Genomic DNA, 1,138,345 nt, shown 5'->3' with positions numbered 1-1,138,345 from the left:
CAGGTGGCAGGAGAGAAAGTATCCCCCAAACACCTGCCACGGTCCACCCCCATGGGCATGGGGGCTGCAGCATTTGCTGGGCCATCCCCTCTCCCAGGAACAGAAAACTCAGGAACGGCCATTGGGCAGGAGCCTGTGGGAACAAGCCCTGCTCTCGCCTCTCCAGGGGCCACTTCAGCTGCTCATTGCACTCCCGGAAAAAACCACGCTGGACATCTGTGCTGAGTGGGGGCCTGGCTGGCGGCCGGCTGCCTCGGGGGTGGGGCTCGGAGCAAGCCCACGGATTTGGGGGCTGTCACCTCAGAGCCCACAAAACCAAGCCCCCTGCCTCTGAGGGCCCGTATGCCAACACTGGAAGTCTGGAGCGAGTTGGGGGTGGGGGAGGGGTGGAATTTAGACAGATGTTGCTCTTTCCCATTTCCTGTGGAAATTAAGTGAAACCAGAAGGCATCGGAGTTCAGGGGCGAATGGGATATGTGAGGTCAGAGGAAATCAACACACAAAGCGTTCGATTGCAAAGCCGCTGTTTCTTCCTTGCCCAGGGCTCATCAGAAGGCTGGACACATCACGGCAAAGCAAATCCATGCAGGCCCCCACCCATGGCCCCCACCCAAGGGTGCTATTTTAGCTTCCTAGGCTGCTGTAACAAAGTACCACAAACCAGGTGGTGTAAAACAGCAGACATGTATTCTAGCCCAGCTCTGGAGGCCAGAAGTAAGAAACCAAGGTTTTGGGCAGGGCCGGGCTCCCTCTCAGGGCTGTGGAGGAGAAGCTGCTCCCTCCTCTCTCCCGGCTTCTGGAGGTGCTGGACAATCTTGGCATTCCTTGGGACATGACTCAGTCTCTAACTCTGGTGTCACACGGTCTTCTCCCCGGGGTCTGTCTGTGTCTCCTCTTCCCTTCTTAAAAGGACATCAGGGGTGGCACAACAGTGGCTCAGTGACAGAATTCTCGCCTGCCATGCCAAAGACCCCAGTTCAAGTCCTGGTGCCTGCCCATGCCAAAAAAAAGGACATCAGTCATATTGAATCAGCACCCACCCTACTCCAGTGTGGCCTGAACTTAAAGAATCCCACCTATTTCCAAATAAGGTCACATCTATGAGCCTGGAAATGAGGACTTCAACATGGTTTTGTGGGGGACCCAATCTGACCCCTGACAAGTGTCACCACTGTGAGGCTACAGTTTTCTGCACTTCAAGCCCTTGCATACTTCTGAGCCTTTGCACATGCTGTTCCTCTGCTTGAAATGCCCTTCCTTGGCTTTCCTTCCTGGAGAACTTCTACTCATCCCTCGGGGATCAACTCAAACGAATCCCCAATTAGAACTGCTTGCTGCTCCTCTGGGTTCACCCATCACCCTGAGAATGGCAGGGCTGTGCTTTGAAGTCCTTGGGGGACAGAGCCCCTTCTGTCCGTTGCTCTGCCCTCCCACGGGATGTCACACTCCAGGTTCCAAACCTGCATGCCACCGTGTCTACACTCCAAGCTTGGAAAGGCCATGGAAAGCATACTCCTCTCTGCAAGGGCAGGGCCTGGAATCTGAGAATGGGGCTTGCCCTCATCTCCCATGGCCTTGCCCAGTGCAAGACGGACTGGGAATTATGGCCTTGAGCTGAGCAGATAAGTATCCTGGTAAAAATTCTATTTCTATAAAAATGGGGGTGGGGTAGGAGAGTGGAGAATGGATTTTGGAAACAACCAGAAACCGTTTCCACAAATAACAATTCGCAGAAACAGTTCTTCCAAAGCCCTGAAATTTTCATTATATATTTGACCACGCCCACAAACCCATGAAGAAACTGAGAGGCAGGGTAGGTAGTGGATGTGGAAACACCTTAGGCCAAGCACACTTTGGGCAGTGAAGGAACCGTCTAAAAGCCTGAATATTGGGTCTAACCTGGGATTTCAATTTGAAACCTCTCAAATGCTTAGGAAGGGAACAGTGAAGTCATGACTGGACAGCTGCTTAAAGGGAGAAGATCTGGGGGTCTGAGTAGACCCCAGCCCCATGCATCTGTTGTGTTCTATGAGTATCCCCAGAGCTTCATTAATAGAGGCTAACGTCCAGAAGAAACCGGGCAGGCAGTCTGCTTTCCTGGGCTGGTCCGACCACCCCTGGGATGTTGTGTTCCGGGGCCAGCTCTTAATGGAAACAGTGAGAAACAGAAGGACATCCAGGGCCCAGACAGACTGGGAACGCTCTTGTCATCCGGGGCCCAGACAGACTGGGAACGCTCTTGTTCAGCCATAGCTGAACACCACGGAGAAGGGCAAAGTCTAGGGGATGGGGATGGGGAGGGTAGTTCCTTATTTTCTCACCTCTGTCACGTGAGGGCAGAGTGAACTTGCTCTAGATGGTTCTGACCACCAAAACCAAGGCCAGAGGGAAGAGGTCGCTGGAAGACAGAGTTAGCTCAGAGGAAAGGAGGGAACGAGGGTGGTGCAGCGACACACAGGGCGGGCGTCTGTCAGTCCTCCAGCCAAGCAGAACCAACAGGACATATATATATATATATAAATATATGTATGTATTTTAAGGAATTGGCTCATGTGATTATGGGGCTGGCAAGTCCAAATTCCGTGGGGCGGGCCAGCAGCCTGGAAGCTCAGGCAAGAGCTGATGTTTGCAGCCTTGAGGCAGAATTCCTCCGTCCCTGGGACTCCTCAGTTTTTAATCTTGAGACCTTCAACTAATTGAGTGACGTCCACCCACACTGCCCAGGGACAGCTCCCTTCCTTAACGTCAATCGATTGCAGATGCTCATCCCATCCACAAAATACCTTCCCAGCAACACTGAGGCTAGTGTCCGATCGTCAGGGGTCAAATTGTGCCCCTCTCCCCCCGCAAAAAAAGACATGTGCAGGTGCTAACCCCCAATCCGTGAATGGGCACTTATGTGGAAACTGGGTCTTTGAAGATGTGACCAGTGAAGATGAGGCTGCCCTGGGGGAGGGAGAGTCTAAATCCCGCCTGTCCCGCGTCCTCCTAAGGAGAAGGAGATTTGGAGGAAGAGACTGGAAAGGCGCCCACAGGCCAAGGACTGCCCATGCTGGCGGGCGCCCGCCCGGAGCTCAGAGGGACAAGCTAAAGGTTTCCCAGGGAGCCCGGCCCTGCCGATACCTCGGTTTTGGACTTCCGGCCCCCAGAGCTGCGACGGGATACATTTCGGCTGCCTGAAGCTGCCCAGTTTGTGAGATCTTTGTATTGGCAGCCCCGGGACACCGGGCGCCACAGCTTGGCCAAGTCGACACAAAATTAACCATCACGGTGGGTGGGGTCAAGAGGGGGACCCTGGTCCCCAGAAGGGCCTCCCCAAAGCTGGAAACACTGCAGAAAGGCCCCTTTTAAGGCGGCCCCTGAGGCCGTGTGCAGGCAGGGGTGAGTGCTGTTCACGTGCAAACATGCGTGACTCTCCAGGACAGGGGCAGGTTCTCAAAGGCACCTGTGACCCAGATGAGGGCCAGCAGGTTGGTCCAGCAGGACCCAGGGCCCCTGGCCTGTTCCCCCCGTGGTCCCCAGTGCAGTGCACAGAAGGAACTGGGGGTTCCCTGAGTCAGAAGACGACGTCTGAGCCTCACTCCCAGGTGCCAAATGCCATGAAATCCAATTGCACATGCCACTGCTTAGCACACTGGGAGCAGACATGCCTCCTCCTTCCTACGGCTGGTGTGTCCCCAGCACCCCAAATGCAAAATGTCCAGGGATTCTGGATTAACCACATGCCAGGCCCAGCACCTGGGAGGGAGGCCAGCTTTTTCCTGGAACACCCTGCCAAGTGGCAGATTTCTTTGTATGTTTTTTACTACTATTATTTTAAAGTTTTATGGTGGTAAAATATATATAACATAAAATCTTTTTCTTTTTAACCAATTTTAAGTGTGCAATTCAGTGGCATTAATTGCATTCACAATCTTGTGCAACCATGACATCTATCTATTTCTAAAACTTTTTCATCAACCCCAATAGAAACTCTGCACCCATTAAGCAATGACTCCCCCTCCCCACCCCACCCCCAGTCCTGGTAACCTCTAATCTACTTCCTGCCTCTATGACTTCACCTGTTCTAGATATTTCACATGAGTTGGATTAGGGATTGGATCACAGGCCTCACAAAAGAGAGGTTCTTGGGTGGGCCACGGTGGCTCAGCAGGCAGGAATGCTCGCCTGCCATGCCAGAGGACCCGGGTTCGATTCCCGGTGCCTGCCCATGTGAAAAAAAAAAAAAAAAAAAGACAGGTTCTTATTCTGAATCCACGTTCCCATGGGCGTGGACCCATTCCTATGTCGGACCTTTGAAGATGTTGGCCTCATGTAAGGTGTGGTCTCCTCTTTGAATAGGATCTTCAAAGTTCCCATTTGGATGAGGCCACATTGAATCTAGTGAGTCTTCACCCACATGACTGGAGTCCTTTTAAGGCAAGGGATATTCAGATGCAGTTGGTCAGTAGAAGCCTGAGAGGACAGAGAGAGTGAGAGAGAGGGAGCCACGTGAGGAGCAGCAGAGCTACAAGCCGAGGAACTCCAAGGACTGTGGCAAGCTGATTCCCAAATGCTACCAACTCCAGCAGAAAGCACGGCCTAGCTGACACCCTGATTTTGAACTTGTGGCCTTCCAAACTGTGAGCCAATCAGTCCCCACGGTTTGAGCCAGCCAGTGGGTGGTATTTGTCACAGCAGCCTTGGCAAACTCAGACAAGTGAAATCACATAAGATTTGTTGTTTTGTGGCTGGCTTCTTTCATTCGGTGTAATGTTTTCAAGGTTCAGCCACATTGTGCTTTGGATCAGAACTTCGTTTTTTCACAGCCGAATAATGTCCATTCCATTTCCGTAGCACATGTTTTTGATCCATTCATCTGTCAATGGACCCTTGGACTTCTGCCATGTTTGGCTGTTGTGAAATCCACGTTGGTAGTTTCTGACCTTCACTCTGAGAGTGGCACCCACCTATGTGATGATGTGGGTGGCTTCCGGGGAAGCTGTGTGTGTTGGGACGGGAGGTAGTGGGGAAGGAGGACAGACACGGAGTCCCAGTCCCAGTTCTGGCAACAACACCCTGAGTGGACCTTGAGCAAGCATCCTTTCCTCTCTGGGCCTCAGTTTCCACGTCTGCCCAAGGGAGCGGGAGGGCCTCAGTGGGGATTCGCTGCCAGCATGCGCTGATGTGCCCAGCCCAGCCCTGACGCAAGTAGGACCTCAAGAATGCTTGGGTCTCACCTTGCACCTCTCAGGGTCGTTTGGGGGTTAAATGAACAAATACATGCAGAGCCCTGGCTGCAAGCCTGGCACACAGTGGGCACCTGTTGGCTGCCATGCCCTGCCCCTGGGTGCATGCCCTTCTCTCCCAGCTCTCAGCCTTAGTGCACACTTCCATGCTGAGGCCCACGCAGTGACCTGCAGGAGTCTCAAAGAGTGTCCATAAGCACCACCCCGACTCTACTGTGCCTACCGATCACCTAGGGCGCTGGTTAAAATGCAGATTTACTTTCAGGAGGTCTGGAGCCAGACCTGAGAATCTGCATATCTAATGAGCACCTGCAGGATCCCAGGGCTGCTAGTCCTACCTGGAGTCACAGGAGGCTAGACAGGAGGTGAGCTGGCTGGATGAGGTAAAGAGGAAACGTCTGGCATCCTCTGAGCTCTGGGCACAGCTCTAGCTCCTTGTCCACCTTTCCAGTTTGGGCTGGAGGTGGGGAGGGGGTGACAGCATGCCGAGGTTGGTGGGTGAGCTTCTGAGGGGACATGCCACATGCTAGTCCCAGAACTGCCCTTCTGGGGACCCACTGCTGCTGCCTCCAGCAGCAAGGGAGCTCCAAGCACCTCTGTTCCTTTAATCGAGAACTTTCTAAACACAGATGGGGAGACCAAGACTAGGACCAGCTCCATAATTGGTGGGGCCTGGTGCAAAATGAAAATGAAGAACCTCTGGTTCAAAAATTACAAAGAATTTCAAGACCATAACAAAGCATTAAACCAAGTACGGGACTGTTTAAAGCATGGGGCCTTAGGAGCCTGCACAGGTCACAACCCACGACACTGGCCCTGTCTGATTCAGAGATGACCCCACAGCAAGTCAGCAGCTCTGTTCAGCCTAAATCTCAGGCCTCCTGAGTCCTCACCTGGATCAGACTGTTGCCATGAAGGTATTTCATGGATTTGCATTTACAGTCAGTTGACTGCATCTACAGCTGATTGCATCTACAACTAACTAAGGAGATTGCCCTCAGTTATGACTGGATGTCTCCTTAACCAATCAGTGGAAGGTCTAAAAGCCAGACCTGTGGATTTCAGAACCCAGAAAGAAGAATTTCTATCTCTGCTTTAGCCAACCAGCTTTTCCTGAAGAATTCAACTTTACCTTCATTGGAGTTTCCAACTTGCAACCTGTCCTATAGAAGTTGGACTTGCCAATTCCTTTGGTTGCATGCACCAATTCCTATAACAAATCTCTTAATATTTACATAAATTATAGACAGATGATAGATGATACATAGATAGATAGACAGATAGATAGATAGATACATACATACATACATAGATAAATTCTGTTTCTCTGGAGAACGCTGACTTAATACACCTTCCCAAGCTTGGTTTTGGGTGCCAGGTGAGGGGAGGGAGTTGAGGGCCTTATAGGCTCCCTCCACCCCCAGGTCTGTCTCTATAATGCTGGGGACACGGGAATCCTGACCTCCTCGCTGTTTCCCAGACCTGCTAATCCCAGCGGTTCTGTGCCACTCCCAGCTGATGGAACATGGAAGCAAGAAAGTCCTGGCCTTCTGATGTAGGAGACACTACCAAGAACGGGGAGAAGGGCCCCTAAGACTAGCTCCACCAACCTCACAAAAAGGGTGCCTACTCTGCCCAGGCCACCTGCAGCTGATGACGAATGTTTGAGCCTGCGTGGCGTCTATTCCCTCCTCTTCAGCTTTGTGGAGCTTCCCCTCCCCACTCCTGGTTCAGGTGGGGCTGACCCTACCCCACTGGCAGCTCCAGGGGTGGACCTGGAACTCAGGTCCATCTAGTGCCCTTTATCACAATCACAGAATCAAGAGAATTTAGTAAAACTTAATCCCTGGATTTTCACCAATAGTATGGGACATGTGTGGGTTTGAATCTGTTGTGTACCTCAGAAAAACCAAGTTCTTCAATTCTCATTCAGTATTGCTGGGTGAGAGCTTTTTGATTGTTTCCATGGAGATGTGACCCACCTAACTGTGGGTGCTAGCTTTCAATTAGATGGTTTCCATGGAGATATGTCTCCACTCATTTAAGGTGGGGTTGCTTACTGGAGCCCTTTAAGAGGGAACCATTTTGGAAAAAGCTTTACAGCCATCAGGACCGAAAGAGCCAACAGAATGGACAGAGCCCCAGGGAAGCCATTGAAGAAGCCTGGAGAGAAACCCAACAGATGTCACCATGTGCCTTTCCAGCTGAGAGATAAACCCAGAACATCATCAGCCTTGTTGATCCAAGGAATCTTTCCCTGGATGCCTTAATTCGGACATTTTCACAATCTTGGAAACATAAACTTGCAACTTAATAAATTCTCCTTTTTAAAAGTCATTCTGTTTCCAAGATGACTGTTTCCATTATATCACATTCCAGCAACTTATAAACTAGAACAGGACATGGATATTGAAATTGTTACATGTGAGAATGTCAGATGCCTGGATTGCTGGGGTTACTTCCCAGGGTCTGGCCTGAGAATGTAAGCCAGCAGATACAAGAATGAGAAAGAAAAAGAAACCAAGTCTGAGGTCACAGCTGAATGCTGGATCCAGCTGTGCCTGAAGCCCTTGCCTTCTTAGTCCCAATTGCTAATCAATTCCATTTTTGCTTAACCCACTTTGAGTTGGGTATTTGTCACCAGCTGTTCTAGTTTTCCAGCTGTCAGAATGCAATATACCAGAAATGGAATGGCTTTTAAAAAGGGGAATTTAATAAATTGCTAGTTTACACTTCTACGGCCAAGAAAATGCCCCAATTAAAACAAGTCTATAGAAATGTCCAATCAAAGGCATCCAGGGAAAGATACCTTGGTTCAAGAAGGCCGGTGAAGTTCAGGGTTTCTCTCTTAAGTGAGAAGGCACATGGTAAACACAGTCAGGGCTTCTCTCTCATCTGGAAGGGCACACGGCCAGCATGGCGTCATCTGCTAGCTTCATTTCATGAAGCTCCCTGGGAGGTGTTTTCTTTCTTCATCTCCAAAGGTCGCTGGTTGGTGGACTCTGCTTCTCATGGCTATGTCATTCTGCTCTGCTCTCTCTAAATCTCTCTCATTCTCCAGAATGTTTCCTCTTTTATAGGACTTCAGAAACTAATCAAGACCATCCAATCCAGTTTAACAACCACTCTTGATTATATCACATCTCCAGGGAGATGATCTAATTACAGTTTCAAACAATTAGTATTGAATAGGGATTATTCTGCCTGTACAAAATGGGATTTTGATTGAAACATGGCTTTTCTAGGGGACATACATCCTTTCAAACCAGCACACTGGCCATCAGAAGAACACTGCTTGGAATGTGTACATGGAGGTATCCAAGAGCATCCATCCCTTGGGAATCATGGATCCCCTCTGACCTGGAAAACCTCAACCGTCACGACACAGTGGCCGTGATGAACACTGGAGAAAAACCAGAATCAGTCAGCTCTGCAGCTGTTGGGCATCCCACCCTTCCCCTCCCGATAGAGCACATTCTAGTCTAAAACACCTTTCCACAATTCACATCCCTTCCTTTGATCCACACATCAAACCCACAAGGTGGACAGGTCAAAGACGACCCCCAAATAACACAATTGGAAGCTGAGGCTCAGAGAAGGAAAGTGACTTGCTCAAAGTTACACAGCATGTAAGTGGCAGGCCCACGGGTACCTAGTTCTCAGTCTTGCTCCTTCTCCTCTCTGAGAGCAGAGCAGCCTAAACCCAGATCAAGACATATCTTCATTCATTCATTCATTCATTCATTCATTCCCTCGGCCAGCTGCTCAGCAGACATTGGGAGACCACTTCCGGGCCAGGCAGAGGTGACCAGCCACACGATGTCTGCCTTCATGAGCTGTCCCAGCTCCACTAACGGGATCAAATGCTAACAAGGTGGAGGCATGCAATAGTGTCGGGAGGGGTGGAATGAGCAACCCTAGTGGGAGTAGTTCAGGGAAGGCTTCCAGAGGGGCTGCTGGGGCTGGATGTTGAAGGGTGAGTGAGGTGGTTCCAAGGAGAAAAGTAGAAAGAGCATACCTTACTGGGGGCTCAGCATAGGCAAGGCAGGTGGGACGGGAGGAGGTGAGACCACAGCTGCAGTCAGGGGCCAGGCCATCCTGAGCCTCACTTGGACCAACAGAGCTTGGGGAGTGACTGAGCAACGTGCTGGGGTCAGATCTGCTCTGAGAAAGAGCACATTGGCCAGAAGGAAGAAGGAGGGCTCAGAGTCAGCCACTGTCGGGAGAAGGAGGCTGGTGTGTGGGTTGTTGTCATGCTCAGGACAAGCACGGTGAGGATGGCCGGGAGGGGACGGGCTGGAGGGGTGGCAGGCAGGACAGACAGCCTTTGGGTGAGACAGTGCAAAGGTGAGCCCAGGCCCCTGGCTTAATGGGCTGAATATGGAGCTGCCTTTCAATGAGGTGGTGGAGCAGACACCTCGGGTGCCAGGGGCTGAAAATCTGATCAAACTGACCTGGAAAAAAGGAGTAGGGAAGTCCCCTGATTAGTACACCTGGACAGGTACACCCAGGTGCATGTCAGCAGTGTTATGGGTTGAATCATGCTCCCCAAAAACACATTCAAGTCCTAACTCCAGGGCCTGTGAATGCAAACGTGTGTAAAGAAATCTTTGGAGACATGATTAGGTAAAATGAAGCTAAAATGGATTAGGGTGGGTCTTCATCCAAAATGCCTGGAGTCCTTATAAGGAGAGGAAACTTCAATGCAGAATAGGATACAGATGGGGAGAGTTGGGTTTTGCCATGAACTGCCAGCAAGCTACTGCCAGACACCTACAAGTTTCAGAAGGAGCCTGGACCCGCCAACACCTTGATTTGGACTTCTGGCTTCCAGAGCTGTGAGACAATAAATTTCTGTTGTTTTAAGCCAACTAATTTGTAGTATTTTGTCACAGAAACTATGGCAAACTAAGACAGTCAGTATACTCTTCATCCTCTTGGCTCAGGTCTTCTGTGCTGGTCCCATTCTTGATGGTTCTCAAGCATTGTCACAAGATGGCCGACAGCCTCACAGTCACAAGGTGGCTGCCAACTCCCAGATGACCTACATCCTTCCAGGATTAAATCCAGCAAAAGCAAAAATTCTGGGATCCACTCTGTTTAGTGGCCAGTTTGGGTCACAGCGTTCAGCCCTGAACTAATCCCTATGGTTATGCTAATTGATTTAGACTTGATTCATGAGTTCCACCCTTAGAGGTTTGGGGGAGCTGTGCAGACCATGGAGGCTGGAAAGGAGTGACCCCCCAAAAGAATGCTGGGGTTAGAATGTGTTGAGTAGAATGTATTGCAGTGTCTGTGGGAGGCAGCATGGATGCGCAGACAGCAGCATGAGTCTCAGGCTGGAGAGAAGACTCCGGGAGTGGCCTGTGTGGGAGGCAAGAGGGAGGCTTCAGGACTCGGCAGGTGAGCTCACTGCCCTCCCCACTGCATGGGACATGACTCCCAGGGGTGCAAACCTCCCTAACAACGTAGGACAGAAATCCCAGAATGAGCCAGGACCCAGCATCAAGGGATTGAGAAAACCTTGACCAAAGAGGGAAGAGAGAAATGAGACAAAATAAAGTGTCAGTGGCTGAGAGATTGTCAAACAGAGTTGAGAGGTTATCCTGGAAGTTTTTTAGTTTATGGTGTACTGGAGTGGCTGGAGAGAAGTACCAGAAACTTTTGAGCTGTTCTAGTAGCATGCTTTTGAAGATGATTGTATAATGATATAGCTTTTACAATGTGACTGTGAGATTGTGAAAACTTTGTATCTGATGCTCCTTTTATCTAGCGTATGGAAAGATGAGTAAAAAATATGGATAAAAAACTAAAGAAATAATAGGGGAAACAAAGATGAAAATAAATTGAGTAGATTGAAATGCTAGTAATCAGTGAGAGGGAGGGCTAAGGTATATGGTATGTATGAGTCTTCTCTGTTTTCTTTTTTCTTTCATTTTCTGGAGTGATGCAAATGCTAATAAAAATGATCATGGTGATGAATACACAATTATGCGATGATATTGTGAGTCACTGATTGTACACCATATATGGAATGTTTGTTTATCAAGAATGTTTGTATGTTAAGTTTTTACAATTAAAAACAAAAAAGAGGGAGGCTTCAGAAGGCAAATATTGCTCAGGAACAGCGGGTCTGGTCTGCTGAAAAGGCCCTCTGTCCTTTGGCTCTGCCGGCAGCAGCCCTGGAGACCCTCCGCCTTCCAGGGCCAGCTCTTTCCTTCTTGTCCTAGACGGGTTTGCATCTTCCTCTCCCTTAGTCGATACAATCATTGTACCCACACATGCTGCAAATGAAAGCGCTGCACCCCAGGCTGCTTCAGAGCCGACAAGCATACACCGGGATCATGAGGCCCGTGGCTCATGGAGGACAAAAGACAAGCAACTCCAAATACGGGCCATGCCAAAGACTCCTCCCCACACCCCCTGACGGCTTGGAGAGGGCACCCAATGGGGGGAGGGTTGCGAAAGGCTGCAAGGGCAGAACGGGGCTCGGGGACCCACATAGCTCTCGGATTCATTTGTGCCGGGTGGCATTGCCTGTCGCTGTGTCCTGGTGGCTTCACGAAGAAGATAAAATGCTCCAGTGTTACCACTAAGCCAGCGTGGGCTCCATCTTCATTTATTTCTTGCCTGGAGGCTCCTGGGCCACTGCTACTGGAAAAAAAAAAAAAAAGAGCCTGGCAAAGCATGTCTACCCAACGTCGGTTCTCCCTGCTTCCTTCCTTCCTTTTGTTTAGGGTGGCAACATGCCAGCCAGAAAAGCGAGGCTTCTCAGACGCCACTGCCCAGGGCTGGGCGGCGGAGCTTGTGCTCACGTTAGTGGAGCGGAACAATCCACACCCCACCCCCCATCCCCCCACCCCCATCCCCCCACCCCCATCCCCCCACTCTCCACCCCCCATCCCCCCCCTACCCTCTCCACCGAGGGCAGGGCATGGGTTCCTCCCCGCCCGGCAGCAGCCCGGCTCTGTGAGCAGAAGGAAGAACAGCGGATGCCTTAATTGGCTGGGGCAGTTTGGCTTGTCACAAGGGAAGCCCACCCTGGGTAGCTGCCCCCGGGCCAAGCACCATGAACGGGATGGCTCCAGCAGCACAAACGTCCTCTCTTGCAGTTCTGGAGGCTGGAGGTCCGAAACCCAGGTGTCTGCGGGCCGGCCTCCTTCCAAGTCCTCAGGGAAGACTCTAACCCCGGGCCTCTCCTAGCTTCCGGCCGCTTGCTGGTGGGGCAATGTCCCCTCTCTCTGTCCAAGTCTCCTCTTCTTATAAGGACACCAGTCATATCTCCTTAAGGGCCAATCCTGCTCCAGTGATCACCTCACTTTAACTTCCCAGTTTCACCTGGAACAACCCCATTTCCCAAAGGGGTCACATTCTGAGGGACTGGGGATTTGACCCTCAACCTATGCTTTGGGGGAACATGAGTCAATCCGTAAGGTGATCACTGCTTCTTCAGCCTGGGCCCCAGAACAAGTACACTCATCTGCTCTCGTTGGTCTCTGCGGTGGCTTCTAGAAGTATCCTTCCTCTCCAGCTATCGGCATAATCAAGAAGCCAAGAAGTTTCTTCCTGGAATTTGGGCCCACGTGTGCCCGTGCCAGGCCCCGCTGTCTCCCCGGGGCCTCGTCTTGTCACCCATTTACAAGCACACTCGGAGCAGACCAGGTCTCCAGCACTGCCTGGACGAGCCCAGCCTGAAGGAGCTTGTACCACTAAATTTGGGGGTGGTTGTCACGGAGCATTCCTGCGGCAATCACTATTACAGAAATGTAAACAGATGTCACTGGTGGAGTTCCTGGGAAAGCTCTTCCGCTGGTGAGTCTTGCCTTTTGCCCTCCGCCTCCTCCTGAACGAAGAGAGGCTCATGCCTGAGGATGGGTTGCTGCCTTCAATCACAGGGGACAGGAAGATGGCAAGCATGGCAGAAAGACAGAAGGAGCCTTGGTCCCCGAGAGCACAAACGAACAAAAACCGAATAGAGCCTCTAATTTGCGTAACCCGCTGATGTTCAGATTTCTGATCCTTGCCTGGACACAATTCCCAGCTGATAGACACAGGTGCCTGCTGGTGTGAAAGCTGTGCCCGCGTTTGAGATCACCTGGAGGACGGGGCGAGTGTTGGGGGGTGGGACCCACAGAAGCGATGGAGAAGGAAGGGTCTGGTGTGGAAGGAGAGGCCACGAGAGGAGAGAATTCTTACAAGAGACAGGGGGTAGACCAGCCCCAAATCAACAGGTGAGGGGCAGAACAGTTTTGAAGAGATTCGGCCAGTGACAGTTCCTCCCGTGGGCCAGGGAGCCCTGGGGTGGGAGTGGCGGCTGGGGGAGAAACCCCGCCCTCTGCACCCTACTATGGGGTGACTGAGGAAGGAAGATGTCCTCACTGCAAGCACCGTGGCTCCTCCTGTCCCCAGGGTGAAATCCAGCTTCCTGGGCATCCAACTTCCAGGGTGTGGCCAGGCTGGACCCCAGCCGTGCCTCCCCATGTTAGTAAGTCCATGCCATGGGGTGAACCGTGAGTCCAAAACAGACAGGCTATAGTCCCCAAACCCACAAGACCTGGGCATGTGACCTTAATTGGAAACAGGGCCTTTGGGGATGTAATTCATTGACTTAAGATGAGGTCATATTAGAGGAGGAGGGGAGCCCAAATCCTTTAGGTCTGAGGTCCTTAAAGAAGAGAAGAGACAGACAGATGCAGGGGAGAAGGTCATGCGAAGATGGAGGCAGAGATGGGTGTGACCATCTGCAAATCAAGGAGCTCCGGGGAGGGCCACCCATTGCCAGCAGCCAGAAGAGGCCAGAGGGATTCTCCCGAGGAGCCTTCAGAGCATGTGGCCCTGCTGACACCTGGATTTCAGATGTGTGGCCTCCTGAATGGGGAGACCATGAATTTCTGTCATTTGAAGGCTCCCAGTGTGCGGTGCTTGTTACAGCAGCCTCGGGAAGCTAATACACACCACTCCCCAGCACTCCTTGGCCATGCTGCGCCCCTGTCCCCTCTGGACTATCTTCTCCCACCTGTTCACACCCTGCACAGCCCTCCAGAACCACACAAACGTCACTGCCTCTGTCCCCCGCCGAAGTCACTCCTTTCTCAGGACCTTCCCAGCTCCGTGTATCTGCCTTGAATCACGGTTGGCTGGGTGTGAGCGGGCTGGGCTCCCCAGAGTGGGGACAGACGATGCAGTGTCCAGAGCCTGGCAGGGGCCAGCAGCCAGGCCAAGCAGCAGCGGGGCTGCCCACCTACCCTCCGTGAGGCTCCCAGCACCGGGAGACAGTACGGGCATCTTCGGGCCTCATCTGGCCCCTTTGGCTCCTGCAGAGCAGGGGTTAGAGCACTCAGGAAGGAAGCAGAACAATCAGTAAAGAATCACTAGGGCTTTCTTTCCCTCTCCTCTCCAGAGGCTTCCCAGCTGGCAGCTGCTTCCTTTCTCTTGTTTTAGAACAAGGTGACACAGTTGCAACTAAATGTAGACAAAAATAAAAAATAAAAATAAAATACAACCCTTGTTTTAAAGTCCTTTTTGACAACCCCACTGTACTCAAGGGAATGTCTCCAAGGCAGGAGTGACAGCCAGGTAGCTGTCATGGGGTGGGGGCCTGGGCATGGGAGGCTGGCTTGTCACCAGAGACAGTCAACCCACCATGCTCGTAAATGGGTGACATGACGAGACCCCGGGGAGACAGCGGGGCCTGGCATGGGCACATGTGGGCCCAAATTCCAGGAAGAAACTCCATGGCTTCTTGGTTCTGCCAATAGCTGGAGAGGAAGGATGATTCTAGAAGCCACCGCAGAGACCAACAAGAGCAGATGGGTTCCTCCTGTTAGCACATTGTTCTATTGTGTTTTGGTGGGGGGGACAGAAGGCACTCAGGGAACCAATGTTACTCATCACCTTTGTATCATTGTAATAGCCATCATGTACCGTGTGCCAGACACTGCGTGAAGAGTTTTTAAAAATACTGCCGCCAGGAATTCTATATGAGTCATATTGCCCCAGAGAGATTATTAGAAGGGGGAGGGAAAAAGTCTTTGTGGGCCAGGACAGATGAGACAAATTTGTCAAGGACAAATGTAAAGTCTTGCTTTGCAATATGGCATTCAAGAGGCCATATTGGTAAGGCTGTCAAGAAAGCTTCTGTGTCCTGGGGTTGCATTACCAGAGATCAGAAAGCTACATTAAGGGAGGTGATAATCTCCCCGACCTCAGTTCCCATTGGCTCACATGGAACCCAGTAACTCAGAGCCTCAGTTTCTCCTCCTATAAAATGGAGCTAGAAAATAGTTCCTTAGGAAGGTTGCTGTGAAGCTTAAACAAGGTAATGTATGAAGAGCTGATAACACAGTGCCTTGCGAGTGGTGCACGCTCTATAAATGGCAATAACACAACTCATATAAACTATGACATTTAATTCACTTGGCGTTTAAACTGGATTTGAGGTTTTCTCCAAGGAGTGGGAAGCATCAAGGAATGGATGTTGATTTCACGTATCTGAAGCCTTGTTACAGGGAGAGGAAGGAGACTAATTCTGCATTTCCCCCAAAGGACAGAGCCATGGCTCCTGGGGGAAAGCAACGACTGAGTCAATTTCAGCCAAAAAAATTAATTTTTATTAACGGCAAAAAGCCTGGAAGGAGATGCTTCCAATTGGTGCCGCCTTTGAGTAGTGTGAACTTCAGTGAAATTTTTCTTTCCTTTTTAATGTTTTTCATATTTTCAGCAGTGAGCATATATATATATTTTAATAATCCAGAAAAGGTATAAATGCTAAAAAGAAAACCAGACACATGCCAGGAGGGGTGAGGTAGGGATAGGGGACCAGACTCACTTTGAAATGCTACTAAACCTAGCTTCCAAGCTCCAAAGCCCAAAGCCTTTCCCGACAAAGACAACTAGGCAGGAGCGTGACCCGTCACTGCCCTCAGCCCTGGCCTCGCCCACACAGGACAGAGAACAACCCTCTGGCAAAGGGCCACTGAATGCGGGAGGACAATGAGCAATTACTCCAAAGGAAGGTGTCACCAAGTGGGGACAAAAAAAGACTCTTAAAACAAAATCTTATTGTAACATATATGGATATATATATGTAACACAAAATTCTCCAATTTAACATTTTGAAGAGTACGCTTGTGGCAATAATCACATTCAGTCTTGCGCTAACATCACCACCCTCATTACCCAAACTTGTTCATCATCCCAAAAAGAAACTCTGTACCCATTAAACAATAATTCCCCATACCTCTCCCCCCAGCCCCTGGGAATCTCGAATCTACTTTCTGTATCTATCAATCTGCTGATTCGAGATATTCCATACAGTGGAATCACACACTATTTGTCCTTTTGCATCTGGCTTATTTCACTCCGCATGATGAATTCAAGCCCCCCCATGTGGTCTCACAGATCAAAACGTCATTCCTTTTGATGGCTGAATAATAATCCCATGTATGGAGCGACCACATTTTCTTTATCCTTTCATCTATTGATGGACATCGGGTTGCTTCCACCTTCTGGCAACTGTGGATAATGCTGCTATGAACATCAGAGTGTGGGGTGGAATTCCTGTTTTCAGTTCTTTTAGGTATATATCTAGGTGCGGAATCGCTGAGTCATATGGTAATTCCAGGCTTAACTTTTCCAGAAACTGCCACACTGCTTTCCGCAGGAGCTGCAAAACGTGCATTCGACATTCCCACTAGCAGTGCACAAGGGTTCCGATTTCTCCACATCCTCGCCAACACTTATTCCCCCCCCCCTTTTTTTCAATAATAGCCACCTTACTGCATATCTCATTGTGCCCATCGGACTTGAAGCAAGCAAACAGCCTCGAGCTGGACTGTGAAAGGCTGGGGCGGGTGCTGGAAGGGCCCCCGGGACAGGCAGCAGAGGGCATGGCTTTCGGTTCTGGCTCCACCACACCCTACTCCGTGCACCTGGCCAGGCCCCCTCCTGCTCTGGGCCTCAGGTGCCCCACCTGCAGTTCTGAGAGGGTGGGCAAGGTGAGCTCTGAGCTGGAAAGCAACCCGAGGCCCCAGCCCTTGGCCACACTCTCCGCCCGGGCTCGCAGTCACCCTGGCCCCACTGACACGAGCAGCCTTCCAGCCCCAGCCCGTCCCTGCTCTGAATGAGGCTGCATCTGGAGAGCATCTCTGCGATGCCTGTTTTGTCCAGTTCCTTCCAGCTGGATCCCCATAAATCAATTTGTTCTGCACACCAGTTCTCAGAATTTTCCAGTATCTTACCCAGAAACAGCAGTTTCCCTTCGGCTTCTGGTTCCAAAGGGAGGGAGCTGAGCCTGGTCCGTGTGAGGACAAGCTCCCTGGAAACTCCAAATCCTGGGGCCAACTGGGCTTTGCAGAGGACCAGGCTTCTGTCTGCAGATGCAAAGGATGAGGCACCCATGGGCCTCCTTTCCCCCCCCCCCCCCCCCCCGTCTTGCCCTCTCTTGGGAATATGGCAAAAGGATTGGACTAGAAAGACAACCCCCCCCCCCCCCAAACTCCCTACAGTTCTTGGACTCGAAGTTTTCCCAGAGAGATGAACTAATTATGAGAGGAGGGAAATTGGAATGATATTTTCCCTGCAGATGGAGAGGAAAGGTGGGGGGGGGGGGGTACAAAGTCTTCTTTTGCTCTTTTATTCTGTTACAAGGCAGCAAACAGCACCCGGATCCAGGACTTTTATAAAGAACAACCATTCCGCAGCAGGAGCCCAGGATGTTCCTTCTGATTTCTGACAGCTGGCCCCCAGGAAATCTCTGGCATCTCAGCATCTGTCTCACTCACCTCCACCCCCAGGCAATGTTCCCTCGCACCTCCTCCAGCCCATGCTCCACCTGGCCCCCCTCATCTGATCCTCACGGGCCCTTTAGAAGTAGGTCCCAGCACTGCCCCTATTTTACAGATGAGGAAACAGTGACTCAGAGGGGTTAGGCCACTTACCCAAAGTCACACAGCCAGCAAGAGTCCAAACGAGGATTTTTATCTAGGTCTGTCCTTCACCAAATCCCAACCTCTTTTAAATCTCTCACACCAAATAAAGTCAAACATGGGTCCCAGATTCCTTCCCTAGTAACAAGAATTTGGAATCGGACTCAATTTGGGGAATGTTTAGAATATAATTTAAAATGTTTAAATGTATATATTTAAAATATACATTTTTATCATAGTAATGCTAGTACTTAAGCAAGCATCAGTGCTCGAGATTTATAATAAAATGGGCAGGACCCTCCTCCACCTCTCCCCACCCCTCTCACCCCCACACCTGGCTCCCAAGACAGCCTCTAATCTCAGCTCTTCCAGGTGCTTCTTCTAGTACTTGCTTCAAGATTTTCCAGGTGTACACATAATTATTAACTGCTTACTATGGAAAAGGAAGCTTTTCTTCTCTTACCCCACTTCTTTCTTGTGCTGTCTCTCTCTCTCTCTCTCTCTCACACACACACACACACACACACCCTCAGCCTTGGGGGTCTGCTGGGCCTGCCTGGACTTTCGGCCGGGTTGGAGAATGGAGCCTTGGCCTCCGGCTAAATGCTGAAGATTTCATCAATGCCCAGTTTAATCTCTATCACTCCCTCCTGGGACGCCAGGGAAAACCACAGCCCATTGCGACGACCCTTGAAGAAGTCCCGGGGAAGCTGAGGCAGAGACGCCGACATGCCGGGTGGCCATGGGGATGGGGGTGGGGTGGGGGGGCGGTTAGGTCCAGAGCAATGAGGGACCTGCAGGGAGCCGGCTCTCCACTTCCCGGAGAACAGAACGGGTGCCTTGGAGAGGCAGGCGCGTCCCCTTGCGGGCCGTGGACGGGCTTGCTTGGCCGCGCAGATGTTAGGGTGAGAGGGGAGGCGCCCCTGCACCGTGGAGCGAATGATTCCCAAAGTCCCTTCAGATCCTATCACCTGATAATCTGCTCCCTTTGTAAACAGCTGGCAATTAGAATCCGCAATCACTCCTGAGTTAATAACTGGAGAGCCACAATCGAAGCTCCCATGTGGCCATTTCTTTACAGGGCACGAAAATAACTATCCTGACATTCTCATGAGCCATCTGTTCCACTGACCCTTGCCTCGTAAAAGAAGACTTGAGATGATTCACAGCGGCACCATGATGCAGCGGTTGGGACAGAACTCTCAGGCCCTAGGGATTTAAGCCTCTGCGGCCAGGCCAGGGCAGGATGGAGCAGCCGTGCTCCCTCTGACCACGGGCCTCCCAGCGAAAGTAGCAGAGGGCGAAGTTGCAGGGACATCTCCCCAGCCCGGCCTCCCTAGCCCAGCCCGTTTCAGAGAGAAAAAGAGCAGAGGGTGGAGGTGGCTACAGATGGAAGTTACCTGGGCAAGCCTGTCCAACCTCCAACGAGCACTGCCCCTGCTTCTGCCCCCTGACACTTTGAAAGAGATGCGCTTGCCCAGTGGTGGAAATCCACGGTAACGGCCTGTATATTCCACGCAGAATAGACTGTCATTCACTCTCATGCCATAGTGGGCAGTGTGGTGTAACTGGACCAAGAATGAGAGGATGGGGGCTCAGGGGTAGGAGCGTCTGGGTTCAAACCCCAGTACTGCCAATCTGCTGTGTGACCTTAGACAAGTGCCCTCCCCTCTCTGAGCCTGAGGGTCCTCACCTTTAAAAGAAGAGCTGGGGGGGGGGGGGCGGGTGGCTAGCACCCATTTTACTGAGTATTTTGAAAGTTAATTTATATTGTTAACATTATTTTTAATTATTATCAGTATCTGTAAACAGGAGACAGCACTTCTCACCCAGCTGACCTTGATTATTATCAAACAAAATAATACCCATAAAAGCAAAATTCTTAAGTCACACGTAAGTGTGAGAAATCCAGTATGTATTAAATCTCACAAATATCACTGGGCGGATGTAAGAGGCCCATATTTCCAACCCCACATATTAAAATAAATATTCTGGTTGTGACGCAAGCCTTGTGGCAAAGTTTTTAGAATGCTTTTATCAAGGAGGAAAACTGACTGCACTTTATAATTTTTTCTAGTAAAGCCCATTTTGGAAGAGACTTGTTTTTTTTTCTCTTTTTTTAAGAGCACCACTTAAACACTGAGAAAAACAACACACCCAGGCAAAATTTAGAAGACTAGTGACTAAATGGAATGATCAGCATTGGCAAAAGACAGAGCAGTCCCTAATTCCCTGGGTGACGTTGGGCAAACCTCTCCCCTTGCTGGTCTCAGTGCTTGTTGGCGGTTTGGCGCCGGTGCCTTCTGGATCTGCCAGCTTGGGCATCTGTGACTTGGAAGATTTTTTAGAACAGCAGCCTGGGCCCCACTTAGACGGTTGTCATGTTTCCTGAGCTAACACCACCATCTAGTGTGGGAGTGAGGGTAAGGCGCTACTGCCCAGCCCTTCAGGAGATTTCTTCTCTCCCCTTTTATCCCACTTCGCTGTCTTGCTCCTCACATAGGACTCCACACGCCAGAAGCAATGGCAATCAGTTGGGAAGTGCAGCCTTTCAGGCCTAACCAGCTCTGCTAGACCTGAATCTGCCTTTGAACGAGATGCCCCAGTGATTCCTGCGTGTACTAGGTGTGAAAGCCTCACTTAAGGGGAGAAAAAGGAAGCTGGCCAGAGCAGGAAATTTAACAGATACTCAAGGCATAAAGAGATCCAGACTTGACCCATGTAAATAAAATGAAACCTCCCTCACTGAAATTTAAAGAGCTCGTCTCGTGATGAAGATTTAGTCCCCTGGGAATTTTTACAAGCTTCCGAAAAGGCATCTTGAATGGTGAGGCTGGCATCTGCGGACAAGGATGGGGCTCTCTGCACCCAACTGAGTTTCAGAGGCACCTCCACCATCTAATTGTGAGTGATGTAATAATCACACAAATGGGGCTTTGCTTCCAGAAATGCAAAATGAACCTGACCACTCGCAGCTCCCAGAGGCCTCCTGCAGGTCCAATACAGAGGCCCATTTCTCCAAAGCCGGAAGACTCTTTCTCAGCTGGGGGCCCTGGGAGCCAAGCGTCTCCATCCTACAACCTCAAGAACCTGAATTCCACCAACAGGCAGCGCGGAATGCGGCGGGAGTCTCCGGTGAAATGGCTGCCTCATCTAACACCTTGATTTCAGCTTCCCGAGGACCCCATGCACAGAATCCATGCCCAGGCAGTTGTCCTACAGAAACTGCGAGACAAGAAACGGGCATTGCTTTAAGCCACTGAGTTTGTGGTACTTTGTTACACAGCAGTAAGAAACCAATATAGATTTTGGAACCTGCAAGTGAGATGATGCCATAACAAACGCCTAAAAGGCGGGAGTCTCTTAGAAATCGGGCAGTGAGAAGAGACTGGAGGAATTCTGAGGGATGTGATAGAAAAAGACTAATTTCCTTAAACAGATAATTAATAGACACATGCATGAGGTCACTGCCAGAGAGGGCTCAGAAGGAAGCGAGGACCATGTCATTGGATAATCAAAGAAGGCGGATCCTGGTTACATGGTAGAAAGTTTAGTGAAACCAGGTCCCGCAAGGATCAGGAAAGCAGAACTTGCAAGGGATGAACCTGACAATACGGCTGAGGATCTTTCCACGCGGTGTTTAAGTTTCCACGCAGGGCTGAGGTTTCCACGCAGTGCTCATGGCAGGTTTCTTTCTGCTGCTTATAATAAAGTGTGAGAGGAGAAAGATAAATTGAGGAGATCACTATTAAACAAAAAGGAACTTGGACCGAATGATTTTTAAAATTCTCAGCCTCTCCAGATGCAAGAGATGCTAAAAGTCAGCAATGGTTGCTGAAGGTGTGACCCAGAGAAGGGCTGAGTATGTGATTTGACAACTTTTGCTAAATTGTAGAAAGATGAAAAGGTGAGAGGATTCGGAATCCTTCACCAAAGAGCCTCCTCAAGAAATTACAAGTTTACCCCAAGTTTACCCCATAGAGTCCAACCAAACCAGGGACATCTCGGAAACTCAAGGGCCCTATCCTCAGCCATATTAGCAGGAGGCTAAAATAGAAAAGGAATTAGCTTGAAAATACCTATGGATATGGCTTCCATATCATGGAGTGAAATCCAGTGAATCTATGCAAGACCCCTAAAGTTCTTGAGACAACTGTGCAGTGCTGCCAATTTGGACTAAAAGGAACAGGGAGAGTATAAAATGTAAGGAGGCAGCTGGATCTCCAAAATTCTACAACTGGCAGACAGTTCTCGGCTGCCAACATGCACTGCCCGAAGGATGACTCAAGGGAAAATCCAAACGCACAGAGGAAAGAGCTGAGAAAGCTGGAGAATCATCCCCAGATCGTAAACCTAATTGAGAAAAGTCAAACACTTGCCTGGCCAGGTTTCAAAATTTTTATGAACTCATAACTCCTTTTAACCTTCTACTTCCCATCTTTTTGATTCAGGATCTCTATAACCGCTATCTCATGTCAGTCTCACCACTGTATCTTGGAGACTGGGGGGAAGGGGGGATCATTTGTCTCTCTAGTGTTGCAGGTCCACAGATGGAAAGGAATTTTTCCCAGTAGCTGTGCTTACTGGATTACGCCCAGGAACTTCATCCACACCAAAATCTGATTTGAAATTTGGACATTTCGCTGATAAGATTCAGATTTAGATGATGAGAGTTTGGAATTTTAGCTGTTGCTGTCATGCGTGGAGGTTTCTGGGGACCTTGGGAGGGAGGGAACATATTTTGCTTGTGGAGATGTGAATCGTCAGGGGCCGGAGGGCAGATTGTGGTAAGTAGAATCCTAAGATGACCCCCAAGACTCCTGTCTGTAGGTATATGTGCCCTGTATCATCCCTCCCGAGTGTGGGAAAGACCTGCTAGTATGCTGGGATATCCCTCAAGGAAAGGAATTTTGCAGATGCAATTAAGGTCCCTCTTCAGTTGACTTTGATTTAATAAAAGAGAAATTACCCTTGGTGGGCACAACCTAACCAAGTGGATCCTTGAAGAGAACAGCAGCAGCAGCACGTGCTCTCCTGCTGGGCTTAAAGAAGCAACCATTCATGACACGGAGAGGTCCACGTGGCAGAGAACGGTAAGAGGCCTTGAGGAGCTGAGGTTCTCAGTCGTATACCCCAAGGAACTGAATTCTCAGAACAACCTGTGAGCTCGGAAGAGGCCTGGAGCTTCTGATGAACTCACAACCCTGATGGGCACCATCACCGCAGCCTTGAGAGACCATGGGCAGAAAGTCCAGCCAAGCCAGGTCCAAAAAAAACAATAAATCTGGGCTGTTTTGGGCTGCTAAGTCACAAAGCCTTCAGAGAAGCTATTATACAGATATTTAAAGAATTAAAGGGAACTATATTCAAATAATGAAAGAAAACATGCTAATAATAGATAAGGAGTCTCAACAGAGCAACAGACAATATAAAAAGAACCAGTTGGAAATTCTAGAGTTGAGAAGCACACTAAGGAACTGAAAAAAATTGACTAGATTGTCTCAGTAGCAGATTTGAGATGGCAGAAGAAATCAGTGAACATGAGGTTAAATCAACAGAATTTATACAACCTGAGGAACAGAAAAAGGAACAAAGAAATTTTAAAGAACTAATGGCTAACACCTTCCCAAATTTGATGAACAACACTAAATTATACCCCCCAAAGTTCAATGAACCCCAAGTAGGATAAACACAAAGAGACCACATCTGGACTCACTAAAGTCAAACTGCTGAAAGGCAAAAGCAAAGAGAAAAATCTTAAAAATAGCAAAAGACAAATGGCTCATTACCTCCAGGGAAACAATACTGTGATTAACAGATGACTTCTCACTCAAAACAACAGAGGCCAGAAGGTAGTGTTATCACATTTCGAAGTACTGAAAGAAAAAAAAACCTAGAAACAGAATTCTATAGCCAGCTAACCTATCTTTCGAAAAATGAAGGCAAAATAGTAACGTTCCCCGCGGGGACTGAACCATCTACTGCAGTTTGTACACACTCTTGGTCTTGGCCTGCATTCTGGTGGGGACCCATTGTAAATAAGATCTTTCTGAGATGTTCCTGCAGGTAAAGGGGGGCCCCACTGAATCGGGTTGGGCTTTAATCTGGATTACTGGAGTCCCTCATAAGCTGAGTGACAGTCAGACGGAGAGGAGCCTCTGAGAGTGGCCAGGAGCTGGAAGTCAGCAGAACCCAGAAGACAAAGGAGAAGATGCCTCCGTGCGCATTGCCATGTGATGGAAAAGCCCAGCACCCGGGGTCACTGGTGGTCTCCGAAGCCCACAGTCCTCCAGGAGAAAGGACTGCCTTGTCAACACTGTGATGCTGGACTTCTCCCTCTCAAAACCATGAGCCAATAAATTCCTGCTGTTTAAGCCAAGCCATTGTTTGGTGTTTGTTTTCGCAACTAGGAAACAAAAACATTCCCAAATAAACAAAAACGGAGACAATCTGTTGGCAACAGATGTACCTAGATTAAATACCAAAGAAAGTGCTTAGGATGAAAGGAAATGACCCCAGGGGGTTGGTTCCTCAGATTCCCAGGAAGCAATGAAGAGCACAGGAAACGGTAAAAGGGTGGGTAAGTGTAAAAGATGGTTGCTTTTTTTCTCTTTTCTTCTCTTAATGTATAAAGCAACAATTACACCATTCTATGGCGGAGTCTGCAACATATACAGATGTAATAGATGTGTCATCACTAGCACAAAGGGAAGTAGGAAAGGAAGCTACACTGGTACAAACTTTCTAAAATCTACTATCATTAACTTAATACTAACCTAAAGCTGATTGTGACCCATTCAAGAAGCATGTTGTGACACCTAGAGCAACCGCAAAAAAGGAAGTAAAAATAGAGCTAAGGAACCAATGGAACACATTTCCCTTTCCATTTTCCAGATGAGGAGTGAGTCCTGGAAGGTGAAACAGCACGTCATATGCTGGTCCCCAGGAATCCCCCCCACCCAGGAGGCTCAGCCGGGCTGAGTCACACATTCCAGTGGGCCCAGGTGGACCAGGTGGGAGCTCGCCTGAGCAAAATTAATTGCTGTGAGAATTTTTCCAGATCAATATGGGCTTTTTTCTCAGTGCCCTCACTCACTAGTGAAAGGAAAGGCTTCTCAAAATACCGTAAACTGCCTTTCGGTTGTAAAAGTGTTTAAACTGTCTTCCACCCCCCAAAATAGTTGAGTCGTCGATTTTTTTCTACCCTCAAAATTTCTGCATATGAGCTGATGACAGGAGCAAGAGGGTTACTGTTGCAGTAAAACGAATTTGCTGTGGTGCCCAGGGAATGCACTCACATATATACATACAGTCTCCCTGCACTCATTATGGTGTTATCAAAAGTTAATTTTACATTTGTCCAAACTGCCTCCCACACTCTGGGGAGGTGCTGGCAGCCCTCCCCTGAGCTCACACGGAACTGCAGGAGGGCGGGCAGCAGGAGGCGGGACAAAACTTCTTAACCCGATGGCAGGTATGTGGGGCACCTGGTCTGCATTACAAGTGACCAGGGCAGAGTGCAGGAGGCCAGGATCACAGCTTATCACACTCACGAGAGGGCTGGGCAGGGCTGTCGTGGGCCCATCCTGCAGTGCTGCCTGCTGGGGAGCCACTGAGTCCCTAAAGAGAAAATAAATTATTTGATGTTTGCTTTTGCATAGTTATTGTTGCATATTATACTAATATTTAATGAAACCTTGCTGTGTGGCAGGCACCACACTAAGCTATCACCTGATCTCTGTCATCCCATGTTCTTTAATCCTCACAATTATTCTGTGAACTTGGGGTCACAGTGGTTAAGTTGTGTGGAATGACCCAAGCCAGGTCCATCGGAGTTGTTTTTGGGTAATTGCTAAACTGGCCGGTTCTAGTTTGCTAGCTGCTGGAGAGCAGTATACCAGAAATGGAATGGCTTTTAAAAGGGTGAATTTATTAAGTTGCTAGTTTACAGCTGTAAGGCCTTGAAACTGTCCAAATTAGAACAAGCCTACAGAAATGTGCAATCTAAGGCATCCAGGGAAAAGATACCTTGGATCAGGAAGGCCGATGATGGTCAGGGTTTCTCTTTCAGCCGGAAGGGCATGTGGTGAATATGGTGACGTCTGTTAGCTTTCTCTCCAGGCTTCTTGTTTCATGAAGCTTCTTCCTGGGGACGTTTTCCTTCTTCATTTCCGAAGGTCTCGGGCAGTGGGGGCTCTCTGCTTCGTGGTTTCTGTCACCCTGTTGTGGCTCTGCTCTTGGAATCTTAAGTTTTTTCCAAAATGCTTCCTATTCTACGGGATTCCAGTAAAGTAATCCAGACCCACCTGGAATGGGTGGAGTCACAGCTCCCTGTAATCAACAGTTCACACTCACAATTGAGTGAGTCACATCTCCATGGAGTTAAACTAATCAAGTTTCCAACCTACAGTACTGAATAGGGATTAAAAGAAACAGCTGCTCCCACAAGACTGATTAGGATTAAAACTCCGCTTTTCTAGGGCACATAAATCCTTTCAAACCGGCACTTGGTCCCTGCCAGATCCTATTGGCAAAGGGAATGTGTTGAAAAAAAGAACCTGAGACACAGTTGATAATTTTTAATCAATTGAGCATGTGTCTTCATCTCTTACCTCTGGCTTGTTGCAAAAGCAATGGTCTATAGTGTTCTCATTTGTTAAAAATGAAATGAGATTGGTTACATATCAGAATTACCAAGAGAAACTTCAGCAGCAGCTGCCTCAACACAGACTCTAACAGTGATTTAAATGACCAAATAGCATTAATGAATATATTTGAAAACTGAATTTCAGATAGAACATTACATTTCTCCCTGACACAACAGTGTGAAGGAAACAAAAAGTGATTTAAAATCACAGTGGTAATTAGTAAAAGCAATCAGGCCACCATAACTAGGCATCTGATGAACAGTCTGCCCTGGGCGGGAGAAGTTTCCATGGGCTCGCTAAGTTAAATCGCTCCTATGAAATTTCTGCTTCAGCTAGTCTTGTTTGGTGAACTGAAACATCACTGGAGTTTCAACGATGGTAGCAACACAGAATCAAATACCATTATTTATTAAATAAATCTAAACTGTCCCAACGACCTCAAGGAATCAATTCAATGTTCCCAATACACACAGCTCTACGCTGAGAAAAATGTAAGCGCGCATTTGAGGAATTGTGAACTTATTCAACATACAGTACATGAGACTGATTTCCATATGTAAAAGAATCTCCATAGCTGGGAATCCTGGCAAAGACCCAAACTAAATATTTACTTTTTTTGTCAGGGGGAATAAAAGGCACGACAGTACAATGTGCATTTTGGTAGAAAAATATTATATAAAGTTTTAATTCTCTGAATACCGAGTTAACATTTTATGATCACCCTTTGGAAAGAGGGTATCGTAGAATGAGTCTTCAAAAATCATAGTGCAAAGCTTATGCACACGCTTTTACCAAACCCAGCATCCCTTTCACACTTTGCAAATGATTTCCTCACAGCAGTAGGGCAGCCACGTTTTTGGTGCATCTGTCACTGCCCTTGGCTAAGCGTCTGCTGGGTGCAGAGTTGAGAGACCCTCCACAGTCCTTCCAGGGGCTCCTGGGGCAGTGACACTAGGACATGCGCTCTTTGAAGAACCATTTCTGATAATCTGAGTTGGTGCAGTCTCGTAAGAGCGGCATGAAGCTGTCACTGGACGCCTTCCTCTCAGCCTGCACACATTTCCCGGACTGGACGTGAAATAAATAACTATCCTGCAAAAGATGAGAGATTGGATTTGCAGGAGAATTATAAGCGAGTCCTCAAAAAAAGTATCTTTTTCCTTAAAATGTGTTCTTAAGAGCTGAGGGTATGATTTTTATCATTTCAGAGATATTTATCGAGCGGCAACTGTGTGTGCTATGGAAAGGCAATTTGGGACTGTCCCAGGGGGTAGAGGGTGTCAGGTGAGGAGAGGCCTGGGCTGGGCCAGACCCCCGGAGCTCCCCCACTCCACCCCCCCCCCCCACACTCCTTTGCTACGGCCGATGCTGCCACCTGCTGGCGGCTCTGGGGACCCATCCGACCCCAAGTCAGCCCTTCAGGGAAATCAGGAGCGAAGAAGCTTTGCTTATCTCTGTCACTTCTCTCTCACTCTTTCTCGTTCTCTCATAAACTGCAACCCCACCCCCCACCCCAAGAACGTATAGCCGAGCAGCAAACCGGAAGAACTAACCCCACACCTGTTCCCAGGGACGAGAAGCCTTGAAAAGAAAATTGGATGGGACGGCCTCTCAGTGATATGAACCCTGAAAATCCCAAAGAGTGCTTGTAAAGTGCCTTTAGAGTGACTTAAAAGTAAGTAATTAAACAGCCCCTCTCCGACCCTTCTAAACAAACTTTCTTTTCCTTAAAGGGTCACTGAAATTTAAGACAAAAATATAAAGCTAAAATAAATCAGTTTTACTATTTCCATCTTGCATCGTTATTCCTTGGAGATTGGAAGTCTACAGTAGCTTAGGGGACACAGCAGAGAGAGGCAGAGGGCAAAGATTACTGCTGGGGCAGAGAGATGTCTGCTGATTAACTTGGAAATCTTTGAGGAAAGAAAAGAAGAGGGAGGGCATTACAGAAGAGAGCAGACTTTGGGGTTTTGCAGAAATCTTTTCCGTCTTATTTTCTTAGGTCAAATAGCCATCATCGTGACGCCTGCTATTCTCATGTTCATTTTCCAGGTGGGAAAATGAGGCTCAGGGAAGTGACTTAAACTTAGCTCTAATCTCACATCCCTCCACACTACCCAACTCATTCCTTTAAGCCCTGTTTCGTCCTTCAAACGCATTTGAGAAAGCTCCTATCCCATGACAACCCCCCTGCAGCCCAGGTGTAGGGAATCAGACAGCTGGAAAGGGGATTAACAGTGGTAGAAAGCCGGAAAGGCTCCTGGCTGGAAGCTGGGGAGTGCTGACACCCCCGCTCCTGCTTGGGCTCGCTGGGAGCTTCAGTCCAGTCCCAGGGGTTCCTATCCCAGGCTGCATCCCTAAGATGAGCTGGGACCCTGCAGAAAGGTTGTTTTCCTTTCTCCCTCCCCTCTGAGTCCCCGGGCCTACGGCGCCAGGCACCAGCTCACTCACTGCCTGCAGGATGAACTGCTGGCTCTTGGGGACCTCCTGCTCCTTGCAGAGTTGCATGGTGAGGACATTCTCCTCCAGGCCCGCGGCGATGCAGGCCTCTGGCTGGTGCGTGTTGTAGCGGATTTCATTCTGCGACGTGTACTCGAAAAACTGAAAAGGGTGCAGCCCACGTGCTCCAGTGACCCTCAGGTCGGGAAATGGGGGAGACGCCTGGATGAGAACCCGGGGTCCACCCTGCAAACCCTGGGGTGCCCCCACCCCCGAAGCAGCCCGTGGGGGAACAGTCTGCTCCAGTGAGAGGTCCCCGCTGAGCAGGTGCCGGGAAGGGCTGTTTCCTTGGGCCTGCCCCCCTCACTGCACCAGGAGGCCAGGCTGGGGCTGCTGCACCCCCCCCGCACACATGCCACACGGGACAGCAGGGCAGAAAAGGGTCTCCCCAGTGACCTGGATCAGCCACTTTCTTTCCTTTTCCTCGTCTCTCTGGCCCCCAGCCTCAAGGATCCAGGACATGGTGGTGCCTGGTATACTGTAAAGTGCTGTGCACAAGCAGGCCACATGACTGCTAACGGGAGGGCTTGCTTCCCCCAGGACGGGGGTTTCCCTCCTCCAGTGTGCCTGGGAAGTCGTGCTGGTTAAAAAACTCCGATGGGCAGATGGGGGGATAAACAGAGAATGGCACAGCCAGACAGCGATGGGTCTGGCGGTTCTGACACGTGTCATTACACAGATGGACTTGAAGACATGATGTGGGGTAAAAGAAGCCAGACTCAAAGAGAGATACTGCCTGATTCCACTTACAGGGAATACCTACCGTAGCAGATTCATAGAGACGGAAAGGAGATCAGAGGGGCCGGGGGCAGGGGAGGGGGCCTGGGGAGTTGGTACTTATGGGGAGAGGGTTTCTGGTTGGGGCGATGGAAAGTTCTGGCAAGGACGGTGATGATGGCAGCACGAGCCTGTTCATACAGTTGATGCCACTGGGTTGTGTACTTAAAGACGGTTAAAATGGCAAGTGTACGACCCATAAAGCACAGCAACATGGGGGGAAATTTTTATCAGACTACTGATAAAATACTGGTCCCTGGCCTCACCCGAGAGAGGGACTCCTTCTGTCTGAGATGAGGCCAAGGGGGCTGCATTGTTAAGCAGTCGCTCTGCCCCATCTGCCTTCCAGAAGATTCTGACACAGGTGGCAAACCAATCTCCAGGAAAGCTGGTTAGAACAAGGAATGGGGACTCATGGGGGGGGGCCCGGGAATCTGCACTTCCAAGCTGCCCGGTGGCGTGGACGTGCCGGTCATGGGTCACTTCTGAGGAAAGGACTGTGCAGCGTGATGAGAAACCTGGCTGAGTGAAGGTAGCCACCGCCGAATTATGAACACTTACTGTTCAGAACAAAGAGGCTAAATATCCGAGCGGACTGGCTGTATAATATGGGTGGACTGTATGCGTGTGGACAGTTCTCAATAAAAATGATGAAAAAAAATATTCAAGTGGAGTTGGGGCAAATTTAGATTGGAAACCGTTTGCACCCCCAGCCCTTCCTCTCCAGGTGGCTGATGCCACTTGAAGGCAGTGACGTTTTCAGGGTCCAGGACAGACGCGTCCCGTGGCAACTCCGCCTTCCCAAGACCCCAGCGCTGGTGGGGGCCCCGGCTTTCCTGGACCCGGGGCTGCTCTGGTCCTCGGACCCTCTAGCACTGCCCCATCCTCCCCGCCCGAAGCACGGAACGGAGACAGAAGGCCTGGGCCCAAAGCTAAGGCGTTTTTCCCTAAATCCATTTTGCAATGGGTGCTCTGTGTCAAAACCTATCACTAGCTCCACTTCAGAGTTCATTCTAAGGAAATCTCTCTACTGGGTTTTGTTTCACTTTCATTTTTTTTCTCCTGACCAAAGAAGTGAGTGGCAGTATGATTTATAACTTCAAAGAAGCTGGAGTGGGGGCGGGGGATCTGTTAACCAAACTGCACTCTATCCCACCCCCCCATCCCCCCCACCCAGTGGAGCAGAGAGAGGTCTCTGGGAACGGCAGAGTCCCGGGCCTACCAGTAATAGAAGAAAATTACTTACAATGAAATAAATGGAAATTATGGAGTATAAAACACAGAGTCATCATAGCTATTTAAAACAGATCATTTAAGGCCTGTGCACAGAGCAAGACAGGAAGGAAATACGTCTTAATTTTAACAGCAGTCTCTCAGGTCCCATCAGGCACCCTAAACTTCCCCTTTTAACACTTCCCCAGGGTTCTATAATGAACACCGATCGCTTTCTTTGTGTGTGTGTGTGGTTTTTTTGTTTTTTTTTTTTTTGGCATGGGCAGGCACCGGAAATCGAACCCAGGTCTCTGGCATGGCAGGTGGGAACTCTGCCTGCTGAGCCACCATGGCCTGTCCCAATTACTTTTCTGATGGAAAAACTATAGAATTTCATTAAAATTTCTATTTCATTAAAATGCATGTATCTCCCCCTCACTGCATCCTCAGAGGGCCCCAGGGACAATCACGCACCGTCCTGTCCCGCCCAGGAGCCTCGTGCATGGGGCAGAGGCAACCCCTACCTGGTTCTGGCCCAGGCCGTGACAGGGGTAGAGAAGGATCTGATGGCCCGCGACCTCGTTCTCACTGGGAGGGTTGTAGTCAAAGCAGTATCCCTTCAGTCCTCTGCTCTGCAGCTAGACAAGACACAAAGGCGGGTGCTGGGACAGCTCTGCTACCAGCCGCGCACCCACGCAAGGCTCTGGGGGTGGTAAATGGAGTGAGAGGAGGGTCTGCCTGGGGGAATGGCCTGAAGAGAAGAACCCCATCCCTCTGTACAGATCCTGACAGTTTAGGAAGTGCTTTTCCATCCTTTACCATGGGCAGGAATCCATCACATCCCCCATTTTACAGATAAAGAACCCCAGGGTCAGAGTTCAACCTTTTTATGGTCTGGAAGCCACACATCTTTGTTTCTCATTAATAGCAGCCTTATTGCTGCACAAGTCCAGATATCTGGGCTACCGTCTCACACATGTGCCAAGGAGCGCTGGCTAGTGCCTCTCCACAAAGGACACCCCGATCGAGTGACTCAGCGTCCCCAGCAGCAATCCAGGAACTGCAGAGCAAAGGGCTAACGACTCGCCCAAGGTCACACGACTATTAGGTGGAGACACCCACAACTAAGGCTTGAATCCAGGGCTTCTGACTCCGGGCCCAGTACTCTTCCTCGTGCAACACTGTCTCATGCCATCCCTAAGGTGCCTTGGCCTTGAAAACCCTCATATCATTCTAGGAGTGAAAAGTCTTGGGAGGTTCTACACTCCTTCCTCCCTTTTAGGAGCCTCTAGGGAAAGACTCAAGCATTCCAAATCCCTTCCTGGGGAGCAAAGAGCCCTCAGCGGCCCCTACTGCTTTGGCCTCTCTCCAATCCCGAGGCCTGATTCTGTGGACAGGTCCCCCACATAGGAAAAACCCATAAAGCACGGACCTCCACATCTTGAGATCCCTTTGCTCTCTGAAGGAACCCGGGAATTAGGAGATGCTTAAAATAATTCTATGTCACCCAGTCGAGGGGCTCCCAGCCTCAACCAAGGACGTCCCCCCCAAATAAGCTACATATGTTCAGAAAGGGTTGGTCTACCAAGCTCTGCAAAAACACTAAAATGAGAAAGGGGAAGAATGCCTACAAAGGAAAACTGAAATTAATTAAGCTAATTACATCAAGCGGATGACTGACACGAGAAAGATATTATTTTAAATTACTTTAAAGCATAGCACGTCTGGTGGAACGTATTGTATCAACAAAAAGAACTGCAAATAAATCCTCATCCTCTTCAGGACAACGCTGTCAGAGGTTATAGGGAATTATTGTTTTGAAACAATTTTAAATATATTTCAGGATAAAGCAAATAAATAATTACATAATATTTTTAGTGTCAGGAGAAATACAAGTATAATATCAAAGAAGAACAGACCCTCTAAGGTTACCTTCAAACTTGAAATAATTATATGAATCCATGACTTATTTCTCAAAAATATGTACTTTCTGTAGAAAAATGTTAAAACTGGTGGATCGAGAGTATGTTGAAACTCTCTGTTTGGGGTCTGTGTTATTTTTGTAACTCTCCTGTACATCTGAAAGTATTTCAAAATAAAAAGTATATATTTCTTTTCTCTGCCCACAGAAAAGGTTTAGAGCTTTGTATTGCAATATAGAAGCCACTGATTACAAGAGGCTATCAGTGACCTGAGATGTGACTACTCGAGATTGAAATGTGTTGTCAGTGTAAAATACACACTAGATTTCAAAGACTCAGTATGAAGAATGAATTTAAACATCTCAAATTAACTTTTATATTAATTACATTTGAAATGATAATATTTGGGATGTATTGAGCTAAATGAAATATATTACTTTTTCTTTCTTTCTTTTCTTTTTTTTTTTTTTTTTGCATGGGCAGGCACTGGGAATCAAATTCGGCTCTCCACCAAGGTAGGCGAGAACTCTACCTGCTGAGCCACCATGGCCCACCCATTGTTTTTCTTTTTTAATATGGCTGCTAGAAAATCTTAAATGACCCAGGTGGCTTACATTATATCTCTACTGGACAGTGCGGTCTAGTGGCAATGACAACCCATAGCAATGAGCACCCCAGCATCCAGACTGTGGTTTCTGAGTACCGTCCCCCACTAAAAGAACCAGGGTTTCTTGGGGGAGTGGCAGGAAATCTATACGATGAGCATGGGACAACCTGGCAAGAAATCAAGGAAGCTATCAAAGCCTTTATATTAAAGTCAAAGAATACAGATGCCAACATTCCCACTGACCAAAGATGGGCCGATTTGAACATTAAAAAAGAGAGAGATTGAACTGATTAAGCAGCATACCAACCACATAAAAACCTATGAGTTTACAATGCTCTTCAAAAAAGGAAAAAGCCGAAGGAACAAGTGGAGGAAACTAAAGAAGCCAACTTGTACTCTGAAAATAGGCAAATAAAGAGAAACAAAGCAAGTTTGTCATGCCTCTCCTATGTGGATTCTAAATTTCATGGATAACAAATTGCCCCAGTTAATGAGGGCATATCCTTCCTTACATAAGAATTCTAGCTAAGAAGTGTAGAAGAAATGGAAGAGTTAGAAAAATCCCAGTTGGCAACTCCATTTGAAATAATGGATCTGGGCAATCATGATCATCAGCTACTAAAAGCATCAGATGGAAGGCTTGTGGGGGACTTTACAATGGGTGTTCCAGGTAATAGTCACTGAACCCACTGATCAATCTTAACATCACTAAAAACAAAGAGACATCATGCGCTCCTAGTAGGATGCGATCTGAAATACAAAACACCACCTGGGAAGTGTTACTGCCAAAAAAAGTTGGTATGACTCTAAACAAGTTTTCAGACCTAACTTCCATTAAAAAAAAAAAAAAAGATGGCAAGAAAAGCATGAATTAAAAGTCACCAAAAAGAAAGAGAGATCATTTCAAATTTGAAACACTCTAGAAACAACTGATCTGACCCTATTTTTTCAACAAGAGAATACAATGCCATAAAAGGAAAACATAAAAGGAGGGAGGCTGCTTTAGATTAAAAGAGACTTAAGAAACAAGATGCAACAACAAAACATAATGGGTGAACCTGGTTCCATCTCGAACTCTCCAATTACCAAAAGGCATTGGGGAATCTAAATAAAGATAGGATATTCAATGATACCAAGAAATTATTGTTTGTTTGATTAGGTGTGGTGATAGCTCAGTGGTTTTGTAAGAAAATGGCCAAAAGTTTGGAGTAGGACGCTCTGGGAATCAATCTCTCCACCAAAACAACTACTGAATTGGCAAGAACTATCTGCATTAATTATTTTAAACCGTTATGTCAAAAAGCCATGTTTTCTTTCCTAATTCAATCTTGTGGGGCCAGACCTATTGTTTAGGGAGGAAACCTTTGATTAGATTATTTCCATGGTGACTGACCCACTCAGTTGTGGGTGTGACCTTTTGGTTAGATGGAGATGTGACCCCATCATTCAGGTGGATCTTGATTAATTTGCTAGACTCCTTCAAAAGGCGAAACATTCTGGAGAAACTCAGATGCAGACACAGACCCAGATGCTTGGAAATGCAGAAGCCCCAGGAGACACTAGGAGCTGAAAGAGCCAACAGAAGCTGGAAAGACAACGCCTAGACACAACTATTTGGAGATGCAGAGACCAGGAGACACTGCCATGTGCCGTCCCACGAGATGCTAAGCAAGCCAGAACCCAGACTTGTGTCATGGAGGAGCCAAACAAAGGCTCAAAGACGCTTAGAGAGGAAACCACTGGAATCGCAAGCTGGAAATAACGGAAATGCAAACTAAAACCACAATGAAATACCACTTCATACCCACTATATGTCTATTATTTAAAAATCAGAAAATAAGTGTTAGTGAGGTTGCAGAGCAAAAGGAACCCTTGTCTCCTGTTGGTCAAAAGGTAAAATGGCGCAGCCTCTGAGAAAAACAGTTTGGCGGTTCCTCAAAAAGGTAAACAGGGAACTATCATATGACCCAGCAATTCCATTCCTAGAAATACACCCCAAAGAACTGAAAGCAAGAACTTGGGCAGATATTTACATACCAACATTCACTGCAGCATTATTCACAAAAGCCAAAGGGTGGAAGCAACCCAAGTGTCCGTCAACAGAGGAATGATTAAATAAAATGGGGTCAATCCACACAATAGAATATTAGCCGGCTGTAAGAGGAAGTGAAGTGTGGGTACATGCTACACATGGATGGACCCTGCAGGTATCATGTGGCATGAAAGAAGCCAGATACAAAGGGACCAATATGCATGATTTCTCTTATGTGAAATACTTAGAATAAGCAAATTCAGATAGAAGGAAGCAATACTGTTTAAACTCTGTGGAGGGAATCAGGGAGTTGGCTAAACGGGTATGATTTTTGTTTGGGATGATGAAAACTATATAGAAAAAGACAGTGGTGAAAGTTATATGGTATTGTCAGTGTAGTGAAGTTCAATCAACTGTCCCCCTAAAATGGTTAAAATTGTGTTTATGTTATGCATATTTTACCATAATCAAAAATAAATTTTTTAAAAGAAAATAACCAAATTTCACAGAGATGCATACCAAAACGTATGGGAGTGAAATGACATGAGGCCTGAGGCTTGCTGAGAAAAGAAGACTGTGGGGAGGATAGGACTGAAGGAGAGAGAAAACAAGAGAAGCAAAATCTTGATAATTCTACAATCTCAGGTACAGGATTGACTGATACCATTTACTCTGCACTCGTGTACATCTGAACATTTCCATGATGAGAGCAGAATTTAAAACATTATGATCCTGCCTCATATTTTGCAAACACATCCCGAATGGAACACCAGCACTTCAGGCCGGCAAGATGCAGCTGTGGAGACCTCACTGAGCTGGTGAAATGCCAAGCAATGCAAATGACAGATGCTTTAAAAGGTCTCATTCCAGAAACATGTCTTTCTGGGTTTTGGAAATCCTAGAAGTGATTTTTCTACCATCACCCTACCTTTGGAGATCTCTAAGTTGGGAATTATTAACGGATCCAGACATCCAGACTTGAAGTAATATTATGAGGTATAAGTAAAATACAGGAAATGGAAAACCTGAGCCGCTATATAAAGGAGCCAAAGGTGGCTTCTGTGCAGTGGCCTGCGTGCTATTTAATTCACAGAGACCATGAGGAAAAAAATACTGGCTCCAAACTCAAATTTATACACATCCAACTATTTTGTTTGTTTTCTTGGCATGGGCAGGCTCTGGGAATCGAACCCGGGCCTGCAGCTTGGCAGGCGAGAATTCTTGCCACTGAGCCACCATCGCACCGCCCACATCCAGCTGGTTTTAAAATAGTTCAAATAAGCAATTTTTAGCCATTTAGAGTTAACCTACTTGGCACACTCTGCAAAACCGCCCTGAACAGTGCGTGCCATTGATAAGATAAACCCAAGCCACTTTGATACCTGGGGGCTCTCTGGCCCAGGGGCTCTCTGTTGGGCTGGCTCTGTAACACCAGGACACGTAAGCCCCCCACCCTTCCTTTCTCCTCTCCCCCAGGAGTTTGGGCCTGTTCCCTTTGCCTGCTCCCCCTCTGGTGGCCCCTTCCCGCCACTGCCTCCTGGAAGGTTTCCTGCTGGGGGGCCCAGCCCACCCACTGCAGATAAAGGATCACCTCCAATAAACAGTTTGTGTGTTACTGCTGCCTAGCGGTCAGATGATTTTCTCGCATCAGTTCCAAAAGCCTGGCATGCAAACTCATTGCATAAGCAAGCCTCGGGCACCTTATCTATAAAATGAGAGAATTACACTGGCCACTTTCAGGATATCCGGCTCTAATATTTTGGACCTGAGGCCCAGACACTCATGGGGAGAAGGAAGGACAGTGATGCAAAGATCGGGAGACGGGTGGGTGGGGCCTTTCTTGAAGCCTGGGATTTGTCCATCAGACCTGATCAGCGAGGCCAGCAAACACCCTGCCCCCGGCAGCCTGCCTGGCTCACCATCCCGAAGAAGCCAGGTCTGTCCTCAGGCACGTGCAGCTCTGGGTACACAGTCTCCAAGAACCACTTGAAGTCTTTACACTGGAGCTTTGCTCGGAGCTGCTTCCTCTCAGTCACATCCCCAAAGGGTTCCTGAGAAGACAACAAAACGCTGAGCCCTGCAGGTCACAGTGCAACCCGACAAAGCCTCTGCTGAGTCGCTGTACACTCACTCGACGAGCTTTTATTGAGCATCTGGTGTGTACAAGGCCTGTGCAGGACACAGAGGATAAAAGTTTCAGCAGTCGAGGCGAGGAGATCATCACCCAGTTACGTCCTCAGGTGCTCCAGGCCACAGAAGGCGGGGCCAGAGGGCTGGGTGGGCACCCCTTACCTGCCTGCAGTCCACAACCACATGACCGCAGGGTCCCCTCGACACCCAACCAGCGAAACGTAGTATACACATGTGCACACAACATTCTGGGTGACATTACACTCAGTCCTCAATATTTGCGGAGTCCTCATTTTTTAAATTTTTCTCCTGGCTAAAATGTATTTGCAGCCCCCAAAATCAATACTCATGGCACTTTAGTGCCTGCCATGCACATTCCCAGTTGTAGTCAAGCAAGGCAGCACTCTATAAACAAGAGTCCTTTTCACAGTATGTTTAGTGCCGCATTTTCCACATTTTTGTGCTTTTTGACGGTGATTTTTCTGTTTAAAATAGCCCCCAAGTGTAGTGTGGCAGTACTGTCTGGTGTCCCTAAATGTAAGAAGGCTCAATGTGCCTTATGAGGAAAATACATGTTAGATAAGCTTCGCCCAGGCTTGAGCTATAGCACCATTGGTCGTGAGTTCCAGGTTAATGAACCAATGAAATATTAAAGAAGGCATCTTCAAACAGAAACACACATAAAACAAGGTTTTGTATGGATTGGTTGATGAAAATGTGTGACTGGAGGCTCACAGAAACCTAACCCTTTGTTTTCCCCAGCGGCAGTGGCCCAGTGTTCTCTAATTCCGTGTCTGCAGCTCTTTATGGAACACAAACCCCGCGAATAACAAGAATCAGCTGAAACGGCCAACTCTGCAAACACAGGTAAACATTCAAGACATAATCACGAACGAGAAACTTTAAGTGCCCAACGGACATAAGTATGAATGTTTAATTATCATGGTAAGAACAACTGGCTTCAGGAACAAATAATTGTGGAAGTTAAGTTCTATGGACAAAACCAATGGCAAAGAGTTTTGAGCTGATCAAATAAAGCAAATGTCTGTTATGGCCGATGCACACCCACACATCGGTGCTGAGTGCGGAGGTTATTTTTGCCCCTGCACTAAGATGATAAACTACTAAAATCTGACAAGCTAAATATGTAAAAAAAAAAAAAAAAAAAAAGGTAATAAAAATAAACGTCTGAATGAAATAGCTAATTTCTGCTAATTTCCTGGAAATTCTTTCTACAATGAGGGTGACTGCACCCTCAGCCTCCACCAAATAGCCACTGGGCCTCCAGCTGAGAGATAGACTGGGTGCCCCCCAGCCTACTCTTCTCGGGGAGCCTCTGGAGCAGGAAACTGTGGGTTCCAGACAGAGAGACAGGGAAGAACAGCTGTCTCCAACCTGCAGCTGTAGGGAAGACAGAGGCACAGGTACCTGGAGACCCAGAGGCAGAGAGGGGCAGAGAGGGGCAGAGGGGCTGGTCAGATTGAGTCCAAGAGGCTCGGCAGTGGGGGAGCAAGGGGTTCTGGAGTGCAAGAGCCCCTGGGTAAGCTCTACTTGCAGCAGCTGCCAGGTCTGAAGCAAGTAAGTTCCTTCAGCCTCCCTCTTGCTAGGCCTGGGTTTTCTCACTGAAATGCTGTTTTGACTCAGTTCTGAGGTCCCACCTTCAGTTCCCCTTCCTAAGCAGCTAAGTCCACACCCCAAGCACCCCCCTCTCTGCACCCCTCACACTCAGGGACCACTGAGCACCTTCCCAAATCACCCCGAGGCCAGGTACAGAGCAATTAGGGACAGCCCCTGAGCCCCAAATGCACCACTCCTCGGGGAGCCCAGGAAACCCAGCCAAGCCCCCCGTCGCCGCCATCCGTCAGCCCCCATCCTGAGAACATGGAGGTGTCATATATAAAAATCTTCCCCACCCTCACCCCATGCATTAATTCCTTTGGCTGGTTCTAATTTGTATCCTTTTTGCTATAATAAAACTGCAATCAGAAGTACGGCGCTTGCCTGGGGTCTGTGAGTTGTTGTAGCAAATTAGGGAATGCAGGGCGGTTTGGGGAGACCCCTGAACTTGCAGCTGGTGTCTGAAGTGGGAACTGATCCTCCGCCCTTTGCATTTGGCAAATGCACTGAGTTGGAGTTGACAATCTTGCCCCTTTAGTGCACCTAAACCTCGAGTGTGACTAGCTCCAGTACCAGCTTTTGCCATGAGTACCCGATTTATTCCCTCCATCTGGAAGCAAATCCAGCATGCTGAGGAGGCCAGATTAGCTGCTATGGCTCAGTCGAGGCCAGCTGGGGTGTGTGAAGGTGACCGTCTGGCGGGGAGAGGGCGGAGAGGGGGGACTCACCAGGCGAGCGTGGGGGCTGCGATGGTAGTAGAGCTCCTTATAGTCGTCCATCCACACTTCGGCCGCTCGGACGCTGTTGGCCAGAGCCTTGCTGCGGGAGTAGGGAGCTTGCCTGGGGAACACGTGGCCCACGTGAGAGCATGGGTGCGTCTCCAGGGTCCCACCACACTGCCAGATCTGTGCACGGGGCAGAGGGGAGGCCCGGATGAGCGACGGCGCACGAGCTGCCGACCGTGGGTGTGCAGTGGGGAGGCTGGCCATGTCGAGATCACAGTGACCACCACACTTCACGGGCAGGAGGCCACTTAGCCAGCACACGCACAACCCAGGATGCATCCAAAACTGAGCAAGCACCTCCAGAGGCATGGAAGCCATTGGAACCAATCCCCGAAGCCCATGCACTAAAATGCATGCACGTTACTCCTGGGCGAGCACAGGGCACCTCACTCAGGACCCACCAGCCCATCAGTGAAACACGGGCTCGATTACCTGGTCTCCTAGCCACAGAAGATAGGAAAGCAGCAAGTAAGAAGAAAGGTTTGGAAGGGGGAAAGGAAGAGATCCCAGAGGGAGGCAGAGCAGCCTGACACCTAGGGAAGAGGCAGAAAGACCATTAAAAGCACACCCAAAAGCTCATCGGGCCATTTCGGGCTGGGCGAATGCCCGTGAATATTGCATTGTCCCAAGGACAACTGCAATTGCAACCAAGTATAGCATCTGGTACTTATAATGGAGAGTTTGAGTCCTTGGGAGAGAGCCAAACTCTTGTTTATTAATTCCTTTTATGAGGACAAGAAACCGCATAAAATATTATTGAAAATTTTCATTTACTGTTGAAAAATACGAACATTCACAGAAGGCTTTGATACTTAAAATGCTAAGATCTGCTTAACAGGAAAATCTACTGAAATTATAGGGGTTTCTCAAGGTCGCTGGCAGGGGGAGGGGTGCCACCCTTGGGTCACATACATCAGAATCAGCAGGCAGGCTTGTTTAAAATGCAGATTCCTGGGTCCCACCCTAAATCTGTTGAATCTTTCTGGAAACTGTACCTATAAATCTACTTTTTAAACAAGTTTCCCCATGCTTCTTAGATGGGTCAAAGTTTGAAAGCCACCGTGCTAAATAAAGAAGCTGCAATATAAGTACTTAATCAAGTAAAAGGCTCCAGCAGCCAAGCTCAGGAGGCAGGGGCCTGAGTTTTAGTCCAGTCTGTGCTGCTAACTCAGGGTGTGACCTTGAACAAATCACCACCCCTGTCTGGCCTCAGTTTCTCCCTTCTGAAGAAAGAGAGAAAAGAATCTGGGAACTTTCAAGGCCCTTTACAGTCCCAGATCTATTAAGCGTACATTTTTTAAAAAGTTGAAACAAGAAGGGAAACACGTTTATAGGATGCGCCTGTCATCGCTGTCTTTCCATATCATGGACCCACCACCACCATGGAAGAAAAAGTCCACCAGGCTTTCCATCGCAAACCCCATCATGCCCAAAGACAGAGGGAGAGACGACAGGTTAAGAGTGAGTCCAAAGAGAGGATGGGAATACTTACCCTAAAGGAGAATTCGAGGTTTTCTCCTCCCCAAACTTCCATTCCTGTATCATAAGACCCCAGATATTCAAAATATTTCTTACTCACAGCAAACAGCCCACCGGCCATTGTGGGAGACCTAGAAAAGCGGGATGCCCACATTTCAGTGTAAGTGGCAGGAAAGCATCACAGGTAGTTGAATGAAGTTCCTGCCACGGTGCTTTGGTTCATTCATCCATCTCGAAACATGTCCTAGTGCCCGATCTGTGCCAGGGGCTACGCTGGGCCTGGAGTCATAGAAGGACGCCACGGCCCCTGGTCCCTGCTCTGAGGAAGCTCACACACATCCCCCAGGCAAGTACAGACGCGGAGTGTGATGCATGGCAAGTACAGAATGTGGTGTGTGATGCATGCTTTCTCTAGGGTTGACCAGAACCCTGCAGGTGCATAGACGAGGCAGGGGGCAGGGAGGGCTACGATTCCTGGAGGAGGAGAGGTCTGCATGGCCAAGGGGAGTTAGCTTAGCAGAGGAGTGGAAATGGGACTATGGGAAAAGAGACCAGCCTGAGCAAAGGCCTAAGGGTCAGAGAAACCCTGGCACTTTTAGAAGCACGGCGAGACGATGGGAAGGGAGAGACCAGGTTCCCTAAGCGGACGTCTGGGACCCAGCCACAGAGGCTGTGGTCACGTGGGGAAACGAGATTGTACAGGGTGGGCTCTCAGAGACACAGCTCAAAGGCCAGCAGGACCCTAAAGGGTAACTGAAAGTTAAGCTGGCTTCTCCCCCATTTAAGGGGTCTCCACTCCAAAATGCAGACGGCCAGTTTTGGCTTCGTTTTCTCCCTACCAGAGGCATCCAGAAGCCAGAGAGAAATGCAGGGGCCAAGGAATGAGGGAGGGAAATGGGCAAGAAGGTGGCATTAAGAGCTAATGGCTGCAACCCCAGCCAAAACCATTCCTGCCAATCCTAAAAGAACCCCTAGGGTGTTATATAAGATTCTACCAAGTTTCCATGTACTAGGGTAACTTTCCAGAAACCTACACTACAACCTCCAGATGGATCCTTGCACCAGATAAGTCCTGAAATGCAGAGAGGCCAGCCCTTCTAGAACATCAGCTAGTTCCATCCCTCTATCCCATATCATCAACAGCCCCTTCCAACATCAAAAAGCTAGAATACCCCTAAAGAGTGTGAAATAGATCAAAGGTGATGGTGGAGTTATACAGAGAAGTTAGGGTTTAACAAACGAGTATGAGTGCTGAATTATTAAATTGATATTTCTTTTAGTCTCCATAATCTTACAGCACCTAGAAGTGAAAACCTAAAATTGTGGAATTCTAACCCATACCAAACTCTGAAATCTGTTCTACAACTAATCGTTGCAATGTGCTTTGAAACTTATTGCTTTTTTGTATATAGGTTATTTTTTACAAAAAAAAGAAAAAGAAAAAAAGGAAGAGTTGCATTTTATAGGATGTTGGCTTGAAGACTGATTTCAAGATCTTTTTTGGTAATTTAAACATGTAAAGTATGCAGGAAGTGTTTTTGTTAAGGAAAAAGAGTACTTTTTCCTCTAAAGTAAAATAACTGCTTTTTATTGCAGTTGCAGAATGAGAAACAGGAATGCGGAGGACGGAATAGACGGATATAGAAGGTTATAGAAATCTTGTTGGAAGTGAATTTTTGTAGGGTGTGTGGCTAAAGTTGGCTAAGATTCTATAGTTTTATAAGATTTTTAATAGTTTTCTTATCAGATGTATCTCCATGCAAATCAAGAATTTGGTGTTCACTCTAAAAATGACAATGTTTTCTTGGATTATCTGCTTTCTTGTAGTGAGAAGCTGTAAAAGGTTTCAATCATCTGAGTAGTCTGCCTAGAGGACAAAGATTCTGTCTTATCAGACCAAAATATTTATTGATCTGTATACTGACCATCTCCCTCCTGTTTTAGACAATGCTTCCTCACTTAAAAAAAAAACGTCGTTTTAGAATATTAACTCCTCTACTTAACTTTCAAACTTTTATGACACCTTGATTAAATAAAGAACCACATCTCCTCAAAAAAAAAGAACTAATGGCTCCAACTTCTCTAATAAACAAAGAAAAGCCTGATTGTTGGAAATAAATTTAAGTTGCTCAGCTGCTCTTATGGTCTAGACAAGGTATTGACTTTCCCTGCACTCCAAGCCCTGGGCCAGGGGAGAAAAGACAGCCATGCTTCCGGGGAAGGGAAGGGTAGAGAGGAGGCAGCATAGCCCTATGCTCATGCACAAAACCTGGGGCGGGGGCAGGGGGCAGGCCGAGTATGGTCATACCTACTTCATGGACGAGCAAACAGAGGGACACTGGGGAGGGGGACAGGTGGCCACCACCCCCCAGACATGTGGATGTGGAGGGGGGCAATGGAGCTATCTGTGACCTGTGCCTCAGTTTCCAAGTCTGGCTAGTGAGGCGGTGGGCAGGATGCTCTCCGTGAGCTCCTGCAGAAGCCAGAGTGTCGTCCTCTACACCTCCAGCCCCACACCAAGCCTTCTCCCCTCGGCATCTCTGGAATCCGCCACTTTCCTCTGTGTTCTCCTCCCTGTAGCGCAGGCCACCATCATCCGGAATCCAGAGGTCTGCAAAGCCCCCTAACAGTGTCCCTGCCCCCAGACCCGCCCCCCAGGTCCTCGCCACGTGGCATCTGGCTCGCTCTCTAGAGAATGCGACATGCTCAGGTCACATCCCATTTGAACCCCCTCGGCGACCCCCTCCCTCCCAGAGTGACCTGGTCCCACCTCTCCACACCTTCCCCTGGCTCCACTCGGGCCAGGAGGGTCATCTCAAGGCCAGGGTGCCGGTGGAAGCCAAGCATGGTCGCAGCTTCAGACAATACCTCTGGGGCAACACGGAGCAATGACGCTGACGCCCCGTCCCCGTTCTCCTCCCAGTTGGTTCTGAACTTGGAAGGTGTGCTGGTTTGAAAGGATTTATGTACCCTAGAAAAGCCATGTTTTAATCCTCATCAACCTTTTGGGAACAACCTTTTCTTTCAATCCCTGTTCAATCATGTAGGCTGGAAACTTGATTAGGTTCTCTCCAGCGAGATGTGACTCATCCACTTGTGGGGATTAACCTTTGATTAGAGGGAGATGGGACTCCACCCATTCCAGGTGGGTCTGGATTAGTTTATTGGAATCCTTTAAAAGAGAGGCATTTTGGAGAAAACTTGAGAACGGGAGAGCGACAGGGCAGTATCATGAGAATGACGAGAACTAGAGGCCGCACAACCAGAGACTTTGGAGATGAAGAAGGAAAACGCCCCTGGAGGAGCTTCATGGAACAAGAAGCCTGGAGAGGAAGCTAGCAGACGTCACCATGTTCGCCATGTGCCTTTCCAGTTGAGAGAGAAACCCTGAACGTCACCGGCCTTCTTAAACTAAGGTATCTTTCCCTGGATGCCTCTGATTGGATATTTCTATAGACTTGCTTTAATTTGGACAGTTCCATGGCCTCAGAACTGTAACCTAGCAATTTATTAAATTTCCGTTTTCAAAAGCTGTTCCAGGGCAGGCCACATTGGCTGGCTCAGCAGGCAAAGTTCTTGCCTGCCATGCCAGAGACCCAGGTTCAATTCCTGGTGCCTGCCCATGCAACAACAAAATAAATAAAAACCTAAAAAGCTGTTTCATTTCTGATATATTGCATTCCAGCAGCTAGCAAACTAGAACAAAAGTGGACAGGGAAGACAGGCTGTGACACCTGTGCTCAAGGAGACTCAATCTCCTCGGCCCAGATTCACCTGCCAGCCCCTGGCCCACCCCGCCCCAGGCGGGGTCCCCCAGAAGCCGGGCCCTCACCTGATGACATCGATGGGGGACCGCATCCGCTCCCGCTCCCTCTGCGGCACCGTGTGCCAGGTGAACACCAGCCTCCAGTCGAAACCGCCGATCTGAGGCTCCCCGGAGTTGCCCAGGTACTCAAAGGTGTTCCAGTCAATAACATCGATCACGGGACACACCACGGCCGACTCCTCTTCGTGGATCCTGAAGGAACCCGGCACCCCCATCTCACCACATGCAGGGCGGCAGAAGAACAGTGAGAGTGGAAACCCCTCATCCTTCCACTAGGAAGAAGGAGCACCTGTCTAAGACCTGCTTCTCCTCTTTCACGTCAGACCCCCCAGCAGGGACCAGCTGGTGGGGCAGGGCTGGCCTTTGTGCCAAAAATCCTACAGCTCTACTAGTCCCTGCATTTATGTATGCACATTCCGTCCAGACCTGGGCCCCTCCATGAAAGTCAAGACGTAAAAATCAGAGATCTTGTGAAAGAGAAAGCAGATTTTCAATTTCTCAGGATTGCAAGAGGTTTGATAGCAATGAAACATCTCAAAATCAAGAAATAACAATCTCTGCAAGAAGAAGTAAGAACAGAGATGCACCCGGGCCAAAGGGAGCTGCTTTGGAGTTGGAACACAGGCTCTGGTCCTGCCCCTCGATTGCTGGGTGACATCAGGAAAGTCACCTGCCCTCTCAGAGAGGCTGGAATAACTGGCATCTGCTCACAGGGTGAGTGTGAGGATCGGTGAGGGACTGTTTGTCTGTGTGATGGCTGGCAGAGACCCTGGAACTGCTGGGGAAATGTCACAGGTGGCAGAAAACGCTGAGATCTGCTGTTACAGTGCTGAGCCTGTGTCGAGGCCTCAGCGATTCTCTCCATAAACATGGTTACAAGCCTGATACTGTCCCCCACAAGACATGGCCAAGTCCTAACCCCTCGTCCCGTGGGTACAGGCTCATTTGTAAACAAGATCATCGAAGATGCTGTTAAGACGGGGCCCAACTAAACCAGGGACTGGAGTCCTTAGAAAGAGAGGAAATGTGGACACAGGTGGGAAAAGCCACAGGGACACCGTCCTCTGCCGACTGAGGCAGAGACTAAAGTGCTGGAGGCCCAGGAAGGCCGAGGAGGGCCGGCAAACTCCAGAAGCTGGAAGGAGCAAGACAGGATCGTCCCCGGCAGGTTTCAGAGGGAGCCCGCCCCCCCTCCACCCTGCCCCCACCACCTTGACTTCGGAGGTCTACCCTCCAGAGCTGTGAGATAATACACTTCTGTTGTTTGAAGCACCCCTCCATTCCCCAGTCTGGGACTTTGTTTCAGCAGGTGCCCCAGGAAGCTAAGACAAGGGCTGTCTGTTCTAGCACATTCTAGCACGTTCTGCATATGTTAAATCACCAAAGGGTCTCCACAGCCTGACGAGGGGGGAGAGCATCGTCCCGGTTTCCCGGGACCTGTCCGCGGGGCCTCCCAGGACCTGTCTGAGGGGCATCAGCCCCGGCTGCACATGCCCCCGCCGCTGGCGCCCCGTTTCCCCACAGCCTGGCGACCCCGCCCCCGCGGACAGCCCCCTGCTCCCGGGCAGCACCCCCACACGCACCTCTCCAGCAGCGGCTCCAGCCAGCCCTCGTGACACTCGCAGTGGCAGTCCAGGAAGGTGAGCACGTGGCCTCTGGCCACCGAGGCGCCCAGCAGCCGGGCCCGCACCAGGCCTTCCCTCTTGCGGGCGCGGAGCAGGCGCACCTTGGGCAGGCCGGACAGCTCCTGGGCCAGGCGCTCCTTCAGGTGTTCTGCGGGGCGGGGCAGAGACAGGCTGCAGGGCTGCCCCCCGGACCCCCTTCCTGGAAAGAGACCACCGGGCACCGGCTGCCCGGGCCCTGCTACCTGCTGCCCCTCCTCCCCCACCTCTGGGAGCTGGGGTGGGGGGCGCTGTCATCCGGTTGTGGAAAACAAGAGGCTGGGAGGAGGGGAAGGGCTCTGGAAACATCAGTTGCTCTCCATCAAAATGCACGCACACTAAACTGCCCTCCGAGTGGGGGAACTGTATCCCAATAAAGTGGTTATAAAAACATAACATTAAAATAAAAGAAGCCTAAAACAAATATAAAAGAACACAGAAAACCAAGTATAAATAAAGAATATATATAAAATATTAAATATAAAATTTAAAACACACGAACCTCCTAAGCACACTTTTTATAACAGCAATTACATTACTATAAATTTTCTCAGGATCATGAAGGAGAGTTTATTGCTGCATTAAATAACTGCTGCATCAGTGATTTATTTGTAACAGGTCTGAGCCTCACAGTAATTTTACAGGGCAGGTATGACTATTACCCCATTTTGTAAAATGTTCAAGATTGCTTCATAGCTTGTGGAAATGTTTCCCTAAATACCTTTAACGCTGAAAAAAAAAAAACCAACAAACACACATTGGTTGATTTGTTTGCATTCCTAAATATAATTGCAAATAAGCTGATGGCATAAGGGCAGAGACTTCTCAAGCAAAACTAATTAGCTGTTTCTCCATCACCTGCTGGCGGACAGCGCCACCTTTTGGCTATTGTGAACAACGCTGCAAATATCTGAATCCCTCTTTTCAATCCTTTGGGGTATAGACTTAGGAGTGGAATTGCTGCATCATATGGCAATTTTATGTTAAGCTTTTGAGGAACCACCAGACTGCTTCCTACATGCCCACGAGCCAGGGAGGAGGGCAACCTTAATTTTACAGCTGCCCAAACTGTCTCCCCCACTCTGGGAGGGGCTGGCACCCCTTCCCTGAGCTCACGTAGAACTGCAGGAGGGAGGGCAGCAGGAGGTGCGACAGAAAGCCTTAACCCAATGGCAGGGTAGGTGGGGCACCTCGTCTGCTCACGAGGGAGCCAAGCAGGGCTGCCATGGACCCAGCCTGCAGTGCTCAGAGCCACCGAGTTCCCAAAGAGAAAATGAGTGTCCTAACATTTGCTTCTAAATTCATGTATCTGTGAAACGTCTCTTGCACTTGACCGTTTTTAAAGTATTTCATAAAAAGAGGGGTTAACATTTCGTAAGCGTTAACTCCACTCATTGCCCTGGCACCTTCACTGTCTGATCTCGCCGAGTCCTCAAAAACATCCTACAAGGCGGGAGCCATGATACTCTCTGCTTTGCAGGTGTCGCCTGAAGCTGTACTGTGCCGTGGAGCTGGGAAGTGAGCCCAAGCCATGCAACCAGAGCCCCCGCTTCTACACCATCTCCCCACGGCGTCTTCACAGAGGCCCTGGGAGGGCAGCACAAAGGAAAACCTGGGTGAGCCTCTGCTGTGCATCTGTGCTTTTTGAGGTTCTGTCCTACAATTAACCTCACTCTCTGATATCAGTTGGATAAGCCCATTTTACACTGAGTCTTGGAGAAGTGACCTGCCAGAGGCCCCACAGCAGGCTCCTGACTGCAAACCTCAGTGCTCTGTCCTCAGGCCTGGGCCATGGCACTTCTCCACCTGTCCCTGAGATCTTCATCTGGCTGCTCCCTTTTTGGCATTCTAGCTTCCAACTTAAAGGGCACCTCCTCCAAGAAGCCTTCCTGATTTTACATAAATGAGCTAAAGATAGCCCTGTGTGTTGCTTACATCTTCCCAGTAGCCTGGGACCACTAGCCCCAAAAGCCTGCCAGCCTAAAGCAAATTCTTTCTCATCTAATTTCTCTAAAAATAGCCCAAAATAAGCAATTTTTAGCCATTTAGAGTCATCCTGCTTTGCAGATCATTTTTAACCAGTTAGAGCCGACAGCTGGGTGAAACGTTCCCAACACCTGCCACCCATCGATAGATAAAACCCTGCACAGATCCCAAGCTGCCTCTGTCCCTAAGAACCCCCTGACCCAGAGACTTCCTGCAAAAGCTCTCTGCCCCCCAGATTCCCCTCGTCCCCAGGAGCTTCCCTCACTCTGTTCCCCCTTTCAGGAGGCACCTCCTGCAGGGCAGCCACGGGAAGGTTTCCTGCAGAGAGAGACTGTCCCTTCTGAGCTCCCTGTTCAAGTGCCACCCCAGTAAACAGACTGGCTCACAACACTGCCATCTGGTAGTTATTTAGTTTTTACTTAACCAGCCCCCAAAACCTCAAACTCACTCCCCTGACCTCCACCAGCAAGAGTGGGTCCTGGCTCCAAGCTCCACCCGTTTGCTCTCCTGGTCCCATTTTAATTTCATAGCACTCTGAACCTGCTAAAATATAACAATACAATGTTGTGTCCATATAAAGTTATTATGTACCCCAGAAAAGCCATGACCTTTAATCCTCATTCAATATTGCTGGATGAAATCTATTTGATTGTTTTCATGGAGATGTGCCCATTCCAGTTGTGGCTGGTATCTTTTGATAAGATGGTTTCCATGGAGATGTGTTTTCCACCCCACTCAAGGTGGGGTTGCTTAACTGGAGTCCTTTAAGAGGAAATGATTTTGGAAAAAGCTTCAGAATCCCCAGAATCCACGCAGCCAGAGACCTTTGGAGATGCCAAAGGAAAATGCCTCCGGAGAATCCTTATGAAATGAGAAGCCATGAGAGACACCTAGTACTTCGCCATGTGCCTTTCCAGCAAGAATGTCATCAGCCTTCTTGAGCCAAGGTGCTTTTCCCTGGATGCCTTAGTTTGGACATTAATATAGCTGTGCCTTAATTTGGACATTTTCACAGCCTTATAACTGTAAGCCTGCAACTTAATAAAATTCCCCTTTTTAAAAGTCATTCCATTTCTGGTATATTGCATTCCAGCAGCTTTTACAAATTGAAACAAATGCCATGCTATATTATTTTATCCTGTACTACATGAGGTTATGCTCTATTATATATGATATGCCTTATACCCTTTATGTGTTTACTGACCATCTCTCTCCACCCTGTCACTAGCATGTGAGTCACATGAGATCAGGGACTTGTCTTGTTTCCCACACAGTCCCTGCTGCCTGAAATTAGCCCCAGCACACAGAAGAATAAGGGAAGGGGCAGCCCTGGGTTGCATACGAACTGCCGGATCCCACAGGCACTAGGCAGGTCTCTGTCTCCATGACACCTGCCACCCTCACCAAGCAGTGCCCCCACCCCACCACCACTCCAGTTTCTACTATTCAACACATGCACTGGTTCTTCTCCAGCCTCCTGGGTTGCCCTTTTGGATCTTACCTGACACTCAACATGAACAAAGCCAAACACCCACCCCCTTCCCAGGTCTGTTTCTCCTCCCAGAGGCTTTTCCAGCTCAAGGATGGCCCCACCACGCAGAGACCAAGCTGGGAGGCTGGAGTCCTCAGGGCCCCTTGCCCACATGCCCTCAGCCAGTGGCCCCAGGGATGCCACTTCTGGAACATTCCTCCCACTCACCTCTCCTCTGCCAACACCTGACTCCAAGCCCCATCTCTACATGGGCTGCCTCTAAGCCCTGGGCTGCCCACTGCATTCCCCAGGACACACCTTTCCGCCACCCAGCCTCGTGGCTCCTTCTACAGGGCAAACGCCCGCTCCTGCTTAAAGCCCTCCCCTGGACCCCCTGCCCTGGACATCGAGTCCAAACACCTCGGCCCAGGTCAAAGAGTTAAATCCTTCTCTACCCCTCTTTCCTCCTCTCTCCTTCACCCCCAAAGCAGCCAGCATGCCAGGCTTCCTGCATGGCTTGCAAATCCAGCACGATGCATGCAGCTCCACACCTCCACCTTGCCATGTCCCATGCCCTCCACCTGGAATGCCCTCCCTTCACCTTTTTGCCAGGGAACTCCCCGACCTTCAAGACTAAAACTAAGGTTATCCACCACCTCCTACGTGAGTCTTCCGGACCACCCAGGCAGAGTTAGGCCCTCTCCCATTTCTCATAGCTCCGTGTCTTAGGGAGAGGCTCTCTGCATCCCATCTGCCCCCCACCCCAGGCTCTGAGCTCCCCGAGAGCTGGGGTTGGGCCCCATTGCCAGCACAGGGATGCAGGAAGTCCGTCCTGAGGGGGCCCAGCCCACCCTCCAGCCAGTGCCTGGCAGGAGGGGCTCTTCTGAGAGGGGGGCTCACCTCGATTGCTGTAGTCATCTACAAGGATGACTTCCTCCAGCAGGATGTCTGGTGACGTCTCGAGCACGCTGTAAACTGTGCGAAGGAGAGTTGACCAGGCTTCATTGTAAAAAGCTATGACAACAGATGTTCTGGGCAAACTGTCATAATCATACTTCTTCTCTCTGCACCTGCAGAAACAACACAGTTTCAGGAATCAAGAACCCACTGTCGTCTGTGTGTAGCAGGCCCAGGTGGGTGGTGGGGACATGGGTTGTAGTCTCTCGGCCTCCCCCTGGGCAACCTGCCGGGGTCACCTGTGACCCACAGAAAACCCCAGCAGATTCTGTGAAAGTTTCCATCCCTAACACCCAACAAGATTTTATTGTGGGGTACTGCTTTTTAAGCATCAAGGCCAGTTTTCAGATTTGAGCAATAGACAGCAAAATCAGGAGCAGGAAGAGACTTCCGCCTCTCCAGTTACCCTCCTGCCCTTCCATGCCTTTCCACCCACCGCCAGGCCGTGGCTCAGACTGTCCTCTCAGCCAGAATGCCTTTTCCTCTCTTATCTGCTCAGCAGAGCAGCTCAACCCCATCCTTCCCTGGGAGAAGCCCCTGGGCCCCCCAGCATTAGAGAGCTGCCCACTCCTGGTGCCCCCCTAGCATGCTGTCCACACCATTGCTGCAGCACGTGCCACCCAGAGTCCCAGCTGCTGTCACGGGTTGAATTGTGTGCCCCCCAAAAATATGCTCAAGTCTGAACCCCTATCCTGTGAGTGAGAACTTATTTGGAAGGAGGGTCTCTGAAGACATGATTAAGAGGAGGCTGAACTGGAATAGGGTGGGCCCCAGTTTGTGGCACTTCATTACAGCAGCCACATCTGTAGATACTCACCTATTTCTAAGCAGCACCCATGCTTAGGGAAGTGGTGACGAGACACAAGAGTAAACTAGAATGTGGTTAGAATGAATGACCACTGCAGGAAGACTCTGTAGAGGACATTCAAGGACCCCTGCTGCATTCTAAGGCAGCCATGGGCTGGGCGTGAGCTGACCCCACCCAGCTCCAGGGTGGGCCTTGGCTGCTTAGAAAGTCACTATTGGAGTTTGCTAGCTGCCGGAATGCAACACACCAGAGACAGATTGGCTTTTAATAAAAGGGAATTTATTTCGTTAGTTCTTCAGAGGAAAGGCAGCTAACTTTCAACTGAGTTTCTCATGGGAAGGCACAGGGTGATCTCTGTTGGCCTTCTCTACAGGTCTCTGGGTTCCAACAACTTTCCCCGGGGTGACTCCTTCCTGCATCTCCAAAGGCCTGGGCTGAACTGTGAGTGCTGAAATGAGGAATGCTGAGCTGCCTGGGCTGTGCTACGTTGAGCTCTTTCATTTAAGCACCAACCAATTAAATCAAACATCATTCATCGCAGCAGGCATGCCTCCTAGCCAACTGTAGATGTAATGAGCAACAGATGAGGTTCACGTACCATCGGCTCGTGTCCACAGCAGCAGAACTAGGCACTGTCACCTGGCCAAGTTGACACCTGAATCTAACACAGTCACCAGCTTCCTCTTTGTGTAGTAGGATTTCCTGGTACTTTGTACCTAAGTTCCCCTGGCTGACAGAAAATCCTATCTTCAGGTGACTGATGACAACTCAGTGTCGGGGGACAGACTGAGGGACACAGCCTGGAAACCGTCGGCAGGCACCTGCCTGGAAGTGAATGATGCATGATGCGGGAGGAAAAGAAACCCAAGGGACATGTTGGGGATGCCAGAGGGACCAGGGTTCGAGTGCTGGGCTGCCCAAAGGAGCAGCAAGAAGTGTGCAGCAGGGATAAAATGCTGAAGACCAGCCAAGCTGCCTGGGCAGGTGAGGCCAGACCTTCCTGAACAAGCCAGGCAAGAGATCAGAGGTCAGGAAGGGAGAGGGCGAACAGGAGCCAAGCTGCAGGAAGGGTGAGACCAATAGAGGTCAACTGGCTGCTCTATTCTAGGTACTAGGCCCGTGGGCTCTCTGCTTGTCAAAACATCACCATTCTTTCTTTTTAGATCAACTACTGTGTGCCAGAGAGGCAAGGCATCTGCTCCCTCAGAGTTTACATTCTAGGGGTTGTGGGGACAATAATCAAGTAAACAAATCACTAACAATGTCAGCAAATGGAGTGTGCGGTGAAGAAAGTGAAGGAGGGTGGAGTGGGAAGGGAAGGGGAGCAACCTCAGAGCAGACAATCCTGGAGGGCCTCTTTGAGGAGGTGACATTTAGAGTGAGACTGGAACGATGAGGCACCCAGTCCCAAGAAAAGCCAGGAAAGTGCCCTTTCCACACACAATCAATTGCTTTGTTTTTTTTCCTTTTCTTAAAGTAGAAGGAATACTATCAAACTCCTGCAGCCCTGCCACCCAGCTTCCACAGTCTTCAATGCATGGTCACACTGGATTCAATTATGTCCTCACTCACTCCCCTGATTTCAGATTATTTTTAAGCAAAATCCAACTTACTGGACCATCCATAAATATTTCAATATGTATCTCTAAAAGATAAGGGCTCTTTTTAAGAAATTTTTTTTCTAGTTTATTGAGAGATCAATAGTCAACTTTAAAAAACAATTTCTAAACATATGCATTTACAGCTATAAGCTTCCTTTAAGCATTTGCTTTCACAGAATCCCACAAGCTTTGATATATTATTTTCATTATCATTCACTTCAAAATGTTTTTTAAATTCCACCATCATTTATTTTTAATTTTAAAATTTTTAATTAATTTTTAAAAAAACATAACAAATGCAAACATTCTTAACTTATGACCATTCCATTCTACATATATAATCAGTAATTCACAATATCATCACATAGTTGCATATTCATCATCATGATCATTTCTTAGAACATTTGCATCAATTCAGAAAAAGAAATAAAAAGACAACAGAAGAAAATTTATACATACCATTCCCCTTACCCCTCCCTTTCACTGATCACTAGCATTTCAATCTAAATTTATTTTAACATTTGTTCCCCCTATTATTTATTTTTATTCCATATGTTCTACTCGTCTGTTGACATGGTAGATAAAAGGAGCATCAGACACAAGGTTTTCACAATCACACGGTCACATTGTGAAATCATCATCAAGAAACATGGCTACTGGAACACAGCTCTACATTTTCAGGCAGTTCCCTCCAGCCTCTCCATTACATCTTGACTAACAGGGTGATATCTACTTAATGCGCAAGAATAACCTCCAGGATAACTGCTCAACTCTGTTTGGAATCTCTCAGGCATTGACACTTCATCTTGTCTCATTTCACTCTTCCCCCTTTTGGTCGAGAAGGTTTTCACAATCCCTTGATGCTGAGTCTCAGCTCATTCTAGGATTTCTGTCCCACAATGCCAGGAAGGTCCACACCCCTGGGAGTCATGTCCCACATAGACAGGGGGAGGGCAGTGAGTTTGCTAGTTGTGTTGGCTGGAGAGAGAGGCCACATCTAAGTAACAGAAGAGGTTCTCTTGGGGGTGACTCTTAGGCCTAATTTTAAGTAGGCTTGACCTATCCTTTGTGGGGTTAAGTTTCATATGAACAAATCCCAAGATTGGGGGCTCAGCCTATTGCTTTAGTTGTCTGCACTGCTTGTGAGAATACCAAGAATTCAACTTGGGGAAGTTGAATTTTCCCCCTTTCTCACCATTCCCCGAAGGGGACTTTGCAAAAACTTTTTTATTCACTGTTAAAATCACTCTGGGATGATAAGGGCTCTTTTTAATAATAAACATGATAATATTGTCACAGCTTGTGGTAGTTAGATGCAGCTGCCAACTTGACCAGGTGAAGGTACCTAGTTCTGTTGCTGGGGACATGAGCCGATGGTACGTGTTTCTCATCTGTTGCCGATTACATCTGCAGTCGGTTAGGAGGCGTGCCTGCTGCAATGAACGATGTTTGACTTAATTGGCTGCTGCTTAAATGAGAGAGCTCAATGTAGCACAGCCCAAGCTGCTCAGCATACCTCATCTCAGCACTCACAGCTCAGTCCGGGCCTTTGGAGATGCAGAAAGGAATGACCCCGGGGAAAGTTGTTGGAACCCAGAGGCCTGGAGAGAAGGCCAGAGGAAATCACCCTGTGCCTTCCCACGTAAGAAAGAACCTCAGTTGAAAGTTAGCTGCCTTTCCTCTGAAGAACTAACAAAATAAATCCCCTTTTATTAAAAGCGAATCCGTCTCTGGTGTGTTGCATTCCGGCAGCTAGCAAAGGAGAACACAGCTGTTCTCCGACCTCCAGTCCACAGTAGTTCATTGAAGTTACAGAGCCATTGGCCAGAGGACACACCATTATTTTATGGCCCTCTAAGGCAGACAGGTCCTGCCTATCATAATCATGGGATTCATCAGTTTTAAGGCACATCCTAAAGTTCAGAAATGTTGAAATATGAAAAAAAAAAAAAAGCATTTTAGAATCGATGAAATGCAGAGCATCACTGAATCCTCCAAAGCACTCCTGAAACTGCATTTATCATTCCCAGAGCTCAGAGAGGTGGAGTCACTTTGCCCCTGCACAGAGTGCTGTGAGCACATGCTTGGTCTGAGATCTCTGCATTCAGGGATCTTGTTAGAAGGTTCTGGATTGTTCCTTCTACCCTCCAGGAGGCTCCAGAGGACCATTTCTATCCGAATAAAGATTTTGGTCAATGGTGGAATGGAATAATCTCTATTTAACCGAACAGAGTTGGGAACTGCGTGTCAGCCCCTCCTGAGTTTTTGTTTGTTTCTGTATTTTCACCACTCTGCTACCATCGCTGTTCTCAAATGTCTAAGTGGGTCCTCTATCTGTGCTCCTTAAGTCACAAGACATCTGGGTACCAATCTGGCAATACACATTCAGAGCTTTAAGTTCTTCATTTCCTCTTTGATCTCATATCAAAGATATGGGTGAGAATCTTTTGCCCACGGAAAGAATCAGAGATATCCTAAAGAAGGCTTGTTGCAAAGATTTTCTTTGTACCATTATTTACAAAAGCAAAAAGATGGAAATAATTTCAATTCCCAAAAAGAAAGACAGTCAAATAAATAAATATCCTCTAGTATGGTGATATGCAACACAGCCATTAAAAAACACGGTTATTTTCCAGGAATATTTAATGATAAAGGAAAATGGTCACGCTATTATGTTACCATCAAGAAAAGTAGGGTACAAAGTGATAAACAGAATGACACCAATTTTCTACACAATACTGTGTATGTGCACACGCTCACATATAAACAATAAACAATGGAAAAAATGCCCCAAATGTGAACAATGGTTATCTGAAATGTGGGTGATCGCTGGATCTTCTTTACTTCATTATGTTTTTGTGCATTCTAAAATTGTTCCATGGTGAATGTGCATCATTTTCATAATCACAATGAAAGATTATTTTTAAAAAGCTGGATTGTATCTCTTTAGCTCCTTATAGAAAATGTCTTCATTGAACAATAATTTAAAATTCTGTCTTTTCCTTTATCCTTGGTCTGGTATGTGTCTGTTCTTTCTTTAAAACCTCCTCTGAAAGCATTCTTTATTTATGACGTTCAATATATCCTTCCAGAATGTTTCTGTGCAGACTATCTCAAAACTTGTTTCCAGGGAAAGCAGTTTCTCCTTTTCCTAACTGATAAAAAGCTGTGTCTCCACTGATCAGACAAGAACAGCTACGCCCCAGTTTCTGGTTTCACTTGTGCCTTAGCGACAAAAGGAAGCTCAGAGCCAAATTTAATTCCAAATCATATTATCCTTCCCCTGAGTTTCTGGTACATTCCATGTGATCAGTGAGGGCATGCACTGGCTGTGTCTGCCTGTGCATTTTCTGCATAACAGTAGCATTTATTGAGTGCTCACTACACAGTAGGCAATGTGCCAAGCACTTTATTTGCATTATCCCCATTTAACCCTCAAAACCACACCACTGGGAACAGACTTCTATATATCCAACTGGTATAATGCATGTGCAGTGAATGAATGGATGTGGTGAATGCCTCCTAATCTTCTTCTACCTTATTAAGATTATTCTATAAATGTCTTATAAAAAAAACAAAAGCTTATATCCTGTCCAGAACAGGCCAGGGGGAGAGCATAATGCCCACTAGTGGGTTTTACCTGTCCAGAAACCGTTCTTCTTGCTTCACTTCACTGAACCTTGATTTCTCTTTCAGGAACATGCCTCCCTGATTCTCAGCCTACATAGTTTAAGGTTAAACACCCCCTCAACACACACACACACACACACACACACACACACACACACTTTCTGGAAAGTCACATACCCCAATCAACAATTTTCTTGGTGACATCATTTAAGCCCCTGGATCCAGGGCCCAGAAAACACCTGAACCCAGTTCTAATCCTGGACTTTTCAGCGATAGAAGCCAATATGTGTTCTTTTTTTATGTTTTAAGTCAGTTTAGATTGGATTTTTAGCCACTTGCAACCCAAAGAATCCTGATATAGAAAATAAGTATTTTTAAAGCGACTATAAGACTTTCACTTCTAGTAGTAAGGAAGACTGAGATGTCTGGACAAATCCTCCTGCTACAGAACATCCAAAAAATTCTTGATGAACTACTTTTTAAAGTCTTTAAATGCATGGTTCAGCTGAACATCAAGTAGGAAAAGCCCTCAGAGCCCAGGAACAGGAAAACATGAGTCTAGCTATTAGAATTAACAGATATAGACTATAAAAGAGCATGCTTAATGTGCCTCAATAAATAAAAGTTGACCTCAAGTGAATGACAAAGGAACAAGACTACCAGGCAGATCTGACTAACTGGAGATTCCCACAATGGTCATGCCGGCGGACAATGAGATCCTTCTCAAATGCCAAACTGGAATTATATGCCCAGCCAAACCCTCTTCCAAGAGCAAGGACAAAGTAAAAACATTTTCAGATAATATAAATTGAGAGCTTACAAAGACCTCTACAATAATTAATACACGACATACTTCTGGAAGAAGGAAAAGAATGCTATGACTCAGGAAAAAATGGTGAGCAGAGAAAATGGTAAGCTTGTGGATAAATCTAAAGAAATGTTACAGCTTTTAAAATGTCTGATTTGTGGGTTTAAAATGCAGGACAGAATTCAATAGTGGAGCGGACTGACTTACAGTTGGGAGGGAAGGTGATGATAAGGTTTTTGGTTCAGAAAGAGTCATGGTTACTGATTAACCTAAGACTCTGTCAAGATAAATATATACTTCAAAGTTATAAGGTTACCACTAAAAATTAGAAATAGATAGTACACCTGCTAGATTAGTAGAGAGAAGAAAAGGAATGAGAAGGGAAAACAACCTTTACCAATTCAAAAAGGAGCAGGAAAGGAAAGAAAAAAACACACAGAAAAATCATAACAAATAGAAACGGTAAAATAAGATGGCAGAACTGAATCCAAAAGTATCAGTAAGTACAACAATATAAATGGATGTAACTATCTTGTTAAAAGGCAAAGACTACAGTCTAGATTTTTTTTTTAAATGACAACACAAAATCAAGCAACACACTCATTTGGAGACATGCCTAAAGCATAAGGACCCAGAAAGAATGCAAGTAAAAAGACAGAAAAGATAACATGAACATAACCAACAAAAACTGAACAGACCCAAAGTCTGTAGCTTTCAAATCCTTTCAGCTTCCAGACTCAGCCTAGGTGCTACCCACAAAGATATGATTTAGTTGTTCTAAGGAGCAATCTTTTTTAAAAGCTCCCCAGGGTTGCAAGCCCAGCTATCTAGCTCACCATGTTGGATTGAGGCCATCCCCCCATGTTAGGATCAAATGAGATGTTATCTGTGAAAGCGTTTTTGCATATAGTATACTTACTACCCTGTGCCTTGCAAGGATTCCTCAGGACCATGTCCTCTCTTCAATTCAGTGTAAATTGTAGCTTCCTAGAGGGCTTGGGGTCTACACAGAGTCCAGCAAAATTAGACACTCTGAAATGTGTCTTTACTGGTCCAGCCCTGTTCGAGGAGGTAGATGTGGCACCAAGCTTTGCAGATTCCAGGAAAAACCAAGCCAATAGGTCCCTCTACTGATACCAACTCCTTATCCTTGGTAAAAGGGCAATACACTGCAGTGCAAAGGCTTTGGCTCAAAACATGTGTGGATCTAGGTACCTCCTCCTGGTTGGGTGTGTTCTCATCTATACACTCAGATGTTACATTTTTCAAAATCAATTTCTATTCCTGGAAAGTTCTAGAAGGATACACAGCAAAAGGTTAACAACAGCTCTCCCAGGGTTTGCAAGCACTTTGTAGTACTTGTTCTTTTGTTTCTCCATACACTCCAAAATTTCTAGAGTAAGATGTACTGCTTTTATAATTCAAATAAATAAATGTCACCACCCAAAAAGAAGGAAGGAAATAAAAAATCTAGGTTCCAGACCAGATTTGCCCCAGAACTGCTGTGTGACCTTGGGACCCTGATATCACCCTTCTGCTTATTAACCAGACTCTCAGAGAACCAAGTACCGCCCCCCGCCCCCTCAACACACACACACACACACACACACACACACACACTGCAAATTCCTAATCTCATTCCAGGTTCTCCAGCTCAATCTCAAAACTCTGATTAGCTCCTCATCCCTGTAAGAACTACAACTAAGAACTATGAACTAAAGTACATGAACTCGACCACATGGGAACTAAAGTGTAATAAAAGTGTGGTCTGACTACACGGAGGCAGAACCCATAGCTTTCTCTAGAGCTGGCAGGAAGGACAGGCAAGAAGCTTTCACACTCCTTATCACGCTGTGTCTGGATTAACTGCCAGGCAGGAGCTAACATGCAAATCCTCAGAGGACACAGGGCAACTGCTTCACCATGGAAACGGGATACCCTAAGCCCCGCAGGTCACCCACCACGTTTCAAAGAGAAGTCCGCAACCCTGGACAACAGAGGAAGTGGGATCTAGGGAGAGAACAATCCCCGGACAACTCTCAAAGGCGACCTCCTGAGTAAATTCTTAGCCACAGAGAGGGGTGGAAAAACTAATAAGAACTGAGCACACAGTACATGCCCAGGTGCTGGGTGCTTCATTAATCCACAGGTTGGGCTATTTCTACGGGGGTGGGGGTGGACTGAAGCGCGGAGAGACTGACTCACTCCCCCAAGACCACAGGACAGGGAAGCAAAGGCACCAAAATGTCACCTCACATGGGCTGGGTTCACGGGGGTCTAACCTGAAACTGTGCTCCTCCCCTTGGACCTCATGTCCCTCAATGCCCTCGGGATTTCATGGAGTTAAAGGTGCACTGAGCCATCTGGTTACCAATCCTAATACCCCAAATTTTGCTCTGAAAGATAGGCCGTGAAAATGCCTGGGCGGGAATGAGCAGCTCCCAGAAAACAGGGAGAAGGGTGAAATTCAAGTCCATCCACCGTCTGATGACTGGGGGCAGAGGTGGCCTCCTTCACCAGGAAATCCTCCTACTTCCAGCCAATGATCCACAGAGCAGGGACCTCAACTCCTCGAATTAGCAGGACCCCCAGGAGCCAGGAGGGCCAGACAGTGCCCTAAGGCCAGTCCCCCTACATTCCAGCTGTGGTGTCTTAGGCAAGGCCCCTACCTTCTCCAGGCCTGTTTACATATCTGTAAATCAGAAATGAAAAAGCTGGGGGGGAGGTGGGGTTGCAGGTGCCCGGGCACACAGCGTGCTGTCCACACCCGAGGCAGCCAGGAGATCCCCGGCCAAAGGTGTGGCAGCCACCTGGATTACTCCCGCCACCTCCTTCCCTTGCAACCCGCGCACTTGAAGGTCACCAACAGGTCCAGCCCGCGCTGCCAGCAGGAACGGGGCCTTCTGAGCCGCGGGCTTGGCTCCAGCACCACCCACAGGGGCCAGCTGGGCTGGGCCGTGGCCAGAAGCAGCCCTCCCCACCCGCTGCTCCCTCTTGCCTTCCTCCTCCCAGAGCGCAGGAATCCAACACCCAGGAGAGGGGAAGGAGAAAGAAAAAGGAAGCCACCTTCCGCCTCACCTGCCCTGCACTCCCCACGCGGTTCGCTCAGGGGCTGACGCCCAGGTGAACGGGGACCCGATCCCGGCTCCCAGGCGCCAGCAGCCGCGCGGGGAGGGCGCCCCGAGGCAGAACGACTCCCGCAGAGTGCAGGGGAGCAGGGCGCGCCGCGAAGGCCCGGAAGGGCACGGGGGAGAGGGGGCTCACCTTAAACCTGCCTGCTTCACCTCCCCCAGCCCCGCGCCCCTTTCAAGGGGCAAAGACAGAACTTCTCCACGTGGTGGGGTGCACACAGACCACCCAGTAACAGATTCGTCCGTTTCAAAAGGCATCGCCGCGGTTCTTTTCACTTGCTTGCCTCCCCATCCCCCGTCCCCCCCATCCCTCACCCCACCGAGGAACCCTAATACTGCCCACTGCCGAGACAGAGTCCCTCAGGGGCGCAGTGCCCCTGGATTTGGAGCCCCTGGTCCTACCCTGCCACTGTGCTGACAGGAGAAGCCGCGACCCGCAGCGAGGCGGGCAGGGGACTCCGAGTCCAGTGCTCCCCCACCCCGAGCGCGGACTCACAGCGGGTTCCAGCGCTCGGGCAGGCGGCGGTGCAGCGAGATGCGGTCGCTGAGGTAGATGTTGATCTGGTGCTGCTGCACGCTCTCCTCCTGCAGCCGCAGCTCCTCGCCCTGCAGCTGCAGCCGCACCGCCTCGCCCCTCGCCCCCAGGGCGTCCGTGGGCTCCGGGGGTCGCGGCAGCACTGGGGCGCGCCGCCCCGGGCGCGGGGTGGGCGGGGGTCCCGGCTCGGCCACCCCGGCCGCTCGCCGCGACCGCAGCACCGAGCCCAGCCCGACGAGCGCCAGCAGCGCCAGCAGCATGAGCGGCGCCACCCGGCCGCGCCGCAGCCCCCGCGGGCAGCACCTCCACGCCGCGCGCCCCCACATGCGCCCGCCAGCTGCGGCCAGCGCCAGGCGCGCCCTGAGGCGGCGGCCAGCTGGGGACCCGGATCCCGGAACCGCCGCGCGCGCTGCCCCGCCTCCGGCCCGCCCCACCTGCGCGCCGCCCCCTTCCCGCCCCGCCGCGGGGAGCGCAGCCCCCTGACCCGAGTCCCCGCGTGGGCCTGCGGGGATGGACACCTTCCGCGGTGGGCCCGGAGATGGGGTGGCCTTCCAAAAGGGACACCCTTAGCTCAGGGCCTGTCCCGGGGAGTGGGGAGTCCTGCGGGATACGAGGAACTTTACGGCCATTATCTAATTGGATTCTTACAAAGTGTAATAAGAGGGTGTCCTGGGTAGAATCGGGTCCCTGCCAATTCACGTCCACCCGGAACCTCAGAAAGTGACTGTATTAATTTCCTAGAGTAGTAGTAAAAAAGCACTACAAACTGGGTGGCTCAAAACTTCAGAAATATATTGTCTCAGGGTTCTGGAGGCCAGAAGCCCGAAATTCAGGTGGCAGCAGGGCCAGGCTCCCTCTGAAACCTGCAGGAGAGAAGAACCCTTTCTTCCTCGCCTCTCTAGGTCCTGGGGTCTGTCTGCCCACTGTGGCCTTCCCTGGCTTGTAGATTCATGCTCCAGTCTCTGCCTCCTGCACCTTCCAGTGAGTCGGTGTCCAAATGCCCCTCTTATGAGGGCACACGTCATGTTGGGTCATGACTACTCCAGTTCGGGCTCATCTTAACTAATCACATCTTCAAAGACTCGATTTCCAAATAAGGTCACATTCCTGGGACTGCAGGTTAGGGCTTGTGTCATGGGTGGGGGTGGGGGTGGGCATAATTTGACCCATAACAGTGACCATATTTGGAAATAAGGAATTTGCGGATGCAATTAAGAACCTTGAGAAGCTATAATACTGGATTTAAAGTGAGCCCTAAGTCAGTGGCAGGTGTCCTTCGAGGGGGACACACAGGAGAGAGGCCGCGCAAGATGGAAACAGGCAGAGACTAGAGCGACGCAGCCACAATCCAAGGAGCGCCTGGGGCCTCCAGAAGCTGAAAGAGGGTGGGAAGGAGCCTCCCCTGGAAACTTTGGAGGGCGCACGGCCCTGCTGACATCCAGATTTCAGACGTCTGGCTATCAGAGTTGTGAGAGCAGAGATTTCTGTTGTTTTCAGCTGCTTGGTTTGTGTTGATCTGTTTAGGTGGTTCTCAGAAATTAATAAAGTGGCATCAGGATAGCCACCCCATTTTACAGGTGTAGAAACTGAGGTGCCCTCGGTTAGTGGCTCTTGGAAGACTGCAGCACTGGCCTGTGCCTTGAACAACAAAGCCTTCCCTGGTTGCCTATCTGTCCACAGCTGTGTGCCTTATTCCTTACGTTACAGACGCCTCCCAGAAACTGATGAACCAACTACCCCTGGAAAGAACACACAAATACTCACGACCCATCCATTCATAAGACCCCTGGCCTTCGCTAGAGGTTCCCTTCGGGCAGACTGATGGAACAAGGGGGCTGGCTAGGGGGCTGGAAAGGCCAAGACTAGAGTGAGGCACAGAATTTAAGGGGCACCAGAAATCTCAGGAATCAAGATAAATAATATCTTTAAAATTCAAAATAAATGCAAAAAATCCATGATGAAGAAAATCAGGTTTTTTTAAAAAAAAGATAGCGTGTGCGCTTACAGAACTCACTCCCTCATCTCACTTGCCCTAAGCCCAGTCCTGATGCTGTAGCCTGATATTGATGGTGATTATGATATATGTTCATTTCCTGGGGCCGCTGCACCAGATCACTACAAACTGGGGTGCTTCAAACAACAGAAATTTATTTTCTCACAGTTCTGGAGGTTGAAAGTCCAAGATCAAGGTGTCCATAGGACACGGTCCCTCTGAAACCCGTACAAGAGAATCCTTCCTCGCCTCTCCCAGCTGCTGGCGTTTGCCAGCCACCTTCAGTACACTTTGGATTGTAGATGCATCACTCCAGTTTCTGCCTCCACCATCACACGACCCTCTTCCCTCCGTGTCTCCAAATCTCTCTCCTTATAAGGACACGGGTCACTGGATGTAAGGCCTACCTTCGCCAGCACGGCTACATTTTAATTTGATATCTACAAGGACCCTGTTTCCAAATAAGGTTATATTCACAGGCCCGGGGTTCAGGGCTTGAAATCTATCTTTTTGGAGGACACAAATCAGCCCACCACACATGGATATATATTTATGTACAAAGTCACCACGCTCTCATTTAGAATCTGGGCACTTGACTTAAAGTTATATCTCAATTGTAAAAAAGCAACAACAACGAAGTTAAAAACAAACAAAAAGAGAGAAAGGCAGAGAATTAAAAACAAAGAACTCCTGGCTTTCAGGACAAGTGGTAAAGTCTTCAGCTCAGCACATGACACCTTTGAGAACGTGGTTTTGATCCCTGCAGCTCTGTGTAACCAGCCATCTCTGGCCACTGGGGAAGGGGGAAAGAAGGAAAGGGACACCTCATAACCCCAGGTTTTTGCAAATGCTGTTCCCTCTCTGGAAATGCCCTTCCCTACCTGGCAACACCCCCTCCCCCATCCTTCATTCCATAAGGCCCTGCTCAAAAGCCAACTCTTCGGAGACTCTTCAGTGGCACCACAGCCTTTCAGGCACACGTTTTCCAAGACTGCACCATGCCTTGTGGCAGAGCTCCACCAGAGAAACAGAGCTAGTACAATAAAGCTAGTCAGAGATTTTGTACAAGGAAGTGGTTTATGCGATTGCAGAGACTAGGTAGGCAAGTCTGAAATCCATAGAGCAGGCAGTTGAGGACAGGCTGGAACTGCAGGGCCAGGCTGAAGCTACTGTTCAGTCAGAATTTCTTCTTCAGGGCAAACTTGGTTCTGCTCTTATGCTCTTTCAACTGATTGAGTCAGGCCTACCCTGGTTATCTAGGATAATCTCCTCTACTTAAAGTCAATTAATCATAGGTATCAATCACATCCTTAAAATACCTTTGCAGCCACACCTTGATTTGTGGTTGTTTGAATACCTGTAGCCTGTAGCCTACCCAAGTGACACATAAACCTGACCTTCACCCTTTGCAGCATGTGGTGCACTGCACTGTGCCTAATTCACACCCGGGCCTGGTAACAAAAATAATCTAAGGGGGTGAGAGCATGAGCTTTACAATCCCCATACTTGGTACAGTAAGTGCTCAATTAATGTCTGACTCTGCGACTTACACTCCCTTCTCAGGCATCTGTTTGAACTCACTGGAGAGATTACTCCCCAAAAGGAAATAAACATGAACTCCTAGTATCTTGCTGCTGGAAGGGCCTTAGTGATGACTGAATCTGGCAGCTTTAAAGAGCTGCTCCCAGAAACCCTAGGGGCCAAGGCAGGAAAGGAAAGGGAGAGAGGGGTAGAAATGCTGCCCTGGCTGTCTGTCCAATACCTCGAGCTTCCTCATTAGATTGCATTTGAGGAAGAGGCTCTCCCAGTACCCTCCTCCCCCTTTACCAGAGAAACTAAAAAGGCCGAAGGAATTATGTTGTCCAGGGCCACAGCTGGCCACTGTCAGAACAGGAAGTGGGAGTAACGATGGGACAGAAGCTGCGGGTTGTCTGCCAATAACCATTCTCTTCTTCTTCCTATAAGAGGATAATCCCTGATTTATTTTTTTGGAGGGAGGAGGGCCTTGGAACAGGGTCTACCAGAATACTGTCTAGACCTTCCAGCCTGCCCTGCCTGGCCTGTAACTAAGGGTATAAGCAGTGGTGTCAGTTGGAATTTCAGAGTACTGTCCTCAAAGGAAACATCCTAACTCTTCTTTCTTTCTGCTGGCTCTATTGTGGCTGTGAAGACTGGAGCTCAAGCAGCCATGTTGGGCCATGAGGGAGAAGTCGTGTACTGAGGATGGTGAATCCACATGAAAGAAGGAGCCCTGAACTGTGGGCACTAAACCAGTCCCAGTGGCCTCCTTCCAGGCTTCATTTCCATAAGAGAGAAATAAATTTCTCTCCTTTAAGCCACTGTTTCTGTGGGTTTTCTGTTATAAGCAATCAAATCCATTCCTAACTGGTACAGAGGACTAACTGCAAGCCAAAATTTGGCTCTAATGGTGAGGCTGTTTTAAAGCAAGGCTGCGAATTCACTGGCACTCCTTCCCCTGGAATCAGGGCAGACCTGTAACTGCTTCAACCAAAACAGTACACAGAGGCTGGGTGTTACAGGGCATGCAGCTTCCAGCTAGCTCACGGGATCACTTGTTCTTGCAGCTTGAGCTGCCAAGGAAATCCATTTATCCCGATAATCCCACTGGAGTGGCTGTAGGCAGACACTCCAGTCAGCGGTGCCAGCCGAGCCAGACCTTCAGCCAGCCCGGGCAGCCCAGACAGCAGACGAGGAAGTAGAGAAACAGCTCTGGAAATGGATCTTTCCCTAACCGCTGACACATCGCATTATCTTGGCAGCATCAGAGAAGAGAGGTGCTCTTTCTGTGTTCCTGCCCCACAGAATCCATGAGAGTAATAAAATGGTGGTGGTTTTATGCAGTGGAGTTTGGGGATGGTTTGTTCCGCAAGAGATAACTGCAAAAACTGGATGATTTTAATCACTGCTTTCTCATTCCGGACGTGATTACTGAGCAGCTACCAGGCTCCCAGCTCCAGAGTAGGCAGAGGCATGCGATGGTAAGCAAGCCAGATGTTTTGACGTCATAGTGCTTAGAAGCTAAAGAAGACAGATATTGAAAAGATCACTTACACGGTTGTGCAAAGTGCTACGAAGGAGAATTACAGAATGCTGAAAGGGCTTATAAAGTCAAGCCTGGTGTTTGCGGATCTGGAAGGCTTCTCTGAGGAAGTAAAGTCCACATAGACACTTGAAGTCTCAAGTGATAGCAGAGATTTGAAATCATACGTGAGGTCCACCCAGAACTCCCTTTGCTGGTGTCCACATCAGGGAGGAGGATGGTTTTGTATCTCCTATGGAAGGATCGAGAATACAAGCTGTATGTATTTTTGGTTGTTGCTGCTGTTTTTTGTTTATCCTGGTGTGGTAGGTTGAATTATGTACCCCAGGAAAAGCATGCTCTAATCTTAAACTATTCCCGGTGTAAATAGGGCCTTTTGAAGATGTTATTTTTAGTTAAGGTGTGGCCAATTGAATCAGGTTTGGCTTTAATCCAGATTACTGGAGTCCTTTATACGCAGAATGAAATTCCGACATAGAGAGAGAGAGAAAAGCCACTACTGGGAGCAGCCAAAGACTGGAAGTCAACACAACTTGGAAGAGAAAGGAGAAGATGCCATCATGTGCGTGGCCACGTGATGGAAAAGGCAAGGATGCTAGAGATTTCCCCCTGAAGATACTGACCCCAGACGGAAGCCTGCCTTCCAGCCTCTGAGACCAGGAGCTTATAAATTCCTGTTGTTAAGCCAACCCATTGTATGGTACTTTTTTAGCAGCTGGGAAAGAGATCCCAGGGGAGTGATACAAATCTTTTTATGAAATATTCTCAGGAGAACCACAAACCAAAAAAAGGTTAAGAAGTGCTGCTCTAGCCCAATTCTCTCATGTGACCCATGAAGAACCTGACACAGGGTGGGGAGAGGGTCTCAAATGAGCTGGTGACTCAGATGGAGCTTGACTCTAAACTGCTGGGTTCACCAGTCAGCCTCAGGTGACTGAGGTCCCAGCAGGAAAGGGGATGTCCCTATGCATCTCCCCCAGACTCCAGAAGGGCGGTGAGGTTTGGGATGAGCAGCTCCCTCCCAGGACAACCTGCTGCCCACCCATAGCACTTAGTACAGGACAGGTGTAGCAGAAGGGCCTGTGGCTGTACCCTTGTCCTCTGTCCACACTCAGCACACTTAAGATGTGGTCAGATTAGATAACAGACAAAACTACAACTCACAAAAAAAAAGATGGCCGGTTTGCTAAAATTGGAATACTTCCCAGAAGAGGCTCAGCTGCAGTGACAGAGTGATAATATCAGAACACAAGGGCTCAAGTCCCAGGCGATGGGTAAGAGTTATCATTTCCTAAGTGCCACGGGATGCCGTAAATGTCCAGAAACTTTAATTTTCAGTGTTTCGTTTTACCCTCGTAAGAACCTTGTAAGGTAGACAGATGGGGAAACAAGTTCAGAGAGGTGAAGTGACTTATCTAAGCTCACACAGCACACAAGTGACAGAGCAAGGATCTAACTAAGTCGAGATCTCCTGATGGCCAGTTCAGGATCTTCCACCATGCAACCCTCTGTTTGTTGGGCTGCTGTGAGAACAAAAGGGGGCTTAGCTTAGTGGTTAAGAGCATGACATCAGAGTCCCTTTCCCTGAGCACAAATTCAGCCCCACCACTGACTGCTGTGTGGTCTTGGGCAAGCTACTTAACCTCTCTGGACTCAATTAGCTCATCAATAAAATGTGATAATAATGGTGCCTCCTGCATGGGGTTGTCTGGATTGAGTCGATAGACACCAAGAATGTGTCCTGCCTAGAGCAAGCACTGCACACTTGCAAGCAAGTGTGAGTCTGTAGCAGGCTCAACCCCCTGAGGACCTTAATTCTCTCAATGCGTTTGTTGTTAATTTGGGGGATTTATGTGTTTACCAACTACAATATCTCATCTCACCGGCTGTTCTAGGAACAGCTTTCTCTAGAAGGCACTTTTGCTTTGCCATAGTAGTCCCTCCAACAGAGGGTCATAACGTCCTTTTAGGGCTTACTGTGCTATGCTGTAGATGTGGCATTTCAAATGCTAGTGGCAAAGAAATGACCAATGCCATCCATGATGCTGGGGCAACTCAATCACCGCTTTGAAAAAATAAAGCCTACTACACACTCTATACCAAAACAATTCCCAATGATCTAAAAATATCAAAATTTTAAAAGAAAGCAAAAACAAACCAAAAAAATACAACCATGAAAATATCAGGAGGAAAAACCCAGAGGCCACTAAAGAAAAAACTTATAAATTTGACTACATGAAAAATTTTTAATTCTGTAAGGTGCCAAATAACATAAAGTCAAAAGACAAAACACATATTGGAAAGAGAGATTAGCATATGACATTTCCTCAATATATGAATCAATAGGGAAATAAAAAGAACAAGCAGAAAAAAAAATGGTCCAAGGATTTGAATAGATGCTTCCTCATAAAGGCTTATGAAAGTCTATTAACATATGAAAGTATGTGCTGTATTTAAAAAGCATGCACATTAAAAATAACTGCAATGTTTTTTTCACCTATCAGATTGGCAAAGATTAAAAAGGTTATTAATTCCTGGCAAGGATATGAATAAACAGGCACTCATACTTTGCTGGTGGGAATACAAGCTGGTATAACCTTTTTGGAAAGCAAGTTGGCAACATTTATTAGAAATGTTAAGACTCATATCCTTCTGATTCTGCAGTGCCTCGTCTAGCAATTTATACCACAGAAATAGACTCACAAGTGCTCAAAAGATATGCACACAAGGGAGTTTATTGCAGCACTGAATGCAACAGCAAAACCTGGAAACAACCCAAATGCCCATACATAGGAAAGTATAAAATAAAGAAATATACATCCACACAACCGAAATACCATGGTGACACTAACAAAAATGGGCTAATTCCTAGGTGGTGGTAAGTATTTAAATAAAAAAGCTGCCTACATTCAGCACTGCCAGGAGAAACCTCCTTCTGAGAAAGAAGAATACCTCCTTCCAGAAGGCAAAAGCAATTGACCTGCCTGCAGGGGCTTTCTGAGAAAACTAGACAATGGAACACACCCTACAGAGCTGCAGTAAGCAGCACCTGGTGAGAAACCCCTTCAGTCCAGTGGAGATGGCTTATCAGAATGGACACACGAATTGTGCTGGTTTGAAACTGTCCTGTACCCCAGTAAAGCCGTGTTTTTTCATCCTCATTCAATATCGCTGGGTGGGATCTTTTTTATTATTTCCATGGAGATGTGACCTACCCAATTGTGAGTGGTAACTTTTGATTACATGGTTTCCATGGAGATGTGTCTCCACCCATTCAAGGTGGGGTTGCTTACTGGAGCCCTTTAAGAGAGAAACATTTGGGGAAAAGTTTTTGTGCTGATAGAGCCCACAGAGGCAGAAACCTTTGGAGATGCAGAAGGAGAATTCCCTGGGGTAAGTCCTTTATACTGAGAACCCAAAGACCCCAGCAGTAATGCTAGCCCTGTGCATTCCCAGCTGATGGAGGTATTCCAGACCCACTGGTTTCCTTGAACCAAGGTATCTTTCTATGGATGCCTCAGTTTGGACATGTTTTTAGCTTTAGAACTGTAAACTTGCAACTTAAGAAATTCCCTTTTTAAAAGCCATTCCGTTTCTGGTATATTGCATTCCAGCAGCTTTAACAAACTAAAACACTAATCAACGTACCTCTGCTGCCCACTCAGTAAGACCGCCCTATGCAAACGAAAACGTAACGTCAGCTTATGTCCTTACTTGCTACCCTGTTGCCCTATAAAGCTCCCCCTTTCCACCCTTTCAGTGGAACGCCTTTCCACGTGCAATTTGAAGGCTGTCCAATTCATAAATCATAAACTGCTCAAATAAATTCCCATTAAATTCATATCTTGTCGAATATTTTTAACAGTTTTGGTGACAGCAGGTGGGATCCAAAGGAGACACCCCCCCCCCCAAGAGGCAGTGAGAAGATAGGTAAGATACCTGCTGAGCCCTCTGCCCTCTCTCGTGGCACTGGGTAAGTACCTGTGGGAAGTGAGCTCCGTAAACTGCATGGAGCTCCAACTTTGCATAGTGCCAAAGTCTCGGGGGATCAGACCAGTTAGAGTCCAGATAAAAAGTGTCTGGGGAGCAGACCATAAAGACTCAAGATCTTGAGGTAAGTGACAAGGGTTCTTCCTTGTTGTAAAAGTTGGAATATGGAGCTCCTGGCTGGGATGCTACTGGAAACACGTTTAAAAACTATGGAACGTGTGTATTTTTACAAAAATAGTCAGATTTTACCAAGGATAATTTAGAATTGCAGTGGTTACAATGGAATAATTTGGGTTTAGATAAAGTAGTTTTACTCAAAGGATATGTGGAAATAAGGGATCCTGGCTCTCTCAAAAGCAATGGATGCATATTTTGCCTACTATTCAGAGGGATAAAAAAGAATTAATGATCCCAAAATAGCCTCAATAAAAACTCCTTACAAAAAGCCAGTAAAAAAATTAAGAAACGAGAAGCCAAGACAACCAACGAGAACTGTAGACAGACTTGACTCTGACTGAGCCTCCAGACCCTTTTCCTTATCCTCCTTTGTCTCATTACTCACAACTTACTCATCCTCTCATCCTCTTTCTCATCTACTCTTTTTTTTTTTTTTTTGTAGGCTGTGTGGTGGGGTAATAGTTCGTTATTTTTCCATGTGAGTAGCCTGTTATTGCAGTACCATCTGATGAATTTTTGTTTCTTTTTTGTCTTGCTCGTTTGCTTTTTTTGGAAAGTGCATGGGCTGGGAATCAAACCCAGGTCGCCCGCATGGCAGGCGAGAATTCTACCACTGAGCTACCCTCGCACCCCCTCGTTTACTCTTTTACTTGCAAGATGAGGCAATAAAAAAGACCAGACAGGCACCCTTTAACCTCAGGCCCTCCACGGACCCTGTGTTCCCACCTGCACCACCTTTAACCCCTGGCCAAGGATGGAACCCAGAGGCACGATCACAAATAAAAGAACTGAACATTCTTTGGGTGCATGTGATTCATGGGTGCCTCACCTATATCAGTACTTGTGGTGGTCTGAGCTCCAGATGCTAAATCCTGGAATACAGACGCCGAATGAACTGATCCAGAAAGGAACCTACAGAATCCCTCTTTCCACAGTAAATCCGAGGGTCAAATTAGGCCCAGCAAATAGAGCGAAGATTCTACAATAGTACACAGAGCGAAGAAACTCTTAAAAGTCTCCTCTCCATTGGCGATGTCATCAACCATTATGGTATAAGATATCCCCTTAGCAACCTTCCCAGACATTCAGTGAATAAAAGGACAAATTCCACTTGCATTGAACTCCCGAGGTCGGTCAAGACTGGAGAAGGACTCCACAAAGGCTGAATCGAAGAACGAGAAAGACAGCAAGTAAGAAACTTCCATTCCAGCCTGGTCTGTCCTCTTCCCCTCCATGTCACTCGGTCCCATGCAAAGCTTGGGAGTTCCTCTTACCAGGGCGACAGTGAGTTAGAACCCCCCCGCATATCCAGGTACAGGCACCCAAGTCTGCAGAGCTCCAAGGTGGAACACAAGGCGCTAAAGAATGCTGCTTACAAGAGGGCCCCTGGCGTGGGGCGAGGAGAGGAAAACAGCGGCAGCCAAATGCACTCACTCAATTCAGTGGCAGCCAAATGCACTCGCTGTCAGCAGGACTCCCTAAGTTCAAAATGGGCTTTTCTGGAGTGACTCACCTTTCTGGAATGACCCCATCTGGCTCCCGAGGGCAGGATAACCTAATGGGGAAGAAACTAGAGGCAGAAAAACCTCAGAGGAAAAAAAAAAAAGGGGGTAGGGGTGTTAAACTGAACTGCTGTAAGACTGGAGGGACTCAGAACTGAAAAGTGTAAGGATATTAGGGCACTGTGTGAGGGAGAGAATTTAAACAAACCACAGGAGCTGGGAGAAGAGTCTGTACAAAAACAGAACAGATCAAGATTCCCAGAGAAGGAACAGAGGAAAGGAAGCTTTCTTCTGGAGGTGGAACAATTACACAAAAAGTACAGTCTTAAAAATTGCACCGCATATCCAGGGCAAGTATCAGTTGAAAAGCTGAGATAAAAATCTGAGCCCAGTTAAACTTGGGCTAAGGGAAGGGTCCAGAATAAGTGGGACCAAGCACAAAGAAGAACCTTAACACAAAATCAATCAACTGAAAACTCTAGGCAAGGAGAAAATGACTCCAGAATTAACTCATCAAAATAATCAGATGCTTAGACATCAGCAAAAAATTACAAGCCATACTAAGAAACAGAAAGATATGGCACAGTCAAAGGAACAAATTAAAAATTCAGAGAAGACACAGAATTTGGAACAACTAATCTAAGAAGTTCAAGCAGATCTCCTAAATTAATTCAAAGAGAGGAAGGAAATGCACATAAGCCATAACGGACATTAAGAAGACAATGTGTGGATATAACGAAGAATTCCATAGTACAAAAAGCAACATAATAGAAATTACAGGGATGAAAGGCATAATAGTAGAGACTAGAAGTACACTAAAGGAATGCAGCAGCTGATTTGAACAGGCAGAAGAAAATCAGAGTCTAGCATACAGGGCAATCGAAATTATACAGTTTGAAGAACAAATAAAAGAAAGAATAGAAAAAAATGAGCAGTATCTCAGGGATTTGAGTGGCAGCATGAAACATACAAACATATGTAACATGGGTATCCCAAAAGAAGAACAGAAAGGAAAAGGGGCAGGAAGAATATTTGAAGAAACAACAGCCAAAAATGTTCCAACTCTTATGAAAAATATCAATATACATGTCCCAGAAGCGCAACAGAATAAATCCTAATACACCTACTCTAAGCAACATTAATCTGAGTGTCAAATATCAAAGATAAAGAGAGAATTCTGAAAGCAGCCAGAGAAAAGCAATTCACCCCATACAAGGGCCCTTCAAGAAGACTAAGTGCCGACTTCTCATCAGAAACCATGAAGCTCAGAAGGCAGTGGTATTTATTTAAGGAACCGAAGGAGAAAAGCTGCCAGCCAAAAGTTCTTTATCCCAAATAACTGTCCCTAAATTGTGGGAGAGTTTTAAATATTCACAGATAAACAGAAACAGAGAGTTCATCAACAGGAGACCTGCTCTACAAGAATTACTAAAGGCAGTTCTGTAGGTTGAAAGGAAAAGAAAGAAGAGAGTGGCTTAGAATAGCACGAAGAAATGACAATTCAGCAAATAGGTATGGTATTGAAGCTGAGTTGGTATCTTCTCATATTAGTAGGTTATAGGTGTAGATTGTATAATATAAGCCCCAGGGTAACCACAAAAAACATTTTAAAAATATACAGATACAGAAATGAGAAAGGGAACAGTCAGATACATTACAAAAGATAAACTAGACAGAAAAGGAGGTTGCAATAAAGGAAAAGAGAGGAAAGCAAAAATATGACATATAAAAACCAAAGGGCAAAATGGCTAGAAGTACGTTCTGCCTTTACACTAAATAACACTGAATGTTAATGGATTAAGCTCCCCAATCAAGAGTCACGGGTTGGCAAAATGGATAAAAAAGCATGCTCCAACTGCATGTTGTTTACAAGAGACTCACCTTGGACCCAAAGGCACACACAGGTTGAAAGTGAAAGGTTGGAAAAAGACATTCCATGCAAGTAGTAACCAAGACAGAGCTGGGGTAGGAATACAAATATCAGACAAAAGAGACTTACAGTCGAAAGCTGTCATAAGAAACAAAGAAGGACACAATATATCAATAAGAGGGGTAATCCACCAAGAAGAAATAACAAAAAATATTTATGCACCTACCCAGGGTGCCCCAAAACACGTGAGGTATACACTGGCAAAAGTAAAGGAAGCATTAGACACTTCGACAATCACAGCTGGAGACTCCAGCATACCACTCTGATAAACACACAGAACACCAAGACGGAAGATTAATAAGGAAGTTGAGAACCTGAGGAACACGAGAAGTGGACTAGACCTAAGACATACACAGAATTTTGCACCCCAAAACAGAAGGATGTTCATTCTGCTGTAAATGGTCATTCAGTACAGACCACATGTTGTATCATAAAACAAGTCTCACTAAATTTAATAAGACTGAAATTATACAAAGCCTCTTCTCTGACCATAATGGAATGAAGCTGGAAATCAATAACAGAGAATTGGAAAATCCACAAATATATGGAAGTTAAATAACATAATTTTAAACAATCAGTGGGTCAAAGAAGAAATTAACAAGGAAATCATTAAATATCATGAGATGACACACAACATGTCAAAACTTATAGGATGTAATGAAGGCAACCTGAGGGGAAAATTTATAGCCCTAACTGCTTATGTTATAAAAGAAAGAGCTAAAATCAAAGACCTAACAGCACACCTGGACGAACCAGAAAAAGAACAGCAATCCAATCCCAAAACAAGCAGGCAGAAAAAAATAGCAAGATTAAAACAGAAATAAGTAAAATTGAGAACAAAAAACAATAGAGAGAATTAACAGAACCAAAAGTTGATTCCTCAAAAAGATCAACAAAAGTGGCAAGCCATTAGCTGGACTGACAAAGAAAAAAAGAGAAGACACAAAACAATAAAATCAGAAATGGGGGGGATGGTACAACTGACCCCACAGAAATAAAAGGATCATAAAAGGATCCTGTAAGGGATCAGGAGCTCGGCCCCAGCCGAGTGGAAAGTCCCCCCCAGATCCATGAAGAACACCTGGTAATGGGCCCAGGATGTGGGAATCACACAAACCTGTTTTTGCAAAAGCTAATAGCCCTCTTTGCTTCTGTAGGTAACCTTGCTTGCTTACAGCTGCAAAACCAGGATGTGGGTCTGTGAAACAAACACCATTTCTCTGCTTCTGTGAATAAGCTTGCGGTTTCAGCCTTTATAAGCCCACCCTGCAAGCTCCACGGTGCTGCTTTCTGAATCCTCCTTCTTGGGATTTCTGAGGCAGTCGCCAGCCGGCTAATAAAGACTCCACATTGGCTTGCAGTTTTGGAATTTGTGGTCTCTCTTTCAGTGCGTCCCACAACAGATATTATGAACAACTGTATGCCAACAGATTAGACAGCCTAGATGAAATGGACAAATTCCTAGAAACACACAAACAACCTATACAAAAGCTAAAAGAAATAGAAGATCTCAACAGACCAATTACAATGGATTAAATCAGTCATCAAAAACCTCCCAAAAAAGAAAAAAAAAAAGCCAGGACACGATGGCTTCACAGCTGAACTCTACTAATCATCCTAGAAGAATTAATACAATCCTGCTCAACTCTTCCAAAGAATTGAACAGGAGGGAACATTACCTAACTCATTCGATGAGGCCTACATCACTCTAATACCAAAGCCAAATACGGTAAGAAAAAAAAATTACAGACCAATTTCTCTTATAACTATAGATGCAAAAATCCTCAACAAAATACTTATAAGTCAAATCCAACAGCACATTAAAAGAATTATGCACCTGTGATCAAGTGGGTTTTATCCAGTTATGCAAGGGGGGTTTAACATAAGAAAAGCAATTCATACTCCACATTAACAAAATGAATGGAAAAACCACATTGTCATCTCCATTGATGCAGAAAAAGCATTTGACAAAATCCAACATTCTTTCTCTATAAAAACACTTAGAAAAAAAGGAATAAAAGGGAACTTCCCTAACATGATACAGGGCATATACAAAAAACCCCACAGCTAATATCGTACTTGATGGTGAAAGACTGAAAGCTTTCCCACTAAGATATGGAACAAGACAAGGATGCCCACTGTCACCACTGTTATTTAACATTGTACTGGAAGTTCTAGCCAGAGCACTTAGGCAAGAAAAAGAAATAAAAGCCATCCTAATTGGAAAGTAGGAAGTAAAACTTTCACTATTTGTAGAGGACATGATGTATATGACATATAGAAAGTCCTGAAAAACCTACAATAAAGCTAGTAAACAAATCTTAGCAAAGTGGCTGGGTACAATATCAACATGCTAAAATCAGTAGTGTTTCAATATACTAGTAATGAGCACATTGATGAGGACATAAAAAAATTCCACTTACAACAGCAATGAAAAGAGTCAAATATCTAGGAATAAATTTAACCAGGAACCTGTACATGCACAAACACTTTCCATGGCTCCCCACTGCTCCCAGGATAAAGCCCCTCACAATCTAAACTCTGTGTGCTTTTGAGATTTCCTCACCTTTCCACTTTGCCCAGAAGACCATCCTCCAGCCCTGCAACCAGATCCTGAAGGTATTAAGATCTCTGGTCTGCCCTTGTAGTAGTTAATCCTGGTGTCAACTTGGCCAGGTGATGGTGCGCAGTTACATGTGTGCAGCCTGCAGAAGGGGTTCTGAGGTTGTGGACTTAAATCAACAGCATATGAAATTCCTCTATGGGTGATTACATCTGTGGTCAGCTAAGGGGCGTGCCTTCTGCAATTAGTGATGTTCAATTTAATTAGCTGGAGGCTTAAAAGAGAGAGGTCAGACGCGTGCTCAGGAGTTCCGACGCTGACGTTTGGAGATGCAGAAAGGACACGCTCCGGGGAATAGCCGTTTGAATCCAGAAGCCAGGACAGGAGGCCAGCAGACATTGTGGTGTGCCCTCCCATGTGACAGAGAAACCCACCGGAAAGCCAGCTACCTTTCTTCCGAGGAACTGTAAATTTGTAGCTAAATAAATTCCCTTTATATAAACCAGTCCATCTCTGGTGTGTTGCATTCTGGCAGCCTGAGCAAACTAAAACAGCCCTCCTCCAGTTCTTATTAATCACTTACTGAGCTTTTACTGGATGCCCAGGCTTTTGCTAGGATTTGGGAACACAGCTCACCATCAGTGTAAACCAATTACATCTCAGAGTGTTAACAGGACCTCGGCACAAAGCAAGCAGTTTGCAGAGAAGGTTGCTCATCAAAACCTTCCTTTTGCTGGCCCACTCTACCCCGACGTCAACACTGCTGGCTTCCTGGCTTCATTCAGATCTCAGTGCAGGTGCCATATTTCTAGTGGAACCATCTTCGCCCACGCCATTATAAAATGACACCCGGCCCTCTGCCTTCTGTCCCATTTATCAGGATTTATCTGATGTTTGATGTAGTTTTAGTAGCACTCACCACCACCTGACTATACAAGTTTGCATGTCTGCAGCCTGACTCGTTTCAGGGTCAGCTCCAGGAAGGAAGAGATTCCATTCTGTTCTCCAAGGATTCTTCAACATCTAGGGCAGAGATGCTGTCCGGAACCGACAGCGAATTGGATCGGATGTCACAAAGACCACGGACCTAAGCCGAGCCCTCCCACAGGATAGTCCCATGGGCACTGGTAAAACACCACCTCTTTTAGCATCACCTGCCTCCTCGGTAAATTAAGGTGGGACCATCTGTGCCCTTTTTGGTGGCTGTGAGGACCAGGCAGGGAATCGCAAACTTCGGGGTGCATCAGATTCACCTGGAGGGCTTGTTAACTGCAGGTTGCCAGGCCTCATTCCCAGTTTCTGAGTCAGTAGATCTGGGGTGGGCCAGAAAGTTTGCACTTCTCACAAGACCAGAGAGTATGCCGAAGCAGCTGGTCCGTGGCCCACACACTCGGAGAGCCACTGAGGAAGAGAGGTAAGGGGCAACGACCCGCCCAGGTGAAGGAGCGCGGCCAAGGGCCCCGCTGCACATTCTAGGGGTACAGGCGGACCCATTCGTCCCTTGACTCAATCAATAACCTCCTAGGACGCACTGGTTAAGTGCCAGGCGCTGGGGCGTCAGCTGGCGCCCGCCATAAACCAGGCCCGCTCAGCGGTGGGCCCGGTCCCCGGCCCAGAGGTGGTGAAGTAGCGGCGCTCGGACCTCCGCGCCCGCGGGACACCTCCGAGACCGCCAGCAGGCGCCGCGCGGCAGAGGCGGACGCTCCTCCCAGCTTCCCGGAATGCGCCGAGCCTCCCGGCCGCCGGCGGGGAAGACGCGGCCGGGTTCCTCCCCGCGCGCCCACGCCCGCCGCAGAGCAGACGCGTGGCCGCTTCCCCGGGGCGCGCACCCGGTAAGCGCGCGGCCCCGCCTCCACCCCCGCCTCCCGGCGCGCGCCCGGCCCATCGCAGACGCGCGGCCCCGCCCCGGGCGGGCGGAAGGGGGCGCGGGCGCGGGTATCCGGGGGCGGAGCGCGCGCGGGCGTCGGGCGGCTATGGGCGAGGGCGGGCTGCCCCCGGCCTTCCAGCTGCTGCTTCGCGCCTGCGACCAGGGCGACACGGACACGGCGCGGCGGCTGCTGGAGCCCGGGGCGGCGGAGCCGGCGGAGCGCGGCGCGGAACCCGAGGCGGGCGCGGAGGCGGCGGGGGCCGAGGCGGCGGGGCCCGGGGCGGCGGCCGGCGCGCCCGTGCCCGTGGACTGCTCGGACGAGGCGGGCAACACGGCGCTGCAGTTCGCCGCGGCCGGGGGCCACGAGCCGCTAGTGCGCTTCCTGCTGCGCCGCGGCGCCTCGGTCAACAGCCGCAACCACTACGGCTGGAGCGCGCTCATGCAGGCGGCCAGGTGAGGGCCCGGGGCGCCGAGAGGGAGAGAGTCCAGGACTCCCGAAGGGGGTTAAAGCTGGGAGCCCTTTGGGTTCAGAGCTACCAAACTCAGGATCTCGGGAAACAAACATGGGCCTTTTCAAAACAGAACCTCAGAGTTTGGGAACGGAATCTTAGAGACTTTCGGAATCTTAGAGGCATTCATTCTTTACTTTTTGCAACCAGGGTTTCTTAAGAATTCATCTCCCCACCCTGGCCTGGGACAGAAAACAGCTGGCACGCCGGTGCCAAACGAGGGGAACCCCGGGGCAACTGACCAAGGGGGTTTCTGGTAGAAATAACGTACATCCAAGTTGAGTCCTGAGGATGCGCAAGAATTAACCAGAACAGGAGTCGGGGTGGGGGGGGGGCGATGAGAACGGGGTAATGGGAGGCCTGTGCAGAGGCATTTCTCTGCGCGCTCCAGCAGGCTAGCCCGGGCTGGCTCACACGACTGCGGCAGGTTATCTGGTTTGGAAGCACACTGATCACCTCTGCCACATTGTCTTGGCCAGAGCAAATCACAAAGCCACGCCGGATTCAAAGAGTGGTTCATAAATGCCACCACTTGATGGCAAAATCACATTGCCCAGCGTCTGGTTACAGAGAGGGGAATAACTGCTGTCGTTTTGCAAACACTCTGCTCCACCTTATCTGTCAAATGCATGTGTGCAAGCCCTGTGTTAGCCCATTTAAGCCTCACCACTAAAGTGTTGGGTACTGTTAGCACCGCTTTATGGAAAAGGAAACAGACCAGAGTTGAAGTGGCTTGCCCCAGGCCACACAGCTATCAAATGGGGAAGCCAAGGTTTGCACCCTGGATGTTTAACTCCAGAGCCTATCCGCTCTTGACCACTTCATGAGGGCAGAAGCCAGCAAAAACCCTGGCATTTAAAGGTTGGTCAGAGAAAGGTGTAGTCAGGGATTTGAAAGGGAAGTGACAGTGTGGACATCAGTGCCTCTGCAGAGAGGGAGAGAGATGACATGGATTGCCTTAACAGCAGCCAACGGCTGGAGGACTTGGGGGAGAGCTTCTATGTGGACGGTGCGGACCCAGGCAGGATGGCCACGGGGGAGGAGTGACCGGACGCGGACACACGCAAGTGTGTGGTCGTGCTTCCCGGTGAGCTCTGCTCCGCAGGGGGCAGGAGGCTTGCTGGGGTCTAAAGAGCAGTTTTCGGATGGGACAGATCTGAGCTGTCTTGCCTGCTGATGGGACGGGCATCATGGAGAAACAGTTCACAGTCTGCAGGTAGTAAAGGGGAGGGGAAGAGTTTCCCACACCAAGTTTATGTTATTCCTACAGAAAATGTGTTTGGAATCCCAGCCACTTTTTAAAAAGTTTATAATTAAAGCAGTGTGATAATAACCCTTAAGAGCATTTTAAATGTAATTTTTGGATAATAGATTCATAAGGTTCAAATGTAAAACTATGCATGCACACACATAAAAGTATCCAGTGAAGTCTCTCATCCTGTTCCTTATCTATTAGAACCTGCTCACCTCTCATGAGTTTCTTGTATATAACCTTCTGGAATTTCTTACATAAGGGTTTCTCCACCTCAATTTCATTGATGTTTTGGACCGATAACCCTTTGTGTAGGGGCTGCCTTCTGCATGGTAGGATGTTAGCAGCACCCCTGGCCTCTGCTCACTAGATGTCACCAAGACCCCTCTCCCCCAATTGTGACAACCAAAAATGTCTCCAGACATTACCACATGTCCCTGGGGGACATAATCACCCCCAGTTGAGAGCCACCGGTTTATACATATACGGCAGATAGGATTTTGATTTTTCTTGTTATCTGCCACCCCACCCTCCTTTTTTTTTTTTTTACATACTGCATAGTGTTCTTTTTTTTTCACTTGACATACCTTGGCAATGTTTCCATATTGGCACATAAAACCCTTGCTCATTTTTAAATAGCCACGTGATGTTCTGTTGTTTGGTAATTAACCAGTACCCTGTTGATGAACCTTTAGTTTTTTCCAGTCTCTTGCTATTGTACTCAGTGCAAAAGTGAAAATTCTGGTGCCTATGCCATTTCACACACGGGCAAGGATATCTGTAGGAAATTCTCCAAAGGGGGAATGTGGTCCTTTGTAATTTTGATGAATATTGCCGGGTCACTCGCCGTACAAGTGTTTTTCCTATGTTTGTTTTGGGGAGGGGTGCACAGCCTGGAATCAAACCTGGCTCTCCCATATTGCAGACAAGCATTCTGCCACTGAACCACCCGTATAAAGTGTTTGTGTTTGTTGTTGCTGCTATGACAAATGGTCACACTACTGAGGGCTTGAAACCATACGAATTTATCCTCTTTAGTTCTGGAGGGCAGAAGTCTGAAATGGGCCTCATGCCAAAATCAAGGTGGTGGGAGGGTCTCTTTCCTTTCTGAATGCTCAAGTGGGTATCCGTTTCTTTGCCTTTTCCAGCTTCTAGAGGTCTCCTTTTCCTTGGCTTGTGGCCCCCTCCTGTTTTCAAAGCCAGCAGCAGTCACTGACCTCTGCTTCTGTCCTCACATTTCCTTCATTGATTCAGACACTATTGTTTTCCTCTTCCACATTTAAAGGACCTGGCTGAATACTGGGGGCCCACCTTGCTAGTCCAGGATAAGCTTCCTGTTTCCCCATCTAAGGGCAGCTTTTGAGCATCGTTCCTCCCTCTTCTGCCATGTAACGTAACACAGCTTCCTAGGAGTAGAGTGGGGGCACCTTTGAGCAATTATTCCGCCCCTGCAACCCTTTAACCAGTTGTTCCTCTTACCAGCCACATGGGTGAGCCCCTGCTTTTCTACAGCCAGCAGAGCGTGTTATCAAACTTTTGGATTTTTGCCAGTACGATGGTATCTCAGGGTAGCTGTGATTTACGTGTGCGTGTGTGTGTGTGTGTGCGTGTGTGAGTGAAATAGAGCATCTTTCCATTTGTATGAGCCAGTTATGTTTCTAAAAGGCTTCAAAACCACAACATTCTTACCCATCATTTTCTCATCATAGCCCAATAATAAATCATCTCTCTGAGCATACCTCTAGGTGTTACCCTGTTGCTCTAGCTAATCTTATTTTATTTGTGTTAAATTGAGCCACATTTTACTCTGCATTATTTTCACATATACTGTTTTCGATTACTGCCTGGTGTGCCAGCCATGGGGCAGAGCTGAGGTTTGCCTCCTGTTTCCCAACTCCTGGACAATTTAGATCAGTCAACCTCCAAACATAACTTTGGGGACATGGCCCAGTGATAACGTGGCAGCTGCCTGCTTGTAGGGTTTTGTGCCCCTCCCTGCGTGTTGAGATGCTTTGTCCTAAGACACCTGTCTGCTTGTCCAGAGCACCCTGGTGTGAATGTAAAGCTTGTTGGGCTACTGGCTTTTCTTCCAAGGTGCCCTTTTGCTCTTAGTGGCACCACCTACCCTCCCAGGCTTACGACTCCAGGTAAATACTCAGCCCTGCACCTGTCTCCATGGGAGTCCTTGTGTCTACACCCTTCTCTTCCTCCCCACAGCCTCATCTCAGACCTGACCTGCGTCTCCTCCCAGTGCTCCCTGCCTCCAGGTGTGCCCTCGAGGTTATCGTGGTGGGACCTTTCCCACATCCTCTTTCTTGCTTCCCACACCCCATCCCCAGTTTCCTAAACTGTGGCCAGGGTGGTTTCATAGCCTTCTGTGTCTCCCTGCATGTTCTTTTTTTTTTTCCTCTCTATTTTCGTTTTATTTCTTTTTTTGTTGTCTTTTTATTTCTTTTTCTAAATCGATGCTAATGTACTAAGAAATGATGAATATTCAACTATATGATGATATTAAGAATTACTGATTGTATATGTAGAATGGAATGATTTTTTTTTTAATGGCTAATATTGTTGGAGCACTTACTAGGTACCAAGAATACCACCTCTCCTATACAGGTGAGAATCTGAGATCCAGAGAGATGACATAGTTTGCCCCTGAGCATATAGGCAGCCAGGAGCAGGACTGGGGTTTGGACCAGAAAGCCAGGCTGCAAAGCCCACGCCTTAATCACGTTCAGGGAGGACCCTTCATCCCCTCCTGCCTCATGGAAACCACCCTCTTCCTCCCAGCTCAGCTTCCTCCGGGAAGCCCGCCAGGCTAGCCCTCTCCTCTCTGCTCCCTGGCCCCTGAAAAGCCTCTGCACAGTATCCTTTGTGTATCGCCTTACAGCCAGTGGCTCTCCTGGGTGGGACCCAACCTGGCTGAACATCACAGTCACTGGATGCTTTTTAAAAACAGCTCTATTGTGATATAATTCAAATGCCACTCAAGTCACCCATTTAAAGTATACAATTCATTCATTTTCAGTATATTCGGAGTTGTACAACCACAACTCATCTTAGAACATTTGCATTGTCACAGAAGGAACCGCTGTACCCTTTAAGCTCTCACACCCCCGTTCCCCCATCCTCCACAGCCCTAGCCAGTCGCTCATCTACTTTCTGTCTCTGTAGATTTCCCTACCCTGGACTTCCATGTGAACGCAATCATCATACGTGGACTTTCGTGACTGCCTTCTTTCACTTTGCATCATGTTTTTGATGCAGAGGTATCCATGTTGTAGCGTGTAGCAGAACTTCATTCCATTTTTACAGCTGCATAGTATTGTGGGGTATAGATACGGCACATTTCCTTTCTCCATTCGATAGTCAGTGGACACTTGGGGTGCGTCCACCTTTTGGGTGTTGTGAATAATGCACCTATGGACACGCGTGCACAGGTTTCTGTGTGGAGATAGGTTTTCATTTCTCTTGGGGAATATACCTAGGAGTGGAACGGCTAGGTCATGTGGTAACTATGTTTAATCATTTGAGGAATTGCCAGACTGTTTTCTGTGGTTGCACCGTTTTCCTTTCCCACCAGCAGTGCGTGTGGGCTCGAGGGTCTCATATCCTTCTCAATGCTTGTTACTGCCTGACTTTTTTATTCTCGTCTTCCCAGCGGGTGTGAAGTGCTATCTGATTATGACTAGCATGTTTTTCCAAAGACGGATCCCAGAGTTCCCTTCTTAGCGGTTCTGATTTAGAAGGTAGGAAGCTCTGGGAGTCGAGGCTCCCAAGGGGTTCTCTTGCACGGTAGGTTGGGAACCTTTGGGGGTGGGTGGGAATTGTCTTTCACTTCTGGATTCCCACTGAGCACAGAGGGGCTCTTCCTGAGTCCCCAGGGTGCATTTCCGAGTGGGGTCCATGATCCGTGCACCTGACGTGCCTCAAGGTTATCTCAGAGACCTTTGATATTAAACAAGATCTGCTGGATGGTCAGCCTGAGTAATTGCGGCAAATTAATTTCTGTCCTTCTTGATGCAAAGAAGACTCGGGAGAATTAACATAAGCTCTTTTGATTGTTAAGTAATAGTCATTTTACATTTTTAGAGGACTTTCCTCAACTGTAACTTTGGCATTGTGAAAAGAACTGAGATTTGGGGTCTAATGTCCCTATCCAAACCTTAGGCTTTGGGCTGGTCACGTTCCCCTCTAATCCTCAGCTATCTCACAGATGCTGTTTTGGGAGCGTTGACGATGGGGTCTTGTCTTATTTATTCCTCTGAGGATATGGTAGAATGTGAGAATTCAAGGAGAGGATTAGAATCACCTCTGGTCCTTGTGTTGAGTCTAGGCTGAGCCTGGAACTTTAACTTTTCCAGGCCCTCACTTGGTGATAACGATGCCTCTCCTGGGATCTGCCTCCAGCTGGGTTGGGCGTTCTGCCTGGTACATGGCACAGCTCAGTGTTGAGAAGTAATATGCATGGGAGACTTTCTGCAGGGCAGAAACACACACGAGTGGCCGCACATTCCAGAATTGTGCCCTTTCTCTTTGAGTCTAGGTAAACCTCAGAATCCTCCTTAACACAACGCTCCAGGCATCCACTTTCTGTTGAAGTGTGCATCTGTTCATCCTTCCAGTTGTGTGCTCAAAGCCCATCACTGGATTCAGCCAGGCTATTGAAGCCCTGTGCCTAGACTGCATTTTGGTCTCTAGTACATGTTTTAATATCAAAAAAAGGTTACATTTTTGCTTAGTAATTAGTGTTTTTTTCCTTTTCTTAAAATAATAGATTTTAAAATTTTTATTTATTATTATATCATTTATTTTATTGAGTTGAATGCTTACTTTGTTCCAGGCATCCATGCTGTGTACTTTGAATGAATCAACTCATTCAATGCACAGAAAACCATAGGGGGTAGGTACTACTACGTCCCCATTCCACAGATGAGGAAACTGAGACACAGAGAAGTTAAGTTAGTTGCCCAAGGCCACACAGCTAGAGAGTGTCAGAATCAGAACTCACGCTGAAGCAGGTGGCTCCAGAGCCTTTGCTCCCAGCTTACGCAGCCACTAATGCTCGGCCACGAGTCCTGTGACAGGCTGAGGCCTCCCGCCCGGTGCTGGTACGGAAGAAGCTCCTTGCCAGATTTGCTCGGTGTACATATTGGGCTGTAACTTCACCAGTGGTCTTGTGGTCTTTCTCCTGCCCTCCGTTCTTCCACCCTCCAGCCTGGCAGAGCTGCACTCCCAGTCCTCTGCCTCCAGGAGGTGTAAACACAGGTGTTAATTGTTGAAATTAATTGATAATAATACCAGCTGTTCAGAAAGTGCCCCCCCCCCCCAGTAGTTACCTAATAGGTAGCAGCCACAAAATTATCTCAGCCTTCCTTGAATCCTTTCTACCTCAGCAGCCTGATTGAATGACGTCTTGGGCTAACCATAAATGCAGAAAGCACTCCAAAGCTCAGAATTCTCTGCCCTAGTTCATCCCTTTTCTTCCTTTGTGAAAAATTTGGAGTAATAGAAATCCTGAGATTTGGAGATTTTTAGGTTCAAGTTATGACTCGGTTAGAGGCTTTAGATTAATTGCTTCCACTGTAATGTTAGCTTCCTCCTCTGTGACATGGGGATTATTAATTTATCTCATGATTTATTGAGATCAAATGAGATAAGAACGTGACAGCACCTTGTAATCTCCTGTTAGGGATTATGCCAGGTTTTATCACATCCTTGATAACTAAACAGTGTAATCTTTTTTTTAGTCTTGCCTCCGGTGGCAGATTCCCCAGTTCTTCAGTCCTTTCCATCACCTACAGCTGAACCTTCCATTTGATTATGCCATTCACTCACTCATTCACTCACTCACTCACTCACTCATTCACTCACTTAAAATTTACTCAGCTCCAACATGAGTCAATCACCATGCTAGATGCGGGAAAACAAAAATGCACAGAACTAGCCCTGTCCGTGTATAACCCACAGACCAGTGGGGGAGACAGTTACAGAAGGAGGGCTCAGAGGCAGGGATAGGACTTGGAATCCTGGATGCTTAGAAAGGGCTCCTGCCCTAGCCTAGGGGCACCCCAAAGCTGATCAGAGAAGGTGACATCTGAGCTGAACCTTAAAGCAGAAGCAAGGGTTTCCTAAATGGATAAGGACAGGAGATACCCTGGGAGTGTGTGTGTGTGTGTGTGTGTGTGTGTGTGTATGTGTGTGTGTGTGTTGGGGGAAGGATGGCATGGTAGGAAGGGACGCTCTATTCTCATCATCCGTGGCACTTCTGGTCTGTAAAGTCACCGTGCACCTGTCTTGGTGAGTACTGAGACACTGCTCCCGGGGAAATACAGCGTGAGGCTCCTAGAAGCCCCTGGTCACAATATTTCCATCAGTCCATCAATACATAACCTTCATTTTTTTGTGCATTTCTGTTTAAAGACACCTTATTTAATAGAAATTGCTGGCTCATTAACATGGAACTCACAGCCATGAGCGCTGCCGCTCCTTCCTGGACGAAGCTAATTGAACATGTATTTTCTCCAAAAGGCTCATCGCAGCCTTCTTGTGCTTAGGAACACAACACTAGAGAGCACTTCAGCACTCTACTTGGGGGCTGTTTTCAACAGCGAAATCACCAACCATAAGCACAAAAATGCTTAAAACATGGCACTAAATATACCGTGAAAGGACACTGGGTGCAGAGAGCTGAAATGAGACAGAGCGCCACCTGGTTCAACCTCGACTGGGATTGCGTGTGTGGCAACTCAAAGCTTTTGCTGTTCAGCATATATCCCCAGAGGACTGCAAAAGTGCTGCGACTGTGGCTGTAGAAGTGACAAATAAATTGAGTAGGTAGATTCATGAATATGGAATCCATGAATCACAAGGACCCACTGTAGCTGGTGAAGGCAGGTCAGCAGGGCTGCTTGGGGCGATCGGATTTAGGTATCAGGACTGTCATTTTGGGGCTGCAGGGAGGATGGACAGGAGGGGACAAGCCCGGAGGCAGGGAAGTGGGTCAGGCTTGCAGCTTCCTGCATTCAGGGCCCTTGTTTGATTTATACTCTCCGGAGCAGGGGGAAGCGGAGAGGCCCAGGTCTCCCTGCTGGGCCAAGGTGAGTGCCGTTCAGGTTCATGGCCTGGAAGGTATGTGTAAGCTCAGCAGATCCCCGGCCCAGAGTCCAGCCTTGGCTCTGCCTCTGCGGGGAGGAGGGAGGCCCTGCGTTTAGTTGAGCCACAAACCCACGTCGGGAAAGGGGGGGTGAGCAGCACAAAACCCCAGATTCGCCTCGGGTGCAGGCCTGGCACCACCACCGTTTCTCTTTTCTTTTCATCATTCTTTCCTTCTTAGTCCTAGAGGCTGAAAGAGTGCAGCCCAGCAAAACTGCTGCAGAGCAGAACTGGTCTGCCCTGTGAATGGGCAACTTCAGAGGAGGCAGCGAAAGGAGGACGGGATTTTGCTGGGAGGGTGCTCCTGCTTCCCTCTTCCTGGTGTTAGGAAGGTGGTGGGAGCGTGTCTGTCCCCCCCCACCCCCAACTCCCTCCCAGCTGACCCAGTTCCCAGACGCCTGCAGCGAGCATCACGACCAGCAGGAGGCAGCAGCTCCCCGCGTGCGGCACCCACTCCCCTCTTTGATGTACCACACTCCTGGAGTGGGGTCCCCAGGACTCTGTGTTGTGGAGGGTAGGGAACAGCAGTGAACCAGACAGGGCCCTGCCCTTGGGGAGGTCAGAGAACAGTCAGACCAACGACCGGGCCATAAAACAGAATCGGATGGCAGCGTGGGGTGTGGGGCCACGCTGCCCCAGCGGTGACCTTGAACATGCCACCAGGGTAAAACGAGCGACCAACTAGCTAATGTGCGTCGCGCGCTCTCGCACCCAGCCTTGTTCACCTGCTTTGTGTGCACGAACCTGTGCATTCTTCAGAACCCTCAAAGAGGGTGCACTTGTGTTCTCGTTTTGCAAATGGGGAAACAGAGGCACAGAGAAGCGAAACGTCTTCTTGAGGCCCTGTGGCTAGTGGAGGTAGCGCTGGATTCGGACCCTGGGCGGGGGTAGGGGGTGGGGACGATCGCTGTCTCTCTCGTGGCGCGCAGCAGGCGCAGGCTCGGTGCTGGGCTCGCAGCCAGACCTTGGAGTGTGAGCAGCGGTCATTACCTGAGCGATGCATGGCTGGGGTGGGGTCTGTAAGGTGTTTTCTTCGTGCGGGGTGCTAATGCCTTGGCTTCCCCGCAGGTTCGGGCACGTGGGCGTGGCGCACCTGCTTTTGGACCATGGAGCCGACGCCAACGCCCAGAACCGCCTGGGGACCAGCGTGCTGACCGTGGCCTCCCGGGGCGGCCACCTGGGCGTGGTGAAGCTGCTCCTGGAAGCCGGCGCCTTCGCAGATCCTCCCGGCCCCTCGGGCGAGCCCCCCAGGGCGGGCGGCGGTGGCGGTGGTGGCAGGGACGAGCGGCTGGACCTCACGGCGCTGATGGCCGCCGTCCAGCACGGGCACGAGGCCGTGGTGCGGCTGCTGCTGGAGTGGGGGGCCGACCCCAACCGGCCGGCCCGCACGGTGGCCTGGAGCCCGCTGATGCTGGCCGCCCTGGCCGGGAGGCTGGGGGCCGCCCAGCTGCTGGTGGAGAAGGGCGCCAACCCCGACCACCTGAGCGTGCTGGGGAAGACCGCCTTCGAGGTGGCGCTGGACCGCAAGCACCGGGGCCTGACCGACTACCTGGACCCGCTGACCAGCGTCAGGCCCAAGACAGGTCAGGCTGCCCACCCCTACCCCATCCCGCGGCTTCCCAGGGCACCCCCAGATTGGCTTTAGGTGGTTAGTGCCGAGCACTGCCCAGCTGGCCCTTCCAGGTGTCCACCCAGAGACGTGCCCAGCCCTGCCGGCTGGTGGCTCTGCACGTGGGCTGTGCCTAAGGGTCACGTGGGGCTCATTACCTGCAGGCTCCTGGCCCACCCTCTGGGGACTCTGGTTTGGGGGTTCTGGGGAAGAGCCCAGAAACCTGATTGATGAGCCCCTCTCTAAGCAGATGACTCCGGTACAGGCGGTCAGCAGGCTTTCTCTGTAAAGGGCCAGGCAGTAAATGGGTCAGGCTTTTTGGGTCATCTGGTCTATGCCGTGACACCCTGTTCTGTGAGAAGGAAAGCCGCTGCACATAAGATGTAGGAAGGGATGAGGCTGTGTTCCAGGACACCTGTAAGTACAAGAACCAGCAGCGGGGTAGGTGGCCTGTCGACCCCAGGTGGTCGCCCTGTGGCCTGGAACAGGGCACTGAAATCCTGTGCCGGTGGTCAGTCACCAAAGGCTGATGCGTGTAAAAGTCAGCCCTCTTTGGAGGGTTTTTTTTAACCCCCTGTTAGCACGCCCTGTTTCTGTTTTCTTTGTGCACTCCTCTTGCCACTTAGAGGAGGGAATGAGCAGATGCAGCATGTCTGCCACGGGATGGCCTGCCCTTCAGAGCCCCTCACCCGGCGGGTGCAGGATGACACGCACAGCCTCGGGCCGCTGTCTCTTATAGACCTGACCTGCTGACAGCACCGAGCAGCCCAGGGTCCTGTGACAGGCTGTGGTGCATGAGCCCTTAGGGCCCAAAGGTTAAACGCCGGGGAAAAGAATCTTCCAGCCGACTGGCCAAAATGACCTTGAAGTGTTGAGATGTTTACTCCCATCCAAAGAAGCCAGCCGTCCCATCAATCAAAAGATGCTGCAAACTTCGTAAATGCATATTAAGAATTTATCATCTAGGATACACAGACAGAACCGTACAACAAAGCTAGCAAAATGTTGATAGGTGCAAAATCTAGGTATCTGGGTCGAGGGTATAGTGGAGTTTTCTATATAGATTTCATATTATTTTTGCAGCTGCCCTGTAGGTTTGAAATGATTTCAAAATAAAAAGGTTAAAAAAAACAGAGAGAGAAAGAATATAGTGTCCCATGAGAAAACTCTGAACTGAACATGTTTTGAAAGCCTGTCATGATGGAGAGATGGTTAAAAGGAAGAGGACAACCAGACAGAAAGGAGAAAGAAATGAAATTCAGGAAAACTGGGCTGAAGCCAGGAGAATGGTTGGGAAACTGAGGCACAGAGGAGGCAGAGGCTCTACCGGGGTCACAGTAATTAGCAGCTGGCAGGCAACACTCAGAAGATGGGGGTTCAGGGAAGGATCTCTTGGGTGTCACACCCTCCCCCCAGTTCCAGCTCTTGCTGGGGGCCTCGTGGCAGGGCCAAGCCCCTGACTTCTGAGTCTCCCTGCCGTCTCTTAGCTGGCGTTAATGACGACACGTCCAGGGTGGGAGAGAGCTGGAAGTGAGTTAGCCTCGGGTGCATTGGAGTATGGGGTGCCTGATAAAGGGGTGCAATTAGAAATCAGGGCTTCAGCCTCCTAGTACAGGGCAAGTTTGTGTTTTCTCCTGGCCCAGGGCTGGGGCTCTCCTTAAAGGCTCATTTGCTGGCTGGCCTTTGTGCCCACAGTAGGGAAGACACCATTTGTCTTTGTGAGATGCCAGGGCCCCAGCCTTGGGGGTCCCCTGGTCTCTCCTTTGAATTAGCAGGACAGGTCACCCCATGGCTGGAACTGTCACCTGGACACCCTGTGCCCCGCCCCCCACCCCCACCGTGGCAGCTGGGGGGAGATAGAGCAGTTTCTGCTCCTTGGGTGGGGACAGCGACCTGGAGCTACTCTTTGCAGAGTGAGGAAGGGACCCGGCCAGGGCCCCTGGCATCAGGCCCCTCCACCTTGGCCCCCTGGGCTCAGGCTCGCCTCTAGCTTTGGTTAATTTGCCCCGATAGTTGCTTGGCAACATCAAGCCATGATCGGTTGACCTCTCTTTTCTGGCACCAGAAGGTCCACACCCACAGAAAGTTTGACCGCACAGCACTTAAAGGAACGTGACATTTTTTTTAAATTAAGATACAGGGTTGTTTCTTACTGGTATTTACCAGATACAGCTAGGCGCTTGGTTCCTTGGTGGTGTCTGCGCGTCCCATCGTGAGTGCTGGGGGAGGGAGTGGGCCTCCGAGGGGCAGTGGCTGGTGTATCAGGGTCTCCCCAGAAACACATCCAGCAGGGGGTATATGCAGTGAGAGCTTTATTACAAGGGACAGGGGTTTTATGCAGTGAGAGCTTTATTACAAGAAACAGCGGGTATATGCAGTGAGAGCTTTATTACAAAAAACAGCGGGTATATGCAGTGAGAGCTTTATTACAAGGGACAGGGGGTATATGCAGTGAGAACTTTATTACAGGAACGGGTGCTCGCGGCTGTGGGGCTGATACACCTGAAGTCCATGGGGACGGCCTGTAGGCTGGAACCCCAGAGAGAAGGAGATGGTGCAGTCTTGAGGCCAAATTTCTTCTCTTAGAAAACGGGTTTTACTCCTGATGCCTCCCCGGCTTGGATGATGCCCACTGCAGAGCGCCGTCTCCTTTACTTAAAGTCACCTGACCGATGTGAACCCCACGCACAAAATGCCTCCACAGCCAGTATTTAACCAGGTGACTGGCCGCCATATGCCATGACCTGGCCAAGCTAACCCGTGAAACTATCACACTGGTTATTAGTGAAGTTAATGGCAGTTGCTCTTTGAAGGGGGCTTGCAGCCTCTGAAGCATTTTCCCATCTATCCTATGATCCCTGCAGCCACCAGGCGAAGCAGGCATCATCCCCGTGTGAGCCACGAGGAAACTGAGCTCACCTGGACACGCGGGCCGAGAGCAGACTGCACATGCGCCAGCCTCTCGGTGCTCCCGGCGCCGCACTGCAGCCTCCTCCCAGCCACCTCCCAGCCACCTCCCAGCCTCCTCCCAGCCACCTCCCAGCCTCCTCCCAGCCACCTCCCAGCCTCCTCCCAGCCACCTCCCAGCCACCTCCCAGCCTCCTCCCAGCCACCCGAGGGGGCCGATCCGGGCCAGAGGTTCTGCCCAGGTCACAGGCCTCCTGCAGCTGTCCCCGGGATGACGTGGAGGCTGCAGGACATCCTGCATTGGGCTCCCCCCTCAAGCATTCTGACAGGGGTAGGCACCCACCAGCCCAGGCTCCCGGGAGGGTGTCAGACAAGCAGGTGGGGGCCGTGGGCACGGCCAGACCCAGCAGTGGAGTCAGGGGTACAGGCATCCGAGTGGGCAGCTGCCTTCAGGGAGCTCAGCCTGCAGCCCTGGGGCAGGGGTGGCTGTTGGAATCACATGCAGACTGCTTGTTTGGAAAGGGAGGTGAAAACAAGCACCAGCTCTTCCAGAGCTGAATCCGGGACCCTCCTCGGGGTCGGCCACACAGTGCTTTGGGGTTCTTTGATTTTAGAAATTATCTCCTAGTTGTACATTGAGGTTTTAGAAAAAAGGAATCATCGTTTCTCTTTTTTATTTTTCTTATTTTGAAATACAACATATATACAAAAAAGTGGGAAATTTCAAAGTACATCTTAACAAGTAGTTACAGAACAAATTTCAGTGTATGGTATGGGTTATAGTTCCACAGTTTCAGGTATTTTTCCTTCCAGCTGCTCTGCGACAACTGGAGGCTGAAAAGAAATACTAGTAGAACGATTCAGCAGTCCTACTCATTTGTTAAATCCTGTCTTCTGGATCACATCTCCTCCTCCTTTGTCTTTCTTCTATCCTTTAGGGATATTTGGGCAGTGACCATTCTAACATCTTCATGTTGCAAAGGGGTGTCAGCGTTATGGGGTAGAGGGATGCAACTGGTTGATATTCTTAGAGAGGCTGGTAACTCTGGGTTTTAGGCTTATCTGGCCTAGGAACCATCTGGAGGTTTTAGGTTCCTGAAAAATAAACATAGTGTGTAAAACTTTTCTAGAGTCTCATTGAGCCCTGGGTGTTCTTGAGGATTTTCAGGAATACTGTTGGCTGGGACTTGGCATATCATGGCGATCAGCAATATCTAGGGGACACTCGCATAGGAGTAGCCTCCAGAATAGCCTCTCAATTCCATTTTAACTCTCTTAGCGTCTGCTACCCTATTTTATTACATTTCTTTCCCCCTTTTTGGTCAGGATGGAATTGTTGATCCCTGGGTGCCAGGGCCAGGCTCACCCCTGGGTATCATCTCCCATGTTGCCAAGTAGATTTTCACCCCTGGACATCATGTCCCACATGGGGGGAAGGGTGATGATTTTATTCGCAAAGTTGAGCTTAAAAAAGGCAAAGGCAACAGCTGAGCAACAAAAGAGGTTCTCTGGAAGTAATGCTTAGGCATTGCATTGTTACAGGTAGGATTAGTTTTTCCACTATGGAAATGAGTTTCATAAGAGCAAGCCTCACAATCAAGGTCTTGGGCTAATAACTTGGGGGTCCCTAATGTTAGAGACAGGATTAGAGGTTTCCCAGGTGGGGAAATTTAGTAGTTCCTTTTTTTTTTTTTTCTCTAGTCCCTCAAGGAACTTTGCCAATACTTTACAATTATCTGCCCAACGTACTCTGGAATGTATACAGGTATCACATTAAGCTATACAGAATTACAAGGTCTCTTTCCCAATTCTAGGCTCCATATGGTTAGGTTGTTTAACAGAACTGGCCAGACAGGTTAAGTTAGATTGCGTGCTCCAGGAAATTTAGGTTTTGGACAAAATAAACCTCTTTTCCTTTGGTCTCATACAGTGGGTGAAGTTCTGCAATACAGACAGTATCATCCTTTACCCTGTATCCTGATTTACCTTAATCCCAGCCTGATTGGCTTCGTTCTTATCTCTAATTGAAGCCTGATCTCTCTTTTGGCTTCTTTAGCAGTTGCTGTTATGTGGCACTGCTGACTTTCAGAACGGCAGCACTCCAGCTCTGAGCCTTAGGTATCACCCAGGTACCCAAAATTCCAGGAAAAATATCAGGTTACACACAGAAAGCACAGAATCTCAGAATTTAGAAATAACACTTAAAGCTCAGGAATAAATGTGACTGCTGTAAGAGCTTACAGTGTAGGCCCCAGTTTTCTCGTAACTATTTTATAAAAGAGGCTCTACAAAATTTGTCCTTTCATTTTGGCTTATTTTGCTCATTTACCTTGTTGTATGCATCATGACTTCATCCCTTTCTGTAAGGAATCATCGTTTCTTTTAAAAATTTCCATAGGCACCCAGGTGTTTCTAAGACCATACGTTTCCATTTTATCTATGAAAGGATTTTGTAAAGTATGGGATGCCTCAAAAATGATTGCTTTCTTAGCGTGAGACCAGGAGAGTGAACTACCACTCATTCATGGTTTGTGGGCCAGACGAGCTCCCAGCGTCCATCTCAAAAGGGTTTGCAGACCCTCTTTGGTCACAGGGCTTCCAGAAGCCCTGCTGGATTTGTCCGTTACGTAGGCCTCCAATCGTATTGCTTTTGAGAAGTACATCAATTTTTAAAGCAAGAGACTGCATTGCTACACCCTTGTGAATTTTCTGTTCCATTAAGTCTTCCTGTGGTTAACTTTTAAAAATCTTTGTTTATCCAGATGAAGAGAAAAGACGACCTGATATTTTCCATGCATTGAAGATGGGTAAGGGCTTTAGAAAATCTCTTTGGGTATTTAAGAATACACAGTCACATTTCTCCCAGCCTGATATTTGTAGTCCTTTTCAGGGCCACCAGGAATATTTGAAAGAGAAAGTGGCATTTTGCTGTTTCCTAAATCTGCAATGTCATGCAGGGAAGTTCAGAGCTTGGAGCTTGTTCTGCCTCTCCTAGAACTTTTAGAACTTCTCTGCCTGTCCTGCTAGACCCTCTGGCTACCCCTGAAATACCTCACTGCCCACTTGCCCACTCCAGTTTCTGTGTGATAAAGGGCTCTTTAGCGTAAAATTTCTTGTCCTGCTGGTGCCTCCACCTTCAGGAAGCCCTCCTGGATGCCAGCAAGACACTGCATGCACACTGCCCTTCATCCTTCTGCCTTCTTCATCTACTCTTCTGAGATACTAATAACTCTCTGTTTCCTGATTAAGCTCTCTGTGTACTTGTCTCTGTCTCCACTGGCTTGGGGATTTGAGAATAGCCCCCCATGATGCCCACCATCCAGTGCAGAGACAGGCTTAGGAGATGTTTGTTCTGTTCACCAGCTGGACAGAAAAGTCTGCGGCGCTAGGCCCTCTGTTCACCGGGACTTCCACTGGGGTTCGCAGGAAACTTCCAGCTGGTCAAAGAGATTGCCAACGAAGACCCCAGCCACGTAAACATGGTCAATGGGGATGGGGCAACCCCCCTGATGCTGGCTGCCGTCATGGGGCAGCTGCCTCTGGTGCAGCTGCTGGTGGAGAGACGCGCCGACGTGGACAAGCAGGACAGCGTGCACGGCTGGACGGCCCTCATGCAGGCCACCTACCATGGGTGAGTGCTGTCCCCAGGGCGGTGAGGCTGGAGGAGGCCCAGCCGGAGGGGAGCCCAAACCAGGGGCTCCGAGATGCTGCAGCTACACCCAGGGCTGGGAAGACCAGGAGGCGTGCATCCGCCTCTTGTTTGATTTCCTGTTACCCTGTCACTCAGTCTGGCTGGTGGCACTGAGAAACCAAGCAGAAGGCATTTTATGCACAGATCAGTTTCTCTAGGGTGATTTCAGTTGAACAGAGTGCTTTGTTCATTTGGAATTTTCACATTGAGATAGACTGCTCTCCACGTGAAATGACCCGCCCCCATGTGATGTTACCCCCGTGTGACATGACCAGCTCCCACCTGACATCACCCCCTGTGACATCACCTGCCCCCACCTGACATCACCCACCCCTATGGAATGACCCACCACTATGTGAGATGAGCTGATGCGTCACCCATTTGTAGCACTGTCTTTTTGGAGACTTGGTGACAAGGCTCATGTAACGCTCTCCTCTGGTGCTTTGGACTCTCCCCGGTCACCCCAGCCCCACCCTGCTGGAGCCGCCTTCCCAAGGTGGAGGCTCAGCGAGTAGAGACTCTGCAGCCAGCCCTGCAGTGGCCAGGCAGCCCCACTCCTGCCAAGGGCCCTTTCCCTGCCCTGTTTGAGGAGGGTCGTATTGATGCGAGATGCACTGGGGAGCAGCTCGCTTTTCTTAGCAGATGAGCCTCAAACTTCCGTAGCAAGCGTCTTGGCCTTGAGCTTCTGTGGTGGAGGGGCCCTACTGGGGTCGGAGGAGCAGAGCCGGCAGGTAGTTGCAATGGCCAGGTCAGTAGTGACCAGAGCCATCGGTTTTCATTATGTTCTTGGAAGAAATGGCATTGCTCTAAGCAGCCTCTTGCATCTTCCGTGCCAGGGCGGCGTGGGGAGACAGGGATGAGCACTCCTTGCCGCCCACACATGCTCAGTTCGCCCAAGGGCAGCGAGACTCGTGCTCTTGGTGGGCATGACCCTGGCTCCATCTTTCCTCCCCAGGAATAAAGAGATCGTCAAGTATCTGCTCAACCAAGGGGCCGACGTCTCCCTCCGTGCCAAGAACGGGTACACAGCCTTTGACCTGGTGATGCTGCTGAATGACCCTGGTGGGTGGCCTCGAGAAAAGATCTTCAGCCTCTTTGAACCCCGTTTTAAGCACCCACATGCTTGGGGCAAGCCAGACTCAGGTCCTGAGAGCTCACTCCGCAGCCCTAGGCCCTTGCTTCCCTCCCAGCAAGGAGCAGGGCGTGGGCCAGGGGGCCCCCGAGGCTTCTTCCTGCTCCGACCTTCTAGAAGTCTCTAAGCAGGGAAGGCTAGGGAGGCACGAGGCTGGCTTTACCAACTACACAGATCCACTAGGATGGAATGTGCATGGGAGCCGGAATCTCCGGGTGATGCAGGGAAACTCAGGGCCTGTTCTAGTTTGCTAGCTGCCAGAATGCAATCTACCAGAAATGGAATGGCTTTTAAAAAGGGGAATTTAATGAGTTGCTAGTTTACAGTTCTAAGGCCAAGAAAATGTCCCAATTAAAGCAAGTCTATAGAAATGTCCAATCTAAGGCATCCATCCAGGGAAAGATACCTTGGTTCAAGAAGTCCGATGAAGTTCAGGGTCTCTCTCAAGTGAGAAGGCACATGGCAAACACAGCGTCATCTGCTAGCTTTCTCTCCTGGCTTCCTGTTTCATGAAGTTCCCCGGGAGGCGTTTTCCTTCTTCATCTCCAAAGGTCGCTGGCTGGTGGACTCTCTGCTTTGTGGTGTTGCCCTCTCTGAATGTCCCATTCTCCAAAATGTTTCCTCTTTTATAGGACTCCAGTAAACCAATTAAGACCCACCCAAATGAGTGGAGACATGTCGTCACCTAATCCGATTTAACAACCACTTGACTAAATCACATCATCCAGGGAGATGATCTGATTACAGTTTCAAACATACAGTATTGAATAGGGATTATTCTACCTTTATGAAATGGGATTTTGATTAAAACATGGCTTTTCTAGGGGGCATGCTTCCTTTCAAACCAGCACAGGGCCTCTTTCACAAGCAGTGTCAGAGATGGAGTGAGGACCCCTTAGTTCGTGTTGAAGGTGGAGGCCGGGGAGTCGGGGTACTAGGCCAGAGATGTCCTCACTATTGGCCCACCTCCTTCGTCTGCCCTCCCCTCCTCTGCTGGGACAGGCCCATCTTGGACTTGGGGGTGTCTGTTGGCCAACTTGAGGGACAGGGCATCTCTGATCCATCACCTCTCATTACCTGGAGTTGCAGCCCAGAGAGAAGAGGTGCTGGGTGGCCCTCTGACCTATCTAGTTTTGAACCCTGTTCTGGGCCCCTAGCCTGATGGCTGTAGGGAAAGCGTTTTTACCTCCTGGGTCCCAGGTAGAGTGACTCCTTCTGCCTCACTGCTGCTGCCAGCTCGGGGCTTGGGGGTCAGGAGTGCTCTTCCTAATTGCCCACAGTGCCACCATCACCAGCCCTCCCCTGCCGTGGGCCCCCAAACTCACATGCACATGGGATTCCATGCATCTTTGCAGATTCCAGTCCCTCGTGCAGACAAGGCAACCAGCCGACCCAGACATTCGGGGTCCTCTGCCCAAGCCCATGGACAGAACCTGGCCTAACCGATAGTCCCTGCCATGCCAGGAGCTGGCAGTGTTCACATCAATCTCCCAGAGGCCCCGGCTTCTCTTCTGACAACACGTCTCTTGCAATAGAAATTTTCTCCCTGACTCTCTCTCTGCTTCTCTATTCCCTTTCCCATTAAAACAGCCTACCCTGATGGATTTTTTTTTTTTTTTGTATGCTGTATGGTGGGGCCACATTTCATTCTTTTTCCATGTGAGTATCCTGTTATTGCAGCACCATTTGTTGAATTTTTTTGTTTGTTTATTTTGTTGGTTTGTTTGTTTGGAAAGTGCCTGGGCCAGGAATCAAACCCAGATCTCCTGCATGGCAGGCGAGACTTGTACCACAAAACTACCCTTGCTTCCCCTGGATTTTTTTTTAATCAGTAGACTTTATTGTTTTTTTAGAGCAGTTTTAGGTTTACAGAAAAATTGTGCAAGTACAGAGGGTTCCCATATTGCCCATTTCCTTCTCCCGTAAAATTTGCTGTTATTAACAGCTTGCATTTGTGTGGCCCATTTGTTACAATGAGTGAACCAATTCTGAGATGTTATTATGAGCTGAAGTGCACACTTTACATTAGACTTCACTCTGTACTGTACAGGTCTGTGGGTTCTGGCAAATGTGTAATATCATCAGCCCACATTATAGTATCCTACAGAAGAGTTTCTTTCACTGCCCTAAAATCCTCTGTGCTCTGCCTGTTTACCCCCAGCCCCAACCCTGAACCCCTGGCAACCCCTGATTGTTTCTGTCTCGATAGTTTTGCCTTTTCCAGAGCATCGTAGATTTGGAATCTTACAGCGTGTAGCCTTTTCAGACTGGCTCCTTTCCCTTCGCGGTGTGCACTTAGGGCTCCTGCAGGTCTTTCTGGGGCTCGATACTCATTTCTTTTTGTTGCTGAATAAAATTCCATTGTATGAATGTGCTACAGTTTGTTCATCCGTTCACCTACTGAGGGACACCTGGTGGAATTTTTTCTTTTTTATATGGGCAGGCTTCGGGAATCGAACCGGGTCTCTGGCATGGTAGATGCGAATTCTGCCACTGAGCACCATTGCACTGCTCCCACATAATGGATTTTTTTCTTTTTCTTTTTTTTTTTTTTAACATGGGCAGGCACCAGGAATCGAACCCAGGCCCTCTAGCATGGCAGGCGAGCATTCTTGCCTGCTGAGCCACTGTAGCCCGCCCCCTAGTGGATTTTTAAATGAAGTTTTTCCCCTAAGTATAAAGGAGACATACTCATTACTGAAGCCTGGAGGGAAAAAAAAGGAACAATCATCAAGAAAAAAGCTGTGAACAATTTGGAGAATCTTATTTTCTCTCTCTCTCTCTCTCTCTCTCTCTCTCTCTCTCTGTATTTTGTATGCTGTATGGTGGGGTCGCATTTCATTCTTTTTCCATGTGAGTATCCCGTTATTGCAGCACCATTTGTTGAATTGTTTGTTTGCTTGCTTTTGGGGAAGTGCATGGACCTGGAGTGGAACCTGGGTCCCCTGCATGGCAGGCGAGAATTCTACCCCTGAACTCCCCTTGCACCTTCCTTCTCAGTATTTTTTGTTGCGTACTTTTTAACCCTAGTTAATAATAACAAGGAACAGTTAATCTTTCTCAAGCACTTACCACGTACCAGCTATGCTCAGTACCCCGTGGAAATTCCCTCTGGTCCTTGCCTGGTGGGTGCTGAGGTCACCCTCTCTTCCAGAGGCAGAGGCTGGGGGCGTCAGCCGGGATGGCAGTGAGGGAGCAGCAGGGGCAGACCTGAGCCCGGCAGGCCCGCTGGTGAGCCTGTGGGCTCACACATCCTGTACTGCCTTCCCCAAGGGCCGGGGCTTCTGGTCTTCATGCTGCCAGCCTCGTTTATCCTTTTATAGATCAACTGGAGTGGCGGGCACCCCGGTTCTGGTGGAACACAGGCTTTGGAGCTGTACGGGGCTGCGTTCTCAGGCCGATGTGGGCGGTCGGGGTCTCCCACCCACGGCCCAGCAGTCACATCTGCAGGTAAAACACTGCCTTTTGCGTCCATAGACACGGAGCTTGTTCGACTGCTGGCATCTGTCTGCATGCAGGTGAATAAAGTCAAAGGCCGGCTCAGCCACCAGCCGCCCCTACCCCACTCGCAGGCCAGACCGCCGGGGACCATCCCAGTGCTGCCTGATGACAAGGGCGGACTGAAGGTTTGCCTTTCCCAGTCCTAAAGGGCGTGAGTGTCAGAGAGCCAGGAGGAAGTGGCAAGGGTGCCTCCTGTCACCTCCTCTTGACCCTGGGCTGCTCGGGTTTGGGGCCCCACCGGGGAGGGACAGGAGCTGGGGGGTGAGCGATAGGGAATGGTGGGGACTGGGGCAAAGTGGGGTTATTGTAACCATCCAAAGGCATAGCCTTGCAGGAGTGTGTGGATCCATGCTGCCAGTTCTTTCTATTCTTTTGAAGAGAAACCAGAAATCCAGGTTTTGTTATAGAATCTCAATTCCTAAATATAGGAAATTGTTAAAAATTCTGCACGGTTCAGTACTGAGCTGGCCAACCAAATACCCCTCCTCTCTGGTGATCTGTCCCCCTGCTTTAGCATGTGAGAATATTTGCTGACCCCATTCCAGAGGCCCCTTTGGCCCACAGGCCCCTGTCAGCTTCTTCTTGGAAACCACGAAACTAGTTGGCTATTTCTTACAGCAAGTTGAATATTTCTGTTTGGATTTCTGATCGTCTCCATCCTGCTCCAGCTGTTGGAGATCAAACTTATCTTTTTCCTTTGGGGGAGGGGACAGAAAAGCTGGCCTTGTCTCCAGCCTCCCCATTCTGTCTGCAGGGTCAGCATTCCTTCCCTGCCAGCCACCCCCACGAGCTTCCAGAACCTTCCCACATGGTGATCACACCCATGGTTGGGCCAAGAGCCTCTGCGCTGTCATGTTGTCAACAGGGTTACTGTCAGTGTTCTTAGAAATTTATTTTAAGGGATTGGCTCACATGATTGGGAGGCCTGGCAAGTCCAGAAGCTGGAGGGCAGTCCAGGAGGCTGGACCTTCCAGCAGAAGCTGATGGTACCGCCCCGAGTGCAAATGCACGGGGGAGGTCAGCAACTGGTGCACTGAGGTTGTAGGATGCCCAGGGTGGGGCAGGGAGGTGGCACCTGTCTTCTCTCCAGGTGGGAGGAAGCAGCTGCGGGAGCAGATGGCTTAGGCTTGGTGTGGATGCCTTCATAGCCCTCCCTCTGTTAGTGGATTAGGGGGAGGGAGGTTAGGCAGCAAGGGCTGGTACAGTGTTTGGAATTGCCTGTGTCCCTGACCCTCAAGCAATTTGATGTCCCTTTTTGCATCTCCATTTCTCAGGCTGTGCAGTAAGGAGATGACAGGTAGGTTTCACTGCCACCTCTGGGCTCCTGGAAATGGGCCAGGGCAGGAAGGACTTGGAGACCATCCGAGGCCTGTCGGGATAGGATGCTGTGATTGATTGGCAGTGCCTGCTATGGGCCTGAGTTGGGGGTGGAAGGCTCCTATGGGGTGTCCCCCGATCCCTGGTCCTGTCCCCCGCTCCTCCTGGAGCACATGCTCTGCTCTGTGTTCCCTTGGCAGTCCTGGTGGAACCGCATGTCCAATCGGTTCCGGAAGCTCAAGCTGATGCAGACGCTGCCCCGCGGGCTGTCCAGCAACCAGCCTTTACCCTTCTGTGATGAGCCCGAGCCAGCCCTGGATTCCACGATGAGAGCGGCCCCCCGGGACAAGGCGAGCCGCTCCAGCCTCCCTGACATGGCACCCCTCACCAAGGACAGTGGTAAGAAACTGCTGTGTGTTTAGTGGGATGTCCACGGTTGTCTGAGACCCAGATCCCCTGTCCCCTGGTCTTCCTCTGGGGTGGATGTCAGAGGTGAGGCAATGATGCTGGCATGGGAGGCTGGAGCAGAGTGGCTGGTCCTCCAACAAAGAGACTTCAGCTGGTTCACAGCTGCTGTCAGCATGGTGGAATGGGAAAGCACTGGCTGGGGGCAGGAGTCCTGGGTTCCTGTCCACGCTCCCTGCTGAGACTGCCCTTCTCCTGCCCGTGATGGGCGGTTTCCATATGTCCAATGAGATTGGCCTGGAAAGTGTCTTAAAATAGCAGTAACCTTGGGATGGGGTCGATAGTGAGCTCCTCACCACTGGAGGCATTCAACATACTGGATAATTTTGCCGGGGCCCTGAAGGGGATTTCCACACTGATAGGGACATGGATTTGGAATGATCCTTCTAACAGTTGGATCCTCCACACCCAGGCTAGCTCCTGTCTTTTTGGTGACAAACTGTGGAGCTGGGTGCACCATGGTTCTGACCCTGCACAGCAGAGGGTTTATGGAACAGCTGCAAACATGCAATAAGATACCTTTCAAATACTTTCCTTCTATTAAAATATTGAATACTGATTATTATTAAATATTTAACCACCCGGGAGGGTTGGTTTTCCAGGATGAAGTTTAAGCCAGTCTCACCCTCATGCTGTAGGCTCGTGGGGGTCATTTCTGGAAACTTCCATCTGTCTCTCAGGTCCTGGGGGCACAAGAGGAGAAAAGGAAGATGCATTGTTGACAACCATGGTGAGTGTGGGGATTTCTAAACGCCTTTCCAGTCTCCAGTGCTCGCCAGCTGATTGTTAGACGATTGGTCACAGCTGGAGTCGGTGATCAATATGTGTGACAACGGGTGGAACTCAGGTGGTGAGGAATCAGCTCTAGGCAGGCTGCTTCTCAGTAATGGTGGCCCTGGGGACAGGGCTTGAAGGAGGACTCACCACTCTGGTTCTCGAGAGCCAGGGTGAGGAGTGCACGAGAACTTAGTTCCAGCCCGGGAGAGACTCTCCTAAACTATAAAGTTGTATCAGGATTAGATTCAGTGATGGTCACAGAAAGCCTCAAACAACAGTGCAGATATAAGAAGTGTAGTTCTCTCAAGTAAGTAGAGTTCAGTACTGACTCACTGCTCTGTGCAATTAGGGCCTCGGGTTCCTTCTATTTTGTTTGTCTCCCCATGAGTGACTTATAAAATCTCAAGGTCGCCTCTTGGTCTAAAACGGCTGCCAGAGCGCTAGCCATTGAATCCGCATTCTAGCCAGGAGGCAATAGGAGGGGAGAAGAGATGCCCATGGACAGTGCTGCTGCCTTTTAAGGATGGTTCCTAGAAACTGCCACATGTGGCTTCTTTTCTCATCTCATCACCAGGATGTAGTTACGTGGCTATGTCACACTCCCCAGGGTGTGGGTGAAGGCTGGGAAATGCAGTATTTGTTCCAGGTGGTCTTTGCCCACCTGCAAATCAGGGGTGTCATTACTAAGGAAGGTGTGGCAGATGAACACCAGGGGACAGAGCAGTCACTGACTTTTAGGGGAGAACAGGCCTGTGCTGTGGTTGCGGTTGTTAAATGAGCTTAGCCTGGGAAGTTCTTAGCACAGTGCAACCCAGATGACACTCATACATTGACTGGGCAGCCTTGGCTGTGTTAGTCCACCTCTCCAGGCTTCTCTTTCCTCCTCTTTGTAAGGAAGTCCTCATGGTGGGAGCTAGATTCAAGTCCCCTCATCTCTAAGCCCTAATTGGGAGGCTGGCCAGGAGAGGGCAGCATTTGAGAGGACGGAAACTGAGGTGTTCTCCAAACAGGCGGATTTATAGGACATGGCTAGTAACTCGGGAGCCAGTGGGTGGTCCTGACCCAGATGTGCCAAGTCACGCCCCCACCCCTGCCTGGGTGCACCACTGTGTCACACCACATTGCTCCATGTCACGCCCTGCCCCACCGTGTCACACCATGTCAGGCCACATCATGCCACGTCACACCCTGTCCCATCACGTCACAGCACGTCACACCCCATCACGCCCTGCCCCATTGTGTCATGCCACGTCCCGCCACGTCATGCCATGTGCCCTGCATGTCCCACCACACCACGTGCACCCCACACCCCCGCATTGTGCCGCACCACGCCGGGCCACCCATGAGGGTAAATTGGGGTCTCTTCACCAACTGTGGGAGCTTGTCCTGCTGGACATTTAATAACATTATTAAATTTTCAGTATCAAGATAGAAATACTGTTACTGAAATTTTATGCAGAAAAATGTTAGGGAAAAAAAACATCGCCCGTGATTCCATGCCCAGAGATAATCACGGTTGAGGTTTTGCTGTGTGTGTCTTCTCCAACCACTTTTAACATCTCTGAGTAGGATCTCATGCTCCATAGAATAATAACAGATACTTCACCCAGCGCTAAGTACCAGTCCTCTTCTAAGCACTTTCCATCTGTTAAATCATTTAACTGCCCTGGCAGCCCTGCAGGCTGGGCATCGGGTTGCGCCCGATTTTTAAGAACTCCCGACCAACTTTTCTGTGTCATCAAACGCCCCTCACCACCTCGTGCCGACGCCTGCGCTGGTAACTGTCCTTCCGCCGCAGCTCTCCCCACTTGCCTGACTGTCTGCTTGGGGTCGAGATCTAGAAATGGAATTCCTGGGTCCCTGCCTCCCAGGAAGGCCCCTGTGGTCTCCAGGCAATGACGACGCCCACCCACGTCCTCTCTGACCTTTCAGGCCGACGCCTGCAGGCTGGCTGAGCTCGCTGAGGCCTCAGGAGGGGACGGCACCTGCTCGCGGTCTGGCAGGAGGGCGGGACAGGCCCAGGGTGGGAGCTGATGGCAGATGGCGGGGCTCCCCTGCCAGGCAGGCCTCGGCGTCACTGGTGCCTCCCCACCCCGGGGCGGGCTTAGCCGTGGGCTGTCCCGCCCGCCGAGCGCCATCTGGCACCCAGCGCGCTGTCTCTTCTTAATTAAAGCCCGCGTGGACCACACGTTCCCTCCTCCCTGCCGGCCCCATAACCATCCTTTGGAGTGTGGAGTTTATACTGACCCCAAATATCACATTTCCAAATTTAAAACTAAATTACAGTTAAAAATGTCACACGTGGGAGGTGTGGCTGGAGGAGGGAAGAATGCAATGGGACGGAGAAGGGCATGCTTGCAGGGCTCAGGAGGCTCTCAGGAGGAGCCAGCCTGGGTCCCCTTCCCCTCAGCCTCTCTCCCCTTCCTCCTGAAGCTACACCCCGCCCTCCCCCCCAAGTCAGGCTGACCTTGCACTTCTGTTAAAACATGTCCTGCTCCTCTTGTCCCCAGGCCTTTCCACATTCTCTTCCCTCTGTCTGGAGTGCCCTCCTCCCCCTGGTCCTCTCTGGGCCGGCAGCTGGTGCCACCTTCTCCAGGATGCCCTTCCTGACTGCAGCTGGGTTGGCCACTCTGTGCTCTCCCAGGCTTCCATTGCAGCCCGTCCGGCATCCCTCTGCCCTGCTTTTGCTGCAGCAGAGCAGCTGAGACCCGAGGACTCCCCCCAGGTTGGGTGGAGGGTTGAACATGGGTGCTGTTCTCTGCAAAGCAGGAAAAACCCAGAGCCCTTCCCCAGAGTGAGGAGCTCTCCCTGGGCTTGTCTAACCCCCGGCCTGTCTTTTTCAGCTTCGCAACGGGGCCCCGTTCACCAGACTCCCGAGTGACAAGCTGAAGGCCGTCATCCCCCCTTTCCTCCCGCCTTCCAGCTTTGAGCTGTGGAGCTCCGACCGGCCCCGCACGTGCCGGGACGGGAATGCTGAGCCCACGAAGACGGCGCTGCCCTCCAGGGCCGGCCGGGCCCACACCGTGGGTGGTGGGAGCACAGAGCCCGTAAGTTGTCATGAGGCACGCCTGAAGCATCACTCGCTTCTCCCTGAAATCAGCATGTGTGGCAGGCAACGGGGACCTCAGACCAGCTGATCTGGGGGCGTAGAAGTGCCGTCCTCTTGTCTAATGAAATCCTACAGAGAAACTCAATATATAAGGCAGTTGAAGACACTGGGGTGAGGGAATGAAAGCTGGGGCTCCTGACTCTACCTCCTCTGCTCCTTGCTGGCAGCCCAGAGCTCCAAGCAGCAGAGTTTGAGGACCATGTAGAGGAGACGGCTGGAATCCTGGGAGGGAAGCAATTTGCTGAAGGGGCTCAGTTGGGCAGCGAGGGCCTGTAAACGGGGCAGCTTCTCGGCTTCTGTTCCAAGCCCTCCACTCCAAGAGTATGGAGAGCTGTGCATGCTTCTGGCATTCTCCTGAGCCCAGAAGGAGCGAGATCTCAGCTTCGTAAGTGTTTGACCTCCGTGGCTTCTGGCAATGACGTCTCTTTGTGTCCCTCTCAATGGGGCGCGTTCTGAGCCTGCGCTCCAGATGCATGGATGGGCGACCCAGAGGGAGGCAGTGAGACCTGCCCCTCGCTGGGCAGTGGGGAGACTCGGGGCCTCGACTTCTTGTCTGTGGGGTGGGGCTGACGCCCTGTGCTTGCTGCTCCCTCCCAGCGCTGGTGGCGATGGCTCGGAATCTGCTGTCCACGGCCAGGTCGGGGCCTCCAGCATGTAATGGGACCAGACTTGAGCTCCTTCCCCCGGCTGCCCTTTCTTGAGATTATAACCAGCTCCAGAGGTTGAGGGCACAGCCCCCCCTGCTCCAGGCACTTGCGGACTTCCCCAATCCGCCTTCGTGTAGCAGGCGTGCCCCAAACCAGAGGCCCCTGTCGGGGGGTTGAGCCAGCTGGGGGAGAGCACGGGCTGAGGGGCTTCTGGCAATACCGGAGGGCAGCTCGATTGCATGGGGCTGTTGGGGAGAGGCGACCAGCTCTGTCCCCGTGGAGGAGAGGCCATGGGCCCCGGGGGGTGGAGGCAGCGTGTTGGGGGACCACGCAGGCTGCTCTCACTCTCTCAGGAGCAGACTGGCTGCATCTGGCCCCACATCCCTCCCTTAGGGTTGCCTGGGGTAGGTGGGGTGGGGGTCACACAAGAGCCCCTCTGTCTTAGGATCCTGGGGCTGGCGAAAAGAAGAACCACAAACTGGGTGGCTGAAACAGCAGGAATTGATTGTCTCCCAATTCTGGAGGCCAGAAGTCCCAAATCAAGGGATCAGCTGGGCCAGGCGCCCCCCAAGACCTGTAGGGGAGGGTCCCTCCTGCCTCCTCCAGCTGCCGGGGCCCCAGGCGTACGTGGGTTCTCCCTGTCATGACGCAGCCCTGCTTCTCTTACAGGTTCCCCATGATTGCACACAGGGCCGCTCAGATAACCCAGGGAGACCCCTGCTCTCAAGACCCATCACTTCCTCACAGCTCTGGCCATAGAGAGTAACAGTTACTCTTTTGCCTCATAAAATTGCCTCTGCAGGTTCTGGGGATTGGGAGTAGGCATAATTTTGGGGGACCACCATTTGGCCCATTTCCACCTTGATTTATTTCTGTCAACCAAGTGCATTCTCTGTGCTGGCCCGAGCAGGACCCTGGGAGTTCGTGGAGAACAAAGCCCCTCGTGGGGCCAACAGTGCATTGAGGGTGTCAGACAGACAGGGTGACTTTCAATAATTCTTTGCTCACAACTTGCAGTGAGGGTTGTGACAAGAGCAGGGTGGAAGGGGTGCACCCTATGTGGGTGGGCAGGCCTCTGAGGACAAAGAGCTAAAGGATGAGGAGCCAGTGAGGGAAGAGTGGGACGGGGGCACCTCAGGGAGAGCTAACAGCACGAGCAAAGGTCCCGGGGCACAGAGGGACTCAGCCTTTTCAAGGAACTAAAGGACACCAGTGTGACTGGAACAGAGTGAGCAAAGGGTCAGGAGTGTGGTTAGGTGGGAGAGGATGTGAGCTAGAGCACAGACACTAGGACGTGGGGCTCGGGAAAAGCTGCCTATGGAGGTGACAGAGCTGGGCTTGGAGGGACAGGGAGAGCAGAGGCATGCTCCAGGATGAGGGACAGGCAGGCTCTCTTGGAGTATGGATCAGTGGGCCAGGCTGCATGTTAGAGGCTGGATTTTATCCTGGATGTCCTGGGTGCCTTCCAGTGTTTTCCAGGGAATTGCATGGTCAGGTGTTCTTGGAAAGCACTAGAGTTAGGCAAGACAGAAAGCAGGGTACCCTGTGGGGAAATTCTGTCACCCGGAGCTAAGGGTCAGGTTGTCAGCAGGTAGAAGTGGGCTCCCACCCTTCAGCTGGGACCGAGCAGGTGCAGCTCCACTCGGCCGGGATGCCCTGGAGGATGCTGGCGTCGGTGAGGCTGCGGCCTGCTGATTCCCGAGACCCTTCCCACCAGTTCTCTGAGTCCCGAGGGAGGAGCAGCAGACCCTAATGGGAACACCCACCTTATTCCTGCAGGCGCCCAGCAGGCCAGTTAAATTTCCAACCCTCTCCAGAAGCCCAGCCTCTCCCGCCAACTCTGGGAACTTCAACCACTCGCCTCAGTCCTCGGGCGGCTCCAGTGGGGTCGGGGGCATCAGCAGACACGGTGGGGAGCTGCACAGCCGCTCAGGTGGGTAGCGGGCAGGTGCAGGCTGCCCCGTGTCAGGGGAGGTGGACGGAGCTGCTGGGGCTCGGCCTCCACACCTGTCTTTTCTCCTCAATGTGACGGGGGGATTTTTCGAGGGGTTCACAATTCTGAATTTCTTTTGTATAATTTTTGTAGATAAGGGGTTTGGTTGGGGAGAGAAATGAAGAGGGAGGACTTAAAGCCCACAGTGCTCTATTTTATCATACAGTTTTATTAGAAGTTAAGAGAAAGCAGTGTTTAAAATCCCAGAAGGTAGGTGGGAATGTAAAATGGCAGAGCCCATTGGAAAACAGATGAGACCTCAAAAAGTTAGATCTGAAATTAGCATATGGCCCAGCAGTTCCATTCCTAGGCATATGCCCAGGAGAAAGGGAAACACACATCTGCCAAAACATGTCCCCGGCAGTATCATTCATAATAGCCCCAAAGCAGAAGCAACCCAGATGTCCATCTGTGAATGAATGGGTAGACAAACTGCGGTCTGTCCACACCACGGAATATTACTTAGTCATGAAAAAGGAGTGCAGTTCTGAAACATGCTGCAGTGTGGATAAACCCAGATATGAGATAAACAAAAGAAGCCGGTCACAAAGAACCAAATATTGTACAATTCCATTTACGTGAATGATCCGGAAGAGGCAAGGCCATTAGAGGTGGAAAGTAGAGATTGTCCTGGGCTTCGGGGAATGTGACCGTTCGGGAGTGACAGCTCAAGGCTGTGGGGATTCTTTTTGGCGGTGGTGAAAGAGTTCTAAAATGGTCTGTCATGATGGTTGCACAACTATGAAATGCAGCACTTTAAGTTGGTGCATAATATGTGTCTTGGCTTGGTAAAGCTGATTAAATACAATATCCCAGGAACAGACTGGCTTTTAATGATGGGGATTTATTAGCTTACAAGTTGACAGTTCTAGGGCCATGAAAATGTCCAAACCAAGGCATCGGCAGGACGATACCTTCTCTGAGGACTGGTTTCCAGCGAGCTGGGACCCCTCTGTCAGGTCGCGACATCGACTGGCCTGTCTCTCCCAGGCCGTTACAGCTTCTGGCTTCAGTGGCTTCCTCTCTCAGCATCTGTGGGTGTGTCCTTGCCTCTTAGCTTCTCTAAGGGGCTTTTTCCATGGGCTTCTCTGGGTCTTCTGTGTGTCCTTGATCCTTTATAAAGGACTCCAGTATAGAGGATTAAGAACCACCTTGAATGAGGTGGGTCACACCTCAACTGAAATAACCTAATCGAAGATTCCACCAACAATAGATGCACCCACAGGCCTGGATTGAAAGAACCTTCCTTTTCTGGGGTATACGCAACTTCAGACCACCACAGTATGGTATGTGAATTGTATCTCAACAAAGTGGTTACCTCCCCAGAAACCCTTGAAGGTAAAACGTTAGAGAGTTTCTCATCCAGCCCCTTCATTGAACCGGGGAGGAAGCTGAAGCCCAGAGCAGGCAAGGGATTTGCCCAGGGGCACACAGCAGGTTGTATGACTTGGTAACGCTCAGACCTCAATTGGGAGTGCTCCCCAGTTATGTTGGGGCTGACAGCACACTTCCTAATCTTCCCTGGAGGGTGCCCAGGGTTAACCGCAGTTACCCCTGCCCTGTGCCGTTACAGAAGGAATTCATGCTTCTGGTGGAAAAAAGCCTTAGGACCAAATAAGCCCAAAGGCCCCAAACAAAAGGTATATTCTCACCTACTAGGGCTCATCAGCATCAGTTTTGTATATACCTTTGCAAAGTATTTCTGTGCATCTTATTGATGTTTATAAAAGTAGAATTTTGGGGTGGGCCACGGTGACTCAGTGGCAGAGTTCTTGCCTGCCATGTCCAAGACCCGGGTTCGGTTCCCGGTGCCTGTCCGTGTAAATAAAAAAAAAAAAGTGGCATTTTAACTTGTTGAGCGCTTTGTATATCTGGACACAGCTCCAAGCCCCAGGCCTGTGAGGTCAGCATCTCTCTTTTACAGATGAGCAGATAGGGGCTCCCGGGAGACCAGTGACTCGCCCCAGGGCACACTGCTGGTCACACAGGCCTTGGCTCAGAGCCCGTTCTCTTAACCCCGCACCTCACTGAGCTCTGGACACTGTTGCAATCTGCTTGCATCCCTTCCTCATGCTACTGTGTCGGGAGCCCCTTTCCCTGTTGCTGCATTTGCAGCTACCACAGCTTTTTAATAACCCACCAGCATTCCATCCGTGTCGGCCGTCACAGTTTATGTCACCAGTCCCCTGTCATTGAACACTGAAGCTGTTTGTAGGTTTTGCTCTTACAGCAGTGCTGCATTAAGCAATAACCTTGTACCTCCATCTCTGCCTGCCTATTCAGTGCTTTCTTTAACATAAGTTCCCTAGAAGTGGGGTGGCTGAGTCAGGGGGGTTGCCTGTGTTTGAAGCTCTTGCTGCACTCTGTCCCCCCAGGTGGCAGCGTTGACAGCGTCTTGTCCCAGATCGCTGCGCAGAGGAAGAAAGCTGCGGGGCTGTCTGAGCAGAAGCCGGGCCATCGGTCGAGCCCTGTGGGGCCACCGCCAGGGGCCAGCCCGCCCGAGCTCCCCGGCTCCCCGGCAGGCGGCAGCGTGCCCGGTGGCAAGGTGTGTGCCCCGTTTCCCTCCCCTCCTGATGCGCTCGCGTATTCTCTCCTCACCTGGTCCAGGTGCCCGGGAGGTGGGCGGGTGGGGGGGCAGTCAGTCGAGGGGGACAGAGCCAGAGGCCACCCCTTTCTCAGCTGCTCTCACACCCTACGCCATGTGTTTTCCTCCTGCCGGGTGTCCACCGGGTGAGAGAGGTCCAGAGGTGTCACTGATGTCCTGAGGGTCCCCAGGTGGTCATCCAGCCTCGTATTGTACACGGTTGTTCATTGATGGGGGTGATACCTGGACTCCCACCCCAGCCCCTGCTGTGGTGTTGAAAAATGTGCCTGGCCCCTGGTAAGCCCACGAAAGTGCCAGCTGGTATCGTTGCCACTGCCGCTGTCACATTAGTGCTCCTGCCTCACTCATTCCTGGGCCACACCCCTGAGCGTCTGCTTTGTGCCTGGAACCGTGCGAGCAGCAAGCATCCAGCTGCAAATCATGGAATTTGGAATTTCCTCTCTTGAGGAACTCACAGTCAAGGGGAGATGTCATCGTGGGCACACAAGCCACCCTGGGTGTACTGGGGGCCGTCCTGGAGAAGTGAGGATGCTCCAGGGGCAGAGGTGGGGACCCCCACCCTGGCTGGAGGGCATCAGTGACACCCAAACAAGGAGCCAGAATGAGGAGCCACATGGGGTGGGGCAAGGGGTGGGAGACTCTTCCAGGGCTAGGGAATAGCATGTGTTGTTCCAGAGGCGGGAGGGTGGCACGGGGGAGGAGCAAAGGAGGGGAGGTGGGCAGGACAGGCCTCACCTGACAGCACAGTCACTCTTCTGCTGTCAGCAGGTCATCAATGCCTATGGCATTTGCAAAGAATAGGCAATTACTCTAAGTGCCTCCCTGACCCAGGAAGTCTTCTAGTGTCCTTGAACTCTGCCACTTCCACCTCCTGAGCACCCCCTCGTCCCAGGTCCATGCTCTGCTGGGTAATGGAGTGAGCCCCAGAGTGTAGGTTCCTAGTCTTGAGTGTGAGGCAGCTCCCCCACCTGTCCCCTGACTCGGACCCCTAAAAGTGCATCACACCCCATTTCCCCCTCTGAAAGGACCTCCTGTCCAGAAAAATACCCTACTCTTCATCATAGTTTCTAGATGGCTTCGACTTTCTCCCTAAGAAATGTTAGGTCTCCAGAAAGCTCACCGCAGAGGTGCCCCCCGCAGCTTCTGGTTGATGGTTTATGAACGCTGTTCTCTGTCCCCCCCCAGCCCTTTTTGGTTTCATGTGCCATGAGGCCTACATAGTTAGGTTCCTTTTACAATTTAGCTCCAGAAAAGCTTCCTCTCTCTCTCTCCCTCCATATTAGTGTATTTTCCATTATTATTAGTAATTCCATTATGTACCAAATTACTTAGACTATTACTTGGAGCTGCCGTGTATTAAGTCTTATGTAATCAAGTGACTTAGAATCCAGCTCTAGGAAAAAATGCCTCTACTGATACTCTGATACGTTTTCCATTATCAGATAATAAGAATTACATGATCAATTGTGTTTTTCTTTTTATCTTTGCTGCCAGGAAACCCAGAGCTACTCATAAAGTAAGTCTGCTGGTTTGAGGTTTAGATAGTTTACCTCTTCTCTGTTGTCTAAAGTCATCATTCTATTTTTTTTTCTTTTGTATGCTGTATGGCAGCGGTCACATTTCATTCTTTTTCCATCTGAGTATCCCTTTATTGCAGCAGCATTTGCTGAATTTTTGTTTATTTGGTTTTTCGTTTGCTTGTTTGTTTGGGAAATCCATGGGCCAGGAATTGAACCTGGGTCTCCTGTATCGTAGGCAAGAATTCTACTGCTGAACCACCCTTACAGCCCCTTCTGTTCTATTTTAATGATCTTTTTGGAGTGTTAGATGCTGTTAGCTTCCTTTAATTGGTGTTGGAAATAGGTAGGCATCTAAATCATAAATTATAAATCATTTCATTACCTTGCTTGGATACAAGTGTCATATATAATCTATATACAGAGGGTGAATGGAAATTGACTTTGTCAAAGATGCAATCAGGAAACAATAAAATGGAGAAACAATCCATTTCAAGGATCACCTAATCTTCCTAACATCACAATGATGCTGTAACCTTGGGCAGCTTAAGATTCAGGTTTCTGGGGTCCCCCCACCCAATCAAATCAGCTTCCCTGCTCAGGTCTGGGGAATCTGTGTTTTCCCCAAAGAGTCTGCTGTGGCCAACCCAGCCCAGGGCTCTAAGGAGGCATTGCCCTAAACGAAAGGACTCAGAAGTGGGCCTTCTGTCTAAGGCTCCAACAGCAAAATGAAGACATGGCGTGCTTTTCAAAGACCCCCCTTAGAAAGAATTAGAAATTAGCATCTAAAATATAATCTCCTGAATCTGGGTTCTGAACTTGGCTTAAAACAAACAACTCACACGACTGGTAGAGCATTTGCCAGGTGCAGCTTCCAGGATGATCAAGAACTGGTATGATTAGGAGACCCGTCAACGCTCCAACTCCCAGGGACCCTAATGGCCTGCTGGGTGCATCAGCCTCCCTTGGCCACCCCAAATCTCGGTGGCCTGAAACCAGAAGCATTGATGGAGCTCCTGAGTCTGTGAGCTGGTGGCTTAGTCTGAGCTTAGCCAGGGGGTGGTCATCATTTACATGTGTGTTGTCTGCTGGCTGACCAGGCTGACCGGGCTGTGCGCTAGCCTGGACATTTCTCGTGGCTGTGGCGGAAGATGAGAGTTGAGGACAGTGGGTGGTTTAAGCAGTGCCCACTGTAGGAGAGCAGGCAGGGCTATGTGGAAAGGGAGTGGGTCCAGGGAGCGGAGATGGCACCGTTAATATACTCAGTCAACCCCAACTGGTCTAGGGAACAGTTCCAGTATGTCAGAGAATCCAAAAGAATCTCATATTTACCCACTGTCTTCTCCCAGTAGTCCAGAGTATTATGTTTCTTTGCTTTGGGCTGAGATAGACTCATTATATAGGGGTGCACTGATTCTCTCTTGCTAATTAGAAGCTCTGTTTGGGGATGTCCTTCTTTATAGAAAAAGGCAGAGGGAAGAATTTATTAATGATTTAGACAGCTTGTTGACAAAAAGTTTCAAAACCCGAAGGAGGGACTCCTTTTTTCCCCACCCTGGGATGTAGTTTACTGGAAGGACCACTAAAGGCCTAGTGCAAGAAAACACGTACCCATTTTTTAGGCATAACAACTCTTTAAACTTAGTCTCTGCTGGCCTTCACAAGATGTCTAGTTTTCAATGAAAATTACAATGCATGCTAAAAGGCAAGAAAAAACCACACTCCCATGAAACAAAGCATTCATCAGAATCCTACTCAGACATGACACAAGGGTTGGTGTGACCTGATGGGAAATTTTAAGTAACTGCAAATAATATATTAAAGGCTCGAATAGAAAATGTAGAACGCATGCAAGATCACGTGGGAAATAGCAGCAGAGAGATGGAAACTATATGAAAAGATCACATAAAATGCTGGAAGTGGAAAAAACAGTTGCAAGGACGAGGGATGATGGCTTATCAGTAGAATTGACAGCCAAGGAGAGAGTCAGTGGATGTGGAGATAGAGCAATAGAAATTACCCAGACTGAATCACAAAGGAAAAAAGTGAAAAAGAAGGAAGAGAATGGAGAAGGAAAAGAAGAATGGAGCATTCAAAAGTTGTGGAATAATACCACATGTCTTCACACACAGGTAATTGTAATCTCTAAAGGAAGGTAAATACATAGAGAGAGGAGGAGAAACAGTAGGAATGGACATATGAATATGAATGGGGCAGAAGAAATATTTAAAGAAATGAGGGCCAAGTGTTTCCAAGAATTAATGACAAAATCTGAACTACAGATCTGGGAAGTTTTGAGAACACTAAAAAGGATAAATATCAAAATGAGCACACCTAGCCATATTATATTTAAACTACTGAAAATGAAAGATAAAGAGAATATCTTGAAGGTAGTAAGAGAAAAAAGAAAACGCGTACAGAGGAACAAAAGAATTATAGCAGACTTCTTAACAGAAACTGTACGTCAAAGATGGTAGAGTGGTACCTTTAACGTGCTGACAGACAGAAATCCCTGTTAACTCAGATTGCCATACCCAGAGAAAATATCTTTCGAAAATGAAGGAAATAAAGATGTTCTCAGACAAAAAAAAAAAAAAGAGAAGTAACACTGAAGGAAGTTCCTCCGGCAGAAGGAACATCAAATCAGACTGAAGTCGGAGCTACACAAAGACACAAAAAGATCTAGTAATGGAATAAATGAAGATTAAAACAAAATTATTTTCTTCTTCTTCTTGTTTTAATTGCTGTAAAATAGAGAACTGATGGTCTGTAGCAGGAGGCAGCAAACTGGAGCCGTTGGGCCAAATTCAGCTCTTGGCCTATTTTTGGATGGGAAATGAGCTAAGAATCATTTTTATGACATCGAAGGGTTGTAAGAAAACAAAAGAAACGGACAAGAATCTATGCCCAAGACAGAAGTATAAGGCTCACAAAGCCTAAAGTACTTACTATCTGGCCCTTTTCGGGAAAAGTTTCCCAACCCGTAGTCTAAAGCCAAAAAAGTTGCAAGGTATTGTGTGCTTACAGCATGCATAAAAAGAAAATGTATGATAACAGTGCCACCGAAGATGGGAGACAGAACTTGAGAATATGCTTATATAAGATTCTTATCCTGCAGGTGGAGTGGAAATGCACTAGGGATATATGTTGTAACCACAAACTAATTGTTTAAGATGTATGAACAATAAATGAATAGAGGAGGGAAAATGGAATTCATAAAAAATACTCAGTTAACCTAAAGACAGAGGGGGTAAAAAAACAGATGAAACAAACAGAAAACAGTTAGTAAGATGGCAGATTTTAAGCCATTCATTTCAATAATCACATCAAAGGTGAATGGCTTAAATTCAAGTTACGATTTAGAGATTTAAAGGTTAGATTTAAATAGTAAACTCAACTACATACTGTTCACACAAACCAACTTTAAAGGCTAAATGCAAAAGGTAGGAGAAAGATGTATCATATATACACTAACCAAAAGAAAGCCTTAGTAGCTTTATTAATATCAAATAAAATCTATTTCAAAACAAGGAATAATAGTGGGAGTAAAGGGGAACAATTCAAGAAAATAAAAGGGATCATTTCTCCACAAGGGCATGACCATCCTAATTGCACAGAGAGCTTCAAAATACCGGGGCAAGTACCAATGGAAAGGAAAAATAGACCAAACTAAAGTTCTAGCTGGAGCTTTTAACACTCTTCTCTCGGTAATGATAAAACAGACAGACAGAAAATCAGTAAGTATACAGAAGACCTGAGCAGTATTATTAACCAATTCGACCAAAATTAATATTTCTAGATGCTCACCCCAGCAGTATGGCAGAACATACTTCCTTTCCAAGTGCATATGGAAGAGTCACCAAAATAAGTCACATTGTAGGATGCAAAATAAAGCTCAACACATGTGAAAGAATACAAATAGAAATGGAACTCTAAAGGAATTAAGATAGAAATGAGAAACAGAGATTTCTGGAAAATTCCCCCAAATTACTGCCAAACAGGATGCTTCTAAATAACTCAGGGGTCAAAGAGGAAGTCTCAAGACATGAAAAGATATTTTGAACCGAATTAAAATAAAGCTATAGCATATCAAAATTTGTGGTATGCAGGTAAAGCAGTGCTTAGAGAGAAATTTGTAGCATTATGTGCTTACATAAGAAAAGAAGAAATTTTCTAAAGAGAAATCTAAGCTTCTACCTTCAGAAACCAGAGAAAGAAAACAAACCCAAAACAAGCAGGTTGAAGGAAATAATAGATATGGGCAGAAATCAGTGAACTAAAAATAGAAAAGTAATAGAAAAAAATCAAAGAAACAAAAAAATTGATTCTTTGAAACTGTCAATAAAATTAATAAACCTCTAGCCAGAGAGAGAGAGAAATTACCAGTATCAGGAATGAAAAAAGGAGTCATACCTACTGATCCCAGACACTTAAAATGATAATAAAGGAGTGCTAACAACTCTGTGCCCATTAATTCAGCAACTTAGATGAAACGGAATAATTCCTTGGAAGAAACAAACTTCCAAAGTCACTTAAAGAAGAAATAGATACCATGAATACTCCTTTATCTATTAAATTAATGTTGTCATTAAAAACCTTCCAAAGGAGAAACTGATAAGCTCAGATGATTTCACTGGCAAATTCTATCGAGTATTTAAGGACAGAATAATACAGACTCTACACAGTTTCTTCTAGAAAAGGAGAGGAGGAGATAATACTTCCCAACTCAAGTTGTGAGTCAGTATAATCCTAATGTCAAAACTAAATCCATTACAAGAAAAGAAAATGACAGGCCATTAGCTCTCATGAACATAGATATAACACTTTCCCACAAAATATTAGCAAATCTAATCCAATGACAAAGGATGACACCTCATGACCAAGGGCAGTTCATCTCCAGAATGCAAGTTTTGTTCCACATTTGACTTTTCTGCAGTTAGCATCACACTTAATGGTAAAAGACTGCTTTTTCCTGAAGATTGGGAAAAAGGCAAGAATGTTCTCATATCCAACTCTTCTCATATTCAACTTCTTACCAGAAACTATAACTGGTGCAATAGGCAAGAGGAAGGAAAAGATTAGAAGAAGATAAATCAGAAGGGAAGAAATAAAATATCTTCATTCTTAGAGCAGATGACTTTCTGCTTAGAAATCTGGAGACTCTCTAAAACTGCTCTGGTGTAATCAATGAGTTTAGCAAGGTCTCGGATAAAATCAAGGTACAAAAGTCCATTGTAGGGGTGCACGGGTGTTTTGGTGGTAGAATGCTCGCCTTCCATGCAGGAGATCTGGGTTCAATTCCCAGACTATGCACCAAAAAAAAAAAAAAAAAAAAAGTCAATTGTATTTCTATATATTATCAACAAGCACTTAGAACAATTTTTATATGAAAACTTCAAAATAACACCACTTAGAATAACGTACCCAAAATGAAACTCTTAGGTAAGCATCTTAACAAAATATATACAGAATCTATAGACTGAAAACTACAAAATACTGATATTAAAGAAACAAATAAATGGAGAGAGATATTGTGTTCATGGATTGGAAGATCGATACTGTTAAGATATCACTTCTTATTTGCAAAGTCCCCTTGGGGGAATGGTGAGAAAGGGGGAAAATTCCAACTTCCCCATGTGGAGAATTCCTGATATTCTCACAAGCAGTGGGGATAACCAAAGCAATAGGCTGAGCCCTCAGTCTTGGGGTTTGTTCATACGAAACTTATCCCCACAAAGGATAGGCTAAGCCTACTTAAAATTAAGCTTAAGAGTCACCCCCAAAGAACCTCTTTTGTTGCTCATATGTGGCCTCTCTTTCTCAGCCAACACAACAAGCAAACTCACCACCCTCCCTGTGTTGACATAGGACATGACTCCCAGGGGTATATAAACCTTCTTGACAATGTGGAACAGAACTCCTAGAATGAACTGGGACTCAGCATCAAGGAAATGAGAAAACCTTCTAGACCAAAAGGGGGAAGAGCAAAATGAGACAAACTAAAATGTCAGTGGCTGAGAGATTTCAAATAGAGTTGAGAGGTTATCCTGGAGGATATTCTTATGCATTATATAGATACCGCCTTTTTAGTTAAGGTATATTGGAAAGGCTGGAGGGAATTGCCTGAAAATGTAGAGCTGTGTTCCAATAGCCATATTTCTTGAAGATGATTGTATAGTGATATAGCTTTCACAGTGTAACTGTGTGATTGTGAAAACCTTGTGTCTGATGCTCCTTTTATCTATGGCATGGACAAATGAGTAAAACATACGGATTAAAATTAAATAATAAGGGAAACAAATGTTAAAATTAATTGAGTAGATTGAAATGCTGGTGATCAATGAAAGGGAGTGATAAGGGGTATAGAATGAAATAGGGGAGACAAAGGCTAAAATATATTGGGTAGGTGGAAATACTAGCAATCAGTGAAAGGGAAGGGTAAGGGGTATGGTATGTATGAATTTTTTATTTTAATTTCTTTTTCTGAATTGATGCAAATGTTCCGAGAAATGATCACAGTGATGAATATACAACTATGTGATGATATTGTGAGTTATTGATTATATACCAAGAATGGAATGATCATATGGTGAGAATGTTCATGTTTGTATGTTGTTATGTTTAAAAAAAAAAAAAGAAAAGAAATAGAAACAATCAGAAAAAAAATAATCACTTCTCCCCAGTTTGATCTGCAGTCCCAGTGTAATCCCAGTCAGCATCCCAGCAGTCTCTTTTTTGTAGCGATTGAGAAACTTGATTCTAAAATTCATGCTTAAATACAAAGAAATTATAATAGCCAAAAGAATTGTGAAAAAGAATCAAGTCGGAAGACTCGCATTTCCTAACTTTGAATGTGACCTTGGTAAAAGAACAGACACTGCTACTGGGAATAGACTTGAAAGAACCAAGAGCAGGGGCTCAGATAGACATTTGCACGCTGGTGTTTATGGCGACGTTGTCCATGATGCCCAGTGGAAGGAGACAGCCAAAGGGCACTGTCATGGTCAGGTTTTTGTGTCATCTTGGCCAAGTGGTGGTACCTGTTTGTCTGGTTGGGCAAGTGCTGGCCTGTCTGTTGTGATGAGGACATTTCGTAGAATTAAATCATGATCGTGTCCACTACATCCACAGCTGATTCCATTTGTAATCAGCCGAAGGTGAGTGTCTTCTGCAATGAGTGATGCTTAACCTGATCACTGAAAGCCTTTTAAAGAGGATTCAGAAGAGACAGGCTCTTGCTGTCTCGGCTGGTGAGCCTCTCCTGTAGAGTCCGTCCAGACCCTCCATCGGAATCGCCGGCTTCACAGCCTGCCCTGCGGATTTTGTACTCTGTGTTCCCGCAGTCACATGACACTTTTATAAATTTTATATTTTCGAGTGTTCTCTGTTGATTCTATTTCTCTAGAGAACCCTAACTAATACAGGCACATTGACAGAGAAGCAGAAAGGCAAACTGTGGTGTAGATATATGATGGAGTATTGTGTGGCTGCAGAAAGGAATGAAGTCGCAAAGCGTGCAACAAGGTGGATGAACCAAGGGGACATTTATGTTGTGCAAAATAAGTCAGAAACGAAAGGACAGATTTTGTATGGTCTGTTTTAGAAATACTTGTTAGAAAACTGGGGCCTAGTTTGTAAGCTCTTACAGCAGTCACATTTATTCCTGAGCTTGAAGTGTTATTTCTAAATTCTGAGAGGTACTGTTTGTGTATACCCTACTTTGGGTACGTGGGTAACACCTGAGACTCAGAGTAGGAGTCCTGCGGCTCTGAATGTCAGCATTACCATGCACAACAACTGCTAAAGAAACTGGAGAAGTGATCAGGCTTCAGTGATCGGGTAAGAACAAAGCTGATCTGCTTGGGACCAAGGTATATCAGATTACAGGGTAAAGGACATTGTCTGTATTGTGGCTTCACCTACTGAATGAGACCAAAGGAAAAGAGGTTTGTTTTGTCCAAAACCTAAATTTTCTGTAGCACACAGTCTAATTTAACCTGTCTGGCCAGTTCCAAAACAACCTAAACACCCGGAGCCCAGAATGGGAACGAGAGCTTGTAGTTCTTATAGCTTAACGTAACACCCAGATACAATGCAAAGTATGTTGGGCAGATACTTAAAGAGTATTGATAAAATCCCTTGAAGGCTGGGGAAAAAAATATGGAACTATTAAACTTTCCTACCTGGTAAACGCCTGATACTCATCTTTAACATTAGAGACTCCCAAGTTAATAGGCCAAGCTCTTAATCTTGAGGCTTGCTCTTATTAAACTTATTTCTGTAGTGGAGAAACTAAGCTTACCTCTAGCAGTGCCTATGAGTTACTTCCAAGGAGCCTCTTTGGTTGCTCAGATGTGGCCTCTTTCTCTCTGAACCCAACTCTGCAAGGAAAATCATCACCCTCCCCCCTACACAGGACATAGCATCCAGGGGTGAAAGTCTCCCGGCAATATGGGAGATGACTCCCAGGGATGAGCCTGGCCCTGGCACTGTAGGGTGGATAATGCCTACCTGACCAAAAGGGGGAAAAGAAGTGTAACAAAATAAGGTATCAGTGACTGAGAGTTCAGATAGAGTCAAGAGGCTATTCTGGAGGCTACTTTTATGTAAGCGTCCCCTAGATATTGCTGACTGCCAGGGTATGTCAAGTCCCAGCCAACAGTATTCCTGAAAACCCTCAAGAACATCCAGGGCTCTGTGAGACTCTATAATTTCACTCGCTATGTATATTTTTCAGAAACCTAAAACCTCCAGATGGTTCCTAGGCCAGATAAGCCCTGAAACCCAGAGTTACCAGCCTCTCTAAGAATATCAACCAGTGTCACCCCCCTACACCGTAATACTGACACCTCTTTTCAACATGAAGAAGTTAGAAAGGTCATTGTCCAAATATCCCTAAAGAATGGGAGAAGGATCAAAGGAGGAGTTGTGACAGAGAAGATAGATTTTAACAAATGAGTATGATTGCTGAATCGTTACACAGATACTTCTTTTTAGTCTCCAGTGTCTTAGAGCAGCTGGAAGGAAATACCTAAAATTGTGGAACTGTAACCCATACCATACATTGAAATTTGTTCTGAAACTGCTTGCTAAAATGTACTTTGAAATGTATCGCTTTTTTGTATATATATTTCACAATAAAAAATGTTTAAAAAAAAAAAAAAGGAACAGACACACAGACCAATGGAAGAGAATAGAGAACCCAGAAATAAACCCGCCTAACCACCATCTGCTGATATTTTTACAAAAGGATAAAGGCAGTTCAGTAGAGAGCTAGTGATCTTTTCAACCACTGGTGCTATAACATTTGGATCTCAGTACACAGGATGGGGAACCTCCTAGTATCTGACCATCAATATAAATGTTAACTCAAAATGGATCACAAGCAAAAATAAAAGGAAAAACTATAAAACTTCTAGAAGAAAATGAGAAGATCTACATGACCTTAGGTTTGGCAAAGAGTTTTTAAATACAGCATGAAAAGCATAATCCATAAAAAGGAAAGATAGATAAATTGCACTTCAAAAACTAAAATATTTTGCCCTGCAAAAGACACCATCTAAGAGAATGTAAAGGTCAGCCAGAGACGAGGAAAAAATATTTGCAGATCACATATCCAATAGAAGTCTTATATCCAGAATAAAGAACTCGTATAACTCAACAATAAGAAAACAAAGGATGAATTAAAAAATGGGCAAAATACCTGAACAGCTACTTCATCAAAGAAGAAATATACATGGAAAATAAGCATCTGAAAAGATGCTCACCATCAGTGGTTGTTAGGGAAATGCAAATTACAACTGCCATTGCATAACGCTGTGCACCTCTCGGACTGGCTATAACTAATCAAAGTAAAAAAAAATACACCAAGGGCTGATGAGAATGTGGAGCTGCCAGAATTCTCCTTCATTGTTTGGTGGGGGTGCAGAGTGGGACAGCCACTGGGAAGAACTTGTGGCGGTTCCTTACCAAATGAGGGTTCTAACTCCTAGGTATTTACCCAAGTGAATTAAATGATGCAGGTAACGGTGGGGCAGGGGCTGTTCCCCAGGTTTCCTGGCTTTTGCCCCTACCCCGTGTGTCTGCCCCCGAGTGGTTCCTGCGCATCCATCCTGAGAGCAGTGCTGTATTTGCTGTGCGTGTGTTCAGGAAACTTCACGGTCCTGGTGAGTTTCTTTGTTGAGTTGACTCCGACCCGTGCCGGCGAGGGGCGTCCTTTTGCTCATTTCTGTCCCCCAGGCAATGGCTTATGGATACGTCTTGTTCCCTTCAGCAGAAATTGGAGACCAGCAAAAGGCCTCGATCTGGAACGTCCACTACCTCCAAAAACACCTCGCCCACCCTCACGCCCTCCCCGTCCCCTAAAGGGCTCCCCGCCGAGTCCTCAGTGTCCTCGTCCCACCGCCAGTCCAAGAGCAGCGGGGGCTCCAGCAGCGGCACCATAACCGATGACGGTGAGTCCCCAGGCCCCCACGCCAACGGTTCCCCTTCCTCGCCGTGGGCCCCCAGCGCAGAGCTGCGTGCTGCCTCAGCAGCACCGGCCTTCCCAGCCTGGGTTTTTAAATTAAAGATAAATAAACTAGCAAGCAATAACACTGTCCTTCTTGTTTCCCGCTTCTCCTTGCACATTTGTCCTCACTGTGCTAAAGGAGAGTCTTGTCAAGGTAAGCTCCCTCACATACCTTCTGTGTTCTGCTCACGTGCACAGGCGTACTCACGTGGAAATGCCTCTCCAACGTGAATTGTAGGCCTTTCCCTGAACCCTGTACAGATCAAGATTCTTCCCTTTGCAAATAAAACTGGCTTCAGAAAAAAACCCCAAAACCTGGTAATTCCTTGGCTCCCCTAAGGAAGAGTCGAGGTATGCTCCGGGCGTGTCGGCTCCAGCTGCCTGGGCGTGTTTCTCTCCACATCTCAGGTGGGCTTCTCCGTGGCAGCAAAGAGGTCCAGGCTTCCTTCCTCTCCCTACTAAACTTAAAGCCCCAAAGAGTGCCGCTTTCTCAGGAGTTCCAGCCAAAACCCAGGGGTCAAGTCATTGGCCTGGCTTGCCCACCCTTATAAGGGCTGGGGTCATCCGCCTGGGCTTGACCCAACTCTGTGTCCACAGGGGGAGGCCTGCGTCATGGGTCAGACTGCAGAGCTGGGGTTGGGGTCCACCCCTCCAACACTTTGTGGGCTGGGAAGGGGGAGAAATTTAATTTCAAAGGAAATTAAGGTGGTGTTTTCAGAAGTAGGAGGGGGATGGATGCTGGGCAAGCAAAAGCAGTAGATGTTCATTGCAACCAGGACAACTTTGGAACCTGCCTTTGGCTGTCCCCCTTCTACATCTTCCTAGCCCTGCTGTTAGCTCCTTCCTGGCAAGGGTCATCAGCATGTAGCAGGCACACTGACAGTCACTGCTGAATGAACTAATGATTGAACAAATGAAGGAACTCAGGCCTCCTGATCTCCAGTCCACAGTTCTTGGAATGCATCTGCTGCCTCAGGGCCTTTGCATTTGCTACTCCGTCTGCCTAAGGTGCTTTCCCCCCAGATTTGTGCATGGCTCACTCCTAAGCACTGACTCCTTCCAGTGCTCAATCTGGGGATTCAGCAGGACTGGTGTGTGAATGTGTGAAGAATATTCCTTCATGCTCCCCAGACGCTGATCTTGGCCCCTTTCTTTCTGCTTCCTACTCTGAGATCTTGATACTCAGGTTCTACTCCTCCTTTCCCCTGTTCTGTGCCCTCTGGTGCTGGGTTCTGCTCAGGTGGGAAAAGTCCAGAGCCTGCACACATCTGCATCTAGACCGGGACCCACCGCCTGCTCTCTTGGGTTCTTACTTTGAGGACAACTACCAACAGTCAAGAAATAATTTTAAAATTTCCTTGAACATAAGAAGGCTAAGTTTTAGGTTTTAGTCCCAGCAGCTGGAGTTCCACGAACCTGATGGTTTTACAGCCTTAGAGTTAACAGCTGGCCCAGAACCTCCCACCTGGTCTTTGCAGCCCGACCTGGGCTCAGGAGATGCTGAGGGCCTGACCTGACGGGAGGGGGGTGGCTGGCAGGTGGGACCCCTCTGGCTCTGTTTGCGGGAGCCTGTCTTAGATCTGCATTCCACATGGGGTTTCTCATTAGATTTCATTTAGCAAGAAGATGACCACCTCTTTGTGAGGAAATTCAAAAATCGCTCTTTTGATGCATTTTACAAAATTCTGAGATGTGTGTTTTTTTCCACCTCTTCCCCTCTTGAAGATGAGCTGACTGGCATCCTTAAGAAATTATCACTTGAGAAATACCAGCCCATTTTTGAGGAACAAGAGGTAAGGATGTTCTATCTGCATGCCAATTTAAATTTTACTGTAAAAAAATAAAAATGAAGAACGCTGTATATCTGAATATGTAGGTTTTCATTCTGCAAGCCTGGATTGATCTTTTTCACTGAGACAGCTGAAATAGAGATTTGTGTTCAGCACATTTAGTTCAGTTCATAACTGTCCTGAGGACCTTATGGCTCATTGTGTTATGATAGAACTTTTTTAGTTTTCAGCACTGCTTGGTCTGGTAAAGTTTATATTTGTCCTGCAAACATTTTTGCTAAAGGGAAATGACTGACAGGCTTATGGATTTAAAGTGAGCCAAAGCAAATACTAATGAAGCTGTTTTGAGTGTTTGAGTGTAGGGCTTGTGATTGTCTGAGTTCCTATATGCTGAAAAGCATTAAAAAATCACATTTAGAAAAATACTCTTGCAGCTCAGCAGTTCCTTCAAATATTAAGCACAGAGATTACAAAAACCTTGTCTGCAAAAGTTTGTAGAAAAATAGTCATAGCAACATAATTCCTAATAGCCCCAAAGGGGAGCCAGTCCGAGTGTCCATCAGCTGGGGATGGATAAATAAAATATGGTCCCTCTGTACATTGCAATATTATTCAGCCACTAAAAGGAATGAAGTCCTGACATACGTGACAACATGGGTGAACCTTGAAGATATGCTAAGGGAAAGAAACCAGACACAAAAGGCCACATATGATATTTTTCCATTTATATGAAATGCCCAGAATAGGCAAATCCATGCAGACAGATAGTAGATTGGTGGTGGTCAGGGGCTGAGGGGGCTGGGGAGAATTGGGGAGTAATGCTAATGGGTGTGGAGTGCCTTTTTGGGGTGATGAAAATATTAAATTTGTAGTGAGGGTTGCACCACTCTGGGTATTCCAAACATTGATGAATTGTATATTTTATTGTAGGCAATGTGAATTATAGTTCACATGAGCTGTTGAGAAATATTACCAGTGGAATAGAGCTCTTTTGCAGGCCCCCCCAGCCCCCAGGGCATAATCACTGGTGTAAAACAGCCCCGGGCCCAGCTTAGCATTAACACCTGTCTTAATTACAGTAGCTGTCATTAGAATCACTCACCGCAAGCTTGAGATGCAGTGTAGGGGTTTGCATTTTGGTTTGAGAATCAGATGAGAGGATCAGTGACTTTTTGTCATTGGTTTGATTTCCTGCCCCATCCCGTCTGGTGTTCCTGCCTCCTTGGCGATTTACAGCTCATCAGCAGTTTTTGTCATCATGAGGAAATCTTTCCTGTTCACTGGTGGCTGCCTGCTTTTTACATATATATATATGTGTATATATATATACATGCATGCATAATATCTGTTCCATGTTCTCTTGGAATACTGAAAACATCTCAAAACTTATTTGCTTTTCTTGAGGTATCCTTATCTGTTTTAAAGGGTGTCATTTGTTCTGATTCCTTGGCTTTATCCCCTTTTTTGAGCATTTATCATTTGTCATTCAGAGGCTGCGCTCGTTGTCCATTGCAGGCAACTGGGCTGAGTTCCAGCTGAGGTTTAAAGCTTGGGGTGTTTTAAAGGGAAGGGGAAAGCAGAATGTGTGGATTTGCTGTGGTTTAACTGGGCTGCCTGCAGACCTCTGGAGCCTCTGGGGTCAGGGAGGGAGCTGGGGCCAGAGGCAGCATGGAGAAGGAACCCTACTGGAGAGTTTCATGTGTGCTGGATTAGTGTAGGGCCCCTTTTCTCCACCTGACCCAGACTCCCTGGCCTTGTCAGGAGGCAAGCCCAGCCATCTCTCCCCAGTACTTAGGGTGTTTCTGGGCCATGCACAAGCTGGTCAGCACCGGGCAGGGTCCGCTGTCCGTATGGGCCCACAGCTTTCAGTTCTCTGTGGAGGCTTTGGTAGAGCTGAGGTGTTGACCCCATCCATTACCCCATGACCTCGCCTCCAGCCTCAGCCCCCACAGCTCCTGGAGTACTTCTTAGGGCCTTGAAAAGACTCCTTGAAATAGCTGGCGTGTGGATAGCAATTTTCCCTGCTTTCCAGGGCTGGTAAAACTTCTCCCTGTCTTTATATATCCTTAGTTATCAGTGAGAATTTGGAGGAAAGATGGAGTTAATATATGCCTGCACCTTGCCATGTTCAAAGATGGGATAGTAATTTTCATCTTTCTGCCTATATTATGAGACACTTAATTTGGTATCTTAACAAAATAATCATGCCTTAAGCAAAATAGAAGGTTTTTTCTCTCATAAATAAGTCTGGAGGTGAGTAATCTAGGATTTTTCCGTTTCTGCTCCATATGCCTAGGTTATGGCACCTGTTTTCACAGTCCAGTGTGGCTGCTAGAGCTCCAGCCATTGCATCCACATTCCAGGTAGAAAAATGGAAGAAGGGGAGAGTAAAAAGATATGTCCCCTTCCTTTTAAGGTGACTTCCCAAAAATACCATGCAACCTTCTTTTATCTCATTGGCTAGAAGCTTGTCCCATGATGTGCTTATCTGCAAAGGAAGGTTAGAGATGCAGTTGTTTAAGTTGTGTGGAAACATGCCCAGCTGAAAACTAGGATTCTAGTATTAATCTATTGGAGCATGGATATTGAAAGGACACTGGCATATTTCTGCCTCATCCCCACTAACCCTTCACAAGTTTTCACAGGAGGGGCTGAGCCTCTTGTGTCTCCACTTAAAACAAGTGGTGAGGGTTTGACAGCCCCCAGGGTCACCAGAGGTCAGAGGTTGAGACGACTAGTACAGATGGGGAGTCAGAAGGCAGTTGATTGGCTGGTGCGATCATTCGGTCAATCAACAAACGCTTACTACTTGCTTCTTCCTACCAGGACCCTGACCCCTAGGACCCTAAGCCTAGGGAATACAGGCTCAAGACCTTGGGAGCTTGGGGGATGGGGGGCAGGAGGGCCTGGACTGAGTCCCGAGGAGACCTCAGCTGAGAGTTAAGCCTGGCTTTGAAGACAAAGGGGAGAGGGCTGGCAGGGCCTCTGGCTGAGCCCTCATGGCACCAGGCTGGTTGGGGCTGGGCCCAGGACAGCATGACTAGGGGAAGGAACGGGCCTGGCCACACAGGGCCCGGATGGCAAGGACTCGGTGGAGGGCTCGAGGTGGATGCGCATTAGAAAGCTCTCTGGTGGCTGGTGTGGGGACCTGGGAAGGAGAAGCACTGTTGGTGGGGGGCAGGGGGAGAAAGCAGCACCTGGGAGAGGGTGGGGGGCACAGGGGAAGCTGTGGAGCTGGCCCCCCCACTGTGGGTCTGGGCCTGTGGGACCAGGTGAATGGCCAGGTGGCGCCTGCAAAGCCACAGCACCCGCTCGTTCTGCCCCTCAGCCCGTCGTGAGCCACAGACCCCAGAGAGAAGCGGGGAGCCCCCTCCAGCAGCTTAGGGGGGTGTCTGCGTCTGGAGAAAGCTGAGGTTTGGGTAAGAGAACAGAACAGACTTCTTACCACAGAGTCAAACCTGATTTGGGATTTTTTTTTTTTAAAACCAGGGAAGTAAAGTGACTGTTTACAAGAAACAAGGAAAGTCAGAGAAGCTTTTTTTTTCCAAAAAAAAATCCCTCTTTCTGCACATAAATCTGATGCTTTGATGCAGCTTCTAAAAAGTCTCGTTCAGTATCTGTGACAAAATATACAATAAAAATAAAGCCTGCTTGTAAAGTGGAGAATTAAGGATTTTCAATCAGTGGTGAAAAGGTTTATTTTAAGTGAGAAAAGGATTGTAAAACATCAAGTATAACAATCTCTTTTATAGCTTATGAGCTACAGTTCGTAAAGCTACAGTTCGTAACCACTGTTTGTAAATGACCCGTGTAGACCCCGCAGCTCCCTGGGGAGTAACGGGGTGAGGGTCCCACCCATTTTAGGTGGGTACCTGAGGTAAGGCATCTGCCCAGGTCCCACCGGTGGTGAGTGGGAATTGGTGCCCCACGTCTGTCTGTCTGTTGGTCTGCAGGAAGTGCTAGCTCTGGGCCACCCCTGAGGACAGCCGGGCTGGGGCCTGGCGGTGTCCATAAAGGCAGCTCCTGGGGTGGGGGTGGAGGGGCAGGTGCCATAGTCCCTCAGGAGAAGCCCGTGAGCACGTGTGGCAGCTGCAGCTCCCGGGAGGGGACCCTGGAGCCTGCTCCCTGGGTTCAGATCTGAGCTCCGCCAAACGCAGCCTTGCGACTGCGGCTGAGTTTCCCCATCTCGAAAGTGACATAATCCTTATAAACCTCACAGGAGGGGCTTGGGATTCTTCCTGGTGAGGCGATCTGTCCTCTGCCCCCAGGCACCCAGGCTCTGGACACGCTGTGTCACCTCACCTGCACCTTGCCTCGGGGGCTGGAGAAGCGGCTGTGGGCGCTGCAGGTGGCTGGGAGCCCCTGGGCCTTCCTCCTGGGACTCAGGCTCCAAGCTCTGACTCGGGGGCCTGGGCAGGGATGGGAGAGCTGACAGGGGCTCGCCTGCCAACATGAGGAGGGTGAGCTGCCCTTCCTCTGAGCCCTTCCCCACCTCTGCGCTCCTTCCCTGCTTCTGCCCTTCCCCACCCCTGTGCTCCTTCCCTGCTTCTGCCTTTCCCCACCTCTGCCCTCCTTCTCCGCTTCTGCCCTTCCCCACCTCTGCACTCCTTCCCCGCTTCTGCCCTTCCCCACCTCTGCACTCCTTCCCCGCTTCTGCCCTTCCCCACCTCTGTACTCCTTCCCCGCTTCTGCCCTTCCCCACCTCTGTACTCCTTTCCTGCTTCTGCCCTTCCCCACCTCTGCAGTCCTTCCCCGCTTCTGTCCTTCCCCACCTCTGCACTCCTTTCCTGCTTCTGCCCTTCCCCACCTCTGCACTCCTTCCCCGCTTCTGCCCTTCCCCACCTCTGCACTCCTTCCCAGCTTCTGTCCTTCCCCACCTCTGCACTCCTTTCCCGCTTCTGCCCTTCCCCACCTCTGCGCTCCTTTCCCACTTCTGCCCTTCCCCACCTCTGCGCTCCTTCCCCGCTTCTGCCTTTCCCCACCTCTGCACTCCTTCCCGGCTTCTGTCCTTCCCCACCTCTGCACTCCTTTCCCGCTTCTGCCCTTCCCCACCTCTGCACTCCTTCCCCGCTTCTGCCCTTCCCCACCTCTGCACTCCTTCCCCGCTTCTGCCCTTCCCCACCTCTGTACTCCTTTCCTGCTTCTGCCCTTCTCCACCTCTGCAGTCCTTCCCCGCTTCTGTCCTTCCCCACCTCTGCACTCCTTTCCCGCTTCTGCCCTTCCCCACCTCTGCACTCCTTCCCCGCTTCTGCCCTTCCCCACCTCTGTACTCCTTCCCAGCTTCTGTCCTTCCCCACCTCTGCACTCCTTTCCCGCTTCTGCCCTTCCCCACCTCTGCGCTCCTTTCCCACTTCTGCCCTTCCCCACCTCTGCGCTCCTTCCCCGCTTCTGCCTTTCCCCACCTCTGCATTCCTTCCCGGCTTCTGTCCTTCCCCACCTCTGCACTCCTTTCCCGCTTCTGTCCTTCCCCACCTCTGCACTCCTTTCCCACTTCTGTCCTTCCCCACCTCTGCGCTCCTTTCCCACTTCTGCCTTTCCCCACCTCTGCACTCCTTTCCCGCTTCTGCCCTTCCCCACCTCTGCACTCCCTTCCCGCTTCTGCCCTTCCCCACCTCTGCGCTCCTTGTCCACTTCTGCCCTTCCCCATCTCTGCGCTCCTTTCCCGCTTCTGCCCTTCCCCACCTCTGCACTGGCTTCTGCCCTTCCCCACCTCTGCGCTCCTTCCCGCTTCTGCCCTTCCCCACCTCTGCACTCCTTTCCTGCTTCTGTGGGTTCACTTTCTTCCTCTCTTTCGCAGTTTGCATCTCTCTTGTCCTCTCTGGGGGAGACATGGTGAGTACCGCCCGACGCCCGCGTTTTCCTTCTCTCCTCTGCAGTAATGTTGTTCTCCATCCCGCCCACCCCAGGTGGCTGTCTCGAAGACTGTCTGCACCTCTCTCATTGTCAGGGTCTTTCCAGCAGGGCTCTGTCTTGAACGGCTGAGGGCTGGAGCCCAGGAGAGTTTGTATTTAATGGGATTTCCAACCGAAATTTAAGCATAAAGTTAGAAACTGGAAGTTGTCATTTATAATTAATTCACTCCTAATAAGCACTAATAGCTCCTAATCATGAGCTCTCTGTTGTGGATTGAAAAAAGAGGTGAGCACGAAGCAGATGGTGGCGAGTCCCCCCTCTCTCTCCCCAGGTGGATATGGAAGCCTTCCTCACACTCACGGACGGCGATTTGAAGGAGCTGGGGATTAAGACAGATGGGTCCCGGCAGCAGATTTTGGCAGCAATTTCTGAACTGAATGCAGGCAAGGTATTGTTCTCCATCTTTTTTTTTTTTTTGATTTTACTTCAAACAGCTGACACACCTTGCCTGGGATCCTAGGTCCTCAGTGTCCCCAAGGGCCCTAGTAGTGGTCTAGCGTTGTTTCCTCTGGCATATCCAACAGAGGCTTGCTTGCATACTTCTCACCACGGAGAGCTCACTACCTCTCAGTGTCCTCTCCCCACTTCAGACCTGTTAGGTTGTTTTGCCTCAGATCCAGCTAAACTATTTTCTCAGGTAATTTCAACCTATGGGGCCGGGTTTTGCCTTCCAAAACACCATAGAAGCAGAGCCTGTGAGCTCCCCATGGGCTCTTAGAGTCAGGTGGATGGGTTTGAATCCCAGCTCACACACTGTGTTGCCTGGGGCAGGGCACAGGGCTCTCTGGGCCACGCTTCCTTCCCTCTTCTGTAGGGCCGTGCCAGGGGGTTGTCTTGAGGTCTGAAATGTTTGCAGAGCAGCTGGTGTACAAAAAGTCCTCACTCTTTCTTCCTGCTCCTCTGTAAATGGCCTGTTCCCGAATGTTGGTCACGTCTTCTGCCATGGCTGGACTGGCTTGCTTTACAGACGGGGAAACTGAGGCTCAGGGCTGGGCAGTGAGTCCTGATGGGAGGGGTGGAGGCAGCTGTAGAGGGCAGGGTTCTGCTGTCAGAAGGGACAGGGGGCCCTGGGGGGGCTCACAGGTCAAGCACTCAAGTGAAATATCACCCTTCAAGAAGGGGCCATGCCCCAGGTAAGGCTTGCTGTGGGTGATGACCGTATAATATGGGTTTAATTGTGCCCACCCAAAAAAGATATGTTGAAGTGCTGGCCCCCAGTCCCTCAGAATGTGGCCTTATCTTGAAATAAAGGTGGTTGCAGGTGGAATTAGTTATGAGGAGACTGTCATGGCCTGGGGTGAGCCCTTAATAGGTCTGATGTCCTTATAAGAAGAAAAGGGACTCCCAGGGGAGAAGGCGTGGGGCAGCGGGGGCTGAGTGGAACACTCGGGACTGCCAACAGCCCCCTCTAGAAGCCAATCCTCCCCTGCAGGTTTCAGAGGCAGCTGGCCCTATGGATGCCTTGATTGTGGACTTCCGGCCTCCAGAACCGGGACACAATGAATTGCTGTGGTTTTAAGCCCCCCAGTTTATGGTTCTTGGTAATCACAGCCCAGGGGACTGTGACACCCAGTCAAGCTGGGCCCTGTGCTGTAAGCTTGTCACTTAGAGATACCCATTCAGTCCTCACAGACCCCACCAAGGTCAGTTCAGTTTATGGTAGAGGAGATGGAGGCACAGAGAGATCAAGGAACTTGCTTAAGATCACACAGCCAAGAAGGACAGAACCAGGGTTGGGGCCCAGAGTTTGACCCGAATGCCATGCTGTACTGCCACAGTCATTCAAAAGCGAGTGCATCTGCATGGGGTGGTGAAAGGCAGGCTTGGGGAAAAGGATGGGGGGAGGTTACTGTTGCAGAAATATGCTTCTCTTATGCTGCAGTCTGTGTGGGATGGGGATACTGTGCAACCATGCTGGTTTTTGACAGAGAACTCAGGTGAGCAGTGACTCCCAGGAGCCCTTCTTGAGGCCGTGTGATGCCCTGGTCTGCTCGTCTGGACCTGACTTAACCTGACTCAGGGCCCCTGCCTTTCCTGGCCTCCCCTACTCTTTTTCTTTTGCAGCCCTGGCTCAGCCGAAAGAGTAGATGTTGTGGCTTGGGTGCTCTGTGCACACATTTGAGATCCCAGCTCAGGAGCCTGTAGAGAGGGGAAGGTATCATTCTTGCGTTTTCCAGGACTTTCCTAGCTGTGGTCCACAGCACTCTGGGTTGTCGTTAAGTGTATTAAAAAGAATGAAATAGGGTAGAAGAGAAAATAACCCAGTTATGTACATATGTATATAAGAAGCATGCGACAGGTTTGTGATATAAAACACATTTCTCACATCATCAATAAAAGTTGGAGTATTTTAGCCTAAATTTTTATTTTTAAATGAGCATTAACCCAGCATCTGCCTCGGCAGCAAAAACCTCAGCAAAGCGCTGAGTTCTCAGCTGATAAAGCACGACACTCCCACCGAAGCTGTCCCCCGTGTTTGAGATGTGTGTGTGCTTGAGTCTGCTTATTAGTTGGCTGGTGTCTTCGTTGACGGTGACAGGTGCCACACCTGGTGTCAGCCACATAAAGGAAGACATCGGGCACAAGGCCCTGCAAAGTAATCTGCCCAGATGGGAATGATGGTGGCCTCCGCTAGCTGGATTGTGATTTCTTAAAAACTGCTTTCCGCCCCTGGGGCACCACGTGAATTAACAAAAAACGAATATGCGCTGTTTTGATAATCACCAAAAGCGGGTGGTAGTTGTTAGCTCACGGTTTGGGAGGCTGGAAGTTCAGTGTCACGGCATTGGCAAGGTCATGCTTTCTCCTGGAGCCCGTGCCACTCTGGTGTTGGCCTGCCACAGCCCTTGGACTTCCTTGGCTGGCGTCTCTACCTGCTGCGCTTCTTTTCTGTTGTCTTCCGGCTTCTACTCCGTGTTCACTGTCCTTTGTTTATAAGGATTCCAGGCATGCGCATTGAAGCTGATCCGCCTTCATTTTGGCCTCGTCTAAATAGTGCGACCGGACAAAGCCTGTGGATTCTTTTGCCCAATGCGCTCAATAACCAATTCCTGAGACACCAGGGGGTCAAAAAGAGAGTTTATGACTAGATGCGTAGTAGGAGAGCAGATGCCTAGCGGCCCAAAATCTGTCTCCCCGAGTTTAGGGGGTTCAAGGTTTTTAAAGATTTTATCAAGGGGAGGTGAGATCATCTTGAATAGCAAGTTCAAAGCCGAAAAGGAGACAGTGTTATCATTATTTCAACGGAAGAACATAAGCTGGAAGGAGGGGAGACAGAGCTATCACTTCAGTACAAAGGTGTAAGCCAAAGGATGGGAGACAAGTTATGTTTCAATAGCAGAATCTAGCTGAGGTGATACATAAATGTCCAAGTCAGAGGCTACGTAATGGTCGACTTCAAACACTTCATTAGCATTAGGGCCTTTCCCTACAAGAAAATGACCAGGCAGAGGGACTAACAGCTCTTACAGTCACAGAGGCGTAAGATAAAAGGCTTTTATAATCACTTCAGCTATCACGGCAGCTGAATTATAGTTTAGGACTTTCAGGGATTCCCCTCTGTCTACCCCAGTATTGCAGAAAGTGAAAAGGAGTATGATTCAGTAATCAAAACCATCCCTTAAGTCCTCATTTCTCGGTTACAATAGGATATTGGAAGCCCCTCTTCACAGATGGGTCCCCACCCTGGCTCGCCTTAAGACCCTGTGTACAGATGAGTTCCCACCCCCAGCAGCAAGGAGGAAGAGGGGAACGCGTGTTCAGTGGGCGATGGGTTCCGACCCCAGCAGGGTCAGGCACGGCACGTCGTGGTCAACCACAGATGATCGCTTGAAGTAGCACCTTTGGTCGGCCTTGACCCATTGCTTCTTTCTGCTTCGTTTTTCGTGATTATCAAACCAGGGCATATTCATTTTGCTAAGTTCACCCAATGCCAAAGGGGTGAAAGGAAGTTTTTAAGAAATCATAATCCCGCTGGCCGAGGCCACCACCATTCCCATCTGGGTATATTACTTTGCAGTGCTTTGTGCCCAATGTTTTCCTTGACGTGGCTGGCATAAATTTGGGTGTATAATTTTGATATCCTACTTTCTTCATTTAAAAGTAAATATGCACAGTGATCCGTGTCATTAAGAACTCTTTTTACTAGGCTAAATTTGCATAGATGTACTAAAATTAATTTTTTTCAAAATCCCCATTTGGTGGATATGTTGCTAGGCAAATATTCTATAAATGACGTTGCAGTGCACGCCTTTGTCTATAAGGTGTTTTCATTATCTCCTTCAAATTCACTCCGAAAAGTGAAATTACTGAATCAAAGGTCTGAATTAAGGTAGGTGAGACACATTCCCACATTGCCTTCCAAGAGGGGCCCCGAGCACCCCATCCAGCGTGGCCGCAGGAGGTCCAGTCTCACTGCTCCTCGCTAGGGCTGCGTACCATCCAATTTGGTTTTTTTTTAACCTTTATTAATTGGGCCGGCCAAAAAAGGTGTCTTGTTTTAACTTCTTTAAATTCTTGATGCGTTGGACCTGTTTTTTTCTCTCCTTAAATGACCATTTGATTTTCCCTTGTGAGAATTTGCGGGCTCTGGGCCCTGAGTCAGGTGTGGATGCAGGGAACAGTCAGGGTTTTCGTGGTCCCCACCTCTGAAGGGTAGCAGCCAGCGAGTCCTGGAACCCTGCCTCTCCCTGACCTCGTTTCTCGGGCACTAAGGTGAAGGTGCTGTTTAAAGATGAAATTGGCTGTCATCCCTTGCTTTATTTTTCAGCCCATGCATCCTCACCGGCTGACCCCAGCGCAGCCCAGGCAGGTCACATTGCCCCCATTTTATAGGAACAGGGACTCAGAGGAAAGGGGGGACATGCCTGGAGTGCCCACAGATAACAGGTAGTTGGGTGTGTCCGACCTCCAACCCTAAGGCTTAAGGAGGAATTTCCCCAGCTTCTTTTATACTGCTTTGGAGGAGAGTCCTCTTGGCTGCCTGGGGGGGCCTCGTTAGCTCCCCTCCACTCCCAGTGGTCCGCAGGGGGCCCCTGTGAGCTCTGGGGAGTCCGTGCGGTGAAAGAAAAGGAAGCCTGTGGTCTGGGCCCATTCAGAGACTTATTTTCTAGCTTTCTCACTCGTATCAGATATCTTCGTGTTCTGGAGCCACCGTAAGGAAGTGCCACAAACCGGGTGGCCTAAAACACTGCATGTGTCTTCTCACCCAGCCTCGGGGGCCAGAAGTCTGGGGTCGAGGGAGCGGCAGGGCCGGGTTCCCTCCACACCCCACAGGGGAGAAGCTGTCCCCGCCTGCCCCTGGCCTCTGCGCTGCCGGCATCCCTGGTGCTCCTTCCGTGCGGCAAAGTCTGTCTCTGCTCCAGCTCCACGCTGCCATGTCTGCCTGTCTGTCCGTCTCCTTGCGTCTAAATTTCCCCTTCTGAAAGGGACATATGTCCAGGGACCACCCTGCTCCGGAATTTTTACCAGTTCCCTCTGTAATGGCCCCATTTCCCCAGAAGGCCCCATTTCTGGGTCATGGGGTTGGAACTTCAGCCTTTCCTTTCGGGAGACACACCTCAACCCACCACAGCAGAGAACAACCTGCCCGAGAGTATTCATTCTTAGTTTGCTTTCCATTCATGACCTCACGTATTCGTTGCTTTTGAAAATACCCATTTAGTGGGCGCTCCTGACCCTGGGCCCTGTAGGCGTGGCGGGGCCCAGCGCTCAGGCGCCTGCGCTGTGGTCCCCTCACTCAGGGAGGTTCACGCCCCCAGCCCCAAGGCCTTTGTGCTTTGGGGGAGGAGTTATTATCAGGCCTTTGCAAACAGCTAAATGGTTTGGTCACAGAGAAGAAGGTCACCCCTTCGCTCCAAGGTCACCTCAGACCCCCCAGAGCTGATGGAGGGGCTGGAGCGCTCCGGCTCCTTCCCCAGCACCCCTGCCACCGGCACCCCATCCTTGCCGACTCCAGCCCCAGCTGACCCAGACGGGACGCCGCCCGCCCCAGTCCCCCGAGCCAGCCAAGGGGCCCGGGGATGTTGGACACCTTGGTCCAACCCAGAGACAGACAGAAAACCAGACATGACAGAGACCGCCTAGAAGTTTCCATGCTCCCACCCAGGCTGCCCGGATGTCCCTCCCAGGCCCCATGCAGCCCTCCGAGGCTGTGGCCTAAACCGAGGTGACGGAAGTGAGAGTGTGGCCCAGGGCCGGCCCAGGGCAGCGTTCAGGAACCACTCCTCTGGTTCTCCCTAATGATGTTTTCCAGACTCCACAGGGTTTGTTCAGGGGCCTGCAGGGCGGGGTAGGAAAGGACTCCCCCAAACAGGAATCAGCATCTTTTGGGCGAGTGGGGAGCACAGCGGTTCAGCTGTCCCCCGTAGCAGGGAGAACTTCAGCTCCCATGGAATTCTCTAGAAAGATGCTGGGAGTGAGACCAGGGAGGAGACGCCCTTCCCGGCCGCCTGAGCCGGGCCGTGTGAGTCTTGGGGTCGGGCTCAGCCTCCCGTCCTGCCGGGGGTGGACCCCTCCCCTCGGGGTGGGCGCTGGGGAGAATCTGATGCGGTGTTATTTAACTCAGGACCCTCTCACTTAGGTAGTTTATTTTCCCCCAGATGCCCATGGGTTTTTCAAGTGTGACCTGAGAATGAACAACACTGCACCAACTGAATTAACGGGTAAAAGATGTAACGTGACTTTCTGTGTCTCAATTTCCCCCGCAGGGCCGGGAGAGACAGATTTTGCAGGAAACCATTCACAACTTCCACTCTTCCTTTGAGAGCAGCGCCAGCAACACCAGGGCCCCTGGAAACAACCCACGTACGTGAGCCTCCGCTCGGGGTTGCTGCCGAGGGGCCCAGCACCTCCGTCACAAACCCGGGCTCCAGCCGCCCTCAGCTCCTCTCGGCTCCACCGGGAACCCCTCTTCCTCCCTTCCCTGCTGAGTCAGTTGGTAACACTCGCCGCTGTCACCAGCAGCCCGGCAGAGGCATTTCCCCCCGCTGTGCCCACCCAGCATGGCTGCGCCTGTTCGGCAAGTGGCTCGGTTCCACCCGGTGACCCATGCTTCCAGCTCCCTTAGTTCATGGCTCTGCCAGAGTCTTGGCGTCTGGTAGGCAGAAGGGGTAGAAGGCACAGCCACCTCTTAACCATCTTTCCCTGGATGGAACACAGGTCACAGAGTCATCTGACCCCACCTGGGTGCAAGGGGTTCCTTGGGAATAATATCCCTCTCCAGGTGGCGGCCCCTCCCAGCAACAGCTCTCACCTTTGGAAGGAGGGAACACCTGTCCCAGTGTAAACTCAGCACCCCCTGCCTCATGTCTCCTTTAAAACTTCTTACCTCTCCCTCCATGTCCAAGCCACCTGTCACTTGCCCTTTTTGACTCCCTTGCACCAAATAATCCTTCCAACCTCTGTCTCCCTTCCTGCTTTATATAGCACTCAGCTCTAGCACCCTATAGCACCCAGCACCTTATAGTACCCACTGCATCCATTAGGCGCTCAGTGTGTTTGTGCTGAGTGCATTTATCTTAAGTGAAAAGGCAACCTTCAAAAGAGAGGAAAAAAGAAGAGAGCCACAGCACGAGCCTGGGTGAGCCTGCCCCCTCTCTGGCCTTCAGTTCCTGTCCGCTCGGGTTCTCCATGCTGCTTGCCCTCATTTCCACAGGACTTTCTGTTCTCAGGTCGGAGCAGAAGGAGCCCGTGTGTAGCACGTTAAGGAAAGACTTCAGGTCAAGTTCTCCAGGCAAAGACGTGGAGAATTTGGAATTTCTTCTAGACCTCATTAACACTTTTTCTCAAAAGGCAATTAGCCTGTGTAGTCCATCTCCCTGCCTCCTCCTGCCATGATATGATATGAGAAGGGCTCAGACTGTAAATCGTGTGGCAGGCTGAAGGGTTTTCCAGCAGGTAATTCATTCCGCTTATGCTGGTTGCATTTCTGTTATGTGCTGCATACTGGAGGTGCCAGCCCCCAGCCACCACGCGCCCCCACCACCATAAGAATCTCGGCAGACAAGAAGACCTGCAAATGGATGGTCCCGACATTAAGAGGCCACATCGAGTCATAGAAGTAGCTTGGGCACTGGGCTCAGGTTCAGAGTTCAAATCCAGTTCGGCGACTTGCCAGCTGTGTGGCGGGGGCAGGTTCCTTGACCTCTCTTTATCCAAGCTCAGAGCCCAGGTGCACAAAGAACTTGGTCCTGGGATGTACCCAGTGGGCAGTGGCCATGCTTGGTCTGCCTCCTCTCCAGCTCTTTGGGGAGGTCCTGGGGTTCTGGGGACGGTCAGACACAATGACTGATGCTAATAAACTGGGCATCTGTCTGTTAGTTACCTGTACCCACAGCCCCAGGGGAGGACACCTCACGCCGCACAGGGCCACCGAGGGGCACACTCGGGAGCAGAGTGAGCACAGGGGTGGCGGGAGGCAGGTACGGTGATAACAAGGGGGTGGGTGACCCTTGATGCCTGCCGCAGGATGCGATTGGTTTGCTTGAATAATTGCACAGGCTGGCACGGAGGTGGAGCTCAGCAGGGTGAGGACGGGGTCGGGGGCATTATCTGGTGTGAGCAGGGGACCCTGGGTGAGGCCTCCGGAGCCCTTCAAAGGCTCCAAGATGTCAAGACAGGGCTTGGATTTGAGGTCCTATAGTAGGAGCCACGATAGAATCCTCATCTTTCAAAGCCCCCCGTCTTTGCCTCTGGGAGCTGGCCCTGGGGGCTGCTATGTCTCATCTGTGCCTCCCGCCATGCTGGCTTTGAGAAGTGATGTCACAACACAACCCAGAACCTTGCTGTCTTCACCCTCTGTCCTTCCTCCTCCCCTCTTGCCCCCACCCTCAGAAGCTGACTTTCCACTTGAGTGAAGACAAAACTGATTTCACTGTGGCCATCTCTCACCAACATCTGTTGCAGCCTCACTAAGCACCTCCGAAAGGAGGCCAGCCACTTTCCCGCGTGGTCGCTGCATCCCCTCCACCTCCCTGCAGGCCGGCACTCTTTCATCTCATTCTGCACAAAGGGGAAACTGAGACCGAGGAGTGAAGCCACCTCCCAGTTACACAGCGGGAAGGCCTAAGCTTGGGGTTAGCTCTGGTGTGTTTCTGAGCCCACACCACCCCCGCGAGCTTCTGCAGACTCCTGGAGCTGGAAGCACTGGGCTTCTCGCTGTTTTGATGTATTGTCACTTCAGAGGTTTTTAAAAGGCTGAGACCTGTTTGTCTCTGAAATTCTTGGCCCCTGGCTTTATAGGTGTTGAGACCTCATGGCTGCTTTTTGCTATAGTCCTGTTATTTTCCTGCCTTTACATTCGCGTCTTCCCCTCTGGGGAGAGGGTTTGCTAGTTGGTGGGAAGCCTGGCCCCACCATCACCCTCCCCGTGGCCCTTCCTGGCCCTCGCATGTCCCAGCCCCACTCCGGGAGGCTGCCCCCCACCCCTGCACACCACCTGCCTCCCTTGCCCAGCGTCCTTCATCCTTCAGCATTTCGCAAAATGCATTCCTTGGGACCTTGGTTCCACAGGATGCCAGTGGGTTTGTTGCAAAGAAAAATTTGATGATGAAAGTGGGGCGAGGCCTGTGATGAAGCAGGTTTGGCAGACACTGGTTAAAACCGGGTTATAGGATCATCTTTGCTGGGGCCATCTCAGGACCCCCAGAACACAAGTGTGCTTCAGCCTCTTCCTGGGGGTCACACAGCCGGCTTCTGGTCCCAAGACACCTCTTCAGAGTGCCCTAGCGAGCCTGCAGTCCCCTGCACATGCTGGTGAAGCCCTGCTTTGACTGAGGCAGTGGCAATGGGAGGCCTCGCAGCCCTGTGGGGGCAGGGGGTCTTCTCAGGGACCACCCATTCCTGTCCTCATAGCAGCTCTCAAACGTGGGACATCAGGGTGAGCCATTCTGACTTGGAGATGGCCAGGACTGGGTCTCTGAAGGGTGGAGGGCCTCGTTTTCCTGCACTGCTCTGATGCAGTACCATCTGTGGCCCCTCTCCTGCCCAACTGCCTTGCTCGGGTGCCAGAGCATTCATTGCGTTGGGGCCGGCTAACCCTGCAAGGGGATTGCTTTGTCCTCCATTCTCCCATTCACCCACCATTTGCTGAGCTCTATGCTGTGCCAGCCCCTTGCTTGTGCTTTGTGTCCAGAGATGAAAACAAGTTGTCTCTGCCCTCAGGGAGCCCAGGGCATCTCAGAGGAGACAAGCCCTTCTGTGAAACACGGCACAGCCATGTGCAGGGTCTGTGAAGGCAGGTGTGCGTGTGGAGAAGCGCGGCACCGAGACAGTCACTGTTGGTGGCTCAGGTTCAGCCCAGATGCGCCCAGAGAGAAGAGCACATTTGAGCTTGAACCTGAGCTGGGTCTTCAAGGTTGAATCTGGGCCCCGAGCTGGCAGGTGGGGAGGAGAAGGAGCATCCTAGATGGGGTCATGGTATGTACGAAGGCGGGCAGCATACAACATTTGCAGATTATGTCATCTGGTGGCAGGTTAGATATTGCTTTTCCAAATTTAGTCCTTTTCTTTGAAACATTTAGAAGCAATCTATTTGCCTGGAAAGAGAACCAAGCCTTAAGTTAGACCAGCTCTGGGTTTTGGTGTGGTGGTTACTTCTCGTTGGGCAGTACTGGGCTTGTTTCTCCATCTCCTTGAGCCTCAGTTTCCCTTTTGGTTCCAAGGGGATAATGAGTCCCACCGTGCAGAGGTCAGATGAAGGTCAGAAAGCGTTTCTCATGCTGGGTGGGGTACATGGACATGAGAACTCTTGATACTGCCTGTGCGTTTGAAATCTTCTCTCATCTCTCCCTGTGTAGCCATGGCTGGTTGGATGAGGCCCGAAGAAGCTGCCTCCAGCAGGAGGTAGCAGCCCAATGGGCTGCTCTGCTGGCATCTGGTCCCCAAGGAGGCAAGGGCTGATGATGGAGCCCTGCCCTCTCCAGCTGCGCCCGACTCGGAGTGTTGGCGACCTCAGGATTCCCAGCAGGGTGGATAGAGAAGCACTTCTGGCCAATGGCCAGAGCTGGTCCAGAGGGCATCAAGGGGTCAGGGAGCCCCTCTCGTGTGTGCCTCTCAGCACATCCAGTGCTGAGCAGGACAGGCCTGGGGCCCGACAGCCACCAACAGCTAGGCTGACCTATGTCCCCAGTAAGCCTCCTGAAGAGCCGGGACACCTACCCAAGAAGCTTCCACTGCCCAGGACAGAAGTGAAGTCAGCAGAGGGCATTGGGTGGCCCCATCCCGTGGCTGCCTGCCCCTGTCCATTGTGAGCTAGATCATCATATCTTAATAGCCAGGAGGTTCCTGTCACTCACAGAAGGGGACCCAATGTTCCCCCCAATAAAGGTGCTCCCAAATCCTGCAGGGCTGGCATGGAGAGTGAGCCTCCTCGCCGGGTGGGTGGGTGGGTGGTGGCCCCTCCCCAGGGAGGCTCTTGAGGGCTTAGCAGGCTCCCCGCTGGCCGCAGAGGCTGCTGCCCCTCCCTGACAGGCCTGAACATGGATGCAGCCTACCTGCCTGAATGGCTGGACACTGAATGCTTGTCCCGCCCCAGGTGTGACGTCACCCGAAGCCTTCAGGTGAGACCCAGGACCCCAGGTCCCGTTTGGCTGAGCCCTTCAGAGTGGGGTCCCACTGGCTCCATAGAAGCTCCGTTTTTGTTTCCATGTGGGGACTTGATTCTTCAAAAAATTTTTGCCACTCCACATGTATTAAATAATGTTGCATTTGTCTTCTCACTTTAACTTTACTGAGCGAAGGCAGAAAACACTGCTCAGCTTTCTCCCAGTGACAGCTTTTAGGCAGCCATGCGTGCAGTGTGCCAGGCACTTCCAGAAGCTACCTTGCCTCACCTTCACAGTCACCCCGTGAAACAGCCTTAAAACTCCCCCTCCACTCAGAGATAACCGCGACACGTGGTGTGAACTGGATTTACCAAGGTCCCACGCTTGACGAGGGTCTCACGTCAGAGTTCAAATTCTCCTCCTGACACCTTGCTGCCTTTCAGCCTGTGGAGATACGTTCCAGCCAACAGGGAAACAAAGCCACCTTTATTTAGTCCGTGCAGTGGTTCAGTTTTATTTGGGGATGGGGGGAAAGGTTCTTTCTGAAACACTGCAAATAGCTTGGAGGTTCTCGGGTTCTTTTAAGATTTCCAACAAGCCTGAGGACTACCTGCTTTGTCCTCCCTTCAGACCAGCGTGCTCAACTCTGTGGAGCATTCTGGAAGCAGAAGGCGATGTGGCCCCAGTCCTGAGGGAGGTGGCGTGAGGCCAGAGTCCAGGGGGCCCCAAGGGCAGAGCAGGTAGCTGGAAAGGCTGTGGGGGGTGGCGCTGGCTCTTCACGAGGAGGAACATCCAGGGGTCGAGCCGACAAGGAGGCTGGGTGAGTCTTTGCCAAGGAGGTCGGAGACGGGAATTCGGACGTCGTGCAGGGATTGGGCCAGGCTCGAGGTGCCGGGTGGAGGCGGTGTAAGGCTAGCTGAGGGCGTGCAGTGGGTTTGCCTGGCAGGGTTGACCTCAGGTGGAGGCTCCTCCCTCCTACTTTGGGGTGGTGATGGTTTTATTGTGTGAAATCCCGTCATTTGAGGAACCGTTCTGGATCCCCTTGGGGTCTACTGAAGGTTGACTGGTGCCCCTCTGAAAGCCGTGTCAAGTCCTAACCCGTGGGGCCTGTGAGGGTGGTGGTATTTGGAAACTGGGTCTTTGCAAATGTATTAAAATGAAAGTGGGTGGGCCCTAAATCCAATGACTGGTGTCCTTATAAAGAGAGAGATTTGGAGACACAGGGAAGAGGGCTGTGTGACGGAGGCAGGAGTTAGTGACCCATCCACAGGGGACGCCGAGGGTGGTGGGCAAACCCCAGAAGCTGGAAGAGTCAAGGAAGGATCTAGAGACTTGGGAGGGAGCGGGGCCCTGCTGGCAGCTTGACTGGATTTATGGCCCTCAGAACCACAAGACAAGTGTTGTTTTAAGCCACCTGCTCTGTGGTGCTCCGTCACAGCAGCCCTGGGAAACTAAGACAAGTCCGTTTCAGCCCTGGAACTCTGCAACAGCTGTAAAAAGAAAGGGGCAGGCAGGCCATGGTGGCTCAGCAGGCCGAGTTCTCGCCTGCCATGCTGGAGACCCGGGTTCGATTCCTGGTGCCTGCCCATGTTAAAAAAAAAACTTATAAAAATTAAAAAAAAAAAAAAGGGTGGGGGCTTAGAACCTGTCTTCTACCTTCTCCAGTCCTCCCTGTTCATCTTCTCCATCTTACCCTTCAGTGCAAAAAATATGTAACCATTCTAGAGTCTTCCTCCCGTTTGCTGAACTTCCCCTCTGTGTGCACACACCTTACTATTCCTGTGCCAGCGTTGGCCCCATTGTGGTGTCCGGTTTGGTCAAGCAAGCACTGGCTGATTGTTACTGTGAGGGCATTCTACCGATAGGTTTACATCATTAGTCACTTGATTGCATCTACAGCTGATTGCATCTACAATCAAAAGAAATTGCCATCTCCCCATTCAATCAGTTGGAGATCTTAAAGCAAGAACTGAGGATTTCAGCATTCAAAATTAAGAATAAGAATTTCCATCTCTACTTCAGCCAGCCAGCTTCTCCTGGGGAATACAACTTCCCTTTTTCAGAGTTTCCAACTTATGGCTTCTCTTGGGGAATACAGTTTCACCTTCAGTGAGGTTTCCAGCTTGTGGCCTGCCCTGCAGAATTTGAATGTTCAAATCCCTATGGTCATTCTAGCCAATTCCTAAAAGAAATCAATTTAGATAGATAGATAGATGATAGCTCGATAAATAGCTGATAGATTGATAGGTAGATGATAGATGCATAGATGATGAATAACAGATCCGTCCTGTCACCTGTTTCTCTGGAAAGCGCTGACTAGCACTGGTCTCTGTCTGCTCTCAGACAGACTGAGGGTTGCAAGGCAATGTTCCCAGCGCCCAGCGATGAGCCAGCAGAGGGGAGCCCCCCCCAGGCTTAGGTCTGGGTGGGGGAGCACTACCCCCGGGGTTCCAGGAGCCCCTGCCCCCGAGCCCTCTCACCCCTCCCAGTCCTCCTCACCTCTCCCAGGTGCCCACAGCCTCTCCGCTTCACTTGCTCACCACTCTTCAGGCAGGACGATTGCCTCTACTTCGGACACCATCAAAAACACTCCCCTTGTGTCTGCAGATGAGGGTTTCGAGAGCCACTTAAGGGTCGGCCTGGACACCTGCCCCATGGCCTCGCCGGCACCCCCCATCTTCTCTGTCCTCATCCTGCCTCAGCCCAGTCTCCTCCATCAGCTCAGTCCTACCTTCCCCTTCCCCTGCACAGGGGTCCAGCCCAACTCCACTCCCTGCAGGGCCGGCTGCACGCTGACTGCCCCCTCGGGGTCCGTTTTCGGGGGGCCAGCTTGTGCCGAGGGCCACGAGAAAGGAGCTAGCCCGCACCACCGCCCTGAGTTCCTGTGGGCCGGCCTCCTCCGGGGGGCCCCAGGACAACGATTTCACCTTCTGCTCGCCAGGGACAGCGGACAAGGCTCTGCGAGGGGCCGGGTCCCCCGAGGGCTTTCCTTCCGGGGCCTGGGGCGGGGCAGGGTGACGAGAGCCTCCCCCACATGGTGGTCCTCTCTGCCTCCTGCCATGGGCCGCCAGGTCGCCGGCCCTTGGCTCAGTGGGGGTGACCACAGCCCCCTTCCCTTCCCCCCAGCTCAGGCCTCTTCCCCTTCCCTCCCTCTTGCTCCCCTGCCCGTTCCTGATGCAGGGAAAGAACCTCCTAGACGCACGCCCAGCACCTTGATGAAGCCCCCTAAGCCTCCTCCAGTACTTTTCCAAAGCCCCTAGGAACCCTGGTGACCCTGTTTCCATGGGGTCCTGCTCAGACATCTGGCCTCCCCCCATCGGAAGGGCCAGAATGCACCCCCAGCCCCGCCCCCAGCCTGTTGCATGAGGCCCAGGGTGCAGTTGTCCTCGGCAGATGAGGCGCCCTTGCAGCCCGGCAGATGCGTCCTGGAGCCAAGTCCCTGCCTTCATGGCACTCGTGTTCCAAGGGGAGGTGCGAGGATGACTGGAGAGCCCCGCCCCGAGCCCGGGGCCTCGCACCCATCTGGCACTAGCAGTTTGCATTCCTCCGTTTCCACTCCACACTCCAGGGGGTGGGGCTGCCCTGGGCTCTTGGTCTCCGACCGTGGGGCAGGGACAGCTGTGCCTGCCCAGGCTGCGCACACGATGCAGCCGCTTTCCCCAGCCCCGTGCAGGGCCAGCCACCTGGACGAGGGCCAAGGATGCACTGGCCAGATGTATTGCAAGACTGAACGGAAAATATTTATTTATTGGATAACAGTTAACTTAACACACATAATTTGGTTTGCAAACCGCAATCATGGAAGCTAAAGCACAGAGCAAAGAAAGAACTGGGCAAAACCCCACAGCTGCAGCCTGTGTTCTAGGGACAGGTGTGGTGGCTCTCCTTTTGGGTCTGCCTGATATCAGGCCCTTAAACAGAGGTCACTTTGCAGCCCTGAGTCACGGTGACTGTTTGATTAAGTTCACTTTATTTTTAAAGATTTGTGCAATAGTTATCAGTAAATGTAACTCTGGTTGCACAAGGTATTAAAACAACATTTTTACTTCCTGCTTTACAAGCCCCAGGGTCAGCTTTGCCAGAACCCCATGGGGGTTCGAGGATGAGCAGGACCCAGGCTGGAGCCCTTCCCCTGACCTTCCTGGCCACACTCTGAGTTTCCTGAGCTTTTGGCTGAGTTTGTAGTCTGGAGGCCTGTGGGCTCAGCTCTCTGCGAGACTGATTGTCAGCCACACAAGTCAGGGGCTTTGCCAGCATCTCAGTCTGCTGAGGCTGCTGTGACAAACGCCAGAAATGGGTTGGCTTAGCACAGGCACTTGTTGGTTTGGGGGGGCTAGAAGGTCAAAACTGAGGCATCAGCAGGTCCACGCTGGCTCCCTGAGGTCGGCAGTGGTCGGGTGCTGGCTCGCCACAATGCTGGGGGTCCCTTGGTCTGTGTCCCTGCCCCCATTACGTGGCCGTCTCTTTCTCCCCAGCTCTGCTCTCCTGGTTTCCACTGACTTCTTTATGCATCTGAATTTCTTCAGCTTATAAAGGAGGCCAGTAATAAGGACTAAGGCCCACCCTGACTCAATGAGGCCTCACCTAAATAGGATCATAGAAGAGCCTATCCATAATTGAGTCCACAAGATAACATAACAGGTAATACATGTTCCCATGGGCTCACACCCACAGTTCAGTTTCTTGTTGGGGTATGTAATTCAGTCCACCACAGCAAACTTCAGTCTTGCTACTCAAAGAATAGTCCATGAACCAGCAGCTTTGGCATCCCCTGGGCGCTTCTCTAAATTGACTGAGCCAGGTCCTGCTTTCTTCACCAGATTCCCCAGGGAACACATGTGCATACAGCCATGGGGGAGCCACTGGTCTCCACCCCACCTTCCCGTGCGTGAGTCTTATCATACACAGCACCCAAGGGAGAGCTGGGGTGCTGGGCCCTCTTACACAGAGTGGGACGCAGGCTCCCACAGGCTAAGGGACCCACCCAAGCTCACGCAGCTGGTTCAGGTGGAACTAAGACCCACCCTGGCTTGTGGGTCTCCCTTCGAATCCAGTAAGCACTCACTGAGGTTCTGCAAGCTGGCTCACCTAATCTGTCACCCTAGGAGGGAAGTGCCACAGTGACTTCCCATTTTACAGATGAACAAGGCAAGGCACCGGGAGGTTAAGGAACTTGCCTAAGGATTCTACCCCTTCATGAGGACCCTATATGAATGGACTCGGCCACTTAGGAATTGTAAGCAAAGCAGACGCTCTTCAGGGCAGCATTTTCCTATTTGCCTTGGCACCGGGAGTTCCCCATGAGGTCCGGAGCCGTGGTGGCCCCACTGAGGGCCAAGATGGCAGAGCACCTCCTCCTCAAGGCCGTGCCCCCCATCCATAAACTGTAAAGCTGCAGTGAGGATTAAATAAGGCAATACATGCAGGAGTGTGTCACACTGTAAAGTGCTGTGCACAGCTAGTTAGGAGCCTTATACTCCAGTGCCCCGTCATGATGGTGGGAGAGGAAGGCGCTCGGAGAACGGAGAAGTTGCAGTAGGTGGAACTCAGGGTTGCCATGGGAACTAAAGCTCTGAGGCTGATCGAGGCAGGAAATACCATCTGGTTTTAAACACCAAAAAGCCTCGACTCACACTGGACTTATTTCTGTAAACAGCAGAATTAACCTCATCCTCTTGCAGCTACGTCAGCCCAGAGCAATCTGGAGGTTATTTGTCTTTCCCCTGATTTCCTCGGTCAGATCTGGACAAAGCACCTCAGGAATCCCTTATCCATCCACTATCACTTTCAGAGCAACATGGACAAGTCACTTAGAAAATCTAAGCTTACCTGGAAGGAAAACACAGGAGGCAGCCCACTGCCATCCCAGGCTGTGCAAGCATGGAGGGAAGGCCAGAGGTGGTGTCCAGGGACAGCAGGGGGGAGTCCAGGATCCCAGTGGGAACTAAAGCTGGAAGGCACTTGGACAGCATCCAATCTTCCCTCCAAATCGTGGCTTAAAACAGGCTCAGAGGGGAATGATGCCTGCCCAAGGTCACACAGCAAACCACTAACAAAATGCTCCTCTCTAAATTCACTATGTTTCCACTACACCAAGCACAGCTCGCTTTGATATCTGTTCCAGTATCGTGCGTCACACTCCCCAGGATGCATTAGGTTTGGGATTTTCCTGGTTTCCCTTGGGCTCTGAGAAGCAGAACTTTCTTGAGTCTTTCACCTCCCAGGAATTCATCACAGGAAGCCATCATTTCTTTGTTGTTTTCTAAGGAGATACAAGATTTCTGTGTGCTGCGTAAGCCCAGGTGAATCAGGGCGGAAGTTGTAAAAGAGGATCATGCCTTAGGTTTTCCAAAATCTAGAGGAATATCCCAGTTTCATTGCTCATTGCAGCCCCCAATGCTGCAGGAGTCTCATGGCAATGAGAATACTTCTCATGGGGATGGCTAGGAATCACCGGAGCAGAGAAACTGCTGAGAATCTTGACCCGGGTGGCTGTGTAGCACTGTACCGTTTGCTTGCCCTCTCTGAGCCTGTCTCCTATGTGCACCATCAGGCAGTTTAAATTTGACCGGCTCTAAGCTTCCTCTTGGCTCTGACATTCTGGGACATGGTAAGGACTTTCTAAGGAAGGAAAGGACATCTGTTGCTCCTGCAGTTCCCCTGGTGCCCTGTATTCAGCTGATATCACCTGTCATTTGGAAGTTTCCTGTGGATGAGGCTTGCAGATAAATGGTCTCAATCCAGTCTCAAGGGCTGGATGCATCTGAGACCCCTGTCCCTAATCCCAGCCCCAGGACACCCCAGTCCAGACATGCTAGAGTACATGCCTATAGCTGCATAACCCCAAGTCACCCCTTCACAGCCCCGGCTGCCCAGCCTCTGTCCTGTGTCCTCCCACCGGGTTACCAGGTTACAGGCAGCTTTTGGAGGGGGTGCCCCAGAAAACTTCCTGGCCCCACAGGGCTAGGGAGAAGTCCCCTGGGCTCTGCTCCCCACTTGTCAATGAGGGCTGTTTTGGGGCCCCGCTGTGTTCATGGGAAGTGGTATTCCCTGCGGGTTCTGCTTGCCTGCTGCCCCTTGGCATTGGCAAGATCCTCCCACCGCTTCCCACTTGCTGGGAGCTATGGGAACCGCCACGTCGCCATCTCAGGGGAGCCTCCAAGTTTCAGCAGCCAGGTTTGGGGATCCCTGGGGCTGCCAGGACCGTGACAGCCGCCTAAACCATGGGGGGTGGGAGCCCATAACACCACCTTCTGTAATTTGTTTCCAACCTGGATCCCAGGGCAGGAAAATGGGGACCTGTGGCTCTTAGCATATTTGCAAGGAATAAGCATTTCTGTCTGAAAGAACTTGGGGAGTACCAGTTAGAATCCCCCAGGTCTCCTCACCAAACAGCTCCATGCTTCCAGTTCAGCTAAGGCAGGGGTATGGCAGTCCTAACTGTTTGAGCCCAGGGATGTTACTTTTTCTCTCTGAACCTCAGTCTTCCGTCTGTAAAATGGGGATAACAAATACCTCCTCTGCAGCTGTCATGAGGATTGAATGAGGAAAAGCACACCATTATTCAGCACAGGGAGGATGCTTAGCACATCTATGGATTTGCAAGGCACTTCCACTCTCCTTCTGAAGGATCATAAGGAAAGGGTACATGATGAACCCCATTTTCCAGGTGAGGGTGAACTGTAGTTCAAAGGGTGGCATGGCTTGTTAAAGGTGTTAAGTCAGCTGCTTAATTGTTCGACCGAAGCCCACTGAACATCTCAGTCCAAGACCCTTTCTGTCTCTCCAGAACCATGAAACATGCCACTTTACAAACTCTTTAAGGACTTAAATACACTATATTAGAACAATTAAAAAGGACTATATTTCTTTGAGACATGATACTCAAGGAAAGTGAGAACTGAGAAATACTAACTGTCAACAGTTTATTGACTTCCTTTTCTTGCAGTTTTCTGCGAGGTTTGGAAACCAGTTTTGTTGCATGCATCTTCCCTGCATTAATCTGCCTTGCTGTCTCCAACTGTGGTGTTGCTTGTGGTGACAGAACCTAGCATGTTCCTCGGGAAGTTGACACCTTGGAAAACAAAGCCTTCCTCTGTGGTGAATGCTCAGCCCAGGAAACAGAGGCCAAGAACATCTCCCCAGACAACTGCTCGCAATTGGGCCAGGTAGGAAATCTGGAGAAAAGACCAGTGTTCTCCTTTCCTCTCTATAGTTAGAGACCTACAGAATCACAACACAAGAAACTGAGGGGCATGACATGCCTAAGGTCACAGAGCTGGCAAGTGGGGACAGATTTCTTTTAAAAGCTTTAAAAGGCACAGAGCCCTAAGACAAAAAATATTAAAGCTTTAACTACGTAAAAATTAAAGATTTCTTTCATTAAAAGTATAGGGCACAGAGGTACCTGCCCATGCGAAAAAAAAAAAAAAAAGAAAACAGTATAGGGCACAATGTTAACAAATAGGGGTAAATACTTACAATACCCAATTCTGACACAGGATTAATAACCAGATCGTACAAGAAATATTTGCAAACCAAGGAGACCAGTTGACAGAGAGGAAACTTGAATGGACGACAAGTATAGTGAGCAACATGCAAATTACAGCAGCTATATTTCATTTTATACGCACCCATCAGAATTTCGGCAGTTACACGGATGGCGCTGAGTACTGGCGAGGATGTGGGTCATGTCGCTGGCTCAGCTGTTCTGGAAAGCGGTCTGGCAGATTTCGGTGACACTGGGCATGCACCTTGAGTGCCCAGATCCACCACTTGTCCTACTTCTGCTCTACTTTGTATCATGGGAGTCTGGCCCCTGCAGACTGCATTTTCCACACTCCTGTCAGCTGGCAGGAGGTCGGAGAGCAGGAGGAAGGGGGAAGCCAGAGTATTTCTGCCCCTCCCTTTCGGCTCAGGTGGCATCTCCAAGCAGCAGCTGCATCTCCATGGGACCAGCTCCGGCTGGACAGGCCACATGCTCCCAGCTTCTCTCAGGTAATCCCTCTTCCCTCCATCCCTCTGGCCCAGGGTGGCACGTCCCTGCCGTGGCTGATCTCTGAGCTGCTTCACTGTCCTGTGTAATTTCTGAATTCCTTCATTCCCTGAGGAGCTGATTCTTCTGATTCAGACCCTCTGTTTTAGATACTTGGGTTGTTTTCCGTTGGACCGACTGAGATGCCTGCACCCGAGCAGTGGCAGTCCTAGATGCATACCTTAGAGAATTCTCCGCAGGTCCCTAAGGGGAGATGCGCGAGGACAGTTGCAGCCGTGTTGCTTATGAAAATGGAGAGCTGGAGGTAGCAGAGGAATGGGTTGCCAGAGGAGTGGGAAGTTTACAAGGATCGATAAATATGTGATGTGTGATAGGCCCATTGGGGGTGCCCCAGCTGGGGGTGGGGGGAGAATGGAACTGGGGGATGGCAGGGGAAACAAAGCAGAGAAGGACTTTGCACAGAACAGATGACTGTGTCAAACTGAGAAGGGGGTTAACTCAACCTCTGCAACTGAGGTTTAAAAAAAGAGTATAATATGTCCTCATGGGGGTGGGGTGGGAGAGCATATACGCCAGGCAGAGAGACCAGCATAAGAAAAGGAGCAGGGACCTAAGAATGGCCTCTCCAGGGAACAGAAAGAAGTGGGGTGCGGCTGGAAAAGAGGGCTGGGGTCTCTTGAGCCTCATCAAGAATCTGGGCTGTGCGCCACTGCCAAGCTTCTTAAAGATCTATTCAATCTCTCGTGGTGCTGCTGGGGAAGCAAAGTTTGGGGCTGGTTCATTATGCCAGCAATAGATGATTGAAACCATGGCCCAATGAGAAGATTGAAAAACCATTAAAATGAACAGAGAGTGTGTGAAGAAGATGAGTTTTCGGCATCACCTGCGCATTTCAGCAGATTGATCTTTGAGGTCCTGCTGCGTGGGTCTGAAGAGGGAACAGAGATGGCTAGACACAGCCCACTAGGCATGAGGTAGGAACTGCCTAGGGTCCCACGGGGATCAAGGTGAAAGGTCAGGGTCATTCGGAGGCCAGGGGGTCGTTGTGCCAGGATGAATAAGGAAGGCTTCGCAGAGAAGCTGGGATTTACTTTGGGCCTGAAGAGTGGGTAGCTTTTAGTGTTGGTGGGAAAAGCCTTCCAGGTGAGAGATTCTGCCTGTACAAAGACTCAAAAGTTTGAATGTCTGGGCCATTAGGGTTGTCCTAATTTCTCAGGGCTGCCATAGCAAAGTAACACAAACAGGGTGGCTTAAAAAGGCAGGCATGTGCTATCTCACAGCTCTGGAGGCTAGAAGTCCAAAATTGAGGCTCCCCTCTGGAGCCTGGAGGGGAGACCCCGTGCCCCTGCCTCTCTCCTGGCGTTGGTGGTGCCTTGCCAACCATCCAGGGCACCATCGATCTGTCTTCCCCGTGTGTCCGTCTGCTTTTCCCCTTCTTATAACAACACTGGTCATATCGGATCAGGGGCCATCCTCCTTTGAACTTGATTCCATCTGACAGGGCCCTCTTTTCAAAGACGGTCACAGTCACAGATCCTGGAGGTTAGGACTTCAGCATATCGTTGTCAGCCTATAACAGGTACTACCTAAGTATGGCCAGATGCCCTGAGGGACAGCAGTCCAACTCTTTGTATTGGATGAATCTCTCTAAGCCACATGCATGAAGAGGCACTTTAAAAAGAAAGCAGACCCTACTGACTCTCTGATTATGTGGGTCAGGAAGTAAAGGAGCCTCCAAATGAATGGGCTTTCTCCCGAAGGAGTTCACATTATCATCACCAGGGGGTGGGGGACAAACGGATGCCAAAGGACAGACAGAGACCATCGATATTCCATAGATCATTATATTGTTTCCATGAACATTAAATGTGGACTTTTTGTAAGACGTAACTTTCACAAAAAGGGAGAAAAAGATCTGGAAGGGTGCAGCATCTCTTTAGAGACCCCTTTTTATCTTCTGCCAAGCATTCAGGGAGGGTGGGCTCGCTAAAGTACCAGAGAGGGGGGTGCTAAGGTCGAAGGTCCTGGAGGCTTGTGGACCTGGGTTCGAATCCCGGTTTTGCCCTTTTCTAGCTGCAGGTCGTTGGGCAAGGGACTTCCTGGATGCCAAGTCCCAGTTCCTTCTCTGTGAAGTGAGGATTGTGGTCCCACTGACTTCCTCGGACTGTGGCCAGGGTGAAATGGGGAACCCCGTGAGAAGTGCTAAGCCAGGGCCAGGCACATGGCAGACACTCAGTTGGCTGTTAGAATTCCCCATGATGGCTGTTCATTTTAAAAAGAGGTCATCAAGGCTGAGGGGACGTGGCTAGGAAGTGCCAGCATCCTGGGGCAGAAAGCGGTTCCCACGTCTCCACTTGGGCTCTGCTTGGCCTCTCCTCCCTGCACCCTGCCTCCCTTCCCAGCTGCGAGAGGCTGTGCCATCACGTGCCCAGGATGCTGGAGTGAGAATGGTTGAACTTCAAGCCCCCGGCTCCCTTCTGGATTGTTCCTTGAGGGGACTCTAAGGTGACCCTAGACCGAATGATGCTATAGGAGACACACCCAGCACTCAGTGATGTCCAGAGCTGAAGGGGCAGACCGCAGCGGACCTTGCCAAAAGCAGTAGCAAAGAAAATAGCAGGAGGCATTAAATACCTGCCGTTAACCAGGGAAATAAGATAATATGAGAAGTCAGAAAATCGGCAATTCTCTTAACCTTCAAGCTGATATGCATGGAAAGAAGGCTTGCCCTTTGAGTCCAGAATTACAGTCCAAAGTTTGTCATTTTCTGTTGAGCTGACTTGGGCAAATCATTCACCCTCTTCAAGATTGCGTTTGTCTTCTTTAAAATGAGCACAATAATTGTGATAACTAAGTTAGATAATATATGCAAGGTAAGGGCTGGGGGTGGCATGACTTCTGAGCTCATGCGTCTGTACTTTCCCCTGCACATGACATCTGTATCTCCCCCCAGGCTCTCTAAGTGTCCCTAGCTGCGCCCCCCCCCAAAGGTTCAGAGCTACTGACACAATGGTTTTATTTTGTTTCTATTCTGATTAAATCTAATATTTAAAAAAAATCAAAGATGAAGAAAATTGAAATAGGAAAAGCCATAGTAAGCAGTCAAAAACAAATGCATTATTGTCTTTCTTTCTCTCTCTTTCTTTCTTCTTGTAGTCTGGTTATTATGTTAAAGATTTTAAATGATCAGAATCATTCTCTGGCCAAGCTTCCCAAAATGAAAACATAAAAGAAAGAACTAAATGCAATACCAAAATAGCAAAACGTTGCACGAATTTTTTTTTTAATAAAAGGAATACATGCTCACGGTAAAAAAAAATTCAAATGGAACAGAAGGGTAGAAAGTGAAAAATAAAATCTCTCTATTTACCCCTCCAGGGGTCCTCACCCCTGGTCCTACTAGCCAGAGGTAACAACTCAGAACAGCAAGAAACTTCTTATTGTTATTTTCATATCGCAAGTGATTGCAGCCATTATTTGAAGGAGAGAATGGAATTTAGAAAATTTAGAAAATTCCCACGGGCATCTAATTTGCTAAAAGATAATGAACATTGTAAGCAGAACTAAGTGTTCTCCTAGATCCTGACAAAATAAAGATATCAATCAAAGAAACTCTCCAGAAGAAGTCCAGATGGCCAGGCAATTGACCTTTATCAAGCCCATCAGCCTGGCAAGCCCCCGCTCCTGAAGTACCCAGGACAACCATCCAACAGAAAGCCATACCTGACATGTGTAGTGCATTCCTTATAATCCCGAATGAAAACTGGAGAAAACCCTGGAATGTTGTTCCTTGTTCAGTGTCCTTAACATGGGGACTAACAGGAAACAGCATCCTTCCAAAACGATCCTTAGAAATAGCCACAGATGCACGCCAATTCAACAGGTCTCATGCCCTTGCACGCAGGGTGACACCATCTCAGAAGAAGAGAGAGTATAATCCTCTTTGTTTGTCGTAATAAAGTACCATAAGCTGGATGACTTAAAACAACAGAAATTTATTGTCTCGCACTTCTGGAGACCAGAAGTCTGAAATCAAGCTGTGGGCAGGGCCAGGCTCCCTCTGAAACCTTGGGGGTGGCCAGCCGGCATGGGTACATCCTTGCCTTACAGACACATCTGTCCATGTCTGTCCATGCCCTCTCTCCCCTTCTCATAGGGACACCAACCATATGGATTAAGGGCCCGCCCTACTCCAGTGGGAACTCCTCTGAGCTCTTCCATCTGCAAAATCCCTATTTCCAAGTAAGAACCCGTTTTGGGGTCCTGGGGGGTGGAGGTGGGGTGGGGGAGCCACAATTCAACCCATAACAAGCATCACATAAAGAAGAGGAAAAAGCAACCTTTGCCAGTCAAAGTGGATCATCGCCAAGCACCTGACAATGTATATTGCAATTCCACATTTTAGAAGCCTGTGATGAGCAATAGAACATTCTGGATTTTAGTAAAATCACCTATGGAATTCGAACAGCTGGACTATTAAGAAATGGGCAGAAAGCAAGCGGATGTGACCAAAGTCAGAAGCCAGCCTATCTGTGTGCTTAGTTATTTAATACAATACAGAGCCAGGGTGAGGCTGAGTAGAGAATGACTGATTTCATTAGGAAAAAGCAAATTAAGAGACTCACTGTTGCTATGTAAAGAGGAAGGCGTGGACGAAGATTGGCATGATAGCATGCTACCGTGTCCTGTCACAGCGTGCTTCTGAACACTGGCCTTAAATCAGATCCCTGAAAGGCAAATCATATTTACACGATAGGAAAGATGTTATAATTGAAGCTGGCTTTGCTGTTCAAGGATTCGGCATTGAATTAATCCCATGGTTTTTTTTTTTCCCCCAAGCCATGCCAGCTGCCGGGAACTGAAGCCTCCAGCTTTCCTCTACTGCCACCCGTACTTGGTGCCCCAGCACCAAAAGGTAATTCTCTCCTCTGGTTCAGAACCTGTGGCCGTCACACCTGGGGTTGTCCCACCTGGGGCCGTTTCCTCTCTCTGCAATAGAAACAGGTGCAGAACATGCCCAGGCACTAAAGCACCCCTCTGCATCCAACACATACCGTGGGTTCTGTCTGTGCCTCTGGTGCCAGAGATGTTGACCACTAACTATGTCATGCAGCCTGCTGCTGGGAAACCTTGCTAAATATGGTGAGATAGAAATGAAAGACTGATTTTAAGGGGTACAGAGTTTGGGGTGATGGAAAACATTTTGGAAACAGATAGTTGTGATGGTCACACAATGTTGTGAATGCAATTATTGTACACCTAAATGCACTGTACACCTAAAAATGAGTCACATGGCACATTTCATTATATATATTTTACCACAGTAAAAAATGTTAGTGAAAAAAATATGAAATACTGTATTTCATGGCATCAAAGCCACTACTATTTTGTGTATCACCAAGAATGAAATAAAAAAGGACTGCCAACCAGTAAGATGCCATCAAGTGTAAGATGCCTCCTGATTTCAGAAATAAGTAAAAATGTGGTGTCTCAGATTGGGTGAAACATGGTAATTAACTTTTAAAGAAGTGATAAGTGTTATCTCTCAGCATGAACCAAGGCTGAGGATGGGAGGTGAGAAGAGACAGCAATTATTTCTGCTGGGCAACTGGAGGAGGTGTTACGGAGGAGATGACATTTGATTTGGGCCTTGAAGGATTTTGCCAACCAGCAAAATCTTGGGGAGAATATCCCAGGTTGAAGGAGCTGTGTGGGCAAAGGTGGATCTGTTTATGGTCCAGCTAATGGGATGGAAAGTTGTTAGAACATGTCAAGGGCATGGCCTAGTTACCAAAGCTGGAGACACTGAAGCCAGATTGCAAATGGAGTCTAATACCAGGCTTTGGAGTTTGTACCCCAAAGGTAATAGGGAGCTATAGAATGTTTTGGGCTGTGGAGTGACACGACTGGAGCTAAGCTTTGGAAAGGTCAGGTTGGAGAAGAGGGTAGAGGCAGGGATACAGGTTAGGATATCGCGGCCAGTCAGAGTGGGGTGGGTGGAAAGGAAGCAAAGGGCAGCACACAGATCCATGCAATGAAGTCAGATCTTAAAAGATCGGGCAATCATGCAGCTAAGAAAATGGAAAATCTACAACCACAGGCAACAGTAAGGGTACATCTCACAAACACAAGGCTGAGGGAAAAGCCACACATAAAGGCAGGCAGGCGGTGATCCACTGCCATCCCGGCCACGAAGAGGCAGGTCCTAGCCTACCGTGCAAGCAGTCAGGACTGTGGTCACCAGAGGGTCAGTGGTGGGGCTTCTGGGCTCTGGCAATTGTTGGGCTATTGATCTCGGTGCTGATTATTGTATGGGGTGCTTTGTGGAAATTCACTGTGCGTATAAGATTGGTGTGCTTTCTGTATGTATGTTGTATTTCAGTAAAGTTCACCGGAAGAAGGGACTCAGTACCAGAAAGGCTTTGGGACAGTGTCATGGGGCCACCTTGGATGGTGTATTTGGAGCAAGTGTGGGAGGGTGTTGGAAAGAAGGCAGATCCTTCTCACCGTCAGCCCCCCAACAGACACACCAGATGTTTGGAGGAGATTGACCCACCAGCAGGAAAAGGTAGAGGAGCATGGTTAAGAGGGAGACGAGACACGGAGACTCTCAGAAGGTGCCTGGAGGTTTTCAATGGTTCTGTGTGTCCAGGTCCAGACGAAGTACCTGCCAGGGCAAGGCAGAGCCTGCAGGCAGGATCTGGAAGGAGCATCCAAGCATCTGGAGGGAGCGAGAGAGGAGGGGCTTGGGGAGAGGGGATGCAACCAGGTTCTTCTGGTCTTTGGAGAGTCTGAAAGGGTAAATCCAGCAATAGGGGATTTTGCTGTCCATCGCCAGCAGCATCCTAGAGTTGCTGAGTATACAATGATGTGTGTTCACCCAGAGTTGAGAAGAGAGATGCGGGCTTGGGTTCCAGCCAAGCAGCAATCCCTGTTCTCTACGGACCATTAATCTGGCAGGTCAGTATCTGGGCCTCAGGGAGGTCTGCGAGGTCCTCATCATATTCTGGAGTGCAAGGAGAAATGCAAGCTGCAGGAGGGAGTGGGCTTAACCATAGGCCTCAGGGAACAAATGACCCCAGCATAGGCAGTCACAGGCCTGTGTCCCCAGCACCGTCCTTTTCAACATATAGAACAATGCTATAGGTAAGAAAGAAACTCAGATTTTTAGATGGTGATGGGGCTGAGAGAGATGGTGAATATGCAGATCCAAGATGCCAAGTGCATGGAACAGGCAGGAATGGCTGGACATAATCACAGGTGAAATGAAGAGGACCAAATGAATGTTGCTGTTCATTTGAAAGAGCAGTAGCAACAACCCCACAGAAAGCAAACCTAAGGCTCTTAGAGGACCACAAGCTTCTTTAAGCCAAAGGGGCGGTGTGGCTACTAGCAAAAGGTAGGCAACTTTCAGCTCCAAGACGGCAGGGTTGGTGGATCAAAGGCCAGCGCTCATAAAGATGTGGTCCTGCCCCTCTTCGTGCCTCTTGGCCCACATCAGGAGCTTTGTGGTCAATTCTGGGTACCACCTTGGAAAAAAGCCAGAGCGAGACTCTAGCCAGGGAAGGTTGAGAGCTCTGGGGACTCTTCTCTGGAAGAGGAAAAGGCTTGGCTGAGAGGGGACGTGAGGAGTACCTGTGTACTGTCTTTGGTGAAGAGCCGCCATGCACCCTTGAGGATGCAGAATGTTCTGGTGATTCCAGCAGAAGCTTAGGATCCAGCGTGAATGCTCTAGGAAGGCTGTATTTGGTGGAGCCTAACAAAAAATATGTACTGAAATCCCATCAAATAAATATTGGGGTGGGAAGTTTCAGGAGCTACTGATATGGCCGCCTGTGACAATGTCACCATCATCATTAGCATTATTTATTACATGCCCGATGAGTGCCTGGCCCTGTGTTGAGTACTTTACATGCATCATCTTACCGAACAAGGGAGTTAACTCCCACATGGGGTGCTGGTAAGAGTGCTCAGTGCATGTGAGTGCTCGAGGCATAGTACCATTTTTCTTATTATTGTCATTTAATCCTCACCATGACCCTCTGAGAGAAGAACCATTATTACCCACATTTTACAGAGAAGGAAACTGAAGCTCAGGGAGGTTAAGTGGCTCCGATAATTGGTCAGACAGACTGAACTCAGGCCTGTCTGACTCCAAGAGACATTGCTGCCCCTAGCGGCCAAAGAGGGGCTATCTGTTGGGAAGGTGGCTGGACCGGAGATGCCCCGTCTAAGGTTCTGTTCCTAAACCTTGACTCGTGTCCATCTGTGATCTCCTTTTGCCGAAGATCTTATTGTTTTCAAAACCTCTGGATGAGAGTGGGCTTCTGGCCCCTTTAATGATCTGTGTCCTGGACCAGTAGAGAATCTGCACTCAGGACCAGTCCAGCCAGCACGGAGGGAGAGGAGGCCTCCCACCCCCCAAACCTCTGTGGTCCTCAAACCACCGGGGCACGTGGGGCACAGGCAGAGGCCGGGGCTCTGCTGAGCTGCCCCCATGCGGCCCTGCCCTGGAGGGTAGAGTCACTGATGGGCTCTGGTAACCCAGGAGACCCTGCTTCTCTCCTTCAGTGGGGGACCCTGGCTAAGTCGTTTTACCTCTTTCTTGGGTTGACCATCAGAAGCGTCTTCACCTCCTTATGACCAGCAGAGGTGCAGGAGAACGGGGAATGCGGGTGCTCGGGGCCAGGCACCCCGGGTTGCGGTGGCCCCTTGGCCGCCTCTGCCAATTATGCCTCACGGGGCCGGTCATTGCATCGATCGGGACCTCCGGCTCGTAATTCGCAAAACTGTGATACTCACACTTCTTTCTCAGGCAGTCACAAAGAGTAAGATGATGCATATCAGGTGTCTGGCACAGAGCAGGTGGGTGTGGAATAAGTGGCAGCTATTATTACGACGCGATCTGTATCACCAGACCACGTCTGATGCGTGCAACCCAATTTTACGGTTTAAGAAACAGGCTTTGTGAAAAGAGGAAAAGCAACTTGGATTCATTCAGTGAATTTTTTTTGGAGGCATCATTCAGAACATCTCCATTAAAAAAAGAAATGTAAAACAAATAAGGTACTTTCAGGAAAAAAAAAGCAGTTGAGCTCTTTGGTTGAATGAAAGATTTTAATGTAAACATGAATAAGAAATACAGGAGAAATGCTGGCAAAGATGGCTTACAATATATATATGTATATACATTAAGAAGTGAGGGAAAGAAGACATGGCAGTGGTCAGGGTTGGGGAAGAGGCAGGCATGGATGCCAGAGCCATGGGGCAGTGGGGGGGACCCTGGACCCAGTTCCTGGGAGGAGCTGCTGCGGGAGGGCAGAAGCAGGGGGAGGCCTGGCCAGACGTCAGGGGTGGGTTTCTGTTCAAAGGGACAGAAGCAGCTGGACCATGGAGCCCTGAAACTCCCAGGAAGGGAGTGGACACCATCCCTCGATACAGCCCTGATCTCTGAGTCGGAGTTCAGAAACTGGCTCTGTATGTAGGGAGAGGGCGTGGGAGAAAAAGATTACCTAAGCAGACAGGGTTACGGAAAGAAGATGAGAACTTAAGCCGTACAGATGTGGGCTGACATGTGTGCTTGATCACATCTTAGGAAGCGATGCTGGGCAAGTAACTCTTGTAAGGTAGATGAACTCATGCGAAGCAAGTGTTGACCAGGGTCTTGGGAGGTGGGATCTGCCAGCATGTTGCATTTCCATTAATGAGAAGAAGAAGGATGACCAATCTAGCCACTTGTGCCTACCTCCTCTGCTTCCATCCTGGTTCTCACCACTGCCCATGGCTTATTGTGACAGTCTCCTAACTGGTCACCCTGCTTCTCTCCCTCTACCACAGGTGTTCACCCAGTAGGTGCTCCATGCAGTGCCTTCCAGCGGTCCCCCATTTCGTTCCATATAAACCCAAGTCCAAGTCCTCACAGCGCCCAGAATTGCACAATTCAGCCTGCCGTTGACCTTGGGTGCTACCATGTTTCCCCTCTCTCACTCCGCTCCAGCCATACTGGCTTCTGGACTGTTCCTTGAAAATCCAGGCACACTGACTTGTCAGAGCCTCTGTGCTCTCTATTCCTGACCCTGAAACACTGTTTGCGTGTTCTTTAGGTCTCTGCTCAAAATGTCCTTCAGTATGTGCTTCTCAAACCTCCCTATTTCCAACGGTATCTGCCCCAGCAGCCTCTATCTTTCTTGATTTCCACAAACTGACATTCTGAATCATGATGCTTATTATTTTTTATCTGTCACCTCTAAGTTCCAAGAGGGCAAGGGTTTGGTCTGGTTTGTTCACTCCTGTATCCTGAGCTCCTAGAACAGAGCCTGGCACATTAATATAGGACCCCCCCCCCCAAACATTGCCTAAATAAGTGAATGAAAGATTATTACAAACATGAGGCTGGACTCGGGCCCTAGAGGGAGGCACTCTAGCCTGGTGACCAAGGCAGGAGCTGGGACTTAGGAATCACGCCAGGGACCCAGCTTCCAAAACTGGGAACACAAGGCCAGGGTAGGTTCTGGAAAACAGAGGGCTGCCCTGGCCTCAGAAGTGGGGTATGAGGTCGGAGCTTGGCCTGTAGCCAGACTGACGGAGAGGCTGGCTGGGAGACTGACACCCCTTAGGTCAGGGCCGGGCATGCACCATGTGGCTCCCCGTAAGTGGGGTCAGGGGGCTGAAGGCCAGGTTGCCAGGCAGGGTCCTCAACCACTTAGTAAATGTCCGGCAAAGTTATCCAGCTTTCAACTTATTCCTAGATGTAGGTGTTGGCGGATACTCCATATTGGCACAGCTTATAAGGAAAGCACAAATGACTCAGGGAAAAAGAAAGAGAAAAGGGAGAAGGCTCATTCAGAAACCTGAGCTGAGGAGTTAAGGAGTGGCAAGTGCCCGGAGCCTCTGAATAGAGGGTACCTATGATGCCAGTGAGATATCAGCTGAGCACCCTGGGGATTACACTGTCCTTTGGCAGGACAAAAGTAGAGATGCAGAGCTCACAGAAACCCTCTAGCTTGGGGGCGAGGGCACGTTAAGTGCCTGCAGAAGCCTAGAAAGAAGAATTGGGGTGGGGAGAATCTAGGTTGGTTTCCCTGGCGCTGTCCAGGGTACTTCATCTCAGCCTCTCCCCGTTGCTTTCCTGCTTCCTTGTAACCTGGCCTCCGGTTCAGGGCTGCCCCCAGCCCCTGCCCCTGTCCCGCCCCAGGCCAGGTTGGATTCTTACCAAGGACGAGTCACACGTCAGCAGAGATTTCTGCCTTGGGGCAAATGGACTTCTTGATTTCGTGCGGAGAGACTTTGGAATCAAGTATTGTCTGGGAGCTGGGCTCTCCCACTTAACCTAAATGGCCCTGAGCAATCTCACAGCCTCTCTGAGGCTCAGTATTCTCATCTGTGATATGGAGATAATACTACCTCCTGCCTATGGAAAACGCCAAAATTACATGAAATTCAGTGAACAAATGTGTTTAAAGCATCTAGCACAGTGTCTGGCTCTCAACAGGCCTTCAAAACATAAGAGTAGCTGTTATTATTTTTTTGGTCAATAATTTGCATCAGCGAACACTTTACAGTAACAACTACTCAGAGTTCAAAACAGGCTTACAGATTAAAACAAATGCTAATTCCCTGTCCCCTTATCTCTGAATAATAATCATGTATAATTGCAAAAAATATGTTCTATAATAATAATAATTTATGAGTACTTTCTACTTCTCCAAATGGGATACTGAAACATTTATTTGCTCAGAACCCCATTGTAGGTTGACAAAGGAATGAGGGGGAGATAGGGGCAGCTCCTGAGCTTTTATTGACACCGAAAAGCCTCCTTCTGTCACCTTCCACTTTAAGGAACAAGGAAAATGTGCTCGCTCACACTTCAGTAAACGACACAAAAATCATTATTTAGAACTGTTTGCCATGTCGCAGTAGCACCCAATTCCTCCTCAGGATATGTCCGGGATGTGTTTGGAGGTACCTGTGTCCTTGGGAAAGAAAGGCTGCTCTGGAATGCGAGCCAGGACAGCAGTTGTTCCCATTTTATGGATGAAAAAGCTGAGGCCCAAAACAGGCGAAGTGTCTGGTCCAAACAACTGAATTTGGACTTGAATTTGGGTCTTCTGCCTCTGCACTCAGGCTGCCTTTTGTCCATAAATGGTCAAACACAACCGTGGACACCTACACATAAAGATCTCCTTGATCAGAAGGAACAGGCTTGTGCTGAAGTGTGATCCTTGTCGCCATGGGTACCTGCCTCCTCTCTCCAAGGAGGCTCGGTGGATCCGCGGAGGAGCGGAGGTGAGTGGCCAGGAATGCATCCCTCCCACTGCCAGGTAGAGGGAACTGAGGCCCGGGGGCCTGCTCTCCCCCGTCCCAGCTCCTAGTGCACTGTGCACTGCAGCAAGTTAGGGAAGCTTTCTGAGCCTCAGTTTAGTCACCTGCAAAAGGAGGGTGAAGAGAGCAGTGCCTCCTTCAGAGGTAGTGAGTGTTACCTTGGAAGCCACCTCAAGCTCTACGCTTAGTGAAGGTTTCACTCCTGTGTTGTTACAAGGTTGTCCACATGGCCCTCGATGCTGTGTCCGGGTCCACCGATGTTTTCTGACTTCATGTCCTAGGGTGTCCCTCCTCTTTAACCACCCCTGGGATTTGAATATTTTGTTGGCCACGATTCCCGTCCTTCAATCACCGGGAGGCACACGGGACCCAAGTCCCCAGGCCAGCTCACAAGGGAACATCTGGGGCCCAGGAGTGTTTTGCCCACGGTTGGCCCATGCGATCCTGCAGAGTGGGTCAAGGCCAAGGGCGCACAGACCCCGTTCTGGCCTGAACAGAGCTCCGACCCGGGGAGAAGTCTTGGGCGGGGACCTTCTGGAGAGGGTACACGGGGAGGACATATGCCTGGAGGGGGCGATAGCGCACGCAGCTGAGGACCCCAGCCTCGCCCAGAGTGGCAAAGGGCGGCTGCTCCATCCGGTGGGGGTCCCAACCAGGCCCCAAGAGCCCGCCAGCCTAGCACCAGGGGCGTGCAAGAGCTCTGGGTCGTCTTCGGGCGCCCCTGCGTGCCCGGCCAGCCTCCCCCCCCCTCCCCCAGCAACCGCGCGGAGCAGGAGAGCGTAGGCTGCAGGTGCCGCTAGGACGTCTCCGTGGCGCGCTCGCCGGCCAGACCTCGGAGAAGCAGCCCCAAACCGCCGCGCAGGTGCCACAGAAAGCGTGCCAGTGCGCGGTCCCCGGCGGTCAGCGGGCCGGGGACGCGTGTGTGCGTGTGCGGGAAAGCGGCCCTCCCCGCAGTCGCCGCAGCGACAGCGCCAGCGCCGGTGCCTCCCCCTCCCCCGGCGCGCACGGCCCGTCCCCGTCCCCGGAGGCGGCCCGAGCCCGGGCCGAGCAGCCTCGCCTTCGCCTCCCGCGCTTCCTGCCGCCCGCTCGCCCTCCCCCGGCGGGGCTCCAGGGGCGGCAGCCGCGCAGCTCCCGGCGGGAGAGCGGCGCCGAGCGCGCACGGGGGCGGGCGGAGGTGGCCCGGTGCGGGGCGGCCGCGCCGCGGAGAGGCGCGCGCGGAGACGCCAGCCCCCCTCTCGGCGATCGCTCGCTCGCTCCCCGCCTCCCGCACTCCGCTCGCTCCCACCCCTTTCCCGGCGTGATTGATCCGTCACGGGCGCCGCCGCCGCGGCCGTTCCGAGCCGAGCCGGAGCCCGAGTGGGAGCCCGAGCCGGAGCCGGGGCCCGGGCCGGGGCCGGCGCCATTGCGCGGGCGCCGCGGGGAGAGCTGGGCGCGGGGCGGCGGGCCGGGCCAGGCCATGCGGGCCGAGTGAGCCGGCGCCCGCAGCCCGCGGCGCGGCATGGCTTCCCCGCCGAGCTCCGGGCAGCCCGGGCCGCCGCCGCCGCCGCCGCCTGCGCGCCTGCTGCTGCTCCTGCTGCTGCCGCTGCTGCTACCGCTGGCGCCCGGGGCCTGGGGCTGGACGCGGGGCGCCCCCCGGCCGCCGCCCAGCAGCCCGCCGCTCTCCATAATGGGCCTCATGCCGCTCACCAAGGAGGTGGCCAAGGGCAGCATCGGGCGCGGCGTGCTCCCCGCCGTGGAACTGGCCATCGAGCAGATCCGCAACGAGTCGCTCCTGCGCCCCTACTTCCTCGACCTGCGGCTCTACGACACCGAGGTGAGCGTCCGGCCGCGCGCTCCGTCGGGGCTCCGGGAGGCGATCGGGCTTGGGGTTGGACAGGGGCAGGCCGCCGGCCTGAGGCCGGAGCCCCGGTTGACCCGTCCGCGCCTACCGAAGGCACCGCGGGCTGCTGCTCAGTGCTTACCCCGCCGGGGTCCCCCGGGGCTTGGCTGGCACAGCTGCTATCAAGCTTGGCCGAGCATTCCCCCCTCCTCTGGGATTGTGTGTGTGTTCATGTATGCGCGGGGGGTGTTGGATAGATTAGGGTGTCCTTTGACCAGAGAAGGAGGAGTCGAGGACTGGACCCCCAAAAGCCTGCAGTGGCTGTCCCTGCCCAGGATCCGCTCGTGGGGCTGTGAGGGTGGCGGCTGGGGGGAACAGGCGCTTTGACGGCAAACCGGGCCACTTGGGGCTGGTGGACAGCCGAGCTGCGCTCTGAGGTCCGGAGGGCTCCAGGACCCGAGGGGCCCGATCGCGCCCTGGGGCTGGACACTTGGTGCGCGCCAGCGGCTCGGAGTACGCACGGCGGCGCGGGCGGGTATGGGGCCGCCCGCTCTGCAGCGCTGCAGCCTGGCTTTGCCCGGCGCTGCCTGCAGCCCAAGCGGTTTCACGAGGAGACCCTCTTCGGGTTAGTTACTAAGAGAGTGCCCTGGGCAGGTCTCGGCCCGGCCGCGCGGGGTGTCTGGCCTCGCCACTGCTCTTGGTCGGGCGGCTGCAGGAGTAATTTCTCCCGGCGCTGAGCTGCAGCGTCCTAGGAGCCGGAGCCCGGACTTGGAGCGCAGCAGCGGGCTTCCCTTTCCCGGCCTCCTCCAAGTGGAGCGGGGGATGCCGGGCTCTTCCATCCCAGGCTCCCTTCCCGCGCCCTAGGCTTCTATTCCGGCTAAAGCTCAGCGCGGAACTTGGCTGCCCACCTGGACGTGGGAACTAGGGCGCGCGGAGGGGACTTAGAGGAGCCGTGGCCCGCCGCGCAAGGTCGGGTTTGCGAGTTTTCCGGGACAAGAGGGAGCTCCTACGCTCGGGCCGTAGCGCCCTAGACGCGGCCTGAAGGGGGCAGTGGTTTCCCGTGCACTATACTCGGTTGGTGCCTCTTCCACCGCGCCAAGCCGGGCCAAGCGCTCGCTGGGCTTGACCCCGGCACCCTGGGCGCTTCTGCTCAATCCAGGTGCAGCCCCCTTTGGGGAGAAGGGTCGCGCTGCTTTACTGATCATGTAGCCCGGGCTCCGCTTCCTCCGCTCTCTGACCCTTTTTATGTCCCTGGAGAAAACAGAAATCTGGATTGTCTCTTCTTCCCCGCCCCCTCCCCCCTCCCCTGATGAACCAGCCTGCTCTGCGCTGTAAATAAAAGGTGAAGGAGCGAGTGGCAGTTGGTGGCGGTGTGCGCAGGCTGTTGCAGGAGGAGAAGCAGCCTCTGCCCTGGGAGGGTGTGAACAGGGTGGCCGTGCAGGGCTAACCCCCGTGTGTAATCATTTCTGAGTGGCATTCCTATCTCCCCAGCTTTGCCAGAACATTTCAAGTCCCCTGGGGTTCTGGTCCTATACACGTAAATGGAGAAAGCAGTGCAAATACACGGCCGCCACCGACACGTTATCTTCTTGACTCTGCTTCTCTGTTTCGTGCATACATATTCTCTTGGAAGGAACCCCGGAGAGCCGGTTTTCTGGAGACAAAAGCATTTGTAGACAGGGCTACTCTGCTTGCATCATCACCAGATATTGTCCACTGCATAATGTTTTCATTGTCAATTTATTCCCTTTAAAAAGCTTCCCTGAAAGAGATTTTGTATTATCCTGTTTGTGGCAGCAGAGAGATGGATGCTTGGCTTCTGACCGTTGAAGCTCTTACGTTTTATTTTTCAAGGGTGCCTTGATGACTTTCTGAGTGAGAGGCCCCAAAGTCGAGAGGATGAGCCAGTGAGAAGGCTCTTCAGTCTGTAGGAATATTTAGGAAACAGTGGGAAGGAGGACAGCAGAGGCTGACCCCAGCCGCATGCAGAGAGGAAGCATCTCTACCCTTTGAGGGCCAGTAAGGGACACAGGGTGGACTCGGGTGGGTCGGATCTGGGTTCTAGTAGAAACTGGTTCCTTTTCCCCTGGGTGACCTTGGGTGAAGCATTTAATCTCCCTAAGCCTAGATTTCCACATCTGAAAAAAAAAAGAATATTATATGTACTCTGCAGAGCAGCAGGGCAAGGCTTAAGGAAGATAAGGACAGAGCCACTGAGCTCTCTGGCATGCAATAAGCACTAAATAAATGTTTTCTGCCTCCTTTCTTTGGATTTCTCCTGGCATGAATTCACAAGTAAGATGCTGTGGCATTAGATGTGATAAAATGGTCATTGCTTAAATATTATGGCTGCTTATTTGCTTTTGAAATCTCCAGAAGAGTTGATGAAGTTATTGGCAGAAAAAAATAATTCTGGCTTACAGCCAAATATTGCCCAGCAGCAAGTGTCCTATTTGGGAGAACACCCAGGTGATACAATTGCTTAATTTTTTCAAATAGCCTCATCTTTAAAAGTGAAGCGGGAGTAAAGGAAAGATGAGTCTGGGTCATTTGTAGCAAAATCCACAAACACCTGGAAAACTGTTTGGAGCCTGCTTTCTTTGGATCAGCTATCTTTGTGGATACTACATACTGCCTAATGACTGGCAGGCCGTGTCACTTGTCGAGTGTAGACTCGAATGCAGGGTGGATGTGGTGGGCATGTTTTGGTTGGCTTTACTGGCAGTTGCTGTCAGGTACCAGCCCATGACTGAGCAGCTACGGTGGATCTTTGTCCACCCAGCCTGCAAAGAGATGGGGATTTTGTAAGGAATGAGTTAGTCTGATTGGGAATAACCTGTAAAAGCTCCTGCATGCTTTTATTCAGGTTGACCCTCTACTATAATTAGAATAGCTCTAGAACTTTCAAAACCTACTTCAGTGCCAAGTGTTCATAAAAATGAAACATCCCAACAGAGCACCTGCCAGGCAGAACCTCTGCTTCTCTGGCATACCTTAAAATCACTTCAGCAAATGCTAGTGTATGTTTTCAAGGAGGCTTTGAGTGTAAAAAACACAAGCAAGATACTTGAAAATGTAGATAAAAGGAGGCATCAGAAACCATATCAGAAAAGCATAGAAGTTACGGTGCTGATGGCCTAACATGGTTATTTCATTTGAGCCCGGAATTGACCAAGCTTCCTGGCAGTCAAGGTGAAAAGGTAAACATGGCTGGTGAATGATACAACTTTTATGTTTTCATTGAAAGATTCCAAGCAGCATGTCTTTTGTTTTTATTTTTGGCAGTATCTTTTAAAATGGTTTTGCGGGAGATGCAGAAATGTTCTTCAGGTAGTTGTATTTTAGTCTTTGGCAGCCAAATTCATAACATTAAATAATAACCAAGAAAATAGTTTAAGCCATTATGTTGGCTTTTCTGATTTGACCAAAATAATATTCATTGCAGAAGAAAAGAAAATTAGAGACACAAGAAGAAAAATAATTGCCCATTTTCTTACATAATGATAATTGCTATTAATGGTAGTATTGTTCTCTTCCAGTTGCTAGTGTTTACTATTTTATATACTGAAGACCATCCTATATGCACAGGTTTTTTTACCCAGTTAACATTATCACATGACTATTTCCCTATGCCCTCAAACACTCTTTGCAGTGATGATTTTTAGTGGCTGTATCCTATTCCATCCTGTGGGTACACCGTAAGTATTTGATTGTTCGCCTCTTGCTGGACTTAAATCTTTTCCCACTTGTTGCTGTTATAATGCATTCTGTAGTAAACCTAGGAGAATTCAGGGAGCCAAAGGCATGCAGTAGAGGTGCGTAGCTCTCAGGATGTCCACCTGGCTATAGGACCTAGCATAGAAAATCCAGAAGCGCGGTTAGCGAGTGTGTTCTTTGGATACCTTTGCCAAATATGTGTCATCTCACTCATTATGCTTTATAAAGGACCCAAAAGACTGTTGGGCTGAGGCCAGCCTCTCCTGGGAGATCCCAGGGTGGCTCAGGAAGGGTTTATCAAACATCTACCAGAGCTGCTAGTGCTAGAAGGGATTGAAACACTCCTGAAACCTGGAGAGAGGCAAGTGGAGAGTGGGGCAGAACAGGGCAAGACAGAAAATCGTAGAGTGGAGATGGTTGCACGATTCTGTAAATATTCTGAAAACCAAAGAATTGTCCATGTGAATGGTGAATGTTATGGTTTATGACTTCTGGCTCGATAAAGCTGTATTGTTTTTAAAGCAGAAAAATTAGCTCCTTTCGGTTCAGGCCCACATCTTCTTTGTAATTAGAACCCCATGCCCATCCTGGCCCCTCTCTTGATTTCTGTATTATTTAGGATTCTGTGTTGCAAGTGATGGAAATCCAATTTTAACTGGTTAAACAAAAGAGGGAATTCATTGATTGAAACAAAACCTGAGATTAGCTCCATTCAGGCATGGCTGGATCCAGGGGCTCCAGTGGTTTATGTAGCAATGTGCCCTTCTCTGATTCCTGGCTCTGACTTCCAGTGTGGGCTTCGCTCTGGGCAGGCTATCCCTCTGGGCTGGCACAGGTGGCCCCTAGGGGCTTTGGGCTCATACACTCCTGGAAAGATCTCTTTCCCACCTGTTGCAGGAGAAGCCCAAGCTCAGCTCCTGTTGGCTTGAATTGGGCCATGTGTCCATCCTGAACCAATCATGTGACCTCTGATGGACCAGGCCTGGGCATCTGCCAGTCTTTCGTGGTGGGAGGAAGCAGTGAGGTCAGCCCCACCCGCCACATGGACAAAGAATGGAGGAGAGGTGATTCCTGGAAGGAAATCCAGGGGCTGTGGAAGGGACGTGGACACCAGCTGGGTCTCCACAGATGGGGAAGTGCTAAACTGAAATCAGAAAGAAGCAAGAGATGCCAGGGCAGTTGGAGAGAGGGAAGGTCATATCTGGGTTGGGAGAAGTTTCCTGAAGGAGGCAGAGCCAAGATAGGCCTCGAAGGGGAAAATACGAGGTTGACACAGAAAGGCGGGGGCTCCAGCAACTGGGGGTTGGATCCCAGAAAGGGCCCCTGAGACCCAAGGATGGAGGCAACCAGGTGTGAGGGCTGTGTGGGGTGCGGTGACGGGTCAGGATTTACCTGTGCGGAGGGTTTCTGGAGAGGAAGGTGGCTCGTGCCGAGGGTGGAAGGCCTTGAGGCCCGGGTCAGGAAGCTTGGACTCTGCTCTGCTGCCATGGAGAGGAGGTTTTTGAGCACGAAGGTGCCATGATCAGGACCAGTAGGAATTTTCAAGACTGGATTATCTCCTGGAGACGGAGAGCACCTGCATCAGTTTATGGGAGAGATGGTGGGGCCAAAAGGGAGCTGGAGAGAGAGGAGGAGGCCATATCGAGGGGTGCACAGCTCTGGGGCCCACAGGGGCTGCAGGACAGAGGGAACCCCAGAGACAGAGGGGTACCTGGCAGGCAGGATGGGAAATAAAGAGAGAGCATCCCTTTGGGGGTGTGTGGGCACAGACTTGGTTCACTCTGTAGACACTTCTGCTCCTGTAGCACTAGCCCTGCTCATCTGGCACCTCCGTCAGGACTCTGCTCTCAGGGTCAGGCTTCTCTGCCCTTTTGGGGACCCTTAGCCAGTCATCTTGCCTCAGTTTCCTCATCCGTAAAATGGAGCTGACATGGTAACCACCTTATAGCATGTGTGAGGAAGGAACGAGACGACCCAAGTGAAGAGGCCCTGGGTTTCCTCTGGGCGTGGCCTCTCCACTCCTGGGTCCTGGGTGGAGCTCTCCTCACCGCCCCTCCCCTTCCCACTCGGGCCCCTCCGACTGGGTTGAGGCTGGAGACATGACCCCATTCCAGCCACTGACAGCCGAGCTGGGGATTCCTGCTGAAAATAAATATTGTCGCCATTGTTATTCCTGCGCAACGGGGGCCCGCGGTGCCGCCCCATGGGGTTGTTTTAAAGATGAGCAGCAGCGAACGCGGGCGCATCACAGCCTGATGTAAGTGTAAGCTGTGTCGCGGGTCATCCTGTTTTCCTGCCGCTGCGTGGCTGAGGGGGTGTCGGGGGAGGAGCTTGCCAGCCCCGAGCTCTTTATCTGTGTGCAGCTCCTGGCACATGCGCTGGTTGCAGTCAGGCCTGTATCAGTGTCTGTCTCTCCCACCGGACGGGGGACCCGTGAGGGCAAAGCTGCATCTCCACCTGTGGGGTCCCACGTGCAGTGGGCATCTATAAATGCTTGTTGAACTGCATTGTAAGTGTATCAGTTAGAGTCTGCTTTCTGCATTGGCATTCTGGGGGATGGTTTGTCTGGATCACTTCCCCCGGGACTTCATTCCCCTTGCTGTGGGATGGAGGGGACCCCGTGGTGCAGATGCCTGTCTCCCGCCCCTGAGCTTCCCCAAGGGACAGGCAGTGTCCTTGGCCGTGCCAGGATCTCACCCATTCCTTAGAGGTAGTCAGCACCCTCGGGCATCTCTCTCTGTTCCCAGAGGCCTTTTAAAAGGGGGAGGCTGGGGAGCTGGCATCAGCTGAGTTTTGACATGCTACCTTATATTGACAGGGGCCTGCGTGTGTTTGACCTCCCCACCTGTGGGTGCAGGGTAACATCACCTTCTTCACACAGAGATATGCAGTCTCAGGAGGGAAATTCACAACTTACAAGTCTAAGATAGAAGTGCAAATAGAGGTACTGAGCGATCTATCTATATATATATGGGATATAGCTTTTGTTAGTCAGGATGGGGTAGGCTGTGCTGCAGTAACGAACAAATCCTGAAGACTCCATGTGCTCACCGTAGTAAAATTTGTACTTGGCTTGTGCAAAGCCCAGTGTGTGAGAGAGTCTCCTGGGTGGATCTCCTCCAAATGGTGACTCAGGGACCCAGGGACCCAGGGGATTCAGGATGCAGACAGTCATTGGGCAATGACTGTCTTCCTCATCCTGGGGATTCAGGAAGATGGAAGTGCAGAGGAATCCATGGGGAGGGCACACTGGATCTTAACCAAGTCGGCTTTGGAAGTGATAGCTACTATTTCTGTTTACATTCCATTGGCCAGAAATAGTCACGGGCCAACTTAACATCTAGGGACATTTGGCATTTTGGGGTCCTTCAGGCAGTAGATGGTGATTTGGTTTGCTAGGGTTGCTCTAACCAAATGTCACAAGCAGGAGACTCCCAACAGGGGAAATGCATTGCCCCATGGTTCTGCAGCGCACATGTCCCAAACCAAGCTGTCGGCAGGGCCACATTCCCTCGGAAGGCTCTAGGGTTCTGGCGGTGGCTTGCGAGCAACCCATGATGTACTGGCTTGGGGTATAACTCGGTCTGAGGCACGTGGGTGCTTTCTCTCTATGTATGTATATCCAATTTCCTCGTCTTGTAAGGACACCAGTCATGTGGGGTCAGGGCCCGCTGTAATCCGGTTTATCTTCCTCTTAACTAATTATATCTTCAAAGACCTTATTTCCAGATAGTCACAGCCACAGGGGCAGGGGTTGAACATTTGTGTTTGGGGGACATGATTCAGTCCATGGGAGAAGCTAAGATGGAGTTAGAAGTGCCAGAGGTTTATTGGGGGTAACCACTGGGAAACGCTCAGACCCCAGTGCTGGTTTGATGGCTGTGAAAGAAGAGGGGGGAGGAAGGGTCTCAGGCTGGCCCAGCCCCGTGGAGAGCCCCAGAGCAGACTGCCTCTTAGGGGAATCCCATATTGGAGCAAACTGGCCAGGCTCTCCAAATCCTGCCCCAAAGCAGTCCCTGGCCATGGGCTGCTCTGGGGAGACCATCCTCAGCCTGAATCCGGAAGTCTCTCCAGATGCAAACTCTTGGCCAGATGCATTCCTCCTGGCAAGTTTCTTTTAAAAGGAAATCTGGGTGGTCTGCCTGGCTGGCCGTCCCGATGCCCTAGTACAAAAAGCACTGGTTGAGCACACTTTGTGCCGGGCCCTGTCCTAGGCTCTGGGATGCAGAGACGGATGAGCCACAGACCTTGCCCTTGGGGAGCTCCATGTCTGACAGGTGGCCAGGACAGATGGACACAATTACACACAGTGTGAGCCAGCCTTGCTGGGGTCACCAGAGGCTGCCGAGGGAGACATTCCCCTTTCTGGAGCTGCTGCTTTGGCATCCCCCATATTGTGTAAGTATGAAAAGTAAGTGATATCTGGTCTCTTACTTTTTTGGTTATTCGTTTTGGTTCTTGGAAGGAGAGAAAGTTAAATGATGTGGTTTGCCCAATGACTGTCTGCATTCTTCACCCTGGAATTACGTAACAGCGTGGCAGGAGGCTGGTGAATTCTAAGAACGAGTAGATGTGCCAGGCAGGAAAACCGAGGGAGCTGGGCTTGGGTGCCGGTTTAGTTGCTGAGACCTTGGGCAAACCTAGCATGGCTGGGAAACTTGCGGGCAGGTGCTGGGTGTGCCTGGGCCAGGCGGGGAGTGGGAACTCAGGAGCTAGTCTCAGCCCACATGAATGGCTCTGAAAGCCTGGGTTTCAGCTCTCCGGGCCTGAGATGATTAAGAGGCATAGTTTCAACAATTGGAGGAATTGCCGTGTATGCCAGGCCCTGTGGGGTGAGCTTCCTTCTTGCTCTTTATTTGTTCCCTGGGATTCTTGTTGCAGTGCTCTCTGGGTCCCTGTGCAGTGGGGAAGCGGTACTTGCTGGACCTCCGATAGAATGTCCTGTGCTAATCTGATGTCAGTCTCCTCTCCCCCAGCAGATACCTACAGCGTGTCCCTAGGTGCACTGAAACCTGGGAAAGGCACGCTTTCCAGGGTCTGAGAGAGTATCGTGGTTTTAGAAGGTCAGCTTATTCGTAGCAATACGGTAGCCAGCAGTTGGCGGGCATGGAGGCCAGGTGCTGACACCGTCCTCCAAAATCAGGAGCCTGAGAGCTGTCAGAGCTGGTCTGGGCTCTGGTTCTGGTAGCAATGGCAGGGACGGAGGCGAGTCATCCTTCTTGGGGACCCTGGTGTCTAGTGGCAGGTCTTAGCCTAGGAAATAAGGAGATGTGAGGGAGTTCTCCAAAGTCTCTGTGACGTCAAGACTTCTCTGGGCATCCTGCCTCTGGCCTGGAAGCTTCTGCCCTTTATCCTTTTATTTCCAGGACTGACTCAGGGACTGGGCAATTCAAGCCTGAACGTGGCTTTCTCCTTCATGCTTTAGAATAAATCTGGACCCCAAACCAAGATGACCAAGTTTGTTAGAATCCCGTGCAAAATCAGGTAGGTTGGTCAGGAGCTGGAGCTCGAGGGTCTGAGACCCCCTGCCCAAGTAACGGTGTGAACATTGTGACACTTCTTTGGATGCATCGGGACATTCTTTTGCCAATTTTCTACTCTTCCCAGCCTTTTTTGAACAGTCTACTTTGCTGGAAGGATGAGGTGCCACTGTCATCTAGAAAATTAGTGGTAGAGCCAAAGTATTGAGTAAATGGCTCATCCGTCTTCATCAGTGCCCACTTCCCGCGGCTGCTGGCGGCAGCGGACCTCCTTCTCCTGCCATTTGGCAAGGACACCATCAGTCACCGTTCAGATAAAATCGAGCCAAAGAAGGACGTTGTGGAGGGATGCATGCCGCAGCGCTCGTGGGGCCGGGTCCGGGGGTGGCAGAGAGAAAATGACATTTTCACACTCTGCTCATCATCTACTTGACCCGGTTCAGGGAAAACCGAGTTTGAAAGTGATGATGGTCTTTCTAATATTCATGATTAAATCATCCAGATTGCTTCCTTTCCACAAAGTCCTCATTCACTGAAGCTTTCCTGAAAATGTCCCGAATTGTTTCCGGGATTTCACTGACAGTCGGGGACTCCAGTGTCACTTTTGGGGTGTCGGATGAGAGCCCACGCCAGTGCCCCCGACCCAGCCCGGCCCACCGGGGGCTGTGACCTGATGGGAGGGGGTCGGCTGGCCAGTCGCTCCAGTCATGTTCTCCCCTCTGACCACCTTGCTGGACCCAGGGGGTTCTGGAAGCTCTGGGGAAGCCGATGGAGAACTTCTCCTCTCCAAAAACAGAGGAAAAGGGACTGGAAGCATTTCATGGCAGGCGTGTAATGAAGGCGAAGAGGATATAATGGTAAGGCTGCATGATGCCAACAGAATGGCAGCTCGTCTGTATCGGGTACTGATCCTTGGGCCATGCCTCTGCTCAGCTCTTTGCATCACCCATGCAGGGGTCCTCACGAGGACCCGATGAGGTAGGCACTGCCTTTGTTGGTGATTTACAGATGCGGTTCAGGGAGGTGGTGAAATAAGTGACTTATTTCCCATCCTGACCAGCCAAGCACTGGAGCTGGGATTGAACCCGAGGTTCCGACTTTGAACCCTGCAGTTCAATTGCTGAGTGAGATGGCATCTTCACATGAGTATTTAGTTGCCCTTCTCCCATAAGGACAGATGGCGAGTTGGTCAAGAGCTGAGGCTTTATTATGATTTTTTTTTTTTTTTGGTGCGTGTCACCCTCCTTGCCTTTCTCTCCAGTAGCCCTGCCCTCCTGCATTTCCCTGCTCACCCCCTCAACTGCGCATGGCTGGCTCTGTGCTTTTGACTCACTCGAAGTGTGTCTGTCTGCACACCTGACCCACACAGGCCCTCTCGGCCCCCCCGTTGCACCTGGGGGCCCATGGCCTGCGGAGAGTGTCAGCACTGGCTGGGTGTGTTTGGGGTGTCGCCCTCTGGGTCTGGGCGTCTCCCCTGGTAGCATTGGGTCATCTCGGGGCTGCAGTGGGGTTTCCTTGACACATGGAGCTGGGAGGTGCTGCGTACCTACTCAGCCAGGTGCTGGGCTGCTAGGGGGTCTTGTGGGTTGAACCGTGTCCTTAAAAGGGCATGTGCAGGTCCTCAGTCCCAACTCTGCAGATGTGACCTTATTTGGAAAGAAGGTCTCTGAAGATGTAGTTCGTTAGAGTGAGACCACTCTGCAGTCGGGTGGGCCCTGGTCCAGTAGGCCTGAGGCCCTTATAAGCAGAGGGAAATTTGGACACAGGGACACAGACACACAGGGAAGAGACGGCCGTGTGAAGATGGAGGCGGAGGCTGGAGGGCTGCAGCTACAGGGCCATCTAGCCATCACCAGGTGCTAGGAAGAGGCAAGGAAGGACTCTCTCTTACAGGTTTTCAAGGGAGCCCAGCCCAGCTGATGCCTTGATTTGGACTTCTGGTTTCCAGAACTGGGAGACAATACATTTCTGTTGTTTTAAGCCGCTGAGTTTGTGGCATTTTGCCACAGTAGCCCTAGGAAGCTAAGCAATAGGGCAAAGGAGGTGAACCCGAAACAATTGTGTCCTGTGAGACACACCCACCTGGTGGGGGAGGCAGCCGTGGTCACCGTGCAGTGTGAGAGCGTGATGGTGGGAGTGGGCCTGGGGGGGGCACAGAGCTGTCCCCAGCTGTCCTATGCATCCCCAGGACCCCACCCTCTGGTTAGGTGGCTTCCTGCCTAACCCTCTGAGGATGGGACAAAATTCCCCAGGGCCTCTGAGGGCCTGCCTGCTCCCCTTTCCCTCTAGGCCCTGCCTCAGGGTCTCTCAGGTGAGCACAGGACCTTTGCACAAGCTGTTCCCACTGCCTGGAAACTTCTACCCCTGTTCTTCATCCTTGAAATACCTTTCCCTACCCTCCTGGTTAGGAAAAATAACCCTGCCCCCTTTTATCTAAGAACCAAGACCTTTCCTTTCTGGCACTTATCACAGTTGCTGCTTCACGTTCGTTTGTTGATTTGATCAGCATCAGTTTCCTGCAGTTCTCTGAGAAGCCTGGGAACCCCTGGCAGCAACAACAGGTCTGTGCAGGCTGACTTAAAGCCCAGTACAGGGCCCTGGACATAGTAGGTGCTCAACAAATGAATGAATGCTGGATAAGTCGTGTGGTCCACAGTGGCTGTGCTGTCCATTCCCCGGAGTCTGTGGTGGGGAGGGGGATGGCTGGGCACGGTGGGAAGACCATGTCACATGGCATCAGGCCAACTGTGTGTGCCCGTGCCACTCGCCCTGGGCCTGGGTGTCCTCAGCTCCGGAGTGGGGAAGACACCCCTCCCTTGTGGAGTGAATTCGAGGATTGACATAATAACTAATGCACGCCACACGTCTTACTGCTGCCGTTTTATCGTAACACACGCGAAAGGGTACGAATGCTGGGTCATCACATGAAAACTGGTGGCTGTCTCCATGGAGGTCTGGGGACCGTGGTCAGGGCTGGTGAGGCCATGTGTGATGTGCATCTGGTCCTCATCGGATGGGCTTTCCGGGGTTTTTAACCAAGCCCCATCCCTTTCTGGAAGCATCTGTGGGGCATCAAGGCTGCCCCGGGCCTCAACAGTGGGTTCTCAGAGCTCTGTGTTCTCCCTGCTGCCCTGTGCACCCCTCAGCTGGCTGTGCACAGGGCCGGCCCCCGAGGACGGGGACACCACCTACTTTGCGATGCCCGCGACGGTGCCCACAGCCTGCGTCCTGACCGCAGGATGAGTGAAGGCTGCTGGGTCGGGGACCCGCGACGCGCTTCCTGGCACGTTGTAACCACTTAGCAAACACTGCTTGGATGAGTAGAGCCAAACACGATGTCAGATCTCATAATTTTGGATAAAATCACTTCTGAGCCTCTAACCGGAGCAGAGGGAGAGGACGCTGTCTGGCGTCCGTGTTGGGCAGATTGCGCAGCTGAGCACTGAATGTAGAGGCAGGAGAGAGTTCTGGAGTTCCAGGGGCTTGAGAACACATTTCCCTTTAGGCTCCAGAGGAAATCTTTTCGCTTAGAGGGCGGAGCGGTTCTGGGGAAAGAGCTCTGGACTTGCCATGCTGACCCGACTCATCGCTAGGGGATGACCTTGAGCTTGTCATTCAGCTTCCCTGGGCCTTAGTTTTATCCTCTGTAAAGTGGGATCGATGCTGCGCAGCTTCTTGATGGAGCTGTTGGGCAGACCACTGAGAAAGTGAAGTAGATGAATGCGAGGGGGCTTTTAAAAGCTGTGCAGAGGTACAGACATAAGGTACACCAGAGACTCAGCACAACGAGTAATTAATTCGGGTTGTTCTCTCGTGGGCATTGGCTGTTTCCAGTAACATCATTTGGAAGAGGCAGAGCTGCTGTTCACGTGGACCAGGCATTCAGCCTCCCAAGGAAGGAGGGGGCCTGGGTTAGATTACAGCACTGTGACAGCAGTCTGCCAACGGCTGTCTGTCTAATGGAAGCATCTGGAACAAGAAGTGGGTAACACGGCTTCCATTCAATGCTCAGAAGTCTCTGGAATCCATGACTGGGGCAGCCAAACTCTTGCACAAGGTCCCAGGGCAGAAATGCAGGGGCTTGGGAATTAGAGAGGGTGGTTGCCCTGAGCAGTGATTTGAGATCCAGGCAGCAGCAGGGGCCCAGCCCTCAAAGGCTAGGAGGTTTGCTAGGTCCAGTTCTGGAGGCAGTTTCCAGAAGGCCCTGCTTCCTTCAAGGTCCAAGGAAGACCATCCCAGGCCTCTCTCTGGACTTCTGGCAGTGACCTGCCAGCCATTCATGGCATTCTCTGCCTCAGGCATTCCATGGCGCTCTCCCCTCTGTCTGCCTGTGTCCAAATTCCCTCTTCTTATAAGGACACTGGTCGTATTGGATCATGGGCCCACCCTCCTCCAGTACAGCCTCATTTTAACTAATTCCATCCATAATGACCCTATTTCCAAGTAAGCTCACATCCTGAGGACCTAGGCATGAGGGACATTCACATGTCTTTTGGGGGGATGCAGTTCAAACCCATAATGGCACATGGGGTACTGCAGCTTCACATCAGCTTGAAAAATGATTTCACTGAAGAGCTGCACCAGCTCTTTGCAGCCCGGCAGTGGGCAGCTGCAAGGCTGGTGTGCCCAGCTAAGGGTTTTCATTTCTTTTGGAAAGAGCCTTGTCTCTCCCCAGGCAGATGTGCAAGAATTTGGGTTGTGGCCTCAAGCATTCTGGGCCAGGCGGTGTGGAAACAACATGTCGGGCACAGAAGCTTCAGGGGCATCACTTGCTCTCTGGCTACTGGATATATCCTTGGGAGAAGGTCAGCCAGGCCTCTGTGGACGCTGGGCTTGGAGACCACCAGGTTGGGTTTGAGTGGCAGGTTCTAAGCGAGTCCTTATGGTGCACCATCACTGTGTTGGGTGCTTCCGTATCTGCACCCAGGAAGCGGCAAGACATAGTTGAAAGAGCTTGGCCTTTTGAGCTGGAAGAGGTGGGTTTGACCCTTCTCCTGGGTGATCTTGGACTGGTTCCTTCTCTCGAAGTCTCACCATCCTGAGGTGTGAAGCTGAGGTTTGATGGCCAGTGTCATTGGGAGTCAAAGGGTAAATGTCAGAGTGTCCAGACTTGGCACACAGCAGATGTACAAAGCATGTTACAGTGTGGGGTGCTCTGTGGGGATAAGACAGCCTTCTATTTTGGCATGTGCTGTTCCTGGGTTTGGAGACTGAAAAGTTCCCAGGGGCTACCGCCATTTTGGATTCTCACGATTGATTGGACTGTCTTGAGAGGATGGAGTTTTGGGTTCCCAGCTAGGATGTCAAATGGCTCTCCTTTGAGGACCAGCTGGGTTCCAACCTGTATGCAGCCAGCCAGCCACGGGTGACCTCTTCAGTGAGCGGGGATGGGCTATTCTAAAACACATTTGGATGGAAGAAATTCTGAACAGAGTGGCATGGTAGTTTTCTCACAGCCGCTAATAGAGAAGTTGATGTCTAAAAACTAAATTGGATTTTTACCAAAAAAGACTCAGTTCTGGGTGTTTGGAAAAAGGGACTTGACATAGCTTTTGGGGGAACTAAAGGAAAGGAAAGAGTGTGCTGAGACTCCAGACTTGGGTCTTGGAAGGTTGGGCATCAGTCTTTCTCCAGACTTTCTCAGAGTCTCCATTTCTTCACCTATGCTATAGGCAGAGGGCACCTGCTCCGACAACCCTCGCAGGGTTTTTTTTTAATGCCCAGATCGTATAATGGTGCCGAAAAACCCTTTGCAAAAGTCCAGGTAGAAATCTCTGGGATCATTCAGGGTTTCTGCAGGGCAGCTTCGGTGGCAGCTGCTGAACATCCAGAGTAGGAACTCATGAAAACGCCCAAAGTAGCAGCATTACAAAAATCATGGGGACCAAAGTAGGTCTCGTTTAGGTTTTAGGAAGAAATAGGGCAGCGGATGTAAGGATAGAGCGATCTATTCTTGTTTTTAAGTCAGAATTTTACTTTGTGGAGAAGAAAAGGGGCTAGTTGGAGACTCTCATCCTGGATGAGTTGGAAGTCAGGTTGTCAAAGGAGATTTGAGATGGGTCAGAACAAACAAACAGATATCTATCGAAAAGTCTTTCTTCTGCCGTTTGGATGGGTGCGAGGCGCTGGTTGAAAAGCTTTCAGATCCGTGTATGTTATATATAATCATAATTGACATAATAGTTTTAGGAAGAACAAACAGTGCCGTGAACCCAGCCGTTGTGACTCCCCCGGAGAAAGCCAGACGAAATAGCAATCTGGAATGGAGTATTTTTAGAGGCCGGTGTGGGCCCCTCTGTAGGCTGCAGCTGTGCGCTTTCTCAGGTCCAGCCCTTCCTGTTTGCAGCTGTGCAAAGATCCTTCTCAAAGGGGGTGCGGGGATGTGGGTTGAGTGTCTGCGTGCCCTGGGAGCAGGCATGGGCTGCCCCAGCGAGACCACAGCACATCATCCCAAGGCCGGCACTATCGGCATTGTCGAGGAAGATGCCTGCCAAGGGCTTGTTCTCCGTTCTAGGTGCTTTATGTGTAGTAAATCCTCTCATTCTTACCGAGGCTCCATGAGGAAGCGTTCTTATTGTTCCCATTTTTCAGATGAGAAAACGGAGGCATAGAAAGGTTAAATAACCTGTTGAATGATCAGGGTTCTCTAGGAATAGAACCAATGGGACACACACACACACACACACACACACACACACACATGCATATATAAGGAAATTTATTAAAAGGAATAGGCTTACATAGGTTAGGCCACAAGTTGAAACTCCAATAAAGGTGATGTTGAAGTTTTTACTCTGAATTCCCCAAAGGAAGTGTGGCTGACTTGAAATTCCGGCATGATCCAATGTTGAAGTTGAGGTAGAAATTCTTCTTCTGACTTTTGAAATCCTTAATTTTGGCTTTTAAAACCTCCAGCTGATTGGATAGGGAGACAGCCCACATTCCTGAGGGTGATCCTCTTTGTTGATTGTAGATGCAGTTAACTGTAGATGCAATAAGCTGATTGGAGATGCAAATCCCATCTTGAAATACCCTCACAGTAACAAGCAGGCCACGGCTTGACCAAATGACTGGGCATTAGCCAAGTTGACACATGAAATGAACCATCCCACCTGCCTCAAGTTTCATGGCTAACAATTGACAAAGCTGAGATTCAAACCCAGGCAGTCTGGTTCCAGGACCTGCATCCCTAATCACTATGCATCACTGCCTCTGTGACTGGCTTTCAAAGGGCCCTCAAGAGATCAGCTGGTCCAGCTGCCTGCCTTCCCATAGATCATCTCAAAATTAAGGTGTTGGCAAGGTCACATTCCTTCAGAAGGTTCTGGGGGATAATCTGTTCCCTGCTTCTTTCCTGACTCCTGGTGGTGTCTGACAGTGCTTGGCTTCCCTTAGCTTGTAGAAGCACCACTCCCATTTCTGTCTCTTCTCTGTGTGTGTGTCCAACTCCCAGTGTCCAACTTCCCCTCTTATAAGAACACCAGTCGGGCTGGACTTAGGGTGACTCTAAAACCGCCATTTCCAGGTGCAAAGGATTAGGACTTGAACACATCTATCGTCAGCCCGCGGCAGTCTCCTCTCTGTAATCAGTGATTTGGATAAGGTCGTAGAAGTCACATTTTGCTGAAGATTTCAAACTAGGAGGATTAGCAAATACTTTAGGTGACAGAGCCAGAAAACACATTTCCCCTCTTAACATTTGCCGCCACCCGTCCCTTGCTCAGAGATTCTTTTATCAGAGTTCTCTCTGTCACCCTGTGCTGGGGTTCAGGGAACCAACTGTTTAGGGACAGGGCAGAGTCAACGAATCTGGAGGGAGGGGCAGGGAGGGAAGACTGAGGCCCTTCCTGAGTGGCTGTGCTCTCTGGAGGGAGGGGCCGTGGGCTCTGTGGGTGGGTGCCCTGAGCCTCTGGGCCAGCTGAGTGCAGCGCTGGGAGGGGTCCTGGCAGCGAGTCCCGGGGAGCCTTCCAGACCCTGGGATCGGCTCGGAGTTACCCAGCTCTGCCGGGGCTGCGCCTCGGCCTGCCAGGGCTGTTGCCACCTGCTCCCCGCTGGGCTGGCTTGGACACCAGCCATCCATGGCTCCCCGGCCCCGTGTCTGGGAGTCCCACAGACACAGGTGACTCAGGTGTCGCAGGTCCTGCTTTCTCCAAGCTCTGTGGCTACTGGCGCGGGCTTGCTGGCAACCTGTCCCATCTCGTGGCCATCTCTCCTTCCTGTCCCTCTGTCACCTCCTCACTTCTCCTGCATCCAGGCTCCTCTGTCTCTGAGGTCTCCAGTCATACTGGACCAAGGCCCACCCTGCTTTGCTTCGGCCTCTTGGTCCCAGGCTCCTTGAAGGTCCCATTTCCAAATGCATTCACCCTCACGGGGCCGGCTTAGCTCTTGAGCTTGACCCAGTGTGCAGCAGATTGAATTGTGTCCCCCTCAAAGGTCAAGTTGAAGCCCCGACCCCCTGTAGCTCTGATTGTGACCTTATGTGGAAATAGGGTCACTGCAGATGGCCCTGGAGGAGGGAGGGCCCTTGGTCCAATAGGACTTGGGTCTTAGGAGCAGGAAGAGGAGAGGGCCAGGGAGAGGGTGGCCCTGTAAGGACGGAGGCAGACACTGGCGTGATGGTGCCACCACTGGACTCCAGGAGAGAGGCGGGGGACAGCATGTCCCTTGGAGCCTTCTGAGGGACTCAGCCCCACCAGTATCTTGACTCAGACTTCCGGCCTGCAGAAGCGGGAGACAACACATTCCTGTTTAAGATGCCTCCCACCCCCTCCAGTAAGACCCACTCCCCTCCCTCTCTCCTCCCCCTCCACTTCCCCCCACCACCGCCTTTATAGACACTTCTTCGGGACCACTGTTTACCCGACATGCTGTCTGCCCTTGCAGAGCTTTGAGGCTTGGGTCTTTTTTTTTTTTTTAATATATATGTATTTTTAACTTTTTTATTGCATAGTATAACATATATACAAAGCAAAGAAATAAAAAAGCAATAGTTTTCAAAGCACTCTTCAAAAAGCAGTTACAGGACAGATCCCAGAGTTTGTCATGGGCTACCATATGATCCTCTCAGATTTTTCCTTCTAGCTGCTCCAGAATATAGGAGATCAGAGGGCTTAAATACTTTTTTATCATCTCCATCGACTTTTTTTTCCTTTTTTTGTGTGTGAAAAATAACATATATACAAAAAAGCTATAAATTTCCAAGCACAGCACCACAATTGGTTGTAGAACATATTTCAGACTTTGACACGGGTTACAATTTCACAATTTTAAGATTTTACTTCTAGCTCCTCTAAAATACTGGAGACTAAAAGAGATATCAATTTAATGATTCAGCATTCATATTCATTTGTTAAATCCTATCTCCTATGTATAATTCCACCATCACCTTTGATCTTTCCATACCCCTCTTTGGGGTTATTTGGGCTATGGCAATTCTAAATTTTTGATATTGGAAGGGTTTGTCATACTGGACAGATACGGGGTAGGAAGATGGAACTATCTGATCTGGAGAGGCTAGGCTAGGTTTCAGGACTTATATGGACCAAGGACCCATCTGGAGGTTGTAGGTTTCTGGAAAGTTACTCTAGTGCCTGGAACCCTTGTGGAATCTTATATATTGCCCTAGGTGTGCTTTAGAATTGGCTGGAATGATCCTGGTTGGGGGTTGGCAGGTTATGATAGGTAGCAATGTCCAGCTGAAGCTTGTGTAAGAGCAACCTCCAGAGTAGCCTCTCGACTTCTATTTGAACTCTCTCTGTCACTGATACTTTATTAATTACACTTCTTTTCCCCCTTTTGGTCAGGATGGAATTGTTGCTCCCACAGTACCAGGCCTGGATTCATCCCTGGGAGTCATCTTCCACGTCGCCAGGGAGACTTTCACCCTGGATGTCATGTCCCACATATGGGGGAGGGCAATGATTTCAGTTGCAGAGTTGGGCTTAGAGAGACTGAGGCCACATCTGAGCCACAACAGAGGTCCTCCAGAAGTAACTCTTAGGCATGCTTTTAGGTAGGCTAAGCTTCTCTGCTACCCACATAAGCTTCACAAGAGTAAGCTTCATGATCGAGGGCTTGGCCTATTGATTTGGGTATCCAGGCTTGGTTCCTTTTGCAATCTGTGGGATTGGTATCAGGTGTCTTGGGATGTTGCAACCAGACTGGGTTGTGGGGAAAAAGGCATTTATCCTGAGGTTACCTGCCGTGCGCTTGGGAGCTGGAGGACATACAGGTGAGACCACCTGGAGGGGGGAGCAGAGGCAGGGGAGACCAAGTGGAGTGGGGGGGGGTGCATCGCAGAGCTGGCTGTGGTCAAGGCAAGGGAGGATGTCCCTGGGCCCTGCTGTTGGCGGAGGTGGGGGAGAGGCAGGGCTTTGAGAGCTGCTGGAGAAGCCCCCGTGTTTGGCAGATGGGTCATGGCAGAGAGGGAGAAGGATGCAGCATGGAGACAGCGTTATGTGCCCTCCCTATTTTTGCTAATATGTGTGGCTCCTCTTATTCAATTGTAAAGCTGCTTTATATATGAAGAATGGTACAGTTCTTTCCCCTGATATATGCTGAATTTTTTTGTTTCAGTTTCTTCCCGCTTGTCTTTTAGTTTTATGTTATTTTTCAACATACGGAGGTTTTAAATTTTACCCAGCTAGATTTCTATCTACATGGTTTTTGTTTGTGCTTTCTTGCTAAGAAAATCCTTCAACACTAGATGGCTGTATAAATAACTCATTTAGATTTTCTTTTCGTTGTGCTAGTGATTTTATTTTTTTAATAGTTAACTCTTTGTACATTGAGAATTTATTTATTTTTAATGACCCTCTTAACGGCATTTCCCCTCAAATGGCTAATCCATCGTCTCAATACCACTTGTTGAATAGCCAGTTTCTCTGCGTACCTGAAATGACACCTTAGGTGGAGCTGGTCTGCCTCCGAACTTTCCGTGATGTTCTTTTGTGTGCCAAATACTTGCTGGGCCAGTGTCTCATTATTTAAATCGCCCCAAATCACATCCTTTAATATATAATATTGCACTCCTCTATTCAAGGATTTTCTTAACCCTTCTTAATGTTTATTCCTACATTAGAATCCGGGAATCATTTTGTTGCTTTCTAAAAAACTGCTAATAATAAAGTTGATATTTTGGTTGGAATTTGGTGAATTTAGGGATTGACTTGAGGAGAAACAATGTCTTGAGATATTGAGTCTCCACATTGAAGAGCAGGGTCTATTTGTTCATTTCTTCTCTCTTTTCTATTCCTCTGCAAAAAACTTGTAGTTTTTCATTCATTCATTCAAGCTTTGGACACTGTCCCCTTTTCCTACAAACCCTGCTCATCTCATAAATTAATGGCCCTGGGTTTTATAACTTTCCTACTATTTTGAGTGATAGCCTTTTAACGTTATTTTGGCACCCCTCGCCACTGTGTAGAAAACTGTCAGTTTGCGAATATGGTTTACTGACCAGCTACCTGACAACACACTACTGGTCCTGAAAGTTTTCCGTCGCTTTTCCTGGATTTTTCCTTGCAGACGGTAACATTATTTGTAAGTAACGACAATTCTGCCACCTCCTGTCCAGAACTGTCCACGGTGTGAATGGTCGGCAGTGGGACCAGAGCCGGGCAGAGCTGGGGCCATCCTGTCCTCCACTGCGTTTGGCGGGAGGGGCTGCTGCCTGGCCTGCTGGCTGTGCTTTGTGACCGACCTTGTTGTGCCATGGGGCTGGCCTCTTTCTCATGTTCCAAGAGACTTTTGTTTTGTTTTAAATCAGGAATGGATGCTGAATTTTATTAAGTACGTTTCCAGCATCTCCCATGTTAACAGTGTGCATTTCCAAAAAAAAAAAAGTTATTTTTGGTTACTTTATTTGCAGTCGGACTTCAGATCTGCAGCTAGATTATAAACACTTGAGGGTGATGTTGAAGGTTGAACACTTGTGTCCCCCAAAGACACATTCGTGTCCTAACCCCTGGTATTGTGAACGACCTCATTTGAAAATAGGGTCTTTGAAGATGTGATTCGCTAAGATGAGGCCAAAGTGGGTGTTCTAGTTTGCTAGCTGCTGGAATGCAACATACCAGAGATAGACTGGCTTTTAATAAAAGGGGATATATTTAGTTATAATTCTTCAGAGGAAAGGCAGCTAACTTTCAACTGAGGTTCTTTCTTATGTGGGAAGGCACAGGGCGATCTCTGCTGGCCTTCTCTCCAGGCCTCTGGGTTCCAACAACTTTCCCCGGGATGATTCCTTTCTGCATCTCCAAAGGCCTGGGCTGAGTTGCGAGTGCTGAGATGAGGTATGCTGAGCTGCTTGGACTATGCTACGTTGAGCTCTCTCATTTAAGCACCAACCAAGTAAATCAAACATCATTCATTGCAGCAGGCACGCCTCCTAGCCGACTGCAGATGTAATCAGCAACAGATGAGGTTCACGTGCCATCGGCTCATGTCCATAGTAATAGAACGAGGCACCTTCACCTGGCCAAGTTGACACCTGAATCTAACTACCACAGTAGATTAGGATGGGCCCTAATCTAATAAAAAGAGAGACTGAGACCCAGACAGACAGAGGGGAGAAGGCCATGGGACAACTGAAGCAGAGATGGAGGCCCAAGGATTGCTGGTAAGCCACAGAAGCAAGGAGGAGTGAGGGAAGGATTCTTCCCTAGAGCTTGCAGACCTCTAGCCTTCAGAGCTATGAGACAATAAGTTTCCATTGTTTTAAGCCACCCCCATTGTGATACTTTGTGATGGCGACCCTAGGAAGCTAAGACAGGCCGGGCCTGTCTTCAGAGTCATTTCCAATCATCATTCATTCCCAACTGTCTCGCTACCCCCGCAGAGAAACAGCCTCCTAAAGCTCTGCTGGAGTAGACACTCAGTTAACGTGCTGAGCTGGTGGATGCCTATTAAGCTGTTGGCGTGAATTTTAGGAAGATATGAAAGAGAAAGCATTGTCAAAATTTGGAGTTGGGGTGGCAGAGGAACTTCACGTCCCCAGGAGCACTATAATTAGGAGACCGTAAATGTAAGGAGGCATTTCAACCAGTTTTACAGATGAGTTTAGTATCATGTTTGCCTCATGGAGAACTGAATTACAATGCCATAGACATTTAAATTGGGGACCATAAAGTGCTTGTCAAGTGCTAATTGCAGCCTTCCTGTGCTCAGGTATTACCAGCCTGGAGATTATGCCAGCTGCTGGGCTGGGTGGCAGCCACTGTCTTCCCAGCAAAGCACCTTGCACGCAGTAAAGGTGCAGCTGTGATCAGGGTGAATTTTATTTGTTTTGGAAATTTTATCTGCTTTCTAAATAAGTGCTTGGAAGTTTCCCTAGGATGGTACCAGTTGATATGGCTGAAGACAAGTTGTTCTAAAGCAATTTGGTTGAAAATAGCATGATCAAGGTGAAAATTGGGTCAACATGATGAATTAGCAAAACATGAATAGTCCCTATTAGTAGAGTTTTCATGTGTTGGTAATTTTGGTGCACTATTCATTTATTCAACAAAATTAATTATCTACATGTGGGCAGGTATTGTAGGCAGTGGGGGAACATCAGTGAACAAAACCAAGGTCCGTCCATAGTCAATGCATAAATAAACCCTATGTCTATCTATAAAACATTTCAGGTTGTGACAGTACTGTAAAGAAAAATAAAGCATGCTAAAGGGGATGAGTGATAGTGATTTAGGAGGTGGCCGGGTGAGTGCTATTTGAAATTGGTGTCCAAAGAAGGCCTTGCTGAGACGGGGTTTCAGCAGAGATGGAATGGAGGGAGAGAATGTGGATGTGACTTTCAAGGCTGATGGCAGAGCATCTAAGGGCCCTTGAGGCAGTGTCCTTGGAGGCATTTGAGAGCAGCAAGGAGGTCCTGGGTGCCAGAGTAGAGAATGGAGGGGAGGTGGTACAGGGTGAAGCTGGAGAAGGGAGAGATCCCATGAGATTTGATGATTCTGAGTAGGAAAATGGTGTTGTTTGACTTGTCTATAAAACCAAGGTCATTTGCCAAACTATGTCTAGGTATTTTTGATTCATTTCTCAAAATTTTTTTGGCAGAGTAGGCATAATTGACTGAAGATGAAAGAGTTATAAAAATATAGGCAAAAGTAGCTAAGAACTAAAAAAACCAGAAAAAGATTCTGAAAAATTGGTACAAAATGCTAGAATGTCTTGGGCAAGAGTGGCACAGTAGCAAAGTTCTCGCCTGCCATGCTGGAGACCCAGGTTTGCTTCCCAGTGCCTGCCCATGCAAAAAAGATATATATATATAAAAGGAATGTCTATAAATGTTGTAAATTTGTCTCAGGTACCCTTAAGTTATGAATATGTGAAGAGCCAATGACTAGGATTCTTCATTTTTGACCAGGTTGAGGCATGGATCAAGCTTCAGCTTCCTGGGGATGGCCAGAGTGCAGTTAGCCAGACGCCCCCTGTGGTCAGGAGCCTGGGTCTGGAGGCCGTGCAGGTGGCTCAGACTTATCTTCCCAAGGCCGAAAATAACTGCCACAGACTGTGGGGCTTGGGCAGCAAGTAAAGCATTTGGGCTTCAAAAAGTACAAAATTCCTCCTAGCCACATGATGAGATCATTTCCTCTTGGCTGCGTGATGAGATTGTTTCCTCTGGAGGGCAGGGGAATTGGGGACAGAGGTAGATGTTATGTGAATGACCGTCGGGGTCTTGGGTCCACATCTGAAACTCTTTCCTTTGGCCTGGGGGCCTCTGCTCCTGGAGCCCATTGCCTATCCCTGTATTGCATCATCCATAGCAGTGGAATTAGAGCCAAGTGGTACCTCATGGTGCCTCCGTCTTTTAACTCATCTTCCTCCTTCTATTCTCTCCTCCTTTAAGCCTCTCCTGTCCATACTGTCTCCTGCTTTGGTCCCACTGACCACAGCCCTCCTTCCATGCTTGATTGGGAATCTCCACTGAGTTCCCAGTCCTGATCAGGGAAGGGCCCATCCTTGCTCAGCCTCCATGTCGTTGACCTTTGACCAGGGCTCTGACCTGGAGCCCCTGGGTCCCCTCCTCTGGATCTGCTGGAGGCCTGGGCAGGCACATCTCTTCTGTGAACCTCAGCTTCCCCCTCTGCAAGATGGGGCAGTGTGCCAGCAAGACCTGAACTCCTCTTGCTCTCAGATCTGGAGATTCTTTCTGACCCTGTCTCCCAGCAGCTGAAGCTTTGGGAGACAGAAGGGGAAGGGTCTAGAGGAAGACGAGTCAGCTCCACCTTGGCCCACCACAAAGCCCCGTGGCTGGGTGGCTCACACGTGCAGCTCCTCCCTGGCCTCTGGGCTTAGGGTCTCCCTGGGTCCTCCATGAACCCCTACAAGTGTAGGCTGCATGGACACCTCCCTGCCTCCCTGGCACCCAACTCAGGGCCAGGCTGAGGGTGGGGTGCTGCCCTGGGGCACCTCCTGGTCACTGTGCCACTGGCCCTGCGCTGGAGGCCGCTTGTCTCTCTATCCTTCTCTAACAATGAGATCCAGACATAGGGGATGTGAGGGGCCAGGTGTTGTCTCCCCCACCCCATACTAGGCCCGTTGATGGCAGGGGTCTTCTCTTACTCATTTCTGCTCTTTCCCCCCATCCTGACCCCCAGCCCCCTGTCCAGGTGCCCAGCCCCCGGTGCCCCTAAGCAAGGCAGAAGCACTTAGTGATGGAAGCAGGAAGGAAGGAGGTGGCGGAGTGTTCCATAGCTCTCAGGGGTCAGCGCGTTTTCGTGTCTGGGTGTGCTCTTTCCCATGTGGCGTGGCAAGGAGGGCACCGGGAGTTCTCAGCTGCATTGATGTGGGGTATGAGTTGAATTGTGTCCCCCCCAAAAGATGTATTCAGTCCTAATCCCTAGTGCCTCAGAGTGTGACCTTTACAGATGGGACTTGGAAAGTTAAAATGAGCCAGAGTGGAGTAGGGTGGGTCCTTCATCCAGTGTGACTCATGTCCTTATAAGGAGGGAGAGGACAGACAGACCCAGGGGAGATGGGCCTGTAAAGACACAGGCAGAGGAGGTGGGATGCTGCTGCAAGCCCCTCCCTCTGCAGGCTCGGGGGAGCCCGGCCCTGCCCACACCCCAACTCCAGACTCTGGCCCCCTGGACTGTGCGACTGCGGTTTGAAGCCCTCCATTTTGTGGCCCTTGCTCCTGGCGGCCCCACGCAGCGAAGACAGCAGGATTTTCAGCAGCACAAGGGAGCGGGTGATTTCCCGACGTGGGCGCGTGTGCCCCTGCAGCGCGTGGGCTCCGGGTTCCGTCCCTAAGCAGGTTGCTGGGCCCCCTCCGGGGGCCTGGCACCGTCCTGGGCACCGGCACAGGCCCTCCAAGAGAAGTTTCTGAGGCTCCCGGCTCCCTGCCTGCAGGGGTGATGGAGACGGAAATAAGCCGGTGGCGGGGACGTGCCAGGCCGGAGCCCCCAGCGCCAGAGCGGGGGTGCCCAGGGGGCGGGCCGGCTTCGCGCGCCTCGGCTCCCGCCCGAGGGGTCGGCGCGGGCTGCGGGACGGGATTTGCAGTGACGGGCGGGCCCAGCGCCCCTTACCCCTTTTCTCCCCGCCAGCAGCCTGCATCTGCCTTTCGGAGGTAGCGGCCTTTGCAGCCAGGGCCCGGGCCGTGCGGGCCATCGTGCGGGGTCCCCGTGTGCAGCTGGGTTTCGTGCCTTCCAGAAGGACCATCCTGGCTGCAGGTGCACCAAGGCGCTTACTTTGGGAGAACTGGGGTTTCCCTAATTTCAACACCAAAGCCTCGTTTTCTTTTAAAATGCTGACCTTTTTGTTTGTTTCTTCCCAAAATATTTTTACTTTTATTTGTTTATTTATTTTTGACATGAGCAGGTTCCGAGAATGGAACCCAGGTCTCCGGCATAGCAGGTGAGAACTCTGCCACTGAGCCACCGGTGCCTGCTCTATTTTTTGTGTTTTTTTTTTTTTTAACATGTGACTTTTTTCCTATATATGTCCGTTGTAGGGAAAAAACACACACCAAGAAAATACCAGCGAGCTGTAATAGCTTTCTCCCTTCCTCTGCTTCTTCCAGAGATAAGCCTTGCCAGCACCCCACTTTCTCTTAATCTGTTATTGACGATTCCATATTTCATCTCAATCTTCATTCATCCTTTGCTCTCAGATTTCTGTGTGGGATATGAGAGTTTTTATTTTTATTTTTTTGCCTCTGCATTAGAAGCCAAAAAGTTTATGATTCTGGAGTATGAAAAATGCTGTTTGCAGTTATCTGGTTTTTTATTTTATTTTATTTTTTTTATTTTCCTGGTTCTTGCTGGTACTTTCTGCTCCCTTGTATTCCTTCTTGCCTTTCTACGTGCACTATACTTTCTCCTTTCCAAGATACACATCTTCCCTTTACATTTTCATGTTTCTGAAACCAGCATGTGCCCTGCCCGCTGGCAAAGGAGCCCATTCTCATGAAGACCATCACGGCCTGCGTGCATGGAGGGTCACCCATTTCCCACCTCAGTGGCTTTGGTCACTTATTTTGTTGGAGACTTTACCCTCAGTTGAATTTTAACTCACATTTGGGTACCTAAATGATTGTGCATTATGTATTCTAAACGATTACACCCTATCGAAGGAATAAAATGACTGTGAATGCAGAAGATTGCCTGACCTGAGCCAGGCAGGAATTACAGGCAGTCAAAAGGCCAAATGGCTCAGAATAATCATACAATTTTCAGTGTTAGGGGAGGTAGGCATGACTGATTTTTGTGTAATGAAAGAATATCAAGTGCCCCCAATGATTGAAAGCTGCTTACTGACTTTCAAGAGACACTGTTTCATTTCCATTAATATATAATTCGATTAAAGAATACTGAAACCTCAAGTAGCCAAATAGGAAATTCAAGTGAAAGCCCCTTATCCTTTGGCCTGAGGATTTTTCTGTCAAGGGGAAAGGTCATGAAGTTTGGGGCGTGGGCAGCAGGGTGTCCGCGTAATGCAGTGCATCGTCTGTCCCAGGAGAACCCTGGCTGGGAAGAACCTGGAGAGTCTGAATCTGAAACAGGCTCAGATTAAAATTTAGGTTATGGTATGGAAGAGGACAGTGGTTTGGATAAGCCTCTGCTTCTTGTTGGTCAGGAAGAAGTATTTCTGTTCCCTCTTGGCAAAGGATACCACCATCCACCTATGTACAAACCAGAAACCCTGGAGCTGCCCTTGACACCTCCCTCCTGCCCATCCACCCGCCTTCCACTCCTGGTGGGATTTATCCCAGTTCTCCAACTGTTCTCCTCTCCATCCCATCTCCTTCTCCACTGCCATCATCTTCCCCAGACAATAGCAACAGGCCCCCCCCTTTTTAAAAACTTTTTATTGTGGTGACATATACACAATGTAAAAATTCCCGTCCTGACTCCTTTCAGTGCTGTTAATTACCTTCACAATGTTGTGCCACCATCACCACCATCTATTACTGAAACTTGCATCACCCAAAACAGAACTCTGAACCCATTAAGCAATAACTGCTAATCTACCCCCATCCCCTCCACCCTTGGTCACCTCTAATCTCTTTTCTCTCTGGTTGAATTTGCCTACTCTAGGTAACTCACATAAATGGAATCCTACGAGATTTGTCCATTTGTGTCTGCAATCCTTTACTCAACATGATAGCTCCACGGTTCATCCACATTGTAGCATGTATCAGAACATCATTCCTTTTCATGGGTTATGTCATATTCCCATACGGTGTGGATAGCAGTGACTTCATAATCCAAAGTCCCATGGCCGTCTTTCTGTCCTCACTTCCATTCTCCAAAGTGAGCTGTTCAGAAGTCAGCCCCACTGCATCCGTGACAGCTGGTGCTTGCGTCTCTTGGATCCACTTTCTTTGAGCTGTAAGCTCACCCTCTCTGGAATGTCTTCTCCCAAATTCTGTGGTCTTGTTTCCTAGGATACTTATAAGATGTAGGGTAGTGGGGTAAATTACAGCCTCTGCCACTACGGCAGGTCTTGGAAATGACTGACGTTCCATCACTTTCCTTCACTACCTGTTCTATGTTCACGAGAGCCCGGCTGATCTCTGTGGGTCACCAGATGGGTGGGGGCTCCAAGCTCCTGGCTGCCATGTTCTTCCCAGGCCATGATTGCTGCAGTCTTTGTTATCTGACAGAAATGGGCAAAGGAACATCTAAAGAGACATCCCAGTGGATCACCTGGGTGACAGATATACTGTTTCCTGCCCTTATTACGTAAGAGCAGCCCCACCTCACCTGACGACCAGAGTCAGTTATTCTTGCCAGGAGGACGTCTCTTGGCACAGGAGTCTGAAGTGACCAGATGGGAGCTACAGCTTCAAGTTTGATGGAACTCTTATTCTTGTCCCTTAGGGGAGGCATTGTCCTCCAGGACTCAGCACCTCTGGATTTGTGCTGTCCAGTATGGTAGCCACTGGCCACAAGCGGCTATTTACATTTAAATGTAAATAAAATTAAAAAATAAGTTCCTCAGTGACACTAGCCACATTTGAAGGGTCTGGTAGTCACATCTGGCCAGTGGCTGCCATATTGGATAGTGTAGGAATGGAATATTTCCATCATTGCACTAAGTTCTACTAGCACAGAACTGCCGTAGACCCACAATACTTAAGTTTGTCAGGGTGGGGAGGGAGCATCAAGTCTCCAAATGGGTTATGGGAATGAAGCCAAGAAGGGGCCCCTCCTAGCTCAGGACATTGGTTCTCAGACCTCATATCCCACCTGTGGGGGATACAGACCATGCAATGACAGTCCATTTTGATCATTCATTAGGTTCCATTCTAGCACATGGCACCCCATCCTTCAGAGTATCATCTCCAGGCTAGCCCCTCCCCTGCATCTTCCAAAGGCCATTCCATTGCTCATCAAGCTGGCAGCTTCTGGGCATAGTCACGTGGCTCCTGCCACATCTGTTTTGCTGGTCCCTGGGCCTAAGGCGATGCTCTGTAGGACCCAGAGTCAGTGGATGAAGTCCTCTGCAAGCCCTCAGAGAGGGGGCTGGCTACAGCTCTGTGGGCGAGAGAGGAGAGCCCATGCCCAGAACATGTGTTGATTGCAGTTAAGGTAAATTAATTTGTCTCCAAGTAGCTGGTTGGACTCATCCGGGCTTGGTGCCATATGGGGACTCAGCTTTAGTCTCTGTTGCTGGCAGGTTGGAAATTCAGCAGAGTGAGAAGTTAGAGCAGCCTTGCTGAGTGGGAGTCCTGCTCCGTCTCCACCAGGGCCCACACCACGGACTGCTTTCGAATGGTGTAGAGTTCTGTGCCGCAGATGGCATGGCCTTGCTCCAGAACCCTAGGGCCTGTGCTGCGATCCTCCTATTTGGGCTTGCCATATTCTCCACATGGTGTTTTTTCCCCCACCCCATCCCTCTAATATCCATAGGGTCTGCTTCAGTCATATGGCCAAAGTGCCAGGGGTGCTTGTGTCCTGCCTGGACCTGCTGTAGAGCCCTTTCCTGCCCTGTGATCCACTCAAAATTGGCAGCATTCTTTGTTAATCAGTAAATGGGCCAGAACAGTATTCTCAAGTGTGGAATATGTTGCTTCCAGAACCCTGAGAGGCCTTCTTGGGATTAGGAGGTGTAAGATGCAATAATTAGTTCTTTACTTTGGAGAAAATGTCTCAGCATGCATCTTCTGAAAACACTGATGGGGTGGGCCCCTGAACCTTTGGAGGGTTTATGGTTATCTTCCAGAGTACGTATGTCCTACTGAGACTTCCAGGATACTTGCCACGTCTTGCTTCACTGGCCCAGTTAGCGTGATGTCATTGACGTAAAAGACCAATGTGATGTTCCGCTCAAAGCCCAGAGAGTCCGGGTTCCTTCAGACTGAACAGAGGGAGGGAGAACTGACATAGCCCTGGGTAGAGACCATAGGTCTATAATCTCCTATCTGTTCTATGTGAATGCAAATAGCTTCTGGGCTACCTTATTTATGGGCATGGAAAAAAATTCCTTTGTCAGTGCGGTGACGATGCACCCCATACTGGAGGCTTTGCTGTGAAGAGAGCACTCCAGCCCATCAGTGCATTTGGGATACTACGTGGTGGAATTTGCAGTAAGCCGCTGTTATTTGCCTGGATTCATCTGGTTTTTGAAGGGACCTGATTGGTGAATTAAATGGGAACAAGATGGTGTCTTCATTTCCTTGGGCTGCTGTAACAACGTTCCACAAACTGGGTGGCTTGAAACAACAGAAAGTGATAGTCTCACCATCCCAGAGGCCTGAAGTTCAAAATCTAGATGTCGGCAGGGCCATGTTCCCTCTAAGGTCTGTAGGGTCCTGGCGGAAGCGTGCTGGCAATCCATGAAGTGCTTTGGCTTGTGATATAATTTGTTCTCTGCCCTTGTCACATGGCTGTCTTCTCTCTCTCTCTCTCTCTCTCTCTCTCTCTCTCTCTCTCTCTCTCTCTCTCTCTCATCTTCCCTTCTTCTAGGGATGCCAGTTGTAATAGCTTAGGGCCCACCTGAATCCAGGTTGGCCTTGTCCTGACTAATAACATCTTTGAAGATCCCATTTCCAGATGGGATCACATATACGGACCCAGGGGTTGACTTGACCATGTCTTTTTTGGGGACACAATTCAACCCATAACAGGGGAGATCACTACCATCCTTTTATGCTTTGCATCTTTGGGTGGCACAGATTTCTGCCATTCCACCCCACCCCAGTGGAATGCCATGTTGTTTTTTTACTTGTGATCTTGATTAGGGAAGTGGGGGAGCAGGGTTAGACTTCCAGCTGCCCTTCCTCTCCATGATAGCTCTCACCCCATAGGCCGAGGTGTAGGGGTTCTGCCAGCACCCGGGAGCGGCCTCTCTCGTTGCACATCTGAGAACTGGGGACATAGCCACTGAACGGGTCTGCGGACCAGGTGGACTCCCCGTGACCTGGGCCTGGGCCCGGACTCTCTCTATGGCTGTTGTCTGGAAACTTCCATTCCCACGCGGCATGACAGCACTTTGGGTCCTGGCTTCACTGACAACTCAGACCCTGGGTTTAACAATCCTCAAAATGACTGGGCTGGGTCTTCCCCTCTCCTAAGTATATTATTATCTGAATAAATGTACAAGTCCCTCTGGGGAAAGAGTGAGGGAGGGAATCATTATTATATGTTCTTGCTTGCTGTTGTGGGATCCTTCCTTAGGAGCACTTGACTTCTCCTTCAGATAGGACCTTTCAGATCTGCAGCAGATCTGGGATCCTTAAATTGGGCAAGAGGCTGTGAGATTTTTTTTTAATCGGGGCAACTACCTTTAGCCTCCTGATGATCTGCTGTTGATTTTTAAGTGTTTGGTTGTATAAATTAAGCAGCGTTCTTGTTGGTCGCCCATCCACCTTTCCCCTAGGCACACTGTCCCATTCACCATCTTCAGAAAAGTCCGGGGATCAGGCCCACTCCTGCCTTGTCGTTCATTGGGATAATTGCACCCACATGGCCTCTGGATCCTTGGGACGCTCTCACCCCCTTGGCGATCTAGGAGACCAGTTCTTGGTCTGCAGAAGAGAGCCACCCTGGGCTGCCACCCCCCGACCCCGTGCTGGAGCCCTTCCTCCTGGATCCTGCCAAGAAGAGAATTTGCTGGTGGGTCTTGTGGACTCAGTGTTAGAGCCACCCTGATATGTCCACTCCCCTGAGATTTTTTTTGGTTAACATTTTTATTGTGGTAAAATACACATAATATAAAACTTGCCGTCTTACCCATTTTTAAGCTTACAATCCAGTGGCATTAAGCACATTCAGTGTTGTGTAATCATCACTGCTGTCTATTTCCAGAACGTTCTCGTTCTCCCAAAATGAAAGTCTGTACCTGTTAAGCAGTAATCCCTTAATCTCTTGTTCCCTCCTTCCCTGCTTACCGCTGGTCTACTTTCTGCCTCTGTGAATTTGCTTCTTCTAAATAGTTCATCTAACTGGAGTCCTTCAACACGTGTGCATTTGTGTCTGTCTTATTTTACTCAGCATGATGTTTTCAAGGGCCACATATGCTGTAGTATTACCAGCACTTCAGTCCTTTCTCCAGCTGAGTCATATTTTACTGTATGGATAGAGCACATTTTGTCTCTTCATCTGTCAGTGGACACTTAGTTGCGTCCACCTATTGGCTCTCTCATACAATGCCGCCGTAAACATTGATGCCTGGGTATCTGAGCCCCTGTTTATACTTTCTTGGAGTGTATACTTAGAGATGATCTAGCCAGGTCATAAGGTAACTCTATGTTTAACTCTCCAAGGAACCACCACACTGTTTTGCGCAGTGGCTGCCCCATTTTACATTCCCACCAGCGATGCTTGAGAATTCCTATTTCCCCACATCCCCGCTGGCACTTGTATTTTCTGTTTTTTGGATAACAGCCATGGTGTGGGCATGAAGTGGCCTCTCACTGTGGGTCCTGAGCCTTTTCATCCCTTCCTTCACCGTCTCCATGGCAATTCTGACATTTCTACTTCACTGGCTGTGGGCCATGGCTTTTCCAGGCTTCCGAGCACTTTTTCCCAGGGTACTGGCCAGGGCAGTAGGTCCCCTGTCGTAGGAGGGGGACAAGCCCTTCTGGATAGTCTCTTCCTTAGCCAGTGTTAGGCTCCATCATGCTGGCAGGTCCTGTGACTCCTTTGGGGTCTCTGGGTCCACACTCGTGTGTCATTTGGTCTTTGGAGCCCCAGCTTCCCTTGGGAGGCCCAGCCCTGCCCTACCCATGTTGTGATTTGACTGTGGTGTGGGGTCTGGTGGCCAGGAGAGGGACACATGCAGGAAAAGCACATCCAGTGTTGTGCCAGTGTCATCTTTAGCTTGGGGACAGCACCAGTCCATAATAGTAATGGATCCCTACTGCAGGCCCAGAAAGTTCCAGAGAAGCTGGGGAATCAAGGTTTTTGAGGGCATTGACCTGGATGTCTCCATTCTGAGTCCTAAGGCCCTACTCGCCGGAGCCCTGCTTTAGACATAGTGGGTGTGTCAGGTGGAGAGTTCTGCTATCCTTTGAATTAAACCCTGGGTCTAGTCCCCAGTTCGCAGTGCCCAGTTCGCAGTGTCCTTCATGTACAGGAGATACGAGACCCTTTCTGTCCTGCCATGGAGGTTCTCGGATGTCCACCCTGTATTTAAATTGGTGGTGAATCATTTGCAGCCCCTCCTGCCCTTTCTCTAGTCCATCCATAGCACCCACCAGCAGCCACCTGGTGCCACGTTCCTTATAGTTACAATTTCCCTCGAACCTCTCCAATCCTGGGACCCTGCCCCCACCAATATCACACTCCAGTCCAGCACCAAGGAGGTTTTTGCAATTCCGCAGCTCCAGTAAGCCAGGGTCCACGGTGCCAGCTCTGAAAACTTGTCTCAGATCCTGCTTCCCACAAATGCTTCTGGAGCAGCTCCTTAGGGCTGGGTTCCCTGGGGAATGGGACTCTGGGAATTTTTTTTAGATAATGCTCCTGGGAATAGCACCTGGAAGAGAGGGAGGGAAGCAGGACTGGGCAGAGGATGCACACATGGAACTGCAGGGATGCTGCAATAGAAGCCGCTGCCCATTCCCCGGGAGCCGGGGAGCTGTCCCTGCCCTAGGCAAGGAGCCAGGCCGCTGTCCTCCCACATTGGACTCCGGAGGCTCTTTGAGGGCAGTCAGGGGCACAGCCTTGGACACCATCGCTCCGTTTGGCCTGGGGTGGTTCCTGGAGGAGACTGGGCTGTGAGAGACCAGCAGACAGCCTTCCCTGCAGCTGGGGGCGTGGTACCCTGAGCGTCAGGGAGGACCTGGGCCACTCGGGATCCCTTGCATGTCCTGAAGGAAAAATGGGGAGGAGATGAAGGCTCCCGAGGAACGATGGGCAAAGGGCTGAGAAACGGCCTCTGCAGATGCCCACTCCTCATCCCCAGAACCTGCGGCTGCTGAGATTATCCAGATGGACTTGATATAATCCATTGGTCCTTGTAGGAGGGAGGCAGGGATCAAAGTGAGCAGAGATGTGAGGGGATGAAGAGGTGGGGTGGTGAGGATGGGGCTGTGAGCTGAGGAATGCAGGCAGCCTCTAGAAGCTTCTGGAAGGGACCAGCCTGGACAGCACCTGTCAGGGCCATTTCGGACCTCTGACCTCCAGGTGTGGTGATGTGTCAGAGCCCTAGGAAATTCACGCAGACAAGGAGAGGAAATTCCCAGAAAGATGATTAGCATTGGCCAACAAATGCAGTTAAAAATATCTAACCTAGTTACAAACAGAAACAAAAACGAAAACAAAAAACTCGTGTGTACATTTATATACATATACACTAGTTATTAAAGAAATTCAAATGAAAGCACTTGCTGAGTGGGAGTCCTGCTCCATCTCCATCAGGGCCCACACCACGAACTGCTTTCAAATGGTGTAGAGTTCTGTGCTGTATCTTTTAAACTTCTGTGGCAAATAAAACAATGTTAAAAATGTAAACAAACAAAACAAGATAGAAATATGAAAATAATTTTTAAAATTTCCAATGTGCAGTATTTAAGATACACAGATAAATTAGAGAATTAAAAACGATGCTAAAAGGAGTATCATAAAAAGAAGAAAGGAGTGAAGTACGGTGAAATGTATGCTGAAGATCTGGGACAGTTGATAAACGTGAATCAGAAACTTGACCTTGAGCTTCCTGGCTGCCAAAGCAAGAAGGTATATATGATCCATGACATGTTGCACAATGTCCAAAACACCCTCGCTGCTCAGCAGAAGTGTCATAGTTTTTCTTGGCCAAGATAATACCATCTCTGCAGCTTTATAGAGTGAATCTTGCCTGTGATTTGTGAGTGCCTGCATAGAGGGAGACTCAGTCAGCCTTGTGCTCACAGAAGAACAGCTCTCATGAAGAAGTCTTAAATTTCAGGGTGTGACATCACTTATGGCTACCCAGAACACTTGCATGCTTTCTTTCTGGTTTTTGTTGTTTGCAGATGAGGTTCTTCTGGGTAGGCGAGTTGGCTTGTACTTATGTGACTGGAGATGGCTTTGAGCCACCACTGTTGCCACATGATTGGACTGAGGTCACATGTTGCCCCCAAACCAGGGCTTTCTCCCATCTGCATTTCCCGAAACGAGTGCCCTAGAGAGATAGCCCAACCCGAAGGATACTGTCCCTGCTTCCTGGACAGAGCACTTTTGTAGAATGCCACATTGAAGGAGGAATGGCTCCTTGTGGGACAGATGCTGGTTCGGCCTGGGGAGGGTTGATAGAGTGATGGACTGGGATAGGCACCTGCCTGTGTCATGGCTGCTGGAAGGCAGGTCTTGGTGACTCCACCAAATGGGGAAAGTTAGCTCATGTTTTGGTTTGCTAAAGCTGCCAGGATGCAATATATCGATATGCAATATGCCACAAAGGGAATTTACAGTTCTAAGGCCACGAAAATGTCCTAACTAAGGCATCAAAAAGAGGTTAACTTCAGTCAGGAAAGACGGATCCCATCCAGGGTTTCTCTGTCACGTGAGAAGGTACATGACAATGTACTGGCCCTTTGTTCCCATGTTTCATTGCTTTCAGCTCTTGATTCCATTGGCCTCCTCTCTGAACATCTATCTGTCTGTCTCCAAGCATCTCCAAATGTCTGTCATTTAGTTTTACCCCTCTGCTCTCAGTGTTGGCTCTTTTAAGGACTCCAGTAAACTAATTAAGACCCACCTTGAATGGGCAGGGTCATATCTCTGTCAAAACAATCTAATCAAAATGTCCCACCCACAATTAGGTGGGTTACATTTCCATGGAAACAACCCAAACAAAACATCCCACCCACAATGTCTGCATCTCAATCTTTGGATTAAAAGAGCATGGCTCTCCTGGATTATATAACCATTTCAAACCAGCACATTCCACCCTCTAGATACACAAAACATGTTCTTTCCATATACAGAATATATTTATTCCATCACAATATTACAAAAGCCTTAAATCATTTCAGTAACAATGCAGATACAATACAAAGTAAAAAAAAACTGTACAGAATCTCATCAAATCAGCTGCAGGTGTGGTTTGTCCTAAGGCAAAATTCTCCTCTGGCTGTGGACCTGTGAAACTCAGGACAAATGATCTGCTTCCAATATACAAAGGAGGGACAGTCACAGAATGAACATTCATTCCCATTTCCATTGGATGAAACAAAAAGGAAAACAGGGGTCACCAGACCCAAATAGTTGTGAAAACTAGCAGGGCAAAATCCATTAGATTTCAAAGTTGAAGAGTCACTTATCCTCAGGACTTGAGAGAGTGGCAGTTCAACCCTATCCAAGGGCTTACACAGCTGGCCCTGCTCTCTTCAAACACTGGGTGAGGGTTGCAGCATATCCAAGCACTGGGGGGACTACCTAGCTCTTGGCCCCACCCTCTTCAAGCATCTGGGGGCTCCGAGACTCCTGCCATCTCTGGGGCACAGGCTTAACCCCTTTGGAGCAGTAGGGTGGCAGCCAGGCCCTCCCCAGTCTCCAGGAAATGTGCTCAACCCTCTATGAGGTCCAAGGGCTCCACACTCTTCCTGAGCAATGAAGTAGAAAGCCCACCCTCAGCTTCTGGGGCTAACTCACCCTCTCCAAGTGCATGGGTAGGTCCACTTTCCTTTCCCAAGTTTTCCTGGTTCTGGACCTTAGCTTCCACAGTTCTGCCTTTGAAGTCATTTTTCCTTCAACCTGTGCTTTTTAGTCCAGACTGCCAGTCGTTCTGTTCATACAGATCTTGCAAAAATTTTGCTGGTTTGACATGCAGCATACAGGGATCACAACCATCTGCCAAAAGGACTTTTCACACATCCTTTCTGGATAACTTCATTTCCAATCCTGTCTTTTCTGAAATGGCTGACTGGTTCCATGTTTGGTAAAATCCTCTCATGGGGCTCTATTCTCTGGGGTCTCACTTTGGAAGCTGAGAATTTTCCAGATCATCAATTTCTGGATTCTTTATACCCAAGTTCAGTTCTCACCTTATCTCTTTCATCTCATATTCTACTATAAGCTGCAAGAAGAAACCAGGCTGTATTTTCCACATTTAGTTTGGAAATTTCCTCAGCTGGATATTCAAGCTTGTTGTCTTCAAACTCTACCTTCCACCCAACACCAGTCTTTTCTGTGGCTGCATCTTTTTCAGACACGTGGGTCCCTTCATCATATCTGAGTCCCTGGCTTGGACACCTGCCCAGTATCTCAGAACTTCCAGAGGTTGCAACTCAAGTGTGTGAGAGACCAGTAGGGCTGGGCAGATAAAGCAGATGGATGAAGAGTGCAGGGGTGAGAGAAACATGCTTTGCATAGTAAACCTGCTGGAATTGTCTTTAATTCCATTCAGAACTATACAGTTTTCCTTTTCCTTGAAGTCATACCGTCCTCTTGGTTTATGCTTTGTTTTCCTACTTCTAATGGAAGATGTGGGCATGGAGAAATACTTCTTCACCATAAGAAAACAGCATTGCAAGTGCAATAGTAAATGTCAACTGAGACCTGGGAAACGCGGGGCTGTGGTGGGGGAGGGCCCTGCCCACCCAAAGGGGAAGTGGTCACTTGGCTCCCACTGATCGTTACCACCTGGGAATGGGACCCAATTTGGCCAGAACTGACTATTTTGTGTGTGTATGTGATTGGCTTCTTTTGTTTTAATGCCATTCTATTGTTATATATTGTATATTCACATGCCATGTAATCATCCAAAATGTACAATCAATGAGAACTATTTTTGAAGGGAAGCCAGAAAATTAGATTTTTTTTTTATTTCTATTTTTAAAAAGTAGTCCCAGGTAGGTCAAACGCAAGATATTTTAAGGTTAGACATGGCCTAAGAGCCCATCAGTTGGCCTCCACGGGCCCAGAACCAGGGGACTGCTTTGCTCCTGCCTCAGTGTACCTCCAGAAGCTCTGCTGAGAGACCTCCTGGCTGTTGACCCCTTTTTCTCTGATCTCCCAAATTTCATGTTTCTGTTATCGCCTCACAGTGCTCTGCCCTCCTGCTGGGACCCCCTCATTCCTAAATGTGTTCTTGGATGTGGGTCCCTCCTCTGATAGGTTTTCTTGAGAATACCTGAAATGAGTTAAGGTATCACTGGTAATTAGCTCACTGTGCTTTGGCAGTGGGAAAAATTGTCTATGCCAATAATTTCACTCAGACCTTTTCCAGGCAAAGCAACATACGGGGTAATTATTTTTAGATCAAGAGTAATTCGGGTATTATAATGTCAGTATACGTAAACCTGGTAAGATTATAGGAAGGTTTGAAAATGCGCTTTGAAACTAGTGACATATAAATGTTGAAATACTTGCCCACTTATTACTCAAAATATCAGCTCGACTGTTGTTTTTCTTCCCCCCCTCTTTAAAATGAGACAGCAACACAGGGCCAGGCTTAGCTCGGGAGGAAGCCTGTTGGATGTGACTTCTCCTTCTGCTCTGCCCTCTGGTCTCCCTTTTCCTTTTTCAGGGTTCTGTGCCCTGATCTAGGGCCCCCCACCCAATCCATTTCTGCAAGCCAGAGGTTAGGGGGTCTTTCACACTCCTTCCTCTCCCTCTCCTCCGCCCTCAGCATCTCCGAGCCATTTACTTTTCACTTCTGCCGCTAGCCAGGCCTTGGCCACTGTTGCCTGGTTCTTTGGCACCCACCCTGGCCTTCTGTCTCCCTGCGTCTGCCCTGACACCCTCTCCATCCATTCCCTACTCTGCAGCCGGAGACGCTGTTCAGAACTGAAAATCTCCCACCAGACCCTTGCTTTGCACCCCCAGAGGCGTCCCACTGCCCTCCCGATGCAGACCCTCAGGAACCCCTACCCTCACTCGCTGCCGGGCCTCAGCGTGCCCACTCTCCCTGCTCCTGCCTTGCTCCCTTCACCCCAGCCCCTGTCCCCGCTTCCTGTCCTCGTGTGCCCCGTGCCATGCCCTGCCTGGCTCCTGTACCCCTGAGCCTGGTGCTCACCTGGCCCTGGGTGCTGTTGACCCTGCGGACCAGACTGTCTTCCTGCGCCATCCGATCTCTCACTCCCTGCGCTTTCCTAGCGCCTTGCTAGCTTGTCGTTATACATCTGTTTGCTTGGCTACCTGACTTCTGTTTCCGCTACTAGCATGCATGCGTGGTATTTGCACACTTATGGGTTGCATCATATCCCCCAAAAGGATTCCCCCAGAGGGTCAAGTCCTAACCACCAGTTCCGTGAAAGTGACCTTATTTGGAAATAGAGCCTTTGAGGGGTGGTTAGTTGCATTGAGGCCACATTGGATGAATGTGGGCCTGAATCCAGTATGGCTGGGGTTCTTTTAAGAAGGAGAGACGTGCATGGCAGAGGCCTGCAGAGAAGGGCGCCTGCAGCCGGAGGCAGAGCCAGGGGTGTGGCAGCTATCAGCCATCGAGCACCGGGCCGGCCAGAAGCTGAGAGAGGCCGCAGGGAGCCTTCCGAGGGAGCCTGGCCCTGCCCACCTGTGTGTCAGACTTCTGGCCTTGGAAATGGGGACTGAATACCAGCGGGTGGGAATTGGTTAGGCAGCCGTGGGAGCCCCACCCAGCACTCTGTTGAATCCCCGCTGGCTGGCGCATAGAAAGCACTCAGTAAATATTTATCGAGTGCATGGATGATGAGGACGGAAATTCTTATTTTTTTCTCCCCTTCATGGGCCTTCAACAGAGCTCGTGGTGTGGTGTGGGGGGGACATATGTTTAGACAGTCACAGTGAGGTGGGAGGGGTCCGAGGGAGCCCAGAGCAAGGCAATGCAAGCGGCTCTCAGCCCTACTTTCTCAGGGTCCACCCCAGTGCCTGGCAAAGAGTGGGCCCCGACGATTGCTTGAGGGCATTCTTGAGCTCCCCAAAGGGTGCTCTGCACACCTCCCGTTCTCAGAGCTGCTAGCCCCGTGTCTGCACCCATTTTGTGTGGGCCTGGGAGTGATATTGTCCCAGCTACGTGGTGGAAAGACCCTGTTAGAGCCTGAAAACCAGACCATGGTTCCAGGACGGCCACTGATGAGCCAGATGGCTTTGAGCCAGCCCCTTCAGCTCTCTGGGCCTCAGTTTCCTCCTGGGCGATGTAGGGAAGAAGAGGCTGACTCGCTCATGTTGGAGGGTGGGCATGCGTGGCATGTGCCATGCTGAGACTGTGCGCCTGGAGATGATCAATCTTGGGTCCCGTTTCCCCAGGAGCCGAAGGACAGCTTTGTGTGCAGATGCCTCCCCTTTCTGTTTAGGAAAAGGGAGCGTTTTTTGCTATTTAAGATGCCAAGGACTGATATTTTCTGAGGTTTCTGCTAAGCTATTGAGAGGAGACAAGTAGAGCTTTGAGGCGTGTGCGTGTGTGTGCATACGTGTTTATTCCCAAAAGATCTGGGGGTCCCTTTTGGGATGTCAGGGGTAGCCTGTGCTAAGGGATACTAGTGACACAGGAATGTTAGCCTGTCCTGGCAGCTTCTGACTTCACATCCAGTAAGAGAAGTTGGAAGTGTTCCCTTTTTAGAACGGGGATGACAAAAGGAGGAGACGGTGGCAGATACCAAATTCTACCCAGGAATCTCAGTAGTTGCATTTCTTTAAATCTCACTCTAATGTAATCTGTCCTTTCAACCAACATTTACTGTGCATTCTATTCACATGTGATGTTTATGCCAGTGTCAGTTTTCTTTCAGCTATTTGTTTTAAAAACAGTTCCATCTTTGTAGGCAAAGAAGGCTCACCGTTTAGAGAGAAGGCTCTCATTGCTTCCAAGGAGATGTGCATACCTGCCTGCATTTTGGGAACAGCTGAGGAGTTTGAAGGGACGGGGATGCCCAGTGCCACCCATGCCAGTTAGATCAGGACCTCTGGAGGGATGGCAGTGGCCTTGGGGTTATGTACCCCTCCCCTGGTGATTTTACTGTGCAACTGGGGTTGAGAATCACTGCTCTTGGGAATCCACGATGGAAGGGCACTTGGTTTGGACTCCAGAGTCACCTGCAGCCACCAGGGAAGGCCACCTGGTGGAAGCTTTTCCACCCGCAGGCCAGGTGTCTGGGTGAGGACCAACCACCTGCAAATGTAACCCTGGAAAGTGAGTGGGAATTGCACTCAGCTGGGAGAGATTGGGGCCAGGGCTTCAGCCGGATTGCGGAGGAATTCTAGGAAATGGGGGTTGGGTTCACGCTGCAGGATAGGGTGTATGGAAAGCAAAGCTTTTTCTAAGGAACAGGGAGCCTGTGAGCGGAGGTGAGGGGGCCGCTTGGGAAGAGGGCAGGGGGCTGTAACCACACAGCCAGGTTTACGTCCTGATTCTCCGGCTCGTTGGCTGAGTGCCCAGGGATTTGGTGACCTCATCGAGAAAATGAGGTTAGTTTCAGCGGAAAAATGTGCCGCAACTGTGACGTGGTTTTCTACTTTAATACTCCAGCGGGCAGGAAGAGAGTGTGTTGGCGCTGAGGTTGCAGAGGCAAGATGGGAGGGAAATTCCATGATTTCCAGACTCCTGAGGACTTGGGACGGAAATTACCTGGAATTACGCAGAGGAACACCTGCGTGGTGCGCCAGGACCCACCCAGGCTCTTGGGAACAAACACAGACATACATCAAGTCGCAGCTCTTTCTCCAGTGATAGTGAAATACCTGGCCTTATTTTGTTAGGAGATCGTGCAAGCTCAAAGCAGGCAGAAGAGGAAAAAAGGAACCTCCTGTCCACCTCACCCAGCTTCAAGAATTGTCAGCTCACGGACAATCTTGTTCTCCGATTCTCATCTCATCTCATCTCTATTATTCTTCTCCCCTGTTATTTTGGAACTAATCTCACATATGATATCATTTTATTTAAAAATATTTCTGTTTGCATCTCTAAAAGATAAGAACTCTTGAAAACCATTATCACAATGAGAAATTCAACAATAATTCCTTAATATCATGAAATATCCAATCTGTGCCATTTTCCAGTTGCCTCATAAATGTCATAATTTTTAAAGTCTGTTTTTCAATCAGGTCCACGCACTGTATTGATTGGTGCATCCCTTAAGCATCTTTTTTTTTTAGTTATATGGTTATATGTACATGTATATATATCATAAGATGTGTCATGTTAAACATTTTTAAGTGTACAATTCAGTGACATTAATTATAATGTTGTGCCACCATCACTGCCTTCCATTCCAAAACTTTTTCATCATTCCAAACAGAAACTTGGCAAAATATGTGAAGCCCTCGCAAAAGGGAGTCCCCGGGGCTCTCAGGAAGAAGGAGACAGCCATCTACCTTGCTTTATTTCTGCTAAATAACAAGTTCGTCCATCCTGGCTCTTTTCTCAAACAAAAATCATTCATATCAGTGTTAACAAAAAATGCCCTGAGGTGATTCGCATGGCGGGATTTATACCGAGTTTGGTGAGAGCCAGGAAGAGGTTTCGTCTTTCCATTATTCTTTGCTGACATCCACTGTGCATGTTACTCATTTAGAAGATAATCAGGTGGGGTCTGCTAGTGTCTCTTCTGCTGACTTGAATTTCCATCTCCATTTAAAAAAATTTTTCCCACCTGTTTAGGGCCGTCTTCCCCAGAACCAAAATCATCATCTCCTTTTAACTAGCCTCTGAGCTTGAGTAAGGGGCGTACTGTAACACATCCACGCTGCCTGGGATTGCACCCTTTAAGCAATAACTCCACATTCTTCCTTCCCCCAGCCCCTAGTAACCTCTGATCTACTTTCTAGCTCTATGAATTTGCTTTAGGTATTTTACTTAAATGCGATCATACAATATTTGTACCTTTGTGTCTGGCTCATTTCACCCTGCATGAAGTTTTCTGGGTCCACCCACGTTGTAGTGTGTATCAGAACTTCATTCCTTCATTGTACGGAGAGACTGTGTTTTATCCGTTGTCTCTTGATGGATACTTGGGTTGCTTCCACCTTTCAGCTGTTGTGAAAAATGCTGCCGTAAACAGGGGTGTGCAGGTACTTGCTAGAGTCCCTGTTTTCAGTTGTTTGGGTCATATACCTGGGAGTGAAATTGCTGGGTCACATGGTAATTTCATGTTTAACATTTTGCAGAACTGTCAAGTGTTTTCCACGTTAGTGCACCATCTTACTTCCCCACCAGCCATGCACGTGGGCTCCAGTTTTTCCACCTCTCGGCCAATACTCGTTACTTCTGTTTTATTAATAACAGCCATCCTAGCGGGTGTGAAGTGGTCTCTCACTGTGGCCTTAAGCATCTTTTAATCTATAGGTTCCCTATCCGTATCCTTTCCCCCTGCTCTCTTTTTCTCTTTACAGTTTATTTGCTGGTGAAACTGGGTCATTTGTCCTGTAACATTCCCCGCTGTCTGGGATGGTGCCGGTGACCTCATTAACTTTTGGGCTGACAAAGGTATTTTAAAATTGGTCAATTAGATTGTGCTTATTCTGCATCAGGTCCAGTACTAAGGCATTTAAAAATACATAAGCTTAATTAGCCCTGTGAGGTAACTACTATTCTTTTACTCCCATTTTTGAGACAGGGAAACTGAGGTTAAGTTAAGCAGGGGTTAAATGGCTTAGACACACAGAGAGTGGCAGAACCAGAGACCAATCCCAAGCAGGCGTGAATGTGTTATACTATGCCCCTTGTTCAAGCTCAGAGGCTAGTTAAAAGGAGATGATGGTTTTGGTTCCGGGGAAGACCGGCCCTAAACACTTGGGAAAAGATTTTAAATGGAGATGGAAATTCAAGTCAGCAGAAGAGATACTAGCAGACCCCACCTGATTATCTTCTAAATGAGTAACGTGCACAGTGAATGTCAGCAAAGAATAATGGAAAGACGAAACCTCTTCCTGGCTCTCACCAAACTCGGTATAAATCCAGCCATGTGAATCACCTCAGGGCATTTCTTGTTAACGTCGTTGTGAATGATTATTGTCTGAGAAACGAGCCAGGATGGATGAACTTGTTATTTAGCAGAAATAAAGCAAGGTAGATGGCTGGCTCCGTCTCTCTGAGAGCCCCCGGGAGTCCCCTTTGCGAGGGCTTCATATATTTTTGTGGTCGTAAAGTTTAGGCTTATTTTTGAAACGACAAAACACTATTTTGGAAGATGGAGAAGAAAAGCTTTAATCCCACAGCTGTGTCATGTCTCTTTTTCTCAGTCTGTTTTTCCTCTTGGTGTAAATATATACATCCATTTTACCAGTTGTGGTGCTTTAAAATGGGGAGACTTAGGTCCTGTGCTTGTGATTAAGGAGGAAAGAAGCATTTTCCCTTCTTTTGCATTGTTCAGTGCAACACCAAGCTATGTTGTCCAACACCAGGCAATGTTGACGATGCGTGTGTGGTGTAGGGTCCCCTGGGAAGGACAGTGAATCAACTGGGAGTGGCTGGGTGTGTCCCCAACAAGCCACTTCTGCTTGTCCTGCCCTGCCACAAGCTCTCAGTGTGACCTTGACCTTCAGGGGACAAACTGGACAGCCCCCGAGATCTTCCCCGCTGTGCCATTCCAGGATGCTTGGACGCTAATAAGATCACAGTTTTTTTAAAGATAACTTAGTAATCTATTCGATTTTTTTTTTTTTTTTTGCTTGCATGGGCAGGTATTGGGAATCGAACCCGGGTCTCCAGCATGGCAGGTGAGAACTCTGCCTGCTGAGCCACCATGGCTCAAATCACCATGTTTTTAACAAAGAGGAAAGCGACGTTTGTCTCAGAGCTATGAGAGAGGCTTTCCTTCTGAGAGAAGAGCCCATCTTTTGTGGGAAAAAAATTGGTGGAATTAAATCCTCTCTACTGCAGAGTTAAATCAGGTAGATTTAAATCAAATCCACCCAGCCCTGTCCCATCGTCCCTGAGAGATGAATCAGGAGAAGTCTACCTTTGAAACTGACCTGGATTCTGAGACATCCGTCATTTTTTGATGGACCTTTAGTCTGTGGTTCTTCCTTTTGGGTTCTGTGTTTTTTGCTGATGCCTTTGAATGAGGGAAAATGGTAGCTAGCAAGGCCCATTTCAAAGGAGTCAGATTTAGGGAAATGGAAAAGAACCCAGATTTAAAGCCTAGATATTGGGAAACAAAGATGATTACTGTGTATCAGTGTGGTAGGGTCGTGCAAATGATAGATGTCAGTACTTCGAGGAAATTAAAGCTAACCTAGTATAGCTGGCCCAGGGCTGAATCTTACTAAAACTGAGTTTCCTTCTGTGGATTCCTTGTTCTTAGGAAATGCGCATGGCATATCATAGGGTATGTGTACAAAGAGCAAGGCCTGGGAATTTGGATATTTAAAAGCTCCCCTAGTAGGCTACTCTTGTGCAAGCTGCAGTTAGATAGTGCTAATTGCCATGGTTTGCTACACACCAGCCAACATCACTCCTGTTGACTCTTAGGAACATCTAGGGTCCATCTGAGACTCTGTAAAGGTTTCATGCACTAAGCTTGCCTTCCTGGAACATGTAATTCCTGGAGGGTTCCTAGGTCAAATGAATCCTGAAACTCAGAGGGACCAGCCTCTCCAGGATTATCAATTAATCACATCCCCCTCTCCTTTAGTGTGGACAGCCCTTCCCAACATGAGAAAGTCAGAACAGGCATTACCCAAAGCTCCCTACAGAGTGGGAGAAGGACTAAAGGAGAAGGAGGAGGTGTAACCAAGAAACTAGGATTTAACAAAGAAGTATGACTGCTGTATCATATTAGTGTTTTTTTCTAGCCTCCAGTGTTTTAGAGCAGCTAGCCAGAAAAATCTGAGACAGTGGAATGGTGGTCCATGGCAGACTCTGGGACCTGTTCTGTAACTGTGTGTAGACGTGTGCTTTGAAAATTATTGCTTTTTCTTTCTTTGCTTTGTATATATTTTATAATAAAAAAAGTTTTGGTCTTTTGTTTTTAAAAGCTCCCCTAGTGAAGGTTCTGATAATAGATGGAGGTGAGACCTGCAACATTGTGCATTTGATTATAATGGTCTATTTGGAGGGGTCTCCATGGGAAAGTTTATATTGTATATATATATAGGTTCCCACAATTGAGAAAAAAAAAAAGGAAAGAGCAACTAAAGAGAAAATGACAGTTCTATGCAATACATGGTTCTGGACTGGATGTCATAATAAGAGAAAAGGACATTATTGGGACATAAGAAAAAACTTGGAATATAGACTGAAAGCTTTGTATCCGTGTTAATGTTCTTGAACTTGAAGACAGTAATTATGGTGGTTGCATAAGGAAATATCCCTGTCCTTAGGAAATGTACATGGCTTGTGTTCAAAGAGCGTGACGTATACAACCTCCTTCCAAATGTTTAGAAAATTGACAGCTAAACAGGCAGATAAACAGATGGGTCGATAGAATGATGCCGCAGATGTGGCAAATGATAAAATTGATGGATCTGGGTATCTTGGAGTGGGGGGTGGGTGATGGTGGAGTTCTCTATGTGGGTTTTGAATTGTTTTTGCAACTGTCTTATAGGTTTGAAATTCTTTCCAAATAAAAAGTTTGGGAAAAAAAAAACACTCCTCTGTGATTATATTGCTTGCTGACTAAGCTGGGTCTCTTAGTTGAATCACTTAACTTTACAAAGGATGGAGCTGAGGCCCAAATGGTGGTGGCGAAGGGGTCCCCAGGGGCAGCCCTGGACCTGGAGTACTCACCCCTTCCCCTTAAAAGTGGCAAATAGGGAGCCAATGTAGAACATGGAGATATGTTTTCTTAAATGCAGTTAAGTGGTAGAAGTATACCCTCTGCGATTACAAACATGTAAATATATGTACGTTAAGATAAAGTAGGGAAGCAGACTTAGAGAATTAGGTCCCTCTATTTGGATGTCAGGATGGTTGGCCGTTTTCTTTCCGATTGTCATGCAGTTGCTTGGAGAGAAAACGAGTGTGTGAAAAATAATGACATCTCAATGGACAACACAAGCATGACATTAATTCTTACATGGGACAGTTGTGCTTGGCTTACTGAGAGCTCTTTTTAAGTGACTAACCTCATACCTTTACCGACACTCAATGAGGTCAAATATTTTAAGATCACTTGAGTAAGAACTTGTATATTTATTTAACTTGTGAAGAAGAGATGGGATTGGAGACCTCATTACCCACTTGTGTTCCTTCTCGGTGTAATTAACCTAATTCGCCCTCTCGTTGGTGGAGGGAAGGAGGGGAACTGGGTGGCCTAGTCATAAAACTGGCACACCCAGGGCTCTGGGCACCGAGGGGGTGGGCACGAGCTTCGTCAAAGTCCGGGCCGGTAACCAGCACCATGCCAGGGGCAGATTTCTGCCATTTCTCAGGCCCCTGGATTCCCAGATGAGGAAGCTGAGGGTCCGAGGGTGCATCAGTCGGTGTTCTTCAGGGAAGCGGCACCAATAGGATATATGCATAAATATAAAGAGATTTATTTGATGGAATTGGCTCATGTGGCTGTGGGACTGGTAAGTTCAAAGTCTGTAGGGCAGCCTGGAAATTCCGATCAAGTCTGGACTCCAGAATCCCCAGAGGAGGTTAGCAGGCTGAAACTCAGAGAAGGGGAATGGTAGAGTCTTGAGGCCCTTTTTTTTTTTTTTAACCCTCACTTCTTTGCTTTTAAGGCCTCCAGCTGTTTGGGTGAGGCCCACCCATATCATAGAGGGTCATCCTCTTTTTTTTTTTTTTTTACATAGGCAGGCACTGGGAATCAAACCCAGGTCCTCTGGCATGGCAGGCAAGCATTCTTGCCTGCTGAGCCACCGTGGCCTGCCCGAGGGTCATCCTCTTTACTTAAAGTCAAAGGTTGTTGATGATAATCCCATCCACGGAATACCTCTAAACAACCTCTGGGCCCGCATGTGACCCAGCAACTGGGCAGCAGCAACTGGGCAGCATAATCTAGACAAGTTGACCCATAAGATTGACCATAGCAGAAGGCTTACGAGACCTGCTAGAACAAGGTAGTGCTGACCTCAGACTTGGGTGTGTTTCCAAAGCCCACTGTACTTGCTACACTGGCCTCCTGCAGGTAACCTGGGCTGGACTCTACGTAGAGAAGAAGGGGTGAGCAGGCAGGAAGAGCTGGAGAAAGAACAGAGCAGGCCTGAGTTGATGCTTCTCTGGCATCATCAAGTAAATATAGAATTACCAAATCTCAGCATCAGGAGTTCCCAACAGGACAGTGCTCATCCTCTCCTTGAGTATTCCCAGTGATGGGGAGCTCATTCCCTTAAATAAAGCCTGCTTCCCAAACATGAGCTCCATACACAGGGATTATGTCTGCTTCTTCTAGCATCCCTAGCATGTTACTTGTGTGGGATTCATTAATCTGGGAGCACCCGATTACTGGGAGGGTATCATTCCTTATATTGCAACAAAAATGGCCTCCCTGCTGCTTCTCATGTGCCTGGCACTGCCATCTGGAACAGATTTTGGGTGATCTCTGGATGGCAAGTCAAGAGACCTGGAATTTAGTCCTTCCGGTTGTTGCGTGGCCCTTCTGAGCCTCAGTTTCCCTGTAAGAAGAGCATCACTGGTGCCTGATCATGGAGGGTCTCACTCTGCTGCCTCACAAGGCTGGGATGGGCAGGGCCGATTGGGAGGACCCTGCCAGCCTTGGGTCCCTGCCAGCCTGGGAACTGGAGAACCCACTTTAAGGTACATTACAATGCTAGGGAGAGAGAGTCTTATTTAACATATGAGTGGGAGACTGACAAAAATATGTCCAGGACCAGCTGTGTAAAGTCTTTCTATAAGGCTCTTTCCGACGATTAGCTTTAGGCTTTTGAGGATGCATTGCGAGTCCCTAAGACACCCAGCTTCTATGATTTCATGAAGAAGCCCCTCAGGACTCTGCATCTACTGCTACTGTTACGATTTAATTATGGCAAAAGGACAGCAGGCAACATCAGCCGAGGGAAAAGGGGCCTGGGTCAGAGTCTGGAGGAAAGCAGGTGCACGCTTCCAGAATCCTCTCCCAGTGGAGTCACATGGGACGTGCTTAATTCCTCCAGCAAGGAATCATGGCAACTCGTGCGAAATGTGGTCTACCAAGGAAGCTCATTAGAAACTCTGTGTCCCGGGTTTTAATTGAGAACCAGTCATATTGGCATTGTCTGCCAACCACATTCCAGAATATTCCAGACTCCCAGGTGTTCAGCACAAACTGCGTTGTTTGCACAGCGAAGCAGCAAGGAATGGGCCCCTCCCCTCCCCCCTAAATCCAGGTCCCCGGAGGCCAGCAGGTGTTTCCAGGGACAGCGGTCTCAGGCCACTGCGCCACCTGCTTACCGCACAATATTGCACGGTGGTTCTCTGCGTGGACCCTGGAGCCAGACTCCCTGGATTTCCCTGTCATCCTGGGCACGTTCCTCCTGTGTAAAGTGAGGATGATAAGGCACCTGCCTCAGAGTTGCTGGGAGGATTAAATCAATTAATCTGGAGAGCGCTTGAGTGAGGCCAGCCCAGAGGAGCCCAAAGGAGCATTAATTTATCTTTGATTATTATTATCACTCTCGTCATTGTTTAAGGCTCTGGGATGCTAAAGGTATTTGCAGTAAAGGAACCTCCCAAAGGAACGGGGCCCCCCGTTTCTATGCCGGGTCCGAGGCGGGGGGTTGGGAATGTGCCTTTTCCCTGCAGGAGGGATGCCCAGAACCTGGGTGCCGGGACGGGAACTCAGTGCTGATGGTGTCCGAGCCTTGGAGAATTCCAGCTGGGGGACGTCCAGGTGGGCGGTGGAGGTGGGAAAGCCTGAAGGCAGGTGGGAGCCCTCCCGCAGTCAGAGCACGGCAGCAGACTGGGGAGCGGGATCCTGGCCTCCTACCCCCGGGGCCAGAAGAGCACCGGCCCAGCTTCTAGCTCCAGCGCCGCCAGCAGCTTGCTGGGTGTCCTGAGGCCGGCCACTGCCACTCCCTGAGGCCTCCGCTGGACAAGATGCCCCTAAGTGCCCAGCTCAGGCACTCTGGGCTTCTAGGGGCCCCTCTGGAGCTGAATCTGGGCCAGTGTGCCGGCATGTTCCGAGGTCCTGTGTTAGAACCCAGGGAACCTGGGCATACTTGGGCTCTAGCCTCTTCTCCGCAGTCTGATCCTTTCAGCCTTTTGCTGTTTTCGTGCATGGCAGTCACTGCCTGTGCTTTGATGGTCCCAGGTGTGACTGGGTTGGTGACAGGTGCCCCTGGGCCAGGAACCACAGTGGCCTGGGAGAGGTGCTAGGGTGGCATCCCCACCCCGACTGCCTCCCTGGCCCCCTTCTTTTCCCTCCCGAGGGCCAGGCAGGTGGGGTGGTGCAGGTGGGGTCACTCCTGCTGTCCCCAGGGCCTCAGGGCAGGGAGGGAGGTAAAGCAGGAGGCAGGGGGTGAGGGCTTTGGTTGCCAGGGACAGAAATTCCATTCCAGCCAACTTAGGGAGAAGGAAGCAGCAGTTGCTCGTCCCAGAGGCACAGACAACGTCATCAGGACTGGGGTCTGCCCTCCCACCCTGGCTGTGTCCCCCCCTGCATGTTTTTACTCCTTGGGGACAAGAGGACAGCCAGTAGCTCCCAGCAACCTCAGCAGAAATGCAATCCTTTTTCCCAACAGAGCAAACAAAAGTCCCCAGACTGAGCCTCAGTGGACCTGTTTGGGGCCACGCCTACCTCTGCCCCAGCACCGTGGCCGCTGGGCATCCAGGCAGAGGTGGGTGGGGCCCAGGGGGATGCCCTGGAAGGGGGACACTTGTCTGTCCCACCTGAGTCTCTTGGGCTCCCACATTACCCTATTCGCCGCTCCGATGGCCTCTACCCCCTGGCCTGGGAGAGCTGGTGGGTGCTGGTCCCTGCCCCCTCGCTGCTCGGGCTCCACCACTGGGCATGGTCAACCTTGTCTGCCATGCCCCCCACCCCGTGGGCTTGAGCCCCAGCTGTCCGCAGTCACAGTGCACCCACCATCAACCCCATGTCCTCATCTGTTTCATTTCCCCCATTTCCGACGCTTTCTGGGGTCACCTCCTAAATGAGCATTCTCGTTGCAGGGGAAATCAGCCAAGACAGCTGGAAGCATGTGCGTGGATGGACAGAGAGGCCTGGGGTGGGGGGCGGGCTCAGGGGCAGTGCAGGAGGCCGGACGCAGGCAAGGGCAGACGTGCAGAGGGGCAGGGACCGGGGACACAGGGCGCGGTCAGAGGGCTCAGAGAGGCCAGGAAATGGCTTTCCAGATGTTTTCTGCTGTGATCCATAGTAAGATGCGCATTTCACAGCGTGTCACAGTACACGCTCATTTACACACACACTCACACACTAGACACTTCCTCCTACACACCCTCACGCACACCTGTACATACACTCACACCTGCTTATACACACACCTCTAAAACAGAATTTCCTTGAAACGACAACTTCCTGCGTGTGGCACTCTGGTATTTCATTTTTTTTTAAACTGTATTTCATTAAACATTTTTGGCAAAGACCTACAAAACGACTTTGGAGGCTCACCAATAGGGCGAGATCTGCAGCTGGAAACCCACCAGGTGGAGGGAAGGATCGCGGAAGCGGCAGGTGAGGCAGAAGCCTGCAGAGGGGCCTGGCGGAGAGGCTGAAATACCTGTTTTCCCTCTGGGCCCTTGGGAGCCAAAGCAGGCGTTTGCAGGAGAGCATGCCGAGACCCATCCGAGCTTTGGGGAATCAGGCTGACTGCGTGTGGGGAGAGGCAGGAGAGGCAGGGAAGGGGAGGAACCTGCTGTCCTGTCTGGCCGAGTGGCCCCAAGGTCTGAGATGGAGGAGCTGAGGGAGGAGGGAGAGGCACGACTGGGAAGCGGCTGTGGGAAGAGGCTGCATTGTCAGCTTCCTTTCTCGTGCATGCCTGGTTCTCCCCAGGAGCGGCTGCCCTCCTGCAGGGCAGCAGACCCAGAAACAGACCCACGGACTTATAAAAGGGACACTGGCTAAAACCAAGGCGGTGGGCATTCTCTGTTTCGTAAAAATTGGGCAATGGCTAAGAACAAAGAGAGAGGAAGGTAAAGGGGGAAACAGGTTTTTCTTAGTAAGCTAAATCTGCTATGAGAATTACCATGGAGGTAAACCTTACTACCTCTGTTTTACAGAAGAGGAAACTGAGGGTCCAGTAGTTGTAGGAATGCTGTTAAAATCTCAACCCAAATCCTATGCTCTGCTTCCCTCGGGAACCCTGCCGTCTCTCAGAACCTCTGTGCCTCTGCAGTGAGTGAGGTCCCTTCCTCCGTGCTAAGCCTGCATATCTCCCACTCCGCTGAGACAGAACCTCCTCCGGGAAGTCTTCCTGGAAGCTTTCCCTACTCTGGGCCCCAAAGCACAGCTTGCCCGAAGCCCAGGATGGCCCTTGGCTGCTAGTGGCTCCTCTTTCCCTCCAGAGATCCGTCCTGCACACCTGGCAACTCCAGTATGGGGCCCGTGGGGGGCTCTCTCAGGGTCTCCTAGGAGAGATGGATTCCCCTTGGCTGAAAGGGGGACATCAGGGTAGTGTCACAGTCAAGGGGGCATTTGAGCTGTGCTGGCAGGGTGACGTGAGCAGGAAGGCAGCTGTTGGTGGCTCTGATCCGGTAACTGGCTATGAGCATGGAGAACAGGACGAGATGCCGAGTGTTCACGATTGGAAGTGTTTGTGATTCTATCCCCGGGCTCAGATGAAGTTAGGTGACGAGCTGCTGTTTAGCCTGCATTGATTGAGCGCCGATATGCACCTGACCCAGAGAAGGAAAAGGCCCTGTCCCCGGCCTGAGCAAGGGGGCTACTCGCTGTTTAGAGGGAATGACTACAAAGTGGTTTAAACAATTTTTGGCATATTTTAACGTATTTTCAGAATATTACTCACATCGAATGGGGGGATCATAAATGCCAAAATCAGCTGACTGTAGCCATGGAGCCCTTTTAAATCCAAAGAAGGGGCTCACAAGGGAGCATCGGGAGGGCTGAGACAGAGCGGGAGCCACTGGGGTCCCCTCCCCTGGTTTGGAAGAGGGTCTGGCTGGTCACCGCCCTTCCCGTGAGGGCCGCCAGGGGGGCGCATCTTCTGACCGAAGGGAGGGCAGGGCTCTTGTGCCTGAAGTGTCCAGCTTTTCCCAGAGCAGGGAAGGCTGGATCCCAGAATCAAGGGCCACCTAATCCGGGTTGCAGCATGTATCAGGACTTCATTCCTTTTTACGGCTGAATAATATTCCATCGTGTGCACAGACCACATTTTATTTCTGCATTTATCTATCGATGGGCACTTAGGCTTCCACTTGTGGTTATTGTGAATAGTGTCGCAGTGAACACGGGTATGCAAATACATGTGTGAGCCCCTTTTTCAGTTCTTTGGGGCATGTACCTAGGAACAGAATTGCCAGGTTGTACGGTAATTCTACATTTACTTTTCTGAGAACCCAGGCAAGGCTGCTTTTTATTTTCATTCATTTTCTCTATATACATCCATATCCACCAAATACACACTCCCCTTTCCCCCTTCCCCTGGTAACCTCTAATCTACTTTCTCTGAAGATTTGCTATTTCTAGACATCTCTGATAAGTGACACCAGACACTATTGGTCCTTATATGCCTTGCTTATTTCGCTGAGCATAATGTTTTCAAGATTTTTTCATGTTGCAACAAGTCTCAGAACGGCACTTTTTAAATGGCTGATAATACTTCACCGTGGGGATGTGCAGGGCACGGCGGTTTTTAATGGGACACCAGAGCTAGCAGCTGGCAGCAGAGGTGCTGTCACTGCAAGCTGGCAGCTGGACCTGTGGGAGTGGCCCACTAGGAGCGCAAGGGTGAGGTTCCCTCCAAGCAGAGTGTGGGAAACTAGGATTCTCTTGGGCTGGCATAAGTGGGTCTTTTGTTTGACGTTTTCTTTTTTGTCCCCTCTCTATATGGGTGTGTGAGAGGAATGGCCGACAATTAGATAAAAGGCTGAAATTAATTTCAGATTAGCTTGTATTTTTTAATACTTTCAGTTGTATTTGTAGGAAAAGTATGTCAATGCAAAGCCAAGTGTAGTTTCCTGGGGCTGCCGTGACAACCCCAGTTATTGACACCCAGTTCTGGAGGCCAGAAGTCCAAAATGGAGGTGTTGGCAGAGCTCGGCCCCCTCTGAACCCTGGAGGGGAGAGTCCCACCTCCCCTCTTCCGGCTTCTGGAGTTGGCTGGCGCAATCCCTGGCCTTCCTTGGCTTGTAGCCGCCAGCGCTCCATTCTGCTGTCATATGGCCATCTTCTCTGTCCACGTTTTTCTCGTGAGGACCGGAATCGTACCACACTAAGGCCCACCTTAAAGTTGAGGGCCTCATCTTGATTAACCCCATCTTCAAAGACCCTATTTCCAAATAAGGTCCCATTCACTGGGGGTTAAGACGTGAACATGTCTTTTTGGGGTACACAGTTCAACCAATAGCACTGCCCTCCCTGACAGGTCTCATTCTCCCCAACTTTAATCTGCTGGATTTGAACTAGAATTTCTCCCAGTGTACTCACAGCTCTGAGGTTTTGAGTCTGTGATTTTAGAATTGGAATGTAAGCATTTCTCGTTAATCTAGAGCATTCTTCGGGCAACTTTGCCTAGTTACCGTGCATTTTGTTTTGAGCCTTTCTTTCCAGGTCTTTTCATCTCTTTATCCCTATTGTGTCCTCTTTTGTTTTCAGCTCCTTGTCTCTTTTTTTGATACCCTCCCCTGTTTCTTCATACTGGGTTTTGGAGACAGACAGAGTTGGACTTGAATTTAGGCGCACCTCTTCCTTTTGGTGTGACACAGGGCAGGCTGTTTAGCTAATCTAAGCCACTTTCTCGTATGTCAAATGGGGATGATAACATGCTCTGCTCCCAGGTTGTTGAGCAGCTAAATGTGATGCTCCGTGCACAGTCTCTAGTGTATCATCTGGCGTGTTGTAAGTATATTAGTTGCCTGTGGCCATGGTAGCGGATCACTTCAAACTGAGCACCTTAAACCATAAAAAGTTATTGTTTTATATAAGAGGTCTGAAAAGGGTCTCACTGGCGTAAAATCAGGGTGTCTGCACGGATGCATTCCTTTGTGGAGGTTCCAGGGGAGAACCTGCTTGCTTGTGGTTTCCAGACTCCAGAGACCACCTGCATTCCTTGGCTCATGGCCTCTTCCTCCAACTTCAAATGTAGCAAAGGCGAAAAGAGTCCTGTTTGCATTGCATCACTCTGGCTCCTCTTCTGCCTCCCTCTTCCAGTTTTAACAACCCCTGTAATCACATCAGGCTCAGCTGGATAACTGAGGATAATCTCTCTCTTTTTTTTTTTTTTTGCATGGGTAGGCACCGGGAATTGAACCCTGTCTCTGGCATGGGAGGGGAGAACTCTGCCTGCTGGACCATCATCATCGCACTGCCCATGCTCTCCCTATTTTAAGGTCAGCTGATTAGCAACCGTATTTACCCCTTGCCATTAAATGTGACATAATCATAGGTTCTGGGCCTAACACCCGGACATCCTTAGGGGGCCATTATTCTGCCTACCACAGTAAGCATTCAATAAATAATAACTTTTATTAACATGATTACTTTTCCTTTCCTTTAGGACATAGGAGTGAGGGAACACAAGAAGGGGTGGGGGAAGGGTACTGAGTCCCAAAGTAGCCAAATGCACCTTTTCTTTTCACATCCAGTATAGGCAGAGGGTCAGCAGGTACTTCCTGTCAATAGATTTCACCTTCCTACCAGGTACCTGCTGCAGAAGGATTTGAATTACTCTGACTCAGTTCAGAAGCCCCAGAACTTGGAGCTGTGGGCACGGGAGAACATTTTCAATGTGTCAAATGGGAACTTGCATGCTCATGACTCTTCAAATTGGAATGGATTGCTCTTGAAGGAAAGGAGCTCCCTGTCCTTGGAAGTATGTAAGCAAAAGGCCTACTGAGCAGCAGAAGTGTTTCCAAAATTCCTAAATCGCCTCCCCACAAGAACCACTGAATCAGAGTGGAGGCCTGGGACTCTGTCTTCATGAGCTAAGTATTTGAAGAACATAGTTCAGCATCTGACAGGGCATTGGCCCAGAGATGCTCAAAACCAACTAGAAATGCCCATTTGTTTGAAACTGAATGAAATGTCCACTTAAACCCCAGTCTTGGTGCTGAACCCCGTGGCCACCCTGAAATGGCCCAAAGGTTGTCCTCTTTGAAAATGTAGGCAGACCCTGAGGTTTGCAGAGAAGGCAGCCGCAGAAGTCATTGCTCTGTCCACAGAGTGATTTCTGGTAAACTTTCAGCCTTTTGTCATTACCTGCAGTGCCTTGATGGAGAATTGGAATTGGTTTTCCTTCCCCAATGCATCTTTTCCTAGGAACTTAAACTGCCAGCCCTCCTGGCCTGACCTGATACATTGTCATGCCAGCCCCGTGGAAGGTGAGAAGCACAGGGCTAGTCCTCAGGTGTGCCTTGCAGCCACCTGCCTCGGAGTCGTGATGGAACGTATTTATGATGCCCAAAGCCTGGGCTGCACTCGTCCACACGGAATGGGGTGCCTGGAGGGGTGTGGGAGGGAGTTGGAAGTACCAGGGACGCAGAGTGGCATTGTTGCACCCCTGGTGCTGGGGCACAGCCTTCAGCCGAGCAGCTTCTGAAACAGGACGTGACACCAGAGGTTTGGCTCGAATTGTATTTACCTGCACAGTAGGACACTAAGGTTTGTGGGTGCTGTGATGAGTCGAGACAAAGAAAGTACAAGTAGCTACAGGTTTTTTGTTTTTTTTAAATTTATTTTATTTTATTTTTGTTTTTTTAACTTTTTCAATTGTATAGTATAACATATATACAAAGCAAAGAAATAAAAAGCAATAGTTTTCAAAGCACTCTTCAGTGAGTGGTTACAGGATACATCCCACAGTTTCTCATGGGCTACTATACGATCCTCTCATATTTTTCCTTCTAGCTGCTCCAGAATATAGGAGGCTAGAGGGCTTAAATACATTTTTATCATTATGATCGACTTTTTTTCCTTCTTTTTTTTGTGAAAAATAGCATATATACAAAAAGCTATAATTTCAATGCACAGCACCACAATTAGTTGTAGAATGTATTTCAGATTTTGACATGGGTTACAATGTCACAATTTTAGGTTTTTACTTCTAGCCGCTCTAAAATACCAGAGACCAAAAGAGATATCAATTTAATGATTCAGCCTTCATGTGAAATTCATATGGAATTGTTGATCCCACATTGCCAGGGAGACTTTCACTCTGGATGTCATGTCTCACATGGGGGGGTTGGGCAATGATTTCACTTGCAGAGTTGGGCTTAGAGAGACTGAGGCACATCGGAGTAACAACAGAGGTCCTCCAGAAGTAACTCTTAGGCATGCCCATAGGTAATCTGAGCTTCTCCACTACCTACCTAAGCTTCACAATAGTAAGCCTCATGATCGAGGGCATGGCCTATTGATTAGGGTGTCCCTAACGTTTAACACAGTATCAGGGGATTCCCTGATGGTAAGGTTTAATATTTCCATAGTCCTTCTCCCCTCCCTCAGGGGACTTTACTAATACTTTCTGACTAGCTCCTTACTATACTCTAGGATGTATCCAGGCATTACAGTAATCTATACAGGATTAAAGGACCTCTGTCTGCTTCCTGTGTTTCAGCTGTTCAATGAGCTATACAGATAGGTTGAGTTAGATTATACACGACAGAAAATTTCAGTTCCAGACCAAATAAACCTTTCTTCCTTTGGTCTCAAAGAGTATGTGTGGTTCTAAAATATAGACGCTGTCTTCCTTACCCCTGTGTTCTGAATTACTTTAACCCCAACCGAGCTACAGGTTTTTTACATAGCAAGATGTGGAAAGGTTTGGGTAAGGCATCGTGGACCGACCATCAGGCAAGTTAGGAGTTATAGCCATATTTGGACTAGACACAGACATGTTTTTACTGACTTATTGACCCTTATGCTTCACATGCATGAGTGACCTTCTGGTTTGTGTATGTGACCATCTCCTTAGAGTTAATGCCGGCCAGCTGGTGTACGTGACTGCCTCGCTTATCATCAGTGGCTGCTGGCTGACTATGGCTCGTTTTGATAGCCTGTGGCAAGTTCCACAGCATAACTGGGATTTGCATATTAAGCCCTTTCCGTAGATGCTTTTCCTTTGCATATACTGAAGTTTGAAAACCACCAGAAAAGTTCAGTTTCACGGGGGAAACAGTGAAGGAAGGAAGATTTGGCCCAGTTTAAGAAAAACACCTTTTCATCCTCTACACTCATCTCTGCCTCCTGCAAATGCATACACACCCTCTTTCCTCCTGCCATGCTGGACTCATCCTCATTCCCCAGACATGCCCTGAAGGGTCACACCGCCTCATCTTTGCTTGGATGGGTCCTGCTGCCTGGTCTGCCCCTTTGTTTGAATGTCCATCTGACTTAAAGGCCCAAGCTTCAGGTGCCTCCTCCTGGAAGCCTGCCCAGATTTCATCTCAGGAGGCAATCCCTATTCTTGCCTCAGTGTGCAGCTCTCCTTATGTTAAAGCTGGTGGGTTGCAGTGGACTGAACCATGAGGGGGGCTGTGGGAGTTTCTGCCACTGGCTCTCTCACCATTGTTTTGGGGAACTGGATGGTGGTTACTCTGCATTCTCTCTCTCCCCTCCGACCCTCACCCTTGCTGCCCAGCTCAGACTCAGGGGGCTCATAGAGGCTATTCTCTAGGGGTCTGTGGGATGACAGGAGTGTTTGCCCAGCCTCAGTGGCGTGTCCCAAAATGCCCTGTAGTTGCTAGAAGTCCTGGGCGTGCCAGTTCTGTGAATCCCTGATGAAAATAGAGACAGAGCAGTATGCAAATCAGAGAAGGATTGTCCTCATAGAGTACAGCTGATAAGACAATTTGCATATTCTGACTTGTATTTCGAGTAAGTTACATTGTTCCTTAAAGGAACTGGGGCAGTGTAGCCCGCAGGAAGGAGGTTTAGCAAGAGATAGCTGTCAAAAGCAGGCTGGGCCGCAGACAACAACCAGAAGCAGGGGAGTCACAGGGAGGGCAGAAATTTTAGGAGTATTAAGGAAGGGTTTGACTGAGGCTGCTGCCAGAAATGGAAGAGACTTCTAGAGGTAGTGAGTTCCCTGTTACTGTAGGTGTGCAAACAAAAGTCAAATAAGCTCTTACTGGCTCTGTGATAGAGGGTGAGAGCTCTGGCTTCAAGATTTCTTGTTCCCAGACTTTCACTCATTCTCAGGTGCTTTCCTTTCTCCAAACCTGTGATGGCTATACTTACGCCTAAAAAAATTGACGATTATTTCACATAATATAACATTAACCATTTTAAAGGGTACAATCAGTGGCATTTAGTACATTTACAGTGTTGTGCAACCACCACCTCTGTCTAGTTCCAAAACATTTCTATCACTCCAAAAAAAAAGCCCATACCCATTAAGCAGTTTCTCTCCCCACCCTCCTCCTTGACCCAGCCCTAGACAACCATTGATGAGATTTGCATATTCTGCATGTTTCATATAAATGGAATCCTATAATACGTGTCCTTCTGTGTCTTGCATCTTTCACTTGTCCTGATATCTTCAAGGTTCTTCCATGTTGTAGCACTTGTCAGTCCTTCATCCTCTTCATGGCTGCGTACTATTCCACTGAGTGGAGAGACCACATTCTGTTTGTCCTTTCAGCTGCTCGTAGATACTAGGGTTATTTCTGCCTCTTGGCTACCATGACCAGTGCTGCTCTAAGCATGCGTGCACATGTGCTTGTTTGAGTCCCTGCTTTCCCATTCTTTTCGGGCATGTAACTAGGAGCGGAATTGCTGCTTCATTTGGGGACTCTAGGTTTAACTTTTTGAGGACCGCTGAACTGTTTTCCATAGCTGGTGTCTCCACTTCTGATGGGCATAAAATAGTTACCAAAAATCCCTTCAAGGTGTTGTGTCCTCCATTGTCATTGGTCCCCCGATCCCACCCTAACATACATGTATGGGCTGAAGTAGTGTGGGAATGCTTGTATCTAGAACCAAAGTGGAAGGCCCACTGGGGAGGAGGGAGGCTGCATTTTGTCCCACCCTGCAGTCCCTTGGCATCTCGAGCTGACACCATATCCCCCTCAGGGCCCCACTGCCTTTCCCTGCATCTCGGGTCACAGACCACAGCCTCAGCTGCTGCATCTGAACTCTGTGACCATGTTTGTACAAGGCTTCCCGCGGACAGTGAGGTGGGCCCAAGGACCTGAGACACGCACCTCTGGCTCGGGAACTTCCCATTGACCTTGCTTCTTCTGCAGTTTTCCCAAAATCGTGCTTGTTTTCAGCACTTGCTCTCACCAGGGTTTAGGGGTTATTTTTCTATTTCCATGCAATTTGAAGTTTGGGACATCTTTTCTGGTTCTGTCCAGGGTGTGCGTTTTGTGTGGTTTTATTCTTCTCGTTCTTTGTTGTTTCTTTGGAGGAGATATTGGGAGTTTGGGGCTTAAATGGCCACCTTTACCGCGACTCCCCAGCGCCCCTTGCCCCGATGTTTTTGCTATTCCTTTCATTAGCACTTCTCACACCAGACTGAGGACCTATGGCAAACAGCATGCTGGAGCTGGCTTGGCTGGCTTGCGAGTGCTGATTGTTAAATTCTCAGGAAGTTTGCAAGCTGGCTGACTTCATGCTGGGAGCTTGCACTTGGCCTTGGTGGGAGTATTTACACCATGGAAACTGGCAAATGCTGCAAAGCAGGGCCTCTCCCCACCCCCACCCCCAGTTGTTTATTAAACATTTCCCCACACCTGCAATCTGTGTGCATCTGTCTCTCCTCCAGCCTGTGCTCTCCAGCACTCACTGTATAACTACCTTGAACCTAGACGGTCCCAGGGACTGCAGATCGAATGAATGGTTCCTACTGAGTATTCCTGTTAGTTGATGCTGCGTAACAAACCCCATCCCAAACCTAGCAGAGGAAAACAGCAACCATTGTGTTATGCTCAGGGGTTCTGTGCACCAGGAATTCAGATGGGACATAGCAGGGATGGCTTGTCATTCTCTGCGGTGACCAGGACCTTGGCTGGGTTGACTCAAAGGCTGAGGTTAGCTGAGACTGTTGACCCCGAGACCATGAAGCCTCTCCATGTGATTTGGGCTCCTCACGGCATGGTAGCCGGGTTTTGCCAGGGAGTACCCCAAGACAGAGTCCTGAGCTTGGCATGTTCTGAGAGAGCCAGGGAGAAGCTGCTTGGCCTCTGTGATTAGGGTTAGAAGCCACATGGCATCGCTCCTGCCATACTCTATTGATCAAAGGAGCCACAAGTCTGGGCAGATCCAAGAGGGATGGGGTATAAACCCCACCTCTCAACAAGAGAAGTGCCAAAGAGTTTCTGTGCTATGTTTGAAAACTGCCATGCTGAGTAAATCAAGGAGCTGCCATTTATAGGGCATCTCCTAGGTCCCAGGTGGATATTTCCATTTTGCAGCTGAGAAAACCGAGGCTCAGAGAGGTTAAGACAGTCATTGTGACTGTCCCTCAAGGATGTACATCCTTCATTGTGCATGGTGCTGTGACCTTGGATGAACAGGGGAAGGCAAGGGCAAATAAGACTCAGCTTGCTTTGGAGAATGCAAAACCAACTACGAAACAAACTCCTCCTGGCACGCATGCACTTCTGGGCCACCTGGGGGTGGGGGTGTCCAGTTACTTCACTGTTGCTAAAAGTCAATCAAGGCCATTTCTGCCAAAAGTGCTGAGTAATTGCTCTTGTCCAGATTAATTCAGCTTCGTAACCCCAAGTCTGGAGCCACTAGTGTGGAGTACTTTAAATTAGCTGTAAAATTTCAACCAAATTGCTAAACTGCCTAAATTATCAAGTTTGCTCATTGCTAGTTGAATGCATGCATAATTAATTTTTTCTGAAGTCTGGACTCAAAGCTGCTGAAATCAGATCTTTTTCTTGAATTAGAGTCAAATGTCATGGTAAGTCTGGTTTTATGATGTAACCCAAAACAATGCACAAGTTTGAACGATTCTTAGTTTGCGGCAGGGAGGGTGGTAGGAGAAGTTGGGGGCTCCATTTTTTTAAGAGTGAAATTACATTAATTCTTAGTCATTTAGAGATGGACCCTGTCTCCATTAATGACAAAATATGAATTACAGATGTACCATAACTCAGTATTATTGCCAGAATTCATAGCTAACATTTGCTAACATCCGTACCTTTATAAGGCATTTTAAGATGTAAGCTCCCTGAGGGCAGGGCTATCTGTCTGCTCCATCGGCTGTTTTTATCCCTAATGAGTAGAATGGATAGTTGCTGGCACATGGTAGACACTCAAAAAAGATCAGATGAATGAATGCACTGGCTAAATTGATCATGACAGCAGCCCTGCAAGGTAGGAGCTTTTATTATTCCCATTTACAGATGAGGAAACCGAGGCTTGGAGAGGTTAACTGACCTTTCCAGTATCACACTGCCAGGAAGTGTGGGAGTCGCTTGAATCAGATTTTTGGACTGCTTGTCCTTTGCTTCTTGTTTTCTTTAAGTGCGTTTGCTTAAGTTTCATGAGGACCTTCTGACTTGAGCACCTGCTCAGCCTGCTTTTGAGGCAGATCACTGATTGGTGATGCTTTTTGTACGAGGAGAGCGTTTTATGCTCTTTTATTTATTCCATGGCAGTGATGTACAGTGGAACTTTCTGCGTTGGTGGGACTGTTCTTCCTAATCCGTGACGCCCAAAATGGTGTCCGCCAACCTCAGTTGGCTTGAGACCACTTCAAATGAGGCTACTGCAACCGAGGAACTGATTTTAATTTCATTTCATTAGGATGGCTTTAAATTTAACCAATAACCCCATTGTGGCTGGTGGTACCATATAGCACAGAGCAAGTCTGTCATTTAAACATGTTAGTGGGTTGGTGGGCCCTTGAAATCATCTTGCTCAACCAACTCCTCTCTCTCTCTCCTTCTCTCTTTTTAACGGAGACTTGTGGCCCCAGTAGGAAAAGAGATTACCAGGGGCTCACTGAATTAACACAGAGATGACTGGGATCCCACATCCTGCCTCCCACACTGGCTCTTTCCCCTTTTTGTGTGGTCCATGCTTGCTATTTCTCACTTCTTAGTGGTCTCCCAGTTGCCTGAATGAATGCCTTCGTTTCTCTTCTGCCTTTTGGCTGTCTGTGCTTTGAACATTTCACTGACCCCTCTTGCTGCTGAGCCAAAGAAATAAAACACGAAGGGAAGTGAAAATTAAGTCTGTCTTGCCTCGCTGGAACTCTGGGCTGTAGCTCGGCTCCCACGGTGCTGCGTGCTTGTTGCCCATTGCCAGGTTTGGATAAAGCCAGGATCATCTTCACGTGTGTGAGCACGTCACCACCCGCCTCCATGCTGGGCGCATCTCCCATCGAGGAGTCCTGGCTGTCGGCTGCTCTTCCCTGTTTTACAGATGCTAAAGCCGAGACCCGAAAAGTTGGGTGTTCTGGGGATTCCAGCCAAAGTCTGGAAAGTTTCAGATTCAGGCTCATCTGCCTTTTCTGGATGTTTCTGTCCCATGAGACTTTAGTTGTTCCTGGGTCTCGGGATGCATGTGGCTGCAGGATATGGAAAAGGAACTGTGTGTGGCACCGCAGGTGTATTCCGTGGGCACACATGCTGGGAAGTGCAGAGATGGGGTCAACTCATGCCAAAACCAGAGCCGACTTAGCTCTGGGGCCCAGAAGGCCAAGTGTTTATGGCCCCTGTTGTTTTTAGAAACCTGCACAGGCTTTAATTTATTTTAAAAGAAAAAAAAAAAACCTTTTAGTGCAAAGAAAATGTTTTTGTATATAATATTAATATATTTGTCTTTGTGCCAATACAGTTGTAAAATATACTTCTCAATTTTAATTTAAGTTAATTTTTGCGTTTCTTTGCATATGGAGGAAGGGCCCTGGGAGAGCAGTTGTACCGTGGCCCATTAAAGTCATAATGTAATCCTGTCCAGTGACTCCAGGGAACTGTTTTTTATGGTTCATGAGGTCAGATTTCCTGAGCATGGCTGTCAGGGATGGGTACGCTCTGATTGGCTCGCTCCTGAACCAATCACCACCAAGGAGAATGGCCTTAACTGTGGCTGGTTTGATAAATCCATCCATTTCCCATTCAGCGCAGTGGGGGAGGGGTAAGGCCATGGGGAGGGGGAGGGTAAGATGAATTCTGGGCTGGAGTACACGGAAGCCCAGTCTATGCAGCTTAAAAAAAAAAAAATTGGTGAGCAGATGATGCCAAAGCTACTGGGGGCTCTAAGTAAAAGGGAGCCCACCCCTTTCCAGTCCGGTTTTTATAGTGTAATCTTGAGGAACCAAAAATTGCCTACAATTCAAGATGTTCCCAGCAGTGAATGTGCTGGCTAATGCTAAGTGATTCAACTCAACTTGGACATGAATAATTAATTAAGAGCAAGGAGAAAGTTTAGGTTTGTCATCTGATCACTTGTGAAAAGTATAATTCTTTATTAAAATGATGGAATAAATGTGAATGATCTTTCTTTTCTCTTTATACATATAAGGCCCGTAATTTGGAGCACATTGAAAATAAGTCAATATAAAATCCAAATGAATCAGCTCTCTCATTAAACCGCAGATCTTTTGTCCCTGTTTAGATGAATCCTAGTATTTAGGACTAAGGGTGCACAGGAGCTAAATCTTTCCTCTCCCAGAGTGGTTTGTTACAAGTGAAGCCTTAGGGACTTTACTATTGGCTCTAAGATTCAGTTTCAAATTTGGCAACAAACTTACAACTGATCCTGAGGGGTTGGCCCTGCTGTTACATAAATAAATGACCACAATTGTGGGTAAGAGCAAATCATGTGGGGAGCAGCAGCAGCTGTAGATGTGTGTACACGTTTGTGCGTGCACGTGTGTGTGCAGGCATGTGTGCTTTTAAGCTGCACAGGGGGAAGCTGGGAGACCCAGAGGCAGGTGAGAGAAGCTGGCAGGTGAGCAGACCCACGTGTCTGTCATGCAGCAAACCTTCCCCCCTTCCTCTTAGGGAAAAGTACCTAGGGAATTACTTTTGAAGAGGTGGGGGGGGGGGGGGCAGCAAGGCAAGTGTGTGAAGGATGCAAAGCTAAGTTCCATTTTCAGGTGTGGTTTGGATTACCTCTGGAGCAGAGGACAAGGCGTGATTGCTTGGAGGAAAAAGTCAAGTATGGCATCACAGCTAACAGGAAAGCTTTGAGAAGGCCATAAATGTACTTTTCTATGTAAATGTGAAATAAAGTTGTTGCTACCTAAAGGAGGCGTTTCACAGCAAGCTCAAATGTTATGCAGCCAAGTGAGGTCCTACAGTGATAAAGCTTCAGCAAATGCCCAGAGAAAGGCTCTGGCCTCAGGAAGTCAAATTCAGGGCAAGTTTGTAGCAAGTGAGCTGGTTAGATGATTAGCTACCCTTCCTTTTAAAATTGATTTATGAAAAAAAAAAAGATAAAATTGATTTATGTATTTATTTACACCTGGGGGTGTAACAAAGAGTCCTGGTCTTGGAGGTGGGACAGACATCTAGCTCTCTCTTTTCTCTGGGGCTTCACTGGTTTTTATTCGCCTCATCTGTAAAACAGAGATAAAATTAAAACTGTGATAATTTTAAACACGTGTAAACACGTGGAAGTTATTATTGTTGTATCTTAGATGTAACTTTTCAAAGACTATTCTGATTGATGATTGTAATGGTGTTTGAGGGAAAGCTGTGTTTCTCCAAAATACCCTGTGTTTAAGAAGCATCAGGCTGAAAGTTATTTGGCTGCAATTCGTAGAAACAAAAAACCTTGAATCCATTTTTTTTCAGCCCAATGTCAGGTTGCAAATGTCCCAACTTCAGGCCCAATCATATACGCAGGTTCCTTGGCCTTTGGACTTACCTGTAAAAAGTTGCTGGACTTACCTGTAAAAACGTGTCTTTTCCGTGGTGACATTCAGGGGCTGAGACTCCGAGCTCGGGTTCCAGCCCATCTGGCGTGCGATTTTCCTGGTTGGCAGCGCTTCGGGGGCCTGCCGAGAGTGGTGGAAGCCTTGGAGAGGGCCAGGGTGGGGGGACTTCACAGAGGGACCCCCTTTTCTACACTCCTGGTGGATGCTCACCCGCCCTGTGTGGGCGCTTCTGTGGGGCAGGGCGGTCACCACCTCACGAAGCAGCCTGCCCCTTTTCAGCCGAATGACAGGTGTTCATAAGGGGAATAACAGACCCGCAGTGGGAACCGTTTGCAAAGCACCCCAGAATGCAGTATTTCTCCGCAGTTGTTCCATATGATTCGGAATTAGCCAGAAGAACAAAAGGTTGGGGACTAGCTTATCCCAGTTGTCTCTGTCTCCTTCATAACACCTAGAGCCTTGAAATCAGGGCGTGTTTCTTGGGGGGCCTCTTGGACACTACTCTCACCCTCCCACCTTCCCCTGGCCCGGGGTCCTTCCGCGGCAGGGGCGTGGCTTCTGCGCAGAACGCGTGGGTGGGTCACAGCTTGGGAATGGATTGGCTCCCAAACTCCATAGCTGGTCCATGGAGGAGGATGCCCAGGAGTCCAGGAGAGCTGGGAGCGTTATGTGGACACCTGAAATCGGGGTCACCACTTTAGATTAGTGAGATTAACTTGCCAGAAGCTGAGTCCCCCGCCCATTTTAAAAAACTTTTAAAAGGAGTGAATGACTCAATGCATGTTTAATCAAAACAGCTGTAGGTTTACAGAAAAAGCGTGCAGGTAGTAGAGTGCTCCCATCCGCTCCCCTACAGTTTTCCCTGTTGTTAACTTTTTGCTTTCGTATAGTACCTTAGTAACAGGCGATGAAAGAATGTTATTATAATTCTACTACTAACTATAGTCCATAGTTTTACATTAAGTGTCACTCTTTGTGTTGTGCAGCCATCTGGTTTTCTAAAGAAACTTTGTTCTGGTGATATATATATAACCTAAAACTTCCCATTTTATCCATGGTCAGTTATACAATTAAGCAGCGTTAACCACAGTCACAGTGTTGTGCCACCATCACCACCATCTGCTACCAAAACTTTTCCATCACCCCAAACAGAAACCCTGTAGCCGTGAAGCATTAAGTCCCCATTCCCCAAGGCCCCTGGCCCCCGACCCCTGGTAAGCTTTATTCTAGTTTCTGACTTTATGAATTTGCATATTCTAATTGTTTCATACCAGTGATATCCTACAACATGTGCCCTTTTGTGTCTGACTTCTTTTACTTGATATACAGTCTCCAAGGTTCACCCAGATTGTTGCATGAGGCAGAACTTCACTCCTTTTTTATGACTGCATAATATTCCCTCGGAGCCTCCTACTTCAGCAACCTTCTCTGTTGAGCACAGCAAGTTGCAGAGACCAGGAAGGCTTGAGTTCTCCTCATGGTCTTGGCTCAGGGGATTGCAAACCCAGATGAGCGCAGCGATGTCTTAGAATTCACTTCCTTGTAACTTCTCCTGGTTCTGCTCCCCGGAGGGATGCAGGAGAGAAGGCCAAGGCAGAGGCAGTCCTGTCTGAATGAATCCTTCATCCAAGGAGAAAACAATTTAGGCCACTTCCTGGTGGAGCAGAGTGTGCGATGAATACGAGCAGGTTGCAGACTGTACCGAGGGCCTTGTGTTTGGCCGGTCTTGTGATACTAAGAATAACAGCAAGTGCTTGAGTGGGATTTAGAACGAGCTGGGCCCTTGGAAAGCACATATATGCATGTATTTCAATTCAAGCCGTATAGTCCTAAGACAAGTGTTAATAGTCTCATTGTACAAGTAAAGAAACTGAGGCACAGAGAGGTTAAGTAGGTTGCCATATCACACAGTAGCAAGTAGTAGAGTGGGCCTTGAACTCCGGCCCTTAACTACTTCTTTAAGATTTTACCATTTGCTAACTCGAAGGTCAGACTCATTTCCACATTTTTTTAAAAAACAGCTTTGTTGAGATATGAGTCACATGCCAAACAGTTCAACCATTTCATGTGTCTGATTCAGTGGGTTTTAGTATATTCACAGAGCTGTGCACCGTCACCATGGCTGATGGAAGATCGTTTGCATCACCCCAGAAAGAAACTCCCAACCCAGTAGCAGTCACTCCCATTTAGGCCCCTTTCCCTGGCCACCACGAGCCTCCTTTGCAATTCTGGGGCATACCCACCGCGTGTAAGTGGAATCCTCCACTATGCATCGTTGCCGCTGCCTCCTTTATTTAGCATGGTGGTTTTGTGTTTGCTTTACAATCATGCAGAAAATGGAGTTCCATACTCCCCGCCCCCCCCATTATTCACACCGTGCACTAGTGTGGTACATTTGTTACAGCTGATGAAGGAATATTGTTATAACTGTATATTAACTGTAGTCATGGTTTACATTAGGGTTCGGTGTTGTACTGTTCTAAAACTTTTAAAAAATATTTATTCTAGTAATATATATAAATATATATATATAAAACCTAAAATTTCCCCCTTTTAACTACATTCAAATATGTATCATGATATATAATTTATATGTCATGTTTTCAAGGTCATTTCCAGCTCTTTGTTCGGGCTGGTTCCGCTGCCCGGAGGCCCCTTCCCCTGGCTGGGGTGGGGGGACGTCCCCTCTCTACTGGGTCCCCACACTGTGGACGGGTTCTGGAGGAAGCTGCATGTTGTCTGAACTTTGGCAAACACTTATCCTCTCTGGGTCTCAGTTTCTTCTTCTCTGAACTGGGCATAAACCTGTCCCTGCTTCCTGAGGTGGTCCTGAGGATTAAAGTAAATAACTGGATCTGTGCATTCCCCCAGCCCCCAACTATGGCCACTCCGAGGGGGCAGCAGGACACGTACTTGTTAGCTCATGTGCACTGCTCAGTTTCGGGGGGGCGACATCGCAGTCCCTACCTGCAAGGAGGAGGCCCAGCACCTTCCCCCAGGCCCAGGGAACGGGGCTTGCCTCCTTGCCACCCCTGGCATGGCTCCTCAGGGCCGCCTGTGTCCGGGGACAGGAGCCAGTGCAGGAAGGAGAAGCTGTGGGAAGCCAGGTGGGCAGTGGGGGCTCCCGGGAGCCTGGGGCCCCAAGCCGGACGTGGGCCGTCTGGGGTTTCCTTGTCCGACTGGGGAGTGGACACTGATGTGGGGGTGGGCCAGGGGAGGGAGCACAGCCAGAGCCATACCTGCCTTGGGGTGGGGGCACTGGGTGTGGGCTGCTCGGGCCCCAGGGCACGTCCTAGGGGCAGGCCTGGCCAGGTGAGGACAGAGGGATTTGGCCTCACAGACACGAGCCTCAGGCCCACTCCTCCTTGCTGCTTTCCCTTGGCAGTACAGGTGGGGAAACTGAGGCAAGAAAGAGGAAGGCCGCACTGTAAATGAGCAAAAGGCCTTGGCTGGGGGTATCCTTGAGTAACGCCGCCCATCATCCTGTGGGGTCCTCCTGCCTCCTGCGCCTCCCCCTCCCCAGCCAGCCCCTCCCCCTCCCCTGTCCCCCTCCCCCCACTGCTCTTTGTCACAACCACCCACCCACTTTTGGTTCAGCGTCTTAATTCTTTTCTACTAGAAGGCAGTATTTGATCGATTAGGATAATGGAAGTGTTTTTCTCCCACAATGCTGACCAACATTTATCAGCTTCCCTGGTACCGGGGTCGGGACACCAGCCTCGCTGGGGAGGGGTGGGGTGGGGGTCATCCAGGTGGGCCCAGAGACCACAGGCCTTGCTCTGCCCGCAGTGCTGTCTCCTGAGCCCCGTGGGGCCGCCGTGCCCGCTCCCGGCCCCTCGTCTTGCCCTGCTCCCCCTTGCCGCCCACGGGCCCGTCTTGCCTCACCTTCCCACTCCGGCTCCCGGTGTCCTGGCAGCTGTCCCCGCCAGCCAGGCCACTGCGCAGCGCGTGGCCAAGGCTGGGCCGCTGCTGTGACGGCGTCCTTCATGCTGCCTCAGCCACCTTCCCACAGCGAGGCCTGGAAAGTTCCGGAGCCGCCTTGGACTCAGTTTCCCCATCTGCCTGGAGCTGCCTGCATCCTAATCCCCAGGACCTGTGGCCATGTTATCTCCTGTGGCAGAAGGGACTCCGTGGATGGGATTAAGCGAAGGGTCTTGGTGGGGAGGTCTTCCCGGGTGGCCGGGGTGGGGCTGCTGTGGTCACAGGGTGACTGTGATGGGGCGGGGAGAGCTGTGATGGCAGGAGCAGGGAAGAGAGTCGGAGAGACATGAAGAAGCGGAGGAAGGGCCCACCAGCCGGGGAGTGCGGGCGGCCTCCAGATGTGGGGAAAGGCAGGGAAAAGGTGGGGCCTTGCTGCCTCCTGGATTTTAGCCCAGGGAGACCCATTTTGGATTTCTGCCTGCCGAAACTGTAAGATAATCGTAAGTGGGTGTAGTTTTAAGTCACTAAGTTGTAGTGTTTTGTTATAGCAGCCAAAAGAAACTAGTAAAAGTATCTGCCTTATAGGTTATTTTGAAAATTAAATGAGTTAAGATGGGGGCTTAGAAGAGTACTTGGCATATAAATGCCCTGTAAATGGAAGCAATTATTTTTGTGTTATTTTCACCTCTCTAAGCCTTTTAGAAAGTGTGTCTCCCTCCTCCACCACCCAGAACACCCCCCCTCTACTCTCTCCCTCCCACCTGACCCCATCTGTTGGCCAGGCTTCACGATACCGCAGTGACACCCCCTCCTCCAGGAAGCACCCCTGACTTCTTTGAGCCCACAGTGGAGCCAGCCCCTCCCTCCTCTGTGTTCTGCCAGCAGCTGGTGGTGAGGCAGGAAATGGGCTGGGGCGTGTTGGGGTGGGGTGGGGTTAGATAAGTCTTCAGAGTGTGAGCAAGGAAGACCTCACTAAGATGGGAACCTCTGAGCAAACATTTGGAAGAAATGAGGGATGCTGGGGTGGGGGGAGCCCTCCAGGCAGAGGGAGTGACACGTGCAAAGGCCCTGAGGTTCGGTGGGTGAAGAGTGGTGAAGGAGCCTGATGAGGTGAAGGCAGTGATCTCGGGTACCTCCTTACCAGGACTGCACCGTGTGAGGTTTGGGATCCACTGCAAGGACTTGGGCTTTGACAGAGTGACATGGGAGCTGTAGGGGGCTGAGCCAAGCCTGGTTGTACCCTGACCCCATGTCCATCCCAAGGACAGGAGTTGGTGTTTGCCATCCCTGTTTGTCCAGCAACTTGTCCAGACCATGGACTTTTATTGCTTTCTTTCCTTCCTATCAGGACCAGGGCTCTGGTTTGATGGTTATAAAATATGTGAGTTGTAGATGGAAGGAAGGAAAAGAGTTCAGGTTCTTGGACTATTAAAGATGCTTTGAGAATTATGATATTTCAGTGGTTAAAAAGATAGATTTTTTAATTGAGACGGCTGCAATTTTTTTTTCTTTTCTCTTTGGTGGCAAGCACAGTTTTTGTCTTAAAACCTTTGTAGTCGGTTATTTTGTATTTTTATTTTAAAGCCGTGCATTTTTAATGCGAGTCCACAAGACATTGATTTTCAGAGTCTTGATGTGGTTGACGTATGGTCTAGATAATCATGCATTCCTTCTCTGCCGGGCTCTCACTTCTGACTATCTGCAGCCACGTTATTATGGGGAAACATTGATTTTTGCCTGGCATGATATGCCTTCTCTTTGAGGAAATGAAAATCATGACAAATGAAAAGCCATTTTTCAAAGTGACTTTGGTTCTTGGAGTTTATGATTCGAAGATGTGCCCTAGGAAAAGAGGTCCTCATTTTCTGTGCTTTTGATCCAGTTTCCTGCCCAGAGGGGCCTGCTTCCACCAGAGCAGCCCTTTGCAGCCCACAGGGTCTGGGGCAATGGCAGCTGCTTTGTGATGCGTGGCGCGCTGGAGCTCCAGCAGCGGGCCCCACTCCCTCGTGCACGGGGGGCCCAGGCCCAGCAGAGCGGTGCCTCCTTCCTGAAGTCACAGCAGTACGCAAGACCCTCCCCGCTGGCCCCAGCTTTTAATAGATTCAGAGAAGACAAGATGTGTCTTCTCAGGGCAGAACTTGGTGGACAGGCCACATAGCACTGCAGTGAGAGGCCCACAACTTTGAACTGGAGGTGGGGTAGGGACCCCTGGAGTCCTGGTTCCCACCGTAACTAGCTGGGTCACCTCAGCTGACCCGCCCAGCCTCTCCGAGCCTCAGGGTCCCCTCTCTAGAGTGGGGCAGCTGTCCCCTGTGTGGTCTACCATCCCAACCCATGCATCCCATAGGAGGCAATGGAGGAGAAAGTCCTCAATAAATAGCAAAGGGACCTCCTGAAGTCAGGAGTAACGCTCTGTGTGTGTATAAGAGCTTTGACTCCAGAGTCCATCATTTCTAGAACATTCATAATGAGAGTATTTGCGTATTTATTTTTCTGTAGCAGTTGCCATGTGCCAGCCTCGGGGCCAGAGGCTGCGTGTGGATTATCATGTTTAATGCTGGTTACAACCCCGAGAGGTGGGTGTAAATGTTAGCACGCTGGGTCAAGAGGCAGAACCAGCAGGGTGTGTGTGTGTGTGTGTGTGTGTGTGTGTGTGTGTGTGTGTGTGTGTGTGTGTGTGTGTGTGTGTGTATGAAGAGATTTAGGATAAAGAACCAACTTATGCCATAGTAAGGACTGGCAAGTCCCAAGTTCATGGGACAGGACAGAGGCTAGGAATTCCAGTGAGAGCCCTGTTGAATTCTTGAGTCCCAATTCCTTAGGCAGGAATTTCAGGCAGGTGTGGAGGGTGGAGGCTTGAGGCGGAATTCCTTCTTTTTGTAGAAACATCAGTTTTTGCCCTTAAGGCCCCCCACTGGGTTGGATGAGACCTGCCCGTCATCTCCTTTACTGAAAGTATCATCTGACTGCGGGTGCTGACCCCATCTATGAATTACCTTCCAGTGACAACTTAGGCCAGGGCTTGACCAAACAACTGGCCACCCCACCCAGCCAGGTAGCTGGTTCACTTTCACACACACTGTTTTTGCAGGTGAGAAAACCGGGGCCCAGAGATGTAAGGTGATCTGCTGAGGGCCACACAGCAAGTAGGATTCAGCCCGGGGTCTGCATGACTTCCGAAGCCTGAGCTGCTCAGGTTCCTCTTTTAGATTGCATAGGTGGGTGCCAGCTGTCACAGAGGATGCAGCTTCACAGCGGGGAAAGAAGCAGCAGCCCGTGGTTGCCTAGAGCCAGCACCCAGAGAGAATTTGAACTCGTTTCTGAGTGTCCCTTCTGGCCTCTACCCAGTTGTCATGTGCTCTTGATCCCCTGGAGAGTGTCTTTTTCCCTATGCCATTTAAAAATCAAGGGCTTGGCAACGAGGTATCAACAACCAAATGCAATATGTGAGGTTTTGTTTTTGTTTTAAATCAAGGATTAAAACAAAACACCAAAAAAGACATTTGGGGCACAATTGGGAAATCTTTAAACATGAATTTTGTTTTAAATCATATTTTATTAATATTACATTTTCAGGAGGAGTGTATGTGGGAGACTCCTTAGTCTTGGGAGATAGATCCCAGAGTATTGGGGTGAAGCAGACTCAATGTTTGCAGTCCATACTCATAATAATTCTAGGGGAAAAGAGCGTGTACAATAAAGAAGCAAATGAGGGAAAATATTAACAACTGGTGGATAAAGAAAAAGTATACAGGTGCTCATTTAACTGTTCTTTCAACTTTTCTGAAGTATTGAAAATTGGTAGATTTCTAAAATAAAAATCACTAATGGAAGGGGGAAACAATCAAGGGTTGGTGGAGGATGGCCATGTGCCAGCTCTTACCTGCACACCTGGGCTGTACGGTCAGTACTCTAATTCCCATTGTGGGAATGACCCAAGGAAGCACAGAGAGACTAAGCGCCCTGCACAGGGTCACGCAGCAGGTGAGTGGTGAGCTGGGATGACAGACGTGGGTGACGCTTTCGTTTAGACCACAAAGAAACTTTCTGCTGACCATACCCTTTAACTCTTCTGTTGGCTTTTTCATGATGCATGCAGAAATTACTTTTGGTTTCCCAACAGGAACCCTAACAGTTCAATTAAAAAAAATGCCCAGCACTGTTCATCCAGACCCCTGATCAGAAGCAGAGAAAGCAGGACCTCCAACTCTCAAAACCGTCATTCTCTGACCAGGGGCCCTGCAGAAAGGAGAATTCTGGAAAAATAAATGTTGACATTTGACACCACAGGAGCACCAGTTTAAAAAGGCAGTTTAAGCCAAAATTGACTTCACAAAAAATCAATATTGAAAAATCAGTCTTGGATTCTGATGAAATATCAGTCTCCTGATGTTTATTGACTTGGGTAAATGTTGGCATTTTACAGCCCAGAATTAAAATGATAGAATTTTAGAGCGAGACAAGGCCTCCTTACCTGCTAATATCTCTTTCTGGGCTCCACTCAGCTGGACTTTGTTTTTATTGGGTTTAATTATCCCATCTTGCACTGTGTTTAATTTCAAAGATCTCCCTCAAAGCTTGGCCCCTTGGACGCAAGGGCTAATAGATATTTTATTTTTAAAAAGAAGAGCCCCAGGCAAGGCTTCAACCAAATCTGCCATTTTATAGAGGAGGAAACAGACGTGAGAAGGGGGTGACCTGCCTGAGGTGGTCAGGTGGGTTGACCCCTGAGTGGGTGGGTTGGGGCTGGGCTCGGGGTTCGGGGCACTCCCCACTACCCCATGTTCCCTGGCCCCGTCCCTTTAGCTCCTCGTTTCATCGGTGATATTGTGTCTCAAGGAGTGAGGGGTGGTTAGCAGTGGCTTGTTTACCAGGACACGGTGGTGGGGCAGGAACCAGAGAAGCAGATGTCACCTGGAGAGAGAGAGAAACTAGAGAGCCAGACAGACAGAGAGACAGAGAGACAGCCAGAGAGAGAGCGAGAAAGAGAGACAGAGAGAGAGAAACAAAGGGAGAAGCAGATGCAGCAGACGCTTTTTCCTTTAGATGGAAGCAACTTTGCCATGTTTGTAGGATAAGATGCAGAACGCGCCATTAAATTAGAGATACCATTGTTTTCATTCTAACATGTTTTCATCTGCCTAATTAAATACTGCACACAAGCCCTACTATTGTGATCAGACAATCCCCACGAAGTCAAGAGTACAAAAGGGGCACAGACTATAATTATGCCATGTCTGGCTCCCCTTCCGAGGCCCCTATGATTAAGCTGTTTAGAGGGTTCTCGTGGAATAAAGGTAGGTGGCCCTTGTGAGGTCTGAGAAGGAAAACTGGGAGCCCAGAGCTTGGAGGCTGCCTGGCCCTTGTCTGACCACCCTGGGACTCGGGCTTGTGACGTGGGTAAAAGTCACGGTTCTTAACGGTGGGAAAGACAGCTGCCACTCTTTTTTCAGCACTGTGCCCCAGGCACTAAGCTATGTGCTTTTGTGGATACTTTCCCTTTTAATCCTCATGACATCCCGATAGGGTTTCACCCCCGTTTTGTAGATGAGGAAACTGAGGCTCAGACAGGCAAGGGGACTTTGTCCAAGATCACACAGCTGGCAGGCAGAAGAGACAAGACTGGCTGTTAAGTCGGAGTCCAGCCTGGCATTTGAGCTTCCAGGAGGGGGTCTCAGCCCCTCCCCAGGCTCACTGTCCTTCCATCACTGCACACAGCTCACCCCATACCCTCCCGCCTGGTGGCTTGCAATTTGCTGAGTGTACTCAGCCCGCTCCCGCCTTCCTGCCCTTCCCAAGGTTGTTTTTCAGCCTGGAATCCCATCAGGCCCTCACCCCAGCAGCCTACTCCGGGCCAAAGCAGGCCTCGGGGTCCCCTTGGCATGGCATGGCTCTGGCACCTGGCCCATCCCTGCGGGGACTTTTGCGTTCAGTTTCCCGAAGCTTGTTTTGATAACAAGCAGGTGGGTTTCCTGTATTCACCAGAGGGGACGGGAGGGCTTCAGTTATAGTGTCTGGAAAGGACCTAATCAGGGAGCTGGGGCCGGAGAAATCTATCTAGGAGCCCACGTTATCTGACTGTGGGCATAAACAAGAAAATCCCACCTCCTTCGTATTTTTGTGTGTGTCACAGCAGTGTAACCAATGCACACAATTTCATTGTGAGTTCAGCAACCACGAAACAAAAATCAGGAAGCTTAGAGGTCCTTGGGGCCCCAAATCAAGCATTGTGCCCTGGCGCTCCCTAAGCTGCATTGGTACCCCCTCCTCCAATGTCTTTGACTCTTTTGTGAGCCTCTCAGGGAACAGCTCACTTTCCCTTTGATTCCGGTGGACTTCTCTGTCTCATTCTCTGGACCTTCAGGGTGTGGCCTGGGTCTCACTTACCTTGGCACCCCCAAGGACCCAGCCCAGAGATGTCACCCGATGTGTTTGGTTTGCTGTGTGGTTTAGCATTCAGGTACACACATGTCTGACAGCAAACTGTGATCGTCCATCTTAAAGAGAACTGATGGTGGTGACCTGGGGAGTTGTTTAAAGGCAACGTGGCACCTCACATTTAGGTCTCATTTAAGTCTTTAGGATGAGCTAATAGAGAAGCTCCAACCAAAAGGCGTACCTGGGGAAGACTGCAGGCAGGTGTTTAAAGTGAAGTTGGCTGTCTCTAAAGAAACTGTGATGTCCTGTTCTGCATTTGGTAGGCAGAGGCATTAAAAATTCCTAAATCAGATACTCTACTCTAGTTTTAAAATATGGAAAATATCTTGGTGCATGAACACCTTAGTTACCCAGAAGGCATGGCTTCAGCCACTTCTCTGTCCAGAGCCAGCCGGGAATCTGAGATAGCCGACTTCTCTGAAGACACACTCAGCTTGTTTATGAGAGTTCTGCTTAGGGCTTCACTCGGTGCCGAGTTGTACTTGCTTTATGCACTGTTCTAATCAGTGAGGGTCTCTTTGTTTTCTAGCTTGGAACAGAGCAACCAGCTAGGAGCAGGCATCGGGCGCACACAGGCAGGTAGTGGCAGCCAGAAGCAACAGCTTCCGCTCCACCAGAGGGTAAGGGAGGAAGAATCTCTCAAACGAAGACTTAAGGACTAAAAAAGCATTTGGGGATATTAGGATGTGGGCCAGGAGAGCTCCGCCACCCTCTCCCTTCTGAAGGTTTTCGCGTGTTCCTGGCAGGGACACGACTTAATCTTCACAATCACCTGTTGGGTTTGGCAAATCACTTCCCCCTCCAAGCCTCTGTTTCCTTACCTGTGCAATGAAAATGGTCGTCGGTTGAGCTATGTGCAAAACACTATTCAGAGCCCCCTGTGTGTTCCAATATATTTCATTCTTGCAGCTGACTGTGGGGTGCTATTTCTTAGCCCATTTTACATATGGAGAAACTGAGGCAAGAACAGAGGCAACCTGCCCACAGTCACATAGCTCATGAATGGCAGAACTGGGATTCAAAGCCCCAGGCAGCCTGGCTGACCGTGGTTTTTGTTCTGGAAACAGCCATCATTCCTCCCTCACAGAGCTGGTGGGAGGGTTGGATTAAACCTGCGCAAAGGTGCCTAGCGCACTCTCTGGCAGCCGCACGTGTGCTTAAATACCACCTTAGTTCAACGCTTAGTTCTCATTCTCCGAATGAGAAATTGTAGGTTGTGCACAATATTATTAGAAAAAGCAGGGAGTCATCAGTGTTTTCCTTTGGAGGGTGAGATTGGGGGAAAAGAAGGGAGGAGAGAAACTTCCCTTTCTCAATGATTCCCGATACATTATTATATTGTATGAATTTTCTATAAGCTCATGTGTTGCTTTAGCAATTTTAAAACCATTCTTCGTGGAAAAGAAAGAATTGTAAACAATAAGAACAGGCCTTTACGTATATTAAATTTTTAAAAATAACATTTATTTTTTGTCGTGGTAAAATATACAGAACATAAAAATGATTTCATCTGTTTTAGTGGACAGTCCTTTCGCAATAAGTGCATTGAAAATACTGTCACTTTCACCACTATTTCCAGACTATTTTCATCATCCCAAACCAAAACTTAGACTCATTTAGCGGTAGCTCCTAATTTCCCCTCTCCACACATTCCCGGCAACTATTCCTCTGCTTTCTGTGTCTATGAATTTGCTTATTTGAAGTTCTTTTTCATCTAAGAGAAATCATACATTATTTGTTCTTTTGTGTCCGGCTTGTTTCACTCAACAGTTTCCCCACCTGTACTGCCAAGGGAAAGCAGCAGGGAGGGGTGGGCCCGAGGCTCGGGTCTGTGAGGCCGAATCCCTCCGTCCTCACCTGGCCAGCCCTTCATTTCTTATTTTTTTGGCTGGATATTCCATTGCGTGAATAGACCACATTTGTTTATCCATTCGTCTGCTGATAGACAACTGAGTTGCTCCCACCCTTTGGCTGTCACGAATGCTGCAGTGAACATTGGTGTGCAAATATCTGAGTCCCGCTTTCAGTCTGTTTGGGTATATAGCTGGGCATGGAATGGCTGGGCCATGTGGAAATTCGTGTTTAACTTTCAAGAAACTGCCAAACAGTTTTCCACAGTGGCTGCACCATTTTACATTCTGACCGATACTGTATGAGGGTTTCTCTTTCTCTGCATCCTCGACAATAAATATTTTTAGTTTTTTTTAGTAGCCATTCTAGTGGTTGTAAAATGGCATCTCATTGTAGTTTTAATGGTATATACGGTCCTTTGATGGACAGAAGGTTCTAAATTTGAAGTCCATTTATCTATTTTTTGTTGTTGTTGTTTGTGCTTTGGGTGTAAAATCTTAAAATTGATTGCAATCACAAGGTCCTGAAATACTCACCTATGTTTTCTTTTAAGAGTTTTATAGGTTTAGCCCTTATGTTTAGGTTGTTTATACATTTTGAATTAATTTTTGTAATAAGGTGAGAGTCAGGGGTCTACATTCATTCTTTTGCATGTGAATTTGCCCTTGTCCCAGAACCATTTATTGAAGAAACTGTTTGTTCCCCATTGGATGAACTTGGCACCCTTGTTAAAAATCAACTGGTCGTAGATTTATGTATCTCTAGGCTGTCAATTCTATTTCATTGGTCTATATGTCTGTCTTAATGCCAATACCACACTGTTTTAATTACTGTTGCTTTGTAGTAAGGTTTAAAATCAGGAAGTGTGAGTCCTCTAACTCTGTTCTTCTCTTTCAAGGTTGTTTTGGAAACACAAAAGTTGATCTGAGGATTAGCTTTTCTATTTCTGCAAAGCAGGCTACTGGCATTTTGATAGGAATTGCATTCTATTTGTAGGTTGCTTTAGGCAGCTTTGACATCTTAACAATGTTAAGTCTTCTGATCTGTGACCACGGGATGTCTTTCCAATTATTTTGGTCTTCTTTAATTTACTTGTTTTGTGGTCTTTTACCTCCTTGGTTAAATTTATTCCTGGGTATTTTATTCTTATATATGCTATTATAAATAGAATTATTTTCTTGATTTCCTTTTCAGATTGTTCATTACTGATGTATAGAAACCTTGTATCCTGCAACTTTGCTGAATAAGCTTCTTAGTTCTTGTAGCTCTCTTGCAGAGTCTTTGGGATTTTCTATACATAGGACCATGTCTCCTGTAAATAGGAATAATTTGACTTTTTCCTTTCCAATTCGGGCACCTTTTGTTTCTTTCTTTTGCCTGACTGCTCTGTCTAGAACTTCCCGTACAATGTTAAATAACAGTGTGACAGCAGGCAATCTTGTCTTGTTCCTAATCTTAGGGGGAAAGCTTTTGGTCTTTCACCATTGAGTATTTGCTGTGATTTTTCATAAATACTCTTTATCCTGTTGAGAAAGGTATCTTCTATTCTTAATTTTCTGAGTATTTTTATCATGAAAGGATGTTGGATTTTGTCAAATGCTTTTTCTGCATCAGTTGAGATGATCACATGTTTTTTCCCCTTCATTCTATTAAGTTGCTCTATTACATTGATTGATTTTCTTATGTTGAACAATCCTTCACTTGGTCATGGCATCTGATCCGTTTAACATACTGTTGGATTCAGTTTGCCTGTATTTTGTTGAGGATTTTTACATCTGTATTCCTAACAGATATTGCTCTGTAATTTTTTTCCTGTCCTGAACGTATCTGGCTTTGGTTTAAGGGTGATGCTGGTCTCATAGAATGAATTAGGGAGCAATCCCTCCTCTTCTTTTTGGAAGAGTTTCAGAAATTGGTGTTAGATCTTTAAATGTTTGGTAGAAGTCAGTGAAAAGACCCAGCCCTGAACTTTTCTTTCTGGAGGGATATTTAATTTCTGACTCTGTCTTTTTCCTTGTTATAGGTCTGTTGAGATTTTCTGTTTCATCTTGCATAAATTAGGTAATTTGTATGTTTCAAGGAAATGCCTATTTCTCTGGGTTTTCTAATTTGTTGGCATATGTTTGTTCGCAGTGCCCTCTTACAATCCTTTTTATTTCTAAGTCAGTAATGTCCCCGTTTTCATTCCTGACTTAATGATTTGTGTCCTCTCTTTTTCTTTGTTCAGTGTAACTGAATTTTTGTCAATCGTGTTGATATTTTTTAAAAACCCACTTGTTTTTCTATTCTTTATTTCATTTATCTCTGCTCTAATCTTCACCTTTTCCTTCCTTCTACTGACTTTTGGTTTAGTTTGTTCTTGTTCTAGTTGCTTTTGGTGTGAAGTTAGGTTATTGATTTGCGATTTCTCTTCTTTTTAGATGTAGACATTTACAGCTCTACATTTTCCGCTGAGCACTGCCTTTGCTGCATCCCATAAGTTTTGGTGTGTTGTAGTTTTGTTTTCATTCAAGTCAGATATTTCCTTATTTTAGCTATGATTTCTTCTGTGCCCTATTGTGTGTTTAATTGTGTATTAATTTCCACATAGTTGTAAACTTCCCAGTGCTTTTTGGTCATTGATTTCTAACTTTATTCCATTGTGATCTGAGAAGATATTTTGTATGATTTCAATATTGTTAAATTTGTAAGATTTTATCTGTGATCTGATAGATGTTGTATCCAAGAAAATGTTCTGTGCATTTGAGAAGAAAGTGTATTTTGCTGTCGCGGATCGAAAGTTCTATATATGTCCATGAGTTTTCATTGATCAATAGTGTGGTTCAATCCTCCATTTCCTTATTGGTCTTTTTTTAAGTGAAAGGGGTATATTGAAGTCTCCAACTGTTATTGTAGAACTATTTTCCCTTCAAAATTCTGCCCATTTTTGCTTTATGTGTCTTGGGGCCTATTGTGAGTTGGCTATATGTTTGTATATTTATATTTATTATATATTCTTGCTGGATTTAAATATTATATATTCTTGCTGGATATATATTTAAAGATAATATATATATCTTTGTCTTTTGACTGCAACTCTGTTTTGTCTGACAATGATATAGCCACTCCAGCTCTGTTTTGATTACTCTTTGCAAGAAATATTCTTTTCCATCCTTGTACTTTTAATATCTTTGTGCCTTTTACCTAAAGTGAGAATACTGTAGACTGCATGTAGATGGACCATGATTTGTTCACCCAGTCTGCCAGTCTCTACATTTTAATAGGATTGTTTAATCCACTGACATTTAAGGTAATAACCGAGTAGGAAGTATGTACTTCTGCTATTCAACTATTTGTTTTCTCCATGTCGTGAATGCTTTTTGTTCCTCAATTATTCCATTGCTTTTTGGTTTCTTTTTGTTTTGCTTTGTTTATTTTTAATGCGGTTTTGTTGAGCTCTATTCACACCCAATACAGACCATCAGGGAAATACCATCACTGGCTCACAGTATCGTCACATAGTTGCACATGCAACCTCAGGATCCATTTTAGAACATTTTCATTACTCCAGAAGAGACATGAAAAAGGAAACCCAAATCCTCCCACACCTCTCATCCCCTCTGTTATTGACCCTATAGCATTGGTGTGGTATATTTGTTACTGTGGATATAACAGATTAGTATTACATTATTAGTATTAAAATATTACTGATAACAATAGTCTGTAGTTTGCAATAGAAAAATGCATTTGTTCTAGTTCATGAAATAACTTTTTAATATTTGTCCAGTTAATCACAGACATTGTCCACCACAAGACTCACAGTCTCATACATTCCCATGTTTTAATCTCTTACTTTCCTTCTGGTGACATACATGCCTCTTCCTCTTTCCACCACACTCACGCTCCAGTCAGCACTGTTATTTATTCTCACAATAACGTGCTACTGTTACCTTTGTCCATTTCCAAACTTTAAAGTTCACCCTAGTTAAACATTCTGTCCATATTAAGCAACAGCTCCCCATTCTTTAGTCTCATTCTATATCCTGGTAACCTGTATACCATATTTTATGTCTGTGAGTTTACATATTATAATTAGTTCACATTAATGAGATCATACAATATTTGACCTTTTGTGTCTGACTTATTCAACTTAACAAGGTTCACCTATGTGTTGCATGCTTCAAGATTTCATCCTTTGTACTGCTGAGTAATATTCCGTTGTATGTATGTACCATATTTTGTTTATCCATTCATCTAGTGCTGGACACTTGGGTTGTTTCCACTTTTGGGACTTGTGAACAATGCCACTATGAGCATCCATGTATAGATGTCTGTCCGTGTCCTTGCTTTCAGATTTTCTGGGTGTATACCAAGCAGTGGGATTGCCAGGTTGTAGGGCGACTCTATACTGAGCTTTCTAATGAACTGCCAAACTGTGCTCCACAGCGGCTGCCCCATTTTACATTCCCACCAGCAGTGAAAGAGTGCTCCTGTTTCTCTGCGTTCTCTCCAGCATCTGTAGTCCTGTTTGCTTAATAGTGGCCATTCTCTTTTTTTTTTTTTTTTTAACGGAAAGAAAAAAAAAGAAATTAACACAACATTTAGAAATCATACCATTCTACATATGCACTCAGTAATTCTCAACGTCATCACATAGATGCATGACCATCGTTTCTTAGCACATTTGCATCGGTTTAGAGGAACTAGCAACACAACAGAAAAAGATATAAAACGTTAATATAGAGAAAAGAAATAAAAGTAGTAATAATAGTAAAACAAACAAACAAACAAACAAAAAAAGCCCTATAGCTCAGATGCAGCTTCATTCAGTGTTTTAACATGATTACTTTACAATTAGGTATTATTGTGCTGTCCATTTTTGAGTTTTTGTATCTAGTCCTGTTGCACAGTCTGTATCCCTTCAGCTCCAATTACCCATTGTCTTACCCTGTTTCTAACTCCTACTGGACTCTGTTACCGATGACACATTTCAAGTTTATTTTCAAATGTCCATTCACATCAGTGGGACCATACAGTATTTGTCCTTTAGTTTTTGGCTGGACTCACTCAGCATAATGTTCTCTAGGTCCATCCATGTTATTACATGTTTCATAAGTTTATCTTGTCTTAAAGCTGCATAATATTCCATCGTACGTATATACCACAGTTTGTTTAGCCATTCTTCTGTTGATGGACATTTTGGCTGTTTCCATCTCTTTGCAATTGTAAATAACGCTGCTATAAACATTGGTGTGCAAATGTCCGTTTGTGTCTTTGCCCTTAAGTCCTTTGAGTAGATACCTAGCAATGGTATTGCTGGGTCGTATGGCAATTCTATATTCAGCTTTCTGAGGAACCGCCAAACTGCCTTCCACAGTGGTTGCACCATTTGACATTCCCACCAACAGTGGATAAGTGTGCCTCTTTCTCCGCATCCTCTCCAGCACTTGTCATTTTCTGTTTTGTTGATAATGGCCATTCTGGTGGGTGTGAGATGATATCTCATTGTGGTTTTGATTTGCATTTCTCTAATGGCCAGGGACATTGAGCATCTCTTCATGTGCCTCTTGGCCATCCGTATTTCCTCTTCTGGTAGGTGTCTGTTCAAGTCTTTTTCCCATTTTGTAATCGGGTTGGCTGTCTTTTTGTTGTTGAGTTGAACAATCTCTTTATAAATTCTGGATACTAGACCTTTATCTGATATGTCATTTCCAAATATTATCTCCCATTGTGTAGGCTGTCTTTCTACTTTCTTGATGAAGTTCTTCAATGCACAAAAGTGTTTAATTTTGAGGAGCTCCCATTTATTTATTTCTTTCTTCAGTGCTCTTGCTTTAGGTTTAAGGTCCATAAAACTGCCTCCAGTTGTAAGATTCATAAGATATCTCCCTACATTTTCCTCTACCTGTTTTATGGTCTTAGACCTAATGTTTAGATCTCTGATCCATTTTGAGTTAACTTTTTTTTTTTTTTTTTTTTTTTTTTTAGATTTTTAAAAAATATTTTTATTGACAAAACAACATACAAACACAAATATTATTAATATATAAACATTCCATTCTTAGTGTACAATCAATGGTACACAATATCATCACATAGTTGTATTGTTTATCACCATGATCATTTCTTAGAATGTTTGCATCACTCCAGAAAAAGAAATAAAGAGAAAAAAGAAAAATCTCATACATTCCATACCCCTTTTTTCTCCCTCTCATTGACCACTTGTATTTCCATCTACCCAATATATTTTAACCTTTGTTCCCTCTATTTTTTTTTCCTATACCCCTTACCACTCACTTTCATTGATCACTACTATTTCAGTCTACTCAGTTTGTTTTAACATTTGTTCTCCCTATTATTTGTTTATTTTTTATCCATATTATTTACTCATCTGTCCATACTGTAGATAAAAGGAGCATCAGACCCAAGGTTTTCACAATCACACAGTCACATGGTGAAAACTACATCGTTATACAATCCTCTTCAAGAAACGTGGCTACAGAACACAGCTCTACAGTTTCAGGCACTTCCCTCTAGCCTCTCTAATATACCTTAAACTAAAAGGGGATATCTGTATAATGTGTAAGAATAACCTCAAGGATAACCTCTCAACTCTGTTTGAAATCTGTCAGCCTCTGATACTCTATTTTGTCTTCTTTCTTTCTTCCCCCTTTTGTGTTAGATTTTTTTTTTATTAATTAAAAAAAGAATTAACAAAACAATTAGAAATCATTCCAATCTAGATGTACAATCAGTAATTCTTAATAACATCACATAGTTGCATATTCATCATTTCTTAGTACATTTGCATCGATTTAGAAAAAGAAATAAAAAGACAACAGAATAAGAATTAAAACAATAATAGAAAGAAAAAAAAACAAAAAAAACAAAAACAAAAAACCTATACCTCACATGCAGCTTCATTCAGTGTTTTAACATAATTTCATTACAATTGGGTAGTATTGTGCTGTCCATTTCTGAGTTTTTATATCCAGTCCCGTTGTACAGTCTGTATCCCTTCATCTCCAATTATCCCTTCTCTCTCTTTTTTTTTTTTTTAATTAACGGAAACAAAGAAATTAACCCAACATTTAGAGATCATACCATTCTACACATGCAATCATTAATTCTTAACATCATCACATAGATGCATGATCATCCTTTCTTAGTACATTTGCATTGGTTTAGAAGAACTAGCAACATAACCGAAAAAGATATAGAATGTTAATATAGAGAAAAAAATAAAAGTAATAATAGTAAAATCAAAACAAAACAAAACAAAACAAAACAAAAACCTATAGCTCAGATGCAGCTTCATTCAGTGTTTTAACATGATTACTTTACAATTAGGTATTATTGTGCTGTCCATTTTTGAGTTTTTGTATCTAGTCCTGTTGCACAGTCTGTATCCCTTCAGCTTCAATTACCCATTGTCTTACCCTGTTTCTAACTCCTGCTGAACTCTGTTACCAATGACATATTTCAAGTTTATTCTCGAATGTCCGTTCACATCAGTGGGACCATACAGTATTTGTCCTTTAGTTTTTGGCTGGATTCACTCAGCATAATATTCTCTAGGTCCATCCATGTTATTACATGGTTCATAAGTTTATCTTGTCTTAAAGCTGCATAATATTCCATCGTATGTATATACCACAGTTTGTTTAGCCACTCTTCTGTTGATGGAGATTTCGGCTGTTTCCATCTCTTTGCAATTGTAAATAATGCTGCTATAAACATTGGTGTGCAAATGTCCGTTTGTGTCTTTGCCCTTAAGTCCTTTGAGTAGATACCTAGCAATGGTATTGCTGGGTCGTATGGCAATTCTATATTCAGCTTTTTGAGGAACCGCCAAACTGCCTTCCACAGTGGTTGCACCCTTTGACATTCCCACCAACAGTGGATAAGTGTGCCTCTTTCTCCGCATCCTCTCCAGCACTTGTCATTTTCTGTTTTGTTGATAATGGCCATTCTGGTGGGTGTGAGATGATATCTCATTGTGGTTTTGATTTGCATTTCTCTAATGGCCAGGGACATTGAGCATCTCTTCATGTGCCTCTTGGCCATCCGTATTTCCTCTTCTGGTAGGTGTCTGTTCAAGTCTTTTTCCCATTTTGTAATCGGGTTGGCTGTCTTTTTGTTGTTGAGTTGAACAATCTCTTTATAAATTCTGGATACTAGACCTTTATCTGATATGTCATTTCCAAATATTATCTCCCATTGTGTAGGCTGTCTTTCTACTTTCTTGATGAAGTTCTTCAATGCACAAAAGTGTTTAATTTTGAGGAGCTCCCATTTATTTATTTCTTTCTTCAGTGCTCTTGCTTTAGGTTTAAGGTCCATAAAACTGCCTCCAGTTGTAAGATTCATAAGATATCTCCCTACATTTTCCTCTACCTGTTTTATGGTCTTAGACCTAATGTTTAGATCTCTGATCCATTTTGAGTTAACTTTTTTTTTTTTTTTTTTTTTTTTTTAGATTTTTAAAAAATATTTTTATTGACAAAACAACATACAAACACAAATATTATTAATATATAAACATTCCATTCTTAGTGTACAATCAATGGTACACAATATCATCACATAGTTGTATTGTTTATCACCATGATCATTTCTTAGAATGTTTGCATCACTCCAGAAAAAGAAATAAAGAGAAAAAAGAAAAATCTCATACATTCCATACCCCTTTTTTCTCCCTCTCATTGACCACTTGTATTTCCATCTACCCAATATATTTTAACCTTTGTTCCCTCTATTTTTTTTTCCTATACCCCTTACCACTCACTTTCATTGATCACTACTATTTCAGTCTACTCAGTTTGTTTTAACATTTGTTCTCCCTATTATTTGTTTATTTTTTATCCATATTATTTACTCATCTGTCCATACTGTAGATAAAAGGAGCATCAGACCCAAGGTTTTCACAATCACACAGTCACATGGTGAAAACTACATCGTTATACAATCCTCTTCAAGAAACGTGGCTACAGAACACAGCTCTACAGTTTCAGGCACTTCCCTCTAGCCTCTCTAATATACCTTAAACTAAAAGGGGATATCTGTATAATGTGTAAGAATAACCTCAAGGATAACCTCTCAACTCTGTTTGAAATCTGTCAGCCTCTGATACTCTATTTTGTCTTCTTTCTTTCTTCCCCCTTTTGTGTTAGATTTTTTTTTTATTAATTAAAAAAAGAATTAACAAAACAATTAGAAATCATTCCAATCTAGATGTACAATCAGTAATTCTTAATAACATCACATAGTTGCATATTCATCATTTCTTAGTACATTTGCATCGATTTAGAAAAAGAAATAAAAAGACAACAGAATAAGAATTAAAACAATAATAGAAAGAAAAAAAAACAAAAAAAACAAAAACAAAAAACCTATACCTCACATGCAGCTTCATTCAGTGTTTTAACATAATTTCATTACAATTGGGTAGTATTGTGCTGTCCATTTCTGAGTTTTTATATCCAGTCCCGTTGTACAGTCTGTATCCCTTCATCTCCAATTATCCCTTCTCTCTCTTTTTTTTTTTTTTAATTAACGGAAACAAAGAAATTAACCCAACATTTAGAGATCATACCATTCTACACATGCAATCATTAATTCTTAACATCATCACATAGATGCATGATCATCCTTTCTTAGTACATTTGCATTGGTTTAGAAGAACTAGCAACATAACCGAAAAAGATATAGAATGTTAATATAGAGAAAAAAATAAAAGTAATAATAGTAAAATCAAAACAAAACAAAACAAAACAAAACAAAAACCTATAGCTCAGATGCAGCTTCATTCAGTGTTTTAACATGATTACTTTACAATTAGGTATTATTGTGCTGTCCATTTTTGAGTTTTTGTATCTAGTCCTGTTGCACAGTCTGTATCCCTTCAGCTTCAATTACCCATTGTCTTACCCTGTTTCTAACTCCTGCTGAACTCTGTTACCAATGACATATTTCAAGTTTATTCTCGAATGTCCGTTCACATCAGTGGGACCATACAGTATTTGTCCTTTAGTTTTTGGCTGGATTCACTCAGCATAATATTCTCTAGGTCCATCCATGTTATTACATGGTTCATAAGTTTATCTTGTCTTAAAGCTGCATAATATTCCATCGTATGTATATACCACAGTTTGTTTAGCCACTCTTCTGTTGATGGAGATTTCGGCTGTTTCCATCTCTTTGCAATTGTAAATAATGCTGCTATAAACATTGGTGTGCAAATGTCCGTTTGTGTCTTTGCCCTTAAGTCCTTTGAGTAGATACCTAGCAATGGTATTGCTGGGTCGTATGGCAATTCTATATTCAGCTTTTTGAGGAACCGCCAAACTGCCTTCCACAGTGGTTGCACCCTTTGACATTCCCACCAACAGTGGATAAGTGTGCCTCTTTCTCCGCATCCTCTCCAGCACTTGTCATTTTCTGTTTTGTTGATAATGGCCATTCTGGTGGGTGTGAGATGATATCTCATTGTGGTTTTGATTTGCATTTCTCTAATGGCCAGGGACATTGAGCATCTCTTCATGTGCCTCTTGGCCATCCGTATTTCCTCTTCTGGTAGGTGTCTGTTCAAGTCTTTTTCCCATTTTGTAATCGGGTTGGCTGTCTTTTTGTTGTTGAGTTGAACAATCTCTTTATAAATTCTGGATACTAGACCTTTATCTGATATGTCATTTCCAAATATTATCTCCCATTGTGTAGGCTGTCTTTCTACTTTCTTGATGAAGTTCTTCAATGCACAAAAGTGTTTAATTTTGAGGAGCTCCCATTTATTTATTTCTTTCTTCAGTGCTCTTGCTTTAGGTTTAAGGTCCATAAAACTGCCTCCAGTTGTAAGATTCATAAGATATCTCCCTACATTTTCCTCTACCTGTTTTATGGTCTTAGACCTAATGTTTAGATCTCTGATCCATTTTGAGTTAACTTTTGTATAAGGTGTGAGATACGGGTCTTCTTTCATTCTTTTACATATGGATATCCAGTTCTCTAGGCATCATTTATTAAAGAGAATGTTCTGTCCCAGGTGAGTTGGCTTGACTGCCTTATCAAAGATCAAATGTCCATAGATGAGAAGGTCTATATCTGAGCACTCTACTCGATTCCATTGGTCGATATATCTATCTTTATGCCAATACCATGCTGTTTTGACCACTGTGGCTTCATAATATGCCTTAAAGTCCGGTATCGCTAGACCTCCAGCTTCGTTTTTTTTCCTCAAGATGTTTTTAGCAATTCGGGGCAACCTGCCCTTCCAGATAAATTTGCTTATTGGTTTTTCTATTTCTGAAAAATAAGTTGTTGGGATTTTGATTGGTATTGCATTGAATCTGTAGATCAGTTTAGGTAGGATTGACATCTTAATTATATTTAGTCTTCCAATCCATGAACATGGTATGCCCTTCCATCTATTTAGGTCTTCTGTGATTTCTTTTAGCAGTTTTTTGTAGTTTTCTTTATATAGGTTTTTTGTCTCTTTGGTTAAATTTATTCCTAGGTATTTTATTCTTTTAGTTGCGATTGTAAATGGGATTCGTTTCTTGATTTCCCCCTCAGCTTGTTCATTACTAGTGTATAGAAAAGCTACAGATTTTTGAATGTTGATCTTGTAGCCTGCTACTTTGCTGTACTCATTTATTAGCTCTAGTAATTTTGTTGTGGATTTTTCTGGGTTTTCTACGTATAGTATCATATCGTCTGCAAACAGTGATAGTTTTACTTCTTCCTTTCCAATTTTGATGCCTTGTATTTCTTTTTCTTGTCTAATTGCTCTGGCTAGAACTTCCAACACAATGTTGAATAATAGCGGTGATAGTGGACATCCTTGTCTTGTTCCTGATCTTAGGGGGAAAGTTTTCAATTTTTCCCCATTGAGGATGATATTAGCTGTGGGTTTTTCATATATTCCCTCTATCATTTTAAGGAAGTTCCCTTGTATTCCTATCTTTTGAAGTGTTTTCAACAGGAAAGGATGTTGAATCTTGTCAAATGCCTTCTCTGCATCAATTGAGATGATCATGTGATTTTTCTGCTTTGATTTGTTGATATGGTGTATTACATTAATTGATTTTCTTATGTTGAACCATCCTTGCATACCTGGGATGAATCCTACTTGGTCATGATGTATAATTCTTTTAATGTGTTGTTGGATACGATTTGCTAGAATTTTATTGAGGATTTTTGCATCTGTATTCATTAGAGAGATTGGTCTGTAGTTTTCTTTTTTTGTAATATCTTTGCCTGGTTTTGGTATGAGGGTGATGTTGGCTTCATAGAATGAATGAGGTAGTTTTCCCTCCACTTCGATTATGTTGAAGAGTTTGAGGAGAGTTGGTACTAATTCTTTCTGGAATGTTTGATAGAATTCACATGTGAAGCCGTCTGGTCCTGGACTTTTCTTTTTAGGGAGCTTCTGAATGACTAATTCAATCTCTTTACTTGTGATTGGTTTGTTGAGGTCATCTATTTCTTCTTGAGGCAAAGTTGGTTGTTCATGTCTTTCCAGGAACCCATCCATTTCCTCTAAATTGTTGTATTTATTAGCGTAAAGTTGTTCATAGTATCCTGTTATTACCTCCTTTATTTCTGTGAGGTCAGTAGTTATGTCTCCTCTTCCATTTCTGATCTTATTTATTTGCATCCTCTCTCTTCTTCTTTTTGTCAATCTTGCTAAGGGCCCATCAATCTTGTTGATTTTCTCATAGAACCAACTTCTGGTCTTATTGATTTTCTCTATTGTTTTCATGTTTTCAATTTCATTTATTTCTGCTCTAATCTTTGTTATTTCTTTCCTTTTGCTTGCTTTGGGATTAGTTTGCTGTTCTTTCTCCAGTTCTTCCAAGTGGACAGTTAATTCCTGCATTTTTGCCTTTTCTTCTTTTCTGATAAAGGCATTTAGGGCAATAAATTTCCCTCTTAGCACTGCCTTTGCTGCGTCCCATAAGTTTTGATACGTTGTGTTTTCATTTTCATTCGCCTCTAGGTATTTACTAATTTCTCTTGCAATTTCTTCTTCGACCCACTCGTTGTTTAAGAGTGTGTTGTTGAGCCTCCATGTATTTGTGAATTTTCTGGCACTCCGCCTATTATTGATTTCCAACTTCATTCCTTTATGATCCGAGAAAGTGTTGTGTATGATTTCAATCTTTTTAAATTTTTTAAGACTTGCTTTGTGACCCAGCATATGGTCTATCTTTGAGAATGATCCATGAGCACTTGAGAAAAAGGTGTATCCTGCTGTTGTGGGATGTAGTGTCCTATAAATGTCTGTTAAGTCAAGCTCATTTATAGTAATATTCAGATTCTCTATTTCTTTATTGATCCTCTGTCTGGATGTTCTGTCCATTGATGAGAGTGGTGAATTGAAGTCTCCAACTATTGTGGTATATGTGTCTATTTCCCTTTTCAGTGTTTGCAGTGTATTCCTCACGTATTTTGGGGCATTCTGGTTCGGTGCGTAAATATTTATGATTGTTATGTCTTCTTGTTTAATTGTTCCTTTTATTAGTAGATAGTGTCCTTCTTTGTCTCTTTTAACTGTTTTACATTTGAAGTCTAATTTGTTGGATATTAGTATAGCCACTCCTGCTCTTTTCTGGTTGTTATTTGCATGAAATATCTTTTCCCAACCTTTCACTTTCAACCTATATTTATCTTTGGGTCTAAGATGTGTTTTCTGTAGACAGCATATAGAAGGATCCTGTTTTTTAATCCATTCTGCCAGTCTATGTCTTTTGATTGGGGAATTCAGTCCATTAACATTTAGAGTTATTACTGTTTGGATAATACTTTCCTCTACCATTTTGCCTTTTGTATTATATATATCATATCTGACTTTCCTTCTTTCTACACTCTTCTCCATGCCTCTCTCTTCTGTTTTTTTGTATCTGACTCTAGTGCTCCCTTTAGTATTTCTTACAGAGCTGGTCTCTTGGTCACAAATTCTCTCAGTGACTTTTTGTCTGAGAATGTTTTAATTTCTCCCTCATTTTTGAAGGACAATTTTGCTGGATATAGGAGTCTTGGTTGGCAGTTTTTCTCTTTTAGTAACTTAAATATATCATCCCACTGTCTTCTAGCTTCCATGGTTTCTGCTGAGAAATCTACACATAGTCTTATTGGGTTTCCCTTGTATGTGATGGATTGCTTCTCTCTCGCTGCTTTCAAGATCCTCTCTTTCTCTTTGACCTCTGACATTCTAACTAGTAAGTGTCTTGGGGAACGCCTATTTGGGTCTAATCTCTTTGGGGTGCGCTGCACTTCTTGGATCTGTAATTTTAGGTCTTTCATAAGAGTTGGGAAATTTTCAGTGATAATTTCTTCCATTAGTTTTTCTCCTCCTTTTCCCTTCTCTTCTCCTTCTGGGACACCCACTACACGTATATTTGTGCGGTTCACATTGTCCTTGAGTTCCCTGATACCCTGTTCAAATTTTTCCATTCTTTTCCGGATAGTTTTGTTTCTTTTTGGAATTCAGATGTTCCATCCTCCAAATCACTAATTCTATCTTCTGTCTCTTTAAATCTGTCATTGTAGGTATCCATTGTTTTTTCCATCTTTTCTACTTTATCCTTCACTTCCATAAGCTCTGTGATTTGTTTTTTCAGTTTTTCTATTTCTTCTTTTTTTTTTTTTTTTTTTTTTTTAAGGAAAGACAGAGAGAAGGAAGGAAGGATAGAAGGAAGGAAGGAAGGAAGAAAGGGAAACATTTTTAAACATTTTCTTGTTTTATTGTATTCTGTTTCTCCGTTTTTGTTACATGGGCTGGGGCCGGGAATCGAACCGAGGTCCTCCGGCATAGCAGGCAAGCACTTTTGCCCGCTGAGCCACCGCGGCCCTCTATTTCTTCTTTTTGATCAGCCCATGTCTTCTTCATGTCCTCCCTCAATTTATCGATTTCGTTTTTGAAGAGGTTTTCCATTTCTGTTCGTATGTTCAGCATTAGTTGTTTCAGCTCCTGTATCTCATTTGAACTATTGGTTTGTTCCTTTGACTGGGCCATATTTTCAGTTTTCTGAGCATGATCCGTTATCTTCTGCTGGCGTCTGGGCATTTAGTCAGCTTTCCCTGGGTGTTGGACCCCACAGGTTGAAAGATTTTTCTGTGAAATCTCTGTGTTCTGTTTTCTTATCCTGCCCAGTAGGTGGCGCTCGTGGCACACGTTTGTCTACGGGTTCCACCAGTGAAAGTTGCTGTGGGTCCTTTAACTCTGGAAAATTCTCGCCGTAGGGGAGGTTCGGCAGCCGAAGCGTCTTGGAAGAGTGCCAGCCGGCCCAGGGTTCCGAACGCGGGGAGGGTCGCCGGCCACGGCAGCACGGTAGAGCGTCTGGCCGAATTACCTAGTTGGCCCGGGGTGCCAAGCGTGGCGGGAGGGCGCCAGCTGTCGCAGCCCGGGAGAGTGCACTGTTCCCAGCTGGACCGGGGAGTCACGTGTTTGGAAGGGACCTCCCGGTCAATTAGTGGCCATTCTTATATGTGTGAGATGATAGGTTGTTGTGGTTTTGATTTGCATTTCCCTAATAGCTAATGAAGATGAGCATTTTTTCATGGGCTTTTTAGCCATCTGTATTTCCTCTTCTGAAAAATGTCTGTTCATATCTTTTGCCCATTTTTTAAATTGAGTTGTTTGTCTTTTTATTGTTGAGTTGTAGGATTTCTTTATATATTCTGAATATCAAACCCTTATCAGATATGTGGTTTCCAAACATTTTCTCCCATTGAATTGGTTGCCTTTTCATTCTTTTGATCAAGTCCTTTGAAGCACGGAAGTTTTTGATTTTGAGAAGGTCCCATTTATCGATTTTTTTCTTTTGTTGCTTAGGCTTTGGGTGTAAAGTCTAAGAAACTAACCTCTATCACTAGATCTTGGAGATATCTCCCTATATTTTCCTCTGGGAGTTTTATGGTACTGGTTCTTCTATTTAGGTCTTTATCCATTTCAAGTTAATTTTTATATAGGGTATGAGATAAGGGTCCTCTTTCATTCTTTTGATTATGGATAACCAGTGCTCCCAACAGCATTATTGGAGAGACTGTTCTGTCTCAGTTGAGTGAACTTGGGAGCCTTGTCAAAAATAAACTGACCATAGATCTGAGGGTCCATTTCTGAGTTCTCAATTTGATTCCATTGATCAATATGTCTGTCTTTATGCCTGTCCATGCTGTTTTGACCACTGTAGCTTTATCGTATGCTTCAAAGTCAGGAAATGTGATCCCTCCCACTTCATTCTTCTTTTTCAACATGGTTTTAGCTATTTGAGGTCCCTTCCCCTGCTAAATAAAATTGATAATTAGCTTTTCCAATTCTGCAAAGTAGTGTACCATTGTCTTTGTAGTGTACCATTTTGATTCCCTTCATCTCTCCTTTTTCTTATATTTTTAGCTATTTTCTTAGTGGTTCCCTTTTTAATTACAATCAACATCTTAAACTAATAACAACCTGGTTTCACTAGTGCCAACCTAGTTTCAGTAGTGTACAAACCCTCTACACCTATTTATGTCCATCCCTCCCACTTTGTGTTGTTACTATCTCATATTACATCTTTACACATTGCTAGCCCTTTAACATAGATTTTAAATGTTACTTTACACATCTCTTAATCATATAGGTGGGAAAAAGCATTTACAAACCAAATGTAAAGTAATATGGGAATTTATATTTATCTATGAAATTACCTTCCCCAATGTTCTTTATTTTTTCTTTTGGCTCTGAGTTACTGTCTAGTGCCCTTTTATTTCAGCCTGAAAGACTGCTTTGATCATTTCTTATATGGCATGTCTCTGATAACTAACTCTTCCAGTTTTTCTTTATCAGAAATGTGTTAGTTTCTCCTTCATTTTTTCAAAGATAATTTTGCCGGATACAGAATTCTTGGATGACATTCTCTTTCTTTAAGAACTTTAAATAAGCCATCCCACTTTCTCCTGGCATTCATGGTTTCTGATAAGAAATCCACTGTTAATCTTATTGGAGATCCCTGATATGTGACAAGTCACTTCTCTCTTACTGGTTTCAACATCCTCTCTTTGTCTCTGGATTTTGACAATTTCAGTATAACATATTTTGGTGTAGATCTCTTGGAGTCTTTCCTCATTGGCATTCGTGGAGTTCCTGGATGTGTATATTCATATCTTTCATCAGATTTTGGAAGTTAGGGGCCATTAGTTCTTCAAATATTTTTTTCCTGCCCCCATTCTCTCTCTCTTTTCCTGCTGGTCTCCAGGGATGTCTTTTGGGTAGGCTTGATAGTATCCCACAGTTCTCTCTGGCTCTTTTCATTTTTCTTCATTATGTTTTCTTTCTTCTCCTCACCCTGGGTAATTTCAATTTTCTTGTTTTCAAGTTTGCTGATCCTTTCTTCTGCCTGTTCATCTCCACTGTTGAATTTTCCAATGAATTTTTTTGTTTTAAATAAGGTATTTTGCAACTCCCAAATTTCTCTTTGGTTCCTTCTTATAATTTTTTAAAGTTTCTGTCTTTTTAATTTGTTTTCCTAATTTCTTAGTTCTTTGTGTATGGATTCCCATAACTCATTGAACATATTTAAGACAGTTTATTTAAAAGTCTTTGACTAATAATGTATCATTGTTATTATATTGTATGAGCTTCCCCAAGAATGGTTTCTGGTGAATTCTTTTTTTCTTGTGAATGGTCTACTGTCCTGTTGCTTTTGTGTGTCTAGTAATTTTTTTGTTGAGAGCTGGACATTCTGAGTATTAAGTTGTGCTGACTCTGGAAATCTAGTCCTCCTGCCCCTCTTGGATTGCTCATCTTGTTGTTGGTCATGTTGAAGGCTGGAATCGTCAACTGGTGACTTCTCTAAATGAAGTACAGGTCCTGCCTCTTTAAGACTTCTGTGCCCCTTTCCCCTGAGTGGGGATGAAACAATAGCAAACCTCAGAGCCAGTGATCTGAAGTAGCTCATGAAAAGCAATGATCAGCAATCAGACCACACACACCAAGGCTTTGGAGAACTAGGCCTTTACAGCCCACTGTGGCCCCAATCAGCTGTACCGGGAGCCCGGGTTGCAGTCCCCACAGCTGCCTGCTCCTGGGCTGGGGGGTGGGGGTGCTAGCTGCTGCCAGTGGGGGTGGGGGTGAGGGTGAAATTTGCCTCTATTTATCCAATTTACCAGCCTCATCTCCAGCTCTTCCCTGGATGCAGCACAGTCTTCCACTAGTCTCCAGCATTTCAAAATAGTTGATTCGTACCGTTCCTGCCAGTTCAGCAGTTGTGTTGATGAAGGGCCTGATTTCTGGAGCTTCCTGCTCCACCATCTTCCCACAGTCCTCTCCCTGAATATATTGTGTTTTATAAATGAGTCTATTCAAAAGTACTTAAGTGAAATTTGGGGAATTTTGAGATTTCTAGGTAAGTAAAATGTAGACATTTATTTTGAATGAACTTTTGATGCCATTTCATTGGTTCCTCTGTGAAAACTGCCTATGACTGTGCCTAGAACTTGTAGCCGTTCCCCATTTCCTCTGCTAATTCTCACCCTTGGGATGACACCCCTTGGCCTTGCTGTAACTGGACTGTCCATTTCATCTGCATGAACATTAGCCATGTACTCTTGCGAGGGGCTGACAACCACCCTCAAGTGTGGGAGGCTGAGCTGAGCTCGTTCAAGGGCTGGACTGATGGACCAGTCTAGGGGAGCAACTCACTCTGATGGATGGTCAGAGAAGTGGTGTCCATGGGGCCCAAGACGGGAAGCAGGATTTTGATAGAAGAGGTGCAGGGCAGAGAAGCTGTTCCAAACTGGGGAAACGATGTGTGCAAAGACAGAGAGGAGTTTATTTACCATCAAAGTCTCTTTATGGACAGCAAAGCCACTGACACGTGAGCCAGCCCCAGGGCAAATGAAGTTATGGTCTTAATTCCTGGTCAAGTCTTGTAAGGCCAGTCTTCACATCTCTCTTACTTTCCTTCTTCCCTCTTTCCCGCCCATCCTATCTTCCTTTTCCCTTCATTCCTTTCTTCCTTCAGCATATCACAAAATATTTCAGGCATTCAGGAAAATAACAAATAACAAATCCCCTTAAACCTAAAACTCAGATTTGAAAAATGTGAACACTCTTCCTTCAGATCTCATTTTTTAAAGAACTGAAACATTGCAAATGCAGCCAAAGCCACCTTTTCACCCTTCCCTAATCCATCTGCAGAAATAATCATTGTCCAGAAGTTGGTTGTGTGTTTCCCATCTCTATTTTTATATTTTACTACAGGTATATATGCCCGTATATAACACATATCATTTTTAAGCTTTACATAAACATCCTGCTGTATATAACATTCTGCAGTCGGCTTCATTACACTCATTTTAGTTTTTCTTTTAATAGGTGAATTTAATTGGTTTATGTTTATTGTGATTACCAACATATTTCTACCATCTTATTTTTGGTATTAGTTATGCCATCTTTTTCCCACTCCTGGCATGGTTAAACCTTTAATATTTTTATGTACATTTTAAATTGCGATCACTTTTGCTACTAAAATCTAAAATTTATCAGTATCTGTTTCCTCCACCAAATCCAATGAGAATCATAACAGTGTCTAGCAACCCGCTCAGTACCTGCACTGTATTTTTACTTGTTTCCTAGAATTTTAACACAGAGAATTTAGTTGTAATTACTTTTGTTTTGTAGTTAATAGTGAATTAAATCTACCACCAAGTTTTACCAAGGTCTTTGGTCCCTGTTTTTCGCATCCCACCCCTTCCTCTGGTTTCCCTTTTCTTGCTGAGTTCATCCTAAATTGTACGCAGTGCCCACTGCAAAGATGCATCTCAAGGGCAAGGGTGAGGAGTTCTCTTAATGGTTGGATGTCTAAAAACGTCCCAATTTTTCTATCCCTCTCGAATGATAGTTTAGCAGGGTATAGAACTCTATGTAAATAGTTATTTGCCCCCCAAATTTTATCTTTTGGCTTTCTTATTGCAGAATATAAGTCTGCCATGGATTTGGTTATTGATCCTGTATAAATTATCTTTTTCTGATCATTCAAGATCTGTGCCTGGAACCAGTTTCATGGCCATATTACAAAGGCCATGGAAAAAGGAAGATGCGAATCATTAGGGCCATTTTTGCAATGAGTCTGCCATGTTCTTTTCCCTCCCCTTGGCCCTGGGCATGCAGCTTTGTGGGATTCCAGTGCTAGGCAGCACAGGTGGAGGTTTGTTGGGGCAGGCAAGGCTGTTCCCTTCCTGCTCCATGCAGCACCTTGCTCTGGTGCCCCCTTGCTGTGAATGTGGCTCTGGACCCTGCCGTTTCTGGGGCCACTGAGAGTCCCTGTGACCCACAGGATTCTCGCTCCCAGATGCTTTCAGCTGTTCTGCACCCAGAGCCCATCAATTCCACAGCTTCATCTGCATTAACCACATTGCGGGGTCACCTCACCCCGCTCAGAGTTTTATCTTATTTTTGAGTCATGTTATGACTCTCAATGTTCTGTTTTTGAATTTCAGCTCTCATTGCTATATGTTTGGTATGGCAGGGAGCAGGGAGGCTTCAAAATGTGAATTTAATTTGCAGGGTCACTTTGGCTAAACTTCCTGTATTTACTTTCTACCCCAAATGGTCTACTTGTCACATTCTCCAGGAAACAAGTGAGGTCATGACAGGCGTAGTTGTGGAAGTAAGATCAAAAGCTTGGACGCTCAGGGTCCATGGGTTGCCTGCAGTGCTTGCATCTCTTCGTCCCATCCAAAGGGTAGGCAGCCTCCAGGGCCACCACCTCTTCACCCCATCTCCAGAGAGCTCTGGTTTTTAAAAGGTTGTTCTTCTCCAGCTGATTCCTGCCTCCCTGACTTCTCTGCCCCCATCTCCTCATCTTTGTTCTGATTTTTCTGTCTGCAACCAAACAGACCACGTCTATGAGGTCTTGAGGGTTGAGGAAGCCATGCCTGTGCCCAAGTCACCTCTACCACAGATGGACCACTCCAGATTCTGCAGCCAGAATTCCCAGCATATAGATGGCCCTTCCTCCCCATCGGTGGCTGTCTTCCCTGGATGCTCTACAGATTGCCGCCCTCTCACTCCCTGACCAGGACCTGGACAGAGCCTTGAGGACTGCTTTGCGTGGACCCACCAGAAGCCAAGCATGCCTGCTTCCTCCTCCTTGGTTCTGGGACCCATTCCACTGTTGGTGCAGCCATGTGCTGCACTGTGCAATGGACCCATGTGGCTCCTCAGCCGCCCGTTCATTTGTTCATTCATTGGGTGCACCGAGATGCAGTGGTGGATGAGCTGCCATGGAATTAGGGTCTGTGAGGGAGACAGAAGTAGCATGTCTGTGGCCATGGAGGTGATGTCACATGATGTGGACCCAACCAGGTTGAGGAGGCTTCCCTGAGAAAGTGATGTGTAAGCTGAGAGATGAAGATAATATCACAGTGGTGTTGAAGACTGAAGCCTAGCACTGCTGAACACACTCTAGTAGCCCCACCTCCTGGAACGAGGAGGCTGCTCTGCTCCTGCCCTTGGCACCATCTCCTCTGGACTCAGCTCCCCTCACAGCCAAACACCCACTTGGAGCCCTACCCTTCAGCCCAACCTTGTCCCCACCTTGTGGTGGGCTTGGGCTCAAGTCCATCTGGAAAGGTTTTAACTGGAGGGGGTAAGAGCTCTATTGTGGTGGGAAGCCCATCAATGTCCCTAGAGATATCCCCCTTGGTCGCTCTGTAGCAGAGTTTGGGAAGCTGCATTTTAATAAGCCCCCTGGTTCTGACACATCTGTCCACAGCCACCTGTGGGCCCACGGTAGGTCTCTTTGTTCCAGCTTCCACTCGTCAACCCTGAGCCAAACAAAGCTTCTGAAAAGTGTATACAATGCTATGAGAGAACACAGATCTTAATTCTAGGTGATATTTTCTAACAGAACAGGCCGTTGGTTTGGGATGTGCAGTAAGAAGTTCCTTGGGGCTTGGTGAACCCTCAGGGTTGAGTCGATTGCTCTGGGCGCCTCTGATTATGGTCCCTAAAGCTCTCCATGGGAAGTAAAAAACAGAATATTCTTTCGGAAGCTCTTGCGTGCTCCCCTGGAAGGTGTGTTTTGCAAAATTAATCCGCTTTGGACCAGTTTCTTATCCTGAGCCATTTGGGATTTCTAAGCCGCGGTTAGCGGATGCAGTACTGAGTAGGGGAAAGAATTTGTCCCTCTTGTCTTTGCTCCCACAACATCCGCGTGGCACCCCCCGTGGGCCAGGCCGGGCAGCGCGATGGGACAACTGGAGGCGGGATCTCTGCTCTTGAGGGAAGACAAAAAAAAGCCACCGTCCAGCTGAAATTTGAAGAAGAGTAAAACAAGCGTGGTTGGAAGGCTCAGCAGGGGTCTTGAGAGAATAATACCAACCAAAGAAAGACCGGATGAAAAGTCAATTACAGAGCGTCCGGGAGTAAGCTATTCCCTAAAACGTAATTAGAAATATTAAATTCCTCCTCTCTCCGGCATGAATGAACTTTGGCTACTGAAGGAACACCGTGGAAAGGTTATTCCAGACCAAATTTTTCGTCTGAGCAAGTCTGCTCAGGCTTTCTTTTGGGGACCTTGTTTCTCTCTCTAACACAGGAAATGCCATAGCGAATGTACTGTGCATGACAGGGCAGAGAGCAGGGATATTTATTTACACCCAAACTATTTCTTTCTTAGTCCACATTTGCTGAGTCCCTGGTCTTATTAGCATTTCCAGAGCCCATGTTGTTGTGAATCCGTATGTGCCTCCCTAAGCTCTGTAAGGAAGGTAGAAAAAGAATCCTTGCCCATCACAAGTGAGAACGCTGGAGCCCAGAGAGGTTGAGTGACTTGCCTAAGGCGGCCCAGCTACACCCAAGGCTGCACCTGTTTCTGATTCGTGTCCTAGAGTCTCTTCTACCCCCTGCAACCTCCACTTTTGAATCCAGATGGATGTTCTGGGGTGTTGAAGGAAGATAGAGACGGCGGCAGGGAAAAGATACTCTGCCAAAGAAGGAACGGTCCATCTTGTGAGCACCTCTGATTCCTTCCCTCTGGTTTTCTCCTCTTCCATTGAATTAATGAGCAATCGCAAATGGTTCACTAGTGTTTTGTTTCTTTATTAGCATTGTAGGAAGAGTTATGGGAGTGATGATTAGAAAACACAGTTGTTCATGTGACGTCCTTCTAAAATCAACTTGGCAACCCAGCCAGGGCTGTGGAGCCTCCCTGTAGAGTCTCCTTGCTTTGGGGCATTCTTTGAAATCCCATTTCCAGACAGGCTGGGGAGCACTTCCCAGCTCAGCCAGGGCACGGGTCTGGCCCTCCCACCCCCAGAGGACTCTCAGACAACCCAGGAGAGTTTGCCAAGACCAGCCTCTGACCCCAGTGGCTTTGACACAGACTCTGGTAACATGAGAAAAATAAGGATAGGTTTTTCATAGCTTGCCCATTGTTATTTTAAAGAGCATGCTTTCTTTCCAGATGCTGCCCTCCCTTTTCTCCTCCTCTTCCTCCTCTTCCTTCTTTGTTATGGCCTTTGAAAAAAAGAAATTAAGTCTGGGTGCTAGAAGATATTGGTAACTGTCATTTGCTTTTGTTTGGTGTTTTGATGTCCTTACCTGAGAAGATAGAACATAGTGGCCACGCATCAGCGCCCCCGAAATTGCCTCTTGTGAGCCTGGGAACTTCTGTAAGGGTTGATGTCACAGCAGCCAGAGGAGCCACGGAGGCACTGCAAGGGAAGGCGTGCAGCTCTGTTGATCCGGGGTTGGGACGGGGCAGAGCCTTGGAAGGGAGCAGGCCCAGGGGAGGGTCCGAGAGCATAGGGGGCGGAGCGGGTGGGTGCTGAGCTGGAGCAGGGGCAGGGACGCCGGCCAGGGGCCCTGTGTGCCAGGTGAAGGAGGGGAACCGAGTACCTTTGGCCCTAGAAGGCTGCAGAAGCCTGTGAGCCAGGAGTGACCTAATCAGCATTCAATTTGAGAAAGAGCGCTCTGGTGGGCAGCAGAGAGAGGAGGGCACGTAGCAGGCTTGAAGGTGGAGGGGCCTGTCCGTGGTCCAGCCGAGAGATGGTGACCCAGACAGAGACCTGGGGCGGTGGGAGGAGGGGCTGGTGGTGACACAGGTGGGCTTCGGCACTTGGGACCCTGCTCCATCCTAAGCCCCGGTACCTGTGGGTGGGGCTGTATTTGGAAATGGGGTCTCTACAGAAGGGATTAGAGATGATGAGGTCATACTGGAGAAGGAGAGGGAAATTTGGGTACAGGGTCAGAGCCATGCAGAGAATACAAGGTGATGGTGAGGGCACAGCTTGGAGCAAGGCTGCCACAAGCTGCGGACCGGCTAGAAGCCAGAAGAGGCAAGGATCGATTTTTCCTTAGGGCCCCTGGAGCACCACGATTTTGGATTTGGGGCCTCCAGCTCTGTGAGGGGACACATTTCTGGTGTTTCGTGCTGCCCAGGTGGTGGCACTTTGCTGGACAGACCTAGGACCTGAGACACGGAGACACGCTCCGTGTTTTACAGAGGAGGTGACTGTGGTTTGCAGAGGGAGGTGCCCTGTGGGTCTGGCCCTGTGGCCCGCTGCCCCCCACTCCCGTGCCCCCTGGATTCTGCCCTGGGGATGTTGAACAGGCTTTAGGGAAAGGTGCCCGAGGGGCTGGGGGTGCCCGAGTCACCCAGGTGGGGCCATGCAGTCTGGAGCCGAAGGGGGCGGCAGGGACAGAGGCCGGGATTTGGGGTCACTAGCCTGTCGGTGGGGTGGGCGCTGGAGGAGGCTGACCTCACCCAGAAGCACCACCTGGGAAGAAGCTCTTTGCCCAGCGGATGGAAATGGGGCCTCTCCCCCCAGACACGCCCTGCCTCCCCAGCCCTGACAGACCAGGAGAGGGGGCTGAGCAGCCCGGGGGCCCGTTTCCCTGCTGCAGTTGTTCAACTGGCGCCTACTCCTTCCTGAATCGGCCTCTTGGCCTTGGAGCCCTGTGTGCTCGGCTGTGTGCTCCTGCAGAGACCCAGCTCTGGTCCTCTCCCACCACGGCTGCTTGGGCCAGGCCGGCCTGGGGGACCCTCACCCCTCCCCATGGCTGTCCTGCCTCATCTTTTAATCCTGCATTCCTCCCCCTTCTTCCTTGGGGTCCCGAGGCCTGACTTGTCCCCTGAGCTCACACCAGTGCCTCCTGAGCCCGCCCCGGCTTCCTGGGTGCTCTCCCAACACTGCATGTGCACACAGGGGTGGAGCCCTCATCCCAGAGCTCAAGGCCACCGGTGGCTCACCCACAGCCAGGTCCAGGGAAAGCCCCAGCCCTGTGAGTCTGCCTTAGTGACCTGGGTCCACCCACTGCAATGAAGTGACACCCACTGTGTGGCTCAAACACAGAAATTTCTTGACTCCCAGTCCCTTCCCACCGCCTTGTGCCTCCTCCCCTCTCCGTTCCTGCACGAGGACACTGGTCATTGGATTTAGGGCCCACCCTCGTGCAGTGTGACCTTAACTTATTACATTCGCAGAGGCCCCCATAAGGGCCCAGTCAGAGGGTCTGGGTGGATATGAATGTGGGGGGCCACTCCTCAACCCACTACCTGTGTGGACAGGCTAGAGTCAGATTTGCTTTCTGGAGGTTTGTCTTTTTCTTTTTTTTTTTTTTAACGTGGGCAGGCACCGGGAATCAAACCTGGGTCTCCAACATGGCAGGCGAGACCTCTACCTGCTGAGCCACCATGGCCAACCCTCCCAGAAGGTTTTGTTTTCTCTTTTTCCTATCATCTTTTTGGCCAAAGTAAAGGCACAGCATTTCGTTCCCTGAGCCCAGTGCATGCCCTGCTGGCCCGGGGCGGAGAGAGCCACGTGGTGGCAGAGGCGCCTTCGCCAGGGGGGGTCCACCGTGGCTCAGACCGGTCCTGGGCGTGGCTGCTCCGTCCTCCTGGCCTCCGCCCTTCTCCTTCACTGCAGACCCTTGCCTAACACCTCCGTGCGTATACTCTGCCGAAGGGTTAAATGGCAGGGGGACCAAAACCCTGCCGTGTGGTCATTCCATGTTAGACACCCCTCGGGGTTCCCTGAGGAACCGCATTTGGAATCGCTACGTTGGAGTCTTTTCCCTCAGGACCACCAAAGACCTTGCCCAGCAGCAGGGCTCTCTACATCTCTCGCCACCAGTGCAGCCACCAAGCGCGCTCATCACCTCTCATGTTCAGGCCCAAGGAAGATGGGTTGGGCCTGGTTCTTGCCCTCGCAGATGCCCCCTCTGGGTGGGGAGGAAGCCAGCCACGTCCGTGGTGCCCTCACTCGTTATGGAAAGACAGTGGACCCCCGTGGGGGACAGGGGTGGTGTGCTGGGACAGAATAGAGAAAGTCCTGTCCTCCTGCATGACCTTCTTTCCTCCTGAGGGGCCTGGGGAAGGCCTCTTGGAGGGCATGACTGGTGGGCTTTGAAGGTTGAGGAGGAGCCCGACACCATCCACAGGTTATCTGCGTGGATGATTGCTGTGTGAGGTTTCAGATCCGTGCATCCGCTGGCCCCGTGGAAATACACTGAGGAGGCTCTTGATGAGTGTCTGCCTTGACAGCTGAAATCAAAGTCCTACCCAGCCCCCATGTCAGATGTATTATTCTGAGGCTGATTGTGCACAAGTTGAGGAATTTTTTTTCTTCGTTCGCATGTAAAGTTGCAGTTTCTCAGTAAACAGTGATTAAAACTAAAGTACGCACAGAGACAACAATGCCACGGTTTAATTTATGTATTTCAGCTGACTGCATCAGCCAGCCTCCTGGTGAAATTCCTTTGTTTTCTTAAATTATAACTATATTAACAATACATCCCCCCTATAGTTTTATGTGCCTTTTGTTTCTCGAGAATCTGGAGAATGTGGGGGCAGTTGTGGGGTCTGGACTGAGGACTGTGTACCTGTGAAGTAGGAGATGTGTCCCCTGCTCTGTGGCCTGTCCTCCTTCCCGCTGGAAACCCCCCTCCAAGAAAGTCACGGACCCGCTCCTGGAAGGTCCTTGAGCAGGATGGGCGGTGGTAAGCAAAAGGGCCCAGTGTGGCGCGCGGCCTTTAGAATTTATTTGCAAATAAGTTCTTTCCTGCTCGCCGACGCGTTCTGCGCTCCACCCCCACCCCCCCCCACCACTGCCAATTTCATTCTCACCCACTTCTCCGAGCATTTGCTGGCTCCTATTGCTGGAAGTTTCCTGGTCTGTGCCATCACCCCAGGTGGCTCTGGGGTTTCCCGCTGGCTGCCACTTCATCCCCTGTGCCCCTGCACCCCCTTTTGCCTGGAGGCCTCATGAGGTCATGGCAAGTATGTGGACAGGTGGCCCCAAGCCCAGCTCCTCTTCTCTTGTCTGTGTGTCCTGGAGCCGATTATGTAACCTCCCCGAGCTTCCCTTTCCAAATCTATAAAATGGGGGGTGTTCAGTTCTGTGAGGTGATGCTTGGGCAGCGTTGAGGCTTTTGCCCAGCACACAGCAAGCCCTGGGGTGGCAAGCTGTTATTCTTATTTACCATTGTCACTCCTGCCGTAGCCTTGCCCTGGACACCTGTGCTGTCCCTGGTATGCCCTTGTGACTGCAAAGCTCCAGTTAGAAAAACATGCCTGTGCTCAGCTGGGAGCTGGGAGACTCCAGCAGCATGGTGATCGCCTGTTTTAGAGCGATGTGAGTGGAGTCTTGGGACTCGCAGATAAGCCGCCCCCTTCAGCTCTCCCACGGACACCCTCTATGAGCCCGTCCTGTCCTGACGTCTCCTAAAATATGAGCTGGTGAGGATTGAGCGAGGCAGGGACCCCGGTTTTGGGGAAGCTTCGAAATGGGGGCCCCGCTTGCACCAGGCCTGCTCCTGTCCCACTTGCAGGCTTTGGGGAGCAGAGCCGTGGGCGCCCTTGGCATGGCCAGCAGAGGTGCCCAGTGGCAGGGCCCACTGTCCTGCTGGGAGGGGCTTTCATGGGAGGGGGGAGGCAGCAGGTGGAGGATGTTCCCAGGGAAGCCAGCACGAGGCGGGGAGCTGCACGGCAGGGTCCCAATGTCAACAGATTAGCCAGAAATAGTGAGGGGCGGGTCCCCCCTGCCACCTCACCAGGTCTTACCGTACCAGGGCTGGGCCTGGACCAGGCTTTTATAGGGATAAAAGGGTGGGGGCTCATGAGCCTAGGAAACTTGCCCCCTGTTTCTTCAGTCCTGGGGTCTCTGTTGCAGGTGAATGTGAAGTTGCAGAAGGAAATTCAGAAGCTAGTGCCACCCTCTAGGCTGGGCCAGGATGCCCTTCACTCCTTGGGTGCATTTAACAAATTTTCCCTGAACACCAAGCATGCATAGGGGGTCCTCAGAATAGCTGCCATGGCCAGCGTTTGTCACGCTCCCACGAGGAGCCAGGCACTCTTGCTAGCGTGTTAAATGAATCCTCATTTAACCCCCACCCCAACGGCAAGAGGTAAATGCTATCATAATCTCATGTATGGGGGAAGAAACTGAGGCAGAGAGGCTACAGAATCTGCCCAGGTCCCCGAGGGGGAGACGGAACCCAGGCATGTTCCCCAAAGCTGGGCCCTGACCATGATGCTATAAAGATTCAGGAGACAGCCCTCTCCTTAGGGAACTCAGCTGGCAGGGAAAGGGCCCTTTCAGCCACCGGGTGGGTTAGCCCATGGAAAGGGCATCTCGCCCAGAGAAGCTCCTAGGAGCACGTGATGCCCAAGCCGGGTCTTGGAAGATGCACGAGACCTGGCGAGGCACAGAGGGTGGGGACCAGGGCTGTTCCTGCAGAAGCCGGGGGCAGTGTTAGGATTCAGGGACCCACCTGCTGCTGGGCAAGGGAATGAGTGGGGTCTGAGGAAGGCCCTGCTTCCCCCACCCCACCCCTCCATCCCCCGGCAGCTCTGCATGTGCCCAGCTTGCTCACCGCTCACCGTGTGCCCTTCTCTTCTCTCAACTCGGTTTCCTCACAAGCAAACAGAGGTCAGAGGGGAGCCGGGCGTGGGGGCCTCCAGCCTTCTGTCCAGGAGGAATCTGTCCATCAGACAGGAAGTCATTTCTGAGCTTCCAGGTCATGCTGGCTCAAATAGCACATCCCTCCCAAAATTCACAGCCACCTGGAACCTTAGAGTGCATCATCTTTTTTGAAAATAGGGTCCCTGGAGATGTAATTAGTTAAGATGAGGTCCTATTAGATTTATACTGGTGGGCCCTAAATGCTCAGTGGTGTCCTTATAAGAACAGGAGACAAGACAGACAGAGGGAGGGAGAAGGCCACGTGAAGACGGAGGCAGAGACGGCCAAGCATGACTGGCCACCACCAGAAGTTGGAGGGGGCAAGGAAGGGCCCCCTGCAGATTTCAGGGGAGCCCGGTCCTGCCGCTGCCCTGCTTTCAGACTCACAGCCTCCAGAGCTGGGAGCAGCACATTTCCATTGTTAAGCCCCCCAGTTTGTGGGACTTTGGTACCGTGGCCCGAGGAAACGAGTTGCCCACGCAGCCCTTAGTTGATTCCATTTTGATCTCGCTTTAGTTACTTTAGTGTCATTTGAAAAGTGCTTCCCTGACCCAGTAGAGAGCAAAGGCCAGGCTGTCTGTGGGCGCAGCCCCGGGAGCCGGGAGGAGTGGGTCTCACCTCCATCAGCCAGGTTAGAAAACCGGGGCCCAGGGAGGCTGGGAGACCCGTCCTGGGGAAGGCATTAGTGCCTTCTGCTTGTTTTTTGCTGTTGTGGTTAATTGCAAGAAAAACTGCTTTCAAATGATCTTTTCAAGGCTCAGGAAGAATCTGTTAAACCTAAAAAGAAAAAGTGACAATTTCCCAGCAAGGCTGCTACTCAGGAGGAATTAATCCTATTCTCTTCTACATGAAAATAAATACCACCCCCCCCCAAAAAAAAGTCCTCCTCCCCTATCTGCAGGCTTGGTGAAGGTCATGCTTCCTTTGCCCTCAGACATGGGAAAGGCCCAGGAGGCTGTAAGGGTTTAGGGGGCAAGGGGCGGGGAGGGGCCACGGCCTCCTGGCCTTCCCCCTGGGTCTGGGGGCTTAAAGACCCCTTCCTCCAGCTCAGCGGTCCCCCCCCCCCCCGCCAGAGTTCTCACCTGTCCCCTGGGGTGTCTTGCAGCTGTCGGGTCACACCAGCCTGGGGTGAGGCCGCAGTGCAGGGGAGCGGGGAGCGGGAGATGGGGGTGGGGGTGGGGAAGGGGCTCTGGAGCCTTCTAGTTTGGAGGTTCTGAGTGGCTGGTTTCATTGGCAAGGTGTGGGTGCTTCCGGAGGTGGAGGGGAGTTTCCCCAAATCACTGCGGTTCTGAGTTGCTCTGACCTTCAGTGGAATGTCAGGAGGGAAACAGGAGTGATGGCTCGATGATGATTCACTCAGTACTGCTAATTGGTCTGGACACCTTCAGGGGCTGCCCCTCCCCCCACAGCCCACGCCCCTCCCCCCACTCCCACAGCCACAGCCTTTTGCCACTCATCACATACCCCTTCCAAGCTCTCCTCCAGGTGTCAGCCAGAGGCTGGAAGGAAATTTAGCTCAAATTCGCCCCTCCAATCTGTCCCCCATTTTATTTTTCCTCTTAGCACTCAATGCCATATAACAGTCATTTTGCTTATCACTTTGCCGACTAACATTCGCTAACATTTTCCTTACCCTCTTTATTTATTCTCTCCCTCTCATCGGAACGAAGCTGCCCCGGAGTGGGGACTGCTGTGACCCTGGTTCATAGAGCAGGGCCTGGGGTGGATTAGGTGCTCAGGATGTGCTTGTAGAATGAATGAATGGACGAGTGAATGCTCTTCACACTGTCCCAGCCACCCTCTGGCACCCACTCCATCCGGCCGACTTTTCCTTATACCTCAAGACTCAGTTACTCCTCCTGCAGGAAACCCTCCCTGATCGCCGATAGGGTTAACTGGCCTCTTCTGGGCCCACCCTGTCTGCTGCCTGTCTCAGGGTTTGCTCTCTTTTCCTGCCCTTGCCGGTCCCTCCCTCGTCCCCACCAGCCCATGAGCTCCTTGAGGATGGGGCTCTGTGCTGGTTCCTCTGGTTTCCCTGACACCTGGCACTGAGTATGCTTGCAGGAGCCGCTCAGCAAATGCCTGACGCATCAAACAGGACAAACCTGCATTCAGGGTTAACAAAGAGTTCTTGCGGCATCCACCCCGTTGGGTCCCCTCAGACGCCCTGGGGCTCAGCCCTCCCAGCCTGCCTGCCCATTCTACAGGGACTTCGCCCAGAGCTGGGCAGAGTCCTGTCCCCTGAGGATCTGTGCCGGCCCCTGCCCTGCCCTTCCCCAGCCTGCTGCCGGGAAGCTTGCCAGCTGCCTGGTCAAGGGGTCCTGAAGGTCTCTTCCTGGGAGTGGGACCGGTGAGAACCCCTAAAATGTTCTCACCAGTCCCACACTACTGCCTCCAGAAGGACCATGGGGGCCTTCCCTGGGCCCCCACCCTCGAATGAATTCCTCCTCCTGGAAGCCCCCGACTGGCCCGTGTGGTCCCCGGAGGCTGGTCTGCTCCCCAACTAGCCTTTGAGCTGAAGCTTCTCTGTCCCTGTGTTACTCAGGGTTCTCTAGAGAAACAGAACCAACAGGAGAGATCTGTAAATAAGAGATTTATAAAGGGGTCTCACACAACTGTGGGAATGAAAATATCCAAAATCTGCAGGGGAGGCTGGAAGCTGGCAGCTCCAATGAAGGGTCTGGATGAACTCAGGAGGAGAGGCTCACTGGCTGTCTTCAGCAGTGAAGTGGTCTCTCTTCTCCCTTAAAAGCCTCTGACTGATTGGATTATCTCGTTGTGGGAGACACGCCTTACTTGATGGCAGATGTAATCAGCCACAGATGCAGTCAACTGACTGATAATACACCAGCCTTCCTGTGTACCAACCAGCCACGAGATGTCCCTGCAGCAACAGTCAGGCCAGTGCTTGCCTGACCACACAACTGGGCATCATCAGTTGGCCAAGTTGACAGCAGAACCTAACCATCACCGTCCCCTTCCCGGGCGGGGGTAAAGAGTCCAGGGCACCCAGCCTGGGTGGCACCACCTGCTGAGCTTGGGGAGCACTTGGCAGGATGTCCACCCTGGGGTGGGGTTTGGGCTAGAGTGGAGGACACCTGGAATCGAAAGCTGGGAGGGGGCTTTAGGACATCAGACCTGGAGGAACGCGGGTGTAGGGCATGACATTGAGGTGGGGACCCAGGTACACCTAGGACCCCTGAAACCCCTTCACACCTCCAGATGAGGTCCACAGGGGGTGGCGGCTGTGGGGCTGGGGCTGGGGAGAGGAGTTCGGGACTGGGGGGGATCGCCTCCTGAAAGCCAAGGCTCCCACTGCTGAGCAGTCTAAGGGCTGTGGCAGCCGCAAGGCCCCGGGAGGTTCCTCCAGGAGAGGCCCTGGCCACGATGGTACGTGACAGCAGCCCAGCCCACATCCATCAGGCATGGGAGTGACCACCCTGTCCCCAGCTGGAGGATAAGAGAGGTGCATAATTAACTCAGCTGAGCCCTCCGAGGTGGCTGGCAAGAGTCATCTGCACCAGTGACCCTTCTCTGAGCGGGGGCCCAGATGGGAGCTGTGTTGGACGATAAGTCTCTGGATGAGCCATGGGGACAGCCCTGACCAGGCAGAGGGGATGCTGTGGGCAGCCTGCCAGCACCTCCCTGCTTTGCCCCCAGCACTGGACCCAGTAGCATCCCCTGGGTCATTCAAATGTCCTCTTCCTATGAGGACATCACCACTACTGTCCGCACTTTTCCTTCTCCCTGCCTCCCCTCATGGGATATCAGGAGTGGAGTCTATTCCTTACCCAATAAAGTCATCTTTTCTGCCATGTCCTCCTGCGGACTTCTGCTTGAACACCTCCAGGGACAGGCAGCTCACTCCTGTGCAAGGCACTTCACTCCATCTTTGTTCAGCTCTAACTAGAAGAGATGGAATCATTCCTAAGGATGTGAGGTTTGGGTTGCAATGGCCCGGATTTGATTCCTGCTTCATTAATGACTAGTTTTGTGCCCTTGGGCTTTTCAGTTGAACCCTCTGGACCTCTTTTCCTACCTCTGTAAAGTAAGGGATGGTAATGGTTATTTCCCTCGTAGGGTCATTGCAAACATTCAGTGAAATCCATTGTAAATTGTAAATGAAATCAGCCACATCAAAAATTTAGCTCAGTGCCTGGAACGTAGGTCAGTGCTAAATAAATATTTTCTGAATATGTATAATTTGAACCGATATCTGTCCTTGAGATCGAAACACAGACTGTTAGGATAGGAAGGGGTCTGGGAGAACAGCTGTGGCCTTTAATGGGTTCACTGATGGATGCATAGTCAGTTGCACTGTCTCCTCCTTGTCTTTGGATGGGATGTATGACTACTCTGGCCAGTGAACTCAGTTGAACTTAATTGCCAGTTTGGCCCTTCCAGTATTTTCTTTTCCTTCCCCTTTATGGCAACTGGAAGCATCTAAGATGAAGGTTGTTATATTAGCTTGGGTATCTGAGTGACCTTTGCTGTGAGGGAAATAAGCTTCATGATGTGATCCATTGCGATTTAGGGTCTATTTATTACACAGTATAACCTGGCTTCGGCTGACTGTTACATCCACCAAGTCAACCTTCTCATTTAATGTGAAGCCCAAATGAGAAGCAGGTCAGAGAACAAGTTAGTGGCAGAGCTGAGGACCCTGTCCTCAGCCTGACATGGCTGGGTTGATTCTTTCTTTCGTCTCTTTCCTCATTGGTCCTCCTCATTGCCGACCTTCCATTGAGCAGGTATTGAGAATGATCTTTTTGAATGGGCTCCATCAGTGTCGAGAGCGGGTCACACCCAAACCTCTGAGCCCCCTCGGTTAACGGGCCCTTCAGAGGCGAGCCCTGCTGTGGGTGCACGTCTTCACTGGCAGCTCATCCCTACACACCTGGACAATTGCACCCCCCACCCAGCTGCTTCCTTCTTCCTCCTCTGTCCCGACTGCTGGACGCATCTGGCTAAAGCCCAGCTGCACCCTCAGCACTCTTGATCGGGCTTTACCCTAAACCCTCACAGCCTCAAGGAGAGAAACCACACCACCTGGTATCCAAGCTCTCCACGGCGCCGGCTCCAGGCAGTCCGACCCTCCCATGCTCCCCCTGCACCCCGTGCTCCTGACACACAAGTGTGCACTCCGTTTCTTCCAGGTGCCCTGTGCTCTCCCGCCTCTGCGCCCTCGTTCACCTGGGCCTCCAACTCATTCAGGGCCTACCTTGTGTGCGTCTCCTCCAAGAAGGATATCTCAGTGCAACTTAATGTCCTTTCCTCTTTGTGTGTCCTGTGTCTCTTCCCCAATCCCCACTTTTATCCCACCTTGTGTCATGGCTTTTGTGATACGTGTATGACATAACATTTGCCATCTTAACCTTTTTGTTCGTTTGTTTGTTTTTGCATGGGCAGGCTCTGGGAATCAAACCCGGGTCTCTGGCACGGCAGGCGAGAATTCTGCCACCGAGCCACCATGGCACCGCCCCATCTTAACCATTTTTAAGCTTACAACCTAATGGCCTTAATTATATTCCCAGTGTCATGCTGCCATCACCGCCATCCCTTCCCCAACTTTTCCGTTACCCCAAGTGGAAACTCAGTGCCCATTAAGCAATAACTCCCTCTTTCCCTTTTCCTCAGCCCCTGGTAACCTCTGGTCTATTCTCTGTCTCTTTGGATTCGTCTATTCTGAATAGTTTCTAGAAGTGGAAAGACACAGTAATTGTTTTTGGTGTCTGGCATCTCTGGCCGAGTGTGACGTCTTCTGGTTTGCACGTGCCTCAGTGTGTATCAGCCCCACCTTCCTTTCCCAGGCGGAACCGTGTTCCATGGCATGGCAGGACGCTTGGCTTCTCCATGGGCTGGCTTTCTGTTTGAACCTCCTCTCCCCTACTGGGCAAGAGGTCCTTAATGGCTCAGACCACGCGTAACCTTTTCTGTGACCCTGTCGTGACCATAGGACACAGTTCTGGCTGTCATCATGGAATGGATGAAGTCATCATTCAAACCTCCAGCACACCCCTTAGCACAGTTTATTAATTCCCCATCTGGACTGCACATCCCCTGAGGATGGGTGCCACTCTGTGCCATCCACCACCCCATACCTACCCTGAGCCCTTGGCTGTTGCTCAGCAAATGTTGAGCCAGGGCACCCCCCCGGTGAGCAGATGCAGGGAACAGGGTGGACAGAGAGGCGGGTGGAGGGTAGCCTGCAGAGGACCCAGGCTCCCATCCCCAGAGGAGGGGCTGACAGCTGGTGATATTTGCAAACCTGCGGAAAAGAGCAGCCCATGTACAGGTTGCGTTTGTGACCCTGACTTTTAAAAATGTCACACCTGCATACGCAGGAGACTTACTGACAGCTCATTAGGAAACACAGTTTGTATCCCCCAGTCTGAGAAACACTTCGGAAAGTGCGTAGTTGGCTTCAGCCATACAGGGGAGAGCGTGGCGGCTCCATCATCCTCCTATAGCACCGTCTGCAGCCACCCAGCGTGCAGAGTGACAGCTCCGGGGGGACACAGAAGTGCCAGCTTCTCACCGTTCATGATGGACAGTCTGTCTCTCTGGAGACTTTTAGAAGCAGATGGTCTGTCCATCACCCAGGGAAGGGGTGTGAAAAACGCATGATGGCTGGAGTTAATAAGCTGTTTGGGACAGAGCTACGGATACAACTAGTTTTGTTCCCAGCTGTACCCACCGGCAGGCAGCAGTGATTTAGTCCAGCCAGTGTGCGTTAACCACCTCTCTGGGGCCCTTTGCTGGGTGCATGGGGACAGAGGGGGAATTAAGATAGCCCGGTGCAGCGAATCTTAATTATTTCTGATTTTGTCCCACAAATTCTTGTTTGATGTCAGTGTCATGAATGATTAGAGAAAAAAAAAAATTATGTATTCGCTCCCTAGGGCTGCAGTAACCCAGTACCACAAACTGAGAAATGTATTCTCTCGCGGTTCTGGGGCCGGAAGCCCAAAGTCAAGTGTCGGGGGGGCCACGTTCCCTCCGTAGTCTCTCGGGAGGCTCCTTCCTGGCCTCTAACAGCTCCTGGTGGCCTTGGCTTGTGGCGCACACTCCGGTCTCTGCCTCCGTCCTCACGTGGCCGTCTTCCATCTGTGTCGTGTGTCTGTGCTCAAACATCCTGCTTCCTGTGAGGACACCTGTCCTGCTGGTTGTAGGGCCACCATGCACCAGGGTGACCCCTTCCTAACTGATTCCATCTGCAAAGACACTCCTTCCAAGTAAGGTCACCTGAGTGGATGTGAATTTAGCGGGACGCTCTCCAAGCCAGCACAGCATGCTTTCCTTCTCCCTTCCCCCGTAATCTTTCCTGTCCTTCTTCAAACTCCATTCACCTTTCCCTAGGTGTGTTGATTCCTTTGATTTCCACATTTTTACCGCAAATGGTCAAGAATGTGTATTCATCAATGCAAGGTAACTGCAGTAACAAACACCCCTAAATTCTATTGGCTTTAATCTATGAAGGCGACTTCTTGCTCATTTCATAGTCAAGTATAGATGGGATGGGGTGTGTTGGTTGGGTCCTCTGGGCAGCAGATTTCAGATGGACTTAGAGGGGCAAGAGATGTTTCGGAAGAAATGCCTGTGAGGGAGAAGAGGAGAGGGAGCAGCGGGAGCAGGTAGGACACCTGTGAGTGGACAGGGGGCAGGAAGGGGGTAGGAGGGAAGTGCCTCGGGCAGCGGTGCAGCTCTCAGGAAGTCTCCCCCAGATGGGTGGGAGCGCCAGCTTGAGGATGACGCACTTGCCCAGAGATGAGCCTCGTACCGTCCAGAAAACGGTGCTTCCCTCTGCCGCCACCATGCTCAGTCGGTGCTTGGAGTGGCCTGGAAAAGTTTGGTGGCTGTGATGGTTTGGAGCTGTGTGCCCCCCAGAGAAATGCATTCTTAAACTTAAATCCATCCCTGTGGCTGTGAACCCATTGTAAGTAGGACTTTTTATTATTTTTATTTTACATTTTTAGAGTAAGCAGATAGAAAGTTTATTGAATCCACCCAGGAAAAACATGGGCATTCTCGCAAGAAAAGAAAAGATGAAAGGTGAGAGGCAATAGGCAATGTGGGGCCATTTGCCTTTTTTTTTTTTTTTTTTTAACTTTTTTTACTAGATAATATTACATATGTACAAAGCAAAGAAATAAAAAAGCAATAGTTTTCAAAGCATTCAAAGTAGTCACAGGACAGATCCCAGAGTTTGTCATGGGCTACCATATGTTCCTCTCAGATTTTTCCTTCTAGCTGCTCCAGAATATAGGAGGCTAGAAGGCATAAATAGTTTTTTTTTATCATCACAACCAACGTTTCTTTTCTTTTTTGTGAAAAATAACATAAAAACAAAAAAGCAATAAATTTCGAAGCACAGCACGATTAGTTGTAGCACATATTTCAGAGTTTGACATGGGTTACAATTCCACAATTTTAGATTTTTACTTCTAGCTGCTCAAAGATACCGGAAACTAAAAGAGATATCAATTTAATGATTCAGCAATCATAGTCATTTGTTAAATCCTATCTTCTCTTTATTAATTCCACCATCACCTTTGATCTTTCTATCCCTCTCTTTAGGGTATTTGGGCTATGGCCATTATAACCTTTTCATGTTTTAAGGGTCTGTCACTGATATGGGGTAGGGAGATAGAACCATCTGATATTCTGGAGAGGCTGGGCTAGATTTCAGGACTTATCTGGACCAAGGGCCCATCTTGTAGGCTTTCCTGAAAGTTACTCTAGTGCCTGGAACCCTTGTGGAACCTTATATATTGCCCTAGGTGTTCTTTAGGATTGGCTGGAATGGTCCTAGTTGGGGGTTGGCAGATTATGGTAGGTAGCAAGGTCTACCTGAAGCTTGTGTAAGAGCAACCTCCAGAGTAGCCTATCGACTCCATTTGAACTCTCTCTGCCACTGATACCTTATTTGTTACACTTCTTTTCCCATTGTAAGTAGAACTTTTTGATAAAGTTGTTTGTTTAAGGTGTGGCCCACCTGAATCACAATGGGCCTATTCTTAATCCTGACTGAAGGCCTTCATAAATGGAATAAAATTCAGACAGAGGTAGAGAAAGCCACAGAGGAAGCAGCCAGAAGCTGAACATCAACAGAACCTGGAAGAGAAGAGAAAGTCCAGGGGACACCATCATGTGCCTTGCCATGTGGCAAGCTGTGTTGGTTTGCAAGCTGCTGGAATGTGATATACCAGAACTGGAATGGCCTTTTAACAAAGGAAATGTAATAAATTACAAGTTTACAGGTCTGAGGAAGTGAAAATGTCCAAATTAAGGCACCAACAAGAGGTTACCTTCACTCAAGAAAGGCCGATGCACCTAAACACCTCTGTCAGCTGGGAAGTCATGTGGCTGCATCAGCTGGTTCCTTGCTCCTGGGCTCTGTGTTTTCAGCCTCTGTTCCTGTGGGGGCTCCTCACTTTGCTTCTCTGGGGCTGGCTTTCATCTCTTGGCTTCCGTTAGCTCTCTCCAGGTTCTGGCTTGCTTAACGTCTCGTGACGACTTCTGCTGGGCTCCAAGCATCTCCAGACATCCATGTCTCTATTCTCCATATGTATCTGTGTTGCCTCTGCTGTGAAATTTCTGTTGGCTCTGAGGCTCCTGTCCTTTCTCCAAAATGTTTCCTCTTTTCAAGGATTCCAGTAAACTAATCAAGATCCACTCTGCATGGGTGGAGTCACAACTTTATCTGATCAAAAGGTCACACCCACAGCTGGGTGTGCCGCATCTCTGTGGAGATAATCCAATTAAAATTTCCACGTACAAGACTGACTCAGGATTAAAACATGGCTTTTGGGGGGGGACATCATACTTTCAAACCAGCACCTAAGCTAAGGCTCAAGGAATGCCAGCCACCAGCCCAGAATGCCAGACTTCAGGGAGAAAGCATTGCCTTGATGATGCCTTGATTTGAACTTTCTTTTAGTCTCTAAACTGTGAGCCTTTTAAATTCCCATTGTGTAAGTCAGCCATTGTGTGGTATTTGCTTGAGCAGCCAAGGAAGCTAAAACAGTGACCTCATCTCAAGGGCAAGGCAGAGTCTGAAAAGCCCATACCGGGAGGCTGTCAATGAACTGTTCTCCTTGCAGTAGACTGTCTCTTGAAGTGGGGGTGCACGTCCCTGACTGCCACGGGGGCCTTGGATGGTTTGGGAGACTCCACCCTCTCCTAGGTCCTTTGGTGTCTTCTGCATTTGGAATCTGAATGGAGCAGAGCACAGAGCATCTGTGGGTTTACAGGCCAAGGCTGGGCATGGCACACATCTCTTCGCTCACATCCTCTTGCCCAAAACTCAGTGGTCACACCTAATTGCATGGGACATGCAGTCCAGTGTGTGGTCATGAAGAGGACAACATGACATCCATGTGCGAGGACTCTGGAGCTAAACACCTGAATTTTAATCCCAGCCCTGCCCTTTACTCCTTTGTAAAACTTTGGACAAATTACTCACCTCTCTGAGCCTCAGTGTCTTCACTCACTAAAATGTGGTTCATAATAGGACCCACTTCATAGGGATTATGTGAGGTTAAGTGAGTGAGTATATGCAAAGCAATTAGTGCCAGGCACAAATAAATATTTTATAAGCATTTGCTCTTATTATTATGGCTTATTCCCATCTCCAAATTTGAGGTATCAGTGAATGTTCATGAAAATCTACTGGTACCAAGGAATTTGCAGTAGGTCAGGTTTCACTGTTGGGTAGCTTTGAGCACATAATAGATGCCCAGAAAACGTTTAAACTGATTCATTGCAATGGGAAAACAATATAGTATATGTTTAATTCATTTGGCCATGCATGGTGCTGGGCTCATTTTAACGTGATTTAGCAGCAATAAACTTAGAATCTTGTTCTTGGATTCAGAAAATCAACAACAGAATAACAGACAGAGGGAGACACAGTGCGTGAGAAAGCATCCTGGATGTGAAAAGCTTACCAGCTTAAACATGATTTTCTGTCTTTATTAATGTGTTTATTTTATTTTATTTATTTATTTATTTAATACATGGGCAGGCACCGGGAACCAAACCCGGGTCCCTGGCATGGCAGTCGAGAACACTGCAACTGAGCCACTGTGGCCCTAATTTGTTTATTTTTTATTCAAGTAAAAAATATGCAGTTACAAGTAAAAAGAATTGCTCAGAATCTCACCATCTTTACATTTGCTCACTCTTATTCCAGACATCTTTCTATGCATACATCATACACAATAGACAAAATAATTCTATAAATTGAGGTAACTATTATATGTTATTGAAAGTTAGTAATAAATTTTACATATTTGACTGTAACGGAAGAAAATAAGGCAAATTGACATAGAAGGAATTAATTATTCAACATTAAACAATTTTGCCGTCGCTAACAGAAAAAAAATATTTGTTTCTAAAATATCTCTCTAAAGGTTATAAACCATTGTGAAAAGCTGTAAGGTTGGAGTTCTGGCTTTTAAACTCCAGTTTTCAATTTTTGATGATATCGATTAAAACCTTTCATTGGAGGAGGAGGAAATAAGCAATTCTTACAATTCCTTTTCCCTTTTCCACCTTCTAAATTTTGTTACATTGTCTTCACATTGCCACTTATTTCCTGCTAAAGGGTTCAGCTGTCACTGTCCTTTACTAAGATCTATATTACGATTCTTCTTTTGATCGTCAGTTTCTTTTTTTCCCCTCTGAAAGGCTCACCGGTCTTTTGTCGCCATGATCACTCATGTGGGTTTGGTGGATCTCACTGAACGTGAGCCCTGGGGGGTGGAGAGGAGTCCCCAGAAGGAGGACGGCCATCTGAGGCTGCGTCGCGTGAGGGACGCGATCATTCCACTGAGAGGGCTTTGCAGCCAGGAGTCAGGAGAGATGGAATGATGTACTCAGCGAGGACATGCTCTAAATCTTAAACCGCAGATTTAAGTTTGTGTGGACTTGTGTGGACGTGAGCCCATTCTTAAAGTGGACTTTAACTGAAGATGTGTTATCAGTTAGAGTGTGGACTCATTTGTGAATAGAGTTTCCTAAGATGCTGTTTGGGTGTGGCCAAACTGAGTGAGGGTGAGCCTTATTCTGGGTGGAAATCTGGGGTAACCAGAGGAACAGGCGCAAGGTGAGATGGCCGTGGGACGGAGGCAGAGATGCAAGCCAAAGCAGCCCAGAGTTGTGGCAAAACAGCACCAGAATGCTACCCACTTTGAAGAAAAAGCACAGCCTTGCCAATGCCTTGACTTGGTACTTCTCACCTCTAAACCATGAGCCAATATAATCTTGTTGTCTAAGCTTACCAGTGTCTCGTCTTTGTCATAGCAGCTCTGGCAAACTAAGACAGAGTACTCTGAAATAGATTAATAAGGAAAATACAAACCACCTAATAGAAAAATGGACAGAGTCAAGAATCCAGGAGAGGAAACACAGACGATCTATTGACGTGTGAAAACCTCTTTAGTAGTCAGGAACACACGTGTTGAAACAAGTAGTCGAATATCGAATACCCACAAGAGTGGCAGGTATTAAAGCTGGCAAGGATGTGGGGCCATGGGAGCTCTCAAACAGTTCTGGTGGGAGCGTAAATAGATAAAATCACTTTGAGAAGATATGACAACCCCTGTGACTCAGCAGTTCCATTTCCAGGCTTATAACCTAGAGAAACTCTGCACATGTGAGGCAGGAGGAATGTACAGAAATGTTCTACATTGTTGCTTACAGCCAGGACCTGGAAACAATCCAAGTGTCCAACAGTGTTGCTTACAGCCAGAACCCTGGAAACAATCCAAGTGTCCATCAACTGGGGAGTGAATGAATAAATAAACTGTAATATATTCGTACAGTGGAATATCACACAGCTGTGAAAATGAATGAACTACAGCTGCATGCAACTATTAAAATCTCACAGACGTAGCGTAGAGGCAGAAAGGCAAGTTTCGGGAGAAGCGTTAAGTATGATTCCATTTATAGAAATATTAGTCAAAACCAAACTTAAATGCTATGGTGTTTAGGAAGCATACACATATAATAAAACTATAAAGAAGGTGTTTCAGTTTGCTAAAACTATTGGAATACAATATACCAGAAATGGATTGACTTTTTCAGTGGGAATTTATTAGTTACAAGTTGTAATTCTAAAGCCATGGAAATGTCCAAATTGAGGCATCAATAAGAGGATACCTTCACTGAAGAAAAGTTCCTCTGTCACATGGAATGGCATATGGTGACATCTGCTTGTCCTTCTCTCTAAAATGTCTCTGGGCTTCTGTGGGTCTTTGCTTGTTTCTCCTGGGGCATTTCTTTCTAAGGTCTCTTTCTCTCTGAGCTCACTTAAAGAACTCCAGTAAAGGATTATGACCCACTTTGAATGGATGGGGTCACATCTCCATGGAAATAACCTAATGAAAAGCTCCTACCTGTGACAGGTCTGCATCCACAAGATTGGATTAAAGGAACATAGTCTTTTGGGGGGTACATAAGCAATCCAAACCAACACAGAAGGATAAACACAAAATTCAGAATAGGGGTTCCCCCTGGGTAAAGGAGGGGTACGTGTTGGGTTACACCCTGTGTTCACTTGACTGTTTTTCATTCCTTATTTAAGTTGTATGTATATGTGTGTACTTTTCTGTGGGTGATTATTTCGTAATAACAAATTTTTATCTAAAATAAAATGGTGCTCTGGGGTTACACTGCCTAGGAGCAAATCCTTACTATTTATTTGGTCTGTGGGAAATTATTTCCCCTCTCTGAGCCTCCGATTCCTTATCCATAAAATGGAAATAATAGCTTTTACCTTTTAAGATGGGAAAATTTCCATGCAGTTCTTAGCACTTGGTGTGTACATGTTAGGTCCCTTTTCTGTGCAGAGTGAGATGATCCCTGTGCAGGGGGGACCGGCAGCATTTCGGGTCCATCCGAGGTGCTACATCCTAAGTCACCTGTCCTCTCGGGCCTTTCTGGAGATGACCAACAGACAGGAACAGTGTGAAACCCTATCCTATGGGGACGGTTCGAAAGAGCTCAGGGTAGCTGAACCTGACGACATCTCTGGGAGACCAGATGGCTGAGTTGGGATGTCTGAAGGGCCCTCGTGGGGAAGTGAGCCCATAGAAGGTGGGCCAACCTGCTGCCACCTGTTTTTGTAAATAAAGTTTTAGTGGAACACAGCCCTCTCATCCAGTTATTGTCTACAGCTGCTTTCTTGCTGGAAACGACAGAGCTGCCGAGTTGCAACAAACTGTCTGGCTCATCAAGAGCCTAAAATATTTACTCTCTGGTTCTTTGTGGGAAAAACTTGTCAACCCGTTCTAGAGTGTGAACTTGGAACAGGAGATGTAGAAGGAAGGGTGATTTCACGACCAGTGTGAGGGTGGACTTTCTAAAGAGTGGAGCTGGCCAACCGTGAAGGAGCTCCCTGGTGAGGGGGTGAGATCCCTGTCGTTGGAGGTATGAGTAGAATCATCGAGGAGGACATTGTGTCGGGGGCAGATTGGACACATCTTTTACATTTACCTTCCATTCTGAAATTCTGTGGAGACCAATTCCCAGTTTCAAATCGGCCGTGTCCGACCGTGACATTTCCTCCGCAGTTTTTTGTTTTGCTCTCAACAACATTCTTCAAAATATTTAAATCCAAAAAGGGGATTTTAATTCTTTAAAAATGAGACATATGAAAATGGATTTTATTCTGGAATCCTACTTTTTTTGTAAAAAAAAAATAAGCACAATAAATGGATTTTAATGGTTTCTAGATCTGTTTCCACTTGAAGGTACCCGATTTTATGTGCCAGGATGATTTCTCTGGCTGGTCCATTCCTACAGGGGGGGAGGGGCCACTGGAAGTGGAACAGACAGAGGGCACCTGGAGGCCTGACCTCGAGCTACTGGAGATGTGGAATCAAAGAAAGGCAGTGAGGAAAGACAATGGAGAGAGGACGGAGGGCATGGGTTCTGTTGTGTCCCCCCAAAAAGATCCATTCAAGTCCTAACTCTCAGTATCATAAATGTGATCCCATTTGGAGAAAGGATCTTTGGAGATGTTTTTACTTAGGATAGGGCCAGACTGGATCCGGTGGGGCCTAGTGCAATGTGACTGGTGTCCCTATAAGCTGAGGAAATGTGGGCACAGCCTGTAAGAGAGAGACAGGGAGAGGTGGCCGCGTGACGAGCCAGAGACTGAGTGATGTTGGCACAGGCCAAGGACTGCCCTGGCCTGCCGGCCACCCACAAGGCCAGGGGGAGGTGTTGGGGAGTGGGGGGGTGTCTCCCTGTTCAGAAGCATGCCCCTGCCCATGCCTTGATTTTGGACTTCTGGCTTCCAGAACTAAGAGGTAATGCATTTCTGTCATTGCATCTTGCTAGACCGAGGTGGGGAGGGCGAGAAGATGCCGAGGGCTGCTCAGTGCCAGGGCCGGGGTGTAAGGAACAAGGCTGCAGACTTGAGGCTGTGGCCTCTCTCACCTCTGCGCAAGAACACGAGCTATGATAGAATTGTGTCCCTGGTCTGCCCGTCAGGTTTTGGCCCTGCCACCCAGGTTGCATACCCTCTAGAGGTGAATGGGGGGAGTTCCTAGGGTGGAGGGGGAAACAGACCACCATAAAGCCCATTGCTTCCTTCCAGGGACTCTGAGCGCAGCTCATCAGAAACCACATCGCCATGAGCCCACGTGCCGTCAGTACCACCACGCAATGATGGCAGTGCCCGGGCCTGGCGCACTGAGAGCTGTCAGGCAGATGCTTCAGACGGGGTGTTGGAAAGCTTCCGGCATTCCGCGGCTTGCACAGGGGCCTCTCCAAGTGCAGCGTGTAGTGGGGACTGAAATGTGAAATTGACTTTCACCTAAGCTGGAAGGACAAACCCTTGTGAAATGACCACAGGAGATGGATGCAAGGAACCACGGGGAAGCGAAAACTTGGAAAAAAGTCCCCAGTGGTTTGGTGAATTGATCATCAAGCCAAGGGATCTTTAGCAACTCGATTTCTCGGTGAGGCTGTCACTGGCTCAGCAATGTGGGCAGGGCAGGCACTTGTCAGCCCTCCCCGGGGCTAAAGACAGAAATCAGACTGTGGCAGGGATTTTAGGGGCCATCTCCTTCATGTTTTCAAGCATCTTTTGCTTTTAGCAGTGACATCCTCTTTGCCAATAAAATATATGTGGGACCAGATGCTGAATGCAAACCAGATACAGGAAGGAGCTGCTGGTTGCATGAATGTGTAGAGCTCAGAATCTCTCTGCTGGCCCTGAACACCTCTGCTGAGCCCTCTCTTCGTTTCCTAGAGCTGCCCTGACAAAGTACCACAGACCATGAGGTCAGATGTCTCAAAGCAAGGTATCACCAGGTCACACGCCCCCTGAAACCCACAGGGAAGAAACCTTTGCATCTCTGCAGACTTCTGGTGGCTCCAGGAGGTCCTTGGCTGTGACTACAGAACTCCATTCTCTGCCTTCCTCTCTGCCTGGACACCTTCTCCTCTGCTTGTCTCCACATTTCCCTCTTCTTCTCAGGATGCCCACTGGTTGGATGGGATGAGATGCCTGCCCTACTCCAGAAGGATCTCGTCTTAATTGATTCTATTTGCAACGACCCCATTTTCAAATCAGCTCACCTTTGCTGGAGCGGGGTTTCGAGTTTCCACTTACCTTTTTAGGGAGACACAATTCAACCCACCGAAGCCCCTAAGGGGCAGAGATTGAAAACTGCTGAGCTGGTCCAACCGCAGAGACTTGCAGCTTCAGTCAGCCGGAAGGTCCATTCATCTGGAATACGTCAAGTAAGAAGATGCAGTATTAAACACAAGGATGCAGGAGGAGAGCATCACAAAACGGGGCTCATAGGTCCATGCCATTTTATTTTGTCCTTCACGACAATTGTGCACCTGAAACTTGATGATGAGAAGATTTTCCTGCTGCAGGTCAGCAGGACTGACCAGGAGGCCGCGGTCTGCAGTGGCATCCTTGGCTGGATGGGCTGTTCTAGAATTTTTAGATGGCTGCTGGCTTTAAGCTTCCCTTTGCCTGATGAGCCAAGTTTGCTGGATTATTGAAAAAGTTCTGAACTAGAAATCCAGAAATTTCTGTCGTAAACCTGGCAGGCTGTGGTAGTTAGGTTCAGGGGTCAACTTGGCCAGGTGAAGGCACCTAGTTCTGTTGCTGTGGACAGGAGTCGATGGTACGTGAACCTCATCTGTTGATGATTTACATCTGCAGCCGGCTGGGAGGCGTGCCTGCTGCAATGAATGACTTTTGACTTAGCTGGCTGGTGCTTAAATGAGAGAGCTCAACGTAGCACAGCCCAAGCAGCTCAGCATACCTCATCTCAGCACTCGGAGCTCAGCCCAGGCCTTTGGAGATGCAGAAAGGAATCACCCCAGGGAAAGTTGTTGGAAACCAGAGGCTTGGAGAGACGGTCAGCAGAGATCATCCTGTGCCAACCCACATAAGAAAGAACCTCAGTTGAAAGTTAGCTGCCTTTCCTCTGAAGAACTACATGTTAACTAAATAAACCCCCTTTTATTGAAAGCCAGTCTGTCTCTGGTGTGTTGCATTCCGGCAGCTAGCAAACTAGAACACAGGATAGTGGACAATTCCTTTCTCCAGTCTGGTCTTCAGTCTCTGCTGGACTGGCATGGCCAAACGTCTGGGTCTCGCACACCTGTTGGGTGAGGGGAAGTTCATATAGCGGGAAAGCTTTTGTTCTGCCATACCAGGGCATCAGGACCGACGACAACAAAATCCCCTACTCTATTCTGTAGTTTTATAAGAGAAAAACATTTCAATACCATATAAATGCCGTATGACCTTATCTATAAATTAAAGATAATCCTTTAAATTGAATGCGTTTAAGGAAATCTTCACTGTAGTCCTACTATTCTCCTTTTACCCCAGTGTATTAGCTCTCTGGTCTGGACTGGTTTTAAAACAGCACCCTGTATGATCTTGCAATTCTGTGGGTCGAAAGATGTCCGGCATGGCTCAGCCGGGTCCTCTGCTCATGTGGCTGCAATCGCAGTGGCAGCGGGGCTGGGTCCTGATCTCAGGGGGTTGCAGAACTCAGTCCCTCGTGGTTGGAGGAGGGAGGTCCCTGTTTCCTTGACATGTAGCCCTTTACTTTGAAGCTTCTCTGACCCCTCTTGTGCTTTGACTCTGACTTCCCCTTCTGCTCCTAAAGGCTGTGTGACTCCTTTGAGTCTGCCCACATAACCCAACCTTCTTCTTTGCAGGTCCGCTGATTACATTTTACATTTTATTCCATTGGCAAAACCAGTGAGGGAAACGCGGGGGGTTGAAGGTCACGGGGCCCAGCCTGGTGAAAACAGATCAGCTTTTGGGAATGCTGGAGGATTCTTCCAGCTCATGTGCTGGTTGTCCCGTATTCTCTGATGTTTGAGTTTACATATTCAAAAAGTCTGCATTTGTGAGAAGCTGGGACATCGTTACTAATACAGAACCTGCATTTACTCCATAGCCAGGAAATGTTTGCTGTGCAAATAAATATTAATAAATTCATTGTTAATATTATTTTAATGCAATTTTTATTATGAATCTTGTGGCACTGTATTACTGTCATTAGCTACAGATTGGAAAACAAACTCAGATCATTTCAGAAATGTATTAAGACAGGAAATGATTCCGTAAATCATGGTAGAAACAAAACATGAACTGCTCTGTTACAGCCACGTGTGCTCCACCGAGGCTGGGAAGTGAAGCTTTCCACCCAAGAACAGAGATAATTAATAGAGGCTCCCAAGAAGCAGTGAGAATTTAACCTTTCTTTCCTTCCTCCCTCCCTCCTTCCATTTCTAGCAAAAACTTAAACTTGGCCATTTTTTTTTATTAAATTAAAGGTTAGAGGTTGCATTATTTCCTTATTATCTATAGAATACCCCCCACCCCCCACCCCACGCCTAGCACCCACATCCTACCGTCTGCCCCCGCCCCGCGCCGAGCGCTGTCCACCTCCTGATATGAAGCCCACGTCCCCTGGCTGGCCCCCCAGTGAGCTCCCCACAGCTGGGAGCCGGGCGGCCGCTTCTCCCTACAGCCCAGAGGAGCTTCCTGCAGACAGGAGCAGGCGTGGGGAGTCCCCGCCCTGCTCACCCACCTCCTGGTCCCTGAGGGGAGCTCATGGCGGGAGGGGCAGAGACACGAGGAATCATGACAGGGAGGAAAACCGAAATAAGGAGAGAGAGAGGAAGTAGGAAGAGTGGGAAGAAAGCTGAGGAAGAGAGAAGCTGAGCCCGCTCCTGCCAGGCTCCGCAGATTCTGGGGGGGTCCCTGTCCAAGCCCCTGTCGAGGCACTGAGGGGACAGCGGTGAAAACCAGGACAAAACCCTTGCCCTCGTGGGGCTTACGTTGGTTGCTCTACAGGCAAGCAAAAATAGGCAGGGTGGTTTCACATCATTTTGGGAACTAAGCTAGGGCATAAAAAGGGTGTTGGAGAAGGACTAGGGTGGAACCATCTCGGGTAGGGGGACAATCAAAGGCATATTCTTCCTGCCAAAGAAAATAGCATGTGCAAAGGCCCGGGGGCAGGAAGGAGAGTGCTTTCAGTTTTGAGAAGCAGAAAGAAAGCTGGTGAGGCTGTACTTGGGGGCGAAGGGAGGGAAAGCCAGGTGGAGTGGGGTGCAGAGGCTAGGGCAGGTAGTGTCTTCTTTCTGTCATGACAAGGGATTCAGAAAATTATCCCAAATCTGTCAGTAATGCTAAGTGGTTGTCATGTGACTCTTCAGCCAAACACTTAGAGCATCTTCTAGCCGCAATGCCTGAGACTCATCTGACTTGATGGAGACGGAACTTTCCACCATCGGTCAAGGCACAGACATTTTTCAATTCTGTAGAATGGATAAGAGGTCATGATTTTCAATGATTTTCTTTGCTATCCCCAAAGGTGATAGTTTTATCGTCCTGCAGGACGTTAACTAGTTTTGTGTCAGATTTAGCAATCTTATCTCACTCCTAATTCTTCTCATTCACTGTAAAAATCCCTGCTTCTCCAGTTCTCTTTGGAATCCCACTTTGTCATCCTGTACTTCTCCTTAATGAGTTCACTAAAGCTTTGACATGTGCTTATTATCTATTTGTATGAATATTATAACCTTTTGAGAATTATGCTCTGATAGGAGTTTGGGTTTTAAGTGTGTGGGGAGCAGGAGGCGGAGAAGAAGTGACCCTCAGGCTGCTGGTGACAGCGGCCTGTGGGCAGCAGGGGCACAGGTGGCAGCTGGCCCCGCCGGCCAGGGAGGAGGTGGCCAGGTGGCCTGGGCAGTGAGGGAGATGAGGAGAGCAGGAAGTGAGCAGGGGCCGACTGCTGACATGCCGTGGGCATTTGTTTTCTTTCCATGTCCACGCTAGATGGTGATGCTCTGTCTTTTCTCACCCATTTTCCTCTAAAACGTGAGCTCCTTGGCAGGGGCTGTATCTGAAGTTTTCTCAGCACCGGCCCCAGGCTGGGCTCAGAGGTGCGCTGGGCATATGTTTGCTCAATGGACTCTTCCCTTCAATTCATCCTCTTTCAAAATAAAGGTGGCCGTGGAAGGGGGAGTCCCTCAAGTGAGGAGGCATTGGGGGGGTCTTTTCCTTAGGGTGCTCTGAAAGCGGGGAGCTGGGGGAGCAGGAGGCCTTGGATTTGGAGGGAGCTGATGGGGAGAAGACCTGGGATGGGGGTGTCAAGAAGGCACGTCATTGAACTCACAGCAGGAACTTGGGACCAGCTTCACGTGGGGCCCCATCCCGGGAGAAGTGAAACCAGAGGGTTTCCCAAGGGGAAGGATTTGTTTGTGTGGCTCCACTGTTGGGTGATTGTCCCCTGGGGACAGCTGTTTCTAATTTCAGTTTCTCTCTCTTTCTGTTGCTCCCCAGTGTGACAATGCAAAAGGATTGAAAGCCTTCTATGACGCAATTAAGTACGGGCCAAACCACTTGATGGTGTTTGGAGGCGTCTGTCCATCTGTCACGTCCATCATTGCTGAGTCCCTCCAAGGTTGGAACCTGGTGCAGGTAAGGTCTGGACCGCCTTCTGCAAATCTTTTGCTGGAATGGGTCTTGAGCATGGTTCTAAGTTGTTGAGTTCAGGTCCTTTGGCCTCTCCTGGGTGGTTGCAATGGCCTCCCGCAGTCCCCAGTTCCTGGCCTGACTGCTCTGACCTAACCTTACCTGTCCCCTTAGCAGGGCTCTAAAGGGCGGCCCTGACTGCCCCACTGTGTGTTTGGAGTCCCTCACCGGCCCATCACGGACTCTCTAGCCTGACTCTCAGGGACCTCCAGCTTCCAGCCAGCCTGCCCAGCACTGTCACCTCCTTCCCTGCTCCATCATTCACTCCACACCACGACCCTCCAGGCAACTACTTTCCCCCCAAAAAAGGAAAAACGACTTTTCCCTTGGCCTTGAACCCCAGAGCCTTGCTCTTGCCATTTCCTTAGCCAGTTAACCTTTTATCTGCTCGCCACCCAACTCTTGAAATGCTCTTTTGTCTGCTAAGATTATCTCGAGTCCTTTCTCCTCAATTAGCCATTCCTAGGGCTCCTTGCCAGTTACTCACTCTTCACACTAGAGTTTATACATCACTGAATGCTCTGCCCGTGAGCGTCTGATTCGGTCGCGGTGACAGTCGCCAGCGTTAGCTGTTATTTAGAATGGGGAAGAGAAGAGTGTAGGAAGATATGCCCACCAGGAGCAAGTGGTGACCTCTGCCCATGTTGATTTGTCCGTCTGTCCAATCATCACTCCCTCCCCCTTCCCTCCCTCCACGCAGCCATTCATCCCACAATTATTTCTAGACAAACTACTTTGCGTCTGGAATTTTGGTATCATTGGGGATATAGTGGGGAACAGTTCAGACATGGTCCCTACCCTTTTAGAGCTTACATTCTAGTGGAGGGAGGCAGGCAAGAAGCAAGTAAATAACTAAGCAATAATAATAATAATACTAGAACCTAACACTTGTATAGACTTAAGTAGGGCTTACCATGTACTGGACACCGTTCTGGAACTTACGTGCTTATAACTGCTCTAGATGCTGGGTATTTTTATCATCCTATTTTGTAGAAAAGGAAACTGAGGCCCAGAGAGGCTAAGGGACTTGGCCAAGCAGCCACAGCTAATAAGTGATAAAGCCAGGATTCAAACTTAGGCAGTATGGTCTTTAAGACAAGACTGTGGTGAGGCTTTGATAGAAGTAAGCAGGGCGGTGAGTGAAATTGTGACTGATCTACGGCAGTGAGGAGAGGCCTCCCAAGGGGGTGATGTTTAAGCAGAAACCCGAGAGTGGGAAGGAGCATCTTGTATCGGTGGATGGGCCACATCAGTGGATGTACCATGGATGGACGGACCAAGGCGTGGGTGGGCTAGCAAATTCAAACAGTCTGTGATGGGAAGGGGCCTGCTGTGTGCACAGAACGGAGGTGAGGCCAGGGGGCCTGGGCATTCTGAGCATAAGAATGAAGAAGTGGGAGGTGGCAGACCATGCAGGGGCCTGTTTCCACTTCAGTCACATTGACTAAGGACCTTCTCTGAGTCAGGCCCTGCCTGCGGGGATGCGGGGATGTGGGGATGCGGGGATGCGGGGATGCGGGGGAGAGAGCCCCCTGCCCACCACCGAGGGTCGCAGCCCGGGGAGGCCCCCATCTCTGCCCAGGACTAAGTGAGGCTCCCCAGCAGAGAGGCGTGGGGCTGGCTGCCAAGGGGGCGAGGGCGAGGGCTGCTGGCGATGTGGAGGAGAGCGCTGCTGGCACAGGACACCAGGCAGAACGCAAGGCGGGTGAGTGTGTGGGCGTGGGGTGGCCCGAGCTGGCCTCGTGGCATGCGGGCAGGGGCAGTGGGAACCGTGGCTGGAGCGGCGGCTCAGTGCGTGGCGGTGCAGAGCTAACGGGGCAGTCGGGAGCCTGGCGTCCGCCCTCCCGGGGCCCACGCACAGCTGTGACACCCTGCGCAGGTCACTTCCCTTCCGTGGGCTGGAGCTTCCTTTCCTGAATACCGAGGGGCCCCCTCCCGGCTCTTGCTCAGCCAGGCTGTCTCTGGGCGGGTCGACAGCCTCTCTGAGACTCAGCACCCCCGTCTGTAAAACCAGGGTGATGGCAGTGCTGACTGCAAAGGGTCGTTTGTGGATCAAATGATTAGATTAGATGATTTGATTCGATTAAAGTGATTAGGACCATGCCTGACACATAGTACGCGCTAAGTAAGTGCAACTTGCTTTGTTGTATTGTTGTTGTTGCTGCCCCGTCTCCTGCTACTCCCCCAGCGTGTACCCCAGCTATTAGGCTTTCTGTCTTTCCCACATTCACGCCTTTACTTACACTGTTCCTGCCACCTGGAATGCCCCATTGTCCCTATCTCCAGTATATCAAGTCCTACCTGTTCTTAGAGGCATGACTGAAATGCAGCCTCCTCCAGGAAGGCTTCTCTGACTGCACACTCTACAGCAGACTTCTCTAGCACTTCTTATCACATCCTCCTGCTGGTTTCCAGCATAGCACGCACCAGCCTGGCCACCTCCTTCTGCCTATCCTTCTCTCTGGGGCTTGTTTCCAAGTGTGTCTCCCTAGCTGGGTTGTAGGCTCCTTGAGCACAGAATGGAGGCCCAGGTTAGCCCTGTTCTTCTCAGTGCCTAACATGTCACAGACTTTATTAGATGTCTGCCAAGTGACCAGAGGGATGAAGGGGGGTGGGGAATGGAAGGGTCTGCGAATGAACATTTTGCCCAGACATGAGTGGCCAACCTCACTAGTAACTCCCCTGCCCAGAGAGGAATCAAAGGCTTCACGATACTCTCTCTGCCTCCCTTGGCTTCTCCCAGGAGTTACAAGAACAAGCATAACCTTGAGATCTCCTGGCTTGTCAGCCAGAACTGCCTGGCCTTGGCATGAGTAAGACAAGTGTCCAGCCTAGGAGACCTAGATGTCAAGGGTTGATAAGACAGTGAGTGGGTCATGAGATGGGCACTGTGTTAGTTAGCTAGTGCTGCATAACAAATCACCCCCAAATTCAGGGGCTTAAAACAACAGTCATCCTTTATTATCTCACTCTTTTTGAGGTCAAGGATTCAGGCAGGATAAAATGAGAATGGCTGGTTTCTGCGTCCTAATGTTTGAGGTCAGCCTGGGGTCTGGATTCATCTGAAGGCTTAACTGTAGCTAGAAGATCTCCTTCCAATGTGGCTTCAGCACATGGCTGGCAAGTTGGTTCCTCTCCACATGGACCTCTCTGTAGAGTTGTCTGAGTGTCTATATGATGCAGTAGTGGGCTATCCCCAAAGCAAATCATCTACCAGACCAGGATGGATATGACAATGTCTTTGGACCCTAGCCTTGGAAGTCACACACCATTGCACCCACTGTATTCTTTTGGTTACCCAAATTAGCTCCAGTTTAGTGTGGCAAAGGACAGAACGGAGGCATTGCGGGAGGTTGAAGTCACCAGGGACCATCTGGAAACTGGCAACTCCAGGAGATAATATTGGGAAGGAAGGCAGAATACAAGTGCCCTGCGAGAGAAATTTGAGGCTGGGCTGCTTCCTTGCTTTGCAAAACTCCTGCTCATGCTTCAAAACCCAATAGGTACCACCTCCTCTGTGAAGCCTTCCTTGATCCCCACCACCTTTCCTTCTGTGCCTCTCCAACCCCAGCCCAAAAAGTAAATTCATTGGTGCATCCTCCACAGGGGAAGTACCTCACACAAGGGGGCTGAAAGTTGGTTCTGGAGAGGGGACAAAAATATCTTACTTTTTAGTATATGAAGCACAGATACACATATAGCACCTAAACAGATATAACTTCTATCTGTGGTATTAAAATTTCATGGAAGTGGGTGGAATTAGGGCAAAACTGTCTGAGAAAGGCTTCTTGGGTAAGTGACAATGAAAAAAAGGTCAAGAAACAGTGTCCTACATTACTCCACCATTGCATAAGGTGCTCTACCACTGCCTGAATTCCATTTGTGGGAAATCATTTGTTCTGCATCCGTGTCTCTCCACCAGGCTGCAGGCCTCCAGCGGCAGGGGCTGTCTCTTGGTCTCCTGTTCCCTGAGCCTAGCGCGGAACCTGGCATGCGGGAGGCCTTCCCTGGGCACTGGCCCCCGCTGAACCGAGCGCAGAGGGCAGTGGGGCAGCCCGAACCGCCCCCACGGCAGAGTTTCCCACCGTGGGGAGGCGGGGGTGGGGGCGGGGCTGGGGAACATGCAGCTTCTCGGCCTCCACCCTGACAGCCTCTGCATCTCGACAGCACCTTGGGGGGCCTGCATGGTATCCGCTGCCCTGGACGTTCACAGGTAGACACCGGGGCAGATGAGGCAGAGGCCTGGGCCGAGCCACCGAGGAGACTTCTTCTCCCAGCCATGTCGGGCTGGGCAAGGTGGGGTGCAGGAGTATGCGACTGCTCCTCGATGGGAGCAGCCTCGGGAACTTGGAAGCTTCTGTTCTCCATGGCCCACCCCCACCCCATGCCCCACACCTCCCATACTCGGGGAAACAGCCCCATTCGTGGTTCCTTATGGGACAGCCCTGCGGACCCCCGAAGACCCTCCCCAACCTCTGCAGAACCGAGAGGGCTGGGGGGGCTTGGGTGGGTCTGCAGTCGCCCGAGGTCGTCGATGGATCCGTCCCTCCTTCCAGCCTGGGCCCCGGATAGATGTTTGCAAATGGGAAAACGCATGTGATTTGTATGATTGGAAAGCAACGCTGCCTGCCCTCCGAGGGCGCGGTGCTAGCTGGATGGAGAAGGCCTGGAAGGCCGAGTCACTTAGGTCTCTTTGTAGCGTAGGTGCCTCCCTCGAACCCAGGGTCTCACGTGTGGCCTGGGCTGCCCCTGCCCAACGGGGTCACCCCTCCCCCGGGTGCGGGGCTGAGCTCTGATCCTCTCTCCAGGAAGGCGCCTGGGACGGCCTGGGGTCTGGATGTGGGAGCTGGGCGTGTTGAGGCTGGAGGAGGCGCAGGGCACAGGGGCAGAGGGCAGGCCCCGGGCCACCCTGGAGAGATTTCCCTGGATCTCTGTAGCGTGGGTGGGTGGGTGGGAAGGAGCAGGAGCAGAGGCTGGAGTGAGAGCGTGCCCTGCAAGCAGCCCTTGCTGCTGGAGTCTCCTCGGGCTGGAGCTGGCCATTGGTCTGGGAAGGCCTGGGTTCCCCATTATCTGAGGTGCCCCAGCATCCCATCTGGGAGGCTTAATACAGAGAGAAGGCGCAGACCAGGTCCTGCTCCTACGCTGTACTTTGAGAATCACTTACAGGGGTTAAGGAGGTGCTTGTGTTAAAATGCAGATTCCCGGGCTCCACCCCAGCAGGCCTGGGTTAAGAGATTCATCAGGTGGCGTAAGGGATGCAGACCCCACTCTCACCCCCTCCACCATTGCAGTACCAGCGGCTCACTGGATTCAGGTGCAAAGACTCCCAGATGCCTGGACTCTCTAACCAGTGCTCCAGGACTGCAGAACTTGGGAAAGAGGGCGTGGAGGGGGTCCCCGGGGATACTGCTGGGGCAGACATCCCTGTGTTGCCAGGACGGAGTGTACTGTCCCTGGCGTGGCGACAGGCACTCCATCGCCTTGCCACCTCCCAGCCCGCCTCCTGCTCCTTCTTGCCACCTGGGCTTGCTGCCTCGGTCCCTCTCCTCTGCATCCAGCAGGACTCGGGGTCGTCTGCTGACGGAGAGCCAGGTGCCCGCCTTCCAGGTCTCAGGCTCATGCTCTCAGAGCAGAGGGAGCTCATCGGAGCCTGGCAGACCTGGAAGGGGCTGTCTGAGCGCAGCTCCTTGTTAAAGGGGAATAAAGGGAGGCCGCCATGGCTTTCAGCTCAGCCTCGGCCCATTTGCTTTTTTTTCCCTAGAGTTCCCTTTCAAGAAGCTTTTTATTTTTATTTTTTTAACTTTTTTTATTGTATAGCATAACATATACAAAGCAAAGAAATAAAAAAGTGGTAGTTTTCAAAGCACTCTTCCAAAAGTAGTTACAGGACAGATCCCAGAGTTTGTCTTGGGCTACCATACGATCCGCTCAGATTTTTTCCTTCTAGCTGCTCCAGAATATAGGAGGCTAGAGGGCTTAAATACTTTTTATCATCACAATCGACTTTTTTTCCTTCTTTTTTTGTGAACAATAACATATATACAAAAAAGCTATAAGTTTCCAAGCACAGCATCACAATTAGTTGTAGAATATATTTCAGACTTTGACATGGGTTACAGTATCACAATTTTAGGTTTTTACTTCTAGCTGCTCTAAAATACCAGACACCGAAAGAGATATCAATTTAATGATTCAGCATTCGTATTCATTTGTTAAATCCTACCTTTTATGTAAAGTTCCACCATCACCTTTGATCTTTCCATACCTCGTCTTGGGGTCATTTGGGCTATGGCAATTCTAAATTTTTGATATTGGAAGGGTCTGTACTAATATGGGGTAGGAAGATGGAACCATCTGATGTTCTGGAGAGGCTACATCCTCTAGGTTTCACGACTTATCTGGACCAGGGACCCATCTGGAGGTTGTAGGTTTCTGAAAATTTACCCTAGTGCCTGGAACCCTTGTGGAATCTTATAAATTGCCCTAGGTGTTCTTTAGGATTGACTAGAATGGTCCTGGTTGAGGATTCGCAGGTTATGATAGGTAGCAAGGTTTACCTGAAGCTTACATAAGAACCACCTCCAGAGTAGCTTCTTGACTCTATTTGAACTCTCTCTGCCACTGATACTTTATTAATTACACTTCTTTGCCCCTTTCGGTCAGGATGAAATTGTTGACCCCACTGTGCCGGGTCTGGATTCATCCCTGGGAGTCCTCTCCCACATCGCCCTGGATGTCATGTCTCATGTAGGAGGGAGGGCAATGATTTCACTTGCAGAGCTGGCTTAGAGATACCGAGGCCACATCTGAGCAACAAGAGAGGTCCTCCAGAAGTAACTCTTAGGCATGCCTATAGGTAGTCTAAGCTTCTCCGCTACCTACATAAACTTCACAAGAGTAAGCCTCATGATCGAGGGCATGGCCTATTGATTCGTGTGTCCCTAAAGTTTGACACAGTATCAGGGGATTCCCAGATGGTAAGGTTTGATAGTTCCATATTCTTTCTCCTATCCCTCAGGGGGCTTTGCCAATACTTTTTGATTATCTGGTTACTATACTCGAGGATGTTTCCAGGCATTACATCCATTCGCTTTTAACTAAATATGTTGCCTTTGACATTTATCTCAGACCCCCTCAGATTTCTGTCCTCAAAGATCTGAAGGCCACTTGCCTCTGACCCCACCCTGTACTTTTTGGGCAGCTCTACAGACCTCCCACCAACACAGACTGTCCTTCTGGAAGCTTAGGGTCTGGGGAAGAAGTGGGGGGATTTAGGGATGGGCGGGGAAGATGGAGACAGAGTAGCACCAAGAGGTGGAGGCCCCAGAGAGCCTGGCGACAGGGGGTCTGACGCTCCCAGAGGCCAGGAGGAGACCCCTTCCTCCTCGGACCTGAGATGACAGCCGGCCCTGGCATGTGGACAGTAACAGTCTAGTTGATGAAAATGAGGTCAGATTCCTGAAGGGCAAAAGGGCTCCTGGCAGGAAATTGCAGACGCTCTGTCATCAAGAACTGCACCCCCCCAGAGCCTGTCCTGTATGAGGCAGCCATGGCAGGTCTTACATCATGGCTGCTTTTCTCCTGGCGCCACCCCAGCCCTGCCCTCTGCGGCCCACCCTGCCTGCTGGCCCACCCTGGCACTGCCCCAAGGCCCGTCCTGGGGAGGGAGCATTTCAGTGTGTAACAGGCTGCCTCCATGGAGAAGCTTGTGCAAGCTCACGTGGGGAAGATACGCAGATAGGGTGAGTTGGTGCCACCGTGTAGGCTCAATTTCTAGAAACTTGAAATCTTGTTTGGTTTTGGCATTAAAAAAGAAAAAAAAAGGTTAAGTGAAATCCCCCCAAATCAGGCCCTTTTCTATTTACCGAATCAATGTAGTTTGCTTCCTAGGAACAGAAACTTCGCAGCCCACTTTGGTTTCCTCAAGGGATTAGCTTATTAAAGCTCTAGGTTGCCTGAGAAATCAAGAGATTGCTTCTCACTCGTCTGTGGGTCGTGGGATTTGAGGCAGATCCCTAGAACAGCAGAGATAATAGGGTCTTAGCAATCTTTGGGTCCAGTGCCCCCATTGTACAGGTAGGGAAGTTGAGGCCCACTTCTCACAGTAATAACAGCATCACGGGGGTCCAAGATCTGCCACCCAGTGCTCCACGGTCTATTTTCTCTCTTCGGGCCTTACCTTCCCCGTATGTGTGATGAGAATAGCAGACCTGCCTTACCTGTTTCATGCCGTGCTCATGGGAATCAGTGAAGGCTTTGTGTCACTTTTTTTTTTTTTTTAAGTGAAACCACTTTGTAAACTATAAAACAGCAGCTGCCGCTGGGATTAAACCACCTCCCTGCTAGGAACAAACCTCCGATGGCACCCTCAGAGTTTTAAAATCACACCCTGCTTTGCATCAATGACAAGGGTGCTTTGTCCTGGTGCTGCAGACTCCAAAATGAAGGTCAGGGTGGGGGGTCAGAAGGGGGCTCCTGGGCAGGAACTCAGCCCACCTTTCAGCCCCCATGCATCAAAGGCCGCCAGCCAGAGCCCTGCCATGCCCAGCCCAGTGGCTGCCACGCCCTCACGGGAGGGCTGCCCGACTCTGAGGAGGGCAGTGGGATAAGGTGCTGCCGCTGAGAAAAAGGATGGGGGCTGGGGGCCAAAACTCAAGAGCCAACTGGTCTCCAGAGGGGCCATTAGCACGTCAATAATCTATGAGATGCATCCACCTTCTAGATTCTGTTTTTTTTTGTATACGTATTAATATTTATAAAAAATTTTGACCATCATATACAATTTGCTTCTTTCAGTTAGCAATCCTTGACATTTTTCCATTTCAGCACCTCAATCCTTTTAAATGCTGTAGAATATTACATTCTATAGACATATTGGTTAGCTATTTCTTTATTGATCAACATTAAGCTGTTTCTAAACTGTTATTTAAAAAAAAAGTCTTTAACGAATATGCTTGGTCCTTTTTTTAGTTCAGGATTAATGTCTAGAAATAAAAGCTCTGGGTTGCAAGGATATGAACGTTTTGGAATTTTAACTGGCATTGGTAATATATGCTCTTAAAAATGGCTGTGCCAATTTACAATGCTGAAAATGTTATTTTCTTGGATACCATAATAATCTAAACCTTTGCTAACACAATGTGTAAAAAATATTGTGAGTTTCATTTTATAATGGTGTGAAGCTTATTTTCTAGCAAACTAATTTTGGTTTCTAGCAATATCCATTCCCAATTCATTACCTGTTTGACTTTAATTTTACCCATCATTGTTGTTGTATTGAGTTTTCTGTAAAGAGTGGGCTATTCATGTCTATCATGTAACAACTCAGTCTCACTGATGATGAGAAACAGAATTTGTGGAGTCCTTAAAATTTTCTCCTCTTTTAACCCTCAAAAGGTTAGTCTCCTACCCACCTCTACCTCTGCTACTGAATACATACAGAGCTTTCAATTCACTAATTTCCTAAATGAGTGAACAGAATTTTTTTCAGAAGGATGATATAACCAGGATAATTTACCAGTCCCTATTTTGATCTGATTTTCTTTTAAAATAGGCGTTTTATAGGTCTTCTGTTTGTAATCCTTCCTGCCCTTTGGCCTAATATGTCTAGTTCTGTGTCTTTGAGTCCTGGTTCCAACACATGCTACCTGGGACTCTCCAACTTTGGGCTGCGCCCCTGGGCAGGAATTGGGGACCTAACCCCGATTCTTTAGGGAGAAGCATTAAAGCAGCTGTAATAAAAAAATTTTCATAAATGATATCTGATGCAGTCTAGTTAAAACTGTACAAGTAATTCATGACACCGAATTGCACAGTTAAAAATGGCTAAAAGGGCACATATTATGTTATATGTATCTATTTTACTACATTTTTTAAAGCATGAATTAAAAAAAATTAAAAATGTGAAAAGCAGATTTTACTTCCAGTGACATGGCCTGGAAGGCCGGGCCAACGTCCCCCAGCCCTGGGGGGCCCTCTCCCGCCCTCTCCACTTGGCCCACTGTGCGTTCCCCTAGCATCCTAGACCCCTAGGATGCAGTCTAGTTAAAATTAATGGAGAGTAAATTATCTGATACTTCTAGTTAAGATTAATGGAGAGTAAAAATACCATGCTTAGAAACAATTATCTACAGATTTAAAGTTAATGGAAGTCTTTTTTTCCTAATGTAAAAATATGTAATTTGGGTGGGGGGTGGGCAGGAAACAAATCGAATTAAGTCAGAAAACATCTTCGTATTCATCATTCTTCTTCTATACTTCAAATTTGTACTTAATACCTTTTCCCTCCTGCACGTCAGAAAGAACACGTAGGTGTTCTGGGAGAAATTTGTATTTCTCTACAGCAATTTCTGGAAAAAAATGTGTCACTTTAAAATTCCTGCATGATCCTTGTTACACACAGTGTAAACTGGCCTGGCTGATTTGTGGCTTCCTTATAAACAGACCTGCCTCCCACTAGCCAAGCCATGTCTCCTTTCTTTGCTAATTCTGGTGGCTCAGTAAGTTTTAAGGCATTGTCCACACTTTTGGCAAGAAAATGTGCTCCTTGTGGGGGCTCCTTGAGTTCTCTACTGAGAACTAAATTAATTTTGTCCTTTGAAGGCTGATTCTTCTCAGGGATGGAGAACCAGGACTTTCTCTCCACACTCACCAGAGTCTGTTTACCTTTTCCTGAAGAGGTTGGGGCCATTCTTTGGAAATACTGGAATTTGTCCCTGAGCAGGGCCTGTTCTTGCAGATGCCACATTCTGGGGCACAGGGGCGATGTGATTTAGCAGACAAGCCTATGACGGCGGCAGCAGCAGGTACCACCAGCTCGCTCGCCTCACCTGAACTCCCTACCTCTGAATTCATTATTTTAAGAAAGATGCTAAGGGAATGCACAGTGCACCAAGCGGAGAGGGTGGGAGAGGGCCCCCCAGGGCTAGGGGACTTTGGCCCGGCCTTCCAGGCCATGTCACTAGAATGATCAGGGTAGTAAAATCTGCTTTTCACATTTAAATTTTTTTTTAATTCATGCTTTAAAAAAATGTATTGTAGTAAAATATATATATAACATAGTATGTGCCCTTTTAACCATTTGAAGTGTGCAGTTCGGTGTCATGAATTACTTTTACAGGGTTGTGCCACCTTTGCCACCATCCATTACCAAACCCTTTTCATCTCCCCAAACGGAAACTCTACACAAATGAAGCAGTAACTCCCCCGGAAAGCCTGGCTTTGGGAGCAGGTGCCACATTATGTATGAGGCGGGGAAAAAGTCATTGGTAGCTTTTTTTCTGGATCCAGATGGGTAGGAGGTAGCACACCCCATCTGAAGGGCTCTCGTGTCAGAGGAGTCTCAGAGTTGGCTTGAGGCAGGACCAGTGGTGCCCCTGGTGATGGGGGCAGCTACGGAAGTCAGCTTTGTGTCCCTGGCGCACAGCAGGGATGCAGACAGCAGGTGGCCAGATGCCAAGGCCAGCAGGGATGGAGAGAGGAGCTCCTGGAAGGCTCCACGGCCAAATGAGCCAGCCCTGGGTGGAGCCTCGCCTTCTGCCTCGTTTGCCCCAAACCTTACTCTCCGGCTACCCAGGATTCCTTGGGGGCTCTCACCTGCGCTGTTCTGCTGCTGCTTTCAGTATTATTTCAATAGACTATATTTTAGAGCAGCTTTAGGTTTACAGATAACTGGTGCAGGAAGTACAGAGTTCCCATGTCCCCTCACGACCCCCGATTTCCCCTATTAGTAACATCTTACATTTGTGTGGACCCATTTCTTACCATGGATGAGCTGATATTGATGCATTATTAATCACGAAAGTCTGTGATGTACATTAGGGTTTGCTCTCTGAGCTGGACAGTCTGTGGGTTCTGACAAATGCATAAGGCCATGCAACCACCATTGCAGTATCCTACACTGCCCTAAAAGCCCCTGTGCTCTACCTACTCACACCAAGCCCTCCCCACTCCCCTGAACCGCTGGCAACCTCCGAGTTCATCCCTGTCTCTGTGGTTTTGCCTGTCCCAGAATGTCACAGAGTTGGAATCAAACAGGACAGAGCCTTTTCAGACTAGCTTCTTTCATTCAACAAGATGCATTTCAGGTTCCTCCATGCCTTTTGGTGGCTGAATAGCTCATTTCTCTTTATCATTCCATCGAGTGGAAGCACTGCAGTTTGCACATCCATTCTCCTACGGAAGGGCGTCTTACTTGCTTCAGGCACGGTGCTTTTTCAAGGACACGGCCTTGCCCAGCAGCCTCCCAGGCCTGGAGGAACTTGCTTCTCCTTGGTACCTTGAAAACCAAGTGCAGCCTTTTAAGATCTGGCTTCAAGTATTCTCACTGTGGCATCTTCCTGGTTTCTCCCAGGTGAGTTGGTGAGTGAGCTGCCCATTTGAGCTCCCTGGTGCTTTACACGTACCGTACCCCTTTATACCCCCTTCTGCACAGGTGCATCAGGTACCCCACTTCTGCTTCTTCCATTAGTCTGCAGCACCCTCAGGCCTGGTGCAGATGGGGGCTCAAGTTCACCCCACTGGTTTGCATCAGCCTGGGGGGCTCTGCTCTGTATGAACAAATCCCCCTTCCTTGCTAGAAGGGGTGGAGGCATGTGGTCGCCGTGTCTGGCCCCACTTCTCTGGCTCCTACAGTACCCACTGAGCTTCGGTGAGGAGGGATTCTGTCCTCATTCATTCATTCATTCACTAGCTCATGTTCATTTTCATTCACTCCCTCCCTTGCTTATTAACTCAAGCATCTCCTTACACATTCGTTCCTTGGGTCAACAAGGCCTTGTTCCAGGCTTTACCTAGAGCAGGGCCACACATAGCCCGCACCGCAGCCCCAAAAGGAGGGGGGCACGGGACCCGGGCAGCTTGGTGCCATCGCCAGAACGGACGACTGCAATTCAGAAGCCCTGGATACCTGTCCCTCCTCTGTCTCTCACCGACAGAGTGGACTTGGGCGAATCCCCAAGCCCCCAGAGCCTTGCTGAGCTCACTTAGGAAACGTAACCTTTCTTCTGGGGTCCCTGAGAGCCCAGATTTGGCAGGGACGGTGAGGGGTACTGCTACCATCACCGCTGCTTTAGCCATCTGGTAGACCAGCCAGCCCTGCCAGGGAGCCTTGGACATTCCTAGGGCCCCTTTGGTCTCCGGACTCAGGGCTGTGTGCGTGAAACTAACTTTCCCAGGCCAGGAAGGCGATTCTGAACAGTAAAATTAAAACAGAGACCTGCAGGCGAGGCTGTCGGGGCACCCGGGCTGTTTTTTGGTTGGGTTTTTGCCGAAGGAGCGGCAGCCGGAAGAGGGACAGGCTGCACTGGTTCTCAATTTATTTCTGCCCAGGACCCAATGCCTATCTTTACTGTCGATCTGGTAAAAGATTCAATTCAAGGTTCTGACCCCCATTTTTAATTCAAGTCCTTAGTATCTCGAGTAATATCTGTTCCCAGTGGGCAATTCCAGTGGCTCATTGTGTATGCGACTTTCCCCGAAAGCCACCTCAACCTCTTTCTGGAAGTGTGCGGGTGTTAATAATTCATTCTAAATAAATAAATCACTCACGCCACTTACGGCGCAGCTGATGCTGCTAGCAAGAGGCGCAGCCACACGTGCTTCCCAGTTGCCTGGAAAGAATGGAAAGAGGGAATTGAAAAACTCATTCCATCAGGGGGAAACCAAGGTAAACCGGGGCTGACACCACCAAGTGAAGGGTGAGGTGGCAGGGAGGGGTGGCAGGCACCCTGCGGCATGCAATATTAATGTTAGCTTTGAAATGTTGTTATTCCTCAAATAAAGAGCTCTTGAAATGGACTTCCTAAGTGGTTCTCAAAATTTTGGCAGGTGTCATCAGAATCACCGGGAACTTAGGAAAATACAAAGCCCACCAGGCTGCAGGTGACCAGCCGTCCCGCTTTGCCTGGGATGGAGAATTTCCCAGAGGGGACTTTCAGTTTTGAAGCCAGGAAGGTCCTGAGAAAGCGGGACAAGTTGGTCACCATCACCGGGCCCAGGCTGCTTATGGAACCGCCTCCTTGTCAGCGGCCCAGGTGCCTCTGGTGGCTGTCAGGTGAAAGCCACCGCTTAGCCTGACGAGCCAGCCTCAGGTGAGACAGAGCAGCTTACCCAGCAGGGGATTCTAAAGAGGAATTCAGGCACCAGATGAAGGCGGTGGGCTAGACTGTGTTTCCCAGACAAACCTGATGATAGGAAACCTTTGTTGGGCAGAGTCCAGGAGGGGTCCTAGCGTGTACTTACAGGTTGGATTCTCCCAGGTCCCCTGAGCAGCATTTCCAGGGAAAGAGCCTGGGAAAGCTGAATTTCAGCAAATGCACTGGATGTTTCTTACCACCCAGAGAACCCCTAAAGCCATGGGGTCCAAGGCCTGAACCTCAGTATCCCCTGGGAGGGTAGGTGTCAGGGATGCGCAAGCTCAGCTCCTACCCTGCCCTGCTGACCCGAATCTGCATCTTACCAAGCCACCGGGTGACCCGTGGGCACAGGAGAGGCAGCGATCTCAGGTGCCTCCACCCCAAGTTAACCTGGGGCCTCTGGAGGGAGGCCAGGTGCGTCCGCGGGGAGTAGAAGGGTTTTGAGGGCTGTGCTCAGACCCTGGAGCTGGATGAGGGAAAAGTCTGCTGCGGCAGCCCCAAGAGCCCCTTTGAGGGTGCCGGGATGAAATGCAGGTGCGCCGTGTTCTAGCTGCTTCTGGCCATCAGCGCCCTCCCACATGGACCGCCAGGACTCGTTGTCCAGCCCTTCTGCGGAGCGTGTCCTGCTCTGGCCGCCGCCAGACATGCAGACCCAGAGTCTCAGCCTGGAGACCCCCGAGCCCACATCAGCCAGGACCACGCAGAAGGGACCTCTGGCCCCACATGAGGAGCAAAGGACGGGGCGCTGAGCTCGAAGCGCAAGGGCCTGGGTCCTGATCCTGGACCACCTGTTGGCCCCACACTTGCCGTGTCCCCCTGGTACCATGTGGCACGTGGCGAGGAGGGCCCTGCCCTGTCCCCTCCCAGGACTGTAATGAGTCTCACCCGGAAGAGGGTGGGGGGGCGTCCAGGAAGAAAGCGCCGGGTTTTTGTTACGGCGCTGTGCAGATTGCCCAGTCCTGTGTCTCATTTGATAACCTGGTGTGTGACTTGTATAGATGGGGAAACTGAGGCCCTAGAGGTCACCACACTTGGTCAGCTTGAATACCGACAGCCCCGGGTATGAGGGCTTGGGGTCAGATGGACCAGGTTCACTTCCAGGCCCCAGAATCTGTTAGCTGCTGACTGTGGGCAGGTCACTAAGCCTCTCTGAGGGTGAGGTGGTGGTGGCATCGCGCTAACCCGTGGGGAGCAATGAGGACGAGCTGAGGTGCCCTGCGCACTTCCCCCCACCAGGCTTGGACCCTCTTCTCCCTCCTGGGAACTCCCCCTCAAGGACCGAGGCAGTGGCCTCCTGGTCTACCTCTCCAGGTAGAGGCGGGTCCTGGGGTGATCAAGGGTCAGGTCTCTGGGACCTGCTGTGTGGCCTCAGGCACATCTCTTGCCTTCTCTGGGCTTTCATTCCTATCATAAAGGAAGACGGTTGGGCCAGTTGATGGGCCATGACCATCTCAATAGTGCTGGTCCTTCTCCCCTGTGACTGCCCTCTTGGAACCTGCATGTGATTTCCCTGGGTCTGGGGTCCAGGCTCCAGGGGCCTGATACCCCTCCCCTTCCTGTGCCATATGTCAGCTGTGTCTTGGAAGTAGGTAGTCACTAGCCAGGGCCATTTTTGCCTGTAACTCTGTGTGGAATATAGTGTGGCAGCCTCCCACCTTGGCTGAATCCTTACCTGTACATCCCTCCATGTCCAGCAGAGTTCTGCAAGGTAGAGAGCGCCTCTCTCCTACAGGTGAGGGAGGTGAGGCCCAGAGAGGGTAAGCAGCCTGCGTAAAGTCGCACAGGTGGGGAGGGGGGCAGAGCGACTGCACCAGCATTTCTCTTAGCCTCCCCCTGTATCCTTTCTCCCTGTGCCAAGGGAGAGAGCCTGCTCTCTGCACCTCCAGACCTGCTGCCCAGGCTGCTCCCGCCACTGGAATATCCTCCCTCCTTGCCCTCTTCACCTGACTGAGTCATCTGGGTTTTCTGATATTTAGTTCAAGTGTTACCTCCTCCAGGAAGCCTCCCTAATCTTCCCCTACCTGTTCCCCAGCAGGGCGAGGTACCCACGCAGATTTTCTGTGCATTTTCCTCACTTGCTTTCCCTTTGCGCTTTCTTCAGTGTGTTGCAGTTCTCTGCTGAGGTTTTGATCCTGCCCTCCAAATTGTGACCTCTTTCGGGGCAAGAACTATCTGAGCACTCAAGTGCTCAGAGATTTGAGTGGATGCACCTGGTGACCTGCTAAATGTTCCTGGCCGTGTACCTAAATAGTGTGCCTAAATTAACTCACTCACTGCCCAGCCAACCTCAGCAGGTGGACACTCTCATCCTCATTTTACAGGTGAGGGAATTGAGGCACAGAGGGTTTGAGGATCTTGCCAAGTGATTGTCTGTCCTAAAAGCTACCAGCGCTCACACGCCCAGGACCGCTGCATGGCACTGCCATCTCGTGCAAACCTCCCAGCAGGCGGGGACAGGGGAGCAGAAATCTTTTCTCCCCAAGCCTGTGTGCAGGAAGAGGGGAATACAGTTCACAGAGCAGCACTTGGCCCGACCGACTTCCTCCTGGGTGCAGGGCCAGGCCTCTGGGAGTGGGATGGGGGCCAGGGAAGCTCAGACCCACCCACCCCCCACCCCCGCCAGGCCTGCCTGGGCCCGGGGCTTCCTGTCTGTCCTCTCCACGCAGGGCTGGGTTCTCCCTGTAAAGCACCTTTGGCCCGCACACACGTCCGCAGACTACTCTCCAACTTATTACTCGTCCGGTAGCTTGCTGTGTATGAAAAATAAATGGTCCCTTTGAACTCAGAAAATGGATGGGCTGGTTGTTGGTGAAAATCAATAGTTATGCTGAGTATTTCAAGCACATAGAGTACTTAGAGTCCTACTCCGGGTGGTTTTGAAATGAATGAGCTGAGTTTTTTTTTTTTTTTTTTTTAAGAGCATGGCCTACTTTCATTTTGAATTATACAGAAGGCCTTTGCTTTGACTCTCTTTACTGAGAAGATTAAATAATTTATTATTTCCATGATGTGGAGATTGAGACTCGTGCGGTGGGAGGGGCTTACCCGAGGAAAGCTCTCCTAGGTTGGCTACGGAGCAGCAGCATTTTCTCAGATTTCCCTCAAGGTCTGCTGTGGATGGGATCCTGTCCCCTACAAAAGTGCGAGGTCCCAAGCCCGGGCCTGTGGGTGGGAACCCACGCGTGGAAATGACCTTTGGAGATGTGTAGCCAAGATGAAGCCAACCAGAACCAGGGTAGCCTCTGTCCGCTATGACCGGAGACCTTATAGACAGGGAAAGTGGCCCCAGGCAGGGGTGGCACACAGGGAGACAGACGGCCGTGGGACAGAGGCAGACGACTGAGTTATGGGCTGCCAGCAAGCCACCATGCGGGCTGTAGAGAAAGCATGGCCCTGCTGACGCCTTGATTTTGGTCCTCTAGCCTCCCAAACTGTGAGATAATAAATTCCAGTTGTTTCAGCCACCCAGCGCTGGCAGACCAAGACAAGTTCTCACAAAGACTATTACATGACATTGGCTGCCCCTGAGATGGCCTGCTGGCTTTGCACATATCAGGAAATGGGTTCCTTCCCATCCTTGGGGGCTTCGGATACTCCTAGAACCCTGGGCGCAGCAAAGCATCTCTGGCCCAACCCGCCAGTCCGCGGAAAGCAGCTTGCACCCAGTTCCTGCTGCTTCTTCCAGGAAGCCTGCCCTGACCACGCCTAGCCAGATCACTGCCTCCAACAGACACATCCACAGTGCCTGGTTTCCCCAGCCCCCCAGCATCATTGCATGCTTAATTCCTTGTCCCCTCTCCAGCTCTCCTGTCCCTAGCTGTGGGGACAGCCTCTGTCTCGTTTGCAACTGGAGTTCTAGAGTCCAGTGCATGACTTGGAAGCTAGGAGATCCTCCAGGAGTCTGTTGTTTTTAATTTTATTTTTGATTTTGTTTTAACTTTTTATTTTTAAATAATTTCAAACTTACAGAAGAGTGGCAAAAATAATAATCCAATATAGAACTCCAACATATTACCCCAGACACCCAGATCCACCAACCTTAATATTTTGTCCCCCTTGCCTCACCATTCCATCCTTCCATCATCTCTTCCTCCATCCATATATCCCTATATCCCTCCCTCCCTCAGTTCCTCCCTCCACCCCTCTGTCCATCCATCTGCTCACCCACCCATCTACCCATCCATCTATCTACTCACCCACCCATCCACCCACCCATCCATCCATCCATCCATCTACTCACCCATCCATCTACCCATCCATCCATCCATCCATCCATCCATCCATCCATCTACTCACCCACCCATCCACCCACCCATCCATCCATCTATCCATCCATCAGTCATCTACCTACCTGCCTTACAAACATTTAAGAGCAAGTTGCACACATCATGCTTCCGTGTACTTCAATGTACATTCCCCATGGATAAGGATATTCACTTATGCAGTCACCTTAAGTGTGTTATCAAATTCAAGAAATTTAACATTGACATAAAGTTTACATTCTAATTACAGTTTTTCCCTATGTCCCAGTAATGTCCTTTTGAGCCTTTTTTTCTCCGTTCCCAGATCCCATCCAATATCATGCAATGCATTTAATTCATTATCTCCTTAGTTTCTCTTTCTAAGGAATTGTAAATTCTTAGAAATTGTAAATTCTTTTTCTTTCAAAAATTGTAAAATCTTTGAAACGCAGATACAATACACATCTTCCCATCCCAGCCCCTCCCAGGCACACCGCTCAGTGGGATTTAGCACATTCACCGGGTTGCAGTGCCCTCACCGCCCTCCGTGACTGACCCTTTCCAACACCCCAAACAGAAACTTGCCACTCATTTTGCATTAACTCTGGATTCCCCCCAACCTGTACTCTACTCTCCCTCTCTATGAGTTTGCATATTCTCTGATATTTACTTTGTGGCTACCACAGGGCTTATTATATTTATTTATTTTATTATTTTTTTTTGCACGGGCAAGCACCGGGAATCAAACCCAGGTCTCTGGCTTGGCAGGCGAGAACTCTGCTACCACAGGGCTGAAATGTAACATCGTAAATCCATAACAATCTTGTTTGCTTTGATACCAGCTTAACTTCAATAGTGAACATAAACTCTGCATTGGTTTTGTCTCGTCTTTTCTCTCTCTCAACCAAGTCTCCCTCTTTTATGTAAGTAGAATCCAAAGATTTTCAGAATATATTCAGCATACTGCATCCCACTTACTTGCAGACATTATTTCTAATGCAGACAATATTTCTGTTCCTCTATTGCCAGTCCTACCTCCCCCCCAACTTTTCTTCCAACTTTTTATTTTGAAAATTTTCAAATCTGCAAAACAAAAATGTTAAAAGAAAGTGCAATGAACATTGTAGATCCCTCACCTGGATTCACTGCTTGTTTATAGGTTGTCGTATTTGCTTTCTCTGTCTTACACGCACGCAACATACACACACTTATTTTTGGCTGAACCACCCGATTGTTTAGAGACATAATTATTTTCACCACCAGATTCATTAGCATGAATCTCCTAAGAACAACAGTATTCTCTTGCATAACCATAAATAATTATCACATTCCCAAAAATTTAACAGATATAATACTACCTAATATATGCTCCATATTCACATTTCCTCAGTGGTCCCCCGGGTGTCCTGACTGCTGTTTATTTGGGGAGGGTAATCACGGGGCAGCACTTCTCTTGCTCTCATGTCTTTAGTCTTTGATAATCTGGAGCAATACTCCTACCTTTTTTTTTTTTTTTTGTCTTTCATGACATTGACCTTTTTTAAAAAGCCCAAGCCAGATGTTTCGTAATGTCATGCAATCTGGATGTGTTTGGTTGTTTTCCCCCGATTAGAGTCCAGCAAAACAGTGACAGCAAGAATGCCACCTTTTGAATGTTACTTTTTTCCCGGTGCCTCATGCCAGGAGCCTGTGATGTCAGTTTGAACCGTTATTGATGACACCGGGTGTGATTACTTGGTTCAGGTGACATCCACCAGATTTATTGTCCAGATTCCTTTTCTCGTCTGTTGTTAGGAAGGAATCTGTGGGGTGAGACGGTGGGGACCGTGCGAATCTCCTGTGTCCTTGCAGTTGCCTACCCCGCGGTTTCGGTATCCATTGCCGAGCCTCGTCTGGCTCAGTTATTACACTGAGGTGGCAAACTGGGCATTTCCTAACTCTGTTAGTCCTGCTGCATTTAGGCTGGTTTTCTTCTCTACAGAAGTCTTCCCTTTTAGGACCCTTTCTCTCCCTCCTCCTCTCCCCACCCTCCTCTCCTACTAACACTTCGTATTTTCCCTGCCCTATGCTGGGAACCAGGCAGTTCCCTCAGGAGCCTGGGTTAAGCCAGGTGGGGACCCTCTTTAGCCCCCCAAGATCTGGGTGCTAGGTATGCTCGCTGCAGTGGGGCTTCCCTGTTGCTAGGAGTTTTCAGTGGACGTAGCTAGAAAATAGAATTTTAAAGTTCCGAACAAAAATGCTTAAGCTTTCATCTGACTACGAGGAGACAATCAGACACTTATAAGATGTTGCACAAACCATCTGGCCTGGGGTCTGCAAAAAAGTCTGTCCTAAAAACCAACAGGAACTGCAAAAGGGCAGAGGACTGTTCTAGATTCAACAGGACATCTCGTGATCAAATGCATGACCCTGAATTTTAAAAATATGAAGGGCATTTTAGTGAAATTGAAGAAATTTGAGGATGGACTATACATGTGTTGATATTGAATTATCGTTCCTTTTTGTAAGTGTGATAGTGACATCAGAATGCTATACAAACATGCATTTATTTTTAGGAGATGCATTTTGTACTGTTCAGGTGTAAAGTATCCTGATGTCTTCATTTCAGATGGTTCAAAAACAAAAAATGGAAAGCACTTGTGGAAAATGATGACTAACTAGAGGAGTATGTGTGTTCATTGTACTATGCTTTCCATTTTTGGTAGCCTTGACTATCTTTGCAGTAAGAGCTGTGAATGTTTGTGTGTGTCTGTGTTTATGTCACAATATGTCCCCCCTCTTAGATGGAGAGTAATGATGTGTCCAAAAGTCTCCTTACAGATTTTTCTCCATGTGATTATGTTAGCGGCTTGATCTAACTCTGAGGGTCCTTTGTTTAAGTCTGTTTTTGGTTTTTAGGGATTGATATTTTTTCTTGTTGATTAATTTTATTTTTTAAATATATGAACTTTATATGATCCCACAGTTGGAGTACCCAACAAGGACAGTTGGAGAATTCTGAGCACTCTTCAAGTTTCCTCCATCCTCTTTCACACCACCCATTATATTTTTATTTGCATTTTTATTTATCCATCCAGTGTTTCTTATCGAGCGTATGAGCAAGTGTGTGCATATGCATTCTTCCTTCTTTTTCTTTTATGCAAAAGGGAGCATCTTACATACACTGTTTTGCACCATTTTTTTTTTCACTTAATTTTCCTGGAGCTCACCGTTTCATCCTAAATAAAGACGCCCTTCATTCTTTTGACAGCTGCATAGCAGGTCACCATGTGGCTGTCTCACTGCTCGTGCAGCCAGTCCCTTCTTGATGGACATTTTGGGTTGGTCCCAGTCTTTGGGAATACACAGAGCCAAATGATATGTTTGTGCCATGTAAATTCCTAGAAACTGGATTCTGGGTCAAAGAATAGAGACATCTGTAAGTCTTCTAGAAAATAAATCCCTGTTGAATGAATGAGAAAACTAATGAGTGAACTTGATTAAGAAGAGCAGAAAGTAAAAGGCTGATGTCTAAATGGAGACATAAAACAATTAGACTGAATGAATCTCTTTGTGAACGAGGCCAGTTCAGAACCCTCTGGCACTGTTGTCACTAGTCCAGCAACTTCCAGTTTCTCGCCTTTAAGCCAAAAGAATTCCTCCTCGGTTTATAAATGAAGTATAGAAATACAAAATCATGCCGTCTTAGAGCTCAAATCAAAAGCCATACAGTGCAGTCTCCTTATTTTATCCATAAGGAACCTGAAATCCAGAGAGAGGAGGTGACAACAGAAAGATTAAGGGAAAAACAGAAACAAAACCAAGATCTGTACGATCCTGCCCAGTTCTAGAAACAGTAATTGAAATACCTGCTTGGTGGTAAAACGTGATACTTATTTCTAGTTCTTATCAAGAGCCACAAGTGAATGTGCATCACCAAGGGCCCCCGAGATATTTATATTAAACAGTGCCGTGGCTCTGAAACATGGCCTTTGGACTGTCACGTGACATTTTCAACAGACTTTCAGTGTAAACAGATTTTGTTTTACATCTTTTATGGTATTCAGAGTTGTGGTGATGAGAATTGGAGCAGGAGGAGACTTAGCCTGGCTGTGTGCACTCTGGCTGAGGCTGTGGGTAGTTGTGTTTGTTGAGAGTCTGAAATTCTGGAATAATGGCCATTGGGAGCATCCTGTTCTTCCAGGGATTCCAAGAAGAATCCAAGAATTCTTCTCCAGGGCTCAGCCTGCAGGGAGCAGAAAATGGATTTAGCCCTCACCCAGCTATGGCCTTGGAGTGTGAGCTTTGGCCAATCTCTTCTCCTCTCTGATCCTCAGCCTGTAAATTGAGGAGTAGGACCAGCCCAAGATGGCAGATAAATCGATAGTGCTTGGGAAATGGGAAAACCATTGTTTTCCCTACTGTGCTCAGTGTAGACATAACTAATTGATCACCACATGATCTTTCCTGCTTAACCCATTTTTCTCAGCCCATTGGTGATGACACATAGGCTCCAGATTGTTTATCTTCCCTGGCTTGGGTTAAGGTTAAGGTTCCTTAGGGTGACCAGATAAAATACAAAATGCCTAGTTAAATTAGAATTTTAGATAAGCCACTAAGAATTTTTTTGGTACAAGTATGTGCCTGTTATTACTAAATCAGACAATCCTAATTCTTAGCCATTTCCACTTCTACAGTTGTCTCTCTCTCTCTCATTTGGACACCCCATCTACCCTCTCTTTTTGGTACTTCTAATACTGTCCAGTGCCCAAATAAAACTCTAGTTCATTCTACATTGTTTAAATTTATGTTGTGACTTAATTTAATTGACATGAGAGAGTTCCTTTTGGAGGACCATATGTGTGGTTCTTTGGCACAGCAGCCCTAGGGCTATGGAGAGGAAGTCCCCCGGAGCTCCAAGACCAGTCAGGGAAATGGGCCTCCGTTCACATCTCAGTGCCCCACAACCACAGGGAAGAATGTGTTGGGGGAACTAAAGGAGGGCAGGGAAGGCTTCCTGGAGGAGGTGAGCTATGAGTGGGTCTGGGTGGGTAAGTAGGAGCTGGTCCTGTAGAGTTGGGAGCAGGCAGGGGCCCAGCAAACAGAAATGCTGCCTGTTCTCCCCTGCGAGAATCAACCCTGTTTTCCCCTTCGTAGATGTGAATTCCACCTATGGACTAATTAGAGGTGCTAAATTGACATGAGGAGGCATGATTTTTATAGTGTGGTAATTAAAAGGTAGTTGGCTTCACAGCTGTGATCACATGAGGACGTAGCTTGCCCCTAAAGACATGAGTCGAAAGGAAAGTGCAAAAGAACGGAGGAAAATGAAGAGGCTCAAAATGCAGCTCGCTAATTCCCTTCATTTGTCACCTGCACAGCTGTGAGGGGAAAGTGGAACATTGTACCAGAAGTTTAAGAGAAAGTTAAAGACATCCATTCTAATTGTGCACAATTAGATAACGACGAGAGTCATTATTATTATTTTTTAAAATTAACAATGCATTCCAAAATCACCAGATCAGGGTTTAGAGGGATTGGCTTTAAAGTATATTTCTGGCAGCCACTCACTGGAGGGAACTGTTTCATTCACCAAGACCATGCCTTCATCTGTGAAATGGGTATACTGACCTCCACTCTGCCTTCCGCTGGGTCGAGGTAATAGTGAGGGGCAGAGCTTTGTCAGTCAAAGGCCTCTCGTGAAATAAGAAGAACCACCAAATTCTAGTGACTTCTAAGTCAAGAAGTTGTGCTCTAATATCGGCACTACTTGGTTGGTGCCTGTGCTATTCCCATCCTCACAACGGCCCCCAGAAGGAGGCCTTGTCATCTTGGTTTACAGAGGAGGAGCCTGAGGTTCCCAGTGGTGAGGTAATTTTCTTAAAGTTGCATAGTGAGTGGTGACATTTAAAATGTGTGGGTAATATTTAGAATTTTTTTTTGTGGTACCACATGAACATAAAAATTGCCAATTTAACCATTTTCAAGTGTACAGTTTGGCAGCATTAATCGCATTCACAGCATTGCACCACCATCAGCACCATCCATTACCAAAACTTCTTCATCTCCCCAAACCGAAGCTCTGTACCCACTCAGTAGTAACTCTCCATCCACCCCTCCCCCAGACCCTGGCAACCTTTAAGCTCCTTTCTCTCTCGGTGATTTGCTTATTCTAGATATTTCATATAAGTGGAATCATGAGATTATTTTTTTTTTTGTATTAGGCTTGTTTCAATAATGCTTTCAAGGTTCATCCATGTTGAAATATGTTTCAGAACTTCCTATTTAGGCTGAGTCATATTCCATTTTATGCCTGTACTGCATTTTGCTTGCCCATTCATCTACTGATGGATACTTGCATTGTTTCCATCTTCTGACGATTGTGGATAATGCTGCTTTGAGCATTGACATACAAGAATCTGTTTGAATCCCTGTTTTCAGTTCTTTGGGGTATATCCTCAGGAATGAAATTGTATTCACTCCCAATTTTTACTCCCATTTTTTAGCATTAAAAAAAGTATTTGAGGGGGTGGGCCACGTTGGCTCAGCAGGCAGACTTCTCTTCTACTATGCTGGAGACCTGGGTTTGGTTCCCAGTGCCTGCCTGCCCGTGCAAAAAAAAAAAAAAAAAAGAGATTTGAGGAAGTAATTGTTTTTCAACCCTTTTTTTACATAAAATAATGTAAGAAGGGAGTAAAGAAGAAAATACGATAAAAAATTACTCAATACCATAAGGCAAAATATGAAATCTTAAGAGAAAAAGATATTAATTTACAATTTAATATTTACTATTAAATAAAACTATTTCTTAAACTGGGTGATGGGCAGTTAGATGTGGGTTTAATTATCGTTCTTTAAACTGAATGTATATATATGATACCCAATGAAAGTGTTAACAAGGAAAGTGTTCGTGAAGAGTTTTTCTAAAATAAATAAAATGACAAACCTACTTGTGATTTTTGTTTTATAAAATTGAACTGTTTTACGGAGTCACAGGCAAAATAAGCCACGAATGCAGTATTTTATTATTATTATTTTTTTTGTTGTTTTGCATGGGCAGGCACCGGGAATCAAACCCGGGTCTCTTGCATGGCAGGTGAGAGCTCTGCCTGCTGAGCCATCATGGCCCACTAATGCAGTATTATTGTTGTTTGTGTATTTTCCTTTTAAGCAAATCTTTCATTTTTACTTTCCCCCGTTGCTTTCTCTCCTTGCACCAGGGAGCATCTCTAAGAAACAGCCTTTTATATTAAAGAGAGACCTGCATTCCAAGAACAAAGTCCAAAGTTCAAGTCCTAGCCTTGCTGCTTGTTAACATATTACTTCAAGCAAGTCACTTAACCTCTCTGACCCTCAGTTTCCTCATCTATAAAATGAGAGTAATAAAGTCTACCCTACCTTTATCACTGGGGTTTTCTGAAGATTAAGATGAAACTAAAAAGAAAAAAAAAAGAAACAAAAGAATGTGTTTTGGAAATTAAGCCACAATGAAGAAGGGTAGTATAGTCTGCAAAGGAACATATGCCTGTGAAGTTAGTCACCCTGCTCTGTTGTGGGACCATGGGCAAGTTACTTAACCTCTCTGAGCTTCAGTCTCCTCATCTGGAAAATGCAGATGGTGGTAGTATCTACCCCGTAGAGTGGCTGGTTCATTAAATGAGAAAGTGAGTACAGGTCCTTTCTGTGTTGCTGGCCCACGGTGGCTACTGACTCTGTGATAACTTGAAGGAGTCAAAGTTATCTGAGCTCAGATCCCAGCTTTGTTTCTTCTTAGCTGTGGGGGGTCAGGCAAGCCACTAAATCTCCTGAGTCTCAGTTTCCCCTCTTGGCAACAAAGACAATAACGCATCCCCTACCTCCCTCACAACTTGTGGCAAGTTCCAAATAAGAATGGAGCTCTGCTGAGTTTCTTTAGAGGTGATAAAAACATATTGCTAATGGATGATGATGATGGTAGCCCAGCAGAGTGAATGTAATGAACACCATTGAATCGGACGCTTGAAATTGTTAAAATGGGAAATTTCATGTAAGATATGTGTTACCACGATACAATGTAAAAAAAAAAAAAAGTAGAAGAATATTTCCTTGATGGTGGGTGGTAAAGCTGAGGGATATGGACCTAAGACTCATCACCAGGAAAGGAACAATGTTGTTTGTTCCCTAGTGGTTCCGGGCTGGGCTCTTCAACTAAAGAGGTTTAAAATCTTACGGCAAGTCCATGCACGATGCCCCAGAAGGCTTTTTGCCGGAGTGGGGCTTCAGCAAGGACTCACCGCATTGCCAGGTATTCATTTTCCCTCGTTAAGACAGGCCACGCTGTACAGCCACTCCACTCATGTTAATCTTGCTGGACTCTCCATTGAGATACTCTGAGTCCAAACAGTCTCCCTCCAGCACTTGGGCATGGCGAGGACCTGGCTCAGCCTGAGAAGAACCTGGGTTCCCAGCACACACCACCCAGCTTCTTTGTGGGCCTCCTGGCACTGGCCACAAACACTGTTTTGTCAAAAACTTCCTGAGAAAGTTGTGTCCCATTCATCTCTGCTCAAAGGAACCCAAGATGACAAATACCTCCCTCATTTAATTACGGAACAGTCAGCAAACCCATGGAGAAGGGATTAAATCTAGCGGAGAAAAGAGCAAGCAAGGCTCAGTCGTTTTCTCACCCCCTCCTAACTGTCCGGAGCTTCTTACCTCGGATTTAGCAACTCTTCCCTCACCCCATCCCCCCAGTTATACTTTCCACCTGAAAAATGGTTTCTTTCTGCCGTGAAGTTAAGTGCAGATGTCCAAGACCAATTAGAGAATGGACTGCATTGAGGCAAGAATTCATCAGTGGCTTGGGAATTAATAAACATCCTGAAGTTGAGTTGTACCTACATTTTTCAGATAAGTTTCTATCTGCAAAGAGAAGAGGAACACAACGGTCATTATTGGGATAAATCAAATCAATAAAACCCGCACTCACACAAATACTTTAATTGTTTTCCTCAGTGGTTGGAGGGAGAAACATAGAATTCTGGAGTTGCAAGGAACCTTTGAAATCTTTAGTCCGCTCTCTCATTTTCAGAGATGAGAAGAGCAGATGCCTGGAAAGGTGAAATGATTTGCCCTGGTTTTCTCCCCTGACAAGTGGTGCAGTCAGGCAGGGTAGGCCCCATTCCCTGGCTCCTCACAGGGACGTTGCGTTGGCCGTCACTCTCCTCTGCTTTCTACCCGTGCTGCTGCATGTTATGACAACTCCAAGTTCAAAATGCAGACGCTAAACACTCACAGGATGCCGTTGTGGTGGGGGGTGTTTCCCACTTGGAGAGCAATGCTGGCGTCTCTCTTCCCATCCCATGCTGCTGGTTAAAGGGGGACCCCCAGAATCTCCCAGGACCAGCCACACCCAGCATGGAGGCTCACACTGTTCCCCAGCCCCTGCAAGCCCCGGAATCAGCCATCTCCTCCCTGTTCTGCGGGGTCTCAGCAGAAGGAGTGAGTTCTGGATCATGGTCCCCACCAGGGACCAGACGTGACGCCAAAGACCAGTCCCACGTGCCCTGAGGGACCTGCCGCTGTTGACATCACTTTCCTGGCTCACGATTTCTCCAGCTGCAGAACGGGTGGGACCCAGATAATCACCCGGCACGCGCTGACCAGCTCGGAAGTGTGTTCGTGATTGTGGTGGTTTGCACGATCCGTGCCAGGCTTGGCAGGTTGGGTGGTTGGTTTCATTTCTCCATCCGTCCGTCCATCAGTAGATCTGTTTTTGGACAGGATTTGCCCTCGGGCATGTTAGAGAATGGGCTGGCCTGAGTGAGTATAGGGATAAGAACTGAAAAGGAAATTGTTCCCCCAGAAAGACTGCAGTGGGTCCTCCACAAAAATCATCTCATTGTACATCTCTGGCAGTTATCATAGCGAGTGTGATGGAACTTTGGGATCCGTAGAGCTATGGATCCGAAAAGTTCTGTCATGGCCTGACATCACCTCTCCCAGGTAGGCAGGGCAGAGCCTTTGCTGTTACTGTGACACATGAGTTGAGGGTCAGTGGCTTGCCCGGGCATGCCCAGCCCCACAGTCTTTGGAATCCAGGAGACTGACTCGCTAACGGCCTCTTCTTGTCTCGCCAGGGGCTTTCTGGGGTTCAAGTCGAGGGGTTTGGGTTAAACTTGGGGGCTGGATACCCTCACTACGGATTCTCCTTCTCCTTTTGTAAGTGCTGTGACCTTGTGCAAGTTTCTTGTTATAAAATTGCGGTAGAATTCACATAACATCAAACTCATCACCTTAGCCGTTTTAAAGTGTACTGTTCAGTGGCATTAAGTTGGCAATCTTTTGCAACTGTCACCATTACCCAGTTCCAGGACATTTTTGTCACCCCGCAGCCAGAGAGCAGTCGGTGCCCAGTGCCCCCTGCCCCCCAGCCTCCAGCAGCACCTGACTGTGTTCCTGGGCGAGTCCCTTTCTTTACGTCTCAGTGTCCTCTGCTGGAAATCGAGAACCAGAATGGGGTGGGCAGAGCCCGGAGGGCACTAGATGGAGAGGAGGTCATGGTAGCGAATTAGAACCCAGAGCCAGGGGCGGGGATTCCTGTTAGATCCGCTCTGGCCACTGGTAGGGATTGAATCACGTTCCCCCCAGAAAGGCAGATTCAAGTCCCATCCCCCCGTCTCAGATCGCCACCCTATTTGGAAACAGGACTGAGAGATGTTGTTAGTCAAGATGAGGCAGACACATGTGATCCTGCAACCCCATTGCTAGGTGTCTACCTGGAGGAACGAGTGTGGGGACAGGAGTGGGCATTTGCACACTGGGTTATGGCGGCTGTGCTTGTGATTCGCAGTGGATGGAGGTGGTCTAAGGGCACAGCTTTGGAGGAATGGAAGGGGGAACTATGATGCCCGCATACAACAGACTAGTGAGAGGCCGCAGGAAGGAATGAAGTTGTGAGGCATGCAACTAGGTGAATGAACCTTAAGAGCTGTAGGTTGAATGAGATGTCAGAAACAAAAAGATGAATATTATCATGCATCACTCATGTGGACGAACTATAATATATAAACTCAGAGAAGTGAAGTTGAAAGCATGGGTTATCAGGTTGGGGCCTATTGTAAAGGTTCCTAGATTGTACACTCTTACAGCAGTCACATCTATTCTGGAGGTTAACTGTCAGTTCTAAATTCTGATATACTGGCCTGTCTGTATATAACCTGGTTGTTCCCTGAAACTTCAATGTCCGATGAGATTCAGGGTTTCTCTCTCGTCTAGAAGGGCACATGGCGAACATGGTGACGCCTGCTAGCTTCCTCTCTAGGCCTCTTGGTCCATGAAGCTTCCCTGGGAGCGTATTCCTTCTTCATCTCCAAAGGCCTCTGGCAGCATGGGCTCCCTGCTCTGTTGCTCTCTCCTTGTTCTGAGGCTTTCTCCAAAATGCTTCCTCTTTTAAACGATTCCAGTAAACTAATCAAGACTCACCTAGAATGGATGGAGTCATGTCTCCCTCTAATCAAAGGTTAATACCTGCAATTGGGGGTGCCACATCTCCGCAGAGATAATCTAATCAAGTGTCCAACATGCAATACTGAATAGGGTTTAAAAGAAATGGCTGCCTCCGGGAGATGATGGATCAAGATTACAACTTGGCTTTTCTAGGGCACATAATCCTTTCAAACCAGCACAACTGGGAAACAGCACATTTCTGTCTCTTTAAACGACCCACTTTGTGGTAGCCCTTGGACACTCAGCCAGCCAGGACTGAGGCTCAATGTCTCTGCTGTGCAGCATCCTGGTTACAAGGCGATTGCCCGTGGTGACACTGGGCCGGGGACACTGAGATTCCAGAAGCTGCTGCCACCACTCCCCAGCCAGGGCTGCGGACATGCAGGGGCAGCCATGGGGCCCTTTGGCCGGTCGAGGGGGCAGGACCTGGACACCATCACTAGCAGGAGGACTCAGGTCACAGCAGGTGGCAGGTGGGGCAGAGAAAGCAAGAAATGCTTGTGGCGCGTCTTCAGTCTGTAGGGCAGGGCTGGCGCCCTCAGTGGGAAACTGCTCATGACACGGAGAGCACGGACGGTGCCCAGGGTCAGCCTGGCCAGGATTGGCAGGGCGAGGCCCGGGCTCCAGGCCCACTCGGCCGCGGTTCAGACAGTTGGCTGCTTCCTCAGAAAGTTAAGTGTACAATCACCACGTGGCCCGGCAACCCCGTTCTAGGTTTACACACCGAAGAATTGAAACAGGGACTTGGACAGGGACTTGCTCACCAATGTTCATAGTGGCATTGTTTGCTAAAAGATGGAAGCAACCCAGGTGTCCATCAGTCAACGAATGGATGACGAGAGGAGGTGCACACATAACAATGGAATATTATTCATCCATGAAAAGGAATAAGTCCTGCCGCTTACAGCAACATGGATTAATTTCAAAGACGTGAAATATGCCAGGCGCAGAAGGACAAATATTGTTTGACTCTCACTAATGTGAAATAATTAGATAAGCAAATTGATTGAGTCAGCAACTAGAGTAGAGGTTACCAGCAGCTGGGGTGGGAATCGGGAGTGGGGAGTAAGTGCTTAAATTGTACAGAGTTTCTATTTCAGATGACGGAAACCATTTGGTAATGGATGGTGGTGGTGGTGGCATGACACTGTGCAGGTAATTAACAGCACTGGATCATATATTTGAAGGTGGTTAAATGGGGAAGCCTTAGGTAGTCCATATGTTACTAGAATAAAAATTTAAAAACATAACAACATAGAACTGTGCAGCACAAACATGCAGTAGACCAGGGACTGCAGTTAATAGAAGCATCATGAAGATGTTTTATTATCATCAGTTGTAACAAATATACCACACTATTGCAAGGCCTTAGTAATGGGGAATACGGGAATGCTGTGTTTCTGTGTGTAATTTTTCTGTAAACCTACAACTTCTCTAAATAAAAAAAAAAAATTTAAACACCGTGGAGCCCAGGACTGGCCAGGATGCGATGAGGCGAGCACTCTTAGGGAGCCGGCCCCACCCCTTTGGAGAGCATTTTGGTGGTTACATATCAAAGAACCTTAAAAACCTTCAGTCCAACTTGTGGCTTCTCATGGCTTCTGAATGACAGGGAGGAGAGTGCCAGGCCCCGCTGCACATTTTGTTGATTAATTTATTCTTGATTGACATTTTCCCATTATTTTTACTAGACTCAGCTGAACTATGTCTTCATAGTTTTTGTGAAAATGCGGTTTATTCAACAAATGAACAGTGTACACCCAAAAAAATGGCATTTGGCTAGCGGTACTCACCAGGACATTTTCCAACCTTTCCTTGAAACTATAAAGACATGAAAAAGAAACATACACATACACACACGTGCACAAAACCAAAGAAGCCAGGGACTATAAGACTCAGTGGCATTCTAAATGTTTGGAACTGCGAGGTAGATGAAGCCGGATTCAGAAAATCCTGCTAAGCTTTGCCTTGTGGCATCCGAACCTGGCCTCTAAAAATAACAGTTATCCTGAAAAAACAGCAGGCAGACTTTTTCCCTGTCCCTCCTCAATCTGACTTAGAGACCCAGTGCTCGTACCAATGAAAAAATTGCACAGCTGTGCCTCTGCCCCACAGTTGCTCATCTCCCGGGAAACCAGGGTGCGTTTTACGCTTCCATTCTCATCCATCTTCCTAAATTCACCCGGAGGTATAAATTCCGAGGCCACAACCAGATAGTGGAAGGAGCGGCGGGCCGTGGAGGAGTGTTGTGTTCTGGGAAGCAGAGCCCTCCCAGGTGGCGCGGGATGGGCAGGAAAAAGCGCTGGCGGCTGTGCGTGGTGGGAATTTCACATTGTGCGTGCACCTACAGCAGCAAAAATCAGGCACTGAAGGTGAGAGCTGCCAGACACCAGACCCCGAGCTCAAATACTTCCTCTCCAGGGTTCTAAGATAAATACCCCATTATAACATAAATAGACCAAAAAATGGGCCAAGGGCAAGGGACAGGTTGTGCTTTATGATAAGCCAAGTCTGAGAAGAGGCACCTTGTTTTCAGGGCACTCATTGAAAACACCTAACATCGGCCTTTGAGAACATCCCGGGGAAGGGGCCCAGTGGCCAGAGGAAGCAAAGGAAGATTCCACCTCGGAAAACAACTGATGGTAGGGGAAAGAAGAAGCCTCCAGAGAGATTTTTGGCCTTTTCGCCATCGTCTCCATGAAGTGGGCGGCTGGAGAGAAGAAAGGTGAAAAGAAATATGATCATAAAAATTGCTAAGCAAGGAAAAGTGGTGATAATGCCATGTTAGAGCCAGTGGCGTTTAAAACGTAGGTGTTGGAAGGCAAATTGGGCAACTCATGGAGCAGAGAACCCCAGGGGCTGACGTATATGAAGAGCTGCTCAGGCACGTCATAATCCAAGAGCTGCGAAATCAAATGATAATAAAATGCCGCTTTATCCCCAAAAGTCTAGCAAAAATTAGGAAGCCGCACAGTATCAAGAATTGGCCGAACTGTAAAGAAATGACCCCACCTTGGGCCATGCTGCTGGGAATGTGGACAATACAGCTATTCTACCAGAAATTAGACTGAGTATAATAAAATAAAATGCCCTCTCAGAGCACAGAGAATAAGGACCAAGAAATGATCTCGTGGAAGAAAATATGGCAGACATGGATTTATAGGGGATAGAGAATGAAGAGATAACAGATAATCACGTGTTCCAGAGAAGAGGCAAAAACACATAAATATATTTTTGGACTTGACTGGATGGATGGATGGATGGATGGAACCTTGTGTCCTAGATAAAACCAAGAACACCAACCAAAATCTCTCCTGGTGAAATTTTTTGAATTCTGAGAACGAACTAAGGCCTCCAGGCAGAGAAATCCAGGTACCTACAAATAAGAAACAAACTAACCCCAGATTTTTCCGCTGCCTCACTTCGTGGCAGAAGATACCTGGAGAACTATAGATTCAAAGGGGGAAAAATGGCAGCCTAAGAATTTTATACCCAGTTTTTTGTTGCTGACATGGGTCAGAGCGACAGAGGGACACCATCAGCGAATTCTAAACCTCACTCATCTCCCTTCTTCAAACCATTATAAAGTATTCCGGCAGGTAGAAACATGAAGCTGGCTTAATACATCCAGACCAGAGAAGAGTGGATACATGGTCAGAGCACAAAAGGGAACCAAAGGAATCAAAAGGAAGCCTAAAAAAAAAAGTAAGACTGCCAACAAGATGATAAATGCAAGAACAATTATTTATTATAGCAATAAGCATAGACATTTTAAAATCCATCCATGTGCTCTTTTCAAGAACTACACTTCTAAGCAATCTTAATACAATACATATAAAAGGACAAAGAGATGACAGGCAAATGCAAGTAAAAATAAAGCATTGCAATATTAATCACAAGTAAGGTGTAATTTAAAAGGAAAGGCCATAATGTGACAAAGAGGTTTATTTTGTCTTGATAAATATTTCAATCCTCATTCGTTCAGCGAGTATCTATTAAGTGCCTGCTCTTTGCAGTAGGCAAAAGTATATATATGCCTTGCTAAAAATGAAGATACAATTGTGATGAACGTTTATTCTCAAAACAACATGAAATCCAAGCCTATAAAGCAACAATTGCTAGAAATATATGAAGAAGTTGTCCAAGATGATAGAGAAAAATTGAACAAACGTCCCAGTCTTTTATAGATCAGGAAAACAGAATTATAAAGCATGTCAGGATAAAACAATCCATTAGTTTGGCCAGACCCATTATGCATAAGAAGTCTAATAAATAGTTCTATAACCTACAACCAGAACTTACCCTCTTTTTCGCCAATATGGAACTTTTATCAAAATGAGATTGTGTAATAGATCACAAAGAAAATCTCGGTAGATTCCAAAAGCAGACACCGTACACTCCAAATTCTCAAAGCAAGGCAGCAACACCAGAAATAATAAGAAAAATATAAATTACACTTAAAAATGCTCTCTGAAAGAAATCCTTTTTGGGGGGATGAACTCAAAGCCTCCTGCGCAGTTTGCTCAGGCACTAACGCGGTTGTGTGAAATAAGGCAGGAGAGCCTGGAAAAGCTGGGCCTTCAAGTTAGCGCCTTGTGCCGGCAGCACAGGTGTTGCCAGATGCTTCCTGAGGGAGGAAGGCCAATTGAGCACCCCAGAGGCAGGTGGGCAGCTACAGGCTGTTAGGGTCCTGTAGTCCTGGCTTAGAGTCCTGCTTCCACCACATATTGTTATGGCTTCTGGACCTCAAGTCTGTTTATTGGAAACCAGGGGTGTCGGGTGGTTCAGTGGCAGAATGCTCACCTTCCATGCGGGAGGCGCAGGTGTGATTCCCACACCAAGCACTCCCCCCTCCAAAAAAAAAAAAACCATGGGTGTGAACATCACAATCACCTGGGAAGTTCTAAAATAATACTGAGGCCTGAGATTCCAATTCAGTTGGTTTGGAGTGGGAACAAGTCATCAGTATGTTTGACAATCTCCCCAGCTGATTCCAGTGCACAGCCAGGTTGCAGAACCCCCACGCCAGATGGCTCTTCACGTTGCCCCCAGGTCTGAAGTTCAGCAGTGCTAGAAGGGACCTGCAGTCTCTGTCCATGAGAGGAAATTCTAGGAGACTAAAGCCAGAGGGACAGGGATACGAAGCAATCTAATCAAAGTGTGCATTATCTCAAATGGTGCGGAAAATGTCAATGCCGGTTAATATTTTGCACCCAACAGGATTCAGACCTGGGGCATATGTTATACTCCGCGCCCATTGTAAGCACAATGGGCCATTTATTTACTGAACAGTGACCGCTGTAATTACCCACGGGGCAAACATATGAGGTTGTTCAAGCAACAATTAATTGGGGACCTGGAACTAATGGGACAATAATGGTAAAATATCAACCAGAGTGTGATTCAGATATCACATCAGAAAGTCAATATTTTCCAAATTGTATTAGATAAGCATTTTTGGGGACATGACGGCACATGTACCATCCCAGGTCCTGAAATTGCTGCTCCCCGATTTTTCCATCAGCTTGCCAGGGGAGGCTGGCACTGTTGTTTCCATCTTGAGAGAAGGAAAAAAACAGGAACCTTAGGTTTGGGGGAACTATAGGGAGCTTCTGATTCTCACTCTCATATGCACACACTAACTTTTTCATACAATTTTTGTAGGGTTCATAGATGCCTCATAAGAGTCCATGGAGTCAGCCTGAGATCCTCTGTGTTCTCACCAGGTTTTGACCCAGCCCCCCTTTTGCATGCCTCCAGAGACAGGGGCCTCATTACTTCCAACTGGCAAGCCTCTGTTGGTGGACTCCTTTGGAACACAAATGATGCTCAGTGGGTCCGTGTGAAACTTGCCTCCCTGTGAGTTCTTCCCATTAGGCCTTATTCTACCGAGGTGCTTTCTCACAGCCATGCTTCCCTTGACCGTACCGGTCTTAAAGTGCAACAAATAGGGTCTTTGGAGGCTCTTGAGTGTATGCAACCAAAACAATGGCCCTCAGGACCTCTGCTGCTTGCCTTCCTGAAGCCTTGAGGGGAAAGGAGTGCTTCCTTAGGGCAGGAGAGACAGGGAGGCATCTTCATTCGGGCCCGACAGGTGTCAGGATGTCATTTCTGTTCCTGAACCATGGTCCTATATAGCCAGTCCGCCTGATCCCACATCAGACAGAGCTACAAGGCTCTTCATCTTGATGAGAAGGGGGTTTATTGAAGATGCATCATCAAGGAACTGGAGGAAACAATTTTTTCCAAGTCGAGTTCGGAGTGGAAAGGGTGGTTTGGGCTTTTATAATCCAAAAGAGACAAAGAAATGGCAAAGGTCCGGAAGAAAGTAAAAAACTAAGTAAAAGTTGTAGGTGTCATTAAAATTGGGTGACGGGCACTTGCTTCGTGTTGCCTGGTCAGCGTGTCCTGTTACGGGCAGGTCCTTCTTTCTCTGTTGACCACTCAGGCCTCTGAGCTTGCCCTTCAAGGGGAGAAGGGTGCTGATGTTAGTTCATGTGACACTTTGTTCCTGCCAGCAGAGCAAGGGGGGCCTCTAGGAACAGTCAGTTTGTTTTTGTTGAGATTAGACCAACAGCATACCATTTCAACAAGGGCTTTTTATGTTTAAAATAATTCAAGGCTGCTTGAGTGAAGTGATTATGCAAAACAGGTTCTTTGGTTACTAAAAACTATACTAAGCTTTTTCCCGCTAAAGGAGTATTTTTTTAAAATTTATTTTTTATTTTATCCGGCTATCATTTCCCCAGGTACTGGGACTGGGCTGTGTAATGCGTCTAATCTAGAGCTGCTGCTGCAATAACTGAGGCTGGCGGGAGAGCTGGTGGCAGCAAAGATTGAGCTGGGCTCATCCAAACCACCTCTGGATCAAAGATTCAAATGAGACCAAAGAAGGAAGGGGGGAGGAAGGGAGAGGAGGGAGCAGGAGAGAGGAGAGGGAGTGTTCTAGTTTGCTAGCTGCCGGAATGCAATATACCAGAAATGGAATGGCTTTTAAAAAGGGGAATTTAATAAGTTGCTAGTTTACAGTTCTATGGCCAAGAAAATGCCCCAATTAAAACCAGTCTATAGAAATGTCCAATCAAAGATATCCAGGGAAAGATATCCTGGTTCAAGAAGGTCAGTGACGTTTAAGGTTTCTCTCTTAGCTGGAAGGGCACATGGCGAACATGGCGGCATCTGCTGGCTTTCTCGTGGCTCTACAAAAGGGCCTCTCTCCAAAATGTTTCCTCTTTTAAAGGATTCCAGTAAGCAACTCCACCTTCAATGAGTGGAGACACACCTCCGTGGAAATCATCTAAATCAAAAGTTACCACCCACAATTGGGTGGGTCACATCTCCATGGAAACAATCAAAATGCTCCCACCCAGCAATATTGAACGAGGATTAAAGGGCATGGCTTTTCTGGGGTCCACCACAAATTCAAACTGGCACAGGGAAGGAGAGAGGAAGGAAGGAAGGAAGGGTGGGAGAAGGAAGGAAGGAAGGTCGAAAGTACAGAATAGAAGAACCTACAGAAAAATCCTTTTGTAGCCTTAGAGTGGGAAAGGTCTTTCTAAACATATGACCCAACCCTGCAGACATGTAAGAAACTGGTCAATTGAGCCACATTAAAGACAAACAAACGGGCAAACTTCTGCGTGGCAAAAGGCACCGTGAGCAATGTCAAGAGCACAAAGTACAAACTGAGGGAACATTAGCAGGGTATCACAGATTGCTAATTTCCTTCACATAAAAAAAAATCTCTTCTACAAACGGATAAGGAAAAGATGAGGAGAATGGGGAAATGACTGCAGGATGTGAGACAGTTTCCAGAAAGGAGCTACGAATTCCTCTTAAACCCAGGAAGAGACACCCAATCTCACTTATAATAAGATTAATGCAAATTTGAACCACGTCAAGATGCCATTTTCCTGCCTTCCCACTGCACAGATGAGAAAGGCTGATAACCACATTCAGTGGATGAGCCCCATTCTAAAAGGAAGCCCAGGAAATGTTAGAAAGGAGACAACATTAAGGGGAAACTTGTAGGCAAGAGGACTAAGATCCAATTTAGCAAGTTATTGGCACTTAAAAGAAAAGGAAGAAATAATAAAAGGAAAGATGGACGGATTTGTCTACCAAGTGTAAATTAAAATACACACTCTCACAATTGAAAGCCAAGCAAATTAGGATATTTGTAGCAATTGTAACAGCCCAAATTTGAACGCTAGACATATAAAACGTCTTCATTAAAGTCAATAAGAAAAGCTTTAGACTACCACTCAAAAAAATACACCAAGGATGTGAGAAAGCAGTTCCTAAAATAGGACCTACTATTAGTTAAGCAACCCCTTGGGCACATTCAATCTGACGCATTAACAACGAATGTAATGATTCTGTTTTGTTAGTGATGTCATTCTACAATTAGACAGGAAAATGCTTTATTTTCCTCTGTTGACAAGGATGTGATGAATTTGGTCCTCCAGTTACACCCGGCTATAGGGTTATGTAAATACATACACCCTTTTTTGGAAATAAATAGCAAAAAAAAGCTCAGCTCTTTTATCTGGGAAATTTCGTATCATAGACTCTATCCTAAGGAAATAGCCTGAAATGAAGGGGGGGAAATGCTGTGCTCAAAGATGCTTGTAGAAGTACATGCCAACGATGACAAATTAGAGACAACTTATATGGCCCCTAATTGGGACTGCGTCAGTAAATTATCTGTTCATATATATACTGGGATATTATGCAGCTGCTGGAACGGTTTACCAGGAGTTTCTAATATAATGCTTAAATGCCTGTGGGATAATGTTAAGTGGAAAAAATGTTTGTGCATGTAAAATAATTTCAAGAATGTTTTTAAAAATAACAGCACATAGAAAGAGAGCTGGAGGGAAACAGATAATAACATTTGTGGTGATCGTTTTCAAAGGGAAAGTTTTTTGCTTTTTTCACCCTCTCCTCAATGGTTATGTATTGCTTTAACAATAAAAAGGCTTTAAACGTGCCTAATTTGTGTATTTGGGTACCGAGTCAGAACTAAGGCCTCTATTCTGGTAGGAAAGACCCTGGACTCACAGTTGTCATACCCACCAGTCAAATGTGCTGTCTCTTTTCAGCTTTCCTTTGCTGCGACCACGCCTGTGCTAGCTGATAAGAAGAAATACCCTTATTTCTTTCGGACCGTCCCATCGGATAATGCGGTGAATCCAGCCATCCTGAAATTGTTGAAGCACTTTCGGTGGCGGCGAGTGGGCACGCTCACGCAAGACGTGCAGAGGTTTTCTGAGGTATGCTCTGCCCCCAGCCCATTTTCCGGTCTCCCACACCTTCTCTTACCTGCCAGCTGCACTCAGCTCTCAGTTCGGGACCATATGGATTAACCAGGGACCAGTGACAAAAAAAAACTGCTTTTAAGAACATTAAAAGTATTTTATATCGGTGACCATATAAAACATAAAAATTTGCCATTTTAACCATTTTTAAGTATAAAATCCATTAGCCTTCGTTACAGTCCCAGTGTTGTGCTACTGTCACATCAGCCATTACTGACACTTGTCCATCACCCCAAACAGAAACCCTACATCCATTAACATAAATCACCATTCCCTCCTCCCTCTTAGCCCCTGGGAACCTCTAATCTACTTTCTGGCTCCATGAATTTGCTTCTTTTAGAGTTATCATTTAAGTGGAAGCAAACGGTATTTGTCCTTTTGTGTCTGGAAGACACGTTCTTTCAAGATTCATCCACGTTGTAGCGTGTATCAAAATTTCATCCCTTTTTACAACTGAGTGATACTCCATTGTGTGGACAGAGCACATTTCGTTGGTCCAGTTCTCTGCTGATGGACATTCAGGTTGTTTTCACCTTTTGACAATTGTGAATAATGCTACTGTGAACATTAGTGAGTGAAGCTGCTCGAGTCCCTGTTTTCACTTTTCTGGGGCACACACCTTGGAGCGGAATTGCTGGACCATGCAGTAATTCTGGGTGTAACTTTTTGAGGAACCTCCAGACTGTTTTCCATAGAAGCTGTACCCTTTTATAGTCCCACCAGCATTGCACAAGGATGCTTTATTAGCAGGGCAAAGCCGTTTTACTTAACATGGACAAAACAGAGTGGGATTTGCTTGTGCATGGGACTGGGGAAGCCTTCTCTTTCATTGTCCTTTTCTGTCTAAATTGTGTGTCTGGTTCCCTCAGTGTCCCTGTGGGTTTGTTCCTGATGATTCAGTGACCATAAAATATCATCATGTGTGCTGAGAGGATTTCTCTTGAGAGGAGGGTTTGTCAGAAGAGCTGGTTTGGAATGAAATCTCCAGTGTCACTATAGATGGGGTGGTGGTTTTTTTTTTTGTTTTTTTTTTTTTGGTTTATTTTCTCTTTAGTGACATACAAACTTACATGAATACATGGTTAAAAAATTATAAGCAATGCAATAAGTACATACTAAGAAAGTAGAAGTGTTTTCTTCCCCAGTCCCTTTGAATTCCACTCTCACTCCTGCTCTCAGTTTGGTGTTCATCTGCCCAGAACCTTTTTTTAAACCTAAATGGCTTCATTCTATACATTTTACTTTTCTCACTTTACAGCAATCTTAGAGACCTCAGTTGGCTTCCTTTTACTAAAAATGGCATTGTGTGCTGTCAGTAACAGTGGCCTAATGGAACCAGACCTGCGCGGATGGACGGATTGTTTCCAGCCTTTTGATATCATAACCAATCCTGCAATACTCACGTGTGCGCACACTTTCGTGCCTATGCATAATAGATTTCTGGAATTTATTGGGTCATTTTAAACTTTAGCAGGAGTGATGTCCCAAAAGCCTGCTCCAATTTGAAACCCTCCATTTCCATATGTCCTTACCAACACTGAATATTAGCAAAGCTTTAAAAATGTTTCCACTTGGAGGAGGTTAAATGTTGACCTTGAGTTACCAGCCCTACTACGATAGGCATCGTCCAGTAGGTTGGCCGGACCGTGGGACTGTCTTAGCTCTCGGTCTGAGTGGCTAAAAGTCCCAAATCAGGGCACCAGCAAGGCCCATCCATTTCCCCAAGTCCATGGCATCCTGGCACTGTCTTGCTGTAATGTTTGGGGTCCCTTGACTTGCCCCTCTGCCTCCATCATTTGGCCAGCGCTCTCCTGTCTGCTCTTCCAGTTTCTGCTGGCTTCTGGTTTTTGGTTCCTCCTGTGGCTTGCTCTGGCTTCTCTTTTTCAGGCCTCCAGTACTGCGGATTAAGAATCACCCTGACAGGGCCCTCTTTGCAAAGGGTTCACCCCTGCAGGGAAATGGGTTAGGAACCACAGTCTCTAGCCTTTTTCCTGTTGGTTGTCCTTCTACTACTTTCCTTTCCCTTCCCAAGTGTGCTCTGGGTACCTGGAACCTCCCTTCCCACTCAGAAAGATGAGACATTTCAGATGAATTTAGCAGCCTGAGAGAAAAAATGCTAGGCATGTGGTGGGGAGGTGTGAGCATGCAGTGACCAGTGCCATGGGGACAAGGCCAGCAGCGGTGGGGAGGGAGGTGGGTACAGAGCCTGGGTGGGAATCGCCTGGGGTGGTTTCCATTCTGGCTTTGTATCCCGCCTTTTCCAGGCTCTTGCCCCATCTCTCCAAAGGGAAGGAGGGGCTGTGTGATCTTGGGAAAATAACCTCCTTTCTCTGAGCTGCACTTCCTCTCCAGTAGCATGAGGCCCATCACCCTTTCCATGCCTTCTCCGCAGGGTTCACGCCAAAATCGAATGGATTTGAAAGAGCTTCGTAAACTGCAAAGTGCACGTGTGTGGAGGGAGGTTTTGGGAGGTACTGCAAAGCCAGAGTGGTTGGCCCACTACCTGTGGTTATCCAAGCAAGGCAAGCTTTCCCCAGGCTAGGTGGAGGGGCAGGTTCCCACTTCTCTGTTTTGCAGTCCCTGGGGAAAAACCCAAAGGCAACCTGACCTCCAGTGGTAATGATTCTTCACCAAACCCTGAAGAGTCTTTGGCTGGGAGTCTGCCGTTTGTCCAGCGCAGCCAGTGTCCTGAAATGAGTGGGAAACAGGCCAACCGTGGGGGGAAGGAGAGCTGTCCCGTGGCCCCATCCACACCGCACCCGGCAGCCTGCTTTATCTGATAGCATCTTTGGCAGTCAGCACCTGAAGAGAGAGCTCCTGCAACCTCTTTGTTGTCCAGAAAGGAAAACTTCGGCCCAGAGAGGGGAAGGATGAGGTTCAGGGTTTCAGAACACCTTAGAGATCACGAAAGTCTATCCACAAACCAAGGCAGGACTGAATCTTGGGGTCCCTACTCCCAGTGCAGATTTCCTACAGCTACTTCTTTCCATCCATCACCTCCTGTACTCACTTAGAGCTACCTGCAGGTAGCCTGGGAGTTTGGATACTGGAAAGCCTTGGTCTGGAGGGCCTAAATGATCAGCCCTGATGTTGGTCCAGCTGTTTATGGATTCCCAAGCACTCTCACAGCCAGCTTCCCTGGAGAAAGAGTGTATAGCGCCCATTGTAAAGAAGAAGACACCAAGGTTCAGAGTGGACAGCACCTGGCCCGAGGGCACATGCTGTTGAAGAGCCCAACTGGGACCAGGGGGCCTGACCCTCCACTACACTGTGACTGCACTGTGACTGACATCAAGAATTGACAGTTTGGTCCCCAGCCTGTCACCGCACAGGCTGTGTTCTGGCCTCTCGGTGGAAGCCTCTTTTCCCAGGACAGGATGTCACTTGATGATGTTGCTGGCGGGGACTCCTCCTGATTGAAAGCTCTCAGCCCAGCTGACTCTTCTCTGTGCTCAAGGACTCCAGCATTTCTCCCCGATGGCTGGGCTGCGTCGCTGGAGTGCAGGACCTGGAAAGTTGCCAGGGCTAACTGCTTTTCATGAGTGCAAAGGAAACTGGATTCCTTGTATGGAACTGGTCGATCAGTGCGTCAAGTACTTCTGTTCCGGACCGTGGCAATGGAAGGAATGTCAAGTGAAAACAGTCCTGAAGTCGGGGCAGGGCGGGGGTAAACCTTAATCCCATGCTGGGGGCTGAGGAAGAGCTGGAGGTCCGAGGACCGTCACAGCCCAAGCTGGCTACTCCTGAGAGCCCCGAGATTCAAGGCGAGTGGGTGGTCACCCCGAAGCTGCTGGAGACTCAGATGCAGTGGTTGATCTCAGGGCTCAGCTTTGCCAACTCTTTGTTTCCTGGGGCTACCACCAGCGGGGTGGCTTAGAATAACAGAAATGTATTGTCTCGCAGCATTGGAGGCTGGAGGTCCAATGTTAAGGTGTCAATAGGCCCGGCTCCCTCCGAAGCTTGTAGGGAAGGAACCATCCTTGCTTCTTCCTAGCCTCTCCTGGGTGGCCCCAAGACCCTGGCATTTGTTGGCTTGTAGACACAGCACTTCAATATTTGCCTCTGTCATCACATGCCTTCTTTCACATGCAGAGAGAAGGGCTTCTTCCCTGATAAGGATCTCAGTGATACTGGGTTAAGGGCCCACTCTGTTCCAGGATGACCTCAGTTCCATTTAACTAATTCCATCAGAAATGACCCTGTTTTCAGATCAGGTCACCTTCCGAGGTTGTGGGAGTTAGGACTTCAGCATATTTTGGGGTATACAGTTCAACCCATTACCCCAAGCAATGACTGTGTGACACTTGGCAGTTCACTTGCCCTCTCTGAACCTGGGAGGTAAGAGGTGTGGAGGACCCAGGGGAAAAGCTGGTGGCTGAAAAGAGTGAACTTGCTTCAGCTGGCTGTCTCCGGATCAATGATTTAAGCAGAATGAAAGAAGGAGGGACTTGAGCCCCAAGCAGCACCTTTCAGCTGGCTGAGATCCCATTTTTCCATCCCTGCATCACTGGGGATGGGAGGGTCAGGCTGGAAAGCATGAATGAAAAGTGGCTGCATAATAGCTGCTCACTAAAGGACCATCCTCTGTTCCATGAGTTCATGGCACAAGCTCTAGGAATGCATATTCCTTTGCACAAAAAATAATCCCAGGGTCTAGGTGTATGTCCCCAGGTCTGCAACAGCCCTTGCCTGAGGAGGCCCAGAGATGGGCAGACATGGGCCCAGGGTGTGTGGGTGTTAGGCCTCCTGCACTCCTCAGCCCTGGCTGCTCACCAGAATCGCCAGGAATTGGGGTGGGGGTGGTTTTTATTTTATTTTAACCTTCAGATACTCCCCTTTGTAATACAAAGTGGGATTTAGTTTCCCTATTTGGGTTTTTTCCTTTTCTCTCCCCACCCCCACTTTTAGCAGCTTTACTGAGACATAATTTACCTACCATTCAGTCCATCCAGTGTAAATGTACAGGCCAGTTATCTTTAGTAAATGTATATGGGTGTGCAGGCCTCGCTACAGTCTGGTTTTGGAAAACTTCCATCCCTCAAAGCCCCTCTTGGACTCCTTTGCCTCCAATCCCCCACCTCACTCCAGCCCCGGGGAATCATTCATTTGCTTGCTGTCGCTAGTCTTCCCTCGTCCTGGAATCTCACGTGCATGGAATTATTTAACGTGCAGTCCCCATGCCTGGCTCCTTTCACATAGCATAACGTGTCTGAGGCCCACTGCGTGGGAGCAGGTGTCAGTAGTTTCTTTATATTGCTTTGTGGGTTTCCTTCGTGTGGGTGGAGCATGGTTTGGAATCAGCTGTGGAGCTTTAAAAATCCCAGCCACGCCGTACCCCTGCCCCACCCAGTTAGGCGGTAACCAGTAAACCCAGGTGTTGGCGCTTTTCCACCCTCTGCAGCCGCGATTGAGAGTCTGGAATCCGGCTGGACGTGGCACCCTCTGGTGGCTTCACGGGGCCGCCCTCAGCTGCCTGGGGGCCTGAAGCAGGAAGGTACAGCGTGGCCGTGCCCCAGCGTGGGGACCGCCAGGTGTGTGGGACACAGGTGGGGGCAGTGGCGCAGAGTAGAAGATGCTGCCGAGAGGGTCCCTGGGGTCCCCCCCGGGAGGGGGGTGCAGGGACAGGTGGCCTTGGGGCTTGCAGGCCCCTGTGAAATGCGGGTCCCAGAGGGTGCAGTGGGGAGGGAGCCGGAAGGATGTCCAGTGGGCACTGCAGGTGCAGGGCAGAGCAGGGATTGGGGTGGACATGGGGACTGCAGCCTCAGGGGTCTTGGGGCCCCGTCCCCCAGTTCTGGGTCCCGTAATCTCCTAAACCAACTGCACCAACACCCCTATTCTCTTGGTTCCCAGTTCTCTGGTGCAACTAGCCCCCTAAGGGCACTTGGATAAATCGCTTTTCCCCTCTCAGCCTCAGTTTCCCCCTCTGTGAGATAAGGGTGTTGGGAGTTCTGGGAGATCTGGGCACATGGCTGTGAGAATTAGTCCCTTTATGCCTCAGTTTCTCCATCTTGGGAATGGGGGGTGTAATAGTACTTCCTCTCAGGCCTGTTGTGAAGAGTGGATATGTCAGGGTATGTCATGTGATAAGAGAAGTGGCTCGCAAAGGACAGCTGGTGTTTGAATTGTTGCCTGGAGCTGGGTCCCTAGCCCATGGCATCCTCCCTCCAGAACAAACTTCTCCAGATTGGAGGACCCCAGCCCGCCTCCAAACAGGCCCCCTGCCTGAGTCGCTGGTCTTTGGTGTCGAGGCTCCCGGAGATGACCTTTCCATCCCAGAGGCCCGCTCCAGTGGCAGGACCCACCGAGGTCCTTGCTTAGCCCTCCCTGGAAAGGTCACCATCTGCAGAGCTTCCTCTCCAAAGCAGCTGCCCTTCCAGGCCCTGTGGGGCGCCGCTTGGCTCTTCCCCACTTACCGAGGCACCAGCTGCCCTACCAAGGGGTATCTGACCATCTCCTCTGGAATTAGGGCTTCCTGTCCTTGAGCTGTGGTTTCTGTAGCATGCCTGCAGCAGAGGGCAGGAGACCTCTCACTAGCCTCTAATCCAGGAGCCACGATATTAGAACAATCAGCCCTTCCCGCTGGCTCTGAGCTGGAGTGAGCTCCTTGCTTGTTCAGAGGCCCTTCATCGCCCACCTGGGGCCTCCTTCTTGGTCTCCCCTCCTGTAGCTTCCTCTGCTACCCCAACCCCAACCCCCTTTCCCCTGCCCCACAGTCCAGGCACACCTCTGGGCTGCTGGGTTTTCTCTCTGCAGGAGCATCCATCCCCCTCCCCACCTGACTCCTCCTTCCTGCCCAGGCTGCGTCGGGGGGCTCCTGGGTGCCCTGTGCCTCTGGGACTTTTCCCTGTACTGGGGTTTTACGGACCTACCCCTTCCCCCTGCCTCGTGCCCGCGTCACTGGGCCTCGGGAGATCAGCAGGTGCTGACGCCCACACAACACAGTCAGGGTATGCAGCCCTGCCTTCATTTTAAGGTCCTCTTTTTGCAGTGACATTGTCGGTGGATATTTTTCTAGAGATCACAGTGGGCCAGCCACTGGAAGCAGCAGTGACCAGGGCCCTGGCATATGGTCGCTTCTGAACGATGTCAGTACTGGAAATTTGGAATGCACATATTTTGGTTTGTGTCTGAGTTGTTTTTCTTGGCTTTGTGGTCCTGGGAGATTCAACCTGAGTTGTCAGCACTTCCGAATCCTCTCTTGATACAGTAACAAGAAGCTGTAGCAATTATAAACATACGTGCACCTGACAGCAGGGTCCCAAAGTAGATGAAGCCTACACTGGACGAATTGAAGAGATAAATAGACAAGTCTATGGTGATCTTTGGAGAAATGTAAATTCCCAGACCCTGCCCCACACCTGCTGCATGAGACCCTCTGGGGCAGCGCCCAGCGATCTGATGCACGCTGAGGTTTGAAAACCACTGTACTGGCGGGAAGGGCAGCTGCCAGGTGAGACCCCTGTGTCCTGAAACCCATCACCTGAGAAAAGGACCATGCACAGCAGAAGGGCCAAGCCACCTCTGGTCTCTCTCCGTGCCTCCCCCCACCCCCCAGGAGTCACCCAGAGAGCAGTGTGTCCATCTGGCTGCAGACGTGCAGCAGGAGCCTCCCAAGGAATTACATTCCAACCCTGATGGTGCCCGTGCCCCACCCTTGCCCCTGCTTTCATCTGAAGAGCTTGCAATGCTGTCCCGTGGCATGGCTGCCTGCCCCGAAGGTGAACCTCCGTGTCGCCCCTGAGATCTTCCCTGTGGGTTCCCTGCCCGCGGGCCCATCTGCAGGCACTGCCCCTGGTCTGCCCTGCCCACACAGAGTGGCTGCTTGTGCAGCCTCTTTGGCATTTGTTTTCGGGGTAGGGGAGGAGGGCGGGAGTCCATTATTTCCACAGTGTCTGCTATATGCACACAACATGAGTTTTATAGAGTTTTCATAGCTGTGGATTTATATTATTCTGTGTTTAAAAAAAAAAAAAAGATGACTAGCCCTTCAGAACTGCACCAAGCCAGTAGCCCATGGGGGTACCCAGGCTGAACCAGCCTGGAAGGGGGAGTGAGTATATTTTGGGAGGCCCCATGAGCAGCTTGCCCATTGATTGGCAGGGGTGCGCAGGGTTGAAGGGAAGGATGGGGAGGGGGCAGGCCATGGGGTTGGTGCTGACAAGATGCTTTTTGTCGAAGCCTGACACAAAGCCCATGTTCATGAGCCTCGGATGTTTCTTTGGGGTCAAGGTCAAGAACTGGACTGACAAATCTTCAGCCCCCTCCTTTGGGGCAGAGTCTGGGGTTCAGGCACCACATATTCACCCACGTAATTTCCCCCAGAGGAAAGTGCCACCCCACTAGCGAGCTGTCTGCCCCACCCATTTGTGCCAGAGCGGGAAGACCCCGCTTGGGTGAGAACCCCAGGGTCCTGGGTTTGAGGGTCACCTGTGGAGCCATGTTCAGTGTGTGCACAGCAGGGACCACAGGACTTTGTCCAGTCAAGGCCACAGTGGCTATGCCTTCTGCCTTTGGACAGGTGGCCCCCTCGGCGCCTCCTCGCTCCACTCCTGAGGGTGGGGAACGGGTCGCCCCTGGCCACAGTGCAGAAGGAGCACGTGAGTGCCTTGGGTGGGCCCTTCCTGCTCCCTGTGCCATGCCCTCCCCAGCACCGGAAGACAGGAGCCACCCTGGACTGGGCTCGGAGGGACGGCGGATTGGCTGTGGCCCCGGGTGCCAGCACCCAGGTAGACATCACACTCTTGGTTCACAGGGCAAGTGGGACCGGAGGACTTCCTCTACCCCCATTGCATGAATGCCGGGGCTGGGACAGCCCAGAAGGTGACCCTAGGGCCTCTGGCGGGGACTGGGGACAGCTGGACATTCTTGGTGACCTGGACGCCCTCCCCAAGGACATGTCTTGGGCTGCCTGTGCCGCCCCCGGGTCAGTTCCCAGAGCACAATGCCAGCCCAGTGGAAGCAGCTGCTGCAGGAGGGCCTTTGGGAGGAGAAAACCTCATTTTCACCCCTTCTCCTACCACATGCCGTCACTCTCCCGGAGCAGTGCAGGCTCCCCTTTACAGAGCTGACTCGTGCAGGGGCCCAGGTCACACTGCCAAGAGGGGGCAGGTGCAGGTGAGAACTCAGGTTTGTGGCTGCCCTGTGGAGAGAAGGAAGCAGCAGGTCCGAGGCGAGTATCTCCCAGCTACCCTGCCCCCTGCCCCCACTGCAAGTCGGGAGGTGCTACAGAGACAACCAACCTCATGTCCCGGGGAACTTCTTGTGATCCCTGGAATTGCCACCGTGCAAGTCTGCTTCTTGTCTTTATGACCCTCCCAGATCCCGGCCGCGGAGCCCAGTCCTGCCTCTCCATACCTGCTCTTACCACGCTCACAGGAGGCTTTGCTTCAGCCGGGCTTCCTGGCTCATGTGGGGCCGTGCATCTTGGAGTGTGGTGTGTGGGTTCCCCTGAGCTATTCTGGTACATTCCAGTGCGTTCTTCCCCCAAGACCCATCTGCCAGGCTCAGGTGGTGCCAGCGCCACATGAGCAAAGAAGTGGAGTTGGGAAGTGTGCAGAAACTTCGAGAAATGGCAGGTGGTCCTGGAGTGTAATGGCTCCATGTGCTGGGTGAGAAGCAGGAGGATGAATTTAGAGCCAAGCTGGCCCCTGCACCCCTCCAAGTTTGCTCTTTACCTGTGAGCATGGTAGGAGCCATGGAAGGTTGTGGAGTAGGGGCTGAGATGCTCACACCAGTAGCAAAGCAGTCTTGAGGGCAGATTGAAACAGAACAGAACCAGCTGGCAGGTTACTGCAGTAATTCAGAAGGAATGTTTTCTGACCTCAATATTAATACATACTCAATGCAGAAACACAGAAGAGCAGAAAAAGAAAATTGGAAATCCACTATAATCCTGTCCACTGAAATGTCGTTGTAACCATTTAGGTATATGTCGGTACAGCTTTTACATTGCATAGAAATGGACACGTATAAACAAATACACGCTCTTAGTAGAGAAATGGGGCTTTTTAGACTTAGCAGTCTGGCGGGGAGGTTTTTTCTCCCAAGCCAACAGATATTCTCCATCTGTGTGATTCCTGGTGACCACTGATGACCTGGTGATCCTGTGAGCTGATCCCCCCCCGGGACCCAGCCCCCCTCGGATGGAGTTGGGGCTGTTTTCTATCGGCTGTGTTGATCCTACAATCTGTTCCCTACTTCCCATACTCCAACAATTCTGCAAATACCCTGTCCGTTGATGGTCTTCTTCATTGTTTTCCGGAACTATTACGATGTGTTTTCCTTAAAAAATCCTTCGTCTGCCATTTCAAGGAATTTGGGACGTATTTTCTGTTGCCATCTTCATCCAATCCCTGATTTTAAAAAAAAGTTTTTCCCTATGGATTTGCCATAACTTACTCCAGAAAGCCCCCTATTGAAGCAGTTGCCAGTTTTTCCTGATTATAAACAACCATGCTGTCAACTCATCCTAATATTTTCGTGCAAGCATTTCTGATTATCTTCCAAGGATCAATTCCTAGAAATAGCGCCTGCACATTTTTGAACCTTTTGTACACGTTGCCAAATTGTCCTCTAGAAAGATCATACAATTTCGAGTTTCAGAGAGGTCTAGGAGAGTACTCGTTGCCAACATTTGTATATTATTCTTTTTTGATCTTTGGCAGTTGCTGTTTTAATTTGCATTTCTTTGATTACTATTGAGATTGAATTTGCTTTTGACTAAGAATATTTCTCATTTCGTTTCTCCTTTTGTAAATTGGCTTTTCTTGCAGTTGGCGCTTATTCTTACTGGAGAGTTCTCTTTAGTGATTTACAAGAGCCTTTTAGAAAGTCAGGACGTGAGCCCTTTGTTACATCTTTTTGCAGCTTTCCCTCCAGTGTTTTGTGTGTCATCTAATTTTGGCTAGGATGTTATTTGATATTTTGAAAATTTTAATTTTTATCTAGTCAAATTTATCAAGAGCTTCCTTTTTCTGTTTTTGCCTTTAGTGTTATACTTGGCAAATCCTTTCCCATTCCAAGAATTTCCATTGATCCAACTGTCTATTCTGGAATTTGCAGCCCCTTGTTTAAAATATTACTGCTTTATATGCAAATCCTCCTTGTTTAAATGTGCAAATCCTGCTCTTTAAACAATTGCCTATATTTTCACCAATTCAATTGTTATACGGTTCCAAACAGGCCCTTGGTGCTTTAATTTCCGTTTCATTACTCTAGAATTAATTTGGGAACCCTTGATGTCTTTATAATACTGAGTCTACCCATTCACGAACTTGAGACATCTCTATTCCAAATATCTTAGCATGTCCTTGGTAAGGTTTTGTCAGTCCTTTCCATTTCCTGGTAGGTTTATTTGCAGGTTTTCAATGCTTATGTTGCCTTGGGGGAATGGGAGCTGTTTTCCTTGACATTTTTTAAGGGGTTAGTGCTGTAATGTGGGGAGTGCTGTAATGTGGGAAAGCTGTTAACCTGTATATGTATATCTTATGACTGGTCTCATCACTGAACTCGTAGGACTCCTGTTAGTTTTTCTGTTAATTACCTTGGGTTTTCCAGGTAGCAGACAATAACATCTGGAGCAAGGGCAGATTTGCTTTCTGTTTTTTCAGCATTGCAGCCTCTTGCATCTTTATAATTTTTCTTCGGGACCGCATTGTAGCGTGGTTAACGGCAGAATGAGTGTCCAGGTTCTAATCCCAGCTTAGCTACTTACTGGCTGGGTGACCTTGGGCAAGTTACTTAACTTTTCTGTGTCCCCGTAGTGGGGATATAATTGCATGGTCTCGTGGGTTTGAGGATTAAAATAGTATGTGGAAAGCTTAGAACAGTAGCTGTGGGGGCACTCAGCATCTATTACTGCCAGCATCACTCATTATCATTATTATTCATTATTATTTTTATTGCCTTCATGGCTTCATTCAGTAAAAGTTCTAGAGTTGAATTTAAACTTTAAGGCTTGTCTTATCCTTGGCTTTAACGAGGATGCTGGTAGCATTTGACTCTAAGATATGCTGTCTGATGGAAAAGCAGGTGTTCCTCAACATAGGAAGGGCCATTTGATTTTTATTTTACTCAGTGTGCAGACCAGATACGCATGTTGAAAAGCCATATGCCTGTTGAGCATCTATAGCGGCAGCTAGGTGTGTTTTTCTTTCATGTATTCACGGGGCGAGTCATCCTCATCGATTTCCTCCTGGTCATTCCATGAGGTGTTAATCCTTCAATGTGTAATCACTGAGCACCGAGTATTTGGGGCTCTGCTCTAAATCCTGTGAACACATCAGTGAATGAGACAAAGGCCCTGCCCTCGAGGAGCTTGCATTCTAGTGGAGGAGACAGGTGATAAAAAAAATCAATAAGCAGATTAGCGCATAGTAAGGTCAGTGGAGAAAAGTTAAGTAAAAGAAATAGCAGGGTATGCTGTGCGGTGTGGGGTGAGGCCAAGGAGAGGTTCAGAGATAAGGTGACATATGAGCAGACACCTGAAGGAAGTGAGGGGCAGATCACAGGGGTAGCTGAGAGAAGAGTATTCCAGCCAGAGAGAATGGCATGTGCAAGGGTCCTGAGGTGGTGGCGATTCTGGTCATGCCAGAGCAACATCCAGGAGGCCGTTGTGGCTGGAAGAGAGTAGCTGAGGGGAGAGTGACGGGGTATGGACCAGAGTGGCGGGAGGGCAGGGAGAGTGCAGTGCCTTACGGACATTTGTGAGAACTTTGTCTTTCACTTTGACTTGGTTGGAAAGCTCCTAGAAATTTTTTGGTTTTGTTTTTATTGAGGTAAGATTCACATAGCATAAAAAATTGGCTATATTAATCATTTTAAAGCGCACAGTTCAGTGTCCTTTTAGTATATTCACAGTTAGGTGCAGCCATCACCACTATCTAATTCTGCACTTTTGTCACCCCAGAAAGGAACACATACTTATTAGGCAGTCGCTCCCCATTTCCCTCGGCCCAGCCCCCAGGAACCACTTATCAACTTTCTCTCTCTGTGCATTTGCCTACTGTGGGCACTGCATATGACTGACTCATTAATAGTAGTCTTTTTGTGTCTGTCTCCTTTCACTTAGCCTAATCTTTTCAAGATGCGTCCATGTCACCTTGATAGCATGTATCAGAACTGCATTCCTTTTTATGGCTGAATAATATTTCATTGTATGTACAGACCATATTATGCTTGTCTGTTTATCTGTTGATGGATACTTGAGTTGTTTCTGCTTTTCGGCTATTGCGACTAGTGTTGCTATTAAAAATCCTGTGCACAAGATCTTGCGAGAACATATGTTTTCATTCTCCTGGGTATATATTTAGGAGTGGAATTGTTGGGTCATGTGGGAACTCTATGTATATGTTTTTGAGAAACTGCCAGTTTCCCACGGTGGCTGCACCATTTTACATTCCCATCACCAGTGTACGAGGGTTCCAATTTCCCTGTATCTTCACCACCGCATGTTATTTATCTGCCTTTTTTATTATAGCCATCCTAGTGGGAAAAAATGGTATCTCATTGTAGTTTTGGTTTGCATTTCCCTCGTGCCTAATGATGTTGATCATTTGGTCATGTGCTTATCAGCCATTGGTGTATCTTTTCAGAAGAAATGTCTTCTCTCAAACCCTTTGCCCATTTTTTAATTAGGTTGTTTTTTCGTTGTTTAGTTATAAAAGTTCATTATATATTCTGGATACCAGAACCTTATGAAATACATGATTCACAGATATTTTCTCTCATTGTGTGGGTTGATTTTCACTTTCTTTATATTGTCCTTTGCACAAAACTTTTTTAATTTGATGAAGTCCAAATTACTTATTTTTTTTTTTGTAGTTTTTGCTTTTGTTATCCTATTTAAGGAACCATTGCCTAATCCAAGGAACACCTGTGTTCCCTCCAAGAGTGTTTTAGTTTTAACTCTTAACACGTAGGTCTTCAAAACCTTTTGTGTTAACTTTTGTATGTGGTGTGAGGTAGGGGTCCAAATTTATTCTTTTGCACCGGATACCCAGTTCTCCCTGCATTATTTGTTGAAAAGACGATTCTTTCCCTATTGAACAGCATTGGTGCTATTGCTGAAAATCAGTTGTCGGTAGCTAGAGTGTGGATTTATTTCTGGGCTACTGAGGAGCTTTTAAAATAAAGAGGGATTTGATCTGCCTTAAGTTTTGGAAGGATCATGTGGTCGCGGAATGGAGATGGGAGACCAGTTAGGAGGCTATTGAAATAATCCAGGGTAGACATGAGGGTGACTCAAAGCAGGTGTTGAGAATCAATCAGACTCTTGATGTATTTTGACAGCAAAGCTGACAAGATTTCCAGACGGAATGGATGTGTGATGGAAGAAAAGGTAAAGGCATGAAGGATGGTGCCCTAATTTTTTAACTGAGCGACTGATTTATTAACCTTGGGAAGGCTATAAAAGAGTAAGTTTCAGAGAAGAAAATCAGAAGTTAGTTCAGGCATGCCTATTGGACATCCAGATGGAGAGAGTGAGTAGGCAGTTGAATAAATGAGACAAGTTCAGATTTATATTAAACCATGTAAGCATCCCTGAAATAAACCTTTCTGGGTTAAATGCTGCAGTATTCTTTTAATCAATTTACTGATCCAGTATGTATTTTTTTCTGTAAGTACACATGATATTGTACTTGTATTTTGCTCTGATTGTGCCATTGGTATCAGATTTTTAATTTTTTTATCATTATCAGATTTAGATTTTAGGGTTTTCTAGTTTTACAACATGAATTAGGCTTTCCATCTTTTCAGGGGCCCGAGAATAGTTTCTTAGAACCTACAAAAATTGGTTGTTCTTTGAAAATCAAAAAAGATGGGTCTGTGAACTCATCTAGGACCTTGCCTCCACTCCTTTTGGTAAGTTGTTTTTGTGGCTCCTTCTGTGCTTACTGATTACTGCAGATTTCTGCTTCTTGGGTGGATTTTAGCACCCTATGTATTCCCTCAAATGGTCCATTTCCTTGTGGTTTTTAAAATTTATTGGCATGTATCTGAGTGCAGTTTTTTAAATCTCTGCATCTTTTGTTATACATCATTTTCTTGTTACAAATGTGTTTTTCATATTTTTCCTTGACTAAAGACGGGCTAGTTCGTTCTTTTGTTGAGGTAACTGGTAATAACATCTTCAATTCAGGATGAAAACTGGTCACATTTCTTATTTTTCTAAACGAAATTGAACGTGACTCAGGCATCCCACCAGCCAGGTTGGCAGAAGTGAGCAGCTCCCTCTCGAAGGTCACTCTTCTCCCAGCCGCCCTCATGGTGTTTCCCACCCAAGGCTGGGGGTGCCTCTGCTTCCTGCTGCCATTTTGTGGTGCTTTTGGTTATTGCCTCTGATCCGGGTCCCTGGGCATAATTCTGGCATGTTCCATCTCCTCCCAGAATGCTGCTTCCATGAGGTCCTAGGGTGCAACTTCTAGGGAATAGCCTCTTCACTTCTGCTGGTCGCCAGTTCCAGGATCAGAACACATCGTGGGGAGTGGCTTCGTTTCTTCCCCTGCATCCACAACCTCTGTTGTCTTTCTCTTCTCAGATAGCCACATCCCCAAGGGTCAGAGATGGCTCCTTTTAGAACCCTACTTAAAAATGGACCGATCATTCCATTTTTGCTACATAGTAGAGCTATCTGCACATCTTTCTTACCATGGACACTTTAGCATGATTGTTTTGGGGGTGTACATGCCTCACCCTAAAGGGGACAGCCCCTCCCAGGGATGAACACGTCCTGTAGACATTTATCTTGTCAAAACACAGAATGAAAAACACAAGTTAAGTCTTCAGTGACGCATCCTGTTTTTACCTCCCCAAGGACCAGTTCTTGGATTTTTATTGACTCTGCTTCTCTTTATCTACCTCCTAACTTATTTGCTTCTGGTTTTATCTTTATTAATATCTTCCTTCCTTAATTATGTTTGTTTTGCCTTTTTTAAACTTCTTGATTTACATGTGTGTTACTTTTTTTGCTTAATATTAAATGTATTTAAACACATAAATTTGTTTTTGATTATGGCTTTGGCCAAATCCTACACTTTTAGCTAACAAATATCTCATTCTCATTGGAATGAAAATATTCTATAATTGCATTTTAAGTTTGAAATATTAGGCTTCTACTTCCTTAAGCACCAACATAAACATGCAGTAATATCTATTGTAAACTACAGAAATGAGCACACTTTATTACTTCCCATCCCTCATCACCTCTTATAGTGTATTATTATAATTTGAGATTTTTATTTCGTTTTGTTCTTCACATTGTGGATATTCTTTTTCCACTGTTATTTGAGATATTGGCCTTGCTTTGAAGCCAGATTACATAAACTATGATTTTAATATTCAGATCCATATTTGTATAGCTTCAACATCTATCAATGTATCTTTCATGAGTTTTTTGTTTTGTAATTTCTCTCTGTGTAGCCTGAATACCTCTGAGTAACGTTTTTCAGGAAGGTATATGGATTTATATTGACCATAACCTTGCAGAGATTACGCACAGTTTCTCTGTTTTTACTCCTGTGAATGACACATTATGTAAGTACCGATTCCTGTCCCCATAATACTCGTCCTTAAACCTCTACAGACATTACATCAGTGTTATCGTGAACTGATGCAATCTGATTTGGTTCCTTCGTAGATGAGTCTTTTTTTAAAAATCCTCTGCTAGATTCCTGTAAGAGTCTTTCTTTATCCTTGAAATTAAAAGACAAAAAATAGCACGTCTCATGACTTCCTGTGTTGTCTAAAATACGGTTACTGTTTTTATTTGGAAAATTGGGTCTTCAGCCCACAAAAATTTTCTTCTGTTATGTCTTTGATTACTATTCTTTTGTTCTGATAGCTTTTTTAAAAATACGGTAATTCCTAGTGAATCCCCCATTGTTTATTCTCCATAGTATTGTCTCTCTGGCCGTTTATCTTTTAGTTCTTGTCCTCCACATTCTGAGAGAACATCTCAGCGTTATCTTCCACAGTATCCCTCAGTTTTCTACGATAAGTTCTGCTCGTTACTGATTCTAGTGCTTCTTAAAATTCTCATAACATTGTTCATTTCCTGTCATGATTAACTTACACTGCCAGATTTCTTTTAATTTCCATCTCTTTTATTTTATATTCCATTTCTTACTTCTTAGAGACCAGGTTTTCTTTGCTCTCCTTGAAGTACAAAATGGACCCTGCCCTTACTTCTGTTTCCTTTAGTGAATCTTTATGGAAACCAGACTCTTCCTCTCCTTGCTTTCCTTGTGTGTTTCCTTATGTCCCAGAAAGTCTTCCTAGGGGCCATGTATGCTCTAGGACTTCTTTTGACCCAGTCTTTGCGGGAACATCAGTGACTTCTCCTTGGAGCTCCCTCATTGTTTTGTCTTCATGCTATTCCGTTCCTCACTTAACATATTAATCTGGAAGACTGCATGGTGATATTTCATATTACAACCCAGATACCTGCAGCCTGAAGGGCTTGGGGAGCAATTTGGGGCTATAAGCATTTCTTCTTTCTGGGTGTCTTCTTGGGGCCTGTTGACACAGTAGCTCCAGATGTTTGCGTTTCCTTCTAACCTCCTCCCTGGTTCTCTTGCCTGCTGTGCCTGGGAGACGCCCAGGCTGCAACACTGAGCTTGCAGGGGCTCTGCTGCTTTTCTAGCCCCATGGCCCAGCCCCTCCCGAAGGCTGTTGGGCTGCCTTCACGGTGGCCTCTGCACCCTCCTGGACCCATCGGAGGCAGCGTGGGGGGCCGTGTCAGCGCCCACCTTCCCGCCAGCACCACCCGCTGTCTCTGGAGGCAGCACCGTGAGTCAGCCCTCAATCTGGCTCCACTGGCACTGGCCCTTGCAGAAATTCCTCAAAGTCGGCGGCAGTTTGGTGGCACCCTTCCCTGTTTCCACTGCTGAAGCAGATCCCCTCTATTTTTATATTCCCTTGGTCCTTGCTGTCACTTTCAGAAGTGACAGTTCCCACAGGTGGGAGCTGAACATCTGTGCACTGCTCTCCCACCTTTCCCCGAAGCTTTGATGCTGACGTCGTGACCCACATGTCTTGGCTTCCTGGGGCTGCCATCAAAATGTACCATAAGCTGGGCAGCTTCTGACATCAGAAATGTATGGTCTCCTAGTTCCGGACACCAGAAGTCCAAAACCGAGGTGTTAGAGGGACCGTGCTCCCTTGGAGACCCGTCACGGAGGGCTCCCCCAGCCTCTTCCAGCTTCTGGTTTTGGTCAGCTACCCTGGCATCCCTGGCTTCTGGTCACCACCCTTCAGTCTCTGCCTGCATCATCATGTGGCCTCTGTGTCTGTCTGTTCTCCTCTGGTAAGGCCCCCAGTCCTCTTGGGTCAGGTCTCTCCCAGTTCCAATTTGGTATCATCTTAACTCATCACATCTGCAAAGACCTTGTTTCCAAGCAGGGCCACGTTCCCGGGTACCAGGGTTGTGACTTGAGCGTGTCTGTTTAGAGGACATATTTTGAGCTCTAATACCACACTTCGTACTTTGATAGACTGATGGCCAAGGACCCTTGGGCATTCCCTTTCCTGTGCCTCCTTTTTAAATTCCTCATATCGATTGGCCTTCGTCGTATCTGGTTTTGAAGTTCTCCCTGGCATTTTCCCTCTCCCGCTGAAATTTCAGCTCAGCATCCTCTTGATGAGACAAGTCATTCTCCCACTAAGCCCGGTGCTCTCGGCCTTTGGGCAGGGAGTGGCATCCCCTGCCAGGGGCTCATCTTCCAACCTCCAAAGCCGCATCCTGCCCTTCAGCAGTACTGATGGAGTTTCCCACATCCTCGTTTCTTGGCCAAAGTTATGACCCTCAAGGGAAAAAGGAGCAGAAGCCACCCCCTGTCCCCTGCCCTCAAGTCCCCAGTCCCCTTCCTGCACCTTGAGTTTCAGTAGAGAGCCACTCGCTTCCTTCTGGCACACCCAGGCCCCGCGGTGTGAATCAGCATGCGTGGGCAGCAGGCGGGAGGGGCTTTGCAGAGGCTCCCCCTGTCTCTGCTTGGCTGCCCACCCCAGGAAGACGATACTTCACACAACTTATCACCCTAAGGCTGTGAACAGCTGCCTCCCCACCCCCCAGGGGAGTCACCCAGGCTGCAACTCCCAGGCTGGTGAAAGAATTCCTCCCCACCCAGCACGGGTGCCTGCACCTCCCCTTCGGGGTTTCAGGGGGTGTGGGGTAACTTTCTCCTGCAGAAAGGCCTTAGCCAGCCTTCGTGGGATGACACACCTCTGAGGGCCCAGCTGTCCTGGTGCCTCTGAAACACTCCCATTTGTTCAGCCTCACCCCTGGTAGACACTCAGCATATGTTAGTTTATCTTAACTTGCGTCACAACTCTGAGAAAAAGGTTTACAGATGAGAAAAGGGTACAGAGAGGTTGCTTGCTTGTCTGGGGTTGCCCAGCCGTTGGTGGCCCAGACAGCTTACACCAAGGGCCACCCTACTCCAAAGGCCACACCCTGCTTCTCGACCACTGCCTTCCCAGAGGAGAAATTAGGAATCCAGGCTCCTTGTTGTGGGTTTACAGCAGGGGTCAGAAAACTGTGGGCCCACAAGCCAAATCCAGCCTCCTACTTTTGTAAATGAAGTTTTCTTGGAACCCGTTTGTTTTTTATGGGTCTTTTGCAAGAGTTGAGTAGTAGCTGCAGTGTGGGACCCACAAATGCTAAAATATTTACTCTCAAGCTCTTTACTGAAGGAGTTTGCTGATCCTTGGGCTGTGGAAAGAGCTAGATCTGACATTAAATGCTAAGCTCACTACTTGTGGCTGTGTGGTTTCGGGGCAGATGACTCAACATCTCTGAACCTCATTTGACTTTCTCATAAAATGGCCATAATGATACCTTTTGGGTTTATACCAAGGTTAGAAGTTAGCATGAGCACACAAGTGAGGGGTTGTCATTTTGTCTCCTCTTTTCCTGCCTACTACAGACAGATGTGAGACCATCTTTACTTTTGCTGTTTGGCTTCCTTTCTGGAATGTTCTGGCATTTCTGTCAATGAACGCTTCATATTCTCTGATGCCCTAGAGCACAGGTACTCCCTAGGCTGAAGCTCCTCTTTACAACACTGGGCAGCAGGCAGATGAGAGGGAAGATTCTTTGGCCTCATCATTTGTCCAGCCAGTCCTGGGGATTCTGGCAGGGTTGCTGGGCCCCCAGGAGCTCACAGCCTGGGGCCGGTGGACAGGCAAACAAGCCGTGACCCCAACCCTAACCTTGGTGACTCTGGATTTTGGTCCCCTTTGGAAAATTCCACTTAGCCTCTGCAGAGTAAATACCTGTTCCCCGGAGTCTCTGGGTACTGCTCATGGGAAGATACATTATAAAAACTGCTTAGCTGAGCATAGCTTCAAACCCCACTGCCCGGCTGACGGCCTGCTCAGCACTTTGGAGCAGTGTCGGCCCCGGACCTGGTCGGCTCACCTGGCCCTCTGGCTCCCTCCCAGAATACACACTCAGCACCTCTGTGGGCCGGGCTGGCTCCACGGCTGTGGTGATGGGAAGGGCAGACTGTCTTTCTGACCTTGACGGAGCTGCCGAAAGCTCAACACCTCTCCTTATCTGAGCAGCCCCAACATTGTTCCTGGCCGTGCAGCCCCGAGGCTGGAGAGATGCCAGGGAGGCACTGTACCCCACATCACAGCCTCCCAATGACTCCAGGCCAGAGCCAAGAAAAAGCAGGTCTTGAAGAGAGAAACAGAGAATGGAGGTATTCAGAGAGGGCAGGCATACCTCATTTCAGAATCTAGGAAGACTTCCTGGAGGAGGAGTTGTTGGGGACAGGATTTAAAGGATAAAAGTAGAACAGAAATCAGAAATCTGAAGTGTTTGGTTAGTGGTGAAAATGAGTTCTAAAGATACGGGTGGTTCTTGTTATTCAGGCATTATTTTCTATAAAGTTACTGTGAACACTGAAGTAGGGGGTGCTGATCCCTTTCTCCTGGGGAAAATACAGGGTTAGATTCTTGAAAGCCTCTGGCCACAACATTTCCTCAATCTATAAGTACCTAACCTTGTTTTTTTGTATGTTTCTGTCTAAAGACATCCCATTTAGTATATATTGTTGATTCATTAATATGGAACTCATAGCCAACCGTACTGAATGAAGCTTCTCTGACAAACGGGTTTTCTCCCTGAGCCGATCCCAGCTCTTCTTGCCCTCAGGAACGCTAGACAGCACTTCGGCACTGCGCCGGGGAGCCATTTAAAGCAGCAGAGTCACTGACAAAAAGCACAAGATGTGAAAATTATGAACTCAATGAACAGTGGAAAGGAAACTTGCCTACAGCCTGCGAGCCACGATGAGAAGCAGGGCGTCCCCTCCATTCACCTCTGCTGGGAATGGGCAGATTGGGCGCCTAAAATACATTGCTTCTCTAGGCGTGGCCATGAGTGGCCATGAGAGCACCGTGTTTACTGGGACATTAGCGAGTGGGTAGACTCGGAAATGTGGAATTCAGGGATGATGCAGGCAGGGCAGGGGGACGCTGCGTGCGGCGACAATGGGAAGGAGCCGGCACCAGAAATTAAACTAGTTGAGTTGGCGTCTCAGGGATACAAGTAGTTTCGATCGCTTTCCTCAGAATTTCTTGGAAGTTTTTACTCTAACTTTGGTGAGTTGAGTCAAAAGACCTGTGACTGTTCTGAGTTACTGTGTGCCTCCTGCTGCAGAGAGGACCCCTGAGTGGGCACCCCCTCTCTCCCCGAGCTCCCTGGGCTCTCTGCATGGGTGACGTGTTTCAGGGGCTGAGGGCTGGTTTGGGCGGAGCCGGTGCGTGTATGGGCCCCGGACTGCCAGGCCTGTGCAGGAGGTTTATGGGCGGGTCTCAGGATGTGTCGGACGATGGGAGAGGGAGGCAGGGTGGGCACAGGGGCACATGAACCTGCCATGCAGTTGCAGCTGGGCCACAGCCAAGACCGCTGGGAGCCGCAGAGCCGGGGTGGGCCTTTTGGAGAGATTCTGAATTGAGGCAAGGAGGGGGAGGGTGGCTGGGTTGGTGGGTGTCCTGGAAAGGGGCTGTGACCTTGAATGAAGCTTCTCCCTTTGGTCAAGGGCAAAGCTATAGCCCAGAGTCATCAATAGGCAACCCTGGTGGCAGCAGGGTGGGGGAGGGGAAGGGAGTGCCTGGGTCTGACGGAAGGTTCTGGCAGAGAACCATAGTCTCCATTACAAGCCCTTGGGGAATGCGGAGGCTAGGCTCAGACTGGGGCAGCCTAAAAGGGGGTGCTGTCAACCAGGGGTTCCCATACCCTCTATGCTGCTGAGAGTCCCAGGGTGGTTTGTGCGGACACAGGGTGCCTGGCTTCCCTCCCCCACCCCCCAGCAGGCTCAGACCCTCCCTGCATTCCTGGGGAAGGGTGCAGAGACACAGCTTCAGCAGTGCTGAACCCCAGCGTGCTGGGGTCGGGGGCGCTTTCGGTTCCGTTGAGTGTTTGCCCAGGCAGGAAACAGCCGCAGCCAGCCCGAGGGAAGCCCCCATCCCCCAGGGATTTAGGGGAAGGGTCCTGGAAGGGCAGCAGCTGGTGGCTCTCTTGGGGGAGCACTTTTCTCTTGCTCCTTGTTATGAGTTGAAAAAGATAGGCTGGAGTCTAATCCCCAGCAGAAAGTGACCTTATCTGGAAACAGGGTCATTCGGGATAGAATTCGGCAGGTTGAGATGAGGTCACACCGGCTTGGGGTGGGCCCTGAATCCAATGCGAGTGGTGTCCTTATAAGAGGAGGGAATGAGGAGACAGGCAGAGGGGAGGGTGGGCTCCGTGCCTGCGGCCCTGGGCGCTCGGCCCCGCCTGCACCCCGAGTGTGTACTCCCACCTCCAGGACCGAGGGCATCAGTTCTGTGCTTTGGAGCTGCCCAGCTGTCCGCAGGGCCCTGGTGGACAGACAGACTGCCTAAAAGTTCCAGCTTTGGGCTTCCCTGTGGCAGGAGGGCAAGCCCCTACCCCTTGCAGAGCCTCAGTTTCCCCAGTTGCCCAGCGAAGGCAGGCGGGCTGGTGGTCCTGACCCTGCGCTTTCCGCAGAGGTGGAGGGAGTGGGTTTCAGCGTCTCACTAGCTTTGCCTGCTGAGCACATAGGGCTCCCTTGGCAGTGACCAAGGGGTGGTGGCGGAAGGGTACCATGGGCCTCTGCCCACCTCCTCTTTTATCACCCTCCAACTCTTTTTCCCCAGTTCTGCCCTTGGTCTCTCCTGAGCATCCGATGGCCAGCTTTGTGTCTGACCCCAGGGACATGGAGAGGGCTCAGCCCAGCCCTAGAACCCCCAGTGTATGGGGGAGACCCCCAAGTAAAGGGTCTGTGGGAACTCAGCCTCTGGGCCAACCTGAACCTCTCTTCTTCCTCCACCCTCCTCTTGGGGGCTTGGACTCAAGAGTTTCCATCATGCTCCCTGCCTTGCTGTGTGACCTTGGGCAAGCAACCTCACCTTTTAAACACATTTTCTGTAAAATGGGATAATAGTGGCAGTAGCTTTATAATAGTGGCCAGGATCCTCCCTGTGCACTTGCAGAGAGGGGAGAAGTGGGGGCTAGAGGAGGAGCAGAGGGAGGGGAAGGAAGAGGCGCAGGCTCTGGGAGCACTTTCTTCTTTGTGTCCTAAGGCATCCCTTCCCTTTGGTTCCCCCCTCACCCCCACCCCAGATCTGGAGCCCTGGAGGAAGAAGGGCAGTAGAGGGGTTCAGGTGCTGGGGCCCCAGGACGTCAGAGCCGGTCCGCAGATTCAAGGACTGAGAACCCACCTTGGAAAAGAAAACTGGAAAGGGAACTGCACATAAGACATGCAGAGAGTACCCAGGATGTCGGAGAAGGCTCCTCCACCCTCTACCACGAGGTGAGGTGAGGACCCTCGAATCCCACTACTTCTCTAGCTCACCAGCCATCTGACCCTGGCCTGTCACTGCATGGGTGAGCACAGGCACCCCTGGATCTGTCGTCACCGGGGTGCAGCATGGAGAACCCGCTCCATCTGATGCATGAACCCCTCTTATAACAGCCCCACCTCTGCTTGCACATCTGCAGTGATGGGGAACTCACTCTCTAGGGGCGGGGTGGGGGAGACTCTCCCATTCTTGAATCGCTCTCCAGCTAAAAGTTCTGCCTCCAAAGCAACATCAGCTTCCTGGTGGCTTCCCCCGATGGTCCTGGCTCGTCCCTTGTCTTGGTGCCAGCTCCCCAGGGAGTTACAGACAGAGTTGTGTCTCAATCCCAGACTGCTCCGCGAGGCCCCTCTCCTTCGCTTAGCTGTTTCTTAGTGGCACAGTGCAAGGGTGGAGCTCGGAGAGCAGAGCTATTTTGAATTCTACTATCTTGAGTGCTCTCAGGTGGGATTTCTTCACTATCTCTCCTCTGTTTTGATGTCAGAGATGCAATTTTCTTATTTCCAGTTTCCTGTAGAGGTTTGCATCCATCAGCTTAACTGGATATCCCCATTTTATTAATATGCCCAAATTTTTGTAAATATTGACTGAATCCTGTGAGTCTGCTGCAACTAAAATCATAGGTACTTTGTCATAAGAGAAGCTGCAAGGTACTAATGACTGACTTCTCTGAAGGCCGAGAGCATGGCAAGAGCGTGGGGGAAATGGCAAACAAAAGGAAGACCTCTGGTTGGGGAGTCCAAGTGGGGAATTGTGTGCATTAATCAGAACGGGGGCTGGGGCCTGTGGCCCTCCTTCCCCAGCAGCCCCGTACTGGGCTTACGGGGACCCCCGATGGACGATATAGGGACTCTCGGGTGCTCTCTGTTTAGCCAGGGAGAGTGGCCTTGAGTTCAGAGCAGGTGTCAGTGCCAGCTTGGGAATGAGGGAAGGCTGCCTGAAGGAGGGGGATGTGTCTGAGGGTGGCTAGGCAATCATGGTCAAAGCTTGTGAGTCTGGAATTTCTAAAACTGTGCAAGGCTGACCGATGGGGAGAGAAGATGTGATAGATGAGTCATCCGTCCCACCCCCGTGAGTTTGGATCCTGGGTGTGTCCCTGCCCCAGCGTAGGTGGTTCTGGGAGATGGGCCTTGGAGGAACATGAGGTGGATCGGGGAAGAGGAGCCCTCTAAGGGACTGCTGTGGCGGGGTGGGCCCCAGGGTGGGTCCTGGTGGGGGAGGACGGTCTGCTCAAGCCAGCTCAGCCAGTTGGGGTCTCTGCCAGCAGGTGGGAGCTGTGGCAAGGGCTGGACAATTCGTGACCGGTGTGTCTCAATGTGAGTGGGACGGCAGGGTGCAGGCTGCAGGTCCCAGCTACCCTCCACCAGGCAGGTGCAGCACAGCCTCGATGTGCATTTTGCCCGTTCTGTCATCCGTCGCATAGTTTCGGGTCACTTGTTCCAAACCAGGCACTAAATCCGACGCTGGGAATAAACCAAACAATCCTGCCCCGCCTCCTTGCTGGAGCAGGCATTTTAGTCAGCACACGTGCCAGGTGCTTTCCAGCCAGCCCGAAGGTCGGAGGCCTGGACTCTTTGGCCCTGAGCCCCCAGCTCCACCTTGCTGCGACCCTGCGGCTCACCGACGTCTCCTTATCATTATGCTCTTGGTGACTCTGGAGAAGGGGAGTCTCCTCTCCAGCACCCCAGCCAGTTCTGCTTGCACACCTCTGCTGACGGGGAGGTCACTCTCTACCAAGGCAGCCTTTTCCCTCATCAGGAAGTTCTTTGACCTGTTGGCCCCCCTCCGCGTGGGAGTGCCCAGAAGCAGGCTGCCCTCTCTGGCTCCTGACAGCTCTTCAGTCTTTGAAGTCAGAACTCAGTTCCTGCCTGGGTCTGCTCTTCTCCAGGCTAATTTTTTAATTAGTTTAAATTAATGGTAGTTCCTGGGGAGCTCCAGCCCCAGTAAAAATGACCTGAATTATTTAAAGATTTGAGTATTTCCAAAGTCTGTTTATCCTCATTAGCATCTTAAACTACAGCAGTGCCCTCTGCTTCTAACGAGCCACATTTTACCATGTTCCATATTTTAATGGATTTTACCTGAATGAACTGTTTAATCAAGCAAAGACGCATCTCATGAATGAACAGAAGTAAATCTATAATTATACACTTTAGTCAGGTAAGAGGAGTGACATTTCAGCACAATCCAGGGCTATATATAGCGAGCACATTTGAATGACAAAGTAGGTTACCGCGGCTTCCATTGGAGATCTGGGAATTCGCTCTACTCTCAAGTTCATTTCGTAACCTAATTAGACTTTTCAAAGAGTTGTAAAGTGCATGTGGCGCAGAACTGGTTCTCCCCAACTTCACCTGGATGTCTGTCTTTCTGGAAGCTTCCACAGCCACTCCAGGGATTACTGGCCACTGCCGCCAAGTGTCCTGAGGGGTCCTTGCAACCTCCAGCATTGGCTGTAAGTTTCACCTGCTCAGCCCGGGTCCAGCCTGGCCAGGACACGTGGCTGGAACGTGGTGACTTGTAGCCATGATACCCTGTTTCTCTCTCCTCCCTTTCTTGCTTTTTCTCCCTCCTGTCTTCTTTCTTTCTTTCCATTCTTCTTTCTAACATACTCAGAATTGGTTCATGATGTTAGGGGCAGGAGTGGAAGGATTGGAAATTAAAGTGGGAGGTACCTATTAGGTTCCACTTGAGGAATCCCAGGTGTAAAGGAAGATGGTGGCCTGGATCTAGGAAGGTGGGGAGAGGTGGCAGATATATATATTTTTAGGTCAGAAGCTCTGATTTCATTGGTTTAGGATGCAGCCAGGGCATCGGTTGTATTTTAATTCTTATAGATGATGCTGATGTACGGGCTAGAAACCTGCATTTTGGCCCCAACTTTATGAAAGACCCTGAGCCAGAACTTTCCTACTAAGTAGGGCCCCCATTGACCCCCTGAAACTGTGTGAGGTGATGCATGTTTAGTGTTTTAAGCCACTAAGTTGTGGGATCATTTGTTACGCAGTGGTAGGTAACTGAGACAGATTATGAGTTGCCCTAAATGTGTCCCCAAATCAGTCCCTTCTTGCCACTAGCCCTCCCCACCATCCATGCTTTTGAGTCTCTCATCTGCGTTATGCTGTGCCAGCGCCCTCACTGGTCTCTCAGTTCCTCTCATCACCCCCCTACCCCAGCAGCTGGTCCCGCAGCAGCCTGGGTGATCAGTTCGAAATGTAGTTCTGATGGTTTCACCCCTTTGTTTGAAGTCTGTGCTGGCTTTCCCTTGTGCTTGAGATCAAGACCGGAATCTTTAACGTGAAATAAAAGGTGCTTAGGGGCTGCCCCTCCTCCTTTTTCTCCTGTCGCTCTGCCACCCGCTGCCACCCCTGTCCCCTGTCCAGCCCAGCTGGGTCTTCTAGGTTCTCATTCACTCCAAGCCCTGCTGCTCAGCCTGGGCCCTTCCCTGCCCACCTCTTGGACAGGGGCTGACATCTCCCTTTCCCAGAACTTGAGAGCCCTTGACTCATAGGTAATTGCATGTTTCTGGGGTGTCACCAGATTAATGCTTCTCACCCCCACTTCTCAGAGATCCAGGACAGTGAATGGTTTGAGCCCCAGTATGACCTCACACTATGAGTTGTCAGTTTCTTGGGTGAATGGATGCATGAATGAGGAGGGGACAATGGATGGATGGTTGGGTAGGTGGGTGGATGGGTGGATGGGAGAAGGGAAGGAGGAAGGGAGGGAAGGGTGATAGATGGAGGGAGGCAGGAAAGGAGGGAAGGAGGAATGGTTGGATGGGTGGGTGGATGACGGATGGGTGGGTGGATGGATAGGTGGATGGATGACGGATAGGTGGATGGATGGATAGGTGGGTAAATGAGACTATGAGGAGCAAACAGAACCTCATTATGGAAAAAACAAGGCACCAAGGAGGTTATGAGATGGAATTTCACCCCAGGAATAATGCGAGAGCCCAGATTGGGGGCATGAGGTCTGAGACGTCCCTTTGGCTGGCCTGTGGGGGCTGAGCCCCTCAGGCTCCTGACCTTGGGCTCCTTATATCGCCTTGATGGTGTGTGGAGAGTGTCCAGGGCTGGGATGGGGCGAAGGGGGAGCCTGTAGAGGCAGGAACTTACCTGCCCCCCAACCATGGGCAGCAGCAGTTGTAGGCGGCACAGCCTGGTGGATATGGCCCTGGGAACTTGAAGCAGGGGCAGTGCAGGCAGGGGGCAGTCCAACCCGAGTGACGATGGGGCCTCCATACGGTCACCTCATAAGCCCGGGTGTGGGGTCCTGCGGCTCTGGCATCTGACGGTGTTTGCTGGCGAGCTGCAGTCCTTCAGAGCCGGTGGAGTGGCTCCGCGGGCTTCTTGGGGACCTAGTGGACCCACATCGTGCTTGACCTAGGGCACGTGACACAAGTTCCTGTGAGCAAGAAACTGCTCCCGAGTAGCCAGCTCACCTGCTCCCCCTTCCCAGTCCTGTGTGCTTTCTGGTCTTCTCTCTGAATCCTTTTCCTCCGCCGGTGGGTCTGCTTCTCCACCTGCACCTCGTGGGCCTGGAAAAGGATGCAAACTCAGCCTGTGGCCATGCTTCCCCAGAAGGACATGTCCCACCGCCCCTCCCTCCGGGGACCAGCTGGAGGGAGGTGTCTGCAGACCAGGAGTCCCCCTGACCGTCTCTCTGCTTGGCCTGAGCAGCTCTGACCCTTCAGTTCCTGGATTTCTCCCACAGCCACTGTTTCTTCTTGCACGATGCTGGACTTCCCTAGAGCGCCAAGTCAAATGTGAACATTCTTGGATTCGGAGGTCTGGTTCCCAAGACTGTGCCTGGAATAGTCATCAGACCTTTGCACAATGCAGTCCCCATGATGATGTCTCCCCACGGGGTCTCAGTCCCTGTCCCAGCCACCGCCCTCCCCTCTAAGCATGAACTGCTTTGTCACCTTCCCCAATAGAAGGCAGCTGTCACTGGGTCCAGCACTCTGGCCATGGTCAGAGGTAGACTGATCAGAGGAGCACTGTCCCCTGAATTCTAGATTTGATACTGTGCTGGTTTAAAAGTATTAAGTACCCCAGAAAAGGCACGTTTTAATCCTGAGCCAAAATTATGGGAGCAACGGTTTCTTTTAATCCTGATTCAGGACTGTAGATTGGAAACTTGATTAAGTTATCTCGACAGAGATGTGGCACAACCAATTGTGGATGTGACCTTTGATTAGATGGAAGTGTAACTCCATCCATTCCAGGCGGGTCTTAATTGATTAGTTTACTGGAATCCTTTAAAAGAGGACACATTTGGAGAGAGTCCAAAATGACAGAAGCCTCAGGAATGACAGAAGCCTCAGGAATGACAGAGCTGACAGAGAGAGGTAATACAGATGCTGACACTTAGAATACAAAGACACAGATGTTTGGAGATGCTTGGAGCTCAGCAGATATCTCTATGAGATCTTAAGCAAGCCAGGACCTAAGAGAGCAAGGGAAGCCAAGAGTTGAAAGCCAGCCCTGGAGAAGCAAAATAAGGAACAGGCACTGAAAGCAATGGAGCCCAGGAGCAAGGGACAAGCAGATACCAGCCAGGTGACTTCCCAGCTGACAGAGGTGCTCCTGACCCATCGACCTTCTTTGAATTGAAATATCTTTACCTGGATGACTTAGTTTAGACATTTTTATAGTCTTAGAAATGTAAACTTGTAACTTATTAAATTTCCTTTTTAAAAAGCCATTCCAGTTCTGGTATATCACCTTCTGGCAGCTTACAAACTAATACAGATAGCTTTGGAAATGTGGCTCCTTCCAGACTTGCTCACACTTGGGTAGTTGCCTTACTCAGTTGACATATTCTGGTCTCCTAATCAAGGAAAACAAATCCAGGTCATTTAAAAAAGCTTTCATATCCTTGTCAATGGTTTACTTAAAACTGACCCTGCTTTCTTTAGGATGGTCATTGTCAAACTTCAGCATACCTCGGAATCTTCTGGAGGGCGGATTATGATGCAAATTGCTGGGTCTCACCACCGTGGATCTGATTCTGTAGGTTTGGGGTGAGACCTGAGAATTGGCCTTTCAACCAAGTTCCCAGGCGACCACACTTTGAGAACCACTGTTTTAGGGACCTGCTTTCTCATGTGACCTTGGGTTTGCTGTCCATACAATTAATTGAGGAAAAATATCAACAGCTTTTGCCCCAAGCCTCCTACCCTGATTATTAATCCCTGGGTTCAAGAGTTTGGGCCACCTCGACGTTAGAAGGAGCACAGCCCCCAACACCCCTTTCCTTTTGATACCAACTGCAAATTCAGGGGATTCCCGAGAGCACCCTCAGGTTTGATGATTCTCTGGAAGGCCTTAGAGAGCTCCCTGAAAGCTCTTAGACTCACAGGTATGATGTATCAAGGGGAAAGGGGACGGATTCACATCAGCCAAGGGGAGAATAGGGGGTGCAGTCTGGGAGGGCTCTAACTGAAAAAAGCTTCTGTCGTCCTCTCTCATGGAGTTGGGACCCATCACCCTCTGGGTTTCCGTGTGTGACAAACACATAACAGTATCATCATCTGGGAAAGCTCAACTGAACTCGGCATTCCTAGTTTTTATTGGGGCTCCATTACATAGCAGTGATTGACTGACTGATTGATCCTGTCGGCAGGTCGACTCATCCTGCTTGACCCAAGTCCCCACCCTAAATCACGTTGTTGGACCAAGGGTCCTGGCCACAGATCACCCTCCAGGAACCACGGTCAAAGGCCAAACCTCTTGATGGACAAGAGGCACTGGGTCCTGACCCACCTGTTCTCCCTGGTGCCAGGTGACATCAGCTTCTCCTAGGTTTCATCCAGTGACCTGAATTCCTTGCTCCACAAGCAAGGAGAGGCCTCCTCTGCCTGGGTGCTGGCCCGAGAGGCCCTAACCTTAAGGAGCCTGACCTTTCCCCTCCCCACTTCTGGCAGCACTGGATGTCCTGCCCCAGGATGTCTTCATGTCCCTTGTCCATGTGAGTCTCCTGCCCATCTGACTCTCCCTTCCAGGGGCTGGGCAGCCTTCCTCTCTGTCCCCTTTCCCAGCCCACCAGCGCCCGTCTCTCTACATTCTCCTGGATGCCCAAGGTCTTGCAGGATAGCAGACTCCTAATTAGGCCCCTGTGGCACCCTGGCCACACTTCACCTGAGTGTGTGTGTGTGTGTGTGTGTGTGCGCGTGTGTGCGTGTGTGCACGAGCATGTGATTTCCTTGGGGAGTGAGGGCTACTCATTTTCCGGAAGAACGTATTTCTGCTCTTATCATGGAGTTGAAGAGAAAAACAGGATTCACTTTGTAGAAATGCGGTGTATCGCTGTTTTAGTTTCCCAGCTACTGAAACAAATACCGTATGTGGGTTGGCTTAAAGAATGGGGATTTATTGGCTCATGGTTTTGAGGGTAGGAGGAGTCAGCGAGGTGATGCTTTCTCCCTAAAGATTGTGGGGTTCTGGGGCAGGGGGCTGATTGCTGGCGATTTTGGGTCTTGGCTTATCTGACACATGGCGATGCACAGGGCAGCATTTCTCCCTTATCTTCTGGCTTCCATTGGCTTCCGGCTTCTTCTCATGGTTCCTCTCTCCATTTGGTTTTCACTCTGCCAGCAAAGGATTCCAGTAATCCGAACTAAAGACCAACCTGGGGCCACCCCTTAACTGAAGGAACATCTCGAAGAGATCCTACTGACAGTACGTGGGTCCCCACCTACCAGAATGGGACCAGACACATGTCCAAACTGGGGCACACAGTTCAACCCACCGCCACAGCACCCTGCTAGGAGATATCAGCCCCACTGGACAAGAGACACCTGCCTTTCCAGAAGGGAAAATAGGCATTTACAAACATTTCCAGCTTACTTGGCGAGTCTTTGACCAGTGTGCCAAATGAAGTTTCTGTCCCCGTGTGAGGATGTGGATTTTTTTTTCCTTCTGAGGGAGAGTGACGGTATTTCTTCTCTTTCCTTGGGTTGTTTTAAAATGCTGTTGGTTATTGAGCTCCTCCATCTGCTTTCCCTGCAAACACCCATTAGATGCTCAAATTGAAGGCGGAGTCCCTAGTGCTGAAGTTAGAGGCAGTGATGGCCTCTAATGGCCGGCTGCACCGGCCGTCGGCTCCGACCCCTGCTGGTCCTCAGGCCTCGGGGACAACCACATCTGCCGGAACCCAGATCCTCATAGAAGAGCTGGTACAGAAATGAGGGAGAGCACTGGACAGGGAGTCACCTCGGCTTCCTCATCAGTCAGACCAGGGGTGAGATGAGATGACTCCAAGGGGTGTTTCCTTTGATTTTTAGTTCTGACTGCTGAGGTAGTATTCTGCCATGAGTGTAAATGGCTCTCACGTGTATACTTACACACACACACACACACACGCACACACACACACACACACGCAGGGACGCCCCAAGCATTGATGGCGTTGGGTGCTTTGTTTGACTCCTGGAAACAGTAGTTCCAGCTTTTAGACAGTGTGCAGAACTTGAGGGCTTACGGAGCTGGTCCAAATCCCTGGTGTTCTCAGGGGGCCTCGAAGCAACCCTGTGGGTTCCATGATCCATCCAGCCCCTCCCACTCCCCCATTTTCCAAATGGAAAGACTGAGGCTCAGAAGCAGTCGAGTGTGAAAGGGGAGCTGGGCTAGAATCTATATGCCAAGGCGTTTGTGCATCAACTGTGTTACTTTCCAAACGGGCATGTTTTGTGCGTTTCATCATTGCTGCTACACAAAGCTGATGGCAGGACCCCAAAACCAAAAAGGATTTGAGGCTGCAGAAATAAATCACAAGGGCAAAAATCAGCTTTTCTCAATCAAGTAGTTCCCCATCTCCAGTCAAAAACTAATCATGACATGACTCCCTGGGATAAACCTGGCCCTGTCACTATGAGTTCAAAAATGCCATCCTGAGCAAAGGGGAAAAAGAACTATAACAAATAAGGTATCAGTGGCTGAGAGAGTGGAATAGAGTAGAGAGGCTACTCTAGGGGTCACTCTCAAACGAGCTTCTGTTAGACATGGCTACCTATCATAACTTGCCAAACCCCAACCAAAACCATTCCAAACCTGAAGAACACCTAAGGTATTTTATAAGATTCTGCCAAGGTTCCATGCACTAGGGTAACTTTCCAAAACCTGCAACCTCCAGATAGGTCCCTGGACCAGGTAAGTCCTGAAGTGCAGAGGGCTTATAAAACTATAAAATCTAAGCTAATCTTAACCACAACCACTAGTTCCCTACCCCATCCCATATTATCAGCAGCCCCTTCCAACCTGAAAAAGTTAGAATGGGCATAGCCCAAATACCCCTAAAGAGTGGGAGAAAGATCAAAGGTGATGGTGGAGTTATACAGAGAAGGTAGCATTTAACAAACGAGTATGAGTACTGAATCATTAAATTGATATCTCTTTTAGTCTCTAGTACTTTAGAGCAGCTAGAAGTAAAACACCTAAAATTGTGGAATTGTAACCCATACCAAACTCTGAAATCTGTTCTATAATGAATTGTTGCAATGTGCTTTGAAATTTATTACTTTTTTGTATATATGTTATGTTTCACAAAAAAACAAAAACGAATTGTGTTTTGCAGGATGTTGGCTTAAAGATTGGTTTCAAGATCTTTTTTGATAATTTAAATGTATAAAGTATGCATAAAGTGTTTTTGTTAAGGGCAAAGAAAGTACTTCTTCTCCTAAAGTAAAATAACTGTTGCCGAATGAGAAGCAGGAATATGTAGGACAAAATGGATGGATTGGAAAGTTGAAGTCTTGTTGGAAATGAATTTTATTGGCTGTGGTTGAGGTTGGCTAAGATTTTATAGTTTTATAAGCTTTTTTTAATAGTTTTCTTAGATGTATCTTCATGAAAAACATGAATTTGGTTTTCACTCTTAAAATGACAATGTTGTCTGAGATTATTTGTTTGCTCTTAATGAAAAGCTATAAAAGGTTTTTAACAAAAAAAAGATATGGAACATGTTTCTATTTTAGTAAGATTCTGAAGATCATCCTTCAACTCTAGCAATTTTCTCATTAATTCTCCCTTTATATGTTAGATCCCTTCTGTTAGATACTTGTATGTTGTAATTGATTTTAGTTTAATGTTATAGTGCCACAAATTCTCTACTTTCCTTGTTTTAAGAAAGTTTATATTCACTCCTTATAAAGCTTCTTGAAACTCAAATTTCATATAGGTTTATGCATATGTATTTACAATATATATAAATTTTATAATTGTTAGACTAAAAAATAATAGTAATATCCATTCTAGTGGGAGAAAGATGGCATCTCATTGCTGTTTTGATTTGCATTTCCCTGAAATGCAAAAGCTGAGTATCTTTTGATGCATTTATTATCCGTTTTTATGTCTTTGGAGAAATGTCTATTCAAATCTTTTGCTCATTTTTAAATTGAGTGCTGTGTCTTGTTGTTGTTGAGTTGTGCAAGTTATTTAAATATGCTGGCTACTAAAGCCTTATCAGATATATGGTTTTGAAATATTTTCTTCCATTCTGAAAAAAAAAACTAATCATGGACAAGTTTCACCCTGAAATGTGGCAGCTCCTTTCTTTAAAAAAAAAAAATCCATTGTGAAGTATTTCAAGCATGCAGTAAAGCACAGAATGAAATGACAAACACCTAAAGATTCACCACCCAGTATTAATGATATTCACATTTTGCTCCTTTTGCCTCAAAGGAATTTGAAAGAAATAGAGTGCTGCAGCTACCGAGCAGTTCCCCTTGTTGTCCTTCTATGGTGGTGGCTGCCCAGTGGCCACCTGGATTTTCTGTTAGATTTAGGGTCAAATTATTCCAATGCACTGATACATGCTTAGGAAGGTTAGAATAAAAAGTGCTTTTAAGGTAATCTTTCAAAAAGGAAGAAACTGAGTCCCCGAGAGAGAAAGGGTCAGAGGGCGCGCTCAGGATCAAGTAAGTCAGTGCCCAGGCTGGGCCTGGAGCACTCCCAGCCCCACCCACGTCTGTCTACTGAAACACGCAACCCTGGTCCCGTCTCTTTATGTCCGAGGCTGCAGAGCCGTGACTCAAGGGCCAGATACAGCCCTCAGATTGGTCTGGTTTGCTCTTTGCTTTGTTCAAACTTAAAAAAAATAATAATAATAGTATCAACATTAAAAACTGGGAGGCTTTAGTTCGTAGGTTTGTTGTTTATAATTTTTAAAAAATGACAGACCTTATATTTTTAAAATCTGAATTTCTGATTTCTCCTTAAAAACATCAGAACGACCCTGAGACCATGTTCTGGCATGCCATGATTAGAGTCAAGCAGCAACTGCTTTCTTTTATTGATTTATTTTATTTTTTATTTTTTTTAACATGGGCAGGCAACAGGAATTGAACCCGGGTCTCTGGCATGGCAGGCAAGAACTCTGTCACTGAGCCACCATGACCCGCCCAACTGCCTTCTTTTAAATGGGTCACATGGTTGGCATTTTACCACAGTCCCCAGCATTCCCTACTACCTCCCACCCAGGCTGCAAGCCTGCAATGACTGGTCCTGCACAGCACTGGTGTGTGCAGCCTTTCCCAGGTATTAGTCATTCTGTGCATCTGCAGACATGGCATTCTGTTCCCTGCCCCTTGCTTCCTCCTCTATTCTGCATCGTTTCATTGAATGTCTTGGCTATTTTTTCACCCCAGAAGTGAAATAACATTGCTAATAAATAATAATGCTCATTTCTTAATTTAACTTATATGGTCAGTTTAGTTGAACACCTTAAGTCCTTAAGTATGTGGAATCTCTAACAGAGTGTGAGGTGTTGGTTTGCTCAGGTTAGTATGATGCCCTGATAGATCCCAGAGTAATTTGGACAGTGAATAAAGAAGTATTTGCAAGGTCCCCTTGGGGCACTGGGGAGAAAGGAGGAAATATTCAACTTCCCCAGGTGGGGAATTCCTGATATTCTCACAAGCAGTGGGGAGAACCAAATCAGTAGTCTGAGCCCTAGATCTTGGGGTTCAGCCCCACGAAATGTATTCCTACAAAGGATAGGCTAAGCCTACTTATAATTAGGCCTAAAAGTAACCCCCAGAGAACCTCTTTTGTTGCTCAGATGTGGCCTCTCTCTCTAAGCCAACTCAGCAGGTGAACTCACTGCCCTCCCCCACTACATGGGACATGACTCCCAGGGGTGTAAATCTCCTGGTTAACATGGGACAGAACTCCGAGGCGGAACTGGGACCCAGCATTAAGGGATTGAGAAAGCCTTCTTGACCAAAAGGAGGTAGAGAGAAATGAGACAAAATAAAGTCTCAGTGGCTGACAGATTTCAAACAGAGCTGAGAGGTTGTCCTGGAGGTTATTCTTATGCATTATATAGATACCCCTTTTTAGTTTATGGTGGATTGGAGTGGCTAGAGGGAAGTACCTGAAACTGTTGAGCTGTGTTCCAGTAGCCTTGATTCTTGAAGGTGACTGTATAAAGATACAACTCTTACAATGAAAAGAAAAATATTAATGCACAGCATCATCAGAGATGTGACTGGATCATCTCATTTGGAGACGGTGTGGTGCAGCGAAGGCCCCAGCACAAGTGTCAGGACTCGGGTGCCACTCTGGACTCTGCCAGGAACTGCCTGGGCAGCTTCAGGCAATCCCCTTCCCCCTCTGGTCCCCATTGCTTGCATAGCAAGTACAGAGGGGTGGGGGAGACCAGGTGAGCCCCAAGGTCCCACAGGGCATGCTGGGTCATAATGAAGAAGGAAACACTCTCTCCACACTGTTGTGAGGTAGAGCAAATCACCTTGCTCTCTGGGGCCGGTTCCCCAGGACAGGCGTTCTGAACACCCACCCTCTGCTTTCTTTCCGCTGACAGGTGAGGAACGACCTGACCGGGGTCCTGTACGGTGAGGACATTGAGATTTCGGACACTGAAAGCTTCTCCAACGATCCCTGCACCAGCGTCAAAAAGCTTAAGGTATGTGCAGCTGCCTGTGGCCTGGAAGACAGACTGGGGGCTCACTGGTGCCTCCCAAGCCCCACAAACTCCCCTGATTAGGAGACAGTCTCAAGGTCCACCTGTTTCCCCTCCTTCCTGGCACCTCAGCCTCAGAGAGAAACTCCCATGAGCTGGCTTCCCTTGACTTTTCCTTGGCAAGTGCCCAGAACTAGCCAAAGGCCTGATCACCAGAGCTGCAGCAACTTAGAGCTTCCATGGCGATTTTCTCTCTTGGTCTGAGAAGCAAGCAGAGTGCACGTTATTATTGACTCTGCTTAGAAGAGGCTCCGAGAGAGGAAATGTGGTACCCAAGCCCACAGCAAGGAAGTATTACTGCTAGGATTGAAATCCCAGGTTCCTGACCCATCCAGTGACACTTGCTCTAGGTACAGAAAAGTTCAACTAGAAGCTTCTCCAGTTGCAAATGAGTCTCTCACTTTCATCTATCCATTCATTCGGCAAACTTTCTCAGCTGCCTTTTATGTGCCAGGCCTTCTGGGAAAACCTCGCACCTGTCCTTGTCCTCAGATTGCTCACAGCCGGATGAGGAAGACAGATGTCTTTCAGGGGAAACGGGGACAAAGGGGATGTGATTCATCCGCCTCTACAGGCGGCATTTGAGCTGGGCCTGCAGGAGCCCAGCAGGGAAGGCAAGGTGGGGGGGTGAAGATCAGAGGGCAGTGTGGGCATGTTCACCACATGCCTGGGCATCACAGGCTGAAGTGCGAGAGGTTAGGGGGGAGGCCAGGGGCTTGAGCGCCCCAACTAAGAAGTTTTGGTCTTTTATCCTGGAAACAGTAGGGAGCTGCTGGAGGCTTGTAAGCAGATACAGATGTATTGAGAGTTGTGACCTTCCTCTTTTCCTCTCTTAAACTTGCTATTGGGGACTGAATCATTTGCCCCACAAAAGATGTGTTCAAGTCTTAATCTTGTTCCAGGTCTCTGAACTTCATCCAGGTCTCTCTGACTCCCAAAGCCAATGTGCTGTTTCTATAACACCATATTCAGCAACACAGAACTTGGCACAAAAGAGATGCTCAATGAATGTTTGTCGGATGGATAATGGATGGATGGATGGTTGGATGGTACGTAGGTGGGTGGGTGGATAGATGGATGGTGGGTGGATGGATGGTTGGATGGTGGGTAGATGGACTGATGCATGATTGAATGGATAGATGGATGATTGGATGGTGGGTGGATAGATGGATGGATGCATGTATGGGTGATTGAATGGATGGTTGCATGGTGGGTGAGTAGATGATGAGATGATTGAATGAATGGCTGGATGATGGGCGGTGTGGTGGACGGTTGGATGGAATGTGTTGTGGGGACTAACCTGTAAATGAGATCTTCAAAGATTCTATTTAAATGAGACCAAAGTGAGTAAGTGCAGTTCTTAATCCATATGAATGGAGGTGTTATGAAGAGAAGAAATTTGGACTCAGTGAGACTGATGAAGCCAGAAGTAAGTGAAGCAGCTGGGAATAGGGGTTTGCCATGTGATGGATTCTAGGAGAAAGCATACCCTTGACTTTGGACTTCTAGCCTCCCACACTATGAGCTGGCAAATTCCTGTTTTAAGCCGACCGGTATTTGTCATAGCAGCCCCAGCAAACTAAAACTCTAATATTTCAAGTTGTTGGCCCAGAGACTCCAGATGTCAACCGCTAATGGGTCCCTTCTGTCTTGGGCCAACTGGATCACAGGTCACATCCATCAAAGCAGCTGACCATTTAGAGCTCCTGTTTTCCAGACCCCTGAGGCCCTGAAGCCAAGAGAAGCCAAGCTTCATTTGTTTGACTCCTACTCAGGAACAGTTACTGTGCCATGTGCCACTTTCACACTTCCCACAGCCCTGGAAGCTTCTGCAGAAGAGGGAAAGGAGGCCAGGAGAAGTGACAGAGGTGGCTGCAGCCCCCAAAGTCAGACCAGATCTGCCCAGGCTCTTTCCCTGCAGGGGAGGACCAGGATGGGTGGGAGCTGGGCATGGAGGGGAGGGCACCGGAGCTGCAGTGAATTCTCCTGTCACACCCCAGGGCTCCCGCAGCGAGGGCACTTGAAATAGCTTCCTGTGCCTCTGAAGCCCAGCAGAGCTCTGCTGCCTTTCAAGTTTAAAGGCACTAGTTGAAAGTCTGCGGGACTTCGGGAATGGAGCCCAGCATTCTCCTCACCTTGCCATTGTCTGCAATAATAAGGCAAGTGGCCATGATCTTAACAACTCAAAATAGTGGCCGCCCCTCCAGCGCAGTCCAGGGGCCAGGCGTGGAGCCCATGACCTTCCCCAGCTCACTGCCTCCTTCTGACGCTGCCAATGATGTGTGTTACCCATTCACAGACGGGGCTTAAGGAGCCCAGCCCGGCCCACCTGGCTGGAGAGCTGTGGGGTTGGGGTTCCTCGGCCACCCCATGTGACTGCAGTTCCCAACAGGGGTCCTAGCATCCCACAAAATCAGGGGGATGGATTTGGTCCCCAGTGCCTTCCCGTGCAAAAACAATCACCAACCAGGGGAGCAAGGGGGCAGAAGGCGTGACCTGTTGGCTGGTGGTTCGTCTGCCTGGAACCTTCTCCCCCAGATGCCTGCCCTCTCTGAGCTCTCTGCATCTTTGCCTAGCTGTCCCCTTGTCCTAGAAGCTTTGCCCAAGCATCTCATATAAAATCGAAATGCCTGCCCCGCACACTGTCTCTTCCCAAAGTTTTCTCCGTCTCTCTGAACAGCATCTCTTAGGGGTGGAATGTTGTCCTGCAAAAAATGTTAAGATGATATCTTAACCCCCAGGACCTTAGAACGTGACTTTATTTGCAAATGGGGTCATTGTAGATGAATTGGGCCGGTGAGTGTACGATCACACTGGAATAGAGTGGGCCCTTCATCCGGGAGGACTGGGGCCTTCCTAAGAAGGGGGAATTTGGGTACCGAGGCAGACAGCGGGAAGAGTCCGTGTGACAACTGAGGCAGAGAGCGCCGTGGGTGGCCGGCCAGCCGCCACCGAAAGCCAGGCGAGAGGCGTGGGACACAGGGAGCCTTGATTTCCGGCTTCTGGCTTCCAGAACTGGGGCAATTAATTTCTGCTGTGTTAAGCCACCTGGTGAGAGGTGCTTTGTTCGGCACCCTGGGTGCTAAGTCAGTGCCTGACATCAGATTCCTTTTACATGAGGTTCGATGGTCATCAGTCTCCTCTAACTGGGACGTGCACTCCCGGAGGGGGTGTTTTCTGTCTGTCGTGGTCGCTGCTTTGTTCTCCAGCCCCTGGAACCAAATTCTGATTTGCTCAACGATTTGTCGAGTTTGTGTCAAGGAATTACCAAGTTCGGACAGACAAAACAGATACAAGACACACGGACAAAGTCCTCAGAAACAAGGAAAAGGCAGTAACTTCTGGAAAGCTCAGAGAAAAAGCACGTCTACTTTACTGAGGGATGAAATGGAGGTGGTGCAGAGGACGAGGGAAGAAAACGAAATATCAAATAGCAGAATTAAAATCCGCATCGGAGCTAATAGAGAGCAGAGTTAATGGAAGGAAAATAAAAATCAATAACGTGGAGGACAAACTTGAGATGTTTTTCCAGAGTTCGAGGGAAGCAGCCAAAGAGAGCAATCCAGTGAGAGAAAAGATAACAGTTCTGGGGGCTGGAGGAGGATGACGATAAGGAGGAAAAACCAAAACAAAAAACAGAATAGTCACCCCAGTGGCAACAAGCACACCTGCCATGCAGTTCTGGGTTTCTAACACGTTCTCCCACAAGAAGGACCGGGGCTCTTGGGAGGAATCACCGACTCTAAGACTGGGGCAGGAGGTTCCCCAGAAAATCCCAGAGAGGACCCCCAGGAGGTAAGGAAATGCTCAAAGAAAATGACAATGATGGACAAATGCCAAAGAGACACAGGAGCCAACTGACAACTCTCCCCAGTGGTCAAAGTGGGTCCGTTTGAGCAACAAACTAAGGGAAATCGTATTAGATGATAACTCAAAGTATAAAATAAATATCCATGTGTCTGCACTGCTATGAATGAATGACTGAATGAATGGGAGTGAACAGATGCATCTCCCATTTATAAGAATGCCAAATAATTTATGTTGCCATGCTCAAGGCGGGAGGGGGCATAATTTCCCACCTGCACGTAGTGAGTTCCTTCCAAAGAGGTCAGTGTGGGAAGGTGAAGGAGCCGCTTTACCGTGCAGAGTCTTAACTGAGCCCAGTGACCAAAGCATCAGCACTAGTTAAGTCTTGTGGCTCGCCTGGACCCCTGGTATGGTGAGATGGAAATGGTACTTTGTGGTCTTCTTCCCCAAACCCCATCACCCCAGTCGAATTATGAGGAAAACGTCAGACAAATCCCATTTGAGGGCCATTCTACAAAATATCTGAGCAGCACTGCTCAAAACTGTCAAGGTCATCAAAAACAAGGAAAGTCTGAGAAACTGCCACAGCCAAGAAGCGCCTAAGGAGGCGTGACGACTAAGTACAATGTCTGAATGGGATCCTGCAACAGGAAAAAAGACATCAGGTAAAAACTAGGGAAATCTCAATTGTAGTATGAACTTCAGTTAATGATAATGCATCACTATCAGTTCATTAATTGTAACAAATGGACCACAGTAATGTAAGATGTTAATAATAGAGGATACTAAGTATGGCTTATATGGGAACTCTGTTAGCATCTTTGCACTTTTTTGTAAATCTAAAACTATTCCCCAATTTAAAGTTTATTTTTTAAATGAGACAAACTAAGCAAGCTCAGGAGATATCTACTAAATTGAACCACATAAAACTGCCAACATTCAACCAGTTTTGTGCAGCAAAATCAGTAATTTCCTATATTCCAATCTAATATATATATGCAGACTAGCCAGACTTCCTACATTCTAGCAAAATCACTGGAAAAAGAACCATACTTGGACACGTTTTGGCAAAAGTTTTGCAATGCAAGCATGAAGGAGGAAAACCTTACAAATACCAAGGCCAGAAAGCAAATGGATTTCCCACAAAGGTACGAAAACCAAGACACCTTCTGACTCCTTTCCGGCATGAAGTCACAGACACAGGGGTGACGCTTTCCCGTGTGTGAGGCTCAGGTGAGGTGCCAGCCTTGAAGTCGCGGGTCAACCCGGCAGCTCACAGCCATGGCCAGCTTTACAGCTGAGGTTGTGATGGAAATGGCTGAGCAGGGACCTTCTGAAGCTGTAGAAACAGAGCTATGGCTCAGTGCAGTCGATTCCCATTACTGGGAGTATCTGTTCTGTCACAAAGCGGCAGGTGCTGAATCAGCCAATCCTGGACCATTGCTCCAGGGGGAAAGAAATACAGAGTGGTTCCTGCAAGCCTCTGGTCACATTTTCATTGACCCCTCCATTCCTAACCTTGCTTTATGTGTGTGCTTGTTTAAAGATACCTTGTTTAATCAATTGGCCGAGCCCTCAGTCTCGGGGTTCGCCCCTATGAAACTTATCCCTGCAAAGTTTAGGCTAAGCCTACTTAGAATTATTCCTAAGAGTCAGCCCCAGAGAACCTCTTTTGTTGCTCAGATGTGACCTCTCTCTCTCTCAGCTGACACAGCAAGTGAATTCACTGCCCTCCCCTCCCCCATGTCAGATATGACTCCCAGGGGTGTAAACCTCCCTGGCAATGTGGGACAAAAATTCTAGAATGAGCTGGGACTCGGCATCAAGGGTTTGTGAAAACTTTCTTCTCAACCTAAAGGGGGAAGAGAGAAATGAAACAAAATAAAGTCTCAGTGGCTGAGAGATTTCAAACAAGAGTTGAGAGGTTTTCCTGGAGGTTATTCTTACGCATTATATAGATATCCCCCTCTTAGTTTATGGTGTATTGGAGTGGCTGGAGGGAAGTACCTGAGACTGTAGAGCTGTGTTCCAATAGCCTTGATTCTTGAAGGTGATTGTGTAATGATATAGCTTTCACAGTGTGACTGTGTGATTGTGAAAACCTTGTGTCTGATGCTCCTTTTATCTATGGTATGGACAGATATAAAAAAATAAGGGTAAGAAATAAATAAGAGGAGGAACAAAGATTAAAATAGATTGAGTAGATTGAAAAAAAAAAGATACCTTATTTAATGCATGGTGTTGATTCATTACTGTGGAGCCTATGGCCAGCGGGTTCCTGCCTGAATAAAACTTTCTAACATATTTTCTCCATAAGACACATCACAGCTTTCTGGCAGTTAGGAACACTAGACGGCACTTTGGCCCCACAATCAGGGGCCATATTAAATGGCAAAATTACCAATAGGTAGCACAAAAATGATTAAAGCATGGCACTAAATGTGCCATGAAAAGGATGCTTGTGTACAGAGTAAGAGCCGAAAAAAGGAGGGAGGGCATCACCTTGCTCGTTCTCAGGTAGGAGTGTGCACATGGGGTGACTCTGATTTTTTGCTGCTCTTTGAAGCTCTGAAATTGCCACAAGTATCGATTTTATGGTTACAAATAAATTATACGGAGTAGGTGAATCTGCAAATATGGTATCTACTGATAATGAGGATTGATCATAATTGTAACAAGTGTATACAGATGCAAAAATTATTTTTGAATGCAAACAATAACAGATGTAAAATCCAAATTATGTTAACAGAGTCCGAGAAGTAGATTCAAAAAAAAAAAATGCTTCCTGCTCGCCTTGCATGTGGGAGACCCAGGTTCCATTCCTGGACCATACACCCCAAGCCCCCCAAAAAAATGATTGCTAAAATTCCTGATCTTAAACAGGAGAGGGGCTCAAAACAGACCATTTTGCTTACAAATTTTATAATTAGAGAAATCAAAGTTAAAGAAAACGATTTGAAAAACTTAATCGTAGCTAGGCTATAAAGAAGACGGAATCCAAAGCTTCTGAAGCACAGGAGGAGATAAAGGCAGAGCAAACACAGAAAGCAAAGGTGAAAACCAGAAAACATAAGAAAGATAATCACAGACCAAATATAGTTGTTTTGACCACACATTCAATGAAGTCAGACTCACTATTAAAAGGCAAAGACTTTCAGATTGTGTTTTAAAACAAAAAACAAACAACAAAACTAATTAAACTATTTACAAGAGACAGAAGTGGCAAGAAAGGTTAAAGTTTAAAGGTTAGAGATATAACACACAGAGGTCAAGAAAGCACCCCAAACTGAAGTCGGAGTCCCAGTATTACTATCAGACCAAAAAAGCATTTGAGGGAAAAGACTAGTACTAAGGACAGTCATTTTTACAGATAAAGGCCCAATTCACCAGAAGAATAGCACACTTGTGGACTCGTATTACTTGTGGACAAATAAAAACAAAAGCCTGTTAAACATACAAAGAGGGATTGATGAAAGCACAATAGCATTGCAAGACAGCCTCGCTCTCTCTCCCTGGCTTGGACAGATCTTGCAAAAATAAGCAAGAACAGAGAGGAACAGAATAATGGAATTAATAAGGCTGATTTAATGTGTGTGAATGAAAGTTCCTATAAGAAGTCAGGAAATAAAACCATCGCTGTGTCATGAAGACCTGAAGCTTTTTTAAGCTCCTTTCAGCCTGTCACAAACAGGGCTGTGAAGTTTATCTGTCCCCACGCTGGGCCTCTGGGTATTTCCAGGGTGCGCAGGAAGCAGGGGCCTTGTGAGGGTGCTCCAGGCGTTGGACTGCGTTTCCTTCGGTGGTTTCATCCTCCTTCCCCAAGCAGCCCTCTGTAGTGAGGAATTAACTTTACCCACAGGAAGGACTAGCCTTTTCCCTGGGGGGCACCCCAGACACCCGCTGCAAGTTTGAAGGTTCCCAGGCCGCCCACGCTTCCAACCAACTGGTGACAAACTGAGGGTTTCCCACCAGCCCCTCGGGTTTGAAAACCTGCTAGAACAACTCACGGAACTCAGGAAAGTGCTATACTTAGGATTCTTTTTATTATACCAAAAAAGGTTATGAATAAGAATAAGCTAAGAGAAGAGACGCGTGGGGAGAGGTCTGGAAGAGTCTCATACAAAGCCCCCGAGTCCTCTCCCCAGGGAGTCAGGACCCCTCACCCTCCCGGCACATCGCATACATGACCCATTGGGGATGGTCAGCTGAGCCTCGGTGTCCTGGTTCTAACTGGGGTTTCATCACGTAGGCAGGGTCCATGTAGTCAGTGTCCTTGTGAATGGACCCAGTCTGCAGCCCCCTCCCCATCCTGGAGGTCGGACAGCTAGTCCAAGGTCAAAGCCCCAACCTTCTGCTCCCAAGGTTGGGCTCCCTGGAGTGGCCGCCCCCACCAGAGTCATCTCATTAGCATAACCTAGCAGGTGCATCTGGGGGCGGGGCCTCCATAGACAGCAGACACCTCAATCTAAGGCTGGGGAAATTCCAATGTTGAAGAGTCTACTCGAGGGGATGAGAAACTACAGAAGAAACATGGTGTACCTTCCCTGAAGGCCCATGTTTGCTCAGAGACATGCAGAAGAAAAAGCATTATTTTTGTCTTATGACAAAACAGATATTATTGGAATGCTAAATATGCTTGCATTTCAAAGAAAAAAATGGCAAACGCTGAAGAAATGCCACGCTTCCCAAGCCCTCTTCACATTGTCTCTTTCTTGAGAGTATACTTCCTGCTTCTCTGCCTTTACAGATATTTCTGGTGGTGAAAAAAAAAAGTCAAAAAAGGTCTCATTTTAGCTAAATAAGAGATTCCTCATTGTGTGTGTGGAGTGGGGGAGGGGGTTTGGGGGAGCACCCAGGCTCACCTGCTTAGGCTTGCCCCTGGTCTTGCACTCGCAGCCAGACCAGGGGGCAGGGGTGAGCTGGACCCCTGACCCCTTGACCAGTGCCCTGTACCCAGCTCAGGCCACTTCCAAATGCATCATGCAGCCTCTGCTGGCTCAGCTGCCTTAGGGTGCTGGACACTTCCTCCCTCTCATTAACATGACACAAGGTTTCATATGGTTTTTCTGTAGCCCACAGGATTAGTAGAGGGTGTCTGTGCTGTTGGACACCCGAGAAACTAGGGCACGGCAGGTACATGGGTGGCTGGTGAGTCCAGGTGATCCGGAGGTTAGTGTCAGGGTTACCTGTGACGTTCCTGACCCCACACTCCTGCTTCAGAGAAGCTAGGATGAGGTAGCCCTTGATCTTCCCACCTTCCTACCCCTTTAAGTGCACATCGGCATTTGCCTTCCAAGTCCTTTCACTTCAAAATCTGCATGACTTTTCTTGAGGAGTTGTAACTGGAGGGGGATGCTGAATACCAGTGGATCAGACCAGGTGAGGTTCGCTTTCTCCACCTGGGAGGCAGTATATATGTGGCGGTCAAGCACTGAGGTGCTGGGGCCAGACCAACCTGGGTTGAGGCTGCAGCCATCACTTCCCACCTGTGTGAACTGCAGTCAAGGCTGGATTCCCCAGAATCCAGAGCCTGACATTCCTGTGAAGCATGGATGAATGGGTGGATTGATGGATGGAAGGATGGATAGATGGTTGGTGAATGAATAGATGGATGGAAGGATGGATAGAAGGTTGGTGAATGGATGGAGGAATTGATGGATGGAAGGATCAGTAGATGGTTGGTGAATGGATGGATGGTTGGTGAATGGATGGAGGGGATTGATGGATGGAAGGATCAATGGATAGTTGGTGAATGGATAGATGGATCAATGGATGGATAGATATTTGGATGGGTGGAAGGATGGATAGATGAATGGATGGATGGATGGATGGATATTGTAAGCAGCAAGAAATCCTAAAAGAATTCAACCAACAAGCAGAGCATTGCCTGGGAGCATGTCTGCAGAAGCAGAGGCTGAGATTCCTGTGACAGTAATATTTTGAAGGGGTGCCTACTTGCAGGAGATGGCAAGGGAGAGCCAGGCCAGGATGCTGTGTTGGCTGGAGACAAGCTTTCGCCTGGCTCCTTGGGGATCTGTGGAGCCCAGACTGCAGAGTTGGTCCCAAGGGCTGGAATTTTTTACCCTGAGTTTGTCAGTTAGTGGCTGCTATCTGCAGGGGTGAGTTGAGGGGAGTGGCATGCCCTTCTGGGGAGGGAAGTTCTCCAGGGGAGGGATGAGCTGTGAGCAGCCAGCCCTCTCTGCAGCTGGAGGGGTGTCCAGCTCCGAGCAGGTTACCCAGGCAGGACCAACAGCATCACTACACCTGGGCCTTGGGTTGCTCATCACTTTGCAAAGTGGACATCATAATAACACCTACCTTGTAGAGTGGGGCTAATGCACTGCTTAGTGCAGCAGCTGGAAAGAGCTCAGAAATTGTTACTTACTTTTACCATGTTAGGATCCCTTGCAAACTGGGGATGACCCTCTAGTTACCCGAATTGGATCCTCCCTGAGCATCACTTGTGTAATCTTAGCTTCTTTAAGGGTTACAACGATGAAGGGGTTCCAGACAGCCCACACGAGGATTGGGCGGGGAAAGAGGAAAGGAAACCTATTCAAGGTTGGGCATCACCTGGCAGCTCTCCAGAGGGTTTAGCTGGTCTTCCTTCCCTCCCATGGAGCTTCTGCTCTGTAATGTCTGATTGGGGCTAAGTACCTTTGTCCTCCCATGCCCCTTTCTTCCCATTTTTTTGCCCCCTCCCTGTGGGAGTGGTCTCTTGAGGGTATAGCATAGGTGTCCTTGGGTGGTCTACAAGTGTTCCCTTTTGGAAGAAGTTGTCATCTGCCCGACTCCGGTCTTCTAACCCTGCAGAACCCTCTAGAAGGGCAAGGGGTGTGGGAGGCCTCCCTCCACTGTGATCCCAGTTCCCTGGGGCATCACAGCTCTGCTCTGTGCTTGCTGTCCTTGTCCTCAGGGATGCTCATGGCATGCCCCTCCCCTCTTGAAAATTTCCCCAAGCTCTCCCACCACAAGGGAGCCACTTTTATACCCCAGGCAGGGAGAAGGGGACGTGGCCAAAAACAAGAACTCTGCTAGCGCAGCCTTACTCTTCCCACTCCTTGGACTTTGCAGAGAAGATACGAGTTATGTGATGGTGACAGGGTGATTCTGGAACTCTCATGAGGATATGTGTGTGATAAAAACTTATAAGATTCCCCAAATCCAAGACCTGTCCCAGCCACCAACTCCTGAATTTTCTAGCAAATTGCTCCTCCAGAAAGAAGTACCAGGTGTATCCCTGCTTCTCCTACTTTTCAGACCACTCAGGACACTGGCTTCTTCCCTCACCGAGAAGCAGCCCAAAGCCTTTATACTCCACTCAAGGTACCCCTCATAAGACCAGTGTGTCCTCTTTTTTTGCCCTCCCCCATCCCTAGTATCCAGGCGCCAGCTGCTCTAGGTGCCAGCTTGCCCTCTGTCTTCCCCAACTGCAGCACCTTGTCCCCTCTTACCACCTGGAATAAGAATGGGGTGAACAGCTCCCTGCATCAGGCCCAGCCTGGCTCTGCACAGGGTGCTTCTCCAGCCCCTTCTCCTGGTTGGGGTGGGATAGGCACCAAGACAGAAGCTCCAGTTCTGGGGTGCTGTGCAGCCTTGGGGAGAGCAGTCTACCTCTCTGAAAAAGGGAGCTGTTCACTGGTTCCTTGGATCCCCTCCAGCCTAACAATCTAGGAGCACAGAGCCAAATGGGTCAGGCCACTTGGTTGCCATGGCAACTGAGACACTAAATGGTCCACAGGTGGTAGAGCTGGTTATTTGTCTACTGGCAGATGGTCAGGTGGTCAGCCAGGATGCTATGGTCCACTTCAATAAATGGGTCTGATGAGCCCCATCAAGGTTCTCATCCTTGGGCCAGCAGAGAATTTGCATAGTGATAACAATGGCTCCCAGCTGCTGAATACCTGCTTTGGAACAGGCAGGGTGTGCTGTGCTTGACGGCACTCATTCATCTAGCCAACGTTGTTGACACGTTCATCCTACCCTGTTCTGGGAGCTGGGGATGGGTCAGACACAGTTCCTGCCCTCCGGTGACCCACAGGCAGACCAGAAAATGGGCTGGTGCCATGATGGAGAACAGCTCAGAGTACTGTGGGCCCACAGAGAAGACAGTGGCAACCAAGCTGGGTGGGACAGAGAAGGCTGCCTGGGGCAGGGGGTTCCTATGCTAAGGTGTGGAGGGGAAGTAGCAGTTATCCAAGCAGAGGGAGTGGAGTGGGAGGGAAAGGTGTTCTGGATGGATGAGTTTGCAGAAAGAAAGAGAGGAGAAAGTGAGGCTATGATGGATCAATGAATGAATGAATGAATGGAAGACCTGTTTTAGGGAACTGCAGGCTTTTTCTTCTGACTGCCTTAGAAGAATGGGGAGAAATATGATCAGAGGAGCGAAGAGGAATCAGTTGGCATACTCTCTTGAAAACTCTACTGAGGAGCTCAGAGCTTGATGTGAGAATCGTGAGGAGCCCTGGGAGGTTTGCATGATCAGATTTGCATCTCAAAATGTTCTCTGTACTCTGTAGTGAGTGGAATGGATGCAGCGGGTTGGAGGCAGGGATTCCAGGGAGAAGCTGTTGCAGTTCACTGAGCATGGGTTCATAACAGTGGCTGAACCCCTGGTTGTGGGGCTACAGGTCTGGGAATGACTTTGGGAGCAAGAGAGTAGACCGAACAGTAGTGGTGATTGCTTGAATGTGGGCAGTGGCGGGTGGGGGCTGAAGGAGAAAGTAAATCCAAGATGGCTCTCAAGTTTCCAACTTGGATGAGTAAGAGATTGATGAAACTCTTCTCAGAAATGGAAAACACAAGATTGTTAATGGGCTTGTTGGGAAAGACACTGAGTTCTGCTTGGGACACACTGAGCTTAAGGTATCTGGGAGGCATCCATCCAAGTGGAGGTGTCCACTGGACACTGGGAGAGACATTTGGGAGTCTTCAGCTCACAGAGGGACGTTGTGGCTCATGGTGAGATGGCCCAGGGAGAGTGATGACAGCAAAGAGCAGAACCCATGGACAACCAGCATTTAGGGATGGACAGAAAGATGAGGTGATGCAGAGTCTGAGCAGAAGTGACCAGGGAGGTAGGAGGGGAACCGGCAGAGAGGATCATCATGGAAGCCAAAGAGTGGGTTTCACTATCTTTCGTGGTCAGGTTCATATGTCACCTTGGCCAAGTGGTGGTGCTTGTTTGTCTGGTTGGGCAAATGCTGGCCTATCTGTTGCAATGAGGATGTTTCATGGAATTAGATCATGATCACCTCAGCTGCATCCACAGCTGATTCCATTTGTAATCAGCCAAGGGGAGTGTCTTCTGCAATGAGTGATGCTTAATCTAATCACTGGAAGCCTTTTAAGGAGGATTCAGAAGAGACAGGAAACACTCAGAGGCCTAGAGAGAAGGCCAGCAGAGACCACCTGTGCCTTCTCATGTAAGAAAGAACCTGAGTTGAAAGTTAGCTCCCTTTCCTCTGAAGAACTAATGAAATAAATTCCCTTTTATTAAAAGCCAATCCGTCTCTAGTATGTTGCATTCCAGCAGCTAGCAAACTAGAACATTATCCTATAATCATCAGGCAAAATAGGTAGGATTATCCCTATTTCAGAGTGAGGAAATTGAAGTTCAAGGAGGAAAAGACCCAAGGTCATGCAGCTAAGTCAGTGTTGTAGCTTGGATTTGAATCTAGGTCTCTCTGATCCTCACATCTGATGTTCTTTCTACTACTACACCATGGTCAGCAACAGAGCTTGGCACAAAATAGCTCAATAAATATTTGCTGTGTGGATGTATGGATGGTTGGATGGATGGATACAGATGGTTGGGTGGATGGATGGACAGATAGATGGTTGGATAAATGGATGGATAGATGTTGGATGGTGAGTGAATAGGTGGATGGATAAATGGATGTATGGATACTGTTAGCAGCAATAATTGCTGAAAGAATTCAGCCAACAAGCAAAAGATGCCTGGGAGCATGTCCACAGAACGGAAGCAGTTTAGAGCTTAGAACTTTTTATAGCATTGCAGACGTGGCAATGACAAAGGCTTGCTTTCCCTCAACTGCTCTGTTAACGATCCTTTAAAGTCCTTTCGGAGCAAGTTTTTTTTTTTTCCTTTCCATTCTTGCTCTCAAACGAAGGATGATTTTAGAATCCAGAACTTTTTTATTTTGCAAAAGCACACGATGAGTAAAATGGCCTCCCAGTCAGCACTTTCCAATTTTGAAGGATGCTAAAAACTGATCTTTAAAAGCTTGCTTCTCTTCTTTATGCATCAAAGGCCCAAGGCCTGCTGGAGGGGCTGGGTGAGCTGTGGGAAAGTGCACTGCCTGAGATCTGGCCTCCGGTGGAGGGCGGGAGGCCTGGGGTGAGGATTCAGAGTTGGGGTGAAGGCCCCTCTGTCCTCTCGGTAGCTCCCAGCACATTCTCCTTTAGCCTTTTCCCTCACTGCCAGGGCCCACTCCGGATCCCCATCCCCCAGGAAGCAATCAAGGACCTGACCCAAGAGGAAGGTTCAGGACCATGCTCAGTAGAAGTTTGCTGAACAAATGAATGGGCCACTGGGAGCCATTGTACTCTATGCACCCATGAACCACATTCAAATAAGGACTATAATCCCATGTCAGAGCTTCCCAGCGCAGCTCTTTCGGTGAACTAGGGGCCAGCCAGGGGGAGGTTATAAAGCCGTAACACCAGCTGGCACTTCCGAGTGCCTGCACTGGCCAGGCCGTGTGCTGAGCCCTTGAAACATGATGTCATCTCTTCCTCCCTGAAGGGTAGAGATAACCGCTGTCCCCATTTTGCAGATGAGGAAATGGAGGCTAAGGTTGGGAGAGGGGTTGCTGGGAACCCATGTCTTAATTTGTGCAGCTGAGATTTGAACAAAACCTTTTCCAACTCAGAGACCTGGGCTCTTAATTGGGAAGCCCTGTGGGTCCCCACAGGATCCTGAGGGGTGACTATCATTTGGCAGAAAGATCCAGAATGCTGTGGGTGAGAGGAAGAGGTTGGCTAGGGTCTTATCTCTGCTACTCTGGCCTCCAGGGGACCTTGGAAGCTCCTTTCCCTCCTCTGGCCTCAGTGTCCATGTACATGGAATGATGGCAGCCCCGCAGCCTGCAGGGCTTGTCTGCCCTTGTTGGAGGAGAGCCAGGGGGAGAGGCCCGGGTGCTGGCAGCTGTCGGCTTTAGCCTCCAGCCTTCGCAGGCTGCCCCAGGCTAGCCCACGGGTCCAGGGAAAGCTGACAGAGATGCCAGATAATCTAGGCTGCGTGGGCCGGCGGGGTTTCCACGTGCACGGAGCAGAGCTCATGGCTAAGGGACCTGGGAGGCCCGCCTGTCCCCCCAAGCGTCACCTGCCCCCCTTCACATGTGTGTCCTTCTGTCCACAGGGGAATGACGTGCGGATCATCCTGGGCCAGTTTGACCAGAACATGGCAGCCAAAGTGTTCTGCTGTGTAAGTAAAACAGTTGGGCCACTTGTATCTGTGGGGAGGTTCAGGAAGCTTCTCCCGGGACTGGTCCCCACTGCTGGGTGTGTGAGCAGATGCAGCCTGCTCGCTGCTCTGTCCTCTTTGCAGGGAGCTGAAACCCCAGGGCTCAGAACAAGCAGTTGTAGAAGGAATCAGGCACTTCCACAGCCAATCCACAGCCACCAAGTCCTGTCGGTGAAGTTTAAGTCTGTTCAACTCAGCCGTTCTTAATATGCCCTGCTGTGCATGGGGTGTGGAGGAGATGCCAGTTTTGGGTGAAATGGGAGTGACCCAGACCCCTTCCTGCCCAGGAAGCAGGGCTCAGGGTCTGAGGTCTAGAACAATCTAACAACTATCCAGCAGGGTCCCCTGACTCCTGTACAGTTTTCTGAAGTGTGATAGGTGACGAAGCACCTTCTTATACCTTATTTCATTGAATCTTTTCAGTAACCATGGGAAGCAAATAGCATCAGCCCATTTTACAGATGAAGAAATAGAGGCTCAGAGAGCTGATATTTTAGGAGCCTCTGATGGAACTCAGAGCTCAGGGGTGTGTCCTCTTGGGCTTGAATCCCTGCCCTGCTTCTCGGTCCTGTGAATTTGGGCCTATCACTTACACTCCCTGAGCTTCAGATTTCTTATCATCATGATATCTGATTGTCGTGAGGATTAAGTGTCTATAAACACTTTGCTCCTCGCCTGGCGTGTGTACCGAGACATCAGCTGCTGCCTGTCATCTTTAGTTTCATTAACATCAAGTCTGTGAATAGCAGTGGTCTGAAAAGGGAGTGGACGAGTGTGCTAGCAGGCGGATTTCACAATATTTTATTGAGCATTCTGTGTATATGTTAAAAGTAACAAGGCGCCTTTTCTTAAAAAAAAAAAGGAAAAAAACTAAGGGGTAACAATAAAAGAAATTAAAACTATGGGATAAATCAATTTATTACATTTTAATTCACAACCCCGACAATCTTGCAACTTACCTTAGGGTCCAGAAAATGCCCATTTTTAAGAAAGAAGATGCCCTGAATTGTAGCACATGTTCTCTTTTAGGGAAAAAACTGGGTGTCATCCCTCCGTTTACCTCACATTCAGATGGGAGCCCATCCAAAGCCAAGGTCCGGCTATGAGGTCTCCCTGAGCCCCTGTGCTGGGGCCATTGTCCGAGTGGCATTTCCAGCCATGGTCTCTGCTTCAGAACCCGTCCTCTGGACCTGAAGCTCTGGGTGACCTCCTGCCACAGCCTGGTGACACCACCCCACCCTCTGCTCTGCTTTCTCCTCAACTCCTGTTCTACCTGCGGGATTTGAAGATCGGGCCTCTCTTGGGGTCTCTGTCAACTGCTTCATTCATTGAGGGGCTTCTTAGAGGTTTGGGGTTGGGAGTTTATTCCAAGTGCCGGGCCCTAGAGAACAGGAGGCATGGTCTGGCCAAGTCTTCATTTCTTGAGGCTGCTGTGGCAAAGTACCGCAAACTGGGGGCCTTAGAACAACAGACTCATCGTCTCACAGTTGAGGAGGCCAGAAGTCCAAAATCAAGGTGCCAGCATGACCACGCGCCCTCCGAAGGCCACAGGGGAGAATCCTTCCTTGCCTCCTCCAGCTTCTGGAGGTCGTCGGCCATCCTTGGCTTGTAGACACATCCCCCGCTATGATGGCTAGGTTCTAATGTCAGCTTGGCCAGGTGATTGTGCCCAGTTGTCTGGTCAGGTAAGCACTGGCCTGACCATTGCTGCAAGGATATTTTAGGGCTGGTTGATTAAACCATCAGTCAGTGGATTGCATCTGTGGCTGATCACATCTGCCATCAACTAAGGCGTGCCCCCCACAATGAGATAATCCAATCAGTTGAAGCCTTTTAAGGAAGAAGAGACTTTTTCACTGCTTCTTTAGCCAGTGAGCCTCTCCTGTGGAGTTCTTCCACCGGAGCTGCCAGCTTCACAGCCTGCCCTATGGATTTTGGACTCTTCCATTCCCACAGTTGCGTGAGGCCACTTTATAAATCTCATATTTACAGATCTCTCCTGTTGGCTCTGTTTCTGACTAGCACAGCCACTCTCTGCCCTCTCTGTCTGCACGTGGCCTTCTGCCCTTGGGTCTGTTCTCCTCTCCCCCTCTCATAAGGACACCAGTCACATTGGTGACTACTCTAATACGACCTCATTTTAACTCACCTGACTCCATCTCCAACAATCCAGTTTTCAAAAAGAGGCCATGTTCTGGGTGGGCCGCGGTGGCTCAACAGGCAGAGATCTCGCCTTCCATGCTGGGGATGTGGGTTTGATTCCCGGTGCCTGCCCATGCAAAATAAATAAATACAAAAAAAAAAGAGGCCATGTTCTGATGTACCGGGGGTTAGGACTTCCATCACATATTTTTGGGGGACACAGTTCTACCTGTGGCTGGTGAGGAAGGAGTTCTTTGAGCATGGCAGAGGGCCTGTCCAGTGAATTCACACCAGAGCCAGCCCTGGGTCTGCGATGGAAGGAAGGAGAGACCCACCAAGCAGCCTCCCTGGCTAGGTGGGGACCAGGGGCACAGACCAGATGGAAACAGATGAGCCTGTGCCATCCAAACACGGCTGTGCAAAGTTTGCAGCATGTTACTGCTTTCCTGAGATTTCCCACCCAAAGGGAGAGCAGACTCCAGCAAATGGAGGGCCTATTTATAGCTTGGTGGCAAAATGTTCATTTTGGCTCCAGCACAGTGGGGGTGCGACTTATCACTTCTGTTTTCTCCACAGTCTCGGGTGGTCTATTTGAAATTCTCAAGCCTTCTGCCCCAGGTTCTGTGTGACCTCAGACAGGTCACTGTACATCTCTGGTCCCAGTTGCCTCATGATGCTGTTGGGAGGCTTCCATGAGGCCACTTTGCTCTTAAGTGCTTTACTGGCTTAAAGGTTTATTACTATTATTGCTGCAACCCTGAATATAGAGAGGGAATGTCCTTTTTACGTGGGGAGAAATTAAAAGGAAACTAAATAAACACAGGAAATTGTTCTGTTTTTTAAAAATCCACCCATGATTAGATGTCTGAAGCTAATAAGAAGCAAGTCTCTTCGTGGGGCTGGAGAACGTGGCTTGGGACATAACAGGGCCCTTTTGGCAGTTACACGCCCCATGTTCCTACCAGAAGCAGGGAAAATGAGAGCTGAGAGACCAAATAAACTGGAAATGCTTTCGTTCCATCCCTCCATGGCCATAGCTGGTGCCCTCTGCACACCAGGCACCAGGGGCCTGGAGAAGAATCAGATGTGGCCACCTCCGGGACCTGCCCACCTGCAAAGGACACAGGCAGACATCAGCAGCATACACCTGGAGCCTGGGCATCCAACAACCTCAGCGCTTCTGCAAACCCCAGCAATAGGGGTTGGAGGCCCAGGGACCTTCCCCATAGTTGCATTAAACAGTAAATGACACACCTGAGCCCATCTCCCTCTTTTGCAGATGCATCTTTGAGGGAGGGTCTGCAAGCAAGCCTTGAAGACCCTTACTCAGAGCCCATTTCCTTTTGTTCCACACATATGTTGAACAATTCAGGCTTCCTGCTTTCCAAGCCTGTAGCAGTGTGAAAGCAGAAAATTCAGAGTGGAAAGAAGGGCTTGGTGGCAGTGAAAAGTGATAGCCTGGAGCTGACAGGTAGAAAAAGACCAAAAAAAAAAAAAAAAACCGCCATAACAAGTGGACTTGGAACCCCAGCTGCGACAGCCAGGGGCCATTTGGTGTTGGGGCCAGTGGTCTCTAATCCCAGGAGCTCCACCGCCAGCCGCCCGCTGACTAATGACCAGCGTGAGACCCTGAGTTACCGAAAGGGGAAGGGGGCGGGAGGGGGCAGCTCGAATGTTCCTGCACATCTAGTGCGCTCCAGGCGTGGTACGTGCATTTTCTCATTTAATTCTCAAGCCAACCCGTTAGGTGGGCTCCACCTCCCAGGTGTAGATGAGAAAGTGAGGCCCGAGGATGTGTCCCAAAGAGTCATCCAGCTGGCGTGTGGCGAGAAATCTAGCCGCCTGGTTGTGTTCTTTTATTTGTTTATTTATTTATTTATAGTTATTTTCTTGTGCCAGTGGCTCTGTTACATAAATTTTTATCTTCGTTAACGTCGACTGATGTTCTAAACAAAGTGTGTTGCCACTCAAAAGGATGAAGCTTCGGGTTTCTGGAAAATGCATGTGGGAGGAACAGCCCGCTGCCTGGCCACGGCAGGTCACAGAGCTCTGGCTGGGGCTCCCAGGGTGGCCTCCTGGCTTCCTCCTTGGCGCTGCTTCTTAATTCCCACACTTCGTGCTTTTAGAAACCCTCCCTGTGGGGGTGAGAAGTCTACTTTTGTGTGTCATTGGAAGGTCTCATCATATCCTCACTGCATCTTTTGACCCTTACTTGATAAGTCTAACTATCTTCGAAGACTAAGAAACCTTCCCCCAAAGGTCTTTGTTTTGTTCTGTTAAAAAGAGAGAGAAAAACTTCTAAAATTGATTGAAGACTTTCTTTGAATTCTTCCCCTTGACTTACTACCTAGTAGGAAAACTCAGTTTGCTGAGATATAAGTCATCTTATATACATTGCACATTTAGATAAAATTGTCTTGGCCTCTTGCGGAATTGCTCTCCCTAAGCTGTGTCGCGAGATTTTGACTTCAGCTTTCAGTAAAGATAAATGCAGGAACATTCTCGTGAAGTGGCTTGTTGTAGGGATACAACAGCTGACTCATGTGACAGAGTCCTTCATATGCAACTCTGTACGAGACACCTTTTATATAGTGCTTAACACTGTAAAACACATTGTTTCTCCCTGAAGACCTTATATGTTTTCTTCTTACTGGTAATGAAACTTACATAAATAATCTTGTTGCCCTCTTCTCTTGATCTGCTAGGAGGCTCATGGTGAAATATACAGCTTAATTATATAAAGTGTTGGAACCATTGGTCTACTTGTCTAATGTTCTGTTCCCTTGACCCCTAGTCTCTCCAACATATTGTCATTCATATTTTTCCTAGCCCTTATGTTTTCATTTTTACTCAGTGTTTAATATCTTATTACACATTTTGCCTGTAAACTATCTTGGATTCTTTGAAAGGAGACCAACAAGAGTAGAAAATTAATGGATCCTTTGCTCAGAGGCAGCCCGACACGCCTCTACCTCTCCCGCAGGGCACAGAGACACACTTTGACTTTGGTGCTTTCATGGTCCCCCGTCTGTTGCAGGCATATGAGGAGAACATGTACGGGAGCAAATACCAGTGGATCATCCCGGGCTGGTACGAGCCTTCCTGGTGGGAGCAGGTGCACACGGAAGCCAACTCATCCCGCTGCCTCCACAAGAGCTTGCTAGCTGCCATGGAGGGCTACATTGGCGTGGACTTTGAGCCTCTGAGCTCCAAGCAGATCAAGACCATCTCAGGAAAGGTCAGTGCCTTGGCCTGCCGGGCCCATCCCCAGACCCTTCTCCTTTGGTCATCTTGTCTGATGATGTCAGCAAAAAGTACATGGATCTAGTCCTGGCCCTTTACTCTGTGACTCTGAATCAATCTCTTGACCTCTCTGAGCCTCCCTTATCTGTAAAATGGGGATAACTCACCCTCCACTGCATGTGCACTAGAGAACCGTGAGGACCCAGGAAGGGAAGGGTGCTTAGCCAGGGAGACGGGACCTTTGCAACTGGCGTTGATTTTTAGGCTCTGCCAGCATTTCATTCTGTGCTTTACTAACTTGAAAGGCCATTCCTGATGCCTAACGATGCCCCTAACAGCCTGGCAAAGAGGAAAGGCCTTTGGAAATATGTGCTATGAACCAGCCAGACTGGTTGAACCCTGTTTGCCACTTACCACCTTGAATTCTCTGACCCTCTGTTTCTTCATCTGTATAATGGTGGTAAAAAATATCTCACTTTGGGGTGATCAGGAGGATGGATGACAAATTGGCACCTGGCACTTTGGGGCTCAGAACAGAATATCTGCTGTCCTAACTGGGAATAGGGCCCTGGGCAGGGGGCTGAAGTTCTTGGGACCCCCCATGCTGCTGCCAGAGGTTACTGAGACACGTCCAGAGGATCTCATAGGGCTGTTCCGAGGACCTGGTAATCGGGTTGGTGTAAAAGTATTTCAGAAATACACTGTTCTCTATGCATGTACATATTATCAAGGATCAGTGTCACATCTGTGCTGCAGAGCATAGCAGTCTTTTCTCAACTCCAACCACCTGCCAAAATTCGGTAGAGTAGTGAACGCTTTTCTGTCTTCTCTGAGCTCAGATTGTTAAATTCTCACCCAGTCCCAGGGTTCTTACAGACCCAATTTCCTTTAAGGAATAAGGCTTATCAAGTAAAAAATATATATGTTTTTCATTCATTTAATCTCAATCAGAGCCAACTCAACACAAATGATTTATTGATTCATCAAAAAAAAAAAAAAAAAAAAAAGAAATCATTAGGATACATTTCGTAAACAATGCTTCAGACCGTGCTGGCCTTTGAAAGGTTGTGGGAAAAAACACTCTGGTTAGAAAATGATGAAAGAAATATTTTCCTACCAGAATCGATGAGCATATAAAAAATGTTTTGGCGTTGTTGAATAGTGAGCAGAAACAACTCATTTTATCTCAGTAAATGTTATTTTTAGAGGTGTCAAAACTTGCAACTTATTAGAAGATATGAGGGCCCAGGGGTACCCCTTATTTTAATCTAAAAATAGTGTAAAAATATGAGGCAAAAGCAGAAACTCAGAAAAACTCCATGGAAACAGATGGTAGAACAACTAAACCGAGAGACTTAAGGGAACCCAAAGGCTTCAGTTATTATCGGTGAGATGGGGGAGGCTGAGTGGGGCGGGGTCCCTAACACTCTACGGAATGGCCTTGATTGTCCCTGGAAGAGCCAGAATTTCTTCCAGGCAGGCCAGAGTCTTGCAGAGGTGTCAAGCAGTGCTTGGGAACGCGTTGTAGGAAGATCGCTTTTTTGCAGTATTTGGGGGAAGAAATGGTTTTTAGCATTTATGACAGCATTCCCCAGACGAGGCCGGCTCACCCCTGGGTAGCTGTGCCCGTGGATGGGGCAGCCTGGGGCCACCCGAGAGAATGCCCCTTTCACCCCAGAGCTGTGGGAACCTCTGGGAGCCTCCCTGGATGGGGCAGAGCTGTTAGGGAGGAGCCAGGCTCCCGGCTCAGGGCGGCTCCTGAAATTCCAGGCACCTCAGTCCCTCTCCTCGAGGTCTCTGAGGCTGCAGGCGGCATTTCATGCCTCATCACATATATGAAACTACACGGGCGTTCCTGCAGTCGCTTTGCCTCTTGGGGCCCGAGGTGGTCCTAGGGCTGCCCCAGAGATTGCCTGGTCCTGCCTCCTTCAGATTCTTGGATCCTTCAGGAGCAGAGGACACGCTACTTCTCCAGATAAAGAAGAGCTCGATTAGAAACTCGCCTTTCATTGCCCCCGCATGTCCCTCTCTGCCCATACAGGGCCCTTCAGTCCCATGAAGGTCTTCAGAAATTTGGAGGTGGGGGTGATGGCACCCCCAGGGGTATCTCTTCCCTATACTGAATAAATCCAGTCCCTCCAATTGTAACTTACCAGTCCAAGTCCAAGACTAGGGGCAGAATTTAAGGGTGGAGGGCATGCTAAAATCATCAGCCATCAAGCTAAACCATATTAGAATGCAATATTTTTAAATGAAAAGCAGTGCAAAAAAATCCAAACAAAATTGGAAATAAAGGCAGGATCTAATCCTCTACTTGCACGACAGACCTCACTCATCTCACTCTAATTCCAGCCTGGTAGATCCTGTCTTTATTTTCAATTTTGATATTTTGTTCAATGTGGACTTTTTGTGTTAATTTTTTAATTTTTTAAAACATTGCATTAAAATATTTTTTGTATCCTGATGATTGAGTCTGCTGGCTCCCCCTTAAATGTCTTACCTGAAGTTAGTGCCTTGCTTGCCTCACCCTATTCCCAGCTCGTCTACTGTACCTGCTCTCATTGAGTATCCTCTCCTGAGGGTGGGGGGCCCAGAGTCCTAGGACATCCAGTCTATGCCCTAGGAAGTACTTGAGAGTCAAGAAATACTTCTTAAACTTGAATTTGTATCATGCACGGCTGCTTGCCCAGGCAGGACACTCATGGCTGCCGCGTCAATGCTTACAGTATAATGGTCCATCGGCACCTCCAAAGACAGACAAATGCTTGTAGAATATAAGAAAGTAAACAGACTCTTGGCAGCCTCACTATTTTACAGGTCAGGGAACTGAGGGGCAGAGAGGAGAGGGGACACACCCAACGTCATCCAGCCGATCAGGGGCAAATCCAGGACACCCTCTTCCCAGCTCTGTGCCACGTTCCCTCTCACGTGCCCTCCTCTAGACGTGTGTCCTGTTTAGGGATGTGTCCACATCGGCCCTTCCAGACAGCTCAGAGACATGCATGGGAGCCCTGGGAGCCAGCCTGGAAGTCATTCACCCTGAGCCACCTGTGACCTGGCAGGTCACTCTCCCTCCACCCAGGCCTCAGTTTCCTCGACTGAAAATGAGAAATGTGGGTCAGATTCCTGCCGGGGCCCTGCCATGGCTCCACTCTCAGACTCTGTAAATAGGGCTTGTGACAGCCAGCTGGGGGACACGGACTCCCAGGATAAAGGGGATCCTTTCAGGGACCGTCTCAGAACGACCTGGGAGAGTGTCTTTCCTGGCTGCCATCTCTGAGGTCCCCTCCTCCAGAGCCTGTCCCCAGCTCACCAGCCCATGCCCAGGAACTGTCCCTCCATCCCGTCGGGGTTTCCAGAGCTGGGGCCAGTACAGACCTTCGGCCGAACCTGCTCCCGTTCAGACCTCAGCATTCCCGACGCTCACCAGGGCAGCCTCCGGGAACCTGCTCTGCGCTTCTAAGTCCAGCTGCCTTCTCCTCCTCGGGGTCCACCATCACCTCCCACTCCCCAAGAGTGACTCCGTCAGCCTTGGTGATTTTGAGGGTCCCCTTGCATTTTTCAGAGTCCCTCCAGGTCGGTTTCCCCTGTGAGCCTTCACAGTCCTGGCCTAACTCTGCAGTGAGGTCTCAGCCCCTCCAAAAAGGACATTCCCCCCCTGGTCCTGTCCCCCTGGACAGGGCGCCAGGTGGAGGTGTTCATGGAGCTCTAGAGCCAGCAGGGACCTGGGAGAAGGCCCTGGCGCTCCAAGACGCGGGCTCGTTCTTCAGAAGAGTTTTGTAATGTTTTCCGGCAGGAAGCTTCTGCCACCACCCACTACCGTTTATTCCATATGGCAGAACTGGAAGAAGCAGCAATCTACTGGGGCCTTCTACTGGAGGAAGCTTACAGAAAAGGACTCGTGCAAAGCTCACTTTTGCTGCCACGTGAGCTCAATGACAAAGAACTTGGGAGCTGTTAGGGGTGCTCTGGGCTCCACGGCAGAGGAAGGGAAGGTGCAGTGGAAAAGAAGGAAGCTTTGAGAACTACCTCAGGGACTCAGGCCAGGCTGAGCTTCTCAGTGCTATCACCTCTGCCCTCTTAAGCTTCCCTAGGTATTCCCTTCTCTGGCAGACAGGGGGTGTGGCAAAGGTACATGGGCTCCGGAGGAGAGCCTTAGTGGCCTAGAAAGAGTTGTAGGTAGTAAGAGCACTGGCTGCAACTGAGTCTTGCTCTCACCACTTCCTGGAGGGGTGGCTCTGGCAAACTGTGGGTCATCAGTACCAACATCCATGCTCAAACCACAATTCAAATTTTTCACTCTGTATGTTGCCACCCAGTTGAAAATGTACATTTCCCAGCCTCCCTTGCAGCTTGATGTGGACAGGGTTCTGTGTTCTGGCCAGTGAGGTTGAATGAGCCTTTGATTAAATGTGGATGGGATGGCTGGAGCTCCAGCAGCTATCTTAGCCCATGAGATAACCTTGAGAAGGAAAGTTCATTCTAAGATAGTGGGGGGTGAAGATAGGAACCTGAGCCCTGATTTCACTGTGGACCTGCATTGCCACCCTTTGTTTCTTTTCTGTTACACGCAACTGACTAGAATCAATAGTGATACAGTGATTTGGGGCAAGCCATTTAACCTTTCTGAGACTGTGATTTATGGAACTGGGATGACGATATCTCTTTCACAGATCTGTAGGGATTAGATGAGTTAATACAGAAGGAAGTATCTTGCAGTGCTTCAAAAACACAGTAGGTGCTTAATCAATTTTAGTTCTCTTTACTCTCAAATGATTATTTTTTACTTAAGTAGAACGCACACATAACCACCTTCCAGGTCAAGACAGGATTTATGACCAGCCACACAGGAGCCATCCTCATGCCCTGTTCCAGCCAGCACCCACCACCCACGGCCCCGGTCTTCTGATTTCTGTCACCGCTCAGACGCCTGCTTGATATTAAGTAAATAAAATCATCGAGTATGTACTCTTTTGGGTCTGCCCTCTTTTATACAGTATTATGTTAGTGGGATTCACTTATATTGTTCCAGTAGAGGTCTGTTCATTTTCACTACAATATAGCGTTCCATTGTATGAATAGAGCATAATCTATTATCCCTCTGCTGTGAGTAGACATTTGAATTGTTAGCAGTTTGGGGCTATTACTATGAAATTTTGCACATCTCTTGTTCAGCATTATGTACACTTTCCTCTTGAGTGGATACCTAGAAGTGGACTGGTAGGGCCACAGGCTAGGTTTATATTCAGCGTAGTAGACGTCGGCAAGCAGTTTTTTAAACTGGATGTGCCAGTTCATGCTTCCGCTAGCAGTGTGCGAAAGTTCCATTTGCTCCACATCTTCACCAGCACTGGCCATGGTTGGTCTTTTTAATTTTAGCCATCCCAGTCGAGGTGCAGTGGTTTCTCATTGTGTATGTCTTTGTTGTTTTGTTTGCCTTTTGTGTTTTCCTGATGTGTTTTTTTCAGGAGTGTTTCAAACTATTCTTTACATAGGTTTTGCAAGTTTCTTGTTCAGTTTATTCCCAAGTATTTAGTCTTCTTTGCTGCTACTGTGAAGCTGATTTTCTTTAACATTGTATCTTCTTGATTATTGTTTGTGTATATGAAGGCTGTGGATTTTTCTGTGTTAATCTTATGTCCTGCTACTTCACTGAAGTTTTGTATGGTCTGATAGTTTTATCATTGATTTTACAGGTTTTCCAGGCCTACTACCATATCACCTGCAAGCAGAGATAGTTTTACTTCTTTACTCATTCTTATACCTGTAACTGATTTCTCTATATTTATAGTATAAGGTTTCTTACATGGTGCTATTGACATTTTGAACCGGTAGTTCTCTGTTGTGTGGGCCTGTCCTGTGCATTTTAGAATGTTTAGCAGCATCCCTGGCCTATCCGCATTCGATGCTGGTAGCAGCCTACGCAACCAAAACACCTACATGCATTGTCAAATGTTCCCCGGGAGACTCAGTGGCCTCTGGTTCAGAGTTACTACTCTAGTCCATGTTGAATAGTTGCAGACATAGTGAACACTTTTCTTTGTTCCTAATGTTGTGAAAATGCCTCTAGTTTTCTCTATTTAAAAAGATACTGGCTTTAGAACTAAGGTATGTATATTTTACCACATTCAGAAAGTATCATTCAATTCCTATTGTTTCTATAGGTTTTTAACATGAATGGGACTACATTTTTTTCAAAGGCTTTCTCAGAATCTGTGGAGATGAGCCTATGGGTTTTTTGTCCTTAGCTTTATCAACATAGTGTATGACATTAATGGCTATCTTAGTATTGAACTGATCTTGCAGTATTGGAATAAATCACAGTTGGTCATGATGAATTATTTTCTTAATGTGGTGTTGGATTCTGTTTGCTAATATTTGATTTAGTATTTTAGCATTGATATTCATAAGTGACATCCATCTGTCTTTATCTGGTTTAGGTGTCAGTGTTGTCCTTGCTTTATGAAAGGAATTAGGAAGTTTTCCTTCCTTTTCAAGACTCTAGGATAATTCATAGAGCATTGAGGCTGTCTGGTCTTTGAAGGTTTGGTAAAATTCTCCCATGAAACCATCTTGGCCTGGTGCTTTTCGGGGTATGGGGGGTGGGGAGGAGTTGCTTAATAACTTTTTTCTTCTGTGGATAAATGACCTGTTTAAGCTTTCTAACCCTAATGGGGCTGGTTTTAGCAATTTGTATTTTCCTAGGAAATTATCCATTTCTTTAAGATTTTCAAATTTATTTGCATAGATATCTGTAAAGTATAATCTCTTGGGATTTTTAAAATTTCTTGTATTGTATTTATTCCTTGTCATTTCTTATTTTGTATATTTGTGCTTTCTTCCTTTTTCCTTTATCAAGTGAGCTAGTCGTTTGACTTTTTTGTTAGTTTTTTTCAGAGAATCAGTATTTTGATTAATTAGAGCTACTGTTTTTCTATATTCTTCCCCATTAATTTCTCATTTTATTACTTACTTCCTCATGCTTTTTTTAGCTTACTTTATTCTTTTCCTAGTTTTTGTATCCTTTCATTTTTCTCGATAAAAGTGGTTTGTACAATGAATTTGCCTCTGATCGCAGCTTTAAATACATCCTGTTGAGTTCAGTTTATTAATATTTTCATTGTAATTTTTTTTCAAAGTCTGAAATTTTGGTTTGTGTTTCTTCTTTTGTCCAGGAGTCATAAATGGGATATTTTTAAATTTCCAAGTGAAAGGACCTTTCTGGGTTTTGTCTTTGTTAGTATATTCTAAATATAATATTTCTAGTTTATGGAAGTTATCAATGTTTTATTTGTGACCTAATATATGGTCAGTTTTTGTGACTGGGCCATGGGCATGTGAGAAGAATGTGCATTCTCTATTATCCAGGAATATAGTTAAATTTATATCCATAAGATCTACCTTTTGATTACTGGGTTTAGATCTTCTCCTTATTTATTTTTTATCCTCTTGACCTTTTATTAAAGTCTCCTATTATTAGTGCATTTCTCTTTATGTTTCCTTGCACCTCCTTGTCATTTTTGCTTCGTAGAGGTAGTTGCTGTGTTCTTTGGTACATAAATGTTCATAAGTGTTATATTTTCATAGTGGATTGTGGATTTTAACATTAAAAAGCATCCTGCTTCATCAGTTTAAGGATTTAAATTGATTCTACTTGTCTGATAGCAGAATCACTACTCTTGCTCTCTTTTTCTTTCCTTGTGCCTAGCTTACTTTTGTCCATTTATTTTTAGCTTTTCTGAATCACTTTGTTTTAGATGTGTTTCTTGCATGTTCAGCATATAATTGGACTTTCTTTTGTGAGCAAAATTGAAAATCTTTCTTTTAATAGGTGAGTAAAGTCTATTCACATTTATTCTTATGACTTGTGTGTTTAGTCTGAACTCCAATATAATAGTTTATAATTATGTGTATTTTGTAATATTTGCTCTACTTCTTTCTTGGAAATGTATCTCCTTTGCTCTTTTCTATAAAAAACATTATGGGGACATTAAGAAGTTTTGCATATTTGTCCTAGTGATTACTTTTATATTTATACCTTGTATAAGTCTTCAATCTCCTGTTATTTAACCTTCTGCTATCTAGTTTATCAGGCTTGGAAAGTAAGCTTTAACACCCACCTACTGCCTATGCACCAATGAGATTTTTCTGATTTTCTCTTTCTCTGTCCCTTCTCCTCCGATTTTTTAGTTACATTATTTATACTTTGTCACAATACATAATGTGTACATTGGTCTTCCAAGACCTTTATGCCCACATTTGTTTAAGTCTTACATGTACATTTATGAATTTGAAAATGGTCACCACCAGTTCTTTTGGGGGGTTTTTCCCAATTATCACTGAGTTGGATGAAGCCCATCCATCCATTAGTAGATTTCTCAAGAAGGGCTGATGAGTGCAGAATTCCCTAAAGTTTTTGTATGTTGAAAACTGTTTTTTTATTGCTAATATTTGAAGGACAGTTCGGCTAGATATAAAGTTCTTGGTTCACAGCTGTTTTTTTTTTTAAGGCTGTCCCACTGTTACCTTGCTTTGTATGTATGTTTTCAAAAGCTTTATGCTAGTCTAATTTTTATACCTTTGTAAATTATTCAAACTTTTTTACTTGAAGCCTTGAGAATTTTATCTTCATCTTTGTATACCCAGTATTAGAGAAAGCTTAGAACTGATTATTTTAGGCTAAGTTTCTCAGGTATTTGGTGAGCCTTTTCCATGTGAGATTCAAATCTTTTTCTATTTCTGGAAAGTTTTCTTAAATTATAGTTTTAAATGTTAGCTCTGTTCCATTATTTCTTTTTTCTTCTTCAAAAACTCTAATTTCAGGGACTCCAATAATATGTATATTTCTACTACTTTCTCTCCAATTCTTTTTATGCCTTTCCTTATGTTGTTTTTATATTCTTGGTTGTCTTCTTTCCCTTATTAAATTTTCATTTGAGTCTATTCTCCCTTTGGCTCCTTGTAATCTATTCTTTTCTGATGTAATATTTTTTCTTCTATCTCTTCCCTAAGTTCAGACCACTCTTTTTTTTAATACTTTTCTCCGTGTTTTATCCATTTCTCTTTTTAATTTTTGAAATTCTGTCTCCAGTTGGTTTTTAATAGCTTCAATTGCTTATTTAAGTATATTTAATTCTGCTTGTGGTACAGTCTTAACAGGACTCTTCTGCTTCATGGTTGTGTGGAGGGAAGAATTTTCCTCAGTTGATGCTTGTGAAGTCATTTCCTGATTTTCTACACTTGTTCTCTCAGGACTTTATTTTCCTTCGGTTCGTTGTTATGATGTTGGGGTGTTTTTACAAGATTCCCAGTTTCACGAAGCCGTGTGGTCAGCCTAGCACGGGTACAGCACGTTAGCAGGGCTTTGTTTGCTCGTTTTAGTGGTGGGGCAGGAGCTGGGAGCCCTCTGAATTTGTGGTTTTCTTTTATCTGGCAGGACCCTAAATTTTCTGCTTTTTCTTTTTCTCACCTCCACTACCTGATGGCCAAATGGTTCTTCTTCCTTCTCTTTGCCTTTCATTCCTTCCTCGGAAGCTATGGACTTGGGAGACTGAACCTTTAGTTGAGTCTGTTTCTTTGGATTGCAAACCCGGCTTTGATACGCTGTATCTCTCTTTAAATTCCACATTGACATCTGCCCTTTAAATCACATGTACTTTGAAATATCTTCCCATTAGCAAGTGTATCCAGTTGCTTTTTTAGCATCTTCAGATTTTAGGGTGGATTCACCTTTCTGGTAGTCAGTTCCACCTCCCCCTAAATATCTCCCTGTCTTCTTCCCACAGTTTTCTCCCTTTGTTTCTTCCTTTGTTCCCCCACCAAGCCTGGCTCCCTGGCAGGGAAAGGGCAAAAGCATGAGGGAGTTCAGTGCTAGTATTTGTTCATTCTTCTCTTTTTACTCACAGTTATTTTGCAGCTTTTGTATTCTCTGTCTCTGGGTATTGCTGAGCGTGTGGTTTTGTGTAGAATGTTTGTGGCTGTGAAGCTATTTCATATAGGGTGGGAAGGAGAGTTGGGGAAGTAAATTATGCACAGCCTCCATTGTCCGAAGCTCCCTGGAAGCTCCCTGGAAGTCTAAATCGCGTTTGTAATGAACAGAAATTCTTTTAATAAAGCCAACCCCAAGGTCATGAGGACATTTTCCTCTCTTCTTTTAGGAAATTTACTGCTTTCTTTTTCACATTTAGATGTACAATCAATCTGGAATTGATTTTTGTGTGTGGTGTGAGATATAAGGACAAAGATTTCTTTTCTTACTTATATGCATATCTAATTGACACAGCATCATTTATTGAAAAAACTTATCTTTTCCCATATTGGGCTGCCATATCACCTTTGTCATAAACCAAATACCTGTTTTTCTCTTCCCTTGGTTTATTTTTTAATAGGTCCTGATAATTGGCAATGTATATCTTTCCCTTTATTTCTTCTTCTTCAAGATGGTCTGGGATATTCTTGTCTCTTTGAATCTCTGTATATGTTTTTTAATCAAGTTATCAATTTACACACACATATACACAAACATACCGTGGTTTGTAATGGGATTTTACTGAATCTATCAGTGGATTTAAGGTGAGCTGACATCTTTATAACCTTGAGTCTTCTAACCCATGAATTTTAGGTGCATTTTTGTAGGCCTACTTGAATTAATCTCAGAGATGTTTTTAAGTTTCTGTGTAGAATCCTTTGGTTTATTTCTAGGTAGTTGATGTAATATGTGCACATTACTATTGAGCTTATCCTCAGGGGTGGGATTTCTGAGTCATAGGGTTTGCACATGTTCAGTTTTAGCCGATCCTGCCAGACAGGTTTCTAAAGTGACTGCATCCACTCCCACCCTCACCAGCAGTGATTGAGAGTCCCAGTTGGTTCTCTTGCTCGCCAACATTTGGTATCGTCAGGTTTTTAATTTAGGTAACCCAGTGGGTGTGTGGTGGTATCTCATTTTAGTTTTAATTTGCATTTCCCTGATGGCTAATGAAGTTGAGCGTCTTTTCATATCTTCCTTGGCCATTGTGATATCCTTTTTGTGAATTACCTATTCAAATCTTTTGCCCATTTTTCTATTGAATTCTCCATCCGTTTCTTATTAATTTATAGAAGTTCCTTTGTTATAATCTGGATATAAATCCTTTGTCAGTTATGTGTATTACTTACATATTCTCCCATTCTGTGGTTTGCCTTTTACTCTCTTCATGATGTGCTCTGATAAACCAAAAATTCTCATTTTAGTATAGTCCAGTTTATCAGTGTATCCTGTTTGAGAAATCTCTATCTGTCCTTGAATCATGAAGATATTTTCCTATCTTGTCTTTAGAAGTTTTGTTTACCTTTCATATTTATATGTAGAATCCACATGGAACTGGTTTTGTGTGTGGGCTGGGACAGCATCAAGATTTGTTTTTCTTTCTTCCCTGTGGGTAACCAGCTGATTCCTGACCATTTATTGAAAATGCCACCATGCACCCTTCCCCATGTTCTATAGTGTCACCTCTGTCATAAATCAGATGTATTCTGTGGGTCTGTGTCTGGACCTTCTGTTCTTTTCCATTGTTGTCTGCCTCCTCCACAGTGCCTTAGTTACTGAAACTTTGTAGCATGACCTGACGCCCAGTAATGTAAGTTCTTCATCTTTGTCCTCCTTCTTTAAGGTTTTCTTAAATGTTCTTGGCCCTGATGTCATTTTTCATTTGAATCTATTCACATATTTACACTTTCCATTACCCTTCATTCCTTTCTGCATTTCTGTGCTGTTTATGTTCATTTTCTTTCTGCATGAAGGACTCTTTCTTCTTTGTCTTTTTTTTAGCATGGAGCTGCTAGAGACGAATGTTCTCAGTTTCAGTTTGTCTGACATTTTCTGTATTTCATCTTCAGTTTTGAGGGGCTTATTAACTGGGCATAGAATGATAGGTTGTCGGTCACTTTCTTTTAGTACTTTAAGATGTCATTTCATTGCCTCCCACTAAGTCAGCTGTCAGAGACATTGCTGCTCTTTTGAAAGTAATGTATCTTTTTTCCTCTGGCTGCTTTTACAATGTTCTCTTTCCTTTGGTCTTCAGAAATTTTACTATCCTGTGCTGAAGTCACCTTTACTTTGCGTTATCCTGATTGAAGTTCACAGAGCTTCATAGAGCATCATGAATTTGTGGATTGATGTTTGTTTGAGTTAATTTCTAGGGTAATATCACTTTCAAAATTACTTCTCTCTTATCTCTTCTTCTTGAACACCAAGTATGCCCATATTATACCTTTTCAATATAATCTCTGTATGCCTTATACTCACTTCTTACTTTCTATCATTTTTCCTTCTTTGCTTCAATCTTAATATATATTACCAAACTCTCTTCCACTTCACTAACCTACCTTCTTCTGTATCTAATATGCTGCTTCATCCATTTATTGAGTTCTTAACTTCAGTTGTGTTTTCATTTTTAGAATTTCCTTTTTATCTTCTTTCTCTATCTCTCTGTCTCTGTGTGTTTAGCTTTCAGTTCTTTGGTGATACTCTACATTTTTAAATTTATTTTCTTGAACAGATAAGCATTGCCATTTAAAGTTTGTCTAATAAAATCAAGATTTGGATAATCTGTGGGTCTGTTTCTATTGTCTGTTTTTTTTTTCTTTCTTTCTTTCTGGTTTTTTGTTTGTAGATTGTTCTGTTTTTAGTCCTGTCTCCTGGTGTACCTGGTAAATTTTGACATTGTATATAAAAATTGTAGAGGCTCCAGATGGTGTAATCTTTCTCCAGAGAAGATTTATTTCCCTTCAAGCGGAGGGGTAAGAATAGGAGCAGATAACCTGAATCCAGTCAAGAGCTGAGATGATTCCAAGCTTAGTTTTAGTCTTTGCAAAGCCAAATCTATCTCTGGTTTGCCCTTACTCCTGCCATTTCTCCTTCTGTGTTCTCCACTGAAATCCTAGGGTGATTACTGGCCCAGGGTGCCAGTGTGAATACCAGGCTCACTCTTTTTGTGGTTCCCTTTACTCTAGGACCTCAGCCTTGCAAATCTTGCTTTGCCGGCAGCCCTGAACTTCAGCCTCTATCTCCCCACCCTTGCAGGACTGCTGAAAGCTTTGAGCCACTGCTTTCTGCTCCTGCTCTTTGCCTTGTACCACTTACCAGTCATCAAATGCCTCAAGGGGAAACAGGCAAAGAGTGTCAGGCTCACTGCAAAGCATTTCTCTCCTTTCCAGGATCTTGGATCTCAAGTCCTGGCCACCCTGGCTGCTCCCTGATGCCATTGGGCAGCTGTATTTATATTTTACCCTGCTTTCTGATGGTTCTTAATGGGAGCAGTGGTTTGCTACGAGATAGTTCTCCCTAATCAGAGTGGAAGTCTGAGCGGAGACTATGTAGCATAAAAGATGGGGAGAACACCACAGTGACCACGGGGAGACTGGTCACTGAATTAGTCTCTCTCAGGGGCTGTCATCGAGAAGAGGGAGTAGACACATTCCCTGTGGCTTTGCAGGAAGACGTAGCAGGCCAAGGACCAGTTGCAGGGAGATGGATATAAGCTCTGCGTGGGAATAGCAGTCTCCTAGACATCAGGCACTCCATAAATGGAAGGCTCTGCCTTAGGAGGTCGTGAGCTCTCAGCAAAGGAAGAAGGTAGGAAGGGGCTCAGCAAACACCTGACATTTGCTAATGAGAAGATCCAACAATCAGATTGGAGGAGTTGCTTAATCCTTGTTTTCAAACTGAGTATGCTTGACATTATCTGAGAAGATTTTTTAAACTACAGATACCTAAGTTAGCCCACAGACTAAAACAAAACTTCCAAGTGTAGGGTCTTGGCATCTGCATTTTTAACAAACTCCCAGATGATCTACAGACTAGAGAATAGGAACCAGTTGACTAAGTATCTCTTCCCAGGAGAGGCCTCCACTGGGGATGTCAGAGACAAACTTTGCCAGTGTGGCCTCTGTGGCGGGCGGTCAGAGCTGTGGAGGGGGATGCAGCCTTCTCCTTGTCTTCCTCTCTTCTGTCCACAAGGCTCACCTCTCCCAGAAAGCAGGATTTAGCTTGTCTGGTTGGAAGGACAGACCCAGAAAGTTTAGTCCCGTTGTGGGCTGGCGAGCTGTGTGGGCTAGCCTGGGAGCCCAACCACTATTTATAACATGGTTTCCGTGGGAAAATATGCTCCAAGTTGCAACAACTGCCTTTCAGAAATGTGCGGGAGCCCAACCTGCCGGGACTGGCTATATAGCCGGGACTGGCTATATAAGGCGCTTCTCCCAGGAACTTAGCATCCCCTGGTGCACGTGACCTCGGAGAATGAGCAGTTAATGAGCTGTCAGTGTCAGCCTTACAATGAAAGAAATTCCTCCGCCCCGAATAATTGTGGCCCTGCTTTAAGTCAAGTGTTACTTTTTCTCAGACAGTTGGGGGTGTTCTCCCTGCTGTCAGCATTTTGCCCGGGTGGATACTGGCTTCACCTGGCGCGGTGACGGATGGCCTGGGCCTGATGTGACTTTTTCCCACGGGTTTGCACAGACAGTGGCAGTGAGGGCCCCGGGCAGGGCTTGGCTGACCGGCCTCCCACGGATGCGATGGGTTAATGTTTCCAGGGCCCTCTCTGCACCTGCCTCTTACCCGCCTTGGAGAAAGAACAGTTTTGGGAGATCGAAAACCACCTGGGCCGACAAGGGGCCCCTGTGAAAATATGTAGAGACAGCCAGATAAACAATATGATCTTGGTCCCCCGATGTCCCTGAAAAACATACGAAACAAAACAAAAACGATGACCAAGGAAGTAAGAAACTCCTGCTCAGTTACCCCCCAGGGAGACCACTCTGGGAAGGTCCCCGCAAGTCCCCCCACTTTAAAAGAATCAACCTTAAAGGATGTGCCCATGGCACGATTTGCATGGGGAGGAGGTTAGAGAGATCATGGGATGGAAGAATTGAATTGAACAAAGGGGAATCAAACCCGATCCCACCAGCCCCCTGGGTGCCTAGGTATGCCTCAGACAAAGCTCCAAGGAGCAAAATCCAAGACCAGAGAAGGCAAACGGGACTCACACCTTTTATGCTTAAAGCGATGCATTAGAGAAATGCACATTTGAGTCATTTTTTAAAGCTTTTCAGATAACCAGTAGCTGAATTAACAACCAGGAGGAGAACCAAATCGTGTTTAAAAATCAAAGAAAAAAATAAAGAAATAAAAATCACAGAAAGTATGGTTAGATACTAAAAGATGGAAAAATGACAAGGATGCATTAAAACACAACTTTAATAAACATATCACCATAGCACTATGGTATAAAGAGGAAATTCACCGAAGAAATCAAAATTGCCACTCAGTATTTGAAAGGCGCTCACTCTAATCATTAATCGGAGAAAAGCAAATTAAAATTAAAGAATGACAACCTTTTTTTTTTTTTAGCCTAACAAACTGGCAGTGATTTAAAATTTGTGAATTCCTGTTGTTGTCAAAGAAGCAGGGAAATGGGTACCTCTTACCCAGTGGGATGTAACTTTTTATATTTTGGCTGAGTATTTTAGCCCTATATACATAATTAGCAAAACTTAGAAACAACCTACATGCCCAGTAACTGAGGACTGGTTAGGGAAGTAGAGATCCCTGGAGGACCTCCAACCTGTCAGCACAGGCCTGGCTCAGCATAGCCTTGGACTCTCCAGCACATCCTGGGCTGGTGGTCGGCTGGTGCCCAGCCGGGAATGACCAGCACTCGTCTCACAGACCTTCTCCACAGCTGGCATCTGGGCAGCGCCAGGTCCTGGACACTGGGCTGGATGTTGTACACACATCACCTCACTGATTCCTCCCGGCCCCCCAGCAAGTAGAGGACCCTGAGACCTAGGGAAGCTGGGACCCTGCCCCAGGGCACACAGCAGATCACAGCACTGCAGCCAGAGAGGCCTGCCCGTTCAGATCCTGCTTCCTTGCCCGGTTTCAGGCTCCTACTCAAAAATCCACTCCCGTGTATTTTGAATGAGGAACAGAGCAGTGATGGCTGGACATGAGGCATTTCTGAGGAAGCATAAACAGGGATAAATCGTGAGCTTCCAAGATGACCCCAAAACAAAGAGAGAGGTGAAGTTGTTGCTGGGGCCCATTCCTGTTTGGCCGGGAGAATCTGTGGTCCCTAGTGTTTGACCGCGGCTGGAGGGAGTCTGGCGACCACACCCTGCCTGCTCCCAGACAGCCTGTGGTCAACTTCAAAGGCCAAGGAGCCCCCAAACAGCAATGGAGGAATGGGAGGCAGGTGTGATGACACACATACACTCACACACTCACACACACACACTCACACACATACATGCATACACATATACAGTCACACACTTTTACACACTTACACTCATACACACTGACTCATCCACACACTCACTCATATACATTCGCTCATACTCATTTACACACCCACACTTATACACACACACATTAACCCACATACACATTCACTCTCACACACGCTGTGTGATCTCGTTGAAGTCCCTTAACCTCTCTGTGCCTCAGGCTAGAAGTGGTGACAGAGGCATGTGTAACCCTCTCTCAGTTTAAAATGACAGTGAGTCAGTGGTTTCTCTGGGTGATTTGTCCCCAAGGAGGGTTTTTCCAAAGACTAAGCATGGGCTCTGATGACATTCGTGGAAGAGGAGTTCACAAGTGAGTTGAGAAAAGGTGGGTGGACGGGCTGAGGGACACAGTTTCCCTTGGATGCCTAAGCCTCAAGGGTGGGAGGAGAAAGGCAGTTTCATTACTTGGTAGCCACACCCAGAATGTTAACCTCACCGGCAAAATCCTTTTATGAAATTCAGCTCAAGGTGAGAACAGATCTTTTTTTTTTTATTTTCTTAGTGCCAAACCCTTCACAAACACTGCTGTGTGACAGATGGAAGGGAAGAGTGAGGGGCACAGACAGTGGGGTCAGACCCACCCTTACCCCCAGCAGCCGGGCCTGCCCGACCCCATGCCTTAGGATGGCCTCCCTTGGACCCCATGAGGTGCCCCTGGACCTGTACCTCCCCCATTTCTATTCCATGCCCTCAGTTTCCAGCCCCAATGTCTGGACCCATTTCCAGGCCCTGGGGAGCCTCTTCCTTGGACTGGCCCCTGGAGGGTGGGCTGCACCCCTGGGGAAGCCAAAGTGCTGCCAATACAGGGGGGTGGTGAGGTGGAGGGTGCGGGAGGCATGGCTTGAGCTGGGCTGCAGGATGGTCCCAGGGAGTGGGGGAGGGGAGAGGGTGGCCCCCCGAGGAGGGCCAGCTCCCCCTGGGCCGCTGTGTCCCCTGAAGCTCTGCAGAGCCCAAGCATTCTGAATTCAAACCTGGCTTCCAGATCATTTTTCATGGTGGGAGGACAGAAAATACTTGATTGAACAGCTTGTTAGCTTCATGTAGCACTTCAATATTTAGTCATATGCTATGTGGGCTTCCTTGTGCACGCCAGGCCCCCGCTTGGCGCCCCCAGCAGGCCCGGCTCAGGTGCATTACCCCTCCCCTGGCCCCCGGGGTGCAAACATCGGCCCTGCCCCTTCCTGGCCATGTGGCCCGAGGTGGCCTCCCGAGGCTGGGTCCTGCTCCGTGAAACCGGGACAGGAAGGTGTGCAGCGTGGACCCCACGGGCCTGCCTGTCCCTGCCGGCTGTAACCCGTTGTCCCCTGCTTCTTGCAGACCCCGCAGCAGTACGAGAGGGAGTACAACAGCAAGCGGTCCGGCGTGGGGCCCAGCAAGTTCCACGGCTATGCCTACGATGGCATCTGGGTGATCGCCAGGACGCTGCACAGGGTCATGGAGACGCTGCACACCGGCAGCCGGCACCGGCGCATCCAGGACTTCAACTACTCGGACCACACGCTGGGCAGGACCATCCTCCACGCCATGAATGAGACCAACTTCTTCGGGGTCACGGTCAGTCCCGGTCTCCGGGTTCACTTTCCTCAGGGTGCCCCAGAGATGTGCTGGGGGTGGGGGGTGATCCCCCGAGTGATGCACCCTGTGGTGTGCAGCCTCGTCCCTCGGTCGTTGGAATGACTTCTGGTGCACCGTGGGGTGTGGCCAAGGCGGTGGGTGCTTCACGCGCTCTGGCTTGCTGGGGAGATGCTTCTCAGTAGCTCCTGGGTAAAACAGGGCACCGTGGTGGGGTTGACTCGGCAGAGTGGAGGCGTGGTGAGCAGGAGCTCAGCGTCCAGAGTCAGGCACGAGTCCTGGGCCTCATTGGCACCACATTTCCTTTGCTCACAAAATGGGAATAATGCCTACTGCACATGGTCGTTACAAAGAGTAGCCATTACAGCTTAAAAATGGCTAGTATCCTTCCGTGTGGGAGACCTGGGTTTGATTCTCGGACCATGCACTCCCCCTCCCAAAAAATGACTAGTATCATTGAGCAAGCCACCTCCCTGAGCCTCTATTTTCTCATCCTGGAAATGGGGATATTGGTGTCTGTCTTGCAGTGAAGTTGTAGTAACGAGCAACCACATGCTTATTATGTGCTAGATGTGCTGCTTAAGCACGTTATGTGTGGGTTAGATGCAATGATATAGGCCCAATGCAAGGTAAACAGTAGGCGCTTGATACATGCAACTGTTGTTGTTATTGTCAGTAATGATCACGTTGCATCCTCAGGCCCTCCGTGAGAGGTAGGAGCTATTATTATCCCCACTAAAGGTGAGGAGCTGGGGCTCGGAGCAGTTAGGTCCTATAGCTGATGGGAGCAGAGCTGGGATTTGAACCTGGGTCTAGCACCTGGCGTTGTGTCATGTTGCCTTAAGGTAATGGGCTTGAGGGGTGGCTTTGCTTCTATTTCTTATGATGAGAACTCTGCTCTCAGAAACTTTGTCACAACTCTGCTCTCAGAAACTTCAAGAAATGTGTCTAAATAAGTGCCAAAGGGCCATCCTGAGTTCTATTTCTGGGTCATTTATAGGGTCAGCCTGCCTTGGAGGTATCAAAGGCCGTGGAGGCCATGAGCTGCTGGGCACATTTCTTCAATGTGCAAGTATCCGAGTGTGTGCCGAGGCTTGCAGTGTCAATTGGTGGGTGACCATGGCCCATGTGGGCAGTGGTGTGGACACCGACGGGTTCACTGCACTGACTTTGGTCCCGTGCCTGTGGTGAAACCCGGGCACAAAGGACATCAGCAAGAGGTGAAAAGCATTCATTGCATGGGAGAAAGTGCATGAGCCCCAAGGGATTTCTATAACCCTTGGTGAGAGAGTCAGGGCAGCCTATTTGGAAGAGGTGGCATTTGAGCTGTACCTTGAATGGTGGCTAGGAGGTAGACATGCAGAGGGGGAGCTGCTAGCCTGGCCAGAGGGAGCATGGGTCACCCAGGGCAAGTTGGCAGAAATGCCTATATGGGGGTGATAAGGGGTGGGCAAGCAACTGGCTTGGCTAGAACCTTGGAGAGGTAGATATTGAGGCTGAGGAGGTAAGTGGAGACCAGATTCTGGCAGGGCAAGCGAAGGAGACTGGCCAGGTGTTCTCAAAATGTGGTCTCCTAACTGGCGGCAGCAGCAGCACTGGGAAGCTTCTCAGAAGTGCGGATTCTCAAGCCCCAGCCCAGACCTAGTGAATCCGAATCTCAGGGGATAGGGCCCTGCCCTGTGTTTGAACACACACTCCAGGTGAGTCTCCTGCACTCTGGGGTTTGAGAGCCCCTGCCCAGGTGGTGGGAAGCCATGAGGTTTGCTGAGAATGACAATCTATCCGTGGATCATACAAATGTTCTATAAACCCTCAGCAGACATTGAATTAGAGAATACTGAACCATGGCTCCTGGGGAAATGCAGGATTAGGTGTCTGCAAGCCTCTGGTCACAATGTTTTCATGAGTCAACCACTACATAACATTGTTTTGTGTGTGTTTCTATTTAAAGATGCCTTGTTCAATATATATTAATCTGTAAGATGTATTAACACTGAACTCCCAGCTAACAGCATGGTAGCCCATGCCTGGACGAAGCTTCTCTGACACACCTATATTCTCTGAAAGGCAGGCACATGACAGACTTCTCGCATCAGGGACAGAACACTAGACAGCAGAACGATATGTTGCTTGGAAGCCATTGCAAACAGCAAAATCACCAACGAAGAGCACAAAAATGCGAAAAAAAAAAAAAAAGGTGACACTAGATATGCCACAAAAAGGATGGCCTGTGCATAGCGTGAGAGCTGAAATGAGAAGGCTGGGAAAGCACGCATCTGGCCACCCAAATTTCTTGCCACTCCGTGCATGTCCATGAATGACTGCCGCGGAAGTACCACATGTATTGACTTGGGGGGTTTAAAACATATTTTAGGGAGCAGGCTGACTCACACATCTGGGAATAATGAGGGTCGACTGTAGATTTACAGAAGCACTGAGCAGACCCCAGCTGGACCTGGCGCTTGGGAGTCTGCTCCCAGGGTGCAGAAAGAAAGGCTCCATGCAGTTATCTGCGAGGTCCATTTTTAGAGCCTAAATTCAGGCTGGAACACTAACAGCTCAACTCAGATTGGTGGTTTAAAAAAAAATGATGTTTTTTATCCTCAGAGCACCTTGTTATAAAAGCTGACTGAGGAGGATGCTGTGCAGCCCCACCTCCCCCTAAAACCCCCTCCCCAGCCTACCGTAGCAGCCCCTGGGACCCCTTCTCCGAAAGGCTCTGCAGAACTGGGATCCCCCAGCCTCTCAAGTCCCTTCTCCTCCGTGCACAAGTTCAGGAGCTGGGACTCTCCCAGGGTCTCATGCATGACTGTGGCCGAGCTGTTTCCAGACCTGGTTGTGCTTATCCAGGCCATCTTTACACCTTCAGTTGTTTTTGAGTTAGTAGAGTGGATTCAGAGTATCTCTCTTAGTTTCCTAGTTGTGGTAACAAAGTTCCACAAATGAGGTGGCTTCAAGCAACAGAGATTTATTGTCTGGCAGTTCTGGAGGCCAGGAGGCCAGAGTCCATAGGGGAGGATGCTTCCCTGCCTCTTCCTAGCTTTGGTGGCTTGCCAGCAGTCCTTGGGCTTCCGTCTCTGCCCCTGGTCACCTGGCCTTCTCCTGGTGTCTGTCTGCCACTCCCCCCCCTTCTAGGAGGGACATCGCTCATGTTGGATGAAGGACCCACCCCATGCCAGTGTGACCTCATTTTAATTTACCTGATTCCATCTGGAATTTATTTCCAAATAAGGTCACCTCTTAGCAAGGATCAGAACTTGAAAATATCATTTTGGGGGTTTTCGATTCAAGCCATGAGAGCATCCAGTGTTGTAATGGTTGGGTAGGCAGCTCCAGGGTCCAGAAAGCCCTGTGTCGTGACCCTGAGCCCTACAGCTCAGCATTTTGCCCGTGCCTGATGCACACTGGATGGAGATAATTTATAACCACTTTATGCTCCCTTTCATCTGAGCCAAAGAATCCCTGCTCCCTAACCTGATGAGCAATTAGGTGAGATGGCCTAAAAGGCTTTACCCGGTTGGAAGACGAATTTCTTTTTAATGGGAAATTCCTTGACGTGTATTTATGCCTGCCCCAGCTTGTGACTCCTAGTTATATGTCAGAACAGAGTGTGGGCTTCCAGGTCCTCACATCCAGCCCCTCCGTGCCCCGCCTGTGCATCTGAGGCCCAGTGATGAAGGACGACAAGTTCAAATCCCCGCTGAGAGCTGGCACAGCACTGCCAGGGCGAGGACCATCTGGGTTCGCCGGGTCTGCCATCACCGAGCCCCACGGACCCACGGGCTTCAGCAGCGGAAATTTATCATCTAACAGTGCTGGTGGCTGCAAGTCCAAAATGCAGGCATGGGCAGGGCTGTGCTCCCCCTCAAAGAGGAGAACTCCCCCCGCGCCACGTTTCCCCCTGGCTTCGAGGGTGGGGCCGGCAAGCCAGGCCTGTGCCAATATCACTCAGTCTCTGCCTCGTCACGCGGCCACCTCTCTCTGTCTCTCTCCTACTGGCTGTGCCCACATTTCCTCGGCTTACAGAGACACTGGTCACATTCCATTAGGGCCCGCCTAATCCAGCTTGGCCCTATCCTAAGTAAAAACATCACCAAAGGTCCTTATTCCAAATAAGAAGGGCCAGGCAGTAGGACTTGCCCGTGTCATTTTGGAGAACCCCCGTAACCCAGAACGTGACGTCGGAGCTGCCCTGCCGACGCCACACTCGGCAGCAGCTGGCCTCTCTGTGTGCAGGTGCCTCTTGAGTGAAGGAAACAAAACAATCCTGGACGCTGTTTTTCTCTTCCTCCCTCTCCCCTTTGTCACATATTAATATGCGCTTGTCACTGGGCTGTAGACAGTTTCCATTAAAATTGTCTCCTGGCCAGAGAAAAATGATGTCTTCTGACAAAATTAAAAAGTGTCTTTGTGGTCTAAGGAGACCACAGAAGGCCGAGTCCAGCCATGAATAAAGAGTTAGAAAGGAAAGGAGCAAGGTGAAGTGGAGATAAATGGAAGCGTTTTCCATTTGCAGCAGAGATTTTGTTACCCAGCACAGAGGATCCGTTTCTCCACCCTCCGGCAGATGCCATATTCCAGATAGCCCTCATTCAGCTTGCTAACTACACGGAAAATCGGTGAAGCACAGTAAATTAATTATATCTGTGGCTTGATTTCTATTGATTCAGTACGCTCTGCTGGGGGCGGGGCTGGAGTCCCACTGGCCATGCTGGAGAAGAAATTTCCTGCACGCACCCTAAGTTGGAAACTGGGTTTAGCTTGTGGCCTAGCTCTGTTCCACCTTCTCAGGAGCCCCCCTCCCAGCTCACCAGCTCAGGATTTGGAGTCCCCACCTGCACACCAATGGCCTGAGAACCTGAGCCCCCCCGGCCCCCTCGGGGCAGGGTTCTGACCTTCAGTCTTTGTGTACCGTGCCACTGTCTGGAAGTCTCAGACTGCTTGCCCACCTGGCACCCTGCCCAATGTGCTAGCAGCAAACTGCAGCTAGAACTAGTTATTAGGTCTCAAAACCCCAGAGCATTCTGAGAACCCCCTTTTCTGAAAGCGATAAGGGCTTAGAATGGAGCCGGGCAGCAGCTCCTAAACTTCAGTGTGTATGACACTCTCCCAGGGAGTTTGGTTACAAATTCAGATTCCCCAGCCCCGCCCCAGCGCTTCCAATTCAGTGGCTTTGTGGTCGGTGGGGGCCAGGGGTTCACATTATGAACAAGCAGCCGAGGGAGTCTCAAATGGCAACCTTGAGAACTGCTTGGGACTCATGGGGATGTGTGTGCGCGCACACACACACACACTCTTGTGGTTTTTAAGCCTGTCCTGAATGAATTGCTTCCTACCTTCATTTACTCTTTTGCAGACTCTCCTGAATGCCTCTCTATTCCAGACCCCTTCCTAGGCTCTGGGGAGACAGAAAGGAACAACCAGTAGCCCTCATCCCCAGAACTCCCCACCAGGGAGACAGACAAGTAGGTGAATCAGTGCTGGGCAGTTTTCAAGGTCTGCCCCAGACCCTGGAGGGGAGACTCCGCTCGGCTTAGGAGAGTAAAGACCATGGAAATGCTGTCAGTAGCCCACTGTCCAGAAAGCAAAGCTCGAGGTATTGTATTTGCAAGGCATCAGCTCTGGAGGTCCTGCGCCAGGCCTTGGCTGGGAGCCAGGGTGTGATTCCTCCATCCGCGACACTCATGTCAACACCCAGTGCCTCAAAAGAGTTCTCTGATGAGGCTTTCCTGCCAAATGCACACTAAATTCATCGACAGGAGGCTCCGACCCTTCAAAACTCTCTTGGGGATGTTTGCTAAGCGCTCAGGTGAAAATCAAAGCCTTCCTTTTCTTTGGGTGGTCAGTTTTTTAAAAGTCTTCCCAGCCTCCTCTTAAAGGTGTTGTCCCGGATTTCAGAGTGGACAAATCCTCTGGGTATGTCTGACCTGAGACATGCAGGTGCAAACTCTGAAGCCACCTACCCCTTCTGGTAAATGTTTCTTCTGATTTGTCCTTAAAAAGGGCATTGCATTTTGTTTGCGATGCCTATGGCAGAAGCTAAATTAATGAATCTTATTTTACCCCATTATGAAAAATTGTAATACTTGGCGTCTTGTTTCCCAAGAAATCCCTCAGAGTGTGTCCATCAGGCTTGGGTGGGAGCTGCGAGGCTTCCAAGAGCATTTGGCCGTAGAGAAATGGAAAGAAGCTCAGGGGGATTTGAGGAGAGGCCCATTCTCCCTGAACTATTTCCTCTGGTTCCTCCTGACTCCCTGTTGGTAGACCCGATGAAGAAGTGGTCACAGATGCAAAGAGGAGGCTGTAGGCGCCTCCAAATAATAGATCCATCCTTCATCCTGGCCTCGCCTCTCAACCAGCCGCAGGCCCGGACAGCTCAATTTAACATCCGTCCCTCTGAGCAGCCTTGGGTTGAGCTTTTTCACCTTTGAGAGCTGTTACTTTCTAATTGATCTCACCTGGGAGGTGAGGAAACGCCATAGACGGTGATGTGCAGAACTGAGCGAGCTGTTGTCCCTTCCTGCTGGTGAGCAGGAACCCAGCCTGAACCTGCATCTCCCATAAACCTGAACTTCCTAGGCAAGATTTCAAAGAAAAGATCTCTACTGAGACTCAAATAGCTCCCCCAACCCCCCAAAAATGTCAGCCTGAAAAAGAAGACATTATAGCGTCAACTCAGTTTGGTTGAAATTCCAAGGAAAGACAGAGCCCCAAGTGGGGCCACAGCACAGCCCGGAAAGGCCAGCCTGGCCCCTGTTAACTGAGGGCCCTGCTTATGTCACATCCACTCTTGCCTATCCCCACAGTTATCCTGAAGTTGTGCAGATGGTGTTTCATCCAAACAGTAGATGTCTCTCACACACACGCAAATGTGATTAACTTCATCTTGTTAGATTTGGCCAATCTTTCCCGCCTGTCATGATCTTTGGGGTCCCGATTTTATTCTCAAATACAAAAGCTGACCTTCAGGCTTTCCACCAGCCATGCATTTGTATCTTCTGTTTGGTTGTCATGTGTGTAAATATCATTTAGCCCATAGATTTACTTTTTTAGGTTAGATTTGAGAGAGACCAGAACAGAGAACTAGGAAGTCTCTCCCGGAGTGGAGGGAACTCTGCAGCTCAGAAATCGCCTTGGGTTGGTCATTCTCCTAGCCGCGGCTCCACCTCCCAGACTGCCGTGGTTCCGCCTGTCTCGCAATTGTGTGTACAAGGCTCTCACTGGAGAATTGGCCAGAACCTTTGCAGCAGCCCCACACAATGCATCCTCTGTGGGTCCCAGAAGTTGAGGCTGGCCCAGGGCCTGGGTGCTGGCTACTGACGCCCACTGCTGCTTACTACTAAGGGCTCACAACGGAGCCTTTCTCAGCCGTTGCCTGGGGTCCCCAGCAAACCCATTCCGAGCTCCCTCTGTACCCTCTTCACCCATCCCAGACTGGCGTGCACCCTCCACACCCATCCCAGACTAGGGTGCACCCTCCTCACCCATCCCAGACTGGGGCGCACCCTCCTCACCCATCCTAAACTGGCTTGCACCCTCCTCACCCATCCCAGACTGGGGTAGTTTCCAAGGAACTGCATCCTGCACGAGTACTTTGGTCCTGATTTGGAACCCTGACCTGTCTGCATCTCTTCCCAGAGGAGCCAGCATCCCCTTCTCTCGCAGAGAAAATGAACATTTGAACCCTCAGCTCAATGGTCTCCCCTGGCGCACTGCTGGAGATGCCTCACCTCGGGAAGTGGTTTACCTCTCTGTGCCTGGGTTGCCTTGTTTGTAGAATGGGGTATACCTTGTTGCTAGGGTGACTGTCACTGTGAGGGTGACAGCCGTGGCTGGCCTTCAGTGATCGTGGCAGCACCTGGCCATTTGCTTAGTTACTGGGGGGGCAGGGGGGGGGGCGCTACCAAGTCCCACGAACCAGACATTTAGTTTCTCGCGTCTCAAGAGGCAGAAGGCCGAAGCCCAGGCGTCGCCCGGCCTGGATCCTCTGCAGGCTCTGGGGGGTGTCGGGGGTTGGGAGCCTTTCCTTACCCCTTCCAGCATCTGGGCTTTACTGGCCTCGGCCTGCCCTGGCCTGTGGGTGCTCCAGGCTCAGCTGTGCCTCCCTCTGTCTATAACCAAATCCCCTCCTTCCTCTAAGCACCCCCCCACTCCAAGGAAACCACAATATAACTCATTCCATCCACAAGGGCCCTGTTTCCAAATAAGGTCACCTTCAGAGGCATTGGGGGTCGGGATGGGAACAGGTCACTTTAGGGGGCCCAGTCCCACCCATGTCATCACTGTGGCCACTGTCACTCCCACTGTTACATGGCTCCCAGGCCACACGGACATTGTGCCATCAGGTTGTGTTCAGAAGTGAGTCCAGCACATGGCATCTTACGTCCATCACGCGCCGGCCTGTCATACATTGCCACAACCTCCTATAATTCTCAACCATAAGGAAATGGATGAACTGGCATGTAGGCTGTAGACGGTGAATGTCAGGCGAGAACAGTCAACCCTGCCTGCCAGCAGGGATGCTTCCTTTCGAGTGCTCTGCCTGCTGCCACTCATTCAGGGGACAGGACCATTCTCTCAGTGGGACCATTCTCTCTGCCTCTCCTCTGTCCGGCTTGGGCCGCTCCTCCCCAGTGGCCTTAGGAATTACCTGGAAGCACTGGACAGGCAGACAGGCGGTAGCAGGTACTGGGGGCCTCAGCCACACCCCCTGGGATCCCCTTTGAGGGGTCTGGCTAGGTGGGTGTTCAAGTTTGCTAGCTGCCAGAATGCAATATACCAGAAACAGAATGGCTTTTTACGAGGGGAATTTAATCAGATGCTAGTTAACAGTTCCAAGGCCAAGAAAACGTCCCAATTAAAACAAGTCTATAGAAATGTCCAATCTAAGGCATCCAGGGAAAAATACCTTGGTTCAAGAAGGCCAATGAAGTTCAGGGTTTCTCTCTCAAGTGGAAGGGCACATGGTGAACATGGCATCATCTGCTAGCTTCTTCTCCTGGCTTCCTGTTTCATGAAGCTCCCCAGGAGGCGTTTTCCTTCTTTATCTCCAAAGGTCACTGGCTGGAGGACTCTGCTTCTCGTGGCCATGTCATTCTGCTCTGCTCTCTCTGAATCTCTTTCATTCTCCAAAATGTTCCCTCTTTTATAGGACTTCAGAAACTAATCAAGACCCACCCAAATGGGTGGAGACACATTTCCCCCAATCCAGTTTAGCAACCACTCTTGATTGGGTTCATCCAAGGAGATGATCTAATTACAGATTCAAACATACAGTATTGAATAGGGATTATTCTGCCTTTAGGAAATGGGATTTAAATTAAAACATAGCTTTTTTAGGGGACATATGTCCTTTCAATCCAGCACAGTGGGCCCACTCCCAGATGCTTCAGGAGCCATGCAGCCTGCCCTGAAGGACACTCAGGTGGGTGCTTGGAGCCCCCACCTGGAGGGGCCTGGGAGTCACGCCCACCCCGATGGCCTGCGGCAAGGGCTGGGGTGCAGTTTACACCCCAGAGGCCCCCACGGCCCCAGGCTCCAATGTCTGAAGTCTCTTCCTCGCCGCCCTCGCCCCCTTCCTCATATGTTTCTCTGGAAAGTAGGTCCTTAATAAACCACTTGACCTGGCTCTGCTACCAGGAGACCCCACCTAAGGGCCCCAGGTGCTTCTACGGGAAATGAAAGGATTTTCAAGAGGGAACTTCCATAAACCCTTTGTTTTCTATGCATTAACTTCATAATCACCCCGCCCTATTGCCCGCCCCTCCATTCCTGGAAGAGGGCTTTGGACTCTTCCCTCGTGCGCCACTGCCTTCTGCTGGGACCCTGTCTGCTGGAGATGGCCTCGGGAGGGAACTGTGTTTATGTCCTCGATGAGCCAGCAGAGCCCAGAAAGGAATTCAGGAGCCACAGCTCTCACGCTCGGTCCCCGCAGCCCTTCCCAGGCGGTGCTGACACCTGGCGGGACCCGGTAACCTTGAGTTAACTTTCGCTGGATTGAATCCCCACACGTTTGAGGATTTCAGGCACATTCGCCTCCTCCGCTACCTTCCAGGCTTCTGGAAACTGAACAACACTCCAAGCTGGTAAATAATCAGAACTGACAACAGCTGTACTAGCAGGACCTGCCGTTCTTGAATCCACTAATTGTGGTTCCCCAATTCTTGCTGTGATACCTAGCGACACTAATTCATACAAGTTGTGGAATTCTCCCAGGTGCGCGTGCACTTGTGTGTGTGTGCGTGTGTGTGTGTTGTGGGGAGGCGGAGGCTTTTGCTGCTGCTTGTGGAAGAGAGAGACCCATCCCATATCTTCTCCCCTTCTCTCCCACCAGCCTCTCGCTGGGGCTCAGGTCCCAGGGCCTGCCAGGGAGAAGGGGAGTTGCTGACGAGCCCTCTGGGATCTCCAGCCCCCACGAGCAGTTCCTAGAGAAAACTGCTGGTAATAAAAAACAACCATAATAATAATAGCCCTGGACGTGGGACTGCCCTGTTTACCGAGTGGATCTAAGCACTTTCCCTCCTTCACTTCCTCCACGCAGTTCCACTTATGAGGGTAATGCTGATAATAATATCAACTGATGAGCTCCTGCTGTATCCCAGGCAGCATCCTAAACCCTTTACACCCATTATTATAAAATGTGATGCTCCGAAGAGTTGCCCTGCAGGGGGCGTGCAGTTCCAAGCACCTGGAACACACGGCCAGCTCTCTCACCTGTGTCACCTCTGGGCCCGAAGTCATCTTCTCAGCAACACCTTCCCTGACACTCTATTTAAAATTGCAACTCCTTCCCCCCTCCCCTTCCTTCTTCTCCACACTCTGTGTTACTTGTTTTGTTTTCTGCTCTGTCCCCAGGACTTAGAATGGGCATAATCAGTGCCTGATAAATATTTGATGTGTCTAATGAATGAATGATTTAAATAATTAAGGGCCATGTCATCACTTAAAGAAAACAGCCCCAGCAAGGACAGATGAGTAACCCAAGACCCTACAGGTAGTAAATGTGAGTTGCATCCAGGCCACCAAATCTGGCTGAGTCTGTCGTGCATTTTTTTCTTAACCATCTAGAAATTCTGTTCAGGACCCAGCATGCCCAGCGCCTCCCAAGGGTCTGCCCTGAGCCAGGCACAGGAGGATCGGAGGTGGTTTTGTTCCCGAGGAAGTCATTGTCCAAATAAGCATGTGGGACCCATGGGGCGGGGGGAGGGAAGCAGGGTCCACGATCTCTGTATGAATATGGGGTATGCCGTGGGCCCCTGTGCCCTGAGTTGTGTGTCTGCCCCCTCCTGCTGGATAGCGAGCCTGCTAGCCCCTTTGCAGTAGGGCCCGCAGCTCTCTCTATGCCTTACCCAAGGCCTGGCCTTAATCCTGCAAAGCATGTTTGTCGATTGCATGGATGAGGAAAACACCACCCAGAGAGGCACCGCAGCTGTGCTGGGGCCGCACAGCGCGTTATGGGCGAATCTGATTCAGAACTGAGTCCCAGGTCGTCTGGTCCTCAACTGCGGCGTCCCCAGATGGTGCACTCCGGCCACCCTCCCCCCGCGGGCCTAAGGCAGTTATGAATGACTGCAGGCAGCATGTGGCGGGCGCAGCCGAGAGGCCTACTCCTTCTGCCATCAGAGAAATTTGAAAGATCAAAATAATGTGCTTTAGCAATTTGTTTGAATTGGTGCCTAGCCTTCCAAAGCGCACAGAGTTGACTCCCTCATGTCAGGAAAAGAACATAGCTGTTTCCTTATGAAAAGTAGTGTGGGGGAGTGTATCATCTTCTGGGAATCCAGCAGAAGCCCTGGGTGTAGACTCGGCTCCCCGCCCCTCACGGACAGACAAGAGGACACGGCCTGGAAGGAGCCCCGGATGGGGTGGTCATGGCAACGGTTACCCTAAAGACGGACAGACTGCCGATGGGAACGGCAGGCAGTGCTGAGCGCTCGCCTTTTGCTGGGTGCTGTGCCAAACTCTTAAGTGTATCTCATTTAATCCTCTCAATAACCCCACAAAGTGGAGACCATTTGTCCTGGTGCTCCAGGACTGTTGTAACAAATAGCACAGACGGCACTGCCTTAAACAATAGGGATTTACTGTCTCACATTTTCGGAGGCTTAAAAGTCCGAACATGCACGCATCGGCAGGCCATGCTTTCTCCTGGAAGTCTCCTGCATGCAGCCTGTGCTTGGTGACATCCCTAAGCAGACTCTGCCTCTGCCACGTAGCCGTCTCTCTCTCTCACTCTGTTTTTGTTTTGTCAAAACTTCCCCTCTTATAGGACTGCAACTGTATTGATTCAATTTGGCCTCATCTTAACAGTGTTTTTAAAAATCCTATTGACATAAATGGGTTCACAGCCACAGGACGGGGCTTAAGACTTGAACATGGTTTGAGGGTCATGATTCTGAACAGTCCCCAACCCTGTTTCATCTGCACGTTGCAGGTGAGGAAATCGGGAAGTTGAACAGTTTACCCAAAGTCACTGTCTTAGCTTCTTGTGGCCACAAATCAGGTGGCTACAAATGAAAAAAAGTGACTGCCTCACAGCGCTGAGGGCTGGAAGCCTGGGTATGTAGGGAGGAGCCTTCCTTGCCTCCCCCTAGCATCTGGCAGTTTGCCAGCACTCCTTGGCCTTCCATCTCAGCCCCTGTGTCTCCTCTCCCCGTCTTGCGAGAACACGCTCATATTGCATTAGGGCCACCCCACTCCAGTGTGACCTCATCTCTGCAAATTCCATCTGCAACAACCTGCTCCCACATAATGCCGCCTTCCAATGCATATATCTTGGAGGGGCACACAGTCCAACCCCCCAGCAGCCGTGAGCTGGGTCTTGAAGACCAGCAAGGCCTACTTTTCCACCCCCGCTTTCACCCCTGATTGTCTACAGCCGTGAGAGCACAGAGACTCCCAGCAGGAGAAGGGCGGAGCCAAGGCCCAGGCGCCACCACACCACGCCAGCCCCTTCCCCGTGGGCAGATCGCAGCCCTTGGTGAGCTGCCGAGTGACAGGCAAGGCTGAAGCCAGGACCCCGGCCCCACCCCTGCCCTGTTCTAGGCCACGGGTGGCTGCAGACATGGCTGTGGGACACAGTTTGACCAGCAGACCTCCAGGTCACTCACTCTTTCTTGGCTCGGGACAATGGGTCGTTTACAAGCCTTTATTCCATGTTCTCGTTAATTCGTGTCTTTAAAAATAACATATATTTTTCTTTTCCCGATTACAAAAATAATACCTGTTCATTGTGGGAAATAGAGAAAGTACAAACCAGCACAGGTGTGTCCTGTCTGTCTGAGTGTCTGTAAGACCATCAGTGTCACCCATAACCTTCTCGTTCAGACCAGCCAACAGGGCATTTAAATTAAGTGCAACACTTCACACTCAGCTGTGACCATTTTAAAGCTGTCGTTTATTATAGGAAGGCTGACTTGATTCAGCTGTGAATCTATTTTTAAAGCTATCTTACTTTGCTCACTCATCTTAAAGGAAAATGATGGTATTTGCAAGTTGCCTCTAACCAAGTGATTAGCCCAGCCACAGTTCAGTTGGAAAAAATGAGGGGCCTTTACCTACAGAAACCTAAGTATGTACATTTTTAAATGTTAAAAATATAGACAGTGAAGGAAACATTTTTAAATAAATAATATAAGTAGAAATTGGTGATATCCCTCCTTTGGGGATAACATACTTAGAGATATTCCCAGATCCTGTGTTAAAAACAAATTTAAATCCATCAAGAAATGAACAGATAAGCAAAATGCAGTACATATACATGATGGGATATTATTTGGCTGTTAAAAATGAAGTTCTGAGACAGGCTGCACCGCCGATGAACCTTGAAAACATTATGCTGAGTGAAATAAGCAAGACACATAACAACAAAGACTTTATGATTCCATTTTATAGGAAATATCTAGAAGTATAGCGAATGTGTAGAGACAGAAAGAAGGTGAGGCCTTATCAGGGGGTGGAGGGAGGAGAGAAGGGTGAGTTTTGGGGTTGGTGGATTGGTTGATTGGTTTGTAAATTTTTGAAATTTTAAAATAAAGTTAAAGAAAAAAATTAGCTAAGCTCTGTAATTCATCATGTGCATTGTGCTTTGCACGAGGCCAGAATGCCCCTCAGTGTGCCAGGTGTGTCACCCAAGTGTGTAAGCCTGTGAGCTTGTTAAGCAAGAAGGCAGGCTTCTAAGATCGGGAGAGGGCACTGACATAAACTTCAGTCGGCACAAAACGTGGCTTTTAACACTGATGGATGCCAGCTCTGCTTGGGTGTGAGTTCATGCTGAAGTTACAGACAGACAGACAGGACACACCTGTGCTGGCCTGGTTGATGGCTCGCAACTGTGCAGGGGGTGAGGGAAGTTTAGGTTGTTCCCAGTGAGGGCGCAGCTCCCAAGGAGCCAGTGTTCCCCGTCGCAAAGGGATGGTGCTTTGGCCCTGAAGAGGGGAGCTTGGTGGGACCCCCACTATCCCCTAAAGGCAAACAACAAGGCCTGCCTTAAGGGGGAGGGGTAAAGAAGGTTCTACATGTAAATTGCCCAGGATATAGGAAGTGATCAGTTAGTGTGATACGGACGTTGAAGGATGCATTTGATAACAGGTGCGCCCAGCCCTCGAAGATCCTCTAACCCCTGCAGTTAATCTTCTAGGAGATGTTGGGGTTGGTGTGTCCCATGTCACTGCTTCAGGCACATTATTGCCTCTTTGTTAATTCATACAGTCATGTGCACACATACACACACTTATGTGCACACACACACAATATGTGTGACTTATGGAAAGTCGTATGTATATAACTGTTTATCAATGTATGCCAGTGGTTTTCAATTTGTTTCTCAAAAGAGACTGTACATATAAAAAGGTCTTGGTTTGCCAGGGCTGCGGTGACAAAGTACCTCGGGCTGGTTAGCTTAAACAGTAGGAATTGATTGGCCACCAGTTTTGGAGGATGGAAGTCCCATTTCAGGGTGTCCGCAGGAACATGCTTTCTTTGAGGTCTGTGGCCTCTGGGGGTGGCTTGCCGGAGACCTGTGGTTCAGCCTCTGCCTGCGTCACATGCCGTCATTCTCTTCCTCTTGGGTCCAAGTTTCCTCTGCTAATTAGGTCTCTAGTCATACTGGATTAAGTAAGGCCCTCCTTGGTTCAGTTTGGCCTCACCTTAACTAATAACCTCTTCGAAGATCCTGTTTACAGATGGGTTCCACCCACAGAGTGGGGCTCAGGCCTTGAATGTGGCTTTGCGGGGGTGGGGAGGTGGGGGGGGGGAAGAGTACGAGTCAGTCCTTAACAAAACCCAATGCCAGTATCTCTCATTGAACATTATTTTTCAAATTTGCTCTTCAAAGGGAAAACTTTTTTTAGTAGCGAGCAACTTTCTGTAGTAACAAAGAGGAAGCAAAATCTGAATGAAGACCTTGGCCCATCAGCTTTGAGGTCAGCTGAAGGAGAAGGAGAGGAGGGCCCCAGAGCTAAGGGCAGGCGGCATCTCCCCCCAGATGCCTGGGCTGCAATGGTCTCAGCTGGTACCTAGACCCCCACTCTTGAGTTTAATTTTCTTTCTTTAAATGTTGCTATAAAAATGTAACTAGTATTTAAGGTAGTGAGATAAGGTTTCTTATAAAGGTTTTTTGTTTTTTAAGGCAGATACGTAGTAAAGAAAAGCACAGATGGTTACGGGATGTTGCAAAAAGCACAAAGGTGGCCCATAGATGGCTGAAGTTTAGGCAACAGCAACCTCCTTATGGCTTTTTCTTGGTCTCGAGTGCCACCAGGACCACCCCTTTAAAAGAAATGAGTCAGAAAAGAATGAGAAAGAGAATTAGGGAGTGAGAGTGTAAGAGACCCACCAACAGTCTTGTACAGCCTTGTGTAGCTCCCAAAGCAGCCATAGTACTGTATTTTCTTACATGGTGTTCCATGGAGGGTTAATGAATAGCCTTTTGGTTTAATACCTTTTAACCTCATTCCCTGTGTTTGTAGAAATAAAATACATGGTTTTAAGCTATTAAGGATGGGTGGACAAGAGCCAGTCCACTCTGGGTAAAGCTGCCTCAGTGGCCATTGTAATATGGCCCCAGAATACCAGCAGAAGTTCAGAAATCCTTGCATCTGTTCCTACTTTGCCATCATTTTTGACTCTAAGTCACTGGTTAGCGTTACAATAGAGGTTTTGACCACCAACTCCTGGAGGGTAGGGTCTTTCTGAGATTCATCACTCTGTTCTCTGTTCTTTACACACCATCTGGTTGACATTTGAGTCTCAACTGATGGTAAATGAACAAATACATGGGAAATATGTTTTATCGCCACCCCTGCCCTCCCATCCTCTTCAGCATCTCCTCCAGGGCTTTACATGTAGTAGATACACAGGAAAGATTGGCTGGCTGGGTGGTTAGCTGGTGGGTGATGGGGGGGGGGAGGTAGGTGAGTGAGTAGGTAGTTGAATAGCTGAGTAGATGGGGGAATGGATGGGTGAATATGTGGGTAGATGGACAGAGAGATGTGTGATGGATGGATGGATCGATGGTTAGATAAATGTATGGGTTGGTAAAATGATGGATGAGTGGATGGGTAGATGGATAGATATGTGAGTGGAAGGATGGATGATGGGTGGATGGATGGATGAATGGATAGATATATGAATTGGTAGATACATGGATGAATGGATAGTAGGTGGGTGTTTCAGTTTGCTAAAGCTGTTGGAATGCTATATATCAGAAATGGATTGGCTTTTACGAAGGAGATTTATTAAGGTACAAGTTATAATTTTAAGGCCATGAAAATGTCCAAATTAAGGCACCAACAAAAGGATACCTTCTCAGAAGAAAGGCAGCACAGGTTCCTTTGTCACATGGGAAGGCACATAGTAATGTCTGTTGGCCCTTCTCTCCTGGCTTGGTTTCAGAATGGCTCTCCCAGCTCCTGTGGGTACTTCTGGTTTATGCCAGCGGGCTTTCCTTCTCCATTTCCAAACATCTGTGTCTATGTGTCTGTTCTCTCTATTGGCTCTTTTAAGGACTCCACTAGACTAATTAAGATCCACCTTGAATGGGTGGGGTCACAACTTCATGGAAACAATCTAATCAGAAGATCCCACTGACAATAAGCCTGTGCTCACAAGATTGGATCAGGATTAAAAGAACATGGCTGGGTGGTGTGACGGTGGCTCAGTGGCAGAATTCTCACCTGCCATGCCGGAGACTCAGGTTCAATTCTCAGTGCCTGCCCATGCAAAAAAAAAAAAAAAACATGGCTTTTCTGGGGTACATAACAGTTTCAAACCAGCACAGCAGGTGAATAGATAACATGTGGGTAGGTGGAAGGATGGATGGATGGGTAGATGGTGGGTGGATGGGTGGATGAGCAGGTTGATGGATAGACATAGATGAATGAATGGGTGAGGTGGTGGGTGGATGGTGGATGGCTGAGGTGGGGGTAGGGAGTGAACAGCAGGCCTAAGAGAGGTCATTGCAATTCATATGTGTCCTCTTCATTTTAATCATTTTAAGTGCATTATTTCTGGGAGAATTTTCAGCAGCAATTGCCCTGATGTCTTGACACCATTTCCTATACAAGTCCTGACCTCTAGAAAGTGTTGCCTCATTTTCTGATGTGCGGCCCCATTTTGTCATCTGGCTTGTGGACATACGTGTTTCATCCCATGCCTTTCTTCTTCACTCACCCTTTACCCTTTCAGAGATGTAGGTCTCATTAAATCTCTCCTCTACCCTGTTACTCTTTGAAGAAGTTCCTTGCTAGGGCATTTCTGCTGTGAAGTAGACCCCACCAATCCATGTGATGCCAACCTGGATGCTAAAGACTGTTATTAGCAGATTTAGCCTGGAGATGTTTCGGAGTTGTCACTTCTGATGTTCATAGGATTATATTTTCAAACATCATCACACGTCCTCTATGACAGACTTGATTACTGTGATGAGCTACTTTTCTTCCTCTAAGAGATGTTCCATTTGCAAAAATGATTCTGAAAGCATTTAAGCACATTGCTGGGCAAAACTGAAGCGATGCTATTTCATTTGGGTGGTTTCATTTGCCGGTTTAGCAGTCACTGGGAGGGGCAGCATGGTGCAGCAGGAAGAGCACTGGACATAGAGTTTGCACACCTAGGTGGGCCTGCCGTCTCCCATGTCTTAGCAGCTGGCAACCTTGGGGAGACATCTCATCTTTGTGTTCTCTTCTGCCAAGTGGGCTGCTCTGCTGCTGAAATAAGGAAGGCACATTGCAGACTGTTAAAGTGCAATAAACCAATGAGAGATCCGTGGAGGAAGGAGAAAGAAAGCCTTATTTCATTTCATTTTTATATTTAGTTTATTTTATATTTTATTATTTTGGCTTAAACAATTAAAAATCAGATATTCACAGTGAAAAATCTAACTGTTGCCCAAGAACCAATATAGTACCCATCTGGGCCATGGAATTTTTATCATCAGTGATGAGACCACAGCATATGATCCTGGACCAACCACATTCATTTCTTCTACAAACATCTGCCACCTAAAATGTGAGGGGCATGGGTGCGGGGAGGGGGGTGCTGGAGATTTGATGGTGAGCAAGGTAGATGTGGCCCCTGGGCTAGGAGGAAACAGTTAATGACCTGAATAACTATTTAAATATAAATTGTGGGAAATGCCCTAAAAGAAAGTTGTGAGGTGTGTTGAGGAATATAACCTAGGCCAGGGATCAGAAAAGGCTTCCCTGAGGAGGTGGTGACCTTGAGTTGAGATTGAAGAACGAATAGGAGCTAATCCAGCCCATCTGAGAGGGTGGAAGGGCATTCCTGGCAAATGGAAGAGAATGTGCCAAGGCCCTGGAGTGAGAGGAAGCCTGGCCTCTTTGAGGAAGCAAAAGAAAACCAGTGTGGCTGGAGCAGAGACAGTGAGCCTGGAGGGGTTGGCAGAAACCAGATCATCCTACATCTGTAATCTAAAGCCAGTGGGGCCCCATGGAAAGATGTTCAGCAAGGGAGAGATGGGATGGCTGGGTTTTAAGAAGCTTCCCCTGACTGCAGAAGGGAGAGCACACAGGAGGGAAGCAAGAGCCACTACAGGGATGTTAATTCCAACCACTGCAGGGAGGGTGCAGAGACAGAGAGAAGCAGGTGGATTCTGGGCCATTTCAGGAGAAAAACCAATCGATAGGATTTGGTTTTTGACCAATTACAATAGAAGAGAAGGGATGACCCGGGATGTACTTCTAATGCAGTTACTGCTTGTTTTCAACTTAGGGGGTCTCAAGTGATGTATACTGTGAACATGGAAATATAATAAATACATATATAGACTCGAAAGTATTTTGCAATTTAAGCATCTGGTCATCTGAAAATATCCATGGCGGCGCAGGAGAAACTGGGTGGTGCCATCAGCTAAAATCAGATAATGCAAAGCATGAGGGTAGATCAGATAATATAAAGTGTGGGGGTAGATCAGATAACACAAAGCGTGTGAGTAGATCAGATAATACAAAGCGTGCAGTCTGGATCTGAGCTGAACCTCTCCCTTTGGGCATTCCCCATATGTGGGGAGGCAGATGTGAGCATGAGTGGCCAGACCCCCTTGGCTCTGTGGTTGTAGCTGAGGTTGGAGGGATGTTAAGGAAAGCACCCTGCTGTGCTGTCCACCTGCAGAACTGTGGCTTCTCAAGTCCCGCTCCACCCCCCACCAGCCCCCGAGCTTCCCTCTGGGTCCCTGGAGGCGTATCAGTGTCCCCTGGATGGTCCCCAGAGAGATCGGGTGCCCACCAGCCACTTGTGGAGCCCCCTCACCACCTTCTTCCTGAGCCTTGCGCTCCGGGGTCCCCAAACATGCAGGGCCAGGGTGCTGGGGAAGGAAGGCAGCCCTACCCCTCACTGTGGACCCCGGGGTCCTCTGAGCCCGAAGGTGTCCTGCATCGAGAGCTGCCTGTGCTCACCCCTTCCCAGCACCCCGTTCCCCTATGCCTTGTCCACCATCTGAGATCAGCCCCCGGGGGAGTATTCATACCACGGAAACCTGAGGGCCTCCTCGCTGTCCCAGGCGCCAGTGCCAAGCATTTACCAGTAGCTTACCTCGACGGGCGGAGCTCAGCTGCACCCGCCCGGAGCCCCTTTGGCGTCCACCTGGCTCTCCTTGCCAAAAAGTGCGGACCTGGTCCCACATCACCCTCTCAACCCCACCCCACATAACACTGCCTGCGGGGAGCTCAGCTCTGCTTTAAGCCCAGCTGGGGCCCTGCTGTCACAACACTGTGAGCACTACAGGTCCACTCAGGATACTTTTTCCTTCCCCAATCCCTTTATGTTTTTTGTTTTGAAATCATTCCCAACTTACATGGAAGTTACCAAAAAATCCAAGGCCATACAGAGAACTCCAACATCCCACCCACCCCTGAAAGATACCCAGATCCACCAATTTTAACATTTTACCACCTTTGCCATATCATTCTATTTGTCCATCTCCCCCACCCCCCCAACCATTTGAGAACAGGTTGCTTACATCATGCCCTGGAACACTTAATACTGCAATGTGCATTTCCTAACAACAGGGATAGTACACTTAACTACCTTAAGTGTAGTTATCAAGTTCAGGAAATTCAACATTGATATAAAACTTACAGTCTATATCTCAATTTTTCATATGTCCCAATAATGCCTGTTTTTGTTTGCCAATGCTGCCAGAATGCAACATACCAGAAATAGACTGGCTTTTATAAAGGGGATCTATTAAGTTACAAGTTACAATTCTAAGACCATGAAAATGTCCAAGTTAAGGCATCCAGAGAAAGATACCTTGACTCCAAAGAAAGACTGATGTCTGTCACATGGGAAGGCACGTGGCTGGCATCTGCTAGTCTGTGTTCCTGGTTCTGTTGTTTCCAGCTTCTGATGCCAGTGGCTTCCTCTCTAAGTGTCTATGGGGCCTCACTTAGCTGCTCTGGGGCAAAACTCTGGGTTTCATTTCTTAAGTTAGCATCTCCCTGGGCCAGAGGTTTCTTCTCTTCAGATTCTGGGTATTTCTGTGAATCCTGGCTTTTTCTGTCTCCATCTCCAACCGCCTGCGTCTATGTCAGCTCTTTTAAGGACTCCAAGAAATTAACCAAGACCCACTTTGAGTGGGTGGAGTCACATCTCCATGTAATCTAAATGTCACATCCTCAATTGGGTGGGTCACATATCCATGGAAGAAACCTAATCAAAAATTACACCATATAATATTGGATCAGGATTATAAGAATATGGCTTTTCTGGGGTATATAACAGTTTCAAACCAGCAGTGTCATTTTGCATCTTTTCTCCCTTGATGTTAGGTCCCATCCAGGATCACATTTAATTGTCTCTGTCTCTTTAGTTGCTCCTTTTTTTAAGTGTGGAACATACATACAGGCTTAACTTTCCCAGCTCAACTAGTCCATAGCACCCCATTCGGTGGGATGAATCTGTTCACAGTGCGGCACTACCATCATCACCATCCATTGCCAGAACTTTCCTATCACTGGGACTGGGTCTACTTTTGAGAGCTATCAAGAAGGAACCTTTCAAGATTCTAGGGAATCAGAACAGAGAAAATAATTTCCTCCTAGAGAATGGGAGGAGCCCATCCGAAGGAGGGGATGCCCACACCCCAGGGATTGGCTTGCTCGTGCCACGCCCTGCGGTCCTGCTGAGAATGCAGAAGGAAGTGAGGCACATTCTGGAAACATCCATACTTTCTGGTGCAGTTGCCACTAGCTCCATGGAGCCCGTGAAGGGGAGATGGTCTGTAAGCCTAAAATACACACCGCATTGTAAAGACGTAGTACCAAAAAAAAAGGTCTCATCAATAAATTTCATATTAATTATAGATGACATAAAATATAATTGAAATATTATTTTGGATATCTTGGACTCAATAAAATTTATTATCAAAATTAATCTCACCTGTTTTGTTTGACTTTTCAACATGGCTGTGATCAATGTAAAAGGATTTACGTGGCTCACGTTGTTGTTTCTATTGGACAAAGTGTTGTCTAAACTTTTAAGACACTCCAAGGCCAGTGGCAGTAACTTCCAGACTAGACCTTCAGGCTGGACCACAAATGACAGGGTTTGGGAAATAAGAGATGATGGGGACAGAGTGGAGAATGTTTTCTAGAAATAAATATGCAGACTTACCCATTGACCTATAATAGAAGTATTACACCCCCTTTGCCTTAAAAAAAAGAAGTGCTTCTAGTTGGTTTTCCTCAGGAAACAATTGTGACATGGGGAAACTCGGGACTAATTAGTTGGTGGCGCCATACTGTAGTGAAGGCAGGCAGAGGGGAACCAGAAGGAGCCTAAATGCCCAGTACTCGGGGTTGGGTCAGTAAATATACTGTGGAACTGCTGGCAGGTTTTAAAAATAATCATTATAGAACAATATCTAAAAGCATAGAAGGTTCACAATAGGTTCAGTGAAAAATAAGGGACAGGTTGCAAAGAGTTTATATGGCAGTTTTCCCATTTTTAATAGAAAATGAAAATGAAAAATATATAAAGACTAGAAGAAGAAAATGCTCACAGCGGTTATCTTTGAGTGAAATTTTCTCTTCTTATTTGTCCTTTTCAAGTTTTCTATGGTAAATAGATATTAACTTAGGTCTAGGGTTAACAAAAATAAATAAATGAGAAAGACAAAACATTTTTGTTATTTCAAAAGAGCTGGACTTTAATCCAGTCTCAGCCCTTACTAGTCAAGGGACTTTAGCTATTAAGCCCCAGACTTAGTTTCCTCTTCTGTGCAATGGGAAAATTTATACTCGCTTCATAGATTAGCTTAGACAACCCGTCTCTGGCACTGTTCCTATGGGTTCTTGGCCAATGTTAATGCACTTCCCCTTTCCACCCCGTTCGCTCTTCTTTGGACCCTGATTCTCATTTAGAAATGAAGGGAGCAGGGCAGGGGCACTCTGTGGAAGTCAGTGCCATGTGGGCTTCAGTTTTGAGGCTGGAGGAACCTATGCTAAAAGGCTTCTTTCTCCTCATTGCCAAATCTGCTGAGTGAGATCTCTTCTTCGGGGTCCAGTTAACTGAGGGCATAGTAGGTAATTTAATCCTGAAAATGTAGAAAAAGGCCTCAGGTGTAGGTGAGCTTGAAAACTTAAAGCTTGAATCTGAGGGTGTGTAAAATCAGCCACTGCTTTCATTGATCAGCTCTGGGCTGTGACAAATAGACTCAGTGTAAATGTATGAAGAGCGCAAGCATCGTATGAATGTGTTTGTGTACACACACACACATATACATGAATACATATACATGTGCATATACATGAACACATACATGAATACACATGTGCGTATACATGAACACAAACATACAGGGATACATATGTGTATCATTAATACACTTATATACATGCACACATGTATGTATATACATGAATACACGTGTATACATGAATGCATGCAGATACATACATGAGTACACACAGGTATACATGAATACTCATATACATGTATATACATGAATACACGCATATACATGAATACATGCACACATACCTTACACATGTGCACATAAAGTACACACGCATGAATACATACATGCACATATATACATTAATACATGTGCATGCGTGTGTGAATGCACACATATACATAAATGCAAGTATACATGAATACACACATGCATACATGAATAAACATGTATATACATGAATACATATATGCACGAATACATGCACACATGCACAAATTCATGTTTTTGTGCATGCAATATACACAAATACATATGCACATCTATACATGAGTACACATGCATGACTACATGTGCACACATACATGAATACACATATATACATGAATACACATACATGATGCCCACATGCGTACGTGAATGCACGTGTGTATTGATATGTACATGGATACACATGTGCACAAATATGCATATGCACACATATATACATGAATGCACATGCACACACATATACACATGAATACACACACATACACACTGGCAGATGCCAACTCACACAGAAATCATTTCACAAGTGGTGAAGCCAAGACACAGAGCCGCAACTCCATGTTGGGCCTCTTGGCTGCTATTGCAACATCCTTTCCACCACCCTGTGCCCAGAGTGCTGGGTTAGTCGTGGGTCATGTTCTGCCCTCACAACAATGTACTCCAAGTTGACAGAGGCAAGTGCCTCACCTGTCTGAGCTTCATTTGTCTGCACCTTGCTTCCTTCACCTGAGTAACGGGAAGGTGGTGACTTCTGTCCAGGCCTATAGGCCACCTGGTTTGCCAGTCTTGGACACCAGAGCAGATGTGTTATGTACTTGGCCTTGCACTAAGACCAGAACCCATTAAGGTCTGTTTGCTCATTATGTTATCCTAGCACCCAGAACCGCACCTGGCCCAGAGAGGAATGGTCCCCCAAACCTGACTAATGATGAATGAATGCTTGCACAGATGATTGAATGAGCACACATGAAAGAAGCATGGAAGTCCCCAGCCTCAGTTGGCTTTCACTTAATGTAAAGTCCAGGTCTGTTTTTATTTTATTTCACCTTCTTCAGGTGCAAAGACTTGAGCTACTCTTATTCCTCAGTTCATAGCAATTATCACTGTAGGTCCAGATAAGGCCTCCTCCTTCCTTCCTTCCTCCCACTCTCCTTCCCTCCCTCCCTCCCTCCCTTTCTTTCCTTCTTATCCATACTCCTACTCCCCTTCTCCACAATAGGCATCCAAATGAATCTAGTTGTACCTTTTTCTTTCTATGCAGTTTTGCAAAATATGTATCATTACTTAATGTAGAAGCATTTTCGTTTATGTAGTGTTGTATTATCCATATATCTTTTTTCTTACTTTTCTCATTAAGTAACATGCTTTTAAGATCCATCATCCATATTGCTCTTTTTCCAATTAATCTGCTGCTTATGCTTCTCCCCAAGTCAACTCAATGTCTCCTTCCTCCTCTCCCACCCCCTCCAAATAATGCTGCACAAAGCAGCTGTCTGAACATTCCCTTATGAGAATTTCTTAGAACTGTAAGCAAACACCTAATTTGACAAACTGGTGCTGGTTGCTCCCTGGAACAGCTGTCCCCACAGCAGTTTTGCATTCTCGCCAACACCTGGCATTATCGGTATTTCTAATTTTTCCCATTTAATAGGTAAACAGCATCACGTAGTTTTAATTTGCCTTTCTCTAATTTCTAGTGCTATCAAACATGTTTCGATGTGTCTGTTAGCTTCTGGGACTTCTCTTTTGTAAGTTGCTTGTTTCTGTCCTTTGTTCATTTTTTTGTAGGGTTTGCTTCGTCTTTATGTTGTTGATTTTCCAGAGTTGTGTATGTCATCTGAATATTAATCCCATGTTAGTTTTAGATCTCACAAAAACCCTCTTCCTTTCTGTTGTCTGTCTGTTAACTTTGCCTGAGGTGTTTGTTCTCTAACAGAAAGGCTCAATTTTGATCTAATCAAATTAATTCATTTTTTGCCCCGTGATTTGTGCTTTTGAAGTTTTGTTTAAGAAGCTCTTCCCTGCTCTTGGGTTGCAAAGATATTCTCCCACATTTTCTTCTATTAACCTTTCTGTTCACGTTTAGATCTTTAATTGATCTAGAATCCAATCTCATATGTGGAGTCAGGTAGGGATTGAGATTTATTTTCCTTCATATAGTTATCCAGTTTTCCCCACGTCATCTATTAAACACCAACTGATTAGTGGTGCCTTTTTTTTTTTTTTTTTTTGGCACATTAAATTCCCTAAAGGATTTACCTTTTAGCCTTTTATTCCAGAGATTTCCCAACTTTCTAAGTTCATAGCACCCTTACTGCTTTGGTAATTTTCTTCACCAAAGAAATACTAGCAGTTTTGTTTATTAAATAGTTATGGCCAAACAACAAAATAAACGTGTATGTCCTGATAACCTAGTAGCCATTTGAAAAAAAAAAGACATGCAAAAATTGAGAGAAAAAAATGAAATTTTAATTCCATTCTTGGATGGAATTACTAAGGGGAACAAGACAACATCTATAATCATGGAATTGGATTGACGCTACCATCCTGTTTTCCTATTTCACTTTGATTTCTGCATATACTTGCTTTTTATCACAGTAATGGCCAAAAACCTGGTTTCACAAAGATATGATACCATTCAAAGAAATGTAGCACAATCTAATCTTGAAACTGTGAACCACCTCAAGATGGTAGAGAGTCTGATAGATCTTGAATATTGTTTCCCTTGAAAATTAAAAATAGAACGCAGTGCCCCTGTGAGTTCACCTTGGTACCCTGGAGTACATCGGAACCCAGTTTGGGAACCATGATTCTATTCTCTTCCTCTGGATTATTTGCTTATTCTTGTGCCCAAACTATCTGTTTCTATTAGTATGGCTTTCCGGGATGTCTTACTGTCTGGCAAAGGGGGCCACCTCTCTTTATTTTTTAGTGGTGTGATTTCTCTACAGGACTCTGTTGACTTGTTCCCTGCTTACCTCTCTGGCTTCCTCTCTCTTCACTCCCCCTCTTCCATAAGTCACCCGACACCCAGAATTATTTGCACTTCCTCCAGTATGCCATGCTTTGTGCCCTCCAGGCCTTTCGGGTTCACACTCACCCTTCCCAGTCTTTCCTTCCACCCGGCTGGGCCCTATTGGGTCTCCCAGTCTCAGTTTTGACACCTTCCTACCAGGAAGCCTCCCCACAGCCCAGGCACTGGACCAGCCAGGGTCCTCACAGCCCTTTGTTATCTGACCACCAGTCGGGCTGGGAGCCTCTCAAGGGCGGGCATGATCTCCAGCACCAGGCCTGGTGCCTAGCACACAGGGACCAGCACCATGGGCTTCTGAAGTCCCTCCCATCTCTCTGCTCCCATGTCAGCCTGGGAAGCAGGGATGCCCTCGGCCACTGGCCACATGTGGGAGAGTCAGATAGGCAGGGTTAGGACCGGTCTCCACGTGGACTCAGGGTGACCTCTGGACCTGGCTGGGAATTGAGGGGACTTCGAGGCTGGCTGGAGCCCACGGAGGACCCCACTTTCAGGGGGGCAAGGAGAGCAGCGGGGGAAGCTGGGACAAACATAGAGCAGCTGCATGGCCTCCCTTCTCCGTGGACCAGAGCCCAAGACCCCCTTTTGCCCTTCCCTCTTCTTCACCCCAGCCCTACCCCTGTCCCAGACTTCCGGGGCCAGAAGGTTCTCCAAGACCTGGAATGTCTCTGTCCAACCCAAGCATCCATATGTCACCAGATGTCAGCCCCTGGGAAGGGCTCCACAGAAGCTCCGTCCCCCAGCACAGGATGCCCATGACCCACAAGATTTCTTCAGATCCCTGGGAGGGGTTCGCACGCATGGCCCTGCCTGTGCTGAGCTCACGCGGGATTTGGAGCATTCCATGACCCCTCGTGCTTTTCCTGGGTGCTGGGCCATGTGGATCCAAGCAGGAAACACAGCCCCTGAGTAACGGGTTCAGTGAGGATTTGGGGACAGGCGGAGGGAGTTTGTCGGCAATGGGCTGGCTTCGAGGGGACATTGGCTGTCCCCGATGGAGTGCATCCTTACCACCCCACGGCCTTCAGGGACTGTTTTCCCTCAGGTGGTCTCTCCCACCCCTCAGGAGGAGGCCAGCTCCATCCTGCTTTCAATACCCAGGAATGCCCTAAGGTGCATCCCTTCCCCCAGGAGGCTAGCCATGGCTCCTCCCCACACCAGGCTGCTTCCCTCCGGCCCAGCTTCCGGATGGTACACACTTTACCTCCTCACGCACTTTATCAGAAACCGCAGCCAACGTTACGGGGGACCCCAGACCAGCTCCCAGGTGTCCTGTGTCCCAGCACAGCACCCCCCATGAGCCACCTGCCTGTTTTTCCTGTTCTATTTCTGTCTGCCTCACTTCTGCCTGCGGCCCAAGCCTCCCTCCTCGGCCTGGATGGCACCAGCTGCTTAATTTGAACCCTGCTCCCCCCACCCCCAGGCCAATCCGCAGCCCACCCAGCCTTAGAGAGAAGATTTCAACAGATTGCAAACTGCATGTCTCAGACTTTCAGGTCCACTGGTCAGCAATTTAGTTTTCCTGGTGGAGACTTAATCTAGTTAATAAAAATAGAACATACAGTAAAGCAAAAATTAAATATTTCTAATCACGGGGATGCTTACATCTGCAAATGATCAGGAAAGGAAGGGTAGGGGGCAACGAGCCTTGGAGTTGGGCTTCTAATGGACAAGGCTCCTTGGCTCAGCCACCTACCCGGGAACCTGGGCAAACACCCCACTGCCAGGGCCGGTCAGCTCCCCTCTGCAGCCCACCCAGCCCAGACAGCTGAGAGCCCCCCTTGACTCTTCCATCTTCCTCACTCCTCCCAGCCTGGCCATCTCTAAACCTGTCAATTCTGCCTCCTTTTGCCTTTTGAGCCACTGACTTTCCTCCATCCGTGCACCCTTTGCGGTTCACCTGGATTCCGCAACGGCTTCCAACAGGTTTCCTTGCTTCAATCCATTTTCCACCCCACAGCCAAAGTGGCTTTTCAAAAACCCACTTGACATGCCACCTCCCCGGTGACAACTCTTCTTGAGTCCCCATTTGACCCATGAGATCTAAATCTGGCCAAGCCTGGCCCCCACCTTCCTGGCCTCTTGCCCTCCTGCCCACGGACAGCACTGCCCTTCCTTGTGGCCCTCAGTCCTCTCTGCCTGCTAACTCACACTCGCCTTCCCTGCCCACCACCCACTTACCACCTGGGCCTGGGGGCAGGTGCCAGCTCTGACTTGAAGCCCCTCCCTGTTCCTGAGAAGAGATTCTTACCTACTTCTTGTGAAGGTAAAAACTAAATATTTTGCCTTCTTCTTCTCATCCCTAGTAGGGAAGCCAGGAGACCTGGCCTGGTCACTGGCATTTTGGAACCCGGTTCCTGCAGGATCCTGAGAGAGGGTCAGTTGTTACATTTTCAGGAATTTGTGAGATGGCTTGAAATCCACCAGGGTGTTTACACCATGGAAATCGGCACACACTACACATCAGAGCTTTTTATCTTCCCTAAAGAGAGTCCGTTGTTGGTCTCTCTCCCCTGGTCCTGCCATCCTTTGGAACCACAGGGACTGTCCTTCTTCAAGTAAGCATGATGCGAATCTTTTATTCCATGCCAAGAGACAAGTGTGCCTATGTCTGCACAGACCTCTGGCTCTTATTCAGGAAAATTCTTAAGAAGCCATCAGGAAAAGTTAATCTATTCCAAGAGGGAGTTTTATTTTTATTGGGAGTGATGTTGCTTCTTCTGCCCATAAAAATATGCCTCCTTGTAACATCTTCTCAAGTAAAATTTTAGTAAGAGTCTCCATATTATTAAAATAATGAATGCTCATTATAGAAAACTGAAAAATACTGAAAAGTAAAAAGAAGGGGGGAAATAATCATAAGACTCAGGACCAACCAGTGCTAAAATTTTCACTTGGTGGGAGTAATTTTTATACTGCCTGAGCACACTACCTGTGTAATTTCTCTCTCCTGCCTTTTGGGTTTACATTACTGTATTAGTTAAGATAAGTAAAACTAGCTGCTATAACAAACCTATCTCAGAATCTTAGTGGATTGACACAATTTAAATTTATTTCACTCATGCAAAATCCAGTGTGGATGCTTCAGGTCAGTGGGCAGCCTTTCCACATGAATCTGGGCTCCTGCCATCTCATGGATCTGGAGGGCCTGGCTTCACAGTCCTCTGATGCATCCTGTGGCTCCCATTAGCAGATGAGGGGCTGAGGATATCTGGAGGAGCCTGTGGGAGGCTTTCATAGGCCAGACATGGACTACTATACATCACTTCCACCCACATTTCAATGGCTGGAACTGACGCACGGCCACACCTAACTCCCAGAAAGTCACAAGAATTCCAACTTTGTGCATGGAAGAAGGGGGAATGGATTTGGCAAACCTCTAGCCAGCCTCTGGCCTGATTAGAATATCAATTTCCCATTCTTTTATAACTTTTATCCTAGAATATTCAAGTCTGTGTAATTTAGATTAAGTCACTTGCTGCTTAAAACTCTTTCTTGGCTCCCCTTGGTTCAAAACTAAGCCCAGCATCTTTGGCACAGCCTATCAAATTCTGCACAGCCTGGCAGTCTTCTGCCAGTCACATTCCAAGCTCCTCTCCTCCCAAATTACTACCTTCAGCTTCACTGGCACTATTGCACTGCCTGATTCCCCAACGTCTGTCCTGCCCCAGGACCTTTGTGTTTGCCTTTCTGTCTTCCCAGGATGCTCCCCACCCACTCTTAGCTTGGCTAACTCCTGTAGGTCTCCGTGCAAATGCCACCTCCCCAGAAAGGCATTCTGTGTCCCCAACCTTACATAGCTTATTTTGTAGCACTCTGCTCTTCCCTCCAGAGCACTCCTTATAGTTTGCAATCATGTATTCATCTGTGTTTTTCGTTTACATCTGTATCTGCCATCAACCCTCAGATCAGTGGGTTCCGGGCTGTGCCAAGTTTGCACTCTTCTGTTTCCGGCACCCAGCTGATGCCTGGCACGTCCGAGGTGCTCAATGGGAACTGTGGATTGAATGTGTGTGTCAGAATATTCCACCATGTGTCATAGCACAGTTGACCCTCTCTTCCCCTATTTCTTGCACATTTCATTTATTTTGGCCGTTTTGCTGCTCCAAAGAAGCCTGATGGTGGTAATCTAGCTACAGGGAAAGAGGGTGAGCTGATGCTGCCAGTCCTGAGCACTCCACCAAGCTGACCCTCCTCGGGGCACTCCACTGCACCCAGCACACCCACAGCCACCACCAGCTTCATGTCACCATTTGGGCATCAGAGCTTGGTCCCTCAGCAGAATAATTCCATAGGGTTGCTGTGATAGCATAACACAAACTGGGAGGCTTCAAACAACAGACGTGTATTCTCTTTTGGTTCAGAAGTCTGAAATCAAGGTACAGGCAGGGCTGGGCTCCCTCTGAAACCTGTAGGGGAGGGCCCTTCCCAGCCTCCTCCAGCTCTGGTGGTTGCTGGCACATTCCTTGGCCTCCTGGGGCTTGCAGCTGCAGCACTTCAATCTCTGCTTCTATCATCATATGACCTTTTTTGTCTGTCTGTGTCTAAATGTCCTCTTCTTATAGAGAGAATATGATCAGGGCTAACCCTACACCAGTTGAGCCATATCTTAATGAGTCACATCTTCAAAGGTCTCATTCGTGGGTCCAGGGCTTAGGACTTGAACATCTTTTGGGGAACACAATTTGACCCCACCAGATGCCCCTGCCTCCACTGGATGTCAGCAAAAGGTGGCACTGGGGCAGGCCACACTTCCTATCTGGCCTTTCTCATTCCCTGCAAACCAACTGCTCCTGGTTCTATGGGTATATCAAGCTTTCCTGAAGACTTGCATTGTCAAAAGAATTTTCAGTGTAAGAGTATTTTAAATAGTATGCAAAATATGACATCTTCCATAGCCCCAGAGGATGAGCAGAAAAATAGACTAATTTTCACCTTTGGCAGAGCATGGGGGTGAGGGTGTCTACTGCTTTGGTCTCTCTCCTCCTCCTGAGTCCTGGCTTCCCATTGGAAACAGAGGGAACCTTCTTCAAGCCCGCATGATGTGAATTTCCACTGTATAAAGCATGGCCGGCCATCTCACCCCACTGTACTTTCCTCGGAGGCTTAGTTACTCATTTGAGGCCAGAGCTGCCCTGCGGGGAGGGCCAGCAGCAGAATGGTCCCAGGGGGCTTGGCACATCTGCACAGGCAGCCAGGGGCTTCTGCTCCAGCAGAGCCCACTACAGGTGTCCCTGCCTGTGTAATGCGTCAGGCCAGACTTAAACCAGACACTCATAGAGGGACACACAGGCTCGCATGTGTGTGCACACACATCTCCCAGAGACAAACATGCCTGCCCAGAGGAAGGGGTCCAGTCCAGAGTCAGAGTAAGGAGAAGATGCTTCCCTAAACTACCGGATCTGCAGGGAACATGCCCTAGGGGTGGTGCCAGCTGAGACTTGCCTAGTTTCTCCTTTACAGGCTGGGGGGAGGGGGGCGGGGGGACCCGTAACCTCACAGAAGCTCCAAAGCTTCAACCTTCCCTGAGCCTCTCAAACCCTGTACAAAATCATGTTACAGGACAGAAAGGGCATCCCTGCTTGCCACTGTGAAAATGAAGGAAAGAAAGAAAAATAAGCTCCAATACAGACTTGTCCCTCTTGACCACATGACCCATTAACTGTGGTTGGAGTGAATTTTGCTCATGCTTAGCCGTGGGACATTCAAGATGAACAAGGGAATCTAAGAATTAATTTTTCTAAGAGGAAGCCGCTGAATCCTACTGGTCTCTGAATGCTTGGCGTATATTTTAAGCCCCACTGATCTTTCTGGGGATTCTGAACTGACGCCGCAGGATGTTTAGCTAACTCAGGTTAACTGGAGGACTTCTGAGAGTTGCACCATCTCTGGACTCTGCCCTTTTAACCATTGTCTTCTTTTAATTCTCACACGCATCCCCAGAACTGGGATTTGTTTCTCGAAGAGGAGAATTGATGCTTACAAAATGCTCAGAAGCTGCCCAAGGTCACATCAAGGGCAATTGCCATTTACCCTAGCCTGGGAAATGTTGAAACTTGATTCCATCCCCTCCCTACCCCCAACGTTACCCATTGCATTCTGAAAATTTTCCTGAAAAGAAAAATGCAGTATTGCTCCCAATTAAACCTGAACCATCAGCTTGCATTCATTTTATACTTTCTTTGACATTAGCAACATCTCTTTCAGGAAAAGAAAAATCTTTATAAATCATCTACCTGGGATCTTAACTCCATCATTTTATCTGGATTCCAAATCTGCTCTGTGATCATTCTGATAAACCCCTCAGAAGTTACAGTCCATTGGCAATCAGCATCCAATAAAGAAAATAGAAACCATGTCAGGCATTTCAGAGGGGCATTTAACATGGGGGGTTACAGCTTTGTCAAAAGGGATGGAGGAGAAAGAGGGACTGTTACCCGAGATGATGCTGGCAGGAAAGCGCCCAGCCTCCGGGACAGGGAAAGCCAAAAAGGAAACGGTGTTGCTAATAGCCCCAAGTGGCTGGTCACTGAGCAGCCCTACCCTCCCACCAGGCAGCCAGGAGACCCTAGGGCCTCCCCCGCAGCCACCCACAGCTCCTGCTGCTGCTACAAGCAAAGCAGAAAAATAAAAACGGCTTTACCCTCCCGCATCCTTACTAGTGTCCCCGGAAGGCTGTGCATTAGGATAACCTGATGGAAACCAGCTGGCGGGGGATTCTGGGACTGTGAATTCCAGGCCTTCAGCCCCTCCGCAGTCCCAAGCAGAGTTACTGGCCCAGTGTCCCAGGGCTGCTGTGACCAAGTGCCCCAAACCGGGCTTAAAACAACAGAAACCGATCGTTTCACAGTTCTGGGGGCTGCAGGTCCGACATCAAGGCTCCCTCTGAAACCTGTAGGGGAGAAGGGTCCTCACCTCTCCCAGCCTCTGCCTCTCCCTCCAGTCTCTACCTCTGCTGCCACGTGGCCCTCGGCCCTGTGTCTGTGTCTGGATGTTCTCTCCTTATAGAGATACGAGGCATACTGAACCAGGAACGTCTTCGTGTGGTCAGTCGACCAGGGAAGATGATTTCCTAGAGGCCTCGGGGGGTGCGGTGGCGTGTCCCCGAGCCGTCCCTCCGTCTAGCCTGGTACCCGTCCACTGCTTTGTAGAATCTGTTTCTGTCGGCTCCGCTTCCTAGAGGTGGACACACCCACGGTGGATTGCGTGGCTGAAAGGCCCAGGAGCGAGGGCGTGGGCCGGGCGGGGAGTGTAAGGACGCCGGGTGAGGAGCGTGAGGGTGTGGGGCTGGGCGGGGAGCGTGAGGAGGTGGGTCGGGGAGCGTGAGGCGTGGGGTGAGGACGTGGGAACGAGGCGGGGAGCGTGAGGATGTGGGGTGAGGACGTGGGAACGGGGTAGAGAGCGTGAGGACGTGGGATGGGGCGGGGAGCGTGAGGTCGTGGGGTGAGGACATGGGAATGGCGTGAAGAGCGTGAGGACGTGGGGCGGGGCGGGGAGCGTGAGGTCGTGGGGTGAGGACGTGGGAATGGCGTGAAGAGCGTGAGGACGTGGGGCGGGGCGGGGAGCGTGAGGTCGTGGGGTGAGGACGTGGGACGGGGCAGGGAGCGTGAGGACGTGGGGTGAGGACGTGGGAATGGCGTGAAGAGCGTGAGGACATGGGAACGGGGCAGAGAGTGTGAGGACATGGGGTGAGGACGTGGGGTGAGGACGTGGGAATGGCGTGAAGAGCGTGAGGACGTGGGGCGGGGCGGGGAGCGTGAGGTCGTGGGGTGAGGACGTGGGACGGGGCAGGGAGCGTGAGGACGTGGGGTGAGGACGTGGGAATGGCGTGAAGAGCGTGAGGACATGGGAACGGGGCAGAGAGTGTGAGGACATGGGGTGAGGACGTGGGGTGAGGACGTGGGACGGGGCGGGGAACGTGAGGACGTGGGGTGAGGAGCGGGAGGGCAGGGGACCTGACGGCGGTGGCTCGTCACGTGGGGACAGGGCTGAGTGAGGAGCATGAGGCCATGGGGTTTGCTCCGACCACGACCTTTGCCAGCTGAAACCACGTGATCAGTGTGCTCTCTTCCCAAGGGTTGGAAAACTTCCTGGTGCTCAAAATCGTTTTTGTACTGCAACTCCCTGATGGTAAAAATGTTCAGATCACTGCAACCATTGACAGTGAGCCTGGTATAGTCAGGAGCTATTTTGTACTAGATCCGTAACTCATGGATGTTCTGGAACTTTCCGTGGGGGGGGGGGGGGCGCATTTGAACCCAGGTTTGTTAGACTCCATTGGAGGGGTGAAGGAGACAGGAGGACTATTGTTAATAAAAATATTTATTGTTAGTAAAGTAAAAGATACCACGTCTCATTTCAAAGATGAACGAATTCATTTTCTTTAGAATGCATGAAAAAAAGTAAAAAGTAAAAGTACTCCCACCCCTTCCCCACTCCAACGTCATTGCATCCAAGCTTTGAAAACCATTCCATACACTTTTTAATTTAATTAACTAATAAAGATTCTGCAGAATTTACCCCCTTTTTTTTTAATCTGAAAAGCCTTTGCAGTCTTTGAAGCCCAGCAGGACATGAGTGAATTAACTAGATCTCCCACCTCATCAGACAAAAAGGATTTCCTCCCTCCAGGGAATGTTTGCATCCGTCCTGCCCACCCAAAGCAGTGCATGTACATAAAAGGGATCCTTCTGGAAAGTGTTCTGTGGTTTTCAGTCTACCCTAGAAATCTGGAAGTAACACCACTCCCCTTGTGCCCCTCACACTGAAGTGTTTGCGGGCCAGGCGTGTTGCTCTGAGTGTGAGCTCTTACCTGCAGCTTTCTTAGGGACTTCTAAAGGGTCTCAATGTGGCCTCAGAAGGTGTTTCTCCTTCTGAGAACAGGTTGAGTGAGTCCCTGTGTCCTGAAATCTTCGGGTTCCCAGCTTAGGGAACATGCTTCCTGGGGCTCTCCTGGGAGAATCCAGTGGGATCCGGTGCCTTTTCTGTGCATTGCCTGATGACAGAAGAATGCAACTGTGAGAGAGAAGCAGTGTCCCTTTAGGACAGTTTCTTTTCCTAACATTGTGTCAATGGAAAATTAGGAAGGAAATTGTTTCTGGGCCGGAAGCGCGGTGGTGTAGTGATATAGCATGGGCAGTAAAATCAAAATCAAGTTTGGGACCCAGCACCCTCATTTACAAGCTGAATGACCTTACACAAAGTTCACAGTCTCTATCAGACTCAGTTTCTCCATATGGAAAATGGAAGCCATCCCCCCAAACCACCATCTTAAACAGTCTGAGTGATATAGTATGTGTCAATTTCACATGGTTGCAGGATTTTAGGTGGGCCATAAATTGGCAGGAAGAGAGCAGACCCCTCCTCTTTAAATCCCAGACTTATGTGACCGAGCGTACGGAAGCCGGCCATCAGCCAGTGAGGCCGATGGGGCAGATGAAGCTTTCTTTAGCCACTGCAACCCCTAGTGAGGCCACTCAGCTGCCCATGACACTACTTGGATCTTGCGGACTCTAGGAGCCTAATTTACAGCTGCACCCTAGCCCAGTTATAACTGGGGCTGATGTCGCCATTCGATACCACAAAACAAAATTCACAAAAAATTTTCCCCACCAGGAAAATGTTATTGTGGTCCTCAAGCCGATCCAGCCTCAGCAAAGCCACACGTCTTTATGGCGGGGCATGGGGAGCAGATTCCGTTTGCGGGGAGCAGAGCCGGGACATGGGGAGCAAAGTCCATTTGTGGGGACATGAGCCCATTGTGGGGAGCAGAGTCTGTTCTTGGGGAGCAGAGTCTGGGCGTGGGAAGCAAACTCTGTGGGGAGCAGAGTCTGGGCGTGGAGAACAGAGTGCATTTGTGGGGAGCAGAGTCTGGCATGGGGAGCAGAACCCGGGTATTAAAAGCACAATCCAGGTGTGGGGAGCAGAGTCCAGGGAGGGAGCAGGGTCTGTTCTTAGGGAGCAGAGCCAAGGCATGGGAAGCAGAGTCTGTTTGTGGGGAGTCAAGTCTGGGCTTGGGGAATAGAGCATATTTGTGGGGAGCAGAACCCGTTCATGGAGCAGAGTCTGGTCCCAGGCCCCTGGGTGGCTTCTCTGCTCTGTCCTTCCAGCCCCCTGTCCCCATGATTACCCAGGACATGTGAGAGTTTAATAAATGGTCATGATGAGATGATGATGCTAATCGGCTTTCATTCTCGTGTTTGGGTTCCATTCTTGTTGTGGGGCTCCTCAAATTAATCAGATAAAGTCACAACCAATTTAAAGACAATTAGTTTGATTTTGCATCTGTGGTCCAGAGAGTTTGTTTTTCTCCAGTATTAATAATCGCATTGTACGATGAATGAATTTCAGTTGCTATCAGTCATGTTTGGGCTAATAAGGCATTTCTCTTTGTTTTTGTTTGTTTTGGTTTGGTTTTAGGGTCAAGTTGTGTTCCGGAACGGGGAGAGAATGGGGACCATTAAATTTACTCAGTTCCAAGGTAGGCTTTTATGATTTTTTATTCTTTCTACTTGATGAAGTCTGTATTTTTGGAATGCTGTTTATGTAACAAAATACCTCCAAAGAAATGAAAGTGTGATGGTTCACATGAGAGACAGTGGTGTCGGTAGAAGTCCTTCTTTGTGAAAACATTGATTTTAACTTATTAGGATATATCTATTGCTTATATATAATATAATAAATAAGTTGACGTTTAACCTACTTGGAATATAACTGATTACTCAGCTGCGTTACTTCCCAGGCCTGCCCTTGTTTACCCACATGAGCCTCGAAGTACAGGGGGTGGAGAGAAGTGTGGATTAAGCCAGTTCCGAGATTCTGAGAAGCCTTGCATTGTTGTTTATCTTTTATTATAGGAATTTTCAATCCTCTAAAGTTGGGAGAACAGCCTAATGGGCCCCCATGTACCTATCCCCAGCTTCAGCCATCATCACTATTTTGCCAGTCTTGTTTTAACTTTACTCACCCCCTCCACCACCACCCCTTTTTTTTGCTGTGGTATTTTAAAGCAGATCCCAGAAATCATCTCATTTCAGTCCATAAATAGTATGCATGGCTACTAGATAAGGACTTTTAAATGTAACCACAAGACCTAAAAACTTTAATGATTCCTTAATATCTTCTAATTCCCAGTTTATGTTGATTTCTCTGATTGAAGGGTTTAGGAGGTGAAAGGGTGAGAAAGAAAGAAGGTAGACCAGGAAATTTAAAGTGGGCGGGTTTATTTCTGTGCTCCCGGGCAGAGCTCACCAAACCCAAGATGGAGGTAGGTGAGTCTGCCCCTGGGCTTTGGCGCGGGCCGCTTTCAAGGATGGAGGTCAGGTGACATCTGGAAGGGGCGATTCATTAGTTCCGGAAGTCATGTTGGGAGGGGCAGCACAGCCTCTGCAGCTCAAGGTGAAGTGCCCTTCCGCGTTCCCCCCGACCTAACATTGATGGTCTCAGATCCATCCTTGCAGATGGTTGTTTCGAGCAGAATCCACACGAGGTCCACCGGTTGCAATTGGTTGATGTCTCTTCAGTTTCTCTTAATTTGTAATACCATGGGCTCCCCCCATATTCCCCCTCCACACACTCATTCACACTTTTCACTTGCCTTTTATTTTTAGAAGAAACTGGGGCATTTGTTGGACTTTTCTGCTGTCAGAGTTAGAAGGGGCCTCAGAGAGAGAGCACCAGTAGCTTGTCAGAGCCCAGCGGACATCCATGAGGACCAAGGCTGGGCAGACACTTGGGTTCCACCTGCTATGGTTGTTAGTGGGGTTGTTATTCCAAAACCAGAGACAGACCACTCATCAGTGTTTTTAAGCTTCTGGATACTTTCAGAAAAATCTAGAAACGAGGGCACTACCTGCTATGGCCTCTGACTTTGAACAGATCCCAGAGTCATCCAGGTGAAACCAAGAAGTAATAGGTTCCCTCAGATCCTAGCAGGACAGGGATCAGTCCAGAGAGGTGCTCGCCAGCCCCACTGCTCCTAAATGCAATCTTGTGGACTTGCCCATCCATCTTTCCATGGCAGGAAATTGAAACGCATGTCATATCTCCGGCACACACAAAAGATGTAATTTTAGGCAAACGTAATTATTTTCCCATTTGTTAAATCTTACTTCTTCATTGGTTGAACAAAGTAAGCATCTTGGCAAAGATACTTTGCTTTTTTTCTTTTGAGTGATTGCAGCTAAATTCTCTTGTCACACTTCCAGTTCTTAAATTATATCATTCTAGGAGAATATTTTGCAAAATATTGATTGGCCCATCATAGCTACAGATGCGTGCCAATTTTATTGCCTTTTATTTTCGTTTGTTAGGATTAGATACTGGACTCCAGTGACTGCAATTTTAGGAATATCTGGATGTATAATAAGGAAGGCAGCACAGGAAATGCTGGTTCACAGCTCAGCCCTGCCATCCCCGCCCCACCGGAGTGCAAGTCACTTACTTTCCATAGAACATCGGGCAAGGAGCTTTGCCTCTCTGAGCCTCAGTGTCCTCGCCTGCAGAACAGGACTGTAATCCTCCCTACCTTCTAGGGATGCGGAAGAACTAAATAAGATAACACATATCAGTATGTGCATGTCTTTTTTGCTCACCAAGAAGTAGCAGTTATGATAAGTACTTTGTCAAAAATGGTGACACTTTTCTGGGGCCACTCCAGATTTCTTGGGTGTATTGAAACCTCCCAGGTTCTGTTTTGTCTGCCACCTGCCCCCAGAACTGCTCCCCAAGCTTAGCAATGTATAGAATGTCAGCCTGAACAGGGCCTTAGAGGTTACCTCACTGCACCACTTCATGGAATAAATGGGGAAGCTGAGGCTCATGGAAGGGAGGTGTTCCCTGAAGGATCTCCCACTGCCCGGGTGCTCACATGGATACCCATGCCTGAAAATCCCACTTTGCCACCTTTGTGTCCAGCTTTTATGGAATATCAGAGCTGAGTCTTCAGATACCCCTGTTTATGTGTTTTTAAAACAGACGTGCATCCTGTTGCCCCTCAGAGAGATGCTGAGTCATTTTGGGATGGAAATGAGCCACCAGAATATAGGGGGCATGTGCATCTCAGCACAACTGTTTGCTTCCCAAATTAAAAGGTATTCAGAGGAGACCTTGTCTAGCAAGATGAAGGAATGTTGAATTATTGAGTAGACTGTCCAAGCTGGGAAAGGCTCTTGGTTGTCAACTCATTTCAGGGAAGGGAAATTGAGGCCCAAACAGGGGAAGGGACTTGGCTGAGATGGATCCTGACTCACTGTGAGACCATGAGTACATCCCTTCCCTTCTCTGGACCCATGTTTTAGTCCTGATGTTGTCTTCTGAGCCTTCCAGGGATTTATCAACAGGGTGAGCCTAGCCCTCCCCCATCCCTGTGTTATCAGCCCCTAAATTGCTTCATGCGTTGGACCCGATGACATTTACCCCAGGCTGTTCACCCCATGTCGTTGACTCCATGCCATTGACCTCATGCCATTGAGTGCATGGCATGGGCCCCATGCCATTGACCTCATGCCACTGACTCCATGCCATGGATCCCATGATACACACCCCATGATATTCACCCCAAGCCATTCACCCCATATCATTGAATCCATGCCTTTGACCTCATGCCATAAACTCCATGCCATGGACCCTATGCCATTGACCCCAGGCCACTGATTCCATGCCCTTGACCCCATGCCATTGACCCCATGCCATTGACCCCATGCCATTCATCCCAGACCATTTACCCCAGCCATTGACCCCATGCTGTGGACCCAATGACATTCACCTCAGCCATTCAAACCTAATGCCATGAACTCCAGTGATTGACCTGATGCCATGGACCCCATACCATTGACCCCAGGCCCCTAACCCCATGCCCTTGACCCCATACCATTCACCTCAGGCCATTCATCCTATACCCTTGACCCCATGCATACACCCCAGGCCATTCACCCGATGCCATGGACCTCATGCCAGTGACCTTGCAAATGGCCTCTGAATGAGGCACCATACTGTTTTCTGCTTTGCCCTTCAAGCCCTCTCTCTCCCCATCTGTTTCTCTCTCCCTTTCTCTCTTTCCCTCTTTCTATCTATTTCTCTTTTTTCCTCGCCCTTCGAGCCCTGTCTCTCCCTCTCCTTAGCCCTCCTCTCCTATTTAGAGGGACAGTGGAACAGCAGGGCTCAGGACAGCACTGACTCACAACACAGCCTGGTGCATAGCCAGCCCAGCAGTGGCAGCTGCTTTTCCAGATCCACCCCTAGGCTTATACCCTGACTCTCTCACAGAGGAATCTTGGAAGTTGGTCCATCCCACTTTCTCTCTGAAGGCCTTATGAGATGCTTTTTCAGCTTCTCATCTGCACGAAGCTCCTGGTGCCTTCTAAACCCTTTTATTACAGTAGGGAAAGTGTTTTGTAGAAGGCTCTGCTAGCTCCTTTGCAAAGCTGTAATACAAATTAGCTGGAAATGGGAGGCAGCCTTGGGAAGAAGACTAAAAAGGAATCCAGGAAAACCAGGATCCTTCTACACATCTTGACTCCAGGGGTGTGTCTTGCACATAGTAGGTCTTCAGTGAGAATTTATTGAACCGATTTGGAGGCAAAAGAGCTGGATTCGGTCCTTGCTGAAGCAGAGTGACCCTGGGGGAGTCACTTCCTCTCTCTGAGTTTCAGTTTCCCCCACTGGAAATTGGAGGTACCAATGCCAGCTCTACCTGCCTCCTAGGGCTGCCATGGGGGGCAAACGAGATTGTGCTGCATAAACTTCTAGGCAGTGGGAAACTAGATTATGTTACTAGTGTTCTGCCTGGACCAGTGAACGTTTACTGAATTGGTTAGTGAAAATGTGGACTGTCTCAGTTCTTGGCTTGAAACATAGAGCTTGTGAAAATTTAAGAACAATCTCATGTGCTCCCAGCTTTCAGTGACTCAGTTTAAGGCAGAGTGTCTGGCAGACAGCAGTTAGACTTCGCAGCAGAAGCCAGTTCATGATGGTGACCACTATTGTTCCAGACTGGAAAAACTACCCTTTACAAACTTAGGAGTGCTGGATAAATAAAACTGTCCTAAAATCACTACCCAGTCTCTTTTGGGGCTGAGGCACCTTGAGTCCAGCGTGGGTTTCAGATCCCCTGAAATGATCCCCTCGCCCCAGCTCCCCCTGCTTTTCCTCTGTCTCCAAGGGGTCCTGGAGCCTTTCCCTCCCATCAAGAGAGTCCCAGGGGGGCAGGTGTGGGGATATGATCAGCGGCCCTCCCCTTGGCATCCGCTACTGTGGAGTAAGCTGAACAGCTTCTTACTACAGAGGACCTGCATCACTCTGCCTGAGCAAGGAGCAGACCAGCTGTCTGGGGTGATCATTGCCTCCACCATCAGCCCCCAGCCGGTGATGGATGACAGATGGAGGACCAAGGCCCCAGCTTCTTTTCCCCCAGGGGAATCAACTCCAAGGTGTGCTCTGCTCCGTCTCCCAGAGTCCCCAGTGTAATCGAGCCTTAATTGCTCACACCAAAACCTGCTCATTCATGCACCTTGTCCTGGCTCCCTTCCCTTCCCTGTCCCCACACCCCATCAGGATTTCCTTGGATCACCTCCCAGGTAACTACTGACTGCCTTACCCTTGTCTCAGCCATTCTGAGGGTCCCAACCCATGAGGGTAGGTAAAGCAGGTATCAGGATCCCATGGGACACGTACTTTGGATGTAGGACAGCTGAGGCCTAAACCCTTTCAACTCCAAGTGGGTGCCCCTCCCCATGCCTCGGCTGATTCCACCAAACCACATGGAGAGGAGTATGAAGACTACAGAATGGGCTTTTTTCCCCCTTAAGAGATAAAAGAATCCATGTTACTGCCGAAGTCTAAACATGGCTCAGAATTTGCAGCAGGGAAGGAAATTGAGTCAGACTATGATTAGAGCTTTTTTTTTTAATGCTGTTCATGGTGAAATCTCAGCATTAGCTGCGCTCACTGTGCTGCGTTCATTAGGCTGTTTGTGAGAATCTCCATGAAGGACAATGTGCTGGAATCTCACCCTGCTTCTGGGCAACATAAGGTACTCAAACTTTGGAGTTTTATATTTCAGCACAGGATTTGAGGGACAAGGTCTTCCATCACTCTAAGGGCATAAGTGTCACTCAGAGCATACCTGCTGAAACACAGGCGAGTCCTGGCTGTTGGCAGGCAGGAATTTCCATTTGGTCTTCGGAGTAACAGGTACGGTTTTATTCAGTGTGCGTTTCCTGAGCACCTGCCAGGCTCTACCAAGCCGTCTCCGGGAAGCCAAGTTGAATCAGATACAGTCCCTGCCCTCAAGGGGCTTCATGAGTTCTCTGGCCGAATGCCAGTGCCCATAAAAGCAGGAAGATAATTTCCCAGAGCCTCCTAGAAAAGTTTTAGAGTTAGTGTGACCTGAGTTTGAGACTCTGCAGGCTGGTTTTTAACGTCCTTTTCCTTCTATCAAGGCACGTTTATTAGTTTCCTTCTCTAAGCCGTGGTTCTGGAGAGGCCAGCTGGTTGGAAAGTACTGGGCTTGATAATATCATTGAGAATGGAAGCGCAGGTGCCCAAATTGCAGGAAACACTAGCAGTGTTGGGCCCAGCAGAGTTGGAAGGGCACACACAAATGTGGGCACACAGAAATGTGAGCACATCTTCAGGTACCCTGTTTCTAAATAAGGTCCCATGCACGGGCCAGGGGTTAGGACGTGGACAGGACTTTCTGGAGGATGGAATGTGCCCCATGACAACGGGCTTTGAAGCAGACGTGTTCGTCACTGCCAGTCAGGCAATGCAGCTTCCTCTCTCGGAGCGTCCGTGTCAGCCTTTCCTTAAAAATAAAGTCCTGGCCCTGAGAGCACAATGAGAATTCAGTGGCACGAGGCTGCTGGCGTCCCTGGCTCTGTGGCAGGCGCGGAGGAGGCCGTAGTGGCGGCTGGCGTCCTTCTCTCCTGGGCACTCTGGACCGTGACCCCAGGTTTATCCCATTCCACGATTTCCGGAGAAAAGCGTGGTCTCGCGTCCTTTGGAGACACTTCTGAAATAGCTTCCTTGACAACGCCCCCAAACCCCCAGACACACCACCGCTCTCCCCTGGCGGCCTGCAGCCGCCTTTCCTTCTGCTTTGGATCCCAGGAACAGGGCGGAGGTCCTCACACGCCTCTTCTCCTGGCCTGTTGCTGTCACTGGCCCAAGGTAACCCCCTCTTGTTTGTTTGTTGATTTAGCCCCTGATCTCCTCAGGCTCTTCCCATTCCCTCCAGCTCCCCAACCCCCCGGAAAAGGCACACACCCTCGGGGGTTAACACATGCAGCATTGCAAAGTGTGTATTGTGCTGTGCTGTGTGTGTGTGTATGTGTGTCTGTGTGTGTAGATTTTCCTTTTAAAAAAATTTTTATTCTGGTAACATATATGCAGCCTTAAAATCCCCATTTTAACTGCTTTCAGGCACACAGTTGCGTGGCATTAATCACAGTCACAGTGTTGTGCCTCCCCAACACGACACACAGAAACCCCACACACTCTTCCCATTAACTCCCCTTCCCTCTCACCCCCACCCCCAGTAATCTGTACTCTAGTTTGTCTCTGCACTTGCTTATTCTAGCTATTTTATGTTAGTGTTTGATTTATTTCACTCAACATAATGTCTTCAAGGTTCATCCATGTTGTCTCCTGTATCAGAACTTCATTCCTTTTTAAGGCTGAGTAATATCCCATTGTGTGTATAGAGCACATTTTGTTTATCCATTCATTTGCTAATGCACATTTGGGTTGCTTCCATCTTTGGGCTATTGTGAATAGTGCCGCTTTGAACATTAGTGTGCAAAAACCTGTGTAGTCACTGCTTTCAGTTCTTGGGGGTATATACCTAGAAATGGGATTGCCAGGTCATATAGCAATTCTGTGTTTAATTTTTGAGGAACTGCCGAACTGTCTTCTAAGGCGGCTGCACCATTTTGCATTCATTCCCCCCAACAATGTACTGAGGTTCCTACTCTCTGCGTCCTTGCCAGCTCGTGTCATTTTCCTTTTTTTTTTATTTTTTATTTTTTTAAATATTAGCCATTCTACTGGGGGGTAGTACATAGTCCCTGCTCTCAGGTAGCTCCCTGTCCAGTGGGGAGCAGATACAGAACCCCATCATGGGGCCATAAGATATGGCACAGAAATGTCGGCAGGCAGAAAAGGGGTGTTCAGCCCTACTTGGCAATTCTATGATGTCTACCTTTAACAGGTGGCCTCTGACATGAATTCTGAAAGGCCTGTGCGAATTAGCCACGATGAGGAGAAAAAATGTTCCAGGAGCAAATAACCTACTATATGTGTCCTGTGTCCTCTTGCCCCTGGGCCTGTTAGCCTAAGCAATAGACAGATCTACCCCTAACCAGACCCCACGGCATCTGGCCAAGTGTCACAAAGCAAAAGTAAATGAACTTAACTTATTTAAAACATGGCGATGGCATAACTGTGAAGATAGAGAAGAGAGTGTGTGGAAAAGCCAAGGGAAAATAAAGGCCATCTCTGCTCCCATCTGCAGCTCCCACCCCACAGGACAGAGGGTGGCCCCAAAGGGCCTGTCCCCAGGCAGTGGCCATATGGCAGGTAGGCGGGGAGGGGGGTGAAAGTCACTTCCCAAGGAATTGGCTGTCCAGCGGAGCCAGGCAAGATTTGGGGCCCAGATCACCTTCCCCAGCTCTGAAGACCAGTCTTTCTGGGGGCAAACCTAGGACTCTGCATTTTACAGTCTTCTAGGTGATGGAACTGTGCATTTATGTGGGAGAGCCTCAGCTCTAGGGGTTCAGGCCAGAGCCAGGCAGGTGGCAAGAAGGCCAGCTGCTTCCCACTGCGAGCCTCAGTTTCCCTCATTGTAAAATGGGAATGATAACCCTCCCTACTTGCAGGATGTGCAGGCGTCAGAGGGGAGAGCAGGTGTGCATGTGCTCGGTGAAGCATGCAGCAGCCCAGGCCCCCCACCCGGCCACCCTATCCTGAGTCTCTGCATGCGTCAGTCCTGTTGCAGGGGTACTGGGGGCACACAGTGAGAGGCGATGCTGTGAGGTTGAAATTGCCCAGGCTCTGGACTCAGATAAACCAAGGTTCCTGCCCTGCTCTGCCACTGGCCAACTTGGACAAGTTGTTTAACCTCACTAAGCTTTTGGGTGTCCCCGAAAAGAGGGATGGTGGAGTAGATTGAATTACATACCCCAACAAAGACATGCTCTTAATCTTAACCGTCCTTCCTGTTAGCATGAACACATTTGTAAACAGGACCCTTTGAAAATGTAGTATTAATTAAGGTGTGGCCAACTGAACTGGGCAGGCCTTAATCTGTATTATTGGAGCCAGATGCCGGAAGTCAGCAGAAACCAGAATAGCAGACACAAGGACATAGAGGGCACCATGTGACAGGAGGCAGAGAGGCATCCTAGGAGCCCCAAGGATGGCAGCAAGCCAGCCCCAGAATGCTACAGACGTGGGGAGAGAGCATAGCGTGGCCTTGCCGACACCTTTATTTTGTACTTCTAGCCAATAAATTCCTGTTTGTGATGGTTTTGCTCATATATCAACTTGACCAGGGGATAGTGGCCAGTTGTTGGGTCAAGCAAGCATTGGCCTGATTGTTACTGTGAGGGTATTTCATGGATTTAAATCATTAGTCAGTTGATTGCATCTACAGCTGATTGCATTTACAGCCAGCAAATGTGATGGCCTTCAGCAATGAGAGAAGTCTCCTCCAGTCATTTGAAGGCCTTTCCTTTCTCTCACAGTTTCCGTGGTCCTTAGGGCCTGAAACCAGGTGCTCATGTTAGGGAAGGTGGCACACCACTGGACAGAGAGTCATTTGTTGGACAGAAGCCTTTGTTGCCTTTAGGGACCCAGCCCAGGCCTGGCCTGTTCCACCAGGGTGCAGCCCTTCTCTGCAAGGGTTTTCCCTCTGCCACTTCTCTGAGGCTTTCTAGAAAGAGCACGGGCCAGTGGCAGAGGGGCCCTGGGGCAGTGGCCTCTGAGACCCCACATTCTCTGGGGCAGGGACCTTGCCCCAGCTAGATGACGGAGCTCCTTCAGCATGTGTCCACTGTGTTCTAGGCCCTGTGTGAGGTGCCACCAGATGTACTGACTCGTTCTGCCCTGAGAAGTGGGTTCCACCATCCCTCGCTTTGCAGATACAGATACTAAGGCTCAGGAAGGTTAAGCAGCCTTCCCAGAGGCGTACCGCTGTTTCAGTCAGACAAAATGTATTTTTTAGGAACTTTCTGTGTGCCCAGCCTGGCACTGAGCACCAGGGAGGTTGTGGGGTCAGGATTTGAACCTAGATCCCTTCAATACTAAGTCCAGTTGTCTTTATACATCTTCACATCATGCAGCAAATCACTCAACCTTCCTATGTCTCCTGTCCTCATCTGTGAAATGGGAACAATTCCTACTTCCTAGGGTTGTGGGAGTTAAAAGAAGGGACACATACAGCATGCTCAGAATGAGACTGGTGCTCAGGGAGTGCTCAGTGAGGGCTGGCTGTCAGCGTTGCCGTGCAGGTGAATCAGGGAGAACCCAGGAATCAAAAAGTGGTAAGTGTGAGAAAGACTGACAATAACCAGTGCTGGTGAAACCATAGAGAAATTAGGACCCTTGTACATTGCTGAGGGGAACGTAAAGTGCCACATCTGCTTTAGAAAACAGGCTGATAGTTCACAATTCCACTCCCAGGTAAATACCCAAAAGAGATGAAAACTTATGTCCCCTGAGAAACTTGTACACAAATATTCATAGTGGCAGTGTTATTCACAATAGCTAAAAATGGCCATCAATGAATGGATAAGCAAAATATCATGTCTCTACAGAATGGAATATTACTCAGCCATAAAAAAGAAATGAAGGTCTCACACATGCTACACCACAGATGAACCTTGAGGACTTTATGTTAAGTGAACTAGACCAATTACTAAAGACCACATATTGTATGATTCCATTTCTATGGCCCATCCAGAAGAGGCAAAGCTAGAGAGGCAGAAAGCCTGCTGGTGATTCCCAGGGCTGAGAAGAAGGGTGAGGAATGGGGGGTGGCAAATGGGCACAGAATTTCTTTCAGGAGATGGGGATAAAAATGTTCTACAATTAGGATTGTAGTGAGGGCTACACACCCTATGAAGAGGCTGAAAACCACTTAATTGTACACCTTAAGTGGGTGGATTGTATGGCATGTTAATTATATCTCAATGAAACTGTTTAAAAGAAACAAGCAATGAGCGTGGGCAGGCTGGGGCCAGGCCTGCCTGGGTTCAGCACTGATGTTTGGGCTCACCTGGGTGCAGGGAACACAGCTGAGCACGGAGGACCCAGGAGGCACTGCAAGAGTCTTGAGGAAGCTCCAGGCAGAAGGCCCTCTCTTGCTGGAGCCATAGAGGAGGTGGGTCTCCAGTTGGAGGGACCAGATGAGGGGAGGTGAGGGGAATGCAGCCCAAGCAGTCTGAATCCACACAGTGAGGGAGGGCCCTGGCTCAGGCGGCTGGTGGACATGGTTCCACTCCCTCACCAGCCTAGGAAAATAGCAAAAACCTCTGCAGAAGGGAGATGTTATCTGCAAAACAAAATAATGTTTCCTCCCTGCAAGGGATCTGATGAGATGGAAATCACTAAACTTGTAACCCTTCAAGGTCAGAGATTATAAGTTTATGTTTTTAATCTTTATATCTCCAGACCCTGCACAGAATGTGGCACGAAATAGGTGCTCTGAGCATGCTTATTGAATGAATGAATGAATGAATGAAGTGCTTAAACATGGGCTTTATCATAAGCAGCCCTTCTGTGTCCATGATGTCCAAGGCCACCTTGGTTGAGGATGTGAGATTCACCTTAATCTTCCACCACCTACAATGCAGCCCTTTTTTGAAAAAAATATGATAGAATGCACATAACATGAAGTTTATCACTTTAATCATTTTAAAATACATAATTCAATGATATTTAGTCAATTCACAGAGTTTTACAATCATCACCAATCTTTAGTTAGTTCCAGGACACTTTCATCAACTCAAAGGAAATCTGGCACCCATTAAGCATCACCCCCATCCCCCACCACCCCAGCACCATCCCGCAACCACCAAGCTGCTTTTGGTTTCTATGGATTTGCCTGTCCTGGATTATTTCATATAAATGGAATTGTTCAGCATGTGGTTGTTTGTGTCTGGCTGCTTTCACTCAGCATAATATTTTCAGGGTTCATCCATGTTGTCATCTGTATCTGTACTTCATGCCTTTTGTTGGCTGAATAATATTCCATTGTGTGGTTGGACCACGTTTGGTTTATCCAGTCACCTGCTGGTGGACACTTGGGCGGCTTCCACGTTTTAGCTGCTGTGAATAATACCACCACGGATGTTGACGCCAGATCTGTTCAAGTCCCTGTTTTCAATTCTTCAAGGTGTGGCTCTAGGAGTGGAATTGCTGGGTCATGCGGTAACTGCATCTGACTTACTGAAGAACTGCCAGACTCTTCTCTACAGACACTGCCCCACGAAATTCCCAGCAGCCATGCACGCAGATTCCCATTTCTCTGCATCCTCGCCAGAGCTTGTTGTTTCCCTCATTTTGTTTCTGGTTACAGCCATCCTAGTAGGTGTGAGGGGCGTTTGTGCTGGTTTTGATTTGCAGTTGCCTGGTGGCTAATGATTTTCAGCACGTTTTCATGTGCTGCTGTCCATTTGTATTTCTTCTTTGGAGAAATGTCTATTCAGGTCCTTTTTAAGAAAAACACTTTTTATGTGAAATACATATACAAAAAAGAGCAATAATTTTCAAAGTACATTTTAACAATTAATTAGAGAACAGATTTCAAAGTTTGGTATGGATTACCATTCCACATTTTCAGGTTTTTCCTTCTAGCTGCTCCAAAACACTGTAGCTAGAAGAAATATCATTATTGTGATTCAGCAGTCATACTCATTTGTTAAATCCTATTTTCTCTGTTATAACTCATTCTCCTTTAATCCTACTCCCAATCTATAGGAGTCTTTGAGCTATGCCCTTTCTGACTTTTTCATGTTGAAAAGGGGTGTCAAAAGTACAGGCAGGGGGATGGAACTAGTTGATGTTTTGGAGAGGCTGGGCCTTTGGGTTTCAGGATTTATCTGACCCAGGAATCCTCTGGAGGCTATACATGACAGGATTCTCCTTGACAACGGGGACATGACTCTCAGGGTTGAGCCTGGCCCTAGCACCAACAGATTGACAATGGCTCGGACTAAAAAGGGGAAAAGAAATGTAAAATAAGGTATTGGTGGCTGAGAGAGTTCAGATGGAGTCGAGGAGCTATTCTTGAGGCTACTCTTATGCAAGCTTCAGCTAGATATTCCTAATTGGCTAGGTTTTCCAAATCCTAACAAATATCATTTCTGTTAACACTATAGAACACCTAGGGCTCTATATGAAATTCTGCAAAAGTTTCATGCACTAAGTTTACTTTCAGGTCCTTTTTTAAGTGTTGTTTGTATTCTTGCTTTTGGTGCTGCTTTGAGGGAATTTTTTATTATGAAATACATTGGGCTGGGCCTGGCATGCAGTAGGCACTCAATAAAATACTTGATACTGCCGGTAAGAGTGCCCTGAATTAAGAACAGAGGGACCTGCGCTCAGGGCGCGTGTGGCTGAGCCATGCCTGTATCTCTGCGCAGTGCTCCCCTCCATGCACAGGACGGGGCGAATGACTCCCAACTCCACGGTCTGCCATAAACAGTACATGTCGTGCTGTGGGCCTGCAAGGCCTGTCCCCAGGAAAAGATCATGGTGATTATGGTCGTGGTGGGAAACTGAGTATTATTTTGGGGCCATGGGACAGGACAGCAGGCCGAGTGAGTCAGAGGCGCGGCTGCGTGGCTGGGGCTGCCAACAGGCCAGTGCCCCACTCCCGATTCTTTGTTCCCATCACCCTGCATATTTCATGTGCTGCCTCCCTGTGCCAAATGAATAAATCAGGGCCCCCTCCTTTGAGTGGCAGGAACTGAGGGGGGCCTTTGCCAGGCTAAGTCCTCGAAAGGCCAGAGTGGAGAGGTGGGGGGCCGCCAGCCGAGTCTGCTAATGTGACATTTTGTGGCCAGTGGCCTAGGCAAGTAACAGCTGCCTGCACAGCATGATGCTCCCCCCAGATGGTGGGGGGCCCTGGCAGGGAGGAGAAAGTGACTTTTGCAGCCCCTCCTTTCCACTCCACAATCAAAGGACATAGACAGAAGCATGGCCTGCAGGATTCCCTGCATCCTGGGTGTCTCCACGGAACCAGCACAGCTCTGTATTTGTGCAGATAAATTCCCCAAGAACCAGAGCCCTGCAGGCAAGTTCCTCCAAGTGCACACTTAGGGTCCCTGCTGCTGTTGCCTCGGGATCTGAGCTTCAGGGACCCGCCTGCATCACGGAAACTGCTCTGCCTCGGAGCAGGAGAGCACACCTCCCGGCTGGTGGTTCCATTCAGGTGGCCCATGGAGTGGGCAGCTCAGCACAGAGCCAGAGTCTTCCCGGCTCCCTGGCAAGGCAGCCCCAGGGCAGGGCAGAGCACAGACTGAGGAGAAAGTCCTGAGTTCAAATTTCAGTTCTGCTCTTAGTATCACTGGGGCCTAGTGATACCCGGCCTTAGCTCCCATTTCCTTACCTGTAGGGTGGAGCTAAGACCACCTACTGCGCACAACTGCAACTGTTAGAAGTGAATGAAGAAATGTACATTAAATTGCAAGCGCAGGGCCAGGCACAGGGAGGGGCTCAGCAGATGCCCTTGTCCCCACCCCACCCCCAACCTAGTCTGCTCTGCTGGGGCTCCGCCCTCTGCTCCTGTACCCTTGCCCAGTGCTCTGACCACCACCTGCCCCTGAGTCTGCTCCCTCATCTCTGTCTCCTCCTCTGTGAAATGCTCACCGACTCTCCTGTCCCCACATGCCAAATCCACTGACTCCTGCTCAAGGAGCTTATTATCCCAGCCAGAGTGGCAGGCGGCACTGCTGAGCAGCTCCATTTGGAAACTATCTCTGCCCTCAGCTTCCATGGTGCCCACCCACTTCCTTTCTGGTGCTTCTCTACTCCCCAGTCTCCTTGGAGGGTGTCCCCACCCTGCCTGCCCCTCAGAGGTTGGTACACCCCAGGGCTGTGCCTTGGTCTTTTCTTCTTCCCACCTGGCACACATCCCCAGGGGGGGTGCCGCCCCACCCCCTGCCTGCTCACCTCCCAACGGCCCCAGCTCTCTCTTCCCAGCCCAGTTCTCGCCACCTGGGCAAGCCACAGGCACCCCAGGCTCATCTCAGCTGAAATGGAACTGGGCATCCTCCCGTCCAGAGTTCCCCAGCCACCACCCCCACCCAGGAATCCTGGGTGACTTATGTGATCCCCTGTTCTTCATCTTCCCCATCCTTCTGGTCACCTCAATTCTCCAGATTTAACTGGGGGTAGGGGTGGAGGACCTTTACCAAAGCCGACCTCCCTCCCTTCCTCCTGCCTCTGCCCTGGGCCGGTCCTCATCATCTTTATCCTTGACGATGGATAAAACAATCAACTAAACCCACCACCAAAGTAGTGATGGGGATGAAGGAATATTCTAAGGTACCACTTGAGTCTGAGAATGCACCTGTGCAAAGGAGCCTGTGCTCAGGGGCACCCAGTGGAGCCACATGGCTGCTGAAGGATGCTAATTCCACCTTGGGATGCATGGATAGGAGTATAGTGCCAAGAACGAGGGAGGGTATGGTCTCCCCTACTTGCTTCTGACCAGATCGTGTCTAGAGTGTATTTGTTGGTCCTTGGGGCTTTGCCCTATCAGAGAGACAGTGACATGAGGGGATAGGAGGGACCAGGATGAAGCATAAAGCAGAAATGATGTTCTGTAGGAAGTGGCCCCAGGGATTGGGGCTGGTACCAAGGCAATGATCCAGCTTTGCCTTTGAGTCTCTTGGGTTGTGCAGGGACAGAGGGAGCACAGGAGATCTGTGTGGTCCTGGAGGGCAGAGCCAGAAGACCAGGAGACAGAGGTCATCTCACTGGCCAGAAAGAGGTTGATAACAGACAAAGAGAGCCCAGTTCTGGGGGACAGGGGGTGTGCAGCAAAGGATGGATGACCAGTCGATGAGCTGGTGTGAGTTGGCATTGCAGCCTAGCCAAGAGGCGGAAGTTGTGTGACTCTAACTGGAAGTTGCACTGGGAGTGGGGGAAAGCCTGCAAGTCTAGTCAGGGCCTGTGCAGAGAGCAAGAGCTGGGACAGGAGCGCCAGGCATGAACGTGGGACCCTGATCTAACGGGCCACTGTCTCTTCACCCTTGCAGACAGCAGGGAGGTAAAGGTGGGAGAATACAACGCCGTGGCCGACACGCTGGAGATCATCAATGACACCATCAGGTTCCAAGGTAAGGCAGGTGGGCTTCTCGAAGGAGGGGGCCTGCCCAGTCAGTCCCAAGCCTGGATATTGTCTGAGAGTTGGGAGCAAGCTTGGAGTCCTTGGCTTCAAGGGAAAGAGGAAACATGCCCTCCCTTCTGTGCATACCCCCTGACCGGGCACATAGCTCCGTGGCTCACTTGGGTTTCAGCTCTGGGGATGCAGACAGGAATTTGCATGGAGTGCTGGCTCCACCACAGCTCTGTGTTTAAACTATTGGATGGCCTCAGGGAATTCCTTTCAAAGTAACCCAGCTAAATTCGGTTCTGTCTCCTTTGGAAAAGGGCTTAGGTGGGTTTGTGATAAGACCTCTCCACCTGCCTGGAAAGCCATTCCCTCTTTCTTCTGCTAGAGAACTCTTAAACATCTAGAACCAGGTCAAATGCCATCTCCTCTGTGCAGCCTTCCCTGACTGCTCCCCACTCCCACTCACTGAGCTAACTCCCTTCTCTTTGCTTCTGCAGTCTTTTATTAAAAGGAAACTGTCACTTTTCATTGAAATCATGGATGGATGGATGGGTGGGTGGGTGGATGAGTGGATAGATGGGTGGATGGGAGGAAGGAAGGAAGGATGGAAGAAAAGAAGGAAGAATAGGCCCAAGGCTAAGCTTGAAGGCTCTTCCTCAATCTTGTCCCTGCATGTCCCCTGGATCTACGGGATTCAGCTTCCAGAACATCACAAAGCCAGCCTCGAGGCAGCCTCACAGCAGGGGTCTCCCCGCCTCTCCTGAGGGGTCAGACACCAAGCACAGCAGTGCACATTACCTCAGGGAGCCGCAGAAAACCTCTGAGGGTGGGCAGGCAAGCCCTGTTCTCCCTGCTGTGCAGGTGAGGAAAGGTGGTGCCCCAAATTCCCACAACACCTGTTCTAACCAGGGACTCCTGACCCCCAAAGCAGGCCCATCTGCTGCCAGCCTTGAGGGATCAGGGCTGACAGAGAGAGGATTCATGTTTATAGTTAAAGGAAAGAGTAAAAGATAGAGGAAAAGTACAGGACATAGCTGAGAAGAAACACACACACACACACACACACACACAGAGCAGGACAATGGCTAACTCGTGGTCAGGGAGCAGCAGGCTCATAATGGCTTGTGCTCTGGCCCTGCCTCTGGGCCCGCAGGCTCTGTCCTCAGGCCTGGATAACCATGAGGAAGCAGCCATCCAGGCCCCCTCCAGCCGTCCGGCCCCTCTCCTGCCACCACACCCACCTTCTGCTGTCCCTACCCATCTCCTGCCCTCCAGGCCTTCACTCTTGAAAGAGCTGCGTGGCCCCAAGCCTGGCGGCCAGTCTCTGAGCCCAGAGCCAGGTCAGGGCACCTCAGAGGCAGGGCCTGACTCTCCTGCCCACGCCCCTGTCTGGTTCAGCTCTCTGCCTCTCTCACAGGGACCCCTGCCCCAGCCCCTGATGTACTCCCACCACCAGTCTTAACTCTCCTCAATCCCAGATTGCTCTTGCTCTGGCCACAAAACCAGGCTGAAGAGTGCTGCCTCTGCCCAGAGCTCCACATGGCTCCCCACAGCTTATGGCCAGGGGCTTCACACTGGGGCATGGCTCCAAGGCCCCAGGAAGAAGCCCCTCCCCACTGCTCTGGGGTCTCCTGTCTCTCGGTAAACTCCAGCCAAATTGCTTGCAGCCCCTCCCACGTGCCAAGATGCCACCTGCCTTCCTGTTTCTACTGTGCTCTCTGACTAGGACCCCCTTCCTCCCAGCTCCCTCTTCACCCCTTCTTGGTAACCTTTCCCAACTCTAGCAGGCAGAACTGCCCTCTGCCCCCTGCTTGGCACCTCCTGCACCCCATAATATGACACTACATGCTCAGGGCTCCCTGTACCCCATGTTGCGCCACACTGGCCCTGTCACTGGAGGCAGGTTAGCCTAAAGGTCAGCGCACAGACTTTGGAGCTGGGCAGATCTGGGTTCAAATCCTGCCAGCTCCACCACGTACTACTATAAAACCCTGAACTGGAAAAGCCATGCACCTCCTAGAAAATAGTTGTTCCCTCTATAAAATGGGAATAATCTTATCTCCCCCTAAGGCTGTTGGGTAGTTCCAGTGACAGAATCTCTGTGGAGTGTTTAGCCCAGGGTAAGCATTCAGTGAGGCTTCTTACAACTGTTTCTTGAGCATGACCAGTGTGTAAGGTCCTGGAGGGCCAGGAAAGTGTCTTTTTTTTTTTTTTTTAATGGTTAGTTGCTTTGTTGTAAGCAGGGTGAGGAGAACAGCATTCTATACAAAATTAATTGGGAATGAAACAGTTGTTTTAAAACAGGTCATACTAAGCATTTCTTGAAAGAAAACTCCAGTCCAAATGAAACTGTACATGATTATTGTCATCATCTGTCAATTCAGAAAAGAAAAAAGGTTTCACTTTAGTGACTTCGATACAGTTGACACAATTATGATATATAGAGTCTTGCTAATTTATTATTAACTATATTCATCTTATTCATCTTTAGGTTTTAAATAGTAACTGTACTTGCAGTGTAGTTAAATGTTATTTTTAATTATCCATCAAGTAACTGTAGACCCATTCCAAATGCCAGACCAGATATTCCTGTGCTCATCAACATAAAGTATCAGAACCAAGATATTCTAGAACAGTGGTTCCCAAATGTTGGCCTATGAATTGCCTACAAAAGAATCACCTGAAGATATGTTAAAATACAGTTTTCTGGGCCCCATTAAATCATAATTTCTGAGGGCGAAGTCCTGAGGCAGAGTCTTCCTCCCCAAGTGATTCTTGCTGCCAGGGTCCTAGCTTTGTAAGAGCTGAGATTATGCTAAACCTCACGGATACCAACATTAGGAGTGAGGTGACTCCTCACCATGTTTAGTCATACCTACTGATGTTCTTGAAACCTAGAGTTTCATAGGAAAGAACTTGAATCCAGCCTCAATTGTGGTTTATAGACAGCTTGGAGGAAGATGGTGAGGGCACAGAATGTGCCGGTGAAAGCCGTAGTGTGATGAGGGAACACGCTCTAGGGGGCAAAACCACTCTAAGTGAAGTAGGATAGCTTCATACCCTCCCAGCTCTCTCCACCCCAGCTTCCAAAATAGGCGAGAGCTATGTGGCTGGAAAGGCATTTTTTAAATTATAGGTACAAAACAAACCACCACCACCAAAAAACTTCTGTTGCTAGGGGTCCACGCTACTTTTTTTTAAATATTTTTATTGCCAAATCTTCACACACGTGCAGTCCATACATGGTATATAATCAGTGGTTCACAATATCATCACATAGTTTTTTATTCATCACCATGATCATTTTTTAGAAAATTGCATCTCTCTAGAAAAAGAAATAAAAAGAAGAAACATGTGTACTATACTCCTTACCCCTCCCTCTCATTGACCACTACTGTTTCCATCTACTGAATTTATTTTACCCCTTATCCCCCCATTATATATTTATTTTTAATCCATTTTTTTAATTTATCTCCCCATACCCTAGATAAAAGGAGCATCAGACACAAAGTTTTCACAATCACACAGTCACATTGTGAAAGTTTTATCTTTATACAATTGTCTTCAAGAATCAAGGCTACTGCAACATAGCTCAACAGTTTCAGGTACTTCTCTCCAGCCACTCCAATATACCATAAACTAAAAAAGGATATCTGTATAATGTGTAAGAATAACATCCAGGATTGCCTTTTTACTCTATTTAAAATCTCTCAGCCACTGTAACTGCATTTTGTCTCATTTCTCTCTTTCCCCTTTTGGTCAAGAAAGCTTTCTCAATCCCATGATGCCAGGTCCTAGCTCATCCCGGGATTCCTGTCCCACATTGCCAGGGAAATTTACACCCCTGGGAGTCATGTCCCACACAGATGGGAGGTCATTGAGTTCACCTGCTAAGTTGGCTTAGAGAAAGAGGCCACATCTGAACAAAAAAAGAGGTTAGGGGTGACTATTATGTCTAATTTTAAGAAGGCTTAGTCTATCCTTTGCACAAATAAATTACATAGGGGTGAACCCCAAGATCAAGGGCTCAGCCTATTGATTTGGTTGTCCCCACTGCTTGCAAGAATATGAGAAATTCTCCAAATGGGAAAGTTGAATATTTCCTCCTTTCTTCCCAGTACCCCAAGGGAACTTTGCAAATGCTTCTTTATTCACTGCCCAAATTACTCTGAGATGTATCAGGGCATCACACTAACCTAGACAAACCAGCAAACTCTCATGATGAATTCAAGATTCCATGTACTTATGCTATTCAGCTAAACTGACCATATGAATTGAATTAAATAATACACTACCCAAAATATAGATTTTGCACCAAATTAACATCTCTCCCTTTAGTCTCACACAGAAGTTGAAGTTTTAAAATATGGTCAATATCATCATCCTTTACCCTGTATTCTGATCTCCCTTAGTCCTGTCCAGATCAGCTTCCTTCATATCTCTAGTCGATGTGTGAATCCTTTTTCAACTTTTTAAACAGTTGCAGGACAGTGTCTTGCTCATCTTTGACTGGTTGGTGCCCAGTTTCAGGTTGGCAGGTAGAAGGGGATTTGATGATGACGAAGGAAGGAATGGTGATAAATGGACCAACGGCATGGCTGAGAAGCAGGTGGAAAACCGAGGACTGCTGCTGTCCCTAAGGCGGCAGAGCATTACCATTTGGTTGGCTTCTGGCACACCTTAATTCAAATGCACCATGCACCACCAGAAGGCATCATGGGGCAGGGGAAGCAAGAAGGACACGTTCCCAGATTTCTGAAGTTGTTTTTATGGAATGGGCCCCAAACTCCCTAGTGGGTCCAGTCATGCAACCTTCCTTCCAAACCGCAACCCCTTTCTCAATGCCCAGACGTGTTAGTTTCCTGGGCCTGCACAACAATTGTCTCACGTTTCTGGAGGCCAGAAGTACAGAATCGAGGTATAGGTGGCACCGTGCTGCCTGTGAAATCAATAGGGGAGTGCCCTTCCTACCTCGTCTGGCTTCTGGTGTTTGCTGGCGATCCTTGTCATTCCATGACTTACAGTCGCATTGCTCTGTCTCCGCTGTCACATGGCCTTCTTCTGTCTCTCTGTCGCTATATCCAGATTTCCCTCTTCTTAAAAGGACACAAGTCATGTTGAGTCAGCGCCCCCTCTCCTCCAGTTTGGCCTTGTCTTAACTAATCATGTTGTCAAACATTCATGGCACCAGAGGTTAGGACTCGATCCTGTCTTTTTGGGGAGCACAGTTCAAACTGTTACAGCAGGTGAGCAGGAGGGGCCACCCAGCACTGCTCTGTTGTTTGGGAGCCAAATGCACTGGGAACCAGCCTGATACAGCCCAGGGTGGGTACACGTGTGCAGGTGCCAGGGGGTGAGTGCCAGGGGTGGGTGCCAGGGAGCAGGCAAAGAGCGGGAGAAGAAGGTGCAAATGTTGAGCTTTCCCTTCCGGAAGCTGTCCCCCTGTGTCTGTTTTACCCTGGCTTCCCGCCCTTGAATGTTCCCATAAATGTTGCTTTACATGGAATTGCTTAAGGCTTTATGTTAACGATGCTGGCAGGTTTCTGGCTGTTTCAACTTAGCAACACAGCAACTTCCCTAGACATTTTAGAGGGTTCAAACTCTTCCGCCCCCCCCCCCCCCCACTAAATGTTTCTAAACACATTTGAACCAGCTATGAGAGTTTCTTAAACACAGATGTTCGGGAGCGTTCACAATCCCTGCTGCACATCTGCTCACCCCCTGCTTGTCTCCTAGCAACAGAGGCATGACTGAGCTGGCCCCAGCCCAAGGTGCATCCTTGGTGCAGCCCAAGACTGCCCAGACCCTGATGGATCCCCCAACCCCAACCCCAACCCTCACCGCCGGCTGCCAGGCCTGGCCCCTCCCGGCCATCTGGTTGAGTTCACACGTTCCCATGAAGGGAAAAGTCACGAAGTTTCCCCGATTCCACAACAGAAACCCAACCTGCAACATCAGCCCAGAAAGCCGGGATCTGCAAGAGGCGGGAGGCATTGCGTGCACCCCTCACCCCAAACCCGCCTGACCCAGTCAAGGTAAACCAGGACAGTTGTGCCCCCTCCATCCACATGAGATTGCAGTGAGGCCCCCGCACGGCCCAGGCTCCTGGTGCCCTTGACCAGAGCACACGGCCGCCTCTGGAGTCCCACAGAGAGTTCGGATCCCCCAGTTTCAGTCCAGCCGGTCGCTCCCACCTCCCACAGTCAGTCAGACCCTGGAAAATGGAAAACCAGCAAGAACCTTCATAACTTAATGACTGTGCACGAAACAGGGACAAGGCTTCAAGCCTCCTGGAATGTTACACAGAAGCAGAACAAACTGGGGCTGAGGTGCCAAAGTTTCAGAAGATAGGTTTTATTGTCTATGGCTGTAGGGCTCAGCTGAGGAGCCTCTGAAAGTCTGAGCCCCAAACAAAAGGTCAACATCCGTTTTTATAGACAGGATGACATTAAAGACAAGGTAAATGATTGGCTGGTTTAAGTTGAGAAGGGCGCAAAACTGGGTTACAGAATCGGATGAGCCGTTGCGGGAGGGGTCCTTATTCCCAGGAATGTGTCTTATCTTGCGGTTTCACCAGTTCCTGGAGGCTAGGCTTGGGGATTTTCCACTGAGGAGGCACTGAACCAGAAGAAGAAGGGGTGGGGAGAGCCTGCCTGCTGCAAAGCCTGCTTGCTAGAGACCTTGGGGCAGAAGGTCCACAGCCTGCCCACAGATCTGCCTCCACAAACCTGTGGGTGGCGGGGGCACCCTCGTGAGGACGGGACTTTTCATGCATTGGGGGCAGAGGCCTTGAGAGCCACTGCCAAGCTCTTGGCCCCCGAGAGGTGCCCTGTGGTCCCCATTCTTGGCACCCACGCCCTGCACCATCCAGCTGTTGTTACCTTTGGGGCAAGATGGGGAAGGTTTTCCAACAGCATCATTAGGCCCAGTCAAACCCCAGCCTTCTCGTGGCTAATAAATGCATCATGAATCTGTATGGATTCTTCTTAGGGAATGGAATAAGCCCTGCCCAGGGCTCTCTGCAAGCAGGCCGGCCAGCCGCAGCTCATGTGCCCTGCCAGGTGCTCTCGGGAGTGGCTGAGCACTGGCTCCGCTGATGTCCCCCCCCTTCACCTCTAGGATCGGAACCACCCAAGGACAAGACCATCATCCTGGAGCAGCTGCGCAAAATCTCGCTTCCCCTCTACAGCATCCTCTCCGCCCTCACCATCCTCGGCATGATCATGGCCAGCGCGTTTCTCTTCTTCAACATCAAGAATCGGAATCAGAAGTAAGTCATCTCCCCCGGGTGGGGTTGCTATGGGGAAAGTGTAGGGGCCTCTGGAACCACAGAGACAGAACTTAGTGCAGAGATACCTAAAGTGTGCTGCTTACTCGCTGGGGTGTTTTTAGGTCACATGCACACAAACACACACACACATGAGGCGGGGTGGCTGGTTGCACTGTCCTGTAGAGCACTGAGGACAGCATCCAGGAGCAGCGTTCACCCGCACCCCCATGTGTGGGGCAGCCTCCGGAGCTGCAGAGCCCAGGCCATGCCCAGGAGACTGCTCCATGAGTCGGGGGAGGCTGGGTTTGATAGGGTTGGAGAGTGCCACCCCACAGGCCTTCTCAGCACTCCGGATGCCCTGTGTGGTGCACCAGAGGGAAAAACAGAGAAGAAAAAATTCTCCAAACTTCTTTGACAGCCTCCTTGCCCCCAAGTATCTTTGGGGAGCACTCCTGACGGGGCCCAGTAAAGTCAGGAGATGAGTGGGACAGCCCAGGAAGCCCCTCTCTCCCTCCCCTCTTTGACCCTCCTGACAGCTCCCTGCAGGACAGATGAGAGCCCTGGAGCTCAGCAGCGGGGGCTGCTGTCCCCTGCTTTCTGCCCACTTTTCCCTCCCCCAGCAGGTGCCTACACGTCTCCCAAAGAGAGATACTGACTCTCAGAGTTGCTCTGGTCCATGGTGGGTAGGGCCAGCCACTTCCCAGGCAGGGCCCTTCACCTAGCACCGGGAGCTTCTCTGGTTTCCATGGTGACTCCTGAGCCCAGCTCCTGCCTTGTGGGTGAGGCTAAGGGGGCCCTGAGCAGCGCTGCCAGGGACCCCCAGCCTCCTGCCTCCCAGCAGAGGTGCAGCTCTGCTGTGCTGCCAAGAAGCCAGCCGAGGAGCATGCCCAATTCCAGGGGCAAACAGTTTCTCCTCCTGGCCACAGAGGAGGAATTTGTAGACTCTAGTTTATTTTATATATTCACTCCTTCATTCTGGAAGCAATTGCTTAGATCAAACCTGTTTCCTAAGAAAAAACATGAAAAGAGTTTATTTCTCTCGTGCTTGATTTTATTGATTACAAATTAACACATATACAACCACAAAAATTTGAAGCAACTTTTTTCTATAAACTCAAATGACCCTACATATAAGCTTTTGGCACAAGGCCTGGGCACAGAGTCAGCTCTCAGTCCGTTTTAGATCCTGGAATCTTCCTTAAAGCCTCAGAAATTCCCTCTGTAAGAGCAAGTGGCTCCTGTCTTAAGACTAAATGCCCTTAACTACTTACCGACCCACTCCACCTTCACTCCAGTAGCTGGTGTCTTTGTCTCCTAAGGCTGCCATATCATAGTACCCCAAAGTCGATAACTTAAAACAACAGAAATGCATTGTATCATGGTGCTGGAGGCTGAATGTCCAAAGTCAAGGGATCAGTTGGGTCCCGCTCTCTCTGAAGCCTACAGAGCAGAGTCCTTCCTGCCCCTGCATCACTCTAATCTCTGCTCCCACTGCCACGTGGCCTTTGCCCCTGCCTCCACTGTCACATGGACTTCTCCCTGCATCTGTCTGTCTTTTCCTCCAAGGACACCCATCATACTAGATTAGAGCCCACTCCACTCAAGTACAACCTCATCCTAATTTAACTAATTCTATCAACAATGACCCTATTTCCAAATAAGGTCCCACTCTGAGGTCTGAGGGGTCAGGACTTGAACATGTGTTTGGGGGTAAGACACAGTTCAACCCGTAATAGCTGGCATCCAAAAGCATTTTTTTACTGGGGCTTGGCTATTAAAAATCTATACCAAATTAGGAAATAAATGTCCTGGTGCTCCCAATTCCCCCCTCACTTCTCTCTTCTACACATTGCATTTAAACTCCTTTAAAGCTTACCTCCTCCAGGAAACCTGCCCTAACCACTGGCCTTGCCCGTCACCAGCCTCCTAGGATCATAAAAATGACACTGCCTTAGCAGTGCATGGTTTATGAAAGGACTGCCAGGGACCCAGTCTCATCTCAGCCTTCAGTGTGTTGTAGCTGGCATAACCAGGGCTCCCATTTTTCAGGTAAGATGACTGAGCCTCTGCAATGTTAAGTGATATGACTAAGGATGCAGTAGGGTGACAGAGGCTCCCAACCCAAAGCCCCTGGCTTTCTACAGTTTGCACCGTGCTTGTTGTCTTTCTACCACTTTGATGCATTGCATTTTTTTTAATTAGAGATGTTTTAGGGTTACAGAAAAAAACATGCAGAAAATACAAAGTTGATGTTGCCTTTGTTAAAACTAATGAGAGAATATGATTAACTGTAGCCCATAGTTTACATTAGGGTTCACTGTATTGTACAGTCCAATGGCTGGTTGGTTGTTTTATTTTTTCATTTAAATTCTAGTAACATACATACCACCTAAAATTTTCCTTTTTACCATATTCATATATGTAATTCAGTGGGGTTAATTACCTTCACAGAGTTGTCCTACCATTGCCACCATCCGTAACCAAAGCTTTTCATCATCCCAGATAGAAACTCTACCCATTAAGCATTAGCTACCCATAAAATTTTATGTTTAAGTTTATGCTGAACTTAAACATGAAATTCTCTTAGTCAAGTCACTTAACTTTGCAGAGGCTCAGTTTTCTCACCTGCAAAATGGGAGCCCTGGTTGTGCCAGCTATGGCACACTGAAGGCTGAGATGAGACTGGGTCCTTGGCAGTCCTTTCATAAACCATCCACTGCTAAGGCAGTGTCATTTTTATAATCCTAGGAGACTGGTGAGGGGCAAGGCCAGTGGTTAGGGCAGGCTTCCTGGAGAAGGTAGGCCTTAAAGGAGTTCCCTTTCCCTATCTCAGCCCCTGGTAACTTATATTCTAGTCTCTGACTCGATGGATTTGCTTATCTAGGTATTTCTTATCATTGAGTTCATACAATATTTGTCCTTTTGTGTATGGCTTATTTCTGTCTTAAGTGTTAGTCCACATTGTCACATGTACCAGAATTTCAGTCATTTTCACAGCTGAATAATACTCCACCATGTGTATATAACACATTTTGTTTATTCATTCACCTATTGATGGATACTTGGGTTGTTTCCATCTTATGGCAATTGTGAATAACGCTGCTATGAATGTCAGGGTGAAAATATTTGTTCGAGTCCCTGCTTTCAATTCTGTGGGGTATATACCTAGAAGTGAGAATGCCAGATATACAGATGCATTGCATTTTTAAAATGCAAAAGGCTTACTAGAACTGCAGAATGCAGAAGAAAATGTTAAGGCAATAATCAACCATAATTATAACATGCAAAAGAGTACCTGGACTGAGGGGCACCTGAAAACCTGAGACGTTCTGAGCAGGTGGTACTGAGGGAACCTCTGAGGGTAGACTCCAGCCACTGATGTTTTAACCCGACCCTGGCTTACTGGGCAGTTGGGTGCCACAGCAGGATCCCTGAAGGAAGTGAGGAAGAAGCAAGTAGAGTTTGGGAGCATAGCAAATGCCCTGACTGTAACCTGGTAAAAGTGGGGTGGGGATAGGGGCTCTGCTGTTCCTCTCCACCTCCTGGTGCCTGGAGGGGCGCCTGCCCCACACCCATTGGCCCCCATCATGCACAGGGCAGCATGAGCTTGGGCAGCCATGCAGCTGCTCATTCCCCACAATTCCCAAGAAACCCAGAATTCTTACCTGGGCCTCCTGGGCCTGGCTTGCTTATTCCTGGAGAGGATGGTTTGCAGCCTTCTTCTGTATGGTGGAGAGTTGCTGAAATCAAACATTAAATTCTCAGGGTTTGGCCAGTCTTCCCAACCCTGGCCACAAACCTCTGTTGACTTAGAGCTTTTGTGTAAACTACAGACTCACGGTTGAAGAAGCTGATGCTACAAGCTGGCCCTAGAGGGGTGACAGCTGAACTTCCAGAGGCGGCAAGAAAATCAGCATCTAGAAATGCATCTGTCTGGGGTCATTTAGGGAAGGGACCAATGCTTAAGCAAATCCTGAAATTGACCATTCTGTTAACTCTTTCTCTTGCCAGGCTGATAAAGATGTCTAGTCCATACATGAACAATCTCATCATTCTTGGTGGAATGCTCTCCTATGCATCCATATTTCTCTTTGGCCTCGATGGATCCTTTGTCTCAGAAAAGACTTTTGAAACACTTTGCACTGTAAGTGATTCTGCATTTTCTAATGGTGTGTGGTATGAAGTTCTCTGGGTGACTTCAGACATCAGAAACCTAGAAATAAGCCCAGAAGTACAAGAAGAGCTCCTCCAACAGGCAGGAAAACACCCTTTCAGCAATTCTTGCAACTTAACAGAGAAGCGTGGTGCTCTTTTCAGTCCAGGACGGACTTAACATTGCATGTCAAATTAAGATAGTAGATTTTCCGGGCTGCTGCCAGAAGAGAGCCCACTGAGAAATGACCAGATATCATAGAAAAAGGGAGGAAGAAAAATTAGCAACCAGAGACACATAAGCTCTGGGGTTGTGGTCGTTTAATGAAGGAACAAATTTTCCCCTCTGTCTCAGTAACCATCGTAGAATATAACAAGAGGTTTCTATGGGTGGCTTCAAGTCTTATAGAAAAGTCGTAATTATTACTTTCTGTTTAAACAGTGATTCTCAGTCATATTTTTCATTATTCCCCCAAAGATTAGGTATTTTTCCTAATCAACCCCCATGGAATTTTAATATCATGGATATACTATAATTCTGTTCATTTTCAGTGTACATTATCTATAGTTTACACATAAAAGAGTAATATTTTTTCATCTTCCAAGAATCAATTTTTGGCCCTCCCTAGGCTATATGGCCCCTGTTGCGTATGCTTATATTTAAGAAAACCCAAAACAGTGTAATTTATTTACTCTCCTTTAGGAAGATTATTTTGAAAATTAATTAGCATTTTTTAAGTTTTAATGCCTAAAGGAATATACTTTAATTGTTTTGTTTTTTTTTAATAAAGGAGGTTACGCATTAGCAATAAGCAATTGTGTGGAGTTAACTCTCAGTTTAAAGTGTGATTAGCTTATTTTTTAAGATGAGATTACCAGCTGGGATTTATTTCTACTGTGATCACTTGAAACTGGGCCTAGCCATTTGGTCTCTGGGCTGTCCTAACTGCAACAACTCATCTAGTTTCCTGCTGGAAGCTGGGGCTGGAGGGGATGGTCCAGGGGTCAGTGGGAATCGGATGAATCACAAAGCAACTCCTTTGCTTTTTCTTTTATGGTGTTAAGAGTGAAGTAGATTCTTTTCGGCAAAGTGGTCTCTTATAGCCTATATTCGCTGCTCTCGAGTTTCCTTGTTGTCTGCTGCTGGGGGGTGATGGGTTAAAAAGTTGGCAGCAAGAGATGGGCAAGTGGACGACCTGTAAACAGAGCTGCAGGTCACCACCAGGCCTTGGACCTCCCAGACTGCATCTGCTCCCTGAGCTCTGGGACAGCCTGGGAAGGAGGGGGTTCCCGGGAGCTGGCCTCGGAGGCAGTCTGCGCCCCTGGGTGCGCAGGTGATTGGAATGGACTGCTAAGCAGTGTGACCAGCAGGCCGAGATGCCCTCAGGAGTGCTTCCTGGGTCCTAAAAGTTCTGGCCAAGAAGAGCCTGGTCGAGTCCCTACTGACCCAGAGGCAATGGGAGACCAGTGGGGAGCTGAGACCCTGCCTCTCCTGGGGTGGACCTGGAGGGCAGTCACACAGAAGCTATCTACTCTTGTCCACTGGGCTGTCCACTCTTCCTACTCAGAGCTTTTTATGCCAAGCTTGGTGTGCCCCCCCCCCCCCCACACACACACACACACTTTGTTTTGCCCTCCTGGACATCACAGAGGAGAATCCACGAGATGCACGCCTGCCAACAGCTCCTAGGAAGCTGAGATGCTCAGAAATCCTTGTATGTATGACTTAGCAGGATCCGTTTTCTAAAGATGGATGATGACCACAGTCTGTGGAAGAAGTGCTGGTTTGAGGGAAGGTGTGAAGCCTGCATTTCTACATCGTGGTTTGTGCCTCTGTGATGTGTTCTCATTCCATGGATGCCGTGCTTCTCTGTGGCCGGCTTTCCTGGGTGGCACTGGGGCCTGAGGAAAAGGATACTCTTGAGCCTCCCCCCCCCCACCCAGATGAAGTTAAACGAGATGGAAAAAAGGAGATTTCCCTCTTCCCTCTCTGCTTCTACATGCCTGAACCCTCTCCCCAGGTTTGTGCTGCCGGTTGGATTGGCAGCTTTATACGGTGCTTTGACCCCCAGTGGTGTGCTGTGAAGTAGAGCCCTGAGAGGTGGGTACCTGCCTCAGTCTCCCAGCCTCAGCCCTGGGCCCTCCCAGGAACCTCTCCGCCCTTTTCCCTGGGTCCATTGCTATCTGCCTCCTGGGAATAGATCAAACTGGCCCAAGTCTGAGACTTCTGGGGGTTAAGGAGGTGAATGCAAGAGATGCACGGTCCCACCTGCCTGGTATCGGGGTGTCTAAGATCAGCTCCGAAGAAACTGCTTCGAAGCTGCTCCAAAGTCCTTGTGGGTGCATGCGGCTTAGCGGGAACTGTTCCCAAAAGAGGAACTGGGAGGTAACTGCAGCATGTGGAAGGCTTGCCAGTTTTAGGGAAAGTGAAGCCCACTAAGTGACCCCCATTTCTACATCTGCAATGTGCAGAGAGCCTCGAGGCAGCCCTTCAGACTGCCCACCTCTTGGAAGTTCTCTTCTGCCCAGAAGGAAGTTTCTGGCATCCTGACTTGTTCACTAACCGGAAGCTGTTAAAGTACAGGTGCTTTCTCAAGTTTGACCTGAATTCTACAAACGCCAGCTAGGAAGCACAGAAAGGGACGTCCCCCACACTGGGCTTTTCCTTTTAATGAAGCCTGACATTCTATTCTGGGAGTCACGCTCATTTGTGCAAGGGGAAGGTTGTCCTGGGAAGCCTGGGAAGGTGCTATGAATAAATCATGAAGCGCTCTACGAATCTGCATTAGCTCAGAACACGAGGGCTCGGGAAGATGTTAGGGCCTGTTTCCCCCCACCCCTGAGATTTCATTTATTTGCAGTCAGGGCTGCTTCAGAGGCTTTGCAAAGAGGAGCCCGCAGTCACCACCGTGGGGAAAAGGCATTCATTAATTCCTGTGGATTGGACTGGGTCAGTGCTGATTTGTGTGGGTTAGGATGAGGGTCATTTATTTAATAATTCCCAGTATCGCCAGGGAGGGAAACTGGGGGCTCCAGAATGAGAATCTAAATACCAGTCCCCAGTGGGCACAATTTGAGTTCTGTTCCACCTGCTATTTGACATGCACATAGTCTTTCACTCACATTCACATACACACATACACTCACTCATATACATTCACTCACATACACACTCACACTCATGTATACTCATACACACAAACTCACATATACTAACAGACATACACCTATACTCACACACTCAATACAGACACACGTACATCCACACACATTAACTTACTCTTACACTCACAGTTTCACATACTTGTATTCATATGCACACATACACATTCAGACACTCGTATGCACACACAGTTCCACTCCATTCCCATCCCCATTCACCTGACCCCTTCCAGAATCTTCCAGTCTGTCAGTGCTGGTTTCAGCAAGTCTTGCAAATAGTCCGGCTACACCGTGCTGTTTCCCTGGATGCTGTGTGGGTAGTGGAGTCACCATAGCAACATGGCCCCTGTGGGCACAGAACTGCCTGGGAGGACAGTGCTGGGGGCCAGCCAGAGCCCCCGGGTCAGGGTGGTATTGAGTCCACTCTCTCCTCCCTATGCTGGGTATCCCAGCCCCTGCCAGCCAGGAGGAAGCAGGGCAGCGGGTGGGGAGGAGAAAAGATGGGAGGGTGAGTGGCCCAATCAACCGGGGGTGGCAGAGCAGGGGAGAAGTGGGGAGGGGGGCATCATCTGTCTCTGTCCCAGCCTCCTGAGCCCTCAGGGCTCCGCTCCCCAGGGGAGCACTTATGTCATTAACTCCCAAGGGCCAGGCCTGTGCCTCAGCGGAATTCCATGCTCTCGGGGGTGACTTACCAGTGACCAGCCAACTGTCTGCCAGGTATAGCCTTTCCTTCAAATCCCACAACCTGGCAAAAGCAAAGTTCACTGTACCCATCTTACAGGAGAGAAAACCAAGACCCTGCAAGAATGCCTTATACTTTGGTGGATGGCGGGCAAAGGTTGGATGGCAAAGATGCCTAAGAGGTTTTGCCCATTTTTTTTCTATTGTTTTTTTCATCTTTTTTTAAGAAATATCTTGATACATTGCTAGCTGGACAGTGCCGGGAGAAGCAGATCAAAAACAACTGAATTCTCAACCAACATTTTTGCCCATTCAGATCTTTCTTACTAAGAGACAAAATGCATACCACAAAATGCACCCTTTTAAAATGTCCAGTTCAGTGGCTTTTGTTATACTTATGCATTCATCTTTGATGCGTCCCCAAAGCCAACAGAGTGCCAGACACATAAAAAGGCCTCTGTGTTCCAGTCCCAACCGTGTTACTTCCTGTGTGACTTTATGTTACTTAACATCTCTGAGCCTTAGCCTACTCCTCTGTAAAACAAGGGATAATAGAATTGTGAGGATTCAAGGAGATAATGGATTAGTGTCCACATAGTAAGATTCAGCAGATGTTACCCATTATCATTGAATGAATGAATGAATAGCTGATTGTGTTCACCTTTGGACTGCTGAGAGAGCTGTTGATAAACCAGAGTGGACTCGGGATGAACAGACTGAGAAAACTGGGGTTGGAGCTGGCCAGTTTGGTAGAGATGTGTCTGGCGACATCTGGCTCACATGGGCACATTCTGCTCAAACTGGGTTAGTGACAGACCAGGGGCTCTGCCTTTGCCCCAGCCCAGCAGGTGTACAGCTTTGCTGCCTATAGTGCTGGAAGGGGCCTCAGGCAGGCTGTGAGGGAGAGAAGAGTAAAGCGGTGCGCATCCCTGAGGATGCTACGGACAAGTCCCCAGACGTTAGAATCTGGGGCAAAGGCTAGGACAAGCCAGCTCAGCTCCAGTGTGAGTTCAAAAGTGCTCAGCCTTAAGTCTCCCAGCTGCCTCCACTAGCTGACAGTCCCAACTCCTTTATTTTTTAAAATTTGTATTAAAATAAAAATATATCCAAGTGCACGTAGTGTACAGCTCAGTGCATTTTCACAAACTGAACTGTAAATTGTAAATACAGCAGATCAAGAAACAGAAAAATGGCCAGCATCCCTGTTTTGATTTGCTAATGCCAGAATGCAACATACAGGAAATGGATTGGCATTTGAAAAGTGTGTAATCCAAAATCCGCAGGGGAGGCATGCAGGCTGGAAACCCAGATAGGAACCGGGCCTGCAGTCTGCAGCAGGATCTCTTCTTCCTCTGGGCCCCTCTGTCCTTTGTTCCTGAGGCCACTGCAGGCTCACCTTCTTTACTTAAAATCAATGGATTGTAGCTGTCAGCCTGCCTATAACATGCCTCCATGATAACATCTAGGCCAGGGTTTGACAACTGGGAACCATAGCCCAGGAAATGCACCAGCACCCTTGGAGATTTCTTTTGAGGCAGTTGAGAATCTGAAGCAGTGGTGTGGGTCCAGAGAGCTGTTGTTTCTGCATGTGGCCACATGGCCAGCCAGGGTCACGTGCTTTGTGATTTCAGAAGGCAGCCTGGGAGGTGGGCCAAGAGATGCCCACAGGGTTTAGTGGGCTTTCCAGGGCAGGTCCAGACCAGCTGAAGGAGGTGGTCACCGGGGCTGGTGCTGACAGGGTCTGCTTCGGCCACCTAGAATCCTTGGAATCCTCCTCAAGACAGCCATGCCCCCTACCCCATCTCCTCTGTACCTGGCCATCCAGAGCTGGTTTTTTTTGTCTGAAACACACTTTTTTTTCCTGTCTGGCAAACTCGTGATAATCCTTAGAGACCCAGATCAGTTACCACCTCCTCCATGAAGCCCTCTCTGACTCCCACAGCATGATTATTCCCCTGGCTCTGTGTGAACAGCCTTCCTGGAGCCCCTGGCTTTCAGCGAATGGGATGGAAGAGGCCACTGGGGGTCCCCAGACTCCCCACCAAATGGCCAAATATGGCTCTCCTTTCCCACCCACCCTGACAGGGCCTTGGTCCTCCTCATGCCCTCCTTCTCATGATTCATTCTATAGCAGGTCCCGTTCTTGGGGTAGCACCTTTCAGGCACCCACGCTGGGCCAGACCCTGCCTGGGCCACCCAGATCATCACCCGCGGGGAGCTGGCCATGTAGATGGATAGAGACCAGCCTAGGGCAGACAGGGAGGGCCCCAAGCAGAGGGTCAAACCAAAGTGAGCCCCAGTGATTTCTGGAAGTCCCCCAAAGAGGCCTTTTGCTTGTTGACAGGTTTCATAGCAGCTGTGGTCACAGGGTCACATCCTGTCCTTCCTCCCTGGCCCCAGCACCCATGCGTCTTGCCTTCTGTTACTGAGCTGGTGGTATCAGCCCCCTATTCCACTGCTGCCATGGCCCAACTCCAGGATGCCACCCCCACACCAAGGGTGCTGCTCGGCCTGCAGGCCCCTGGGAGGGATGTGGGGTAAAAGGCCTCTCCCCTAGCTCTACTGTGCTGTCAGCCAAGCCAAGGCCCCTGAGTGCAGCTGTGCCCTTTGTACACTGCACAAGCAAATCGGCATCAGGGGCGAGGGGCAGCTGAACTCCAGCCTCTGATTTGCTCTTCATGTCAAGCTCTTTGGCACGCCAGCTGCAACAGCCAACCATAAGGAGTGGGGCCTGCAAAAAGGGCCCAGAGGGGTTGCCTTTCTCCAGTTTGTACCTCTCCTCCTAAGATGTCCCATTGCCCTGACCTGGGTCCCAGAGCACTCCTGCTGGTGCCCAGTGTCTCCTGTGGCACCCTGAATTGTTCCCCCAGAGAGGCTTTGCCTTACCCTAAACTCTAGGCAGGAGTTTTCCATGTGGATTTTTATTGAAAAGACATTGAGCAAGACTGGACTTTCTGGAGCTGTTGCAAGCAGCTGCTGTTTAGAGTATTTGCTCCAGGACACATCCCAGGTCTCTCCCCACCCCCACCTCCCAGGAATATGAGGCAGGCCCTGGAGACCCCCGGCTAAAGCCAGGCCTTCCTTCACCACCCCCACCTCGTGCATCCCTGTGGTCTGAGGCCTGCTTTCCCGCACTCTGGCTTTCCCTTCCCTATCTCCTCACTATCGATTGCCTGGCGTGAGCATCAGAGTGAAGCGAAAGGCCCTTTTTCTAACCTTCTGCCCAGCAGAATGCAACTCTCTCCCCCACGTCCAGCCGGCCGCCACCTGACGTCCCAACCTGGGGCCCACCTGTGTCTGCAGTGACAAGGAGGTCCCCAAGCACAGCTGCCCCCTCATCTTCCAGAACAGGCCTGCAAGCCGAGGCTGGAGGGCCACTCTCCCACCAATCCCAAAAGAGCCGTGAAAGCCCTTCGCTCTGCCAGATATGCCTCATAAAATCGATTGAACGACAGCTGTGCGGAACTGTTCAGGGCATAGATTTTCTTTCCATTTGGGCATTTGCTCTAATTTTTTTTTTTCCTTTTTCATAGCTAAGACTGAGATGGACGGTCCCTGCTTCAAGTTCTTCTCCCCACCGTGCATATAAATGCTCCAGGTGGTTTGCAGAGGGGGCTGCATACGTCACGGCTGAGGGGAGAAAAGAAAAGATGTTAACATCAGAAGAGTAAATATGTTTAAGGCTTTGGGAGAAAAAGGGAAGCTGTTTGTCTGGCCTTGATGAAGCCAAATAGACTTGTATTAGAGGTGAGACATTGGAAAACAGAACCATTAAAGCCCCTTTGACTCTTATAGTAATTATTTGGCATCATAGAGCCACGCAGAAGGAAGGCACTTGGGAAGTCATCAAATGAAGCACCCCTGTGGCATCCTGACAGATGGCCCTCCAGGCTCTGCTTGAATAGGTCAGGAGATGGGTAGCTCACTACCTCCCAGGCAACCTATTCCATTTGGTTGGAAGGGACCACGGAGGCCAGGAATTCAGCCTCTTTTCTCCAGATCCCTTGGTGGTCTTCTTTTTATGCTCTTGCCCAGGTTCGCCTTGTACGTTTCTGGGGACGAAGAGCTCACGACTTCCTGTTTTAGTTGCCTGGGCTGCTCAAACAAATACCATGAAATGGGTTAGGTCCAACAATGGAAATTTATTAGCTATGGTTTTAAGGCTAAGATAGAAGTTCAGGTAATCAAGGCGCTGCTTTCTCCCTGAAGGCTGTGGTGGGCCGGTTGGGCCTTCGTCCCGGCCCCTCTGTCACATGGCAAGGCGCACGGCGGCCTCTCCATTCTCTCCCAGGTTCTGCTGAATTTCAGCTCCTGGTTGTCCTCTCTGTGGCTTCCTCTCTTTCTCTGTCTGAGTTTCATTCTGCTTTTAAAGGATTCCAATAGTGGGATTAAGACCCCATCCCAAATGAGGTGGGTCACACCTTAACTGAAGCAGCGTCATCTAAGTGTCCTACTTACAGTGGGTTCACACCCACAGGAATCAAGGATTAGGTTTAAGAACATGCTTTCCTGGGTACATATAGCTCCAAGTCACCACACCCCTGGGCTGGCCCACCCAACCTGATTACCCACTCTGGGCTGGCTCCGAGATTTAAAGGTGGGAACACAGACCCTGCCTCTGAGCAGCTGCCCCTGTGGGAGAGGCAGACACTTCCCCAGATGACATCAGCCTGGCACGGCCGGCACAGCGGCTACACAGGCGAAGGCAGAGGTCACAGAGGGGGCAGCTGTGACCTCTCGCTGCAGAGTCCCAGAGGACTTCCTAGAGGAGGTAGCCCCCTAGTGTGGATTTTGGAGGGCACGTAAGAATTAGAGCAAGAAATGACTTTCTGGGCAGAGAAATAGCTGTTGCTGGGCCCTGCAGGATGAGCTAGGGTGATGTGTGAGGAGTGTTTAAGTATGTGGTATTGCTTGGGCACAGGGTGCCAGGTGGGAGTGATAGGAGAGGTGTAGAGTAGTGGTGGGGGCCACCTCGCTGAAAACTTGGGGTTTAACCCCAGCACAGTGTGGAGCAGTGAAGGGTTTAGGCCAGGAGGGGCTTGCATAGCTCTTCATCTGGTCTCTGAGAGGCTAGATGAGCTGGAAGTGCCCACCAGGGCACAGCAAACAGCCAGAAGGAGCACATGACACAAAACCAGGTATGAGCTGAGTCTCCCGTGGGCTGGCTCCATGCTCAGTACCTAGCGTGCATTACTGGCATGGCCCTGGCAGGAAACAGAGCCCACACTGGTGGTCACAGGAAGAGACTCTAAGGAGGGGACCACCTAGCAAGCCGGGTGGGGGTAAGGAGGAAACCCTGGGACATCAAGGGACCCAGGGACTCATGACAGCGAAAGGCCTTCACTTCCACCAGGCCAGAAAGAGTGAAGAGGAGAAAGGGTTCCCCTGAGCCAAGAGGGAGCCAGAACTCACCTGGAGACCCCACTACTGCCAGAGAGACAGTGGAAGAAAAGGGAAGCAGCCGGGCAGCCATCTCCATCCCCTCTCTCTGCCAGCCTCCACTCCCCTTGCCAGAAGCCAGAGTTCAGGAGAGGCCAGGAAGTACAGCCAGAGGGCAGCCTCTCAGCGCACAGGGAGAAACAGGGACAGGAGTGGGGCACAAGGAGAAGGACTTGGGGACCAACAGGAGAATGACAGTGGGGAGGAGGTCTGGGTGACTCTGTGATCCTGCTGGGCTGGTGGGTGGGTGGTGGCACCACTCCTCGAATCGAGAGGAAGGGGGAGGGCCGATGGGCTCTGCTTGGGCCATGGAGTGGGTAGGGTGTGTGGGACACCAGAGCAGAAGTCTCAAGTGGCAGTGGCATTAGCAGGTATAGGGCTCAGAAGAGAGGTATGGGCTGGAGAAGAAATTAAGGAGTTGTCAGCGCAGAGAAGGTGGTTGAAGCCCAAGAGTGGGGACAGTGGAGCAGGGAATGAGCACAAGACTTCGGCAGAGGCCTGGCCCAGGGGTGACTCTGCAGCTGGGGCCCCATCCCCCATCCTGCTTTCACAACCTTCCCTCCAATGTCGTTTCATCATTGTCTTAAGAGCCGTCTCCAAAAGGGAAGTGAATACCCATGGAGTACGCAAGACAATCCGCTGAGGTGCAGCAATAATGTTACAGCATTCATTTAATTGTTTTAGGTTGAGAAAAATCTAAAGAAATTAAGGTTTACTGATATTTAACCCTTTGACCAACCCTGGAGCCCCGATTTTTGGGGGACATCTGGTGCTTCTAAGCAAGGGGTCTCCCGAGGACAGAATGGTGAGTTGACACATTATACCCGCGGACCTCCGCACAGGTCCGTTGCTTCTCTGGGAGGACTTGCAGGCCTCGGCGGCCAGCCGTGCTCATGGCTATGATTTGTTACAGGAAAAAGAAACACTGCACAATCAGTCAAGGGAAAAGGTTTGTAGAGCGAAGTCTAGAGGAAACCAAGTGCAAGCTTCCAGAATCCTCCCCTAGTGGAGTAACCCAGGACGCACTCAATTGCTCTGTCCATGAGTTGTGACCACGTAAGTGAAATGTTATCTACCGGAGAAGCTCATTAGAGACACCGTGCCCAGGGTTTTTATTGGAGGCTCGACATGTTGTCACCTTCTGCCAACTATGTACCAAAATTCCAGACTCCCAGAAGGAAAGCATATTTGATGCAATCCACATGGTTTGCACCACTTACACACAGCAAGCCCCTCATACTAGAGAATGGGGGGACCCCTCCAAAAGCTCAGGTTCCCAGAGGCCAGCCAAAGCCCCACCTGATAAGCAGGTCTTTCCAAGGACAGCGGTCTCAGGCCTGCCGAGTCAGCCCTCTTTTTTCTTTTTTTTTTCCTTTTATTCAGCCCTCTTTTTTGTATATGCATCCTCAGTCGTTCTTTGCTTTCAGTTTGTGGCAACAGATTACAGTTCCCAAATGTCAAGGTAAATTTATACTACGAAGTTTTAACTAATATGTTATTGAAGCTTAACAAACTTAGCCCTCACAAAATCAATAAGCAGCTTGAAGATGATGACTTCAAAGAAAACTTAAATTGTCTTTTGAATGGTGCTAAGTGTATCAGAGTGACCCTTCAGCCGTGTAATGAGGTAGGAATAATGATATCATTTCATCATTTTCATCCTTTTCGAAGCGTCTGTGTTCTATATATGTTTGTGTTGAAAATGGATTTTCTAGTAGGAGGACATTATCATAAAAGCTGTAGAAACCATTGCTCTTAATAGTTGTGTCCACATTTTACCATTAAGAGTGTGCGGAGATCATTCAGGGGAATGTCCACGGGCTGACCAGCTTCTCCCCTTGGGTACATCTTTCCCCCTTTGATTCTGGATTGCTGAGAGTGATGTACCTGATTTGAACTGAGGAGGCTGTACTTGAGGAGTGGGCAGTGCTAGGTGGTGGAGAGAGCTGCGCCGGTGGGACAAGGCATTGAGGTCCCCAGCATGGTTGGAGGACAAATCTTAAACACTCTGGGCCTCAGTTTCTTCATTTGTAAAATGATCTCACTCAACGGACTGCTCCAGAAAATCACCATTATATGCTGAGCCTCTGTCCTAGGAATGCTTGTCAGATGACAGAGGAATGGATGAATGAATTGACGGATGAATGGATAGGTGGATGGATGGATGGGTGGGTGGATAGAAGGAAGGAAATAAGGGAGGGAGGGAAGGAAGAAGGGAGGAAGGGAGGAGCCAGTCATTGGCTGGCTCCTCCCCTCCTTGCTGGGTTTACTTTTGTTACTGTTTTATATGATGGCTAATAGCATGGCCATCCTGTACCCTCTCTGAAGCCCTGTGATACATTCTTGCCTGTCCCATGTCCTCTTGCTTTTGAAATGAAGGAAACAAATAGAAGGCTGAACCCCGCCACTCCCCATAACGCTTGTGGCACTCACCCTTGGCATTCCACGTCTCTGAAACAATCTCTTTGATGCTATTGTCCTTCCCTTGACTTTAAGCTCAGCCTTGCAGACTGCCCAGCCAGTTTCCATTTTCACAATAAAGTGGAAAGGGGAGGCGTTCTGTCTGTGAAAAGCTGGAGAACCACGTTGCTAGAGAGGCAGTAGCCCAATCAGTCTGCAGTGGAGCAACCGGGAGCGTTTCAGAGAAATTCTGTGCATGCTGCCAGCAGCCCTGGCTGGGAGGGACCCCCACCAAGCAGACCTGCGGCCTCGGACTCCTTCCAGCACAATGGCCTGAGCTGTCTGCTGGCCTGGTGCAACTTTCTTTTTTAAAAATTTGTCATATGTTGTTGTTTTTTAATAGTGGTGAAATATATATAACAAAATTTTCTACATTCACCCATCTTAGGTGTGCAATTCAGTGGCATTAATTACATTCACAGTGTTGTATAACCATCACCACTATCGATTTCCAAAACCTTTTCTTTACTTGAAACAGAAACCCGTTAAGCAATAGCTCCCCACTCCCCCTCTCCCAGCCCCTAGCCCCTCTAATCTATTTTCTGTCTCTGTGAATTTGCCTTTCCTAGAAATTTCATATAAGTAGAATCATGCAATATTTGCTCTTTGGGGTCTGGCTTCTTTCACTGAGCATGTTTTCAAGGTTCGTCCATGTTGAACTATATGGGAGAACTTCATTCCCGTTTCTGGCTGAATAATATTCAGCTGTGTGTGTGTATACTTTGTTTAGCCGTCATCTGTTGATGGGCGCTTGTGTGACTTCCACCTTTTGGCTAATGTGAATAGTGCTGCTACAAGCATTGATTTGAGTCCATCTTTGATCCTTTTAGGCACATACCTGGGAGCAGAACTGCTGGGTCATATCTTTCTTTTTCCTCCTACTGCAGCCTCCTTTCTGCTGTTTTCAGCTGAGGCAGGTTGGGACCTTTAAGAGGGAATTTAGCTAAACAGAGCAGAGAGCACAAAGCTTTTTTTGCCCAGTGAGTGGGAGGCCCAGAACCCCAGGGCTGGGCTGTGATTGGGCGCACCTGTGAGATACAGGGCCTCTGGGTATTGGGCTACAGGGGGCATCCAGTGCAGCTGGGGAGCCTGGGACCTGACAGTGGCAATGGTGCAGGTGGGGAGGGGGCATTCGGGAGGCCTCCAAGACATAACGGTGGCCGGCCAGCCTGCTGGGGGCCAGATGAGCGGGTTGCAGCCACCTGTCAGGGCCAGTGATTTGCACCCACCGCCAGCCCAGGGCCAGCAATCTGGGTGCACCTGTGTCCTAGGGAACAGGTGTGAGCTAAATGGAGCCTCAGTCCTGAGTAGGGCCCCAAGGTCTGAGCGTGGGTCCAGCAGTCAGGCTGGCCTATGCTGTGTGACCAGAGTCCTAAGTGGAGCCAGGCAGCATATGCTCCCCTCTTTTCCCACAGGCCCAAGGAGACAGGTCCCTAATGAGATTGAGAAACCCATAGACTTTTTAGGGACTGGATCTGGGCTGGGTGCAGCTGCCTGTGGGGTACCCCAAGGGCCAGCTCTGAGCTGAGTCCTGTCCTCCTCTCCCAGAGTCACTGGTTTGCTGAGCCCTGGAGGTGGCCATGGAAGACTCATTCACCTGCCCAGCCTTGGGCCCTGCAACTCTGGCTTCTCTCACCCTCCCCAACCCCTCCTACTTCCCAGGGACTCCAAGCCCAGGAGAACAGGTTCCTGGGGCCACCATGGCCTCCTATAGACTCAAGAGAGAGGGCAGTAGCGTATCTTCACCTTTTCAGGTCTCTCTCCCTGCAGAAGGCACTCGAAAGACCTCAGCAGTCCTGCGGGCCCCTGCCCTGTCTGGGCAGGATTTGCACCTCCCACCCCTCTGTGTAGAATAAAATGTCCACAGAGTTGAAATTTGATTGAAGAGCTGTCAGTGCTGGTAAAACTCAACAAGGTGCATAGCTGAATGTGGTCCCTGTTACCGCGGTGCCCGCTGGGACAGGCTCACACATGGTGCAGCCCGTCCACCTGGGAGATGCTAACGCCTGCGTCTTCCCCTCTAGGTCAGGACCTGGATTCTCACCGTGGGCTACACAACTGCCTTCGGGGCCATGTTCGCCAAGACGTGGAGGGTCCACGCCATCTTCAAAAACGTGAAAATGAAGAAGAAGGTAATCGCTCCCCGTTCGTCTCAGGGTGTGTGCAATGTCCGCTTAGCATTTATTTAGCACACATTTATTAGGCACCTACTGGGTTCCAGCACAGGCTCCTTGCTGTGAGTTCAGGCTAAACCCCATACCATGTCCTGATGATTTTAGCCTGCTGGGAAATCAGACAGTTCACAAGGCATTTACAGCCTACAGTGAAGGGCTGCTGGGGGCAGGTGGGGTACTGGGGTGCCAGGCATTCAAGGAGGAAGTGTTGCCTATGCTGAGTTAACCAAAGAGGACAGGAAGCCAAAAGTCCCCTTGAGAGGACATATGGGCAGAGCCCTGGGCTGTGTCCAGGGCGCTAAGAGGGGCTCCGTGTGCCATGGCACAGGAGCCTTAGGAACAGGGGCAAGATGAGGCAGGGACCACGGTAGTTACGGCATCCGCACTTTGACCAGCGAGAGGGAGCCCTTGAAAGAGGGGAGTGAGCCAGGGAAGGGACCCAATTTCATGATACCCTTTGCAGAGAGGCCCTTTAAGGACAGGAGCTCGGCCTTCCTGTGGGTGGAAAGCTTTTGCCACCAAGCACTTGCATGTGACTGGCCATGATGTTGACTGAGCTTGACTCTCAGGACGCACCACTGTCCATTTTCATTCACTCAGTGGTGCTAGTTCTTGCCTTGCTCCTGCAAGAAATATAGGGCAAGGGCTATGATTTTTGAAGGCCCCCTGGTCAGTGACTAATGTATGGAGGCTGCTGTAATATTCAGGACTCCAAGCTGTGTTCAGAGGCAGGACCTCTCCCTCTGCCTGCTTAGGCAACGGCAGGGCAGCCCCCTGCTTTGGGGGAGAGGGAACAGGCTGGCTTCTTCCTCTCTGGCCAGCCTGACTTTTGTCCATCCTCCCCCATCATCCCACTCACTAAGTTTTCCAACACCCAGAGCTGGAGCTTGGAGTGGTAACACGAGTTGAAAAGGCCATGCTTGGCTGGCGTGGCTGGGGCTTAAACGTGCCCTTTAGACGCTTGTGCCCTTTAGATTCTCTTGAGTCTTCAAAGCCCCCATTACTAAGTCTCTCTCCTGCAGTGCCCTTGACATGGGTAAATTCCTCTTCCCCAAATTGGCCATTGGTGGTTTCTTCCCTCAGCCCCTGAGAATCTGGTGATTCACCCACTCCTGGGGTCACCTTTTCCCTCACGCTTAGCTTCAAAGGGGACACCCAGCTCTGACTCACCGGAGCCTACACCAGGTCCACGGGAGGCCTCCGTGCACCCTTTGCTCCTGCAAACTCGAGGACTGCAGGTGGGCCCCATGGGAGCCACAGCCCCTCTTCTGTCCCCCTTTTGGAGCAGCTGATCAGCCCTCAGCCCACTTTATGTCTCTCAGTCCACTGAGCGACCCCCATCAAGCCGTCTGAGTGGTCTCCTTACAGCCCCTCTCTTGGTCTCACGTCAAGGAGGAAGCCCCCGCCACCTCATTCACTCACCCAGGGAGGGGCCTTCCAGCACCATGATGCCGCTTCCCCCAAATCCTCTTCTCTCTTCACCCCCACCCCAGACATGCACAGGCACACTTTTTACACCCTATTGTGGTAAAACTTGTTTCCGAAACCCTCCTTTGCAGACCCTGCATTGGGGATTTCCATGATCCGGTCCTTCACCCAGAACCTGGGTTTGCCTTCCTGGGCAAGGAGCCGTGGTGCCCGTGGCAGGACAGAAAGCACTCCAGAGGCAGCAAGAGGTGGGGCTCCTCTCTCCATCTCTCTGAGCCTCAGTTTCCCTGACTGTACAATGGGGAAAAGTTGAAGTAGCGCCATCCCCCAAGCTATGAGGCTGTGGTCTCCTGACTCGGGACCCACCAGGGTAGCTGGAGAGGCTGCAGCACCTGCCCTTCTCCAGATGAGGTGGGGGTGCTTTCTGCTTCCCTGCCGCCCCACCACCACCACACAGCAGACACGCCTTAGGAGGACTCTGGGCTGCATGCAGAGGGAGGAAGCTGTGAGGGGGAGACAGCCGAGCTCTGCCACCCCTCCCTGAGCTAGCTTGGAGGGTCCCTGCCCTCCCTGGGCCTCAGCAGCGTCCTGACAATGCCGTTCTGGGAGACAAGAGGGCTGGCCAGCCCAATGGTTTTTAGCCCTGGCTGCACATCACAATCCAACAGGAATTTGGAAAACTACAAAGTAAATATCATAAAAACAACCAGCCCAGGTCAATAGCAACCAAACCTCAGGAGCTGCAGTTCAGCAGCAACAGCAGTTGGTAGACTTTCCCAGGTGGGATGTGGGTGGCCAGGTGGAAGGCCAGGGCTGCCCAGGTTGGGCCCCCAAATGGCAGAGGCCTTGGCATCACCGGGGACCTAGCTACAAATGCACATTCTCAGACACCACCCCAGCCCTACTGAAGCAGAATCTGCAGGGTGGGGCCCAGGAATCTGTGTTCCTCAAGCCCTCCCTCCAGGGGACATTGACACAGGCCAACGCTGGAGAAGCACCTTTCTGCAGACTTCTGGAGCCCCTCCTGCTCTGTCATCTCTGACAACTCCATCCTGGCTTTGAGCATCACAGTTTTGATCCCTTTGTGTCAATAGGTGATTCATCCATATTGTTGGTATAATAAACTACTAGCCTCTATGTTCCCTTACTCAACTCTCTGGCTGTCTGACAACAATTGACAAAACGTGTCAGGCAAGACTTCAGTTCAATTGTCAGAAAGCTCGGTGTGAGGACATGCGGGACATGTCTCAGGACAAATGGTGTCCTGAGACCCTGAGCTCAGCTCACTTCCCACCACACTGCCCCAGGAGGGAGAGGAGACCCTGAGCATCTGGGCAAACTCTGAGAACTCAGGCTTCTGGTAGACCCAGACATCCAGGGGAGGAACTCGGCAGAGAAACTGCTCAAGGCTTAGAGTATGAGATTCCCTCACCCATCCCACACACCCCTAGTTTTATTTGTTGTGAAAATGATTAAGGTTAAGCGAACACGCACAGACTCTTTGGCGTTGCTCTGAGGTCTGCAGTTATCCCTGGAGCAGGTTTGTGGTACTGTAGCTAAGTATCATTTATCAGTCAAATTTTTGAGGAGGTTAAAATTGTAGGCAAGAAATCCACAGCTCACATGGATCAAAATCTCCAATCTGGGAACCAGATTGTCTTGAAAGGACTTACTCCATGAACCAGCTTTTATATATAGCCAGGGTCAGTTTTCATTGTTGTCGCCATCTGTTTTAAAGAAGTTTAGACTTTATTTTTTTAATGGGCTCCTTTTATTTAAACGGGCAGATATACTCGGTTTCTGTAAATCTGTGAATGCAATCATATGCTTTTCTTCTTCCTTTAATCCTTTTCTTCTTTCCTTGCCTCCCACTTCCTCCTCCCTCCACCCACAATGGCATACCCTCCCCACACACACAAATTTCACCCCATCTGGCCACATTTTTAAAGACATTAAAGAAAATGAAACCTATTAAAGAAAGTATTGACACATGGTGACTTAATGCTTCCAAATTCGGTATTTTTATAGCTTGCTATCATTTTTTTTTCTAAAGACCAATCATAAAATCTTCAGTTGAGAGCCTTATTACAGTCTTCATTCTGCCTCTTACTGAGACCAAATTGAAATGTTGAGATGAGTGCAGCAACTCAGACAGGAGACCTTCTGTTCTGGGGCAGATGTTTTTTGAGGACAAAGGAAGTTCACTCCAAGTAAGGCATGGTTCAGTCAGACAAAAACACAAACAGTGAAAGCCTGAGAGACCACCCGCTCAGATCTTCACTGAGCTCAGCTGTAGGAGGAAGCTGAGAGAGGGCTTGTAACAGCTACCTGGAGGCCTCAGTCACCTGAGGTGGTAGGCAGGCAGGACTGCTATTTGCACAACTCTAGGGACACCATTCCCATGGTGTTCCCTCTAAATGGGGTTCCCTGGAGCTGGCCGATGAGTTGGCCCTGGTAGCAGGTGAGGCTGAATCAGTTTAAGTCAGAAGATATGAAGTTGTTTGAAGAACTAAAGAAATGCCCTTCTCTCTAAAGGAGGGGTGGGCAAACATTTTCAGTAAAGGGCCAGTGGGTAAATATTTTAGTCTTTACAGGCCAATTGGTTTCTGTCACAACCACTATTAACCTCTCACTTCTGCTACAGTAACATGAGAGCAGCCATAGACAAATACATAAAAGAATGATTGTGGCCATGTTCCAATAAAACTTTATTTACAAAAACAGGCTGTAAACCAAATCCATAGTTTGCTCTAAATAATGGGAAGTGACATTTGGCAATGGCAGTAGTTGACCTCTGATGAGCAGTTAGTGATGAGCCAGGCCCAGTACCCTGGTGCAGCCTGTACAGTTGTGGTTGCCATTTTATAGATGGAGAAGCTGGCTCAGAGGGCTTCGGAAACTCACCCAAGACCACACAACTGGTTAGCAAGACTCAAACTCAGATCCGAGTCCATAACCTGGTACTTAATCAGTCCTGGGTATCTTCACTCCCACTTCTCACTCAGTAAGCATGTACCACTAGTAAACTTATAGCCCCAGAACTGAGTCTGATGGTATCTGTGGGCACTGATGTTGCCCAGGGAGAAATTGGGGCAGCTTCAGAGAGGGAAATGGAAAAGAAGGAAGGCAGTCAGAGAAGCAGAGTTGAGAATAGGGAGACATGAGGGTTCTCTGCTGCCCAGACTTTGTGTGGTCAGATCACTGTGGTTTTATCTTTCCTTCCATCAGTTCTCATTATTTATTTTTAACCTTCTCTCATGGATGTTGTACTATGTATATTCATAGGTGGATTTGTTTAATTATTCACTCTACCCCATTAAAATGTGTGCTCCAAGAAGGCAGGACATTTTCTCTTTTGTTCACTGCTCTATCCCCAGCGCCTTTTACTGAACCTGATTCAGAGTAAGCACTTCATAAATACTTCTGCAATCAGTGAATGAAATGTAATTTGTAACTAGTTAGCTTGATTCCATTCAGGCACAAACACCAGCCAAGTATTAGGCTTTGGGAATGGCACCAGTAGGAAATTAGACACAGCGTCCCACCATGGATCCCTCTAGGTAATGAGTATGCCTAAGTCTAGTAGAGCTGAGGTGCAGTATCACACTTGGCCCCTAGATGTCACTGGGCAGCATGATTCTGTAAACAGAAGCAGTAATTGTCAAAAACCCAAGTAGTGAAGAGAAAAAAGCTCCAGTTTGTGGAGCATCTTCTATGTGCCAGGTACTTTATTAGGTGCTTATCTTCCATCCCCTCATTTTATTTTTATAACAACTTTGCAATTTAGAGATCAGTGACCCCACTTTCTAGATAAGCTAAACAACTCGCTCAAGGTTACATAGTTAATATTTGGCAACCCTGGGATTAGAACAAGGTTTGACTCCAAAACTCACACTCTTTCCTTTGCACCATACTTGGAGACCAGCTGACCAGGCTCCCTTCTTCCCCCTCCACCACCCCCACCCTTGCCATTTGACCAATGAGAAATGGAGAAGCGGAGAGAGGAAGTGATTTTTCCAGGGTCACATGGGTAGCAGGGAATGGAGCCAGGGCTCCAACCCAGGTCCACATAATGTCAGTACTCTCCTTGACATCTGCCTGGGATGTTTCTGTCCCATGAGGCTACCTCAGACTTCATACATGAGCCTTAAAGTTGAAAGAGTTGTACTTTGTCACATTTGCAAGGTGATGTCCGAGTGCTGATCTTTTAAGACCAGTTGGGCCTTGTGAGTTCCATCGGGAGGGGTGTCTCCTTCCTCCCAGGTGACTCCCTGTCCCTGTCCTCAGCCCTTTTCCCTGGAGTGCATTGCTTCCTGTGTAGCATAAGGGTGTTCCATACAAATGCACCTTCCAGGGAGTTAGACTACGGGGAAAGGGGTGGGCCTTTATTCTTACCAGTAGTCCTTGGCAAAGAACAAGCGATTCTGGAGGTGCTGACATGTAGGATGGGGGGCAGGTTTGGGGGTCAGAGAGGGAAATGCAAACCTGAGACAGCCCAAGCCGCCTGGCCAGTGTTTGTGGCATCTGACAGTCACTGCCCGGGACAGTGTCACAGCCCTTGGCTGGCCCTCTCCGTCCGGCTCCCTGCCTCTGGTCTGCCCCAACTCCCCATCACTCCTTATTTATTTTATTTTTGCATGGGCAGTCACCTGGAATTGAACCCGGGTCTCTGTCATGGCAGGCAAGAATTCTGCCACTGAGCCACCATCACACCACCCACTCATTTAAACCTCTGACTCTGGCTGGCAGGTTTACACCTGCCCCACCCACCCCCAGCCACACCAAGCCTCCCACAGAGGGCATGAGGGCCCTTCAGCTGCCTCTTAGAGGCCTGGGGGTGGGGAGGGAAGTGGGGGAATGCCAACAAAGTGCACGGGTGTCTTGGGAGAGTGGTTGGGGACCAAGCTCAGGAAGGCTTTGAACGCCAGGCAGAGGCGTCACAAGAGGGAGTCACAAGAGGCTCTAGAACTTGAGTCGGGGGTTAGATCACTCCCCGGGCTGCCATCCAGGAAGCTCTTGCAGCACCTGCTGCTTCCTCTGCCCGGGAATCCCTCTCCCGAGGCCCCAGGGGTCTAGCTCCCCTCCCTCCTCCAGCACCCTTGGCTTCTCTGTGCCACAGCTTTTGCCACGCTCCACTGCAATCCTCCAGGAAAAGTCTGCCTCCTCCCTGCATCCCCTCATGGGCCCTGGACGGCAGTGCCTGCTCTGTCTCTCTGCGCCCCAGTGCCCAGCGGGCCTGACACTGCTGAGGAAATGCTTCCTTAGGCCGTGTCACCTGTTCAGCCAGATGCAGACCAGGCACTTTTCCTGGGGCAGGCCTGGGGCTGGGAGCTGAGAATCGAGCCGGGAGCAACACCCCAGCTGCTCGGAGCCCACTGTCGGGGGGGGGTGGGGGGGTGGGTGGGGCAACAGCTGCAAACCATGTTATCACACATCTGAGTGCAACATCACCTCTGTCACACAGGCTTCAGAGGAGGGGGACGTGGCCATAGTCCCCCTAGTCTATGATGTCCTCTGGTTGTGTGGGGGCCACAGACAAAGACGGTTTGTTCCCTGCAGGGCTTAGGGGCTGCCTGGTGGGGAGGGACAGAACTGTGGCCTGCAGTGCTCCACGAAGTAGCACCCGAGCTGGGCAGGAGGCAGTGACCTTGAACTTGGTCAGCAGCCCCACTTTCTCCTGGCCCCGTCGTGACAGGTCCTTTGCTCATTCCCCCACAATCCCCAGGAAGGTCTGACAGCCAGGGTGCAGGGGAGGGGTGCCGGCCCTGCCTTCAACCTGGTGGGGACCAGATGTGGGAGGCACCTCGGGCAGGGCACCCACGGATGCAGAGGAAAAGCTGCCCAAGGCGTGTGCCAGCGGCAAAGGCTGAGGGCCTTCGGGGCAGAAGCCACATGGGCAGATGCCTGGAGCCTCCCAACAGCCCTGCGGCCAGCAGGAAGCTGCCCCAGCCTGTCCTCCGGAGCCAGAATGCCTCAGCTGTTTCTTCTTTTTGCCCCTATTTCCCAGGGCTGGTGGGAAGTCACCCTGGTTCCCTGGAGGGTGGGGGTTGAGTTGAGTTTTGGCAGCCCATCGACGCCTCACTGGATGCTTCTGGAAAACCTCAAAGAGGTTTAGGTAGAATTGATCTTTTTGGCATTCGTTCAGCAACATGTTCTTCTTGTTCTTTTCACACTGGGCCGCAGAGAGGCCTCTTGAGTTTCTATGTCTCCTTTAAAAAAAAGGCTTTTGTTGTTAAAAGCTTCGTTCTCAATGTGGTCCAGTTTGCCACGTCTTTTCCAGAACTGCTTTGTCACTTTGGCTTTTATGTGCAGGGGCTGGAAGAAGCACGGTGGGAGAAGGGCAGTTTGGGAGTGAGCAGCACCTTTCCTTGGGCTCAGCCCCAGCGAATGACCTGGAATCTCATGGCCTTGTGAAGATGCCTGGGGTGCAGAGGAGGGTCGGGGAGGGATAGTTCTTTTATCTGTCACCTCAATTCCATCCATCAGATGTTTAAGTACCTACTAGATGTTTAAGTACCTAGAGCCAGGCCCTGCCAGGTGCCTAGCTCATGCAGCCAAATAAAACAGGCCTCCCTTCTGCCTGGGGCTCCAACTTTACTGAGTGTGGCCGAGTGTGGACAACTTAGCTGAGCGTGGGATCAGCAGGGTGACAACTGAGGCCCTGGGTTCTAGGGGAGACAGGTGCTTGGCTTAAATCCCAGCCTCACCTCATGGCAGCTGAGCAGGTTACCCAACTGCCCCCCAGCCCCCAGCCATCTTCATCCGTAAAACAGGAATGAGCAGCACCTGCCTTTATACATACAGGAAACAGACCACAAAGCCTGGACTAGAGTAAATGTTCCTTATACTTTAGGTCTTCTGCTGCTACTGTTTGACTCCTCAGGTGAGCAGAGTGCTTTGGAGTAAGTAGTTCTGGAGTAAGTAAGTAGTCTCTGACTCTGGGAGTCAGAGAAGGCTTCGTGGAGGAGGTGGCAATGGATCTGGGTCTTTAAGAAATACTAGGCATTGTCCAGACTGAAAGAACAAGTGTTTCAGACCAAAGAAGCAGCCCCTCCCGAGTCCTAGAGGTGGAAATCACAGATCAGCTCGACTGGAGACTGGGGCAAGGGGATCAGTCAGGCCTGAACTGTGCACGTGTGTGTGCATTTGGGCAGCAGTCAAGGCCAAGCTCTGGAAAGGCTTTGAATGCCGAGCCAAGGAATTTGGTGCATTTACCCTGTGGGTGGTGAGGAGTCACAAGACTCTTGAGCCAGGAGCCGCTCTCTCCCACCCCGCTCCCCCCCACCACCACCACCAGCAGCTGCCGTCCAGGAAACTCTCATTCACTTCCACTCCCTTCTGCTCCTTCCCCCCTCCCCCCTCCCCTGCAGATCATCAAGGACCAGAAACTGCTTGTGATCGTGGGGGGCATGCTGCTAATTGACCTGTGCATCCTGATCTGCTGGCAGGCCGTGGACCCCCTGCGAAGGACAGTGGAGAGGTACAGCATGGAGGTAAGGAAGGACCCACAGCGACGGGGACTGCAGCTCCCAGGACACATCTGAGCAAGAAACACTCTCTAAGCATTTTAGAAGCCCCACTTATATAAAAGAGAAATTGCATTGCATTTTTCTCTCTCCTTTAGGGAGTACTACTAGGGAATAAACAGTCCAAGAGCTCCTTCTCGTGCCTCCGTGATTTTCATAGTGATAAACAATGCATTTCTTTTCCTACGTTGTATACCAGCTATTGTGTTGTTAAAGAATCATACGAAAAAATAAGTACTGTTAATGTATGTTTTCATATTCCAGGGTTTGGCTTTCCTGGGATGTTTCAGGCTGGGAAGCTTGGCTCCCTTTGGAAGTTGTGGTTTTGTTGACTTTCTCAGGGGCAGTTCAGTGTGGCCTTGTGGGATGATGCCAGGCTGGACTCGGGCCGGCTGTGAGGTTTGATTTCCATACAGGGTGGCAAAGTCTATTGAGAAAACTGGGGTGTTCTAGTTTGCAAACTGCTGGAATGCGATATACCAGAGATGGGGACAGCTTTTTAAACAGGGGAATGTATTAAGTTACAAGTTTACAGTTCTAAGGCTGTGAAAATGTCCAAATTAAACCAAGGTTATAGAAATGTCCAACCTAAGGCATCCGGGGAAAGATACCTTGGTTCAAGAAGGATGATAGCATTCAGGGTTTCTCTCTTGAGAAGGCATTTGGCAAACATGGTGACATCTGCTAGCTTTCTCTCCAGGTTCTTGTTTCATGAATTTCCCCCAGGGGCATTTTCCTTCTCCATCTCCAAAAGTCTCTGGCTGTGTGGGCTCTGTTGATTCTGGTCACTCTAAAGCTTTTTCCAAAATGATTCCCTCTTAAAAGGCTTCAGTAAACAACCCCACCTTGAATAGGTGGAGACGTACCTCCATGGAAATCATCTAATCAGAAGTCACCACCCACAATTAGGTAGGTCACATCTCCATGGAAACAATCAAAAAGTTCCCACCCAGCAATAGTGAATGAGGATTCAAGGACTTGGCTTTTCTGGGGTACATAATAGCTTCAGACCGGCATGGGGGATATCTCCATTTTTCTCACTGCATCATTAGGGGGATCTTTTTGTGGAATTTAGTGTGAATTCTTAAGCTAAACTGGAAATTGTCATTCTGTGCATAGAAGACAGAGGTGTTTATCCATCTGGATCAGTTTTTCTAGCAAATAAGTTGCCCAACCTCATTTATCCTGAGACAGACAGAGGGGCTTCAGCCCAGGTAGGTAGGAGTCATACAACTGGGGCAACAGCAGAGAAAGCCATTTCCCCACGGTGTGGGTTTAGGAGGGGGATTTAGGGATGTGTGCCACCATCTTGCTACCACAGGTGTCCGTCCCCAGGCAGACACAAGTCTATAGACACAACTCTGTGCTTGCACACCTTGAGCAAGCACAGAGCACAGAGTGACCCTGGCTTTGCCCACAGGCCAAGGGGCAGGACTCAGCTGAGCTCGCTCAGCAGACAGGCTGTGTCCTGGGGGGTGGGGTGTGACGTGTGACGTCTTTGTCACTTAGCATGCACCGTTGGCACTGGAGCAGGCTGGTCCCCCACCTCAGGGGAAGTCCTCACCCACTTGGGGTGAATACCACAGGATGTCAGCACTAGGAGAAACTGTTATCCACCAGGCAGCTGGGCCCCTGAGCTAAGGAGAGTCTGGGGTGAGGATAGAAACCAGCAGTCGTAGTAATGGAGAAGCAGCTGACATATGTTAACTCAGGTACCCTTACAACAACTCTCAGAGGAGGTGCCCTTGTTCACCCCGCTTTACTGGGGAGGAAACAGAAGCCCAGAGAGGTTATTTAACTTACCCGCAATAACCCAGCAGGTTACAGCAGCACCACTGACCCCTTGGCAGTTTTTTGAGCTTTTGTGGGCCTCAGTCACAGGCCTCAAATCTGTGAAATGGGGAAGGTGGGAAATGTTTTCCCACTCCACACCTGACGGCCAGGCTGAGGGGCCCCGGCAACTGAAGGGAGGAGGCCTGGAGCTGGGGCAGGTGGAGAGAGACCAGACTCAGGCAGCCTGAGACTGAGCTCAAGGCGGCAGGGGGAGGTTGAGGGGCCTCTACCTCCGCCCCAGGTTAAGGGGGTCCTGAGTATGCATAAGGGGTTCTGCTGCAGGGCTGGGCAGAGAAATGGATCTGGGAGGCCTGCCCCCCAGGACCACTGAGCAAGGTAAACCTTAGCAGGCCATTTGCATACCTGGCGGTTCGCTATCACAGATCTTTCCCTCTTCCCTTCCCTAGTAAGGGCTGCTGTTCTGGGTGGCTCTGTGCACAGAACCCTGGAACATTCTGCAGCTTCCGGGACAGTGGTTCTCAAACGAAGAGCCCTGGGGTGCCACGAAAGTGCCTTTTAGTGAAGATGCGGAGACTGAGGCAGGGAGGGCAAAGGTCTGTGTTCCCCTCCCTGTATTTACTGGGTTTCTCTGTGAATCCCTCCTGGCTGGCTTCTCTGTTTCTCCTCTGGTTTGGGGGTTGCCTTTTACTCCGTCACCATGGTAATAGAGCCTTTGACCCACCCCACCCCCCAGCCCTGTAGGTTTCTGGCCCTGTTGGTTGCTCTCAGCCCTGGTCCCTCGAGCATGGCATGCTGATTGACCAGCATGCCCAGGGGACCATATGTTCTAATCCCCTTTCTGGGGGCATTGATTTCCAGGACCCCCCAGCCAGCACCTCACAGTGGGGAGCAGTATGGTGAGAGAGAAAGTCTGGGCCTGGGGGGAGGTGATGCGCGACCTTGGTGGTCTGTCCCCATCCTCTACTGCCTGCCTCCCCTCTGGGTGTTCCTGGCTGCTCTGGCCTCTGCCCAACACTCTGGAGCCTTCACTGCCAGCTGTCCCACTTCCAGAAAGGCCGCCCCCTTCTCTGCCAAGTGCACGACTTGCCCTTAAAAACCAGGCTCTGGGTTCCCCCGGAGGGGCCAGGCCCCTGAGTTGGCCAGCTCTCCCAGAGTTAACACCCCCTCTTCCCCAGCACCCTGAGTATTCATCCATGAGGACCTTCTCATCTGTCCACCTGCACTGCAGGCACCCCTGTCCCCAGCATCCCCAGGGCCACGAGCTTCTCCAGGACAGGGCCCCGTCTGGGCTCTCCCCGTGCTCACTGGCCAGCACCCCACGCGTTCCTCCTAGGATACAGCTCTCAAGGTGCCTGCAGGCCAGCAGGGAACAGGGCCAGCAGTGGGCCTGGATGCTGGAAGCTCAGCAGCCCTTAGGAGGAGACACGGGATGACAGGCTCAGGGTCAGCAGGGAGACCCCTGGAAGTGATTCTCCCAGTGGGAGTGAGTGTGAGCATCCCTAGAAGGAGAATTTGACTCTGGGGTCTTCCCAGAGGCACCCCAACGCCACATACTAATTCCATTGTCTTTTAATAATTTTTTAGTTAAAGAAATTGTAGGTGTACAGAAAAATCATGCAGAGAATAGAAGGTTCTGTGTACCCCCCCATTATTAACATTTTGCATAGTATGGTAATTTTGAAACAATTGATAAAATCATGTTATTATAATTGCACTGTTAACTATAAGCGATAGTTTACTGTAGAGTTCACTGATTATGTTCTACAGTCCTATGGATTTTTTTCTTTTCAAATAGTTAGTTACCATTCATGTTTCCATTTGGTGAAAGATCCTGTTCATATCTTTTATCAGTTTTTTAAATCATCACAATCAACTTTTTTTTTCTTTTTGTTAAAAATAACATAAAGGCAAGAAAGCAATAAATTTCAAAGCATATCACAACAATTAGTTGTAGAACAGATTTTAGAGTCTGGTATGGGTTACAATTCCCCAATTTTAAGTTTTTATTTCTAGTTACTCTAAGATACTGATGACTAAAAGAAATATCAGTGTAGTGATTCAGCAGTCATACTCATTAGTTAAACCCTACCTTCTCTGTATGACTCTACCATCACCTTTGATCTTTCTCCCACTCTTTAGGGATATTTGAGCTATGCCTATTCTAACTTTTTCATAGCTCAAATATCCCTAAAGAGTTTATCAACAAGGGGTTGTTGATAATAAAGGATAGGGGGAGAACTAGTTGATGTTCTGGAGAGGCTGGCCCCTCTGCATTTCAGGATTTATCTAATCCAGGGACCCATCTGGAGGTTGTAGGTTTCTGGAAAGTTACCTTAGTGCAAGGAACTTTTGTAGAATCTTATCTAATGCCCTGGGTGTTCTTTAGGATTGGCAGGAATGGTTTTGGTTGGGATTTGGCAAGCTATGATAGGGAGCAGTGTCTAAGAGAAGCTTGCATAAGAGTACCCTCCAGTGTAGCCTCTCAACTCTATTTGAACTCTCTTAGCTACTGAGTCCTTATTTGTTACACTTCTTTTCCCTCATTTGCTCAGGATGGCATTGTTGATCCCACGGTGTCAGGGCCAGGCTCATCCCTAAGATTCATCTCCCATGCTGCCAGGGAGACTTTCACTCCTGGATATCATTTCCCAGGTAGGGGGAAAGGCAATGATTTCACTTGCAGAGTTGGGCTTAGAGTGAGAAAGGCCACATCTGAGCAACAAAAGAGGTCCCCTGGAGGTAACTTTTAGGCACACCTATAGATAGGCTAAGCTTCTCTGCTGCATACATAAGCCTCACAAGAACAAGCTTCTAGATCCCTAATTAGGTGTTCCTAATGTTTGACACAGTATCAGGGATTTCCCCAGTGGTAGATTTTAATAGTTCCTTATTTTTTCTTCCATCCCTCAAGGGACTTTCCCAATATTTTTTGATTTTGTGCTTAATATACTCTGGGATGTATCCAGGCATTACATTAAGCTATACAGGATTAAAGACCCTCATTCTTATTCTGGGCTTCCTGGATTTGGATTATTTAAATGATCTATCCAGACATGTTGAATTAGATTATTTGCTACAGGAACTAATTCCTTTTTATTCAATAAATGCTGTTGTAGCTCTTGTCATGTGCCAGCTGTGGTTACAAATGCTTTATAAGAATTTTCACTTAATTGAATGTTTATGAAGACATTAAAGGGAGAAGCTAGTATTTTCCTCCCCTTATAGATGAGGAAACTGAGGCACAGAGAGGTTCAGTGACTTGTCCAGAGTCACATAGCTAGTGAGTGGCAGCTGCCCTGTTCTTAACCATATACAGGTTGAAGGGGACATGAGGAGGGGTGGGGGGCTGAGTTCTGCACAGTTCACCCAACCCTGTGGCCTCCACACTATCTCCAGCTCCCCCACCCAGCATCCCCCTGGCCCCAGACTGATTCCCAGCCTCCCTCTCATGTTTGCAACAAAAATTTATCAAGTTTTTCCCTACTGTGTGTCAACTTCACGCCGAGCTCCACCGAGGCAGCCTCGAGCCAGAGGTGGCCCTGCCAGGGAGCCCGGGTGTCGATGGGTGTTACCTGCCCCTCACAGGAGGGTGCCAGGGGAGGTGCAGGGTACTGTGGGCACCCAGAGAAGTTGTGAATCCTGCCTCGAAGGGTCAGGGAAGATTTCCCAGCTGGGGGCCGCATGGGTAAGAGGTAGCTGCTCCGGGCAAGGAGGCCCCTTGTCTGACGAGCCCAGGGCTGGAAGAAGCACACTGGGCAGTGGCTGTGCCCTTGGCAGGCCGCTTCAGTGGCTCAGCCACTCTGGAAAACTGTTGGCTTGTGGCTCGAAGATGCTGCAACTCAAGGATACTTCCTGGGACTGCTGTAACAAAGTGCCACCAGCTTGGAGGCTTCCAACAATAGAAATGGCTTCCCTCCCTGTTCTGGAGACCAGAAGTCTTAGTAAGGCCTAGGCAGGGCATGGTTCCCCTGAGTCCTCTCCTCTAGGGAGGGTTCTTCCCTGCCTATGACAGATGCGGCCATTTGACACAGCCCTGGGCTTAGCACTCCAGTCTCTGCTCCTCTGTCACGTGCCCATCTCCCCTGTGTCTGCCCCCCTTCCTGTAAGGACCCCAGTCGTATTGAATAAGGGATGCCGTACTCCAATTTAGAGCTGGTGATTCTAACCAAACCTGTCTCCAAGTAAGTCACATGCACCGGAGGTGTTACAACTTGATCATGTCTTTTTGGGGCGCACAGTTCAACCCCTGATGAGGCTCACACCCCCCAGACCTGCTGCTCCCCAGAGCTCACCGCTGGAAAGTCCTTGCACGGCTGCAGAGGGGACAGGAGCAGCCCCAGCCAGGATTCCCAAACCAAGGAATACTATACAGCTGGGAAAATGAATGACCCACAGCCACATGCATCAACTTGGATGAATCTCAAAACATAACATAGAGCAAATCAGAGACAAAGATAAAAATTATTATTTTTTACATTTACTTAAAATTTGAAAACTGGAGGAACTAATCAGAATGCTACCTATGTTTCCTTACTTATGCAAAGGAAGAAAATGCTAAAGACGGAGAAAGCAGTTGTTAACACAGAACTTCAGGTGGTCACCTCCTGGGGGGGGGCGCGTGGCGCTGGGAAGGACACACACAGAGGGCTGGAAGAATCTGACTGTATTCGCCGAGTGTACATGTGCGTTATATCTACTCCTTGGCAAGTATGATCATGAGATTTTTTTCTGCTGGGACTTAAAGAGCTCTGGAGGAGTCCTGCTGGCCAGAGCCGAAGGTGCCTTTGGGAAGGTGACAGGAGGGACGAATGATGGTGCAGGCAGAGCCTGGTCAGGCTAACCAGAGATGCAGAAACAGCAAGGTTTGTCTTTAGTCAGGGGAGGGGCACCATGGACCGAGGCCCAGATGGGGTGGAGGGTGCAGGTGGAGCGGCGAGGTCAGAGGCCCAGGGATGGGGAGAGGTTTGACCGTCATCCAGGCAGGTACCAGTGTGACCTGAGCCAGGCAGGGCAGTGGGGGTGGACCCAGGGGACAGGTTCCAGAGCTTTAAGAAAGAAGGCATGTCAGTACTTGACAATTGATCAACTATCTAGGGTGGACATAGGATCCTGCCCTGAGAAGAGGGCTTTGAGGGGGGCTGCGCATTAAGGGTGGGGTCGTGGGAACGGTGTGGTCACCCGGGAAGCGGTTGCAGTGAGAAGGGAAGGGGTCATCAGAGGGCCCTGGGGACCTCTGAAGGTGGTGGCGCAGGAGGAGGAGCTAGGAAGGAGCATGTGAAGGCATGGCCAGAGGAGGAGGGGCCAGGAGAGCCAGTCATTTGGGGGGGAGTGGGGGACAGGGAGTGTCCACCCTGTTTGAAGGCTGTTTGAAGGAGGGACACCTCTCTGGAGACAAATGCCGCTGACCAGGACAAGGACCGCCAGGTGTCCCAGAGTGTGCCCCGTTCTCCGTGCTCCCTCCATCGTGGCTCGGCCCTCTCTCTGCTTACAGAGTCTATGGGAAGATCTGCTGTCTCCTCTGAGTTGTGCATTTCAGATATAGCAGGTGCGGGAAAATCTGCTGAGTATGTTGAAGATGGTTTTAAAAATAAGATCTGCGTTCTTGGGAAAAAGGAAACGTCTCGTTCCGAGCACCTGCTCAGCCCTGTGACGAGGATCCGCTGGATGTTGGGGTCTGGGGTCAGAGGGAGGCACGGCCGCAGGTAGAGCGTGGAAGGTGAGGCCTGGACATGACCTTGACAGCCCTGGATGAGATCAGCCGAGGAGGGGACGCAGAGGAGAAGGGGCAGGACCAAGGCCTGAGCCCTGGGCCACCCCAGTGTTCAAAGGTCGGGGAGGGACAGAGGAAGCAGCAAAGGAGACCTGAAAGGAGAAGCTGGAGTTGGGAAGAAGACCTGAAGAGTGTGGTGTCCTGGAAGCCTAAAGAAGAAAGCATTCCAAGGAGGACGTTTGATGACCTGTGTCCATGAGGCTTTAAGATCGAGTAAGGGGAGGGCTAAAAATTGGCAGCGTGTTCGTGTGTGCATAGAGGCACGCCTGTAGGGGACTGTTTCTATTTCAAGGAAAATAATTTGAAATCACTTTGCCCCAAAAGTGAACGCACTGCCTACTGAGGGACTGAAGGCAGCCTGTGCTCCTAGGCTGAAGGATGTTTATTTTCCTCTGGACTTCCTCCTTACCAGCCAACCTAACAAACGGATACTGGAATGCAGGGAGCATGGCAGCAGCAAGTCCCCAGCCTAGCCTTCTGGGTGGCATCTGAGGCCTCCAGCACTCCCCGGAGCCTTCTGCAGCCGCCCCCCCCATCTGCCTTCCAGGTGGGCTGCAGGCAGGAGGTGGAACCAAGTACAGCCCGGGCGCCTGCAGGGCACGTGCGTGGCATTCCCTGACCGATATGGTGGAAGGCTGGTCCATTCCAGCAGGCTGCCATGCAACCTGCATCAAGAAAGCATACTGGGCTTTCTGTGGCTGTCTGGCCATGAGGATGCTGGTCCAAAGAAGAGCAGTCTGGACAGAAGGGCATTTCAGACTTTCCTGAACATTCCATCGTTTCTCCAGCCTTCATCGTGAAAGTCATAGGGGGATTTGGAAGTCATGGACAACACTTGGCTCTGACAGTGGTGGCTTCAACCAGTCACGTTCCTATGGAAACAGATATTGGAAGAGGCAAACACAAAGAGTTTTAAATAATTTTAACTCTTATCTTCTACCTCCCTCTACAGTCACTCTGGGGAAAAAAGAAAAAACTAAGCTGTAGGCAGATACTTGCCAGAAACATCTGGTATCTTCATAAAGCTTGTCCAAGCCCCGCTTCGCACTATCCATTTTGGAAGAAAGAAGTATCAGAATGGAGGTGGGTGGGGATGAGCAAAGCTAGAGAGCAGGGTCTACTCTGCTCTGTGGGCTTTTGAAGATAAGGGTTACATCCTAAATTGCAGGTTGTCATCTCCAAAGCTGCCAGCCCAGGACAGTGGGTCAGGGCATTGCCATCCATTGTCATCCGTGGTGGCCCAGAGGGTCAGGCTGGATCCCAAGCCAGCTGCAGGCCCCAGTCCACGCAGGGCAGTGGCACTCAGGGAGTCCTGTTAGCTGAGACCACCCTACTCTAACTTCTGCCAGGGGGAGAACCGGCACTATCTGAAGGTCTAACCTCATCCTACTGTTTCCACCCTCCCCAGCAGCTTCAGGAGGAAGTCCACTCTCCTTGGCAGGGACCAGCAGGACCTGCATGATCTGTTCCCACTCGCCTGCCCAGCTTTATCTCTTGCAATCCCTCTCCTTACTCCGCATGCTAACCTAAGCTCCGGCCCTTCTCCAAAACCTCACTTTCTTCCTCCACGCCTTTGCACACACTGCCCCTCTACCAAAACCCCGCCTCCCTGCCCAAAGATGCCGTCTTCTGGATCTTCATGTGAAAAATTCCAACTTGACCTTCAAGAGGAAACTCAGAAGCATCTTCTCCAGGAGCCTTTGGGCCATGCTGCTGACTTGGCTGCCTCTGTGCCATGCTCCCCCCTCCCTCCAACACCCCTTTATCTGCTCACAGCACCTGGGAATTGTCTTCCGTGCACCTGCCTCCCCCACTGATCTTTGACCTCCTCAGAGGCCAAGGCTGTCTGTGTGCCCCCAGCACCCACCAGCAGGGCCTGGCTCAAAATGAAGTCCTTGGTAAATATTTATGGAATAAATTGTTCCCTGCACCTGGAACTGACTCCCCCCATGCTTCCATATGTCCAAAGTCAACCCATCTGTCTGGGCCCATTAAGCCAGCTTCTCGGAGAGATGTCTTTGCCAAGTTGCAATTTAATTTACTATTACACCCTCATCTTTTATCAAGGGCCCACTGCCGAAGCGGAAGCTGCCGGTTGAGGAATGATTCAGCATCTTCTTTAAAGCACTGTTCTTCATTCTGTGACTTGGTGCCCCCAAGATTAAGATCCGCAGAATAGAGTCCTCATGGAATTTAGCACCAGGAAATGGGCTGTGCTCTCTCCTTGAACTTGTAGCTACTTCCTTCCTTCAGGCAGGCAGGCGAAACTGGATAAGCCGCTCTGTGCTCTTTTTAATCTTGGCTGCCAGAAATGTGGAGCCTAATTCAACGCTCTGCCGTAATCACCGTCTCATCCCAGGTTCCTGGAGGAGTATCTTGCCTTTGGATCGTTTGTCTTTATTTTTTAACTGTCCTGTTGCATTTGTGCTTTGATTATTTGCTGCCTTGGGCCTTTTGGGAAAGGAGGCAAAGTGTAAATTCCAGATTAACTTATTAAAATGAGGATGCTAGGCGAGATTTAATTGGAATGATATGCCAGAGAGGCATTTTAAGGGTGTCCACAGGCATTTGCCTTCTGGCACGGGGCCTCACTCAGCCCCATTGCTGCCAACACGGTGGACCCAGATGGATCTGGCCCAGTATATATGGAGAGCCCTGAGGCACAGCCACGTTTCTGGAACATCTGGTGCTGGAAGGTATTTTAGACACATGAGAGATTGCAGTTCCTTCCATCTTCTTTGTTGGCTTCCCTTCCTGCCATTGGGTGGCACCTGAATTTTGGGGGTCCCTCAGGACACAGTACAGAAGACATGGTCCAGCTCTGAGGCTGGAAATCTCTGTTTCATCGGTCTGGAGGCTCTCCAGGGGATGTTGGGCTGGTTACTAGAAATTCTTAAGTGTCATGGAGCACAACAGCTGGCTAGAAAATTATCTGAGACATTAGCATCTTCTGATCCCTGTGTTTGTCTTACGAAACTCATTCCAGTTCTTCAGCTTGACAATGTGATTATTTTTACCCAAACACAGGCTGTGACCACCCACAAAGACCTCCCCTCTCTTTTTGGGGGAAATTCCAACCACGCTCCCTTTGCAAAAGTTGTCATCAGAACTCTCATTCAGCATTTATGAGATGCCTTTTGTATACCATGCCCTGTGTCAGTCTCCCTCAAGAAATGTACAGTTTGAGGGGCAAGATAATTCATGTCCACAGGAAATGGTTGCCTGGCTTACTGACTGGGTCCACAGGAGAAGCACACACAGGGTTGGCTGTAAACAAAGACATCTTCTTGATGATGCCTGTCCCCAAGCTCTTGGCTGGAAGTGTGAGTTACTACACTGCAACACGGGACTTAACTTCCCAAAGCATGAGCCAGGATTGAGTTGGATGGATGTCCCTTGGAGGGTGAAAAAGTCAGGCAGAGCATGGATTAGTCAGGGTGTGCAAGGTTCTGCTGTGGTAACAGAACAAAACCAACTCAGCAGCTTAAAACAACTTAGGTTTTCTGGTCATCACCATTGTCCATCAAGAGTCAATAGTAGCTTTGCCCCAAGCATCCTCGTGCTGGGACACAGCAGAGGGGTATCTTCTGGGACAGTTTTTGTGGCAAAGGGAAAGAATGCATGTCACAGTATGCACTGGCTTTTAAGGCCTTCACCCCAAAACATCATGTCACTTCCAACCTGTGTTGCATTAGCCAGAGTGTGTTTCATGCCCACACCTGTGTTCAGTGGATCAAGGAAGAGTATCCCAACTCTGTGCCCACATGATGGTGTTGAGTCCTTGATGCCAATGGTAGTACATCCCATCCAACTTTCTAGTGCTGTCAGAGATGCCACCCCATCCAACTGGATATAAGTGCCATGAGAACAAGGGGACAGGGAGAAGGGTTTTGTTTCATTCCCCACTGCGCCCCCCATTACCCAGAAAAGTGTCTGGCACATAGGCCACAGTCGGTAAATACTAGTTGAATAATTGAATGAATCCAGCCTAAGAACAATCTTATTACGAGATGAATGAGCTATTCTCTGAGAGGTTGTGTACTTTTCCTTTAGACCTTACTCTCAAATCACATCCTTACCCATAACTTTTCTCCATGCCATGGCAGCTCTGAAAGGGAACCGTCTACCTTTTTTTTTTTTTTTTGGTGGGGGGCTGTTTTCTGCAATCATTTGGCTTAAATCTCCCTGAAGAGATGCTGGATTAACATTCAAATGCTGATTCGTTTGGCCTTGACTCAGAACACATTATGTGCCCCAGAGATGCTCATTCAGGGCCAAGAAGGCTGAGACGATCAGTGGGCCCCTCCTGAGAGGTAAGGGGATGGGCCAGAAGAAACAGCATGCTCTCTGGTCCGGTCCAGCCACCCCCTCAACACACACCCCTTCTCTGCACCAGAGCCCCAGCCTCAGGCCTGTCTGCCCTGGGTCAGAGCCACCCATTTCTACAGCACGGCCCAGATCACACAACACCTCGGCACCCCCATTTTAGAGATGAGGAAACAGCCTGGAGAAGCGTCCTGACCTGCCAGGCATGCACTGGCTGCTGGCGTCGCGTCAGGGCATTGGAGGACCTCCTGCAGGAATCCACGGCCTGGCCCCTTGGGGCACAGGGAGGGGGGCATATGCGGTCTGCTCACACTTCCTGCTGCTTTTTTGCCTCCATCCGGCATTTTATTTTATTTTGTTTGGTTTTAAAGAAACCCCTCTGCATTGAAGCTTTCAAAATCATTAGCTTCCGATTGTGCCTGTTCCCCTATGAGTGAAGTACTGGGGCAGCTATCAGGCCCCAGATGCAGCAAGTGTGGATGTGAGGCCGTGTCCCCCGAGCAGGCCTACTCTGCAGTGGCAGGTCCACTCAGCCTTCACCCTACTACAGCCACAGCGCAAAGACCCACAGCTGCAGCTACTGCCGAGGTGTCCCATGGGCCAGGCACTGGTTTTAGAGCTCTGCCTCACACAATTAACCCTATTCTACGGGTGGGGAAACTGAAGCACGGGGTTTTGTAACTGCTCCACAGTCACACAGAGGTGGGTATGCAGAGAGAGCCCAGCTTGACCACTTACCTTGTGAAGTTAGGTGAGCCGAGTGGGGCAAATGCTGGCCCCCTAACTGCTGTGTCCTCATCCTAAGCCCCAAAAACCTGCAACTGAGAAATTAAGATTTAAGGAATGATTTTGATTGCTGAATCATTACGGATATTCCTTTTTGCTCTCTGGTATATTGAAGTAGACAGAGGGAAATACCTGAAATCTCTGAATTGTAATCCAGCTGCCTTGATCTCTGATAACAATTGCATAGCCCTTATCTTCTGTTACTGTGATTGTTGAAACTTCATGACTTTCATTTGTATGTAGTTATCCAGTTTTCCACCCTCAGAGTCTTGTGATCATGAAAGACAACCCCTAATGTTTATTAACAAAGGGACTTGGGTCAGCCCAGAACTAACCCACCCCAAGTTCAAAGTTATCTTGATGACCAAGACTGAATCTAACCAAAGTGGGCCCACCTGACATGCACAGTAGCTTAGACTTTATCCTACAAGTCACCTAGACCTCATTATAATACTAACAACTATGCCCAGCATCATATTAAGGCCACGATTTTCCTTCATACGTTCTGTGACTAAGCATGTCATCAGTCTGAGCATCCTCGATAATCAGATCACCCCTAATTACATCATCCGGAGCCACTGTACTCATTATCCTAAAACCTGCCCATCTTTTAATTCTATACAACTATCAGAATTACTGCAGTTCGGGGAGAGAGATTATGGGCCGAAAGGTCATCTGCTCTCCTACTGCATGCCTAGTAATAAGCTTTTTCTCTCTTTGAAACCGGGCATCTCAGGAATTGGTTATTTGAGTGCATCAAGCAGAATAATCCATGGTCTTTGTCCGATAACATACCTATATGACCTTATTTGGAAAAGGAGCCTCTGTGAGTGTAATTAAGTGAAAGACCATCCTGGATTGTGTGGGTTGACCCCAAATCCACTGACAAGGGTCCTCAGAAGAGGTACAAAGAGAAGGAGGCCATGTGAAGAGGAGGAGGCCACGAAAAGAGGAGGCAGAGATCAGAGGGACGTGGCCACCAGCCCAGGAGCTCTGGGGCCACCAGGAACTGGGAGAGGCCAGGAAGGATCCTCCTTGAGAGCCTCCAGGGGGAGCACGTTTCCACCCCAGAGCAGTGACAGAATCTGTTTCTGTTGCTGAAGCTACCAAGTGTGTGGTAATTAATAAAGTGAGGGTCCTAACTTTCCAGGGCCATGGAGTCTACATCTGTAAAATGGGTCCAGGTACCAGTGATGCTCACCTTGGGGGGAGCAGCCTACAAGGGCTCAGCCCTGCAGCCCCCTCCCGGCCCCTGAAGCCAGGCCCTCATGTCACCATTGTCCTGTGTCCTCACCATCACCAGGTCCCCCAAGCCCAGCAGGGTATGTCCCAACCCCAGCCTCAGGCTGCAGAGCCCACTCTGCCAGAACCAGACTCTGAACAGCCATGCAGGGCTTTAATATTTCACCCAGGAAGTCATTTTCTTACATGAGTCAGACATGGAAGGCTCAAAGAATTAAAGGTGGCAGGGCTAGGCTGGTTTTGCTGACGGGTGTGCGGATTTTCCTGAGTCTGGTCAAGCTCCTTCTTTCTTATCTGCGTCTTACAGAAGACAGGAGGCCAGACGACGAGAGATTGTATGTTCATGCCAATTATTAAAAATATATGGCCAGCTTCCAGAAATGCACTCAGGTGCCAAAGAAATGGAATGTATTCACCAACCCACCTCTCGCGCTTCAGATGTTAGAGGCCTAGTCAGGCAGCTGGAAAACCGAATCTGCCACTTCCTAGCTGTGTGACCCGGGGCAAATCGCTTTCCCTCTCTGAGTCCCATAGGGAGAAGCCCATTGCTCCCCCACAGGTTCACCATGAATGTTGGCTGAGACCACACATTCAGGCACCTTGTACTGAGCCTGGCACATAGAAAGAGCCCAATAAATGGGGTACCTGTCCCCATCTCTAGCCAGAGCTTCCTAACTCCATGAGGAAATTAATGTCTCTCCCCTGCTAGCCTCCCAGAGAGGTCCTCAGACCAAGAACCAAGAGCAAATGCTTGTGGACTGGATTCACCATCATATGCGAGCTGGGTTCATACCCTCACGTGTGAGCTGGATTCACACCCTCCCATATGAGCTGGGTCACACCCTCCCCTGTGAGCTGGGTCCACCCTCCCCTGAAAGCTGGGTCACACCCTCACGTGCATTCAAACTGGTATTCAGCAGATTTGTGCTTGCGTGTGCCCTGGCCCTGTGGCAGTGATCTCTTCCCATTTGGCAGATGAGCACGTGGGGAGGTGTGGAATCCAGGAATGGGCCCTGGACCACCCAGGTAGTAACAGGGCTACCTAGTGAGAACCCAGGCTTGCCGCTCCCCGAAGCCTTGCTGCTTCCACGCTCTACGCCAACTCTCAACTGAGAGCGTGGAGGGCGCTCTCCCCAGCTTGGGGTCTGTGCTGTCCTTATCTCAAGGTCTAGGCTCGGACCTCCCACCTGCCTTTTTGCCCAGGTCCGCTGACCTCACTTCGCCCTTCTGGGCACTGGTAGGGCAGCCCACTCTTATTTGGTTGGTACCAGGGCAGGCTCTGAACTTGCGACTGGGCAACTGAGAGGCATCCAGTTGCCTCTTTAGGAAGAAGCCCTCCTTACCTCGGCTGCACCACGGGGCCTCTTGAGATGTGTCCTTTATTCATTCTGTCTCCAGACCAGCATTTGCTGGGTACCGTTTAGGTGCCAGGTCCAGGGGCCCCAGCAGTAGACAGACAAGTTCACTGACAGTAAGCCCCATGCTGGCCAGAGGCGCTGCCTGCACACCCTGCCTCAAGAAATCAGGGACTGTTTCACAAAGCCCAGGGAGAGGATGTTTCTCTGAGCCTTGAAATCACAGATAGGATTTGGATAGTAAAAGATAACAGGAAAAGTAGAACACAGTCTGGGAGCTCCTCAAAAAGTTAAACACAGAGCCACCATGTTGCCCAGCAACTCTGCTCCTAGGTATGTGCCCAAGATAATGAGAATGTGTGTTCACGTGAAAACCTGTGCGCAAATGTTCGTAGCAGCATTATTCACACTAGCCAAAAAGTAGAAACAACTGAAATGTCCATCAACCCCAGTGTAAACAAAATGTGGTCCTTTTGGGCTATTACCCAGCCATCAAAAGGAATGAGGCGATGATAGATGCCACCAGAGCTGAACCTTGACATGATTATGCCAAGTGAGAGAAGCCAGACACAAGAGACCACAGATTGTATCATTCCATTTATATGAAATTTCCAGAATAGGCAAATCTGTGAAGTCAGAAAGCAGATTGGTTGCCAGGGGACAGCGGGAGGGGGAGATGAGGAGTGAATACTTAATAGGAATAGGGTTTCTTTTTGGAGTGATGAAAATTATCTGAAATTAGATAGGGGTGATGGTTATGCAACATTCTCAATCTACTAAAAACCACTGAATTGTACACTTTAACATGTTTAAAGTGGTGAATTCTCTCAAAATAAATTAAAAGACAAAAAAGAACATAAGGGCATTTCCAATAAAAACAGTCCAAGCAAGGGTAGGGGGATGAGAAAATGTTGGGGAAATAGCAAGCACCCAGCGTACTCGGAACATAAAGTACCTATGTTTTTCTGCTTTTGCTTCACAACTTTAGAAAGCTAAGTGTTTGCCAGCCCTAAACCCTACAGTATCTGTGAGGGTGCTTTTGGTGGAAAGTAATTCAAACTGGTTTAAACAGTAGAGGCAATGTATTGACTTACTGAACAGTGGACTTCAGGCTCAGTTTGATCAGGGATGGGCTTCGTTTCTCTGTGATTCTTTTGTCTCTTTCCTCTTCTATGTCTGACCTTTATCATCACACTAGCTTCCCACATGTCATGGGATAGGAAAAGAAATACGTATTTCATTAGAAAGACCGTAGAGGGTTTCTTGGACAATATAGGGTTTTAACTGGGCTTTAAAAGATCGGTGAAACTTCAGCAGATAAATCTTGCAGGGAATGGCATTCTAGAGAGATGAAACACCTTGGGTGGGAAAGTTCAAGTGTCTGTTGGGTCTGGCTGCTTGTGGGTAGAAAATAGGTGCAAGGTTGGAAGGCTTTGGACTTTAACCTGGAAGCAAAAGGGACCCATTAAAGGCATTTAAGCAGGGGAGCGGCTTTTTGTAAAGTTCACTGTTGTTATCAGATATTATGAATTATTGGTCCTTTTCTTAGGTGTGATAATATTGTTGTTATGTAGGGCACTGTCCTTAATTTTTATGAGATGCATGATGCTGAACTCTCTTGGGGGTGCAGTTTGCTCTCAAATGGTTTAGAAAAAAAGTGGGAGTCAGGGGGCGCAGAAGGAGAAAGCAGGTACAGCAAAATGCTAATCGTTGATGCTTGGAGGAGGGTCTGGGAGGGTTCGTTATGCCATTCAGAGTTTCTGTATGTTTGAAAATTTTTTCTTGATAAAATTTTGAGAAGAGGAGAAAAACAGGGAGGAAAGAGTTGGGCCTCTGAGAGTGGAGTGACAGGCAGAGGAGAGGATGCAGGGGCAGGGGCCAGAGCCAAGATGCGTCTTGTTGTGTCGTGGCAGACTGACCTGCAGGGTTTATGTGGGTGGACAGGAGATGAAGGAGGCCCTTGAGACCCTCCACCCTTCAGCCCTGGACCTCAGGAAAACCCCAGCACTGGGAACAGAGCTTGAGAGGAGCAGGAGGAAGTAAAGGTAGAAGGACCAGTTCTTCTTTCTTCACACTGGAAGCCTTTCCGTGCAACCAGTATTGAGTCATAAAATTTCAGGGCTTGAAATGACCTAAGAAATGACCAAAATAAATCCCACACTTCCCTGCAGGGAAAACTGAGGCACAGCACTTCCCATTGATTGATTGATTGATGTGTTCATTTTGCCACAGAGAGGGTCAAGAACAGATTCTGGCCCCAGCCCCATTGGTGCTTTCTGCAGTGAGTCCAGGCCTGTTGATTACTCATAGAGTATTTGGGGGGGTCCGTGATAAAAAAGAAATGTAAAACTAAATTCCACTTCCCTGCTACACTGCTCATTCTCTCTTAATAACCCTCTCTTATCAGCCTCCTGGCAGCTTTTGCGTTTCCTGTGCATGCTAATTACTTTATTAATTACGTTGATATCTTTGGTTCTGCCCAGCATATCCTGGTGCTTTTTGTTTCCAGCGCGCTCCCATTTTGCCTTGCTCGTTGGCAAACACAGGCCCAGCGCCCATTGCTAAAAAGGGTTCTTTGAGCCTCAATAAACACGTGGCTTTCAATTAGTCACGCAATCATCCTTCCCATTGTCATCTCTGCCACGTCACTAATAGTGTGTTTTTAACACCCTCACAACTGGGGACTGAATTCAGTTTCCAACACTGTTCTTCAGCCTATGATTTCTCGCCAGGTCACAGTTGAGAGAACCCCAGAACCTAGCGCAGAGTGGGGTGGCAATTAGTAGGAAGTCTAGGGTGAGAGGGAGAGGAATGGAAGAGTGGGGCAGATGGAGACCAGAGCATGGCAGAGGAGGCTGTGGGGCTGCGGGGTGAAAGGGAACCAGCCCCCGGGAGGCCCTGAGCATTAAGCTGAGAAGTTCAGACTTCTTCCTAAAAGCCAGTGTCCTCCAAAGTATATGGTGTTGAATATCAATCCCACAAGGTGCCCTAAAATTAAAGGTAGTGAGGGGACTTTGTGGTCTGAAAGTTTAAGGAATATGGAGATGCTGTATCTGTGTCTTGGAAATACCCAATGTACTTTTACATGTTAAAGGCTCTGAAGGGTGGTGCAACAGTGGCTCAGTGGCAGAATTCTCGCCTGTCATGCCAGAGACCTGGGTTCAATTCCCAGAGTCTGCCCATGAAAAAGAAAGGCTCTGAAAAATCCTGAGGTTTCAAAATAAATTTTTTTAAATTTTAAGTTTGAATAACAAAAATTTTAACTTGGCCTTTTCAAAATGTCTCTGGCTGTGGAACCCTTTTCATCACATAGTGTCATTATATCCGGAGGGATGTAATTTGGGAGAGCTACTGGAGAGGGTGGTTCCCTTTGTGGGTTTTGAGCAGGACAGAGCATTCTTCAGCTCAGTCTTAGAAAGGAGGCCTTGGCAGTCGACCGGAGCGGCAAAGACTGGAGGCAGAAGCGGGAAAGGAGGAGGGCCCTGCACAGTTCAAGCAGCTCCCAAAGATCTAAACCAAAAGTTCCAAATGCTTCAACATTTTCTTTCCATTTTATTTCAAGCTGCATTGTTGTCTTAAAAATTGGAAAACCGGGGCTGCTGTCATCAATCACTGCACAAGGATTTTACTCAGGCGTAAAATCCAAATGAGAAAAAAGCAGTCTGTGCAGTCTTCCCCTTCAAAGGAAGCATTTCATCCTGCAGGATTTGGGGACACAAAAGCCATCTGTCTCTGCAAATCTCTGGGGTTCAGTGATGCTTCTCAATCAGATGAGCCCAGCTCTGAGTGTAGGCTCCCTTCCACCTTGGGGCTCTGACCCTAGGAAAGCTTTACTTCTCAGGGCTGCAGGTTCTTTTACAATTACCAGGAATAGCAACACTTTTATCACAGGACAGTTTCAAGGAATGAATGAGGGGGCAAAGCCCCTAGCCCAATGCCTGACATGTGGTAACATAAAATCAAATGCCTTTCTCTATTAATCAGGTTAAGCTAGGCTAGGCCACAGTAACAAACAGCTCCTGAAACCCAGCAGCTAGTGCAGCAGAGGCTCCTTTCTCACCCATGCAGAGTCCAACTGTGGCTCTGGTCCATCCAGGCGATGCTCCAGCACAGCCAGCACCCATGAATTAACTCAGTCTCCTAAGCCACCATACAAGGTGGACTGAAGGTCCTGCAACAGATCACCCAGGCTCCAGCCCAGAAGGGTCAAATGTCGCTGCTGCCCATAATTAGTTATAGGACCCCACCTACCTGCAAAGGGCTGAAAACTGTGGGTAAGCAGATGGAATGTTGGCTGAGCCCCAGCCTCTGCCCTTCCTTCCATTCCCTTTGGGCAACCCAGTTGGCACCCCTGAGTCTTGGCCTTCCTCTCGGTCAGGCTTAGGGGCTGACATCTCTGATTTGTTGCCGTGTAACATCAGGCAAGTCACTACATGCTTTTGGGATTAGTGTGCTACTCTACAAAATGGGAGTGAGGCTGGCGGCCCTACTGAACTCCCAGAATCGTCAGGCAGAGCTAATGAAATTTAAAGCCATAAAACTGAGTGCATGGCACAGCCACAACAGATAGAGTAGTTCTCTCTGTCCAGGATCCCACAAGTCTCAGCTCTCTGACTCAGGCCATCTTCACACCCTAGTTTTGTCGCCTACCCATTCACACCAGGCTGGACTTGGACTTGACACCAGGGAGCCTCTATGAGCAGCCAGCCATGCCGTGTACTGCATTAGCACAGACCTACGTCTGCAAGGCCTGGCCAGGAAGGGCCAGCACAGCTGCCTTAGGTCTGGGATGGAGAGTGGAAAGACTGGACAGGGGAGATGCTAGCCAGGACTGGGCTGGGCAGCTCAGGCAGAGCCTCCAGAAGCTGTACACACTCTTGAGGCCACAGATCTCGCTCTGGACCCGGGGGCATTTACCCCACCCCACCCTCAATGAGGCCAGGCTGGGAAGTGCAAGGGAGGAGCTCTCGCCGGGATCAAGGCTAGCTTAGGGCAGAATTTCCCATCCTTTTTTGCATCGCAGCACACAGGGAATAACAGGATCTAACAGGGAGTGCCTTGTGGAGGACAACACTCTCTGGGTCTCTTATAACCCTCTCATGACACATGGGAGTCCCGGACACACTGTTGGGAAGCTCTGATGTGTGATTTAAAGCAAAGGTTTTGGGAGTTAGGCAGATGTGGTTGCAAGTCCCAGCTCCTTCTCTTAATGTCTGTGAAACCTTGAGCCTGATATTCAGCCTCTCTGAGCTCGTTCATTATCCCTTCAAAGGGGGATTGTACCAACACTCACCCTGTGGTGACAGCTGGGATGAAATGAGGCCGTGTTTGTGCCACACTGAGCACAGAATCTGGCACACAGTGAGCATTTGGCATGGGCTGGCCAAGGGCGTACAAGTGGTAGAGGTGGTGATGGTGGTGGTGGTGATGGCAGAGGAGGAAGAAAAAGAGCCAAAGGAGATACCTTCAACCCAAAGCCACAGCCCTCCCGAGAAGGAGGCAGGACAGGCAGACAGAGGCAGGGCAGAGGGCAGATGTGGTTCCCCCCAGGCAGTGGGGCACCAAGAAGACTTCAGAGGTGGAGTGGTGGGTGGGGTTTACAGGGTGGTGGGGAGAACGGGCCTCCCAGAAGGGCAGATGCTGGACAGACCCCATCATAGGTGGTGGTGGGTGACAGAGTCAAGGCTGGGCAGAAACGTGGGTCTGGGCAGCCTTCCTCTGATTGGGCAGCACAAGCCTGGAGGAGGGACAGACACCACTGACTCCTTAGGACTGAGCCAGTGGCCAGATGCCAGGGTGAGCGGGCATGAAGAAATGAGGGGGTCGAGGGGGCTCCCGGGTTTCCAAAGGTCTTGCCTGGTTGGACTGCGGGGCTGTTGCCGGAGGGACGGGCAGCTTTAGGGAGAGAAGGCTGAGTGCAGACCTGGTGATACTAAGTTGACAAGGCCTGCAGAAGGTTCGGAGATGGGAGGTGGGGTGGGGGCTTCAGCAGAAGGAAGAGGAAGAAGCCGAGGTGCCAGCCGAGATGGGCCAAGGACCGGGAGAGGAGCAGCGAGTGTGTGGTGGCAGTGCCGAGAGGTCCAGAAGCAGAGGGGGGACGTAGACCATGGGGAAGCAATTCAGTGACAGGGGACAGGGAGTGGGGGATGCACAGAAGTGGGCTGACGAGAGATGGGAGGGGAGGGACAGGGCTGGAAATGGTGACACCTTTTTCAGGAAGCCGGAGAAACAGAAAGCACCGAAAACGTCTCAGGTCAGGACCCGGTGAGGGTGCAGAGGGTCGTGAAGATGGGATGGGAAACCTCAGGCAGCAGCAGGTGATGGATGTGCAAATAAGAGTGGGTTTTTCCCCACCTCCATCGTTTTCCAGGTAGTGCCAGGTCCAGACCAAACCCATTCCCGTGTTCTGCTCGGGATCAAGTTTATTCCCAGCATTTAATTTACGACATCCAGGATCTTACTTGAGGGACACAAGTTTCTCTGCCTCTTCGGCCCCTTCTTTGTTCTGCTCTTGTTGGTTGCCTCAATGTCTGTCTGTCGGGACAGGGTCCCCAAGCCCCCCCCCCGAGCCCCCGAGCCCCACTCTCCATGGGTCATCCTGGCCTGGTTGGGGCGGAAGGGCCAGGCTGGGACAGCGAATGCACAGCAGGGTCTATTTCCTGTCTCCGTTGCCACTGTGGAGTCCCCAAACATCAGTGCTCGAGGACGTGCTTGCCCAAGGTTGGCCCAGGGACCATTCCAAAAAATTGTTTTTTTCCACAAAAACTAGGTGGCAGTGTGAACCCTCCACCCATATTTCTAGATGCTGCAGCGTTAGCCGGGCCTCCTGGACCGAGCGCTCCGGAGGGAATGTCCCAGCCCCTGAAGTCCAAAACTTGGGTGGTCCCCAGCTACTCAAGTCGCCTGCCCCTTCCTGGGACCCGCAGTCCAGTTCCTGGGACCCGCAGTCCAGTTCCTGGGTGGCGGATCCTACCTATTTTCTACCCCACATCACCCGGGGCAAGTCACAGACCCCCTTACTGGGTTCCTCTCTTTGCCCCCCACCCCCAATATTTCCTGAATTTGGGCAGCACCTCTTGAAGGTGAAGAAGTTTGCAGGGAAGGTGCAGGGCCCCGGCCTCCCTCTCCGCCCTCCTGGAAGCAGACAACTCCCTGTCCCCGACCCCTGCAGGGTCCTCTGCACACTTGGTGCCTCTCAGCCCCCAAATCTTCAGCTCCCCGAAGCTGGCGCTTCCACCAGGGATGGCTCTCCCCAGGGAATTCTCACCCAGCTGCCTTCCTCACTCATGTCGCTGCTGTCAGTCACTGCTTCGTCTCTCCCCAGGTCTCTGACCAACATGAGAAAGAGAGCTATCACACTCAAGTTTTGAAAATGTTCTTGACTCCCTGGCTGGGTCCCCAGCCTGCCCCCCACCTCCACCCCAACGTGGCCTGCTGCAGAGCAGGCCTGCGAGGGTGTGGCCAGCAGGCGGGGAGCAGCTGGGGGCCGGAGCCTGCTGTCCATCCGAGAGCGAGTGGGTCCTCAGGCAGCGCCATGGACATGAGTCCCTCACCCCGGGTTTGACCCGTAAGCAGCCCGGGGGGCTCCTTCTGTGTCCAGAATAGTGATCAAAACACCTGGGTCTCCCCTCAGTCACCCATTGCTCTGACCCCATTTCTGAGCCTCAGTTTCCCCATCTGTTAAAAGAGAAAGTGGACTAGTGTTTGGAAATGAGGAGCTGGGGGATGGAGAGTTGGGCTGTTACTGTGGCTGGAGGCGCTCCTGGGGGTGCTAGTGTCCTATGCTACCCAGGACAGACCCCCACTGGAAAGGGTTGCTCCCGACCCCCAAAGCCAGAAGTGCTGCAGGTGCCCCACCCCCATTGAGAACCCCAAGGGGTGGTCTCACAGGTTCCTTCCAGATCTGTGAGTCTGAACAAAAGCAGTCATACTTGTAATCAAATGTCTGAAAAAGAAATTCTCACCCTGAAATGGCAGCATCTAGCTCTGCCGGCTCAGAAATTGGAGGGGGTGGGGGGGAGCAGGTACAGCTGCAGAGTTAAGCAGCCCAGCCCCCTAGGGCCCGGGAAACTTCCTCCCAGCTCTGGCGCTGGGCAGCTCTCTGGAGTTGGAGATAATAACGATGTTTTTATGCCCGAGGAGCAGGCTTCCCGGTTCCTGAAACCCTCTGAACCTACCCATCACCTCTCGTGGGCCTCTTGCCCAGCCTGAGAGGTTGCAGATGAGGAAATCATCATGGTTTGGAAAGGTTTGGGGATGTGCTCCCAGCCACACAGGTGGCAAGGGATGGACGTAGGGGCTGGACCCAATATGCGCCCTCCCCTGCCCAGCTATCTCAGCATCAGCTTACCTGCCGTCCTGGAAAAAGAGAAATCTCAGGACTCGGAAATGCAGGCCGGAAAGGTCCACATCTCCTCCTCCTCCTCCCTTCTCCTTCTTCCTCTTTCTTCTTTTTCTTCTCTCTCGTTCACACACAAACTCACATTTATATACACACATGTACTCCCCCACAGTAGACAAATCTATCAGTTTTACCAAACATTTCCCAAGGGACTTGGAGCCAAGCACCCCGAATCAGCGGTTAGGCACAGGCACCCCACACACAGACCCGTGAACCTCCAGGACCCCAGCCCAGCCCCAATGAGGGTACACGGGGGGCATGCCCCTGGAAACACTTGGGACCAGGGTCAGGAAACACAGAGAAGCCACATCAGATCTGCCCATGGACTAAATCGTCACTCTCCCTGGGTCAGAGCTATGTGGGTGACAAAGGGGAGCCCCATTTCTTTTATTTTTTCCTAACATTTTTTATTGTGAAATATAACATATATACAAAAAAAGCAGTAAATTTTGAAGTACATTATAGCAAGTAGTTATAGAACAGATTTCAGAGTTTGGTATGGGTTACAGTTCCACAATTTCAGGGTTTTCCTTCTAGCTGCTCCAAGACACTGGAGACTAAAAAAATATCAATATAATGATTCAGCAGCCATATTCATTTGTTAACTCCTATCTTCTCTGTTATATCTCCTCCTTCTCCTTTGATCTTTTTTCCCAATCTTTAGGGGTATTTGGGCTATGCCATTTTAACTTTTTCAGGTTGGGAAGGGGTATTGGTAATATTGGATTGGGGGATGGAACTAGTTGATGTTCTTAGAGGGGCTGGCCCATCAGCATTTCAGAACTTATCTGGGCTAGGCGCCATCTGGAGGTTGCAGATTTCTGGAAAGTAAACTTAGTGCATGAAACTTTTGTAGAAAATCTAAGATAGAGCCTGTTCTAGTTTGCTAGCTGCCGGAATGTAATATACCAGAAACAGAATGGCTTTTAAAACGGAGGTTTAATGAGTTGCTTGTTTACAGTTCTAAAGCCGAGAAAATGTCCCAGTTAAAACAAGTCTATAGAGAGGTCCAATCTTACGGCATCCAGGGAAAGATACCTTGGTTCAAGAAGGCTGATGAAGTTCAGGGTTTCTCTCTCAAGTGGAAAGACACATGGTGAACACAGTCAGAGTTTCTCTCTCGATGGAAAGGTATATGGTGAACACGGTCAGGGTTCCTCTCTCATCAGAAAGGGCATATGGTGAACACGGCGTTATCTGCTAACTTCTCTCCTGGCTTCCTGTTTCATGAAGCTCCCTGGGAGGCATTTCCCTTCTTCATCTCCAATGGTCACTGCTTGAAGGACTCTGCTTCTTGTGGCTATGTCGTTCTCTGCTCTCTCAGAATCTCTCTTTCTCCAAAATGTTTCCTCTTTTGTAAGATTCCAGTAAACTAATCAAGACCCACCCAAATGGGTGGAGACATACCTCTACCTAATCTAATTTAACAACCACTCTTGGTTAAATCACATCTCCAGGGAGATGATCTAATTACAGTTTCAAACATACAATGCTGAATAGGAATTAGAAGAAATGGCTGCCTTTACAAATGGGATTAGGATTAAAACATGAATTTTTCTAGGGTACATACATCCTTTCAAACCAGCACAGAGCCCTAGGTGTTCTTTAGGGTTAATAGGAATGGTGTTGGTTGGTGTTTGGCAAACCATGATAATGAGCACTATCTAGCTGAAGCTAACATAAGAATAGCCTCCAAAACAGCATCTTGACTCTATTTGAACTCCCTTAGCCACTGATACCGTATTTTGTTATATTTCTTCTTCCTCTTTTGCTCAGGAAGGCCTTGTCAATCCCACACAGACCAGGCTCATCCCTGGGAATCATGTCCCAAGTTGCCAGGGAGACTTTCTCCCCAGAATATCATGTCCATGTAATGAGGAAAGTAATGACTTTCCTTGCAGAGTTTGACTTAGAGAGAGAGAGAGGCCATATCTGAGCAACAAAAGAGGTTTTCTGGAAGTAGCTCTTAGCATAACTATGAATAGACTTAGTTTCTCCACTACAAAAATAAGTTTCATAAGAGCAAACCTCAAGATCAAGGGCTTGGCCTCTTAACTTGGGAGTCCCTAATGTTAGAGATGAGTATCAGGGGTTTCCCAGGTAGGAAAGTTTAATAGTTCCATATTTTTTCTCCAGTCCCTCAAGCAACTTTGCCAATACTTATTAATTATCTGCCCAACATCCTCTGGGATGTATCCATGTATAATATGAAGCTATACAGAATTACAAGCCCTCATTCCCATTCTGGGCTCCCTGTATTTGAGTTGTTTAACTGAACTGACCAGACAGGTTGTTCTAGTTTGTAAGCTGCCAAAATGCAATATACCAGAAATGGAACAGCTTTTAAAAGGGGAATTTTTCAAGTTACAAGTTTATAGTTCTAAAGCTGTGAAAATGTCCAAATTAAGGCATTCCAGGAAAGATACCTTAACTCCAAAGAAAGGGCCAATGAAGTTCAGGGTTTCTCTCTCAAATGGCAATGTCTGCTAGCTTTCTCTCCTCATTTCATAAGGCTTCCTGGGGGCATTTTCCTTCTGCTCCAAAGGTCTCTGGCTGCATGGGCTCTGTTGGTTCTGGTGGCTCTGAAGCTTTTTCCAAAATAGTTCCCTCTTAAAGGACTCCAGTAAGCAACCCCACCTTGAATGGGTGGAGTTATGTCTCCATGGAAGCCATCTAATCCAAAGGCACCCACCCACAATTGGGTGGGTCATGTCTCCATGGAAATAATAAAAAAGATTCCACCCAGCAATATTGAATGAGGATTAAAGGATGTGGCTTTTCTGAGGTACATAATAGCCTCAAATCAGCACACGGGTAAAGTTAGACTGTGTGCTACAGGAAATTTAGGTTTTGAACAAAATAAACCTCTCTTTCTTTGGTCTCATATAGTAAGTGAGGTTCTAAAATACAGACAGTGTCCTCCTTATCCCTGTGTTCTGATTTACCTTCGTCCCAACCAGATTGGCTTTTATTCTTACCTCTAACTGAAGCCTGATCTCTTTTTTGGTTCCTTTACCAGTTGTTGTATGTAGCAGTGCTGACTTTCAGAGCTTCAGAACCCTAGCTGCGAGTCTCAGGTGTCACTCAGCTACCCAAGACTTCAGGGAAATTATTATACGTATATAGTACAGCATCTCATAGTCTAGAAGTAACACTTTAAGCTCAGGAATAAATGTGACTGCTATAAGAGCTTACAGTCTAGGCCCCAATTATCTTATAAGTGTTTTCTAAATGAAACCATACAATATTTGTTCTTTTGTTTCTGGCTTATTTTGCACCACATAATGTCCCCAAGGTTCATTCACCTCGTTGCATGCCTCACAACTTCATTCCTTTCTGTAGCCACACAATATCCTATCATATGTCGCACCACAGTTTACCCTTCTGCTTCTCAGTCAATGTATGTTTCAGCTACCTCCATCCATTGGGTATCGTGGATAATGTCCAGAATAAACAAACCATGTTTCACAGTATCCTTACTTAGTTGTACAATCGTCAACACTTTCAATTTTAGACAATTTTCATTGCTCCAAAGAGAAAAATAACTGATAAACACACCTTCATCAAATAGAAAATCCAACCCTCCTTTTAACTCTTGTCCTCCCCCTAACTGTTTACCCCTGGTATTGCTATGATACTGTCAGTGGCTTCCTGTTAAATATCGCCCATAGCAGGTGATAGTAGTTTTCCCCCATACCTTCTATTATTGACTCTTTGCACAAGATTCATACCTTTGAAGTAGTTCATGCAAGAACTTATTTATATTTGTAATGTTCATCAGTGGGATACGTGGCTCTGTACAACCACTTTCAATCATGTTCACCTTCCATATGGCAATATTACATTATAGACCCACTAACCAACTGGCTTCTCTTCTATCCATTCCCTTACATTGAAAGTTCAACCTCATTAGCTAACCATTCACCTATCTCTAGCTTCTGTGTATCTCTAGGTCCCCTGTATTCTATATTCTAAGCCTCTGAGGTTACCTTTACTGAGGTTGTAATAACGAAATCATATAGTATCTATCCTTTTGTGTCTGGTTTACCTGACTCAGCATTATTTCCTCGAGGAGGACTTCATTTTGTCTTTACTGCTGCATAATATTCCAACATATATATATATACACACCACATTTTGTTTATTCACTCATCTGTTGATGGGTACTTCCATCTTTTGTTGATTGTGAATAATGCTGCTGTGAACATCGGTGTGCAAATATCCATTCGTGTCACTGCTTTTGGGTCTTCTGGGGAAACCTCATTCTTAACCCCAGAATTACCAAACTGAGGACCACATGTCACTCCATTGCTTAAGGCTTTGCTGCAAAGGTGGCCCCTGGGCCAGCAGCACCAGCAGCCCTTGGCAGCCTGAGAGAGATGCAGCACGTTGGGCCCCACCCAGCCCACCAGTCTGCCTTGAAGAAGGCTCCCCAAGGGATTTGGATGCACCTGTCCGGTAAGAAGCAGTGCTAGAGGCCAGAGTCTTCTCCACTCCAGGACATTCCCACATGCTGTTCCCTACGCCAGCAGCGCTTTTCCCCCAAGGTCTCCACAAGCTGGGCCTTCGGGTCTCAGGCTAAATGTCAGCACTTCAGAAGAGCCTTCCCAGCACCCCCGATCTGAAGTGGGTCCCCATTAGTGCATCTTGGAGCATCTTTTAGTTCTCTTTAGCAACACTTATCGCCACTAGTGTTCACAGCCGTACAGGCATGGTTTGTCAAATGTCTGTGACCTCCTCTGGAATGTCCCCTCCAAGAAGGCATCAGACTGGTTATCTGCACCCTGTGCCCCAGCTTCTAGCCTGGTGCCTGGCATCTGGTAATACTGATGGAGTCCATTTTGAATGAATGAATGAATGAGAAATGCAGACATGAGATAAGGGACAAAGCAGTCTTCCCCCAGTTATTCTAGCTTGGCTGAACTAGTCTGTAAATTAACGTCGGGCTCACTTTACAAAGGGGAAACTGAGGCCTAGAGAAAAGTGGGGACTTGTCCACTGTCCCCCAGCAAGTTGGGTGCAAGACCAAGTCCCCTGGCCTTTCCAGCCTGCCTGCCCGCCTGTCCGTTTGTGCAGCCTGACAAAGCAGCATGTTAGCAGGGGCCACTGACCTACATTCTGAATAATTGTGTTACGCGGAGGGACACCGGGGCCAGCTGCTCTCCTCTCGCCACGCAGATGGGGGTGGCTTTTCTGGGCAGCTCCTGCTGAGCTGTGGCCAGACCAGAAGCGAGGTGACAGCACCTCCTTCCCTGGCAATTGCAGCAAAGCGCCTCTTCTTGGTCTGTCTCAAAACACTGAAGCACAGCCTCGCTGAGCTCTGGGGGTTGGGGGGAGCCTCCCTAGACGTTTCGGAGCTGAGAGTTTCTAGAGTACCTTCACCCCCACTCTGTCCTGGAATTTGATGCAGTGCTTATGAGATGCAGGACAGGGAAGGGAAAGCACATAGTGAGGGGGCAAGAGGCACTGGCTTGGGCGTCAGACCTGGGTTCAAATCTCAGCTCATAGACACTTTCCTCGCTGGGGATCTTGGAGAAATTCCTTCACCTCTCTGTGCCTCAGCTTCTTCATCCGTGAAAGGAGCCTAGCACTTCGTCCAATTCCCATGCGGCTTCCACACGGTAACATCATGGGGGCTCTCAGCCCAGTAGCTGTCATGTAGATGTCACTTATGACCTGCAGCCCTGGGTGCCTCATGGCTGCCATTCCTGGTTGAGTTCCACCTATCCTCCCTGGAGGCTGCCTCTGCTGGGTACAATCTACTCCACTTAGAATGAGGACTCCATGAGGACAGGGATCTTGTCTGTCCTGGTCATTACTGCCTCCCCATGCCCAGAACAGCATGGGCAGCCCATGCTGGGGGCAGGCCAAGTGCAGTGGCCAGGGACACCCAGGACCCCAAAGCCCTCCTGCCCAACAGCCCCCATGGCCCCCAGGGTCCTGCTCTGCGGCAGGTTAGAAGGCTGTGGAGCCTACCTCGGCAGAAGGAACACAGGAGCAAAGGCACAGATGCCAGAAGCAGTGTGGGGGCACAGCGTGTCACGGGAGATGATGCAGGGGAGGCAGGGGTGCCCTTCTTGGAGCCTGGGTCTGGCCTAGTTTAAGACCAGTGAGCACTTTCCAGGGAAGTGGAGGATGCTGCTACCCAGCCTTGGCAGTAGTTCTGCAGACTCCGCAGACCCTCTGCACAGTTCCAGTGCCCCTCAGTGGTCATTTGATGCACGACACCCATGCCAGGGACACGCTCCCATCTCAGCCTCTGCAGCTCCGGGAGCACCCTAGAACAAATCTCTCCCCACGCACTTGCTCAGGCCCTGTGAACTGCGGTTGAGGGCAGAAATTGGACAGGCCAGGCAAGAAAGGGGGTAGCTCTTAGAAGTTGCTTTGGGATTTAATAGATGAGTCACCTGACTTCATCCCCCAGCCTCATGAGTACATGAACCTTCCAGAATCTGATGGCTCCTAAGACTTCCCCAACCGTGCCCTCCCAACTCGTGTCCAGTGTGCACGGGGATGGGGCTTTACCAAGGTGGTGCTAATGAGTAGAAAATACTTGTGGTTTATTTCTGGATGGGCAGGGTACCAGGGAGAGGGCTCTGCTCACGCGCAGGACCACAGATCTCTCTAAACTCTCCATGTTTAGAGAGTTTTCTTGCTGGCTCCTCTCCCGTCTCTGCAGGGGAGGCTGTGCATAAAGTTACTGAGATGGGTGGATGTTGCAAGCTAAAGAGCAGATGTGATCATTAGGATTTCAGGATTCAAAGAAGTCAGGCAGGTGGGAAGGGGGAGCGAGGGTGGGGCAGGAGGGAGCTACTAACAAGGTAAATGGTACTAGGTTGTACATCAGATGCAGAAAGGGGAAGTCAGAGCAAGCAGCAGTCCTAGGAAAAATACCTGATGGGGTCTTAGTCAGCCATGAGGAAAATATGAATCACCGGAGGAAGATGGTTATAAAGAAAGCCAAGGAGATCTAGAGCACGGAAAGATGAGGGCCAATGAGCGGAGGTGCAGGAAGAGAAGGTTCCGGCTCAGTAAAGGAAAGAACTGCAACCGTCTAACCAGAGTGGGAGAAAGGGAGCTCCCTGTCACTGGAAGTATCCAAGCTAGACAACCATCATCAGATTGCCATGAACAGAGTTTTCGTAACAGTGAACGGTGGTGTATGGCAGACCATCTGAAGTCCTCTCTGCACTGAGAATCTAAGAGCTTATCAGAAATTGTTGTCCTTCCTTGTGGAACAAGAGGCACAGTCATCATCAGTGGATTTGTTATTCCTCCATGGCCAGAGTGGGCCTGGGTTAGCACATCCCAGGGACTGCCTGGCTGTCAGATATCCGAGAAGCCCAGGTTCTGCCATGAACTCACCATTGTCCATGGGGCCAAGTCCTTTCTCGGTCTTCTCTTTTAAATAATGAAATGACACTAGGAGACTGCCATCCTCCCCAGCTCTCCCCCCAGGAGAAATCTTGAGACCTGGCAACCCTGACTTTTATTCCTTGGAGATTACCTTCTCCTGAGGTGTCTCTTTCCACCATCCAAAGCTGAGGCCTCAGGGGGACCCTGCACTCCCATTTAGCACTCAGCCCAAGCATGGACTCAGTGCCCATGGGACAGAAAAGGGTGAGCAAAGGCTTTCTGAGGCATGGGCTGGAAAGCCTGAGAGAGCATGCAACTGGATAATCTGTTTGTAAAATGGCCCAAACCTGCAGGCCCCACCCCTCCTACTTCCTCCTGCCTCCTAGTAGGGGAGCCACCTTTCCCTAGCTCTCAGGAGTCCAGGCCGGGAGAACAGAGCCCACAGAAATAGAGTGTCCTTCTCCCAGCTACTTAAGGCCTGCCTTCTGCACCCTCAGATCCTATGAAAGCACCCCTTCTTCCTAGCAATTGGCCCTGGGGATGCCTGCCCCTTCCCTTCTTGGGTGTAACTCTACCCCTGCCTGAACAGGACAAGCCTGTGAGAACACAACATCCTGAACATCCTAAAATGTTCTTTGATCCCCCTTCAGAGAGATCTGTTACAGGCAAACAGATTTGCAAAGAAGTCTTCAATTTTACTGTTTGTTATTAGTATATATGGATGTAGAGATTCTAAAACTATTTTGTAACGCTCATAGGAATGAGCAAATGAGTAAATAATTTTATTGGAAACCAGGGGTTCTCAGTGTGAGAGGAGGCACTAATGTGGCATAGGGAAAGACAAGCAAAACCCCTGTTTTATTGGATTTTAGAGATAGATGAATAGGTAGATGTTTTGTTTTGCTAGGCTGCTGAAAGCAGGTATGACAAAATGGGTTGGCTTTAACAATGGGAACTTATTAAAGTTGCAAGCTTACAGTTTTGAGACTGAGAAAAACGTCCAAATCAAGGGATCATCAAAGCAATGATTTCTTCCTGAAAACTGGCTGCTAGCAATCCTTGGATTCTCTATTGCATGACAAGACACATGGCAGTATCTGTTGGCCTCTCCCTTCTCTTCCAGGTTCCATTGCTTTCAGCTCCTTGCTTCCATGACTTTATACCTGTCTGAATTACATTCCTTATAAAGGACTCCAGTAATAGAATTAAGACCCATCTTGGGCCTTACCTTAACTGAAGTAGCCTCATCAAAAGGCCCTATTTATAATAGGTTAACCCACAGGAATAGATAAGCTTTAAGAACGTGATTTTCTAAGACACATACAGTTCTAAAGCACCATAGTGGATGGATGGATGGTTGGTCGGATGGATGGATAGATGGATGGATGGATAGGTTGGGTGGATGGGTGGGTAGATACATGATAGAGAAAAGGACTTAGAAGTAATGATACCCTAGAGATAGTTGAAATATTTTGTGCCCAGATTTTGTTTTATGAATACCCTTCTCCACTGAAGAGAACCAGAACTCCTTGGAGGAACAGGGAAAGTAGTGAGGAGAGCTTGGAACATCTTGTACAAAGAAGTAAGAAAGTATTCAAAAAAATTATAGAGACATATTGAAAAAACACAGGAGGAGCACAAAGGGGTTTTCCACTAGCAAAGTCTGGGGAAATCTGAACATCAAAGTGAATAATTATAGTAATGAATTATAAGACATTGAATAAAAAAAGGAACCCATGGGTCCATACTGATATAAATAAATAAATGGGAGGAAAAGAAAGCTCTTGTTTAGAGTAGCATGCTGAATATTTAAATGGAATGAGAGAGTTTGGAAATCACCACTTTGCAACCACCAAAGTAATAAGCGATTCGGGTGAGAATCATCAATGGATGCTAAACCACTGGGTTAATGTTTGTGGGGGAACAGGATACTCACCGAGTCTCCAAGTATCTCCCACAGATTATTTATTAATTATAAGGGGGAAATGGTACCTCTCAAGTGGAAAGCTCTGGCAGACATCCCCACTCGGCACAGTTACCAGTGACACAGTTAACATTGGTGGTAATGGAACCAGATGATGTAACAGGCTAGAGGAGGCGAATTCAAGCTTCTTTAGGATTCTTGCCAACAAAGCATAACCTGAATCTAACTGAGAAGACACATTTAGAGAAACACAAATAGAGGGACAGTCTACAAAATAACTGACTTAGACTCTTGGGAACTATCAATGACATGAAAGACAAACATGGACTAAGAAATCATTTGAGATGAAAGAAGATTAAAAACAGCTAAATGCATAACATGGCCCAGGATTGGATCCTGCTTTGAAAGTACCAACATTACCTTACAGGACACTATTTGGCCAGTCGGTGAAATTTGAAAATGGATAGTAGATTAGGTAATAGTACTGTATCCGTGTTATATTTCCTAAATATGGTAATTATATGTGGTTATGTACAAGAATCTCCTTGTTCTTGGAAAGTGCCTGCTGAGATAGTTGGGGGTGAAGGGCAAGGGTAGAGATGTCTAAAATTTACTCTCAAATGGCTCAGAGAAAATATATGTATGTATTTTGTTCATTCCCAGGGTGTCTTTTTCTCCTCTTACCACTATCTGGTTGATTCTCTCCTAGTGTTTCCCTGTTCAAATTCCTGAGAGAGTGAAAGTGCTTGGGCAGGATCCTCTCCAGCCCCCATCTCTGGACAGCGTGCTTCCCCCTAAGAAACCGCCTAGGTTTCTGCCAGCCTCTGGACTGGCTGTCTTGGGTCAGGTGTCCACACCTTGTCAAGGCTGGTGGCAGGGTTGATCATGTGAAGCATAACTTGGCTGCCACACTGCTCCCTCAGTGGGGGTGGCAGGCAAGAGGGCCTCCTTTATGAGAGCCTGCCAAGCCCCTTGCTTGGTTGGATCTGTATAACCTGAACCTCCAGCTTCCTGAGTTAATCCTCGAGAGACCCACCCTGATGTTCTGCCTTTTTCTCACCCTCATTCTTTCACCCAGCATTACAGAGGCCCGCCCAGGCCAGGTCTTGTGCTGGGCGCTAGGAGCACAGAGGTAGCCTAGTCAGGAGCTCCACCTCAGGATGGAGAGGTATCGGGAAGGCAGAGAGCTGGAGTGCAGAGCTGACCTGTCACCAACAGCAGTCAGTGCGGACTGAGGCCTGAGCTCCACACTGTGAGAACACAGAGGCAGGGTCCAAACGGCCCCCAGGGCAGTGGCTGTGGCTCATGGGAGGGAGACACCCTAGGGCAGAGCCTCTCCAGCTGGAAGGGGGGCCGGTGCCGTCTTCAGGGTTTCTTTTTTGTCTTTGTGCAGCCGGACCCAGCCGGACGGGACATCTCCATCCGCCCTCTTCTGGAGCACTGCGAGAACAGCCACATGACCATCTGGCTGGGGATCGTCTATGCCTACAAGGGGCTTCTCATGGTAGGTGCGGCGCAGGAGGCGATGGAGGAGAGGCTTCTCCGCCAACACAGACATAAACAGAGCCCCATGACTAAGCTTTTCTTCCACGCCAGGCCCGGCCACCTGTCACATGTTAGCTCAGTTCCCACAACAGCCCTCTGCGGTGGGGACAAATTACATCCCCATTTTACTGACGAGGCCCTGCCGCTCAGGATCTTGCTCAGAGTCACTCAGCCCGTTAGTGGCTCCTAGACCTATGAGTGAGCCCCGCCCCTGCCCCGTACTGCTCCCGGAACAGCAGGCTGTGGGCTCCCAGCCTGCATTCAGATCCAGGATTTCACCGCAGTCTCTCAGATCTGTGGGGAAATGCGTGGAGACACCCCCGTTTTGCAGATGAGGAAAGCAAGGCTCTAAGAGGGCAAATGATTTGCCAAATCTGGTAACATCCACTCTCAAAACCCAGCACACTTCTCCATCCATCCATTAAAATCAAAGATCACACACCAGGGCCCACCTCGCACAGCTGTGGAATTTCAGAGCTGGGAATGACTTGCAAGATCAGTCCCACACTGCCCTATCCTGGTTTGATCCTTACGTCTTCTCTCCCATAGCCTGGGGAAATGATGTTTCTGCTTAAATCTCTCCAGTATCAGTGATACTGATCAAAAGTGGAAGATGCTCTGCCGGATGTGCTCAAATGACCAATTCCTGAGACACCGGAATTTCAAAGAGTTTATTGCTAGGTGTGAAGCAAGAAATAGATGGCCTAGTGGCACAAAAATCTGTCTCCCTGAACTACAGTAATTCTGAGTTTTAGAGTATTAAAAGATGGCGTTGCACAGGTGGTTTAGTGATAAAATGCTCACCTTCCATGCATAAGACCCAGGTTTGATTCCTGGACCATGCACCCAGGAAAAAAAAAAAGATAGGTTTTGGGATAATGAGCACATGGCTCCAGATGACAAGATTAGAGATGATCTAATTATTAGGCATGTGCAGATTGATTATGTGCTTAGCCAGAGAATGTATGTAAAAAAATGGCAACCTAAATAGTATAATGGTCATGACTTTTAGTATTATAATGAGGTATAATTCACCCATGGGTTAAAGTTAAACTACTGTACATGTCAGGCAGGTCCATTGTGGTTACATGCACCTCCGGTCTCTCAAGATAGCTTTGGAATTGGGGTAGATTAGTTCTGGGCTGACTCACAGCCCTTCATTAGTAACCATGAGGGCGATCTTTAGTGATCATAAGACTCTAAAGTTGAGAAACAGGATAAGGAGGTACAAGTGAGGGTCAGTCACAGGGTTTTTACAATCACAAGATAAAGACTATATAGTTATGCAATCATTATCAGAGATCTAGGCCGCTGGATGACAGTTCAGTAATTTCAGGTATTTCCCCCTGGCTAGCCTAATACACTAGAAAGTAAAGAGAAATATCTTATCTAAATATATATCATCATAATCATTTTTTAAATCCTGACTTCTCAGTTACAGCAAGAAGTTTGCTACTGCCTCCTCTTCAGATCTTTCCATAGGAAAGGGAAACCCCCATCTGCCTCTGCATGGCCTCCATTTATGGGCCAAGAAAGAAGCTCTTTCCTAAAGCCACATGACTGCTAAAATGCATCCTTCCCTGCTGCTGCTTCTGAGACTTAGGAGGGATGGTCCTTGAAGGCTCCACCAGAATAGCCTGTAGTAGGAAATTTCTGGGGATTGAATCACGTCCTCCATAAAAGCCACCTTCAGGTCCCAATCCCCACTCCTGTGGGTGTGGACCCATTTGCAAACAAGACCTTCAAAGGTGCTTTTATTAAGGTGTGAAATCTTTTGTGGATAGGATCTTCGAGGATGCTGTTTTGGATGAGGCCAAATTGAATCAGTCTCAATCCATATGTCTGTAGGCCCTAGAAAGAGAGGAAATGCAGATGCAGTCACTCAGAGAAAGCTGCAAGAGGAGACCAAAGACATCACCATGTGACAGAGGCAGCGACGCAAACCAGGGAACCCCGAGGACTGTGGCATGCCAGTGCCAGGATGCTACAGGCTCCAAAAGAAGGCTTGGTCTTGCCAACTGCTTGATTTGAACTTCTGGCCTCTGAAGCCATGAGCCAATAAGCCTTGTTGTTTAAGCCACCCCAGCCCCAGGCTGGGCTAGGTGGCTTCAAACAGAAACTTAGCCCTCATGGTTCTTGGAGGTCAGAAGTGTCTCTCCCCTGTGTCAGGGGATGGTCATTGGATTTAGACCCCCACCACCACCCATCACCCTCCAGATCATCCAGGGTGATCTCATCGAGATCCTTAACTTAATCCCACCTGCAAAGAATCTTTTTCCAAATAAGGTCACATTCACAGGTTCCACGACTTAGGATACAGAAGTATCTTTTAAGAACACCCTCTCCAGCTCAGTACGGAAAGGCCACCTTTGGAAGAAAGTTCTTCCTCATCCCCGGCTGAAATCTGCCTGGATGTAACTTGTACCTATTTACACTCACCCTCCTGGATGCCTACAGACAAGTTAGGCTCTCTTTCCTCCTGACACTCTTCAGATCTACAGCCAACAACCATCCAGACTTGCCCACATACCCTGATTATTGGAGCCCAGATGATGGTCTGTGACCCATGGGCAGTATCAGCTAAGGAAGGTACACATACACACCCCGACCCCATCCGAGAGCAGGAATCCCAGGCAGCCATCTGAAGGGCCTCGGGCTGGCCTCTGTACCTCACCCAGCCTCCGCTTCTTCTTCCATGCTATGGGAACAGGGACACCCTGCTGGCACACTGCCATGGGACCAAGGTGGGTTATATTGGGATGAACCAGCACAAAGTAGCCTTTCAAGAGCCTTGGTTTTCTGCCCCACTGAGTACCTGGTGCCTGCCTGTGCTCCTGGATGCCCATTTTAAAAATAAAAAGAATAAGTTGGGCTGCCAGAGAAAAAAGACAGACTACAGGGAGAGGAAAACAGCCTTGATGGCAGGAAATAGCATCAATTGCCAGTGAACTTTTCATTTATTTTCATACAGAGCATGGCAGTTTACAAACTGCTTTCACCTCTTTCTCCTCATTTCATCCTGACCCAGACCTTGAGAGAAAGGCATTATTCTTGTCCCATTTTACAGATGTTGAAACTGAAGTCTTGGGAGAGGCTGTGTCTGCCCAAAATCACAGAGCCTATGGGTGGCAGGGCAGGTCCCAGATGTTCTTCCACATTGCCTTCTGCAGTCAAATAAACCAGACTGCAAAGGTAGGCCCTGAGAGAGATGCTAAAGGGCTCGTGAAGCTGGCAGGTGCCCCAAGCTGCAGGAGTGAATCCGGGGGGAGGAGAGGCCTTCGTGGGGAGCAGTCTTGGTTCCCCATGCACATCACCCCCTGCCCCACACTCCATCTGCACTTCCTCTCACAGCCTGCCCTCCCCTTAGACCACCAGGAAGGCAAAGCCCCCAACACTGCATCACATCACATCCCTATGGGGATACATCTCCATCCCTATTTGGAGGTGACAGGGTCAGGTGACAGAAAACCCCAAATAATTGTGGTTTAAAGATACAGTGTATTTACCTCTCAGGTCTACCAAGTCCAAAGGAAAGCATTCTAGGACTGGCATCAGGGCTTCCGCCTCCTTGTGCCTTTTGGCTCCCCCATCTTCAACACACAGCTTCCACGTGGTTGTCCAAGGTGACTACTCAAGCTCCACCCATCTCATCCCACTCCAGCTGTTAGGAAGGAGGGATGTATATTACTTAGAGTTCGCTAGAGAAATAGAGCCACCAAGATGTATATGTAAAGAGATTTATTATAAGGAATTGGCTCACACAGCTATGGGGCTGGCAAATCCAAACTCAAGAGAGCAGGCCACATGCTCAGAACTCCAATGGTGGTGGCACAGAAGCCCTTAGTCTGAATTCAGCAGGAGCCGGTGCTGAAGTCAAGGCAGAAAGTCTGCTGTCCTTGGAAATCCTCGGTTCTGGCTATGAAGACTTCCAACCATTCAAGGGAGTTAATCACATTGAATACATTGTGTATTCTCAGATATTTTCTTTGTAATTACTGTGGTACTTAAATTTAACATTCTTATTTTGTTTGATACCAAATTAACTTCAATAGTATACATGAACTGTACCCTTCCATCCCACCACCTTTATGCAATTCTTGTCACAAGTTATGTTTATACATTATGAGTCCAAAACCACTGGTTTGTCATTTATTTTATGCATTTGCCCTTTAGGATCCTGAGAAAGTAAAAAGTGGAATTACAAACCAAAATATAATAGTACTGGCATTTATACTTATCCTCATCATTCCCTTCACTAGAGATCTTTATTTCTTCATGTGGCTTCAATCTGTTGTCTGTTGTCTACTGTCCTTTCCTTTCAACCTGCAGAACTCCCTGTAGCGTGTCTTATAGGGCCAGTCTAGTGGTGACAAACTCCTGCAGCTTTCATTTATCTGGGAAGGTCTTAATCTTCCTCATATTTGAAAGACAGTTTTGCCAGATATAGAACTCTTGGTTGGCAATTTTTTGCTTTCAGCACTTTAAATAGCTTATCCTACTACACCTCCATGGTTTCTGATGAGAAATCAGCACTTAATCTTATTAGGACTTCCTTCTACGTGACACTGTGCATCTCTCTTGCAACTTTCAGGATTCTCTCTTTATTGGCAGATTCGATGGTTTGATTATAATATGTTACAGTATAGTCTATTTGGGTTTATTCTGTTTAGAGTTTGTTGAGATTCTTGGATATATGTGTTCATGTCTTTCATTAAATTTGGGAAGTTTTTAATCATTATTTCTTTGAATATTCTCCATGCCCTTTTCTTTCTTCTTCTTCTGGGGCTCCCCCATGCATCCATTGGGATGCTTAAAGGTGTCCCATTGGCTCCCCAGGCGCCTTTCACTTTTCTTCACTCTTTCCTCTTTCTGCTTCTCAAACTGAATTATTTCAATAGTCTTAAATTGCCCTGATTCTTTCTTCTGCCAGGTCCAATTTGCTGTTGAACCATCTAGGAAATGTTTAATTTCTGTTACTGTGGTCTTTAGCTCTGTTTGCTCTCTTTTCATGATCTTCATCTCTCTGTTGATAATCTCTTTGTGTTCATCTTTGTTTCCCTTGATTTCCTTTAGTTCTTTGTCCATGTTTTCCTTTAGCTCTTAGAAAGCATATTCAGAACTAATTTTTTAAGTCTTTGTCTGGTATGTTCCAGGTCTGGTCCTCCTCATTGATGATGGTTTCAAATGCTTTAGTCTTCTCCTTTGCCTGGGCCATGGCTTCCTGTATGTTTTGTAACCATTTGTTGATTTGTTCATGTGTTATTGCTGGAATGTAGACCCTAAGGCATATATTCTTTATGTTTGTATCCAGCTTGTGTTATGACAGAGCCTTCCTTAAATTCCAGGCACTAACAAAAAAAAAACGAAGAGAAAACACCTTCCCCAGTCTTTGCAGATTGACCTGTGCAGGTGCTCTCCTTCAGGGTTATCTACACCATGAGTTTCAAGAACAGCTCCAGACTAAAGTCAGGGTTCTCCCGGATCCTTTCTGCACATGTATCTTGCCTTGGGCATGCATTTGTGGCGTAGGAATTCTCCCATTTACATGGTTCCAGATATTCCTTCCTCAGAAACAGTTTCCTCACAGTCCCAGGCCCCACATTGTATGTCCTGTAACCAGCAGTCTTTTGCCCCAGGCAGCATGACCCTCCTGTTCTCCCACAGCATTGTGTGGACAAGTTCTGCCAGGCCACCACCAGGCAGGGTGGGCCAGACATACAGTCTCCCAGTATGTGCACAAGGGTTGCTCTGCTCCTTCTGGAACCAGGACCAGAGATCTGCACTGGGAGTGCAGGACAGCTCCGCACTGAGCTGGTAAGAGGTAGGGGAGGAAGGAGCCAAGGTGTCATAGGAACCTACTGCTTTTAAGTAGCCTTTATGTTTTCGATTCAGTGCTCACCCTGCTCTTGCAGTCCTTTCACTGTTTTCTGGCCCCCTGAGAAAGATTTCTGCCAGTTATTGGTGGTTATTCAAAGCTTCTGTTGGGGGACAGAGCCCTGAAGCATCTCACTCCACCTTCTATTCCTGACCCCGACATATTTTTTCAACAGCTATAACTAAGTAAAATAATGAAAGCTTTATTCCGTGTCACTTTAACCAACTCGGCACCTGGTATGACCATATAAATATCAGATAAAATAGGCTTCAGAAAGGAGGTTGTCCCTCTCCTCAGGCTCAGGGCCACACGTGGAGACAGACAGTGCCCTCTGGGGGACCCGGCCGCCAGCACAGCCCCCCAGCCCCACTCCCCAAGTCACCTTCAGTTCCGCAGCTTCTCAGAGCAGCAAGCACGTGCCACCGCTTGGTAACAACCATCCCCCCTTTCCGGTCACTGTTTCAGCTCTTCGGCTGCTTCTTAGCCTGGGAGACCCGCAACGTCAGCATCCCCGCACTCAACGACAGCAAGTACATTGGCATGAGCGTCTACAACGTGGGCATCATGTGCATCATCGGCGCTGCCGTCTCCTTCCTGACCCGGGACCAGCCCAACGTGCAGTTCTGCATCGTGGCCCTCGTCATCATCTTCTGCAGCACCATCACCCTCTGCCTGGTGTTTGTGCCCAAGGTACAGGGTGGTGGCTGGCCCCCATCCCTGGCGCCCAGGCCCCAGATGCCATGCCAGGTGCATGCTCCGTTTCTCCACCTCCCAAGAGGCTTACCCATTTTCCTTTATGATGCAGAAAAGTAGCCACCGAGTGTTTTCAGGAATTTCCCATAATTCACTGCCCAAAATAAATCACCACTGATGCTTTCCATACATTTCCTTCCAGTCTTCTTTGTTTTTTTTGACCTGGCTAGGAGTCACGCTGTCACGACAGCCTGTGTATCATTTCAGAGTTTGCCTTTTCCACTTAACTTTTTGTCCTTCGGATCATCCCACCTTCGTAACCATCCCTCAGGGGAAGCTCTATAATTTAATGGGCCACCTGACCCCTGATTGGTGAACATCACGGAGACTTCCAGTTTTTATTAAGTTATAAATGAACTTCTTTTTTTTTTCCTGCCTATCACATTTTTGTTATTTCCCTCAAGGTAAAGTCCCAGAAGTAGTATTGTTGGAGCACGTAACCATTTTTGATGGCCACGTATGGTTTCCATTCATCTGAAGGGCTGACCTCCAGGACCTCCCTGAAAAAAGATTTTTCAGACACTGTCCCACCTGGCAGCAGGCAGATGACCAGGGGCTGTGACCTGTTAGGGGCCCCTGCAGTGGGCCAGTCGAGGTGGACCAAAACCCAGCCTGGGTGGTGGGTCTCCAGAGTAAAGGAAGGCAGAATAAGCAGCTGTGTTCAATTTGTGAGATTTCACTGGGCCCTGCACGCAAGACCTGTGCCTGGCTCTCTAGGAAGAGTTCTCAATACTTGTTGCCAATTTTGAAAAGTTGGGAAAAGGTGAACAGATCAGTGTAGTCAAGTCCTGCTATTATGGAGGCAGAGGTTAAAGGTATTAAATAGCTTTCCTCCACAATTAGGTTTTTGTTGATTTGCTGCAATTTCTAGGTTAAAAACTAAGAGATCTTGTGCATAATACCTCCTAATAAAAAGGTAAGCTACAGAATTATTTTTAAATTTAATGTGGAAGAAGTTAAGATAGGAAAAATAAGAGAATAAACCAGGTGCAATGGGGAGTATAAAATAACGCAGCCACTCCCGCTCCCGATATAGCCACCCTTATATTCAACATAAAGATGCCCAGTCCTTCCGTTCTTGCCTAACATTATTTGACGATATTCAATTGAACTGTTTCTTCAAGAGCTATAGCTAAAACATTAGGATTAAAGTAAAATCATGAAATCTATATTCTGTGTAATTTTAACCAATTAAACAGCTGTCATGACTGTATAAATATCAGAGAAAATAGGCTTCAAATTAAAAAAAGAAAAGAAGGAGGAGGCAACTGAGAGAGTCAGGAAGATGTTTTGACCCAAATAGGGGGAATGTCTTCCTTGAAGAAGGGGAGAAAAGCCGTCACTGGGGTCCATCATCCCCCAAAAAGACTCCTCCCTCCTCCCAGACCCCCTCCAGTTCAGTTCCCAAGCATGTCCGTCATGCCCTCCTTCTTTGGTTTTCAACACCTGCCTAGACCCAGCCAGTGGCACAGCTCTCAGCCTCCACTCTGACCCTTCTCTCCGTCCTGTAAACGATGCCGATGGCTCCCTAAGCCCAGCTCTGATGGCATCCCTCCTCTGCTGCGACACCTTTTATGGCTCCCCATTGCCCTCCCACCCCCAGGATCAAGTACTCAATGTCAGGCTGGCTTCCGGTTCCTTGAATCTCCTCCAGTCTCCCCAGCAAGCCCTACATACCAGGCATATACCCCTTTCCTGAGCCACAGGCCTCCCTGTGTTTGCATCTGCCATTTCAACCCCACAGATTCCCCTGACTTCATCAAGCAAAAGTCTCCGTATCCTTCCACCCCAGGGCCAGCACCACCTTACACCGCCCCTCCCGCACCCTGCATTCATGCCTCCTGGCCTGGGAAGATCCGAGTCCTTCCTTTGTCTGCCCCCAACCCCCCACCCACCCCAGACCATAAGGTCCTGGCAGGCAGGGGCCATGGGTCACTGTTCTCCAGTGCTGAGCCCAGAGCCTGCCTTGAGCCAGAAGATGTTTCTCGAATAAATGGGTAAGATTGAGGTTAATTGGCAACCTGTTATCTTATGAGAAGATGAAGAAATGCCCGTGTCAGTGACGGAGCTCTTTGCCATCCTGTCCCCACACTCAGTGGTTCTAAGGAGCAGAGGTCATCTCATTCCCCCATCCCAGTGTCTTCATGGCCGTTTATTTCCCACCAGAAGCAGCACCTAAGGCTGAGCGAGGCTCAGTTGGAGGTAGCCTAAGGGGCCCTGGGTGGCCCCCACAGGATGGCAGGGATGCAGGTGGGATGAGGGTGAGGAGGCTAGGCTTCTCCTAGCAGGGGGAGAACTGAGGCTCAGTCTGGGGAAGGGCCCATCTGGGTCATGTTCAGCATGTGGCAGGGCCAGGCCGGGGCACCCAACCCCAGCCTGGATCCCCCGGGAGCCCTGCGTGGCCTCCGGAGCAGGATCTGCCAGGAAGGACCGCAGTGGGGGCGGGCACGCGGGACCCCAGGGCCGGATTTCCAACCCTGCCCGTGTCCTTTCAGCTCATCACTCTGAGAACAAACCCCGACGCCGCCACTCAGAACAGGCGCTTCCAGTTCACCCAGAACCAGAAGAAAGAAGATTCTAAGACGTCCACCTCGGTCACCAGCGTGAACCAAGCGAGCACCTCCCGCCTGGAGGGGCTGCAGTCGGAGAACCACCGTCTGCGCATGAAGATCACGGAGGTGCCGCTGCGGCGCCGCGCAGCTGGGGGGCCTCTCCGCGGCAGGGATCCCCTCCCGCACCCCTACCCTGGCTCTTCCCGGAGCAGCCTGGCCTCGTGGCTGTAGAGTCCCCTCTGGCTGCAGAAATGAGGACAGCATGAGCTCAGACAGAGGCCCCTAGGCAGAATTTGTGAGGGAGTTTTACTTAGGTGGCCTGGGGTCCCGCAGTACATCCTCCGAGAGAAAGGCCTGCGTAGGGTCTTAGGAGTTTCCAGATTATGGTAGTTTCTTAAACCGCTGGGTCTCGGTGTGTCTCTCTCCTGCTCCAGCACAGCCAGTGCCCCCGGCATCTCTGTGACGTAGAGCAGGAGGGGAAGGAATGAAAAGAACCTGCGGGGAGGAGGCCGCCCGGTCCTGAGGACTCTCACCTGGCCCCGCTGCCCTGAGCCGCCTGCTCCGCCCGAGCCGACTTCCTTTTCCCGGGGAGGGGAACCAAATCACTTCCCCTGCTCCAGCCCTCCCTTTGCGTCGGCGGGGCATGACTGCCCCGAGGGCTCCCAGCTGAGTGTTCGGTGGACACATGCTGATTCCATGAGTGGGCCCAGGAAGGGAACAAAGCAAAGTGTATTGGTCAGGATCCTGGCTGAGTTGCTAAAACCAAGAGGCCCCAAAGTGAAGTGGCCCCAAGGAAATAGACATTTCTCTCTCACCTGGTGGTCCTCAGGAGAGCTGTCCACGTAGCTCTGCACGGTCATTGCTGGACAGGCTTCCTTCTCTCTTGTCCTCTGCCCTCCCCACCCCCACCCCCCAGGGCATGTTCCCTCTCTTTGTGGCTAAAGCTGGGTGAAAGGCATGTCCTGTTCTCTCTCTCAAGAAGGGAAGAGAAAGGAAGTCCAGGCAATGAATTGCTTTTTTTTTTTTAAGTAACACAAAAGTCCCACATGTTGGCTGCACTCCAGTTATACTGGCTAGTGACATGGGAGGCTGGGAAATGGTGTCCCTAGCTGGACAGTTGCAAGGAAGGCGTGAGATGCTGGGTTGCCAAATGAGATACAGAATAACCAGTTAAGTTTGAATTTCAAGTCAACAATGTATCAGGTTTTTAAGTAGAAGTATGTCCCATTTCATATTTGGGATTAATTTAAATACTGACAAATTATTTATCATTATCTGAAATCCACATTTAACTGGGAGTCTTGTTTCATTGGCTAACTCTGGTGACCCTTTGAGGTGCACCTGGGATTCCACAACAGAGAGGCACAGTGTAGTTCTTAGCACATCTGGGGCACCTGGGCCAGGTCAGCCTATCAGAGCAGACCAGAACACCTTCTGCCCTGCAAAGCTCATTGCTGATTCTCCTGTTTTATATGTTTGTTTTTGCATGCTGCACGGTGGGGGTCACAGTCTATTCTTTTCCATGTGACTATCCTGTTATCGCAGCACCATTTTGTTGATTTTGGGGGGGAGGGGGGGATACATGGGCCGGAAATCAAACCCAGCTCTCCTGTATGGCAGGCAGGAATTTTGAACAACTCCTGCATCCCTGTTACCGCAGCACCTCTTCATTCTGTTTTAATACCAGACTTCTCTGTCACTAGGAACTCCCTACCTGTGCACCTTGGCCTTCGATTTCTCCCTACATGCTTCCACACTGAAGAGTTCACTCACTTTAGAACACCCAAGCCACAGCCAGAAATGCTACAATGTTAGATAGTTTTTTCTTGGAGGTGAAACACAGTCTGGCCTCCTGTGGCTTCCCCCCTCTGCTCCTCACCCTGCCCTTTGAGTCCCACAGATAAGGGCACCCCTCTCCCCCTCCACATGAAGACTTGTTGTATCATTCAATGGCTATGCTCTTGACAGCAGAACAGCACTTCACAGTTTATAGGATGCCCCTTCATACTGCAGTAGGATGCCCACTATTCCCACCCACCCCACCCCACCCCCCACACACACGTATACACTTCCACTCTCTGGGGCTAAAATGCCCCAGCACTTGTCCCTGATTTTCATATAATCTGGGGATGACTGGAACCCAGCCCCATGCACCCCTCCCTCTGGATGAGCCCTTCCTATGAGACAGTGTGGCGTTCACGGCTGATCAGCCCTACAGAACTGCTCTCCCCACTGAGGGTCCTACTGGGCAGTAACAATTACTATATAGATATTATAGTAGAAGCTTCCCCGTATTATGTGCCTGGCATTGGGCTGGACACTTTCCGTGTGTCCTGCTGAATCCTCACGATAACTCCCACGGAATAGGCACTGCTATTACCCCACTGTACAGACGAAAAGACTGAGGCTCAGCTTTTCACAATGTCACCGCTAGTGAGGGGCATTCCTGTGACTGCCCCCCTTCCCTCGCCTTGTCCAGCCTCTCTGGGCAGAGCTGCAAAAGTCCAGGCCCCTCTTGTCATAATGTCTCCTTGAACAGGAGCAGGTCCCTCCGGGTCTCCTCACCAAGGCACGCTCCTCTTGGCCTACCAGCGCTCTCTGAAGCCCAGCTGGGGTGCAGCCCTGCAGGCACTTCTGGGCTCTGAAGGCTAAGCTACTGGGCTGGGACAGGGCAGGGGCGGGGACAGGGATGCTGACTCAGCCGGAGCCTTTGTCTTCCAGCTGGATAAGGACTTGGAAGAGGTCACCATGCAGCTGCAGGATACACCAGAGAAGACCACGTACATTAAACAGAACCACTACCAAGAGCTCAACGACATCCTCAGCCTGGGGAACTTCACCGAGAGCACAGGTAGGAGGGCCCCTGAGTTTCAGCCAGCAGCCATCATCTTCTGTTGTATACATGGAAGAAACGGGCTCAGAGAGGTTGGATGGGGGCTGGTCTGAAGACACATAAGCAGAGCTGGAATGTCTAGAACGCATGTCTTCCAGTTCAGTGTGTGTTTGGAGCCAGAATCTGGGGCTTCTCTTTCTCAGCCTCTTGGCCTCCAATTCCATGTGGATACACCATGGTCGGCATTCTTCGTGTATGGACTGGGTACACCGTTCATTCTCCCTTTTGTTCTGAGAAAAAAATTCACTGTGCTTCTTTTAATAACATTTGTTTCAAGTGCATCTCATCAGCATGCAAGAAAGAGGTGGTCAGTAAAATATGACACAATGCTCATGTCTCCACCCATGTGGGAAATACGAACCCAATTGCACAAGCCCTTTGTCTTGGTTTGCCAGGACTGCCATGACAACACCACAGACAGGTTGGCTTAAACAAGTGTTCATTGTCTCATAATTCCAGAGGCTAAAAGTCCACTATCAAGGTATCATCAGCCCAGGCTTTCTCCTGGAGTCTCCTGGCTCACCACAGCCCTTGGGGTTCCTTCTGGATGCATCTCTGCCTCTGCCACAGGGCCATCTCTCTCCTCCTCTGGCTCCTACTTCCATGTCCAGTTTCCTTTGCTTCTCAGACTTTGGCTTTATTGGATTAGGGCTACTTTCATTTGGCGTGGCCTCCTCTTAAGATGCCAAATGATGCCATCTTCAAAGGTCCTGTTAACAGGACCAGGGATTAGGACTCAAACATGTCTTTTGCAGGAACACAGTTCAATCCTCAGCATCCTTTTTTGCCTACATTTTGCCAAAACTTTAAGAGATTACCCATGTTGGTAAAGGTATGTGGGAACGGGCATTCTCCTGCATGTTCTGGAAGTCTGTCTGGCACCCTTCAAACGTTAGATGTTAAATCTCTTGACCTGACAGTTCCACCACCAGGACCCTTGCCCTGTAAAAATGCTCCGACGTAGGCAAAGACATAAACACTAATGGTCATCTTTGGTTTCATTAATTATGATGTAACCAAACATGTCACATTATACCACTCTTAGAAAGCAAGACAGGTTTCTTGAAGATGATTGTGTAACGATATAGCTTTTACAGTGTGACTGTGTGATTATGAAAACCATGTGTCTGATGCTCTGTTTATCTAGGGTATAGACAAATACATTAAAACTATGGATAAAAAATAAGCAAATAATAAGGGTAACAAAGGTTAAAATAAATTGGGTAGATGCAAGTATTAGTGGTCAGTGAGAGGGAGGGGTAAGGGGTATGATATGCATGCCTTTTATTTCTTTTTTGTTTTCTTTTTATTTATTTTGCTGGAGTGAGGCAAATATTCAAAAAAAAGTATCAGGGTGATGAATACACAACAAATGATGATACTGTAAGCCACTGATTATACACCATGTATAGGATATTTGTACATCAAGAATGTTTGTATGTTTGTTAAGGTTTTACAATAAAAAAAAAAATTTTTAAGTGAGGCAGGACAGGACTTCCAGGAATATGGTGAAATAAGGACAGAAATTCACTCCTCCATCAACAGCATCTAGAGGACAGGCATAAACTGTCCAAGGCAGCAGTCTGGGGGCTTGGGAGACTAGGGAAGGACCATGACAACATATAAGGAAGAGAGATGCAGGGCAGTCCTGGGCCAAATGCTGGTCAGCAAAGTTACCCCTCTCAGTCCTACAGCCTAGAGTCTTTCCACATAGGAGTCTGGGAGCCAGCAACTCCATTATATCCACAAATAGAGACTCCACTGCAATTCCCAGTGCCCATTCCCCACCCCTGAGACCAGCAGCTCAGGCACACCCAGATCTCGTCCAGCTGGCTATAGCAGTCTGGGAGAAACAGGGAGGCCCTCTAATCAGGAAAAGAGAGGGACACAGAATAGTCCCGCTCTAAGAGTTGGCTGACAAGGGTGACCCTTTGGGTCTCACAGACTTGAACCTTTCCATATAGGTGACTAGAGCACTCAGGGCTCCACTGTTTCCACAAACAGAGAGGCTGCAGCAAGGGAGAGAGCTCCATTGTGGTTCCCGGTGCCCATCCCACACCCCCAAGGTTGGCAGCTTCCAGTCAGTCTAGAACCTGCCTAGCTGGCTGCTGTGGTCTGAAAGAAGTCAGGGTGAGGGGAATTGGTTTCCCAAAAGGACCATCTTCTGGGAATGTTGGGAAAGTGCAATCTGGGGAAGCTGCTTTCCTACTTACTCTCTAAGTTCCTTTGGAATGGTTCTATACCCACTGTGTGAGACCCTGGCCCTGATTTGGCTGGGAAATGCTGGCAAATTGTGTACCAAAGCAGATCTTCAACATGAACCCAAGCAATAACAAAGTCTTAGACAAGAGTGGGAAAACAACTTTCAAAATAATCTTTATCAAGATAATCAGAAGCCCAGAAACCAGCAAAAGTTACAGGACACATCAAGAAGCAAGAAGATATGGCTGAGCCAAACTATCAAATTAAAAAGTCGGAGGATACATAGAATTTGGAATATCTAACCAAAGATGTTCAAACAAACCTCCTAAAGAATTTCAATGAGATAGTTAAAGAAATAAAAGATATTTAAGAAGACACTTAAAAAGCATAAAGAAGAATTTGAAAGGATACATTGGAAAATAGCAGATCTTAATGGAAAATGAATGATACTGTAGATAAAATTTTAAATGAGACACATAACAGCAGATTTGAAGAAGCAGAAGAAAGGATCAGTGAACTAGAGGACAGAGCAACCAAATTTTAACACACGAAAGAGCAAATGGAGGAAAAAAATAGAAAAATCTGAACTCAGTCTCAGAGAAATGGTTGATAACATGAAGCACACAAATATACAAATCATAAGTATCCCAGAAGGAGATGAGAAGGGTAAAGGGCCAGAAAAAATAATTGAGGAAATAATTGCAGAAAAATTTCTAATCCTTATGTGCTAGTTTAAAAGAATGTATGCATCCTAGAAAAAGCCACGTTTTAATCAAAATCCCATTTCATAAAGGTAAAATAATCCTTATTCAATACTGTATGTTTGAAACTGTAATCAGATCATCTCCCTGGATGATGTGATTTAGTCAAGAGTGGTTGTTAAACTGGGTTAGGTGACGACATGTCTCCACCCATTTTGGTGGGTCTTGATAAGTTTCCTGAGTCCTATAAAAGAGGAAACATTTTGGAGAATGAAAGAGATTCAGAGAGAGCAGAACAACATAGCCATGAGAAGCAGAGTCCCACCAGCCAGCGACCTTTGGAGATGAAGGAAAATGCCTCCTGGGGAGCTTCATGAGACAGGAAGCCAGGAGAAGAAGCTAGCAGGTGATGCCTTGTTCACCATGTGCCCTTTCAGATGAGAGAGGAACCCTGACTGTGTTCGCTGTGTGCCCTTCCACTTGAGAGAGAAACCCTGAACTTCATTGGCCTTCTTGAACCAAGGTATCTTTCCCTGGATGGATACCTTTGATTGGATATGTCTATAGGTTTGTTTTAATTGGGGCATTTTCTCTGCCTTAGAACTGTAAACTAGCAACTTATTAAATTCCCCTTTTTAAAAGCCATTCTGTTTCTGTTATATTGCATTCTGGCAGCTAGCAAACTAGAACACCTTATAAAAGACATAAATATGCAAATCAAAGAAGCCCAACCTACTCCAAATAGAATAAATCCAAATAAGCCCACTCCAAGACACATTCTACTCATCTTGAATGCCAAATGCCAAAGAGAAGGAGAGAATCCTGAAAGCAGCAGAGGAAAGTGATTCCCACATACATAGGAAGTTACATAAGGCTAAGTGCTGACTACTTGTCAGGCATCATAGAGGGGAGAGGGCAGCAGTATAAGATATTTAAGATATTGAAAGAGAGATGTTGCCAACCAAGAATTCTTTATCCTGCAAAGCTGTCCTTCAAAAGCAAGAGAGAGTTTTAAATATTTACAGATAAACAAAAGCTGAGAGAGATTGTTAACAAGAGACCTACCCTACAAGAAATATTAAAGGGAACCCTGCCAGCTGAAGAAAAAAAAAGACAGGAGTGAGGCTTGGAAGAGAGTATAGAAATAATGGTTATCAGTAAGGGTAACTAAAAGGATAAAAAGAGAGAAAAATAATGACTCTGGCAGATAAAAGGCAAAGAATTAAAAGGTTGAATTAAGGACAGCTTTTACAGTAATAACATGAATGTTAATGGATTAAACTCCCCAATAAAAAGATGTAGATTGGGCAGTGCAGCGGTAGCTCAGTGACAGAATTCTCACCTGCCATGCCAGAGACCCAGGTTTGATTCCCAGTGCCTGCCCATGTTTAAAAAAAAAAAAAAAAAAAGATATAGATTGAAAGAATGGATAAAAAATATATATATGTGTGTGCTGTTTACAAGAGACTCGTTTTAGACCCAAAGGTACGAATAGGTTGAAAATGAATGAATGGATGGAAAAAGATATTCCATGCAAGCAGTAGCTAATGAAAAAAGCTCGGGTAGCTATACTAATATCAGACAAAATCAACTTTAAATGCAAAAATGTTATGAGACAAAGGACACTATATATTAACAAAAGGGGCAATTCACCAAGAAGAAAGAACAAGCATGTGCACCTAACTGTGCACCTAATCAAGGTGTCCCGAAGTGTATGAGGCCAACACTGGCAAAACTGAAGGGAGTAATAGACATCTCTACAATAATAGTGGGAGACTTCCATACACTACTCTCCTCAATAGATAAAACATTTAGACAGAGGATCAATAAGGAGACAAAGGACTTATATAATATGATAAATAAACTAGACCTAACAGATAGATAGATAGGTAGGTAGGTAGGTAGGTAGGTACATAGGTAGGTACCTAGGTAGGTACGTAGGTAGATAGATCATTGCACTCAAAGCAGCAAGATTTACATATTTCTCAAGTACTCATGGTACTTTCTCCAGGACAGACAAAACAGTTCTTAATAAATTTTAAAAGATTGAAATTATACACAGCACTTTCTCTGATTGTAATGGAATGAAGCTGGAAATCAATAACAAATTTCACCAAAATATGCATGTTAACACACTCTTCATCAGAGGGTCAAATAAGAAATTGCAAGAGAAATCACTAAATATCTTGAGATGAATAAAAACGAGAACACAGCATACCAAAACTTATGGGATGCAGCAAAGATGATGCTGAGATAGAAATTTATAATGTAATGCCTACATTTAAAAGGAAGAAAGAGCCAAAATTAAAGCCCTACTGAACAGCTGGGGAAAACTAGAGAAAGAACAACAAGCTAATCCCAAAACAAGCAGAAGAAAAGAAATAAAGATAAGAGCAGAAATTAAATAAATGGAGAACATAAAAAAAAAACCAATAGTGAGAATCAATAAAACCAAAAGTTGGTTCTTTGAGATCAATAAAATCAGCAAACACTTGTTTGTTGACAAAGACAAAAAGAGAGAAGATGAATATAAATAAAATTATAAATGAGAGGGGGGTAATTTCCACAGCTCCCAAAGAAATTTTTTTTAAAAACCATGAGCAGATACTATGAACAACTGTATGCCAACAAACTAGACAACTTAGAAGAAATGAATAATTTCTTAGAAATACACAAACGGCCTACAATGACTCAAGAAGAAAGAAGACCTCAACAAACCAATCACAAGTAAAGAGATTCACTCAGTCATTGTGCTGGTTTGAATCTGTGGTGGACCCCCGAAAAGCCATGTCCTTTAATCCTCATTCAATATTGCTGGGTGGGAGCATTTTGATTGTTCCCATGGAGATGTGACCCGCCCAATTGTGGGCGGTAACTTTTGATTAGATGATTTCTGTGGAGGTGTGTCTCCACCCATTGAAGGTAGAGTTGCTTACAGGAACCCTTTAAAAGAGGAAACATTTTGGAAAGAGTCCTTTTTGGTAGAGCCACAAGAAAGCCAGCACATGCTGCCATGTTCGCCATGTACCCTTCCAGCTGAGAGAGAAGCATTGAATGTCATTGGCCTTCTTGAACCAAGGTATCTTTCCCTGGATACCTTAAACTAGACATTTCTATAGACTTGCTTTAATTTGGACATTTTCTCAGCCTTAGAACTGTAAACTAGCAACTTATTAAATTCCCCTTTTTAAAAGCCATTCCTCTTCTGATAATATTGCATTCCAGCAGCTAGCAAGCTAGAACAGTCATCAGAAACTTCCCATCACAGGTGGTTCAGTGATAGAATGCTTGTCTTCCATGTGGGAGACCCGGGTTCGTTTCCTGCACCATCACCAAAAAAATACAAAAACCCTCTAATCAAGAAAAAGAGGCCTAGGACCAGATGGCTTCACAGGGAAATTTTACCAAACATTCCAAGAAAAATTAGCACCATTCCTGCTCAAACTCTTCCAAAAATTGAAGAAGAGGAAATACTACCCAATTCATTCTATGAAGCCAACATCACCCTAATACCAAAACCTTATAAAGATACTACAACAAAAGAAAACTACAGCCTAATTTCTCTAATGAATATTGATGCAAAAACTCTCAACAAAATACTTGCAAATCAAATCCCAGCACATTAAAAGAATTATGCACTATGACCAAGTGGATGTTATTACAGGTATACAAGGGCGGTTCAACACAAGAAAATCAAGTAATGTAATATATACATTAACAGATCAAAAGGGAAGAACTACATGATCATCTTAATTGATGCAGAAAAGGCATTTGACAAAATTAAACATTCTTTCTTGATAAAAACACTTCAAAAAGTAGGAATCAAAGAAAACTTCCTCAACATGATAAAGGTCATGTGCCGGTTTGAAGCTATTACATACCCCAGAGAAGCCATGTTCTAATCCTGATCCAACCTATTGTTTTAAGGTTTAAACTTTGATGGATTACTTTTATGGAGATGTGCTAATTGTGAGTATGAACTTTTGATTAGATGAAAATGTCACTCTGCCCATTCAGGGTGGGTCATGATTAGTTTACTGGAGTCCTTTAAAAGAGGAAACATTTTAGAGAAACCTCAGAGCTTATGCAGATGCTTGGAGAACAGTTGCTTCAGAGCTGACAGAGCCAACATGAGACCCAAATGTTTGGAGATGCAGGGCCCAACAGATGTCATCATGTGCTTTCCCATGAGATGCTAGGCATGCCAAAAAACAGAGTTGTATCCCAGAGGGGCTAAGTGATGGCCCACAGACACCAAGTGAGGAACACCTACAGGAAACAGAGGCTGAAAGCAAGGAAACCCAGGAGCAAGGGACCAGCAGATGCCAGTCACGTGCCTTCCTAGCATCACAGAACACAGAGGTAGGTGTTCTGGATGGCATCAGCCTTTCTTCAGTGACGGTAACCTTTTGTTGGTGCCTTAATTCGGACGTTTTCTCAGCACTAGAACTGTAAACTTGTAACCTATTAAATCCCTTTTTAAAAGCCATTCCATTTCTGTTATATTACATTCCAGCAGCTTAACAAACTAATACAGGGCATATATAAAATACCCAGAGCTAACATCATTCTCAATGGTGAAAGACTGAAAGTTTTCCTCTAAGATTGAAAACAAGACAAGAATGCCCATTGTCACCACTATTATTCAACATTGTGCTAGAAGTTCTAGCTAGAGCAATTAGACAAGAAAAAGAAATAAAAGACACACAAATTGGAAAGGAAAAGGTAAAAGTCTCATTATTTGCAGATGACATGCTCCTATATTTAGGAAAAAAAAACTATGTCAAAGCTTCTTGAGCTGATAAATGAGTTCAGCAGAATGTCAAGACAAAAAATCAAAATGCTAAAATCACTAGTGTTTCTACTGAGGTAATCAAGAAAACAGTTCCATTCACAGTAGCAACTAAAAGAATCAAATATCTAAGAGTAAACCTAACCAAGGATGTAAAGGATCTGTACACAGAAAACTGCAAGACATTGCTAAAAGATATCAAAGAAGACCTAAATAAATGGAAAGACATTCCATGTTCATGATTTGTAAGGCTAAATGTCCTTAAGATGTGAATTCTGCCCACATTGATCTACAGATTCAATGCAATATCAATCAAAATTACAACAATGTACTTTGCAGAAATGGAAAAGCTAGTTACCAAATTTATTTGGAAGGAAAGGGGCCTCGAATTGCCAAAAACATCTTGAAAAAGAATGAAGTGGGAAGACTCATGCTTCCTGACTTTAAAGCCACAGTGTCAAAACAAATGTTACTGCCATAAAGATAGATATATTGATCAATGGAATCAAATTGAGAGTTCAGAAATAGACCCACAGATCTACTGTCAGTTGATTTTTGACAAGGCTCCCAAATCCACTCATCTGGGACAGAACAGTCTATTCAATAAGTTGTGCTGGGAGTACTGGATAGCCATATCCAAAAGAATGAAAGAGGAATCCTACCTCACACCCTATATAAAAATTAACTCAAAATGGATCAAGACCTGACTCCCAGGGATGAGTCCGGCCTTGCCACCATGGGATCAACTATTCCATCCTGACGAAAAGTGGGAAAAGAAGTGAAACAAATAAAGTATCAGTGCCCAAGAGAGTTCAGATAGAGTTGAGAGGCTACTCTGGAGATGGCGCTTACGCAAGCTTCAGTTAGACCTTGCTACCTGTAATAACCTGCCAATCCCCAACCAAACCATTCCAGTCAATCCTAAAGAACACGTAGGGAAATATATAAGATTTCCACAAGGGTTCTGTGCACCACAGTCACTTTCCAGAAATCTATAATCTCCAGATGGGTCCCTGGACCAGAAAAGTCCTGAAGCCTAGAGGGCCCAGCCTCTCCAGAACATCAGATAGTTCCATCTCCTTACCCCATATTAGCGACAGCCCCTTCCAACATGAAGAAATTAGAATGGCCACAGCCCAAACACCCCTAAAGAGAGGGATAGAAAGATCAAAGGTGATGGTGGGGTTAGACAGAGAAGATAGGATTTGACAAAGGACTATGATTGCTGAATCATTAAATTGGTATCTCTTTTAGCTTCCAGTATTTTAGAACAACTAGAAGTAAAAACCTAAAATTGTGAAATTGTAGCCCATGCCAAACTCTAAAATATGTGCTACAACTAATTGTGGTGCTGTGCTTTGAAATTTATTGGTTTTTTGCATATATGTTATTTTTCACAAAAAAGAAAAAGTTAATTGTGATAAGAAAAAAAAAATAGTTATGCCTTCTAGCCTCCTTATTCTGGAGCATTTACAAGGAAAAATCTGAGAGGTTCATATGGTATACTGCCCATGACAAACTCTGGGATCTTTGTCCTATAACTACTTGTTGAACAGTGCTTTGAAAACTACTGCTTTTTTTCTTTCTTTGCTTTGTATATGTGTTATATTATACAATTTAAAAAGTTTAACAAAAAAGATACATGGAAATATTTTTAAAAAATGGATCAAGACCTAAATGTAAGAGCCAGTACCATAAAACTCCTAGAAGAAAGGATGGGGAAAAGCTTCAAGATGCAGTGATAGCAGGTAGCTTCTCCAAACTTATACCCAAAGCACAAGCAATGAAAGAAAAAATAAATAAATGGAACCTCTCAAAACTGAACACTTCTGTGCTTCAAAGGACTTTGTCAAAAGAGTAAAGAGGCAGCCAACTCAATGCGAATAAAAACTTGGAAACCACGTATCTGACAAGGGTTTGATATCCAGAATATATAAGGAAATTGTACAATTCAACAATGAAAAGAAAAACAACCTAATTTGAAAATGGGTAAAAGACATTGTATTGGTTAACTAATGCTACCAGAAAGCAATATACCAGAAATGGAATGACTTTTAGAAAGGGAATTTTATAAGTTACAAGTTTGTAGTTCTAGACTATCAGAATGTCCAAATTAAGGCACCAACAAGAGGTTACCTCCACTCGAGAAAAGCTAATACTGTCTGGAGTGCCTCTGTCAGCTGAGAAGGCACGTGGCTGGTGTCTGCTGGTCCTTGTCCCCAGTTCAGTTGCTTCCACCTTCCAGTGGTTTCCTCTCTAAGTATCTGCGGGCCTTCACTCAGCTCCTCCTGGACACACCTCTGGGTTCCAGCTTGCTTAGCATCTCATGGGAAGGCTCATGGCAACATCTGCTGGGCTCCACCCACGTCTAGGCATCTGCTCTCTCTGTCGGCACTCCACACACCTCCACACATCTGTTCCTATCAGCTCTGAAGCAACTGTTCTCCAAGCATCTGCATCTGAAGTTTCTCCAAACATTTCCCCTTTTAAAGGACTCCAATAAACTAATCAAGACTCCACTTGAATCGGTGGAGTCACATCTCCATCTAATCAATTGGACATACCACATCTCTGTAGAGATAATCTAATAAAAAAATTCTGCCCTACAATATTGAATCAGGATTAAAAGAAACAGCTGCCCCACAAAATTAAAAAACATGGCTTTTCTGAGGTACATAATAGTTTCAAACTGGCACAGATGTGACTAGACATGGCTAAAAAGCACATGAAAAGATGCTCAGCTTCACTAGTTATTAGGAAAATGCAGATCAAAACCACAATGAGTTATTTCACACCCACTGGAATGGCTGCTATTAAACAAATAGGAAATCACATGTGTTAGAGAGGACATAGAGAAATTAGAACACTCATTTAAAGCTGGTGGGAGTGTAAAATGTCACAGCCACTGTGTAAGATGGTTTGGTGTTCCTTAGAAAGCTAAATATAGAGTTGCCTTACAATCCAGCAATCCCACTGCTCGGTATATACCTAGAAGATCTGAAAGCAGTGACGTGAACAGACACCTGCACACCAGTACTCATAGCGGCATCATTCATGATTGCAAAGACATGGAAACAACCCAAGACTCCATCAACTGATGAATGGATAAACAGAATGTGGTATATACATATGACGGAATATTATTCAGCAGTAAGAAGGAATGACAACATAGATGAACCTTGAAGACATTAAGCTGAGTGAAAAATCTAAAATATAAGTCACCAGGAGATAGAAGGAGACTGGAGAAAAGGGAGCGGCTGCATAAGATGTGCAGATTTTTTAACTAGGTTGAACTTAAGCGTGTGGAAATGGACAGAGGTGATGGTGGCATGTTATTATGAGTATAAGCAACAGTGCTGAGTTGTGTGTGGATGTAGTAGAAAGGGGGTGATTAGAGTCAGGTATGTCACCAGAAGGAAAGCCAGAGGTTAAAATATGGGAATATACAACACAGTGAACCTTGCAGTAGACAATGACTGTGATTAACTGTACCCGTACAAACAAGTTATTTCATGAACCAAAACAAATGTACAGCACTTTTACAAGGAGTTAATTATAAAGTGGTTGTTCTGGTTTGTAGGCTGCCAGAATGCAATATACCAGAAATGGGGAATTTATTGAGTTGCAGGTTTACAGTCTAAGGCCATGAAAATGTCCAAATTAAGGCAATGCTATAAAAATGTCCAAATTAAGCCATCCAGGGAAAGACATCTTGGTTCAAGAAGGCCAGTGACATTCAGGGCTTCTCTCCCAGCTGGAAATGCACATGGCAACATCTGCTAGCTTTCTCTCCAGGCTTCTTCAACAGCTCCCCCAGGCTCGGTCCACTCTGTTGGCACTGTCAGTTCTGGTGGCTCTAAAGCTTTTTCCAAAATGGTGTCTTCTTAAAGAGCTCCAGTAAGCAACCCCATCTTGAATGGTTGAAGACACATCTCCATGGAAACCGTTTAATTAAAAGTAACCTCCCACAATTGGGTGGGTCACATCTCTCTGGAAACAATAAAAAATATCCCACCCAGCAATATTGAATGAGGATTTAAAAAGTTGGCTTTTCTGGGATATGCAACAGATTCAAGCTGGCACAGTGTTATATAGGAAAACATATACCTATTGCAAAAGAGTTAATAGTAATATTTTAATATTCTTTCATCAGCAACCATAACAAGTATGCCACACCAGTACCAGGGGTCAGCAGTGGGAAGCAGGAATAAGAGATATGGGATGTTTTGAATTTTATTTTATATTTTTGTTTTTTATTGTTCCTTTTGGGGTAATGAAAATGTTCTAAAATTGGTTATGGTGATGAATGGGAAACTATGTGATGATACCATGAGCCACTGATGGTTTTCTTTGGATCAATTGTATGGTGTGTGGATATATCTCAATAAAAATAAAATCTGCAGGAGTAGTCATGAGCCAGTGTGAGAGGCAACAGCTATAGTTGCAGAGATACTGGCAAGAGAGCAAGGAGGTTGGATGTTGCCGCGACAGGGCAGTTGAGTCATCCGCATGAACGTGAGAGAGAAGGACTATGGGAAGAAAGAGATTTCAGAGGCAAGAGGGCATGAGAACATTCCAGAAGCAAATACCATACTTTTTAGAAGCCAGACTTTATCTCTATTTACAATTACTCGAGATACTATGAAAGGCCCAATGGCCCAAAAGTTCATATGCGGTTTTTGTCAGGCAGTGACTGTGAGTGCCACCAATTGATCCTGGGTAATTCTAAGCCTCCAGTTCTTCTAGCCTGGTGGTGGTGGGTTCCTCAGGCCTCTGGCATACTTCAAAATAGACTATTACCTCAATAATACTAAAAAAAAAATGGCAAAAATGACCACTGTCATTCCAAGGGAGAAAGTTTTATGATCCTTGCATGGAGCCACTGCAACAATTCCAAAAGTCCAAATTATTATTCTGGTAAAGAATCTACAGAAGTGTTCACAGTGTCTGAGTGGAAACGCTTTTGGTTTTATTCTCTGCAACCAGATCCTCTCACGGTCCTGGATTATGATGAGTCTTATCTGCAAGGATTAGGACCAGAAAAAAGTTAATGTCAGATATATCAAAAGGGTGATTAGAAATCCATCTTCTCAACTGTAGTGACACTGCTTTTGAAAAATAATCTCAGAGAGATTATTTAGAAAATGATCTCAAGAGATTTTGTTGTGTATAAAACACAGATGCCATAAAAGAAAAAATTGATAAATTTAATTACAAAAAAATTAGTTTTGCAGTGCAAAACCATCATAAGCACAGCCAGGAAAAAAAAAAAGACCAAGAAAAAATTATCTCAGCTAATGGGCTTATTCCCTCATACATAAAAAGAAACTGTAGGAAATTATTTATGAATTATGTTTAAGAATATACAAATTAATAAGAAAAAGACCAAACCCAAAGGAAAAATAGGCAGTAGAAATGAAAAGTGCATTTGCATAAAAGGAAATACAAATGGCTTTTAAGGTTATGAAAAGGTGCTCTAACACTCCTGATTTTTAAAATACAAATTAAAGTGACAATGAAAGACCATTTCCACCTCTAAGACTAGAAAAGAGTAAAGATTAAAAAGTTGCTGAGAGGATTGAGAAAACCTTCTCAACCAAAAGGGGAAAGAGTAAAATGAGACAAAGTGTCAATGGCTGAGAGATTCCAAACAGAGTGGAGAGGTTACTAACCTGGAGGTTACTCTTCCGCATTAAACAGATATCACCTTCTTAGTCAAGATGTAGTGGCGAGGCTGGAGGGAACTGCCTGAAAATGTAGAACTGTGTTCCAGTAGCCATGTTTCTTGAAGATGATTGTATAATGATATAACTTTCACAATGTGACTGTGTGATTGTGAAAACCTTGTGTCTGATTGTGTCTGATGCTCCTTTTATCTACCTTGTCAACAGACGAGTAGAACATATGGAATAAAAATTAAAAATAGGGGGAACAAATTTAAAATTAAAAAAAAAATGATATGGTGAGTAGTAAACCTAAGATGTGCACCTACTCATGCTCTATCCAGTGAACAGCTGCCTCCCCATCTTAAGTCACAGTACATACATATATGTATGTGTGTATGTATATACTTAGCTTTATCCTATAGGATGGTGTGCGATTTGAAAAGATGTGTGTACCCTAGAAAAGCCATGGTTTAATCCTAATCGCATTTTGTAAAGGCAGCCGTTTTCTTCTGATTCCTACTCGGCACTGTATGTTTGAAACTTTGATTAGATTATCTCCCTGGAGATGTGGCTCAATCAAGAGTGGCTGTTAAACTGGATTAGGTGGAGTCGTGTCTCCACCCATTCAAGGTGGGTCTTGATTAATTTACTGAAATCCTATAAAAGAGGAAACACTTTGGAGAAAGCGGGAGATGCAGAGAGAGCAGAGCAGAACGACAGAGCCACGGGAAAGCCACAGCACAGAACGCTGCAAAACCACAAAGCAGAAAGTCCACAGCCAGGAACTTTTGGAGATGAAGAAGGAAAATGCTTCCCAGGGAGCTAGAGAGGAAGCTAGCAGATGACACCATGTTCACCATGTGCCCTTCCCGCCGAGACAGAAACTGACCATGTTTGCCATGTGCCTTTCCACTTGAGAGAGAAACCCTGAACGTCATCGGCCTTCCTGAATCAAGGTATCTTTCCCTGGAGGCCTTAGATCGGACATTTCTATAGACTTGCTTTAATTGTGACATTTCCACAGCCTAAAAACTGTTAGTTTGCAACTTATTAAATTCCCCTTTAAAAAAAAAAAAGTTGCTGAGAGTGTGGGGAAACAGGCATTCTCAAGCATTGCTGGTTGGAGCCCTCCACAGATATTTAGCAATATCTGTGAAAGTCCCACCTGCACATACCTTCGGACTGAGAAATTTCACTTTAGGAATTTATTCTATGGATATACTCATATCGATGCAAAATGACATACATGTAAGTTTTCCCACTGCAGCAAAAAACTAAATCACCACTGCCCCTCCCCAGACCAAATGAGTCCATAACTCTGAGGTGGGGGCCAGCAATTTAAGTTTCTTTTAAGCTCCCCAAGGGGTCCGCAGCACATCAATATCCCTTTGAATAGAGGTCCCTATCATGTAGGTAACTAACACATTATTATTGCACACATTCCGATTAGGTCCAACTTTTTGATATTGTAAACAATGATGATTTGAACATCTTTATTGTTCAATCTTTGCACACATCCGTAATTATTTCCTTACGATAATTTCCAGAGGTAAAATTTCTGGGTTAAAGTTGTGCATATTGTCATAGTTTCCCAGCCGCTATGACAGATACGATACAACGGGTTGGCTAAACAACAGGAAATTATTGGCTTCTTGGTTCCGGAGCCTGAAAATCTTGCTTCCTCCTAGGATTGGTAGCATTTTGGTGTCTGAAAATCCTTGCGTCCCTTGGCTTTACCATCACGTGGCAATGTCCTCTCCTTTCTCTTCTAGACTCATTGATGTATTTGTCAGAGTTCTCTAGGGAAACAGAACTGACAGGAGACCATGAGACTTTTATAACACTTGTCTTACATGACTGTGGGAATGCGAAAGTCCAAATTCTGTAAAGCACCCCGCAAGCTGAGAATAAGTTTTCAATGAATTCCCCAGGAGAAGCTGGCAGGCTAAAGTAGAGATGGAAAGTCTTTCTTCTGACTGCTGAAATCATCACTTCTTCTTTTATTTTATTTTTTGTGTGCTGTATGGCAGGGGGCACATTTCATTCTTTTTCCAAGTGATTATCCCCTCATTGCAGCAGCATTTGTTGAATTTTTGTTTGGTTCTTCATTTGTTTGTTTGGGAAGTGCATGGGCTGGGAATCGAACTCAGGTCTCCCACATGTCGGGTGAGAATTCTACCACTGAACTCGCATCTCCTATCACTTCTCCTTTAAAAACCACCAACTGATTGGATGAGATGTCTCTTATTCCTGAAGACAATTTCCTTTGGTGATTGTAGATGCAGTCAGCCATAGATGCTGTTTTGGTTTGCTAAAACTACTGGAATGTAATATACCAGAATTGACTGACTTTTATAAAGGAGATTCATTAAGTTAAAGTTACAATTCTAAGGTTGTGAAAATGTCCAAACTAAGGCACCAATAAGAAGATACCTGCTTGGAAGAAAGGTAGCATTCAGGGTTTCTCTGTCACATAGGAAGGCACATAGCAACATCTGCTGGCCCTTTGCTCCCAGGTTTCATTGCTCTTGGTTCCAGGAGCCTCCTCCCTGAGCATCTTCTGTCCCCAAGCATCTGAACTCACTGCTTTCCCTGTCAGCTCTTTTAAGACTAATTAAGACACACATTGAATGGGTGAGGTCACATCTCGATCTAACCAAAAGGTCACAACCACAATAGGATGGGTCACATCTCCATGGGAATAACTAATCAAGAGGTCCCACCCTCCAATGATAAACATTAGTGCTAAGACCATAAAATTTTTATAAGAAAATGTAGGGAAATATATTTGTAATAGAAGGTGGTTTCCTAGACCTTACACCCAAAGCATGAGCATTGAAAAAAGAAATGAATGGGATCTCCTCAAAATTAAGCACTTTTGTGCATCAAAGAACTTTGTCAGGAAAGTTAAAAGGCAGCCTATGCAATGGGATACAATATTTGGAAATGACCTAACAGAGATAAGAGTTTAGTATTCAGAATATATAGAGAGATTCTTCAGCTCAACAACAAAATGACAAGCAACCCAGTTAAAAAATGGACAAAAGATATGAACAGGCATTTTTCAGAAGATGGCTAAATACAAATGGCTAAAAGGCACATGAAAAGATGCTCAACTTCACTGGCTATTAGGGAAATGTAAATCAAAACCACAACGAATTATCCTCTCACACCCACTAGAATGTCCATTTTCAAAACAGAAAATGACAAATGCTGGAAAGGATATGGAGAAAGAGACACACTTATCCATTGTTGCTGGGAATGTAAAACAGTACAACCACTCTGAAAGGCAGTTTGACAGCTCTTCAGGAAGCTAAATATAGAATTGCTATATGATCTAGCAATCCTGTTACTAGATTTATATTCAGAGGAACTGAAGGCAAGGACACAAACAGACATTTGCACATCAATGTTTGTAGCAGTATTATTTTGATTGCCAAAAGATGAAAACAGCCCAAATGTCCATTAATGGACCAGTGACTAAACAAACTCTGGTATATACATACTATACACAGCTGTAAGAATGAAATCACGAAGCATGTTACAACAACAGTGAGCCTTGAGGACCTTATACTGAGTTGAAATTAGCCAGAAAAAAAAGGAATAAACATAGAGAGTTAAAGTTATGAACACAGATTATCAGAAGATAGAAATAGGGTAGAGGTTGGGCATTTGGTGCTGAAGGAACACAGATAGTGCAATAGGACTGATTGTAAAAATTTGGAAAGGATAGCACAATCCTACCTGGTTGTAGCACAATAATAATAAGTACACTGAATGAAGCTGAATGTGAGTATAGTTATGGAGAAGGGCTGGGGCACATATAACACCAGAAGGAAAGATAGAGGATAAAGACTGAGATGGTATAACTTAAGAATGCCTAGAGTGGACATTGATGGTGATTAAATGTGCAAATATAAGAGTGTTTTTGCATGAGGGAAAACAAATGAATGTCAACATTGCAAGTGCTGAAAATGGGATGGTATACAGGTAAAAGTACAATCACTGCAAGCTGGGGTCTGCAGTCAACAGTAGCATTGTAATATGCTTCCACTCTACGTGGCATTATGCCAAAACTAAATGTCGGCAGGCCAGGGGTGGGGGTGGGGGTGGAGGAGGGATATGGATTCTTTGCAGAAGAAAAGGTAATGTCTTCACAGAGATTATGGTGACAAAGGCATGTCTGTTTATTTAGGTTGCATTGTATGATGTGCGAATAAAACCGTGTAAAAATGAAAAAAAAAAAGGACAATGGCTGTCCCCACAAATTGGATTAGGATTAAAAGAGCATGGCTTTTCTGGGGTACATAACAGTTTCAAGCCAGCACAGATGCAGTCAGCGTACTAATGATTAAAATCCTCAGCATGACTTCATAGTAACAGTCAGATCAGTACTTCCTGCCCCAACAGCTGGACACCATAAACTGGCCAAGTTTGTCAACCATCACAGTTGCCTCCCAACTTCTGGCTCCTCTCCGTGGCTATTCCCTAAAAGCCGTGATGGGGTCCGACCCACCCTGGTTCAGCTCAGCCACACCGTAACCAAAGACATCTTCAGACCTTTGTCCCGTGTGCAAATGCACTCACACCCACAGGGATGGATTCAGATTAAGAACATGATTTTTCCTCTGGGATACATGACTTAGTCTGCCACACGTGTTTTTATATACAGTCCCCCCCCCCAGAAAGGTGCTTATTTATGCCCCCACCCCAACACTTCACTGGCTATTATTTTTGGTCATCTTTGCCAATCTTATGGAAAATATTCCTTGGTCTGATTTTTTTCTTTGTCATTCCATTCCTGTGCACCAGTGGAAAAGGCCTTAATATATGAAGTTCTCATTTCTACCTGTTGTTGCCTGTGTCAGTAAACTTGATTTCCCACTTGCTCCTCCTCCCCACCAATACACCCCCCTTGCCCGCATTTCTCTTGTATCCCCACACAGGCCACTTCCCCCTCTCCCCCCTCCCCAGGCAGGCAGCTCTCAGCTCAGAGCTTAGATCCCAAGAGAGTGGCTGTAGAGACTTGAAGAACACAGAGGGATGATTTGTTTGTTTGCATTCTTTCTCCTTGGGCAACATCCTGGGAAGAAGATTGTGTGGTGATTTTTTTTATTATTAAATTTAAAAAAATAATATTAAATATTAAGTTATAGAATGTGCAGTGATATCGTTTGTGATCTCATTGTTTTGCGTTCAGATGGGGGAAAGGCCGTTTTAAAAAATCAAAATCCCCAGCTACAGTGGAACGCGACAGAGCCCTCTCGGACCTGCAAAGACCCCGTAGAAGATATCAACTCCCCAGAGCAGTAAGTACTGGTTCCCTGAGGGCCCTTACCTAAGAGTAGGTATCTCCTGCCAGGCAGTTTGCAGTCCACACTGTATTTTCACATCCATTATTTTAGTAGAGCATCGTGGCAATCCTGTGATGTGGGTGAAATTGCAATGCTTCTTTGACAGATGACACAACTAATAATCAAACAGGGGAAGAGACTTGTCACAACTCTCCCAGACACTAAGTGCAGGAGGCAGGATAGGAACTCAGGTGTGCCCCACGTCACGTTCGCACCACTGTACATGCTGCTTTTGTTATGGGTGAAATGTAACTTTGCTGGATGCTTCTATTTGACAGTGATTTACTGAGACCTGTTAGTTGTGCTGGGGCCACAGCAGTGAAGAATACAGACAAAACTCCCCCCCGTGGAGTTCCAGGCATTCGTCTGGTGAAATAATAACTTAATAAAAAGGCTAAGCATCTGGTATATTAAATGATGTTAAATGCTTTGGAGAAAAATAAAGCAGGGAGGGAGGCTAAAGGGTGTATCAATCAGAGTTCTCCAGAAAAGCAGAACCAGTACCCTAAACAGAGAGACAGAGATGGATTTATTGGCTCACACAACTGTGAGGACTGACAAGTCCAAATCCACAGGACAGCCGGCAGGAGTCCTACCAGTCCTGTGGTAGGATTTCTTTTTCTCCAGGACACCTCAGCTTTTGCTGTCAAGGCCATCACTGAATTGGATGAGCCCACCCACATTACGAGGGCCGTCTCATGCACTTAATGTCACCAGATTGTAGATGCTATAACTCCACCTACAAAATGTCTTCACAGCAACATCTCAGCCAGGGTTTGACCAAACAACTGGCCACCCCAACCCAGCCAGGTTGACCCTGGGGAGAAGCCCCCCTGGTCAGCAAGTCCTTGAGGACAGCAGCTCACCTATTCCCATCCCTCGCAGGTCCCCTTGGTACCCTGAGCTCCAGGGCACGCCGTTGGGTTGGGGCAGCCCCAGGAACTGACTTGCCCCCACCACAAAACGAGGTGGTTTAATAGAAGGAGCAAGAGTCCCAGCCTCTCTTTCCAAAAGCAAGTCCTATAAATGCTGCCCCACACCCTTGTCGGTATAAAGGGGGTAGCAGTACCTCTCTTCCCACCTTGTAGGGTTTCCCTAAAGATCTGAGTTTCTTGCACCTAAGTGACCAGGCCCTGGAAGGATGAAGAGGTGTAAGGACATGATTCCTGCCCTTGGCAAATGCAACTTCTGGGTGCAGGGCACTGGGTGCTTCGTGCAACCCAACAGGAGAGCACTGGCTGGAGACCACGCCCCCAAGGCGGCCTGCTCCACACCAACGGGGACTTAGGGGCGTGATGAGAAGGTGGGGGTGGCACAGGTCGGCCAGGAGCGGGGTTGTGGTGGCTGCCTCTCATTGCCTGGCCATGTGCAAAACCGCCCTGGCCCCAGCCCTGCCTCCGGTGTGTCCTGCTTTCAGGTCTGGGTATTTTCCAAAAGTCCTGGGGGCTTAGAGGGGTCAGGGGCTCACCCTGAGGGCACAGGCCCCAAGAAGGTGACAGTGAAACTGGAACTTGAAGGAAAAGCCATTCACCAGAGTGGGAAATAGTGAAAGAGAAATTCCATGGAGGGGAAACAGCCTATGCAAGGGTACAGAAGGCCTGTGAGCCATTTTAGGGGAGACTAGCCACCATAAGATAGGGTTTGGGGGACAGGAGCAGTGGGTGAGTCACCTAGAAAATTTGGCAAGTGTCGGATATTAGAGTCCTGCATACCACATCCTCTTTCCTAAGGATAGGCCATGGGAAGCCGCCGAAGGGCTTTTCTAGTGTTGAGAAGCTAATGCCATGAGCCAGGAAGCCAGAAGGCGGGACTTGCTGGCATCGGCTGGGCCAGAAGGGGTGAGGTCCAGAGCAAGGCGGGGGGGCTGGGAGGGGAGCTGAAGCAGCCACGGAGCCTCGCAGGGGTGGGTCTGAAAGCCGGGTGAGGACAGCACGGACAAGAACTGTCTGTTTGCAACAAAGTCCTGTGATCAGGGCTAGGTCTTCTTCTTACCTTGCTGTGACAGTTAGGATAATCACCTCCTAATCCTGGACTGGAAGTTCAAGGAGACGTCATCTTGTTTACTGTTGTCCCCTGGCTACTCCTAGAGCAGGGACGCCGCGTGGAGGCCATCCTTACGTACCCGCTGGCTGGCCGAGCTGGTAGATGGGTAGATGGACAGTTCGTAGCTTCAGGGAAAAGCCTGTGCCCGCCATCAGCTCTACTGGACGGGGAGAGTCCAGGGAACTTTCTGGCAAGTGGCCAAAAGCCTTGGCTAACAGCCCTCCCTCCCTCTTTCTCTCCCGCCCCAGCATCCAGCGCCGGCTGTCCCTGCAGCTCCCCATCCTGCACCACGCCTACCTCCCGTCCATTGGAGGGGTGGATGCCAGCTGCGCCAGCCCCTGCGTCAGCCCCACCGCCAGCCCCCGCCACAGACACGTGCCGCCCTCCTTCCGAGTCATGGTCTCGGGCCTGTGAGGGTGGGAGGCCTGGGGCCGGGGCCTCCCCCGGGACGGAACCACACCGGGCAGGAGCAGCGGCTGCGGGAGCACTGCGGGAGCACTGCCAGCTCTGCACCGAGGAGCTAGTGCCACGGCGGGCCTCGCACGACGGCTTGGAGGGAACTTGGGTGCACGGGACGGGGCGCTTGGCACCTGACCTCGAGCCTTATTTGTGGAGGTTTCAGCCTTTCACAAAGAAGAGGAATGGAAATGACTTCTCCTTTGATGTCTGCAAGCAAGGAGGAGCTGGGATATTTGAGACTTGTACACACACAAAAACATTCTAGACCAAGAGAGAGGCATTGGAACTCCAGTTGGGCGTCACAGAGTGGCCCGCAGCGGCCTGGGGAAGAGGCGAGGGGCTTCTGGAGAAACCCCGTCTGCCACTCTGCACACACGACCCTGGCTGCCGACCCCTAGGCCGGCCCATCTCCCTGCGGGGGTTGGGGAGCTGGGCAGGGCAGCCAGGTCCAGGCAACCCCAACCTTCCTAGAACAACAGAGCCCGCAGGACCGGCCTTGGGGCACAGCCCTGGGTGGGAGGGCAGGCCCGAGCGCCCTCCGTCCACGAGGGGGATGCTTGTCGCCCCTGATGACCGCTACACATTCACACAATAACACCCGTTCCGGGACCGTGGGGATTTAGGGCATGTCACTCTGCAGGCTCGCTCTGCAGCCTCCACCGAGAGTCTGTCACACACCCACCTTGTTGGCCATGTCCTCGTGTCCATTTCGGGCGTCGTCCCACCATCAGAGGGACCACCCGAGCTAGCCATGGATTGTCTGTCCCAACTAACGCGATAAAGCAAGATTGTGCACTTTAACCTCTCCCGTCGGGGCCCAAGGGCTGGCTGGGCTTTTTTTTTTTTTTTCCACTGACTTTGTTTCTGACCAAAGTGAACCAGGGGCATTCAGCCTCCGGCCCGCCACCCCGCCCGCGGGCGCAGGGGCGAGAGTTGGCGACAGTCTTCCACCCGGCAGGCCAGCGGGGCGTCCCCTCCCGAGACGCTCTTCCGACAGGGCACCCACCTGGGGGGCCCTCAGGCCCTGGGCCCGGGTTCTCACCTGCCCCATCCCCCCCTCACCCCGCGGACTCCCCGCGTGACCCTGGGCAAGTCACGAGCGCCTCCCCGAGCCTCAGTTTCCCCTGTCTAACGAAATGGGGTTGAAACAACACCCGCCCTTGCCTACCTCACAGGGTCCCTCTGAGGAGCTGAACTTGACCTGGTCTGGGAAAGCTTGTTACCAAACGGCACAGCGGCCCTGACCCGTGAGGTGGAGCCACACCACGACCTTCTGGCCTGGCGACAGGTGGGGGGGGTCGGGGGGCCCAGAGAAGCTCCCCGGCTCGGCCGGCCCGAGCGAGGCCCCCGGTGACTCCTCCAACCTTCCCAGATGGCTTCGCCGTCCTCGGCAGGCGCGGGGCACGGGGCCCGGGGCCAGTCCCCGGAGAGACCCTACGGCAGCTGCACCAGGCAGGCAATAATCTCCCCCCAGAGCCACGGCGGCCGGGGACCCGCTGCGGCCGCCACCGGGCTTCGACGGAAGGACCCTCGGGAGTCCCAGCGTCACCACCATTCCCCGACGCCCCCGTTCCCGCAGGACCACCTGCCCCTCCCCGCCCCCCCGGAGAGAGGTGCCGGAGGTACTGTAGCTTTTAGGGGAGAAAACAAAAATGTTACCCCATCACAGGTCACGTCGAAGTCCTTTTCTGTTTAGGTACTAAGTCGGTGTCGGCACTCACTGTGGCTAAGCAGTATTTACATGCTTTCTTGATTTCACCCAAACCAGATTGAATTTAAAGGACCACATTAATTTTTCAGAGAGAGAGAGAGACAATGAATTGTACATAATGTATACACACCACACACACACACACACAATACCTGTAGAAATATTATTCCAGCATAGCAGGAAAAAAAAACACCACCACACACACACACAAGTATTGGCCTGTTGGAGATGAGTGTGCGTGTGTAACCCTTTGTGACTTCTGAGCGTGCACAGTCTTCTAGGTTAACCCACGAAGTACATTCTCTGTCTTAATGATGCTGTAGGTTCACCCATTTTTTTTTGTTGTTGTTGTTAAATTCCCTGCAAATAACAAGACCCACAGAAGTGACTCTAGCTACTTAACGGTTCTGTTCTTTTCTACACTGCAACCACACCCCACAGTGCTGGAGAGGCTCTGGCCTGAAGGCATTTTCCAATGACGGGAGTGCACAATGCTTTCAATTAGACCGGAACTGCCAGAATCCAGTGTAAATGAAGAATTTCTCTGTACCCCACCCCCCACCACCCCCACTGCATGGTATCAATTTTTAATAAATTGTTGCAAATTTGTTTTTATGAATAAAAGGTTAAAAAACTGTAGTCTTTCATGCGTGGTTTCCCCTAGTACAGGTGAGGTCAGACCATAGTTCTCTGCTCAGAAATCCACACACACCTCTGGTCACCTGCTCAGCATTGACCCTTCTTCTAGAAACTTCCCTCCCTTGCCTTCTGTTAGCAGTAACAGAATAGCCCTGCTACCTTGTGTGTCAGTCGGGTTCACCAAAGGGACAGAACCAACAAGATGTGTATGTGTGTGTGTGTGTGTGTGTGTGTGTGTGTGTGTGTTATCTAGAAGGTTATTATAAGGAATTGACTCATGCAGTCATGGGAGCTGGAAAGCCCAAATTCAGTAGGACAGGTCAGAGTTGGGTAATTCAGCAGAAGTGATGCTGAAGTCTTGAAGTACAAATTCCTTAGGCTGGAAGCTCAAGAAAGACTGGAGGGTATAGTTTCGAGGCAGAATTTCTTCCAATTTCTGGAACTTTTAGCTCAGCAAGGTCCAGAGTCAGGTATTGATGGGGTTTGGGTCCCTGGTTAGCTGTTCCCAGAGGCCAGCAATACCCCGAGCCTTCCCAGGCTGGGCTGGTCAGGCCTTCCTCAGATTCCCTGAGACTCTCCTCTGTTTGTCCGAGTGCTTTGTCAGCCCGAACTGAGATTTACCCTAAAGTGAGAAACTTGGATTAGTGCAGTGATGAGACTCAGAGCATCACCTGGGCTCCTGACAATGGTATGCACCACAGAGAGGAAACTGTTGGGGAGGGGGGAAGGTGAGACTTGGAAGAGAAGACTGAAAAAGAGATGGTGGAGCAGTTTTTCTAGAAAGAATTAGAAATTTGGGTGTGGAAGGAGGGAGGAAGGGGAGAGAGGAGGGGTGAATGTAAAGTAACACAGCAGTGTGGCTGAAGGATTTTAGAGACCAGAGGTACCAACATTTAACTTTAAGTAATTTGTGTTGCTGTGAAGTAAACCCTCTCCTTTCCCCTCATTTTTACCCCCTCTGGAAAAATGTCCCTAAACCTTCAGAGAAATCTGTACAGACAAAGGCCTTGTGGGTTTGGGTGGAAGTGCAGGGAAAGAGGTAGAGGCCAGAGTGGCGGTAAAAATAAGAAGGGAACATATGCTTTCTGTAACAGACAGGAATTTAGCACAACCCAAATGAGTGAGAAATTCACAGAAACATGGACAAGGCACTGGACTTTTCCAGAGAGAAGTATGGGAGGAGTAGGAGGTTTGAATTAATTGCATCTCGACCTCACCAAGCCTGCCACCCTCACTGACATTTAGGTGACATAAGTCACAGGACATTTATCCCACAAATCACTAAGACCCTGAATGCGAAGGTAGAGATGCTGGAAAACAAGATGAAGAGGCCCAGGCTGACTGGCTTGCCCAGTAACCCCACCCTCCACGCTTTAGAAGTGGGGTGAAATTGGAGAAGCTGCATCCTGGGGGCTTTGGTTGGTGGCCAACAGCTGCTCGGCTGTCCTTGTCCTTGAGATTGGCTGCTGGTGGATACGGCTGTGGCTTACCACTCCCGGAGCTGGAAAGTTCCAGCACTCACGGTGGCTCAGGATGGCTGGGCCGAGAGGGGAGTCATTCCATGTCCCTCCACCTGGACCCCAGTGGAAAAGGCCCAGGGCAGAGCTGCTCAAGCTTGAGAGCAAAACAAAACCCATGAACACTTTTTAAAGGACAGCATTGAGTGAAATTATTTTTATAGATAATTATAATATAATTATAGATAATTACCTAAATACGTCCAAACTAGGCATGAACTTGTGCTTGTCGCTCTCACATAAAAGCCTAACAAATCAAATATACATAAAAGCCAAATAAACCAAATGAAAACAAAACGACCAAACCAACAAAACATATCAGCAACACTCATCTGTTGGGATAATGAGGTTTCCCTGAGAAAAACCTGCAGCTCACAATCAGCCCGTCCCCAGCCCTTACGTGTGTTGGTTGCATTCAGCCTGCCTGGTGGGATAACACTATTGTCACACCACTTTTTTGTATTTCAGCTACTCTGAAAGGTATGTTTATTCAGCACACCATGATACCACTCGGCGGCTGCTGTACAGCATTTCTTCCTTTAAGTCCACCTGTGACTCTTATCTCATGCGCCATGGACAACCATGGGGTCAGCCAGATGGCACCCACAAATCAAGTCCTTGCTCAATGGGACACCCATTCGGGGCTGAAATGGAAATAATCCCATTCCGACCTCACAGGCACCCAGAGAGGGAACGGTTAGCCCTCTCCGTCTGCAGCTCAGGCCACCCACAGGGGTGAGCGCCACCAGGTCGCTGTGCTGGGAAGTGGGAACATCACAACGTGGACACAGCCAGCCAGTGCCGAAGCACCCTCTGTCCTACTCCCTTATAATGCATCATCAGGTAACCGAGAAATCACGATCTAAGGGATGATTTTGATTGCTGAATCATTATATAGGTATTCCTTTTTGCCCTTCGGTATATTGGAGTAGACAGAGGGAAATACCTGAAATCTCTAGATTGTAATCCAACTCCCTTGATCTCTGAGAATGATTATATAACCTTTACCTTCTGCCCCTGGTTATAGAAAGCTTGTGACTAGCTTTCACTTGTCATCAGTTATCCAGTTTTTCAACATTGGAGCCTTGTAATCACTAAAGACAGCCCCTGGTGTTTACTAATGCAGGGTCTTGGGTCAGCCCAGAACTAACCCACCCCAAGTCCAAAGTTATCTTAGTAACCGAGACTGGATCTTACCAAAGTGGGCCCCCCTGACATGCACAGAAACTTAGACTCTAACTAACAAGTCACCTAGGCCTCCTAATAATACTAAAAATCACACCCATCATCATATTAAGGCCCCCATTTTCTTACAATACATTCTGTGGCTAGGTGTGTCATCAGTCTGCTCATGCCAAATAATTAGATGACCTCTAATTAATCATCTGGGGCCACTGTGCTCATTATCCTAAACCTGCCCATCTTTTAATTCTATACAACTATCAGAATTATAGCAGTTCAGAGAGAGAGATTTGGGGCCAACAGGCCAACAGATCTCCCACTTTGCACCTAATAATAAACTTTTCTCTCTTTGAAACCCCAGTGTCTCAGGAATTGGTTATTTGAGCACATAGGGCAGAGTAATTCACTGCCTTTGTCTGGTAACAGTCAGAAGTAACTGGATTCAGATAACGCAGAACATGCTTGTTTAAATTTTTTGTTGTTGTTGATTATCTTGGCATGAAAGTACAATCTTTTTTCTCTTTATTTTTTAGAGCAGTTGTGGGTTTACAGAAAAGTCATGCTGAAAGAAGACTTCCCGTGTACCCCACAACATATACATAGTTTTCCCTGGTATTAACATTTTGCATTAGTGTGGTATATTTGTTTCCATTGATAAACCAATATCATTCTATTATTTACTAAAGTCCATAGTTTGCATTAGGGAACACTCTTTGTGTTATATAGTTCTGTGTGTTTATTTTGTCGTGGAAATATATATACAACATAAAATTTCCTATTTTAACTTCTTTCAAGTACACAATTCAGTGGTATTAATTACACTCACAATGTTGTGTTACCATCACCAGCCTCCACTACCAAAACTTACCCATCACCCCAAATGGAAACTCTGTACCAATTAAGCATTAGCTCCCCATTCCCCGCCCCCCACCTCAGCCCCTGGTAATCTGCAGTCTCGTTTCCGACTATGAATTTGCTTATTCTAATTATTTCATACCAGTGACATCATAAAATAATCTGTCTTTTGGCATCCGGCTTATTTCACCTAACATGGTAATTTTTTTTTTTTAATTTTATAAGTGATTGACAGAACCCCCCCAAGAATATATCCGTGGCATTGCCTGAGGTTCGGGGCCCGTAGTTCAAGAGCCTGACCCAGGATGGGCCTGGGATGCCTTCACAGAGCTGAAACCAGGAAAGCCAGCAGCGCAGAGCTGGGCGCGTCAGACCCACTCCAGAACCCAATGGGCTTCAAGGACCTATTGACCAACCAGCCCTGGGAGAGAGCAGCCTTGGGGAACCCCCTGATTTTGAGAGCACGGAAGCCTGGCCCCTTGGGAGCACCTTCCCAACCCATTCAGTGATGGCGCCGCATTTCTCGTCAAGCCTACCAAGAACATAAAACCCGGACGGCTACAATTTTTAGATCTCTGACTTATAAATGTGTGAAAATTAAGCTAAACAGAATTCCCCCGCGTATTTCGTTCTTTAAAATGTCAAATAGTTTACAAAGCAATCTTCCCTGGAACTGAAGTTCCTTTTGCAAAACCTGGTTCGCATTCAGAATTTGAAATGGAATGTAAACCCGAACAGGGTTCAATGCCAGGAGTGTTAAGTAATTTCTTTCAAGATTTTTATAACGAAATGACAGCTGGGCTGTGAAATGTGTGCTTGCTGGGTGGAAATGGATTTTCCATTACGTTCAGACAAGCATGATTTGACTGCTGCCACAGACGTTCATTAAAATGATCCTGCCAGGTAACTTTGGGAGTCTATTTTGGCTCCAAGATCATGCCATATTATGAGGCATGCATGCAGAACTAAGCATTGCTTCTCTGTCCTCCAGTCACAATAGTCACTGCTTGCCTAATTCAGTATTTTATAGAAAAAGTGCCAATGGGGAATCTCTTTTGCAAATGACTTGTGGTTTTGAATGAGCCAAATTCTCCTAAAACCTAATTATCTGAAAATCCTGTGTGTCGAATAAACATGAATTCTTTGGGATTATTCTCAATTGAAGATGACATTGCTTCAAAAATGGATATGTTAGAAGGCACATGATGTTTTGCTGACTAGAAGCCTAAAATTTTTAAAAACATAATTTCAATAAGCTCATTCATGTAAGTTACCCCTCCCTTAATAAGTGAATTAAAATTATTCCATAGTGAGGGAAGAAAGAATTTGACATGGAAGACAACTCCAGATAAAGCATGCTGTTTCATTAGTGCGTAGAATAAATCCTTATATGGAATACAAAGAAACCCATGCTTTGCTGATTGAAAATTTGAAAATCCATTGCTCATGCTTTCCCTGAAGAAATGGGTTGAAGAAATATTTAAACTATATTGGTTTTAAGGGTGTCAAATTAACCTGCCTGTTTGGGATATGTTGGAGAGAGGGAGGAATGTTTGGTGCTTCTTTTAGACGCCCCCCAAATGTTCCTCAGTCTTGCAAAAAGAGCTCCAGTATATCAAATATCCCAGAGGGCAGTATACTAAAATGACCACTAGGTGTCGCTGTCTGCCAACCTCTTAGCAGCTAGTAACCATAATAATAAGAAACAAATCATTAGAATTTAAATCAACAGGATTCCCTTCTAACATCCCTAAACTTAAAACTTAATTCTCTTTTTTCCTTCATTTTCTTTTTTCCTGGGCTGTCTCTGAGCATGCTGTTATTAATGCAAATGTAGGACATAAGCTGAAAATTTTTCCATTCTTACCTTCTGGTCTTCTCAAACATGCAGTGGGATATCCTGAGAAAGTTTTTTCCCTATTTAACCAGATGAGAAAACCGACACCCGAAAAGGTTGGAATCTGCAAACAAAAAAAATGAAGTGGTTGGCGGGCCACGGTGGCTCAGCAGACAAGAACGCTTGTCTGCCATGCCACCTTGCCATGCCAGAGGACCCGGGTTCAATCCCAGTGCCTGCCCATGTAAAAAAAAAAAAAATGCAGTGGCCAGCTTTCCTGGTACCCCCACCCCCACCCCCCAGATGGGGCTTGTACCCCCTGCCCCACCTACCAGAACAGAGGTGGTTGGCTGGGACGGATGGTGGGGAAGGGAGAGGGGTAACTCTTATGTTTGGGGGAATTAATTTAAAACATTGTATAGTGGGCCACGGTGGCTCAGCAGGTAAGAATGCTTACCTGTCATGCCTGAGGACCCGGGTTCGTTTCCCGGTGCCTGCCCATGTAATAAAAACAAAAAAAACAAAAACATTGGATAGTAAACTGTCTGATGTGGATGGTCATTTTTTCTTCTTATAAAAGATAAAGCTTCCGAGAAATTTTGTGGATGCTCTAAGCTCTGTGCCCTGGGTGGGTTTCCAGGAAAGTTCACCTTCTCTGCAACTCAGGTCGGGAATTGTTTAGTCCCTCTAACTCTTTGCCGAGAAAATGATAGACTTCCAGTCTGTGTCTTTAATTTACAACTCCAGAGAACTGAATGTATTTTTTCCTCTAAGAAAACTCCTGAATTAATTTGCTTTTTGCTTTGTGTGTGTGTATGTGTGTGTGCAGTCACATTTCATTATTTTTCCATGTGAGTATCCTGTTATTGCAGCACCATTTGTTGAATTTTTGTTTGTTTGTTTTTGGGGAAGTGCATGGACCAGGAATTGAACCCGGGTCTCCTGCATGGCAGGCGAGAATTCTACCAGTGAGCTACCCTTGCACCCCCTTAAATTTGTTTTTATATATGACTCTCTTGATTGTTTGGGGAGGAATGGAGCTTCAAGAAAAGGTTTCTGCTCTTCATTCTTGAGATAAGGAACTATATTCAACTTTGGAGTAAATTAAGTACAGGTATAGACAACTACTTACAAGCACAGTTTTTAAAAGGCTAAGGCTATTAAAATTTTTAACCATTAAAAATACAGAAAGACAGAAGAAAATGAAAATGTTTTAATTTTCTGTCTTAATTTTTTATCTTTTCCACCTTGCTTTTAAGTATGTATATACACTACCCATATATCTTGATCTTATAAATCTTTCACACAAAGGGTTTTGTACCTACTTTTAGCACTTAACATCTTCCATATCCTTCTGCAAAAAAAAAAGTGTTTAGTCACTTATTTAACCAACCCCTGAGTCTTAGGCATTTTTTCCCTGTAATGAACATATTTGTAAGCAACTGATTTTCCCTTATAATAAATTCTTACAAATTGAACTCAGCCATGGGACATGGAAAATATCTGGGCTTTTTGTCCCTATTGCCAAATTACCTTCATAACCCTTGTACCAATTTATACCCTCCACAGACCTGCATCCCAGCAAAGACTGAGGGTAGCTGCTTTCCCCATATCGAAGGAACACAAATTATCGTCAGAAACAAGCAAACAGACAAAAAACTTACAAAAGTGACTACTGAAAGTTACTCGAGAGGTTAAAGGCTGTTTTGTTTTGTCTTCCGCATTTATCAGCCATGTGTATGGCTTCTTTTTGATGGGATTATTCATTTGCCCATTATTTCCATAGTTTCTTTTTCTTATTGACTATAACTATTAACTGTGTATCTTATTTTTTGTAACATGATCCAAATATTTTCCTCACTTTGTACTTGCCTTTTCTTCATGCCTCCTGATGTTTTCCTTGTACACACATTTGAAATGTTTCTGTGGCCAATCTAGCAATCTTTAGTCTCTGTTTCTTGCCTTTGATACTGCTTATAAAAGTCTTTCTTTCCTCTAGCCAAGATGACAAATATTTGCCTTTATTTTCTTTGGCTGTTCTTATGGCTTCACTTTTTTATATGCAATTCTTTAATCTTCCTGAACTCTCTTGGTAAATAATATGAAGTAAGTATCTAAACCAACTTACTGTAGAACTGATGGTTTCCCTCTCTGATTTGAAATTCTAACTCTACCCCATACTCTGTAGTGCATTCTCAGTGGGGGTGACACTGCCTCTAAGGAGGCAAAAATTGCTCCTTGAAGTACAAAAAAGTCTTTCTCATTTTATGTAAAAAGCACACATATATGCTCAATGTCCCTGGCCATTAGAGAAATGCAAATCAAAACCACAATGAGATATCATCTCACACCCACCAGAATGGCCATTATCAACAAAACAGAAAATGACAAGTGCTGGAGAGGATGCGGAGAAAGAGGCACACTTATCCACTGTTGGTGGGAATGTCAAATGGTGCAACCACTGTGGAAGGCAGTTTGGCAGTTACTCAAAAAGCTGAATATAGAATTGCCATACGACCCAGCAATACCATTGCTGGGAATCTACTCAAAGGACTTAAGGCAAAGACACAAATGGACATTTGCACACCAATGTTTATAGCAGCATTATTTACAATTGCAAAGAGATGGAAACAGCCAAAATGTCCATCAACAGAAGAGTGACTAAACAAACTGTGGTATATACATACGATGGAATATTATGCAGCTTTAAGACAGGATAAACTTATGAAGCATGTAATAACATGGATGGACCTAGAGAACATTATGCTGAGTGAGTCTAGCCAAAAACTAAAGGACAAATACTGTATGGTCCCACTGATGTGAACCGACATTTGAGAATAAACTTGGAATATGTCACTGGTAACAGAGTCCAGCAGGAGTTAGAAACAGGGTAAGATAATGGGTAATTGGAGCTGAAGGGATACAGACTGTGCAACAGGACTAGATACAAAAACTCAAAAATGGACAGCACAATAATACCTAATTGTAAAGTAATCATGTTAAAACACTGAATGAAGCTGCATCTGAGCTATAGGTTTTTTTTTTTTTACTATTATTATTACTTTTATTTTTTTCTCTATATTAACATTCTATATCTTTTTCTGTTGTGTTGCTAGTTCTTCTAAACCGATGCAAATGTACTAAGAAACAATGATCATGCATCTATGTGATGATGTTAAGAATTACTGATTGCATATGTAGAATGGTAAGATTTCTAAATGTTGGGTTAATTTCTTTTTTTTCCGTTAATTAATAAAAAAAAAAGCTAAAAAAGCACACATATGCACATGTTGCATAGACAGATATAAATTGTATCTGTAGTATTAAAATTTCATGAGAGGGAGTGCTTTGGGGGAAAAAAAGTCTAAAAAGTCTCCCTTAGGGGGTGATAATGAAAAAAAGGTTGAGAAATACTGCAATAAATAATTTATTTATTATTGTAATAAATTATTTGTATATATTTGGGTGACTTTCTGAACTTTGTGTTCTACCCCATTGATGTTGTCGGGTCCTGTACCACAGCTGCCTGAATTCTGTTCCTCTGTTTGCTTCCTTCCTAGCACTTATGAGAATCTGAAATTACTGTGTTCATGTTCTTGTTTACCTATCTATCTCTCTCTCTCTTTTTTAAATTTATTTTTTAGAGCTGTTGTAGGTTTGTGGAAAACATCATATCCTCCTCATCCAGCCAGTCTTCCCTGTATGAGTGATTTCTTTCCCTTTTTTTTTTTTTGGCATGGGCAGGCTCTGGGAATTGAACCCGGGTCTCCGGCATGGCAGGCAAGAGCTCTGCTACGGAGCCACAGTTGCCCGCCCATCTCCACTTTAATTAGAATGAAAGCTCTGGGGAAGCTGGGACCTCGTTCTGTTTTCCACTGTATCCTCAACGTTTCATACGGTACATGGAGGAATGCACTGTATAAATACTTGCTGATTGATTAGTGAATTAGTAAATTTAAATATTTGGTGGGCCAAATCCCTTCCAGTTGCTCTTCTTTTTCACCAAAGTTTTGGCTGTTCTTATCCATATTCTTTTTTTCCCCTCTCACAAGCATTATTTATTGCAGGCTCACTGCAGTAGTTTTTTTTTTTTACCTTTTCTCATCTCTTCTTTTTTATTGTTATTTTTATGCACTTTTATTCACATATTCACATGCCATATAATCATCCAAAGTATACAATCAGTGGCTCACAGTATCATCACATATTTGTGCATTCATCACCACAATCAATTTCAGAAATTTTCATTACTCCAAAAAAAATTAATAATAAAAAAAACACCCCTTACACCCCCCCATTATTTATTTATTTATTTTTGTCTTTATTTTCTTATTCATTTACCCATACACTGGATAAAGGGAGTGTTAGCTACAATGTTTTCACAATCACACTCTCACATTGTAAAAGCTATATAGTTGTACAATCATCAAGAACCAAGGCTACCGGATTTCAGTCCAACAGTTTCACTTATTTCCTTGTAACTATTCTAAAATAGCATAAACTAAAAAGGAATATCCATATAATAGATATCTCTGTATCTCTATTAGAAATTTCTTAGCCACTGAAATTTTGTTTCCTTTCTTTCCCCTCTTTTGGTCAAGAAGGCTTTCTCAATCCCACAATGCCAGGGCTAAGCTCATGCCTGGGAGTCAAGTCCCACATTGCAAAGGAGATTTACCCTCCTGGAAGGAGGGTAGTGAGTTTATTTGCAGAGTTGGCTGAAAGAGAGAGGCCAAATCTGAACAACAAAAGAGGTTCTCTGGGGGTGACTCTTCGCATCATTATAAGTAGGCTTAGCTTCTCCTTTGCCGGAATAAGTTTCATAAGGGCAAGCCCCAAGATTGAAGATTTGGCTTATTAAATTGGGAGTCCCTAATTCTTGCAAGGATATCAGGAATTCCCCAGATGAAGAAGTTTAATATTTTCACATTTTCCTCCAGTCCCTCAAAGAGACTTTGCAAATATATGTTTTTAAAATTATCTGCCTGTTCTAGTTTGTAATCTGCCAGAATGAGATATACCAGAAACAAAACAGCTTTTAAAGAGGGGAATTTATTAAGTTGCAAGTTTACGATTCTAAGGCCATGAAAATGTGCAAATTAAGGCAAGGCTATGGAAATGTCCAAATTAAGGCACCAACAAGAGGTTACCATCACTCAAAAAAGGCTGCTGAAATTCGGAGTTTCTCTCCCAGCTGGAAGGGCACACTTCATGAAACAAAAAGCCAGGAGAGAAAGCAGAGTTACTGCTAGCTTTCTCTCCCGGCTTTTTGTTTCATGAAGCTTCCCTGGCTGTGTTTTCCTTCTTCATCTCCAAAGGTCTCTGGCTGCGTGGGCTCTTGTGGCTCTTTGCAAAATGGTTCCCTCTTAAAGGACTCCAGTAAACAACCCTACCTTGAATGGGTGGAGATCCATCTCTACGAAACCCATCTAATCAAAAGTTACCACCCACAATTGGGTGGGTCACATCTCCATGGATGATCAAAAAGCTCCCACCCAGCAATACTGAATGAGGATTAAAGGACTTGGCTCTTCTGGGGTCCACAAGAGATTCAAACTGGCACACTGCCCAAATTACTCTGGGATGTATTAGGGCATTACATCAACCTGTACAAAATAACAAGATCTCATTCCCTATTCCATGTTCCATGTAATTATGTTGTTTAGATAAGCTTACCATACAGATTAAATTAGATAGACCATACTTGATTTTATTAAAATAGATAAATACATTCTTGTTTCTGTTATTCTTTAAAATGAATTTTAACAGTTTTATCCACACACCATAAACCCATACTAAGCGTACAATCAATGGCTCCTGGAATAATCACATAGCTATACATTTACCACCAGTCTATATGAGAACATTTCCACATTTATTCTTGAAAAAGAACATTAGAACATTAGAATCATCTTGATAGGATGGAAAAAAAATCCTCTCAACTCCTCTAAAGGTGAAGCTACCACCTCCCATGTAGTGTGGCTAGTACTTAGTGTCCCAGTTCCAAAGAATATTGAAAGAGGAAAACAGTAACTTCACAGGGAGAAACATAGCAGAGCCCACTGTAACCAAGTGATCAGAATTAACAACACCATGCAGCTATCCCAAATCCTGATATCATGTGCTGAGAAGGGCACCAAAACCCCACACCCCCAGCCTAAGCATGAGAAAACACTAGACAAAACCAAATAAAGGGGTGTCCTAGAAAATACTTGACCAGTACTCTTCAAAACTCTCAGCATCATGAAAAACAAGGAAGTACTGAAAAATTGCCCTGATTTGGAGAAAACTAAGGAGACATGATAACTAAATGCAATGTGGAATCCTTGATTATATCCCAGGACAGAAAAAGGAGTTAGTGGCAAAACTGGCAAGAAAGACTTAAAATGTTGAATTAAAATCTCATTGCAATCACAGTGTTTCTGAGTTTTCAATGCTGTGAACTTTGGTATACAACTCAACCACTCTCTTTGTGGCTTAATGTTTTTTTGCCTTAGAGGTCTATGATACTGAGCTTTAATTATAGTTAACATTTATTGAGCATTTACAGTTCCCATGCTCTGCACTAAGAATTTCACAGGCATAACTTTACTTAATTATCAAAACAACTCTTCGGGTAGACTGGTGTGGATTTAGGTTAAAGGAGCTTGGAAATTATACAGCATCATATTTAAGTTAAAAAAAAAAAACCCACGCCAAATTATAAACATAAAATTAGGTACTGTGCTGGTTTCAAAGTATTGCGTACCCCAGAAAAGCCATGTCCTTTAATCCTAATTCAATATTGGAAGGCGGAAACCTGCGGTTGGATTGCTTCCATGGAGATTGATCCACTCAATTGTGGGTGTGGCCTTCAGATGGAGATGACTGCCATTTGAGATGGGTCTTCATTAGTTTACTGGAGTTCTTTAAAAGGGGAGACATTTTGGAGAAAATGTCTTATATATTGTCCTAGGTGTTCTTTAGGATTGGCAGGAATGGTCCTGGTTGGGGTTTGGCAGGTTATGATAGGTAGCAAGGTCTAACCGAAGCATGCATAAGAGTGACCTCCAGTGTAGCCTCTCCACTCGACTGAAATCTCTCAGCCCCTGATACCTTGTTACACTTCTTTCCCCCCTTTTGGTCAGGATGGCATTTGTTGATCCTCCCGTGCTAGGGCAGCCTCATCCCTGGGTGTCATCTCCCACACGGCCAGGGAGACTTTCATCCCTGGATGTTACCTCCCATGGAGGGGGAAAGGCAATGATTTCACTTGCAGAGTTGGGCTGAGAGAGAGACAGGCCACATCTGAACATCAAAAGAGGTCCTCCTAGGCATACCTATGGGTAGGCTAAGCTTCTCCACTACATACATAAGCGTCACAAGAGGGAGGAGGGGACCTTACACCTGCAATTTGGGGAGCTCAGATTTAGGTAGCAACTCAGTCTTCTGTCTTGGGTCCTCCAGGGAGGGGTTTTGAAAGAAAATAAAAAACAGAGATTATTCCTTCCAGTGCCTGCCCATGCAAAAAAAAAAAAAAAAAAAAAAAGAGAGATGATTAGGTAAGTTGTTCGTGGCTAGTGACTATTTGTACTTCCGTCTTCCTTCAGGTTAATAGCTTTATGGTATCCAATGTCCTTAAGAGTTTTGAGGCACATTATTGCTTGCGTCTTTGTACACTCGCAGTTTGTGGTGTCTGGCTGACACCTGCTTAAGAACAATCTCCAGACTCCACTTTAAATCTCTTAGCCATGTAATTTTACCTTGCTTTATTTCTTCTTACAACACCTACTTATTTATAAAACCTATTGAGATCAGCCCCCCACCCCCACCCCGGGCGTGGCACCCGGGTCTTCTGGGACCACCGCACCACCACCCCCCCCCCACCCCCCCGCCAGTGCCCGGCGTGCCGCGCATGCATCACGCCCTTCCGGGGCTGGAAGGCAGTTAGTAGGGATGAGACAGACGTGGGGGAGGACCAGCGGAGGGTCAGGGAAACAGATCACCCGCACACAATCACGGAGCGCTGCTGCCATAACTTCTGGAAGAAACGCGAGTGCCGGTACAGCCCCGGAGCCCAGGAGCTCAGGCTCCGAAAGTGAGACCGGAAGCGAGGCCGCGAGTCCAGCGGCCCACACAACCAATGGCCTGAGGGTGCGCCCTCCGACAGTGGCTAACGTGGGCCCTGCTGGGGAGGAAGGGGGACAAAGCCGTGAGGCCCATGAGGCGCGAGAAGGGACCATCTTTCTGCGAACTGCCAAGGCAGTGTAATCAGGGGCAGGCCTCTCTTCTCGCATCCGTCCTGCTGGTTAACCTAGCTTAGTGCTACCACCCCTCGGACCTTCACACCCACCTCAGATACCAAGGCTGCCCTCAGTAAAGATGGCGGACGGGCGAGCGGAAAAGCCAGAAGTGGGCGGGGCCGGGGCGGGCCTGTGGTGGGGGCGGGGCCTGTGGGGGGCGGGGCGGGGCCTGTGGGGGCGGGGCGGGGACGGCGGGAGACGGGCGTGACCCGCGGCACCGACCGCGGTTTCAGTCTCCCGGGCGCACCCGGCTCAGCGGCCCCGCCCTGGCTCTGGGTCTCCTTCCTCTAGGCGCCGGCCGAGGAGCGGACTCTTGGCCCAGGCGCCGTTCCGCGGTGGCCGACAGGCGGGGATGGAGAAGCCCCCCGAGTCCAGCCCGGCCGACCCCTGGCCTGAAGAGCCCCGGGCCCCGGGCCCCGAGGTGTGGGTTCGCGAGGAGTCGGGGGGCTGCGCCCGGGCCCCGGACACGGAGCCCAGGAAACTCTGCGGCTATCTGAGTAAGTTCGGCGGCAAAGGGCCCATCCGCGGGTGGAAGTCGCGCTGGTTCTTCTACGACGAGAGGAAATGCCACCTGTACTACTCGCGGACCGCGCAGGATGCCAACCCCTTGGACAGCATCGACCTCTCCGGGGCGGTCTTTGACTGCAAGGCAGACGCCGAGGAGGGCACCTTTGAAATCAAGACTCCCAGCCGGGTGATCACCCTAAAGGTAAACGGAGCGGTGTCCTGCGTTTCGGCGGGGCTTGTTCCCAGGCACGGGGGGGGGGGGGGGCGCCGTAAATGGACCCGGACAGCGACTCCAGGCCGGTGCCCCGCGCTCTGGGCTTTCCAAAGCGCCTTCGCTCTGCCAGCTAGGCCAGGCGGGAGGTGATACACCCATTTCACAGACCAAGAAACTGAGTCTAAGAGAGTCGAAGTCCATGGCGCCAGGTCACACACCAGAGAGGCAGGTAATGCACACTTGGAACCCCTAAGTCTTTCCACTTCTCACTGCCAGATGAAACGTTACTTTTGAGTGTGCCTAATAATGCAGTTTCTTTTAACTTCCTTACTGGGGACTGAAGCAAAGACGAGGTGTAGGGACTTTGCTTCTCTTTGGCCACTCTTGAAGCCACCGTTCCAATTCATTTTTCTTGCTGCTTGGCCAAGAGGAGGGAATGCTGAGAAAACGTTGGCTTAGGTTTCAGTTCATCCTGGCTTGTCTAAACCTGTCCTCCCATCAGCAGGAAGCTAAGTTCACAAACATGCACGCGGCAGTGGGCCTGCAGTCAGTGTTCGGGTCAAGTGGAGCTGCTCCATCGCTTAGTAGGAAAGACAGCTCTCCGCTGCCCGTTGTCTGAGCATCAGAGAGGAGTGTGGCCAGGATATGACACTCCCCTCTCCGCCAGCCCCTCCAGCCATCTGATGTGTGCTGAACCCCTGGATGAAGCTGCAGTTTCAATTCTTTTTGCTGGCTGAGCCTGGCTGGTGACCCAAATGAGGGCCTTCTTTAAAACAATAGGGACCAGGAATTCTGTGCCTGGGAAGGCATTTTAGAGGTCTCGTGGCTCACACCTCCCTCCCCCACTGGTTCAGGGATGGATCCAGGATCTCCAATACATAGTTTGTACTATTCCATGGATCCACGCATACGCCTGGCTCAGTGCTGTAGACCCTGGAGTGGGAGACAGAGCAGAACTGCCCCACAGTAAACTGTTAGAGATACCATAAGTCCCCAGGAGAAAAGAGTGGTCACAGAGAAAGGTCTGTTCCCTAGATGGGAGGGGCTGTCCAGAGAGGGCCTCCTGGAAAAGGACAACATCTCAGGGTTGGAAGAGGGATGCAGACAAGAAGGAGAAGAGCATTCCAGGCCTAGAGAGCCCCAGGAGCACAGACAGGACAATTGGATACAGCCTGAAATGCTCAGGCACGTCCCAGGAGCCTGGGTTAGAAATGCCCAAGAGGTGGAGTTGAGGGACAGGCCAAGGGCAGGGCCATTTGTGAATGAGGTCAAGGAACTTGGGCCTTGTCCTGTAGGCTGGGGGAAGGTGTTACAGGCCTAAGCAGGGAAGTACTGTGAGATTAGGATGTTTTTGAAAGCTTGGACTAGCTTCTGGGCAGAGGACGGAGGATGGAGTCCACCAGGAAGTACTGGGGAGAGGCAGTGGCTGAACCAGGGCAGCGAGAGTGGGGAGGAAGAGATGCTGAGGACTCCGGGATGGTCCAAGCGCTTGGCTGGCTGGCGGGTGAATCAGGTCCCTGAGGGAGGAAACTGGTTTGGGGAGACCATGGGACATCCTTGGATATCCTCCTCAGAGACTCATCCAGGAGGGCGGGGAGCACATTGGTCAGCTCACCCAGTGTCCCAAGTGCTTGGCACGGTCCTGACGTACAGTGGGTGCTCAGTACACACTTGTCAATGGGATGAATCCCATGTGGTGTTGGGTTTAGGCTGAGCTGTCAGCATGAACGCCATGGAGAAGCCATGGGAGGGGCTGCGTAGAAAGAGAAATTGGGCATCACTTTATTTGATGCCTCCTCAATAGGCTGGGTTTGTGGGGTCCCCCAGCCTCATGGGCCTCTTGAGAGAGGGGGCTCCTGCCCCATTATTCTGTACCCTGCTGCTAGCACCGGCTGTGGCAGGAGTACTGGAGCAGCTGGAGGGGCCCACAAGGCCAGTGCCCTCCCGTGAGCACATGGCTTTCCAGTCCCTGTGCACATCACTATTTAGGCAGATCCCCAAGGCAAGAGGGATGACTGCATTCTACACAGCGGCAGCTGGAGTCCCAGGGCCACTACTGTTCTTCCCTCAGCCTCCGTACTGGGGTTTCAGGGGCAGGTGCCCCCTGCAGTGACAGCCTCCCTTGACCTCTCCCGGCTCCCACACCGTGGCGAGGCCCCCAGCCTCAGGCCCTGTCTCCAGACCCAGGGCCCTGCCAGCTAACCCTTATACTCCACAGGCTGCCTCCAAGCAAGTGATGCTGTACTGGCTGCAGCAACTGCAGATGAAGCGCTGGGAGTTCCACAATGGCCCACCTGCCACCCCTGCCGCCACCGCCGCCAATCCTACTGCCGTCCTGGCTGGGGACCAGCCCACCCTGCACCTCCAGCTAGGTACTCTGGGGTGACCGAGCCCTTAGCCTTCTGTGGGGTGCGGGCGGGAGGAGGCCTCTGCCAAAGAAGCAGGAAGCTGGGGATGGGTCTCAGGATTCGGGAGTAGCAGCGGCCTGTGGAAGGTGAAGAAAAGGGCCTGGAGACTGGCCACCTGGGCTGAATCCTCACATTGTGTAATCTTGGGCATGCCACTTAATCTCCCTGAGCTGTTTTCCTTTCCTGCTAAATGGGGATGGTCAATTACATCTGCTCCTTAGGGCTCTCATGAGGCATAAATGAACCCACGCCTGTAAATTGGGGGAACAAGGCCTACATGTTGTCAGAGCTCAGTCGACAAAGCAGCTGTGAGGTGACCACCAGGGGAGAGTCTCAGCACCCTGTCCTCGATGGGTTGCAGTGAGGGAGGTTAAGGAGAAAGTGTGGTTGTTGCCACTGCTTCTTGCACAAATGCATCTGCACTTGATCAGTGATTTCATCCCCGGTGGTCCCATAAGGCTGAATCATTTACCCCCCTGGGTCCCTAACAAATGGAGTGGCTTGAACCCAAATCCTAGAACATTCCATCAGGAAGGAGCCTGGGAGATCACACATTCCCCCCTCCCCCACTGCAGCCAGAGGTATGATTGGCAGGTTTTAGCATCGGGCCAGACCCCCCCCCCCGACAGCTGCCTCTCTAGGACCCTCGAAAAAGAGGTCCTAGCAGAGTGAGGAAATGCCTCTGCAGTTGACGTAAGGCAGAGTGGCTGCAGAAGGGCATCTTGCCCAGAGCCCCCAACCTCTGTGCCTGCATGTTTTTCATGCCCCAGGCTGAGCTCATCTGCCCTAACCCTTCTCCCCCAGTTTCCCTTCCCTACCATTGCTGAAGCAACTGGGAGTCACCCTCAAGCCTTTCTCCTCAGTTGGCCTGTCTGGTCAGTCACTGGCTTCTGGCCATTTTTGCCCTCTGACCTGCACACCAGGTACAGACTGCTCCACACTGCTGTTGTTTGGCTCAGGCCTCATGTCCTAGTGTCCTGGGGCCGCTGTAACAAAGTACCACTAACTGAGTGGCTTCACAGATTTTGTTCTCATACATCCTGGAGGCCATGTGTCCGCGATCAAGGTGTGGACAGGGTTGGGCATCCACTGAGACTGGCAGGGGAGACTCCTTCCTTACCTCTTCCAGCTGTTGGTAGCTCCTGGGCATCCTTGGCACTCCTTGGCTGTAGCTGCTCACTCCGGTCTCTGCCTCTGTCTTCACCTGGCCTTCCCCACTGTGTGTCTCCCTCTCTGTCCCCACTTCTCATAAGGACACCAGTCATATTGGATTAGTTTTTATGATAATTACTCCTTTTTACTGTAGATAAGCATCAGCATGAATTTCCTCAGGGAAGCTTTTGGGTGTTTTATGCTTTCAGGGAGTTTCTTTGCTTCTGCACTTCTCCACCCTTCTCCCCATTGGCCTAGGATCCAAACACCTTTGGCCACGCAGAAAATTGCAGCCTGAATGCGTGCAGCTGCCCAGGTCAGCTCAGCCAGACACAGTGAGAAACCCTCATGGTCCCAGAACCCCTGTGCATCCTGCACCGAGATCTGAAGAGCCAGGTTATCAAGACATTGGCTTTCGGGCAGGCCACGGTGGCTCAGCAGGCAAGAATGCTCACCTGCCATGCCAGAGGACCCGGGTTCGATTCCTGGTGCCTGTCCATGTTAAAAAAAAAAAAAGACATTGGCTTTCGGCTCCCACAAGCTTCTTATGCTGTGGTAAACCAGTTCCTTTCGTTCTGTGGTTTTGGGTCAGCACACCCCAGTCTTTTCTGGGCCAGCCCCTGCTCTTTTGTGTCATGGGCATGAGGGGGATGATTGCAGGTGGCCAGGGCACCATTCTCCCTGGAAGGAGACTGGTATGAGAGGCAGCAAGCAGGACATGGGCTTCTTCTCACTCAGCCTTTCCTGGGCCCCAAGCAAGCCTCACTCTGTCAGACCCAGGCCTGCACAGAACCTTCTCCAGCCCCTGTAGCCCCTGGATGCCTCCAGGGGAGGCAGGACTGAAGCAGGCTGCCCCACCTCATCGGTCTCCAGCCTTCCTGGGAGGAAGCGGGGGCCTGCTCCCGGGCTGCAAAAACCTCCTGACCCACTTCTGACTTTGAGTCACAGAGATGCCATCTTGTGAGAAGTGTCTTGTCACTGCCCTTGAGCAATCTGCAGAGCATTTCTCTACAGCTTTTCAGCATCAGCACTTTTATTTTGTACTTTACCCAAAAGGTTGGTTTCCATAGAAGCCAGAAAAGTGCAATGGGAAGCTATTAGGCTAATAGTAATAACATGTTTGCAAAGTAGAACACAGTTTACAAAGGGCTTTCATAGGTGGGAGGCACATAAAACTAGCTCTACAGTTCATTTGCTGGTGCTGGTGTCTCAGTTTACATGCATCATTTTATTTAATCCTCACAGCAGTCCTAGGAGGTAGCATTAGTCCCATTTTGCAGAGGAAGAAACTGAGGCTCACCGAGAAAGAAAACGTCAGAGCTGAAATTCGAGCTCCAGTGTGCAGCTGAGGAGATGGCTGGTCATTTGTCCAAGCCCCTGGGGAAGCAGTGGCCCTGGCCATTTTCTGTCCAGGCAGTGATGTCTTCTTTTCAGCCGTGGGGCAGCTCCTAGGCCTCAGGCAGAAGGAGATGCAGAAACAAATGCTGCTGAAAGCCCTTCAAGTGCCACCATCAAGGGCGTTTCTCAGACCAGAGCCTTGGCTCCCTACTTCTCTTTCCTCTGGGAAGTGTGGCATCTCCCCCATATGCTGCTCCCACCCGCAATACCTCGCCCCTTGGACGCCCCACCTCACCCACCCCCACCCCCACCCCCACCCCCACCCCCGCCCTGGGAGCTTGCACCTTCTTCCGATGAGCCATGTGGCTTAGTGGGAAAAGCAGGAGTGAGGGGCTTCGTTTGTCAGAGCTCTGCTGCCTGCCATTGTGACCTGAGCCGTGAAAGCCCCTTCCCTGAGCTGCTGTTTTCTCCTGGCCGGCCCGTCTCACCTTGCATGTCCTTGGTTGGAGCACATCTAGGCCCAGGGGGAAATCAGAGGAAAACAGATGGTGGCAGTTAGTGAGGGGCTTGCTAAGATGTTAACATCTTGGACAAAACATAGTTCCTTGGTTTTCTGAATGAGGGGAAATAAAGATGATGAAAGTTTTGATAAACAAGAAATTCTTGCTTATATGGACAAATGTGTTGGCAGCCTGGCTGATCAGTCCAGATTGGAGACCACGTTGAAAAGTGAAGCTTTGTGGTTTTCACACATTTTTGTATGCCTTTCTTCTTTCATCCTTGCCCCAACCCTGAAGAAGAAGAGGGAGTGGATTCTTCCTGCTTTAAAAATTTGGAACCCAAGGCAGAGGTCTCAGCAGAATGGGCACCTCCTGCTCCTGTGCAGAGTTGGGGACCCTGCTTCTCCAGCCAGCTGAGATCCAGCCTCTTAGCCCCCACAGTGCCCATTCCACGTTGCCAGCCCTGTCTCCCCTGGTGCGCTTGCATCCTCAGCTCTGGGGTTGGGGCTCTTTGCTATCTTTGGTACTTACACACAAGCCCTCTTGAAGCCCCTCCAGGCAGTCTTCCAGGGGCTGGGTGCTGGAAGGAGTCTGTCTCCACACCCCCCACCCCTGATGCTTTGGGCTGCCCTGTTCCCAGGTGTGTTGGAACTTCCTGCATAGCTGGTCCCTCCCACTTTGTCCATTCCCACCTAAGAGCCCCAGGGTATGCTCAGTTTGCTTTTCTTGAAGGAGGAACTCAGAAAGTGTGGCTTTTGGTGTGGCCAGACACTGGGCAGGTCTGCCTATTAGAATTAGCAAATGGGTTGTTTGCCTTCCAGTTGTATAAGTGGTTTATTGAGTAGATTGAGCAGCTCCCCACCCCCACCCTCCATTGTATTTAATGCTTTTACGCCCTCGCCTTTTGGCAGACAAGGTGCAAAAATAAATCTCCCCTTCCCTGAATTCTCTGCCCTCTCTAAGCACAGGGCTGCGTAATCAAAATTGCGCCATCCCACAATAGGTCTTGGTTCTTTTCTGCTTTTTCTAATACTTGCAACTAACTTCCTAAAACCCACCCCTTCTTCCTTATCCCTCACGCAGTGCTTGCTTCTGAGCCTTGGGACCTTCCTTAGCATTAGCTGCCTTTGAGCCCCGTACGTATGAGAATCACTGTTCAGAAAATAGAAAAGTAGAACAGGAAAAAAAAAGGGAAATGATCCAAAATCCTGTCACCCAGAGACAGACACTGCTGATGCCCCGCCCTTTTTTCCCCCCAAAACTTATTTATTGAAAACCAGAAGAAGTTCTACTACTGGTTTCGCCGACTCTCTTTTAAAAGAAAAAATTGGGAATCATTTAATATTTTTAAATGACCTACTTTTGGATACTCGTTATTGTAAACCCTAATATTTCTGTGTGGCGAAATCTTTTTATAAACATCCTTTTTTTTCCTGTATACTGTATAAATGTGGTGGGGGTCACATTTCATTCTTTTTCCGTGTGAATATCCCGTTATTGCAGCACCATTTGTTGAGTATTTGTTTATTTGTTTGTTTGTTTGCTTATTGGTTTGTTTTGGGGGAAGTGCATGGGCTGGCACTCGAACCTGGGTTCCCCTCATGGCAGGCAAGAATTCTACCACTGAACTAACCACCCTTGCTCCCCCAAACATCTATTTTTGATGAACATATATCCTTTTTTATTTCTAAAATTAACCCATGTTTACTGTGGGAAATTTGAAAAAAAAATAGTAAAACAAAACAAAAACCTAGCCTGCTCACTTGTGAACTGTTTAACCACTCTGAGAATCGTGGAGTGTATTTCTCTGAGACCTTCTGTATAATTAAGATCATGTTATGGCTCCAGTTTTCTTTTTGTTTGTTTAATATGGATTTTCCACATAATATTATTTCCCAGATACACTCCCCATGTTCTTAAATATATATCATGGTTTGAAGGCACTTATTTAACCAATTCCCAGATTTTTTAACTCTTCAAGTCATTTCCAGTTTGGAGCTGTCATAGACAAGGCCAGGTGGACCTCTTGGCACAGAAAGCTTTGTCTGCATCTTTAAGGTGGATTCTCAGGTGTAGGATTTGCTACAGGTCTGCACGGTTTTAAGGGGATTCCAAGAAGGTTGCGCTTTATGCTGCATTTATGGGTCGTCTGAAGGTACCTAGCAAGCTTTCTTCATATACTGTTAACCTGCAAGCAACAGCTCCACTGCTCCCCTGCTTCCCTGCTCCCAGCAGACTCACGGCCCCCCTGCCCAGCTTCCCAAGAGTGCGGTAACCCAGATGTATTGATTCCCTGTCCTTGTTCCTCAGAGCCAGAGGAGGCAGAGCTGGAGGAATTCCTGTACCCTGTGAAAACACCCACAGGGCTTGTGGGCATGGCAGCTGCCTTGGAGCCTGTTCCGGCCGTGCCCTTGGTCCTGCAGAATATTTCCCTCAAGCACCTGGGAACTGAAATACAGTAAGTGCCTGGGGGCCAGAGTCTGGCCAGGCTTCCAGCAGCCCCTTCTGTGGAAGCCCCTGCAGGGAGGCTGTGTAGGAAGGTGGAGGGGGGGCTTATCTTCAGTTTATCACTTCATTACTTTAGAATATGGTATTTGTTGTTATAAAAGTAGCGCGTGTTCTTTGTGGGAATTGAGAAACGTCTCGAAAAATGAAAGAATGAGTTTTAAAGTACCCGCAACCATCGGCCCTGCATGCTCAGCTGTGGCCTGTCTCTGTGCTCCGTATTTTCCAAATACACATGTGCGCAATTGAGGGCTTCCTGGACGTTGTGCAGTAGTGGTCTCTCGGGGGGAACGCATGCCAGATGCAGCCAATTGTTCACTTTGAACACATGCAATTTATTGTGTGCCGATCATATCTGAACGGCTTTTGTCATTTAATAATATGTTACGTATACCTCTTCCCACTGCCAGACTTGGTTGGAAGGAGTTTGTAAGAAGGTTGCAGTATGGGCTGGCAGTTACGAGCCCGGGTTTTTGTGCCATACTGCCTGGGTTTTCACATCAAACTGCCTGAGTTTGTAACCTGGGTCTGGCATTCTCTAGCTGGGCTGCGGTCAGCAAGTTGTCTGATGTCTCTGGGCTGCAGCTCCCCTATAAAAAGGTGGAAATAGGAAACCGCCCTAATTACAAGGTTGGCTAGGGGTTAAATGGGCTAATAATGTGCCATTTATGGGCCTGTAAGAAACATGAGCTTGCTATTCCTACAGCTGCTGCTGTAGGAAATTTAAACCATACCCGACCCTGACCTTGGTCAGACGCTAATTTTGTATGTGGGCTTTGGTCAGACTGGAGTGCCACACTGGCATTTGGGGCCTGCAGGCAGGAGGCTAAGCTGCCCATCTTGTGATGGGACAGAGGGACTTGGGTTGGAGAGAGTGTGGAGGTGGGCAGGGTTGGTTCCCCCAGGGGAGGGGGCGAGGAGGGCACCCTGCAGGATGTAATCCCTTGCGGAGCTGGGGTGGGGGGCAGTTCTCCACTCTGTCAGGTGGGGGTGACAGTAATCCTTACTTCATTGGGTTGTCGGAGGATTAAGCGAGCTGAATGCGTGTACAATGTCCAGCTGAGAGCCTGGCCTGTGAAAGGGCCCATCGATGTGTTCCGTGGTTATGATTGTCATGCCTACTGTACAGATGAGGAAATTGAAGCTCAGAGAGGATGAGTGGCTTGTCCGAGGTTTTTCCTTCCAGAAAAGTCCTAATTACCCCTCCCTGCTGGCCGGGGCACAAGCCTCTCAGACCTGGAGCTACACCCACAGGGAAGATGCTACAGGAATTGCTCCAGGCAAGGGCAGTACACGTCTTTCCCACGCAGGGTGGTGCCGCTGCCTGGGGGCCACCTGCCAGGAACACTTTGGGGAGGCCTGGTTCTGGGCGCTGGAGCATGACGTCCGGGATTGAACTCCACAAGCCAGTGCTTTGGCCTTGAATCTCTGCATTAGTGCTCAGCCCAGGCAGGGGAGAGTGTACCCCAAAGAGTCGGGCTCCTTACAGTCAGACCTCGGCAATAATAGAGTAAAAGGAACAGGGAGTGAAGTTCAAGGCCAGGCATCAGGAGACCTGAGTTCCGGACTCTTCTCTTCCCCTAATCTGACTGGTTCTCCCTCCGTCAGCTGTGCTACCCATGAACATCCAGCTCATTCTGTTCCTCTTCTGGACCTAGCTGAACCCAAATCTGGATTTGTTCTAAAAGCAATTTTCAGGTCATATTTGGTTCTTTGAAAAGGTCAACAAAATTGACAAACCTTTAACTAGACTAACCAAGAGAAAAGAAAACTCAAAGTACTAAAATGGGGAATAAAAAGGGGACATTAGTACAGACCTTTACCTACATAAAACAGATGACCAGGGGGCACTAGGAGCAATTATATGCTAAAAAAAATTAGATTTTATAATTATAAAACTCTTAGAAGAAAATGTCGGCATAAATTTTATCTCTAGGGTTATCTTTTTTTTCGCATGATCTCCTGGTGATCTTATGCATGTTCGAGTTTGAAAAGCATTGCACAGACTTTCTCATTCTACTCGCCATGTTTCTCAATCTCTGGCATATTTTTTTTTAACTTTTTTATTGTATAATATAACGTATATACAAAGCAAAGAAAGAAAAAAGCAATTGTTTTCAAAGCACTCTTCAACAAATAGTTACAGCACAGATCCCAGAGTTTGTTATACATCCTAGAATATATTAAGCAGATGCTTTCATCTCTAATTTTTCCTTTAATTAGCTCCAGAACATAGGAGGCTAGAAAGAATAAATATTTTTTATCATCACTATCAACTTTTTTTTCTTTTTTGTGAAAAATCACATATATACAAAAAAGCAATACATTTCAAAGCACAGCACAACAATTAGTTGTAGAACGAATTTCAGAGTTGCTATGGGTTACAAACCACAATTTTAGGTTTTTACTTCTGACTGCTCTAAGATACTGCAGACTAAAAGAAATATCAATTTAATGATTCAGCAGTCATTTTCATTTGGTAATCCCTACCTTCTCTGTGTAACGCCACCATCACCTATAATTTTTCTCTCCCAGTCTTTAGGGGTGTTTGAGCTATGACCATTCTAACTTTTTCATGTTGGAAGGGGCTGTCAGTAATATGGGGTGGGGAGATGGAACTAGCTGATGCTCTGGAGAGGCTGGACCCTCTAGGTTTCGGGACTAATCTGGTCCCATCTGGAGGTTGTAGGTTTCTGGAAAGTTACCCTAGTATGTGGAACCTTTGTAGAATCTTATGTAATGCCGTAGGTGTTCTTCAAGATTGGCAGGAATGGTTTGGTTGGGGTTTGGTAGGTTAAGATAGGTAGCAATGCCTAACTGAAGCTTGCATAAGAGTGACCGCAACAGTAGTCTCTCAACTATCTTTGAACTCTCTCAGCCACTGATACCTTTTCCCCCTTTTGGTCAGGATGGAATTGTTGATCCTGCAGTGCCAGGGTCAGACTCATCCCTGGAAGTCATCTCCTACACCTCCAGGGAGACTCCCACCCCTAGATGTCATGTCCAGTGGGGGGGGGGCAATGATTTCACTTGCAGAGTTGGGCTTAGAGAGACTGAGGCCACATCTGAGCAACAGCAGAGGTCCTCCCGAAGTAACTCTTAGGCATGCCTATAGGTAGCCTAAGCTTTTCCACTACCTACATAAGCTTCAAAAGAGTAAGCCTCAAGATCAAGGGCTTGGCCTATTGATTTGGGTGTCTCTAACATTTGACACACTATCAGGGGTTTCCGTGGTGGTAAAATTTAATAGTTCTGTACTTTTTCTGCCATCCCTCAAGGTATTTTGCCAATACTTTTTTTTTCTTTTTGCACAGGCAGGCTTCGAGAATCGAGTCTCCGGCATGGCAGACAAGAACTCTGCCTGCTGAGCCACTGTGGCCCACCCTGCCAATACATTTTGATTATCTGCTTAGTATATTCTAGGGTGTATCCAGGCATTACATTAAACTATGCAGGTGTATCCAGGCATTACATTAAACTATGCAGGATTAAAGGCCCTCATTCTTATTCTGGGCTCCGTGTGTTTCAGTCATATTTTTTACCTATGACTCTTTGCAAAATGCTGGATAATTCATTTGGATCTTTCAGTACACCGCTTTCCCCATTAGCTGTACCGAACCTCCTGTCTGACTATTCATTGAGTTTTATATTTCCATTACTATATTTTACATTTCTGAGAATTCTAATGGAATCTTTTTTAAAGCTACCTAGTTACTTCTATAGTCCTTGTTCCTTGATTCAGTGTTTTATTTTCTCAATCTAATGAAGCTGCTTTGTGACTAGGATCGGGTCATTCCAATAGTTGAAGTCCTTGGAGGGCTAATTATGCCATTTGTTGTTTTCCTGCCTTTCGTTCCTGGTGGCTTGTTTCCTTGTTTGTTCAGTGATTTTTTACTATGTGCTTATCTTTGGTTAAGTTCGTGTGTGAGAATCCTGAAGGGCGGGGTTGAGGATGCTTCCTGATACGGAGAATTTGTGTCATTCTGGGGGTGTGGCCAACCTGGGGCCATTTTAATTTAATGTTGTGGCTTGAGACTTCCCAGAAATGTAAATTCAAACAAAATGCCCATGATGGTAGATCTATGATTTCAGATTATTAAGTGGAGACTTTTTTTTTTATTCAGAACTTTCACCTACAATTTCCTTGTGTTAATTTCCTCGTAGGGCATGTTTTTTTGTCATGTGCTTTTGTTTGTTTGTGTTTAACCTACCTATTCCCAGAAGGCATGGACCTTCAAGAGTCCCAGCTTTACTAGGGATTTCAGTTCCAACTCCTCACTTGTCATGGACCCAAAATCTTTCTTTCTTCCCTCATAGTCAAGACTGTAGGGTTCTAGCAGTTGCTCCCTAGACAAGCTTGCTTTCACCACAATAACGCTGCGCATCCCTTCAGAATTCAGTGCCGCATAATAATAAGCCCTTATTTTCTCACTCACATTCTGGGTTCAGCCCGTCTACGTGAGGCTCAGGTGGGCTTGGCCCTGAGCCTTTGGTAGCTCCAGGTCCACTCCACGTGTCCACCTTCCAGGGCCCAGCAGCTGCTGAGCCGTGTTCTCCTCACCGTGGAAAGCAGGGGTCCAAGAGGGCAAGCCCTCTATGGAAGCACCGTTTTCAGCTGTTTATATCACATCCGCCAACACCCCGTGGTCCAGACCAAGTCACACAGCCACACTCAAAGTCAGGCAGGGGGTGGGAGAGCGCCCTCCCACGGCGGTGGCGGCAGGAGTGGGTATTTGCTGAAGAGGAGTCTGAGCCACCTTCTGTCCTCTGTGCTCCCCACGGGAGTCTCACCTCCTATTTCGTTTCAGCCCCTAGAGGTTTCCCTTCCTCTCCTAGGACTCCAGGAAGGTATTTAGAAAACGGGTTTGTACTTATCCGGCATCTCAGTGATGCAGAATGAGGGTTTTTGGAGTCACTGTGCACCGTGTGGCTCAGACTGCTCGGGGCTGATGTCGCACACGGGGACTCTGCCACAGCCCGCAGACGTGGGGACCTCTTCTTACCGCACTCCCACCGCCCTTTAGTAGGTGCCCTCTGCCACGCTCTCACTGCCCTTTAGTAGGTGCCCTCTGCGTGCCAAGCTGTCCAGACTCTTTTGACCATGCCCCACAATTTTTGTATTACAGATCAGTACATGTAATTTATAAAACGATACTAACCCTTCCCAAGTGGGGTGCACTCGGACATTTTTTATTTCATTTTTTAAATGCCAGTCATGTTACCTTACACGTAAAGACATATAAACTGACTATATTCCACTAGGGCCACAACCTGCAGTTTGAAAAGCATCAGCCTGGTGATCGCATTGAGTCATTTTCTCTTCCCTGATATAAGTTTTGGAATCTTATATATGTCAACTTATATCTCTTTACAAGGGAAAGTGAACTCCATTTTATTGGTGCCGTCTTTTCCTCTGGCTAATGATGCATTTGTTTAGTATCAGTGGTCTGAGGCCAGCCCTCATGCTACCTCATTCCATCCTGCAAACCAAACATTTATTGAGCCTACACTCTGGACACACACCACCCAGTGCCAGGTGCCAACAGGCCTGCAGGCAGGTTAGTGCCCAGTTCCTAGAGAAGTGTCACCTGAGGCTTTAGCCCAGACAAGTGTTTGTTTGAGGAGTGGCCAGATATACATTGCAGTAAGCTCCTTAGGGGTTAAGAGAGGGTCAGTGTAGGCTTCAGAGAAAACAAATCTGAGGAGGGAAAGAAGAGGAGGATGGCTTGGAAGAGATGTTCAGAACTTGTCTCAGCAGAAGTAGGAAGCCAGTAATGGTCTTTGAGCCAGGCAGTGACAAGAGCAGATGAAAGCTTAAGGAAATTGGTTCAGCAGGTCCATTCGGCATTCTTTCAACATCTAATTAGTTAAATACCTTCTGTGTTTCCGTATGCCAGGCCTGTTCTAAGCACTCCAGGTACATGAGTGAACAGACCAGACAAACATCCTTCTCTTGTGGAGCTTATACTCCAGCAGTGGGGCAGGGGCCAGGGAAGCCAAGCTTCTGCTGCCTGTAAGAGACGTAGTGTGCAGAAGGAGATGGTGCCGTGGGAAAATGAAAAGGAGCACGGTGAGGGATGGGGTGTCAGGCAGGATCTAGCAGCAGGGCGATAGGAGTCAGGGACAAGTCAGGATGACGGGCTGCGTGGCTGGAGGCCTGGGCTCCTGCCGCAGAGTGGAAAGGCCGAGGGGCCTGCTGGCTACTAAGCCGGCTGTTTGGTCCGGCCTGCAGCCAGCCTCACGCTCCTCCGTCCGTTCTTCCAGAAACACCATGTGTAACATCCGTGGCAACAAGCAGGCCCAAGGCGCAGGCCACGGGCCCCAGGAGGAAGACTCTCCACGGAGCGGAGAGCAGAGGGAGGAGCAGCCCACGCCCCCTGACCCCAGCACCCCAGGTGAGCGTCTGCCCAAGCCTGAGCTGCCTTCAGAGACCAGCCCCCCGGGGCCGAACCAGCGCCCTCTCTCCTGCAAACCCACATTCGAGTACTTCTGTCAAAGGAAGAACACTCCTGTGGCTTCCTCCTGGGCTTCCATACAGTCTGGTTGCAATGATTCTAGAAGTCGTAAGGGAAAGTCTCTCATGCTTTTTCTTCCTCCCTCCCTCTTTCTTTTTTTTAAAGGATTTATGTGAAAAGGGTATAAGAACACCCTTCGGAGGACATTAAAGTCTCCATCGTTCAGGGGAGATTAGAATCAGATCTTCCTGAGAAAGTGGGACAGGTGACCCATAGGCATCCATTCCAGCTGTGATGTAGCCTTTTATTTTGCTCATAAAATGTGGGTGACCCCACGTTGGGGGTCGGCGTCTTCAAAATCACTGATGACTCCCTTAGAACAAGCTTTAAAGTAAAAAACAGTAGGAAGAAAACGGGCCAAGGCAGCCCTGTGGGGACATCTTAGGATGAGAGAAGCCCCCAGCGGGATAGAAGTCTCTCTGGGATGAGGGATGCTGGAGCAGCACCTCACAGATCCCTGGAGGACACAGAGAACAGTTCACGAGAAGATCCCACTGTCTCGAATTGATGATGATGATGACGTGACTACACTTACATAGCAGGGCCACATGTGCCAGGGCTGCGTTAAGCCCTTTTTTGGTGACATCTTTATTGAAACACAACCTGCATACTATACAACTTACCCATTTAAAGCATATAGTCCAGTGGCTCCCAGTATATTCACAGATTGGGCATCCATTACCACAATCAATTTCAGAACATATTTGTTACCCCAGAAGGAGATCCTGCAGCCTTTAGCCATCACTCCTCCATACCCCCACCCTACTCGGCTCTAGACAACCAGTAACCTACTTTCTGTCTCTGGAATTGCCTATTCTGGACACTTCCTATAGGTAGAATCATATATATATTCCTTTGCAATTGCTTCTTCACTTTGCATCTTCTTCACTTACCTACATTCACCTGCTTAGTCCTTATGACAGCTGATGGTAGGTGCAGTAGTGTCCTCAGCATGGAAAAGTGCGGGGCCTTGCTCCTGGCCACACAGTGGGTGACAGGATTCACACCGTTGCCTGCAGCCTCATTTTCTAGATCTGTGATTTTACAAACTTCATCTTCATTGCCATGAAGCCTCACCCTCCAAATAAAATCTAACATCCGACACTGTTAAAAGCTCCTCCTCACCCTGTCCCACCATCTCCTCCAGCTTGATCTGGGCGCTGACTGGAAACTCATCTGTTTCAGTTTGCTAAAGCTGCCAGAAGACAATATACCAGAAGGGGATTGTCTTTTATAAAGGGGGGTTTGTTAAGTTACAAATTACAATTCTAAGGCCTTCAAAATATCCAAAGTAAAGCATCAACAAGGGAATACCTTCTCGAAGGAAAGGCAGATGGTATCCAGTTCCTCTGTCGCATTGGAAAGCACATAGCAACTTCTGCTGTCCTTCTCTCCTGGCTTCTGGTTTCAAACAGCTCTCTCTAAGCATCTGTGGGTCCTCGCTTAGTTCTCCAAGGCATACTCTGGGTTTCCTCTTAGTTTAGCATTTCCAAATGTCTGTGTCTTGCTTTCATCTCTCTGCCCTCTGTGTCGGCTCTTTGAAGGACTCCTGTCTACTAGTATTCCCACCTCGAATGGGTGATGATCTAATCAAAAGATCCCACCCAAACAGTGGGTCTGCCTCTGCAAGATTGGATTAGGATTAAAAGAGCATGGCTTTTCTGGGGTACACAACAGTTCCAAACCAGCACAGCATCCTGGGCCTTGTCTCCAGTTGTAATGTAGGCACAGCAGTCCCTGGCCTCCTGCTCTCCCAGACCCCGGGGCCTGGAAGAGAAGGAAGAGCTGTACACCACTGAGGGCCACACTTTGCGCAGCTGGGTTTCTCCAGGACAAGACCACACTCCGCTCCTGCACTCAGCAAGGCCCAGCAGTTCTGGGTCCCTGCCACCTACTAGAGTAACAAGACAAACTCAAGGCTGCTTAGCCCGCCTCGACCTGGTCTCCAGAGGAAAGACGCCGAGTCATTCAGCTTGTCCTCTATGCCCTGTCCTCTCCTTCTGTCTTCGTTTGCCAGGGCTGCTCTGACGAACACCACGCACTGGTTGGCTTAAACGACACATATATTTGCTCTCGGTTTTGGGGTCCAGAAGCCTGCACATCGCAGTTTTGCCAGGCTGTGCTCCCTCCCGGGTCTTTAGGCTCCAGTACAGCTTGATCACAGCTGCCGTCTCATGAGAATGTCTGTCTCTTCCTCTGACCTCCCCTTCTGGCTTCTACTTCTGTTTCCATTCTGCTTTGCTTATAAGGACTTTGGCCGTGTTGAAGGAAGACCACCCTCATTCAGTTTGGCCCCTGCCTTAACTACAGCATCTTCAAGGCTTTAGTTAAAAATGGGTCTTACCCCAGAACGGGGGTTATTATTAGCACCTGGACACGGCTCTGAGGGAGACATGGTTCAGTCCCCATCCTCCCCTCAGATCCCCCACCCACATCCTTAGTTCTAGCACCTTTGACACCTTAGTCTCAAAAGGGTTGTGATCACTTGCTAAAATACACAGGAGGGAAAAATAAAGAGTAATTTGGGTTAGGAGATGTAGACAAGATCCTACAGAGGGCCTAAGGTTGGGCAGCAGATGTGGTTCTGGGCTTCCCAGCAACCTAAGCAAAGAGGGGAATGCAAGTGGCTAGATTTTTTTCCATTATCCTTTAGACTGAAACAAATTTTCATAGAAAAAGTAAGACTTTTCCTGGCACTGAGGGCTGAGGGGGATTCTCCTGCTGGGGCCTCACTGGGCATGACCAGTGGTATCATGAGAACAGGGTTAATGTCCCTTGGTACAGCCTGATGGCCGAGCCCTAAAGAACAGGCTGTGCTAGAGCAGGGCAAGGAGGCCCAGTAAGTGATTTTCTGATGTTGAGTCTGTGCCAAAAAAAAACTTAGTAACTCAAAAGCGGGAGTGGGTCAACATTTCCTACAAAGGGCTAGATGGTGGATATCGCAAGCTTTGTGAGCCCGGTGGTCTCTGTGGCAACCACTCAACTCTGCCCTTGTCGATTAAAAGCAGCCATGACAATACCTAAACAAATGGGCTTGGCTGCTTTCTAGTAAAACTTTATTTACAAAAGCAGGCTGGATGTGGCCCATGGGCCATAGTTTGCTGACCCTTGCTCTAGAAGAAATAAAAGGACTATGCAGCCTTGAGACAGTCTACTTATTCTAAATAGTTCATGTAAATGGAGTCATACAATATTTGTCCTTTGCATCTAGCTTGTTTCACTCAGCATAATGACTAAGTTTCGTCCATGTTGTAGCATATATCAGAGCCTCATTCCTTTTTTTTTTTTTTTAACATTTTTTCATTGTAAAATATAACATATATACAAAGCAAAGAAAGAATGATTTTCAAAGCACACTTCCACAAGTACTTACAGAACAGGTCCCAGAGTTTGTCATGGACTCCTGTTCTGCCATCTCAGATTTTTCCATCTCACTACTCCGAAACATTGGAAATTATAAGGAATATTAATATAGTGATCAGCAGCCATATTCGTTTGTTAAATCCCATTTTCTCTGTTATACCTCCTCCTTCTCCTTTATTTTTTTTAAAGTTTTGAAATATTAATTACCTGATGACCTCTGTTTTTAGCTGAAATTACCCAAGTTCATCCATTAATGTTAGTTCATATCAATGAGACCATACGGTATTTGTCGTTTTGTTTCTGTCTAATCTCACTCAGTTCTCTAGGCACCATTTAACAGAGGAGACCGTTCTCTCCCAGGTGAGTTGGCTTGACTGCCTTATCAAAGACTCAGCATAATGTCCTTAAGGTCCATCCATGTTATTACATACTTCATAACTTTATTCTGTCTTAAAGCTGCATAATATTCCATCGTCTGTATATACCACAGTTTGTTTTGTAAATAATGCTGCTATGAACATTGATGTGCAAATGTCCGTTTGTGTCCTTGCCCTCATGTCCTAGCAATGGTAGATACCTAGCAATGGTATTGCCAGGTCATATGGCAATTCTATACTTAACTTCCTGAGGAACCGCCAAACTACCTTCCGCAGCGGTTGTACCATTTGACGTTCCCACCAATAGTGGCTAAGTGTGCCTCTTTCTCCACATCCTCTCCAGCACTTGTTGTTTTCTGTTTTTTTGATAATGGCCATTGTGGTGGGTGTGAGATGATATCTCATTGTGGTTTTGATTTGCATTTCCCTAATAGCCAGGGAAGTTGAGCATCTTTTCATGTGCCTTTTGGCCATTTGTATTTCCCCTTCTGAGAAGTATCTGTTCAAGTCTTTTGCCCATTTTGTAATTGGGTTGTCTGAACTTTTTGTTGTTGAATTGAACAATCTCTTTAGATATTCTGGATACTAGACCTTTACCTGATATATTGTTTTCAAATATTGTCTCCCATTGTATAGGCAGTCTTTTTACTTTCTTGATGAAGTTCTATGATGCACAAAAGTGTTTAATTTTGAGGAGTTCCCATTTATGTACTTCCTTCTTCAGTGCTTGTGCTTTGGGTGTGAGGTCTAGGAAACTGCCTCCTATTATAAGATTTATAAGATATTTCCCTACATTTTCTTCTAACAGTTTTATGGTCTCAGATCTAGTGTTTAGGTCTTTGATCCATTTTGAGTTAATTTTTGTATGAGATGTGAGATATGGATCCTCTTTCATTCTTTTGCAAGTGGATATCCAGTTCTCTAGGCACCATTTATTGAAGAGACTGTTCTGTCACAGGTGAGTTGGCTTGACTGCCTTATCAAAGATCAGTTGTCCATAGATGAGAGGGTTTATATCTGAACACTCTATTCAATTCCATTGGTCAGTATAACTATCTTTATGCCAGTACCGTGCTGTTTTGACCACTGTAGCTTCGTAATACGCCTTAAAGTCAGGTAGTGTGAGACCTCCAACTTCGTTTTTCTTTCTCAGGATATTTTTAGCTATTCGGGGCATTCTTTCCTTCCAGATAAATTTGGTTATTGGTTTTTCTATTGCTGAAAAGTAAGTTTTGGGGATTTTAATTGGTATTACATTGAATCTGTAAGTCAATTTAGGTAGAATTGACATCTTAACTATATTTAGTCTTCCAATCCATGAACAAGGTATACCCTTCCATTTATTTAGGTCTCCTGTGATTTCTTTTAACAATTTCTTATAGTTTTCTCTGTATAGGTCTTTTGTTTCTTTAGTTGAATTTATTCCTAAATATTTTATTCTTTTGGTTGTAGTTGTAAATGGAATTTTTTTCATGATTTCCCCCTCAGATTGTTCTTTTGAGTATTGATCTTGTAACCTGCCACGTTGTTGTACTCATTTATTAGCTCTAGTAGTTTTGCTGTGGATTTTTTGGAGTTTTTGACATATAGTATCATATCATCTGCAAACAGTGAGAGTTTTACTTCTTCCTTTCCAATGTGGATGCCTTGTATTTCTTTTTCTTGTCTAATTGCTCTGGCTAGAACTTCCAACACAATGTTGAATAACAATGGTGATGTGGATATCCTCGTCTTGTTCCTGATCTTAGGGGGAAAGTTTTCAGTTTTTCTCCATTGAGGATGATGTTAGCTGTGCGTTTTTCATATATTCCCTTTATCATGCTGAGGAAGTTCCCTTCTACTCCTATCCTTTGAAGTGTTTTCAACAAGAAAGGATGTTGATTTTGTCAAATGCCTTTTCTGCATCAGTTGAGATGATCATGCGGTTTTTCTGCTCCTCCTTCTCCTTTAATCCTTCTCCCAGTCTATAGGGATCTTTGGGCAATGTCTGTTCTAACTTTTTCTTGTTGCAGAACATCATTCCTTTTGTGGTTGAATTCCGTTGCATGGCTAGGCCACATTTTGTTGATCTACATCTGTTTGTGGACACTTGGATAGCTTCCACACTTTGAAAAATATCTCCTAACTTAGATTGCCATAAAAATCAAATAAGAGCTTGAAATACTCTCTGAGGCAAGAATGTGGGTTATAGATCTGTGTGCTTGAAAATCACCCAGAGGGAAGAGGTGAAATCCCAGAATAAGCCGGCTGTCCCAATAGAACTTGCACCTGAGGAGATGGCACATGGCGGATAACGGCTCAGGAGGTAGACCTGAGGCTGGGGCCCGAGGCCAGAGGACAGGCCAGAGTGGAAGAGGGGCCGGATGGGTCATACCTGTCTTCTGCAGACCAGGTCAACTGAGCAGCACAGTGTAGACAGTGGGTTGATGGTCCAGTGTTCTCAAAGTGGGGTCCCAGGCCAGCAGTGTCAGCAGCATTGGGAACCTTCCTACCAAGCAAATCCTCAGGTCTCACCCCAGACCCACTGAATCTGTAGCTTTGGGAGTGGGGCCCAATGGCCCGAGCAGTTTTTTATTTTTATAGCATTTTTATTGCTATAAAATATATGTAACTTTAGATTCGCCATCTTAACCATTTTAAGTGCCACAATTCAGTGGCATTAATTACATACACAGTGTCATGCAGAGATCACATTTCAAAACTTTTCATCATTCCAAACAGAAATTCTGCTCCCGTTGAGCTAAAACTCCCTATTCTCTCTCCCCTTAGCCCCTGGTAACCTGTACTTTCTGTCTTTATGGCTCTGCCTATTCTAGATATTTCATATAAGTGGAGTCAACAGTATTTGTCTGGATTGTTTCACTCAGTATAATGACTTTAAGTTTTGTCCATGTTGTAGCATGTACCAGAACCTCATTCCTTTTTGTGGTTGAATTCCATTGTGTGGCTAGGCCATGTTCTAATTCTAATCCGTTCATGGACACTTGGTGGCTTGGGTGGCTTTCACCTTTTGGCTGTTGTGAATTATACTGCTCTGAACTTCGGTGGACAGCTGATCCCTGCTGTCAGTTCCTTTGGTCCTACAGCTAGGAGTGTAACTGCTGGGTCATAATTCTAGGTTTCGCTTTCTGAGACTCCAGCGATGTATCTTCACCAGCCCTCCAGGTGTTTCTGAAACAAGTTCAACTTTGAGAACTATTCTTGTCAGTTGTGTAACCTGTGTTTCTCCTCTTGAGCAGGAAAAGAGCCAGAAGATTCTTCAAAGCCTACACCCAAGTGTTCTCGGACAGCAAATTTCATTCAGAAAGCCAAGCGCCAAAATGCTACCTTCCCATTGTTCCCTGAAGGACTCACACGGGCCCGCACCTCCCAGGAGAAGACGGCGGCCTTAGAGCAGCAGGTGCTAGTGCTCACCCAGGAATTAACGTCTCAGAAGGTGAGCCCTGGCCCCAGGGAGGCCCCGCTCCATGGACCCTCCAGGCCTGGAGCCTTCGGACAAGCTGAAAGTGCCATGCTCCCAGCTGGGCCCAGGCTGCTCTGCTGTCTTTGAAGGAAAGGCTGAGCTGCAAAAGGTTGACAGTGCCGTGCTGCTGACATCTCAGAGTGTGCTGCCATGCAGCCCAGGGGGGCAAAAGGCTGCCAAGGGCAGGGGCTCTTGGTATTTACTTCCACAACTCTCTTGGACCCCATCTGGAGGGTCAGATGTAGTCTGAGCCTGCGCCCAGTGGGGAAAGGACCTAGATGCAGGGTCCTGGGAAGGACACTGGAGGAGGGGGCCCTTTGGCCCGGCGGTGAGCACTGAGGCAGGACAGAGGAAGCAGGCAGGACCCGTGTAGCCCCAGTCTACGCAGGCTCCATCTAGGGAGAAGTTAATTATAGAAATTACAGAAAGAAACAACTCTGCACTCATTGTAGAGAACAGATTACACAGAGAGATTAAAATCATTCCCCGATCCTACCCAGATACAAAACGGGGTTGAAATTAGGAGCTGCCCTTGAAGTTGTGAGGTCCCCAGGGCACGGAGGCCGAGGGGGCTGCAGCCCAGGGAAGAGGCTCCCTCCGGTGTGATAGTGATACAGTTAACGTGAGTGTTGCCCAGAAGCCCAGCAGCGAGGGGCCAGCTGCAGCTCCCCACGGCCCAGCCTGCCCCTCCTGTGACTGCCCAAGTTGCCGGGCAGGAGTCGGGGGCTCTCCTGACTGCTGAGTGTTCTCCCCTTGTGTGTTTTTTCTTTTCCCATCTGCTCCAGTTCTGGAGAAGACAGTCCTGGCAAATGCTTTCCCAGCCTGGCTTGGCCCCGCCTCTGCCTTTCCTGCTCCAGAGCAGCGGCCCGTCAGCAGATATTGGGGCACACAGCAGAGGCCTGGTTCCTCGCAGCTCAGGGGTTCTGTTTGATAGAGCTGATGGTGGGTGACACATTCTCAATTTCTTCATTTACCCACCAAGTCGTTATTGAGGCCCGTTGGGTCCAGGCAGTGTTCTGGGTGCTGGGGAGAGAACAGTGAGAGAAGCCAGGCCCCGCCCTGACCGGTGCTCACGTGTCATGGAGAGACAGGCATTAAGCCCACTGACACCCAGATATATGATTACAAAACATGAAGTCTGTGCCAGTGCTGCAAAACAGCCCAGCTGCTGCCCTCCCCTCCCGCCTGTCTGTGTTCCTGCTGCAGGGCTTTCGGGTGTGCCTGCTGCCGAGCCCAAACCTAAACCTGGTGGAAGGGAAAAAATCCTGATTGTAAACATCACCTTTCCCTTCACCACATCTCCTCCATCCTTCTAAACTGCATGGGCAGCTTCACTTGGCTCAGCCTTCCCTTCTAAGGCATTACCGATTGTCAAATGAAGCAGAAAGGGAGATGTGGATTTCATTGTGGTTTGTCCCGATTGCCTTGTAGCCTATAGGATTCACCATTCTTCAGTAAATGAAGGTAAGACTCTTTGAGATTGATAAGTGTTTCCCAGACTTCAACAGCTCCCATACATTCAGAGCAATAATATTAGGAGGAAGTTGTTTTTCGAGATGAAAAAATTGATTATTTTTTTTTGGCTACTTAACTTTCTAGTAAACCTCAACTCTTCTGCCCCCTGGACCGGATGGTTGTGGGAGAGCAGGCCTTGTGGTTGTGCCTTCACCCACCATCCAGGGGTCTGCAGGCTCTCGATCCACAGCACAGACCCACCTCAGTCCGGGGGGTGATATGGGACACGGGCCTCCGCGTGAGACAGCCCAGGCCCAAGCTCTGGCCCCGAGCCAGCATCTCACCCACTCTGAGCCACAGTTTCGTCATCTGTAAGGGAAGTTACAAGATGATCATGTTGACTGGAGAGGCCAGGGTCAGGATTCACGAAGTTCAGTGCCCAGCACCCAGCATCCAGCACCCAGCAGCTGTCCCCACATGCTTCATTCCGTGGCTTTCCCTGCCCAGCATGCCCGGCAGGGGCTCTGGGGAGACAAGGAATTCAGGCCTCATAACTGTGCTGGGGGGAGGGAGTCAGTTCTTCCTTCCACACGAGGAAATGAGCACCCCCAGGCCCCTTCTCCCACTCTGAGGTTCTCCCGTCAAACTGGCTGTCAAAGCCAGTGGGGCAGGGGAAAGATGACGCGAAGGCAGGCCTGACCACTGGTCCCCGCTGTGCCCTTGACACTCAGAAATGCTGGCCAGAGAGCAGTTCCCCTCGAGACCCTATGAGTCCCCCTTGGCAACTGGGGAAGGAGCTCCTGGACTTTCGGGGGGCCACAACTGCAAACCCCTTCCTGCATCTCCCCTCCTCAAGCTTCAGGAGGACGTGGGAATTAGGGGGCTTGACCTGGCGCAGCCAGCCAGGTGGCCCAAGGTAGCTTTGGGAACTCTTTAAGAATCTGCCTCTCAAACTCCATTACCTCCAAAACCACAGAGGATGCCGTTTCAGTTTCCTAGTCTGGTCAAAGCAGACGCCGAGAGGTGGGGTGGCTTAAACAGCGGGATGCACTAGATTATAGCCTAAGGCTGTAAGAATGCCCGAGTCACGGCATCCTCTAGGCGACACTTTCGTCCTGAAGCCCGGCTGCTGCGATCCTGGGCCGCTCTGCCATGTGGTGGGGCACATGGCGACGGCTCCTGGCCTCTTCCTCTTCTTCCCCGTTTGCTTTCAGCTCCTTGCTTCTCTGGCTTTCTCTCTCTCTGTATTCATCCCATTTATAAAGGAGTCCGGTAAGAGGGTTAAGACCTCCCCTGGGCCCAGCCTTAACTGAAGGAACCTCATCAAAAAGCCCTACTGACAATAGGTTCACACCAGAGAAGTGGATTAGCTTTAAGAACATGATTTTCTTGGGTACACCATTTTCTGGGGTACATGCAGTTCTGAACCACAACAGGTAGAGGTATATTGGGGCCAAATCTCTGCCCTCGGGGACCTCACCATGCAGTGGGAAAGAAAGACATGAGGACAGCTAACTGCTGATAAGAAGTGTGTCCCAGGCCCAGGGCGGGGGCTTCCTGAAACCTTTACCGCAGTTCCACCTCCCTTTTCCTAAAGAGGAAACAGAGCTCTGGAGAGGTTCTGTGTGCTCAGGGTCTCCCCCCTTGAGTGAGCTAGGTTCACAGTCTAGTCTGCTACCCCCAGAGCCTCTGCTCCTCAGCGTGCCACACCAAGGGGCTCGGAGAAGGAGGGCGACTTGCACGAGATCCCACAGCTGAAAAGCCAGGACTGGGATCCAGGTCCCTTCCCGCAGGTCCCTGCTCTCCCTACAGCCCAGCTGTCCCCTCCATTGTCCTTTAGCAAGGCCCAGCATCAGACAAAAGCACTGCAACTGCTCTTTGGAGAAAATAAGCACGTTCCCGGGCCCCCCTGGAGTCACAGTAAGCTGTGAGCCTCTCTAATGATACCCATTAAGCTCTTATCTCTCCCGGGCCCCCAGGCGCCAGCCCCTGGAAGAGTTGGATTTGGCACACAGCACCAGGTGGCTGATTGCCTGGGCTGCAGGGCCCTCAGAAGTGACCCAGTTGCACTCAGCCTGCAGGCCGTCTGCTCCAGCAGATGGGATGCTGTCCAGGTGGGGCTGTGGCCATCTGCTGGCTGCACCTCCTGGCCCTCAGGGCCCCCTTGGCTCACTCAGAATTATTGCTAAAGGCCGAAATGTGTTTAGGAAACACGGCAGAGATGGCATGCAGCTGCTTTCCTCCCCTCGGGCTCCCCGGCCCTGACGTCCTGGGAGGAGGGTTGGGAGGGCCTTGGCTGTTTGGCTTAGGGCGGGGCCCTGGGCAGCTCCCCGCGCTGACCGACCATTACCTCAGTTCCCACTTGGGGAAGCTGAGACTGGGAAGGGCCCTGCATGAGGCTTCCCTTGTTAGGTGGTTCTGGAATGGTGACAAGACCCGTGTAACTCAGCCAGCACCCGCTGGCCTCCAGACCAGCACTCCGTGCCCGCCCCGCTGGGCCCACCTGCCTGGGCTTCCAGTTGTTGGTGAAAGTATGGACTCTTCAATAAGATAAAGGTTTATTTTATGAAGGATGATTTATCAACTTTGTAAGTTTTAAAGTCTGAAATGGGCCCAACAACTATTTAATTAAGAAAGTATCATTAGGTTAGCACTTCCATTTCTAAATATTGATCCTAAGGCATTGCTTACAATGGTGGAAATTGGAAAAACACTAAGCGTCCATCAGGGAGCTGGGATTAAGGCATTTGGGGTACATCTGTATATGGAACACTCTTCTGCTTCTGGAAATCATGGTGTTTGATGGTGACTGACCTGGAGAGGTGCTGTCACACATCCTAAGACAGGATTAGCTTCAAAAACAGTGTACTGCCCATTTCCCTTTGTGGTTTTAATACTTTTGTGTGGCGTGTGCAGAAATGTAGCCAACTTCTAACATTGTGGGTGTACCTGGCATGGGGCTTCTGCCTTCAGTGATTACATTTTTAAAAGTCACACAGCCTGAGCTGCCTTCTCCACTGGTCTCTGATCTTGATTTCATTGTACTACTCCATCTGCCCATTAGCCTCCTAACAGACATGTCAACAAATCCTTTAATAAGGCGAGAAATCCCTGAGAATGTTCTGCTGCATCAGTTGTATGTTTTATGGACATAACAAAGTCTCTAAGAACGTCTACCAAAGGGCTAATGTTCTTAGGTGGTGGGCATATATTTCTTCTTGTAGTCAAAAATGTTTATAAGAAATGTCAATTTTTTTATGATCCACCCCCCACCCCACCCCCCAAAAAAAGCACAATATAGCTGTTCCTACTTTTTAAGGAAATTGGAAAAGCAAAACCCACTAGCTCTATAGCATGGAGAACAGCAAGGTTCCTGGATTAGGGGGCAGGAGCCCTCTGTTCTAGCTGCAGCTTCCCACTCATGGGGACCCACCAGGGCCCTTAGTCCTCTCCCTTATCCTTCTTGGATCTCCACGTGTCACAGCAGTGTACCTGAGAAATTAAGAATTATCAAATGATTAAGATTACTGAATCAGTTTATAGATATTTTTCTTTCTATCTTGTAGAATACGCAATGACCTGAAATTACTGAAATGCAACTGATCTTACCCTTGTTTATACTTACTATCGTAGTGGTCATTCTGGCCTAGTCTTAGCCCTCTGCTAATATTGTAATGGCAACAACTCCATACCCCCTTGTTTGAATCCATAAAAGTCCTGAACTCCTTAGACTCGTAGAGACAGATTTTGGGGCCAATAGGCCATCTGCTCTCCTGCCACATGTAGTTTTTTGTTTTATTTTGTTTCTGCCACGTGTAGTTTTAAACTCTCTCTCTTTGAAACTCCAGTGTCATGGATTGTCTGTTATGCATATCAAGCAGAGAACCCACTGCTTTTGTCTAGTATCACTTGGGCAACCCAAGAAGAAACAAAGATTCCTGAGAAGCAAGGAATCTGACTGCCCAAAGTTCTGGAGCCCCGGCAGGACATGGAAATGCATCTAGACCCTTAGTCTGGAGGCTGGGTACCTGGGTTTTTCTATTCTCTGCCGGCACTCCAGACCCTCAGTGCCTTAAAAAGCTTCAAAGAGAGAAACAGTTTCACATTCCAAGTCCAGACATCTGACTGGGTGAGTGGGTCATTGTTTTAGTTTGCTAATGCTGCCAGAATGTAGTATATCAGAAATGGGTTGGCTTTTATAAAGGGGATTTATTAAGTTTCAAGTTTACAGTTCTAAGGCCATAAAGATGACCAAAATAAGGCATCCAGAGAAAGATACCTTGACTCAAGAGAGGCCGATGGTATCCAGAACACATCTCTCAGCTGGAAAGGCATGTGGCTGGCATCTACAGGTCCTTTGGCTTCTGGTTTCAAACAGCTTCCCTGGGAGTGTCTTTTTGCATCTCCAAAGGTCTCTGTCTGTGTCAGCTCCAAAGCTTTTTCCAAAATGGTTCCCTCTTAAAGGACTCCAGTAAGTGGATTACTACCTACCTTAAATGGGTGGAGATGCATCTCCATGGAGACCACCTAATCAAAAGGTCCCACCCACAATTGGGTGGACCACTTCTCCATGGAAACAACTTCATCAAAAAGATGCCACCCTACAATATTAAATCAGGATTAAAGAACATGGCTTTTCTTGGGTACACAACAGTTTCAGACCAGCACATTCATCAAGGTAAAAGTGGATTGGGACATTACTATAGTGGTTGGAATCCCCTGGACCTGGGCTTGAGGCCCTGTGTCCTGCTTCTAGAAGGATCTCCTTTGCTTTAACCTCGACATCTTTCTGTTTTCTGGGTGCATTCTGTACAGGATTCCAAGCTCTCATTTGTGTTTTTCTGTACAGGCTTCAACGCCCTACCCTGAGTTTGTTGAGTAAGTAATCCAACAATTCATTGGTATTTAATGAAATTAAGCAAATGTATGATGCCTGTTTTAATTGTTGATTGGTGTGTTACTTAGATATAGTAAGTGTTTTAAGCCCTGTTTAATTTTTAACTGGTGTGTTGGTTTAGTTATTAATTGGTGTATTACTTATATATAAATAAGTGTTAAGTGTCTGTTTTGAATGTTGGTTTGTGAAATTGCATTAGTATTGTTCAAGTGTTCCTGGTTGGCTATTGATTACTGAAATTCTTTAGGATGGGAAATTCTAGTTCTGGTAGCATTCCTAAATGTAGCCCTTTAGGCTGTATTTTGAAAAGTTGGAAAGGTTTTAGTTATGAGCCTATGAAAAAATGAAGAATGGTTTCTTTATATACAATGTGGCCTCATTATGATCTAGAATCAGGAGAGAGATGTCCTGAGAACGGCTGTATGAAAAGTATTAAAGTTGAAGTTGCTCTTTAAGAGAGATGATATATGTTCAATTCTTTATCTCTCCCAGCAATCAGTGTGATGAGAAAATGTTGAATTTTGCCTATAAAGATTAGTGGAGAAAAGATAGCTGTCCTCCCTGATTTCAGAGGAATTCAAAGGGTCCCATAGGGTTGGTTTTTTTTTTTATTATTAATTAAAAAAAATTAACTAACACAACATTTAGAAATCATTCCATTCTACATATGCAATCAGTAATTCTTAATATCATCACATAGGTGTATGGTCATCATTTCTTAGTACATATGCATCGATTTAGAGAAAGAAATAGCAAGACAACAGAAAAAGAAATAAAATGATAATATAGAGAGAAAATAAAAATAAAAAGTACAAAAATATATATAAAAAAAACTATAGCTCAGATGCAGCTTCATTCAGTGTTTTAACATAATTACATTACAATTAGGTAGTATTGTGCTTACCTTTTTTTTTTTTTTAGAAATCATACCATTCTACATATGCAATCAGTAATTCTTAACATCATCACATAGATGCATGATCATCGTTTCTTAGTACATTTGCATCAGTTTAGAAGAACTAGCAATATAACCGAAAAAGATATAGAATGTTAATATAGAGAAAAAAAAATAAAAGTAATAATAGTAAGAACAAAACAAAACAAAACAAAAACCTATAGCTCGGATGCAGCTTCATTCAGTGTTTTAACATGATTACTTTACAATTAGGTATTATTGTGCTGTCCATTTTTGAGTTTTTGTATCTAGTCCTATTGCACAGTCTGTATCCCATCAGCTCCAATTACCCATTATCTTACCCTGTTTCTAACTCCTGCTGAACTCTGTTACCAATGACATATTCCAAGTTTATTCTCCAGTGTCGATTCACATTGGGACCGTACAGTATTTGTCTTTTAGTTTTTGGCTAGACTCACTCAGCATAATGTTCTCTAGGTCCATCCATGTTATTACATGCTTCATAAGTTTATCCTGCCTTAAAGCTGCATAATATTCCATCGTATGTATATACCACAGTTTGTTTAGCCACTCGTCTGTTGATGGACATTTTGGCTGTTTCCATCTCTTTGCAATTGTAAATAACGCTGCTATAAACATTGGTGTGCAAATGTCCGTTTGAGTTTTTGCCCTTAATTCCTTTGAGTAGATTCCCAGCAATGGTATTGCTGGGTCGTATGGCAATTCTATATTCAGCTTTTTGAGTAACTGCCAAACTGCCTTCCACAGTGGTTGCACCATTTGACATTCCCACCAACAGTGGATAAGTGTGCCTCTTTCACCGCATCCTCTCCAGCACTTGTCATTTTCTGTTTTGTTGATAATGGCCATTCTGGTGGGTGTGAGATGATATCTCATTGTGGTTTTGATTTGCATTTCTCTAATGGCCAGGGACATTGAGCATCTCTTCATGTGCCTTTTGGTCATTTGTATTTCCTCCTCTGAGAGGTGTCTATTCAAGTCTTTTTCCCATTTTGTAATTGGGTTGGCTGTCTTTTTGCTGTTGAGTTGAACAATCTCATTATAAATTTTGGATACTAGACCTTTATCTGATATGTCGTTTCCAAATATTGATTCCCATTGTGTAGGCTGTCTTTCTACTTTCTTGATGAAGTTCTTTGATGCACAAAAGTGTTTAATTTTGAGGAGTTCCCATTTATTTATTTCCTTCTTCAGTACTCAGGCTTTAGGTGTAAGGTTCATAAAACCGCCTCCAATTGTAAGATTCATAAGATATCTCCCTACATTTTCCTCTAACTGTTTTATGGTCTTAGACCTAATGTTTAGATCTTTGATCCATTTTGAGTTAACTTTTGTGTAGGGTGTGAGATATGGGTCTTCTTTCATTCCTTTGCATATGGATATCCAGTTCTCTAGGCACCATTTATTGAAGAGACTGTTCTGTCCCAGGTGAGTTGGCTTGACTGCCTTATCAAAGATCAAATGTCCATAGATGAGAGGGTCTATATCTGAGCACTCTATTCGATTCCATTGGTCGATATATCTATCTTTATGCCAATACCATGCTGTTTTGACCACTGTGGCTTCATAATATGCCTTAAAGTCAGGCAGCGCGAGACCTCCAGCTTCGTTTTTTTTCCTCAAGATGTTTTTAGCAATTCGGGGCACCCTGCCCTTCCAGATAAATTTGCTTATTGGTTTTTCTATTTCTGAAAAATAAGTTGTTGGGATTTTGATTGGTATTGCATTGAATCTGTAAATCAATTTAGGTAGGATTGACATCTTAACTATATTTAGTCTTCCAATCCATGAACACGGTATGCCCTTCCATCTATTTAGGTCTTCTGTGATTTCTTTTAGCAGTTTTTTGTAGTTTTCTTTATATAGGTTTTTTGTCTCTTTAATTAAATTTATTCCTAGGTATTTTATTCTCTTAGTTGCAATTGTAAATGGGATTCATTTCTTGATTTCCCCCTCCGCTTGTTCATTGCTAGTGTATAGAAATGCTACAGATTTTTGAATGTTGATCTTGTAACCTGCTACTTTGCTGTACTCATGTATTAGCTCTAGTAGTTTTGTTGTGGATTTTTCCGGGTTTTCGACGTATAGTATCATATCGTCTGCAAACAGTGATAGTTTTACTTCTTCCCATAGGGTTTTTATTAACTGCTTCATCTGCTGTCCCTGCACCCTGTAACTGCAGGGCCGGGAGGTCAGGAAAGGAGGAGGCCCCCCCCCCTCCTCCGTATCCCTCTTTATCAGAGGCAGAAGCCCCTGAGATAGAAGTGGTGTCCCCTCCCAGACCCACCAGGGGACTCAGTGGCCTGGACTGCTCTCTAAAGCCAACAGCTCAGCCACGGCAAAACTTCTGCCTCCCTGGCAACTGCCTACAGGAGTAGAGGCCCAGGGAGGCCCAGGAGGATTTATAATATTCAAGCTGAGCAGGAAAGGATGACAAGGTGAGGTTCAAATTAGGAAGTTTCATATTTCTGTTTCTACTTTTGTGTGTGTGTGTTTCTATTTGTGTCTGTTTGTGTAATGAATATTTTCCTGCCTCTAGTTGGTAATACCAAATCAGCAAACAAAAATTCTATGAGAGCTCTATTCTAATTACTTAAGGATAAATAAGCCCATATATAAAAATTAGTATTCCTGGAGTCCCAAAAAGAAAAAGAAAATCCCTTTAGGCACCAGGGTTCAAATTTAGTACCTGTAGTCACAGTAAACAAACCTGGAATGCAACTGCCCTTGAAACTTCCCTAAGACAGCAGAGGGCTGCCTAGGAAAAGGGTAAAGCCTTCTCCACATGTCCAAATATGTCATCTATTTTAGATGAAACAGATCTAATAATTGGAAACAATTAAAAGAAGGGCATAGGAATTCTGAACAACACTGAGGCCACCTTAGGGGTCTTACATCCCACCATCTGAATGTAGAACTGAGAATTTAGGCCTCATTCTCCTGGCCTCACCTATCCCTGCCCCAGGACCTGACTAGCTAAGGCAGCTATGGGGAGGGCTGGGTGCAGAAAGATGGAGAAGGGTGGGCTTGGTTTAGAATTCTTTCTACTAGGCTTGGAGATTAGAAATGGTGCGGAATAGGTCATGTTCTGAGATAATTCCCAATTAAATTTCTTTTCCCAATAGTATCTTTGCAATATATTTTTACAGTTATTGTAATTTCCTGGTTTAATGCTTGGGACAGATTAAGCAGCTGAACGTTTTCCAGAGGTTCAGGCTTTTGAGACTGTTCATAATTTTACCATATTATAAAAACAGATTTTTTTTTTAAACCTCCAATAGAAGAAGGAGCATTAGATCTGTATAATGGTAGAAAATGTAAGTTTGTGTTTAATGAAATTAATTTATTAGTATGACAAACTATTTTGAATATAATTATGTTTTGTAGGATGTTTAAAAGACGGTATTGAAGATCTTTTGGTAGCATAAGCTCTGTGGGTGTGTAAAGTGCACAGGGCGTGCTCTGTGGAAGAAAGTGTGTGGTTGTGTCCTCGAGGACGTGCGTAACAAAGCCCGAGTGAATGTGGGAAATTGTGGAAGCGAATTTAGTTTGCTGAGGACAGTGCTGACTAAAATTTGATAGACTTGTCTAAGGGAGTGTAGTTTTGTAAATGGCTAGTTTTAATGTGTAAGACAAGACTTGAATGGATATGGAAAGTTCTAGAAAGGTTGTGAAAGTGAATTCTGTTTGTCATAGTCAATGCTGACCAAAAATTTGGTAGGCTTGTTTATAATATTTTGTAAGATCTTTTCGTTACCAGACAAAGGCCATGGATTCTTTTGCCCAATGTGCTCAATAACCAGTTCTTTTTTTTTCACATTAACATTTCAAATTTATTTCTTAGTCAGTTAATTGTTGAAGACAAGTTACACAGTTGTCCTTTGGGGAAAAATAGAATCCTGAGAGAAATGTCCCAATAGCCAAATTCAAAATGTGAATTGTAATGTGACATTTTGCCTGCCCAGGTGGCTGAATTTCTTTATGTATCACCTTGAATTTTTAATTCTTTGCAGATGAAGATGATGAGTATGATTAACAAGTTTATTGAGATATGTTATTAGTACACCACACAATCCATCTTCAATAACCAATTCTTTTTTTAATTTCTTTTTTAATACCAAAAAAACCCACCAAATAAATGCAGATATTCTTATTTTGATCATTCTGTTCTACATCTATAATCAGTAATTCATAATATCATCACATAGTTGCATATTTGTCATCGTGATCATTTCTTGGAACGTTTGCATCTATTCAGAAAAAGAAATAAAATGAAAACAGAAAAAAAATTATACACACCATACCCATTACCCCTCCCTTTCATTGATCACTAGCATTTCAAACTAAATTTATTTTAACATTTGTTCTCCCTATTATTTATTTTCATTCCATATGTTCTACTCGTCTGTTGACAAGGTAGATAAAGGAGCATCAGACACAAGGTTTTCACAATCACACAGTCACATTGTGAAAGCTATATCGTTATACAATCATCTTCAAGAAACGTGGCTACTGGAACACAGCTCTACATTTTTAGGCAGTTCCCTCCAGCCTTTCCATTACATCTTGAATAACAAGGTGATATCTACTTAATGTGTATGAATAACCTCCACTATAACCTCTCAACTCTGTTTGGAATCTCTCAGCCATTGACATTTTGCCTCATTTCACTCTTCCCCCTTTTGGTTGCGAAGGTTTTCTCAATCCTGTGATGCTGAGTCTTAGCTCATTCTAGGGTTTTCTCAATCCCTTGCTGCTGTGTCTCAGCTCATTCTGGGATTTCTGTCCCATGTTGCCAGGAAGGTCCACACCCCTGGGAGTCATGTCCCATGTAGACAGGGGTAGGATGGTGAGTTTGCTTGTTGTGTTGGCTGGAGAGAGATGCCACATATGAGCAACAAAAGAGGTTCCCTTGGGGGTGACTCTTAGGCTTGATTTTAAATAGGCTTGACCTATCCTTTGTGGGTTTCAGTTTCATATGAACAAATCCCAAGACTAGGGGCTCAGCCTATAGCTTTGGTTGTCCACACTGCTTGTGAGAATATCAAGAATTCAACTTGGAGGGAAGTTGAATTTTCCCCCATCAATAACCAATTCTTAAGAGAGAATTCATTACTAGATGTGTAGTAGGAGAGCAGATGGCCTAGTGACCCAAAATCACTCTCTCCATACTAGAATGAGTCTGATAGTTTTATTAGAGAAAAGGATGGGTTGGATTTAGGATAATGAGCACAATGGCCCCAGATTTTGTAATTAGAGGGGATTTAATTATTGAGCATGAACTGATTGATTACATGCTCAGTCACAGAACCTATGTAAGAAGATGGCAGAATAGGGAATAGATGACTTTGAGATTGAAGTCTAAAGCCACTGTGCATGTCAGGCCAGCCTACTTTGGTAAGATCCAGTCTTGGTTATTAAGGTAACTTTGGACATGGTGTGGGTTAGTTTTGGGCTAACCCAGGACTCTTCATTAATAAACCTTAGGGGCTGTCTTTAGTGATTACAAGACTCTAAAGTTAAGAAACTGGATAACTGATTACAAATGAAGGTTAGTCACACGGTTTCTGCAATCACAGGGGCACAAGATAAAGGTTATATAATTGTTATCAGAGATCAAGGCAGCTAGATTACAATTTAGAGATTTCAGGTACTTACCTCTGTCTCCTCCAATATACCAAGAAAGGAATATCTATGTAATGATTCAGTCATCAAAAGCCTCCCTTAAGTACTGATTTCTCGGTTACATTTTTGTGTCAAACTGTATTTTCACAAAACTGGAGTTTGGTTTTCTCTCTGTTAAAATAATGCAGATTTTTGTTCTGCTCTTAATGAAAGGTTATAAAAAGTTTTCTTAATCATCTGAGTATTCTGTCTAGAAGACAAAGATTCTATGTCATATCAGAATAATATCCTTGTTGATGTTTATGTTGAACTTATCCTTTATTTTAAAAGACTTTTTGTTGTCACTTTGGTTAAATGAGGAACCAAAGTAATCCATTTTTCTACTTAGGATAGCTGGTCCCAATTTAATAAGCCAAGCCCTTGATCTTAAGGCCTGGCCTTATGAGATTTATTTTTGTAATGGCAAAACTAAACCTGCTTTTAATGCCTAAGAGTCACCTCCAGAGAACCTCTTTTGTTACACAGATGTGGTCTCTTTCTGTGCAGATAAACTCAGTATCTTCCCCTCTACATGGGTCATGACTTCCAGCGGTGTAAGTCTCCCTAGAACGTGGGGCATGAGTCCCTGAAACCCAGAGGTACCAGTCTTTCTAGAACAACAACCAGTTTCATTCTTCTACCCTATAATGACGGTGCCCCTGTGGTTGTTAGGTTCAGGTGTCAACTTGACCAGGTGAAAGTGCCTAGTTCTGTTGCTGTGGACATGAGCCAATGGCATGTGAACCTTATCTGTCGCTCATTACATCTGCAGTCGGATAGGAGGCTGCCTTCTGCAGTGAATGATATTTGATTTAATTGGCTGGTGCTTAAATGAGAGAGTTCAACGTAGCACAGCCCAAGCAACTCAGCATGCTTCATCTCAGCACTCTCAGCTCAGCCCAGGCCTTTGGCGATGCAGAAAGGAATCACCCTGGGGAAAGTTGTTGGAACCCAGAGGCCTGGAGAGAAGGCCAGTAGAGAACACCCTGTGCCTTCCCACGTAAGAAAGAACCTCAGTTGAAAGTTAGCTGCCTTTCCTCTGAAGAACTAATGAAATAAATCCCCTTTTATTGAAAGCCAATACATCTCTGGTGTGTTGCAGTCTGGCAGCTAGCAAATTAGAGCAGACCCTATTCAGCAAGAAGCTACAATGGTCATCACCCAGATACCACTCAGGATTGAGAAATGGACATAAATTAAAGGGAGGAGTTGTAACTGAGAAATTAAGAATTAATAAATGATTCTGATTACTGTCATCATATAGATATTTTTCTTTGAGTATTGTAGAATAGCAGCAGTTAATACCTGAAGTTACTGGAACTCAACTAGCTTCACCCTTGGTCCTACTCACTAGTGTAATGGTTGCTGTGGTCTGGTCTCAGCCGTGTGTTAGCATTGTAATGGTAACCACACCATCCCCTGTTTTAATCCATAAAACCCTGAACTCCTTAGGCAGAGCTTTGGGCCAGTAGGCCATCTGCTCCCCTGCTTAATGGTTGACTTAAACTTTTCTTTCTTTGAAACTGCAGTGTTGTGGATTGGCTGTTATGTGCATCATACAGAGAACCTACCACTTTGGTCCAGAATCAGTAGGGCCTTCAGCCCAAGAGGTGTCCCAGGACCTCCAGCTTTTCTGAATCCATGACCCAGTCCCACCCTTCACCTCCCTGCTCCTTATCTTAACTTCCTGCTCAGGCTCCATACCTCCCTGTGGTTCCCTTCTCCCACTCCTATTTCATTCCAATGCAGGGATATCCTGAGTGATATCTCAGGAGCCTCCTGAGCTGGTTGGTGTCTTTGGTCTTAAATTTTGAAAGCCGGATGTGGGAGGGTTAGATAGCAGAGTGTAATGAAATGGGCTTTAGAGTGGACTTTCCAAAAGTTGGAGAGGAAATACCTACCTGATGCTGATCCTGGTACAAGTTTGAACAGTGTGTCTGTTGATTATTCCCCCAGGGAGAGCGGTCAGACTGGCTAGAGGGCAGTTGCCTGAGGTAATCTCCAAATCTCAGCCAAACCAGAAAAAGGTCTGGTTATCTTGCTTGTCCTGGAGCTGCAGGAATGTTAAGCTCTCTCAGTTGAGCCCTGAGAAGCAGACTTCATTCCGCAGATTCCGGTTTGAAATTCCGGTTTGGTTTGCAACCACCTCCCCACCCACCTTCCATCTGCAGGCGAGGGCTCCACAGCTCCCCACAGGCTTCCTTCTTCCTCCAGGATTGGCTGCGCTGTCGGCTTGGCCATGCCCGGAAAGCCCTCCCATCCCCCTTCTCTCACCTGCTGCTTGATCATCTCTGGCCTTCTCACCTTTCATGACTCAGTTTGCACTGCTCTGTCTTTCACTAGAATGCTCTAGTCTTCCCCTCCCTCCACCCCAGGCAGACGTCTTTGCTCCCTGCTCTGCGTTCCCACAGACACCCTTGCCTCCTGCTCCTGCAGCATGTGGTTCACCTCCGTTCCAACCACCCTTTCCATCCTTGAAGCCAGGAACTGACTGTAACCCTTCCAGGCTCTAGCACCCAGCACAGGGTCTGGCACTGAGGGTGGTTGGTAATGGATAGATGGGTGGATGGATGGATGGGAGGATAGGTGGAGAGATGGAGGGGTGGGTGGGTGGGTAGAAGAAAAAGGGAGAGAGACCCAGAGAAGGGATCTGGTTACTAGTGCTGAGGTATGAGAAGATACATGCTAATGTGCTCTTGTCATTAGCTTCTCAAAGTCAAGATTTTTCTCTTCCAAAGTGAGATTGTTCTCATCAAATAAACCTATCAAGCTGATCCCTTGTATTTAAATACTTTAGGGTGTACAGTTGATGTGTTCTTGAGCAAAACATGTTTTTCCAAAAGAAACTCTTGCTGGCACTAAGCACAGCAGTGTGGCCAAGGCCAGGTCTGGAGCCCACACGAACCTCACTGTTCTGATGCTCTGATCCTGGCCCTGTATGAATTCACATCCCATTTGGGGCAGCACAGGCCTTTGGGTCCTGGGAGGCTGGAGGCTTGAGGTGCAGGGAGCCACACAGACCTGGAGCTTACATGTGGATCTTGCCCCTGGCAAGGAATAAATCAAGGCCTGTGGCTTCTGAACTCTGTACACTGCTTGCACCCACCTTGCAGGCACTCTTTGGTGAGCAGGCAGGGCTAGGTATGAATAGATGGAATGAGGCTATGTATGGCTTGGCATGAAGATTGCTAGTGTTTCTTCTGTTTTGCTGTCACACTTCGGTTGGTCAGAACTGCCTGGCTTGTGTAAGGAGGATTCTGAGGCTTCAGTGTGAAGAAAGGACTGAAGGGAAGAGCAGGCATATATGCCACTTATGCCTTGAGCAAGCAATTGGAGATCGAGTTCCCCTGTACTCTCCTGGGCCTCAGTTCGTTTATTTCTGAAATGGAAGTGTATCAGTCAGGGTATATAGTCTTAGCTGCCATGACAAAGAAGCCTCAAAGTGCTACACCCTAAACCAAGAGGGCAGTTTACTTCTCTCTCACATTGAGGTGTCCAGAGGAAGATTTGCAGGTCAGAGCTGGGGTTGCGGGTGGAGGGGTAACAACTACATCTTCAACTTGTAGCTTCTGCTCTAGGGCCCAGGAACCTGTTCTAGTTCTTTCCACAGCCCAGCCAGAGGAGTGTGTGTCTGTTGGTTTGAACAGTCTGACCGTGAAGCTGCTCACATCTCTTCCATATGCCACTAAGCAGAATGGCCACGCCCTGTGCAGAGTTGCCAGGGAAACCCATCTTTAGCTGGGGAACACGGGTCCAGCAAAAACTCCCCCAAAGAAGAGAAGAGGGTGTTGGAAGGGGATCCCCCAGGGGGTGGTGCATCCCTTCCTCGAGCTCACTAGCCACTTCCCTCTCCCCACTCAGGAGCTGGTGAAGCTCCTGCACAAGGTGCTGGAGGCTGCCCAGCAGGAGAAGAGGGTGTCCAGTGCGTACCTGGCGGCCCCCAAGGACCAGGACCGGCTGGAGCTGGTGCGGCACCAGGTGCGGCAGATCGCGGCGCTGGGCAGGCGTGTGGAGTCGCTGGAGCGGGAGCGGGAGGGCCTGGCACAGACGGCCAGCCTGCGGGAGCAGCAGCTGCAGGAGCTGCGGCAGCACGTCCAGCTGCTCATGGACAAGAACCAGGCCAAGCAGCAGGTCATCTGCAAGCTGTCTGAGAGGGTCACCCAGGACTTCACGCACCCGCCCGACGAGCGGGTGGCACCCCCAGAGGTCATGGACAAGTACTTCCTGAGCCAGCAGGAGAGGATGGAGCACCTCAAGGTAGGGAGTCCCCGTCCTCGGCCTGCGGGGAGGCCGTTGCCTTTGGCGCATAGATTTTTCCAGATGCAGCGGGGAAGATGCTCAGTGCTGGCTTATTTTAAATAGGTATTGATGGGAATATTGTACCCCCTTTCTTGCTTTCCTACCCAGTGTAACCCACCTTTTTGTGATAACCCAGGCTAAAACAAAGGTGTCTCTAAATCATCAAATCTGAGATGAAAGAGCCCAAGACAGGGTCAGAACTCCTGTGTTCTAGAGTAGCTGAGTTGGGCCCAGCTGGTTAGCCTCCTTCGACAGTGCTAGGGCCACCCCCCTTGCTCCCCAGCAGCCCTGGACACTGGCCCGCACGCAGTGGCGATAAGGGCAGCTCCTGTGTATGGGAAGTCTCCTGGGTGCCAGGCACCCTCTGGGTGCTGCCCTTGCACAGGCCCCGGAGAGCCTCGCTCTGTGCTCCTGCCACCAGCCCTGCCTCACCCTTCCTTCCTCTTCTCTGTCCCGTCTCTATCCCCAGGCTTGCAGCCCTCATCCCACAAAACTAGTCTAGGTGCCGGGGGCAGGGGCTTGGTTTTCCCCATGGGGCTGCCAGACCACCTGAGGCCCAAGGCTGGGAATAGGTGTTCAGGTCCCACTTTCTCTCCAGGTGTCCCCATAACCTGGATCAGTCCTGCCTCAACTCTTGCCACACAAGTATATTTATGCACCGTGTGTGCTGCTCTCAAGGAACTGCTCTGGAGACAGAAAGAAAAGAGAACAAGAAAACAGGAAGCTTCTGCAGGAGCCAGCAGGCAGTGTGATTGGGAAGGGGACCTGCCCAAGCTTTGAATCCTGGCTTCCCCTCTAACTAGCTAAGTGACCCTGACCCTGGGCAGGTTATCTTACCTCTTCCTAACCTCGGCTCATTGTTAGAGGGACAAAGGAGGGTAAAACCCAGATTCCCTTCCCTTTAAGCAAAGACTGAAAAACCCCATAACCACTCCCTAAAGTCTGAAATCAGAGATTCTTTGGGGGATTAAAAAAACACACACAAGACACCTTTCAAAGATGCATCCAGATAGTTATCAGCCCTTCACACTACAGTAAAAATTGCTTCCATCCCCTTTCCTTCCTGACCTGCTTAGCCCCCTAGTTAAGTGTCTTCCTTTTCTCTCTGCCCCTCCTTCTGGTATCTCTTATTCAAAACCAGTAAAGCAGTGTAGGGGTCCGAGGAACAGATCAATTGGACAGCTCCAGACTGCCCCAGAGCTGAGCCAGAAGTCAGACCCTGAATTTATTTACACGTTCAAGAATTTGTCAGTGAGCTCAGATATGAAGAGACTGGGCATCTGACTCACATTGGCCAAATTCACATTTGCAGAGGACCTGTAGGGGTCCTGTGTTTTGTGCTAGAAATAATTAACATGTGTTAAGAGGGCCTTATTTTTTTAACCTTTTGGTGTCTCATCTAGAAAAAAGTATCAGACCTATCAAAATTCCATCATCTCTAAATGTTGGGTCAGAGCTTGTTTCCATCACCTACTTGCCCTGTGAGGAGGCCACCCTGCTTTGGGGAAATGCCCTCTTGCCACTGAAACTCTTGTCAGTTTGAGAGTAGAGTCATTGACTTCTTGAATGGCCATGTAGTCTCCCCCCTCGTTTTCAGTCAGGGCAGCAGGACCCCAGAGAGTGGAAGGGCCGGCCCAGGCTCATGCCACGTAGGCAGCTGGGCTGTGGATAGGCTAGGCTTCCCCACGTGCAGCCCCCTGCCCTCCTCTTCCCTTCTCCTGCCCCTGACTCCATCCCCACCGTCCTCTTCTCCTTGTCCCCTCCCCCCCTCCCTCCCACACTGCACCCAGCTCTTACCTGTTGTCCCCTCTCCCTGGCCCTGTTTCTTCCTCTTCCTCCCGCACTGGTGATTGTCCTGTGACTTCGCTCGCCTCTGAGGTGTCTGTTTTTCCTCCCTACAGTTCTGAGCTTAGGAGACTGCTCAAGGTAGGCAAGCTGAGTAGGGAGGGTCTGTGCAGACATTCCGCCAGCCTCACTGTGCTCCTCTGGCGCTGGGGTGCCACGGCTCTGTGCAGCACGTCCAGAGCTAGGACGTGTCAGTGAGCAGCTTCTGGGCCTGTTGAGGCAGGGACAGTGACAAGGAGGAAGAACCACCTGTGCTGTGGGGCAGCCTCTGGCGTAGGGGCGGGCTTGCTGTCACTTGCTGTCACTCTACCCCGTACCAGCTGTGGGGCTGAGGAGAGGCCACCTGCCCTCTCTGTGTCCATTTCCCTATCCGTAAACTGGGGGTCATAGTACTTTAATCCCTCCCCACAGCGCCATGGTGTCACTCAGGTTATAGCCATACATGTGTTATGGGAACGCAGGCAGCAGAGACCCATGCTCCTTGCCTGGGGATGCATCCCATTTCCTTGGCCCTGGGGAAGGATCCACGTTGGCAGGGATGGGAGACCTCCCAGCTGCTGAGGAGGGGCGGGGGAACCCCTGAGACGCTGTGAGAATCGAAGGAGGGAGGCCACACGCACACTCACCTTGCCACCTTCCGTGCTTCCGTATGTATTGGCTCATCTGTCCTCCCAGTGACCTCGGGGGTGGTGCTCCCATGGCCCCCGTTTTCCAGGTGAGACGCTAAGGCTCAGAGGTCAGGTACCTTGCCCAGAGTCTCAGGTGGGGCAGCCCGGGCTCGTGCTCCCATGCAGCCAGGCAGGGGAGCTCTGGAGACCACGGAGAACCCCCCAGCAGGGTGGGGAGTTTGTTTGGGCATCCAGGTGGGTTCCAGCTGGAGGGGGGCATCAGAGGTGGCCTCGTGGCAGTGGTGAGGGGCTCCTCTTTGAAGTCAGAGGAACTGGGCCCCTGCCTGGCCCTGCCCTAGCCTGGCTGCATGATCTCAGAAAGTTCTTTGTCCCTTCACCGGGTCGCAGGGAGTCATAGAAGGCAGCCCTTCCCCAGTCCTGGGAGAAGTACAGGAGAGGAGGGCGGCAAGACAGGGTCCGCACAGTCTCGGTGTCCATGTGTTTCCTGAATCTCCAAGTACCACAAGGCAAGTGCAGGAGGGACAGGGGTCCTGGAAAATCCTGGCGCCCCCTGGAGATCATTCCTCACACTGCAGATGTGTGAATTCTCACCATTCATACATCCCTCTCTGCTCCACCCTTGGGGAAACTTCCCCCGGAAGAATGACTGGCATGCGCTAGCAGCATTCTGAGAGGCAGGGGGCCTGGGTTTTGAGCCAGGGCAGGGATGTGCTTGGAGAGTGGGAGGAGGGAGACAGGGCCAGGGGTTGGATCTCCCAGGGCCCCACCAGGAGGCTGGACTAGGGGGCTAAGGAGAACAAGCACAGCTCGAGGAGAGCCTTCTAGCCAATACACAGTGGGGGACACCAAAGTGGGGGTGGCAGGGGTGGGAGTGCCACGAAAAACCCCAGTGGGGTGGTAAGACGCCCTGAGATGAGCCCGTCAGCCCAGGGGGTATGTTTCCAGCTACAGGGCCCTCTCGTGTGTCAGCCCTGCCAGAATGGGAGCTTCTGGGCTGGGAGGGCCCTTTCCCCACCAGGGAGGGTCCGACTACCCAGGAGCTGTGCATGTGGTCCCATCACTGCCGTGCGCCAGGCTAACTTGTCATGTTCTTAGTTCCAGATGCACAGTAGTAGCCTGTCTGCGGCCGTTCCTGCCATGGCATTGCTCGCACCCATTCACGGCCCTTTCTGTCCATTTTCTTGAGTGAGAGAGAGAGAGGGATTGTGTTTCAGCTAGTAAATGCCCTGGAATTGCAACGTGTGCTGGGAGTCTGTGTTTCATGTTTAAACGATTCCCTCTCGTCCATCCCAGCACAGTAAGGGAGCATTGCTAAACCCGATCTTGTTTTGAGGCTCAGGTCCCTCTGTGAGCCTCCCCAGCGCTTGTCCAGGTTCTCCTTGAAGGCCCAGCAGCCAGGACCTCCCTCCCGCCACTGGACAGCTTGCAAAGGGAAAATCTAGGCTTAGGGAAGTACATAACAGCATTATTCATCAAAAACAGGTCAAACACCCAGAGCTCAAAACAAGAAACAACAGGAGAAGTTTATATAATATTATGTAATATTTATAATATATAATATAATGTCTGGAGACATCATCAGACGTTTAAAATGATTGAGAAAGTTTAGATAACATCATAGAAAAATATTTACGAAGTAATAATAAATAAAAACTTTTCACCCAATGCTGGTCAATATGATTGCAAATATATAATAAAACATGTTCATTTGTAAAACAAGTACTATTTAAGCACTTGTTAGATTTTGTTCCTGTACTTGATGTTATCATGTTACCTCATTCAGTCTCCCCACTGCCCAGTGAGGTATACTGGTGTTTACCATTTTTACAGATGAGGAAACTGAGGGTCTGAGTGGGGCAGTGACCTGCGTGAGGCCTCCTAGCCAGGATAGCAGAGCCACAGTAGAACCCAGGCCTGGAGCTCTCCCTGCCACACCTTTAGAGAATGGAGTTATGGGGTATTTGTTTTTGTTCTTTTCAGACTTCCTTATCTGTTGCCATTTTTTAGAAATTTCTAAAGAAAGGAATTGTTGGCAGGTTTTAGAGGTTATTGGCTCCCTAGGACCAGGGCAGTGTTTTGGGTGCCCTACATGAAATTCTCTCCTCTCTGTCTCTGCAGGATGACATGGAAGCATACCGGACCCAGAACCGCTTCCTCAACTCTGAGATCCACCAGGTCACCAAGATCTGGAGGAAGGCGGCTGAGAAGGAGCGGGCCCTCCTGATGAAGGTAAGAGACGCCGCTTCCAGCAGTCCGCGGGTTCTGCCTGCCTCTGACCTCCCAGGCCACCCAGCCCTGCACCATATGCTCCTCCTTACCGCCTGGGCTCTTCCTTACCGCCTGGGCTCTTCCTTACCGCCTGGGCTCCTCCTTACCGCCTGGGCTCCTCCTTACTGCCTGGGCTCCTCCTTACCGCCTGGGCTCCCCCTTACCGCCTGGGCTCTTCCTTACCGCCTGGGCTCCCCCTTACCGCCTGGGCTCCTCCTTACTGCCTGGGCTCCTCCTTACTGCCTGGGCTCCCCATTACTGCCTGGGCTCCCCCGGGCCGAGCCCTGATCTGGCTGCCAGCCTTCTGTCCTAGAGCGTTCGCTGGGGAGCTGGGGAGCCGTGGGCAGCGAGACCAGTAGGACACACAGGACTCTTGGGGGCTCAGAGGGAAAGAGGGAGGTCAGGGAAATCTTCCTGGTGGAGGAGCTAAAGGAGAGCTATTGTCATCTAAGGCAAAGTGGAGTCCTTGTCGGGAACTGGGGACTGAGGGAGTGGGGAGAAGAGCTTCGCATGTATTTAGGGGACCCGGAAAGTTAATGCAGGGTTTTGAGAGGGGGGCCCCAGTCATAGGTTCTGGAAGCACTGCTGTGACTGCCCCCAGAGCACAGATTTGAACTGGGACTGGAGCAGGCAGACTGCCCAGGGTCTGTAGTCGAAACCCCTGAGAAGGCAGTTGGTTGGTTATAAGGGGATCCAGGAAGTGGCCTTGATGACAGGGAGGTGGAGGGGCCCAGGGTGAGCAGGTGGAGAAAGGGTTCAGGGCTAGCTCAGAGCCCGTGCCCAGTAAATGTTTGGGGGGCCAGGGGAACCCCACCCACCATCCCAGGGGAAGCGGGCATCTGGGTGGCCCAGAGGCCATGGCGGCACTGCCAGGCAGACTGTAACTGGCCCTGTCTTAGGGAGAAAGGAGAGCAAGGATCAGAGAGGTGCCTGGACTTGCCCAGCCTCATGTGGCCTTTGTGAATAGAAACATGAAAGTGTGAGGCAAGAGGCAGGGCAGTGGAGAGTGTTCTAGATGAGGGAGGAGCAGGCATGAAAGCCAGGAGGTGATGGGGGATGGGGTTGGGTGGAGGGAGGTGGTGTCAGAAGCCCAAAGGGCCCATGGGGGCGAGGGAGCATAGAGGGCATGAGGGCAGCACCCAGAGCTATGCATCCTTCCCTGGCTCTGCTCGGGTAGACCGTGAGCAGGGAGCTCGCTCTGGGCCCAGCACACATTAGCACATATGGCCCTCACTTGGATCTTGGGGTAGACCCTGTTAGTCCCTGCACAGAAGCAGCCAGGGCACAGAAAGGTTAGATGACTTCCCTCAAGCTGCACAGCTGCAGGTGGCAGAATGCCCTGCCCCTCACTCTCCTTTTGAGACTGGCCCTGGCCTGCCTCTCTTGCCTGGAGTTTTCTCTGCCTTCCTGGAGCCCCTCGGGCTCACAGCCCATCTCCTTGCCCCTCTCTGAAGGACTGGGGCTAGTGGGGGGGGGGGGGAGACAAGAGCAGGAGGAAGAGCTGTGTTACCCCAAAGCCATCCGACTGGGTGACCAGCTGCGGCCTTCCCTCCCGTAGTGTGCCTACCTCCAAGCCAGGAACTGCCAGGTGGAGAGCAAGTACCTGGCCGGGCTGCGGCAGCTGCAGGAGGCTGTGGGCGAGGAGGCCAGCGAATGCTCAGAGCTGCTGAAGCAGCTCACCCAGGAGGCTCTGCAGTGGGAAGCCGGCGAGGCCACGGCCGACAGTGTCCGGCTGAGCCCCATCAGGTGAGCCCAGCACCGGGCCCTGCTGACCAAGCACCACACTTCACACAGCTAGGGAAGTACAGCTCAGGGGAGGCAGCCCCTTGCCTGAGGGTGCACAGCCCATAGTGCCCAGGACACAGCTGTGGCTATGTCTCCAAAGCCTGGGGGTGGGCATCAAGGGTCCCAGTGGACCCAGCAGGAGCCTGAGCTTTGGAGCCAAACCTAGCTCTCACTGTGTGACCCTAGACAAGTCACCAACTTCTCTGAGCCCCGTAGGTGGCCTTCCCCAGCTGGGGGCTGGGCCTGCTTTGCAGGATCATTGGGATCAAATAAGAGAGCACATGCCTGGCCTGTAGTAGAGGCAAGTAAACATTGAATGAAAGAATGGCCATCAGGAAGGGCCCCCAGCTCTCCCATCTCTGCTGGACATTGGTGCCACCTGCGCCCTCTCCAGCCCTGGGCTTGCTGGCTGGAGTAAGGGTTGTTCTGTAGTAGCTATGCTAGGGCTCCTTCGGCCTAAGACTTCATGAAGTAATAAAAAGATCCTTTGTGTTTGCATTGGATGAATGAATAAATTGCCTGTTGAGCAACTACTGCATTCCAGACTCCATCTGGGCCCCCAGCAGTTTACGGCAACAAGTCGCATTGAACCGACACAAGGCAGAGTAGGAGTGCCTGGACCCATTTTACAGATGAGCGAACTGGAGTTCAGAGGACTAAAGTGAACTGCCCCCTGCTGCATGGCGAACCCAAGTGGGGCTGGGTTAGGGACCAGGTTTTTGAGCCTGTCCAAGGTCCACCCTGCTCCCTGCCCCTTGTCACTAACCTGGGCTCTCGCGTGCAGCGAATATGACGAGTATGGCTTCCTGACGGTGCCCGACTATGAGGTGGAGGACCTGAAGCTGCTGGCCAAGATTCAGGCACTGGAGGTGCGCTCCCACCACCTGCTGGCCCACGAGGCTGTGGAGCGGCCGCTGCGGGAGCGCTGGGCCGCCATGGGTGAGCTGGCACCCTCAGCCGAGCTCAAGCAGCTGCTGCGGGTGGGTGTGCCCCGCGAGCACCGGCCGCGCGTCTGGACCTGGTTGATCCGGCGCCGTGTCCAGGCCCTGCAGGCCCCTGGCCGCTACCAGGAGCTGCTCAGCCGGGGCCAGGCCTGCAAGCAGCCCGCTGCCCGCCAGATCGAGCTGGACCTGAACCGGACCTTCCCCAACAACAAGCATTTCACCTGTCCCACCTCCAGCTTCCCTGACAAGCTCCGCCGGGTGCTGCTGGCCTTCTCCTGGCAGAACCCCACCATCGGCTACTGCCAGGGCCTGAACAGGTGAGCCGCTGAGCTGGGCCAGGACTGGCCTTTCCCCTCCAAGGCACATCCACACCTCTGCCTGGAGCCTTCTAAAGACCTCTAGGAGGCGGAGGGTGTCTGGGAGGCTCAATCTCCACCATGCCCATGGAAGCAGGCAGGTCTAAGGGCGAGTGCATGGCCAAGGTGTGCCAGATTCCAGCACACAGGGACTCCTGGGGTCAAGTCTCTCCTTCCTTGAGTGCTCCCCCATGCGCCTCATGTGCTGCACCCCTTGTGTTCCCATAGACCCCAGGGGGTCATCGGGTAAAGGAACAGGAACCCACTTGGAGGGGCCCAAGGAGAGGGGAATCTGTCAGTGTCACAGGGAGAGCCCTCAGACCCCAGGGTACCACGTCCTTGAGCCTGAACACACCTCCCTGGGGCTCCAGCGTCTCCAGCCTCTCCCCACCCATTCCTCCCGTGCTTGGGGCCCATGGAGACTGTCAAATGGGAACCTCGGCCCCCTGGGTCTGGGCCTTTGGAGTCTCCCCACCCCAAGGCCAGTGCACTCAGCCCTCCTGTCTGGCCCAGAGGAGTGGAAAAACAAGGGGTCGGGGCTGGCATGGGTCACTGGATTCTAAGGGTGCCCCCACACACACCCCAGGACCACGGACAGGGACTCTCGTGAGGCCCACGATCTCCATGTAGGGTGCAGACTCTCAGTCATTCCCAAAGTGAGTTTTGACCTCATTTAATTTAAAGAGGTACATACCCAAACCAAATTTACATAAGCCATTCTACTCTTTTTTTTCTGAATAGCCTGGATATGACATTTATTTAGCACACAATAAATGTGAGTGTCCCTACTCACATTTGAATGGTTCCCAAGGTGGGTATTTTTGATACTTTATTTCCAGCCTAAAATTGAGCATTTATGGATAAATTGAGCATTTATGGATACAAGGACTGGGAATTCAGAGTTAACCCCCAGCAATGATGCCTCTCTGTTTAAACCTCCCTGGAAAATGCATTCATATGTCCTGCTCCTCTCCATATTTGCTCTGGGGGATACCTGTAGGCATGCATGCATGCATTCATTCAACAGCCGAGCAAAAACTATGCATGTCTCCCTGTTTGAACATGTTTAAAATCCAGAAGGGACAAAACTTGCAAACCTTCTTTAAGAAGACTTTGAAGGGAGCTGGAAGCTAAGAGATTAATGAGTAATTGTTTTTATGCTTATGTCAGAAGTAAGGTAGGAACTTACACATACGGTGAGCTCCTAGATGCCAGGTGCTTCTCGACCCTGGCTTTAGGCACTTGATCCTCTAGAAGACCCTGGAGGTGGGTGGGCCTGATTCCCCCACTGCACAGGTGAGGCCAGAGGACCCCAGAGGCTGTGGGCCCTCCCGCCAGACACCCCCGCCTGGAGAGGGGCGGCAGAAGACTTGCTGAGGCACCCAGAAACGTTTTCTCTTGTCGGCTCTGACCTCTGAGACCACAGGTGGGTTAGTCATCTAGTGCTGGGGTGCTGGGGTGCCAGTGGGTGCTGGAAGGGTCCCGGCAGACTGGACCAGAGGGCCGGACAGGAAGTCCGAGTACACTGGCCTTGGGGTGGGGAGACTCCAAAGGCCCAGGCCCAGGGTGCCGAGGTCCCCATTTGACAGCCTCCATGGGCCCCAGGTGCGGGAGGAATGGGTGGGGAGAGGGAGCAGCCATGCAGGCGAGGGAGGGGCTGGAGATGTTAGAGCCCCAGGGAAGGGGTGTCCAGGCTCAGGGACTTGGTGCCCTGGGGTCTGAGGGCTCTCCCTGTGACACTGACAGATTCCCCTCTCCCTGGGCTCCTCCTATGGCAAGAGGGGCCTGAAGACAACCCCCTAGAAGAAAGAAGCTTCTCCCTGATGAAAGGAGGCAGCACAGGCTGCCGAGGGGTGTATCGTAGCAACTGAGACCAGGAAAGGCTGGGGACACCCAGAGGTGGCGAATATCCCATAGCTGCGGGATACCCCAAAACTGTTCCCTTTTCTTTTTTTTTTTCCCTCAAGTTTCTACTGTGGTGACATGCATACAACGCACGTCCCACTTTAACCATAAGTACACAGTGTGTCCAGCACAGTCACAACGTTGTACTATCATCACCACTGTCCATTACCAGAATTTCCCATCACCCCAAATAGAAACTCTGCAGCTATTAAGCCTTAATGCCCCCAAAAGGTGTGTGTCTTTATCTGAGTGCTGATTTCAGTTTACTTCCATTTGCAAGTGCAGGTCACTGGTTTTTAGGCAAAGCAGTCCACTGTTGCGTCCATGGCTGCATTCCACCACCTAGAGGCGGCTGTGGGGACTGCATGTGTGGGGTCCCAACAGGACAGACCCTGCTTCTAAGGCACCAGATCCAGCCCACTCAGAGGGTGACAGATATCACAGTGCTGATTTAGAACATTTTTAAAGCCATTCCTTTCTGAAAACGATTTCCTGACTCCTTAAATAGAAGTGGAGTCCCTTAAAAGGATTCTCTTTTGGGCGGGCCACGGTGGCTCAGCAGGCAAGAATGCTCGCCTGCCATGCCAGAGGACCTGGGTTCGATTCCTGGTGCCTGCCCATGTTAAAAAAAAAAAAAAAAAATGCAGTCTCTTCTTTTGGACCAATGTCTCCTTTGTGGTCCTTCATGCCTAGGCTGGAGTCCAGTGCAGCCCTGGGACCAGTGACCTCAGACCACTGACCTTATAGAAGATGCTAGCAGCAATTCCCAACCTTGTACTTCCTGGGGCTCCTGGGTGGTGTGGGGGTGGGGGGCGGGCGGAGGTTGCAGAGAGCCCAGGTTGGACTCGAGGGTTCTGGCTCCTGTCCATTCTTCCAGCTGGTGGTGCGGACTCCAGCAAGGCCTTTCTGGGCTTCAGTGTCCCATGTACTCTGAGGATGTTTCTAGAGTAGAGATGACCCGTAGGAAGCCGCTGCCTGGAGCTCTGTCTCCTGCCTGGAGAGGATCAAGGCAGCTTTCAGACTTAGCAGGAGAGAGTGCTATGATCAATCAGTTATGTCTTCCTTGGGCACAAGCAAAGGGAGTGGGGCCAGTGTGCCGCATAATAGCTCTCCCTTACTCGGTGGCCTCTGAGAACCCCCTTCCCCCAACTCCAAGTGGACAGAGCCTTATTTTCCCCAGGAGACCTGTGTCTGGTTCCCTCCATGATCCCAACTCCAACTCAGGAGGGCTTCTGCAAATATTTGAGCCAGAGCAAGGAGAAATTCCTTTCTAATCTACTAGTAAAGGTGAAGAGACTCCTTTCTTTTGAGACTTGACCCTGGGCTTGAAAATGACCTACCTCTCAGAGGAAGCTGGAGGTCTTGACTCCAGTCCAGGAAGAGCCCAGAGACGCCTAAACCTCTGGACCGTGATCCTTGCTCTTTGAATGATAGTCTGAGGCTTGGAAAGCTGTAAGAAGCATCTCCTGGGGTTTCTCTTTCTATCTGTCTGCTGGACCTCATGGGCTCCTGGATGCAAGGGCCTCCACAGCCCCACTGGGCAAGCCAGGGTGGAGAGTCACACTGGGTTTCTTAACTGCAGGATTTCTTAGAGACTTTTATTTGCATCACAAGCCTCTCAGGGGGTTGGGGTGTGTGCAGCAGCCCGCAAACTGCTTTGAATACGGACTTGGTGTTCACCCAGCATCTCTGGAGGCCAGTAGTCTATGGAAGACATTTTGGGAAATGTATTCTTGGACTGCCTTGGATGCAGCATGGCAGGGAAGAGAGGATGGAGAAGAAAAGAGTAGCCCTCCTCCTGGGCAGGCATCCCTGCTCAGCACATCCATCCCCATGATCTCATCTGAACCTCAGGATAACTAATGAAAGGAAATAAAGGAGAAAAAGAAGGATGAGGGTTAGGTGCCCAGGAGCAAAGCACTGTCATCTGCTGCTCACTCATAATGCCTCCAGCCCCCGGTGGTGTTAATCCCACTTCACAGGTGAAACAGGCTCAGAGGGTTCTGCACACTTGCTGGGGTCTCAAAGCCTGCAAATATTACAAGGAGGTGCACTCACACTTAGAAGGAGCTCACGACAGGCAAGGCCCTTTGCGGGACATTTAACACATGTTGGCTCTGGCCATCCTCACGACAATCCTGTTAGATAATCTTATGGCAGGGGGTGGCTGTCAAGGCTCAGAGAGGTTAATTAATGTGCCACAAGTTGCCCAGCAAGGAAGCGCGAGGACCTGGATTCAGACCTGGCAATGTGACTCCAGAGGCCCTGCTCTGAAATGACCCCCATTTTACAGATGAGAAAGTGGAGGCTCTGGAAAACGGGAAGTTCTCCCCAGAAGAGTCTCCCTACCTCCAATCCATCCCCCTCTGTGTCGGGAATACCTCTGCTCCAAGGTGGCCGGCAGGGCTGTGGCATCCCAGGTCACTCCAGCTTCCTCCCACCCTCCAGGCTGGCGGCCATTGCCCTGCTGATCCTGAACGAGGAGGAGAGTGCCTTCTGGTGCCTCGTGGCCATCGTGGAGACCATCATGCCGGCTGGTTACTACAGCAAGACGCTGTTGGCATCCCAGGTGAGTGGGCAAGAGGGACCTCAGAGCCATGCAGGTCAGTTCCCCTGAGCTGTTGCTATGAGCTGGTGAGCCACAGACAAGTCGAGAATCCCTCGGCTTCCATCTCTCTCTGTACAATGGGCCAGTAACCCCTGTGCGGCTTCTGGAAGCTTCCTGAGAGCCCTCAGCCTCTGAGATCTCTGCAATGACCACCACCCAATACATACATACAGGCTGGATACTTGTTACTCCAGCGGTGCTGCCATGTCATCAGAAAATTCATTTTCTGGAGAGGTGGAGAGAAAATCTAGTGTTCCTTGCTGGTTGCTGGACAGGACTTTCAGAACAGAGTCCGTGTAGGCTGGGAGGTGGGGCTGGGAGGATGCAGGTGACAATGACAATTCTTTACACACCTGGTCACTCTGAGTGACACAGCCACCCCTGTTGTCTCCCTGTCTCCTGATTGCCCTGGGCCCAGCTCTCTGTTCACCACCTGTGTGGCCCTGGCAGACAGCAGCCCCTCTCAGACTGGACCACTGGGCTTGGCTGCTTTCGGATGGGAGTAAAGCTGCCTCCAGGCTTGTCGATAGGTGTAAATGTAAAGATGTTGCAAACCTGCCATCTCCATGCTTTGACCACTGCCCCTGCCCTGTGTTTGTCCCATGTTGCTTTATGGAGAGGAGCCACCCAAGGGGCCTTCTCACTTCTCTCCCCAAGCCTCCCAAGGCACCACCTCTTCTCTGCTCCTGCAGCAGAGGCAGGGATCACTCCTGCCTGTGGCCACTTCCTTCCTGGACACCCACTTGGGTGGGGAGGTTCAGATACATAGATGGGCAGAGAGGTCAGGGCTGGGCATTGGCAACACACAGGCAGGGTCAGGCATAGGCTGCACTGGGTAGTGGATGGAAAGCCCCGGTCTAGTGGTAGCTCAGATGGGGATTGTTTTTCTTGGGTAAAGGCGAGACTGAAGGCAGGCAGTCCAGGGCAGCACCCACTCGATGCTACCAGGGATCAGGCTCCTTCCGGCCTCTGCTGTGCCATCCTGGTGTGGGGCTTTTGTCCTCACCGCATGGTCACAAAGTGCCTGCACCCCCTCCAGCATTGTGCCACGGTCAAGGCTGGAAGAAGCAGAAGGTAAAAGGCAGGAGGCACGTGCAGCTGAGCTGAGCTGGCTTACTGGCAGACGGCTCCCCCCACCTAGCAGTTTCTTCTATACCTTTTTGGTCAGAATTATGTCACGTGGCCCCCTCTAGTCACAAGGTAGGCTGGGAAATGTACCATGGTCTCTTTTTTTTTCACTTCACTCTTGCTCCTGTGAAATTGAGTTATGCTGAGCAACCAATAAAAAAAAGTATTGCTGTAAAATATATAACCGAACATTTCCCATTTTCGCCACTTTCAGGTATAAGTCCAGTGGTGGTAGGTAGATTCACAGTGTTCTGCCGCCCTCACCATCATCCATTACGAAAACTGTTCATCACCCCATGGTTTTTTAAATTACATTTTATTATGAAAATTTTCCAATATATGAAAAAGTAGAGAAAACAGTATAATGCGCCTCTGTGGGTCCTTTATCTGGTTTCCGTAATTGCTAACACAAGGCCACCCTGTATCCTGCACCCCCTCCACACCTCCTCCTCTGATGACGATCCTGGAGTAAATCTTGGCGCCCTGAGTCAGTTCACTCATGAACCTGGCACAGGCTCAGTGGTACCTTAGATTTGCCTTGGCCTCCGCAGCTGACCGGGGTCCTGGGAGAGGAGTTCCTGGGTGTTTCCCACAGCGACAGTGAGAGCCTGGCTAAGGTGGACTCGGGTGGAGGGAGGGGCTAAGAAACCTGCAGTTCCGGAAAGGGGACAGCAGGAGGAGACTGGACTGTCCGAGGGGCAGGGGGAAAGCCACTGAAAAATGCTATCTTGGCACCACGGAGGAGCCAGTGGTGGGAGTCACCCACAGGTCAGAAGACCCGAGGACAGACCCAGCAGTGGCTGCGTGGAGGGGCTGCTGGGCTCCACTGTGCAGCAGTGTCCCGCTGCAGGATTCCTGGTGTTCAGCGTGGCAGGACAGTGTGGTCCCCGTCCCCTGCTTCCAGAACCTTGCCCCCAAACTGCCGTGGAGCATCTTGTGTGCCAGACCCAAAATGGGCATCAGGTGGTCATAAGGTCAGCTGGTACATACCCAGAGAGGATGCTCCTGTTCCCACAGGATTTTTGTGCCCAAAGCCAAGTTGTCTGCACTGCCTCAGGGATCAGCTGCCGTGTGGCAGTTCACGTGGCCACAGAGGACAAAACTCCATTGGCCAAAAGCTGGCCAGGCCTCAGGGACCTGGTTGAGAAGCCCCAGGCCTGCTCACCTCTCTGGGATTCCACTTCCTGGCAGGCTCCCAGGACTGCTTGGGGCTGACCAAATGGGGTGGGCAGGGGGAGGGAGAGCCCCTTTCCTGAGCAATGGTGACCCCTCTCCTGGCTCCCAGGTGGACCAGCGGGTACTCCAGGACCTGCTGTCAGAGAAGCTGCCCAGGCTGATGGCCCACGTGGGGCAGCACCGTGTGGACCTCTCCCTCATCACCTTCAACTGGTTCCTCGTGGTTTTCACTGACAGCCTCATCAGTGACATCCTTCTCCGGGTCTGGGACGCCTTCCTGTACGAGGGGACCAAGGTCAGGCACATGGCTTTGGCGGGTAGGTTGGGAAAGTCCTTTCACCCCTCTGGGCTGTGACCCTGCCCTGCCCTGAGAGAAGGGGACACCACTCTCAGTGCTCCCCAGCGGAGCTGTGCAAACTGTAAAGCCTGGTGCACACACGAGGGAGGTGCTGGCCCTCCCTCTTTTTTTAACCAGAAGTGGAACCGTTTTTATAAAGGGAAATTTAATAAGTTATGAGTTTACAGTTCTAAGCTATAAAAATGTTCAAACTAAGGCATCTAGGGGAAAATACCTTAGCTCAAGGAAGGTCAGTGGGTCAGGAACACCTCTGTCAGCTGGGAAGGCACGTGGCTAGAGTCTGCTGGTCCCTTGCTCCTGGGCTCCATCAGCCTCTTCCTGTGGGGGTTCCTCACTTTGCTTCTCCGGGGCTGGCTTTCATCTCTTGGCTCCCCTTGGCTCTCTCCAGGTTCTGGCTTGATTTACATCTCATGGTGACATCTGCTGGGCACCAAGCATCTCTAAACATCTGTCTCTGTTCTCTGCCTGTCAGCTCTCTGAAGTTTGTCAGCTCTGCCATTTCTGGCTGTCTCCAAAACGTTTCCTCTTTTAAAGGATTCCAGCAAACTAATAAGACCCACCTGGCATGGGTGGACTCGCCTCTCCACCTACTCAAAAATTCATACCCACAATTGGGTGAGTCACATCACCCTGAAGACAATCTAATCAAATGGTTCCAAACTACAGTATTGGATTAGGATTAAAAGGCTGCCCCCACAAGATTGATTCCGGATTAAAACATGGCTTTTCTGGTGTACACGATACTTTGAAACCTGGCCCTCTCTTAAGACTGCACCCTCAGGGAGGGGGAAAGAAGACAGGTGCGTGATGAGGAGGCACATCCTTGCATTTGGGATGGAACCCGGGAGGCCGGAGGCTGGAGCCCGGCCCTGGTGCCAGCTCTGCACTGGCTTTGCTGGGAGACCCTGGGCACGCTGCTCCTGCTGACCTCAGCACAGCACCCTGCACCTCAGTCTGCAAAGGCTCCCAGCCCTGCCACTCCACTTGGTTCCTGCCCAAGCTCCATGTGGTTGCGTTTTATCTGTGTTAGGGCCAGCAGGGTCAGCACTTCCCCCGTAGTCATGGGACAGGGCAGACCTGGGGCTCCTGTCCCAGCTCCAGATTCCAAGTACAGGGCTGCCTCCCCTCTTCCCAGAGCTCCCCCCCACAAACTGATGTCCTCCAGCCCTGCCCCCATGCCCCACCTGAGCCCCACGTTGCCCCCAGGTGGTGTTCCGCTACGCCTTGGCCATCTTCAAGTACAACGAGAAGGAGATCCTGAGGCTGCAGGACAGCCTGGAGATCTACCAGTATCTGCGCTTCTTCACCAAGACCATCTGCAACAGCCAGTGAGAGCCTGCCCCAGCCCCACCCCGGCCCACCCTGGCCCACCCCGGCCCACCCCTGCCCCCGGGACAGCAGCAGGGGGAAGCCTGACGCTTGCCTTGTGGGACTTCTTCAGGGAAATCCTCAGGACAGCCCCAGCACCCCTTGACACATGCCAGGTCTCACCTGCCCCCAACACCCATGGCCTGGAATCCTGCCCCAGAGAATGATGGCAGTTCTGAGAACAGCCCCCACGTCTGGGTTTTGGCCCTGGAGGTTTCTTAGAATGCTCCCTGCCACCTCCCCACCACTGCCATCTTCTTCCCCTGGCCCACTTCTACCTGTCCTTCAAAACTCAGCTCAAGGGTCACCCCCTCCGGGAATCCTTCCCTGACTGGCCTTCCCTCCCTAGCTCTTACAGCCCGAGCTTCCGCCTGCCTCCATCCATGTCCCCCCAGGTGGGAACTGTCTCTCTGCTCACTGCTTCCCCCTGGAAGGGGTACTCTCTGAGGGCAGAACCTGAGGGCTCTCAGCCCTGCGGCGGGATGTCTGGGAAGGCCCCAGGACCATGCCCTGGGCTCACCGTATCTCCCACCCCCAGGAAGCTGATGAGCATCGCCTTCAATGACATGAACCCCTTCCCGATGAAGCAGCTGCGGCAGCTGCGCGCAGCTCACCGGGAGCGGCTGGAGGCAGAGCTGCGGGAGCTGGAGCTGCTCAAGGCCGAGTATTTAGAGACCCGGGCGGGGCTGGCAGTGCCCGAGGGCTGCGCCAGTGAGGACGAGGGGGAGGGGGAGGCCTGAGCTGGCCCCACCCCCACCCCGTGCCCCTCCTTCCCCTTGGCTGCCAGGCTCCCCCAGACAACAGCCATAGGGGCCAGTGGACCTGCCCTGTGGAGCCTCATCCCTGGAGGCCCTGGGCAGGTCCCTCTCACTGCTTCCTTGTCCCCATTGGGATGTGGACTGCCCTGAGGCCATTGGCCAGGTTTCCTCCTCCAGGTGGGTGCCAGGGAAGTGCCCTTCCTCACCTCCCCAGAGCATGCCCCCACCCCAGCGAGCTCGGGACTGCCTTCATGGGGTAGCTTTGCAAATGCCCCAACCTGTATCTACTTAAAACTGTAAATATTGGAAACAGTTCATGAGGTTTGAAACGTAGTTGCTTCTCGGTTGGCAGCGGTCCCGGGAAGTCCCACCGTTAGGGGCGGCTGGGGCTGCTGGGGCTGCTGTGTCCCTCGGCGCCTGTGCGGGGGCGCTGCCTCCGCTCCCTAGGAGCGCTTTTAGGGTGTCTGCCTTTCTGAGCAGCAGCCGGGCCTGTGTGCCCCACTTCTGCCTCCCACTGCCGACTTCGCAGGCTGGGTGAGGAGGGCCCTCTGTGAAAGATGGGGTTGGGAGGGAGGTGAGAGGTCGCAGTCGCTTCAGAGCTGGACCGTAGGGCCCCTACTATGTGCAGGAACTCGGGCTTTCCACCGGCCTCCTCTGGTTTTGATTCTTCTGGGCCTTTCCAGGCCTTTCCTCAGCAGACAGAGGCTCCCTCCACCCCACTCCAGCCAAGGCCGGGGCTCAAGGCTGCACAGCAGTTTTGGCAACTCTTTTCTCAGTAAAACTTGGACCTGGTGGAGGACCAGACTGGGAGGTGGGGAAAACTCTGGAAGATTGCTGAGGATTAGGGGAAGAGGGCCTGAAACCTCCCAGGAGTGATCTAAGGCTCCTTTCTGTCTGGGGCTGGGAGAGGGGCCCTGCCTACCCCAGGGCCAGCTACTTGGGAAGCCCCCAGCCAGGGTGCTGTGACCCTAAGACCAGGGACGAGGGCTTGAGCCTCTGAAGCTCCCAGAAGGGTTGAAAGGTCAGTGCCTGCAGGGTGCACAGGGCAGCTCAGCCCATGGCGTGCAGGACCTGTCACAGGGAGGGCCCTGGGGCTTGAAAGGGCCCAAGGCGCCAGGAAGCCAGAGCCTGCAGCCCTCACTGGGCTCAGCCTTGATATTCAAATTCCCTCCTCAGCAAAAACAAATCAGCCATCAGGCAGATAACCCCACCCTCCACCCCTTTCCTTCTGCCCCTTTCTTCTCCCTTCCCTGGCCCTCCCCTCTGCCTTCCTCCTCCTTCTCCTCTCCCCGTCTTCCCACTTCCCTTTCCCTTTCCTTCCTCCTCCCCTCCTCCTCCTTCCCCATTCTCTCCCTCTCCCAGCCTCATCTTCCCTCTCCACCCCTCCCTCTTCCCATGGGGAGAGTGGGGGTGCTTTCAGTCACCCAGCATCTTGTACCACTGGTTCCCTCCCTGACTGCCCTCTGGAATGACCTGAGTAGCTTTCTGAAATGTCTTAGCCAGTCTCTAGGGTGGGCCAGGGTTCTGATACCCCGGGGGGGTGGGGAGTGCACAGGACTGAGACCCTGTCAATGAGGAGAGTTGCCCGTCGCACAGCATCAGCTCGCTCCAGCTGGCCCTAGGCACAGTGAGACCAAGGTTCAGAGGGGCTCATTAACCTGCCCAAGGCCACACAGCCCCAGGCAACTGAGCCCCACTGTAGTCTGGCCCCTGCCCCTCACCAGCACTGGAGCTTAGAGTGCTCCCCAACGATCCTGGGAGGGCCCTGACTGGCCTCGGGGACGCTCCAGGCAGTGGGAAATGAGAAAAAAAAGATGTCACCAGAGGTTTACAAAGAGAGCAAGGCTTTGGCAGCGACTACCGGCGGGGGGGGGGGGGGGGGGGGGGGGCTCGTATCCCACAGGGAGCCCACCCTCCCTCTGCTTTTCCTGGAGGGTATTTGGGGGCCCATCCCCCGGTGTCAGGTTCCTGGCCACACCACAGCTGTCACCCCCATCCCCAGGGGCCGCTGCCTTCCAGGGCTGGGGGATGTGATCCTTGCAACCCCACCTCCCTTCCCTTCCCATGGACCTTGTGCTGCCCCCACCCCCACCCCTGCCCCAGATGCACGGCTCCCAGGGGCTGAGGGGGCCACAGGTTAGGAGGAAGGATTTGAGGCCCAGGAACAAAGGGATGGCAGTCCAGATAGAGGAGGGGTCTGGGGGACACTTTAGAGATGCTCTCCCTGTCCCCAGAGTGGGAGGGGTCACTCACTTCCACAGGATTCCTGTGTTCAGGGATAGGAACCCCAACCATGGGACACCCCCAGTCTCCCAGTGGCCCTCAAAGGAGTTCCCACCCCTTCGTAGCCATTTCAAACACCGGGTGCCCAAGCGAGGTGCTGGGAGAGGTGGAGCCTTGAGGCATAGGAATACAGTGCAGTGGGCCCAGCCAGTGGAGGGAGAGGAGGCTGTGCAGCTCCAGGGGCTGCCCTGGGAACTTCGGGAGGCAGCTGGAGCTGTCAGTGAGGAATGGTGGGCTCCCCTCTCTAGCATGCAGAGCTTGAGTGGAAGGGAAGGGCAGGAGTATGTTCTCAAAGGAAGCCCCTTGGGAGGGGGTGTCAATTTATGCTGGCTGATGACAACTGCCTCCTCCCCCAACATGCCAGATCCCAGAGTGCCTGTTGTAGAGGTGCCCAGTGGCCCTTCCCTCCGTCCCTTGGACCACATGCCCCCAGCCCCCAGAGATGTCCTGGTCAAACCAGCCTTTCCCCAAACTGAGGCCCATCCAACAACCCTCAGGCCACTGGGTGGGAGAATGCAGACACAAAGCTGGGAGGGCGGACCATGGGGGCATCCGGGAGGCTCCCTAGGGGAGGGGCTGTTGGTGCAGAGCCTGGAAGGGTGAGGCCAGTTAGAAAGGGGAAGGTAATGACAAGGAAAGAGAATTCCTGGCAGAGGGGACAGCACCAGCAAAGACACAGAGGTGCAAGGACGCAAGGTGAGTGGGACCTGGGAGGTTGAGGCTGAGCCTTGGAGAACTGCAACACCGAGAGGCCTTAGCTTTGGAAAGTCAACAGTGCCCACTTCCAGGCATGATTCAACAGAAAAGCAATACTGAACCATGAGTATAAGGATTTTCCACTCCATTCTGATTTTGTCCATGTGGTTTACTGAAACATCAAAGAGCCGACTCACCAACAGGCATTGGTGCTGCCTATGGGGCCCCAGGGTAGAGCCTCTGAGGGCCTAAGAGGCACTGGGCTTTGCAGCACACGGACCCCACCCAGCTCTGGGCAGGTGGCCCAGTGGACGCTGAGCCCCAGGGTCTGGCCCAGGTTGCTTTTTCTCAGGAATTAACTCAGAGCCCCCCCTCCCACCCCCAGTACTCAGCCACTCTAAGCCTCAATTTTCTTATCTACAAAACGAGTGTAGTAATAGTGGTTAAAGAAAGGCTTAGTAGGATTAGACGAAATAATATATGTGGAGTGGTACATAGACTGTTACTCAACAAATGATAGAGCATGCCTGCTAGGCGCCAGGGACTCTAGGTCCCGAAGCTGCACCACCAGAGCAAAGGCTGCAAAACAAAAGGTGTGGTGGAGCAACTAGAAGCTTGCTGCCTGGGGTTGACTTACCAACTGTGCGACCTAGAGCAAGCTCCTTAACCTCTCTGTGCCTCAGCTTCCTTCTGGGCAAAATAGGGGAGTGATGGCCTCAAACTCATTGGCTTGTGCGCAGTAGAGCCAGGTTACACATACAAGGGGCCTGGCAGCCGTGCCCGGCACACATCCAGCGCTCCATGAAGGTTAGCTGCTGCTGTTAGGAAAAGGCCCAGTTTCCCATCACCTCCCCATAGCCCGGCGTCCCCTGGACCCCCAAGCCGGCGAGGCCGAGTAGAGCGCCCCCTCCTGGCTGCCGAGAGAAGGAGCAGGGTGCTCCCTCTCCGCCCAGCGCGGAGCTGCAGTCGCCGCTCCAGACCCCGGCTCTCCGGGACGCCTTTGCAGGGCCGGCCTCTGCGCGCGCACTTGCCGGGGCCGGATCGTTTCATCGAAATCCTAGGCACCCCGCTGGGACAGATCCGTCTCCATTTCTCCTCGGGGGCAAAGGGAAGCTCGGGGAGGTCGAGGCCCCGGCCCTACGCCGCGCGGCCAGATGGGTCTGCCTGACCCCAGGCTCCGCTCGGTGGCCCCGTGGCTCGCCCGGATCCCTGCGGCGGCTGCGCGCCTGGGCTGGGCCGTGAGCGCGCCCAGAGACCAGCCCCGGGGGGCCAGGAGCGCGGCGGGGTGGGGGGGGTGCGGGAAGGCGGGGCTGGGGGGCGGGTCCCCATCTCGCCAGTCGGGCTGCGCGGGTAGGAGGCGGCGCCCGGCGCGGGGACTCCGCTGGCGGCGAGGAGCACGGAGCCGGAGCCGGAGCCGGAGCCGGAGCCGGACACTGCCGCCGCCGCCGCCACCTGCGCGGCCGTCACCAAGGTAGGGCGGCCCCGCGCCTTCGCGGGCTGCGCGCGGGGAACGGCAGGCGGGACGAGCACGCGGTGCCTGCCGGCTGCAGCGCCCGGGGAGATGCGAGAACTGGGCGCGCCGCGGGGGGCCCCGGCGGGGCGCAGGGGACCTGGTTCCCGGCCCCTCCGCGTGACCTTGCGCAAAGCACTGCTCCTCTCCAGGCCTCCGTTTCCCCCTCGGGCAAGCAGGTGCCGCGGGGACTCTTCGTCTCCGCGCTGTGGGGAGGGGCTACCCCGAGGTCCGGCCTCCCGACGGCTCAGGGCCCGGATGGGCACCGGCTACACCGCCCACCCCTCCCGCCCGCAGCGAGGGCCGCTCCTTTTGGGCGCGGCGACTCGGCTCCGACGCGGCCCGATGGTGGCCCTGGAGCCCGTGTCAGGCCCCTTCCTCTCTCGGCCTGGTGACCTGCTGGCCTCGGCTTCCCGGTCCGGGAAACGATGGAGGGGGGAGCCGGGCACAGCGGTCGGCTGGCCTGGGCTTGCGGGGTGGGGCCGTCAGGTTCTGCCCGCGTAGACTGCCTCGCGGGCAGGGGCTGGGCGGCCTGGGCTGGAGGTGGCCGGCTCTCACACGCAGACCTGCTGGGCCAGACCCACACCGCCGGTCGCCTCCTGCATTAGGGTCTGTTTGGCCCGTCCCATTCTGCGCCCCAGGCACGTGCTGGTGCCCCGCCCTGTGTGACAGGGCCACGTGTGGACCACAGGAGCGACCAAGTCAGCAGGGTTATGTCTGCATGGGGGTGGCCTGAGGGGCGAGCATGGCTGGGGCTATGTGGCCCCAGACTCCCCATGGTGAAGAGCCCCTGGGACCTGGGTTGCCCACCCCTGCTGACAAGTTGTCCACTAGCTCCAAAGGCAGCTTCAGGCTCACTGGAATCTGCTTCCCAGCCCCTGTCCCTCCCTTTGGTCCAGCTCTGGGCACACAAACAACAAGCAATTCTCCTGCCCCACCCTGGGAGCCAGTCATAGGGTCCCTTAAACCTGCTCAGGTCTGGGCCAGCCAGTGCTGTGTCTCCTGCCAGAGACAGCAGAAGCAGAGGTGGAGAGAGCTAGCTGAGTCCGCTATGGGGCCTCTTCTTAGCTGTGAGCTTATTCAGAATCCACCTGTGCAGGAGGCCTGGCATGGACTTTGGGTCTCTTTTGTTCTCCTTCAAACCTGCCCTTCACCCAGCAGACTTCTTACCACTAAAGAAAGTGAAGGGTGGCTTGGACAGGTGGTGAGCTCCCTGTCATCGAAGGTCTGCAAACAGAGACTGGATGAGCACTTGTTGCAGGCTGGCAACTTTTGACTGCGAGTCACTGAGATTCTAAAGGGCTGAAATAGAGTGACCTAGAGTGAAAGCTGCAAGGGACATGCACAAATGAGTGTTATTAACCCCTTGTAACAGCAGACTGAGTATACTGCTGTCACACCAACATGCAGGAATAAGTATTACTTCTATGTTTGTCATCACCATACATATATAAAAAATAATCTGGGCCCTGTTTTCCTTCATAGCTAATCCAAGCCATTTGGGCTCAATTTAGGGGCAGGGCAGATGTTGATTATTTAAAAAGTAATTCTATGCTATTAATTACAAAATGCACCATGCAATTATGAAATGTCCAAGCTGAAAAGGATCTCCAAAAAACATGATTGTACAGATTGGCAGCCCCTACCCCCCCCCCCCCCAAAGGAGACGTGACTTGCCAAAGTTTACTCCAAAAACCAGCAGTCCAGCCCAGGCATCCTGATTCCAAGACCAGAGCTTTTTCATAAACACATACCATTAAGCAAAGGAAAGCAGTATCCCTATAAATTTAGTAAAAATAAACAGAAAAAAATAAAACTTTGTGCAGGCAAGGCTACAGGGATTTGCTGGTGGCATTTCATTTTGCCAGGCAATCTGGCAGCTTGTTACAAGAGCCCATGAAAACGACCCTACCTGTCCTTGTCCCTAACCCTCTATTTTGGGGATTTACCCCCAAGGAACTGACTCTAGGCAGAGACGGGTAATGCTGCTATTTACGAGAAGTTATCTCAAAGTGAAAAAGCATCCGGTGTTCTATCTGAGGTTTGATAACACATTTTGTTTGAAAAGCACAGCTCACAAATTAGTCACACTGAAGTTTACGTTGCGGGGTCTGGCCAGCTTTGGAAGCAGTGTGGTCCTTAGAGAAAAGCCCGAGATGAAGAATCAGCAGGCATGGCCTCCACGATGAGCCCTGCCTCTACCCCACTATGTCCCGTGGGCCAACCCCTTTCCCCTCTCTAACCCCGCTTTCCCCACCTGTGAAATAGGGGTAAACCCAGTGGTTGCTTTATTTCTTTCAGTATGTTCTAGACTTAGCAACTCTTTGTAACTGAAGCCTTTTATTGGAAGGAGCACTGAACACAGTGGAAACCAAAAAATGTTCCAGCTCCCCCCCCTTCCCCATCATTAAATGAGTCTTTGACAGGCCAGCAGCTAGCTGTTTTTTCCTGGGAAGGAATTCCTGCCGTATCCCTTTCCTATTTCCAGATGGCCAGAGCCGGTTCTGTTTGAGAGTTTGGTGTGTTTTGTTTTTATCTTCTCTCCCAAATCTTATAAGACAGAGATTTGTCAGGAGGACCAGAAAATAATTCAGTAGGACCCTTTATTAATTATTTTAAGTTCCTAGACTGGACCTTGCCTCCTTCAGAACAGATTGGAGGGGGTAGCAATCATAGCCTAGTCTGCAGGGCCAGGAGGAGGTTACTTCACTTCTGGGGGAAACAGCAAGTTGCTGGGGAAATGTGTTAGATTAAAACATGTGAAACGGCCAATATCTGACTATTTGACTTGCCGAAAAAATGGCAATTTCATTTGGTTCAGCCTAAGTGAAAAAAGATATCATTAAGGAGCAGAGTGCTTCTTGCTATAATTAAGAGACAGGCAGGGGACGGTGGGTCCTCGGAAGATGTGATTATAAGCTTTGGAAGTCAATGAGGAGGACATATGAGCCTCACCTTGAATAATAAATAATAGTAATAATATTTATGGTGTACTTACCACCTGCCTGATACATCCTAGGTGCTTTCCTTTCATTCATTCGTTTAGTCATTTGACCCCTATTTAGCAAGCACCTTTTGTGCCAGGAATTCTCTAGGTGCTGGGGGGGAGTGGAGGGTCAGACAGTAAAATAGACGCAAAAAAATCTGCCCTCAAATTGTTTAGATTTACTAGGAAAAAATACAGACAATGAACAAGTGAAATAGATGGTGATAAATAACATGGAGCAAATAAAACAGGAGGGGGCAGTGGTAGAATGCTCACCTTCCATGTGGGAGACCCAGGTTCGATTCCTGGACCATGCACCCCCAAAAAAACAAACAGGAGGGGGATAGGGCATGGGAGGGGGCAGGGGTAGGGGGTTGCCATTTTAAATAGAGTGTTCCTTGGAGGCCTCATGGGGAAAGTGACATTTTGCAATGGCTGAGGGAGGTGAGGGAGCAAGCTGGGCAGAATTTTGGAGGTAGATTCTTCCAGCCAGAGGGAACAGCCAGTGCAAAGGCTCTGAGGGGGGAGGTTGCCTGGCGTGTTCAAGGAAGAGCAGGTGAGAACAAGATGACAGCGAGAAGGAAACAAGCCAGAGAAGCCACGGGCAGCTCGTGTACCTCGCCCCCTGCACAAAACGGAATCCTGCAGGTTTGTGAGGGCAGTACTATTGTATTCCTCTTTTTTTAGTTAAGAAAACAAAAGTACAGAGAAGTTAAGTAGCTTGCCCAAATAGCGCTGTGTGGAGGAGCTGAGGATTTCAGCCAAGGGCAGTGGAGAGCCATGGCAAGCTTTAGAGCAGAGCAGGAGTGTGGCCAGACTTGAATGTTAGGGCGATTCCTCTGGGATGCCTTGGAGACTGGCAGGAGGCTGTGGAAGTTGTCCAGGCCTTCGGTGATGAGGTCAGGTCCGGACAATGAATGTGGCGGCAGCAGATCCAAAGAGATTGGTGTTAGCGGTGCGGTGGGGTGGAGTGGGGTGAGGTTGGGGCCCGGCCAGGCCAGCAGGAAGAGGAAGCCTGGGTGGCTCTGGGCTCACTTGTCATATGCCAGCACATCTAAGACTTTACATCCATTAACCTATCAGTCCTCTGCAACCAAGAGGATAGGTACCATTATCCCCTTTTTTAAAAAGTGGCTATATCTTATTATATGTCAATTATTTCTCAATAAAGTTAATTTACAAAGAAAGTTTGCTAGTTTCCTTGGCTTTCCTGAACAAAATACCACAAACTGGGTGGCTTGAAACAATAGAAATGTATTTTCTCCCAGTTCTGGAGGCCAGAATTCCAAATGAGGGTCTCGAAATTCTTAAAAGGACATCAGTCGTAAAGGATAAGGGCCCAGCCTCTTTGGCTTCCTCTTAACTAACCACATACATGAGACTGGAGGTTAGGACTTGAACGTGTCTTTTGGAAGGACACAATTCAGTCCATAACAGAAAGCATTTGTTTGCCCCCTTATAAATACTTGAGTATAATAGAGGATTTAGAAAAAGATAAGGAAAACAGGCAGAAACTAAATTACCCATGTCTTCTCCTCTCTACATTTCATACAATCAGTATAACTTTGGATTTCAGCCATTTTTCTCCTGCTGTGCCCATTTTACAGATGAGAACTCTGAGGCCAGGAGAGGTTGGGGAGCTGGCTGGGGGTCATAACTGTACCCCCATGCCCCCAGCTGCAGTGTCCCGTGTCTGTTGAGCTCTGCTGCCTGCAGGCAAGCCCTGGAATGCCAGAGACGGTGGGTCCATTGAGACACAGCCCCGCCCCCACCCCTGCCATCCTTGCACAGGTAGGCAAGGTAAGGCCCAGTGAAAGGCAGGGCCTTGCCCTGCATCTCTCTGCCAGCCAGGAGCAGACAGGCGATGTCTCGTTCAAATAAGAAGAAATAGAGAGCTGGGAACTTGGCCTGGGTAGATGTGACAGCTGCTTCCAGCCTGGCCCTGAGCCTGGGGCTCGCAGGGGGCCAGCAGGTGGTGTGTGACCCTATCCAAGGGGAGTGCTGGAGAGGTCCAGGGAGGAGCCGTGTTCCCTGGGCCAGAGGTAGTAGCCCTCCAGTCAGCTGTCCCTGGAAGGTGGCAGCCAGGTGATGCGGGAGGGAGAAGTTGGGCTTTGTCGAGGCCTCTGGCCCCCCGGGAGCCATCCCCTGTACTCCGACTGTGCATTTAGTTCTGCGTCGGGTGCCAGCAAGCTCCTGATCTGCCTGCTGCTAGTAGGGACAGGGGCCTGGCTTCCCACCCCAGCTCCGCCCCGGTGGCCTGGGCCAGGGTCTTGCCCTCCCCATCTGCAAAGAAGCATCACAATGGTGCCAGCTGCAGGTGCAGTGGGAGGAGGGGCTGGCACAGGGCGGGGCTGGGAGACACCCAATAAATGGCCAGTTACTTGTTATTCCCGAGGCCACCCTCCAACAGGGTGTCAGCCCAGGCTGGGGGGACCAAGCCCATCAAAGCCAGAGACACCCCACCTCCCCATCCTCACACTGGGCTGGGACGCATAGGGCCTGGCCAGTGCAGGAGGAGAGGGAAATGAGCCTACAGCAGTGCTTTGGAGTTGCAGATTGCAGACCACAGGGGACGCAGAGGAGCAAAGGAAGCCCTGCCTCCGAGATGGAAGATGCTGGTCCGAGGCCTGAGCCGGCAGCTGAGGTGCTCAGTAGGCAAGTCCTACCCCTTCTCTATGCCTCAGTGGCCTCCCCCATAAAATGGGGATCATAGGAATCCCCGCCCCTATGCTAGGGACTGTGGCAGTAGCTAAGAGACACAGAAAGCTGTAGGTGTTTGGAGGAGGCTGTCTAACTAGCCTGGAAGGAATGGAGGTCAGGGAGGGCTCCCTGGAGGAGGTGATGCCTGAGCTCTGGGTCATTGGTGGGGTTTGGAGTCAGCCAGACTCCAAAGGGGAGGTAAATGAAGAGAAGACAAAAAGGCAAGTCACCCCAACTCTCCAAGCCTCCTCCATTTCATCATCTATAAAATGGGAATAACAGATACCTGCTCTGCCGAATTTATAGGGTTAGGATGCTCAAACTCAGATAAAGGGTGTGGAAGTGCTTTATGAGCTGCCAAATGGTAGCATATGTTCGCTGCCCTCGGGTTTTCTTCAGCCTCCTGGGATTTAGGGAGCTCCCAGGGCAGCGTCGGGGTTTGGGAGAGCTTCCGGTCTGTTCCAAAAGGGCCTAGAACCAAATCCGACGTGGACAGCCAGGGAGCCTGGGCCTCACGCCTGTTGGTTTAAGCCTTGAGGGTATTTCTATGCCAGGGCGTAGTCGGCGCCGGGAATCCGTCTGAGGCGTGCAGAGCCAGGGGCAGAGTCTGGCGCTCTGGGCACCCTGGGCCAGGGCGGGCTTGGGACTCAGGCCGTGGGGTCACGGCATGGGAGCGAAACCGGTGAGGGCCTGTCAGGCGGACACACAGGTCACAGTGCACATGGATGGAACAAGCCTGTTTTGGTTTGAATGAGGAAAGAATACATATAGGCACTCGCAAGTAAATATAGAAAAATGTCTGGGCCATTAACACTGGCTGTCACTTGCTGGTAGAATTTCGTTTTGCTTTCTTTTGTCTCTTCTATAATTAAAATTGTATTTCTGTAAGGATTTGGGAGCTGAACATTTTACAAGTTCTAATATAATCATGGTATGGATGGCATCAGGTTTGGCGAGTGTGTGCTGCGAGGTGGTGGCAGGGAGGTGGCCAGAGGGAGGCCTGGGTGAGCCGGGGGACATGGCCCAGGGGACACGGCCCCGGGGATAGGGCCCGGGTTGGCCTTTGAAACAGAGAGTGGGGAGCTTGAGAGCAGAGCCTGGGGACAGCTGAGCGACGAGTCCCACGGCAAGGCTGTTCTCTGGGGTTGCCTAGTGTGGGCCCAGGCCTCTGATAAGGCTGGAGACCGGGGGTCTTGGGTGGCTGCAAGTGGATTCGTCATTGTGACCAGGCGGCCCCAGGCCAGGGACCTCAGGCTGCATCAGAGCCAGGACCGAGGGGGGCCTGCTAGGGTGTGCTGTCTGGAGGGGCCCCTAGCTGAGGAAGGGCCTGGGCCTTTAGGGGCTGAGACGGCCTCGGGGCTCCTGCAGACCCTTCCCCTCAGGTGCATGCTTTTGTGTTTTGGTCCTGGAGGCTCCCGCAGACCTTCCAGCCTTGTCAACACACTGAACTACCGCCTTGAACGCAAGGCTCCATCTACTGGGAGATGCACCATTATGTCATAACCCATTAAGAAAGGAAGGCTGGCAGACAATTGAGCCATGCTTATAAGTTACAACCCACTTTCAGAGATGTGAAAATGTAAAAAAAAATCTGTGCATCTTAAATTCGATGAAATGTGAAGCAGGGCAGACCCAGACCAGACTCTCGATGTACATTACATTCACTCCTTTCATCTTCACAGCAACCTCAGGGATAGATAGATATTCTTGTCCTCTTTTTATGCATGAAGAGGTGAGGGCCCAGAGAGGTTAAGCAACTTTCAGGGTCCCATAGCCAGCAAGAGGCACAACTGGGATTTGAACTGTGCTCTGACACAGTCAGATTCCACCCCTTTTCCTCGTCTGACCCCACAACGAAAAGTTCCCGAGACCTGGCCCTTAGGAGGAAGACTGTCTCCCCTGCAGAGCAGATGTGAGCCGGTCCGGCAATGTCCTGTGGGCTGCCCATTAAAGGCCCCTTGCTATGAGCTCAGCAGGGCGGGCTGGGGGCAATGGCCAGGAAGGAGTCTGGAGAGCTGACTGCCTGCGTCATTAGCCTTAGCGTGACCATGGCCATTACCAGGACTGCTTGGCCTGTGGCCCACCCCGGAGAGAGGCCCCAGACCCGCCCCACATAGAGCACCCTGGGATTTTGCCCAGACAACCCATTCATTCCCTCCCTGAAAACATTTTTAATTTTAGTTTCTTTAATAATGGTCCCTGGTTCGCGTATTGATCACGTCCTGCATGCGGAGCACAGGCTCCAGCATTAGGGACGAACAGACAGGCCCTGCCCCGTGGGCTCGCCAACCGGGGGGCAAAGATGGCCAGTATTCTATAGTCCATAAAATCAGGAGCAGGGGCCTGAGGGAGGAGAGAGTGAAGAGAAGTGCCTTGTCCACGGTCATTGTGGAAGGCTCTTCTAAGGAAAGGACTTTTGAGCCGAGATCTGAAGTTCGAGTGGGAAGTAACCAGGTGAGGGTGGGGAGGGAAGCACCTGCTGCAGAAACAGGGTGTGCAAAGGCCCTGGGGCCAGAGGGACAGGTCCTCTGAGCTCCGATCCCTCGTGCAAGGTGAGGCTGGGTAGATGGCCTGGAGCAATGGTTAGGAAATGGCTGTGATTTTCTGGGAAAGAGCTGGGACAAGATGCTTGGCTGGGACACTGCCTAGGAGGCTGGGACTGAATGACCAGGAGGGAGAGGATAGCGGCAGCCGTGGAAAGGGAGCTAGGCAGATGGGTTGAGATGTTTTGGGAAAGGGGAATAGTGACAGAGGGATTGGCACTGGGGACAAGGAAAGAGAGGCCACGTGGATGACGCTGGATCCCAGCTGGCCTGACAGTGGCCTCTAAAGCTGACTTTGGAAAGAGGAAGCTAGCAGACATGGGGATGAGCCTTCGCCCCATTGGTCCCTTCTGCCCTGGTTTGGTTTTTGCCCACTTTTTTCCCCCAGCAGTGCTTAGATGTCCAGGTTCATCCAGTGTCGGGGATTTGCCGGATGATGGGGAAAGGGAGCAAAAGATTTAAGGGTGCTATGTGGGAGGAGATGGACTGGAGCTGGTAGGAGGAAAATGGGTGGAGGCAGAAGAGGTACACAGGCGGGGAGAAGGGCGAGTGGAAGTTCTGGGGCATAGGAGGCCTTGTCTGGGGGCATCGGGGGCCCAGATGCCACCCGCAGAGCTGGCCCCCCCCCGGAATGCTGGGCCCAGGCACGGCAGGAGAGTCGCTTGATGGGTGACACCCGCCTGAGAGGGCTCCCTGGTCGTGGGTCCCAGGGCACTGTTCTGGGACCTGCACCTGTCTTTATTGATGCGTCAGGGGCTCTGACAGAGGGCTGGTCACGTCTGGCACGTGACCAGCGGCTGAAGGTTGAGGGTGTGGTCAGCTGCGGGAGGCTCCAGGAATGACTGTGAAAGCGGGTGGGGCATTTGCACCTGAGGACAAATCAGGGTGTGGCCGGAGCCAAGGGAAAGAGGTCATTGGAGATTTGCTGGGCCTTATGCAGCGGGGAAACCGAGGCTCGGAGGGACCGTGGACGGCCAGGAGCAGGGCTGTCCTTCTCAGAAGGCAGAGCCTTTCCTGAATCTGGCTTTGGGAATGAGAACATGTTGTCACCAAGTCTGCAGCTTGAGCTGGGAGGGAAAGGGGTCCTGGCCAGCTGGGGGTGCAGGCAGATGGACAGAAGTCAGCTAGGGGCATGCAGGAAGACTTCCCGGAAGAGGGAGCATTTCTGTAAGCCGAGCCCCGTGGAAAGTACAGAGGGGTGGGTACTTAAAGTGTAGTGGAGGGAGGGGCTTACGGGCAAAGGGCTGGGTGGCAACGGGCCAACACCGGGAGCCTGTTGGAGCTAGGGTGCAGTTTGGCCTCAGAGGGGGTGCCAAGTCCACGGTATCAGCCAGAGCCACCTCCCGGCCAAGAGGAGGAAGAGGGTTTTGTCACTGACGGTGCTGGCACACGTGTTAACAGACACACTCCAAGTCAGACTTTTAGTGGGTCCTGATGTTTGTGAATCTTTATACAAAACGCACCCCCTTAATGTGGGCTAACTGCTCACAGTCCTTCCTCTCCCCCTTCCCCCCTTTTCTGCCTTCCCCCACCCCCATTTTTGGTGTGTCCCCAGCCAGATCGTGGCTTTGAATGAGGGGCTGTGGAATATAATGAGATTCCCTGGGAACTGGGGAGCCATTGAAGGTTTTGGAACACAAGATGCTACCACCTAATGACAACCCAGGTCGGAGCTCAATTTGGAGGGTGTTGGGGGGGTGGAGGGCTGAGATTAGATGGACAGCCTGGGGGAGGCAGGAAGGCCCTGGGATTGGGAAGGAGGAGAGCAGGGGGAATCAGGGTACTGAGGGCAGGAGCAGGGGTCCTGAAGGCCCAGCCCAGCTGGTTCACCATAGGGCCGCCAGGCTGCAGGGGCTATGGGTGGCGGCCAGGGGCAGACTCCTCCAGCAGCAGGGGCATCCCAGGTCTCCCCACCCCACGTCAGTCAGGTTCTCCAGAGAGACAGAACTCGAGTTATTTTAAGCTATTGGCTCATGGCATTGTGGGGGCTGGCAAGACTGAATTCTGTACAGGAGGCTGGTAGTCTGGAAACTCAAGCAGGAGTTGATGCTGGAGTCTTTTTTTATTTTATTTTATTATTTTTTTAGCAGTTGTAGGTTTGCAAAAAAATCATGTGAAAAGTGCTGAGTCCCATATACTACCCCCTGTGAACTTTTGCATTGGTGTTAGCTAATATGTAAACAAATAAAGGGAATTCCGTTTTACTCATATTCACCAGTGTAGACGCAGTGACACGCTCCCCAGGAGGTGTCCCGACGCCTCGCCTCTCGTGTGGTCCAGGCTTCTCCCAAGGGAAAGCCAGTCTTCTGCTGAGGTCTGCTTTCAGCAGATCACACAGATTCATTAACCTGGTTAATCCAGATTAATTAATCCAGATTGGATGTACAGATGACATCAACCAGTTTTAACGAAATCCACCCTCACACAATGGACGAGAGGATGTAAAAGATTCCTGTGAATCAACTGCGATTAGTAATTCAGCTAACACCAGGGGATGTGGGATGAGGAGAAAGTGGGGCCGCAAACGCATCGGTTCCCAACGAGATAGAGTTTTCAGCCTCAAAAAAAAATCCTGACAATCTGATCAAGTATGATAAGAAGTCAGCCCAAGGTTTTTCTAAATTGGGGAACATTCCTTGAAATACACAATTCTGGCTGCTTTGCATATGTGTTCTGTCTTGAGGCTACTGCTAATGGTTACATGAATATAATGTGAACTGTTGTGCAGTGAGGGGCTCAGTTTTTTTTTTTTTTTTAAGGATTGATCAGAAAGGTTTGGAGCCTACTGCTCTAACCTTCTGGTGTTTTCCATGCTACTGCCACCTCTAATGCACCACCCTTTTTTTTCGGGTCTAGCTTTGTTCAAATAGGGTGCAGTTTTTCCATTTCTCTACCCATCCCCAGGGCAGAGACCCCTGGCTCACTGACAGAGGACTTGGAAAACGTGGGCTGAGTGGCTGAGCCTCAGTGCCCCCGTCCCTTCCTGCCCCTGCGTGTCTGCCCACCTGACAGGAGCCCCGTCCTTCTCAGCCTCCACCATGCACTCCCTGGAGAAGCACAGCTCACCTGAAGGAGGTGTGAGCCCCACAGGCCCCAGCTACGGAGAACGGCCCTCCCCTCGCTCTCCCGAGGCCACTCTTCCCCAACCATCCGTGGGATTTTCCCCGGCATGTACAGAGTTTCCACCATTACTTTCGGCAGCTTGGATAAATTGGATGCCGTTTCCAGATGCAGGAAGAAAGGCAGCTTTGTTCCACGTCTTGGGGGGCAGTCCTGGGCTTGGAGGCTGGAGAGCTGGATCCCATTCTGGACCCTGCTCTGTGCGGGTGGCCCTGGGCATGCTGACTCAGTTTCCCTTTCTGAGCAACATGATCTCTGGGATTTAGGCGATGCCACTGTTCTGAGATGTGAAGTCTGGGACCCTTTTGGGGACCTGCTCTGCTGGGGGATTCTCGGCCCCACTCTGGGGTGGGGGCAATGACTGGGACCCATACTAGGTGAGGGAGAGGGGCAGCTTGGAGCAGTATGGGGAGGCCACCCAAACCGGTAGGTCGGTTTCACTCAAGAAACTCCCCACACTGGAGCAGAGCTGCCCAGCGGCCATGTGGTCAAGGCTTTCGCAGGCTGAGGCAGCAGAAATGGTGGGAGTGGGGATGTTCCTAGGTCAGAAATGCACTGTGGGGGAAATTGTAGATTTCCACTCTGTAGCAGAGGAAGTTTAACAGTTGCACTCATCTGCCCTGTATGGGAGTGAGCTCCCCGTCACTGGTATGGTACAGGCTAGGACCCTCAGACTTTTTCAATGGAGTGGGGCGGAAAGAGGCAAAGAGCTGGGCTGGATGATACCCACCTGGGTCCCTGATCCTGGGCGATTCTGGGATATCATGTCTGTTTCTTGCTCCAAGATGCAACAGGCCATTTAAAAGAGAACTAGCCACCCTTTAGATTCTAAATTGGTACTAAGAGTAGGGGTGGCGCACAAGCCTTCTTTTTTCATCAAGTGAAGGAGGTTTTGTTGCTTCCCAGCACAGATCGCTAACATCCCATCACTGCCTGATCTTAAGGTATTGCCACTTTTAGGAGAAATAAAGGAACATGGGCACTTTGTAACATGAGAAACCTGGAAGCCCCTGCTCAAAGCCCTTATTCATTCTTGCTTAATCCATTTATTCGGGAAAAATGTATCAACAGTGCCTGGTTCACAGAGACTGCACGTTAAAAGTGATCATGATTTACCTATTCTGAATTTTCGTTATGGTTGATTCTTGTTTTTTCTGGTCATCCTGTTCTGTAGAGAAACCAAGGACACTGACATAGCGAGCACAGATCCACTGCTGCTATGAGGAAATGCAGGGTCAGGTGCCTGCGAGCCTCTGGGCACAACGTTTTTATCAGCTGATTGATCTTTAGCCTTGTCTGATGTGTTTCTGTTTAAAGATGCCTTCTGATACATTAACACTGATCTCTTGGCCACCAGCTCTTTAACTCCTGTTTGCCGAAGCTTCTCTGACACATGTATTTTCTCCATAAGGCATGTCACAGCCTTCTTGCACTTAGGAACACTAGATAGCACTTTAGCACCACGCTGGGGGGCCATTTTAAACAGCCACATCACAGACGAAAAGCACAAAAATAAAACAAATGTGACACTAAATACACCACCAAAAGGACATCTGTCTCCGGTGCGAGTTTGGAAACAAGAAGGCAGAGCATGGCCTTGTTTGACCTCAGCTGAGAATGTGCACGTCTGCAACTCATGTTTTTTTACTGCTCTGTGCATGTCCACAAGTGCCTGCAAAGGTGCCACAAGTATTGATTTGTGGGGTTACAAATGAGCTTTCACGAGTGGGCAAATTTGCACAAATGGAATCTGTGAATAACGAGGATCTACTGTACTCAACAAACACTTACCTTGCAAACGTTTGCCAGGTGCTAGGCAGTGTTCTGCAAACTTGGCAACTTTAACTCATTTCCCACAGCCTTCCAGTTTTACAGATGAGAAAACCTGAGGTCTGGAGAGGCTGACTAACCCACCCACAGCCTCCGGGCTGGGGTTGGAGCCGAGGGTGGAACCCGGCCATGCCTCCTGATGTGGGCATGTCCTGTCCAGGCCTCAGGAGGCAGGGGGTGACAGGGCAGGGACGCTGTCTTACTCTGCCAGGGCTGCTGTAACATACTGCAGGCTGGTCGTAAACAAAAGGGATTTATTCTCTCACGGTTCTGGAGACCAGGAGTCCGAAAGCAAGCCACCTGCGGGGTTGGGCACCTCCAAAGCCTGGAGCCCTCAGGGGGTGACTTGCTGGCGATCCCTGACTCAGCCTCTGCCTCTGTCCCCTGCCACCGCCTCCCTGTCTGTCTCCTCCCACTGTGTCCTAGTTTCCCCGGCATATAGGGACCCTGGCTGTTACTCAGTTTTTTTTTGGCTTTTAACAAGGGGAATTTAATAAGTTGCTAGTTTACAGTTCTAAGGCTGAGAAAATGTCCCAATTAAAACAAGTCTAAAGAAATGTCCAATCAAAGGCATCCAGGGAAAGATACCTTGGTTCGAGAAGGCCGATGAAGTTCAGGGTTTCTCTCTCAAGTGAGAAGGCACATGGTGAACACAGTCAGGGCTTCTCTCTCAGCTGGAAGGGCACATGGCGAACACGGCGTCATCTGCTAGCTTTCTCTCTTGGCTTCTGGTTTCATGAAGCTCCCCGGGAGGCATTTTCCTTTTTCATCTCCAAAGGTCACTGGCTGATGGAACTCTCTGCTTCGTGGTGCTGCAGCATTCTCTGCTCTCTCTGAATCTCTCTCTCCAAAATGTTTCCTCTTTTATAGGACTTCAGAAACTAATCAAGACCTACTCAAATGGGTGGAGACATGTCGTCACCTAATCCAGCTTAACAACCACTCTTGACTAAATCACATCACCCAGGGAGATGATCTCATTACAGTTTCAAACATACAGTATTGAATAGAGATTATTCTACCTTTATGAAATGGGAATTTGATTAAAATATGGCTTTTCTTAGGGGGCATACTTCCTTTCAAACCAGCACAGAAAGTATTGACAAAATCTACTGGATTAGTCACAACTGTACAATGTGTCTTTGTTCTAGTTTGCGCAAGCTGCTGGAATACAATATATCAGAAACAGAATGGCTTTTAAAAGGGGAAATTTAATAAATTACGAGTTTACAATTCTAACGCTGTGAAAATGTCCAATTAAGGCAAGTCTATAAAAATGTCCAAATTAAGGCATCAACAAGAAGGTACCTTCATTCAAGAAAGGCCGATGAAGTTCAAGGTTTATCCCTCAACTAGAAAGGCACATGGCAAACATGGCAACGTCTGCTAGGTTTCTCTTTAGGCTTCTTGTTTCGTGAAGCTCCCCCAGGGGTGTTCTCCTTCTTCATCTCCAAAGGTCTCTGGCTGCTTGGGCTTTTGTAGTTCTTGTGGCTCTCTCATGGCTCCAAAATGCTTTCCTTTCTCATCAGAAAAAATGGCCATTGTTACAATGGAATGGTATCTTTAAAGTGCTTGGGGATCAAGAAGGCCGATGAAGTTCAGGGTTTCTCTCTCAAGTGAGAAGGCACATGGTGAACATAGTCAGGGCTTCTCTCTCAGCTGGAAGGGCACATGGCGAACACAGCGTCATCTGCTAGCTTTCTCTCCTGGCTTCCTGTTTCTTGAAGCTGCCTGGGAGGCGTTTTCCTTCATCTCCAAAGTTCTCTGACTGGTAGACTCTGCTTCATGATGCTGTGGTGTTGTGTGCTCTCTCTGAATCTCCTGTTACTCAGTTTTAACTGAATGCCACCAGACTCCAGTCAGCCTCACTTTAACTCAGGTCCTTGAAGGTGCCGTCTATGACTGAGTTCACACCCACAGCCCCGGGGGGTTAGGGCTTGACTGTGCCTTCGTGGGGCACGTGACTCTCAACCCATAACAGATGCTCGTTCCCATTTCATGGACCGGGGCCCAGGGGTCCAGAAAAGGACAGCGACTGGTGCAGGGTCACACAGGCAATGGGGACAGAGTGGGATGGTGCCAGGCCCTGGTCTCAGGCAGTCTGTGGGGTCATCATCCCGGCTCGAGGCCCCAGGGGCATGCAGGCTGTCCTTGCCCGTGGGCCCATTTGCTGGACACTGAGGTGGAGGAGACCCTGAGTCGCTGGGAATGAGAGGCAGGGGGTCCCAGGGGCACCCAACTCAGGACGCCCTTGCGGCAGCAGAGAGGGGCCACAGCGGGCCTGTGGGAAAGTTGTCCAGTGGGGGCTGGACCCTGCTCTAGAGCATTTACAATGAGCAGACCCATGGAATCCTTACAACCCCCATAAAGTAGGCTCTTTTATTGTTCCCAGTTTGCAGGCAAGGGGACTGAGGACAGAGAGACTTAGTCGTAGTTTTCTGGGACCCCTGTAATAAAGCTGGGGCGGGGGGGCATAGAGCCGCAGACACTTATCCTTCCCCTCCCCCCAGGCCCTGGGTTTTCGTGGGTGGTTGCAGAGGGTTCCGGAGATCCGCGTAGATGCAGGGCTCCCGTCTCTGCCTTTGTCATCGTCGGGGTCATCCCTTTGTGTGTCTGTCGTGTCTGTTTTTCTCTCCTTATAGGGACATTGGTCGTTGGAGTAAGGGCCGCCCTACCCCAGTCCAGCCTCGTGTGGACTTCACTAACTAAACCTGCAGAGACCCTGTTCCCCAAAGAGGTCACACTCTCAGGTTCGGGGTGGGGGCGGGGCTAGGATTCTGGGGGACACTCTTCTTTTTTTTTCTCTTTTTAATTTGCATTACTAAAACCAATCAACATACAATATGAACATTTTTTTTCCATCACATAGTTGTATATTCATCATCATGATCATTTCTTAGAACATTTGCATCAATTCAGAAAAAGAAATAAAAAGAAAACAGAAAAATATTCATATACACCGCACCCCTTACCCCTCCCTTTCATTGATCACTAGCATTTCAATCTACTAAATTTATTTCAACATTTGTTCCCCCTATTATTTATTTTTAATCCATATGTTTTTCTTATCTGTCCATACCGTACATAAAAGGAGCATCAGACACAAGGTTTTCGCAATCACACAGTCACATTGTGAAAGCTACATCATTATACAATCATCTTCAAGACACATGGCTACTGGAACACAGCTCTACATTTTCAGGCACTTCCCTCCAGCCTCTCTGTTACGCCTTAACTAAAAAGTTGATAGCTGTTTAATGGGTAAGAATAACCTCCAGGATAACCTCATAACTGCTTGGACTCTCTGGGCCATTGACACTTTATTTTGTCTCATTTCGCTCTTTCCCCTTTTTGGTCGAGAAGGTTATCTCAAGCCCTTGGTGCTGAGTCCCAGCTCATTCTAGGATTTCTGTCCCACGTTGCCAGGATGGTCCACACCCCTGGGAGTCATGCCCCACTTAGAGAGGGGGAGGGCGGTGAGTTTGCTTGTTGTGTTGGCTGTGCGGGACACTCTTTTAACCAGTTCAGTGGCTTTTCCCCAAATCCCCTGGCCACTGAGGGGCTGGGCCCTGCCCGGGCCAAGTCTGTTCCCTCTGTGGCTGCATTTTCTTGGGGTCTCCGCTGCTCCCCTCCCTCCTCCAGCAACATGGACTTGCAGCCTTGGGTCCTAACCCCCTGTGCTGGGCACCGAGCCGGGGCCCGTTGGGGGTCTCCGTGAGGGAGGGGTCATCCGTGCACCTCCCACTTCCCCCACAGGGTGGTTGCAAGGAGCAAACTGAAGGGTGAGCAGGAGGGACTTTGTAAACTGGATTCTCAAAGTGGGACACTGGACCAGCGGCGCAGAGTCACCTGAGAACTTGTTAGAAACGCGATTCTCAGGCTCCAGCCCTCCCTGCTGAATCGGACCACTGGCCGGGGGGTTCTAGTGCAGGCGTCCCCTTTGAGCCCCCCTGAGGTGCAGCATGCTGCACACCGTGTAAGCGAGGCACCCTTTATCAGCGGAAGGGCTGCTTCAGATGGGGCCTGAGCAGTTCTTCTGCTCTTTTCATCCTGAAAACAAAAAACTAGCAGTGGGCACTGGGCATTTGACAAGGGGATCTGTTGCCCCCCTTGCACCCCTCTCCTCCGGCCTCCTGCCCTCGCTGGCCTGCAGACCCCATTTGAGCAAGGCTGAGGGTGGCGCTCCCGGCAGCTGCTGGTGGCCCCGTCCTGCCTGTGGCTGCTCCAGCTGCTACTGGGGACCCCATCAGGTTGGCACCTGTCCTCATCATCATAAACGGGGTGGCTGAGCTTGGGAAAGGGGGTGTTGGCTGGCCTGGCCCCTACAGGACCAGTGCATCTTGGGGGCCTTATCATAGGATTGATAACGAAAACAATAATGATAAAAATAATAATAATCTTAGCTGCTGAGTTGTGGCCCAGGAATGAGCCCATGGGCCAGGCTCCCAGCCCAGGGTCCCATCAGGGGTGGGACAGTTGCTCATCAGAGAGCTGAGATTTGTCAGGGAACTGAGGCCTTGAGTCCTGGGCAGCAGATCCAAAGCTCTGCTCCCCCCTGTCCTGGTGCTGGTGCTGGGAACCATCGCTGGTCAGTCACAGACCCAGAATCCACCCCCCCGCCCCCTCGTTGCAGCCCCTCCAGCCGGTCAGAGCTGGGAATGAAACGAAACCTCTGGCTATTTCTTCCTCAGTTGAAGTCCAAAGTTGAGGAAAGAAAACACTTTCCTAGGTCCAGTGTTCTAAGGCGCTAACTGCATGAGTGCCGCCTGAGCCACTCCCCTGGTTACCACCTGCAAGGACACCCCTTCATCTCGGAGACCGGCTCCTGAGTCGCTTGGGGCTCACTGCTCCCCAGCATTTGCCAGTCAGCAGCCTGGCTGGACACCCCTTCATCTCGGAGACCAGCTCCTGAGCCGCTTGGGGCTCACTGCTCCCCAGCATTTGCCAGTCAGCAGCCTGGCTAGACCCTCTTGCTCCCCTGGATCTGCCTCCCAGGCCCCCAGCCCCACAGCCTATGGGCTTTGGTCCACCTTTGCCCCCAAGTGTCACTTAGCACAGGGCTTCCCCCCTGGAATGCTCTCCCTGCTCACTGGGGGTTGCTGGACTCAGTCTTGGAGGTTAGCCCAGCCGTTCCCTCCCCAGGCCCCCCGACTCTCCAGGACTTCCATCTTGAGCCTTTTAGCTGCAGCTCCTGGCTGTTCAGCTGTTTGTCCTGCACCGGGCATGTCGGCCTGAGCTCCTGGGGGCAGAGGCCCCTGACGGGTCATCCTTGCCTGCCCACCGTGCCCAGCACAGGCCCAGAGAGGGCTCCAGACACGCTGGGGGCACTGAACAACACGTGGGTCCCCCAGCCGGGCAGGTGGGGGTCGTTTGTAGCCCGTGCCGGGGTCCCCTGAGAACCCAGAGTGCAGAACCAGTAGGCAGACACCCAGGCCCAGGCCTTCTCCCCGAGCTAGGTGCCCTCCCCCTCTGAGCTCAGTGTCATTCTCTGGCCAAAGGCACACCTGGCAGCTCCGTGCCCAGGAAGGGACGGAGAACAGGAAGCAGAGCTGCCAGATTTTCAGCCTCGTGGAGGCGTCTTTGCAAAGTCCTCCCCTGATGACCCTTGTCTCTAGAAACTCGCAGTTAAGGAGATTGTGGGGCAATAAATTCACATGGAGTTTTAGTCAAGGCTTGACTCCGGGGAGTAAACTGGAAGACACTCTGTCCTGTGCCTCCTGAGGACCCAGGCAGGAGCAGGGGCAGACGTCCAGGCCTGGGGCAGCAGCCAGGCAACCAGTTCTGTCACCGTCACAGGTCTGCAGGCTGCAGAGCCCCCCGTGAATCCTCCGAACAGGTTGGCAGGGCGAGGGGGGCTTACCATTTGTGGGGGAGGAAAACAGAAAATCAGAGAAGGACAAGATGTGCCCAAAATAACACAGCAAATCAGTTTGCAAATTAGGACTTGAAGCTGGCCAGCACTCCTGCAACGAAGGTGGCAGGCCCAGCCCCTTGGCTCCTACTGCCCAGAGTCAAGGCCTGGGAGGGGCTGGGTCCCCGAGTGGAGGGGTAAGCTAGGGCCAGGGTGCTCTTTCCCTCAGTATCTGCCTGGGGAAATTGACCTGTAGGTGGACAAAACAGAAAGGAGGATGGTTTGGGGCTGACAGTGCTTGAGTGGCAGTAAAGGAGAAAGGGAGGGAACATCCACAGTGAAATCCTCCCTTGTACCTTATATGCTGGGTATTGTATCATTTAATCTTCTCAAGAAGTAGATGTTATGATACCCTTTTACAGGTGAGGATGCTGAGGCTCAGAGACAGTGAGCAATGGGAGTCTGGGATTTGAACCCGGGGTTTCCCCTTTCCCCCCGCCCTGGGCGCCCTGGGCTCCCAAGCCTAGCAGAGGGGGGTGGGAGGCTGCAGGAGGAGGGCGGCAGGACAGAGGAAGCTGCCCGGGCCCTCTGAGTCTCAGGGGGAGGCAGCCCCGTAGGCCTGACAGCGTGGGGAGGAAAGGGACAAGCTTGGCTCTGCCTCTGACTCAATCCTGTATTTCCTGTGGGCGTGGGGGGGGGGGGCATCCGCATGGCCCAGAGGATGGAGAGAGGGAGGAGGGGAGAGGGGGGCTGAGGCCGGCAAGAGAGGAGAGCCCAGGCCTCCCTGGGCTTCAGGGCGTCCCTTACCCCCTGGGGCTGGGCTGGTGGGGAAAAACCAGAGTCTTCAGAGGATCACTGTTACACATCGCTGTTACGCAGGGGACGTGCTGGTGGAGGAGTGAGCTGGGGAGTGGCCCCAGACACCCTTCTTTCGTGGCCCCAGGTATCCATCAATGTTCGGATTCCCCCAGTGGATTGCATTGTAAATATGTTTTGCAGGTTGATTTGTTAAATGAGGATCCAACAAGACCCATACCTGGCATGCCTTGTGTCTCTCTTGCTCTACAGCAGTTCTTTTTCCCTCACCATCCGTTTCTTGAAGAAACCAGATAATGTGACATGCAGGATTTCCCCTTTTCTAGAGCTTTCCGGTTGGGTCCCCATGGGTACTTTCTCAATAACCAGGGTGGGTGGTTACTTCCGCAGACTCCATCATTCTCGTGCTCAAGTTTTTGGCAAAACTGTTTCATAAATGGCTCTGCATTCTCCCCATCACGTCCTCTCAGCCACAGGGGCTGTCTTCTCTTTCAGTGATGCTAAGATTGATCGGTGGGTCCCAGCGCTGCCAGCCTCGTTAAAACCCGTCGGGGCCGTGCCCCACCCCCAGGGTCTGGGCTGGAGAATTGGCATTTCCAACAGGTTCCGGGGGATGCTGAGGCTGCGCCTTACCAAATTTTGAAAATGCCCCCTCCATCTGTTGTAAATCACCTAATGCACATTGGGGTCACCCCAAGGAGTTTCAAAAGCCTGGTGCTGGGGCCCTACACCCAGTAATCCTGCTATAAATGATTTCACCTGCAAAGATGCAAACCCCTGCCCCCTGGCTTTAGCGTCCCACGGGGATCATAGCTCCTGCTGGTCACATCGTTTGGTAATTGCTCATTGGCCAATTTCCTGAGAATGACACAAGGAAAGCAGGGATTGAATTATTCATTTCTGATCTCACCCCACCCTTCACAGAGGGACCGGTGCAGGATAAGGGCTAAGCAGGTGTTGGATGGAGGATGAGGAATGAATGAAATTATATTCACCTCTCTCTACAAACTGTCTTTGATTTCCCCCCTTGAAAGTGTTCTAGGCTCTGGATTAAGACGCTGGGCTTTTTAAGAAGTTAATTCTAGAGCCTTCTCTTGCACAGACAGGTTGTCAGAGTCTGGATTACTAATGACTCACAGTAGAATCGTGGCATGAAAATCAAATTAAAACATGCGTTCTGGAGACCTCTGTGGTGGGTGGGGGGTGACCAATTTGTCCCATGTTGCCTGGGACTTTCTGGATTTTAGCTTGGAAAGCCCTGCATCCTGGAAACCCCCCAAATCCTGGCCAAAACCACTTCTCTAGGGAGGGGCAGGGCCTCTTGATTCTTTCAGGGAGAAAGAGAGCCAGGCCTGTGGGTGGGTCCTCGGGGTTCCAGCTCCCTGGACTTCACTGCCTGGCTTTAGATCCCTTTGCTGGCCTGTGGAAAGCAAAAACGAAGATCACCTTGGGCTAGAGGTGGTGGCTGCAAACCAGGGCCTGGCCCCAGATTTGCAGAGACTGGTAGTGGGTAAAACGCTGGCTGGGGAGCAGCAGCCCTGCCCGGTGGTTTCTTCGTCCCTCCTTGGGGAGGGGCAGACTGAGCACAGGTCTGGCAGCAGAAGGCCGTGGACCCCAAATGGACCTCGGCTTCCTGGGCCCAGCACCCCCTTGGGGCACGTCAGAGAAAGGGGCCTTGCCAGCTTTGGGGCAGGACCAGGATAAACTTGGAGATGGGGGCACTCGCCCATGGTTGGGTGTTTGTTGTGATAATCCGTGGTGTTGGGATGTCACCTTCAAATAAGGTGTTCTTCTATGGGTAGCCTTTTTTCATTTTTCAAAACTGGAAAATGTGTGGTTCTGCTCTCCCTCCTGATCCTGAAGGGGTGGGGGAGATGCAGACTCCCCGGCAGGAGGCAGTCGTAGGGGTGGGGCGCTGACTCTGCCCCAGGGATAAGCGCAGTCTGCGAGCCCGGAGGCCACACACCCACCCAGCCTCTGTTCAAAGGCCAGATCAGGTGATTTCTCTTTCCCAAGGCCATCAACAGTGCAATTAATGAATAATCTATCCTACCGGAGTGTACCACACCCAGTTTGAGTGCAGTTTCAGCCAGTCTACAGCCAATGCTTGTTCTGCAGTGAAATGATTTGGGCTGGGTGAGGGGGAAGGGCCTGGAGGTGGGGGGGGGGGGGGGCAGGAGCAAAGCCTCTCCCCCCCACTATCCCCCTCCCCCCATGTCAGAGAGGAGCCTGGGGCCTGGCAGGAGGGGGTCTCTCCACCAGAACCCAGACAGCCCTGCGGGCTCCGGGCCTCCCCTTGCAGTCCTCCCCAGAGGGCGGGGCCCAGGGCCACGCCTGAAAATCCCTGCCCTGGCTTTGATTTGACCCAGAGGGCAGGGACTGGGCAGGACCGGGCGAACAACAGGGGAGAATGCACACTGCCTGCCTGCCGCTGTCCGCTTTTCCAGGCAAGTGCCTGCCCGTGGGGAAAAGGAAACTCTCGTTCTCTGAGTTGCTGAGTCATCAAACTCACGCCTGCACTGGTGCTCAGGCGCATGTGTTCATACGCAGACATAGATGCAGTTAGACACTGTAATCCACGTGCACACACACGCACACCCCTGGGAGTGCACGGCACGTGTGAACACACGGGTGCAGGTATTGTTTACACACATGTGCACGCACACACACAGGTGCCCACGCAGGTGCTGGGTTTGCACGAGCCCTATCTGCGCATTTGCGTGCACACTCGTGCAAAGGGAGGGAGCGCCTTGCCTAGGGCGGCCCCACCCCGTCTTCTGTAATTTCCTCCCCTGGCAGCCGGCGGGGAGGGACCTCGGCTGAGCAGCTAAGGGGCGGGAGGAGGCGCGCGGGTGTGGAGTGGTCACGCCCCTGGCTGCACCCCGCGGAGGCCAACAGGCCCTTTTCCAGAGGGCATCTCGCCGGAAGGGGGCCCAGTTTCTGAGCCGTGGGGCTGAAGATCATGACGCTTCCAGGGCAGCGGTGGGCTGCTGGGAGAACTGGAGATGAAGGAGCAGTTGGCCCCGAAGCCAGAGCCGACTCCGCTGGCCGCTCCACCCTTTCCCAGCTCCGTGACCTCCGGGCAGGTTAGGCGCAGCTCTGCCTCCTTCCCGGCATCTGTAAATGGGGAACCAGAAAGCACCCGCCTTTGAAGCTCATATGTGGCAAGCACTTTTGGGGCGGTGCCTGGCGTATGGTAAACACTGAGCTTTTCATTGCCACGGAGATGGCTGTGAGCTGGTAGGGGGTGGGTGGGGTGGGGTGGGGTGGCGTCCTCACCAGGCCAGGACCTGGCCTTAAGGCATGGGGCCAAGCGTCAGGACTGTGAAGGCAGAGTGCTGGGGGCGGGGGGTGGGGGGTGGGGGCGGGCAGGCAGGAGAGCCTGGGATGTTGACAGCAATTCCAAGCCTGGTTGGTACACACACACACACACACACACACACACAGATGCACACACACTAACATGCCCTTCCTCCCCATCCCCCCTGCCCTGCTTCAGCCCAGGCACCCCTTGCTTCTCTCCTCTTCCAGCCTTCCAGGAGCTGGAGGAATTCATCGAGAAGCCAAATCTGATCCTCTCCCTTTAAGCTCCTCAGTAGCTCCCCAGTGCCCTAGGAGTCCAAGTCCCTTTGCGTGGCTGTTTGGATCCTGCCTCCTTCTCCTGTCCATCCCCACCCCCCCACACACACCTCTCCCCTGCAGGCTTCTTGTGCTTCTGCCACACCGAACACAGGCAGCTACTTGCCAAACAGCCATGGGTTGGACCCAGCAGGCACCTGCATGGCGGTGTGTGAGTCAGGGAGGGTCTGTGACAAATAAGCCCACTATCCCGCGGTTCACTCTACAGATGCATTTCTCTGTCTCGTTATATGTCCCACGTGGGCTGGTCGGGGGCAGGGACTCTGCTTCACAAAGGTCCCCGGAGACCCAGGACGATGGGAACGCCACCCTGGTGTAGCTGTGCCAGCCAGAATGCGTGCCCTTCACATCCCTTCAGCCAAGAACCAGAGTGCTGGCGATGGAAAGCTTTGGTGATAGGTGGTCCTGATGGTGGCACAATATATAATTAAGACCACTGACCTGAAAACTTAAAATGGGAAATGCATGTTATGTTTTAGTTACTGCAATAAAAACGGAGAGATGGAAAGTGCTAAAGGATCTCAGGCAGGTCTCACTTACATGGGCCTGGAAGTGACATGCATGGGTTCTGTCCACAGTCCACTGGCCAGATGGAAGCCGCAACTGCAAGGGGGCTGGGACGTGAGGGTGAGCGAGGGGATGTCCAGTGACTGTCATGTGCAGGCTTGAAAAGACAGATTCTTCTAATCCAATCTTGTGGGGACCAGACCTGTTATTGGGTGGGACCTCTTGATTAGGTTGTTTCCATGGAGATGTGACCCCACCCATTCAAGGTGGGTCTTAATCCTTTTACTGGACTCCTCTATGAAGAGAATAAAAGACAGAAAACATTGGGAGAGCTCAGAGTTGATACAGAGAACTGAGAGAAGACAGAGGCTTAGAGACTGAAAATGTCCCAGGAGATGCTAAACTAAAAGAGGAAATCCAGAGTTTGCCCTGGAGAAGCTAAGAGAGGACCCACAGATGCTGTACCTTGATTCATGAAGGCTGATGACGTTTGGGGTTTCTCTTTCAGCTGGAAAGGCCCATGGCAGTGTCTGCTAGCTTCCTCTCCTCATCTCATAAGGCTTCCCTGGGGGTGTTTTCCTTAGGCATCTCCAAAGATCTCTGGCTATGTTGGCTTTTTTGGTTCTAGAGCTTTTCCCAAAATGGTTTCCTCTTAAAGGGTTCCAATAAGCAACCGACCTTGGATTGGTGGAGACACATCTCCATTGACACCATCTAATTGAAAGTTACCACCCACAATTGGGTGGGTCACATCTCCATGGAAACAATTTAAAAAAAACTCCCACCCAGGAGTATTGAATGAGGATTAAAGAACATGGCCTTTCTGGGGTCCATAATAGCTTCAAACCCACACAGACACTTAGAGAAAGAAAACACCCCAGGAGAAGGCCAGAAACACCCCCAGAAACTGAGAGAGCCATTTTGGAAGCCACCGAAGAGAGAAGGACCAGCAGGTGTCACCATGTACCTTCCCATGGGACAGAGGAAGCCCGGACACAATCAGCCTGTCCTGAGTGAAGGTATCCTCTTGATGATGCCTTACTTTGGACATTTTCATGGCCTCAGAACTGTACATTTATAACCTAATAAATCCCCTTTGTAAAAGCCAACCCATTTCTGGTATATTGTATTCTGGCACCTTCAGCAAACAGAAACAATCACCATCTGCCACAGACAGGCCCCCCCATCCCACCCCCAGCTGTTGAAGGGGAGACAGAGGTGGGCAGAGCCTTTCTGTTTCCTTCTGTCCCTTGCTCTCTCTGCACAGCTCCTTAAATCCTTTCTGGGATAAGACAGGGATAGTTAGTTGGTCAGTCCCTGCATTCTGTGCCACCTCCTGGAGCTCTGGCCGGTGCAGCCAGGGGCTCCGGCAAAGCGCCGTACGGGGGAGTTGAGCTTTTTGAACTTGGCAAGGCAGACCGGCCCCGTGAGGCTGTTGGGCTGCCTTGTGCTGGGAAAAGAGTCACTGGGCCCCTCTTGGGGCCACTGTGGCTGTGTGGTCTGGTCTTTTATTTCTTTTCTTTTTTTAATTAACTGAAGCAGTTGCAGGCTTGCAGAGAGTACAGGGTTCCCATATGCCACATACACACACACTAGTTTTCTCGATTATTAACTCCTTGCATTAGTGTGGGGCCTTTGTTACAACTAATGAAACAGTATTACTCCAACTGCACTATTAATTGCAGTCTGTTGTTCACATTAGATGTCACTGTTTGCATTGTATAGGTCTATGGTTTTTAAAATGTTTATGCTTATAACGTGTACATTCTAACATTTTCTACTTGAACCACTTGCAATACACAATTCACTTGTGTTAATTACGCTCACAGTGTTGTTACCTTCACCACGTCACCACCCCCCAGTACCAAAACTTTCCCATCACCCCAAATGGAAACTGTGTCCCAACTAAGCATCAACTCCCCAGCCCCTGCCCCACCCCAGCCCCTGCCAACCTAAATTCTAGTTCCTGACTCATTAAATTTACGTATTTTGATTATTTCATATCAGTGAGATCATAGAATGTTTGCCCTTTTGTGTCTGGCTTATTTCACTCAACCTGATGTGTTCAGGGTTCATCCACGTTGTCACCTGTAGTAGAACTTCATTGCTTTTTACAGCTGAATAATATTCCATTGTATGGGTAGACCACATTTTGTTTATCTGTTCATGAGTTGATGGACCCTTGAGTTACTTCCGTTGCTTGGCAATTGTGAATGATACCGCTGTGAACATGGGTGTGCAAATGTCTGTTCAAGTGCTTACCCTCAGTTCTTTGGGAGAGGGACTGCCGGGTCATGTGCTGGCTGTGCACTCAGCTTTCTGCGGAGCTGCCACGCTGCCCGCAGCAGCTGTGCCGTGTCCATTCCCACCATCCGTGGGCAGGTGTTCCTGCTTCTCCACATCCTCTCCAACACTTGTTACTTTCATTTTTTTCCATTGTAGCCATCGTGGTCCCCCACCTGAGGTCCCCCACCTGAGATCCCCCCCACCTGAGGTCCCCTGCTTGTAGCTACTCCGAGAGGAGCCGCAGGGCAGCCGGCTGTGCTTGGCCACCACCAAGTCTGTTCCTGACGTGGCCTGTGCTCTCTTCCACGCGCGTCACCCGGTGTATGTGCTTATACAGCGTGTGCGTGGGTCTGTACACAACTGATCCTTGTTATTATAAATGGATTCTGTTTTGACGGATTTGCCCACTCGCTAGAGTTTATTTGTAACCCCCAAATCAAGATTTGTTGAGACTTTTGCCGCTATTCACAGACTTGTGCAGACCGGTGAAAAATGAGAGCACATGTGTTCTCAGCAGAGGTGGCACAAGGCTGCGTTCACCCTTGCTTCGGTTCTCAGACCATAAGCAAGTGTCCTTTTTGTGGGATATTTAATGCCATGTGTCTTGCATTTTTGTGCTCTTTTAAACAGTTTGCTGTTTAAAATGGCCCCCAAGTCTAGTGCTGAAGTGCTGTCTGGAGCACCTAAGCACAAGAAGGCTGTGTGATGGGCCTCTCAGAGAAAATACGTGTGTCAGATAAATGTCCAGGCATGGGCTGCCATGCTACTGGCCAGGAGTTCTGTGTTAATCTATATTGTAGAGTAATATCTGTTAAACAAGTTAGATAACAGTGTTGTGATCTGAGGCTCACAGGAACCTCGCCCTGTATTTCCTGGGGGTAATGGTTCGGAATTTGCCAATTCATTGTTCACAACTTTATAGAGCATGACTTAAGTGAATAACAAAAATCAGCAGTACATATACATTTGATTGTCTTTTTAATCTCCCTGTGCTAATACTACTAAACCACATGTAGTTCCCCAAACATTCCATGTTTGTTTCTATCTCAGGGTCTTTGCTCAGGCTATGCCATCTGCCTTCGCCTAGCTCTCCCTCACCCTTCCTGTGTAGCCAACTCCTACACGTCCTTCAAATCACAGCTCAAGTGTCACTTCCTCCAGGAAGCCCTCCCTAACTGCTGTGTACAGACCTCCATCATTACCCATAGTAAACTGGGTCCCAGAAGTTCAGACACCCCTAGTGGCATTACTGACAGGGTTCTTTGCTCCTGCAAAGACTGGGCTTTGGCTTGCCCTCTCCAGCCCCCAATACCTGGCACAGGGCCTCGCTACACACTGATGCTCAGTAAATGCTGAGTGAATAAATTCAAGGCTGGATGAGGAATGAGGGAAGCAAGGGATGCCTCTATGATAATTTTACTAATATGCATCGAGCATCTGCCATACAAGTATCATTGAACTTAATCCTCATGGCAAGTCTGTGACAGATTATTTGTTATCCCCATTTTACAAATGAGAAAACTGAGTCTGCAGAAGGTAGGTTACCTGCCCACCAGCTGTTAAGAGGCTGAGCCTAGGCAGGCAGGCTGGCTCCAGAGAACACACTATTACCCACTTAGCTGGGATGGGGTGCAAGGGAGGGTCATTAGGTTGGGTGCCTGGTGAGATGGTGGGGAGGGAGAGAATGTGGTGCACCCCCTCGGTGGTTTTCTGCCTTTTTGTATTCACACTTGAAAAAACATCAACAAACAGATCAGCGATAATTATGCACCATTCCCTCCCAGTCTCAGCCAGTCCATCGAAATAGCCACAATGACCGCCTGTGGACTTGGTCATGCTTTAGAGCTGCAGCATCTGTCACACCCTCAAATATTTCTCAGGTGGGGTTCCCGTCTGTGGTGCTATCAGGACGGTGAGCCTCACGTCCCTTTGTCTCATCTTGTCTCCCCCAGATGTCATGGCACCCCCAGTACCGGAGCTCCAAGTTCCGCCACGTCTTCGGCAAACCGGCCAGCAAGGAGAACTGCTACGACTCGGTGCCCATCACCCGCAGTGTCCATGACAACCACTTCTGCGCCGTGAACCCTCACTTCATTGCCGTCGTGACAGAGTGTGCCGGTGGGGGGGCCTTCCTTGTCATCCCCCTGCCCCAGGTAAGGACACCTCTCCGGAGGTGCCCCAGGTCAACGGGGAGTGGAGGAGGTCGGGTTGCTAGTACCAGATGTGAGTTAAATCCTAGCCCTGTTAACCAGCTCTGTGACCTTGGGTAAGTCATTTCACCTCTGTGAGCCTTGGTTTCCTAGCTTCCGACTAGGATTTTACCTTCCAACAATTGCCCGGCATCCAACGGACCCTCCCCCATCCCCCTACAAAATAATTCACTCTTGAGTAAAATGCAATTTTTCATGCATTTCTGGGTATATAGGAAATTGGGGACATCTACAAAGTTACTTTCCCCTCCCCAAGGGAAACGAACATTGAGCCAAAACCTAGCCAGCAAAGTAAGTAGTAAGCAAACAGGAAGAAATAGACTTGTCCTAAAAGCAAATGTTGATTGCATGGGTTGAACCGTGTGCAATTATCAATTTTTGGCCAAAAATGGCGATTTCATATAGCTCGACGTAACAGCAGAGCTTTTCAGGATACCAAGTCTCAGATTGCTGAACCAGAGTCCACTGAAGTTCTCTGCCTTAAGCCAGAACCCCTAAAGGGACTAGAAAGATCCCAGGCTGTGGTGGTGCCTCTAGTTCACAGTAGAAGCAGATACGAAGCCTCTTGAGAGGAGAGCCTCGCCAGTGTGGACAGGATTCCCAGATTCAGACTGGGGAAATAAGAATTCGCCATCAGAGATCAGCCACATGCCACCACAGGTAAACTGGTGGTACAGACAACAAAGGGTAGACTTAGATTCCCGAACGATATCAGAGGTTACCATCATGAATACAAACTAGAATTTCATAGGCAAAGTTCTGTTATTACATGTGCTTGAGTTTGAAATCAATAACCAAATATCAAGTTTTAAATTCCATTCATTTGGAAATGTGAAAACACATTTCTAAGGAATTTAAAGGTCAAAGAAGAAATCAAAATGAAAAATTTAAAATGTGTTTTAGTCTGCCAGAACTGCCAGAATGCAACACACCAGAGATGGATTGGCTTTTAATAAAAGGGGATTTATTTAGTTAACATATAGTTCTTCAAGAGAGAGGCAGCTAACTTTCAACTGAGATTCTTACGTGGGAAGGCACAGGATGGTCTCTGCTGGCCTTCTCTCCAGGCCTCTGGGTTCCAACAGCTTTCCCCAGGGTGATTACTTTTTGCATCTCCATAGGCCTGGGCTAAGCTGCGAGTACTGAGATGAGGAATGCTGAGCTGCTTAGCTGTGCTACTTTGCGATCTCTCATTTCAGCACCAGCCAATTAAGTCAAACATCCTTCATTGCAGCAGGCACGCCTCCTAGTGAACTGCAGATGTAATCAGCAACAGATGAGGTTCACGTACCATCGGCTCCTGTCCACAGCAACAGAACGAGGCACCTCACCTGGCCACGTTGACACCTGACTCTAACTACCACAACTTGGACCAGAGCAATAATGGTTAAATACATCGCAAACTTTATAGGGCTGGTATAAGTAGTGCTTCAGGGAAAGGTTTAGCACTAAATTCTGATATTAGAAAAGAGGAGAGGCTGAAAATTAATGACTTACATTCAACTTGAGACATGTGGTCCTCTGAAGCTGTTATGTACCCCAGAAAAGGCCATGTTCTCCATGTTCTTTCTTTATTTTTTAAAAATTAATTATTTATTATTTTTTGTGCGCGGGCTGGCACCAAGAATCAAACCTGGGACTCTGGCATGGCAGGTGAGAACTCTGTCTGCTGAGCCACCGTGGCCTGCCCTTCATGTCCTTTTAACCCATGCCAGTGGGTGTAGACCTGTTGTCAGTGGGATCTATTGATTGAATTGTTTCAACAGAGATGTGACCCACCCCACTCAAGTTGGGTCTTAATCCTTTTCTAGAGTCCCCTATAAGAGGATAAAACGCATATTGAAACTAAGAGAGAGAAAATTAAGAGAAGCTCACAGAGAAAGACCCAGAGAAAAGCCAAGAGGGGACCCACAGAGAAACAGAGAGGAAGCCATGAAGCCAGAAGCCAAAAGCAACAGAGCACAGGAAAGAAGGGCTGGCAGACATCGCCGTGTGCCTTCTCAAGTGACAGAGGACCCCAGGCTGGCTGGTAACTGGTCTTCAGAGATGGCATCATCCTGTTGATGCCTTGAGTTGAAACATTTTTCACGGACTAAGAACTGTAAATGGTAAGATAATAAATCCCCACTGTAAAGGCCAACTCATTTCTGGTATAGCATTCCAGCAGCTTTACCAAACCAAAACAGGAAGTTAGAAAAATAACAATAAATTCAAAGAAAATTTGAGAAAAGAGATACTAACAAGCAGAAATCAATGAAAAAGAATACAAATATACACTAGAGACAATTGAAAAAAAAAAGTTGGTCCCTAGAAAAGACTGATGAAGAGTAAAAGAGAGGGCAGGCCACGGTGGCTCAGCAGGCAAGAATGCTTGCCTGCCATGCTTGAGGACCCAGGTTTGATTCCCGGTGCCTGCGCATGTAAAAAAATAAAAATAAATAATGAAAAAAAAAAAAGAATAAAAGAGAGAAGATTCAAATAATATCAGGAACAGAAGGAGCAACAAACAGAACATTTAAAATGTAAGAAGTGACTATTATGAGCAGCTAATATGCCACTAGATTTGAAAACGATGACACTGTGGGAAAATTCTTTACAAATAACTTGTCCATGCTGATGCAAGTAAAAGTAGAAAGCCTGAATAGCCCTGCAGCTATTTTTTTAATTAAAATAATATGAAGGGCTCACTTCCTAAATACATAAAATGAACAACAACAACAAAAAATTTGAAGAGGCACTTTCCAGCAGATAAAATCCAAATGGCTAAATATTTGACAAAGTGTTCAACCTCATTCATTAGCCACAATAAACCAGAAATGTAACATCGTAACAATAGTGAGCAATGACAAGGAAGTGAAGCAGTGGAAACCGTCAGACACTCGTGGTGGGAGAATAAATTGACACACACGTCTTAGAAAAACATGGGACAGTTTCCAGTAAAGAAGAAAATACGCATATCAGAAATTCCCCTCCAAGGTGTGTACCTCGCAGAAATGTGAGCTGGTGAGTACCAGAAGCATGTGCATAGAGCAACTTTCAAATTATTGAAAAACTGGAAAAACTCAAATGACCAAGAATTGATTAAATACTATCTATGCTATTGGATATACACAACCATGAAAAGGAACAAAGTATATATGCATATAAACACATGGATGAATACTGCCAAGGAAAAGAAGCCAAACAAATTATAAACTCTGTCCTTCTGTTTACTTATAAAGTTAAAAAAAAAGAAAAAGCTAAATTAAGCTATACTTTAAGGGATGCATTATTAAGTAGTAAAATTTTAAAGAAAGCAAGGAAGGGAATGCAATGAGAATCAGCAGGGTAACAGTTACTCCTTGAGAAGGAAGGAGAGAGGGAGGGGAGGGAGTTTGTAATTGGAAATGGGGAGATCCCTTCGTACTAGTAACAGTTCATATCTTGACCTGGAACTGCAGTGGTTATATGTTTATATGAGTTCATTAAGCTGAACATTTATATTCTTTGCAGTTTTTGCACATTTGTTATATTTCACACATACATCTCACACATAAGAAAGACATGAGGCCCCAGTGGTTTTATGGGCAAGTTCTTTATAAGCTCTTCCAGAGAAACAGGGGAAAGGACTACTCCCCGTCCTTGTTCTGTGAGGCTAGTTTCAACTTGATTCTAAAACCAGACAGGGACAGAACAAGAAAGAAAGTTACAAGCCATCTGCATTCATGAAGATGAATGCAAAATTCCTAGAATATTCGCAATGAATAAAGAAAGGTGCATCCTGACCAAAGTAGATTTATTCCAGAAACAAAGTGTGGTTTAGTATCAGTAGATCTATAAATGTAAATCATCATATTAACACATGAAGGGAAAAAACCATCGTGGGTTTTCAGGGATGCAGAAAAAGCATTAGATATAGCTCAATGCAAATTCATGATAAAAGTTCTTTGCAAACAAGGAATAGAAGGGAATTTCACTAACCTGTAGCAGATGGCATTTTTTTAAAGCTTTTTATTTTGAAACAGTTGCAATCCTGCAGAAAAGTTGCAAAAGTAGTTGAATGAATTCTTGATTATCCTGCACCAAGTTTCATTAGTTGTTGAAATTTTGGCACATTTTTTCCTTTCTCCTTATGTATGTGGCGTGTGTGTGTTTATTTCTCTTTTTTTTTTTGGAACCACTGAGAGATGTGACAGATATCTTCAAACATGGTCCCCAACTACTTTGCTTCAGCCTGTATCTTCTAAGAATAAGAACCTTGCTTTATGTAGCCACAGTATAACCACATTCTGGGAGTTTACCATTGATACAATGCTGATTATAATAGATAATCTGTATGCAAACCACACCTATTGTCCCAATATTGTCCTTTATAGCAGTGTTTTTTCTGACCCAGAATGCAATTCAAGATTATGCTTTTCACGTAGCTGGCCTGTCTTGATCTTCTTTATTTCATGATGTAAACACTTTTTGAAGCATAAAGGTCAGGAGTCGGGGTTCTCTTCCGAGTGCAGTGGGGAGCTGCTAGGGGTTCGAAACTCTGTCTTCTCTACAGCCTGGTCCTCTATGAAATGTGAGGTTCCCCTTGGGCTTGTGAAATATCAGAAATAACACGAGGACACAAGTTAATTGCTACCATCACAGACTTCTAGGAATCCAGGCAATCCTGGGAGCTGGGAGCCCCTCATCAGAGCTGCTCGTTCTAATTCCAGGGAGTGAAGAAAGACATTTCCAACGAGCTCCTAGGGCTGCCACATGCAAAGCAGGATGCCCAGTTAAATCTGAATTTCAGATAAACAACAGTACTTGCATTTATTTTTTTTCCCACCTTAATTAAACTTTTTACTTTGAAATAATTGTAGATTCGTGTGCAGTTGTGAGAAATAATACAGAGGGCTTGTGTCCCTTTCACCCAATTTCTCCAACGGTGACATCTTGCAAAACTATAGAAGTGGGTGCAGGGCTTGTCACAGTGGAAATACAAGAGCGGTTCCATCGACACAGGGACCCGTCCTGTGGCCCTTTGAAGGCCACACTCACTTCCCTCCTTAGGCCCTGCCAGCTACTACATCTGCTCTCCATTTCTATTCTTTTGCCCTTTTACGAATGTTAAGTGGAGTCATAAGCCTGTAACCTTTAGGAATTGGCTTTTTTCAATCAGCGTAATTGTCTGGGTGTCCATCCGGGTGGCTGCAAATGTGCTAGTCATTCATTCATGGTCGGGTTTTGTAGCAGCTGCCGTGTGCAAGTGCCGCAGTTTATTTAACCATCACTCATTTGAAAGAATCAGGATTGTTTCTGGTTTGAGGCTACTATAAATAAAGCTGCTGTACATGACGTTCATGGAGAGGTTTTCGTGTGAACAGAAGTCTTTATTTCTCTGGGAGAAAATCCCAGGGGTTCAGTTGGCGGGTTGTTGGGTAGGTGCATGTTTAGTTTATAACAAACAGCCACATTGCTTTCACAAATAAAGTTTAGTACATGGGAGACATTGCATGGCACATATCCTATACTAAAAAAAAGTTGTTGATTGTTTACCTGAAATTCAAATTTAACTGGGCATCCTGTATATTTACTTGCTCAATCTGTTAGCCCCCACTCCCAGGCAATTGCCAGTGCTACTGGTAGCAAACCATACTGTAAGTAGCAAGGCTTGAATCTAGTCCATTTTTATTTTTTATAAAAAAATAAAAAATCAAACCCAAAAGTAGCTAGGATAATATAATGAACTCTTCCATGCCGAAGAATTAATAATTATTTAGAGTTTTCCACTCTTGCTTCATCCATCCCTTTTCTTCCTGAAATATTTGAAAGCTAATCCTGGACATTTTGTCATTTTATCCCCCACAAACTTCAGTAGGCACTCTAAGAAGGAGGGCCATTTTCTGACATACACACAACGCCATCCTCACATATTCCCCATAACTTCTTATGTCATCGGATTTCCAGCTCATGTTGCAGTGCCCCTGATTGTCTCATAAATGCCTGTTTGTGCTTGGCTTGTTTAAGTCAGCGTCCAGATAACATCCGCACGTTTCACTCAGTGGGTGTGTCTCCGTCTTAGTTTGTCAGGGCTGCTGTGACAAATGCAGCGGGGATTTATCTCGCTTGGGGCAGGCTGGAAGTCCAGCAGCAGGGTTTCAGCAGGCCATGCTCCCCCCCAGACTCTGTAGCCTTCTGGTCACCCCCACCCCGTCCCCCGGCGCTCACTCCCTCTCCTTGGTTCTGCTTCTTTGGCTTCCACTGACACCTGGTTTCTGTGGACTCCAGGCCTCCATTAGAATTAGAAATTGTATTAGAAATATGGGGTATTAGAAATCGGATGAGTACTTTTGGGAAACATGACTCAGTCCCCAGCACCCTCTCAGGTCACTGAGGAGGGCTGTGAGGCTGAGCAAGGTAACGGGACACCCGTTCTGGTCCGATGGCCCCGTGTCCTGTGCAGACAGGCCTGCAGCATCCTTTTTGGGGGACAGCCAGAGGGGAGTCTTGCACCCCTGCCTCATGTACGTCAGTCCATCTCATAGGGGGTGTTACCCCACTGTACAGGCGAAGGTAACTGGGTGGCCAGCACCCCGTTGTACAGGCGAAGGTAACTGGGTGGCCTGGAACAGCAGACATGTATATTCTCACAGTTCTGAAGCCCAGAGATCGGAAGTCAAGGGGTGAGCTGGGCCGTGCGCCCTCTAAGGCTCCAGGGGCAGGTATGTCCCCCACCTTCTCCTGGCTTCTGGTGTTTGCCAGCAGTCCTTGGTATCCTTGGCTTGTGGCAGCTTCACTCCAGTCTCTGCCTCTGTGGCCTCCAGGTCGTCTTCTCTGTGCGTGTCTCTAAGTCTGCCCAAAGTCCCCTCTTCCGTAAAGAGCCAGTTCTACTGGAGTTAGAGCCCAGTAGGGGCTTATTCCAGCTCACCGATTACTCATCTTAACTAACTACACCCACCAAGACCGCATTTCCAAATAAGGTTGCCTTCACAGGCACCGGGGGGGGTCAGGATGTGGACATATGTTTTGGGGGTGCACAATTCACCCCACGACCATGAGTCTGAGGCTCTGCAAGATGACAGCCTGAAGGACCCTAAGCAGAAGGGCTGAGCCTACATGGGCACCCCAACCTGGCCTAAGCCCACGAGGTGGCCCTGATTCACAGCGGCTCCTTGTGGGTTTCCAGCATGACACCCACACCAGACAGAGGGGTGCTCTGCAGACAGAGGACAGGATGAAACATTGGATTACTCAGGGAGGTGCACCCAGGAGTGGGGCCTTAAGGTGGGGGTCCCATACATTATTCTCGGAGGAGCCAGGCTGTCAGGGTGGGGCTCAGTCGGGAGTCCTGGCCGCAGGTGGGGCCCCTCCCCTTTGCATTTTATGACCTGAGACCCAAGGAGGGAGGCTGAAAGGCGAGCTCCCGCAAGCTGCAGCCTTGGCAACCAGTGTTGTGTGCTCTGGAAACAAAGGCAGAAGGTTTCAGGAGAGGCCACCGTGGGTCTCTGGGGCAGGTCGGGGGTGGGCAAGGAGGGTGACTTTGCTGTGCGATGGGGAGTGTGGGAGGAGGATGAAGGCAACCAGAGCCCTTGGGGTGGGCTGTGGACCAGGCCGGAGGGGGACCTTTGGGCCTGGGGTGGGACAGACACCATGGCCTTAAGGTGACTGGGAGAAGAAGGGAAGGAGCATGTCACTGCTCGGCTCTTAGAGGACTGACACAGAGAGTGCTGGCGCTCCCTCTGAGTGCAGGACATCCCAAATTCACACTTGGGCAGTGTGACCCTGAGCTGAGGCCGGGCTGCCCCAACCCTGGGCCCAGTGAGAGGGGGCATGGGCCAGGGAGTCACAGCTGCCGCGGCGGCAGGGTCAGAAATCAGCAGCTCCCTCCACCCCTGGGCTTTGGGTACCTTCCAGCCATCCTTGAAGAAACCGTCTTTTCAGAAAACCTGTAGATTTGCTTTTAAATGCCTTTTTTTAATTGCAAAATTTATACGTTTTAAATGGGAAATTGGAGAAATAAATGAAAAAAGACAAAGATGATAAAAAATTATCCATGTATTCCCACCATCTAGAAATCACCATGATTAGCCTTTTTTTTTTTTTTTTTTTTGGCCTGGGCAGGCACAAGGAATTGAACCCAGGTCTCCGGCATGGCAGGTGAGAACTCTGCCTGCTGTGGCCTCCCAACCATGATTAGCATTTTGATACATTTTCTTCCAATCTTTTTCTCAGCATCTATATGCTCGACACATAGTAGCTATTGTTATATGGATAGAGACACACACACACACACACACACATAATAATTAGCTACAACGCACTGAACACTTACTATAGGACATCTCTGTTAGGCTTTTCATGCACGGCTCATTAAACTCTTGCAGAGACGCCGCAGGAAAGAGATATAGTATTCAGACCTGGTGGGTGAGGAAACTGAGGCTGGTGAAATTTGAGCAGAGCCCCCAACATGCTCAGCTTTTAGTTTTAGGAGGCTCACCCTGACACGCGCGTGGAGCTGAGCCACCCGTGGGGGCAGCATTCTCACTCAGCAGCTCGGGCCCTGCCTCCCCGGAGCAGGCAGGGTCACGGACCTCACCCATGCCCAGGGGTTCCTGTTTTCAGTCACGGAGGAGGCAGAACTGTTTGAAAGAAATGGAACTTCTGCCCACTTTCTTGTATGTTGCTGACACATGGCACATATCCAAGTCCCTTCCTTTTTCTCTCTCTTTCTCTCTCTGAATGTGTGTGGGTACGTTTAATTTTTTTCTGAGCCTTTTGAGAGTACGTTACCTACATCTTAACCTTTTACTCTTAAATACATCAGTGTTTCTCAAGAAGAAGATATTCTCTTCCTTGGCCAGCTCCAAACAACGCACATGCCAGACAACTGCCTCTCCCCCAGCCCCTGGTAACCTCAGATCTACTGCCTGTCTTTATGAGTTTGCCTATTCTAGGTATTTCATATAAGTGAAACCATAGAATACTTGCACTTTTGTGTCTTGGCTTATTTCACTCAGCATAATGCTTTCGCAGTTCATCCCTGAAGGGTGGCCGAAGGGTATTCTGTTGTATGGATATGCTGCATGTTGTTTATCGATTCATCAGTTGATTGACATTTGGGTGGTTTCCATATTGGGGCTGATAGGAATAATGTGGCCGTGGACATCTGTGCACAAGTTTTTGGGAGAACATAGGTTTTGATTTCTCTTGGGGCTATACCTAGGATCAGAATCACTAGGTCACTGGTAAATTCTATGTTTAACTTTCTGAGGAACCACCAAACTTTCTGTGCTGGTTTGAAAGGATGTATGGACCCTAGAAAAGCCATGCTTTAATCAAAATCCCATTTCATAAAGGCAGAATAATCCCTATTCAATACTGTATGTTTGAATCTGTAATTAGATCATCTCCCTGGAGATGTAACCCAATCAAGAATGGTTGTTAAACTGGATTAGGTGATGAAATGTCTCCACCCATTTGGGTGGGTCTTGATTAGTTTCTGAAGTCCTATAAAAGAGGAAACATTTTGGGGAATGGGAGATTCAGAGAGAGCAGAGCAGAATGACATAGCCACGAGAAGCAGAGTCCACCAGCCAGAGATCTTTGGAGATGAAGAAGGAAAATGCCTCCCAGGGAGCTTCATGAAACAGGAAGCCAGGAGAAGAAGCTAGCAGATGACACCATATTCACCATGTGTCCTTCCAGATGAGAGAGAAACTCTGACTGTGTTCACCATGTGCCTTCTCACTTGAAAGAGAAACCCTGAACTTTATTGGCCTTCTTGAACCAAGGTATCTTTCCCTGGATGCCTCTGATTGGACATTTCTATAGACTTGTTGTTATTGGGACATTTTCTCGGCCTTAGAACTGTAAACTAGCAACTTATTAAATTCCTCTTTTTAAATACCATTTCTGGCATATTGCATTCAGCAGCTAGCAAACCAGAACACTTTCCCACAGCGGTTCACCATTAGTGGAGACACAGAGGCTCAGAGAGGTGAAGTAACTCACCCAGGGTCACACAGGAATAGGTGGTGGGGCTACGATCACGCTCAGTCCTGTACCTTACCATTTCCTATCTGCTCCATGGTTGCTGACTGACTGACTGTCAGATGCTAAAGTCGTATCTGCCCCTCCCCTCCTCAACCCTCCTGGTGCTGTCTTACAGACGGGAAAGTTAGACCCTCACTACCCAAAGGTCTGCGGGCACAGAGGGAATGTTTTAGACATCAAGTGGAACCCTTTCAACGACTTTGAGATTGCCTCCTGTTCTGAAGATGCCACGGTGAGTGGCGGTTCCCTCTCTTGGGAGGAATGGGACCAGGGCCAGGGGTGGGGCTTGGGCACAGCCTCTGTTCTGAGCTCTGGATACCCCTGAGCCCTGCATCATCAAGATGATGTCACCATCAGGGAGAGGGAGAGGAGGGAAAGTTAGAGGGAAGCGGAGAAAGTTCTGAGCTTTGTAGGCCTCAGTCCCTCCATCCCGTCTATAAAATGGGCCTCATAGCTCCTGCCTGTCTTAGGAAGATCCACCGAGGTTCATGTACCAATGGGAGAGCCTCCTGGGAGAACTATAAAATGCCTTATTTATTGTAGCCAGAAAATATTGTGCCACTGGATCTCATAGGCAGTAGGGAAGCAAGATGGGAGTGGGAGCCTTATATGAATATGAATCCTAAACTAGGCCCAAAGCTTCAGAATAAGCCTACTCCCTTTCCACTGAGCTGGGCCTCTTCCCTAAAGAATGAGAGCCACAGAGGGAGGAAAGTGAAGAAATGATTCCGGTGAACCCTAAGACAGGTTGCAGCGACTGAGCTCCAGTTCTGCTCAGAGCTACCTGGCAGCCAAGGCAAAAAGGGAAATAGCATGCGTTATGGCCCCCTCACTGTCTGATAAAAGTATGCGGATCGGTTCCTCAGGAGAGACAAGCAGACAATTCTAAAAGCACTTGTGACGGTTTCTGAGGAACACAAAGCACAGTGTATGTGAAGTGGTTTCACCAAAGGGGAGTCAGGCCATGAGAAAACTGGCCACATCTCCAATAATTGTAAGGCTCCTGCTGGGCTGTCATCTGACACTGTCCCCACGCTAATACCTGTCCTTCCAGGCCTGCTTTGAAAGCTCCTTATTCAGTCCCTAGCCAGATTCATTGTCCCAGGGGCAGGCTAGTGGACATAACCTCGGGGCGGCAGTGGCCTCTCCCTCCAGCAGTGCCTCAGAATGAATTCATGGAGCTCACTGCAGGGCCCCTGACCTCTGGCCCTCCCACGTCAAGTGCTCAGCCTTCTCCTCCCCATCCTGGGATCGTGGGGACCGATGGCTTTCCAGCACAGGGGAATGGACAGTCTTGGCTGTCACTGCCTTAGGAGTGGTGGTGTCTGCCCTTGCAAAACTGATCTGTCTGGAACTTGGCACTATGCTCATGAGGTTGGCTTCCTGGTCTTAAATCCAAGACGACCAGGAAATAAATATTTACTCCACTGAAGCGAAGCAAAGCCTACCTGAAAAACCTGTATCTTTCTAAGGGAAGGGGGTTGTGCACAACAAGGTAGGAACAACAGATCAGTGCTGTCCCAGGCTTTCCTCCACAGCAACCCCCTCCCCACTACCTGCACTTGTTTACCTCCAGTGACGGGGAGCTTACTTTCTGCCATGGCAGCCCCCTTCCATCCTTGGACAACACTGCTTGTTAGAAGTTTCTTCTTTGGGTTGAGCTGAGGTCGCTTTCCTGGATTCCCTAAGGCTGCCCCAGTCCCTGACCAGGTAGTACTGGTTTGTGACCTCATCCTGCTGGTCCTCTGACTGTTAATCTTTTCTCTTCTGGCCATCCACATTGCCCTCCAGGGGACCCTTCAAAATACAGCTTGTTCTTGCTCCAGAGCCTCCACTGGCTCCCTAGTGCCCCAAGACTATAAACACAAACCCTTCATTCTAGCATTTGAGGTCCCCCCCCCCCCCCATGCTTTTTGGGAGATGGACTTGCTCTGACAGCAGCCCGGGAAACAGGTCTGCTGCACACCCAACTTTGGATTATTAGGATGACAGAGATGGGCAGGGAGCAGATTTGGAGGCCTGGGCTCAGCCCAGCTCAACACCTGCCCCTGCTCAGGCTGGGTGGGGCTTTGGCGAAGCTCCTGCCCCTTTGGGGGTCCCAGACTCCCTTCCACTGAGTGAGAGGTGGATACAGAGAGAGCTCCCCTGGCTTCCAGCTGGTCTCTGCCAGTTCAGCCGCTTGGGATAGTGGGGGTCCCAGGTGTCCCTGGCTAACACGCTGTCTCTGGGCCGTATCTCCTCTGCCAGATTAAGATCTGGGATATCCCGAAGCAGCTGCTGACCAGGAACCTCACAGCCTGCAGGAAGGAGCTTGTGGGCCATGCCCGCAGAGTGGGCCTGCTGGAGTGGCACCCCACGGCCGCCAACATACTCTTCAGCGCTGGCTACGACTACAAGGTGAGTGTGCAAATGCGTTTCCGGGGGCCGCTGTGACAAAGTCCCACAAACTAGGGGGCTCAAAACAACGGAAATATATCATCTCACACCTCCGGAAGCTAGAAGTCCAAAATCCAGGTGTGGGCAGGACTGCGCCCCTCTGGAGGCTTTCAGGGAAACTCCTTCCTCACCTCCTCCAGCTGCTGGCACTTTGCCAGCCACCCTTGGTGTCCCCTCCTTACCTCTGCATCACTGTGGTCTCTGCCTTGGCCCTTGCCTGGCCTTCTTCCCTCTATCTCTGTGCCTCTTCCTAGAAAACACGTCATTGGATTTAGGGCCCACCCTAATCCTCTGGGACCTGATCTCAACTTCCACAAGTTATGTGTGCTGAGACCTGTTTCCAAATAAGTCACAGTCTCAGATTCTGAGTAGACATGAATTTGGGGGGCTGCTTTTCTACCTGTGGGAGTCTCCTTGGAGGAGCTGGGCTGGGCCCCACCCCGGGAAGCGTCCCCTGTTCCGCTGACTGCCAAGCTCGCAGGTCTGGGCAGGGAAACCCGCTGCCCAGCCTTCTAACTCACCTGCATCTCGAGTAGCCGTGTGCCCTGGCCAGTTCCCTTGCTTTCTGTGGCCTTCACTTTCCCCATCTGAACACAGCTGCATTTCTCGGGACCATAGCTGTGCTCTGGCTTTTAAATTCTTCTCTTTACAACTCTCCAGAGGTTTACAGAGGCAGCCCCAGGGTCTCTACGATGGATAAAGGGGTGGGGTGAGGGGCGCTGGGGGGCTCTGGGCCTTCTGCCCCTTTCTGATCAGAAATGCCCTTGTATCCGTTTCTGCAGCGTCCATCTGCAGGGCTATGCAATGCGTCCCCAGCTCCAGGGAGCGCCTTTCATGCCAGAGGCTTTGGGCAGGATAGCCGTGGAGCGGTACAGGGCACAGCCTGTGCAGCGGAACCCGGCAGCCCTGGCTGCGGGAGATGGAACCTGCTGCTAATAAGTGTGGAAACGCCCCTAAATAGCTGGTCCCCTGGGGTCCTCCCAGCGTGGATGTTTTGTTGCTCAATGGCAGATGGTGTTTTCCTTTTGCTGCCAGACAGCCTGACTCCCGGCTTCCCCCTCCCTCCACGTGGCAGCTCTGTCTGCCCACCCAGGCTTCCCTCCGGGGGGTGCTGTGCTCAAAGCCACTCTCTGCCTTGCAGGTGATGGTCTGGAACCTGGACACAAAGGAGTCTGTCATCATGTGCCCCGTGAAAACCATCGATTGTCACCAAGACATGATCCTCTCCATGTCCTTCAACACCAACGGCAGCTTGCTGGCCACCACCTGCAAGGACCGCAAGATTCGGATTCTTGACCCCCGAACGGGGACCATCATCCAGGTCAGCGCTGCTGACCTGGCTTGGGGTCAGGGGTCAGAGGAGCAAGGGACAGGTGGGGGTGGGGGGCTTCTGAGACCAGGACAGTGGGCTCGTCCACTCCTGGGGCCCACCTTCTCCAGGAAATCCCCTTCTATCCTCTCAGCAGCCCTGGGAAGTAGGAAATGTCATCCCCATTTTGCAGATGAGGATACTGAGGCAGAAGAGGGGTTAAGTGACTTGCCCACAATAAGAGCTGGGTTTGGACTTGGTCAGACTCTGAAGCTCCATTACCTGGCTATGGGGTCAGGGACCTGAGGGCACGTATTTCTCCACTTCCTGCTTCCTGAGCCTCTGTTTCCTCAACCACACCTGCCCACATGATGTCTACCTGTCCAGCCAGCCAGCAAGGGCACTGGGCTGGGCAGGAAAAAGGGGAAGACTTCATGACTCCATGTGCATGGGAGCAACCTGGGAAGGCTTCCTGGAGGTGGTGCCCTGGAAAGGGTCTCCAGGCAGATCTGGGATGAGAAAAGAAGGTATTCCTGGTGAAGCAGCCACATCAGCAAAGTCAGGGAGGCCACTGCTCAGGATCGCCGTTCCCGGGTCTCTGTCACTGACCACATGTGTCCTTGCAGGAAGCCAGCTACAAGGGGCACCGGGCCAACAAGGTGCTGTTTCTGGGGAACCTGAAGAAGCTGGTGTCTACAGGCACATCCCGGTGGAATCACCGGCAGGTGGCCCTGTGGGATCAGGTGAACCCCGTGTGTGACCCTGCCCCCACCCCACCCCTCCACCCCCCAGCTGAGGGCTTCATTCATTCACACATTCCTTCACTCATTTCTCAGATGCCTACGTAGCCTAGCCTGCCAGGTGCTGGGGGTCCAGGGATGAATAACAGGGAGATGCTGAGACCCCACAGGTGGCCTCAAGGAGGGAGATGGTCGGACCATGAGAGGCCCCGGTGCGGGGAGGGGGCCTGGCGGAATCTGGGAGCAGGGCTGAGGGGGTGGGGAAGGACGGCCCTCTAGGCTGGGGGAAGAACTGCAGCAAAGGCTTGGGATGAAATCCCGAGGGTGTGGGCAGGAAGAGCTCTTGGTGCAGGGCGGTGGGCAGGAACGAGGCTGGGATGGCAGGGTCAGGACAAGGTCAAGGCCAGGCAGTCCTAGACAGACAGACGGATGGATGGAAGGATGGATAGATGGATGAATAAATGGATGGATGAACAGATAGATGGATGGATGGATGGATGGATGGTACAGATGGATGGATGAATAGATAGATGGATGGATGGATGGATGGACAGATGGATGGACAGACAAATAGATGGATGGATTGATGAATGGTACAGATGGATGGATGAATGGATGGATGGACGGATGGACAGATGGATGGATGGACGGATGGATGGATGGATTGATAGATGGTACAGATGGATGGATGAATAGATAGATGGGTGGATGGACGGACGGATGGATTGATGGTACAGATGGATGGATAAATGGATGGATGGATGGACAGATGGACGGATGGATGGATGGATGGATAGATGATAGATAGTTGGGGAGGAGTGGCACATGATTGCAAAAAATGATTCGTTAATGGCAAAACGATGTCAAAATACAAGTTGGTGGTGTTTTAGGGCCCTTAAAACTTTAGCTCGGCCGGGGAGCAGCCCAGAGAGAGGACCTTGGGAACCAGCAGCCTTGTTCCTTCCCCACATAAACACAGGCTCCAGCTCTCGCACACCCACTCGCACACCCACAGCCCCCCAGAGGGGGTTCTTGCTGAGTGGGTGCTCGTCAAGGGCCGGGCGTGACTGAGGGCCTCCTGGTCTCTGTCCCCATAGGACGACCTCTCTGTGCCCCTCGCAGAGGAGGACCTGGATGGCTCCTCGGGCGTGCTGTTCCCCTTCTACGACGTGGACACCAGCATGCTCTACGTGGTGGGGAAGGTCAGCGGCTCGGGGTGGGGTGGCCTCCTGACCCCGGAGGCGGGAGGCACAGCCCCCCAAGCCTGGCCCCATAGGTGTCTGGATGGGTGTGTGGGGCAGGTGGCCCCGTCAGGGTGAGGGGTCCGTTCGGGGCGCCAGGGGCAGGCACCAGGCAGGGCCCCGTTCTCCCAGCCAGCTCCCACAGGCCCTCCTGGAAGGCCGCCCCATGCCCGTCAGACACGGGTTTAACTGGAATGGGGGTCACCCCACGCAAAGGTCCCACCCAGCCCGCCCCCCCCATGAGAGGCCAGACCCCTGAGCACCCCCCCACCTCAGGGCCTTTGAAGAGGGGAGCAGCAGGGTCAGGCGGTCCCTGCTGGGTAGGGCAGGCCATATTTGGCACCCCTGGCCAGTCACTAGGTCCAGAAACTTCCCCCATCTCCACCCCCACCCAGTCTCTGTGACCAAAAACTCCCCTGGAGGGGTGAGACCCCTAGGCCTGGAGGGTGCCCCTGACCTCGGGGCGCGGGCAGGAGTGGTTGGGGGGCTGCCTTCACCGAGCTCCTGCCTTGGACGGATGGGGGGTTTGTCGTGGAAGGAGGGGGGTGGCGGAGTGTTAAAAGGATGAACACACACACACACCCCTTGGTGGTAGGGCCCCGAACCCAAGGGCCCCGTGTGAGTGTGAGGGCAACTTACCTGCGCTCGGGGCTGGCTCTGAGCCCCCCACACCACCCCCAGGGCGACGGGAACATCCGCTACTACGAGGTCAGCCCAGAGAAGCCGCACCTCAGCTACCTGACGGAGTACCGCTCCTACAACCCGCAGAAGGGGATCGGTGAGCCTGAGGGGCCTTCCCCGGGGGTCCCGGGGCCGGGGCACTTGGGGCGGAGGTTTTTGGGGAGCCCGAGGAAGAAGTCAGGGGAGGCTTCCCGGAGGAGGCAGCAGGTGAGGGGCCGAGGGAGGGAGCCGAGGACGGCCTGAGGAGCGGAGATGGGGTGGGGGCTCCCCAGACCACCTACCACCACGGCACAGGTGGACTCCGGTAGATGGCCCAGGGCTCCCGAGCGAGCGCTGCTCCGGGCGCACGGCTGTCTGCCGCGGGAAGGGAGGTGGGGGCGGCTTCTGCCCGCGCCCAGGGTGCGGCCTAGGGTTGCCATTCGCCCGGGTCCCCCTCGCGGCCCTCCATACCTCCGGGGCCACCTGCCCGCAGGTGTCATGCCAAAGAGAGGCCTCGACGTGTCCTCCTGCGAGATCTTCCGCTTCTACAAGTTGATCACGACCAAAAGCCTCATCGAGCCCTTGTCCATGATTGTGCCCCGGCGGGTAAGGGGGGGGGCTGGGGCGGAGGGAGCCCTTCCTGGAGGAGATGGATCCTGGGGTGGGGGTGGGGGCAGGGGGGTTGCCAGGCCCAGAGTCCTGCCCTGGGGCAGCCACACGGAGCCAGCAGTCCCAGGTTTTGCCCCACATTTGCTCTCTGGGCCTCAGTTTCCCCAACTCAGCAGGGATCAGGGAGATACGGGACCCGCAGCTCCCCAAGGGCCCTCCCCACCTGGGCCGCCTCTCCCCCCCACCCCCCGCCCCCATATCTCACTGTCCTGCCTCCTTCTGCAGTCGGAATCCTACCAGGAGGACATCTACCCCCCCACAGCGGGGGCCCAGCCGTCCCTGACGGCCCAGGAGTGGCTCAGTGGGCTGAACAGAGGTGAGGACGGCTGAGAGAGACCCTCGGGCAAATGTGGAAGGAAAGGGCAGCACCAGCGACCCCTGGGGCACGGGTCCTGGGACAGGCATTCCCAGTGCCTGTGGGTCCAGGGAACCTCTGGAGAGGGGCTCATCCCTGGGGGCTCAGAAAACCCCTTCCAGCTCAAGGGCTATTGCCCTGTGGGAAACTCCTTTAAATTCGGGGCGCAGGGCTGGGGGCCTGCAGGCTGGGTCCTGTCAGCCAACCCCCACGTGTCCACGTTCCCATGCCTACCGCTGTTCTTTGACCCGAGTCACCCTTTGGCCCCAGTCCGCCAGGCCCTCTGCCCACCCTGCCTGCCTTCTCCTGCCAGTGGAAGGCCAGCCCAGGGGAAGGCCAGCAGTGTGTGCTTCCCTGGCCCCTGCAGCCGCTGGCTTCCTGGTTGGCAGGTTTCCCTTAGGCAGGTTCACTCCACTCTGGGCTTCGGTTTCCTCATCTGTATCTGTGATACAGCCTCCCCTGCGTTTCAGGGGATGGGTGAGCACTAGGCGATGGGTGGCCGGCTGAGCGCCATATGGGTGGGGCTGCCTTCACAGAGCGGGCCATGGAGGTCCCAGCGTCAGGGTCCCGGCATCTGGGGGCCAGCCCTGCGCCTGTGCCTGCGCCGAAATGTTCTTACAAACCAGGCCTGCCACGTGGCTCCATGTCCCCAGGCGTCAGTCCTCCGCTCCTCCGACTCCCGCCCTTCTCACAGAGTCCCTTGCTTCCCACCCAGAGCCAGTCCTAGTGTCCCTTCGGCCCGGCTCCGAGCTGCTGAACCCCCTGCCTCCACCTCCAGAGAGGCCCGTCTCCAACTCCGTGGCCCTGACCTTGCCCCAGCCTGTGGACCAGACAGAAAAGCTGAGTCCCAGGGACGGCCGGAGACTCTTGTCCCTGCCGGAGGAGGCGGCCCCCCGGTGGGTGGCAGAACGCAGGCCAGAGGAGAAGAAAACCTGGATGGCAAATGGCTTTGACATCTTTGAATACCCCCCACCAAAGACAGAGAATGAGGTGAGAGTAAGGGGGTACGGTGGGTCCCACCCAGAGGAGGGACCTAGGAGGGAGAGAGAGAGAGAGGGAGAAGAGGAGGAAACCGAGGATGAAAAGTAAACTCAGCTCTGTCCTTGGCCTAGTCACTTAGCTCACTTTGTTTATTCATTTGATGAGCACTACTGGGTACCTGTTCTAGTTTGCTAGTTTAAAGTTCCAAGGCCGAGAAAATGTCCCAATGAAAACAAGGCTATAGAAATGTCCAATCTAAGGCATCCAGGGAGAGGTACCTTGGTTCAAGAAGGCCGATGAAGTTCAGAGTTTCTCTCTCAAGTGAGAAGGCTTATGGTGAACACAGTCAGGGCTTCTCTCTCAGCTGGAAGGGCACATGGCAAACACGGCATTATCTGCTAGCTTTCTCTCCTGGCTTCCTGTTTCATGAGGCTCCCCGAGAGGCGTTTTCCTTCTTCAGCTCCGAAGGTCTCTGGCTCGTGGACTCTCTGCTTCTTGGTGCTGCAGCATTCTCTGCTCTCTCCGAATCTCCTTCATTCTCCAAAATGTTTCTTCTTTTATAGGACTCCAGAAACTTATCAAGACCCACCCAAATGGGTGGAGACATGGCATCACCTAATCCAGTTTAACAACCACTCTTGATTAAATCACATCTCCAGGGAGATGATCTGATAACAGTTTCAAACATATAGTATTGAATAGGGATTATTCTGCCATTACAAAAGGGGATTTAGATTAAAACATGACTTCTCTAGGGGACATACATCCTTTCAAACCAGCACAGCACCATCCGTATGCCAAGATGGTGGGTGCATTGCCCCACTGGTAAAATGAAGAGGGCTTGACCTGAGCAGTGGGAAAGGCCTGTCCAGTGCTGACATTCTAGCATTTTCTGGGCTCTCAGAGTCAGCATTAACCCAGGAGTCTGCGGGTCCTGGGTTAGGCACTTTGAACACATCCACTGATGTTCTTCTCTCAGCAGCCTTGGGATTCAGTATAGAGGGGCCCCAAACACAAGGGCTGCCTCTCACAGAGGGATTGTACCCTAGCTCTGCTGGGAACCTCGACTCCAGCGCTCTCTCTCTCTCTAAGCTTCCATTCCCACAGCGGAAAGTGGAGGTGCTAGCGTGACTCCCCGCGTAGGTCCTCAGTTGAGCACCCAACACCTAGTAGTCCTTCCGTACAGCAGCAATAATGACAATAATGATGAGGTTAGTTTTCTGACCCCTAGTTCCCAGAGGAGGAAACTGAAACTCAGAGAGGGTAAGTAACTTACCCAGGGCCACACAGCTTAGTGGTGGCGAAAGCTCCAGTCTTCAACTCTGGGACCAAGTGTACTTTCATCCATCCCTTGGGGGGGAATCCAAGGAGGCAAAATATGCCTGAAACCTTTATGTCTTGTTGAATTTCATTGACTGGGGGAGGAAGACAAGGTTACTGTAAAAAGTCTTTGCAAGGTCTGCCCCTCCTAATTCCTAATCACCTCCAGCCCTCCAAGTCAAACAGGGATGACCTGGTAGCCTCTCTGTGGGTGACCTGCCCTCTGTCCTCTGCTTCCCCAGCTGCTGCAGATGTTCTACCGGCAGCAGGAGGAGATCCGAAGGCTGCGGGAGCTGCTGACCCAGCGCGAGGTCCGGGTCAGACAGCTGGAGCTGGAGATCAAAAACTTGCGGATGGGTGCAGAAAGGTTCTGAGCTGGGACCTCGGCCCTCCTTGCCCTCAGGGACACCACTCAGCTCCAGGAGAAGGTCTAGAACCAACCCTCAAGTCCCCCAAGAACAACCACTATTTCTATATTTTTTACCGGAAACCAAAATTCTCAATTGCTGAAAGAGATTCCAGTGGGACGAGCTGCCGTTTTTCTATTTGCCTTCTCTCAACAACGGTTTATGAATTTGACTGTTTTTAGGTGATACCTTGCCTTCTGTTTAATCATGTTTTCATGGGCCCTTGATGAGCTATAACTTCTCGAGGGGAAAGAACATTCTAGAGAGTTAGAGCCAGAAGCCTCTGCAGTGAACCTGCTTGTGGTTTTCAAACCGTGGTCCATAGAATAAGAGAAAAGCTAAGCAGGCGGGCTCTGTACCACCCCCACCCCCCACACACCCTTTTCCAACAAGACAGTTATCCTTTTGCTGTTCTACAGAATACATAATTCTGCGACTAAAAAATAATAGTTTGAAAACCAGCGATCTGGTCCAGCTCCCCCATTTAACAGGGAAACTGGGGGCCAGAGAGGAGCACATGACTCCACGTCACCAGAGATTCATGGATGGACTGAGGTCCAGCTCTCCTGGGCTTGTCTGCTGGGCCCATGACATGCTCACTGACCCTCTGGTAAGCCCTGCCCTCTCTGGCCTCAGTTTCCCTATTTTAACAAGTGGGACCCTGGAGGGAGCTGCCCTTTCCAGACCCGGCACCTGAGATGAGAAGCCTTGACCTTGACCCGAGGAAAGCCAAAGTGGGGTGGTAGGCTGGGTTCACTGCAGAAACTCACCAGACATTGGCAAAGGGGCAGAGAGAGTTTAACTTGAGGGGAAGGAATTGTGGAACACAAGATGGGAGGGTTAAAGCCATCCTCTCTTTAACCAGACTCAGCTGGGTGTGGGTAGGCAGGGTCCCGCGTGTGGGGACACGGGTGTCAGAGAGGTGCCCACGACCGCTGACCACCGCTGACCCCGACCCTCCCAGGGCCCCAGAGCCCCAGAGCCTACCGCCTCCGGGGCAATGCAGGCAAAGCCCAGCCCAAGCCACAGGAGGTGCCAGCAGAACCCCGTGGCCGCCCGCCTCCAGGGCTTCAGGAGAGGGGAGAGGGGTGGCTGCGCTGAGCCAGGAAGCAGGACCCAATGACCCCAAAGGTGCCTCTAGCCTGAGAGTTTTTTGGTTTCATGACTTCGTTTTCAGAGCCCTGCTCTCAGCCCCTCTTTCTGAAAACATAAAAGACTAGGCACACCCCTTCCTTGCCAAGGCAGGGCAGACGATGAGGTTTCCCCACTGTGCGGGGTGAGTTTGGAGCTAAGATGGGGGCCGTAGGAGCCCACCTAGGCTGCTCGGTTTCAGCCTGGGCTGTACCTTAGAATCGCCTTGGGAGCATTCAGGAAATGCAGATGCTCAGGCCCCACCCTGGACCCACTGAATCTCCAGAGGTGGCCAGGACCACAGTATGTTTTCATAAGCTCCCAGGTGATTTTGCAGGACAGTGAGGGTGGAGACCCCCTGACTAATCTGTCTGTACCCTTGCAGTAACAGTGGGGACAGCAAGCTCCAGGCAGGAGCAGGGACTCAAAGCCATGTCTTCTGAGTCCTGGCTGGAGGCTCTTAAAAAGGCAAGAAGTGTTCCCAGGCCCCCCTCCCCAGGTGCAGCTGGGACCCCCAACAGGGATTCTGGGCTCCTGCTGGCCCCTTCCCCTAGCCATGGCTGTCCCCTGGTCTGCCTGCCCGATGGCCGTGCTCACCATCTTGTCCTCCATTTATATTCCATGGCTGGGGCTCGTTCCCGTGGGAGGCCCAGGCAAGCTTGCCTTACTGTGCTGCGGAGAAAAAGGCTACATCCCAGGTACCATCAGGGAAGCGGAGCTCCACTGGATGGGCTGTACCTCTCCCACCTCATGTGTGGCCAGCACTTTGCAGCTTACAAAGCCCGCTCACCTCCACGCACGGGGCATCTGAGTCTCATGCAAGCCCAGCAGACATTACCTGCATGTTCAGAAGGACACAGCTAGCCTCAGCAAAGGTCTCTGGAGGCAAAATGCTGGAGGTGGAGGTTGCACTGGAGAGCTTCTGGTAGCTCCCTCCAAGCGGGGCCCATCCCAAGGGACCCACATACTTAAAAGCAGCACACAGGGCAGGCCGTGGTGGCTCAGCAGGCAAGAATGCTTACCTGCCATGCCAGAGGACCTGGGTTCAATTCCCGGTGCCTGCCCATGTTAAAAAAAAAAAAAAAAAGCAGCACACAGGCATCTTTGAACAAACTTGTTTCCTTTTCTTTTTTCTTTTTTTTACGTCTAGAGTAAATTATTTAAATTATTTCACAGCTGGGGAGAGGGATAGGTAATTTTTACAAGATATTTTTTTAAGCCTTTTTTTTTTTAATTGCGTTTTTGTTTAAGTTCTTGAGCTGATGAAGCAGAAATTGCCCTCCTAGTCAGCAAAGCATGCACATATCTCTACTTGAAGCCCTGAGAGGCCCCCTGACTACTGACTCAGGAACTTTCTGAGAAAGAGCAGTACCTGGAGACGAGCTGTGGGTGTTTGGTTTCATCCACCTTAGCTCAACAATAATTGTTCTTCCCGGAGCAAAGCTTGACATTGTATCAGAGGGAAACAGGAAGTCAGAAATCCATCTATGCTTTGACTATGAAACCGTGCCTGAAACCGTTTGAATGATTGTTTTATTGTTGTTTCTGAAATTCCTTATACCTTTGTAAAAAACAAATAAATAAAAGTGAAAATAAATAGATGTCTTGGAATCGTACAATGGAGAGAATGTAACAAAATAATAAACATCTGGCTAAACATTTTAATACATGACACTGGCCTTGGTTTGTTCCACAGATATCAAATAGGCATCTACTGTTTGGACCAGACACCAGGCAGGGAAACGGATTTAAGACCGGTTCCCCTTTCCCCATCCACCATCATGTTTAGCAGGTAGGGAGAGGCCAGGAGAAGAGAAGTGCAGGCTATCCTAAAAGAAGCAGGGAAGGCTTCCTGGAGGAGGTGGCTTTTGAGGCCTGAAGAATATATGGGAGAAGGTAACGTACAAGGTATTTGCCGAGCCTGCGCACCAGCTTGCTACACTAGTTCCGGCTATGTATGGTGTCCCCGGAAAGCAGAAGAGGCGGTTCCATCTGCTGTGGAGAGTGGGGCCTGAGGGGACCACAGCTACGAGGGTAGGTAAGGAGGGTGTGCAGTTGGCTCTCATAGGCAAGAGTGTTCTTTCCGGGGACCATGTAGAGCTAAGCAGCGTGAAACATGGGGCAGCTAGTGTGCGGATGAGGCTCCCGGTAGGAGCCAGGCTCATCCCTGGCAACCTGGAATAAATGTCCATACCGCGGTGTGATCGTGTGGCCTGTTCCTGAAAACACTGAAATCACTGTGATGCTTTATAAGCCACAAGGGTTTCACAATCACACGGTCACATTGGAAAAGCTATATAGTTATACAATCATCTTCAAGAATCAAGACTACTGGAATACAGTTCATCAGATTCAGGTACCTCCCTCCAGGCACTACAATCCACCATATACTAAAAGGGGTATCTGTGTAATGCATAAGAATAAAATCCAGGAGAGCCTCTTGACTCTGATATCTCTTAGCCACTGAAACTTTATTTTGTCTCATTTCTCTCTTCCCCTTTTGGTCAAGAAGACTTTCTCAATCTTATGATGTCAGGTCCTGGTTCATCCCTGTAAGTTATGTCCCACACAGAGGGGCGGGCAGTGGGTTTTCCTTCCTAATTGGCTTAGAGAGAGAGAGAGAGAGAGGCCACATCTGAGCAACAAAAGAGGTTCTCTGGGGGTAATTCTTAAGCATAATTATAAGTAGGTTTAACGTCTCCTTTGCAGGAATACTTTACATAGGGAAGAGTCTCAAGATCGGGGGGTCCAGCCTATTGAATTGGCTGTCCCCAGTGCTTGCGAGAATATCAGGAATTCCCCAGATGGGGAAGTTTAATAATTCCTCCTTTCTCCTCAGTCCCCCAAGGTGAATTCACTAATACTTTTTTAATTCTCTGCCCAAATTACTCTGGGAGTTATGGGGGCATCACACTAATCTGTACAAACCAATAAGATCTCATTTCCTATTCAAGATGCCATGTGATTATAGTGTTTGAATAAACTGACCATACATATCGTGCCGGTTTGAAAGTATTATGTACCCCAGAAAAGTCATGCTTTAATCCTGATCCAATCTTGTGGGAGCAGCCTTTTCTTTCAATCCCTATTCAGCACAGTATGTTGATTAGATTGGTATGTTGATTAGATTATCTCCATGGAGATGTGGGTGTGGCCTTTGATTAGATGGAGATGTGACACCACCTATTCCAGGTGGGTCTTGATTAGTTTACTGGAATCCTTTAAGAGGAAAAATTTGGAGAGAGCCAGAAACATCCCCGAAACGATAGACGCCTCAGAGCTGACAGAGCAGACGAAGATGCTCTGTCACATTTGTGACTGCATTTTACTAAGGACATATGCATTTTGGTTACAGAAGAAGTGCTGCCTTAAGAAAATTAAATAGTGATTTGTAGCTCTCAGAAATTGTCTGTTGAAATACTAGCTAACGGTAGAATGATTCGTAAGAAATGCCTTTATGAAAACTGTAAGGTGAAATAATCGTCAATACTAAATTATGTACATACCCTGTGTTTTCTGTTTGGGATGGAAGGGCAAGACCGGGTCTTATCCATCTTTTTGTTTAGCATATGGAATGGTGCTTCTCACTAACAGATGCTCATTTAAACATCCGTTGAATGAAACCATGAGTGGGCTTAAATCCTTAAAGATGAAGTATGTGCTTTAACTTAAAAAAAGGAAAAAAAAAAGTATTTGCCGAGCAGACGAGAGCGTTCCAGGCGGAGGAAAACAGAAGTTCTCCCGTCTGAAACCACGAAAGAGTGGAGCCTAGAGGTCAAGAAGTTCCCCCAGGCCTTACACGTGGGCGCTGGCGCTTGAGCCTGCGGGCAGTCTGAATTTCAGGGCTCTTCCTTCCACGGGAAAGTGAAAATTTGCTAATGTACCCCCCTCGGGAAGGCCACAGCCGACCTCAGCCGCACCCACACGCCCGGGGCGAGCCTGGCACTGCCCGACCGGCGCGGCTAAGCAGGACAAGGGCCCTGAGGCAGCGCGACAGCCCCACCCCAGCCCACCGCACCCAGTGCGCGCCGCGTTTCTGCCCTGGCCGCCTCCGGGCCAGCCCGGGGAGGGCGGGAGGGGGCCAGATGCCGCCGGTACCCCCGCCGCGCCCAGCGCCCGAGGTTTCGCTTCCCGGCCAGAGCCCCGCCCCGCCCGCGGGAACCAGAATCCGTGGGGCGAACGTCAGGCGCCGGGGTCCGGAGCGGGACCCCCGGTGGGGGACGGGCGAGGAGACGCGCGGCCGGCGATGCCCGGAGCACAGCGACCGCGAGACCGAGCTCCCCTGCCGCCCCTGCCGCCGCTGCCGCCGCTGGTTGGCCCGCTGTGTCCGGAGCTGGGCGCGCCCCGCGGTCACCCGGTGCCCCTGGCGCTGGAGGCGGCCGCGGACGTGCAGGCGGGGACCCGGCGGCGCGCCTGGAGAGCCCAGAGGCCACGGCGGGGAGGGGGCGCGCTGCGGCCCCCACTGCCCGTTCCCGGCCGCACCTGGCCACCGAAGGTGTCCCCGGGGGTCCTCCAGGCTGTGGTTGGGAGCGGGAGACCCAGGTCCTGGCAGGGCGGGATTGGGAGTTCGAATGTAGGAGCTCAGGGCTGGTTACCAGGGGTGACCTTGGGCCGGAAGAAAATCTGCCTTTATCAAAGGTGATAAAACCTCCATTTGGTTTTCTCCGGAAACGAGCTGGGGCTGTGTTAACCCTGGGACAAATCATAGCAGCCTAAACATCACCTTCAGTGCCCCGTGCTCCCATTCCACCTTCCCGATGGCCTGGTGGGTGCTATTATCATTCTTACAGCCATTTTACAGATGAGAAAATTTAGGCCCAGCAGGCAGGGGCAGGCCTTGAACCCAGCACTCGGTGGTGGAGCCCTCACCTCTAAGTAATCCTAGAAATGTCCATGACCGCTGGGCTCCTGTCCCAGCCTTGCCACCCAAGTGTTCTGTGGCTTTGACCCAGAAATCTCTGGTCAAATCCCTCCTTCTCTATGAACTTCAGGCTAGACTAGGCAGGGCCCTCCCATCTGTGACAGATTCCCCTGCTTCCTCCTCCAAAAAGTCTTCCAGGATTAACCCATCCAGGGGATGACCTTTTCCCTACCTGCAAGAGTTACCACCACCACACTATGATAGCCTTGGGGTTCGTATCTCCCAAGGTGAGAAAGGGCCACATAGGGACAGCCCAGCATGCAGAATTCTGCCTCCCAAGCCTTACCTATACAAGGGCTATAAAAATATTCTTACCTATACAAGGGCTATAAAAATATTCAGTCTCACAAGGCTGCTTTCCAGAGGTCTGGCTTGCAGACTAATTGTCTGCTTGTCCACTGGCCTGTCCTACCTATGCATGCCCATTTTTGCATCCCCATACCCACCCACTCACCTATCCATTTGTTTATTCAGAAAACATCCACTGAGCACACTCCTTGAGCCAAAAACCTGTCTCTTTAAGGCAGTCAAGAATAGATTAAGTGCTTCCCTGACCTAGACGAGCTCCCGGGCTGGGGAGTGGGCAGAGTACACAGGCCCTGATAGTACTGTGTGATAAATGTGGGTAGCCACAGCCAGAAAACCTGGCACACTTCCAGGAGGAGGTGTCATTGAAACTGGCCTTGAAGGAAAAATAGGATTTCACCAGGCACCAAGACAGGAGAGGCTGCCCGCGGCTGGAGCGCACCAGGATACCTAGAAATCTTGCTTGGGTCGAGTATGGGGAGAAGGTCAGGCCTGGCTTATACCTGGGTTATGATCGCAATCACCCTTCACTCCCCTCTCCCATGCACCCAACGGGCCACCCAGCAAATGCTAAAAGAGCACTATGCATTGCGTGTTTCCAGGTGGCACACCAAGTATTTTGTGTACATCTTCTCATTTGGTCCCCACAGCAACCCAGTGGGCCACCCCATGTTTACAGCTGGGGAAATTGAGATTTCGAGAGCTGCGATCACTCGCCCAGGTGGCATGGAAAGAGAGCTGGCCCTTAGACCTACGAATTTTCCGACTCTGGAGCTTACGCGGCTTCCCAGCTCTCCACTTGAAGTTGGCAGCCCCTGGCGATTCTGGTCAATTCAGCAAACACTTACAGGTCCCCTGGAAGCTCCAGGTCAGTTGGGACAGCCTGGCCAGGCCTAAGAAAGGAGGGCACACCTGGGCGGGAGCAGAGCAGGTCTCCGGAAGAGGCAGGGGGAGAATTAGGGGGCTGGGCTCATAGTAGGTGCTCAATTACTACTCACCCAGGAAGCGAATGCTCTTCGCCTGACCCCATGCTGCTTACTTAAAGGACCTATTCAGGGACTGGAAAAGCAGAGGGTGGGGGATAAGGGGGTGGCTCATCAAGTTGTGGGGAGTTTCAGATGTGGCCCTCTGAGGATTAGAGGCCCTAATCCTAGGCCCGGCCCAGCCCCCAACTTGCCACATGACTTTGGGCAAGTTGCCTCCCCTTCGGAGTCTCAGGTACTTCAGCTGGGAAAAAAAGACAGGGGTGTGAGAAGCTTTGTTTTCTCATAGTGTCAGTATTGAGACGTTCCCCCCTAATTCCATCCTGTACAGAAACTCAGCCAAGACTGTCTAAAGCAGCTGGCAACCAAGAAGCAGGAGGAAGGTGACAACATAAGCCAGATAGAAGAAGCTGCTGAGAAGCTAAAGGCAAGTGTATGTTTCCTCCTGTGGGGTCAGGTGACCCACGGTTTCCCCAGGACATGGGGTATGTGCCAACGTGGGGCCAGGAAAAAAGCAAAACCCGGCCTCTGAAGGTTTGGTGGGACCAGGGGCTTTTGTCATTTAGGGGCCTCTCTTTAAGAAAAAGAGTGCAAAATTACAAACACAAAATGAGGTGCATGAGCTTGAAGGGGCCATGCACAGGAAGCTCGGGTTTTGGTTGTTTTGTGGGGTACCCACCCCGGCCCGCCTCACAAAATGGAGCAAGGGCCTTTCTCTGCCTCAGTACAGCCCCTTCCCTCTCATCAGCTGCCGTTCTCTTCGGGGGGCTGGCCCTCCATCCGCCATGCCCCAAACCCTCTAAAAGCACAATACAGCATACAAATAGCCCTTCAGGTTTCACTGCTGTGTTTGGAGGAAAGTCAAGGTGTGGGTCAACTCCATTCATATTTACTTTCTCCAGGCTTCCTCTTTCTTAATGATCTTTATTTAAATGGATGTGTCTGTGGGTTTTGAATGCAAAGTTGGGACTACCTTCTTGAATCCTCAGTTTGACTGGGAAAAACTTGCTGCCTCCTGAGGGGCCTTTGCACGGCCTTGGGTGACATCTTCCCTTCTCTGCCTCAACTGCTCCCTCCAGGCAGTGTGGGCTGGAGTGGGGCGCCCTGGGGCCTGGCCCACCAGAGCTCTGTGAGCCCCGGACTGAGGCGGGGACGGCTCTGGTTTGCATCTATGTTCTCAGTTCAGTTATTAACTGTGTCTCTCAAATCTTCAAGAGCAGAACTCTGGGCTTGGGAAGATAAATCCATTCAAAAGGATTTGGGAAGGGACAGTTGGTGGGAGGTGCTTTGGGCTGTAAAGCCTGAAAATCAGGGACAGGCCATGGGACCTCTGTAAACTCTCTGAACAGATGTGGTTTAGGATCCCCAAGGAAAGAGTTAGGACCAGTGCGGAGGGGCGTAAGGGAGCATCTGGAGGTAAATTGCAGTTTAATCTAAGCAACAGTTTTCTTTCCTTTGACATCTCCCAACTTTTTTTTTTACATTTTATTTTGAAATAATCTAATATCTGACTCAAATAAACATTTCTTCAATTATCCAAAAAGGTCTTTTACAGCAATTTTTTTTTTCTTTTTGAACTAGGAGCCAAACCATATGGCATCATTTGGAAGATGTGTCTCCATAGTCACACCCTCTCTCTCTCCATTTAAATTAATAGACTGTTTTTTTTTAAAGCAGTTTTAGGTTCACAGAAAAATTGAGCAGAAAGTACAGAGAGTTCCCATATGCCCTCTCTGCCTCTCCCATGGTTTCCCCTTTTATTAACACTTTGCATTAGTTTGGTATACTTGTTATAATTGATGAGCCAGCGCTGATACTTTATGAATTGTTACTCACTAAAGTCCATTAGAGGTCACTCTGGGTTGTGCAGTTCTGTGGATCCTGACAATGCGTGATGTCATACATCCACCATTACAGCACCATCCCGAATGGTTTCACTGCCCTAAAAATGCCTTGTCCCCCCCTAGTCACCCGCCCAACCCTCCCCTGAACTCCTGGCACCCACTGACGTCTTTACTCTCTGCAGTTTTGCCTTTTCCAGAATGCCATGTAGTTGGAATCCTACAGCATATAGACCTTCAGACCGGCTTCTTTCGTTTAGCAGTATGCATTAAAGGTTCCTCCATGTACAGCTGTGGCTTGATAGTTCATTTGTTCCGGTCACTGAATTGTATTCCTCTGTATGGATGTACCACAGTTGGCTTATCCATTCACCTATCGAAGGACACTTTGGTTGTTTCCAAATGTAGGCAATTATGAATAAAGCTGATATAGACTTACATGTGCAGGGTTTTTTGTGTGTGTGGACACATCTTCAAATCATTCCAGTAAATATTTAGAAGCGTGATTGCTGGATGATATGTTAAGACTGTGCTGAATTTTGTAAGAAATTACCCAGCTGTGTTCCAGAGTAGCTTGTCTTAGTTGGCTAAAGCTTCTGGAATGCGATATACTAGAAATGGAGTGACTTTTAAAAAGGAATTTATTAAGTTACAAGTTTACAGTTCTAAGGCCATAAAAATGTCCAAACTAAGGTATCCAGATAAGGATACCTTGAGTCAAGAAAGGCCAATCTGAGAAGACCCGTGGCTGGCATCTGCTGGTCCTTGTTCCCAGTTCCATTCCTACCAGCTTCTGATGCCAGTGGTTTCTTCTCTAAGTGCCTGTGGGCCTTCACTTAGCTCCTCTGGGACACAACTCAGTGTTCTGGCTTGCTTAGCATCTCCTGGGAGGGCACATGGCAGTGTCTGCTGGCCTCTGCACCTCAAACATCGTGTCTAGGCGTCTGTTCTCTCTGTCGGCACTCCCAGCATCTCCAAATGTCTGCGTGTCTGTCACCTCTGAGCTTTCTCCATAATGTTTCCTCTTTTGAAGGGCACCATAAACTAATCAAACCCCACCTGGAATGGGTGGAGTCACATCTCCATCTAATCAAAAGACCACACCCACTATTGTGCATGCCACATCTCCATGGAAGTAATCTAATCAGAGGTCACACCCACAGCTATGTGTGGAAATCATCTAATCAAAGATTTCCACCCTAAACAACAGGTATGGCCCTACAAGATTGGATGAGGATTAAAACATGGCTTTTCTGGGGTACCTAATACTTTCAGACCAGCACATGGTTGCATTCCCAGCAGCAGTGAAGAGAGTGGCTCCCTGGTCTCACGAGCATTTGGTCTTGTCAGCGTTCTGCATTTAAGCCATTCCAGTAGGTCTGTAGTGGTATCTCATTGTTACCTTAATTTGCAATAAAAATGACAGGATGCTCAGCATCTTTTCATATGCTTATTTTCCACCTGTATGTCTTCTTTGCTGAGGATTCTGCTCTGATCTTTTGCCCATTTTTAATTGGGTTGTCTGTTTTCTTATTGTTGATATATATTTTTAATGTATATTTTTGGATATAAGTCCTTCATCACATATGTGCTTTATAGTCTCTTTTTAAAGAAGAACAACGCCCTGCTTTTTTGTTTATTTGCTTCTCCCCATGTCATTACCTTTTTTGTAGAGTCCAGACTCATTTTCCTGAAGAATTGATGGCCTTCTGGGTTTAACTGTTAAGGACCCATGTTTCAACACATTTGGACTGTCCCAGAGGGTGATGAGCCATTCCCTGGTGAGAGCCAGGCAAAGTCAGATGCCGGAGGCACGGAAAGAGGGACAGGAGAGTTAGGCATGGTCAAAGAATGGTGGCATGCTCTCCATGCCCAGCAGGTGTTTAGATCTGGCTGGTGTCCTGGGCTCCCCTGCTGGTCCCCCCTGCACCTCCCAGGGCACAGCAGCTTCTCCCAACTGCTCCCTGTCTCTTGGATGGGTCCTCAGTTCCTCCTCAGCAAGCCCCCCTCTGGGGCAGAGCGCAGAAGCCATTCTCACATTGGACCTCCCCATCAGCTCGGGGAGTTCTGCACCTTGGATAAGTCACTTCCCCAAGACAGCGCTCTGCTTTAGCTTTCCAGGGTAGGAAACACCTACCGGTGTCCTGGGCCCCATAACAGCTGGGGCCACAGCTCAAGTTCCCAGGGGGGACCTGCTGAAGGCTTCCAGATTTGAGGGGTGGGGCTGAAACCCCACCTTCCACCTGTGCTCACCTTCCAGGTGTACAGGCATCCATAATGTCCCCACAACTCAAAACTCCAAAATAACCTCCTCCATCTCTACCCTGTTGACCCCTTTATCACCTCCATCTGAACCCTTTTGCTTTCTTTTTTATTAGAAAAGCAGCTTTAATCTTGTATTGCTCTCAAAGTTTCAGCAAATCAAGTGTAAATGGAACAGTCTTTGACACTAAGTAATCTAAAGACATTACTCTGGAAGAAAATTTCCTATGCCAATAACTCTTCATTCTTTTGGACATTGTTATGCTTGTAGGAAACTTGCCACTTCCAAAGAAACAATTTTGAGCATTTTTTAAAGCAGCTTCTGATTCAGAGATCCCTGCTAGCTACTTATTACAAAACTCCTCTCCTGTGGGCCATCCTCTTAAAATACGTGTGATGACTAAAGAAATTTTAGAACATACAGGAGTAACAGGACTAAAAAATTTCATTCCTGCCCTTGTAGAAGCTGTTTACATTTCCCAGTGCATTCACTGAGCAAGACTTAAAAATAAATAAATAATGTTGTGAAAAGCCTCATTCCATAGACATCAACAGTGAGCATATTTTATAGATATCTTAGCCAAAATGCCACTGCTGGGAACACTCTGCACTGAAGCTGCTATTTAAAAAAGAAAATTTATTTATGCATTTGCTGATGTCTTAGCATGGTAAAATTTGCACGTTAACAGAAATTGAAACTGCAAAAGAAGTAAATTAAACTTACTCTTTCATAAAACCAATGCTGGATTAATAACATGGTTTGCTGTACTAACTTATACCAACATTTTTTCTTTTCTTTTCTTTCTTTCTTTTTTTTTTTTTTTTTTGCATGGGCAGGCACTGGGACTCGAACCCAGGTCTCTGGCATGGCAGGTGAGAACTCTGCCTGCTGAACCACTGTAGCTTGCTGTATACACATATTTTCAACCTCATTTAGACATCAATTCTCAGTGGTTTCAGAATAGTTCTTTAAGTGGCTCTTTAGCTGATCCTCTTAAAATTCAAAATCTTTCAGAAAGTGTTCTACTTGACATTATGTCACTGCCAATTTTAGCAGCCCAAGCTGGGTGAATTTTCACATAGTCATCCTAAATAAAATCAAAGGGCACATCTTAGGGTTGACCAGCCTAGTGATCCTTTTGAAGCTGCCATCCTCAGACCCTACTCAAACCCATATATCCTGCACTTAAGCTATGTGAGAAGGCAAGACCCTGAGATAAAGGACTAAAAGACTTTTTGGTAATAATTTTCCATTTCCAAACAGTATTTACTATTGGCTGAAGGGCTATTTTTTTAAAGATGCATGTAATCTATTTATCTAACAGTTTTTTCCCACATAAACTTGATATGTAGGGTTAATATTTGTTCCCTTTTATGCTATTTTCAAATATGTGCACATTCAGATCTTTCAACATCTCCATAAAATTAAACATCTCCTCTTGGAGAAAAGACTTATTTTCTGCTGAAAGTTTTCACCTGGCTAAAGTGAGTGTTGTCAAAGTTGTGTGCCCTTCATTGGACAGTTTTCCCTCAAGAAAAATTAAAGCCGTGTATTGACACCAGTTCTGTTTACAATTATATACTTTTTTTAATTCTTTTTTTAAATGCGATTTTATTGCGATATCTTCACCATGCGATCCATCCAAAGTAAGATTGTATCCCTTTTTGAAGGTACTTTTTCTTCCAGTTAATCATCTGGTTGTAATAAATGGATGGAAGGATTATTTACTAGTGATGGTTGGTCTGTTGCTTGCCAGATTTTTTAGGAAGAGCTGCCGGTAAGGAAGAAAGGCCCAAGAAGCAGATGTGAACTTTGTTGGAGTAAATATGTGAGAAAAGCTTTACTTGTTACTTGGTGAAAATAACTGCCAAGTGTTTTCATATTTCAAGGTATTTCCTACATTTCACGACAAGAGCTGAAGGCGGAAGTGGCAGGTTGATAAGTTTATTGCCTTTATCTGACAAATATCTGACAATGTAGAAAATTGCGGTTGGGTTTAGCTCTCAGCAGCCTCTCCTGAGCTCTGAGGACACTTGCCTTCTTCCAAGCTACCTGAGCTTTCTTTTGGACAAGAGGCGTTTGGGGACAGTTCCACCTCTCCGATTTAACTCCTTTCTTACGCTCCTCCTCCTAGACCGGGTTCTCTTTGTGGCAGCAGCAGCGGCTTTCTTGTACATTGTCTCCACGTCCAGAGTTGCGTTACGATTCTTTATGTAGGGGAAGAACTGTTTCTTGTAAGCATCCCCGTCCTCTTCCATCAGCATTCTGACCCATGGCATGCTCCAGCGCACCTCCGCATTGCATCCCTTGCTTTCTGAGTCTCCCGCAGGGAATCGTTGAGCCCTGGGAGGGATAGGCAACCCTCCTTCAGAGCCCCCCGAACCTCATTTCCAGTGGTAACTCTGGCAAGCCCTGCATGCAAGCCGCAGGTGAAGGCCCCGGACTGGCGGGCAGTACTTGCTCCCTGTGTTCCTCTCCGGTCACCTCCACTTGGCCTTTCCAGCTCTCGTCCCTGCCGAACCTGGTGAGAAGCCAAGGCCAGGACAGTAGCTCGCAGGATAGTCCGTCCAGCCAGCCTTCACACCGTACCCAGGGAGTTCATGAGCATAAGCGATGCAGACCGTCGTTTCCCCTTCCCTGCAGGCATCCGCCACGCGACACATAGGTCCTTGTGAGTTTTGCTTATCTTCATCCTCTATGGAGGTGTGCTGTGCTTTTTTTTTTAATCCTGGATTACCAAGCGTTTCCGAGCAGCCTGATCAGTTTTTCCTTTTCATCTTCTTCTGAATTTCACTTGGTATCTCCCGAAATGGGCCCCATCCTGCAGAACAGGGCCTGTGTTCCGGCTGGCCACACACCTGCCCGCCCCCTTCTGCTTTAGCCTTTGCGATTTTGCACCCTGGAGCTCTGTGTCACAGCCACGTGGGTATTTGATGTGAAGCTTCATTCCAGGCTTGCAGGTTAATTCCTGCTGCTATTAAAATTACTTCAGGGTGGGCCATGGTGGCTCAGCAGGCAGAGTACTCGCCTGCCATGCCAGAGACCTGGGTTCAGTTCCTGGTGCCTGCCCATGCAAAAAAAAAAAGAGGGAATGATTTTTTAGCCAAAAACTAAAGGACAAATACTGTATGGTCCCACTGATGTGAACGGACATTTGAGAATAAATTTGGAATATGTCATTGGTAACAGAGTCCAGCAGGAGGTAGAAACAGGGTAAGATGATGGGCAATTGGAGCTGAAGGGATACAGACTGTGCAACAGGACTAGATACAAAAACTCAAAAATGGACAGCACAATAATACCTAATTGTAAAGTAATCATGTTAAAACACTGAATGAAGCTGCATCCGAGCTATAGGTTTTTGTTTTGTTTTGTTTTGTTCTTACTATTATTACTTTTATTTTTTTTTCTCTGTATTAACATTCTATATCTTTTTCGGTTATATTGCTAGTTCTTCTAAACTGATGCAAATGTACTAAGAAACGATGATCATGCATCTATGTGATGATGTTAAGAATTACTGATTGCATATGTAGAATGGTATGATTTCTAAATGTTGGGTTAATTTCATTTTTTCCGTTAATTAAAAAAAAAAAAAGAGAAGAGGTCATTGGAGCTGAAGGGATACAGACTGTGCAACAGGACTGGATATAAAAACTCAGAAATGGACAGCACAATATTACCTAATTGTAATGCAATTATGTTAAAACATTGAATGAAGCTGCATGTGAGGTATAGGTTTTTTTTTCTCTCTATTATCGTTTTAATTCTTATTCTGTTGTCTTTTTATTTCTTTTTCTAAATTGATGCAAATGTACTAAGAAATGATGAATATGCAACTATGTGATGATATTAAGAATTGCTGATTGTACATGTAGAATGGAATGATTTCTAAATGTTTTGTTAATTTTTTTAATTAATAAAAAAAAAAAAAGAAAAAAAATTACTTCAGAAAAAAAGATTTTCTTAGGGCAATAAGAGTTGGGCTTCTTGAAAGCAAAGCCAGACATTATCGGTAAAACATGGATCCTTCCAGAAATGGTCTGTCTGTGCAGACACAGGTGGCTGTGTTGCATTGCCTGTGACATTATTTAAAAATTTTTTTATTAATTTTAAATTACAAAAATATGACAACAAAGAAACACAAACATTCTTAAAATATAATCATTCTGTTCGTTCTACATATATAATCAGTAATTCACAATATCATCACATAGTTGCATATTCATCATCATGATCATTTCTTAGACCATTTGCATCAATTCAGAAAAAGAAATAAAAGATAACATAAAAAGAAATAAAATGAAAACAGAAAAAAAAATTATACATACCATACCCCTTACCCCTCCCTTTCATTGATCACTAGCATTTCAAACTAAATTTATTTTAACATTTGTTCCCCTTATTATTTAATTTTATTCCATATGTTCTACTCATCTGTTGACAAGGTAGATAAAAGGAGCATCAGACACAAGGTTTTCACAATCACACAGTCACATTGTGAAAGCTCTATCATTATACAATCATCTTCAAGAAACATGGCTACTGGAACACAGCTCTACATTTTTAGGCAGTTCCCTCCAGCCTCTCCATTACATCTTGAATAACAAGGTGATAGCTACTTAATGAATAAGAATAACCGCCAGGATAGCCTGTCAACTCTGTTTGGAATCTCTCAGCCATTGACACTTTGTCTCATTTCACTCTTCCCCCTTTTGGTGGAGAAGGTTTTCTCAATCCCTTGATGCTGGGTCTCAGCTCATTCTAGGATTTCTGTCCCACGTTGCCAGGAAGGTTCACACCCCTGGGAGTCATGTCCCACGTAGACAGGGGGAGGGTGGTAAGTTTGCTTGTTGTGTTGACTGAGAGAGAGGCCACATCTGAGCAACAAAAGAGGTTCTCTTGGGGGTGACTCTTAGGCCTAATTTTAAGTAGGCTTGACCTATCCTCTGTGGGGCTAAGTTTCATATGAACAAACCCCAAGACTAGAGTCTCAGCCTATAGTCCTGTGAGAATATCACACTGCTTGTGAGAATATCAAGAATTCAACTCAGGGGGGTTGAATTTTCCCCCATTCTCACCATTCTCGAAAGGGGACTTTGCAAATACTTTTCCACTCACGGATCAAATCACTCTGGGATTCACTGGGGCATCACTCTGGACAAACCAACAAAATCTCATGTCCTACTCAAGTTTCCATGGACTTATATTGTTCAACCAACTATCTACATAAGTTACATTAGGACATGCACTAGTCAAAATATAAATTTTGTACCAAATAAACATTTTTTGCTTTAGTCTTACACATAAGTTGAAAATCTAAAATATTAATTACCATCCATTTTCAGCACCCTGCAATAATGATATTCCTTTGTTCTTCCTCATGCAAAAACATTTTTTAAATTTGTATATTTAGTCATTATCATTATACATTCTAAGCATTCCTAGATTATACCATCTCAATCTTTATCATCTATTTTTCTTTGTGATTTCATTTATGCCCCCAGCCCTCCTCCCTCTATCATTCTCACATGCAGCTTCATTCAGTGTTTTAACATAATTGTATTATAGTTAGATAATATTGTGCTGTCCATTTCTGAGTTTTTATATTCCGTCCTGTTGCACAATCTGTATCCCTTCAGCTCCAATTACCCAATATCTCACCCTATTTCTATCTCTTGATGGTCTCTGTCACCCACGAGATATTCCAAGTTTGTTCACTAATGTCAGTTCATATCAGTGAGACCATACAGTATTTGTCCTTTTGTTTCTGGCTAATCACACTCAGCATAATGTCCTTAAGGTCCATCCATGTTGTTACATACTTCATAACTTTATTCTGTCTTACAGCTGCATAATATTCCATCATATGTATATGCCACAGTTTGTTTAGCCAACTGTCTGTTGATGGACATTTTGGCTGTTTCCATCTCTTGGTAATTGTTAACAATGCTGCTATAAACATTGGTGTGTAAATGTCCATTTGTGTCCTTGGCCTCGTGTCCTTTGAGTAGAGACAGCATATAGATGGGTCCTGTTTTTTAATCCATTCTGCCAGACTATGTCTTTTGATTGGAGAGTTTAATCCATTAACATTCAGTGTTATTACTGCATGCGTAGTACTTTCTTCTACTATTTTGCCTTCTGGATTTTATATGTCATATCTAATTTTCCTTCTTTTTACCTTTACTCATAGTCTTCCTTTCTACACTCTTCTCCACATCTCTCTCTTCTGTCTTCGTATCTGTCTCTAGCATTCCCTTTAGTATTTCTTGCAGCGCTGGTCTCTTGGTCACAAATACTCTCAGTGAATTTTTGTCTGAAAATGTTTTAATTCCTCCCTCATTTATGAAGGACAATTTTGCTGGATATAGAATTCTTGGTTTGGCAGTTTTTCTCTTTTAATAATTTTAATATATTATCCCACTGTCTTCTTGCCTCCATGGTTTCTGCTGAGAGATCTGCGTATAGTCTTACTGGGCTTCCCTTGTATGTGATGGATTGCTTTTCTCTTGCTGCTTTCAAGATCCTCTCTTTCTCTTTGACCTCTGACATATTGATTAGTAAATGTCTTGGAGTACTTCTATTTGGATCTATTCTCTTTGGGGAATGCCGCACTTCTTGGATCTGTAATTTTAAGTCTGTCATAAGAGTTGGGAAATTTTCAGTGATAATTTTCTCCATTAGTTTTTCTCCTCCTTCTCCCTTCTCTTCTCCTTCTGAGACACCCACAGCACGTATATTTGTGCACTTCATATTATCATTCAATTCCCTGAGCCCCTGCTCAAATTTTTCCATTCTTTTCCCTATAGTTTCTGTTTCTTTTTGGATTTCAGATGGTCCATCCTCCAGTTCACTAATTCTAACCTCTGTCTCTTGAAATCTACCATTGTAGGTTTCCATTGTTTTTTTCATCTCTTCTACTGTATCTTTCATTCCCATAAGTTCTGTGATTTGTTTTTTCAGACTTTCAGTTTCTTCTTTTTGTTCATTCCTTGCCTTCTTTATATCCTCCCTCAATTCATTGATTTGGTTTTTGATGAGGTTTTCCATGTCTGTTCTTACATTCTGAACTAATTGTTTCAGCTCCTGTAGCTCATTTGAATTGTTGGTTTGTTCCTTTGACTGGGCCATCTCTTCAATTTTCCTAGTGTGATTAGTTATTTTTTGCTGGCGCCTAGGCATTTAATTACCTTAATTAGTTTATTCTGGAGATTGCTTTCACTTCTTTTACCTAGGGTTTTCTTTCTGGATGAATTTGTTGTCTATCTGTTCTTTGACATTCCGTTCAGCTTTACCTGGACCTTTAGCTTAAGTTTTGTTTAATAGAGGAGAATTTTTCAGTTCTTGTTTTCTTGTTTCTTGCCCTGCTTGTGTGGTGCCTTTCCCCCCCACACACACTTAGGAGGGTCTACTTAGATATTATAGACCCCAGCCAGATTTTCCCAGATCAAACTGGCCTCCTATTAGGAGGAAAGAGTCACCTGCATTGGTTTTCCCTGAGGGTGAGACCCAGCAGGTTGAAAGACTTTCCTGTGAAGTCTCTGGACTCTGTTTTTCTTATCCTGCCCAGTATGTGGCACTTATCTGACTGCAGGTCCCACCGGCATAAGATGATGCAGTACCTTTAACTTTGGCAGACTCTCCCTGCTGGGGGCGTGGTGGAGACAGAGGAGAGGTTGTAGGCTGGTTTTAATGGCTTCGAATTACCAAGCCCTGGTGTCTGATTTCCTTGATGGAGGGATTCCACCTGGATGGGGCTTCACCCCTCCCTTGGGGAAGGCATAGGCTCCAGTAAGCCCCCAAAAGAGCTCACTTCTGCCTATGCCTGGGGCAGTTACAGCCTGAAAAGGCCTGCCGCTGTATCCAGAGGCAGTCAAGCTTTTGTAGATACACAGCCACAAAAACCTCTGTTTCCTTCTTTTTGTTTTCCCCCTTTTTCTGTCAGTCCTGCCCCCTTGGCACTGGGGCAAAAATGAGCAACCTCTGCTTTGATCAGGTTCACCTAAGCTGGGGGCCTATTTTTAGTAGTCAGAATTTGTTAATTAGTTCCACAATTGGCATTTGATTGTGCCCAGTCCCTGTTGCTGGTAAAGTCCTTTCCTTTCCCCTCTGGGAAGCGGCCTGTGGGGGAGGGGCACTGGCTGCCACAGCTTTGGGAACTCACGGTTCTGGGGGGGGTGCTCGCAGCCGGTCCAGCTGGTCCAGACTGGGGTATGCTGTGTGTCTGGTCACTGACGTGGCCCCAGGAGCTGTTCTATACTGTTTCTGGTTATTTAGTAGTTGTTCTGGAGGACGAACTAAAATGTGCACATTGTTAAGCCGCCATCTTGACCCGGAAGTGCCAAGAAGCAGATTTAAAAAAAAAAATTCAGCCATGATTCTACTGCTTTAGACCAGCCACTCCTCATGCTGTGGGATTTTGTTTCCTGTGCATATGTTTCCTTTCATAGAGTTGGACACATACTGTATAGACAAATCTAATATCCTCTGCCCAGTCTGCTAGCTGATTTCCTTGTGTGACCCATCATTTGTGTCATAGGTTGGTCTTCCATAGAATTTGCTGTGGGTGTTCCAGATGCCCTAGGTTGCGAGCTCGCCCCTTTCCAAGCACTGTGGCGTGCACATATGCAGGAGGGTCTGTGAGTTGTGATGGTACAGATTCATTTTGTTTGTTTCTTTGTTTTTTAAGGGTTTTGGGAAACTAGGCACTGCAGCTTTATTAGTATCAGCAACGTTTGTTTGGAGCAAAGTGAGCTCCAGGAACTGCACGGCTGAGTGCAGGAGGGATTCCACCAATGACCCCAATTCCTTCCATCGTAGCAGCTTGGCCAAAGCGTTCAGTTGTTGGTGGGGTCAAACCCAGGGTACCATCGGGCATCACAGTGATGGGTCCTGGGAGGACCAACTGGCAGGAGCAGGGGTCAGGGTACCTCTGCTGTTTATGCCCATAGCTCTCTGGCCCAGCCATATCTCCTGCTCTCTCGCACCAGGAAAGGTTCCCTTGAATCCTTTCTGCTGTCGTTGCATCATTTCTTCCTGCTGCTATCGCATCTCTTCCTCACGGCGTCTGCCCTCCTCCTCCTGCCTGAGCTCCAGTTGCTTTCATTTTTGCATCTCTTAGTTGTGCAGCATCTCTGTCCTCCAAAGTTCTTCTTGGCTCCTTAAATCCTGCCTCATTAGCATGACCTGGTGCTCATGGCGAGCAGCCCCCATCTCCATTTCCAGCTTCTCACAAGCTTCCTTGATGTCGTGGTCCGCTTGGTCCTGCTGCTGCTTCTCCATCTCAGTGAGCGCCTTCCAGTGCACCGCATACTCAGACACGGAAGAGCCAGGCTGTGCAAATCTGCGTAGCTTCTCTCCCTCCTTGTGAACTTGCTGGTTCTTTATAACCAGCTTCTCTGGAAGTCCCTCTCCATCATCTAACTGGTCCATGGGCTCCACAGTCCCAGGTCCAGGAAATGTGGTTGGCAGGAAGCAGCCTTCACTGCATCTGTCTAGACTTTCTGAGCTGCTGGCTTCCCTGAGAACTCAGCCATGCCTTTTCCTGAGGGCCCTCTTAGATTGCCATGGTGACTCCAGCCCTCTCCACCTGACCGAGCTCAGAAAAGGCCTCTCCAGCAGTTCATTGAAGGTTTCTGACTGTAAGGGATGCACTGTGGCAGGCCAAGCCCACCTGTAGCTCCTTTCCATGGAGTGGCTTGTTGTCCACCTCCACTTTGGCAATCTCCTCTAGGGTTCGTGTTTCCAGATGGATTAAGCCAGAGCCTTTTTCCTTATGGATGAAGACCTCGCCTGCTGTCCAGATTGTTCAGTTGGTTTCCTTATTTCCTCCTCGGTGATGTCAGGAGGGAGACTGCCCACAAAGAGAAGGCTACGTTGGGTGAAGGTCTTCTCTCCTGGTTTCCTAAAATTCTTCAGGTCAATAGCCAAGCCTTCATTTTGGCTGCTGGCCTGCTGCCCATTTGCAGGTACAGGTGGTGGTGGCTGCTGCTGTTACTGTGGGTGATGCTATGATGCTTTCCTGGAGTGTGGTTTTGCTTCTCCAGGTTAAAAGTTTTATTGCTCTGCATTTCTGCACCTCGTCTTCAAATGGAGAAAGCAATCAGGTGTCTCCCATGTCTTCTCTAACCTGGACTTCTCCACCGATTGTTTTCTCCTCAGCGTAACAGCAACCCAGATTCTTTTTTTTTTTTTTCAGTATTTTTTAAAATTTATTTTTGAGCCAGTACTATTTGATTTATTCCATGCAGCCATGCCTAAAGTTTTTACTTTTTTATTTTTAACCTTTTTAATTGTATGGTATAACATATATACAAAGCAAAGAAATAAAAAAGCAATAGTTTTCAAAGCACTCTTCAGCAAGTAGTTGCAGGACAGATCCCAGAGTTTGTCATGATCTAACATATGATCCTCTCATATTTTTCCTTATAGCTGCTCCAGAATATAGGAGGCTAGAGGGCTTAAATATGTTTTTATCATCACATTCGACTTTTTTCCTTCTTTTTTTGTGAACCATAACATATATACAAAAAACTACAAATTTCAAAGCACGACACGACAATTAATTGTAGAACATATTTCAGAGTTTGACATGGGTTACAATTCCACAATTTTAGGTTTTTCTTCTAGCTGTTCTAAAATATTGGAGACTAAAAGAGATATCAGTTTAATGATTCAGCATTCATATTCATTTGTTAAATCCTGTCTTCTCTCTATAACTCCACCATCACCTTTGATCTTTCCATCCCTCTCTTTAGGGGTGTTTGGGCTATGACAATTCTAAATTTTTTATAGTGGAAGGGTCTGTCACTAATATGGGGTAGGGAGATGGAACTATCTGATATTCTAGAGAGGCTGGGCCCTCTAGGTTTCAGGACATATCTGGACCAGGGGCCCATCTGGAAGTTGGAAGTTTCTGGCTAGTTACTCTAGTGCATGGAACCCTTGTGGAATCTTATAAATTGCCCTAGATGTTCTTTAGGGTTGGCTGGAATGGTCCTGGTTGGGGGTTGGCAGGTTATGGTAGGTAGCAAGGTCTATCTGAAGCTTGTGTAAGAGCAACCTCCAGAGTAGCCTCTCGACTCTATTTGAACTCTCTCTGCTACTGATGCTTTATTAGTTACACTTCTTTTTCCCCTTTTGGTCAGGATAGAATTGTTGATCCCACAGTTTCAGGTCTGTTCATCCCTGGAAGTCATCTCCCACGTCACCAGGGATACTTTCACCCCTGGATGTCATGTCCCATGTAGGGGAAAGGGCAATGATTTCACTTGTAGAGTGGGGCTTAGAGAGACTGAAGCCACATCTGAGCTACAACAGAGGTCCTCCAGAAGTAACTCTTAGGCATGCCTATAGGTAGTCTAAGCTTCTCCACTACCTACATAAGCTCCACAAGAGTGAGCCTCATGATCGAGGGCATGGCCTATTGATTTGGATGTCTCTAAAATTTGACACAGTGTCAGGGGATTCCCTGATGGTAAAGTTTAATAGATCCATATTCTTTCTCCCATCCCTCAACCCAGATCCATTTTTATTGTAATTTTTCAGTTTCGAGTCCTTGTACTGCTAAAGTTCCATGAATTTGGACCCCAGACCTTATAAGGTTTACTCCTGCAGGGAAGAGGCTAAGCCGGCTTGTGGTTATGCCCGAGAGTCACCTCTGGAGAGCCTCTTTTGCTGCTCGGTTGTGGCCTCTCTCTCTGGGCCAACTCGGCAGGTGAACTCATTGCCCTCCCCCTGAGTGAGGCATGACTCCCAGGGGTGTAAATCTCCCTGGAGACATGGGGCTTTGCTCCTGGGGATGAGCCAGGACTGGCATCTGGGATTGGGAGGACCTTCTTGACCAGGGTGGGGTAAGAGAGTGATGAGACAGAGTCAAGTTTCAGTGGCTGAGAGGTTTGGGGCAGAGTCCTGGAGGCTGTTCTTGTGCATTGGGTGATGTCCTTTCTTGGTTTGTGGCACGTTGGAGCGGCTGGAGGGAGGTGCCGGGGGCTGCTGCACCATGTTCTGGTAGCCTTGGTTCTTGGAGGCAACTGTGGGACTGTGTAGCTTTTGTAGTGTGACCGTGGGATTGTGAAGACTTTGTATCTGGTGTTCCTTTTGTCCAGGGTGTGGACAGATGACTGAACAAGATAGGGATAGGGAATGAGTAGATAAGGGGGCAGCACTGAAGGGTGGAAAGTTGGGTGGCTTGAAATGCTGGTGGTCAGTGGGGTGTGGGAGGTATGAGATGTATGGGTTTTTTCTTTTCCTTTTTGTTTCCTTTTCTGGAATGATGCAGAAGGTCTGGAGGTGACCGTGGTGATGAGTGCACGTTGTGTGGTGCTGTGAGCCATTGATTGTGTACCATGGTTGGCCTTTATGTTGGGGGGGGGGGATCTCTCAACAGAAATCTTCAAAGAAAGAAAGAAGGTTCTGATTAGGATTGCATTGAATTTACTGACTGATTTGGAGACAGATAGCATCTTTATAGCAATGAATCTACTCAGCCAAGGAATATGGTTTGTTGATCATCTATGGGTTCAAAACGTTTCTTTATCTCTTTCAGTTCAGTTTTTGACTTTGCTTTATCTAGGTCTTTGCAGTTTTTGTTAGGTTTATTTTTAGATATCTTGCACTTCTTTTTTCCTATTTTAGAAAGGATCTTTATGTCTCCATATGTTTTCCAGTTGGTATAGCTATACTTAGGAAAGCTTTGGGTTTTTTTAAAACATTTTTTGTGAAATATAACATATATTCAAAAAAGCAACATAGGAGTTATAGGACAGATTTCAGAGTTTGGTATGGGTTACAATTCCACAATTTTAGGTTTTCCCTTCTAGCTGCTCTAAGGTACTGGAGACTAAAAGAAATATCAATATAAAGACTCACAGTCATATTCATTTGTTAAATCCTATCTTCTCTGTTATAATTCCTCCTTCTGAGTGTTGGCTACTATGAAAAAGAAAACTAAATCTTGGTGCTTTACTGTGCAGTTGTACCTAAACAGGTTTGCTGGGAGCAATTCAAGCTGCTCTGAGCCCAGAAAGTTGAAGGAACAAGCTAGTGTCAAGCCACTGAGGTCTATGCTGTTTTTATCATGATAGCTTTTTAACCCTTCTATTTGTAATGCCAGCTGATGGACGTAGATTACCCAAGATTGTCATTCATTCATAGATATTACTGTGTTAATTCAGAGAGCCTACCATGTTACTGCTATTAACAAATACTGCATACAAATTAATATAAGGATGCAAAGCCAATTGCAGGACCTTTTTGTATGAACTCTTGGTTACTACATTTTGCAGCACAGACTTTTACTACTTTATGGAATGAAAGCTTTGTTGAAGAAATCAATTCTTGAACAAATTCCTTGGCTTTCGAAATATTGATATAACAATGAAATGTGTACCACCGAGTCTGATGTGATTGCTGGAATATCAGAGAGTATCTGTTAAACGCTCATTAATGCTGAAATGAGTCATTCCAGTAGAATTCAGACATCAGTTTAACATTTTGTGATTGTGAAATTCATTTTCAGAAGAGTTTCACTCAAAATAGTTTTGTTTAGATCTTTTGTGCTTCAGGTGATGATTTATTCACATCTCCCCAGTTAGGGCAGAAAATGACTAACCCAAGAATTCAGGAAATTAAAACTAAAGCAAATGACAGTTCATTTCACAGTCAATATTATTTTGAACTGCTGACTCCTGTGATTCCATATAATTAAATGGCAATGTTCTGATGCCTGCAGTATAAAATGTCATGGAATCTGAAGCTTCAGATTTTGCTAAAAGTAATCTGCCAATTTATGTACAAAGGAGGCATAGTATCCTGTTTCTGTAAATAGTCTTTTTTGAATGGTTCGTTGAACTTGTTATCCCTGTGAGAGTTCAGTAGGGAAGTGTTTTTGCTTTGACCATCTGTTTAAAAAAGTAAACGAATTATATTTATTAGAGTGCTATGTGTTTCAGTTTTGTGGATTGGGAGAGCTATTAATTTGATATCAAAATGACCATTACCCATCTTTCTAAGCTGTTTTTTTTTTAAACTGATGCTTCTCCTTGTAGTAATAGTCTAGAGAGGAGGGGGACAGACATAAATGTTCATTTATGAAACAATGCTGCAGTCTCCAGTTCCCTGGGAAAACCTCAGAAATATGTTGTATAATATACAACATGTATAATTTCTGTTTTTACCTCTGATTATTTCATTGTTTATTTCTACTGTTTAATGTTTTAACTTTGTTTTTTTATTTATTAATTAGAAAAATTAACAAACAAAAACATTTACATATCATTCCATTCTACATATATAATTAGTAATTCTTAATATCATGACATAGTTGCATATGCATCGATTTAGAAAAAGAAATAAAAAGACAAAAGAAAAGGAAATAAAACAATAACAGAAAAAAAAAGATTATACATACCATACCCCTTACCCCTCGCTTTCATTTATCATTAGCATTTCAAACTAAATTTATTTTAACATTTGTTCTCCCTGTTATTTATTTTTATTCCATATGTTCTACTCGTCTGTTGACGAGGTAGATAAAGGAGCATCAGACACAAGGTTTTCACAATCACGCAGTCACATTGTGAAAGCTACATCATTATACAATCATCTTCAAGACACATGGCTACTGGAACACAGCTCTACCTTTTCAAGCAGTTCCCTCCAGCCTCTCCATTACATCTTGAACAACAAGGTGATATCTACTTAATGCGGAAGAATAACCTCCAGGATAACTTCTCGACTCTGTTTGGAATCTCACAGCCATTGACAGTCTCATTTCGCTCTTCCCCCTTTTGGTCGAGAAGGTTGCCTCAATCCCTTGATGCCGAGTCTCAGCTTATTCTAGGATCTCTGTCCCACATTGCCAGGAAGGTCCACACCCCTGGGAGTCATGTCCCACGCAGAGTGGGGGTGGGTAGTGAGACTGCTGTTCGCCTTGTTAACTTTGTTTTTTATGTATTCTCATCTATCTTAGCTGTGGATTGCATATTCCCAGTAGTCACTGATTATGTCTGATGTGCAATTTGACATTTAATAAATGCCTTTTTTTTTCTACAAAAAATATTAGGAACTTGGGAGTTCCTAATGTTTGAGAAAGTATCAAAGGTTTCCCCGATGATAAGGCTTAATGCTTCCATGTCTTTTCTCCTACCCCTCGGAGCATTTTGCCAATACTTTTAAAAATATATATTTTTATTGACAAAACAAAACAACATACAAACATGAACACTCTTTTTTTTTTTTAACTTTTTTATTGTGAAATAGAACATATATTAAAAAAACTGATAAATTTCAAAGTACATTTTAACTAGGAGTTTTAAAACAAATTTCAAAGTGTGGTATGGGTTTCAGTGCCGCCATTTCAGGTGTTTCTTTCTAGCTGCTCCAAAACACTGGAGATTAAAAAGAAATATCAATCTAATGATTCAGCACTCATACTCATTTGTTAAATCCTGCCCTCTCTGATTCAACTCCTCCTTCTCCTTCAATCAGTCTCCCAGTCTTTAGGGATATTTGGGCAATGACCATTCTAACTTCATGTTAAAAAGGGGTGTCAACCTTATGGTAGGGGATGCAACTGGTTGATACTACTGAAGAGACTGGTAACTCTGTTTTTCAGACCTAATATAGGCTAGGAACCACCTGGAGGTTATAGGTTCCTGAGAAATAAACTTAGTGAATAAAACTTTTTTTTTTACCTAATTAAAAATTTTTTTTATTAATTAAAAAAATACTACAAGAGAGAAACACAAACATTCTTAATATATGCTTATTCCATCAAACATGAACACTCTTAAAATATGAACATTCCATACTTGGTGCACAATTAATAGCTCACAATATCATCACATAGTTGTATATTCATCACTTTTTAATTATCTGCTCAGCATACTATGGGATGTATCTGGTATTACATTGAACATTTGCATCACTTCAGAAAAAGAAATAAAAAGAAAAAAGAAAAAACTCATACATACCATACCCTTTACCCCTCCATCTCATTGACCACTAGTATTCCCATCTACCCAATATAAAAAAATATATAAAAAATATATATATAATATATACATATAAAAAATATATATAAAAAACCTCTGTTCCCCCTATTTTTTCCCTATACCCCTTACCACTCCCTTTCATTGATCATTAGTATTTCAATCTACTCAATTTATTTTAACATTTGTTCCCCTTATTATTTGTTTATTTTTATCCATATGTTTTACTCATCTGTCCATAAGGTAGATAAAAGAAGCATCAGACACAAGGTTTTCACAATCACACAGTCACATTGCGAAAGCTATATCATTATACAATTATCTTCAAGAAACATGGCTACTGGAGCACAGTTCTACAGTTTCAGGCACTTCCCTCTATCACTCTAATATTCCTTAAACTAAAAAGGGGATATCTGTGACGTGCTAGTGATCAAATCAATGTAATACCATACATAAGGAGTATGGTATACATGAATTTTTTTCTGCTTTCTTTTTATTTCTTTTTCTGAATTGATGCAAATGTTCTAAGAAATGATCACGATGATGGATATACAACTATGTGTCGATATTGTGAATTACTGATTGTATATGTAGAACGGAATGATCATACGGTAAGAATGTTTGTGTTTATATGTTGTATGTTTAATAAATTAAATAAATTTTTTAAAAAGGGGGGATATCTATATAATGCATAAGAATAACCTCCAGGATAACCTCTTAACTCTCTTTGAAATCTCTCAGCCACTGACACTTTATTTTGTCTCATTTCTCTCTTCCCTCTTTTGGTTGAGAAGTTTTTCTCAATCTCTTGGTGCTGAGTCCCAGCTCATTCTAGGATTTCTGTCCCACGTTGCCAGGAAGGTCCAAACCCCTGGGAGTCATGTCCACGTAGACAGGGGGAGGAGTTTGCTTGCTGTGTTGGCTGAGAGAGAGAGATTGCCAATACTTTTAAATTATCTGCTCAATATACTCTGGGATGTATCTGGTATTACATTGAGCTGTGCAGAATTTTAAGCCCTCATCTCCATTCTGGGCTCCCTATGTTTGGGTTGTTTAAATGAGCCATCCAGATAGGCTGAGTTAGATTATGTGCTACAGAAGATTTAGGTTTTGAACAAAATAAACCTCTGTTCCTTTGGTCTCATACAGTAGGTGAAGTACTAAAATACTGACAATATCATCCTGACCCCTGTATTCTGATTTACTTTAGTCCAACCTGATTAGTTTCTTTCTCATCTCTACTTGAAGCCTAATATCTTTTTCAGTTTCTTTCACAGTTGTTGCATGTAGCAATGCTGACTTTCAGAGCTGCAGAACTCCTACTCTGAGCCTTAGGTGACACACAGGTAGCCAAAGTTCTGAGGAGATACCAGGTTATACATATATAGCACAGCCTCTCAAAATCTAGAAATAACAGTTACGGCCGTGGACCAAATGTAACTGCTATAAGAGCTTACAATCTAAGCCCCAATTTCCTTATAAGTGTTTTCTAATTGAGACCATACAATCTGTCTTATTTTGTCTCTGTCTTATTTTGCACCACAAATGTCCCTGTTCTACTTTACGAGCTGCTGGAGTGCAATATACCAGAAATGGAACAGCTTTTAAAAAGGGGGAATTTAGTAAGTTGCTAGTTTACAGTTCTAATTCTGTGAAAATGTCCCAATTAAAGCAAGTCTATAAAAATGTCCAAATTAAGGCACCAACAAGAGGTTACCTTCACTCAAGAAAGATCGATGAAGTTCAGGGTTTCTCCCTCAACTGGAAAAGCTCTTGGTGAGCATGGCAGCATCTGCTATCTTTCTCTCCAGGCTTCTTGTTTCAGGAAACTCCCCAAGGGGCGTTTTCCTTCTTCATCTCCAAAGGTCTCTGGCTGAATGGGCTCTCAGCCTCGCGGGGCTCTAAAAATGGACTGTCTCCAAAATGCTTCCTCTTAAATGATTCCAGTAAACTAATCAAGACCCACCTGGATGGGTCATGTCACATCTCCATCTAATCAAAAGTTAATACCCACAACTGTGTGTAAAACTTAACACCTACATCTCCATGGACATAATCTAATCAAGTTTCCAACCCATACTGCTGAATAGGGATTAAAAGAAGCAATTGCTCCCAAAAGATTGGATCAGGATTAAAACATGGCTTTTCCAGGGTACATAATCCTTTCAAACCCCCAGCCCAGTCCCCAAGGTTCATTCACTCCTTGCATGCCCCACAACTTCATTCCTTTCTGTAGCTGCACAATATTCACCACAATTCACCATTCTACTTCTCAGTCAATGTATCCTACAGTCATCTCATCCATTGGGCATCATGGATATTGTCCACAGTCAACAATCCATGTCTCACATTATCCTCACTTAGTTGTACAATCATCAACACTCTCAATTTTAAGACAATTTTCATTGCTCCAAAAAGAAAAATAACTGCTGAACACACCCTCACCAAATAGAAAATCCAAACCTCCCCTTAACTCTTGTCTTCTCCCCCCATCCCCAATTATTTACCCTGGTATTGCTGTGGTGCTGTTGATGTCTTCCTGTTAAATACAGACCATAGAATGCAATAGTAGTTGTTCTAGTTTAGTAGCTGCTGGAATGCAACACACCAGAGATGGATTGGCTTTTAATAAAAGGGGATTTATTTCATTCTTCAGAGGAAAGGCAGCTAACTTTCCACTGAGGTTCTTTCTTATGTGGGAAGGCACAGGATGGTCTCTGCTGGCCTTTTCTCCAGGCCTCTGGGTTCCAACAACTTTCCCCAGGATGATTTCTTTCTGCATCTCCAAAGGCCTGGGCTGAGCTGCCAGTGCTGAGATGAGGTATGCTGAGCTGCTTGGGCTGTGCTACGTCGCGTTCTCTCATTTAAGCACCAGCCAATTAAATCAAATCATTTATTGCAGCAGGCACGCCTCCTAGCTGACTGCAGATGTATTCAGCAACAGATGAGGTTCATATACCATTGGCTCATGTTCACAGCAAGAGAACTAGGTGCCTTCACCTGGCCAAGTTGACAACTGAATCTCACTACCACAGTAGTTTTCCTCCTATACCCCTCTTATTTACTCTTTGCACAAGATTCATATGCAAGAACTTATTTATATTTGTAGTATTAATCAGTGGGACACATAGCTCTATACAACCCATTTCAATTATATTCACCTTCAATATGGCAATATTACTTATAGACCCACTAATGAACTACCATCACTTCTGTTTATTTCCTTTCATTTAAGTTCACCCTCATTAGTTAACCATTCACCCATCTCTAGCTCGTGTGCCTCTAGGTCCCCTATATTCTGTATTACAAGCCTCTGAGTTTACCTTTATCAAGGGCATATCAGAGAAATCATACAATATCTACCCTTTTGTGTCTGGCTTATTTCACTTAGCGTTATGTCCTCAAGTTTCATCCATCTTGTCCTGTGCTTCAAGATGTCATTTTATTTTACTGCTGCATAATATTCCATCATATGTATATTCCACATTTTGTTAATTCATTCATCTGTTGATGGGCAGCTGGATTATTTCCATCTTTTGGCAATTGTGAATAATGCTGCTAAGAACATTGGTGTGCAAATGTCTATTTGTATCACTGATTTCAGCACTTCTGGGCATTTATCAAGTAGTGGTATTCCAGGTCTTAGGGCACCTTGTTATTTAGTTTTCTAAGGAACTGCCAAATTGTCTTCCATAGTGACTGTACCATTATACATTCCCACCATCAGTCCCAATTTCTTGACACCGTCTCCAAAATTTGTAGTTTCCTGTTTGTTTAATAGCAGCCATTCTTATAGGTGTGACATGGTATCTCATTGTAGTCTTGATCTGCATTTCCCTTATAGCTAATGAGAATGAGCATCTCTTCATGTGCTTTTTAGCCATCTGTATTTGCTCTTTGGAAAAATATCTGTTCATATGTTTAGCCTATTTTCCAATTAGGTTGTTTGTTCTTTTTTTGTTGAAGTGTATGATTTATTTATGTATACAGGATATCAAACCTTTACCCAATATATAATTTTCCAAATATTTTCTCCCATTGTGTTGGCTGCCTTTTTGACAAAGTATTTTGAGGTGCAGAAGCATTTGATTTTGAGGAGTTCCATCTATTTATTTTTTCTTTCATCACTTGTGCTGTGGGGGTAAAATTTAGGAGGCTACTTACTACTACTAGGTTTTGAAGATGTTTCCTATGTTTTATTTTAGGAGTTTTATGGAATGGCTCTTATTTTTAGGCCTTTGATCCACTTTGAGTTAATTTTTGTATAGTGTAAGGTCGGGGTCCTCTTTCATTCTTTTGGCTATTGATATCCAGTTTATCCCTGCCTATTTATTGAAAAGACTATTCTGTCCAAGTTCAGTGGATTTGGGGACTTTGTTGAAGATGAATTGACCATAGATTTGGTGGCCTGTCTCTGCACCTCAATTCAATTCCAGTGGTCAGTACTTATCTTTGTGCCAGTACCATGCTGTTTTGACCACTGTGCCTTTGTAATACACTTTAAAATCAGGAAGTGTTGATCCTCCCATTTCATTCTTCTATGTTAGGATATTTTTAGCTATTTGAGGTCTCTTTCCCTTCCAAATGAATTTGATAACAAACTTTCCAAGTCTTCAAAGTATGTGGTTGGAATTTTTATTGGTATTGCTTTGAATCTGTAGATCAATTTGGGTAGAATTGACATCTTAACTGCATTTAACCTTCCTATCTATGAGCAGAAAATGTAGAAAAGCTTTCATTTTTATAAACTTGATCTCGTATCTGGCCTGCCACCTTACTGAACTCAATTTTTAGATGTTATTTTTTTTCTTTCTTCCTGCTGATTTTTCTGGATTTTCTTTTTTTTCCCCATTATTTAATTTATTTTTTTCATTCAACATAACATACAAACACAAACATTCTTACAATATGATCATTCCATTCTTGATATATAATTAATAGCTCACAGTATCATCACATAGTTGTATATTCATCATTATGATCATTTCTTAGGACATTTGCATCAATTCAGAAAAAGAAAACAGAAAAAAAACTCATAAATACCATATCCTTTATCCCTCCCTTTCATTGATCACTAGCATTTCAATCTACTCAATTTATTTTAACATTTGTTCCTCCTATTATTTATTTATTTTTAATCCATATGTTTTACTTGTCTGTCAATAAGGTAGATAAAAGAAGTATCAGACACAAGGTTTTCACAATCACACAGTAACATTGTGAAAGCTTTATCATTATGCAATCATCTTCATAAAAGATGACTACTGAAACACAGCTCTATATTTTCAGGCAGTGCCCTCCAGCCTCTCCATTACACTTTTTTTTTTATTAATTAAAGAAAAAAAAGAAATTAACACAACATTTAGAAATCATTCCATTCTACATATGCAATCAGTAATTCTTAACATCATCACTAGATGCATGATCATCATTTCTTAGTACATTTGCATCGATTTAAAAAAAGAACTAGCAAAACAACTGAAAAAGATATAGAATGTTAATATAGAGAAAAAAATAAAAATAATAATAATAAAAAAAAGAAAAGGAAAAAGAAAGAAAAAAACAAAAGACACAAACAAACAAACAAACAGACAAAAAAAACTATAGCTCAGATGCAGCTTCATTCAGTGTTTTAACATAATTACATTACAATTAGGTATTATTGTGCTGTCCATTTTTGAGTTTTTGTATCTAGTCCTGTTGCACAGTCTGTATCCCTTCAGCTCCAATTACCCATTATCTTACCCTGTTTCTAACTCCTGCTGGTCTCTGTTACCAATGACATATTCCAAGTTTATTCTCGAATGTCGGTTCACATCAGTGGGACCATACAGTATTTGTCCTTTAGTTTTTGACTAGACTCACTCAGCATAATGTTCTCTAGGTCCATCCATGTTATTACATGCTTCATAAGTTTATACTGTCTTAAAGCTGCATAGTATTCCATCGTATGTATATACCACAGTTTGTTTAGCCACTCGTCTGTCGATGGACATTTTGGCTGTTTCCATCTCTTTGCAATTGTAAATAACACTGCTATAAACATTGGTGTGCAAATGTCCGTTTGTGTCTTTGCCCTTAACTCCTTTGAGTAGATACCTAGCAATGGCATTGCTGGGTCGTATGGCAATTCTATATTCAGCTTTTTGAGGAACCACCAAACTGCCTTCCACAGTGGTTGCACCATTTGACATTCCCACCAACAGTGGATAAGTGTGCCTCTTTCTCCGCATCCTCTCCAGCACTTGTCATTTTCTGTTTTGTTGATAATGGCCATTCTGGTGGGTGTGAGATGATATCTCATTGTGGTTTTGATTTGCATTTCTCTAATGGCCAGGGACATTGGGCATCTCTTCATGTGCCTCTTGGCCATCCGTATTTCCTCTTCTGGTAGGTGTCTGTTCAAGTCTTTTTCCCATTTTGTAATTGGGTTGGCTGTCTTTTTGTTGTTGAGTTGAACAATCTCTTCATAAATTCTGGATACTAGACCTTTATCTGATATGTCGTTTCCAAATATTGTCTCCCATTGTGTAGGCTGTCTTTCTACTTTCTTGATGAAGTTCTTTGATGCACAAAAGTGTTTAATTTTGAGGAGCTCCCATTTATTTATTTCTTTCTTCAGTGCTCTTGCTTTAGGTTTAAGGTCCATAAAACCGCCTCCAATTGTAAGTTTCATAAGATATCTCCCTACATTTTCCTCTAACTGTTTTATGGTCTTAGATCTAATGTTTAGATCTTTGATTTTGAGTTAACTTTTGTATAGGGTGTGAGATACGGGTCTTCTTTCATTCTTTTGCATATGGATTTCCAGTTCTCTAGGCACCATTTATTGAAGAGACCGTTCTGTCCCAGGTGAGTTGGCTTGACTGCCTTATCAAAGATCAAATGTCCATAGATGAGAGGGTCTATATCTGAGCACTCTATTCGATTCCATTGGTTGATATATCTATCTTTATGCCAATACCATGCTGTTTTGACCACTGTGGCTTCATAATATGCCTTAAAGTCTGGCAGTGTGAGACCTCCAGCTTCGTTTTTTTTCCTCAAGATACTTTTAGCAATTCGGGGCACCCTGCCCTTCCAGATAAATTTGCTTATTGGTTTTTCTATTTCTGAAAAATAAGTTGTTGGGATTTTGATTGGTATTGCATTGAATCTGTAAATCAGTTTAGGTAGGATTGACATCTTAACTATGTTTAGTCTTCCAATCCATGAACACGGTATGCCCTTCCATCTATTTAGGTCTTCTGTGATTTCTTTTAACAGTTTTTTGTAGTTTTCTTTGTATAAGTTTTTTGTCTCTTTAGTTAAATTTGTTCCTAGGTATTTTATTCTTCTAGTTGCAATTGTAAATGGAATTCGTTTCTTGATTTCCTCCTCAGCTTGTTCATTGCTAGTGTATAGAAATGCTACAGATTTTTGAATGTCGATCTTGTAACCTGCTACTTTGCTGTACTCATTTATTAGCTCTAGTAGTTTTGTTGTGGCTTTTTCCGGGTTTTCGACGTATAATATCATATCGTCTGCAAACAGTGATAGTTTTACTTCTTCCTTTCCAATTTTGATGCCTTGTATTTCTTTTTCTTGTCTAATTGCTCTGGCTAGAACCTCCAACACAATGTTGAATAATAGTGGTGATAGTGGACATCCTTGTTCCTGATCTTAGGGGGAAAGTTTTCAATTTTTCCCCATTGAGGATGATATTAGCTGTGGGTTTTTCATATATTCCCTCTATCATTTTAAGGAAGTTCCCTTGTATTCCTATCTTTTGAAGTGTTTTCAACAGGAAAGGATGTTGAATCTTGTCACATGCCTTCTCTGCATCAATTGAGATGATCATGTGATTTTTCTGCTTTGATTTGTTGATATGGTGTATTACATTAATTGATTTTCTTATGTTGAAACATCCTCGCATACCTGGGATGAATCCTACTTGGTCATGATGTATAATTCTTTTAATGTGTTGTTGGATTCAATTTGCTAGAATTTTGTTGAGGATTTTTGCATCTATATTCATTAGAGAGATTGGTCTATAGTTTTCATTTTTTGTAATATCTTTGCCTGGTTTTGGTATGAGGGTGATGTTGGCTTCATAGAATGAATTAGGTAGCTTTCCCTCCACTTCGATTTTTTTGAAGAGTTTGAGGAGAGTTGGTACTAATTCTTTCTGGAATGTTTGGTAGAATTCACAGGTGAAGCCGTCTGGGCCTGGACTTTTCTTTTTAGGAAGCTTTTGAATGACTGATTCAATTTCTTTACTTGTGATTGGTTTGTTGAGGTCATCTATTTCTTCTTGAGTCAAAGTTGGTTGTTCATGTCTTTCCAGGAACCCGTCCATTTCATGTAAATTGTTGTATTTATTAGCATAAAGTTGTTCATAGTATCCAATTATTACCTCCTTTATTTCTGTGAGGTCAGTGGTTATGTCTCCTCTTCCATTTCTGATCTTATTTATTTGCATCTTCTCTCTTCTTCTTTTTGTCAATCTTGCTAAGGGCCCATCAATCTTATTGATTTTCTCATAGAACCAGCTTCAGGTCTTATTGATTTTCTCTATTGTTTTCATGTTTTCAATTTCATTTATTTCTGCTCTAATCTTTGTTATTTCTTTCCTTTTGCTTGCTTTGGGATTAGTTTGCTGTTCTTTCTCCAGTTCTTCCAAGTGGACAGTTAATTCCTGCATTTTTGCCTTTTCTTCTTTTCTGATATAGGCATTTAGGGCGATAAATTTCCCTCTTAGCACTGCCTTTGCTGCATCCCATAGGTTTTGATATGTTGTGTTTTCGTTTTCATTCGCCTCGAGATATTTACTAATTTCTCTTGCAATTTCTTCCTTGACCCACTCATTGTTTAAGAGTGTATTGTTGAGCCTCCACGTATTTGTGAATTTTCTAGCACTCCGCCTATTATTGATTTCCAACTTCATTCCTTTATCATCCGAGAAAGTGTTGTGTAGGATTTCAATCTTTTTAAATTTGTTAAGACTTGCTTTGTGACCCAGCATATGGTCTATCTTTGAGAATGATCCATGAGCACTTGAGAAAAAGGTGTATCCTGCTGTTGTGGGATGTAATGTCCTATAAATGTCTGTTAAGTCTAGCTCATTTATTGTATTACCCAAATTCTCTGTTTCTTTATTGCTCCTCTGTCTAGATGTTCTGTCCATTGATGAGAGTGGGGAATTGAAGTCTCCAACTATTATGGTATATGTGTCTATTTCTCTTTTCAGTGTTTTCCTCATGTATTTTGGAGCATTCTGGCTCAGTGCATAAATATTTATGATTGTTACGTCTTCTTGTTGAATTGCTCCTTTTATTAATACATAGTGTCCTTCTTTGTCTCTTTTAACTATTTTACATTTGAAATCTAATTTGTTGGGTATTAGTATGGCACCTCCTGCTCTTTTCTGATTGTTATTTGTGTGGAATATCTTTTCCCAACCTTTCATTTTCAAGCTATGTTTATCTTTGGGCCTAAGATGCGTTTCCTGTAGACAGCATATAGATGGGTCCTGTTTTTTAATCTGTTCTGCCAGTCTGTGTCTTTTGATTGGACAGTTTAGTCCATTGACATTTAGTGTTATTACTGTATGAGCAGTACCTTCTTCTACCAGTATGTCTTTTGGATTTTATATGTCATATCTAATTTTTCTTCTTTTTACCTTTACTGATAGTCTTCATTTCTAAACTCTTCTCCACACCTCTCCTGTTTTTTTGTATCTGTCTCTAGTGCTCCCTTTAGTATTTCTTGCAGAGCTGGGCTCTTGGTCACAAATTCTCTTGGTGATTTTTTGTCTGAAAATGTTTTAATCTCCCCCTCATTTTTGAAAGACAATTTTGCTGGATATAGAATTCTTGGTTGGCAGTTTTTCTCTTTTAGTAACTTAAATATATCATCCCACTGTCTTCTCACTTCCATGGTTTCTGCTGAAAAATCTATGCATAGTCTTATTGGGCTTCCATTGAATGTGATGCATTGCTTTTCTCTTCTGCTTTCGAGATTTGCTCTTTCTCTTTGACATCTAACATTCTGATAAGTAAGTGTCTTGGAGTATGTCTATTTGAATCTATTCTGTTTGGAGTATGCTGCACTTCTTGGATCTGTAATTTTGAGTCTTTCATAAGAGTTGGGAAATTTTCAGTGATAATTTCCTCCATTAGTTTCTCTCCTCCTTCTCCCTTCTCTTCTCCTTCTCGGATACTCACAACATGTATATTTGTGTGATTCATGTTGCCATTCAATTCCCTGAGTCCCTTCTCATATTTTTCCCCTCTTTTTCCTATATTTTCTTTTGCTTGTTGGATTTTAGATGTACCATCCTCCAGTTCACTAATCCTATCTTCTGCCTCTTGAAATCTGACATTGTACGTTTCCATTGTTTTCTTCATCTCTTCTACTGTGCCTTTCATTCCCATAAGTTCTGTGATTTTTTTTCAGACTTTCGATTTCTTCTTTTTGTTCTTTGCCTTCTTTATACCCTTCCTCAATTCATTGATTTGATTTTTGATGAGGTTTTTCATGTCTGTTCGAACATTCTGAATTAATTGTTTCAACTCCTGTCTCTCATTTGAATTGTTGGTTTGTTCCTTTGACTGGGCCATATCTTCAATTTTCCTAGTATGGTTCATTATTTTTTGCTGGTGTCTAGACATTTAATTACATTAATTAGTTTATTCTGGAGATTGTTTTCACTTTTTTTTTTTAACCTAGGAGTTTCTTGATGAATGACTTTGTTGTCTATCTGTTCTTTTCCATTCATTTCAGCTTGTTCTAGATGTCTAGCTTGGGTTTTGTTTAACAGATCAGAATTTTTTAGTTCTTTTTTTCTTATTTCCTGCCCTGCCTGTATGGTGCCTTTTTCCCCACCTTTAGGAGGGTCTATTTAGGTATTACAGACCCCAGCCGGATTTTCCCAGACCAAACTGGCCTCCTCTCAGGAGGAAATAGTCAACTACATCAGTTTTCCCCGAGGGTGAGACCCAGCAGATTGACAGACTTTCCTATGAAGCCTCTGGACTCTGCGTTTTTCCTATCCTGCCCAGTATGTGGTGCTTGTCTGCCTGCAGGTCCCACCACCATAAGGTGATGTGGTACCTTTAACTTCAGCAGACTCTCCCTGCTGGGGGTGTGGTGGAGCAAGAGGAGAGGTTGTAGGCTGGTTTTAATTGCTTCACTTTTCCAGACCCTGGGGTCTGAATTCTTCAAGGGAGGGATTCCACCTGAGCTGGGCCCCACCCCTGTCCTGGGGGAGGCACAGGCTCCAGACAAACACTCAAAAAAGCTCAATTCTGCCGATGTCTAGGGCAGTTGGAGCCCGAGAAGTTCTGCAGCTATATCCAAAGAGCAGTCAAGCCATAGAAATAGAAACACAGCCACAAAAAAAGAGAAGAAAAATCCTTTTCAGATCAGAACCCCCATTCCTGGGGTTTGCCAATCAAGAGCTTAAGTTGCTCTGTGTATCTCCAGGTCCTATGTGGCCCCTCCTTTCCTTCAGAGCCAGACGTTTCAAGTATTATGTGCTATCCAATCTGAAAAACTCTGTTTTTTTCCATCAACCCTGTTCCCTCTGCACTGGGGCAAAAATCAGTAACCTTAGCTTTTACTCAGGGTTCATCTGAGCTGGGGGCCTATTTTTAGTAGTCAGAATTTGTGAATTAATTCCACAATTGGAGCTTGGTTGTGCTCAGCCCCTGCTGCTGGTAAAGTCTCTTTCCTTTCCTCTTTGGGAAGCAGCCTGTAGGGGAGGGGCACCGGCCACGGCAGCTTGGGGAACTCACGGTTCTGGGGGGGCTTGCAGCCGGTCCAGCTGGTCCAGACTGGGGTATGCTGTGTGTCCAGTCACTGACATGGCCCAGCAGGTGTTCTGTACTGTTCCTGGCTATTTAGTAGCAGCTCTGGAGGATGAACTAAATCCCACACCCTGCTAAACCACCGTCTTGGCCCCCACGTCTGGATTTTCTGAGTTGACAATCATATCACCTGCCACTGGTTTTCATTTTTTTAGGCACATGCAGAGTCAAGTAAAACTGGCTGACTGGGAAATTCACTGAACTCAGATTACTACTTGATGAAGAGGAGGCGCTAGCCAAGAAATTCATTGACAAAAACACGCAGCTCACTCTCCAGGAGTTCAGGAAACAAATTGAGTCTGGTGGAGAGCAAATCGATGCCATAAACTAGCTGTCTGCCAGGGTCTAGAGCATCAGCCAGCAGCCAGATCCTGTACAGCTGCTGCAGGTAAGGTGGGGGTGCATGCAGGCAAGGGGAGTACAGGCAGGTAAGGTGGTATGTGTAGGTAAGGTGGGGTGCTTATAGGTAAGGGTTGTGCATACAGAAAAGGGTGTGTGTGCAAGTAAGAGGGGTGCATGCAGGTAAGGGGGTGTGTGCAGGTAAGAGGGGTGTGTGCAGATAAGGGGGGTGCGTGCAGGTAAAGCGGCATGCATGCAGTAAGGGGGTGTGTTCAGGTAAGAGGGGTGTGTGCAGGTAAGGTGGCATGCATGCAGGTAAGGTGGGCATGCATGCAGGCAAGGTGGGTTGTGTATAGGTAATGGGGTTGCACATAGATAAGGGCGTTGTGTGTAGATAAGGGGGGGTGCATGCAGGCAAGGGGGACTGTGAGCAGGTAAGGGGGTGCATGCAGTTAAGGTAGGGTGGCTGCAGGTAAGGCGGGGTGCCTGCAGGTAAGGCGAGGGGTGCGTCCCCTCATAGTGACGCCTGCCCCCGCAGCTCAGCTCACTCACTGAGGCACTGAACACAGCATTCACACAGCGAGTTCACATGCACAGGCCTTGGCAGCAAGTAGACTTCCTGCGTCCACACAGGTGGTCAGAAAATAGTCAGAAAATACACCTTGTTAGGAAGCAGTCTTAGGTTTCTGGAGTCGCCGTAAAAATGCACCCCAAACCAGGTGGCTTAAAACAACAGAAATGTATGGTCTTACAGTGGAGGAGGCCAAAGTTCAAAATCCAGGCAAGGGCAGGGCCAGGCTCCCTCTGAGGCTCTCGGGAAGGCTCCTTCTGGCCTCATCCCGTTCCTTGGGTTCCTGGCTGTCCCTGGCTGGCAGCTGCAGCACCCCAACCTCCGCCCCGGCAGCCGCACGGCTTCCTTCTCTTTCTGTTTTGTACAGATTTCTCTCTCATAAGGACACCAGTCCTATTGGACCAGGGCCCCCTCTCCTCCAGGTGGGCCTCATATTAACGAATCACATCTTCAAAGACCCTATTTCCAAATAAGGTCACATCCTTGGGCCTGCGAGGGAGGACATGAACATGGCTTTTGGGGGGACACAATTCAACCAAAGCAGAAAGTAACATACACACTGGACTAATTAAATAATATTAAATTGAGCACCTCTGTGTTCCTAGCACTTTATATATCTTAGCACTAATATTTATATAGGAATATTGCAGTGTGGACATTGTCACCCCTTCTGTGAATTGAGAGATAAAGGCTTAGGGAGATGAAGAGACTGGCTCGATGCCACACAGCTGGTAGTGGAGAGATGAGATCCGAAGCCAAGTCTGTCTGACTCTCAACCCAGAAGGCATCCTTGTCTGTCCCTCTACCAGTGTAGTATGAACCGAGCCACCTCTCCCAGAAGGGCAGGCCAGCCAGCTGCTGAACGAGTCAGTTTGTTCAAGGGTGATAGGGGGAGGTACTCATTGGTCTCTGGGGTTTGTCAGAAGCTATTGCCTTGTGGTGAGGGAGAGTCTGAGAAATAGCCCCTGTGATACTCACTGCTGCATTTATTAAAAGCACAGCCTTGTCTTCAAGGAACTATTGGAGAAACTCCTCTCAGGTGTCAGTACCCCTGTGTAATCAACTGTGTGCTTGGATTGCTTTCCCTCTAATATAAATCTTCCTGTTTCCTTCTTTGCCCTGGCCTCTAGGAAGCTCGGAACCAAATACGTGTCACATGGCTAAGCTAAGACTTGGTGGCACACATTTTACATCTCATCTCATTCTGGCTTCCAACTCACATTCTTTTCCTGGGTTTCTCTTTGCTTCTTTTTTTTCTCACTATAAAGAAAGCTCGTGCGCTATCAGATGACCTTTATAAGAACTTTAAAGCTTGTGGGACAAGACGGGTTTTAACTAAATAAAGGAAGCATTTTATTTTATTCACACAGATTAGCATGAGCGATGGCCAGAAAATCAGACAAATAAATGAGCCAGTACAAAACCAGTCGGACCAGTGTTCTGGCTGATATCTTCACCTCCCTGTCTTGATGTAGTCTCAGTGGCAGCTATTCCAGCCAAGCTCTGGGTAAGGTGCTCCCCTAGCCACAGTGGGTAATGAACTTTAAGAGGGCATGGTGCACTGAGGGGTGGATTTAAATCATGGCTTGTAGGGCTACCTAAAACAAAGGAATGCTGCCAGAGGGGAGAATGCTATTCTGATATCATTGACACAGTTTCTGTGGCTCTGCCATCGCTTTTAAAATGGTGCCAAAAGCAACTGATTTTTTATCATCCACCCTTCCTTCCTTCTATGCTGAGCAGCCCATTCTGAGCCAGTCCCCTGCCGGATATTAGGAGCTCACAGTTGGGTGGCGAGACGTGCTCAGAAACAGCTAGCCCAAGCAAGCTTACAAATGTATGTCCAAAAGAATGTCTGACTGCACGCAGGGGGTCAGGGAAGACTTCGTGGAGGAGGTGACAGTGGAGCTGGCTGTGAGAGGATGAGTAGGAGATCACCAGGTATATAGGATGAAGCAGAAAGGACATCCCAGACTCGCCAGACTCAAGAATACCGGGTGTCCAACTGGGCGGGGGTAGCGGCTGGGTTGAAGGGATGGGGTGTTTAGAGATGAGGGTGAATCGGAGGCAAAGGGACTGGAAAGAGACGGGAGCCATGCTTCTGTTTTGAACAGGCGAATGATGTGCTCTGGTTCATCTTTTAAGGAGTCGTTTTGGTGACAGTGTGGAGAAGGGACTGGAGGCTGGAAGGGAAGTCTGGAGGAGAGCACAGTGTCCAGAAAAGAGATGAGGGGCCAGGGAGAGAAGGAAGAAGGGAGAGGAGGAGGGAGGCAGTGGAGGTAGGCAGGGAAGGAGGGAAGGCACGAGAGAGGGAGCGAGGAGGAGTCACCGGCGCAGCACTGAACCTGGGCCCACAATGCCCAGGGGTCAGAGCCCAGGTGCCCGGCAAGGTAGGGGTTTGGTCCTGGGTGCAGTTGAGGCCCCAAGGCCACCTTGACCCCATGTGCTCCCCAGGAATTCTTGGCCACTGAGCACCACCTGCAGCAGCAGCCGAGCCTGGGGGAGCTGTGCCACCCGGTGCCTCTGCCTTCGAGCCCATAAAGAGCTTATATCAAGGCCTGGTGGAGGCCGTGCAGGGCACCCTGCAGACACCACTGGACGTTCGCCTGAAGGAAAGTAAGTGGCCACGTGCCTACCTCGTGTCCTTCACCAGCCCCCCACCCCGTGCCCTTTAACTGGTAGACGGCTGCAGAGGTGGCCCCTCAGTCCCACCTCCCTGCCTCCTGCCCCTCCCGAGACCCATCTGCCTCCCCTCAGCCACCTGCTCTGCTCTCCCAGCCCGAAGGGCCGTGGCCTCCTCCTGCCCAGGCCACTGTTCCCCGAGGCCGGCCCAGCGGAGCTCCCCAGGGGGGCTTCCCGCAGCCCCTCTCCCCATGGCGCCTTCTCCACTGTCTCCCCCCAGCACCTCCTGCCCCCTGCCTGGGGTGTCCCTTGCGTGACTCCCTCCTGCTCCCCAGAAATGCTCTGAGGTCCCTGCAGGCTGGCACCAAGTTGGTGCTCAGAAACATCTCTGTTCATTCATTCATTCATTCATTCATTCATCTCTGCCATTGTGATTCTTTCAGAATGTTTGATGAGCCCCTTGTCCGTGCCGGGCACTGTCCAGGTGCAGCAGGGGACTAAACACAGCTCTTGGCCTGGCACAGCCCTCAGTCTTTGGGGGACAAGACAGACAGACAACCAAATAAAGGCTGAGCGATAAAAAGAGCCATGGAGTGGGTGCACAGGTTGTTCAGTGGCAGAATGAGGGGGACCCAAATTCCATTTCCAGCCCATGCACCCCACCCTCCTCCAAGAAAAAAGAGCCACAGAGAAAAAGAAAGCGGGTCTGAGAGCAGAGTGGTGAGGAGGAGAAGCCCGTTTACAGGGGAGGCTGCCGAGGCCCCTGTGAGAAGGGGACAGGCAAGAGTGAGTTTACAGCCCAGAGAGGCGCTGAGAGTGCCTGGAGCACAGAGATGGAGGGAAGAGAGGCTCCAGAGGAGGCAGAGGAACTTGGAGGCTAGTTGTCAAACAGGGCCTGGCAGGGCGGGAAGTGAAAGAGAGGTTAGAGGGGCAGGAGGAAAGAGGAGTGTCACAGGCACCTACTGGAGACCAAGAGTGATAAGGCCAGGACCGGGGAGACAGACTGCAGGAGATGAGGGCCACAAAGTGATGCGGCAAGGTGGCCAGTGCTGACAGAAAATCAGGGAAGACTTCCTGGGGGAGGCAGCACTGGAGCTAGGCCTTGAAGAATCAGGGGGCCTTCAGGAGTCGAACAGAACAAGGAAAAGCATTTCAAACTGAGATGAGAGAATGCCGAAGTGTGCTGGGGACACTGTGACAAGTGCAGAGGGGCTGAACGGGGAGCCTCTCCTGAGCTGCCTTATTAAAGCAGCTTTTCAATCTGAAGATGGTGAAATATCTACCATAGGCAAATTCACAGAGACAGAAAGTAGGTCAGAGGTTCCCAGGGGCTGGGGAGGGACCAGCAGTGGGGCGCTGCTGTGTGGTGAGTACAGAGTTTCTGTTCGGGGTGCTGGGAAAGTTCTGGTAATGGATGGTGGTGGTGGCACAACATTGTGAATGTAATTAATACCTCTAAATTGCACATTTAAAATGGCTAAAATGTGAAATTTTACACAATCAAAAAAAAAAAGATCTTTGTTTTAAACTCAGCTGTCATTCCTTGTTTTCCATCTTTCTCCCGGAATTTGCATTTCTGCCTTAAGGCTACCTGGCATTGCTGTGGAAGGTGAGTCATCCTGGCTCAAAGGGTCTCCTGCAGGCGGCTCCTGCCCGGCCCAGCAGTGGCTGAATTCCCTTCCAGCCCTGCAGAGGGCATTTCTCCTTAGGTCTGGGCCGCCTCCTGGAGTTTTCCTGTCCTCTGCCAATTAGCATTTCCTGCTTAGATTTGCATGTGATTCTTGGGGAGAGACTGTGCAAATCTCCAGCTTTGTCCTCTTTTTAGTTGGGTTTATTCCCTGTATTAATTGCGTGTGTGCTGGGCACTAAGCCTGCCCTCCAGATGCCTTGAAGATGTGAACTGCCAGCTCTTGGGCAGCTCCTGCACCCAGCCGGGCGCCGTGCTGAACAACAGCCTCTCTTCCCAGTGGTCGCTCTTCTTAAAATGTAAGAAAGCCCTTCGGGGAATGGTGAGAACGGGGGAAAATTCAACCTCCCCAAGTTGAACTCTTAATATTCTCACAAGCATTGTGGACAACCAAAGCTATAGGCTGAGCCCCCAGTCTTGGGGTTTGTTCATATGAAACTTAACCCCACAGGGAATAGGTTAAGCCTACTTAAAATTAGGCCTAAGAGTCACCCCCAAGAGAACCTCTTTTGTTGCTCAGTTGTGGCCTCTCTCTCAGTCAACACAACAAGCAAACTCACCACCCTCCCCCTGTCTACGTGGGACATGACTCCCAGGGGTGTGGACCTTCCTGGCAACGTGGGACAGAAATCCTAGAATGAGCTGAGACCCAGCATCAAGGGATTGAGAAAACCTTCTCAACCAAAAGGGGGAAGAGTGAAATGAGACAAAGTGTCAATGGCTGAGATTCCAGAGTTGAGAGGTTAGCCTGGAGGTTATTCTTACGCATTAAGTAGATATCACCTTGTTATCCAAGATGTAATGGAGAGGCTGGAGGGAACTGCCTGAAAATGTAGAGCTGTGTTCCAGTAGCCATGTTTCTTGAAGATGACTGTATAATGATAGAGCTTTCACAATGTGACCGTGTGATTGTGAAAACCTTGTGTCTGATGCTCCTTTTATCTACCTTGTCAAGAAATGAGTAGAACATATGGAATAAAAATAAATAATAGGGAGAACAAATGTTAAAATAAATTTAGTTTGAAATGCTAGTGATAAATGAAAGTGAGGGGTAAGGGGTATGGTATGTATAATCTTTTTTTTTCTATTATGTTTTATTTCTTTTTCTGTTGTCTTTTTATTTGTTTTTCTGAATTGATGCAAATGTTCTAAGAAATGATGAATATGCAACTATGTGATGATATTGAGAATTACTGAATATATATGTAGAACGGAATTATATATTAATGCTTTTGTTTGTTCTTAATTTTTTAAATTAATAAATAAATTTAAAAAAACAGTAAAATCATAGAATATTTGTTCTTATGTGCTTGGCTTATTTTGCAACATGATGTCTGATGAGCCCATCCATGTTGTCACATCAATCAGAACTTCTTTCCTTTTTAATGCTGAGCAATAATCCATTTTATGTGTATACCACATTTTATCCATTCATTGGCTGGTAGACACTTGGGTTGCTTCTTTATCTTTTGGCAATTGTGAATAATGATTCTATGAACATCAGTGTGCAAATATCTGTTCGCATCCCTGCTTTCAGTTCTTCTGGGTATACACTAGTAGTGGGACTGCCAAATACTATGGTAGTTCTATACTTAGCTTTCTGAGGAAACACTAAACTGTCTTCCATAGCAACTGCACCATTTTACATTCCCACCAGCAATGAATCAGCTTTCCTATTTCTCCAGATCCTCTCCAAAACTTGAAATTTTCCATTTTTTATTAGTAGCCATTTTAGTGGGTGTGAAATGGCATCTCCTTGTGGTTTTGATTTACATTTCCCTACTGGCTAATGATGTTGAGCATCTTTTCATGTGCTTTTTAAGGCATTGGGCATGTATTCTTTAGAGAAATATCTATTCAAGTATTTTGCCCGCCCCCCCTTTTTTTTAACATGGGCAAGCACTGGGAAGCAAACCCGGGTTCTCCAGCATGGCAAGTGAGAACTCTGCCTGCTGAGCTACCATGGCCCTTTTGCCCATTTAAAAAAAAATGTTTATTAATAAAACCAATCAACATACAATATGAACATTCTTTTTTTCATCACATAGTTGTATATTCATCATCATGATCATTTCTTACAACATCTGCATCAATTCAGAAAAAGAAATAAAAAGACAACAGAAAAAAAAATAAAACATAATAGAAACAAAAAAAAAAGATTATACATACCATACCCCTTACCTCTCACTTTCATTTATCACTAGCATTTCAAACTAAATTTATTTTAACATTTTGTTCCCCTTATTATTTATTTATTTTTAATCCATATGTTTTACTCATCCATCCATAATGTAGATAACAGAAGCATCAGACACAAGGTTTTCACAATCACACAGTCACATTGCAAAAGCTATATCATTATGCAATCATCTTCAAGAAACACAGCTACTGAAACACAGCTCTACGTTTTCAGGCAGTTTCCTCCAGCCTCTCCATCACATCTCAACTAAAAAGATGATATATATTTAATGCATAAGAATAACCTCCAGGATAACCTCTCAACTCTGTTTGGAATCTCTCAGCCATTGACCCTTTATTTTGTCTCATTTCTCTCTTCCCCCTTTCTGTCGAGAAGGTTTTCTCAATCCCTTGGTGGTGAGTGCCAGCTTATTCTAGGATTTCTGTCCCACGTTGCCAGGAAGGTCCACACCCCTGGGAGTCATGTCCCACATACAGAGGGGGAGCCTTTTGCCCATTTTTTAATTGACTTTTTTTATTCTTGAGTTGCAGGATTTCTTTATATTTTCTGGATATTAAACCTTTATCAGATACGTAGTTTCAAAATATTTTCTCCCATTGAGTACATTGTCTTTTCACTTTTGTGATAAAATCCTTTGATATGCAGAAGTTTTAAATGTTGATGAGGTCCCATTTATCTATTTTTCTTTCATTGCCTGTGCTTTGGGTGTAAAGTCTAAGGAACTACTGCAGTAAGATCCTAAAGATGCTTCCCTACATTCTTTGACCTTTGAACATTCTCTCTCAAAACAACCCCTAAAGCTATGCCTGGCGCATAGTAGCTGCACAATGTGTATGTGTGAATTGACGAATTTTGCACCAGATTCACCCAGCCCTGACTCTTGCACTCCTTAACATCCTTGGAGCTGCCACCTCCTCTCCACTCTACTTCAACTTGTCCATGTCATGCCCCTTCAGACAACTGCAGGACCCTCAACATCCTCTGGTTTGAGCCCTCTCCCATCCTCATCTTCTCCCTACACAACCAGAGTGATCTGGCTAAAATCTCACTTAACCTCCCAGAGTCACCAAGGGGCTCCCGCAGGACTACAGGGTAGAAAATGAGCACCTGATCTTAGCATTCAAGGCTGTTTCGTCTGCGACCTAGTCCTCTTCTCAGAGCCCCTCCATCAGAACTTCATGTTATATGGTCCCACTCTGCAATCTTGTCTTTTCTCATACCCTTCCCCCATACCCCATATATACACATTCGTACGTGAAAATCCTTTCTTGTTCTCTTTTCCTGTCTTCCCCAGGCTTAAATACCTCAGCAAATCTCCCAAGTAACCAGAATCTCTGGGTGTCAAAGCTACAAATCTAGGACCTAACTTTCAAAATGGACTGTGAGCCTTCTGAGGACAGTTATGTCCTATACTCTCTCCAGATTGAAAAATTTAGAAAGCCCCCTCCTTCCCAAGCAGGGCGTAAGTGACCAATAGCTACCTGTCATTGAATCGCAGAACAACTGAGCTGGGGCGTCTCACAGCTCACCCAGCCTGACCTCACTGGGCATCTGTATAGTCTGACGTCCTCAAAGAAAGAGAATTGCTCAATTCAAGAGAATGGTAATTTAGGGCTTGGCCAGACCTGGACCCCACATCTGGGGCCCCCTCTTCCCATGCCCCTTCACCCAGCCCTTGGGGCCCAGGCTTTAAACTGGGAGATCTCAGTGCTTATTCATTTCCCAGGGGATGTTGGGAAGAAATCAGCAGGTGACTGTTGCTAAGAAACAGTCTATTTTCCCAAATGCATGAGACAAAGAGGAGAAAAGCGGTGAGTGGGATTTGGGCAGCCCCAGGCACCCAGGTGCCTCAGATCACACAGATCCAGATGTGCCAAGGGTCTTCCAGACAGCCCAGTTTGGGTGAAAGAAGTGATAGAAAGAGAAGGCCAAGCCAGCAGGACCTCACGGGGAGCCTGTGCCTCTGTTCTGCAGGTTCAGCATCCCTGATGTTCCCGAATTCCCCAAATGGGTTTGGGAGCCACACTGTGTTAAAGCATCACCTTGGGCACTTGGCAAGGGAGGAGGTAGTGGTGGGCTGAGGAAGAAACCAAGCCGAATCCCCTTCAGGGTCTCAACAGTCTCTTGAGTTTAGGCACATCGATTAGGTCGAACCACATAAAACTGCCAATTTCTGAGTTTCTGAACTAAAAATGGCAAATTTTTAGGGGCCGACCTAATATGTTAGACTGCAACCCAGAAGGAACCTCAAAAGTGCCTTTAGTTCAAACCAAATAATCTGCAACTCTAGCTGCGCAGATGTCAGCACAGTGCCTCAGGAATCCTTAGAGAAGGGACACTAATTCCAGTGGATGGGCCCAGGGCTGACATTGCAGACAGGGTGCAAGGTGAGCGCACTTGACCCCACGACTCTTGACTCCAGGCCCCTCGGCCACGGGGGCGGAGGGACAGCAGCAGTGACTGTTGGGCCAATCCCAATTGTGATGCTTTATAGCTGTTCACTTATTTGTTCCCCTCCTATTATCCCAAGCCAAGTTCTACACATGGCAAAACTGAGCGAGACTAACATACCCAAGGCCACGCCGCTGGCAGGGCAGGTGGGGTCTGAGTCCACGACCCCCTGGCTGTAACGTTCCAGGTAAATGGAGGTGGTGCCCGGCCGCGGGGTGTCACTCTGCGGGACTTCCTTCTGTCTTTGACTTGCCTTAGCTGGGCCCGGGCATGAGGCCTTATTCCCAGAAAGGGACTGGCCTTGACAGTTTGGGACTCATGTAGGGGACACAGAACTGGGCTATAAAGGACGAAACTAGTTTTTACCCAGTGCCTACTCTGTGCCAGGCAGTTTGAGTCCACAAGCAATTGTGTGACCTTGGGCTAGCCAGGTGTCCCTTCTCAAGAGTGTCAACTGTAAAATGGCCCTAGTTACCAACACTGTGGGGCTCCAGTGAGCCAGAGGTTATGAACTCGTCTCAAAAAAGCAGGTATTATAGACTTCAGATGATTTATATGTTGTGTGAATATATCTCAGTAAAATCGAATTAAAACCAAAACTGCAGTGGTGTACTAGGCCAGGGATATTCTCAACACAGGACTGTAGCTTCCTGGCATGACTCTAAGGCACCACCAGTGACCAGTTACCTCATTCTCTTTCAGATCTGGATCTGTAGAAATGTTTATTAGCATGGCAAGTTGCTCACAGACATTTTTAGGTAACAGCAATTTTGTACTATGTGATTTTGAGGCAGGTTAGATAGGGGAGGAGATGCACATGCCTACACAGCCCCCCTCCCCCCAAAACCTAGCCATTACTCAGGTCGGCACCTGAAAAAAAAAAAAAAGTGCCTCTCCTCAGTCCTTATTAGCATAGCCTGAGGGGGAAGGGCACCTCCATGTCCTTATAATGCAAGGAGCCTGGTCTCAGACTGCTTCTAGAACTTCCCCTGCAGAATGCCCATGCTCGTCTTCGAGTGTGTACCTCTGCTGCACGTTAAAGGTTTGAGCTGTACACACTGGCCAAGTCCTTGGATTCTCTGGCTGATCACAGTGACTAGTTCTTAAGTTCTTTCCTGCAGCTGAGTGAAGAATCTTTACAGTGTCAGCCCCTGGTGGGGTCTCAACTTCTCCGACAACTCCCAGGGCGGTCCGGCTTCAATTTACTTTAATAAAACACTGATCCTTTTTAACACTGCTTCAAGTACCCAGCCTCAGGACTGGGTGTTGCCTTGCCCTGCCCCAGCCCCTCCACAAACCTCCTGCCAAGTGATGGACTGCTGACTACCTCTGAGGATAACTCCCAGAATTCTGGCTTCTGTGGAAACACAGCCTCCTCCTGGCAGTTCCTGGCCCCTTAAAACTGCATCGCGCCCATTCACTTACCGCAGTTCCTTCACTCTACTGCTTTGTAAGTAGAGTTTACTCACAAATGAACATACACTTAAACAATATGCTGTTTAGTCTTGTTTATTTTTGAGCTCTATAAAAAATGCTGTTATATAGTTTTCTAGCACTTCTTTTTCCACTCAATATTATGTTTCCAAGATGACCCACTGTTGCACAAAGCTGGAGTTCATACACTTTCAGACTGAGCTATAATGTACCATCGTCTGAATATAACAATTATTCTGTACTTTATACACACTTGTTGAGGGATTTAGGAATTGTTTCTCCTTTTTTGCTATCATAAACAATGTCATGTGATGAAAAATAGTATTATGCATCTTTTGGCATCTTTGTGATAAACCTTCAGCAATGTTGCAGCCATTTGTGGCCATTTAGGAATTTGGGGGGGATTTCAGCCCCTCCCCCCATCATATCATCTCTTCTATTTCTTCATGTCCACTCGTCAGTGAGCAGGAGAGGGCCATGTCAGCCTGGCGGAGGCCCAGCTAGCAGAGGGACACAGAGGTGGCCCCACCCAGCCAAGAAGCTGCCCACAGGGGAAGCAAGCAGGACAGAGGAGGCCCCAGTCCAGGCCCTGCTCAGAAGGCTCCCACGGCTCCCCATCACCTAGAGGCCAGCTTTCAGTGCCCCCACAAGCTCCCCACCAGCCACCTTCAGGCCCCACCTTTCCTCCCCATGTACCATCCCCTGCCAGTTCATCCCTTGCCAGCCCTTGGTCACTTGGGCCCTTCACAGGCCTGTACCCCATAACACACAATCCGGTCACTTCTCCACCTGCAGGGTTGACCTAAAATGCTACCTCTTCTGGGAAGCCTTCCCTGGTCCACTCCCCCTCCCATCCTCACTTGGCTCCCAGGACTCCTGGGAGAGAGCTCAGCGATTCACACATGTGTAGCAGTGTTTACGGGGGTGCCTGCACCTCCTGGGCCGTGAACTCTTAGAAAGGCTCTGTGCTGTGGGTCCCGCCCTGCGTCTACTGCCCAGCAGGCGCTTAGGGATTGCCCAGACACCAATCCCTCAGCCTCATGCAGCCTAGCGGCCCGAGGTGCTGAGAGTCAGGTGCTACAGGCAGCAAGCAGCCCCCTGGGCTACCTAGCCTACCCCAGGCAGCTGTCATCTGCTCCAGCACTGATGAAATGTGTTCGAGACAATAGGCTTCCCTTACAAATCACACCAACACAAAGCTGTCCATACAAAGGGTACAGGGTTAGGCCCTGTGACCTCAGGGCTCTTCCTACTCTGAGCCTCCAGGGGTTTCCCCCTGGGGTAGGAGATGGTATCCAGTGGGGTTTACAGAGCAGCTGGGCCCTGTAGACTCCATCACCTGGACCTGAAGGCAAAAGAGCACATCCCTGGCCACCTTCCTGCTGGAAACCACCCTGCAATTTCTCAGCTGAGCCCAGGTCGGGCCCTGCCCTCCTCCCCTCCGGGACCCACATCCTGTCTGCCTGCCCTGGAATACATCCCTCTGCTTCCACACTGTGTCTTTTCTTGTTAGGAAGCCCCAAGTCTTCGGTCAAAAGTCACCTCCACTGCTGCAGAAGTAAGGGCCATGGAATCAGAAATTTGGATCTTTACTCAAGACCTACTTTAGGGAGAAATGAAGGGAACTGGACTCCAGGGGGGAAGGGACAGTCACCCAGCAGGGTGGGGCACGAAGCTACTCCAGGCTCTCTATCACACACACAACACCCCGATCCCCACCCCACCCCAAAGGCACACTCACACCTTTTTGGGTCCACAGAAGAGGGATGTTCTGTACACACAGGTAAACAAACTTCAGAAGGCTGATTATATACACTTGAAAAGAGCCACAAATATGCACTTTGAGACAAGAGTTAGAGGGAACAAGGTCAAATAAACCTGGACAGAGACTGAGACACAAACTTGAAAAGAAGTATTCATCTTAGTACTGTTCAAAAATACAAAGAGGAGCATGACACTGCATCTCTGAATAGGGAAGCAGAGTCCCTCCTGTTAGCTGGGGACTTCCATCCCATACGATCATGGAGGGGCTGGCTTCAGCCTGACCACCCTGCTGAAAAGTACAAACCCCAAGTCTGCACTCCCCACCCTTCCTCTGCTCCCCCATTCCCCCCACTGCACACACCTCCTGCTGACATGCTGTGTGACATTCTTAGGCTATGGATGAGATGCATCCGCCCCAGGTGAACGGACGCCCCACGAGAACAGGGGCTTGGACTGCTTCCTCTGTGTCTTTAAGCAGTGCCTGGCACACAGCGGGCTCCCAGGAGCTCCGGAAGGACAGGATAGCTGCCATTTCCCTCCCCGAGCTCGCGGAGCCATGAGTGCTTCTGGCATTCCTCTGCTTGCAAGACCCTCCAGTCAATCTCTTCTGCTGAGTGACTGCTGTATACAGGGCTTACACAGCCCAAGGTGGGGGGTGGGGAGTGAGGGCAGTGGAGAAATGAAAAAGTGGCCAATGCAGATCTATAAGGAAGTGGAATTCAGAGTCTTTTGGGTTTGAAGTGAGAACAAAGGCATAAAGGAGAGGACCCACAGAACCAGCTCTCACCCCTCTGTGTGCCCAACAACTGGATGATACTTTCGAGCAGGGCTCTCCCTGTGGGCTGGCCGACTTGAAGAAGAGACTGCTGGATCTGCTCTTCGTATCCCTCACACAGACGTGGCCCAGGGCTGGGCCCAGAAACGTCTACTGTCTGGGAAGGGGGCAGTGGGTGACGGCCAGGTCTCCGGAGACCATCAGCCCGCCCTGCCTCTCCCAGATGTGCCCCACAGTGCCAGCAAGGCAATTCAGAGTTCAGAGAACAGCATTTTATTTTAAGGCTTGATTTTTTTCCCATGATTATCTACAAATTCTTCCAAGATTGTGTCGTCTTCCTCAATACTGACCAGGACCTTCTTGCCCACCAGATTAAAGATGTCTTCTGGGGGATAGCCTTTGGGCTCACCCACCTTCACAGTGAGCATATCCAGTGTTAGAACGGTGCCTTCTGGAATCTTGACCTTAGCCACAACAGACTTGCCCAGCTGCAAACAAAGTTAAAACTCAGTAACAGCCTCACAGAAGTTGCTACCACACACCTGCTTTAGACCCAAGATCCCTGGTCAGTTTTCAAAAGGTACTTTGAGAGCAGGGATCTTTGTCCCCCAAGGTGCCATGAGGGTGTCTTGTGTCCGGCAGTGACAGGGCCAGTGTGAATAGATTCGGAGACTCAGAGGAGGGGCCATTACCACCAAGTGCAAAGGAAAGGGCTCAGGCTACACAGCCGAACAGAGCCAGGTACAAATTCCAGCTCAGTGGTTACAAGCTTTGTGATCTCAGACTAGGCTTTAGCCACTTGGTAAAGTGGGACATCATGGAGCCTCTGTCCTGCCAGGCAACATGAGAATTCAAAGTAATAATGGATACATTTATAATGTGCCTGAAGCACAGAATGCCCTTGATACATGAAAATGACAATAACTTCTCTCAAGACTGAGTTCAACTTTTCATTTTCAACCTGGGGAAAGAGAGGCCCACATAGGGCATGTGGTTTGGCCAAGGCTGCAGCAGCCAGGGGGAGAGCCTAGGATTGCTGAGTCCCCAGCCACTGCTCTCCAGGACGTGGAGCTGACTCCATGCTGCTGGTAAACAGGCACGTGGAGGTCCCACTCAGGGAGTGTGATCCGTTACTCAGAGGACGTGAAAGAGGCCTCCAGGGTCAGGGAGGCAGGACAGGCAGGAGACAGGAAAGAAGGCTACCCAAAGCTCACAGCCAGCATCTCCTAAGGCTTTGCCATAAATGCCATTAAAATGATGTTATACCCTCAATCTTTCCAGGTAAGGACCAGGGATGAATTCTCCTTGGGATTTAATATCAGGAAAAAATGTCTGCCAACTTTTGATTACCAGATTAGGCAACCAATGGAATTTCACTTTTTGCTTATCATGGAACCAGGAGGCTCAGAACCAAATTAAGTGCTCAACTGCTCTAACTCTCCTTTCCAAATTCTGCCATAATTTTCTTCCATTTCTTCTAAGCAACAGCTTGTTTCTTTTGACTGTTTTAATTCTTCAGCATCTTTAATTTGGTGGGAAACAGGTCGGGCATCCACCAGGAATACATGAAGACTGCGCCCCACACACGCCGGCCACTTGACCTCCACCTGGCCCAGGCAGCCTGCCGCAGAGCAGCAGTGGCCGTACTGCTGCAGTTCTGGCACACCTGGCCTGTGGCTCAGAGGCCAAGACAGGTCTAGGGCATGCCTACCAAGAAGCCCAGATGGTTAGTCCAGCAGAGCTGCTGGCCTCACTGCTCCTGTCTGAAGGTCACTTGCTGCGCAGACCCAGCTGCCCCTCAGGGAATATATGCATCCATACCTACCAGCCCAGTGGTGACCCGCTGCCCCGTCCATCCCCTCACTCACACAGGGGGTCCCTGATGCCTCCAGGCCCCCTCTGCCTGAATGTCCCTTCCTTTGGGCTTACCTCCTCCAAGAGACCCCAGAATGGGCCTATCCCAGTGCCTCACAAGGGGGCTACCACCACCTCCCAGACTCCCTTACATCTCCTGAGGTCTTGGGGCCCTTGCTGGAAACTTCCACCACCATCCCAGTGGCCCAGGGAAACTGCGAACATTCCACTGAAGCAGTAAGTTTCTCCTGTGCTAATCTGAGGCCAGAGGGGTCAGGGCTGTGTCTCTTCATGCTCTCAGCAGCCCGGCCACGGCTAGGCTGTGCTGACCTGACCACCCAGAGCAGCAGGGTCAGGAGGAACCCACCTTCGTGTTGCAGGCTATCTCACAGGGCAGCAGTTGCTTGGTCGGGGAGCCCAGGGCCCTCTCCACGAGGCGCACCGACCGCACCAGCTCGGCCAGCTCCCCAGGCTCCAGCGACGCTGCATGGTCACTTCCCTTCCAGGTCTTGTCCAAAGTGATGTGGCGCTCTAGCACCTTGGCCCCCAGGGCCACTGCAGCCACAGATATAGCTATACCTGTCTCGTGCCCTGAATAGCCAATAGGAATGTCAGGAAAAAGCTTCTGATACTCCTAAAAACAGAAAAAGCCGAAAAAAAGAGGAAAGGGCTAAATAACATGGTGCTTTATGCATACACTGCAGAGTTGGGCAGCCCTGGGTTTGAATTCCCATTTAGCTTGTCTAGTGTTACTGAAAATGTACAAAAAGCATTTAGCATGCTGCAAATGCTCAAAACACCATGGCTACTGCAAGCATTAGGGATGCATTTCAATAATGCTTCCCGCTGCACACACCCTTAGGAATAGCAACAGAGCTGTAACTGAATGCCTAAACCCCTTCAACAAGCATCAGTCCCATTTAACTAGCCTGAGCTGCTGAAAGTAAGAGTGCTATATGCATAAATACCATCAAAAATAGATAGAGCTGGACCACAAAACAACCTCTTGGTGGAAATGCTAAATAATTAAGTAACTAATTATCTATACTTCCCTAAAGTCAACAAAAGACATTCTAAGGCAGGTGAGCCTGGTTAGTGAGGGCGTCCAGAAAGCCTCAGTCCAGCAGGCAGATGCGAGCAGGCGTTAATAAAAGATGGGACAGGTGGGTGGCAAAGGCCCTGAAAGCCAGGCTGAAGGGTGCATGGTGGAGACGGAAATGTGGGCTGGGAGGGTGTAAAGGCTCCTGTAACAGGGTGGGCCGAAGTGACCAAGAGAGGACCTGACTCCTGCTCGGGGGAAGGAAGGGAAAGGGGCACTGGACATACTGAGAAAGAAATGCAAAGGCTAAATCTGGAACTGCATAACTACATGGTAATTGCTGAGGGCGGGAATCACAGGGGATGCTCACTTTCTAAACTGTATATTTCATAGTTGTTTGAATTCTTTTTTAGCATACACTTGTGTTTAAATTAAAAAAAAAAAAAAGAAAGAAAGACTATCAGGGCTGGGAGAACATTTAGACAAAAAGATAATGATTCTAGTTTTCAAAAAGGCTAAAAAAATTTTTTAAGTTAAGTGTGAAGCTTGTGTGGCAAATGTAAAAAAGGTTACCCTGTCAAGGAAAACACCAGGATACTCAAAAACTACTAAAAGGGAAGTATAAAAGGAAAACTGGTTTATTGCAGTATCAGGGTTAAAAGTGTATATATATTTTAAAACTAGAATCCCACTGATGTTACCATAGTGTTTTTGTACAGTTACATACACACGTGTACACACACATACATACATATGATGGTCAGCCTGGCTAGGTTTTGGTGTCCAGCTGCTTGGCCAGCCACTGCACTGCTTGTCATTGTGAGGAGATTACAAAATGGGATTTGCACTAAAAGACAAAGGATGGGGGGGGGCACTGTCCAGGTTCTAGTCCCAGTGCTGCCACAGAGTTGCTATGGGATCTCAGACAAATATGTCCCTTCCCCTTTGGGACTGGACTTCACCATCTATAAAATGAGGGAGGAGGCAGCAAACTCCTGAGAGAGAGAAAGCTCCCTCAAGGCTGTTACTGCAACCAGTTTGAACCTGAGGGATGCAGGAAATAACAGGTCCAGCAAATCTCACAGAGTAGGGAGAGCAGATGCCTCAGGAAGGCCTCCTGCAGCTCAGCAGAACAGACAGGCAGAGGCACACTAAGAAGGGCTAAGAGCCAGCAACTCCCAGGAAGGGGCCTCTAATGGCTGACACACAGGAGTAAAGATGACGTATACCAAGACAACTGTGAGACCCCACCTTAAATTTTAAAATGGGTGAACTTAAGATTGGTTTTTAAAAAGTCAATTTACAATCCTGTTCTTTAGGGTGCATATGCTTCCTTAGCTGCCTGGTGGGTCCCGTGAGATTCTACAACACCAAGACCATTAAAAGACGTTCCGATTACGAAGTACATCTTGGGTGGCTAGGATTTTGGTTAGGAAAGCAGCTCCGTCTTCCCCACAGTAAATGGCCCAAGAAAAGCCATTTTTGCTGGGGCCCAGTCAGATAGCAAGCTCCCCCCACCCCGCCTCGCCCTCACCGAGATGACCCGCAGGTTGGCGTCCTCAGGCTGCAGCGGGTAGGCGCTGGTGCACTGGAGGAAGCAGAAGTTGGGGTTGAGGGGTTTCACGATCTCGTAGACCTGCTTCATGGTACCCATGGACTGCATCCCACTGGAGATCACCATCGGGCGGCCTGCAGAGCCCACACCAACACCATCACGCCCTACTGCCTTCTCAAGACGTGACAGTGAGGAAATACAGGAATATAAAGCTGGCCATTCTAACCATTTTTAAGCCTACAATTCAGGGATATTAATTATATTCAGAAGGCTGTGCAACCATCACCTCCATCCATTTCCAAAATGTTTTCGTCACCTCAAACAGAACCTCTGTCCCATTCCTGCTTTCTGTAACCTCCAATCTACTTTCTGTCTCTATCAATTTGCCTATTTTAGATATTCGTGTAAATGGAATCACATAACATTTGTCTTTTTGAGTCTGGCTTCTTTCACTCAGCATGATGTCTTCCAGGTGCATCCAATGTCATCACAGATACCAGAATTTCATTCTCCCTTGAGGCTAAATTACATTCCAATGGCTTTGTTTTTAGGGGTTCTGGCTCTCAGTCCAACACAGCCCCACTGTCTGCCTTCTGATGTCACTCAACTCCACAAGCATCTCCTAAGAATGGCACCAGCCACTGTGGGGGGACCTGAGATGGGCCCAGGAAAACGCAGACTTGGGCTGTACTGCTGTTCAGCAAGATGGACTGCAGTCCGGAGATGCAGGGACTGTGCACTCCTCAGGGGAGCAGGAGTACCTTGTCCCACGAAGGGGCTGCCCAGACGGGCTGAACGCAGAGCCAGGCCAAGCGAAGAAGCGAGTATGAGGCCCAGAGGGGCCACTTCCTCGCATGGCCTGGGGCTCAGACTACCTCCAGACTCCATATGCCTTGTCTACGGAAAAAGTATCAACACGAAAATACTAAGACCTGAGTTGCTTCAATCCCAGCATTGTTACAAGGACCCAATGTGATCACTCATGTTATAAAACTATTTTCCAAACTGTAAGGTGCTGTCTAGACATTAGGTATTATAATATACCCTGAGAATATTTCTTAAAGTCAGTGTTTCGTTCAAGAATTTTTAAAAAATGTCCTATCTTTAATTTCTTTCAAGTTAGTACATTAAAAACTGGAAGTATCTTGCTGATTTAATCTGAAAGTTTGGCTTCATGAGATCTAATTCAAAGTGGGTTGTCACTAAAGAAATAAAAACATGAAGGTTTGGACTCCCTCAGATTTTAGTACGAAAAGTAGACACCTACTCACCTTTTTTGGCTGTCTTCTCCAGATAAGGGAAATTATTAGTGTCCCCAGATCCAACTTTGAAAAACGGAACATTCAGCTCGTGCAGAAACTCAACTGCCATCTACAAAAATCAGAGAGGGCACTCTGTTACCCCACTGTCCAAACACCCTGTCCTCCTGGCAGGTGAGGAGGAGTAGGCAGACCGGAAGTCCCTCCCGTGAGCCAGCCCACAGAGACTGCCTCAGCAGGCCGAGACTCGCCCCCAGGCATTTCTACTCGTAGTCCAGCATTCCCTACGGGTTCCACCCAGCCAATGGTACAAGTAAATGGAGCTCTGGCAACTAAGTTCCAGGAAAGAATCGGAGCCCTAGCCAGACCCTTCCCACCCCAGGGGCCCCAAAGCCCAGGAATCAGAAGCAGAGGGTGGTGACAGGATCTTGGCCCAGAAAACCAGGCAGTGAGAGAGTAAATGTCCCTCCAAGATTTTACCCCTTACCCAGGGCCAATGGGTCAGGAAAGAAGCCCTATCAATCCATGCCAAAACCAGGAACCATGGAGCATTTCATGGTCCAGCCAACACAGGCTGATCCACAGCTGGCAGAGCCATGCTGCCCAGAGAAAAACAAATTTCAGTCACTTTTCTCACACACACATCACTGGGTGAGGCTCCCTGTCTAGCTGCCTTAAACTTCCTTATCTGGGATTCCTCAGCTAAGACCAAGGTGTCAGCAATTAGAGAAATCAGAAGACAGACCACAAAGTATGAGTACATCTTAGCTTTCAGCATTCATGTTACAAGGATCCCAAAAGACTACCTATTACTATTTTTTGAACTGAAAATGAAAATCAGAACTGAAGAGAGTCAACATCCCTGTGTTTCCAAATATCTCAGTTCAGTCTTAGATTTCAGATGTAAATTTGAAAGACTTGTTCTAGGCTAGTGCTTCTGAAACTTCACTAAATGCTTTCCCAGGGATCCTGTGAGAATGAAATGCAAACTCCCACGCCGTCAGCCTAGGACGGGGCTGAGCGTCCGCCTTTCCAAGAGAGTCCCAGGTAATGTGGATGGTACTGGGGAGGGGACCAGAGTGGCAGGAGCTCCCCAGAAGTCCAGAGGCCAAGGGGGTGGTGAGGCACAGCAGAAGGCCTGCAGCCCGCAGGCGCTTTCATCAACCACGGCCACCCATGCTTCGCTCTACCTTCCCGCTAGGCCGAAGGGCCCTCTGTCCTCGCTGCACGCAGAGAACCTTCCCTGGATGGAAATGCTCTAAGCACGTGCGCTCAGAGCCACCGGAAAGCCAGGAAGAGTGGTTGGGTCACCAGTTTGGTCTAGGGGCTGCTGTCTGGGGTGGCCCAAAAGCCACCCACCTCCAGGTGCCACCGCCTCTTCCCAGCCTTAGTTCTTCCTTATGATGGTTAAAATGTTCATATGTCAACCTGGCTTGGTGGCGGTGTCCACTTGTTCGGTAAGCACAAACCGGCCTGAGCGTTCCTGTGAGGGTAGTTTGTGGACTTCAACCATTAGTCAGTTGGTTGCACCTACGGCTGATGGCATCTACAATTAGCAAAGGAGACGTTCTCCAGCAATGGGAGACAAATCATCCAAGCACTCGAAGGCCTTAAAGGCAGCCCAGAGGGGTTCAGCAGTCAGAAGGGAGAATTTCCACCTTGACTTCAGCCAGCCAGCTTCTCCTGGGGAATTTAATGGAAACCTCCAGCAGAGCTGCAGCTTGCAGCCTGCTCTACAGAATTTGGACTTGCCAATCCCCTTGGTTGTGTGAACGAATTCCTATAAAAAATCTCATATTTACACATACACACCCTGTCAGTTCTGTTTCCTAGGGGAACTTGGTAAATATGTCCCTCTTCTCTCTTTTCCCTTTCTTATTTTTCTGCTTTTCTTACTATCTCACACTGTCCTTTTGCTTATACGTCTCTCACACTGGTAGCCAGCCCCAAAGCGGAACTGAAAACAGGCATTTCTACTATGTGTATTGAACAAAGGCTAATTCTCCCAGCCTACTCACTCTATCTGGCAGGTGAAGAAAAGGCTTTTTATTTAGAGGGAGAAGTAACCCTATACCCCGTCCTTTTATATATAATGTTCACCCTGTGGGAAACTGGTTTATGATGAGAAAGCCCCCAGACACCCCCAGGGGCACAGATGGATGAACTCACTCCAGGAGCCGCAGGCAGGGAGGGGGCCGGGGACAGAGCAGACGATGGACACTCACCCACAGAGGTGCTAAGGGCTGCAAGGAGCTGTCATTTTCCCGTGAGGGTGAAAGGGGCAGGTCACTGCTCTGCAGTCTCCCAGGGAGCCACCCCCGCCTAGTGGCTATTTAGAAAATTGCCACTTCGGGTGACTCCCTGCCTTCAGTTACTTGGCAGACCCCACCCTTTCAGGGTGCCCCCTTCCCTCGGCCCAGTCCTCTCTCCCCTAGGGGTGTGATGCCAAGGGGTAGTAGCTTGATGCCCTGTGCCGCGGCAAAGCCTCTCAGAGTCTGTCTGGAAGGAGCTCAGCCCCGTTTGACCTACTGCAGGCACCAAGTGGGGCTAAATGCACAGAAAAGTCCCATCAAACACATCTGCACACAGCTCACTTTGCAGGGTGCCAATGAGTAAACCTGTTTAATTTCTTTTGCATGGTAACGTGTATCTAATGTAAATTTTGCCATTTTAACCATTTTTAAGTGTACGATTCAGTGGCATTAGTATTTAAAGATTGTGCCACCAGGGCGGGACATGGTGGTTCAGCAGGCAGTGTTCTCTCGTCTGCTGTGCTGGAGACCCGGGTTCGATTTCCGGTACCTGCACATGTTAAAAAAAAAAAAAAGCGTCCTGATTGAACAAAGGTTGTGCTACCAATGCCACCACCCATTACCAAATGCCGTTTCTCTTGTGTCCGGCTTATTTCTGATGGCAAAATGCCTTCAAGGGTCGCCCACATTGTGGCTTGGGTTGGAGCTTCTGTCGTTTATGGGTGACTCATCTTCCCTTGCATGGATTAACCCATTTTGTTCATCCATCATCTATCCATGGGCAATTGGGTTGTTTCTACCTTCTGGTTACTGTTGAACTTTTTAAAGCAGGTATTCCCCAAACTCATTTAACTCAGAACCCTTATTTATTTGGGGAGGGGGGACTTAAGTGATTCTAAATTGATTAATTAGTGAGGCTGGACAATACGTACCACAGAGCCCCCTTCCCATCCCGTGTCCTGTGAGGAACTTTGGGAACCAGCAATCTCAGGGCTGACAGAACAGAGAGGACCGGCAGGGGTCTTTCCAAAGCTCCTTCCTCCCCGTCAGCTTTTGGGTCCTGTAGGAAAGGACAGAGGCCCTGGTGACGAGTGGGGGAACAGTGAGGGCAACATCACCTGTAGCGGTTATTCTTTGTCCCAAAAAGAATCGGAACAAAAAACTTTTGACACAAAGTGAGAAAGCAAGGAAGTCTCTGTTCCAAGAGAGAGCCCTCGAGTTTATTTTCTACTAACTAGCTATTTATTGGGTAAAGGGGCCGTCTGGAGTTAATCTATCCATTGAACACCGGTTTCCCTTGAGGAGGGATCTTTAATTTTAAGAACAAAGCATAATTTTCCCATCAGAAGGAGGATATGTTCCAGATAAGCAAATACCACAGTTCGGCAAAGCAGACAGATATGCAAGGGACACAACAAAGCAGACAAAACTCTAAAGCTGTTTTCAGTTTAACAAACAGGCAGACAAGTGCAGTGGTTTTCCACTGCTTGAGGACACGCTAACACAGGGCAAGCTCACAGATGCTTTAACCTCGTCCTTCCCACAGAACAGGAGGCAGCGGGGCTCCCCGGGCTGAGGACGGGGGCGGGGGGCAGAGCCAGGAAGGGCTCAGCTCGCCAGCAGCCCCGGGGCCTGGCAGGACAGAAGCAGGAGCCCTGCGTCTGGGGAAAGGAAGAGCAGGAAAGAGGGCCTCGCGGGGGCCAGAACCAGAACAGTCGTTTATGTGTGAGGGAAGCACCTCACTGGGGGCCACCTCTGTGGGCACGGCCTTCTTTGCTCTCTCTGGAGAACTTTTCAACTGAGCAAGAGACAGGTGTCCATGTCAGCTGACCCCACCCCTATGCACACCTCTCGGCCAGGTGCCCAGGAGTTTGCTCGGCTGTAATAAAATCCCGCCACACCTTAACCTTCCTACAACACACAACACACAGACAACACCCTGGAACAGCCCAGAGAGAACAGAGGCACTCGGTAAATGCCACTGTCTATAAGGAAGTCAGAGTCAGGGAAGGCTCCAGGAGCTGCCCTTAGGCAAACACGGAACACGGGGCCCACCTGCCTCCCAGGGAGTGCGGGGTAGGCAGTGTGGGTTTGGCAGGGTGAGTTCACTTTGGTGGCAGAGGCCCTTCAGAACGGGGTTCCTCTTCCTGCCTTGGCCCCAAGTCAGCAGGAGACCACACGTCCTGGCATTCCCGACTGAGAAGCTTCCCTGCCCAGAGGGCTTCAGGCAAAAAACTCCACAAGGTTCCACAGTCTGACCCTGCCCACTCTTACACCCCAGAGTCCAGCTCACCTAACCCTCATGGGCCTGTGGGGAGACAATCTAGTTATCCTGTTTCTACAGACAGGCACGGAGGCTCGGAGGTCACATGGGCAGGGTCCTACCCAAACCCAAACAGGCGCACAGCAGGAGCTCCCCGACGTGCTAGTCTCAGGGCCTCTACAGAGACTATACTTTATACTCTCAGGGGGGCTGCTACAGAGCTGTCGTAAATACCTACTGGTATTTACCAGTTAGAAATGGAAACCAAGGAATCTATTTTCTTAATATTTTGTAACCAAGAAGTTGAGGTTTAACGAATGATTATGACTAATGAATCATTATACAAATATTCTTTTTTTTCTGGTATATTAGAGTAGACAGAGAGTATGCTTGTTTGAAATTGTTGGGTACCCCAGAAAAAACATGTTCTTGAATCTTACTGCAATATTACTGGGTGCAATCTTTTTTATTAAGTTGTTTCCTGGAGACGGGACCCTCCCAATTGTGGGTGGGACCTTCTGATTAGGTGGTTTCCACAGAGATGTGTCTCCACGCATTCAAGGTGGGATGGCTTACTGGAGCCCTTTATGAGGGAACCATTTTGGCAAAAGCTTTGGAGCCAACAGAGTCTACACAGTCAGAGATCTTTGGCGATGGAGAAGGAAAACACCCCTGGGGAAGTCTTATGAAATAAGGAGAGAAAGCTAGCAGAAGTCGCCATGTGCCTTCCCAACTGAGAGAGGTGTCCAGAAGCCAGAAACCCCAGCAGACAGAGGTGTTCTGGATGGCATCAGCATTTCTTAAATAAAGGTAACCTCTTGTTGGTGCCTTAATTTGGATATTTTCATGGCCTTATAACTGTAAACTTTATAAATTCAGTTTTAAAATTTTTAAAATTTTAAAAAGCTGTTCAGTTTCTGGTATATTGCATCCCCGCAACTTTAGCAAACTACAACAGAGAGGAAATACCTGAAATCTCTGAGCTGTGATCCACAACCTTGATCTCTGATAAGGATTCTAAAAGCTCTTATCTTGTACCTCTATGGTTGTAAATGCTGGGATTTCCTTTTATCTGTTTTCTTTTACTGTAGGAACTTGTAAGGGCAAATGTCCTAATGCTAATAGAGGAATGTGAATCAGCTCAAAACCATGCCTGGTTCCAGAAGTTTCACTCCTTTACATCTATAAATTGTTTCTGCCTATCCCTGCTACTGGAATAACTCCTCTTCCGGTTTCTGCTTGCACTTGCTATAGAAACTGAAAGGACTTCATCTCCCCCTTGTTAGAATCCATAAAAACCTTGAACTCCCTAGACTTGGAGAGACCGATTTTGGGGATAGGCCATCTGCTCTCCTGCTTTACGCCTAGCAATAAACTCTTTCTTTGAAACCCTAAAGTCTCAAGAAATGGTCATTTGAGAACATCAGGCAGAGAACCCACTGCCTTTGTCTGGTAACATTTTTTTAACTGTTCATTTGAAGTGCAGTAGTGAGAAGTAATGCAGAGACCCTGTGTCCCCTTCATCCAGTTTCCTCCAACTACAGTACAATACCACGATCCAGAAGCTGACACTGATGCAGGCTGCAACCTCACTGAGATTTTACCAGTTTTGTACCCACTTGTAAGGGTGTGGGTTTTGTGTATGGTGTGTGGTTAATGCCATGCAATCTTATCACAGCCGCAGACTTGCATAACAACCACCACAGTCATAGTACAGGACAGTGCCATCCCACAAGGCTCTCTTGTGCCGCCCTTTACGCCACAGCCTATGCTCCCCTCTCTCCAGCCCCCAATAACCACTAACGCATCCTTCAGCTCTATCATTTTCTTCTTGCTCCTGAAATTGTTGTCTTCTTGCTCAGCCTAATCTCGTGGGATTCATCCAAGCTGTCGCATGATCAAGCTCCTTCTTTTTTCTCGCTGAGTAGTATTCCATGGCGTGGAGGCACTGGTTTAACCATTTACCTGCTGAAGAACATGAGGTTGCTTCCAGTTTGGAAGCTACTGTGTACCACAAAATAGACAGACATGACGTTATGAACTCTACTGCACTCCTGTGAGTGTGAGCCCACTGTAAACAGGACCTCTTGAATATGCTGTGTTAGTTACAGGGTGGCCCCACTGAACGCAGTGGGTCTTAATCCTTGTTCCTGGAGGTCTTGTAAAGAGAAGAAACCAGAAGCCAATAATGCTTGTTGTTTAAGGCAACTCTATATACTATTTGTGATATTAGTCACAACCATGAATAAAGTTGTTACTCTCACAAGTGTTTGTGTGAACGGAAGTTTTCATTTCTCTGGGATGAACATCCAAGAGTACAATTCCTGGGCTGTAGGTAAGCACATGTCTAGTTTATAAGAAACTTTTGGTGTACTTTCAGGAGGAACAGTATGTTTTGTGAATTATATCTCAATAAAGTTGTTTAAAAGAAACATGGCCATATTATTTCCCAGAGTGTGGGACCATTCTACACTCCCATCAGCAATGTATGAGTGATCCGTTTTCTCCACTTCCTCAACAGCATCTGGTGTTAGCACCACTTTTTATTTTGGCCATATTGATAGTTATATAGTAATATCACATTGTAGTTTAAAACTGACACACTGTTAAAATTCAAGAATGCACAAGCCCTTTCTAAGTGGCATCTCTTAAGGACCAGCATACTTAGAGAAATGTACTAAAATTTAACGTAACAGATATGATGGCAGTCAGACGGCAGTCGGCTTAGGCAGAAAGCAGGACCTGCCCGCTGCCTTTTGAGGGTGTCTGTGCTTGTGAGGGAACTGGCTTGCATGAGGGACCTGATCCAGGTGAGGCCACAGGATAGGAGCGCGCTCAGGGCCTCTCCTTCCACTGCGTGGCCTTGGGGAAGTCCGCACCCCGGCTAACGTCATGGAATGGGTGTCGGAAAGTTGAAGTGTCGCGTGTCAGTGGCTTAGCATTGTGGCTGGTGCACAGCAGCTCTCATACTTGGGCTCCTGCCTGTTGTCATCTGGTTTGTGTCCCCTGTGGGTGGTGTATAAAGGCCTTCGTCCCTGACCCACTCCCCTCCCTCCACCCCCAGATTATTTTAAAGCGAATCCCAGACATGTTAATTCTCCTGGTAATATTTCAGTGGACCCATAACTCGATAATCTATGTTCAGGCTTCCCTCATAATCTCAGAGATGTCTTTCCCAGTTTATTTCTTCAAGGTCATGTTGCATTTGGTTATACAATTTCAGGTCTCTTTTCCTCTTTAATAGTCCCCACCTCACATCTGTTTATAAAATTTTTTTTACTTTTTATTTTTAAGCATACAAACTTACCATAGCACATTAAATATTGTTTTGCCATACCAACTGATGTACCACTTTTAACATTATATGGGATACAAAATTTCTTTTTCTCTGTGTTAACGAGCATTAAAAAAAATGCATACTTGAAATGAGGAATTTAAAATCAGTAGGAGAGAAGCTGAGGTTGTGTAGAAGCATCGGCAATCAACCAGTAGATAGTGTCCACATATGCATTTCAAAAAATAAGAATAATCAGTCTTGAGTAAATTGCTAAAGTGATACAATTTTTCCCTGGTATGTGTGGTCTCAATGCTATGGGGTAAAGTGTAACACAGGGTAAATTACGACATAGACCTTTCCAAGAAACCACATTAATTCCACTTATACTTAGATTGTAGGCATTTAGAATTCTTATTCAAGTTATTAGAGGTATTTAAAACAAAAAAAGCTATCTTCATATTTGAATATCTAATCTCAAAGTGGTAAAAATAGAAAATGCTCATTTAAAAGCTTAATCCTGCTAAAAGTATGCAATAAATGCTAATATCAAAAAATAATGTTCATAAGCAAGAAAAAAAAAGAAAGCCCAAGTATACAAAAAAAGGGCTAAATTAGGCATTACCAACAGTTAAAACTTTTGTGCTTCAAAGGACACCATCAAGGAAGTAAAAAATAACTCAAAATAGGAAAAAATTTTTGCAACCTATATATGTGATAAGGGACTTGTTTCTAGAATATATAAAGAGCTCCTACTACTCAATAATTAAACAGAAAAATAACCCAATTAAAACATGGACAAAAATCTGAATAGACATTTTCACCAAAGAAGATACATAAATGGCCAAAAAGAACATAAAAAAGATGTTCAACATCATTAGCCATCAAATCAAAAACCACAGTGAGATGCCACTTCACATTCATCAGGATAATTAGAATAAAAAAGACAGATAAGCTGTGGGACTCACGGAGGAGGCGCCCATAGCTCGTGGAGGACTTGGGCCACGTACAATGTTTTTTTCATGGGCAAACACCAGGAATTGAACCGAGGGCCCCAGTGTGGGAGGAAGAATCTTCTATTGCCAATCCAGGGACTTCCGGAGAAGATGGCGGCTTAGTAAGACGCGCGGATCTTAGTTTCTCCTCCAGGACAGCTACTAGGGGAGTAGAAACGATACAGAACAGCTCCCAAAGCCACGACAGAGATAAAAAAGACAGTGTACCCCATCCTGGAATGGCTGGCTGGCTGAGAGAACCCGCTCTGGTGAGATCGCCGAGGGGCGCGGGCTTCACCGGGTGGGGCGGCAAGCGGCCGCAGTCACTCCCTTCCCCCTCCCCGGGCCGGCTGGGAGAATTGGACAGGCGGTCCCCTCAAACCGCGGCGGCTGGTGCCCACACCACGCGCGGCCCCCCGGACCAACTGAGAGAATTGGATCGGAAATCCCCAGGCTGCGGAGAACGGCGACGGGGGGTGGGCCCTTCCAAACCCATGACTCCCCGGGAACGTGCACTCTCCTGGGTGGGCCGCTGCAGCTGGCGCCCTCCCGTCACACTTGGCGCCCCGGGTCGACTAGGAAATTCGGACGGGCGCTTTCCCGGGCTGCGGCGGCCAGCGACCCTCCCCGCGTTCGGACCCCGGGCTGGCTGGCACTCTTCCAAGCCGCTTCGGCTAGCGAACCTCCCAGACGGCGAGAGTTTTCCAAAGTTAAAGGACCCACAGCACTTTTTACTGGTGGGACCCGCAGACAAACGTGTGCCACGAGCGCCACCTACTGGGCAGGATAAGAAAAACAGAACCCAGAGATTTCACAGAAAAATCTTACAACCTTGTTGGATCCGACACCCAGGGAAATCTGACTAAATGCCCAGACGCCAGCAGCAGAAGATAACTGTCCATGCTCAAAAGACTGAGAATATGGCCCAGTCAAAGGAACAAACCAATAGTTCAAATGAGATACAAGAGCTGAGACAGCTAATGCTGAATATACGAACAGAAATGGAAAACCTCTTCAAAAATGAAATCGATAAATTGAGGGAGGACATAAAAAGGACATGGGCTGAACATAAAGAAGAAATAGAAAAACTGAAAAAACAAATCACAGAACTTATGGAAGTGAAGGATAAAGTAGAAAAGATGGAAAAAACAATGGATACCTTACAATGATAGATTTAAAGAGACAGAAGATAGAATTAGTGATTTGGAGGATGGAACATCTGAATTCCAAAAAGAAACAGAAAATATCAGGAAAAGAATGGAAAAATTTGAACAGGGTATCAGGGAACACAAGGACAATATGAACCGCACAAATATACGTGTTGTGGGTGTCCCAGAAGGAGAAGAGAAGGGAAAAGGAGGAGAAAAACTAATGGAAGAAATTATCACTGAAAATTTCCCAACTCTTATGAAAGACCTAAAATTACAGATCCAAGAAGTGCAGTGCACCCCAAAGAGATTAGACCCAAATAGGCGTTCTCCAAGACACTTACTAGTTAGAATGTCAGAGGTTAAAGAGAAAGAGAGGATCTTGAAAGCAGCAAGAGAAAAACAATCCATCACATACAAGGGAAACCCAATAAGACTATGTGTAGATTTCTCAGCAGAAACCATGGAAGCTAGAAGACAGTGGGATGATATATTTAAATTACTAAAAGAGAAAAACGGCCAACCAAGACTCCTATATCCAGCAAAATTATCCTTCAAAAATGAGGGAGAAATTAAAACATTCTCAGACAAAAAGTCACTGAGAGAATTTGTGACCAAGAGACCAGCTCTTACCAGCTCTGTAAGAAATACTAAAGGGAGCACTAGAGTCAGATACGAAAAGACAGAAGAGAGAGGTATGGAGAAGAGTGAAGAAAGAAGGAAAATCAGATATGATATATATAATACAAAGGCAAAAAGGTAGAGGAAAATATTATCCAAACAGTAATAACACTAAATGTTAATGGACTGAATTCCCCAATCAAAAGACATAGACTGGCAGAATGGATTAAAAAACAGGATCCTTCTATATGCTGTCCACAGGAAACACATCTTAGACCCAAAGATAAACATAGGTTGAAAGTGAAAGGTTGGGAAAAGATATTTCATGCAAAAAACAACCAGAAAAGAGCAGGAGTGGCTACACTAATATCCAACAAATTAGACTTCAAATGTAAAACAGTTAAAAGAGACAAAGAAGGACACTATCTACTAATAAAAGGAACAATTAAACAAGAAGACATAACAATCATAAATATTTATGCACCGAACCAGAATGCCCCAAAATACGTGAGGAATACACTGCAAACACTGAAAAGGGAAATAGACTCATATACCATAATAGTTGGAAACTTCAATTCCCCACTCTCATCAATGGACAGAACATCTAGACAGAGGATCAATAAAGAAATAGAGAATCTGAATATTACTATAAATGAGCTAGACTGACCAGACATTTATAGGACATTACATCCCACAACAGCAGGATACAGCTTTTTCTCAAGTGCTCATGGATCATTCTCAAAGATAGACCATATGCTGGGTCACAAAGCAAGTCTTAACAAATTTAAAAAGATTGAAATCATACACAACACTTTCTCGGATCATAAAGGAATGAAGTTGGAAATCAATAATAGGCAGAATGCCAGAAAATTCACAAATACGTGGAGGCTCAACAACACACTCCTAAACAACGACTGGGTCAAAGAAGAAATTGCTAGAGAAATTAGCAAATACCTCGAGGCGAATGAAAATGAAAACACAACATATCAAAACCTATGGGACGCAGCAAAGGCAGTGCTAAGAGGGAAATTTATTGCCCTAAATGCCTATATCAGAAAAGAAGAAAAGGCAAAAATTCAGGAATTAACTATCCATTTGGAAGAACTGGAGAAAGAACAGCAAACTAACCCCAAAGCAAGCAAAAGGAAAGAAATAACAAAGATTAGAGCAGAAATAAATGAAATTGAAAACATGAAAACAATAGAGAAAATCAATAAGGCCAGAAGTTGGTTCTATGAGAAAATCAATAAGATTGATGGGCCCTTAGCAAGATTGACAAAAAGAAGAAGAGAGAGGATGCAAATAAATAAGATCAGAAATGGAAGAGGAGACATAACTACTGACCTCACAGAAATAAAGGAGGTAATAACAGGAAACTATGAACAACTTTACGCTAATAAATACAACAATTTAGAGGAAATGGACGGGTTCCTGGAAAGACATGAACAACCAACTTTGACTCAAGAAGTCATAGATGACCTCAACAAACCAATCACAAGTAAAGAAATTGAATCAGTCATTCAAAAGCTTCCTAAAAAGAAAAGTCCAGGACCAGACGGCTTCACATCTGAATTCTATCAAACATTCCAGAAAGAATTAGTACCAACTCTTCTCAAACTCTTCAAAAAAATTGAAGCGGAGGGAAAGCTACCTAATTCATTCTATGAAGCCAACATCACCCTCATACCAAAACCAGGCAAAGATATTACAAAAAAAGAAAACTACAGGCCAATCTCTCTAATGAATATAGATGCAAAAATCCTCAATAAAATTCTAGCAAATCGAATCCAACAACACATTAAAAGAATTATACATCATGACCAAGTAGGATTCATCCCAGGTATGCAAGGATGGTTCAACATAAGAAAATCAATTAATGTAATACACCATATCAACAAATCAAAGCAGAAAAATCACATGATCATCTCAATTGATGCAGAGAAGGCATTTGACAAGATTCAACATCCTTTCCTGTTGAAAACACTTCAATGGATAGGAATACAAGGGAACTTCCTTAAAATGATAGAGGGAATATATGAAAAACCCACAGCTAATATCATCCTCAATGGGGAAAAATTGAAAATTTTCCCCCTAAGATCAGGAACAAGACAAGGATGTCCACTATCACCACTATTATTCAACATTGTGTTGGAGGTTCTAGCCAGAGCAATTAGACAAGAAAAAGAAATACAAGGCATCAAAATTGGAAAGGAAGAAGTAAAACTATCACTGTTTGCAGACGATATGATACTATACGTCGAAAACCTGGAAAAATCCACAACAAAACTACTAGAGCTAATAAATGAATACAACAAAGTAGCAGGTTACAAAATCAACATTCAAAAATCTGTAGCATTTCTATACACTAGCAATGAACAAGCGAAGGGGGAAATCAAGAAACGAATCCCATTTACAATCGCAACTAAAAGAATAAAATACCTAGGAATAAATTTAACTAAAGAGACAAAAAACCTATATAAAGAAAACTACAAAAAACTGCTAAAAGAAATCACAGAAGACCTAAATAGATGGAAGGGCATACCGTGTTCATGGATTGGAAGACTAAATATAATTAAGATGTCAATCCTACCTAAATTGATTTACAGATTCAATGCAATACCAATCAAAATCCCAACAACTTATTTTTCAGAAAAAGAAAAACCAATAAGCAAATTTATCTGGAAGGGCAGGGTGCCCCGAATTGCTAAAAACATCTTGAGGAAAAAAAACGAAGCTGGAGGTCTTGCACTGCCTGACTTTAAGGCATATTATGAAGCCACAGTGGTCAAAACAGCATGGTATTGGCATAAAGATAGATATATCGACCAATGGAATTGAATAGAGTGCTCAGATATAGACCCTCTCATCTATGGACATTTGATCTTTGATAAGGCAGTCAAGCCAACTCAACTGGGACAGAACAGTCTCTTCAACAAATGGTGCCTAGAGAACTGGATATCCATATGCAAAGGAATGAAAGAAGACCCATATCTCACACCCTATACAAAAGTTAACTCAAAATGGATCAAAGATCTAAACATTAGGTCTAAGACCATAAAACAGTTAGAGGAAAATGTAGGGAGATATCTTATGAATCTTACAATTGGAGGCAGTTTTATGGACCTTAAACCTAAAGCAAGAGCACTGAAGAAGGAAATAAATAAATGGGAACTCCTCAAAATTAAACACTTTTGTGCATCAAAGAATTTCATCAAGAAAGTAGAAAGACAGCCTACACAATGGGATCAATATTTGAAAACGACATATCAGATAAAGGTCTAGTATCCAGAATTTATAAAGAGATTGTTCATCTCAACAACAAAAAGACAGCCAACCCAATTACAAAATGGGAAAAAGACTTGAATAGACACCTCTCAGAGGAGGAAATACAAATGGCCTAAAGGCACATGAAGAGCTGCTCAATGTCCCTGGCCATTAGAGAAATGCAAATCAAAACCACAATGAGATATCATCTCACACCCACCAGAATGGCCATTATCAACAAAACAGAAAATGACAAGTGCTGGAGAGGATGCGGAGAAAGAGGCACACTTATCCACTGTTGGTGGGAATGTCAAATGGTGTAACCACTGTGGAAGGCAGTTTGGCGGTTCCTCAAAAAGCTGAATATAGAATTGCCATACGACCCAGCAATATCATTGCTGGGAATCTACTCAAAGGAATTAAGGGCAAAAACTCAAACGGACATTTGCACACCAATGTTTATAGCAGCTTTATTTACAATTGCAAAGAGATGGAAACAGCCAAAATGTCCATCAACAGACGAGTGGCTAAACAAACTATGGTATATACATACGATGGAATATTATGCAGCTTTAAGGCAGGATAAACTTATGAAGCATGTAATAACATGGATGGACCTAGAGAACATTATTCTGAGTGAGTCCAGCCAAAAACTAAAAGACAAATACTGTATGGTCCCAATGATGTGAACTGACACTTGAGAATAAACTTGGAATATGTCATTGGTAACAGAGTTCAGCAGGAGTTAGAAACAGGGTAAGATAATGGGTAATTGGAGCTGATGGGATACAGACTGTGCAATAGGACTAGATACAAAAACTCAAAAATGGACAGCACAATAATACCTAATTGTAAAGTAATCACGTTAAAACACTGAATGAAGCTGCATCCGAGCTATAGGTTTTTGTTTTGTTTTGTGTTGTTTTGTTTTGTTCTTACTATTATTACTTTTATTTTTTTTCTCTATGTTAACATTCTGTATCTTTTTCGGTTATATTGCTAGTTCTTCTAAACCGATGCAAATGTACTAAGAAACGATGATCATGCATCTATGTGATGATGTTAAGAATTACTGATTGCATATGTAGAATGGTATGATTTCTAAAAAAAAAAAAAAATGGACAGCACAATACTACCTAATTGTAATGTAATTATGTTAAAACACTGAATGAAGCTGCATCTGAGCTATAGTTGTTTTTTTCTTATATATTTTTGTATTTTTTATTTTTATTTTTTCTCTATATTATCATTTTATTTCTTTTTCTGTTGTCTTGCTATTTCTTTTTCTAAATCGATGCATATGTACTAAGAAATGATGATCATACATCTATGTGATGATATTAAGAATTACTGATTGCATATGTAGAATGGAATGATTTCTAAATATTGTGTTAGTTAATTTTTTTTAATTAATAAAAAAAAAAGCCAAAAAAAAAAGACAGATAATAACAAACGTCAGCAAGGATGTGGAGATATCAGAACTCTCACCCATTGCTGGTGGAAATGTAAAATGGTACAATGTGCAGGTTTGAAAGGATGTTTGCATACTAGAAAAGTCATGTTTTAATCCTAATTCTATTCTATAAAGGCAGCCATTTCTTCTAGTCCCTATTCAGTACTGTATGTTCGAAACTTTAATTAGATTATTTCCCTGGAGATGTTACTCAATCAGGAGTGGTTGTTAAACTGGATTTTAGGTGGAGACATGTCTCCACCCATTCCAGGTGGGTCTTGATTACTTTACTGGAATCCTATAAAAGAGGAAACATTTTGGAGAATGCGTGAGAATCTGAGAGAGCAGAGAACACTGCAGAACCACGAAGCAGGGAGTTCACCAGCCAGCGACTTTTGGAGAAGAAGTAAAACGCCTCCCGGGGAGCTGGAGAGGAAGCTAGCAGATGATGCCGTGCTTGCCATGTGCCTTTCCACTTGAGAGAGAAACTCTGAACTTCATCAGCCTTCTTGAATTAAGGTATCTTTCCCTGGATGCCTTAGATTGGACACTTCTATAGACTTACTTTAATTGGGACATTTCCATGGCCTAAAAACTATTAACTTGCAACTTATTAAATTCTCCTTTTTAGAAGCCATTCCGTTTCTGGTATATTGCATTCCGGCAGCTAGCAAACTAGAACATACAGCTACTTTGGAAAACAGTTTGGTGGTTCCTCAAAAGGTTATAGTTACCATATGATACTGCAATTTCACTCCAAGGTATACACAAGCAGAATGAAACCATGTCTAGACAAGAACTTGTATACAAATGTTCAAAGCAACATTATTCATAATAGCCAAAAAGCAGAAACAGTCCAAATGTCCATTTATAATGAATGAATAAAATGTGGTATAGCTACACAGTGAAATAGTTGGCCAAGAAAGGAATGAAGTACTGATATATGCTAGAACATGGATGAACCCTGAAAACATCATGCTGCTTGAAAGCCAGATACAAAAGGCCATTATTATATGATTTCATTATATGAAATATCCAGAACAGACAAATCAATGGAGAAAGAAAGTAGATTAGTGGTTGTCTAGGGCTGGGGTATGGAAGGATTGGGGAGTGACAGCTAACAAGTACTGGGTTTCTTTTGGGGTTGGTGAAAATGTTTCAAAATTAGACTGCGGTGATGGTTGCCCAACTCTGTGAGTACATTAAAACCTGCAAATTACACATTTTAACTGGGTGACTAGTATGGTATATCAATAAAGCTATAATAATAATAATAATAACAACAACAACAACCATAAAAAGCAGTTTTCATGAGTGGCTCCCAGAATGATGACATCATCCTTGAGGAAACTTCTCCATATGTTATGAGGAAATGAGGGTGAAAAGGGCAAATAACACTCAAAGATCATCAGAACAATAGTTTGACATCATGAATCTCCTAAAAAGTTTCAGGAAACCCCAGGGTTCCTGAACCACACTTTGGGAACCACTGCCACAGACTCATTAGTCTTGTATGTGACGGCTATCTCTCCCTTTTATTTGTCTCATTCATTCATTCATTTATTTATTCAACAAATAATTTCCCTGGGGATGACATGGGGCTAACAGTTGAGTAGGGAGGAGAGGCATTTCACATATGATCACAGAAACAAGGAATGCCAGGAGAATATAGTGGGAGGTGGGCCTGGACTCCTCAAGTTCCTCAGGATGCTAAGCTGGAATCGAAAAACTTCTGGGTTCCAGGGTACTTGGCTCCCAGACTAAGGAGCTGGAAATGCACCCTCCTGTCTTCCAAAGGAACCAGCACTTTGAAAGAACAATAGTTAACCAGAGGCCAATGTTCTGATGGTTTAACAAAACAATCCTATTTCTATAGATGACACCATAAACCACCTCAGAAGCTCTTCCAGGCTGTAAGTACATTCAAAAGACTGAAATGGCTTACGGGGGGCTGTTTGGGTCTGTGGCTGATACATAAATCACTTATATGTTCCTACCTGACATGGAACGCCAACCTGTCAGCAGCTCATACTGACTTTGGGCAAATCTAGTTTTCAAACCTAGAACTAGACAGAGGAAGGCCCCTGCCTCAACCTGCAGGGCAGCAATTCTGTAAAGATCAGGTATCTCTCAGCAACCTCTAAAAAACTGTTCCCTTGTCCCCAAAGTGAGACTCCTAGAAAATGAATTAGAATCTGCTTCAGCCAAGCTGGTTGGCCAAAAGAATCCCAAGCATTTCAAGAGCCATAACAATGTTTTTAGGTTCCATCGACTACATGGGCAAAGGGCTCACCTCATCCATGCCAGAGGCAGTGAAGAAGATCCCCACCTCCGCAGCATAGCTCTGCAGCTCCCTGTACTGAGCGTGGCTGAACTCCAGGTGCCGTTTGTGCTCACCATAGGTTTTTCCCCAGGAATGTTTTGAAGGATATGGCCGTTCCAAAGCTTTCCGATTAAACTTGTATTCCAGCTCGCTCTTCTGGAACTTGGCACAATCAGCTCCGCATTCCTGAAATATATTAGGACTTTTCTGAATGATGTGGTATAGATTCTCAGAGAAAATAGGAAGGTTGGGGCAGCTGACACACATCATTATCTTTAAAAACAACATGCAGTTGTCGGCATGATAAAGGTCATTTATAAGAAACCTGCAGCTAATATCACACTCAATGGTGAAAGGCTTAAAAGTTTTCCCCTTAAGATCAGGAATGAGACAAGGATGCCCACTTTTACCACTATTCAATATTGTACAAGAAATCCTTGCCAGAGACATGGGAGATGACTTCCAGGGATGAATCCAGACCTGGCACTGTGGGATCAACAATTTCATCCTGACAAAAGGGGAAAAAGAGGTGTAATTAATAAAGTATCAGTGGCAGAGAGAGTTCAAATAGAGTCGAGAGGCTACTCTGGAGTTGCTCTTATGCAAGCTTCAGGTAGACCTTGCTACCTATCATAACCAGGACCATTTCAGCCAATCCCAAAGAACACCTAGGGCAATATATAAGATTCCACAAGGGTTCCAGGCACTAGCGTAACTTTCCAGAAACCTATAAAGTCCAGATGGGTCCCCGGTCCAGATAAGTTCTGAAACCTAGCCCAGCCTCTCCAGAACACCAGATAGCTCCACTTCCCTTGCTCATATTAGTGACAGACCCTTCCAATATCAAAAATTTAGAATTGCCATAGCCCAAACTCCCCTAAAGAGAAGGACGGAAAGATCAAAGGTGATGGTGGAGTTATACAGATAAGATAGGATTTAAAAATGAATATGAATGCTGAATCATTACACTGATATCTCTTTTAGTCTCCAGTATTTTAGAGCAGCTAGAAGTAAAAAACCTAAAATTGTGAAACTATAACCCATGTCAAACTCAAATATGTTCTTCAACTAATTGTGGTGCTGTGCTTTGAAATTTATAGCTTTTTTGTACATGTGTTATTTTTCACAAAAAGAAGACGGAAAAAAGGTAATTGTGATGATAAAAAAATATTTAAGCCCTCTAGTTCCTATATTCTGGAGCAGCTAGAAGGAAAAATATGAGAGGATCGTATGATAGCCCATGACAAACTCTGGGATGTCTTGTAACCATTTGTTGAAGAGTGCTTTGAAAACTAATGCTTTTTTATTTCTTTGCTTCACATATATGTTATACTATATGGGAAAAAAAGTTAAAAAAAAAAAAAAAGAAGTACTTGACTGAGAAAAAGAAATAAAAGGTAGCCAAATTGTTAAGGAAGAAGTAAAACTATATATGCAGAAGACGTGATATTATATATATATATATATATAAAACCCAAAGGAATTAAAAAAAAATGATTAGGGCTAACAAATTAATTCAGCTAAATGGGGTGGGGGTACAAGATCAACACATAGAAAAAAATTGTGTTCCCATACACTAGCAATGAACACTCTTAAGAAGAAATTAAGAAAACAATTCTATTTATAATAGCATCTAAAGGAAAAATTTAACTAAGGTACAAAACACTAGTTATCGTGAAAACTAAGAACGTGGCTGAAAGAAATTAAAGATCTAAATAATGGCAAGACATCCCATGTTCAGGAACTGAAAGAGTTAACCCTCTTAACATGTGAATATTAGCCAAAAGTAATATTCAAATTCAATGCAAACCTATTAAAATTTCAGCAGCCTGTTTTTGCAAAGATGGAAAAAGTGAGCCTCAAATTAATATGGCACAGAGCCAAAACAATCTTGAAAAAGAACAGAGTTGGTGGATTCACATCAATTTCAAATGGTGTTGTTAAGTGACAGTGTGGTAATGGCACAAAGACAGACAAATATATCAATGGGTCATAACTCAAAGTCCAGAAACAGACCCACACATCCATGGCCAATAGATTTCTGACAAGAGTGTTAAGTGCATGTAGTGGAGAAAGAAGAGTCTCTTCTACAAATGGTATTGGGAAAGCTAGATATACACATATAGAAGAACGAAGTTAGACCCCTACCTCACACCATATACAAAAATCAACTCAAAATGTACCAATGGCCTAAATATAAGAGCTAAACTATAAAACTCTTAGAAGATAACAAGAGGAAATCTTCATAACCTGGGATTCAGCAATAGATTCTTAGAGATGATACCAAAGGCACAGAGCAAAAAAAAGAAACAACAGATAAATTTTATTTCATTAAAATTAAAAATGTGTGCACTGAATGAAATTATCAAAAAAGTGAAAAGACAATCTATAGAATGGGAGAAAATAATTTCAAACTGTATATCCAAACTTAATATCCAGACTATATAAAGCACTCCTAAACTCAATAACAAGAAGACAAACAACCCAATTAAAAAATGGGCCAAAGAAGGTCCCCTCAAGGGACTGGGGAGTAATGAAGAAATATTAAACTTCCCTACCTGGGAAATTCTTGATATTCATGCAAGCAGTGGGGACAACCAATTCAATAGGTTGAACCCTTGATTTTAGGGTTCACCCCTATGAAACTTATTCCTGCAAAGAAGAAACTACACCTAACTATAATTATGCCTAAGGGTCACCCCCAGATAACCACTTTGTTGCTTAAATGTAGCTTCTCTCTCTAAGCCACCTCGGCAGGTGAACTCTATTGCCTTCCCCACTACGTGGGACCTGACTCCCTTGCAATATGGGACATGACTCCTGGGGATGAGCTGGGGTGCATCATAATGGTACTGAGAAAGCCTTCTTGACCAAAAGGGGAAGAGAGAAATGAGACAAAATAAAGTTTTAGTGGCTGAGAGATTTCAAACAGAGTCAAGAAGTTATCCTGGAGGTTATTATTATGTATTATATAGATACCCCTTTTTAGTTTATGATAGAGTCGCTGGAGGGAAGTACCTGACAAACTGTTGAGTTGTGTTCCAATAGCCTTGATTCTTGAAGACGACTGTGTAATGATACAGCTTTTACAATGCGACTGTGTGACTGTGAAAATTTTGTATCTGCTGCTCATTTTATCCAGGCTATGGACAGATGAGCAAAAAAATAAGGATAAAAAATAAATAACGGGGTGGGTAAGGGGTATGGGACATATGAGTTCTTCCTTTTTTCTTTTTATTTCTTTTTATGGAGTGATGCAAATGTTCTGAAAATGATCATGGTGATGAATACACAACTATGTGATGATATTGTGAGCCACTGATGTATACTGTGGGTAGACTGTATGTATGTGAAGATTTCTCAATAAAAATATTTTTTTAATAAAAAATGTAAAAGTGGGCAAAGGACTTAAGCAGACATTCTCAAAAAAAAGATATACAAATGGCCAATAAACCCATGAAAAGATGCTCAACATCATTAGCCATTAGGAAAATGCAAATTAAGACTACAATGAGACTTCCTAGGTTGCCACTTTGGCCTTTGTTCCAGGGCCAGCTTACTCATGCATCTCTGGAAGATGCATCTTTTTTATCCTTCAGAAGCCTGAGGGTTCCAGGGTTGATTTATGGGTGTTATTTTGGCCATAGCATAACATTCAAGTGCTGTATCATTTCCCCATTTACTGACTGTAAAGTTACTAAACTGAATGTGCGCCTTAGTTGAAGCAAAAAGAGCCACAGACAATGGAACAAATGTACAGGAGATATTGTCAAGAAGAAGCATAGGATGTTAAGAAGCAGAAAGAACAGCCCATCAAAAGGCTTGTGAGTGAAGTTACATCTACTTCCACAACAGCACAGACTGAAGATGAAGGCAGAATGTAAGAAAGTTGGGAAAATATTTTCTCTGACCACAGACCTTGTTTCCTCAAAATATCACCTCTAAGAATGTGATTTTGCTTTGAAAAAATCTGCATCATACTGACCTAAACACAAGGGAATACGCATAAGAGAAAAGAATGAATGCAATGAGTTTTGTCATGGTTTGTCCCATATGGTAGTCATCCCCTTTTAGTGGAATGAGTGTGAAGGTCTTCTGTTGGGAATTCGAGCTCATGAGATACTTGAGAATTAATAATTGAGAGAAACATTTGGATTTAATGACTGTGGGAAAGTTGTATTCTCATCAAAAACTCACGTAGAAGTAAAGCCCTGTATATGTAAGGAATACTGGAAATCCTTCAAGCAGGTATTCAAGCTCCTTGAGCATGAGAATATTCATAAGCAAATTAGTATTGTAATGAATGTGGTGATGCTGTTATATAAAGCAAAACTTCATGGAGTATGAGAAAACTCATACTAGAGAAAAACCAGATGAGTGTCCTGAATTTAGTAAGTCTGCTTTTTACAGTCATCTTTTACTCCACAGTTGAAAAGCCATACAGGGGAATAAGCACACAAACGTAATAAATGTGGGAAAGCTTTCAACAAAACAGAAAACCTCTATCTCTCAGAAAATTCATACTAGAGACAAATCATAGAAATGTGGGAATGCTTTAATTCAAATACCAAATCTCAGACAGAAAAGACTTTATTCTGGGAAGAAACCCTGTGCATGTAAGGAATGTGGAAAAGCCTTTAGTCACAAATCACATCTCACAGGACATGAGAAAATTCACAGTAGACAGAAAGACTATGAACGCAAAGAATGCAGATAAGCTTTCAGCCAAAAGCAACACCTCATTTTGCATGAGAACATTCAGAATGGAGAAAAACACTATATATGCAATCAACGTGGAAAGCCTTCAACCAGAAGGAAAACATCACTATCCGTCTGAGAATCCACACCGGAGAGAAACCTGATGAACATGACGGATGTGGGAAAGCTTTCATCCAGAAATCAAGCCTCATTATACATGAGAGAAGACATATTGAAGAGAAACTCTTTATATGTAAGGAATGGAAAAGCCTTCGGTGGCAAATCAAGTCTTACTGAACACGAGAAAATTCATATTGGAAAGAAACCACTTTAATGTAACAAATGTGGTACAGCCTTCAGTCAGAATCAGTATCTCACTAAACACTAAACATTCATTCTAGAGGAAAACCCTATGAATGCAATGAATGTGGAAAAACCTTTTCTCAAATCACATCACTTACTGTACATGTGAGAATTCATACAGGTGATAAACCCTATGAATGTAAGGTATGTGGGAAAGCCTCTGTCAAAGTTCAGCTCTTTCTGTGAGTGTTACAAGCCATATAGGTGAGAAACCTTATGATTGTGATGGTTGTAAAAAAGACTTTTCTCAGTTCTCAGCTCTTGCTTTACATGCGAGAATCCCTACAGGTAGAAATGAGACAAAATAAAGTATGAATGGCTGAGAGATTCCAAACAGAGTCTAGAGGTTATCCTGGAGGTTATTCTTATGCATTAAATAGATATCAACTTGTTATCCAAGACATAATGGAGAGACTGGAGGGAACTGCCTGAAAATGTAGAGCTGTGTTCCAGTAGCCATGTTTCTTGATGATGATTGTAAATGATATAACTTTCACAATCTGACTGTGTGATTGTGAAAACCTTGTGTCTGATGCTCCTTTTATCTACCTTATCGTTTTACAGACAAGTAAAACATACTGAATAAAAATAAATAATAGGGGGAAAAATGTTAAAATAAATTTAGATTGAAATGCTAGTGATCAATGAAAGGGAGAGGTAAGGGCTATGGTATGTATGACTTTTTTCTGTTGTCTTTTTATTTCTTTTTCTGAATTGATGCAAATGTTCTAAGAAATGATCATGACGATGAATATGTAACTATGTGATGATATTGTGAATTACTGATTATATATGTAGAATGGAATGATTATACGTTAAGAATGTTTGTGTTTGTTTATTTTTTTAAAAAAATTTTTAATTAACTAAAAAAATAAAAATAAAAAAGAAATGCCCATGCAGGACAGATAAGTAAAAAATAAGGATTAAAAATAAAAAAATAATAGGAGGAACAAATGTTAAAACAAATTGAGTAGATTGAAATACTAGTGGTCAATGAGAGGGAGGGGTAAGGGGTATGGTATGTGTGAGCTTTTCCTTTTTTCTTTTCATTTCTTTTTCGGGAGTGATGTAAATGTTCTAAAAGGTGATCACGGTGATGAGTATACTACTACGTGGAGATACTGTGAGCGCTGATTGTACACTATGTATGGAATGTTTGTATGTTAAGAATGTTTGTGTTTGGACTTCCGGAGAAGATGGCGGCTTAGTAAGACGCGCGGGTCTTAGTTCCTCCTCCAGAACAGCTCATAGGGAAGTAGAAACGGTACAGAACAGCTCCCGGAGCCACCACAGAGACCAAGAACACAGCGTATTCCATTCTGGAACGGCTGACTGGCTGGGAGAACCCGCTGTGGTGAGATCACCAAGGGGCGCGAGCTTCCCCGGGCTGGGGCAGCAGGCGGCCGGAGTCCCTCCCTCCCTCCTTCCAGGGCCGGCTGGGAGAATTGGACAGGTGATCTCCTCAAGCCACGGTGGCTGGCGCCCCCCCTCCGCCACGCGTGGGCCCCTGGACCAGCTGGGAGAATTGGATCGGAAATCCCCCAAGCCGCGGAGACTGGCGACCGGGGTCCGTTCCAAACACATGGCTTCCTGGTCCGGCTGGGAATGGAGGATAGGCACTCCCCCAAGCAGCGGAGGCCAGCGCCCCCCCCCGCCACACTTGGCGCCCCGGGCCGGCTGGAAAATTTGGACAGGCGCTTCCCCAAGCCGCGGAGGCCGGCGACCCTCCCGACGTGCGGATTCCCGGGCCGGCTGGGAGATTCGGATTGGCACTCCCCCAAGCCGCTTCGGCTGGCGACCCTCCCCTACAGCGAGAGTTTTCCAAAGTTAAAGGAGCCACAGCATCTTTTACTGGTGGGACCCGCAGATAGACGAGCGCCACCTACTGGGCAGGATAAGAAAAACAGAGCCCAGAGATTTCACAGAAAAATCAACCTGCTGGGTCCCACACCCAGGGAAATCTGATTAAATGCCCAGACGCCAGCAGAAGATAACGGATCACGCTCAGAAAACTGAAGATATGGCCCAGTCAAAGGAACAAACCAATAGTTCAAATGAGATACAGGAGCTGAGACAAGTAATGCTGAATATACGAACAGAAATGGAAAACCTTTTCAAAAACCAAATCAATAAATTGAGGGAGGACATGAAGAAGGCATGGGCTGAACAAAAAGAAGAAATAGAAAAACTGAAAAAACAAATTACAGAACTTATGGGAGTGAAGGACAAAGTAGAAAAGATAGAAAAAACAATGGACACCTACAATGGTAGATTTAAAGAGACAGAAGCTAGAATTAGTGAATTGGAGGATGGAACATCTGATTTCCAAAAAGAAACAGAAACTATAGGGAAAAGAATGGAAAAATTTGAGCAGGGGATCAGGGAACTGAATGACAATATGAAACGCACAAATATACGTGTTGTGGGTATCCCAAAAGGAGAAGAGAAGGGAAAAGGAGGAAAAACACTAATGGAAGAAATTATCACTGAAAATTTCCCAACTCTTATGAAAGACCTAAAATTACAGATCCAAGAAGTGCAGCGCACCCCAAAGAGAATAGACCAAAATAGGCATTCTCCAAGACACTTACTACTTAGAATGTCAGAGGTCAAAGAGAAAGAGAGGATCTTGAAAGCAGCAAGAGAAAAACAATCCATCACATACAAGGGAAACCCAATAAGACTATGTGTAGATTTCTCAGCAGAAACCATGGAAGCTAGAAGACAGTGGGATGATATATTTAAATTACTAAAAGAGAAAAACTGCCAACCAAGACTCCTATATCCAGCAAAATTGTCCTTCAAAAATGAGGGAGAAATTAAAACATTTTCAGACAAAAAGTCACTGAGAGAATTTGTGACCAAGAGACCAGCTCTTACCAGCTCTGTAAGAAATACTAAAGGGAGCACTAGAGTCAGATACGAAAAGACAGAAGAGAGAGGTATGGAGAAGAGTGTAGAAAGAAGGAAAATCAGATATGATATATATAATACAAAAGGCAAAAAGGTAGAGGAAAATATTATCCAAACAGTAATAACACTAAATGTTAATGGACTGAATTCCCCAATCAAAAGACATAGACTGGCAGAATGGATTAAAAAACAGGATCCTTCTATATGCTGTCTACAGGAAACACATCTTAGACCCAAAGATAAACATAGGTTGAAAGTGAAAGGTTGGGAAAAGATATTTCATGCAAATAACAACCAGAAAAGAGCAGGAGTGGCTATACTAATATCCAACAAATTAGACTTCAAATGTAAAACAGTTAAAAGAGACAAAGAAGGACACTATATACTAATAAAAGGAACAATTAAACAAGAAGACATAACAATCATAAATATTTATGCACCGAACCAGAATGCCCCAAAATACGTGAGGAATACACTGCAAACACTGAAAAGGGAAATAGACACATATACCATAATAGTTGGAGACTTCAATTCCCCACTCTCATCAATGGACAGAACATCTAGACAGAGGATCAATAAAGAAACAGAGAATCTGAATATTACTATAAATGAGCTAGACTTACCAGACATTTATAGGACATTACATCCCACAACAGCAGGATACAGCTTTTTCTCAAGTGCTCATGGATCATTCTCAAAGATAGACCATATGCTGGGTCACAAAGCAAGTCTTAACAAATTTAAAAAGATTGAAATCATACACAACACTTTCTCGGATCATAAAGGAATGAAGTTGGAAATCAATAATAGGCAGAGTGCTAGAAAATTCACAAATACGTGGAGGCTCAACAACACACTCTTAAACAATGAGTGGCTCAAGGAAGAAATTGCAAGAGAAATTAGTAAATATCTCGAGGCGAATGAAAACGAAAACACAACATATCAAAACCTATGGGACGCAGCAAAGGCAGTGCTAAGAGGGAAATTTATTGCCCTAAATGCCTATATCAGAAAAGAAGAAAAGGCAAAAATTCAGGAATTAACTGTCCACTTGGAAGAACTGGAGAAAGAACAGCAAACTAACCCCAAAGCAAGCAAAAGGAAAGAAATAACAAAGATTAGAGCAGAAATAAATGAAATTGAAAACATGAAAACAATAGAGAAAATCAATAAGACCAGAAGTTGGTTTTATGAGAAAATCATTAAGATTGATGGGCCCTTAGCAAGATTGACGAAAAGAAGAAGAGAGAGGATGCAAATAAATAAGATCAGAAATGGAAGAGGAGACATAACTACTGACCTCACAGAAATAAAGGAGGTAATAACAGGAAACTATGAACAACTTTACGCTAATAAATACAACAATTTAGAGGAAATGGACGGGTTCCTGGAAAGACATGAACAACCAACTTTGACTCAAGAAGAAATAGATGACCTCAACAAACCAATCACAAGTAAAGAAATTGAATCAGTCATTCAAAAGCTTCCTAAAAAGAAAAGTCCAGGACCAGACGGCTTCACATGTGAATTCTATCAAACATTCCAGAAAGAATTAGTACCAACTCTCCTCAAACTCTTCAAAAAAATCGAAGTGGAGGGAAAGCTACCTAATTCATTCTATGAAGCCAACATCACCCTCATACCAAAACCAGGCAAAGATATTACAAAAAATGAAAACTACAGACCAATGTCTCTAATGAATATAGATGCAAAAATCCTCAACAAAATTCTAGCAAATCGAATCCAACAACACATTAAAAGAATTATACATCATGACCAAGTAGGATTCATCCCAGGTATGCGAGGATGTCTCAACATAAGAAAATCAATTAATGTAATACACCATATCAACAAATCAAAGCAGAAAAATCACATGATCATCTCAATTGATGCAGAGAAGGCATTTGACAAGATTCAACATCCTTTCCTGTTGAAAACACTTCAATGGATAGGAATACAAGGGAACTTCCTTAAAATGATAGAGGGAATATATGAAAAACCCACAGCTAATATCATCCTCAATGGGGAAAAATTGAAAACTTTCCCCCCAAGATCTGGAACAAGACAAGGATGTTCATTATCACCACTATTATTCAACATTGTGTTGGAGGTTCTAGCCAGAGCAATTAGACAAGAAAAAGAAATACAAGGCATCAAAATTGGAAAGGAAGAAGTAAAACTATCACTGTTTGCAGATGATATGATATTATACGTTGAAAACCCGGAAAAATCCACAACAAAACTACTAGAGCTAATAAATGAGTACAGCAAAGTAGCAGGTTACAAGATCGACATTCAAAAATCTGTAGCATTTCTATACACTAGCAATGAACGAGCTGAGGGGGAAATCAAGAAACGAATCCCATTTACAATTGCAACTAAAAGAATAAAATACCTAGGAATAAATTTAACTAAAGAGACAAAAAACCTATACAAAGAAAAGTACAAAAAACTGTTAAAAGAAATCACAGAAGACCTAAATAGATGGAAGGGCATACCGTGTTCATGGATTGGAAGACTAAATATAATTAAGATGTCAATCCTACCTAAATTGATTTACAGATTCAATGTAATACCAATCAAAATCCCAACAACTTATTTTTCAGAAATAGAAAGACCAATAAGCAAATTTATCTGGAAGGGCAGGGTGCCCCGAATTGCTAAAAGTATCTTGAGGAAAAAAAAAAAACGAAGCCGGAGGTCTCACACTGCCAGACTTTAAGGCATATTATGAAGCCACAGTGGTCAAAACAGCATGGTATTGGCATAAAGATAGATATATCGACCAATGGAATCGAATAGAGTGCTCAGATATAGACCCTCTCATCTATGGACATTTGATCTTTGATAAGGCAGTCAAGCCAACTCACCTGGGACAGAACAGTCTCTTCAGTAAATGGTGCCTAGAGAACTGGATATCCATATGCAAAGGAATGAAAGAGGACCCGTATCTCACACCTTATACAAAAGTTAACTCAAAATGGATCAAAGATCTAAACATTAGATCTAAGACCATAAAACAGTTAGAGGAAAATTTAAGGAGGTATCTTATGAAACTTACAATTGGAGGCGGTTTTATGGACCTTAAACCTAAAGCAAGAGCACTGAAGAAAGAAATAAATAAATGGGAGCTCCTCAAAATTAAACACTTTTGTGCATCAAAGAACTTCATCAAGAAAGTAGAAAGACAGCCTACACAATGGGAGACAATATTTGGAAACGACATATCAGATAAAGGTCTAGTATCCAGAATTTATAAAGAGATTGTTCAACTCAACAACAAAAAGACAGCCAACCCAATTACAAAATGGGAAAAAGATTTGAACAGACACCTACCAGAAGAGGAAATATAAATGGCCAAAAGGCACATGAAGAGCTGCTCAATGTCCCTGGCCATTAGAGAAATGCAAATCAAAACCACAATGAGATATCATCTCACACCCACCAGAATGGCCATTATCAACAAAACAGAAAATGACAAGTGCTGGAGAGGATGTGGAGAAAGAGGCACACTTGGTGCAACCACTGTGGAAGGCAGTTTGGCGGTTCCTCAAAAAACTGAATATAGAATTGCCATACGACCCAGTAATACCATTGCTAGGTATCTACTCAAAAGACTTAAGGGCAAAGACACAAACGGACATTTGCACACCAATGCTTATAGCAGCATTATTTACAATTGCAAAGAGATGGAAACAGCTAAAATGTCCATCAACAGACAAGTGGCTAAACAAACTGTGGTATATACATATGATGGAATATTATGCAGCTTTAAGACAGAATAAACTTATGAAGCACGTAATAACATGGATGGACCTAGAGAACATTATGCTGAGTGAGTCTAGTCAAAAACTAAAGGACAAATACTGTATGGTCCCACTGATGTGAACGGACATTCGAGAATAAACTTGGAATATGTCATTGGTAACAGAGACCAGCAGGAGACAGAAACAGGGTAAGATAATGGGTAATTGGAGCTGAAGGGATACAGACTGTGCCACAGGACTAGATACAAAAACTCAAAAATGGACAGCACAATAATACCTAATTGTAATGTAATTATGTTAAAACACTGAATGAAGCTGCATCTGAGCTATAGTTTTTTTTGTTTGTTTGTTTGTGTCTTTTTTTATTATTATTATTTTTATTTTTTTCTCTATATTGACATTGTATATCTTTTTCTGTTGTTTTGCTAGTTCTTTTCCTAAATTGATGCAAATGTACTAAGAAATGATGATCATGCATCTATGTGATGACGTTAAGAATTACTGATTGCATATGTAGAATGGAATGATTTCTAAATGTTGTGTTAATTTCTTTTTTTCTTTCATTAATAATAAAGAAAAAAAAAGAATGTTTGTGTTTGTATAGTTTTGGTTTATCAATTAAAACAGAAAGAAATGCCCAGGTGGTGCATCTTTTTATTTTTTTCTGGAGTGATGCGAGTGTTCTAGAAATGATGATGATGATGAATACACAACTATGTAATGATATTGTGAGCCACTAATTTTACACCATATATGGGCTGTATGTGTGTGAAGATTTGTCAATAAAAATATTAAAAAAAAGAAATGCCCATGACAAAGTCCCTTGAGGGATGGTAGAAAAAAATATGGAACTATTAAACTTTACCACTAGGGAAACTCCTGATAATGTCTCAAACATTAGAGACTCCCAAGTCATTAGGCCAAGACCTTAATCTTGACACTTACTCAATGTGAAGCTTACTTGTATAGCTGAGAAGCTAAGCCTACCTACACCTATGCCTAAGAACTATTTCCAGAGGACCTCTTTTGTTGCTCCATGTGGCCTCTCTCTCTCCAAGCCCAACTCTGCAAGTAAAATCATTACCCTTCCCCTTACGTGGAACGTGACATCCAGGGGTGAAAGTCTCCCTGGCAACATGGGAGATGACTCCCAGGGTTGAGCCTGGCCCTGGCACCATGGGATCAACAATGTCTTCCTGACGAAACAGGAAAAAGTGTAACAAATAAGGTATCAGTGGCAAAGAAAGTTAAAATAGTCGAGAGGCTATTCTGGAGGCTACTCTCATACAAGTTTCAGCTACATATTGCTATTTATCATGGTTTGCCAAATTCCAATCAAAATCATTCCTGCCAACCCTAAAGAACACTTAGAACTTTATGTGAGATTCTACAAAGGTTCCAAGCACTAAGATTACCTTCCAGAAACCTACAACCTCCAAATGGGTTCCTAGGCTAGATAAATCCTGAAACTCAGAGAGGTCAGCCTCTCCAGAACATCAACTAGTTCCATCCCTCTACATGGGACTGTTGACAGCTCTTTCCAACATGAAAAAGTTAAAATGGGCAAAGCCCAAATACTAAAGATTGGGAGAAAGACCAAAGGAGAAGGTAGAGTTATAACAGAGAAGATAGGATTTAACAATTGAGTATGACTGCTGAATCATTATATCGATAATTCTTTTAGTCTCCAGCGTCTTGGAACAGCAGAAAGGAAAAACCTAAAATTGTGGAACTACAACCCATACTAAACTCTGAAATCTGTTCTATAAGTAATTGTGGTGGTGTGCTTTGAAATTTAGTGCTTTTTTGTATGTGTTTTTTTTATTGTAAAAAGAAAAAAAAAGAAACATCCATGAATTTGTGGGAATTGGTTATGATAGAAGTGGTATCACAAGTCAGAAAGGAAGTGATAGCATATTAAAATATGTGAGTTCAGGATAATTGGCTCCCCATGGGAGGAAACAAATTAGAACCCTGCCATGTATTATACTTAAAAATTAATCCAACGTTACTATCACCTTGAAAGATTATATAGAAATATTTTAAATATTTTTATGATTGTTTTATAGCTTAGAGTATATCCAAGAGAAGAAGGTACTACAGATTTTGAAAAAATAAAAACAAACTTCTAATTTGTTCTGAACAGGAGCAGTATTTTTAGAAAAAGCATGCTATTTCCCTAAATGATTCTTTTAAAGGGAACAGAATAAATTTGGATTTTAAATTCTGCTGTTTTTACTTAAAGAAAAAAAAAAGAATCCAAAGGGTGTCAAAGACTAATATGCAGAAAACAAACTCTACAACTATTAAAAGGAAATATAGGAGAATGCCTTTATTAAGTAGGGTATAAAAAAGCATTTCTTAAAAATTACACTTCTGAGAATACACTGTAGAATAACTGATTTGTATACAAGGAACCGTTAGGCCTGGAAGACAGGATTCCTTTCCCCTAGGATGTAACCTAACCTTGGCAAATATTTCAGAAAGCCTTTCTCACCCCAAACTGTGCCAGCCTGGTGTCTCCTTCACCCTCCATCAGCTGTCCTCTTGAGACACCCTCATTACTTAGCCTCGCATTCTTGTATAAACTTCCTTTACTCACTGTCCACCCTCCAGCATTTACAACCCTGCGTGCCTAAGGCAGCGTTTAAATTTTAAACTTTACCAGTGGGAAGCTGCCACCTCCTAACTCGGGCCCCCTATTTCTGAAAACATGCTTAACCCTTGCTCCTCAATTCCCTAACCCTAAGCCTTAAAAACCCATTCCCCACCACTTACAGGCAGCCATTTCTCTCTCTCACCTGAAACGCTGCCCAGGTGGCTCTGTTTCTCCCTGAAATAAAGCCTTTGTCTGAACTCCTTTGACCCCCACCTCATTTCTGGTGAGTTTGCCTTTCAGGAACTTTATGTCATGTGATTACTGCATGGCATTTTGCAACATGGAATGTGAGAAAGGAATGCAATAGCTACCAGTAAAGGCATGAGTGGATAAAAGCTTTTGCATTTGCACAAGAGAAAACTGTAGAACAGTTAAGACAAAATAGATTATATATATATATATATATATAAAAGCAAGCATTTGAGTGAAAAATCAAGACTCAGAATGATGCATCTATAATGCAAAATTTTTGTAAGTTTTAATAAACCACTAACAAAAACCAATACTATGTATTTATTATGGATTCATATGTGTATATAACAAAGAATAAAAAATAGTTTGGGTGGGTCATGATGGCTCAGCAGGCAGAGTTCTTGCCTGCCATGCCGGAGACCTGGTGTGCTGTATTGAAAGGGTGTATGTCCCCTAGGAAAGCCATGTTTTAATCTAAATCCCATTTCATAATGGCAGAACAATTCCTATTCAACACTGTATGTTTGAAACTGTAATCAGATCATCTCCCTGGAGATGTGATTTAATCAAGAGTGGTTGTTAAACTGGATTAGGTGACAACATGTCTCCATCCATTTGTGTGGGTCTTGATTGGTTTATTGGAGTCCTATAAAAGAGGAAACATTTTGGAGAATGAGAGATTCAGAGAGAACAGAGAATGCTGCAGCACCACGAAGCAGAGGGGTCCATCAGCCAGCACTTTAAAGATGAAGAAGGAAAACGCCTCCCCGGGAGCTTCATGAAACAGGAAGCCAGGAGAAGCAGCTAGCAGATGACGCCGTGTTTGCCATGTGCCCTTCCAGATGAGAGAGGAACCCTGACTGTGTTCACCATGTGCCTTTCCACTTGACAGAGAAACCCTGAACTTCATTGGCCTTTTTGAACCAAGGTATCTTTCTCTGGATGCCTATGATTGGACATTACTATAGACTTGTTTTAATTGGGACATTTTCTCAGCCTTAGAACTGTAAACCAGCAATTTATTAAATTCCCCTTTTTAAAAGTCATTCCATTTCTGGTGTATTGCATTCTGGCAGCACCCAGGTTCGATTCCTGGTGCCAATCCATGCAAAAAAAAATTAGTTTGAATCGCTCCTGTTGACTCTTAAGAAACCTAGGGCTTGAACTGAGACTCTATAAAGGTTTCATGAACTAGGTTTATCTTCCTGGAACCTATAATCCCTGGACAGTTCCTAGGTCAAATAAATCCTGAAACTCAGAGGGATCAGCCTCTCCAAGATTATCAATTAATTACAACCCCCTATCCTTTAGTGTTAAAACCCCTTCCCAACATGAAAAATGGACACTGCCCAAAGATCCCTACAGACTAGGAGAAGGATTAAAGAAGTTTAAAATTGATTAGATTATCTCCACAGAGATGTGACACGCCCACTTGTGGTTATTAACCTTGGATTAGAGGGAGATGTGACTCCACCCATTCCAAGTGGGTCTTGATTAGTTTACCGGATTTCTTTAAAAGAGGAAGCATTTTGGAAAAAGCAGACGAGGCCAAGATCCCATGCAGCCAGAGACCTTTGGAAATGAAGAAGGAAAATGCCCCTGGGGGAGCTCCATAAACATGAAGCCTGGAGAGAAAGCTAGCAGATGACGCCGTGTTCACCACGTGCCTTTCTGGTTGAGAGAGAATTCCCCCTTTTAAAACTGTTCTGGGGTGCACAGTGGCTAGAATGCATGCCTCTCATGTGGGAGACCTGGGTTCGATTCCCGGACCATGCACCAAACCAAAACAAAACAAAAAATGATCTGTTTCTGGTATATCGCATTCCAGCAGCTGGTAATCTACCACACACCTTATAAAAAAATTAACTCAAGATGGATCAAAGACCTAAATATAAAAATAAAATATAAATATAAAAGCCAGAACCATAAAACTCCTGGAAGAAAATCTTCAAGATCCTGTGGTAGGAAATAGTTCCTTACACTTTACACCCAAAGCATAAGCAATGCAAGAAAAAAACAGATAAATGGCACCTCCTCAAAACCAAATACTTTTGTGCTTCAAAGGACTTCAAAGAGGGTGAAAAGGCAGCCAACTCAATGGGAGAAAATATTTGGAACCCACATATTCAATAAGGGTTTAATATCCAGGATATATAAAAAGATCCTACAGTTCAATGATAACAAGACAAACAACTCAATTTAAAAGATATGAGTAGACATTTTTCCAAAGAGGAAATACAAATGCCTAAAAAGCAAATAAAAAGATGTTTAACGTCACTAGCTATTAGGGAAATGCAAATTAAAACTACAATGAGATATCATGTTATACCTACTAGAAAGGCCATTATTAAAAAAAAAAATGCATTGGAATGATTTCTAATTGTTTTGTTAATTCTTTTTTTAATTAATAAAAAAAAAATGCAGTGTTGGAGAGGATCTGGAAAAGTCAGAACACTTATTCACTGCTGATGGAAATACAGAACGGTGCAGCCACTATGAAAGACAGTTTGGTGGTTCCTCAGGAAGCTAAGTATGATGATCCAGCAATCCTGCTATTCGCTCTACACTCAGAAGAACTGAAAGCAGGGATGCAAACAAACATTTACACACCGAGGTTCACAGCGGCATTATTTACAATTGCCAAAAGATGGAAACAATCCAGATATCATCAATTGACGAATGGATAAATAAAATACGGTGTATACATATGATGGAATAGTATGCAGCTTTAAGAAGAAATGAAGTCACGATGCATATGACTGCATGGATGAACTCTGTGGACAATGATGAGTCAAAAAAGTCAGATACAAAAATACAAATACTGTATGACGTCACTAATATGAACTAAATGTAACTAGCAAACTCATGGTGTTAATGTCTAGAACACAGGTCACTAGAAGATAAAATGAGGGCAGAGAATGGGGACCTGATGCTTAATTTGTGTAGAATACTTAATTAGATTGATTGTAAATATTTAGAAATGGATAGAAGAGTTGGGAGCACATTATAGTGAGTGTGACAAAACTACCAGCTATGTGGGTAAGATTGTGGTTGAAAAGGAAAGTTTAGGGTTCTATATGTCACTGGAAGGAAAGGCAGAAGATGAAACGTGGGACTAACACAGGTAACCTTTTCAGGGTGAAAATGTTCTAGAAGTGATTGTGGTGATGAATGCATAATTCTGTGAATATACTAAAAGACACTGATTGTACATTTTAGATGGACTGTTTGATGTGTGAATTTATTTCAATAAATCAGCTTTTTAAAAAAAGTGCACAGATAAGGAATGAAGTAATATGTAGACAATTTTACTTCAAATGCTATTTACTGATACTCTACTGTCCCTGTCTGAGGGCTTCAGAGGTTATAAATGCAAATAAAACATTTCTGTAATAACGTGATAAATAACAATCAGTGAGAGAGGCTCCCACAAGGGCAAATAAAACAAAAAAACAAATATCACTGTGCTGGTTTGAAAGGATGTATGTACCCTAGAAAAGCCATGTTTTAATCCTAATCCCATTTTGTAAAAGCAGCTGTTTCTTCTAATCCCTATTCAATACTATATGTTTGAATCTGTAATTAGATTATCTCCCTGGAGATGTGACTCAATCAAAAGCTGTTGTTAAACTGGATTAGGTGGAGGCGTGTCTCCACCCATTCAGGTGGGTCTTGATTAGTTTCCTGGAATACTATAAAAGAGGAAACATTTTGGAGAAAGTGGGAGATTCGGAGAGAGCAGAGAAGGATGACACAATGCTGCAGCACCATGAAGCAGAGAGCCCACGAGCCAGTGACCTTTGGAGAAGAAGGAATACGTCTCCCGGGGAGCTTCATGAAACCGGAAGCCAGGAGAGAAAGCTATCAGATGATGCCGTGTTCGCCATGTGCCCTTCTAGCTGAGAGAGAAGCCCTATGTTTGCCATGTGTCTTCTCACTTGAGAGAGAAACCTTGAACTTCATCAGCCTTCTTGAACCAAGGTATCTTTCTCTGGATGCCTTTGTTTGGACATTTCTACAGACTTGTTTTAATTGGGACATTTTCTCGGCCTCAGAACTATAAACTAGCAACTTATTAAATTCTCCTTTTAAAAACCCATTCCGTTCCTGGTATATTGCATTTTGGCAGCTAGCAAACTAGAACAATCACTTATTTCACTGGGTTGTATGAAATGAGATCATACATTTAAAACACTAACTTCTGGCCTCACTCTCTCTAAGCCCAACTCTGCAAGTGAAATCACTGCCCTCCCCCCTACATGGGACGTGACATCCAGGAGTGAAAGTCTCCCTCGCAGTATGGGAGATGACTCCCACAGATGAGTCTGGCCCTGGCACCGTGGGATCAACAATGCCATCCTGACCAAAAGGGGGGGAAAAAGTCTAACAAATAAGGTATCAGGGGCTGAGAGAGTTCAAATAGAGTTGAGAGGCTACTCTGGAGGTCACTCTTATGCAAGCTTCAGTTAGACATTGCTACCTGTCATAACTTGCAAACCCCCAATCAGGACCATTCCAGACAATCCGAAAAAACACAAAGGGCAATATATAAGATTCTACAAAGATTCTATGCACTCAGGTAACTTTCCAGAAATCTACAACCTCCAGATGAATCCCTGGACCAGATAAGTCCTGAAACCCAGAGGGCCCAGCCTCTCCAGAACATCAGCTAGTTCCATCCCCCTATCCCATAGTACTGACAGCCCCTTTCAACATGAAAAAGTTAGAATGGGCATAGCTCAAATACCCTAAAGAGTGGGAGAAAGATCAAAGGTGATGGTGGAGTTATACAGAGAAGGTAGGACTTAACAAACAAGTATGATTGCTGAATCACTGTACTGATATTTCTTTTAGTCTCCAGTATCTTAGAGCAGCTAGAAGTAAAATCCTAAAATTGTGGAATTGTAACCCATACCAAACTTTGAAATCTGTTCTACAATTAATTGTTGCAATGTGCTTTGAAATTTATTGCTTTTTTGTATATATGTTATTTTTCACAAAAAAAAAGTAAAAAAAAAAAAAGCGATTGTGATGACAAAAAAATACGTATTCCTTCTAGCCTCCAATGTTCTGGAGCAGCTAGAAGGAAAAATCTGAGATGATGGTATGGTAGCCTATGATAAACTCTGGGAACTGTCCTGTAACTATTTGTTGAAGAGTGCTTTGAAGGCCATTGATTTTTCTCTCTTTGCTTTGCATATAATGTTATATTATACAATTAAAAAGAAGTTAAAAACACAAACAAATACTAAGCTCAATATCAGACAGCATAAGCACCCAAGGAATGTTAACTGCTACATTTTTAAAGCATTTTTATGTCTCAGTGGTTAGTCTCAAAAACAACAGAGTTAGCCCTAAAAGGAGAGTGAGATCAAACCTAACCATGAATGATATGAAATCAGGTGAAGAGCACAGATGAAGAGGAGGGAAAGGAAAAAGACTGAGTGAGCTATCTCTAACCCAAGAAGCCAGACTTTAAATACAAGCAAGCAGACCTTATGGTCAAAGCTGGGATCACAATAAAGAACGTGGCCTTCTGCCTATGAGGGGACTCACAGTCCAAAACAGAGAGAACGACACTTAATCAAGCAAGGACAATGCAATGAGAACCAAAGGGGCCCCTGACCCAGCCTGGGGATTAAGGGGTGCAGGGATTGAGAAGTCTTCCAAGAAGTAGAAATGAACACGAGTACAAATTTGCCAAGAGAATAGGGGGCATGAATACCCACTAACACCCTATCTCCATTTAGAAAGGTGCCAAATTCTGGCTGAAATTTGGAGTCCTCTGTGCCAAGCACTAAGCCCAGAGCTCTACAGGACCTTTCCCATTTGATCCTCCTAACAACCCCGTGAGGTCACGCCTAGTACTAGCAACCCCGTCTAGCCCACGTTCGCACAGCTGGTAACTGGTAGAGTCAGGATTTGAAACCAGAGTCTAGCTTTCAACCGTGTCATTTTGCAAACACAGCGAACGAACGGCAGGTGACAGAGACCACTGCAATTTCCAGGAACCGAAAGTCGCTAAGCATTCCTGGAGCGCGTCACAGGACAGACCAGAAGGGGCCAGCTCAGGAAGGTCACGGAGGCCACGCTGAAGGCTTTCGACTTCCCCCTGCGGATGCGGACAGTGGGGGGCCACTGGGAGGGGTGCACCTGATGAAATGCGTGTGTTAGGAAGCATTAGTCTGGCACCAAACTCGGACCCGGCGAGTTGGGAGAGTGCAGCCAAGCCGGGAGGGCGGCCGAGGGCGTGAAGAAGAGAAAATTCGAAAGATTGTGAACACAGAACTGGCGAGCTGGACATCTGGCCGGACACGGGGGGCCGGCAGTGGGAGCGGACCGCGGTGCCCCGACCCGGGGTCCGGCCCCGCCCAGGCCCCACCCCCGCCCGGCGCCCCTCTCCGCTTCAGCTCCCCCCCTCACCTTGGCGGTGCGGATCATGCGCTTGGCCACCTCCAGGTCGCCCTGGTGGTTCTGGCCGATCTCGGCGATGATGAAGCACGGGTGCTGCCCGCCCACCCAGCGCCCGGGACACAGCTCCAGCTCCAGCGGCATCGCGGCGGCTCAAGCTTCTGCCCAGCACCGCCCGCTCGCCCCCGCCGCCGCTACCGGCGCCCTCTCAGGCGGGCTAACTCGGCAGCCGGGCCAGGCCCGCACACCGCCCCGCCACGTCAGCCCCGCCGCGCAGCCAATCCCTGGGCCCCGCCTCGCTCCCGACAGCCAATCGGGGCAGGGGGCGGGGCCTCTCGCCAACGTGGCGGGGCTAGGGGAGGTGTCTCGGCGCGCTCCTTCGGGCTGGGCGCGCGGCTCGGCCCGGGAAGTGGGGCCCGCGAGCCCCTGGGGCCCGGGAACCGGCGTTTCTAAGGAGGCTGAAGTCTCCGTCTCATTCCTACTCCCCGCCGGGCGGGGAGAACGCGCCCCAGGGTGTAATGGAAAGAACCGGGACTCCTAGTGCTGGCTGGGGCTCTGCGGTCAGGATTCCTGACCTTTCTGAACGTTGTTTTCCTCTTTCTTGTAAGGTTTGAGAGCTGCTGCGTGGAAAGCATGCTCACGGCGCCGGCCTGCAGCCAGCTTCCCTTAGGCCGTGGTCGCTCCTGTTAGGGCAGAGGCCGCAGGCTTAGGAAGTGGGCCTGGCTCTCCAAAGCCACCTGGAAAGTCAGAGCAGAGCTGGGACTGGAACTCCGGACTCTCTCCCAGTTCAGGGCCCTTAGATACACCAAAGGTGAGAAATAAGGGCCAGTTGCAGAAAACATAACACTGATGTCCAGATTACCAGAACGAATGGGCAGAGTAACAACTAAATAAAGGGAAGACGGGGCGGTGGCACCCCTGGAGTAGATGAGAAGATTGGTTTGTGACCGGTGGGTATAAAGATGATGCTGCAGGAGGAGAGGCATCTCTGTAGCTCGGGACAGGTCTGGGCTGGAGAGATCTGGTAACCATTCAAGACTGAGGGTGGGCTAGACTGCTGAAGGCCACCGTGCAAGGGCATAAGCAGCGGGAAGAAACGAGCCCTGCTGGTCTGCCTGAGAAGGAGTAAAGAGACCTAGGGAGACGACTGAGGACCAACATGTGGCAAGAGGAGTCATCAGAGCCCTGGTCAGACAGGGGGCCACCGGAGACAGCAGTTTTGGTGTCAAAGAGAGGTTGAGGAAATTGAAGGGCTGCAAATAGACCTTTCTTGGAAAAGCTCAGTTGTCGAAGCTGGTGAAAAAATGACCCTAAGTTTAGAGCTTGACTGAGAATGGAGAGGCTTTGAAGAAGTTCATGTTTGGAGGCCACCAGGAAGGTGGAGATAGAAGCAGAATTAATTCATCCACAGGATGTGGGGTGTGTGCGCACTATAGTAAAGGACTTTTCTTTCTATCTCTCATCTTTAAAGGGCCTTTCACACCCCCAGGTGCTAGGCAGAGCAACTACCCTGCTTACAGGGAAAAAGGAAATCCAGACAAAAGCAACTCAGTAACTTTCGTCTAAAGAAAATCTTTATGAGTTTGCATACCCTTTAAATAAGTGGAAATTAAGTTTAAAGGGGGAAAGGGGGGAGAAATCGCGTTTATACCTACAACTATCCTTTGAAAAGCAAAGTAGCCTGATTTTATTTGTGATTTGATAAAAGTACAGTACTCCTTTACCATGCTATAGTAAGGGGGGAAGTGGTGCTATTTTCATTCCACTCTTGTTCTTCATGTGAGAAAGTCTTTAAAAACAAATTAAAGCCCAATGAGGAGGGTGGGCCACAGCAGTTCAGCAGGCAGAGTTCTTGCCTGCCATGCTGGAGACCTAGGTTTGATTCCCAGTGCCTGTCCATGCAAAAAAAAACATTAACAATAACAAAAAAAAACAACCCAACTACACATTCTTTGCTGTTATTGGCAGGAGAGGACAAGGAAGAACTTTCTTTTGAAGAAACTAGAGTACCTGGAGGGGCGGGACCATGGGGTTGGCATAGGAGAAGGCAGTTCACAATAAAAAAGTAAAGTAGATGGGGCCTGGAGACCCTGGGCTCTGAGTCCCTGGAGGCTAGCCAGACCGTGAGCCCCTCCTGAAGTCAGCTCCTGCCAGATCTGCTCCTACCAGGACTCCTGCCCAGGTTGTTCCACGTCCCGGACACGCTGAACTGTTTCAAGTTCCCCTACAGGATGATGCCCTGTTTCGTCTGCCAGTCACCTTCCCTGTCCCCGTCCACCACACTGAGACCCAGCCCCCTTCTGCTGCAGAGAAGAGACTTCCTCCCAGAAGCTTCTCTGATCTCCCAGCAGCCTGCTCTGTTGAGGGGGGCCTGTACTCTCCTCTTCTTGGTTGGCCGACTGCTCCTTCTGATGACTGCCTCTTCTCTTGTCAGGGTTCCGTCCAGATGGCAGGGTCCTTCGGGTCAGGAACCATCTGGAACACCTCCTCCCTACACAACCCAGGCAAAGCCCTGGCGATGCAGTGGTGATCGAGACGGGCCAGGCCTCTGCCCTGTGTCCTCCAGGGCCTATGAGGGCAGGGCCTGGGCTGGCTCCTCCAGACCTGCGTGTCTAATGCGCAGTTTCTGCGTGTGCGAATGTGGAGAAGGAAAGAGGACAGCAAAGACAGAAGTATGACTGATTTTTCACATGTTTACTCCTCCAGGGACCCTGGGGGTTTCTCTCCGACTCAGGCAGCTTTCGGCCTCTTGGGTGAACGTGGCTGCTCCCTGACTTGCTGCTGGAGTCATCTTTCTGGCAAGTGCCTCAAGGAAGAAGTGAGGTCATGAGGCACACCAAGGACCTTCCCTGGTGCAGACTGGCAAAGTTGCTCGGTTGTTGCATTTACAGGCACCCTGGCTGGTCGCGCTCTCACCCACCCCTGTTTCCTGCTTCCTCAACCTCCGTCCTCACCCCTGCCAACAGCGTTTTTATACGGGCCCTGTCACACCCCAGGGCCATGTGGAGGGTGGAAGAGAAACACCGCGGGCGCCTGGGTTCTCCCAGTGCTACCTCAGGTGCACATCCGGCAAACAGCTCCCGAGGACCGTGCCGCCTGGCAGCCACCACGCCAGGAACAGTGGCGACACACAGTCACGGCCTTTGCTCTATGGACTTTACCACGAAGGCAGTTCACAATAAAAAAGTAAACTGTGCTTAAATGTGATTGCAAATTATAACAAGTCCAATAAAAAAAACAGATTGTGTGCTGGGTGAGAGGCTGTGAAGGGCTCTTCGGGGTGGTCAGAAAGAGCCTTCTGAAGGGATGGGGTTTAAGCTGAGGCCTTCGTCCCAGATTCCTTCCAAATGATAATGATCGCTTCCCCAGCTGGGGGCCGGATGCTGAGGCAGTGCAGCGTCCAGGCTTTAGGATAAGTCAGGCCTGGACTCAGCTGGCCCCTTCCTGCTGAGGAACTTCTCAACTTCCTCTTCCGTGCAGTAGGGTCAGGGGGCAGCAGTAAGGACTGCGTGAGAAGAGGCGTGTAAGACCCTCTCTAACCTCCCAGACCCTGCAGCCCAGGCACTTAGGGAGGAGGTCTCCATCCTGAGCTTCAGCTCCCTGGCCTGTGGTCTGCCAGGACCTTCCCTATGCGCAGGCCTCATCCCAACAGTCAAGACCTGTCACTGGCCCATCCCCTGGTCCGGTCCTGCCCCTCCAGGAACCCCAGTTATGGCAGTAGGTCTATGATTTTTGTCCTACCTCCCCTTCTCACCCTTACCTTTGAAGCGTCCCCAGAACTTTCCGTCACAAGCTCTTTGGGAATCTCATCCATTTATAGGGCTTCAAGATCTGAGTCCTCCTGGGTGATTCCCAAGCCTTGGTCACCAGCTGATCCAACTGCTCTCCTCTTGCTTGCTCAGCTCCCAGCCGCCTCTGGGAAAAGGCCTCATACCCTAGGACACCTGCGCCCAACCGTGCGAGTCCCCTGACCAAAGGCAGACCAGATCGATCCAGATGTGTTCAAAGATAACTTTCAGGCCAGTAGCACCCGACAGGATGTGCGACATCATTAGCCATTGTGGAAGGGCAAGGCAAAGCCATGAGATACCACTTCTCACCCACTAGGGCAGCTCCAATCCAAAAGCCAGAGAACATCAAGGATGGAGAGAAATTGGAAGCCTCCTGCACTGCTGTGGGAATGTAAAATAGTGCAACTACTTTAGTAAACAGACTGGCAGTGCCTTCAAAGGTTAAACATAAAGGTACCATAGGATCCAGCAATTTCATTCTTAGGTCTATACCCAAGGGAAATGAAAACAAATGAAAAACTTGCACTTGAATGTTCACAGCAGCATTGCTAATAATAGCCAAAAAGAGGAAACAACCCAAATGGTCATCAGCTGATGAATGGATAAAAAATATCATACTGCCATATGATGGAATGTTATTTGGCAACAAAAAGGAATGAACTGCTGATTCATGCTACGGCCTGGATGAACCTTGAAAACGCTTTGCTAACCGAAAGTAGCCAGCCACAAAGGATCACATATTGAACAGTTCCATTTATATGAAATGTCCAAAACAGGCAAATCTGTAGAGACAGAAAGTGGATTGTTGAATGGCCCACAGCTGAGCACGGGCAAGTCAGGGGAAATGGGGTGGGACAGGTAATGGATATGAGCTTCCGTTTTCAGGCAATGAAAATGTTCCAAAAATGATTGTGGTGATAGTTGCACATCTCTGTGAATATACTAAAAACCACTGAACTTGAACTGTACTCTTTAAATGAGTAAATTGTATGGTATGTGAATTATATCTCAATAAAGGTGCTGTAAAAATAATATCCAGAAAAAGATAAAATCATGATTCTCATAGTGATATAAAAATAAATACTGTGGGAAAAAATTAAAAAAAGAAAAAAAAACTAAAAAAAAGAAACACTGTGGGAGCTTCGGGGAAGATGGCAGAGCAGAGTGGAATGAGTTCACTCCTGCTCCGAGACACACGAATGACTGGGATGAGGTCCCGCGGTGTAGCGAATTGAACTGGGTATGGAGGCAGTTTGGGGGAGAAGAGAGTGGGGGCATCGGCAAGGACAGCCAGGTGGGTCAGGTGACCGAGATCCCCACTAAGGGCAGGCTGCGGCGTGCAGGGAGGTGCAATCGGAGGGAACTGATGGTCCCTCCACTCCAGCCTGCCCCGGCTGCTGGCTGGGGAGACCTCCCTGCACAGGTCATAGTGGACAGTGCCCGCGGGGAACCCAGAGGCAAACCAAACCCATCGTCCACCATGGGCAGCCGAGCTCTGGGCTCGGGAGTGATTGTCCAGCTGGGTGTGGAAGTAGCCGGCCAGCAGGCGCAGTATCAGGCAGACCCCCCAGCGCTGCTGTTGGCTGATCCCCCAGGCAAGCGCTGGTTGGCTACCGAGTCCCACCGCGGGGACCAGTCACCAGCCTAGGCCGATGGGAGCAGCCTCCCTGAACAGTACCAGTCCTCAAATTGCTGGGGCCAGTGGTGTGGGGCTGAAGACGGAGCTTCAGGCGCTCCACCTGCTGGCGAGAAGAGGTAAGTGCAGGTCGGCTGCTCCAGACCGGGAGAGGGGAACCTGAGGGGAGGAGGTGATTGGGTTCGCCACCTGCTGGGAAGAAGGGGTAAGTGCAGGCAGGCTACCTATCTGCCAAGGTTTTTTTAATTTTATTTTTTAAATATTCTTTTATTTTCTTTCCCTCCTTTTTAAACTATATTCTTTCTACATATTTTTACTAGTAGTATAATTGTTTTTCATTATTTTTTATTTTTATAGATATTTTATATTTTTATTATTTTCTGTTTCTTATTTTATATATTATTTTTATTATTCTATTTCATTTATTTTCTTAAATTTTTTCTCCCTTTGATGGGCACGAGTCTGACTTCACTCCTAGTATATCTCAGCGTGTCTCCCTTTGATTCTGGGGCCTACTACTGTTGAGGCGTGTTTTTTGTTCTTATTGTTTTTTTCATTTTTAAAATTATATCCTTATTTTATTCTTTTTAGGTGCCTGGAGTATTCTTTTAGGCCTGGAGTAGAACCTAGGTCTCCCACCTGGTGGGAAGCCATTCTGCCACTGAAGTCCCCATGCATCCTGGCCTAGCTTCTAATAGACCCTCAGGTTGAGCTGTATCCCCTACATGGGATCTAGACCTTGATTTGGTGGAGAATAACCTACAAACCAAATGCAAAATAAAACTTTCAGCAAAAAAAACCCAAGTAAATATAAAACTTTAGAAGAGTCGAAGGAAACCAACTTGCAGAATAACCACGTCAAGATAATCAAATGCCCCAAACACAATGGAAAATCACAAAGCACATGAAGAGCCAAGCATAAATGGCCCAGCCAAATGACCGAATCAAAATTTCATAGGGGGTGCAGGATATGGAACTATTATTCAAAGATCTTTATAAAGAAATAAACAATGTTAGGAAGACACTAGAAGATCATAAAGAAGATTTGGAAGGTTAAATAGATCTCACAGAAATGAAAGATATCATAGACTGAATTAGAAATATCCTAGAGACATACGATAGCAGCATCAAAGAAGTAGAAGAATAAGTGAGATAGAAGACAGAACAATTGAACCAGAGCGCACAGAAGACCAAATGGCAAGAAAGATGGAAAGAATGCAAGTGGATCTTAGGGAAATGATGGACAATAAGAGGCACACAAATATAAGGATCATTGGCGTCCCAGAAGGAGAAGAAAAGAGTAAAGGGCTGGGAAAGTTAGTTGGAGATAAAATCAGGGAAAACTTCCCAACCCTTATAAAAGACATAAACACACAAATCAAAGAGGCCCAATAAATTCCAAATAGAATAAACCTGAACAGGCCTATTCCAAGACACTTACTAATCAAACTGTGAGGTGTTGAAGAGAAACAAAGTTCTGAAAGAAGTACAACAAAAGCAGTCTACTACATACAAGGGAAAACACATAAACTGACTTCAGACTACTTGACAGGCACCATGGAAGCAAGAAGGGAGTGGTATGATATATTTAAGATCCTGAATGAGGAAGCCTTTTAGCAAAGAATTCTTTATCCAGCCAAATTATCCTTCAAAAGTGAGAGAGAACAATCCAAGTGCCCATCAACAGATGAGTGGATAAACAAAATGTGGTATATGCATACTATGGAATTTTATGCAGCCGTAAGACAAAGTGATATCCTGAAATATATGACAACATGGATGAACCTTGAAAACATAATGCTGAGTAAAATAACTCAGACACAAAAGGAAGGATATTGCATGATTTTGTTATTATGACTCTGGTAAAGAATCTCAGAAGTTATACTGTAGAACATAGCAGACCTAGAGATACACAGAAGCTAGAAATGGAGGGAAGACTACATAAAGAGGATGAAACTAAATGCAAGGGAATGCCTGCCCCTCCTAGGCCAGCTCCAGGCACCAGGCATTTGCCTCCAGGCTGATCAGTTTCGGGGCTGAGGTTAGCCCGGAGGTCAGCGCCGGGAGAAGTCCTGACCTCCTGGGAACCCCTGCAGGCCCGGGGGTGAGATCTGCCATCCCGAGACTCTGCCCATGCCCAAGGGAAGAACCCAGAAAGAAGATATGACTGCTTAACAGGGGGAAGCAAGCTCTCAGAAGTTCATGACCTTCAAGGATGTGGCTGTGCTCTTTACTCATGATGAGTGAAGAAAGCTGGATCCTTCTCAGAGAAAGTTGTACTGGAATGTGATGCTGGAGACCCATAGGAACCTGATCTCAGTGGGACTTCAATTTTCCAAACCAAAAGTGATCTCCCTGTTGCAGGAAGAAGAGCCATGGAAAGTAGGGAAAGAAAGTCCTGAAGTCTCCTCTCTAGGATGGAAGACCAGTCATAAAACTAGAAAGTCCACTCGAACACAAGACTCATTATTTCAGGGACTGGTAATGACAGAATCCAAAAGGAATGGGCCTCGGGACTTTAAATCAGAAAATCCCTGCATATATGAAAATTGATTAGAAAAACTGGGTAAAAAGGAAAAAATTCTCACTATAGAAAGAAGTCATAGAAATGTTGCATTTGGCCAAAACTTAAGCCTAAAACCAGTCCCTGATAGACATCAGGTAAGTTCCTAGGGGAAAAACACTGCCCAAATGTGAAATACAAGGAAATAGCTTCAAACAGAATTCAAATTTGCTTAAACCAACCAAAAATCAACACAACAGAGAAACGCTATAAATGCAGTGTGTGAGAAAACCTTTATTAACAATTCGTCCTTCGTAAACACGAGAAACAACATAGTGGAGAGAAATTATTTAAATGTGAAGAATGTTTAAAAGCATTCAACCAACGTTTATCTCTGATTCAAGATAATTCATACTGGCGAGAAACCCTATGTATGTAAACAATGTGAGAAAGCCGCCACTCTTCGTACATCTCTTTATAAACATGTAAGAACCCATACTGTGGAAAAATCTTATAAATGTAAAAAACATGGCAAATCCTTCAGTTGAAAATCAGTCCTTTTTTCTTTCTTCTTTTTTTTTTTCTTTGTATGCTGTGTGGTGGGGGTCACATTTCATTCTTTTTCCATGTGAGTATCCCCTTACTGCAGCACCATTTGTTGAATTTTTGTTTTTGTTTGGTTTTTCATTTGTTTGTTTGTTTGGGGAAAGTACGTGGGCCAGGACTCAAACCCGGGTCTCCTGCATGGCAGGCAGGAATTCTACCTCTGAACTACCCTCACACCCCCAGTCAAGGCTTTTTATACATAAAAAAAATCCATGCTGGTGAAAATCTCTATAAATAAAATCCAGGTTGGAAGTCATTTAGTTGCTGCACATCCCTTCCTGGATGTCACAGAATTCATTCCAGAAAGAAGTCCTATTTATGTAATGAATGCGGCAACACCTTTGAGTCTAGTTCATCCCTTTGTTATTATCAGAGAATTCACACTGGAGAGAAACCTTTTAAATGTAGTGAGTGTAGTGATGAGAGCCTTCAGTCAGAGTGCATCTTATTCAACATGAAAGAATTCACACTGGAGAAAAGCCCTGTAGATGTAACAAATGTGGAAAAGGGCTTCCCTTCTATTTCATGACTTAATAGACACCAATTAACTCATACTGGTGAGAAGTTTTTTATAATTGTAATGAATGTGGTAAAGCTTTAAGTTCCCACTCAACACTCACTGCTCATGAGAGAATTCATACCAGAGAGTAACCATGTAAATGTAAAGTATGTGGAAAAGCCTTCAGACAATGTCCAGCTCTCATTCAACATCAGAGAATGCATACAGGAGAAAAACCCTATAAATGTGTGGAGTGTGGGAAAACATTCAGGTATAACTCATCCCTTAGTAATCGTCAGAGAATTCATACCGGAGAGACACCTTATAGATGTGAGGAATGTGGGATGTCTTTTGGCCAAAGTTCAGCTGTTATTCATCATTGCAGAATTCACACAGGAGAGAAGGGAAAGCCCATTTAAAGTAATACATGTGGGAAAACTTTTAGACAAAGTTCATCACAAATTGCACATCAGAGAATTCATAGTGGAGAGAAACCCTATGAAGGTAATACGTGTGGGAAACTTTTCAACCACAGGTCATCCCTATGTATTATTATAAAATCCATATTGAAGAAAACCCCTAGAAAGTAGATTTCCATGTGCAAAAGCCTTGAACCAAAGCTCATCAGAGAATACATAGTTATGATGATGTAACAAACGTAATGGATATGAGAAAACTTTTCTATAGGAATTAGTTCTCATCAGATATTAAATTCTAAGGATAAAGCTTGACTATGAAATAGACATGAGGTAAGGATTCACATCTGTCAGACACTTAAAATACAATCAGATGAAGAGTTCACAGTAGGAGATATTGACTTTGGGTATTTGTAAAATAAAAGTTTTTTTCTCTTCCTTTCTATAGCAGTATATACTAGATTTCATATGTGATCATCCTAAATCTGGGTGAGGGAGGAGGTTCGTATTGGGTTTCTAGAAAAACATCAAACTATACAGACTGGTAATATATATATTATAACATTTTAATAGCATACAAAAGGATTGTTTAAAGAAACTACATTTTTAAAGAAAAGGACCAAATAAAAGATTAAAATGAACTGTTAACTTCCTTAGCTGATGTCAAACTTTGTGCATGGATTTCATTAAAAAGAATAAATAAAAGAAATGCAGGGGAACAGTTAGAAGTGATGACAACTAATTAGTGGATTTATAAATAACATTCTCATATTGAAGGTGAATATGTCTGAAAGGGGATGTATAGTTTCATGTATCCCAATGATTAAATTTATGATTATAAATAAGTTCTCACATGAACTATTTCAATGGTTCGATAGTGAACAAGGAGTCAATGGTAGAGATATGAGGGCGAAACTAAAAATGCATGCTATGCCTGATAGTTAACGGGCAGTTAGATAGTGCCAATGGTCATACTTCGCTAGCCCCCAATCAACATCACTCCTGCTGTCTCTTAAGAGCACCTGGGGCTTGAACTGAGCTTCTATAAAGGCTTCATGATCTAGGTTTGCCTTCCTGGAACATACAATTCCCAGAAAGTTCCTAGGTCACTTAAATCCTGAAACCCAGAGGGACCAGCCTCTCCAGGATTATTAATTGAGTGCAAAACCCTGTCCTTCAGCGTGTACACCCTTTCTCAGAGTGAAAAGAGTTGTACCAGGCATTCCCTAAGGATATTTACAGAGTGGGAGTGGGATTAAATGTGAGGGAAGAGGTACAACAGAGCAAATGGGATTTAACAAATGAATGTGGCTCCTGAATCATTGTATTAATATCCCTTCTAGCCTCCAGTGTTTTGGAGCAGCTAGAAGGAAAAAATCCGAGATGGACTGGAAACCCATGAGAGACTCCGGGATCTGTTCTGTGACTACTGTTGAAGTGTGCTTTGAAAATTATTGCTTTTTTCTCTCTTTGCATTACACATACGCTATTTTTGCAATAAAAAAGTTAAAAATATAAGCAGCTGTAGAATATTACATAAAATAGATTCCTGAAATAAAAAATATGAGTGTTTACTAACATAGGTCATCACTATAGCAAACTTGATATTTGTAATAATTTTCTAATTGATATTTTAAGAATATACACAGCTTTGATAGTCAAATGGTATTTAAGACAGTGTTTAATATTTAGAATCTAAGAAACTCTGATTTCTGTATCTGTAGATTTTTTCCTTGCTTTAATTTTAAATTGATTTATGAAACATATTGTTCATAACAGGCTTTACAATGATTTTTTAGATATTTTATTTAAATATGCCTATGGATAAGCTAACTAAGATATCCATTTTTGGTGGTTAAGATTTTCATATATTAATTGTAAAACTATTTGTATCTTTATATTTTCCTGAAATCAGGAAAATGTTCAGTAACATAGGTCATTATTCTAGCAATGTTGATATTTGTAATAACTTTCTACTTGATAGTTTGAGAATATTAACAGTTTTGACAGGTGATCAAATGGTATTTAAGTTAGTGTTTGATATTTAGAATTTAAGAAACTCTGCTATCTGAATTTATAGACTTTTTTTTCTTGTTGCCTTAATTTTAAATTGGTTTATGAAACTTACTGTGCAAACACAGGCTTTACAATGATTATTTGGATACTTTATTTAAATATGTCAATGGATAAACTAAGATACCCATTTTTAGTGGTTCTAAGTGTATTGTTTATTTTCTTAGACAAAAATATTTTTAAAAAATAAACACTGCTACTTGGAGAAGGAAGAGAAGATTTTACAGATGGAGAGAAAAGGGGGGAGGAGAGAAGAAAAGAAACATGAGAATGGGGGAAAAGGGAAAAAGACTATTAATTTCAAACAAGGCCAAATTTTGTAAAGTTATTGTGCGTTTGAAAAGAACCGATATTTCTGCCTATGTAAATTGAATCAAGAAAGCGTGTTAACCATGGTATTTGGATTCTCTATATTCCTTACTTGATTTTTTTTTTTTTTTTTTGGCTACTTGTTCTGTAGATTTCCAACAGGTGAAGTTTCTCACACGCAAAAAAAGAACACATGTTAAAGATTTTCTACCATTCATTAACCACTGAGGGAATCAGGTAGATGTTCTAACTAGTTCCAAACAGAATCTGAAGAACAGACACAGTTATGGATCAGAAATACTGAAATGATTGTGCAAATGGAGCAAAACTATTTTCCCACAAGTCAAATGAATCTCCACTGCATCTATAGACACCTACAGCTCCCAGAGTTGAAGACAATGAAAGGCTGTTATTAAGTAGCTCAGAAAGGTGATCTGAATGTAGACAGTGCAGAGTTTTCCATGAAAGTACAAAAGTTTCCTACACTTGGATATCCTTCTCAAGCCAGACCGATCAGACTGTCTCCTTTCAAGCTCTTCTCTAGTGTTGGCAATTCCAGAGCCTGGAAGTCAGGGAAGCAGAGTCACAGAAATGGTGAGTCCAGGCACCTCTGCCAAGGCGTCCCCAGGGCTGCTCAGTTCGCATTCTCTGAGGCCCTCCCTTGGATGCTCTGACTCATCCTGAAAACGTCCCGAAAACTCACCCCTAATGTGTTTTGCCCAGCTAGAGTAGATTCTGTTCTTTGCAAAGGAGAGAACAAATGCTCCATACAAGCTCCCATCCCATATGTCTGCCCCTCAGAACCTCCCAGCACAGGTAGTTGGTCCGAAGCAAAGGGCGCAGGAGGCTGGCCCACCAGCATTGGAATTCCAGCTCTACTACATCCTATTTATGTGTCCTTGAGTCAAGGACGTCTCTCAAAGCCTTGGGTTACACAGGGTTAACTGGTGATCACCACACCTACAGCTTATAAAGCTGTCCTCAAGGTCAGAAGGAATGTCATGCAGCCTTTTGCAGGCTAGGGGTGGTATTTTTGAAAAAAGATACATATACATATACTTTTTTTTTTATTGCAGCAACATATATATGCCACAAAAATCTGCCATTTTATCCATTTTGAGCATGCAATTCAGTGGCATTAATTACATTTGTGCTACCACAAACATCATCCATTACCAAAATTTTTTCATCACCCAAAACAGTAACCCCTGGATAACCTCTAATCTACTTTTTGTCTCTATGAATTTGCTTATTCTAGATATTACCTAAAAGTGGAATCATATACTATATGTCCTTTTGTGTCGGGCTTATTTCACTCAGCATAATGTCTTCAAGGTTCACCTGTGTTGTCCCCCGTGTGTCCTGATGCCTTTGAAAGTAGGAAGCCTCATTTGGAGATATGTCTGAGATAATGTAGGGTCGTAGGATGATCTTATTGGTCTGAGGGAGCAAAAGAGCTGGTGAATAGGAGTCGAGGGATTTATATACCTGTAGGAGTGCAGCTGGGCCTCGGTAATGGAAACCTGGGCAGGAGTGGGCATGAGGATGACAATTACCCAAGCCCACCCCAAATCATTATGTTTGGCAGCTCAGGGCTATCATGACAGGCAACAAGACCACCCCACAAAGCAAGACAAATGTATAGAGGAAAATCCCACTTTATGAAGAGCTACTTGGAGAGGGAACTCAATCTGAATAAAACTTGGTTTGGTGAAATCTCAGAACAGAAGAAAAAACAGCATGCAAGGAGACCACAGATCAAAAGGCCAGTGTGAAAGAAGATCCCAGAGAAAGATTTTGCGGAAGGAAGGTTGAAGCTATCCCAGAAGAGCTAGCTTATCTAGCTCCAATGTCCCTGACGACCTGCCTTTGAGATCTAAGAAGTTTCCTCCACCCCAGTGCATGTGGATAGTACTGGAGTCCTACTGGACTCCAATGGAGTCCTACTTATTGATAATTTATTCTCAGAGTCTTCTCCCTGGATTCCCTGGACTCACACCATGCAGAAGAGCATTCACATTGAGTTTTTCTCTTTCCAGGTTACAATGATTCATCAAACTGCTAAGGTCAGGATACATTCCACATTAATAGCTCTGTGGTAGCTTCTGTGTTTTTTATATACTGAGCCCATCACTCTTTGAGCCCTTTTGATGCATCCCAATATAACAAGATGTTCCAATCTCATCTCGTACCTTCCCTGTTGCAGCCCTGCAACCAGCCAGTTCTCTGAGGAGCCTGGGTCCTTTTAGAGGGAAATGGCATTTAGAAGCCAAGCTCTGGGTGCTGGGAGTGCTCATAGCTATGGGTTTTTACTTTTCCCAGTTCTCAGTGGACAATGCTAAGGGACATATCTATCTCAGAAATATAACTGTCTACCCAAGAAGATAGATGGAAACTGGGTAGATATATAAGAGATAGAGATAGATATGATAGATTGATAGATTAGATAGATAGATAGATATGATAGGTGATGTATAGATGATAAATATATAAGTAGATGATAGCTGATAGATAAAGATAGAAAGATTTTACATCTACATTCATTTCTATAACTATCTCTAGATATAGGAAAGCATACCTCATACCCTTCCATCCAGTTCCCATCCAGCACCATGGGATTCATGCTAGTTTTCTCTCTTCCCATAAGTTCCCTCTCCAGCAGTGTGAAACCTGGCTCCCATCATCCTTAATTTAATTCCTGATTGGATCTACCCCTCCCCCACAGAGGTGTCCTCCTCTTGCTGCTCTGGAACCCTAGGTTTGGTCACCCTCCAGCATGGACACCCCTTCACCTTGCCTGACACCTCCTCACTGGGCTTTCCCCGCAACCCTGGATGCCCTCCTCATCCCTCTAGGTCTCCAACACCCAACGCTGGGCTCTCCCCTTATGTGTGGATGGTCTTCTCACCTGGCTTGGGCTGTAACACCCCATTCCAGGCCACCCTTGGCACAGAGGAGGCCCTTCACCAGCGTCTGCTGAAGAAATAAATAGATGGGACCTACAACTTCAGTCAAGACTAGATGTCCCGGGACCTTGGGTTCTGTGTCGTCCTCCTCCATTGGAGTCTGAACCAGATCTTGGTGTCTCCCCTCACTTTCCCCTCTGCTGGCACGGCCCAGGCATCATTCATCCTCACACTCTGGCATCTGCTTTTCTAACTGGCCTCCTTGTCTTGCTCCTTCCCCAATCCATCTCCACACAGCCTTCACATAGAGCTGCAAATATACATCTTCATCACTTCCCTTCCCTGCTTACGACCCTCCAAAGATGCCTGTGTGCCCTTAGAATAAAACCCAGACTCTTCCCACTTCTCCAGCCTCACCTCACTGCCTCTCACTCACTGTTTTTCACCCCTGCCAAGCAGCTCTCGGCTCTCTTGTCCTTGGACCTTTGCACATGCTGTTCCTTCTGTCTGGAACTCTCTCCTCTCCCCGTTAGGGCCCCCCTCCCCTTTAGCCCTTGGGTCTCAGCTCCAGATGTCACTCTTCTGTGACCTTGTCCCTGCCCTGCCCTTGTGGTCCCACACCACCCCAGACAACAGAATGTCTTTTCCTAGAATGTACACACTGCATCGTTAATTGCAGTAGTTCTGTGTGAGTAGGGAATATTTCTATTCTGTACTTTCTTCCTGTGACCACAAATAAATATGTCTCATCATCTGCTGACAGTTGAGCCTTTCTGCTGGTCCAAAAATTGTTCTTGACACAGAGCTGTGCAGGTAGTAGATGCTGTTTGTTGAATAAATGAATGATTGGTAATTCTCCCAGGGAATGCTGCATCCATTCAAACCTGGATGGCTCAGTCGCTCCTGCGTGTTTTGAACTGCTTTAGATCTACACTTGAGAAAAGTGTAGATCTAAAGTTCCCCCCGTTAGCTCCCTCTCCTCCTGGCAGCTCCCCCAGTTAGCTCCCTCTCCTCCAGCCTTCTCCCTAGGAAGGGAACGAGGTGGGAAAAGAGCTTGTTGCACTCAGCACCTTGCAGCGGTCAGCTGAGCAGCAGTGCCCTTGCCTTAAGATGGGGTGGGCAGTCCATATGCTGCCTCCTTTGACATTGGGTTCTCTTATCAGAAGCAGGGCTCAGGCCTGAACACAGTAGGGTTTTGATAGGTGGCCTTGGTGGTGGAGGCAGTGGGTGTCCCGGGAGGGGCTGGCCTCACGCTGGACTGGGGCCTAGGAGAGTGCCAGCCCCACCATGGGAATGGGAGGGAATTCCCTCTCCCAAGGGCTGGCTGGGGCCGGGTATGACTTCCCTATCTCCCCAGGTCCTGTCTCCAGTTTCCAGAATTCCCCAGTGCCAGGCCAAGCACCCTGCTCGGCTCCCTGCTCTCCCACCCCGATGCAGCTCCTGGGTGTAGGCTTATTGCCAGCTGCTGGTTCCAGTGATTTCTGGCGAGTCCAGGCCCTGGCTCAACACAGGCCACCTAGTCTGCCACTGCTGGAAGCCCCCATCTTCAGCCTCCCTCCAGCTTCTCAGCAGTTACCACTCTGGGTTGTTCAGTTCACCGGAGAGTGAGCACTGTCAATTTACAGGTGGGAAGATTGAGTTCCAGGAAGCAAAAGGGGGCCTGCAAGTTCACAAAGGTGGTAGATGGCAGGCAGGCTGCCTTCCCCACCGTGTGAAATTATCATTGAATGGTGGTTGTCAGTACTGGCAAGATGCTGTTTGCCTGCACCCTGCCCCCACAGCGCTTTATGACCCCAAGTCAGGACACCTTTGCCCTGCTGTCACCAACCTGAGACTTTCCAGTAAACAGGATCGTTGGCGTCTCCTTAGCAGGTGTGTCTACCTTCCTCCCAGGCTGAGGAGGAGGGAAGAATGGAACTGGAAACTGGAGAGCCAGACTTCTGTTGTCTAAGGCCCTTAACCCAGCTAAACTGAGCCCAGCTCGATGAACGGCCACCGGCTCCCTCCTGCACCCAGCAAGGCACCCCCTGGGGCAGGTACGTGTCCTGTTCTTGTCACTGCGGGCAGGTGATGCCAGGTACCAACAGCCCCCACCACCACTCTGGGGTGCAGCCCTCATCCCACCCCTGCCCCAGGTTGGCAACAACCTCCACCCGGGTCTCCTGCTCTGGCCTATCCCTTCCAATGCCACCTTCCTAAAGCTCAGCTCTGACCTTTTCCAGCCAGCCCGGGCCTTGTCTATTCCTCGGGAGGGCTTTGGGACTTTGCAACTTGTAGCATCCACCTGGCTGGCAAGAACTGGGAGCTCACCACACTCAGCATCATGCACGGAAGCAGCCCCACTAGCTTGCTCAGCTCAGCCTGTTTTCAGTGGAGCAACTGGAGGGACACGTAGGGTCAAACGCCCGCCAGTGGCCAGATCGGGGCCAAAGCAGAGGCTTCCAGATGTGCATCTGGAGGCATCCTTCACCACCCCTCCTCCACTCCTCCTCCTCCTGGGTTGGGATTTCCAAAAAGTTCACCCCCACATCCCTAGTTCCGTTAATTCTCTTTCCTCTTTGTTCTCCCCACGCCTCTCGGATGAGTCATAAAATACACACCTGGTCAGAGATTGTGAAGGTGACCAAACTGGCCCTGGACAGGATTCCACACTTGCTGCCATCTCTGTCGTTTCCCTACAGAGCAACTGCTGGGTTGATGCTGAAATCTCAATCTGTTAGCGCAGTGGCGCAGTGGCATCGTCAGTCTCTGTAGAGACATCAGCATGGGACCCGGCTACAGAATTGAAGGGTACAGCATAGGGCAGAACCTACCCTTGGGGAAGGGTAATGGGGCCCAGACTTCAGCTGAGAAATGGACTCATCACTCTCCTGTCCTCTGCATGTGTCCATCCTGGCGGGCATGGTGCTGGTGATGGGAAAACCTTATCCAAAATGGTCTGCACTTCCAGATCCAAGTTGCCAGCCACCACTCTGGTCAGTCACTCCCTGATCCTCTCCTGCACCTGTTTCCCATTGCTACAGTGAGCAGTGGTTTCAGGAACTGCAGCTTCAGACAAAACCACGGCACATACCTACCACTCACCAGTAGAGCAGCTGCCCTGCAGGGTAGCTGTGCATGTGAAAACACACCTCCACCATGCATGCCGGAGCCCACCAGGGCTAGCCACCCAGCCCACCACAGCTGCCCTCCAGCTTGGACATCGTATAACTTGAAGATTCACCACAGATACAAGGGTGGTAACAAACCACTCAGCGACGTGTCCAGAGGGGAGACAATTCCAGAAGACAGTCTGTTCTGTGACTTCATCACCAGGAAGCAGTTTATCTGAGAATTTTATAACATTTGTTGGCCAATAGTGGCTGAGCTTCAAGGCTCATCCAGTAGGCAGAATCATGTTAGAGGTTTCTAGAAAACCTAATTTTAAAAGAAAAACATGTTAGAAATGAAAGCCTGACTCAAGAGTTAATTTCCAATATATGTCTTTACTGATCACATCTAGGAGGTCAGGTTCACATTTCACAAAGTGAATTTGCAAGACTTGAGGGCCCTCTAGGATAAGGACCCAAATTACTTCTACAATCTCCCATTCCATTCCTCCCTCTTTTTCATTCCCTAGTCAAATTTGCCTATTTGTATTTAAATGGACACAGCAATTCTCTGCTTTTGACCTCAAGTTTTCCAAGATCCTCTCCTTCCTCCAGCCTTGCTGCTCACTCTGCTTTCGAGGAAACTTCCCCATTCCCCCTGCCTGGCGGCCTCCTCCCCCCCCCCCCCCCCCCCCGTCTCTGAACAACCCTAATAATTATCTGGACCTCTGATTCCTATTAAGTTTATCTAATCTGCTCTCCCTACCTCCTCACCTAAGGCCAGCTCCTGTCTATCCCAATTCTCCTCTGCCCTTCCCTGTCAAGGAACCCAGCATAGCCTAGGTGCTGATACCAGAAAAGCCCTGCAATCTTGGAAACGGGAAAAACAATCAGTTATTGTGCCTGATATTTGACATGTGCAAAACCTTAATGACTCCTTGACTTTAGAACATAGTGAAGGTTTGCCAAATGGAACATTAAGTCCTTGTGGTCAGGGACATAAAATTCCATTTTTCTGTAATTTCCTTTGCAAAAAGCAAATTCTACTTTAAAGCCAATGGCTTTAGGAAACATATATTAGATGTCCTTGTCTTAGGAAATATACATTAGATGGTCAAGGAGTATGACGTATACAACCTCCTCTCATATCCAAAAACATCAGAATGATAGCCAACGAGGTAAAATGTTACAGCAGTTGGTAGATCCAAGTATCTGGGTTGGGGTATAGTGAATTCTCTGTATTGCTTGTTTGTGCAACTGCCCTCTAGGTTTGAAATTATTTTAAAAAAAATGGCTTATAAAGCCAATGGGAGAATGTAATTTTAAAGTACATGTTTGGGGGCTCCACTGAAATGATGTAACCTTTCCTAGTTACAAATTCAGAATTAGATTTCAAACTTTACTTTTACCTTGCTTTTACATACATGAAAATCTTACTCCTTCTATTAGCTACAGCTGAGCTCTACTAGAACGGTCACCAAATCTACTACAAAAACGTTACTGATGATATAGTCACACCTCCATTTTCATCAAACGGTTGAGCCATTCAACGTGCATGCTCTGCAGAGGATCTTTCCCTCCCCCAAATCTCTTTACAGTCTGGGAGAACAGAAAATATTCCCAGATTCCCATCTCCTGGAATAGCTACGCTGACCTCCAGCAGTGCCTTCCTACTCCCCTGCTGGCTTCCCCCCCCCCCACATCCCATCTGGGTAACAACCCACACTATCCACCTGCCAGTCAAATCCTCAACATGCCAACCGTGGTGCAAAGCCCCCTTTTCCTTCAGACCTCTGTCAGCAGAGGTCACACTGACCAGCAATGCTATCAGAGACTTCGGAGGCCCTCTGACCACACCCCTTCAACTTTGCAGCCCGTGAGGCAACCCAAAGGTCTACACCAGGTCATGTAGGAACTCAGAGCTAGGACCAGATTCAGATCTCTGTAGACCCAGGGGCAAGGCCCTTTGTTCTATGAGAGCCTCTTTAACTTCACTTCTCTATTATTTGAACCTCACATTAACTGACCGGCTTTCAAGAGCTTCAGAACACTGTTGACTTGTACAAAGTCTACTTCATTTACACCTGCAGTCACCAAGTGAGGACTGGAGGTCAACTGCTCCAGGCACCGCACACTCGTGTGCTGCCCGCAGAGCGGCTGAAGGGACGCACCCACCAAAGGCCTGGCACTTCAGTGTGTGGGGACAGCTTACAGGCAGTCTAATTTAAAAATGTGAGCATACAACTAGGCTTTACCAAAGAGTAACGTGTTTATTTCTTAAAAATACGTTTTTGGCAGTTGTCACATAAAATGTCCTAATGTAAAAAAGTTCATTAAAAAAAAAGGCAAAGAAAAGCATGGAAAACAGACCCAAAATGTTAAGATTTTATTTACAAAGCTTCTTTGTTGTACAGAAAGTAAAAATGCTGTTACAACCTCAGTGTAACTGGTAGCCATGAGTGGTTACAAATCACCAGTCACAGCTAGCCATGCTACAGCAAGTCTTACACGAAAACCTAACAACTCTTACAATTTTGTCGGGGTGAGGTCCCCAAGCTTGGTGGCAGATTTCCAAGAGGGACTAAACGGAGGAAGGCGGAATGTCACAGGAACTATTCTTTGGCTCTTTGGGTGGGTGGGTTTCCTGGGGTTTGTATCACAGCTACCTTTTTTTTTTTTTTTAAACAGCTACCAAATCCAAAGGAGCAGTCCAACCAATACTGAACAGTTCTTTTTTGCAGGTTATTTGGGGTCTTAATCATCTTCTCCTTCATCATCTGTTTCTCGCTTCCTCTTTTCACCTTTCCCGCTTTCTTCCTCCTCTGCACAATTACAAAAACTCATGTTGAGATAATCACAAAGGCTTTTTGTCTAAGTTATTGCTAATGGAGGCTACAGCAATGAAGTTGGTCCAAGAATACTTCTAATAGTTGAGGGATAAAAAGATGTATGCTTGATCGGATCAATAGGTGACTGATGAAAAAACAAAGTGCAAATGGTACCCAAAGAACCAAGGGCTGCCGCCAAAGCGAAGCAGCACATCAACTCACACAGCCGTATTAACCCAGTCTTCTCAATTTTAAGCTGTTCTGGCCCCAATTTTCCTTATTGGCTCCTACAATAAAACAGTAGCTATAAAAATGTACAAGAAGTCTGGAGTTGGCTCTTCTATTTCTAAGCCATGCTGTCTTATAAGTGGCTTGGGTGAACCACTTAACCCCTCAAAGCCAGTTCCTCATTTGTTAAATGGAGACAAGGGCAGTGACTTCTGGGGCGTTTGTGATTCAAGGGAATAATACACACAAAGCATGCAGCCTGGGAAATGGTAAGATTTGAATTGTAGCACATTAGCATGAACTAAAAAGGGATTTCCTTAGCATACTTTGTGTACCTGAGACATAAAGTTATTGCTTTATGAAAAACATGGTCCTTTTCTCAATTAGTTAAACTTCAGGACTATTTTGGAACCGAATTAGCTATACCCAACTTAAATCCTGTCCCAAAAGTTCCTTGAAGGCAGGGAGTAGGCCCCAGCCATTGCTATGCTGGGTGTGAATTCTACCCAGCGCCCGGCAGAAAGTGTAAGCCAGATGGAGAGCAGAGTTAATGGCCTGGTACCTGGAAACCTAATGAGCAGGGAAAACTGGATTTTTAGTAAACATTACCTATGCAATGCATGGCCCAACAGTCTTGGTTAAGGTGTAGGATGGGATGACATGCATAGAATTGGGAAGGTGCTATTTATATATCCTGAGAAATTATGACCCAATTACTAAGCCTCCTTTAGAAAATAAGTTCCAAACACAGAAGTCTCCCGCCTGGCTGTAACCCACATGCTGGGATCTAAGAACACATCTGAAGCAGGAGGTGGCTGGTGCTGAGGTTATAGCGGGCTGTTCCAAGGCGTGGGAGACTATTAGGGCCAAAGACACCAGGTTTCCTTCTCGGGGTTTTCGAATCACTGTTAGACCCACCTTCGTCTTCATCCTCGTCCTCATCCTCTTCGTCTTCATCAACTTCTCCATCATGTCCAAAATCTTCCTCCTAGAGAACAGTAAACAGCACACTTATGTTATCAGATCAGTTCTGCCAACCTGAAGCACAAAGGAAAATACACTTTGCAAATAAAACTAACACTGTATGAAGGAGAAAACTACTGTTTTTATCTAATTTGATGTGCTAAGATCTGTTCATTTTCTTCAATGAACTTAATTTTAAAGTATTTCTTTAAAATTGCTTTGCAGAAGTAAACATTTTATATCCCAGCCATTTAATCAGTATGCAACTTATAATGGATATTTGAGAAATGATGTCTTGAATTTCAAAGCATATGGGACAAAGATTTCCTTCCGTGTTCTCATCCTTACACAAAACTTCTTTCAGGAGCTGAAGATCATGGTATAGCCACATTAAGAATGAGCTAATGATCAGCCTTATTACCTCTGTACTATGAAAAACAACAGGCTTTGTGATGATATCTAATGGTCTCTGCCCATTACATAAACCTCCTTGAGGGTCAAAGTTCAGTCCCTCTATCTCCTGCCCTCTAGGGGCTCCCAGTTCTTTAGGGATAGTGTCCCACAAGTTACACTCCCTGTTCCTCAGGAGAGGATTGTGTTCTTATTTAACCGTGTTCCCCAATCTTTACACAGAGCAGGTAGAGAGTGTATTTAATGATTCAAGCTGAATATGCAAAAACAAGTTCATAAAGAACAAAATAAAGACAAACATTGCAAAAACAAAAACAAAAACAAATTCAGACTCAGTAAATACATCCTTCCCTTCGATATAATGAAGGGATAGATGCCATCAAATTGCAACGTTTCCACCTTCCTCTTTCTACTGTATATGCAACTCGCTGCCGTCTCCCCACAGCTGGAGGGCCACGATGCACCTGGCAGAGCCAAGCGTGTGTCTGGGGCACTAAGCTGATGCTTCATTTAACGTTCATCACACAAAAAAGGAGGGGCTAAATTCAGATTCGCAGTATCAGTCCATTCACAAGTTTACTCATCTCCTCAGAAGCCCATTTGCTTTTGTTCTCTCTTTTCTCACACACTTTTTGTTTTAACTACATATGTAAGTTAAAATGGGAGCTGGAAATATCTGACACTGACCTCCCCGCTGACTTCATCTTCATCTTCTTCCCCTTCTACATCTTCATCTTCATCTTCATCCTCTTCATCATCAAATTCTTCGTCCTCACCATCCTCATCCTCCTCATCCTCCTCGTCTTCTCCTTCTGAAAAGAGCCCAAAATAGAGCTCATGTAAAACCCGAAGCTCCGCAGGGACACCTGCTCAAGTGGTGCAGCACCAATGGGGGCCCAAACAATGCTGGGCAGGGCCACATCCTGAGGAGGCCACAGACTGCAGCCACTCTCTTCCCACCTGGCCCTGCAGCTCAGCCCCGATCTAAAAGGCCCATAAAGTCAGGAGGCAGATGCACAATTTCTGAGATTTGCTTCAAAATAATCTAGGAAAAGGAAATTGGGTAGGGGTATGCATGTATAAAATAAGAGTCATCCTTCCTTCTCCTGGACCTGGGGCTTGCGGTGCACTCCCCAGCCCCCCACCTCTGTGTGTTCCTCCTTTCTTCTCTGCATGGCTCCCTCTGCTCAGGTGCATCCTACCCAGACCCCCAGTCCAGAGCTACCAGAACACTTTGCTCCCTTATAACAGGTGTTATTTACTTATGACTAATGAGTATTTCTCCTTAGAGTGGGCAGCTAAACCCAAGAGGACGGGAAGTGCACCCATCACCTTGTCCCGGCACCCGCTGCCCACCAGCAAGGCCCCTAATCCCCCGCTCCAGGCGTTCCCTCCTGCATGCGGTCACATAGCCTGCTCAAGGGGGATACAGAGACAGTAGTGCAGACACATAGTTTGGGGGACAACTAAGAACCTGGAGGAAGGGAGTGGGTGGCCTGCACACTTGGAACCAGAGACAAGGCCCCACCCTGTCCACTGACCCCCTTTTATAGCCCACCACACACTCCCCTGTCTCAATTTGCTACTCAAAAACAGAAGTAAAATTATGCCATTAATTCCACCAAAGCTGCCTGTCAGTAGTTTCCTGCCCCCATACCCCACTTTTCTCGACCATTTCTGTCTTGTATAAGATTTTTAAAGATGACTGGAATATAAAATTCTTGACCAAATACTAATCAATACAGAAAACTAATTTTAGTTCCACGTTATCGCTAGAAGATTCTTTCCCTTAAGTAATGAAAACTGGAATCTAACACGTAGTATCTCAGAATCATTATAGTCTTAAATTCCACTCAATTATTGAAGGTTTGGGAAAACAATGCTACTTCGATTTGGACATAACTAACATGTACCTCCTAAGTGCCAGGCCCTGTAAACACAGAACTGAAGACAATCTCTGCCCAAGGGGAAGGGCCACGTCTAGCAGAGCAGCAGGTGGTATAGGGGGCAAGTGAGGGTCGTCTGGCATGCCCAGGAGTCCAATCCAGGGCCTCGAGAGATGCTTCCAGGAAGCAGTACAGACGAAGCTGAACTTGCAGGGCTGAGCAGGTAGCAACCAAGAAAGGGTACAGTGGGGACAGCAGGACAGCTGGGCAATGTGCTCTCAGGAGACACCAGCTGCCGAACTCCAGACTGTGTTCAGAAGGCATCTCTCCCAACAGCCCATTTTTGTTTGGAATCATTTTAAGGTTTCAATATTCTAAGAGCAGCAATCGCAGCAATTGCAGCTCCACATTTAACAGCATGCCCACCCACATCAACATAAACCGATTTTCTCACTGCTCTCTCCGGACCCCCAAGTGCACGTCAGAAGTCAGGTACACCGAAGGTGGAGCCCACCCACCTTCATCCTCCTCCTCTTCATCCACACCGTCCACCTCGGCATCAGAGTCGGGGGCTTCCCGGTCCTCCTGGTCGTACCCATCCAGGTAGGTCAGCTGGGGCAGGAGCCGGAAGACACTCTCGCGGTAGTCGTTCAGGTTGGTGACCTCACAGTTAAACAGGTCCAGGCTCTTCAAACAATCCAACTTTTTCTGGTAAGGATAAAAAAAAAAACACCTCCTAAACCAAAGAACAGAAGAAGCAAACCCCACCCACCTCCTGAAGAGGTAAAAGTCTAGGCCATGTATTCAACTAGCTGCTACCCCCTCAGCCTGGTACACGGGACATATTGCTGGTCCTCTGTGACCTTCCTATTAAACCCTATTAGATCTAATCTATTAGATTTTAACCAGCTCCTTCATTCCCACACCCACACCCTTCCAGAGAACTATGTCCTCCATGGCAGCGCCAGCAGCTTAGAGAAATAGGAATGTGAAATCACAATAATTTTTATTAAAACCATCTTTTCAGAGTATGAAACAAATCAAAGAGCTACTCTCATAAATAGATTCAAAACCAAGTTACTGTTTGAGCAATCTCAGGACCTGCTAGGTCGGGCCTCACTGTCCATGCTCTGGGGTGATGATATGAAGAAATACTCAGGAGAGGTTCATAACCCAGCCCTTCTTCATGCAGAGCTTACAATTCCATTTAGGAACATACGGTGCAAAACACAGAACACTGGAGGACAGAGAATAGTAAAGTACAAATGCAGATATTTTCTGGGGAGACAAAATAGGCTGGAAAGAGTGAGGGGGACTCAGAGCTTAAACTTCCGAAGTATAAAGGAAAATTACATTCTTCCTTTTGAACTTTTTGAGGAAAGTGATCAAGAATAACACTATAGCCAGACTTTTTCAGACATAAAATTCTTGACTTTACCAGATCTTGAAATTTTGTTGCAGTGCCTCACTGGTTTGGAATCACCAATTTCATCATCTAAAACAGCTAAGATCTAAAAACTTGGCCCAAGTGAACAGCTCAAGGCCTACAGAGTTTGTAAGATCCTCAGGGCACTAACATTTCAATCCCAGGCCTACTCAAGGTTTTGACTGAGAGCAAATCAGGTCAGGAGGGCAGAGGTGTGGGGTCCTAGTACAGGCAAACAAGCGGATAGCAACCGGAGGTGAGTGCAGACCTTGAAGGCAGGGTAGGAGGGAGTAGCCCTATGAAAGTAAACACAAAATGTGAAGGCCGGTGCCTGCAAGCATGGGCAGCACCCAACTAAAAATTATCATAATTTAACTTTTAATGGCAATTATGAATCAAGAGAAAAGGCTTGGTATTCTCCAAGAAAGTATAAAACTAATTTAAAAGAACATCTGCCTTAAGCAAGTTCTAAAAAATGGCTTTGATGTTTTATTGGGAGGGAAAGCTCGGCTATTCAGAATAACTGATCTTGCTAGGCCTGGAAAAATATAGGAGAAACCAAACCCCCCTTCCAGATTGAAATACCTATGCAATTTCGGGGAGCAACAATGTGATTTGAAAATCTTTGCTCTAAAGCAAGAACTGGCAAACCGAGACTGGGGGCCAATTCCAGCCTGCCACTTGTTGACCCTGCTCTCATAGGTGAGTTTTAGGGGTCACAGCCTTGCTTGCTGGTTTATGTAGTACCTTCCATGGCTACATGATCTTGTGGCAGAGTTAAATTGTTGTGACGGGTTGGTTAGCCCACACAGCCTGAAATAGTTGCCATTTAGCCCTTTAGAGAAAAGGGGTGCTAACCCCTGCTCATAAATAATCTTTGTCTTCCTGCTCAAAGAAGAGGTTCCCACACTTCTTTTATCTCCACAGCGCAGCCCTTCGGAACAGAGCTGGGTCACAGCAACAAGCAAATGTACCTCCCAAAACACAAACGTACAACGATCCAAGCATTTATGGATCAAATAATAGGCTGTGTAAGCCAGACGGAAGCTGTCCCAGTTCTTCTGATCATAAGAGCTGCTTCTGTACTGTGTCACCTGCTGCCCAGGACCTCACCTCCAGAAGCTCAGGCATGACTTGCCAAAGAGGGAAAAATGCTGAAGTCCACCCAGCCCCAGACCACCAGCCAGGATAATGGGCATTTCTCTCTCCTCACAAAGGCTGACGACCCTGTACTGCTACAACACGACCACAAGTAAGTGTAGGCGGGTCTCTCAAGAGGTTCGGGCTGGACATACTTCAAGGAATGAGCCATTTACTTCTCAAAATCATCCCCTAGGAACGGATGCACAAAAACATATACAGTCTATACCTGTCTCGTTTACAGCACCCTAAGTACTTTCTTTGGTTTAGTCCAAGTACACTGGATAGAAGACATTCTTGGTTCTGAAACGGTAACCATATCTGAGATCTTGGCTACTTCCTGACAAAGGACCCATTACCAAGTAATTTGGACACGCCAAAGAGCATGCCAGAAAACAAAACAAAAGCAAAATAACCTACAAACGTTAAAAAAAAACCAAAAACCAAAAACCCCCCACCAATACCCATAATACTTTAGAATCATTTAAAGTAGGTAAAGCTGTGTTTTGAGGTCCAAGAGGCATAAAAGACACGACACAAAATATTCAGAGGACCCCAACGTGTTACTATTTACAAAATCTATCATACCAAAAATCTGACCTAAAACTAATAGGCTAGCCATAATACACATTAAACATTTTATTAACAATAATTTTGCTTGCCTTCTTAGAATTTAGAAGGGCTTTGGGGGATGGTTTGGATGGCCCAGGTCTCTTAAAAAAGGTGTCCAAGGACGTTTGAACTGATGCCTTCTTTGTCTCTCGATTAATGTCCCTGTAGCAAGCAGAGGCATTCAGTCATTGCATTGACCTCAAGAACTGGGCTCACAGCAGACGGTGCTCAAAACGTTATGTGGTTAATGAGGATGAGGATGGTGGTTTTTTCCATTGAAGAATATCTTCACAAGTCAGCATGGACCCAACAACCCCCCGCCTCCCCTTTTCCTGTAGTTTTATTTTATTCCAAGCTGGAACAAACCCCAGGACCCTGACCAGCAGGCGTGGCAGTTGGCTCTCAACCAGGGACTCAGCCCCTCCCCCAAGCCCCAGCCTCCTCATACATGCCGTGAGGACCCTGCAGAGGTTTTAGGAACCACCAATGACAGTGTAAGTATCTAGGGTCTGGCAGACGCAGCTTCTCCCAAATTGGTGGGAACAAGAATGTTTCTCATTCTCCACTGCCCCAGGGGACTGAGACCATAATTTACAGCCACAAAAAGCCCCTCATCCATCACTGCTCCGCCCAGGAACATCCACACAACTGCCTGGTCCTGTTGGAATTCCCAGTTTAGAGCGATTGAGAATGGTGTAAACCCACAGGGAGAAAAGCTCAAGGGCAGTGCAAAAGAACTACCAACTTGGATTTTAATTCCTGCAACTTATCTGTGACCTCTGAGCAATTACCTCAATTTTCTCATCTCTAAAATGAGGACAGTCATTCTCACTTCTCTGGGTCACACAAGAATAACATGTGCCACTGTTAAATGTCCCTGGACTCAGTAAATCTCAACAAATACTTGCATGTACACTGGAAGTGGGGACTGGTTTGGAGGAAAGGAAAGGAGCTAATAAAGATGAAGGACCTGAGATTCAGGGCCTTTGTGGACTGAGGCCGAAGAAGAAACTTATGAGAAGCAGGAGTTCTCAAAACAGTTTGCTAAAAATAAAAGGGACTCCATAAGAGGTGATTAAATCTATACGGTTTCAGTCTCAATTACTGATTAGGAGGGAAAAGACCCTTCTGGCAGGAAATCCTCTTCATTAAATGAAGCCCCAATTTAACTCTATCTTATTCTGAAATATCAACAGAGCAGTCTGTAAAAGGGATCTGCAATCTAAACATTTCACTACACTGTGACCACAAAAGAGAGACCACTGAGAAGGATGCCTTGTTCCTTGGGCTCTGCTCTTCTGGATCCTGAAACAGCTCCTCATCTGCATGATCCTCTCCCAATTAATGTTTGCGGAGTTCAGTTCATTCAAACAGAAGTACAGACTTGAGGTAAACCAGTAAAAACAGACTGCACAAAGTAGCCGTAGGTGTCTTTGGGTGGCTTAAAACAAGTTTGATTTCCATCAGCCTTATAAAAATGGAGTTTTGCTTAAATGCCACATTTGGGGCAATCATTTAACTATCTTGAATTCACAAACGTCCAGGGGCTGCCCAGACTCTGCAGCAGCCTCAGCAGCCTCAGGAAGCTCTGTACTGGTCACATGACTCACACATGGACTGGACCAATTAGTGCAGCTTCCCAAATCCCCACAGGAGGTACCTAAGGCAGGGCTTATTATCCTCCCTGCTTCATAAATGAGCAAACTGAGACCCAAAGAGAAGCAGCAACTCATCCAAGGTCACACAGCAAGCCTACACTCCAAATGGGCCTTAATTCTAAGCTTTCCCCAGCTTATCCCAATAGGTCAGACCACGGAGGATCGTGGGGGTCCCCATGAAGATAGCCTCTTCTGTAGAAGTACAAAATGGCTTGGTCACTTTGGGGAAATTTTTAAGTTATCATTAATATATGAATGGAAAAAGGATCGAAAAGAAAGAATAATTACCCTCTGAAGGAAGCCACCACAATGTCTGAAAGGGAGAGCGAAGCTGCAGAAACAAACATACAGAACCCTTGGCCATGGTCTCTAATCATTTCTCCCTCTATACAGAAATATGAAAATGAAAATGACCAATAAGTCTTGATTTCCAAACTCTCAATCGCTTACCAAAGGTTCCAAGGTGCTGATATCTTTCAGTTTATTTCCACTCAAATTTAGATGTGTGAGATTCGGAAGTTTTTCTGCTAACATGTCCAGACCTCCAAAGATTCTATTGTCACTGAGCTCAAGCTGCAAGAGAAAATGCACAGAGCACACACACAAATGCATACAGAGAAAGAGACATCATAGGTATTACACACAGAAATATTTGTCAAGATCAAATGACCCGTTTCTTTTAGGGCACGTAAGCTCATGTTATTTGATTAAAGCCAAGTAAATAGCTTTCAGCAACTTTTTATGGGGAGGAGTGGGGGACAGAGACAGGATGAACAGTCTGTGTTTTTTGTTTTTTAAATACAAATTTGCTTGAGAACTGACCTCTATTAATGGTGAATACATTTCCTAATCTAAAAAATGGGGCAAAGCAAATTAAAATCCTCTAAGAAGTTATACTACTCCATATCTGCCAGGAAGGGTAAATGGTCTGTGCATTATGAGCAGCTTATCTGTGTGCCAAGCAGAGCTCACCGGGCCTGCATGAAACCTGACCTGGTCTGTGCAGAGTTGACAAGTTGGGGACTCTATCTGGACGCCACTGGGGAATGTTGCTCTGAAGGCCACAGGAGTGGGCCTGGCCCCAGAAATGAATCCTCAAAGAGGTTCCCTGACCTCGGGAGTAGGCATGGGACAGTAGTCCCGGAGGTGATGAAAGCAGCTCTCTGGAGGACACTTCTTGCGTAAGCCTGGCACTGGCCTCCATAAGAACATACTCCAATTTCTCAGCTGCAGGTCAAGTAGCAGAGACAGGTGGTGTGCCAAGGAAGGCTTGTGAGAGTCCAAGGGCACAAGCACCTGGCGCCTGGAAAGCACAATGGAGAGCATCTAAGCCCTTCGCTTTGCAGACGAGAAAACTGAGGCCACAGCTGGTTTCAACTCTAAGTGCATACAACATCTGTAACTGTCTGTGACCCTCACACAGCAGTCAAGGGCCTGGTGCTGTTTTATGACCAGAAATGAAGTGGGTCATTTGCCTGCACACAACTGAGAGGTAGGCAGTATTAGCCCCAATCATGGGCAAGGAGAATGGACAATCACAAGGCTCTGTGAAGTGTCCAAGGCCCCACAGCTACTACAGGAGTGGACTATGATTTGGAGACTCTGTGTCCTCCCCACCATGCTATGTTATCTAGAATAGCATGTCTCATATGTCAAAGTCTTTGGCATGCAAGGAAAAATGTACTACATAATGCAGAGAAGAGGGACTTAAAAAAACTGTAAGCATGTGTTGAATGAATGAGTTTTAAAAATTTCAAAGGTGTTACTAATATTAATAATAAAGTCAGTAGAGAAAAATGAACTTTTCCTTCTAATGGGATATCCCAGTCAAATATCTCACCATGGTCTAGATTTAAAAAGAGAAGTCTGTAATCAACAAAGAGCCATGTTAGCAAAATACAACCCATCCACAAATGCCTCGGCCTTTAGTGTACCAGAGCATCAGTTCAAGAGTAAGGGCCTTGTTCTTACAAAACAAAGGCTACTTCTCTGGGACGGCTAGACTATCATACCCAAGTAACACTCACATTCTTTCCACATGAGCATCTTAAGCAGCAGGGACAACAAGGCAATCCAACAAAGCAGGTAGTAGCACATTTTTATTTTGAAATGAAATCAATGTGTAAATTTAGGAAACTAATGACATTATACATACTACACAAACAATTTACACATTTTTTCTGTGGCCTGATTTTTTTTTTTTTTTTTTTTTTTTTTTTTTTTTTTAAAGGAAAGACAGAGAGAAGGAAGGAAGGATAGAAGGAAGGAAGGAAGGAAGAAAGGGAAACATTTTTAAACATTTTCTTGTTTTTATTGTATTCTGTTTCTCCGTTTTTGTTACATGGGCTGGGGCCGGGAATCGAACCGAGGTCCTCCGGCATAGCAGGCAAACACTTTGCCCGCTGAGCCACCGCGGCCCGCCCATGTGGCCTGATTTTTGTTAAAAATATCTGTAATCTAGGTAGAAAAAAAAAGTTCCCATCTCCTATGGAAACATTCCATCTGCCTTTAAATGTGATTTAAAGATCTTTCCACTCCTCCCTCATTAGACCTATAAGGTTAAGTGATTAAAGCTTAAACACTTGAACAGGACCTGAAAAAGCCCACACAGAAACAGTCACTGGCAGGCTGACTTTCAGAGTAAGTCTGATGGTAGAGACCACCATAATTCAGGAAAACAGAATCAAACAAAAAACAGTCCTATTTCAGGGAACTCGTGCATCTAGTTTGTGTAGATGCTAAAAAGCCATCCTGTGTCTGAATGGGCTAACCAGATACTTTCCAATGGGGAAGGAGGTCACCCAAAACTCAAGAGGATGGCTGAGCAGAGCAGCCTAAGCAAGGCAAGTAAGAAAAACCACTTGGAGCTTATAATTCAAATAATCAAAAAGCAAGTTCCTCTCAGGATCATTTTTTTTTCTTTTATTTGGGGGATAAGGGGCTGAAGGGGAGTAGAGAATTGGTTATAATTAGACCAGTAAAGCAGCAACGATGGTCCATCATCAAGGATAGGGAAACACAGGTTCATTGTTACAATGATTTCTTCTAGTCAGTCACAACTTCAAACACCTTCCAACTTCCGGGTCATTAAGAACTACATAATGGGCTTGAATCATCATAGACTACAAATCTGAAGCATAGCTAACATTACAACAATAAACTTAAAACAATTAAATAAATTATTCACAAAATAGTTAATCCTCATAACTACTATTTATTGAAAACCCAACCTGCACTGCTTTTAAAGATCACCGGGATTCTGCAAGGCAAAGCGGTATAGCCAGTCTGCAGGTGAGGATATAAGTAACCTCTCTGCAGAGGATACCCATCAAGGAAACAACAGAGCTGGAATTCAATCCCAGATCTGCCAGGTTCCAAAGGCCATGTGCTCTCTGCTACACTAAGTGCTTCCTTACAGGTAAAACCACACATGTCCCCTTCTCAGGATGGTTCTCTTTCTACTGTTTAAAAAAAAAAAAGCACTTACCTTTTTCAACTTAGGTAGTTTGGGGAGATTTGAAACTGAAATCAAGCCTACATTTATTAAACTGAGGAACTCTAAGTTCACAAACTCAGCTGTTAAACCCTCAATTTTCCCATCATTTGATTTGCAATTGTCCAGGACAAGTTCTCGAACCTGTGGATGAAAAGAAAAAGGGCAAGCTTTCAAAAAGTACAGAAAACCAACAGCAAACCCCAAACTCCCACCTTAGGCACCCAGCAAAACACCCAGGTATAAGGGCAGCATCTACTTAGACCCACATCAGTTATAAATAAAAGAAAAATGATTGAGCCTTTAGTAGCAACATCCTAACATATGGCAAAGGTGGAGCGTTACTGCAGGTGTAAAAGCCCCAGAAATGGCTCTGACCCAACATAAGTGAAGAAAGCATGTCTCCCCAATTCCCTTTCCAGAGGCTCTGCCTAAGGGAGGGCTCCATCTAAGAAGCAATGAAGATGCCCTTTACGCCGAGTCCACCTCAAAACCCAGGAGGAAAACTCCAGGAGCCGGAAGAAAGCCTTCCTCTTCCTGCCAAGATCACTAGGAGATTCTGGCGAGAGGTCTCTGCACTGACACACTGCACTTGGTTCTGTTAATGTTTACCAAGATTATCTTGACACTGGGAAGGGATCTAGACACAAGAGACCTTAATTCCAAACAAAGACCAATTTGGGTTTTTTTTTTTTTTTTTTACATGGGCAGGCACTGGGAATCGAACCCGGGTCCTCGGGCATGGCAGGCAAGCATTCTTACCTGCTGAGCCACCTTGGCCCGCCCCCAATTTGGGTTTTACATCTGAGAAACATAGGACAGGACTGTGAGAAATTAAATTAGGTTCCTTTGTTCAGACCATAAAATCTCCTTCTTAGGAGGTCCTGAAATTCAGATACCAAGTTTATCCAAGGGGTATTTTTCTGAGTCAAAAAAATTCCGGGCCATTTTACATTCCCACTAGCAAAGAATGAGTGTTCCTGTTTCTCCGCACGTTCTCCCAATACCTGTAAGTTTATGTTTTTTTAATAGTAAGCATTCCTGGCACAGGGGACTGACCATGCCATCCTGACCAAAAGGGGGAAAAGTGTAACAAATAAATATTAGTGGCTAAGAGAGTTCAAGTAGAGTCAAGAGGCTACTCTGGAGGTCATTTTTATGCAAGCTTCAGCTAGATATTGCTACCTGTCGTGGGGTTTGTCAAACCCCAACCAAAACCATTCCTGCCAACCCTAAAGAACACCTAAGGCTTTATCTCAGATTCTACAAAGGTCCCATGCACTATAAATCCTGAAATCCAGAGGACCCAGCCTCTCCAGAATATCAACTACTTCCATCACCCTAGCCTGTATTATCGGCAGCGCCTTCCAACATGAAAAAGCAGAATGGGCATAGCCCAAATAACCCTAAAGACTGGGAGAAAGACCAAAGGAAAAGGTGCAGTTATACAGAGAAGATATGGTTTAACCAGAGCATGACTGCTGAATCATTATACTGATATTTCTTTTAGTCTCCAGTGTCTTGGAGCTACAAGTTAAAAACAAACAAACAAACAAGAAAACTAAAACTGTGGGAACTGTAACCTATACCAAACTCTGAAATCTGTCCTATAATTAATTATAGTGGTATACTTTGAAACTTACTACTTTTTTGGTATATATGTTATTTTTCACAATAAAAAAAGGAAAAAATCAAAATAATAGCCATCCTACTGGGTGTGCAGTGAAATCTTACTGTGTTTTTGATGTACATTTCCCTGATGCCTTACAATGATGAGAATTATTTCATGGGATTTTGGGCCATTTTCTCTTTTTCAAAAAAAAAAAAAAAAAAAACCTGTGGATTTTGACCACCAATCATTTTAAAAGTACTCAAGTGTGCAGGACATGTGAATATCAATAGTGACAATCCCTTATCACCATTCCTGCAGTAGTTGATCTGAGACTTTATCATGGCTCCTCTGCTCAGAGACAGATTACAGTTCAGCTGCCCCAGCAGCGCACCCTGGCCGGCACCTCCCGGGTTTAAATGTGCTCTTCGGGCAGAACCCCAGGAACAAAGTCTTCACTCTCCTCCACGAGACCCAGCAATGGTGCTCTAACTTTTCCCATTCTGAAGGAGAAAGACTTGGAAGGCTGGCAGTACCCAGGCCCTCACTTCCTCCTGAAGGCACAGGCGGGAATATTCTATTTCCTTCTTTTCTTCCTGACATTTTGCTCTGCCCTTTTTCCCTCTGACAAGGAGTCAGCACATCGGAAAACCCACGAGGTCAACTGTGACCACCCAGCCACCTACCTCAGCAGCCAATGGCAACACCACAATAAGAAGGCTCTAGTTTGGTCAGGACAAGCTGCATCGGACAAGCTCCAAAAACGCATCACATCTGGCTTCTCTCTCTAAGCCAACTCGGCAGGTGAACTCACTGCCCTCTCCCCTACACGGGACATGACTCCCAGAGATGTAAATCTCCCTGGCAATGTAGGACAGAACTCGCAAGGAAATGCCATAAGTGGGGACCCAGCATCATGGGTCCAAATTCAAGTGTATGGATACACCAGAAATTGCTTTACAACCCTCTCTGCTAAACATGGTAATGAATACACAACTATGTGATAATATCGTGAGCCATCAATTGTATACTTTGGACGGACTGTTTGGTATGTGAAGATATCTCAATAAAGATACATATATTTAAAAATCTGTTCTCCTACTTTGGTCTTAAAAAACAAAACAAAGCAAAAACACATCATACCAAATGGTGCTCACGCACCACAAGCCATGGGAGGAAGCGTTGGAGGGCGAGTCATTTCGTTTTCAGCCCATCAAGTGAGGTCGCCTTCTGGAGAAGTCTCTCAACCAGTAAAACTCTACCTAACCAGGAGGATAGTCAAAACGACAACAGAACGGTCACAAATGTACATTGTAAGATGTTGGCTGAACCCAGTAGTCAAGAGTCAAAAGGAAATAGGGGGTGTGGGGTGTGGGTAGGCGTTAAGGCTGTTGCACTCTGCTGCTGAGCTGCTGGGCACGGAAGGTGCCAGGGATAGAAGGGAGGCTCTGGTGTGGACAACTAAGAACCACTCACCAGGTTGGAAATAAGGAAGAACAGCTTTGGAGGGGGCTGTGATGAATCGCAGAGAGCCAGGCAGTTGAGCATCTGGGACGTCCCTAGAGTGTCTGGATGGAAGTACCCATGGGGGTCTGAAGCACAGGGCTTGGGGCTATAGCTGGGCACAGAGGGCTCACAGCGCCGGGGGAGGAGTGAAGACTGGATTTCTCAGGAAGAGGACCCTGGAAGCAACCGTGGGGAACCGCAAAGGGGCAGGTTTAAAGCCTTAAAACTAAGGCTTTAGTTTCAAACAGTCAGCAAAGCTAAATGAGACAAGGCATGCATTGTTGAAAAAGGGATTTAAAAAATTAGAAAACATAAATGCCCAATAGTAAGGGACCCCTGTGACATGTTAACGTCTATATTCCAGGCACCCTCTCCTTACAGGAAGCTCTAAGGAATCATTTCTAGGGAGGGGCACTGAGAAGCTCAAGGACTCTCCAAACCCCTGCTGAGAGCTTCAACAGTGTGGATGTTACCCACTCGGACTGTGAGCTTCCTGATGGCAGGGTCACACCACTGGGGTTCTGAAATGGCTAAGTCACCTGTTAATGTCACCGTTAAAATTGTGGTATATATTTTCAGTCTTTCATTGTGTATTTTAAATTATAGATGAGATAAACTCTGTTACTTAGCATATTTAAAAGTAGCAACCCTCTAAATATTTTTAATGGCTAAGAAGATTCAAGTGTATGGATACACCTGAAATTGCTTTACAACTCTCTCTGCTAAACATGCGCTTCTAGTTTTCCCTATTATAAACAATGTCACAATATCCTTTTATGTGAAATTTCATCTGTACTTAGGACTGTTTCCTCAAAAACAAGAATATAAGTACCTAAGTTTTTATTACTGAGCCCTTTAAATTGCAAATCCCTCTTTCTAGTACATATTGCAAAATTGTCTTTCAATTTACTCAATTTTAATTTTGTGAACTTCCTCAATATATGGAAATCCCAGGTATTCACATTTATCTTTTTATTGAGGATATCTTCTATTATTTCCACCTTAAGTGAGAAAAACAAACACTCCTAAAGAAACACTGATGAAGAAGAAACAAGTCATAAAAGACACAAATAGGAAACCTAAAATGATAATGCAAACTAGAATGAGGTATTATTCTCTTCTTGCTGGAGGCAGGACTGCTCTTCCTGTGAAGGGAAGAAGGCCAGGCAGGGTCTGGATTCTGGATGTAGATGACTCTGCAAGTGGGAGAGCGAGAACTTCAAGAAGCGCACACAAGATCGCTTTAATTTTCTCCATGAGTAGGCGGCTGCAGAACTTACAGGGGGTTACAGACACAGTAGGCAGAGGACGGTAAGAGGGAATGTGCTGCCCCCATGCAGAGTTAAGAGGACATGCGAAGAGGAGCCCCCAAGGGTGGCAGGTGGCGCCTGGGAGGGTTAGGGCTGTGCCTGCAGGGGCAGTCTGTATGCAAACCAGGGCCCTGGTGGAAAGGCCTTTTGCTCCTCAGGAAACCGCACCTCCCACTCTTCCTGACCACGAGGGGACCCCGGTTGCCCCTTCTTTCTGGAAATCAGAGATCCCAGCTACATCTGGAGTAAGTTGGCAGTTCGGTGGGAGAAAAAGGGACCCTCGGCTCTTCTCAGGTCCCCTATACCCTAGTGTGTGTGTGTGGGGGGGGCCCACAGGGCAGGTAGGATGGCACCCGGACGACCTGGACATCTGTGTGCCCACAAGACAGCCTTCCCTTCACTGCCCTCTGCTTTCACCTTTGTGGCAAAGTTCATTCCTCTTCATCCCTCATTCTCCATTAGGCTTGCTCTGTCACAAACGTGAACTTAAAGCCAAAATCTTAAAACACGTTTCAGGGCTAAAACAGCTAATTCCTAAATGCGTCAGGCCCTTTTAGGTCATAGCCAAGGGGATAGCCCCAGGGATGGAGTGAGGGGCTAGAGTTGAGATGAAAGGCATTTCTCTCCTTTTACCCCCCTAACCTGCTTTCACTCCCCCTCCCCCAGCCACTCTGGGGTGGGGAATTCATTTCACCAAACTGGCTGGGTGACTCCCTCAATTACAGCAGTTATTTCTGCCATGAGGAGTGGGGGATGAAAGAAATTTAAAGAGCCTTTTGATTGACCAATTCTTTTAATTAGAAAAGTAACATATAATTACTATACTAAATGGGAAAATCCAAAAATATAGAAAGAAAAAGCAGTAAATTCCGGCCATTCTCACCAATTTCCATCCTTCTAAGTTAGCTAATCATGAACTGCTTACCCTATCATTTTATTTGCTTTTTTTTTTTGCATGAGTAGGCACCAGGAATCAAACCTGGGTCTCCAGCATGGCAGGCAAAGCAAGAATTCTGTCACTGAGTCACGGTGGCCCGCCCCCTATCATTTTAATTTAAAAGGCTGTGTTCAAAGGGGCAACAGATATATAGGTCTGGGTTAGGTGGCAGAACTCCTGGCATGAAGAAAGCACCTATATGCCACTGGTGGGCATGGAAAGGGAACGTCATTCTGAAAGGCAATCTGACTACAGAGAAAGATCCACAATAAAAGATGCTCGTTTCACCACTAAATAAAACAGCAAAAACACCTGCGAATGACCTAAGGGGATGGCTAAATTATGGTCTACACAGACAATAATGAGGCTGTAAAATAATATGGAAAAATAATATAGAATAATAATATAGAATAAAGGCAACCAATAGTATACACGTTAATAACACGATCCTAGTTTTGGAAAAAAAAATACACACCCTGGTAGACAGATAACAGAATGCCTGCATGGTTGAAGGAGGTCGCTAGTGTATGATTTCTATGTTCTTCTTTTTGCTTTTCTATAGTTACTATTTTGGGCTTATCTGTATCTACTGGTTTTCTTCAATGAAGATGAACTACTTGTACAAAGAAAAAAACCAATTAGTTGCTATGCAACCAATTAGAACATCCAACTGAGCTCAAAATTACATCATAGAAGAGATGCACAACAGATGTCAAAAGTTGAAGGAAAAAAGAATCAAAGAAGACCTAGGCTGAAAAAATCTAATTTTTTTCCTCAGGAAATTGGGATTAAGAAGAACACTACTCTGATTTTTAGATGAAATGTCTACATCTAGCATATAACGCACCAGCACTGCACCAGGGCACAGACCACCAACCATGGAAGAACTACCTGGCTTTCTAACCCACTGAGAACTACAGAGCCAGGGCCGAGGCTAGCGCCCCCTGCCCCAGAGGCCTGGGGTGCCAGGGTGCCAAGCGGCAGGTAAGGGAAAGATGAGAACTTCACATAAGAACAGGCTTCTTTTTAGTCATATTCTCAGATTGGAACTCTCTTTATCTCTTGTTACCTGCTGCCAGCGTCTCTCCACACGCTATCAGTAATTTCTATGGTATACGTGGTATGTTGTAGCACCAGACAACATATCCTCAAAGTAACTGACGATACAAATAATCTATGCAAAATATTTCCTATGCTTGCCAATAAAATGTTTTAACCTGGTGACCACTACTCTTTATGAAGATTATTTTAAAATGCCACCTGAGACCAATTTCGCCACTATGAGAACATCTCTCATAGAAAGAGCTGTTTGGTTTTAGAAAAAGACTGGATGATATTATTTCTTTACAGAATGGAGCACTACTCTGGGAAAATAAACCACATCTGTGTTTGTCCAGAATAAGGGCATAGCATTAGGTGAACTAAACCTATAAACCTGGCTTCGTAATCCTTAAAGGTACTCTAGTCAGAACCCAAGTTAAAAGTGTTCTAGAGTTTTCTTCAAACCTCAACGTAAATTACAAGCGTGTGTGTAGAGCCATATACACAAAAAAGCCTGTCTGATCTTAAAAAAAAGTTATAGTGGTGGCACAGGCACCAACCTCTCACCTGGCATTAAAACCATTAAGGCTAACCATGGGCATGGTAACCTGTGGTGTATCTAAGAGCACCCACTCACAGTGTAACAGCACCCTGGGAAGGCTTTGGTTTCCCCAAACGACCCGCCTGCACTCTTCACACCTGGCCCCAGATGATTCACGTCTTCATCTCAGCTTGAGTGAACTTACCCAGAGGTTCACACACTATGGTTTGGGGAAAAGACCCCTTCAGGGAATTCCCGCATTCTTCACATACTATAGGGGGCGGTTTGTTCTTACTCCCCCCCTCATGGGTGGACAGGAGAGTTTTCCAGAGGCTACCTGGCATCATAGCTCCTGGGCTTAATGGAATGCGTGTGGTGTATTCCTGTTTTAAACTTTTGTTTACCTTTCAAATACAAAAAATTTCAATACATACAATCCACACAAAACTAAAGCTCTTTAGGATCCTCAGTTAAGTTTTAACAGTGGAAGGGGGTCTGGAAAGATAAAAAAAGCTAGAAAACCTCTGCCCTCAATGTGACAGCTGAACTTCAGCTCCTCAGAAGAGCTCCCCGAAACAACGTGGCGGTGGAGGACATCTTGGCTCTGTGCAGATACCTGGAGCACCATGGCTCCCTGCACCAACACTTGTTACCTTCTCTTTCCAAACTTCCTTCCCCATCTGCACCTATTCCTGAAAACTCTTCAGCTTTAGGTCAAAGCTTCCTCTCCCAAGGCAGAACTTGACTTTCCCCACTGGTCTCCGCCTTCCTAGGCCCCCCACGCACTCTCCCAAGGGCCCCTCACTTGTCCTGGTGCCACCGGTGCCACAGCGCTGGGCCCTCCACGGGTGGGGCAGCAGGAGGAAGGGGCTACTGCCTCCTTCCCGCTGCGCACACGCGGAGACTGCAGGTGTTTCTAAAGTAAGCGAGTGAATTCCCAGGCCAGCGGGGCCCTTCTGGGAGCTACCAGCCACAGGTGGCTTTTGAGCACTTGAAATATGTGGATGGTGCAACTGACACCCTCAAGTTTTTATTTTACTTCATTTTAATAACGAATTTAAATAGCCACGTGGCCTCTGGCCCATTTTTTAAAAGAGCGTATGGACTAAGTTGATTATTTGAAAACTTCTACAACTGCACACCATGCAAACATATTTTTTAAAGTCCTTTTTTTCTTCATTCATGAAAAGCAACATGCACTGGGGATAGCAGGCCACTTGTTTTAACCATTCTTCACTTTCATTATCGCGCTCCTAACGAGTATTTTAGTAGAAATTTAGCTGGAACACACAGAATTCTCAAAAACTCAAATTCCGGGCGGAGAAGCACTTCGCAAGGCGGTTGTGGGCGCGCAGCGGCCCTGACCGGGAGGGAAACCCACCCCACGTGGGCAAGGAAGCCGCACACCTTCCTTAAGGGAATTTTTAGCAAGTCTAAAAACTCCGCATTCTGGGGCCCCGGGAATACGCGGCAATAAGACGAATGTCTGAAGGAACAAGCCCCAGATCGAGACCACGGAGCTTCAAGTTTCGCGACCAGAGGACGTTTAACCGCTTCACGCTCCAGCACGTGGCAGGCACAAAATGTCTGACTGACTGCCGCGAGGGGCGACCGCCGTCGAATCGCAGCCTCACACGGCCCGGCCGCCCCCAACCCACCGCCCCCAGTCCGCCAGGCACCGCGCCTCGTCTGTGGCGGCTTCAGGCACCGGGGACCCGGACAGCTGGCGGGCCGACTCCCACGAGTTCCCAACTTGCGGGCACCGCCGCCCGGAGCGCGGCCTGTGGCCGGGCCGGGACCCGGAGACGCGACTCTCTCGGGCTCCCTGCGGCCAGAGGACGGCGCTCCGCTCCCCCTCCTCCCCGGGCGGGGGCGGTGGTGTCTGGCGGCGGCGCGCTCTTCACCGGGTGAAAAAAGCTCCCAGGCCGGCCCGACGCGCACGCGGCCCAGAGGGTGCCCCGCACCCCGGGCCCTTCCGGAGACCTCCGTGCCCGGTCCAGGCGGCGGCGGCCACGCGGCGTTGCCCTTTTAAGAACGGGGGGAGGCGGCGGCGCGCCCGAGCGGCGAGGAGGCGGCCGCGGCGCGCGGCTCCCGCCTGTGCGAGCCGAGCCCGGGCAGGAAGCGAGCCACCGGCCCGGCCCGGGAGCGGTAGTCATGGCCGAGAGCGCGGGCCCCCTCCCCCGGCGGAGGGAGACGGCGCCGCCAACATGGCGCTACCCGCCCGCGGCGCACCCACACCGAGGGGCGGCCTCCCGGGCAGGGGCCGCGCGGGCTTCCGCGGCGGCCTGGGGGGTGGGGGTGAGGGTGAGAAGGCAGAGGACATGGCGCGCCGCCGCCACCACCACGGCCACCAAGACCCGCGCCGGGCGCCCGGGAGGGAGGGAGGCGCGGAGGGCGAGAGGGGGGCGCACGTGCGGAATCGGGGAGAAAGTTTTATTTTTAGGCTTGAAAAATGGCGGGAAGCGCGTCCTTTTTTCAAACTCGGCCTGGGAGGGACGGCGGTTGCGCCACCTCCGCCGCCCGCGCCGCCCCTCCCCCGCCCAGCGCGCGCCAGGCCGCGCCCGCCCGGGCCCTCGGCACCCCCCACTAGCCCCCCTTTCGGAAAGAAGGACCCCCTCGGTCCCCGCCGAGTCGGGACTACCCGGCCGCTTCGTGGGGCGCGCGGAGGCCGGCGGGGTGCGCGGCGGATGCGGCCGCGCATCCCGGGAGGCTGCAAACATGGCTCCCAGCGTTACACAACCCCCGCCGCCCGCCCTCGCCGCCGGGCCCCCGCACCCACGCGCAACCCGGGAGGCGGCCGCGGCCGACCAGGAGCGCTGAGTTCGAGGCCCCCCCACCCCGTCTCCTCCCCCCGGTTGGCCGCGAGGGCCCCGCGGGCGCCAAGGAGTTCAGCCCCGCGCGCTAGCTCTCCTCGCCGCGCCCGGCCGCCCGTCCGCGCCCGCGAGCTGCGCCCTTCCCCGCGCGGGGCGACGACCCCGCGGCCCTGAGTCCGCAGGTGGCCACCATTACGTGCAAGTCATCAGGACGAAGGTGCCCGAGGGGCTGCGCTTACCGCCGCCGGGGTCCGGTTCCTCAGCTCCAGGTGGATTCTCCTCTTCATGTCCATGGCTCCCTCTTCCCCCCTCTTCAAACTTAACTTTCCGCGGCGGGGGCGGAGGGGGGAGAGGCGTCCCGGCCGGCGCGGCGAGGCCGTCGGGGAGGGCTGCTGGCTGCGGCGGCGGCGCGGTCCCGGGCGGCGGGCGGACAGGCGAGCGGAGCCCCCGGAGCCAAGTTACTCGCGGGAGCGGAGAGAAACCATGGAGGGAAAAGGGGCTGGAGCGCGGCGCGGCTCTCACTACCGCCGCCCCCGGCCGCGGCCCGCACTGCGCTTAAACCGGCGACGCGACGCGGCGCGGGCGGCTGCTCGGCTGCTCTCGGGCCCGCGCGGCGCCGCTCGGCTGGGAGGCCTCGGCCGTACCAGGGACGGGGCGGGGAGACGCGCGGTGGGCGGGGCGGGGCGGGGCGGGAGGCGCGGCCCGGGGCGCAGCGGCTCTCTCCTCCCGCCTCCCGCACGTGGGGAAGCGGCTCGCGGGGAGGGCGGGGGTCGTGGGCAGGGGGCAGGGGGCAGGGGACGGGGGTACGGGAGCAGGAGTTCGGGGGTCTCCTCCTCGGTTCGGTGACTTTTAAATATAAGCAAGCGCTAGAAGCAATTAGCGTTTCTAAAGGGGCCTGGGTTCCACCAGTTCTCACGCAGACTTTTATCTCATTTATTCGTAGGACACCCCATGAGGTGTGTAAATGCTGGATGATCTTCGTTTGGGGGAAGCTTGGCAGGCAGCCTTTGTAATGGGCTGGCTCAGACGGTCTCGAGGGGGTAGAGTTAGAGCACCAGGTTGGAGGATGGGGGAAGAGCTGGCTTTGCAACCTACCGGTAGTGACGTTTATATTCAGTTTAAAATCTGTAAATATATAATGTGTCAAATCGGATACCATCTTACGATTCTAGTCAAGTTACGAGGCACTAAAGGATAAGAAAATTTTATGCGAGAAAATCGTACAATTCTATGCGTTAACCAGAATTGTTCTGGAAGTTGAGAAAGTTCCCCTCCCTCCCCTTTTATCTAAACTCTTTAAGCGGCAAACAGTCCAAACTTTGTTTTTTTTTTTTAAGCCACTTATATATCAGTTTTTAAAATAGTGAATGAATTAAGATTTCAGAGCAAAAGATAGTTTTGGAAAGATATGGAAAAAGGCAAAAACTCTCTTAGTATGTTGTTTCCTGACGTCTGCTGTATTTAAAATATTGACCTTGGCAGAAAACTCTGGGACAAGGGAAAATGAAGGAGGTGGTCTCAGGATATCCCAAGAGGTCTGTGGCTATAAAGTAAGAAGACCCACAGGGTCATGCAGTGAAGACTTTTACCAGAAAAACTGGCACTTTACTCCCCTGGGTTAACAAGTAATTATTGAACATTCCGTTTTAGGGGCTGGACAGATACTTTCTCATTGAATCCTCAGGTAACCCGGAGAGGTAGACTGTATTTTAATTGACAGGCAAGGCACTGAGGGCCACGAAGGCTCTGGAACCTTGGGCTGCCGGCCATTGCGACGTGAAACTAGGTTTAAGTCAGATGGGTCTGGCCCCAAAGCCTGTCATCTTTTCTGTAACTCCGCTTGTTAACTGAAATGAAGTGACAGTGGGGGCGAGGGGGCGCTGCTCTGATGCAGTAGGCTGGTAAGAGTCAGAGAGCACTTTTCCTAACGCTGGGAACAGACAGGTATCCTCTCACAGGGAAAGGGGAGAGGCCGAAGGAGATACGAACGGTGGAAGCCGTGTGCTGGGCAGAACTGTAACCTGGGGTATTGATATTAAAGGACGATGGGGGCCCCTTCTGAGACTTGGTCCCCTTGTAGGACCAATAGCAGGCTCTGAAGGCCCCTTTCCCCAGGGCATAGAGCTCATAGGATAAATGGGAGTTTTATAAGATCGAGCTACAAAGTAATTAATAAACAGAGCCACAATGTGCAGCAAATAAAAAGAACGCCAGAGTCACAGGGGGAGAGGAGACAGAGGGGGAGAGGCGACAGACACAGCACTGTCCCTTCTTAAGCAGCCAGAGCTGGCGTGCACCTCTGTGAACAAAGAGCATGTGTTCCAGTGACATGCTGCTTTGTCGGCCTTGCTACCAGAGGCATAAATAACACAGGCAGAGCAGGGTGTGTCCACGGCCCTGCCATCGCCTTCTCCTGGGTGTTAGTGCACACAGGGCCCCGGGTTTGAGTACTGCTGGACTGAACACTTTCTGCAAATGCATCTGTGTGCGATGAATATATCATTGCATCTACTCTGCTACTACCATGTCCACGTATCTGTGGGTCTGAACAAGGACTGGAAGGAAATATGGAAAAGTGGAAACAGCTTCGTTTGTCAGGGAATTGGAACTATGGGTGCAGCTCTTTCATCTCTTTTTCACTTCCATTGATATTCACATTTGTTCAGTAAGTAATAAAAATATCAAATAATGCCAGATTTGTCAACCCTTTGCATTTTAAAACTGCCCATTGTGTGTGTGTGTGTGTGTGTGTATGTGTGTGTTCCCATAAACTCTGAAGTGTCTGAGGAAAACTCTAGAAGCCAGTTTGAAACTCCCCGGACCTGCCCCCCTCCCCCTCCCCGCCTCGCTGCCGCAGCACCGGGCCTGTTATCTGTGAAGTTACCAGGTGATCCCGGCTGCCCGCCTGTGGACTGGCGTGAATAAGTCGGAAGGTGAGAGCAAACAGCCAATTTGGGCACTGCTTCAACTGGCTTTGGAGTCATTACGGTGGAATGGCCCCATTTTCTCTTTAGTAAAGCCAGAGATTTAACAAAGGGTGAGGAAATCGTTAATCTTTAAATGCTAACTACTTCCGTTCCTCCCCTCCTCCCCCAAACACCTGTGCCAACGAATCTGCCCTCTGAGCTTCCACAAAGTTATGCATGTGCCTCTATCACAACATTTAGGCAACAAGTGGAGGGTAAAAGATCGGTCTGCTCAGCTAGCCTGAGCTCCTGCATGTATTTCTGGGTGGAATGAATGGAGAGCAGGGGCTGGAGCCCTCCTTCAGACAGAGCAGGGGCACTGCAAATGTGTGTAGTGAAAATGATGCAACATGGATTCACATATTATCTAGGCAGCTAGGATCATTGAGACAGAGAGCAAAGCAGTTAAAGTGAGAATGGGTTAGGGACCAAGATCCTGTTAGTCCCCAGGTGGTCAAAGCAGGCCCACAGATGGGCCAGGAGGGAGGAAGGGAGAGCCAGAAGGGGTCCACTGTGCCACAGCTCAGGGGCCAAGGAGGTGCCCCCAGCAAGGGAAGCACTTCCCTTTCTGCTCTTTGAAGCCCTCCGTGGCTGCCGGGCCTTCCTGGGCAGCAGGGGAGAGTTTGACTCCAAGAGCCAGTCCTTGTGCCAGATTCTGGGTTTGGAATTTTCATGTTCATTGCATCTTGGGCAATCCCAGCAACAGCTCCCTAGGACAAAACTATAGTCCACCTTTGATTGTTTAGGAAACAGGCTCGGGGAAGCCATGTGGGCTTGCTGAAACACATCCAGGTTCCTTGCCATTATCACTGTAATTCACCCTCATTACTTTGATCTGCTAGTCCTTACAACTCCTTCAAGAAAGCGCTTTTTTTTTTTTTTTACTTTTCTGCTTTAAAAAGATTCACAAACTTCTAAGCAAACAGAAAAACAGAAAGTAAAATTTTAAATTTAAAAGTAAATTTCTACCGGTGAAACATAACCAACTTTGAGGCATATAGGCATGTGTCCTTATACCTTTTTTCCCCCATAGTGATTGTATTAGTTAGGGTTCTCTAGAGAAACAGAATCAACAGGGAACACTTGCAAATATAAAATTTATGAAAGTGTCTCACATGACCGTAGGAACGCAGAGTCCAAAATCCACAGGGCAGGCTGCGAAGCCGATGACTCCAATGGATGGCCTGGACGAACTCCACAGGAGAGGCTCACCAGCCAAAGCAGGAATGCAACCTGTCTCCTCTGAGTCCTCCTTAAAAGGCTTCCCATGATTGGATTTAGCATCACTAATTGCAGAAGACACTCCCCTTTGGCTGATTACAAATGGAATCAGCTGTGGATGTAGCTGATGTGATCATGACCTAATCCTATGAAATGTCCTCATTGCAACAGACAGGCCAGCGCTTGCCCAATCAGATGAACAGGTACCACAACTTGGCCAAGTTGACACCTGTCCCTAACCATGACAGTCCACCCCTTGTCAACTTGGCACATATATATATATATATATAGAGAGAGAGAGAGATAGATATATATATATATATATCACCTTAGACCATACTTAATTTCCAAATGAAAACAAATAAGCACACATTTTTTCTTTTACCTGACAATACTCAACTGTCCTGCATATAACTGGAAACACATTAAATCTCTCCAGAATAGTGTGCAAATCCTTGGGCAACATTCATTCTTAAACTTGATATCTTACAACTTAAATAGTATAACACAAACAAAACAGCATTACAGTCCTCGTTTCTGTAACTGATCACGTGGTCGAAGTTCATATTTATCACTACCTTCTTCCACTACCCATTCCATGTTCCCTTTCCCCTCAGCAAGCACTTCAGCTGGCCGTGGTTCTTTGCCTGGTGGGGTGACCCAAACCTTCATTCCTGAAGTCTCAGAGCCATTAGTGGTCCTGCCTGGATTGTGTTGTTGCAGTTTTCCATTGATTTTAATCACAGGGCATGGCAGTACTAATAGACGCCCCAGGGGATCTCCTATATTCCAAGAAAACTCTTCTTTACTTCCATTATGTAGTTGCAGTCCTACTTCCTTCTGATAGTCAGGGTCAGTTACCCCAGACAATAATGTAATCCCCTTCTTGGTGTGTTGATCCAGAGGCATAAGTAGCCCAAAGTGGCCAGGTGGCAATCTTAACTTCCAGTTCAGTGGTATCACTGTTGTTTCTCCTGGAGAAAGCACACCCCATTTTGGAACTAAAACCTGTAGACCAGCAGAACTCAGGGTAGCAGGGACAGGAAGCAAAAATTTTCCTAGTGGATCACTAGGAGTAATAGTGAGTGGCACCACACCCATTTCCACCCCTTGGTTCCTGGACCCATGGATCCTGGCTATGGGAGAAACAGCACCATACAGCGGACGCTGATTCAGAGCATACACAGCTTCCTGGAGAACATTACCCCAGCCTTTCAAGTTTTTGCCACCTAGTTGGCACCGTAATTGAGTTTTCAAAAGGCCATTCCACCGTTCTATCAATCCAGCTGCTTCTGGATGATGGGGAACATGGTAAGACCAGAGAATTCCATGAGCATGTGCCCATTCCCGCACTTCATTTGCTGTGAAGTGTGTTCCTTGATCCGAAGCAATGCTATGTGGAATACCATGACGATGGATAAGGCATTCTGTAAGCCCATGGATAGTAGTTTTGGCAGAAGCATTGCGTGCAGGGAAAGCAAACCCGTATCCAGAGTATGTGTCTATTCCAGTTAGAACAAATAGCTGCCCCTTCCATGAAGGGAGTGGTCCAATGTAATCAACCTGCCACCATGTAGCTGGCTGATCACCTCGGGGAATGGTGCCATATCTCTGCTGCTGGCAGATTGGGCACTCAGCAGTGGCTGTAGCCAGGTCAGCCTTGGTGAGTGGAAGTCCATGTTGCTGAGCCCATGCATAACCTCCATCCCTACCACCATGACCACTTTGTTCATGAGCCCATTGGGCAATAACAGGAGTTGCTGGGGAAAGAGGCTGACTGGTATCCATAGAACGGGTCATCTTATCCACTTGATTATTAAAATCTTCCTCTGCTGAAGTCACCCTCTGGTGTGCATTCACATGGGACACAAATATCTTCATGTTTTTAGCCCACTCAGAAAGGTCTATCCACATACTTCTTCCCCAGACCTCTTTGTCACCAATTTTCCAATTATGGTCTTTCCAAGTCCCTGACCATCCAGCCAAACCATTAGCAACAGCCCATGAGTCAGTATACAAACGCACCTCTGGCCAGTTTTCCTTCCAAGCAAAATGAACAACCAGGTGCACTGCTCGAAGTTCTGCCCACTGGGAGGATTTCCCCTCACCACTGTCCTTCAAGGACACCCCAGAAAGGGGTTGTAATGCTGCAGCTGTCCACTTTCGGGTGGTACCTGCATATCGTGCTGAACCATCTGTAAACCAGGCCCGAGTTTTCTCTTCCTCAGTCAATTCACTGTAAGGAACACCCCAAGAGGCCATAGCTCTGGTCTGGGAAAGAGAAGGTAATGTGGCAGCAGGAGTGGAAACCATGGGCATTTGGGCCACTTCTTCATGTAACTCACTTGTGCCTTCAGGACCTGCTCTGGCTCTATCTCCTATATACCATTTCCACTTTACAATAGAGTGCTGCTGTGCACGCCCAACTTTATGGCTTGGTGGGTCAGACAACACCCAACTCATGATAGGCAACTCAGGTCTCATGGTAACTTGGTGGCCCATGGTTAAGCGTTCAGTCTCTACTAAGGCCCAGTAGCAGGCCAAAAGCTGTTTCTCAAAAGGAGAGTAGTTATCTGCAGCAGATGGTAAGGCTTTGCTCCAAAATCCTAAGGGTCTGCGTTGTGATTCTCCTATAGGGGCCTGCGAAAGGCTCCAGACAGCATCTCTATTTGCCACTGACACTTCCAGCACCATTGGATCTGCTGGATCATATGGCCCAAGTGGCAGAGCAGCTTGCACAGCAGCCTGGACCTGTCGCAGAGCCTCCTCTTGTTCAAGTCCCCACTCAAAATTAGCAGCTTTTCTGGTCACTCGATAAATGGGCCGGAGTAGCACACCCAAATGAGGAATATGTTGTCGCCAAAATCCAAAAAGACCAACTAGGCGTTGTGCCTCTTTTTTGGATGTGGGAGGGGCCAGATGCAGCAATTTATCCTTCACCTTAGAAGGGATATCTCGACATGCCCCACACCACTGGACACCTAAAAATTTTACTGAGGTGGAAGGCCCCTGTATTTTTGTTGGATTTATCTCCCATCCTCTGACACGCAAATGCCTTACCAGTAAATCTAGAGTAGTTGCTACTTCTTGCTCACTAGGTCCAATCAACATGATATCATCAATATAATGGACCAGTGTGATGTCTTGTGGGAGGGAGAAACGATCAAGGTCTCTGCGAACAAGATTGTGACATAGGGCTGGAGAGTTGATATACCCCTGAGGTAGGACAGTGAAAGTATATTGCTGACCTTGCCAGCTGAAAGCAAACTGTTTCTGGTGGTCCTTACTAATAGCTATTGAGAAAAAAGCATTTGCCAGATCAATAGCTGCATACCAGGTACCAGGGGATGTATTGATTTGCTCAAGCAATGATACTACATCTGGAACAGCAGCTGCAATTGGAGTTACCACCTGGTTGAGTTTACGATAATCCACTGTCATTCTCCAAGACCCATCTGTTTTCTGCACAGGCCAAATAGGAGAGTTGAAAGGGGATGTGGTGGGAGTCACCACCCCTGCATCTTTCAAGTCCTTAAGAGTGGCAGTAATCTCTGCAATCCCTCCAGGAATACGGTATTGCTTTTGATTTACTATTTTGCTTGGTAGGGGCAGTTCTAGTGGCTTCCACTTGGCCTTTCCCACCATAATAGCCCTCACTGCATGAGTTAGAGAACCAACGTGGGGATTCTGCCAGTTGCTCAGTATGTCTATGCCAATTATACATTCCGGAACTGGGGAAATAACTACAGGATGGGTCCGGGGGCCTACTGGACCCACTGTGAGACGGACCTGAGCTAAAACTCCATTGATCACCTGGCCTCCATAAGCCCCCACTCTGACTGGTGGTCCAGAGTGACGTTTTGGGTCCCCTGGAATTAATGTCACTTCTGAACCAGTGTCTAATAATCCCCGAAATATCTGATCATTTCCTTTTCCCCAATGCACAGTTACCCTGGTAAAAGGCCATCGGTCTCCTTGGGGAAGACTTAGAGGAAGGTTAACAGTATAAATTTGTGGCACTGTAACAGGTTTCTCCCCCATAGGGACCTGGCCTCCCCTTCATTCAAGGGGCTCAGGGTCTGTAAACTGTTTCAAGTCTGGAAATTGGTTAAGGGGCCGTGACTCTGTGTTTTTGTAATTCAGGTTAGACTTCTGTTCCCTTGACCTAGAACTCTTTTGTTTATACAGCTCCAACAAGAATTTAGTAGACTGCCCTTCTATTGTATTTCTAGGCACCCCATGATTTACTAGCCAATGCCACAAATCTCTGCGTGTCATATAATTTTGATGCCTCCTTTGAGTTTGTTGTCTATTATAATACCCACGTCTACCCTGTCTTTGGTGATTAAGTGCTGCCACCTGGCTTCTGCCAACTCGGGATCCTGTCATCCCCATTGTGTTTAAGGATTCCAGCTCAGTGACAGCAGTTCCTACAGTAATATCTGACCTACAGAGAAGCGCAACCACAGAGCTCTTGAGGGATGATGGTGCTAGTCTCACAAATTTATTTCTCACTGTTCTGGTAAAAGGTGCATCCTCTGGACATTCCTGGGGTGTAAGAGCAGGCTTTGCATGATAAATCCACTCTAACATCCCAATCTCTCTAAGCCTCTGGATCCCCTCATCTACATTATACCAGGGCAGTTCTGGCATTTCAACCTCAGGTGATGTTGGCCACCTTTTGATCCATGTTTCAACCAACCACCCAAACAAGCTGTTAACACCTTTTCTAACTGCTCTAGCTATAACATTGAATGCAGAATCTCTGCTTAGTGGGCCCATATCAATAAATTCAGCCTGATCCAGCCTTATATTCCTCCCACCATTATCCCATGCTCTTAAAATCCATTGCCACACATATTCCCCTGATTTCTGTCTATATAAATTGGAGAACTCACACAGTTCTTTTGGAGTATAACGTACCTCCTCATGTGTGATACTTTGTACCTCACCTTTAGGGGCCTGTTGGGACTTTAGTCTAGTTATAGGTCTAGAAGAAATGAGGGGTGGTGGGGGTGGGTCATGAAAAGAATTAGAAATATCTTCCAAGCCATTTGCTTCAGGGCTTTCATTTGCAGTTTCATCTGGTGAAACAGGATTAATAACTCTAGGGCTAATCCCTTCAGGAGGAGGTTGGGTGGCCAATTCCTCAAGGCAGGCTGGAGGTGGGGCGGCTATGTCCTCAGGGCAGACTATTACAGGGTTATCTAAAGAAGGCTCAGCATGGTCTAGGGTTTCAACCTCACCCCCAACATCATTATCAATCCATATGTCACCATCCCATTTTTCAGGGTCCCACTCCTTTCCAATCAATGCCCTCACTTTAACGGCAGACACCATGCAAGACTGAGATTTCAGTTTACGTTGTAAAGTTGCTACTCTAACAATAAGATTCTGAGTCTGATTTTCAGAGATCTCAAGTCTACGGCTACAGGAAATAAAATTTTCCTTCAGGATACTCATAGAAACCTCTACATCTTTCAGACGGCACTTAAGCTTCTTGTTTGAAGCCTTAAGCCCATCCCTTTCACCCTTTAATGTAGACAGTGTATCTAACAACAACCAACCAACATCTCTATAACTCTTATTTCTACAAAACTCTGTAAAGGTGTAAAAAACATTATCCCCCAGAGTCTGGCTTCGTACAAGCGAAGCATTAGGAGAATGGAATGATGATATTTTGACTATCTCCTTTGCCAACTCAGTCCATGGATTGGGAGTGTCATTCTGATTACGGGAATCAGAGTCCTTAGTGTCTCTGAGCCCAGTCAGAGTAGAAAACCATTCATAAAAACCCATTTTTAAGATTCTGTTCCTTAAGAACCACCCCCAGTACCAAGATGTATTAGTTAGGGTTCTCTAGAGAAACAGAATCAACAGGGAACACTTGCAAATATAAAATTTATGAAAGTGTCTCACGTAACCGTAGGAATGCAGAGTCCAAAATCCACAGGGCAGGCTGCGAAGCCGACGACTCCAATGGACTGGATGAACTCCACGGGAGAGGCTCACCAGCCAAAGCAGGAATGCAACCTGTCTCCTCTGAGTCCTCCTTAAAAGGCTTCCCATGATTGGATTTAGCATCACTAACTGCAGAAGACACTCCCCTTTGGCTGATTACAAATGGAATCAGCTGTGGATGTAGCTGACGTGATCATGACCTAATCTCATGAAATGTCCTCATTGCAACAGACAGGCCAGCGCTTGCCCAATCAGATGAACAGGTACCACAACTTGGCCAAGTTGACACCTGTCCCTAACCATGACAGTGATACATATTAAAAAAAAAAAACATGTTGAGCTCAGATTGAAGGTACTCTTTTGAAACTTGCTTTTTTCACCGACTGCTATGATAAATCTGTTACTGTAGCATTACTCAGTGATTTTCTCCTTTCAGAGGAGGAGTCTGTTAAGGTAGGAATCCCATCCCATGTGGCTGTGTGCTTTTGGGCAAACTGCACGACCTCTCTGGGCCTCCCTCTGATATCAGAACCTTGGTGAGGATTAGACATGAGCTGGTGGGTGAAGCTTCTACTTGAAGCCCCTCTGTGCTCTGGCCTGCGTCTCTACCTAACCCTAAGAGAGCCCTGGCCTCCCCAGGAAGAGGGGCAGAGAGGTTGAGTTCTGCTGCCATCCTCAGTCCTCCATCCCTGCCCCATAACTTCCTTGACTCTCAAAGGAGTGAACTTATTTTCTGTTTCTCACAGTCCTTGGTCTGTCTTGAAGAACTTGGAAGATGGCCCTAGGCTCAATTGGAAAATTCACAAGTGGCCAGTTGTCAGTTCCTCTCCTCCGTTAAGAAACCAGCATCTCCACCACCTGGACATCTCCTACCTCACAGGGACTTCCTTGTCCACTTGGGACCAAGACTGATCCAAGAGGCCCCCTGCTGCTGCCTGAGCTTTTTGTCCATCCTCCAGCGTACTTCACCTGCCCCCCCCCCTCCTCCCTCTGGACTCTGCCTCTATTGAGCAATGGAGCAGGCTTAGGTAACCCTAATTTACTTGTCCCTTATTTTGATAATGTCCCCATTACTCTCATGTTCTAATTCTTCCTTGAAAAATCAGGTGGTCAGCAGGCTCCTGATTCTTTTATGTTTATTTCTGCATATGCTAAAGAACACTTGGAAACTGTAGTTAAACCAAAAAGAAAAAAAATAGAGAAATCTCCATTCAGAACTAAGCAGTTATCTGTAGTGGGTTGAGTTGTGTTCAAGTTCTAAACCCCCTTACCTGTGAAGATGACGTTATTTGGAAATAGGTCAAATTAGTTAAATTAAAATAAGGTCATTTTGACTAGGATGAGTCTAAATTCAATGACTGGTGTCTTTATAAGAGAAAGAAGAGGAAGTTTTGGACACAGAGACCCAGAGGTAGAGAGACACACGCGGAGGGAAGAAGGCTGTGTGAAGACAGAGGTAGAGACTGGAGTGAAGTGTCTACAAGCCAAGGAAAGCGCAGGCAGGCCAGGAGACACCAGCAGCTGGAGGAGGCAAGGAAGGTGCCACCCTAGAGCCTTCAGAGGGCACACAGCCCTGCTGCCACTTGGATTTTGGCTTCTAGACTCCAGGACCTCGAGCGAGTGCAAATCTGCTGTTTCATGTGCTTTGTCACAACAGCTCTAGGACACTAAGACAGTGTCCTCCTCCATGCACCAGGTACTTTCCCAAGTCACAAACTGCCAGAAGCTTCTTCCCATTAATGACAGCATTTCTGTGCTCCAGTAGCCTGGTTTTTGAAGATGATAGTATAATGATACAGCTTTTACAGTGTGACTGTGTGATTGTGAAAGCCTTGTGTCTGATGCTCCTTTTATCTATAAAATGGATAGATGAGTAAAAAATATGGATAAAAAATAAATAAGAGGAGGGACAAAGGATAAAATAAATTGAGTAGATGGAAATACTAGTGGTCAATGAGAGGGAGGGGTAAGGTATTTAGTATGTAAGAGTTTTTTCTTTTTTTATTTCTTTTTCTAGAGTAACACAAACGTTCTAAAAAATGATCATGGTGATGAATATATAAATATGTGATGACATTGTGAGCCATTCATTGTACACCAGGTATGGAATGTTTGTATGTTAAGATGAATAAATAAAAGTAGTTTTAAAAATAACAGCTTTTCGAGGAGACAGAGCCGGAGGACCCACTATGTTAAATATTCACATTGATGGTAAGAGTCATTCTTATTTCAAAAATAGAAAGAAATGGAAAAAACTATCACAGAACCTACAAATACTGTATATTTTTACAAAGAAGAAATTAAACATAAGTCAGATGATATTGTAACTTGCTTTTTTCACTTAACAGTACATTATGAACATATTTTCATGTCAGTGAATAGTCTTCGCAATCTATATTCTTTGAGGACATTCTTCTACAAAATGAAAATAGCTGTTCTTTTTCTGGACATAAAGACAATACATATTCATGTAGCAGATTCATGCAATGCAGAAAAGTATAAAGAAAAAAAATACAAGCCAGCCAAAATCCAATTACCTAGAGGCAACCACTGTTAACATTGTTGTGAATATTTTCTGGGCTATCCCTCCATGAATATAGTTGTATATGTACAATATATAATTTTATATAAATGGAATCCAAGTATAAATGGTGTCTTGTAATTGTCCCCCCCCCCCATTTAGCAATGGCATAGAGATTGTTCAAAGTCAGTAAATATAGATCTACTTTATCATTCTTCAAGGCTGCATTATATTTCATTGTATGGATGTAGTGTAATTTATTCTCCTACTGATAGAAAATTTTGTTACTTCTAGATCTTTGCACATCTGACCAACGACCTTAATAAATAGTTTAAATTCCTTTAAGCACAATTTATAACTCTGTATATACATTTTAAATTTGGATATGCATTGACCAAACTGCCCTCCAAAGCTGTGCCACTTTTATATTCCTGTTAGCAGTAGGTAAATCTTACCCCCACCCTTGCCTAAACTAAGTATTATCTTTTAAAAAACTTTGTCAATTAGATTTCAACAAAGATGCCAAAACAATGAGTAAAAAACAGTCTGCTCAATAAATAGCGCTGGAAAAATTGGATAACCACATGCCAAAAAAAATGAAGTTGGACCCCTACTTCACACCATATAAAAAAATTAACTCAAAATGAACCAGAGAACTAAAGTAAGAACTAAAAGTATAAAACTCTTAGAAGAAAACATCCCAGTAAATCTTCACGATCTTGGATTAGGCAAGTTTCTCAGATATGACACAAAAGTGACAAGAGAAAAAACAGATAAACTGGACTTCATCATAATGGGAAACTTCTATGCTTCAAGGGACACTATCAAGCAAGTGAAAACATGATTCATGGAATGGGGGGAAATATTTGCAAATCATTTATCTGATGAGGGGCTAGTATCCAGAATGTATGAAGAGCACTTGCAAGTCAATAATCAAACAACCCACTTTTAGAAATGGGCAAAAGATTTGAATAGACATTTCTCTAAAGAAGATATGCGAAGGAATGAAAAGCATATGAAAAGAAGCAAGACATCATTAGAAGAATGCAAACTGAAACCACAATGAGATACCATTTCACACCCACTAGTATAGCTAGAGCCAGAAAGATGGACAAAGAATGCTGTTGAGGATGTGGAGAAACTGGAACCATCAAACACTGATGGTGAGACTGTGAAGAGATACAGCTGGTTTGGCAGTTCCTCAAAATCTAAACATAGGATTAAACATAGGATTATCATATAACCCAGCTAATGGGCATGAGGTTTCTTTTTGAGGTGATGATAGTGTTCTGGAATTAGATAGTGGTGATAGTTTTGTTGCATAATTTTGTGGATATACTAAATACCACTAAAGTGTACACTTAAAAAGAAAAGTTAAACATGGTGCTACCATATGACCCACGAATGTCACTGCTAGGTGCCCAAGATAATTGAAAATACATGCCCATGCACAAACTCATACCCAACTGTTCACAGCAGCCTTATCCATAATGCCAAAAAGAAAAGAAAAACAACCCAAATATCCATCAGCTGATAAATACATAAACAACATGTGATATATCCATATGATAGGCCAAAGGATGCCCCCCGTGACCAAAGATGCCCATTGCTAATCCCCAGAACCTGTGTTTATGTTACCTTACATGGCAAAAGAGACTTTACAGATATGATTAGATTAAACATTTTGAGATGGGACGATTATCCTGAATTATCTGCATGGGCCTATATAATCACAAGGGCTCTTAAAAGTTGAAGAGAGAGGCAGAGGAAGATTTGACTTCCAGAGAGGAGGTCAGAGAGAAGTCATGTGAGAAGGACTTGATCCACCACTGTTGCTTTCGAAGATGAAGGAAGAAGGCCACAAGCCAAGGGGTGCAGATGGCCCCAGAAGAGTGGAAAAGGCAAGGAAATAGATTCTCTCCTACAGCCTCCAGAAAGGAATGTGGCCCCACCGTGGTTTTAGCCCAGTGATACCTGTGTCAGATTTATGACCTACAGAAAAAGGTAATAAATTTGTGTTGTTTGAAACTACTAAGTTTGTGGCAGTTTGTTACAGCAGCAACTAAGAAACTAATACATCCAGCTAGAAGGAAAAATCTGAGAGGATGGTATGGTAGCCCGTAACAAACTCTGGGATCTGTCCTGTAACTACTTGTTGAGGAGTGCTTTGAACACTATTGCCTTTTTCTTTCTTTGCATTGTATATATGTTATATTATACAATAAAAAAAAGTTAAAAAAAAAACCAACTAATACATCCGAACATAAAAAGGAATGAATTATTGATGCATGCTACAACATGGGTGAGCACTGGAAACATTATGCTAAGGGAAAGAAGCCAGACATGAAAAACCACATATCGTATGATTCTATGTATATGAAATGACTAGAATAGGCAAATCCATAAAGTTAGAAAGTAGAACAGTGGTTGCTAGGCACTGGAAGGAAAAGAGGGTGACTGCTAATGGTTATGAAATTTCTTTCTGGAGTAATGGAAATGTTCTTGAATTTGATAGTGGTGATGGATGTACAACTCTGTGAATATACTAAAAACTACTGAATTATACACTTTTAAAGGGTAACTTTATGGTATATGAATTATATACCATATAATTTAACTATAAAAAAGTCTTTGTCAATTAAGTAAATTAACAATGATGTTCCATTGTTATTTTAATTTGTACTTCTTTATATAACTAATAGGGCTGAATATATTTTTCAGATATATATATATAAGCCGTGTGCATTTCTTCTTTTGTAAATTGCCTGTTTGTGTCCTGTTCATATTTTAAATTGTTGACTAACAAGGGCTCTTTATATATTAAGGATATTAACTCTTTGACATTGTGCCGGTGTGAAAGGATGTATGTCCCTCAGAAAAGCCATGTTTTAATGTAAATCCCATTTCATAAAGGCAGAATGATCCCTATTCAATACTGTATGTAATTAAATCATCTCACTGGAGTGACCCCATCAAGAGTGGTTGTTAAACTGGATTAGGGGGGATGTGTCTCCACCCATTTGGGTGGGTCTTGATTAATTTCTGGAGTCCTATAAAAGAGGAAATATTTTGGAGAAGAGATTTGGAAAGAGCAGAGAATGCTGCAGCACCACGAAGCAGAGAGTCCACGAGCCAGTGACCTTTGGAGATGAAGAAGGAAAATTCCTCCCGGGGAGCTTCATGAAACCGGAAGCCAGGAGAGAAAGCTAGCAGATGATGCCTTGTTCGCCATGTGCCCTTCCAGCTGAGAGAGAAGCCCTGACTATGTTTGCCATGTGTCTTCTCACTTGAGAGAGAAACCCTGAACTTCATCGGCCTTCTTGAACCAAGGTATCTTTCTCTGGATGCCTTTGTTTGGACATTTCTATAGACTTGTTTTAATTGGGACATTTTCTTGGCCTTAGAAGTATAAACTAGCAACTTATTAAATTCCCCTTTTAAAAACCATTCTGTTTCTGGTATATTGCATTTTGGCAGCTAGCAAACTGGAACAGACATATAGGTTAAACTGTTTTCTCCAATTTGTTGTTTGTTTTTTAATTATGTTTATAGAATATATATATTTACATATGGATATATATTTATATACACATACACACACATATATTTGGAAGGGATGAAGAGAAGTTTAAAATTTTTATTTAGGGTGAATCCAGTCTTTATTTTTATGGTTATTGTGCTTATGTCATTCTTAGAAAAGCCTTCCTCACCCCAAGACTATATCAATATTCCTTTACATTTTCTTCTGGTACTTCTGGTTTCATTTTTTATGTGAGATCTTGAATCTACTTGGAATAGTATTTTAAGATATAGTGTGAGGTAAATATCTAATCCCTCCCTTTTTAAAAATAGCTAGTTGTCCTGATATTATTCATTAAATAACAATCTTTTCCTCAATCAACATGGAATGGGATTTTTATCACATCCTAAATTCTTACATATTTCAAAGTCCATTTCTGGTCCTCCTTCTATCTTCACTCATCTTTCTGTCTATTCTCTTACCTGCACTTCTCTGGAAGAGTTTAGAAAATGGAAAGCCACTGGACACATGGCAGAAGGCCAGAAGTTTACTCTTCAGAGAAATGGGCTCTGAACTCAGAGACACCAGGACCCAAAGAGGGTGGAGGTGAAGTTCACAAGTGGAGACCATACTTTTCAGGATGCACAGTGCCACACCAGTAGCCCTACGCTACTCCTTATACAGCCCACCCCATTTCTTATCTCTCTAATAATTAATATAATAATTACATTAGCAGCCTAGTTGTAGAATGATATCAGAAGGATTTCTGGTTAGACTTGATGGATTGAATTCATATGCTTATCTCCACACCCTCCAAATCCCTTAAAAGATTTGAAGATCAAGTTGAGAAAATTTTCCTAGAAAGTAGAGCAAAGAACTATACAAAGGGAAATATATATCTAAAATTTGAAGATCACTCCAGGAGTTCCCAAAACTGACCAATCAGAGTTCAATAGAGAGGGAAGAGATAAAATGGAGGGGATTAAATGGAAGTTTATATCCCAAATGTTGAGATATTCCCCCTCCCCACAAGTCCCTTTCCCCCATTTAGCTCCAGAATGCTAATAGCTCATCTCTAAAGGCAAGAGTTTAGAGGATCCTTTTCTGGGGAAAGTGACTGAGTTAAGAAAAAAATCTCTGAAATAGCCACATTTATTTTATTTTAGCTATCATATTTTTAATTTCCAAAGGCTGTTCCTTGTACTTTTTAATTATTCATTTTCATAGCAGCATCCTGTTTTTATTTCATTAATGAAACATCTTGTCTTTTATCTTTGAGGATATTTAATTATACAAATATGACATCGTATATTTGTGTATTGTGTATGTGAAAAATTTTATTCTGATCTCTGAATTGTCTCTATTTTCTTCAAGTTCATTTTTACTAACTTACATCTCTGGCTCTTGTGTTAGAGTCTTTCCTAAATATCTGCTCATCCTTGAAAGCCCATTCACATTCAAGAGAGAAATATAAAAAAAAATGACTGGAAGCTTTGTGTATACTGGCCTTAGAGACTAGAGGACATCAGTGCACGGTGATCAGGAAGTGCATTAGTTTCTTGGTTGATGAAACAAATACTACACAAGGGTAGGCTTCAACAATGGGGGTTACTGGCTTGTGGTTTTGAGGTTAGGAGAAGTCCAAAATCAGGGGTCAACAAGGCAATGTTTTCTCCCCAAAAACTATTGCGTTCTGGGGCTGGCTGCCGGCAACCCTTGGTCCTTGGCTTTTCCGTCATATGGTAAGCACTTAGCAACATCTTCTCCTTTTTCCTCTGGGTTCAGTTGACTTCTGATTTCTTTCCCTGTGGCATTCTCTCTCTGTGTCCAATTTCCTTGGCCTATGAGGACTTCTGCCATATTGCATTAAGGCCCACCCTCACTCAGTTGGGTATTGTTTAAACTAAAATAACATTTTTGAAGGTCCCACTTTCAGATAGGTTCACACCCATAGGGGTTAGTACCTGAACATGCTTTTGTGAGGTTATGATTCAATCCCCAACAGAAAGCAAGTTGGAATTTTCACTGAGGAACTCCCATATTTTAGTATCTATAGCTGTGGAGAAAGAAATTATCAAGCAATACTACAAACTCTACTGTTGGGTCTCCAGATTGAAATGGGCCACTGTTCTAGTTTGTTAGCTGCTGGAATGTGATATACCAGAAACAGAACAGCTTTTAAAAGGGGGAATTTATTAAGTTGCAAGTTTACAGTTCCAAGGCTGTGAAAATGTCTTAATTAAAGCAAGTCTATAAAAATGTCAAAATTAAGACACCATCAAGAGGTCATCTTCACTCAAGAAAGGTTGATGAAGTTCAGGGTTTCTCTCTCAACTGGAAAGGTACATGGTGAACATGGCAATGTCTGCTAGCTTTCTCTCCAGGCTTCTTATTTCATGAAGCTCCCCCAGCGCATAGTACTTCTTTATCTCCAAAGGTTTCTGGCCGCGTGGGCTCTCGTGGTTCTCCTGGCTCTGAAGCTTTTTCCAAAATGTTTCCTCTTTTACAGGATTCCAGTAAACTAATCAAGACCCACCTGGAATGGGTGGCGTCATGGCTCCCTCTAACCAAAGGTTAATATCCACAACTGGGTGTGCCACGTCTCCATGGAGATAATCTAATCAAGTTTCCAACCTACAATTCTGAATAGAGATTAAAGAAACAGCTGCCTCCACAGATAGATTAGGATTAAAACATGGCTTTTCTAGGGCACATAATCCTTTCAAGCCAGCATAGCCACCAAGGCATATTGCCATGAAATTTCAGAAAACCAGAGATCCTAGAAGTTTCCTAACAGGAAAAAACAAGTCATAATCAATGGATGAAAAATCAAAATGATGCAAGGATTCCCAATAGAACAATGGAAATTAGAAAGCAGTGGAGCAATTGATGTGTTCAAAATCCTGCGGAAAAAAAATCTTCATTTAAGAATTCAGTACCCAGTCCCTGCGTGCGCTGCCACTCAGGCCCGGGTGGCTGTGGGCGGACACTGGGACCAGGCCAGCGCAGGGCTTTAAAAAAAATTACCCAGCCAAACTATCATCCAAGAGTAAAAATATAATGAAGGTATTTTCAGTCATGCAGATTGTCAAACAATTGAACTTCCTATACCTCTTTTCAGGAAGCTCCTGGAGAATGCACTCTCAGGTGGGAGCTGAACAACAGGCTTTCAGTAAAGATCAAAACAAGTAGACGGAAGGTTCCAGGAGGGATGTCACAAAATAAGAATAACATATTACCCATTGTATAATGATGCTGCAAGGTGAGAGGAATTTTATAATTCTGAGAGATATAGAAAATTAAGCATCTAAAAAGAGGTATCTTATTTCTGGAAAAACAAAAATTTGTACAAGGAAAGAAATATAACTGGTATGTTATATGACTATAAACATTATTTACAGAATTACATTAACATATTACTGAATGTGTTCATGTTAATAACTGTAACTTAGCCAATACTGAAAGGGTAGAAAAAGTCAAATGTCTATGGGTCAGGGGCCTAGACTGTAAGATCTTATAGTAGACACATTTAGTCCAGAGTGGTAATTATTATTTCTGAATTTTGAGAGACTGTTTTATGTATCTATAACCTGGTATTTAGAGATAAGAATGAAGTGGATCATGTCGGGATTAAGGTAATTCAGAACACAGGAGTAAGGAAGGCATTGTCTATATTTTAGAACCTCACCTATTTTTGAATCCAAAGGAAGAAAGGTTTATTTTGTCCAGAACCTAAATTTTCTGTAGCACGTAATCTAACTCAACCCGTCTGGATAGCTCATTTGAACAACTGAAACACAGGGAGCCCAGAATAAGAATGAGGGCCTTTAATCCTGTATAGCTTAATATAATGCCTGGATACATCCTAGACTATATTAAACAGACAATTAAGATGTATTGGCAAAGTCGCTTGAGGGATGGGAGAAAAAATATGGAACGATTAAATGTTACCATCAGGGAATCCCCTGATACTGTATCAAACATTAGGGACACCCAAATCAATAGGTCAAGCCCTTGATCTTTAGGTTTACACTTTATGTAGGTAGCGAAAAAGCTTAGCCTACCTATAGGTATGCCTAAAAGTTACTTCTGGAGGACCTCTGTTGTTGCTCAGATGTGGCCTCACTCTCTCTAAGCCCAACTCTGTAAGTGAAATCATTACCCTCCCCTCTACATGGAACATGACATCCAGGGGTGAAAGTCTCCCTGATGGCATGGAAGATGACTCCCAGGAATGAGTGTGGCCCTGGCACCATGGGATCAACAAATCCATCCTGACTAAAACAGGGAAAAGAAGTGTAACTAATAAAGTATCAGTGGTTGAGAGAGATCAAATAGAATCGGGAGGCTACTCTGGAGGTCACGCTTACGCAAGCTTCAGTTAGACATTGCTACCTATCATAACTTGCCAAACCCCAACCAAAACCATTCCAGACAATCCTAAAGAACATCTAGGGTATTATATAAGTTTCTACAATGGTTCCACGCACTAGGGTAACTTTCCAGAAACTTACAAACTCCAGATGGGTCCCTGGACCAGATAAGTCCTGAAACCTAGAGGACTCAGCCTCTCCAGAACATCAGATAGTTACATCTCCCTATCCCATATTATTGACAGACCCTTCCAATATGTAAAAGTTAGAATGGCCATAGCCCAAATACCCCTAAAGAGTGGGATAGAAAGATCAAAAGTGATAGTGGAGTCATACAGAAAAAGTAGGGATTAACAAACAAATATGATTGCTGAATCATTAAATTGATATTTCTTTTAGCCTACAGTATCTTAGAGCAGCTAGAGTAAACACCTGAAATTGTGGAATTGTAACCCGTACCAAACACTGAAATCTGTTCTACAACTAATTGCTGTGCTGTGCTTTGGAATTTATTACTTTTTTGAATATATGCTATTTTTCACAAAAAAGGAAACACAGTCGATTGTGATGATAAAAGATATATATTTATGCCTTCTAGCCTCCTATATTCCAGAGCAGCTAGAAGGAAAAATCTGAGATGATGGTATGGTAGCCCATGACAAACTCTGGGATCTGTCCTGTAACTATTTGTTGAAGAGCACTTTGAAAACTATTGCTTTTTTCTTTATTTGCTTTGTATTTATGTTATATAATAAAACAAGTTAAAAAGAAAAAAGTGTATGGGAGTGAGGATGTAAGAGAGATAAATTTTTATTTTTCATAGTAAGAAGTCAACAGATTATGATAATAGTAAATGTCTAAAATAAAAAAGAACCAATGAAGAGTAATATAATCATATCATTTGCATAAAAGGAGGGGTTGAGACAGAATACTGCTGCTTTTAGTAACAAGATTTATAATAGTACTATTTGACATTTAAAATCTGTACATGTGCTACTCTGAAAGAAATCGAAAAGCAAGCAAGCTGGCAGGGTAGAGCCCTGACAGTGGGTATGCAGGCTGGGAAAAGGTGCCCTTTCTGCTTCAGAGATCAGTCCCCAGAGGGTGAGACGTCCCAGAGTGGCAGGGAACTGATGATGTGGGAGGAGCCAAAGGCCTTTCTGCTCATGAAATGGGGAGTGGGTATGATATGGGTCCATTTTTCTTAACCCCAGCAGCAACATGTGCCCTAAAAGAGTAGAGATCCTGCCAAGATCCTGCACTAGATTTCCACCAGGTATTTTACAGTGTTGGGAGATTTCTTAATTTTCCCATTCCTTCAGTTGTTGTTTAGGGAGAGGTGGAGAGAGGGCAGCGGTGGGGTTACTAGGGACCCGCTGGTTTTCACTAGACGCCCCAAGATTTTTCTACAACAGCCTTCACTGGTCTTTCTCCCCACCCCCCATCCCCTCTTCCCCTCTTGCTCTTTTTTTTTTTTAGATAAAATTGAGGAATAACTGCATACAGTAAAATGAGTTTTGACAAATGTTGATATCCCAATCAAAACGGAGAGCACTCTCCCATGTGACCACAGCCGTTCCATGCCTAGGGACAGACCCCAAAGAACTGACAACCTGCATGCTACGACACGGGTGAGCCCTGAAGACATCATGCTGAGTGAAACAAGCCAGACACAAAAGGACAAAACTGGATTATTCCACTTATTAAATATCTTGAATAAGCAAATTCATAGGGACAGAAAGTAGATTAGAGGTTGCCAGGGGCTGGGCCTAGGAATGGGGCGTTATTGCCTAATAGGTGTGGAGTTTTGGTTTGGGGTGATGAAAAATTTTAGTAATGGATGGTGGTGATGGTAGCATAAGATTGTAAATGTAATGAATGCCACTGAGTTGTACACTTCAAAATAGCAACTTTTATATTATATATGTTGCCACAATAAAATTTTAAAAGAAAAAGAAGAAGAAGGAGTTATGCAGTGTAAAAGGATGTGTACACGCTGACCGGAAAGCAGTGTGGGACTATAAAGTTCACACAGGGGCTAAAATGCAGAAAGGGTATTGCTCTCACATTCCTCTGTGTCCCTTCTAGCACCCACCAGAGGCAGCCCTCATTCCAAATTAGACCCCCGCCGATGGCTCTACCTGCTCTTGAACTTCATCCAAATGGAATCACACCACATGTTCTCTTGGATCCGGTTTCATTCACTCAGCACCGTATCTTTGAGCTGGGTCTGGGTTGCTGCATGCACCAGGCGTCCATCCTTCCCTCGCTGAGACTTCTCCAGGGCATGAATGAAACCCATTCATCCATCTTCCGAACGGTAGTCCTTTCTCATGACCTGCCCCGTTTGTGAGCTGGGGCAAATTGTCTCTGTCCTTTTTCTAAGACATACGTGTGGCTGTTTCCACTAAGTTGAATTAAATGCTGCAAAAAAATAGTTTTTTTTTAGGAGACTAGAATAATCTGACCCTTGCTACCAATGTAAATTGGGTGGCATACATGCTCATTTAGATGAAAGCCATTTCTGTCCCAGGAAAACAATTAAAAGCCTGTGGTAGTTTTCCTCATGGGCAGTGAGTGACCCGAGACCAGATTCAGGTCTCGGCTTTGAGGATAGATAGGAAGTGACAAGACAGGATAAATATTTCCCAGGAAGAGCTGACGTGGCTCTGGGGCGGAGTACATAGATGGGATGAAGTCGCGGGATGAACCAGGTCCCATTTCAAATTTATGACCCTCTCATCTTCACAGCATGGGCATGTCTGTCTCTCTGCAGGCTCTGTCTTTTGTGGGGGGATGTAAGGAGCCCTTGTCCCCTGGCTCAGCCAGCCCCCTAGGCCCTGCTCCTGGGATCTCAGCTCCTATCACACATCTCAGGTCTTTGGCAGGCCTGCTGACGTTAGGGAAAGAACTCTGAATTTGGAATCGGTCAAGTTTTTCATTCTTTTACTCACTGAGGCTCTCTCAATCTCATGGGTAAAATGAGGATAAATAAACATCTCACCTTACCAGATTGTTTTGTCGATCAGTGGAATTGACTTCAAAGTTCTCTGTAATGACCCATATGAAACTAATAATTAAAGATATCACTTGTGGGAGGGGAAGGAAGGATGGGGGAAGAGGTGGGAGCGAGACTTTTCACTACATACGTTTTGACACTTTAAACAAATTTTTGAACCATGTGAATATATTACCTATTCAACAACAAAAAAAAGTTGGGGGGGGGGTGCATGGTCTGGGAATCGAACCTGGGTCTCCTGCATGGAAAGTGAACATTCTACCACTGAACCACCCATGCACCCCTACACATTTTTTTTAAACCCTAAACAGAAAAGAAAATATCTCTACAAATTGGCCAGGCATTCTTGGCTGCAAAAGGGAATGGGGACCAGAGGTAAACACCGTCTTGATGTGCGTGTCTTGAAGACCATGAACCAGGAATTCCTGTGTCTCCAAGAGCGCTGGATGGCAGGGAATTGTTTCTGCTTAATGGAGAGAAAAGTGAACTGCTTGGATTACAGTCCTCTCAGCCCTTCATAGTTCAGTAAGGGGATCTGGCTCTAATCCAAGATCTACTGCGTGAGGTAGGGCTGCTCTGATATTCTAGAATATAATGCTAATTTGCTCAGCAACAGAGGGTATCATGATATCATATTTGTAAAGGATTTGCTAGCGGCATTTTTATACCTAAGACAAGTGAAGAGCAATGAATAACCTGATTTTATTTTTGTCTATTATTCCCTTTGCTACTGAAGCAAATATCTGGAAGTGATGAATCAAGTGAAGGGCTGTACCTTCCAGGAAAAGGAAATCGGGCTGCCTTTCAGTAACACTGTTGGTGCAGTCCCAGTGTGATTTGCTACTGTTGCCAGTATGAGGGTGTATAATGATATGTTATGCGCACAGGGCACTTTATATGGATATTAGTAAAGAGAACCTCAAAGATCACACAATTACATCTCTACTGTAGTGATTAGTTTCTAGCCTAGGCTCAAACGTGAATTTTGGTGCCAAGGAAGACACCTCCCACCGAGGTGGTTCATCCCATTTTCACTTCACTCAAATCTTTACAAACCCAGTTCTTAGGCTGAGCTGAAATCTTGAATCCATGTAACCACTGGTCCTCACTTCACTCTTTGGGGCCACAAACCACATGTATGTTCTCTCTGGACAATGTTGCAACCTGCCTGGCTGTGTCTGGTTGGCTCTTCACAGCATTTAAAAGTAGCTCAGTATTGTGAATTACTGATTATATATGTAGAACAGAATGATCAAAATAGGAATGTTTGCGTTTGTTATGTGTTTTTTGGTATTTAAAAAAATAAAATAATAACAAATTAAAAAAAAAAAGTAGCTTAGTTAATGGTGCAGGGAGACCTGGCTATCCATATGGAAAAGCATGAAAGAGGACCCCTATCTCACACCATATACAAAAATTAACTCACAAATTGGTCACAGACCTAATACATGATGATACTGTGAGTCAGCGATTGTATACTTCAGATGGTTTGTATGGCATGTGAATATATCTCAATAAAGTTGCATTAAAAAACTCCTAGGGTGGGCAACAGTGACTCAGTGGCAGAATTCTCACCTGCTGTACTGGAGACCCAGGTTCGATTCCTGGAATCTGCCTGTGCTGGTTTGAAAGGAAGTATGCCCCCTAAGAAAAGCCATGTTTTAATATAAATCTCATTTCTTAAAGGTAGAATAATCCCTATTCAATACTGTATATTTGAAACTGTAATGAGATCATCTCCTTGGTTGATTTAGTTAAGAATGGTTGTTAAACTGGATTAGGGGATGACATGTCTCCACCCATTTGAGTGGGTCTTGATTAGTTTCTGAAGTCCTATAAAAGAGGAAACATTTTGGAGATTCAGAGAGATTCAGACAGAGCAGAACGATGAAGCCATGAGATGCAGAGAGTCCATGAGCCAGCAACCTTTGGAGATGAAGAAGGAAAACGCCTCCCGGGGAGCTTCATGAAATAGGAAGCCAGGAGAGAAAGCTAGCAGATGATGCCGTATTCGCCATGTGCCCTTCCTGCCAAGAGAGAAGCCCTGACTGTGTTCACCATGTGCCTTCTCACTTGAGAAAGAAACCCTGAACTTCATCGGCCTTCTTGAACCAAGGTATCTTTCCCTGGATGCCTTTGATTGGAATTTCTATAGCCTTGTTTTAATTGGGACATTTTCTCGGCCTTAGAACTGTAAACTAGCAACTCATTAAATTCCCCTTTTAAAAAGTCATTCCGTTTCTGGTATATTGCATTCCGGCAGCTAGCAAACTAGAACACTGCCCAAGCAAAAAAAGAAAAAAGAACACAGGGAAGCATCTTCAGGATCTTATTTCTTAGACTTGTTTTTAGCAAAGATTTCTTTGATTTTCCAGCCAAAGTACAAGCAACAGAAGAAAAAATGGATAAATGGGACCTCATCAAAATTTAAGACTTTTATGCATTAAAGGACTTTATCATGAAAGTGAAAAGACAACCTACTCAATGGGAGAAAATACTTAGAAACTACATATCCAATGAGGATTTAATATCCAGAATATATATAGAAATCTTACAATTCAAAGTAAAAAGACAAAAATATAAACAAATGAAAAAATGGGCTAAAGACTTAATAGGCATTTCTCCAAAGAGGAAATGCAAATGACTAAATGAAAAAATGTTCAACATCATTAGCTATTTGGGAGATTCAAACCAAAATCACTGCGAGATAACTGGCCCATGTACCCACCCACATTCAAAACAAGCAAACAAAACAAAAAACCCACAGTGAGAAACCATTTCTCATCCACTAGAACAGAAAATTGCACATGTTTGGAAAGGATGTGGAGAAATAGGAACACTCACTCATTAACTGCTGGTGGGAATGTAAAATTGTTACCGGCAAAGGTCATGGATTCTTTCTTAGAATTAATTCCTGAGACACCGGGGTTCAAAGAGAGAAAGAGTTTATTACTAGGCGTGTAGCAGGAGAGCAGTTGGCCTAGAAGGCCAAAATCTGTCTCCCCGAACTAGAGTAATTCTAATAGTTTTATTAGAGAAAAGATGGGCAGGTTTAGGATAATGAGTACAATGGCCCCAGATGATGTAATTAGAGATGATCTGATGATTGAGCGTGTGCAGATTGATTACATGCTTAATCACAAACCATGTGTAAGAAAAGGGCAGAATGAGGTAAAGTGGACGTGTAGGTGAAAATCTAACCTCCTGTACATGTCAGGCGCGTCCACTTTGGTTCAATCCAGTCTCGCTTATCAAGATAACTTTGGACTTGGGGTGGGTTAGTTCTGGGCTGACCCAAGGCCCTTCATTAATAAACACTAGGGGCTGTCTTTAGTGATTACAAGACTCTAAAGTTGAAAAACTGGATAAATGGGTACAAATGAAGGTTAGTTACAAGGTTTTTATAATCAAAGGGGCAGAAGACAGCGGCTATACAATCATTATCAGAGATCAAGGCAGCTGGATTACAATTTAGAGATTTCAGGAATTTCCCTCTGTCTACTCCTCATACCAGAAAGCAAAAAGGAATATCTATATAATGATTCAGTAATCAAAATCATCCCTTAAATCCTGATTTCTTAGTTACAAAGTGGTCCAGCTGCTGTGGAAGACAGTTTGGAAATTCTTCAGAAAGTTAGGTGTAGAATTACTATATGACCTAGCAATCCTACTACTAGGTATGTACCCAAAAGAATTGAAAGCGGGGACTCAAACATACATTAGCACACTGATATTCATGGTGGCATTATTCACAATTGCCAAAAGATGGAAGCAACTTGTGCTGGTTTGAAAGGATTATGTACTCTAGAAAAGCCATGTTTGAATCCTGATCCATCATGTGGAGGCAGCTGTTTCTTTTAATCCCTATTCAGTACTGTAGGTTGGAAACTTGATTAGATTACATCCATGGAGATGTGGCACACCCAATTGTGGGGATTAACCTTTGATTGGAGGGAAATGTGACTCTACCCATTCCAGGTGGGTTTTGTTTAGTTTACTGGGATCCTTTAAGAAGGAACTATTTTGGAAAATGCTTCAGAGCCATGAGAACCACAAGAGCCCACGTGGCCAGAGACCTTTGGAGATAAAGAAGGAAAATGCCCCCAGGGGAGCTTCATGAAACAAGAAGCCAGAAGAGAAAGCTAGCAGAAGTAGCCATGTTCACCATGTGCCTTTCCAGTTAAGAGAGAAACCCTGAACTTCATCGGTCTTTCCTGAGTGAAGGTGACCTCTTGATGGTGCCTTAATTTTGACATTTTTATAGACTTGCTTTAATTGGGACATAGTCACGGCCTTAGAACTTTAAATTTGCAACTTAATAAATTCCCTCTTTTAAAAGCCATTCTGTTTCTGGTATATTGCATTCTGGCAGCTAGCAAATTAGAACACAACCCAACTGATGAATGGATAAAGAAAACATGGTGTATATATATATATATATATATATATATATATATATATATATACACAATGGAATATTATTCAGCATTCAAAAGGAACAATTTCTGATCCATTTGACAACATGGGTGAACCTTCACGGCATCCTGTTGAGTGAAATAAGCCAGCTCCAAGAGGATAAACATTTTATGATCTCACGGATATGAAGTAATTAGAATAAGCTAAGTCATAGAATCAGAATACAGGTTACCTGGGACAAGGCTGAAGGTAGGGAATGGGGAGTTGGTGCTTGAATTGTGCAGCTTCTATTGGGGTTGATTGTAAAGTTGGTGGTGACGGTAACACAACATTGTGTATGTAATTAAGAGCACTGAATTACATATGTGTAGAAAGGAGAAATTTTAGGTCATGTATACATTACTAGAATAAAAATTAAAAGAAAAAACATAGGATTGTACAACACAACGAACCCTAGTGTAAATGATGTACTATATACTTAATAGTATAGTGATAAAATTGTTCATGAATTATAACAAATGTCCCACACTAACGCAAAGTATTAAAAATAGAGGGGTGTGTGGGAACTCTGTATTTTGTATTTTATGCATGATATTTCTGTAAATCTATAACTTCTCTAACAAAAAAATCATTAATAAAACCATATTAATTTTCAACCTTAAAAATCATGAGTTTTTACATAAATCAAGTTTCTGGCTTCTCTTGAAAAATCAAAAGGCCTGTATAGTGACTGAGGTTGCCTCTCCAATATAATCCCCCTTCCCCCACTTTGATTTTATTTTTTAAAATTTGTATTGTGGTAACATACATACAACATAAAATTTCCAGTTTTAACCACTTTCCAGTATACAGTTCCATGGTGTTAATTATATTCAAATGTTGTGCTACCATCACCACTACCCATTTCCAACACTCTTCCGTTACCTCAAAGAGAAATTCTGTACCCATTAAGCATTCACTCCCCAATCCCTCTCCTACTCCCTGCCCTCCCCCCACCATTAACAATTCAAAATTTTGTTCCAGTCCTCTCCTTCCCAGCTCTTCCTCTGTGCACTGGGGGAGGCTGACCCCCCCCTCCCCAATTCAAGGGTAGGGCCTGTGGAATTAGCCTGAACTCATCAGTATAGGCCCACCTCTTGTCACATCTATTAATTAATTCAGAAATGGACCCTGTCTTAGATCGGGTTCCCTGGAATTTTAGATGTGGTGTCGCCTGCTGTGGAAATAAAGGAAGAACACTCAAAGGAGAACAAAAGCTACTTCTTCAGTGCTTGTTATGGCGAGGGAGTCAGCCATCATCACTTGTGTTCGGCAGATGCTTGAAGGCAGGCTATGGAGGGAGAAAGCTTTACAGTGGGAAAGAGAGACGCTACACCCCGGGGGGGGCTGTGGGCCGGGGTGGGGGGCTGGAGGCAGGCTGCCTAGATGACTGGTTAGGGGAGCATGTTTGGCTTTCTCCACTGGACCCTACATTGGAAGCGGGGCAAGAATTAGGGAAGCTGTCAGTTATTGATAAGTCCTGGCTCTTTGGGGCCAATTGTTAGAGGGATTGTGGTTTGACCCCTTGAGATGTTTACTGTAGATTTAGGGACAGCTCCCGGACCCCTGGCTGCAGGTTGTGGGCCAGAGTTTTCCGGCCTGGTTAATGGAGTTTCCTGGCATTTCCACTTTCTATTTAGCCTCTCAATGCAGAAAGTTTATCAAGGGGATAAACTCAGCTCACCTATGGGGAGCTGAGAAGGGCTGACCAGCAATGTAAGTGAGCTGGGATGGCTCTTCAGAATTATCCCAAATTGATACAAGGGGCCAGGCCTCTGTACCCCCACTCCAGATAGTCCCCCAGGGACGGGCTGGTAAGATGTGGCCTCCTGGGCCTGAGAGTTGGTGACCCTCTCAGCAGTTGAGGGATGGGTGTGTCTGGCCCGAAGAGATCCGGGTGGAGGCCCACTGGATCCGCCACAGGCAACATGTCCCAGTGTAGATAAGCAAAGGTTAGCCAGGGGCCTCTGGAAAAGAAGCTTCCAGCCATGACTTTAGTCTCTCTGGGTATGGAAAAGGACGATGTAGTCCTGTGAATTGCTGGTAGCCACCTCACAACAGCACAGTCAGCTTTGACGACATCTTGGAGCTGCTACCTCAATCCAGTCCTGAAGCCAGGCCCACTGTGGACTTTTAGAGTGGACTTTTATTGTTCCGTCAGCTGGCTGACTGCCAAGGCAAGCTGCCTTCCCTGACAATCCCCCGCCTCTCTTGCAGATGGGGTGCCTGGTTTCTGGTTCATTAGGCCCTGCCTGGCTTTTATGGGGGTGACAGAGAGCTAACTCCTAGTCCCCTAATAGTGGGAAGTCAATAGATAATGACTAAAATGAAAACTTCACGAAGATAATTGCCTGTGGGGAGTTCTGTCAGGGTGGGGTGGGACGGGGGCTGCAGCTGGCTTTTGTTTTAAGCCATCAAGGTTACTTTGACTCTGGGTCCCCACGCCCCGCCCCCAGGAGGCTTGCCCCAGGTGTCTCCCCTCTTCTATGTCTTTCGCATCTTCTCCTATCTGGCTTTTTTTTTGTGGGTGTTTCCTAAATGCTGGTTTTGCAATCTATAATTCCCTTACGCTGCCCTTTCTCTCTTGAACTTCTTCACTCCCTCAGCGTCTACGAGTCTGTTCTCTATTCTGTTCCCAGCTCCCTCCTCCAGGCCCACACGAGACACTCCTGCCCAGGCCTGCCTAGCACCAGGGATGGCCAAGGCCCTTTCCAGCACTGGCACTCTCAGGGGTCTAGGAAATACATGGAAACATCTTTCCAAATATCATCTAGCAAGTCATAGGTTGGACCTCTTTCATTCATTAAATATTGTTGGTCCTTTTTTTCTTCTGTTAGAAAAAACAAGCATTTGTTTCTATCGCATGGTTTTGCAGTTTTAACATCTGTTTGTGAGCCACAAGTTTTTGTTTGTTTCTTCAGTTTAATCATCTATAAAATACAGATAAGGTTATAAGGATTAAAGGAGGCAATATTTGTAGAGACATTTTAAAGAAAAGTACTTAAACATATGTGGAGACCCAGGGCTGAGCTCCCCCTTCCTCTATATTGAGAAGTTACTGCCTACAATGACAGGGACAGAAACTAAAGGTCATGTGTATGGGGAGAAGGTACAGATAGTGTCATAAGCAAAGTATGAAAACTCCCCTCCCCTGATTACTGTTGATAACAAATCACCAGCCCCCGGTGTCACAAGACCCTGCCAAAAGAAACTCTGTTCTCACACCCTATGGGATGTCTTTGTCCTAAACCCTTATAAGTTGTCCCTTGCACTCCCCGCCCCTTTGTGGAGCACTGACTTCCATTTTCCAGATGGTTGCCATTGGGGAAGATCTTCTCCTGTTTGTAAGTCCCAATAAAATCCATGCCTACCTCCCGCCCAGAGTGATCTTTGGTCTTGTAGCTGCACCGACCTGAGATCTTGGAACAACATATAAGAAGAGATGCTTATGTATTTGTTACAATTTGTGTGATTCAAAAGGACAAATATAGGATGATCTTACTGATATGAACTAGTCATACTAAGCAAACAGGAATCTGGAATAAAGGTTAGAAGGTGTGCTGGTTTGAAATGGTATATGTACCCTAGCCATGTTTTAATCCTACTCCCATTTTGTAAAGGCAGCCGTTTGTTCTAATCCCTATTCAGTATTGAATGTTTGAAACTGTAATTAGATCATCTCCCTGGAGATGTGATTTAATCAAGAGTGGTTGTTAAACTGGATTAGCTGGAGGCGTGACTCTACCCATTTGGGTGGGTCTTGATTAGTTTCTGGAGTCCTATAAAAGAGGAAACATTTTGGAGAAAGAAAGAGATTCAGAGAGAGCAGAGCAGAATGACACACCCACGAGAAGCAGAGTCCACCAGCCAGCAACCTTTGGAGATGAAGAAGGAACATGTCTCCCGGGGAGCTTCATGAAACAGGAAGCCAGGAGAGAAAGCTAGTAGATGATGCCATGCTTGCCATGTGCCTTTCCAGATGAGAGATAAACCCTGAACTTCATCGGCCTTCTTGAACCAAGATATCTTTCCCTGGATGCCTTTGATTGGACATTTCTATAGACTTGCTTTAATTGAGACATTTTCTCGGCCTTAGAACTGTAAACTACCAACTTATTAAATTCCCCTTTTTAAAAGCCATTCTGTTTCTGGTATATTGCATTCTGGCAGCTAGCAAACTAGAACAGATTTTGGTACTGAGAGTGGGGTGCTGCTGCAGTTTGCAAATACAAAACATGTTGGAAGGGCTTTTTAAATGGATAAGGGGAAGATTCTGGAAGAGTTGTGAGAAGCTTCATAGAGAAGGCCTGGAATGCTTTGAAGAGACTGTTGGTGGAAATGTGGACTCTAAAGACACTTCTGATAAAGTCTTAGACAGAAATGAGGCACCTGTTATTATAGACTGGAAGGAAGATGAGCCTTGTTTTAAAATGGCAGATAATCTGACAAACTTGACTAGTGGCTTTGACTGGAAGGCAGATTTTAAAAGCCATGAATTTGGGTATTTAACAGAAGAGATCTCCAACTTAAATGTGGAAAGTGCAGCCTGGTTTCTCCTCATATAGTAAAATGTGACAGATGGAGAGAGATAAGCTGAGAACTGAACTCTTGGATACAAAGAAACCAGAAATTGATGTCCTGGAAAATTCTGGGCTACCAGGAAGGGATACCCCAGAGAATAGTTCTCCACATGAGGTCTTGGCCAGATGTGGAACCAGTCAGCCATTTCAGAGAAAGCCAGGATTGGACATAGAGTTATCCAGGAAGGATTTGTGGAAACTCCTTATGTCTGATGGGCATGATTCAAGGCTACTGCATAGAAAGCCAACGAAAGAGCTGTGGGACCTGTATAAACAGAGCCGCTGCCAGTCTGGACTAGGGGGTTCAGAGAAGGAACACATTGGAGGAAAAATAACTTCAGAGGCAAAACCGCGGCGGCTGAGGTCTGAAGTCAAGAAGCCTCAGACCAAGAAGGCGGACCCACCCAAGCCCGTGGAGAGGGTAGTTTGCCCCAAAGGATGGGCCTTCCACCTGGTTGCAGTTAAAGAGTCATGCCGCCTCAGGCCTTGGAGAGGGTGAAGCACGTTCCTTGGGGTTTGGGGACAGCCTGGCTGCCACCACATGGAGGGGTTGAGTGTGTGCCCCGGAGAAGGCATAAAGCCTGGGTACAGCCCCGATCCTTGGAGAGGGTGGAGCCAAGAAAAAGGTGGTCTCCCCAATGTCCCCCAAGGTTGCATTCAGATGCCGCTGTCTAAAGCCCCAAGGATAAATGACTCTCAGACTTTGAAATCTAATGGGCTCTGCCCTGCAGGTTTTCAAAACTGTCTGGGTCCAGGGACCCCTGTGTTCCTTCCTCCCTGTGGAAACGCGTATATGTGTCACATGACTGTTCCTCCTTTGTATGTTGGCAGCAAATAACTTGTTATGAGTTTTCAAAGGTCCAGAGACAGAGGAGAATTTGCCTGTGTGTACAGACCACGCTTGTACCTAACTCTGATGAGACTTTGTACTGGTTTTAACCTTGTATTGCATTTGATTGTTACTGAAGTGCTTCAAAGTATTCTGATATTGTGATGGAATTATTGTTTTTTTTGTATATGGGGAAAACATGTTTTTTTTAATAGGGTGTAGATTGGGGATAGAAAATGGGGAGCTGATGCTTAATCTGTACATAATTTCAATTTAGGTTGATCATAAAGATTTGGAAATGGATGGCGGTGATGGTAGCACACTATTGTAAGTGTAAGGAATAGCGCTGAGTTATGCTTGTGAATATGGTTGAAAGGGGAAGTTCTGGGTCATGTATGTTACTAGAATGAAAGAAAACAAAACATGGAACTTGATAACACAGTGAACCCTGTGGACACTGAACTGGGATTAGCAGTACAAGTATAAGAATATTCCTTCATGAATTATTACAAATGTATGACACTGATACAAGGTGTTAATAATAGGATGGTATTTGGGGAAAATAATATGACCTAATTTAAACTATGGACTGAAAAAACAGATACTCTAACCAAAACTGGAAAAGCTTTGGGCACATTGAATGTAATGTAAGTTGGACAGCATAATTACAAATTTAAAATTTGTAGCCTTTATTTTTTTGGTTAATGAACACATTAAATTAATTCTTAATTTAAAAAATGTGTGATTAATTAGCATACCATCTGGGGAGCTGTTTTTGGTGTAATGGGCTTTTGGTGAACTCCTGCTCTTGTGTCACCCTTAGAGAAGACAGATGACGCATCACTGTAATACTATGTGTAATATTACCTGGCAAGGTAATATGAATTCATTAATATATTACTCATAATGCAATATAAGGAATATGATCCAAGTACTGTAAGAACCCACAGGAAGAAGGGGCCAATTCTTCCTAGAGTGGGGGTGTTGGGTGGGGGTATTTCACCAAGGGGGTATCATTTTTGCTTTATGTGTTTTTTTTTTTTTGGCATGGGCAGGCTCCAGAAATTGAACCCAGGATTCTCAATGGTGAGAATTCTGCCACTGAGCCACCATTAGTACCCACCAAGGGGGTGTCATTTTAAATGGGCTTGAAGAACTCACAGTAGTTTTAGAAAACCCTCGTGAAAATTAAATTCTGGGATTGAACCTCACATGCAGTACAAGATGCTATCTTTACTTTTTTTCTTTGTCCTTTTTTTTTTATTGTGGTAAGGGTCACATAAAACACAATTCACCATTTTAACAATTTTGAAGCGTACATTTCAGTGGCATTTAGTACAGTCACAACGTTGTACAACATCACCATTACCTCGTTCCAGGACATTTCCATCCCTCCGAAAGAAAACCCTGTTGTCATTCTACAGTTAGGCTCTGTTCTCTCCTCCCAGCCCCTGGCAAACACCAATCTGTTTAGTATGATCATGATCATGTTAACATAATACATGTTAAGTAAAATAAAATGGCTGCCTGCATCGGGCATTGCCAGGAGAGATCCTTTCCAAGAAAAGACTTTCCAAGAGACAAAAATAGTTGGCCTGTAGGGGCTTTCAGAGAAAATGGAACAATGGAATGCACCCTACAGACTCGCAGATAAGAAAACCTGGTGATAAATCATTTTCTATTCCAGTAAGGATAGTTTATCAGAATGGACAAGCAAACCATAATAAATGCTCCCCCCTTTGTAGACTGCCCCCCCTATGTAAAATGGAAACTTAATGTTGGTTGATCCCAACACTTCCTCACTTGCCTCTGTGTTTACTATCAGCTTCCCCTTTCTCTCCCTCGGAGCTCCATACCACTTTTGGTTTGCCCAAGTCATGAAACGTTTGTCCAAATGAATGTTTTCAAAAATTTTTGAATATCTAAATTTATCTTTGACAATAACATACAAGTTTCCATTTTAACCTTTCTGCCTTACATACATTTTTTATGGTGGTAAAATAAACATAATGTAAACTTCATCATTTTGACCTTTTTTTGGGGGGGCGGGGGTAGGGGTACATCATCCAAAAATTGAACCCGGGTCTCCCTCATGGAAGGTGAGCATTCTACCACGGAACCACCCATGCACTCCTATTTTGACCTTTTTTAAATTTACAATTCAGTGGCCATTAGTGCATTCACAATGTTGCATAAACATCACTATCTATTTCCAGAACATTTTAAGCTTCCTAAATAGAAACCCCTTAACCAATAGCAACCCATTCCCCGCTTCCCCAAATCCTGCTAATCTCTTATACTCTTATACTTTGTCTGTATGAATTTGCCTATTCTAGATACCTCATATAAGTGGAATCATACAATATTTGTCTCCTTTTGTGGCTGGCTTATTTCACTCAACAAAATGTTTTCAAGTTTTAGCCACTTGGTAGCATATTTCAGTAGTTCATTCCTTTTCATGGCTGAATAATATTCCATTCTTTGTACAGCCATTTTGTTTCTCCACTTATCTGTTGATAGATACTCGTATTTGACTACTGTGATAATGCTGCTATGAACATACATGGCGCACAAGTATCTGTTCGAGTCCTCGCTTTCCATTCTTTGGGGATATATACCAAGGAGTGGAATTGCTGGGTCATAGGACAAAAATAATTGAAGACCCAAAAACTTGTCTTTTATGTAGGTCATACCTACCTATGCTTATTATATTGTAAACGAAGGCTGAGAAAAATTTAAAATATTAATTAATGAAAAAATAATGAACCCGGTACATGTTAACATAAACAACACATTGGGGAATGTTTTATATTTTTGAAAATCACTTTAGTGCTTGGCTTAAGAGAAGACAGCTGGATTCTCACATTCGCTTTTGCGTTCAATCTGTTGAGACATGTGGCTTTAGTTGAAGTAAATGAGGACTATGCAGCCTTAAATACATATGTAGTTGGAAGTGGGGCAAGTATTTAAATAGACTTTTCAGGTAATTGTTGATGCTGCTTTGATTTTACACTAAAACTTGTCAAGTGGCAGCTTCATAAAGGTCAGCTGATTTGAGAAATCTGAAACCAGAGCAATAAACTTTTTGTTTTATATTTCCTAAAAGTCCATTGGTCTCTCTTACGCTCTGAATTGATCTTTCACCTATTTATGATTTTGTAACATTGTGCAGCAGTTATTTGGAAAATATTGGTTCACTGAATTAGGCAGATCTTCTGAATGGTGACCCATTTCATCATCTGTTATCAATAGGATCAGAACATTTTTTAAGTACAGGGAAACCATCAAACTCACAGTGACAGGTATTATTTTTCCAAAATTCTAATTTTCACCTGAAAGCTTGACTTTCATGATTAACAACCCTGTTGGGTGTTTTCCTTGAAGTGCAGACTCACTTTGTTCACTTTCAGGAAAATGTCTACCAAATACCTAAGTTCAAATAACCATGGAGTTTCTCAGTTGCTCTTTCAAATAAAAATGCTGTTTCATAAAAAAGCAGTTTGTTCAGGTCACAACTCAATACACCTCAATTTCCTTCAGAAGCATCCACTATTATCTGAAAAGTCGTACCGCAGAAGCCCCTATTTTGTCACAAGGAATATTGAAAAGTCATGTATCCAAGAATTGAGATACAATAAAATTATATTTACTGCTTCTTTAAGACATTGTCAAGTGAAATCGGCACTTCTTTTCTTTTCCTTTTTTTCTGCCAATGTGTGGTATGAAGGATATACTGACTATTAACACAGCTTGGTGTCACTGCCTTTATTTACTACTAAAGTACCAGCAGATTTACCCACTATTGCTTCTGCACAAGCAGTGCAAATATCGACACCCTGAAACCATAAATTAACATCAATATAATTATTTAGTGTTTATAGTAAGTTTATTCATAATTGTCTCAAACTGAAAGCTACAGAGATATCCTTCAACAGGTGAATGGATAAACAAATATGGTACATCCATGCAAAGGAATATTTTTCAGCAATAAAAATTAATGAGCTGGGGGGGCAGGGGTGGCTCAGTGGTAGAATTCTCATCTGCCATGTGGAAGATCCGGGTTCAATTTCCAGCCCACGCACTCCAAAAACAAAAAAATTCAACAAATGATGCTGCAATAATGGGATATTCATATGCAAATGAATGAAATGTGGCCTCCATCATACAGCATACAAATAAATAAATAAATGAGCTATCAAGCTACAAAAGACAAAAAGGCATGGAGGAACCTTAAATGCCTATTGCCATCGAAAGGAGCCAGCCTAAAGAGGATACAAACCATACAAGGCAAAATCACAGCAACATCAAAAAATCAGGGGTGGGCAGTGCACGGGTGTCTCAGAGGCAGAATTCTCGCCTGCTGTGCCAGAGACCTGGGTTTGATTCCTGGAGCCTACCCATGCAAAAAAATTAAAAAGTAAAAAAATGAAGAAAAAAAAACATTAGGGCTGGGGCAGGGAGGGAAGGAATGAATAAATTGGGGAAATTTAGGGCAGTTAAACCCTTTTGTATGAAACTGTAATGACTGATGCATGTCAGCATGCATTTGCCAAAACCCATAGAATGTACAATAAGTGAACCCTAATGTAAACTAAGGTCCATAGTTAATAATAATGTATCAACATTAGTTCATTAATTATAACAAATTGAACATACCAAGGCAAGATGTTAATAATAGGAGAAATTGTGAGTGGGGTGGAGGGCTGGGGGGCTGGGAGTGTACAGAACTCCCTGTACTATTGCTCAATTATTCTATAAATCCAAAACTGTACTAATACGAAAATATATTATTTTTTAAAAAACTGAACCAAGAATAAAAATCTGAATTGTTCTATAATGATGAAAGAAGTTGAATTCACAGTTAAAAATCTTCCCACAGATACATTCCAACCCAGATGGCTTCACCAATAGATCATATCAAATATTTGAGAGAGAAGTAACATCAGTTTTACAGAAACACTTCCATCATAACAGAAGAAGAGAGAACCCTACTCAGCTCATTTTATGGAGCCAGTGTAGTCTTCATACCAAGACCTTCCTTACAAAGATACTAGACAAGAGGGATTTGCTGGCCAAGAGATGCAAAAATCTTGAACAAAATATTAACAAACCAGCTCTAGAGGTGACCCTCGATAACGGGGGGGGGGGGCTTCATCCAATCAGTTTGGAGGTCTTCACAGCAAAGAACTGAGGGGGCCGAGAAGAAGAAATTCTGCTGCAAACTACAACATCATCTCCCCATGGAACTCCCAGCCTGCCACCCTCCCATGCAATCTCAACTGAAGACTGCAGCACCACTCTTTTTTGTGTGTGTGCACATTTTTAAATTGAGATATCGTCACATACCATACAGTCCATCCAAAATATACAATCAATAGTTCACAATATCATCACATAGTTGTGTATCCACCACCGTGACCCTTTTTAGAGCATTCACAGGCTCATTCTTGCCAGAATAGCTAGTCCCCAGATCTGCCCTACGGATCCTGGACTTATCAGCCCCCCACCACGGCATCAGCCAATTCCTTAAAATAAATCTTCTACTGATCTATTGATGATTGAGCCATGGAAACTGTTGATTCTGATTCTCCAATAACCCTGACTAGTACAGTAGGCATATAAGGAAACGTCTTAATTCAATAAAGGATTTTTACGAAAAAAAAAAAGACAGCAAATATCATAGATTTATTATGAAAATAGTTTGGATACCTGAAACCGTACCAGGAGACCCAGAGACCTGCAGCCTGGACTTAAAGAATCGCTGGTCTGGCTCATCCGGGGCTCATGCACAGCTGCCCTTTACAGCTTCTCTTCCAGCCCAAGGTCGTCACCCTATCCCTCTGTCCTACCTGTGTCCTCTCCATCTCAGCTCCTTACGGCCCACAAACAACTCTGTTTTGTTACAAAGTTGAGATTAGTAATGTAGCAATGGGTTCAAATTTTAAATTGCACGAAGGAACCAAATGGGGACAAATTGTCTACGAGTCATAAATCTGTATGTGGTTAAAAAACAAAACAAAACAAAAAAAAGCTGCATCACAAGCTTATTTTCAATACAATTCTGATCACAACCTGCTGCTGTCATTACATTTTCTAATCACGATCATTCCCTGTTACCTGCAGTGAGAGTCACCATGTATTTCTGAATGCCAAGCAGCAGCCTATGCCATAAATTGCTGACCCCTTTCTCCTGTACTGATCACAGCTTATTTTATTTTTCCTGTATTCTTCTCAGTGTAATTAGCACGCTCATTATACATACAGCATATTCAAATGTTAATGTGCACACTGTACAGATGCTTTTGTGAGACCCATTTTGCTCAGGAGCTAAAATTATGTTGCCATTCTGTTTGGTGCTGGAGGTTCTGTGCATGAAACCTGTTTCCCACGTGGAAGGAGCCAAGGTTATTTAATTAGAAAGCTGGGCTAGAATGAGAAAAGAAGAGCCTGACGCTTAATATAGAACCTGTACGAAGCTGCACAGGGTCTAGGGCCCACACATGTGGAATTGGCCATCCATCACTCAGGAGGCGATGGATATTTGAGGACACTGGCTTTGGGGCATGTGTGACATGGCCTCTGCAGGGTCTCTACCCAATGCTGCCTCTGCCCGAGGTGAGACTGCCAGGACTGATGGCCGGAAGCAGGGTCTGCAGACCGAGCTGAAACCTGCCTGAGTTTCCACCTGTTTGTTTTTAGCTCTGCCCTCTGGAGGCCTGAGGAGCGCATCTGCTCTCTTTGCTCTGTGACTGTCCCTGGGGGCTGCTCTAATATGACAGGGCACCCCCCTTCACCATCCCAGTCACTCCCATCGGGTTGGTTGATGCACCCAGACCCTGAAACAATGATCCCGGCGTGGTAGAGTCCAGGGACGCCTTCCAAGATTGCATTAACTTTTTTATTATTTGTGCTTAACTTGTTAGATTTGGTCCAGTGCTTGAGCCTGTCAACTTTTTCGTCTCCTGAACCCATCTTTCCCATCCACAAATGTAATTCATCGAGTAATATTTCTGTCTTTATAGAAATCAAAGCTAGAAATGTAGGCCAGAAAAAGCCTTCAAAGGAGCCCTTTTACCTACTACAGGAGCCCTCAAATAGGGCCGTTCAATGGTCATAACCCCACTCTCAACCCCGAACACACACCTCCCCCAAAGGGTCCAGTCTCAACTTGCTAGGGAGGAGAACGTCAGAGAATATTCCAGGTTACCAACTGGCTGGTTAAAGCAGCCTGGCCAAGAAAGCGAGCGGGAAGGGAGGAGGGAGTGGATGAGACCTGCGAAGGGCCAGACGAGGCATGACTAGGGTGTGTGGGGCTGCCGTTCCCTGGCCCAGCTTCTGGCACATGTTGGGGACGTTCCAGGCCGAGTCAGTGGAAGGCGGCCTGGAGCTCCTCTGTGACAAAGAGAGAGGAAATCAAGACCAGGAAACAGAGGCACAGTTGGAAGCTGGAAAGTTGCCAATTAGAACATCGGACTGGACGGGTGAGATAGAAGAGAGAAGATACATACAAGGCTCACAGGTAACCACTCCTACACATCACTATTTACATGAAAGGAATTAATGTCAAATAAAATTAAAAATTCAGCTCCTCGGCCTCCTGAGCCCTGTGTGACTAATGGCTACTCTACTGGACAATGCAGGCCTAGAAGTCCACCATTGCAGAGAGTTTGGTGGGACAGGGCTGCACTTCTAGAAAAGGGAAAACCAGGTCGGAGGCCATTTCAGTGTACTTCTTTGCCCTTTGCCTTCCTTCAAGACCCAGCTCGAATTTCAATTCTTCCAGGAATTCACCCTATGCTGGTCTGGATTTGGATGCTATGGGCAGCCCGCATGTTGAGTTACCCTGTTCTTAGCAGCAGTCCATGCATCTGGTAGGACTTAATCCGGAGATCCCAGAGCAGTTATTTGTCAGTCCTTAACCAAGGGATTCTCTGCTTCTCTCTGGAGAAGGCATCTTCCCTGACACTTAGCTTGGGGCTCAGACATTTGGGGCAGGAGAGGAGGAGGAAGGGGACAGGGGCCTTTTATTACAAAAATGTCTAATAAAAGCTTTTGACCAAGGGTCCACAAGCTTTACCTCGGTCAACTCAGCCTGATGGTCAAGAAGTTGAAATCAAGGTCTGATTTGTTCGATGCAAGGTAGCTTGTCATTTTACCTGTGGGCTCACTCTAAATTTCTAGTCTGCCCTTTCTGTTTTAATTTCCTGTTCTAGAAGCTATTAGAATTTTCAATAACATCTGTCATTTCTACCTTCTAAATCTCTCTAGAATCTGTCCCTTTCCTCTATACTAAGTCTTGTTTCTCTCCTTTCCTGCCCCCAGCCCCCACCCGCCACCCACATTCCCTGAGACCCGCCCCTGACTGTGGCATTTTCCTCCCTGCAGTCCTTCAGTGGCTCCTCCTGTCAACAGAAAGGCCCAGCTCCAAAGGTCTCGGGTCTTCCCACACTAGCAGCCCCGTCACCCTGCCAGGAACCAAGGTGGGCTTTCCCATCTCCAAGCCATTCCCTCTGCCTCAAATGCCACCCCCAGCCCTGACCCCTGGTGAATTTCTACGTTCCCATCTATGCCCTGTTAAATCTCATCTCCCTGAGAAGCCTACCCAGAGCCCCCAGCAACCCATCTCGGGACCCCAAGCAGGGCGCAGGTCTGGTCATAACCCGTTCTGAGAATAATAACCATGTGTCTGCTTCTCTGCTAAACTGAGAGGTCTCAAGGGCAGGCAGCACGCCTGACTCACCCCTCATCCCCAGAGGCTAGCACAGCACCCCACTCATAATAAACACTTGCTAAATGGCCTTAGGAGGAACAGCAGTCTGTGCTGTCACCGTGACTGAGAACAGAGACTCTGAGAACCCTCTGTGGGCTGCTGTTGCCAAGCTCGTCAGCGCTCCCCCACTGAGAGACGCCCATGGACCAGTGGCCCTGGGGTGGGGGCGAGGCTGTGGAGCAAAGAGCAAGGGGTCTGCAGCTGCTCCCACTGAAAGCCTCACTGTCCAGTGGCCGGTCCCCCTGGCAGGCGCTGGGACCAGCACAAGCTTATTCCTTGTGGACTGGAAAAAACACAGGACCCTTTGCAGAATGGTCTTGCAGGGACCCATTTTGTGGGTGACTCGATGGGGGAGGGTTGTGGGCAAGAGGGAGGAACTTTGTAGTAGCCTGAAGAGAAAGAGGAAACACTGCCACCTCCCATAGCAGAAGGTGTCAGCAGGGGACAGCAACAGAATTCCTTAGGAATACCAGGAAAGGGGAGGAGCTAATGGCAACAATTTTTTTTAAAAATTGTAGTCAAACATATTTAACAGAAAATTTGCCATTAAACCATTTTTAAATGTACTATTCGGTGGTATTAATTAAATTTACAATGTCATGTTACCATTACCACCATCCATGCCCAAAACTTTTTCATCACCCCAAAGACAAACCCTATATCCATTAAGCAATCCCTCCCTGTGCCTCCTTCTCCCGGCCGCTGGTAACCTCTTATCTACTTCCTGTGTCTTCTCTGCCTAGTCTAGATGTTTCATGTAGTTGGGATCATTTAATTGTCTTTCTGTGTCTGATTTATTTCACTGAGTATGTTTTCAAGGTTCAACCATGTTGTAACATGTATCAGATTTCATTTCTTTTCATGGTGGAGTAGCATTTCATTGTATGGCTAGACCACATTTCGTTTAAACATCCATCTGTCAGTGGATACTTGGGTTATTTCTACCCTTGGCTATTGTGAATAATACCACTGTGAACATAGGTGTGCAACTATCTGTTGAATCTCTGGTTTCAATTCTTTTGGGGTACATTTCGGTTTGCTAAAGCTGCTGGAATGCAATATATCAGAAATGGGTTGGCTTTCACAATAGGGATTTAGTATCTACAATTTGTATTTCTTAGGCCATGATAATATCCAAATTAAGATATCAACAGGATGATACCTGGACTCTGAGGACAGGCTGCTGGTATCCAGGACACCTGTCGTATGGGAGGCACATGGCTACATCTGCTGGGCCCTCTCTCCCAAGGCCTGCTCTCACTGGCTCTCCCAGCTCCTGCAGGGCCTTTTCTGTCCGTAAGCTCTCTCTGGGTGTTGCTCCCTGAGCTCTCTCCATTTTTTCTGTCTTTTGTCCTCTCATAAAGGACTCAAGTAAAGGATTAAGACCCACCTTGAACTGGGTGGGTCACATCTCCATGGAAACATCCTAATCAAAAGGTCCCACCCACAACAGGTCTGCACCCACAAGAATGGATGAAAGACTGTGGCCTTTTCTGGGGTGAATTTCAGCTTCAAACCAGCACAGGTATCTACCTAGGAATGGAGTTACTAGTCATATGGTAATTCTATGCTTCACTTTTTTGAGTAACCGCCAAATTGTTACCCAACAGTAACAGTTTTTCTATTTAAAAATGTACACTACCCTTTACCTTTACAAAATCACTTCCATTTCTGTCCTCTTCTTTAACCAATTATCTAGCCTGAGGGGCAGGAAAGACAGGGCTGGGGTTATTATTTGTAGATAAGGAAACTAACATCCAGAGAGATAAAATGCCCCCAGGGCATATTATGAGTAAAGACCCATAAAAATGGAGTTTCCCAGGCTCATGAAGTAATAACCAGAACTATAACACGGGGTTTAAAACTGCTGAGTTTTCTTATGAATCATATGTCTAAAAGTCTTTTAAAATCTAATAAATTGAGTTGTAGAGGACTTTCAGGCATCTCTTGGGAAATCTGACTTTAAAGTTTCTTTAAATGATGAAATTCCATTGCATTTAGTGTTTATTGTGTCCTGGGTACATGTAAATCCAGAAAGACCAAGTATCAGCTTGCAAGTAATTTCCAAAAGAAATGGCTCTCCTGCCCAGCCCCAAAGCATCCCTGTTTGCTTTACCAAAGATTCTCAAGCCTGTTATTTACTTATCTTCCCGCTGGCCTTCAGTCTCCTCTCCCCATTCATTCTAGTCCCTACAACATAGCCACCCTCTGACTTGATGAACTGCTCGCTTCCTCTGTCCGTGACAACAAGGCTTTAGAGTCGGAGGAGTAGTTTCTATTTGTGACTAGAATGTAGAACTGTTGTCAAACACTATGAGATCTTAGTTTCATTCTTTTTTTTTTTTTACATGGGCAGGCACCGAGAATTGAACCCAGGTCCTCTGGCATGGCAGGCAAGCATTCTTGCCTGCTGAGCCACTGTGGCCCGCCCTTCATTCCCTTTAAAGGGAAGCAGCAGTTAAGTGACTGGATCAGTGGAGGCTCACTCCACTCATCCCTTCTCAAAAGATGAGTAAATCCATTTGGGCACCGTATTTGGTAGTGGGATAGAGGAGTGGAGTTTTCCGTAGGTAAGTGTAGCCGTATGACTCTAGAAAGGAGGTCTCGGATGGTCTGGGCTATTCAAGTTCTGCCTGAGAAAATTCTCTCCAACCCTCTTTGCAGGAGAACACATATTGCACACCCATCTGAGTTGGGCAAACGCAGAAGCTGATAGCAGCTAGGAGGGGAATGACAACTACTTAGCTTCTGATTTAAGAGCGCAGCTCCAGCCTCTGCACGCACACTTCTCAGGGGGATGCTTGGCCCTCATTTAGTAGGAAGAGAAGAAAAGCACATTCTCCCTGAGAAGGGAGATGCATTCTCCAATTTTAATGATAAACTCTGTGTCAACAATGTGTAACATTCTATTTCGTTTCCACCAAGCACCCCAGGCCCTTCAGATGGAAAAATTATGGGATATTCGGGGGGGGGGGGGGCGGGGGGGTTGCTGGCAGTCTTTGAGGATGGCTAGTTTGTCTGTGTTTGTTTTCATCTCTCTCGATTATCTGGAACATTCTGGCACTTGAATGTGAGAAGAATCAGATGCGCTTCTTGCTGATGGGGGGGGGCCTTGTTACAAAGTGCTGGACGGGGCCCGCGGCGGTCCTTCCTCTCGCGGGGGGGCGTCAGGGTCTGCTGTGTGGCCCCCGCACAGGTGCGCCGGTGTCTCCGCGGCCGAGCAAGGCGGGCCTCCTCGGAAGGGAAGCACTAGCGACAAAGGGTAACAGCACAGAGCGAGCAGCCGCGCAGAGGGATGCAGACGCACGTGGAATTGGCGCGGGCTGCATGCTGAGAAAATCAGATCAAATTCTGAGCGCCATCTGGTGAAGTGCTCCCAGCCGCTTAGGAGAACGCGAGAAAGCCCTGACAATGCACCCCTGCCTGCTGGGGTAACTCCTGCTCCCTCCTGCAAGCCGCCTCTTTAAAAATACAACCAAAAGTGTCACCAAAAAAAAAAAAAAGAAAAGAAATACAAAAATCCTAGCATTTGTTGAGCTGATTGGGACAGAATATCAATGAGCTGAGTGTTTGGTTACTCGAATCTCTCTGGTGCTAGTGCTCCCAGAGGAGGTCTTGGAGGGAGGGGGTATGAGCGAGTGGCAGAGAATTAGGAGGCCGGGCAGGCTCCCTCCTAGGGGAAGTGCTGGGCCCGAGCTCAGGACCCGGTTGACAGGTCAGAATGGTGCAGCTGCCACTGGCATCCACCTTGTGGCAGCGATCCTAGCCTCAGGTATTTCCATCTCAATTGATTCCGGCAACAAGTATTATCCTGGGTCTACACCGCGTTCAGACCCTCCGCAGGCACACGAGGAGGAATCATTTGGATGGCTGCAATTCGCCAGCAGCAGTCCCTCCTGAGACTGCTCTAGGTTATTACAAATCTAACCCCCAAGTCCAGGGGATACAGTGTGCTGGAAGCTGGGAGGCTACGTTTCCAAACAAAAGGAGGTAAAGCATCTTCCTAGGTTCTAGTAGGTATTCTACAACAGGGAAACTGAAATGCAAGGGGCGAAGAAGTTAGCTGGGATCTAAAATAGGAGTGGTCAGGGTTCAACCAGAGACCCCACAGAGAGCTGATATGTATCACAGCAGGGGCAGCGGCAGGCTGGGTGAATTGGGTCCTTTGCTCTGTTCCTTCTGAATTATAAAGCAGCCCCTGCGGAAGGCAGTTTGGTTTTAGGAGAGATTTGGACGTGACCTAGAAGTTCTGTGAAATGAAGATAATTCACTGATTGATTAATTACATAGGTCAGTATTTCCCAAGGTATGGAAGGCAATACCACTCAGGAAGTGCAGATAATTTTAGATGGAACATAGTTAGGCATTTGTTTATTCATTCATTCATTTTGGGGGTGCAGGATACAGGAATTAAACCCGGGTCTCCCACATGAAAGGTGAGTATTCTACCACTGAACCACCGCGCACCCTTTTTTTTTTTAGTATCTATCTTAATGTGTCTTTGAAGAAATAAAATTCATTGTATCACAAACCTGTGACTTCAAGGCGGTGCTGTTAGTCTTCCAATTGTAATGAGTGTATTAGTTAGGGTTCTCTAGAGAAACAGAATCAACAGGGAACACTTGCAAGTATAAAATTTATGAAAGTGTCTCACGTGACCGTAGGAATGCAGAGTCCAAAATCCACAGGGCAGGCTGCGAAGCCGATGACTCCAATGGACTGGATGAACTCCACAGGAGAGGCTCACCAGCCAAAGCAGGAATGCAACCTGTCTCCTCTGAGTCCTCCTTAAAAGGCTTCCCATGATTGGATTTAGCATCACTAATTGCAGAAGACACTCCCCTTTGGCTGATTACAAATGGAATCAGCTGTGGATGTAGCTGACGTGATCATGACCTAATCCTATGAAATGTCCTCATTGCAACAGACAGGCCAGCGCTTGCCCAATCAGATGAACAGGTACCACAACTTGGCCAAGTTGACACCTGTCCCTAACCATGACAGTCCACCCCTTGTCAACTTGGCATATATATATATATATATATATCACCTTAGACCATACTTAATTTCCAAATGAAAACAAATAAGCACACATTTTTTCTTTTACCTGACAATACTCAACTGTCCTGCATATAACTGGAAACACATTAAATCTCTCCAGAATAGGTGCAAATCCTTGGGCAACATTCATTCTTAAACTTGATATCTTACAACTTAAATAGTATAACACAAACAAAACAGCATTACAGTCCTCGTTTCTGTAACTGATCACGTGGTCGAAGTTCATATTTATCACTACCTTCTTCCACTACCCATTCCATGTTCCCTTTCCCCTCAGCAAGCACTTCAGCTGGCCGTGGTTCTTTGCCTGGTGGGGTGACCCAAACCTTCATTCCTGAAGTCTCAGAGCCATTAGTGGTCCTGCCTGGATTGTGTTGTTGCAGTTTTCCATTGATTTTAATCACAGGGCATGGTAGTACTAATAGACGCCCCAGGGGATCTCCTATATTCCAAGAAAACTCTTCTTTACCTCCATTATGTAGTTGCAGTCCTACTTCCTTCTGATAGTCAGGGTCAATTACCCCAGACAATAATGTAATCCCCTTCTTGGTGTGTTGATCCAGAGGCATAAGTAGCCCAAAGTGGCCAGGTGGCAATCTTAACTTCCAGTTCAGTGGTATCACTGTTGTTTCTCCTGGAGAAAGCACACCCCGTTTTGGAACTAAAACCTGTAGACCAGCAGAACTCAGGGTAGCAGGGACAGGAAGCAAAAATTTTCCTAGTGGATCACTAGGAGTAATAGTGAGTGGCACCACACCCATTTCCACCCCTTGGTTCCTGGACCCATGGATCCTGGCTATGGGAGAAACAGCACCATACAGCGGACGCTGATTCAGAGCATACACAGCTTCCTGGAGAACATTACCCAGCCTTTCAAGTTTTTGCCACCTAGTTGGCACCGTAATTGAGTTTTCAAAAGGCCATTCCACCGTTCTATCAATCCAGCTGCTTCTGGATGATGGGGAACATGGTAAGACCAGAGAATTCCATGAGCATGTGCCCATTCCCGCACTTCATTTGCTGTGAAGTGTGTTCCTTGATCCGAAGCAATGCTATGTGGAATACCATGACGATGGATAAGGCATTCTGTAAGCCCACGGATAGTAGTTTTGGCAGAAGCATTGCGTGCAGGGAAAGCAAACCCATATCCAGAGTATGTGTCTATTCCAGTTAGAACAAATCGCTGCCCCTTCCATGAAGGGAGTGGTCCAATGTAATCAACCTGCCACCATGTAGCTGGCTGGTCACCTCGGGGAATGGTGCCATATCGGGGGCTGAGTGTGGGTCTCTGCTGCTGGCAGATTGGGCACTCAGCAGTGGCTGTAGCCAGGTCAGCCTTGGTGAGTGGAAGTCCATGTTGCTGAGCCCATGCATAACCTCCATCCCTACCACCATGACCACTTTGTTCATGAGCCCATTGGGCAATAACAGGAGTTGCTGGGGAAAGAGGCTGACTGGTATCCATAGAACGGGTCATCTTATCCACTTGATTATTAAAATCTTCCTCTGCTGAAGTCACCCTCTGGTGTGCATTCACATGGGACACAAATATCTTCATGTTTTTAGCCCACTCAGAAAGGTCTATCCACATACTTCTTCCCCAGACCTCTTTGTCACCAATTTTCCAATTATGGTCTTTCCAAGTCCCTGACCATCCAGCCAAACCATTAGCAACAGCCCATGAGTCAGTATACAAACGCACCTCTGGCCAGTTTTCCTTCCAAGCAAAATGAACAACCAGGTGCACTGCTCGAAGTTCTGCCCACTGGGAGGATTTCCCCTCACCACTGTCCTTCAAGGACACCCCAGAAAGGGGTTGTAATGCTGCAGCTGTCCACTTTCGGGTGGTACCTGCATATCGTGCTGAACCATCTGTAAACCAGGCCCGAGTTTTCTCTTCCTCAGTCAATTCACTGTAAGGAACCCCCAAGAGGCCATAGCTCTGGTCTGGGAAAGAGAAGGTAATGTGGCAGCAGGAGTGGAAACCATGGGCATTTGTGCCACTTCTTCATGTAACTTACTTGTGCCTTCAGGACCTGCTCTGGCTCTATCTCGTATATACCATTTCCACTTTACAATAGAGTGCTGCTGTGCACGCCCAACTTTATGGCTTGGTGGGTCAGACAACACCCAACTCATGATAGGCAACTCAGGTCTCATGGTAACTTGGTGGCCCATGGTTAAGCGTTCAGTCTCTACTAAGGCCCAGTAGCAGGCCAAAAGCTGTTTCTCAAAAGGAGAGTAGTTATCTGCAGCAGATGGTAAGGCTTTGCTCCAAAATCCTAAGGGTCTGCGTTGTGATTCTCCTATAGGGGCCTGCCAAAGGCTCCAGACAGCATCTCTATTTGCCACTGACACTTCCAGCACCATTGGATCTGCTGGATCATATGGCCCAAGTGGCAGAGCAGCTTGCACAGCAGCCTGGACCTGTCGCAGAGCCTCCTCTTGTTCAGGTCCCCACTCAAAATTAGCAGCTTTTCTGGTCACTCGATAAATGGGCCGGAGTAGCACACCCAAATGAGGAATATGTTGTCGCCAAAATCCAAAAAGACCAACTAGGCGTTGTGCCTCTTTTTTGGTTGTGGGAGGGGCCAGATGCAGCAATTTATCCTTCACCTTAGAAGGGATATCTCGACATGCCCCACACCACTGGACACCTAAAATTTTACTGAGGTGGAAGGCCCCTGTATTTTTGTTGGATTTATCTCCCATCCTCTGACACGCAAATGCCTTACCAGTAAATCTAGAGTAGTTGCTACTTCTTGCTCACTAGGTCCAATCAACATGATATCATCAATATAATGGACCAGTGTGATGTCTTGTGGGAGGGAGAAACGATCAAGGTCTCTGCGAACAAGATTATGACATAGGGCTGGAGAGTTGATATACCCCTGAGGTAGGACAGTGAAAGTATATTGCTGACCTTGCCAGCTGAAAGCAAACTGTTTCTGGTGGTCCTTACTAATAGCTATTGAGAAAAAAGCATTTGCCAGATCAATAGCTGCATACCAGGTACCAGGGGATGTATTGATTTGCTCAAGCAATGATACTACATCTGGAACAGCAGCTGCAATTGGAGTTACCACCTGGTTGAGTTTACGATAATCCACTGTCATTCTCCAAGACCCATCTGTTTTCTGCACAGGCCAAATAGGAGAGTTGATGGGGATGTGGTGGGAATCACCACCCCTGCATCTTTCAAGTCCTTAAGAGTGGCAGTAATCTCTGCAATCCCTCCAGGAATACGGTATTGCTTTTGATTTACTATTTTGCTTGGTAGGGGCAGTTCTAGTGGCTTCCACTTGGCCTTTCCCACCATAATAGCCCTCACTGCACGAGTTAGAGAACCAACGTGGGGATTCTGCCAGTTGCTCAGTATGTCTATGCCAATTATACATTCCGGAACTGGGGAAATAACTACAGGATGGGTCCGGGGGCCCACTGGACCCACTGTGAGACGGACCTGAGCTAAAACTCCATTGATCACCTGGCCTCCATAAGCCCCCACTCTGACTGGTGGTCCAGAGTGACGTTTTGGGTCCCCTGGAATTAATGTCACTTCTGAACCAGTGTCTAATAATCCCCGAAATATCTGATCATTTCCTTTTCCCCAATGCACAGTTACCCTGGTAAAAGGCCGTCGGTCTCCTTGGGGAAGACTTAGAGGAAGGTCAACAGTATAAATTTGTGGCAGTGTAACAGGTTTCTCCCCATAGGGACCTGGCCTCCCCTTCATTCAAGGGGCTCAGGGTCTGTAAACTGTTTCAAGTCTGGAAATTGGTTAAGGGGCCGTGACTCTGTGTTTTTGTAATTCAGGTTAGACTTCTGTTCCCTTGACCTAGAACTCTTTTGTTTATACAGCTCCAACAAGAATTTAGTAGACTGCCCTTCTATTGTATTTCTAGGCACCCCATGATTTACTAGCCAATGCCACAAATCTCTGCGTGTCATATAATTTTGATGCCTCCTTTGAGTTTGTTGTCTATTATAATACCCACGTCTACCCTGTCTTTGGTGATTAAGTGCTGCCACCTGGCTTCTGCCAACTCGGGATCCTGTCATCCCCATTGTGTTTAAGGATTCCAGCTCAGTGACAGCAGTTCCTACAGTAATATCTGACCTACAGAGAAGTGCAACCACAGAGCTCTTGAGGGATGATGGTGCTAGTCTCACAAATTTATTTCTCACTGTTCTGGTAAAAGGTGCATCCTCTGGACATTCCTGGGGTGTAAGAGCAGGCTTTGCATGATAAATCCACTCTAACATCCCAATCTCTCTAAGCCTCTGGATCCCCTCATCTACATTATACCAGGGCAGTTCTGGCATTTCAACCTCAGGTAATGTTGGCCACCTTTTGATCCATGTTTCAACCAACCACCCAAACAAGCTGTTAACACCTTTTCTAACTGCTCTAGCTATAACATTGAATGCAGAATCTCTGCTTAGTGGGCCCATATCAATAAATTCAGCCTGATCCAGCCTTATATTCCTCCCACCATTATCCCACACTCTTAAAATCCATTGCCACACATATTCCCCTGATTTCTGTCTATATAAATTGGAAAACTCACACAGTTCTTTTGGAGTATAACGTACCTCCTCATGTGTGATACTTTGTACCTCACCTTTAGGGGCCTGTTGGGACTTTAGTCTAGTTATAGGTCTAGAAGAAATGAGGGGTGGTGGGGGTGGGTCATGAAAAGAATTAGAAATATCTTCCAAGCCATTTGCTTCAGGGCTTTCATTTGCAGTTTCATCTGGTGAAACAGGATTAATAACTCTAGGGCTAATCCCTTCAGGAGGAGGTTGGGTGGCCAATTCCTCAAGGCAGGCTGGAGGTGGGGCGGCTATGTCCTCAGGGCAGACTATTACAGGGTTATCTAAAGAAGGCTCAGCATGGTCTAGGGTTTCAACCTCACCCCCAACATCATTATCAATCCATATGTCACCATCCCATTTTTCAGGGTCCCACTCCTTTCCAATCAATGCCCTCACTTTAACGGCAGACACCATGCAAGACTGAGATTTCAGTTTACGTTGTAAAGTTGCTACTCTAACAATAAGATTCTGAGTCTGATTTTCAGAGATCTCAAGTCTACGGCTACAGGAAATAAAATTTTCCTTCAGGATACTCATAGAAACCTCTACATCTTTCAGACGGCACTTAAGCTTCTTGTTTGAAGCCTTAAGCCCATCCCTTTCACCCTTTAATGTAGACAGTGTATCTAACAACAACCAACCAACATCTCTATAACTCTTATTTCTACAAAACTCTGTAAAGGTGTCAAAAACATTATCCCCCAGAGTCTGGCTTCGTACAAGCGAAGCATTAGGAGAATCGAATGATGATATTTTGACTATCTCCTTTGCCAACTCAGTCCATGGATTGGGAGTGTCATTCTGATTACGGGAATCAGAGTCCTTAGTGTCTCTGAGCCCAGTCAGAGTAGAAAACCATTCATAAAAACCCATTTTTAAGATTCTGTTCCTTAAGAACCACCCGGTACCAAGATGTATTAGTTAGGGTTCTCTAGAGAAACAGAATCAACAGGGAACACTTGCAAATATAAAATTTATGAAAGTGTCTCACGTGACCGTAGGAATGCAGAGTCCAAAATCCACAGGGCAGGCTGCGAAGCCGACGACTCCAATGGACTGGATGAACTCCACAGGAGAGGCTCACCAGCCAAAGCAGGAATGCAACCTGTCTCCTCTGAGTCCTCCTTAAAAGGCTTCCCATGATTGGATTTAGCATCACTAATTGCAGAAGACACTCCCCTTTGGCTGATTACAAATGGAATCAGCTGTGGATGTAGCTGACGTGATCATGACCTAATCCTATGAAATGTCCTCATTGCAACAGACAGGCCAGCGCTTGCCCAATCAGATGAACAGGTACCACAACTTGGCCAAGTTGACACCTGTCCCTAACCATGACAGTGATACATATTAAAAAAAAAAAACATGTTGAGCTCAGATTGAAGGTACTCTTTTGAAACTTGCTTTTTTCACGACTGCTATGATAAATCTGTTACTGTAGCATTACTCAGTGATTTTCTCCTTTCAGAGGAGGAGTCTGTTAAGGTAGGAATCCCATCCCATGTGGCTGTGTGCTTTTGGGCAAACTGCACGACCTCTCTGGGCCTCCCTCTGATATCAGAACCTTGGTGAGGATTAGACATGAGCTGGTGGGTGAAGCTTCTACTTGAAGCCCCTCTGTGCTCTGGCCTGCGTCTCTACCTAACCCTAAGAGAGCCCTGGCCTCCCCAGGAAGAGGGGCAGAGAGGTTGAGTTCTGCTGCCATCCTCAGTCCTCCATCCCTGCCCCATAACTTCCTTGACTCTCAAAGGAGTGAACTTATTTTCTGTTTCTCACAGTCCTTGGTCTGTCTTGAAGAACTTGGAAGATGGCCCTAGGCTCAATTGGAAAATTCACAAGTGGCCAGTTGTCAGTTCCTCTCCTCCGTTAAGAAACCAGCATCTCCACCACCTGGACATCTCCTACCTCACAGGGACTTCCTTGTCCACTTGGGACCAAGACTGATCCAAGAGGCCCCCTGCTGCTGCCTGAGCTTTTTGTCCATCCTCCAGCGTACTTCACCTGCCCCCCCCCTCCTCCCTCTGGACTCTGCCTCTATTGAGCAATGGAGCAGGCTTAGGTAACCCTAATTTACTTGTCCCTTATTTTGATAATGTCCCCATTACTCTCATGTTCTAATTCTTCCTTGAAAAATCAGGTGGTCAGCAGGCTCCTGATTCTTTTATGTTTATTTCTGCATATGCTAAAGAACACTTGGAAACTGTAGTTAAACCAAAAAGAAAAAAAATAGAGAAATCTCCATTCAGAACTAAGCAGTTATCTGTAGTGGGTTGAGTTGTGTTCAAGTTCTAAACCCCCTTACCTGTGAAGATGACGTTATTTGGAAATAGGTCAAATTAGTTAAATTAAAATAAGGTCATTTTGACTAGGATGAGTCTAAATTCAATGACTGGTGTCTTTATAAGAGAAAGAAGAGGAAGTTTTGGACACAGAGACCCAGAGGTAGAGAGACACACGCGGAGGGAAGAAGGCTGTGTGAAGACAGAGGTAGAGACTGGAGTGAAGTGTCTACAAGCCAAGGAAACGCAGGCAGGCCAGGAGACACCAGCAGCTGGAGGAGGCAAGGAAGGTGCCACCCTAGAGCCTTCAGAGGGCACACAGCCCTGCTGCCACTTGGATTTTGGCTTCTAGACTCCAGGACCTCGAGCGAGTGCAAATCTGCTGTTTCATGTGCTTTGTCACAACAGCTCTAGGACACTAAGACAGTGTCCTCCTCCATGCACCAGGTACTTTCCCAAGTCACAAACTGCCAGAAGCTTCTTCCCATTAATGACAGCATTTCTGTGCTCCAGTAGCCTGGTTTTTGAAGATGATAGTATAATGATACAGCTTTTACAGTGTGACTGTGTGATTGTGAAAGCCTTGTGTCTGATGCTCCTTTTATCTATAAAATGGATAGATGAGTAAAAAATATGGATAAAAAATAAATAAGAGGAGGGACAAAGGATAAAATAAATTGAGTAGATGGAAATACTAGTGGTCAATGAGAGGGAGGGGTAAGGTATTTAGTATGTAAGAGTTTTTTCTTTTTTTATTTCTTTTTCTAGAGTAACACAAACGTTCTAAAAAATGATCATGGTGATGAATATATAAATATGTGATGACATTGTGAGCCATTCATTGTACACAGGTATGGAATGTTTGTATGTTAAGATGAATAAATAAAAGTAGTTTTAAAAATAACAGCTTTTCGAGGAGACAGAGCCGGAGGACCCACTATGTTAAATATTCACATTGATGTAAGAGTCATTTTATTTCAAAAATAGAAAGAAATGGAAAAAACTATCACAGAACCTACAAATACTGTATATTTTTACAAGAAGAAATTAAACATAAGTAAGATGATATTGTAACTTGCTTTTTTCACTTAACAGTACATTATGAACATATTTTCATGTCAGTGAATAGTCTTCGCAATCTATATTCTTGAGGACATTCTTCTACAAAATGAAAATAGCTGTTCTTTTTCTGGACATAAAGACAATACATATTCATGTAGCAGATTCATGCAATGCAGAAAAGTATAAAGAAAAAAAATACAAGCCAGCCAAAATCCAATTACCTAGAGGCAACCACTGTTAACATTGTTGTGAATATTTTCTGGGCTATCCCTCCATGAATATAGTTGTATATGTACAATATATAATTTTATATAAATGGAATCCAAGTATAAATGGTGTCTTGTATTTGTCCCCCCCCCCCATTTAGCAATGGCATAGAGATTGTTCAAAGTCAGTAAATATAGATCTACTTTATCATTCTTCAAGGCTGCATTATATTTCATTGTATGGATGTAGTGTAATTTATTCTCCTACTGATAGAAAATTTTGTTACTTCAGATCTTTGCACATCTGACCAATGACCTTAATAAATAGTTTAAATTCCTTTAAGCACAATTTATAACTCTGTATATACATTTTAAATTTGGATATGCATTGACCAAACTGCCCTCCAAAGCTGTGCCACTTTTATATTCCTGTTAGCAGTAGGTAAATCTTACCCCCACCCTTGCCTAAACTAAGTATTATCTTTTAAAAACTTTGTCAATTAGATTTCAACAAAGATGCCAAAACAATGAGTAAAAAACAGTCTGCTCAATAAATAGCGCTGGAAAAATTGGATAACCACTGCCAAAAAAAATGAAGTTGGACCCCTACTTCACACCATATAAAAAAATTAACTCAAAATGAACCAGAGAACTAAAGTAAGAACTAAAAGTATAAAACTCTTAGAAGAAAACATCCCAGTAAATCTTCACGATCTTGGATTAGGCAAGTTTCTCAGATATGACACAAAAGTGACAAGAGAAAAAACAGATAAACTGGACTTCATCATAATGGGAAACTTCTATGCTTCAAGGGACACTATCAAGCAAGTGAAAACATGATTCATGGAATGGGGGGAAATATTTGCAAATCATTTATCTGATGAGGGGCTAGTATCCAGAATGTATGAAGAGCACTTGCAAGTCAATAATCAAACAACCCACTTTTAGAAATGGGCAAAAGATTTGAATAGACATTTCTCTAAAGAAGATATGCGAAGGAATGAAAAGCATATGAAAAGAAGCAAGACATCATTAGAAGAATGCAAACTGAAACCACAATGAGATACCATTTCACACCCACTAGTATAGCTAGAGTCAGAAAGATGGACAAAGAATGCTGTTGAGGATGTGGAGAAACTGGAACCATCAAACACTGATGGTGAGACTGTGAAGAGATACAGCTGGTTTGGCAGTTCCTCAAAATCTAAACATAGGATTAAACATAGGATTATCATATAACCCAGCTAATGGGCATGAGGTTTCTTTTTGAGGTGATGATAGTGTTCTGGAATTAGATAGTGGTGATAGTTTTGTTGCATAATTTTGTGGATATACTAAATACCACTAAAGTGTACACTTAAAAAGAAAAGTTAAACATGGTGCTACCATATGACCCACGAATGTCACTGCTAGATGCCCAAGATAATTGAAAATACATGCCCATGCACAAACTCATACCCAACTGTTCACAGCAGCCTTATCCATAATGCCAAAAAGAAAAGAAAAACAACCCAAATATCCATCAGCTGATAAATACATAGACAACATGTGATATATCCATATGATAGGCCAAAGGATGCCCCCCGTGACCAAAGATGCCCATTGCTAATCCCCAGAACCTGTGTTTATGTTACCTTACATGGCAAAAGAGACTTTACAGATATGATTAGATTAAACATTTTGAGATGGGACGATTATCCTGAATTATCTGCATGGGCCTATATAATCACAAGGGCTCTTAAAAGTTGAAGAGAGAGGCAGAGGAAGATTTGACTTCCAGAGAGGAGGTCAGAGAGAAGTCATGTGAGAAGGACTTGATCCACCACTGTTGCTTTCGAAGATGAAGGAAGAAGGCCACAAGCCAAGGGGTGCAGATGGCCCCAGAAGAGTGGAAAAGGCAAGGAAATAGATTCTCTCCTACAGCCTCCAGAAAGGAATGTGGCCCCACCGTGGTTTTAGCCCAGTGATACCTGTGTCAGATTTACGACCTACAGAAAAAGGTAATAAATTTGTGTTGTTTGAAACTACTAAGTTTGTGGCAGTTTGTTACAGCAGCAACTAAGAAACTAATACATCCAGCTAGAAGGAAAAATCTGAGAGGATGGTATGGTAGCCCGTAACAAACTCTGGGATCTGTCCTGTAACTACTTGTTGAGGAGTGCTTTGAACACTATTGCTTTTTCTTTCTTTGCATTGTATATATGTTATATTATACAATAAAAAAAAGTTAAAAAAAAAACCAACTAATACATCCGAACATAAAAAGGAATGAATTATTGATGCATGCTACAACATGGGTGAGCACTGGAAACATTATGCTAAGGGAAAGAAGCCAGACATGAAAAACCACATATCGTATGATTCTATGTATATGAAATGACTAGAATAGGCAAATCCATAAAGTTAGAAAGTAGAACAGTGGTTGCTAGGCACTGGAAGGAAAAGAGGGTGACTGCTAATGGTTATGAAATTTCTTTCTGGAGTAATGGAAATGTTCTTGAATTTGATAGTGGTGATGGATGTACAACTCTGTGAATATACTAAAAACTACTGAATTATACACTTTTAAAGGGTAACTTTATGGTATATGAATTATATACCATATAATTTAACTATAAAAAAGTCTTTGTCAATTAAGTAAATTAACAATGATGTTCCATTGTTATTTTAATTTGTACTTCTTTATATAACTAATAGGGCTGAATATATTTTTCAGATATATATATATAAGCCGTGTGCATTTCTTCTTTTGTAAATTGCCTGTTTGTGTCCTGTTCATATTTTAAATTGTTGACTAACAAGGGCTCTTTATATATTAAGGATATTAACTCTTTGACATTGTGCCGGTGTGAAAGGATGTATGTCCCTCAGAAAAGCCATGTTTTAATGTAAATCCCATTTCATAAAGGCAGAATGATCCCTATTCAATACTGTATGTAATTAATCATCTCACTGGAGTGACCCCATCAAGAGTGGTTGTTAAACTGGATTAGGGGGGATGTGTCTCCACCCATTTGGGTGGGTCTTGATTAATTTCTGGAGTCCTATAAAAGAGGAAATATTTTGGAGAAGAGATTTGGAAAGAGCAGAGAATGCTGCAGCACCACGAAGCAGAGAGTCCACGAGCCAGTGACCTTTGGAGATGAAGAAGGAAAATTCCTCCCGGGGAGCTTCATGAAACCGGAAGCCAGGAGAGAAAGCTAGCAGATGATGCCTTGTTCGCCATGTGCCCTTCCAGCTGAGAGAGAAGCCCTGACTATGTTTGCCATGTGTCTTCTCACTTGAGAGAGAAACCCTGAACTTCATCGGCCTTCTTGAACCAAGGTATCTTTCTCTGGATGCCTTTGTTTGGACATTTCTATAGACTTGTTTTAATTGGGACATTTTCTTGGCCTTAGAAGTATAAACTAGCAACTTATTAAATTCCCCTTTTAAAAACCATTCTGTTTCTGGTATATTGCATTTTGGCAGCTAGCAAACTGGAACAGACATATAGGTTAAACTGTTTTCTCCAATTTGTTGTTTGTTTTTTAATTATGTTTATAGAATATAATATTTACATATGGATATATTTTATATACACATACACACACATATATTTGGAAGGGATGAAGAGAAGTTTAAAATTTTTATTTAGGGTGAATCCAGTCTTTATTTTTATGGTTATTGTGCTTATGTCATTCTTAGAAAAGCCTTCCTCACCCCAAGACTATATCAATATTCCTTTACATTTTCTTCTGGTACTTCTGGTTTCATTTTTTATGTGAGATCTTGAATCTACTTGGAATAGTATTTTAAGATATAGTGTGAGGTAAATATCTAATCCCTCCCTTTTTAAAAATAGCTAGTTGTCCTATTATTCATTAAATAACAATCTTTTCCTCATCAACATGGAATGGGATTTTTATCACATCCTAAATTCTTACATATTTCAAAGTCCATTTCTGGTCCTCCTTCTATCTTCACTCATCTTTCTGTCTATTCTCTTACCTGCACTTCTCTGGAAGAGTTTAGAAAATGGAAAGCCACTGGACACATGGCAGAAGGCCAGAAGTTTACTCTTCAGAGAAATGGGCTCTGAACTCAGAGACACCAGGACCCAAAGAGGGTGGAGGTGAAGTTCACAAGTGGAGACCATACTTTTCAGGATGCACAGTGCCACACCAGTAGCCCTACGCTACTCCTTATACACCCACCCCATTTCTTATCTCTCTAATAATTAATATAATAATTACATTAGCAGCCTAGTTGTAGAATGATATCAGAAGGATTTCTGGTTAGACTTGATGATTGAATTCATATGCTTATCTCACACCCTCCAAATCCCTTAAAAGATTTGAAGATCAAGTTGAGAAAATTTTCCTAGAAAGTAGAGCAAAGAACTATACAAAGGGAAATATATATCTAAAATTTGAAGATCACTCCAGGAGTTCCCAAAACTGACCAATCAGAGTTAATAGAGAGGGAAGAGATAAAATGGAGGGGATTAAATGGAAGTTTATATCCCAAATGTTGAGATATTCCCCCCCCACAAGTCCCTTTCCCCCATTTAGCTCCAGAATGCTAATAGCTCATCTCTAAAGGCAAGAGTTTAGAGGATCCTTTTCTGGGGAAAGTGACTGAGTTAAGAAAAAAATCTCTGAAATAGCCACATTTATTTTATTTTAGCTATCATATTTTTAATTTCCAAAGGCTGTTCCTTGTACTTTTTAATTATTCATTTTCATAGCAGCATCCTGTTTTTATTTCATTAATGAAACATCTTGTCTTTTATCTTTGAGGATATTTAATTATACAAATATGACATCGTATATTTGTGTATTGTGTATGTGAAAAATTTTATTCTGATCTCTGAATTGTCTCTATTTTCTTCAAGTTCATTTTTACTAACTTACATCTCTGGCTCTTGTGTTAGAGTCTTTCCTAAATATCTGCTCATCCTTGAAAGCCATTCACATTCAAGAGAGAAATATAAAAAAAAATGACTGGAAGCTTTGTGTATACTGGCCTTAGAGACTAGAGGACATCAGTGCACGGTGATCAGGAAGTGCATTAGTTTCTTGGTTGATGAAACAAATACTACACAAGGGTAGGCTTCAACAATGGGGGTTACTGGCTTGTGGTTTTGAGGTTAGGAGAAGTCCAAAATCAGGGGTCAACAAGGCAATGTTTTCTCCCCAAAAACTATTGCGTTCTGGGGCTGGCCTGGCAACCCTTGGTCCTTGGCTTTTCCGTCATATGGTAAGCACTTAGCAACATCTTCTCCTTTTTCCTCTGGGTTCAGTTGACTTCTGATTTCTTTCCCTGTGGCATTCTCTCTCTGTGTCCAATTTCCTTGGCCTATGAGGACTTCTGCCATATTGCATTAAGGCCCACCCTCACTCAGTTGGGTATTGTTTAAACTAAAATAACATTTTTGAAGGTCCCCTTTCAGATAGGTTCACACCCATAGGGGTTAGTACCTGAACATGCTTTTGTGAGGTTATGATTCAATCCCCAACAGAAAGCAAGTTGGAATTTTCACTGAGGAACTCCCATATTTTAGTATCTATAGCTGTGGAGAAAGAAATTATCAAGCAATACTACAAACTCTACTGTTGGGTCTCCAGATTGAAATGGGCCACTGTTCTAGTTTGTTAGCTGCTGGAATGTGATATACCAGAAACAGAACAGCTTTTAAAAGGGGGAATTTATTAAGTTGCAAGTTTACAGTTCCAAGGCTGTGAAAATGTCTTAATTAAAGCAAGTCTATAAAAATGTCAAAATTAAGACACCATCAAGAGGTCATCTTCACTCAAGAAAGGTTGATGAAGTTCAGGGTTTCTCTCTCAACTGGAAAGGTACATGGTGAACATGGCAATGTCTGCTAGCTTTCTCTCCAGGCTTCTTATTTCATGAAGCTCCCCCAGCGCATAGTACTTCTTTATCTCCAAAGGTTTCTGGCGCGTGGGCTCTCGTGGTTCTCCTGGCTCTGAAGCTTTTTCCAAAATGTTTCCTCTTTTACAGGATTCCAGTAAACTAATCAAGACCACCTGGAATGGGTGGAGTCATGGCTCCCTCTAACCAAAGGTTAATATCCACAACTGGGTGTGCCACGTCTCCATGGAGATAATCTAATCAAGTTTCAACCTACAATTCTGAATAGAGATTAAAGAAACAGCTGCCTCCACAGATAGATTAGGATTAAAACATGGCTTTTCTAGGGCACATAATCCTTTCAAGCCAGCATAGCCACCAAGGCATATTGCCATGAAATTTCAGAAAACAGAGATCCTAGAAGTTTCCTAACAGGAAAAAACAAGTCATAATCAATGGATGAAAAATCAAAATGATGCAAGGATTCCCAATAGAACAATGGAAATTAGAAAGCAGTGGAGCAATTGATGTGTTCAAAATCCTGCGGAAAAAAATCTTCATTTAAGAATTCAGTACCCAGTCCCTGCGTGCGCTGCCACTCAGGCCCGGGTGGCTGTGGGCGGACACTGGGACCAGGCCAGCGCAGGGTTTTAAAAAAAATTACCCAGCCAAACTATCATCCAAGAGTAAAAATATAATGAAGGTATTTTCAGTCATGCAGATTGTCAAACAATTGAACTTCCTATACCTCTTTTCAGGAAGCTCCTGGAGAATGCACTCTCAGGTGGGAGCTGAACAACAGGCTTTCAGTAAAGATCAAAACAAGTAGACGGAAGGTTCCAGGAGGGATGTCACAAAATAAGAATAACATATTACCCATTGTATAATGATGCTGCAAGGTGAGAGGAATTTTATAATTCTGAGATATAGAAAATTAAGCATCTAAAAAGAGGTATCTTATTTCTGGAAAAACAAAAATTTGTACAAGGAAAGAAATATAACTGGTATGTTATATGACTATAAACATTATTTACAGAATTACATTAACATATTACTGAATGTGTTCATGTTAATAACTGTAATTTAGCCAATACTGAAAGGGTAGAAAAAGTCAAATGTCTATGGGTCAGGGGCCTAGACTGTAAGATCTTATAGTAGACACATTTAGTCCAGAGTGGTAATTATTATTTCTGAATTTTGAGAGACTGTTTTATGTATCTATAACCTGGTATTTAGAGATAAGAATGAAGTGGATCATGTCGGGATTAAGGTAATTCAGAACACAGGAGTAAGAAGGCATTGTCTATATTTTAGAACCTCACCTATTTTTGAATCCAAAGGAAGAAAGGTTTATTTTGTCCAGAACCTAAATTTTCTGTAGCACGTAATCTAACTCAACCCATCTGGATAGCTCATTTGAACAACTGAAACACAGGGAGCCCAGAATAAGAATGAGGGCCTTTAATCCTGTATAGCTTAATATAATGCCTGGATACATCCTAGACTATATTAAACAGACAATTAAGATGTATTGGCAAAGTCGCTTGAGGGATGGGAGAAAAAATATGGAACGATTAAATGTTACCATCAGGGAATCCCCTGATACTGTATCAAACATTAGGGACACCCAAATCAATAGGTCAAGCCCTTGATCTTTAGGTTTCCACTTTATGTAGGTAGCGAAAAAGCTTAGCCTACCTATAGGTATGCCTAAAAGTTACTTCTGGAGGACCTCTGTTGTTGCTCAGATGTGGCCTCACTCTCTCTAAGCCCAACTCTGTAAGTGAAATCATTACCCTCCCCTCTACATGGAACATGACATCCAGGGGTGAAAGTCTCCCTGATGGCATGGAAGATGACTCCCAGGAATGAGTGTGGCCCTGGCACCATGGGATCAACAAATCCATCCTGACTAAAACAGGGAAAAGAGTGTAACTAATAAAGTATCAGTGGTTGAGAGAGATCAAATAGAATCGGGAGGCTACTCTGGAGGTCACGCTTACGCAAGCTTCAGTTAGACATTGCTACCTATCATAACTTGCCAAACCCCAACCAAAACCATTCCAGACAATCCTAAAGAACATCTAGGGTATTATATAAGTTTCTACAATGGTTCCACGCACTAGGGTAACTTTCCAGAAACTTACAAACTCCAGATGGGTCCCTGGACCAGATAAGTCCTGAAACCTAGAGGACTCAGCCTCTCCAGAACTTCAGATAGTTACATCTCCCTATCCCATATTATTGACAGACCCTTCCAATATGTAAAAGTTAGAATGGCCATAGCCCAAATACCCCTAAAGAGTGGGATAGAAAGATCAAAAGTGATAGTGGAGTCATACAGAAAAAGTAGGATTAACAAACAAATATGATTGTTGAATCATTAAATTGATATTTCTTTTAGCCTACAGTATCTTAGAGCAGCTAGAGTAAACACCTGAAATTGTGGAATTGTAACCCGTACCAAACACTGAAATCTGTTCTACAACTAATTGCTGTGCTGTGCTTTGGAATTTATTACTTTTTTGAATATATGCTATTTTTCACAAAAAAGGAAACACAGTCGATTGTGATGATAAAAGATATATATTTATGCCTTCTAGCCTCCTATATTCCAGAGCAGCTAGAAGGAAAAATCTGAGATGATGGTATGGTAGCCCATGACAAACTCTGGGATCTGTCCTGTAACTATTTGTTGAAGAGCACTTTGAAAACTATTGCTTTTTTCTTTATTTGCTTTGTATTTATGTTATATAATAAAACAAGTTAAAAAGAAAAAAGTGTATGGGAGTGAGGATGTAAGAGAGATAAATTTTTATTTTTCATAGTAAGAAGTCAACAGATTATGATAATAGTAAATGTCTAAAATAAAAAAGAACCAATGAAGAGTAATATAATCATATCATTTGCATAAAAGGAGGGGTTGAGACAGAATACTGCTGCTTTTAGTAACAAGATTTATAATAGTACTATTTGACATTTAAAATCTGTACATGTGCTACTCTGAAAGAAATCGAAAAGCAAGCAAGCTGGCAGGGTAGAGCCCTGACAGTGGGTATGCAGGCTGGGAAAAGGTGCCCTTTCTGCTTCAGAGATCAGTCCCCAGAGGTGAGACGTCCCAGAGTGGCAGGGAACTGATGATGTGGGAGGAGCCAAAGGCCTTTCTGCTCATGAAATGGGGAGTGGGTATGATATGGGTCCATTTTTCTTAACCCCAGCAGCAACATGTGCCCTAAAAGAGTAGAGATCCTGCCAAGATCCTGCACTAGATTTCCACCAGGTATTTTACAGTGTTGGGAGATTTCTTAATTTTCCCATTCCTTCAGTTGTTGTTTAGGGAGAGGTGGAGAGAGGGCAGCGGTGGGGTTACTAGGGACCCGCTGGTTTTCACTAGACGCCCCAAGATTTTTCTACAACAGCCTTCACTGGTCTTTCTCCCCACCCCCATCCCCTCTTCCCCTCTTGCTCTTTTTTTTTTTTAGATAAAATTGAGGAATAACTGCATCCAGTAAAATGAGTTTTGACAAATGTTGATATCCCAATCAAAACGGAGAGCACTCTCCCATGTGACCACAGCCGTTCCATGCCTAGGGACAGACCCCAAAGAACTGACAACCTGCATGCTACGACACGGGTGAGCCCTGAAGACATCATGCTGAGTGAAACAAGCCAGACACAAAAGGACAAAACTGGATTATTCCACTTATTAAATATCTTGAATAAGCAAATTCATAGGGACAGAAAGTAGATTAGAGGTTGCCAGGGGCTGGGCCTAGGAATGGGGCGTTATTGCCTAATAGGTGTGGAGTTTTGGTTTGGGGTGATGAAAAATTTTAGTAATGGATGGTGGTGATGGTAGCATAAGATTGTAAATGTAATGAATGCCACTGAGTTGTACACTTCAAAATAGCAACTTTTATATTATATATGTTGCCACAATAAAATTTTAAAAGAAAAAGAAGAAGAAGGAGTTATGCAGTGTAAAAGGATGTGTACACGCTGACCGGAAAGCAGTGTGGGACTATAAAGTTCACACAGGGGCTAAAATGCAGAAAGGGTATGCTCTCACATTCCTCTGTGTCCCTTCTAGCACCCACCAGAGGCAGCCCTCATTCCAAATTAGACCCCCGCCGATGGCTCTACCTGCTCTTGAACTTCATCCAAATGGAATCACACCACATGTTCTCTTGGATCCGGTTTCATTCACTCAGCACCGTATCTTTGAGCTGGGTCTGGGTTGCTGCATGCACCAGGCGTCCATCCTTCCCTCGCTGAGACTTCTCCAGGGCATGAATGAAACCCATTCATCCATCTTCCGAACGGTAGTCCTTTCTCATGACCTGCCCCGTTTGTGAGCTGGGGCAAATTGTCTCTGTCCTTTTTCTAAGACATACGTGTGGCTGTTTCCACTAAGTTGAATTAAATGCTGCAAAAAAATAGTTTTTTTTTAGGAGACTAGAATAATCTGACCCTTGCTACCAATGTAAATTGGGTAGCATACATGCTCATTTAGATGAAAGCCATTTCTGTCCCAGGAAAACAATTAAAAGCCTGTGGTAGTTTTCCTCATGGGCAGTGAGTGACCCGAGACCGGATTCAGGTCTCGGCTTTGAGGATAGATAGGAAGTGACAAGACAGGATAAATATTTCCCAGGAAGAGCTGACGTGGCTCTGGGGCGGAGTACATAGATGGGATGAAGTCGCGGGATGAACCAGGTCCCATTTCAAATTTATGACCCTCTCATCTTCACAGCATGGGCATGTCTGTCTCTCTGCAGGCTCTGTCTTTTGTGGGGGATGTAAGGAGCCCTTGTCCCCTGGCTCAGCCAGCCCCCTAGGCCCTGCTCCTGGGATCTCAGCTCCTATCACACATCTCAGGTCTTTGGCAGGCCTGCTGACGTTAGGGAAAGAACTCTGAATTTGGAATCGGTCAATTTTTCATTCTTTTACTCACTGAGGCTCTCTCAATCTCATGGGTAAAATGAGGATAAATAAACATCTCACCTTACCAGATTGTTTTGTCGATCAGTGGAATTGACTTCAAAGTTCTCTGTAATGATCCATATGAAACTAATAATTAAAGATATCACTTGTGGGAGGGGAAGGAAGGATGGGGGAAGAGGTGGGAGCGAGACTTTTCACTACATACGTTTTGACACTTTAAACAAATTTTTGAACCATGTAAATATATTACCTATTCAACAACAAAAAAAAGTTGGGGGGGGGTGCATGGTCTGGGAATCGAACCTGGGTCTCCTGCATGGAAAGTGAACATTCTACCACTGAACCACCCATGCACCCCTACACATTTTTTTAAACCCTAAACAGAAAAGAAAATATCTCTACAAATTGGCCAGGCATTCTTGGCTGCAAAAGGGAATGGGGACCAGAGGTAAACACCGTCTTGATGTGCGTGTCTTGAAGACCATGAACCAGGAATTCCTGTGTCTCCAAGAGCGCTGGATGGCAGGGAATTGTTTCTGCTTAATGGAGAGAAAAGTGAACTGCTTGGATTACAGTCCTCTCAGCCCTTCATAGTTCAGTAAGGGATCTGGCTCTAATCCAAGATCTACTGCGTGAGGTAGGGCTGCTCTGATATTCTAGAATATAATGCTAATTTGCTCAGCAACAGAGGGTATCATGATATCATATTTGTAAAGGATTTGCTAGCGGCATTTTTATACCTAAGACAAGTGAAGAGCAATGAATAACCTGATTTTATTTTTGTCTATTATTCCCTTTGCTACTGAAGCAAATATCTGGAAGTGATGAATCAAGTGAAGGGCTGTACCTTCCAGGAAAAGGAAATCGGGCTGCCTTTCAGTAACACTGTTGGTGCAATCCCAGTGTGATTTGCTACTGTTGCCAGTATGAGGGTGTATAATGATATGTTATGCGCACAGGGCACTTTATATGGATATTAGTAAAGAGAACCTCAAAGATCACACAATTACATCTCTACTGTAGTGATTAGTTTCTAGCCTAGGCTCAAACGTGAATTTTGGTGCTCCCACCGAGGTGGTTCATCCCATTTTCACTTCACTCAAATCTTTACAAACCCAGTTCTTAGGCTGAGCTGAAATCTTGAATCCATGTAACCACTGGTCCTCACTTCACTCTTGGGGCCACAAACCACATGTATGTTCTCTCTGGACAATGTTGCAACCTGCCTGGCTGTGTCTGGTTGGCTCTTCACAGCATTTAAAAGTAGCTCAGTATTGTGAATTACTGATTATATATGTAGAACAGAATGATCAAAATAGGAATGTTTGCGTTTGTTATGTGTTTTTTGGTATTAAAAAAATAAAATAATAACAAATTAAAAAAAAAAAGTAGCTTAGTTAATGGTGCAGGGAGACCTGGCTATCCATATGGAAAAGCATGAAAGAGGACCCCTATCTCACACATATACAAAAATTAACTCACAAATTGGTCACAGACCTAATACATGATGATACTGTGAGTCAGCGATTGTATACTTCAGATGGTTTGTATGGCATGTGAATATATCTCAATAAAGTTGCATTAAAAAACTCCTAGGGTGGGCAACAGTGACTCAGTGGCAGAATTCTCACCTGCTGTACTGGAGACCCAGGTTCGATTCCTGGAATCTGCCTGTGCTGGTTTGAAAGGAAGTATGCCCCCTAAGAAAAGCCATGTTTTAATATAAATCTCATTTCTTAAAGGTAGAATAATCCCTATTCAATACTGTATATTTGAAACTGTAATGAGATCATCTCCTTGTTGATTTAGTTAAGATTGGTTGTTAAACTGGATTAAGGGATGACATGTCTCCACCCATTTGAGTGGGTCTTGATTAGTTTCTGAAGTCCTATAACAGAGGAAACATTTTGGAGAATGAGAGATTCAGAAAGAGCAGAACGATGAAGCCATGAGATGCAGAGAGTCCATGAGCCAGCAACCTTTGGAGATGAAGAAGGAAAACACCTCCTAAGGAGCTTCATGAAATAGGAAGCCAGGAGAGAAAGCTAGCAGATGATGCCGTATTCGCCATGTGCCCTTCCTCCCAAGAGAGAAGCCCTGACTGTGTTCACCATGTGCCTTCTCACTTGAGAAAGAAACCCTGAACTTCATCGGCCTTCTTGAACCAAGGTATCTTTCCCTGGATGCCTTTGATTGGAATTTCTATAGCCTTGTTTTAATTGGGACATTTTCTCGGCCTTAGAACTGTAAACTAGCAACTCATTAAATTCCCCTTTTAAAAAGTCATTCCGTTTCTGGTATATTGCATTCCGGCAGCTAGCAAACTAGAACACTGCCCAAGAAAAAAAAAAAAGAACACAGGGAAGCATCTTCAGGATCTTATTTCTTAGACTTGTTTTTAGCAAAGATTTCTTTGATTTTCCAGCCAAAGTACAAGCAACAGAAGAAAAAATGGATAAATGGGACCTCATCAAAATTTAAGACTTTTATGCATTAAAGGACTTTATCATGAAAGTGAAAAGACAACCTACTCAATGGGAGAAAATACTTAGAAACTACATATCCAATGAGGATTTAATATCCAGAATATATATAGAAATCTTACAATTCAAAGTAAAAAGACAAAAATATAAACAAATGAAAAAATGGGCTAAAGACTTAATAGGCATTTCTCCAAAGAGGAAATGCAAATGACTAAATGAAAAAATGTTCAACATCATTAGCTATTTGGGAGATTCAAACCAAAATCACTGCGAGATAACTGGCCCATGTACCCACCCACATTCAAAACAAGCAAACAAAACAAAAAACCCACAGTGAGAAACCATTTCTCATCCACTAGAACAGAAAATTGCACATGTTTGGAAAGGATGTGGAGAAATAGGAACACTCACTCATTAACTGCTGGTGGGAATGTAAAATTGTTACCGGCAAAGGTCATGGATTCTTTCTTAGAATTAATTCCTGAGACACCGGGGTTCAAAGAGAGAAAGAGTTTATTACTAGGCGTGTAGCAGGAGAGCAGTTGGCCTAGAAGGCCAAAATCTGTCTCCCCGAACTAGAGTAATTCTAATAGTTTTATTAGAGAAAAGATGGGCAGGTTTAGGATAATGAGTACAATGGCCCCAGATGATGTAATTAGAGATGATCTGATGATTGAGCGTGTGCAGATTGATTACATGCTTAATACAAACCATGTGTAAGAAAAGGGCAGAATGAGGTAAAGTGGACGTGTAGGTGAAAATCTAACCTCCTGTACATGTCAGGCGCGTCCACTTGGTTCAATCCAGTCTCGCTTATCAAGATAACTTTGGACTTGGGGTGGGTTAGTTCTGGGCTGACCCAAGGCCCTTCATTAATAAACACTAGGGGCTGTCTTTAGTGATTACAAGACTCTAAAGTTGAAAAACTGGATAAATGGGTACAAATGAAGGTTAGTTACAAGGTTTTTATAATCAAAGGGGCAGAAGACAGCGGCTATACAATCATTATCAGAGATCAAGGCAGCTGGATTACAATTTAGAGATTTCAGGAATTTCCCTCTGTCTACTCCTCATACCAGAAAGCAAAAAGGAATATCTATATAATGATTCAGTAATCAAAATCATCCCTTAAATCCTGATTTCTTAGTTACAAAGTGGTCCAGCTGCTGTGGAAGACAGTTTGGAAATTCTTCAGAAAGTTAGGTGTAGAATTACTATATGACCTAGCAATCCTACTACTAGGTATGTACCCAAAAGAATTGAAAGCAGGGACTCAAACATACATTAGCACACTGATATTCATGGTGGCATTATTCACAATTGCCAAAAGATGGAAGCAACTTGTGCTGGTTTGAAAGGATTATGTACTCTAGAAAAGCCATGTTTGAATCCTGATCCATCATGTGGAGGCAGCTGTTTCTTTTAATCCCTATTCAGTACTGTAGGTTGGAAACTTGATTAGATTACATCCATGGAGATGTGGCACACCCAATTGTGGGGATTAACCTTTGATTGGAGGGAAATGTGACTCTACCCATTCCAGGTGGGTTTTGTTTAGTTTACTGGGATCCTTTAAGAAGGAACTATTTTGGAAAATGCTTCAGAGCCATGAGAACCACAAGAGCCCACGTGGCCAGAGACCTTTGGAGATAAAGAAGGAAAATGCCCCCAGGGGAGCTTCATGAAACAAGAAGCCAGAAGAGAAAGCTAGCAGAAGTAGCCATGTTCACCATGTGCCTTTCCAGTTAAGAGAGAAACCCTGAACTTCATCGGTCTTTCCTGAGTGAAGGTGACCTCTTGATGGTGCCTTAATTTTGACATTTTTATAGACTTGCTTTAATTGGGACATAGTCACGGCCTTAGAACTTAAATTTGCAACTTAATAAATTCCCTCTTTTAAAAGCCATTCTGTTTCTGGTATATTGCATTCTGGCAGCTAGCAAATTAGAACACAACCCAACTGATGAATGGATAAAGAAAACATGGTGTATATATATATATATATATATATATATATATATATATATACACAATGGAATATTATTCAGCATTCAAAAGGAACAATTTCTGATCCATTTGACAACATGGGTGAACCTTCACGGCATCCTGTTGAGTGAAATAAGCCAGCTCCAAGAGGATAAACATTTTATGATCTCACGGATATGAAGTAATTAGAATAAGCTAAGTCATAGAATCAGAATACAGGTTACCTGGGACAAGGCTGAAGGTAGGGAATGGGGAGTTGGTGCTTGAATTGTGCAGCTTCTATTGGGGTTGATTGTAAAGTTGGTGGTGACGGTAACACAACATTGTGTATGTAATTAAGAGCACTGAATTACATATGTGTAGAAAGGAGAAATTTTAGGTCATGTATACATTACTAGAATAAAAATTAAAAGAAAAAACATAGATTGTACAACACAACGAACCCTAGTGTAAATGATGTACTATATACTTAATAGTATAGTGATAAAATTGTTCATGAATTATAACAAATGTCCCACACTAACGCAAAGTATTAAAAATAGAGGGGTGTGTGGGAACTCTGTATTTTGTATTTTATGCATGATATTTCTGTAAATCTATAACTTCTCTAACAAAAAAATCATTAATAAAACCATATTAATTTTCAACCTTAAAAATCATGAGTTTTTACATAAATCAAGTTTCTGGCTTCTCTTGAAAAATCAAAAGGCCTGTATAGTGACTGAGGTTGCCTCTCCAATATAATCCCCCTTCCCCCACTTTGATTTTATTTTTTAAAATTTGTATTGTGGTAACATACATACAACATAAAATTTCCAGTTTTAACCACTTTCCAGTATACAGTTCCATGGTGTTAATTATATTCAAATGTTGTGCTACCATCACCACTACCCATTTCCAACACTCTTCCGTTACCTCAAAGAGAAATTCTGTACCCATTAAGCATTCACTCCCCAATCCCTCTCCTACTCCCTGCCCTCCCCCCACCATTAACAATTCAAAATTTTGTTCCAGTCCTCTCCTTCCCAGCTCTTCCTCTGTGCACTGGGGGAGGCTGACCCCCCCCCTCCCCAATTCAAGGGTAGGGCCTGTGGAATTAGCCTGAACTCATCAGTATAGGCCCACCTCTTGTCACATCTATTAATTAATTCAGAAATGGACCCTGTCTTAGATCGGGTTCCCTGGAATTTTAGATGTGGTGTCGCCTGCTGTGGAAATAAAGGAAGAACACTCAAAGGAGAACAAAAGCTACTTCTTCAGTGCTTGTTATGGCGAGGGAGTCAGCCATCATCACTTGTGTTCGGCAGATGCTTGAAGGCAGGCTATGGAGGGAGAAAGCTTTACAGTGGGAAAGAGAGACGCTACACCCAGGTGGGGGCTGTGGGCAGGGGTGGGGGGCTGGAGGCAGGCTGCCTAGATGACTGGTTAGGGGAGCATGTTTGGCTTTCTCCACTGGACCCTACATTGGAAGCGGGGCAAGAATTAGGGAAGCTGTCAGTTATTGATAAGTCCTGGCTCTTTGGGGCCAATTGTTAGAGGGATTGTGGTTTGACCCCTTGAGATGTTTACTGTAGATTTAGGGACAGCTCCCGGACCCCTGGCTGCAGGTTGTGGGCCAGAGTTTTCCGGCCTGGTTAATGGAGTTTCCTGGCATTTCCACTTTCTATTTAGCCTCTCAATGCAGAAAGTTTATCAAGGGGATAAACTCAGCTCACCTATGGGGAGCTGAGAAGGGCTGACCAGCAATGTAAGTGAGCTGGGATGGCTCTTCAGAATTATCCCAAATTGATACAAGGGGCCAGGCCTCTGTACCCCCACTCCAGATAGTCCCCCAGGGACGGGCTGGTAAGATGTGGCCTCCTGGGCCTGAGAGTTGGTGACCCTCTCAGCAGTTGAGGGATGGGTGTGTCTGGCCCGAAGAGATCCGGGTGGAGGCCCACTGGATCCGCCACAGGCAACATGTCCCAGTGTAGATAAGCAAAGGTTAGCCAGGGGCCTCTGGAAAAGAAGCTTCCAGCCATGACTTTAGTCTCTCTGGGTATGGAAAAGGACGATGTAGTCCTGTGAATTGCTGGTAGCCACCTCACAACAGCACAGTCAGCTTTGACGACATCTTGGAGCTGCTACCTCAATCCAGTCCTGAAGCCAGGCCCACTGTGGACTTTTAGAGTGGACTTTTATTGTTCCGTCAGCTGGCTGACTGCCAAGGCAAGCTGCCTTCCCTGACAATCCCCCGCCTCTCTTGCAGATGGGGTGCCTGGTTTCTGGTTCATTAGGCCCCTGCCTGGCTTTTATGGGGGTGACAGAGAGCTAACTCCTAGTCCCCTAATAGTGGGAAGTCAATAGATAATGACTAAAATGAAAACTTCACGAAGATAATTGCCTGTGGGGAGTTCTGTCAGGGTGGGGTGGGACGGGGGCTGCAGCTGGCTTTTGTTTTAAGCCATCAAGGTTACTTTGACTCTGGGTCCCCACGCCCCGCCCCCAGGAGGCTTGCCCCAGGTGTCTCCCCTCTTCTATGTCTTTCGCATCTTCTCCTATCTGGCTTTTTTTTTGTGGGTGTTTCCTAAATGCTGGTTTTGCAATCTATAATTCCCTTACGCTGCCCTTTCTCTCTTGAACTTCTTCACTCCCTCAGCGTCTACGAGTCTGTTCTCTATTCTGTTCCCAGCTCCCTCCTCCAGGCCCACACGAGACACTCCTGCCCAGGCCTGCCTAGCACCAGGGATGGCCAAGGCCCTTTCCAGCACTGGCACTCTCAGGGGTCTAGGAAATACATGGAAACATCTTTCCAAATATCATCTAGCAAGTCATAGGTTGGACCTCTTTCATTCATTAAATATTGTTGGTCCTTTTTTTCTTCTGTTAGAAAAAACAAGCATTTGTTTCTATCGCATGGTTTTGCAGTTTTAACATCTGTTTGTGAGCCACAAGTTTTTGTTTGTTTCTTCAGTTTAATCATCTATAAAATACAGATAAGGTTATAAGGATTAAAGGAGGCAATATTTGTAGAGACATTTTAAAGAAAGTACTTAAACATATGTGGAGACCCAGGGCTGAGCTCCCCCTTCCTCTATATTGAGAAGTTACTGCCTACAATGACAGGGACAGAAACTAAAGGTCATGTGTATGGGGAGAAGGTACAGATAGTGTCATAAGCAAAGTATGAAAACTCCCCTCCCCTGATTACTGTTGATAACAAATCACCAGCCCCCGGTGTCACAAGACCCTGCCAAAAGAAACTCTGTTCTCACACCCTATGGGATGTCTTTGTCCTAAACCCTTATAAGTTGTCCCTTGCACTCCCCGCCCCTTTGTGGAGCACTGACTTCCATTTTCCAGATGGTTGCCATTGGGGAAGATCTTCTCCTGTTTGTAAGTCCCAATAAAATCCATGCCTACCTCCCGCCCAGAGTGATCTTTGGTCTTGTAGCTGCACCGACCTGAGATCTTGGAACAACATATAAGAAGAGATGCTTATGTATTTGTTACAATTTGTGTGATTCAAAAGGACAAATATAGGATGATCTTACTGATATGAACTAGTCATACTAAGCAAACAGGAATCTGGAATAAAGGTTAGAAGGTGTGCTGGTTTGAAATGGTATATGTACCCTAGCCATGTTTTAATCCTACTCCCATTTTGTAAAGGCAGCCGTTTGTTCTAATCCCTATTCAGTATTGAATGTTTGAAACTGTAATTAGATCATCTCCCTGGAGATGTGATTTAATCAAGAGTGGTTGTTAAACTGGATTAGCTGGAGGCGTGACTCTACCCATTTGGGTGGGTCTTGATTAGTTTCTGGAGTCCTATAAAAGAGGAAACATTTTGGAGAAAGAAAGAGATTCAGAGAGAGCAGAGCAGAATGACACACCCACGAGAAGCAGAGTCCACCAGCCAGCAACCTTTGGAGATGAAGAAGGAACATGTCTCCCGGGGAGCTTCATGAAACAGGAAGCCAGGAGAGAAAGCTAGTAGATGATGCCATGCTTGCCATGTGCCTTTCCAGATGAGAGATAAACCCTGAACTTCATCGGCCTTCTTGAACCAAGATATCTTTCCCTGGATGCCTTTGATTGGACATTTCTATAGACTTGCTTTAATTGAGACATTTTCTCGGCCTTAGAACTGTAAACTACCAACTTATTAAATTCCCCTTTTTAAAAGCCATTCTGTTTCTGGTATATTGCATTCTGGCAGCTAGCAAACTAGAACAGATTTTGGTACTGAGAGTGGGGTGCTGCTGCAGTTTGCAAATACAAAACATGTTGGAAGGGCTTTTTAAATGGATAAGGGGAAGATTCTGGAAGAGTTGTGAGAAGCTTCATAGAGAAGGCCTGGAATGCTTTGAAGAGACTGTTGGTGGAAATGTGGACTCTAAAGACACTTCTGATAAAGTCTTAGACAGAAATGAGGCACCTGTTATTATAGACTGGAAGGAAGATGAGCCTTGTTTTAAAATGGCAGATAATCTGACAAACTTGACTAGTGGCTTTGACTGGAAGGCAGATTTTAAAAGCCATGAATTTGGGTATTTAACAGAAGAGATCTCCAACTTAAATGTGGAAAGTGCAGCCTGGTTTCTCCTCATATAGTAAAATGTGACAGATGGAGAGAGATAAGCTGAGAACTGAACTCTTGGATACAAAGAAACCAGAAATTGATGTCCTGGAAAATTCTGGGCTACCAGGAAGGGATACCCCAGAGAATAGTTCTCCACATGAGGTCTTGGCCAGATGTGGAACCAGTCAGCCATTTCAGAGAAAGCCAGGATTGGACATAGAGTTATCCAGGAAGGATTTGTGGAAACTCCTTATGTCTGATGGGCATGATTCAAGGCTACTGCATAGAAAGCCAACGAAAGAGCTGTGGGACCTGTATAAACAGAGCCGCTGCCAGTCTGGACTAGGGGGTTCAGAGAAGGAACACATTGGAGGAAAAATAACTTCAGAGGCAAAACCGCGGCGGCTGAGGTCTGAAGTCAAGAAGCCTCAGACCAAGAAGGCGGACCCACCCAAGCCCGTGGAGAGGGTAGTTTGCCCCAAAGGATGGGCCTTCCACCTGGTTGCAGTTAAAGAGTCATGCCGCCTCAGGCCTTGGAGAGGGTGAAGCACGTTCCTTGGGGTTTGGGGACAGCCTGGCTGCCACCACATGGAGGGGTTGAGTGTGTGCCCCGGAGAAGGCATAAAGCCTGGGTACAGCCCCGATCCTTGGAGAGGGTGGAGCCAAGAAAAAGGTGGTCTCCCCAATGTCCCCCAAGGTTGCATTCAGATGCCGCTGTCTAAAGCCCCAAGGATAAATGACTCTCAGACTTTGAAATCTAATGGGCTCTGCCCTGCAGGTTTTCAAAACTGTCTGGGTCCAGGGACCCCTGTGTTCCTTCCTCCCTGTGGAAACGCGTATATGTGTCACATGACTGTTCCTCCTTTGTATGTTGGCAGCAAATAACTTGTTATGAGTTTTCAAAGGTCCAGAGACAGAGGAGAATTTGCCTGTGTGTACAGACCACGCTTGTACCTAACTCTGATGAGACTTTGTACTGGTTTTAACCTTGTATTGCATTTGATTGTTACTGAAGTGCTTCAAAGTATTCTGATATTGTGATGGAATTATTGTTTTTTTTGTATATGGGGAAAACATGTTTTTTTTAATAGGGTGTAGATTGGGATAGAAAATAGGGAGCTGATGCTTAATCTGTACATAATTTCAATTTAGGTTGATCATAAAGATTTGGAAATGGATGGCGGTGATGGTAGCACACTATTGTAAGTGTAAGGAATAGCGCTGAGTTATGCTTGTGAATATGGTTGAAAGGGGAAGTTCTGGGTCATGTATGTTACTAGAATGAAAGAAAACAAAACATGGAACTTGATAACACAGTGAACCCTGTGGACACTGAACTGGGATTAGCAGTACAAGTATAAGAATATTCCTTCATGAATTATTACAAATGTATGACACTGATACAAGGTGTTAATAATAGGATGGTATTTGGGGAAAATAATATGACCTAATTTAAACTATGGACTGAAAAAAACAGATACTCTAACCAAAACTGGAAAAGCTTTGGGCACATTGAATGTAATGTAAGTTGGACAGCATAATTACAAATTTAAAATTTGTAGCCTTTATTTTTTTGGTTAATGAACACATTAAATTAATTCTTAATTTAAAAAATGTGTGATTAATTAGCATACCATCTGGGGAGCTGTTTTTGGTGTAATGGGCTTTTGGTGAACTCCTGCTCTTGTGTCACCCTTAGAGAAGACAGATGACGCATCACTGTAATACTATGTGTAATATTACCTGGCAAGGTAATATGAATTCATTAATATATTACTCATAATGCAATATAAGGAATATGATCCAAGTACTGTAAGAACCCACAGGAAGAAGGGGCCAATTCTTCCTAGAGTGGGGGTGTTGGGTGGGGGTATTTCACCAAGGGGGTATCATTTTTGCTTTATGTGTTTTTTTTTTTTTGGCATGGGCAGGCTCCAGAAATTGAACCCAGGATTCTCAATGGTGAGAATTCTGCCACTGAGCCACCATTAGTACCCACCAAGGGGGTGTCATTTTAAATGGGCTTGAAGAACTCACAGTAGTTTTAGAAAACCCTCGTGAAAATTAAATTCTGGGATTGAACCTCACATGCAGTACAAGATGCTATCTTTACTTTTTTTCTTTGTCCTTTTTTTTTTTATTGTGGTAAGGGTCACATAAAACACAATTCACCATTTTAACAATTTTGAAGCGTACATTTCAGTGGCATTTAGTACAGTCACAACGTTGTACAACATCACCATTACCTCGTTCCAGGACATTTCCATCCCTCCGAAAGAAAACCCTGTTGTCATTCTACAGTTAGGCTCTGTTCTCTCCTCCCAGCCCCTGGCAAACACCAATCTGTTTAGTATGATCATGATCATGTTAACATAATACATGTTAAGTAAAATAAAATGGCTGCCTGCATCGGGCATTGCCAGGAGAGATCCTTTCCAAGAAAAGACTTTCCAAGAGACAAAAATAGTTGGCCTGTAGGGGCTTTCAGAGAAAATGGAACAATGGAATGCACCCTACAGACTCGCAGATAAGAAAACCTGGTGATAAATCATTTTCTATTCCAGTAAGGATAGTTTATCAGAATGGACAAGCAAACCATAATAAATGCTCCCCCCTTTGTAGACTGCCCCCCCTATGTAAAATGGAAACTTAATGTTGGTTGATCCCAACACTTCCTCACTTGCCTCTGTGTTTACTATCAGCTTCCCCTTTCTCTCCCTCGGAGCTCCATACCACTTTTGGTTTGCCCAAGTCATGAAACGTTTGTCCAAATGAATGTTTTCAAAAATTTTTGAATATCTAAATTTATCTTTGACAATAACATACAAGTTTCCATTTTAACCTTTCTGCCTTACATACATTTTTTATGGTGGTAAAATAAACATAATGTAAACTTCATCATTTTGACCTTTTTTTGGGGGGGGCGGGGGTAGGGGTACATCATCCAAAAATTGAACCCGGGTCTCCCTCATGGAAGGTGAGCATTCTACCACGGAACCACCCATGCACTCCTATTTTGACCTTTTTTAAATTTACAATTCAGTGGCCATTAGTGCATTCACAATGTTGCATAAACATCACTATCTATTTCCAGAACATTTTAAGCTTCCTAAATAGAAACCCCTTAACCAATAGCAACCCATTCCCCGCTTCCCCAAATCCTGCTAATCTCTTATACTCTTATACTTTGTCTGTATGAATTTGCCTATTCTAGATACCTCATATAAGTGGAATCATACAATATTTGTCTCCTTTTGTGGCTGGCTTATTTCACTCAACAAAATGTTTTCAAGTTTTAGCCACTTGGTAGCATATTTCAGTAGTTCATTCCTTTTCATGGCTGAATAATATTCCATTCTTTGTACAGCCATTTTGTTTCTCCACTTATCTGTTGATAGATACTCGTATTTGACTACTGTGATAATGCTGCTATGAACATACATGGCGCACAAGTATCTGTTCGAGTCCTCGCTTTCCATTCTTTGGGGATATATACCAAGGAGTGGAATTGCTGGGTCATAGGACAAAAATAATTGAAGACCCAAAAAACTTGTCTTTTATGTAGGTCATACCTACCTATGCTTATTATATTGTAAACGAAGGCTGAGAAAAATTTAAAATATTAATTAATGAAAAAATAATGAACCCGGTACATGTTAACATAAACAACACATTGGGGAATGTTTTATATTTTTGAAAATCACTTTAGTGCTTGGCTTAAGAGAAGACAGCTGGATTCTCACATTCGCTTTTGCGTTCAATCTGTTGAGACATGTGGCTTTAGTTGAAGTAAATGAGGACTATGCAGCCTTAAATACATATGTAGTTGGAAGTGGGGCAAGTATTTAAATAGACTTTTCAGGTAATTGTTGATGCTGCTTTGATTTTACACTAAAACTTGTCAAGTGGCAGCTTCATAAAGGTCAGCTGATTTGAGAAATCTGAAACCAGAGCAATAAACTTTTTGTTTTATATTTCCTAAAAGTCCATTGGTCTCTCTTACGCTCTGAATTGATCTTTCACCTATTTATGATTTTGTAACATTGTGCAGCAGTTATTTGGAAAATATTGGTTCACTGAATTAGGCAGATCTTCTGAATGGTGACCCATTTCATCATCTGTTATCAATAGGATCAGAACATTTTTTAAGTACAGGGAAACCATCAAACTCACAGTGACAGGTATTATTTTTCCAAAATTCTAATTTTCACCTGAAAGCTTGACTTTCATGATTAACAACCCTGTTGGGTGTTTTCCTTGAAGTGCAGACTCACTTTGTTCACTTTCAGGAAAATGTCTACCAAATACCTAAGTTCAAATAACCATGGAGTTTCTCAGTTGCTCTTTCAAATAAAAATGCTGTTTCATAAAAAAGCAGTTTGTTCAGGTCACAACTCAATACACCTCAATTTCCTTCAGAAGCATCCACTATTATCTGAAAAGTCGTACCGCAGAAGCCCCTATTTTGTCACAAGGAATATTGAAAAGTCATGTATCCAAGAATTGAGATACAATAAAATTATATTTACTGCTTCTTTAAGACATTGTCAAGTGAAATCGGCACTTCTTTTCTTTTCCTTTTTTTCTGCCAATGTGTGGTATGAAGGATATACTGACTATTAACACAGCTTGGTGTCACTGCCTTTATTTACTACTAAAGTACCAGCAGATTTACCCACTATTGCTTCTGCACAAGCAGTGCAAATATCGACACCCTGAAACCATAAATTAACATCAATATAATTATTTAGTGTTTATAGTAAGTTTATTCATAATTGTCTCAAACTGAAAGCTACAGAGATATCCTTCAACAGGTGAATGGATAAACAAATATGGTACATCCATGCAAAGGAATATTTTTCAGCAATAAAAATTAATGAGCTGGGGGGGCAGGGGTGGCTCAGTGGTAGAATTCTCATCTGCCATGTGGAAGATCCGGGTTCAATTTCCAGCCCACGCACTCCAAAAACAAAAAAATTCAACAAATGATGCTGCAATAATGGGATATTCATATGCAAATGAATGAAATGTGGCCTCCATCATACAGCATACAAATAAATAAATAAATGAGCTATCAAGCTACAAAAGACAAAAAGGCATGGAGGAACCTTAAATGCCTATTGCCATCGAAAGGAGCCAGCCTAAAGAGGATACAAACCATACAAGGCAAAATCACAGCAACATCAAAAAATCAGGGGTGGGCAGTGCACGGGTGTCTCAGAGGCAGAATTCTCGCCTGCTGTGCCAGAGACCTGGGTTTGATTCCTGGAGCCTACCCATGCAAAAAAATTAAAAAGTAAAAAAATGAAGAAAAAAAAACATTAGGGCTGGGGCAGGGAGGGAAGGAATGAATAAATTGGGGAAATTTAGGGCAGTTAAACCCTTTTGTATGAAACTGTAATGACTGATGCATGTCAGCATGCATTTGCCAAAACCCATAGAATGTACAATAAGTGAACCCTAATGTAAACTAAGGTCCATAGTTAATAATAATGTATCAACATTAGTTCATTAATTATAACAAATTGAACATACCAAGGCAAGATGTTAATAATAGGAGAAATTGTGAGTGGGGTGGAGGGCTGGGGGGCTGGGAGTGTACAGAACTCCCTGTACTATTGCTCAATTATTCTATAAATCCAAAACTGTACTAATACGAAAATATATTATTTTTTAAAAACTGAACCAAGAATAAAAATCTGAATTGTTCTATAATGATGAAAGAAGTTGAATTCACAGTTAAAAATCTTCCCACAGATACATTCCAACCCAGATGGCTTCACCAATAGATCATATCAAATATTTGAGAGAGAAGTAACATCAGTTTTACAGAAACACTTCCATCATAACAGAAGAAGAGAGAACCCTACTCAGCTCATTTTATGGAGCCAGTGTAGTCTTCATACCAAGACCTTCCTTACAAAGATACTAGACAAGAGGGATTTGCTGGCCAAGAGATGCAAAAATCTTGAACAAAATATTAACAAACCAGCTCTAGAGGTGACCCTCGATAACGGGGGGGGGGGGCTTCATCCAATCAGTTTGGAGGTCTTCACAGCAAAGAACTGAGGGGGCCGAGAAGAAGAAATTCTGCTGCAAACTACAACATCATCTCCCCATGGAACTCCCAGCCTGCCACCCTCCCATGCAATCTCAACTGAAGACTGCAGCACCACTCTTTTTTGTGTGTGTGCACATTTTTAAATTGAGATATCGTCACATACCATACAGTCCATCCAAAATATACAATCAATAGTTCACAATATCATCACATAGTTGTGTATCCACCACCGTGACCCTTTTTAGAGCATTCACAGGCTCATTCTTGCCAGAATAGCTAGTCCCCAGATCTGCCCTACGGATCCTGGACTTATCAGCCCCCCACCACGGCATCAGCCAATTCCTTAAAATAAATCTTCTACTGATCTATTGATGATTGAGCCATGGAAACTGTTGATTCTGATTCTCCAATAACCCTGACTAGTACAGTAGGCATATAAGGAAACGTCTTAATTCAATAAAGGATTTTTACGAAAAAAAAAAAGACAGCAAATATCATAGATTTATTATGAAAATAGTTTGGATACCTGAAACCGTACCAGGAGACCCAGAGACCTGCAGCCTGGACTTAAAGAATCGCTGGTCTGGCTCATCCGGGGCTCATGCACAGCTGCCCTTTACAGCTTCTCTTCCAGCCCAAGGTCGTCACCCTATCCCTCTGTCCTACCTGTGTCCTCTCCATCTCAGCTCCTTACGGCCCACAAACAACTCTGTTTTGTTACAAAGTTGAGATTAGTAATGTAGCAATGGGTTCAAATTTTAAATTGCACGAAGGAACCAAATGGGGACAAATTGTCTACGAGTCATAAATCTGTATGTGGTTAAAAAACAAAACAAAACAAAAAAAAGCTGCATCACAAGCTTATTTTCAATACAATTCTGATCACAACCTGCTGCTGTCATTACATTTTCTAATCACGATCATTCCCTGTTACCTGCAGTGAGAGTCACCATGTATTTCTGAATGCCAAGCAGCAGCCTATGCCATAAATTGCTGACCCCTTTCTCCTGTACTGATCACAGCTTATTTTATTTTTCCTGTATTCTTCTCAGTGTAATTAGCACGCTCATTATACATACAGCATATTCAAATGTTAATGTGCACACTGTACAGATGCTTTTGTGAGACCCATTTTGCTCAGGAGCTAAAATTATGTTGCCATTCTGTTTGGTGCTGGAGGTTCTGTGCATGAAACCTGTTTCCCACGTGGAAGGAGCCAAGGTTATTTAATTAGAAAGCTGGGCTAGAATGAGAAAAGAAGAGCCTGGCGCTTAATATAGAACCTGTACGAAGCTGCACAGGGTCTAGGGCCCACACATGTGGAATTGGCCATCCATCACTCAGGAGGCGATGGATATTTGAGGACACTGGCTTTGGGGCATGTGTGACATGGCCTCTGCAGGGTCTCTACCCAATGCTGCCTCTGCCCGAGGTGAGACTGCCAGGACTGATGGCCGGAAGCAGGGTCTGCAGACCGAGCTGAAACCTGCCTGAGTTTCCACCTGTTTGTTTTTAGCTCTGCCCTCTGGAGGCCTGAGGAGCGCATCTGCTCTCTTTGCTCTGTGACTGTCCCTGGGGGCTGCTCTAATATGACAGGGCACCCCCCTTCACCATCCCAGTCACTCCCATCGGGTTGGTTGATGCACCCAGACCCTGAAACAATGATCCCGGCGTGGTAGAGTCCAGGGACGCCTTCCAAGATTGCATTAACTTTTTTATTATTTGTGCTTAACTTGTTAGATTTGGTCCAGTGCTTGAGCCTGTCAACTTTTTCGTCTCCTGAACCCATCTTTCCCATCCACAAATGGAATTCATCGAGTAATATTTCTGTCTTTCTAGAAATCAAAGCTAGAAATGCAGGCCAGAAAAAGCCTTCAAATGGAGCCCTTTTACCTACTAGAGGAGACCTCAAATAGGGCCGTTCAATGGTCATAACCCCACTCTCAACCCCGAACACACACCTCCCCCAAAGGGTCCAGTCTCAACTTGCTAGGGAGGAGAACGTCAGAGAATATTCCAGGTTACCAACTGGCTGGTTAAAGCAGCCTGGCCAAGAAAGCGAGCGGGAAGGGAGGAGGGAGTGGATGAGACCTGGCGAAGGGCCAGACGAGGCATGACTAGGGTGTGTGGGGCTGCCGTTCCCTGGCCCAGCTTCTGGCACATGTTGGGGACGTTCCAGGCCGAGTCAGTGGAAGGCGGCCTGGAGCTCCTCTGTGACAAGAGAGAGAGGAAATCAAGACCAGGAAACAGAGGCACAGTTGGAAGCTGGAAGGTTGCCAATTAGAACATCGGACTGGACGGGTGAGATAGAAGAGAGAAGATACATACAAGGCTCACAGGTAACCACTCCTACACATCACTATTTACATGAAAGGAATTAATGTCAAATAAAATTAAAAATTCAGCTCCTCGGCCTCCTGAGCCCTGTGTGACTAATGGCTACTCTACTGGACAATGCAGGCCTAGAAGTCCACCATTGCAGAGAGTTTGGTGGGACAGGGCTGCACTTCTAGAAAAGGGAAAACCAGGTCGGAGACCATTTCAGTGTACTTCTTTGCCCTTTGCCTTCCTTCAAGACCCAGCTCGAATTTCAATTCTTCCAGGAATTCACCCTATGCTGGGTCTGGATTTGGATGCTATGGGCAGCCCGGCATGTTGAGTTACCCTGTTCTTAGCAGCAGTCCATGCATCTGGTAGGACTTAATCCGGAGATCCCAGAGCAGTTATTTGTCAGTCCTTAACCAAGGGATTCTCTGCTTCTCTCTGGAGAAGGCATCTTCCCTGACACTTAGCTTTGGGGCTCAGACATTTGGGGCAGGAGAGGAGGAGGAAGGGGACAGGGGCCTTTTATTACAAAAATGTCTAATAAAAGCTTTTGACCAAGGGTCCACAAGCTTTACCTCGGTCAACTCAGCCTGATGGTCAAGAAGTTGAAATCAAGGTCTGATTTGTTCGATGCAAGGTAGCTTGTCATTTTACCTGTGGGCTCACTCTAAATTTCTAGTCTGCCCTTTCTGTTTTAATTTCCTGTTCTAGAAGCTATTAGAATTTTCAATAACATCTGTCATTTCTACCTTCTAAATCTCTCTAGAATCTGTCCCTTTCCTCTATACTAAGTCTTGTTTCTCTCCTTTCCTGCCCCCCAGCCCCCACCCGCCACCCACATTCCCTGAGACCCGCCCCTGACTGTGACATTTTCCTCCCTGCAGTCCTTCAGTGGCTCCTCCTGTCAACAGAAAGGCCCAGCTCCAAAGGTCTCGGGTCTTCCCACACTAGCAGCCCCGTCACCCTGCCAGGAACCAAGGTGGGCTTTCCCATCTCCAAGCCATTCCCTCTGCCTCAAATGCCACCCCCAGCCCTGACCCCTGGTGAATTTCTACGTTCCCATCTATGCCCTGTTAAATCTCATCTTCCCTGAGAAGCCTACCCAGAGCCCCCAGCAACCCATCTCGGGACCCCAAGCAGGGCGCAGGTCTGGTCATAACCCGTTCTGAGAATAATAACCATGTGTCTGCTTCTCTGCTAAACTGAGAGGTCTCAAGGGCAGGCAGCACGCCTGACTCACCCCTCATCCCCAGAGGCTAGCACAGCACCCCACTCATAATAAACACTTGCTAAATGGCCTTAGGAGGAACAGCAGTCTGTGCTGTCACCGTGACTGAGAACAGAGACTCTGAGAACCCTCTGTGGGCTGCTGTTGCCAAGCTCGTCAGCGCTCCCCCACTGAGAGACGCCCATGGACCAGTGGCCCTGGGGTGGGGGCGAGGCTGTGGAGCAAAGAGCAAGGGGTCTGCAGCTGCTCCCACTGAAAGCCTCACTGTCCAGTGGCCGGTCCCCCTGGCAGGCGCTGGGACCAGCACAAGCTTATTCCTTGTGGACTGGAAAAAACACAGGACCCTTTGCAGAATGGTCTTGCAGGGACCCATTTTGTGGGTGACTCGATGGGGGAGGGTTGTGGGCAAGAGGGAGGAACTTTGTAGTAGCCTGAAGAGAAAGAGGAAACACTGCCACCTCCCATAGCAGAAGGTGTCAGCAAGGGGACAGCAACAGAATTCCTTAGGAATACCAGGAAAGGGGAGGAGCTAATGGCAACAATTTTTTTAAAAATTGTAGTCAAACATATTTAACAGAAAATTTGCCATTAAACCATTTTTAAATGTACTATTCGGTGGTATTAATTAAATTCACAATGTCATGTTACCATTACCACCATCCATGCCCAAAACTTTTTCATCACCCCAAAGACAAACCCTATATCCATTAAGCAATCCCTCCCTGTGCCTCCTTCTCCCGGCCGCTGGTAACCTCTTATCTACTTCCTGTGTCTTCTCTGCCTAGTCTAGATGTTTCATGTAGTTGGGATCATTTAATTGTCTTTCTGTGTCTGATTTATTTCACTGAGTATGTTTTCAAGGTTCAACCATGTTGTAACATGTATCAGATTTCATTTCTTTTCATGGTGGAGTAGCATTTCATTGTATGGCTAGACCACATTTCGTTTAACCATCCATCTGTCAGTGGATACTTGGGTTATTTCTACCCTTGGCTATTGTGAATAATACCACTGTGAACATAGGTGTGCAACTATCTGTTCGAATCTCTGGTTTCAATTCTTTTGGGGTACATTTCGGTTTGCTAAAGCTGCTGGAATGCAATATACCAGAAATGGGTTGGCTTTCACAATAGGGATTTAGTGTCTTACAATTTGTATTTCTTAGGCCATGATAATATCCAAATTAAGATATCAACAGGATGATACCTGGACTCTGAGGACAGGCTGCTGGTATCCAGGACACCTGTCGTATGGGAGGCACATGGCTACATCTGCTGGGCCCTCTCTCCCAAGGCCTGCTCTCACTGGCTCTCCCAGCTCCTGCAGGGCCTTTTCTGTCCGTAAGCTCTCTCTGGGTGTTGCTCCCTGAGCTCTCTCCATTTTTTCTGTCTTTTGTCCTCTCATAAAGGACTCAAGTAAAGGATTAAGACCCACCTTGAACTGGGTGGGTCACATCTCCATGGAAACATCCTAATCAAAAGGTCCCACCCACAACAGGTCTGCACCCACAAGAATGGATGAAAGATTGTGGCCTTTTCTGGGGTGAATTTCAGCTTCAAACCAGCACAGGTATCTACCTAGGAATGGAGTTACTAGTCATATGGTAATTCTATGCTTCACTTTTTTGAGTAACCGCCAAATTGTTACCCAACAGTAACAGTTTTTCTATTTAAAAATGTACACTACCCTTTACCTTTACAAAATCACTTCCATTTCTGTCCTCTTCTTTAACCAATTATCTAGCCTGAGGGGCAGGAAAGACAGGGCTGGGGTTATTATTTGTAGATAAGGAAACTAACATCCAGAGAGATAAAATGCCCCCAGGGCATATTATGAGTAAAGACCCATAAAAATGGAGTTTCCCAGGCTCATGAAGTAATAACCAGAACTATAACACGGGGTTTAAAACTGCTGAGTTTTCTTATGAATCATATGTCTAAAAGTCTTTTAAAATCTAATAAATTGAGTTGTAGAGGACTTTCAGGCATCTCTTGGGAAATCTGACTTTAAAGTTTCTTTAAATGATGAAATTCCATTGCATTTAGTGTTTATTGTGTCCTGGGTACATGTAAATCCAGAAAGACCAAGTATCAGCTTGCAAGTAATTTCCAAAAGAAATGGCTCTCCTGCCCAGCCCCAAAGCATCCCTGTTTGCTTTACCAAAGATTCTCAAGCCTGTTATTTACTTATCTTCCCGCTGGCCTTCAGTCTCCTCTCCCCATTCATTCTAGTCCCTACAACATAGCCACCCTCTGACTTGATGAACTGCTCGCTTCCTCTGTCCGTGACAACAAGGCTTTAGAGTCGGAGGAGTAGTTTCTATTTGTGACTAGAATGTAGAACTGTTGTCAAACACTATGAGATCTTAGTTTCATTCTCTCTTTTTTTTTTTTTACATGGGCAGGCACCGAGAATTGAACCCAGGTCCTCTGGCATGGCAGGCAAGCATTCTTGCCTGCTGAGCCACTGTGGCCCGCCCTTCATTCCCTTTAAAGGGAAGCAGCAGTTAAGTGACTGGATCAGTGGAGGCTCACTCCACTCATCCCTTCTCAAAAGATGAGTAAATCCATTTGGGCACCGTATTTGGTAGTGGGATAGAGGAGTGGAGTTTTCCGTAGGTAAGTGTAGCCGTATGACTCTAGAAAGGAGGTCTCGGATGGTCTGGGCTATTCAAGTTCTGCCTGAGAAAATTCTCTCCAACCCTCTTTGCAGGAGAACACATATTGCACACCCATCTGAGTTGGGCAAACGCAGAAGCTGATAGCAGCTAGGAGGGGAATGACAACTACTTAGCTTCTGATTTAAGAGCGCAGGCTCCAGCCTCTGCACGCACACTTCTCAGGGGGATGCTTGGCCCTCATTTAGTAGGAAGAGAAGAAAAGCACATTCTCCCTGAGAAGGGAGATGCATTCTCCAATTTTAATGATAAACTCTGTGTCAACAATGTGTAACATTCTATTTCCGTTTCCACCAAGCACCCCCAGGCCCTTCAGATGGAAAAATTATGGGATATTCGGGGGGGGGGGGCGGGGGGGTTGCTGGCAGTCTTTGAGGATGGCTAGTTTGTCTGTGTTTGTTTTCATCTCTCTCGATTATCTGGAACATTCTGGCACTTGAATGTGAGAAGAATCAGATGCGCTTCTTGCTGATGGGGGGGGCCTTGTTACAAAGTGCTGGACGGGGCCCGCGGCGGTCCTTCCTCTCGCGGGGGGGCGTCAGGGTCTGCTGTGTGGCCCCCGCACAGGTGCGCCGGTGTCTCCGCGGCCGAGCAAGGCGGGCCTCCTCGGAAGGGAAGCACTAGCGACAAAGGGTAACAGCACAGAGCGAGCAGCCGCGCAGAGGGATGCAGACGCACGTGGAATTGGCGCGGGCTGCATGCTGAGAAAATCAGATCAAATTCTGAGCGCCATCTGGTGAAGTGCTCCCAGCCGCTTAGGAGAACGCGAGAAAGCCCTGACAATGCACCCCTGCCTGCTGGGGTAACTCCTGCTCCCTCCTGCAAGCCGCCTCTTTAAAAATACAACCAAAAGTGTCACCAAAAAAAAAAAAAAAGAAAAGAAATACAAAAATCCTAGCATTTGTTGAGCTGATTGGGACAGAATATCAATGAGCTGAGTGTTTGGTTACTCGAATCTCTCTGGTGCTAGTGCTCCCAGAGGAGGTCTTGGAGGGAGGGGGTATGAGCGAGTGGCAGAGAATTAGGAGGCCGGGCAGGCTCCCTCCTAGGGGAAGTGCTGGGCCCGAGCTCAGGACCCGGTTGACAGGTCAGAATGGTGCAGCTGCCACTGGCATCCACCTTGTGGCAGCGATCCTAGCCTCAGGTATTTCCATCTCAATTGATTCCGGCAACAAGTATTATCCTGGGTCTACACCGCGTTCAGACCCTCCGCAGGCACACGAGGAGGAATCATTTGGATGGCTGCAATTCGCCAGCAGCAGTCCCTCCTGAGACTGCTCTAGGTTATTACAAATCTAACCCCCAAGTCCAGGGGATACAGTGTGCTGGAAGCTGGGAGGCTACGTTTCCAAACAAAAGGAGGTAAAGCATCTTCCTAGGTTCTAGTAGGTATTCTACAACAGGGAAACTGAAATGCAAGGGGCGAAGAAGTTAGCTGGGATCTAAAATAGGAGTGGTCAGGGTTCAACCAGAGACCCCACAGAGAGCTGATATGTATCACAGCAGGGGCAGCGGCAGGCTGGGTGAATTGGGTCCTTTGCTCTGTTCCTTCTGAATTATAAAGCAGCCCCTGCGGAAGGCAGTTTGGTTTTAGGAGAGATTTGGACGTGACCTAGAAGTTCTGTGAAATGAAGATAATTCACTGATTGATTAATTACATAGGTCAGTATTTCCCAAGGTATGGAAGGCAATACCACTCAGGAAGTGCAGATAATTTTAGATGGAACATAGTTAGGCATTTGTTTATTCATTCATTCATTTTGGGGGTGCAGGATACAGGAATTAAACCCGGGTCTCCCACATGAAAGGTGAGTATTCTACCACTGAACCACCCGCGCACCCTTTTTTTTTTTTAGTATCTATCTTAATGTGTCTTTGAAGAAATAAAATTCATTGTATCACAAACCTGTGACTTCAAAGGCGGTGCTGTTAGTCTTCCATTTTTAATGGGTGTATTAGTTAGGGTTCTCTAGAGAAACAGAATCAACAGGGAACACTTGCAAATATAAAATTTATGAAAGTGTCTCACGTGACCGTAGGAATGCAGAGTCCAAAATCCACAGGGCAGGCTGTGAAGCCGACGACTCCAATGGACTGGATGAACTCCACAGGAGAGGCTCACTAGCCAAAGAAGGAATGCAACCTGTCTCCTCTGAGTCCTCCTTAAAAGGCTTCCCATGATTGGATTTAGCATCACTAATTGCAGAAGACACTCCCCTTTGGCTGATTACAAATGGAATCAGCTGTGGATGTAGCTGATGTGATCATGACCTAATCCTATGAAATGTCCTCATTGCAACAGACAGGCCAGCGCTTGCCCAATCAGATGAACAGGTACCACAACTTGGCCAAGTTGACACCTGTCCCTAACCATGACAGTCCACCCCTTGTCAACTTGACATATATATATATATATATATGTATCACCTTAGACCATACTTAATTTCCAAATGAAAACAAATAAGCACACATTTTTTCTTTTACCTGACAATACTCAACTGTCCAGCATATAACTGGAAACACATTAAATCTCTCCAGAATAGGGTGCAAATCCTTGGGCAACATTCATTCTTAGACTTGATATCTTACAACTTAAATAGTATAACACAAACAAAACAGCATTACAGTCCTCGTTTCTGTAACTGATCACGTGGTCGAAGTTCATATTTATCACTACCTTCTTCCACTACCCATTCCATGTTCCCTTTCCCCTCAGCAAGCACTTCAGCTGGCCGTGGTTCTTTGCCTGGTGGGGTGACCCAAACCTTCATTCCTGAAGTCTCAGAGCCATTAGTGGTCCTGCCTGGATTGTGTTGTTGCAGTTTTCCATTGATTTTAATCACAGGGCATGGCAGTACTAATAGACGCCCCAGGGGATCTCCTATATTCCAAGAAAACTCTTCTTTACTTCCATTATGTAGTTGCAGTCCTACTTCCTTCTGATAGTCAGGGTCAATTACCCCAGACAATAATGTAATCCCCTTCTTGGTGTGTTGATCCAGAGGCATAAGTAGCCCAAAGTGGCCAGGTGGCAATCTTAACTTCCAGTTCAGTGGTATCACTGTTGTTTCTCCTGGAGAAAGCACACCCTGTTTTGGAACTAAAACCTATAGACCAGCAGAACTCAGGGTAGCAGGGACAGGAAGCAAAAATTTTCCTAGTGGATCACTAGGAGTAATAGTGAGTGGCACCACACCCATTTCCACCCCTTGGTTCCTGGACCCATGGATCCTGGCTATGGGAGAAACAGCACCATACAGCGGACGCTGATTCAGAGCATACACAGCTTCCTGGAGAACATTACCCCAGCCTTTCAAGTTTTTGCCACCTAGTTGGCACCGTAATTGAGTTTTCAAAAGGCCATTCCACTGTTCTATCAATCCAGCTGCTTCTGGATGATGGGGAACATGGTAAGACCAGAGAATTCCATGAGCATGTGCCCATTCCCGCACTTCATTTGCTGTGAAGTGTGTTCCTTGATCTGAAGCAATGCTATGTGGAATACCATGACGATGGATAAGGCATTCTGTAAGCCCACGGATAGTAGTTTTGGCAGAAGCATTGCGTGCAGGGAAAGCAAACCCGTATCCAGAGTATGTGTCTATTCCAGTTAGAACAAATAGCTGCCCCTTCCATGAAGGGAGTGGTCCAATGTAATCAACCTGCCACCATGTAGCTGGCTGATCACCTCGGGGAATGGTGCCATATCGGGGGCTGAGTGTGGGTCTCTGCTGCTGGCAGATTGGGCACTCAGCAGTGGCTGTAGCCAGGTCAGCCTTAGTGAGTGGAAGTCCATGTTGCTGAGCCCATGCATAACCTCCATCCCTACCACCATGACCACTTTGTTCATGAGCCCATTGGGCAATAACAGGAGTTGCTGGGGAAAGAGGCTGACTGGTATCCATTGAACGGGTCATCTTATCCACTTGATTATTAAAATCTTCCTCTGCTGAAGTCACCCTCTGGTGTGCATTCACATGGGACACAAATATCTTCATGTTTTTTGCCCACTCAGAAAGGTCTATCCACATACTTCTTCCCCAGACCTCTTTGTCACCAATTTTCCAATTATGGTCTTTCCAAGTCCTTGACCATCCAGCCAAACCATTAGCAACAGCCCATGAGTCAGTATACAAATGCACCTCTGGCCAGTTTTCCTTCCAAGCAAAATGAACAACCAGGTGCACTGCTCGAAGTTCTGCCCACTGGGAGGATTTCCCCTCACCACTGTCCTTCAGGGACACCCCAGAAAGGGGTTGTAATGCTGCAGCTGTCCACTTTCGGGTGGTACCTGCATATCGTGCTGAACCATCTGTAAACCAGGCCCGAGTTTTCTCTTCCTCAGTCAATTCACTGTAAGGAACACCCCAAGAGGCCATAGCTCTGGTCTGGGAAAGAGAAGGTAATGTGGCAGCAGGAGTGGAAACCATGGGCATTTGGCCCACTTCTTCATGTCACTTACTTGTGCCTTCAGGACCTGCTCTGGCTCTATCTCGTATATACCATTTCCACTTTACAATAGAGTGCTGCTGTGCACGCCCAACTTTATGGCTTGGTGGGTCAGACAACACCCAACTCATGATAGGCAACTCAGGTCTCATGGTAACTTGGTGGCCCATGGTTAAGCGTTCAGTCTCTACTAAGGCCCAGTAGCAGGCCAAAAGCTGTTTCTCAAAAGGAGAGTAGTTATCTGCAGCAGATGGTAAGGCTTTGCTCCAAAATCCTAAGGGTCTGCGTTGTGATTCTCCTATAGGGGCCTGCCAAAGGCTCCAGACAGCATCTCTATTTGCCACTGACACTTCCAGCACCATTGGATCTGCTGGATCATATGGCCCAAGTGGCAGAGCAGCTTGCACAGCAGCCTGGACCTGTCGCAGAGCCTCCTCTTGTTCAGGTCCCCACTCAAAATTAGCAGCTTTTCTGGTCACTCGATAAATGGGCCGGAGTAGCACACCCAAATGAGGAATATGTTGTCGCCAAAATCCAAAAAGACCAACTAGGCGTTGTGCCTCTTTTTTGGATGTGGGAGGGGCCAGATGCAGCAATTTATCCTTCACCTTAGAAGGGATATCTCGACATGCCCCACACCACTGGACACCTAAAAATTTTACTGAGGTGGAAGGCCCCTGTATTTTTGTTGGATTTATCTCCCATCCTCTGACACGCAAATGCCTTACCAGTAAATCTAGAGTAGTTGTTACTTCTTGCTCACTAGGTCCAATCAACATGATATCATCAATATAATGGACCAGTGTGATGTCTTGTGGGAGGGAGAAACGATCAAGGTCTCTGCGAACAAGATTGTGACATAGGGCTGGAGAGTTGATATACCCCTGAGGTAGGACAGTGAAAGTATATTGCTGACCTTGCCAGCTGAAAGCAAACTGTTTCTGGTGGTCCTTACTAATAGCTATTGAGAAAAAAGCATTTGCCAGATCAATAGCTGCATACCAGGTACCAGGGGATGTATTGATTTGCTCAAGCAATGATACTACATCTGGAACAGCAGCTGCAATTGGAGTTACCACCTGGTTGAGTTTACGATAATCCACTGTCATTCTCCAAGACCCATCTGTTTTCTGCACAGGCCAAATAGGAGAGTTGAAAGGGGATGTGGTGGGAATCACCACCCCTGCATCTTTCAAGTCCTTAAGAGTGGCAGTAATCTCTGCAATCCCTCCAGGAATACGGTATTGCTTTTGATTTACTATTTTGCTTGGTAGGGGCAGTTCTAGTGGCTTCCACTTGGCCTTTCCCACCATAATAGCCCTCACTGCATGAGTTAGAGAACCAACGTGGGGATTCTGCCAGTTGCTCAGTATGTCTATGCCAATTATACATTCCGGAACTGGGGAAATAACTACAGGATGGGTCCGGGGGCCCACTGGACCCACTGTGAGACGGACCTGAGCTAAAACTCCATTGATCACCTGGCCTCCATAAGCCCCCACTCTGACTGGTGGTCCAGAGTGACGTTTTGGGTCCCCTGGAATTAATGTCACTTCTGAACCAGTGTCTAATAATCCCCGAAATATCTGATCATTTCCTTTTCCCCAATGCACAGTTACCCTGGTAAAAGGCCATCGGTCTCCTTGGGGAAGACTTAGAGGAAGGTTAACAGTATAAATTTGTGGCACTGTAACAGGTTTCTCCCCCATAGGGACCTGGCCTCCCCTTCATTCAAGGGGCTCAGGGTCTGTAAACTGTTTCAAGTCTGGAAATTGGTTAAGGGGCCGTGACTCTGTGTTTTTGTAATTCAGGTTAGACTTCTGTTCCCTTGACCTAGAACTCTTTTGTTTATACAGCTCCAACAAGAATTTAGTAGACTGCCCTTCTATTGTATTTCTAGGCACCCCATGATTTACTAGCCAATGCCACAAATCTCTGCGTGTCATATAATTTTGATGCCTCCTTTGAGTTTGTTGTCTATTATAATACCCACGTCTACCCTGTCTTTGGTGATTAAGTGCTGCCACCTGGCTTCTGCCAACTCGGGATCCTGTCATCCCCATTGTGTTTAAGGATTCCAGCTCAGTGACAGCAGTTCCTACAGTAATATCTGACCTACAGAGAAGCGCAACCACAGAGCTCTTGAGGGATGATGGTGCTAGTCTCACAAATTTATTTCTCACTGTTCTGGTAAAAGGTGCATCCTCTGGACATTCCTGGGGTGTAAGAGCAGGCTTTGCATGATAAATCCACTCTAACATCCCAATCTCTCTAAGCCTCTGGATCCCCTCATCTACATTATACCAGGGCAGTTCTGGCATTTCAACCTCAGGTGATGTTGGCCACCTTTTGATCCATGTTTCAACCAACCACCCAAACAAGCTGTTAACACCTTTTCTAACTGCTCTAGCTATAACATTGAATGCAGAATCTCTGCTTAGTGGGCCCATATCAATAAATTCAGCCTGATCCAGCCTTATATTCCTCCCACCATTATCCCATGCTCTTAAAATCCATTGCCACACATATTCCCCTGATTTCTGTCTATATAAATTGGAAAACTCACACAGTTCTTTTGGAGTATAACGTACCTCCTCATGTGTGATACTTTGTACCTCACCTTTAGGGGCCTGTTGGGACTTTAGTCTAGTTATAGGTCTAGAAGAAATGAGGGGTGGTGGGGGTGGGTCATGAAAAGAATTAGAAATATCTTCTAAGCCATTTGCTTCAGGGCTTTCATTTGCAGTTTCATCTGGTGAAACAGGATTAATAACTCTAGGGCTAATCCCTTCAGGAGGAGGTTGGGTGGCCAATTCCTCAAGGCAGGCTGGAGGTGGGGTGGCTATGTCCTCAGGGCAGACTATTACAGGGTTATCTAAAGAAGGCTCAGCATGGTCTAGGGTTTCAACCTCACCCCCAACATCATTATCAATCCATATGTCACCATCCCATTTTTCAGGGTCCCACTCCTTTCCAATCAATGCCCTCACTTTAACGGCAGACACCATGCAAGACTGAGATTTCAGTTTACGTTGTAAAGTTGCTACTCTAACAATAAGATTCTGAGTCTGATTTTCAGAGATCTCAAGTCTACGGCTACAGGAAATAAAATTTTCCTTCAGGATACTCATAGAAACCTCTACATCTTTCAGACGGCACGTAAGCTTCTTGTTTGAAGCCTTAAGCCCATCCCTTTTACCCTTTAATGTAGACAGTGTATCTAACAACAACCAACCAACATCTCTATAACTCTTATTTCTACAAAACTCTGTAAAGGTGTCAAAAACATTATCCCCCAGAGTCTGGCTTCATACAAGCGAAGCTTTAGGAGAATCGAATGATGATATTTTGACTATCTCCTTTGCCAACTCAGTCCATGGATTGGGAGTGTCATTCTGATTACGGGAATCAGAGTCCTTAGTGTCTCTGAGCCCAGTCAGAGTAGAAAACCATTCATAAAAACCCATTTTTAAGATTCTGTTCCTTAAGAACCACTCCCGGTACCAAGATGTATTAGTTAGGGTTCTCTAGAGAAACAGAATCAACAGGGAACACTTGCAAATATAAAATTTATGAAAGTGTCTCATGTGACCGTAGGAATGCAGAGTCCAAAATCCACAGGGCAGGCTGTGAAGCCGACGACTCCAATGGACTGGATGAACTCCACAGGACAGGCTCACCAGCCAAAGCAGGAATGCAACCTGTCTCCTCTGAGTCCTCCTTAAAAGGCTTCCCATGATTGGATTTAGCATCACTAATTGCAGAAGACACTTCCCTTTGGCTGATTACAAATGGAATCAGCTGTGGATGTAGCTGACGTGATCATGACCTAATCCTATGAAATGTCCTCATTGCAACAGACAGGCCAGCGCTTGCCCAATCAGATGAACAGGTACCACAACTTGGCCAAGTTGACACCTGTCCCTAACCATGACAGTGGGGAAATAAAATTTCCTTTTAAAATACTTTTTAGCAAATATGTAGGTCTATTTGAAGAAAAATACGAGGCAAATACGAATCTAGATGTATTACAAGAATATGGTAAAAAGCCACACATTGGAAAGAATGGGAAAGATTGCCTTAAACCAAGGGATGGCTCGACTTGTAGACACGAGTTTGGAATGTCTGAGAAGGGGAGGGAAAAGGTGGAATTGTCAGATGGTCTGAATTCCAGTTCTGCCTCTGCCACTAAGCCCCAGGTGACCATGGTGTGTCCCTGGCCCCTCACTTCCTTGGTGTGAAGGAACGCTAACGCCCAGCTTGGCTTTGAGCCCTGGTGATGCTAGCTCACTTTGTGAGACGGCAAACGAGCGTTAGTGGCAGCTGGTGCCTGGAGGCCCGCGGTGTGCCCGGCCCTGAGCTGGATGCTCCCCAGAGCCACCACCGTTCGGAGGTAGCAATGATGGTGCCCGATCCATAGATGAGAAACAGAGGAGGGAAGGCTTGGAGTAACTTACCCAAGGTTACCCAGAACCTGGCTTGAATCTAGAACTCGCTCCAGTGCCTGTGCTTGTCCCTCTCAGCCTTGCAGGGGTAGGAGTTAATCCCTAGTCACCCTTCAAAACAGCTCAAGCATCATCTCTTCCAGGGAAACTTCTTTGACCTCATCATACTGTTTGGTTTCCATGTCCCTCCTCTGTGCTTCCTTAATTTTCTATGATGTCATTTTTCATATTTGCTTTTGCATCCCCAGCAACTGCATAGTTCTGGGCAAAGAAGAGGTAATCACAAGGGATTGCAGAAAGTGGAAGAGGGGGAGAAGAGAGAGAAGAAAGAAGAGAGGAGATTGGAAGAAAAATTTGTTGCTTCTTTATTTTATTAAATACTAAAAGGAGTAGAATTGAGAGGTGGGAGAGCATGGTAGGTGAGTATATGGCCTCTAGATCCAAGCCACCCAGCTCTGTCCCTACCAGGTGTGTGACTCAGGGCCCAGGTTCAATGCCTGGGCTTCGGTCTCTTCTATAAAATAGAGATGTCAACAGAATTCACCTTCAAGAATGCTGTGAAGAATAAAGGAGCTAGTGTATGTACAGTACCTTAGATGTCATAGCAAAGGTGCTCAATAAATATTAGTTATTATTATTTCTGTGAAATAAAAGTGAAAAAATTTAGCAGCACTTTAAAGTAAAAAATGCCAAGTGAAAAATAAGTAACATTATTATATACATAAAGATCCTTTATATTTTCCCAACTCTACTTGTTGACTGTTGCTAGGGTGATTCCAAGGCAGTTAAGAAAAAAGAGAATTATAGCCATAGGATGCACAGGATAATGCCCTTATGTTTCCATTCCCATGCTAGCAGAATTAAGCACCCCAGGTCTACTCTCATAACATTTGGAAATATTGATATTTAAATTATCACCCTGTATTATATTCTAACTCCAGATTTACTCGTCGTCAATCACCCTCAGTTAGCCTGAGCCCTCCAAGAGCAAAAAAATTTGTTTGATTCCTCTGTATGTCTCTAATTCATAGCAAAGGGTCTGGCAAGAAGTAAATACTCCAGAAATGTTTGCTGAATGAATAGAGTAGAAAAGCTGTGTACACACGAACAATAAAATAAAAATATTATGTGCTATTTACCCTGAAAGAGGCTCAAACAAAGTATGATTACAGCTCAGAATGGAGAGCCCACTTGTAGGTGGGAAAAGGCAGTAGGACATAAACAATGGTTGAGTCTGAGAACTTAGAGTCAGACGCCTTGGTTTTGAGCCCAAACTACCGCTCATGAGCTTAGGTCACCTAGAGATAAAACCTAACCTCTGTAAGCCATGGTTTCCTTAGCAGCAAAATGGGGACAACAGTAGTTGAGAAACTACATGAGCTAGAACCTGTGAAATGTCAGGTGCACATCATGTGTCTGTAGAGAGGCCCACAGCTCATGGTCACGACCAGCAGCAGCAGCAGCTGCAGCCGCACCCCCCATCACCAGCCACCAGCACAGGCTTAGTGATGCAGGCGCCCCTGCCTGGCCGGGCTGACAGAAGGAAGAGCACCCAGCAGCCAGAAGGTGTGAACCAAGGTACGTGGGTGTTTGAACGATTCATGGCAAAACAGGGAGGGTGGGAGGCACGGTTTGATTAGAACACGGGGTATTTTCAGGAAAGTGATGGGAGAGAAGATTGGGAAATTGGCCTTCACTGCCAGGCTGAGAAATTTAGTCTCTGTTCTGCAGGCAATGCTGAGAATTGACGGGGTTCTAAGCAGGGTGGTGACCGGTTTAGAGGTGCCTTTAGGTGGAACGTCCTGGCTGTTTGTGCGGGATGGACTGGGAAGGAGGGGAGAGGAGGTGGAAGCAGATGAACTACTCCAGACGATTTTCTAATAGTTCTGACGGGAAGCTGAGGTTTCCCCCTGGGATGGTGGTATCAAAAGGGAAAGAGGCAATGAGCTTGTGGGGCGCTGGTAAGAACAAACTGATAGAACTCAATGACCAAATGGACGTGAGAAAGTAAGAGGAGTCAAAGACAATTCTGCAGGTAGAACCGGATGACCGGGAACTCGATGCCACTACTCTGACAGAAACAGCAGGCAGAAGACGGATTTGCTTTTGGCTATGTGAAGTCTGAGGTACGGTGAGGTGTCCAAGTGATGAATGAAACAACAAGCAATGAAAATGTGAGCTTAGAACTCAAAAGAGAGACTAAGGCTTGAAACAGAAATTTATTTAGAAGACATCAGCATGGAGGGCACAGCTAAAGGTAGGTAGTTGGGCCAATCATCTCAGAAGGGTGAGATGTAAGAGAAGAAAAAAGGGTCAGGGACTTGTCTTGGAGCATGTCTTCCACATCTAGGAGTAAAAGAGAAGCCTGGGAAGGAGGAAGAGGAGGAGGGAGGGAGGTGAGGAACCATTGCAGGAACCAAGAGAAGAGCGGGTTTCAAGGAGGAGAGAAGTGGTCAGAGGAATATGAGAGGCAGAGAGGCAGAAGAGAGAATGGAGAAGGGACCAGTGGGTTTGGCCACTAGGAAGTCCTTGGTAACTTTGGCGAGACTAGCACATGGAAGAAAGACCTATTTTACAGATGCAAAGGGATGAGGAAGTGGTGTGGAAAAAAGGAGGTGCTGAGGCTTTGGTTCAGGGCGCTCAGGAATGAAAGGAGAGAGATAGCATGGTGGTTTGGGGCCAGGGTTGGGCCGAGTTATTCTTCCCTCAGATAAATCAAATAAATGACAGCTCACCACTGTTTATCCAGAGATGCTTATTTGTCTAGACTTTCAGAAAGAGAAAGCAGTATCGGTTGGGGGTGGCGAGAGGAGGGACTTTGAAACAAACTAAGTTGCAAGCCAGGCCACTGTCGTTGCAAAGCTACAGAATATGTTATCTGTTCACAAACAGCAGCATCTGGCTGAGCAGACACAGGGCTCACTTATCATCCATCACCAGGCTGGGAGAGAGGGAAAGGACAAACTCTTCTTCCCCACTTAGCAAAACAAAGCTTGATCCACTCTCTGAAAATAATTCAAACGCTTTGTAAAAGCATTTCAGCAAGGGAGGACAGCTAAGAAAAAGTGTACAATATCTTCCTTTCCTTGATTTTTCCACTCAAACGCACTCAAGGAAAATGTCCAGGTGCTTCATTAGAACACTTTACGTTCTTAACACTGCCCAAGTTTGTGGCACTTCTATTTGCAGTGCTTTTCCTTTTATCAAAAGCTCTCATGATCTCTTTTATCCTCATAGAATTGCTGAGAAGTTTTACTTATCTCCATTTTACAAGGGAAGAAATTGAGGGTCAGAAAGAATTAAGTGATTTCCCCCAACTACCTCATTAGGAAATAGCAGAGTTCTGTGAATCCATCCTTCTTGCTCTTTCTCATACCTGTTTACAAATACCACTCATGGGCTCTATCTTCACAGTATAATGCACCAGGGTTGGTCCAGCAAACAAGTTTAGGAGGACTCATCTTCCTGGGTTTGAGCCTCTGTAGTTTCCCCAATGGCCTAAAAACCACAGTAGCCTTAGGGCCCCTTTATCAGACCACGTATTGGACTAAGTTGAATCGAGTTCAGGAGTTTTCGGCAATATGCTTCCTTCCTTGCTACATCTGCTTAGTTCATCTGGGCCTCAGAAGCGCATGGAAGGGCCTTGGTGCTTAAACCTCCTCCCAATGGGTCAGGAGCAGGGAAGCAGTTCTCTCCCTGATACCTGGTTTGGTCTAGTAAGAAAAGGGCCGAGACTCAGAGGCTGAGGTGTGTCTGGTTCTAGGCTCGATCTTCCAGTCTATCTCTTGATCTTAGTTCAATCCCTCATTTCATCAGTTTCTTGATCTGAAAATGATAACAATCCTAGCTATTTCTAATAAGCCTTCTGCAAGGATCCAATGAAATACCTGTGAAAATAGGACCCGGTGCTGGGTTTTCTTAATAATTTGATTAAAAATTCTTAATAATTTCTGAATGAGGATCCCTGCCTTTTCATTTTGCACTGGGCCTCACAAATTATATAGCTGAGCCTGGCTGTACGCCATCAGTCAACTGACTTAGCCTCTCTGGGCTCCACGGCCCAGAATTGAACTGAATTGTTAAGAAATAAATCGTTAGCACAATTCTCAATCCTTCCTCTACCTCACCTATTAGCAAAAAAGTTGATGCAGAACCCCGATCATGCCCTCCTCCTTGAAATATTTTTTTCCACATGGCCTCCAGGACGCTGTGCTTTCTGTTTTCCCTCTGCCTCACTGGCTGCTGTTTTGCTGTTTTCTACCATCTCCCTGCTCTATTCACGTGCCCACCTGGACTCCTGATCTTCTAGCCTCTCACCAGCTCCTCCCAGTTTTCCTTCTCCATTAATGGCAACTCCATCCCCCCATTAGCCCAGACTGAAGCCCTCGACGTTGTCTTGTTGTTGTTGTTTTTTTTTGAGTGCAGTTTGAGAGTTATATTTAAAAACACAGTTTACCAGGAGATAGAGGGTAGAGATTGGACATTTGGTGCTGAAGGGTACTGAATGTGAAATATATCATATACAAAAAAGTAATAAATTTCCAAGTACCTTTTAACAAGTAGTGAAGAACAGATTTTAGAATTTGGTATGGGTTACAGTTTTTTCTTCTAGCTGCTCCAAGACACTGGAGACCAACAGAAATATCAATATAATGATTTAGCACTCATACTCATTTGTTTAAACCCTACCTTCTCTGTATAACTCCACCATCACCTTTGATCTTTCTCCCACTCTTTAGGGGTATTTGGGCTATGGCCATTCTAACTTCCTCATGTTGGAAGGGGCTGTCATATGGGATGGGATAGGGGGATGGAACTAGTTGATGTTCTGGAGAGGCTGGGCCCTCTAGGTTTCAGGACTTATCTGGTCCAGGGACCCATCTGGAGGTTGTAGGATTCTGGAAAGTTACCCTAGTGCATGGAACCTTTGTAGAAGTATAATGCTCTAGGTTTTCCTTAGGATTAGCAGGAATGGTTTTGGTTGGGGTTTGGCAAGTTATGCTAGGTAACAATGTCTAACCGAAGCTTGCTTAAGAGTGACCTCCAGAGTAGCCTCTCGACGCTATTTGAACTCTCTCAGTCACTGATACCTCCTCTATTACACTTCTTTCCCCCCTTTTCATCAGGATGGCATTATTGATCCCATGGTGCCAGGGCCAGACTCATCCCTGGGAGTCATCTCCCACGCTGCCAGGGAGACTTTCACCCCTGCATGTCATGTCCCATGTAGGTCAATGTTGGTTTTGACTCCTCTCACCCCAAATCCATTTTGCCAAATAATCCAGAATCTTGTTCTCCACAACCATCACGGTCCAAGCCCAGGTCACCTCTCAGCTGGATTATTGCAATTTCCTTCTAACAGGTCTCCCTGCTTTCACCTCCTCACCTGTCCCCAGTGGTGTGTTCTCCACGTGGTAGCTAGAGCAATCCTTTAAAAATAGTGCCAGATCAGATCACACCTCTGTTTGAAACCATTCCACATGTACCCATCTCACTCAGAGGAGGAATCCCTACAAGGGTCAGCAAGCTGCTTGTTTGACGTCCGACTGGCCTCTCGCTCTCCTCGGGAACTTTGTTGGTGCCCCCCGGCCTAGGAGACCCCTCCAGATATCTGCACGGCTGACCCCTTACCCCCTTTGGTTCTGCGCAACTGTCCCCTTATCAGCCACCCTTCCCTGACCACCCAAAACCATCAATCACTGTCAACCTTCCTCACACTCCTGCCCCATCCCATGACTTCCTGCTCAGTCTTCTCCAAAGCAATTTCCCCATCTGACGCTTCCATACTTTATTTTCTTGTTGTTTCTTTCTCCCCATTAGAATGTCAGCCCCATAAGGGCAGGGACTTCTAATTTTAAATGCGACCTCTCCAGGACCTAGGACAGGTGGGAATGACAACAGAGAGCTCTGGAACAGACATTGTCACTCGTATTATTAAGTTATAGCAGCTTTAACCCTCTGAGTCAAAGGTTGCACATAGAGAGTGGGGACATTTGGTGGGGGGGGGACACTGTATGCCAACCCTCCCCCTGGAGCATACAGTGGGGACAGAAGGATGAATCAGAGGCAGTAACTGCCCTTGGAGTTGGTGACCTAGGGGGAGAAGGAGTCACTCCTATGCACAAATAACTCAAGAACAAGGCAGACTTTGCTAAAAATATCCACGCTTTGTTGCTTAACCTTTCACATGCTGGTAGTTATTCTACAGAGAGAAGGGACTAGTAAACCATGGCTTGTAAGCGTAAGTGTGTGGGGAGTTCCATCCCAGGCAGGTTCCCGCTCGGGCCTGCTTATCACACCGGAGACACCTTGCTAGGCCGCCCATTCGCCTGCGCCCAAGTCCCTCCCCTGCCCCTCCGCCCAGTGCTGCCCTCTCACCCCTACTGAGGCCTCACCTTCTTACAGTCCATTCTCTGCATCGAGATCCGAGATCCGGGGGCAGGGGCCCGGCATGGAAATGTGGAAACGACTCAGGAAGGTTGTAGCTGGGAATAAAGCATCTGTTGTTTCCTTGCAATAAAGACCTGTCTCCTCCACGAGCTTAGGGTACACAGAGCTCGGGGACCACGTGTTTCCATCCCTGTAGCCTGGAGTTGGGCTCAGCACCCAGCATGGGGAGTGCATTCTGCAAGATTGGTGGAGTGGGTGAACTGGCTGTTGTAAGCTCTGAGTAAGGACAATCTGATTTAATAAAGCCCTCCACGTCCTCTGTACGGTGCCCCAGAGCGATTCTATAAGGCTTGTTGTATTAGCTCTCTTAATGGAAGAAAAAGCCAGCTGGTAAGAATTAAAACATCTCAAATAAAAAGGAAGCATTTATTTTTGAAATGTTAGTTGAAACGGTAAAACACTACTATTTCATAATTTTCAAAAATACTTTAAATTAGTTTTTGGTTTCTTTAAACTCTGTATCTGAAAATCCCAAATAACCAAGAGGTAAATGACAAAGAGAGCCTTCCATTCCCTACAGGACTCCTTTGGACAGGGGCTCCTCGAGGTTATCTGAATTTTGATATTTACTTAGTAGGAAGACCGGGGAACCAAGAAACTTAAAGCTCTAACACTTTAGGATCTGGTAACTAAAGAACAAGTTAAATTTAGGTGGTGGGTACTCGGGTTTTGTTATATCATCTTCACTACTTATCGCCGTGTTTGAAAAACTTGTTTCTCTCATATAGTCACACTACACACATTTTGGCACCCAGGTGAGATCACAAAAAGATGAGCTATCTCATCGTCCGTAGGAGATGCTGCCAGGAACAAGAAAGAAAATATTGAGCAGGTAAGTCTTTCCCCTCTTTGGTTCCCAATTTCTCCATATGTAAAATAGGGAGAGGGGCTGGGTGGCTTCTGGGTTGCTTCTGCTTTAGGGCCTCAGGAATCTGTAGAAGTAGGGGAGCCTATTTTTATTACAAAGCCCTGTTTTTTTTAAATTGACAAAATACAACAACATACAAACACAAACATTCTTAACATATGAACCTTCTATTCTGGGTATATAATCAATGGCTCACAATATCATCACATAGTTGTATAATCATCACCATGATCATTTCTTAGAACATTTGCATCACTCCAGAAAAAGAAAGAAAAAGAAAAAAGACACTCACACATACCATATCCCTTACTCCTCCCTCTCATTCACTGCTAGTATTTTCATCTACCCAATATATTTTAACCTTTGTTCCCCCTATTTTTTTCTGTACCCCTTACCACTCCCTTTCATTGATCACTGGTATTTCAATCTACTCAATTCATTTTAACATTTGTCCCCCCTATTATTTATTTATATAAAGTGCTTTTTAAATAGAGGATCCCCCATTTACAGTTTCTCTGTATGTCTTCAATGCATTTGAAATATGATTTGGTTTACCAAAATTTGGTTTCCAAGGAACTTTTCAAAACTGATGCATGTAACACAAAGAACCTTATTATACGTCTATTATGAATGCAAGCAGCTAACATTTATTCAGCGAATTCCGTAAGCCAGGCACTGTTGATTCCATTGCCAGGCACACGTACGTTGCCTTATATGATTATATGGTATAATCATTCCAGGAACCCCACGAGGTAGATACTGAGATGGTCAACACGCTGGATGGGTAAACTGGGCCAGTGCCCAACACTGGGAGTCAACTCTCATCACTCCAGTCTCCGACTCCAGGACACATGTCAGCCCCGTGTCTCCCAGACTTTGAATTCCTAGTTTGGTTCTTCTCTTTAGGGTTCATTTACTATCGAAGTCTCAGGTATAAACAGCAAGACTTTGATTAAGGTGAAAAAAAAAATGCCACGTGCAGGAAAGCAATATAAGATAAATTTCACACCTGCGTAGCACCTCATAATTAATGCAATCCATTATTTTCACTCTCCCAAAGACTGTATGAAGTGGGCAAGTTTCCTGCATGAATGAGGAAAGTCACAGGAAGGGGAGTCGCCTGGTTGGTTAGGGACCCAGTACTCTTTCCACAACCTGCCACCTCCCTGTGTCAACAGGAACATCAGATCCAAGCGCTTCGTGGCAGGCACAACCAGGTGACCCCCTTAGCAGAGGCTGTGCCTTACCAGGCTGGGGCCAGAGGAGCTGCCTGTAGAAGTAACTTCTAAGGGATGAGGACCCAGCCATTTTCCCCCGACCCACACCTGTGCAGTGTGATAAAGGAAGGAGAATTAGCCTGCAGCTGTGGTCCAACCAGATAACGCATTTAGGCGGGAAGTCAAGTGACAAGGGAACTTGTATGTGTGTGTTTGTTAAGTGTTAGTTGCTTTTGATATTTGAAAGAAGCTTCTAGGCTGCTTGTGGAAGTCAGACCAAATGGAAGGAAGGTACTGTGGCAAGATGGATTTAGGAAAGGACCAATCTCATGGGAAGTTCCGACAGACCCCTGGCCCTCATCAAGAAGAGAACCATGCTCCAGGTAATGGAAGAGATCTTAAGAGGTTGGCGGCTGTTGGGAAAAACTGGGCTATGAGTATTTTCTTCTTTATGGATCTGGCCCAAAAGGCATAACTAAGTATATTCATAGAACACTGCAAGGGAAGAACTGAGGCTGTATAACTTCCTGAGGTGCCTTTTAGCTCTAAGATTCTAATAAGCCAGGGTAGCCCAAGGTAATGAGAAATATATTTAAATGAAAGATAATGAAAATACTCAATATTGAATGATTGTGATAAAACAAATACATCCATACACTCCTATGACAGCATAAATTTGGTATGACTTTTGGAAAGAGATCTGGTAGTAAGTAGAATAGTGCTTATTCTTTTGACTTGCTAATCGTAATTCTTGGCTCTGTCTTAGGTCTTGATATACCCTAGACAGGATTTGAAATTTTTTTTCTGTGCAATGGATCCTTTTGGCAGTCTGATGAAGCCTATAGACCCCTTCTTAGAATAAAGATTTTAAATACATACAATTAAATAAGAGGTGACAAGGGATACCAGTGATATTAAAATCCAGTCATCAAAAGAGAAAACGTGTGATAGAGTAACATGTGTGCTGATTTATAGATACATTGACGAACAAGACTAGCAATGGGTCTAATGCCCACAATAGTGATTGGTGTAAAAGATATTTTGAGGTATCTGCAACAACTGGGCTATGATATTAAAAAAAAAGCCTGTGATTTCTTTTGGTAACAAAGTCACTGGTACTGGTAAAACCACCACAGTTTACTGCCTCCATTCATAATTATGATTTTCCTGGCTGCATGATACTTGGTCAAGTTGGTGGTCATTTTTATTATGGATCTGGCCAATAAAATAAAAGTATAATTTTCACCCATCCAAGAATCCCTGTCCAAGCTGAGTGCTCTGTCCTCTTTGAGGGATCTTAGTACAGGTTTGCACAGAAAGGCTCTAGGAAGCTCTACACCAAAGATCCATGAACTTTCCTCCAAATCCAATGGCAACAGAACCCTTTTTGATATCGCTTTATTATCCTGAAGAACTTGAAGACCATGCTAAGGAAATAATCCAAAATAAAACAAACAAAACAAAACAACTATATGTGTGAATATACTTATTATAGTTTGAGCTACAATAGCAAAAATTGACTGGCAAACCCTAAATGCACAATATAAATGGAATGACTGGGTAAATGATAGCGCATCAATTTGATCAAGTATCGTGCAGTCATTAGATTCATAATTGTGTAGATGAGTGGATGGATTCATCGATGGACAGAGAGAATGACACAGGAAAGGTGCTGATATGTTAAAATTGGCAGATCTGGGTATCTGGGGCAGGAGGTATGTTGGAGGTCTCTGTATGGGTTTTGTACTATTTTGGAACTGTCCTGTAAATTTGAAATATTTCAAAACAAAAAGTTTAAAGAGAAAAAAATTATAATTATGAAGACCATATTGTGGAAAATATTTCTAGATATAATATTAGGTTAAATAAGATATAAAATTATAGTAGGCTATCATACGACTTTTAAAATTGTGCAATGTAGGAACAGGTGGACGGGGGAATAGAATGTAAGCAGGTTAAAATGTTCAGGATGATAGAACATAGATGATCTTTTTTCATCTTTTTTTTTATATATCATGTAAAATTTATTTTGGAGAAATCAGTATGCTGTTAGCACAGTGTGTAGAAATACTGTGAATAGGTGTCTGAGTTTTACATTACATAAGTGTTTAATGAATAAAGGTGGTCCCAGGTATTTTCTGGAAGTAAAACGTAGATAAGAAAGACTGTTTTCTCATCCTCAAAAAGCTAGAGGAGAAGAATCTTAGATACCCAGCACAGAGATCTTACACCCTTTCCGTAGGACTCTTTTACTAATAAACGTGACAATTCACCACTTTCTTCTATAATTTTTATTTTGATCCCACAGAAGTCATTGGAACTTGGTGTTTGCGCAACCGAGAGCAACTCAGAAAAAGAAAAGCTGAAGCCCAAGAAAAGCAAACTTCACAATGGATATTTAGGTATGGTGTCATTGCAAGGGAAAAGGATTTACCTACCCTGTGCTATGTGTCAGGGAGTGCTGAGCACTTTTATGCACTACATTTTATCTTCCCAATAATCTTTTCCCTTGTAAACCAGGCAGTTATCCCTATTTTACAAAAAGAAAAAAAGTAAACTAAGTCTCCGATGGGTTTAATTTCTTGCCTAAATTCACACAGTGGAAAGGTGGTGGGAACAGATTTGTATTCCTGGTCTCTTAATCACAGAGGCAGGCAACCAATAGAGGGCTGGCAGTCAGCTGCTCGGGTAGTGGAAACACAAGCATTTTGTCATTGGGAAAGGGAGACACCACCAGGAAGCCTCCAAGATTGTTCTCCAAGCTTTCCAGTGGTGAAATCATCATCGAGCAAGTGTGATTAGCTCTCCATGGAACAAGCCAAAATACTGCCTGTAAATAAGGGACTGAAGGGTCTGGGAAGTCCTAAACCTCCCAAGTTGCCTAAGTGTAATCAAGGAGGAAGAACACAAATGGGATTGAAAATCAGGCAGCGTTGTGTGGCCTCCATTTAGAATATAACTATGAAAACATGGGAATTGCTTGCGTGAAGACAGGAAAAGGGATCCCCAGAGAAGCCAAGTGCTCCCCTGGGTGCAGGTAAGCCAGAATTTCTCAACCTCAGCGCTACTGACCCTCTCTGTGGTGCAGGGCTGCACCATGCATTGCAGGATTTTTAGCAGCATTCTGGTCTCGACCCTCTGGATGCCCAGAAAGCCCCCAAACCCCCACCGAAGGAGTGAGATTCAGAATATCTCCAGACATTGTCAAAGGATCCGTGGGGGGCTAAGTCACCCCCAGCTTGAGAACCACTAGTCTAAGCACCCTTCTTAAGAAAGGGGCATTTTTCTTCCCAAATGGACTGAGTACTGTCTGTTCTGCCACAACCAGTTTTTGCAACATCTAGGAGCTTGCATATGATCAGCAAGTGGGAGAAGGATGCCACTGTACTGAGAAAGTTTGTGTTGGCTCATGATTTTTCCTAGTCAAGGGGAGCCAGGACAGCGGGAGTAGAATTAAACCCTTCAGCAGGAAAGGGAAAAGGCTTCTGCCAGCCTGGCACAGCTCTCCACGTGTGACAGGTTGCACGTCCTCCTATGCCCAACTCCTTGCGCATTTATTTGCACTTATTGAACTCTTATTTGCAGTCTCAGCACCTGTGAGCTGCATTCACACTGTTGCTTTGGGGCATTTTTACCATCCCCAAGGTGGCCTCTAGCCATACTAAGCTGTCTGTCCAAGTTATCTACTCTTCACCCCATACCAAATACTGTTTCCGTCAGTGTTGTGAAGTTGCAGAGGTTTTAAGCTGTTTGCACCAACCCTTTTCCTCCCACCCCATTAACACTATTACTTTCAGCAGAAACAGTTTTTTGGGAATGTCTCATATGATGTCAGAGCACGCTCCTGTTTTGGGGGGTGCTGCATAGGTGACTCCAATGAAGATTATGCAGTCAGTTCCCCTAGTTTTACATGAGCATTACTTGATTTCCCAAGTTCTTGCCTACAGAGAAAGAGTGCATCACCTCTCATCGGTGTGACTTGGTGTTTTTGTCAATTTAAAAATTGGGCTTTGGGTTTATAGGTGGGTCTCTGTGAGCCTGGTCAGTGTTCCGGCACCTGAAAAACGGAGTCCTGCTGAGCTTGCTGGGCTGAGGGCACGAGGCTGAGGGATGCTCAGAGGCTGATGACACCTTGCTGAGCCCTGCCTGGCAACTGCTGGCCTTGTTTGGGTGACATTGCTACCCTTCTGAGGGCTGTACCCTCTTTTTTCACCACAGTGTGGTGTCCACGTGTCCCAGAGAGAAGTGGAGAGTGTGACAGCTGAGAGGCCAGACACTAAAGCTAGAGTGACTTCTCAGCTGTTTGACCTTGGGCGGGTCACTCGACTTCTGGGTCTCGGTTTTGTCATCTGCAAAACTGAGATAATAGTCTCCATCTCATGGGATGAGGTGAAGATGAGAATAGGTAACAGTATAAGTAAAATACTTAAAGCAGTGCCTGGCCCAGAGGGAGTACTGTATGCATTTCCTATATTAATATCAGAGTACTAATTTCTATTTGGATAAGTCATTCATGTAAGTTGTTATATATAATTCTTGCAAATACCCTCATGAGGCTGGGCAGAGGTTACTTCTCTTGCTTTACAAATGAGGAAACTGAAGCTTAGAATGGGTCAGTGATGCACAGCTGACGGTGACAGCACACAAATAAAATCAAGGCCACACAGATATTTTTGGATCTTTTGAAAAACTACCAGGGAAGACATGGCATATTATATTACTCATTAGATCCTCCATAGAGAGAGCTACATAACAAATTCTTTAGGATTTAATATCTAGGGAAAAATACGTATTTACCGAAGAATCCAGATATACCACTTTTTTTTTAATTTGACAATAAGAGCTTTACAATTCATCTTGTCATCTTGGTTGTGTGGCATTAGTGTTCAAAATGCTTAAGTGCCATAACCAGCTTCAGATGATGCTTTATTCTAGATGATTTTATTAATTATTTTATTATTTTTTTGCATGGGCAGGCACCAGGAATCGAACTCGGGTCTCTGGTATGGCAGGTAAGAACTCTGCCTGCTGAGCCACCATGGCCTGCCCTATTATTTATTTTTGACTTTCACGTATATATATTATATATGTATTTATATAGCCCCCACAGACTTTCTGCCGATATAATAGATAAAATATCTTTCTTTACATATTATTTAGAAACCAAATTTTGTTTGCTTATTGTCTGTCTTTCCCCACCAGCAGGTAAGCATCCCAAAGCTAGGGATTTATGTCTGCTTCACTCACTGCTGCCCACACACCCTTTTGATATTGACCTCCAGCTTCTTGGTGAGATAATCATTCTCAAACTTTCTATTATGGAAAATTTCAAACATACACAAAAATAGAACAGGGTATATATATATATTTAAATGTGCAAGGAACTAGGCACGCTATGAAGATATAAAAACACTGATTTTTATCTTCAAAGAAAGTCTTTGAAGACAATTCAGTATTTCTTACTAAAAGAAATAAGGTTTCGCCAGACATAACCACAGTAAGAGGCAGCCTGTGTTCCTCGCCTTAAGCCTGATATCAGTGCAAACCCCTACAGGAGTGCTGAGCAAGGAGAGCACAGTGGCTGGGTGGTCTGTTAAGGAAGGCTCCATGGAGCAGGTAGCATAGAACAGGATTTCAATTGGTTTAGAAAAATGATGAAATGTTTATTTACAGTAACTTTATCTCCCCCAAGCCCATCTGTACCAGCCATCTGTATTTGGTTATATTGCAGTGCCTAACAATTTGTCATTGGCTACAATTTCCATGCCTTTATCCTTTCATCTTCTAGATCCCTAATCTAGCTATCAATTAGGAGTAGGTATAATATGGCCACTCATGCCTTTCCACCGACTTCTTCACCTCAAGGAACGTGTTTGCAGCTTTCGACCTGGCTTAGGGTACGCATCATTGGATGTGAACTGCAGCTAGCTAGCACTTTTTACAGAAGAATGACCCAGTAAGCAAGCTGTGTACATCCACCTGCAGGCTGCACTAGCCGGGAGCCAGGTCCGGGTGGGGCGATGGCTTCCCAGATCTAGACACTCACTTGTATCAGTTTTCCTGGTGGTGATGGGGTAATCAGGCTCACTCACATAGTCTAAGCCCAAAGAGACTAGTGTATAAACCAGCATGCCAACCTACTACTTCACAATGAGAATTATACATTTTCTACAACCAAGCATTTAAATATATGACATATCACACACACACACACACACACACACACACACACACACAGAAGATTCCTGGAGAGCAAGGCATCAGAGCCAAAAGGTCCCTGAGGGACATTTCCTCTCCTGACAGCTGAAAACATCTAGCAGTGCTCCTTCATCTAACAAACAAGGAGACGGAGGCCCATTGAGATTAAATGTCTTGTTCAAGGTCATGAACCAAGGCAGTGGGAGATGTGCATCAGATATCCCCAAGCATTTGTTTGAATTCTATAGCCTTATTGCTAATTCTAATTCTGATCTCTCCACAGAGAAGAGAAAAAATGCAAACGGCAGAGAACAGGAAAAGGAAATGGAAGAGGGAGAAAGAGAAAAACTACAGAACTGAAGGCAGCGCCTCAGTTACAAACAGAAGAGGAGATGATGGAGAAAGTGCAAGCCCCCACAAAGCAAGAAACCGAGCCACTGAGGAGTATGACCCAAGGCTTCTCTCTAGAAGCCCCCCAAGAGAAAGCTCTGCCTGAGGAACACTCTTCAGAAATGCATCAAGAAAGCTTTATGCCTCAGGACCATTCTGAGTACAAAGAAACAGCTGTCCTTGAAGACTATCCTTCCAAAACATGTCAAGGTGTGGCTGAACCTGAAGACCTAACCCCTAGCATGTTCCGAGAAACAGCTGTACTTAAGGAACATCCTTCCAAAACGTGCCAAGGTGTGGTTGAACCTGAAGACCTAACCCCTAGCATGTGCCAAGAAACAGCTGTACTTCAGGATTATCCTTCCAAAATGGGCCAAGGTGTGGCTGACCCTGAAGACCTAACCCATAGTCTGTGCCAAGAATCAGCTGTACTTCAGAATCATCCTTCCAAAACGGGCCAAAGTACGGCTGACCCTGAAGGCCTCTCTCCCAAAATATGCCAAGAAATAGTTGCACCCAAAGCCACTCCCCCTAAAACATCTGAAGCTGTAGCTGACATGGAGGGATGCTCTTCTGAAGTACATGGCAAACTAGATGTGCCTAAGGGGGGCTACACTTTTGAATCATACCCAAACCCAGCTGAACCAGAAGAATACAATTCCGATGCAGACCAAGGAACAGCTGAGACCGAAAGCTTCTTTTCCAAAACACAACACGAAATAGCTATGCCTAAAGATCTTTCTGCAAAAACATACCAAGAAACAGTTGAACCCGAACACTTTCCTTATAAAACATATAAACAAATTACTGTGTCCAAAGCCCCCTCTCATAAAGCAATCCAAGCGACACCTGGTCCTGAAGAATATTCTCCTGAAATATACGAAGAGACACCTGGGCCTGAAGATCTCTCTACTAAGGCATGTAAAGTTGGTGTGCCTAAAGAATGCTTTCCGGAACCATGCCAGGAAACAGGTGCGCCTCAGGACCAGGACCTGAAAGCACACCAGGAAGATGCTAAGGATGTTTATACTTTTCCTCAAGGTAGGGTATGGCTACTGGGACAATAAACACAGGGCACTTAATGGTTTCCCTCATTAATAATCACAGCGTCAACATAGGTACATCCCTCTCCAAATGGTGATTTCCAACCTTCTTTGACAATCCCGAGTTATTCCCAGTTATCTCAAGAAGAACCATGAATGTCATTGGCTGGTTTCAAGTAAAAATCATTTTTCATTCAGCCAATGTCTGCAAAATAGGTACCTGCACATACTATCCATTCTGAGACGCTTTAGCCAGTGAAAAGAAATGAACCCAATTATGCGAAAAGCATTTTATCAGGCGAGTGAGCCTAGATTAACAAGAAAGCTTGATGAATGAGGTTTTCCTGGAAAATTTAATTTTCCTGGTGAACTAAAGACAGGTGAATTCATGGTACAAGGCATCGTTGGGAGACACAAAGGTAAGAAGTATGATCCTGTTACCAGGGGAGTTTCCTTCCTATAGGGCTTATCATGTTTACCCCAGACCCTTTCCTGTTTTGAAATTTGTTGCTGAAAAGTTTTCTCCTTCTCTCTTTCTTTAGTAAGCACAGCCTTTTGAAAATTCTGTGACCTTTCTTTGAAGTGGTGGCTCTTCACTTGTTTCAGGAGCATAACTGAGAATGTGAATAATCTTTGTGTAATATTGTAGAGGGTACAAGAAATGGGCTGAGTCTGTTGACCATAGTTATCCCCAGGGAATTGTTTTCTAAAGCTGAGTCCCTTACCATTTGCTCTTTCTCCAAAAAGGTGAATGCCACAAAAACATGGGGCTAGCTGGGTCTCAAGTAATCCAGGTTCTGAGGAAATATTTTAAAAAATAAATTACCATAAAAAGCAGACTGATGATGTAGTAGGTACAGCTTGAGTCAGCACAGCATGCCTTATTCTGAGGGTTTCACTCTAAACCCATCAAGTTCAATATAGGCAATTAACTAATACTTATTATGTTTTATGTCTCACCAAACCAAAGGAAATGTCCAGCTTTTTGCTGATTATCAAATAATAAATGATCATTATAATAATTTAAAGCAGTATGTAAATGATCAAGTATAAAGTAAAAGGCACCTAGAACACCATCTCCTATCTCCAAACGCCAGTGTTAAGGCCCTTTTTGTTTTGCCTTGTTTTAACAATGCACTTTGCAGTATATGTTGGGACCACCTTAGTGATATTTTTGAAACAACTGCATGGAAATATAATAATTTATTCCACCAATACCTACAAGGAGTAGCACTTAGGTTACTGCCAATTTTTACTATTTTAACAATGTTCAGTGAACATTAATGAAAGTAGCATTTATTTATTTTTAAATGTTTTATGGTAAAATATAACATAGATACAAAAAAGCCATATATTTCAAAGTACATTGTAACAAAGTAGTTATAGAACAGATTTCAGAGTTTGGTATGAGTTCCACAACTTCAGGTTTTTCCTTTTCACTGCTCCAAAACACTGGAGACTAAAAGAAATATCAATATAATGATTTACAGTCATACTCATTTGTTAAGTCTTATCTTCTCTGTTATAACTCCTCCTTCTCCTTTGATCCTTCTCCCAATGTTTAGGGGTATTTGGGCTATGCCCATTCTAACTTTTTTATGTTGGGAACGGGTGTCTATAATATGGGATAGAGGGGTGGAACTAGCTGATGTTCTTGGAGAGGCTGGCCCCTCTCCATTTCAGGACTTATCTGGCCTAAGAATCATCTGGAGGTTGCAGGTTTCTGGAAAGTAATCTCAGTGTGTAAAACTTTTGTAGAATCTCAGATAGAGCCCTAGGTGCTCTTCAGGCAGGGATGGTTTTGGCTGGAGTTTGGCAAACCATGGTAAATAGCTAGCTGAAGCTTATATAAGAGTAGCCTCCAGAATAGCCTCTTGACTTTATCTGAACTCTTTTAGCCATTGATCTTTTATCACATTTCTTTTCCCCTTTTCTGTCAGGAAGGCCTTATTAATCCCATGGTGCCAGGGTAGGCTCATCCCTGGGAGTCATGTTCCACCTTGCCAAGGAGACTTTCACCCCTGGGTGTCATCTCCCATGTCAGGGATAGGGTAATGATCTTATTTGCAGAGTTGGGCTGAGAGAGAGGCCACATCTGAGCAACAAAAGAGGTTCTCTGGAAGTAACTCTTAGGCATAACTATAGGTAGGCTAAGCTTCTCAGCTATAGAAATAAGCTTCATAAGAGCAAGACTCAAGATCAAGGGTAAGCCTATTGACTTGGGAGTCCCATCCCTCAAAGGACTTTGCCAATACTTTTTAGTTATCTGCCCAACATACTCTGGGATGTATCTGGTTATTACATTAAGCTACACAGAATTATAAGCCCTTTTTCCCATTCTGGGTTCGATATGTTTGGATTATTTAAATGAGCTATCCAGACAGGTTGAGTTAGATTATGTAATTTATTAGCTAATATTTATTTGCACTTTCCCTGTGCCAGGCACTGTATTAAACATTTTACACGAATTATTTTACTCAATGTTAAACCTATTAGATAGGTAATATTACCTATTTTATAGATAAGGAAATGGAGGCACTGAGGGTTAAATTTGATTATTTCCTTTGGAGAAAGTCCTAGAAGTTGAAAGGGTACCCGCATTTAAAGTTTGGATTAATTTAGTGATCAGCCCCCAGAAATGTTATATAATGACTTACACAACCCAGGAGTTTATAAAGTAAGTGCCTTTTCCTCACACCCTTGCCAACACTGCACATTATTTCACTTTAATATTCTTTGTTGTGTTAAAAAAAAACCCCAATAATTATTCTAATTCTCACTTTAAAAAACCTTTTAATGAAAAAAAAATTGAAAAAAAAAAAGGGCGGGCCATGGTAGTGCAGCAGGCAGAGTTCTTGCCTGCCACGCTGGAGACATGGGTTCAACTCCCGGTGCCGGCCCATGCAAAAAATAAAAATTAAAAAATTGAAAAAAACCTTTTAATGCTACTAGGCATCTTTTCATGATTATTAAAAATTTAGATATTTTCTGTGAATTACTTGTTTCAATGCCTGTCCCATTTTTATTTTGTGATAGTTGTCTTTATTTAAAGAAACTCATTAAATAGTAGTGTTATTAAACCTTTACTCATATATATGATGTAACTATTTATTCCAGTTGTTGCTTGTGTATCACCTTTGTCCAATTTTTACTTTTTTTGGCGTGGGCAGGCTCTGGGAATTGAACTCGGGCATGGCAGGCAAAAACTCTGCCACTGAGCCACCCAGAATTTTAATTTTTATGCATTCAAATCTGACAATCTTTTCCTTTCGGTTGTTAGTCCCTGTGTCATGCTGAGAAAGGTCTTGGTAATCCTAAGTTTATACAAATATTCTATTTTTTTCTAGAACATTTATATTTTACTATTTAAATCTTTAACCTATCTGAAATTTATGTCTGTACATGGTGTGAAGTAGAGAGTTTTCTTTGAATGAACAGTTTAATTGCCCTGATATAATTTATTGAATCTATTTTCTTATTGTATTTCACAGAAATGAGGGAAAAAACCAAACCAGAAGAACCAGAAATACCAGCAATTCTGAACATTTCCCAAGAGGCTCACCCAGAAAGTGATGTCTATAGCTATGTTTTGTTTTAATAATGCTCAATCTTAATAGTTATGGGCCAATGGAGTATAATCTGAATATTTTATATGTGTGATTTTTCTCAAAATAATGTAGAAACTGCTACAGTATTTGTTGATACTTTAACTTAGTCTTTTTTCCATTTACAGACTGTATCTGAAAGAGGACTAATTTGGTTTCCTAGGCTCTATCATGTGGACAGTCCCCTGCTTGTGTGTGTGCGTGTGTGTTGTGAGGGCATGGGGTGTGGGATGGGTGACGGTGCCACAAGGCAAAGAAGGAAAGGGGGAGGGATTATGACTTTATTTTTTTTCTCCGAAGAGCACACATTTCTTTGATTAATTCTTAATGGTAGACAAATGATTAATTCTGAACACTTAAACATTTCTGGAAGTATAGAGTTTTCTTGTAAACTTTTGTTCCATTATTAACGTTAACAACAGCATCATAATTTTCTTCAGGCTTTAACTGGATCTTTTATCACAATTTTCTTCAGGCTTTAATTGGATCTTTTAATTTTTAGCAATTCTTTTTATCATAATGGGGCTCCTTCAAAGAGAGCTTGGAGAAATGTCTTGTATACTTTTGTGTTTGAATTTGGGCTTTTTTGTATTTTTACCTTTTAAATATTGTACTTGTACAAAATGGAACTTAAATAATTATTGTATGTTTCATTGTGTGGGAGGCATCACTGGGCACGATGGGGTCAGAAGAACGACAGCGCGAAGTCCCTGCCCACCAAGAGTTGTCTAATTTCACGGGGAATGAAATGGAAAACAATTAGTAAAAAAATAATAAATGCAAGTGCCACTTGAATAGTAGCAATAACGGAGGGAAAACTTCATTGTTGCTGGAATGACATGAGTGGAGCCTGGAAAGACAGGGACGGTTTATGTCAGGGAGGACAAGCAGCATTCCCGTAGGTGACAAAGAAAGGGGCAAGGCCAAGGCAAGTTCAAGAGAACAGCATGCAAATGATCCTAGTTATGTGGGCTCCACACCTAATGCTAGGCCAGCATGCAGCAAACCTGGTGTAACAGATAGGTTGTAGAGAATTTTGCATTCTTAACTAAGCAGCATATCATTCATTCATTAGGTGACAAGAACTAAGGCTTTTGAATAATGGCTAGGTTTCAGTATTTTAGGACTATTTATCTGGTGATGATGGCCAGGGCAGGATGAATCGGAAATGATGAGAGACTGGGGGCAGGGATAAGAACTTTTCTGCATGAGAAGACAAATGAAATATCCCTCTTGTATTATTATTATTTTCTGGAGGTGAAAGGGTTCTTTCATTTTTCCTTCTGTTATTACAGAGGATTCAAAGTAAAGGGAACTTGCAAATAAAAATTCATCTGGCAGGGGTGCAACCCGCACCTCTCTGCACAAGCACTGTGGTACAAGGTATGAGGCCACAGTCAAGAACGAGAGGGACCTCGTCCCTAGGGAGTTAAGTGTCCTCAACCCCGCATTAGACCCACCAGGGAAGATTTCCAAAATATGATGCACAGATTCTCTGCCCCCACCCCTGGGTCATTCTGATTCAACTGTTTAGATTGAGGTCCAGGCAGAGGTATATTTGCTTTCACTATTCTTCTTTTTCTTTTTAATTGTCTTTCTGGAGGAAATAATTTTAGAATTACTGAAAAGTTGCAAAGAGAATACAGAGAGTTCCTGCTGACCTTTCACCTTCTGCCCTAACGTGATACCCCACATAATCATGGTCCATTTGTCAAAACAAAGACATGAAGATTATTACATTTCCACTAAGTTACAGACTTTAGTTGGATTCCGCTTGTGTCCTTTTTCTGCTTCAGGATCCCATTCGGGATTCCACATCACACAAAGGGTGTTTTTATTTTAAAAGCCCTCCAAGTGATTCTACAGGGTAGCTAGGGTTGAGAACCACTGGTACAGTGGGAGGTTTCAATACTGTTTCCCTCTCCCCAACCCTAGCAAAACACTTTTTCCCCTCAGGGTATATTCATTGACAGTGATTACTCATAACCTCTTTTATGACTGAAGTAAATACTCAGGGCAGCATAACCACACAAAAACCCTTTTAATCTGGGTGTGAAAAAGAGTGTGTGAAAATATAAAATCTGAAATACCACCCAGATTAAAAGGGTTTTTCAGATTTTATATTTTCACACACTATTTTATTTGATCTGCACAAAAGGTCTATGAAATAGGCTGGGCAGTGATAATCACTCCCATTTTACAGATGAGAGGAAACCACAGAGGCTCGATAGTCACCCCAAATCACATCTGTTGCTTTAGTGCCTTTTGACATCACGCTGCACCTGTGGAATGCTTCTGTCTCCATTTCCCCTGCCAAGTGGGTGAAGTCAAGATATAAAAAGAGTAAACAAATCTTAAGTTCTAATAGTGTTGCATTCAAACCTTAAGAGATTTGCATATGTACAATACACAAGGGCACAAAGGTGAGAGATGGAAGAGTAGATGGAAAAAAGAATACAGTACACTTGAGAACCCTTTCTGCCTGCCCTCTCACACCACTCTCTATATACACACAATTTCTGCTTTCCTGTTATCCTTATTAAAACACCACTGTGTGCCTAAACATTTCCCAGTTTTCCTTCTGGCTTAGAAGCTTGAGATCAGAGTCAGAATTAAAGTTTTGCAAGAACCAATCTAGCCTTACTTTGTGCTGCCCTTTAGGCACAATGGTTCTTAAAAGTCCAGGAACTCTATGATATTGAAATCAGAATGAGAAGGTCCAAAGCTTTAATCCATTCTCAAACGAGTCCTACACCCAAATGAGAGGTTAAGAATCGCTTTGCTGACAAGTATTTCTCAGTATGCTGGCTGACCACCTATATCAGATCATTTAAGGTGTTTTAAAGGCAGTTTCCTAGGTCCTACCTCCAGAGAAAGGATTAAAACTAGACAGGATAACATTTTCAAATCATAGAGTACAATTTAAAATGCTCCCTGTTTCATTTCACTTCCTGTTTTCAGAAACAGAAATTTTATTTTTAGCAATCTACTTCATCAGTGTCTCCAAACCTGTTTTGCATTTCGGTTACTTGTCACATATGGTAAATACGTGTGTGATTTAGCCAAAGTCTATCATGTGTGATTAGCCAATGTCTATCACGACAATTATGGTTCATCTTGTTACACTAGTCTTTCCATAAATTAAGACACTCACTTTCAGCTACACCGCCATCTAGCGGCACGTGCAGTTATTCCGGCCCCAGTTTTACAAGTGGATATTGCCTAGTGATTTTTTCACTTGTTCCTCCAGATGTACACAACTGTTACTCCCCCCAAAACAGCAAATGGTAGCCCTTTCCAAATTGCCATTGGAAAAAACTGCGAGAGGACACATATATGAATTTGATCAATTGAAGACTTTTGCTTTTTTTTTAAGCAATAATCTTTAAACCTTGGCTCCAGCTGCCGAGCAAATTTCAAAATAGGCTTAGAAACAGTTTTTCCGTGGTTGTTAAGCTTTCTAACACTGATTGTGAATACTTAATGCCGCAGGCAAAGTCTTTCCTTTTTTTTGAACAACGGGATAAAAAGCCCAGGAGCAGAATTTGGCATACTTAGGTACTTGATAAAGGTGAGTGGGTAAAGGCTGATTAGGGTGTAAGTACAATTGGTCATCCCGTGAGACGAAAAAATGACTTCTATTGACCTCAACTTTTCAATACTGCCCAGAAACAATAATGCCCCCAATCTACCTCGCTTGTTAACTCAAAAGTTCATCCTCACTTCAATTTCCGAGAGGTACAAGCACAAAAAACTGCTCCCATCTCTTAACCCCTAGCTAGTGTGAGACTCAATTATATATCCATCACACTGAAACAAGACTTGTCGGAAATTCTTTTCTAATAAAGTATCCTTTTTATAGCAGAAAATTAGAAACATGCAGAGAAGTATGAAAATAATCACCTGTGTATTCCCACCCGGCAAAGAGAATCTTAAACTCCTTTTTCTATGTGGTAATCGCATAAACACATCCTTTCTCTTTCAAAATTTGGATCACTCGTTGGACACGTACGTTGCTTCCAATAGTTTGCCTATTAATGATGCTTCGAGAGACATCTTCGCGCGTAAACCGTCCCCTTCTCTAAGAGCGCGGGCGCCTGGGGACGCTGACTGTCCCGGGAGAGCGGCCAACAGCAGTGGCCCGGCGCAAGCCAACCGAAACCAGTGCCGGGAAAGACCGCGGACGCCAGGCTACGGTGTCGGCGGCCCCGGGCCACCGCCGAAACACAAGCCTCACAGGCCGCGACATCGCCGCGGCGAGCTACCCCGCCCTCTGGGCACGCCAAGCAACCAGAGCAGCTACTGCGCAGGCGCCGGGCGTGGCGACCGGAAGCGGAAGGGCTTACGCGACGGGTGGGCATCCTCGAGACCGGTAGTCATGCGCAACTCGGAGGAGTCAGGGTCGCGAGCTGTAGCGACCTCGTGCGGGTGCGTGAAGCCGGCTTTGGAAACAGGTAACTTTTAAGAGGCTATTGGTACCGCATTCAGAAGACAACCAAAGAAGCAAGTGAATTGCTAGCTCTTAAAGTGACACGTGATCTCTTACTGTGGCGAAGGCACGCGTCACGTGTTCGGGCGACCACGTGATGTGTTGAGGCGAGTGGGATGACGTCATCTCTCACGTTCTTTTCCTGGTGGCTTCTTTTTTCCGGGTCTGGGCTTTTGGCTGAAGCAGCCACGTGCAGGGAACTGCGTTGTGTACTAGTTGGGTTGTCCCGGTTAGGAATAAGAAAATTCCACAAGAAGCATCATGTGCTGTAGGAATGAGGAGGGAGCAGGAGGACTATGTTGGGGAGATATATTTTTAGACCGGGCCTGGAAAGACCGCTTTGAGTTTCTCTTTAATTTGCGGCTTTTTTATAGAGAGAAGAATATATTAATCTTAGAAATTCGACGACGCCAGAGGAAGAAAGTTAAAATAGCCTGGCGTCATCCAGAGAAAACCCTATTAATAATATTAATGCACTAAATTTGTTTTATTGCATACACAAGGAAAAATGAGGCGATATGCGACACGCTGTGTTATAAACTTTTTTTTAACTTTCATAAAAACCTCGCCATATTTTTCATTTCAAGGGGTTGTATTCTGTTTTGTTTTATACGCTGTTGTAATTTATTTAATCGTTACTCTATTGATGTGCGTTTAGCTGCTGGCTTTTCTTGTTCTAAAGGAAACTTCCTCACACTAAGATTTTAGGGTATGTTCCAAATATTTAACTTAGGTTAAATCTTCTAGAATTGCATCAGTTGGTCAAAGGTTTGCTCATTTTAAAAAATTTTTAAAATTATTGTACAGTGTAGATTTACAGGTCTGTTAGTTTGTTGGGCAGGAAAGAACAGAAACTAGGGCTTTTAAGATCTACAGAACATGGATATGGGGAGCAGTAAGTATGAAGTGTTTTGATTTAACACAGATTGTGGAGAACTTTGAGTTCCTGGCCAAGAAATATATTGAACTCTATTTCTGGGGAGGCATGGAAAGTCTAAAGCTACAGAGCCTCCTATTCCAAGGAACTCTAGGAGTGTAGAGACGTGGTGTAGTGTGTTTTGGGAAGGGGCCTGCAATAGGGAAACCAGAAGGAAAAAAAGTAAGTTAGTAGTCCCGGCTAGAGATGTAAAGGACCTGAACTAACTGTCCGCACATGGATGGTAGGTAAATGTCCTGTACAAAAAAGAGAGAGAAAGATTCTACATTAATACCCTTTTGGTTTTATTACTATTATTTCACAGTTAATATAATTGTGTTGTAAAACTGGGAAAAGCCTGATAAGGGCCTTGAAAACCACTTCTTGCTGAGCATCATTTGTTGCTTTTCATGAAGTTGTAGCAATCCTACAACTTTGTAGGGTAGGTATTATCATCTTTGTCTTATAGATGAGAAAAAATGATTCAGGGAGTTGACCAAGGTGCATATCATCTTTTTTTTTTAATCCCAGGAATGCAAAGTTGATTTAATATAAAATAAATTAATGTGATACACCATATTAACGTAGGAAGAAAAACTCTGTGATCATCTCAATAAATGCAGAAAAGGCATTTGACGAATTCAGTCTTCTTTCTTGAGAATAAAGAACATGAAAACACAGCAGCCAATATTTATTGAATACTAACTCCAATCTGTGCATGTGCTTTTTATTTATATAAATTGCCCGATAATCTCACAGGTAAAAATATAGCAATTATGACTTGAACCTAGACCCTTCTGATATTACACCTCATAATTTCACATGCTATATTCTGCTGAAACAGCAAGGTGTTTTCATAGTGAAAATTTGTTAAAATCCCCTAGAATTCCCTGCTGATAGTCAGAAACAATTTGTAAATTGGAAAGATTTTATCCATAATCCCCAGCTCATTGGGTTTCTACTAAAGAGGGTGCTGATAGGAACAGGAATGGGAAAGTAGAAATATATTGAGAAATTGTCCTAGTAGAGAAGGGCACATGGGAAATACTTCTCAAGTACTGGGTGGCCCTAACATATTGTGATAGATTCAGTTGTCAACCTGGCCAGGTGAAGGTGCCTAGTGCTATTGCTGCGCACATGAGCCAGTGGTACGTGAACCTCATCTGTTGTTGATTTACATCTGCAGTCGGCTAGGAGGCATGCCTGCTGCAGTTAATGACATTTGACTTAATTGACTGGTCGGTAAATGAGGGAGCTCAACATAGCACAGCCTAAGCAGCTGGGCATACCTCGTCTCAGCACGCGCAGCTCAGCCCAGGCGTTTGGAGATGCAGAAAGAAGTCACCCAGGGGAAAGTTGTTGGAACCCAGAGGCCCGGAGAGAAGGCCAGCAGAGACCATCCTGTGCCTTTCTATGGAAGAAAGAACCTCAGTGGGAAGTTAGCTGCCTTTCCTCTGAAGAACTAACAAAATAAATCCGTTTTTATTAAAAGCCAATCCATCTCTGTTGTGTTGCATTCTCGCAGCTAGCAAATTAGAACACATCTTGATCAATACTACAGAATTCTACAAATATTAAACTTACAACTGAATTATTTCTAATTTGGAAGTAACTGTCTGCAGTGCTTTTTATGGCCCCAGTAAAACACAAGGCTGATATAAATGACAATGGTCACTGTAATCTGAATCCATTCCTTAACTGATTTGTCTTCCTCCATTGAGGAGGGAGATTCTATAAACCTGGGAATTAGGCACTTTCACTTTTTTTCCTGCTCACTTACATCCTGGTGGACTCAATACTTCTTTAAGCTCTCATCCTAACAGTTAACTTCAGAAACCTTCTCCTTGTGGATTCCTGCAGCATTTGTATTTTTTTCTTTTATCATAGCATTCATTACATTGTACTATGATTGGTAGGAATTGTTCCCATCTCCCACTAGAACATGCCTTGTTCAACTTTTTACCTCCAGCATGCATTCCACTGCCAAGCACAGAGCAGTAGTACACACTGAATGGGTGAATAAATAAATGCATCTTAGACTATAGTTTTATACTCTTAAAAATGTCTCTACACAATTGTGTAACAATACGGTTTTTACAGTGTGACTGTGACTGTGAAACTCTTGTATCTGCTGCCATTTGTCCAGAGTATGGATAGATGAGTAAAAAAATAAGGACAATAAATAAATAATAGGGAGGGTAAGGGGTAAAAAAAAATTGGGTAGATTGCAGTACTAGTGGTCAATGAGAGGGAAGGGTATGGGTTATGGGGTATGGGATTTATGGTTTTTGTATTTTTTTTGTCTTTTTATTTCTTTGGATAGATGCACATGTTCTAAAAATGATCATGGTGATGAGTACACATCCAGGTGATGAAAGGAAACTGGTTATGGGGATGTGTGAACAACTGTGTGATGCTACTGGGAGCCAGTGATCATCTACTTTGGGTGGTTTGTGTGGTGTGAATATAACTCAATAAAATTGAAAGGAAAAAAATGGCTCTATAGGGTTTAGATGATCCATATAATAGCCAGATGTTTTCAGTTTTTGTTAAGCAAAACAGTTCCCTTGCTCATAAGAAAAGCAGTGCAAACGTCCGATATGTAAGAGATTGAAGTTGCGTTGTCCTGGAGGCTAGCCCAGGAGGGGCACTTGAGGGGAGCAGCTGAGTCCTATCAAGAGGCCTTGAAAATCCTTGCATGCCACAGAACCCAGTTTCAAAACCACAGCTTTAATCTATTACTGAAGGAAAACAGACAATAAAAATGAATACAGGAAAGATTAGTTGCGTATTTTACACTTTGCATGTTGGTTGTGTTGCTTTTTCTTTTAATTACACCTTTGAGAGCCTTTTGACTTAGGATATGTTGATTAAAAAACTAAAACAGGCAAGCCATCATGGGTAGGAAGGATTGTTAAAATTACAAACTAGAATTCTCATTTTATTTTCTCTTCTACCCACCTTCCAAGGCAGAGGTGGGGGGGGGGGGGCGGGTTGGGGGTTGTTCTACTTTGCTAGCTGCCAGAATGCAATATACCAGAAACAGAATGACTTTTAAAAAGGGGAATTTCATAAGTTGCTAGTTTACGGTTCTAAGGCCGAGAAAATGTCCCAATTAAAACAAGTGTGTAGAAATGTCCAATCTAAGGCATCTGGGGAAAGATGCCTTGGTTCAGGAAGGCCGATGAAGTTCACGGTTTCTCTGTCATTTGGGAAGGCACATGGTGAATATGGCATCATCTGCTAGCTTCTCCTGGCTTCCTGTTTCATGAAGCTCCCCGGAGACATTTTCCTTCTTCATCTCCAAAGGTTGCTGGCTGGTGGATGCTACTTCTCGTGACTATGCTCTGTTCTCTCTGAATCTCTTTCATTCTCCAAAATGTTCCCTGTTTTATAGAACTCCAGAAACTAATCAAGACACACCCAAATGGGTGGAGACACATTTCCCCCAATCCAGTTTAACAGCCACTCTTGATTGGGTTACGTCTCCAGGGAGATGATCTGATTACAGTTTCGAACATACAGTATTGAATAGGGATTATTCTGCCTTTACAAAATGGGATTTAGATTAAAACATGGGTTTTCTAGGAGACATATATCCTTTCAAACCAGCACAGGGGTGTTGGGGGAGAGGAGGACATCTTCCCTAACAAGACCACTTGGATTAAATTGGGAAATACTGAAGTCCTTTTGAAATCCTATTGTACATGAAGGCTTATAAATAAAACTTGTACAAGAACTGACCAGAAATCTGGGGGGAAAAAAAGAGAACAGGATTATGGTTTACAGTTTAAGAAGCTCTGGATATGGTGTCTTTATCATAAACATGGATTATAAGGGTGCCAGGTGGTTCAGTGGTAGAATGCTTGCCTTCCATGTCGGGGAACGAGGCTTGATTCCCTGCCCATACACCTTAGAAAGCAATGCTCTTTTAATCCCGTCTTGTGGGTGCAGACCTATTGTGGGTGGGACCTTTTGATTAGGCTTTTTTCCATGGTGCTGTGGTCCTGCATATTTGAGGTGGGTCTTAATCTGTTTACCGAAGCCCAGGATTGCTGGAAAATAGACAAGTGTACAAAGAGGAGGAGTTTCATGAAGTTAAGCATATTATCGGAGCTCAGGCACCGGGAATCAAACCTGGGTCTTCGACATGGCAGGTGAGAATTCTGCCACTGAGCCACCGTTGCACTGCCCATAATATTTTATTTGTATTAAATAATATAGTTTTTAAAATGAGAAGTAATTAAAGGTGCTATGAGTAATAGTCCCAGAACTGTAGTCCGTCTGACTTGCAGTGATAGGATAGATTTAATGGAGGCCTAAAATATAGTTAGGGTCTGGAATGTCTTTATATTGTCTCTTAAAAGAAGTTAACGCTATTATGAAATGTGAAAAAAAGGTATCTATAAATTAAAACACGGGAGCTGTGGATTCCTTGGACTTTAAACTTGTGTTAATGCTGCCTCATTAATTTTTTCTTCTTATGGAAGTTGTTTTAGTTTGCTAAAGCTGCTGGAATGCAATATACCAGAAATGGAACAGCTGTTAAAAAGGGAATTTATTAAGTTGCAAGTTTATAGTTCTAAGGCTATAAAAATGTCCAAACTAAGGCATCCAGATAAAGATACCTTGGTTTATGAAAGGCCAATGGGTCTGGAAAACCTCTGTCATCTGGGAAGGCATGTTGCTGGCATCTGCTAAGGTCTCTGGCTTTTCATTTCAGAGGACTCCCGGGGGTTGGTTTACTTCTGCATCTCCAAAGGTCTGTGGCTGTGTGGGCTCTTGTCAGCACTGAAGTTTTTCCAAAATTGTTCTCTCTTGTAGGGCTCCAGTAAGCAACCCTACCTTGAATGGATGGAGATGCATCTCCGTGGAAACCATCTAATTCAAAATTACTACATACAGTTGGGTGGGCCACATCTCCATGGAAATGATCAAAAAGCTGCCACCCAGCAATATTGAATGAGGATTAAAGAGCATGGCTTTTCTGGGGTACCCAGCAGTTTCAAACTGGCACAGAAGAAATTACTGCCTTCCGCCCCCCCGCCGTTATTTATTTATTTTTAATCCATATTTTTTACTCATGTGTCAGTATCGCACAGTCGCATTTCAAAAGCTATATCATTATACTTTCATCTTCAGGAAACATAGCTATTAGAAGATAGCTCTACAGTTTCAGGCACTTCCCTCTAGCCTCTCTAATACACCTTAAACTAAAAAGGGGATATCTATAAAATGTATAAGAATAACCTCCAGGATAAGCTCTCGACTCTGTTTGAAATCTTTCAGCCACTGATACTTTATTTTGTCTCATTTCTCTCTTCCTCCTTTTGGTTGAAAAGATTTTCTCAATCCCTTAATGCTGAGACCCATCATCCTAGCTTATTCTAGGATTTCTGTCCCAAGTTGCCAGGGAGGTTTACACCCCTGGAGTCATGTCCCACATAGAGAGGGGGAGAGTGGTGAGTTTGCTTGTCGTGTTGGCTGAGAGAGAGATAGGCCACATCTGAGCAACAAAAGAGGTTCTCTGGGGGTGACACTTAGGCCTAATTTTAAGTAGGCTTAGCCTGTCCTTTACTGGGGATAAGTTTCAAATGAACAACCCCCAAGATTGAGGGCTTGACCTATTGATTTGGTTTTCCCCACTGCTTGTGAGAATATCAGGAATTCTCCAAATGGGGAAGTTGAGTTTTCCCCCTTTGTCCCCAGTCCCTCAAGGGGACTTCGCAAGTGCTTTTTTATTTACTGTTCAAATCACTCTGGGATTTATTGGGGCATCACTCTGGACAAACTTACAAAATCTGATGCCCTATTCAAGGTTCCATGTACTTACAGAGTTCAGTTAAATTAATGTTATATTAGGAAATGCACTAGTCAAAATGTAAATTGTGTACCAAATAAACATTTTTTTTAGTCTCAAACATAAGTTAAAGTTTTAAAATATGAATGTCCATGTTTTCAGAACCCTGCAATATTGACATTCCTTTGTTTTTCCTCATGCAAAAATATTTTTTAGTTTGTACATTTAGTCACTATCATTCTACACTCTAGGCATTCCTTGATTATACCATCTCAGTCTTTATTGTCTATCTTTCCTGCCACAGAAGGAATTACTGCTTTTAAAAAAAGTATAACTATTGCAAAAATTTTAAATGTTATAGAAATTACAAAATCAGTTAAAGCAGTCTCATGAACCAGGGTTAAGCACTAAGTTAACATTCTGGTAAATATCCTTTCAGATAGCTCTCTAGACATGTGCCTTGCATATTTGGATAGGTAAATACATAAACAAATATTCATAAATGAGATTATATTACATAGTGTCCTTTCGATTTTTCACTTTCCATATTTATCATTTTAGAGTAAAATAAGCTTTTTATCACACAGCATGAATATATTAAGTTCCTCTCCTCATGTAGGCAGTGTACCAGGCACTGGAAAAAAACAATAAACAAGACTGAAAGCACCCTTACTTATATACAAACCATTCTCTCTTGGAGATCAAGGGATTGAGAAAATCTTCTTAACCGAAAGGGGGAAGAGAGAAGACAAAATAAAGTGTCAGTGGCTGAAAGATTTCACACAGAGCCAAGAGCTTATCCTGGAGGTTATTCTTACACATTTTATAGATATCCCCTTTTTAGTTTAAGGTGTATTAGAGAGGCTAGAGGGAAGTGCCTGTTGGAAAGCTCCTCCTAGCCCTGCCCCAAATCACACAGTTTCGTAACAACAGCATGGAGTGTGGATTATGGTCATACAGGTCTTCTAAGATACCTGCGTCTCATTCTTTCTTTCTTAGACCAGTGCTCTTTCCAGTATGCCATCTAAAGGAATGTAATTATGTGTATGCAGTGATCAGGATATACGTCCCTTAGTGCTGTAAAAACAATATTTTTATAGTTGCTGTGCTAGTTTGAAAGGATGTATGGACCCTAGAAAAGCCATGTTTTAATCTAAATCCCATTTCATAAAGGCAGAATAATCCCTATTCAATGCTGTATGTTTGAAACTGTAATCAGATTGTCTCCCTGGAGATGTAACCCAATCAAGAGTGGTTGTTAAGGTGAATTAGGTGACGACATGTCTCCACCCATTAGGATGGGTCTTGATTAGTTTCTGGAGTCCTATAAAAGAGGAAACATTTTGGAGAAAGAAAGATTCAGCAAGAGCAGAGAAGAATGACATAGCCATGAGAAGTAGAGAGCCCACAAGCCAGCAACTTTTGGAGATGAAGAAGGAAAACACCTCCCAGGGAGCTTCATGAAATAGGAAGCCAGGAGAGAAAGCTAGCAGATGACACCTAGCTGGCCAGGTACCCTTCTAGCTGAGAGGGAAACTTGTGACTGTGTTCACCATGTACCTTTCCAGAATGAGAGAAACCCTGAACATCATCGGTCTTCTTGAACCAGGGTATCTTTCCCTGAATGAATACCTTTGATTGGACATTTCTGTAGACTTGTTGTAATTGGGACATTTTCTCGGCCTTAGAACTGTAAACTAGGAACTTATTAAATTCCCCTTTTTAAAAGCCATTCTGTTTCTGGTATATTGCATTCCGGCAACTAGCAAACTAAAACAGTTGCGTAACACCCAGTAGATTTAAAAACTGCAAAATTAGTGCATTAAAGAAAGCGTTCTCCTAGAACTTTGGCTTGATGTTTTGACTAATGATTTCTTATCCAATTTTCTTCTGTAGGGAATCTTTTAACTGACCCAATTGGCTACTTGGAATCATGTTTCTCAGCCAAGAATGGGACCCCAAGGCAGCCGTCCATTTGTAGCCATTCCCGGGCTTGCCTGAGGATTAGGAAGAGCATCTTTAATAATCCTGAGCACTCCTTAATGGGCTTGGAACAGTTTTCTCATGTTTGGTAAGTTGTTTTATAGTTAGAAGTGGTACTTTGGGCCAGCATTTGAGTTGAGTAAATACTGCAGTGGGAGGTAACTGGAGGCACCCAGCTCGGCCTTGAGTATTGCATGCGTCTCCTGTGCCGTGTTCCCGGGTGTCATCGTCAGCACAGTCAGCCCCTCCCTGAGGTGGCCCATTCCATTTGCAGCTGGTTCTAGTTGTGATGAACTCCTGTTGAGCAGGACTCTACTGCTTCCCTGATTCTTCCTGTGGATCATTACTCTGGCTTCTAGGGCAGAAGCCCACCAACTATGGCCTGCGGACCAAATCCGCCCTCTGCTTGTTTTTCATAAAGAAGTCTTGTTGGGACATAGCTGTGTCCATTTCTTTATACAGTGGCTGCTTTCCTGCTACAGTAGCAGAGTTGTTCAGTACAACAGAGAGCTGTAGGCCTACAAGTCTAAAATATTTACTATCTCACCCATTACAGGAAAAGTTAGCCGAGCCTCCCTCTAGACCCGTGAGGAATTAGTCTGTTCTTTCAAAAAGGCAAAAGGGACCTCAGAACTCTGGTCACTTTATTAATAAAGCATTACTTTGTGAGGCCCAACATCTTTTCATATTATTGTTAGCCATTTGTAATTCTGTGAATTGCCCACTCATCTTCTTTGCTTAGTGTATTAGTTAGGGTTCTGTAGAGAAACGGAATCAATAGGGAACACTTGCAAATATAAAATTTATAGAAGTGTCTCACGTGACCGCAGGAATGCAGAGTCCAAAATCCACAGGGCAGGCTATGAAGCCGATGACTCCAATGGAGGGTCTGGATGAACTCTGCAGGAGAGGCTCACCAGCCAAAGCAGGAAAGGAATGTCTCCTCTGGGTCCTCCTTAAAAGGCTTCCCGTGATTAGATTTAGCATCGCTAATTGTAGAAACACTCCCCTTTGGCTGATTACAAATGGAATCAGCTGTGGATGTAGCTAACGTGATCATGACCTAATCCTATGAAATGTCCTCATTACAACAGACAGGCCAGCACTTGCCCAATCAGATAAACAGGTACCACCACTTGGCCAAGATGACACATGTCCCTCACCATGACATTTAGTTTTCTATATTTGGTTTGTTTTTTGGTGGTTATTTGTAGGAACTATTTACATAGTATTTATATTGCCACAGGTCAAAAGATCCTTCTCAAAGGAGGAGGAGGTATAATAGAGAAAATACACATGTGTGACACCTTATCACTATATTAATATCCCTTCTAGCCTCCAGGATTTTGGAGCAGCTAGAAGAAGAAATCTGAGGTGGTAGCATGGTAGCCCTTGACAGACTCTGGGATCTGTTCTGTAACTACTTGTTGAAGTGTGTTTTGAAAGTCAGGCTTTTTTCTTTCTTTGCTTTGTATATATGTTTTATTTTACAATTAAAAAATATATTTTTAAAATGTATGTTGTTCTCTTACACAGTGGTTTGGTTTCTTTCCAATAGGATTTTGTTTGTTTTTCATAAAAATGGTCGTTTGAGCCATAAGGCGAAAGTACAGCCTCCCAGGCTGAATGGTGCAAAGACTGGGGTTTTCTCCACAAGGAGCCCTCATCGCCCCAATGCAATAGGACTGACCCTGGCCAAGCTGGAAAAGGTGGAAGGTAACACATCACATTTCTACCATTAACTTTTTTTCCTCACCCAAAAGGAATCCTACAAAATCAACATAGTATCCCCCATCAGCTGCGACTCATACAACGGTGCTAACCGCTGAGAACCGCAAGACAATGAAGAAAATAAAATGATGGAAAAGCAAGCAAGCGCTGAGAGCACTTTGAGATATATTCTCAGGGGAGGCTCATGACATGTTTCTATCACTGCATAGATCAAAAGTTGTTAAATTATTTAAAAATAACTCCAAGACTTCCTAATCACCAAATTAGTAACCAGATTTTCTCTTACTTGAGAGGCGGTAAATACAGAGTGATTCACAGACAACTGGGCACCTTCAAAAATTCGCCCTCAGTAGTTAGGGGTACGTGCATGTGTGGTGAGCACAGGGTGATGTATCATTTCTTCATTGTGGCCTTGAGGAAATGAATACGTGTTGTGGCTACAGGCTGACATCATCTGGGATGAAGCCCATTGCAAGATCAAACCTCTGTCAGATTGTGCAAGAAGCTGTGATCGTTCTTTTGCAGATTCATTTTAACTACATGTTCATATATAACTCAGTTACTGAGCCATACATTTTTAGAAAGCATTCCGTCCTTGAACCCCTCTGATCTATCAAGTACCTTTGCTAGAGAGAGAGAGAGAAGCTAGAACAGCAAGTTGACTGGGAGTCAGGAGGCTGTGCAGGCTTCTTTGTGCTTGTTTGTGAAGTGGACAAAGGAGAAGGACCTGCGCTCTCTGACTCTTCAGGACCTTTTTGAAGATCATTTGAGACTAAAGCTCTAAAAGTTCTTTTCAGGCCATTAGGCACTAAACAGATGTGAATGGTGATTTTGTTTGCTCTTTCCCCAAACGTGAACTCCGTGGCTGGATTATACTCAACTGGGGCCTTGGGTAGATTTTTTCAGAAAAAGTCATCAGCTGATCCATCTTGTGTTTAATCAGTTTGTGGGCAGCTGACTGGTTTGAGAACACTCCTGAACATTTTTTGATAATTCATGCAATTTACATACCCTTTCTGAGCACTGAACATGTGCCAGGCACTGTTCTAGGTGCTGGGTTTATAGTGGCTGACAAATCAGATAGAAATCCCTGCCCCAGGGAACTTAGCATTCTAATGGGTGCGGGTATGTCAGAAAGGTTAAACGGCGAACACGACAGCACAGTAGATGTGGTCACTAAATAAGCTTTAGGGTAACTAGTGTGTATGTGGCACTCGACAGTTTCCAGAGAGTGTTCATGTACATCATCTCACAGTGGCTCTGTGGGTTTGACAGGGTGTCCTTCCCCATTTTATGGATGAGGGGCCTGAAGTTCTTTGATGTTAGGTCATTTACTTAATGGCATCCAGCTAGGTGGTTGTCTGACTCTTAGTTTGGTAACTCTTCTCTCTGCCACAGTGCCTTTCTTTCCCCTGCAGACACCGTTAGGCTTAACCCATTGCCAGGAATGTCCAAAAGTATCTTTCCAAAGTTCCAGGCTCATTCACAGTCAGCATGTTTTTGAAATCAGGGTCTCCTGTCCATCATGTTTTTCTTCAATGGAGATAGAATCAAAAGTGGGGCGGGCCGCGGTGGCTCAGCGGGCAAGAGTGCTTGCCTGCCATGCCGGAGGACCCCGGTTCGATTCCCGGCCCCAGCCCATGTAAAAAAACAAACAAACAAAACAAAACATAATAAAATAAGAAAATGTTTAAAAGATGTTTCCCTTTCTTCCTCCCTTCCTTCCTTCTATCCTTCCTTCCTTCTCTGTCTCCTTCCTTCTATCCTTCCTTCCTTCTCTGTCTAAAAAAAAAAAAAAAAGTGGCGTCATGCAGCTTTGCCGTTGGTCAGCTTCCTCAGGTCCGCTAGGTCCTCTGCTTAGGATCTCCCCAGGTTGCATTCAAGAAGTTGATTGGGCTGCCTTCTAACCTGGAGGCTTGACTGGAAGAGTCCACTTCTAAGCTCACTCAGGTTGTTGGCAGAATTCATCTCCTTGTGGTTGAAGGATCGAGGGCCCCAGCTTCTTGCTGGCTGTTGGCTGCAGGCCACCTGCATCTCTTGAAGAACACCCTCAGCTTCCAGAGGTGCCCTTGGTTCCTTGAGGCTGCTTGTAGCTCCTTGAGGCCAACCTCAGCTCCCAGGGTTGCCCTCAGCTCCTAAAACCACAGGAGTTCCTAGGGCTGTCCTCAGCTCCCAAGACCATCTGCAGTTCGAAAAGCCCCCACAGTTCCTGAGGCTGCACACAATCCCTTGCCACCTGGTCTTTCCCAACGTGGAGGCCATCAAGGGGAGTCTAGAGCGAGTATCCAGATAGAAAGAAAAGTTTGTGTTGGCACCAGGTAGAAAATGGCCTGATGCATAACAGAATTGGGTATAGGTGCTGTTCTAGTTTGCTAGCTGCTGGAATGCAATATACCAGAAACAGAATGGCTTCTAAAAGGGGGAATTTAATGAGTTGCTAGTTAAAAGTTCTAAGCCGAGAAAATGTCCCAATTAAAACAAGTCTAAAGAAATGTCCAATCAAAGGCATCTAGGGAAAGATACCTTGGTTCAAGAAGGCCGATGAAGTTCAGGGTTTCTCTCTCACATGAGAAGGCACATGGCGAACACAGTCAGGGTTTCTCTCCCAGCTGGAAGGGCACATGGCGAACACAGTGTCATCTGCTATCTTTCTCTCCTGGCTTCCTATTTCATGAAGCTCCCCGGGAGGCGTCTTCCTTCATCTCCAAAGGTCACTGTCTGGTGGACTCTCTGCTTTGTAGTGTTGCTCTCTCTGAATCTCTCTGAATCTCTCATTCTCCAAAATGTTTCCTCTTTTATAGGACTTCAGAAACTAATCAAGACCCACTCAAATGGGTGGAGACATGTCATCCCCTAATCCAGTTTAACAACTATTCTTGACTAAATCACATCAACCAGGGAGATGATCTCATTACAGTTTCAAATATACAGTATTGAATAGGGATTATTCTACCTTTATGAAATGGGATTTATATTAAAACATGGTTTTTCTTAGGGGGCATACATCCTTTCAAACCAGCACAGGTGTGGTAAGGCTTAGCAGAGTGGGTTGAAAAGAGCATTCAGGGTTGTAATTATTTTTTTTCCAGGGATTTGCATGCTTTGCTGATGAAGATTTCTAAGCATTTTCCCCATGATTTTCTCCCATGCTCTAGGGGGCACTGTGCACCTCTCTGGAATCGACATGGTGCATGGCACCCCTGTACTGGACATAAAGCCCTACATAGCAGATTACGACTCTCCGCGGGATCCAAGGAAGCCACCTGGACACATGTACTCGCAGGATGACCAGTGTAAGCCAGCTTCTGTGTCCTGGTCTGACGGCCCACCTGGCAACTGTGACGGGCTGCAGCCCTGCAGCCGCACTGAGGAGAGACCCCAGTGTCCTGGAGCCAGAGCTCCAGAGGGCAAGTACACTGTACACGAGGGACACAACTCGCCGGAGTGTGGGGAGATGGCCACAGACTTTCGTTTATACTCAGGACGTGATGACAGTCCCAGGGTGGCAGAAGGGCCGCTTGGACCAGACCTCCCAGAGGAGAGCTCTTCGGAGGCGGGGGCAGGTGCAGGGATGAGGCGTGGGGAAGAAGTGGCCGTCCTTCAGGGAGGCGGAGCTCAGCAGCGGCCTGTGGCTACAGGCTCCCCTTCCCGGGCGGCTGGCAGCACCCATTGCAGTGAGGTGCCCGCCTGGGTGAGGGCGGCCCCCGTGGCGCCGTTAGCCGTCCGCTTTACTCCCCACGCTGAGATGGACCTCTTGCGTCTCAGTTCGGAGGGTGCACCAGGTATGTTCACTTTCTTTTGTTTTTGCATGGGCAGGCACCGGGAATCGAACCCGGGTCTCCCCCCTGGCAGGGGAGAGCTCTGCCTGCTGAGCCACCATGGCCCACCCTCTTATTTTTGAGTGAGGGACGAACTTTTACTCTGAGATGTAGCCACATTTGGTATGTCTGGGGGGCAGCTGTGTGGAGTATCTGTTGGTGTTGACAGGTGAGAAGAAACTTGGGAGCGTGGCAGCCACACCCAGACTCTGCCATCGTCCGAGGGGTCCTGCCCCCAGCCGTGGGCTCACGCAGCCAGCCCTGGGCCCTAGCGGGCGGCCGAGCCTGCAGCCGACACCCGAGGCCCGGGCATTCAGGCTCCTTGCATGCCTGTTACAGCAGTTCCTGGAATTTCCAAATGGTTAGAATTCAGAAGCCAGATTGTGCTTGTTCTTACATCGATTAAGTTCTCATCTGTTCTGCCATCTGACTGGAGAAACATCCCATTCCATTTTCCAACAGTTAGATGGCTTCTGCAGAATTCCAGGAGCCTGGAGTGAGAGGAAAGAGTCTCAGCACAGAAATTGGCCCCGCAGTCTCAGAACTAGAGACCTGCAGTTACCTGTGGGAAGAGAGGCCTCAGGGCTCTTCCTCGGAGTCTGTTTACTTTAACATGTTGTTCTTTATAAATGTCGGGCTTCCCAGCTGACAGCAGCTCCCAGGCTGTAAGCTAGGATGGAGGAAGGGCTAAGAGGTGGGCGCAGTGACACCTGTCAGAAGCAGCCAGATGCTGAGGAGCAGGTGGCAAGTTTCAAAAAGATAGGAAGGTGTTCTCTGTGCCGCAGCTCATTACAGTCACATTAAGAAGGAAATGCATTCGTTTTTATTTTATGATTGTGCATTGAGCTGCTGGGTATCAGCTGCTGTTCTAGAGCAAAAGAGACCGAAAACACCCTACCCTCAGGGAGCTTGCATTCTAACAGGGCAGGGAAAGACAAACTAAAAGCCTGATAAGTAACGGATGTATAATGATAGAATGTGATAGGACTATGGAAGGATTTTGGAAAGAACAGAGCACGGTAGGAAGGGCTGTTTCAAGCAGAAAGTTTCTCATGTTATGTTTTACAATAACAGCAAGAAAAATGGTAAAAAAAAAAAAAAAAAGTAGAGGCAGCTATAGAAATATTAGATAAAATTCTTGAAATCAAAAATTTGAAAATGTTGGTAATATAGGCCACTGCTGTAATAAAGTTAATCTTTGTAATAACTTTCTACTTGATATTTTGAGTGTGCACAGTTTTTTTTTTGCATGGGCAGGCACCGAGAATCAAACCCGGGTCTCTGGCATGGCAGATGAGAGCTCTGCCACTGAGCCACTGTTGCACTGCACAGTTTAGATAATTAATCATGTGGTATTTCAGATAGTGTTTAATATTTAGAATCTAAGAAATCTTGATATCTTTATCTGTAGATTTTTTCCTTCCTTGATTTAATTTTAAATTGGTTTATGACAGACATTGTACAGACTTTACAATGAGTATTTAGAGTAGTTACTTTGTTTATTTTTTATTTTTAGTTATTTTATTTAAATATGCCTATGGATAAGCTAAGATATCCATTTTAAGTAGTTAAAACTTTCAAATGTTAATTGTAAAAACATTTATATCTTCATATTTTCCTGAAATCAGGAAAATGTTCAATAGCATAGGTCATTACTATAGCAACGTAGAGATTTGTAATAACTTTCTACCTGATGTTTTGAGAACATTCATAGTTTTGACAGCTGATCAAATGGTATTTAAGTTAGTGTTTAATATTTAGAATTTAAGAAACTCTGCTATCTGAATTTGTAGTTTTTTCCTCATTGCCTTAATTTTAAATTGGTTTATGAAAGTTACTTATGCAAACACAGGTTTTACAATGATCATTTGGAAACTTTATTTAGATAAGCCTGTAGTTAAGCTAATTAAGATATCTATTTTTGGTTGTTCAAAGTGTATTGTTTGTTTTCTTAAATAAAAATATTTTTTTAAATAAATAAAAAATAAAAGAAAATAAACAGAAAGATGTAAGTGCTGGGGGTAAAATAAAAAGATAAGTGTGAAGTTTTGCACCTGACAGGGCAGATGTGTGTTTGCCTGAACGAGGCACTTGGGTGGGGCAGAGTAGCCTGTCCCTAGCGCTGGCACGGGGCTTTCTCGGCATATCTGTTGCACTGTCTCAGGACCCACTTGTGCCCTTGTTCCATAGGGAGGGTGGCGTTACCCATAATGGGGCTGTGGTTCTTGCACCTAGGGATTCAGGAGTTTAGTTCTCCTTGTTGTAGCTTTTTGAGAACTGTAACTATCATGTGTTTCCCTGCCCTTGCCTCTGTTTTGAGAAGAAAATAGCAAGGAATTGAGTTAAAATCTATACTGAGGACAGAAAAGTAGCATTTAAGTTGACAGAAGATGGAAGCTCAACTTTCGTAGCTAGGAAGCTGAGGAAGTACACCACAGTGATTGTTTTGTGTGGCAAGGGAAAATTTGGGGGTGCACAAGTTTAATCTTAGGGTAATCACTACTACCTGAAGGTGACATTCTCTCTGAGGAATAACGGGTTTCCGAGCCCTGTTCATTTGGAAGAATCAGCTCCATCCCATATTGAAGTTCCCTGTCATGGCATTTGACCTCCATGATTTTAAGAGTTCGGTTGTGTTCTTCCCATTGCAGACCTCGGTGGGACTTCCTTTAAGTATTTCCGATCAGCCGAGGAGGCACAGCGTGCCATCGAGGCCGTGCTGTCAGCTGACCCTCGGTCCGTGTATCGCCGGAAGCTCTGCCAGGACCGCCTTTTCTACTTCACCGTAGACGTAGCCCACGTCACCTGCTGGTTTGGCGACGGCTTTGTGGAAGTCCTCAGGATCAGGCGGGCCTCCACAGCCGCGCCGGGGACTGACCCTACGGAGTCCTCAGTGTCTCCAGGATCTTAAGGCACCGCTGACACACCTGGGATGGGGTTTTGGGGTTTTCAGGACAAGTTGATGCTGTGTCTTCTCTGCAGAAAGTAGCCATACTTTGTGATCTTACTGCTTCGATTGATTTGGGCTGTCTAAAATATTTATTTGCAGAACATGTATTTTAATAAACTTAGAGATATAAAATCTTAGGGAATTCACCTTGTGCTCTTTTGACCTATTAATATTGAAGAATCCAAAGGTGATGCTGTCTTAGAAAAGCTGATTGTTCTTGGTACTGGATCACATCAGGCAGAGAGACCATTAGAGCAGGGAATTTGTTCAACAATTCCCATTGGTTTTCCTGTCTGGAAGAATGTGATCTCTCTATTGTATTCTAAATTAAACTGACTTATGACATGTTAGGAAGTTAAATTCAAAAAAATGATTTTAGAGATCTTTAAAAAAGATTAAACCCCTGTGTTTCACAGACTTGGGGACATATCCATATATAAGCATGTGTATATGTATTTAATTCTCACTCCAAAACAAGAGACTGAAGTGTATCAGAAAAGGAGATCATCCTCAAAAGTTCAAGAGAATACCTAATTCCTGGTTCATTTCTTTTCTGTTCATTCTCTGACTATTCAGAACTCACCATGGGTCAGATCTTGGTGATAAAATGAAATGAACAAGATGCAGTTCTCGTGGCAAGTCATGATTAGTGGGGAAGAGAAGACATAAGCAAATTATCGCCTTCCAGCGTGAAGGTAATCAAGTCTGTACGAGCTTCCTGGGTGGCACCCAGTAGGAAGCAGTTGTAGAAATGTATGGCCTGGAGGAAGTTTGAATGATGTGATCTCAGATAACTGAAGATTCAGTGTTGGCACAGCCAAGTTCGGTGCCTGTTGACGTGATGTAGGCTTTCTAATCACAGCTATAAATCTTACTGATTGATCCTGGTTTGAAAGGAAAGCCACTGTCTGCTCCTACTTACTTGGGGTCATTTGTGGCCAATAACACTGTACTCTTTAAATAAACTGGTTTGTAATTGTCACCTTTGATGTTACTTAGAACTTCTTGGAGAGCACCTTTAATTTGATCTTTTTAAAATCATTTTATTTTGAGATAACTATAAATGACCAAGAAGTTGCAAAAATAATACAGATACCCCCAACAGCCATAGCTCCCCCAGCTAGAGGGGAGAGTTTGTACATAACTGGTGTGATATTAAAGCCGGGAAACGGACATTGCTACGTCTACCCTTTAGCTTAGTTTCATTGTTTTTTTCTCTTAAAATTATTTTGAAATGGAATCAGGGCTTGACATATAAAGTTTTCTTAGTATGAAAAAAATAATTCTGGGGGCAGTACCACCCAGCCTTCTATAAGAAGACTGTTCACTTGTTTGGGGTTTTATTATATGTTCACAGGATTTTAGGGCTAAGCATGGTCTTTTTTTTTTTTTAATGTTATTTTGTTGAGATATATTTATATAGCATACAATCTATCAGAGTATACAATCTGGCTCACAGTACCATCACATAGTTGTGTATTCATCACCATGATCATTTTTAGAACATTTGCATCACTCCAGAGAATGATATAAAAAGAAAAAATTCGTACAACCCTTAACCCTCGCTCTCATTTACCACTAGTATTTTAATCTACCCAATTTTTTTCACCCCTTACCCCCCCTATTATTTAATTATTATTTGTCCTTATTTTTTACTCATCTGCCCATACTGTGGATAAAGGGAGCATCAACCACAAGTTTTTCACAGTCACACAGTCATACAATAGTTTTCAAGAATCAAGGCTACTGGAGTACATTTCAGCAGTTTTAGGTATTTCCCTCCAGCCACTCCAATCGCCACAAACTAAAATGGGATCTCTGTATAATGCATAAGAATAACCTCTGGGATAACCTCTCAACTCTGGTGTCTCTTAGCCACTGACACTTTATTTTGTCTCATTTCTCTCTTCCCCCTTTTGGTCAAGAAGGCTTTCTCAATCTCATGATGCCAGGTCCCAGCTCATCCCAGGAGTTCTGTCCCACATTGCCAGGGAGCTTTACACCCCTGGGAGTCATGACGCATGTAGAGGGAAGGGCAATGAGTTCACCTGCAGAGCTGGCTTAGAGAGAGAGTTCACATCACTAAGCAGGATCTTAAAGTCCAGCTCAGGGCTCTCCCAGCTCACAGGGTCCTTTTGTACCCCCAGTTTGGCCTTCAGCCCCTCCCTAAACACCAGAGAGCCTATTCCCCTGGACTGCTCGTCATGAAGATGGTCTTCCTTTCCAAGAGATAGATCTGTCCTGTAGCCCCCTTGTAGGGAGCCACGCCCAGGGAAACATTTCCCCTTTGAAGCAAGTCTTCCGTTCTTTTTATCCTGGGAACTTCACAAGAAGGGAAACAACTCTGTTGTCTTTGCTCTTTGGAGCCTTTTTTTAGTACAGAAATATTTGAAAACCAATACAGGACTCCTTTCCACAAGCTGCGTGATGTTTTGCTGAGGGACATGTCACCAAGTAAGTGCTCCTGCCTTTAGGATTTTCCTGATGCTGCATGCCTAAGACAACCGCTTCCTTCCTGGGGCTCCAGCCGCTTCCCTGCCCCACCCAGAGTTACCCTTTCTCACACACACAAGCCTCATCAGCACCCTTCCTCTTTCCCTTCCTTTCCTATCCCAGCATGCGATCTTTCAGGAAATTTGCCGAATTTCTTTTGTATGAAAAACCATTGTAATCATGGTATAAAATTAACAAGGAAAGTTTCACCTCTGTGACAGAGAAGAGGCAAGTCATGAGTTTTAAAGCACTATTAGCTATGACAGGACCCTTGTTAAAAATAAGGTTCCTAAACTAGTGAGTTCTAAAACGACTCCAGCATCTGCCCCCTTCTCAGCCCCTCTGTCCTTTTCTCTGCCTCAGTAGGTTCCCGCAGGTACGAGTCCTAGGATTTAAGGTTAGGTTAGGGCACTGACTGGCAAGCAGAAGAAGAGCTTTTCGAAAACCCCCAGGGGCAAACCCTCCGTGGTTTACTTCCTGTTTGTGGCTGCAGGAACCATCTGATGTATGAACCAATCAAATTTAAGTCGATGTGCATTTATGTTGGGCCAAAAGAAGAAAGATGACAGGACTGGATATAATACAATGTTATCAAACTCTTCTGCTTCACAGATGCTTGAGAATTCTACTCAGCTTTACTACACCTGATTCTTCATCCAATTCAAGATAACATATGTTAAAAAAGCACATTTTGACTCTAGGTAACAATTTTGATGAAAAAAAAAAAGCCCCTGTATGTTAACCACTGAAAAGCTGCCTGAGTCTTTGCATCAGTGTAGACTTTCGGTTTACCAAGCGATTTTTTTTTTCATTAATTAACGGAAAAAAAAGAAATTAACCCAACATTTAGAAATCATACCATTCTACATATGCAATCAGTAATTCTTAACATCATCACATAGATGCATGATCATCATTTCTTAGTACATTTGCATCGGTTTAGAGGAACTAGCAACACAACAGAAAAAGATATAGAATGTTAATATAGAGAAAAGAAAAGTAATAATAATAGTAAAAACAAAACAAAACAAAAAAAACCTATAGCTCATATGCAGCTTCATTCAGTGTTTTAACATGATTACATTACAATTAGGTATTATTGTGCTGTCCATTTTTGAGTTTTTGTATCTAGTCCTGTTGCACAGTCTGTATCCCTTCAGCTCCAATTACCCATTATCTTACCCTGTTTCTAACTTCTGCTGGTCTCTGTTACCAATGACATATTCCAAGTTTATTCTCGAATGTCCGTTCACATCAGTGGGACCATACAGTATTTGTCCTTTAGTTTTTGGCTGGACTCACTCAGCATAATGTTCTCTAGGTCCATCCATGTTATTACATGCTTCATAAGTTTATCCTGTCTTAAAGCTGCATAATATTCCATCGTATGTATATACCACAGTTTGTTTAGCCATTCTTCTGTTGATGGACGTTTTGGCTGTTTCCATCTCTTTGCAATTGTAAATAACGCTGCTATAAACATTGGTGTGCAAATGTCCGTTTGTGTCTTTGCCCTTAAGTCCTTTGAGTAGATACCCAGCAATGGTATTGCTGGGTCGTATGGCAATTCTATATTCAGCTTTTTGAGGAACCGCCAAACTGCCTTCCACAGTGGTTGCACCATTTGACATTCCCACCAACAGTGGATAAGTGTGCCTCTTTCTCCGCATCCTCTCCAGCACTTGTCATTTTCTGTTTTGTTGATAATGGCCATTCTGGTGGGTGTGAGATGATATCTCATTGTGGTTTTGATTTGCATTTCTCTAATGGCCAGGGACATTGAGCATCTCTTCATGTGCCTCTTGCCATCCGTATTTTCTCTTCTGGTAGGTGTCTGTTCAAGTCTTTTTCCCATTTTGTAATTGGGTTGGCTCTTTTTGTTGTTGAGTTGAACAATCTGTTTATAAATTCTGGATACTAGACCTTTATCTGATATGTCATTTCCAAATATTATCTCCCATTGTGTAGGCTGTCTTTCTATTTTCTTGATGAAGTTCTTTGATGCACAAAAGTGTTTAATTTTGAGGAGCTCCCATTTATTTATTTCCTTCTTCAGTGCTCTTGCTTTAGGTTTAAGGTCCATAAAACCGCCTCCAATTGTAAGTTTCATAAGATATCTCCCTACATTTTCCTCTAACTGTTTTATTGTCTTAGACCTAATGTTTAGATCTTTGATCCATTTTGAGTTAACTTTTGTATAAGGTGTGAGATATGGGTCTTCTTTCATTCTTTTGCATATGGATATCCAGTTCTCTAGGCACCATTTATTGAAGAGACTGTTCTGTCCCAGGTGAGTTGGCTTGACTGCCTTATCAAAGATCAAATGTCCATAGATGAGAGGGTCTATATCTGAGCACTCTATTCGATTCCATTGGTCGATATATCTATCTTTATGCCAATACCATGCTGTTTTGACCACTGTGGCTTCATAATATGCCTTAAAGTCCGGCAGTGCGAGACCTCCAGCTTCGTTTTTTTTCCTCAAGATGTTTTTAGCAATTCGGGGCACCCTGCCCTTCCAGATAAATTTGCTTATTGGTTTTTCTATTTCTGAAAAATAAGTTGTTGGGATTTTGATTGGTATTGCATTGAATCTGTAGATCAATTTAGGTAGGATTGACATTTTAACTATATTTAGTCTTCCAATCCATGAACACGGTATGCCCTTCCATCTATTTAGGTCTTCTGTGATTTCTTTTAGCAGTTTTTTGTAGTTTTCCTTATATAGGTTTTTTGTCTCTTTAGTTAAATTTATTCCTAGGTATTTTATTCTTTTAGTTGCAATTGTAAATGAGATTCGTTTCTTGATTTCCCCCTCAGCTTGTTCATTACTAGTGTATAGAAATGCTACAGATTTTTGAATGTTGATCTTGTAACCTGCTACTTTGCTGTACTCATTTATTAGCTCTAGTAGTTTTGTTGTGGATTTTTCCGGGTTTTTGACGTATAGTATCATATCGTCTGCAAACAGTGATAGTTTTACTTCTTCCTTTCCAATTTTGATGCCTTGTATTTCTATTTCTTGTCTAATTGCTCTGGCTAGAACCTCCGACACGATGTTGAATAATAGTGGTGATAGTGGACATCCTTGTCTTGTTCCTGATCTTAGGGGGAAAGTTTTCAATTTTTCCCCATTGAGGATGATATTAGCTGTGGGTTTTTCATAAATTCCCTCTATCATTTTAAGGAAGTTCCGTTGTATTCCTATCTTTTGAAGTGTTTTCAACAGGAAAGGATGTTGAATCTTGTCAAATGCCTTCTCTGCATTAATTGAGATGATCATGTGATTTTTCTGCTTTGATTTGTTGATATGGTGTATTACATTAATTGATTTTCTTATGTTGAACCATCCTTGCATACCTGGGATGAATCCTACTTGGTCATGATGTATAATTCTTTTAATGTGTTGTTGGATACGATTTGCTAGAATTTTATTGAGGATTTTTGCATCTATATTCATTAGAGAGATTGGTCTGTAGTTTTCTTTTTTTGTAATATCTTTGCCTGGTTTTGGTATGAGGGTGATGTTAGCTTCATAGAATGAATTAGGTAGTTTTCCCTTCACTTCGATTTTTTTGAAGAGTTTGAGGAGAGTTGGTACAAATTCTTTCTGGAATGTTTGATAGAATTCACATGTGAAGCTGTCTGGTCCTGGACTTTTCTTTTTAGGGAGCTTTTGAATGACTAATTCAGTTTCTCTACTTGTGATTGGTTTGTTGAGGTCATCTATTTCTTCTTGAGTCAAAGTTAGTTGTTCATGTCTTTCCAGGAACCCGTCCATTTCATCTAAATTGTTGTATTTATTAGCGTAAAGTTGTTCATAATATTCTGTTATTACCTCCTTTATTTCTGTGAGGTCAGTAGTTATGTCTCCTCTTCCATTTCTGATCTTATTTATTTGCATCCTCTCTCTTCTTCTTTTTGTCAATCTTGCTAAGGGCCCATCAATCTTATTGATTTTCTCATAGAACCAATTTCTGGTCTTATTGATTTTCTCTATTGTTTTCATGTTTTCAATTTCATTTATTTCTGCTCTAATCTTTGTTATTTCTTTCCTTTTCCTTGCTTTGGGATTAGTTTGCTGTTCTTTCTCCAGTTCTTCCAAGTGGACAGTTAATTCCTGCATTTTTGCCTTTTCTTCTTTTCTGATAAAGGCATTTAGGGCAATAAATTTCCCTCTTAGCACTGCCTTTGCTGCGTCCCATAAGTTTTGATATGTTGTGTTTTCATTTTCATTCACCTCGTGGTATTTACTAATTTCTCTTGCAATTTCTTCTTTGACCCACTCGTTGTTTAAGAGTGTGTTGTTGAGCCTCCACGTATTTGTGAATTTTTTGGCATTCCACCTATTATTGATTTCCAACTTCATTTCTTTATGATCCGAGAAAGTGTTGTGTATGATTTCAATCTTTTTAAATTTTTTAAGACTTGCTTTGTGACCCAGCATATGGTCTATCTTTGAGAATGATCCATGAGCATTTGAGAAAAAGGTGTATCCTGCTGTTGTGGGATGTAATGTCCTATAAATGTCTGTTAAGTCTAGCTCATTTATAGTAATATTCAGATTCTCTATTTCTTTATTGATCCTCTGTCTAGATGTTCTGTCCATTGATGAGAGTGGTGAATTGAAGTCTCCAACTATTATGGTATATGAGTCTATTTCCCTTTTCAGTGTTTGCCCTGTATTCCTCACGTATTTTGGGGCATTCTGGTTCGGTGAGTAAATATTTATGACTGTTATGTCTTCTTGTTTAATTGTTCCTTTTATTAGTAGATAGTGTCCTTCTCTGTCTCTTTTAACTGTTTTACATTTGAAGTCTAATTTGTTGGATATTAGTATAGCCACTCCTGCTCTTTTCTGGTTGTTATTTGCATGAAATATCTTTTCCCAACCTTTCACTTTCAACCTATGTTTATCTTTGGGTCTAAGATGTGTTTCCTGTAGACAGCATATAGAAGGATCCTGTTTTTTAATCCATTCTGCCAGTCTATGTCTTTTGATTGGGGAATTCAGTCCATTAACATTTAGTGTTATTACTGTTTGGATAATATTTTCCCCTACCATTTTGCCTTTTGTATTATATATATCATATCTGACTTTCCTTCTTTCTACACTCTTCTCCATACCTCTCTCTTCTGTCTTTTCATATCTGACTCTAGTGCTCCCTTTAGTATTTCTTGCAGAACTGGTCTCTTGGTCACAAATTCTCTCAGTGACTTTTTGTCTGAGAATGTTTTAATTTCTCCCTCATTTTTGAAGGACAATTTTGCTGGATATAGAAGTCTTGGTTGGCAGTTTTTCTCTTTTAGTAATTTAAATATATCATCCCACTGTCTTCTAGCTTCCATGGTTTCTGCTGAGAAATCTACACATAGTCTTATTGGGTTTCCCTTGTATGTGATGGATTGTTTTTCTCTTGCTGCTTTCAAGATCCTCTCTTTCTCTTTGACCTCTGACATTCTAACTAGTAAGTGTCTTGGAGAACGCCTATTTGGGTCTAATCTCTTTGGGGTGCGCTGCACTTCTTGGATCTGTAATTTTAGTTCTTTCATAAGAGTTGGGAAATTTTCAGTGATAATTTCTTCCATTAGTTTTTCTCCTCCTTTTCCCTTCTCTTCTCCTTCTGGGACACCCACAACACGTATATTTTTGCGGTTCGTATTGTCCTTGAGTTCCCTGATCCCCTCTTCAAATTTTTCCATTCTTTTCCCGATAGTTTCTGTTTCTTTTTGGAATTCAGATGTTCCATCCTCCAAATCACTAATTCTATCTTCTGTCTCTTTAAATCTATCATTGTAGGTATCCATTGTTTTTTCCATCTTTTCTACTTTATCCTTCACTTCCATAAGCTCTGTGATTTGTTTTTTCAGTTTTTCTATTTCTTCTTTTTGTTCAGCCCATGTCTTCTTCATGTCCTCCCTCAATTTATTGATTTGGTTTTTGAAGAGTTTTTCCATTTCTGTTCGTATATTCAGCATTAGTTGTTTCAGCTCCTGTATCTCATTTGAACTATTGGTTTGTTCCTTTGACTGGGCCATATTTTCAATTTTCTGAGCGTGATCCGTTATCTTCTGCTGGCGTCTGGGCATTTAGTCAGATTTCCCTGGGTGTTGGACCCAACAGGTTGAAAGATTTTTCTGTGAAATCTCTGGGTTCTGTTTTTCTTATCCTGCCCAGTAGGTGGTGCTCGTGGCACACGTTTGTCTGCGGGTCCCACCAGTAAAAGGTGCTGTGGGTCCTTTAACTTTGGAAAACTCTCGCCATGTGGGAGATTTGCCAGCCGAAGCGGCTTGAAAGAGTGCCAGCCGGCCTGGGGGTCCAAACGTGGGGAGGGTCGCCGGCCGCCGCAGCCCAGGAGAGTGCCCGACCGAGTTTCCTAGTCAGCCCGGGGCGCCAAGCATGGCGGGAGGGCGCCAGCTGCCGCAGCCCGGGAGAGTGCACCGTTCCCCGCCGGACCGGGGAGTCACATTTTTGGAAGGGACCCCCCCTGTCACCGTTCTCCGCGGTCTGGGGATTTCCATCCCAACTCTCTCAGTTAGCCCAGAGGCCTCACGTGGTGGGGGCGCCAGCTGCTGCGGCCCGAGGGTACCACCTGCCCAATTCTGCCAGCTGGCCTGGGAAGGAGGAAGGGAGGGACTCCGGCCGCTTGCCGTCCCGCCCGGGAAAGCCCGCGCCCCTCGGCGATCTCACTGGAGCTGGTTCTCCCAGACAGTCAGCCATTCCAGGATGGGGTACGCCATCCCTTTGATCTCCGTCGTGGCTCCGGGAGCTGCTCTGTATCATCTCCACTCCCCCAGCAGGTGTTCTGGAAGAGGAAAGGTGAGGGTTGCAAGGCTGTGAAGGACGGTGGCAGAGGAGCTGGTGAAGGCGGAAGAGGGCACGGTGGTGGTTGGAGAGCCACTGGAGCAGGAGGAGAAAGTGAAGGATAAGATGGCGGATGGAGCTCCGCCAGAGCAGAAGGGGAAAGAGAAGGGCAAGATGGCGGCGGGAGCGCTGCCGGCGGACAAGGGGGAAGAGGAGGGCTGGCTGGCTGGCAGCGGGAGCGCCGCTGGCGGAGAAAGAGAGCCCAAGCAATTTTAACACGTGCACTCATGTGGCCCTTGGTGTCACAGTGGTTTGATGGATTGTCTGCTTTGGGGACCTACCCTGAGGGCATTTGGAATAGGGGTTGGCAAACCACAGTCCCAAGGCCAAGTCCTGAATGGCCCATGAACTGTGATTGGTTTTCCATTTTTAAAGGATAGTAAAGAAACAAATACAACCCCACCCCCACCCCAAAAGAGCAGACAAGGACATATGACAGGTGGTGGCCCATAAAGGCAAAAATACTCTCTGGCCCCTTATGGAAAAAGCTTGCCAGCATCTGATTTAGGACGTCATTTCTTTGAAAAGATGTTCTGAGTTCCAGCAAGTGAACTTATAAATTAATATTCAGATACCACATGTTTCTACGTCGGACTGCCTATATTTGGATAGGATTTACTCATGCAGTAATGTGGGAAAATTGATACGGGATTATAAACAGTGTTGTGTATTAGCCCATTCGTGTGTGTAAAGTGAGGCTATGCAAATCCATGTTACACAGATGTAGAAAGTTTCTTGAAGGAAAACCAAGAAACCACTACCTTTGGGAAGGGCTCCATTGGGGCTCTGGGGAAGGAGACTTTTGACTTTTTTTCCTAATCAAAAGCACACATTATTTTTATATGGGAACATAAGGAAAGCAAAATGTCCAGTACTCAAACTGGAATGGACATATGTTAGTGTAGTTTAAGAAATAACAGCTATATTTATATAGCTAAATATACATGTATAATCCACCCACCCCCTCTCCCCTCCCCAAATCTAGTGGTGGTTAGAGACATTTTTGCTTTTTCCTGGAGCATCCTATGCAGATCCCAAATCAAAACCCACCCAGGCCTTGTCCATGATGATGGGTGTGAGTGTGTCTGTCTGTCTTCCTCCTGGGCCTGAGGGGTCTCTGCAAACCCAAAACCAGACCAGAGCAGGGTCGGCTCAGGGCCCCCTGACCTTCCTTGCCCCCAGCTGAGGGGACAGGGAGAGCATTATTGTGGCTGGGTGGCGGAAGGTCTGAATTCTTTTATGATTACCTTGTCTCCCCAACTTCACTGAGGGTTTCCTCCAAGGAACTTGGCAGCCTCAGACATGGGGTCAGCCCCAGGAACATGGGGTGCTGAGGAGGTGAAGGTGGCCTGGGATGGGACCCGGATCGGAGCCTCTGTCAGTATAAAGAGTTTCCTAAATTCAAGGATCCCACACCTGCGACCCAGATCCATTTGCATTTGGGCTTCGAGCAGCTGTGGAGGGTCTGGATCAAAGCGGGGACACCCACAGAGGGTGTCGCATTTCTGATTTCTAAGTGGCCCTCAGGCTTCCCAGGAGAGACAGTGGTCATAAACCTTGAATGACATGCGTCTACACAGAGGTTCCTGCTTGACACATATGTCCTGGGTGAATCTCTAGGGTGTTTCCTTCTTCCTCTTTTTCAAATATTTTTATTGAGAAATATATGGTGTACAATCAGTGGCTCACGGTATCATCACATAGTTGTGTGTTCATCACCATGATCATTTTCAGAGCATTTGCATCATTCCAGAAAAAGTAATAGAAAAAAGAAAAAAACTCATAACATCCCTTATACCTCTTATTCCTCCCTCTCATTGACAACCGGTATTTCAATCTACCCAATTTTTTATCCTTTATCTCCACCACCCCCCATTATTTATTTAATTTTTACCCTTATTTTTCACTCACCTGTCCTTAGGGTGTTTTCTTCTGCTCCAGGTTTTCTTTTTTTTTTTTTTTATGCATAAAGATTTTTTTTATTAATCAAAAAAAAGAAATTAACACAACATTTAGAAATCATTCCATTCTACATATGCACTCAGTAATTCTTAGTATCATCACATAGATGTATGATCATTATTTCTTAGTACATTTGCATCGATTTAGGAAAAGAACTAGAAAAACAGCAGAAAAAGATATAGAATGTTAATATAGAGAAGAGAATTAAAATAATAATAATAATAAAATATATATATATATAAAAAAGGAAAAAGAAAAAAGACAAAAACAAAAGATACAAACAAACAAACAAACAAACAAAAAACTATAGTTCAGGTGCAGCTTCATTCAGTGTTTTAACATAGTTACATTACAATTAGGTATTATTGTGCTGTCCATTTTTGAGTTTTTGTATCTAGTCCTGTTGCACAGTCTGTATCCCTTCAGCTCCAATTACCCATTATCTTACCCTGTTTCTAACTCCTGCTGGTCTCTGTTACCAATGATATATTCCAAGTTAATTCTCAAATGTTGGTTCACATCAGTGGGACCATACAGTATTTGTCCTTTAGTTTTTGGCTGGACTCACTCAGCATAATGTTCTCTAGGTCCATCCATGTTATTACATGCTTCATAAGTTTATTCTGTCTTAAAGCTGCATAATATTCCATCATAGGTATACGCCACAGTTTGTTTAGCCACTCGTCTGTTGATGGACATTTTGGCTGTTTCCATCTCTTTGCAATTGTAGATAATGCTGCTATAAACACTGGTGTGCAAATGTCCATCTGTGTCTTTGCCCTTAAGTCCTTTGAGTAGATACCTAGCAGTGGTATTGCTGGGTCGTAATCCATTCTGCCAGTCTATGTCTTTTGATTGGGGAATTCAGTCCATTAACTTTTAGTGTTATTACTGTTTGGATAATATTTTCCTCTACCATTTTGGCTTTTGTATTATATATATCATATCTGATTTTCCTTCTTTCTACACTTTACTCCATACCTCTCTCTTCTGTCTTTTCGTATCTGACTCTAGTGCTCCCTTTAGTATTTCTTGCAGAGCTGGTCTCTTGGTCACAAATTCTCTCAGTGACTTTTTGTCTATAAATGTTTTAATTTCTCCTTCATTTTTGAAGGACAATTTTGCTGGATATAGGAGTCTTGGTTGGCAGTTTTTCTCTTTTAGTGATTTAAATATATCATCCCACTGTCTTCTAGCTTCCATGGTTTCTGCTGAGAAATCTACACATAGTCTTATTGGGTTTCCCTTGTATGTGACAGATTGTTTTTCTCTTGCTGCTTTCAAGATCCTCTCTTTCTCTTTGACCTCTGACATTCTAACTAGTAAGTGTCTTGGAGAACACCTATTTGGGTCTATTCTCTTTGGGGTGCGCTTCACTTCTTGGATCTGTAAATTTAGGTCTTTCATAAGAGTTGGGAAATTTTCAGTGATAATTTCTTCCATTAGTTTTTCTCCTCCTTTTCCTTTCTCTTCTTCTTCTGGGACACCCACAACACGTATATTTGTGCGCTTCATATTGTCATTCAGTTCCCTGATCCCCTGCTCAAGTTTTTCCATTCTTTTCCCTATAGTTTCTGTTTCTTTTTGGAATTCAGATGTTCCATCCTCCAGTTCACTAATTGTAGCTTCTGTCTCTTTAGATCTACCATTGTAGGTATCCATTGTTTTTTCCATCTTTTCTACTTTGTCCTTCACTCCCATAAGTTCTGTGATTTGTTTTTTCAGATTTTCTATTTCTTCTTTTTGTTCAGCCCTTGTCTTCTTCATGTCCTCCCTCAATTTATTGATTTGGTTTTTGAAGAGTTTTTCCATTTCTGTTCGTATATTCAGCATTAGTTGTCTCAGCTCCTGTATCTCATTTGAACTATTGGTTTGTTCCTTTGACTGGGCCATATTTTCAATTTTCCGAGCATGATCCATTATTTTCTGCTGGTGTCTGGGCATTTGATCAGATTTCCCTGGGTGTGGGACCCGGCTGGTTGAAAGGTTTTTCTGTGAAATCTCTGGGCTCTGTTTTTCTTTTCCTGCCCAGTAGGTGGCGCTTGTGGCACTCGTCTGTCTGCGGGTCCCACCAGTAAAAGATGCTGTGGCTCCTTTAGCTTGCCAATCCGAATCTTGCAGTCGGCCCGGGAAACCGCGCGTGGAGGGGGGTCGCCGGCCACCACGGCTTGGGGGAGTGCCGGTCCAAATTGCCCGGCTGGCCTGAGACGCCAAGCGTGGCGGGAGGGCCCCGCTATCCAACGTTCCCAGTCAGACCAGGAAGCCACGTGTGTGGAAGGGACCCCAGTCGCCAGCCGTCCCGGCCGGGAAAACACGCGCCCCTCGGGTATCTCACCGCAGAGGATTCTCCCTGCCCGTTCAGCCGTTCCAGAATGGGGTACGCTGTCTTTTTGGTCTCTGTCGTGGCTCCGGGAGCTGTTTCGTATTGTTTCTGTTTCTTTAGTTGCTGTTCTGGAGGAGGAACTAAGACCCGCGCGTCTTACTAAGCTGCCATCTTCTCCGGAAGTCCCAATGACATGGTGGTAGATATGTTTTTTTTGCAGATACGATGCACAGATACCATTTCTTGTTCTTTAACACTCCCTTCCCTGCCTGAATTCTGGTTTTGAAAAAATCCAATTCCTTCTTCACACAGTTCCTCCCCTTGAACCAAGTTTGAAGCTACATCTGATTTGCAGACCTGATATCCCACTGAGAGCAGATGACTGACATTCTCCAGCATCACATCTCTGAACAGCCTTCTCTGGGATGAATCCAACATGGCCCACTCTGCCTGAGTAAATTCTATAACTACATCTTTCAGTTTCACTAACTCCAGTGGCTGCATATTCTACAGCTCAGCTGAGAATTGTCTTCCTCTGGGCTTACACTCACAACAAGATAAGCACTAGGTAAGCAAAATGATGATGCTTTCATCAAATTCTACACTGAGATGTTCTTTATCAGTTGGGAAAAGGTAACATTTTCATGGAGGACTCTCCTTTAATGCAGTTGAAAGTGTGATCATCATTTCCCCTTTCACTTCGGACTCCGAGATGTGGCTCGGCCAGGCTGGCTGTTCCCTCAACTGCTGCAATTGCACGTGGCCCAAGTACTCCACGAGCTCTGGGCACATCCTCCATAGGTCCCACAGGAAGGTCCAGGTTTTCCTTTAATCCTTGACAAGCCACTTTCCGAGTGACACACCAAGTCACTTTTTGTCTCCTCATGGGATAGGAGTCCAAGCGCCAGGATAGACAATTTTGGGGCCCCCTCTCAAGCTCGGCGAGAGTCCCAAGATATGGGACTTGACATATCTCCCAAGTCATTCCCTGCCTGGCCTCGGGCGGCCCCTCACAGGGCTGCCTCCTGGACCCCTGCTGTGGGTGGGACCGTGCTTGAGTCCTAACTCCTGGTCCCTGGGACTGTGGCCTTATCTGGAAATAGGGCCTTTGCAGATGTCATCAAGTTTCAAGCAGACCATACGGGGTCAGGGTAGGACCCTAGTCCAATATGCCTGGTGTCCTTTTAAGAGGGGAGTTGGACGCAGCAATGGTGACACACAGGACATCACCATGTGAAGACAGAGGCAGAGATTGGAGTGGCACAGCCACAAGCCACCAAAAACTGGAAGACACCAGGAAGGATTCTTCTCTAGTGTCTTTGGAGGGAACTCGGCCCTGCAGAGAGCTTGATTTTGGACTTCTGGCCTCCAAAGCAAGGAAAGAATAAACATCTGTAGTTTTAGGCCCCCACTTAGTGGTACTTTGTTACGGCAGCCCCAGGAAAGCAATGCAGTGCCTCAGTCCTGTCTTGCTTAGCTTCTGGCTGCTTTGGCCATGCGCCATGGAGTGCTGGAGAGACCAGGTGAGGGCCAAATGTCCTTGCTAATTTGCCCCGAGGTTGCATCCAGGCCAGGTGGCCCCAGTGTTGGGTGGGGAGCTCTCAGGTTTCTCCCAGATCTCACTGCTAATAGGAAGGTTAGAATGGAGACGGTTCCTGGGGCAGGGGCGTCCTGCTGTACTGATCAATGTTGAGAGATGAGAACTAAAGATTTCCTGAGAACATGTAAAATCCATAAATGTTCCAGCTGTTTCTGCAACAATTGCCAGTCAAGGGGTTGAATTTCAGTGTGTGGGTGTTTTAGTTTGTTAAAGCTTCTGGAATGCAATATACCAGAAATGGAATCACTTTTAAAAAGGGAATTTATTAAGTTGCAAATTTACAGTTCTAAGGTGGTGAAAATGTCCAAATTAAGGCATCAACACGAGGTTACTTACGCTCAAGAAAGGCTAACACCGTCCAGAATACCTCTGTCAGCTGGGAAGGCACGTGGTGACATCTGCTAGCTTTCTCTCCTGGCTTCTTGTTTCATAAGGATTCCCTGGGGGTGTTTTCCATCTGCATCTCCAAAGGTCTCTGGCTATGTGGGCTCTGTTGGCCCTGTGGGCTCGAAAGCTTTTTTTCAAAATGGCTCCCCCTTAAAGGGCTCCAGTAAGCAATCCTACCTTGAATGGGTGGAGACACAGCTCCATGGAAACCATCTAATCAAAAGGTCCCATCCACACCTGGGTGAGTCACATCTCCATGGAAACAATAAAAAAAGATCCCACCCAGCAATATTGAATGAGGGTTAAAAAACATGGCTTTTCCAGGGTACACAGCAGTTTCAAACCAGCACAGGGGGTGTCAGCTTGGCTAACTTATGGTGTCCAGTTGTTTGATCAAGCAAGCACTGACCTGGTTATTACTGTGAGGGTGTTTCACAGATGGAGGGACATCATTAGTCAGTTGATTGCATCTATGGCCAATTGCATCTACAATCAACAAAGGTGGTTGCCTTCAGCAATAGAGTCTTTTCATCCAATCAGTGGAAATCTTAGAGCAAAAACTGAGGATTTCACAGGTCAGAAAGAAGAATTTCTTGCTTACTTCAGTCGGTCAGCTTCTCCTGGGAAATTCAACCTCAACTTCATTGAGTTTCCAACTTGCAGACTGCATTACAGAATTCAAACTTGCCAGTGGTCACATGAGCCAATTACTATAATAAATCTCTTAATATTTGCCTACCTACATACATCACAATAAATATACTCTGACACATGGTGAGAGACTGTATCTCCCCCTGGACTCTTGGCAGGACACTCCGCAGGCCCTTTTCTAGGATGGAGAAGGAAGTAGGTGTGGGAAAGAGGATTGAAGGGTGGGTGCCCTGGGGCAGAGACTGAGACTGGAGCAGGGTTGGAGAAAAGGGTTGGGGCTGTGCCTGGATATGCAGGGGGATTTAGTCTGAATTTAGACTATAGCCATCAAAGGAGACAAAGGGAGATTCTAGTGGGGAGCAGCTACCAAAAAGCAGGACAACAGCCACCAGGGACTCTGTGCAGAAAGGGGAGACCCCAGAAGAGCTGGCTCCATCGCTGCTGCAGATGTTCCCACTCGCACCCCAGGTTTAGGGATTTGGGAACTGCTAAAGGACTGTGCCGCTGCTCAGGTTTGTACCCAAGGATGGGCGGCCTGTGGTGTCCTGGGGGTCCACACATGACACCAGAGTTGTTCCAGTTGTTCCTCAGTTGTTAGGCTGCCTCAGTTGTTGGGAAAACGTCCCTCCTGCTTCGTCCATGCCAACCCCGGCTGCCCTGGGGCCCTGGAGTTGCATAGGCCCTGCTAGGAAGAGCGATAAGGAAAGAAGGGGAAGAGGCTAATCACACTTTGCAAGGAACAGATGTGTCCTAGGCCACCTCAGTTCCTTTCCGGCAAGCTCTCCGAGCTGGGAAATCAGGAGACTTGGACGTATGCAGTGAAGCCAGGAGCAAAGGAATCTTTTAGGAGGCTGAGGTAAAATGCCCTTTTAATAACAATCAGTGTGGGGGTTCTCTGCCTGATGTGCACGAAAGAGCCAATTCTGTGACACTGGGGTTTCAAAGAGGGAAAAAGTTTATTGCCAAGCACAAAGCAATTTAGTTGGCTAAAACCCATTTGTTAATTTTTTGGTTACTCTCTGGGGGAGATTCTCGGGCGACAGACTGAACCCCACGCCTTGGTTCACACGGCCAGATGGACATGATGACAACACTCAGGCTCGAGTGTGTAACGTGTTTTATATTTAAAAGTGCTTTCTCATGTGTTACTCCATACACTGCTCATAGCCAGGTGGGTGGGTTGGGGTGTATCTCAGTGAGAAACCTGGGTCTTAGGGACGGTCAATAATTTGCCTGAAGTTAGGACCCAAAAGGTCTTCCTCCAAATACCCGCTCCACTGCGCCTCACACCACCACCTAGCAGGCAGGACTCACCCACCAGCTCCCTTCTTCCTTCACCCTTTGGGCGGGCCCAGCAGGGGGCCCCAGCATAGGCCCAGGCTCTGAGTTCCTTCCTGTCTGGCAGCTCCCATGGAGACAGTGGACTGGGGCCTTCTGGAAAGGAGAGCTCAAGGCTGAGTAGGCAGAACCCCTCCTATCAGCGCTGCTCTTTGCTCCTTCTCTTCCCTCTGCATTTGAGGCTGAAAGACAAAAAGGGAATGAGGGGCTGGGACCAAATTCTCTCCCTCCTCTCTCAGCAGGTCATTATTCATGGGATAATCAGGCGCTCTGTGTCGCATTAAAGGAGCGCTGTGTTTCTTCTTTGTCTGTAGAGTGGATATAAACATTTTCTCTTATTTGTATTTTACAAATTCTCAAACAGGAATTTTCTGTATGTGACCTCAATTCTTAAATTTTTCAATCAACAGACCCCCTATGGAGGATGGATCCAACATTTCTGGTAGGATTGGCTCCAGAAATTAGGATTCTGCTTCACGGTACAGAACGCGGGCTCTGGCCTCTGCTTAGAAGTCTCCAGGGCTCAGCACTGCTCTTCGGGTCACCCCTAACCCAGAGGAGAGACCTGGCTAGGAGACGCCCAGGACGGGGGCGGGGGTGGGGTAGGGTGGGGGTGGCCGCGCTCAGCGCTGAAGACGCTGTTCTCCCGCAGTGATTCTGAAGTCGCTTCATAATTCTATCTGTGGCCACCGAATCACATCCAGCCACCCTTAGCTTTTGGTAGAAGTCCTGATTTCCACTCTAGCCCCTGTCCTGCATAGAAGGATGATGTTCTCTTCTTTCCCTAGAGTCCCATCTCTCTGTGCCAACATAATTGATTTTAAAAAGTTGGAAGAGGGACAGGCAATCACTGCCAGGGACTGGTTCTCAAGTCCTCCCCCACCCCCACACCACAGAGGAAGTAGAAAACAAAATCAATAGCACCTTCCATTGAGCTTGTGCTCAGCCAGGGAGCAGTAATGCTCAGCCAGGGAGCACTAATGCTCAGCCAGGGAGCACTAATGCTCAGCCAGGGAGCATTAATGCGCCATCACCCAAGGAGCACTGCTTTCGCGGGATCTGAGCCCTGAGATTGCACTGGGTCAGACCCACACAGCAATAGGGCAGTCACAGAGGGTCCTTTAAGGTTGGTAAGGGGACAGAGAGTCCAAGGTGAACTCAGCCTCTCCCCAGTCCATCCAACCTAGCAGATTCCTCAGCCCTCCAGGGCCTTCTAAATCCCTCCACCCTTCTCTGGACCTTCCCATTCTCCAACTCCGTCTTTCATCGTATGATCCTATTTCTTCACCTGAAGCCTATGGATCCTCCTTTATCCCCTTTGGACTTCTCAGCACGGAGCCCAACAGTTCTACAGCATTTGAAAGTCTGAAATTCTTCCAGGATTTTTTGCTAAATTCCCAGGATTGTACTCTCAGGATTTTCTATGTCTTTAGCGCCAGCGTCCCTTGTATAATCAGTTTTTGCCTTGCAGTGACATAGACATACAACTCAAAACTCCTTTCAATACCCCAGAAGAGCCTTGCTTACAAAAAAGAACTGGTGAGTGGGATCAACAATTCCATTCTGACCAAAAGGGGCAAAGAAGTATAACTAATAAAGTATCAGTGGCAGAGAGAGTTCAAATACAGTCGAGAGGCTACTCTGGAGGTTGCTCTTACACAAGCTTCAGATAAACCTTGCTACCTATCATAACCTGCCAACCCCCAACCAGGACTATTCCAGCCAATCCTAAAGAACACCTTGGGCAATATATACGATTCCACAAGGGCTCCATGCACTAGAGTAACTTTCCAGAAATCTACAACCTCCAGATGGGTCCCTGGTCCAGATAAGTCCTGAAACCTAGAGAGGCCAGCCTCTCCAGAACATCACATGGTTCCATCTTCCTACCCCATATTAGTGACAGACCCTTCCAACATGAAAAAAGTTAGAATAGCCATAACCCAAATACCCCTGAAGAGAAGAATGGAAAGATCAAAGGTGATGGTGGAGTAATAGAGAGAAGGTAGGATTTAACAAATGAATATGAATGCTGAATCATTAAATTGATATCTCTTTTAGTCTCTGGTATTTTAGAGCAGCTAGAAGTAAAAACCTAAAATTGTGGAATTGTAACCCATGTTAAACTCTGAAATATGTTCTATGACTAATTTTAGTGCTGTGCTTTGAAAAAACTTATAGCTTTTTTGTATATATGTTATTTTTCACAAAAAGAAAAAAGTCGATTGTGATGATAAAAAATATTTAAGCCCTCTAGCCTCTTATATTCTGGAACAGCTAGAAGGAAAAATCTGAGAGGATCATATGGTAGCCCATGACAAACTCTGGGATCTGTCCTGTAACCACTTGTTGAAGAGTGCTTTGAAAACTTGCTTTTTTCTTTGCTTTCTATATGTTATACTATACAATAAAAAGTTAATAAAAAAAAAAGAAAAGCCAAAAATAGAACTAGTGAATAATATGGTCTTTTCTAAAGATGGGACAAGGGAGATAAGAGGGAGGGAGGCCGGTAGCACACACCATGGCCAACAACTTAAAAATCCCTCTTAGTAATTCCTTTTTCCCAAAGTCCTCTTTGGGGTGTTCTGCCCCTGAGGGCTCTTAGCTGTCTGCTCTGCCTGCACAGTGTCTCACCCTGCTGGTCCCTTGCTCTTTTCTCCAAGGTCCCTACCTTCCCCCCAGCATGAAAATCTTCTCCCTTTTTATACAGAACAATTTGCTTCTCTCAAAGGTCCTCCCCCAACCCCAACCTGCTCACTGAAGCCTGTCTTGATTAGAGGAGTAGAGGATGCCTCCTCTTTAGGATATTCCAGCCTCTTAAAAACACAGTTATATTTGGAATTATCTTTTGCTTGTTTTGAATCACACCAATGATTGCTACTTCTATGAAGGGTTTCTTGATTTGTCCCATCCACTTTCTATATTTTTACCCAAATCCCTATTGATATCTCAATATATTTTTCTTTTAAGAGTATATATATCAGGCAACTATTCAAATTTTCCAACAAAACAATAACTTCCAGTCAAGAAGTCCAACCAATAAACTACAAAATACATTCCCATGTGCATAGACGCATAGGAGGTTGAAATAAGTGCTGAAAAGCCCTGTGGTGTGGGGCAGGAGGCACACAGTCCCACAGTGGGTCATTGGGGTGATGGCAAAATGGGGCCCCTCCTGTTCCCACACATTGATTCTCAGGTTATCTACCATTCCTACCAGGGACCCAGCCCCATGCAAAGGTTTCTGATTGAATAAATACACTGCATCCTAAAGATGGCACCCCACCTTTTCAGAGTGTGGCTTCAGAGCTATAGTGCCTTGGTTGTGCCTTTAGAAGGGCAGTTAGGCATCCTGTGAGGCCTCCTGCCTCTGGGTACAGTTCATGGGAGCAAACCGGATCCCCCGAGCATGGCCCATTCTTGTACCTCATACCCTGTGAAGTAGGTCTCCTGGGGGTCAGGCATTCCTTAGGCCAGAGGATGTGAGAGGATGAAGGTAAGGGAACTCATCTTGAGGAAAGGTGCAATAGGCAAATGAGTGGTAGAGGAAAGTGAAAGAAAAAGGATGCCGCGGAATCAGAAAGGTGATCTCGTTCTGCCATCATCTTGGAGGGAAGTTATCTACTTCCAAAGTCTGCAGACTCCAGAGAACTCCTAAGAATCTCAGTCTGAAGTCTCCTAAATGGAATGGATGTCTTGCAGTCAGGATAAAATGATGTATGTCTTTTCAGTTGCCAAACATGAATCCAAGGTTCAGTGCTTTGGAATTTTACTGCTATGTCAGGCTGTTAACTGGGGCCACTAAGTTCCTTTCTACTGAGGCTCAAGGGAAGTTTTTCTTTGATGTTGACTGGGTTTGCTAATGCTGCCAGAATGCAATATACCAGAAATAGATTGGTTTTTACAAAGGGGGTTTATTAGGTTACAAATTTACAGTTCTAAGCCATGGAAATATCCAAATTAAGGCATCAACAAGAGGATACCTTTACTCAAGAAAGCAGATTACGGCCAGAGTTTCTCTGGCAGCTGGGAAGGCACGTGGCTGGTATTTCACGGTCCTTTGTCCAGGGTTGCATTGCTCTCAGCTTCTGATTCCAGTGGTTTTCTGTGACAGCTCTCCCAAGCATCTCCAGACATCTGGGTCTAGGAGTCTGCTCTTTGTATCGGATCTGAGCTCTTTCTCTCTGAGCTCTTTTAAGGGCTCCAGTAAGCTAATTAAGACCCACCTTGAATGGGTGGGGAGGGTGTCACATCTTCATATAATCAAAAAAGTTCCACCCATAATTGGGTGGGTCACATCTCCATGGAAACAACCTAATCAAAAGGTTCCACCCCGACAATAGGTCTGCCCCCCAAATGGGATTAGGATGAAAAGGACATGGCTTTTCTGGGGTACATAACAGTTTCAAGTCAGCAAAGATATCTTTTCCAGAAAGCAAATATCCTATCTCAAACATGTGGAGGCTGTTTAGGTGGAGTGTTTTGGAAATGCAGCTTCTTTTGGAGGTAAAGCTGGAGGTGCCATATGAGTCCCCTGTACTACCTGAGTAAATAGTCATATCTGCTTGTGGTAGGGTAGAATACAGGATTAGAGGTAACTCCCAAGTGCATGGAGCAGCCTGTTATTAATTTAGAAGAGACATGTGAGTCCTAGAGACAATTGCTCCTATTGCCACCAAAATAGAAGGTGATACATAGGCCATGGAAGGTCAAGGGTTTCTGAGAACTTGGATAATTCTATAGTTTTAGAGTTCTGTTGTTCTCTTGACTTTTCCTGAAGCTTGTGGTTGATGACAGTGAGGTTTATGAACACAAGGGAAAACCTTACAGAGTTTTATAATGAAGGCACCAGTGAAACATGTATCACGAGGGATAAAGTGGGGTTTCCCAAGTCAGGTATACAAATTCAAGTAACTTTTCTCTCTACAATTTTGTTCATAGTGCTCCAGCAAGGAAATGTGGCAACCGCCCTGAGAATAAGCAAACAACAAGCAGAGCATACTTATATCTCATTGTTCATTATATATATATATAATGTATTATGTATATTAATATACATTATGTATTATGTATATACATATTATGTATATTACATAAATATGTGTGGAATATTATCAAGCAGTTCCTCTACTAGATATATCCAAAAGAATTGAAAACGGATACACAAATACTTGTGTGCAGCAGCGTTATTCACAATAGGTGGAAACAATCCAAATATCCCTGAATGGATGAAGAGATAAACAAGCTGTGGTATAAACATACAACAGAAGATTATTCAGCCATAAAAAGGAATAAAGTATGGATACATGCTACAACCTGAATGAACCTTGAAAACATGCTACATGAAAGAAGCCAAATGCAAAAGACCACATATGGTATGACTCCATCACATGAGATGTCCAGAACAGGTAAATCTGTAGAGACAGCAAGTAGATTTGTGGTTGCCAGGAGATGGGGGAAGGGAGGTGTTCTCGTTTGCTAGGTGCCGGAATGCAACATACCAGAGACGGATTGGCTTTTAATAAAAGGGGATTTATTTTGTTCTTCAGAGGAAAGGCAGCTAACTTTCATCTGAGGTTCTTTCTTACTTGGGAAGGCACAGGGTGATCTCTGCTGGCCTTCTCTCCAGGCCTCTGGGTTCCAACAGCATTCCCCAGGGTGATTCCTTTCTGCATCTCCAAAGCCCTGGGCTGAGATCAGATATGCTGAGCTGCTTGGGCTGTGCTACGTTGGGCTCTCTTATTTAAGCACCAGCCAATTAAGTCAAACGTCATTCATTACAGCAGGCACGCCTCCTAGCCTACTGCAGATGTAAATCATCAACAGACGAGGTTCACGTGCCATTGGCTCATGTCCACAGCAACAGAAGTAGGTGCCTTCACCTGGCCAAGCTGACAACTGAATCTAACTACCACGGGAGGTATGGGGAGTAACTGTTTAATGGATACGAAGCTTTATTTTGGGGATAATGAAAATGTTCTGGAGCTGGAGAGAGGTGGCGCTGCCCAACACCGTGAATATACTAAATGCCACTGCATTGTTCACTTTGCAATGGCTCATATCAAGGTATGTGAATTTTGCTTCAATTAAAAAGAATCCAGGGTGGGCCACGGTGGCTCGGCAGGCAGAGTTCTCGCCTGCCATGCCGGAGACCCGGGTTTGATTCCTCCCTTTACCGCCTTGCTAGGGCTGTGTCACGTACAGGTAGAACATGTATGGGGAACATCCTCAGCGATGTCCTTAGAGCTATCCAACCAATGCTGGTGCAATGTTGTTGCCAATTTAGCTCTGCTTTTGTGAGTAATATCATGAAGTATTTTTGTCAACTTCACTTCCTATCTGGCTATCTCCCTAGGTAACAGCAAAGTGTCTCAAAGTTCTTCAATTTGCCATCTGTTTAATAGAGTTTCTTATAGAAGTCAGGAAATCTCTTTGTTTCCAAAGCATTTTAAAGACTTGAACTAATCCAAAGTTATAACTATTATTGATATAAATACTTGTCCTTTTATTTTCTGTTAGCTAGCAGGTTTGGGTGAGGGCAATTAGGCTAACTGAAATGACTTAATTTCTGTGAAAAGGTCATACTCAAGGGTAAGCCTGTGATGGCATAACCTGCTCGGTAATTTTTAAGTATGACTCTTCAACAAGCAAAATTAAATTAAGGATGTGCTGGGGTGTTGTGTTAGTTAGATTCAGTTGTCAACTTGGCCAGGTGAGCATACCTAGTTCTGTTGCTGCGGACACAAGCCAATGGTACGTGAACCTCTTCTGTTGCTAATTACATCTGCAGTGGGCTAAGAGGCGTGTCTGCTGCAATGAGTGATGTTTGACTTAATTGGCTGGTGCTTAAATGAGAGAATGCAATGTAGCACAGCCTAGCAGCTTGGCATTCCTCATCTCAGCACTAGCAGCTCAGCCCAGGCCTTTGGAGATGCAGAAAGAAGTCACCCCGGGGAAGTTTGTTGGAACCCAGGGGCCTGGAGAGAAGACCAGCAGAGACCATCTTGTGCCTTCCACGTAAGAAAGAACCTCAGTGGAAAGTTAGCTGCCTTTCATCTGAAGAACCAACAGAATAAATCCCCTTTTATTAAAAGCCAGTCCGTCTCTGGTGTGTTGCATTCCGGCAGCTAACAAACTAGAACAGGTGTCTCTCGGCTTCAGTGGAGACTTTAGAGCTCAACTGACTGAAGTTTTAACCCACATTTTGCAGTTGCTTCTGTAGCTCCTAGAGAAGGCGGATTAGCCTTGACCACTGGACTGAATGAAAGACTGAAAGGAGCAAATAGTTTTCTAATGATTCCCATGCATTTGAGCCAGTATTCCTAGTGCTAGGTCAGACTGTTCGTGAACATAAAGGGAAAAAGGTCTGTGGAGTCAGAAGCCTGGAGAAAGAAAATCATTTTATAGGCAGATTGGTATCTGTCTTGGAGCTTAAACATTATGTTTCTTTTAACTGGAAAATTATATGATCATTGAAAGATATTCATATTAACATTTTATTTATGTGAAGTAACCTAAGTGAATAAATTCTATTTCATTCGACATTTTTATTCTAAGTTCAATATGCAAAAGAGCTCTCATGGTGGCTCAGCAGGCAGAGTACTCACCTGCCATGGCAGAGACACCGGTTCATTTCCCTGTGCCTGCCCATGCAAAAACAAACACACAAACAAAACTTCATTTACGTACTCTAAATGCAATGTATTTTTTTCATCATCACAATTGACTTTTTTTTTTAGATTCTTTTTTTTTATTATTATTAATTAAAAAAATTAACTAACACAACATTAGAAATCAATCCATTCTACATATGCAATCAGTAATTCTTAATATCATCACATAGGTGTATGGTCATCATTTCTCAGTACATATGCATCGATTTAGAGAAAGAAATAGCACGACAACAGAAAAAGAAATAAAGTGATAACACAGAGAAAACACAAATAAAAATAAAAAGTACAAAAATATATAAGAGAAAGAAAAAAAAAACTAGAGATCAGATGCAGCTTCATTCAGCGTTCCAACATAATTACATTACAGTTAGGCAGTATTGTGCTGACCATTTTTTTTTTTTTTTTTTTAGACATCATACCATTCTACATATGCAATCAGTAATTCTTAACATCATCACATAGATGCATGATCATCGTTTCTTAGTACATTTGCATCGGTTTAGAAGAACTAGCAGTATAACAGAAAAAAATATAGAATGTTAATATAGAGAAAAAAAATAAAAGTAATAATAAGAACAAAACAAACAAAACAAAACAAAACAAGAACCTATCGCTCGGATGCAGCTTCGTTCAGTATTTTAACATGATTACTTTACAATTAGGTATTATTGTGCTGTCCATTTTTGAGTTTTTGTATCTAGTCCTATTGCACAGTCTGTATTCCATCAGCTCCAATTACCCATTATCTTACCCTGTTTCTAACTCCTGCTGAACTCTGTTACCAATGACATATTCCAACTTTATTCTCGAGTGTCGATTCACATCATTGGGACCATACAGTATTTGTCTTTTAGTTTTTGGCTAGACTCACTCAGCATAATGTTCTCTAGGTCCATCCATGTTATTACATGCTTCATAAGTTTATCCTGCCTTAAAGCTGCATAATATTCCATCGTATGTATATACCACAGTTTGTTTAGCCACTCGTCTGTTGATGGACATTTTGGCTGTTTCCATCTCTTTGCAATTGTAAATAACGCCGCTATAAACATTGGTGTGCAAATGTCTGTTTGAGTTTTTGCCCTTAATTCCTTTGAGTAGATTCCCAGCAATGGTATTGCTGGGTCGTATGGCAATTCTATATTCAGCTTTTTGAGGAACCGCCAAACTGTTTTCCACAGTGCTTGCACCATTTGGCATTCCCACCAACAGTGGATAAGTGTGCCTCTTTCACCGCATCCTCTCCAGCACTTGTCATTTTCTGTTTTGTTGATAATGGCCATTCTGGTGGGTGTGAGATGATATCTCATTGTGGTTTTGATTTGCATTTCTCTAATGGCCAGGGACATTGAGCATCTCTTCATGTGTCTTTTGGCCATTTGTATTTCCTCCTCTGAGAGGTGTCTATTCAAGTCTTTTTCCCATTTTGTAATTGGGTTGGCTATCTTTTTGTTGTTGAGTTGAACAATCTCATTATAAATTCTGGATACTAGACCTTTATCTGATATGTCGTTTCCAAATATTGATTCCCATTGTGTGGGCTGTCTTTCTACTTTCTTGATAAAGTTCTTTGATGCACAAAAGTGTTTAATTTTGAGGAGTTCCCATTTATTTATTTCCTTCTTCAGTGCTCTTACTTTAGGTGTAAGGTCCATAAAACCGCCTCCAATTGTAAGATTCATAAGAAATCTCCCGACATTTTCCTCTAACTGTTCTATGGTCTTAGACCTAATGTTTAGATCTTTGATCCATTTTGAGTTAACTTTAGTGTAGGGTGAGAGATATGGGTCTTCTTTCATTCTTTTGCATATGGATATCCAGTTCTCTAGGCACCATTTATTGAAGAGACTGTTCTGTCCCAGGTGAGTTGGCTTGACTGCCTTATCAAAGATCAAATGTCCATAGATGAGAGGGTCTATATCTGAGCACTCTATTCGATTCCATTGGTCGATATAGCTATCTTTATGCCAATACCATGCTGTTTTGACCACTGTGGCTTCATAATATGCCTTAAAGTCAGGCAGTGCAAGACCTCCAGCTTCGTTTTTTTTCCTCAAGATGTTTTTAGCAATTCGGGGCACCCTGCCCTTCCAGATAAATTTGCTTATTGGTTTTTCTATTTCTGAAAAATAAGTTGTTGGGATTTTGATTGGTATTGCATTGAATCTGTAAATCAATTTAGGTAGGATTGACATCTTAACTATATTTAGTCTTCCAATCCATGAACACGGTATGCCCTTCCATCTGTTTAGGTCTTCTGTGATTTCTTTTAGCAGTTTTTTGTAGTTTTCTTTGTATAGGTTTTTTGTCTCTTCAGTTAAATTTATTCCTAGGTATTTTATTCTTTTAGTTGCAATTGTAAATGGGATTCGTTTCTTGATTTCCCCCTCTGCTTGTTCATTGCTAGTGTATAGAAATGCTACAGATTTTTGAATGTTGATCTTGTAACCTGCTACTTTGCTGTACTCATTTATTAGCTCTAGTAGTTTTGTTGTGGATTTTTCCGGGTTTTTGACGTATATTATCATATCATCTGCAAACAGTGATAGTTTTACTTCTTCCTTTCCAATTTTGATGCCTTGTATTCCTTTTTCTTGTCTAATTGCTCTGGCTAGAACCTCCAACACAATGTTGAATAATAGTGGTGATAGTGGACATCCTTGTCTTGTTCCTGATCTTAGGGGGAACGTTTTCAATTTTTCCCCATTAAGGATGATATTAGCTGTGGGTTTTTCATATGTTCCCTCTATCATTTTAAGGAAGTTCCGTTGTATTCCTATCCTTTGAAGTGTTTTCAACAGGAAAGGATGTTGAATCTTGTCAAATGCCTTCTCTGCATCAATTGAGATGATCATGTGATTTTTCTGCTTTGATTTGTTGATATGGTGTATTACATTAATTGATTTTCTTATGTTGAACCATCCTTGCATACCTGGGATGAATCCTACTTGGTCATGATGAATAATTCTTTTAATGTGTTGTTGGATACGATTTGCTAGGATTTTATTGAGGATTTTTGCATCTATATTCATTAGAGAGATCGGCCTGTAGTTTTCTTTTCTTGTAATATCTTTGCCTGGTTTTGGTATGAGGGTAATGTTGGCGTCATAGAATGAATTAGGTAGTTTTCCCTCCACTTCGATTTTTTTGAAGAGTTTGAGGAGAGTTGGTACTAATTCTTTCTGGAATGTTTGATAGAATTCACATGTGAAGCCGTCTGGTCCTGGACTTTTCTTTTTAGGAAGCTTTTGAATGACTGCTTCAATTTCTTTACTTGTGATTGGTTTGTTGAGGTCATCTATGTCTTCTTGAGTCAAAGTTGGTTGTTCATGTCTTTCCAGGAACCCGTCCATTTCCTCTAAATTGTTGTATTTATTAGCGTAAAGTTGTTCATAGTATCCTGTTATTACCTCCTTTATTTCTGTGAGGTCAGTAGTTATGTCTCCTCTTCCATTTCTGATCTTATTTATTTGCATCCTCTCTCTTCTTCTTTTTGTCAGTCTTGCTAAGGGCCCATCAATCTTATTGATTTTCTCATAGAACCAACTTCTGGCCTTATTGATTTTCTCTATTGTTTTCATGTTTTCAATTTCATTTATTTGTGCTCTAATCTTTGTTATTTCTTTCCTTTTGCTTGCTTTGGGGTTAGCTTGCTGTTCTTTCTCCAGTTCTTCCAAATGGATAGTTAATTCCTGAATTTTTGCCTTTTCTTCTTTTCTGATATAGGCATTTAGAGCAATAAATTTCCCTCTTAGCACTGCCTTTGCTGCGTCCCATAAGTTTTGATATGTTGTGTTTTCATTTTCATTCGCCTCGAGGTATTTGCCAATTTCTCTAGCAATTTCTTCTTTGACCCAGTCGTTGTTTAGGAGTGTGTTGTTGAGCCTCCACGTATTTGTGAATTTTCTGGCACTCTGCCTATTATTGATTTCCAACATCATTCCTTTATGGTCCGAGAAAGTGTTGTGTAAGATTTCAATCTTTTTAAATTTGTTAAGACTTGCTTTGTGACCCAGCATATGGTCTATCTTTGAGAATGATCCATGAGCACTTGAGAAAAAGGTGTATCCTGCTGTTGTGGGATGTAATGTCCTATAAATGTCTATTAAGTCTAGTTCATTTATAGTAATATTCAGATTCTCTATTTCTTTGTTCATCCTCTGTCTAGATGTTCTGTCCATTGATGAGAGTGGTGAGTTGAAGTCTCCAACTATTATGGTATATGAGTCTATTTCCCTTTTCAGTGTTTGCAGTATATTCCTCACGTATTTTGGGGCATTCTGATTCGGTGCGTAAATATTTATGATTGTTATGTCTTCTTGTTTAATTGTTCCTTTTATTAATATATAGTGTCCTTCTTTGTCTCTTTTAACTGTTTTACATTTGAAGTCTAATTTGTTGGATATTAGTATAGCCACTCCTGCTCTTTTCTGGTTGTTATTTGCATGAAATATCTTTTCCCAACCTTTCACTTTCAACCTATGTTTATCTTTGGGTCTAAGATGTGTTTCCTGTAGACAGCATACAGAAGGATCCTGTTTTTTAATCCATTCTGCCAATCTATGTCTTTTGATTGGGGAATTCAGTCCATTGACATTTAGTGTTATTACTGTTTGGATAATATTTTCCTCTAACATTTTTCCTTTTGTATTATATATATCATATCTGATTTTCCTTCTTTCTACACTCTTTTCCATATCTCTCTCTTCTGTCTTTTTGTATCTGACTCTAGTGCTCCCTTTAGTATTTCTTGCAGAGCTGGTCTCTTGGTCACAAATTCTTTCAGTGACTTTTTGTCTGAGAATGTTTTAATTTCTCCCTCATTTTTGAAGGATAATTTTGCTGGATATAGGAGTCTTGGTTGGCAGTTTTTCTCTTTTAGTATTTTAAATATATCATCCCACTGTCTTCTAGCTTCCATGGTTTCTGCTGAGAAATCTACACAAAGTCTTATTGGGTTTCCCTTGTATGTAATGGATTGTTTTTCTCTTGCTGCTTTCAAGATCTTCTCTTTCTCTTTGACCTCTGACATTCTAACTAGTAAGTGTCTTGGAGAATGCCTATTTGGGTCTAATCTCTTTGGGGTGCGCTGCACTTCTTGGATCTGTAATTTTAGGTCTTTCATAAGAGTTGGGAAATTTTCAGTGATAATTTCTTCCATTAGTTTTTCTCCTCCTTTTCCCTTCTCTTCTCCTTCTGGGACACCCACAACACGTATATTTGTGCGGTTCATATTGTCCTTGAGTTCCCTGATACCCTGTTCAAATTTTTCCATTCTTTTCCCTATAGTTTCTGTTTCTTTTTGGAATTCAGATGTTCCATCCTCCAAATCACTAATTCTATCTTCTGTCTCTTTAAATCTATCATTGTAGCTATCCATTATTTTTTCTATGTTTGCTACTTTATCCTTCACTTCCATAAGTTCTGCGATTTGTTTTTTCAGTTTTTCTATTTCTTCTTTATGTTCAGCCCATGTCCTCTTCATGTCCTCCCTCAATTTATCGATTTCATTTTTGAAGAGATTTTCCATTTCTGTTCGTATATTCAGCATTAGTTGTCTCAGCTCTTGTGTCTCATTTGAGCTATTGGTTTGTTCCTTTGACTGAGCCATATTCTCAATCTTTTGAGCGTGGACAGTTATCTTCTGCTGCTGGCGTCTGGGCATTTATTCAGATTTCTCTTGGTGTTGGACCCAGCAAGGTTGTAATATTTTTCTGTGAAATCTCTGGGATCTGTTTTTCTTATCTTGCCCAGTATGTGGTGCACGTGGCACACGTTTGTCTCAAGTGTTTGGAATGGGTCTCCCCCAGTCACCGATCTCCGTGGCCTGGGGATTTTGGATCCAATTCTCTCCGTTGGTTCAGGGGCCGCGCGTGGTGGGGGCGTCAGCTGCTGCGGCTTGAGGGGACCCTGTGGCTGGTTGCGGGCCGCAGCGGGCCTGGGGGATTCCCCACTGGACCAGGAAGCCTCCCGTGGGGGGGGGCTACCGCTGCTTGGATAGCCCTCCTATCCGAGACTCGTATCCGCGGACTCGAAGCAGAGACTCGAAGCCGCCCGCAAAAGAGGTGTGCTGCCTGCCTCGGCTTGGGAAACTTGCTTCTCCAATACTCTCAGCCGGCCCGGAAAGGAGGGAGGGAGTAGCTCGGACCACCGCAGCTGCCGCTGATCGGGAAATCACGCACCGCTCGGGGGTCTCACCGCAGCCGAGTCTCGCAGTCAGTCTAGCCAGCCCAGACTTTGGATAGCCCTCTGATCTGAAATTCGTAGCCGCGGACTCAAAGCCGAGACTCGAAGCCGCCCGCAGAAGAAGGGCGCCGCCTGCCTCGGCTTGGGAAACTTGCTTCTCCGATACTCTCAGCCGGCCCGGGAAGGAGGGAGGGATTAGCTCGGTCCGCCGCAGCTGCGGCTGCTCGGCAAATCACGCGCTGCTTGGGGGTCTCGCCGCAGCCAAGAGTCACAGTCAGACTTGCCAGCCCAGACTTTGTATAGCCCTCTGATCCGAGACTCGTAGTCGCGGACTCGAAGCTGAGACTCGAAGCTGCCTGCAAAAGTGTGGCGCCGGCCGCCTTGGCTGGGAAGCTTGTCTCTCCGAGTCTCTCAGCCAGCCCCGGAAGGAGGGAGGGATTAGCTCGGACCGCCGCAGCTGCGGCTGCTCGGGAAATCGCCCGCCGCTCGGGGATCTCACTCACCGCAGCCGAGTTTCTCAGTCAGACTAACCAGCCCAGACTGGGTTACGCTGTGTGTCCATTCCCTGCTGTAGCCCCGGGAGCTGTTCTGTACTGTTTCTGTTCACCTATTAGTTGATTTGGAGTCGGAGGAACTAAGACGCATGTACCTTACTAAGACGCCATCTTGGATCCCCGACTTTTTTTTTTTTTTTTTTTTTGTAAAAACAATAACATATAACAAAAAAGCAATAGATTTCAAAGTACATCACAACAATTATTTGTATAACAGATTTTGGAGTTTGGTATGGGTTACAATTCCACAATTTTAGGTTTTTACTTCTAGCTGCTCTAAGATACTGGTGACTAAAAAAAATACCAACATAATGATTCAGCAATCATACTCATTTGTTAAACCCGACTTTCTCTGTATAACTCCACCATCACCTTTGATCTTTCTCCCACTCTTTAGGGGTATTTGGGCTATGCCCATTCTAACTTAATCATGTTGGAAGAGGCTGTGGATAATATGGATAAGGGGATGAAACTAGCTGATGTTCTAGAGAGGCTGGACCCTCTGAAATTCAAGACTTATCTGGTCCAGGGACCCATCTGGAGGTTGTAGGTTTCTGGAAAGTTACCTTAGTGCAAGGAACCTTTGTAGAGTCTTATCTAATGCCCTAGGTGTTCTTTAGAATAGGCAGGAATGGTTTGGGTTGGGGGCTGGCTAGCTATGACAGGTAGCAATGTCTAACAGAAGCTTGCATAAGAGTTACCTCCAGAGTAGCCTCTCGACTCTATTTGAGCTCTCTCAGCCAAAATGATACCTTATTTGCTACACTTCTTTTCCCTCCTTTTGGTCAGAATGGCATTGTTGATCCCACGGTACCAGGACCAGGCTCATGCTTGGGAGTCATCTCCCACGCAGTGGCAGCTTTCTTAACTCATAAAACCAGTGTGGGAAATTTAGAAAGTTTAAATCACGAGAAGTGGGGTGCAAGGGTAGCTCTGTGGTAGAATTCTAGCCTGCCATGATCTAGGAGACACAGGTTTGATTCCCAGCCCATGCACTTCCCCAAACAAACAAACAAACAAAAAATCATCAAATGGTACTGCAATAATGGGATAGTCACATAGAAAAAGAATGAAATGTGACTTCTGCCATACAGCACACAGACACAAATTTTTTTAATAACGAGAAGCTTAATTTTGGTTTTACACAACCGAAAATTTGGACAGACATTGTTATATAGTAAATTCATTCCTAAATACTCTCAATCATATAAAAATTCTTGTTTATTTTCAAATTAAGGCCTTTTTTTCCTTATCATATAACCAAGTTAACAAAAGCTATTATATGAGCATACTATTCAGTGTCCACAAAAGAAACACAAATAAGTTTATGACTTTTTCTTTCTTTCTTTTAGACATTTCTGCTTATCTGCACACAATATTCCTCTTAGAAGGTGCATATAAAGGGCGAATGACTTTTTGAACACACTAAAATTTCCTGAGAAAAGGAACAAAGAGAAAGATGCACAGGAAAAAAAAACGAGAGGGAGCCATCTTCAGACAAAAATGAAATATTGCAGTAAAGGCTAATGCTGTTCTTGTCTGAAGAGAAGGAAGAAAGTTTAGCTGCAGAAAACCCCTTCTGACATGATGCACATACAAAAAGAAAAGGATTACAGCTGGCTTAGACAATAGCTCAGATGCTTGGCAATGTTGGTACAATTAAAAGGAAAGCACTTTTTACTCCCTGAAGCACAGAAAGAGGGGTGTGGCTCTACATTAAGCAAAAGGATCTTTCTTAAGCAAACAAGACCAGCAATCTCCTCCCGAGGATTTCTCACCTTTTCCTTCCAAGCTACCTCTCAAAAGAACAATCTCATTCATGTCCAAAGCTCCCCAAAGGGGGCGCTGCAATTCCAGTTAGAGAGATGCAGGTGCAAGTGAACATAAAGCCAGAAACCTCAGGGAAGCAGGTCCTTGCCTGGAGGAGACATTGGTTTTCCAGTCAGAAGACCTCAAGAGAAAACTGGAAGTCCAGGGATGGTGCCCATGGAAACTTGTGATCTGGAATTTGGCCAAAGGCCAGGCTTTGCCGACTAGGAGCTGGGAAAACCTTTTGAACCTGCGCAGTCAAAAGAAAACCAACTAGTCCCCAAAGACACCAAAATAAGATTGAGGGCATTCTTCTAAGGTCCTGAGGCAAAGCCTACCCAAAGGATGCTGGTCTAAGGACACCTCAACCTCTCAGTCCTGGAGCCAAATTGAAGATGGACTTACTGCTTCTTTGCCTATCTTCCCTTAGAGAAGTTTCCTCTTATGGACAATCACTTAAGTCAACACACACATACAAACACACACACACACCATAGGAGCGGGTGTTCGAAGGCCAGAAGACAAGTTCACCAAGAAATAAATCTCTTCAGAGAATCAGAAAGTCCCAGAGGACTCTGCAAATTGCATTCCCTGTTGTGATAAGTAGTCATTTTTTCCCCTCTTTTACAACTTTCTGATTCTCAGTAGTCAATAGTTTTCTCATTTAAATAATTTACTTGGTTGTCTAAACGCCTGAAAATCTCTCAAATCTGCTTACCTTGTGGCTCAAACCGTAGACTAAGCATTTAAATATTCTCCCTGGAAAGCCAAACAAACAAACAAACCAAAAAACCATACAAGGAAGCAACTGTTCATGTTGTTAAAAACTTGAGATCTGAATGGACATGCTTTCAAATGCTGAAGAGAAAAGAGATCTTGTCTGGGCATTCATTGAGAATAAGTGCACGGGATTTCAGGTAAACAGGATGGATTGCGTGCACTTGTTTCTCTCCTTTCCCTCCCCACACTCCACTAAACATTAAAAAAAAAAAAAAAAAAAAGACAGAATAAACCCTGAGGGTGATGAGAAGGGGAGGGGATACAACAAGAGATGTCCCCACACTTTTGGAAGGTAGAAATCAGATGGAGGCCCACACTGACCAGCAGGGCTTGGGACGGTCCGTGGCTGCAGCAGGGGACAGGGAGAGCCATGAGTCAGCTCACCCCACAGAGCTCAGCAGACTCAGCACTAGGAGACACCAAAGGAGATAAGAAAGTGGGGGGGGGGGGTGAGTCATGGGGCCGGAAACTGGGGGACCGGTTGGGAGCCTGGGTAATTTCCACCACGTTCAATTGCCTTCCTCCTCTCTACCTCCTCCTCCTCCTCCATCCCTGTCTGGAGAAACTGAGCTCATGAGGTTTGAGCTCAGGGATCCAAGTATAGCCAAGTGGGGTGAAAATCTGGAATTAAGGGAGAATCTGCACAGAACTCTGCTCTCAACGCCCCCTTTTCCCAACAGCCCTCATGGCTGCCTCTTGTGCCAGAAATGCGATCTTTAAGCGACATAACCCCAGGCAGGAGAGTGGAGGGGCCTTCCTTCTGTGGGAAAACTGAAGATTCCTAGAGAAAGACCTTCAGAAACTGACGTGTGAGGTCCTCCCACAAAACGCACCTCCTGTGGAGTCTACAAACACTTAACTGTAAGCAGAAAGCCAGATACCAGCCATTTAAGAAAGTCAATATATTATGTGACTATAGACACTGAACATTGATTTCACCAAAAGTTACGAAGTAACTCTCAGGAGAAGGATGAACTGTTGAAAACCAAATCCTCATTATCCGTATGAAGTGGTCAATGCATAATACCTGAAACTAATAAACCAGGGAATAGTAAAGAAAGCATTTTTATTTAAAAAATGGACGTGAACAATGCTAGACATAAATGAGTTCGAAGCGAATTGTCTCAGGAAAGCAGGATTTGTGGCAGAAGAAGGCAGGGGGCGAGCAACTGCTGTTTTTTGTTCAACTATTTATTGGGCCAGCTGACTTTTTACCAATTTACAAATCACAGCCCATAAAATTCACCATTTTTAGATTTTAAAGTGAATTTTTGTATACTCCCAGAGTTGTGCACCCCTCACCACTATCTAATTCTGGAATATTTTCATCACCCCCAAAAAGAACATTATACCCAATCATCCACCCCCCCCCGCACCCCCAGCCTCTGGCATCCGCTAATCCACTTTCTGCCTCTATGAATTTGCCTATTCTGGCCTTTTTGTATAAATGGGATCCTACAGTATGGGGTCTTTTGTGTCTAGCTTCTTCACTTCTCACAGTCTTCAAGGTTCGCCTGTGTTGTTGCATGTATCAGGTCTGCTGCCCTTCTCGTGGCTGAACGATACTCCATTGCATGGACAGGCCGCATTTTACTTATTCATTCATCTACCCATGGCATCTGGGTTGCTTCCACTTTGGGGCTCTTGTGAGTAATGCTTTTATGAACATTCATGTACATGCTTTTGCGTGGACATATGTTTTCAATTCTCTTGGATCTATACCTAGGAATGGAATTTCTGGATCATATGGTAACTCTAGGTTTAGCATTTTGGGGAACCACCAAGCCAAACTCTTTTCCAAAGCGGCTGTACCATCTTGCCTTTCTACCAACAATGTCTGTGGCTTTGATTTGCATTTCCCACTTCTCAAGGGCTTATTGATCATTTGTATATTTTTGTAGACGTGTCTATTCAAATCCTTTGCTTATTTTAAAAATTGGGTTGTCTTTTTATTGTTGAGTTATAGTTCTTTTATATTCTGGACCTTGAACAGATATTTGATGTGCAAATATTTCTCTCATTCTGTGGGTTGTCTTTTCACTTTCTTGAAAGTGTGCTTTGAAGCATGAAAGTTTTAAATTTTGATGTAATTGTTTATTTTCTTCCTTGGTTGCTTGCACTTTTGTATCATATCTACAAAACTATTGCCCAATCAAAGTTGACGCCTATGTTTTCTTCTAAGAGTGTTATAGTTTTAGCTCCCACATTGAAGTGTTTAATCGATTTTGAGCTAATTTTAGTATAAAGTGTAAAGAAGGAACAAAATTAGTTCTTTTGCATGTGGCTATTGAGGTGTCTCAACATCATTTGTTGCAAAGATGATTCTTTCCCAATTGAATGGTCTTGGTACCCTTGTCAAAAATTAATTGACTATAAAGGTGAGCGCTCATTTCTGGATGCTAAATCTTATTCCCTTGATTTATGTCTGTCATTATTCCAGACTGCATTGCCTTGATTACTGTAGCTTTGTAGTAGGTTTTGAAATTGGAAAGTGTGAGTCATTTCTTATTTCAAGGTGGTTTTGCCTATTTCCTTGCAATTCGATATGAATTTTAGGATCAGCTTGTCTTGTCCAAAGAGGGTTGCACTGAGTCTGTAAATCACTTTGGGAAGTGTTGCCATCTTAACAATATTAAGTCTTCTGAGCCATGAACAGGGCATGATTTCCCATTTATCCAGGTTTTCTTTCAACAATATTTGGTAGTCTTCAGTATATAAGTCTTGCGCTTTTGGGGGTTTAATTTATTCCTGCATATTCTATTATTTTTAATGGTATTGTAAATGGAATTATTTTCTCAATTCAATTTTCAGAATGTTCACAACTGACTTTTAAAACAATGTATACTCATTATTCTGATTAAAAAAAGGTAATTAAAAAAAAACCAAGAAAAAAATAGGTGTTTGGCAAGGGTATCGTTATAAAATCTGCAATAAGCCTGATAGAGAATCTAATTTAACAAATTACATAGGATTTTATTTCCAGTAGTTTAATAAGGCTAGATAGTCTAACCGTCCTACCACAAAATACCCAAATGCTGGATAAATTAGAGAAATGTATTTTTTTTCCTTTTTAATAAGAGCATTGGAATCTCCAGTAGAGTATATTTATAAAGTTTCCAGTGGGGTCTTGAACTAAGCCAAGTGTGTTACTCAGGGTTCTCTAGAGAAACAGAACCAACAGCAGAGATCCGTAAATTATGAGATTTATAAAGGGGTCTCATGCAACCGTGGAAGGGAAGGGTGGGAACGGAAGAGTCCAAAATCCGTAGGGCAGCCGCTGTGAAGCCAGCGGCTCCGCTGAAGGGTCTGGATGAACTCCACGGGAGAGGCTCGCTGGCTGAAGAAGCAGTGAAAGAGTCTCTCTTCTCCCTGAAAAGCCTTCAACAGATTGGATTACCTGGTCGCGGATGACACGCCTTAGTTTTTGCAGACGTAATCAGCCACAGATACAATCAGCTCACTGATGCCTTAACACACCAGCCTTCCGGTTCATCAAGCAGCTGGGAAATATCCTGGCAGCAACGGTCAGGCCAGTGCTTGCCTGACCAGACAATTGGGCATAGTCATTTGGCCAAGTTGACACCAGAACCTAAGCATCACACCGAGTGTGATGAACCACTAAATACGGCATGTCCACTGGAATGCTGGAGCCAACTCATAGTGTTTCATGAGAGCTGATGTTAAATTTCCCGGATTTCATGAGCTGGTTGTTAATATAACCATATCAAAAATTACATTATATAAACTTATAATTAAATATATTACTACCTAATTATTTTAATATTACTATTTCTTGAGATTATTTCCATCTATTTTACCTGTGTGGTGGAAATACTATATAGGGTGAGAGCAATGTACTTTTAAATGCATTGTTGACTAAGATCACAAAAAATAGAGTGAGTCCTCTTCAAACTTCTAAGGGAAAAACGTTTATTGAATTAAAATTAAGCACCAAGCAAAATGACTGTGTGGTTGTGAGAGCCCTGTGTCTGATGCTCCTTTTGTCTACCTTATTGATGGATGGGTAAAACACATGGATTAAAAATAAATAAATAATAGAGGGAACAAATGTTAAAATAAATTTAGTAGATTGAAATGCTGATGATTGGTGAAGCGGAGGGGTAAGGGGTATGGTATCTATGAATTTTTTTCTGTCTTCTTTTTATTGCTTTTTCTGAATTGATGCAGATGTTCTAAGAAATGATCATGATGATGAATATACAACTATGTGATGATAGTGTGAGTTATTGATTATATAACAAGAACGGAATGATCACATGATAAGAATGTTTGTGTTTGTATGTGGTTACATATCATAAATAAAAAATAAATTAATTAATAAAAAGAAAAGGAGGGGTAAGGGGTATGGTATGTATGAATTTTTTTCTGTTGTCTTTTTATTTCTTTTTCTGAATTGATGCAAATGTTCTAAGAAATGATCATGATGAATATGCAACTATGTGATGATATTGTGAATTAATGATTATATATGTAGAATGAATGATAAGTTAAGAATGTTTGCATTTGTTTGTTGTTATATATATATTTTTAATTAAAAAATAATAATAAAAAGAATTAGACATGGATTCAGGGAAGATGGTAACAACATGGCAGAATTTCAAAACAATGAGATGGCAAAACCAAAACACCATGACCAGCATTGACGAAAAAACCTAGATGACAAGGTATTATGATGAATCCCAAAACACTGACAGTAGAAACAAAAGACAGAGAGCAGACAATGTGAAAGAACAGAAAAGTAGAGGCTCATTCCCAGGAAGCCTATACTCAACTATTATGAGATCCAGAGAGAACAAAGAAATTAATGGGGAGGGGTTTATTAAAGAAATGATATGAGGAATTTCCTCAAATTGAAAGATATGCATCTCCAAAATGAAAGGTCCTTCCAAATGCCTCAAATAACAAATGGAAAAAGCCTTCCACCAAGACAAATTATTGTGAAATTATGGCTCACAGGGAAAGAAAGAAAGTCCCAAGTTCTTATAGAGAAAAACAGGTTGCAGAAATGATTGGAACTAAGAATGATGTCACATCCTCCAAAGTAGTATCAAAAGTTATATATAGCTATGAAGTATAACTATATATGGGATAACCATAATTAAAGCTATATAGTATAACTGTATAGCTTTTACACTGTGACCATGTGATAGTGAAAACCTTGTGTCCGATGCTCCTTTTATCCAGGATATAGGCAGATGAGTAAAGAAATAAGGATAAAAAGTAAATAAATAATAGGGGGATAAAAGGGGAAAATTGGGTAGATGGAAATACTAGTGGTCAATGAAAGGGTGGGTAAGAGGCGTGGGATGTATGGGTTTTTCTTTTTTATTTATTTTTCTAGAGTAATGTAAATATTCTGAAAATGATCACGGTGATAAATATACAACCATGTGATGACACTGTGAGCCACTGATGGTACCGTAGGGATGGACTGTATGTTTCTTGAATGACATCACATCTTTCAAGACAGCATCACAATCTAGAAGACAATGGAGTCATGCCATCAGTGTTTGGAGTGAGAATTATTTCAAGCTAGAATTCAGTACCCCGTCACGTTATCAGTGAACTACGAGGTTAGGAAAAGGCCTTTTCAGATATATAAGCTATATTAGGTGAATGCAGGTTTGGATACTAAGTAAGGGAAAAAAAGAGATAGAGGGAGGTAGAAAGGAAGATTAATTCTCAAGAAAACAAAAATTATACTAGAAAGGGAATTTGAACATATTTATTAATCAGTTCATCAGAAAACAAGTTTTATGCATTATAGTGCAATAAATGCTGAATAACAGTGAATTGTGATATAACTATATCGGTAGATTATGGAAATGGTAAACTGGAGGAAAAGAGGTATTGGAGTAAATCCTTATCTTCCACAGTAGGAACTCAAAACATATCTTCTAAAATTAAAAAAAAATCAGGAAATTGCAATATTGACAAAGACTGCTATTACCTGTGCGGTATCCAGTCTCTCCTTCTTATTTACTAACAGAACACTGGTTTTACTGGGGATGGCAGGTGCTCAGTTAAAACTTAACATGTCCCAGTCTTCTTTGCAGTGGGATGGCCTGGTGACACAGCTCTAATCATTGTAATGTAAGCACAGTCAAGAAGGGTGGCTGGGCTGGCACTTGGTCTTTTTGCCCTTTACCTTTCCACTTCTCCCTGTCCAGAATGCAGACATAATGGCTGGAATTCTGGCAACTATTTTGAGAGACTGAGAAGGCAGTGAAGGGCCCCAGCCTAAAGAGGACAGTTATAAAAATGCAAGCTGGCAGTGGCCTGATCCTTTTAGCATCAAGGAACCACTAATAGTAATTCTAGACATTTAAAAAAAAATTTTATGACAGGGAAAAGTAGCACCCTAGTTTGTTAAAGTACTGTTTTCAGATTTCTATTACTAGTACATTTCCTATTTGTTTATCAATATATGAATATATAGTAACCAGAGCAGGCTGACTGCTAGAAGAAATAGTAACAAAATATGTAACAGCCCAAACATAATAGGAGTTTCTTTCTTCTTATAATAAGGTACCGGGTGGGTGGGACCAAATGGGTGGGTCAGTCCTCCTGTGACTCTCAGGGCCAGCTGGTGGTGGCATTTCCACTTTGGGCCTGTGGTTCCAGGGCCTCCCTAGGGCCATCCCTACTCCAGGCAGCCAGAGGGGAGCAGGCTCACAGTGGCATCTGACACTTCTGATCACATTTCATGGGCCACCACTCAACCACGTGCCTGCATCTAACTACAGGGGTGGCTCAGAGCTCAGAGCCCACAGGTCTGGTGGTGCACTCAAGACAAAGGGGAGAACACAGATATCAGAGAGACCTGGTCATCTCTGCCACGGCCCATCATTTGGAAATATAGAGGTGATCAACTGCAGAGGTAGCTTCAAGAGTTGAAAATCGGAGGATATGAGGGCGAGGACACAGATGGACATTTGCACACCAATGTTTATAGCAGCGTTATTTACAATTGCCAAGAGATGGAAACAGGCCAAATGCCCATCAACAGGCAAGTGGTTAAACAAGCTGTGGTATATATATATATGATGGAATATTATGCAGTTGAAAGACAGAATAAAGTTATGAAGTATGTAACAACATGGAAGAACCTTAAGGACATTATGCTGAGTGAGATTAGCCAGAAACAAAAGGACAAATACTGTATGGTCTCACTGATATGAACTAATATTAATGAATGAACTTGGAGAATTTCAGTTAAGAACAGAGGTTATCAGGAGATAGAAATAGGGTAGATATTGGGTAATTGGAGCTGAAGGGATACAGATTGTGCAACAGGATTGACTGTAAAAATTCAGAAATGGCATATGAAACTAATCCCCGCAAAGGACAGGCTAAGCCTACTTAAAATTAGGCCTACTTAAAAGAGTCACCCCCAGAGAATCTCTTTTGTTGCTCAAATGTGGCCTCTCAGCCAACATGGGAAGCAAGCTTACTGCCCTCCCCCTCTCTACGTGGGACATGACTCCAAGGGCTGTAAATCTCCCTGGCAATGTGGGACAGAAATCCTGGAATGAGCTGAGACTCAGCATCAAGGGATTGAGAAAACCTCCTTGACTGAAAGGGGGAAGAGAAAAGCAAGACAAAATAAAATCAGTGGCTGAGAGATTTCAAACAGAGTCGAGAGGTTATCCTGGAGGTTATTCTTATGCATTATATAGATATCCCCTTTTTAGTTTAATGTGTATTAGAGGCTAGAGGGAAGTGCCTGAAACTGTAGAGCTGTGTTCCAGTAGCCATTTTTCTTGACGATGAATGTATAATGATAAAGCTTTTGCAATGTGACTATGTGATTGTGAAAACCTGTGTCTGTTGCTCCTTTTATCTATGGTATGGGCAGATGAATAAAACATATGGATTAAAAATAAATAAATAATAGGGGGAAAATGTTAAAAAAAAAAAAAAACTCTAGCAATTGTTCCTGATTTTGAGAAAATATGTCCTGATACTTGTGAGTAGCATTTTAAATCATTAGTGCTAACATGCTTCAGTGTGATACTTCTTTTATATGTCAATATTAGCAATCTCTTTTGATGCTTTACAGTCTTCTTTATCTACATCAGAAATGTTTTGCTTGCATATTTTAAGAACTGTGAATCTCATTGATGCACAGATAATAAATTAGGATGGTTCTAAAAAACGAAAGAGTTGCAAGTTGGTACCTCTGGGTACAGGTCTGGGAGAGCAGGGCAGGGTATCACCCGGAACCCCTGGCTCTTGTTAAATAAAGCACTTTAATACTATTCTATTTTTTAAAAGTACAAGTATTACTTTGCAAAAACAACAACAAATTAATTTGTAACAATAAAGCCAAAAAAAATTGTTTGTCTATCTGTTCTATGCCCACCCAGCTCCCCAAGGGTGGGGGCCATTCATGAACAAAGTGCATCCTCCCTCTTCTCCAGAAGGAATGTTGGACGGCCAGCCCGTGATGGCTGTGCCGCCCACTCCATCCCGGCTGGCAGCCCCCCCTCACCCCGGCTGGCAGCCCCTCTGCTGGCCGTGCCCGCACCTCCTTGCTCCTCCCCCGTGGCGGGCCCGGGGCACCCGCGCCGCAGCGGGCACCGCGTGGGGAGAGCCTGGCGGGCTCCCAGGCCCTGCTGCCAGCTGCCGGGGGAAGCCAGGGAAGCGCCTGCGGTGCAGACGCACCTTCCCACCGCGGGTGCTAATTACTGCCCATGACGTCAGCGCCGCTGCCCGCGGGGAAGACAAACGGATTTCCCCGAACGTGGAGTCCCTGCATTTCACTCTCTCCAGCGTCCTTACCGCGGGAGGGGCCTTTAGCTCTGCCTCTGCCTCCCCACTTGGCAGGGACCCCGTTTGCGAGAGACGGCTTGGAACCGGCTGCGGGAAGCTCTGGCTCCCCGGCTGGGGTGCGGCACAGCTAACTGGCAGGGGTGTCGGGGGTGGGAGTGGGAAGGAGAACTCCCAGCCCCCACCCCCACCTGTGAGTCTCCTGTGCCCACTGTCCCAGGGACGCGGCCAGAGGTACGCAATCCCATGCGGATTTCACAAGGCAGCTTCTGAGATGAGTGATGTAAGTGCATTTGGGAGACCCTGGGCTGTTGAGGCTGCTGCTGGGCTGGGGGGGGTGGCGGGCAGGAGTGTCACGGGGCGGCGCCCTGACTCACGCTTCCCAGCCCCTGCCAGCATCCCACAGGCAAGCGCTGTGCTTCTCCCGCTCATCCCCTAAAGGTAGGCATCTGGTCTTCAGCCCTCTTCGTTTTCATTCCACACACCACCACCCCCTGGGAAATCTCGCCCACACCGCTGACTTCAACCCCCTCCCCTGTGCTGACAGCTCCTAACTCCGCGTCTTCAGCCTTGGCCTTATTCCAGAGCAGACCCGTACAGCCACCGGTTACTGGCCACCGGCATCGCACAGCCCTGCAGGTGCTGGATGGCTTCTCCTGCCTTCATTCTGGGCACCCCTCACCCAGCCGGTCACACTGGAAAGAAACTGTGTTCCATCTCCCCCTTACATCCACTTCCACGTGGGTCCTCTGCATCCGCCCCTGCTGTGCTTCTCTTTATTCCAACTTTTTCTTTCCAGCTCTGTTGCTGCTGACTTCCTTAGCCCTGCTCCACCTGCCTCAGCTTCCCTCTTCTCCAACTTCCATCCTTCATGCTGCTGCAGGATGACTGTCCCTCAGTCCAGGTGGGATGGTCACTCCCCTCCAAATAAGCCAGCATAAAACCTCAGCAGGCTGGCCCTGACAAAGGCTGGCAAGAGCGCAGCGCGGCCGGAACACACATGCCTTCCCACTGGGTGAATGAACTGGTAAAGCGACTTGGAAAGACTCTCCCTGTCTCCCAGGAAGATATCCTCAGTGACCCAGCAATTCCAGTCCTAGATATTTCCCAGCAGAGATGTACCCACCAGGCATCAAAAGATGTGCAGAAACTGTACAAACACAGGCCAACAAGGTTGATACATTCAGCCAATGGGAGATTTTACAACAATGACAGAACAACCTGCATTTATATGTAACAACATGGATTGATTGCACGATCAGTGAGGTGAAAGAGGGGGCACATAAGAAAAAGGAAAACTAATTGATGATGTTAAAGTCAGGATAATGGTTTCTCTTTTGTGTGGGAAGTGCCTCAAAGGAGCCACCAAGGGAGCTTCTGGAATTTTAATAATGATTCATTTCTTTATCTGGGTGTTATTTATGTAGATATGGTCAGTTTGTGAAGAATTTTGGACTTTCCTGTGTCTAGACTGTATTTCAATGAATAAGTTTACCAAAACAAAAGACTAAGGTAAATCAAACTAAAGGGTAAAGGATGATATTGACTGTATTTTAGAATTTCAGCTTCTTTGTGAAACCAGAGAAAGAGATGTTTATTTGGTGCAAAAGTTCTATTTTCAGTAGCGTACTATCTAATTTAACTTGTATGGTTAGCTTATTTGAACATCATGATTACTTGGAACCTTGAATAGTGTTTGGTTTGTTAAAGCTGCCAGGATGCAATATACCAGAAGTGGAATGGCTCTGAAAAAGGGAATTTACTGTGTTACAAGTTTACAGTTCTAAGGCTATAAAAATGTCCAAATGAAGGCATCCAGAAAAAGATACCTTGACTTAAGAAAGGCTGATGGGTTCGGAACACCTCTGTTAGCTGGGAAGGCACGTGACTGATGTCTCCTGTTCTTTGGCTTCTGGTTTCAACCAGCTTTCTTGGGGGCATTTACTTTCTGCATCTCCAAATGTCTGGGTCTCCTGTTGGCTCTGTTGGCTCTGTCACTCCTGATAGCTCTGAAGCTTTTTCCAAAATAGTTCCCTTTTAAAGGGCTCCAGTAAGCGACCCAGTTACTGGATGGGTGGAGACACATCTCCATGGAAACCACCTAATCAAAAGTTACCATCCACAATTGGGTGGGTCATATCTCCTTAGAAACAGTTTAATCAAAAAGATCCTACACCAAAATATTGAATGACGATTAAAGAACATGGCTTTTCTGGGGTATACAACAGTTTGAAACTGGCACAAATAGGGAGTGGGGTCTTTGGTTTGTGCAAGTTGGTGTGATGCCCCAATACTTCCCAGAGCAATCTGGGCAGAAGATTAAAAAGTATTTGCAAAGTCCCCTTGAGGGATGGGGAAAGAGGTAGAAATATTGAACTTTCCCACCTAGGGAAGACCTCATATTCTTGCAAGCACTGGGGACTGCCAATTTGATGGGCCAGGCGTTTGATCTTGGGGTTTGCTTTATGAAACTTATTCCTTCAAAGGAGAAGCTAAGTCTACAAATGATTACGCCTGGCACACCCAGAGGTGTTGCTCAGCTGTGGCCTTTCTCTCTAAGCCAACTCCGCAGGTGAACTCACTGCCCTCCCTCCTACATAGGACATGACTCCCAGGGTATAAATCTCCCAGGCAATGTGAGACATGACTCCTGGGGATGAGCCTGGCCCTGGCATCGTGGGATTGAGAAAGCCTTATTGACCAAAAGGCAAAGAGAAATGAAACAAAGTTTCAGTGGCTGAGAGATTTCAAATAGATTTGAGAGGTCATTCTTATGCAGTGTACAGTTACATGTTTTCAGTTTTTAGTGTGTATTGGAGTAGCTAGAGGAAAATAGCTGAAAAGATTGAACTGTAATCCAATAGCCTTGATTCTTGAAAACAATTGAATAACTATAAAGCTTTTAGGGTGTGACCATGTGATTGTGAAATAAATAAATAAATAAGACAAATAAATAATAGGGGGAGGTGGGTATGGGATGTTTTGGGTGTTCTTTTTTATTTTTATTTTCTTTTTGGAGTAATGAAAATGTTCAAAAATCAATTGTGATGATGAATATACAGCTATATGATGATACTGTGAACCACTGATTGTGCAATTTGGATGATTGCATGGTATGTGAATATATAACATATCTCAAAATCGCATTAAAAAAAGACAAAACAAGGGTGGAGTAATGGTGCTGAATGGCAGAATTCTCACCTGCCATGCTGGAAACCCGGGTTCAGTTCCCCGTGCCTGCCCATGCAAAACAAACAAACAACCAAACAAAAAACTAAAAAAAAAAAAAAAAAAAAAGACAAAGCAAGATTTGAGTAAATGAAAAGGCTGTGGGGAAGATCTGATATCAGAAAAATGGCAAATAAAACTTCACTGCAATTCCCCCCCAAAAGTTTACAAAAACACACAGAAAAAAAAAAAAAAACCCTTCCTTGGTTCCTCATACAAGAGAGAAAGGTGCCAGATTTCATCAGAGCAGTCAAAGGTCCACATGATCTAACCCAGGCTGCCAGGCCAGGTCCTGCCCACCTGTGACTGGGGCACCATCTACACTACGCTACTCCCTATTCGCCTGGCATGTCTGTGCCCTTGCTTTGACTGTGACTGCAACCTGGAATTGCGCTGTCTATCTGGCTAAATGCTGAAAAGCCACCTCCTCTGGGAAGCCTCCCCTGATTTCTCTCCCTGGCTGCATGCCTACACTGCTTTCCCGTGTCACGGCCGGCCAGAGCTGCCTGCATGCCCTTCCTTGACTGGCGGTGGATTTCTCATTAAAAGGAGCAATATCCCTTTTATCTTTATAAAACCTCCCAGAGCCAGTGCCACCGTGCCCAAGCATTTGACGAATGCCTGAACGCTCTGAGCTCTGAACTCAGCCATGGTCCCTATTGCCAAGAAGCTGAGACGCCCAGCATGCCTGCAAAAAAGCTCCTGCCAGGAGCTGAGTCCCTTTGGAAGGAAACACAACCTGCAATCTCTATTGGCTGCTGACAGCAGGCCAGTGTAAGTAGGTTGTGTGGTGTGGTGGGCGTGTCCAATTAGACCCAGCAGCCCCATGAACATGAATAAGCCGTGCAAATATGTGGTTAATGACCATGTCACTCCGTGTCAATGCTTAATCCCAGATAATTAGCGGCTAGATAATTGGTGGAAGAACGGGAAGTGCCGAAGGATGTCCCATCACTTGGGTGAAGCTGATGATCCTCAGTGGATTAAGACCCACCCTCTGGAGGTGTTGATGGCTCCCATTTGAAATGTTCCTTTTGAAAGGGCCTTGTTCCAAGCTGAGGTATCAGGAACTCAGAACTAATTCCCTGGGCTGCTACTTTTTCATGGAAGGGGAAAGGGATGGGTCCCCCCCTGCTGACAGCCCAGTGGAGCAGGCTCAGAGTCCTGTGTGTCCCTGACTTGCTGGGAAATCACCCCTAGACACTTTCTCCTTTCCTGGTTTTACTGTTTGTCTCGTGGCAAAGGGTGGCGGGATGGGGGTGGGCATGCTGAATCAAGAACCCATCACAGACAAGAGTTTCCCTTATCTGCCCCATCTCGATGATGTTGGAGGCATGGCATTCACCGATGTTGAAATGCTCAGGGTGGTTTAGCTGGCCTCAGTGGTGCGGAGGGGGCCCAGACAGACACGTGAGATGTGAGCTGGCAACATCTTGCCCATCCGAACCAAGGGCCAACCAGCTGTCCACCGGGCGGGAGCACCCGGCTCCGCAGGGTTGAGCTGTTGCTGGAGGCAGCCACCACTGCCAACTCCGTGTCCTGGGCTCCCTTTACACTAAGCTGTGACCTTGGAAGCGGTCCCCGTTGGTGGAAGCCAGTCATGTATGCCCCTTTTGGGCTGGGCCCTGGAGAAGAGGGGCAGCTTCTGTCTGCTCACTTTCCACCTCTACCTTCTGGAATTATAGGGAGTCCGGAAACCTAGGGCATGGCGGAGCCGTGACATGGGTGAGAGCTGAAGGGACCTGCATTGCTGCGTGGGGCCAAGTTACCGGGCCACCAGCAGCGCCCTCGATGTTCATGAACAGGAAATAAAGCCCATTGTATCACAATGTTCAGAATTCTGGGGTTTACTTGTTATAGAAGTTAGCATTGCCCTATTTGGCTAGGTAAGCAGGAAATTCGTTTCTTTCCCTAAATCAGATACTGAGAACCAAGGGAAACTCAAATACATCCTAAAATATCCACCAAGCACCTACTCTGTGTCAGAGATAATAGGTACCATGTGGTTGATGATTTGAGATAGTGGGAGTCAATGTCAAGAAGGAAACCAAGTAATCCCTACCATGGTTGTGTACTTATAGGGCAAACACCCATGCACGTGGCCTTGAGTGACTGAAGGGTAGCCAGAGCTGATGTATACCAGACTATAGCAGCTCATTGTCTGGTACAGAGTAGGTGCTTATTAGTTGAGTTGTACATACTGGGAAACTCCTATGTGGCAGACCAAAGGTAGACAGTAGGGGGCCACGGTGGCTCAGCAGGCAAGAATGCTTGCCTGCCATGCCAGAGGACCCTGGTTCGATTCCTGGTGCCTGCCCATGTAAATAGAAAATAGATTAATTAAAAAAAAACTCATATCAAAAGTAGACAGTAGGGATACAAAGTGAGTAAGGCATGGCCCTGTCTCAAGGAGCTCATAGTCTAGGACAGTGGTTCTCAACCAGGGGCAGTTTCCACCCCCAACCCCAGGGAACATGTGGCAATGTCTGAATACATTTTCTGTTGTCATGACTTGGGGTGGGGGATGCTTACTGGTATCTTGGGGTAGGAGCATCCTACAATGTGCAGGGTAGCCCTGTACACGGAGAATCATCCAACCCCAAATGTAAGCACTGTTTGAGATGGAAAAACCTCTGTCCACCCTTATAGGAAAGACAAATACCCAAGTCAGTGCTAAAAAGGGATATAAGCAAGCTGTCACAGCGTAAGAAAAATCCAGTTCTACTGTGGGCATTCTTTAAGGCCGTGGGGGTGTTGGATTTGAGTGGATTGCAGATTGGACTGCTCTTTGAGAGAGAGAGAGAGAGAGAGAGAGAGAGAGAGAGGCAACAAGGGAACGTCCCTGGGAGGCTTGAAACACTGAAAGAGATCAGCTGCAAACTCCAGCTGTGAATTCTGATGGGGCAAGCAATGGCCAGGTGGATTTAGGATAATGAATGTGAAGATGCTTTATAAATGATAAAATTTGGGCCCATGTCCATAGTTATTATAAAAAGGACTGTTTGGATTCTGAAGTTTAACCTTTTAGACAAACTGCATACTGATTTTGTTGGCATGGACAATCTTTCTGTCCTAAACCCAGAGGTAAATTTATTTTTTTCAGTGATTCTTCTTAAAGCTTTTTAAGAAACCACCAAACTGTTTTCCAGAGTGGCTGTATCATTTTACATTCTGCCAGCAATTATGCGTGATTCAATCTCTTCACATCCTCACCAGCATTTGGTGTTATTACTGTTTTTATTTTAGGCATTCTGATAGGTGTGAAGTGATATCTCATTGTGGTTTTAATTTGTATTTTCCTAATGGCTAATGATAATGAACATCTTTTCATGTGCCGATCTGCCATCTGCATATTCTCTTCGGTGAACTATCTCTTCAGATCTTTTGCCTGTTTTCTAATTGGATTGTTTTGTAGAGATTTGAGAGTTCTTTATATATTCTAGGTACTAGTTATTTGTCAAATATATGGTTTGCAAATATTTTTTCCTGGGCTGTAACTTGTCTTTCCATCCTTTTAACAAGGTCTTTTGCAGACAAAGCTTTTAATTTTGATGAAGTCCTATTTATCACTTTTTCACTTTATGGATTGGGCTTTCGGTGTCAAGTCTAAGAACTCTTTGCCTAGTCTTAGATGCCAAATTTTTTCTCATAGTTTTTTTTTTCCTAATAGTTTTATAGCATTGCACTTTACATTTAAGCCTGTGATCCATTTTGAGCTAATTTTTGTATAACGTGGGAAGCATAGGTTGTGGTTCATGTTTTTGCCTGTGGATATCTAATTGCTCCAGCACCATATGTTGAAAAGGCTGTCTTTCCGCCATTAAATTGCTTTTGTAGATTGTCAAAAATCAATTGGGCTACCCAAACTGATCTACAGAATCAATGCAATACCAATAAAAATCCCAACAACCTACTTTGAAGACTTGGAAAAGCTGGTTAGCAAACTTATTTGGAAGGAAAGAGATCCTGAATAGCTAAAGATATTCTAAAAGAGAGGAGTGAAGTGGAATGACTATCATCCCTGACTTTAAAGCTTACTATAAAGCCACAGTGGTCAAAACAGCATGATACTGGCACAAAGATAGAAGCATCAACCAATGGAATAGAATGGAGAGTACAGAGATAGACCACCTCTATGGACAATTGACCTTTTGATAAAGCCCCAAATTCCACTGAACTGGAACAGAACAGTCTTTTCAATAAATGGGCATGGGAGAATTGGATATCAATAGCCAAATGAATGAAAGAGGACCCTAACCTTACACCCTATACAAAAATTAATTTGAAATGAATTAAAGACCCAAATTTAAGAGCCAGTATCATAAAACTTCTTGAAGAAAATGCAGGGAAACATCTTCAAGGTCTAGTAATAGGAGGTAGCTTCTTAAATTTTATATCTAAAGCACAAGCAGCAAAAGAAAAAATAGACAAATGGGAACTTCTTAAGATCAAGAGCTTCTGTGCCTCACAGGACTTTGTTGAAAGGGTGAAGAGGCAGCCAACTGAATGGGAAAAAATATTTGGAAACCACATATTAGATAAAGGCTCAATATCCTGTGTACTAAAGAAATTATACAGATCAATAATAAAAGAATGAACAACTCAATTATAAAGTGGGCGGAGGATATGAATAGACACTTTTCTGAAGAGTAAATACAGATGGCTAAAAAGCACACTGAGAGATGCTCTTTTTCATTAGCTAGAAGGGTAGTGCAAATTAAGATGACAGTGAGATACCACCTCACACCTATAAGAATGGCTATGAAACAAACAGAAACTACAAATGTTGGAGAGGATGTGAAGAAATACAAACATTTATTCACTGTTGGTGGGAAAGTATAATGGTGCAGCCGCTGTGAAAGGCAGTTTGGTGCTTCCTCAGAAAACTAAATATTGAATTACCCTATTACACGGCAATACCAATACTTGGTATATATCCGGAAGAGCTGAGGACAGTGACACAAACAGACACTGGCACACTGATGTTCATAGTGGCACTATTCACAATTGCCAAAAGGTGGAAACAATCCAAGTGCCCATCAATGAAAAGTGGATAAACATCTGTGGTATATATAGATGATGGAATACAATGCACCAGCAAGATGAAATGAGGTCCCAAAACATATGACAACATGGATGCCTTGAGGACATAATGCTGAGTGAAATAAGTCAGACACAAAAGGACAGATTCTGTATGATTTTGCTATTAAGACTCTGGAAAAGGTAACCTCAGAGGTGACACTGAATATAGCAGACCTAGAGGTACACAAATGGAGGAAAGGCTACTGTTCTAGTTTGTTAGCTGCCGAAATGCAATATACCAGGAATGAAATGGCTTTTGAAAAGGGGAATTTAATAAGTTGCTAGTTTACAGTCTAAGGCTGAGAAAATGTCCCAATTAAAACAAGTCTATAGAAATGTCTAATCAAAGGTATCCATCTAGGGAAAGATACCTTGGTTCAAGAAGGCCGATGAAGTTTAGGGTTTCTCTCTCAAGTGAGAAGGCACATGGTGAACACAGTCAGGGCTTCTCTCTCAGCTGGAAGGGCACATAGTGAGCACAGCGTCATCTGCTAGCTTTCTCTCCTGGCTTCCTGTTTCATGAAGCTCCCTGGGAGACATTTTCCTTCTTCATCTCCAAAGCACTGGCTAGTGGGCTCTCTGCTCCATGATGCTGCAGCCTTCTCTGCTCTCTCTGTATCTCTAGCTTTCTCCAAAATATTCCCTCTTTTATAGGATTCCAGTAAACCAGTCAAGACCCACCCAAATGGATGGAGACATATCTCCCCTAATTCAGCTTAACAACCACTCTTGATTGGGTTACATAGCCAGGGAGATGATCTAAGTACATACAGTATTGAATAGGGATTATTCTGCCTTTATGAAATGGAATTTTTATTAAAACATGGCTTTTCAAGAGTACATACATCCTTTCAAACCAGCACAGCTACCCTAGGAGGTTGAATCTAAATGCAAAGGAATGGATAGATATGATGGTAACTAATTTGTAGGTTTATTTGTAACATTGCCATACTGAAGGTGAATGTGATCAAAAGGGGGATGTATAAGGCCATGTATACCGCTTGACTGAATTTACAGTTATGAATAAATTCTCACATGAACTACTTCAATGGTTCCATAGTGGACTGAAGTCAATAGCAGAGGAATATAGGGGAAGAACTAAAAATGCATGCTATGGCCAATAGTTAACTGGAAGACATCATCAGTACCACAGCAATACCAGGGGCAACTAATTGAGGTGGGAGGGGCAAATGATAAGGGGTAGTTTTGATTTGATGGTTGGTGATGTTGTTTGTCAGTTCTTTGCCATATGGACCAATGAAAATTGTCTAAAATTGAGAGTGCTGCGGATTGCCCAACCAAGCAAAGACACTGTAGGACATTGTTTGTTCATTTTGGACATTATCCATGATGCCCAAAAGATGGCGGATGACAAAGGATACAAAGACTGAGAAGCACAATGATACATTTATATGATGGAATATGGTGCAGCTACAAAAAGGAGGGACATAGGGACCTTGAGGAGCCCACAACAAACTGAAGAAACCTTGGGGACAATGTACCACAACTCCTGGAGCCTAGAATGGGAATGAGGCCTTGTAATTCTCTGTAGCTTAATGTATTACCAGGATACACCTCAGACGATGGTGGGCTAAAAATTAAAAAGTATTGGTAGAGTCCCTTGAGGGTCTGAAGGCGAAAAAAATATACATGAAACTATTAAATCATTTGGGAAACCCCGGATACACTCTCAACCATTGAGGACTCCCAAGAAAATAGGCCAAGCCCTGGAGTTTGAGGCTTGCCCTTATGAAACTTTATTCTGTAAGGGAAAAGCTAAGACTACCCATAAGGAGGCCTAAGAGTTGCTTCCAGGAAGCCTCTTTCTTGCTCACTTGTGGCCTCTCTCTCTCTCTCTCTCTAGGCCCAACTCTACAAGCAGGAAGGACAGATGAATCTTGAAACTCAGAGGGACCAGCCTCTCCAGGATTATCAGTGAATCACATCCCCCTCTCCTTTAGTGTGGATACCCCTTCTCAACATGAAAAGTCAGAACAGGCATTGCCCAAAGATCCCTATAGACTGGAAGAAGGATTAAAGGAGAAGGGGGAAGTATAACAGAGGAAATGGGATTTAACAAATGAGTATGGTTGTTGAATAACTATATTAACATTCCTTCTAGCCACCAGTGTTTGGGAGGAGCTGGAAGGAAGAATCTGAGATGGTGGAATGGTAGCCCATGACAAATTCTGGGATCTGTTCTATAACTATTTATTGAAGTGTGCTTTGAAAATTATTGCTTTTTTCTTTCTTTGCATTGTATATATGCTATATTATACAATAAAAAGTTTTACAAAAATCTTCCTAGACAGACAGATAGATGGACTTATGGATAGGGAGATAGATTGATGGATAGTTGGAGAGATAGAACGATATGGCAAAGGTAGCAAAACGTTAAAATTGGTGGCTCTGGGTATCTGGGAGGATAGGTATGTTGGAGTTCTCTGTATGGGGTTTGTGTTATTTTTTCAACTGTCCTGTAAGTTTGAAAATATTTAAAAATAAAAAGTTTTTTAAAAAATCAACTGGGCATACTTGCATGGGTCCATTCTGGGTTCTTAATTCAGTTTCTTTGATCCATGTGTTTCTCCCACTGCCAATATCACACAGTCTTAGCTATTGCAGCTATATAATAAGACATAAGATTGGGTAACTAATTACTCTCACTTTCTTCTTTTTTTCAAAGTCATTTTAGCTATTGTAGTTCCTTTGCCTTTTATAAATTTAGAATAACCTTGTGTAGATCTACAAAAAATCTTTGATTTCTTTCATCAGCATTTTTACAGTTTTTTTTTTAATTTTTTTTATTAATTAAAAAAAGAATTAACAAAACAATTAGAAATCATTCCAATCTACATGTACAATCAGTAATTCTTAAAACATCACATAGTTGCATATTCATCATTTCTTAGTACATTTGCATCGATTTAGAAAAAGAAATAAAAAGACAACAGAATAAGAATTAAAACAATAATAGAAAGAAAAAAAAACAAAAAAAACAAAAACAAAAAACCTATACCTCACATGCAGCTTCATTCAGTGTTTTAACATAATTGCATTACAATTGGGTAGTATTGTGCTGTCCATTTCTGAGTTTTTATATCCAGTCCCGTTGTACAGTCTGTATCCCTTCAGCTCCAATTATCCCTTCTCTCTTTTTTTTTTTTTAATTAACGGAAAAAAAGAAATTAACCCAACATTTAGAGATCATACCATTCTACATATGCAATCATTAATTCTTAACATCATCACATAGATGCATGATCATCATTTCTTAGTACATTTGCATTGGTTTAGAAGAACTAGCAACATAACCGAAAAAGATATAGAATGTTAATATAGAGAAAAAAATAAAAGTAATAATAGTAAAATCAAAACAAAACAAAACAAAACAAAAACCTATAGCTCAGATGCAGCTTCATTCAGTGTTTTAACATGATTACTTTACAATTAGGTATTATTGTGCTGTCCATTTTTGAGTTTTTGTATCTAGTCATGTTGCACAGTCTGTATCCCTTCAGCTTCAATTACCCATTGTCTTACCCTGTTTCTAACTCCTGCTGAACTCTGTTACCAATGACATATTTCAAGTTTATTCTTGAATGTCTGTTCACATCAGTGGGACCATACAGTATTTGTCCTTTAGTTTTTGGCTGGATTCACTCAGCATAATATTCTCTAGGTCCATCCATGTTATTACATGGTTCATAAGTTTATCTTGTCTTAAAGCTGCATAATATTCCATCGTATGTATATACCACAGTTTGTTTAGCCACTCTTCTGTTGATGGAGATTTTGGCTGTTTCCATCTCTTTGCAATTGTAAATAATGCTGCCATAAACATTGGTGTGCAAATGTCCGTTTGTGTCTTTGCCCTCAAGTCCTTTGAGTAGATACCTAGCAATGGTATTGCTGGGTCGTATGGCAATTCTATATTCAGCTTTTTGAGGAACCGCCAAACTGCCTTCCACAGTGGTTGCACCCTTTGACATTCCCACCAACAGTGGATAAGTGTACCTCTTTCTCCGCATCCTCTCCAGCACTTGTCATTATCTGTTTTGTTGATAATGGCCATTCTGGTGGGTGTGAGATGATATCTCATTGTGGTTTTGATTTGCATTTCTCTAATGGCCAGGGACATTGAGCATCTCTTCATGTGCCTCTTGGCCATCTGTATTTCCTCTTCTGAGAGGTGTCTGTTCAAGTCCTTTTCCCATTTTGTAATTGGGTTGGCTGTCTTTTTGTTGTTGAGATGAACAATCTCTTTATAAATTCTGGATACTAGACCTTTATCTGATATATCATTTCCAAATATTGTCTCCCATTGCGAAGGCTGTCTTTCTACTTTCTTGATGAAGTTCTTTGATGCACAAAAGTGTTTAATTTTGAGGAGTTCCCATTTATTTATTTCTTTCTTCAGTGCTCTTGCTTTAGGTTTAAGGTCCATAAAACCGCCTCCAGTTGTAAGATCCATAAGATATCTCCCAACATTTTCCTCTAACTGTTTTATGGTCTTAGACCTAATGTTTAGATCTTTGATCCATTTTGAGTTAACTTTTGTATAGGGTGTGAGATATGGGTCTTCTTTCATTCTTTTGCATATGGATATCCAGTTCTCTAGGCACCATTTATTGAAGAGACTGCTCTGTCCCAGGTGAGTTGGCTTGACTGCCTTATCAAAGATCAAATGTCCATAGATGAGAGGGTCTATATCTGAGCACTCTATTCGATTCCATTGGTCGATATATCTATCTTTATGCCAATACCATGCTGTTTTGACCACTGTGGCTTCATAATATGCCTTAAAGTCAGGCAGCGCGAGACCTCCAGCTTCGTTTTTTTTCCTCAAGATGTTTTAGCAATTCGGGGCACCCTGCCCTTCCAGATAAATTTGCTTATTGGTTTTTCTATTTCTGAAAAATAAGTGGTTGGGATTTTGATTGGTATTGCATTGAATCTGTAAATCAATTTAGGTAGGATTGACATCTTAACTATATTTAGTCTTCCAATCCATGAACACGGTATGCCCTTCCATCTATTTCGGTCTTCTGTGATTTCTTTTAGCAGTTTTTTGTAGTTTTCTTTATATAGGTTTTTTGTCTCTTTAGTTAAATTTATTCCTAGGTATTTTATTCTTTTAGTTGCAATTGTAAATGGGATTCGTTTCTTTTTTTTTTTTTTTTTTTTTTTTAAGGAAAGACAGAGAGAAGGAAGGAAGGATAGAAGGAGGGAAGGAAGGAAGAAAGGGAAACATCTTTTAAACATTTTCTGGTTTTATTGTATTCTGTTTCTCCGTTTTTGTTACATGGGCTGGGGCCGGGAATCGAACCGAGGTCCTCCGGCATAGCAGGCAAGCACTTTGCCCGCTGAGCCACCGCGGCCCCCCAGGGATTCGTTTCTTGATTTCCCCCTCAGCTTGTTCATTACTAGTGTATAGAAATGCTACAGATTTTTGAATGTTGATCTTGTAACCTGCTACTTTGCTGTACTCATTTATTAGCTCTAGTAGTTTTGTTGTGGATTTTTCCGGGTTTTCGACGTATAGTATCATATCGTCTGCAAACAGTGATAGTTTTACTTCTTCCTTTCCAATTTTGATGCCTTGTATTTCTATTTCTTGTCTAATTGCTCTGGCTAGAACCTCCAACACAATGTTGAATAATAGTGGTGATAGTGGACATCCTTGTCTTGTTCCTGATCTTAGGGGGAAAGTTTTCAATTTTTCCCCATTGAGGATGATATTAGCTGTGGGTTTTTCATATATTCCCTCTATCATTTTAAGGACGTTCCCTTGTATTCCTATCTTTTGAAGTGTTTTCAACAGGAAAGGATGTTGCATCTTGTCGAATGCCTTCTCTGCATCAATTGAGATGATCATGTGATTCTTCTGCTTTGATTTGTTGATATGGTGTATTACATTAATTGATTTTCTTATGTTGAACCATCCTTGCATACCTGGGATGAATCCTACTTGGTCATGATGTATAATTCTTTTATGTGTTGTTGGATACGATTTGCTAGAATTTTATTGAGGATTTTTGCATCTGTATTCATTAGAGAGATTGGTCTGTAGTTTTCTTTTTTTGTAATATCTTTGCCTGGTTTTGGTATGAGGGTGATGTTGGCTTCATAGAATGAATTAGGTAGTTTTCCCTTCACTTCGATTTTTTTGAAGAGTTTGAAGAGAATTGGTACTAATTCTTTCTGGAACGTTTGGTAGAATTCAAATGTGAAGCCATCTGGTCCTGGACTTTTCTTTTTAGGAAGCTTTTGAATGACTAATTCAATTTCTTTACTTGTGATTGGTTTGTTGAGGTCATCTATGTCTTCTTGAGTCAAAGTTGGTTGTTCATGTCTTTCCAGGAACCCATCCATTTCCTCTAAATTGTTGTATTTATTAGCGTAAAGTTGTTCATAGTATCCTGTTATTACCTCCTTTATTTCTGTGAGGTCAGTAGTTATGTCTCCTCTTCCATTTCTAATCTTATTTATTTGCATCCTCTCTCTTCTTCTTTTTGTCAATCTTGATAAGGGCCCATCAATCTTATTGATTTTCTCATAGAACCAACTTCTGGTCTTATTGATTTTCTCTACTGTTTTCATATTTTCAATTTCATTTATTTCTGCTCTGATCTTTGTTCTTTCTTTCCTTTTGCTTGTTTTGGGATTAGTTTGCTGTTCTTTCTCCAGTTCTTCCAATTGAACAGTTAATTCCTGCATTTTTGCCTTTTCTTCTTTTCTGATATAGGCATTTAGGGCAATAAATTTCCCTCTTAGCACTGCCTTTGCTGCATCCCATAAGTTTTGATATGTTGTGTTTTCATTTTCATTTGCCTCGAGGTATTTACTAATTTCTCTTGCAATTTCTTCCTTGACCCACTCGTTGTTTAAGAGTGTGTTGTTGAGCCTCCACGTATTTGTGAATTTTCTGGCATTCTGCCTATTATTGATTTCCAACTTCATTCCTTTATGATCCGAGAAAGTGTTGTGTATGATTTCAATCTTTTTAAATTTGTTAAGACTTGCTTTGTGACCCAGCATATGGTCTATCTTTGAGAATGATCCATGAGCACTTGAGAAAAAGGTGTATCCTGCTCTTGTGGGATGTAATGTCCTATAAATGTCTGTTAAGTCTAGCTCATTTATAGTAATATTCAGATTCTCTATTTCTTTATTGATCCTCTGTCTAGATGTTCTGTCCATTGATGAGAGTGGGGAATTGAAGTCTCCAACTATTATGGTATTTGTGTCTATTTCACTTTTCAGTGTTTGCAGTGTATTCCTCATGTATTTTGGGGCATTCTGGTTCGGTGCATAAATATTTATGATTGTTATGTCTTCTTGTTTAATTGTTCCTTTTATTAGTATATAGTGTCCTTCTTTGTCTCTTTTAACTGTTTTACATTTGAAGTCTAACTTGTTGGATATTAGTATAGCCACTCCTGCTATTTTCTGGTTGTTATTTGCATGAAATATCTTTTCCCAACCTTTCACTTTCAACCTATGTTTATCTTTGGGTCTAAGATGTGTTTCCTGTAGACAGCATATAGAAGGATCCTGTTTTTTAATCCATTCTGCCAATCTATGTCTTTTGATTGGGGAATTCAGTCCATTAACATTTAGTGTTATTACTGTTTGGATAATATTTTCCTCTGCCATTTTGCCTTTTGTATTATATATATATCATATCTGACTTTCCTTCTTTCTACACTCTTCTCCATACCTCTCTCTTCTGTCTTTTCGTATCTGACTCTAGTGCTCCCTTTAGTATTTCTTGCAGAGCTGGTCTCTTGGTCACAAATTCTCTCAGTGACTTTTTGTCTGAGAATGTTTTAATTTCTCCCTCATTTTTGAAGGACAATTTTGCTGGATATAGGAGTCTTGGTTGGCAGTTTTTCTCTTTTAGTAATTTAAATATATCATCCCACTGTCTTCTAGCCTCCATGGTTTCTGCTGAGAAACCTACACATAGTCTTATTGGGTTTCCCTTGTATGTGATGGATTGTTTTTCTCTTGCTGCTTTCAAGATCCTCTCTTTCTCTTTGACCTCTGACATTCTAACTAGTAAGTGTCTTGGAGAACGCCTATTTGGGTCTAATCTCTTTGGGGTGCGCTGCACTTCTTGGATCTGTAATTTTAGGTCTTTCATAAGAGTTGGGAAATTTTCAGTGAAAATTTCTTCCATTAGTTTTTCTCCTCCTTTTCCCTTCTCTTCTCCTTCTGGGACACCCACAACACGTATATTTGTGCGGTTCATATTGTCCTTGAGTTCCCTGATACCCTGTTCAAATTTTTCCATTCTTTTCCCGATAGTTTCTGTTTCTTTTTGGAATTCAGATGTTCCATCCTCCAAATCACTAATTCTATCTTCTGTCTCTTTGAATCTATCATTGTAGGTATCCATTGTTTTTTCTATCTTTTCTACTTTGTCCTTCACTTCCATAAGTTCTGTGATTTGCTTTTTCAGTTTTTCTATTTCTTCTTTATGTTCAGCCCATGTCTTCTTCATGTCCTCCCTCAATTTATCGATTTCGTTTTTGAAGAGGTTTTCCATTTCTGTTCGTATAGTTAGCATTAGTTGTCTCAGCTCCTGTATCTCATTTGAACTATTGGTTTGTTCCTTTGACTGAGCCATATTCTCAATTATTTGAGCATGATCCGTTATCTTCTGTTGGCGTCTGCGCATTTAGACAGATTTCCCTGGGTATTGGATCCAAAAGTTTGGAAGATTTTTCTGTGAAATCTCTGGGTTCTGTTTTTCTTATCCTGCCCAGTAGGTGGCGCTCGTGGCACACGTTTGTCTGCGGGTCCCACCAGTAAAAGGTGCTGTGGGACCTTAAACTTTGGAAAACTCTCGCCGTCCTGGGGGTTCGCTAGCCGAAGCGGCTTGAGCCGGCCCGGGGTCCAAACGCAGGGAGGGTTGCTGGTCGCCGCAGCCAGGGAAAGAGCCCGTCCGAATTTCCTAGTCGGCCCTGGGCAACAAGCCTGGCGGGAGGGCGCCAGCGGCAGCGGCCCGCCCGAGAGAGTGCACGTTTCCGGGAGTCACGGGTTTGGAAGGGGCCTCCCCCACCCGTCACCGTTCTCCGCGGCCTGGGGGTTTCCGATCCAATTCTCTCAGTTGGTCCGGGGGCTGCGCATGGTGTGGGCGCCAGCCGCCTTGGTTTCAGGGGACCGCCTCTCCAATTCTCCCAGCCGGCCCGGGAAGGGGGAAGGGAGTAACTCCGGCCGCTTGCCACCCCGCCCGGTAAGGCCCGCGCGCCTCGGCGATCTCACCCGAGCTGCTTCTCTCAGCCAGCCAGCCGTTCCAGGATGGGGTACGCTGTCTTTTTTATCTCTGTTGTGGCTTTGGGCGCTTTCTGTATCGTTTCTACTCCCCTAGTAGGTGTCCTGGAGAAGAAACTAAGATCCGCGCGTCTTACTAAGCCGCCATCTTCCAGGAAGTCCCCATTTTTACAGTTTTCAACATAGAAATTCTGTGCATGTTTTGTTAAGCTTATACCTAAGTATCTTCTCTTTTGTAGTGATTGCAAATGGTATTGTATATTTAATTTTGATGTCCACATGTTCATTGCTGTCTCACAGAGAAATAATTGCTTTTGTACATTTATCCTTTTTCTTTGACCCTACTGGATTCTCTTACTAGTTCTAGGAGGTTTTGTTTTGTAGATTTTCTTGAAATATCCCAGTTCCTTGAGATTTTCTATGTACATGATCATGCAAATAGGGACAATTTGATTTTCCTTTTCTAATTCATATGCTTTTTCTTTTCTTTTCTTGCCATGTTGCACTGGCAAAAATCTCCAGCATTTCATTGAATAAGAGTGATGAGAGCTGATAGCTTTGCCTTGACTTTTACTTCAGGGGAAAGACATCCAGCTTTTCACCATTAAGCATGATGTTAGCTGTAGCTTTTTTTTTTGTAGATGTTCTTTATCAAATTGAAGAAGTCCCCCTTTATTCTTAGTTTTCTGACCGTTTTTATCATGAATGGGTGTTAATTTTATCAAATGACTTTTCTGTATCAATATGATCATGTGATTTTTCTTCTTTAGCCTGTTAATATGGTGGATTACATGCATTTATTTCTGAATATTGAACCAGACTTGCATCTCTGGAATAATCTCCAGTTGATTGGGGTGTATAATTCTTTTTAGGTATCACAGAATTCTTTCTGCTAAAACTGTGTTAAGGATTTTTACATCCATCTTTATGAGGGATATTAGTCTATAGTTTTCTCTTTTGGGGGGCTTTCTTTGATTTTGATATCAGGGTAATTGTGGTAGCTTAGAATTGTATACCCTAGAAAAACATAATCTTAATTCATTTCTGTGGGTGTGAATCTATTGTAAGTAAGCCCTTTTGATGAGGTTACTTCAGTTAAGGTGCGGCCCAACTAAAGGCCTTATAACTATGGAAAGTTATAACTTCCTTATAACTATATAAGGAAAGCCGCAGAGAGAGAAGCCAGAGGAAGCAGCTGGAAGTCAATGGAACCTTCCAGAAGCTGCAAGTCAATGGAACCTAGAAGAAAACTAGGAGAGGCTGTCACATTCATTCTCATGTGGCAGAAAAGCCAAAGACCAAGGATCACTGGCAGCCAGTCCAGAATGCCACTGTGTTCTGGGAGAAAGTATTGCCTTGATAATACCTTCATTTTGGACTTCTCCTATCCTCAAATCCATGAGCCAATACATTCCCATGTTTAAGCCAACCCATTGCATGGCATTTGTTTCAGCAGGCAGGAAACTGAAACAGTAATATTAAGTTCATACAATGAATTGGGAAGTTTTCCCTCCTCTTCTATTTTCTGGAAAACATTACATAAAAGTGGTATTGATGCTTTAAACATTTGGTGAAATTCCCCAGTGAAACAATTTGGCTGGAGATTTCTTTTCTGGGAGTTTTAAAATTATAAATTCACTTTCCATAAATAGTAATAGGGTTATTCAAATGACCTATTTTATATTGGTACACTTTGGTAGTTTGTGCTTTTCAAGGATTTGGCCTATTTCATCCAAGTTGTCAAATTGATGAGTGTAGAATTGTTCATAGAATTCCCTTATCCTTTTGATGACTGAAGGAACTGCAGTAAAATCCTCTGTTTCATTCCTGATAGTGGTCATTTCTGTCTTTTCTTTTTATTTCTTTGTCATTCTAGCTAGAGACTTGTCAATTTTATTAATAATTTCAAAGAACCGGCTCTTTCATTGGTTCATTGTTGCACTGATTTTTCTCTGTTGTTTTTCTGCATTCAATTTCTTTGATTTCTGTTCTTATCTTTATTTCCTTCCTCTTGCTTCTTTTTCTACCTTCTTGAGGTGGGAGCTTAGGTTACTGATTTGAGACTTTCCCTCTTTTCAAATGCATGCATTTATGGCTATTAAATTGTCCTCCCAGCACTGCTTTAGTTGTGTCCCACAATTATTATTATTATTATTATTATTATTATTATTATTATTATTATTATTATTATTATTTTGTATGGGCAAGCACCGGGAATCAAACCCGGGTCTCTGGCATGGCAGGTGAGAACTCTGCCTGCTGAGCCACCGTGGCCCGCCCAGGTGGAGCATTTTATGAATGTCAATTAGATTCTTGGTTGATAACGTTGTTGAGTTCTTCTATATCCTTGCTGATTTTCTGTCTAGTTGTTCTATCAGTTGTTGAGAGAGAGGTATTGATGCCTCTAATTCTAACTGTGGAGTTTTCTATTTCTCCTTTCAGTTCTATCAGTTTCAGCCTCACATAATTTTCATCTCTGTTGCTTGGTAGCTACACATTTAGAATTACTATGTCTTGTTGGTGGACTTACCCTTTCATCTTTGCGTTGTATCCCTGTCTGTCTCTGATAGTTTTCTTTGCTCAGAAGTCTACTTTATCTGATGTCAATATAGCCATTACTGCTTCCCTTTGATTAATGTTTCCATGACATATCTATTTTTATCCTTTTAACTTCAACCTGTCTATATAATTATATTTGAAGTGAGTTTCTTGAAGACAGATTTATTAGCCTCCTATGGCTGCTGGAACAAGTTACCACAAACTTGGTGGCTTACAACAGTACAATTTAATTATCTTGCAGTTGGAGGTCACAGATCCAAAATCAGTTTCACCTGGCTAAAGCTAAACTATCAACAAGGCTGGCTCCTTCTGGAGGCTCCGGGACAGAAGCCATACCTTGTCTCTTCCAACTTATAGAGGCTGCCAATATTTCTTGGCTTATGGCCACATGATTACAATCTCTTGCTTCCATCATCACATCTCCTATTTCTGTGTTAAATCTCCCTCTGCTTTCCTCATATGAGCACATGTGGCTGCATTTAGGACCCACCCAAATAATCTAGGATAATCTTCCCATCTCAAATTCCCTAATTCAGTCACACCGGCAAGGTTTTTTTTTTTTTTTTTTTTTTTTTGCCAAATATGGTAACATTCTCAGGTTCAGGGATTAGACTCTGGATATCTTTGGGGGCCATTGCTCAGCCTCCCGCTAAGGCACATAGATGGATGTAAGCTCCCCTTTTGGGCTTTGTTGGTGTGGCTTGGGGTGGGGGGGGATGGTCACAGTTTTTCTGTGCTGTTTGACTGGAGTAGAGCAGTGATTGGCTAAAACTTTTCTGTCTTGTTAGGCTGTCTTTCCTGATCCTTCGACTAGAGAGAACAGGCTTTGGGGGCAAGATTTAAATAGTGTTCTTTGGTGTTTCTAGGTTACTATGTCTCCACTCTGTGTCTGGAATACATGAGGCCAAAGAAAACCCAGAATTCGCCACCTGGCCCTGGTATGGGGCTGTTATCAACCCGGGACCACTATAAATTCTATTTTCCACTGGAGATTGTTTGGGCTGCAAAGATAACATTAATTTAGATTAAAAACAGGGGTGAGGATGGCTTATGTTAAGGACCTTTGAGATGTCTTTCACCCTCCCCATTTACCCCATGCCAAGGCCAAGAAAGGCCCCTCATGTGTAATGCATTTATTTTCATTCTCCCAGAGTGTATATCTGTCATAGTTTGCCAGGGATGCTATACGAAACTACCACCAGCTAAGTTGGCTTAAACAATAGGAATTTTTCATCTCACAGTTTCAGAAGCTAGAAGTCCAAAGTCAAGGTGGCCGTGGGCCACACTTTTCCCCAAGTGGCATTCCTAGTGGAGCTTGCCGGCGGTCGGTGTCTGTCCCATCACATGGTGATCTGTCTCCTTCAGCCTCCTCCTGTGGCTTGTAGGCCTGTTTCCAAAGTTCCTTTGCTCATAAGGACTCTGGTCACACTGGATGAAGGGCTTCCCTGATTTGAGGTGGCCTCATCTCACTAGAATCTTCGAAGCTCCTGTTTATAAATGGGTTCACACCCACAGGACCCGGGGCCTGGGGCTTGAACACATCTTGTGAGGGACATGAGTCTGTCTCCAATGGTATTCCTTTGAGAACCCCAACCTTTGTATGGCCTCCTCTTAGACCCTCTGCCTTGGGCAGGCCCTAAGCTTCCATCCCCGTCCCCTGTGCCTCACTCATGCGGTCTACAAAACAGTGCCAGCATTCTGGGATTGGGCAAATGCTGCCTTTAGAGCTTATTCTCTCAGAATTCCCGCTTTCATTTCATTTTGGGCCTCTGTGGGCTTTTTCTTTTTGTTTTTTGAGAAATCTTCATACACATACATAATCATTGGCTCACAATATCATCACAGAGTTGTGTATTCATCCCTGTGATCATTTTTAAAGAACATTTGCATCACTCCAGAAAAAGGAATAAAATGAAAAAGAAAAAAACTCATACATATCATACCCCTTACCCTTGCCCCCTCATTGACCACTAGTATTTCCATCTATCCAATTTATTTTGCCCTTTTACCCCCCTATTATTTATTTATTTATATCCATATTTTTTTACTCACCTGTTCATACCCTGGATAAAAGGAGCATCAGATGCAAGGTTTTCACAATTACACAGTCACATTGTAAACATTGTATTTTTATATAATTGTTCTCAAAAATCAAGGCTACTGGGACACAGCTCAACAGTTTCAGGTACTTCCCTCCAGCTACTCCAATATACCATAAACTAAAAAGGAATATCTATAAAATGCGTAAGAATAACCTCCAGGATAACCTCTCAATTCTGTTTGAAATCTCTCAGCCGTCTGTGGACTTTTTAGTACTTTTTTGCCCACACAGCAATGCATTTTAAAAATTGAAGTGAAATTTGTATAGTATAAAATGGATCATTTGAAAGTGCACAATCCAATGGCATTTAGTACATTCACGATTTGTCATACTACAACCACCTCTGTCTAGTTCCAAAACATTTTCATCACCCCAAAAGGAAACCCTGTACCCATTCCTCCCTCCTCCCAGTCAACTGACAACCACCAATCTGCTTTCTATCTCTGAATTTGCCTATTCTGGAGATTTTCATACAAACGGAATCATATGATCATGGCCTTTTGTGTCTGGCTTCTTTCACTTAGTATGTGTTTGAGATTCACCCATGTTGTAACATATACCAGCACTTCGGTCCTTTTTCATGGCTGAATAATATTCCGCCATATGGCTAGACCACAATTTGCTTACCCATTCATGTTGATGGACATTTGTGCCATTTCCATCTTTTGGAAATGAATTACTACTATGAATTGTGCTGCCGTGAACATTCATGCACAAGTATCTGTTTGAGTCCCTGTTTTCAACTCTTTTGAGTATATACCTAGGCGTGGAATTGCTGGGTCATTGGATAATTCTATGTTTACCTTTTTAAAGAACTGCCAAACTGTTTTCCTCAGTGGCTGCACCGTTTTACATTCCCACCAACTTTCCAGTTTCTCCACGTCCTCACCAACACTTGTTATTTTTCCATTTTTAAAAAATATATAGCCCTCCTAGGTGTTTGAAGTGGTGTCTCATTGTGGTTTTCCACAATGCATTTAAAAAGACGTTTTACCCAGATATTTTCCTTGTTTCTATTGGAAAGTTTCTAAGGATATTTGGTCCTTTTGCTAGTGGAAACATTAGTTGCCGTGCTCTTCCGGCCAAGATGCCTCCTTCCACATCTCAAAGTGTCAGTGCCACCTGGGGTCTTGACTTTGGTACAGTTTGGGTGCCTTTTATAGTCAGAGACATGGTAAGTCTCACTGAAATGGAAAAGATTGGAGGAACCATCTTTAGAGTCCCCTTGGCAAGTTCCTGCTGAATTATCTTGGCAAAAGCAAGACAGATGCATTTAGTATGCCAGCACAGCATTCCTTTCTTCTGATAACATCTTCTTGATTTTGCTCTTGGGTGTCACCCCTCCTTCATTGTCTATGGTCTTGCTGGGACTCTTGGTCAACGTGTCCTGCCCCCTACTGAACAAGATGGGTATATGCAGCTGAAGAGGTCCACCCTGGAATTTGGACTGTGAGCTGAGTGACTCAGTGACTGACAATTTGGTTCATCCTGTGAGAGGTACCCGAGAGCTCATCCTTTGGTTCCTGGGGAACCTCAGTTTTAGCCACTCTCCTGGTCCCTATCCTTTCCAAGATCTACTCCCCATATTTCCCTTCTAGCTCTGTGAGCTATCCCATGGCCTCAATGGCTTCTGCTACTGCTTAGTTATCCAGAGTTGTCTTCTGTAGCTTGCAACCAAAGAACCTTGATAGGTAATGCTGTGGGAAGGACAAGGACATTGTCTTGTCCTCTGTGGGGCTTCCCCAGAATGCCCAGTAGAGGATGATGTGGAACCAAGAAATGTGTACATGAATGAGTTTTCAGTGGGTATGCAAGATCCCAGGCACCTGTGGCTGGGAGGGTCTTTGAAGGTCATTTGAACCCAACCTCCACCCGATGGATGGATTCCTTTGCAATATCCTCACCAACTACTCCAGGATGGCTCCAGTACCCCGGCTGCAGCAGTCAGCACCACCCTCGGCCGCCTTTGACTATCTGCAATTTCTTCCTTTATTGAGTGAAATCTGGTGCTACATAGCGTTGGTCCTAGCTCTGCTTCCTCCATCCTCACAACTCCTCAGAGATTTAAAGAAAAGGAGTTTCCCCAACCTACACAAGCCTAAATCTTCCGACTGCTCTTCCCAGGACCTAGGTTAAAGCTTCCTCCCTTCTCCTGATTGTCTTCTTTTGATACATTCTAGTTCATCAATATCCCTCAAAAGGCCCAGGGGCAGTCCGATGCCCTGAACAGGGCAGTCAGCAAGATGACCACCTCCTCTGTCTGCACACACTACTTCTTTTAATGCAGCCTCAAAGCAGACTCACTACTATGGCAGCCTCATAACACTCCTGACTCATAGTGAGCTTAGCAAAGCTTAACTAAGCCTTCTTCATACATGCTGGCTTCTCCATCCAGCCTGCCCATGTGCTATTTTTTTGAGCTCACAACTTTCCTTAAAGATACGGCAGCTGCTGCTTCATTTTCCTATAGCAGAAAGATCCCACCGTAGGGTCGGGAAGTTTCTGAATCTCCATTGGATTATCTGCCCTGAATTGCAGAAGAAGGAAATGTTAAGAAACACTGTCTCTTGCCCGAGCAGTCAGAAGTCACCTGTGCAATTCTGAGAAGTCTCAGCCCAGGTGGGGGTTGGCTATTGGCTCCAAAGGAAGCCCTACTTGACATGGCTGTGCACCCTTTGGGGTCAGTTACTTCTAACCTTAGTGTCAGATGTAAAGGCTGAAAGAAAGTGGTCTGGATCGCATTTGTAGGCACTACAATGAGTAATCTTTTTAAGAACAGCTCCAAGGTGGATTTGCATATTGCAAAATTTGGAGTCTCTCCTCAGAAGTACTGAAATGCTCAGTGCCACTTGGCTGGGTGACTAGTGTCTGTACACAAGCTCAGGTCCCTTCAGGGTTGGCTGTCCCAGCCTTCCTTCCCTCTGTGTTCAGAGGACTCAGTGTCCTACTCTGAGCGCCCTGGGGGCTGCGCAAGGGGTTGCAGTCTTCAGGCTTCAGGGTACCCTCAAAAAGTCTCTGCCAACTTGGCAGAAGAACTCAAACCTTCAGCCCCAAGGGAAGAGCCCATCCCTGTGCATGTGTGTATTTGCGAGTGTGTCTGTGTGCATGTGTGTGTATCAGGTCTTTCTTTTGGCTGTGCTGGGGCAGCCTGGCCTGAGACCATGGTGAATGTGTATGTGAGGTAGCTATTGCCGCATAACAAATGATCTCCAACACATAGTGGCTTAAACCAGTCTGTATTATTTCCCTGTTCCGTGGGTCAGGAATCTGGGTGCAGCTTGGCTGGATGCTCTGTTTCACGGCCTCTCACAAAGCTGCAGTCATCTCAAGGTGCAGCTGGAAAAGATCTGCTCCCTCTCTCACGCATGTGGCAGTTGGCAGGGTCCAGTCCACAGGCTGTTGGACAAAGGTCTCAGTTCCTTATCAGGTGGGCCCCTCTGCTGCAGCACTGCAGCCTGCTTCATTCATGCAAGCAAGCGAGAGGGCAAGAGAGCATACTAGCAAAATAGAAGTCACAGCCTTTGTAGCCCAGTCATGGAAAGGACATTCCATCACCTTTGTTGGCCATATCTGTTCATTAGAAGCAGGTCACTAGGTCCAGCCCCCAGTCAAAGGGAGGGGATCACCCAGAGTTTGAATATAGGGGATGGGAACCTCGGGAGCCATGTCAGAGGCTTCCTCCCGCCACCCTATGACCACATGGACCAGGCAGGAATGGAGAGAGGAGGTGTGAGGACCCGGCCCCAGGGCACATCAGGCTGGAAGAGCCATCAGCGCTCCTTCTGGAAACTGGACACAACAGGTGGTGGACAGAGAGCAGGGGGCTTAAGGACAACCCATGGACACAGATTATTCCTGGACAGCCTAGAAGGTTGAGACCAGATGTGGGTGGGAGGCAGTCCTAAGCCCCCTGGACCCAGGGGGAGGAACTAAGGAAGCAACTGACACTCATGTGTTTTGTTTCCTGACCACTTTCCTAGGGTGCTCTGGGTACCCACAGTTGGTGTGGCACATTGCTGGGTACAGCTGGGAGAGCCTCACTGGACTTGGTATTCACTCCTTTGCAGAAATTCACCTGGTGTCACAGCAAAGGGGTTGGAGCCTCCAGCTCCAGGGCCAGTCTGAGCACCTGCCCAGTCACTGCTCTTGGAGCTTCAGTTCTCCATGTTGTAAAAATGGGTAGAGTAACACCTTACCTGTCGGTAACTTTCCAGGAACCTACAACCTCCAGATGGGTCCCTGGACCAGTTAAGTCCTGAAACCTGGAGGGCTCAGCCTCTCCAGAACATCAGCTAGTTCCATCTCCCTACCCCATATTATTGAAAGCCCCTTCCAACATGAACAAGTTAGAATGGCCATAGCCCAAGTACCCCTAAAGAGTAGGACAGAAAGATCAAAGGTGATGGTGGAGTTATACAGAGAAGGTAGGGTTTAACAAACGAGTATGATTGCTGAATCATTAAATTGATATTTCTTTTAGTCTCCAGTATCTTAGAGCAGCTAGAAGTAAAAACCTAAAATTGTGGAATTGTAATCCATACCAAACTCTGAAATCTGTTCTATTTTTTTGTGCGGTGCTGTGCTTTGACATTTGTTGCTTTTTTTGTATACATGTTATATTTCACAAAAAAGGGGGGGGGAAAGTCGATTGTGATGATAAAAAATATATTTAAACCCTCTAGCCTCTTATATTCTGAAGCAGCTAGAAGGAAAATTTGGGGAGGATGGTATGGTAGCCCATGAGAAACTCTGGGATCTGTCCTGTAACTATTGTTGAAGAGTGCTTTGAAAACTATTGCTTTTTTTCTTTGTTTGTTTCATATATATGATATATTATATAATAATAATAATAAAGTTAAAAAACAAAACAAAACTCCCCTGTCCTTGGGGGTTGGCGGGAAGGACTGCATGAGATAAGAAAATGGAAGGGCTTTGCAAGTGATAATAAACCATCACGGTAGTTTATGAAAATGCTCACATCTAGAATTGTATTAACGGACGTCAGAGCCCATCTGCTTTCCCCCAGCTCTCGGCTGGACCCCCGCGCCCGAGAAGCTCCAGAGGCGTGGCTGCTTCCAGCCCTGCTTCCACCACGTCGCAGCTGGGATCGGCATGGGGAGGCAGGGCTGGGTGGGCCCACGGCGGTGCTGGGGATGCCAAGGCTGAGGCTGCCGGGGTGTCAGAGCCAGGCCTCCACCCCGCGTGCTAAGACAGCCTCTCCGGAAACCGGCCGAGCCCCAGCCGAGGTGAGATGTGCCTGCGCATTGCTCACACCCGCACAGACCCCGGGGCGGCGCACGGGTGTGTATTGTGCGGGGTGGGGGTGGGGGCGGGGCGGGAGGGGGGCTGGGGAGCGCAGCCGGGCTTCGCGAGGACGGGTTTAGGAGGAGGTCTTCATGGCGAGGACTGGCACACCGGGAGCCCCTCGCTGAGTTGTGGGGTGCTCCGTGGGGGCGGGACCCGGCGGAAGCAGCGGACCCGCGGGAAAGCGTCAGGCAGGCCTTTTCCTTGCGTCGTCGTCGTTTGGGGTCGGGCTGGAGAGGCGGGTGCCGCGCTGCGGTGCAGCTCCCCCGAGGGCCCCGCTGCAGGCCCGGGCGCGCCCCGGCTGGGGGGAAGCCAGCCTTGTCCCGGGCGCCGGATTGCCGGCCGCCAGCCCCACGCCCCAGGTCCCGGGGCGCTTGGCCTGCGCGGTGTTGGGTCAGGGCTCTCCTGCGGTCAACCCGGAAGTCCCCCTGCTCCCCGCAGCCTCTCCCGCGGCTTTCGCCTCGGTGGGCCCAGCGCGGGCCGGAGCTGCGAGCGCCGGGGCAGGGGTGGCGGGGGAGGCCCGGTCCCGCCGCGGTCGGCCTGGTTGTAAGCGGCGGCCCTGACCCCAGCCGTCCTACTTGCAGGGTCGGAAGCGACCTGATCCCCGCGCTTCGCAGACTTGACGTTTCAGCTGCCTGCTCGGAGCCTGGAGGACAGCATTCCTGGGCTCAGGGGCCCAGACAGGGAGGGCTCCCCGCGAGCTCCTGGCAAAACTAGAACGCAGGTCTCCTGCCCCCCACATCCAGGGAGGAAAAGCCCAGACTTGCGAGTCATTTTGCTGCGGACTTTGTTAGGCCTGGGCCGAGGGGCGGGGCTCCCCAGACAGAGGCCTCGCCCTTTGAGCTAGCCACGCCCTCTTCTGGGACCCCTGATCCCTCGTCTGCAGATGGAGCTGAAGCCCCCTGCCGCATCGGGCAGTTCTGAGGCTCCGAGGAGGTGATGTAGGAGGAAGGGCTTGCTTCAGCCTGAGCCCAGCGGTTCTTTGATAGTGTTAGGGAAAGAGCAGTGGTGGGTGAGCGAGGCCTGGCCCCGGATCTTGATGGGGACGCTGCGAATGTAACAAGCCCCTCACTTAGCCCTTGGTTTGTCCCTCTACCGAACAAGGGGTGCGACTGGATAACCTCATAGCTCCACATTTATGTATAAGAACGGCAAGGGACATCTCAAAGGGAATAAACCAGGAATCACTCCGCCACCTCCTGCCCCAGTAGGGTCACTGGTGTCAGAATGCATTAGGCTGCAAGTAACAGAAAACCCGAAGACAGAGGCTTGAACACCAGAGTGGGTCACTATTTCCAATAGGTGCCCTCAGGCTGGCTTGCTGGTTCCAGGCTTGCTCCTTCCAGCAGGTCAGTGAAGTCCTCTGGCCCCCAGGTTCTTCTCACCTGCCTGTCTCCCTCCAGGCCCCACTTGACTGAGGCACCTCTAGGGGTCACACAAAAATGACATCCGGAGGTAGAAAAAGGGCTGCTTCTCTTCTCCTGTCTCTCCCTCTCTTTTTGGGGGGGGGGTAGGGGGTAGGGGTTACATGGGCTGGGAATTGAACCAGGGTCTCCTGCCTGGCAGATGAGAATTCTACCATGCACCCCACCTATCTCTCTCTCTCTCTCTTTTTATTTTTGGCATGGGCAGGCTCCAGGAATTGAACCCAGTCTCCAGCACGGCAGATGAGAATTCTGCCACTGAGCCACCGTTGCACTGCCCTCACCTATCTCTTTTTGAGAGCAAAGAAATGTTCCCCTCAAGTCTCCCAGCAGACTTTCCTAAACACCTCATTGAACAGGAATGCATCCTGTGCCTGATTCTAGATCCATCACTGGCAAGGGCATTATCATCATGATTACCATAGATGATGGACCCCGGGGGGGGGGGCAATGAGGAGTAAACCTTCCCCTAAAACCCACCCCTGAAAACTGAACAAAATGGGGGGGGGGGCTGCAAGCAAAGAAGGGGGAAATGGCTGAGTAGACAACCAGCACACATTCTCCCAGAATGCACCAGAAGGAGGTGGATTGTCTAATTCCTGTTCTGAGACGTGTTCTAGTGCTGCCACTGAACCCCCCCCCCCCCCACTGACCCTGCTATAGGACCCCGTTCTTCATTCATGAGTACCTGGGGTGGGGGCGGGGTGGAGGGAGGGATGTGTGTATGAGGCTTTGCTGAAAAACTGGGGTCAATGGAAAGTGTTGGATGGCAGGGTACATGTTTGAAAACTCTCAGATTAAGTATAATTTCCTCTTAGCGTGAGAACCCTTCCCCAGCACCTGCTCATGGACATGTTCTTCTCCCACCTGCACCCCCCCACCCCACCCCAGGCCTGAGGTCTGGATCCCTCGCTAGAGTGACAGGGTCTGTTGGGTGTGGGAGCTGGGTCACACTCGGGCGAACTGGCAGAGCGCAGCAGCAGAGGAAGCGCGGAGCCCTGTCAGGAGTGGGGGCTGTGAGAGCCAATGAGGCACTTACGGAGTGGCTGGCCTTGGAGGCGTGTGATGGGCTCAGGTGGCTCCTGGAGAGAGTAGGGTCAGAATAAATGCAAGGCGACAGGAATGTGTGTGTGGCGGGGAGGAGCTGGGGGACATCGAGTGGTTGCATTTGGTTAGAGCCTGGGGGTGCGAAAATAGCTCTGGAAGCAGAGCCTGGGAAGAGAGCTAGCAGTGGGATCGTCGAGGGTCCTAAGCGCAGGTGGGGAGTTTGGGCCTCCTGAAGAGGAGCTCCCACGGGACTGGACCTCGGCTTCTGGAAGGTGGGGGCAGAAGGGAGGCAGGAGCACTGAGGGGAGACCCTGGCTGGCTGCTGGACGGTTGGAGGTAAGAGCAGAGGTGGGAGTGGAGCTCTCCTGGGCTTGGCTCTCACGCTCTCTCGGTGGCTGAACCTCCACGCCTGCAAGGCCACGGCTGGGCTTGCTCTGCCCACACCCTGGTGGGAAGCCGCTCCCGGTTCCCAGATAGCCACATAAGCCGGTGCCCCACCCTGGGGCTGAGAGCCACCCCATGCTGGCTTCCCAATCCCTTCCTCCTCCTGGGAGGGGCTGATACTCGGGCCTCCCTCACCCTCTGCTCCTGAGCCTGGTAAACCCTTCCTGGCTGAGTTGGAAATCAGAACCTCGCTTCGAAGAGGTAGAGGGGCACGGGGAGTTCCAGAGCGAGCAGGGGAGACCAGGCACCAAACTCATGGCGGGCCCCTTCCCCCTCCCCATGTTTTCTTTTATTCACTGCTTAGTTGGCCTGAGAAGCTCTGACCCCACTGCTTTCCCTCTAGGTAGTTTCACACCCTGGGTTCCATCTGCCCATCCGTCCATCCGTATTGTCGAGGCCCTAGCAGGGAAGGCTCCCAGGCTGTACCCCACTTCCTTTCTGTCCCCCCGCTGCTTTGCCTTTTACGAGATGATAACTGCTTACAGTCTCCCTTGGGGGTGGCAGAGGCTGCGGTCCAGCAGGACCACTTACAGCTGTGAGGTCTTGGGCAGGTTGCACGTCCCTTCTTTGTCCCTGCCCACACTCATGGCGCTCCTGTTTACTCCTGTTATAGGTCCTGGGATGAGAGTCCTGGCTCTCCCAGTGGTGCTGGGTGCTCCTGGGAATAGAGGCTCCCCAAAACCAGGCCCTGGCCCACCCTGCATAGCACATGCTTTCTTCTGAATTCCTTTTCAATGGAAACCTGCCCCTACACCCTGCACCCCAGCTCCCTTGTTATGCCAACCCCCACCCAGTAGTTGGCACTTGTCAGGAACAGGGTGAACTTGGAAACCCAATTTCTCCAGGAAGATGTGTGTATTTGGGGTGGGGGATCATTAGGACACTCAGGGCTTTGGGATGAACAAGGGGGCTCCTAAAATGCCCCGACAGAGATAGAGGCCCCTCCTTTCGGGTATGCATTTCTATCACAGGCCCAGGGGACCCCTCGCAGCCACCGCAGGTCCACAGGCCCACCCCTGGCAGCCTCCGCCCCTTGGGTAAGACCAGCAGGGAGGGTGCACTGGAAACCCGAATTCTGGATACAAGTGACCAAAAATGAGGTGTTAGAGAATGTCAGGATGCAAAGAGCCTGCCCCCTGCCTTCACAGGTGGTGAAAAAAAGGCCCACCCAGAGCGGGAAGGAAAACGTGTTCTCAAGATCTCACAGCCATTCGCCGGCCAGTCCGAGTTTCAGGCTTCCTGTGTAGAAAAAAACAAAAACAAAAAGCAAGCAAACAAACAACAACAACAACAACAACAGTTTTTTAAGGCTTGGAAATATACTCTTTGAGGTTTGGCTGCATCTTCTCTGGAGGGACTGTGGGTTCCTTTAGATTTTCGTCTTTTTTTGTTAACCTACATTTCTTTGCTTGCAATGAACACGTACGGATTTTGTAATAAGAAAAATTAACTTTAATAAAAGAAAATTCTCACAAAAACAGGAGACTGTTTATGAACGGGCGGCGTAATCCCGCAGGTACGTCCGGCAGTGTGAGGCCACGGGTGTGCGGCCCAGCGGGAACCGTCCAGAAATCATCTGGACCCAGTTATCCTCATTTTTCCCAGAACAGGAACCGCGGTGGGAGAAGGAGGGCTGCCCGCTTGCCCTTCGCCTCCGCCGTCGGGCCTCTGGCCCGGACCCTGGCCGCAGGAATCTCTCCCCTCCAGTCTGGGGAGAAGCTTCACACCTCCCGTTTTCGTAGTAAAGGACCTCGGGCCAAGTCTGCTTTTGTTGCTGATTTCCTCACCTTAATTGCGAGCGAAGTTAATTTGAAAGAAAATAAATGGTACAGCTGTGGGGCGAATTCTAACGAGCCCTGGGCAATTAGGGAAAAACGCACCTAATTACCCACGGCCCGAGGGCGCCTTTCACCTCGCTGGGCGGGCTGGGCCCCGAGAGGGGCAAAGGATTTTTATGTTTTCATAATAGAAAGAAGAAGAAGAAGGAAAAGGTAGAAGAAAGGAACGCCCCGCTCGTCTCTGCGCCCCCATATAGAGAATTGGGACGGCTGTTGCCCGGCTTGGGGATTCCTAGATCTGAAACAATCCAAGCAACCACAGCGGAATGTTCCCAAGATCTCGAGTCGCGCGGGCCGGAGGGTCCACACAGCACCCCGCTGCACTTGAACCCCCAGGCGGCGCGCACTGTCCAGGGCGCTCATTCCCGGCCGGGGGTATTGGCGGCGGAGAGGCCAGAGAGGGGCTGTCGCTCTGTCTTCAACATCCGGATCCCAACCCTTGCGAGTCTCCCTGTTCCTTGGGGCTCAGGCACGCACCCCTTTTCCCGCCGCAGCTTTCTCTCGCACCGGGCGCCAACCCACGCTCTGCGCGGGATCTCTCCTCCACCTCACCACCAAGCGCTCCTCTCCCGGCTTGTCCGAGGGTGGCGGACGAGGGCGCCTGCACCCTCCCACCCCATCCGTCTGCTTCCCCGGGCTTTATCGCGACGCTCCGGGAGACTTCTTGACAAGGCAGCGCTTTTTAATGTTAAACCGTTCCTTTATAGTTTACAACGCGTTTTTCTCCTCTTTTGTCTCATTTAATCTCAGGAAGACGCTGATGTCGGGGTCACAGACTAGCACGCGAGACGACAAGGGACTGACTTGGAAACTAGAAAACAGAAAGGCTCAACTTCTTCTCTACCTGGACACCGGGACCACCCTTCTGTCGCCAAAACTCTGCACTTGGGCTGAGTCAGCCAGACCCCTTGGTGAAAGCTCGGCTCCTGCCAACCGCACCAGGCACCCCGACTTCTGCGGGGGATGGTCAGCCTCTAGAGGCACATTGAGGATTCTTGAATTTCAGCTGCGAAAGGACCCAGATGGAGATGAGGGAAGCCCAACCCTTACAAGGTCTTGTCCAAGGTCACAGGATGTGGAATTTGGAACCCCTGGCACCAGGGTCAATACTCCAGTGGTCACCTACTGCCACCAAAGGCACAAAGGGCCACATCTAGACCTGCACTGCCCCAAACACTGCCCCAAACAGTAGCCATCAGCTACTTATGGTTAGTGAACACTTGGAAAGTTGCTAGTTCAAATTTAGATGACCTGTAAGTGTATAAAATACATCCCTTCCCGCCAAAAAAAAAAAATAATAAAGAAAATACAGTACCTCCCAAATGAAGACAGTGTGGAAAAAGTTTTTCTATAATTTTCACACTGATTATTTGTTGAAATGATATTTTGGATTTATTGGGTTAAATGCAAAATATTATTTAAATTAATCTAGACTGCTTTTTATTTTGTTAATGTGGCTACTAGAAAACTTAAATTTGCATATGTGCCTTGCATTATATTTCCATTGGACAGCGCTGATTTAGACACATCCCGGCTTGGACTGAACCCGGCTCACATGTTCATGAACAAGTCAGTGCAGCCCCCAAATTAAAAATAAAAATTACCAACGCAATCTCCTTTTTTCACATCCCCACTCCCCCTGCCAAATCAACTCCTCAGAAAGACTGCGTCTCTTGCCAGAACTCACTCACTCAAAAGATTATTTTATTAAAACACTTCATCGGAACATCAGGTTTTTTTGACCTCTATGCAGCGAGTCTCTGAAATATTTAATGCTGAATTTTTCACTCCTGAACTGAAACAAGATTTCTCAAGAGAAACATGGGCTAGTGGTTGGATTTTCCTCTGATTTTGGCCTGCCTGCATTAAACAAACAAACAAAATCCCAGTTTCTTACTAATACTGACCACTCCCAATTAATTTTTCTCTTTTCTTTCTGCATTAGGGAAGTTGCTGAGGAGTGGCAGAGAGTGTAGGAAGGGGGAGGGGTCCCCGTCTCCCCCAATCCCCTGGAAGTTGTCACTTACTGTCCCCACTCTCTAAGCCCTCTCATCTCCCTGGACTTTCTTTTGCCCACTGGACCCACGGCTGCCTGAAAGGAAACAGTGGACAGTGGGCCAATGTATTTAGACCAATCTGGCTGGAAAACCAGATTTATGCGGACAGTAATAGCTGGAAAGTCTCAAGAAATTATAACATAATCGGTGCCTCCAGCTAACCCTGGGACTGTTGGTTAGACGCTTGCCACGAGCTCTGTTCCAATTTCTCAAAATGAGGTTAGGCTGGGAGGGGGGGCTACTGAGAGGTGCTGGGGAGCCCACCAATCCTACCAAATATCAAGCGCGACCTCCATTATGACAGCGCCCTTACGGATCAGATAGTGGGGAGGGGGGACCGAATCGCGCAGCCCTCTGGTGTAACAGATGGGGAGACTGGGCGAGCGGCCGATGGCACTGGACCAACATCACACTGGCGAGCTGACGCCCAGTCCCATTCTCAAGGTTATGTCGGCGGTGCTGAAGCAGGGAAACCCGCCTGCGATCAAATGGAACTGCGATTTCTCCCACTGGAAAAATGAAAGACGATTTCTTCTGCTAACCCGTCCTCCTCACCTATAGGAGAGGGAAAGAGCCGCCACGACCCTTTATTGTAACGTGGTCAAAGGCACAAGAGGCCGAACCATGTAAAAAAGTCCCAAGTTTCGCGCAGCACAGGGAAGGGTGAAGCTACGTGAATCCTCACAATTCGGATCCTGGACTCTGATGTAGACCCTCCAGTGTCCCCATTTATCGCCAAGTTCCCTCCCCGGTAGAAAGCGACAAAGGCAAGTCCTTTAGGGGTTCGTCCCCACTGAGTGTCCCTGTCCGAATCGGTCGGGCCGCAGTTGCCCGTCCCATCTCTTCCTATAAAAGCGAACAAGGCGTGTGCGCGCGGGACGCCAAGAGCCCGCGCCTCCCCTGCCCTCTTGGTCCCTTCCCCGTGCCTCCCAATTTGGCCATTCTCCAGCCGCGTGCCTAGGCCGCAGGGTAACAGTTCGCGTGCACGGCCGAAGTATCTCTGGACTGCAGTCCCTACGTTTGGCTCACATGGCGGACACAAACCGATCCACCCCGCCAGCATAGGCGGCCACATGGCGAGGGTGGTAGGCGCCTCCGCTGCCCCCTCCTAGCTGCCCGCTAGGATTGTAGCAGGGCCCCAACGCCCCGAACTGGCCCGGCGATGTGCGCCCGTAGAAGTCCACCGCAGCCTCAACACCTCCGCCGCCGTCCGCGGTGGGGGAGGCGGGCCCCGCCAGGCGACCAGCCGCGGCGAAGAGCGCGCCTCCGGCGCCCTGAGGGTACGCGCCGTCGGGGCCCGCGTAGGCGGCCGCGTAGGCCGCGGGGTTGGCTGGCCGGGCCCCCGCGCAGCCTGCGGACTGGTAGCCGGTGGTAGTTGTCGGGGCACCGGCCGAGGCAAAAGCGCAGGAGCCGGCGGATCCCGACGGTGCGGGCCCCAGCTCCGGACTGAGCTGTCGCTCCGGCACCAGGCCGAAGACGCGGCACGGACCCGGAGACGCGGCGGGGTAGTAGACCGGAGGCGGCGCGGCGAGCGGCGGCGCGTAGCCCGCGTAGACGGCGCCCGGGTAGGGCGGGCGCGCGGCGGGCACGGCGCCCGGGAAGATGGCGGCGGCGGCGGCGGCAGCGGCGGCGGCGGCGGCGGCCGCGTCGTGCATGTAGGCGGGGTAGGTGGAGAGGTCCGAGCGCTTGAAGCGCTTGCGGCGGCGCAGGAAGCTGCCGCTCTCGAACATGTCCTCGGCGTTGGGGTCGAGCGCCCAGTAGTTGCCCTTGCCCGGGCGGCCGGCCTCGCGCGGGATCTTGAGGAAGCAGTCGTTGAGCGTGAGGTTGTGGCGGATGCTGTTCTGCCACTTCTTGGGGTTGTCGCGGTAGAAGGGGAAGCGCTCGGTGATGAACTTGTAGATGCCGCCCAGCGTCAGGCGGCGCTCGGGCGCGTGCGCGATGGCCATGGCGATGAGCGCGATGTAGCTGTAGGGAGGCTTTCCGCGCTGCAGGGGGCGCTTGCGTCGCCGGCCGCCCGCGCTGCGACCCGCGGCCTCCCCCGGGACCCCGGCCCCGGCCACCGTCTCGCCGCGCTCCTCTTTCACGGCCGCCAGCGCCTCGGGCTGCGGCGGCGGCGGGGGCGGCCCGCTCTCGGCTGTCATGGCGTGGTGGTCCCGCGCCCCCGCCGAGGGTCGGGGTGGCGGTGGGTCTGGGAGCTGCGGGTCCCGGGCTCGGGGGTGGGGTGGCTTCCCGAGCGGGCGCTGGGTCCCTGTGCAGAGAAGGGTTCCGGGAGCCCCCCGCGGGCTGGCTCGGCGAGAGTGCAGCTGCCCGGCGTGAGCGCGCCGAGGGCTCGGCGCTCGTGGGCCCCGGGACAGCACGGGGCGGACGCAGGCTCACGAGGGTCCCGCCAGCCGACGGCTCTGCTGGTGTCTTGGAGCTCGAGGCCAGGCGCCGGCGGCCGCGTGGGGCCCCGGACTCTGCCCCCACCACGGGCAGAAGGCTCCTTTGCGCGCTGGTACCAGGCGGCCCAGCGTCTGGGCGCGTCGGGAAGCGGTGTCGGGATCCGGGGCAGCGGTAGCGGGTCTGGGGTCCACGCTGGGCGCAGGATGCCCGTCGATGTTGTGTGCGCGGAGGAGGCTGCGGGCCCGAAACGAGGGCAGTCAAGTCAGGGGCCTGGCGCTCTGGCGCGGGCCACCCATGCTGCGCCCCCTACGGCCCTGACAGCGGGCGGCGCTGGGAACGGGGAGGCGAATTCGCCGCGCGGGCCCTGGCGGGGCGGCCGATGGCTGCCCGGTTCGCGGCCTTGGACTCTAGCTGCCGGGCTGCGCCGCTCGCGTCGGGTCTGCGGGCGAGGCGCTCCCCTGTGCACACTCGGGCCAGCTCCTCCTCCGCCGGCTTCTCCCCCTTAAAGGCGCAGGGAAGCTTGGGGCGGCGCCCGCTGCCGCCCGCCCCCCGACTGCCCGCCCCCCGGGCCCGGGCGCACCTCCCCAGGTAGGAACCCAGTGGCGGCGTGGCGGGTGCCTCACAACGTCAGAGCGGGGAGGGCGCTTGGAGATCTCCCCCTCCCCCGGCCGGGCCCCTCTGCGCACCGACGGGGAGACTGAGGCCCATGGGCTCCGGAGATCTAGGGGCCCGACCTCGGCGCTTCTTGCCTCTTTCGCGGGATGGGACCCGTAGGTGAAAGGAAGAGCTCGCTTCACTCTTCTGTCCCGCGAGGGTGAGAATTGGACATTTGAGGAAGGGCTGCTTGGGGCCGAGGTGGCGCGCGTGTTTGTGGGGCGGGGGACAGAGAAGACAGAAGTCATTACAGGTGCTCCCTTCTCGGCGGCTGCCTCCCAAGACCTTGCCTGGATGATTTTCAAACCCAGACAAGGCTGCCCTGTCCGCTCCCACCAAGCCCCTCACTTCCGTCGAGGATCTCTGGGCCCGAGAGTAGGAGATGAAGTCCCCGCGACTCCTCGCGACCTCACGGCTTAGCGGAACTTCAGACCTTCAGGGGACGGCGCTCCCCCGCTGCGTGCCCGGGGCAGCTACTTGCCCTCTCCGGGCCCCGGGTTCCTCACTGCACTGAGGGTTTGGATCGCATGGGTTCTGCTGTTGCCTATATTTAGAAAAAGTCTACCCCCGCTCCCCATTATCCGTCTTTGTGTGACTCGGGACCCCTGTTTCTTCTCAGGGAGAGCAGCTCAGGATTTAAATAAGGCCGGGAAGGGAAGGCTCCCGCCTCTCAAGGTAACTTCTCTCTCCAGGTACCCTCAAGGCCAAAGAGGACTCCAGGGGGCTTCCCCCCCCACCCCCCCCACACTGCAAGGGAGGATTGCCCCGGGCGGGCGCGCCTCCGGGGCAGGGGCGCACAGACTCGGCCGGTTTGCTTCGCTGGTGTTGGGTTTCTTAGCTTTTTCCCTGCTTGCCCCCACCCCATCCCAGAAGGCGGGACTCGGGCCTTCGCCCTCGCCTGGCCTCAGTTTTCTCCTCTGTGAATTGGGGCGGGAGGGCGTGTGCGGATCTCCGAGGAACCCTCTAGGCTTACGGTTCCTGACCTGGGTGCTGGCTCCCAGGCCTCAGCCGGACGCAGACTTTCCCCCGTGCAGCGTCGCGGGCGAGCCGGAGCAGAAGGTTCTGGCCGGAACACGGCCTTCGGGGCTTTAACTCGCATTCTTCAGGGCGGTGAGCTGGGGCAGGCCCAGCCCGGCCAAGCGTGGGCAGCTGCTTTCGGGAGAACTAGGCCAAGAGCCGAGATCCTCGCTCCGGCGTCCCGGGTGTGCGCGCAGCCGAACCGCTGGCGTTGTGGCCTCTCCCGGCCCAGCAGCATTCGAATGAGCGGAGGGGGCGCTTTTCCTTCGCTCAACAGAAGTCCCAGCTTTTCTCTTCCAAAGTAACGAAGACTTGAAAATCGAGGTTCGCCCTGTTCTATTTTTGCAAACAGGGAAAATATGGAGTTTTCTATTTTTACGGCATTATTTCATAGGGACCTTTTAAAGTAGGTTCTCTGACAGTATTTCCACGATTCTGAGATTCGGATTTTCAGATTTTAAACTCTGAAATCATTGTCCTAACATTGTGATTTTACAAATCAAAGAATGTGATTTTTATAATTCTAAAATTCCATGAACAGGAATCTAAATCCTTTGACTTTGATTTTACTCCTATTGTTTAAAGTTTCTAGTGGTCAAAGTCTTAAAAAGCATATATTTGTCGTAATTTAAGATGCTGCAACTTAGATTGTGTGCTTGGAAATTTGATGCCATTACTCGAAGCTGCTCCCTCTCTAGTTTTTAGATTTTTAGAATTTTTTTACAGCGCTACATGTATATATCTAACTTAATTTGAATTCCTGTTTAGTAATGTCTGATTGGAAGATTCAGTTCCTATAAATCCGTAAGTCTCTTCTTCTTTAATTCCAAAATGTTAGCAGTGAATCCACTCTTACAATTCAGAGACTCTGATTCTGATGTTTGTGAACACATGTTTAATGATCAGTCTCATGATTTTATGAATCTCTATTTGCAGACCCCAATGCCTTTGGTGTAAAGCCTCCCGTCCCAGGACTTCTTGATTCTCGGTGTCTGGTGTCAGGGACCCTAGTCTTCTAAAATTCTGACTGCTCTTATTCAAACTTTGCTGCTCCAGTAGTCCACCTGTACCCCAGAAACTCTTAGCATCCTGAGACTAGAATTCCTAGGATCATTATTCTCAGACCTTCCCGGACAAAGGACCCTAAATTTCTATGCCATGAGTGTTTTATTCTAAAACTACATTTCTAAAGTTCTATAACTTGAAGACTGTATGAGTCCATGCTATTAAATTCAGATGAAAGGATTTAACGAGTACACGGGTGAGGAGTGAATTGGGGCAGCTACCCGTTTGGATCAAAACCATACTTAAAAATCCCTGTGCCTTTGTTTTTGCTTCCTTCTCCGTTTCTTGAACGGGGCCAGGCTGGTCATGGTCACCCCCCCCCCCCCACTTGCCCCCACATCTCTAGCACAGTGTTCCTTAACCTTCATGGGCTCACAGCCGCCTTTGAGAATCCATTTAAAGCTACCCAGGGTGGGTCCCAGCCCTGTGGAAATTATTCGCTGCTCAGGGCAGAGGAGGACTGGTGTTGAGGTGGGTGGGGGTGGGGTGAGTTGACCTGTTGAGTGCAGTGCCACGGCCTGCCTGTATCCCAGCACCCCTTGGAGAAATCTGCCCATTCGCAGGCCATTTTATGTCAGTTGTTTTGGAGGGTGGGAAGTTAGTGACCCAGAAGACATTGGCAGCTCTTCTCCAATGGTCATTTTTATGGGTTGAAGTGTCCTTGGAGGGTTTGTGAATAGAAATGAGGGGATCCAAGAAGCCAGGGAAAATTCCCTCCACATTCCTGGGTACCCCTTCAGGATAGATGCGGAGCTGACCTGCTCTTCCTCTGAAGGAAACCCCGGAAATTCGAGCTGGAAGGAAACTAGGCCCGGAATCGGAAGGGACTTGAAACACTTGCAACAAGGAGGCAGCTCAGCGGAAGGGGAAACTCCAGCCTTCCAACCTCTTTTGCTCCCCCGGCCCTGGGCACTCGAGGTCTTTCCCTGAGTTCTCAGGACCTTGCTGAGTTTAACAGGCAGAAGTAACACAGAACCTCACCGAGGACTCTCATCACCAGTGGGCACATTGGGCTCCTCTGGGGCAGTCTTTCTGGACCAGCGGGCCTCAGAGCAAGGCACTGCAACAGAGGCAGTTCCCAGGTCACACGCAGCCCTGCTGACCACTGCTGGCCACCCCAGCAGGGGTGAGTGCAGCTTTATAACCAGCCCCGCAGCCTTAGTTTCCCCATCTATGAATGCGGAACCCCACCAGCCTCTCCCCATCTCTCTTTTTTTTTTTTTTAATTTTTTTATTAATTAAAAAAAATTAACAGACAAAACATTACGATATCATTCAATTCTACATATACAATCAGTAATTCTTAATATCCTCACATAGTTGCATATTCATCATTTCTAGAACATTTGTATCGATTTAGAAAAAAATAAAAAAGACAACAGAAAAAGAAACAAAACGATAACAGAAAAAAAAAGATTATACATGCCATACCCCTTTCCCCTCGCTTTCATTTACCACTAGCACTTCAAACTAAATCCCCATCTCTCTTTTAGGGAGTCCAGAAGATAGGGTGGGGGCACCCTGACCCACGATGGTGCCTTCGCCTTTTGAATTGCTCCTGGGGCAATTAGGACTTGGGGAAAAAACAGCCGCGGGGTATTTCAAACATTACAGCCCAGGGGCCGAGATGCCTCTTCCAAGAAGTGGCAGTTGATTAAAGTAAAACCTTTCTTGCCACGGAGCGGGGTTCCCAGACCCAGGAGGGCCCCGTGGCGTCTCTCTCTTCGGTCCGCTCGGTGCCAGCAGCTCGGCTTCAGGCGCTTTCTGGCTCTTGGCTTATTTAAACTCGGTGAATGGAGAATTTTTGCATCCCGGGGCCTGGACTGAGGAACAGGGGCCAGAGAGGTGGGCCTCTTGCTTCCTGCCATCCCACCTACTTGGACCCTGCCACGGAAGCTCCTCACGGTTGTTCCCCCTTCCGACTCCTGCCCGGACCCCTGTCCCCGCCCTTCCCTGGGACACTCCCTGGGACACGCCGCAGAAACCGGGAGCGCGGCGTGGGTAAGGCGACTCCGAGAGGTCCCGGGCTTGTCCCACCGCACCGGGCCAGTCGGGGGCAGAGCGTGCCGTCCCCACCCCAGGAGAGGGGAGCGCAGGGCATCATCTCACCGCTGACGCTCCGGTGGCGGGGAGGGAGGGGACTCGGACAAGGCCATGGACACGCATGGGAAAGCGGTGGTGGTGGCGACAGCGGGCCCCTGACGGTTAGATGCTGGGACCCTGGGTGCGGGAGCCGTCCTTGGGGAACGTTCCGTCTGGCGTTCTAGTTTTGGGGGCTGGACCCGAGCTCTGCGCACGGCTTGGGGGCTCCGGGAAGCCCGGAATTCGCACAGAAAATTGCGGGTATTCACTGCGGGAGGGACCAGGTTTGCAACATAATCTCCAACGGGCCTGTGACTGCCCGCCCCCCCCCCCCCCCCACGGGGTGAAGCACTGGGTTTCTCCTTCAACCACCTGAGGGGCCAGAAGGGGCAGTGACTTGTCCTTGGTACCCTCTCGGCCAGGCCCAGACCGGGAGCCCAGACCCCTAATCCCGATCCCTGAACCCTGGATCCGGGGAGGCCACGGGGCTGGTTGGGCCTTGGCCCGTGCCTGGAGCCCCCCCCATCACTGCCCCCGCCCTGTCCCTTCCCCCCCAGCCCAGATGGCTGCCTGGCGGCCAGGGCCCGGGGAGGCTGGGGAGGGGGACATCTGTGCCCCGCACGCAGGCGTGGGCAACCCACTCCCTTCTTGCTTTCTTTCTCTGGCACTTTCTTCTCCCATTTTAATCTCTTTTTCTTCACTTCCCATCTCCCACTCCCTCCTGCTTTTCTTTCTTGATCTCTTTCTCTTTGTCTGGCGACCTTGGAGTGTGTGTCTCTCTGGGTCTCACCGGCTGTCTTTTGGCGTGTGTATGTGTGTGTGTGTGTGAGAGAGAGAGAGAGCACCCTCTCTGCCTTTCAGAGCACTCCTCAGGTGTGGAGCGAGAAGGCCGAGAAGGCCACGCTTTCCAGGCAAGCACCGGCTGCGGGTACCAGCCCCTTCCCTCCCACAGGTCCTTGTGGAAGGGGGCGAGGCCCCAACAAAGGAAAAAGAGATGAGGAACCTGTAGAGCTTCGTGCTTCTGGACCTTTCTGTTCACTCGCCTCTCCCAACCGAGGGCTCCCTCGCTCTGATCTGCTCTGGGTCCGGCCACCAGCCAGGGTTGCATGGCGCCAGCCTCCTCCACGTGCTGCCTCCAAGCCCTCTCCTCCCCAGAGCAGGAGGAGCTTCCCAGACAGGGGTGCTCCTGCTCTCCCTCCTGTCTTTGCACAAACCCAGGTCACTTGGCAGCCCAAAGGCCCTCGGGTTCCCCAGAAAACATCGAGTGCACTTTCCTCAGCTTGGTGTTCAGGGCTCTCCCTACACAATGTGGCACTTTCTACCCCACTCCCACTCCAGGGTCCCCTCACCAAGGCTTCTCCTGCTCCCTGTCATATTCTCATGCTCTCCACCCAACCTGCAAAAGCCAGTCCTCTCCTTTGCTTTGGCTCAAATGTCTCCTCCTCCAGGCAGATTTCCTTGATCTGGGCAGAGTAGGGCAAACGCCCCCTCTTGGGGCCTCCCCCAGTGTTTGGGTTTTGGTGCTTGTCACACATTTGTGGTGTAATTATTTAGTTATATGTCTACCTTCCCTCTCCCTGGGGGTGCCTCGTGGGTGGATAGTGTGACTTGGGGCAACAGGACCCCCAGGTCAACAGCACAGGGCCTGGTGCAAATGGCCCCCTGTGATAGCCTGCTTCTCAGAGTCACCCTGTCCTGGTCACTTCCCATCTCTGCCTCTTCTTACCTGTGCAACCTTGGGCAGTAGCTAATCCAATCTGAGTCTTAACTCCTAACCTAGAAAATGGGAGATGATAATACTAATGTGATAAGGCAGCTGTGAAGGTTAAGAATAGCTGTAGAAAGTCCCCTTGGGGGAATGGTGAGAAAGGGGGAAAATTCAACTTCCCCAAGTGGAGAATTCTTGATACTTTCACAAACAGTGGGGACAAACCAAAGCAATAGGCTTAGCCCCCGATCTTGGGGTTTGTTCATATGAACTTATCCCCACAAGGAATAGGCTAAGCCTACTTAAAATTAGGCCTAAGACTCACCACTTAGAGAAGCTCTTTTGTTGCTCAGATGTGGCCTCCCTCTCTCAGCCAACACAACAAGCAAACTCACCGCCCTCCCCCTCTCTACGTGGGACATGACTCCCAGGGGTGTGGACCTTCCTGGCAATGTGGGACAGAAATCCTAGAATGAGCTGGGACTCAGCACCAAGGGATTGAGAAAACCTTCTTGATCGAAAAGGGGAAGAGTGAAATGAGACAAAATGAAGTGTCAATGGCTGAGAGAGTCCAAACAGAGTCAAGAGGTTATCCTGGAGGTTATTCTTACGCATTAAATAGCTATCACCTTCTTAGTTGAGGCCTCACAGAGAGGCTGAAGGGAACTGCCTGAAAATGTAGAGCTGTGTTCCAGTAGCCATGTTTCTTGAAGATGATTATATAATGATATAGCTTTCACAGTGTGACTGTGTGATTGCGAAAACCTTGTGTCTAAATCTTCTTTTATCTACCTTATGGACAGATGAGTAAAACATGTGGATTAAAAATAAATTAATAAGGGGAACAAATGTTAAAATAAATTTAGTAGATTGAACTGCTAGTGATCAATGAAAGGGAGGGGTAAGGGGTATGGTATGTATGAATTTTTTTCTGTTTTCTTTTTATTTCTTTTTCTGAATTGATGCAAATGTTCTAAGAAATGATCATGATGAATATACAACTATGTGATGAAAAAAAGAATGTTCATATTGTATGTTGATTGATTTTATCAATTAAAAAAAAGACGCACACACACATACAAAGAATATCTGCAGACACAAATGCAACTCTCCCACATTCAGATGCTGTAAATACCCCATTCAGACCTGTCCCATAAAAATGAGAAAGAAATCTCGTTTTCCTTGGCCACCTTAAAGAGGCTGAGTTTATAGATTGTAAGAGAGAACTGGATCAGCCAACTTAGAGCAGCCCAGAGTAAAGGAGTTTCTAAGTCACCTCCTGCAGTAGAATTCAAAAGACTTTAGGGAAAATTTTCACTGTGGAAAATGGACCCTAGATAGAAAACAGAGCAGAGCACTCTAGAGAAGTGGGAGGTTCCCATGGCAGTTAAGGACAGGTCACCAAAATTTTAAGCACCTCTCTCTGCTGGGACCAGCAGAAGCCAGGCACTACCAAGAGTTGGGGGTCAGCCCAGGAAACCAGTCTGGGGAAGGAGTGCTGCTGAGAATAATACAAGCATGGTCTCAAAACACAACACAGTTCCTGTCTGCAAGTGCAGCCACCAGACAAAAGCCAGGTTGAGTTCTAACTCCTCCCCTTCCTGGTTGTGGGGCCCTTGGCAAGTGTCTTATCCTTTCTAACCTGCAGTTTTCTCACCTAAAGAATGGGAAGGAGAGTCATAAGTCTGAAGCGCTTAGCATAGTAGCTGCCACTCGCTATGCTCTTAACAGGTGGCAGCTAGTTCTAGGAGGTTCTTTGCCTGTTTAGGTCCTGCTCCATGCCATTAAGTCTTACTCCTTCTAAGAGGAGGTAGTGGGGTTGGGGGCAATGGGGGGGGGTGTTTCAGAGAGACATGGGCGTGGACTCTGCTGGTATGGGAGTGAGCAGTGGCCATGGAGGAATGGTGGAGGAGATGCCTCAGTAGGGAGCTAACCAGCCTCAAGTTTCCAAACTGAAATTTTGGCGACTTCTAACAAATCACAGAATCCTACACAGATCTAAAGGTGGGAGAGGAAGCTCAGTGGCGACTGTTGAAAGTGTTATCTTCTTGGGAAGTAAAAGAAAGACAAAAAGGTAACCTGAATTATGCTGAGTTCACTCTATACACCTTGACTAGATACCTCCTAGGAGAACCACAATTCTGAGCACCGGGGAGGAATGGCTCAGACCAGGAGTAAGTAGGACCTGGAACAGGACTCTGGTGGCAGGGATGGGGGAGAGGTGATAGGGGTGCAGATCCTGCTGTAGGTGGTGGGATGGGGACTCACCCAGGAAAATAGGTGATATCCTGAACCTGGAAAATGTGGGACCAGGAAAAAAACCCCACTGGGCAGGTGGGCAGCTGCAAGTGAGCCTAGAAGCAGGGTCCCAGAAGAGGAGCTGAGCAGTGCATGAGGGAAGGCTCAGACTTGGAGAAGTATCTTCTACCTTCGATCCATGGTCTGCAAAAGGGTACAGAGGGACCCCCTCCCCCCATCAGGTAGGAGCCAGGAGTGTCCTGGGGATGGCAATTATACCCAGGTCCATGAGGGACCCTGTCCTGGGATCCTGAGGGCAGGGACCTGTTGGGGGCTTTACTTCCAAGCTCAGGACCAAAGTCTGTGGGTTTTGGGAGATCACAGGATGTTTATGAAATTCCTGAGCTGGGAATCTTCATGATGCCTAGAAGCAATTCAGAAGCCAGGTGAGCCTTCTGGAGGCAGCCGGGCCTTTCTGAGAGCTGGGGTCTGGCACCATGTCTCAAGGATTCCTCAATCTCTCAGTGTCCCCGCAAGGCCTCTGTTTCCATACCGTTCATAAGAAGACCTTCCAAGGTGCCTAGCTTCCCTAGTTCTAGAAAGCCTGTTTCTGCCCTAAGGACCCCAGGGATGAGACTCAGGCCCCGAGGTCACTGTCAGCAAATGGGGGGCAAAGTGACAGTGGAATTGAGAGCTCAGGAGGTGCAGGGGGCCCCTGGGTGGTCCTGGAGCCGAGAGAGAAGAGGGCCATTTAGCCAACTTGGCCTACTCAGCTGGGGTCTGAGTGTCTCCCAGGGGCAGCCTCTGTCCCTAGTGTCCTGGAAGTTTGCAGCATCAGCTCGGCATGGCCTCTGCCTGGGCAGATCTGGCCCAGTCTTTTGGCAGGAGGGTTTGGGAAAGCTTCAGCTTTGGGCTGGGTCCCAGAGTCTGTGCTTTCAGAGACAAATCCTTCAGTCCTGAAGCCATCCATGTGCTCCCCAGGTAGGACTCCAGGGGGTGGGCAGGGCTCCAGGGGGTGGGCAGGACTCCAGCAGCCTAGGGGCTGGTTAGGGGGTCTGGGTTGGCCCTTCTGATGTGGGTTTTTGTGCTGCTGGGGTGCCTTAGGGGGCCTCATCCTGTGTGTGTGTGTGTAAAGGTGGGGGGTGGGGAGAGAGAGTGAGAGACTTTCTGTCTTCCCTGAGCCCTGGCCAGTTCAAACTGTCCCCAGGTGGTGGGACCAAAGGGACTGCTCACACTTCACTCTGGGTCAGTGGAATAATGTAGTAGTGACACCCTGGATGTGTGTGAGGGTTTTGGGGATGGGGAGATGAGAGAGAAAGGAGAGGAAAGATCATTCTGGAAATGTCCAGAAGGGGGAATTGGCAAGCACCTTATTATGTAAGGCAGGGGCCTCCGAACTAGCTAGTGGAGAAAACCTACCAAGCCCCTCCGGAAGCCCCTGCAGGATTTGGCCACTTCCATTTGCAAAATTCTGACCCTTTCCAAAAGGCCTACTACCCCGTCCCAGGGCCTGGCCTAGGGGAGCGGCCTCTGATTGTCAGCACATTTGCTGGCCAGAGATGATTGGCACCGGCTTTACCGAATGAATGAGCAAGAGTGTCCCAGCGGCTGGTAAGCAGCTCCGCCTCCTTGCCCAGGTTCACTTGAGAAGTGGGTTTCGAGAATCTGTCATTTAGAGTAATGAAACAACCTCGGCAGAGAGGGACACATGGTTTCTGCCAAGAGAATAAAAGGGTGTGTCCCCCACTCGACTGTCTGTGCCTGTTCAGCATTTTGTCGGTACCTTCCACAAAGACTGAGAAGGCAAGCTGAGTCTGGAGCTGACGAGCTGATGGCCGAAAGACCAGGCCTGGAAATAATGGTACCAGCTAGGAGGCTGGGCCAAAACCAACAAGAAGGCATTTAAGACACTGTTATGACAACATTGTAAAATTACAGGAGACAAAACAGGAAGAAAAAAGTCACCCACGTGCCAATTGCTTATCATTCATCTGCTGGGGTTTTCTGGTTTGTTTTTTTCCTTTCTTCTCCTCTTATGCATATGTGTGTTTACATAGGTGTAACCGGTAGTGTATGTAAGGACACTTCTGTAGCCTTTGTAACATTTTCCAAACATTTCTGACGCTCCTCACCTCTTGCTTTCCCTCTATAACAGTGGAGAAATGGTGTGGTGCTGATAACCTTTTCCCTGTGGCTGGACAACTCCCAGTATCTCTGATATAGGTGACACTGCTGTGGATGTATTTGTATAAAAAAGCCCTTGAAATATTCTTCAGAACAATTCCCAAGAGATTTTTAGGGTTCGTAATGTAGTGCTGTCAAATTGCCTGCCGGGGCTTCTTCCTGATTTACAGCAATGTTCAAAATATGAGTGGTCTTGTCATCTTTGTTCCTCCAATAGGGGCAAAATGGCTCATTGTTATTGTCCTAAATTCAGTTTTTTATTATGTTGAGGTTGGAAGCTTGCCCTATGTGTTTCCTTGCTCTATAATAAATTTCCTTTGGTATAGATTGCCTTATATTTTTATTATGGCTTTGTTGAGGTATAATTGATAAACAATTAAGTGCACATGGTTAAGCTATAGAATTTGATTAGTCATGAAATCACACGAAAATGAACATATCTCTCACTACCACCCCCAAATTTCCTCATTCCCATTGAAATCCATTCATGCTCTTACAACCCTTACGCCATCACTGATTTACTTTATGTCACTATAGATTAGTTTATATAAGGCCAGAATTTTATATAAATGGGAGAGCATAATGTATTTCTTTTTGTCTGGCTGCTTTTTTGACACTTATCCATGTTGTGATATTTCTTTTTATTGCAAAATAGGTGCCATTGTATAGGCAGGCCACAATTTGTTTATTCATTCACCAGTTGATGGACATTTGGGTTGTTTCCATATTTGGCTAATGAAAAGAATGCTGCAATGGACCTTCACATGCAAGTCTCGACGTGGACACATGCTTTCCTTTCTCTTGAGGGGAGAAATGGCTGGGTCATATGGCAGGTGTCTATTTACATTTTTAAGAGACTGACCATTTCCACAAAGTAGATGCATTTCTTTCATTTCCACCAGCAGAATGAAAGAGTTCCAGTTGCTCCACATCCTCATCAACACTTGATGTGTTCATTCTTCTTGAGTTTGGCCATTTGAGTAACATCTCATAGTTTCAAATCTCATTTCCCTAATGTCTCAGTTTCCTGGGCCTGCCGTGACAAAGTACCACAAACTAGGGGGCTGAAAACAACAGCAATATATTTTCTCACAGTTCTGGAGCCAGAAGTCTGAGACCAAGGCATCTGCAGGGCCATGCACCCTCAGGAAGGGAAGAATCTGTCCCATGCCTCTCTCCTGTCATCTGGTGGTGGCTTACACACCATCCCTGATGTTCTTCCCTCAGTCTGTCTGTCTGTGTCGACTTCCCTTCTCTTATAAAGACACCAATCATATTGAATCAAGTCTCCCCCTTTCCCCCCAGCCTAATTCCATCAGTAATGACCCTATTTCCAAATAAGGTCACAGTCTCAGGTCCTGAGGAGTAGGACTTCAACACGTATTTTGGGGGACACAACTCATCTGTAGCACCCAATGACTAACAATGTCTTAGTTATCTATTGCTGCATGACAAATTACCTCAAAACGACAGACACTTATTTATCTCACAGTTTCTGTGACTCTGGGATCGAGTGTGGCTTAGCCAGGCAGTTCTAGCTCAGGGCCTCTGGTAAAGTTGCAGCCAAGCTTTGCTATAGGCCACAATTGTCTCCAAACCGGCCTGGGGCAGAGAATCTATTTCCAGCCCCCTAACGTGTTTACTGGCGGCCTCAGGTCTTCCCTTCCTTAGGCTGCCTGTGTGTCCGCATAACATGGCAGCTGGCGATGTGAGAAAGATGTCCGTGAAGGGGAGTCCCACCACTTCCATCTGTATTTGTTAGCAACGAGAAACTAGGTCCAGCCTATACTCGAGGGCAGGGGAAGACAAGCACATGAATAGCAGGGGCTGGGACCCTGGGGGCCATCTTCCAAGCTGCAACCATAAATGATGTTGAGCTTTCTTCATGTGCTTACTGTCCATCCGAATAGCTTCTTTACTGAGCCGTCTTGGGTGAAAACGTTGGCCATTTTTTAAATGGGTTATCTTCTTATTAAGTTATGAGTTCTTGATATATTCTGGATACCAGTCATCTGTCGGATATATTTTGCAAATATATTCTTCCAGTCTGGCTTGCATTTTTGTTTTTGTACCAGTGTCTTTTGAGGAGCAGGTGTTTTAAATTTTGATGAAGTACACTGTATTGAATGCTTTCTTTTATAGTTGGTGCTTTTTGCATCCTATTGAAGAACTCTTTGCCTTACCCCAAATCACTTAAGTTTTCTCCTATATTGTCTTCTAGCAACATTTCTAGCTCTAACATTTAGGTTGAGGATCTATTTCAAGTTAATTTTTAAAAATATGCTATCAGATAAGGGTTCATGTTTCCCCCCCTCAATATGGCCACCCATTTTTTCCCCAGCACTTTTTGTTGAAGAGAACATCATTTCTCCATTGTATTTTGCCTTGGCACCCTTGTCAAAATCAGTTGTCTTTTTTTTTTTTTTGTCCACTTGTAACAAATGGTTGATTTTTTAAAATAAATTAACCTATAAGATGTTTATATGTTGTGTGTAGCATTGATGAATTTGATGCGAATATTTTCCTATCCTGATTTCCTTTTCCTTTAAATTTTGATTATATACATACAAAACTTTTGTATAGCCCTGTGTTTCAATATTTTCCTTTATAATTTCTTCTGTGGATCCAATTATCATTACTTCTTCATAGTTGGGATAAATTCTGTTCTTTGATCACTTTTACAAAATTTAAAAACTTTTTAAACATAAAAGTAATATAACCATATAGAAAGATTTAGAAATGCAATTTTAGAAAGTTATCTCTATTTTCATTAGCGTGATAGATCCATTTTTACCATTTTTGTGATTTTTTTCTGGACTTTCTTATATGTATATTTCCTACAAAGGCCCATATAGAGTGGGTTTGTGTTCTAGGATTCTAAATTACTTAGCTTCTTAATTTACCTGGAACATACTTTAGTATATGGCATAAAGTGTATGTGGTAAACATTTATAGTTTGTCCATAACAGCAATCCTCTTGGAAACAGATGGGTTTCTAATAGGGATTTTCAGTTGCAGTATCCCAACCCTTTAACCATTGTGGTTAATCAGTGGATGAGGCAGGTTGAGCCCAGTCAGAGCCCTTACCTAGGACTTTCTGCTTTGAACTGGAGCAAGGGAGCGCTTTCTTCTCTGATCACACAACTGTATACATGTAAGTGCAGACCTGCATAAGCTTATCCCATTCCAGGAAAAAAAAGGTTGTCAGAGAGAATAAGCTGTCAGGAAGAGCTCTAGAGTTGAGATGTGGCAAGAGGGAGCCCTGACAGTGTTGAATTTCTTGGTTTGATTTGTCCGCAGGGCCACTTCTAGCCCCACCCTTCCTGCTAATGGGAGCCAATATCCATTTTCTGGCTGATGGTGCTTTGAATTGGGATTCTGTGATTGCAGGCAGAATCCTGATGTGTTTCAGAAGATGATTTCCTCAATATCACAATCTAGTTATCTCAATTTGAAAAATTGCAATTTCATATGGAACTAATGCAAATTCAGGCATCTAGGTCAACAATTCAATTATGTAAGTATAGGTTACATGAGACCTGATTTGGCAGCAGGACTATCGTCGCTAGGACAGACAAACTGACTTTAGTTTGTGACATGTGACATAGTGCTCCAAAAACAAACACAATGTTATGCTGCATAAATGGCTACATCAGTGGTTCTCAACCAGGGGTCATCTTGCACCCCACCCCCAGGACATTTGACAACTTCTGGACATATATTTGGTTGCTACAACTAGGGGATGGGGTTGGGGTTGGGTGCTACTGTCATCTAGAGGCCAGAGATGCTGCTAAATATCTCACAATGCACAGGACAGCCCTCCCCCAACCATAAAGAATTATCTGACCCCAAAGGTCAATACTTCCCAGGCTGAGAAACCTTGGGCTACACCGATTGCATGCCAAGGGGGATGGTCATTTTTAAATGATCATGTGGCCATCAGAATTGAGTGTCATAACCCTGATGTGGTCAGTGGAGTGGGGCCTGTGAACTTGGCTATGATAAGAGAAGCATGAACAGGATAATGGAAGGAGCCTGTAACCATGTCCTCTGGGGAACATGCGGAGGGACTGGGGAGGCTCACCCTGAGAAGAAACAGTGCAGGGAGAATGACCACTGCTGTCAGATCCCTGCAGGGATGCCAGGTGGGAAGGAAGCTGATGTATGCTGTGTGGGGCCAGAAGGCAGAGCCAGGGCTTGGACAGATAAGGGCAGAGTGTCCACAAAGCTGTCCCAAGATGCCAAGGCCTGTCCTGGAAAGAAGTGAGGTCCCTGACACTGGAGGTGTCTTTAAATGTTTAGTAGAACTCGCCAGTGAATCCATCTGGTCCTTTTCTTTGTTGGGAGGTTTTTGATGACTGGTTCAGTCTCTTTAATTGTAATAGGTCTATTCAGATTTTCTATTTTTTTAATATCAGTTTTGGTGGTTTGCGTATTTCTAGGAATATGTCCATTTGATCTGGGTTATTTAATTTGTTGGCATACAGTTGTTTCCAGTGTTCCCTTTTAATCCTTTTTAAATATTTTCGTAAGGTCAATAATGATGTCATCTTTCATTCACAATTTTAGTAATTTGTCTCTCTCTTTTTTTCTTTGTCAGTCTAGTTAAAGATTTGTCAATTTTATTGATCTTTTTAAATTGACAACTTCTGGTTTCGTTGATTTTCTCTAATGTTTTATATTTTCCATCTCACTTACTATTACTCTGATCTTTGTTAAATCCTTCCTTCTGCTTGTTTGGGTTTAGTTTCCTCTTCTTTTTCTAAATTTGAAAGATGGAAGGCTAGTAGTTGATTTGAAATTGCTCTTCTTTTTAGATATAGGTATTTATACCTGTAAATTTCCCTCTAAGCATTGCTTTGGCTGCATCATATTCTATTCTGTTGATCTTTATGTCTAGCCTTATGCTGGTGCACAATGCGGTTATGTAGTGAGTGTGAGTTCTCTAACTCTGTTCTTTATTTTCAAAATTATTCTGTTATTCTGGCTCTTTTGCATTTCCATATGAATTTTAGGATCACCTTGTCAATTTCTGCAAAAAGTTCAACATAAGTTTTGATAAGCTGTGTTTCCGTTTTCATTCATCTTGAAGTATTTTTTAATTTCCCTTGTGACTTCTTCTTTGACCCATGTATTATTTAGCAGTGTGTTATTTAATATTTGAGAATTTCCTTCAGTTATGGCTTTCTAATTTAATTCTATTATCATGGGAGAACATATTTTGTATGGCTTCAGTCCTTTTAGGTTTATCAAGACTTGTTTATGGCCTAACATATGGTCTATCCTAGATAATGTTCCAAGAACACTTGAGAAGAACATATCTTCTGCTGTTGATAGGTGGGGTGTTCTTTATCTGTCTGCTGGGTCTGGTTTGTGTACAATGCCATTCAAGTCTTCTATTTATTGGTTGGACTTCTGCCCAGCTGTTCTATTGTAATGATTTTTTTTTGCTTGGGCAGGCACTGGGAATTGAACCCAGGTCTCCGGCATGGCAGATGAGAACTCTGCCACGGAGCCGCCACCACTCTGTCCCATACAGATCTTTTAAATAGCCTCCCTGGACCTACTCTTTCCCCACTCTAATTTATTCTTCATAGTGATCTAAAAATTAAAATGTGATGGTGTCTGCATTGCTCACTATTTTGTCCTCAGAACCTAGCAGAGTGCCTGGCATGTAACATGCACTCAACTACTCTTTGGGGACTGAATGAAAGAATGAAGGAAAGTCTGAGAAGAGAAGAGAAGCAGAGGGAGGGAGGGAGCAGAACAAGGCAGGAACCACACCCTCTCTGCCTTCCCTTCTTCTTTCTAAACTGGGCATGAGGAAGAGAAGGGAAAAGGAAAGGGCACATGGAGGAAGTGGTATTGATGGAGAATATAATCTCTAACTTGGAATCAGAACACAAGGCCATCCACTTAGCAGAAGGGATCCGTCAGAACTTAAAGCTGCTTTGGATTATTTTTGGATGGAGGAGGATTGGAGAGAAGAAGAAATGAAAGAGCAAATTGTTGCGAAAGTTTTTAGAAGAAATAAAGAACTAAGGGACTTGAAAGAATTGTTCAGAACCAGCTAGGGTTGACCAGCTGTCAAACTGCAACCCTCCTGCTGGATGGAATTTTTATTTTGTTGGTGATTCTGGAAAGCTCTACATTTGTGGAGGCTTTGGAGGAACAGCTATACATATGTTAGCTCATTTAATCAATCTTTAGAGCAGCCAAAATTCATAGATGCACAAATTGAGATCTAAAAATTTAAGTAAAACTTGACTAGGGCCATATACCTGAGATGGATTTGAACCCAGTTCTGTCTCCCAGCAAAACCCTTGGTCTTACATTGCAGTATCCTGGTATAGTCATGTGTTATTATACTTCCAGCTCTGTCTCACAGTGCCTTTGCCTCCAAAGCTCATGAAAGCTCTTCTAGGAAGTTCCAGCACACAGTAAGAAGTACAGAGAGTCCTTCGATCTTGTCTGTCTCTAGTTGTAGTAGCCTGGGTTCTCCTTGGAGACTGAGCAGAGTCTCAAACTCTTTCCCACCTCCCCATGTCCATCCAGCAGGCTTGTGTGGCCTCTGGGAGGTCTGCCTCAGTGGGTGAAAGGGTATTGGGTCTTTGCTTCTGGCTATCTCCATGAATGGTTTCTGCCCCATAAAGGAAGAATCTCTGACAACCTGGACTAAGCTGTCCTCTCCCCAGCCAGTACCCCTTGACACAACTGACCACGAATATGAAGCTGCTTCTGGTTTTAGCTCCAGGTAGCAATTGAGTTTGGTAGATCCCCTCTGCCCACAGCTTCAGTCTCCTCAGCTATAAAATTGAGCTGGACTAGTATCCCTCAATCCACAGGAGTGAGGATGGCAAGGAATGCTTCAATCCACATGAACATTTCACATTGCCAGTTGATTAAATCCGTCTTAAGAATTGTATACAGATATGTGACTACTTTTCAAATGCATGTAAAGCTGTGAGATTAATAAAATACATATCCATTTAAAGGTGTTACTGAAGTTTTTGGTCTTTTTTTTTTTTGTCATTTTTAAAAATACTGAATTTCTCAATCAATGGATGCTAAAAAAGTATATCTGGGCCACTGTCCTCGACAGCCTTGCCACCCTCACCTTTCCTCCTCCAGAACAGCTACTGGGGGAGTGGAGACGATACAGAGCTGCTCCCGGAGCCACGACGGAGATCAAAGGGACAGCGTACCCCATCCTGGAACAGCTGACTGTCTGGGAGAACCAGCTCCGGTGAGATCGCCGAGGGGCGCGGGCTTTCCCGGGTGGACGGCAAGCGGCCGGAGTCCCTCCCTTCCTCCTTCCCAGGCCAGCTGGCAGAATTGGGCAGGCGGTCCCCTTGGGCCATGGCGGCTGGCGCCCCCACCACGCGAGGCCACCCGGACCAACTGAGAGAGTTGGGTCGGAAATCCCCAGACCGCGGAGAACGGTGACCGGGGGGGGTCCCTTCCAAACACGTGACTCCCCGGTCCAGCTGGGAATGGTGCACTCTCCCGGGCTGCGGCGGCTGGCGCCCTCCCGCCAAGCTTGGCGCCCTGGGCTGACTAGGAAATTCGGTTGGGCGCTCTCCCGGGCTGCGGCAGCCGGCGACCCTACCCGCTTTCGGACCCCCGGGCAGGCTGGCACTCTTCCAAGATGCTTCGGCTGCCGAACCTCCCCCACGGCGAGAGTTTTCCAAAGTTAAAGGACCCACAGCACCTTTTTACTGGTGGAGCCCGCAGACAAACATGTGCCACGAGCGCCACCTACTGGGAAGGATAAGAAAAACAGAACCCAGAGATTTCACAGAAAAATCTTTCAACCTGTTGGGTCTAACACCCAGGGAAATCTGACTAAATGCCCAGACGCCAGCAGAAGATAACGGATCACGCTCAGAAAATTGAAAATATGGCCCAGTCAAAGGAACAAACCAATAGTTCAAATGAGATACAGGAGTTGAAACAACTAATGCTGAATATACGAACAGAAATGGAAAACCTCTTCAAAAACGAAATCGATAAATTGAGGGAGGACATGAAGAAGACATGGGCTGAACAAAAAGAAGAAATAGAAAAACTGAAAAAACAAATCACAGAACTTATGGAAGTGAAGGATAAAGTAGAAAAGATGGAAAAAGCAATGGATACCTACAATGATAGATTTAAAGAGACAGAAGATAGAATTAGTGCTTTGGAGGATGGAACATCTGAATTCCAAAAGGAAACAGAAACTATCAGGAAAAGAATGGAAAAATTTGAACAGGGTATCAGGGAACTCAAGGACAATATGAACCACACAAATATACGTGTTATGGGTGTCCCAGAAGGAGAAGAGAAGGGAAAAGGAGGAGAAAAACTAATAGAAGAAATTATCACTGAAAATTTCTCAACTCTTATGAAAAACCTAAAATTACAGATCCAAGAAGTGCAGCGCACCCCAAAGATAATAGACCCAAATAGGCGTTCTCCAAGACACTTCCTAGTTAGAATGTCAGAGGTCAAAGAGAAAGAGAGGATCTTGAAAGCAGCAAGAGAAAAACAATCCATCACATACAAGGGAAACCCAATAAGACTATGTGTAGATTTCTCAGCAGAAACCATGGAAGCTAGAAGACAGTGGGATGATATATTTAAATTACTAAAAGAGAAAAACTGCCAACCAAGACTTCTATATCCATCAAAATTGTCCTTCAAAAATGAGGGAGAAATTAAAACATTCTCAGACAAAAAGTCACTGAGAGAATTTGTGACCAAGAGACCAGCTCTGCAAGAAATACTAAAGGGAGCACTAGAGTCAGATATGAAAAGACAGAAGAGAGAGGTATGGAGAAGAGTGTAGAAAGAAGGAAAATCAGATATGATATATATAATACAAAAGGCAAAATGTTAGAGGAAAATATTATCCAAACAGTAATAACACTAAATGTTAATGGACTGAATTCCCCAATCAAAAGACATAGACTGGCAGAATGGATTAAAAAACAGGATCCTACTTCCTGGAAGATGGCGGCTTAGTAAGACGCGCGGATCTTAGTTTCTTCTCCAGGACACCTACTAGGGAAGTAGAAACGATACAGAAAGCGCCCAAAGCCACAACAGAGATAAAAAAGACAGCGTACCCCATCCTGGAACGGCTGGCTGGCTGAGAGAAGCAGCTCGGGTGAGATCGCCGAGGCGCGCGGGCCTTACCGGGCGGGGTGGCAAGCGGCCGGAGTTACTCCCTTCCCCCTTCCCGGGCCGGCTGGGAGAATTGGAGAGGCGGTCCCCTGAAACAAAGACGGCTGGCGCCCACACCACGCACAGCCCCCGGACCAACTGAGAGAATTGGATCGGAAACCCCCAGGCCGCGGAGAACGGTGACGGGTGGGGGAGGCCCCTTCCAAACCCGTGACTCCCGGGGAACGTGCACTCTCTCGGGCGGGCCGCTGCCGCTGGCGCCCTCCCGCCACGCTTGTTGCCCAGGGCCGACTAGGAAATTCGGACGGGCTCTTTCCCTGGCTGCGGCGACCAGCAACCCTCCCTGCGTTCGGACCCCGGGCCGGCTCAAGCCGTTTCGGCTAGCGAACCCCCAGGACGGCGAGAGTTTTCCAAAGTTTAAGGTCCCACAGCACCTTTTACTGGTGGGACCCGCAGACAAACGTGTGCCACGAGCGCCACATACTGGGTAGGATAAGAAAAACAGAACCCAGAGATTTCACAGAAAAATATTACAACCTTGCTGGGTCCAACACCAAGAGAAATCTGAATAAATGCCCAGACGCCAGCAGCAGAAGATAACTGTCCACGCTCAAAAGATTGAGAATATGGCCCAGTCAAAGGAACAAACCAATAGCTCAAATGAGACACAAGAGCTGAGACAACTAATCCTGAATATACGAACAGAAATGGAAAACCTCTTCAAAAATGAAATCGATAAATTGAGGGAGGACATGAAGAGGACATGGGCTGAACATAAAGAAGAAATAGAAAAACTGAAAAAACAAATCGCAGAACTTATGGAAGTGAAGGATAAAGTAGCAAACATAGAAAAAATAATGGATAGCTACAATGATAGATTTAAAGAGACAGAAGATAGAATTAGTGATTTGGAGGATGGAACATCTGAATCCCAAAAAGAAACAGAAACTATCGGGAAAAGAATGGAAAAATTTGAACAGGGTATCAGGGAACTCAAGGACAATATGAACCGCACAAATATATGTGTTGTGGGTGTCCCAGAAGGAGAAGAGAAGGGAAAAGGAGGAGAAAAACTAATGGAAGAAATTTTCACTGAAAATTTCCCAACTCTTATGAAAGACCTAAAATTACAGATCCAAGAAGTGCAGCGCACCCCAAAGAGATTAGACCCAAATAGGCGTTCTCCAAGACACTTAATAGTTAGAATGTCAGAGGTCAAAGAGAAAGAGAAGATCTTGAAAGCAGCAAGAGAAAAACAATCCATTACATACAAGGGAAACCCAATAAGACTTTGTGTAGATTTCTCAGCAGAAACCATGGAAGCTAGAAGACAGTGGGATGATATATTTAAAATACTAAAAGAGAAAAACTGCCAACCAAGACTCCTATATCCAGCAAAATTATCCTTCAAAAACGAGGGAGAAATTAAAACATTCTCAGACAAAAAGTCACTGAAAGAATTTGTGACCAAGAGACCAGCTCTGCAAGAAATACTAAAGGGAGCACTAGAGTCAGATACAAAAAGACAGAAGAGAGAGATATGGAAAAGAGTGTAGAAAGAAGGAAAATCAGATATGATATATATAATACAAAAGGCAAAATGTTAGAGGAAAATATTATCCAAACAGTAATAACACTAAATGTCAATGGACTGAATTCCCCAATCAAAAGACATAGATTGGCAGAATGGATTAAAAAACAGGATCCTTCTATATGCTGTCTACAGGAAACACATCTTAGACCCAAAGATAAACATAGGTTGAAAGTGAAAGGTTGGGAAAAGATATTTCATGCAAATAACAACCAGAAAAGAGCAGGAGTGTCTATACTAATATCCAGCAAATTAGACTTCAAATGTAAAACAGTTAAAAGAGACAAAGAAGGACACTATATACTAATAAAAGGAACAATTAAACAAGAAGACATAACAATCATAAATATTTACGCACCGAATCAGAATGCCCCAAAATACGTGAGGAATATACTGCAAACACTGAAAAGGGAAATAGACTCATATACCATAATAGTTGGAGACTTCAACTCACCACTCTCATCAAGGGACAGAACATCTAGACAGAGGATCAACAAAGAAATAGAGAATCTGAATATTACTATAAATGAACTAGACTTAATAGACATTTATAGGACATTACATCCCACAACAGCAGGATACACCTTTTTCTCAAGTGCTCATGGATCATTCTCAAAGATAGACCATATGCTGGGTCACAAAGCAAGTCTTAACAAATTTAAAAAGATTGAAATCTTACACAACACTTTCTCGGACCATAAAGGAATGATGTTGGAAATCAATAATAGGCAGAGTGCCAGAAAATTCACAAATACGTGGAGGCTCAACAACACACTCCTAAACAACGACTGGGTCAAAGAAGAAATTGCAAGAGAAATTAGCAAATACCTCGAGGCGAATGAAAATGAAAACACAACATATCAAAACTTATGGGACGCAGCAAAGGCAGTGCTAAGAGGGAAATTTATTGCTCTAAATGCCTATATCAGAAAAGAAGAAAAGTCAAAAATTCAGGAATTAACTATCCATTTGGAAGAACTGGAGAAAGAACAGCAAGCAAACCCCAAAGCAAGCAAAAGGAAAGAAATAACAAAGATTAGAGCACAAATAAATGAAATTGAAAACATGAAAACAATAGAGAAAATCAATAAGGCCAGAAGTTGGTTCTATGAGAAAATCAATAAGATTGATGGGCCCTTAGCAAGATTGACAAAAAGAAGAAGAGAGAGGATGCAAATAAATAAGATCAGAAATGGAAGAGGAGACATAACTACTGACCTCACAGAAATAAAGGAGGTAATAACAGGATACTATGAACAACTTTACGCTAATAAATACAACAATTTAGAGGAAATGGACGGGTTCCTGGAAAGACATGAACAACCAACTTTGACTCAAGAAGACATAGATGACCTCAACAAACCAATCACAAGTAAAGAAATTGAATTAGTCATTCAAAAGCTTCCTAAAAAGAAAAGTCCAGGACCAGATGGCTTCACATGTGAATTCTACCAAACGTTCCAGAAAGAATTAGTACCAATTCTCTTCAAACTCTTCAAAAAAATCGAAGTGGAGGGAAAACTACCTAATTCATTCTATGAAGCCAACATCACCCTCATACCAAAACCAGGCAAAGATATTACAAAAAAAGAAAACTACAGACCAATATCTCTAATGAATACAGATGCAAAAATCCTCAATAAAATTCTAGCAAATCGTATCCAACAACACATTAAAAGAATTATACATCATGACCAAGTAGGATTCATCCCAGGTATGCAAGGATGGTTCAACATAAGAAAATCAATTAATGTAATACACCATATCAACAAATCAAAGCAGAAAAATCACATGATCATCTCAATTGATGCAGAGAAGGCATTCGACAAGATTCAACATCCTTTCCTGTTGAAAACACTTCAAAAGATAGGAATACAAGGGAACTTCCTTAAAATGATAGAGGGAATATATGAAAAACCCACAGCTAATATCATCCTCAATGGGGAAAAATTGAAAACTTTCCCCCTAAGATCAGGAACAAGACAAGGATGTCCACTATCACCACTATTATTCAACATTGTGTTGGAGGTTCTAGCCAGAGCAATTAGACAAGAAAAAGAAATACAAGGCATCAAAATTGGAAAGGAAGAAGTAAAACTATCACTGTTTGCAGACGATATGATACTATACGTCGAAAACCCGGAAAAATCCACAACAAAACTACTAGAGCTAATAAATGAGTACAGCAAAGTAGCAGGTTACAAGATCAACATTCAAAAATCTGTAGCATTTCTATACACTAGTAATGAACAAGCTGAGGGGGAAATCAAGAAACGAATCCCATTCACAATTGCAACTAAAAGAATAAAATACCTAGGAATAAATTTAACTAAAGAGACAAAAAACCTATATAAAGAAAACTACAAAAAACTGCTAAAAGAAATCACAGAAGACCTAAATAGATGGAAGGGCATACCGTGTTCATGGATTGGAAGACTAAATATAGTTAAGATGTCAATCCTACCTAAATTGATTTACAGATTCAATGCAATACCAATCAAAATCCCAACACCTTATTTTTCAGAAATAGAAAAACCAATAAGCAAATTTATCTGGAAGGGCAGGGTGCCCCGAATTGCTAAAAACATCTTGAGGAAAAAAAACGAAGCTGGAGGTCTCGCGCTGCCTGACTTTAAGGCATATTATGAAGCCACAGTGGTCAAAACAGCATGGTATTGGCATAAAGATAGATATATCGACCAATGGAATCGAATAGAGTGCTCAGATATAGACCCTCCCATCTATGGACATTTGATCTTTGATAAGGCAGTCAAGCCAACTCACCTGGGACAGAACAGTCTCTTCAATAAATGGTGCCTAGAGAACTGGATATCCATATGCAAAAGAATGAAAGAAGACCCATCTCTCACACCTTATACAAAAGTTAACTCAAAATGGATCAAAGATCTAAACATTAGGTCTAAGACCATAAAACAGTTAGAGGAAAATGTAGGGAGATATCTTATGGATCTTACAACTGGAGGCGGTTTTATGGACCTTAAACCTAAAGCAAGAGCACTGAAGAAGGAAATAAATAAATGGGAACTCCTCAAAATTAAACACTTTTGTGCATCAAAGAACTTCATCAAGAAAGTAGAAAGACAGCCTTCACAATGGGAGACAATATTTGGAAATGATATATCAGATAAAGGTCTAGTATCCAGAATTTATAAAGAGATTGTTCATCTCAACAACAAAAAGACAGCCAACCCAATTACAAAATGGGAAAAAGACTTGAACAGACACCTCTCAGAAGAGGAAATACGGATGGCCAAGAGGCACATGAAGAGATGCTCAATGTCCCTGGCCATTAGAGAAATGCAAATCAAAACCACAATGAGATATCATCTCACACCCACCAGAATGGCCATTATCAACAAAACAGAAAATGACAAGTGCTGGAGAGGATGCGGAGAAAGAGGCACACTTATCCACTGTTGGTGGGAATGTCAAATGGTGCAACCACTGTGGAAGGCAGTTTGGCGGTTCCTCAAAAAGCTGAATATAGAATTGCCATACGACCCAGCAATACCATTGCTAGGTATCTACTCAAAGGACTTAAGGGCAAAGACACAAACGGACATTTGCACACCAATGTTTATAGCAGCATTATTTACAATTGCAAAGAGATGGAAACAGCCAAAATCTCCATCAACAGAAGAGTGGCTAAACAAACTGTGGTATATACATACGATGGAATATTATGCAGCTTTAAGACAAGATAAACTTATGAACCATGTAATAACATGGATGGACCTAGAGAATATTATGCTGAGTGAATCCAGCCAAAAACTAAAGGACAAATACTGTATGGTCCCACTGATGTGAACGGACATTCGAGAATAAACTTGAAATATGTCATTGGTAACAGAGTTCAGCAGGAGTTAGAAACAGGGTAAGACAATGGGTAATTGAAGCTGAAGGGATACAGACTGTGCAACAGGACTAGATACAAAAACTCAAAAATGGACAGCACAATAATACCTAATTGTAAAGTAATCATGTTAAAACACTGAATGAAGCTGCATCTGAGCTATAGGTTTTTGTTTTGTTTTGTGTTGTTTTGTTTTGATTTTACTATTATTACTTTTATTTTTTTCTCTATATTAACATTCTATATCTTTTTCAGTTATGTTGCTAGTTCTTCTAAACCAATGCAAATGTACTAAGAAATGATGATCATGCAGCTATGTGATGATGTTAAGAATTAATGATTGCATATGTAGAATGGTATGATCTCTAAATGTTGGGTTAATTTCTTTTTTTCTGTTAATTAAAAAAAAAAAAAAGAGAAGGGATAATTGGAGATGAAGGGATACAGACTGTACAACGGGACTGGATATAAAAACTCAGAAATGGACAGCACAATACTACCCAATTGTAATGCAATTATGTTAAAACACTGAATGAAGCTGCATGTGAGGTATAGGTTTTTTGTTTTTGTTTTTTTTGTTTTTTTTTTCTTTCTATTATTGTTTTAATTCTTATTCTGTTGTCTTTTTATTTCTTTTTCTAAATCGATGCAAATGTACTAAGAAATGATGAATATGCAACTATGTGATGTTATTAAGAATTACTGATTGTACATGTAGATTGAAATGATTTCTAATTGTTTTGTTAATTCTTTTTTTAATTAATAAAAAAAAAAAAAAAAACAGGATCCTTCTATATGCTGTCTACAGGAAACCCATCTTAGACCCAAAGATAAACATAGGTTGAAAGTGAAAGGTTGGGAAAAGATATTTCATGCAAATAACAACCAGAAAAGAGCAGGAGTGTCTATACTAATATCCAGCAAATTAGACTTCAAATGTAAAACAGTTAAAAGAGACAAAGAAGGACACTATCTACTAATAAAAGGAACAATTAAACAAGAAGGCATAACAATCATAAATATTTACGCACTGAACCAGAATGCCCCAAAATACGTGAGGAATACACTGCAAACACTGAAAAGGGAAATAGACACATATACCATAATAGTTGGAGACTTCAATTCACCACTCTCATCAATGGACAGAACATCTAGACAGAGGATCAATAAAGAAATAGAGAATCTGAATATTACTATAAATGAGCTAGACTTAACAGACATTTATAGGACATTACATCCCACAACAGCAGGATACACCTTTTTCTCAAGTGCTCATGGATCATTCTCAAAGATAGACCATATGCTGGGTCACAAAGCAAGTCTTAACAAATTTAAAAAGATTGAAATCATACACAACACTTTCTCGGATCATAAAGGAATGAAGTTGGAAGTCAATAATAGGCAGAGTGCCAGAAAATTCACAAATACGTGGAGGCTCAACAACACACTCTTAAACAACGAGTGGGTCAAAGAAGAAATTGCAAGAGAAATTAGTAAATACCTCGAGGCGAATGAAAATGAAAACACAACATATCAAAACTTATGGGACGCAGCAAAGGCAGTGCTAAGAGGGAAATTTATTGCCCTAAATGCCTATATCAGAAAAGAAGAAAAGGCGAAAATGCAGGAATTAACTGTTCACTTGGAAGAACTGGAGAAAGAACAGCAAACTAATCCCAAAGCAAGCAAAAGGAAAGAAATAACAAAGATTAGAGCAGAAATAAATGAAATTGAAAACATGAAAACAATAGAGAAAATCAATAAGACCAGAAGTCGGTTCTATGAGAAAATCAATAAGATTGATGGGCCCTTACCAAGATTGACAAAAAGAAGAAGAGAGAAGATGCAAATAAATAAGATCAGAAATGGAAGAGGAGACATAACTACTGACCTCACAGAAATAAAGGAGGTAATAACAGGATACTATGAACAACTTTACGCTAATAAACACAGCAATTTAGATGAAATGGACGGGTTCCTGGAAAGACATGAACAACCAACTTTGACTCAAGAAGAAATAGATGACGTCAACAAACCAATCACAAGTAAAGAAATTGAATTAGTCGTTCAAAAGCTTCCTAAAAAGAAAAGTCCAGGACCAGACGGCTTCACATGTGAATTCTATCAAACATTCCAGAAAGAATTAGTACCAACTCTCCTCAAACTCTTCAAAAAAATCGAAGTGAAGGGAAAACTACCTAATTCATTCTATGAAGCCAACATCACCCTCATACCAAAACCAGGCAAAGATATTACAAAAAAAGAAAACTACAGACCAATCTCTCTCATGAATATAGATGCAAAAATCCTCAATAAAATTCTAGCAAATTGAATCCAACAACACATTAAAAGAATTATACATCATGACCAAGTAGGATTCATCCCAGGTATGCAAGGATGGTTCAACATACGAAAATCAATTAATGTAATACGCCATATCAACAAATCAAAGCAGAAAAATCACATGATCATCTCAATTGATGCAGAGAAGGCATTTGACAAGATTCAACATCCTTTCCTGTTGAAAACACTTCAAAAGATAGGAATACAAGGGAACTTCCTTAAAATGATAGAGGGAATATATGAAAAACCCACAGCTAATATCATCCTCAATGGGGAAAAACTGAAAACTTTCCCCGTAAGATCAGGAACAAGACAAGGATGTCCGCTATCACCACTATTATTCAACATCGTGTTGGAGGTTCTAGCCAGAGCAATTAGACAACAAATAGAAATACAAGGCATCAAAATTGGAAAGGAAGAAGTAAAACTGTCACTGTTTGCAGACGATATGATACTATATGTCGAAAACCCGGAAAAATCCACAACAAAACTACTAGAGCTAATAAATGAGTACAGCAAAGTAGCAGGTTACAAGATCAACATTCAAAAATCTGTAGCATTTCTATACACTAGTAATGAACAAGCTGAGGGGGAAATCAAGAAACGAATCTCATTTACAATTGCAACTAAAAGAATAAAATACCTAGGAATAAATTTAACTAAAGAGACAAAAAACCTATACAAAGAAAACTACAAAAAACTGTTAAAAGAAATCACAGAAGACCTAAATAGATGGAAGGGCATACCGTGTTCATGGATTGGAAGACTAAATATAATTAAGATGTCAATCCTACCTAAATTGATCTACAGATACAATGCAATACCAATCAAAATCCCAACAACTTATTTTTCAGAAATAGAAAAACCAATAAGCAAATTTATCTGGAAGGGCAGGGTGCCCCGAATTGCTAAAAACATCTTGAAAAAAAACGAAGCTAGAGGTCTTGCGCTGCCAGACTTTAAGGTATATTGTGAAGCCACAGTGGTCAAAACAGCATGGTATTGGCATAAAGATAGATATATCGACCAATGGAATCGAATAGAGTGCTCAGATATAGACCCTCTCATCTATGGACGTTTGATCTTCGATAAGGCAGTCAAGCTAACTCACCTGGGACAGAACAGTCTCTTCAATAAATGGTGCCTAGAGATATGCATGTGGATATCCACATGCAAAAGAATGAAAGAAGACCCATATCTCACACCTTATACAAAAGTTAACTCAAAATGGATCAAAGATCTAAACATTAGGTCTAAGACCATAAAACAGTTAGAGGAAAATGTAGGGAGATATCTTATGAAACTTACAATTGCAGGCGGTTTTATGGACCTTAAACTTAAAGCAAGAGCACTGAAGAAGGAAATAAATAAATGGGAGCTCCTCAAAATTGAACACTTTTGTGCATCAAAGAACTTCATCAAGAAAGTAGAAAGACAGCCTACACAATGGGAGATAATATTTGGAAATGACATATCAGATAAAGGTCTAGTATCCAGAATTTATAAAGAGATTGTTCAACTCAACAACAAAAAGACAGCCAACCCAATTACAAAATGGGAAAAAGACTTGAACAGACACCTACCAGAAGAGGAAATACAAACGGCCAAAAGGCACAGGAAGAGATGCTCAATGTCCCTGGCCATTAGAGAAATGCGAATCAAAACCACAATGAGATATCATCTCACACCCACCAGAATGGCCATTATCAACAAAACAGAAAATGACAAGTGCTGGAGAGGATGCGGAGAAAGAGGCACACTTATCCACTGTTGGTGGGAATGTCAAATGGTGCAACCACTGTGGAAGGCAGTTTGGCGGTTCCTCAAAAAGCTGAATATAGAATTGCCATACGACCCAGCAATACCATTACTAGGTATCTACTCAAAGGACTTAAGGGCAAAGACACAAACGGACATTTGCACACCAATGTTTATAGCAGCGTTATTTACAATTGCAAAGAGATGGAAACACTCAAAATGTCCATCAACAGAAGAATAGCTAAACAAACTGTGGTATACACATACGATGGAATATTATGCAGCTTTAAGACAGAATAAACGTATGAAGCATGTAATAACATGGATGGACCTAGAGAACATTATGCTGAGTGAGTCCAGCCAAAAACTAAAGGACAAATACTGTATGGTCCCACTGATGTGAACGAACATTCGAGAATAAACTTGGAATATGTCATTGGTAACAGAGTCCAGCAGGAGTTAGAAACTGGGTAAGATAATGGGTAATTGGAGCTGAAGGGATACAGACTGTGCAACAGGACTAGATACAAAAACTCAAAAATGGACAGCACAATAATACCTAATTGTAAAATAATCATGTTAAAACACTGAATAAAGCTGCGTCTGAGCTATAGGTTTTTTTTGTTTTGTTTTGTTTGTTTGTTTTTTACTATTATTATTACTTTTATTTCTTTTCTCTATATTAACATTCTATATCTTTTTCTGTTGTGTTGCTAGTTCTTCTAAACCGATGCAAATGTACTAAGAAACGATGATCATGCATCTATGTGATGATGTTAAGAATTACTGATTGCATATGTAGAATGGTATGATTTCTAAATGTTGGGTTACTTTCTTTTTTTCCGTTAATTAATAAAAAAAAAAGTATACCTGCCTTACCTCTATTATATGTGTTGTGAGGAATGTGAAATTTATAGGTGTTAAAAAGGTATCCTCACACTCAAAACAATTCTACCCAGAGGGTGTAATATTAAAAATACTTAACTAGTGGTGCAGAGGTATTGAGAAATCAAAGGGTACCCTTGCTATGGTGTTGGAATAGGGGACCAGTCAGAATGGAAGCCTCCTAGGACAGGATCTGCCCCAGCCCCAGGCCAGGCTTTAGTCCTTTAGTTGCAGAGTCCTGGGGAGGTCCAGGGAGTCCCAGGGGATGGGGATGTGCTGAGCCCCCAGGACAATGGGGAACATGGGTATGGAGGGGGCAGTGGCCTTGGGGCCGGGCAGGGTTGCAGTATCTCAGGGTTCAGCGGTGACGTGTACATCATCCTTTGGTTGCCACACCATGATGGCACTTGGTACCTGGGCCCTGGGCACAGCCTTGACCCGGCATCACCATAGGCCCAACCGTGTCAATACACTCACTCTTTTGTCCCCCACTTGACCTTGAATTTTACCGCTGTGCCTGGCAGCTTTCCGCCCAGGTGGTATACTTGTGAGCCTCCAAACCAGAGTTTGGTTGAATGAGCCTGTCTCCTCTTCACTGCCTGTTTCCAGGTGACCTGTGTAGAGGAAAGAAGTTGAATTTGGGGCCAGAAGCCAGGTTTTGGATTCACATCTCAGCTCTGCTCCTGGCTGCCCATATGCCCCTGGGCAAGTCACGTTATCTTGCGATCTCAGATTCATGGTCAGTAAAAGGGGATGGTGATATCTGCTTAGGTCCCCTCATAGGGCCATGCTGAGGCTTAAATGAGAGAAAGGGTTTTGGAGACTGGGCACACATGGGCAATTCTGTGTTTCAAAGACTGAAGGTCATCAGGTTCAAAATATTGTGTGTTTGCTTCTGATTTACTCAGGGGTTACAGAGCTGCAATTTATTTAAAATGTTCCCTGATTATTCTAATGTGATCGTAATGTAGTTTCAGGTTTTCTTTTTTTTGGGGGGGGGCTACAGAAAATGTGATCTTTCTCTCTCCTGAACCCTGTAGAGTCACAGAAAATCAGAGCTGACACAGGCCCCTGGAGATGATTCATTCTACCTCCCTCGTTTTATAACCAGAGACATAGAGTCCAGAGAGGGCCAGCAAGTGGCCCAAGATCAGACAGCAAGATAGTGGAGGAGCCAGAAGTAGGGCTTCTAATTCCCAGCCAGGTGTTCTCATCCCAAGCTGTCTCTCGTGGTAAATCTTTCTCTTGTGCATTCATTCATTCAACAGCATTTATTGAGCCCCTACTAAGTGCTGGGCTCTGTGCCAAATGCTTCAGGGGCAGGCAAGATAAATCTGGTGCATTTCTATTCTCCAGGTGCTCTCAATGGCTGGGCAAAAAATGCTCCTTCAACGTCCTGAACGAGGAAGAACAAAGCCCCATGGTGAGGGTCCGGCAAGGTACTCTGAGAGTGGGAGTGGTTCCTGTCAACAAAGAGTGTGATGCCAAAGCTCAGTGACTCTGCCCGGACTCCAGTGGCCAGATATCCTTACCTCCTTGCCCCACTGAACTCTTACAGCCACCTCAGGTCACACATGGGAAAGTAGGGGCTCAGAGAAGGCACGGGATGTGGCCAGAGTCACAGACCTGGAAAGTGCCAGAGCCACTCCAGTGGAAACCGGGTGTGATTCTAGGGCCTCGTGGGCCATCCTGACTCAGGGAGAAGGGCATGGGCTTAGGTGCCGGGCAGACCTGCCTCAAAGCCCAGCTCTGCCTTTCCTACCTGTGTGCCCCAGCCTTTTGGTGACTTGGTTTCCTTGTGTGCAAAATGGGGATAACTAACAGGGTGCTTATTCTATAGGGCCGGCCCCTGTGATGAGTGCCTGGAGTAGAGCCCCAGCCGGGGCCTGGGGTGCAGTAGGCAATGGGTCACTGCCCAGCGGCTGCCTTCTCCAGCCCCCATGTGGGCGGCTGTGGTCAGAAACAGGGACCAACTGATATATCCCAGAGTAATTTGGGCAGAGAATAAAGAAGTATTTGCAAAGTCCCCTTGGGGGATTGGGAGAAAGGAAGAAATATTCAAGTTCCCCATTTGGAGAATTCCTGGTGTTATTTTTTTTTTTTTTTTTTTTTTTTTTTCTATACAATTGTTTTTTTTTTTTTTTAATTTTTTTTTAATTTTTTAATTTTTTTATTAACGGAAAGAAAAAAAAAGAAATTAACACAACATTTAGAAATCATACCATTCTACATATGCACTCAGTAATTCTTAACATCATCACATAGATGCATGATCATTGTTTCTTAGTACATTTGCATCGGTTTAGAGGAACTAGCAATACAACAGAAAAAGATATAAAATGTTAATATAAAGAAAAGAAATAAAAGTAGTAGTAATAGTAAAAAACACAACAACAAACAAACCAACAAGCAAACAAAAACAAAAAAAACCCTATAGCTCAGATGCAGCTTCATTCAGTATTTTAACATGATTACTTTACAATTAGGTATTATTGTGCTGTCCATTTTTGAGTTTTTGTATCTAGTCCTGTTGCACAGTCTGTATCCCTTCAGCTTCAATTACCCATTGTCTTACCCTGTTTCTAACTCCTGCTGAACTCTGTTACCAATGACATATTTCAAGTTTATTCTCGAATGTCCGTTCACAACAGTGGAACCATACAGTATTTGTCCTTTAGTTTTTGGCTGGATTCACTCAGCATAATATTCTCTAGGTCCATCCATGTTATTACATGGTTCATAAGTTTATCTTGTCTTAAAGCTGCATAATATTCCATCGTATGTATATACCACAGTTTGTTTAGCCACTCTTCTGTTGATGGAGATTTTGGCTGTTTCCATCTCTTTGCAATTGTAAATAACGCTGCTATAAACATTGGTGTGCAAATGTCCGTTTGTGTCTTTGCCCTTAAGTCCTTTGAGTAGATACCTAGCAATGGTATTTCTGGGTCGTATGGCAATTCTATATTCAGCTTTTTGAGGAACCGCCAAACTACCTTCCACAGTGGTTGCACCATTTGACATTCCCACCAACAGTGGATAAGTGTGCCTCTTTCTCTGCATCCTCTCCAGCACTTGTCATTTTCTGTTTTGTTGATAATGGCCATTCTGGTGGGTGTGAGATGATATCTCATTGTGGTTTTGATTTGCATTTCTCTAATGGCCAGGGACATTGAGCATCTCTTCATGTGCCTCTTGGCCATCCGTATTTCTTCTTCTGGTAGGTGTCTGTTTAAGTCTTTTTCCCATTTTGTAATTGGGTTGGCTGTCTTTTTGTTGTTGAGTTGAATAATCTCTTTATAAATTCTGGATACTAGACCTTTATCTGATATGTCATTTCCAAATATTGTCTCCCATTGTGTAGGCTGTCTTTCTACTTTCTTGATGAAGTTCTCTGATGCACAAAAGTGTTTAATTTTGAGGAGCTCCCATTTATTTATTTCCTTCTTCAGTGTTCTTGCTTTAGGTTTAAGGTCCATAAAACCACCTCCAGTTGTAAAATCCATAAGATATCTCCCAACATTTTCCTCTAACTGTTTTATGGTCTTAGACCTAATGTTTAGATCTTTGATCCATTTTGAGTTAACTTTTGTATAGGGTGTGAGATATGGTCTTCTTTCATTCTTTTGCATATGGATATCCAGTTCTCTAGGCACCATTTATTGAAGAGACTGTTCTGTCCCAGGTGAGTTGGCTTGACTGCCTTATCAAAGATCAAATGTCCATAGATGAGAGGGTCTATATCTGAGCACTCTATTCGATTCCATTGGTCGATATATCTATCTTTATGCCAATACCATGCTGTTTTGACCACTGTGGCTTCATAATATGCCTTAAAGTCAGGCAGCGCGAGACCTCCAGCTTCGTTTTTTTTCCTCAAGATGTTTTTAGCAATTCGGGGTACCCTGCCCTTCCAGATAAATTTGCTTATTGGTTTTTCTATTTCTGAAAAATAAGTTGTTGGGATTTTGATTGGTATTGCATTGAATCTGTAAATCAATTTAGGTAGGATTGACATCTTAACTATATTTAGTCTTCCAATCCGTGAACACGGTATGCCCTTCCATCTATTTAGGTCTTCTGTGATTTCTTTTAACAGTTTTTTGTAGTTTTCTTTATATAGGTTTTTTGTCTCTTTGGTTAAATTTATTCCTAGGTATTTTATTCTTTTAGTTGCGATTGTAAATGGGATTCGTTTCTTGATTTCTGCCTCAGCTTGTTCATTACTAGTGTATAGAAAAGCTACAGATTTTTGAATGTTGATCTTGTAGCCTGCTACTTTGCTGTACTCATTTATTAGCTCTAGTAATTTTGTTGTGGATTTTTCTGGGTTTTCTACATATAGTATCATATCGTCTGCAAACAGTGATAGTTTTACTTCTTCCTTTCCAATTTTGATGCCTTGTATTTCTTTTTCTTGCCTAATTGCTCTGGCTAGAACTTCCAACACAATGTTGAATAATAGTGGTGATAGTGGACATCCTTGTCTTGTTCCTGATCTTAGGGGGAAAGTTTTCAATTTTTCCCCATTGAGGATGATATTAGCTGTGGGTTTTTCATATATTCCCTCTATCATTTTAAGGAAGTTCTCTTGTATTCCTATCTTTTGAAGTGTTTTCAGCAGGAAAGGATGTTGAATCTTGTCAAATGCCTTCTCTGCATCAATTGAGATGATCATGTGATTTTTCTGCTTTGATTTGTTGATATGGTGTATTACATTAATTGATTTTCTTATGTTGAACCATCCTTGCATACCTGGGATGAATCCTACTTGGTCATGATGTATAATTCTTTTAATGTGTTGTTGGATACGATTTGCTAGAATTTTATTGAGGATTTTTGCATCTGTATTCATTAGAGAGATTGGTCTGTAGTTTTCTTTTTTTGTAATATCTTTGCCTGGTTTTGGTATGAGGGTGATGTTGGCTTCATAGAATGAATTAGGTAGTTTTCCCTCCACTTTGATTATGTTGAAGAGTTTGAGGAGAGTAGGTACTAATTCTTTCTGGAATGTTTGATAGAATTCACATGTGAAGCCGTCTGGTCCTGGACTTTTCTTTTTAGGGAGCTTTTGAATAACTAATTCAATCTCTTTACTTGTGATTGGTTTGTTGAGATCGTCTATTTCTTCTTGAGTCAAAGTTGGTTGTTCATGTCTTTCCAGGAACCTGTCCATTTCTTCTAAATTGTTGTATTTATTAGTGTAAAGTTGTTCATAGTATCCTGTTATTACCTCCTTTATTTCTGTGAGGTCAGTAGTTATGTCTCCTCTTTCATTTCTAATCTTATTTATTTGCATCCTCTCTCTTCTTCTTTTTGTCAATCTTGCTAAGGGCCCATCAATCTTGTTGATTTTCTCATAGAACCAACTTCTGGTCTTATTGATTTTCTCTATTGTTTTCATGTTTTCAATTTCATTTATTTCTGCTCTAATCTTTGTTATTTCTTTCCTTTTGCTTGCTTTGGGATTAGTTTGCTGTTCTTTCTCCAGTTCTTCCAAGTGGACAGTTAATTCCTGCATTTTTGCCTTTTCTTCTTTTCTGATAAAGGCATTTAGGGCAATAAATTTCCCTCTTAGCACTGCCTTTGCTGCGTCCCATAAGTTTTGATATGTTGTGTCTTCATTTTCATTTGCCTCTAGGTATTTACTAATTTCTCTTGCAATTTCTTCTTTGACCCACTTGTTGTTTAAGAGTGTGTTGTTGAGCCTCCATGTATTTATGAATTTTCTGGCACTCCGCCTATTATTGACTTCCAACTTCATTCCTTTATGATCCGAGAAAGTGTTGTGTATGATTTCAATCTTTTTAAATTTGTTAAGACTTGCTTTGTGACCCAGCATATGGTCTATCTTTGAGAATGATCCATGAGCACTTGAAAAAAAGGTGTATCCTGCTGTTGTGGGATGTAATGTCCTATAAATGTCTGTTAAGTCAAGTTCATTTATAGTAATATTCAGGTTCTCTATTTCTTTATTGATCCTCTGTGTAGATGTTCTGTCCATTGATGAGAGTGGTGAATTGAAGTCTCCAACTATTATGGTATATGTGTCTATTTCCCTTTTCAGTGTTTGCAGTGTATTCCTCATGTATTTTGGGGCATTCTGGTTCGGTGCGTAAATATTTATGATTGTTATGTCTTCTTGTTTAATTGTTCCTTTTATTAGTATATAGTGTCCTTCTTTGTCTCTTTTAACTGTTTTACATTTGAAGTCTAATTTGTTGGATATTAGTATAGCCACTCCTGCTCTTTTCTGGTTGTTGTTTGCATGAAATATCTTTTCCCAACCTTTCACTTTCAACCTATATTTATCTTTGGGTCTAAGATGTGTTTCCTGTAGACAGCATATAGAAGGATCCTGTTTTTTAATCCATTCTGCCAGTCTATGTCTTTTAATTGGGGAATTCAGTCCATTGACATTTAGAGTTATTACTGTTTGGATAATATTTTCCTCTACCATTTTGCCTTTTGTATTATATATATCATATCTGACTTTCCTTCTTTCTACACTTTTCTCCATGTCTCTCTCTTCTGTCTTTTTGTATCTGACTCTAGTGCTTCCTTTAGTATTTCTTGCAGAGCTGGTCTCTTGGTCACAAATTCTCTTAGTGACTTTTTGTCTGAGAATGTTTTAATTTCTCCCTCATTTTTGAAGGACAATTTTGCTGGATATAGGAGTCTTGGCTGGCAGTTTTTCTCTTTTAGTAACTTAAATATATCATCCCACTGTCTTCTAGCTTCCATGGTTTCTGCTGAGAAATCTACACATAGTCTTATTGGGTTTCCCTTGTATGTGACGGATTGTTTTTCTCTCGCTGCCTTCAAGATCCTCTCTTTCTCTTTGACCTCTGACATTCTAACTAGTAAGTGTCTTGGGGAACGCCTATTTGTGTCTAATCTCTTTGGGGTGCGCTGCACTTCTTGGATCTGTAATTTTAGGTCTTTCATAAGAGTTGGGAAATTTTCAGTGATAATTTCTTCCATTAGTTTTTCTCCTCCTTTTCCCTTCTCTTCTCCTTCTGGGATACCCACTACACGTATATTTGTACGGTTCACATTGTCCTTGATTTCCCTGATACCTTGTTCAAATTTTTCCATTCTTTTCCGGATAGTTTCTGTTTCTTTTTGGAATTCAGATGTTTCATCCTCCAAATCACTAATTCTATCTTCTGTTTCTTTAAATCTGTCATTGTAGGTATCCATTGTTTTTTCCATCTTTTCTACTTTATCTTTCACTTCCATAAGTTCTGTGATTTGTTTTTTCAGTTTTTCTATTTCTTCTTTATGTTCAGCCCATGTCTTCTTCATGTCCTCCCTCAATTTATCGATTTCGTTTTTGAAGAGGTTTTCCATTTCTGTTCGTATATTCAGCATTAGTTGTTTCAGCTCCTGTATCTCATTTGAACTATTGGTTTCTTCGTTTGACTGGGCCATATGTTCAATTTTCTGAGCGTGATCCGTTATCTTCTGCTGGCGTCTGGGCATTTAGTCAGATTTCCCCGGGTGTTCGACCCCACAGGTTGAAAGATTTTTCTGCGCAATCTCTGGGTTCTGTTCTTCCTATCCTGCCCAGTAGGTGGCGCTCGTGGCACACGCCTGTCTGTGGGTTCCACCAGCGAAAGTTGCTGTGGGTCCCTCAACTCTGGAAAACTCTCGCCGTAGGGGAGGTTCGGCAACCGAAGCGTCTTGGAAGAATGCCAGCTGGCCCGGGGTTCCAAACGCGGGGAGGGTCGCCGGCTGTCGCAGCACAGGAGAGCGTCCGGCCAAATTAGCTAGTCGGCCCGGGGCACCAAGCGTGGCGGGAGGGCGCCAGCTGTCGCAGCCCGGGAGAGTGCACTGTTCCCAGCCGACGGGGGAGTCACGTGTTTGGAAGGGATCCCCCGGTCACTGTTCTCCGCAGTCTGGGGATTTCCGACCCAACTATCTCAGTTGTTCCGGGGGGCCTCGTGTGGTGGGGGCACCAGCCGCCGCGGCCTAAGGGGACCGCCTGTCCAATTCTACCAGCTGGCCTGGGAAGGTGGAAGGGAGGGACTCCGGTCGCTTGCCGTCCCACCCAGGAAAGCCCGTGCCCCTTGGTGATCTCACCGGAGCTGGTTCTCCCAGATAGTCAGCTGTTCCAGGATGGGGTACGCTGTCCCTTTGATCTCCCTCGTGGCTCCAGGAGCTGCTCTGTATTATCTCCACTCCCCCAGTAGTTGTTCTGGAGGAGGAAAGGTGAGGGCGGCAAGGCTGTCGAGGCTGGTGGCGGAGGAGCACGGTGAAGGCGGGGGAAGAGGGCACCGTGGTGGTTGGAGAGCAGCCGGAGCAGGAGGGGGAGGAGGGGGGGGAAGGAGGTCGGGCGGCTCAGCTGCTGCGGGGCGTGGGCGCCGCGCGGCGGGCCGGCGGAGGAAGAGAGGGGGGAAGGAGGTCGGGCGGCTCGGCTGCTGCGGGGCGTGGGCGCCGCGCGGCGGGCCGGCGGAGAAAGAGTCCTGGTGTTCTTGCAATCAGTGGGGGCAAGGAAATCAATAGGCTGAACCTTCAGTCTTGGGGTTTGCCCGTATAAAACTTATTCCTGCAAAGAAGAAGTTGAGCCTACTTATAATTATGCCTCATTTATAACCCTACTTATAATTATGCCTCATTTTTTTGCTCAGATGTGGCCTCTCTCTAAGCCAATTCAGCAGGTCAACTCTCTGCCCTCCCTGCTGTGTGGGTCATGACTCCAAGGGGTGTAAATCTCCCTGGTAACATGGGACAGAAACTCTTGGGATGAGCCGGGACCCGGCATCATGGGATGGAGAAAGCCTTCTTCACCAAAAAGGGGAAGAGAGAAATGTGACAAAATAAAGTTTCAGTGGCTGAGAGATTTCAGAGTTGAGAGGTTATCCTGGAGGTTATTCTTATGCATTATACAGATATCCCTTTTTAGTTTATGGTGTGTTGATGTGGCTGGAGGGAAGTACCTGAAACTAGAGCTGCGTTCCAGTAGCCTTGATTCTTGAAGATGAATGTATAATGATATAGCTTTTATAATGTGACTGTGTGATTGTGAAAACCTTGTGTCTGATGCTCCTTTTATCCAGGTTATGAACAGATGAGCAAACAAATATGGATAAAAATAAATAATGGGAGAGATTAGTGGTAAAGTAAATTGGGTAGATTGAAATACTAGTTGTCAATGAGGGGGGTATGCATATTGCTTTTTTTTTTTTTAACTTATTTTACTGGAATGATGCAAATGTTCTAAAAATGATCATGATGATGAACACACAACTACGTGATGATATTATGAGCCACTGATTGCACACCATGTATGGACTGTACGCATATGAAGATTTGTCAGTAAAAATAAAAAGAACAAAAGAAGAAGCAGGGGCCAAGAGCTCCTTGCTCTGAGTCCTAAGCCTGGAGAGGTTTTCCTCCACTGAACAGTAACATGGGCCCCTGCAAAGGGGAGCTTGGCTGGAGGTCTGGCCCTGAAAGCTGGGGCCCTCATCCCCCCAAAGGTCTCAGTCTCTATCTCGCATAGGTGGGGCCTCGTCAAGCCGCTGCAGGATTCCCGGAGTCGCCCGCTACGCCTGGCTGCACAGGCTGCGGTTCCTGCCCGGCTCCTGCTGCATTCCGGCTTCGCCTTCTGACGTCAGCTCCTCATGAAAATCTTCCAGGGCCCGGCTTTGAATAGGCCCCTGACCGCCCGGGAGTGAGTAGGCTGGCTCTGTTTTGCCTGTCAAATCAGTCTCTGGGGCTGCCCACGGGCAGGTGAGCCGGGCCCCCTACCCGGGTGCCCACCGAGCCGCCCCCACTGCCTGCGCCGGTGCTGCGGGCTCGGGCGGAACAAACAGGCTGCAGCCGAGGGGCTGGCTCTTCTCCCGGAGCTGCTGGTTCTGAGCCGACGTGCAGGGCTTCCCCAGGGTGGGAGCTGGGCTCCGGCTTGTCTCCTCCAACCCAGGCGGATCGCAGCCGAGGCCGGCCTTGCCGGGACTCCCGCTTCCCTGGCTGCGCTGTGATTGGGGCAGGCGGCAGGCGACCCTGAATTCACACCCCGAGCCCTGACGGCTTCCCCTTTTGGCTCAACTGCTGCGAGATTCGGAGCAAATCTAGTACTGGCCCTGTTCATGAACCGTATCAACCGCCCGCCGACATCCTCGTAATTGGTTGTTCTTTTCTTATTTTTAAAGTGGTCTTTCAGACATCACAAGTATCTTTGTGAGATGGGGGTGGGGGTATGGATTCTATCTACAAACAATAAGGAGAATGGATAACCCATACATTTCATTGCATTAGCTGGTCATGTTCATTTCTAAATGCACTTGAGTTTTTCCGCATTCACTTTTGTTTCGCTCTCTATTCGATTGGAGTCTGAGATATGGCGCATTTCTGATCTGGTTGTGTCATTCCAAACCCCTTCCTTTCTTCTCCCTCCCTTCTTCCCTTCCTTCATATCAATTATCTATCCATCAGCCCCCCATCGATCTATTATTTGTCTGTGTCTATATCCATCCATGTCTGTCTTTTATCTATCTCTCTCAGTCCGTACCCTATATATCTATTATCTGTCTGTCTGTCTGCCTATCTTTCTGTCTTTCTATCTCCATCACCTCTCTGTTCTATCATCCTTCACTTTCCCCCTCTCCATCCATCTTTCTTTCTGCTCTCTGCCCATCCACCTACACCTCTGTGTGTAAACCTAGGTCGTTGGTACTCAACCTTGCACATTCGCATCACCTGGGAAGATTTTAAAACCTGCTGCCTGGGCGAGTTGACACAGAATATTTCGGTGTGGGATGTGGGTATTTGCATACTATTAAGACCCCCACCCCCATGTGATTCAGGTGAAGGTTAAGAAACACGTAGATAAATCTCTCTGATGTATCTTTCCGCAAAAACCTTCCTATCCCAGTCCTGGTTCCCATTTAGCCTTTTTTTTTGGTTTTTTTTTTTTTTTACACGAATGAGAGTTTGTTATATATAATGCTTCATCATCTGCCTTTTATCTTAATAGTCATAAATAATTTTCCATGTCCTTAATATTGCTCATAAGGATCATTTCAAAGTTTGCTTAGTATTCCATTAACATGTATATGTTACATTTATTTCATCTGTCTCCTGTTGGGATTTTTTTTTTTTTTTTGCATGAGCAGGTGTCAGAAATCGAACCAGGATCTCGGGGATGGCAAGCGAGATCTAAAAAAAAGATCTAAATTTTTTCCTTGCAGTTTGATGAAGAAACTGATTGTTGCTTTTATAGTTTCCCACATTCTGGATTTTCCTGATTGTATTTTTGTGGTGTAGTTTAACATGTTTCTCTATCTCCTGTATTTCTATTAAATTGACAGCTGAAGCATGACATGTTTCTCAATTTATTTAGATTTTCTTTAATGTTCTTTAATATAATTTTCTATTTTTCTCCATAAAGTTCTTATACATCTTATTGAATTTATTCTTAATACTTTGTCTTTTGGGGAAGGGGATAAACTGGAAATATTAGCTCTTCTTAGATTGCTTTTTCTACAGTTTGTTGCTGATGCTACAAATAAGACTGATTTTTTTTTACATTGATTTTGTATGCAGCAACTGGTTAAATTGTCTTATTAAATCTAACAATTTATCTTGCATTTCTTTGGGTTTTCCACATAGATAATCATATAATGTGCAAATAATGACACTCTTCTTCCATGTATATATAATCATACATGCAGACACACAGACATCTATATATATATGACTTTCTTTTTCTTGCCTTGGAGTATTTAAGACAATGTGAATGGAATGTGACATTGCGCATCCTTGTTTTGATCTCCATCTTAAAGGAATGTTTTAATGCTTCATAATTAAATATAATGTTTCATCTGGGGGTCTTTGTATTCTTTTCACGTTAAGACTGGCTTGTAATTATCCTTTATTTTCATATCAAGTTTATAGTATCATCATAAAATGATTAATAGGCCCTCATTTTTCTATTGGAATCCTTTTTTTTCCTAAAATGTTTGTTAAGAGTTGCTGTCAAGGGCAGGTCACGGTGGCTGAGCAGGCAAAGGACCCGGGTTCGATTCCCGGTGCCTGCCCATGTAAAAAAAAAAAAAAAAAAAGAAAAAAGAAAAAAAAAGAGTTGCTGTCAAAATCTTTTGGATTTGCTGTTTCCTAAGGAAATATTTTTTAGCACCTAAACCACTGTATTTAATGATCATAGGTGTGTTTCTTTTTAAGTCAGTTTGTAAATTCTATTTCTCTGTAGATTTATCCATCTCATCTAGTTTCAGGTTTATCAGCATAAAGTTGTTTGTGACGCCTTTTAATCAGTGCAGCACCTCTTATGTTCTCTTTTTTATCCCTAATGTTTATTTCCATCTCTTTTTTCTTTCTTTTGAGATTTTGTTAACTTTATTAGATTTTTGAAAGAGCCAACTTTAAAACAATTCATTGCATTTTCATTGAAGTTCAGAAATAGTTAAAAATAGGGAAACTGACAGAAAATGATTTAACAAAAACATATGTATACACCAGAGAGATTTAAACAAAGTAATTGTGTTGCCACATTTGATTCAGATCACCTTTAAAGGAAATACAGTGACCGTTCTACATCCCATTTCCCTCCCTCCCGTCTTCTTGCACACAGATAAACACTAACCTGAAATTGCTAAGACTCCTTCCTGTACATGCATTTTGCTATCATGAGCTAGATAAGTGCTACCTCCTCTACGGTATATATACAACGAATCATTCATACATTCTTTCAAAACTTGCTGTTTTCCCCCTGCCTCTCACCTATTAAGCTTTTGAGATTTATCAGTAGGGTTCATGTAGAATCTGCTTCCTCCATTTTAAATGCTGCAGAGCATTATCCACTGTATATTTCACACTCCATCTCCGTCTCTAGGAGGTAGTCCAGATATTTCCTTGATTCTGTTTTCTAGTTCAGGGACTGACAAACGTTTTTTTGCATAAGGCCACATTGTAAATATTTTAGGCTTTGCTGGCAGCTTATGATCTCTATTGCATTTTCTTCCTCCCTCTCCATTTTCTTCTAACAATTCTTTAAATCTATACAAAAAAAAAAAGCCCAGCTTTTGGACCATATAAAAGCAGGCTGCAAACCAGATTTTGACCACAGGTTGTTGTTGGCCTAGCCTTATTAGAGTTTGTTAATTCTTTCTTCTGCTCTGATTTGCTATAAAAACTCTCCATTGATTTTTAAATTTCTATCATTATATTTCTAATGTCAAGAACTTTTATTTGATTATTCTCCAAGGCTGCTTAATTATTTTAATAGCCCTGTCCTCATATTATCAAGACTTTTATTACTCAATAAATAATAAACATAGTTTTAAAAATTATTTCTGTTAATTCTAATACCTTAGGCCTTTGCATTTCTGACTTATCAATACTTTTTTCCTGACTATAGTGCCTTGCTTTCTTGTGCTACACTTCTGACTGTGAGATGTTGTTCTTTTTTTTTTTTTAACTTTTTTATTAATTAAAAAAAACAATCAAAACATTAAGATATCACTCCATTCTATATATACAATCAGTAATTCTTAATATCATCACATAATTGCATATTCATCATTTCTTAGTACATTTGCATCAATTTAGAAAAAGAAATAAAAAGACAACAGAAAAAGAAATAAAATGATAATAGAGAAAAAAAAGACTCTACATACCATACCCCTTACCCGTTACTTTCATTTACCACTAGCATTTCAAACTGAATTTATTTTAACATTTGTTCCCCCTATTATTTATTTTTATTCCATATGTTCTACTCTTCTGTTGATATAGTAGCTAAAAGGAGCGTCAGACACAAGGTTTTCACATTCACAGAGTCTCATTGTGAAAACTATATCATTGTTCAATCATCATCAAGAAACATGGCTACTGGAACACAGCACTACATTTTCAGGCAATTCCCTCCAGCCTCTCCACTATATCTTGAACAACAAGGTGATATCTACTTAATGCGTAAGAATAACCTCCAGGATAACCTCTCGACTCTGTTTGGAATCTCTCAGCCATTGACACTTTGTCTCATTTTACTCTTCCCCCTTTTGGTGGAGAAGTTTCTCTCAATCCCTTGCTGTTAATTCTCAGCTCATTCTAGGGTTTTTCTCAGTCCTTTGATGCTGAGTCTCAGCCCATTCCAGGATCTTTGTCCCACGTTGCCAGGAAGGTCCACACCCCTGGGAGTCATGTCCCACGCAGAGAGGGGAAGGGTGGTGAGACTTCTCCGTTGTGTTGGCTGGAGAGAGGGGCCACATCTGAGCAACAAAAGAGGCTCTCTTGGGGGTGACTCTTAGGCCTAAATTTTAAGTAGACTTGATCTATCCTTTGTGGGGTTAAGTTTCATGTGAACAACCCCCAAGACTGGGGGCTCAGCCTATAGCTTTGGTTGTCCACACTGCTTGTGAGAATATCAAGAATTCAACTTGGGTGTTCTTTTTTTTTTTTTATTAGAATTTTATCTCTGAAAATTCTTCAGGCTTTACATCTTCTCCCTTTTTCTTCCTTTTAATAAGTTGTGCAACTCTCCCAAGTTTTTCTGTTTTCTTCTTATATGAAAGTCAACCTGGCCTTATAGAAAATCACTGGTACACAACATTTTCTACTCTCAAAACTCTGTAGATGTTACTTTATCTTTTCCACTGCTTTTGCAGAATAGACATTGGAAGCCGGACTGATTTTTGCTCTTTTTTGGTAACTTTTTTTCCCCTGTCTATGTGGCTTTCTATCTTTTTGTTCTTATGGTTCTAAATGTTTCCAGAATATATTTAGATGCAGCTTCTTTCATTGATTTTGCACAGGAAGTGCTTAAGCCTTTCAGTTCTCCACACAGGACATATTTTCATCCCTGGAAAGTCCTCTTCTCGTATAGCTTTTATTACTGCTTGCTTTCTTCTAATCTCTTATGGAGCAATTATGCTTGTGTAGCTTCCACATCTATCATTTTGTCCTTCATCATTTCTGCCTTTTTTCTTTTCTACTGCATTCTAGAAAGCTGATTTAATTTTCTGCACCATTAAAAAGCAGTTCTTAGGCGGGCCGCGGTGGCTCAGCGGGCAAGAGTGCTTGCCTGCCATGCCGGAGGACCCCGGTTCGATTCCCGGCCCCAGCCCATGTAAAAAACAAACAAACAAACAAAATATAATAAAACAAGAAAATGTTTAAAGATGTTTCCCTTTCTTCCTCCCTTCCTTCCTTCCATCCTTCCTTCCTTCTCTGTCTTTCCTTCCTTTCCTCCCTCTCTTTAAAAAAAAAAAAAAAAAAAAAAAAAGCAGTTCTTAGCTGAATATAGAATTGCCATACGACCCAGCAATACCATTACTAGGTATCTACTCAAAGGACCTAAGGACAAAGACACAAACGGACATTTGCACACCAATGTTTATAGCAGCGTTATTTACAATTGCAAAGAGATGGAAACAGCCAAAATGTCCATCAACAGGCGAGTGGCTAAACAAACTGTGGTATATACATACGATGGAATATTATGCAGCTTTAAGACAGAATAAACTTATGAAGAATGTAATAACATGGATGGACCTAGAGAACATTATGCTGAGTGAGTCCAGCCAAAAACTAAAAGACAAATAATGTATGGTCCCACTGATGTGAACGGACATTCGAGAATAAACTTGGAATATGTCATTGGTAACAGAGTCCAGCAGGAGTTAGAAATAGGGTAAGATAATGGGTAATCCCTTGGAGCTGAAGGGATACAGACTGTGCAGCAGGACTAGATACAAAAACTCAAAAATGGACAGCACAATAATACCTAATTGTAAAGTAATCATGTTAAAACACTGAATGAAGCTGCATCTGAGCTATAGGTTTTTTTTTTCTTGTCTGTCTGTTTGTTTGTTTGTCTTTTTTTCTTTTTCCTTTTCTTTTTTTTTACTATTATTATTATTTTTATTTTTTCTCTATATTAACATTCTATATCTTTTTCTGTTGTTTTGCTAGTTCTTTTCCTAAATCGATGCAAATGTACTAAGAAATGATGATTATGCATCTCTGTGATGATGTTAAGAATTACTGATTGCATATGTAGAATGGAATGATTTCTAAATGTTGGGTTAATTTCTTTTTTTTTCTTTAATTAATAAAAAAAAGGGGGGGGGAAGAACAATAGGTAATATAATATCCTGATTTACCCCATTAGCTTTTTGTGAGACAGAAAAATATTTTAAAGATGGTATTAGAGGGGTCTCAGACTCTATATGGAGGATTTCTGCAGAGTCCTCATGACCCTTGTATAGCATCAAGTATGTGTTTTAACAAAGATATAATATTCTGTGTAATGCTTTTTTTAAGTTATTATATTACATATGGACATCTACACGTTAATACAAATATATCTATCCCATGTTTAACAACTACATGTTATTTCTTTATGATAATTGTTAAATTTTTTTTTTTTTTTTGAGAGAGGGAGGAAGGGAAGGAAAGACAGAGAGAAGGAAGGAAAGAAGGAAGAAAGGGAAACATCTTTAAACATTTTCTTGTTTTATTGTATTTTGTTTGCTTGTTTGTTTTTTACATGGGCTGGGGCCGGGAATCGAACCGAGGTCCTCCGGCATGGCAGGCAAGCACTTTGCCCGCTGAGCCACCGCGGCCCGCCTGTTAAATATTTTTTAAATGAAAAAGGAATATTCGATTCATTCCACTGTTGCTGGGTATCTGTTTCCCCCAACATTTTGTTTCATACTACAGAAAGCATCCATGTAACATTTATTTCTAGACCACTAGGCATTTTTGTAGGATTTCAACGTCAAAAGATATGCTCCTTTAAAAATTTCCCTTTCAAAAGATGTCAGCGAAGTTTTTCTGTTTATTTCTTTTTCTGGGGTGATGCAAACGCTCTAAGAAATGATCATGGTGATTAATACACAACAATGAGATGATATTGTGAGCCACTGATTGTACACCATGTATGGAATGCTTGTATGTCAAGAATGCTTATGATTGTATGTTGTTTACCAATAAAAAGATTAAAAAAAAAAAGCAGTTTTGAAACGGCAGGTAATAACCCCAGTTTCTCTCGTGTGGCACCCTGCTGGACGAGAACAACGCATTGGCGCACGAACACCCTGACCCTCAGAGGACCTCCTCCGTGTTGTGGGAGCCCCGCTCAGCCTGCACACGGAGCAAACCGGGAGGTCCAGGAAGCAATGCTCCCAGAAGTCACATCAAATAGTGACAGATGGGGAATGAATGGAATCTGGAGGAAAAGCCCCAGCTCCGTCCCTCATCGGTGGGATGACCCAGAGGTAAGGTGGGTCACGTCACCCAGGGCTCCCCAGGTGCCTGTGGTGCACACCTGCACGATAAGTCACCTTTTAAGAGCTCTCTTTCCTTTCCTGACCCTCTTTCCTTACTTTCCTACTGGTGCTCCCTGGGGTCGTTTCTCAAATCAACTACTTGCATTCACAGCTATGCCTCAGGGCCTCCTTCTGGGGAAATTCAGCCTAAAAGAGGCATTTAAGTTGTTTTTTCAGTTTTTCTTATTATAGACAATGTGGTAATAAAGATACTTGTACACGAGTCTTTGTTGAGTCTCTGTTGAGTCTCTGTTGGGGGTTGAATTATGCCCCCCCCCCCCCAAAAGGCATGATTTCACCCATGGGTGTGAACCCATTTATAAGTAGGACTTTTGAAGATGTTATTAGTCAAGGTGCCCAAAGGGAATGAGGGTAGTCCTCAACCCAACAGGGCTGAAGTCCTTATAAGCAAAGGAAATTGGCCATGGAAGAGAAGTCCCAGGAGCAGCCAGAAGCTGGAAGTCAATGGAACCAGAAGAGAAAGGAGAAGACGCTGCCATGTGCATTGCCATGTGAAGGAAAAGCCAAGGAACTCCAAAGATTTCCAACCAGCCAGAAGCAAGCCAGCCTTCCAGCCTCTGAAACTGTGGGCCAATAAATTCCTGTTGTGAAGCCAACCCATTGCATGGTATCAGTTGTAGTAGCTGGGAAAGTAAAACAGCATCTTTCACAATTTTTTCTAGAATAGATTGCCAGAGGTGGAGTTACTAGTTCATACATTATGTATTTTTTAAATCTGTAAAAGACAGTGCCAAATTTCAGGTAGGTTTTAGATAAGAATTGGGTAGCAACCAGTTCATGGCTGAACTCTCTGAAAGGACCAGAGTGTTGGTAATGGCTTCATTTTTGCTGCCTATCCGTAGCTTTCTCGTCTTAAAGGATGTGGACAAGGGAGCCTTTTCTGGAGCGGAAGTGATAAATACTGCTGTGTTTGATGTTGCTAGGTTAGCCTCACATTCTGTTTTAGTCACCTAGGATGCTCAAGCAAATACCATGAAATGGTTCATCTTAAACAATGGGAATTTATTTGCTCACAGTTTTGAAGCCCGGAAAAATGTTCAAATCAAGGTGTCATCAAGGCGATGCTTTCTGCCTGAAGACTGTGGCATTCTAGGCCTGGCTACTGGTGATCCTTGGTTTCTCTTCACATGACGAGGCACATGGCAATGTGTCCTGGTTTCTTCCTTCTCTTCTGGGTTCTGTTTCCTGCTTCCTGTGGCTTTCTCTCTCTCTCTGTCTGAATTTCATTCCCCTTAAAGAACTCCAGTAATAGATTAAAACCTATCCCTAATGAGGTGGGTCACACCTTAGCTGAAGCAGATGCACCAAAAGGTCCTACTCACAGTGGGCCCACACCCACAGCACTGGGTTCACTTTAAGAACATGTTTCTCTGGGGAACATACAGCTTCAAACCACCGCACATACCAATCATATTTAAACGCATCCGTCCTTATTTTGAATTTATAAATTCTTAAGACTCCATGACATCTTGCCAGATGCTAACCGTAACCACAACCTTACTCAGGTTCACACTATTTATTTTACTTATGCAATTGATTCTTCGAGCGATCCTCTGACAAGCACTGTTGCGCCTGCCATCAGATATGAACAAATCTCTTTGGGGTTCTGGAAAGCAGTCAAACCAGGACCCAGCGTTCAAGGGCTGGCTCTGTCACTATCTAGGTTTGTAACCTTGGCTTTATCTCCTTTCTTCTCTTCTTTAGGAAATAGCTTTATTGCGATATAATTCACATGCCAAACGAGTCACCCATTTAAAGTGTATGATTCAGTGGTTTTTAATATATTCACAGATACATGTACCCATCACCAGAATCCATTTTAGAACATTTTCATTACCTCGAGAAAAAATCCAGTACATTTTGGCTTTTACCTCCTTATCCCGTCCAGCCCTGAGCACCTACTAATCTACTTCCTGTCTCCGTGTCTCTATGGAGTTTCTTATTCTGGACTTCTATATGAGTGGGATCATATATTTTGTGAATGACTTCATTCACTTAGGATCAAGTTTTCAAGACTCTGCCATCTTGTAGCATGTATCAGCATGTCATTCCTTTTTATGGTGGAATAATATTCCATTGTATGGATATGCCACATTTTGCTTATCCACTTGTCTGTTGATAGACATCTGGACTGTTTCCACCTTTTGACTATGGTGACTAGCCCTTTTCTTCTCTTAGCCTCTGTTGGGGTTGATAGAAATGAGAGCTAGAGAGAGGCAGCGAGTTGCCAAGGTCAAACAGTAGATTAGATGTATAGCAGGGTTCAGAAACCAGTTCCTTTGAGATCCTAGGACTAAAACCAGAACATAAATAAACAAACAAAACCCTGGGTGGCTCTCAGGGTCTCCCAGCAACCTGGCCTTGCCTACTTCTCATGGCTCAAGCCCTCATGATTGGGCTCTTATTGCCCTGGGCTCCTCCCCCTACATACCTTCTTACTTGCCCTTTTTTCAACCAGCCAAAAGCTCCTGAAGCTCCTCAAGTCCTCTGCTGCTCTGTCTTTACTCTTCCCATGTCCTGATCTGCCCCCATCTGGATGTGGCATTCCACCTTCTCCCTCCTTTCCCCCATGACCACACCCGTACACCATCTCTCCAGGGAGGCCGTCTGTGCCTGCTTCCCTTTCCCCTGCAATTGGTGATCGTCTGTTTTCTGCATTAGCGGAGACGCTCCTGGAGGCCAGGAATGGGTCTGTGTGCCCCTGAGTCACCAGCTCTTCCCACAGTACCTGGCCCAAGTAAATGTCTGTTGAGTGGACAAATAATCGAATGAATGAAAAAGAAGGGAAGGTGTTTGTCCATCTCCTTGAATGAGGATTTGTTTGAAGATCAGCAGTCAAATCATTTAACTCTCTGTCCCCACAGAGAGTTAGGGAAATGAATCCAGAATAGGCAAAAGGGCCTCTAAAAATATCAGTGCCTCAGGATCTCGTTTTTCACACCTGGCTTGCCCGGTTTTGTTTATTCAGAGTTTCCCTATTTCCATATAAATCACATTTCTTGATATTTGGCTGACTTTGACTCTCTGTCTTCCCATCTTTTGATTAAAAAAGAAATACTGTGTTTAATGAGTCTTAGATTTACCATCTTGCTTTTATCAAGAGCAGACCCTCTGCTAGCACTTCCTGGGTCAGGGTGAGCCCTAGGTGCGTGACAACGAATTACGAATGGCATCGCCACTGGTCATCGCCCCCATTTTGGAGGCGAGGGAAGCAAGTACAGAGAGGTCAAGCTTCCCACATCACCTAGGAAGTCAAGAGCTGGCATTCACCCAGGAAGTGAATGGAGAGCTGGGACTTGAACCCAGGCCAGAGCCTGTGACACTCTGATTCTTGTCTCCCAGTTTGCAGAGTGGTTCCACAGCCATCATCACGATGACTTCTCGCAGAAGAGGGAGGGAACAGGGACCCCCAATCCCACCCCACACATGTGGGCGGTTAGGGAGTTCATGAGAAACACAGGGCGAGAACTGTGTCCAGCAGCCCCTCGCTCAGCTTTCCCTCTCCAAGTCTCAGTATCCTCACCTGCAAAATGGGAACATCACAGACTTGCCATTGCTGGGCGGAATGACATGAGGTCCTGGAGGTAACACAGCTGACAAGGCAGGATGTGTCTTCAGGAAGCTGGAACTTTTCAGGAGAAGGCGGAAGACAGAACCCTGAGGCCAGGATGGGAACATGGAGGTGGAGCCCTGGAAGCAGCCAGGACAGCTGAATATCCACTCGAGCCCTGCCCCACACTGTGCTACCTGAGAGGGTCAGGGCTGAGAGAATGACCACGTCCAAGCCGCTATGACCACCCAGTGAGGGCAGAAGCCCTCCACCAGCCCCTTCTACTCTGACCTCCTTCTTCTGCAGCCCTTTCCCCTCACACTTCTCTCACCAGCTTTTCAAAGGCTCTGGTCTCCTCTGCCTTGGGTGCCCTCTGCGTATTCTCACACATGCATTCACAACCCCTCACACGACTCACACGTGTGCTTCCACTAATGCACACACACACTGACACAGAATGCACTCACACACACACAACGACACATAAGCACTCACAGGCACGCTCTAACACATTCACACACCCTCACACACATACACACCCCAGGGACTCACACAGTCTGTTGCAGGAACCAGCCCATCACCTCTCCCAGCATCAGCAGCCTCCTTTGCAACTCTCCAGGGTTGTTTGTTCGTTCATTCATTTACTCCCCAAGCATTTCCTGAGCTTTTGCTCAGCCGGTGCTGGCCTCAGATGACACTGTCTCGTGAAGGAACTTTGGGTTGATCCGGCAAGCTGTCAGCGGTCCACCCTGTCTCCACACACACACTTCTACCTTGCTGCCTCAGGGCAGCCTCTCACTGCCATCTGCTTCTTGTTCTTAAAACTATTTAAAAATCAGTATTCAAATAACATCAAATAATACTGTACCCACCCCCCACCACCTGAACAACACTTTCAGCTTTTATTTCCCCATGAATACTCTCCTTGTAGAATTAATTCTGGGAGACAGTGGAACACAATGGTCAAAGGCTTGGACTTTGGGGTCAGTCCAGACTACCTGGGTTTGAGTCATGCCTGTGTGTCTTACCAGTGATGAGACCTTGAGCATGTCACTCACCTCTACAAACCTCTCTTATCTGTAAAATGGGCATAATGATACCTCATTCCCAAAGTTGTGAGAATTAGATAGGATGATGTTTAAACGTGTTTAGCACTCAACACACGGCAGCAATTATTACTGTAGTCGGAGTATATCCACATTTCTATGGCCTGCTTTCTCTGGTTAACTTCATCTCTTAAAAGCCTTTCACTATTGTTACTCATTGTTTGTATTCTTTATCTTGAATGGCTATAAAATGTTTCATCAAGCTTTGTTGTGATTAACTTAGCTATTTCCTTATTATTGGACATTTAGGTTATTTCCAGTTTTACTCAGATATAAATAATGTTGGGATTAAAATTTAGGGACACAAAATATTTTTTAATAGCAAAACAAATTAAGTCCAACAAACTTTTGTCTCAACCCTATGTAAAACCTTGTGATTAATACTTCAGGATGCAAAGATGACTCAGACCTGTTCCCTTCCTTGAACAGGTCTGAGTAGAGAGAAACCTTCACCATGCCTACCAGTAATGTAAGGCAGAAAGTTTTAAGAGAGGAATAGGTTGCAAATGGCAGAAGTGAAGGGCATGGGTTGGTGTCTGTGGCCCCAGAAGCTCCATGAAGTTTCAATGTGTCCATTCAGATGTGTGTCCAGCCTGCTGAGACCTCTGTGTATGGGGTGGGGGGTAGGGAGATGGCAATCTGTGCTTGGGGACTTAAAATGACTAATCCCAGGAAGAAGGGGCTGAACGTCGAGGGAGTGAGACAGACAAAGACAGAGCGAGACTGACAGAAGCCGGAGCACCAGTATCAGCAGCAGGTGGGCTCTATGCTGGACTTGGAGGGATGAGGAAGATGGAGTCTTGGGGGAATCTACAGGTGGAAGGAGCCTTGGGCTCTCTGGGGTCTCTGGGAGAGATGACCACCTTTTCCATTGCTGGGCTGCAAATATGATGAGCTCTGGTCCTGGCAGAGGAGTCCAGGTCCTTCTAAGCAAGGACCTTTTGCCTCCAGACGACCTAAAATAGAGGAGTCAGTGACGAGCATCTCCTGGCCCCCAAGTCACTTTCATCCATCCACTATGACAAAAGCTCATAGCAAATCACTGCAGTGCTCCCTCTGAGTCGGGCATTCTTTGAGCAAGTAACCTTATGCATGCTGCATCCTGTGAGTTAGGCATGAGTCTCACCTTCCCCATATTGAAGATGGGGAAACTGGGGCATAAAAAGATGAAGTTTCTCAAGGAATGTGTCAGTTTGAAGCTGTTATGTAGCCCTGAAAAGCCATGCCCTTTTTTGTGATCCAATCTTGTGGGGGCTGCCTGATTCAATACTGTGGGGTGGAAACTTTGACTGGATGGTTTCTGTGGAGATGAGACACGCCCAGGTATAGGTGTAACCTTTTGATTAGATGGAGATATGTCTCCACCATTCAAGGTGGGTCTTGGTTAGTTTACTGGAGTTCTTTAAAAGGGGGGTAGGGGGACATTTTGGAGAAAGCTCAGAGCTGACAAAGACACAGACATTTGGAGATGCTTGAAGTGCTGACAGAGAGAGCAGACGCCTAGACACAAATATTTGGAGATGTAGAGCCCAGCGGACATTGCTATGTGCCAAGCTAGGAGATGCATAAGCAAGCCAGACTTGTGTCCTGGAGGAGCTAAGTGGAAGCCCACAGATGCTTAGAGAGGAAACTGCTGGCATCAGAAGCTGGAAGCAAGGGAACCAGGAACAAGGACCAGCAGATGCCAGTCATGTGCTTACCCATGTGACAGACATCAGCCTTTCCTGAGTCAAGGCATCTTTCTCTGGATGCTTTACTTTGGATATTTGTGTGACCTTAGAACTATAAACTTGTAACTTAATAAATTCTCTTTTTAAAAGCCATTCCATTTCTAGTATATTGCATTCTGGCAGCATTTGGCAAACTAAATCAAGGACCAACAGCTGCTGGTGGAGCCAGGACTGGCAATGTGGTTCCAGGATCCCTGCTCCTCACCACCAACTCCACTGTACCACCTCTCTGACTCCTGGGACTGAGCAGAACATGGGTGATCAGAGATCAGTTTAACTCAACAAAACCAGATGCCTATGTCATCAATATCTTGTAAAGCGTTTAGAGCCTTGGGTGGGAATCAGAAGTGTGGGGTCTGCCCTTGGTTTTTGCAACTGACGTCTTATGATGGCAAACGGGTTTCTTCCCTAACACAGCAGGAGTCTATCCTAGCTTCCTCTCATAGCTCACACCCAGTAAGTATTTTCATGTGCCTGGACAAAAGTGTATGGCTGATCCAAGGCCCTTCCAATCCATCTCCAGACCCAGAAAGAGTGATTAAAGGCTGTGAGGATGATGATGGTGATAATGGTGGTGGTGGTGGTGATGATGACAGTGGTGGTGGTGATGATGATGGTGGTGACAGTGACGATGCTGACGGGGTGGTGACGATGATGGTGGTGACAGTGACGATGCTGACGGGGTGGTGACAATGATGGTGGTGACAGTGACGATGCTGACGGGGTGGTGACGATGATGGTGGTGACAGTGACGATGCTGATGGGGTGATGGTGATGATGATGGTGGTGACAGTAATGATGCTGATGGGGTGATGGTGGTGGTAATAGATGACATTTATTGAGTGCTTTCCATGTAGTAGACACTGTGCTAACTGCTTTACACATTTTTAACTAATTTAATCCTTACAGCAGCCCTACAACATGGTGTTATTATCACCCCCACTTCACCTATGAGGAAGGTGAGTTATAGACCCGTTTACTTGCATCACCCTCTAAGTCCTAGCAGTCAGGGGCGGTGAATGATTCAATGCTGTGTCCAGCTCAGGGCCTGGTGAAGAGGAGGTGGGCTGGGGCTATAAAATAAAGGAATGAAAGAAGAATTGAGCCAATGGTCTTCCATGGCACCTTAATGTCCTTCCCTCTTATACCATAGGTCGTTTTTTGTTCTTAGCTCCATTATAAGCTCTTTGTCACTTCAGTCATTTCAGTTTTCAGAAAGGAGTTGGGGTTACTGCTTTGTAATGGGCTATTGAAACAATTTATAAGAAAGGGAAAGAGAAATAGCAGCCATGGAGCTGGGACTCAGGGAGACCCCTTTTGGACACAACCGTAGGCCATTCTGCAGAGGTGAGCACCTGATGCTCTTAACTTAGAGATGCAGTCCCAGCGTGGCTTGCCTCATTTCTGTAATTTCTACTTCTCCTGCCGTTTATTACTAGTGTCAGTGCTACTGCTTTCTTTCTCTATCTTAACAGGGGTTCTCCCTTCTCGTGGCTTCTTAGTTGCTGCTCCTGCAGGCTCAGAGCCAAACTTCCCAAGACAGAGGCTCTGATGGGTTGGCCAGTCCCCAGGGATGGAACCAGGCAGAAGGACCTCTGAAATCTTCCAGGGCAGAGAATGGGAAAAAATAGCCTCTGCACCTCCCAACCCCGCCTCTCACCGCACCCCCAACCCCCACCTAGTGCAGTGTCTGACATAACAATACAAAGTCAGTAGATGCTTGAATTGAGTGGGGGCTAAGCAGAGGAGGCTAATGCCTAACAAAGGCATTAGAAACATTAGAAATGTTTCTGTATTGACCATAGAAAAGGCAGTCAATCTTTTTCTTCTTGGAACCACGGATGAAACTGGTACCGAAGGCCAGGGAGAAAAAGTCAGGTTCTTACCTTCCTCAAACAGGGGTGGCCCTTTCCAGATCAGGGTAAATCTCTCCTTCCACGAAGTTGTTTTCCTCTCGAGGCTCAAGTACTTGGAATGCAGTACTTCTCCAACTAGTTCAGGCAATTCAGGCACCCAGGGTTGAAGAACGAGAGTTCATGGCAGGGCAATGAATCAGCCTGGCTTTTGGAACAAGGGCAGATTCAAAACGGGTTGATTGGATGCCCAGCACATCTCCGAGGTCAGGGGCCTGACAGCTTAGCTGCGCAACCATGGGCTTGGAAAGAAATCGCTTTATTCGAATCATTGACAGCAGAAATGGGAATCCAGTGCCTAGCCCACGGCAGCTCGGGAGTGGGCTGGAGTGTCTTTGGTGGAAAGCTGCCCGCATGTTGAAGGTCATCCTTGTGAGATTGCTCAGCCCCTCCCCACACAGAGCCAGGGAGGCAGAATGAATGAGGGAAGGAATGAAGTACTGATACCCGCTATAATGTGGGTGAACCCCAGAGGCATTAGGATGAGTAAAAGGAGCAAGACACAGAACAACCATATATTGTACGATTCTGATTCTATGAAATGTCCAGAAAATGCAAATGTATAGAAACAGAAAGCAGACTGGGGGTTGCCTGGGGCTGGGCACGGGAACAGCGGACTGACCGCAGAAGGGCATAAGGGATCTTTGTGGGGTGATGGAGATGTTCTAAAACTGTGAACCTACCAAAAGGCATTAATTGTACACTTAAGAGGGGTGAATATTATGGCACATAAATTATACTTCAATAAAGCTTACTAAAAATAAAAGAAAACAAAACCGAATATGGTTCCTGCCTCTTCCTTGGGAGTGGGCACTTACTTCTTCAAGGAGAGGGACTTAGAGGATGCACATTTGACCTTGAAGTGGCGCCAGCATGTGCCAGACACAGAGCTGAGCACTGGGGAGGGGGCGGGGGAGGAGGGGAGGACACACGCCGACCCATCTCCACTCCGGAAACACACACTGCACGCTCCACAAGTCTCCACCAGCCCCTTTCGCTGTTCTCACCTTAACCTTTGTTTCCACCCACCCCAAAAGGAAATGCTTCTCGTTCTAGCTGTGAACAGTTAGAGTTGGAAGGAGAAGTTGAACCAGGTAAGGAGCCAGGTCCCAGCCATGGCCTGGTTCACCATGTGACTTTCGGTGACATGGAGGTCTGGTCTTCTCCACACTGGTGAAAGGATAAAGCTGTGAGCTTAGACAGTGTAGTTCTCTCTTCGTGGTTCGGGAAGCTAAGCAAGGAAAACCTGTGGAGACGGACATATGGAACCCTGTAGTTTATAAAATACCTTCACATCCAGCTCATTCGCTGCTCACAACTGCCTTGGAAGGGAAAGAGGTGTGAGCCAGGGCTGAGAGGAAACCCTTCCTGTTTTCCTGGCTGCTGGGCCGCTTCCCTGGTCCCTGGATAGCCCTGGGGCCCAGCTAGCAAAGAGTAAAGGCTTGGCCCAGGGGGGCTGGCCAGGAGCCTACCAGTGGCTGCTCTGATTGGTCCTCCCTGGTGGCCGGTGGGTTTTTGATTGTCAACCCTGATGGGGTGGGGGAAATCAGCCCACCCCATCATGGTCTCTGGGCACCGAGGCCTGGAGGGGCAAGGCTGTGACCCTGATTCAGACAGCAAAGGGGTGGATTTAAACCCAGGCTTCTAGCACCCCAGCCTCCCGCCCTCTGCCCTACCACTCCCTTCCCCACTGGCCCCCAACCCCACACCAGCAGGCTCTTGAGAATGAAGGTGGGAAGTCCAGGGACTGACTCAGAAGCTTGGTCTCTCCCTTCTTAGAAGGTGAAGGTCTGGTCCTGAGATCCAGCTCTGATACTGTGGGAGAAAATTCTGTTTCCTCTCTTGGGAATGAAGAGTTTCTACTGCCAAATGGGGACATGGGGCCAGGTGAACTTTCGGAAGGGAGCATGATCTCTTTGGAGATAAAGGCCTTTCTCCAGGGAGCTTGGGACACACCACACTGGGAAACCCCCTGGAGGTGAGTCACCAAGGGAAGGAGAGGATAAATCCATTAAAGAAGAGGGCCACCCACTAGGGCTTTATTTTCCAGCATAATAGTAAAGTAATTGCCTCTATTTATCCTCAGCCCCCAGGAACCTTTCTCTGTGGTAGGTGTTCCCTATGCTTTATCATACTTAATCCCCACAAGGTGAAAGGTAAATGGTTTTTGTATTTTACAAAAGAGGAAACTGAGGCTCAGGGAGGTGAGGAAATGCCCTCATCTACCCATTGAGATCTTACTCCTGGCTCAGATCCATCCCTGGCACCTGCACTCTCCTGATCTCCCCTGGCCCTTTGGCGTGGGTTGTGGATCTCTGCATCTCTGTCACTTTGCTCTGCCAGGCTGGGAGCCCCAGAGGGCAGGAAGCTGTCCCCACTGGGCTCTGTGCCCCAGAGTTGGATTGGCCCTCCATTTACATATTGGGTCAATAGGAAGGAAGAATACAAAGTCAGCCATGGCCAAAGTAAGTAGCAATCCTCACACCCGCCCTATGAGGAAGAAAGAGATAATGATCCTCATTGAAAAACTGAGTCATTTGACCCAGGTCACACCGCCAGCAAGTGGAGGAACTAGATTCAAACCCAGGTTTGTCTGGTTTCAAAGCCCATGTTCCTTACAATGTTCCAGGGAAGCTGACCACATTTCAGTCTTTTGAATCCTCCTGTGCAGTTTTTGCCATATCCACAAACCATCTGTGAGATTATTTAATCCATATATTTTCCTTTAAATCAACTCATTTTTAAATTTAAATTAATTTTAATTAATTTTAAAATTGATTTTATTTTTTTAATCAATTCATTTTTAAAACACATATTTGTGCTAAACAGAAACTTAAGATGGAAAACCAGTATCACTTGCCATCATTAAAGTAATTAGCCATTATAACTAAATTCTTTGCTATTCCCACCTAATAGCATCTTTGGTGGGATGCATTCATGCTGTGGGGAAAACATACAAGACACACATGCCACATGTTCCACACTGCCCTGGGAGTCCTTTTAAACCTTTTTTAGCCTCCTCTCTTGTTTACTGCCCATTTTGATATAATGGTGCTCAAAACTCCGGAGCAGGAGTGTTGGAAGGGACATTGGAGATGTTTCCTACATCACTGAATCTGAGAGGAGCCTATGATTTGCCCATAGGCACGTGTGGATCAGTGACCATGGGGCCCAGGTCTTAGGGAATGGGGGGCCTTTCCTGCCTCTGCCTGGAGGCCCTCACTTCATTGGCTAGAACTAGTCACGCAGCGCGTCTACTGCTAAGAGAGAGGAAGTATAGATTCCTGGATGCTCAGGAAGGAAAGGAGACCCAAACAATGGAGAACATTAGCAATATCCCTTGTACCTCATTCCTATGGGGTGGGTACTTCTTATTTCCCTTCTCTAGCTGAGGGCACTGAAGCACAGAGAGGTAAGTTGACCAAAGCCACATGGTTGGAAATTGGTGGAGCCAGGATTTGAACCCAGGCAATGGAGCTCCAGAGTTTGCTGTCAGGTCTGCAATCTATCTGTATTAGTTTCCTATGGATGCTGTAACAAATGACCTCAAGTTTGGTGTCTTAAAACAATACAGATTTATTCTCTTGCAGTTCTGGAGGCCAGAAGTCTGAAATCAGGTTCCCTGTGCCAAAGTCAGGGCAATAGCAGGCAGGGCTGGTTTCTTCTAGAGGCTCTAGGGGAGAATCTGTTTCCTGTCTACATTCCTTGGCTTATAACTCTTTTCTTGCATCATTATAACCTCTTGCTTCAGTCATTACTTCTCTTTTTCTTCTGTGGTAAAATCTTCTTCTGCCACCCTAATAAGGATACTTGTAATTACATTTAGGGCCCACCCATATTACCCAGAAAAATTTCCCCAACTCAAGATCACACCTGCCAAGCCTCTTCTGTCATATAAAGTAACACTCACAGGTTCCAGGGGTATGGGGTAGTTTGGAGGGCATCTTTCAGCCTCCCACAATATCTCATAAAAGCTCTTACTTTCTGGATTCTGGCAGTTTGGTTTGTTGCACACTTTCTATCTTGCAGAATGGCAATTTGTCACGGTTTATGCATTCTGCTGGAACGTGAGCTCCCTGAGGGCAGGGATTGGGACTGAATCACCTTCTTCTCTACAGGATTGAGACCATAACAAATGACATATAATTGTGGAAGTGCTTGAGTTGAGTAAGCTAAAATTTCCCTTTGTGGGCATCGGAAACAGCCTGTGGCCAGGGAGGAGCCAGTGAATGGTAGTGCCCCAGGAGCCACCTATGTGAGGATGAAGAGGGGGTGACCAGCTGTCCAGGTTCATGAAGGAATACTTTACCCTGTGCCACTGCCTCGTACTGGCATGTGAAGGAGGCGAGAGCTGAGGGGAAACTTGGCTGGCCTCTCATCAACGCCTTCCCCCATTGACTCATTAAGCAAATGTTTATTGACTATTTCTACACATCAGCCAGAGCAGTCATGGCCTCAGGAGCCTCTTTTCAGTGCCACGTGGAAAGACTGGGACTTACCTACGCGTGGGTAGATTCTCAATCAGAGGGGTAGGAAGGAGGCTCAGGATACCCAGGCTCAAGTCCTAACTTTTCTGCTTCCTCGGACAAGTAATGTTCACTCTTTAGTGTCCATACATATTAAATATGTGGTCTCTGCACCCTCCTTCCATACCAGGAATTCCCTGAGAAGAAGGAAGTATCTCTGTCAACTTTGTCTTCACATTTACTATCTTAAGACCTGGTGCACTGCAAACCCTTAGTTGTAGTAATGGTGGTATAGTGATGATGATGATGATGGTGATGAAGCTTTCCATTTATGGACAGCTTACCATGTGCCAAGCACTGGCTTACGTACTTTTATGTAGTAATTCACTTAATCTCCCTAAGGGTTCTATGAAATAAGTACTATTATTGCCACCACCACCACCACCCGCGACAGAGGGGGCACACAGAGGAACAGAGAGGTTAAGCAACTTACCTAAAGTCACACAATTAGTAGGTGGCAGAGCCAGGATTTAAACTCAGGCGCTCTGTCTATAGTTCATGGATTAACCCCCTCTGTACAACATGGTTTACTTGAAGAATAGAACAAAATGTCACATAAGGAGGCTGTGCTAGACGATCTCCAGGATCTTTTTAGTACTGATTCGCTGACTCTAAAAAATGCCTCTGGAGACTATAAAAAGGGACATTAACTCTGGTGTGGACATTAATTCCAGTGAGGAAACAGGTCCACGTTGGTACAGGGTGGGGGTTCCTGAGAGTGGGAGTTTGAATGCTGGCTGTGCCATTTATTGCTGTTACCTTGAGAAGGCTACCCAACCTCTTTGGACCTGTTTCCTCATTGGATAGAATAACAGTAATACCTTACATTGTAGGGTTGCTGGGAATGTTAAGAGAGAATAACTTAATGCAAAAGTGCCTGGTTCTCAAAAGAAAAGGTGAGTTTGGAATGTAATCATTAGAGAATCTGATGGTGTTCAACATTTCAAGGGAGACCCATAACGAAAATCAAGTAAACTCAAGGTTGGTATGCTTTCTGGGTCTATGAGCTTTGGATGGAAAACTTGCAGGCTAAGTACATGTGTGTGTGTAGGGACCTTTGGGCTCAACCACTGGGGATTGGGGAGGCAGTACATGTTGGAATGAGCGAAGACCAGGGAGTAAGGAAACACATTCAAATTCCAGTTCCCCATTACTTTCCTGTGAGATTCTGGCAAGTTGCCAGTCAATTCTGGGTTTCCAGTTACCAAACTTCAAGATGAGGGGGTGAGTTTCAAAGGCCTCAAAGGCCTCACTGAATACAGCCAGCCTAGAGAGTCCCAAGCCAATTCTCCAATGAATGAAAATTCCTCCTGTATCCACTTCTACCAAAAGAACAATTGTTTTTTCTTCCCCTAGCATTGCCATGTACTTGAATTGGGCATAGGTAAGAGGCATTTTTGCCCTGGATTCTGGACTCTCCCCTCTCAAGCTGGCAAGAAACCTCAAGAAGCCAATCATTTCTGCCAGATTGGCACAGGTCTATGAAGAATACCATCCAATGAGTCAAGAAATGTTTATTTTTTTAACCCACATGGAGTATGAATACAGGATTATAGGAGAAAATCAGATATGCAAAATGAACAAAAATCATCTCTAATCGCATCACCCAGAGATGACCACCGTTAACATTTTGACATATATCCTTCCAGATTTTCTGCGAATTTTAGTTAAAAAACTAGATTTATACTGCATATACCTAGCATTATGCAGTCTGCTTTTTCCATCCATTATATTGTGAACAATTTTCCCTTACATTACATATTCATCTACCTTTGTTATAGCTGCAAGGTATTCTTCTGTATGGGTTTAACAGTTATTTAACCAATCCTCTGTTGTTGGAACTTTTGGTTGTTTCTGTTTTTCTTTACTCTGATGAGTATCAGTGTCTGTAAACGTTTGAGTATATCTTTAAGATTTTCCTAGGTTAAATTGCTACAAGAGGAATTGCTGGGTTGAAAGATAAGGACATATTTGAAGATTTTGAAACACATTTCCTTTTGCTTCTAGAAAATTTGTATTGGATTGTATTAAAACAAACTCATCATGAACGTTCACGTATTTCCACTTTGAGAGCAAATAAGAGGGATACCTAAGTTAGGGGTGAGGAAAGTCAGAAAGTTCCCTAAAGGAAGTGTTGTCTATGTGGAGAACTGAGGGCAAGTAGGAGTGAGCCAAATAAAGGAAGGATATAAGTGTGTTCCAGATAGTGGGAACAGCATGAGAAGGCTCAGAGGCATGGCACTCTGAGAACTGACATAACCTCCTGTTGCTAGAGTTTGGAGGGCAAGCAAGACAAGAGACAAATTGGAGAGGAGCAGGAAAAAGATGTGGAATCATGTGACAAGATTTGTGTTTCAGAAAGGCTACTCTAGCTTCAGTGTAAAGAAGACTGGAGAAAGTTTGAAGGTTGTTCATTGACGTCCTCCACTGAGCAACACTGCAGTGGCCAAATCTAGGGTAGGGGCAGCGGAAATGGAGAAGTTAGACTAAAGGGTCATTAAAGTGGTAGAAAGGACAGGATTTAATGATTGTTTGGAGAGAAGGAGGATGAGAGAGAAAAGCCTTATGGCTGGTCCTTGAGCTTCTCTCTGGCCTGGGGAAGACGGCAACTCTAGAAGGTGCACTGTAAATTCGGGATAGGAAGATGATGTGTTCAATTTGCGACAGGTTGAATGGGAAGTTCCCTTGAGACCCATCTGAATGCAGGAGCCACAGAAGGTCTGCACGTGACTGCCAGGACCTTAAGTCCTGGGAGGATGCAGCCACCAATAGACAGTAAGGAAGAGAGTGATGCCTAAGAGAGGGATTCCAGGGTGACCTCACTGAATCCTCCCAACAGATGGGCGAAGTGGAGACTAACATCACCCAGTTTCAGACGGGGAAACTGAAGACCTGTGAGGGGAGGCAAATTTCCCAAGGTCATCCAGCAAGTCAGTGGGAGACGAAACGTGAATCCAGGGCCGTTTGTGGGTCAGGCTGCAGCACGTCAAATTCTGGGCGTAGGGCAATGGCGGTGGATAAAATGAGAAATAACGGGCACCACCGGTGTACCTATCACGTCCCAAGGACCTTACGGGAACCACCAGGAGAGGCAGTACACTCACTCCCGGGGCCCAGAAGGGAAAGCATGAGCCCGATGTCACGCACACTAGCAGGTGGCAGGGCCGGGCCGGGAGCCCGGGTAAGTCTCGGCCCGCGTCAGCCGTGCAGGCCCTTTGGCGCTCCCCGGACGCCGCCGGCCTCACCCCGCGCGCATGCCTGGCTGCTGAGGCGTGGGAGCCGCCGCCGGGCCTCCTCCCGCGCGCCTTGCACAACCGGCCCTAGTCAGAGCGCGTCCCCGGGCAGTCGCCGCCCGCAGCCGCCGCCACAGGCCGAGGGACCCGCAGCCACCCAGGAAGTGCAGCTCCGACGGGCCGAAACGGCCACCCGCTCGGCCCAGCCACTTCCCTACGCCCCGGCGCGACGTGGTGACGTCACGGAGGAAGCCCCGCCCCCGCGCTTGGGCCGTCCCGGGGCAGCTGTGCTCCCGCTTCCTGCGCTCTCCGTCTCTTCTTTCCTCCCTGGTCCTTTTTGTTTTCCTCTTTCTCCCCTAGGTTGTCTTCAATATCTTCTCTTTTTCCTTGCGTCCCTTCCATTCCTCTCCCACATCCCTCTTCTCCCTCTTTCCTCCCGCCCTCCTCGCTTCTCTCCGTCTTTCCTTTTCTCTCCCCTTTCCTCACCACCCTTCTTTCCCTCTTTTTTCCTCCTTTCCTTCGTCCTCCCTTCTTTCCCCTCTTCCTTTCCTCTGCTTCCGCCCCTCCTTCCTTTCCTTGTTCCTTCCCTTCCTTTCTCCTTGCTTCCCTCCCTTCCCGCCTTCCTTCCGTCCTCCCCTTCGCCTTCTTCCCTTTTCGTTTCTTCCTTTTGCCTTTTTGTGCCTTTGTTTCTCCTTTTATCTCCTCCCCTCGGCCCCCCATCCCCTTTTCCTCTTTTCTCTCCTTAAGAACTTAGTGGCCCTGCAGCACCCTTGCCCGCCCTCCACAGCCTCTGCCCGGGCTGGGCCCAGAGGCCTCTCCTCGAGGCTGACAGAGGGCTGGTGAGTCACCATCCCTCCTCCGTGTGCCAGGGCCGGTGGGCGGCCCCTGGAAGCGTCGCCTGGCAAACATGTCCAGCAAGAAACAGCTGCCAGGAGGAGTTAATTAGAGAGGCCCGGACTCCATCAGAGACTCAGGATCAGGCAGGGAGCCCCTCTTCCCTCTGGGCCGTCCCCCACCCTGGGGCTTCCCTTCTAGCCAGTGGGAGTCAGCCGCGAGGGTGGTGATGGTGGCGATAGCTTGGGCTGATACAACACATTACCATTTACAGAGCACTTCCATAGACATTACCTCACTCTTGTTCTCTCAGCCACCCTGGGAGGTAGGTCTTATTCCCGTTTTACAGGCGAGGAGACTGAGCCTCAGAAAGGTGCTATGGCGGCAGAGCTGGGGAACAGAAGGGTTGGCAGGAAAGGGTTTCGTATCACAAGAAAACAGGAGAAAAGGTGCCTTGGTCAGATTTGTAGACACAAAAAATTCATTGTGTCCTCCTCTGTGCTCCCATAGCACCTTGTTTTGTTGATCTCTGAGTATAGGCCCCACCTGATGGGTCTCCTAACAGCTGGACAGGGGCAGGGGTATTTGTGTGTGGTGAGGGTATTTAACCGTGTGCACAGCAAGCATAAATGCTGGTTTCTAGCCAGTTAAGAGACTTAAAAAAAAAGTGAAATAGAGTTGCCCCCCCAGCTATGCTTGGGCTATCTGGGATCTCTGATCTTTGTACAGGAAATGTATCAAGAGAATAGGGACCTCCCTACTGTGTCTGGAGTTGCAGCTCTCCCACTTTGAATGGCTGGCCCAGGGGACAGCCGCATTGTCCATGTTCTTTGAGTATGCTCTGTTTCAATTCCATTGCAGGATATTGATGTGGAAATACTTATTAGTATCATGGGTAATTGTGGTAGATGGTTAATGTTCACTAATAGTTCTCTTTATTTCTGGGTACATGGAGACAAACACTGCCCTGTCTTTTTTTCTCATGGGCAGGCACCAGGAATCAAACCTGGGTCTCCAGCATGGCAGGAGAGAATGCTACCTAGTGAGCCACCATGGCCCACTCATGCCCTATCCTCTTGAAGTGAAGGGTGCTCTTGTGACTGGTTGTGGCCAGTAATTGTGACGAGAAGTGGGGTTTGTCACTCGTGGGCTGGAGCATAGCTGGTTCTTGACTCTCTAGATCTTTCTTCACTGGTTGCCTTGATCAGGGAGCCCACATATTCCAGAATGTTGGAGCTTTGTTGGCTTGGGTCTCAGGAAGATGGCCATGAACATCACACCCTGACAACTGTGATAGACATATAGAGTAGGTGAGGAATAAACCTTGGTGGTGTTAAACTACTGAAATTTGTGGCTACAGGTTAATCTAGCCAATTCTGACCAACACAGTAATCTACAGAGCAAAGAACACGACATATTGAATGTTTAATCAGTTTTTTAGATACAACTTTCACTTTTTAGAAACAATTTGAACTTTTTCTTTTTTTGCGTGGGCCAGGGTCTCTGGCATGGCAAGCAAAAACTCTGCTTGCTGAGCCACCATGGCCCACCCAAGATTTGAATGTTTGAAAGACCAAAAGAATTTGCCACTGCACAGTCTGGTGGACAATATGAGCTTTATTCACGTAGTCTTTCCTAAACGTCTCTTACCATATATACTTAAAATTTTTTTAATTTTGAAATACTTTCAGACTTATGGAACAGGTACATAAATAATACACATTCCATACTGAGAAATCCAACATAGCGCCACCCCACTCCAGAGCCACCAATTTTTAACATTTTGATACATTTGCTGCATCATTCTATCTATTCATTTTTCTGTCCATCTGTCAGTCTATCAATACATTTTCTGAACACCTGAGTATAGGCTGCATATGTCACGTTCCCTGAACACCCAACCGTGTCATACCCATTTCCCAAGAACAAGGACACTCACCCATGCAGTCACCTTAAGTACAGTTATCAAATTCAAGAAATTTAGCATTGCTACAACATTTACAGTTTATATTCCAGTTTTTTATATGTCCCAGTAACCTCCTTTTGAGTCTTTTCTCCTCCCTTGTTAGATCCTGTCCAAGATCATATATTGCATTTAATTATCATTGTCTCTTTATTTGCTTTCTTTTTATTGTGGGAACATACATACAGCATACCTTTTCCATCTCAGCTACTCCCAAGTATATCATTTGATGGGATTAATCATATTCACGATATTGTGGTGCCCTCACCACCTTCTATTACTGAAACTTACCCACTTTTCAAACAGAAACCTGACCCCCATTCCCCGTGCTCCCTGCCCCTGGCAACTTGGCATACTCTCTAATTTCTGTCTCTATGAGCTTGCATATTCTTCAGTATTTTCTTTGTAATTTCCATGGGACTTAAATTTAACACCCATAATCTCTATCTCGTTGGCTTTGAACAAATTTCAATAGCAGACACAAATTATGTTCTTGTACCCCTCCACCCCCAACACCTCTATGTAGTTTTTGTCACAAATTACATGTTTCTACATTATGAGTCCAAATCCATTGATTACTCATTACATTTTATGCATTTGCCTTTTAGATCATGTAAAAGTAAAAAGTGGAGTTGCAAATAAAAATACAATAATTTTGGCATTTGTATTTATTCGTGCTATTACCGTTACCAGAGATCTTTATTTATTCATGCAGCTTTGATCTATTGTCCTTTTCCTTTCAATTTACAGAATTCCCTTTAGCATCTCTTGTAGGGCTACTGTAGTGGTGATGATTCCCTGAGCTTTTGTTTATCTGGGAATGTCTTAATCTCACCCTTATTTTTGAAAGACAGTTTTGTTGGATATAGAATTCTTAGTTGGCAGGGTTTTTGTTTTTGCTTTCTGCATTTTAAATATGTCATCATACTTCCTTCTTGTCTCCATGGTTTCCGTTGAGAAATCAGCATTTAATCTTATGGAGTCTCCCTTGAAACGTGAAATGTTGCTTCAGAATTCTCTCTTTATTTTTGGCACTTGACAGTTGATTATAATATACAGAAGTGTGGGTCTCTTTGAGTTTCTCCTGTTTGGAGTTTTATTGTGGGTGTTGGAAGTGTATTTTCATTAAATTTGGGAAGTTTTCAGTAATTTTTCCTTTGAATATTCTCTTTCTTCTCCTTCTGGGATTCCCACGATGTGTATATTGGTATGCTTGATGGTGTCCCACAGGTTCCTTGGGATCTCTTCACTTTTTTTGCACTCATTTCTTACTGCTCTTCAGACTAGATGATTTTGATGGTCTTAATCTTCAAGTTCACAATTCTTTCTTCTGCCAGCTCCAATCTGCTGTTTGAACCTCTCTAGGAATTTTAAATTTCTGCTACTGTGGTCTTCAGCTCTGTTTGGTTCCTTGTCATAATTTCCATCTTGCTCTGTTGATATTCTTTTTATGTTCATCTGTTATTTTACTAATTTCCTTTAGTTCTTTGTTCGTGTTTTCCTTTAGCTCTTTGAGCATATTTTGGACCATTTTTTAAAAGCCTTTGGTATTCTCAGGTCTGGTCCTCCTAATTGATGGTTTCTGATACTTTAATCTTCTATGCCTGGATAATCACTTCCTGTTTCTTTGTATGTTTTGTATGTTTTTGTTGAAGCTTGCTAACTTTGGTATTTTAATGTGTTATCACTGAAATTTATACTCTGAGGTATCTATTCCTTAAGGTTGTATCCAGCTAGTATTATGACAGAGCTTTCCTTGAATTCCAGAAGCTAACCAGAAAAAAAAAAAAATGAAAATACCTTTCCTGGTCTCTTTGCAGATTCACCTGTGCAAGTGCACTCCTTCTGGGCTTATCCATATAATGAGTTTAGAGAATTGCTTGAGGCCAAAGTGTAGGGGCCTCCCTGACTCTTTCTGTGCATGCATCTTCTCTTGGGCATGAGTGTTTGGCCCAAAAAGTTTCCTCATTTATGTGAATATAAATGTTCCCTCTCCTAGGAAACATTTTCCTCATAGTCCAAAGCATAGCACTGTAGGTCCTGTAGCCAGCAATCCCTTCCTTCAGTTAAGCCATGACTTAATTGCTCTCCCGCAACATTCTGCAAGAGAACTCTGTGAATTTGCCCTGCAAATTCTGGGATGATGAGCCTGTGACAAATATCTTGGTCCTGTTCCTCAGGCTGTTTCCAGAGAGACGGGGCCAGACATACAAGCTTCCAGTATGTGCATGAGGGTTACTCTGCTCCCCTGGGAATTGGAACCAGGGACCCACACTGAGTGCAAACCAGCTCTGTGCTCAGTCGGTGAGGGGATGAGCGAGATTCCAATCACTGTGCCATGAGATCCTATTGCTTTTAAGTTGCCTTTTTCTTGATTTGGTGATCGTCCTATTACTGTAATCTTTTAATTTTTTTTCCGGAGCTTTGAGAAAAATGTTTCTGACAGTTCTTGCTGGTTGTTCAAAGCTTCGGTGAGGGAATGGAGCCCAGAAGCTTCTCACTCTGCCATCTTGATTGGGGTGGCATCCATTACATAAATATTTAAGAATGGCTTTAAGAGCTTCATTGAAGTGTAATGGACATACAATAAACTGTACTTATTTAAAATGCACAGTTTGATAAGTGTTGATTATAATGACACCTGTGAAACCATTGCCATAATTATAATAGTGAACATTATCCACAAAAGTTTCCTTGTGTCCCTTTATGAAGTCTCTCTCCTGCTCTCCTCACCCTCCCCCATGTAGACCCCAGGCAACCATTGCTTTGCTTTCTGTCCCTATACTAGAATTTTATATTAATGGAATCATACATTATGATTTATTTTTGTCTTGCTTCTTTGCATATAATTCTTTTGTGATTCATCCAGAATTTTGCATGCATCAATAGTTATCCTTTTTTAATGACTGAGTAGTATTCCATTGTATGAATATATCACAATTTATCCATTCCTCTGTTGATGGCATTTAGTTGTTTCCAGTTTCTGACTATTGTAATACAGTTGCTGTGAACAATTAGTGTACAAGCCTTTGTTTGGACATGGGCTTTCATTTCTCTTGGGGTACCCAGGAGAGGAATGGTTGGATTATCTGGTAGGTGATTCATATTTAATTTTTTAAAATATTGCAAAATTGTTTCCCAAAGTGGTTGTACCATTTTACATTCCTCTTCAGTGAGGTATAAGAGTTCTAGTTCCTTCACATCTTTGCCAGTCTTTGGTATGGTCAGTGTTTTAAATTTTAATCGTTTTAACAAGAGAACAAGGTAATGTCTGTGATTTTAATTTACAATTCCTTAATGATTAATGATGTTAAGCATCTATCCATGTTGTTATTTAATATTTGTACATCTTTTTTGATGAAGTGAATGGCCCCATTATTGCTCAGTTTTTCTTTTATAAATTCCTAATTGGGTTGTTTTCTTATTACTAAGCTTTAAAAACTCTTTATATATTTTGGACATTAGTTTTTCATCAGATATAGTCTTCACAGATATTTCCTCCCAGTCTGTGGCTTGTCTCTTTACTCTCCTCACAGTGTCTTCCAAAGAGCATAAGTTTTTTGTTTTGATGAAGTCCATTTTATCAGGTTTTTTTTTTTTATAAATCATACTGTGATGTAATTACCTAAGAAATATTTGCCTAACCCAATGTTGCAAAGATTTTTCTCGTATTTTCTTATGTTTTGATAAATGGTCTGTGATCCATTTTGAGGTTTTTTTTGTGTATAGTATAAGGTATGGATTGAAGTTCATCTTTATTGCACGTGTATATCCAGTTGTTCGAACACCATTTGTTGAAAAGAATCATCTTCCCCTGAATTGCCTTTGCATCTTAGTAGAAAAGATCAACTTGTATGCATGGTTCTGTTTCTCAACTCTCTCGTCTGTTCTGTTTATATATTTTTCTCTCTTTATGCCAATACCATACTGTTTGGATTACTGTAGCTTTGTACTTGAAATCAGGTAGTCTTAGACCCTCAGTTTAAGCCTTCTTTTAAAAAGTTGTTTTAGATATTCTAGATCCTTTTTGTTTCCATATGCATTTTGGAATTACATGTCAACTTCTACAAAAGAAATCTGCAGGAATTTTGGAATTGTGGTGAATTGTTAGATCAATTTGGAGAGAATTTATTTATTTATAGTATTGGACTCTTACAACCCATGACCAAGTGAAATCTCTCCACTTATTTACTTATCCTCAGCAGTGATTTTTAATTTTTAGGGTACAGATCCTGAACATCCTTAGTCTGATTTATTCCTAGGGATTTCATACTCTTGATGCTATTAAATAAGGCATTTAAAATTTTTAAAAAATTTCTGGTTATTTTTATAGTATATAGAAATATTTGCTAGTATAAGAAATACAATTGATTTTTTGTTATTGATTTTGTATCCTGCAACTTTGGTCAAATCACTTATTAGTTCTAGTAGGTTTTATTTTATAGGTTCCATCTGATTTTCTATATACACTATCATTTCTGAGTGTAAAGACAGTTTTACTTTTCCTTTCCATTCTGGATGCTTTTTATTTTTTTCTTTCTCATGCCTTGTTTCATGGCTAGAATTTTCAAAATAAAGTTGAGTAAAAGTGGTGACAGTATGCCCCTGTCTTTGATCCTGATATTGGGGAGAAAGTATCCAGTTTTTCACCATTAAGGTGATGATAGCTGTAGGTTTTTCATAGATGTCTTTTATTAGATAGGAAGTTCCCTTGTATTTCTAGTGTGCCGAGAAGTTTCTTAAAATAAGTAATGGAGGGTGGTGCAATGGTGGCTCAGTGGCAGAATTCTTGCCTGCCATGCCGGAGACCCAGGTTCGATTCCTGGTACCTGCCCATGCAAAATAAATAATAAGTAATGGATGTGCGATTTTGTTAAACATTCTAACTGTCTATTGAGATAATTTTGTGGATTTTCTTAGTTTGGTGATAATATAAATTACATTGGTTGATTTTGAATGTTAAAGTGACTTTGCATTCCTGGGACAAACTCCATTTGGTCATGATATAGTATCCTTTTTATCAGTTGTTGGATTTGGGTTTGCTAAATTTCATTTTCATCTTTTTTCCTGAGGGATATTAATCTGTAGTTTTCTTTTCTTTCTTTCTTTTTTTTTTTTGCGTGGGCAGGCACCGGGAATCGAACCCAGGTCTCTGGCATGGCAGGTGAGAACTCTGCCTGCCGAGCCACCGTGGCCTGCCCTGATTTCATGATTATAATCATTATAATGTTTTCCATGATTAGTTTGCATGATTTCTAACGAGAAGTCTGTCACCTTCATCTTTCTCCCTCTGTATATGAAGTGCCTCTTTCTCTGACTTAAATTTTTTTCTTTATCATGTATTTTGAGAAATTTGATGTTTTAACAAAATTGGATAAATCTTGGCCACTATTTTAAAAATTGATTTATTGCTAAGTAATTCACATACCATACAATTTACCCATTTAGAGTGTACAGTTAAATGGCTTTCAGTATATGTGTGGATGATGTACATCCATCACCGGAATCAATTTTTAAACATTTTCATTACCACTCAAAGAAACCCTCCTCCCCTTAGCCATCAACTGTTGTTATGCGTTGAATCGTGCCCCCCACCCAGATTCTGTGTTGAAGCCCTAACCCCCAGTACCTCAGAATGTGACCTTATGTGGAAATAGAGTCTTTGCAGATGGACTTAAGTAAGATGAGGCCATACTGGAGTAGGGTGGGACTTTAATCCTATGTGATTAGTATCCTTATAATAAGATGAAAATTTAGACGTAGAGATAGACAGTTAAGAGGGAAGATGGCTGTGTGATGATGGAGGCAGAGGTTGAAGTACTGCAGCTGTAAGCCAAGGAAGGCAGAGGGTTGTCAGCTCCACCAGAAGCCAGGGAGAGGCAAGGAAGGATGCTCCCCCACAGGTTTCAGAGGGAGCCCTGCCCTGCCAACACCCAGATTTTCAAAATCTGGCCCCAGAGCTGTGAGACAATGCGTTTTTCTTGTTCTAGGTCTCCAAGTTTGTAGCAGTTGGTTATGGCAGCACTAGGAAACTAGGATGTCCCCTCCCCAATCCCCTAGCCTCCCCAGCCCCAGCCCACCACTACTCTACTTTCTGTCTACAAGATTTGCCTATTTTAGACATTTCATAGAAATGGAATCATAAAATATGTGGTCTTTAAACATAATTAATTAATTTTTTTCTGCCCCCTCCTCTTTTCTCTTCTCCTTCAGGTACCTTCAGGTACTTCAATTTGTTTTAAAATTATTTTGAAAACTGTTTCATAAATTGTCTTACTTTATGATTATTTATATTTTATTTTATGCAGTTGAAAACATCATTTTGAGAAGATGTCTAAAGACTTTACTATATTGCTAGAGGGATCTTTGCAGCTAAAATGAAGAAAATAATATTTCTATTCTGAATAGTGTTATAGATGAATGTTTTCCGAAAATAGTTTTTCAAAGAAAGCTATTCCTTAGGATACTCATAATTGCTGTAATAGAGGTGTTGTTTAGTTGAATAAGTTTGGGAAACATCGACATTAAATACCTTTTCTACTGCTTGATTTTTCAGAGCTTTTAATTTGCTAGAATGAATGCTTTGTGTATCAGAGTGATGTGATGTTCCACATTTTACAAACCCAGTGTAGCACACTTGTTTTAATTTGTCATATATAAATAGATATATTACAGATTTAAATATATATATATTTTAAAGCTTTAAATATGTATATAAAGAAAAAATAAAACAAAAAACAAAAATAAATATATACCTATTTATATAATGATATCTGGTTCAGTGAATTTTGCAAATGAATGCTCCAAAATACAAATCCCCTTAGAAAGAGCCATAAAATATTTTAACATTATTATAGATGCGTTTCTTCAACTAAGAATAATGGACTAATTTGTAGGCTCATTTAAAGGTACAAAAAATCCTCTGGACTCCCCAACATTGACTTAAGTCTATTTTATTTTAATGTTATTTAAATATGAACAAATATACAATTAGATATGACTTCCTGATAAATAATAAAACCAAGACAAATGTAAAAAGTAAATATAATGCTATGAAAAAATAAACATAAAAGTACAGGCTAACAACATACACTTACTGTATAATTTTTTTCTTGTTGACACTACACAGCTACTTGTTAATGCGGGGCTGACATGCCCCATATTTTGAATCTGCCATTGCCTGTATTACCATGTGTGTGGGGTGACTCAGTTCTCCCACAGCTTCCTCTATTTGAACTTCTGAGAAAGCTTCCTTCTTACAAGGTTGTGCTATCATTTCATCTTCTGTAGGGATGACCACATCACCTTGAGATTAAGTCTGCCTCTCTTTTCCCATTAACTGCTACAACCACTGCTTGCCCCAATTTCGTCATAAACAGTGCAAACATGGGCACTGGCATCATGTGGCAATCGTTAGTTATGAGTTATAATTTTTTAGTAAAAGTATGTCCCATTCAGTATTTGGGATGTACTTATATTAAAAAAATATTTATCTGAAATTCAAATTTAACCGGGGATTCTGGTAACCCTACATTGAGATGATATGGAATATGACTTTAATATCTGTTAAAATTATTATTGAGATTAAAAAAATTATAATTTTCCCTGAAAACTTGAGGATGGGCCCGCAGATCCCAACTGAGAACGTGTCACAGTGCTGACAGGAATGGTACTTGTGTGGAATGACTGGGGAGCCTGTTCTACACCACCTTAACACTCAGGAATAAAGTGGCAGGCTCGGGGTCCCTTCCGCTGCAGATCGCTGTAGCCTGGCTCCACCCGGAAGAAAGTGGAAAGCATCCACTTTCAGAAGCCCTTACAGTGAACGCTGATGCTGACTGCCTAAGAGAACAATCCTGCAAGAGGCTCCCTCTGTAGTTGCCGCATCCCTGACAGATACAGGAGAGAGTCGTCACTCATCAGCTACATGCCTTCTCTGTCAAGCCCATCTTTCCCTAGGTGCCTTTTAAGACTAATCTTGAGGGACTTCCCATGCCTCTTTACCTCAGTCATCTCTAGAATCCCAAGCTCCTCTTGGCCAGTGGAACCCTAATCCCCTTGTGTGGTGACTGAATTGTTTACAACAATTTGGGGTGCTCTTACTCTTGGTACACATTCTACTGGGTGTAGACCCATGGTAAATAAGATCTCTTGAAGATATTACTTCATTATGGTGGAGCACAATTTAGTCAAGTTGGGCTTTAATCTGGATTACTGGAGTCCTATATAAGCAGAATGAAATTCAGACATAGAGAAAGCTGGAAGAAGCGGGAAGTCGACAAAATCCAGAGGAGGTAGAAGTCACCACCATGTGCATTGCCATATGACAGAGAAGCCAAGATCGTTGGCAGCCAGCCCCAGAATACCACAGTCTTCCAGAAGAAAGCACCACCTTGCTAACGCCTCAATTTTGGATTTTTCTCCTAGTCTTAAAACTGAGCTTTAGTTGCCAATTCCACTCTTCTCATCCTCAACCTCTTCTCTGAGTTTTCCCTTCCCTTTTTGCACCAGATGAAAGCTGGATGTCTGCTTATGACACCATTTGTTCTGCAACCCTCCTGAGTGGAGGACATCGGGCATCTTTCCTCTTTAACATTGAATACCTCAGGGCCTGGATGTGGGGTAGCTTGGATAGTGGGATGGGTTAAGTATATCCTTGCTTTCTGTTATTCCTTCTGATCTATTTCACCCCTCTCCCTTCAAAACTCATTCAATATAGTACCTACCCTCATTCATTAGTGTCTTAAGCACTGGCACACTGTCTTCCTGTCTACCCATCTTCCTGACACCTTTCCTGGTGACTTCACCTTCCATGTGGATGTTCCATCCAGCAATTTGTCCTCTCACTTCCTTGTCTTTCTTTGATCTTCTCTATATCCCACCCCAGCTACCCATTCCCATTGTCCCATCTATGACCACATCACCACAAAAACCAGGCATCCTCAGCTCTAACCACCACCTCCTCTCATTCCGTATTTCCACTCCAACAATTACGCCACCCATAAAGACTTCTAATATGTTAACTTTCCCATTTTTCCACTGCCTGGCATTTCCCTCATGTTCTCACTTCCATTCTTCCCAACTCAATTTCTGTGGCCCGTCACCATAAAAACTCTATTTCAAAACTCTTAATTCCCCTGTTCCACTCTCCCTCATTCGTATTTGTTCCACACTTAAGTCTACATATCTGCCTATTGCATACCTGAACATAAGCCAGTTAAACATCTTGGGAAAAAACACACAACTAGATCAACTGGTCTTGCTTTAAATTCATCACCACAAATCTAAAATGAGCGTTCAACACATCTAAGTACTCCTACCCCCTTTCCCTCAGTGATCATTTCCAACTGTATAAAGCAACAATCCCATAAATATTACCTCCTTCCTCACTCACTGGGAGGAACTGTCAGGAGGGGCTGTCTACCCTGCCCCTCCTTATCTGATGACCTTACCTGGTATTTCATTAAAAAAAATAGAAGAATTAGAAACACCTTTATCTTCCCACCGTATTGCCCAACTCATCTGCATGTGTGTGCCTTCATATTGCTATGGATGAAATATCCCTGCTTTTGTCAAGAGATACTGGGCCCTCTGCCCTCTTGCTTTACAAAGGATTTTGCTCCTGCAATTTTACTCCCATCTCTTCTGCATTTCCAGTTTCTTTCTCTCCAGCCAGATCATTTCGATGAAATGCACATCTATTCCTTTATCTCCAGAGTTTGCAGAGACTTTCCTTAACCCTGTGTCTTCTCGCAGCTGATGCCTTATTTCCCTTCTGTCCATCATACTAGCCTTTTTATGGGAGTTGTCACCTGTCTTCACCTTCTCATGTCCTGTTCTCTCCTCAGTCCTCTCCAATTACTCTTCACTTTATTTCAGTCCACTGAGCCTGTTTTTTACACTAACGGCCTCCGATGGTCAGCTCTCTATCCTTATTTTATTTCCCAGTAACATTTGATATAGCTGACCACTCCCTTCTTGCAGCACCTTCTTCTCTTGGCTTCTTGGACACCATATCTTTTTGCCTGCTCCCTGGTCATCTCCTGTGCTGGAGACTATATTCCTCCCTTGCTGTTTGAGTTCCAAATATCAGTGTAATCCAAGTCTTGCCCCCAGATCCCCTTCTGTCTATGTCTTCTCCCTGATGACCTCCTCTGGTCTCAGGCTCTGAATACCCTTTGTTTAGCAGTACCTCCATAGCTCAATATCCAGCTCTGTTTACCTCTTGGAACTTCAGACTCATTTATATACAACCTTATATTTGATACCTCTACTTGCATGACTAATAGGGGTCTCAGACTTAACTTGTCCTGAAACAAACTCTTGACTCACCGCCCCTCCACCCCCAAACCTGTTAAAACCTGTTCTTCTCCCTTTTCCCTCCTCCTAGTAAATAACACCCATTTACAGGGATAAACAAGCTTAAAGCCTTGAACATTTCTTTGATTTCTTGATTTCCTCACCCCTCATACTCAAGTCCTGCTGAGTGTCCCCTTAGAACTTACCCAGAATCTAAAAACTTTATTTCATCATCACTATTGCTGCCTTAGTTCCAGCCAACACTGACTTTCATTTGGATTCCTGCGGTTGCCTCCTAACTGGTCTCCCTACCTCTGCCCTGATCCCTGACTTTCTGTTTTCCACTTTACAGCAAGAGTGAATATTTCAAAGTAGGAATTGGATAATGCCAACTCCCCTGCTTCAAACTCTTAAATGACTTGTCCAAGACCCAAGAATAAGATGTAAATGCCTTTTCCTGGCTCTACTGTGATCTAATTTCTATTTACTATACCAGCGTCTGGTTGAACCAATCTCTTACTCCTCTACCAAGCTCAGTTTCAAAGGCCTTCTTTCCATCCTTTGAACACAAATTTTTCTTGCTGTAAGGCCTTGATGCTAGCCTATCTCTCTATCTGGAGTGCTTCTCCACCAGTTTATCCTATAGCTTTCCTTACCATCCAATGTGAGAGTCACATCATTCTGTTTTAATTATCTACAAAGCACTTATCGTTGTCTAATATTTTATTATTTATTACAAATTCTGCCAGGATGAAAGTCTTGTGAGAGCAGAGACCTTGTTTGACTTATTCGCAGTTATATTCCTGATACCTAGATCAGTATCTGGTACGTGCTAGACATTCAATGAATATTTCTAAGTGAACAAATGAAAGAATGAATGAACGTGCTGTGGTGATTTAAAGCTGTATGTACCCCAGAAAAGCATGTTCTTAAATCTAATCCATTCCTGTGGATGCAAACCTATTGTAAATAGGACCTTTTGATAAGCCTACTTCAATTAAGGTATGACCCACCTCATTCAGAATGAGTCTTAACCTGATTACTGGAATCCTTTAAAGTGGAATGAGTACACGCACAGAGAGGAAGCCATGGAAACAAAAAGCTGAAAGCACTGAAATCCAGAAGAGAAGGGAGAGACCAGCCTATGCTACCATGTTCCTTGCCATATGATAGAGGATCCTAGGATTGCTGGTGGCAGGTCTTTGGGAAGAGCGCATCGTTTTCATGTGCTTTGATTTGGATATTTCCCTGGTCACAAATGGTAAGTTAATAAATTCCCATTGTTTAAGCTAACCCATTTCATGGTGTCTGTTTTGAGCAGCCTAGGAAACTAAAGGCACGTGTTGACATAAAACCATCATGTGTTCCATAACCAGCATTAAGACCTGGAAGATTTTTTGTGTGTGGTCTAGTGTAGTCTAAAGTGACTTTTTCACATGTGACATCCTCTCTAAATTGGTATTATCACCCTCTCTCCTTCCTGCCTCCTCTGCAGGCATCACCAATCAATAAGCACTCTTTTTCCTGCTGAGCCTGGTCAAGGATCCACAATCCTTTTCAACTGCACCCTCAGGCAGCCACCATAAATCCATTAGAGCTGGCACACAAGATGAAATCCACTTGTTCTTCCAACTGCATAATAATCGAGTTTGTTTGACAATAGAGTTACCTCTACATCTTGGCTTTGGGGAGGCTTGGAACTATTGGCCATGACAGTATGGGTTTAGATCTATTTATTCTGTTCCTTGATCCCAAATATTGACATCAGTTCTTTGGCAGGACCCCTGAGCTGATGGCTGCTCTGTGTCAGGAGGAGATTTTAGGCTGGGATACTGATTTCTTTGGGGCCTTCATGTGAAAAGGGCCATATATAGCCCCTGAATGTCAGAATTCTTGGCTACAAGGGTAAGTCTTTTGGGGATGGCATTTTTAGGACTAGGTAAGGAAGTAGATATTTGAAAGATGACCTGATATCCTCATGTACACACACTGTCTGGAAAGACTTACTGCCCTGATGAAGTTTGGTTTGGAAATGAGGTATCTGTAAGTATATGCAGGTCTTAACCTCAGGGAAAGATTTGAACAGGGCTAGAGATTTGGAAGTCACCAGCATCCACCCAGAGGTGCAAGCCTTGGCAGAAGATGAGATCACCCAGGATGGTAAGGGATTTGATAGAGTCATGACCCTTGGTGACCACTTGGAGCTCTGAGGTTCTAAGGGACTTGGACATGTATCTATACAGCCAAAACCTAAATCATTAATTCATGTCCCCAGTGGGAACCAATGATCATTGAAGTGACACAAAGTGGACAAATGAATCAATGAGTGAATAAATTAATACTACACAGCAACTAGTTCAGGGTCTTCATCTCAGCTGGGCTCTTAATGCAATTGTCACTCCCTTTACTCATCCTTCCACTTCTTTCAGCAACTACTCATACTCCATATTTAGTTCCCCACAACTTTCTGTCTGTGTGTTCTACTTCATAGAGCAATTGAAAGACTATCAAGTGTGACCTTTTCTTTCTTCCCACTTTCCTACCCTCATATCCAACATCATTCCCTTTACTCTATACACAGAGTGTCTCTTGTGTTCTGTTCAAAATCAATCCCTCCTCCTATGCTCTGGAACTCATCCATCCCCTCCTTTTCTCTCCAGGACCTTGCTCCAACAGTTATCTTTCTTCTCTCCCGTCTACCTTTTAACTGAAATTTCTTCAAAAAATTGTCTACATTCACCGTCACAGATTCCTCACTGGCTATTCATGCCTCAACTCACTATATTCTGCTTCTTGCCCCCACCTTGTGTTTCTTTAAGGACACCAAGAACCTCCTAATAGCCAAACTCACTGGAAATTTTCTGTCCTTATCTGACTCAGCGTCTTTGTTGCGTTTGACACTTGGACGATCACTGTTTCTGGATACTCTCCACCTTTGGCATGCATCGTACTGAATTTTACCACTTCTGTTCTTGCCTCTCCTTTGTGGGCTCCCCTTTCTCTGTCTTTTCCTTAAATGTTTATGTTCTTCAGGATCCACCTTTGTCTTACAGCTCTTGTCATTCTATAGACTTTCTCTGGGCAATCTCATCTACTCCTGGGGCTTTAGTTACAGCTATTGAAGCACTGGGGTGCCATGGCAAGAATCTCCAGTAGCTTCAGATCACATTTGGAGAGCTATTCTGAACTCCATGCTTAAGTGGTGAATGATCAGGAGTGAAAGCAACTCTGGTTAATGTTTCATTTTCATTACTCTCTGGAATAGATCCTATTGCAGTTCTTTGTCATCTTGTGTTTTTGTATCTATTCAATATTGACTCCCAGTGATGGGCTGTAATCCTTTACAGTCTTGGGATGCCTTTCCTACTTCCCCTGGTTGCTATGTAGGACTTTTAAAATTGGGGAGTATTTGTCTGCTCTGTTGATGTTGGACATAGGGCAGGACACCAAGATGTTGAGTTGATTGTCACATGCTCCTGGGAGCTCACAAAATGAAGTCAGGAGGTTTCCCAGGGCTAACATCTTTAAATTCGGGGTGAAGGTTGCAGAATGTACCAGTCAACTTTTATGTAGCACCCCAGGTCTTCTTGGCCTCACCATCTCTCTTCTAGCTGCTGCTGCACTTACTGGCTTTGTGTGGACACCTACTTAGTGTGGCTCAAACCTGGTGGTGTGACTGTCACCCAAACCCATGTTGTATGTACCTCTCCTACCGCCTTGGGTCTTCCCTATTTGACCTCTGAACTCATTTAGAACCTGCAAGCTGTGCCCTACCAGCCCTCTCTTCTCACCATACTCTGCCTTCACTTTTATCCCCTAGTAACCATGTGCTGTAGGCATCCTCTGTACATGCCACACTGCTTTATTCTCCAGGCTTTGCTCATGCCTGGACTGCCCTCCACACCTTCTCGTGTTTTATTGTATCTGTTTATTCCTTAGACCGTGAGCTCCTTGAAGCAGGGATTTTATCCTGTTCAACTCTGTGTCCCAGCACTTGTCTCAATCCCTGATCAATACATATGTGTTGAATGAATGAATCCCCTTGTGGCCTTGTGAGGTCAGTTGTGGTGTCTTCATTTCCATTTAAAAGATGATAAAATTGAGACTTAAAACAGGGAAAAAGTGATGTGGAAAGTGAAAGGCAGAGCCAGCTTAGGGGCCCTTGACAAAATTTACGTGGCTCTTCTGAGCCCTGTAAGCAGAAGGATGCTGGGGAGTTGGAAGCACTGACTGGGTGAGAGTCTCAGGGGACTTCCTAGGACAATCCTTACCAAGCTTCCCTGCCCACAACCCCCAGTTCTTTCCCCTTACAGCCCTTATTTCAAACTCTGCAAGGCTGCTGCCACCTTCCACCTGCTCCAGCTTTTGGCTCTCCCTTGATTTTGACCTTAGAAAATGCTCCTCCTTTCCTGTGAACTCAAGTCTACATTTAAAATGAGTAAACCAAATTTTATCCAGCACTTCTGTGTGTTTTGGAGCAGGGGAGTTTTCAGGTTATTTAGTCTGCTGCTTTGCCAGGATTCCTTCTTCCTTACATTTCACCTTCATTTCCTCCACTGGCCCCTCCTCCATCTTGGTGTGGTTTCTCCAGGGGTAAAGGGCAACTGTGCAGAGAAACCCAAAAAGGTTGACTCTGTTAACACTAAATTTGCTGCTGAAGTCACCAGGGAAAGAATTGGCCTGGGGCTGAAAGATTCTGGTTGGGGTTTTCCAAATCCAGGAGGGTGCCAGGCATCAGCCCATGGAAGCCTGGGGGCCGGGGATGGGGAGCAGAGCTTCTTGTCTGGCTGGGATGCTCTTCCCAAGACCAGCCCCAGCCCTTAGTGTTCTGTCTCCCACCCAGCAAAGCCCACCCTCCTTGGCCTGGCCTGGAGGCCTTTCGCCATCTGGCCCTGCTGGTGCTCCAGCCTCGCCTCTCCAGCCGCTGGCCACACCATCTATGCACCAGTATGTGGATGCAGCCCTCCTTACCTGCCTCCAGACTCTCTTACTCTAGGGTGTTCTTTCCCCAGTTCCGTGACCCTCAGATCTTCCCTCTCCTCCAGGGTCCAGGTTCAGCATCACCTCCCCGAGAGGTGGTATGCTTCCTACCTCTGATCCCTTTCCTGTGCACTGAGCACAGTCAGTCATACATGGTTGCTGGGGTCTGTGTCTTCCCACTTCCAGGAGGCTGTACTTACGGGAGCAGGGGCAGAGGGTGCTGCCTCCCACTCACCCAGCTCAACCAGGGCTCAGCCCACCCTGCTCTTGGCTGGTGCTCGGTGCACTTGTGTGGGATGATGACAGCAGGTGAGGGGAGCCTGCTCTGGGGGAGCCTGCTCAGGTGGACGATGACCATCTCACGATGTCCCTGAACTTGTTGAAAGTGACCACCCAGGCACTGTCCAGTCTCTGACCCAGGCCTGGGGCAGAGGGCTCAGAGGCAAGGGAGGGAGTGCAGCTCTGTCCCCAGTAGAGGAGAGTCTAAGGCATTCATGAGGCAGGTCCTGGGAGGAGACAGATGCCATGTTCTGGAAGACCCCTCAGCCTCTACAGTCTGTGGCCCCAGCCCATGCAGGCCTGCCCCAAGCTGCACCTCTCACAGGTAGTTGTCTGGTTCTGAATGGTGGAGGGGTTTCTAGGAGCAATTTTGAGCCTGTTGAGTTTTGGTTTTATATGAGTTTTGGTCTCCATCTTAGCGCCAGTGTCTGGTGTAGGATATGGCGATAAATGCTTGTTGCATAAATGAATGAACTGTGAACATTAGAATTAGGAGGATCCTTAAAGATCATTAGATCCGATTCACATCTGATGGAGAAATAAATAAGTAGCAACTATGTATCAGGAGCTGACTCTAGGTACTGGGCTGAGCTGAGTGCTCTACATAAATTACATAATTGTATCCTTTCAGCAAAAAAGCCAGGTGACAGTCATCGTCTCACTTTGTAAATAGGAAGCCAGGCACAGAAAGGTTCCAGAACTTTCCCAAGGTCACACAGCTAGGGAGTTGCAGAATCACTGGCTAACTCCATGGCTTCTCACTTCACCTGGAGGAAACAGAGGCCCCCAGAAAAGCAGTGTTGTGACAGGGGTCTCCCAGCCCCCAAGAAGTAGGAAAGTCACTTTATCTGGAGGTGCCTTCATTCCTGGACCTTCTAAAGTCCCTGGCTGCAGGAACACCATGAAGAGGAAAAAAGTATTTTAAGTGCATCCTAAGAGCCACATCCATTCCCTGGCTGGGTCGGGAGGGAGCTTGCACTCAAAGACCCAGCCAGGAAGAAAGATACGATCTCCTGGGCAGGATGCACTTCCCATGGCACGCCTCCTTGCGTCTAGGCTCTGGTATGAAGTAAGACTTGTTTAGGGCAGCTAAAAGCAGCAATCCCCATTGTGTCGAGTGGTGACAGTATAATCCTCCTTAATAATTTGGTTCCCTCTCCAAACTGCCCTCCATTATGCATCCTTGAAATGTGACCGCAGACGCCTGTTTAGGCTCCTAGCCTTGTAAGTGCAAGGGGATTTGGGAGAGGTAAGGAACATCTCTCTGGTACTCAGATTGCTCAGAGATGCTTAACTGGAAACAACTCCCACCCCACCCCACCCCAGATCTCCCCCCACCCCACCTTTTTTTAACCAGAACTATTTTTTTTTTAATTTTAACGAAAATTTAAAGCATACCAAAGTAGAGATATTAGTATATTAAACCACATACCTATCACCTACCTTCAAAAAATAGCAATTTATGGCCAATCTTGTCCCATTTATATCCAATCCATTCCTTATCCCTTACCAATAGATTATTTTGAAGGAAATCCTAGACATCTTACAATTTTATCCATAGCTATTTCAGTACATATCTCTAAAAGATAAGGGCTTTTAAAAATATATTCCATTGCATGTATATATACCACATTTTACTCATCCATTCATTGGTTGATGGGATTTGGGTTGCTTCCATCTCCTGGCAATTGTGAATAATGCCATTTTGAACATCAGTGTGCAAATATCTATCCAAGCCTCTGTTTTCATTTCTTTGGGGTATGGATTAGTAGTGGGATCGCTGAATTATATGGTAGCTCTACACGTAGTTTTCTGAGGAACTGCCATACTGTCTGCAGATGCAGTTGTACCATTTTGCCTTGTCACTGGCAATGAATGAGTGTTCCTACTTCTCCTCATCCTTTCCAATACTTATTATTTTCCATTTTTTTTGAATAGCATCAATTCTAATGGGTGTGAAATGGTATCTCATTGTGGTTTTGATTTGCCTTTCCCCGCTGTCTAATGATATTGAGCATTTTTTCATTTAGCTTTCTGGTCATTTGTATATCTACTTAGAGAGATGTTTGTTCAAGTCTTTTGCCCATTTTTAAATTGGGTTGTCTGTCTTTTTGTTGTTAAATTGAAGGATTTCTTTATATGTACTAGATGTTAATCCTTTATCAGATATGTGGTTTCCAAATATTTTCCCATTGCATAGGCTGTCTTTTCCTTTCATGATAAAGTCCTTTGAGGAGCAAAATGTTTTTATTTTAATGAAGTTCCATTTATGTGTCTTTTCTTTTGTTGCTTGAGCTTTGGGCGTAAAGTCTAAGAAACCATTGCCTAATATCAGGTCTTCTTCAGGAATTTGATAGTTCTAGCTCTTATATTTATGGCTTTGATCTATTTTCAGGATCATTATTGTCTTACTAGGTCAAGATGAAAGAAGGCCAACATCATGTGCCTCCTGATGTAAGGCAACAGGAAGCCACACCAACCCTGCTGCAACCATCTGCCCCCAATCAAACCTGAATCTGGTAACATCTTTAGACCACGGGAGGACCAGAGATCCCCGAGGATGCACTCTGAAAAATCCAGGACATGAAAACTACAGAATGAAAATCATCATGTGATTGTGAGCCATTGATGGTACACCATGTATGAACTGTACGTGGGTGAAGATTTGTCAATAAAAAATATTTTAAAAATTTTACTTTAAAAAGTAATGAGAGAGGAATGACACTCCTCATTTATACAAAATATAAAAAAATGTGTTGGGGTAGATTGCAATATTTGGGGTAGATAGTGATCAAGAGAAGGAGGGGTAAGGGCTATGGGATGTATGGGGTTTTTCTTTTTTTCATTTTATTTCTTTTTTCTGGAGTGATATAAATGTTCTAAAATTGATCATGGTGATAAATACACAACCATGTGATTATATTGGTCCTCAGTGTACTGATTGTATACTTTGGAGGTACGTGATGATATCTCAATAAAAATATTTAAAAATAAAAATAAAAATAAAACATCATGTGATAGTTCATTCATGTGTCATCTTGGCCAGGTGATGGTGTTCAGTTGTCTGACTGCACTTGTCTGATTGTTACTGTGAGGGTATAGCATGGATTTAGTTCATGTGTAAGTTAATTGCTTCTATGGCTGATGACGTTTATAATTGACCAAGAAGATGACCTTCACCAATGAGAGAAATTCTCAACCAATCACTTGAAGGCCTTAAAGGAGAGATCTGAGGATTTCAGAAGTCAGAAGTGAGAATTTCCATCTCTACTTCAGCCAGCCAGCTTCTCCTGGGGAATTCTTCGAAACCTTCATCAGAGCTCCCAACTTTTGACTTGGATATTTTTATGAAAACAAAAAGAAGAAAGAGAAAATAGATATAAAATTGCTTTAAAAAGATTCTTTTGAATAGTGCTCTATAAATATAAAAATCAGTAAATTTGAGCTTGAAATTGTTACATAACTTACCCCAAGATGTGTATGGCTTACCAGCAACTGCAAAAAAAAAAAAAAATGTACAGGGTTACTATTTGGAATGATGAAAATATTTTGGTAATGAATGATGTTGATGGTTGCACAACATTGTGAACAGAATTTCAGCACTGAAATATGTACCTGAATATGATTAAAAAGGGAAATGTTATATTGTATCTATGGTAACAGAATAAAATTTTTAAAAGTCCATGCAACTACACTAAACAGTGAGTCCTAAGTTAAACTATGGACTTTAATTAATAGTACAAATATTAAAATTTGCTATCATTGATTGTAACAAATGTTCCACGCCAGTGCAAGCTGTTGTTGGTGGGGTAGTGTTCTAGTTTGCTAGCTGCTGGAATGCAATATACCAGGAATGGAATGGCTTTTAAAAGGGGGAATTTAGTAAGCTGTTAGTTTACAGTTCTAAGGCCGAGAAAATGTCCCATTTAAAACAAGTCTATAGAAATGTCCAATCAAAGGCATCCAGGGAAAGATACCTTGGTTCAAGAAGGCCAGTGAAATTCAGGGTTTCTCTCTCAAGTGAGAAGGCACATGACTAACAGGATCAGGGCTTCTCTCTCATCTGGAAAAGCATGTGGTGAACACAACATCATCTGCTAGCTTTCTCTCCTGGCTTCCTTTCATGAAGCTCCCAGGAGGAGGGCGTTTTCCTTCATTTCCAAGGGTTGCTGGCTGATGGACTCTCTGCTTCTCGTGACTATGTCGTTTTGCTCTCTCAGAATCTCTAACTTTCTCCAAGATGTTTCCTCTTTTATAGGATTCCAGTAAACTAATCAAGACCCACCCAAAAGGGTGGAGAGACATCTCCACCTAATCCAGTTTAACAACCACTGTTGATTGAGTCACATCTCCAGGGGGATGATTTAATTACAGATTCAAACATGCAATATTGAATAGGGATTATTCTGCCTTTGCAAAATGGGATTTTGATTAAAACATGGTTTTTCTAGGGTGCATACATCCTTTCAAACCAGCATTGGTGGTATATGGGAATCCTGTATTTTTTTTTGCATGATTGTACTGTAAATCCACAATTTCTCTAAGAAAGGGGGAAAATGCCAGCTAATACAAATGGAACAATGACAGGAATTCAGAAATCACCATTTTGCAACAATCAAAGCAGTTGATTCAGGCAAAGATCATCAATGGATGCTAAAAACACTGGGTGAAGTTCATTGCAGAACAGGATATTCACATGGTCTCAAAGATCTTATTGATAAGAAAAGGAGAAGATATTGATTGGTGGGTGTGGGTTCAGGTGTTTGCAGCCCGACCCATACCTTGTAACGTTTCTCACTGGCCTTTTGCCTAATGACCATAGCGGTCATCCATCATCATTGCCTGGCTCTATTTCTGCAGTAGGGATTTCAAGCTGGTGATCTTCTAATATTTTTTCTTCATTTATAAGCTGTAATTGTTCTATAATGAAGAACTTGTGCTTTCATCAACTATTTGGTTACCCTGAAGTCCAGTTCTTAAAGGAAAGCAGATAAATGCTTGGCTCTTTATCTTTGTTTACCTGCCTGTGTTCCGATTATGCGTTGTTACATACTAATTACCCCCAAACCTGGTGGCATAAAACAACTACCATTTTATGATGTCTCAATTTTGTGGGTCAGGAATTTGAGTGATTCTTCTGCTGCTGCATGCAAAGTTGACTGAGATCGCTTTGGGGGCATCATCTGGTGGATGGGCTCCCTTGGAAGACAGCTTTGCCCATATGCCTGATGCCTTAGCATGAATGCCTGGAAGGCTAAGCTTTGCCCAGATGTCAGCTAGAGCATCTGCACGTGTCCTCTCCAGTGTGCCAGCCACAGGACTTCTTACCTGGTGGCTCAGGGTTCTCAGAGAGTGTCCAGGGGCCTCAGGGAGAAGCTGCAAGGCCTTTTCTGACCTAGCTTCCAAAGTCAAGCAGCATTACTCCTGCCATATTCTGTCAATCATAAGTGAGTCCCAGGACCAGCTCAATTTCAAGGGGAGGGTAATGCATAGGGATATGAACGTTGGGAGGCAGAGTTCACTGGGGCCCTCTCACAGGTACATGGAGCACAACTGGTCTCTTCAAATGCACTTGGCTCCTTCTCCCCCAGAAGTCTGGCTGTCCTCTTAATTTTGGTTGGAAGCTGGCTGCAGTAGCACAGGATATAGCAGGGCTTCAGGTGTCCACTCTGTCTTGCAAGACCAGCAATGTAGACAGCCCCAGCATGAGCAAACCCAACAGTCAGCTACTGAGCTCCTGCAGTGTTGGAGTGCCCAGTGCTAGCAGCAACCTGGCAAGGAGCTGCTGTCAGCCCACTGCCACCTGGTAGCCCACAGGCTCTGGCTTACTGAACACCTTCACTGGAGACAACTTGGAGAACTTGGCCTTGACCTGCTTGATCACAGAAGAAAGGATCTGTTTTGAGAGCATGGCCCTCACCTGAGCATGAAGGAGCAGCCCAGCGGGACTCACAGGGGTTTGGGAGATGCCACAGCCATGCACCCATTATGGTTGCTTTTAGGGGCTGTAAGGGATTCCGCCAAATGGATGCTACATGTTTTGCTAAACCATTTCCCTACTGTTGTAGTTATTTTCTTTTTGGACTAATTTTAGTAATACTGTATGTATTTGAGCATAAAGCCTTTTTGTTATGTTGAATTCTTCCCTTAAGATCAATTTTCAAGGGTAGAATTTGTTTTTGGCTCATGTGTATGTTTAATGTATATTCTCAATTTTTTTCCCCAAAGGAGTGCATGATTTTCATTCCAGCAGCAGTATATGTGCATACCAGCCTTTCTATAACTTGAACAGCATCGAGAGTTATTACGTATATATATGTTTTGGCTAATTTAGGAGATGTGAAACTGAACTCAAGATTGCTATGAATTTCTTTCTTTTTTTCCTATTCTGGTCTAAGTTGCTAGTTCTTTCTGTATACCCCGTATTAAGGGTTAATTTGTTTAATTTGTATCAATTAAGTGTTAGTTGCTTAAGTGAAATTTGGGTTGTTTCCAGTAATGCCTCCAATACAATATGTATTAAAGATGTTCTCTGAACCATTTTTAAATCTAAACATTTAATTTCTACATTTCCTTAAAGACAAGTGGCAACAACATTTTTCTCCTTGGATTCCGAACCTACAGGAAATTCGCAAGTACGAGCAATCCCTAATTATAGCTGAAAGAATCCCAAGAAAGTGCAAAAAACATTTAGAAAGAATTGCTTACAGGTATGAAATAATGTGAATGTTATAAATAGGCTTCATAGACGTTATCTCATTTGACCCTTATGCTCAGCCCTGGAAGTAGGCTGGACAGGACTTATGCCCATTTCACAGATGTGAACACTAAGGCTCAGAGAAGTGAAGTGTTCAGTGACCCAACTAATTAATGGCAGACTTGAGTAGAATCCAAACTTTATGACTCCAAATGAGTTTGTTCCGGAATTTACTTAAAAAGTCATAAATAAGACCCCTGTCCTCATGGAGTTTATAGTCCAGTGGGAGAGGTGGATAATAAAGGAGATGGCAATTGCCATACAAACTGGGAAACATAGGAGGTCCAGGCTGCACAGAGCTGAAACACCCAGCCCAGCTTGGAGGAGCAGGGATCAAGGAAGCCTGCCTGGAGGAGGTCAACATTAAAGAGAACCCAGAAGGTTGGGCTATTCAGGCTATGAAGGATGGGGCAAAATGGGTCCAGGCCAAGGGAAGTGAGCGATGTGTCCAGGGGTGAGAGTGTGGATGGGGTAGGCGTGAGGAGCTTTGGGACTGGTTGGATGTGTGTGTATGGGGGAGGAGCACTGAGGATGCCCGGGTGTCTAGTTTGCCAACTGGGAGGATGGGGGGAGGGGTCACTTGCTGAGAAGAGAAACGGAGGAGGGGGAAGAGCAGTTTATTTAGTTTTTTGGGGGGGGGTATGTTGATTGTTAAGTTCTGAAAATCCTCAGGTAAATAAGAATCTCTCCTTTCCCTAGAGAAACGTACAGTCCAATGAGGAAAGCAGTGACTTGAACAAATCATTTCCAAATAAGGTGCGAGATGCTGTGTGGTAGACAACTGTATGAAGTCCTCTGACGGCTTGGAGGAGGGAAGGACAAATCTTCTGGGTAAGAACAAGGAACCTTCAGAGGAGGTGTCCTAGAGGAGGTGACACACACCTGGAGAAGGCAGAGGGCTCAAGGTAGAAGAGCTGAGGGTCCTGGTGAGCCGGAGGTTGTGTTTGGTGGGTGTGCTGAATGAGTGGGCATTCTCTTGGGGCTGAGGAGTTGGGCAAGGGGCTGAGAAGTGTGGATTTCATCTGATTGATGGGCTATGTTCAAGAAACCCTTCTTCAACCACTAGACTGTAGCTTCATCCACTAGAATTTAAGCTCCACAGGGGCAGGGATCTGTGTTTTATTTGCTGATGAAGTCTAAGATCACTGAATGGTGTCTCTACATGTAAGTGCTCAGTTAATGTTTGTTGAATGAATGAATGATTGGTGATATTAAATCTTTGCTTTATCTTCCATAATGTTGGGTATTACCCACCATAATCTATTTCTTCTGATTATATACGTTTCATATTATGGTAAAAATTTATATACCAAGTTGAAAGATTTTATTCATTTATATAATGTCTTAATCACTGATCATTTAGTTTTTAAAGGAAAAACAACATATGTTTGTTTTTGGAGTCTGCACATTTCCCTTAAAAGGGTTGAATATCTTGAAAAAATTGAGGAACGCAAAGAAGTACACAGATCATTTTGAAAACATGAATAGATGCTAAAGCATTTAAATTGAAGCTGTTTTCATTATCATTAAAAAGTTGGGAAAGATCAGCTATTCAACTACATATGCATAATCTAGACTGGGTTATACCCTGGAACTAGCAATTTAAAATCTGGGGATATTTAGCAGTTATTTTCAAATGCTGTCATTGGGATGATGAATAATCCTTAACAACCAACCAAAAACTATCAATTTTCAGAGATGGGGGACTCCTTTAACTTGCAGTCCACCTTTTATTGTTCAGGTGGGAA

General features: G+C 46.6%; 11 protein-coding genes, 2 long non-coding RNA genes and 3 pseudogenes across 23 annotated transcripts; 8 read left to right on the top strand and 8 right to left on the bottom strand.

Annotated features, from left to right (window-relative positions):
* Nucleotides 1-11,265: 11,265 nt before the first annotated feature.
* LOC143666485 (uncharacterized) lies at nucleotides 11,266-17,618 on the bottom strand. The gene is made up of 2 exons (XR_013167659.1): nucleotides 17,468-17,618; nucleotides 11,266-11,879 (listed from the first exon to the last, which is right to left on the bottom strand). It is a non-coding gene; the product is annotated as an uncharacterized LOC143666485 (long non-coding RNA).
* A 9,837-nt stretch (nucleotides 17,619-27,455) lies between these two features.
* GALNT12 (polypeptide N-acetylgalactosaminyltransferase 12) lies at nucleotides 27,456-62,639 on the bottom strand. The gene is made up of 10 exons (XM_077140194.1): nucleotides 62,238-62,639; nucleotides 51,707-51,876; nucleotides 47,272-47,461; nucleotides 45,695-45,880; nucleotides 41,876-41,993; nucleotides 40,327-40,503; nucleotides 37,771-37,902; nucleotides 31,815-31,928; nucleotides 29,254-29,403; nucleotides 27,456-27,894 (listed from the first exon to the last, which is right to left on the bottom strand). The coding sequence occupies exons 1-10, from the start codon at nucleotides 62,600-62,602 to the stop codon at nucleotides 27,754-27,756; spliced, it is 1,743 nt and encodes a 580-aa protein (XP_076996309.1). The 5' UTR covers nucleotides 62,603-62,639; the 3' UTR covers nucleotides 27,456-27,753.
* A 16,808-nt stretch (nucleotides 62,640-79,447) lies between these two features.
* Nucleotides 79,448-144,807, top strand: ANKS6 (ankyrin repeat and sterile alpha motif domain containing 6). Its single transcript, XM_077140187.1, has 16 exons — nucleotides 79,448-79,812; nucleotides 89,344-89,858; nucleotides 95,554-95,598; nucleotides 96,218-96,422; nucleotides 97,438-97,544; nucleotides 101,092-101,240; nucleotides 102,633-102,831; nucleotides 103,578-103,627; nucleotides 106,518-106,721; nucleotides 109,210-109,363; nucleotides 111,799-111,968; nucleotides 123,819-123,999; nucleotides 125,781-125,848; nucleotides 132,030-132,146; nucleotides 138,466-138,562; nucleotides 142,555-144,807. The coding sequence occupies exons 1-16, from the start codon at nucleotides 79,466-79,468 to the stop codon at nucleotides 142,602-142,604; spliced, it is 2,658 nt and encodes an 885-aa protein (XP_076996302.1). The 5' UTR covers nucleotides 79,448-79,465; the 3' UTR covers nucleotides 142,605-144,807.
* Nucleotides 144,808-166,115: 21,308 nt separating this feature from the next.
* Nucleotides 166,116-565,363, top strand: GABBR2 (gamma-aminobutyric acid type B receptor subunit 2). Its single transcript, XM_077140179.1, has 19 exons — nucleotides 166,116-166,430; nucleotides 294,269-294,406; nucleotides 333,407-333,577; nucleotides 370,313-370,414; nucleotides 385,662-385,727; nucleotides 390,946-391,146; nucleotides 408,798-409,034; nucleotides 445,964-446,024; nucleotides 461,809-461,889; nucleotides 469,005-469,155; nucleotides 473,167-473,299; nucleotides 487,074-487,181; nucleotides 496,022-496,144; nucleotides 530,525-530,635; nucleotides 537,017-537,241; nucleotides 539,800-539,982; nucleotides 542,578-542,707; nucleotides 561,311-561,419; nucleotides 563,756-565,363. Exons 1-19 carry the CDS (start codon nucleotides 166,116-166,118, stop codon nucleotides 563,919-563,921), a joined length of 2,811 nt encoding a protein of 936 aa, XP_076996294.1. The 3' UTR covers nucleotides 563,922-565,363.
* LOC143664938 (dihydrofolate reductase-like) lies at nucleotides 304,679-311,184 on the bottom strand (annotated as a pseudogene).
* LOC143666449 (uncharacterized) lies at nucleotides 532,405-580,114 on the bottom strand. 3 transcript variants are annotated; one of them, XR_013167646.1, is made up of 5 exons: nucleotides 580,040-580,114; nucleotides 571,738-571,831; nucleotides 563,457-563,602; nucleotides 561,449-561,579; nucleotides 555,054-555,465 (listed from the first exon to the last, which is right to left on the bottom strand). It is a non-coding gene; the product is annotated as an uncharacterized LOC143666449 (long non-coding RNA). The 3 variants fall into 3 exon arrangements; XR_013167642.1 differs by lacking the exons at nucleotides 555,054-555,465; nucleotides 561,449-561,579; nucleotides 563,457-563,602 and adding exons at nucleotides 532,405-532,527; nucleotides 534,183-534,337; XR_013167636.1 differs by lacking the exons at nucleotides 555,054-555,465; nucleotides 561,449-561,579; nucleotides 563,457-563,602 and adding exons at nucleotides 566,253-566,938; nucleotides 568,027-568,080.
* On the top strand, nucleotides 579,667-638,205 carry TBC1D2 (TBC1 domain family member 2). Of its 2 annotated transcripts, XM_077140180.1 has the most exons (14): nucleotides 579,667-579,840; nucleotides 580,281-580,698; nucleotides 582,929-583,082; nucleotides 588,419-588,566; nucleotides 594,878-595,008; nucleotides 602,108-602,304; nucleotides 619,146-619,541; nucleotides 624,176-624,286; nucleotides 625,884-626,071; nucleotides 626,895-627,371; nucleotides 631,764-631,884; nucleotides 634,337-634,522; nucleotides 635,792-635,913; nucleotides 636,492-638,203. In XM_077140180.1, the coding sequence occupies exons 2-14, from the start codon at nucleotides 580,342-580,344 to the stop codon at nucleotides 636,691-636,693; spliced, it is 2,790 nt and encodes a 929-aa protein (XP_076996295.1). In that variant the 5' UTR covers nucleotides 579,667-579,840; nucleotides 580,281-580,341; the 3' UTR covers nucleotides 636,694-638,203. The 2 variants fall into 2 exon arrangements, with proteins under 2 accessions (XP_076996295.1, XP_076996296.1); XM_077140181.1 differs by lacking the exons at nucleotides 579,667-579,840; nucleotides 580,281-580,698; nucleotides 582,929-583,082; ... (2 more) ...; nucleotides 602,108-602,304; nucleotides 619,146-619,541 and adding an exon at nucleotides 622,943-624,014 and having other exon boundaries at nucleotides 636,492-638,205.
* Nucleotides 638,206-641,105: 2,900 nt separating this feature from the next.
* Nucleotides 641,106-689,997, top strand: CORO2A (coronin 2A). Of its 6 annotated transcripts, none has more exons than XM_077140177.1 (12): nucleotides 641,106-641,161; nucleotides 669,431-669,631; nucleotides 679,818-679,934; nucleotides 681,950-682,099; nucleotides 683,280-683,459; nucleotides 684,074-684,190; nucleotides 685,285-685,389; nucleotides 686,110-686,206; nucleotides 686,582-686,694; nucleotides 686,983-687,073; nucleotides 687,828-688,102; nucleotides 689,656-689,997. In XM_077140177.1, the coding sequence occupies exons 2-12, from the start codon at nucleotides 669,431-669,433 to the stop codon at nucleotides 689,785-689,787; spliced, it is 1,578 nt and encodes a 525-aa protein (XP_076996292.1). In that variant the 5' UTR covers nucleotides 641,106-641,161; the 3' UTR covers nucleotides 689,788-689,997. The 6 variants fall into 6 exon arrangements, with proteins under 6 accessions (XP_076996292.1, XP_076996265.1, XP_076996278.1 ...); XM_077140150.1 differs by lacking the exon at nucleotides 641,106-641,161 and adding an exon at nucleotides 642,905-646,830; XM_077140163.1 differs by lacking the exon at nucleotides 641,106-641,161 and adding an exon at nucleotides 642,905-646,841.
* Nucleotides 689,998-692,904: 2,907 nt separating this feature from the next.
* TRIM14 (tripartite motif containing 14) lies at nucleotides 692,905-734,803 on the top strand. Its single transcript, XM_077126987.1, is given in 10 exon segments — nucleotides 692,905-692,985; nucleotides 694,960-695,166; nucleotides 695,169-695,261; nucleotides 695,264-695,344; nucleotides 697,493-697,588; nucleotides 729,265-729,283; nucleotides 729,286-729,497; nucleotides 732,474-732,543; nucleotides 732,546-732,635; nucleotides 734,535-734,803. Coding segments are annotated over 10 exon segments (1,101 nt in total). The 3' UTR covers nucleotides 734,687-734,803.
* On the bottom strand, nucleotides 709,928-711,659 carry LOC143659120 (non-POU domain-containing octamer-binding protein pseudogene; annotated as a pseudogene).
* Nucleotides 734,804-743,202: 8,399 nt separating the features above from the next.
* NANS (N-acetylneuraminate synthase) lies at nucleotides 743,203-787,507 on the bottom strand. The gene is made up of 6 exons (XM_077140135.1): nucleotides 787,268-787,507; nucleotides 766,223-766,438; nucleotides 748,672-748,771; nucleotides 747,380-747,534; nucleotides 745,174-745,440; nucleotides 743,203-743,440 (listed from the first exon to the last, which is right to left on the bottom strand). Exons 1-6 carry the CDS (start codon nucleotides 787,397-787,399, stop codon nucleotides 743,231-743,233), a joined length of 1,080 nt encoding a protein of 359 aa, XP_076996250.1. The 5' UTR covers nucleotides 787,400-787,507; the 3' UTR covers nucleotides 743,203-743,230.
* A 7,359-nt stretch (nucleotides 787,508-794,866) lies between these two features.
* Nucleotides 794,867-796,873, top strand: LOC143666360 (uncharacterized; annotated as a pseudogene).
* Nucleotides 796,874-807,443: 10,570 nt separating this feature from the next.
* On the bottom strand, nucleotides 807,444-830,038 carry ANP32B (acidic nuclear phosphoprotein 32 family member B). Of its 2 annotated transcripts, none has more exons than XM_077140090.1 (7): nucleotides 829,725-830,038; nucleotides 819,723-819,872; nucleotides 816,686-816,808; nucleotides 811,918-812,107; nucleotides 810,201-810,325; nucleotides 809,058-809,127; nucleotides 807,444-807,905 (listed from the first exon to the last, which is right to left on the bottom strand). In XM_077140090.1, exons 1-7 carry the CDS (start codon nucleotides 829,776-829,778, stop codon nucleotides 807,838-807,840), a joined length of 780 nt encoding a protein of 259 aa, XP_076996205.1. In that variant the 5' UTR covers nucleotides 829,779-830,038; the 3' UTR covers nucleotides 807,444-807,837. The 2 variants fall into 2 exon arrangements, with proteins under 2 accessions (XP_076996205.1, XP_076996213.1); XM_077140098.1 differs by lacking the exon at nucleotides 829,725-830,038 and adding an exon at nucleotides 825,566-825,728.
* Nucleotides 830,039-934,646: 104,608 nt separating this feature from the next.
* Nucleotides 934,647-946,491, top strand: HEMGN (hemogen). 2 transcript variants are annotated; one of them, XM_077140068.1, is made up of 5 exons: nucleotides 934,647-934,843; nucleotides 936,769-936,862; nucleotides 939,437-939,472; nucleotides 940,942-942,089; nucleotides 945,583-946,491. In XM_077140068.1, exons 1-5 carry the CDS (start codon nucleotides 934,741-934,743, stop codon nucleotides 945,687-945,689), a joined length of 1,488 nt encoding a protein of 495 aa, XP_076996183.1. In that variant the 5' UTR covers nucleotides 934,647-934,740; the 3' UTR covers nucleotides 945,690-946,491. The 2 variants fall into 2 exon arrangements, with proteins under 2 accessions (XP_076996183.1, XP_076996188.1); XM_077140073.1 differs by lacking the exon at nucleotides 939,437-939,472 and having other exon boundaries at nucleotides 934,650-934,843.
* Nucleotides 946,492-950,015: 3,524 nt separating this feature from the next.
* TRMO (tRNA methyltransferase O) lies at nucleotides 950,016-968,551 on the top strand. The gene is made up of 5 exons (XM_077140083.1): nucleotides 950,016-950,150; nucleotides 958,798-958,972; nucleotides 960,443-960,600; nucleotides 963,771-964,397; nucleotides 967,085-968,551. Exons 1-5 carry the CDS (start codon nucleotides 950,075-950,077, stop codon nucleotides 967,342-967,344), a joined length of 1,296 nt encoding a protein of 431 aa, XP_076996198.1. The 5' UTR covers nucleotides 950,016-950,074; the 3' UTR covers nucleotides 967,345-968,551.
* A 76,016-nt stretch (nucleotides 968,552-1,044,567) lies between these two features.
* Nucleotides 1,044,568-1,047,304, bottom strand: FOXE1 (forkhead box E1). Its single transcript, XM_077131747.1, has one exon. It carries the CDS (start codon nucleotides 1,047,302-1,047,304, stop codon nucleotides 1,046,189-1,046,191), a length of 1,116 nt encoding a protein of 371 aa, XP_076987862.1. The 3' UTR covers nucleotides 1,044,568-1,046,188.
* Nucleotides 1,047,305-1,138,345: the final 91,041 nt, after the last annotated feature.

The sequence above is a fragment of the Tamandua tetradactyla genome, chromosome 2 (assembly GCF_023851605.1).
Source record: "Tamandua tetradactyla isolate mTamTet1 chromosome 2, mTamTet1.pri, whole genome shotgun sequence".
NCBI lineage: Eukaryota > Metazoa > Chordata > Mammalia > Pilosa > Myrmecophagidae > Tamandua > Tamandua tetradactyla.
The sequence above is the reverse complement of the archived record's forward strand: the minus strand, read 5'-3'. Positions and strand labels throughout refer to the sequence as shown.

Bases quoted from the DNA above. Each gene is read 5' to 3' on its own strand.
- TBC1D2 (XM_077140180.1), top strand. From the start codon at position 580,342: ATGGAGAAGCCCCCCGAGTCCAGCCCGGCCGACCCCTGGCCTGAAGAG. The intron at 580,699-582,928 runs GTAAACGGAGCG...TATACTCCACAG, and splicing joins GCCGGGTGATCACCCTAAAG to GCTGCCTCCAAGCAAGTGAT. The intron at 619,542-624,175 runs GTAGGGAGTCCC...CTGTCTCTGCAG, and splicing joins AGAGGATGGAGCACCTCAAG to GATGACATGGAAGCATACCG.
- ANP32B (XM_077140090.1), bottom strand. From the start codon at position 829,778: ATGGACATGAAGAGGAGAATCCACCTGGAGCTGAGGAACCGGACCCCG. The intron at 819,873-829,724 runs GTAAGCGCAGCC...TTTCATCCACAG, and splicing joins GGAACCGGACCCCGGCGGCG to GTTCGAGAACTTGTCCTGGA. The intron at 809,128-810,200 runs GTCAGTGTCAGA...ACTGTTCTCTAG, and splicing joins AAGATGAAGTCAGCGGGGAG to GAGGAAGATTTTGGACATGA.
- NANS (XM_077140135.1), bottom strand. From the start codon at position 787,399: ATGCCGCTGGAGCTGGAGCTGTGTCCCGGGCGCTGGGTGGGCGGGCAG. The intron at 766,439-787,267 runs GTGAGGGGGGGA...AATATATTTCAG, and splicing joins GCATGATCCGCACCGCCAAG to GAATGCGGAGCTGATTGTGC. The intron at 747,535-748,671 runs GTGAGTAGGTGT...TGGGCTCTGCAG, and splicing joins GGAGAAGACAGCCAAAAAAG to GCCGCCCGATGGTGATCTCC.
- GALNT12 (XM_077140194.1), bottom strand. From the start codon at position 62,602: ATGTGGGGGCGCGCGGCGTGGAGGTGCTGCCCGCGGGGGCTGCGGCGC. The intron at 45,881-47,271 runs GTGCGTGTGGGG...GGGTTCCTTCAG, and splicing joins CTGGAGCCGCTGCTGGAGAG to GATCCACGAAGAGGAGTCGG. The intron at 40,504-41,875 runs GTAAGTATTCCC...CCCCGTGCACAG, and splicing joins ACCTCGAATTCTCCTTTAGG to ATCTGGCAGTGTGGTGGGAC.
- HEMGN (XM_077140068.1), top strand. From the start codon at position 934,741: ATGGAAGGAAGGTACTGTGGCAAGATGGATTTAGGAAAGGACCAATCT. The intron at 936,863-939,436 runs GTATGGTGTCAT...TTGCATGGGCAG, and splicing joins ACTTCACAATGGATATTTAG to GCACCAGGAATCGAACTCGG. The intron at 942,090-945,582 runs GTAGGGTATGGC...TGTATTTCACAG, and splicing joins TGTTTATACTTTTCCTCAAG to AAATGAGGGAAAAAACCAAA.
- GABBR2 (XM_077140179.1), top strand. From the start codon at position 166,116: ATGGCTTCCCCGCCGAGCTCCGGGCAGCCCGGGCCGCCGCCGCCGCCG. The intron at 473,300-487,073 runs GTAAGTGATTCT...CTTCCCCTCTAG, and splicing joins CTTTTGAAACACTTTGCACT to GTCAGGACCTGGATTCTCAC. The intron at 496,145-530,524 runs GTAAGGAAGGAC...GTCTTTGTGCAG, and splicing joins TGGAGAGGTACAGCATGGAG to CCGGACCCAGCCGGACGGGA.
- TRMO (XM_077140083.1), top strand. From the start codon at position 950,075: ATGCGCAACTCGGAGGAGTCAGGGTCGCGAGCTGTAGCGACCTCGTGC. The intron at 960,601-963,770 runs GTAACACATCAC...CCCATGCTCTAG, and splicing joins CAAGCTGGAAAAGGTGGAAG to GGGGCACTGTGCACCTCTCT. The intron at 964,398-967,084 runs GTATGTTCACTT...TTCCCATTGCAG, and splicing joins CAGTTCGGAGGGTGCACCAG to ACCTCGGTGGGACTTCCTTT.
- FOXE1 (XM_077131747.1), bottom strand. From the start codon at position 1,047,304: ATGACAGCCGAGAGCGGGCCGCCCCCGCCGCCGCCGCAGCCCGAGGCG.
- CORO2A (XM_077140150.1), top strand. From the start codon at position 646,711: ATGAGCCTACAGCAGTGCTTTGGAGTTGCAGATTGCAGACCACAGGGG. The intron at 684,191-685,284 runs GTGAACCCCGTG...CTGTCCCCATAG, and splicing joins AGGTGGCCCTGTGGGATCAG to GACGACCTCTCTGTGCCCCT. The intron at 685,390-686,109 runs GTCAGCGGCTCG...CACCACCCCCAG, and splicing joins TGCTCTACGTGGTGGGGAAG to GGCGACGGGAACATCCGCTA.
- ANKS6 (XM_077140187.1), top strand. From the start codon at position 79,466: ATGGGCGAGGGCGGGCTGCCCCCGGCCTTCCAGCTGCTGCTTCGCGCC. The intron at 103,628-106,517 runs GTGAGTGTGGGG...TGTCTTTTTCAG, and splicing joins ATGCATTGTTGACAACCATG to CTTCGCAACGGGGCCCCGTT. The intron at 125,849-132,029 runs GTAAGGATGTTC...CTCTCTCCCCAG, and splicing joins CCATTTTTGAGGAACAAGAG to GTGGATATGGAAGCCTTCCT.